Consider the following 1,153,433-nt stretch of genomic DNA (forward strand, 5'->3'; position numbering starts at 1 on the left):
TAGTAAATGAATTGTTACCAATCCCCTCAAACAAAGTAGGGTTAATTAAAAAGTTAACGTCCAGTTTTCTAACACTAATAAAAGAATGAATGAATCAAAATTTAAAGGATGAGACTTGTTCAATAATAGAGAATATTGTATTCTAAAAGTAATTATGTTTTGGGGGCTACATTTTTGTCATATCTTCACATTTTGAAGAGAAAATAAAATTACATTATCATTGTATAATATTAGTCAATTAACAATTCAGAATCCAAATAGCAACAGTTTAGAAAGATTGATTAATACTACTACTGTCTATTTATAATTACTCTGTAATACTTTAAAAAAAAATCTAAAGCAGCTAAGCTTCTTGTAACTCCCTTGGGCAATCTAAAGACAGATTAATTTTTCAATTACAGAAAATAAAAATATAAACCATCTGTGCCAGAAAAAAAAAAGCCACTGTAGTTTATGCATGCTTCTTTATTTAGGGGTTTTAGTATTTCGATAATGCTAACATGTTTTTACCATGTCCAATTCAATTAAATCTTAAATATTCTGAGATTATCTGTCTACCGAAATAAGACATGATGTCTTTAAATTATAAGATCAAAGATTCCCCGTAGTTTGTCAAATTGAGTATGGAAAAGAACATGCTATGCACCATTAACAACACTAAGCTAAACCTCCAAAGAGGTTAAATATGGTGAGATGGAAATTGAAAGGCTTAGTCTGGCTTTAGCATCTAATGGAGAGACAGCACAGCAAACACTCTCCGATACCAGCACCAATATAAAAGGGTTATTAATAGTAGCAATGAACAATGAATGTACACAGAGGTACTGATTAAGGAGTCCACACCGCTATGGTAGCCATGCAATAACCACTCAACTAAAACTTGGGGAAACCTGTGTCTATTCTGTGCTTCTAACCCTATGTGCCATCTTGCAACTCTGAAATTTCGCAGACCTATTTCTTTACACAACAAAGAAGGGAGGTGCTGTGGAAGTGGGGACCCCACCATGAGCCTCTTGCTGGGAGTCATGGCAATCACTTGTTTCTTCCTAAAGGAGTTTGTGCCTCAGGAGCAGTGAGGGATTTGCAAGAAGGGAAGCTACATAGGGAAACAATAATAGGATCCTCATTGTCTTCTGTTCTCCTCCTTCCATACTCCTCTGTAACTGAGTTCAACAAGAATCCGCATATCCTCAGAAGAGCAGCCTTCACATTTGTGAAGTGGAACTCAAGTGCCTGGTGAAGCTAAAATCCAAGTGAAAATTGACAGCTCTCTTACACATATGTATGGCTGCACCTCTTGGAAACATGTGCTGCAGTTTGTCTTGGATCCTGAAATGTGCTTTTTCTGCCCTTGGCTCTTGGGTCACCCTTTTCTCTGCATTTCGCCCTCCTTCTCTGGAAAGTCGCACTTAGTTTCTTTTTCTTTTCTTTTCTTTTTTTTTTTTTTTTTTGATGGAGCCTTGCTCTGTCGCCCAGGCTGGAGTGCAGTGGTGTGATGTCGACTCACCGTAACCTCTGCCTTCCGGATTCAAGCAATCCTCCCACCTCAGCCTCCCGAGTAGCTGGGATTACAAGCGTGCACCACCACGCCTGGCTAATTTTTGTATTTTTAGTAGGGACGGGGTTTCACCGTGTTGCCCAGGCTGGTCTTAAACTCCTGACTTGAAGTGATCCACCCGCCTCGGCCTCCCAGAGTGCTGGGATTACAAGAGTGACTCACCCTGCCCAGCCGTCTTGCTTAGCTTCTTCATCTTCTGCTGTATCCTAAAATGTTGTTCCTCTTCCTTGTTCTGTAGCAGGCTCCTTTCACATTCTGCATACCTCCCCCACCCAGAGGAATTTCAAGTTCCACTGGTTCCAAAATGTCCCCATTTGTATTCCAAATCTTATTTCTGAATTCTATGTCCACATATTCAATCACCTGGAGATCTTCACTTTCCCTTTTGTAATCTGTTCCCTAATCCAATTTCTCATTCACAACCAGCCTGAGAATCCTAAATTGCGGCTTATAAAAATCCAGGTTCCTGGAGCCTGGTCCTGTCCTAAGGAGAGAGAATGGTTGGGGCAGAACTAGATCATTAGCTTTATTAAAAGATACTACAGTATCTTTGGTACCTAAAACTTACATTGTCTCAGGAACTAACTGGCTTCTTTTTTTAAACTTCTGCCTTCTGCATTCTTTACTTCACCACAATGAATCCCTCATCTATATAAATTCATAAAGATGGAAATGGTCTTCATTTTTTTTCCTGCAAACATCTCTCAAATCCTTTAATTTTCTATACCAGTGACACTTTGTAGTCGAAGTTGGCAACATGTCTTGCCGATATAACTACAAAACTTTCTACCCAATTAATTGTGTACAGACTTGCTCCCTTCCAATTCTGTACACTGTTGCCAAGGATCTTACTAAATACATCTCATATTCCCCTACTGAAGTGTCTACTATGGTGTGCCATTAGTAGGACAATCTCTAAACTGCTTCCATATAGACTCATGGGTTTACACAAGGTTGATAATCACTCTCCCCCTTGCAGTCTCTGCTCCAACCCAATTTCTAATTAACAGCCAGCCTTAGAATCCTAAATCGCTGCTTGTAAATTCCAGCTGCCTGGAGCCCCATCCTGCCCTAAGGAGAGACAATGGTTGGGGCAGAACTAGAACACTGGCTTTATAACAAGCTCACCGGAAAATTCATGTGCATCTTGAAATTTGAGAGCTACTGCTCGGCATAACAAATGCCTTCACTGCACCTCATTGCCCTGGGCTTTAATGGTATTTGGTGTTCCTAGTTCTGGCTTCCCACAACATATGTATTGACCAACTTCTATACATCCATTACTTTTTTGGGGTGGTCTTCCCTGACCCTAATTTAATGGAGTCTCTAAAGTGGCCACCTATACACTCAGGTTGCATTCTTGTAGTGTTTATTAAATTTCAGTGTTTTGTTTATCTCTGTGTGGCTTGATGGTGGACTCCTTGTGGATAGTAGCTCATTTTCTTGGCCAGCACTGTGCTGTATCCCACATACAGACAACAGGGCCTGGAAGACCCTTAGTTTTTGGTGAAAGGCTTAAATGACAAGTTCAGGCTCTTAAAAGATGAGGTAATTCGTCAATATGGGGCTGAATGAGGAGAAATCTGCATATGAGCAAGACAGGAAGAATCTCTCTGCATTGCCAGAAAATAGCATGTCTACGAATGCCTCCCAACCAGATAGCACAGAATTTCAGACACAGGTAAGGCATACAGTTCCATCAGGCTGGATGCTAATATAGAAAAATGCCAGAATGGAATAAGAGAGTGTCCAGAATGTATAAATGTCATACACTCGGGTTGTGCTGATTCTAGTTGACAGACAGAATTAGGGACTGAAAAAGCAGGTATGAACCATTTCAAATACACTACACTCATGAAAGCTGTTAATAAGCCAGTTCTTTGTATGTCAGTGCTTCCTAACTCCACAGCAACCAAGAGGAATTTGAGCTTCCTACTCCTATATCCATCTCCATTAGAATAGTGTAAGCCATTCTTTAAACATTAAAACCAGGCACCCACATCCTTCTTGCTCATAAATGTTCTGTCTTAGCCCATGCCTAAAGCATGCCAATTTCATCAATATTCACTTTAGACTGAGCCAGGTGAGGTCTATTCTTGCAGTTTCCCTGATAGAATTTCTGTGGAGTCCTTCTCAACATCTGTGACATCAGAATGGTGCTTTGGAATTCTCCTTTTGTTACTCTGAGTTGAACAGTCCTCAACTCTTGACCATCTGTGCCATCAACAGAACATAGCCCAAACTGAGCCGTGATGAACTGAAGCCTGCTCTTCAACAGGCTTGGAGCTAACAGCCATCTGACACGAACACAGATCTGGTCTTATACTGGAAGTGAATTTTAAAAATCTTCAATGACTTTCCTTCACTCTTTCTGATTTGTCGATTGCACAAGCTCAGCACTTTCTGCTTGCTACACGATTCTGTCTTAGTCCCTAAGGGTTATTCCATCTTTCGATTTATTGTATAAGCCATGATACATTCATCATTTTCTCACTCCTTGGATTTCATTACCTACTTTTACTTCCATTGTAACCAGAACCTTCTTCAACTCTCATTTTCAACACTCTTGACATTTTTTTCTGCTTCCCAGACATAAGCAAGTTAGTTTTGTTCTGTAACATCTCAAAGGAACTCTGAGACAGGGGTCTGAAACTCAAGTGTGGCCAGGGTCCCAGAAAGGAAAATTGATGTGAAAAGCAATATGGGTGAGAAAATCCCACAACAGAACAAGCACAGAGGTGAATACCCCACAATTAGGCAGCAAGGAGAGAACAGGAATGTTGAGCTAGTGGAAGTTGCCTACTGGTTTCTAAGGCAATATGTCCTTTGACATGCTGTAATATTATTTTTAACAAAAATGTAGACATGGAGCATGAAAATGAACTAAGAGTGTAAAAGGAAGCTAGATGAAACCCTTATCAAAGACCCAGAAATGCATGTACCAAACTAACTGTGAAATACAACCAAATCAAACCAAACCAAACCAAAACAAAACAAAACTGTTTGAATTATAAAATTTGAGAGTCACGAAACAAGATGAAGAAATTGACTTTGCCGTGCCAAATATATATTTTGTTTTCTGTGGTGTTTAGGCAATTTTCACTAAGACATCTTTATTAAATTTCACCGGTCTCTCTGATGAACTTTTGAACATTACTACTTTTTTAGATAAATTTTTGAATTTCTGAATTTCTTTATAAATGTGTAGGGGCACCACGGTTTTGACAATTTCTATACTGGTGGTATAGATCTTTGTTTTAAGGATTATAATAGCAATTTTATCTGTTCACTTAGTTAGGATTAAATTCTGGGCAATTCCTTCTTAGCAACAAGTCTCAAAAGTGTGATTATACAAGAGGCAGCTGGGCGTGGTGGGGCTCACCTGTGGTCCCAGTCTTTGGGAGGCTAACATGGAAGGATCACTTGAGCCCAGGAGTTTGAGTCTAGCCTGGGCAACACAGTGAGACCTCAACTCTTAAAAAAAAAAAAGTATAAATTAAATATACAATGACATGAATAGGAGATTGACTATCAGAACACACCATTAGGGAGCCAGCTATACCACTCCTTCATGGGTAACCTTGATAAAGACCACATGAAACACTTACTGAGTGGTTATTATACAAGGCTGTCTGCTAAACAGCCTCCTTTTGTCAGCTCATTTAATTATCTTATCCATTGGGGGGTGGCAAAACTGTGTTTTCTATCTTCTCTCACTTAATGGATAAAGAAACGAAGACTCAGATGGGTTAGCTGATTCACCTAGACAGAGTACTTGGTGTTGCTGGAATTAACTGTGAAGTCATGCTCTCAAATGCACCCATAAGCCATCTAGCATTTTTTAGCTTATTCTCTCATCTTCTCTGTTAAACAAAAATCCACCTTCTTTCACAACATTTTTGGGATCAATTAATACTTATTAAAGTGGGCTAAACCTCAAACCACTCTGAGAGTAGGAAGCATTATATTTGTTATTTTTAATTTACAGGCAAAGTTTCCACCTGCATTGGAAAACACAGTCTCACCAAAGAGCCAGGACAAGACTTCTTTTCAGGGCCCTCTTCCTGGTTGATAATCCCACCCAGCAAAACCAAATGCAATGCTGACAAAACTTGACATCTGAACTGAGAGAATTTGGGGTATGTGCATACTCCCATTAATTAGAGCTGCTTGATGTAGAGTGATGTTTCCAAAAGCATTCTATTGGAACAATAGTTTCTCAAAATCATTTGAGTACAAAGGATCTATGGCAAAAAAAAAAAAAAAAAAAAAAAAGCTTAGAAAACATAGCACATAATAATTGTTTCAGCCAGGTTTGGTGGCTCACACCTGTAATCCCAGCACTTTGGGAACCCAAGACAGGCAGAATATTTGAGATCAGGAGTTCGAATCCAGCCTGGCCAACATGCTGAAACGCTGTCTCTACTAAAAATACAAAAATTAGATGGGCATGGTGGTGTGCGCCTGTAATATCAGCTACTCAGGAGGCTGAGGCAAGAGAATTGCTTGAACGTGGGAGGCGGAGGTTGCAGTGAGCTGAGATCACACCACTGCACTCCAGCCTGGGTGACAGAGCAAGACTCTGTCTCAAAAAAAAAAAAAAATCCTTGTAGTTTCATAACACACATAACACACAAATAACACGCAAGATTATGCAAAGTGCTAAGGTTGTTGAAAACATAGGTGTTTAACTGTATATATTTTTTGGTTTACACAACAGACATTTGTTTCTCTCATTTCTCGCAGTTCTAGAGGCTGGAATTTCAAGATCAAGTTGTTAGTAGGGTTGGTTTCTCCTGAGGCCTCTCTCCTTGGCTTGTAGATGCCATCTCCTCCCTGTGTCCTCATGTGGCTGACCCTCTGTGTGTGTCTGTGTCCTAATCTGTTCTTACTATAAAAACACCAGTCACGTTGGATTAGAGTCCACCCCATGACATCATTTTACCGTAATTACCTCATTAAAGGCCCTGTCTTCAAATGCATTCTGAGGTACTGCGGGTTTTGACTTCAGCATATGAATTTGTCAGGGGCCCAATTGAGCCCATAACACATCCCCATTAACATTCTATAGGAATAATACTCCTAAGACAATGGCTTTGAGACGCTGATCTTGAGGACTATCAAGACATCCCACAGTTACTCTAAAAGTGATCTGCAGAGATTTGAATGACCCATAACTATCTGACCATGTAAAGCCATCAGTTTCTCTTAGAGGTAATTGCCAAAAAAAATTAATAGGCTCTAATAACCCTCCCTCATCAAGTTTGTGGTATTCTTCTTTAAAAAAGTTATTTCTGAAAAAATAAGCCCTTCAAGATGATCCTAAATGTTATTTAAGAATAGAATCTACCACCCAAATATTCACAACAATGCCAGTATCTTGTTTGGTATTCTATGATTGTAAAAGTCTTCAGCACATACTTGGTTCATTCAGTCAGACCTTGTGATTATAACTCAAAGGATCTCTGAGTCCTGGGTTCCCTGGAACTATCAGAGACAGAGACAAAGAGCGAGAGAGAGAGAGACAGAGAGAGACAGAGAGAGAGAGGGAGGGAAGATGCCCTGAGTTATGCTCTATGATTAAAGCAATTATTTGATTAACTATAAATCCAGCTGGATAAATTCTGAAAGAGGAAAATCCTTTTAACTTCCCTTTGCCTCTAATGAATCTGCATATCTTTTATTATTTTTTCCTTGAACTCATATTTATCTGCCAAGAATAATGCTGAGAACTGGCCACGCTTGCAATCATTGAATGGAAACACCCCCTTCTGAAAATCCACGAGACTGATTCTCCACAAAAGCCTTCTGTGTGAAATAACAGCCAGTCAATCAGAAATTATTGGTGAAAATAAAAGTTGGTCATATGACTTGACTAGGCTACTTACTGGTAGGCTAGTGTCCTGTGTGAATTGGTAGGTGGTGGCATAGTTGGGAAACACAGCAGTTTCCCTTACCGGAAATTGTAAGAAGTTTTTTGAGAAGAAGAACCTTTTCTATTCACAAGTGGGATGAAAGCAAGTTGAAAAATGTCAACTTGTTTCTGCGTTCATGAGATTCATAAGAACCAACATAGAAGAGTCGGGGGATGGACAATAAGAGCTTGCATTCATTCACCTTAAGCAACCATGGGCATAGCTAAGTGTTGTCTGCCTCATTCGAGTGGGTTATTAAGAACCCAGCAAAATAGCAAAGGGATCCAAAGAGGTCAAAGGACCCAGCATTATACCTTAATCACCTACCTTCTTAATTGCTCTAAAAGAGTACTCTTGGCCAGGCACGGTGGCTCACATCTGTAATCCCAGCACTTTGGGAGGCCGAGGTGGGCAGATCACGAGGTCAAGAGTTCAAGACCATCCTGGCCCACATGGTGAAACCCTGTCTCTACTAAAAATACAAAAATTAGCTGGCTGTGGTTGCACACGCCTGTAGTCCCAGCTACTATGGAGACTGAGGCAGGAGAATCGCTTGAACCCTGGAGGCAGAGGTTGCAGTGAGCTGAGATCGTGCCACTGCATTCCAGCCTGGCGACAGAGCGAGACTCCTTCTCAAAAAAAAAAAAAAAAAGTACTCTTTCCACAAGAATCTAAATTTTTACAACAGTTTCCTCTTGGTTTCCCAAAGAACAAGCTCATTACCTTAGTGGTTTAGTGAAAAATCCAGACTACTTTTATTTTTACATGTTACTTACTAGCACTATTCACAATAGCAAAGACATAGAACTCAAATGCTCATCAGTGATAGACTGGATAAAGAAAATGTGGTACATGTACAGCATGGAATACTATGCAGCCATAAAAAGGAAGTAGATCATGTCCTTTGCAGAGAAATGAATGAAACTGGAAGCCATCATCCTCAGCAAACTAACACAGGAACAGAAAACTAAACACTGCATGTTCTCACTCATAAGTGGGAGCTGAACAATGAGAACACATGGACACAAGGAGGGAAACAACACACACTGGGGCCTGCAGGGAGGGTGGGGGAGAGAGAGCATTAGGGTAAATAGCTAATGCATGCCGGGCTTAATACCTAGGTGATGGGTTGATAGGTGCCGCAAGCCACCATGGCACATGTTTACCTATGAAGCAAACCTGCACTTTCTGCACTTGTATCCTGGAATTTAAAATAATTTTTTTAAAAATGTTGCTTACTGACACATTGATACAAGGAGCTGTATTTATGAATCTGTATTCCTGATTTCTCTATAAGTTGAAACCAGAAAACAAGCCTCAAAGCCTTCCAAAATCAGGAAAGCCAATTTATTTGTATGCAATATAATCACCTACCATGTGAAATGCCTGGAATTCAGCATTATACTTTTCTGGAGGACATAATGATGATTGTATAATGCTACTGAAATTGTTGAATGTAGAACTCTCAAATCACTCAATAAGTCTCTACTATTTAAGCATTCATTTGAATCCATTGAATATGTATATCTTTTCTTTAGCACATTTGAGTTTATATGTAGGATTCATCGTGTGGAAAAATAGTTAAGCAAATAGTTTCTTGTTAATACCTGAAATAATAACTTCTTGCATGTCAATGGTTTGAAGCGGTGCAGAATATAGGAAAAAATGTACACTAACTTCAATGTTATAAACTGGAGACAGACAAACTGCATCAGGTATGCATTGTTCGAATCAAAGAAGGCAAATGTTGTAATAAGTAGAGTGCAATGTTGTGTATTGGAGATAGGGAAGACATTATCAGAATCTGTAGCCTCAGAAACGTCTTCTCAATCTTCTGTTGTCCAGTTTATTCCTCTTGTCTATGCCATGAACTGAAGAGTCATGATAATTTATCCTCCTTCTTCTATGATTAGTAACTCTTCCTTTCAGCTTCAAAGTGCTCTCTCTTTCTCTTTGTTTCATACACATCCTTTATTATTTTATATTCTAATGCATTCATTCAGATACTCATCCACTCATCCATCTGTCCTGATTCCAATTATCCATCTGTTTACCTAAAATTTATTAAGCACCTTCTTTGAGCTAGGCATTTTATTAAGGACTGCATAGATAAAGAGAAAGTCATCTATTCAACAGCAGTGCCAATGTTGTAAGCAGTGGGAATTGTGCAGCAAAGCACAACAAAAAAAAACAAAATGAAAAACCAAATTCCTACACTTATGAGATTTACATTTGAGTGGGATGACTAGGGTGATGTTTTCGACCTCTCTGAGTTCAAAATCAACTTGGAACTGAGTTTTAAAAGTCTAGGCCAGGTGCGGTGGCTCACGCCTGTAATCCCAGCACTTTGGCAGGCCAAGGCGGGTGGATCATGAGGTCAGGAGATCGAGATCATTGTGGCTAACAGGGTGAAACCCTGTCTCTACTAAAAATACAAAACGTTAGCCGGGTGTGGTGGCGGGCACCTGTAGTCCCAGCTACTCGGGAGGCTGAGGCAGGAGAATGGTGTGAACCCTGGTGGCAGAGCTTGCAGTGAGCCGAGATCGCACCACTGCACTCCAGCCTGGGTGACAGAGCGAGATTCTGTCTCGAAAAAAACAAACAAACAAAACTATTTGTTTTACATCTCTATTGAGTACCATCTTAACTCTGAAGCTTAGAATGCAAGGCTATTTCGGAATTCAGCAGTCTCTATCTGGGCTCCCCCTTCCCCTGCCCGCTCCCCTTCCTCCTCCTCCTCCTCCTCCTTCTTCCTCCTCCTCTTCTTCTTCTTCTTCTTCCTCTTCTTCTTCTTCTTCTTCTTCCCCCTCTTCTTCCTCTTCTTCTTCTTCTTCTAGGACAGTGGTCTCTTTATATTGCCCAGGCTGGTCACCAACTCCTGGCCTCAAGTAATCGTCCTGTCTCAGTCTCCCAAAGTGCTGGAATTGCAGGCATGACCCATCATTCCCAGCTCTGTTTGGCCCTTATTTTATCTTTACTCTCCTCTCCTTGCCTTTCCTCTCCTCTTTTCTTCTTTGTTCTCATCCTCCTCCTCCTCCTCTTCCTTTCCCTCACCTCTTTTTTTATTTCTCCTCCTCTTTCACATCTTCCTTCTTCTCTTCCTCTTTCTCCTCCTCCTTATTCATCTTTTTCTTCTCTCTCCTTCTCTTTCTTTCTCTTTCTCTGTCTCCTCTCTTACCCACTTTTTCTCAATTTCTGCATGATATGAAGTGTTCAACCATGTTCCACGCTATGCCGTAATACTCCTTTGCTTTGCAAAGTCCATCTCTTCTCACCTGGAATGTCTTCCTATTTCTAGCAAACATAAGCTCCCTTTTTCTGGAACCCTTGCTTAACTATCTCAGGCAAACTTAGGTCTACCACAGTGAACAAAAACAAATCCCCTGCCCTGGGAAACGACATTTGTATGGGATTTCCCTGGTACTGTAGCTCATTTAAGTGCCTCAGTAATAAAACTCAACTAAGCTGCATTGGATTTTTCTAAATGACTGCTGTCCTCATTATGCTGGAAGACTCTTGAGGACACAAACAAAACTTTCATGTTGATTCACCTGCATATTTTGAACACAGCAGTTGTTGAATACATATCTGTTAGATAAATGAACAGATGGGTTGCTGAGATGATCTTCCAAAGCAGGTTTTCAATGGGAACAGGGATCAGAATATCAGACCATTGGTTGAATTTAGACTGTTGTCTTGGCATCATTTGGCTGGAGAATAAAAGATGGCTTTTAGGTGCTTTTGGAAGACCAGTGAGTCAGGTTGATGGTCCAATAGGGGCAGTATCCAAATCATAGAGAGACCTTCCAACAAAGCTTCTGCAACCAAAAGATAGGACACTTTCTGAGTGACAAAGACCACCTGATTCTGCAAGTACTCTGCACTGGGTAAAACATGCACCAGGAAGTAGAAAAAATAGGGGCAAGGGCAAGTGCAACCCAGCTAGAAGGCAATAGCTCTTCTGGAGGGGAAAACAGTCATGAATGAGTCATTAGACTAAGTGAGACCCCTAGCTCAAGCATCTACTAACTCAGTAAACTTAGATCGGGCATGTCACCTCTCTGATTCTTAGTTTTCTCATCTGTAAAATGAGAAGAACTCTGCCTAGGATTGTTTAGAAGACAAAATTAAAAAGCATGTAAAGTGCTTTGTAAGCTCTGATGACTCTACACCTAAAATCTTAGTTTGAGGACATTCAGCCAAAGCTGTAGGTTTGACTTATGTATGAGCCCCTTCTAACACTGCTATGAAGAAATACCTGAGACTGGGTAATTTATAAGGGAAAGAGGTTTAACTGACTCAGTTCCACATGGTTGGGAAGGCCTCGGGAAACTTACAATCATGGTGGAAGGGGAAGCAAACATGTCCTTTTTCACATGGTGGCAGGAGAGATAAATGAGTGCCCAGTGAAGCTGGAAGCCCCTTATAAAACCATCAGATATTCTGAGAACTAACTCACTATCATGAGACCAGCATGGGGGAGCCACCCTATAATCTATTCACCTCCCACAAGTTCCCTCCCTCAACATGTGGGGATTATGGGAACTACAATTCAAGATGAGATTTAGGTGGGGGCACAACCAAATCATATCAACTTAGTACCTTGACAGAGATGAATATCTGCCGATGTACATCACAATTATTTTGTTTTAGTATATGAAAGATATATTATGTTTTGGTTATCTCAATGCTATGAGTATTGACTGTGACTTTTCACACAGTCATCATTTCAGAATGTCTTCAAGCAGTTTCAGGAACAGCAGACATTTAAAATCACTTACCCTTTTCCCAGTTGCTCAATGTTTGACATCCACATTTATCATAATAGAACACAACATGGTTGCTATGGAGATTGATATGTTTTTCATGTTTCCATACAGTTAATGGCATTGTGTGTCCAAGAATGCACAAAATGCTACCCAGGGAGTAAAGCAGACGTATTTTGGTCTTTTCTCCCACAATTCCAAATGCACCTTTTACGATCCTCTTCACAAGAGAGTGACAAGGGTTGGTTGTACTCTAGTGCCAAGTCTTACTCTTTATTCTTACCTTCTATTTCACTAAGTGCAAAATAAAATCAATGAGGTACTAGTGGAAACCTCAAGTTAGACCACAGCCTGATGGCTGATTGCTTCTATTTAAACAATTTTAAGTAGAGACTTACTCTGACACATTAAAATGTAATAATTCTAAATTGGAGACACTCGAAGGTCCCTATCAGAAATGAGGATTTGTGTTATATTTTAGTAACAGAACTAGATTTGGATCTAGAAGAATTAGGTCTCACCTCTAACTTTCTGCTGGTCACTTAATCTCTCTCAGTTGACATTTCTCATCTTTAACATAGGAGGATTGGACTAAATCTACCTACAAGCTGTTCTTACTGTGAGATTTCCATTAAGCCTGTATTTTGGACACTTTTAATTCAGAAAGCATTAGCTAAATAAAATTGAAGTGATAAAATTCCATTTGCTTCATAGTGCAAATTGAACTGAGTGCATGGTCTAATATTGTTTGTTTGATAATTGGCTTTAAAATGCCTTCTTATAAACTGCACGGTGTATGTGTGTATGAATATTAACTTTATTTGCAGTCCAGTCTAGAGCCTTAGTATTTTAAGAACCTTAATCAGAAATCCAAACATATCCAAAAGTTTATATTCCAAATATCCTTTTTGGAATCAACAACAGAGTTTCCTTATTTATCACAAGGTGTATTCGAAATAAGTTTTTTTGGTGGGTGACATGGACAGTGACTATATATATGGTAATATAGTGTGGCAGGCTGAATAATGCCTCTACCAAAGATGTTCATATACGAATTCCCTGAAACTGTGAATATGTCACTTGCATGACAAAAGGCTATTCCGGTCCCAGATGGAATTAAAATAGGGAGATTTTTAAAATAGGGAGATCATCTTGGATTATCTAGGTGCGCCCAATGGAATCACAGAATCTTTAAAAGTGGAAGAGAAAGACAAATAGGTCAGAGTGATAATGGCATGAAACCTGCTATTGCTGGCTTTGAAGATGGAAATTGGGGCCATGCCTCAAGAAATATAGGTGGTCTCTAGATGCTAGAAAGAACAAGGAAACATTTTCTCCCTTAGAACTTCCAGAAGGAATGAAGCCCTGACAACACCTTGATACTAACACATTGAGAGCCATGCTGGATTTCTTCAGAACATATGACAATAAGTTTGTGTTGTCTTAAACCACTAAGTGTGTGATGCTTTGTTACACTGACCATAAAGAACTAATACACATAATTTGTATGTGTCTGAGAATGTGGGCAGCCCAGCACCAAGTAGCTTCAGGCCAATGTTCATGTTCTATAATCCAGTGAGTCCCATGTAGCCCACCCTTCGCCACCCTCTACACTTCCAGGGGAGACTTTTGTCCAAAGCAACCTTAAACATGTATAAATCTGACTTTGGAATATCATTCTTTCTATGTCAATGGGTATCTTTTGTGAAAATCTCCTGTGTATGGAGACTATTCTTGAGGTTATCACAGTGTGTCTGTAGGCTAATAAATATTTGTTCTGTTGGTAGGGTTGATCTCCATAGTAAAGCATCCCCTAGAAAGCCAAGTTCTGGGGCTGGTCTTATATTGGGAGCCTCCTGATATGGTCCAAGGAACCTGGGAACTGATGAACAGCTAAATTGGCTTAGGTCAGGTGAGAAAGTTTAAAACAAAAGAAAGAAAAGCCTATAGATTTGACTATAATTAATTCAATAATTATAAATGAGCATGTTTGTTCATTATAGTCAGCACTATGGGCAAATATTTTAAGCATTTAATTTTTCAATGAGCATTGTAGAAATTCATACTTTTCACTAATTTAGACTGACCTTTTCCATCAGTTACCCTTAAGTCATTAATATTATGCTGTCATTAATTTGCTGTAATACAATCAGCCTAGAGTCAATTCTGAACATCACAGAATTAGCGTGGACATTTAAGTCATTATTGAAAATCAAACTCTCTTTTCTGTTGAGTGATAAGTAGCCATAATGTGCACATTAATTGGGATAAGCTACCCTGAGATGAAAGGAAGGGGGTTAAATTTATCATTTAATTATAAAGCAATCTTCTATTTTATCTTCTAGATTTAAACTCCTTGACTGCAAGGGCTAGATGTACTTGCTTGGGTCTCTCCCAAAATGCCTGTCACAGGGCTTGATCAGCCATGAATATATTTAAATTGCACTCATCAAAAGCACATGTAGATGTCTCTGAGAGAATTAGGGTGAAAAAATCGATAAAATAATTAGGCAGGCTATTTTTTGTGGGAGGTAACAGATGAATGGGGAATTTTCAATGCTAACGAATCAAAATGGGGCCGGGCGCGGTGGCTCACGCCTGTAATCCCTGCACTTTGGGAGGCCGAGGCGGGCGGATCACGAGGTCAGGAAATCGAGACCATCCTGGCTAACACGGTGAAACCCCGTCTCTACTAAAAATACAAAAAATTAGCCAGGCGCCTGTAGTCCCAGCTACTCGGGAGACTGAGGCAGGAGAATGGCATGGAGCCGGGAGGTGGAGCTTGCAGTGAGCCGAGATCGCGCCACTGCACTCCAGCCTGGGCGACATGAGGGAGACTCCGTCTCAACAACAACAACAACAAAAAAATCAAAATGAATAAGAAAGTTGTGTTCTGGGTCAGCATTCGTTCCATTCAAAGTAGGAATGAAGAAAAATTTAGAAAATCTGCCCATTGCGGAGCTTACAGTTTAGTGACACAGGTGTCCCTGAGATGTTTTTGTCCAGTGTGAAAATGTGGGAATTAGAAGTCCTTATACACTCAGTGTTCTGGTGAATCATCCTTGCTGCTCCTAGATTTGACTTATGTCTAATGTTAAACTCCCTTTCTATGTCTGGGCAGCCAAGATAATTTAATTTTAATGTTTTCAAAAGAAATGGCTTTGATTCTGAGAGGTAAAGAGAAATATACAAGCAAAAGGGTTTTTAAAAATATACGAAGCATTGAAATCTCAATTATTAGATTCAATTCTATGTAATGAGAATATTAGATATTGTAAATTTAATTATGTGAAATGAACATAGAAAAAACAAACTTAAAAGCAAACAAGCCAAGAAATGTCCCTTCTGTAAGGACAGTTGGCTGAAGCTAGCTGGAACTGGTTCATGGAAACCAACTGGGGTCATCTCCTCCCATCTCCAAATTCAATAACAACATTTTGCAACTTGGATTCAGACATGATAGGAATATTTACATCATGGAAATTGGAAAATGCTCCAAATTAGCACCTTAAGACACTCCTTCATGAGACTTCAATTTTCTTTAAAATTCACCAATCATTCCCACTTTCTTGGATAATAGGTTTGGAAAAAATCAGGAAATTTTGCCTTGGAGTCCTTGCCCTAGGTTCAATGATTTTTATTATAATGCAGATATATCTGGTTGAATATTGACTTGATATAACACCTAAAATGTACTTAATAGTAACAGGTGTATGTAAAATATTTTAAAGCATTGACATAAACTAGAATTAGAGTAATCTTAGGAAATATTTACAGGTAGAATAGATGGGAAGAACAGAATATAAAGTAGACATTAAGAAAGAAGGCAGACTTGGTTGTAGAACAATTGACAGTCTATATGTGCAGAAATACAGAAGCGAATACAAGGAAGATAACGGTTTAAAGCGATTTGGAAAGAAGAATTAGTACTAGATGATAGCAGATCTTTCCACTTCAGTATAAGCCTTCTATATGTATTGAATATAGGAATAACACATACAAACCACACAGTACCTTGTTAGTATAATTCAAAATAACTGATTTCGCATGCGTGAAAATGAAATGTCACTACTTATACAAATCTATGCCGCGATGTTGACATTCGAGACTGCAGGAAAACTGGAGTCATTGAAGGATACATTTGCACCAAATCTGATCAGGGGTAGGTAATTTTTTGCCTCGAAGTCTTCCCTTGGGTGCATCTTGAATACCTCTTCTCTCTCTTCTGTAGTGATTGATGTATCCTCTTTGGGACTTGGTGTATCTTTACACTTTTCCATCTTGCCAATTTTACACATTGGCAGTGAGAATTTCTGCTGTTGGCATCTTCAGCAGAATCTCAGTCCTTTTGTACTTCCACACAAGGCTATTTTTACTTTCAGTCTTATTCTTAATCACTCCTGCTGTGTCAGAAACGCAGGCAATATAGGGCTAGTAAATCCTCAGTAACTGCCTCTCCAGAGGACTTGGGGTGGAGGTTTGATTTGCAATGTTTGTCAATTTCTACGGTGTAGATACTCCCACTGAGACTGATTTCAAGTGATCAGTGTGATGTCGTTGAATGTGTAGTTGGGAGGAGATGAACTCGACCAGTTCCCCCCAAAATTTGGTGTTGAATGTAAAGCAAGTCTGAGCACCATTGACTGAAGTCAAACCACATAGACAAAGCCTGTTCATGAAGTCTACTAAAACAATTCAACAACAAATAAACAAATTACCCCATGAAAAATTGGGCAAGAGGGCATGAGTAGACATTTTTTAAAAGAAGACATACAAAAGCCAATGAGTCTATGAAAAATCTTCATCATCTCAAATCATCAGAGACCACAATCATCACCATTGTGGTCCAAGTCAAAACCACAACGAGATATCATCTTTTGCCAGTCAGAATGGCTGTAATTAAAAACTCAGAAAATAGCAGATGTTGGTGAGGATGTGAAGAAAAGGGAATGCTTATACACTGTTGGTGGGAATGTAAATTAGTAGAACCTCAATGGAAAACTGTGGAGATTTCTCAAATAACTAAAAATAGAACTACCATTGATTCAACAATGCCACTACTGGGTATCTACCCAAAGGAAAAGAAATTGTTGTATAAAAAAGATACCTGCACTTGTACATTTATTGCAGCACAACTCACAATAGGAAAGATATAATATCAACCCAGGTTCCCATCAATGGTGGACTGGATTAAGAAAATGTGGTATAATACACCATGCAATATTACGCAGCCATAAGAAGAAGAAAATCATGTCTTTTGCAGCAACATGGGTGGAACTGGAGGCCATTATCTTAAGTGAAGTAACTCAGAAAGGAAAATTAAATGCTGCATATTCTCACTCACAAGTGGAAGCTAAATAATGTACACATGGACAAAGAGAGTGGAATAATAGAAATTGGAGGCTTATGAAGGGATTGAGGGATGAGAAATTTCTTAATAGGTATAAAGTACACTATTTAGTTGATGGCTACACTGAAAGCCAGGCTTCATTACTGTGCAAGATATCTATGTAACAGAATTGCACATGTACCCCCTAAATACATACTTTAAAAAAGAATAACTATCTTGATAAAAAGGGAAATCTAGGAAGCTTCCATAATCCATATTGTAACTCCAGTTAAGTTATAACTGTGAGGTCCTGCGTTGGGTGTCCCAATACAAAATCTGTAAAAAAAAAAAATAAATAAAATGAAGTTGTCAGAGCACAGAATTGTGCATGTGGGAAAGATACTAGGTTTCAAATCTGGGAGTGTACACCCACCAGCATTGATTCTCATGAGATTTACAGCTTTCCTCATGCCAAGAAGTCATTGGCACTTGCAATCATACAAATGAGGAGAATGAAAGGATTGTGGAAATACCGACAGCCTTATAGCAGTCTACTAAATATAGAGCTCTGCAGAGGCAGAAGAGAGATAATTCATGCATTAGAGTAAATCCAACTAAACTTTCTTTGAACTGATCAGAGCATCCATGGGAAACAACAGGGCTGAAAAACATGCAGCTTTTCTCCTTTAGGGAAAAATTTGGCCTCAGATGAGCATTTATGTTTGTTGTAAAAAGCGGGGAAAATTATGCATGTATTAAAGAATAGATATTTTTGTAATACCACACCCCAGCTAGAATAGTGCTGTTCAGTGAAAGTTCGTATTTCCCAAAACACAGCCGTGAAGCCAGAAAAGCCAATATCTCAGTAAGATGCTTCTATCTGAAAAAAAAAAAAAAATCTGCAAAAGGCTAAAGAAACTATCCTAAGATGGTATGTTTTTATGCAATATTTTATTTTTGAAAGATTAGCTAACCTACTTCTTTCTCTTACCGATTTTTTAGATAGAAACATTGGCTTTAAGGGAACAGCCATGTAACAGATTCAAGGGAGCACTTGTCTGGTTGGCTTTAATTTCTAGAAGATCACACCCATCCATGACAATATGCTTTGTATTTCTGAGGAAGGATTTTCCTCATGGAACTAAAAGTGTACAGCAGGAAATGGATAGAAAGTCAGAGGACATTCAGTGTTGCAAAAGGACTTGGTCCTGCTCTCTGATTCTGGGGAAAAAAACAAAAACAAACAAACAAACAAAAAAACAGGGAGATGACATGGCCCTAGAGAGGTTTGGCTGCAAGGTGTGCCCAGGTGAAGAGGGCCATGGGTGGCCTCCCATTTCCTGACATTCAACACAAATCAGAACTGGAAACCACAGCAGGACAAAGCAAATCTCATCTCCTTACATGGACCAAAGTCAAAGTCCAGATTCATTGCCGCAGAAGCTGAAGACCAGAAAGTACCACTGCCTCTCTGTGGAAGATTTTGCATTTTACAAGCACCCCAGGGAAAACTGTGGGCAATGGTTGGTTTGCTAAATGAACTGGGATGATATTTTCTCCATTTCACTTTAACTAGAAAATTAGAGTTTAAAAAGTATAGTTGTATTTCTTAGATGCCAGTGTTTAAAGACTGAGCTTCACGCTAATGACATTCAGAGATGGCCATCAAATAGGTGACCTAAGAAACCCTGGATGGAAACTCATGCATAATTGTGTTTTACACTAATTTGCATGGAAATTTTGATTAATGCAACCAAAAAGTTAAGTCCACCATCTAGATTCAATATTAAGGTAATCACATCCAAAGGAGAGAGACAGTATTAAAGGGAAACAGGTGGAATAAAAACTAAATTAACAAAGAAGGAAGCTGATGGAAAGTTACATCACTTGCCAGAGAAGACAGGGTCTATACTCTATACAAAAGGTCAACCTGAAGCAAAGCTGTGCTCCAAGGGAATTGTGTCTTAGGTAGTATCCCCATTATTCTCTACTTGGTACTTTTTTCTCTTTTACTGGTAAAAAATGATTTCTCATTTAAGAGCATCCAAAAACCCACTTTTGTCTATGAGCCATGCAGGATTCCAGCTCCAGGGCATCCAGGCTTGGCTGGTTTCCAGTCTGGGGCCTGCTTTTGATCTTTCGACACATATTCTTGGCATTCTAAACTCTTCTACGTCAACACCCATATAAACAGATTCAAGACAGCATCTTTCTTGTTGGTTTTAATTTCTAGACCAAACTCATTAAAGACAATACATTTGGTGTTTCTGAGGAGGGGATTTCCTCAGGGGGCTAAAAGTGTGTGATGGAAACTCAATAGAGGGGCAGAGGACATTCAAGAAGATACTGTCAATTAATTTCTGCCCCTGTTCTTAGGGTTCTAAACCTTTCTCAGCCTTGTGCCCCAAATGCCCAAGAATAACTGGTTTAAAGCACTGATTCAATCTTTCCTGCAACACAGTTAATGGGTGGTAACGATGATTGTGACTAATTTAAAGAAAATATTGACTTGCAAACAGACACCTCAAATGCTTTAAACTATGATTTCTTAACTCCAGTACCAATGACATTGGGTGTGGATGATTCTTGCGAAGAGAAGGGACAGTCCTGTTTATCATAGAATATTTATCAGCTTATCTAGCTTCTACCCACTAGATTCCAGTAGGATTCACCAGCTTCCCAGGCTGCAACCACCAAAAATGGTCTCTAACTCTGCTAAATGTCATCTTGAGAGCAAAATTGCTCCCATGGATAGCCATGGATTTATTTAATTTCAAAACTACTGACAGTAGGCAGGGTTGAAATCAGGGTCATGCTGAATAAGAGAAAAGACGGTCACTACAAAAAGAAAACCAAGCAAAAACAAAAGTTACCAGCATAGATACACCTAAGGCCTTTTTTTTTTCTATGAATTTTGGCAAGGTTTGTTAGCACTGCATTTTTGGGACCAGTAGCCAAGGGAACTTCTTAAGAAATGCAGACCTCAAATGAACCCTGCCGGTAACACATCTGATATGGTTTGGCTCTGTATCCCCACCCAAATCTCACCTCGAATTGTCATAATCCCCACGTGTCAAGGGTGGGGCCAGGTGGACATAATTGAATTATGGAGGCGGTTCCCCCATAGTGTTCTCCTGATAGTGAATGAGTGCTCAGGAGCTATGATGGTTTTATAAGCATCTGGCATTTCCCCTGCTGGTACATTCTCTCTTGCCTGCCGTGATCTAAGATGAAACTTCTGCCTTCCTCCCTGACTGTGAGGCCTCCCCAGCCACGTGGAACTGTAAGTCCATTAAACCTCTTTCTTTTGTAAATTGCCCAATCTCAGGTATGTCTTTATCAGCAGCGTGAAAATGGACTAATACAACATCAATGGGGATGGACATTACAATGACCCCCACTGCATTGAACAGACCTTCTATGAGGCTCAGGTTTGTTTTCAGATGAGTTAAAAACCCGTTATGAAAAATGTCACCATAATAAATGATGCCTTCCTTTTGTTTAAAACGTTAGTGAAAAATTTATTTATCAAAGTTACTTGCTTGGATAAATAAATTTCTATTCGAAGACATTAAAAGAAACAACAACAACAAAACCTAGTTAGCATAGTTAACTTAGTAAGAGCTGGGGAAATAATACCTTTAAAAAGTTAATGTTTGGGCCAGGCACGGTGGCTCACACCTGTAATCCCAGCATTTTGGTACGCCAAGGCAGACAGATCACTTGAGGTCAGGAGTTCGAGACCAGCCTGGCCAACCTGGCGAAACTCCGTCTCTACTAAAAATACAAAAATTAGCCGGTTGTGGTGTCTCGCACCTGTAATCTCAGCCACTGGGGAGGCTGAGGCACAAGAATTGCTTGAACCCAGGAGGCAGAGGTTGTAGTGAGCCAAGATCGTACCATTGCACTCCAGCCTGAGCAATAGAGTCAGACTCTGTCTCAAAATTTTAAAAAAATATGTGGAGTTGGGAACAATGGATTCTGAAGGTAGATCACATTCTGTCTTGAATGCAGTAGGTAGACATATTTTTTTAACTGTGGAGATGTTTTATTTCCTTCCCACGCTTTTAACATTCTTTGTATTCTGTACTGAAGATCAAGAACTAAACATTCCACTTTTATGTTTCTCCCATGGGGTACTTTTAAATTAAGTTGGTCTCTGGCTATTATATTTATTTTAATCTTTTGAGTTTGTTTTTCCCAACAATAAAGCCTGCAGTTTACTAATGTACTGTCAGATGATGTTGAATACGCAGGAGACAGAGCCATTATCTGTCTCAGTAAACAGATTTTTCTCAAACCAAAAGCTAGAGATTAGGTCAATAAGCTTTTATGGCAACTTGTTAGATTTTTCTTAGGAAATCATAAAGATTTTTCTTTCTAGCTCATTTTCAAATTATATGAAATGATCAGAACTAAAAATAAAGAATTTTAGAACTAATATTTTATAAAATTAGGATCATAAAACCAAGATCCAAACTGATTTTTAAAAATGTATATACCCAGTGTCTTAGGTCAAGTTTTCTAGAAGAGCCTGGAGAAGGGTTCTTGTGCATTAGATTTTTTCAGTAATAATAATACTAATATTTATTAAAGCCTTTGTATGTGCTAGACATAATGCTAAACACCTCACATGTATTATTTCATTTAATTTTCAAAATAATCATATAAAGCAGGTTTTATTATATATTTTTTCAGATTTAGGGGGTACATCTGCTTGTTTGTTATATGAGTATATTGCATAATGGTGGGGATTCAGCTTCTAGCATACCCATTACCCAAATAGTGAACATTGTACCCAATAGGTAATTTTCCAAACCTCACGCCCCTCCCTCTTCCATTTTGGAGTCTCCAGTGTTTATTATCTCCATTTTTATGCCCATGTGTGCCCACTGTTTAGCTCTCACTTATAAGTGAGAACATACAGTATTTGGTTTTCTGTTTCTGAGTTAATGGACTTAGGACAATGGCTCCCAGCTTCATCCATATTGCAGTTAAAGACTTGACTTTATTTTATTTTTGTAGTTCGTTTTTCTTTCCTTCCTTCTTTCTTTCTTTCTCTTTCTTTCTTTCTTTCTTTCTTTCTTTCTTTCTTTCTTTCTTTCTTTCTTTTTCTTTCTTTCTTCCTTTCTCTCTTTCTTTCTTTTATTATTATTTTTTTTTGCTGCCCTGAAGGGCAGACAGGTTTATTGGTCAGCAGCCGGGAAAATCAGTGGTTGGGCTTGGCCACATGCTGCAGCTCTTCCTTCTTCTTGATGGCATAGGAGTTAGAGGAGCCCTAGGTGGCATTGATGAGCTTATCTGCCAGACACTCAGCAATGGTCTTGATGTTCCGGAAGGGAGCCTCACAAGCGCCTGTGCACAGCAGCCAGATGGCCTGATTCACATGGCGCAGTGGGGACACGTCCACAGCCTGTCGTCTCACAGTCCTGGCTCGCCCAATGCGTGTGGAGCCCTCCCAGGGACCACTGTTGATGATGCACCAGGACTTGCAGAGGGTTCTTGCCTGTGAGCAGGTGTATGATCTCGAAGGCATACTTGACGATGCGCACAGTCATGAACTTCTTGCAGTTGTTGCGGCCATGCATCATCATGGAGTTAGTGAGGGGCTCCACAATTGGGCACTGAGCTTTGTGGAAGCGTTTGGGGGCATACCACCCTGAACTGTGAGGCAGGTACTTGGCATACTTCTCCGTCACTGCAATGTAATCCTGCAGGGAAATGTCATTGATCTGCACATCATCAGTGCTCCACTTCCCAAAAAGCTTGATGTCAAGGGTCTGTGCCACCGCTGGTGCTGCTGTCTCCCACTCGGTCATCCTGAGAGCGTAGCCTGAGAATCTCTGTCGCTCGGCGTGGACCACGCGCCGCCTTGGCACAGAAAGGCAGAGCGGCTGTGTAGTTTTCTATTATGTATATGCACCACATTTTCTTTACCCAGTAAATCATCAATGGACATGAGTTTCTGAAGGAGACCTCTCAGGAGAAGGGCAGGACAGCAGGCTAGGGACAGGAGAGCAGAGAGCTAGACTGGATATGGTCCCACCCGGAGCTGTATTTCAACTTGCACTTCAAATTTAGTCCCATCTTGAGGCAAAATAGCTGACCTATGTTCTCCAGGGCATGCAAAATCGCTGCATCCAGATGATGTCCGTGAAGGATTTTAATAGTGATGAAAAGTGGTTATGACGTGTGTTAAGTGAATCATAGACTAGACAGGAATCTACCACCAACACAGTCTTAACCATGCACTAAAGTCTACTTAACCAAGACTAAAGAGAGTTATACAAAAGTATTATTCGTGGTTATCTCTGGAAGATGGAAGATCTCTAGAAGATGAAAGGTGGTCATTTTCTTTAATTTTTAAAATAAATTTCCAAAGTTTTTACAGTGGACTTAGTGTAGTGAACAAGAACACGTTCACTACACTAGAACAAGAACACCTAGTATGTGTTCAAAATCTTGTTTAGCAACCCAAGTAAGGTATGACTGAACAATTTACTTTCCATCCTTTAAAAGGGGGTTGATAAATTTTGACCCATGACCAAATCCAACTGACCATCTGTTTTGTAAATAAAGTTTTATTGGAACTCCTCATCTATGACTGCTTTTGTACAGTAGCAGAACGGAATAGTTTCCACTCTGGTAGGTTTAAAAGACAGCATGTGGGTGAAGAAATCACTCAACTCTTACAATACTATTGTCACTTCCACAGCTCACTTTATTTTCCATCAGAAGCACAACTAGTCCTTGCAGGCTCTTATTACAAAGAAAGAAAATTAGACTCAGTAATTAAAGTGAATTGCCTAAGTCCCCATAACTATCTCAAAGCATGTGGAACCAGACATATGTGTGATTCTCAATACACAACCTTTACAATCAATTCGTTGCTTCCAAGAAATCAGTAACTATCTATTTTCAGGTATATCCCAGGTTTCCAGAGTGGAAGTAGGGAGTAGAAAAGGTTGCATATAAAGGTTCATTAGGTTTTAGTAGTAGTATATTTTTCATACGGGGCTAGTTTGCTCAAGTACTTTTGATCATTTGTGGACAATGCAGTTAAGGTAAATCCTACCAGGGGATTATGTAAATTTAATGTTTGAATGCATTTCTTTTGCATATTGGAAGCTCATATAACTTTTTGTGTAGCATATTAGTGCAGGAATTCTTTTACTAGAAGTAAGAACGTAAAGCTTACCAGAATTCATTATTTTCATTCCTCAAGATGAGAAATATTGTGCTTTTGGATTCTATTACATAATTCTGTGCTTTGGAGCAAAGACAATCTGTAACAGACATTTTATTCCACCTGTTTTTGCTATATTTACTGTAGTCCTATAGATGTAGGCTAGAGAAAAAAGTTAAAGTAGCTGAATAAAATATACTTTCCATGTCGTTTTTTGGGGGGAATCCTTAAGAATGAAATGTAAGTAGTTTTGTAAGTATATGAAAGGCAACCTCTCAGTGCTGTTTCTCTGTGTTCTTTCAAACAGCTATTATCTTCTCAAATACCTCAGCATGAATGATAGAACTCAGGAATGGTAAATATGATGGCTTAGGCTGCACCAGAAGAAGGACAGAGCAGGGTTGTGATCCATTCTGAAATGCATGGCAGATGATATTTAGAAACAGGCTGTCTGGGGCCAGGTACAGTGACTCACACCTGTAATTCTAGCATTTTGGGAGGCCAAGGCAGGAAGATTGCTTGAGCCCTGGAGTTCAAGATTAGCCTGGGCAAGTTGTAACAAGACCTCGTGTCTACAAAAAAAAAATTTTAAAGAAACCAGCCAGACATGGTGGTCTACACCTTCAGTCCTAGCTACTCAGGAAACCGGGGCAGGAGGATCCCTTGAGCCAGGGAGTTTGAGGCTGCAGTGAGCTGTCATTAGACCACTGTACTCCAGCTTGGGTGACAGAGAGAGACCCTGTCTTTAGGGGAAAAAAAAGTATTTTAAAATTAAGAAATAGAAATAAGCTCTTTGCAAATAGTAAATGAGTTTCTTCCATATGTAAAGTGCCCTGCTAAGAAATGTGTAAATAAGACACAGTCTCCGTATTATCAGCTGAATACTTTTTGTAGAAGAAATACGTGTTTTAGGCGAATACTTATAGTACAGGGAACAGGCAATGTAGTCAATGCGTTCAATAATAAATGATTAATTATTTCCTATTTACCAGGTGTTTTACTGGAAAGACAAATGGAGTACTCTTCACTCTCTGCTGCTTCGTATTACAAATAATCTTAAGAGCATTGCTAAAGTAGAAAAATTAACCAAAACACAATTGGATGATTTTTTTTCACTGGTGATGGGAAGAAGATCAGGGGTTGGGATCGACCAACCAGTTCCCAGTATCATATTGGATTCTACTTTATCCTCCAGCTCTTGAAGTTAGAGGTGACGAAAAAACTGAAGACCACAAGCCACACCAACGACTTGGGTGAATGAGCTACCACAGACCACTGTCCACACATTCAGAATATCTTGCAAGATTCCATTCCTGTCTCCACCTTTCACTGGGTGAGTGATGGATGTAGAAAGCCAGGCTAATGATGGTAAAGATGTGTACCTGCCACAGGATAGTTCTGTGTTTGGGGTGGTGCCCATGGTTGAGCTAGGACAGTAGGCAGCCTCTTCTTTGCATTGGCCATTTCATCCCTATAAATAGTTTTGCTTGGGGTACCTGAATTCAACTGTGCCAGGTCATTTAAGGCTAACAGTGAGGCAGGATATTTCCCTGACCCCTTCATGGGTGGGAACTGGAGTGCATGGGTGCTGGCAGGGGTGAACTCCACTCATTCACTGCTCCACCCCTTGTGGGAGGGGGAGTGCAGGTGAGGAGATGCAGGAGCCAGGGTGAGTGCTTTTGGGTACTAGCAACAGTGAACTCCATGCTGGCCCCATGGCTGCCTCTAGGGTAGGGTGCCTGTGACTCCTAAAGCACTAGAGGAAGTGTTACAGTGGCCTTTTAGCTTTGCAATCTGCAGACGGCTTAAGTGTTAACAGCTCAGTGGAGGGTCAGTGTGACAGCCTTTTGTACTGACACTCATGGCACCCAAGTTCTTGTCCAGCATCCAGGAGGAATGAGGTTGCACTAACGAACTGAAGATGGTAAATGCAGGGGATTTTTTTATTGCTGGTGAAAGTGGCTCTCAGTAGGAAAGGGAGCTGAAAAGGGGATGGAGCACAAAGGTAAGCTTCCCCTGGAGTCAAGCTGTTCCTCTGAAGTCAAGCTGCTTCTCTCCAATGTCCAACTGTAGTCTCTCACATCCAGCTGCTTCTCCTCTCTGCTGGCTGAGCCTGGGGTTTTTATGGGCACAGGATGGGAAGGTGGGGTGGGCCATGGGTGGTTTTGGAGAAGGCAAAATTCGAGGGGGAAAAGAAGGGTGTAAGTTCTCTCTTTGGGCCATGGTTCCAGGCTTTTTGGTTTGAGGGTGGGGACTTCACTGGGGACTCTCCCTTTTCTGCCCAGAATTTCCCTGCCTTCTATTTCTATCAACAGTATAGGAATGAGTCATACTACTTGGACTGTGGTTCTCCAACAAGTTCTACACCAGGGATAAGAGTTAAGATAGATAAAAATGTTAAAGGTGAGAGAAAGGCTGTCTAGCCTGGGCTGAGCCGAATCATGCAGATTTAGTAAAGCCTTAATACCCAGGCTTTGGGCTTCATTCTTAAGGCTCTGAACCTGAGTTGGAAGAAAGACTCTTCCCTCAACATGGGGTCATCATTCCCAAAAGAAAGCCTAGGACATTGTGATTGACTGAACCTAACACTCTAAGAATTAGTGGCTACCAGTTTGCTCATTCTTGTAGTCTCATTACCCTAAGTCGAAAGAAAAGTGTCTCAACAATGAAAAGAAGAGGACCTTATTTTCAGGAACTTAATGGTCCAATAGGACCATAAGGACAACACAACATGCATTTCATAGAAGCTTGGAGAAAAGTATTCTGTACTCTGACTACAGAAAATTAGTAAAGTCTATTGAGATAAGAATTTTGATCAGGTCCCCCTGATGACACATGAGCTCAGTAACTAGATTGTGGGAAACAAGGTTTCCAGGAGAAGGTCACATTGAAGGTCAAAGATCCAGGGCATTTTATAGCTTATTCTCTAAGCCCTAAGATGTGTTGTTCATCTGAAACATATAATATATGATAGAAAGTAATGGAATATAAGTCTAGTAGGATAACTGGATGACAGCTCTGCTAATGAGTGCAGAGGAAGTCTTGCTGGTCTTTATTTTTGGGAATCCTTAAGAATGAAATGCAGTTCTGTAAGAACATGAAAAGCAATCTCTTAGCGCTGTTTCTATGTGTTCTTTCAAACAGCTGTTATCCCCCTCAATGAGGTTAAGGAAAACAACACAAAAAAAGAGAAAATGTAGCATAGTTCTTGAAAATGGCCTGTAGGCTGGGCATGGTGGCTCATGCCTGTAATCCCAGCATTTTGGGAGGCTGAGGTTGGTGGATTGCTTGGGCCCAGGAATTTGAGACCAGCCTGGGCAACATAGTGCAATCCTGTATCTACAAAAAAAAAATTAGCTGATTATGGGGGTGCATGCCAGTAGTCCTGGGTACTTGAGAGGCTGAGGTGGGAGTATAATCTGATCCTGGGAGGTCAAAGCTGCAGTGAGCCATGATGGTGTCACTGGACTTCAGCCTGGGCAACACAGCGAGACTATCTCTCAAAAAAAAATGGCCTGTAACTAAAATTCACATTATAAAATTGTTGAGTATTTTGGAGCTCACCCATAACTGGATTTAGTAAGGAAAATGAATATCAGTAGTGGTTTTACAATTTTTGGTGCTATGGACCCAGTTAATGTATTTCATGGATAGCTTAATATTCCTTCAAGAGAAAACCCCACATACACACAGGAGACACATCATAGGGACTCCAATTACATTATGGACCCAGGTTAAAAATCTAATTTTATTGTTTAAGATGAGAAAAGTAATTTCTGCTGGGGTGGTTCCTTCTGGGACATGCCCCATTTGCCATAGAGAAATGGGAAAGAGTTGAAGAGGAAGCAAAAATGTAATATGTCTTTCTTAATGTGGGTCTCAGCAGAGTGGGCTACCCAGAAATGATTGTATTCTATGCAGAGTGAGGCCAGCGTATGCCAGTGTCCTCTGTGGAACTCATATGTGAAATCCTGTGCTGTATGTTTTCACGTGTGTCATCTCCTTTCAATCCCAGCACACTATCTAACATAGTTTCCACCACACTCACTCTAAGGATGAAGATACCACACTTGAGTAACTTCCCTGAAGATCACAGAGCTAGCTAACAGTGGAGATAGGATTCAAACTTTACTATCTACAAGCAGGATTTTTTTCACTGGACTGCTTTAACTCATCTTCTCCTCTTCTGATACTTTAAGAAAGGAGTGACAAAACTGTAGATGTAAGCCCACTTAAAGAAGCCCCAAAATTAGTGTTGCTCAGACAAGCACACGGGGTAAACTCAAGTTGTGATGGCTGCAAGCACCAAGTGTTCCTTATAGATAAAGGAAATATGTCTTCTTCAACTAGCTTGGGAGACTTTTTCAATGTAGCCATGAAATACAAAGCAAAAGGTCGAATTTACAGGTATATTTACAGATATGTAAATTTACAGATATTACAGATATCTGAGTTGCCTAATACAGAATATAAGAGAATGATGTACATCAGATGATTATCCAATGAGAAAAGTGTCTTCCTATGCTTGTATTAGGAATTGTGCCCTGAAATAATGCATAGAAATAGTTATCAGTTTCTGATGGCTGTGTGCGATCGATCTCCAGTGGGGTTTCTCAGTCCATCAAACTCTTGATTTCTCAGTTTAGCTGTGATCCCTTCTTCATCCAATAAGTGCAGTATACATTTGCAGAATGCTGGTGGTTTCTACCAGTCCACAGTTTAGAAAATAATACTGCCAGTAAGACAATGAGTCATCTTATCCCCTTGAGTCTTTGACCACCGTGAGCATTTCAACCAAAATTAATTCAATAAATAATTATCGCACAGCTACAATGTGCTGAGCTGTGTTCTGGATACTGTGGAATACACAAAGATGGTCAGACACAGATAGATCCTTAAGATGGTTATAGAAGGGGGAAACCAAGTTTAAGAAATGCACCCAAATGATTATCACAAAAGCAAGGTGATGTATCAGTTAGGAGCCAACCAGGAACAGAGGGAATTGTACCACTGATTGTACCATAGAGGGAAATGGATAGAAGGGATTTATAACACAAGTGCTGTCAACGTGAACAGAGTGAGGGAATTCAGAGCCCAGTAACAGTGGAAAGCTGACACCAACACTATACTTGATGGTCAAACGGAGAAGGCGATGTTAATAAACTCAATGGAGGCTGCAACAGTAAAAAGAGCAGGATTTTGAGCCATGCATGGAGAAGGTACATTATAAGAGGGGTGAGAAATATTCTGGATTTCCCCTTTTTCCCATCAGCGAATCTCCTGCTGGTGCATTCTAGCAGGAAGCCTGGTGACATGAATCTTTGAAAATAGTGTCTGCATGGCTTAGGCTCCCTATGATGCAAAACAGAGCTGGAGAATGGGGAGGAGGGGATCTGGGGTGAGGCACTCCAAGGCGTGCAAAGACACTAAGTGATAAACTAATCCAACATTATGGAGATTCAAACAGTCCAGTAATTTAGACAAAATTGAGAGAAAGGATTCCAGGATCCTAGATTGTGGAGAGCTTTGTGTACTTGAGAAGGTCAATTTAGAAATGTTTCATACGTTTTAAGGAAATTAAAAGCATCTAGAAATATGCTTCATTTTTCTCCTTTACTCCCTGTTCAGGAAATAGGAGAGCAAACATCTTGAGCATGTATCTTCAGGATAATTTTCAATCAGAGATACATTTACCATCTGAAATGTTTATCCGCTACTTGCTTTCCCTGCTTTTGTCTTTAGCTTTAGGTCATTGTCATGTGTTGTTCTTCCTGATACAGGGAAACAATAACAAAGATAAAGCAGACAAATGAGCTTCCTGGCTGGTTTTATCTGACTTTTACTCAAGGCTTCTCTCCCAAGATGTCCAGTTACTTAGGCTCTAGGCTGAATCTGCATAGTGGCATTTTGGTCTTTATACTTTTTCCAGCTGGGAGAGATCTATTTTAAGTAACAATCGTAATAATCTGGCTTGATTTTATGGTCAGTTTTCCCTATCTGAGCAACTCGGAAGGTTTCGGATGATTTCCATCAAGTGAAAACTTCTTGAGAAGAAAAATGTGTATGAACTCTGGATGAGGGTTTGTCAACTTTTTTCTGGAAAGGGCTGGATAGCAAGTGTTTTTGGCTTTGTGGGACATAGTTTCTGCCACAATGACTCCACTATGCTGTTGTAGTGTGAATGTGCCATAGATGATAGATGAACAAATGGACCTGGCTGTGTTCCAGTAAAACTTTATTTACAGAAGAGCAGGTGGAGGGTCACAGTTTGACCACAACTGCTCTAGATTCTAGACATTAATAATTAAGTGCACATATACAGATATATCTGCCTGCAAATATCCATGGTCAAATTTTATTCTAATAAAAAGGCTTTTGTGTTCTTCTTTTTATTTATTTATTTCTTTCTTTCTTTATTTTTTAACGCAGCATAGTCTGTGTTGGCTTTTGACAAAATCAATAGTGTGAAAAGCAGATCTTTTCCCTGGCAACCTTTAAGGTTAAAATTCCAATGGGGGCATTCTTTAGTTGATTTTGCTTGACTATAATGTGAATTCTTTATTCTTTATTTTATTTTTATTTATTTATTTATTTTTTGAGATGGAGCCTCACTCTGTTGCCCAGGCTGGAGTGCAGTGGTGCCATCTCTGCTCACTGCAACCTCTGCCTCCCTGGTTCAAGCGATTCTCCTGCCTCAGCTCCCCAAGTAGCTGGGATTACAGGCATGTGCCACCACACCCGGCTAATTGTTTGTATTTTTAGTAGAGAGGGGGTTTCGCCATGTTGACCGGGTTGATCTCGAACTCCTGACCTCAGGTGATCTGTCTGTTTCAGCCTCCCAAAATGCTGGGATTACAGGCGTGAGCCACTGCACCCAGTCTCTTCATTCTTTATTTTAAACACATACATTTTATTATGACACTAGTATGTAATAATAATGGATATTACTATGCCTACTTTACAAATTGAAAAGCTAAGGCTCAGAGGAAATAAGTGATTAACTTAAAGACCTATTGTTATTAAGGGAGAGAATTGAAAGTTAGACTCAGATCCATGGACCAAATGTTTCCACATCTACTATAAAAATACTATTAAGGGTTGGGCACAGTGGCTCTTGCCTGTAATACCAGCAGTTTGGGAGGCAGAAGTGGCAAAATCAGTTGAGCCCAGTAATTTGAGACCAGCCTGGGCAACATAGCGAGACCTTGTCTCTACAAAAAATAAAAAATTAGCTGTATATGGTGGTGTGTACCTGCAGTCCCAGCTACTTGAGAGGCTAAGGCAGGAGGATCACTTGACCCCAGGAAATTGAGGCTGTAGTGAGGTATGATCATGCCACTGCACTCCAGCTTGGGCAACAGGGCAGGCCCCTGTCTAAAAAAAAAAAGAAAGAAAGAAAAATAAAAATACTAATAAGGCTACATTTGTTTGTGAAGCATATTATGCATTTGATGCATTTGGTAAGAAAAGCAATTTATTTATTTACTTATCATTATTATTATTATTATTGTTATTATTATTATTTTGAGACACTGTCTCACTCTATTGCCCAGGTTGGAGTGCAGTGGCACCACCTCGGCTCACTGCAAACTCTGCCTCCCATGTTCAAGTGATCCTCCCACCTCAGCCTCCCAAGTAGCTGGGACTACAGGCATGCATCACCATACCCGGCTAATTTTTGTATTTTTAGTAGAGACTGGGTTTCACCATGTTGGCCAGGCTGGTCTCGAACTCCTGACCTCAAGTAATCTGTGTGCCTCAGCTTCCCAAAGTGCTGGGATTACAGATGTGAGCCACTGCACCTGGCTAAGAAAAGCAATGTAAGATCCCCTAACTTAATTTAAAAGAATAATGAAAGAGTATAGGGAAGCAGATGTCATCCTGTTTACAAGGGTGATATCTAATAAGACTCTTTCCTTTCCATTTGTCCCTTCTCCTCAGTCAGGTTGCCTATGGTAGAAGCCATCTTTAACATAAACAGCAGGGCCCCAAATGCCGGGAAGGATACCTAGGAAAGTGATCATTCGTGCAGTTTCCACTTTGGGAAAAATTTAGTAGACACTTGAACTCTGGCAGCGCCGCTTTGATACCCCATCGGCACCAACTCAATTACCTGCCATTTCTGCAGAAGGATTATTTGTTCACGAACGCCGGCGGAGTGGGCTGTGCTTCCAGATCCAATACTCAATTCATTGAGCTGAAATTAACTGCTTCTCTCCAGCTGGAGGAAAAACAAGCCTCCCCGGCCATTTCCACAATGGTAAAGTGAATTAATTTATTCGCACACACTCAGGAGAACCTGACAGTTTCTCTACCAGCCCAGGAATTCCTTGGCACAAAAATGAGATTCCTTCCCGTCCCTTGACTAGTTTTTACTTAAAAGAAAAATGTAGCCTAAGGGCAAATGGTGGGTGGGTACGGGGTTTATCTAGGGAAGAGACTGAAACAGGAATCATCTCAAGCATTGTAAGAGTCACTGAGTAACTGGAGGTCTGGTTATGGAAGAAGAGAGATGATATATTTTTGGCTTGAAATGATTTAAGACTTCTTTTAAAGGAAGTTGTCAAAAGACATTGTAAATGCCCTAATCTGTTCTTCCATAAGAACCTGAGTCTCACAATTGATAAAGGAGATGGAAGATTGACATTTTATTTTGTGCAATTTGAAAATTGATGAGGCGTAATTTACTGGGTTGATGTTTAATCAGTTCTTAAAATCAACGGATGCAATGACGTGTAATTACTGAGCTCCTTCTAGCTACATAGCATTGTACAAAACACAAAGGTGGGTGCAATTTATACCCTTAAGGAGGTGGAACAAGAACAATGTTTTGTACACAATAGCTTCCTTACAAATATTATTTGACTTATATCTGTAACAATCTTACGTGGTTGGTAGAGTAACCCACTTTTTTACTTTTGTGTGAAAGCATTCCCTATTAATGCCATGGGAATAACAAAAACGATATTGTAAAGTCTCAATCTTAGAATCCACAAATGAAAACTTTTTATTTCAGATAGTGGAGTAGACTATTTGATGAAAAAGGCTTAGCAAGACACATATGGAGCCTGAAATTTAAAGAAAATCAGTATGAATCTATTGAAACACTTCCAAAGTGTAAACTAACTAATTTTGGATTTAAAAGGCTTACAGAAAGAAAAAGAATTTACTTTTTTAAGAGCAAAACATGGGCTTTTTCCTTAGGACACGATTCTCTCTCGGAATGATAACTCCATCCTCCATCAGCACCCTGTTATAGTTAATATAACATGAAGACTTGCAGCTTAGAGATCAAACATTAATTCTGATCTTGCGACTTTAAAAAAAAAATCGTGTTCTTCATGAAAAGATAAAGGTACTTCAAACTGCTTTGGCTATTCAATTCTTAAACGAAGGTGACCTCCAACAAGGAATGAAAAATACCAGTACCACAGTTACACTGGAAAATCAATAACATAGAAAAGTGAATTGAAGACATGATAGCCTGAAGAATAGGTAAGATTGAATAAGGATGGTTGAGCCTGTGGTGGTCAACATTTCTACATTTTGACTGGGAGGAAATCATAAAGGAAAAAACAGACGGAAAGCATGACATTCTGCAGGCTGTGGCACTAGAAAAGAGCTTTAGAAATAATGTATTTTCTTTTAAAATAATTCAGCCAATGCTATCTTCAGTCTAGAGGATATTTTAATGTGTGACTTAAATGAATGCTTAGTGACCTCTCTGAGTCAAGAATTGGTCATGAAAATAAACACACAATGATAAGTATTTAGAAGGAATAAATCACATCACACACATTTTTATAAGTGTAAAGTTGCAGGAATTTTGGCATTTTTAGTATGCATTTAGGGGCATGTTTAGACAACATGTAATGTGAAACACTTCTGTTTTTCCCTCAAAAATGGGAACACTGAGCTATAGAAACTATCTTTGTAATTATTTAAATTTAACGTAGCTGCTTTAGTAATAAAGCCGCAATATAGATTGTTAACAAAAAAGATTTTATTTAGCTGCTACATAGTTAGGTTTTCTGAGAGTGTCTTTCTTTACTATTTGAACATTGTGAATGAACCACAGGATTTTGCACGTCCAATATTTGAGTTTCTGATGAATGTGTGGACATGTTATCAAATATATTAATATATCATTGTTCACATGAGGATAGCAAGATCTGAATTTTTCACGTTTGATTGGTAAAAACCAACATGTCCCTTTTCTTTTTTTCCCCTGCTCTCTTTACAACATAACATGCAACTCTCCAGTAATACTATAGATTGTAAACTGTCTTAGGATAGATGCTGAAGAATTTGAAAAGGGAGGGGCATATATTGAACCTATCTTTCCAGCCATGTCCTGGGCTAGCCATTGTTTATTTGTTATGAAATCCTTACAGCAATCTTCCAAAAAAGGTGCCTGGATTTCAGGTTGATCTAAAAGGACAGTTCAGTTCTGCTTGTATTTTGAGTTTTGGAAACTTCTTAGAGGTGTGTGCAAGGAAATCATTTAGGTCTTGAAGGAAATCATACCAATTTGGTACAGTAAGAGTCACCTGGAGACCTTGAGATTTCTAATACTGAGCTACAAGTTGAGTGTATCTTTAGATCACCACAACTGTGTCCATGCTCTTTTCTCTCTTTGTACATTTTGACTAGAAAATATTGAAACCTGTTTCAGAGTCAGTCAATTTTTCACCAAGACTGGGTCAGTGTGTTATTTAATAAAATTACTCTGGTATTTCTTTTCTTTTCTTTTTTATGTATGACATAAAGATATAAAAAAGTAATTGTATCAGAATCTAATTTCCCCAGCATCTCTTTCCAATGTTAGTCTCATACATACACAGTTATGTATATACACATATACACACATATACACATGTGTATATGCAAATTTGTATACACACATGTATAAACCCAAATATATGTACACATGTTACATATGTATAAACACAAACGTATGTACACACATGAATGAACACATATATGTAGACATATGTATACACATGCACATGTGTACACACATATACACATGTATACACATATATGTATACACACATATATACACATGTGAATACACGTATATATTATAATATATCTTAAATTAAAGAATCCTTTAGAACAAATGCAGAAACGAACATTATCTGACTCCGGATGTAATTTGCTCTAGATCACCTAAGTCATGTTCTTACCAAAGAGCTTCACCTGAATGTAATCATGAGGAAGCAATAAGACAAATACTGGATTGAATACAAATTCAGTATTTTATGAAACAACTAGCATGGACTCTTAAAAATGTCAATTCTATGAAACAATGAACCAAAAATGTGGAGAAGCAATTCTAGATTTGCAAAAGCCTATTGCAAATAAATGCAAAGCATGTTCATTAAAGGATGCCTGAATTTAAATATGGAGAAAAGAGATTTTTGTGACAAGGGGCACTTTTTAATATGGGATGGTACAATAGATAATATTATTGTATGAATCTTAAATGTCTTCAATGTGATAATTATATTATGGTTACACAGAAGTATGTCTCTGTTCTTAGGTGATACACGCTAAAGTATCAGTAAAGTGTCCTTACTTTCAAGTAATTCAGAAAGTTGTGACTATATATATATGCATTATATTTATGCATTCTATATTAATTTATATATGTGTATTATATATGTATTTGTGGATACATATATAATATCGACTAGAGAGTGCATAAGCAAAAATTGTAGAGAGAGAAAGCAAATGTGAGAAAATGGTAAAATAATAATTAGTAAATCTTAATGAAGGGTATAGTGGTATTTATTGTATTACTATTTCAACTTTTCTGCAGATTTGACATTTTTCAAAATAAAAACGTGGGAAGGGGATCAAATGCAAATCCAGTTCTCACAGAGAGTTATGGAGTAATGGAAAGTTATGAAGTACTTCCTGTAGCACTGCTTCCCTGCCCAGCTATACCTAGGATTTGGTTGCACCATATTGTCTATATATTATAATACAATTCCAGGTGTTTGCAGACATAGAAACTGATTTTTTTTTTAAAAAAATCCTCACTAATTATTTTTTTCTAGTCTCCGACAGTGGCTTTCATTCTGGGAAATAACCAAATGCATTCAAAGCCAACCCCTGTGAATATGGTGAGTTATCAAAATGGCAGCATGGCACAGTAGGGAGCGAATAGAAAGAGAGTTGGAAAATTTGACAAAGGCTATGAGCTCAGATATAGCTCAAAGACTCATGATCATGGGACAGGGAGCAAGTAACCGAATCTCCCTGCCTCAGTTTTCTTATATGCCTGGTAATGAGCTAACACAACACATGTAAAGGTGCTGTGCATTAGTGAAGGTCAACATAAATGATGGGACTTATAAGGTGATACAGGAACCAGACATAACAAATACCAGAAAACGGGGAAGTACTGTCATTGCTAAAATTCAGATATTCTTGAAACAAGAAGATGGATGGTTTTTGGTATGTCGTATGTTATCTTGTTTTTTTTAATTTGATTTTCCTAATTGGCAAATTCATGGGGTCCATAGTGATGTTTCCATACAAATAATGTATAGTGATAAGATCAAGGTCATTAGCTTCCCAAACATACCCAGCTCCCCAAACATTTATCATTTCTTTGTGTTGGAAATGTTCAATATTCTCATTCCAGCTATTTGAAATGATATCATATATTATCGTTAACTACAGTCATCCTACAATGCTATATAGAACAGTAGAAGTTATTCCTCCTAAAGAACTTCAAACGTAGTAGTAACATGACATTCACAAATAACACTTGGATGTATAGTTTGGGTCCATTTGTTTAAAAGTGGTGCATTAAGTAATACATCATGCATCTATGTAGAATTACATTTTTATGTACATAAGCACTTATATATACAGAAATTAAAGCATCAGGTGATTTCTTAGAAGCTGCTAAAAAGTGAGAAGTTCATGAAGTGGAATGAAATAAGAGCAAATACTAATTCATTATATGTAGAATAAATGTACACTTTTCAGTGGATAGGTTTGGTCAGATGATGGTACTTTCAACAGAAAACAAATACAAGGAAAAGACTTGGGGAACTGGCAGGCTAAATAACTAAGAACTCTGCAGAAAAGGTCATCCTTTAGGAAATAATACAATTTTTGTATTCTTTAATGAGTTGCTTCTCCAAGGATTATTTTTTCCCATAATCATCATTAACACCTCTAGTACTGAGTCACAGGAATCTTTTTTTAATTTTATTATTATTATACTTTAAGTTTTAGGGTACATGTGCACAACGTGCAGGTTTGTTACATATGTATACATGTGCCATGTTGGTGTGCTGCACCCATTAACTCGTCATTTAGCATTAGGTATATCTCCTAATGCTAACCCTCCCCCCTCCCCCCACCCCACAACAGGCCCCGGTGTGTGATGTTCCCCTTCCTGTGTCCATGTGTTCTCATTGTTCAATTCCCACCTACGAGTGAGAACATGCGGTGTTTGGTTTTTTGTCGTTGCGATAGTTTGCTGAGAATGATGGTTTCCAGCTTCATCCATGTCCCTACAAAGGATACGAACTCATCATTTTTTATGGCTGCATAGGAATCTTATAAATTAACTTCTATTTTTTAAACTAGGAGGAGGGAAAACTTGGCCACAATTTTTCTGACTTCTAGTTCATTTTCTTCTTGTTAAAATCATCATCCCACTTTTGCCTGATGCCCACCAGTATCTATGAAATAGTAGTAGTATATTTTATTACCTTTCCTCTTCTGTAATATTTTTCTTTCACCCAAACTCTGACTCCTGTATGCAACATTCTCCATATTCTGCCCTCGGAGTCTGATTCTGTTTTAACTGCCCATATCCAAAGAGTTCAGTTGTTCCCATGGCTGTGATGTTACCTTTGTTTAGTAAGAACGCATGCACCAGTATGAAGAGATGTCCAATGGAAATCTGACTTCACACTCTGTAGCACGCAAGCCCTTCATCTCTCACACCCTTCTGAGTTTACTTGGGTATTGCCTGTGGGAACGATGGTAGTAAAATCATGCATGGTTCACATCAGAAGGAGAAATTTGTCCTGTATAAAAATGACCTGTGAAAGCTGCAAACAGCCCAGATGTCCATTGACTCATAAACGGATATAAAAATGTGCTATATACATACAATGGTATAGTATTTGGCCATAAAAAGGATTGAAAGAATGAATACAAGCTACAATATGGACAGACCCTGATGACGATATGCTAAGGGAAAGTCCATCATAAAAAAGGATAAATATTGTATGATTCAATTCACGAAATGTCTAACATAGACAAATCCATATAGACATAGAATGAGATTAGTAGTTGCCTAAGGTTGTGGGGATGGATGGAGGATCTTAGGAGGGGATGACCAAGGGACAGGGCACAGTTTCTTTTTTAGAGTGATAAAAATGTTCTAAAGTTGATTGTAGTGATGGTTACACAAACCTGTGAATATCCTCAAAACCATGCGATTGTACATTTCAGGGGGTGAATTGTGGGATTTATGAATTTTATTTTAATAAAGTTATTACCCTACCAAAAAAACTGTTGAAGGCAGCCTTTGAGACAATGTTCTGCCAGGCAAACACTGGCCATCGGAATGGGTGACATTCCTTAGTCCCTGATTTCTTTTTTTAGCCAAAGACTTTGCGTGCTAACACCTGCAAGACATAGACCTGCAAGGCTTATAAAAGATGTTTATGGCTTGGCGTAAATGCCCACTGCTCTATGGGGACAAAGGGTAACGCTTGCTCTAACTAACTTCCCAAGCAAAGCTCAACATTCCGCTTTATTGTTTTGGATAACTATACGCAAGAACCAGAAGCGTTGCTACTCAGGGAAAGATACATAACTCCAAGATTGAGTGTCTCTCTTGGTTCTTCACCGGCTGCAAAAATGAAACCATTTGCATATGATCAACATATAAAATAGTAAATACAGTATTTGATCAAGACATTGATTTTTTAGTTTACATTTATGACTGTTTCTTAATAAAGCCAATCAGTAAAAAACAATACAGTTTCTTTAACAAATGTGTCATTTAGAAGCAATTTTATGGTGGGTTCATTCTTTCTTCAACTTTCGTTTTCACATATTTGTATCAAATGCTTTCAGGACACCTGAAATACCTCCCTTAAACAAGAGTTCTCAGGAATAAGTTGGAACAACACTGTTCTAATTGACTCATTGACCCTTTAACTTGGTGTAACTTAATTTCAGTTTCCTTGTCTTTAAAATGTGCCTGCTTCTAGTGGGCTGACCTAGTTTTTCAAATTCATTCTTCAATCTGTATGCATGTGTGTATATATATGCACATATATACATACATATGTTGTCCTTTCAGTGTTAAGAAGACAAGAAATGGATGTAAGAGCTAGAAATAATGTATCTTCTATTGTCAAAACCACCTGCTAAGGATGGAGACTGGGAAAGAGAAGACCTTCTGGCTGGCTCCAAACCCCAAGTAAATTTTCAGGTGCAAAATTTTGGCAGAAGCTGTGGAAAGTTAATTATATGTATAAGAAAACAATATTTTTGAGAACTTGCTGATCAATCCTTGTGTTGAGAAATGATGGAAAGGGAAGAGAAGAGAGAAATAACTGAGAAACATGAAGCTAGGAAATCCTTGGGGTTTGGGTAAACTAAGGACTTGTTTTTTTCTTAAATAGTCACGAGCAGGTTTCCTTTCCAACTTTTATTTTAGATTCTGGGGGTACACATGCAGGTTTGTTACTTGGGAATATTGCATGATGTAAAGCAGGTTTTGAACTTGTTAATTGCCTTCTCTGTGATTGTCCACCTATCTAACCTCTCCAAGTCAAATCTTAGTAGAACCACAGATTGCTTGCAAGAGTGGGGTGTCATAGCCAACTTTGGAAGTGACCCTCAATGATCCCCACCTCCTGATCTTCACGCCATTGTGTATTGAGTGTGGGCTAGATTGGCTTCTACTGAATAGAAGTGTGGGATAGGACACTTATTCTGAGGTTAAATTATAAAATAGCAAATGCCATGACTTCTATCTTACCACTGCATCCTTTCTTGCCCTCTCACTTAGTCATTCTGGTGAAGCCAGCCGCCATGTAGCACTACACAAACTGGCAAGGAATAAAGGTGATCTCTAGCTAACACCAGTGAGCATTTGAGGCCTGCAGTCCTCCAGCCTGCAAGAAAATGAATCCTCCCAACCACCCCGTAAGTGAGCCTGAAAGATTTCCAGTGGAGATTTGAGATAACTACAGAGCTGGCTGACACTTCTAAGAGATTCTGAACCAGAAGGCCCAGCTAAGCTGTGCCTGGACTCCTGAACTACATAAATAGTGAGATAATTAATGCTGTTGTTTTAAGCTGCCGAATTTGGGGATAATTAGGTTATGCAGCAATAGGTGGCTGGGTGCGGTGGCTCACACTTGTAATCCCAGCACTTTGGGAGGCTGAGGCAAGAGGATTGTTGAGGAGCTCAAGATCAGTCTAGGCAACATAGTGAGACTCCATCTCTGAAAAATAATAATAAAAAAAAAAGCTAGGCATGGTGGTACACACCTCTAGTCCTAGCTACTTGGGAGGCTGAGGTGGGAGGATTGCTTCAGCTCAGGAGTTTGAGACTGCAGTGAGCTATGATTGTGCCACCACACTCCACCCTGGGTGATAGAGTAAAACCCTGGTTCTTAAAAAAAAAGCAATAGGTTACTAGTACATGGTGCTTTTGCCAAAATAAATAAATTAGAGGCAGAGATCCAGGAGGCTATGTGTCAGATGGCACACGTTATCTGGAAAAAAAAATCGAATTAACTCATCAGTCTCAGGTAAAGTTACTTAAAGTCAAATTGAAATATGAAAGCATAAGTATCTTTAAACAATTAAAAAATGCCATAAACATTTCGAATCCCATTTAATTTGCAATGGAGAATCTGAGGCTCTCTTACTTAGACCTTAAGCACAGAAATATAAACACTGGAAATAACGAACTAAAATTTAAGCAAGCCTTGTTTATAAATTTTAAAGCAATTATGGTATTTGGTAAATATGTCTTAGGAAGGAAAAAGTTTGTATCTTGAGAAGTAGCATCTTGTATTGAGTAATTCTCTTTGGAGTGAGGCGGGTAAAGGAGGTTAAAGAATATAGTATGTTTCTCTTGGCCAAGCACGATGGCTCACACCTGTAATCCCGGCACTTTGGGAGGCCAAGGTGGGTGGATCACTTGAGCCCAGGAGTTGGAGACCAGCCTGAGCAACATAGAAACATCCCATAGCTGTAAAAAAATATAAAAAATAGTCTGGCATGGTGGCATGCAGCTGTAGTCCCAGCTGCTCGGGAGGCTGAGGTGGAAGGATTGATTGAGCCCAGGAGGTTGAGGCTGCAGTGAGCCCTGATTGTGCCAGCCTAGGTGACAGAGTAAGACCCCGTCTCAAAAAAAAAAAAAAAAGAATTCTCCAGCACCACAGGAACACGATGAACAAGGAAGATGTCCTCTAGAGAAGCCAGTGAGGTGGGGGGCTGAGTTTCTTTTTAAAGTTTAAACTGTACAAGATATGCTTATTTTTTAGTATCCATTTTCTTTCTTCTATGGAAAGAAGAAAGAAAGAGAGAGAGAGAGGGAGGCTGAGGCAGGAGAATGGCGTGAACTCGGGAGGCGGAGCTTGCAGTGAGCCGAGATCGCGCCACTGCACTCCAACCTGGGAGACAGAGCAAGACTCCGCCTCAAAAAAAAAAAAAAAGAAAGAGAGACAGAGAGAGAGAAAGAAAGGAAGGGAGGAAGAAAGAAAGAGAAAGAAAGAAAGAAAAGAAGGAAGGAAGGAAAGAAAGAAAAAGAAAGAGAGAAAGAAAAGAAAGGGAGAGAGAAAGGAAGAAAGAACTCTCCTTGATCTATAACTGTTAACTGCAATTTTAAAAATTTAATCTGTAAGGAAGGTAGCCTGTAGCCATGAAGTATATAATAACAGAAAATCTTGTAAAACACACAATGTTTTGTTTTGTTTCATTTTGTTGCTATAGGTAATTGGACTTTTCTTCATTTTAGCTGCAGAATTTTGCTACAGGAAATTAGATGTTCTCACTTAGAATGGACCCACCAATCACACTTAATTTCACCACCATGGATTACCTAACCCCTAAGTCTCTCTTCACACACACAGACACAGACACACACAGGCACACACACACACTTACTTATGTACCATACTAAAGCAGGAGATTTTCCCTGACCCCTTCACGGGTGAGAACTGGAGTGTACGGGTGCCAGCAGGGGCAAACTCCGCTCACTAGTACCTGCTGCGCTCAACCCCTCAAGGGAGGGAGCACACAGGTGAGTGGGTACAGAAGCTGGGGTGCTTTTGGGCATGTTTTTGGGTGCCAGTAGGAACAAACTCCATGCTGGCCCTGCAGCACCATCTGGGGGGCTGCCCATGACCCCTGAAGCCCCAGAAGGAATGTTACAGTCAGTGCTGCTTTAGTTTTGCCATCCATGGGTGGCTTAAGTGTTAACAGCACAGTGGAGAGTCAGTATGACAGCCTTTTGCAACCACACTTATGGCACCCGAGTTCTTCTCCGGCATCCAATAGGAATGAGGTCGCATGAACACGTTGGAGATGGTAAGTGTGGAGGATGGGAGATGGGAGATTTTATTGCCCATTGAGGTGACTCTCAGTGGGAGTGGGAGCTGAGAAAGGAGACAGAGCAGGAAGGTAATCTTTGGAAGCTACACCATCAAGCCATCCCTCTAAATTCAAGCTATTGCTCTTCAATGTCCAACAGTAGCCTCTGATGTCCAGCTGCTTCTCCTCTTCTTCTCTCTGTTGGTGGAGCCTGGGGTTTTTATGGGCACAGGTTGGGGGATGCGGCAGGCCGTGGGTGGTTTTGGAAAAGGCAACATTCAAGCAGGAAAACAGGAATGTAAGTTCTCACTTTGGGCCTCAGTTCTAGGCTTGAGGGTGGGGCCCTCACTGGGGACCCGCCCTCTTCTGCCCAGAATTTCCCTCCCTCCTGTCTCTATCAATACCATATCTCTCTTGTTGGTCAGCATGTTTCAAAATCTCAGAACTCTGCCTTCCCCATGTGGATAACTTGAAATACAACACAATACAAATTCTCATTCTTTCCTTGATTGTAAAGAAGGTCGTATATGGGTAACCAACCCTTTCTAATTTTTCTTTTTTTCCTGCACCAAGCCTTCCCTTTTCCACCAAATTCAGTCAGTCTTTCGCATTGTAGTGGAAGGAGTTGAGGTCGGGAGTGCCCAGGTTCTAATTGTACTCTATCACTAGGAATGGCCAGGTCACTTCCAATCCTCTTTATAAGAATGATGAGTGAATTTAAATTTCTTTCAATTTATGTTCCTAACTACTATCTATTCTTTCAATGCAAGTTTTCTCACATATGAGTTTTTTTCTCCCTTTTAATCTTGTGTCCATTAATCCAGTTGTCTTCCTTTAATTTAATTTCTAAGTAGCCTCCTCAATGATCTTGCTCTCAATGATCTTGCTCTTTTTCTGCCCCATATTGTACCTCTTACATTTTAGGACCACACCAAGTAATTATTTTAAACCATGGGTTTGACTAACCACTTGTTAGTTGAAAGACATTCCTCAGTTTCCTGTTTTTCATCCTCCACAGACCTTTCCAATCCTGCTTCAACTATATTTTCAGCCCTAGCATCCCCACTGTCTGGCTTACAATATCTTAAAGTATCTGGAGTTTTTCTTCAGTCTCATGCTATTTTCCCTGTCAGCAATATTGTTTCCATTTCTGTTTGGGAGTAAAAATCCCACCTGAGCAAATGTTTAACATAAAGTAATATAACATATATTTAACACAGCATAAAATTTTCACATAACATATACTTTAACCTAATTTTTTTTTTGAGACAGGGTCTTGCCCAGGCTACAGTGCAGTGGCACAGTCATAGTTCACCGCAGGCTTTACCTTCGGAGCTCTAGCAACCCTCCCGTCTCAACCTCCTGAGTAGCTGGGAGTACAGGCACCTACCAGAAGCCTGGCTAGTTTTCATTTTTCAATTTTTTGTAAAGAGAAAGTCTCCCTACATTGTCCAGGCTACTCTTGAACTCCTAGGTTTAAGTGATCGTCCTGCCTCGGCCTTGCAAAGTGCTGAGCTTACGGGCTTGAGTCACAATGCCCGGGTAACCTAACATTTTTTAACCTAACAAAGTTAACCTGACAAATTTGTATGTGTACAATACAATGTTGTTGACTCTGGGTACAATGTGGTATAGCAGATCTCTACAACTTATTCATATTGCTTAACTAAAGCTTCATGCCCATTCATTATTTGGTTGTCTTTTAAATTGACCTTCTGTAAAGGTAAATTTACATCCCATTGTATGGGAAAGCCCCATGGTCATGACCTTGATGGTTTACTTATATGATTTGCATCCTCTTTCTTGGTGCACAGGGGATACACTCCATCCATACCTGTCAATATGATATTGCTAAACATAGAATGCTGTTTCAAAGCTGAGTAAGTGGTAAGGCTGACATAATTTTGGTGGGTTTGCAATGGAACAGTGTAGGCATATGTCTAGTAGAGTGTTCAGTGAGGTTTAATTCTTATGACATTCCTCATGGTACAATATGAGGTCAAACATCAAAACGATGGATTTCCATGGTGTTTTCCCCCAGTGTTCAGCTACTATTTGAAACCACTTTTATTTTATGTTGCCAGGGATTTCTGGAAGATGGGATTTTCTTTTTCTAGGTCAATGTAACAAATCAATATGAATTTAGTGCCATAAAACAACATCCATTTATGAGCTCACAGTTTCTGTGGATTGGACCTCCTAGCATAGTATGGCTCAGCTGGTTCTCTCCTTTGAGTCACAAGAAGAAAATAAAATTGGAGGCAGGGCTGTCTTCCTCTCTGGGAGCTTGAGCAGAGAATTGTTTCCAAAATCATCCTGGTGGTTTGGGAGAAGGCAGTTGTAGAATGGAGCTCTCTGTTTATTGACAAGCTGTTCTCAACTTCCAGGGGTCCTTGCTATTTCCTTGTTTATGGCTCCCTTTGAAGCCAGCAATGATGGGTCAAGTCCTGTTCATGCTCGGAATCTCTCTGCCTCATTCTTACTCTGCCTCCCTCTTCCACACATCTCTCTAGGGCCTCATGGACTTTTAAGGGCTCATGTGATGACACTGGACTACCTGCATACTCCGGGATATTCTAGTTTAAGGTCTGCCAATGAGTAACCTTAACTCCATCTGCAAGGTCCCTTCACGGCAGATTTTGGAGTTGTGTTTGAGTGAATAACCAGGGGAAAGACTCTTGGGAGGACGTCTTTGAAGTGTGCCACCAAGATGGAGAGCAGTTAGTCCCATGTCCAGGGAAATCTCTAAAGCCAAAATCAAACCAACAATGGAATGATAGCAGAAGCCAGAGGCAAGATGGGGGGAAATCAATGCTAGGTGTTAAACCATGTGATCCTTAGATTCAGATTCTTCTTGTAATTCAGATACAGATTCAGAAGAAGAAATGTAGATCCCTCTCCTTTGAGGTAGAGAGTAAATGCAGCAAACGGCTTGAGATAGTAGCTGTACCTACTCTGTGTTCTGTTCTACTCTTCTTTAGCAGCATTGAAACTCATGCCATGCTACGCATTTACCTCTGTGAAAGATAATATAATCTCAAGACCCCAAACTCAGCATACCAAAGGGAAAAGTGAAGCTTGGAAGCTGAGTCATGCAAAAACTGCCTTTCTTTTGTTCCCAAAACTGCAATTTCACAGCCCTGTGTCATTGCCTCATCCATAAGCCAGGTTCCTGCAACTATAGAAGGCCATGTATCTCCCCAGATGGCCTCTCTCACAAATTGCTCACAAGGAAATTCCTTGTGAGCCCCTAAATCTTTCAGGATACATATCCCCAGTATAAAGTAGCACTAAAGCCAAACTCTGCTGAATTTCTTCCTAACAATGTAAATTACTGGCTTATCTTCCCAGGTATGGGACAAAGACAAGTCTAGAAATCATTCCTACACTCATCCCAAGACAAATGTGGGACTGACTTTTTCTTCTACTCCCTCTTTCCACATGTTTATCCTATATTAAATGTAGATTTACAGAGTAGGGATGAATGCAGGATTGACTTTTCCTCTACTCCCTTTTCCACTGTAAAATGTAGATTCACTGAGCACTAATCAAAGCCTCATTGAATGCAACCCACTTGCCTCATTGCTTGTCCATCTTCCTTTTTTTTTTCTTTCCCCCTTCCCCTTCTGTTTGCTCTTTCACCTTTAAATATTGAATTTCTCAAAACCCCCTTTGGAATAAGCACAGGTCGCAGATGTTCCTGTGATATGTTTTTTCCAGTGTGCGTCCTCAACCTAGACAAAATAAACCTCTTATCGACTGAGATCTGCCCCAGTCCCTTTTTGGTCTACACATCCTAGTATTTTCTTTCAATATTCTCTCCACTGGAGAATATTGCTTTTTCTCACGGAATGTTTTTGAAGATCTCCAACTCATTCTCCAAGAGAAGGCATGAGTTCCCTTTTCCAGGAAACCTTTACTAGTCCTCCCTGGCCACATTTGCTGCATCTGCTTCAGTGTTTCTCTACAGCGCCTGCACTCTTCTATTCCCTGGAGCACACATTGCACTTTTTGCCGGCCTATCTTTAACTCTAGATTGTAGCTCCTTCATCTTTATTTCTATGCAGCCTCTCAACAGTTCCTGAGATATGGTCAGCACTAAATCAATATTTGCAGAATGAAGTGTTATTATGATAAATTAAATAGCAGGTCAGTGATAAATCGTGTTGTTGAACCTTGCTAGTGAAAGGCACACATAATTATTATGCTGCAGCTTTAGTGGTTACCTAGTGAACTCAAAAGTTTAGAGCATTTCTTTAGGGCTAAATGATTTTTTTGTGAATAATAAAAGCACAAAAGTACAATTAAATTTAAATATTTATGGTATGTTAACTTGCTAAGCCAAGGCAGCCAGAAGAAGAATGCCTGAGAAAGCCGCAAGTCAACCCCAGGGGGAAATAAAAATCAACACTTCGTCTGCAGAGTTGCAGCTAATTTGCTGTAACTAATACTATGACTTCCATGGACAACGTCAAGAACAAAAGATTGCCACTGGAGCCTTGGTCCTTTGAGAACTGAGATTTATCACACACTCTACCATTAAGGTTGTGTGGGTAAATGAGGTTTTGAAAACTCTCTGTAGCCATCCTTGGTTGCTTTGAGTTGAGTCCTTGTCAAAAGTAGTATTTTACCCAGAGGAGCAATTTGCAATTTGCACAAAACCCTTTAAAATACCTTTGCCTATGCTTTGCATGTTGGCATTTGGTCACCTTCCTATGTGCCTAAAGTATGAAAAGGAAGCATCAGTGATTTTACCAGTAAAGGAAGACAATCTCAGTGCTCTCAGTAGTTTGCCTACTAATTAGTTAGTTTAAGTGCTCTGTAAATTAACTGGCGTGGATGGTGCCAGGAATTATTATTATTGAATAACAATAATCTAGATGTGTGTTTATTTTCTATTGCAGTTGTAACCAGTGACCACACACTTAGCAGCTTAAAGCAAATCTCAAGTATTGTCCGTCAGTTTTATAGATAAGAAGTCAGCCTGGGTAGCATAGTGAGAACTTGCCTCTACCGAAAAAAAAAAAAAAGGCCAGGCATGGTGGTATAAGCCTGTGGTCCTAGCTACTTGGGAGGCTGAGGTGGGGGGATTGCTTGAGCCCAGGAGATCTAGGCTGCAGTGAGCCATAATCACAATATTGCACTCCAGCCTGGGAATGTCTCACTGTCTCTTAAAAAGAAGAAGGAAAAGGAGGAGTCATCTAGGTGGCAGGTGGCTCAACAGGTTCTCTGAACTAGGTCTCACCAAGACCAAACTCGAGGTGATCCCTAGATTGGAGTCTTATCTGGAGGTTCTGGGGAAAATCTGTTTCCAAGCTCAGTGAGATTTTTGGCAAAATGCAGGTCTTTGTGATGTAGAATGGAGGTCCCCCTTTGCTAGCTGGCTGACAGCTGAGGGTTATTCTCAGATTCTAGAGGCTACCCACATTCCTTGGCTCACAGCCACCTTCCTCCTTCTTCAAAGCCAGCCACAGCTGACCTACTTTTTCTCATGCTTCAAATTGTTCCTGCCTCCTCTCTGCTGCATTTCTCTGAACACAGCCAGGAATGGTTCTCTTCCTTTAAAGGTTCATGTGATTAGATTGAGCTCACCCAGATAATTCAGGATATAATCTTTCCATTTTAAAGGCCATGGTATAGGTGTGTACAAAGAGCCTTTGGCCATTGTATGAATTTGCGTGGGCTACCATAACAAAGTACGACAGACTGGGTGACCTAAACAACAGATATTTATTCTCCCACAGTCCTGGAGGCTGGAAGTCCAAGATCAAGCTGTGGCCAGGGCTGCTTCCTCTAGAGGTCTCTCTCCTTGGCTTGTAGACACCATCTTCTCCCTGTGTCTTCATATAATCTTTCCTCTGTGTGTGTCTGTGTCCTAATCTCCTCTCCTTAATCCTATTGGATTAAGGCCCACTCTAGTAACCTCATTTAAAATTTTAAATTCTGATTTTGAACCTCATTTTAAATTCCTCTTTCAAGGACCTATCCAAATACAGTCATATTCTGAGGTCCTAGGGGTTAGGATCTCTGCAAGTGAATTTGGGGAGCACATGATTTAGCTTATAAAAGCCATGTAACATAGCATAATCAAAGGTTTGGGAGATTAAAACATGGATGCTGGGAGGAGGGGATGTTATTTAGCCTACCACAAAGTTGAACTTTTGAAAAACAGCAAGTATTTGGGTATATCATGAGAACTAATACCCCAAAATTCCTGACATTTTTCTGTATCAATGATAAAAGTTTTTCATAAACAGCTCTCCATTATACTTGAAACAATCTGCCTCCCTGAACCCCCAGTAGAAGGGCTCCCTCATACTTATATGGGATAATATGCAAACTAAGCTATGATTCATAATCTTTTTCTCTTTTTTTTTTTGAGACGGAGTCTCACTCTGTTGCCCAGGGTAGAGTGCAGTGGCATCATCTCAGCTCACTGCAACCTCCGCCTCCCAGGTTCAAGCGATTCTCCTGTTTCAACCTCCCTTGGGACTACAGGCGTGCATTGCCATACCCAGCTAATTTTTGTATTTTTAGTAGAGACGGGATTTCACCATGTTGGCCAGGCTGGTCTTGAACTCCTGACCTCAGATGATTCACCCACCTCAGCCTCCCAAAGTACTGGGATTACAAGTGTGAGCCACTGCGCCTGGACCTATGATTCATAATCTAACCATCACTGACCTTGGATATCTTGAAATACAAAAAAAAAAAAAAAAAAGTCGCCAAAGCCACCCAAATGTAATTATTTTTAGTGTTACATAATCTAAATTTTATCTTATTATTAAGGTTAATGTCACCTGGTGAAGAACTTCTGTTCTGTCCAATTGAGTAGCCATCAGCCAATACGGCTATTTAAGCTAAAATTAGGACTTAAAAAGAGACAAAATTTAAAATTCATTTCCCAGATGTATCAGCCACCTTATATCAATATCCATGTGTGACTGATGGCTTTGATCCTTCACCTCATAAATATGGAACATTTCCATCATCACAGGGAGCTCTATTGGAGATCACCAGTCTAGACAGTAATATTCTGATCTTTTAATGATGTGATTCCCTCAAGCTCATGTATCCTGATAAAGGACATTACAGTCTGGATAAAGATTTCTTATTACAGCAATATTTATGTTGATTAATTTATATAAAGGATAATTATCTATTAAATACAGAGCTAAAGAAATTAAGACCACCATTTATACTGAGGATGTCAATCAATGAGGAAACATAATTTACAGAAGAGAAATCTGTCTGCTTCGTGTGCTTGGTTCAATGTTCTGACAGGTTTCCAGGCAAGTAATACTGGTTTTCATCCAATAATGATGGATTACACCCAGTAGACTCCCAAACGCTTGGCTTTCAGTTGATCATTCTGAGACTTGGTATTTCTCTAAAGAAGTTCAAGTAAAAATTGCTGAACTGTGAAAATTACCTCCTGATGCAGACACAGTCATTGTTTTATATAAAGAGAAAAAACCCTGTAATTCAGAGTGTATTAATGCAACCTTGAGCTTTTGTGTATTTGCTAGGTGTCAAAGAAGTGCGAAACCTCATAAAAGTCCTTTACATTTGTTTATTTATGGATACCACCAAATGCTTAAATAAGTTTTATTTGAATTCACATAACCCATTGATGTTTTAGGACAAATTTTAAAGCTGGACAGATCTTTAAAAACAAGTGATGACTTTGTATACCTCCTGGTGCTAACTGACAGTGCTAATGTGTGGATTCACCATGGAAATCTAGAAATGAGAGCTATATGAATAGAAACAGAGGAGTGGAACTGTGAAGGACAGCCTGTTTTTGGCTTCTCTATCAGAAAGAACAAAATCTCTTTACCAGTTGACATTAACCTGAATAGTAAGGTGAAATTTAGATTATTTAACACTAAAAATAATAAGATTTGGTTGACTTTTTTGTATTCCAAGGTATTCAAGATTAGTGATGGTTAGATTAAAAACCATAGCGAAGTTTGCACATTATCCCACAAAAATATGAGGGAGCCCTTCTTTTGAGGTTTCAGTATGCAAGACTGTCTCAAGTATGATGTAGCAGCTGTCTAGATAATGTTGGCAGCTCATGGCCTGATCAATATCTGTGTACCTGGATTTTGGTGAATATACTGTTGGTATTTATAAGTCCAGTACTCTCCAAATGTAAAGGTATGTTTCAAGTGAGCAATGGCTAAGCCTGTACCTATCTCCCTGGTTGTGTGACTCCATGTGTACAAAACTGGTATGTAAAGATTTTCTCTGCATGTGAGTGAGAACTCCCACATCATTGGTATCCTGTCAAGTCTCCATCTATTAGACATCAATAACATGGAAGCATTTTACCACCTACAATTTTTCTCTAGCCCAAAATATATCCAACACTGTAAGATCCCTGCCTCTACATGGTGAAGCCTTCTAATCTTTTGTTCTCAGAGGTGTAGAAGAAAGCTCTAGAATTAAAATGTTAGGACCTCAAATCATGACACAACCACCCCCCTTATGTTTGGTGTTGGGTGGGTCATTAAACTATTCTGAGCATCTGATTAAAACTACAGACACAAACAACTATCAATCCAGGTTGTTGGAAGTACTAAATCTGATGCATATAAAGCACCAAGGCTCTGTGCACTTTTCCTGTAAAACACCAAATTGTAAATATGTTAGGCTTTGCAGGCCATCCGACTTTGTTGTAGCTATGTAACTCTGCTATTGTGACTTGAAAGCAGCCATAGACATTATCTAAACAAATGGGCACATCTGTGTTCCAATAAAACTTTATTTACACAAAGCAATTGTGGGCCGGTATGTAGGTAAAAATTCTGTCACCATGTTTTTCCTCTGCTCTCACCACCACAACAATCATCAACACAGAAGAATAAGACAAATGTGTAGGGTTTTTACTCACACAAAAAACAGTGGACACCATCTGGTTGTCCTCCAATTCAGTTCTGACACTCTCTACCCAGAGATAGCATCAGATCCCACAGGTTAAGGGCTCAGTCCCATAGACCACCCTCTTCTTTCCCCCAGTCACAAGTTCAGGCCTCCGGTACTTCTGACCAAGTGACTTCAAGTTGTGGTTCCCACAATCTCCTCTTTGGATTTGATTAATTTGTCAGAGTGGCTCGCAGAACTCAGAAAAACACGTATAGTGGTTGTTAAGAAGGAAATTTAAAGAATACAGGTAAACAGCCAGATGAAGACACATAGGGTGAAGTCTGGAACTGTCTGGAGTGAGGAGTTCTTTCCCTGTGGAATTGGGGTGTGACACTGTGCCAATACATGGATGAGCTCTTCATCCCCCTTCTGTTGACCTCCACGTGTTCAGCTCTCCAGAAGCCCTCCACACCCTGTCCTTGGGATTTTTCTGGATGCTTCAGGATGTAGGCATGATTGATTAAAACATTGGCCATTGGTGATCAACTTGATCTTCAGCCCATCTTCCCTCTCTGGAGGTAGGGGATGCAGCTAAAAGTCCCTACCCTCTAATCCGGCCTTGGTCTTTTTGGTGACCAGTGCTACCCTGAACCTATCAGACAAAAGACATATAAAAGACAGCACTTAGGAGATCCCAAGGATTTTAGGAGTTATAAGCCAGAAACTGTGCATGAAAACCAATATATATAAATGTCATAACACTACAGCCAGATTTGCCCTGGGATATAGATTGTAGACTCTTGGTGTATAGCATCTAATAATGTTTGGCCAAAAATATAATAGTTGGCCAGGGGACATTACCATCTAACACTTTATGTCCTTCTCTCCCCTTAAGTCTCCTTAATTTTAACACTTGATGTTTATAAAGTAACATTTTCCTACTTTACCAATCATATAATTTCTCTTTTTAGCTTATATTGTTTGTTTGGAATGAAGGAAAACCCTACATTTCTTATTTATACGGTTTCTAAAGTCTCATGGAAGATTAACAATAGTTGTCCACAACTTTAAGAATTGGAAATAGTCTAGAAATAATTATCAAATTCATTCTACCTTCCAGGTGTTTATTACCTATCCACTTTTGATTTGGAAACTTTAAAGTATTTAGGAGAGCATTGTCATTAAAAGATGAAGTTATTATCAGAAGCCTGTTGCAGAAAACTTTTCAAAAATTGAATAAGAAAGACTATATAATCTCTGAGAGCCAACACCATAAACATACTTTGCTTAGACTTCATCCTTTTTAAGTGTGGAGGCTTATTTCCTAAATCATGCTTGTGATGTTATGATCTAGTGTAAATAAAAGCGAGATATCTAGATCCCAACTTGTACCTGCTATAAAATTTACAGTATTAAGTTTTTGTGCTGTGTTTTCTGACAAGATCTAGGGATGTATCCATCTGCAGAACTTTAAACATTAGCTGCTTCTGTGTGGTGAGGCAAAACACCAGCACACAGCTACCAACTTCCAGCTCGATATTATTACTAATGAAATGCTGCTAATAGTTATAAAATGCACACAGAGATGATTATAGGGCCCTCCCTACAAGACAAGAACATGCTATTGTGAATAGTGCTGCATAATGAACATATTGTGAATAACGCACATATGGTGTTTCTGTCCCATTGCTGTAGGAGTTCCTGAAATCAGTCTTCTCTGATCCTAGACATTGAAACTCCCTGTACTCACTGTGACCAACCCCACACTCTGTGCTGGTTTTGTGCCTCACCATGTAGATGCAGCTGATGTTTAAAGTTATACAGATGCACATATCCCTAGATCTTGTTGGAAAATTCAGCACAAAAACCTTATACTGTAACTTTTATAGCACCTACCAGTTGGGTTCTAGACTTTCCAGGGACCTTACCTGTTTAGTCTTAATTTACAGAGGCAGGTCCTTCTCACCATGGTTCTCTTGGTGTGTTCTTTCCTTTCCTTCTTTTTTATTCTTAGAGACAGTGTCTCACTCTGAGTTCAGTGGTGCAATAGTAGTTCAATGCAACCTTGAACTCCTGGGCTCAAGTGATCCTTCCACCTCAGCCTCCCGAGTAGCTGGGACTAATGGTGCCTACCACCTTGTAGATACGGCATCTCACTATGTTGTCCAGGGTGTCCTCGAACTCTTGGACTCAAGTGATCCTCCCACCTCAGCCTGAATAGCTGGAACTAAAGGTGCAGCTACCTTGTAGAAATGGGGTCTTTCTATGTCACCCAGGCTTGTCTCAAACTCCTGGGCTCAAGCGATCCTCTCACCTCAGCCTCCTGAGTAGCTGGAACTAAAGGTGCCTGCCCCTTGTAGAGATGGGGTCTTGCTATGTTACCCAGGCTAGCCTTGAAATCCTGGACCCAAGTGATTCTCCATTTCAGCCTCCCAAAGCACAGGGATTATAGGGGTGAGCCACCATGCCTGGCCATGTTCTTTCTTTAATATCTACTTTAAGTCTATCTATTCAGGAACCTTCTGGGCTCTCTTCTAAGATTGGCCCTCAGTACCATTTCTGTGTGGTTCTCAGGTCCCCTTCTCTCTGCAGACCCCTCCCCTTTGACTCTTTCTCTTCCATGATAAACCCCCTGCTTCAACAATGGGAAGAGGTTGGAAATCAGTTTGTCTTGTTGTCCACAATAAAGTTCTGTGATTATTATTATGAGTCAAGACTACACCCTGGAATGCTCTTTGTCCTCTGCAGATAATGAGCATTCCCTGTACACATCATACTAAAAAAATCCATAATAAGTATAATTATTGTGATTTTTATTAACGTCCTCCAAATGATAATAATAGCAGTCATGATAACACTTATTATGCTGTTGATGCATGCCAGATATTTAATCTTTGAGGCAACATTATGAAATGGGTGTAATGAGCATCACCACTTCATATAAATGGAGAATTGGCATCTCTCTACCAAGTATGGAAAGCTGACCAATAGAAATGTTAAGTTGTCAGCCGGGTGCAGTGGTGGCTGACGCCTATAATCTCAGAGTTTTGGGAGGATGAAGCATGAGAAAAATTTGAGGACAGGAGTGGGAAACCAACCTGGGCAACATAGCAAGACTCCATTTCTACAAAAATAAAGAAAATAATTAGCCACGCATGGTGGTGCACACCTCCAGTCCTAGCTACTCAAAAGGCTGAGGCAGCTTGAGCCCAGGAGGTGGAGGCTGCAGTGAGCTGTGATTGTACCACTGCATTCAAGCCTGGATAACAGAGTGAGACCCTCGTCTCTAAAAAAATTTCTTTAAAAAAAAAGAAAAGTTGAGCTATTGAGTCAAGACTCCAAGGGCTGAGTCATAATGCAACTATGCTGCTTAGTTAATATTAATTAAATTAAATAAATTAATATTAAACCACGCTTGTCTGGTGCAGGTACAGGGAGTGTGACTGATAGCCATCTTACATCAATTTACTTCTTGATACTTCATTTACTGTGGTATGAACTCGGACAAGAACGTAACCATTCTGTGCCTCTGTTTCTTTATCTGGAAAGTGGGAAGGAAGTAACAATGTGTACCTCTAAGGACTGGCATGAGTTAATTTATAAAATGCTTGTAAGAATCATGACCTACATTCATTGCTCATAAACAACAGCTACTGGAAGGCAGTTGAATACATGTTTCTGCAGCTTGGTGAGGGGAACAGACCGGAGATATAAATTTGGAGGTCAGCACATAAAGATGCTCCTGGAAGCCATTAGGCTGGATGATAACTCAAGGCAAAAGCATAAATAGTTTCTTCATTTTCTTTAAATTAGGAAGACTAAACTGTATTAGTCAGGGTTCGCTAGAGGGACAGAACAAATAGGATAGATGTATATATAAAGGGGAGTTTACTAAGAAGTATTGACTCACACAATCACAAGGTGAGGTCCTACAACAGGCCATCTGCAAGCCAAGGAGAAAGGAAGCCAGTCCGAGTCCCAAAACCTCAAAAGTAGGGAGGCTGACAGTGCAGCCTTCAGTCTGTGGCCAAAGGCCTGAGAGCCCCTGGCAAACCACTGGTGTTAAGTCCAAGAGTCCAAAAGCTGAAGAACTTGGAGCCTGATGTTCGAGGGCAGGAAGCATACAGCACAGGAGGAAGATGGAGGTTGGAAGACTCAGACATTCTAGTCCTTCCATGTTCCTTTACCTGCTGTATTCTAAACAGGCTGGTAGCTGATTGGATGGTGCCCACCCAGATTGAGGTTGAGTCTCCCTCTCCCAGTCCACTGACTCAAATGTCAGTCTCCTTTGGCAACACCCTCACAGACACATCCAGGAACAATACTTTGCATCCTTCAATCCAAGCAAATTGACACTCAATACTAACCATCACAAAAACCCACAATTAAGAGAAAGGAGAAACCTGAAGTTTAAACCATATTGCCCAGCATTGCAGAATCAAGCCTTTCTAACTGAATGTACTGGGAATAAAATGATTATTCTTTCTCCAGAGCTACCTCATTTAATCATCCTTTACTCTAATATATTGGTTTCTTCTGGCTACTGTAAAAAAAAAAATCAACACAAAGACCATTTGCTTAAAACAATGGATATTTATACTCTCCCAGCCCTAAAGCTCAGAAGTTGGAAATGAAGATGTTTCCACAGTTGGTTCCCTCTGGAGGCTCTGAGGAAGAATCCGTTCCTTCCCCCTTTCCTAGCTTCTGGTGGTGGCTGGAAATTCTTGGCATTCTTTGTCTTGTAGATGCATCACTGCACTCTCTAACTCATCATCCCTTGGGGCTCTTTTGGTGTGTTTCTATATTCAAACCTTCCTCTAAGGCCGGGCGTGGTGGCTCACGCCTGTAATCCCAGCACTTTGGGAGGCCAAGGCAGGTGGATCACCTGAGGTCAGGAGTTCGAGGACAGCCTGGCCAACATGGCAAAACCTCGTCTGTACTAAAATGTACAAATATATATATATGTGTGTATATATATATGTATATATATGTGTATATATATGTATATATATTGTGTATATATATATGTGTGTGTATATATATATATGGGGGTGGGGGCGCCGTGGCTCATGCCTGTAATCCCAGCACTTTGGGAGGCTGAGGAGGGCAGATCATCTGAGGTCAGGAATTCGAGACCAACATGGCCAACATGGTGAAACCTCGTCTCTACTAAAAATACAAAAGTTAGCTAGGCGTGGTGGTGTGTGCCTGTAATCCCAGCTATTTGGGAGGCTGAGGCAGGGCGAATTGCTTGAACCCGGGAGGCAGAGGTTGCAGTGAGCCGAGATCGTGCCATTGCACTCCAGCCTGGGTGACACAGCGAGGCTCTGTCTCAAAAAAAAAAAAAAAAATAGCTGGGCATGGTGGCTCACGCCTGTAGTACCAGCTACTTGGGAGGCCGAGACAGGATAATCACTTGAACCTGGGAGGCAGAGGTTGCAGTCAACCGAGATCATGCCACTGTACTCCAGCCTAGGCACCAGAGTGAGACTCAGTCACAAACAAAACAAAACAAAACAAAACCTTCTTCTAATTTATCATAAAAAGATTCCAGTTGTTGTGTTGGGGTCAACCCTAATCCAATATGACCTCCTGTTGACATGCTTATACCTGCAAAGTCCCTACTTCCAAAAAGAGGCATAATATTTACAGGTGCCGAAGGTTAGGATTTGAATATGTAGGTGACACAATTCAATTCATTACACCTAGTAATCGCCAACTGAGATAATGTTTTGGAAATTTATGTAGCAATGTTATAAACATGCACCCTAAATCTAAAACCTCCAGGCACACTTTATCACCAGGTAAGCATTGTCATTTATTGAACCTGGATGTTCTAGCTTCTGGAAGTTGACCAACCAGAGGCAGCAAGAACTAAGGCATGGAGCTAGACCCTCCCCACCTTGGAAGACCAGGAAGGTGCAACCCAGCTGCCTGGCTGGGAGGAGATGGGAAGTCTGAAGCAGTACATCAGTATAAAGAAAATTCCAAGAGCCTTTCTCTTGGAAGACAATAGGAGAGTCTGCAACGGCCACGCTTCACACACTCGAGAGGACACCTTGTTGCTGCAATGTGTGTTGAGAGTTAATGGAGCCATGTGTAATGGGTCATGTCCAAGAACTGGGTTCCCTTCTGAGGAGGGATCTGGTGAGACCAAAGCAGGACCCCTACCCTGATAAGATTAGGGTGCTAGGATCAGACAAGGCTTGAGCAAAACACTAAGTCTTCAGATATAGAGCAAAGAGAGCAGTCTTCAGGTTTGGATGTTGGTCCCAAGGCCAAAAGTCATCAGAACAGGAGCCAAGGAACCAACAATAAGAAGATTGAGTCTCAGAGTGTTGACAAGTCTCTTAAATCCTTCTGCCTAAAATGGAAACTTAGGAGTGAGTCCATGGGGAAAAGAAGTAAGCTAAGGTTTGCAGGTGCAAGGTCACGGTCAGACTGTAGGAGAGATTGGGAACCAACATGGTTGGCGAGACCTATTTGATTATCAAAGTCTTTGGAAAATATTTTGGGGGCTTTTCCGACAATCTAGGGAAGAGGCAGACTCACATGAACCCTCCTTTAGCTTGGGCCCAAAAATACCAAGATCCTGATATCAACCTGAAAATTAGCATAGATTATTAGGGCATTGAATAAATTCTTGAAAGCGATGCTCTAAAAATAAAATGAAATGGAAACTCGTGTTTTAAATATTGATGATTCTGGCACCACTGCAGTCCTTTGATATAGATGTTGTTGCTGTAGGCTGAATTAATTAATTAATTTGCATCAGGCCTCCAAAACTCAATGTGCTTCTTTCTAAACTAATGTGCATGTTCACAAACAAGTCTGTAAGACCGTTGTCAAAGTAGGACATCAAACCCCACCTTGGTTTCCATCCGTTCAGTGGCTTCAGTTTGACAATTGTTATGGAATCTTCTGGGGCTCTGGCATTTTCAATGCATAATGGAGACACAATTGAGGAAATTTATTTATTATTGGGAGACTACTAAAATTCAATACCGAATATCCCTTTAAGCTATTGGCATTACAGTATAGATGTATTTGGTTCACGGTGGTGCAGAAATCTCTTTCCAACATTGTTGTAGAAAAAATTTGTGGATTGTTTCTTTGAGTCAGGGTCTTTTTTTTCAGTGGTTATCACTGATGAAAGTGCAGAATTTTCATTTTATATTTTAGTCTTTCTATTGGTAATTATGTCTGTCACTATGCTAACTGTTCATAGTGTAAAGATGAATATGGGCTGTTCTGCCTATGGGGTACCCCGGCTGTCTATGAAACAGCCATTTTCCTGTACTCTGTAGCTCTAAACTTCCTTTGCTTTTACTTAAAAAAAGATGAATAAGACCCAATCCTTACCCTCAAGAGGATTAAAGTCATTAGGGAAATACACACTTTAAAAAGTATTACCAGGGCCGGGCGCAGTGGCTCACGCCTGTAATCCCAGCACTTTGGGAGGCCGAGGCAGGTGGATCATGAGGTCAGGAGATCAAAACCATCCTGGCTAACATGGTGAAGCTCCGTCTCTACTAAAAATACAAAAAATTAGCCGGGCTTGGTGGTGGGCACCTGTAGTCCCAGCTACTCGGGAGGCCGAGGCAGGAGAATGGGGTGAACCTGGGAGGCAGAGCTTGCAGTGAGCCGAAATCGCGCCACTGCACTCCAGCCTGGGTGACAGAGCGAGACTCCGTCTCAAAAAAAAAAAGTATTAACATTACATCATAGTGTTGACCAGATGTCCACACACTCTAACTGTAGGCCATAATTCATCTTATGCTTATTTTGTATGATGGGTAAAATAATTTTTTACATGTTTAAATAATTGGGAAAAAAATCGAACACTATTTTGTGACATGCACATTATATCAGACTACTGTTACCACATGATCCAACAATTGCACTCTTTGGTATTTCTGCAAAGGAGTTGAAAACTTATGTACGTCCACACAAAAACCTGCACATGGATGTTTGCAGCAACCTTATTCATCATTGCCAAAGCTTGGAAGCAACCAAGACGTCACCCTTTAGTAGCCGAATGGATAAACAAACCGTGGTACATCCAGAGAATGGAATATTACTCAGCACTGAAAAGAAATAAATTATCAAGCCATGAAAAGACATGGAGAAAATTGAAATGCATAGCACTGAGTGAAAAACACCAATCTGAAAAGGTTACATACTATGTAGTTATACCCATAGGATATTCTGGAAAAGCCAAGAGCTTGGAGACAAAGATCAGTGGTCGTTGTTGCCAGGTATTCGGAGGAGGGAGAAATAGGGTGGAGCTCAGAGGACTTTTAGGGTAGTGTAGCCATTTTGTATGATACTATAGTAGTCATTATATATTTGTCCAAACCCACAGAATGTAAAGACAGAGTGAACCTTAATGTGAACTATGGACTTTAGGGGATTATAATATGTCTATGTAGGTTCATTGATTGTAACAAATGCACCACTCTGGTGGAAGATGTTGGTAGTTGGGGAGACTGTTTGTGGAGGGGTAGAGGGTAGATGGGAACTCTCTGTATCTTCCTCTCAATTCTGCTATGAACCTCAAACTGATATTAAGAAAATAAATTCTATTAAAATTATGTGAAACTCAAACATCAGCATCTACAAGTAAAGTTTTATTGCAACACAGCCACTCCCATTTTTTTGCATATGGTCCGTGGCTACTTTCACGTTAGTGAAAGGTTGAGCAGTTGAGTCAGAGACCACGTGGCCGGCAAAGACGGAAGTTTGTAGTATTTGGTTCTTCATAGAGAAAGTTTGGTGATCTCTTTTGGTGATCCCTGGACTATCCTATAATTCTGAGCAAGACATCATCATGATCAAAGCAGGAGTAGTCAGCTTAGCTTTTCTGCGTTATTCAGAGAGCTTTTTGAGCTGTATCTTGAAGAATGAGGTGGGGTTGAGGTTTCCAGGATCTTTCTGTCATCTTCCCACATTGGTATTGTATTCTGTAGCATTTATTGTGACCAACACACATCCCTGAAACCACCAGGGGCTGTTATTTCAAAAAAGTAGACGTAGGACACTAATTTCTCATGCTGCCATTGAAAAGAGAGCCTCACCTGCATAACTGAGTTTTTGACATTTTAAATTTTTTTTGTTTTAATTAACATCCATCTTAGAATTTTCACTATTGTTCTCCATAATGGGATAAATATATAAAGTAAATCTCTCAAAAAGACAGGTTTTAAAACACATTGCCTAATGTCAAATTACTCATATAAGGATAAGATTTCAGCCTTGTGATTTTGTAATGTATCAACCTGCCTAGACTAAATTACTTTTCCTAGAATCCTCCCACCTGTGTGTTTCTATCTTCTGTGTCCCACAAAAGCCATTTTTATCCTGGTTTTATGATGAAGCCGGGACCCCCCTTAAGGGCCTTATGAAAGTGAAGAAAAATCTCGAGTTCCTTCAGGGGAAATTCCAGGCATTTGGCTAGCCTTGAAAAGTAAATGAGTAACTTGATATCCAAGAAGGTAATGGTACTTTAAAACAACAACCAAGGAAGCTAGAGCCAGGAGATACTAGTTTTAGTTCCTATAGGAACTAAAGATAACATCTTGACATAAGTCCCTGAGTTGTTTTTCAGAAACCCAGACCCCCACAAAATGCATCCACTGGAATGTAGACCTCAGTTACGGGGCAACGGGGCAACCGAGGACTGAACTCTAACCACCATTCTTTATTTTAAATGTCTTCCTGAGGGGGTTGGAGGAAGTCATGTCCATGAGTCAGAGCTAACATTCTTTTCTGCTGACCCCAATTTTTAAAAAAACTTCTTTCCCTTAGCTAATGGCAAATCAGAGAATCCTTGAATCTACCTATGACCTGTGAGTCCTCTGCGTCAAGATATCCTGCCTTTTAGGTCAAAAGCAATGTATAACCTCCTTGTATTGATTTAAGATTTTGCCTGTAGCTTCTACTTTCCTGACATTTACCCCTGTGTTTACAAACCCTTACCTGCAAGCCACTGGGCAGGTGGGATCTTAGGCATCAACTGTCCAACTCTCTTTGCTTGGTGCTTGCAAATAAATGCTTCACTTCCTCTCGCTGCCATCCTAATGTTAGTGTTTGACTTTGCTGTGCCAGGCGAACAGACCCCAGTTCGGTTCTGTAACAACATCAGGGCAAAAGTGAAGCTGCAGCCATATTGCTTTTTTGCAGTCAAAATTAGGGAAACAAATGACAGCTGTGGTAGCTCAGGCATGTTAGCTCTTACCTGTGGCCTCACCTCCTTTGCATGGGGGTAGCCATGGGACCTGAAGCTGCTCTACCTTTTACTGGACTCCTTTTCCGGTGTGCATTCAGCTCTGTGAATAAGGGGCCAAGCTTTTGCTGCAGGATGTCTAGGCATCAGAGGGCAGAGAGAAAAAGACATGGATCACAGATCATCCTCCTCTTTCTAGATCATGCCTGTGGCTCCCAGCTCGTTCTCACGCTCCAATTTTATAGGCAGCTTCCACTCCAGGAACCAAGAATTTCCCTTGTGAAAGGAAAATAAAAACTCAGGACCCCAATTTGCTATGCAAAAGAAAAACAAAACAAAAATTTAAGCTAAAAGCTGAGTCATGCAAGAAGTGGCCTTTTCCTTTTGTTCCTAAGCAGATAGCTACAGATAAAAGGTTAAACATCGCCACAGGTGGCTGCTCTATGTTCACCGTATCTTACGTAAAGTGCCCATTTACTGAGTGCAAGAGGAATGTACAGTTGACTGTTCCTCTACCTGCTCCTTTTCTCTTGCAACCTGTACATTGAGTAATGTGACCATATCCTCCCTCTTTCCCCTCTAGCCCACATTTCCCCTTTAAATATTGAAGCCCTCAAAATCATCTTTGGAGAAAGGCACAGACCACACAGCATTTCTGTGATTCATGTTGATCTCTTCTGGACATGTCCTTCTTCTTGGCAAAATAAACTTCTAAGTAGATTGAGACCTGTGTCAGATACTTTTTGGTTTACACCCTCAAGGAGAATCCAGCCTTCCTCACTGCCCAACTGCACCGGGAGTTGTTTGCAGTCTTTCGTGTGCTGATTGGTCATGTTAATCACTTTCTTCTTAGTTGGAAGATAGAGTTGAGAGCTCAGTGATGTGGTTTTTATATTGTTTCCTGTCCTTCCATGCATGTGGGTCACCACCACCACCCTATCTAGACAGTAACCTCCTCAAAAACAGGGACGTCACGTTCTACTCCTATGTCCTTATTCCTTTGCTGATGCCCTGAAAGATATAAATGCAGGGTAGCATGGTTATGCAAGGTGCAAACACATGCTTCCTTTTGAGTCAGGTGAACGAACACTTGAACAATCCAAAGCAAAGGTCACCGTGATATACAGAGTAGTGCAAACAGACTCACTCAAAATGCAGTATGTGGGCAGCAGGCAGGGGTTTAAATTGCGTATCTCATGTGTTTGATTGCAAATGAGGAAAACTGTAATAGTCAAAGCTATCTAACATGTAGGTTGTGGTACTAGACACACAAGCACTCATTGTGGTATGTCAGGTAAAAACACATCTAGATGTAGGAAAGGAAAACTTTATTCAAAAAGATTATTGCAATAAGGAGGGGTACTGTTCTAATAATGGGAAGGGGGGTATTGGCATGCGGAGCTGCACAGAGGGTAAGATCTTCAAGCATGTCAAAGGTCAGGCAGAAAGGAATTTAGAGACAATCCACTGGAAAGGACCAGACGTGGGCGAGTGGGTGACATACTTGGACCAGACAATGTCTTCCTTGTGGTAAGGTCAGTTAATTCTCAGGAGAGGCCCTTAAGAGGGTCTGTGTCCTGGCTCAAACTGAGATTGGGTCAAAGTTCAGGATCCTCTGGGCAAAGCAGAGATGTAAATGAACTGGGTCCAATCCTGTGAATGAGCATTGCATTCCGATGCATCTGTGGGGAGCAATAGTTTAGCTAACCTTTTATGAGGCAAAAAATAGGAATTTGAAGGGTTTGCGTATGTCTTTGTCGTAAGTGAAAATGACAGTGGGAGGGCATCCATGAATCTTTTCTAAGGCATAGGGGGAAGGGTGGTTTATGGAGTAACCGGTTTCTCAGAACACACCAAAAAGTAGAGGGGGTATTTCTTCATCGTTACTGTTTTCCTGGAGCACAGGTATAGTTTAACATTGTCAATTGCATTTATGACTTCTGGTTCCTTCAGTAGCCTTCAAAGTCAAGGCTACCCATCCTTAACATGTAATGTTGCATGTACACACACACACACACACACACACACACACAACTTATATTTGCCTTGTGCACTGGGATAAATGGGTGAGTTTATTGAGCCCAGTCTCTCTACCCTGGTATACCATTAGGAAGATCTGCTATAAAATAGGTACTATTATCCCCATTTTTCAGATGTTCAGAATGAATCTCAAAGCGGTCATATGATCTTCTCTAAGGTAAGATCTACATTTCTAACTTCTCTAACTTTCCTACTTAATAGTAGGACAAGGGTCAAATTCCACTGGCACTGGATTCCAGTATTGTTGTCCTCTACATTTTTACCCCAAAATAACCACAATAAAAAGATTGTTTCTTAGTTTTTGAGGCAGTGTGCTTCACGGATGTCAAAGCAATAAAACTTGAGGACAAAAAGACAGACATCTAGAAAAGTAAGATGAGCGTTCACTCCCGTCACCTCAGTGAAAAACTGCAACCTGTCATGATGTTTTCTTACCAGAAGGTAGAGATTCAGTTGCTGGGTGTGGGTTGGAGTAAAACATAGAAAACTTGAGACACAAAGGGAGCTCTATGTTTGAGGCAAGATGGCAAAATGGCAAGTAAAAGTCAAAATGACGTCCTTCCATTTTCTCTGTGGTTGCTGTCTTTGGCGGTTTTTTTTGCAATCACAGTATGATGAGAAGGAAGGTACATCTGTATCAAACCCCATGCATAAGTACAAGCAATTGCTCCTATGATAGAGTAGCCTGTTAAGGAAGATTTATTTGATAATCAAACAAAAACCCGAGCAAGTTCTGCATGCCCACTGGCAAGAAAAACATTTAAAGAGGGCTAACCAGCATGGTTTCCCTTTCCCTCCCCTTTCTGTCTTACCTGTCCTTAAAATGCATCCAACTGAGATGTCAAATACTTTGCAGAAGCTCCTTATCCACAAAGCAAGACCAACACTTACAACCAAATTGCAAAGAAACATATTAGGTTTCTAGATGGTCTGATTTAGAAAGCATATATTGAACCACAAATAATGGATTAATGGATTCTCCGCAGTACTCAGCCAGATGAATAATGATGGCTTGATTCAGCAGTGGGAGTTACTTATGGGTGCCGGCTAATCAGGGCCAGAGGAGCAGGTCCTGGCTGCCTTTTCCTTGTGCATGCTCGGAGGTGGCCAAGTATCTTTCTAGATGACAAATGGGCCGTGCCAGGGAGTGTAAAATGTACAGGTTTGCAATGTTCCGTGCTATGTTGGCTCTTGTTGAGAAAAGCTGCAGAAGGGGCAGGCTGAACTTATCCTGCATCCTCGTCCTTGGAAGCTAAAGCTCAGATCACTCTGTGGTCATAGGCTGGCAGGTGCAATGAAGGGTGAGGAGTTTGTTTCTGGGACGTTGACTGAAAAGATGACTTTAATCTGATATTCATAAACCATAGCAACTGGCGGTTGAAAAAAAAATGATTTAGTAACAGAGGCCAGCGTGGTAGAGGTGAACAAAAAGGAACGCACCAAGATGGACGTGTTACAAAAGCAAGGGCAAAACTGGTTCACCCAAAATATTTGTATCCTTACTTCTACGATGGAATGGCGTCTTTTCCAAAGCAGTGGGATCTTTTGGAACAAAACATGGGGAGGTAGTTACTGTGGTTGGCTGGGAGGGAAATGAACATCTCTGAAGCAAACGTTTTCTATTTTAAACAAAACAAAACAATACAATACATTCTAGCCCCTCCAAAACCCCCCTTTCCCTTTCTAAAGACTAGGTGAAATTCATATTTTAATTATGTGATTCCTCTCCCAAATGGGATGACGTTGTCAGCTATGAATTACCAAAGCTGCCTCTTTTATCTCCTTCCCAGAATACACAAAGCAAAGGTCTAAATGTGATTTTGGTGAATATGTACTTTTTTTTTTTTTTTTTTTTTTCCAAATGACAGAGGCAAAGAGGGGAAAATGAATGTCTTAATCCTACAGCCCCCTCCTGGGGAATCTGTGCCACAGGGAAATGGAAATGACAGTGGGGCTGAGTGATCATGTGGTTCAACTCTCTGCCTCTTCCTCTACCAACCACCTCCTCCTACTCTTCCATCAATCTCCACTTTTCTACTTTTGTGCTTTTGTTCCTCTCCCTCCAGGTTCTCCCAGGGGTGCACACACTCATTTATTTATTCAGCAGGCACACAAATGATTTACCCTGAGTTCGCGGGCAAAGCAATTATATTCTTAATCAAATCAAGATGAATGAACTCAGGAAATAGACTACATAATTTCTTGTTAAGAGTGAGCATCTCTTTGAAAAAGACCATAACATGTATTCAGTGGTGTATGACCAGTCGGTCTTGAGATGACTCAAACCCGTTTAGCTGTTTTCTAAAAGTCACAGACAATGCTTTTCCAAATGATTCAAATTATTGGGGAAAAAATCTTAAATCATCTGAACATGGAAATCAAGTATACTCCAGGATATCAAGTATATTCCTTAAGATCGGTTGGAATGTTAAATTCCAACATTTATATATATATATAAAATATAGTGTGTATATATATAATATAGTGTATATATAGAATATAAATATATATGTGTATATATATACACATATATACACATATATATATTTGTATTTTGGAAAGAGACTTGGAGATTTAAGTGATTCATCCTGTCCCTTTTAGCATTGTTCACTTCCAATATTGAAATCAATTTTTCATCATTTGAATAACTTGGACTAAGTTTCCCCTCCACATATGTTTTTCAATGAGCCTTTTACAGTGAAATAATGATGCACATAAATCCTCTCTTCTAAAAGGAAGGATTGGGATTTTACCTCCTCTTCAATTGAAGATCTGTAGACTATTTCCATTAAAGATGAGTTATTCCAAATCAGATCCAGGTAGTTAATCAGTTGCTATTAAGCCAGAGTAAATTGTGCTGTGCTGGGTTTTAATGGTGAAGATTTTTCTACTGAAAAACAAATGCTGCTAGACCTATCCTAAAGACTTCTGATGCAATATCTCTTCATCAGCGTGCAGAGCATTTGTTGTATTTTCAATACGATATTCAAAGGTTAAATGTTTTTATTAATAGTACTGGGAATATTTTAGTCCGAATGCCACAGAGAGGGAATTAGGATAACATGACAGATCCACTTCTAAGGGCACACACTGGTAAAAGAATAATATCTAATTTCTACATTGAACATTCAGATTGCTTTCTTTGGGGCTTATGTTTTATTTACTGGTGAGGAAATGACTCTTTAACTATATTTAAACTGAGGTTGCATGAATATTTAAAGTGATGGTTTCAACCAGAGGAACATTTTCATTATGAGATGAACAACAGAAAAAATATTCCACTCGACTTTCTCTGAAAGGTTGCAAAGCTTTAAAACCATTCTCTTAAAACATTGATATTCACCACCTTACTTATGAAAATAAATAGACTGGGAATAAATAGCCTAGCACTGGTCCTTTATATTCCTGCATTAAAAAGAAAATTAGATAGACCCTCAAAATATGTAAAGCGATCACCTAAAGGTTGAAATGAATCTAGTATAATGGCCACAATGATATCTTACCTGTTCTTAGAACTTTATATGCACTGCATCCTCAAAACCACTCAGCAAATGGATTGTTGCTATTATGCCCACTTGGCAAAGAAGGAAATTGAGGTGGAGAGGCATTAGATAATTGCCTGGAATCCAAATTTAAGTAAGGCAAGGAGATGGATTAGGTACCCAGGTGGGTCTACCGAGTGTGAGTTTGTAACTATACACCCAAGCACAGAGGAATTCTCTCTTCTTCAGAGAGGAAGAAAACTCACATCCGTTAATCCACAAGATCAGAGACTTAGTACAAATAATTGTAAAATCATTTATTAAGCACCTGTTGTGTACAAAAACACAGAGTACCATGAGAAGAAAATTGTACAGAGCTAGGCAAGACAGGACTCCTTTCAAAACGAGATGATACATGAGAGAGAAACAAACTCTAATAATTATAGAACAAACTTTTGGTTAATAAGAAAAAAAATTTTAACCAGGATACTACATACTCTAAAGATGATTTTTAGTTTTTTACTTTTTTTTTTTATTTTTTGAGATGGGGTCTCACACTCACCCAGGCTGAAGTACAGTGGTGCAATCATGACTCACTGCAGCCTCCACCTCCTGGGCTCAAGCAATCTTCCCGCCCCAGCCTCCAGAGTATCTGGGACTACAGGTACGTGCCACCATATCTGGCTAATTTTTAAAATTTTTTTGTAAAGACGGGGTCTTGCTATGTTGCCCAGGCTGGTCTTGAACTCCTGGCCTCAAACGATCCTCCCTCCTTGGCCTCCCAAAATGCCAAGATTATAGATATGAGTCACCATGCCCGGCCTTCTAAGGATGACATTTAACTATTTTGTTTATTTTTGTTTGTTTGTTTTGCATGAGAACATCATAATCCTGTCACCACAATATTGATTAAAATTTATACTTCTATTTTTTAAAATATAAATTTTAATTTTTAAGGGCTCATTGAATTTAGGTTTGACAAATCTTTCTTATCCCAACATATAGCTCCTGTTTCTGGTATAGGTTTGGGTTTTTCCCAACAGAAAAAAAAAGTAATAAAAGTCAATATGTAAGACAGTCTAAAAACTGATTAGTGTCTTTCTCTGTCGTTTTTTCTGAAATTTAGCATCGCTGCCAATCAACTCTAGAAATGGTTATCTTCAGGTCTAAAACAATACCAGACTGAGATTCATAAGATAAGGAAAAAAATACAATCATGCCACATAACCACATTTTGGTCAATGACAGATCACATAAACAGTGGTGGTGCCATAAGATTTTAGTACTGTAGTTTTACTATAACTTTTCTGTATTTAAATATGTTTAATCACAGAAATACTTTAATCCCATATTTTTACTTTACATATTCTTTGTTTAAATATGATTTTAATACTGTATTTTTACTGTACCTTTTCGTGTTTAAATATGTTTAGATACACAAACACTGACCATTGTGTTACAATTGCCTGTAATATTCATTATGGTAACACACTGTACAGGTTGTAGCCAAGGAGCAATAGGCAATATCACACAAGTGTGACGTAGGCTACGCTGTCTAGGCTTGTGTAAGCACATGCTATGATGTTTGAACAATGACATCACCTCAAGACTGTTTCTCAGAATGTATCCCTCTAGTTAAGCAATGCCTGACTATCAGATTCCCTTTTAGCCTTTGACATTAAGGCATTTATTCTCTACTGGGAAAGCCAGATTTCGCTGAAGTAAAAGATACCAATATAAAAAAGTATATATTCAACTCTCAAGTATCCCCCTAAGGGAAAAGTACTACAGGGAACAGAGAAGGGAGTGAGTGATGAGAAGAACCGTGGGTTTCGTGCCCATGCTGTGGTTGGCACAATAATGTAGAAAATAAAATACAATTTCAGGACCCTCTAAATTTATGATGTCAAGGAGGGAGTTAAGCCCTGGAAAGTGAGTCATGTAGCATGCTTGCAATTCTGCTTCTTAGATAATAGCTTAACTCTCTTCTTTACTACTCTTGTTCTGTAAATGACTAGGAGAGACCGGAGACTAGGCCTTCCCCTTCCAATTACTGATCTTTGTTATAGATTAACTGTCTCCTTTATTTATTGTCCTGTACCTAACTCAGACCAGATGGTGTCCAAAACCGCTTCTCAGTCATATCTTAAGTGTGGAATGTTAAATACACCTTTCCTCAAAAAATAAGACTATGTTGCCTAATCAGATCACTGTGACCGCATCAAACATCATATTGAAAGATGTTGAAATTCTGTTAAACTTCTCTGAACGTTGTCTAAATAAGTGATCCCAAACTTCCACATTTTGAAACACTGACTTCCATTATTTGGAATCTGTGCTTCCCAGGGCAGCCTGTCCTAAACCTTGTGCTTGAGTAAACCCTGTTTAAACTAGATTCTGACCTTTTTGATTAAAGTTGGCAATAACGACCCCCCACCCAAAGATGTCCACGGTCCTAATCCTCAGAATCTACGATTATGCCGTTACATGGCAAAGGAAAAATTTGTTGTTTATTTGATGTTAGGTTGATGTTATTTGATGTTAGATTTCTAACTAGATGTGTAATTTTGTGTTCATGGGCAAACAGCAAGCCTATAACGTAATTACTTGTTTCTGTGATGATTGAGATGTACAGGAAATATAGTTTATATGTTTGCTCCGTTTTATTTCTGAATTTTAGTGTTCAACACTTATTTACTTAACATCAAATAAAAACCAAATGTTTTGGTTTGATGTTAAGCTGTAGCTGCCATTGAGGCTGTTAATCCACTGACTGTGAGATGGGGAGATCATCCTGAATTATCAGATGGGACCAGTGTAATCACAGGGGTCCTTCATAATGGGAGAGGGAGGCAGAAGAGGTCAGACAAAAAGGTGTGAGGACTGCACCAGAGTCAGAGAGAGGCTATGTTGTTGGGTTTGCAGATGAACGGAAGGGACTATGAACCATGCAAAGCTGGCAGTCCTTAGGACCTGGAAAAAGCAAGAAACCACCTTTCCTTGAGCATCTGCAGGTACACAATCCTGCCAATAGCTTGATTTTGCTCCAGTGAGACCAGTTTTGCCTTTCGAGCTCCAGAATTGTAAGGTAATATATTTCTGTTGTTTTAAGCCATTCTCCTTTTGGTAATTTGTTACAGCAGCCAGAAAAAAACCAAACACATGCAAATACTTGCTCTGAAAACACTGCTCTCAGACATTGCAAGTGGACTCATGCTTCTTTCTTCCAGAAGGAGTCAACCTTACCTTTCTGATGTTGCTGTGGAGAACTGCAGTCTGGTGTAGATAAGCGTATCCCAGGCACCATGCCATGGTGTAGACAACTCTTCACACTTAGTCTCCACCTTGAAAGCAGGGGTCATGTCTTAGTCATGTTTGTATGACTGTTGAATGTTCTGTGGGTGATTAATAAAGGTTACAAGTGGACACGGATAAACACACACTGAAGTATTTAAAAATCGAGTTGGGTGAGTAATCTCAATGTTGCCAAGACTCAATCACACTACTCCAGGACTGGTCATTAGAACATCAGCTTGGTCCTCGCAGGAGCTTGTTAGAAATGCAGAATTTCAAACCTTCACCCCAGTCTGAGTTAATTATATCCTACATGTTAAGAAGATAACAAGAAGGTTCCCAAACAGATTAAAGATCGAGAAGAACTCTTCTAGGTAAGTGGCTCTCAACTATAGCTGCACATTGTAAATCAAGGTCAGCATCTGGTTTTATTGCTTTAAGAGGTGGCCTTGACGTCAGGATTTTACACGAAGAGCTCCTTGGGTCATTCTAATGTACAGCCAAGGATAAGAACCACTCTTTCAGCTTCAACACTGTTTTTCATTTAAGTTGGCTTTGTATAGACCTACCATCATTCACCTAATATCAATCCTAAGTCCAAGATGTACCATATTCATGGAATAACCACTTTCTCTTGTCAATCCTTTCCTCCTTCCTTTTGGGAGAATGTATTTCAGGTACTACATTTCTACAAAATGTAGAACATATTTCTCCTTGCCAAACAATCTTATATTACCTAAAGACATGTTTCTGATTTGAAATAGAAAGATGATCCTTTAAGAAATGAAGAATACTCATCTTAGAAAATACTCTAAAAATTCTCACTTCAGTGTTGTGAAACTCAAATTATGTTTTATTAAAAAATTGGTGTAAAACCTTGTTAAGGGCATATGTCACAGATTTGCTTATTTTGAAAATAAATTGTGGAATATGCAAACAAAATGAGTGTTTTATTAATTTCGTAACATTCTAATTCTTAGAAAGCTAGTGGAAATATTTTTATCTTAGAGAATAAGTATTGTGTGGTTACCTGTCAAGACAAAATGAAACTAAATTTCAAAATGTACCAAATAAATGTGATCGTTACTGGCTTTATCAAAGCATGTACATTCGTTTGAGATTTTGCTATTATTAGAGTATGAAAGGAAGACTTCTGCAGAGTTGTTGTATTGAAGTCTTTTATGTTCCTCAACATCCTTTCTTCTCCAACTCTTATGTCATCACATCTTTGTGGTGCTTTACACAAGTATAATTGGCAACAACATTTCATGCTGCTTTGCTTAGGGCTTCCCTGACATCTCAGCATGAGACATCTGCAAAGCCCACCACCCATGGGGAGCCACAAATCATAGTGCCAATGCTGCCGTCCTTGGCCACTGCTTATCAGAAGCTGTCAAATAAGTGGCTTACCCCTTTGATGTCCCAGATAGACAATTTTAAGGTGTATTTCAGAGGCTTTTCAGAAGGTCTCTGACAGGATTGAACATGTGCTTTTCTGGAGGTGGATGAGTCAATGAAGCATCCTTGTACTGAGTGTTCTCTGTTTTATTCCCTTTGTTCTAGACTCCTTCTTCCTGGAACTACATTCTTACCTAAAGTATCCACCTAGAAGCTTTTCCTGCCACTGTTAAGGGAAGCTTAGGTAAGACAATAATCACATTATTTGTTTATCTTTCTTCCTCATTAGCCTGCATGTTTCTCTTGAAGATGAAGCTTTTAACTCACATATCTTTGCAGCTCCTCACAACTACCACACAACTACCACACAACTTGGAATAAAACAGGCACTTAAAAATTATTTGCTGAATCAGTGAATGCATTTCAGGACTCCACTTCTCCAAGAACTTTGCTTCTGATGTCTCTAGTTTTTTTCCAATGCTAAAATGCTCCATCTGCCCTACCCAGCATTTTCTATAGCATAATCAAGCACTTAAGTCCTGTTCACTGCAAGATGCTCAAGGACTTAACTCATATTCACTACTTGTGTTTCAGTCTCAATTTGTCTATCCATTTTACAGACAATTTCTTGAAGATAGAAATTCATAAAATTCATTTCAAGTAAGAAAACCTATGAAAATACTTGGTCAACAGTAAAAAATACACGAGTGATGATGATAATGATGATTGTGATGATGATGGTGATGATGGTGATGATGATGATTGTGATGATGATGATAATTGTGATGATGGTGGTGGTGATGGTGATGATGATGATGGTAATGATTGTGATAATGTTAATGGTAATGGTGATGATGATGATGATGGTGATAGCAATGATCATGATGATGGTGATAATAATGATGATGGTGATGTTTGTGATGATGGTAGTAATGATGGTGATGGTGATCATGGGTGATGATAATTGTGATAATGATAGTGGTGATGGTGATAATAATGGTGATAGCAATAATGATGATGATGGTGATGATGGTGATGGTATGATGGTGATAATGATGATGATTGTGATGATGGTGGTGATGGTGATGATGGCTGATGATGATGATTGTGATGATGATAATGGTGATGGTAATGATGATGGTGATGATGGTGATGGTGGTGATGATGACGGTGATGGTGATGATGATTGTGATGATGATGATGGCTATGTAAATGATGATAATGATTATGGTGATGATGATGGCGATGATGGTGATGGCAATGATGGTGATGCTGATTGTGATGATGGTGATGGTGATGGTGAGGATGATGATGGGGATGAAGGTAATGATGGTGATGGTAATGATGATAGTGATGGTGGTGATGGCAATGATGATGATGATTGTGATAATGATGGTGATGGTGATGATAGTTATTGTGATGATGACAATGATGGTGATGGTGATAATGATGATAGTGATGGGGATGATGGTAATTATTATGATGATGGCAATAAGGACAGTGATGATGACAATGATGATAATGTGATGACCAACAGTCAGACAGCCTATATTTAGGATAAAAGCTGAGCTCACAGATTAGCAGACTTCCATAGTTAATTCTTTACCTGAGGGTGAGTCACAAAGCAAGGTCCCTTTCTATGCAAGGCAGAGGGAAGTCGGCATGCTCAATTCCAATTTACTGAATTTCTATAGCAACAATGGCTGTATTGTTTGACCACCATCAAATGTTATCCTAGTTGTAGTCCATGTGTCCCATAGGAAGGCAATCTATGCATTCCATTTACATCTCAAACTGTCTTATCAAAGGAGATTCTAGCACTTTTAGTAAATCCTGTCATTTGCAACCAAGCATTATGCTAATCTAAATAAATTGGGCAGAGAAAGACAAATGCATGATCTCACTGATGTGTGGAATTTTAAAAGTTGAACACATAAAAGCAGAAGGTAGAATGATGGTTACCAGGACTGGGGAGTGGGAAACTTGGGGAGATGATGGTCAAAGAGTACAAACTTTCAGTTATTATAAAAGATGGACAGATTCTGGAGACCCAATGTACAGTATGGTGATGATAGTTAACAATACTGTATTGTATACTTGAAATGTACTAAGAGAGTATATCTTAAGTGTCCTCACTACACACACACACACAAATGCTAACTATATGAGGTGATAGATGTGCTAACTTGATTGTGGTAATCATTTCACAATATATACATATAGCAAAGCATCACATTATACAACTCAAATGTATGATTGTTTTTCAATCTACCTATAATACTGTGTCCTTATTTTGCTATACTCTGTCTTCTAAATTTTTATAATATTTTTATTAACTCTACTTTCTCATGTTTCATTGGAAAATAGATTAGATATATTTATGTGGTCCTGTAATGGTGGCTTTAAAGTATGTATGGATATTATAATTTAAACTGCGTTTATGCTTCTAATATGTCATTAAATCTTGTAGCTTTATGTTTAACCATTAACTAGTATGTAGAAGTTCAATGATTGTACAGTGGCAAGACCCTACCTCCTCTTCTTCTGATATATGTTAAACATAGAATTAAAGGAAGAAAATTTTAAGGTGACTATCCATTGAAGGATAAACTAATAGGTCAAAACAGATTAATTTGAATGTCATTAGGAACAAATGGTATGAAATTCAAAATCCTTAGTGATGATGGAATAATTTTAGAAAAAGTACAGTATTATTTTATTATAAGATTAACTTAAATATATGATTTGGCATGGGTAGAGAAAATGGCCACTATTACAGATTTACAGGAGGTAATACTTTATAGAAAAGTAATTGCAAGATTAGGTGTGAATTATGGGAACAACATAATTATTAATCATTCTACAAAGCATGATGACTCTTCAAATAAATATCATGTTATTTATGTTCTACTTTTAGCACATGTATAACTGCTTTTGCTATCTGATAATCATTATTTGTTATTACTGAAAGCTTGCTTGAATTTGGTGTATTTATTTTTCCCCCGTTTCTTCCTGACCTACCTTTTCCTCCTCCTTCACTTTATTTCCTGCCTTCATGCATCTGAAACTAGATGACTCTCTGGGGGGCTAAATTATTATGAGGTGGCCATGATATGAGAAAGGCTACAGCACAGAGGGATACTCCACATTTGTATTCAGAAATTCTTCAACTGGAAAAAAAAAAAAGTTTCTTCTGTTTTCCAAAGAAAGTGAGCAATTTCCAGAAAATCCCCCGGGTAAAGTGATGCCTGAAGCGTCTTGATAAAAAGCTAAAAGAAGAAATTTTAGAAATTACCAAATAGAGGCTTTTGTAACGTGCTATGAGGTTCACTCAGAAATAACACTTTGTTCTACATTTAATAGCAGGGCCATTCAGCATCATGCAGATATTGCAGTTGGAAGGCAAATGGTTTATGTTCATGACATCTGTGTCGTTTTAAAAAATGGAATTCTAAAACTTATGAGATTTGAGGTTATTTTGGAAAAAAAAATAGTGAGTATTGTCTGGTATCTATGATGATCTGGTAAAGTCATGATAATGTTTCTTAGAATACGTGGCAGATAAAGCTTAATGCCAAAGACACACAGTTGAGCAGACAGCTTGCCTCTTGGGTCTTGGATAAAAAACTTTTTGTCCTGTAAATTGTTCTTAGCGTTATCTTACCAAGAACTTTTTTTTTTTTTGCCGTTTAGTTTCTGGTTCCATATGAAAAAAAAGGCTGTATATTGTAAAAGCTCACTTTGGAAACTTTCAGCTAATAGAGACTTCGGGATTAAAGATATCATTAACTATAACCCACAGGAGAATTCTCGTTTTTAATGTATATGCCCACAAAGCCAACAATGCTGGTTTATAAAATAAGAGAGAGTGTCTCATTATGAGCTCAATTTTCTATAATCTGACACTGTGTGAATACAGTTCAAGATTGAGATTTCTTTCATTATAATTAAAGAAAAATACTCTGACCTTTTCAGCCACACTGAGATAACTAGAAGCAAAGTTTATTTCTTAAAACATCCTGCATATGTACATTTATTAGAGATGTTAATACTATGAGCCGTATTTCACTCTATGATGATCACAAAAACTTTGAGCAAAACAGCACAGTCATTATCTGGATTGATCCAATGTATTTTATTTCATAAAGGAGTACAGGTACATTTTACTGTACAACCACATTCTCCTGAATCTAGGCAGTAGAAATATAGGAGCTGGAGGTAAACTATCTAACATAGTTAGCAGAAGTTACGTTTCCTTCAAACTACTCATGGATTACCTAGGACAAATTATGATTCATTCTTTATTGTAACAAAAATAATCAATTTGTATGTAGCAAATTATTGTCTATGGCTAGTATTTTAGCTATTATTTCTCCTAATGTAGATTTCCAAGGAGACTATATGCTCACTAATATTTGGAAAATGTTGACTAGAATTGAAATAGCAATTTCGGTTCCTAATTTTCTTGTTACTACATTTGTGGCATTCCTAAAGATATCACCCACTTAGAATGGATGACTTATTTTATTAAGCTATTCTCTCCGTGAGAAAAGAGGAGTAGTGAAGCTGATATAGTACACTTCATGTTTCCCTCTCAAATCATATGAAAAAAAGGCCTTAAGTGGTTTAAATAGCCACACACACGAAGAATGGCCTATAATGAGAAGCATTGCAGTATCTGCAGAGGCCACTAACAGAGAATGACACAAATTTACATACAAGTATACACAACACCCTGAATCTGATTTTTTAGGTGTTATGACAGTGATTTATGGAGAAGGACAGTTGGCTCTGAAATTAACCAGACATTATTATAATTTACTGTTTTTGTCTTAATTCTTTATTTTTAATTATTATGGGTATATAAATGTTGTATATATTTATGGGGTACATGTGATATTTTGATACAAGCATACAACAAGTAATGATCACATCGGGGTAACTGAAGTATCCATCACCTCAATCATTTATTATTTCTTTGTATTGGGAACATTCCAATTCCACTCCTTTAGTTATTTTGAAATATACAATAAATTATTGTTAACTGTAGTCACCCTATTGCGCTACTAAACTCTAGATTTTATTCCTTCTATCTAACTGCTATTTTTGCACCCATTAACAATCCCCATTTTATCCTCCCCTCCCCATTACTACCCTCCCCAGCCTCTGATAACCACCGTGCTACTCTCTATCTTCATGAGTTCAATTAAAAAAAAATTAGTTCCCACATATGAGTGAGAATATGCAAAATTTGTCTTTCTGTGCCTGGCTCATTTCACTTTGCATAATATCCTTCAGTTGCATCCATGTTCTTGACAATGACAGGATTTTATTATTTTTTATGGCCGAATAAATTTCATTGTGTATATGTGCCTCATTTTCTTTATCCATTCGTCTGTTGATAGACACTTAGCTTGATTCCATGTCTTGGCTATTGTGAATAGTGCTGCAGTAAACATGGGGCTGTAGATGTCTCTTCAATATACTTATTTCCTTTCTTTTGGGTGTATACCCAGTGGTAAGATTGCTGCTTCATATGGTAGTTTTATTTTTAGAAATGACTGTTCTCTATAGTGGCTGTACTAATTTACATCCCACTAAGAGTGCACAAGTGGTCCCCTTTTTCCACATCCTCACCAGCATTTGTGTAATTTACTCTTATGCAAGCTTGACAGACTGTGTTCTTTTATTTATTCTTTCTACAGTATTTAAGCATCACTACTGTGTCACATAGAGTAGTAGGTTTGAAGTATAAGAAAACATTCCTGGTTTCAAAGATCTTGCAATCAAATAAGAAAGATGGACAAATAAATGAAGGGTGATGGTGTAGTGCCATGGCACCTGGAGGAAGAAACTGCCATAAGATGCTGGTGTGAAAACTTCAGGATGCTTGGATGGATTCTCACTTTATCCCATGTCCCATGAGAAGCAGATGTCAAGACAAGAGTAAACATGCAGGGGTTTTATTCTGTAAAATGCCAGTGTAAGAGAAAATAAAGAGACAGCCATTTGCCTCTTCTTCTCTCTCTTTTATTTTATGCAAATGGATTTGTCCAATGGGTGTTTCAGGAAGTCAGGGACCCCAAACGGAGGAACCGGCTGAAGCCATGACAGAAGAACATGGATTATGAAGATTTTGTGGACATTTATTAGTTCCCCAAATTAATACTTTTGTAATTTCTTATGCCTGTCTTTACTGCAATCTCTAAACATAAATTGTAAAGATTTCATGGACACTTATCACTTCCCCAATCAATACCCTTCTGATTTCCTATGCCTGTCTTTACTTTAATCTCTTAATCCTGTCAGCCGAGAAGGTTGTATATTGTCTCAGGACCCTGTAATAATTGCCTTAACTACACAAATTGTACAGCATGTGTGTTTGAGCAATATGAAATGTGGGCACCCTGAAAAAAGAACAGGATAACAGCAATTGTTCAGGGAATAAGAGAGATAACCTTAAACTCTGACTGCTGGTGAGCTGGGCAGAACAGAGCCATATTTCTCTTCTTTCAGAAGCAAATGGGAGAAATATCGCTGAATTCTTTTTCTCAGCATGGAACGTCCCTGAGAAAGAGAATGCGCACCTAGGGGTATCGGCTTATAAACAGCCCCCCTGGGCGTGGCCTGTCTCTTATGGTCGAAACTGCAGAAGTGAAATATATTCCAGTCTCCCATAGTGCTCCCAGGCTTATTAGGAAAAGGAAATTCCTGCCTAATAAATTTTGGTCAGACAGGTTGATCTCAAAACCCTGTCTCCTGATAAGATGTTATCAATGGCAATGGTGCCCGAAACTTCATTAGCAATTTTAAGTTTGCCTTGGTCCTGTGGTCCTGTGATCTCGCCCTGCCTCCACTTGCCTCGTGATATTCTATTACTCGGTTAAGCACTTGATGTCTGTCACCCACACCTATTCGCACACTCCCTCCCCTTTTGAAAATCCCTAATAAAAACTTGCTGGTTTTTGTGGCTTGTGGGGCATCACGGATCCTACCAACATGTGATGTCTCCCCCGGATGCCCAGCTTTAAAATTTCTCTCTTTTGTACTCTGTCCCTTTATTTCTCAAGCCAGCCGACGCTTAGGAAAATAGAAAAGAACCTACGTGATTATCGGGGCAGGTCCCCCGATAAATGGGTGCCTATATTGACTGTATTTTTCAGTTGCTGTGATGTTTTCAAGGTGTATCCATGATGTAGCAAGCATCAGTGTGTCTTTCCTTTTTATAGCCAAATAAAATTTCACTGTATAAATGTATCACATTATATTTATCCATTCATTAGTTGATGCGCTGTCACTCTGCTTATCAGTGCCCCTCAATATACAACCTCATGTTCCTTATGTTAGTTAAAAAGATCTGTTCCATCATGCTTCCCTATCTCAATCACTGTGGTCCCGTCCCTCTGATACAATTCTTGGTGTGAAGATTCACAGTCAGCTCCTCTGATCTCTCAGCTCTAATTTTCAGTCATTGGACAAAACCCAATATAGCCACTTACCCCTGACAATTATAAGGGCATGATTTTCTTCCAGCCTTGATATCTAGCTTCCCACTTGTATTAAACCAAAGTGGGCTACCATATTTCTTTCACTGCACATGGAGCACACTCGAATGTACCCCAGAATCTCTGATAGGCATATTTATCTTGCATGTAGTTCATCACTCTCTGATTTTTGCTTAATTAAGTAACAAATTCTGTAGAAATTCAGTTCAGGAATTTCACTTCTGTGTGTCCAGTGAAGCCAATACTGCACCAATAAATGCTCAGGTAATAAAAATAAAATCTAGGGAAGAGACACAAATCAACTATCTGAAGTCAGAAGAAAGTAAATACAAGCAGGCTGATTTTGGAGGGAAGTGGACACATGGATAAAACAAACCACAAGTTTGAATTTTTCCGTTCTTACAGATTTTAGTCAGAAAACACATCACAGTTAACACTTCAACTGAAATTCCAGTACAAAACCTATGGTTTCTCTAGCCAGAAGAAACTAAAGAATTTGGGGCAACTATACCCTTTGGAAAGTGAAGGGGTACATCCCAAAATGAAAATATTCACATACAAGGAGCCCTAAATTCTGTGTATAAATTTGTCTCAACTCTTTAGCTGACACATGCACATACAATTCAGAGACAAGTCATCTCAGACACAAATAAAATAACTAGGTTGAGATTTTATCTGCCATCCAGAAACTGTGTAGGCATTTGGAATCTAGTGAAAGTGTTACCCAGTAAAAAAGGGGTCTTGATCCAGATCTCAAGAGAGGGTTCTTGGATCCCACTCAGGAAGGCATTTTTTTAATTTAATTTTATTATTATTATACTTTAAGTTTTAGGGTACATGTGCACAATGTGCAGGTTAGTTACATATGTACACATGTGCCATGCGGGTGTGCTGCACCCATTAACTCGTCATTCAGCGTTAGGTATATCTCCTAAAGCTATCCCTCCCCCCTCCCCCCACCCCACAACAGTCCCCAGAGTGTGATGTTCCCCTTCCTGTGTCCATGTGTTCTCATTGTTCAATTCCCACCTATGAGTGAGACTATGCGGTGTTTGGTTTTTTGCTCTTGTGATAGTTTACTGAGAATGATGATTTCCAATTTCATCCATGTCCCTACAAAGGACATGAACTCATCCTTTTTTATGGCTGCATAGTATTCCATGGTGTATATGTGCCACATTTTCTTAATCCAGTCTATCATTGTTGGACATTTGGGTTGGTTCCAAGTCTTTGCTATTGTGAATAGTGCCGCAATAAACATACGTGTGCATGTGTCTTTATAGCAGCATGATTTATAGTCCTTTGGGTATATACCCAGTAATGGGATGGCTGGGTCAAATGGTATTTCTAGTTCTAGATCCCTGAGGAATCGCCACACTGACTTCCACAATGGTTGAACTAGTTTACAGTCCCACCAACAGTGTAAAAGTGTTCCTATTTCTCCACATCCTCTCCAGCACCTGTTGTTTCCTGACTTTGTAATGATTGCCATTCTAACTGGTGTGAGATGGTATCTCACTGTGGTTTTGATTTGCATTTATCTGATAGCCAGTGATGGTGAGCATTTTTTCATGTGTCTTTTGGCTGCATAAATGTCTTCTTTTGAGAAGTGTCTGTTCATGTCCTTTGCCCACTTTTTGATGGGGTTGTTTGTTTTTTTCTTGTAAATTTGTTTGAGTTCATTGTAGATTCTGGATATTAGCCTTTTGTCAGATGAGTAGGTTGTGAAAATGTTCTCCCATTTTGTAGATTGCCTGTTCACTCTGATGGTAGTTTCTTTTGCTGTGCAGAAGCTCTTTAGTTTAATTAGATCCCATTTGTCAATTTTGGCTTTTGTTGCCATTGCTTTTGGTGTTTTAGACATGAAGTCCTTGCCCATGCCTATGTCCTGAATGCTAATGCCTAGGTTTTCTTCTAGGATTTTTATGGTTTTAGGTCTAACGTTTAAGTCTTTAATCCATCTTGAATTAATTTTTGTATAAGGTGTAAGGAAGGGATCCAGTTTCAGCTTTCTACATATGGCTAGCCAGTTTTCCCAGCACCATTTATTAAATAGGGAATCCTTTCCCCATTGTCAGGAAGGCATTTAAGGCAAATCACAGAGTGTGGTAAAAGAAGCAAGTCAGTTAAGCACATATTGTTATGGGTATTGGGACATCTGGGCTTTCTGTTGTTGTAGGAGTGTGTCCTTGTAGGTATCTTTAGGTCATTTTCTCAACTATAAACATTTTCTGACTATGGGTCATGACTGGCAAGAAATGTGCCTTACTAGTTTTAAGATGGAGTTGTTTTTAAATGGTGTCACTCTGGCTCTTCCAGCCACCTGCTTCCTTAACAAAAGCAATTGTCTGGCAAAGCACACACACACACACACACACACACACACAAGTCACATAAATGAATAGGGCCCCCAGGAACACAAAATAAAATTTCCAATATTCAGGACAAAATCCAAAGTTACTCAACATATAACAAACAAGGAATATGGGAAACATTCTCAAGAAAAAAGACCATCAACAGAGACCATCCCCCATTCCTATCAAGAGGATCCAGATGTTGGAACTACCAGACAAAGTAGTTGTTTATAACAGCCATTATAATGTGCTTCAGATGGAAAAGGAATATATGTCCAAGATGACTGAGAAAATAGGGAATCTTGGCAGAGAAAGTGGAACAATGGAAAAGAAAATCCAAGTAGAAATACTGAAAGTGAAAAATACAATACCTGAAATAATTAACTGGATGGATTTAGCAGCAGAATGGACAGAAAGGAATTAGCAACCATAAAGACAGATTTCTAGAAATCATCAAGAATGATAGAGGGAGACAAGAGAGATTGAAGAAAATAAGCAGACCACCTGAATCAGTAACACAATGTAAGAAATATTTAACTAACATGTAGTTGGAAACCCAGGAAGAGAGGGGGAAATGCTACACTAAATATAATTGAATAAAATTTCCCCAATGTGGTGGTAGACATACATTCACACATGCAAAAGTTTAATACGCATCAGCAAAGTAAACACTTTGTTTATTTTGACACAGTGGAGTCAAACTGCTGGAAGACAATGATAAGAAGAAAATCTTGAAGGCTGCCAGAGGAAAATGATGCATTACTTAAACTTCGGATAATCGCCCAGTCTTCTTCACAAATATGGAGACAAAAAGACTATGGAGCCATATTTTCGAAGCGTTGGTGAAAAATTGTTGAATTTTATATCAAGCAAAAGTATTGTTTAAGACTGAAGGTAACAAAAGATACTTTCAGGGAAAAGAAAACTAGAAATGCATCACTTGTAAAATTGAATGATAAGAAAACCTAAGAATTGAAGGTAAAACTTAGATCTTCAGGAAGAATGAATAATATCAGAAGTGGTAAATACCTAGGTAAATGTAAAAGCCTGTGTAATGTACAGTAAGCTGGGGGGGAGTTAGTAAATGAACCTGAATAGTTGTGAGTTTTCTGTATTTTTTGTGTGGTGGTACAATATTAACTTAAGGCTATGAAAAGCTAAGAATGTGTGTATTCCCTATTGCAGCCACTAAAGATAGCTCAAAAGCCAGTCAATAATTGACAGTAGAATCTAAATACCTGGGTGATGAAATAACCTGCACAACAAATCCCCACGACACAAGTTTACCTATGTAACAAAACTGCACATGTACCCCTGAATAAATAATAAAGTTAAAAAATAAAATCACAAAAGTAGTCAAGAAAAAAAGGAATAAAAATAAAATTAAAAGATAAATATTAACTTACAATAAATACTGATGGAATAAAAAATTCAATGAAACACAGAAATTGTCACAATGGATCAATAAGCAAAACCAATATAGTCTACAAACAAGTGTTTTATGCGTAGTCTGAATGCAAATGGATGGGAAAAAATACACAGTGCAAGCAGCAAGCACAAATATGCTGAAGTGACTCTATCAGTATCAGATGGAAATGGCAATATATGTCTCCAAAAAGACTTCATAAGAGTGTTCCTGGCATAGCTTTACTCATAATAGCCTCAAATTTAAAATTGTCCAAGTACAGCATTAGTGATAGTAGCCAAGATATAGAAACAACCCATATGTCCATCCACAGATGAATGGAGTGTAGTGTATTATTCCACTTAAAGTTGCAGGATGGACAAAACTAATCTACACTGGGAAAACCTGAAGATAGCAGTTGCCTCTGAAGGGGGTTGAGATGGTGTTGCTGAGGCTAGACTTGCCTGGGAAGGGAAACAAAGGATATCTCTGGGATGGTGATGTTTTCTATCTTGAAAGGGGTTTGGCTTTGCAGATATATATGTATGTCAAAACTCAGGGAATGAATGCTAAAATGTGTGCATCTCATTTCTTTCGACCAGGTGTGCGTCTCCTCCTTCCCTCCTTCCTTCCTTCTTTCCTTCCTTCCTTCTTCCTTTCCTTCCTTCCTTTCCTTCTTTCTTTCTTTCTTCTTTCTTTCTTTTTTCTTTTTCTTCTTTCTGACGGAGTTTCACTCTATTTTTTTTTTTTTTTTGAGACGGAGTCTCGCTCTGTCGCCCAGGCTGGAGGGCAGTGGCGCGATCTCGGCTCACTGCAAGCTCCGCCTCCCGGGTTCACGCCATTCTCCTGCCTCAGCCTCCCGAGTAGCTGGGACTACAGGCGCCCGCCACCACGCCCGGCTAATTTTTTGTATTTTTAGTAGAGACGGGGTTTCACCGTGTTAGCCAGGATGGTCTCGATCTCCTGACCTCGTGATCCACCCGCCTCGGCCTCCCAAAGTGCTGGGATTACAGGCGTGAGCCACCACGCCCGGCCCTGAGTTTCACTCTTGTCGACCAAGGTGGCGTGCAATGGCACGATCTTGGCTCACTGCAACCTCCGCCTCCCGGGTTCAAGTGATTCTCCTGCCTCAGCGTCCTGAGTAGCTGGGATTACAGATATCCACCACCTCACCTGGCTAATTTTTATATTTTTAGTAGAGATGGGATTTCCTTACGTTGGCCAGGCTGCTTTTGAACTCCTGACCTCAGGCGATCCACCCACCTCGGCCTCCCAAAGTGCTGGGATTACAGGAGTGAGCCACTGAGCCCGGCTGTGTGCATCCCATTTCATGTAAAACCTACATCAACAGCTATACATAAATATTAAAATCTAGTTCCTCTTATGCATACTGAAGAATTTAGAAAGTAATATACTAATGTGTGCAGTTTGCTTTGAAATGAATACAAAAATAAGATGGATGAATGAATGGATACAGGGATGCATAGGTGAATAGATATTTCATGAAAATACTATAGTAATCCACCAACTTAATAAGACTATTCATAGTAATTTAAAGGCAGCATCCGCCTAACACAATTTATGTGGTAGGTGGACACTCACTTTAAAATTCTTTCAATGTTGCTTTATATCTGAAATTTTTCTTAAATAAAATATTGAGGACAGGGAGAGTCATCTCAAATTCTATTTTCTGTTTGAAGACTTCCTTCAAAGTTCCTGCTTGTTTCCCTAAAATCCTGTCCTGTGCATTCACTCAACAGTCCAGAATTTAGACACTCGTGGTGCATGGCATATGCCAGTCTGTTATGCATCTTTGTGTTTTTCTGCTATCTTCAAGAGAATGCAAATCACCTAAAGAAAAAGATACGTTCTTTCACTTTCTTTGTCTGGTACAGAGCATACTATATCCCCTAGGTTCTTTATAAGTGTGTATTAATATTCATAAGAGGCTTTTTTCTACCCTAGAACTAGACAGTTATTACTATTACTAATTCATAACTTAAGAAGAGATACACTGTGTGCTTGTTTCAAAATGTCACATGTACCTCATAAATATGTACTACTATTATATATTCATAATAATTAAAAATGAAAATAAATAATAAATTAAAAAAAGAAAAAAGTGCACCATTTATTTAAAAATATTATCACAATTTTCATAATACTTTTAGGTTTGGAGGCAAGGTAAAACATTTGTTATCTGCATGTAATTTTTTTAAAAAACTATATGATCTCAGCATTTGAGACCAAAAGTACACTTTGTTGGGTGGAAAATGATGAAGCACTGAAAATAGAGAGCCAATTTGCTCTGATCTCTATGTAGCCCCTAAAACTTCGGGAAGACTGGAGCTAGTACAAACGGGGAATTTCTCCTTTGGGCTCCAATTAAATCTAGTCATCTCACTGAAATTCAGGTGCTTTCAATTTTCCATAATCTGAGAACCAAGTTGTATTTTTCCATGTAGTGAGAAGCTTATCCTGACTGACTGAGAACATTGCCAATTGAGTAGTCCTCTGAAATTATACAAAAACAAAAGAAATATACAGAAAAAGTAGGACATAGGTGTATTGTCCCGGGCGGAACTAAGAATCACAATTTGTAACTTTATTGACAAACACAAAACCCGGGAGGCTATTTACACAGGACAGTACTCCGTAAGCAGTTCTCAGATTTGTTTCATGCTTTTGATTCATTTATTTTTTTTCTGCAAGTAACATACACTGGTGCTATTTCTGTATTCATTCACTTTGCCCTGTATTACCACATTTTTTTCTAAGGCTTTATTTTTTTACCTTGTTTGCTTCTCAGTGATTCTGCAACTTTTGCAATAGTATGTATGCCTTCGAGGTTTTCTTTTTCCTTTTTTGAGAGAGAGCCTTGCTCTGTTGTTGCCCAGGCTGGCTGGAGTACAGTGGTGTGATCTCAGTTCACTGCAACCTCTGCCTCCTGGGTCCAAGTGATTCTCATGCCTCAGCCACTGGAGTAGCTGGGACTACAGGTGCACACCACCATACCTGGCTAGTGTTTGTATTTTTAGTAGAGATGGAGTTTCACCTTGCTGGTCAGACTGATCTCAAACTTCTGACCTCAGGTGATCCACCTGCTTCGGCCTCCCAAAGTGCTGGGATTACAGGCGTGAGCCACCTTGCCTGTCCTGAGTTTAATATTAAAAACCTTCAGAAGATATTTCACTTTTTCCCATTATGCCCCTTTTCATTGAAGATCATACTTATTTGCCTTGATCTTTGAACATTATCAAAGACAAAGACAAATACACAAGATCCTGTTTTGCAATTTCATATTTAAAGATATTTCTCCCAAATGACTGATATAGTGGAAACATCAACCTACTCATCAATTGCAAGATTTCTTTGTTAAATACCAGATAATGATTTCTTTACATATTATTCACATTATTAACTGAAGGCTGTTGATATTGTGGATTATCTTCTAGGGAAATTTTAGTGAGTCCATAATTTAGAAAGAAAAAAAAAAGAAATTGACTTCTCCCAATTAATTTTTAAAGTGCATCTTTAAATACAAAGTTGAAAACATGTTTTTTCTCTGCTCGTCTTTTGTCTCCCTTTTTAGCCATCACAATCAAGAGTCTTGGAAATGAAAAAAATACCTATTTAATACTATCTTGTTGTTTTTGTGCTGAACTAGTCATCTTCAAGCTAACTGATTTTGTTTTACTGTGATTTTCCACCACCCTATGTGAGGAGCTCTTCATCGTGTTAGGGCAAAGCCTGGCCGTGAGTCTCCTCTTTCCACTGAAGATCCAGTATCTGAACATGAATGGTGGCTCCATCACATTTGTGCATTGCGTCCGAATGGCTCTCTCCAAACAATGAAAGACAAACTCCAATCTCCAGGCTTGACACTGTAACTGCACAATGGATTTACTTTGCCTGCTGCCTAGACAGAGCCGATTTCTCAAGACAGGGTAATTGCAATGGAAAGAGTAATTCACACAGAATTGGCTGTGCAGGAGACCAGAGTTTTATTTATTACTGAAATCAGTCTCCTCGAGCATTCAGGTATCAGAGTTTTTAAAGATAATTTGGTGGGTAAGGGCTCGGGAAGTGGGGAATGCTGATTGGTCATGTTGGAGATGTAATCATAGGGGGTCAAAGTGAGTTTTTCTTGCTGTCTTCTGTTCCTGAAAGAGGTTGCATGCCCCCTACACTGTAATTTCTAATCTTGTAGCTAATTTGTTAGTCCTGCAAAGGCAGACTGGTCCCCAGGCAAGAAGGGGGCCTTTTTGGGAAAGGGCTATTATCAATTTTGTTTCAGAGTCAAACCACGAACTGAATTCCTTCCCAAAGTTAGTTCAGCCTACGCCTAGGAATGAACAAGGACAGCTTAAAGGTCAGAAGCAAGATGGAGTTGGTTAGGTCTGATCTCTTTCACTGTCATAATTTTCTCAGTTATAATTTTGCAAAGGCAGTTTCAACACCATTTCAATTATTCATCCACACCTGGTGACAACCAAACACTAAGCCCTGCCTTAGAAGCTCCGAAAGTTCTTCTTATGTCTCTGCAAAAATTGATTTGTTGACATCAATGCTAGTTAACTCTTCTGGTCTCTGTGTCTCCCCCCAGTCACTCCAATTTGATCTGATTATAGGAAATTGACCTTGATTTCTTTTCTTCCTAATTACACACACACACACACACACACACACACACACACACTTTGTCTCCAGGAAATAGCAAAAAGTGTCCCCTTCATTTAGTAGCCTCTTTGTATGCCCAACCTCCAAGCATATTTCCAGACATGGCATCCTCTGCCCATAGCAATTTTTGCCAGCTCCTAATCCTGCTTACTCCTTCCTTTTCTAGCAAGAGAAAGCAGCATATTTAAGCAGCATATACTTCATAGAACATTGCTATTCATTGGCCAAATCTTATCCTAAGTTCACAATAATAATACCAACGCTCATTATTGAAGACTTACGTGCCAGCCACTACACTAAAAGTTTTACATGCAATTAACTTATTTATCCATAACATCCCTATCATGGGAGTTCCTGTCTTTGTTTTTCTCATTTTACAGTTGAGTACATTGAGTTTTAGAGAGGAGACATGGTTTTCTCAAAATCACAGAACTAAGGAATAGTGTTTGCTTTTAACATTTGAGTTCTGCAACTGTCTATGTTGTGCTCTTCCTGCATAAAGTCTGCCTGATGACAGGACTTCCAATATCTTTGTGAACAAATTACTTACTTTGTAACTACTTGTAGCTAACTTAATTTATTAGCTGCTCATGAACAAGGACATTTAAGTTATTTGGGGAAAAAGGTGCACCTTTTGTGGATGCAATCATTGCGGTTACCTATCTAAATAATTAAAGAAAGATCTCAACTGAACTGTGGAAATTTTGAGTTCACTCTTCCTTTCTGTTTTTGTCATTATTTGGGTTTAATGCTGCAAGGTTTGGGGTATGTATACTTGAATGAAATATTATAGATCAACTCACTCAAGCTTCAGAGTTTGTATAATTTCCAGAAAAAGATTTTCCCCATCTTCATTAATCCAAATAAAGCCTCTTTTTGAACTGTTCTTACTCTTCTCTAGTTGGTCACCTTTAGTTAATAACTTCACTGTCTTAGAAGAGTGGATAATTCAGTAATATTCAAAACATTCACAAAACATCATTATAAAGCAATGACGTTGGTTTTATCTTTATTATAAAAATAGCTGTGTGTCCATGGCAACTCTAGACTGCCTCTTTGACTAGATTTTCAATGATGATTTATGTAGAAGAGAAACTCATATTACGTTTTTTTATTTCACTTTGAATTCATCTAGTATTTTTAACTGGTCCTCATTTATATATGATCAACATAAGACACCTCACTTTTCTCTCATAGGCATACAATATTAATGTGGCTTTGACAACTAAAAATCTGTATAATAACCTATGACAACTTTATGTACTTATAGTTATGGTATTCTGAAAACATTGTGTTATATTAGGTCAAAGTAAACTATCACCTGGACACCTTGTTAAACTATTGTGTAGAAAATTGTGCTATTTTTGTGTTTTACCTTTTCCTTAGAAGTTATGTATGTCAAGAAATTAGACATAACTAATTTTTATTAGCTGAATTTAAATTTACACACAGAAAAAATGCGTTTATCTATAAACTCAGTCTCTTTGAAGACTGAAAAATACAGAGGTAGTATTCTGAGCGGGATTTGGGAATTCAATTGTCTTAGAAATTACTAATAGCTAACTTTACACTTTTGAAGTAAAAATGGCACTTAAGGTTTGTAGTCTTAAAAATCGCCACAATTTTTTGAGGGGTAGAAGTGTGTAAATACTTAAAATATTTTTAAGCAAAAGATATTTAAATCTATAGCCTAATGTTTTTATCTAATAATTAGGGGAGTAAACACTTTTACTGTAAATATTAAACCAATTAGAACCATGTAGAATGCAAATATGCATCTTTTTTATACTGATGAAGCAAAACACTGGTTTAATAGCATTGAAAGAGAAGAACAATGTAACAAGCAAAAAATAATAAATGGCTGGTCGAGATGTTTATGCCTCAAATTCTGAGATGGGCATTACCAGGGAGAAGCGTTGCTAGGGAATTGAAATCTTCTTCTCCTCTAAATGACTCCATTTCTGCTCGTTCGGCTGAGAAGCATTATTTTATTATATAATACCCAATACAGATAGCAGAGATGGGGGGATATCGTGGGAACCATGTGCAATTTAAGGCTGGAATATTCTCACTTAACTCTGGCTGCCTGCTGTTTTACATCTATATAACTGACATTGACCACTTCCCTGAAAACAGTTTCCCATTACTCTTTTCTAAAGAGTAGATACATAATATACTTCCCGCATATATCACACGTTTGTGGGAGAAAACATGTGGAAACACATTTTGTGAACTATAAAGTACTCTACATTTTACATACGAAAAATCCTGAATAAATTTTGAGGTTAGCTGGAAGAAACATCTTTTACTCCTTGAGAATGAAAATCTACAGAGGGAAAAAAAGCTTATGTCTTAACAATAATGTTTTGGACACATAGCAAAGTTCAAGTCCAGCTTTACTTTCTGAGGTATTATGTGGGGGTAACAATATTTTCCCTGAAAACGTTCCATATATGTACATTTGCTGTGGTCAGAGTGATGACTTGAGACTTTCTAAATACGCAGCTCACGCAGTGTACAGCTGGGGTAATTGGCCATTTATCTCATTGCACAATGGAAAGTGCTCAGATGTAAACCTGTTATTATCCAAAAGGCATCATTGCTATTGAAGCCCCATGAAGAATCCACTCAGAGAGCAAAAACAGTCTTATCTTAATAGTGTGTACATAACATAGCCTATACACAGGCTTCAAATTAGCCCCATGAAATTCTTACAAATTAAGATAGAAGCATTCAGAATTACATGGTGAAAAGTTCCCGTGTGGAAACCAAGACTTGTAGGCTTTGATTCTTACCATAACAAGGAGGGGCATGGACTTGGGTGGGTGGTGGTGGTGGCAAAAATGACAGCCTGAGGCTAGGATTCTGTCAGACACAGGTGCCTTGAGACATTTTGTAAGACAGTAAGCTCAGTTTGCTTTCAAAACAGAGCTCTAACCTCAGTCCCTATCAACCACCCATTTATCAAAATCTGACAACTTGTTGAAATACTGTTATTTCCTGGTGAGAACACCTCTTTGCATAAGAAATTGAGGAGTTTTCCCCACTTATATAAAAAAGGCACTCCCTTTGGTTGTCCCAACATAATGTCTTTCCCACTTGGTAAACACAGTAATAGACCATATTAGTTATTGATTATTGCAGAACAAATTATTCCAAAAGGTAGTGGCTTAGATCAACACACGTGTGTCACCTCACCGGGTCTATGGTCAGGAATCTGGGCACAGTTTAGCTTGGTTCTCTCACCATAATCCTGTTAAGGCTTAACAGAGAAAGAATCCACTTTCAGCTCGTGCGGGTGCTGGCAGGGTTTGATTTCTTATAGGTTGGTGGGCGTGAGCCACCACACCCAGCCAACAACCACACCTGGCCATTTGTTTTAATAATCAGAAAGTCTTATTAAAAATCTAATGAGTTTAATTTAAAAATACATGCGGTAAACAACTGTATAGTAGACATGCTTGTCCATCTTCCATTATGAAACTTATCTCTAGCTATACACAGTTTTATGTGGCTTTATCATTACTGGAAGCTAAAGAAACAAAATTGTTTTGTCTTATTTTTGTTATTCTATTATAGCCAAAACTTTATAAGGGGCGTAAGTAAATCTGATTGCCATGAGGAGTATTATATCATGTGAAGGGAAAAGAAAAGCAGTGGAAATCATTTTCCAGTATTTTCAAAGTAACTTTGCTTATAACCTACCCTGAAACACTGAGAAAGAACTATTAAAAAACACAACAGATATAGGTTCAGTATGCTTTATTGATTGGTGGGTTATTCTCTACCCAGAAGTCTGTTCAAGGCCTGGGATTTATTATCTCTTTGGGAACCTTTTCATTCTCATGTTCCAGGTTTATGGGCTCAGCTGCTTCTGAGAGAGTTCCTAATAACCCCACCTCCTGAATAGCCACACCCTTGTTATAATTCCCTCTTTGTGTGTGGGTGGGACCTAATGACTTCCTTCTAATAAATGGAATACTACAAAAATGATGAGATGTCACTTCCATGATTGGGTCAGAAAGGTATGTGGCCACCATCTTAGTAGCAGGCAACATCTACTGCCTTTTTCAATTGAATACTTTGATGATGCAAACTGCCATGTGTTGGAAGCTAGCACAGCAAAGAGCAAAGACCTCTCTGTCCAACTGTCGTTAAGTCCATTGACCTATCCTATTTAATAGACTAACAAAAATAAGACAAAACAATTTTGTTTGTTTGTTTAGCTTGGAGGAATGATAAATCCATATAAAACTGTGTATAGTTAGAGATAAAGTTTCATAATGGAAGATGGACAAGCATGTCTACTATACAGTTGTTTACTGCATGTATTTTTAAATTAAACTCATTAGATTTTTAATAAGACCTTCCAATTACTAAAAAACACGGCCCGGTGTGGTGGCCGGCTGGGCGTGGTGGCTCACGCCTGTAATCCCAGCACTTTGGGAGGCCGAGGCGGGCAGATTGCTTGAGCCCAGGAGTTCAAGACCAGCCTAGCCAACATGGAAAAATCCCATCTTTACTAAATATACAAAAATTAGCTGGGCATGGTGGCATGTGCCTGTGGTCCCAGCGACTTGGGAGGCTGAGGTGGGAGGATCACCTGAGCCTGTGCAGTTGAGGTTGCAGTGAGCCGAGATCATGCCACTGCGCTCCAGCCTGGACAACAGCGTAACACTGTCTCAAGCAAACAAAAATATGGTCACAATAGAGAATATCAAAATGTAGAAGGAGGCAAACAAAGTTCTACAACAGAAAACAAAAGCACTGTGTACATTTTTAACAGCTTTACTGAGATATAATTCTCACACCATACAATTCACCTGCATAAAGTCCATATTTAGTGGTTTTTAGTGAATTCACAGAGTTGTGCTGCCATCACCACAATCAATATTAGTCTGCTTATGTTTTAACAGAAAAAACCCCTAGCTTTTTGGCCTATGCATTCACATATTTCTTTTAAGTTTACACAATATATTGTGAGCATTTCCCATATTCATGAATGTTCTGCAGGAGTATGATTTATAATAGGTACACAGTAATTCAAAAAAAAAAGAAATCTTACTTTGATTATTTATTCTCTGCCAAGCACTTTATTGAGTAATGGATTGTGTCATTTAGTCTTCACAATAATCTTATGAAACAGGTACTGTAATTTTTAAAGAATTGGAAATATCATAGAAGGCTAAATTTCTTGGCCACAGTGACATGCTCAGTAAGTAAGTGGATGGCATCAAGGGGTCTAACTCATCTCTTTTTTCTTTTTCTTTTTCTTTCTTTCTTTTGTTTTTTTTTCTTTTTGAAACAGTCTCATTCTGTCACCCAGGCCGAAATGCAGTGGTGCAATCTTGGCTCAGGGCAACTTCTGCCTCCCGGGTTCAAGCGATTCTCCTGCCTCAGCCTCCCAAGTAGCTGGGCTACAGGGGTGCACCACCACACCTGGCTAAATTTTGTATTATTTTGGTACAGACGGGGTTTTACCATGTTGGCCAGGCTGGTCTTGAAATCCTGGCCTCAGTTAATCAGCCTGCCTCAGCCTCACAAAGTGCTTGGATTACAGGTGTGAGCCACTGATTCATCTTTCTTAAAAGATAGATCTAGGTTAAGTTGGCTGATCAAGCCCATAGTGTTAAATATTAAAATTGTTTCCAGTTTTGAGATATTATATTTGTATTTGTCATCTATTGCTGTATTAAAACATCCCCCCAATATTTAGCAACTTAATTATTGACATCACAGGTTCTGTGTGTCAGGAATCTAGGAGCAGATGAGCTGAGTCCTCTGGCATAGGGACTCCTATAGAGTTGCAATTAAATGTCATCTGGGTCTGAGGTTTTGTGTGAAAACTTGACTGGGTAAGAATCTGCTTCCAGGTGCACTGATGTCACTTTTTGCTACTCTCAGGTCTTTGCTAGCTGTTGGCCAGAGACGGCAGTTCTTTTATATGTGGTCTTCATCGTAGGACATCTCTAATGGTTGCAGATGGTGTCCCTCAGAGGAAGCAGGTGAGAGTTGACACACAAGATGAAATTCTAATCTCAGTAATGGTGGCCCATTTTTTTTGCTGTATTCTATTGAAGTAACTTCCTTGGTGCAACCCAGGCTGGAGGGAAGGAGCTGCATGAGGGTATAAATATCACAGGGGAAAATAATTTGGAGACCCTCATAGATGTTGCCTATTGCAATAACTAATGCATATTTGTTTCTTGGGGGAGGGCAGAGTTATGCATGTAATGTTGGGGTACAAGTGCAATTACATGCATAGATTGTATAATGGACAAGTCAGAACTTTTTGGGTATCCGTCACCTGAGTAATGAACATTGTACCCATTAAGTAATTTATCATCATTCATCTCCCTTCCACCCACTCACCCTTCCAAGTCTCCGCTGTTCATCATTCTCCTCTCTACATTCATGAATACCCATTTTTTAGCACCCACTTATGAGTGAGAACATGTGCTATTTGTCTTTCTGGGTCTGGCTTGTTTCACTTCAGATAATAACCTCCATGACCCTGTTTCCATCCATGTTAATGCAAAAGACATGGTTTCATTATTTTTATGGCTGAATAGTATTCCATTCTGTATATATACCACATTTTCTTTATCCTATATTTGTAAATATTTATGAATGGATGTGACTGTTGTATTAGTCTGTTCTCATCCTGCTAATAAAGACATAGATGAGACTGGGTAATTTATAAAGGAAAGAGGTTTAATGGACTCACAGTTCCACATGGCTGGAGGGGTCTCAAAATAATGGCAGAAGGCAAATGAGGAAGAAAGTCATGTCTTACATGGCAGCAGGCAAGAGAGTTTGTGCAGAGAACTCCCATTTATAAAACCAAAACCATCAGATCTCATGAGACTTACTCACTATCATGAGAACAATATGGGGAAAACCACTCCCATGATTCAAAGATCTCCACCTGGCCCTGCCCTTGATATGTGGGGATGATTACAATTCAAGGTGAGATTTGGTGGGGATGCAGCCAAACCATATCATTTGTTTAGAGATGAAAGCAGACAAATTTTGTGTGTGTGTGTGTTTAATATGAATTGACATTGTAGGTTGCCAATCCATGATCCATTTAATCCTCTTTCTTAATGTCACCCATATTTTCATTTAGTATCCACCACTTGTCCACATTGGCCATATACCTCGATGGAGGCTGAACCTGCCCCTACAGCTATGCTGCACCCAGTTGGCTGAATCCAATCAACATTTGGAGGACATGTGACCCAAGTGGTCCAATTGGAGCTAATATTGGGACTGTAGCTGACCATGTTTAGGTAGGAGCATTTCTCTTCTATGAACACAGTGGTGTGTCGGTGTGATGGCTTGTACACAATAGCCACTTTAACACTATGAACGGGAGTAGGCTGAAAATGCAGCCAACTCCCTGCAAAAGGCAAGACCAAAGAAATCTCAGAAAAAAATGGAGGAGGAGTTGCTGGTTAAACCAACCCTGAAAATTGTATTACATCTGAATTTCAGTTACATTCACCAACACACGTAGCTCTTTTTTAAGCAAGTTTGAGTAATGTTTTTCCATGTTTCTTGCCATCCCAAATTGTCTAACTAAGGAATAATGTCTCAAGAAGTGGTATACCATAATTCACACATCTGAAATGTTGGGTTGGTTGAACCAATGATAAAGACAGAAACAATGAGAACTCCACTATTCTGGGATGTTAAGTTGATTATTATTGATAAGAAGTTACAAAACACTAGTTAAATTATCACCAGTGGCCAGGAGCGGTGGCTCACGCCTGCAATTACAGCAGTTTGGGAGGCTGAAGTGGGTGGATCACCTGAAGTCAGAGTTCTAGACCAGCCTGGCCAACACGGTGAAACCCCGTCTCTACTAAAAATACAAAAAATTAGCCAGGTGTGGTGGAGGGCACCTGTAATCCCAGCTGCTCAGGAGAATCGCTTGAACCTGGGAGGTGGAGGTTACCGTGAGCCGAGATTGCACCATTGCACTTTAGCCTGGGCAACAAAAGCAAAACTCTGTCAAAAAAAAAAAATCACAAGTTATTTCTTGGGATGCAGTTTCTGTGCCTATCAAGGTTTAGGGCAGCTGGGAGGAAAAATGTAGGGTGTTGGAGTGAATTAGCTACTTCCTAAAGTTCTCAGTAAGCCTAAAAGCAAGAGATGATTTTCCTAAAATTGGGCCATGTAAAATCAGAGAGGTGGGAAATACAGATTTTTGTAAGAGAAGCCCTTCATGCCTATAGAATATAATTCAAAGTATCTTCAAAGATCCAAAGTCTCTATCGACCCCAAGCTACGGTTTGTGCATTAAACACCCCCTCCCATACCCCCTTCTGTTCTGCCCCATATGTTCTTCTCAGTCTTTCCCGAATTAGAAAGCAGCTACTCTATTCTTCAAGCTACTGAGGCCAAAAATAGATGGAGTCATCCACATCTCATTTCTTCCTTACACATTCTTCAGCCAGGGTCAAAACCAATCCAAACCCTCACCCTTTCTCCCCACCTTCTCCATCCCAACCTGGTCCAAGTCTTCATCACCTCTCCCCCAGGTCTTGCAGGCAACCTGCCAACCGGCAGCCTATTCACAACTCAGCAGCCAGGTGGGTTCTCTGCAAATGTAGGTCATGGGATTGTGTCACTTTTCTGCTTAAATCTCTTGAATGGTTTCCCATCTTGCTCAAAATAAAAGTTAAACTGTTAACAATGGCCTAAAGGCCCTACTTGACATGGAATCCTATTACCTTTCTGGTCTTATCCCCAATTCCTTATGTTGCTCATTCTAGTCCAGCCATAAAATCTCCCATGGTCTTTTGTAAAGTCGTTAACTATATATAGGCTCCTGTTTTATGCATTTGCACTTTCTAATTCTTCTACCTGGGGTGCTATTTCCCAGATATCTGCATGGTTCCCCCATTGGACATGCATGATAAATAGTGCCCCAATTTGTTCCAGGTCTCTATTTAAATGTCATCTAATTCAAAAGATCTTTCTTGGGTCCTTTTTCTAAAATAGCAACTTCTTCCCCATCACTGTCTAAGTATGCCATTTGACCCTATGTCATTTTTCTCTGTATCGTCTCCAGATAGACGGTATATCTCTTGCTATGGTTTGGCTGTGTCCCCACCTAAATCTCTTCTTGAACTGTAGTTCCCATAATCCTCACGTGTCATGGGAGGGACCCGGTGGGAAGTAATTGAATCTTGGGTACAGTTACCTCCATGCTGTTCTCGTGACAGTGAGTTCTCACAAGATCTGAAGGTTTTATAAGGGGCTTTTCCCCCTTTTGATTGGCACTTCTCCTTGCTGCCGCCATGTGAAGAAGGATGTGTTTGCTTTTCCTTCTGCCGTGATTGTAAGTTTCTGAGGCCTCCCCATTCCTGCAGAACTGTGAGTCAATTAAACCTCTTTCCTTTATAAATTGCCCAATCGTGGGTGTTTCTTCATAGCAGTGTGAGAACTGACTAACACATCTGTTCATTTGTTTTCAAATGTCTGATTTCCCCCAGTGGAATGAGTGACCTTATGACAAAGACTGTATTTTATTCTCTCCTATTTCTCCAGCACATAGAATAGTGCTTTCAGTATAGCTGGCATTCAAAAAAAATTTTTTTTAATAAAAAGAATGTAAAGAAAAATTTTATAAATCTCAGGACCCACTCTCCCAAACATCTTACATGAAAGGGAAGGTCATTGCAGCACCCTCTTCCAAATGAATAGCTCTTACATTGCGTACCAGCCGGATCCTGTAGAGGAGTGAAAGTCCTCAGGCACCTGGGAAGGAGAGCCTCCACAGGTCATTCACAAGTAAATTCTTTGCAGGCTCCCCAGAAACAAGGACATGCCAATCATAACTTCAGTCTACAATCCATCAAAGTCTAGCTCCTAAGACGCCACACTGATAATGTCTACTACAAGCTTATCCCCCCAGGTGCAAAGTCAAGACTTTTTCCTCTACCTATGCAGAGACATCTGCATAATTGACTCTTCCTTTACAACCTTTTCTCTTCAGACATTCACCTTATCAAATGCAAAATGTAGTATTTGTCTAACCACCTACCTGCCCCTCTTCCTCCATGCCTCCCCACCTTTAAGGAAATATATAAATACTGAACCTCCTGAAAACTTCTTTGGAAAAACAGCCACAGATGTGTCTGTGGCTCATGTTTTTCCCAGGCATGCCCTAAAATGGCTGAATAAACCCCAAAGATTGAGAATTATGCCTGTCACTCATGTTAGTCGTCAGGAGCAGAAGCAGGTGTTGACACCTTTAGTAGAGAAAATGTTGGCACAAAAGACAAATCTGTCCCAATATACCAGTGCATGCTCAACTTAGTACAGCCTCAAGAAATCCTCCTGCTTGACCTCCCAAAGCACAGGGATCATAGACTTGATCAGAGTAGATCAAGCCTGGCCAGTGTAGAGCCCTCTTTCTATCAGCCAAAGTGGGGAATTGTTATGGAGCCAGAGCACCTGGTCACTGTTATGTAATGATCTGTCTTATGAGACACAAGACTAGCAAAAATGTGTGGCCATATTTGCATTGCCTGAATAATAAGCAAGCCAGCTATTTGAGGCCCTTTTGCTATAAGTGACTCCCAAGATTTATTTGGAAATTTGGAATATTACTTGCCTGAGTAAAGGCCTAAATGCATTTCACATAATATGAGCTGGCACTCACTTTCTCAGCAAAAGCTATGAAAAGATTCACATCAGTTGCTTTTGGAAGAGTCACCCTCGTATTCTCTGGAGGGCCTTGGTGGAAGGCCAATGTCAGCCTGTTTGTCATTTGCACAGTCATCAATATTCAGCGAGCCATACTATTGGAAGGATTGGAGATACTTCAGATAATTAAAGTTTCTAATCTTCAGAGGGAAGGTTAAAAGCACATATATTTTGTTGGTGAGTAACAGCTGATACAGGGCAAATACAACATTTGACCAGTCTGTCTTTAGAAAATTAAAAAAACCCATGAAAGATCCAGACTAATCGTCAGCATCCTATATTCCATGGACACAGCCTGTTTTGTAATTAAAATTTTATTGGAACTCAGCCATGCCCACTCCCTTAGAGACTGTGGGTAGCTATTTTTCCACTGCAATGGCAGATGTGAGTAGGTGCACCAGAGACTCTATCATACACAAAGTTAAAATTATCTACTACCTGGCCCTTTATAGAAAAAGTTTGCCAACCTCTTGTCTAGATGAGAAAGGGAAGAGATAAGTATAATGTCAGAAAACACTAAGGCAGAATTGTGTGTTGCAAATATTTGTGCTGGTTCTCATTTTGCATTTAGGTTTGCTTACGGATTACATTGGGTGTAGTACATTGGTAAATTTTATATAGTTTATAAGTCTATAAATTTATAAAATATGTTGTATAGTTTATTAACCTATATATCTTTACAATGATGGGTTCTTGCTATGGTTTTATGGCTAAGAAAGTTTATTCTAAACATAGGATTAAATAATATTAATGTGTATTATTTTATGGTTGCATGGGGGCATTATCTTCTTCGTTTATTTGAAATGGGAAGAAATATTTTAGATATGCAAATTATACATAGACAATTTTTATATCAAAGGGCCACCAGAATTATAAAATGTGCCAAGAAGGTTTCACACACTTTATATTTTTGAAAAAGTTTATAAAGTTAAGGTATTCTCTTTAATGAAATTTTACTAAGATTCACCTATAAAACTGACCAGACATGGTGCTTTTTTGAAGGGACAGAGCATATGTTTGACTGCTAATTCAACACAGTGCAGTCCCTGGTCACAGTTAGCAAAGTAGACAAATAATTGCCTATATCTACAGAACATTATGAGATGCGAAGACAGAAAACAATAATAGAATGTCTGAGGTGCATTAGAGGTGGAAGAAATACATCCGATAAATACTATCACATTTTCAGTTCAACCTTGCATGCTATGTTGCTCTTAACCATGAGGAAGCTATATTGGAGTTTCACAGTTGGCCACAACAGTTTAAACTTGGGGGATAGATTCTGCAGAGTCCTTGTTTCTCTTAGGAAAGTCAATTAATTCTTTGGACCAGAGTTTTCTCGGGGTACAATGGGTGGGTAAACAAAACCACACTTCTCAGTTTAAACCTGTCTTTCTGACACAACTTAAAACAAAACTGTTTTTTTATTCTCAAGAGCATGCTAATGGGTATGATAAGCTGTATGTCACATGGGTGCCCAAGGATTGGATTGTTTCTAGTGTTATTTTCACATACAAATAGGAAAAAAAGTGTCTTTAATATTTCTACCACCTAAATTCATGTTTGCAGTCAGAAATTTCACATTGTAGAGTTGATTGATGATTGGCAAACACTGTTGGTTCACTATTCAAGAAATTTCAGGCTAGGTGGTTGGTGGCCAAGTGAATGATATTTTGTGAGTAAACTTTCTACGTTAATTAGGTGTCTAGTAATTTTACAGTTTTACTATTTTTAATCTTTCCTTGTACAAAAAGTTCATGAGTAGGACACAGATTTTTTTGTACATCATTTTACAGAAGGTGAAAGATAAACATGGTAAGTAGAGTGTCTACCATCAGATAACAAAACAGTGGCAATCCACTCCTGATTCCAGAAATATCAAACTGCTTCCTAAACCAGACCATGAGAAAATTACCTTCTTTGGAAAGTAGTGTTTCCTTAAATATAATACAATATGAAAAAAAGGGATCACTTTTGAATATTTTCCTGAAATGTGCTAAAAAAAAAATCTCCTGAACTTAGGAACCCTTCACAGAAATATCCACCTATCTAAATGAGGTTTGCTACATAAATTGTATATTTCTATGCATTACCTTTCACTCGTTGACCTTCAAATACACATTTCTTTTTCTCGAATTCTATTGTTGCCAATCTTAGGGTCAGGAAGCAATAGGTAACAAGGAAATGGAAGATGAGTTTGCATTTGAAATTCAGCAAGGTCTATCATACTGTAATAGCTACCTTCATTGTAATTACTATATCATAGGGGTTATCACTGAAGAGGCAGCATTTAGTTATATGAAAATCACAGGAATCCCTTTCTACTGCCTCAATTAGGGAGACTCAGTCTATAAAAGAGACTTTTTAAAAAGTAAATGCTTATTGTATTACGTGGTGCACTGTCAACCTCTCCTAGAGACACTGCCCTTTGGTCTAATGAAACCTTGTATTTTATCTGTTGTCCTTTGCCTCAAAGACTATCAGTAACAAATCATGAGGACAGTCCTATTGCTCCATTTAGACTTGCTCAATATAATAAAACTGCTTTCCTAGGAGACACCCTGCACTGGATATTGGATATATAAATATACCTTGTTCCAAGAGATTCAGACTTTGGATAATTCTGTCCTATCCTGGAAGTTAAAACAATGATATCTCATTACAGAATCAGCTGTGACTGTAACGTGGGTTATTTAAAGAGGTTCGCTTATTCTTTGCATTTAACACAACGGTTCCTCAAGGTCAGAGGCAAAGAGCCTGCTTCCTATGAAGCAACACCATTGTGTAAAATTTAGAAAGCTCCCAATTTATAACTCACCTTGTTCATAGTCACACACAGATTAAGCAGACTTTGCTATCCATGACCCTAGTCCCTCCTCCATCCTGATGGTATTTTAAAGTCAGCTTCTGAAGCAAATGATCTGGGTTTAGATTTGAAAAATTGCGTCTTCATCCTAGATTTTACAGGAATTCATGGCAAGGTCACCAGCCCTCAATTCTTCCTGGAACTATGCTGTTTAGCAATTTTGGTCCCAAAGGCTTATTTCTTAAATCGTTCAAATATCAAAATTGTACTTTTGCTCCTAAGATTTAAATTCTGGGAAGTGTATCAGGAGTCAGTGGGTCATAGTCACTTGCAATTGCTAAATGATATTATTTGAGACTAAGTCTGATAGCTTTAACACAATGTATAAGTTGAAATGCAGAGAAGAGACTTTGTGCAGAAAAACAACTATTTCCCAAGGAACTGTGCCTGGGATGATAAAATTGGTATCATCTAGACAAAGGATATTAGAACAACTTGTCAATGAGGGGAATGTCCCTCTTTCCTTTCTTCTTCATGGGCTGCTTTATAAATAGTTTCATTTTAAGAGTCAATTAGATTGATTGTATTAGTCCATTCTCATGCTACTGTTAAAGACATACCCAAGACTGGGTAAATTATAAAGAAAAAGAGGTTTAATGAACTCAAAGTTCCACATGGCTGGGGAGGCCTCACAATCATGGCAGAAGGTGAATGAGGAGGAAAGTCACGTCTTACGTGGTGGCAGGCAAGAGAGAATGAGAACCAAGCAAAAGGGGTTTCCTCTTATAAAACCATCAGATCTTGTGAGATTTATTCACTACCATGAGAGCAGTATAGGGGAAACTGCCCACATGATTCAATTATCTCCCACCAGGTCCCTCCCACAACATGTGGGAATATGGTAGATGAGATCTGGGTAGGGACAATTCAAGATGAGATTTGGGTAGGGACACAGCCAAACCATATCATCGATGTCTGCTCACCCCCAAATTCAAATTTTGCTGTTTCCAAGTATCCCCCTGTTTTACTGGGTTCAAGCCAAATGTCACTTCATTCACCAAGATGCCCTGATTTTCTTTTAGAGGTAATCTATTTTAGATACATGCACTTGTATGTTTATCACAGTGCTATAGTGCAATATAGTAAACACATAGAGTCAGGTTTCTATCACTGGTGGATCAGATAAAGAAAATGTGGTGCATATGGACCATGAAATACTACACAGTCATAAAAAAGAACAACATCATGTTCTTTTCAGCAACATGGTTGTAGCTAGATAAAGAAAATGTGGTGCATATGGACCACGAAATACTACACAGTCATAAAAAAGAGCAACATCATGTTCTTTTCAGCAACATGGTTGTAGCTAGAGGTTATTATCCTAAGTGAATTAATATAGGAATGGAAAACCAAATGCCACAGGTTTTCATTGATAAGTGGAAGCTAAACATTGGACACTTGTGAGCATAAAAATGGGAACAGTAGACACTGGTAGCTACTAAAGCAGGAAGGGATGGAGGGGGGCGATAGTCAAAAAACTAACTGTTGGGTACTCTGCTCAATACTTGGGTGGTGAGGTCAATCGTACCCTCAACCTCAGCATCATGCAGTATACTCAGGTAACAAATCTGCACATGTATGCCCTGAATCCAAAATAAAAGTTAAAGATACCTTTAAAAAGTAATATTTTTTCTCTAAAAGCCAATATACTGCTATTTTTTCTAAATTACATGCTTTATATTTTACCTTGTATTATGTCTATTTGTGTTTTTGCTTTTTAACCTTAATTATACTGTCATATTCCATTTTTCACTCTAGAACTCCCAATAGGTACAAAGACAAATATCTGCTTAATGAATTAATAATTTGCCTCAATGGATCCTCAAATATAAATTTGGATCAACCAGTAATTATTACCAAGTTTCTCAAATATTATCAGGCCATATAAATAATTGAAGAAATCTACATCACAAAGAGTTCCTGCTATCATTATGCAAGGCCTCTCTCCCCAATGATGAAATTACGTACTTCAGATCAACCCCGCAGAAACTCAAACATTAGCAAATTCATGAGATGTGTTTCTGTTTCCACCCCAGCACTCAAATTTAGCTGCGTCAATATGGTCTTTGCTTGACTCAACGATGCCATCACATTATCCCATTTACAAGGCTGGCTGCTCTTGATATATTTTGCAAAATACTTGTGAAGTATAGGCTGCTTTCATGCAAAAGGCATTAATAAGAGCAGAAGTCTTCATCTAAGACAACCAATTATCCTTAAGACTAAAAGCATAAGCAAACAGTTAATGAATTTGTTAATTGTTTTTCCTTTCTTTGGAGCTTTATGTGATCTCTAGTTGTTAAAGATACTGTAATTAAGGGGAAACAATGAATGGCAAACTTTCAATATTTATTTTCTTTTTCTTTCTTTTGTTTGTCTTTTTTTCCTGGAGGGAACCAAACATACGGAAGGAAGGAAGGAAGGAAGGAAGGAAGGAAGGAAAGAAGGAAGGAAGGAAGGAAGGAGAAAAAAGAAAAAAGAGAAAACGGGGACATAATTTCTTAACTTGTTTTTCTTTTTTGAGACAGAGTCTCACTCTGTCACCCAGGCTGGAGTGCAGTGGCATGATCACAGCTCATTGCAGGCTCGACCTCCTGGGCTCAAGCTATCCCCTGCCTCAGTCTCCCAAGTAGCTGGGAATACAGGTGTGCATCACCACATCTTACTGATTTTGGTATTTTTTGTACAGACCGGGTCTTACCATGTTGCTCAGGCTGGTCTTGAACTCCTGGGCTGAAGTGATCTGCCAGCCTTGACCTCCCAAAGTGCTGGTATTATAGGCATGAACTGCCACTCCTGGCCAGGCTAAATTTAACACATGGCTCAGTTAGACTCACTTTTGCACCACAAACAAACTAGGTATTTTGTCAGTCTTTCCCACTGAGTAAATAACACATTCATGTGCTTGACACAAAGCAAAAAACCTGGAAGTGATTCATTGTATTGGCATGAAATCCCCAAAACACCCCAGACCTACTCACATGCCCAGATGCTGCCATTTTCATCCAAGCTGCCATTATGTCTTACAGGGAGTCCTAGGTGGCCATAGCAGGGCTATTTCCAAGCAGTTCCAGGAGTTATCAGCATTAAACTATTATGAATCCCCTGCTTAACAAGGCTCACCGTAGCATGTAGGATGCAAGCTAAGCTCCACTTTGGAGTCTATGAGGACTGTGTGACTGGCTTCCTTCTTACCTTTCACCCTAAGTCTAACCATGCCTCTTTCTTCACTGTGATCCTGCAACACCGATCTTCTCTCCCTCTTTCCTGAAACCATAAAGCTCATGGATATCTCAGGGCCTTTGATTACTCCAGCCACTGGCTGGACATCACAGCCCTCAGATCTTCCTGGGATGGCATCTCTTTACCACTGGGTTTCCGGTACCATCTTCAATGACTTCTTGACCTAAATTTCCCCTAGGATATTTTGCCTTCTCTCTCCTTACCTGGGTTTCTTTTCTTTTTTTTTTTTTTTTCTTTCTATTTTTTTTCTTTTGAGACGGAGCCTCTCTCTGTAGCCAGGCTGGAGTACAATGGCACAATCTTGGCTCACTGCAACCTCCTACTCCCTGGTTCAAGTGATTCTCCTGCCTCAGCCTCTGGAGTAGCTGGGATTACAGGCACATGCCACCACGCCCAGCTAATTTTTGTAGTTTTAGTAGAGATGGGGTTTCACCATGTTGGCCAGGATGGTCTTGATCTCCTGACCTTATGATCCGCCAGCCTCGGCCTCCCAAAGTGCTGGGATTACAGGTGTGAGTCACCGCACCCGGCCGGTTTATTTTCTTTAACTACATTCAGCCTATCTAAAAGAGGCTTGATCACGTACTTGTCTGTTCATCTCTTGCTAGATAACTCCACGTTCGGTAAAATATAAGATCTGTGAAACTAGAGATGTCCTCTGTTTTCTCATCATTTTATCCCATTACCTAGAAGGATGCTTGGAGCTTGGGTGGGGACATGCAGTGAATAATTGTTGAAATAATGTTTACTTCACATAGACTCCATTTAATTGTTATTGTCCCATTTGGGTGCATGAAGCATTTATCTGAATACACATAGAAAACATGGTATCACTCTGATAAATCAGTTGAATGTGTATTGAGACATCACTGATGTCTAGGTAATGTAGACGAATGCTGTTTGATTCTTCAGGGTTTCCTCATGCAAGGGCTAAGGCAAAACTTCCCCTTCTCCTCTGAAGTTTTGCTGAATAATCAGCTCTCAAAAGGCAGATTAATTGGAGGAAAGGTATACAAATTTTATTAACATGTACACAAGACCATTCAGAATGAAAACCCAAAGATACAGGGAAACTGTCCATTTTTATATTTCGGTTCAGCAAAGTATGGACAGCTATGTAGAAATAGGATTGGATAAAAAGGGCCTGATCTTACGCTAATGGACTGAGGGCAGAAACCCAGCCGGGCCTGTCTGTCTAGATTCTTCTTGGGGTCTCTGAGCAGTGCTGCCTTTCTTTCAGGTGTGGGGCAGGATCCTCTCTGGAACAGGGTCTTAGGACCTACAGTCAAACAAGGTACATCAGGTCATATCTTCATGGCCTGTTTTTACACAGAAAGGTGGGTGTGAGTAGACTCATTTCTTTAGGTTTTATGGCTGGCTTTGGGGAAAAGGGATTCTGGTTTCTAGGGCATGCCTTGGGGAAGAGGGATTCTAGTTTCTATGGCACCTCAGGGGAGAATGGAACTGAGAGACAGGAGGCAGGAGAAGGTCAGAGAGAAACTTTTGCTTCTGAGGCTGTTGCTGAGGCCTGCGTGTAGGGGTATTGTTTGCTGAGCCCCAGACACTTATTAAGTGGTTAGTCTCTTCATGTGTACCATTCTCATGTTGTAGCCTAAATCATAGTGGAGCTACGGTGATTAATAAGTCACCCAATCTAAGTTGCAGTCATCATTTTCCCCTTCCAAGTTAAATTGCATTTCAAGATTAGCTTTTTAAAAATGGTGCATAGGATTTCATTAAAATAAAACTTTTTACTGTTAAGGTGTTGTTTGAACTTCCGTCACTAAAATTGATACTAGATAGCTTCATCACATGGACATCCAAGTGTTCAAAAGGGTAGAAGACATAGGATTGTACTCCCTGGATGTGCAGTTACTGGGGACATACATTTGCTTAAGCTATTACAGAGATTCCTTTGTGGTGGAAATTAACTTGCTTGCAATTTTTTTCAATGACTATTTCATCTGCTAAGGTGTCAAATCTCTTGCTATTCTCTGCATGATAGAAGTAAGTGGAGCAGGCCTGGTGTGATTCCCTGATTTATGCTGGGCAGTTAGTGGCCTGTCCAGTCTCACATACACAATAGAGAGCGTCGGCCTGGAGGTGGTTCAATAACTAATTTAACCTCAAACCTAATTCTTTTAATGATGTATCAATCACAGCCCCTTAAAACGCCCGCGTCAAATGAAAATATACAGCTTCAGCTTGAATTTAATTAATTTATACAGCATTCATTTTACCTTAATGAACACCCCTCTATGTGGACTGAATACTTATGAGTATACATAAATTGCAGTTCCAATTTTCGCTGTCCATGAAAAGTAAAGCCAGGAGAAATAAAGAAAAATATCATCACCCACCTATTAAAGATAGGTGATGTTTTCTTTCAATCATGGGATGGGGGTGGAAAAAGAAGAGTGGGAAAAGGAGTGAGAAAAAAACAACTGAATAGACTTAACCACCTATGTTAAGCAATGTGTGAGACATTTTAAATATTTTACCAGATTTGGCCTTCAAGAAAAGTCTATGAAGAGGGAAATGGGTTCTTGGAAAGAGAAAGTGGTTTCTACTCAAGTTGGCTTGGTTTGGAATGGATCATTTTCTTTCCATTATGCTATAATGCTACCCTCTGAAACTGAGGACTAACCTGATTAAGCCTGCCAAACATCACCTGCCTTCCTTGCTTTTAACTGTCTATGTCTAGTTAGTCTTAAAACTTACAGAGCTGAAAGTCACATAGCTAATCAATCCCCTAGTTTCCTATAGATAATATCTCTGACACATGGGTCACCATGCTAACAGTTGCTTCAAGTTGTTTATCAGGAACTTGAGGTCAGGTCTTGTCCAGTTCAAGCCAAATTGAGACCATGACCCTTCATCTGGGCCTGTGTGCATGCAAGAGAAGTGATCGTTTGATGTCAGAGGGCCAAAAACTCCTCCCTCAAATCATACAAATGCCCTCATTTTCTTCACGTGTGTCCCATGAAGAGCCATGAAGCTTGACTATGCATGTGCAGACTGTGGACTCCCTCACTTTTTCTTTCCTCCAGTCACCTTTCCCCATGCCGCAGACTGTTGTCCTCTTTCTCCCATAAACATCCCTAAAACCCCATCTTCAGACAGGTAGATCTGAGAGCTGTTTTGCCACCTTCTTGCTTGGCAGCCTCATGAGAATAAACTCTTTCTCTCTTGCAAAACCCATCATCACAGTGATTGGATTACTGTACACAAAGAGAACGGGCCTGGTTTGTTCTCACTTTCAGAGATGGGCAGTAACAATAGGCATACACAACCATTGGATTCTCAAAAGTAGGCTGGTAGAAAGGTTTGGGTTTTGTCCCCAGGTGTGCTGATTGGGTAAGATTCCAAACTTTATGGACGTTGGATTTTGTCGTTATTTAATAAGGCCCTTGAGCAGAATGGTCTCAGAGGTTAAATTCAACTCCCACTAGCCATATAGTATCAAAAGCTGTTTTGTTGCTGTTTTCTAGGAGTTAGGCCACAGCTCTGTATATAACAGAAAGACAACTAACAAGGCTGGTTTTGCTTCTTACTTAATATAGACAGATATAAGTATAATGTCAAATGGATGACACTGACCCCACAGAGAGACAAAGAAGAGTAGGCAAATGTCAATGCAATAAAGTAAAACACCTTTGCTCCCTACAGTAAACATGCTATAACTTAGGGATTTTTAAAAACTAAAGCATCTATAGGGAACGTAAACAAATTTGCATGCCAAAAAACAACCCCATTAAAAAGTAGGCAAAGGACAGGAACGGACACTTTTTTATAAAGGACATATACACGGCCAACAAGCATGTGAAAAAAAGTTTGATATCACTGATCATTAGAGGAATGCAAATCAAAACCACAATGAGACACTGTCTCACACCACTCAGAATGGCTGTTATTTAAAAGTCAAAAAATAATAGATACTGGCGAGGTTGCAAAGAAAAGAGGACACTTACATGCTGCTGGTGGGAGTGTAAGTTAATTCAACCACTGTGGAAAGTAGTGTGGCAATTCCTCAAAGAACTAAAAGCAGAACTACCATTTGACCCAGCTATCCCATTACTGGGTATATATGCCCAGAGGAATATAAATCATTCTACCATAAAGACACATGCACACGAATGTTCATTGCAGCACTATTCACAAAAACAAAGACATGGAATCAACCTAAATGCTTATTAATGGCAGATTGGATAAAGAAAATATGGTATATATACACCAGGGAATACTATTCAGACATAAAAAAAGAATAAGATCATGTCCTTTGCAGGAACAAGGATGGAGCAGGAGGCCATTATGTTTAGCAAACTGATGCAGGAACAGAAAACCAAGCATCACAGGTTCTCACTTATAAGTAGGAGCTGAATAATGAGGACACATGAACACATAGAGGAGAACAACACACACTGGGGATTATTAGAGGGGGGAAGGTGGAAAGAGGGAGAGGGTCAGAAAAAATAACTCATGGGGTAATAGGCTTGGTATCTGGGTGATAAAATAATCTATACAACAAACCCCCAAGATACAAACTTACCTATGTAACAAACCTGCACATTGATCCCTGAACTTAAAATAGAAGGTTTTTTTTTATTCAAAAAGAAAATGTGTGTATAGAAGTTCCCATGCTACTTGTCATAGCTAATGAGTGGAAGGCACATTAGTATTTTTCCATAGAGATGAAATGAATTGATTAAATGTTACATCCTCATAACATAAAATTGCATCAGGCAATTAAAATAAATGAACTAGAATCTATAGGTATTAACATGAAAATAAATAGTAAAATGTCTTGTGAGAAAAAAAAGAGTCTTCTAAGTAAAAAGTCTGTAAAAAGGTTTGAGACATTATGTTTTGTTAATGGCATGTTTTAGCTTTAAGGGCATCCATTGACTATCTACCATGAAAGATGAAACACTTTCTACAGATATCTTCCTGGTACCTACACTCTCTCCAACTTACCAGTTTTTTGTTGTTGTTGTTGTTGTTATATTGTCATTTTTCAAAAGGCCAAATTTTGTAACAGTTAAATTCAGTTTCCAAAATTCCTTTCATAATTTTATCTTACAACTAAATTGGGATGGATTTGTTTCATACTAGCACTCATGAGATCAAGCCTTCTAAATTTCAGAGTAATTTTCCCACCATCTGTTTCAATGGGTTTCACCCTTAAGTAGCTCTTCTTCAAGAAGAAACCTTGGTTGCTGTCATATGTCTTCATACTTCAAGGACAATTGTGAAGAACATATTTGTTTCAATCTTTACAGCTGTTGCCCCATTCCATTCTGACATAGAGCATCTAAGGCCAGCCTGCTTTTTCTCCATGTTCTACTGGACTTCCTTTTCTGCGTTAATGCCCTCATCTTTATTTTCAATGTTTGGTAGCATCTCTAAGTGATGTTTTGGTGAGAAATTTATTGTGTAGCAGTTTTCTGAAAATCAACTTTGAACCACTAGAGTGAAGTCTGATTTATTTTTTTAAATTCCTCTTATGTTATATCTTTATTTTTTCCTTCTGTTCTTGTCTTCAGGAATGTCCAACAAGCATCTGGAAAAAAGTTGAACTTCACTGATTATTAGAGAAATCCAAATCAAAACCGCAGTAAGATACCATCTCATAACAGTCAGAATGGCTATTATTAAATGTCAAAAAATAACAGATGATGGCAAGGTTGCAGAGAAAAGGGAATACTTATACACTGTTGGTGGGAGAGTAAATTTGTTCAGCCACTGTGGAAAACAGTATGGTTATTCCTCAAAGAGCTAAACACAGAACTACCATTTGAGCCAGCAATCCCCTTGCTGGGTATATACCCAAAGGAATATAAATCCTACCATAAAGATACGTGTATGTGTATGTTCTTTGCAGCATTATTCGCAATAGCAAAGACATGGAATCCACCTAAATGCCTATCAGTGTGGACTGCATAAAGAAAACATGGCTCATATACACCATGGAATACTATGCAGCCATAAAAAAGAACCAGATCATGTTCATTGCAGGAACAAGGATGGAGGAGGAGGCCATTATCTTTAGCAAACTAATGTGGGAACAGAAAATCAAATACCACGTTCTTTTTTTTTTTTTTTTTTGAGACGGAGTCATTGTCGCCCAGGCTGGAGTGCAGTGGCGCAGTCTCAGCTCACTGCAAGCTCCACCTCCCAAGTTCACGCGATTCTCCTGCCTCAGCCTCCCGAGTAGCCGGGACTACAGGCGCCCGCCACCACGCCTGGCTAATTTTTTATATTTTGTTTAGTAGAGACGGGGTTTCACCATGTTAGCCAGGATGGTCTCGATCTCCTGACCTTGTGATCCACCCACATTGGGCTCCCAAAGTGCTGGGATTACAGGTGTGAGCCACCACGCACGGCCTCAAATACCACATGTTCTTACTTATAAGTGGGAGCCTAATGATGAGAACACATGGACACATAGAGGGGAACAACACACACTGGGGCATGTTGGAGGGTAGAGAGTGGGAGGAGGGAGAGAATGAGGAAAAACAACTAATGGGTACTAGGCTTAATACCTGGGTGATGAAACAATCTGTACAACAAACACTCATGACACGAGTTTCCCAATGTAACAAACCTGCACATATACCCCGAGCCTAAAATAAAAGTTTAAAAAAGGGAATGTCAGTTATGCAAACGTTGTATCCTCTTTGTCTTTTATTGCTATCTAATCCAATGCTAAACATGCTTATCTTTCTTTGTGTCATTTGGAGTGATTTCCTAAAATCTATCCACTGTGTTTCTGGCAGTATTTCAGTCTTTTAAATTCTATTTTATTGTAATCTAAATAGCATTGTCAACTTTCTTGTTCTTATTTTTCCGCTCTTATGAGCTTTCCCAACTTAATTTGAATCAAGTGATCTGTTGCTTCTGTTGTTTTGTAATCTCTCTTTTTTTCTTAAAGACATGTATTTCTTTCAACTCATGTTGACAGAAAAATCATGTGTTGAAAATGTATTGTGGAGTATGAAAAATGATACTTGAAGAATTTTCTGAAATCACTATTTGCTTATGTGAAGCATATTTTTAATTTTCTTTTTGACTGTTTATCTTGCCACCCCACCCCACCTGCCTTCTTTGCAGTTTTTAAGCAAGAGTTTTCTGGTGGCTATTTTGACGTTTACTTGTCTTAGAACAGATCATCGGCAACGTGCAGACTAAAATTGAAGGGATCTGTTCTACAGCTCTCATTTAGTTTGTTACTTTAAACTTCTTCTTGTGAAATCCGTTATTCTTTGTCCTGGGTGCATATCTCTTCTCAGATTCAAGAGTTTAGAGAGTTGGTGTAGATGACAGCAAAACCCCTTGTATTAGTCCGTTTTCACGCTGCTGATAAAGACATAAAAGACAAAAGGATAAAAGACATATGATAAAGACATAACACAGACTGTAATTTATAAAGCAAAAGGGGTTTAATGGACTTACAGTCCCACATGGCTGGGGAGGCCTCACAATCATGGCAGAAGGTGAAAGGCACGTCTTACATGGCAGCGGCTAGAGAGAATGAGAGCCAAGTGAAAGGGGTTTCCCCTTATAAAACCATCAGATCTCATGAGACTTACTCACTTCCACGAGAACAGTGCAGGGAAAACGGCCCCCATGATTTAATTATCTCCCACCGGGTCCCTCCCACCACACGTGGGATTCAATTCAAGATGAGATTTGGGTGGGAACACAGCCAAACCACACCATCCCTTATCCCATCGTTTCTCTGTGGGTGTATTTGTAATCTTGCGATGACTTCCTCCCCAAATTTATTTAACTTGCTTCAACTAAGGCAGCCTTGTAGAGTTCAGTATCTAAGTCTTACGAAAATAATGGGGGTGACAGTTTTTCAAAAATTTCAGATGCTTTTCCCACTTTTATTCTCATCAGTATGATTGTATTCTGAGCCCCCCATAAGCATCTCTGGGAGGATGAGGTGGAAGGGAGTTTACAGTCAGCTTTCAACATTCAAAATAGGATTTTGGAGCAAGCAATATCATCTTGATAGACAGGCTTTGTCAAGAGAAAGGATTTACACGCATCCATTTGTATTTCTGCCTAATTACTGGGTCTGCCTTTCAGATCTCTTACACTTTTTTCTAGAAACTATTTATTTTGATGGAAGACAGGCTGTCAATATCTCCCTCTTCTTGAGAAGACTTCAGAGTTAGCCAGAAAGTGGCTTGTTGAGTGGTCTGAACTTGTCATCGTTTCTTGCTTTCATTAAAGATGAAGTTTTCTTCCACTTATTTTACTGAGAAAGAGATTGAAGTTTAAAATGCCTTACTACTTTAACAGAAATACTGGATAGTTTTGATTTAGGTTATTCATCTTAGAAGAAATTTCTGTAAAAGCTTGACTTTTTGCACCTAGGGATCATTTTAAAGTTTTTCAAACATTTATACAAGAAATATTCTCAAGCGTCAGCTACAGGACTGTGATTGAGCTAAGTCCTGAATATGTATCAATGAATAAATGAACATAGCTACCCATATGTTAGAAAGAGAATAGTCCCCAAGACAAACAAAAATAGAGCAAAGAATGTGGGTCTATGTGCTAAGTAGGAGAGGACGGTGTCTGGGGAGGGGTTGCCATGGAAGATTCATGAACAAAATGTCTTTTGAGTTAATTCATTCAATCTTAATTTGAATGGCATTTCCCCCTCAAATTCCAATATCCCTATTTCTAGCAGAATTAGATTTGTAAGCCAATTTGCCATTCTAGGCATAAAATATATTCCTTCATTTGAAACAGGATTTTTCTTGAAACTGAATAAGCCAATCTCCATTTGAAGAGTGAACACCAACTTCATTCAATGCCCTTCTCTCTTCTTCTCTCCATTTCAGAGTAATTTTCAAGTTACTGTCCTCTCTCATTTTAGATCTGATATGCATCATCACTTTGAAATCATTTCTTTACAAAGTTGGTTCTATTGAATGGAGTTCTTCATTTATTATTTTCCTGAGTTTTTCATAAATATTTAGGGTGTATGTTAGCATGCACATGCTTGACATTAGTACTAAGCTCAGTAAACGTTGGTGGGCATTATATCATTTTAGTGAAGTCTTGATGTTCAGTTTGGGAGAAGGAATGACTCACCTTCCAGACATTTTTTCCCCAATTTAAAGTCTTAGCAACTGACATGATTACTCTAGAATAAGTAATTAAAATTAATTTGAGTTTCTTAATAGTCATGTAAGCACCAATGTTTTCTGTTAGAAAATTAAGTAATTAAGATAACTATTGATCATTACGGATGACAATATAAATGAATATTTCCAAAGGGAAGAGCTCTCAATTTTTCATCTATGTACTTAATCACTTAAACTGGAACCTTGTCTACTAAGAAATGATGCTTAAATAATACAGAAATAAACACATTGCATTGTTGGGCAAATTGAATAAATGTTGAGTTTGAATTATTAAACTGAAAGAAAACATTCTAACTAAAGACAATGAGCACTCTCTCAATTCCTCAGGCATATCTAAAAATACAGAGAAAATAAAATAGCATGTGGTTATTAGGGCTGAGTTATTCTTGAACCTGGCATAGATTCAGGAAAAGAAAACAGTGCAATTTAAAAGCTATCGCAACTCCACAATGTGAAATTTACCCTAAAGAAATAATCAGATTTACAGAAAGATTTATGTCTGAAGATGTTTATTACAATTGTATTGATAATAGTGATCATCAGAAACAAGTCCCAATGCTCAACAATATAAAATTAGTTGAATAAATTTAGTGGTAATATTTAGCCATTAAAATGCAGATTAAAATATGTATCACAATGGAATTTTTTGAAAGTATAGCATTATTTTATAAACTTGAATGCAAAATTATATATGCAGTATGAACCTACTTTTTAAAACATTTTCATCTAATGTATGTATCACCTATCATGCATAAAATGCACATCATATAAACAATTTAAACATATGACAAAGTGCTCATCTTTGACAAGCAAAAATATCAAAGAGTTTAAATTATTCCTTTTTGCTTGTCCACATTTTTCAAAATGTTTGCAATAAAACTGTATGATTTTTATTAGGTTAGTGCAAAAGTAACTGCAGTTTTTGTCACTGCTCTTCATGGCAAAAACTGCAGTCACTCTTGCACCAACCTAATAAATGAAAAACAAAACCAATGCATTTTATAAAATAGATGCAATGCTATTTCCTCTTGTCTGAGAGAGCAGATTTTTTAAACACTGTTGACCAGAGATCCTCACTCATGCTAGCACTTCCACTTCTGCATAGATTGCATCTCCTCTCACCTACCTTATTAAGGGAGGCAGACCAAAAGAGAAAAAAGGTATGTATATATGTACAATGTAGAGGACTTAGAGTTTGTTAGAAAGAGAATAGTCCTAAAGGGAAATGAAACACATAACCAAGAATGTGAGTATGTGTATTGAATGGGAGAAGGGGTTATAGAAGGAGTCCACATGGAAGATTTGCCCAGAAAATGTCTTTTGAGTAAAATGCCAAAAGGTAATTGTGAAAAGCAGAAAACACAAGAAAGGTCCCAAGGAAGGAGTGCATCTACTGTCCAATAAAAGTATGGAGACTGTATCAGTCCATTCTTGCATTGCTATAAAGACATACCTGACACTGGGTAATTTATAAAGAAAAGAGTTTTAATTGGCTCAAAGTTCTGCAGACTGTACAGGAAACACGGTGCCGGCATCTGCTCCACTTTTGGGGAAGCCTCAGGAAACTTATAGTCAGAAGGGGAAGCATGCCCATATTACATGGCTAGAGCAGGAGAGAAGAGGCGGGGAGATGCCACACACTTTTGAACAACCAGATCTCACAATAACTCACTCACTATCACAAAAACAGCACCAATGGGAAAATCTGTCCCTGTGATCAATCACCTCCCACCAGGTCCCACTTCCAGCATTGGGGATTACAATTTGACATGAGATTTTGGTGGGGACAGAGATCCAAACTATAACAGAGACTGAGAAAGATGAAAAGCCTACTGTTATTTTGAGCAGATAAGTAAAATGATTTGCTATATATATTTCCCTAGGATCACAGCTAAAGTCCTCTGTTGTCTCTGTAGTGTCTTCAGGATAAAGTTCACACTTTTTATTTTTATTTTAGAGACAGGAGTTTGCTCTGTGGTCCAGGCTGGAGTGCAGTGGTGCGATCATGACTCACTGCAGCCTTGAACTCCTGGGCTCAAGGGATCCTCCTGCCTCAGCCTCCTGAGTAGCTGGATCTATAGGTGCAGGCCATCATGCCTGACTCCATACTTCCTAATGTGCCTACCTGACCCACTCATGTCACAGCTGCCCAGTATATGTTCCAGTATTTTTCATGCTATTCCGAATTACCCCAAGTGCACCGTGCAGTTTACTTCACTGTGTTTCTGCACACCCTGTTCCGTCTGGCTGAAAAGTTCTTTCTTCCACTCTTTAACAAGTCAACTCTGACTTGTGGGTTGAAACCGTCAGTTTAGGGCTGCATTCTCTATCCTGGCACTACTTGGATTTTATGTTACCATCTTTTAATTTGTCTGCCTCTTGCTCCAGATGGGGTGCACCCAGAGGACCAGAACTCTTCTCAGAGGAGCTTGTGATCATTGATGTATTTAAAGGAAGAAGATAGGGAGAAGAAAGTCCATACACATTAGAAAAAGTGGCAAACAGAGTACACAATGGATAAAGGGGAAATCATTACAAAATGACAAAAAGGCAGATTTTAGACTGAAGCCCCTTCTTAACATAGCAAGTAAGACAGACATTTCTATTTCTTCACATTATTCCACCCTCTTGCTATCCCACATCATCCCGGTCCAAGTTGTGGATATCACTAGGTGGGGCTAGGCCATTTAGTAGGAAACAAGACTGTGTAAAAGACATAGGATTACCAGGTTTTTCAGAGATGTTTTCACTGAACCGTCTTTTTTTAGAATGTAGAGGGAGTTTTGAATATTTATATATATATATTTTCTCAACAGGAGAGAATTCTTGTTCTCAGTTTACTTGGGATGCACTGTGCCTTCTCTTTGGAAAACAGTCTTAGCTTATGATACTACAGAGTTCGGGACACAGCCAGAGGAGAAAGACTGGGTCCAATTTCTCTGTCTAAGGCTGTAGGCCTAAATGGGAAGCTGTGCTGCACAGTCCAGTTCAGCAGAAATGAAGACTATGATTAGGGCACATGGGAGGAATAAGAGAGTGTATCGGACAGGGCCTTACAACGGTGCACCGTTTTTCAGTGTGTTTCACAGGCAATTCCTGAACACAGACTCCCACTTATGGATTATGGGGATCAGTTAACCCATCTAACAAGGGATGATCCAACAAGATGATAGAGTATTCCAGAAGGATCTCAGTGTACACACTGATTTTCTTCTATTAAGAAAACACTACAAAATATGGCTGAATTAAAAGGAGCTACTTATGAATTATTAAGGCTTTTTATCATGAATACCAATTTTGTTGTTTTTCAAGGCTTCAATTAATGGAGAGTCCGAGGGATTGCTTGGTTTGTTTACCTATCTCATTCTCATGAATTCAATTTGCTACAGATGCAATAGATATTTATGATTTCTGAGATGTTTATAGGGGAAAAGGGGGAGGGGTATTCTAGTTACCATGGCTAATTAATTCTTTTTACTTAAAATGACCCATGATGTAATTCATACTGCTTTCAGGTGTTTTACTGACAAGTAAGTTCAGATTAAAAAAAATTAATTCTGAATTTACTTAAACTCACTCAATAAATTCCTACTCCACAGTATACATGAAGGTCTACCGACATTCATGAAAAATAAAAGTATTGAAGAATGCATTCTAAAAAACTGCTATTAGAAACAAAAAGAAAGTTCGCGTTTGCTCAGTGGTCTCAAAGTAGTTCCTTTAATCAAATGTTTAATACTGGTAAGCTGCCACATTCTCTCTTCCCACAGGACTGCTCATTTCCCTGGTTCTGGGCTCCATTTTTAATCAGTTCCGGCACTAAGTATGTGTCCTCAGGGAAATAATTTCCCTCATTCTATTTTCTCCTCTTGCAGTAAGAGAAGAACTGTTTCAATTTCGAAATTATTTGGAATGATTTCTGGTGAAGTGGATTGTGTAGACGCACAGAGAGTACCATGAATGTATTTACTGGGGCAGGATCATTCTAAATAAACACTCTTAAATTTTTCCATTGTTTTCCAATTCTCAAAACCACTTCACAAACATCATCTCATTATGAGATTCAATTCACTGAGAAAATTAACTGAAAATACAGTTAATACTATGATTTGGTCAAATCTGTTATTTTTATTTATTCCTCCTTACCAGTGAACACAAAGGGTAGAAGTATAAACAATTTACATATATTTTAAATGACTACATTTTACCCTCAGGAAAGAAAAAAGCATGCAAGATTAATTCCTCATAATCCTATATTTCAAAGCAGGATTTTCACATTATATTTTATTTTTGGATTTCAAGATGCACACAGATAATCTCTGCATACAAAAGAAACTCAAATTTTTTTAAAGTGATTTTATTAACGTAGTAACAGCAAATGAAATCGCCTTGAAAGATTATCTAAAATGTTGCCTGATCTACATGAAGACGTTTTTTCAACTTTTATTTTAGATTCAGGAGGCACATATTCAGATTTAATGACTGGATATATTTCACGTGATGCTGAAGTTTGAGGTACGGTCGGTGCTGTCACCCAGGTACTGAACATAGTACCCGATAGTTAGTTTTTCAACCCTTGCCTGCCTTGTGCCCTCCCTCCTCTAGTAATCCCTAGTGTCTATTGTGCCCATCTGTAGGTACATCTACTCCCAGTGTTTAGCTCTCACTTAGAAGTGAGAACATGTGGTATTTGGGTTTTCACTTATCCTAAGTGAATTTACACAGGGACAACAACAACAACAACAAAACCCCAGGTATTTGGGGGTTTTGCTCCTGCGTTAATTCACTTGGGATAATAGTCTCCAGCTGCATCCATGTTGCTGCAAAGGACACGAATTTATTCTTCTTCACAGCTGTGTATTATTCCACAGTGTATATGCACATTTTCTTATCCAATCCACTGTTGATGGGGACCTTGGTGAACTCCATGATTTTGCTATTGTAAATAGTGCTATGATAAATATACAAGTGTAGGTGTTTTTTGGTAGAACAATTTATTTTCCTATGTAAAAATTTTTTATTTGATGAACTTATTTTTTAAGGAAGTTTTGGTTTCACAGTAAAATTGAGGAGAAAATACAGACAATTCACATGTAGCCTCTGTCTCCACCAACAAACCACCTCTTTGAGAACATACAACCTCCACCACACCCTTCTAAAATGTAAGCAGTCATGATTTGCAGTTATTATTTTGGATTAACTATGACACTGCCATTTCCTGGGAGCCTCCTTTCCTTGTTTGGCTCGACAGTTTTAATATATTTTATTTTTTAAAGCGATTTTAGGGTCACAGCAAAATTGAGCAAAAGGTACAGAGTATCCATATGCCTCTGCCCCCACACACGCAAAGCCTCCCCCACTCTCAACATCCCCTTTTAGAGTGGTGCATTTGTGACAACTGATGAACCTACATCGACACATCATTGTCACCTGAAGTCCGTAGTTCACATTAGGGTTCACTCTTGGTGTTATACATCCTAGAGGCTTGAACAAATGTATAATGACACGCATCCATCATTATATTAGGTTGGTGCAAAAGTAATTATGGGTTTCGCCAATACTTTGGTGCAATACTTTTGCACCAACCTAATAGTATCACACAGAATAGTTTCCTTTCCTTAAAAATCCTCTTTGCTCCACCTATTAAACCATCCCTCCTGCATACTCCTGTCAACCACTGACTATCTTTTTACTATCTCCACAGTTTTGTCTTTTCCAGAATGTCATATAGTTAGAATTATACAGCATGTAGACTTTTTAGACTGGCTTCTTTCACTTGGTAATATGCATGTCTTTTTGTGGCTTGATTCTCACTTATTTATAGTGCTGAGTAATATTCCATTGTCTGGATGCACAACAGTACATTTATCCATTCACCTGCTGAAGGACATCTTGGTGGCTTCCAAATTTTGGCAATGATGAAGAAAGCTGCTATAAACATCCTGCTGTACTCTATCTGAAATATCCCAAATAGACCAATCCATATTGCCTTTGCTCCTCACAGCAAAATTTTACGTTACTGCCATTTATTAAAAAAATTGTATGAAAACATATAATATTGATTTTTATTGGACCTTGACAACATATTTCTAATTTTATCAGAAAAGGGCAAATTTTTTAAACAAATTAAAGGAAGAAGAATGGAAGGAAGGAACTTATTTTGACAGGATGTGAGTATAGTTTATAAAAGTGTAACAATTAATAAAAATGATACTATGAAATAATATATATGCCCAATGTTTACATATTGGGCATAACCACATAATAAAATATTATAAAGCAATCAATACAAACGTGGAATATTTAGTAATCTACAGAAACTTTAGTTATATAATGTTGAGTATATAAGGCAGATATTTAAAAGTTTCAAAGATATAAACCTAAACAGTAAAGATGAATAAAATGTGGTATATCCGTGCAAATATTACTTGGAAATTAAAAAGAAATGAATATATTATGTTCATATGATGTAACACATATATAATATGAATACATATGATATATGTACATATGCAACATGGATGTATTGTACATATGTATTATATATGATACATATTACAACATGGATGAACCTGAAAATGTTATGTTAAGTAGAAGAAGGCAGATGCAGAAGATCACATATGATATCATTCCATTTTTCTGAAATATCCTTAATGGACCAATCCATAGTGACAGAAAGTAGACCATTGATTGTCCAGGCCTTGGAGAGATTTGGGTGGGGGAGGGGTTGAGGGGATGATGGCTAAGAGATGTTGGGTTCTCTCTGGGGCAGTAAAAAGTTGTAAAATGGATCATGGTGATGGATGCACAACCCTGTGAATAAAAGCTGTTGGACTGTACAATTTAAATGGGTGCATTGTACAAACTGTGAGTTATATCTCAACAAAGCTGTTTTTTATTTATTTATTTTTTATTATACTTTAAGTTCTGGGTTACATGTGCAGAATGTGTAGTTTTGTTACATAGGTTTACACGTGCCATGGTGGTTTGCTGCACCCATCAACCCGTCACCTACATTAGGTATTTCTCCTAATGTTATCCCTCCCCTAGCCCCCTACCCCCCAACAGGCCCCAGAGTGTGGTGTTCCCCTCTCTGTGTCAATGTGTTCTCATTGATCAACTCCCACTTATGAGTGAGAACATGCAGTGTTTGGTTTTCTGGTCTTGTGATAGTTTGCTGAGAATGATGGTTTCCAGCTTCATCCATGTGCCTGCAAAGGACATGAACTCAACCTTTTTATGGCTGCATAGTATTCCATGGTGTATATGTGCCACATTTTCTTAATCATATATACATATGTATATGTGTATATATGCATATATATAATTTCATTGTAGAAAAATGAGAATACCATTAACCAATTTTCAAAAAAAATCACCCACTATTCTACCACACTAGAGACAAAAACTGTCAAACTTATTTAGGGCTCTATTTTTATTCCAGCCACTAAACAACATGTAATGATTATATCTGTGTTCATTCTCAGTGTTTTCTTACATAAATGTGTCATAACTAATTAATCAATAGCTATCATAGGAGAGTAAATTCATTCTGATATTTTGGTGTTGCAAAATTCCTTCGTATTATTGATTTTCCCACTTCTGCTATTTTTTTCTGGTTAAATTCCTAAAATTATGTTTACAGAAACCCATTTAAGACTTTTTAAGGTCTTTATTATATATTTCCTAATGGCTTACAACAAATACATGTTAAACACATTTATCAAAAGTGTCCAAGAGTATCTTTTTCCCTATATCTTGGCCCACCTTGTCTATGATTTACCATTATATTTCAGTTTCATCATGGAAAACTTATGTAGTGTTTAAATGCTAGCAGTTTTTATTTACCAGTGACTTTAAACATTTTTATATGTTTATGCATCTTATAAATGCATTTGCAAATAGTTTTTTATAGCCTTATCCAACATTTTATTTTATTAATACTTTTCTATTGATGTTAAGAACTCTTTATATAATAATTGTTCAATACATGTAAGCCACATGTTTAAAAAGCTAGTCTCTGCATATTTGTACATGTCCTTTATGTTATAGAGAAGCATTTATTTGTATAGTAAAACTTATAAGTATTTTCTCTTTCATTAAAAAAATATTGTTGAGCCCTGTCTATGGGCAAGAGACACTATTACCAGAGTATTAATTGTATAAAAAATACACCTTGTCTTTCTCATGAGGGCCTTAAAGTGTTGGAGACAGGAAGGTAGATTTTTAAAATTACAGAAATAAATATATAGCTAATAATTTTCATAAATGTTATAAAGGGATATCAAAATTTTCCCCGGGGAGATTCTATAATCTATAGAGTTGGTGTATATGGGCAAGAAATGATGTTGGAGCTACTGTCTGAAGGGTGACTTGGTGTCCATTATGTGTGTGGGGGGAATTAGGGGTTTGGGGTGGGAGGAAGGTGAGGTGGATGGCAGAACTGGGTGTGTGCTCGTAGCCGAAGTAGGTGGTTTCCTTCTGATTTCTATATTTAGAGTCGAGCTTAGAAAATCTTTCTACATTCCCAAATTCTATCAATGTTTATCTATATTTTATAATGTATTTATTATTATTTTTTTACCTGCATTTCCATCTTGAAATGTATTTACTCTTGGATGTGAGGCAGGGATCTAGTTATCTAATTGCTGTTTTGCTGATGTTGCTTTTTCCCATCAAATGGTTAGTTTGCCCTTTTATTATTAAAAGATAGCCTCATCATATATTAAATTCTGGTAAATATGCTGGTCTCACGTGCCTATAAAATAATGTCAATGAAATTAGAATTAACTTATACACAGAAGTAATGTATGTAATTTTAGTCATAAAAATGCAAAAGTGTATCATAAAATCATATCAGGTCTTTAATAGATGTCATGAGTACTCATATTAAAGATATGACTGAGATAAAAATAAGATATTTTTTAAAAGATCACTTGTACCATGGCACTCTTTCTAGAATCTTCATGGAAGGATTTTGCCTCCTTCACAGTGGTCTGTTAGGCTGGTGCAAAAGTAACTGCGGTTTTGGCCATGGCACCATGTTATGAAAGCTCCTTTTGGCAGAAATCCATTTGTTTCTACTTTTCTTATTTATCCTGAATATCTAACAGGTTTCTTTTTTATACAGCACTCATTAATGTGTCCATCTCAATAAACAAAGAGCTCATGTCCTTGGGGTAGACAAGCTTTTATAAACTGTGCACAAAAACACTAACCTTACAGTTAAAGATTGTAAATTGTTGCTGCCTGATAACAAACAACCTCTGTATAAAAGCAGTCACAGTTAAGTGAATGAAAAGGAAAGCTGTAAGTGAAAGGAGATATTTGCAACAATTATAGCCCCCAAAAGAGCTTGATATAGTAGAATATATAATGGGCGGCTTCAAATCCATCAGAGAGAAATAAAAGACAACCAAATACAAATAAAAGAAAGAGACTTTCATGGGCACTGTATAAAAGAGAATTCCTAAACAGGCAGGAAACATGAAAAGTTGTTCAAACTTATTAGCAGCCAGGTAAATGCAAATGAAGCCATAAAGTGATACCATCACACACTCACCTGGATTTCCATATTTAAAGACATTCACAATACTGAGTGTGGCAAGGACATAGAACAGTCCTGTCCCATAAAACATTTTGTGATGACAAAAATGGTCATTCTGTGCCATTAAATATAGAAGCCACTAGCTGCATGAGGCCATGTAGACCTTGAAATTTGGCTACTTGGACTAAGGAGCTAAATATTTAATATTTAATTTTATTTTATTATAATTAAATCTAAACAAGTATATGTGACTGGTGGCTACCAGATGGGATAGAGCAGATACAGAACCTCCATAGGAATTCCACTGTTGGTGGAAGTGTATATTAATACAAACTCTATGAAGAGTTTATGTCATTATTTACTAAAGTTGAATGTACACATACCCCAAGACACATCAAATTCACTTTTAGGTATATACCTAAAGACATGTTCAAAACTGTGCTCACCAGCATTATTTACAATATCCCCAAGTGAGAAACATACCAAGTGTTCATCAGTAGTAATATCAATCAATAAATGAGTATTTTCATGCAATAGAATATCACATAGCAATGAAAATGAGCTAACCACCACTACACACAACATTGGCGAATCTCAAAACCATAACACTAAGCAAAAGAAGCCAGATGCAAAAGAATAATTATTCTATGATTTAATTTACTGAGTATCAAAAAGATACTGAACTTGTCTGTGGTGCGGTCATAATTGGGAGGCTGGTAGAGAGGAAGCAGAGGAGTTAGTGGTGAGAGGATCTGCTTGCCAGATTCTTGACCATTTTTCAAAGATGGAGGTACATGCACAGGTGTGTTCTCTTGTGATAATTCATCAAGCTGCATATGAATTATTTGTGCACTTGTCTGTATGTATGCTATAGTTCCATATAAATGGTAAACACAGCAAAAAACGGCATGTTAGTAGTGCATTTAATGACGTGGAAAATTATGCCATAGAGTCCAAGAATGTAAACTTCAATAACTCAGAGTAATCTCTGATTGCTTTGAGTTTTTAAAAAGTTTTAGGGATCCCTTACCCAATTTATTTTTTAATCTCATTTCTCTTTTATATATACACAAAATTGGTGTAACTAAATAAACAAAAAAGTGCTGTTTGAATAAGTATAAAATACAAATTATAAACGATAAGAAAATATTGTATCATCTGTTTAAATGACGATGTTTACTTAGTCTCTTTCAGAGGCCAACAACAGGGGTGTGTCTTATCATTGAAGGTCTCTTAGATACAAGGACATGCAGTGGCTATTTGATTATTGAGATTTCCCAAAGCAACACAAGACACTTTTTTTTTTTTTTTTTTTTTTTTTTTTCTGAGACAGAGTCTCACTCTGTCACCCAGGCTGGAGAGCAGTGGTGTGATCTCGGCTCACTGCAACCTCCGCCTCCTGGGTTCAAGCAATTCTTGTGCCTCAACCTTCAGAGTAGCTGGAATTACAGGCAGGCACCACCACACCTGGCTAATTGTTGTATTTTTGGTAGAGACGGGGTTTCACCATGTTGGCCAGGCTGGTCTTGAACTCCTGACCTCAAGGGATCCACCCACCTCAACCTCCCAAAGTGCTGGAATTACAGGCATGAGTCACTACACCCAGTCACAAGACACCTTCTTTATAGGACACAGAAATTACAGGACAGGCCATGAATCCAGAGTGAATTCAGATAGTGCTCCTATTGAGGCCAGATGAGAACTGAAGAAACAGAAGCAAAAGGATTGAGGAGGCATTGAGTAAACAGCAGTTCCTGATGGGAATTGGATAAATACATAAATAAAAATTTAAATAAATAGTAATAAAAATAGGAATTTACACATACAGGAATAAAAATGAAACTTCTCTTGGTCATTCTATCAAAATTGTGAGTGAAGCTTCCCTCCCAAGTATTGCCACTCCTGTTGAATCATGGAGGTCTAATAGCTATTTTGCAGGAAGGAACGTCTTTGTCTATGAGTAGGTAAAGTCAAAGAAAAGAATTTAGTGAAAATCTATGTTTATTGAAAACTAGAATTATAGGTACTTTGCTAATTAGTTCAGAATAACCCATTTAAGTTGCTGTATATCCAAAAATACTACTAGGGCTTATTGGAAACATTCATCACTGTGCTACAATCTGACACATTTCATTTGGTTGATTTGTGTATAGGAATGCTCAAATTTTCTTCTCAATCCTTCAGTGCAAATGGGTATAAAAACTCTCAGTTCAGGGACAGGCGAAGTGGCTCACACCTGTAATTCCAGCACTTTGGGAGGCCAAGTTGGGAGGATCTCTTGAGGCCCGGAGTTCAGTTTAAGATGAGCTTGGTAATACAGCAAGATCTTGTTCTCTGCAAAGATATACAAAAATTAGCCAGGCATGGTGGTGTGCACCCGAAGTCCCAGCTACTTGGGAGGCTGAGGTAGGAGGATCACTTGAGCCTAGGAGTTCTAGGCTGCAGTGAACTAGGATCACGCTACTGCCCTCCAGCCTGGGGGACAGAGCAAGATTCCATCTCAAAGAGGAAAGGAAGAAAAAAAGAAAACAAGAAGGAAAGAAGAAGGAAGGAAGGAAGGAAGGAAGGAAGGAAGGAAGGAAGGAAGGAAGGAAGGAAAAGAAAAAATTGCAGTGAGCCAGGATTGTGCCACTGCACTCCAGCCTGGGTGACAGAGCAAGACTCTATCTCAAAAAACAAAGAAGAAGGAAGGAAGGAAGGAAGAAAGGAAGGAAGGGAAAAGAAATAATTGCAGTGAGCCAGGATCATGCCACTGCACTCCAGCCTGGGTGACAGACCAAGAATCTATCTTGAAAAACAAAGAAGAAGGAAGGAAGGAAGGAAAAAGAAAAGAAAAGAAAGGAAAGGAAAGGAAAGGAAAAGAAAAAAGAAGAAAAGAAAGGAAAAAATTGCAGTGAGCCTGGATCGTGCCACTGCACTCCAGCCTGGGTGACAGAGCAAGACTGTATCTCAAAAACGAAAGAAGAAAGAAAGAGGAAGGAAGGAAGGAAGGAAGGAAGGAAGGAAGGAAAAAGAAAAGAAAAAAGAAAAGATCCTCCCAGTTCACATTCTGAGGTACTAGTAAGTTACATGGAGAAAACCAAGAAAATGCCCTGAGACTAATTAAGTTGAATTCATGATACTTTATTTGCTTTGTCTTTGTTCAAATGGACCATTGGTGACAACGGCTGCAACAGGGAGGATTTTGTGTAAAGACTTTTCAAATGGAGTCAGTTTCTTTTATGAGAAAATTACAAAGTCCAATGCATGTTAGGGATGGGAAGTCTTCAGCTATTATTTCAGCTTGGTTACTTTCATTCCTCCTCTTGCAAGAACTTTGCTATATGAAGAGGACCGTTGTTACTGAGTTCCGTCATGTTCAGCAGAGTGACAATAAAATCCAAAGAATGCATAAACATTATCATGCTATTTTTTCCTAACCCTTTTAAACTTTTGCTCAATTTGATGTTAACAAAAGCAGGCATTCATAGTCTTATACCATTAGAAAATTTATTCTGTTGGCAACAAAAACAAAAACCAACAATCCCTTGTAGATATATGCATTGGAACATCAGCAGTTGCCTTCCAGGATGTATTTCCCCATTGATTCATCCACTTTGATGTGTGATTCTGTTCATGTTCTTATCCTCTAATTTTATCCCCATGTAGCCAGCGCAGCATCTATGAAATAGCTGATGCTATGTGCATCTCCATGGGATACCTGATGAAACCACAGGCAATCCCTGTACCCCTGCTGGTGACCAGCTCAGGAATTGGGCAAGTAAACTTATTGTTGCTAATAAGATGAGGAAGAATGTCTTCCGCAAGGCTCTTGTGAGATGTGTCTTCCTAACTAGTAGATATACACAAGAGGAGACGGTCTCTCTGCTTCCACATCACATATTTCCCCCCATGTCATGCCTAGAACTGCACAGCAACCTTGGTGTACCAAGCTGTATTAGGGTTCTCTGGAGGGATACAACTAATAGGATAGATGCATATATGAAAGGAAGTTTATTAAGGAGAATTGACTCACATGATCACAAGGTAAAGTCCCACGAGAGGCCATCTGCAAGTTGAGGAGCAAGGAAGTCAGTGGTGGATCAGTCCGAGTCCCAAAACCTCAAAAGTAGGGAAGCCGACAGTGCACCCCTCAGTTTGTGGCCAAAGGCCCAAGAGCCCCTGGCAAACCACTGGTGTAAGTCCAAGAGTCCAAAAGCTGAAGAACTTGGAGTCTGACGTTCGAGGGCAGGAAGCATCCAGCACAGGAGAAAGATTAAGGCTGGAACACTCAGCCAGTCTGTTCCTTCCAGTTTCTTCTGTGTGCTTTATTCTAGCCGCAATGGCAGCTGATTTGATGTTACCCACCCAGAGTGAGGGTGGGTCTGCCTCTCCCAATGCACTGATTCAAATGTTAATCTCCTTTCCCAACACCCTCACAGACACACCCAGGAACAATACTTTACATCTTTCAATCCAATCAAGTTGACAATATTAACCATCCCAGAAAGTTGTAAGGATCCACTGTAGGACAATGGGCATATAGTTAACAATACTGTACCATGCACCTCAACATTTGTTAAGAGTGTATATGTCGTGTCGTGTGTGTTTTACCACAAGTTTAAAAATACTCCTGAGTATCTTATTCCATATACTCAACACCTTAGCAAACCTTAGTACTTCACTGCCCTTTTCTGGCTGCATGGCGTATCAGAGAATGTGTGGGCTTTGGAGTCAGACAAGCTTCAGTTCAAGTACTAGGTGATCTGGAACAGGTTATTTAGCCTGGCTGGTCCTCAGGGTCATCTCTTGTAAACTCAGGATGGAATAAGACAGCCCCATCTATCTTCCAGCACCATTCTAAGGATGACTCATAGGCATTGCTCAGTCATGGCAGTGATTATTATTTTTTGATTAGCATCTAGCCCTCTACCAGGAACATGGTAGGTGCCCAATAAATGTTTGTTGAATGAATAATTTAATTCATTATTAATGAATTTTTATTTTATTTTACCCTGCTCTTCACCATTTTTTTTAGTGCAATTACTCTTTTCTAGTTTTGAGTTGTATCCAAATTCTCAATCTAGTTAAGATTCAAAATTACATATCAGCTTGCTGGGCTAGCACTTTTCCTTACTCCTCTTCCTGAAGGGTCCCCAATTCTGTTTCTATTCTGTGTGTCTTTTTTCCCCACTTCTGTGGACATGTGTCCAGAGCCCCTTGCCCCCAAAGCCCTTCAACTAGTTATTCTCCAGCAGAACATTTTTCTGCCAGTAAAAATATTTTCTTTCAGGAATTGGCTAAAAGCTGTTTTCATAAAAACTTCCCTATATGAATTGAGCCTATAATTATCTTGCTCTTTCTTAGGATTTCTGCAGAGCTTATGCACACCTAAAGCGTGCCAATTCACACTTGGTTCCGGGGTCTATAGTAGTCACAGAAGCATGACTCCTGTCATGAATGCAAGCTAGGATGTGGTCCCTAAAGCAGGGGATGTGTCTCGAATGCCTCTTCAATCCTTGTACAGTGTCTAATACAGTACTGCTTCCACAGTGTTGAGCAGCAGTCCTTAAGAGGGTGGAGTTTAGAATTTGATCTTTGCAGACCTGAGTTTTAATCCTAGCTCTATAACCTATAAGCAGTATAAGAAAGGTACCCAAACTGTCTGTCTCATTTGTCCAGTGGGGACACTACTCATTTTACAGGGTGTGATGGTTAATTTCAGGTGTCAACGTGACTGCCTTAAGGAATACGTCAGGAATTGGTAAAGCACTGTTTCTAGGTGAGCCTGCACAGGTATTCCTGGGAAGAATGGTGTGAGCTGGTGGATGGAGTGGGGAAGATGCCTTCAATAGAGACAGGCCCCATTCAATTCTCTGAGGGCCCAGATAGAAGAAACAGGGCAGAGGAAAGGCACTTTCCTCCCTTTCTCTCCTGGAGCTGAGACTCTTCTTTTCCTGCCCTTGGACATCAGAACTTCAGGCTCTTTTCATACTGAGAATTACACCATCCACTTCCCTGGTTCTGAGGTTTTTGATTGTGACCTGAGTCACACTCCTGGCATCCCAGGGGCTCCAGCTTGCAGACAGCTTGTCCTGAGACTTTTCACCCTCTAATTCCCCTAATAAATCCCCTCTCATCTGTCTTTGCTGATAACCTGTTGGTAGCGTCTCTCTAGAGCCCCGATTAATCCATAGGGGTAATGTGAGGGAGAAATGAGGTCGTGCATGGAGAGCATTTCACACCCTGCCTGACACATGCCCAGGTCCAACAGGCTGCAGCTGCAGTTATTCTAGAGCTTAGCATCAGTGTTCAAAACAGTGGAAGGCCTTCCCTCTGGTACCCAGCCATCGCGTTGAGCTTCTCCTGTCATTTTTCAATTCCGGAGTGTTTTTTGAGAGCAATTCTGTGTCCTGTGTATCACTGACGTGGGGCCAAAAACAATCTGTATGCGTGGGGATCTGAAGCTGGGAATGACCAATAGGTCAGAAAGTTCTTAGGAGTCAGGAGCAGAGGAAGCTGCATGGTCAAGGGGAATCGAAGTGAGCCTTCCTGCCATGTGTCCTATTTCCTGCGGTCTAATGAGACAGAGATATATGTATGTATGCATCATCTCATGCTTAGCTCTTTAATATGTACAAGGTGTTTTCAAATTCTCCCACCAACTGTCTTTGACAGATGAGAATCTCAAGATCACCTGTTGTTCATGACTGCAGTCAAAGGGATCTGCCTTTTAGGGACACAGGAAGATTTGCCTAAAATGTCAGGAAGCTTTGATATTTATCATTTGATTACAAAAGTCAACTGCACCTTTGCTGTTATATTATTTTGGGTCTTTACTCATTCCACTGTTTATTTTAAGCCTGAGATTGTGGGTAGTTGGAGAAGGAGGGAAAGTATTTAACACTCTTATTAACTAGTTTAACTGTGTGTATAACATGTAGAATAAAGAGAGACTTAAATGAAGATGTAGTATTTGTGAATGCTCCAACAAATTAAAAGATTACTTAAATTATTGATTTTTTTTTTTTTTTTGAGATGGAGTCTTGCTCTGTCACCCAGGCTGGAGTGCAGTGGGTGCAGTCTTGCAATCTCTGCTCACTGCAACCTCCGCCTCCAGGGCTCAAGCAATTCTCTTGCCTCAGCCTCCCAAGTAACAGGGATTACAGGTGCACACCACCACGCCTGGCTAATTTTTGTATTTTTAGTAAAGACAGTGTTTCACCATGTTAGGCAGGCTGGTTTCAAGCTCCTGACCTCAAGTGATCTGCCTGCGTTGGCCTCCCAAAGTGCTGGGATTACAGGCGTGACCCACCGCACTTGGCCTGATTTCTGATTAAACCTCTTATTGTCTATAATGAATTAAAAGTTTGTGAAAGTAAATTCAATGACATTTTTGCATCTATAATTTCAAAATCATAGTAACTTTCCAAATCTGAAAATGTCTGAAACACAAGTCTGCCAATCATCACAATAAAACATGAAGCCCTAGTGAAAGAGCTAGTCAGGATGGGTTCCCAACAAATAGCAGTTGAAGCTCCTACTGCCATGAAATGATGAAAGAAACACGGTTTAAGTGCCATGGATAATTATTTCAATGCCAAAAGAATCATCACAGACTGTTGTGACATGCAGAGCTTGAATGGAAATATGGCATTAAAATAAGGTGCATGAAATTAATCCTTGAATGTAATTTTGAAACACACTGCAGAAGTGCTCCCTAATATACACCAACCCCAAAAGTGGCCACTGACAAGATAAATTTATTTCAGTTTTTATGCTGCCATTATGGAAAAAACTATAGCAGAGAGTTCACCAATTTCCCTTTGGAAAGAGATATACAACCACAGCCAATACGCTTTCCTAAAAGACAGCAGGAGCTTTTCATGCGGACTTGTTTCCCATCCGTAACATACAAATATTTATTGTCCAGGGTCAATACAGCCTTGCAAATAAACAGGCTTTGAGTTATACCAAGCATGCTCATTCTTATATGGTATTTCCATATAAGAAATACAAAAGAAATATACCACAAAATGATGGTGTTCAGGACATGGGGCAACGCCCTGTTTCTGTGGTATAGTGGCCTAGATTTCGTAGGATTCCATAGGAGGCAGCTACAAGTTCAACATGAAAAGCTCTGAAATCCCTTCCTAAGCTAATGAAGTGAAGCCCTGACCACACCAAGGAAAGGATGAAACAGAACTCATTTGTTGTTTCTCAAATGATGCTACCATCTCTTCAAAGCCACCATTAATTTTAACATCTTTAAAGGTATAAGAACAATGTATGTAACAAGTGAAAACTGCCTATAAAGTTAGTGCTTTACATCTCAAACCCTTATTATATGGAAATTCATATTTTCAGAATCACATAAAAGTTTAACGTGCTATTCATTGTAAGATTAAAGGACATGAGTTATTCTGTCTGCATAATTATTAACAACTGGAAATTAAATCGTGATAATTTTGTACTTTATTCTTCTTAAAATGATAATTTCCTTTCTCCTTTTGCCTGAGAAGCATGCTTCAACAATACCAACAGCTTACCTTCTAAAATAAATGATCACATATAGAATATATATTTTATATATTGTATATTTATCTTTATGCATTACATATTTATATATTATTTATATATTATATATAAATATAAATATATTTACATATTTATATATGTATTTATATATTTACATAGAATATAACTATTTATATAATCTATATGTGAAATAGATCTCTATCTAAATGTAAATACATAGAAATAGATATATAAATATATAGAGATTATATATTTATCTATAAATATACAGAGATTATATATTTATCTATAAATATACATATAAATACAAACTATATATATATCCATTAGAAATATACAGGTCTTTTCTAAATATAAATATAGAAATACACAGGTCTTTTCTAAATGTATCATAAATTCTACTATATAAAATTCTACTATATATAGAAAAGACCTGTGTGTTTATATGTTTATATAAATACCTGTGCATTTACATAAATATGTATAAAACCTGTGTATTTATATAAATATATATAAATATAGGTTTAATATATATAACACATTAGAAATACAGCAGTGCATTATACTATATATAGAAAAGATCTGTGCATTTATATAATTATATATATAAATGTACATTACATATATACACATTAGAAATACCCATCCTTTCTATATATAGCAAGTTCTATATTATTCTCTCATTGTAATTATTGACAACTGGGAATTTTGTACTTTATTTATTTTTTATTTTTATTTTATTTTTCTTAAAATGATAATTTCCTTTCTTTTTTTATCTGTGAAGGATGCTTCAACAATCACAACACCTTACCTTCTAAAATAAATGATCACATATAGAATATATATTTTATATATATTTATATTTATATATCTATTTTCATGTATTTATATTTATAGATAGGTTTCATATATAGATTTGATGTCTATATTGATATATTATTTATAAATATAAATATATGTTTAATATGTTTTATATATAATATATAGAATATATTTGTATATGTAATCTATAAATATAAAAACATAAGATATATTAATATATAAATATACATAATAGGTTCTACTATGTACAAAAAAGAGTTGTGTATTTCTAATGTGTATAATCTATATTTACATTTATTTATATTTATATATTTTGTATATAAATATATATTCCATATTTTGTCTATATGTATATATTTTATATGTAAACATATGTTTGTCTATAGTAAATATAGTTGTATATTTTATTTCTATAAAAATTTACATATATTTGTATATAGTAAATTCTACTAGATATAGAAAAGACCTGTGTATTTCTAATGTATGGAAATATGAAATGTACTTTCTGTCTCCTCAGTTGCAAAAATAAAAAGGCTTTTTTCAAGTAGATAGATTTTTCTCTACTTTGAATTTTTCTTCTTAATTATATTAGATTGTAGGGAGGGGACGCTGAAAGGAAAGAGATGGAAACGATTCTTCCATCGGTTTCTATAACCGAAAAGGTATTTTGACAGTGAAACCTAAGTAGGTAGAATCCAGTTCTTGGTACCTGGTGTATGTGCTAGCAAGAGTGCATGAAGAAACAAACCGTATAAGAAGCGGAGTCATCCTGTGAAGGGGAAATTTGTCTCCAGTGCTCAGCCATGACGCAATCCTTATCCTCCTGTCTGGCTAACTGTGACCTGTCCCTGTGACCTCAACCCCGCGGGACCCCACTTCCCTCCCTCCCCACACACCACCTCTTCCTCCCTCCCTCCCCACACACCTCCTCTTCCTCCCTCCCTCCCCACACACCACCTCTCCCTCCCTCCCTCCCCACACACCACCTCTTCCTCCCTCCCTCCCCACACACCTCCTCTTCCTTCCTCCCTCCCCACACACCACCTCTTCCTTCCTCCCTCCCTCCCCACACACCACCTCTTCCTCCCTCCCTCCCCACACACCACCTCTTCCTCCCTCCCTCCCACCCCACACACCTCCTCTTCCTCCCTCCCTCCCCACACACCTCCTCTTCCTCCCTCCCTCCCACCCCACACACCTCCTCTTCCTCCCTCCCTCCCCACACACCTCCTCTTCCTCCCTCCCTCCCCACACACCACCTCTTCCTGCCTCCCTCCCCATACACCTCCTCTTCCTCCCTCCCTCGCCACACACCACCTGTTCCTCCCTTCCCCCCTCCCCACACACCACCTCTTCCTCCCTCCCTCCCCACACACCACCTCTTCCTCCCTCCCTCCCCACACACCTCCTCTTCCTCCCTCCCTCCCTCCCCACAGACCACCTCTTCCTCCCTCCCTCCCCACACACACCACCTCTTCCTCCCTCCCTCCCTCCCCACACACCTCCACTTCCTCCCTCCCTCCCTCCCCACACACCACCTCTTCCTCCCTCCCTCCCTCCCCACACACCTCCTCTTCCTCCCTCCCTCCCTCCCCACACACCACCTCTTCCTCCCTCCCTCCCCACACCACCTCTTCCTCCCTCCCTCCCCAAACACCACCTCTTCCCCCCTCCCTCCCTCCCCACACACCACCTCTTCCTCCCTCCCTCCCCACACAGCTCCTCTTCCTCCCTCCCTCCCCACACACCACCTCTTCCTCCCTCCCTCCCCACACACCTCCTCTTCCTCCCTCCCTCCCACCCCACACACCACCTCTTCCCCCCTCCCTCCCTCCCCACACACGTCCTCTTCCTCCCTCCCTCCCCACACACCACCTCTTCCTCCCTCCCTCCCCACACACCACCTGTTCCTCCCTCCCTCCCCACACACCTCCTCTTCCTCCCTCCCTCCCCACACACCACCTCTTCCTCCCTCCCTCCCCACACACCTCCTTTTCCTCCCTCCCTCCCCACACACCACCTCTTCCTCCCTCCCTCCCCACACACCACCTGTTCCTCCCTCCCTCCCTCCCCACACACCACCTCTTCCCCCCTCCCTCCCTCCCTCCCTCCCCACCATCAGAGAACACGGAGTCACTCAGATCAATTTGCAACACATTCATTTTATTATCAACAGTATGGCAAGCACCCCGCTGGTGAGATCTCTGAGGTCTGGCGGCTGGGCCTGAACTTAGTCGCTGCTCTCGGAGATAGGGGAGTAGCTGGCCGTCTACACACTCGGTAGTTCTTCCACCTCGCTCTCCTGACTCAGTGGTTCTTCCATCTCGGTCTCCTGACTCAGTGGTTCTTCCACCTCGCTCTCCTGACTCAGTGGTTCCCCCACCTCGGTCTCCTGACTCAGTGGTTCCCCCACCTCGGTCTCCTGACTCAGTGGTTCCCCCACCTCGCTCTCCTGACTCAGGGGGTGGTGCTGGCTCCCCTCGCTCACTGGCTCCTCCGGCGGCAGCTCGTGCTGAGGGAGCTCCCGGCTGGGCTGCTCGCTGGGGCCGGGTGCCGCTGGCCCGCTCTCCGCCTCAGGTGCCGTCACGGCCGCCATCTTTGTCGCAGCCCCTTTCTTCCCGCGTCTCCCTCTACGAACCGCTTTTCCCTTCTTGGCCACCTTGGCAGTCTGGAAGGACAACAGGGACGATCACAGAAGGGCTGTGGTTTAGGGACGAGGATGGAGGAGGCTGGGAACAGGGACGTGTCCTCAGAAGCGGTGGGGACCGGGTTGGGGGGTTGTGCCAAGTGAGGACAGGAGAGGCTTCTTGTGAGGAAGGAGGCGAGGGGAAGACGAGGAGGAGCTTGGGAGGGTCACTCACCTTCTTCTTCGGGCCACTGGGGCTCAGCTGAGAGGAGGCCTTCCTCTTTGCTGCCTCCTCGGCCTTGGCCGGAGGTCCCGAGGCTCTCGGCTTTGGACTCATCTTCCGCAGCTCAACGTCTCGCAACGGTCGACTAACTCCAGGCTGTCTGGCCTCCCTGTATATACCCCTCTCGCGATCCCAGGACGAGACAATCACGCCCCTGAGCTGTGATTGGTCAACACTCCACTACCCAGCCAATGGTAGCCCTGGGTGGGAAGGCAGGCCTTATACGTCACAAAGCACCATCAGGACATGGCGGATGAAGTCGGGGGCGGGGGGTGGGGGTGACATCTAATGAGGAAGGCAGGGTGCTCTAGTTGGAGAAAGGGAGATTTGGGTTAGCACCCCTAAAGATAGTTCCCAAACTGACATGTCGCCCCTCCTAAACTCCCCATGTTCAATTTTGGCAGATCACGTGGCACGGGAGGATATTTCCGCCATATGTTTCCCCCGGACCTCCCATTCAGTGGTACATTCTGTTCCTCCACACCTGCCATCATTACCCAGTTTCTGTATGACCTACCTAAAATCCCTCCATGCTAACTGGGATAGATGGAGGGCTATATGAAGACGTCACTTGACCAGGCACAGTGGCTCACGCTTGTAATCCCAGCACTTTGGGAGACCAAGGTGGGTGGATCACTTGAGGTCAGGAGTTTGAGACCAGCCTGAACAACATGATGAAACCCCATCTCTGCTAAAAATACCAAAATTACCCGGGCGTGGTGGCACGCACGTGTAGTTCCAGCTACTCAGGAAGCTGAGGCAGGAGGATCTCTTGAACCCGGGAGTTGGAGGTTGCAGTAAGCCAAGATTGTGCCACTGCACTCCAGCCTGGGCGACAGAGCAAGACTCTGTCTCAGAAAACAAGAAGAAGACAAAAGCTATCTTATCTGTGCGTTCTTTTGTATTTACTCATTAGGATAAAGAGGCAATTCCAATGAAAGTAGAACTTCAAAAAATAGATATACTCTATGGCCATATCAAAATTATTAAAAGCACCTTACTGTCTGTGTTCTTAAAAAAATTATACTGCTGTAAATGATTAAGGCAACTGAGCAAGATATATTAATATCAGTGCTGAGCCACTGGTTTGTGGGTATGTCATTTCCACAGACATCAAAATGCTATTTAGTTTGTTTTGGTCCATCATTCAATGATACCTCCCCTTAAAATTGAATGAAAGCATTGTGTTAACATTTATATACGCTTACAATTATTTCACATCTGTGGCAAGGTAAATTATGTAGAGTGCTTTGTTTATCCAGTTTAATATTCGTGGATTATGTGGAAGTTTATATGGACATCTAAAAACTTGAATGATGAATTCGCCTGCCTTTCCTTTTTTTAATGTGCAGTTTTCACATGTAACAACATATAACAACATGTAAAAAGATTTTTTGCATGTAACATGTTAAAAAGATGTACATGTTTTTACATGTAAAACAATTTTACATGTAACATGTAAAAAAAGAAATGTTCATTTGGAAACACTTTATTTAGTAAATATGAAATTCAGAATATATATGGAGTAAGTGAAGTAAATGTATTCTTTTGCCAAGTTTCTGAAATTCCATTCATGAATCCTTCAAAACACAGTACTCCCATTGGGAGGAGAGGAGTGACTTCCTCTCATTTTTCCTCGTGCTATTTATGTTAATTGGCCCCTGTATACCACTCATCTTTTCTAGGTTTTCCAAGTTTAAGAAAAAAACAAGTTCATTCAGATTGTGTTTTTCTGCCTGCAGTCATGTATACAGCAATAAGTGAGTCCCTATGGGGAGCATTTAATTCCTAAAGTTTGCATTTTCATAAAGGATTTTCCTTTTACCCAAAGGGTGTGTTGGTACTACTAAGTACTATGAAGTACTACTTTAAGTTTCTAAAAAGATCCTTATTTGAGATCTCTTTCAGTAGTTACAGAGCCAAAATAAGCACTGCAGAGGTCCATGTCTGAGTTCTGTTGTACATCCTGGGTTATCTGATTACTATTTACTCTATAGTGGAAGGACAAGAAAGAGGCCACAATGTACTTAATGATGGAACAGTTGATGTTTATGCCACCCCTTACTACCTCAAATGAGTAACTGTGTACTTGAAGTCATATTATTTTTAGAGACCAGGTGTCGCTCTGGCCCAGCCAGAATGCAGTGGTACGATCATAGCTCATTGCAACCTTGACCTCCTGGGCTCAAGTGATCCTCTCACCTGAGCCTTCAGAGTGGCTGGTACCACAGGTGTGTGCACCACATCCAACTTATATATAATATAATATATATTCTATATTATACATAATATAATATATATTCTATATTATACATAATATAATATATATTCTATATTATACATAATATAATATATATTCTATATTATACATAATATAATATATATTCTATATTATACATAGTATAATCTATATTCTATATTATACATAGTATAATCTATATTCTATATTATACATAGTATAATCTATATTCTATATTATACATAATATATATTCTATATTATACATAATATATATTCTATATTATGCATAATATATATTCTATATTATGCATAATATATATTCTATATTATGCATAACATATATTCTATATTATGCATAACATATATTCTATATTATGCATAACATATATTCTATATTATGCATAACATATATTCTATATTATGCATAACATATATTCTATATTATGCATAACATATATTCTATATTATGCATAACATATATTCTATATTATGCATAACATATATTCTATATTATGCATAACATATATTCTATATTATGCATAACATATATTCTATATTATGCATAACATATATTCTATATTATGCATAACATATATTCTATATTATGCATAACATATATTCTATATTATGCATAACATATATTCTATATTATGCATAACATATATTCTATATTATGCATAATATAATATATATTCTATATTATGCATAATATAATATATATTCTATATTATGCATAATATAATATATTATATATTATATAATATCTATAGCATAATTATATAATATCTATAGCACAATTATATAATTATGCTTTATATATTATATATATCTAATATATTAGATATATATAATATATAAAGCATAATTATATAATATGTAATAATACAAATTTTATATATATAAAATATAGATATTTTTATATATAATTTGTATTATTATTTATTATATATTACATATATCATATATAATATATTATATATTACATATATCATATATAATATATTATATATTATATATAATATATAATATATAATATATTATATATGATATATAATATAATATATATAATATATAATATATAATATATATAATATATATTACATATGATATATATATTACATATTATATATAATATATAATATGTAATATATATATCATATATATTATATATATGATATATATATTATATAATTATATACACACACACACACACACACACGTTTTGTCTTTCTAGAGATGAAGCCTCCCTGCATTGTCCAGGCCAGTCTCAAATTCCTGGCCTCCAGTGATCCTCCTGCCTTGGCCTCCCAAATTGCTGGGATTGTAGGCATGAGCCAGTGATCCTGGCTGCATTATCTCACTCCTATGTGGAATCTAAAACAGTTGAACTCACAGAATCAGAGAATAGAATGTGGTTTCCAGGAGCCGGGGGAGGTGGAAGGTTGGGGAGATGTTGGCCAAAGGGTACAAGATTTCAGTTAGACAGGAGGAGTAAGTTCAAGAGCTCTATTGTAAAACACTGTGACAACAGCTAATGATAATATTGTATTTTTAAAGATTGCTAAGAGGGTAGATTTTAAGAGTTCTCACCACAAAGAAAATTATACTTAGGTGAAGTAATGCAATCGTCAACTAGCTCAGTGTAGGTATTTCACGATGTATACATATTTCAAAGCAACCTGGTGTAGATGGTATATACCATTTAAGTTCGTCAATTAAAATAAGTTAGTGAAATGTTTGGAATTAAAAGTAAAAACATACACTTATTGCCCTGCAGTTCTATAGTTTCATGTAAAGTCTGGACTGAGTGCCTTTGGGTTAACATTCAAGATGACAGTGGGGCAGTGTCCCTTCTGGGGGTTGTAGGGGAGGAGCTGTTTTCTTGTGTTTTTCAGACTCTGAAAGCTCCCACCATTCCTTGTCTCATGGCCTCTTTCTCCATCTTAAAAGCCAGCATTTTTGGGGTCGGATCCTTGTCATGTGGCTGTCTTTCTGGTTCCTTTCTCCTGCCTCTTTTACACTTAGAAAGACCCTTGGGATTCCACTGGACTCCCCCAGAGATAACCCAAGATAATATCCATGCTTCAGGTCAGCTGATTGGTACCTGTCAATAGCACCTTCCAACTCATTTCCTCCCTTGCCTTGTCGTCTCACATGTTCACAGGTTCTAGGGATGAGTTCCTGGACATCTTTGGAGGGTACTTATTCTGCCTACCAAATACACCCTTTCTTTAAATGCACCTCATCTTAAAAATGGCATTGTTTTAGGTGGGCACAGTAGCTCATGCCTATAATCCCAGCGCTTTGGGAGGCAGGGATGGGAGAATCACTTGAGGCCAGGAGTTTGAGACCACCCTGGCCAGCATAGCAAGATCTCATCTTTACAAAATAATTTTTTAAATGGCACCATTATAAAGAGGGAGATAGCGTGGATTCCATCCTGGTCTCAGCCCTTGTTGAAAAGTGTTGACTTGCATAAACTGAAAAGCCACAGTGACAATAAAAAGCTCATCCCTTGCTACTCCTAAGGAGAAACGCTGGCTCCCATAAGCAAATGATGTGAGTGTAAGTCTTTGTGTATGTGTCCATGGGCTGGGGAATGGGTTCGCTGAGTTAATGGAGGCTTTGAAGTCTGTACTGTCTTCCACCTGGCTGCAAATTGTATACAGTAGTTCAAGGGATCCCCTCACTTCAGGCCTCCCGAATACCTGGGAATACAGGCATGTGCCACCATGCTGGCTAATTTTTTTGTGTGTTTTGTAAAGACATGGTCTCACTACGTTGCCCAGGCTGGTCTTGAACTCCTGGCCTCAAGTGATCCTCCTGCCTCAGCCTCCCAAAGTGCTGGGATTACAGGCATGAGCCACTGCATCCAGCTGACCTATGTGCTTTGTTTTTTATTTTATTATTTCATTTTATTTTTATTTTATTTTTTGAGACAGGGTCTTGCTCTGTCACCCAGGCTGGAGGGCAGTGGTGCAATCATAGCTCACTGCAAACTCTGCCCCCGGCCTCAAGTGATCCTCCCATCTCTGCCTCATGAGTAGCTGGGACCACAGGCATGTGTCACCATGACCAGCTAATGTCTGTATTTTTAGTAGAGATGGGGTTTTGCCGTGTTGAAATAGACTCTCTTTATTTAAAACATATGTCTGTCTATTCCTGAGTACAGTTTAAAAACATCTTTTTTTATTATTTGAATTTGTAAGGGTCTTATGTGTAAATAGAAAAGAAAATGCTTATGATAAAATTAATCATAATTAAAATTATTGAATAATATATTAATCTATTTGCTTAACAAAATGTTAATATTCTCTTAAAATATCATTACTAACACATAATCCACAAAAATCCTACCTTGGATTTTATTACATAGTTTAGAACTTTTATTGCATGTTCTTATCTTTGTAGTACCATAAATGAATTTTAACATCTCTAAGCACAGGAGAAGATTGTATACGTCATTGCCCTTACCTTACAGCTAATAAATGATTGATCATTTCAGAAAGCAGGCATTTAAAGCTGTGTGAACATGAAGCATTCATCATTACAGATGCTCTTGATCACATAGCTACATGGTATCCAGCAGTTGCAACTTACAAAGTGGATCAGTCCAAGATCTGATTGGTTCTGCAAATTTAGATGACTCATTTTCCAATATTTTCAAGTTGCAGCCCCATGTTTTCATACATGTCATTTCTGATTTACCATTAAGCATGTTCTGATAAATTGTTTCTCTCGACTGCTCATGCAGTGTTTTGAACTGGTGCCATAGTGGATTTATTTTCTTCCCTTCAGTATAGACACATACATGTGCTTATTTCTAAACCTCATTAGCTGCCACTAAGGACCAGGAAGCAAAGTCCAAGTGACTGAAAGCGGTTTCAAGTTATTCTTTGATTGGCTTTCGGAGTGAGTTTGATGCAATCTCCTCACTTTTCTAGCCAGGGTGATTTGGCCAAGTTATCTGTCCTCAACCATTCCCGTTTGGGCTGTAATACTGTTTTGCCAAACACAGAAACACTAATGTAGATAGCTCACACTTACGGTTTCCAGAAATTTTTTTCATACAGGGAAGTTTTCTTAAAATGTATCAATCTCTTTTTTTTTTCTAAATCCACAAACAAGATTGAATAATATATCACATATACATTTAAATACATATTGTAAATATTTGCATATGAATATATACAATATATGATTAATGTAAACCATTTTGTTTTCCTTACATTTCTTAAAATCAAAGCCAATGAAAAACATTTTAAGTACAATGATACAATTTACTGATAAAAGAAAATTATCTTCCCCTCTTCTATAAATTTACAGAGCCTGGAATTTTTATCAGATAAATTTTGGATACCTTATAGCACTAACATAGTCCTTTTTTAAAATATGTTTTTGAAATTTAGCTATTATTTTTAGTAGAGACATGATCTCACTATGTTGCCCAGGCTAGTTTCCAACTCCTGGCTCCAGTGATTCTCCCACTTGGCCTCCCAAATTGCTGGGACTACAAGGAATGAGCCACCATGTTGGCCCAGCATAGTCCTTTACAAAAAAAAAAAAAAAAAAAAAAAAAAAGGCCACCATAAATATTTGCGGAGATATTGAGTGAGTGGATGGATTAACAAATGAATTAATCAATGAAGCAGTGTCTGAACTTAGGAGAAATTTTTTTTTTTTTTTTGAGATGGAGTCTCGCTCTGTCGCCCAGGCTGGAGTGCAGTGGTGCAATCTCGACTCACTGCAAGCTCCGCCTCCCAGGTTCACGCCATTCTCCTGCCTCAGCCTCCCGAGTAGTTGGGACTATAGGCGCCCGCCACCACGCCCAGCTAATTTTTTGTATTTTTAGTAGAGACGGAGTTTCACCGTGTTAGCCAGGATGGTCTCGATCTCCTGACCTCGTGATCCACCCGCCTCGGCCTCCCAAAGTGCTGGGATTACAGGCGTGAGCCACCGCGCCCAGCCTCTTTTTTTTTTTTTTAAGGAACATTAGTTAAAATGTACTAAACAGCTCCATACGACTTCTCCAGAATGATGGACATTGCCCTATAGACATATATGAAAAATGTATATGTTTATTTATAACAGATATACAACTTTCTTTATTACTGTATTCACTTTATGTTGTACTTATTTTTCTACAAATGACTACAAAAGCCTGTTTGGTTATAATACAATTTCTATAGGCACTTAAACAAACAAAATAGCTCCATCCTTATTTGTGTTCAAAATTTGAAAGTTGCTATTTTGGGGTCATTTTTATGTTCATATCTCTTTTTCTGAATTTGATTTTGTAATGCTTTTTTGTTACATTTATTTTAATTTTTTTATTTCTATAGGTTATTGGGGAACAGGTAGTGTTTGGTCACATGGTATTTGGTAACACAAGAAAGTTCTTTACTTTTTTGAGATTTTGAGATTTTGGTGCACCCATCACCCGAGCAGTATACACTGAACCCTATTTGTAGTCTTTTATCCCTCACCCTCTTTTCACCCTTTCCCCCTAAGTCCCCAAAGTCCATTGTATCACTCTTATGCCTTTGTATCCTCATAGCTTAGTTCCCACTTACAAGTGAGAACATGTGATGTTTGGTTTTCCATTCCTGAGTTACTTCACTTAGAATAATAGTCTGCAGTCTCATCCAGGTTGTTGCAAACGCCATTAATTCATTCCTTTCTATAGCTGAGTAGTTTTCCATTGTGTATATATACCACAGTTTCTTTATCTACTCGTTGATTGATGGGCATTAGGGTTGGTTCCATGTTTTTGCAATTGCGAATTGTGCTGCTATAAACATGGGTGTGCAAGTATCTTTTTCGTATAATGATTTCTTTTTCTCTGGGTAGATACCCAGTAGTGGGATTGCTCGATCAAATGGTAGTTCTACTTTTAGTTCTTCAAGGAATCCCCACACTGTAATGCTCTTTTAAAATATGTGCTTTTTATTTCTTGCTTGAATTTTTTTTTTTGTATTTGGAAATTGATTTAGGAAGTATATGTAATCCATAGAGACCTCAGCCCATTTTTAAAGATTCATGTTACAAACACTCCAATAGCTTCCTGTGGGTCTGGCATGGTAGGAAGTACAGGTGAAAGAAGACAAATAAGACAGAACTGGTATTCTGGAGCTTGAGAAAATGAAGAACCCTGGCAATCACAATGCAGTGTGAGAAGTGTTGTGAGACATGCATTTGCGGGACCCCTAGGGGCACGTGTCTGTCTCCTAGTGCAGCCCAGGAGGTATTGTCATGGAAGGCATCCCTCTTAAATCATCTCCCAGAGGATGGCATCTGATGAGGGTAGGATGCATATTCCAGGCAAAGGAGGCAAAAGCACTGGGTTATTAAAGTATTGCAAATAACTCCTGCACACTTCTGGTACAAGTATAAATTGGTACAATCCCCGAGGAGAAATATTTGGTAATATCCACCAGTAATAAAATGTATTAATGATCAGATATGGGACCCAGCTCTCCCAGCTGTTCCATTTTTGAGAATGTTTCCTGCAGAGACACTTGCCCATGGATGACGTGGCAGATGCACAGTTTGGTTCACGGCAGCCCTAGCCTTCGCACAGAGTTACAAACACCCTAGATGTTCCTCAGGAGAGGAAGGATTCAATAAAATACTGTGTGTCCAAATGGTGGGAATGCCACTACAATCAAATGATAAGGAAGACTTTCTGAGATATGATGTTAGGTGAAAAAAGTGGGTTGTAAATGGACGTGTACGATATACTATATATTATGTGAACAAGGGAAAATACATATATGCCTTTACTTGTTTCTTGTAAATGTATAAAGTCATCTCAACGTGTATGTAAGAAGCTGACAAAAATATTTGTCTCAGTGTGTGGTGTTGTTATATGGGACTAGATACAGGACTCGTTGGGGTGAAGGATGAGAGGGAGAGAATGGTCCAAGAAACAGCTACAGACCTTCTCCAAGCTTCCGCAGTCATCAACTCATGGCCAATTCCATTTCATCCCAACTCCTAGACATTTCTGCCTGCCCCAGAGTAGAATATCTTGTATATATACAGATGCACACACACACACACACACACACAGACACACACACATATTCATGTGCTTGGCTTATGGCCCAAATAAGATCCATGCATAAAAATTAAAGGTAAAATTTTTCTTTTAAATATGTACTTTGTCAACTTCTGCAATAATTATAAAAGCCTTAAATTATGAATGGAGTAAAGGGAGTTTGTTATTATTATCAAACTCTCCTAGACACAGTTTTATTTTTATTATGATTTTTCTTTTAACTCATAGTGATCTTTGTGTGTCTTTTTACATTTTTAAATATACAGGGCCATTGAAGGTTTTCTTTAGGCATTAACTTTTTAATTTTTGTATTATAGTTAGAAAATTTCAGATTCTTTGAAATTTGAGAAGACATACGTTATGTCAAGTGGGTAACCAAGTTTTAGAAAATTTTCTGGAACGCTTGAAAAGAACGTGTTCTCCAATTATTTCATGTAGTTTTCTATATATGTCCATTACAAGGAGCTTATTAAACTATTAAATCTTTTATATTTATATTAGTTTGATCTCTATGCCAGTCATAGACCATTCTCACAGCTGGTGAGAATATGCTGAATTATCCCAGTATAATGGTGGATTTGTTCATTTCTATTTTCATTCTGTTAATTTTTCTTTTATGTATATTATATATAAATGCCATTTAATTAGATGCATATAGATTTAAATTGTTATAGCTATCTGAGAACTTAACAGATTTTCCCATAGGGATAACTGTTTTACCAATAAGAATGACTTTTGCATTAATATTTAATTTATCTGATGTTGATACAATTAAGCCTTTTTCCTTGGATTGATACATGTTTGGTATTTTGTTTTCCATCTTTTTCTTTTCAAACCTTTTGTGTCTTCATCTTTTCATTATAGAGTTTAATCTGTTTGTATCCATTGTGTTTATGGACTCATTTCTATCATCTTATATTGTACTTTCTGTTAGTATACTTGCTTTTCATATCACTTTTATTCTATCTTGTTTGTGTTTGTTTTATTTTAGCTTGATTATTACCATTTTATTTTGTCCTTTTTTGGGTCAGAAGTTACGTCCTCTAATTTCATCCTTTTATTGGATATTATAGAAATGTTATAATATATATTTTTTGAAGTGTGTACACAAATAAAGTGAATGAGTAACCTGACTCTTCTTCAGAAAAATATAAAGACCACACAAAGTGGGCACATAGCTGTGGAGGGACAAAGGTGATGCTGGGCACACAGACTGACCACACAGAGCTGGGTCTCTTCAACAATGTCGTATGTCTATGTGAAGAAGGATGCCAAGGCACACTCTAAGATAATGTGTGTGTGCGGGGGAGGAGGCGTGTGTGTGAATGTGTGCGGCACACCTGATGCATGCTCAGGAGTGTATGTATATCTATGTGCACTGTTGTTTTTAATTCAAAAAGTGCATAGCTTTCATTTTCACAGGAAGTTATGATGCCTCATACAGCAAGTACCTTTGGTACTTTTGGATAGACTTTTTAAGGTAGCATCTCATTTTTGTCACCAATTTAGCAGCTGTCTGCATTCTAAAAAGCTGGATTCAACTTTAAAACGTCCCCAGTCTAGTATAGTATAGTGTAAACAGATCAATCACTATAGGAGGAGGATTAAACAGGCATATTCTGAGCAGGCGACTGGAACACAAAACCACTTAAAGAAGCAGAATTGGGCTTGTGTGTTTAAAAGCACAAAAGGAACTGTGAAATATCTAAAATCCAATAGCTAAGAGAAATTTCACATGGAGAGACTGAGAAACTTCTGCAATAATTATGAACGCCTTAAGTTATGAGTGGAAAAACTGTTGCAGAGATTTCCATAGTAATCTCCAAAAATGAATCTGTTGCCCACTGAAACTCAGGATGGTAAGGAAGCAGAAAGTTATGGCAAGACTGGGCTAGTTCTGATTCCATTGGCCATGCCTGGCTAAGCATTTCATTAATTCTTTACCGAGATGAGATTTGAATTACAGTTGACATCAAGAAGTAGTTACATCTCTATTTTCCAAGATCAATCATTCAGCAAAATTTAATAATTGATTCAGTAATACAGAGTCAGTCATTCCTAAATAATGTTTTCTGTTTGCTTTGTAAATTTCTGAAGCAAAAGGACAAAACAATTATTTTAAAAAATCAAAGGTCAGTATCAAAAAGGCAAAGTCAAAATTCTGCAAGAGCATGGTGCTGAGCATGGGTTGGCCAGATATACTTTATTGCTTTTGGAAATGGTTCTCGAGTGATTCGTGTAGGAAATAGTGTAGAAATATTCTGGAAGGGTTTTCTCTGCCTTTATGTGAACATTTCCAGTTTCCAGGAGCCACGGAGCCTGATTCAGTTGTCTACACACAGGTGATGATGATGATGATGATGATGATGATGATGCTGCTGCTGCTACTGAGTTGTTTGAGCTCATTTTATATATATATATGATATTATATATATATATTCTGGTTCTTAATCTCTTGTCAGATGTATAGTTTGCAAATATTTTCTTCCATTCTTTAGGTTGTCTCTTCATTGATTTTTTTTTTTTACCATGCAGAAGCTGTTGAGCTTCATGTTTTTCCATTTGTTGACTTTGCTTTTACTGCCTGTGCTTTGGAAGTCTTACTCAAAAAATCTTTGCCCAGACTAGTGTCCTCAAGCATTTCCCCACAGTTTTCTTTTAGTAGTTTCATAGTTTGTGGTGATAAACTATGAGCATGCAGGTGTGACTCCATTCGCCAATGTTGTGAACAGAAGTTGTGAGGACAGAATGGTTTGTGTTTTCATAAGTTTTCTATATGCAAAGTTGATTTGATGACAGTGGCCTCCTAAGAATGAACTTTCATCAAAACACTGAGGTCTCTGACCAAGCAGACAATAAAAACACTCCTTAATGTGGGAGTCATCAGTACCACATAAAATGTGCAAATTAGCAACATTTCTGTCCAAGTATTGAGCTACAAGATTCAACTCAGGAATATTATATGGTTTTATTCATTTTAATACGTAATGGAGGAGACACATTTTTGCTTGTAAAGGAATAAATCCATGTGTCTAATTATGTATTAGGAAAATGAGGTCATTTCCTTCTATGTGGTAATATATTCACATATAGGGGGAAATGCCATAATATATGGGACAATAAGATGGATAATACTATACTAACAAATATAATAAAATGAATAATATGAAAAAAACATCAAGAGATGGAATTAACTTTAAATACAGGGCAGATATATTTTTATCAGCTTGCTGGGCTAGCACTTTTCCTTACTTCTCTCCCTGAAGGGTCCTCAATTCTGTTTCTATTCTGTGTGTCTTTTTCCCCCACTTCTGTGTACATATGTCCAGGGCCCCTTCCCCCAAAGCCCTTCAACTAGTTATTCTCCAGCAGAACATTTTTCTGCCAGTAAAAATATTTTCTTTCAGGAATTGGCTAAAAGCTATTTTCGTAAAAACTTCCCTATATGAATTGAGCCTATAATTATCTGGCTCTTTCTTAGGATTTCTGCAGAGCTTATGCACACCTAAAGCGTACCAATTCACACTTGGTTCCGGGGTCTACAGTAGAGTCACAGAAACATGACTCCTGTCATGAATGCAAGCTAGGATGTGGTCCCTAAAGCAGGGGATGTGTCTCAAATGCCTCTTCAATCCTTGTACAGTGTCTAATACAGTACTGCTTCCACAGTGTTGAGCAGCAGTCCTTAAGAGGGTGGAGTTTAGAATTTGATCTTTGCAGACCTGAGTTTTAATCCTGACTCTATAACCTATAAGCAGTATAAGAAAGTTACTCAAACTGTCTGTCTCATTTGTCCAGTGGGGACACTACTCATTTTACAGGGTGTGATGGTTAATTTCAGGTGTCAACGTGACTGCCTTAAGGAATACGTCAGGAATTGGTAAAGCATTGTTTCTAGGTGAGCCTGCACAGGTATTCTTGGGAAGATTGGCGTGAGCTGGTGGACAGAGTGGGGAAGATGTCTTCAATAGAGACAGGCCCCATTCAATTCTCTGAGGGCCCAGATAGAAGAAACAGGGCAGAGGAAAGGCACTTTCCTCCCTTTCTCTCCTGGAGCTGAGACTCTTCTTTTCCTGCCCTTGGACATCAGAACTTCAGGCTCTTTTTATACTGAGAATTACACCATCCACTTCCCTGGTTCTGAGGTTTTTGGGTGTGGACTGAGTCACACTCCTGGCATCCCAGGGGCTCCAGCTTGCAGACAGCTTGTCCTGAGACTTTTCACCCTCTAATTCCCCTAATAAATCCCCTCTCATCTGTCTTTGCTGATAACCTGTTGGTAGCGTCTCTCTAGAGCCCCGATTAATCCATAGGGGTAATGTGAGGGAGAAATGAGGTCGTGCATGGAGAGCATTTCACACCCTGCCTGACACATGCCAGGTCCAACAGGCTGCAGCTGCAGTTATTCTAGAGCTTAGCATCAGTGTTCAAAACAGCGGAAGGCCTTCCCTCTGGTACCCAGCCATCGCGTTGAGCTTCTCCTGTCATTTTTCAATTCCGGAGTGTTTTTTGAGAGCAATTCTGTGTCCTGTGTATCACTGACGTGGGGCCAAAAACAATCTGTATGCGTGGGGATCTGAAGCTGGGAATGACCAATAGGTCAGAAAGTTCTTAGGAGTCAGGAGCAGAGGAAGCTGCATGGTCAAGGGGAATCAACATGCGCCTTCCTGCCATGTGTCCTATTTCCTGCGGTCTAATGAGACAGAGATATATGTATGTATGCATCATCTCATGCTTAGCTCTTTAATATGTACAAGGTGTTTTCAAATTCTCCCACCAACTGTCTTTGACAGATGAGAATCTCAAGATCACCTGTTGTTCATGACTGCAGTCAAAGGGATCTGCCTTTTAGGGCCACAGGAAGATTTGCCTATAATGCTAGGAAGCTTTGATATCTATTATTTTATTATAAAAATCAACTACAGTTTTACTGCTATTACTTCAGGTCTTTACTCATTCCACTGTTTATTTTAACCCCGAGCTTGTGTGTAGTTGGAAAAGGAGGGAAAATATTTAAAACTCTTATTTATTAATTTAACTATGTATATAACATGTAGAATAAAGAAAGACTTAAATGAAGATGTAGTATTTGTGAATGCTCCAACAAATTAAAATATTATTTAAAATATTGATTTCTGATTAAACCACTTATTGTCTATAATGAATTAAAACAGTTTGTGAAAATAAATTCACTGATATTTTTGCATTTATAATTTCAAAATCATAGTAACTTTCCAAATCTGAAAATGTCTGAAACACAAGACTGCCAATCATCACAATAAAACATGAAGCCCTAGTGAAAGAGCTAGTCAGGATGGGTTCCCAACAAATAGCAGTTGAAGCTCCTACTGCCACGAAATGATGAAAGAAACACGGTTTAAGTGCCATGGATAATTATTTCAATGCCAAAAGAATCATCACAGACTGTTGTGACATGCAGAGCTTGAATGGAAATATGGCATTAAAATAAGGTGCACAAAATTAATTCTTGAATGTAATTTTGAAACACACTGCAAAAGTGCTCCCTAATATACACCAATCCCAAAAGTGACCACTGACAAGATTCAGTTTATTTCAGTTTTTATGCTGTGATTATGGAAAAAACTATAGCAGAGAGTTCACCAATTTCCCTTTGGAAAGAGATATACAACCACAGCCAATAGGCTGTCCTAAAAGACAGCAGGAGCTTTTCATTCGGACTTGTTTCCCATCCGTAACACACAAGTATTTATTGTCCAGGTTCAATACAGCCTTGCAAATAAACAGGCTTTGAGTTATACCAAGCATGCTCATTCTTATATGGTATTTCCATATAAGAAATACAAAAGAAATATACCACAAAATGATGGTGTTCAGGACATGGGGCAACGCCCTGTTTCTGTGGTATAGTGGCCTAGATTTCGTAGGATTCCATAGGAGGCAGCTACAAGTTCAAAGTGCAAAGCTCTGAAATCCCTTCCTAAGCTAATGAAGTGAAGCCCTGACTGCACCAAGGAAAGGATGAAACAGAACCCATTTGTTGTTTCTCAAATGATGCTACCATCTCTTCAAAGCCACCATTAATTTAACATCTTTAAAGCTCTAAGAACAATCTATGTAACAAGTGAAAACTGCCTATAAAATTACTGCTTTACATCTCAAACCCTTATTATATGGAAATTCATATTTTCATAATCACATAAAAGTTTAACGTGCTGTTCATTATAAGATTAAAGGGCATGAGTTATTCTGTCCGTGTAATTAGTAACAACTGGAAATTAAATTGGGAGAATTTTGTACTCTTTTCTTCTTAAAATTTCCTTTCTCCTTTTGCCTGAGAACCATGCTTGAACAATACTAACACCTTACCTTCTAAAATAAATGATTATATATAATATATAAATATAAATATGTTTTACATAAGTATTTATACATAAAATATATATTTACATATAAATGTTTTATGTGTATTTATACATAAAATATATATTTACATATAAATATGTTTTATATATGTATTTATACATAAAATATATATTTATATATAAATATATATAATCTACACAAAAACATAAAAATACATATATTAATATATAAATATGTATAGTAGGTTCTAGTATATATAGAAAAGACCTATGTATTTCTAACGTGTATATATAATCTATATCTATATATTTATATTTGTATATTATATAAATATATAATCTATATTTCTATATTTGTATTTACATATTTTATATATATAATCTATATAGGTTTGTATATAGTAAATATAGGTGCATATTATATTTTATTTACATATATTTGTATATACTAAATTCTACTATATATAGAAAAGACGTGTATTTCTAATGTATGGAAATATGAAATGTACTTTTTGTGTCCTCAGTTGCAAAAATAAAAAGGCTTTTATCAAGTAGATAGATTTTGCTCTATTTTGAATTTTTCTTCTTAATTATATTAGATTGTAGGGAGGGGACGCTGAAAGGAAAGAGATGGAAACGATTCTTCCATCGGTTTCTATAACCGAAAAGGTATTTTGACAGTGAAACCTAAGTAGGTAGAATCCAGTTCTTGGTACTTGGTGTATGTGCTAGCAAGATTGCATGAAGAAACAAACCGTGTAAGAAGCGGAGTCATCCTGTGAAGGGGAAATTTGTCTCCAGTTCTCAGCCATGACGCAATCCTTATCCTCCTGTCTGGCTAACTGTGACCTGTCCCTGTGACCCCAACCCCGCGGTACCCAACTTCCCTCCCTCCCCACATACCACTTGTTCCTTCCTTCTTTCCTTTCTCCCTCCCCACACACCACCTCTTCCTCCCTCCCTCCCCACACACCACCTCTTCCTCCCTCCCTCCCCAAACACCACCTCTTCCTCCCTCCCTGCCCACACACTACCTCTTCCTTCCTCCCTCCCCACACACCACCTCTTCCTCCCTCCCTCCCACCCCACACACCACCTCTTCCTCCCTCCCTCCCTCCCCACACACCTCCTCTTCCTCCCTCCCTCCCTCCCCACACACCACCTCTTCCTCCCTCCCTCCCCACACACCTCCTCTTCCTCCCTCCCTCCCCACACACCACCTCTTCCCCCCTCCCTCCCCACACACCTCCTCTTCCTCCCTCCCACCCCACACACCTCCTCTTCCTCCCTCCCTCCCCACACACCACCTGTTCCTCCCTCCCTCCCCACACACCACCTCTTCCTCCCTCCCTCCCTCCCCACACACCACCTCTTCCTCCCTCCCTCCCTCCACACACACCACCTCTTCCTCCCTCCCTCCCTCCCCACACACCACCTCTTCCTCCCTCCCTCCCTCCCCACACACCACCTGTTCCTCCCTCCCTCCCTCCACACACACCACCTCTTCCTCCCTCCCTCCCTCCCCACACACCACCTCTTCCTCCCTCCCTCCCCACACACCACCTCTTCCTCCCTCCCTCCCTCCACACACACCACCTCTTCCTCCCTCCCTCCCCACACACCACCTCTTCCTCCCTCCCTCCCCACACACCACCTGTTCCTCCCTCCCTCCCTCCACACACACCACCTCTTCCTCCCTCCCTCCCTCCACACACACCACCTCTTCCTCCCTCCCTCCCCACACACCTCCTCTTCCTCCCTCCCTCCCCACACACCACCTGTTCCTCCCTCCCTCCCCACACACCACCTCTTCCTCCCTCCCTCCCCACACACCTCCTCTTCCTCCCTCCCTCCCCACACACCACCTCTTCCTCCCTCCCTCCCTCCCCACACACCACCTCTTCCTCCCTCCCTCCCTCCACACACACCACCTCTTCCTGCCTCCCTCCCCACACACCACCTCTTCCTCCCTCCCTCCCCACACACCACCTCTTCCTCCCTCCCTCCCTCCACACACACCACCTCTTCCTCCCTCCCTCCCCACACACCACCTCTTCCTCCCTCCCTCCCTCCCCACACACCACCTCTTCCTCCCTCCCTCCCCACACACCTCCTCTTCCTCCCTCCCTCCCTCCACACACACCTCCTCTTCCTCCCTCCCCACACACCACCTCTTCCTCCCTCCCTCCCTCCACACACACCTCCTTTTCCTCCCTCCCTCCCCACACACCACCTCTTCCTCCCTCCCTCCCCACACACCACCTGTTCCTCCCTCCCTCCCTCCACACACACCACCTCTTCCTCCCTCCCTCCCTCCCCACACACCACCTCTTCCTCCCTCCCTCCCTCCCCACACACCACCTCTTCCTCCCTCCCTCCCTCCCCACACACCACCTCTTCCTCCCTCCCTCCCCACACACCACCTCTTCCTCCCTCCCTCCCTCCCCACACACCACCTCTTCCTCCCTCCCTCCCTCCACACACACCTCCTTTTCCTCCCTCCCTCCCCACACACCACCTGTTCCTCCCTCCCTCCCTCCCCCCACACCACCTCTTCCTCCCTCCCTCCCTCCCCACACACCTCCTCTTCCTCCCTCCCTCCCACCCCACACACCTCCTCTTCCTCCCTCCCTCCCTCCCCACACACCACCTCTTCCTTCCTCCCTCCCTCCCCACACACCTCCTCTTCCTCCCTCCCTCCCTCCACACACACCTCCTTTTCCTCCCTCCCTCCCCACACACCACCTCTTCCTCCCTCCCTCCCACCCCACACACCACCTCTTCCTCCCTCCCTCCCTCCCCACACACCTCCTCTTCCTCCCTCCCTCCACACACACCTCCTCTTCCTCCCTCCCTCCCTCCCCACACACCTCCTCTTCCTCCCTCCCTCCACACACACCTCCTCTTCCTCCCTCCCACCCCACACACCTCCTCTTCCTCCCTCCCTCCCCACACACCACCTCTTCCTCCCTCCCTCCCTCCCCACACACCACCTCTTCCCCCCTCCCTCCCTCCCTCCCTCCCCACCATCAGAGAACACGGAGTCACTCAGATCAATTTGCAACACATTCATTTTATTATCAACAGTATGGCAAGCACCCCGCTGGTGAGATCTCTGAGGTCTGGCGGCTGGGCCTGAACTTAGTCGCTGCTCTCGGAGATAGGGGAGTAGCTGGCCGTCTACACACTCGGTAGTTCTTCCACCTCGCTCTCCTGACTCAGTGGTTCTTCCATCTCGGTCTCCTGACTCAGTGGTTCTTCCACCTCGCTCTCCTGACTCAGTGGTTCCCCCACCTCGGTCTCCTGACTCAGTGGTTCCCCCACCTCGCTCTCCTGACTCAGGGGGTCGTGCTGGCTCCCCTCGCTCACTGGCTCCTCCGGCGGCAGCTCGTGCTGAGGGAGCTCCCGGCTGGGCTGCTCGCTGGGGCCGGGTGCCGCTGGCCCGCTCTCCGCCTCAGGTGCCGTCACGGCCGCCATCTTTGTCGCAGCCCCTTTCTTCCCGCGTCTCCCTCTACGAACCGCTTTTCCCTTCTTGGCCACCTTGGCAGTCTGGAAGGACAACAGGGACGATCACAGAAGGGCTGTGGTTTAGGGACGAGGATGGAGGAGTCTGGGAACAGGGACGTGTCCTCAGAAGCGGTGGGGACCGGGTTGGGGGGTTGTGCCAAGTGAGGACAGGAGAGGCTTCTTGTGAGGAAGGAGGCGAGGGGAAGACGAGGAGGAGCTTGGGAGGGTCACTCACCTTCTTCTTCGGGCCACTGGGGCTCAGCTGAGAGGAGGCCTTCCTCTTTGCTGCCTCCTCGGCCTTGGCCGGAGGTCCCGAGGCTCTCGGCTTTGGACTCATCTTCCGCAGCTCAACGTCTCGCAACGGTCGACTAACTCCAGGCTGTCTGGCCTCCCTGTATATACCCCTCTCGCGATCCCAGGACGAGACAATCACGCCCCTGAGCTGTGATTGGTCAACACTCCACTACCCAGCCAATGGTAGCCCTGGGTGGGAAGGCAGGCCTTATACGTCACAAAGCACCATCAGGACATGGCGGATGAAGTCGGGGGCGGGGGGTGGGGGTGACATCTAATGAGGAAGGCAGGGTGCTCTAGTTGGAGAAAGGGAGATTTGGGTTAGCACCCCTAAAGATAGTTCCCAAACTGACATGTCGCCCCTCCTAAACTCCCCATGTTCAATTTTGGCAGATCACGTGGCACGGGAGGATATTTCCACCATATGTTTCCCCCGGACCTCCCATTCAGTGGTACATTCTGTTCCTCCACACCTGCCATCATTACCCAGTTTCTGTATGACCTGCCTAAAATCCCTCCATGCTAACTGGGATGGATGGAGGGCTATACGAAGACGTCAGTCATCCCTCTCTCCTACAAATTCCTCTGCTACACCTTGAGGATCATTCACTTCTTGGATGCCGTGAAACAACTTTTCCATCTCACATACTTCTCCCAGCATCCACATAGTGCCTCACAATTTTTCATTCTCATGGTTTAAAGCACTGGCTTCCAGAGGTCAAGATCAGCAAACACACTCGCTCAGCTGGGTATCGGTATCCGGCTGGGTTCCTCAGAGAAGGAGAAACTAAACCAACAGGATATTTGTGTGTGTGTGTGTGTGTGTGTGTGTGTGTGTGTGTGTAATATATATGATAAATATGTATTTACTATCATGTAGTATTGATTTATGAATAATATTATATATATGATACAGTTTATTCTAAGCAATTGGCTCACACATTCACACAATGTGGGGGGGGGGGTCTAGGAAGCTGAAATATGTAGGGCAAGTGAGCAGGCTGGAAACTAAAAGCTTCTGCACAGTCAACAATCAACAAAATGAAAAGGCATGCTATGGTTTGGGAGAAACTATTTGCAAACCATATATCTAATAATGAGTTAATATCCAAAATATATAAAGAACTCACACAGCTCAATAGCAAATAAATAAATAGTCCTGTTAACAAATAGGCAAAGGACTTGAATAGGCATTTCTCCAAAGAAAACACACAACTGGCCAACAGGTATATGAAAATGTGTTCAACATCATTAATAATCATAGAATGCAAATGAAAACCACAATGAACTATCACCTCACACCTGTTAGGACGGCTATTATCAAAAAGTCGAGAGATAAAAGATAATGATGGCAAAGGTGTGGAGAAAATGAAACCCTTTTAGGGTGTGCAGAAAAGGGGACCTTTACACGCTGTTGACAGACATGTAATTGGTACAGCCGTTATGAAAAACAGTGTAATGGTTCCTTGGAAAATCAAAATAGATCTACCATGTGACCCAGCAGTTCATCTGTTGAGTAGGTACCCCACTCCCACAATGAAATCCACATCTTATACAGATATCTCCAGTACTAACTTATTCTAACTCATTAATCACACCGAAAATTAGAGTTTCTATTTGAAAAGAATGTTTTTTTTCACCATTCTGGTATCAAATATTTATTCTAGCCATCTCTTCTTATTTCTTGCTTTGTAATAATCTAGGTACTACTACCCACTGACAGAACTAACTCATTATTCCAAAAAGAGATGAGAAATGTTGAGGAAAATGCAATGTTATGCTTCTTATCTTCAACCAGTTATTCTGGTTTTATGGAGGATTCTGTATTTAACTCTTACTCAGATAACTCTAGTTACCATATCCATCGTACCTAGTCAACAGTCCTAAAAAAATGAGAACACAGAGTTGACTAGAATTGTTACTAAACTTTCTATGTTAACCAGTTTTCCCAGTAATTGCTAGTTTTTTATTCAACTGTTTGCCTAGGTACCACTAAATGTCTAGTTTTATGTCACTAAGACATAAGAAGTAGTGTTGAAAAGAATTTGTTTATTTCAAGTACTGGCTTCATCTAGTTATCTCTAGTTAATTACTCACTTGGATAAAGTAGATATCTATTGTATGAGGTAATATTTCTAACATGAGGTTGGAATTTTGCATTGAGAAAAATGGTTATTGAACTCCCTGGCATAGGCCAGTTATCTTCAGCTTCCTGGGATCAATTACTTGGTCTAGTTAATTCTAGCTATCTTTAGGTTGCTAATTAAATGTTTACCACCAGATGTCTGTGGTAATTTATTATCCCAACAAAACAGTAGAATGATAAGGAAGGATTTTGCTTTTTCCTGGCATCACATAGATATTCAAATTATCTCCTGTTATCCTTTGTACCTTTTTTCCTGGGTAACACTCAGCACCTATCCTTCTAAGTTCTTATCCCAACTAAAATCAATAATTGAGATTTGCAAAGAACATGAGTTTCAGGGTCAGGTTCACTTGGTATTGTAATGATTGTTAGCTGTTTCTATGTAACATGTTTCATGGGAAAGCCCAGTTAAGTAGAATTTGTATATAACTCAACACCAATAAAATTATATTTGACGAGACTAGATTCCCTATGTTCTACATTCCACTGAACTATTCTTGTTGTCTCTATTTTACTATTTACGTAGGTACATGCCTTACGTGTAGTACTAATTCATTATTCCAACAATAACTCAGCAGTAAGTGGTGAGAAGCACGTGATTTTATTTTGAAATTTATTTTTATCAAGGTAAAATATACATATGTAACGTACCTTCCTTACCACCTGTAAGTGTGCAGTTCAGTGGTAATAAATACATTTATATTCTTTTATTTACCCTTCATCCCCCCTTCCCCTTCTGGCCTCTGGTAACCATCACTATAGTCACTATCTTCATGAGAACCACTTTTTTAGCTCCCATAAATGAGTGAAAATATGCAATATTTGTCTTTCTGTGCCTGGTTTATTTCATTTAACATAATGACATCCAGTTCCATCCATGTTGCTGCAAATGACAGGATGTCATTCTTCTTATGGCTGGATAATATTCCATTGTGTACATACACCATATTTTCTTTATCCATTTATCCGTTGATGGGCACTTAGGCTAAATCCATATTTTGGCTATTGTGACTTATGCAGCAGTACACATGAGCATGCAGATATATCTCTTTGATGTACAGGTTTATTTATTTATTTATTTCTCTGTTTCTTTCCCTAGCAGTGGAATACTTGGATCATATAGTAGTTCTACTTTTAGGATTTTGAGGAACTCCATAATCTTCTCCATAGTGGCTGTAGTAATTTACATAATTTGAGGAACTGTGAGAATATTTTCCAAAGCCACCATACCATTTTGCATACCCACCAGCAGTGTATGAGCATTCTGATTTCTCCACATCCTCTCCATCTCTTGTTATTATCTGATTTTTTCCTCTAGCCATCTTTTTGGGTGTGAAGAGGTATCTCATTGTAGATGACAAATTATTCAGAGGTTAACACTCGTTTATGTGTTGAAGCATTTGGTCAAGGCTGAGTATTCATGAGGCCAGTGAAATAAATCCATCCAGTGAGAAGAGAGTGTTTGCAAACAGACAAGAAAACAAGATGGGTCCAGACATTCCCAACCACATTTCGAACTCTTCACCTTGGCCAAGTATCTCATAATGCATCGTTGTCTCACATAGCCTTATTGGAAGACAGCATGGATGATACTTTGTAAACTTATTGACATTGTTATGATTCCAAGTTCATACGCCACCATGTTTGGTTAGCAGGAGCAATTCCATCCGGGAAAGAGAGAATATTTTGTTTGTTTTGCTTATGTTTTAACCATCTGTTGAGAGACAGAATTATCCTTCACCTCTTTGGCAGTGTCTAGTTGATGAAAAAATCCTCATAGTTCTGTTTTCTAAATTGAATTTGTGTTACAAAATGATTCAGACTGAGAATGAGAACAATTTTGGGAGTATCCAGGCAATTCAGCATTCCAAATTAATTTGGGATATAGGTCATGACCACCGCCATGAAATATGTGCGTTTGTCAAAGACGTTAAGACTCTACTACTCAAGGCTTTCACCTGACCAATATCTCACCTCCCCTAATACAGCTCCCATCAAGAGGCAAGCTTGAATTCCAGATATTAATTATTTTTCTCATCCTTTCCCTGTGATTTGGGCTGTTAATATAGAAGATGTTATTGATGATAGGATGATGATGATGATGATGATGACAGAGTTTGTCAGAGCATTGAGCACTTCTCAGCAGGCTTCAATACTTGAGCATCAGGGATTTTACTTCGGAGACAGCAGTGATGTTGAATAATTTCATTAGTGCCTGACTCACCAGGACAACCACTGTCTCTTGCCTACCCACTATCCATATCTCCTTCTTTTTTTCAATAAACAGACCTCAAGCTCGCTCAGAAAAGTAATAAGACTGATTAAACCCATCAATGCCCCTGGATTCCCTTGCTGCCTTGGGTGGCTGAGACTACAAACTCTTTGATATAAAAAGACAAAGATTTACTTGCAAAACCTTCACTCCTTTGCTCTTTCTCCTTTTTTCTGGACTAGGGATCTTGAAGCATGGAGTTGTTGCACTATCTTGTAACCATAAAGCCTGAGGACGAAAGCCTGGAGCCTAGGGATGTGGTTGCTTCATCCTTAGGAAAGGAGGGGATGAGCCTAGCTACCTAAGGTTATCATTGAGCCATCACACCAGCTCACGGCTCAGCACTGAAGCTGGAATAATGTTGCTTTTCTGTTATCTGAATCCGAGTGGAATTCTGTCTGATATGCTCTGTCAGCTGCAGGGATCTGAGGATTGTTTTACAACTCAGTACATTGAAATATCCTACATTTGTCTCTGTGATATTCAGAAATCAAGACCACTTTGAAGAGATGTGCAATGAAGATGGAATGGAAAATGAAAATGGAAAATGGAATGGAATTCAACTATTGAAGTGGTCTTCATGATGACTCCAGACTTCTAACATAAGGTGCCAGATAGGTAGTAGACTCCTTATCAAGCTAGAGAAACTGGGAATGGTGAAACATAATAATAAGATGAAATTAAAGGATTCACATTTGGACATAATGAGTTGTGAGACACATACTTGCAGAAATCAAGGAGGAAGTGGGAGCTCAGAAAATGGGTCTGAGAAGGAGAAGTCAATGCATACCTCATCAGCAAGGTGATGAGGAACAGTTGAGATTATCCATGGAGACTCTGTGGAGGGAGCTGAGAGTACCCACCACACACCCTCAGCAAGTCCAGCACTTAGGAACTGATTAGAGCAGGACCCTGTAGAAAGGAGGATAAGGAGAACACTGAGAGGTAGAAGGAAAACCAGAAGAATGTGAAGTTACCAACTCCAAGAGAGAAGCATTCTAGGAAGGGATCCCATTTAGCTCCCATCAAATCATGCTTAAACGGACTTAAAAGAAGATGCAGCATAGTATCTATTGGATTTGCCAAGATGAAATTTATAACATTATACAAATAGCTCTGAGGATGATGCCAAGTAGAAAAGGCTGAATAGAAAATGGTTTCAAACATAGCATGATTATTTAAATAGAAATATATATGTATATTTGTGTTACTGGACTCTGAGACTAATATACACCTTCTCTTGGACATAATTGGCTTCCAAAGGCTGACAGAGTTACTGTTAGGTGGAGAGATCTGGAGTGATTCTTATCTTCTTTTTAATATATGCTATACTTTTTTGTTCATTTTATATATTTTCAATCATTTCTTGATTAATTATATGAAGTGACAAAAATAGCCAAATTATGTGGAGTCCATTCATGTCTTCATTTAAACTAATCCTGTTTTTATTGGCAGGCAATACACACAATTTGGGAAATGGTCAATTAACTAATGTGTTCATATCAGTCACAGTATTTCTTCTTTTTTTTTTTATTATAGACAGGGTCTAACTATATTGCTGATACGGTTTGTCTGTGTCTCCAGCCAAATCTCATCTTGACTTATAGCTCCCATAATCCCCACAGGTCATGGGAGGGACCCAGTGAGAGGTAATTGAATCATGGGGGCAGGTTTTTCCCATGCCATTCTTGTGGTAGTGAATAAGTCTCATGAGAGCTGATGGTTTTATAAACGGGAGTTCCCCGGCACATGCTCTCTTGCCTGCTGTCATATAAGATGTGCCTTTGCTCCTCCTTTGCCTGCCACCATGATTGTGAGGCCTCTCCAGCCATGTGAAACTGTGAGTCCATTAAACCTCTTTTTCTTGATAAATTACCCAGTCTCTGGTATTTCTTTATAGCAGTATGAAAACGGACTAATACAATTGCTCAGGCTGGTCTCTAACTCCTGGGCTCAAGTAATCCTCCCACCTCGTTCCCCCAAAGTGCTGATATTGCAGGCATGAGCCACAATGCTCAGTCAGTCACAGAATTTCTGAAAGGATTGAGCTTCTCTTTTTGCCTTGTCCTGACATTCCTAGATTATTGTCTAGACAAAAATTATTTCCTTTTGAACCGAGTTTACTATAATAAATAATGCTATGTCAAAAAACCATGGGTAGCTTTAAACTCCTTTAGATTAATAGATTGTTATAATTCCTCTCTTTTCCATCTCAAAAACCTGCCTCATAACAAATGCTCCTTTTGCAGAAATATTAACAGAGCATTTATTTAATTTTTCATCAAAGAATAACAGCAAAACAAGAAGGACAAATATGCATGTATGCATTGGTATCCCAGAAGACAATATACACATAATGTATAGGAAATAATCACAACATCAAATTGACAAAACTATGCATCTTTAGTGACTTCATTATTTTAAGTTCATGGAGACCCATCTGTGGTCGATGAGGCAAAACTGACAGCTGCCTGTTCTTGTAAATAAAGTTTTATTGAAACTCTGCCACATTTATTAATTTACATATTGTCTGTGGCTGTTTTTTTGCTACAAAGGCAGAGATGAGTAGTTGTAAAAGAGACCATATTGTCTTCAAAGCCTAAAATACTTCCTGTCTGGTCCTTTACAGGAAAAGTTTGCAGAACTCTGATTTAGAGCATCTACTATGTGCAACTAACAGAAAAAGAAACCTTTTCACGTGGTTAAAACTCAGGGCAATAACAAAATTATCAAAAATACTGGAAGAGGTTTCCAGAAGATAGAGAGATGATTTCCAGCTGGGTAACTGCAGAGGTTAACAGGAGAAGAAGGTAAATGAGGCTTCTTTCTTAAGGCAAGTATGTGAAGCAAACATAGCTGGAGAACTTGGTCCTTTTCCACTGGGCTGATGTTTCCTGAAGACTGTCCCACTTTCTTGATGAGAGCTCCTGAGGGTATGCTCATCTTTGACTAACCAAATGTACACCAGTCCACTCAAGGTTCTAAGAAGGTCTGCATAAATAAATGCAGAATTTCTCAAATGCGTAATAAGTCATGAAATACCGTCTCGGGAATGATTTTGTAACTATGCAGAATGAGGTAATGTTTTGGGAGCAGGAGTGCAATATTCTGGGAGAGCTAGACTTGGGAGAAATTCTGTATAGCCAGGAAATGAGGTACTAGATGGATGGTTGAATTTGGCCAAAAATAGTCAGAAAGCTTTGCTGCTCATTTGCTTGTTGTAGTTTGATAACTAACAACCCAGAAGTTTTGGGAGCCTTTGCACAAGTATGATATTGACCGAGGTAGCAATAACCTAAATACAAATTAAAATAATTCTTAGTCCACTTAGAACAGCTGGACTAATGATACTGGCTACATGACCCACTTAAAACTGATAATATTTACTTCTTAAAATGTGTCCAACAGTATTTGAACACAGGCATTGAAGGAACATATAATAGCAGTTTCTATAGCTGGCAAGAAGCTGAATCAGAAAAACTTGACCATGCACTGCACAAATTTCCCTGCCTCTCATCTCTCCAGTTGCTACCCTGCCTTAAATTCTACCGAAAGAAGTTAAAGCTCGCTTTGTTTTTGAATAGATCTTAAACATGATGATTATTGACCTCATACCCAAAGCCAATTATACTGAACAAAATCGAGATAGGCTCATTCAACCAAAAGAACAAAACAAAGATCCCCATATAGATATGATTATTGGAAATTCTGCACAATAAACTAAGATTTGGAGTAGAAATGAAAGGTCCAAATATTGGAAATGACAAGGAAAAATTAGATTTATTTGCAGATTCTCCGAATGTCTGCTGTAAAAGCATGATGATCTATTATTAGATGGTTGAGCAAATTGAATTGTTCTAAAGTATTTCAATATCTTTTGTATATGCCAGATATAAGTAATAAGAAAAAAATGTTTAAGCAGTCTTGAAATAATAAAATACAGAGTGTAAAATACATTGAGATATACTCTGTAGGGGACAAGTTTCCATCAGCCCATATATATGTGTGTGTGTACATGTGTGTATATATATGTGTGTATATTTATATGTGTGTGTGTATATATATATATATGGACATATGGGCTAAACTTCTGCCTTAAAACAAGCAATGTGCCTTTATTTTATTTTATTTTTAAATTAAATTAAAATTTAAGTTCTGGGATACATGTGCAGGATGTGCAGGTTTGTTTCATAGGTAAACGTGTGTCATGGTGGTTTGCTGCACCTGTCAACCCATCAACCAGGTATTAAGCCCCACATGCATTAGCTATTTATCCTGATTTTCTCCCTCCCCCCATTCCCCTGACAGGCCCCAGTGTGTGTTGTTCTCCTCCACATGTCCATGTGTTCTCATTGTCCAACTCCCGCTTCTAATTGAAAACATGCAGTGTTTGGTTTTCTGTTCCTGTCTTAGATGGCAGAGGATAATGGCTTCCAGCTCCATCCATGTCCCTGCAAAGGACATGATCTCATTTCTTTTTATGGCTGCATAGTATTCTATGGTGTATATGTACCACATTTTCTTTATCCAGTCTATCATTGATGAGCATTTGGGTTGAATCCGTGTCTTTGCTATTATGAAGAGTGCTGCAATGAATATACACATGCATGCATCTTTGTAATAGAATGATTTATATTCCTTTGGTTACATACCCAGTAATGAGATTGCTGGGTCAAATGGTATTTCTGGTTGTAGGTCTTTGAGGAATCACCACACTGTCTTCCAAAATGGTTGAACTAATTTACATTCCCACCAACAGTGTAAAAGGGTTCCTGTTTCTCCACAGCCTCACCAGCATCTGTCATTCCTTGACCTTTTAATAATTGCCATTCTGACTGGCATTAGATGGTATCTCATTGTAGTTTTGATTTGCATTTCTATAAAAATCAGTGATGTTGAGCATTTTTTCATGTTTTTTGGCCGCATAAATGTCTTCTTTTGAGAAGTGTCTGTTCATGTCTTTTGCCCACATTTTAATGGGGTTGTTTGATTTTTTTCTGGTAAATTTGTTTAAGTTCCTTGTAGATTCTGGATATTAGACCTTTGTCAGATGAATAGATTGCAAAATTTTTCTCCCATTCTGTAGGTTACCTTGTTTACTCTGGTGATAATTTCCTTTGCTGTGCAGAAGCTTTTTAGTTTAATTACATCCAATTTATCCATTTTTGCTTTTGTTGCAATTGCTTTTGAGGTTTTCATCATAAAATCTTTGCCTGTGCCTACGTCTTGAATGGTATTACCTACATTTTCTTCTAAGGTTTTTATAGTTTTGGTTTTTATATTTAGGTCTTTAATCCATCATAAGTTAATTTTTCTATAAGGTGTAAGGAAGGGGTCCAGTTTCAATCTTCTGTATATGGCTGGCCAGTTTTCCCAGCACCATTTGTTTGTTTTTGTCAGGTGGTTGAAGATCACTTGGTTGTAGATGTGCAGTCTTATTTCTGAGATCTCTATTCTGTTCCATTGGTCTATGTGTCTGTTTTTGTACCAGTACCATGCTGTTTTGGTTACTGTAGCCTTGTAGTATAGTTTGAAGTTGGGTAGAGTGATGCCTCCAGCTTTGTTCTTTTTGCTTAGCATTGTCTTGTGTATATGGGCTCTTTTTTGGTTTCATATGAATTTTTAAGTAGCGTTTTCTAATTCTGTGAAGAATGTCAGTGGTAGTTTAATGGGAATAGTTTAGAATGTATAAATTACTTTGGCCGTATGACCATTTACATGATATTGATTCTTTCTATCCACAAGCATGAAATGATTGTGTCCTCTCTGATTTCCTTGAGCAGTGGCTTGTAGTTCTCCTTGAAGAGGTCCTTCCCTTGTTAGCTGTATTTATAGGTATTTTATTCTCTTCATAGCATTGCAAATGGGAATTCATTCATGATTTGGCTCTCTGCCTGTCTATTGTTGGTGTATAGGAATGCTACTGATCTTTGCACATGGATTTTATATGCTGAGACTTTGCTGAAGTTGCTTATCAGCTTAAGAAGCTTTGGGGCTGAGACGACGGAGTTTTCTAGATATAGGATCATGTCATCTGCAAACAGAGGCAATTTGACTTCCTCTCTTCCTATTTGAATACCCTTTATTTCTTTTTCTTGCCTGACTGCCCCAGCCAGAACTTTCAATACTGTGTTGAATAAGAGTGATGAGAGAGGGCATCCTTGTGTATTACATTAATGGCCACCCTTCATGTCATCTGCTCCGCTGAGTCTACAGGCCAGGTAAAAAAATTTTTTTTTCAAATAGCCATGGGGAACCAATAAATGCTTTATGCAGGAAAATGACATGATCCAATTTTTGTTTTAGAAAATTCTATAAACTCTGACTACAGAGACTAGAACACATTGTAGGTGACACATCCTAGAGCCAGAGGGGCCAAAGAGAAGGAAGTGTTTGCTGTAAAGGAGAAAAAAAAGTTTTAAAATTGTATATCCTAACTCTGAAAAATGAGGACATAGGTTTTTACTTAAATCTCTCTGATGTCCCAGGAGCCTTAAAAAGTTTAAGAAGCATCTAGGATAGCTATGGACTCCTGAGAAAAGTTCTTTCTCTATGATCCTCATATATGGAAATATATGTTTCCTTCTGCAGGTTCCTGGCGGAGGTTCTGTGTCAGTCTAGGGCATGTCTGCATGACTCCCACTTGCTTCTGGCTTCTGGGAGTCATGCAGACATGCCCTAGACTGTCATAAAGCCTCCCTCATTTTGAGTTCTGCAATTCCTGCTCTTGCAATCCGTGCTCAGCTCAGAGGCCAGGGTATTTCTCTAAAAACATAAACCATAGCATGCTCTCTGCTGCTAAGCCTGTTGATGTCTGACCAGGTTGTTGCCCACTCACTGCCTGGATAAAGCTGAACACTGAGACAGAGATGTTGCCGTAAAGTAAGAGTTTAATTATTGCAAGGCAGCCGAGCAAAGAGAACAGGAGATATTTCTCAAAGCCACCTCCTCAAAACTTCAGAGGCTAGGGCTTTTAAAGTTGATTTGGCAGGCAGGGGGACTAGTGGCAGGTGCTGCTGATTGATCTGGGATGAAATCATAGGCGTGTTGAAACTGTCTTCATGCACTGAATCAGTTCCTGGAAAGAGAGGGAGTCACAACACCAGACAAGTCAGTTCATTGGTTGGGGTGACAGGCCACTAGTCTGGTTGCTGTCAGTTGGCCCACTTGCGAGCCAGGTCTCAAAAATATCCCAAAGACCAGTTTTAGGTTTTACAATACCTTTTGTGACTGCCAGTTACTATGGAAAGCAAGCGGGGAAACAGTGGTAGGTTATCGTTTACTATGCCTGGAGTATAGCAGAAAAGTTTTCAGGAGGTGATATTTCCAGTAATCAAAGCTGCCTGGCACCCCCCTTGGCAAGCTCAACTTCTGGAAGCCATTGAGGGGGTCTGCATGATCTAAGGATCCCTGTTTTTTAAAAGAAAAAACAAGTTCATTAATCTTGCGGGCAGCCTGCCTAGGGGCTAGGACAGGAAGATAATCAATTATTAGTGATTACCACTTACTGAAATGACTATGCACAAACAATCATGCATGGAGGAGGAAAACATCAGAGAGAAAGGAAAATATCTTACTGAAATTCAGGCCCCTACCATAATTTTAATTTTGTGGCCTTTTAAAATTCTATGAAGGCAGTTTCATACCTCTGCAACAATGTACAGCTGCATTTGAAATGCACTGGGAACACTTGGCCCTGGTTTATGCAACTCCATCTTATCCTCTGCACCATCATTGTCCACTCTAAAAGGAGACTTCAGAAAGTTCATGGAAATATTGTGTTATGAACAAACTATGCATGGATTTCACATTTTTGTTCCACCAAGATAAACTCATACTAGCTTGTTATAACATGTGTCGAGTTTGAGGCACGAAGAAGGATTAGACATCAGTTTGAAAAGAGCCCCTATCAGAGCAATATGAATTTCACTACAATGGAAGCAAGAACAAACATCAAATTTATGATGAGCCTTGGGTGGAAGAAGGGTGAAATCGTGGATGCTTTATGAAAGTTTTATCAGGAAAATGCTCCCAAAGAAATCAGCAATTTACAAATGGATAACTCATTTTAAGAAGGGATAAGATAATGTTGAAGATAAAGCTTGCATGGAAGACCATCCACGTCAATTTGAAAGGAAAAACTAATCTTGTTTGTGCCCTAATTGAAAAGGACTGATGATTAAAAGCAGAAACAATAGCCAACACCATAAACATCTCAACTGGCTCAGCTTACACAATTCTGACTGAAAAACAGAAGTTGAGCAAACTTTCCAGAAGATGGGTGCCAAAATTGTTGCACCTGGATCCACTGAAGACAAGAGCAAAGCTTTCTATGGAAATTTTAAACAAGTGACATTAAGATTTTGAAGCATTTCTCTGAAGAACCATTAAAGGAGAGAAAACATAGCTTTACCAGTACCATCCTCAAGGAAAAGCACAATCAGAGCAATGATTACCAAGAGGTGGAAGGGGTTCTGCCAAAGCAAAAGTGGATGGATCAAAAACAAAGATCATGGCAACAGTTTTTTGGAATGATCAAGGCGTTTTACTTGTTGACTTTTTGGATTGACAAAGAACAACAACATCTGCTTATTATGAGAGTGTTTTGAAAAAATTAGCTAAAGCTTTAGTGGAAAATTGTCCAAGAAAGCTTCACCAGAGAGTCCTTCTCCACCACTACAATGCTTCTACTCATTCCTCTCATTAAACAAGGGCCATTCTGCAAGAGTTTCAATAGGAAATCATTAGGCATCCATCTTAAAGTCCTGATTTGGCTCTTTTTGACTTCTTTTTGTTTCCTAATCTTAAAAAAAATTAAAGGGCACTTTTATTTTTTTAACCCACTTAAAGGGCACCCATTTTTCTTTAGTTAATAATGTAGAAAAGATGGCATTGAGATGGTTAAATTCCCAGGAGTCTGAGTTCTTTAGGAATGGACTAAAATGGCTGGTATTATCACTTACAGAACTTGAACTTGATGGAGATTAAGTTGAGAAATATAGTTTATATTTTTTACATTTTTATCTTTTAATTCCATTTGTCCACGAACTTTTTGAAGTCCCCTCATGTCTAACGGCAGAGGAATTCTTTATATGCATTCAATAGAATAAGCCACTTCCCACTGCCAGGCCCTTTCCCTGGCTGTACCTTTCATCAGGAGAGAGAAATCTCTTGCCTAATTCCAGCCCTGATCTCGCATATGATCAGACTTGGACATGGAGTATTTATCAGGCGCTGTCTCTTCTGGTTTTCCTCTAGCCAAGTCTCAAATCTCCCCACTACCAGGGTCCAGAACTATTTTTCTTTTCTATGTCTCATTCAAAAGAGTGTTCTTTGTTTATTTTTTCCATTGCTACCTTCAAAATGGATACACCTACTGTGTGAGTAACACCTACTGTGTGAGTAAACAGTAGCAAAGAAGAGATCCTCTTTCACACTGAAAGTGCAACTAAGAAAAGACATCCTCATAATTACAAAATAAGCGACTGAAGGATAAGCTAGACAATTTCTCACACAGCTTCTCCATGTGGGCTCCCAAAAAGAAATTGTTGATAAAATCCTGCTAACTTCCCACTTCTACTTTTTAACTCAATCTCCAAATGTAGTTCATGATATGATTCAGGAAAGGGGAGGGCTTATGTCTGCAAGCATTGCTCACAATCTCTCATTTTTATATTCTCGGTGGCTGTTTTGTTTTGTTTTGAGACGGATTCTCACCCTGTCGCCCAGGCTGGAGTGCAGTGGCGTGATCTCGGCTCACTGCAACATCTGCCTCCCGGGTTCAAGCGATTCTCCTGCCTTAGCCTCCCAAGTAGCTGGGACTAAAGGCGTGCGCCACGCCAATTGTAGTGGTGGAGAAGGATTCTCTGGTGAAGCTTTCTTGGGCATTTTTCTGCTAAAGCTTTAGCTAATTTAGACTGGATAATTTTTGTATTTTTTGGTAGAGATGGGGTTTTACCATGTTGGCCAAGCTGGTCTCGAATTACTGGCCTCAGGTGATCCACCTGCCTCAGCCTTCCAAAGTGCTGGGATTACAGGTGTGAGCCACCGCACCCAGCCTCGGTGGCTGTTTTGAATACACAGATCCATATGAGTCTTTTAGCATGAACTATGCAAAAGCAATATGCCATCGTCTCTTCCATTTACTTATAAGTCAAAAGATAATACAGTTCTATGTTCTTAGTGTCACTCACAAATGACATCTCTGGCATCCTGTGTGTCTGTTGGGCTTCTATAGATCATGACAGACAGCAGAGATAGAAAATCAACATTCAAGTCCCACTTTCCCTTCCAATAGGAGCACCATTTCCTCTCTATGTAGCCTGTATTCACAGAATATCTGCTTGTAAAGCCTGCCTGTTCCATATCCCCCATGAGGCAGAGCATACAGTCTAGTCATTTCTGTCATTTGTCCTTGTAATGGGTTGAATAGTATCTCCATGCAGACATGTCCGCCCAGAACCTGTGGATGGAACCTTGTTTGGAAAAGGGGTCTTTACAGATGTAATTGAGTTAAGGACTTTGAGATGAGGTCATTCTGGATTAGGGTAAGCCCTCATTGTCATGAGTTTATAAGAGAAGAGAAGACACACAGAGGGGAAGCCACGTGGTGATGAAGGCAGAGACTGGAGTGATGAGGCCACAAGCCCAGGGACACCTGGAGTCACCAGGAGCTGGAATCGGCAGGAAAGATTCTTTCCCTAGAGCCTCCAGAGGAAGCATGGCCTTCTCCACACCTTGATCTGACTTTTTTCTCCAGAAGCAGGAGAATAAATATCTGTTGTTTAAGCCACACAGCCTTTGGTAAATTGTTCTGGCATCCCTAGGAAATGAATACTGTCCTGTAGTATAATTATGAATTTTACTCAATAGCTCATCTCTTTAATGAACACTTACATTTTGACTTTGTGTTCCAATTATTGAATAAAAGACTTGGTAATCAAATAGAGGATGTAAATTCAGATACTGTCCTGCAGGTGAGGGAGATTCTGTTTAGAGGAGTGAGCCACTTGAAATTCCACTGCTTAGGTGAGGTAACGAGCCGCCCAGACAGCTCGCCCAGACCCCTGGGTTAATAAGCACACATTAAAGATGAACTATAGGCATGCCTCAGCTAACACAGGCCTTCCATGAATGAGTAGACTGTATAGGTGCCTCCGATATTGGTGGGTAGGTAGGTGTTCCTAGTGTATTTTCAAACAGATAAAGAAGAGTTTAAAAATTAATTTTAATAAAGGGAGAAATAACTTGTAATGGTAAATTCTAAGAAGACATTATGTCTGTGACGGGCACATCAGAAGATGCCTACATTGATTTTCTTAACTTGATTCTCTTACAAGCTAGAATTAAAGTATCCTAAAGTGCCAAGATGAGGATAGTTAAACTATGAAGTTTTGAGAAGGTGAGTATCTGTAATGGAGCTAATCATTAGGAATCAGACCAAAATAAAGAATCATTTGATTACACATTTTTTTTAGATAAATTATGAGAAACAAGTGTTAGAGAAGAGGTTCTCAAAGCAGTGTCCACATTAGCAGAAACAGGCTCATCTGGGACCTGCTTATAAATGCACATTCTCAGGTCCCACCCCAGTCAGACTTGCTAAATCAAACGCTCCAGAGTGAGGCCCAGAAATCTGCATTTCGACAAGTCCTCCCAGAGATGCAGATGCAAAACTTCTGCTAGAATATGGCTAACACGAAACCATTTACTCTACTAGCTCTGTGAGTAGTTTCATAGAGAATGTGACAATTGTATAGAAAGAATATAGTTTTTACTACTTTGGAGAACCGAACATGTAACCTTTTAATCGTTTCTTAACGAGACTGGCTATTGGGAAATCTGCATTTTATTATTAAACCTTAGTGATAACAGGTTTTCAGCTAATAAATTACATCTGGACAAAACCTGGCTGCGGAAAATGGCTGCAGGAGAGCCCATTTTTGATCACGCCCCTGGGGAAAACCTGGAATCAGTGCTGAGTTTTCCCTTCCTGAAGCAGTTGGTAACAGCCTCGTCCCTAAATTGGCTGCTCAAGCTGCTCTCCAGGAAAAGTTAATATGTTCCCAGAGGATGAAATCAACCTTCATTTGGAGCCCCACCCTGGGAGATGCAAAGCCATGCGTCTCTGTTGGATACACAGGTGACCTGGAGAAGGGGTGCGGGTGAACTCCAGAGAAAAACTGAAAAGTTTACTCTCCCGTCTCTCTTGATTTCCAGAAAAGAGTGAGACCAGTAGGCTCCGTGTCCCCATTTTCCAAAGCTTATTTAGATTTCAAAACCGCTTTGCAGACCCAGCCGTATGTGTTGCATAAAGCCTGTTGAGTTGATTACTGATGACAGTCCTAGCTCTAGTAAAAAAGAATGCAACACGAAATTAAATTATCTCCTCGATAATGACAGGATTGCAATCAGAGAATAAAATTTGTTTTCTCATCTGGTTATACCCAAAAGGCTACATTCAGATGAGCCATCTCTCCATTTTGAAGAAGTGAAAATCGTATAGAATATTTGTGTGAGTGTGTTGAGGGAGTGCTTTGACACAGGAGAATCATAGAGCAGCAGGAAAGTGGATGTTAAAGTTAGTCTTCCCACTAAAGTGAGAGTGAAGGGAAGATACACCAGAAACAGGATATTTCAAGGTAATTGAAACGCAAAAGTGAATCCTTTTTTTTTTACTTAATTATGATAGAAGACAAAATAAAGAGAATCTTAGAAATCTTGAATATTCACATCAGTTTAAGTAAGTAATAAAATATTTTCCAGAAAACTGTAAATAACATAGAAATAGCATTTGCTCTCTCTGTCTCTGTCTCTCTCTCTCTATGCCTGCCTCTCTCTGTTTCTTTCTGTGTCTCTGTCTCTCTCTCTTTCTTTCACACACACCTCTCCATTTAAGATAGATAGACAGATACAGATAGATATAGATATAGATAAGGTAACAGGTAGTATTGCTCTGAGTGGGATATTTACAATGTGGTACACGTGATTTTGGCTGTGTTTGACATTCTTATTGTGAAAAAGGATATAACTTGGAAATAAATTACATTTATGCATCCATACACACTCTTCAAACAGGCAATTGGATTGAAAGTATGCCAGTGAGACTAAAAATCATAAAACTCCGTGTAATGTGAAAGGTGAAGGAGCATTTTAGAATGCATGTTAAAACACAATAAACATAAGGATAGATTCTGTGATAGAACAGAATGCCTGAATTCCTATCCCAGGATGTGATTTCAAGGCACAACGAGATAAAATGCCTGGAGAGAGAGAATAACGACGACTTTAGACACTGAGGCAATTCCCAGGGTAAGTTCACAGTGACACACTGCACCTGGACCTTGAGCAAATGAGCAATGGTCGGTTGGGCTCAGGGGACTTCTGGGGTGGACTAGCCCTGGCTCGGGGTCAGAAGAAGCTTGACACAGCCTTTGTCCAAGCCGTACATCTATCGATCTAGGAACAGCAAAAGTGCACTCGGTGGGATTTAGGACTTTCCCCAAATCGTTAGAGACACAGAGCTCCATCGGTCATCTGTGGATTCTCTCAGTTCCCATGTCTTGTCTTGAGGTTTTTGTTGGGATCACCCAGTACTCTCTCAGCATCCACCTTTGTCCCTATTGATTGATACCTGTAACCTCTTGCTGTCTGATTTTCCCACCAATCCCCCAGTGCACATCAACACCACCCCTTTGAATCTACTTTTTTTCTCCAAGGTTACCAGTGACCTCAGAAAATGCAGTCAGATCCCGTTAACTCCTCTTAGTCCATTATTGACATTACAGTATTTGACTCTGTTCACCTGCATCTCAGTTTCAAGGCATGGCTCTGTGGCTTTGAGTCTGTTTGCCTTCTTCATTGACTTCTGTTTCAACAACACTTCTTATAAGTCAGAATTTCCCAAAGCTATGCCTGAGTTCAGCCTGTGCCTCCAAACTCTGCTTTCTATGGGCTCCTAACCATCCCTATAGCTTCCACCATGAGTTCTCTGCTGCTAAGTCCCTAATCTGTGATTCTCTGCTCTCATTTCTAAATGCCAAACACCTACACCTGGAACTCAGCACTTCTAAAATTAAATTCATGATTGCCTACTCTCTTCTTGCAGTCTTGATTGTTTATTTGTGTTCTCTAATTTAATAATAAAACCATGGAATACTACGCAGTCATAAAAAATAATGAAATCATGTCCTTTGATGCAATATGGATGCAGCTGGAGGCCATTATCCTAAGTGAACTAATGCAGAAACAGAAAACCAAATACAAGTTTTCACTTACAAACAAGAGCTAAACATGAGGTACTCATGGACATAAAGATGAGAACAATAGATACTGGGGACTCCTAGAACAGGGAGAGAGGGAGGTGCAAGGGTTGAAAAACTACCTACTGGGGACTCTGCTTACTACCTGGCTGACGGGTTTAACCATACACAAAACCTCAGGATGATGCAATATACTAATGTAACAAACCTGGATTTAAAATAAAAGTTGAAAAATGTAAAAAAAAAAAAAAAAAAAAAAAAAGGGCCGGGCACGGTGGCTCACACCTGTAATCCCAGCACTTTGGGAGGCCGAGGTGGGCAGATCACCTGAGGTCAGGAGCTCAAGACCAGCCTGGCAAACATGGCAAAACCCCATCTCTACTAAAAATACAAAAAGTAGCCAGGTGTGGTGGCGCATGCCTGTAATCCCAGCTAATCAGGAGGTTGAGGCAGGAGAATCGCTTGAACCCGGAAGGCAGAGGTTGCAGTGAGACAAGATCGTGCCATTGCACTCCAGCCTGGGCAACAAGAGTGAAACTCTGTCTCAAGAAAACAAACAGACAAACAAACAAAAACCACCTTCCTTGCCTGCAGACTCAACATTTCGCTTTGTTTTATCATGGTCTCCTTCCCATCCACCCACTCAGCAATACAATTGGTTGTCAAAATCTATTATTTACAGCTTTCAAACGTCTCTTCTGAATTCTTCTCTCGATTTTTCCTTGCATTCATCAAGCACTTGCCCACCCCGTTGTATTTGCACCTCCCTGATTTTTCTCTAGTTTCTCACTTCTTCCATCTCATTGTTTTCTTTAAACCACAATCAGCCCAGCCCTATTAAATATCTTTGAAAGAAACTACATTTTTCTTAGTATTAGTCGCATTTCTCAGTCAACATTTGAATTGTTATCTTTTTTGGGGACCAGGTTATACATCTGCCTCACTTACCTGACACCTATTTGAAGTCTAAGATGATTTCTTGTTCATCCAGAAGCTTCTGCACGTTCAGCACCCTGTCACCTGCCAAGAGTTGCAATGCACCCAAAATCAGGTTGCCTCTCTGTTTGGTAAGGGGATTTTTCAATGTGCTTCAAGCTGAACATCATATATATTATCTCATTCAGCTCACAACAATTCTGTAAAGTATTGATTATTCCTCCAGTATATATGAGGAAAAGGAAGATCACAGTGATTAAGCAATTTTGCTTAACTGGTTAGTAAAAGAATTAAATATTTATTGTGTGGCTTGGAAACCATCATTTTTCTCCCAAGACACCACACTACCTCTCAGTAAGAATATGTCAATAATTAATGCTGGATAGATCTCTCCGGTTCTATCACAAATGGGACCAAAATATATGACCCCTATTCTTCACTTTTCTTCTTATGTGACCAAAGAAGTCTGTCCACACAATATCTAGGACACACCATGGAAAAAAAAAAAGGATTAAATCAAAATTCTTTTTGTGTAATGGTGGGAGGTTGAATCCACAGTCCCCAAAGTTGTTCACATCCTAATCCCAGAAGCTATGAAAATGTCACTGTACCTGGAAAAAAGGAAATGAGTAAGGATCTTAAAATGGGGAGATCATCTTGGGCTAGCCCGGTAGGTCTTTATAAGAGAGAGGTAGGAGGGTCAGAGTTAGAGACAGAGACGTGAGGATAGAAAGAGATGTCAGAGTGATGCGGGGCCATGAGCCAAGGAATGCAGGCGGGCTGTGGGAGATGGGATAGGTAAGGCAGCAGACTTTCCTTCAGAGCCTTCAGAACAAATGCAGCCCTGGTGACCTATTTTGGACTTCTGACCTATAGAACTGTAAGACAACTGTGATGGTAAATATTGAGTGTTAATTTGATTGGATTGATTGAAGAATGCAAAGTATTCTTCCTGGTGTGTCTCTGAGGGTGTTGCCAAAGGCGAGTAACATTTGAGTCAGTGGACTGGAAAAGGCAGACTCACTCTCAACTGGTTGGGCACCATCTAATCAGCTATCAGCGTGGCCAGAATAAATGCAGGCAGAAGAACATGGAAAGACAGACTAATTTAGTCTTCTGGCCTCCATCTTTCTCCCGTGCTGGATGCTCCCTGCCGGTGAACATCAGACTCCAAGTTCTTCAGCTTTGGGACTTGAACTGGTTTCCTTGCTCCTCAGCTTGCAGACGCCCCATTGTGGGACCTCACTACGTGATCATGTGAATCAATACTCCTTAATAAACTTCCCTTTATATGTACATCTATCCTATCAGTTCTGTCCCTCTAGAGAACCCTGACTAATACAACAACATACGTCTATGTTGTTTTAAGCCACTGGATTTGTGGTAACTTGTTGTGACAACCATAGGACACTAAGACAGCCATTGAGATTAAATAAATTTATGAAGGATGAAAAATTAATGAGCACAGATAAAAGACTCTTCCATGCAGGAGCAGGGAACATGGAAAAATACTCCCCTTCGTATTTTTTCTTTTTATTTTTTAAACAAATTCTCTCCTTGCATGCAAGAAAGAATCATAGAGGCATGGTCTGAACAAAAGGGAATGGATGCATTGGCTTCCCCGACTTAATTGGGGTTGAGGGATAAATTTTAGGATTCCCAGTGAAGTTTGAATTTTGGTTGAACAACAAGTGATTTTTTAAAGTGTGTGTATTCTGCAGAGACTTACCTCATTGGTATATGTGACACAGGAGTTAAGAAGAAATCACTTAGGCAGATAGTAAGGGTATGGGAGTCCTCAGTAAGGCTTTCCTTTTTAATGAAAAGCAGCCCCAAATCGTTTTCTAGGAAAGAGCAGCCTGTAAAGTCGAGCTGCAGACATAGACAAGCAAGCTGGGAGCTTCCACGAGTGAATGCTGGCAGGAACTTAAGACTAGACATGTTCAAGATGGCAGCTCCATCTTCCCTTTTCTGTCAGCCACACGTACTATAAGGAGCAGACAAGATGGCACTGATCAACTGGAAAGCCCATTTGCATAATAAGATTAGGGTGGGGCAACCAGTCTCCCCCCGAACCCACACTATGTAAATGTCATACCTGATCGAACCGATCTGTTAAGCCCTATGTAAATCAGACACTGCCTCCTCAAACCTGTCTATAAAATCTGGCGCATTCTCTGCCAGCCGGTCCTTTCTGCTTGGAGACCCCTTTCTCTACAGAGAGAGCTGTTTCTCTTTCTCTTCTCTTCTGTCTGTTAAACCTCCATCCTAAACTCCTCATGTGTGTCCGTGTTCTAAATTTTCCTGGCATGCGATGACGCATCTCAGGGTATATACCCCAGGAAACATAGCCACTTCATATGGACACCATTATTTTAAAAAATAGATTGCAGAGTCCCTAATGGAAATAGATGAAGACACAGCTGAAAAGAGTAGATGTTTAGTGCATGTATTCCTCACGGCAAGTGGTTTTGAAGCGCGGCTCAGAGAGCCATGGTTCTTGGGCTGAAATTGAACCCGACTATTGATTTATATATGAGAATTATTCCCAAAACAGAGTTAGATTGCATTTATACACTCATCCCCTCTTCCTTCAACCAAATTATTGATTTTCATAGATTAAGTGGGCTTCTTATTCTTGTGACTCTTCACCTCTTGAATTCTGTATGCATTTTTAAGCAAAATGCAGACATTTTATCTACTCTTCTATGCAAATATTTACTGGCTAAAATTTTTAAAAAGCAGCAGCCTCCAGAAGACAGCACAATGAGTTATCATCAGTCACAATTACCCACTCAAAAGTGGTGGGATATGGAAGTCAGGCTCCAGGACATGCCTTGATACCAAGAAGAGTGGTTCATTGTAGAAAAAAAAGTCTGTCAGTGAAACACCTTACATGTAATTCACAGATAAAGATCATAGGTTTTAAAATGGCAAGTCCAGAGAGTTGTGCCACCTATTTTTTTTGATAAGTGATTCTGATAAGGTTTCCCTAAGAAGTGAACACCTCTAGGTATTTAGAGCTCATTTTGGCAAATGATTTGTTTTTCTAAAAAATACAGAATAAGTGTAAGTTTAGCTAATGCAAGTTTAGCATTTACGCAAGTTTAGAATTTTTAATTGGGTTCAATATCTGCTTTTGCTGCCAAACTTCTGAACAGTAATAACAGGTAGTAACAAGATGTTCAAGATGTTATCCAAATAAATGAGAACTGGCAGTAGGGGAAAAAAGAAGAGTTTAGTGTACACACGCACATATATATATACATATATGCACATATACATATATACACATGTACATACACACTATCATACAACATACTGTCAACCTAAAATCATCAAAAGGCTCAGAATCCAGTATAAAAGAGTTTATTCAGTTGCAAAGCTAAGAACAGCCATTCAGGTAACACAGATTCTGAAGAAATGGGATCATTGCTTCTAAACGGGAACGCTAAGGTCTTGCTTATATGGGGAGAAAACAAAAAAAAATTGAACAGGATTACAATAGTTTTTCTACAAGGCTAGTTTATGAGTTTCAGCAATTTGATTAATTACAGCTGTTTTATTTTCCTTTTCCAATTAAAAATATATTTAATATTTCATCTTAGACAATGTGGTAATTGTGAGGTCTTTCTGTATGAGAAGTAAGAGAGAAGTTAATCCATAATGAAAATCAACAGTGCAGTGGGAAAGGGATCTTCCCTGGTGCCCTTTAGTCTTTCACAACATTTTACAAAACAATGTAGGTAAAGCAAAGGCTATTTCATAATCAGCGGAACAAATGTTGCAGCTGCGTAGGTTATAGCTGTCTGTCAGGTTACTCAGTTCTCATAATTACATTCCTTTACGTCTAAAACAAAATTAAAGTTCCAACAGCTTTAATTTTGAGTTCCTTATTTTTATAATACTTATACTAAAGAGTTTTTTGTTGTTTATCTAAAATTTGAATATAGCTGGTCGTCCTGTATCATTTACTAGTTCTGACAACTCTAAATGGAAAGTTCAGAGTTTGGGCATACTTCGGAGAAACTTCATCTAGCAACTCCTTTATGAACCAAGCACTTGGTTTTTCTCCTCACACTGGCCTGCCTGTTGTCTCATTCATCTTAAAGTTGACTCCATTGATGGCCTAAGGTCACTTCCAATTTCACTGCTTCTTGATTCACGTCCAGAAAAGAGGCATGAGTTCACTTACCCCAACATTCCCGGCCAATCAGAGAGCTCAGGGGGAGATAATATTATGATACAATTAATCTACATTGCCTATACTCAACCTGGAAATCCAGGGCCATGGTGATCTTCTTCAGAACCATGTAGCAACCAAAATATTTAGGAAAGCAGGAGAAGCCATGAGCAGATGCCCCCTACACTATGCACAAAACCTTGAGAGTGAGAGGTGAGAAGACCTTGAGCATGGATGAAGTCTCACTATAGGGCTGTTTGCTAAGCTTGGAACCTTCAGCTTTGGGGAGTGTACTTTTGAGCGTGGATGCTATCTCCAGTTTCCTATATGCTTGGACTTCAATAACTCTTATGACTAGAACACATCTGTTTATTATTTTATCGTTTGATGCTGGGAATTTTGTGTTTATTCTGTGTATTAAGGAGAGAGTCAAAGGGTTAAGAGTCAAAGGGTTAAAAGTCAAAGGGTTAAGTTAAGGTTTCCTCTAGTGCAGGAGTTGGCAGATGTTTGGAGGAAAGAGCCAGATAATGTGTTCAGCTTTCTGGACCCCACAGTCTCTGCTGCAGCTACTCAACCTTGCTGTCATATGGAGAAGGCAGCTACAGGCAATATGAAAATGAATGAATATGGTAGTTTTCCCATTTATGCACACTGAAATTTGGATATCGTATAATTTTTATTGTCATGAAACATAAGCCTCCTTTTGATTCTTTTCCCAGTCATTTAAAAAACATGAAAATGTATTCTTAGCCAATGGGCCCTAAATGAACACATGGCCAGACAGATTTGGCCCAGTAGCCATTGTTTAATGGCTCTTCCTCCATGGTGGTAGATCCCTTATCTTGGCCGCACATCAGAATCACCATCCCAGGTAAATCTAATTATACTTCTTGTGATTGAGATCCCTGAATCACTAGTTCTAGAGGGACCATCGTTGTAGGCAACTTAATTCACTCAAGTGGTAACAGGGTAGAGTTCAGGGCAGAAGATCTACTCGAACATCACTGGGTGTCTCCTTTGACCTTCTGCTGCATCACTTATGCTGCAAATCTGGAGAAACAGCCCTGGGTTGAAAAAGGTGAAGAGCTTCAAGACTTATAAAAGGCTTTTTAGAATAAGGAGAGTGTGAAGGGCAAATGCACACAAATGAGGAGTCCAGTAATAGAAAGCACGTCACCATTCCTGATACACTCTGAACACTGGTGTGATTGATAGTCTCCCAACAAACATTTTCATAGAATCTGCATTGCTATCTGATGGCCTGAAATGATCTTTTAAAAGTCAGGGTTTCAAACTTGATAGTTCTAAGTTATTTAAGGTACCACATAACAGCAGAGTACTTATCACCAATAGAAATGATTTCTCCAAAGGAAAAAAAAAAATCACATATTGAAGACTCCGTTAAAATAGAATTGTTTCTAATCCAAGAATAAAAATGGTAGTTTATAGGAATATTGAGTTATAACAAATTTTGGCTTCTACATATACTGATGGCTCTCAAATAGGAATATTTCAAATACCTAGATGTGTGTATATGTGTGTATGTGTGCATGTGTTTTGTCTCACGATTTCAAGTGAATTGTTCTGAATGTTTTGTAAAATTACAATAAAATATCATGACAAGTCTATCGTTTCATCTGACAAATTTGCAATATTTAATGGAATTGGCATAAAATCCTCTGTCAATTGAAAATATGTTTGAAGAGTACAAGGAAAAGGAGAGTTACACTTTTGAGACCAACATTTCTCATCTCATAAATGGGAAATAATTAGGGTTTTTGAATTTTGTTAGGCAAATTTACATTAATCATATTTTTATTTTAAAAAATATGTTGAGTTAGCACATTGCATTTGTTTTCAAGGAACTTCTGTAAAACTCTTTTAATTTTTTAATTTTTTTTTTGAGATGGAGTTTCTCTCTGTCACCCAGGCTGGAGTGCAATGGCGGGATCTCAGCTCACTGCAACCTCCACCTCCTGGGTTCAAGGAATTCTCCTGCCTCTGCCTCCTAAGTAGCTGGGATTACAAGCACCTACCACCATGCCCAGCTAATTTTTCGTATGTTTAGTAGAGATGCGGTTTCACCATGTTGGCCAGGCTGGTCTGAAACTCCTGACTTCAAGTGATCTGCCCGCCTCGGCCTCCCAAAATGCTGGGATTACAGGCATGAGTCACCGCACCTGGTGAAAACCTTTTTAATTTCTATTATTCCATTTTTCAGATATATGTATGTGTGTGCCCGTGTGAAGTCTGTATGACAGTATATATGTCTGCATCTATGTACATATTATATAGATATTCATGGGTATAGGATGGGGGATGAGGGATGAGATTTCTTTTTAAGTGGTTAGCCATATGGCTTATATAGCCACACTATGATCTTTGCTTATCCTTCTAATTAATAATACCTTCAAATGTGCATGAGAACAACAGCAAGATCTCTGCAAAATCATAGTCAGAATTTGTCATTTTGCAAATTTAGGGAACAAGTTTCAAATAGAATAATTTGAGGATTTTAAATGGTTTAAAGATTTCATACCCCAGTGATTTCTCTTTTATTGTCACAAATAATGTAAATTTTCTCCCTATAAAAATGTAAAAGTATTAAAAGGGTATATAAAGTCTACAACAGTTACTTGTGTGCAATAATTTGACAAGGACATAGAGTGCCCAGATATTTGATTAAACATTATTCTGGGTGTGTCTCCGAGGGTGTTTCTGGCTGAAATTAGCATTGAACTGGTACATTGGGTAAAGCATATTATCTTCCCTGCTGTGGGTACACATCATCTGACCCATGGAAGACCTGAATACAATAAAAGACTGAGTAAGATAGAATTATTTCTCTCCGCCTGACTGTCTTAGAGCTAAGGCACTGGTCCTCTCCTGTCTTCAGACTTGATCTTGGACTAAAAATAACATTGTTGACTCTACTGATCCTTAGACCTTTGGATTCACACTGGACCTTGCACCCTCAGCTCTCCAGGGTCTCTAGCCAAAAGACTGGGATTCACACCATTGGCTCTCTTGAGTCTCATGCCTTCAGGCTGGAATTCATACCATCGGCTTTCCTGAGCCTCAGGCCTTTAGACTTAGACTGAAACTCACACCCTCAGCTCTCCTGGGTCTCAGTCCTTCAGACTCAGCTGGAACTCACACCATTGGCTCTTTTGGGTATCAGGCCTTCAGACTGGCACTCACACCCTCAGCTTTTCTGGGTCTCAAGTCTTCAGACTCAAACTGGAACTCACATCCTCAGCTCTTCTGGGTCTCAGACCTTCAGACATAGACTGGAACTCACACCCTTAGCTCTCCTGGGTCTTGGGCCTTCAAACTCAGACTGAAACTCACATCCTTGGCTCTCCTGGGTCTTCGGCCTTTAGAATCAGACTGGAACTCACACTCTCAGCTCTTCTGGGTCTCAGGTCTGCAGACTCAGACCAGAACTCACACCCTTAGCTCTCCTGGGTCTCGGGCCTTCAAACTCAGACTGAAACTCACATCCTTGGCTCTCCTAGGTCTTCGGCCTTTAGAATCAGACTGGAACTCACACTCTCAGCTCTTCTGGGTCTCAGGCCTGCAGACTCAGACCAGAACTCACACCAACAGCTCTCCTGGGTCTCAGGCCTTCAGACTTAGACTGGAACTCATACCCTTGGCTCTCCTGGGTTTCAGGCCTTCAGACCAGAACTCACATCATGGGCTCCCCTGGCTTTCCAGCTTTCCCACTGCAGATCTTGGGACTTCACGGCCTCCACAATCATATGAACCAATTCTTTATAGTAAATCTCTCTCATTGCCCATTAAATCGAGAATGGTGAATATATGATGTACCATTTCTAAGAAATTATGTGATTTCTAAGAAAAATGTTTTGTTGTTGCTTGTCAGTAATACCTCTAATTCAAATGAAAGTAAATCTGACCTTTAAGACTGACAAGGCTGTTAATCCAATTCATGTTCAAAGCATTGTTCTATGACTTGTACAAAAATATAGATGTGAAGAAGACAGAATTCAGACCCTAGAACATTTAGGACCATTCAGGAGGGAGATGTGTGCACAATGGGCCATACAGTCAAGACTAAAGAGCACCTAAACCATTCCACTCCCCAGTTGCTGACTCCAAACCAAGCTTTTGTATGATATGTGCCCATGTTCTGAGCCTGAATCCCAAACAAGGCCCATTGGTTGGAAATGTCTTTATTATGTTTGTCTCTGTTTAATTCTATTCCTTTCTCATTCCTCTGGAAGAGAAGAAAGATAAGTGGTACAAGATACTTAGTGGTACTTAGTAGTTCTCAACTTGGGGGTGATCTTGTACCACTTCTCCAGGAGATGCTTAGCAATGTCTGGAGACAATATTTTTGATTGTCACAACTGAGGAGAAAAGGAACTACTGGGTAAAAGCCAGGGATGGTGCTAAACATCCTACAATGCTCATAGCAGACCTCCAAAACCAAAAATTGTCTGGCCTCAGGTGTCAATAGTGTTGATCTCGAGAAACTCTGCTGCACTTCAGTTTTGATAATTCTGACACACAGTGGGGGAAACAGCACAACAAAATTAATGAAAACCTTAACTAATATAATGCTTGTAATAAATCTAATATGAATTGGAGGTTCATCACATCTTGCAAATATTAATTCAGTTTTTAAATTTTGTTTTTTTAAATTTGTTTTGTTTGAATAAACTTTTAAAGAGCTTCAATTCTATGATAGGGCCTGGGGATAAAAAGCAAAGTAAAATGCTCATGCAACACTTGAAGTTCAGCAGAGAAAGTAGATGTGTAACCACATGTATCAGTCAGGGTACTCCAGAGAAACAGAGCCAATAAAAAGATAGATAGATAGATAGATAGATAGATAGATAGATAGATAGATAGATGATAGGGAGATAATTAGATATTGAGATAGATAGATATAAACAGATGTAGAGATAGGTATAGATAGTGTATTAGTCTGTTTTCACACGCTATAAAGATACTACCTGATACTGGGTAATTTATAGAGAAAAGAGGTGTAATTGGCTCACAGTTCTGCATGGCTGGGGAGGCCTCAGGAAACTTACAACCATGGCAGAAGGCAAAGGGGAAGCAAGGCATGTCTTACATGGTGACAGGACACAGAGAGCAAGCAAAGGGGAAGTGCTACAGTTTAAAACCATCAGCTCTCATGAGAACTCACTCACAATCACAAGGACAGCATGGGAGAAACTGCCCTCATAATCTAATCACCTCCCACCAGGACCCTCCCTCAACACATGGGGATTACAATTCAAGATGGGATTTGGGTGGGGACACAGAGTCAAACCATATCAGATAGATATAAAGACATAGATATAGAGATAGATAAATTTAAATAGATATAAAGGCATAGATAGACATAGAGATATATAGAGATATAGATACAGATATAGATAGCTATAGATAGATAGATGGATAGACAGATATAGATATGTAGATGGATAGATAAATGACAGATTTATGATAAATTGGCTCATGCAATTATGAAGGCTGAGAATTCCCATGACCTGCCATCTGCAAGCTGGAGACTCAGGAAACCTGGTCTTGTAATTCATTCTGAGTTTGAAGGTCTGGGAACCAGGAGAGTCAAGAGCCAAGGAGTGTCAACCAGCCCAAGAGCAAGAGAAGGTGAGATGGGATGTCCTACCTCAAGCAGTAAGTCAGAAAAAAAGGGATGATTCCTAATTCCTCCTCCTTTTGTACTATTCAGGCTCTCAGTGAATTGGACTAATACACTGTCTATCTATACCTATCTCTGTATCTATTTCTGTATCTATTAATATGTATCTTTCTATCTATCACTACATCTACCTATCTCTACATCTATCTATCTATCTATCTATCTATCTATCTATCTATCTATCATCTATCTATCTATCTATCTATCTATCTATCTATCTATCTATCTACCTATTTATCTATCTCTTATTGGCTCTGTTTCTCTGGAGTACCCTGACTAATACACCCTCACAGACACACCCAGAAATAATGTTCAACCTGGGCAACCCATAGCCCAGTTAATTCAACACAAGTCAAAACAAACAATCCCATCATACACACTACAATACTGTACAATTTAATAATGGGGCAACCCTAGCCTCTAGGAGCCAGGACAAGGATTTACTTCTCTAGGGGAGCCTGGGTACCTTCATAGAGGTGGCACATTGGGTGTGGGCCTTGAGGGATCAGAGAATATCAGACGGAAAAGGAAAAGAGAGGGATCCAGGATGGCAAACAAAAGCCCAGCGTGTCAGAAAAGGTGAGTGTGTTCTGAGACATTAAAAAGCCAGTGTGGCTAAAGCCAAGTTAGAAATCAATTTCAATAGGATGTTGAGCTAAAGACAGGGAACATGATCATGGTTGTGGATGTGATTGGCAATTTGAGAAATTCACACACTGACTAAAGACAACACTTTCAAGAAGTTTCTCTGTGACAATAAGACAAGCATCATCAAAACCACAGTGAGATATCACCTCACCCCAGTTAAAATGTCTATTATCAAAAAGACAAGAAATAAAAGATCCTAGAAAGGATGTGGAAAAAGGGAGCTCTTATGTTCTGTTGGTGGGAATGTAAAATAGTACAGCTGCTATGGAGAACCATATGGAGGTTCCTCAAAAAGCTATAATTAGGACTACCATATGATCTAGCAATCCCAATGTTAGGTATTTACCCTAAGGAAAGGAGATCAGTATATTAGAGGAATATCTGTACTGTCATGTTTTTTGCAGCAGGGTTCACAATAGAAAATGTATAAAATCAACCTAAATGTCCATCAATGAATGAATGGATAAAGAAAATGTGATATATATGTATATATACATAATGAAATATTATTTTACCATATAAAAATGAAATCCTGTCATTTGCAGCAACATGGATGGAACTGGAGGTCATTATGTTAAGGGAAATAAGCCAGGCACAGAAAGACAAATATCGCATGGTCACAATCACATGTGAGAGCTGAGGAAGTGGATCTCATGGAGGGAGAGAATAGAATGATAGATACCAGAGGCTGGGAAGGGTAGTGGGGAGGAGGGAATAAACAGAAGTTGGTTAATGGGTATAAAAATACAGTTAGATGGAAGGAATAAGTTCTAGCATTTGATACCAGATAAGGAAAGTATAATTGACACAAATTTATTGCATATTTTTAAATTGCTAGAAGAAAAGGATTGAAATGTTCCTGACACACAAAATAAGACAAGCATTTAAAGTGATAGAAATGCTAATCACCCCGATTTGATCATTACACATTGTATACAGGTATCAAAATCTCACATTTACCCCCAAAATACATACAACTACTGTATACCAACAAAAATATATTTTAAAAAACACGTGTCCACATAAATGTTTTTCCTCCATTTTGTAATAATAGAGGGAAAAATAGAGTTGGCTTTTTGAGCTTGCTTCTCTCAATTTTTGGATAGCTTGCAAATATTTTCATCAGCCTTTACAAGGAGTGAGACAGGCATGTTTATGCTTTTCTGAAGCTGCATGTCGAAATTTAGACACCCGCTGGTGTCTAACAGGTCAGAGGTGGCTTTATGTTGGGAAGGAGTTGAATCAATAAGCAGAGATTTCAGCAAAGGGGCAGCTGAGATAGTTGCTCTTGGCTCTACAATGTCTGTTCTTGTGTGCAGGATCAGGCTCTCCCCTAAGACTTCAGTCTTGGTTTTGCATCTGAATGAAAGATATCTGGCATTCCTAGGAGATTGTTTTAGTTCCTTTCATGGGTTTCACAGATTGAGCCTCTCTTCTACATTCTTACTACTTCTGCCTTTGAACAGTTTTCCTTTGCCTCATTCAGAGACATTTGCAACAGAGATGTCCTTCCATCAGTCTCTTCCTCTCAAACATCTCTGTGTTACTTTTTAAAAGTTCCTGAATATGGTAACAAACAGGGGTCTAGTTTCATTCTTCTGTATATCACTAGCCAGTTTTCTCAGCACCAGTTATTGAATAAGGTGTCCTTTCCCCATTTACTTTTGTTGTCATTGCAAAAGATCAGATGATTGTAGGTGTGTGGTTTTATATCTTGGGTCTCTATTCCATTTATCTATATGTCTATTTTTCTACCAGTACCATTCTGCTTCGGTTACTATAGCCTTGCAGTATAATTTGAAGTTGGGTAATACGGTTCCTCCAGCTTTGTACTTTCTGCTTACAATTACTTTGGTTATTCAGCCTCTTTTTTGGTTCCATATGAATTTTAGAATTGTTTTTTCTAATTATGTGAAGAATGATGTTGGTAATTTGATAGGAATTGTGTTGAATATGTAGATTGCTTTGGGCAGTATGGTCATTTTGACAATATTGATTCTTCCTATCCATGAACATGGGATTTTTTTTTTTACACCATGGAATACTACACTGCCATTTAAAGAATGAAATCATGTGTTTCACAGCAACATAGATGGACTTAGCCATTATCTGAAGTAAAATAACTCAGAAAATCAAACATCACATGTTCTCTCATATAAGTGAGAGCTAAACAGTAGGTGCATATGGTCATAAAGATGGAAACGATAGGCACTGGGGACTCCAAACCAAGGGAGAGTGGGAGGGAGCAAGGATTTAAAAACTACTTATTGGGTACTATGTTCATTACTTTGTTGGGTGATGGGTTCACTAGAAGCCCATATCCCACCATTACACAATACCTCCATGCAACAAACCTTCACATGCACTTTCAAACCTAAAATTTAAAAAAGTCCCTAAGAAAAAATAATAATGCGGAAAAAAACACACAAAGAATGAAAAACAATTAAAACTTATTATCCCAGTACCCTCCTCCTCCACCTGGTGCCCCTAGCCTTCCCCTATTGTGGGATCTGGCCAGCAGCCCACAATGCAACGGGGCTCTCCCTCTGCTCCTAGGTGGATCGGCAGGTTGAGAAATAATAGAGACACACAATATAGTGAAAGCTGGGTCCAGGGGGGTCACCGCGTTATGCTCCCACGGTGCCAACAATGCACTGGATATACCAGCATTTATTATTACGTTTAGTGAGGGCGGGGGTAGGTTAGTGAGGGATTTAGGGTCTTTTGATTATTAGGTGAGATGGTCATATGGGGACGAAGTAATTCTTCAACATAACATTTGTATGTAGAAGTACAGTACATTTGTATGTAGAAGTACAGTATACAGAGATAAGAATTTACAATATAGTGTGTGCGTCAGTAAGTTCTAAGAGAGCCTTAGAACAGAAACACAGTCCTTCCATAACCTATGATTAGCAAGATATTAATCAGCAGTAACAATTGCAACAAAAGCTGGTTACAAACAATCCATGGAAACAGGACGTGAAGCTAGACAACTGGTTAGACCAGAAATTCTCAGAAGGGAGTATGCTTTAACCCTAAAGAGGGCTAGAAGAGCCGCAGCAAGATGAGGGCGTTTATAGCCCTATCTTATCCATATGGACAGGTGTCCCCCATGCATCTGTTTATAGGCTTTCCACAAGGGTCGCATTCCATTCCCAGAGCTATGAACATCTGCTTTTCTGGGATAGGAATCTTGGTGATGTGAAACCTCCCTGACTGCGTGTCCATTCATAGGCTCTCTGCAGGGGGAAGCACATCACGCGCTGTTGGCTCGTTCTGGCAGTCCAACCTGGCATTGTCTTTACACAATCCTGCATGCAATTTTGTATTTACAATACTCAGGAGCATTTCATCTTTTATTCCATAGCAATAGTTTCAGGGGGTCTCCCTACATTCTCCCATGTGGTCCTGATGCCTCATCTGCTGGCATCTCCCCATCTCCAACAGCCAGGTGTGTTCTACTGTGCTCCCTCATCAAAGATGTCTCAGGATCTGTTTGCACAGCCTCCAAGTGCAGCCAAACCTAGAAGAGCTGATGGTCCCTCATCTAAACATAGGGAAATGAGTGGTCTGATTTATGTTCCTGACAAGTGACCTAAATATAAAATGCATGCCACTGTCACAGAGTCTAATCCACCCCCACCCCCTCCTCACTTGCATTCTCCGTCTTTCCATTTGTCATTTACTTAGCAGAGTCAGCAAGTGCTGCCAAGCTCTAAGAACCATTATCGCAGGAGCAACCATCGTCAAGAAGCCTGCACACATGTTTATTGCAGTTGATATAGATGCTAGTAAAATGCAGGACAGTTTTAATTCTTTAATTTCTCATCTGCCCATCTTGTGGTGGAGCTACACGGATATTTAATGTGATGTCGTAAAGCTCTGGGTTAGGAGGAGAAAGCAGGCGGGAAGCGGATGTTTGCAAATGATAGGCTTATAAAGGTGAGGGTAGTGAAGTTACCAGACTGACAACCTGGTGCTGTAGTATGATAGTAGTATTTTGTATTTCTATAGTACCATTCTTCACAGAACTCAAATGAGTCAGATGCGACTTTTTATGGCTTGAAAAATTCCTACCAGTGAGCATCAGATTTTATTTTTAGACTGAGGAAATCGTTGTTACCAAGAATGTTGTTTTAAAATTGTTAGGTATGTGTCTGTTATATATTTCATTCCCAAATATTGCGTCTTACAATGAATATAATTATATAGAGATTAGAGAAAGAGAAAGAGAGAGAGAGATACATAGATATACGGATATAACATATCCTCAGTGTGATGAGGGAGATAAAGTAAAAATATAATATCAATGAAAATATAAAAAGCTATAGATAACATCAAGAAGTGCTGCTTTCATTAGCATTCCTTCAAAAGGTACTCTTAACATTTTTAACATAGACTTCAGCGCATCTAATGCACAACAACAATTGACAGTCATAAGACCGAGTACAAGACACTGAAAGTTTCTAATCTATCTCCTGAGTTGTCAAAGAAATATTAAATTATGAATTCACTCAGGACAAAAGTGAGATTGATTTTAGTTTATACTTCAGTAACTATTCTGTATTTATGTGGAAAAATATCCCAGAGGTTGTCAGCTTTTGTTTGCCTCTCAAAAGAGAATGATATTGGGTTTAAAAATTTTAAAAAGCTATTAAAAAAAAACAATCAGAGCAGTAAGGTGACAAATACCTTTTATCTATTTTTTCTGCTTTCGTTGGGTTTTAATTTTAACTTGCTTTTAAATTTAAATTAAAAGTCAGGCACATACATGGGAGGAAAATCTCAAGGGAAAAAAGCAGTGTGCAATGGAGAATAATACTGTCAAAATCCAGATGAACAACTCTTTCTATACCCTTTGTGTATTGTTCTGGTGAACAGACATCTGTGTTTAGTTGTGTATATGAATGTGTATGTATATATGTATCTACGTGTCTGTGTGTATTTATATATATATTTATGCATGTTATCTTTTCACAATTGGAGACACATACACAATCTTCTGTACCGTATTTTTTATTTCAATAGCTTATCTTGAAAACCTTTTCATATCTTCACACATACATTATAGCATCAAAGTAATCCTTTGTGCGAGAGTACTCTATTTTACTAGTCCCCGATTATGTCCACTTGGGTTGTTTCCAGCCTTTTATAAATAACGTCAAAATGAACCTTTGTGTCTGTAGGGCTTTGTGCATATTTGAATATATGGGTAGTTACATATTGAGATTTTCAATTGCTATATCAAATTTTTTCCAAAGAGGTTGAACCAGTTTACATCGTGACCAACAGCCATATGAGTGAGCCTGTTATCTTTGCCATTAATGTAAATATTTTCAAACTTTTGAAACAACAGGCTAAGAAGAATTTTTGCTGTTTTAATTTGCCAATTAATATTATGAATATTATTGAGCAACTTTTCGTATGTTTATAAGTAAACGGTTTATTTTTCTGTGAAATATCTGTTCCTATCTTTTGTCCATTCTTTCTGCCAGGATTTTGGTCTCTCAGTAAACTGTAAAAACTCTTTCACTGCTAAGCAAATTTAGGCATATATATATATATATATATATAGGCCTATATATATATAGGCCTATATATATATAGGCCTATATATATATAGGCCTATATATAGGCCTATATATATATACCTATATATACATAGGCCTATATATATAGGCCTATATATATATAGGCCTATATATATATATATAGGCCTATATATATATATATATATATGGGACACACACGCACACATACACACATATATATATACACTATATATAATATCTTGCATTGATTTATTTTGACTTTTCCTGTTTTGGCCAGCAATTATTGTTTTTCAAATTTATATCATCAAATTTATCAATTTTTCTGCTAAAGCAGAAATTCAGATAACATAAAGAAAAATGGTATCTGAAATACCATTCTGAGTATCAGAAATGCCTGTGATACTCTTAAATTTCATCTTATCTCTTCTAGTCTGAAAGGACTTTTTCCTTCTTTAATGCTTAAATCTTTGGTCTATGTATAATTATCTTTACTGGAACAAGTGAACTTACCCTTTTTTTCTTTTTTCCCAAATTGTCACTTATTTGACTCAATACATAGATGGAAAAATCCATGTTTTCCAAGTTGGTTTGAATTGCTATCTTTACTAAAAATAAAATTTTGAAGCATACTGAAGGCAGTCTCAGGATTCTCCATTCCTCTATAGATCTAATTACACATCTATATGAAATTTTTATTAATATTGCTTAATACCATGCTTCCATATTACATACACCAGTCCTATCTCAATGCTTTCAGAAATGTTTTGGTAATTCTTTTTTTTCATATGAACTTAATATGTATGAACTTCTATAAAGTTCATATACTTCTTTAAATTCATAAACTTAATATATTTGGGTGTGTTATGTATTATATATAAATACACAATTTATATTATACATAATTTATGTTATATAATTATATATTATATTTATAATATAATACAAATTGTATATATGTATATATTTACTTGTTTCCAATGGTTTTGGAATAACAGTCTAGACATTTTTCAGATATAGACTCATATCTACAAATTATTCCATCTCTTCTCTCCTAATATTCCTTCCATATTTCTCTCTTTTCTCCCACTAAATTGACTAGTAATTTCAGAACAACATTAAATTATTACAAGGACAATGGGCATCCTTATCTTGCACTGACGTTAACAGGATTTTTTTCTAATGTTTTCATATGAATTAAGGTGCTGGTTCACGGCTTAAAATGTGTATTTTTATAACAAAATTATCAGTCCATTTTTATTACTCATTTTTATCAGAATACACATTGAGTTTTATCAGATTCCTTTTGGCACACAAAGATCACATGGTTTATATCTTCTCTGATTTATTATTGTGGAGAATGACATTAATAAATATTGATTCATTCTTATATTTTACAGAATGAAACAGTTTTAAGTCTCCTAATAATTTTGAAATTTGATAATATTAAAAAAGACATTTATTCTTCAGCACTGGGCATCAACCCTTGGCAGAGAGGTTCTGATTTTAGGGTCAGCAGTTTCAGAACTGAAATTCCTCGAATGAGCCCCACAGTGTGGGGTACTTTATGTTTATTCATTTGTTCATCTAAGAGGCAGGCACCAGGCACCAGGAATAGAACAAGACAAACCCTGTTTCTGACCTCACAGAGCCTAGAGATTGGCTTTTGTTCTCACTTTGCTCATTAAGAAAGGCATTTGTACTTTTTCTTGTTCGGACTTCTCTTGGGTTCTTTTTATATTTTTCATGAAGGCTTTTGAACTAATGAAATTAATTACATTTAATCTGATAGAAAAAGGTGTGTAAACCTCAAAGACATTTTGAAGAAATGTATTTGAAGACACTGAAAATTTTACTTATGTTTATTTGGGCACAACAGCCTACTTTTTGATTATTCTAAACACAACATGATTGGATCATTGGAACCTTGAAATCAGGGATTTATTTGCACATTCCTGGGGTGCCCCAATGTTTCATCATGGGTCCCTTTAATGCTTCAGGTGGAGTAGACTCTTTAATACTGAATTTAAACTGCTGAACTCATTCTTCAGAACTCAAAAGAATACTAATTAGTCCCAGTGATCACCCAGTCTGAATATAACACAGAAAAAAAAAATTGTTCTAACTCCAAGGAATGAATAAAGTATAATTAGTTGGAAAATCATAACAGTTAGGATTGCTTTTAAGCCATCAATATTAGAATTACCATAATGGGATACTTTTTAGAAAAGAACATATTAAATTCAGAATTTTTGCTTTCAATTTTTTTAACTTGGAGGATGAAAGAAAACCTGTATGTCTCGGTGCAGTGGCTCTTGCCTCTAATTCCAGCACCTTGGGAAGCCAAAGTGGGAGGACTGCTTGAGCCCTGGAGTTCAAGACCAGCCTGGGCAACATAGTGACATTCTATCTCTACCAAAAAAGAAAATTATTTTAAAAAATTAGTCAGATGTGGTGGTGCTCACCTGTAGTCCCAGCTACTTGGGAGGCTGAGGTAGGAAGATAACTTAAGCCCAGGAGATTGAGTCTATAGTGAGCTCAGGTGTGATTCCATGATCACACCATTGCACTCTAGCCTGGGTGACAGAGAAAGACCCCATCTCTAAAAGAAAGAAAGAAAGAAAGAAACAAAAAACTCTTCTAATATGAAACAAATGTAGGTGGCAATTTATCATGAATAAGTTTTTGTTGGTTTCATAAGGCAGTCAATATTCAGTGTTGGGCATTGTCGTGAAAGGTAGCAGATACAGTGTTCTGGAACACTTTATCTACTGTAGGGTTTTTTAAAGATAACTGAGTGGTCCTGGGGTGTACTAGTTTTCTTACCTTGCCTGGGTTTGCTGGGAAAAAAAAAACCCTCCTGTGAAAAACATAATGTAAGGACTGACCTGGAAATGGACTGCTTAGATTTCACTAATCCATTTTTAATGCCTGAAAAATAAAGAGTAAAAATGGCCTCACATCTATAAAAGTAGAAATGGCTTTTGGCTCACTAGACGGACATAGAGCATGCTGAATAATAAAGGATGCTGATTCCAAAATTTAAGAAAATTAGAGGGTGGGATATGATCACTCATTCTTTACAATTTTGCATCTTTGATTGTTTTTCTATAAAACTTGTGTGTCATTTCTCGATCCAGTGTCTAAACTCAATGTGGATATTTAGATCATTGTTGTAGCTACCTCTTCATCCCAAATACATCAGAAATTTGGGATTTATTTATCTATCATTTTATGCTTTATTTTCCACCAGTTGATGTTATCTAGGAAATTAGATAATAAGCTTTCAATGACTCCACTAGATAATTTTAATATGTCTTTTAAATCAATACCTAGTGATATCCATTAATAAAGCATGAATGGGTAAAAACGGGATGTGTCTTTTTGATAAGTGTCGTTTTAAACTGCAGTGCCACCTGCCACCTCTGATCCCTTCTTTCTCACCTCTAAAATATTCTTCTGGATCACTGTTGCCCCTATTAAAATTGGTTATTGATTTGCATAGTTATCTGTGTCGTGGCTGATCTCCGCCACTCCAATGCGTTGTACGTTCTATGCAAGTTTAAGGCATGTTCCTGCTGTATCTGCAAGGCTTAATAGAGTATGAAGAAACATGGGAGAATTACAATTAATTTATTTTTATGTTTTTCACCAGAGGAATGGCACAGCAAAACCATTAACTTGCTAATTGGAGAAGAGATATATTTCCATTAAAAGCTCTGAGGATATCATAGTTGGTGTGACCCAATTTAAGTGGTGAAAATCACAGATCATGTTTATAGACCATTGCCGTATTTAATTTTACCACCTCCCTAAGGAGTTATCCCTGTTTTACAGTGTATTAGGCTGTTCTCATGCTGCTAATAAAGACATATCCAAGACTGGGTAATTTATAAAAGATAGAAGTTTAATGGACTTACAGTTCCACATGGAAGGGGAGGCCTCACATACATGGTGGAAGACGAAGGAAGAGCAAAGGGACGTCTTACATGGTGCAGGCAAGAAAACTTGCACATCGGGTTTTCTTTGGTCCAATATTTATGTGTGAGGTTAAAAATAATTTGACAACACATGCAACTACATGGAAAGTCCAACCCCAGTTGGCATATGGTATCCTTTCATGCAAAAAGTAAGCCTAGATGACTGCTCTCATCAACATCAAGGAATTCCTAAGTGACTTAAATGACCTCAGTCTGAAAGCAAAACAAAATAGAAGGGTGATATTCCTGAAGTGGCAGGTTAATCTTCCTTTTCTTTTCATTCCAAGTCCAGCAATAATAATTCAGTCCTAGACCATTATGGTGTTTATCAATTTTAGTGTGAATCATAGAGCTATTCATGTAAAGTATCCAGAGCACTTGTACTAGTAATGTTAACTCTGTTCTATATTGAATAGGTGTGATTGCAAAGTTCTACTTTAGCCCTTGAAATACTACAGAATTTCTTAAATTAAAAATTAAAGTGCTCTTTACATTCATGTGAAATGAATATTGGACTCAAAATTGGGATACATCTCTAAAGGATACTGTTTATGCATTATTAATGTTTCATCAGGCCATCCTTGCCTTTATACAACTTTGGCCTCAGCTTTTCAGGGTAAGTTTTAAAAGGAGTTATAGTATGTTTTTGCCTATAAAAAAGGTTCCTTTTGTAAGAGTAAACTGGTTTCTGACATAAACGTTTCATTTGAAAGTGGCTGAAAGACGGTTGAGGGGAAAGTGGAAAAGAATGGCTTCATTCTTTGCAACACTTCTAGACGGGTTTTTACTCTTATTATTTGAAAGCTTTTTTTGAGACTAGTCATATTTTTGATTCATTCCTCCAACTTTATCTGTTTCCTTATAATTCTAACTTACCGTCAAATATAGAGAAAGAGCTTAAAGGAAACTAATATGCAGGGCACAGACACAAGAGGGGTGGGTTTGGGGATGGCTCTCTTCCAATCAAGCTTCTGAACTGTTTCTGCCATTTCTGGCTTTGACTCTGCACCGTGCCCCCTGCTGGTCCCTCCAGGGAGTAGACAAGAAATGCCAAATCGAAAAATCTAGAGCAACCTCTCAAATGCTGCTTAGGTTATTCAGGTTTTCCTAAAATAGGGAACTTTATTAAACCAGCTTGCCTTTAAAACTCAGGTGGGTAATACTAAAATCTTTCCTCCCGAAATGTATTCAACTTCATTTTAATCAGATGAAGAAACAAATCAAATGAAGAAAAACAACACTCTACTAATTAGCAATAGTATTGCTGGGATCAGCCTTAAGCCCCTAGGGGATCGGACCAATCAGATGCCTCTAATTATTGTTTTCCGCCCATACAGGAATATTTCAGTCTATTTCTGAGATGCTCTTTGCACAAAGCAAAGAAGAGATACAGCTTTCTAGGAGTTATTCATTCTTCCTGCAGTTTCTTCATGTCCAGCGAGGCAAGTCCCATCACAGTGTTTAAAGGCCTTGTGACTGGTAGTATTTATGTAATATATGGAATTTTTATCCTCAAAATTTGTGAAAGCTATGAAATAAAAGTAGATTCTTTAAAAATGCCTTGATGGTGATTTCAAGTTCATCCTTTACTCTCTTAACACACTATTTAAAGAAATCCCATACAAGTTCAGGATATAGTAACTGGCCGCAAGATGTGATAGAACACCAACTTTTGCAACACTGGCTTTTGTGAGATTCTATTCTAACATCGACTTTGGTGAGTTTCTATTCCAAATAAGTAACTATACACATTATAAGAAATTTTATAAATACTACTTCATTTAATCCTCCAGCAACGCTTTGCATCATTTTATTGATAAGGAAAATGAGGTGTGGAGAGTTTGAATAACTTGCCCAAGGTAACAGCTGATAATAAATGATGGAGCCAAGACAAGCCCTTCATTTCCAAACCTTTACTCTTTCCCCATGCCTTATTGCTTACGTAAGACTTTTTCCCAATTCAAAAGCCACTGGATTTATATAGATTTGTGTGATGTGTTGACAAGGAGAAAACTCCAAAAGGAAAAAGAGTTCTTTGCTAAACATTCAGTCCTACTTTTAAAACTGTTACATTTCCAAATACTTGGGGTAAAAAGGATGAATGGAGTAAGGCCAGGAGAAAAAACAAGCTTATATTTGATACCTCGAGATTTTTACACATGAAAAATCCAAAATAGACAGATCCTGCAAAAAAAAATATTCAAATGGCTGATAAACATTTTTTAAGGGTGTTCAACTTGATTAGTTTCAGAGAGAAGAAATGAAAACTACTGTCTACCATAATGGCTAGAATTTGAAAATATGGCAATATCAAATGTTGGAGAAAATGTAGAGCAACTGGAAATCACACTCACGTATGCTGGAAATGAAAACTGGGCAGCTACTTTGGAAAAACTGGTAGCTTACACAAAAATTAAACATACAACCACTTGTGACACAGCAATTCCATACCCAGACAAATTAGCTTTATACATTCACCCAAACAGACATATTAACTCCCAAAAAACCCCAAAGCTAGTCAAATGTCCACCGATATCAATATGGACAAACAGTTTATGCTATATTCATACAAGGAAATACCCTGCAGTAATAGGGAAATATAAACTACAACTCCACAAAAAATATGAATAAATCCCTAAACAATGTTATCTAAAAGCCACCAGAAACAAAAGGTTACATGCTGTCCCGTTTTCTTTAAATAAGTTCACAACATAGGCAAAACTAATCAAGGTTGCTAAAATCAGGTGTGTGCCTGTGCTCGGAATGGGTGGTAACTCTAAGAGGTTAAGGGCAAGTTACTGGGTGCTGGAAATGTCCAGTTTCTTGATCTGAATGTTGGTGACATGAATTTTCTCAGGCAAATTCATCAAGCTGCACATGTTGGACGCAGCCGGCGTCCAACATGTTGGAGAGAGGAAGACAATTTATAAAGTGGATATACAGATGGAGATTGCCCTTGCTGAACATATTTTACATGGAAGAGTGAAGAGAAAAAAAGGAACAACACAGAGTTCATGTAGAACTTCTTTTTTTAAGGTAGTTTATTTATATTTCTATTTTATCTAGAATGCTTTTGTCATTGACAAATAAAAATTGTATGCGCTTGCCATGTACTTCAAACTACATGAGAAAAAGGTAAACGTCGGAGTGTTTTATCTTCATGTGCAAAGGTGATATTTCAGATAAAATACAAACTTTATTAAGACTTTAATTTGAAGCTATCTAGAAAACAATTTGGGTCTGTCTCCACGATCTTTTCCCAGCACCTCACTGTATCCTTCTCACAGCATGTGATAATGCATTGAATATATGTGCCGGTTACTGGAAGAAAACATAACAACCTATCTGGTTTGGTTTTATGCTTATTTCTATCTCCATGGTTGCTTTGATCTCTCTTTCTCTTATCACACTTGCCTTCTGGATCTTTCTCTAATTTTCTTCTTGTCCTGAGAGCTTCCAAATCCTCCAGACAGGTGAAAGTGTTCCTCCAGTTTGCATCCACCATCACATGTTTTATGCCTCCTCTCCTTGTCTCCCTAGAGAAGCCACAAACTCTTGCAGGACATCGTCACCAAAGGTATTACCCATTGCCTGGTACATAGACAATACCCAAAATTGTGCTGAGTTAATAGAAGATTTAAAATTCAAACAATAGGTTGGCAAATTGTACAGAGTCAAGAAGCATGTCCCTTTTTAAACGGAGAGACTGCATACCAGCTTTGTGAACCAAATAGAATTTATTGCATCTATTTTAATCCTCATGCAGGGGACCAAGGTTAGCATATTCAGAAACTCACCAGGCTTGCACCTGCTCTTCATCAAGTGGGTCCTACTTCATGAGGGTGAGACCCATGTCCTATAGGGCCTCAGCTCAAAGGGCTCATGCTTGGTTTAATGCTCTGCTAATGTGGTCTTGAAGTCCTTAATTTATAAACACTGGGCCACTCGTTTTCACTTTTCCTGAACCCCACAAATTGCGTAGCTGGTCCTGTTCATCACAAATAGAAAAATATGTTGCCAAGCAACATGAGAAAATCTAGATGCCCATTCATCTTCCTAAAGACAAGATCTAAAGCAGAAGGACAGGTTCACTTTATTTACTTATGTAATTATTATTTATTTATTTATTTATTTTTTATTTGAGATGGAGTCCCATTCTGTTGCCCAAGCTGGAGTGCAGTGGCAGGATCTCTGCTCACTGCAACCTCCACCTCCTGGGTTCAAGCAATTCTCCTGCCTCAGCCTCCCGAGTAGCTGGAATTTGTAATCCAACCACCATGTCCAGCTAATTTTTGTATTTTTTAAGTAGACACAGGGTTTCACCATGTTGGCCAGGCTGGTCTCGAACTCCTGACCTCAGGTGATCCGCCCACCTCGGCCTCCCAAAGTGCTGGGATTACAGGTGTGAGCCACTGCACCCTGCCCTAATTCACTTTAGAATGGACTTTTTTTTCAACCTGCAGCATAGTAATGTAGAATTCAGGACTATTGATATTTGACTATTTATTTATTTATTTATTTATTTACTGAAAGAAGGTCTTGCTCTGTAACCCAGACTAGAGTGCAGTGCTACAATCATAGGTCACTGAACCCTCGACCTCCTGGGCTCAAGTGATCTTCCTGCCCCAGCCTGCCAAAGCACTGGGATTATAGGCATGCACAACCGCACCTAGTCTCTGACATTCCACAATTTAATATTTCACACTTGTCATACAAAGACCCTAAGCATATTTTGAAACAAAAAAAATCTCAAAAATGTATTGTCTGCCACCAAGCACGAAAAAGGACATCATTCAGCCCACTGCCTCTTTATAGGACCAACAAAGAGGGTATCTAGGCAAATATTACATTTGCTATCTCACAACAGGAAATACATAGCTCAGAGCCAGAACCTTGTCTAGACATAATCATCTAGTTCTAAACCCAGTCACTGCCTAAAATTTAAACTAATTTGCTCTGTCTTCAAACTTGATGGGTAAGACAATCCTACTCCAAATAATCTGAGTCACAAGATAGTAAGTCAAACTCATACAGAAAAAAAGAAATCATATACATCTCATGTATATTTAGACGCTTTAAACAATAGTACATAGTATATTTTATATTACATATACACAGACTGTACTTTATTTATTTATTGGAGATGGAGTCTCGCTCTGCCACCCAGGCTGGAGTGTGGTGGTGCAATCTCGGCTCACTGCAACCTTTGCCTCCCGTTAGCTGGGATTACAGGTGCCCACCACCATGCCCAGATAATTTTTGTATTTTTAGTAGATACACGGTTTCAACACGTTGGCCAGGCTGGTCTTCAACTCCTGACCTTAAGTGATCCACCTGCCTCGGCCTCCCAAAGTGCTGGAATTACAGGTATGAGCCACCATGCCCGGCCTATACTTTATATTTTAGTTGAAGAGTAAATGTTTCCATTTATCTTGAAAATGGCAGTGTATGAATTTTAAATAAAATTTTTAAAACCTATAAGCACATTAAATCTAATTTTATTTGTGCCAGCCCCTCAGGTTTTTGTAGCTTGCAGCGTCATTTTATAATGAGTTGCTCAGAAAACATTATTACACTCTTCATCTTTCAAGGTTCTCCCATCACCTAAAGAGCCAGTATGAAGGTCTGAAAATTGCTTATGATTTAACCATCTTTATATCTTTCTTGTATGTTTCTTTTTCTTTCTATATTTCAGTGGATACCACTCACTCAGGGAAGACTTGCTCTAGTATAACCTTTAAGACCAATGGCAAACTTAAGAATTGGATACTGAAATATCCAATTTAAAAATAAATTTTAAAATTTAAAATTTATTGTGATTTTCTCACTTTCTTTACTTTTGGTTAGCTATAACAGAGATAGTTCGCTGGGTGTATTAGTCTGTTCTCACACTGCTATAAAGAATTGCCTGAGACTGGGTAATTTATAAAGAAAAGAGGTTTAATTGGCTCACAGTTCCACAGGCCTTACAAGAAGCATGGCTGGGGAGGCCTCAGGAAACTTATAATTGTGGCAGAAAGCGAAGGGGAAGCAAGCACATTTTACATGTCCAGAGCAGGAGGAAGAGAGAGTGACGGGGAAGGTGCCACACACTTATAAACCTCCCGATCTCGTGAGAAATCCATCATGAAACAGCACTAGGGGGATGGTGCTAAACCATTAGAAACCACCCCCATGATCCAATCACCTCCCACCAGGCCCCACCTCCAACACTGGGGATTACAATTCAACGTGAAATTTGGGTAGGCACATAGAGCCAAACAAAATCAGTTGGAGACAGATGCAACCTCTGTGTTTCTCAACAGCAGTAGCACCTATGCTTTAAGTATTTGGCCATTTCTAACTGTATAAACAGAAATCTGTATTCTTCCCATAAATTTAACACAAGGCAGTATCCATAATGCCCCTCAAGCTTTGGACATGGAGATATGGTCTCCTCTCTTTTTTCTTCCTCTTATTAAAAGAAAGCCTTTGCTTACTGGTTAAGTGGTTCAGATTTATTTAAAGCAATATGTTGGGTGTTTATTTCTCAGTGGCAGGAACCTTGGCCAGATGTCCATTTGAAGTGTATTTCAGTTCGGCAAGGTCCATAACTCACTCTTTCAGATTATTATGGTTTAGCTATATGGATGTCCAAGGCTGATAAATCCACTAATTGTAAGCGAGATTTCTATAAATTGATTTTTCACACTATACTTCATGTTCTATGGTATCAATGACAAACTGCAAAATCTCCTGTCTTTCTTCCCTGTGGGTCTATTTCAGAAATAGTGCAACAGACACTAGATGATGAGACATGAAACTTTTGCTGAAACCATACTGTGTGAAGTTTTCTGTTATTCAGGAAGAATACAAGTAAGCCCTGTCACATCAGTAAAACTTAGGAGTGTCATAGCACGCATTCAATTGAGTATCGTGTAGAAGCTAATGATTGTGCTTTTCATTTCTCTGAATAATATAAAGAAACTCCAGGAATTCTTGCATTCAGACTTTGTGTCTCAATTTAGAAGAGATTGAGCTATGCCCTGCATTGGGAAGGATTGAATTGCTCTCGTTCATTTGCTGTTAGTTTTTTTTTTTCTTGAAATAATAGGATAAATGCACATGGCAGGAATAAGTGGAAAATTATTTCACAAGTGTGACATCTATGGCTTATTCACAATCCCTAGTTGCTTCTTAAAACATAGATTAATAGACCTTGTCCCTAAGGCTTCTGACTCAGTAGGTCCTACGCGGTGCCTGAGAAGTTGAATCTCTGAGAAGTATCAGGTAATGTGGCTGATGGCAGACGACTCTGAGCAGAACCACCTTTCTATCACCTTTCCTAGTGTAGCCAGACTTCCACCTAGTACAGCGTGCCTCCTTGCTCATTGTGAATCTGTTTCATCTCATATGTTTCTTGAATACTTGATATTTCTCGGGAGCCAGATCATCTCAATAATTCAGAATCTTGATCAGGACCAGTGGCTGGAATATCTCAGTCTGGCCACACGAAACATCTTCGTGACCCAGGCAGAGAAGACAGAATCCCATTGCAAGATCTAGCAATTCCCAAAGGGGTGGAAGCAGGGCGCTAAGGGGATTGTTGCCACCTACTGGACCTGCCCTTTGCATTGTAATGCACAGAGGCAGTGGTTTCTTTCCATTGTGTGTGACCAGAGGATGCAGGAACTACCCACTTTCTGGCTCCAACACTAAAAGTCTCCTCCTGCCATTTTAGATGTTTCTCTTTCTCCTCATGAACTTTTCCCCTTAAATTTTTGGAATTGTTTCTCCTCTGCTCAGAGCTCTGTGGTGCGTGGGAGAAATTGCACACTCTTTATGCTAGTGCAAGTAATATTATTTGGCCCTAGACAAAGTCCTCTTGCTCTGCAGTTTTCAGGTCTTTCATAAATTTTATGGAGCTTTCTTCTTCTTTGTTTGCTTCTGTGGCTCCTGGTCCAAAGTTTCTCCTTAGACCTACATTGAAATTAGCAGTCTATCTGTCTGTCTATCAATCTACCTACCTACCTACCTCTCCACCCATCATATCTGCCTATCTATCTATCTATCTATCTATCTATCATCTATCTATCTCTCTATTTCTATCATCTATTCTGTCTACCTATAACTATAATCTATTCTATTTATCTAAGTATTATCTCTATCGTCTCTGTTATCTATTTATCCACCTATCTACTATCCATTTATCCATTCTATCTATCTATCATCTATCATCTATCATCTCTTTATCATCTATCTGTCATCTATCAATCTATCTATCTATCATCTATCTATCTATCATTCATTCATCTTTTTTCCATTACTCTCATCCATTTTTCCACTGCCTTTGTCTTGGCATTCCTTCTCACATTTGTTTTTATTTCAATAATTCAGCTTTCTTTAGTATCCACTCTGCTGTTTATTGTCTCCTTGGCTGTTTTCACTGAGTTTCTCTGTTTTGTCTCCATCCATGAGTGTCTGACTTCAAATCACCTCTCTATGACTTCCTTTTCTTGTGTATAGATGTGCTTTCATCTTGAATTGTGCATGTGTATGTTCATGCATGTGTTAATGGACCAGAAATCTTCAAATAACTTCTCCTGATTCTTTCCATAAGTTCTAGTATATAGATACCATATTTGGTGTGAGACAAGTTACTTGATTTCCATTTTTGTTTGGTTATGAAAGGAGAATTTGAGTGAGTCAATGGGGCTTAGATGTCCAAACTTACATTGATATCCCAACATAAAATACTATAATGAGGATTAGACCATGTATACTCTTTTATATCCTAGTTTTTTCATGTAATATATAGTATGTGTTTTCCTTCTGTGGCCCCACTACTTATCATTATATGAATACGCTGTTTAGTCAATTTACATATTATCACATATTTAGCCAATTTACATATTATCACATGTTACTTAGTCAATTTACATATTATCACATATTTAGATTGCTTCTTATTATAGGTATTATAAAAATATGACTATGACTATCCAGGTAGTAAGATAAATCTCTTACTACATGTCTGACAGTTTCTGTATGAAATATTTCTAAAAATGGGGTTACTTGGTCAAAAGCAAAGACTCAATTTCAATACCCTAATTGCTTTAAAGGAACATTTCAGAATGTTCTCAGTCCCACCAGGAGTGTATGATATGCTAGTTTCTTAGATAAAAATCTGTTCATACTTTTCTTACTGTAATGCATGTGGTTGTTTCTCATGGTTAAGAGCCATCTACTTTTTTTTTCTAATCTGTATCCCTTGGGTATTATTTTGTTCTAGTGTTAGATATTTTTCACCTATTAGTTAATAAGTGCTCTTATAAGATGATAAACTCCATTACCATGTCTACTTTTATATCGACTACAACTTTTTTTATTTTGTGGAGTAGTATTTCTAATAAATTTGTTTAAAATATTCTATCATCTGAAACTGGTCAAATAAATTATAATTGAACTATCATGACCTGTGAGGACCTCATGTTGGTCTCTGACTTATAATTCTTGCTGTTCCTTTTATAAATAACTCTTTGTATAAAGATATGATTGTGTTTCTGACCATCACAGCTATATTTTGGCAGTGAAAAACATCCCATATTTCTATCTCGTATCTTTTATTTAACCTATTTTTAGAGTCAAAAGGGAAAAAAAAGTGTAAAGATTGACTTACTCAAGAAATGACTTCATTACATTTTACATGTATCTGTGTGACATACCTTGCAATGATGTGAGTTCTTGTAGATGGCTAACCATGGCTTTTTTTGCATGTATTAACTTATTTGTTTGTTTGTTTACTTAAGAAGGCCTGCCTGCTTTGGCATTATTTTCTCACAGCCTTCTACTTATTTGATTTGCACTAAGTGGTTTTTGATGTGCTATATATTTTCTGTTCTATTTAGGATTGATTAGAAGAGTTTAGGTAACACACAAAGTTCAAATCAGCTAGAGTATAAAAGAATACTTCCTAATGTAGGTTTCCAGGACTAAAATTCTTGAGATCAAATAAATATGAGAAACAGTAAAATAGTTTGGATATTTGAGTCCCCTCAAAATTCACATCGTGAAATCCTAAGAATAGTATTAAGAGGTAGGGCCCTTGGGAGGTGATTAGGTCATGAGGGTGGTACACTTATCATTGGGATTAGTGCCCTTATAAGAAGAGATTCAAGAGCTAGCTCACTCTTTGCACCACGTGAGGGGACAGCGAGAAAATAGCTGTCTATAACCAAGAAGAGCGCTCTCACCAAGAACTCACCATGCTGGCACTCTGACCTCAGACTTACAGCCTCCAGAACTGTGAGAAATAAATGTTATTTCAGCCGCCCAGTTTATGGTATTTTGTTATAGCAGTTCTGAATGAACTAAGACAATCCCTCATTCTGGAAGTCTTCCCATGTAGACGTTTGCGCTGATCATTAGCATATCAAAGTCCTTGGCACCTGTTGGTGAAGGAGCCTATTTTATTTGCTCGTGAAGCTCTTGTATGCTGTATGCATGATGTGTATGTGAATGTGTGCATGTAAAGCACCTACTAAACTCATGAGAGACCATCAGCATCCATAGAACCAGTTTTTCCATACTGTAGTCACCCAATATGCTCAAAATTTCCCTCACGAACCCCAAAAAAAAAGCAAGATATATTAAAATGTCTACCCCCCAAGAAAAGCAAGATGTATTAAAAATATATATCGCAGTAGCTTTTGTTGCAATATCAAAAGTTCTCATATTTCACCGTGTTCATATTGCATTGCTTTATATTACCATAAGGCTTGCACATCTTAACAATGAATAATTTAATCAATAATCTTACAAGTTCCTGATGAAAGACAATGAGTTTCATGAGAAAGGTATCTTTTTCCTTCTGCAAGAATGGCATTTCTTTGCACCTGAAAATCAACTTGTAATCGGACTCCACCCGTGATAGTTTTTAATACTTTCATCTTTCAGAAGGAAAAGTTTAATGAGAAAAATAAGGCAGAAGTCTTTAACTCACCCAGGTGCTATTTATTACTTATCTTCTGTTTTTTAACCTTGAGGCAATTTTCTTAGCAATTTCATTTCCAGCATGTCATTAGAAAGATGATCTTATCACAGCTTCAATTCCATTATGCATAGGATTCTTGCAACAGGCACCAGCAGGTGTGCCTAGAGAGTGGCGCAGAGGAACCTAAACTATTCAGCAAAAACCTACAGGAAGAGCTGAGTGTTAACAGAAAACTCATTATGCCCTAATACTGAGAGCTTGCCATTTTAGAAATGCAACAAAGAAGCTCTTTTAAATAAGATTGTGCTTTGGAGCATGGTTGGATGCAAAGGTCAACTAGAGCAGGGTTCTCCAAATTTAGCAGGCATTTGCAATCACCTGAATGGCCCCACTTCCCAAGGTCCTGATTCCTTTAGGTCAAGGGCAGGACCCTGGAATCTGTATTTCTAACAAGTTTCCAGCTGAGGCTGATGCTGCTGACCACATTTTGAGAACCCCCAAAGCAGGCGAATTCTTACGGCTCCTCAAAGAGGTAGGATCTACTCCTGATGTGCTACATTTCTTTCCTCTCTGAAGTTTTCAAGTCCTGATTACAGTGGGGCAGAAATCTCCCACAGACCTACAGAATTATGTATCTTAATGTGTCTGTAGTTCTTTTGCGCATGAATGTTTGGTTATTGCCCCCGTTTCGATAACCTAGTTGGCTTAATCGTTGCTTTCACAATGTTGACATTTTATCTTACAGGAAGAATATTCTATGGTGCTTTTATAGAGTCTCTGTGTTTGAGGAACCTTTTGGCATTCAGACTTACAAGGTTACTTTTGCTGTTGCACGACACAGAAAATTCACAAGAGTGGCTGGAACCCTCTTATCCATGGATACTTTCCTTCCTGGTGTTTTCTGCACATTTATAACAAACTGTCACGCTGTCTCCATCCCATTTAAAAACGTGATCCACAAATCATTTTCATTTTCAGCTTCATGAGTTCCATAATGATGGGCTCACCTTCCTGCCTATTAGCCATTCTCTCTTCTCAAAATAGTGATATTCTGTAGATTTTTTCCTACAAAAATTCTAATGGGAGGTTTACATTTCTTCTTGGCTTTCTTTGTATTGCTTCTCTATAATGTATGTACAACTTTAAAGCCAGAAAATTGCATGAACAGCAATGAATCATTTTTCAAGACTTTATAAGAAATACATCAATCTTTTATTTTATGGATTGCTTTGCTGAGATTTTAAAACTACCCTTTAGAAACCACAAACAGAAGAGGACTTATCTTTCCAAGTCTTTTTTTATTTCTTCCCAGGTTCTTCAAATGGCTCCTTATTGACTGGTTTCTAGGAAAATTCCTTCTCGAAGCGTCTTCTTTTTTACATATTCACCATCCTTCTTAATTGGCTCTGTCTTCACGTTCTCCCTCTGAAACACTTAAGAGCCCGAATTACTCAGCTTATTCATTTTCCCTCCAAAAGGCCACTAAAACACAAGGTTTCCTACTGACAATTCTCTGCAAACGTTAATATAATACTATCAATGCTTTCATGAACACAGTTCTTCATATTTTTAAAGCACTATTAAATGTTTTTATCTTGGGACAATGCCAAGAAATCTAGACTTGATTCACAATCGACTTTTCTTTTAAACATGAAACTCTTTAAAGCTAATTCTTCTTATCTCCTTTATCACCACAATATTTTTATTTTTCCAAGTGGATTAGGTCCAATAATATAGAGTCAAAACTAATAGCTATTCCACCAGAAGATGCCTTTATAAAGAGGTACCTTTGGAAATCTTCATTAGTAACCCAACATAAAGCCCTATTTTATTTTCTTAACTTGGAATTGTTGATGCTTTTGCAGTATGTCCCAATTTTTAAATTTTTGCTAATATCAGCTTTTCTCATTTTTATTCAGACTTCAGGTGCAATAATGCCGTTTTATTTTTCATATTGGAAAGCCCTGCACATTTGATAATTGAGTACATGAATCTTTCCAATCAATTAGAATATGGATTCCAATAAAAATAAATTAGTTTTTATTTTATTTTAAATCAATTAACTTATTTTTGTTGACATATAATATAATAGTTGTACATATTTGGGGGGTACATGTGATATTTTGGTACCTGTATACAATGCTTAATGATCAAGTTAGGGTGATTGGGGTATCCATCACCTCAAACATTTATCTTTTCTTTGTGTTGGGAACATTCTAATTCTAGATATTTTGAAATATATAATAAATTATTATTAACTATAATCCTTCTACCATACTATCGAACAGTAGAACTTATTCTTTCTTTCTAACTAGTACAGTTTTTAGAAGTTTCCTTCTCTATATGATGGAGAGAAAACTAGGATGGAGAGGACTTCACTCCACAAAGATTCAGAAGTTCTGGGTTCAGATCATGGCCTTGGTACTGACCACCTATGGGGATTTGGAGCGAATCCTAAAAAGTTCGCCTGATGCTGGTTTTTTTCCACTACAAAATGGTGATAAGAAGTTTTTTCTTTAACTGTATAATAATTTCTTAGGAAATGAGACTATCACTGGATAAGACTGTAGATCCTAAGATGTCATATGATGACAAACTGGGTTTTGTAGTTTGCCTAGGGCACATTCTTACCTATCCCAGCAAAAGTCCTGATTCCGGCCATGTTTGAAGAATGATAGAACCATTAAGAGTATCCATTCATATATCTCTTTGATGTATAAAATTTCCCACGCTCCCTGTTCAGTCTTGATAGTGTAGGAAAACGTGTCTGCTTTTTCTTCTGAATTCCACGCTTTTGAATCACTGTCTGGCTTTACATTCTCTTATGAACTCCAGTAAGTGGGTAAAACAAACATTCATGGGAATGTTCAAATGGATTTATTGATTTATCATCTCAGCGATGCTCAAGGCCAATGCTCTATCCTAAAGCAACAACTATTTGGGACAAGACAAGTCAACATTTTAGCACAATCCAAAAACAGCTTCATTATTTTTTTAGGTTCAATGCGCAGACATTGAATTCACAGCATAAGATGGGATTCAGTTGAGATCAAGGAAGTTTAGATGGCAGTGAATATCAGATGTGGTCCAATGCTAAGGTTGTATTAGAAAGAGATAGTAGGATTGCAGAAGTCCAAATGTGCTTATGAATGATAGAGTTTCCATAGCACCCAGGTGTACAGAGTCATGTATTTGGAAACTCTAAAATTAATTAGAGATGTATAAGGAAAAAATGAGAAACCTTAAATCTATCCATGCCACTTACTTGACGTATGAACGTATTCATCTACTTGGTTCTATTAAGAGTTTTTGTCAAGTATCTTAAATTTTCCTCTTCCCAGAGAGCGGTTTCACAATCTTGTATTCTCAGAGAGTCAAACACCTCATTCTTCTTAACGGGCTCATTAAGCCCCTTTAGCATTCCTTGATAAAATATGTTACTGCCTTGCAGTTTCTATCATAATTAGCCATTAGGGATATCTTGGGTAGCTGTAAATATTCAAAGGCAACACTGCACCTATGAACTGTATTTTGAAGAATACCAGAAGGTATATGGGGAATAAAAAGAATATATAAAGCTCTCTAATGCAAATCACCCTCTTAGCGGCATACAAAAACCAATTTTTAATTAGATTAAAGTCTGAGATTCAAAGCCATGATTCCTTGAACAATGGACCTGCTTTTCTTTGCCTCAGCACATTCTAATGGGAAATCCCTATATTTCGATTTATTTTGTCAATTTGGTTGCACTGTTGATTATTATTATTTTTAAACTCAAGAGTAGAGTGGGTAATGATTAACTGAATGCAGGGAATAAAAGCATAATTGTGGATGGATATGAGTAGTGTAGGATGGACCTATTGTGGGGAATAATTTTTACTCTAATACTCTATTATTGGGGATAATTTTTACTCTAATACTGAAATCACTCAAAGAACTCATGGATTTCATTTAAATTCTGTAGAATAATAGAATGAGAAAAATATGGCTGCTGACATGGCATTAACATCATGAATATACCCTTAAAGGAAAATGGCTCATTTAAGCAAAAGTGGGTATATTTGGAAATCAGAATGTAGGAATGCAATTTTGAAAACCATCATGGACACTCCATTACTAACAGACAGCTTTCCATCCACTCGTACCTCACATTAAAGAGAATTAAGTGTAGGAAAAGAAGTTCACAGTAAAACCCAACAATTCAAATACATAATCTATGTATTATGGGAAGTTTAACCTGACAAAAGTATCCTTTAATTGGGTGCACATCAAAATATTCAAGAGCAAATCAATAATGACCCACTTATGATTACATCACAAAGCTATCAGTTTTTCTTCAGATGGTCTATTGATAGAATAGATTTACACAATGGAGTAGTGATAAATAATAAATTACAGCTAAATATTCCAACCTAAAGCAATTTACAAGCATAACATTAAATTTTTTTAAGAAAGTCAAAGAAAAATTGGACCAGTCCGATCATATTTATCGTAATATCAAAACATGAAAAGTAGAATGACATATTTATATTACTAATATATTCACATGTATCTATATGCAAATATGCAAATATATTGAAAACAATATGGAATATAGATAAATATGTATGTGACCAAAATATAAATAAACCTAAAAAAGGCCAGGGGTGGTGGCTCATGCCTATAATCCCAGTGCTTTTGGAGGCTGAAGAGGGAGGATACTTGAGGCCAAGAGATCGAGACCAAGCTAGGCAACATAGTCAGACTCCACGTCTACAAAAATAAAAATAAAAACAATTATCTGGGTGCAGCGGTACACACCTGCAGTCTCAGCTACCTGGTGGCTCAGGTGGGAGGGTCGCTTGAGCTCAGAGGTTGGAGGCTGCAGTGGGCCGTGACTGCACCACTGCCCTCTAGCCAGGGTGACTGAGAAAGACCCTGTCACCTCCTCCACCAAAACAAAAAAACATGAAAAGCAAATTACTTAATCAGAAGCAGTTCTCTGACCAGAACGTGCTACTTCCAGGGGACTTGAATAGAAGTGGTGGTATCTACCTAAATGAATTCAAGACAGAAGAAGGGAAGGTAACAAAAACTGTCCCTAAGGCAAGAAATGGGAGAACATAAAAAGACAGATTTCTTGTAGAGCAATTGAATGCAGTGAGATGAGTGGAAGTCATAGCAAACAAGTATCAAGAAGGAAGACAGAAAAAATGTTCTTCAGTGAGGATAACAACGTTGTAGGTTGCTATGGAGCTCATACTGACATAAGCAAAACATAGGCCTGGGTTATTTCGTTTAGAGTTTTTTTTTTTAAAAAGATTGTTGGTAGAAATGTGTGTGCTCATCAATATAAAGGGTGGATTAAAACACCTCGGATATGTGATCATGTTATAATTGTCAATAGTATGTAAGGACGATGTATTAGTCCATTTTCAGGCTGCTAATAAAGACATTCCCAAGACTGGATAATTTATAAAGGAAAGAGGCTTAATTGACTCACAGTTCAGCATGTCTGGGGAGGTCTTGGGAAACTTACAATCATGATGGAAAGTGAAGGAGAAATGGTCATCTTCTTCACAAAGTGGCAGGAAGGAGAATGAATGCAGGAAGAACTGCCAAACAGTTATAAAACCATCAGATGTTGTGAGAACTCACTCAGTATCACGTGAACGGCATGGGGGAAACTGCCCTATGATCCAACCACTTCCACTTGGTCTCTCCCTTGACACATGGGAGTAATGGGGATTATGGAGATTATAATTCAAGATGAGATTCGGGTGGGGACACAAAGCCTAATCATATCAGATGGTAACTGTAAAAAAAAAGAAAATCCAGCATACTCTAAAAAAGCCATACCTGATAATTGTTCTAAGAGACTAAAATTATAAAATATAATCCTGATATGCATTCTTTACACCTCTGGAAGATTATATTTTATGATTTTAGATTTTTAGAACTAAATTATAACATTACAAAACAGTTGAGAAGTATAGTCACAGAAAAAGTCAGTAATCCAGCAAAATTTCTGTCAAAAAAAAAAAAAATGGAATTGGGGCATGGAAACATTGAGGCCCAAAAAGTTAAACATAGAATTACCATATGTTACCCAGAAACTCCAACCCTACGTGTATACCCAAGAGACATAAAAGCAGAAACTGAAACAGGGATTAGCAGCATTATTCACAATGATCAAAAAGTGAAAACAACCCAAATCTCTATCAACAGATGAATGGATAAACAAATTGTGGTCTATTCATACAATAGAATATTATTCAGCCTTAAAAAGGAATGCAGTACTGATGCACGCAGCAACGTGAATGAGCCCTGAAAACACCAAGCTCAGTGAAAGAAGCCAGACACAAAAGGCCACATATTAGGTGATTCCACTTCTATTAATCACATGGAGAGACCCATAGAGACAGAAAGTAGATTAGTAGTTGTCAGGAGCTGGGTGTGAAGATGGGGTGGGAGGAGTGACTGCTGCATGGATACGGGGTTCCTTTTTCTTTTCGAGACAGAGTCTTGCTCTGTCAGGCTGGAGTGCAGTGGCACACTCTTGCTCACTGCAACCTCCACCTCCTGGGTTCAAGTGATTCTCATGCCTCAGCCTCCCGAGTAGCTGGGATGACAGGTGTGTGCCACCATGCCTGGCTACTTTCTGTAATTTTAGTAGAGACGGGGTTTCACCATGTTGGCCAGGCTGGTCTGGAATTCCTAGACTCAGGTGATCCACCTGCCTTGGCCTCCCAGAGTGCTGGGATTACAGATGTGAGCCACCAAACCTGTTCTGGGGTTTCTTTTTAAGGTGATGAAAATATTTAGGAACCAGATACAGGTGATGGTTGCCTGACATTGTGAACACATTAAAAGTCACAGAATTTTACACTATAAAATGGTTAATCTTATGTTATGTGAATTTTATCTCCATCAAAAAAAAAAAAAAAAGAATGAAGCTCTTCTCTGCAATAAAAATAGTCTGAAACAGAACCCGGTAAACTGGGTAGCATATAAGGAATATAGGTAAATGTCTGTAGAACTTTTAAAAAAATCTCTAAGACAAACAAAGGAAAAAGAATGTATGCCCCACTTTTAAAATGCCAGAGAGTTGCAGGATGTTTTTTTCTTAATAATTTAAGCCTTCTTTATTGTTTAGCACTTTGTTTGAAGATAACTATAGACTTTCCAAAAAGTTTCCAAAATAGTACAGAGAGTTCTGCTCACCCTTCAGAATGTTTTTCTAATGTTAACGTTTTTTGTCATCATAGTACAATTATAAAACCAGGTACTTATCATTGATAGAATGCTGTTAACTGAACTACAGATCTAAGTAAAATTCTGACAGTTTTATCCCTAGTGTTCTGTGTCCTCTTACTCACCCTTCTAGTGTCACATCATAGCCTTTTTGTCCAATCACATTTCTACATAGTTGTCAATCATGCCTATCCAATGAAATCTGGACAAAAAGGCCAAGAAGACTGTGTTTGGAGACCTTCTAGAGAGCTGAACACGTGGAGGCTGGCAGGCAGGTGGACAAGAACTCACCCATGTGCCTGGAGTGTGGTGCACTCCAACACTACGGGGAGACACTGTTGTGCTCTGGATCTGCCCAGACCTCACCCTATGTATCTCTTCATGTGACTGTTTTTGTCCTTTAGAATATCCTTTATAATAAACCAGGAAGTGTAAATAAGTGTTTTTCTGAGTTCTGTGAGCCACTTCAGCAAATTAATCCAACCCAAAGAGCAGGTCGTGGGAATTACCCCAAGTTGAAGCTGATTGGTCAGAATTTCCGGAGGCCCAGACTTGTGACTGGGGAGATGGAGTAGGCAGTCTTGTGCGACTGAGGTGGTGTCCCCTGCAGAACTGCTTGCTTGCTTGGTGTGTGGGGAGAAGCCCCCACACATTTGGTTGTAGACAGCTTCTATGTGGATTGTCATTGCAGTGTGAGAGCAGAGGAAAAGCACTTTGAGTTTGTGTGTGAGTTTGTTTTATTCTCTTGAGACAATTTGTATTAAAATGTGAAACTGTGGAGTCGACTCTGGTTGGGTTGGTCAACAGGGGTGCTATTATTGTCATCCAGTGAATTTCAGCTTTGTGTTAAAACCATAATAGAAATTACAAGTAAGGAATGGAACTAGAGTCTCATGGTTCTCTTTCCAAGGTGAGAATAGGTATGTGGCAAAAAACACCAAGACTCTTCAGACTGTAGCTACCATTTCTATAATACTAGTGTCCTACACCTGCTGTTTCCAAGATCATCCCAATTCAGGTCATCGTTATCTCTTACTCTAATTATTGTGAGAGACTCCTAACTGATATCCGTGCTTCTAGTTTCTCCCTTATTCTGCTCCGTTTTTCAAACTATAGCTAAAGCTACCTTTAAAAATAGAAATCTGATCATGACACTCTTGGAAACCATGCACAACTTGGACGGCTTTCCATATCTCTTAGGGTAAGGTCTATTCCCTTACCTTGTCCTTTCCTATTGATGGCCCAGCCTCCACTCCCCTGGCCTCTTCACATTTCATCCCAGACACATTGCATTTATTTCTATTTCCTACACGAGGCTTAGCCTGTTAGATCTCTGGGCTTTCTCTCATGAAGTTCATGTTGCCCCAAAGACTCTCTACCTTCTCCTCCTGTTTTGAAACACCACATCTACCACCAACATGTATATTTTGCAAAATGTCTACTCACTCTTCCTGCAGTAAGCATTTCCTGTCTTCTCCCATGTTTCTTCCTCATCCTTTCCCTGTCAACAAACTTCCTATTGTTTTACTTTGCTGAGTTCCCTTCTGAATGGTATACCCCACTTGACTGCATTCTTATGGGGGGAAGTAAGGAGGGTCTGTCATTCACCTTTGTATTTCTAGGACCTAGTGTAATTCCTGGCTCCTAGCAGGTGTTAAAAAAGTCAGCATATATTTGACTGAATACCAAATTCAATCCACTGATGAGATACAATGGGACCACCAGTATCTATTTCTTCTGTGACCTTCATCCCTCAATGGTCCTTTGAAAATGCTAACCCAGACATTGAGAAAGAAGTCTATTTATGTATTGGGGGATAGTTACTCAGGCAACACAGCCTATCTGTAAAATATAAAATAAAATAAAATATAATAAGATATTAGAATTAGACTACACCAAAATGACATTGATTGGGTTCACATTCCCACTGCACAATGCACAAATCCTGGCACAGATTTTTGAAAATGGTAAAATACTGCACAAATGTAAGACACTATCATATAGGATCATGAGAATGCACACACAAATAACTATAATATGACAGCATGACCAAGGCTGTGGGTACTCATTGTGAGCTTTTTCAATAACCAGGAGATGAACAAATATCCTAAAATAATGCTATTAACCGACGTGTTATGTAGTCATATTCTGTGAAGTACTATTCTATCTGCACAATTTTGCTACCAGAAAAAAACCCTATAACATTTAAAATGTCTGCTTAAAAATGGGACCAGACTGACATGTTTAACGTAAAATCATTAGGAGAATTTAAGAAGTAGCAATTTTGGTAATTACCAAATAGCATGATTCTCTCCCAATAAAGCATATGTCAAATTACAGAAAAACATCACTATGTTGCTTTCCCTTTTAAAGATTTTACATATGAAGCATATGAGTTTAAATATTCCCCTGCTTTTTGCATATTTTATTTAAGCTTTTTTAATGGGATTTAATGCTCCTTTGTTTTCACTTTTTTTGTGTGAGATTCCAAGCACTGAAAGTTTCTTTTGATCTCTTCCCAGTAATTTTTCAGGTAAAAATGAAATATATATATATATAGCTTTTTTGTTTGTTTTGCGAAGACATAGAGTGGGAGAAGAAATTGGGGGGTGGTGAGGCCGAGTTGTTTTACTCTCCTAAGAGAAGAAAGGAAACATTTCTGCATATCTCATTCTTATAGATAACACTTCCCATCACGTCTCGTGGAACTAAGGCTATTTGTTTCGTTAACTAATCATCATTTATGCACTCCGTTATTCCCTGTGAAACTCTTCAGACAGCTTACAAGTATTCTCATGCTTATTATTATTATTACTATTATTATTATTATTATATTGCTGGCACTATGTTATATTCTTTCAGTATAAAAATACCAATACTGAGTTGATGTCACAAACCACGTGATTTCATTTTTGTTGTGTTCTATTCTTCCAAGTTATGGGGATGATTACTGGTTTGGGCCAATATGGAAGCTACTGATTGGAATTCAACCTATAGCCACAGATTAAAGAAAAAGAAAAAAGGAACTCTCTCAGGCAATGGTAGTACTCAGGGTTTGGCTTTTCTCATAAACACTCCAAGTGTTTACTTTGTGAGCTAATTAGGAATGAGTTTCCCAAGATGATCCAACAATTGAGAAAAAGGAAAAGAAAAAAACAGTCTCCCACCAGAATACAAATATCCATGGGTTTCCAATTCACAGAAGCAAAATATGTGGACTGGTTTATGAAACACACACCATTATCTTCTTCCCTCGGGGAAAAGCAGCTTGCTGAACAAACACTTCATGTCAGAGACTGTTCCAGCCACGTGAAAAGCCCACTGCACACCAGTAAAAGTCATGGCTCAAAATTATGACACGAATGTTCAGATGAGGAAGGATTTATAATTTACAAAAGCACTTGTTTCATAAAGCTACACTTTTCAGGAGCGGCAGCATCAGTATTGCCATGGACTGAATTATGCTTCCTCCAAAACTCATACGTTGGAGCCCTGATCCCCGCAATGCGATAGTAATAGGAGGTGAATCCTTGGGAAGACAGTTGAGTTTAGATGATGTCGAGCTGGTGGGGTCCTCATGATGGGATTAGTGTCCTTATAAGCAGAGGAAGAGTCACCAGAGCCCCCTCTCTCTCCCTCTGCTATATGAGGACTAAGAGACCAGGTGGCCGTCTACAAGACAGGAAGAGAGAGTTCTCGCCAGGAACCAATCTTTTGGGACCTTGATAATGGACTTCCAGCCTCCAGAGCTGAGAACATAAATTTCTGTTCTTAAATTACCCATCCTATGGTTTGCTGTTGTTATTGTTGTTACTGTAATTATGGCAGCCCAATGATGCAAATCTAAACACATGATGCAATATATGATGCAAATATAAACCCAGAATGAATTGAACACATCCACCCTTTAGTGCCCTCACCTTTATAGAAAAACTTCCACCCTGAAATCCATGCAAATCAGTGTCCCCCAGGAGAGAGTATGTACCTGAGTTCCTCAGTGCTCAGGTTAATTCTCTTAATCGATCTGCAAACATACAGATGGGAAGGGATGGGCACGATCAGTTTCCTAACTCCCTAATTATGCAGAAAAGGAAACTGGAGCCCAGACTGTTTGGGTGACTTGTTTGATGTCTCACAACAAGTTTGTTGCAGAGATTCAAATACAGATTGAGCATCTCACATCCGAAATTCCAAAATCCAAAATACTCCCAAATCCAAAACTTGTTGAGCACCAATATCATGCCCAAAGGATATGTTAATTACAGCGTTTTAAATTTTGGGGTTTTTTGGATTTGGGGTGTCAAACCAGTAAGTATAATGCAATTATGCCAAAATCCAAAAAAAATATCTGAAATCCAAAACACTTCTTGTCCCAAGTGTTTTAGATAAAAAGATATTCAACCTGTAGAACCCACACTTTTCACTTGCAACCAGTACAATTTCAACTACAACATGACAGATTAGTACTAGACTTTTAACCCAGATTTCCTTTTGTTGATGAAGATGCAGAAAAGGTTTTGATAATCCCATTCACCGTACAAATAATCACATCTATGTATGAATGCGTATGCGTGCATGAATGTGTATGCATGTATGAATGTGTATGCATGCATGAATAAGTATATGTATGTAAACACATCCAGACATGTATGTAAGTAAATTTTAAATGCATTAATATGTCAGCTTGATAATAAATTGCTACATGGTAATATTAAAGCAATCAATAATAAAATAAGAGGAAGGTCATATCTTAAATCCTTCCTGCATTTGACTCTGTCTCTGGTCTAAATTGATAGTCAGAGACACCATCAATAACATCAACAGAAAGTATGACAGATTTAACTCCTGGCTTCATCAGGGTCCCTTTTGCAATGAGTTTTGGGAGCTCAGACTTAGCTGGGTAGAAAGGAAGGAAGGACCCGATATTACGAGGGGTACATATCATAACCTTTAAAACTATGATCCTATTTAATTCTCACCACAATTGTACAAAGTAAATGTCACTCACATTCCACAAAACACTTAGCAGATTCATAGCTCTGCCATGGGAGGCACTGTGCAACCCGGTGGTTTGAACTCAGCTTCTTTCTATCTTCACAAGATGCAAGCTTTTAAAGCCAGGAGGGGTGAGTTATTTATCCTTGTGTCTCCCCCAGATAACTGATATGCTAAGTACTCTATGCATTGGGTTCATAAATTATGGGTCTCCTTTCCTGTCACATATTGTTTAAAAGAAAACTTTCCAAATCATTTTTCAATATATGAAGGGCACTATGGTGTGATGGTGAAGACTTTGAGCTGTGAAGTTGAGTTGAATCAATTTACATCAGTATCCATTGTTATTTCTCTCCCTGCCTGACTCCGCTTACACTGTTTCTTGTCTTTGCTTCCAGCTCCTGGGGAAAAACTGTCTAGGGATCCATTTCTCTGCCCCTGATTTTCTTTGTGGGGAAATACTTTCTCCCAACGTGCATAAATTTGTTGAGAAGTTAGCTCCATATGCCTCCTCCCTCTTGGTGAGTGCAAAGAGACAGATTTTCCCAAGAAAAGAGGCAGATGTTTGGCCTAAGCTATATCCATTCAGACACTCTCTCCAAGACCAATTTTTTTAACTTGGGCTCAAATTCCCCGTTCTTCCCTGAAACAATTATTCCTACCTATGTAACACTTATAAGCCACATACGGGGACATCTCCCTGGAGGTAACATCTTATGTGTGATCTCAGGATGGAAGGAAACCTTTTTTCTGCTGAATTTTCAAACGCATTGTCATTTCTTTTTGAAAGTATGAAGACATCAAAAGGTCGCGGAGCTCAGGTAATCCGCAGGCATTGCAACTCAACAGAGTGCTCTGATGAGCTGGTGATGTTAAGGGCACATGACAGCTGACTGCCAAAACAACCTCTGTATGGGGAACAGAAGAAAGAGACACTCATGTGTATTTGACTGAAGCCAACTTCAAGGCTTCCGAGTCTGAGGCATGCTGTGTATTGATAGCTGGGGAATAATCATGGTGAGCAGGACAGAAAAGTTGAGGAGGCTCCACGGAAACAAGAGTGTCAAATCCATTGAGCAAAAAGGCCAAGGGAAAAGGCTGATTTCTAGTGATAGCAACCAAAACGAATGGCCAAATGATACCCAGGAAAACATGGCAGGAGGGGAATCAATAATCACCCATTTTTGTTTCTAAAATCCAATAGATGAAGAAAGGCAGTGAATTCAATGAATATTCGAACACTTATTTAATATCAAGAAGGGTTCTAGAAGCCAATGCGGTCACTGAAAGCAGTCAGACTTTGAAGCAGATGTTGTTGAAATTTGGATCATAACCTTTCAGTTTGCTGGAGGAGTCAGCCACAGCTCCGGTGGGCAGACTGCAGAGAGTTTTCATTTGGGGGTATACGAGAGAACTCCCCAAGATGCCACAGAGCAAAATCAAGGGAGATTCCATTTAAAGGCAAAGGTATGGTGAATCAAGAAAGAGACGGAGAGAGAGAGATACGGACAGACAGATTGACAGAGAAGGCACACATAAGGAATCCAAAAGATATTCCAAGGACCAGACACAAAGTCCTTGGGCATTATTTGCACATAAACCCTGTTCTGCCTTAGAACTGAACCATCAAGGTATGCACAAAAAAGTCTGACTTCTTCAGGAAAATGCAAAGTACAAGTTTGTGGCAAGCGTTTAAAGCTCCTCTGGCTATGTCATCAAACCAGCTCTGTCTAACTGATTAGGCCAATTTTGCAAACCATCAGTGGAAAAATTAATCATGAGGGTCTCCAGGGGCACTTCAGACTTTAAGCAGCACATCCTAAATCCCACAGCCCTTAACTTGACAAAGAGTCAGAAATCACACTTGCAGGTAGCCTCAGGGATAATGATAAAGCTGCTGCAATTCAGTGGTAAATCGGCCCCATCTGTATAGTGAGTTCTTGACAAGGTCTGCCCTGTGTGGCTCTGCTTGGGAACTTCTCAGGCAGTATAACATAGAGGGGCCTGGTAGGCCCATGGGTCTAGAAACTTACGGGTGTAAGTGGACACCCCAGGAACTACCTTCACTCACTAAGGGATGGGATTTTCTAGATAAATGCTCCAGCTTCCTTTCCCCTGGGCTGGACAATTCTGAGATTGCTGCCACCATAGTCCCTCGCGGAATCTCCAGTGGGATGAAGATCTCACTGTCCACAGAAGTAGCCCTTTGTCAACACATCTTGTATTGTTATAGATGGTAGAAATCTAAGATGCAACCCAAGATTCCAGCCTCCTGGGTTCCCAACATGTATAATCCCTTTCTTTTGAGAGTGGACAAGGACTTTGAATATGACGAATGTCACTCACTTGAACCGGTTACCAATTGGTTGACTTTGAGTCCATCAGTTATCCTGGGTGGGTCTGACCTAATCAGAGGAGACTTTAAGAGGGAGAAGAGTCGGCAAACAGCCATGATTATAACTGCTTATGGGACAACGTGGCAATGAAATGCAGGCAGAACTCGAGAAGTAGAGAGTGGTCCCTCTAACATAGCTCTTACAGAAAACTGGGAACTCTAGTTCTACAACTGAAAGGAACTGAATTTTGCCACAGCTACCTGAGCTTGAAGGAGAACCCTGATGCATGCCTGTAGTCCCAGCTACTCAGGAGGCTGAGGTGGGGGGATTGATTGAGCCTGGGAGTTAGAGGCTGCAGTAAGCCATGATCATGCCACTGTAGTCCAGCCTGGGTGACAGAGTGACACCCTGTCACAAAAAAAAAAAAAAAAATCAATCAACAAAGAGAACACGGAGATTTAAATGAGTATACCTTCCCTGCAGTCTTGTGAGACCTGTGCAGAGGATGCTGCTAACCTTTACCTGGATACCTGATCCTTGTGAGAGAGGAGGCAGGACTCAACTCCAGAGGTGGGGCCGGGATGCAGGACCAAATTGAAGACTAGCTAAAACAGGTCCCGGACAGAAGAATCTTTTCATCGGACATGCCCACCAGTGTGCCAGGTCAGTTTGCCATTGCCATGGCAACCCCCGGGGGTTACCAACCATTTCCACAGCAATGACCCAATGATCCAAAAGTTGCTACCCTTTCTCTAGAAATTTCAGCAGAAACCACCCCTCAATCTTTATGCAAATAAAAATGGGTATAAAAGTGACTGTGAAATCGCCCTGAGCTGCCACTCTCTACCCAGGGGGTAGCCCTGTTCTGCAGGAGCAGCCACGGAGCTGTAACACTGCTGCTTCTGTAAATTTTCTTCTACCTCCAGCTTGCCCTTGAATTCCTTCCTGGGCAAAGCCAAGAACCCTTGCAGGCTAAGCCCTGCTTTGAGGCTCACCTCTCTGGCATCATTTGGAAGCTCTGAGGTAATATTAATAAAAGTGTGTTGTTGTAAGTCACTTCATTTGTGCTAATTTGTTAGACAGCAATAGCACACTGATACAGTTGGCTTTCCTCACCTCCCAGTCTTTTTCTGGCCATACCTACAAGGATCACCTCTCAAATAAACTACTTTTACCAAAATTCTTCTCTCAGAATCTACATTTGGGGAACCCAAACTTAGGTATGGTTCTCAAAAAGTGTAAAATCTTGATGGGTGAATAGCAAGGAATTGAGGAAAAATATATGATAATATTCACCTTACCTTTCTTGAAGGGTAAATGAAATGAAACATGGTCTTCTTTTGAACTAAAATGTTCCCAACATTTAATTGTTCCCGGCATTTAATCCCAACATAATTGGGGCTTTCTTCTCATTCTAACTAGGAATTGTTTTTTCACAAAGGAAACAAAGAGAGTATAAATTTAAATTATCATATGAAAAAATTCAGGAAGATGTTAGAAATAATTTTCGGCCTGCAAATTGATTTGCAAGATGTTGATGGAAAATGTTTAAGGTTTATTTTATAGAGATGTTAAGGAAGATAGTAGGAATTATACTATTGAAGTGGTTGGAATAGCAATTCTATAATAAAGGGAACAGATCTTCTTGAGGGAAAATACTAGCTACAATTTTCCCATTTGGGGTAAATATCAGTATGTTTACATTACTGTTCTTCTCACATTTTATTCTAAGTTATTCACGATGAAGAAACACAATACAAGCTAAATTTATCCTCATGAATGATGTTATAGGAAGGTTTCTTTTCATGCAGTATATTAGTTTTCTAGGACTTCCATAAGAAAGTTCCACAGACCAGGTGACTTAAACAACAAAGATTTATTTTCTCACGGTTCTGGAGGCTGGAAATCTGAGATCAAGGGGTGAGCACGGCTGGTTCCTCCTGAAGCCTCTCTCGTAGCCTTGTAGATGCCATCTTCTCCCTGTGTCCTCATGTGGTCGTCCCTCTGTGTGTGTCTGTGTCCTCATCTCTTCTTCTTATGAGATGTCTTAGTCAATTTCAGGCTGCTGTAACATAATACCATAGACTTAATGGCTTACAAGCAACAGACACTTATTCTCCACAGTCCTGGAGGCTGGAATTCCAAGATCAAGGTGTGGGCAGGGCTGGTTCCTCTCGAGGCCTCTCTCCTGAGCTTGTAGACACTGTCTTCTCCCTGTGTCCTCAAATGGTTGTCCCTCTGTGTGTATCTGTCTCCTCTTCTTATGAGATGGCTTAGTCCATTTCAGGCTGCTATAACAGCACACCATAGACTGGGTGGTTTACAAACAGCAGACATTTATTCTCCCACAGTCCTGGAGGCTGGAAGTCTAAGCTCAAGGTATGGGAAGGGTTGGCTCCTCCTAAAGCTTCTCTCCTGAGCTTGTAGATGCTGTCTTCTCACTTTGTCCTCACAGGGTCGTCCCTGTATTTATGTCTGTGTCCTAATATTCTCTTCTTATAAAGACCCCAGTCCTATTGGATTGGTGCCCATCTTAGTGACCTCATTTTACCTTAATCACCTCTTTAAAGACCTTATCTCCAAATACAGTGACATTCTGAGGTCCCAATGTTTAGGATTTAACATATAAATTTTGAGGAAACACAATTCAGCCTGTAACATGCAGTAAAGAATTTTATATGGAAAATCCTTTCAGTTCCTTCAGCCTCTGAGCTCCTGATTCCATATGCACTTAGATAATTTCCTAACATACACATATGGTATTAGAGTTATTTTTTTTACCCTGATTGTACAATTAACATTTACACAGAGAGTTGCTGCTGTGAGTTGTAGATAAGTTCTCAGACTCATCTATATCACCACTTTATTTCGATTTTGCGACGGACAGATTGATTCTGAATGTCCCAGAGGAGAGACCATAATCACCACCCCCATATTCCCGCCAAGCTTGCTCACTCATCCCAGGGGAGGCTGACATTGCAAAGGGTTCCTGATTGAGAACCACAATGTCTTGACCAGCTGCACTTTGCACTGGGCTTCAGCTGACTTCCAGAGGGCAGACCTGTGGACCAACAGAAAGTAGATGAAAATAGAGAGGAACTAAGATGGATCTCTCTGCGTCCTCCAAAATTTCCCTTCTGCCCCATCTCACTTCCCCCTTGGCTCGGCCATGTTTATAAAAAGAGCTGTGATAACCTCAGGTCCTAACAACGCTGATGGCACTTTTGTAAAAAGGACACTGCATGGCAGAATCTAGATTTTGTAAAAGTATTTGGATACCTCGAGGTGCAAGTCATAAAGTCATTAAACTTGTTTCCGTTGCAGCATGGTTCGATGCATAAAAAGGTTGTGTGAAAGTCAAGCTTATTTTTGGGTTTGTGTTGTGAATCATCTGCTCTCACCCTGGGGTCCTGCACGATATCATCTTATTTCTTTTTCATGAAAAGGAAACAAATTAGACCCAGTTCAATCATCCTGATTCTCCTGTTCGAGCTTACCTTTCTGTCTCTCTGCTGATGGCGGCAGCATCCATGACATCTCAAAAGACCCTGTTTCCAGATAAGGTCATATTTTGAGGTTCTGGGTGATGTAAATGTCAGGGAGACCCCATTCAACCCATTGCAGAATGTGTCTTTCTTTTTCGTTGCCATCTTTCTATGGCTCTCACCTTGTACCGACCCCTCCAAGGAGCTGAGAAGTCGTCTTCTGCAGGAAAAAGGAGAAAGTCTGCTATTCTGGGCACAGCCTGTTATTTTTAGAGTGACACTGTTCACAGAGCCCAGGCCCAGACAGCCTTGGGATAAACAATCTGTAGGATCCCACGTCAGCCGCAGAAATGAGAACAAAAGTGAAAAACTCTAGCAACAGGATTAGGAACCTGAGCCACAGCCCCAAGGCTCATCCTCCTCTGATTAACGGGGCTAACTGCAAAATATCCAGGTGTTTTGTTGCTTTAATCAGGTATTGTTTTTCGTCTTAAACGTAATAAGCTCAGCAGCACTTTTGATCTGAGTTTTCTCTCATTTTTAGTTTGTGTCCCCAGGTTGGAAGACTACTTAGCAATGCCCCTTCCCTGCTGTGATTCTTTCTAGAAGCTGGGTCACCGGCATCCTCAGTGCCTGTCCATCAGAGGGATGCAGGCACAAAAGGTTTGTTCAAGGGCTGCCTGCCAAGTCCGGGGAGGCCGTCCCAGCATTGAGCTCACATTCAAGTAGATTATCAACGCTCTCAGGGACACTGATACATGCCAAAGAAATGTTTACAGAATGTCTTGAGATCTCATTGCTGGCAGTGATAAGATGGTGGTGGTGGTGGTGGTGGTGGTGGCGGCAGCTACACCCCAGTCGCTGCGAAAAGCAAAGAGAGATCCAATGAGTGTTTTGGCTGAGGAAGAGGGATTGAGCTTGACCTGTGTGCAAAGCAGAGGGGAGGTGACTTAATAGCTCCTTTCATCTCTAATGGGTATTGATTCAAGTCAACCAGGATAACACAAGTGTATGCACAAATGTATCACCGGGATGGATGAAAATGTGAAAAAAACCAGTGACATTTGCCTGTCTTTCCGGAAGTCCATACCAAAGAAAACGTAGTAATCATAGTGATTATGGTAAATCTGTGTGCATAGTTAGTGATTTTTCTTTCTAGGATTGAAAATGGAAACTCCGCCTTCTCTCCTCCCCTGGGGTTAGAAAGTATGCATACTTTGATTTCTCATCATCCTGGCTTCCTTCTTCAGAATGCTGTTGCTCAAAAGCTTTGTCTGTCATCAGGTTGAACATGTTTTGACCTTGAAGCATTACTTTGATCTTAAGGTTAAGTCTCTGATCTTCTTGTTTGAATCCAGGAACATAATGTGTTTAGATCCAGATGATTAGATCCCACAATCACCACCTTCAATTCACTCATTCTTTCCTGCATCCATTCATTCAATATTTGTCTAGCATGTGCTACTCATAAAGCAACCATGTGTATCAGGGGTTTACTAAGTGTAGGAGATGTTCTAGAGGCTAGAAAGGCATTGTTAAGCAAGGCAGATGGTTATGAGTGATGACTTCCTCTGAGGTAGAGAGCACAAGGCTATGGGGAAATAAAACAATGTGGCCTTGGTATGTCTGGGAGGCAGAGAGCAGGACTAGAGAGTGTGACTTTTAGCATAAGCCTAAACAATATCCAGGAGCAAGAGACAGGAGGAGAAGGCACTGGCATTGTTGGTGGAGTTGGCAGCAAATCGAAGACCATGAGTGAAATGGTTTGGATTTGCATCCCCATCTAAATCTCATGTTGAATTTTAATCCCCAGTGTAGGAGGTGGGGCCTGGTGGGAGGTGACTGAATCATGGGGGTGGTTTCTAATAGTTTAGCACCATCCTCCTAGTGCTGTCTCATCACAGAGTTTTCATGAGATCTGGTTATTTAAAAGTGTGCAGCACCTCCCCCTTCACACTCTCTTCCTCCTGCTTCCACCATGTAAGATGTGCTTGCTACCCCTTCACCTTCTGCCATCATAGAAAGTTTCCTGAGGCCTCCACAGCCATGCTTCCTGTACAGCCTGTGGAACTGTGAGTCAATTAAACCTCTTTTCTTCATAAATTACCTAGTCTCAGGTAGTTCTCTATAGCAATGCAAGAATAAACATATACAATGAGATATGTTAGGATAAGCTAGGTTTTGCTGCTGAAATAAAATCCATGAGACATAAATAGCCACAGCTTCAAATGTTATTAATTTCTCACATCACTGTCTGATGGGGGCTGGGCCATCTCCCTAGGCCTTATAGCTTTGCTGTCTGGAACTCATGACCTCACAGGGGACACCTCACAAGGAAAGAGATAGAAGAAAAAGGAGTATTGACTACTCACTGCCTGCATGTAGAAATGCCACATGTGCCTTCTGCTCACATCTCACCAGGCAGAACTAGTACTTGGTGCTATGTAATTGTGGGACAGTCTGAGAAATATAGGAAACCACATGATATCTGGTAATCTGTCAGAGCTACACTATTTCTAGCACAAACCAGGAAGAAGCTAGCTACATTGGAAGACTGAAAGCCAACCTGAATGACTAGGGCAACGAACAGAGGAGAGACAACATCATAAAATGAGTTTGGAACCAGAATGGAAGACCACGCCACGCAGTGTCTTAAGGCCACATTGCTGAGTACTTTAAGGGTAATGGGAGGAGAGCAGAGATGGACAGGGATTGGTTTCTCAGGTCTGAAAATATCTTAAGTGTATAAGAGTAGATCTAGAGGTTACAATCATTGACTACTGATGACAATACATAGGCTAAAATGCTCTACAAACAAGACAATCAGTAAAACTTCATCATTCCGAAACACATCAACAAAACTTTGTAATTCAGAAGTAAATCAGCATCCTATTCAATGTCAGTAGGTTATGCATTAATCAGTATGTCAACAGTCTGAGAAACTTATGTTAAGATTCTTTGCTCAGAGATGGAGTCTCCGTGCATCACAAGACCTTCTTAAGGCAGGTTAGTTTGGAAGCCTGCTGATATAGTTTGGATGTGTTTTGCCACCCAAATTTTATATGGAAATGTAATCTCCAATGTTGGAGGTGGGGCCTAGTGGGAGGTGACTTGATCATGGGGGTGGATTTCTTATAAATGGTTTAGCCCCATTCACCAAGTGTTGTCATTGTGATAGTGAGGGAGTTCTCATGACATCTGGGTGTTTGAAAGTGTGTCGCATCTCCCCCACTCTCTTTCTTCCTCCTGCTCCAGCCATGTAACATGCCTGCTCCGCCTTCACCTTCTGCCACGATTGAAAGTATCCTGAGGCCTCACCAGAAGCTGTCATGCTTCTTATACAACCTACAGAACCATAAGCCAATTAAACCTTTTTTAAAAAAATTACTCACTCTCAGGTATTTCTTTATAGAAATGCAAGAACAGACTCACACAGAAAATTGGTGTTGGAGGTGGGGCCTGGTGGGAGGTGATTGAATCATGGAGGTGGGTTTCTTATGAATGATTTAGCACCATCCACTTTGGTGCTGCCTTCGTAATAGTGAGTTCACATCAGATCTGGTTGTTTAAAAGTGTGTAACACCTCCCCTCTGGCTCTCTTGCTGCTGTTCTGGCCATGTGATATGCCTGCTCCCCCTTCACATTCTGCCATGATTGTAAGTTTCCCAAGAACTCCCCAGTGACTGAGCAGATTCCAGCGTTGTGCTTCCTGTACAACCTGTAGAACTATGAGCCAGTTAAACCTCTCTTCTTTATATATTACCCAGTCTCAGGTATGTCTTTATAGCAGTGTGAGAATGGGCTAATACCCCTGCCAAATGTGACCTGCAGTTTATCAAAGTCAACAAATTAAAAAGCTGCAGGGGTGATACAAGTGAGAGGAGGTAAGATTGTGGATGCGGTCCATGGCTGTGGGCATCAACATAGAGAGAAAAGAACTTGTTGGAGGGATATTAAAGATAAGCATGACCTGAGACTAATAACTGGGTTTGGGGCATGCGGCAGGCAGAATAAAAATGCACATGTCCTAATCCTTGGAGCTTGTGAATACGCAACCTTTCTTGTCAAAAGGGAGTTTGCAGATGTGATTAAGTTAAGGTTCCTGAGATGGGAAGTTGATCCTGGATTAGCCAGGTGGCCCTGTGTCATCACAAGGGTCCTTATAAGAAAGAGGCAAGAGGGTCAGAGTCAGAGAGAGATTTGAAGGTGCTATTGATATTGCAGAAGAATGATCAATAGCATCTTCAAATCTGATCTTGAAGAAGGAAACCATGAGCCAGGGAATGCTGGCAGCCTATAGACATTGGAAGTGACAAGGAAACAGATTTTTCCCTACAGTTTGTAGAAAGAAACACTGCTATTTTAGTCTGTTTTCACACTGATGATAAAGACATATCCCAAACTGGGTAATTTACAAACAAAAAGACATTTAATGGACTCACAGTTCAACGTGGCTGGGGAGGCCTCACAATCATGGCAGAAGGCAAAAGGAACATCTTACATGGTGGCAGGCAAGTGAGAGTTTGTGCAGGGAAACTCCCCTTTATAAAACCATCAGATCTCATGAGACTTATTCACTATCATGAGAACAGCATGGGAAAGACCTGCTTGCATGATTCAGTTACCTCCCACTGGGTCGTCCCACAACACATGAGAATTGTGGGAGCTACAGTTCAAGATGAAATTTCGGTGGGGACACAGCCAAATCATATCGACTGCCCTGCCTACACCTTGATGTTAACCCAAGCAGGACTTTTCATCTCCAAAACAGTAAAATAGTACATGGGTGTTTTTTAAAGCCCCTAAGTTTATGGTAGTTGGTTACCGCAGCCACAGGAAGAAAATACAGGACAGATGAGGAGAGAGACAGCAGGTTGATTCCCAGGTTGTGGAGGACAACTACATGGATGGTGGATCTCTCACCTGGTCCTTCCACAGAGGAGCAGTTCTGGGAATAAATACATATTTTCTTTTGCACACCTTGCATTTGTAACCATGACAGAGCAATCTGTTTCAACTTTTATGTAACAAAGTTATGAGTTGTTTTTCAGTTATCATGCATCCCCAGTTTAAGGTCACCTAACCTGGGCATTCCCAGATGAACCAAGGTGGAACCTAAGTCCTTGGAACAAGGAATGGGAACTGAATTAAGAAGCAGACACTGCATGGCAGGATCCACGATCCAATCAGATTGAGCCCTGGTGTCACCACATGGCGGAATCCAGTCAGATGACACCTCCCAGCCTCACCTCATTGCAAGATCCAATCAGATCATGCCTCATTATTCCATGTTTATAAAACCCAACCTATCTCCCAATCAGGGAGACAGATTTGAGCATTTCCTCCTGTCTCCTTTCCTTGCCAGTTGAGTTGCAATAAAGCTTTTCTTTTCTCAAAAGCCAGTGTCATGGAATTGGCTTCTTTTTGCGTCAGACAAGAGCCCATTGATTGCTCAGTAACACATTTGAGATGGAAATGGGTGGTAGACAATTGGCTAGAAATCCAGAGTTCTGAGGCCAAGTTCTCTGCGCTGAGGACAGAGAAGAGCTGGTGTTCAAGCTGTTTGACAATGGGTCTGAATGAATCTGTGACTGCCTTCTGGCCTTAGAAAAACAAAATAGCCATATCCGTGCAGGCTATTAATCAACTGGGTGTGCAAGTCCTTCACACAACAGCCAACACGCACACCATCCTTATAGATGGTGCAGATGAACACATAGCCATTGAGAACATCTTGCAGAACATCAATGTTTAGTGTACCAACTATGAACAACACACTATTTTTTTACTTCAGATCTCATAGCATTTTCCTCTGGTTCCTTCAAATATTTTAATCTATTGGTCTTTCTCCTTCTCAACATGTTTCCTAGTTTTCTATAACCATTGCCAAGTCCTCTGCATCTTAAAATAAACTCCCTCTCATTTTGATAGTATGGCTTCCATCAGTCACATTAGTGAGAGTCATTGCAGAGGTGACAGGGAAGGACAGAATTCAAACAGCATTTGGTGTAGGAGAAAATAAGCCAGAGCTATCATAAGGAGAGTGTAGAGGAGGAAAAATGAATTCCTGGGCACCAGTCTATGGAGATGCAGCAAAATCACCAAGGGGGGTGTTTTCTTTGATTTTATTTTCCTCTGAGTTGTGGATTTTAGGTTTGTTGAACAATGGCTGGGTGTGGTGGCTCACGCCTGTAATCCCAGCACTTTGGGAAGCTGAGGTGGGTGGATCACGAGGTCAGGAGATCAAGACCATCCTGGCTAACACGGTGAAACCCCATCTCTACTAAAAATACAAAAAATCAGCCAGGCGTGGTGGCAGGCGCCTGTAGTCCCAGCTACTCGGGAGGCTGAGGCAGGAGAATGGCGTGAACCTGGGAGGCAGAGCTTGCAGTGAGCCGAGATCGCACCACCGCACTCCAGCCTGGGCGACATAGTGAGACTCTGTCTCAAAAAAAAAGAAAAGGTTTGTTGAACAATGAAACCAAGTCTGGTGATGCATGTATTCATTTCCAAGCAAAATCTAGTGCAGGGATTTTGGGGGGGGGGGGCAGGTAGGGGAAAGTGGGCAGGTTTATTTATTCCTAACACCATTTATGCACATGACACTACTTTGAATAGATTCAGCCTCCTTTATACCTGGGAAACCACTCCCTATCCAGTTAGCACCAGTTGCCAGAGAGCTCTATTGTATAATATCAAACTCAATCTGATCGTTAATGTTACTTACCTCAGCCTTGTGCATCCAAGAGTTTATAGATCTTGAAATAAAAGACATCTTGTAGGTTGTAAGGTTGTCTACATTTCCTCATCCTAAGAAAAAGAGAAAAGTGGCAAAGAAGGAAGAGGAGGAGGAAGAAGAAAAGGAGGAGGAGGAGGTGGAGGCTTGGTCATAACACTTAGCCTCTGTGGCTAAGAAAGTTCAGTTCCAGCCTGAAACCTATTCGGCATGTTGAATAATGTTCTACTTCTTTGAGTTCATGTTATCACTGGACTATCTTATTGTTTTAGGATGCGTATGGCTGATACTAAATTCTTATTCCATTCCTTGAGTACTAAGGTTTCATGAAGTAATTTGAACACAAAAGTCCACTAACAGATTGCTTCTATTATTGCTGTAACCTGAGCAGTATTGAGTTTTCCTTCTTTCTAAGGCAGGCATTGGCAAATGATGGTACTGGTCCAACCCAGCCTGCTTCTGTTTTTGTAAATGAAATTTTATGGACATGAAGTCATGACCATTTGTTTACACATTGCCTGTTGCTGTTTTCATGCTGTAGAAGTAGATTTGAGAAATTGTGGAGACCCCATGGCCCCAAGAGCCTAAAATACACATCCTCTGGCCCTTCACCAAAAACATTTGTTAGTTCCTGCTGTAGAAGATCAATAGTCTTGTGGAGCAAAGTGTGTAGCAAAACAGATTCCTCGTCTGTGATATGCTTGCTGTTTAATATTTTTATGACTACCATGATATCTACTAAGTAAGGAAATAATTGAGAGAAAATCACAAGCCATTCATGAGTACTAAAGAAAAGATTTAAAAGAAAGGAAGGAAGGAAGGAGGAGAAAGAAAGGAAGAGGAAGGAAGAAAGGAAGGAGGGGAAGAGGAAGGGAGGGAGGGAAGGAAAAAAGGAGGAAGGGAAAGAAGGAGGAAGGGAGGATGGGAGGAAGTGAAGAAAAGAAGGAAGGAGGGAAGGAAGGAAAGAAGAAGGGAGGGAAGGAAGGAAGGAACGGAGGGAAGGAAGGAAGGAAAGAAGGGAGGGAAGGAAGAAAGGAAGGAAGAAGGGAGGGAGGGAAGGAAGGAAGGGAGGGAGGGAAGGAAGGAGGGAAGGAAGGAGGGAGGGAAGGAAGGAAGAAAGGAAGGAAGGAAAGGAGGGAGGGAAGGAAGAAAGGAAGGAAGGGAGGGAGGGAAGGAAGGAAGGAGGGAAGGAAGGAGGGAGGGAAGGAAGGAAGAAATGAATGAAGGAAGGATGGGAGGGAGGGAAGGAAGGAAGGAGGGAAGGAGGGAGGGAGGGAAGGAAGAAAGGATGGGAGGGAGGGAAGGAAGGAGGGAAGGAAGGAGGGAGGGAGGGAAGGAAGGAAGGAGGGAGGGAAGGAAGAAAGGAAGGAAGGGAGGGAGGGAAGGAAGGAAGGAGGGAAGGAAGGAGGGAGGGAGGGAAGAAAGGAAGGAAGGAAGGAAGGAGGGAGGGAAGGAAGGAAGGAGAAAGGGAAGGAGGAGGGAGAAAGGGAAGGAAGGAGGGAGGGAGGGAAGGATGGAAAGAGGGAAGGAAGGAAGAAGGAATAGAGGGACAGAAGGAAGGAGGGAGAAAAGGAAGAAAGGAAGGAAAGAAGGAAGGAAGGAAGCAAGGAAGGGAGAGAGGAAGGAAGATGCCATACCAAGAGCAGTGAGACCATGTGGAATTCTACCCTAAAGATAAACAATAAAATATGCAAGAAAAAGTGTTTACTTTCATAACATAATTCTCTTTCCTACATATAAAATGTCTGTCTGGACCACTAGATTTAAAAAAAAAAAAATTCTCCTACTTATGTTCACATACAGAGTTTCTTTCAGTATTCTGACTTCAATTTCATTCTCCAACATTTTTTCTCTGTGATATGGGACTATTTAAGTCTAACATCTGCAGTTCTTGGAAAAGGCGATTGTTTCAAACATATCTAATAACATCTTATGGGTCTTCAGAATTGAAGAGGAACTATATTTTACTTTGAATATGCTGACATATATTAACATGGTTAGGATTTGTGTCCCCAACCAAATCTCATCTTGAATCGTAATCCCCATAATCCCCACGTGTCAAAGGAGAGACCAGGTGGAGGTAATTGTATCGTGGGGTCAGATTCCCCCATGCTGTTCTCATGAACATGCTGTTCTCAAGTGAGTTCTCATGAGATCTGATGGTTTTATAAGAGGCTCTTCCCCTTTGCTCAGAACTTCTCCTTCCTGTCACCTTGTAAAGAAGGTGCCTTGCTTCCCTTTCGCCTTCCGCCACGATTGTAAGTTTCCAGAAGCCTCCAGAAGCCTCTTGTTAAACTGTGAGTCAATTAAACCTCTTCCCTTTAAATATTACCCAGGCTCAGGCAGTTCTTCATAGCTGTATGAAAATGGACTAATATATTCAGATAGAATTTGGATGTTAGTTATCTGTATTTACAGTGATATAGTTTGGCTCTGTGTCCCCACCCAAATCTCATGTTGAGTTTTAATCCCCAGTGTTGGGGGAGAGGCCTGTTGGGAGGTGATTAAATCATGGGGGTGGATTTCTCCCTTGCTATTCTCATGATAGAGTTCTCACAAGATCTGGTTGTTTTAAAGTGTGTAGCACTTCCTCCTTCACCGTATCTCTTTCTTCCAGGCCATGTGACGATGGACCTACCTCCCCTTTGCCTTCTCCAATAATTGTAAGTTTCCTGAAGCCTCCCCAGAAGCAGAAGTCTGTACAACCTGCAGAACCACGAACACAATTAAACCTCTTTTCCTTATAAATTACCCAGTCTCAGGTATTTTTTTCATAGCAGTGTGAGAAGAGGCTAATACATACAGCATGAATTTTGACATGATTTGACTTCCTTTTGAAATTTGATAACATATGTTAACACAGCCCACTCCAACCCTTCTCTGAGAATGACCTGCTGGCCTTCATACCTATATTTCTGGGACATACACAGCATGAAACCACTTGGGTATTTATGCTAGGTCTGACCTATAAATTTTAGTGATTTCATATTGCCTCTAATAAGTTAAGATGCAGTGACTACCTTTCCACAGTGGTTTCCAGTTGCTATCCAAGTTTCATTGTAGGCTATGTCAATGCTGAGAGGTGAATATCAGTTCAGAGGACTTTGCTAGATATCTTTCTTTTTTCTTTTTCATTCTTTCACCTTCTGCTCTGCACATGATAATACCCTTCAATAATGCAAAATGGTGCAATAGTTGTTCTTCAGCAATGATTCTGCCAGACCTTAACAACCATAATCTTTAGCACCAAGTTCAGGAAGAATTACACTTTCAACATTTCACAAGGTCATGGAGTTAATACTTATATCCATTTTTCTTCATTTGTCATGAACATCCTAACTGTTGTATATTACCAGACCATCAAAATTTGTCCTATTAAAATGCATATTAGAAAATTTAATATTCAAAGGATAATGGAGTAATTTTTTTCCATTTCTGGAAAGTGTACAATAGGAATCAGTTATTCAATGCTGATATAAGAAAAAAAACTCACTTACTCTATGAAAATAAGCAAGTGATCATAGACAAACATACATGGGGCCTGAGGCTGGAGTGTGGGTTGAAAAGAAGGTAACAATGTGCAGTGTAATACAAGGTTAGAGTGAGCAGACTATGGTTAACTTAGACAAGGGACTACATGTCCTTTTTCATCAAGGCTGCCTTAGGCACAGAGAACTGTCCACAAGGTCCCTGATGTCTACAAACTTCCCAGTTCTCCGTTGTTTTTGTTACAAAATTAATTTTTTTAATGAAGAAAAATACAAACATTACTGAAAGACGTAGAAGACACAAATATAAATGAAGTCATATGGCATGATTTTGGATGAGACTTTTCGATATTGTTAACATGTTAGATATTTCAGAGTTAGCATATCAGGTTTGACACAACACTAATGAAAACCACAATGGAATTTTGCTCTGTTCTTTAGATTAAGAAGTGATTTTTCTGATCATTTGAAAGAACAAACATACAAGCACAGTCATGGCAATTTGAGTAAAAAGATCAATACAGGAAGAGAGAGGAAGATTTGAATTATCTTGGTATAAATTTCAAATTATTAAAATCATGTTATAGTATAATAGCTGTGTGGTGACTGATTATGCAAAAAATGAAGTAGCCAAATAAAAAACAAATGAAAAAGCAAAAAAGCAAAAGCGTATTGGATTGCCTTGTAATGCAAGGCTATAAGCATTTGGATTAATTCTTTAGGAAAAAAAATTCATTTCTTACCTAATTGAACCCCAGGATTAAATATAGTTGTTAGGAGTCCCTCTTCCAGTTCAAGAAAGAATATCACTCTCATCTTAATAAACAAAACAATAGATATTTGTTAAAAAGATGTTTTAAGTTAAAAAATCATAGTTTTTTAAACATTTGTGGTTTTTTAGGTTTGTTTTCGGTTTTGTTTCGTTTTGAGATGGTCTTGCTCTATTGTCCATGCTAGAGTGCAGTGGTACCATCGTAGCTCACTGCAGACTTAAACTCCCATGCTTAAGGGATCCTCCCACCTCAACCTCCAGAGTAGTTGGGACTACAGGCACATGCCACCATGCCCAGCTAATTTTAAAAAATAATTTTATAGAGACAGGGTCTCGCTGTGTTGCCCAGGCTTGTCTTGAAGTACTGGCCTCAAGCAATCCTCCTGCCTTGGCCTCCCAAAGTGCTGGGATTATAGGCGTGAACCATTGCACCTAGCTAAAAATTTTAATTAAACCTCAGGAAACAATGAAACACCTATAAACTCAATTCCAAAAAGTAACAGCTCTACATAAGAAAGAAAATACCCCTGACTACTTTCATCTCTGTTGGAGTTGGAGAGGCAGAGGAAGCTGCTAATGTGGGAAAGGAGACACTAGCTAAACTTTTTATAAAATGTAGTGACCACAGGCAGGTAGGCATATCAGGTTAGACAACTTAGGAGTCCTAGTCTCTGAACATATCTTCATCCACATGCCACCTGCTTCCCAAACCTCTCTACAGAGGGTAGAGTGATAGTACATCAAATGTGGTGGAGACAGGAGGAAAGAGCTGGGAGACATAGCTCTGCAGACACAAGGAATCTACCCCAAGTTCAAGGCAGCCTCTCTCAGAAGGTAGGGATCAGGGAAGGAAGCCTGAATGAAACCCTGCATGGTCATCTTTGACCTTTACAGAGTATGGGACAATAGCCCTCCAAAGACTGAAGGCAGTGTCACAAGGTGGAGAAAGTTCTCTTGAGGTACAGAAAGCTGGGCATGAGAGACAGAGCAAATAGGCATGCCAGCAATACCTGAAAAATAGCATCGAAACATTCCATGAAAAATTCCAGACATAAACAATTCCCAAGTTTTAAATTGCATGTTGTTCTAAGTAGTATGTATTATTCTGTTCTCACAGTACTATTACTACCCAAGACTGGGTAATTTATAAAGAAAAGAAGTTTAATTGACTCACAGTTCCACATGGCTGGGGAGGCCCCAAGAAACTTACAATCATGGCAGAAAGCAAAGCAGGCACATCTTACATGGTGGCAGGAGAGAGAGCATGCAAGGAGGAGAAATGCCAGATGCTTATAAAACCATCATATCTCATGAGAACTCACTCACTATCACAAGAAGAGCATGGGGAAACCATCCCCATAATCCAATCACTTCCCATCAGGTCTCTCCCTAAATACCTGTGGATTGCAATTCAAGATGAGATTTGCATGGGGACACAAAGCCTAACCATATCATAGCATCATGAAATCTGCCAGCATCCCTCTCTGTCCTGCCTGGAACATGAATCAACTTTCTTTTCAGCATATCTATGCGGTAGACATTTAGGAGCCATCTCAGTTATCAGATCCACTGTCCTGGTATGGCAGTGCTTGTGGTCAAATAACCCTTATTTTCCTCAATAAGCACAAGAGTGGACATGCCAGCATGTTGTTATAATTGTTCTACTTTGTTATCAGTTCTGTTAATCTCTCATTGTGCCTAATTTATAAACTAAACTTTGTCATAGGTATGTAGATATAGGAAAAATATAGTATTAATATCTATAGGGTTAAGTATTCTCTGCAGTTTCAGGCATCCACTAGGGGCCTTGGAACATATCCCCTTTGGTAAAGGGGAACAAATGGAGTATAATTTTTCTAAAGTTGACTGTGATATGTTAAAGATAAATATTGAATTATCTACAGTCATGCTTTTTAACAGAACTTTCTGAGATGATGAAAGTTGCATTAGCCTGTTGGAAATGCTATAATAAAATACCAGAGACTGTGTAGCTTATAAACAACACTAACATATTTCTCATAGTCTGGGAGGCTGGAAGTCCAAAATTGAGACACCAGCAGATTCAGTGCCTGATGAGGACCTGCTTCCTGCTTCATAGATGACAACTTCTCACTGTGTTCTCACATAGTAGAAGGGGTAAGGGAACACGAATCCCATTCACAAGGCCCCACTCTCATGACCTTATCACCTCCCAAAGTACCCACTTTCTACTACCATCATTTTGGGGGTTAGGTTTCAACACAGGAATTTGGTGAGAGGACATAAATATTTAGTCTATAGCAGAAGTATTCTACATCATTCAATATGGTAACCATCAGCCACCTTGGCTAGTGAGCACTTGAAGTGTGGCTGGTGTGATTGAGGGGCAAATTTTTAAAATTGTATTTAATTCTACTTTCTTTCAATATCCATATATGACTAGCAAGTACCATATTGGAAAGTAAAGCTCCAGGGTAGAGGTGGGCAACCTTTTTCTATTAAACACCAGGCAGTATATAGTCATAGGAGGGGTCCCCAACCCCTGGGCCATGGACCAGTACTGTAGCCACACTGCAGGAGGTGAGCAGTGGGTGAGCGAGTGAAGCTTCATCTGTATTTACAGTCACTCCCCATTGCTCATATTACCACCTGAGCTCTGTCTCCTGTCAGATCAGCAGCAGCATTAGATTCTCACAGGAGCACAAACCCTATTGTGGACTGCACTTGTGAGGGATCTAGATTGTGCACTCCTTATGAGAATCTAATGCCTGATGATCTGTCACTGTCTCCCATCAACCCCAGATGGGACTGTCTAGTTGCAGGAAAACAAGCTCAGGGCTCCCACTGATTTGACATTACAGTGAGTTGTATAATTATTTCATTATATATTACAATGGAATAATTATAGAAATAAACTGCACAATAAATGTCATGTACTTGAATCTTCCCTAAATCAATCACCCCAGCTTGGTCCATCGAAAAATTGTCTTCCACAAAACTGGTCCCTGGTGCCAAAAAGGTTAGGGACTGCTGTTCTATAGTTTTGGATTTATAGACTGACAGGCAATGTCAAGGATATCATGTTGGTACATATATAACTATTTAAAATGTAACCGATTTAAAAATGTAGAAACCCTTCTTAGCTAGTAGACCATACAAAACCAGGTGGTGGGCTACAGCTTTGCTATAGAATAATCACTAATATGTGTATGTGTGTGTGTGCATGTATATGTGCATATACATGTATAGGTATATATGCATGTGTATGTATATATACATGCATGTACATACATATATATGTATATGTACATACATACATATATGAGTATTTTTTAGTAGAGTAGATAAAACCACATACTAAGTGTATTAGTCTGTTCTCATGCTGCTAATAAAGACATAACTGAAATGGGTAATTTATAAAGGAAACAGGTTTAATGGATTCACAGTTCCACATGGCTGGGGAGGCCTCACAATCATGGCAGAAGGCAAATGAGGAGCAAAGCTGCATCTTACCTGGCTGCAGACGAGAAAGTTTGTACAGAACTCCCATTTATAAAACCATCAGATCTCATGAGACTTATTCACCACCACAAGAAAAGTATGGGGGAAACTGCCCCCATGATTCAATTATCCCCACTGGCCCCGTCCTTGACACGTGGGGATTATTACAATTCAACGTGAGAGTTCGGTTGGGACACAGTCATATCACTAAGAAAGAGTCAATCCAAAGGAAGGTATGAAATGAGTAATGGAATAATAAGAAACAGGTAGAAAATAACTGTGGTAGAATTATACCTACCTGAAATTCACACATACATTTTGGTTGGATAGTAAATGGCAAGACTACTTTGTAAAATCATCTGAAGTATTTTTTATAAAGTCAGACATACGATGATGCCACGACCCAGCACTCCCTCTCCTAGATATTTATTCAAGAGGAACGAAAATACAAGTCCTCGCAGAGACTCTTCAAGAATGTCTACAGCAAGATTATTTGTAATAAAGAAAAACAGGAAAAAATCCACATGTCTATGAAGAGGGGAATGAATAAACAAATTGCAATAGAGTCACACAATGAATACTATAGTAGTCCGATTTCACGCTGCTGACAAAGACATACCCAAGACTGGGTAATTTATAAAGACAAAGAGGTTTAATGGACTCACAGCTCCACGTGGCTGGGGAGGCCTCACAATCATGGTGAAGGCGAATGGCATGTCTTACATGGTGGCAGACAAGAGAGAAAATGGGAGCCAAGTGAAAGGGGTTTCCCCTTATAAAACCATGAGATCTCATGAGACTTATTCACTACCATAGAACAGTATGAGGGAAACGGCCCCTATGATTCAATTATCTCCCATCAGGTCCCTCCCATAAGACATGGGAATTTGGGGAGCTGCAATTCAAAATGAGATTTGGGTGGGGACATAGCCAAACCATATCAAATACTATTCATCAACAAAAGCCAATGGAGGAATAGGTGCACATCTTGGTAAATGTTTAGAAATTGGACACACCTGTATAATCACTATGCACATCAAGAGCTGGATCAAAATGAGCAACCTTGAAATCCCCCTTGTGTCCTTCCCAAGGAGGTCAATTTTGCTTCCTTTTAAAGATTTCTGTATTTTCCAAACTTTCTACAAAAAAGGTAAACATTTTTAAATAAATATTTTTCAGTAAGTTCCTTGTCTTTATGGAGTTTCTGTGCCGATTTTCCTAGAATTGAGATGCTCTGCTAGCTTGCATATAAAACATGACATATTTAAAATAAAATATTATCTTTTCAATGATTATCCTGGAACTGTCCTCTGAAGCAATTCAGAATACAATTAAAGATTTAATTTAATGTCCGTGAACCTTAATTTCTAATTTGGATATAGGCTGGAGCAAATAGATTGTAAAAAAATTTTTAACAAAAATTGATATTGTTTCTCATATCATTTCCTAAGGATCTGATAATTTATGCTATCCTTAATGACTTTGTACCTCTTCAAAGCACATTGATGGAAATTGATTTTCCTGATTATTTCAGCAAAGTCTTTGGGAGGTAACATATTTTAGTGACACCCTGGAAAATCTCTCTAGTGTACTCTCTAAGTTACCCAGGACAACAGCTGCTACAGAAAGAAATCTCTTCATACCACCCACCTTTGTTCAGCCAGAAACAAAAATAGTGCTTTGATTGCTCTCTCTGACCTACTTTTGTGAAGGAGTACTAACGACCTAAATTCCCAAAGTCGTGGGCCTTGGAGAAACTGTACAGGATTTTCCAACCCGTCCTCATAACCTTAGGCCGAATTCCACTTCCACTGTGCTAGATTCACACAAGCCTGTACTTTTCCTAGAGATTTGCAAGGATTTTGCACCATTTGCTTTGGATTGTCTATCAGATCTTTATGGAAGTGTATGGCTTTCTATTTTGTATTCCAAAAAATAATATGTAACCAGTTCATTTAATGGCATTATGAAGTTTCAGAGTTAGGCAATGCAAAGGAGGACTGAGCACAGGACATTTGGACTTATAAATTTGTCTGTCACACACCCTAGCTCTATTAGTAGTTCATAGAACCCATTTTTAGGAATCATTATTACATCAGAATCTATCCAGAAAAATCAGCATCCTTACCTGGTCACTGGCCAATGCCAGCCTGAGGGATACCCAGCCTCCCAGGTCTTTCTTGAGTCTTTACCTCGGACATGATAGGTTCACATCATTGTTTCCAGTGCTTGGCTTTAAATAGTTGTGTCCTGTCTCCTGACCCTTTCATTCATTTCAGCCACCTTCTTTTCTCTAACTAACACCCATAGTTATAATCTATAGACTGGCAGGTTTCAAACATTGGCCCTCAATTCTGACTCATTTCAGAGTCAAAAGAACCCTCATGAAAGACCACCTGGCATGCAGGTGCATCAAGTTCCAGAAGGGACCCTTGACTGACCTTGCCAACTTTCCTCTACCTTTTCATCCCTTCTCATGCACCATCAGTAAGTTCTCTTCAATCTAATATCTACGTATGTGTACATGTGTGATTACACGTTTGTGTACCTGTACTTTGTTTTGTTCTTTTTCCAAATTTGTGCGTTTTCTTAATTTTTACTGCAACCACCCAACTTCACACCACTGTCTTCTTCTGCCTGGACTGTTACAGTAGACTCCCAGCAAGGTATCTCAGACCCCCTCATGTGTACCTCCAATCCATTCTCTTCAAGGCAGCCTGAGTGACCTTTCTAAAACAAAATTTAGATTGGGCGATTGGGCCACTTCTCTGCTTAAAATCTTGCAATTATTTTATTTGCTTTTTTAATTTAACATTTGGGTAGTCAAAATGTTTAAAATGGCCTACATAGGCTCTACTTCATTAATCTTGCCCCTGCTTCTGTCCTCCAGAACATTACATTATAATGATAAAATGTTCCTGAAGAGACAACAAAGCTTATAAATGGAGTCACTTAAAATATTTTCGTAGGATTTAAAGCAATTTCTACTGTTTTTTTGATAGCTGAATTATTTTTTTGAGACAGAGTCTCACTGTGTTGCCCAGGCTGGAGTGCAGTAGTGCAATCATAGCTTACTGCAGCCTCCAACTTCTGGGCTCAAGTAATCCTCCCACCTCAGCGTTCTGGATAGCTGGGATTACAGGCACAGGTCACCATGCACAGCCAATTTTTTTAAAAAAAATTTGCAGAGACAAGGTCTCAGTATGTTGCCCAGGGCTCAAGCAATTCTTTCACCTGGGTTGAGTTCCTGGGATAAAGTGATCCTTCCACCTCAGCTTCCCAAAATGTTGGGATTACAGGTGTGAGTCATCGTACCCAGGCTGATAGCTGAAATTTTAACCTCATGGTACTGTTCGCTCAAAAAAAAAAAGTGTGGGATAACCTGCTCCCAGTTTCCTGACCCAGGGCAATCACATTATGAGTTCACATTGTAAGACTTTTGCAGAAGACAATTTGAATGCCTTAGCATCAATTCTGTACAGACCCTGAAGGCTCATCATAGAATTAGGAAGACTTCCTCTCTCCTACCTTCTTGTCCATCTAATTGTTCTGTTTCATAAGCCCTATCCTCACAATCAAGGACATAATCACTTTTCACTCTTTATACTGTCCAAATAAGGAATGGAATCTCATTAAAATAAAATTTAAAAATTTATTGGCTGTTGTCTTTATTTGCTAGAGCTGTCATAACAAGATACCACCGACTGGGTGGCTTAACCCACAGAAATGTATTCTCTCACATTCTGGAGGCTGGAAGTCCAAGATCAAGGTGTCCCCAGGGTTCATTCCTCCTGAGGCTTCTCTTCTTGGCTTATAAATGCCACCTTCTCCCTGTGTCTTCACAGGGTCGTCCCTCTGTGTGTGTCTGTGTCCTCATCTCCTCTTCTTATGGGGTGTCTTAGTCCATTTCAGGCTTATAACAGAATACCATAGACTGGGGAGCTTATAAACAGCAGACATTGATTCTCCCACAGTCCTGGAGGCTGGAGGTCCGAGATCAAGGTGTGAGCATGGCTGGTTCCTTCTGAGGCCTCTCTCCTTGGCTTGTAGATGATGTCCTTTCCCTGTGTCCTCACGTGGTCATTCCTCTGTGTGGGTCTCTGTCCTCATCTTCTCTTCTTATAAGGACATCAGTTCTATTGGATCAGAGCCCTCCGTACTGACCTCATTGTATCTTAATCACATCTTTAAAGACTCCATTTGCAAATACAGTCACATCCTGAAATTCTGGGGGTTAGGTCTTCCACACACGAATTTTTGGGGATGAAATTTAGCCTGTCATAAGCACTTTAAATATGAGTGCAGTTCCCAATGCCCTCTTCCACAGCCTATCCCTCTGCATTATTACCTGCAGAAATAACTGATTGGCCTGAACTCCTATGAATATGCAGAAACAACCAATCTTCGCATCAGAGTATTCTAAAAGTATTAAGTAGGATTGGATGCATGTGTCTGTGAGTGTTGCCTAGAATGTCAACCAATGTCAGTGAGCCTTGATCAACATTTCCTCTCTAAGTTCACTTTTCTAAAGCACTGACTGAGGAAAGATCTTAAAACTTTAGACATGGAAAGATTCATTTTTCAAACCCCAGTCTCTAGAAAACACATTACATTAAAACTTGAAAAAAAAAAATTAGCCATGTTTCAGAAGCAAACTTCATTTTGAAGGAAGGTCAGGAAAAGATATATAATATATATATTCATCGTTTGATAGTTGGACCCTTGCCACTGGTAGGTTACTTGAAAGACTATTAACAGAGTCACAAAATCAGAATTTAAATCGAGCCCAGTTTATTTCCTACCATGTGATTTTGGGGAAGGCTAATCACAGAGGTTAGAAAATTAATTAAACATAGAATGAACTCACCTCTATCCTTTGGAAAAGTCTAGAGGGGATACCTTTACAAATTTACAACAGCTTGACAGAGAAATGCCGGTTTCAGGAAAGAAAAAGGCTCGCTACCACAACCTGTAAATTGTTAGAAGCAACATCTTAACAAATCAAAATGGCAGTTCTGTTGCACATCCTGTAGGCTAGTGAGTATGATTCAGAAATAAGCGTATAGTTGGTGAAAACCATGATTTACTGGACAATATTTCCAGCAAGACTTCTTTTACTTTAAAGTAAACACTGAGATTTTTTTAAAAATCTTTTTTGGGGAAGTTTACCCGCTCCCCTCCCCCCATCCTACCTTCTGTTCTCACTTGATTCCTGTCATAATCCTCAATTTGTTGAATCACAATTGATTGCTGTGGCAATGATTGTGATATCACAAACAAGATTATGACTTCAAGTGGGGAATAAACAGCAGGCACTCGAACTCTTAACAAATGAAATTCTATCATTATGCAAATGGCCTTCAAATAATCAAGTGTGACCCAAAATGCATAATTTTCTTTTGTGGGATATTTTTCTTCCTTTGGCATAGAAAATGCATCATCATCCACTAGATTCATTTCTAATGAAAATGTCATGGAACTTCAAAGATATATTTTAGGTTGAAACACTCTCGTATGTAACAATTAAACATCATCAACATGCTGCGAAGATCATTTTATAAAATGTAATGATTTGTCCAAATTTAACCAGGCAAACTTTCCCAAATCAGAAGAGTAACAGCAATCATACTGAATAATTGCCAAATTATGGGTTTAAAATTAAGGAACTTGTAATAGACGTGGAATATGCTTAACTTGGCTTCTGAGATTACAGCAGTTGCTGATCACTCTCATGTAGTGCCTAAATCCTGACCAAAGATACACAGACAGACAGCTAGATAATAGATGAATTGATAGGTGATAGGTATACATATAGATAATACGGATAGGTTGATAGATTATAGATGATTGATAGGTGATAGGGAGATGGATGATAGATCGATAGATAGAAAGAAAAAATGATATCTAGTATTCCATGAAAGTCTCCTCTGACCAGAAATACATCTGAATAAATGTGGAGCGCACACACACACACACACACACACACACACACACACACACCGTCTTGTTATTCTCATTTTTATGTGATTTGAAGGCTTAAAGAGAATAAGGATTGAGTTGTGTCTATGGCTAATAAGTTTCAGAGTCAGTATTTAAAGCTCAACACTCAGCACTACCCCTTAGGGCTCAAATCCCTTGAAAAAAACACAATTATATATAGTCGTAATTACCAGTAATTATTACCTTGGCTCTATGTAGGTTTAACTGTCCAGATGTCCGGTCATTGCCTGAGGAGAGACTCGAGCTCCTAAAATAAGAGAAGGTGGGAGCAATAAACGTTGGCCTCTACCAGGGATGCACAACCAAATTGATCATGTGTCTGGTAAACAAAATATCTACAGGACATGTGGCTTAGGGAAAATTTTCTGTAAAGGTTCCCCAACTGTAATATTCTATCATGAGAAATGTTTTTACGCCTCTTTGAATCTTGGAGTTTAACTCAAAGGGACTGGGGTGGGTAGATTTTACACAGAGGATAGGTCTCTTAAAGATTTTCTGATAACGAACACCTTGATGAGGAGTTCTTGGGCCCTTGTTCTATTAGGGATAAACTCGTGAAAAATAAGCTATACGATAGGTATTATGTGTTTGTTCTTTTAAAACATAGAATGAAGTGGCTTCTGTCATAAGCCCACAGTGATTTCCATTGTTGTTAATACTTAAAGATACAGGGATATGTGAGTTGAAATAAGTGGGGAAATCTATTAGAGAGAGAAGAGACAAGCATAAAAAGCTATTCATATTTCTTTGCAAGACCCATTCAGGAAAGTTGAGGGAAGTGGGGGAGTGTCTGAGGGTTCATATATCTACAAAAACAAAATTTACTTTTATTTCTTTATTTAGAGACAGAGTGTTGCTCTGTTGCCCAGGCTGGAGTGCAGTGGTGCAGTCATAGCTCACTGCAGCCCTCACCTCCTGGGCTTAGGCTATCCTCCTGCCTCAGCCTCCTGAGTAACCACACCCTGATAACATTACCATTCTTAAGCTATTGATGACTGCTCCTGGAGGTCATGAAAATTACAGTGAAGGGTCACCCAAATCTACGATGATGGCATATCCCTCTCTATTAGTCCATTCTCACATGGCTATAAAGAAATACCTGAGACTGGTTATTCATAAAGAAAAGAGCCTTAGTTAGCTCACAGTTCTGCAGGCTGAACAGGAAACATAATGCTGGTGTCTGCTCGGCTTCTGGGGAGACCTCAGGAAACTTACAATCATGGTGGAAGGAGAAGAGGAAGCAGGGACATTACATGGCCAGAGCAGGAGTAAGAGAGAAGAGGAGGAGGTGCCACACAGTTTTTAAACCACCAGATCTCACTGGAAGCCACTCACTATCTTGAGGACAGCACCAAAGGAATGGTGCTAAACTATCACGAGAAATACACCCCCATGATCAAATCTCCTCCCACCAGGCCCCACCTCCAATACTGGGAATTACAATTCCACATGAAATTTGGACAGGGACACAGATCCAAGCTCTATCACCATCTTAGGAATTGTATACTATGTGTCAGTACTGGATTAGCCCAGCCGCCAGCCAGTAATAAGGATACCATCCAAAGCAAGAATTAACAGGATGTGTCTGTAGTGCTGGCTGGGGGCCCTCACTGTGTTCCCTCCCACATCTGTTCTGTTTAGGGAGCAGAAGCCTTGGCCCACATGGTCAGGATGGCAGGATGTCTACTCCACTAGCCTACGACATCTCTGGTCAACATTGGCCTCTCATGACTGATCGCCCATGCCTGTGTGGAAAAGATCCCTTCTAGGAAAGCCGTTACTCGGCATTCCAGAGATCTGTTCTTCCTGTGTTGCCATTAGAGTCACAAGCAGGACCAAGTACCTCCACCCCGTGGTTCCTGGAAACAAAGAAAATCAGTCAGCTGGTGGTGTGTTTCTTTGGCTTGTGGAAAGTTAGAGACGCACTTCGATTTCATGAGGAGGTTGCAATGAGCCTGGATCATAACACTGCACTTTAACCTGGGTGACAAAGTCAGACCCTGTCTCAAATAGTAGTAATAATAATGATGATGATGATGATATTGAGCATCCTTTCGGGTGCCTATTGGCTATTCATGTATATTTTTTGGATAAATGTCTGTTCAGTTCCTTTGCATTTTCAATTTGGTTATTTATTCTTTCATTATTGACTTATAAGAGTTCTTTATATATTCTGGATAATGTCCCTTATAGGATATGTGGCTTTCCAATATTTCATCTTAGTCTGTGTGTTGTCTTTTCACTTTCTTGATTGTGTCTTTTCAGGGGAAAACACTTCTAATATTGATAAAGTCCAATTTTTCAATTTTTCTCTTTTGTCATTTGTGCCTCTAGTGTCAAATCTAAGAAATCATTGCCTAACCCAAGGTCAGGAAGAAATATTCATAGGTTTTCTTCTAAGAGTTGTATAATGTAGCTCTTACATTTAGGCCTATGATTCATTTTGTGGCAAGTTGGCGTATGGCATGAGGTTTTTTTTTTAATACATGGACGTATAATTTGGAAATGAGCTTGTTTTGCCTCAGATAAATGAAACAGGCTCTTTGTCGTCTCTTCTCTTTTATCTCTTTTCTTGTTTTAGGTGTCTCCTCATTCCTGGTCCTACATAAACTCATTTTGACATTCGCCTTAGGCATTTCAGAATCTGGCCCTCACCCTTATGGTTTTCACATATCATGAACAATTTTCTTCTTTTACCCTCTTATTTGGGGTGCCTAAGCCTCTCCTCAATGAAATGGCAACCGGTTACAAACGACTAAGCCAAGGTGACAATTACCCATAATTATGGCTTAATAAATATAGATGCCATTGTGGTTTGGTTTTGTAACAACTTTATTGAGGCGTAACCTCCATATCTTATTTACATGCATTAAATGTATATTTCAGTGACATTTAGGATATTCACAGAGCTGTGCACCCGTCACCATATTGTAATTTACAACATTTCCAGCCAAGCACAGTGGCTCACCTACAATCCCAGCACTTTTAGTGGCCAATGCAGGAGGATGACTTGAGGCCAGGGGTTCAAGGCCAGCCTGGGGCAACACAGCAAGACCCCCTCGCATCTCTACAAATAATGAAAAAATTACCCAGATGTGTGCCATGGATCTTTAGTCCCAGCTACTCAGGAGGCTGAAGTGGGAGGATGGCTTGAGCTCAGGAGGTCAAGACTTTAGTGAGCTGTGATGGCACCACCGTACTTCAGCCTTGACAACAGAGTGAAATGCTATCTCTAAAAAATAGTATTAAATTTAAAAAAGAACATGTCCATCACTGTAAAAAGAAAACTCATGCTCATTGTCAGTCACTACCTGTTTCCTTCATCCCACCCTTCCCCTAGCTCTAACAAACTCTTAAACTACTTTGGGTCTTTATATATTTGCCTTTCCTGGATAGTACATATAAATGAAATCATATTTTATACATTCTATCTATCTATCTTTATTTAAATATTAATTGTGATGAAATATACATGGCATAAAATTACCACCTTAGAGTGTACAATCCAGTGACATTAAGTACATTGTTGTGCAACCATCACAATCATCCATACACAGAACTGTTTTCATCTTGCAAAACTAAAGCTCTTCTTAAACAAGAACTCCGGGCCTGGCATGGTGGCTCACACCTGTAATCCCAGCACTTTGGGAGGCCAAAGCGGGTGGATCACTTGAGGTCAGGAGTTTGAGACCAGCCTGGACAACATAGTGAAACCTCATCTCTACTAAAAAAATAAAAACAAAAAAGAACTCCTATTGCCCCTACAGTATGTGATTTTTTTTTTTTTAGTGACTGGCTTTCTTCTCAAAATTTACCCATGTCCTAGCATGTATTAGTACTTCTTTCCTTCCTCCATTGTGTGTATATATTACATTCATCTATGCATTTATCAGGTGGTGGACATGTGGGTTGTTTTCACCTTTTGGCTATTGTCAATAATGACTGCTGTGAACATTCATGTGCAAGTTTTTGTATGGACAAGTGTTCTCACTTCTCTTGGGTAAATACCTAAGAGTAAAATTGCTGTGTCACATGCACACGTATGTTTATTGCGGCACTATTCACAATAGCAAAGACTTGGAACCAACCCAAATGTCCAACGATGATAGACTGGGTTAAGAAAATGTGGCACATATACACCATGGAATACTATGCAGCCATAAAAAAGGATGAGTTCATGTCCTTTGTAGGGACATGGATGAAGCTGGAAACCATTATTCTGAGCAAACTATCACAAGGACAGAAAACCAAACACCGCATGTTCTCACTCATAGGTGGGAATTGAACAATGAGAACACATGGACACAGGGTGGGGAACATCACACGCCGGGGCCTGTTGTGGGGTGGTGGGAGTGGGGAGGGATAGTATTAGGAGAAATACCTAATGTTAAATGACGAGTTAATGGGTGCAGCACACCAACATGGCACACGTATACATATGTAACAAATCTGCACGTTGTGCACATGTACCCTAGAATTTAAAGTATAATAAAAAAAAGAAAAAAAAATTGCTGTGTCAAATTCTATGTTAATATTTTGAGAAACTGCCAGACTATTTTGTCAAAGAGGCTGCACAACATTACACTCCCAAATAATATATGAGGGCTCCAGCTTCTCCACATCCTTATGATCATGTTATTGTCTGCCGTTTTTATTTTAACAATCCTAGTGATTGTGATGTGTGAATGTGGTTTTGATTTACATCCCCCTAATGGCTAATACTATTAAGCATTGTGGCTCATGACTATAACCCCAGCACTTTGGGAGGCCAAGGCAAGAGGACTGCTTGAGCGTAGGAGTTCGAGTCCAGTGAAGGCAATATAGTGAGATCTCATCCCTACAAAAATAATTGTTTTTAAATTAGCCAAGCATGGTGGTGTGTGCCTGTAGTCCCATCTACTCAGGAGGCTAAGGTGGGAGGACTGCTTGAGCCCAGAAGTCAGAGGTTGCAGTGAGCCAAGATTGTAACACTGCCCTTCAATCTGGGTAACAGAGTGAGACTCTCAAATAATAATAGTGATGATGATGATGATGATGATGATGATATTGAGCATCTTTTGTGTGTCTATTGGCTATTCATTTATCTTTTTTGGAGAAATGTCTTTTCAGTTCCTTTGCATTTTCAATTTGGTGATATATTATTTTATTATTGAGTTTTAAGGGTTTTTTATATATTCTGGATAACTCCCCCCATAGGATATGTGGCTTTCCAATATTTTATCTTTGTATGTTGCCTTTTCACTTTCTTGGTTGTGTCTTTTGAAGAGCAAACACTTTTAATGTTGATAAAGTCTAATTTTTGAATTTTTTTCTTTTGTCATTTGTGCTTCTAGTGTTAAATCTAAGAAATAATTGCCTAACCCAAGGTCAGGAAGAAATATTCATAGATTTTCTTCTAGCAACTGTATAATGTAGCTCCTATATTTAGGCCTATGATTCATTTTGAGGTAAGTTTTTGTATGGTATGATGCAGGGGTCCAGCTTTATTTTGTTTATATATGGACACTCAAGGCAGGAACCACATATATCTTATATGTGATATTTACCCCCAGCACCTAGCCTGTTGCCATGAAAATAGTAAACACAAAATTCAGATTTTCTAATAGATAGATGTTTAGCTTTTTTGTGTACTTTTAAGTTCAGGGTTACATGAGCAACTTTGTTACATAGGTGCATCATGGGGGTTTGTTGAACAGATTATTTCATCATCCAGGTATTAAGCCTAGTACCCATTAGTTATTTTCCTGATCCTCTCCCTCTTCCTACTCTCCAGCCCCAAGCAGGCCATGCTATCTGTTGTTTTCTTCTTTGTGTCCATGTGTTCTCATCATTTAGCTCCCACTTATACCTGAGAGCATGCAATATTTGTTTTTCCGTTCCTGTGTTAGTTTGCTAAGGATAATGATCTCCAGCTCCATCCATGTCCCTGTAAAGGACATGATCTCGTTCTTTTATATGGCTGCATAGTATTTCATGATGTATATGAACCACACTTTCTTCATCCAGTCTATCATTGATGGGCATTTGGGTTGATTCCATGTATTTGCTATTGTGAATAGTGCTGCAGTGAACATATGAGTGCATGTATTTTTATAATAGAATTATTTCTATTCCCTTAGGTGTACACTCAGTAATGGATTGCTAGGTCAGATGGATGTTTTATAACTGTAGAGTCTATGGTTCCAATTCTCAAATCCAGATTTCATGCTTCAGTTGTTACAAAAAGTCAGAAGACAGCAGAATAAGACAGGAATAAGAAATAATATATTATATATATATATCTGTATATCTCTTCTACTAAGCATGATACATGAATGGCATTTCATTTTTCTCATTAAACCTTTTCCATCAACTGAGAAGGCACATATTAAAATAAACTATCAAGGATGCAAAAATACCTACTCATGCACTTTGAATGGAACAGTCTGAATAGAATCAAGACAAGAGGCGGACTCTTCAGACAATATTGAGCATCCGCTGGGTTAATAATAATGTTCAGTTACACCAGTCCTTCATTGAATTCTACTGTACCCAGGCATGGAAATCCAGCAGTTTAGATGGCACCAAGAAGGTGCCACAGTTAAGCTGCACAAGCCACTTACAAAATCGCAAACTATGCAAAATTGATTTCTAGTTCAGAAAGGAAATTATTATAAAATTGGGTAGACATAAAAGGCTGGCATGTGAATCTCATGCAATGACACCCCACCTCTATGCCATGTGTCACTCTGCTATCCACATGCTTTCTGTGGTAACTCGCTAACACACGGTCTGACCTTGTATATCCAAGTGGAATTATCATTTAGTTACTTTACTGCAAACAGCCTATAAATAGTTTTGCAATTATAATCTTGATTTGAAAAATATGAATAGAAAAGGAATAACTTCCTTGGGGAAGCTGTTAAGTGCATTATTATTCCATCTTTCAAATGAGAATGCACTTTTAATCCCAGCCTTCCTCTCTGATCAGAATTTCTTTTATGCACTGGATTCAACAGCACTCTGGAAGTTCATTCTCCACTGCAAGCCCACAGATGCATAATCACACAAGGGAAGGTGCTTCACCCACCACATCTGAGTCTCAATTTTGCCCAATAAGAATCCACTTTTCTCAATGCCATGAATCCCACAAAATGTACATGTATTAGTCCATTTTCATACTGCTATGAAGAAATACCCAAGACTGGGTAATTTATAAGCAAAAAGAGGTTTAATGGACTCACAGTTCCACATGGCTGGGGAGGCCTCACAATCATGGTGGAAGGCAAAGGAGGAGTAAAGGCATGTCTTACATGGTGGCAGGCAAGAAGGCATGTGCAGGGGAACTGCCTTTTATAAAATCATCAGATCTCCTGAGACTTATTCACTATCATGAGAACAGCATGGGAAAACCTGCCCTCATGATTCATTTACCTCCCACTATGTCCCTCCCATGAAACATGGGGATTATGGGAGCTACAATTAATGATAAGATTTGGGTGGGGACAAAGCCAAATCATGTCATTACACAAAGCTAGCTGGGCTGCTTTTCTGAACCACTGAAATAACTCTTCTAAGAGATGTGAAAGGAAAATAAGTCTTGGGGACCCCAAAATCACTAAGCTAAAGGGAAAAGTCAAGCTGGGAACGGCTTAGGGCAAACCTGCCTCCCATTCTATTCAAAGTCACCCTTCTGCTCACTGAGATAAATGCATATCTGATTGTCTCCCTTGGAAAGGCTAATCAGAAACTTAAAACTTAAAAGAATGCAACCATTTGTCTCTCACATACCTGTCACCTGGAAGCCCCCTCCCTGCTTGAGTTGTCCTGCCTTTCCGGACGGAACCAATGTACATCTTACATATATTGAGTGATGTCTTATGTCTCCCTAAAATGTATAAAACCAAACTGTGCTCTCACCACCTTGGGCACATGTCGCCAGGACCTCCTGTGGCTGTGTCATGGGTGCATGTCCTCAACCTTGACAAAATAAACCTTCTAAATGAACTAAGACCTGTCTCAGATATTTGGGGTTCACAGAGGTAACTAATTCATGGAAGAAGGTTCTAATGTTATTCGATGGCTTAAAAAAAGCTAATTAGCTGAGACTGAACTGGTTGACTTGGCAGACAAGGATATAGTCTGAAAGTAACCACAATTGATATATTAGAATTAGTATTTTGAATGAACTCTGTTCTCCAGCTACTTTTCTCTCTCTTTACAAATTATTTTCTGAAGAAATCTGGTTTTGTAAGTTTTTCTATGTATCTTGATTCAAAAAACTTTGATTTCATACTTAGTTAGAATTGACAAGATTGCCCTCAACCACACTGCATCGTGGAGAGTAATGACCCTCCTGGTGAAAATGAAGGATATTTATAAAATTCAGCTCTGCCTGCCTTCATAAATCCACATTTTCAAAGGAGATTGAAACCCACACCCATTGAACCACAAAGAATATTCCCCCCACTTGACATTTTTCTGTGGACTTTTAAAGTAACATACCTTTCGGAGTCCAGAATGCTCATTTCAAAGAGATTTCTTTTGTTCTGTTATTATCAGTGATGGAAGGGCCTTTATTGGGAGTATTCTGTAACTCGTTGTAACTTGCTTTAAAGTGAATATTTCAGCTTCATACCTGGTCATGTGGTTTCTCCTTTAGCTCTTCTTGTTTGCACAGTTAAGCAGAAAGGAAACCAACCATTTGTACAAATAAAAGTGGAGAATTAAGTTATGCTGTCATTTTTAAAATTTCTCCCCAAGGGGTTTTACTGACTGTCTAAACTGGGCTTGTGGGTTATCAGTTTTCTGAAATTCTATGGCCCAATTTGATAGGTACAATTCCAAATTGTAATTTCAAGCACAATCTAGTTGATTGCCCTCAAAATGCTGACCCTGACCCATAAAGACTAGTCAAGGACCACAGGATTTCAGCTTCCTTCTTGGACAGGCTGGGTGTTGGCCACACTGCAAAAGTAACAGGGACATAGCTGATGTATTGGCTTTTCTACACCTGCTGATTTCTATTTTTGTTTAAATATTTAGGGCAGACAGATAGTTAGGTCAGCGTCTTGCCTTCTCTTTGTAGGACTTAATTCCTAGATCAACCCAGGAGCCCTCTTTTGAGGGAGTATATCCATCAAAGCTCCCATGTAAAACCTTGTCTCTGATTTCCTTTAATTTTTTTAAATTTAAAAACAATAAAAATAATCTTTCTTTCTCTCTCTTTTCAGAGAAGCCTGGATCTCAGGGATTGATGTTTCAGACTGAAGAATTCACAACACTGCATTGAAAATATTCCTTCCTCCTTTAAAAACATCCTTTTCTCGTGACACCCACCTCCTCATTCAAATATAGTAAAATCGTGAGAAGAAGAAGACAATGGAGAAGCTAGAATGTTGGGACTGGCAACTTTTCAGGAGTCTCTAACAGGATGGAATCCTCTACCTTGGCACTATTGATATTTGAGGCCTGATAATGAAACCGCCTTTGCAAAATTATGACAGTAAGAGAAATCTGATATCATTGACTCCATCTTACTTCTGACCTTTAAGCTGTCCTTGCTCATTCCTGGGCATAGGCCAAGCTAACTTTGGGAGGAATTTAGTTTATGGTTTAACTTTGAAATAAGAATGATTATAGTCCCTCCCTAAAAAATAATCCCCTCCCTTTTAGGGGCTAAAACCACCTTTGTAAGACTAATGAGGAGTCAGAAGATAGACATAGTTTCTCTCATCCCTTACTGCTCAGGAGTCATGTGGCCAACTCACAAGATTTGTGACCTACCCAATCGCTCCTATAGAAAACATCACTACTGTTGTTTTTTTCTGAGTTGTTTTTCAGGCTGACCCCACCCAGACCCAGGACTCATTACTGCACTGTTCCTGTGGCCCTACCCAGAGGTGGACTCAGTGCATGGAGACCGCTTTCTACACTTCTATTATTTCATCCCCAGCCAAGCAGCAGTACCCATTCCCTATGCCCCTGCCCACCAAATTGTCTATAAAACCCTCTAACCTCTAAGCCTTCAGGGAGACTGGTTTCAGTGATAACTCCAGTTCTGCTGCGTGGACCAGTCTCATGTCAATTAAACTCTTTCTCCATTACTGCAATGCTACGGTCTCAGTAGATTGATTTTGTCTGTGCAGTGGGCAAGAAGAACCCACAGGGCGATTACAATAATTCTCTGTGATGGGGCTGTCCTGTGCATTGCACGATGGTTAGCAGCATTTCTGGCGTCCACCCACTAGCCAGTAGTAGAGCACTCCCCTACCTCTAACAATTAAAATGTCTTTGGACATTGTCCCCTGGTGGACAAAATTGGCATTGCTTGAGAACCCTATGATGTTAAGAGGTATTTATCCAAAGAATATGCAACAATTATTATTATCTGCATAGCTATAACAAAATTCTCCTTACTAATGTAAAACCCTTTTTCTATTGTAATGCTTTAAAAAATATTCCACTTTGCATTCCCAAATCATTTTACTAAAAAAGATTTACTCTTCTCATTTCAAGGTTTTGAGAAATCCAGGTGGCCTTGAATGTTAGATTTATCTTTTTGGATAGAAAAATCCTAAGTGTTTTCTGTCTCGCAGATAACTGGCTGGCTCTGTTTCACAAAGTTCTGCAAAGAATGAACACATGTTCTATTCAGTACACAGCCATGTTAAAGATTCCAGAAGTTTTTCTGCTCCAATGTTACCATTGGACTGAATTTAATGAAATTGAAATTGATCAATGGAAAAAAAAAACTCCATAAAATATTTTAAAGATGTTTATTCTGAGCTCATAATTGATCGCAGCCCAGGAAAAACACAAACCCAAGAAGCCTTGAGTAAGTGACCCTAAGGCGGTCAGATTACAGTTTAGTTTTAGGGAGACAGGAGTTACAGGCAAAGACATAAATCCATACGTGGAAGGTAGATATTGGTTTGACCTGAAAGGTGGAATAACTTGAAGCAGGGGCTTCCAGGTTATAGGTGGATTCAGAGATTCTTTAATTTGCAGCAGGCTAACGAACTAAGACTCTTTCTGGAACTTGGAGTCAGCAGAAAAGAATGGTTAGATTAAGATAAGGAAACTGTACGGGAAGACTGATGGCCTGCAGGCATGACTTAACCTTTGCCTGGCATGGCCTGAGGTTCTATTTATAATTTGGTGTCTGATTGCCACAGGGTCTTGTCAGTCTTGCGGTGGAGAAGTTTTTAACATTAATGCTGGTCAGTTGTATCTAACCTTTGCCTGGCATGGCCTGAGGTTCTATTTATAATTTGGTGTCTGATTGCCACAGGGTCTTGTCAGTCTTGCGGTGGAGAAGTTTTTAACATTAATGCTGGTCAGTTGTATCTAAATTCCAAAAGGGAAGAGGTATCAAGAAGAATGTTTCACTTCTGATATGGTTTGGCTGTGTCCCCACCCAAATCTCATCTTGAATTGTAGCTCCCATAATTCTCACTTGTTGGAGGAGGGACCCCATGGAAGATAATTGAATCATGGGGGGCAGTTTCCCCCGTATTGTTCTCATGGTAGTGAAAGAGTCTCATGAGATCTGATGGTTTTATAAGGGGAAACCATTTTGCTTGGCTCTCCTTCTCTCTTCTCTGCTGCCATGTAAGACGTGCCTTCCGCCTTCCACCATGATTGTGAGGCATCCTGAGCCATGTGGAACTGTGACTCCATTAAATCTCTTTTCCTTTGTAAATTACTCTGTTTCGGGTATGTCTTTATCAGCAGCGTGAGAACGGACGAATACAACTTCCCTTCCTGTCATGGCCAGAACTCAGTTTTTCAGGATTCTCTGGGGTTCCCTCAGTCAAGACAGGATCTGATCAGTTGGTGGAGAGCTTAGGATTTTATTTTTAGTTTACAAATTTAACAAGATGTGTGATCATATAGTGTTTTCGAACAGTACTTCTGATACCATCTATGTGTCACTTTCTTATCCCAATTCTGCAATTCTCTGATATCAACTGGGTTTCCAACAGCTCCATTCGATTCTGACACTAACACCTCGAGTTAGCACAGACCACACAGGTTAAGGGTTCAGTCCCACAGGGCTGTCATACTTCAAGTCCCAGAGACCACCTATATTTCCGACCCACTGGCTAGAAGTTTGGGGGTTCCCACAATGCCTTCTTCAGGCTCAATAAAAATTCTCTAGAATGACTCACAGAACTTAGGAAAATATTACATCACTATTACTGGCTTATTTACAGGATACCAATCAAGAATAGCCAGACGGAAGAGACATATAGAGCAAGGCATGGGGGTGAGGAGGGGCACAGGGCCAAGAACTTCCATACCCTCTGCGGACACTCCACCCTCCCAGCACATCAGTGTGTGCACCCACCTGGAAGCTCCGCATATCATTGCTTAAGGGTTTTCATAGAATTCAGTGCCCAGCTTCACTTCCCTATGGTCAGGGGATGGAGCTGAAAGTTCCCATTCTCTAATCACAGGTTTGCCCTTGCTGGTGACTGGTCCTCACTCTGAGGCTATCTAGGGGTCCCCTCACCACTCATTGGCATAAACTCAGGTATGCTGGAAAGGGGGTCCTTATGAATAACAAAAGACACTCCTCTATCACTCAGGAAATGCCAAGGGTTTTAGAAGCTTTCTGCCAGGCCACAGAGATCAGATTTTTATAGCATAGTGACAGGCAGGAGCACTGGCCCAATCCAGCCACAATATCAGGGCCTGGCTAGGAGGAAACCACCGAAAGGGGAGAAGCTCTGCGTGTTTTGCTGAGCTAAAGGAAGCAAGATTCTGCACAACTAACATTCCTAGAAATGGAATTTTATGCACATTTAACAGCTCCTAGAAATGGTCAACCCCTCCCATGGGCATTCAAGTTGTAGCATGTGATAGAATTTCTTTTCTCTTTAAGGCTGAATACTAGTCCATTGAATAGATAGGCTATGTTTTATTTATCCATTCATCTGTCATTGAACATTAGGGTTGCTTCTACTTCTTGGCTATTGTGAATAGTTCTGCAATGAACACGGGTGTGCAAATATCTCTTTGAGATCCTGATTTCAGTTCTTTTGGATATATATCCCCACACAAAGATTGCTGAATCTTTTTAAATTTTTTTTTTTCAAAGAAAATGGGCAACATAGTTGAAGTCAGCTTCGGGGAATGAAATTGCTGACACTTAGATACATTTAGATAAAGATAAGATAACAATCCAGGGAAAGGAGTACTTTCTCCACATTTATTTCCCCAGAGCTTTGTAAACAGAAATCTGAGAGACAATTACAATTTGAGGAGCTGGAGTCCCTGGAAGTCATGCAAATTCTGTATTTACAGTAGCTTCCGTGTCTTCATTTCCAAATATTTTTCATTTCTACAATGTTTTCACCTAATCAGGTTTTTGGGGACTATTTGTGATTCTATTATTTTACTTGAAAAATGGTATGTCGGGCCCTATGTGATGTTGTTTATCATAAAATACCTGAGGAGGAACTCTGGTCCTGTGATAGTCATTTAAAACCAGCCATTAGGCTGGGCGCCGGGGCTCACGCCTGTAATCCCAACTTTTTGGGAGGCCAAGGTGAGCGGATCACTTGAGGTCAGGAGTTCAAGATCAGCCTGGCCAACATGGTGAAACCCCATCTCTACTAAAAATACAAAAATTAGCCGGGCATGGTGGTGCCTGCCTGTAATCCCAGCTACTCAGGAGGCTGAGGTACAATAATTGCTTGAATCCAGGAGGCGGAGGTTGCAGTGAGCCAAGATTGTGCCACTGCACTCCAGCCTGGGTGACAGAGGAAGACTCCCCCTTGAAAGAAAGAAGAAAGAAAGAAAGAAAAGAAAGAAAGAAAGAGAGAGAGAGAAAGGAAGAAAGAAAGAAAAGAAAGAAAGAAAGAAAGAAAGAAAGAAAGAAAGAAAGAAAGAAAGAGAAAGAAAGAAAGAAAGAAAAAGGAAGGAAGAGGGGAGGGGAGGGGAGGAAGGAAGGAGAATGGTAGTTATCAGGCGCTGAGGGAGGGTTAAATGGGAAGATGTTCAATGAGGGTAGAGTTTTAGTTGTGCACAATGTGAAAAAGTTTCAGAGATCTGTTGTACAGCAATGTGAATATATTTAGTATATTTAATGCCACTAAACTGTACATTTGAAAGTGGTTAAGATGGTAAATTTTATGTTATATGTTTTTTACTGTAATAAAAAATAAGTAGGAATATATTGAGTTGCACATTTTAAACGGGTGAGCATTATGGCATGTAAATTATATCTCAATAAAGATGTTAAAAATTAAAAGAAAAATAAATATTGTGAATTCCAGAAAGTGTTTTGGTCTACTTAAGAGAATCTCATGTTTTGCCTTTACATGTATGTGTACAAATGTGTATGTATATATAGATTTTGGCAATTATCATTCTTTTCTTTTCTTTTGTGTGTGTGGCAGGGGGATGGTGTCTCTCTCTGTCAGTCAGGTTGGAATGCAGTGGTACAATCTCAGCTCATTACAGCCTTGGCCTCCAGGACTCAAACGACCCTCCCACCTCAGCGTCTTGAGTAGCTGCTACACCTGGCTGATTTCTTTAGTTTTTGTAGAGATAGGTTTTGCCCTGTTGCCCAGTCTGATCTCAAACTCCTGGGCCCAAGCCATCCTCCCACCTCAGCCTCCAAGACTGCTGGGATTACAGATGTGTGCCACTGCATCTAGCCTCATTATTTCTTTTAGAAGACATTTATCAATTGCTTTCAATACACATCAGCATTAAAACCTTCATTTTCATGTAGCCATGCAGAAATAAAACAAGTCATTGTCTTCTCTGTGGCTCATGTTGAGGAGGAAAAACTTTTCCTGTCCCCGCTTAAGTCCTAAAATTGAGAATATGTAAACTAAACTGACAAAATACAGATTTGCAAGAGAAAAAGCAGATCGTTATTTACTTGTATGTGGGAATTAACAGAAAAACATGACTCAAGGAAAGAGAATTTAGGGCCTATATACTATCTTAGCAATGGAAGGGGAAGGGGATAAGGTTTTGAGACAGGGTCTTGCTCTGTTGCCCAGGCTGGAGAGCAGTGGCACAATTATGGCTCACTGCAGCCTTGACCTCTTGGGCTCCAGCAACCTTCCTGCCTTAGCCTCCCGAGTAGCTGGGACCACAGGTGGGCACCACCATACAGAGCTGATTTTTAATTTTTTAAATTTTTTTGGTAGAGACGGGGTCACACTTTTTAAAAATAATGACTTTTAGGAAAGACAAGTGGGCCCTTATAAATACAACAGTTTTGTGACAATGTCTGGTGTTATGCCAACTTCTTGTCTCTAGTGATAAGAGTTCATCTTCCCTGGTTGCTCCAAGAAAGGAGATTTATGAGAATTGAGTCGCTCATCTGAAAATCATATTTATGCATACTCTGGACTCCTTCACTTATTCTGGCTCCCCACTTCTGCCTACTCCAAAACTTTTTAAATTTAGTGGGATTCGAATTGCCTTTACTTAGCAATCAAGACTTTGCATTTATTGGTGACCTCTGTCATAGTCTAACCTTATCATAGCGACTATGTGCAAATAGTGTCCTTTTATCCACATCCACCCAGTGGGGAAATGAACAAGGAAAGACAGATACAGTATTGGAGACAGAGTTAAAGGATCAGGCCCAGAGAAAGCAGCTTTGGACTAAGTCTTGAGGGGCTAGCAAACCACAGCCCAACAAAGGATTGGGAAAAGGGTTTTAAGCAGAGGGAAGCTTGCGTACAAGAGTAGAAAAGCCAAAACAGGCAGGAATCTCTTACCAACTGTCAGTATCTGACGAAGCCCTAGGATTTGTGTAGAAATTTCTCTGGATTGGCAGTAATTTATGGAATCTCAATTTCCTCCTCTGGGCAATAAAGAGCTCATAAGAAATATGAGCACAGCAGTGGTGATATGAATATACTTGAATATAAGAAATGGCATGCTAATGGCACTCTCCTATGCCTAATTTCTCTCCTAAGGTCCCCAAGTTTGTAAACTTATTTACTTCTCCTATGCTACCTCCAAGTTTTCCCACATACAGACTCTCTGTACCTTTTGTCAGTGTACAGCGAGCATTAGAATTTCTAATTGCCTTTGCAGAAGAAAAGAAATATGCAGTGTACAATTAAAGAGTTGATTTCATTCAGGTCATTGCAACAGGGAAAATGTTCATTAATGAGGAACATCTCAAAGGACAGGATTGGAGCCTGGGGTTTTGTAGAGGGAAGTCGACAGATAATCATCCTTATCATCTGCTAGTCTTAAGGATAGAAGGAGGTGGGCCTTATCTGGGGATACTCATTTAACCCTTTTCCGGAACTCAAAAGTGTGGGGGCAATCATCCTTGTCATCTGCTAGTCTCAAGGATGGAAGGAGGTGGGCCTTATCTGGGGATACTCAGTTAACCCTTTACTGGAATTCAAAAATGTGGGGGCAATAGCAAAGTCATGGAATCAATCTAGGTGCCCATCAACAGTGAATTGGATACAGAAAATGTAGTACATATACACCGTGGAATACTATGCAGCCATAAAAATAGAATTAAATGCCTTTGCAGCAACATGGATGCAGCTGGAGGCCATTATCCTAATCAAATTAATACAGGAACAGAAAACTAAATACCGCATGTTCTCACTTACAAGTGGGAGCTAAACATTGGGTACTCATAGACATAAAGATGGCATCAGTGGACACTGGGGACTACTAAGAGAGGAAGACAAAGAGATGAGCAAGGGTTGAAAAATTAACTGTTGGGTACTATGCTCAGTACCTGGGTGATGGGATCATTTGTACTCCAAACCTCAGCATCATGCAGTATACCCAGATAACAAACCTGCACATGTACCCTCTGAATCTTAAATAAAAGTTGAAAAAGAAAAAAAGAAAAAAAAAATTGTGAGGGGAAATTGTTAACTCTTGCTATGTTCTGGGAGCTTAGGGCTCAGGTAATGTTCAACATTGTCACCCTGCTACCCATGTGCCATGGTGATGGGCTTGACCTCTACTTCTAATAGAGAGAGAGAAACAGCACATGTACTAGGGAGATCTCTGGTGTTCACATAGCTATATGCACGTTTTATTTTAGGGTGAGAGGGTTTGATTGCATATTTTCATTAATTATAATTTGAAAAATGTCTTTCACTGTTGCAGCTCATTATAGATAACATCATGTAGATTTTCAAGATGGGACCAAACATGGAAACTGCGATCGAGTAGTTCTCATATGCATGAGCTGTTACAAATGCATTGGCCATTTGTAGTCCTACTCCAGCGGATTTTTGCCCAACAAACACAGTGATTCACCAAATTGAATTACGTATTTATCCTTTAATGTATTGTATGATGTAGTATATTTCTGACAGAATAAAACTTCTATTTTATCAGACATTGGTGAGAATTGAATATTCCCCTATAATATTATAAGTCTGAAATTGGAAGAGGGGAGACCTACTGAATAGCTCTGTCTTTACATATTTGAAAGGATATTCCTCTTCCTTTACCCACCTGCTTCCACTGCTGGGCACTGAGGATACATTCATATACTTGTCCCTTCTCACAACGTCAGGTGAATGAGGCAGCAGGTGTATTTCTGACCAAAGGCAATAGGTGTATTTCTGGAAGCCAACCATTATAGGCCAGGAAAGCTAGGAAAATTTAGCATTACAAAGAAGTGACTGTGGGCACTCACATCCAAACTAAATGTATTACCAACTCATCTTCTGTTTTTTGCGATCCACAGAATGCTCTGGTCACCCCAACATGGCCTGGTACATGGTCCAAAATGTCTTGTCAGTCACAAGCTTGGATAGAATCCATCCGTATCACCATCTGATAAACTAAGAGAGGAGACGTGTATTTCTTCCAGAAGAAGACAGGAAGCTTATCTCAAAACATCAGCCATGGTGGAGATAAGCTTGAAGGGGGAAAATTAATTCAAAGCAATCCCAGAGAAATGCAGTTCAAAGAAGAAAAGAAAGTTCAAAATAAAGAGAAAGGGGAGAAGAAAAATGTAACACTGTACTCCACCCTCTAGAGGATTCTTCCTTGATGTTGGGCAACTTTATGAAGACGTATGTGAGCACCAGAGGGACAGTGCCTAGAAAAAAGGAAAGTTCCCTCTAGATTATTATATGCAGCTCACAGCTCTGAGGCCATCTCTTGGAAAATACTAAATTTTTCTTTAATAAGTACTTATGCTATGTCTTTTTCCATGACTAATAATGCATTGTGCTTGAAATTGTTAAACTCACAGGAGAGTAAAGTCATCACAGCCATAATAAGATATCAAAATGGATATATTTTAATAACTTTATTTTTTAAAGCAACTTTACATAACTCGTTGATTGAGGGAACTAAGCAGATTGATTGGTTCCAAGGAAAAGCTTTTTGAAAAATCACAAATATATAGATCAGGAAGGCTGAAATGGATATACAAATGGAGTCTTAACTGGTTTCTCTATATGGAATGGGGAAAAAGTCAATCATACCACATAATTCAGCCAATGTGGGACAGAAAAGAATCTGCAAATCTCTAAGAATTATTTTGGCATACTATCTGTTAAATACAATCTACAGTTACAAAATAATTCAGAAAAAAATCAAAGGCTAAAATCATGTAACTCAGGAGAGTGTGCTCTATGTTGAAAATGCATATTCTTAAGCATTTTTTTTTGGCCACTGTATCCCCAGCTAATTGGACACCTCACTGTTTGTGTTTGACTTGTGATAAATCCAACACTATGCTATTTCCATTCTAAATACCGTGTGACTCTAAAGTTAAAGTAATTTATTTGTTGTCAATGACACAGAATGTAAACACACAGATGTGCATTATCTCCATCAAGAAGAAAATCATTGTTTGAAGCACTTAAACACACTGTAAATGGTCAAGCTAGGTTTTCAAGTCTATGCTTGGGATTATTTTTAAAGCCTGCCACAAAGTACAAATAACCTCATTGGTTGCAAATTTATTTTCTTCATCTCTTTTGAGAGAGAAGGACTCAAAATTCCATTGCTGAAGGGGGCTTCCCATGGAAACACTGAGCGGAAATGCAAGCAGCCTCTATGAGCAAAGACCAGCCTCCGGTTGACAGCCAGACAAGGAAATGGGCACTGCAGCCATACAACTGCAAGGGACTAAGTTTGACTAACAACCTGAATGAGCTTTGCTGTGGATCTATTAGGCCTTCCACAAATTAATATATGTTGAAGTCCTAATTCCCCAATGAGACTGTATTTGGAGATCGGGTCTTTGAAAAAGTCTTTTAATTACAGTTAAATTAGGTCATAAGGGTGGGACCCTGTTTCAATAAGGCAGGTGCCTTATAGGAGGAGGAAGAAACACTAGAGTACTCTCTCATGTGTTCCCTCTCTCTCTCTCTCTCTTTCTGCCATGTGAGAACACACCAAGAAGGCACTATTGGCCTGGCACAGTGGCTCACGCCTGTATTCCCAGCACTTTGGGAGGCCAAGGCAGATGGATCAGCTGAGGTCAGGAGTTCAAGACCAGCCTGGCCAACATGGTGAAACCCCATCTCTACTAAAATTACAGAAATTAGCCAGGCATGATGGCGAGCACCTGTAATCTCAGCTACTCCGGAGGCTGAGGCAGAGATAATTGCTTAAAACCCAGGAGGTGGAGGTTGCAGTGAGCTGAGATCACAACACTGCACTCCAGCCTGGGCGGTAGAGATTCCATCTCAAAAAAAAAAAAAAAAAAAAAAGAAGGCACCATCCACAAACCAGGAAAAGAGTACTCACCAAGAACAGAATCTGCCACTGACTTGACCTTGGACTTCCCAGCCTCCAGGACTGTCAGAAATAAATGTCTATTGTGTAAGAAACTCAGTCTATGGTATTTTGTCACAGCAGCCCAAGCTAACAAATACAAGCTTGGAAGGAGATTTATCCCCAGCATTTTCTGTAAGGCAGGCAGCCTGACAGACACCTTGATTTCAGCCTTGCAAGCTCTAGAAGAGAGCTCAGAGGACCCCACAAGATTTCTGATGTGTAGTAACTCTAAATAATCAATGTGCATTGTTTTAAGCCTCAATGTTTGTGGTCATATGTTCCAGTATCAAAAGGAAACTAATACGGTTGCCTCCTAAATGTTCTTGCCCACAGTTAAGAAAGCTGAAAACTCCCAAATGAGTCTCAAATTTTTCTGCACTATGAGCAATGGCTCTCCTTGGAAGAGGTGAGGAAATAGCTCCAGCAGGAACCTGGGGTTGTTGCCCAGTTATAAAGATGCATTATCTTTTCATAAAATATGGTATGAGATGTCCTCCCAGAACTTCTCTCTTATGACAGCTTCCCACTCTATCCATAGCTTCAGCAACCAGTTCCTACTGATAAAAGAAAAACTTCAGCAGAATTAAATTTAAAGGAGTTTAATTGAGCAATGAACAATTTGTGAATCAAGTAGCCCCCACAATCACAGCAGATTCAGAAAGACTCCACGTAGCTACGTGGTGGAAGAAGATTTAGAAACAAACAAAAAAAGGAAATGACGTACAGAAATTAATTGGAAGTGAGGTACAGAACGGCTGGATCGGTTACAGCTTGGCATATGCCTTATTTGAACACAGTTTGAACACTTAGCGGTGTATGAATGGTTGAAGTATGGCCACTGGGATTGGTCAAGACTTAGCTATTGTTACAGGTGCATACTACTAAGTTAGATTTTCAATTTTATCTGCCTATTAAGCTAGGTTACAGTTGATCCACAAGGACTCAAATATAAAAGTACGGAGTCCTTCTGAGGCCATATTTAGTTTGCCTTAACACTGTATAGCTCCACACAGGTGCACTTGGCCAGGTGTGTTTTGCCAAATCAATGATACATTCCTTTTGTCTCCCACACAGTGGCTTCTCCGTGAATACCTTAGGAAATGTCCCAGAGCTCCATCATGGGCAGGAAGTAATCATGGAGGGAACTTCTCACTCTTGGGAGAAAGAAATGGATTGATCTATGTGTCTCATTTTTTCCTCCTCCTCTTTCCTTGGATAGACTATCCTGAGATGGCTGTCACTTGACTTTTCAGGTGGCCACCAGCTGCTCTTGCAGGTGACCAATGTATTCTTGCCATGGCTAGGTCTTCTCTAATTCACTGCCCCAGCCCTCTTGCTGCCTGGGATGGCATGACCAAGGGAAGCACTGTCCGCTAAGCCACTGGCCCTGGCTCTGCTCTCAGGAGAAAGCAGGTGAAGATGGGCAGCCCTCAGCCTTTGCATTCTAGTCTACAATGTATTTGAGTTTGTGTTGATGATGTTGAACTGTACCCAAGCCCTGTGATCCTGGAAACAGCAACAGTTAAAGAATTTCTCCCACATTTTGAGTTCTGGAAAATGGATTACTGCAAAGAACTATCCTTACCCATATGACTTAGATAATAATCATGAATATTCCCCCAGTTTACATAGGAAAAGATCAGACCCAGACCCTCCAAGTTTCCATTCTTTGCATCACAATTGATAATTGACGAGGTGAACCTTTTGTCCCCACTAATCAATGGGAACAAAATGCTTGTGAACCAAACATTGGGTCAGTTCTTCTTCTCCCCAGGACCTCGGACTTTAGCTCACCCTCAACATACGCCAACAGAACACCCCTCCTTTAGGGCCTCTTCTGAAAACAGCCTGCTCTTGAGGTAAACCATTCTCTGAACTACTGTCCTATAATATCACCCTTTATCCAACTTCCCCTCTCCTGTTTTTCTCTAGCCTCATTTCCTCTTGCCCATAAAAGAAAAACCCTCTCTGCCTAACTCTTCAGATACTTGCAGACCTATAGTCAGAGCATTCTTGCTATTGCAATAATTCGTATTTCCCAATTAAAATAATAGGTGAACAGTCCTCCTCAACCCTTGCAATAATTATTCCAAAGAAGTCTTTTCTTACGTAGTCCAGATTTGTTTTTTCATTGACACTATTAATATAAAAGTAATTATTCTATCCCCTATTCCCTATGCCTCCAGAGACTTTTTTTCCTTTTTCTTAAGATATGGAGTCTCACTCAGTCACCCACGCTGGAGTGCGGAGTGCAGTGGCACCATCATAGCTCACTGCAGCCTCAACCTCCTGGGCTCAAGTGACCCTCTCGCCTCAGACTCCAGGCATGGGACTATAGGCATGCACCACCACGTGCAACTAATTCTTTTTTATTATTTGTAGAGACAAGGTCCCACCATGTTGCCCAGGCTAGTCTCAAACTCTTGGGTTCAAGAGATCCTCCCACTTCAGCCTCCCAAAGTGCTGGGATTTCAGGTGTGAGACACCACACCTGGCCTGATTATATACTTTTGAACCATATTCATAAGTAATATTTCCCCCCAAAATTGGAGGCCTGCATAGGGTTACCAGTAAAACAAAAAAATTAAAGGGTACCAAGTAATTACTGTAATTCATAGCATAAAGGATGTGGAGGGCAAAATTGTGTGCTTCTGCAGAAAACTGCTCGTTGTTTCTATCACACCCCTACTGGTATTGGATTCTGATTCTATAAAGCTCTGTGCCACCCATCGTCTTTGAGTTATTTTACAACTCTGTACATTGCAAATAGCCAAGGGTAATGCAAAATAATTCTTGTCTCTAGACATGCAAATTTACTCCTGTGGAAGTGCAAATGACTCCCACCACCCACAAAAATAAAAGTCTGTTTTGCCTCTATTTGCACATACATATTGATATTTTTAAACCTATAAATAGGATTGTTCTTTGGATTGTTTTTTAAATGTGTTGTAAGACCTTCCTGGTGGTTCGCACACCAATAATGAGTTAAATAACATCTTTAACACTGGTTTATTTTTAGCTATCTGAGAGTCATAATTTTTCCTTCTTTGGAAATTATCCTTTAAAAGATATTTTTCATGGAGTGGACTTAGTTTTAGGAAAGGAAAAACTTCCCAGGGAAGAAATATTGACAAACTTACACCTATCTATTTTCCCCTAGAGATGTATTTGAATTTTTCATGGAGAAAACAATTACAAGATAAAACTCTGTTCTATGATATTGCACTCGTCTATGAAGTTTGTCAGTTTCCTGACCTTCTTTGCTTTCTTCCAATGCAAACTGGAAATGGAGCTTGAATGTCAAGCTTGTTATAAATCTTTTAAAAAATTGATAATGCTTGTCATCCAAACAGTTTTTGTTTTTGTTCTTGACTCTCAGTCCTTCCTTGCTGTAATAAGAATATTCTGAGAAATGAGGCCTCTGGCTTTCTTCTCTCTTTCCTTTAAAGAATCTTGCTATAGTTTGGATGTTTGACCCCTCCAAATCTCATATTGAAATTTGATCCCGTAGTGGGAGGTGTTTGGGTCATGGGGGCAGATCCTTCATGAATGTCTGGGTGTCATCCTCACAATAATAAGTGAGTTCTCACTTTATTAGTTCCTCAGAGGTTGTTAAAAAGAGCCTGGCACCTCCTCCTCTCTCTCTTGCTTCCTCTCTCTCCATGTGGTCTCTGCACATGCCAGCTCCCTTCCCCTTCCATCCTGAGTGGAAGCAGCCTGAAGCCCTCACCAGATGCAGACGCTGGTGCCATGCTTCCTGTACAGCCTGCAAAACCATGAACAAATTAATTTCTTTTCTCTATAGATTGCCCAGCCTCAGCTATTCTTTTATAGCCACACTAAACAGACTAAGACTAACCCAGTAAGAAATTTGGCAATGGCTTGCTGGATGCAATAAGGAAAGGGGTTTGTAGATAGAGGAAAACCTTGCCTGTATAAAGGACACCAGTTAGGAACTGATCTGAAGGAAGTGTCAAAACATGAAGAGAACACCTCAACAGTGAGCACTAGCCTGTTTAATGACATTTGGGAGCCATAGCCTTATACTCCTAACTTTTACTGGAGGACAAGCTATAATTCAATGGAGGTCTTCATTTTCTTCTTTATTCCTTCCTACTCTGCAACAATTACTCAAGATGATTCTTGTATTGTTGGTGAAGCTGTCTTTTGTATGCAATCGTTTGCACATTTGTCCATTGTATTAATCAGCTCTCATGCTAATAATATAGACATACTCAATACTGGGTAATTTATAAAGAAAATGAGGTTTAATGGACTCACAGTTCCACATGGCTGGGGAGGCCTCACAATCATGGCGAAAGGCAAAGGAAGGGAAAGGCACATTTTACATGGCGGCAGGCAAGAGAGCATGTGCAGGGGAACTCCCCCTTAGAAAACCATCAGATCTTGTGAGACTTATTCACTAGCATGAGAACAGCATGGGAAAGACCTGCCCCCATAATTCAAGTACTTCCCACCAGGTGCCTCCCAGGACATGTGGGTATTATGGGAGGCACAATTCAAGATGAGATTTGGATGGGGACACAGCCAAACCATATCATCCATTAATTGGATGGTTATTACCAGATTAACAACAGAATATGTAACACATTATTTTTCAATAATGACATTCAGTGAGATCATCTTTCCTTTCTTCAGACTGAATGAATGCTGTCTTCTGTACACTTCTTCTAAATACTCTAAATGATCCATTTTCCCAGTAAGGAACTACAAGCTAACTGTATTCATTTTCTAACGCTTCGTAACAAATCGCTACAAACTTGGAGGCTTCAAATGATATATGTCTATTTCCTTGGAGTTCCCTTAAGCCAAGTGTCCATGCATGGCATAGGTGGGTCTTTGGCTGGCTTTTGAAGGCTGCAGTGATCATCTCATGTGGAGCCCAGGTCTTCTTTCCAACTCAGGGCTGTTGGTTGAATTTATTTTCTTATGTTGCAGAATGCATGATGACTAAAGGGATCTGCTGTTTCAGATCTCTTGCTCCTAGACTTTCTCTTAAAAGGCTCATCAAATTAGTGAGGTCTCCCAAATATAATCTCCTTAACTCAAATTCAACTGATTAGGAAACTTAATCACATGTACAAAATGACATCTACAAAAATCCCCATAGTTATGCTAAATATTATAACCTAGTCTCTGTCTTGACATCAATCACAGTGAAAGGCCCTGCCTATACTCAAAGGCTGGGATTATACAGGACATGTAGTCTAGCGGGTGAGAATCTTAGAGGCTGTGTGATAATTCTGCCCCTCACACTTAGCATAGAACCAGATATTCTCTTATAAATTCTGTGCCATGCTGTAAAATGACACAGCAAGTCAGTTTTGTCTATGACTTAAGCAATGTCAATTTTATTTCAAAGGTCATCTTTCTTTTCAAAAGACTTAATTAACCTGCATATACCTCTAATGAGAGATTTTGCTGGTGTTTGAGAAATGGGGTTTATGCAAGAACTGTGTTCCTCTATCCATTTTTTAAAAAACTTCTGCTAGTAGCTGATTTGATTTAGACTCTGAATTTCAGAGTCAGGTCAGTCATGCAGATTCAGGAGAGAGCTACCACATAATTCTCAGGGTTGGGAATTGTACTTGTTCAAAATGGCAAAATAAAAGAACATCATGCACAGTTCAGATTTATTGCTGACTCTTAACCATGCATACAGAATGTTGAGTGAAGTTCAGGCGCTAAGTAGGACTCACGACTTAGGATGGAAACCAATAGATTATAGATTGTGGAACTTGAGATCTAGAAAGGACCATAAACATTTTTTCTCAAATATCTTTATTCTAAGAGCTGAAAGCTCTGACACATTAGAGGCTTCCTACAGGTTGCAGAGGCAGTGGATTCAGACAGAAGAATAACCTAGGTGTCAGAGTCCCAGCCCCCTACATACTCCAATTTGATTCTGTCTACTGTTGTTTGTGGGTGACAACCCCCTACACGCTGTTGACGTCTTGACAGCCAAGAAGTGCTAAGTCACAATGTTGGAAACCAAAGAGAAAACATAATCCTATCTGTCCGTACAACTATAATGTATCTTCACTTGTAATTCCCAGAGCACAATGCTGGCATTCGAGCCTCAGGACAGACAGGAAATTAACTGAAAAACAACTCAAAGTGAAAATATCAACAGATGCACACAAACTTAAAAGAACATTCAGATAAACCAATTAACATCCAAAGGGTTGAGGTGGAAGGAAGGTGAGTGGGAGGTATGATGAGAATAAACTGAAAAAGGTCAGGGTCTCTCTGTTCTAGAAAAAAAATGGGAAAGAGAAGAATGTTGGAATGATGATTCTCTTCTATAAAGTCAGTCCAGGTTGAGCACGGTGGCTCACACCTGTAATCCCAAAACTTTGGGAGGCCAAGGTGGGAGGATAACTTGAACCCAGGAGTTCCAGACCAGCCTGGGCAACATAGGGATGTCCCATCTCTACAATAATAATAATAATACTAGCTGAGCATGGTGGAGCATGCTTGTGGTCCCAGCTACTCAGGAGGCTGAGGCAGGAGGATTGCTGGAGCTCCGGAGGTCGAGGCTGCAGTGCACCATGATCTCATGATTGCACTCCAGCCTGGGGGACAGAGTGAAATCCTTTGTCAAAAAAATACAAAATAAAAAACAAATTTTAAAATTAAAAAATATAAAGTCAGTCCTGCCCTAACATCAGCTCTAGGTACATCTGATTCTGCACCTGGGTTCAGCTTCAGGTGAACTTGCAACATGATCTCTTCATGGCTGTGTTTCAGCTTGTCATGGAAATTCTGAGTCACTAAGCCCAAATTCCTGCCCCACCTTCCACCATCTTATATCCCAGGTTAATAACAAAATTCTTGCCTTGCTCTCCATGTCTAAAATCTTTTCTTGCCAACCTATCGAGTTCTCCCGTTTCTTCAAGATTTGGGCCTTACTTTCTTCTTGTTGATTTTTACCTTGACCAAAGTCTTTCTAAAGCAAACTGAAATGTACATCAGAAGCCTCTGGAGGACTTGTTATTAATAAAACACTGATTGCAGGGCCCCACCTCAGAGTTCCTGATTCAGGAGGTCTGGCATGCAGGGGTGGGGTTGAAGTGAGAATTTGCAATTCTATTTTTGTCAAGAGATAGGATCTTGCTCTGTCACCCAGGCTGGAGTGTAGTGGTGCAATCACGGCTCACTGCAGCCTTGAACTCCTGGGCTCGAAGGACCCTGCTACCTCAGCCCCCTGGGTAGCTGGGACTACTATGCCTGCCTGGAGAATTCACACTTCTAACAAGCTTCCTGTAGATACTGCTGCAGCTGGTCTGGGCACCACACTGAGTCTGAAGACTAAAGTAGCAACATTATTTTTTTCCTATACTATCTGCTTCCAGCACCACCATTGCCAAACTCAACCTATGTGGCTAAACTTCTTCAAGTGATCTACAGCTGGTCACCACTATAGTCCTATTATATGCCTTCCCCAAGTGCTGTAAGGTAGGCATTACTATCCTTGTTCAACGTGGAAACTGAGCTTAGACTTGGAGAGTAACTTGCTCTTTGCACAGAGATTATAAAAGGCCAAGTTAGGAAGCCAATCCAGTATCTCCTGGCTTCTGTGTCTTATTATTTCTCACCATATTGCTGCACCAAAGGTTAACCATCTTCTTTCTGAAATCTGGATTTTGACAAATGCTAGTTTCCTTTCCTTCTTCCATCTCTTTCTGATGCTTTTGAAAGGACCAGCTTATAAACAGTCCATGAGGAGGGAAGAACAACATGGACTGAAGGTCAACAATTTGGAAAGCAGAAAGTTCAGCTGTTCCTCACCTGGCCAAGACATGCTGCCTGTTTTTGGCCATATTTTCTTCTCCCCACCTTGTCACGACTCTAATGCTTTGTTTTCTGATGTCAGTGAGCACCTGTCCTTGTGAGATGGAGAAGTGCAGTTGAGAGAATGATCCAATTTTGCAGCTTTCCCTGATTGGCAAATTGAGTTACACAGAGGTTAATTAGCTTTCCTAATATCTCAAGTTGGCCACGGTATTGAAATTAGCAAGGCGGAGTGAGTAATTGACAGCCCTGTGCTGTGATGGCTCACCAATTGTCCTCTATAGAAGAGATCATTGACATTTTCCGGGTTGCTCTTAAACTCATTATCTGCAAACATTAAAATGGACCCTGTACACTTATTATGGATTTTGATAAATATATTCATTTACAGAAAATCAACAGGCAAACCATCTCAAGTTAATTAGGTCAATGACAGTTTAGAACCTTGAATTCATAGCAGCAGTGCTCTCTAAATATGTAAGCGCATAAACAAAGGCTGGCTTGAAATGAGGAAAAGAATAGAAAGGAACAATGTGTATCTCATTGGGAGGGTGTTCTGGAACTCTGTGAATGAGGTAATGCATAGGCCAATGTAGCAATCCTTACCCAAACTCCCGAACCATCCGCTCAAAATACAAAAAACGAAAAAAGAATTTCAAACTGGTTGATTCTCCTAAAATGAATAAGAGGGAAAAAGGACCAGAGAGAGAAACTGAAAATGGTCTTTTTAAACTTAATTTTATCCTTCTAGAAACTGGACCTAGCTGGAAAAGGTCACACAAACCACATATCTCATTCAACAAAATGCGGCACTTTGCCATTTTCCAATGCCCTGCTGTGGGTATTTTTCCCCCTGAATGAACCCAATAAGTTGTTTGAGCAAAATGTCCTATCTAAGTAGGGTAGCACATCTGTTTCAATTTCCTACATTTGATCTATTTTAGCAGTATCCTCATCGTGTCATGAGAGCCAACTGAGCTATCGAAGCCTAATAAAAATGTTACCCAACTATCTTGCATGAAAAAACTAAAAACTTCAGAATCTATTTATCTTTCGGTTTAACGTTTATCATAGCTTCTCTCTCTCCATATACATATAGTAATATATACAGTAACATATGCTGTATTACTATAAAATATAATTTGTATAAAATAGTATATTACTATATAACATATAGTAATATATTACTGTACTACTGGTAATATAATGTATATAATATTTATATTTATAAAGTAGAAATATTTATATATAATTCATATTGTATAAAATATTTTTATATAGTGTGTGTATACACAGTATATTTAACACACACTATACATATTATATACATTATATACATATACACTATATATACACACATTTAAACATATACACTGTATTACATTACATATGTAATACTTACATTATATATAATACATATATAATGTAATATAATTGATCTTATTATATATATAATGTAGATAGAAAAGAGTAAGAAAAAAGAGTGAAGTTGTTTTTTAATGCAAGATATTTGGGTAATATTTTTATTAGACTTTGATAGCACAGTGGACTTCTCACATGTATGTGATATTTATATATATGTATATACACACACACATATATATGCACACACACATATATATGTATCTTATGTCCAGTAAAGAACATGTTTCTTGAGATTAGTGTTTGTATCACACTTAAGTTTCGTATTCTATTTCTTCCTTTTCAGAAAGTAAGACTTGATCACAATTATTTTATCCTAAGCACCTTAATACATTATTTGAAAATCAGAGGTATTTAATAGAATTTGTTGAATGAATGAATGATTTAATAGCCCTATTGAGTTATTAATTGCGGTATTTTCCTCTGTCTCCATAGACAAAGTTATCTTTATATGGAAATTGGTAGTTTACTGAGGATTTTTCAGGTTTTGCAAGTACTGATTTTTGGGATTTGGGGGTACTGAAAGTCTGGCATCCTGGGAGAGACCCAGTTTTGGACAGACCAGGAATGGTTAGTCACCCTGTTTGGAGAGATTATACTTTCATTTCTTTTTGCATTCTTTATTGTCAATTCTTGCTAGTGTGTTGCTCCCTATGTAACTTAATCCTTCCATCTTTACATGTTTCCAATTTGTCCCACTTCAGAAATGAGCCATATGTTTCTCTAACTGAACAAAAGCCACCACTAATGGCCCAGTGTCTAAGCTATTTCTCCACAGCCTCCTTTAAAGAACGGTGTGTTAGTTAATTCAAGGAACAAGGGGAGGAGAAGATAGACTACCCCAGTCCTCACTGACAGATAAAGTTTACATTAAAGCATTAAACAGACCGATAGTTATTGGGTACCTATGGGGGGAACCTGCCCCCGATAGTCACATAAGTTCTTTTCTATTTTCCCTAAGAGTCAGCCAGTCTGAGAAATAAAGGGACAGAGTACTAAAGAGAGAAATTTTAAAGCTGGGTGTCCAGGGGAGACACCACATGTCAGCAGGTTCCGTGATGCCCCCTGAGCCGTAAAACCAGCAAGTTTTTATTAGTGATTTTCAAAAGGGGAGGGAGTGTATGAACAGGGTGTGGGTCACAGAGATCACGTGCTTCACAAGGTAATAGAATATTACAAGGCAAATGGAGGCAGGGCGAGATCACAGGACCACAGGACGGGGCGAAATTAAAATTGCTATTGAAGTTTCGGGCATGCATTGTCATTGATAACATCTTATCAGCAGACAGGGTTTGAGAGCAGACAACCGGTCTGACCAAAATTTATTAGGCAGGAATTTCCTCGTCCTAATAAGCCTGGGAGCGCTATGGGAGACTGGGGCTTATTTCATCCCTACAGCTTCGACCATAAAAGACAGCCACCCCCGAAGTGGCCATTTCAGAGGCCTACCCTCAGGGATGCATTCTCTTTTTCAGGGATGTTCCTTGCTGAGAAAAAGAATTCAGTGATATTTCTCCCATTTGCTTTTGAAAGAAGAGAAATGTGGCTCTGTTCCACCTGGCTCACCAGCGGTCAGAATTTAAGGTTATCTCTCTTGTTCCCTGAACATTGCTGCTATCCTGTTCTTTTTTCAAGGTGCCCAGATTTCATATTGTTCAAACACACATGCTCTACAATTTGTGCAGTTAACACAATCATCACAGGGTCCTGAGGCAGCAGGTATCGTCCTCAGCTTACAAAGGTGATGGGATTAAGAGATTAAAGTAAAGACAGGCATAGGAAATCACAAGGGTATTGATTGGGGAAGTGATAAGTGTCCATGAAATCTTCACAATTTATGTTCAGAGACTGCAGTAAAGACAGGCGTAAAAAATTATAAAAGTATTAATTTGGGGAACTAATAAATGTCCATGAAATCTTCACAATTTATGTTCTTCTGCCGTGGCTTCGGCCGGCCCCTCCATTTGGGGTTCCTGACTTCCCACAACAGGTACCCTAAGGTATTTCATCTTCCTAAGTTTTTTTTTAAATAGAGACAGGATCTCACTATATTGCACAGGCTGGTCTCGAACTCCTGGACTCAATTGATCCTACTGCCTCAGCCTCCCAAAGTGTTGGGATTACAGGTGGGAGCCACCATGCCGCCCAGCCACTTTTCATTTTAAACTTGTCATGTAACATCCTCTCTGAAGATGTACATGCCTAGTGATAGATCCTAAGAAAGATTCCGTATAGGTCTCCTGATGCTGTTACAAATTCCCACAAATTCAATGGCTTAGAACAACACTAACTTATTATTTTACAGTTTTGGAGGTCAGAAGTCAGGAATGGGTCTCAATGGGTTAGAATTGAGGTCTCAGCAAGGCTGTGCTCCTGCTGAAGCCTCTAGGGGAGATTTTGTCTCCATGTCTTTTCCAGCTTCTAGAGGCCACTAGTGTTTCTTGGTTTATGGTCCTTTCTTCAATTGTTTAAAGGCAGCAGTGTAGTGTTTCAAATTACTCTTTGCTTCCATCATCACACCTTTTTCTCAGACCCCCTTACCTTCTTATAGGGACTCTGAGGCTGAATGCAGTGGCTCATGCCTGTAATCCCAGTGCTTTGGGAGGCTGACTTGGAGAATTCCTTGAGTCCAGGAGTTCGAGACCAGCCTGGACAACACAGTAAGACCCAGTCTCTACAATTTTTTTTAATTAGTTGGGCATGATGGCACTCACCTGTAGTCCTAGCTACTTGGGAGGCTGACACAGGAGGATCACTTGATTCCAAGAGTTTAAGGCTGAAGTGAGCTGTGATCTCACCACTGCACTTCAGCCTGGGTGACAGAGCAAGACTCTATTTAAACAATTTTTTAAAAAGTGTAGAGGCAAATCCTGACCAAGGTCTAACTCTGCTGTGCATACTTTACTTGATCAGATGATGCTTTGCCACCCAACATGAGTGCTGGATTCTGCAATGAGCAAAACACTGAACCATTTGGACTCAGTCTTGGTTAAATGAAGGGCCAGGGGAATCTATGGTCAGTCAAATAGTGCCCCCCCAAAATGTCTACATCCCAATCCTAGATGGTGTGAACATGTGACATAACCTGGCAAAAAGGACTATGCAGATGTGATTAAGAATCTTGGGATATGGAGATAATCCTGGATTATCTGGTGCTGATGTACTCACAAGAGTTCTTTTGTTGTTGTTTTGTTTTGTTTTGTTTTGTTTTTTGAGACAGGGTCTCACTCTGTCACCCAGGCTGGAGTACAGTTGCACAACCACGGCTCATTGCATCTTCAAACTCCCATGCTCAAGCCATCCTCCCCCCTCAGCATCCCAAGTACCTGGGACTACAGGCATCTGTCACCATACTCAGCTAATTTTTTATTTTTTGCAGAGATGGGGTCTTGCTATGTTGCGCAGGCTTGCTTCTACTCTTAAAACAGACCCATCTCCTTCAAGGCTCCTCTATCAAAGACAACACTCATTCTTAACTGACTCTTTAGCTCCTCAGGCTAAGTCATCAGAAGAAGGAACCCACTGCTTTGTTGTCCCAAATGCCTCATCTTGCTGGGTGAACATTAAAAGAAACATTTACCAATGACCAAAATGTATTGCGTAATCAAAAGAGTGCACACCCAAACTGAGCATTTTGGCATCCTTTCTGATTTTTGCTTAGCTATTTTCCCAGAATGAGATGCTATTTACATATCTCTAACTCATCTTAAGGCACTTTTTTCTGATGTTGCTAAAGAAAAGAAGAAATTCCCAAATATCAGCCAAAGACTGCAAATATTAGCATACAGCTGATATTCAACTGTTTTTGACCTATAAACCAAAGTGGCAATTTCTTGTAGTTCAATCTAGAAATAATTCATTAACTGAGAACTCACTGCATGTTTATGTTTTCTTTCCTTATTAGAATGGGAATTGAAAGAGATGAGAGATGGAGATTTTGGTTTCATTGTCTGAAGTGCTTTGTATTGAATTCAGGAAGTAATGGTTCATTGATTCGCTGACTCACTCATTCTGTGAGGATTTATGGATATTCATTGTGGGTCCACAAATGTACTGTATTGTTTGGCTACAAAACAGAAGGAAGCAGTTTGTGCCTTAAGGAAAAATTTGATGTGGACTGGTTCTAGCATGTTCTAGAAGAGGTGGTAAAATCAGAAAACTTAACACAGCATCTGTATTGGTCCGTTCTCACACTGCTAATAAAGACGTTATCTGAGACTGGGTAACTTATAAAGGAAAGAGGTTTAATTAACTCACGGTTCAGATGGCTGAGGAGGCCTCAGGAAACTTGCATTCATGGCGGAAGGGGAAGCAAGCATATCCTTTTTCACATGGCAGCAGAAAGGAGAAGTGCCGAACAACAGGGTGAAAAACCCCTTATAAAACCATGAGAGCTTATGAGAACTCACTCACTATCATGAGAACAGCAGCATGAGGGTAACCGCCCCCATGATTCAATTACCTCCCATTGGGTTCCTCCCAGGATACATGGGGATTATGGGAATTCAAGATGAGATTTGGGTGGAGACACAGCCAAACCATATCAGCACCATTCTTCACTACTTTGCCATTTGTGTTGTGATGTTTTTACTACAGTCTCATAGTATTTTAAAGAGCCCATAGAACACATTGCCCAGTGTTTATTCATTTTTAAAAAATTTTTAGTTAAGGATTGGAAGGCTAGTACAGCATGAAGAAGTCAGGCTGGATATAAAGAAGAATGTCCTAACTATAAAGCATGCTGTCCCCAAAAGAAGCAATAGACGTTCATTTTCCAGGAAAGGGTTAATCTCTACGTGTATTCTCATAAAGTACACACAGGTGACAATGACATCTCAAGGTTTATTTGTTGAGTCCTGTGATTCTCCTCCAATGCATCACATTTTTATTCCCCTGTCCCTGTGGGGAAAAATAAAGATACGGAATAAAGCACTTTTACAACTTTGATTAACTTTACACAGAAGGACGAGATCATGTATTTGGAAGGTGAACTTGGGATTTGTAAGATGATGAGTATATTTAGTAGCATCATAAAGAATAATGACCTGCTATGGAAAATGGTTAAGCAACGGCATAATGTCTCCAACTCTTTATTTTCTGGGAGAAAAAAAAAAGCTCTAATAATGATTATTATATTTTATAATGGGATTTAGTGGTTGTCTAACTGTGTTTAGATTTTCTGGGATTAGTGCTCGGTGCCATAATTGTAATTTCTTCTGATTGCAGACTGCTTTGCAGTCTCCAACCACTCAGTTTCTTCTGAGCACCAGCCTCTGTGTTCTTTCCAGTCTGATTTGAAGGCAATGAAGCAATCTATATTTAGGCATTTTGCAGAGGTTTTTATTTTTGGCTAAATGTTAAGTATACATTTTCCTGTAGTAAATGCTGCTAACAGCAAAGGAGTAAAATGGATTTTCAGGAGAAAGTATTTGAAATCTGACTTGCCTTTAATCAGTATCATCTCATCTCTGTAGGGCAAAGCCCTTTAAATGCAGATAAAGAAGAAATTAGAAGATGGACTACATTTGCTAAAGTCTATCCAAATGCCAGCAAACATTTGATGTGGAGTACAGTAAATAACTTAAAAGATTCCTCCATTTAGACTCTAAGCAGTAGAAAGTTTGGTACAGATACGGGCTACCTTGGGAGCACAAACAACTCAACATCCTAACATACTGAATGTCTGGCCCTCATAGGTCAGGCATATGGAATGCATACTTGCCTAAATCAAACCCCTGGTCCTACTTTATGTCCTTATTCTAGTTCTCTCCTTTCCATTCTTACCTGAGTTTAGTGTTTGGTTTGTTCATATTTTACTCATTTATTATTCATTTTCTATATTTATTTTATATGTCTTTCTACACCACTTTTTCCTTTGTGGAAAAAGATAGAGGACAGATGGATGGATGAGAGGATGGGTGGATAGATGGATGAATTAATGGATGAGTGGTGAATGGGTAGATGAATGGATAGATTGATGACGGATGGATGTATGAATGGAAAGATGGATGTATAGAAGGGTGGGATAGATGAATTGATGAAGCCAAGGATGAAGTAATGAGTGTATAGATGGACAGATGGAAGTAAACAGGTAGACACATGTGTGGATCGATGGATGAATGTATGTAAGGTTGGGATGGATGGGAGAATTGATGAAGAGATGGACAAATAAATAGGTAGATGGATCTATAGAGGGAAGCAGGTAGATGGATGTGAGAATAAATGGATGGAAGGAAGGATAGATGGATGAATGAATGGATGGAGAGTGGGTGGATGAATCTAGGAATAGACTAGTGGATGAATGGATTAATGGACGGATGGATGGAAGAGTGGGATGGATTAATTGATGAAGAGATGACAAATAAATAGGTAGATGGATTGACAGAAGGAAACAGGTAGATTAATGTGTGGATGGATGGATGCGTGGATGGATGGATGCATGGATGGATGTATAGAAGGGTGAGATGGATTAACTGATGAGGAGATGGTCAAATAAATAGACAGATTAATGGAAGGAAGCAGGTAGATGAATGTGTGAATAAATGGATGGAAGGATAGAAGGATGGATGGATGGATGGATGGATGGATGGATGGATGGATGGAGAGTGAGTGGATGAATGCAGGAATTGATGAATGAATGCATGGACAGATGTATAGAAGAGTGGAATGTAAGAATCAATGAAGACATGGGTGAATAAATAGGTAGATGGATTGACAGAGGAACCAGGTGTGGATAGATGATGGATGGATGGAAAGTGGGTGGATGAATGTGGAGATGGACGAATGAATGGGTGAATAAACAAGCAAGTGGAGAAATGCCTACTTACATAAGTGAATCTTTTGAATAACCATAGCATTCTACCACATGATCATTTATTTCCAGGCCTTCTCCTCCTCTCTGTCATCATCAACATTGCCATTGCTTTAGTTTGGTTCTTCATTCCTCAGCTCAAATTATTTCTCTCCCTTCAAGTGTCTTTCCTCTGAGAAACCCTTCTTTCTTTTGCCCTCCTCTCTCTTTTTCAGACTTTAGAGACTCCTTTTTTTCTACAGCCAAATCGTCTTGAATATAACTGTATGATAGCACATCTCACACCTTTTGTAATCTTTCAATCTCCTTTAACAAACAGTGGGACTCTTTGAGACTCTTGTTTTGGTATTATCTTAAAATTCCTGATGCTAGACATAGTGTTCTGCGCACTGCAGTAATAGAAGCTTGCATTTATGGTGTTCCTACAATCCACTGTGTCTGTTATATATACTTCTGGTATCTTGTGTCCTTTAATCCTCCTAACAGTAGTAAGAGGTAGGTTCTATTGTGATTCTCATTTTGCAGTTAAGAAAGCTGAGGTTCAGAGGTGTTCAGCAACTTGCCTATCACAAAGCTGATAAGTGGTGGGACAGAAAGAAACAAAGGCAGTCTGAGTCTATAGCATGCTCCTTTGGCATTTTTAATGGGGATAATATCTTCCCAAAGGGAATGAAAATTGGTTCTTGGAAGGTGAAAAAGCCATTCATGTACGAAGCTCAGAGATACAGACATACACAGATAAGGAGTATATCTGTTAAATTTGCATGGGGGGTGGGTTAAAAAATGTGTAAAATATTTCTTAGTGGGCAATGATGAAGAAAGGTTGAAGAACATTGAGTAACACCATTTACTCTCAAGCGCTATAGCGTACAGTCTGTCATTAGAAGATGAAAAGATGGATAAATGGATGTGCAGAAGAATACAACTTCTGGTATTTGTTCTGGTGCTTAAGAAATATGGTGAACAGACACTAAGATGGCACTCAAATAACCTCAATCTGGTGTGTGAACTGCCATAGTGACTTGATTCAAACATATAGAATATATCAAAGATGGCAGGATGTCACTTCCACAGTGAGTTACATAAGACAATGGCTTCTGTCTTTCTAGTAGAGTTTCTTCTGCTGGCTTTGGCTAAAATAAGCTGTCCTATAGAGAGGTCTACAAGACAAGAAAATGAGGCTGACCTCTTGCCAATAGCCAGCAAGTAAATGAGCCATTCTCTCCAACGATCTGCAGGGAACTGAATCCTGCCAACATTCACGTGACCTTGGAAGAAGATCCCGCCCCATGCAAGACTTCAGGGAAACCCACTTGTGGTCAACACTTTGACTACAGCCTTGGGAGACCCTGAAGCACAAGACCCATCTAAGCTGCCCCTGGAGTCCTGACCCACAGAAACTGTCAAATAACAAATATGTGTTGTTCAAGCTGAGAATGTTGCAGTTACGTGTTACACAGCAATAGGTCATGAATTCAAGGAGTTTAAAATCCTTGATTTAGACCCATGAGAAAAACCCAAGGCAGCTACATAAAGTGTGGATTCTGTGTGTTGGTTTGCTTTCACATCACATGAGATCAACTAAATAAAGTTTAGCCAGACTTAAAATTTATGTTTGCAGTTGTCTTGACTTCAAAGTATAGGGAGGTCACCAACTTTTTTACTGGTTGAGGGGCTAGAACTGTGCACCTTAAAATCATTGCTCAGAACAGCTACAGGTAATGGTTGAGCTTATTTGTTTATGTATGGATGTGTGGCAAACTCCATAATAAATGTATTTAATGATGGTTAGCTAGTTGCCTGGCAAGGTTGATGTTTTATGTGGGTGGCCAGCATCCCCCGCTGGACTCTGGTCAGCCCCCGACCAGAGATTTATGGATGTACAGACAGATGACTAGCAGTTACCAATGGATAGGAAATAGTTGATTACACACTCAGTAAATGGCAAGAGGATTTCCCAAAGAGAAGGGCTCAGTTTCACTCTAGAGTGGAACCAGAGCAAGGGGTTTGGGGGCAGTGGCTCTGAGTTTTCTTGTGGTTGGGAGATAGGGCCAGGGTGAAGCATCCTGCCTGAACATGCATTAGGATGTGCATGGCTTAAACTTCCCCCACTGCTTTCCAAGCGGGTAGCTCCCAGGCTTTCTCATTGGCTTGTCCAGCTGTGGGACAAAAAGGAAAGGATAAGGCACAGAATTTGAAAACTATCAGTGGTCAGCCATTAAAAATTGATTCAGGCTGGGCACTATGGCTCATGCCTGTAATCCCAGCACTTTGGAAGTCTGAGGCAAAAGGATCGCTTGAGGCCAGGAGATCAAGACCAGCCTGGGCAACACAGTGAGACCATATCTCTAAAAAAATTTTTTTAATTAGCCAACCATGGTGGTGCGCGCCTGTAGTCCCAGCTACTTGGGGGGTTGAGGCAAGAGGACTGCTCAAGCCCAGAAGGTCAGGACTGCAGGGAGCTATGATCACACTACTGCACTCCAGCCTGGGTGACAGAGTGAGACCCAGTCTCTAAATAAGAAAATAATAGATTCAGATCCTTTATTACAGTTGTTACTTAGAGATAGAGTATATTACAATGATCATTAAGACAGAGTACATATGATATGACCGATCAGGAAAAGACTAAAATGATCAAGTATTAGTCTAGCTTGACTGAGGCAGGAGGGTTTCACCCATTTTGAAGGATTCATAGCATCACCTGATATGGTTTGGCTGTATCCCCACCCAAATCTCTTCTTGAATTGTAGCTCCCATAATTCTCACATGTCATGGGAGGGACCTGGTGGGAGGTAATTGAGTCATGGGGGCGGGCCTTGGCCATGCTGTTCTCATGATAGTGAAGTCTCATGAGATCTGATGGTTTTATAAAGGGGAGATCCCCTGCACAAGTTCTCTCTTGTCTGCTGCCATGGAAGATGTGCCTTTTACTCACCTTCCACCATGATTATGAGGCCTCCCCAGCCATGTGGAACTGTGAGTCCATTAAACCTCTTTTTTTTTTTTTGTTACAAATTACCCACTCTCGGGTATGTCTTTATCAGCAACATGAAAATGGACTAATATATCACCTTTGAGATAAGAAGATAAACACAAGACTAGAATGGAGAGAGGAGTTAGGACTTAGAGTCCCCCAACCTGGATGCAGTCATCATCATACTATCAGTTTCCAAGTTCTATCCTTATAGATAAGGTGAACGCATGTCCTGGTTTGCCTAGGAAAGTCTTGATGTATACGTTGCCCTCCCAATGGTATTATCAAGAGTGTTTCCTTTTGCTCCCCAGAATGTCTCAGTTTGGTGGATAGAGTACATGCTTTTCCTTCTCCCCTACACATGCATAGGAACTACCATAATACACACCAGAATCTGTGGGCTTTTTTCCACCATTGTGGAACTTAATATTTAAGACAAAGCAATTCAATGTTAATCATAACTAATATCAAAGGATGGTTTAAATGCCCACTACGAAGAACTGTTTTATTCATGAAGACCTGGGCACAAAGTCTCAGGTGTTCAATCTCTGAACCGATGCTAGCTTACTGTCATACAGGGCTCTGTGGTCTCATGAGGCTCTTTCATCTTTTTGTCTTCCTAAATCCAGAAAAAGAGTCTGTGAGGTAGAGCAGGTATTAATATACCCAATATTGAGATAAGGAAATTGAGGTTTGGAAGCATAGATTAATGAGTTTACGCACATTTGTACAAAAGAGAGTTTATTCTAGGTTGCTGGAATCTATAATAGTCTAGTGGGCTTTCCATTCCCACAGTTAGTCTGAGCTGCCCTGCTAACCTGTGTATCCAATCTGGGTGTATGGAAGAAAGATAGATTCTACACACTAGAGACTGGAAACTTGTGGCACACTTTGAGAAATCTTATTAATCATTTAGAGAATTCATAGGAGAATTAACTGTTAGAAGATCTAATAAAAGGACAGAAAATTTGCAATGTGACTGCCCTCCTCCATTACCCACCAAAGATACTCAACGCAGAGAAAGAAATAGCCTTACCTTAGTTTGACTGTCTCCATTCTGTAGCCCTACATAATTGCTTTAGAATAACATTATTCCCTATATCCCTATGGCAACAACAAGTTCTGATGATAAAAGTCACTTGTTTTGAATTTGCTTTTCAAGTCTCAATGCTAAACTTTTCAGAAATGCTACAACCATTGAATTATCAAAGTAGAAGACAGTTCTCAGCCAGGATAAGACAGAAATTTCTCTTGCACCAGTTATGTGCCTTGCCGAGGAAAAAGATGAGTCAAAGGGAAATAGAAACAGTGGAAACTGGAGGTGTTATCTCTAATATGTTCACTAACCTTGTTTTATATAAGATTTCTGAAAATGTTCTATCTCTTGGTGGTGTTTCAAAAAGGACATTGCCTGTTTCGCATTGCATATTGGATATTGGACCTCCTGTGTTAAACAAAAGTCACCTACAATTTTGCCAGCCAAATATTCTTTCTATATATTTTATCTCATTGTTATTATAATTCTGAGGATCCTGAAAAGTTTTATGACCACAAAAATAGAAGAGGAGGAGTACTTCTTCTTTTTCTTTTTTTTTTTTGAAACAGTGTCTCGCTGTTTCCCAGGATGATGGGTGGTGGCACCATCAGCTCACTGCAGCCTCAACCTCTTGACTCCCACCTCAGCCTCCCAAGTAGCTAGGAACACAGGCACATGCCACCTTGCCCAGCTAATTTTTTTTTTCGTAGAGATGAAGTCTCAGTATCTTTCCCCGGCTGATCTCAAACTCCTGGGCTCAAGCAATCCTCCCACTTCAGCTTCCCAAAGTGCTGGGATTACAGGCCACCGAACCTGGCTGAGGCATGCTTATTAGTAGCTATAAATGACACAGAGCCACTGTGTGGTTGAATCAGATAGCCACGCCTTTTATTCTAATCTCTTCTGACATGGGATGTACGTAATCAATTGCATGTGTGAAACAGACTAACAGTTCTCCCATGAATGTAAACTCCAAGGGAAACTCAGTAGGCAACAGAAAGGAGAAGTGGAGCTCAATAAGTTTATCTGAAGCTAATTGCATGATATACTCAAGGGCTGGCCAGCTGCAAACGCCTGTGGAGCAGCTTTGAGAGCATGTGCTGAACTTTAATCTTTACTTACGGAAACTCCCATGATTCCACAGGAATTTTGCCTCTGTAAAGACCATAACATATGGTCCATTTGCAGAGACATATGTTTGAGTAATGGGCCCTGAAGCAAAACATTCACAAATTCTTCTCTTGCTCATTTTGAAATTTCTAGCATGCTGATAGTCGGTGGATAGTTACTCTCTATCTCCTTGGCCTCTAAAGGTAGGGCATGAGTGGGTACCTTTCAGACCATTGTCTCTGATGATCTGTCTCCATAGGAAAGAGGAAGGAAAGACAGGTCATCAGGAACTTTACTCACACTGAGAATACTGTTTTGCTGTTAATCTGTAAAGAGCATGAACAACTTTCTCATTGCCTTCGGCCCTAGAAGATCAACCATCTGTCGTATGAGAACACATGGCTACTCGGTGTAAAGTAGAGTCAAGGAGATTCAGGCAAAACTATTGAGTATGGAGGGGCTCTGGCAAAGAAAGAACCCACCCTTACCAGCAACGTCAACATCTGGCCCCAAGGGGGTACCTTGCCTCTGCTCCCCAAGTAGAGAGTGTTGAATGAACATGCCATTTTCTACTGGGGATAGAAGAGCCCCTCTGTCTCTCTATTAGTGATCTCTGAAGATATGTTTAATTATCTCTCTTTGCTCCAACTTCACCAATGCTGACGCTTCTTCAGCAACACCAAGACAGAATACAGCCAGGTACAGTGGCTCAGGCCTGTAATCCCAGCACTTTGGGAGGCCGAGGCCAGAGGACTGCTTGAGAGCAGGAGTTTGAGGCCAGCCTGGGCAATATAGTAAAGACCCCCTGCCCCCATCTCTACAAAACAATTTATAAAATCAGCCAGGTGTGGTAGCAAGTGGCTGTAGTCCCAGCTACTCTGGAGCCTTAGCAGGTGGAATTGCTTGAGCCCAGGAATTCAAGCAGTGAGACGTGATTGCACCACTGCACTCCAGCATGGGCAATAGAGTGAGACGCTGTCTCAAAAAGAAACAACAAAAAATTAAAATTGAAAAGACAGAATAGATAAGACAGATGTCTCTTAAGCTTGTCAATTCCCCGTAGGGGTTATGAACCAAAGGAGGTGAAATGGCATTGAGAGAGTCAGCAACAGTGCATAGGGAAGCCAGTGTGCACACCCTACCTAACACAAGAGGCTTCCATACTGAGGGTGACTGAATTGCAGCTTTTTCACAGCAGGGAGTCTTTTTTTTTCTCCTCTGAAACCAAAAGTATCTATGTAGTATCCACCACTTGGATCAGTCATTGGAGAGACTGCACCCAACAGGATAGATGTGGCTCCTGCCTTCAGGGAACTAGAAATGAAAAGCATGGGTTGTCTACACAATTGAGCCTAGTCAAAGGAAAACTATGGGATCTTAGGAGAACACATAGAAAGAAAATTTTACCACAGTGACAGAAATTATAATGTTTTTCATGAGAAATGGGCATTCTGTAGCTCTTGAACCACCCTGCACAACATGATTTCTGCTATGATCAGAATGTCTGCTTTCCCCCAAAATTCGTATGTTGAACTCTAACCCCCAGGGTGATGGTGTTAGGAGGTGGGGCCTTTTGGAGGTGATGAGGTCATGTGATGGTTAATATTGAGTGTCAACTTGATTGGATTGAAGGACGCAAAGTATTGTTCCTGGGTGTGTCTGTGAGGGTGTTGTCAAAGGAGATTAACATTTGAGCCAGTGGACTGGGAGAGGCAGACCCACCCTCAATCTGGGTGGGCACTGTCTCATCAGCTGCCAGCATGGCCAGAATAAAAGCAGGCGGAAGAACGTGGAAAGACTAGACTGGTTTAGTCTTCTGGCCTACATCTTTCTCCCATGCTGGGTGCTTCCTGCCCTCGAACATCAGACTCCAAGTTCTTCAGCTTTGGGACTCGGACTGGCTTCTTCACTCCTCAACTTGCAGACGGTCTATTGTGGGACCTCACCTTGTGATCATGTAGGTCCATATTCCTTAGTAAACTCCCCTTTATGTATACATCTATCCTATTCGTTCTGTTCCCCTACAGAACCCTGACTAATACAGGTTATAAGGGTGGAGACTCATGAATGGGATTAGTGCTCTTATAAAAGGGACCCCAGAGAGCTCCCTTGCCCCTTTCACCGTGTGAGGACACAGCAAGAAGAAGCTTGTCTATAAACTGGGAATGGGTCCTCACCAGACGCTGAATCTGCCACACCTAGATCTTGAACTTCCAGCAACTAAAACTTTAAAAAAAAATAAGTGTCTTGTTTATAAGCCACTTGATCTAGGGTCGTTTCTAATAGGAGCTCGAATGAACTGAGATCGTCTCTTTTTCACGTGCTATCTTGCAAGATTAATCCATTAAATCTACCCTCACACTTACACGACTCTCTGCACTTAAGGACAAATTTGTCCACTAGCCGTAGCTACTAGGAAGAGAATCGTAAAGTGTTGCTCTGTTTTGTGTTGTTTTTAATTGGGGTGGGATGAGAAGAAATTATGAGAGCAACAGGCAATTTTAAAGCTGTGGGGTAGGCAAGCAAAGAACGTTACAACAGAGGACTGGTGAAGGAAGCAGAGCCGGTACTGACAACGAATTTTCTGTCTTCCTAGTCTGCCTAGGATGAGGACTTGGCTGCCACATTTTAGCTAACCTGCCTTCTGGACAAATCCCCAGCTGGGACCTCGCACAATCCATCCCACTCTCTTTATTCTCTCCCTTGAATCAGAGCTTCTCCTTACTAGCAGGGTAAACAGAATCTTATTAAAACATCTGGCTAACGTCAACAGCTTATCTGCATGGAAATGCGACTGTAAATCCATCCACCAACAAAATGAATGTGTACAAAGTGCAAGCAGCTCTCCACGCCAAAAAAAAAAAAAGAAACAAATTTAAAAAATAGTTCATGGGAAACAACTGCAAGGGATTGAAAATTAATTTTCAAGCTCTACTTACAGATATTTACATTAGGGTGTGAGTGTGGTAAACAGGCCATATTCTATCAACTCACCTATGCATTTATGCAAAGAAAGTAAACAGAACTGATATTGGGAGAGGTGCCTAAACTGTGGCACCATGTGCGTTTTCCACCTTGCATTTGTCATTTTCATGAATCGAGGAGCCCTAGTTTTAAGAATGAAGCTCTTTTCCTTTTATTGCAGCTCCTTGAACTCCACATTTTATTATTATTATTATTATTACTATGACTTCCTAAATGCTGTGCTTTGGCACTCTTCACTTACTTCCTTTATCCCTGTGATAGCAATGCCAGCAACGGCTGCCTACTCCTCTTACAAATCCCTTGATAAAACTCACATATTACACTGAGCCTCGAAACACTGTTTGCATTGCGGCTCCTATCTGCTCACTTGAGTGTTTTGCCAAAGTGGCGTGCTGTCCAGAAGAGTATTTACTGCTGGCGGTGAGGATGTCGTCTGCTTAGGTTGGGTAAACTACTCACAGAGCTACACTGGGAGACACACAGGGATCTTCCTTGCACACTACCTGTTCAGAGTGAAAGGGTACAGTGTGTGGCAGATGACAAAGACCCATCACCTTCAAGTTATCAGCTGCAAGGAGGGTGCTTAGAAAATTGTTCCCTTTCTCTCTCTTTCTCTCTCTCTCTTTCTCTCTCTCTCTCTCTCTCTTTCAGTATGAATTGAGAATGAATTGTCTCTGGGTTTCCTTGGTCACCCATTGGCTGGTCCATTTGGAAGGGGAAGCAAAGCTGAACCTCAAAATGATGCACAGAGAGGGAGATTTGCCAGGTACAGTAACTGAGAATAAGAAAACCCAGCCTGGACTCCCCTGTCCAAACTCTCTTTTCTCCCATGCTCCCTGAAGGAGGATAGAGGGGATAAGGGAAGAATGATCCTAGAGCCAGATCCATAGCTCTGAGGTTTTTTTCCTAAAAGGAGGTTGGGATTTTTGTGGGAACAAATAAAAGAGGAAATGCTCTCCTGAGAGATCTGAATCTAAAGATAGAAGAAGCACTAGGGTTTTGTTTCGGTTTGATTTGGGTTTGTTTGCTTGCTTTTTGAATTTAAGAAAACAACATAGGAAGCTTGAAGTTTGAAAACATTCTCCTATTTTTATAGTTCCCTGTATTTAACTCTAACATAAGCAACAACCTCAAATTATTAGTAAGAACAAATTTAATCACACATATAGCAACAATTCAACAAATACTGTTAATGATTACTGACTGGCAGGTAAGTAAACTGCTTACAAAGATAGCCTTGCTATGCACGATCATAATTATTTGCAAACACCAGTTTGACCTTGACAGTGAGGAGTACAAATTATAGGGTTGGCACTGACCTCTCATAGTCACCTGTTTCTGTTGCTTATGTGGAAGGAGAATATCTTCTCCAGGGGTGCTAGGAACCAGGCAGTTTAGGTAATGATTAGCAACAAGACAAGCTATGAATGATCCAAGTCAGAGCTAGAAGAAACAACATAAACATTATATTTACATCCTGGGCAACATAGTGAGACTCTGTCTCTACGAAAACAAACAAACAAACAAAAAAAAGGAGACGTTAGCCAGAAGTAGTGGTGCGTACCTGCTGTTCCAGCTACTTCTGAAGCTGAGGCGGGAGGATTGCTTGAGCCCAGGAGGTTAAAGGTGCAATGAGCTGTCATTACACCACTGCACTCTAGTCTGGGTGACATAGCAAGACCCTGTCTCGAAAAAAAATTAAAAATAAAAATAGACACTACATATAGGAAGCAATGGTAGAGTGGACAGGATGGTGATGGGTGTAAGAGAAACCTCCATCTCCCCCTAACAGCTAGACAGAAGTAATCTATGGGGGTGCTGAGGATGGTATTTTGGCTAATGTATAGCAATTACTTTCCATGCCTGTAATGCTTATAACTTCTACTTTCCAGATAAAAGAAATGAAGCCTCAAAGGACATGTAACTTTTTCAAAAGATACACAGTAGCCTCGCTCCTAGTGTAAGTTCCATGCCTTCATTCCTAGCCTAAGTCAGAAGAGAGCTGGCATTTCCTACAGATGACTGACTTCTGCTGGTTTAAGGTGTTGACCAATTTTTTTTTCCTTATCAAGTGATTCTTGGCACTTTGATTTAACAATACCTTAACCGGTAAAACATTATCCAAAGCTGTTTGAAAATCTCGTCATATAGCATCCAGTGAACTGCCATTGTCTCCAGTGGCAACAATATCTTTGAACATCCCTTGTAATGGTGCTTTAACAAAAACCTCTGCCTCCTAAATCCTTGCTGGCTATTTCTAACAAAATAGCCCTTTCTGAGGTGGTCTCTCAATATGTTTTACAAAATTGACTACAATATTTCCCCCACAATGGTGGAAGTTATAAAGCTAACCATTGACCTTCTTATTGAAAAATGGCATTATACATGTCACTTTGGAGGTTTGAATAAATCAACAGAAACGCAGGGATAGAACTCAGGTTATAGAAAGGTGAAGGTAGTAGATTTCCTGTTTTTTTTTTTTTTAAAACTAATTCATCTTTTAAGACCATTTTTCAGTCTTTTCTCCTACATGGTTTCTAATCCATTGTGAAAATTAAGGTTAATTCTAAGCTCTATCTGGTGAGATAAAGAGAATGGGGGACATGGGTTTTTTTTGTGTGTGTGAACAACCATTTCAGTAAGAACTAGTCTGATGAACTAAAAGAGAGAGATCAGAATGTGGCCATAGAGAGAACTGGCTCAGTCCATTTAGTGATGTTCACTTTAGCTATGTGCATCAGAAAAGCAAATACCGCATACCTGTCCAGATAAGTGAGTGATCACAGGCAAACACACCCAAAGAACAACCACCAAAGTCCAAAAATTAAGCACTGCATGCATCTCCAAGCACCCATGTATTTGTTCATTCTCACAATGCTATAAGTACTTATCCGACACCAGGTAATCTATAAAGCAAAGAGGCTTAATGGACTCAGAGTTCTACAGGGCTTAGGAGGCCTCAGGAAACTTACAATCATGGCAGAAAGGGAAGCAAGCACATCCTTCTTCACATGGCGGCAGCAACGAGAAGTGCAGTTTGAAGGGGGGTTAATCCCCTTATAAAACCATAAGATTTTGTGAAAACTCATTCACTATCATGAGGAAAGTGTGGCGATAACCGCCCTCATGATTAAATTACCTCCCACTGGGTCCCTCCCACAACATATGGGGATTATGGGAACTACAATTCAAGATGAGATTTGGGTGGGGACACAGCCAAACCAGGTCAACCCACCTCCATATTCCCTTCCAATAATTACCACTACCCAGTGCCAAAATAATTACATTTTAATACCATAGATTGGGTTTGTCTGTTTCAAACTCTATATAAATGAAATAATACAATATTTATTATTCTAAATGTCTTCTTTTACTTAACCTTATGTTTCTGAGACGTAGCCACATTGTTGTATAAACTGGGTAGTTTATTCATTTTTTACCTCTATATACTATTCTGCTGTATGAAGAACACGGCCTTACAGAGAACTGACTCAGTCGATTTACTGATAAATGTCAACGTCAGCATTATATTGGCTCTTCAGAGGGAAATAATCGCATTAGTCACTGTGAATAGACACAAATACTATCCTTTCTTATTTGCTTTCTCCCTTTAGTGGTCAGACTAAGAAAAGAGTTAGTGAGTGTCAATAATTCTATTCAACTAACCATCCAAAAAAATGTACCACATTATAAACAAACAAGCATCTCCATTATGGAAATCTGATGAGAGAAAACAGATAGCATTTATATCCTCCTTAGCCTCTTGCCCCACCTAGTTTCAAATCACTGGGCACATCAAGTTTCAGAACTCTCCATATGAATAGGAATGGGTTGAAAATCAGGCCACGTGTAAAGCTGCAGTTTCTGGGGGAAAAAAAAGTGCATTGTTGTACCTTTGTAGTGCTGCCTAAAGCTAAAAGGGAAAAGAACATTCCATTCAGGCCAGAAAGGGGAAGAGAGGGAGAAAATAAATTTCCTAGAAAACTCGTAAAACTTCTGGTTCACCTTAGGTTTGAAATGCAAGTGAGATTTTATTTCCTACAAAAATCAGCCCTTAGGTCCATAAAGTATATGGGGACAGGTGATTGGTTTAATCAAGTGGCATTAAAAAGTTATGTTTCTGTTGATGTGTGACATTGAAGAAAAGTGCACACAGCATACCTACACAGGTAAGTGAGTGATCACAAGGTAAACACACCCACAGAACCACCACCAAAGTCAAAAAATGAAGCACTGCATGCATCTCAAAGCACACCCCCATAGTCCCTTCCAATAATTACCACTCCCCATGCCAAAATACTTACATCCTGGGTTTGTTTGTTTTCAAACTCTATATAATGGAATAACACAGTATTTATTATTCTGTCTAGCATCTTTCACTTAACATTATGTGAATGAGACCTAGTCACATTGTTATATAGACTGGGTAGTTCATTCATTTTTATCTCTATATACTATTCTGTTGTATGATGACACCTCAATTTATTTATTCATTCTACTGTTGACAAATCTTTAGGTTTTTTTCCTGTTCTTGGCTTTTATGTATATTGATTATATTAGGCCATTCTTGCATTGCTATGAGGAAATATTAAAAAGTAATTTATAAAGACTGGATAATTTGTAAAGAAAAATGAAATATTAAAAATAATTTATAAACACTGGTAATTTATAAAGAAAAGAGGTTTAATTGGCTCACAGTTCTTCAGGTTGTACAGGACGCATGGTGCCGGCATCTGCTCGGCTGCTGGGGAGGCCTCAGGAAACTTACAATCATGGCAGAAGGTGAAGGGGAAGCTGGCATGTCACATGGCTGGAGTAACAATAAAGAGAGAGAGAGGAGGTGCTACACACTTTTAAACAGTCAAATCTCCTAAGAACTCACTCACTATCATGAGAACAGCACCAAGAGGATGGTGCTAAACCGTTTATGAGAAGTCTGCCCCCGTAATCCAGTCACTTCCCACCTGGCCCCTTCTCCAATATTAGGATTACAATTTGACAAGGGATTTGAGCAGGGACACAGATCCAAACCATAGCACTGATGCTATGAACATTTTGAACCAATCTTTTGGCACACATAAACACACATTTCTATCTGGTATATACTGAGGGGTGGAATCTTTGAAAAATGGTCAGCTTCTTCAAGCTTCTTCTATGGCCAGCTTTTAAAGACACAGTCAACCAATTTTCCAAAGCATATGCTCCCTTTCTGGTAACTCCCACCCCCCAGCAATGTACGTGAAGTCCGATTTTTCTGTTTCTTTGCTAACACTTGATGATGTCAGTCTTTCTCATTTTAGCCATTTCGGTGGTGGTGTAGATGTCTCCCCCCTTGTGGTTTTAATGCAAATTTCTCCAACGCTTGATGAGTTTCAGTACCATTTTCACGTGTTGTATTAGACCATTCTTGCATTGCTATAAAGAAATATCTGAGACTGGGTAAAGTCACTGCATCCTTGATGTCCTCGGCTTAAGCAATCCTCCCACCTCTAGAGTAAGTAACTAGGACTACAGGCGTGTGCCACCACATCTAGCTAATTTTTGTATTCTTTTTGTGGAGGCAAGTTCTCGCTATTTTGTCCAGGCTGGTCTTGAAATCTGGACTCAAGTGATCCTCCCACTTCAGCCTCCCAAAATGCTGGGATTACAGGTGTGAGCCACCACACCTGGCTTAATTAATTCCTTTCTCTGAAGACTTTTCCCTCTAATAAAATACACTAATACTTTTCAAACAGAACCAGTATCAGTCACTTATAACTTAGTACAATTAAGCTATAAAATTCACCTTATTTATATGATGTTAGGAATATAAACACTATGAAACAAAAATTTACTGTGTACCTATTAAGGGAAGAAAAGCGGACCAAAAGTCAAGTTGGAGAAAATAAAAGATAATTTCAGCCTACTTCAATAATGGGCAAATTGCTAAATCTTGCAATATATTACTGGGTAAAAGACATTAAATCATTCATTCTATAGCAGTTGAAATAATACGAGTAAGAACTATTAGAATAATGAAGACAGCAACAATTCAATAAGCACTGTTCACTGTTAAATACTGACAGGTGAGAATTCATTGCCTTCAGAACTCATCTGACTATAGCTCATAACTTTGCTTCCACAGAGGAACAAAAATCTCACACAACTTTTCACACTAGCATAGATTGTCATATATAAAATAAGAATGGCATTATAAAGTGGGGTATAGAGGTAATATAGGAGTAATTAGTTGGATTTATTTTAAACTGTAAGTATGTCTTCACCAATTTATATGATTCTTATGAAAAATAAATCATGATTCTATGTAAACTTCCTGATAATTTTCAGTTTGGACCCCTATTACACTACATTTTCTTAGCCCAATTATTTTCATAAATGCTTCATTTAAATAAAATATGATTCTTTAATGAAGAAAATCTGAGTAAACTATTATATTTTTATATGAACAAAATGAATAAGCATTGGCAAAGAAACCATAAATTATTAATTCAAGGTTACACATACTTTTCAGGGCTACATTCACTAATACATAAAGTCTTTCAAAAAATATTTTTATTGTTCTGTTAAAAAATAAACCCTTTGGTTTTTTGAATAATTTTTTGACCAGATTAAAAATTGATCAACTTTTGCTCTGGAAAATAATAAAATCTGTAGCAAGGCTAAAAGATTGATTTGTGGAGACTGTTACAGACAATGAATGTAGAGAGTAAATAAGAGATGTTTTTTCTTTCTTCATCTATATTCAAATCTACCCTTTATGTGAAAGTTGAATGAGGTCCATTAGTGTTATATTTACAGGTGCTGGACTATATATGAATTACATACGCCTGCCAAGAATTTCCCATTTAGGGCTTGCATTTGCACCTGGAGACTTTTATCTAATTTTTAAATTAAGCCAAAAATGCATTTCACTCTCAACCTCACCAGTGAATTTTTAAAAAGGGATATTGGCAGAGGAGGAATAGCAGGGGTGATAGAGATTAATTCCAATGACAGAATAGGCTTTAAATAAACAGAAAATAGTAATGTGAGGAAATATACAAACACCATCTTATTTGCTGTATCCCACTCTGGAGAAATTCCTTTTTTATCAATACATGTTGCTGTAAAATAATCTTGCAGACTTAAATTTTAGAAGACAGGGGGTTTTTGTGCATCCACCCAATTCAAAATTGCTTTCAAGGGAGCTGGCATACTGAGACAATTTTCCAGGCAATAAGTTGGAATTTCCCAATTTCACCTAAAGGAGAAAATAGAATACTTGAAATCTATTATGTCTTGCTCAAGTTGGTGATGGAGTGATCTCTCTGATTTACAAAGTCCCCTCTCTGGAAACTCTAGTCGTGCCATTCTATTTTTTACTTCAGGAATTTTTAACCCAATGGCTATTTTTAAGACCTATCATTGGAAATAGAGAAAGATGGAAATACATTTGGGAAAAGAACAAGGAAGGGAGGCATTGGCAGACATGAAGAAAAGTGTTCACATTTTAGAAAAGATTAACAGGAATGAGGCAAAGTCCATTTCTAAGGAGTTAACTTCCAGCTGTGGCCAGGAAGATCGCTGGGTGCCTGCAGAATGCCCTGCAGTGTTCTGATGAAAAACTGTATAAGGCTATCTTGTTGGAGCCACATAACCATGGCCATCAGGGAGGAGTGGTGAATAACACGTTTTTTAATGAGTTTTGCGGATTAAATAAATGAAAGATGTCAGACATTTTCATCTTCAGTCAATCAAGTAGTCTCTTTCAGGGACCATGTTTAGTCCTGAGAGATGGAAAAGATAATAATTCCTAGTGGTAAAATGAGAAGGATGTGGAATATGACAATGTAAGAGTAGCCTAATAAAACAATGCATCATACAACACAAAAATAATTAAAAATAGACATGTTGTTCATTCAGTAAAGAGTAATTAAATGCTTACTTGAAACAGGTGCCTTGTATGATAGGAGACACCTGGAAAATGATTAGTTAAGACCTATATCGCTACAAGCTCATTTTCCTTGAGTCCTGTTAAAAGAGTTTTCTGTAATGTTAGAAGTTGAAAAGGAAATACAGCATTTCCCTCCATGTCTGAGTGCTTTTCTACATATATAATGTTGCCATGAATATTTTTTTCAAGTCTAGACTCAGTTCCAGTAGGTCAGTTCCTGGTATGTCACACTCTCCTAGAGTCTCCAGATAATGAAAATAATCTCTTAAAACTGAAATGATGACCTTGTTTCTAAAACACCTACTATATGCCAGGAAATGTGTTACGGACTTTAGGTATAATCTGTTTTATTCATTTAAGCTTCAAAATAATCCTGCATGGTGTGGATCATTTATTGTGTCTTTACAGAAGGGGAATCTGAATGGAAAATAATGTATCTAAACTTCCAAGAAAGGGCTGAAGAATCTGAACTCAGTCTATCTTAGGCAAAAACTGAAGCTCTTTTAACTTGTCTGCCTCTAATGGATTCACAATCAGGTACCCAGTGATATGACCTGGCTCTGTGTTCCCACCCAAATTTCATCTTGAATTGCAATCTGAATTTTAATCCCCACGTGTTGAGGGAGGGATCTTGTGAGAGGTGATTAGATCATGGGGGCAGTTTCCCCATGCTCTTCTTGTGATAGTGAATGAGTTCTCATGAGAGCTGATGGTTTTATAAGGGACTTTTCCCCACTTCGCTCTGCACTTCTCCTTCCTGCCACCAAGTGAAAAGGACATGTTTGCTTCCCTTTCCGCCATGATTATAAGTTTCCTGAGGCCTCCCAGCTCAGGGGAACTGTGAGTCGATGAAACCTCTTTCCTTTATAAATTACCCAGCCTCGGAAGTTCTTCACAGCAGTGTGAGAACAGACAAATACACCAAGGAAGACTGAAAACAATTTTTCTTCTTCCCTTTTCCATTTCAACACAGCCATGACATTATATTGCAATGATGGGAGAGAAGGCATGATTTAAAACAATGGTTCTCAAGCTTAAACATGCATCAGAATCAGTGAGAATGGGAGTCCACAAGCTTTTTCTGTAAAAACCCAGATAATAAATATTTCTCATTTTGCAGTTCATATAGTCTCTATCACAATTATTCAACTGTGCTCTTGTAGCACGAGAGCAGTCACAGATAATACAAAGTGAATGAGTGATTGCATTCCAATAAACCTTTATTCACGGGCATGAAATTTGAATTTCATATAATTTCCATGTGTTGTGAATTCTTCTTCTTCTTTGTAATTTTCCCCAATCATTTAAAACTGTGAAAGTTATTCTTAGTTCAGAGGCATGAAAAAGCAAGTGGTTGTTCTGCTACTGGAAAGGGGTCCGGATCCAGACCCCAAGAGAGGGTTCTTGGACCTCATGTAAGAAAGAATTTGGGGTGAGTCCATAAAGCGAAAACAAGTTTTTAAGAAAGTAAAGGAATAAAGAATGGATACTCCATAGGCAGAGCAGTGGCTTGAGCTGCTGGACTGAGTATACTTATAGTTATTTCTTGATTATATGCTGAACAAGGTTTGGATTATTCATGAGTTTTCCAGGAAAGGTGTGGGCAATTCCTGGAACTGGAGGTTCCTCCCCTATTTAAACCATATAGGGTAACTTCCTGCTGTTGCCGTGGCATCCGCAAACTGTCGTGGCACTGGTGGGAATGTCATTTAACATGCTAATCCATTATAATTAGCATATAATGAGCAGTGGGGATGATCAGAGGTCACTTTTGTCACCATCTTGGTTTTGGTGGGTTTTGGCAGCCTTCTTTACTACAACAGTTCAGGTTTGGCCCCCAGGTGAGAACCATTCATCTACATGGTGGATGAAGAAAACAGGTCAAAAATGAGTAGCTTATGGGCCGGTTCTTCTTCAACAAAGTGCTGATATTTCTATTATTTTCATATTATTTTTCAAATGTGCTTGTGCTACACGTACTTTCTTCTTTAATCAAATCAGTTGCCAACATTTGAAAATTTGGATATTTACATAAAATCTGAAGTTTTGGGACTGTTCTTGAAAAATGCAGAGAACAAGCAATATAAAAGCTGCATTCCTGCCTGGTAATCCTTGCTCCACTCAGGAAGAGCTGATGCCCCATATGAAGAGCCATGGTCTTTTCCTAGTTGGTCATTGTATTACTTCATTCTTATACTGCTAAAAAGAACTTACCTGAGACAGGGTAATTTTGAACAAAAGAGTTTAATTGACTCACAGTTCTGCAGGCTGAGCAGGAAGCATAACTGGTAGGCCTCAGGAAACTTACAATAATGGCAGAGGCAAAGGAAAAGCAAGCATGTCTCACCATGGCACAGGAGGGGAGAGAGTGAAGGGAGTCAGTGTGACACAATTTTAAACAACCAGACCTCCTGAGAACTCACTCACTATTATGAGAACAGCAAGGCGGAAATCCACACCCATGATCCAATCACCTCCCAGCAGGTCCCTCCCCCAACACTGGGGATTACAATTCAACATGAGATTTGGGTGGGGACACAGAGCCAAACCGTATGTCATTTTCGTCCTTTATTTATCTGGCCTCTGTGGTTTGCCTTCACCATTCCTAAAGTACACTAATAGAGAAGGAACACTCTACCTTACATCAGAGAACTTATTAAATAACACATCATTTGTGCCAGGCACGGAGCCATATATCATATAGATGTACACAGATGACCCTAGAACAATCTAGGTTTGAGCTACATGGGTCTGCTTATACACAAATTTTTTTTTAATAAATATGTTGGAATTTTTTTTTATTGAGATTGTGACAATTTTTAAAAACTCACAGATAAACTGCATGGCCTAGAAATATTGAAAAAAATAGGAAAAAGGCATGTCATTAATTCACAAAATATATTCATGTCACGAATGCATAAATCACACACATTTGTTAACACATATGTATAACACGTACATATGATAAACAGTTGGCTAACACATACGTGTGTGTATAACATAAACAGTTGGTTAATACATACATATGTGTTAACTTATGTATGTGTTAACCAACAGTTTAGTTATAAACATACATATGATAAACAGTCAGTTAACACATATGTATGTGTTATACATAAACACATAAGTATGTGTTCATGTTATCGGGAAGGCTGGCCAACAGGAGGCTGTAAGTAGTTAAGTTTTTGGGGGAAGTCAGAAGTTCTATGCAGATTTTGAACTGTGCAGAAGGTCAGCACCCCTAACAATTGCATTGTTCATGGGTCAATTGTATATAAATGTATTCATTTATCCATTGGCCAGCTATGTAGGCATAGTGTCTTAGTCTGTTGTTGCTGCTATAACAAAATATCTTAGGCTGGGTAATGTCTAAAAACAGAAACTTATTTCTTACAGTTCTGGAAGCTGTGCAGTCCAAGGTCAAGGCACCTGCATGTGGTGTCTACTGAGAGCCTTCTTGCTGCACCCTCTTGTGTCCGGAATTGGTGGGTTCTTGGTCTCACTGACTTCAAGAATGAAGCCGGGACCCTCGCAGTGAGTGTTACAGCTCTTAAGGTGGCGCGTCTGGAGTCTGTTCCTTCTGATGTTCGGATGTGTTAGGAGTTTCTTCCTTCTGGTGGGTTCGTGGTCTCGCTGGCTCAGGAGTGAAGCTGCAGACCTTTGCGGTGAGTGTTACAGCTCTTAAGGCGGCACGGCTGGAGTTGTGCGTTCTTCCCCGTGGGCTCATGGTCTCGCTGGCTTCAGGAGTGAAGCTGCAGACTTTCACGGTGAGTGTTACAGCTCATAAAAGCAGTGTGGACCCAAAGAGTGAGCAGCAGCAAGATTTATTGCAAAGAGCGAAAGAACAAAGCTTCCATGGTGTGGAAGGGGACCCAAGCCGGTTGCCACTGCTGGCTCCAGCAGCCTGCTTTTATTCTCTTATCTGGCCCCACCCACATCCTGCTGATTGGTAGAGCCCAGTGGCCTGTTTTGACAGGGCGCTGATTGGTGCGTTTACAATCCATGAGCTAGATACAAAGGTTCTCCGCGTCCCAATCAGATTAGTTAGATACAGAGTTTCGACACACAGGTTCTCCAAGGCCCCACCAGAGCAGCTAGATACAGAGTGTCGATTGGTGCACTCACAAACCTTGAGCTAAACACAGGGTGCTGACTGGTGTGTTTACAATCCCTGAGCTAGACATAAATGTTCTCCAAGGCCCCACCAGAGCAGCTAGATACAGAGTGTGGATTGGTGCATTCACAAACCCTGAGCTAGACACAGGGTGCTGATTGGTGTATTTAAAATCCCTGAGCTACATATAAAGACTCTCCACGTCCCCACCAGACTCAGGAGCCCAGCTGGCTTCACCCAGTGGATCCCGCACCGGGGCTGCAGGTGGAGCTGCCTGCCAGTCTTGCGCCATGCGCTGGCACTCCTCAGCCCTTGGGCAGTCGATGGGACTGGGCGCCGTGGAGCAGGGGGTGGCGCTCATCGGGAAGGCTTGGGCTGCACAGGAACCCACGGAGGCGGGGGAAGGCTCAGGCATGGCGGGCTGCAGTCCCGAGGCCTGCCCCGTGGGAAGGCAGCTAAGGCCCGGCGAGAAATTGAGCGCAGCGCCGGTGGGCTGGCACTGCTGGGGGACCCAGTACACCCTCCGCAGCCGCTGGCCCGGGTGCTAAGCCCCTCACTGCCCGGGGCCGGCAGGGCCGGCCGGCCGCTCCGAGTGCGGGGCCAGCCAAGCCCACGCCCACCCGGAACTCCAGCTGACCCGCAAGCGCTGCGCGCAGCCCCGGTTCCCGCTCGCGCCTCTCCCTCCACACCTCCCTGCAAGCTGAGGGAGTGGGCTCCAGCCTTGGCCAGCCCAGAAAAGGGCTCCCACAGTGCAGCGGCGGGCCGAAGGGCTCCTCAAGTGCTGCCAAAGTGGGAACCCAGGCAGAGGAGGCGCCGAGAGCAAGTGAGGGCTCTGAGGACTACCAGCACGCTGTCACCTCTCACTCTCATAGCAAGACAGAATACACTCACTCCCTCAAGCCATTTTATAAGGGTCATGGTCCCATCCGTGACACTCCACCCTCATCACCTAAGGCTCCACCCCTTAATACTATCACATGACCAATTAAATTTCAACATGTGAATTTGGAGGGACACATGAAGACCCTCGTACATTTGCTACCTCCATTTACTAGGTACAAAAAGAGAATTACAAGGTTAAATAAATTGCCTAAGATTACACAGCTCACATGTAGGAAAGACAATTGAATGCCAGATCTGTCTTACTCTACATTGCATGGCCTCTTCTCTACATATTAAGCCTCTAACCTCTCAAGCACAGAGCAAAGGAAATATCTCCCACAGCAACTGCTAAATCAAAACATGAAAAGTTCGCTTTGTAGATGTGCAATAAAATATACGGCAGCAGGTTGTTTACCAGAAATGAATATCGAATTTTATACATTTTGTATCACTTATAGTTTCATGGCTTTTTAAAAATGCAGCAGTAGCGTTTCTTAAAAAATGCGTTCCTTTGCAAACCTTGCATAATATTTTATTCCCCAACACATAATTGCATACCAATCAGTTTTATTTTTTATTCTTCAACAGGCAATATTTATTTAAAATATCTCTGATTTGGGTCTTCAAAAAACAAGCTACATCTTGAATAGGAGAATCAGAATTGATGTTGTTAAAGACTGGCTATGCTATTTGGAATTGCCATGGGAGACTGGTACTGGTTCAAAGGTTATATGTCAAAACCACTTCAGAAATTTATAAACTTCAGGAATAGTATATATTTATGGAAAAATCAGCATGATTAATAGTTGTTTTAATCTATGTGATGTTATAAAAGTACACGTAACATACACTACATTGCAATATATATAGATGACAAAGCAATATATGCTAGGGGAAGTTTTTGTAAGTATATAAGCTAATATATTTTATGAAATATAAAATAATATTGCTATAATTTTTATATTAAATATTGTATTTATATATTTTTATATTATAATTTAATATATTAATATATAAAATATATTATATATTAAAACTTGTGATATATATTACAACTTGTGATATATATTAAAACTTATTTTTTAATCCATACAGTGTCATAAAAGTGTATCTAAAGCATGCTGTTTGTAGTACATATAAATATATATAAATATAAGTATATATAAAAATGAGTACATATATACATATATACAGTTACTATATATGGTATAAATATATACTGTGTAAGTAAATATATATGCATACAGTAACTATATATGTATATATAGCAATGCATTGCTTAACAATGGGACTACATTCTGAGAAATGGGTCATTAGATTTCATCATTGTGCACATCACAATGTCCTTACATAAACCCAGAAGGTGTAGTTACTACACACCTAGACTGTATGGTACAGCCTACTGCTCCTAGACTGCAAACCTTCACAGCATATTACTGTACTGAATATTGTAGGCAATTGTAACACAATGGTATTTATGTATCTAAACATATCTAAACCCAGAAAAAGTATAGTGAAAACATGATATTATAACCTTATGGGGCCACGATCATCTATACAGTCTATTGTTGACTGAAATATTATATGTTGCATGACTGTATATTTATATTTACATGTATATAGACATAAAACAAAGAGTACATTTTAGATTTATTTTTATGACATAGGAATTTAAACTGTTGATGAAGAGAGTCAAACTCTGTAAAATATTTGAAGAGATTTACTCTGAGCCACATACGAGTGACATGGCCTGTGACACAGCCTTCAGGAGGACCTGAGAACATGTGACCAAGACTGTCGGGGCACATCTTGGTTTTACGTTTCAGGGAGACATGAGATATCAATCAAGTACATTTAAGATATACATTCCTTTGGTCCAGAAAGGTGAGACAACTCAAAGTTGTAGGGGTGGGGGATGGGAGGGGTGGAGGCCTTCCAGGTTATAGGTAGATTTAAAAGTTTTATTATCAATAGAAAGGAAGGAACGTCTGGGTTAGGATAACAGATTGTGGAGAACAAAGTTTCATTATGCAGATGAAGCCTCCAGGTAGCAGGCTTCAGAGAGAATAGACGGTAAATGTTTCTTGTCGGACTTAAGGTCTCTTGATGTTAAATGCTGGTTGGCTTTTCCTGAATTCCACAAGGGAGGAAGGCATAATGAGGTATGTCCGACCCCCCACTTCCGGTCATTTAACTGGAACCAGTCTTTCAGGTTAAATTTTGGAGTGCTCTGGCCCAGCGGAGGAAGTTCATGCCATGGTTGGGGAGAGGGGGCTTAATTTTGATGTAAACCACAATTGTTCACAATTGTTTTTAACAAGTGAATTTCGGGTAACACATGAAGACCCTAGTACATTTGCTACCTCCATTTTCTAGGCACAAAAGGAGAATTACAAAGGTTAAACAAATTGCCTAAAATTACACAGCTCATATGTAGGAAAGACAATTGAATACCAGATCACACATATCAGGTATTCAATTTTAATCCACAATATGCATACAATATATAAATATATATAATATAAATATGTATTTGTATCTAAATAGATATTTTATATTATATATATACGTATATGTGTGTGTATAGACATATATGTATATATATATACATATGTGTGTGTATACACATATATATGTGTGTATATATATATATATATATTTCACACATGTAAGACATTCTTATCAGAACTCGTATTGATTATGAGAACCATGATCCCTGGATGTTACTCTATGTCCAGTTATTTAATTAATTTTCAAGAGCTATATTTTTCCGTTCTGTGATCGCACAGTGTGTGTGTGTGTGTGTGTTTGTGGGCGCACGTGCACTATTTCTCTGGAACCCTTTCAGCGGTTTTCCCACAAGATTCAGAGTTACACAGAGTTGGGGCCGTGGGATGTTCATTGCACAATAATGTCGCCCCTCTAAGGCATAGCCAGCAGTTTTGCAGCTATTGTGTGCAATGAACACACCAAAACCTGCAGAAAAGCCTTTTAACCCGAAACAACTGTTATTTGGATTAGAAACAAAAAGAGAAAATCCTGTCTATGAACACTTTAACACTAAGATTATCATCCGGAAGAAAACTGAAGAGCTGAATTCACATTTAATGTATTTTCCGGTATAATTTATATATAATAAGAACATTTTAATGTGTATGAAACTTTTCTTTTTATTCTTTTCCTTCTTTTTTTTTTTTTTTCAGTAGCTTTTGCCCCTTTCAAGTGGAGTCCTGCCTTTGACCACATTGCGGGAGCTCAATCTCTTCACTGAATTGACAGATCAAAAGACCTAGGAATTTTTTCCAGAAATCCTGGCATTGTTAACTACACTCCGGCCTGCCATGTTTGTCTGTGAAAGTACAGGAAACTGCTTTGAGGAGATGCAAAAGGAGATAAATGTGAGTGACACCGTTAACATTTAAAATAAAGGGAAATGCCAGTAGAGACCAGGAATGGAAATGATTGTCTTTTTCTCTGCTGGTTAAATGAAGAACCCTGTCCACGCTCCTTCTGTGATTTAAATGTAATTTCTCTTTTATTTAATCTTTGGAGGGATTTTCGTTTGTCTACATGGAAAGCATAAGTTCTCTCTTCAGTTTTCAGGGCTGTAGATAGACTTAGGAGTGGCAATAAATGATTGCAAATAGATTCTTAGTGGGTAAAGTCTTATTAGCGCAATGGCTCAGAAGTGCTGAAAACAAAGATTTTTAAAATTCAAACAGGCCGAAGTGGAGAAAAATATACTTAATCAAATTCACAATGTCTAAGTAGTACATAATAATGCTATATTTTTAGAGAACAAAGGCACTATCTTTTTAAAAGGAAAGTTAAAACTTTTGCTCTGAACACATATATAAATACTGAAAATAACTGTCATTTAATCTAAACCTTGGTTAACATAGCCCCGACATTTTCCTGCATCACGAACCCAAAGCCCTTCAGTGAAAACGCTACATTGTTTTGTTTTGTTTCTCTTGGTGCATTGAAACATGCTTTGCAGTTTTCCCTGAACATGTTCTTCTGTCAGATTTGCCCTGAAGTGTTCAACCAACTCATTTCATGCTAACCCAGCGTTTCCTGTTTGGATAAGTATTAGAAGAAACTAACACAAGTGCTCAATTTAGCATGCAAAAAATCACCTTGGTAATTTGAGCCTGAGATGGCAAGAACAAAGCAGTTGCCTGGCTGAATTTATTACATTTAAACTCATTTTTTATATTACTTTACATTTTTCTTTAAGACTAGAGAACATAGGTTGTACAATTCTGATTCTTTAGAAAATGTTGACACTTCTTGCATGCCTAGGACATCGTTAATTTTTCAAAAATGTAATATCTTAAAAAGATTGTGGATGGAAAATTCAGTGTATATCTCATGACGCATCCTTATGAATCGTATTGTTCAAAATGTAACATCTCTACTTCTGAAACCACCTTTGCAAAATTATAACTGAGGAAATTTTGACACTAAAAGAAATCACACCTAACCGACTCCATCTTGCTTCTAACCTGTAAGCTGCCCTTGTTTATTCCTGGGCATACGCCAAACTAACTTTGGGAAGGAATTCAGTTCATGGTTTGATTCTGAAACAAAATTGACAATAGCCCTTTCCCAAAAAGACCCCCCTTCTTGTCTGGGGACCAGTCTACCTTTGTAGAACTAACAAATTAGCTGTGAGATTAGAAATTACAGTTTAGGGATCATGCAGCCTCTGGCTCTAAGAGTCTGAACCTCCCCAAATTGCTCCTGGGAATAACATCACTGTTGTAAAACCTAAGATCAGTGCTCTGCTCCCCAAATGCTCAGGGAGACTGATTTGAGTAATAATAGAACTCCGGTCTCCCACATAGCCAGCTCTGCATGAATTACTCTTTCTCCATTGCATTTCCACTGTCTTGATAGATCGGCTCTGTCTAGGCAGTGGGCAAGGCGAACCCATTGCATAGCTGAACTTCTTTATTTATTATTATTTGACAGTTTGATCTCTTCAATTTCCAAACTTAAATTACTTATAGACAAAATTTTTCCTGAAGCTTTGTCAGTCATACTTGATAGGGTTTGATGCTATATTGTTTGGTTCCACATGTTTTCAAATGGGCAAACTTTCTTATTCTATAATTTTCTTATCTAGAATATAGCATCTTCCTTGAACCTTTAATTATAAATTGTTCATCTAAATTCTATATAGTCAGACAATAAAATTGCTACCCCAAAGCAGACATTTCTTAGAAATACAGAAAGAATTAAACATAAAAGAAAAAAAGACATATTAGACTTTGTCAAAGGTAAATTGTTTACTTATCAAAGCTTACTGTTAGTAAACAGTTATAAACAGTTTATTATAAAAAGTTATAAAAATAAGCCAAAGACTGACAGGAAAATAGCTGCAATACATATCTATGATAAAAGATTTCCATGTAGAAGATTTAAGAAACTAAAACATCAATAATAAAAAGAAAAGCAATCCACTGAAAAATGAGAAAATTTTAGTAAAGAAAATAGAGAAATGGCCAATAAATACAAAAAAGATGCTCAACATGATTAGTCATCAGAGTATACAAATTAAAACCATGAAAACATCACTTCCCACCAACTGCAAGAATTGAAATTTTAAAAAATGGTAGTTGCATAAATTGGTACTTTCCCATATTGCTGATGGAAACCAGCATTTTCTTATAAAACCACACATACTGACTCTATAGTCTATACTTCCATGCTTAGTATTGACCCAAGATAAATAATATTTTTATGTCCACAAAAATACTTCAGCAAGAATATTCATAAAAACTTTATTTCTAATAACCAAAGACTGTAAATAATGCAGAGGCCATCAACAGAAGAATGGTGGTATACTCATACAATGGAATATTACTCAGCACTGAAAATGAGCAAACCACTGATGTATGGAACAATATAGAAGGTGAAATATGGTCCTACTGGGTGCATATGAACTTCAAGGAAAAGAGTCTAATCTATGGTGATGAAAATGAGAAAACTTGATGCCTATATTGGGTGGTGGAGATACACTGGAAGTAACCATAAGGGAACTTTCTTATGGTCATGGAAATGTTCTACATTTTATTTAAAATGCTGGTTACATGAGAGTAAGCATTTATCAAAATGCATCAAATTGTACACTTAAGATTTGTGCATTTCATAGCATGTAAATTTTAATATATTTAGACACAAAAAATGTGAAATGTGAGGAAAACATATAAAATAAACTTCTTATATAAAATAAAAACGTTTCTCAAATGCATGAAAGCTAATTATCTCATTGAAGTTATTAACTATCTATTTTAAGAATAAAGGACAAAAATCTACTTATGTTTTGTTTCAAAATCTCTTAGGTAATTAAAGGGCTAAAAAATCAAGAACAAAACAAGATATTCATTATCATCATTATTATTTGACATCATTTTGCCATTTTATCCCAAAACAAAATTTTTCTCCAACCAGGCCAGGCCTAGTGGCTCAAACCTGTAATCCCAGCATTTTGAGAAGCTGAGGCAGGAGGATCGCCTGAGCCCAGGAGTTTAAGACCAGCCTGAGACCCCATCTCTACCAAAAAAAAAAAAAAAAAAAAACCCCCATCTATAAATCTATTATGATTAAAAAAACATGATTGACAGTGATGAAGCTGACTAACTTGTTTATTCAAAACCAGGAATACAAATTTATCTAGAAATTTCCCTCCAGACCAAAAAAACAAATGCAGTTTTCCCATTGAAGAGTGATGATTATTTTTGTTTCAGGATATCAGTGAGTCATGCACACTATAAAAGAAGTATTATCAGAGTAGTTTTAGGTTGTAGATGTAAAATATGGAGTTATCATTTAACCTGTGTTCCCTTGGACTGAATCGTGGGACTGATGGAGAAAGACTGCAAAGATTCCCTTTATGGAATCAGCATAAGCATGTTCCCCTGTTCAGGATTATCTACAACTTATTTCTTCTGCACCAAAAAGGATAGCTTTTTCAGCTTCAGTTGGGAGAAAAGGGTCCAGTGATGCTAAGAAGAAAAAGCAATAACAATGAGCCCCTGCACCCTCTTGACTTACATAATCCACCAAAAACAAACTCAGCCGAAGGTACAGAGAGTAAGTGGAGGCAACCTTGAATAAGGAGGCTTCCAGGATTCAGGAGGATTAACATACCAGCACTCAGATCTTCTTTGAGTTCTATGCTACTTCTAAGCTGGTTAGAAATGGTTTGCAAATTCTGTCATTTCCTTGGTCTACACAGTTACAGAACAAATTATGTTTTATATATGTAAAAAGTGTGCACCTCTTTCTTTTTCTCTATATCTCTGTTCTTTTCCCCTTTGGAGAGGGGAGATTTTGGCCTGGAAACAAATTAAAGATACAAAGTCTAAATGGATTATTTCTTTGAAGTTCAGTTAAGCCTGAGAAAGCACTTTTTTCCACTCTAAAAATTCAAGATACAGGTATAATACAAACACATTGCACTGGAAGTTAGAGAATAAAAATTGGGGGTTTTGTTTGCTTTTATGTTTTTTAACTCTATTTGCTATTGGGTAAGTTCTTGACTCTGCAGACACTCATGATAATAAGTCTCACTGTATTTACTGAGAATCATGTTGCAAACATTCTGAAAATTTTTTTCTTTTTTTCTTTTCTTTTTGTTTTTGAGATGGAGTCTCGCTCTGTCGCCCAGGCTGGAGTGCAGTGGCGCGATCTCTGCTCACTGCAAGTTCCGCCTCCTGTGTTTACGCCATTCTCCTGCCTCAGCCTCCCGAGTAGCTGGGACTACAGGCGCCTGCCACCATACAATTTTTTGTATTTTTAGTGAGACGGGGTTTCACCGTGTTAGCCAGGATGGTCTCCATCTCCTGACCTGGTGATCCGCCCGCCTAGGCCTCCCAAAGTGCTGGGATTACAGGCGTGAGCCAGCGCGCCCGGCCTGAAAATATTTTTACATATATGGATGTGAAAGTATATTGTGGAGAGCTGAAGTTTTGGTATTAGATAGATAGATAGATAGATGATTGATAGGATGGAGAGATAGATACATGATTGATAGATAGAGATATTAGATGATAGATGAATGATAGAGATAGGTGATAGAGAGATAGAGATACATGATTGATAGATGATAGAGATAAATGATTGATAGAAACAGATGATAAGTAGATAGAGATAGATATTGATAGATATAGGTGATAGATAGCTAATAGATGATACATAGATAATAGATGATAGATATAGATGACTGATATAAATGATAAGTAATAGATTATACAGATAGATAGATGATAGATAGATAGATAGATAGATAGATAGATAGATAGATAGTGAAGGGGATTAGAATATGCTACCCCAAATGTGCCATTTTGGCATAAGGATTATTTTTTAGGTGAATGTACCTGAGAAGCAACAGATAGGGAAAGAAATCTCTGCTCTCCCTCTTAAAATCATGACATAAATTTCACTTTTTAAAGTTGATGTAAATTTCTATTTGTAAAGGGTTCCCCTTTCCCATAAGTGGTTTAGTAAGGTGTAATAAACCTTACTAAACGATTCTTAACTACCATATATTTCCTAATCACCTTCCCACAATTTATTGTCCCAAGAAGCCCAAATCCCCTCCCCACCTCTTTTTTTTTTTTTTTGTCTTGTCATTTCTTCACAATTCATCACCTCTTGTGAAAGTGGTCGATAAGCCCTGGGGTCTAACTGCCTCTTTCAGTTTTTGGCCTCTTTTCTGTGGGGGCCTCACGCACATAAAAAATTAACATTAATAAAGAAACATATGCCTTTTTAAATCTATATTTTGTCTATTTAGATCACAGGCCCCAGTCACAGAACCAACGAGATAGAAGAAAAGTTTTTTGCCTTCCTTAACATTAGTATGTAGATAGATAGATAGATAGATAGATAGATAGATAGATAGATAGATAGATAGATAAATGGATAGGCAGAAAAGGTAGAAACAAAAAAGGATGGATAGATATAAGGATGGATGGATGGATGGATGGATGGATGGATGGATGGATGGATGGTTAGGCAGATAGATACGTAGAGAAAGGTGATATGTAAAAAGATTCCAAGTTCTGTCTTCACCAGAGTGTTATTTAGAGGACTAAATAAGATAATCTATATCAATATCTATTATTGTCTGCTTTATAAATTTTATTATTATTTTTCATATTCTCCTACATTATTATTTCTGAATGAACATTTCCACTTATTGAAGCACTTCCTTTTTTAAGCAATAAATTGTGTGTAGTGAATGCAGTAAAAAAGCACTGGGAAGAGAACACATTTTTAAAGCTTTGAATTCCCCATAACTCTTATCAATAAAGTTGCCTTCTTTGGGGTCTTCAGTCCACTCTGCTTCCTACGGAGTTTAGATTCCAATGGCTATTGTCTTTAAGAATACTCTCAGTTCAACTAATCAGCCATCTCCAAGAACCCTCATTGCAAGCACTGCTGGGGTAAAAACAGGCACTAAACTTATCTGTCATTACTGCCATCAATATAAAATCCAACAGGAATGAGTCCTTGGAGCTGGCGATGATGGCTCACGCCTGTAATCCCAACACTTTGGGAGGCTGAGGCAGGCAGATCTCTTGAGCTTACGAGTTCAAGACCAGTCTTGGCAAGACCCTGTCTCTACAAAAAAATACAAAAATTAGCCAGGCATGGTGGTGCATACCTGTAGTCCCAGCTACTAGGGAGGCTGAGGTGGGAGGATCACATGAGCCCAGGAGATCAAAGTTGCAGCAAGTTATGATCACACCACTGCACTCTAGCCTGGGTGACAGAGTGAGACCCTGTCAAAAAAAAAAAAAAAAAAAATGGGGGTGGGGTGGGGAGGGAAATGAGTCCTTGGAGCAGATGTTAAGATATCTGGGCTATAGCCTGTAGTTCTCTTTTGGGCCCACCATTGACTAGCAATTACTTTGGGAAAATCTCTTTACATTGTTTGTATCTCAGTCTTCTCTATACCAAATCTTGTTACCTTGCCCCCACTGCTAATGGAGACAGAATAAACCTCGTGAGATTAAATTACAGCATGTTATGTTTTCTAAAAGCAAGAGAGATAAACATCGGCCTGGAGATATATAGTGGCTCCCTATTCTTGGCTACCTGACTATGTTCTATCCCAGGATACCATTATGCACCAACTCTGGTAATCCCATCTCTTCTGCCATGCATGGCAGAAAGACATTTACGGGATGGGGCTCCTGGGAAACAGGCCAGTCAACTCTCCTATCAAGATGCAGATGAAGAAGGCCTGGTTGCTGTCAGCAACTGCCTGTGGCTATGATGACGTTGATGCTATAAAAGGCAATGTGAGGGGACAGCTGAGTTATTGAAGCAAGCTTTTCTGAGTTCTGCCCTACACCTGAATTTAGTGGTTTAAGTAGCGCTGTCTGTGCTTTACAGCCTATCACCTCTCCACTCATGTTTATTATTAAAGTATCTTCACTTATTGGCCAGGCATGGTGGCTCACACCTGTAATTCCAGCACTTTGAGAGGCCCAGGCAGGCAGATCACTTAAGGTCAGGAGTTTGAGACTAACCTGGCCAACACGGTGAAACCCGTCTCTACTAAAAATACAAAAATTAGGCAGGCGTGGTGGTGCATGCCTGTAGTCCCAGCTACTCAGGAGGCTGAAGCAGGAGAATTGCTTGAACCCAGGAGGCAGATGTTGCAGTGAGCCAAGATCGTGCCACTGCACTCCAGCCTGGGTGACAGAGAGAGACTCTAACTCAAAAAAATAAAAATAAAGTATCTTCACTTATTAATCATCTGCTGCAGGACTGGAACTGAAGAGTAAAAGCTATGCACAAAGCACAGCCTCTCCTCTGTGAGATCTTACAATATTTTCTTTCTAAGTTTGTTTGTTGAAACTGCAAATTGATCGTCAAAAAGTCACTCCTTTGTAATTCAAATATCTCTCCAAAGAGGTGAATTATTTTTCTTCTTTATTCAACTGAAAATGTACATGTTATTTTGTGTCCAATATAGTTAACTGTCAAAAACCTAAGGTGATTTTCCAAGTATCTTTTCTGAAAATGTTTTGATTTGTGTGCTTACTTTTTCTTTCATCTCAAGATGGACCCACAAAGAATAAGATTTCAAAGTGTTAATCTGTATAAATATCTGTGGTATATTCTTAATGAAATAAACAAATTCCAAGTATAGGATAATCCCATCCTTTAAAAATATGTATCAAGTATAGAGGTATAAACTTGTTATGTGCAAGTATATAAGTATCCAGTTATATAACTTTGTTCTTAATTGCATAGAAACCACTGTGCTGCAAGATTATCTGGCAATGAAATTGGGGACTTTAAACAAATCACTTGATTCTTTTTTTCCATAGAAGTGAATCTAACATTTGGAATAGCTTCCACCAAATTCTTATGCTGTATCCCAAAACACATTTAAAAAGTACTCAGAGAATGCAATTACTTTTTTTCTCTACAAACAGAATATAATTAACGAGATAAATGTAATGCCAGATTAATGAATCCCAACAATTTTTTATTCACCTGCGTCTTTAGAGAATCATTGCTTCTGTGCCTCTACGTTATAACTAGAAATGAACAACAGTTACATAATTGTCTCTTGTTCTGTTTATCTGTTTTTTACATTGCCAGTCTCTGAGATCTTCTCTAAAATCACCCACCAAAAACCTTCAACAGAGAAATGAGTGCTCATTAGAAATATATTGACTGCTTAGCTCTGATCATGATGCATTCAACTCTACAGATGTTCCAAATTCCATAGAGTAGATATTATGGATTAGTCAGAAGGGGCCTGCCATTTTTGTAAATAAATATAATTTTTGTGAGTAATCTAATTTGAGAACATTTGTGCAGCAAGCTTACTAAAATAAAGCATGTTCCATAATTAATTGACTTAGATGAAGAAGTAGAAACTGTCATGCCCATCATTCCCCCTCCCTTAACAAATGCTTTATAAAGTCAATCCTCTAAAAATCACTGCAAAAAAAGTTTCTATTAATATTTACAATTGGTCACATTTGCAAATATATTCTCTCTTTCATTTGGATTTACAGATTTATCGTTTATTTATTTATTTTGGCCTGTCACCCAGGCCATCATGAGTTACCACACTCTCAGTCTTTGGGGCTCAAGTGATCTTCCTGCCTCAGCTCCCTGAGTAGCTGGGACCACAGATGCATGACACTATGTCTGGCCAACTTTTGAATTTTTTTGTAGAGATGGGGTCCCACCATGTTGCCCAGGCTGGTCTCGTACTCCTGGACTCAAGCAATCCTCCTACCTCCACCTCCCAGAGAGCTGGGATTAGACATGAGCCACTGTGCCTGGCCCCCTTTGTTTTAAATAGCATTAGTTTATTTCTTGGTGGATATGAAGACTAATCAAATGGTTTTCATTTATTCTGCAATTAGAATTCAAAACACATTGCTTGTCTAACCAGTGGTTCTCAACCTAGAGCACATCAGAATTACCTGAGGAGCTTTTAAACATATGGCTGGGGTCATTCCCACATTTTGGAATGCTATCACTGATGTTTCAGTTTGACTTGTTTGTTGACAAGGTTGTTTTCCTCTCTCAATAATATGGACATTCACCCTGAAAACATCACTACATAGCTTGCATCTGCTTGCTTTCTTACTTAACTAGCCATTCAGTAATTTAGTTTTCTGCTTCATTTTTCTGACGGTTACTTCATTAAGCAATGTATGCTCAGCTATTGGAAAATTATTGACAAATACAACATAGGGAGCCCCAGAGGGTCTCACTGAACCTTTCATGTGGGAGGCAGTTTGAACCTGCAGAGAGAGGTTTAATCTAAACCATGCTCTGCCTATATTAGCATGTGTGCCCTTGATTATTTTCCAAATTAGAAGCATGTGTGACAACTGGGTTATAGGATGATGAAGGTATAAAGGGAAGGGTGGATTAGTCAGGGGTTTCCAGAGAGGTAGAACCAATAGGATGGATGGATGGAGATGGAGAGAGAGAGACAGAGAGAGAAAGAATGATAGATGATAGATAGATAGATAGATAGATAGATAGATAGATAGATAGATACATACATACATACATACATACATAGGCCAGGTGCAGTGGCTCATGCCTGTAATCCCAGCACTTTGGGAGGCCAAGGTGGGTGGATCACAAGGTCAGGAGATTGAGATCATCCTGGCTAACACGGTGAAACCCCGTCTCTACTAAAAATACAAAAAATTAGTTGGGCGTGGTGGCGGGTGCCTGTAGTCCCAGCTACTCGGGAGGCTGAGGTAGGAGAATGGAGTGAACCCGGGAGGCAGAGCTTACAGTGAGCCAAGATCGCACCACAGCACTCCAGACTGGGCGACAAAGCGAGACTCCGTCTAAAACAAACAAACAAACAAAAAAACAAAGATAGATAAGATACATTAAATAGATAGATGAGATGGCTAGAGATAAACAGATGTGATAGATAGATGAAGTAGATGAGAGAAAGATAGATATATGAGAGATGAGGTACATAGATGAAATAGATTAGATAGATTAGAGAGATAGATAAATGAGATAGATAAGTAGAGATTAGATCAGTACATAAATAGATAGATTAGACACATTAAATAGAGAGATGAGATAGATAGGGATAGAGAGATGAGAGAGCTGAAATAGATGAGAGCGAGACAGAGATATGAGAGATGAGGTACATAGATGAAATAGACTAGATAGGATAGATAGATGAGATAGGTAGATTGATAAGATGGATTAGATAAATTAGATAGACGATAGATGAAATAGAGATAGATGAGACAGATAAGACAGATTAGATAGATAGATAGATAAGATAGGTAGGTACGTATGTAGTTAGATAGATGATAGATAGGATAGATAGAGGAGATAGAGAGATATATGTAGAGAGATGAGATAGGTAGATTGACAAGGTAGATGAGACAGATAAATGATAGATGAAATAGATAAGATAGATTAGATACATGAGAGAGATGAGATACATAGATGAAATAGACAAGATAGCTACATAGATACATGAGATAGATAGATAGATAGATAGATAGATAGATAGATAGATACATAGACAGATAAATAGATAGGCAGAGGTAGAGATGTAGAAGGGGATTTATTATGGGAATGGGTTCACATGATTAAGGAGGCTGACAAGTCTCATGAGAGGCCTTTTCCAACCTGTAGACCCACAGGAACCTACAGTGTGGCTCAGTTCAAGTCTGAAAGCCTCAGAGCAAAGCAAGCTAATGGTGTAATTCTCAGTCCCAGACTGAAGGCCTGAGAGACCGGTGGGGCATTAATGCAAGTCCTGGGGTTAAAAAGCTGGAGAACCTGGAGTTCTGAGGTCCAAAGGCAGAATCATAAGGGTGTCCCAGCTCTGGAAGTGAGAAGAATTCACCTGTCTTCTCACTGTTTTCCATTCAGGGCCGCAGCCAATTGGACAGTGGCCACCCACACTGAGGGAGAATTTCCACCACTCAGTCCACCAACTCCTATGCCAATCTCCTCTGGAAACACCCTCACAGACACACCCGAAAACAATGCTTAACCAGCCATGTAGGTGTCTCTTAATTCAGTCGACACCTAAAATTAACCATCACAAAGGACTTTGGCTTGTTCTGTTATTTCATTAAATTCACTTAAATAGAATTGTGCCTCTGCAAAAGAAATTAATAAACATTCAGTTAGAAAGCACCAATTACTATTTCAAGGTTAACCGTATATTCACGCATGAAATATTGGCAAAACAGGATGAGTGTCTTCTGCAATTCCATTATTTTAATTGTCAGAGGAATACAATATCAGCATAGAAAGTTTAAAACAAAACAAACAAATTCAGATTACTTAAATAATAAACAAAATGTGGTGTATGTACACAATGGAATATAATACAGCCTTAAAAGGGGAATGAAATTCTGATACATACTACAACATGGATGAACCTAGAGGACATCACACCATGTGAACTAAGCATCATGCCAAGTTAAACAAGCCAGACACAAAAGGACAAATATTGTATGATTCCACTTGCATGTGGTACCCAGAATAGTCAAGTTCATAGAAACAAAAAGTAGATTCGTGGTTACCAAGGGCTGGGGAAGTGGGAAAGGAGTGATGAGGAGTTATTGCTGAATAGTTATGGAGTTTCACTTTGGGGAAAAGAAAAAAGCTCTGGAAGTGAATGGGAGTACCAATTGCACAAGGGGAATGTACTTAATGCCACTGAACCATGCACTTTTAAAAGGTTAAAATGAGCCAGGCTCTCACCTGTAGTCGCAACCATTCAGGAGGCTGAGGCAGGAAGATCTCTTGAGGCCAGGAGTTCAAGACTGCAGTGAGCCACGATTGTGCCACTGCACTCCAGTCTGGGTGATAGAGAGAGATCCAGTCTCTAAAATAAGTAAATAAATAGGTTAAAATGATAAAGTTTATGTTATGTATATTTTACCACAACTTCTAAAAGATTACCAGAGTAGACATCAGTCATCATATATGATAATTTCTTAAAGGATGGGTGGAATTCAATACACAAAAGAAAAGTGAGGTGCCGTGAAGGTGCAGAAGATCAGAATATGACACCCAAAATATGCCACTGTGATGTAAGGATTATTTTGAGAAAAGGCAGACACACAATGAGGCTCTCTGCCCTTTGCCAGCTGCCTAAAAGCAAAACAAATTTTGCCTTGCTTCCCTTCTTCCCGACCAGGGGCAAGATGGCACCAAAAAGAATCTAATAAACACACCTTACCAAATAACCCTCATCAACCATCAGCATCCCCTTTATATTCACCTTCCCACCATTTACAGCCCCTAAAAAGTCCAAAAACCCTTGTCCTTTGTTGTGTCACTTGCCTACAAGTGTATCATTCTTTGAATGGTATAAAAGCCTTCAAGTCTAGGTGCTTCTTGGGGGATGAGGAGGGATCTTTTCTTTGTGAAGCACCCCCCAACACCACCAACCAACAATGTAACATAAAGCTTAGCATCAAGTAAAATATCTATGATTTTCTCCTGTTAATTTGTCTTTTGCCAGTTTGTGTTGCAAGCTCATCCACACAACCCAAGAAAGTAGAGGAAATTTTTTCTCCCATGCAAAGAGGAAGAAATCCTACTAGAGGGTCCTTCACTAGTAAAAAATTCTACTAGAGGATTCCAAGCAGTGCACCACACTCAGACCTGTGGCTGGGTGCATCCTTCTACAGCAGCAGTTCCCAACCTTTATGCCACCAGAGACTGGTTTTGTGGAAGACAATTTTTCCATGGACTGCAGTGGGGATACAGGGGCATGATTTCAGGATGATTCAAGCGCATTATATTTATTGTACACTTTATTTATATTATTATTACATTGTAATATATAATGAAATACAACTTATCATCATGTATAATCAGTGGGAGCCCTAAGCTTGCTTTCCTGCAAATAGACGGTCCCATCTGGGGGTGATGGGAGAAAGTGACAGATCATCAGGCATTAGACTCTCATAAGGAGCACACAACCTAGATCCCTCGGATGTGCAGTTCACAACAGGGTTCGCACTCCTATGAGACTCTAATGGCATCACTGATCTGACAGGAGACAGAGGTCAGGTGGTAATGTGAGTGACGGGGAGCGGCTGTAAATGCACAGGAAACTTCCCTCACTAGCCCGCCACTCATCTCCTGCTGTGCAGCCCGGTTCCTAACAGGCCACTGACCCGTCAGTGGCTGGGGCTTGGGCATCCCTGCTTTAGAGCACAGGATGGATTGCAACAGAGTAACAAGAAACATGGTTGGAAACACAATTTAATGGCAGCCTATGAAGTTGGCACTTTCTTTTATAACCTTGTAGCAACAGTGGAGAAGCACCTATCATCATAATCCATATTATTTTCCACGGTTGAGCCCTGTTTCACAATGTCACTGTTAATTTTCGACGAAGCTCCTTTAAAGCAAGAAACTTGGGTGGGATTTCCTGCAATCCTGGCTGGATTACCCAGAAAATGCACTTCCCACCCTAACCCCCTCAAAAAACAAGTTGAATTCTTAAAATACTTTTAGTAACTCAAAACAAGGACCAACCAAGGAGAGATGCCCTAAAGAAAGAATGGCCTGTCTGTTTCCACATTCCTGAATGGGGGAGTCATCTTTTTGTCACCCTCATAGAAAGAATTGTTCTGAAATGCCAACAGCCTCTGGTAGCATTTGGGAAGCAAGGATGCCCCAAGCAGTGTGAGAAGGGCTGTGTTGAGAGAATTTTCCAAAATAAGACTTGTCTCTCTGCCAGGGTAGAAAAAGCCTCTGCAGCCCGAGGTAGGACACTTAGTGTCTCCCTTTTGCTTCCTTAATCTATAAACCATGGCCCATGGCTGTCAGGTAGCTCCAAAGAAATGCTGAGGAGATTAATGAGATTGTATCTGTGGAATCCTTGGGGGATCTGGGAAAATGTACTGCATACAAAATTAGCTGCATTTTGACATTAGCCTGTATGCTAATACCGCTCACATCAACTAGATTATTTAGCAATGACAGAAAATGTAACTCCTTCTCCTGGTTCTTTATCATTTCATCAAATGAAAATGACCTTTGCAAATAAATAATGTATCGGTTTCTTTGGCTGCCGTTGTTTTCATCATGGTCCATTTATTGCCAGGATCTCCATGACCAAGGTTCCAAGACAACCCTCTGAGGATGAATAGCATCAAGGAACAAGCTCTGGCCGAGGTCCCAGAAATCCTCGTTTCTCCGAGAAGAAATGTCCCTTAAATGTCTAAAGGTATGACCAGCCTAATGCTGTCTTCCTGCCACACCCTCTAAACTGTGCTGAAATTAGTGGTAGTGACTAATCTACTCAGTTTTAAACACAGCAGAGACCTCAAGGCAAGAGCTACCCTCGATGAAGGCACCTGTGCTCACAGGTATATATATTGAACACACTTCTAAGCAAGACAGTGCATGTAGAGTTTGTTCTCTAAAAACACTGACAGATGAGCATGGCTCAGGGAATTGGAAGATCTGAAAAAGAGCACATCACTCCAAGGCTTTACGGTAAAGCTGCTAGAATCATCTTCTTAGAAGATTTAGATTAGGAAATGTCACTCCCCCCACTTCAAATCCCCACTGAGATTGCATTGCCTGTGAAATAAAACCCAAGGTATTTAGCATAGCACACAGGATCTTCCAGGGTCTGGTCTCTCACTTGCTGTTTAATCTTACCTCCCAGCGTGTGGTGTTATTGTGCCCTGTGCTCTGATCACACTTCTGTTTAATTCATGATTCTCTTGATAAATCACACACTCTCAGGCCCTTATACCCATCCTCCAGTCCCAAATGTCCTTCCACTCCACTCCTCTTCTATCTTCAAGTCCACTTATCCGTTAAAGTCCAGCTTTTAGTCCATCTGCTTTGGAAAATCTTTCTTGATCTCCCAGACAAAAGGAATCCCTCACTCAACAATGGTGCCTCCATCACCCGAAGCGTTTATCACTGGGTTTAGTACGAGAGTCATTGACAGTCTCTGAATTCAAAGTGACATTGGTGAGAAGTCTCAGCCCCCTCCTTCCTTGGACATTCGACAAAAGTTGCTTGAGTGGAATTGAGTATTTCTGACTGATGTTCTTAAAATGATGTAATTTTATGCTCAGACTATAGGGTGATGTATTTCCATCATCTGTTGGACAATTCGCTTTTAAGTCAGGGACTTAGATACATTTTATTTGTAAAGTTTCCTTATTTTCTCAAACCTAAGGCACAACCAGAGAAACTGGACGTTTTAAAAGCTAAATTTGGGCCAGGTGTGGTGGCTCACACCTGTGATCCCAGCACTTTGGGAGGCCAAGGCAAGTGGATCACTTGAAGTCAGGAGTTCAAGACCAGTCTGGCCAACATAGTGAAACCCTATCTCTACTAAAAATACAAAAATTAGCCGGGCGTGGTGGTGGGCACCTGTAATCTCAGCTACTCACAAGGTTGAAGCAGGACAATCACTTGAACCCGGGAGGTGGAGGCTGCAGTGAGCCGAGATAGTGCCACTGCACTCCAGCCTGGGCAATAGAGCAAGACCCTGTCCAAAAACAACAACAACAAAACAAACAAACAAAAACAAACAAATGAAAGCTGAATTTGGGAGCCTAGCACACTCTAAGCACAAAATGTTCTAATCACTCCCAATCTTCAGTCCACATTAATGATATAATCGTCCATATCATCTGACCAATTCAAGACAGACTCAGCTGCAGCTGGAAGCAGGTAACACCTCGAAACAGGGCAGTTGACTTTGACCCATGCATTAAACCACTGCTTGGCAATGCAGTGTAAACTATAAAACTGTAGCTAAGTTGAAGACCTTGCCACCCTTCCACTCCATTCCCAGAGTTAAATAGAGGTGAGTCTTGAAAGCAAGCCTCACTCACTCTTCATGGACTGCATTGCTGTGACCTCTCAGGACTCACATCCCCTAAGTTAGCCGCCTGTTCCCATCAGTCTGGACCCAGCAGAAATGGTTGGCGTCAAATGTTCAAGGAGCAACACTTTGGCAGTGTCATTATTATTAAGTGCAACTAAATGAACTATTAACACCATCTGTTCATTGTGGTGGATGTCAGACGTGCCGTTCCAAATAGTGCAGGAGCTGCTGACGCTGGATTTCGCAGAATAAAATCACCTTCTGCTCACTCGACCAAACAGTAGGAGCACATAACCGTGTGCCAAAGGTCTGGGGTTTTTCTGTGTGTTTGTTTCATTTATAATTATTTTTGATTATCCAATTTCCTCCGAAGCCAATAAGAAACACTGTGTACGTCCCAGTTTTCCTCCATAGCTGGAGGTTGTGACACACCCAAAGCCTCATTGTTGTAAATCTCTTCAAAGTACACAGCTCATCAATTGAAGACTGGGTTCCATGGAGAAAGGGGGGAAAAAGTGTGGAGCTGCACTGATCACGTATGTAAATTCCCTTTTGTGGAAATATCCCAACTGTGAGGAAGTATCACTGAGAATGTCAGGGACAAGAGAAAACATCCCCTTCGCCCTCTGAAGGTTCACTGAAAATCACTGACAAGAGGCAGATTAATAGGAAAAAAGGCACAAACATTTATTTCATAATATTTTTATGTGACACAGGAGCCTTCAGACTGAAGACCCAAAGATACAGGGCGAACTGTGCATTGTTATGCTTAGGTTCAAGCAGGTATGAACAAAATCCATGTAGAAATAGCATTGGAGGAAAAGGGCCTGATCTAAAGCAAATGGACTGAGGGTGGAAACCCAGCCAGGCCTGTCTGTGTAGATTCTTCTTGCCTCTCTCTCTGAGCAGCGCTCCTTCCTTCCGGGTGTGCTGCGAGACCCTCTCTGGAATGCGGGTCTTAGGATCTACAGTCAAACCAGGTAGATCAGAGGATTTCTTTACGGCCAGTTTTGACACTGAGAGGTGATGGAGGGTAAGTTAGAGTCCTATTTTAGATTTTATGTCTGGCTTTGGGGAAAAAGAGGCTCTGGTTTCTATGAACCACCTTGGGGAGGAAAATTTCTAGTTTTAATGAGGCCTGGAGGGAGAATGGGACTGACAGACAGGAGGGCAGGAGAAGGTGAGGAAGAAACTTTTCCTTCTGAGGCTTCTTCTGAGGCCTTCGTTTTGGGGTAGTGTTCTCTGAGCACAACATTAGCTAAAGAAAAGATTTAGGCTTTGTCCCTGTAGTAAATTCTGGTCCATGTGGGGCTGCACAAAGCCTTCATTGTGTCCAATTCACCGCAGCTTATGGGACCTTCCCTGCTGTGCTCTCAAAGTCAGGAAGCACTGCTTCTCCACTGTGTCCAGCTCACAGGGCCTGGGTGCCTCAGGCACAGCCAATATTCTGCTTTTACATCTGATCACCTATAGTCGCATCCTCAGACTGTCAATCTACAGCATGTGCAGCATTCAATGTTTCTTTCCTGGAGTCAGCATACTCGGGCTCTCTGGCTGGAGTTGACTCATTTCTAAACTGCTCTCCACATCCACAAAATAACTGCATGCCACCTATTGGTGCAGGGCTAGGGAACCAAAGGATGCAATGCCCTCAAGGAGCCACATTTTATTTTATTTTAATATTTATCTATTTATTTATTTTGTGTGTGTGTGTGACAGAATCTCACTCTGTCGCCCAGGCTGTAGTGCAGTGGCGTAATGTCAGCTCACTGCAACCTCTGCCTGCGAGGTTCAAGCAATTCTCTAGCCTCAGCCTCTGGAGCAGCTGGAATTACAGGCATGTGCCACCATGCCTGGCTAATTTTTGTATTTGTAGTAGAGACGGGTTTTTGCCATGTTGGCCAGAATGTCTCCAACTCCGGACCTCAAGTGATCTGCCCGCCTCGGTCTCCCAAAATGCTGGGATTGCAGGCATGAGCCACCACGCCCAGCCTATGAGCCAAATTCTAGTGGGAATTTTGGAAACAGTGCTTTGGAATATACAAATCATGAGAGCTTAAAGTCGGGCAATGATAAGGAGCTCCTCATCTCTCTAGGCAACAGGCAGTAAGATGAAGTGGTTCAATGATTTTGGCTAGAAGAACAAGGGTCCTGCACCTTCACCATGTTCATCTTGGGGATTCTGGGGAGCCATATACTGTGGAAGCAGCCCTCACAGGATCAGGACTCCAAAACTCAAGAAAGTCAAAAGCCCCACGCTACTAAGTCTTCCCTGGGTCCTTGCAATTCTGCATAAGAAACACCAAAAGGGGCGGGCACAGTGGCTCATGCCTGTAATCCCAGCACTTTAGGAGGCTGAGGCGGGTGGATCACTTGAGGCCAGGAGTTCCAGACCAGCCTGGCCAACATGGTGTGACCCTGTCTCTACTAAATACACAAAAATTACCTGGGCATGATGGCGTGCCCTGTGGCCCCAGCCACTCGGGAGGCTGAGGCAGGAGAATTGCTTGAACCCAGGAAGTGGAAGTTTCGGTGAGCCAAGATCGTGCCACTGCACTCCAGCTTGGGTGACAAAGCCAGACTGTCTCAAAAAAACAACAAAAAGAAACACCAAAAGGCTTAATGATGGGGGTCAGAAAACAATTCCTGGCTCCTCCTCCTCTGAGCCTGGAATCCTGTCTTTTCATCTTCACATCCCCCACAATTTGCACAATGGCAAGTCCATGGACATTCACAACTTAATGGAAAGGATCACTAATTATTTAACTTTGTTTTTTTCCATTTGAAGCACAGTGTCTAGAAACAAGATGCCATTTCCAAAACTTTACATTTATTTACAGATAGTCCTTGTCTTATGAGGGTTTGAGTTACAATTTTTGGACATTATGACGGTGCAACAGTGATATGCATTGAGTAGAACTCATACTTTGAGTAATCATACAATTTTTTTTCACTTTCAGTATAATACTGAAATAAATTTCATGAGATATTCAACACTTTATTATAAAATAGGCTTTGTGTTAGATGATTTAGCCCAAGCATAGGCTAATGTATGTGTTCTGAACATGTTTAAGGCAGGCTGGGCAAAGATATGATATTTGATAGGTGACATGTATTAAATACATTTTCAACTTACTATATTTATTATGGGCTTATCGGGATGTAACCCCATCGTAAGTGGAGGAACATCTATGTATCTCCCAGGAGAGGCCACAGTGAGCATTTTTCTGTTGGGATATACCTTTCTTTCTTGGCTGACACAACCAGGCCAGGGCATAGGGTGTGGTCTGGGAGCCCGGGAAGGGACTGTCGGGCACTGTGGATCCATAGATTGAAGCCGTCTCCAGATGGAAAAGTGAAGAGCACAGCTTAAGAGGGAACAGGTCCCATTTTAAACTAATAATGTTAACAACAGAGTCTCCAATGGTTTAGAATTATTATTATTATTATTACTACGAAGAAAGGGTCTTGCTCTGTCACCCAGGATCGAGTGCAATGATTTTACCTCACTGCAGTCTCAACCTCCTGTGCTCAAGTGATCCTCTCACCTAGCTTCTCGAGTACCTGGGACTCCAGGCGCACACCACCATACCCGGCTAATTTTTGTATTTTTTGAAGAAACAGGGTTTTACTATGCTGCCCAGGCTAGTCTCCAACTCCTTGATTCAAGTGATCATCTCGTCTCAGCCTCCCAAAGTGCTGGGATTACAGGTGTGAGCCATCATACCCAGCCTCAACTGATTTATTCATTTTACATGAACCATAGTATGTATTTATTACAGAAAATGCAAAAGTTTAGGTCATTCATCTAGATTCAACCATCAAGAAATAATCATTGGAAAATTGAGGTAGGGAGATAAATCAATAGCTAGATGATAGCTAGCTACATGGATAAATAGGTGATGAGTGGATAGATAGACAGCTAGAAAGGTAGATAACAAGGTATGACAGATACACACAAATGACGGAGGATACACATGTGTGTAAATGAAAGGATAGATGCATAGATAGATCAGTCTATATGTCTTTTGATGTATAGATAGATATGATAGATGATGATAAATGGAGATGATAGATGATATATAGATATGATAGATAGATACAATAGCTAGATGGAGATGATAGATATGATAGATACATAGATACGTAGATAAATGGAGATGATAGAATGATAGATAAATGGAGATGATTGATAGATGTGATAAATAGAGATGACAGATAAATGGAGATGATAGATGATTGATGATAGATAGATAGATATAGGTAGAGATATAGATGTATATATATAGATAAAGATGTGTCTTGTCTATTGGATATATTTTGTTGACTCATGTATTGCAAGTGATTCTTCAAACCAACCTTCATTTATTCCTCCTTTAACACATCATTGTCACCACTCAGAACTTATGTGTCCTAAATTGACTGCCTGTTCCAGTTAATCTAGACCCAATAGGATATGTATATATATTCTGCAGGAGATAGATATAGATATGTGTGTGTATGTGTGTGTATATATATATGTGTGTGTGTGTGTATATATATATATGTGTGTGTGTGTGCGTACATATTTTATAAGGACATACATCCTTATAAATCAAAATGTATATATACACATAAAATGTAAAGGAACATAAATATGTATACACACATATTTTTATAAAAATATTTTTTACCAAAAGGTAGTTCATATTGATCATGTTTTATTTTAATTTTATAAACTGACATCATTGACCCATATTATCTTTTCATTTAATGATAGATCATGATCATTTTTCCATCCCAATAAATATTTGTACATCATTTTGTGGCCCCCGCAGCATTCCAATGTGTGGCTATGCTTTTATTATTTAATCATCCATGCTCTGGATACTTCTTAGTTTTGCTAAATGGCCTTAATCTAATAAAATTGTGCACCTGATCTCACCCCCAAAATGGTGTCAAGTAACAGGTAAAGATTTTCTCCCTGAGAGAAAAAGATGCATAGAAGAAATGCAACATTCAGTAGTTAGACTAAGCTCAGACACTGTCAAGTCATGGCTAATGATACATGCCGGTATATTGCCTTACTCATGGAATGTATTCAATAAATGATGCCTTAATCAGTGAAACTATGTAATTGCAGATAACTAGACTTTTTTTTAAAAGGGATAAACAAGCAAACATTTGTAAGAGGCTGAATAAATAGCTCTCCTTCACAACATGAGTTTTGCATCAGTTGAGATAGACAGAGGACTCAGGACGAAGTGAGTTCAAAATGTTGGTATTATCACTGGTGAATTGAATACTGGAGGCCATGATTAGGTACGTAGCAGCCCTGGGGTTCCCTGGATAGAGATCCAGAAGTGGGCAGGCTTACCCTCAGAACTGCAAGAAGCACAGAACCACCCACTGCCCTATCTTGCATGGCTAATAGCAGATCTGAAGTGGGGTGTGGGAGAAGCCAGGCTGAGCTGCCAAAGGCAGGGAACCCAGGTGAGAGGCCAGGGGTAGGGACCAGGGAAATATCTTCCAACAGAAACCCAAGGCATGTCAGAGAAGGGCTCCCACGAAACTAGATCATGTTCTTGATTCTATCTAATATCTATTAATCACCAAAATAAAAGAAAGGCTTAGAGGTTCTTCCAAAATGATAAATACATACTTGTGAGCCTAAATGAATATGTTAGCTAAAAAAAAAAAAAAGGTCTCCAATTCGCTTCCATAGCTGTCTTCCCCATTTTTGAGAAGATGCTGATTATTTCAGTGGGAAGCATTATATGTAAGCTGGTGGAATGGCTCTGGGCTGAACTTACCCGGAATGGTAAATCATCATCTTACTTGTGAAGATAATGTGTCAGCAGAATTCATATCTGTGCTGATTATTTACTTTAATGCTGATAAAAAGTGAAATAAACTGCTTGAAGAAAAAATATTCATGGTAGACAGCAGCGTGCAGAGGCTGGGACTGACAGCTACAACGAATGGCTTGGTGGACCCCGATAGTAAATGCAATTACTATCCAACTCTGTAATTAGACACTCTGAAAAGAATAAATATGCATGTCGAAAGCAAAGTCCAGAAGCAGATAAACTGAGACGTGAACCATGTGCTGATGGGATTACACATGATCTTTGTTCCCTTCTTTACCAAGTCTCTGAATTTCTGAAATTTGCTTTTCCTTTAAATATATTTCTATGTATGTATGTATTTTTTTTTGAGACAAGGTCTTGCTCTGTTGCCCAGGCTGGAGTGCAGTGGCGCAATCACAGCTCACTGCAACCTCAAACTCCTGGGTCCAAGTGACCCCTGTGCCTCAGCCTTCTGAATAACTGAGAGTAGAGGAAGACACCACCATGCCTAGCTATTTTTTTAAAATTTTTGCAGAGCTGGAGTCTTGCTATGTTGTCCAGGCTGGTCTTGAACTTCTGGTCTCAAGTGATCCTCCCACTTCAGCCTCCCGAGTAGCTGGGACCACAGGCACAAACAACCATGCCCAGCTAATTTTTTAATTTTTTGTAGAGACAGGGTCTTGTCATGTTGCCCAGGCGTGTCTTGAACTCCTGGCCTCAAGTAATCCTTCTACCTTGGCCTCCCAAAGTGCTGGGACCATGGGCATGAGCCACTGTGCCTGGCCAGAATATATTAAATCTTATAATCAGAGGAAGTATATGTTACTTCCAGAAGAAGAGTGACTGATTCATCCTCACCTTCGGTAGGAGAGAATGCAAGTACTGTGCTATTGGCTCATTTTTAACCATTTTTAGGACTCCCATCTTGGCTTTAATATGCTTCCACCTTTGATGGCTAGCACCTGGGGCACTTTTTCAGAATGATACCCTTGGGTTGCTGGAGCGATTGTCCCTTTATGCACAGAGAGCTGTAAGTGTCTGGGATTTTGTATCTCCCTTTCACTAGTGGCTGGCAGCTATGGGGCATCAAAGCTTGCTGCTCTGGGTTGGAACAATACTGAGTGTATTGACAGGATGAGGCTCCTCTCTGCTGTCAGTACCCGATACCTGGCCTCACATCTATTCGTGGTTTCTTTTCCTTCTGTCCTCCTTCCTGCACTTCCTACCAGACTCCTCCTGGAAGCACTTTGTGGTAAACACCTGTGGTCCCTGCCCTCTTGTGCTCACAGCCTACATAATCCCCTCCCCTTCAGCAGGGACGAGACCTGTGACTTGTTTCTGGCCAACAGAACATGGCCACAGCAAAGAACTTTTGCAGATGTCAGTAAGGTTCCAAATTAGTTGACTTTGAGTTCTCTAAAAGGGGAATTATCTTCGGTGGATTTGACTTGATTAGGTGAGGAGCAGTAAAAGGCAGATATGGCCTTCCCTGAGGTCAAAGATTTTCTCTCTAATTAATTTACATTTTCACCAACAGCATAAAATCATTCCCTTTTCTCCACATCCTCACCAACATCTATTGTTTTTCGACTTTTTAGTAATAGCCATTCTGACTGATGTGAGATGGTATCTCATTGTGGTTTTAATTTGCATTTCTCTGATATGATTAGTGATGTTGAGCATTTTTTTTACATGTTTATTGGTCATTTGTATGTCTTCTTTTGACAAACGTCTTTTCATGTCTTCTGTCTACTTTTTAATGTTTTTTTTTCTTGTTGAGTTATTTGAGTTTCTTGTAGATTCTGGATATTAGCACTGTGTCAGATATATAGTTTTGCAAATATTTTCTCCCGCCTTGTAGGCTGTGTGGTCACCCTGTTGATTTTATGGAAAACAATATGGAGATTTCTCAGAGAACTAAAATTAAAACTACCATTCGATCCAACAATCCTGCTACAGGGTATATACCCAAAGGAATAAAAATAATTGCATCAAAAAGATGCTTGCACTCGTATGTTCATTGCGCACTATTCACAATAGCAAAGATATGGAACCAACTTAAGTGTCCATCAACAGAGGACTGAATAAAGAAAATCTGGTATACATATTCCATGGAATATTTACTACTTAGCCATCAAAAAGAATGAAATTATGTATTTTGCAGCAAGATAGATGGAACTGGGGGCCATTACCTTTAGTGAAACAATTCAGAAACAGAAAGTCAAATATTGCACAATGTCACTTATAAGTGGGAGCTAAATAATGCGTACACTTGGACATAAAGAGTGGAATAATAGACACTGGAGACCAGGAAAGGTAGAAGGGTGGGAGGAGAGTGAGGGATAAGAAATTACTTAATGGGTACAATGTACACTATTCAAGCAATGGCTACACTAAAAGTCCAGACTTCTCCATGGAATTTATCCATGTAAAAAAACTGCACTTGTACCCTGTAAACCTATAAAAATTTTAAAAATCAAAAAATGCCTTAAAAAACAAAGACTTTCTCCCTATTTCTGGACTAGAAGAGACAAACTCCCATGCTGTGAGGGGGCTTATGAAGATAGCTACAGGGCAAAGAACAAACCGTAGGTGGTTTCTTGGAGCTGAGAGCAACCGCTAGCTGACAGCCAAAAGGGAAGTTTCAGTGCTACAGCTGCAAGGAGATGAATTCTGCCAACAACTTGCAGAAGCACGAGAGGAGATCTTCCCCGAGAGAGGCCTATGTGGTGACCTCGACCCTGACTGACACCTGGATTGGAGCCTGTGAGACCTTGAAGAAGGGAAACCAGCTCTCTTGCTTGCTGAGGCTGCCATGACAAACTACCACAGACGGGGTGACTTAAACAACAGAAATTTATTCTCTTATGCTCTGGAGGCTGGAAGTCCAAGATCAAGGTGTGGGCAAGGCTGGTTCCTCCTGAGTCTTCTCTCCTTGGCTTGTAGACGCTGTCTTCTCCCTGTGTCCTCACACAAGTCTGTGTCCCAAACTCCTCTTCTTATGAGGACACCAGATTGGATTAGGTCCCACCTTACAAACTCATTTGAACCTAATTACCTCTTTAAGGTCCAAGGCCTCATCTCCAAATACAGTCACATTGTGGGGTAGGGCTTCAACATATGAATTTTGGGGAAACACAGTTCAGTCCATAGAAACATCTAAGCTATGCCTAGGGATTCCTGATTCACAGAAACTGTGAGATAGCAAATGTATGTTGTTTTAAGTTGCTACTTTGCAGTAACTTGTTATGCAGCAATTGAAAATCAATGAAACCTGCTTCAAATGAGGTGAAGGTGTTAAGATTGGTGGATATCCCTGTCAATCATTTCTGCCCCAGAGGAGGTTACAAAAGAACCTAGAACATCTCACTGCCCTGTCCCATTGATCTGTATGTCCACCTCTCCAAAAGTCCAGATTTTCTGGGAGAAAGAAATATGCTTAGCAAATCACTAGTGCATGAGTTGTCTAGTGTATTAGGTGCATGCCCAATCCACAGTCAATAATTTTCTCAATTAATATTCTTTAAGATGAATTTTGAAGTGGATGTTTCACAACATGGTAAGCTTCAAATAAGTCACATTGATAAACTGGCACAGCCACTACGGATGACAGTACAGAGGTTCCTCAAAAAGTTAAAAATAGAACTATCTGATGATCCAGCAATCCCACTTTTGCATATATATCAGAGGGAAACAAGATCAGCGTCTCAAAGAGATATCTGCACCCTCATGTTATTGCCACATTATTCACAATAGCCAAGATATGGAACCAACCTAAGCGTCCACCAATGGATGAATAGATAAAGAAAATGTTTATACATACATATATACATTTATTCATATATATATATATACATGTGTATATATGTGTATATATATGTGTATATATATATGTGTATATATATGTGTGTGTGTATACATATATATATATACACACACACACACACATAAATATGAATAGTATTTGGCCATTAATCAGAAGTAATTCCTGCCATTTGGGACAATGTGAATGAACCTGGAGGGCATTATGTTAAGCAAATTAAGCCAGACAGAGAAAGACAAATACCATATGATCTCACTTAGATTTGGAATCTAAAGAAGTTGAATTCCCAGAAGCAGAGAGTAGAAAGGTGGTTACGAGGGGCTGGGGAGTGGGGGACACTGGAGAGATGTTGGTCAAAGGGTACAAAGTTTCAGTTATAAATAAGTTCCGGGGATGCAATCTACAGCATGGTGACTATAGTTACCAATACCGTATTGTTTACTTGAAATTTTTTAAGAGAGTGGATCTCAAATATTCACACTATCCCCAAATAATAATAATAATAATAACTATGCACAGTGATAGATAAGTTATTTACCTAGTGCATAGTAAAAGTTTCATAACGTGCTCATTTATCAAAACCTCACATGGTACACAGTAAGTATATTCCGTTTTTACTTGCCAATTATACCTCAATAAAGGTGGGGGAATAAAAGAATTCATATTTCTATTCTATGGCCCTGTGTTCTCTGATTCCCTCAGTGTCTGTTTCTGGAATCCAACCAAAGAGACTTTCCCTTGCCCATCAGAAGAAAAACATGCTGGGGAAAATGTCACAAGAACGAACTGTTTAGGTACAGCTTTGTGTCACACTTTGAGGTACATTATTATTTCATGATATCCTGGGTCAAATTCCTTTTCATTAGTTTAAATTTACTTTCTTTATTTAATTTTATTTTTGAAAGAAAAGATGCAAATAACCCATATGACCTTTAACTACAGTCCTCAGGTAAGTGACAGCAACAACTGAGAGATTTTCTTCAGGCTGATAAATTTAACATGATTTAATGAAAAAAATGAAGAAAAACACAAGTTAGGCCTGCAAAGTTTCTGTGAGAAATCCTCCTTTAGAAATTACGCCAGCTTTTCACGGAAAGCAATTGCAACACAGCAGAAAGCTATCTGCTCATGGAACACATCCCAAGTGAGGTGAAGGTGTTATGATTGATAGACATCCCTGCCAACCATTTCTGTCCTAAAAGAGGTTATAGGAGAGCCCAGAATATCTCTCTTACCTTTGCAATTGACTTCACTCATCTACTTCTCCAAAGGTTTAGATTTGCCCAGAAAAGAATGAAAAGGAAGAAGTCTCGCCAAAGCTGAGGGCTGAAAACCATGTTGGTAATCTCCAAATGTTGTGGTTCTAAAAGAACAGAGGGCAATGGAAAAATACAAAACATTTCAGATATAAAGTTATCTAAAATATACTTACTATAGGACATAAAAGCCCATTATGAGGAGAAATAACTTTATGTGTTATAGGACATAACAGAAGATGTAACAAATGGATAGGTGCGTCATGTTCACTAAAGGGAAGATTCAATATCTTTAAGATGTTTGTCATCCTTAAATTAAGCTCTATATTCCATGGAAATCACCTATCAAATCACAATACAGCATATCCTTAAACTGGACAAGTTGATTCTTATTTCATATGGAATGTAAGTGGCCAAGAATCACTAATAATATATTGAAGAATACTAATAAAGATGGGGAAATCTCCTAGTAAATATCAAGACATTAGAAAGATTGGTGGAACACTGCATAGACTACACTTAGCAGAATAAGGAGACAGGAAATAGAGGAATATATAAAAAGACATTGACAATATGGCAGAAATTTGGTGTACAACGGTGGGAAAGGAACAGGCTAGTCAACAAGCAATTGTGTGTAGAAATGGGGGGGAGAGGGTGGCAGATCCCTTCATCGCACTACCAAAAAAAAAAAAGAATTAAAAATCTGGTGGATTAAAAATCTAAATCTGTGCTGGGCATGGTGGCTCACGCCTGTAATCCTAGCACTTTTGGAGGCCAAGGCGGGTGGACCACTTGAGGTCAGCAGTTCAAGACAAGCCTGGCAACATGATGAAACCCCATTTCTACTAAAAATACAAAAAATAGCCAGAGGTGGTGGCACGCGCCTGTAATCCCAGGTACTAAGGAGGCTGAGGCACAAGAATCACTTGAACCCGGGAGGCAGAGGTTACAGTGAGCCAAGATTACACCACTGAACTCCAGCCTGGGCCACAGAGTTAGACTGTCTCAAAAAAAATAAATAAATAAAAATCTAAATTTAAAAGGAAAATGCCCAAACAACTAGAAGAAAGTATATTAAAATATTTTTATGATCTTGGACTGGAGAAAGTTTCCTGAAGATACTAAATGCATAAATTTTAAAGGAGAATGTTGGAGTACCAAACTGCAAGAAAGTCAAAAGTTTCTGTATAAAAGAAGACATTGGAAACTACGCTAAAAGATAAGCCATAGACGAACAGAGGTTTAAAAGGAATCAAACCCTAAATGGATTATTTCCTACTCCCGCAAGAACTCCTGCAAATCAATAAGGAAACAGAAGACTTAGAACAAAGTGATCAAGTAATATAAGAAGGTGATTCAGAGTAAAGGAGATTGAACAACTAAAAATATGAAAATTTGTTCAAACCCTAAAAATTAAGAAAGTATGCCTTTAAACAACATTTGATACCAATTAGAATGGTTAAAAGAATTACAAGATGGGATAGCACCAAGTGTTTTCAAGATGGTGGAAAATGAAATTTTTCACACTCTTGATAATTCTGTAAATCTGTTAAATTATTTTGGAAATACCTAGTAAAGTTGCAAATGTACCTCATTGTGATATTACAAACTAGTAATTTCATACACACAAACAAAAAAAAGCTCATAAATAACCAACAATACACAAAGTATTGTTTGCAGTTAAAATAAAAACCACAATAACCTTAATGTCAGGGCATATGTACAACAGTGAAAAATAAATGAATAGATGTACATATGTGAACCTGGATACATCTCAAAAAGTATACATGACAGCCTGGGCGACACAGTGAGACCTCCGTCTCTCTAAAAACGAACAAAAAACAATAAATAAAAAAAAAAATTAGCCAGGCCTGGTGGCACATGCCTGTATTCCCAGTTACTCAGGAGGCAGAGGTTGGAGGATTGTTTGAGCCCAGGAGGTTGAGGTTGCAATAAACTATGACCGTGTCACCGCAGTCCATCCTGGGTGACAGAGAGAGGCTCTGTCAAAAAAAAAAAAAAAAAAAAGAGAAGAAAAAAACAAGTGGCATAAATATATAGTTTGATATTATGTATGCATTTTTGTTAAAAAGAGAAAGCTATACTACAGATTGTTTTTAGAGATGTATGCATATTACATAAAAATGTGATTGGCTCAGGAGACTAAGGCAAGAGGAGAGAAGATCACTTGAGCCCAGGAGTTCGAGTCCATCTTGGGCAACCTAACAAAACCCCACCAAAAAAACAAAACAAAACAAAACAAAACAAAAAAACGCCTGATTGATTTGGAAAGATAGATTCTGCACTACTTGACACTACTTGAGGACAGTGGGTATTTCTAGGGAGGATGAAAAAGGAAAATGTAAGTGTGGCTTCAACTGTATATGTTATATTTTATTTCTGGGGAAAATTGAAGCTTCAGTAAATACGGCAAAAATGTTAGTATTTGTTAAACATGAGTGTTGGATTTATGAATGTTCCCCATATTACTCAAAAAGATTTTTTTTAATTTAAGAAGCTCAGTTGATTGGGTTCAGCAAAATATGTCGATGGCAGATTTAATTCAAAATTGGAAAGAAATCTGTTACTGTTTTATTCCAAGATTAGCCTTATTTTATCTTGCATTTTAATCTTTTCCCCTTACATTTTATTTCCGTTAAACGGCACTGCCTAAAATATAACAATTCCAAATAAAAGCAACCTCACGTATAATGTAATTTAATGTGCAACAATGTCAAAAGTCACATCCCATGGCAGAGATGGAAAAAAGCACAATTTCAGAATTTCTTACAAAAACATGTTGCCTGAGTTACAATATCTCAAACAATAAAGTGAATAAATTCAAACCCTGAAAGGTCAAGGAATAATAAAACCATCTCATTATGCATTTACTAAAATGAGCAAACTTATACTTCATAAAACTTATGAATTGCTGCTGTTTGCAACTGTATGCTGTACAGTTTTCATTTCTCTTTTCTATTCTTCATGACATTTTCATGATATTTGGAAAGAAAAATACAAAAACATGAATTAGAAACCACTCATTCTCTCTCCAAAAAAAAAAAAAAAAAAGGAAGGAGGAAAGGGTGGGGGAACCAACAAAAGTAGGAAAATCCTGCTAGCATATGTTCGTTGCAAGGTTAAGTGAAATTTGTGATTTCAGGACTTATCTTAAATGAGCTCCATTTGATCTCCCAGTTTTTATATTTTAATAATTTGTGCATTAAGCAGTGTTCTAAATTAAAGTAAGAACTGCTCTTGTATGCAGGATTGTTTAACCAGATGGCTTTTTGATCTCACTCGGTTAAATCTTGGAGAAATATTTGTAAGAGTGAGGGTTCCCACCCCCCATCCACCATGAGCTGCGGAGAAACTGCAGCTTATCAATATGGGTTGAAGGAGTTAGAAGACCTTTTCACAAGTCTCTTCTAATCAACCCAACCCTGCAGTCTGGCAGCATGGAGCACTCTTAATACCAGGTACTTGAAAGAAAAAGAAGGAGTTCTTTTTAAATAAACAAACTGGCAACGGAACAAGAGGCAACTGCTAACCGTCCTTTCCCCTAATTTTCATCACATGCCCATGGTCTGTAAATGCTTCCTCTTGGGTCGAGCACGGTTGGTCCCCAATGACATGGCCATGGATGGTGATAGAACTGGCACAGGTGTGTTTCCTCCCCAAGGATGCCACCAGGGGAGGGCAGAGAGAATGGAACTGATTCTCAGAATATCATCCCTACAGGATGGATGAGGAATTCCCAAGGTTATGATAAAGTGGAGGCATATATTGTCTTGTCTTGTATATATTAGTGGATACAAGTGCAGTTATGTTGCATGGGTACATTGTATAGTGGTGAAGTCTGGGCTTTTAGTGTATCCATCACCTGAGAAATGTACATTATACCCATTACATAATTTCTCATCCTTCACCCCCTTCTCACTTTCCTATCCTTCCCAGTCTCTAATATCTATTATTTCACACTCTATGTCCAGCTGTACACATTATTTAGCTCCCTCTTATAAATGAGAATATGTGGGATTTGACTTCTTGTTTCTGAGTTATTTCTCTTAAGACCATGGTGTATATATACCACATTTTCTTTCTCTGATCATCCACTGATGGACTCTTAGGTTGATTCCATATCTTTGTTATTGTGAATAGTGCATTGTTCAAAAGAAGACATAAAAATGGCCAAACAAGCACATGAAAAAATGCTCAGCATCGCTAATCATCAGAGACTTGCAAATTAAAACAATGATGAGATATTATCTTACTCCTGCAAGAATGGCCATTATTAAAAAGCCAAAAAGATTACAAATGTTGGTGAGGATGCAGAGAAAAGGGAACTCTTATACACTGTTAATGGGAATGTAAGTTAGTACAACTTCTATGGAAAACAGTATGGAGAGTTCCCAAAGAACTAAAAATAGAACGATCATTCGATCCAACAATCCCACTACTGGGCATCTACCCAAAGGAAAAGAAATCATTGTATCAAAAAGACACCTGCACCTGTATGAAGGTATTTTATAATCCTCCCTGGAGCTCGTGAACACACAAAGCAAGCAGGAACGTGTCCTCTTTTCCTCCCTTCTCAAATCTCTCACCTTTCAGAGGATGGTTTATCTCTCATTGCCTTACTTCTCCTACTTTAGAGAAGTAGCAGGTTTGAACATCAGTGGCCCTTCTTCTTGATCATGCTGAAGGTGACACATTATAACAACACTTAGGAATTAAAATGGGTATGGCCATGTGTCCCAACATGGCCTCTGGTACATATGTTAACAGTATACATTCTACTGTGGTTACTAAAGGCTGGGAAGCATAGAGAGCAGGGGAGACTAGGGAGAGGTTGGTTAATGGATATGAACTTACTACTAAATAGGAGGAATAAGTTTCTGTGTGCTGTAGCATTGTAGGGTGAACCATGATTATCAATAATTTAGGGTGTATTTTCAGAAAACTAGAAGAGAGGATTTTTAATGTTCCCAACACGAAGAAATGATAAACGTTTGAGGTGATAGATATGCTAATTAACCTGATTTGATCATGACACATTGTGTACATGTATCAAAATATTCCTCTGCACCCTATAAATATGTACAATTGTTACCTGTCAAGTAAAAATAAAAGGAAAACATATATATTCTAAAGCAAATCCTGGTATGATTTAACATTTTCTTCTTCTCAAGTTGAGATGGTCATAAAGCACACAGTTATAGAAATGTCACACACATCTAAAACCAGCCAAGGGAGATTTTTTTAATGTGTAAGGACACTGAAAACATATTACTCAGGAAGCCTTCCTGGAAATACATAAACACTTGGAGATGTGCTCCAATAAAATGAGAACCCAGTCAATTGAAGTCGATTCATTTCATCAATTAAATTATATTAAATAAGAGACCAATCAATTAAAATCAATTTCAATTTTTTTTACAATTTACTATGAAAGGCAGTAAGGCATGAGAGGAGAAGTGCTAAATAAAGGGTCTCTTTAAAGTCTAAATAATTCCAAGAAACACCATTACAAAATGGAATGTAAATGCTATATTCTTGAAAGAACTTACACCAGTGTGATAAATTACGATTATGTAGTTTTTTAAAGGTATATATATTTGAAAATTTTTTCTTGGGAAAGAAGAAGAAATAATGCTAACACACAGGTAAAATTTAATGGATGACAAAATGAAAAAATCATAAAACTGATAAACAGATTCAGGTATAAATCTGTGACTCCCTCTTAAAAATGTTCAAGAGGAAAAAAAGATAAAAATAGAGATGGAGAGAAAGAGAGATTGCTAAAGTAGAGAACAATAGAATTGATAAATGGGCTATAATTATATAGATAAGGATGACATGACAGAATCTTAGAAGTACTTAATAGAACACTATCCTATTAAGTTTTAAAATCTGTATAAAATCCATGCTTAAAATATAAATTTACAAATTAAGAAAATTTAGACTAACTAAAAAGACCAATTACCATGGAAGAAATCTAACATGTTGCTAAGGATCTTGACTTCAAAGAAGGCAAATTTCCCCTTCGAAGAATTTTGGAGAATTTATTCCTCAGCACTTTTTACTACTGGGTGTGCACTCCTGTCTTGTTGGATCCAGGTGGCTTAATGAGTCGACCAATCATATTTGAGAAGGAGGAACATGGTCAGAGGTGGAGAAGAAATAATTTTAAAACCAGCTGTCTTAGTCAGATGGCCAACCTATTTTTATATCCCTGTGGCCAGTGGGTGTGGCTGTCATCCCAGCATGCACACCAGCTGTAGAATTATGGGGGGCTACCTGCTTCCCAGAGCTAGGCACCCTCAGAGAGGTGGTGCAACAGCACAGGTGGCACAGGATGACACAAGTGGTCTTCAGCTGAACAAACAGATTGAAGCTATCGATGTCACTGTGAAACCTGAGACTGAATGCCTGCAAATCAAAGAAAATGACTGAGCCAAGTCTCAATCAGGAGGTTGAGGTTTATTAGGAGGTTTATTTATTAGGAGGTTTATTTGCTGTATTAGTCCATTTTCATGCCGCTAATAAAGACATACCTGAGACTGAGGAATTTATAAAGAAAAAGAGGTTTAATGGACTCACAGTTCCACGTGGCTGGGGAGGCCTCACAATCATGGCAGAAGGCAAAAGGCATGTGTTACATGGTGGCAGACAAGAGAGAATGAGAACCAAGGAAAAGGGGTTTCCCCTTATAAAACCATCAGCTCTCATGAGACTTATTCACTACCACAAGAACAACATGGAGGAAACCGCCCCCCATGATTCAATTATCTCCCACGAGGTGGCTCAAGTCTGTAGTTCCAGCACTTTGGGAGGCCGAGGCAGGAGGATCACTTGAGGCCAGGTGTTTGAGTCCAGCCTCTGCAACATAGAGAAACATAACACACACACACATACACGCACACACACACATACGCACACTCTTAGACATTAGAACTGCACAATCCTAACATAGGAAGCAATCACATCATGTTTATGCTTATTTACAGCAACATGCTTATGCTTATTTACTTTATATTATTGGACAATTTTCCCGAAACTGTTCTAAGCCCTTTATGATGTTAATACTATCCCCATTTTGCAGATGAGAAAACCAGGGCACAAAGGGATTATGTGACTCGCCCAAAGTCACGTAGGCAGTGAGATACAGGCTTAAACTTTTAATTCTGGAATACTTTTATGTTCACAAAATATTGAAAAGGCTATTAAAGAGAACTCTTGGTTACCCCACATCCCTTTCCCTCTGTTAGCATCTTGGACTGCCATGGCACATTTGTTGCAACGAAGTCACCCATTACTTTTAGTAAACTCCAGACATTATTCCAATGTCCTTAGATTTTCCCTGATGTCCCTTTTGTATTCCAGGATCGCACCCAGGACACCATGCTGCAGTGAGTCATCAAGTCTCCTTGGACTCCTCTGGCTGTGACAGTTTCTCAGAATTTCCTTGCTTTTTATGACCATGATGGTTCTGAGAAGAACTGCTTAGGTATTTTTTAGAATGCCCTGCAATTTGGGCTTGTCCGGCTCCTTTCTCATGATTAGACTAAGGTTAGGTGTTTGAGGGAGAAAGACCACAGAGGCAAAGTGCCGTGTTCCTCACATCACATTAAGGGTATGACTCTCAACACGACTTATGTGAAAGGAAAATATCTTGGGCCCTTAAAATGACTAAGCTAAAGGGAAAAGTCCAGCTGGGAACCACTTAGACCAAAGCTGCCTCCCATTCTATTCAAAGTCACCCCTCTGCTCACTGAGATAAATGCATATCTGATTGCCTCCTTTGGAGAGGCTCATCAGAAACTCAATACAATGCAGCCATTTGTCTCTTATCTACCCATGACCTGGGAGCCCTGTCCCCACTTTGAGTTGTCCCGTCTTTCCGGACCAAACCAATGTTCATCTTACATACGTTGATTGATGTCTCATGTCTCCCTAAAATGTATAAAACCAAGCTGTGCTCTGACCACCTTGGGCACATGTTGTCAGGACCTCCTGAGGCTGTGTCACGGGCACGTGTCCTCAACATTGACAAAATAAACTTTCTAAATTAACTCAGACCTGTCTCAAATATCCGGGGTTCACATTTTTGTAACCATGGAGGGATTCTGAGTTGTGGGATATGATGAGGTTTCTCTTCAAATAGCCTGATCAATCCTTTATTCTTTAATTCATAGTACCCCCCCACACATACACACACACTCCTTTTTCCCTTTTCTCTTTTTTCCTTTCTGCCTTTGTTACATGCCCGGACACGCCACAGTACCAGGCTTATCAGTACCAGCTCACATTCCTTTCCTTATTTGGAAGCAAGACTAGCTCTCTAGCTCATTGCAGACAGCCCTTCCCCTTTTACCCTCTCTCTCTTACGTGCCCACCTTATCTAAAGAAAGTTCAAATGTTTAGCCAACCCAGATTAGTTCAAATTGTGCCACCCGACCCCAGCCAATGGGAAAAGGATACCGGGGCAGGACTTGCATCAGGAATAAAGGCTTTCATGCCCCTTAGTTCAGGTGTGCTCTCGCGGTGACTGGCCAAGGAGAAGCACCCTCTGCACAGAAGTAAAATTGCTTTGCTAAGACTCCTTTGTTTCAGTGTTCAATTTCCTTAGGGTTTTGAGTGTTATTCCCAACATGAGTGGAGGTGCCCCTGACCTTTGACAAATCTCCTATTGGTGCTTGGTAAAAGTTTGAGGTAACTTTACGGCTCAAACCAATAGGACAATTTGGTGAGGTCTGGAAGCACCCACTCCAGAGAATCCCTGACCTCCCACTGATGATGCTGACATGATCGCCTGGCTGAGGCCATGACTGTCAGGTTTATCCACTGTAAAATGACTTCTTCCTCTCCTTTGCACATTGTACTCCTTGGAAATAAGTCTCGAAGCACAGCCTACACTCAAGGGAGGAGTGGAGCATGGATTTTCACACAAGATGTGTGTTCTTAGCCATTACACAATCACAAAACTGGGAATCACTAAATGATGGGAAAAACAAATTGAGTTCCAATCCTGTCTTCCCATCCTCTTTTAGTTGGTTTTGTGTGCTTCTGAGAAGCACACTCCCTCATGGGAAACCTTTGGTCTAGGAGCGAGACCCACAAGTCAATAGAACAAAGGTTACAGTATGAGGTTATGAATAGAAATAGCAAAGAATATCACTGCTGGGTGTTCAGAGAAGGTCTGGCTGAGGGGGTGACCTTTCTGCTGAATCTTGTTGAATAAGTAAGAGTTATCCAATATAAAGGTAAATTATTGCCAACTAAGAAACCACCCATGCTAAGAGCTGAAGACTTGAGACCTAAGTTCACTATTCTTGGAGCCCACAGTGCTAGAAGTGAGGCACCAAGTGACAGACCTGAAAAGAAACTCACAAAGCACATCACAAAGAACTGTGAAGTTCAAGACTCAAGACTTGAACAGAAACATCTGGCAGCTAGTGGGATTTGAGAGCTGACGTTGGATCTTTAATTTCCAATAGAGAACATCAATATATCAGGGTACCAACTCACTTGGTTTCTAAAGCCATGGCTTACTCAACTGTAGAACATCTATAGTCCAAACCCTTGCCAAGGGATGTGGTCTTTTTATTTTTATTTTATTTTATTTTTTTTAGACACAGGGTCTCACACTGTTGCCCAGGCCAGAGTGCAGTGGTGCTATCATATTTCACTGCAGCCTTGAACTTCCTGGGCTCAAGCTATCCTCCTGTCTCAGCCCCCTGAGTAGTTGAGAATGCAGGTGTGTGCCACCATACCCAGCTAATTTCTTTTAACTTTTTGTAGAGACAAGGTCTTGCTATGTTGCCCAGGCTGATCTTGACCTACTGGCCTCAAACAATCCTCTCACCACAGCCTCCCAAAGCACTGGGATTACAGTCATGAGCCACTGCATCCAGCCCAGGGGATACAGTCTTAAGCTACGAGCTGTCTGAGTCTTAACAAAATCTCAGTGGACTAAAAACTGGTGAAAAACCAACTAAAATAATGGGATACCCATTGTCACTCATCCCATTAGCAAAGATTAACACATTTCAAATACTCTTGAAAATATGGTTCTTGGCTGTTCCTGTTCAACATTCAAAATGTATATGCCCTTTCAAATAACAATGTCATTTTCATAGTATAACCTGCAAAATAAGCTACAGCTATACTCAACCAAATGTACAAACAGGTTCATATAATTATATTTCACAGCGTTTTTGTTTCTAGTAGCAGAAGCTGGAAACGAAGTTAATGTCCACCAAAGGAAAGAAGAAAAGAAGGAGGGAAGAAAGGAAGGAAGGGAGGGAGGGAGGGAAAAGGGAAGGAGGGAAGGGACGGCGGAAGGAAGGAAGGAAGGAAGGACATTAAAACCTCCGGTACTTCATACTGAGTTCCTGTACATTTCAGTGTGATGATAATTTAAAATGCCAATAGATAATGTTAAATGCAGGAGAAGTTACAATATAACGACTGTAGACAGGTCCCATTTGTACTCCATCATATTTCATATATAAATACATATATGCAAAGCCCAGAACACTTATGAAGAGATACACAACTAATTGTCAAAAGTTATTTCTGGAGAGCAGGATGGGAATAGTTTGATCCCTTTATATTCTTTTATTTAAAAATCACTTTCTCAACAGTTCAGTTTATGATAGTAATTTTTGGGGGAAATTGTACGAGGCTGTTCCAGGCATCTCTCCTCCCCAGTATTTTGCATCATTAGATGAAAGGCACCTTTCAGAATGCTGTCAGCTTAAAAATTATTATTCTGGGCTCCTAAAGATAGATTTGCCCTCTCTGCTTTGCATTTTCGTGTCCTGGGGTTGGCTCACTGAGGAGGCCTCATGTGTCTGTAGGTTTAGAACTGTTTTCCTTTATCAACCACAGGAAAACCACTGTTTTCCCTGACAAACTTGTGTGGGCTTATATGTGCATACTCTCATACACACACACACACACATTCTTTATTAAAATGTAAAATCTCACTAAAAGCTTTTGAACAAAGTAAAAACTCATTAATTTATATTTTCTTTTTAGCTTAAATTAGAGGCACACGTGAGGTAAGTGAAAGAAAGAGAGAGAAAGAGGGAGGGAGGTAGGGAGGGAGAGAGGGAGGGAGGGAGGAAGGAGAAGAGAAGGGAAGGAGGGAGGGAGGGAGGAAGAGAGGAAGGAGGGGAGGAAGGAAGGAAAAGAAAAGGAGAGGAGAGAAATCAGTGAGGGAGTAACTGTAAATAAGATGGTTGAGACTATAACTGGATAAATGAATTAATAAAGTTGTATGTAATTTGAGGTCTCTGATAAATTTCTTCCACTTAATTTTCATATATTTTTTATGAAACCAGTCTAACCACTGAGTACCATTTTTCTTTCCTGCACTGTAGGTTAATTTTAAAGATACATTAGTGGTCCACAGCCAGGAAAGGATGCTAATGTCAGCGGCCTGCGCGGACCATAAATAAACATTTCAAAGGAGCCATGGTGCATTCAGGAACGGTCTCTCAAATTGCATGCCCAAAGGTGGCATGTGGAGCCAACACCAGGTAAAAGACTACAGGGTGATGAGAAGGGGCATGGATTGAGCCACTGGGCCTGTGCTGACTCCAGCCTTTGCATGGAGCTCATCCACTTACGCTTGAAGCCTTGTCTTCTACAGGGAAAAGGAACAGGAATGCTGGGTATGGGGAGTGGACACCAGGTGACAGGATTAAGTAAGGCTTTTAAGGGAGACGGCATGGGGGAAAGGAGCAAGACTTGAGGCAGAGGAGGGAGCCAGCCAGTCTGCTCGGGAGAGGCACGCTTCTGTCCCGGTGAAGACCAGACCAGAGCAGCCAATCCAGGGGGATCTGACTCCTTCCAGGAATGGGAAGGAGGAGCTAGGGGCATCGGCAGGAGGAAATAAAGTCACAGGGGTGAAGTAGAGGTGGAGGAGGCCTGATGGGGGCGGCGCCTCAGAACCTCATGGGGACTCTGGCCTTGACTCTAGAAAAATGGTAGCCACTGCAGCGTTTTGAGTCAAGGGCTGACATCATCAGATGAACAGGGTTTCCCAGTCAAAGGCTCCCTTCGGCTGCTGTGCTGAGGGTATTTGGTTTGGGGGAGGCTTCTGCAGGAATCCGGAGAAAGATGGTCCATAGCGGCTCAGACCAGAAGGGTGAAGGAAAGGTTTGGCTGCGGATCTGATTGGAACACACTGAGATTTAGAAAGGTGAGAGATTGGGCCAAATTCATGATGAGAAGCGGGATCCACAGTTTAAACTCGGAGCTGCCCTAAAGCAAAGCCTTTTTTTTTTTTTTTTTTTTTGAGATGGAATCTCGCTCTGTTGCCCAGGCTGGAGTGCAGTGACAGGATCTCGGCTCACTGCAGCCTCCACCTCCCGGATTCAAGTGATTCTCCTGCCTCAGCCTCTGGAGTAGCTGGAATTACAGGTGCCTGCCACCATGCCCAGCTAATTTTCATATTTTTACTAGAGACAGGGTTTTACCATATTGGTCAGTCTGGTCTCGAACTCCTGACCTCAAATGATCTGCCCACCTTGGCCTCCCAAAGTGTTGGGATTACAGGCATGAGCCACCACGCCTGGCCAAGCAAAGATCGTTTCTGGGACAGCTGTTTCCGCCTTGACAGGCATCCAGACTGCTTCCACCTTTGCAAAGCTCAACAAAAAAATCTCATTTCAAGAATGTTGCCTTGTTGAGTAGTGGAGGGAAGAAACAGGGAGGTGTTATCCAAAGGGTATGAAGTTTCAGCTAGACAGGAGGAATAAGTTTTTAAGATCTCTTATGCAGCAAGGTGACTATAGTTAATAAAAATTTATTGCATATTTCAAAATAGGTAAGAGATTAAATTTCAAACGTCTTATCACCAAAAATGATAAGTAAATGAGATGATGGATATGTTAATAGTTTAATCATTCTACAATGCATACATATAGCAAAACATCACATTGTGCCTCATAAACGTATACAATTATGATTTGTCTATTAAAAATATTGTTAGGCCCGGTGGGCTGGCTCACGCCTGTAATCCCAGTGCTTTGGGAGGCCGAGGAGGAAGGATCGCTTGAGCCCAGGAGTTGAAGATGAGTCTGGGCAATGTAGCAAGACCCTATTTCTACAAAATGAAAAAAATTAGTGGTGTGCGCCTGTAGTCCCAGCTACTCAGCAGGCTGAGGTGGGAGGATTGCTTGAGCCTAGGATTTTGAAGCCCTAGTGAGCCATGGTCACACCCTGCTACACAGTGAGATCATCCTGGGCTACACAGTGAGACCCTGTCTCTAATAATAATAATAATTAAACAAAAATTAAAGAATGTTGCCTTAGATTTTGCAGCAGTGGAGTGCTAGCAAAGGCCATGTGTTTGGGGGCTTCTCTTGGATTTATGAGAATCAGGTGCACAGACAAATTACGTATAGGAGGCCTGATGCTTGCGGTTTATCAATACAAAGCTGGAATATGCATTGCAAGCAATTTACAAATGATTGAATCATATTAATACAGAATGCCTGCTGGATCCGACTGGTTACATAGTATTCAAGTGCTCCCAACCACAATCTGTTCTACATCAAAATAATTCATTTAACCTCTTGCTTATCAATGACTTTGCTATGTGAGCCAGTGATATTCAGGAAGCTGGTGCATATCATGAACTTTTCCTGTACTCCTCACAACACTTCATGGTTCTCAGAGGCCCAGTTTTACTCAGGGAAGGCTGGTTTCTTTTTAACCAAGTTAAGATTGCATTCTGTTAAAGAGATAAAAATATGTTTTCATGGTTCAGGTAGTGTTGGGCTGAGACCACCTACACTTGGGACACAGATCTGTCCACACTGCCCTCTTCTCCAGATGTTTTCAGTGACCAACCACCTCGGACACTGCAAAGTGAAGGAAAACATTTTGCCTCAACATAAAAAAAAAAATGTTATGAGGTCATTAAAAATGCTGAGGAAAGCAGAAAAGATAAAACCTCCATAGAAACACAATATACTTATTTTTGCATACCTTTCTCCCTTTGTGTATTTATTTTACATAAGTATCACATAGAAATAAATTCAGACATAGACGCTACAATGTTTCACATAATGATCTACCCACTTAAGTGAAGAAATAAAATATTACTAACAACTGCAGTCTCCTGTGTATACTTTTGCAACCAACCCTCACTCCCCTCCACCTTGTAGTAATTCATCCCTCTCTTGAATTAATATTTTAATCTGTTCCATGCACTGCTTTATACTTTTACAATAGTGTTGTTCACACTCCATTTACACACTTGATGTGTACAGCTTGCCAAATAGGGAGGCCAAATAGGGAGGATTGCTTGAGCTTAGGAATTTGAGACCAGCCTCGGCAACATAGTAGGACCTCATCTCTACTAAAAATTTTAAAAAAAATTAAAAAAATTTTAAAAAAAAATTAGTTGGGCAGGGTGGCATGCACCTGTTTTCCCAGATACTCAGGGGGTTGAGGTGGGAGAATGACTTGAGCCTGGGAGACTGAGGCTGCAGTAAGCCATGATCATGCCACTGCACTGAAGCAACTGATCAAGACTTTGTCTCAAAAAAAAAAGAAGCAAGAAAAGGAAAAAAAATCTACTCCATTAAGGTATTTCTAAACCAATAACGACACACTTCATTTGTAAATGTTCATTCCTTCATTCAAGAAAAAAAAAAAACATTGAAAACTTTATTGAGCTTCTAGTATATTCTAGATGAGAAATATAGTGAAAGAATAAGAAAAAATTTAAACTCGTATCCTCAGTGAATTTTGTATTATACTGAGGGAAGATACAATGAACAATCAATATGAAAAATAAATAAGTGGTCTAGTAGACTGAATAACGCCCTCCTATCCCCAAAGATATCAGGTCCTAATACCTGGAACCAGGAAAGGTTACTTTATATGAAACAGGCTCTTTCATACTTTATATGAAAAATGCAATTATGGATTTTGAGGTAATGGAATTATCCAGGTGGGCCCTAATATAATCATGTGTATCCTTACAAGAAGAAAGCAGATATTATTGCACATATAGCCAAAGAAAATAAATCACTCTACCATAAAGACATATGCACACATATGTTCATTGCAGCACAGTTCACAATAGCAAAGACATGGAATCAACCTAAATATCCATCACTGGTAGACTGGATAAAGAAAGCATGGTTCATATGCACCCTGGAATACTATGCGTCCATAAAAAAGGATGAGATCATGTCCATTGCACCAAAATGGATGGAGCTGGAGGCCATGATCCTAAGTGAAGTAACACAGGAACAGAAAACCAATAACTGTACATTCTCAGTTATAAGTGGAGCTAAACATTGAGGACAGATAGACACAAAAAAAGGAGAAATAGACACTGGGGCCTACCTGAGGGTGGACAGTGGGAGGAGGGTGAAGATTCAAAAACCACTTATCAGGTACTATGCTGATTACTTGCATGATGAAATAATCTGTATACAAAACACCTGAAACTCGCAATTTTCCTAAACATACCTGCACGTGTAACCCTGAACCTAAAATAACAGTTTTTTTAAAAAAGAGGAGGCAGAGAGACATTTGCCACACACAGAGGACGAGACAATGTAGAGAAAGAAAGATCTGTGTGCTGTGCTGATCTTCAAGATGGGATTCAGGCTAAAGGAAGATTTAGATTCAAGCAAAGGAAGGCCAGCTACCACCAAAAGCTGCACGAGATAAGGAAGGATCCTCCCCTAGAGCCTTCGGAGGCAGCTCATCTGTTCTTGATTTCAGACTCTGGCCTCCAGACCTATGAAGAAATACATTTCTGTTGGTTTTAAACCATGCAGTTTGTGCTGATTTGCTAAAGCAGCCCGAGAAAGCAAATACAGTTGGCAAGAAATATTATGAAGAACATTAGAGGGGAGTAGCTAGTGCTTGGGGTAGGGAGTTGCAATTTAGATAAAGTGGTGAGAGAAGACTGATCTGGGAAGGCAACGTTTGAGCGAAGACCTCAAGAAGGGAGGGGAGGGGATTGTTTCTAGAACCTGGTAATAACTCTGGGAGAGCTTTGCAGTGAGAGTGAGCAGCAGGTATTAGGACCCTGAGGGAGGAGCATTCCTGGAATGCCCTAGGCACCCAGAGTGACCGTGGATGAGGGAGGGAGGGAGGGAGAGTAGTAGGAGGTGGGGCCACAGAAGTGATGGCGGGGACCCATCTTTGCATGTCACTGCAAGGTTCTCAAATTTTAGGATGCAGGAGAAGGGTATCGTAGGATATTGAGAAGTATCCCTGGTCTCTGCCCAAAAATGCCAGCAGCGCCACCCACCCCATTTCCTGTTTCCAGGTTGGGAGGTTGGCACAACTTTGTCTCCTATTTTAAAAGGATTACTCCATCAACTGGGTTTAGAATAACCTTGAGGGCTTTGTGCTGTCGATGCAAGCACTGAAGCAAAAAATACAAATAGTATTACTATTATCCTGAAAGACCCAATGGTAGCAGTTTCTAGAAGGTCATGATGAGATTAATGAGAAGAGGTCATATTCTGGATATGTTTTTAAAGTTCAACAGGCAGGACTTAATGAACTGGATATGAAAAAAAAGGAGTAGATGAAGATGCCATCATGGCACCCTAGAAAACCTTGGACAATGCTAGCAGATGCAGGTGCAGGCAGTGCTTGATGCAACTCTTGGTTTCTCATATCCCAGGGGGTGTGGTTGGTCCCCCAGTCCACATCATCTAATTTAGTCCATGTACAAGAGTTCTTAGACACTCAGAAACACACACAGTTTCTAGAACTGAGGACAATTCTACAGTTTACAAAACCATCATGGATGATGGGCAACAATGTAATGGAATCTGTTGGTGCCATGCGTGTCGATTTCTGAGAAGTGTTGTGAAGCTTTATTGGAACTCTGGTCATTATTGTCTTCTTTTCTAGATGAGTAGTTCCCAACTCTGTCTGCACCTTAGAACCACCTGGGGAGGTTTAAAGAATCCTGTACCCCAGCTGAATCCCACACCAATGACTTCTAAGTCTCCAAGCATGGAATCCAGGCATATATATTTTTGGAAGTTACCCTTAGATTTTTCCTAAATGTTTTGAGCAACTGTCCATTTTCTCTTCATCTTTATCCCATAAACTAGTGATACTCTACAGGGATTATTCTTTCCCTAGGGATATTTGGCCATGTCTGGAGACATTTTGGGTTGCAATAACCCAGTTAGCATCTGTTGGGTAGAGACCGGGGATGTTACTCAGTACCCGACAATGCACAGCACAGCCCCTACCACAGAGAATGACTTCACCCTCAAATGTCAAAGTTGAGAAAACCTACCCCAAACCCTCAAATGTCAAAGTTGAGAATGAGAAAACCTGCCTCAAACCCAGGGAATTTGATTACTGCATTGATGGGTTCATTAATCATTGCCAGACATTTTTAAATGCCTTTCCTCTTTTTTTCGGTGCTTTTGAATTTAATTGACAAATTGAAGGTCGCATGGGAAGACAGCAAAGAAATAGAGGAAGAGAGAGATAGAGTACAAACACCTGCATTGAGTCACCATTTCCTGCAGCCCTGAGTGCCTCTAGTAGCTAGTGAGGGGGACAATTAGCAGTTTTTGAGAGTGATGAGAACAACTATTTGCATGTTCTTTTCCTTCCTGAATTGTGTTTGTGAGAGCCAAGTTAATCATCTGATAGAGCCACATTCACATGCCAGGTGTTGCAGTTGAACACCAATGTCTGTTTCTTCAAGGTTTCGAAAATGGTTCACGGAAGGGCCTGCTTTTTGCTGAAATCGTGCACATGGATGATAGGAACACTTCCACTCTCAACAGTCACATGGCATCCCTTAGGAAGCTGCAGCGACCTAGAAGCCATCAAGGACAACTTCCTGAAAGGGGTTTGCTTTTCTGAGTAACCGCTTCCTGAGCTTGCTTCTCTGTTTGTGGAACCTTATTTTTCAGACTGGCTCAAATAGGTTATCAATTCGGAGTAACATTGCTCCTCTCCAGGGACATTTGGCCATGTCTGAGGACATTTTTGGTTGTCGCAACTGGAAATGGCAGAGTGTGTGTGTCGGGGGTGCTGCTAGCATTTGTTGGGCAGAGGCCAGAGATGCCACTTAACATCCTACAAAGTATAGGACTGCCCTCCACAATAATGGTCCAGCCCCTGATGTCAATAGTGTCAAGGCTGAGAAGCCCTAGAAAGAGAACAGTAGGATAAAGAAAAAATGAATGAACTTACAAATAATTTCCACTATGTGATTTAGATAGAGGCACAAATATTCCCTCTCTTCTCCAAATATTTCCTCCTTCATCTGTTGATCTTCAAGGGAGTTTTACTGTAAAACTTTGAGCTTGTCTTCATGTTCCAAGAGGGATGGAACCTGAGCTAAAATTTAATACCTGGCTATTTTTGGAGTAGTATTTTAGTTTCTAGAACCTGGGAATAGGCAGTGCTCAACTGATGCTCTTCTCATTTATTTATTAGCCTACTAAGATTTTGTGAATGGTTACAGTAAAAACAATGGTCAAATTTTATGTATCGCAGAATGTCTCTGTCATGTTTGATCACAGACACCTTTAGCAGGGTAATTTTTACTATTCCCTATTCCTTTAGGGTGATCAACTCATCCTGGTTTGCCCAATACTGTCACAATTTCAGGAGTGAAAGTCCTATATCCTGGCAACTTTCCGTATTGTGGGGTGGGTGGTCACCCTGCATTCCATGGAATTGGTTTTCCAAGTAATAATTTTTGTGAAATGCAGCACTGGTGTTTGTTATTTTATTTTATTTATCTGATATTTTATTTGGTATTTGGTATTTTCCCAAAGGATAACTTGGTAATTAGCATTCTCCCATTGGGAAAATAATTGATCAAAAATCTGTTGTCATGGAATAGACACTTCTTTGTACACATGGTTGGACCTTTAACTAGGGAGACAAAAGATTATATTTTTAACAATTAAGGATACCTATTTTATAGAGTTGTTTCTGAATTATTCCAGCTTTTTCACTTCAATATTAAGTTTATTTTTATCAGATTTTATAAAGCTCAAGGACCATTAGAGATGTCCCTAAGAGTAAGGTTTTTGCTAATTTAAAGAATCTGTTTTTGCATGCCTGTCAGTATTGTAATCACTTTTTCCTTTTCCAACATAAGATCATACATTAAATTTAAATAATAGCCTTATTAATAATTGGAACCCACTGCAGAGATCCCTGAGAAGGCCCAGAGGCCACATGTTGAGCCCAAGTGAGTGCATTCATTGAAATGTCATGTCAGTAATACCAAGAGGGCTGATAATGATACACCCTCTTGTGCTCCTCATCCCACACTTTCACGACATCTTATCGAGTTCTAATACAATAAACTTACATGCACTTGATAGAATAATTGCCATTTTAATTTAAAAACTTGGCAGAGGCCAGGTGCGGTGGCTCACGCCTGTAATCCCAGCAGTTTGGGAGGCCGAGGTGGGCAGATCACCTGACGTCAGGAGTTCGAGACCAACCTGGCCAACATGGTGAAACCCCATCTCTACTAATAATACAAAAACTACCCGGGCGTGGTGGGGCACACCTGTAATCTCAGTTACTCTGGAGGCTGAGGCAGCAGAATTGCTTGAACCTGGGAGGTAGATGTTGCAGTGAGCCAAGATCGCGCCACTGCACTCTAGCCTGGGCGACAGAGTGAGACTCCATCTCCAAAAAAAAAAAAAAAAAAAAACTCGGCAGAGACTGAAATTGTTTGTACCTCCAAGTCTTAGTTTTCCTCTGCAGCTCTAAGCCAGTGGAAAATTGACTAATTCCAACACAGTTTTTGAGAATTATCTATGTGACTTCAAACGTGTTAGTTTACATTCCCAAAATGGATTCACACATGCATACATATGGCAACTGTTGCATATGTAAATGAATGTATCTATAGGAAGTCAATAGGAATTCAATATATCTTTGTATGTGAATTTAATCGAAACTGATGTGTCTGTATATGCATATATGCATATATACACACATTTATACATATAGACATACATAGGCACACATGAATATACATAGATAAGATAGATATAGATATATAGAGGGATATATAGAGATAGATGGTGGATGAATAGATAGGTAAAAACAGATATAGACATATGTAGAGAGATACATAGGTATACATAGGTAGGTAGGTAGATAGGGAGGGAGGGAGGTAGATAGGTATAGGTAGGTAGATAAATTGATTGACTGATTTCATGATACATCCTGGAAAGTTACATACAAGTAAATTCCTAATATCAACTCATTTTTATGCCATTTTTTCTCCTCAAAGTAGAATACTACATGCTTGTATAAAGATTTCTCTCTTTTTAAATCTTTCTTTCCTTCTTTCTTTCTTTCTTTCTTTCTTTCTTTCTTTCTTTCTTTCTTTCTTCCTTCCTTCTTTCTTTCTTTCTTTCTTTGATGGAGTCTCACTCTGTCGCCCACGCTGGAGTGCAGTGGTGCAATCTCGGTTCACTGTAACCTCCATCTCCCAGGTTCAAGCTACTCTCATGCCTCAGCCTCCCAAGTAGCTGGGATTACAGGCACATGGCACCACACCTGGCTAATTTTGCTACTTTTGTAGAGACAGGGTTTCACCATATTGGCCAGGCTGCTCTTGAACTCCTGACCTCAAGTGATCTGCCCGCCTCAGACTCTCAAAGTGCTGGGATTACAGATGTGAGCCACCACGCCCGGCCTTCCCTCTTTTTTAATGTGTATAGTTGGAGGATTCTGGATAAATAACAGGGAAATGATATAACTGGATTTACTGAATTAACTCTCAAAACCCTTTTCTGGATTCAGACATTGAGTGGGTTGATTTAGGCCAAGGTCCCCAAATCACTGCCCACAGGCCAAATCTGGCCCACTGCCTGTTTTTATGAATACAGTTTTATTGGAACAGTCACATTAATTTATTCAGGTATTGTCTGTGGCTGCTTTTGCTGTATAATGGCAGAGTTGCCTATTTATGGCAGAGACTGTGTGGTTCACAAAGCCAAAACATTTACTATCTGGCCCTTTGTAAAAAAATCTTTGGGCTGAGTGTGGTGGCTCATACCTGTAATCCCATCACTTTGGGAAGCCAAAGAGGGAGGCTCACTTGAGCCTAGGAGTTCTAGACCAGCCTGGGCAAGATATTTTTTAGAGACACTCTCTACAAAAATAAAAATTAGCCGGGCAGTTGTGGTGGAGCACATGCCTGTAGTCCCAGCTACTCAGGAGGCTGAGGTGGGAGGATCGTGTAAGACCAGGCATTCAAGGCTGCAGTGAACCATGCTTATGCTACTGCACTCCAGCCTGAGCGACAGAGCAAGACCCTGTCTCAAAACAAACAAACAAACAAAAAACCAAAAACAAACACAAAAAAATTCTGCTTATCCTTAAGTCAGATTAAAGAGAACCAGGTACAGTTATTTTTAAGAACACATGGTTTGAGAAAGTGAAATACATAGCTTCCGCTCAGGTTACAAAGTCACATATATTCAAATATAGTGTTTTCAAAAATTAGGAAAATAAAAAGCCCCCTTTTAAAATGCTGGACTTCTTTGTTTGGAAAAATGGGAACCATTCTGTGTTGACCTTGCCCTATTCTTCAAGATGCTTTCAGTAGGGGAAACTGGATGAAGAATACACAACGGCTTCCTGTACATCATGCTGCAACTTCTTGTAAATCTGTATTTGTTTTAAAATAGGTAAACTTAAAAAAAAAATAAGCTCAAGCCTGCATTACTCTGTTCTTATTGCAGTGACTGTCTCTATCATTATTGCATGGTTCCCATAAGACGTGGTTGTCTGAGGGCAGCCCCACCAGCCAGTCAACAAGTTTCATCACGAATAAAATTCCAAATTTTGTTTTGGATACAACACAAGCCACTGTGGCTTCCATTGCTACAGGCTAACATTGACTTAGTGTTTCCCATTTACCAAGATTGTACCAGCTAATGTAAAGGGTTTGGGGTGGTGGGTTCTTCCACATTTCACCCTCTAAAGAACTCAATGAGGACTTGCATGATTATTAATACGTACAACCTGGTTTTATCTTCACTTCCATGCTTTCCATTGCTTTTGTGTTTCACATCTCATTTCCTTTGTTCCATATGTTGAATTTATATCTGAAGCCATACTCAATGGACATGGGGACATGAGAGCATGCAAGTTAATCAATAGGTCAGCATCGCAATAGTTTGCAGCTGTAACAGGATGCCCAGGAGTCCAGATTTCCAGGTGTGTCAACGTCAGCTCCACCACACATTTGCCATGTGACTTAAATCATCCAAACACAAACCACAGTTTCCCCAGGTGTGCCATGACAGGGCGCCAGCAAAGCTGGAGTACCCCCAAGTTCCAAAATGCCAATTTGTTATTTGGCATACAGGGAAGTTATAATAAGGGGAAGTAAAATGATCTAGAATCTTGAATTCATAATTCCCACCTTATTTTTTGGTGTCATTTATAATGACCACATCTATGTAGTAATCGGAACGACCACAGTGTCTTCATGATGTAATATCCTAAGGCATTTTAGGGAACCTCACCCAGTGGCACCTCTTAGCTACCCCATGGAGGTCAAAAGTTGTTGGTCACACATCCAGCAATTGAATGGCTTGAGGGGAATGAGGTCTAGACTTGGTGTCAGGTATTTGTCTACATGCTTTTTGGAAGAATTAGTAACACACAAGGTTTGAAGGAGGACAATTTTGTCAATTACACAAACACTGCTGTGCCCCTTAAAACATTCCTAAAAAGTGTTTTCTACTTCATATTATTTCCAAAAAAGCAAATTGGCAAGATAGAGCAAGAATGTTAAAAATGTTGGATGCTTTACAGGTAATTCTGTTTCCGAGTTTTTATGCCTAGGGATGGAATCTTCAATGTGCAGAATTCTTTATGCACAAAAATCTTCATAACTGAACAATATATAACAGCATAAAACTGGACCCAATAGATTCAAAGATAGAAGAAGTGTTACGGCTACAATGGAAGGTATGCTTGATGGAACCTTTTGCAACTATTTAAAATTATGATGGAAAGTGTATATATTACCCTGGTAAAACATTTCTTATAATTCTGATAATCATTGAGTCTGTATCTTAGATCAGGCATTGTAAGGGATTACTTTATTTAAATATTCATTATAGCCCTAATATACTATTAAAGCTATTGTGTTACACCTGACAAAACTGGGGCAGGGAGGAGATAAGAATCCTATCCGAGATCTCACAGGTATTTCCCAGGGGGGCGAAAGTCATCACTGACCCTAACAGCTATGCGATGACCCACTAGTCAAGACTACTTCTTCAGGCAATATGCATGATACAATAGTATCTCTTGAGGCCATATGTACAATGCAAAATTATTCATATTATATCATTGGTGCAATATTTTAAAACCTAGATAGATGGAAGCAACAATAACAATAAAAACAATCTCAATAGAAAAATATTAAACTAAATATTAATCATCATAATAATAAATAGTAAAAAGACAATATCATCAATGAGTTAGATTGGCGAAAAGAATCAAGAAAATAAAAACCAGTTTCTGCCACCAGTCAGCAACTACTGTGACAATCCTTGGTGCATATATTTTTATATCCCTTTCTCTGCTTTTTGCCTGTTTACATAGTCCTGCTCGAAAATTGCAGCATGATGGCAGTATCAAGGACTGTGTCAACACTCTGTAAAGACGATGAGTTGAATGGGGCCATAAGTACAAATGTGATTGTACTTGGGTGAAATTAAAACTCTACCATGCAGCTGTGCACTAACTGAATTCTCTCTGGCACTGATACTTTACTTCCTCCTCACCGCTGATTATAGAGACTTCCACGAATAAACAAACTCTCTTAACTCACATATAGGGTCTTCTATCTGCAGAATTCATGCAGGAATCTATGATTCCATTTCATGATAGTCCCATGCCAGTACTTTCTTTGAGGTAAATTGTTTAGTAGTCTTGGTCACTGCACTGTGACCATTGCTCCCAATGGAAATGAATCAAGGTGTCAAGAGAAAGCTTGGAGTAAACAACAAAGATCACACCACAGAAACTCATTATTATGCATTTTTCAAGACCAGTACTACCTCTAAATGAAAACTGGACACAGGATCCTCTTTTCTGAAAGTGGCCAGTGGGTTTTTTTCAAAATATGTTACACAACAGTATCCTGGATGTCACATGCTGTTTGTTTGTTTGTTTGTTTTTGTAGAGAGATGGGGTCTTGCTCTGTTACCCAGGCTGGAGTGCAGTGGTACAATCATAGCTCACTGCAGCCTGGAATTCCTGGGCATGAGCAATCTTCCCACCTCAGCTTCCGAAGTAGCTGGAACTACAGGCATGTGCTGCCATGCCTGGCTAATTTTATTAATTTTTTTAGAGATGGGATCTTGCTATGTTCCGCAGGCTGGTCACAAGCTCCTGGGCTCAAGCAATCCTCCTGCTCTGGCCTCCTAAAGTGCTGAAATTACAGGCATGAGTCACTGCCCTCTGGCTCCCATGTCCTCTTTTATTGACCCAATCTTGACTCCTCAGAACTTTTCCATAGAGAGGGGCAAGATCCACTGATCACAAAGCCCCCCTGGGGCTGTGGCTTAGGAATTGAAACAACTGAAATTTCTTGCTTAAAGAAATTTCAACAAGAAGTGCTCTATCTTATAGGCTGTTTAAATTGGAAGAACACATAGCACCTCCCTGTGACTATATGTTCTTCCTATGCAACTCCAACAGCATCGTGTTCAATAACCTCCAACTCTGACCTTACCCAGCCCAGCTCTCAAATCAGAATCAATGGTTAATGCTTGTGAACATGAAGAACTCTCTGTCAGTGCCTCCCTTGAGAAATTTCTCTTATTTTTACTTGTGCCACAAACTTATTTTTCTATCTCCCCTTTGAGACCTTAAGTGACCAGAGACTGGGCACTATATTTGATTTGCCATTTTCTTTTTTACACAACATTCTTTATTTTTATTTTTAGTTCTGGGGCACATGTGGAAGTCGTGCAGGTTTGCTACATAAGTAAACGTGTGCCATGGTGGTTTGCTGCACTTATCAACCCATCACCTAGGTATTAAGCCCAGCATGCATTAGCTATGTTTCCTAATTCTCTCTCTCCCCCCACCCCATCCCCCAACAGGCCCCAGTGTGTGTTGTTCCTTTCCCTGTGTCCATGTGTTCTCATTGTTCAGCTCCCACTTATAAGTGAGAACATGTGGTGTTTGGTTTTTCTGTTCCTCCGTTAGTGTGCTGAGGATAATGGTTTCCAGCTTCATCCATGTCCCTACAAAGGTCATGATCTCATTCTTTTTATGGCTGTATAGTATTCCATGGTGTATATGTACCACATTTTCTGTACCCAGTCTATCGTTGATGGGCATTTGGGTTGATTCCATGCCTTTGCTATTGTGAATAGTGCTGCAATGAACATACATGTACATGTATCTTTGTAACAGAATGATTTACATTCCTTTGGGTATATACCTAGTAATGGGATTGCTGGGTCAAAGATATTTCTAGTTCTAGATCTTTGAGGAATCGCCACACTGTCTTCCACAATGGTTGAACTAATTTACATTCCCACCAAGAGTGTAAAAGTGTTCCTAATTTTCCACAACCTCACCAACATCTATTGTTTCTTGACTTTTTAATAATTGCCATTTTGACGGGCATGATTGGCCATTTTTAAGTAGAGTACACTAGTCAATACATACTTTTGTAAAGGTATAAGTGAATAAATACATGAATTATTGATGCCCAAAGGAAGATATTATGTTTCCCCTCTGGTTTCAGTACATGGGCAGTGTCTGTGCTTGAATTTGTCCTGATTTCATGAGCTGGGAAGCACACGAGCCATGGTTTTTCACCCTTATTCTCAGAAGGTACAATGCCATCCTATGACTCATCTTGACCTTTTCAGGTATATGCATATGCATGAGACCCTTGTCAATATTAAAAATTCTTTCAATTTGGATAGACATTCCTCTGTTGCTGCCCAATTAACTATACATATCATTTTAGAGAATTTTCCAATTAGTAATGAGTATATTGATCATTGGCTAATGTTAATTAGACAACATAATCATTTTTGGAAATACAGGAAATAATATCCCACATTGCTTTGGAAAGGTATATTTAAATATCAGTTTAATCTTTGAAGTACTTATGAAAATGCCCCAGTGGGAATAATTTTACGGGATCATAATACTCGGTAAAAATTCTAACTAGTCTCTGACTCATTATTAAAATTCAAAATCGCAAAGCACCATATACCAAGTGATGTATTGTACATAATGACTTTCTTATTCAATTTTTCTAATCTATTTTTTATCCCCTAGGGGTTTTTTCTCAGTAATTGTCCAGAGCTTTAAATAAAAGAATAGTAGTGATTGAATCTTCATGCGTCTTTATTTTTAGACTCACATCTTGAAGTCTGCAGAACTAGCAGCAGAGAACATAAGAGAAAAATGGGTGTGAAGATGTTCTATGAAAATCATTCTAAGTTACTACATGTCCTTCAGTTCATCACACCAAAAAAGAAGAGAAAAACCTTGGAGGGGAAAAATAAGTCTCCTCTGTTTTGTATAAGAGCAAATTGTCTTTCCATATCAGGACTTGTTTATTTGACACCTGGGGGTCTCATCAGTAATAGGATACAGACATACATAAACCCTGTCATCTTCATTGCAGAATAAAGATGCCATTCATGGGTCATGACCTGGTAGAAACTGTGCAAATGTGTGTTGAATCAGGGAGTCCAAATCACCACACCTGTACCAGATCCATTTTTAGTTGTCTCTGAAATACAGAGCCCTCGGGCCCAGAGTCTGAATAATTGCTGGGGTTCCTGCAGGCTTCTTTTATGTTCAACCATAAAGATTTAATACAAATTCTTATTGCAGAACCATGGTCACATTACTGTTGATGAAATCATTCCTTCCATCAAAATCAGTCAGATCCAACGTACTCAATTCTCAAATACGGTGCAGGCAGCATTGTAGTAAACATCACTGAATAGACTTGTTGTTCAGTATGTCTCAAAGACCTGAACAGGCTGTTCAGCCAAAGCTTAAATAAATGCAAAAATCCTAGGAGGAGAGCATGCTGTTTGAACAACTCAGGTTCAGTTTAACACTTTCTACTCCTTTGAAAAAATTAAGACAATCCCTTAAAAAAAATAACGAACACCACTTTTTCAATCTTGACACATGCAGAGACCATGCAAGAATATGAACTAAAAGAAGAGATTAAGGTTGCATTTAGGAGGTCATTGACGAGTGACCTTGAAGATACCTATTTTTGAAGAGTAGTCAATTCTGAAAGTAGAATAAGTAGGAAGTGAAAAAGTTGTGACAGTAGGTGTGGACAAATTTGTGAATGTTTGCCCAGCAATGGATGTGCTAAAATTGGAAACATACTGATGGATGACATTTGGCAAGTATGTTGAGAACCACAGAGAGCTAATTCATCTGCAGATGTGCCATTCTTAGAAAGGTTGGCGATAAAGAAGAGAAAAGAGATGAATGATGGGGACCATCATGTGGATGAGATAGAATTTACAGAGCAGAGAGGGAGATTCTTATCTCGGATCCTATGCACCCCAGAGGCGGCAGTGAAGAAAGAATGCAGGTATAGATCATTTTGCAGGAGATGCAAAACACCAACGAAGGTTATTCCTGATAATGTCTGTTTCTCTGTGCATTAGAAAGAAAGATTGTGTGCTGAAAGTGAGGGGTGAAGTGGAGGACTTGAGACGAATTGGAGTATGTTGGCAAAAGCCAGTGTGAGAAATGGGAGAGGGACTTTTATCAGGCAGCAGCATCGGGATTGTGCACACCACCAGTTAATTTTGGTGCTCAGAGAGCAGTAAAGTCATGAATTTTCACTGTTGGATGTGCCTGGTGATAGTACAGAGGGAGTATATGGTTCGATTGATCTGGGATTAGTGGTTGGTGGGACTGAGCTGATTTGAAGAAAGAAGAAGAGGGAAAGGAGGTGGCCGTTGTGTTTAGGCTGCAATTGTCTGGATAGGAGAGGACGGTAACTGAAGCTGAATTGCAGGGTGGATGGAAAATTATCCAGAGAGAAAGAACTATGCCTACGTCAGGGAAGACACTAAATGATTTGCAATGGAGACTTCAGAAATGAATCTTGGCAGGATGAGTTTCACATTGCTGCTGAATGTTAGGTGCACATTAAATATTTTGTTTCCATGATGCCTTTGCCTAAGATATGGGAAATGATCATTTATACAAGATGTTTCTGTAACCACAGATCTCATTTTTCCCAACAAGCCACTTAAAAATCAGTCTCCTGCAACCTGAAGGAAATGAACACGTTGAGTCACTAACAACCTCTCTTGCATTGGTGTCCTCTCATGCAACCGTGAAAATGGCCCTTAAAATTTGCCCATGAACCACAGAGATGGAGTGCATTAATTTTTTCTCCTCCCTTTCCTTCCAGCAATGATTTTTGCCTGAAGGCATTAGATTCGATTATGAAATGACTATTGACTAACAGCACTGGAGGATGACAGAAACCAAAGAGTCGAGTATAAAATAACTGAAGTTAAATGGAACGTATTTGGGGAGATGAGAATACAATAAGGGGATGGATGGTACACACTCGTTGAACGTTTGCTGTTCAGCTTCTTGCATTAAGAGATGACACAGTCAAGGCTACACCCAGGGAACTATTACAGGTGTCGTTTCAGAGTGTGGAGACGTTCATGTTCAAAAGGCTGGATCTGCATTTCAAATATATAAAATCTCACAGATTTATATGAATGATTTCATCAGATTGAAATCGTTTCAGCAATTGCAGCCCACTGGAGTCTTGGGTCACCCCCTGCCATTTTCACTCAGCACCTAGTAGCATTTTGTTCTTACTACATTGATTTGTGCTTGTTGATTGGTACCTTTGGAAATAGGACTTTGGATGAATTGTGTGTGTGTGTGTGTGTCTGTGTGTGTGTGAGCGTGCATTACTCCCAAACGAAGAGAGTAAACCCCTGAAGAGGCAGTTCACTGTTACCATTACATAAACGCACACTGCTTAAAGATTTTCTCACTTCATGTTTTCGGTGTATGTTGCTGACTGGCTAACTTCAGGTAGATGGGGTTTTCTGCTGGAAACATTGACCCCTGGTATGCTTTGTTGAAAATGGTTGGGGGTTTGCATTTCCCTCAAAGAAACAGTTTCAGTAAAAATTCCAAAGACCTCATTTAAGAGCTTCATTCCAACTATAAGATGCACTATCGGCTTCACAAAAACACTTGTTTGCATCAATGGCAGTTTGGTTATTAACCCAGTAACTACTTCAACAGGAAGACCTGAAGGACATACAAAGATGATCTCTGAACACTGGACACTATCAAGAATATCCAGGAAATTTCTAGTTCAGAAATACAATTGCGGCCGGGCTTGGTGGCTCACACCTCCAATCCCAGCACTTTGGGAGGCCGAGGCAGGCAGATCACAAGGTCAGGAGATGGAGACCATCCTGGCTAACATGGTAAAACCCCGTCTCTAGTAAAAATACAAAAGGAAATTAGCCGGGTGTGGTGGTGGGCGCCTGTAGTCCCAGCTACTCGGGAGGCTGAGGCAGGAGAATGGTGTGAACCTGGGAGGCGGAGCTTGCAGTGAGCCAAGATTGTGCCACTGCACTCCAGCCTGGGTGACAGAGTGAGAATCCATCTAAAAAAAAGGAAAGAAAGAAAAAAGAAAGAAAGAAAGAAAGAAAGAAAGAGAAAATTGCAACTGTGTCATGATGGTTGCAATTGTGACCTCAAAAAGAATACTACGTTCTTTATATGTTGAAAGGAAAAGGGAAGATCAGATGCCAATTCTGGTGTCCTTCATCATTGCTATAGATGGATTCCCTTAGGTAACTTGCTTGACAATTCCCTTCGCAAAGTCTCTGGTTTTCAACAAAGAAATCACAGTGGCTGGAAATGGAGGGACATTTTGGCACTAAGTTTTCACAATTGCCTCTTCCATTTCTATGTTCTATGAATTTATTTAGTAAACACCCTGTTCATCAGTACTTGAGCAATGAAAAATACCAGATATTTCCTTTGAAAAGAGAAGAAAAAGAAATAAAATAGCAGGTAGCCACAATCCTATTAGGTAAGGAGAATCTCTTGGAAGGAGCTTTGAGATCATTTTTCAAGATAAAAAGTGCAACCTTTCATCTCACTTTAAGAGACATCAGAAATATAAAACTCATTATCGGCCATGCTTAGGTAAATATTTCTTCTCACTTCTCACCTCAGAAATCCTCATATTTGTATGAATGATATTTTAAGTGCAAAAACCTATAAATTATGCAAGATATTTTTACAGCAGGAGGAATTTAGCCGAGCACTTAAGCAGAAGAATGATTGGTGTTTTTGCAGCTTCACTGCAGTTTTGAGAAGTCAGAATTATGAGGCAGCATCACCTGTGCTTCTTATAACCCCTCTCTGTCCTGAATCCTCCCTGGCCACTTTGTTCTCTCTCTTCCATCAGGAGTCCCGGTGGGATAATCTATATTTCATCTCATCATTTCCTAAATTCCCCTTCTTCAGTCCCTAGCAGGCAGGTGGTGCTTTATTCTTCTCAAATTGTTTCCCCAAGGGACCTCCCACCTGCTACACCCAGGGGACTATAAATCCTCATTCATTCTGACCTCCTTTGGAAGCATTTAAACCCCATATAACTTCGAATTCTCTCTCCTTTGGCCTCTGACAGCACTTTCTTCCTGGTTTCCTAAACTTCACTGGATTGCTTCTTCTTGGTCTTGATCCATTTAATCATTCGTCCTTTTTCTGATCAACCAGGAGGCAGCATCCCCAAAGGTTCTGAGTTAGACTCTTTGCACATACCTGGCCATTGCTGTATTTTCATCTGACAACTCACTGCACAGATTGTATGTCCTATGGAAGAGGTGGACTTTCACCTGAAGGTAGGGGCCATGAAAAGCCACTGAAATATTCTATGCAAAGGTGGCCTGATCCAGGCTGTCCTTTTTTAAAAGCCACACTGTGTTCAGAGTGGAGGATTTATTAATAACTAGGAAACTGTAGAGGCAGGATAAAGCAATTTGAAGAATATTTTCCTTAATACAAATGAAGTAAAGGTGGCACTAAGGCTGTGGCAGTACAGGAAGGAGTTTATAGAACAGAGTGACGTCAGGAAGGCAAAATCAAGAAGCCCTCAATGATGCTTTGGATATAAGAAATAAGAAGGAGGGAAGGATAGGAATGTTTCCTAGATTCTGCCTGGATGATCATGGTGCCATTTACTGAGATAAGAAACTGAAGGAGAAAGTAGGAAGAAGAGGGAAAAGATATTATTAAGCAATCAAGATGATCTAATCATACGGTTGGTCACCTAATACAGGAGCCACGCATTTTATTTTCTCAGGAATATGTGATTATCCCTTAGATGTGTACATATAAACATATATATGTGTAATTAGTTAAATATATGCATATAGATAGAAATACAATTTATATACACAAAATTTGTAACTGATATGGTTTGGCTGTGTCCCCACCCACATTTTTTTTTAAGTGCCTAGACATTTATTACCTCTTTAGTGGTGATTTGTGAGATTTTGGTGCCTCCATTACCCAAGCAGTATATGCTGCACCATATTTGTGGTCTTTCATCTCTCACACCCTTCCCATCCTTTCCCCCTGAGTCCCCAAAGTTGATTGTGTCATTCTTATGCCTTTGCATCCTTATAGCTTGCCTCCCACTTATGAGTGAGAACATATGGTTTGGTTTTCCATTCCTGAGTTACTTCACTTAGAATAATAGTCTCCAATTTCATCCAGGTCACTGCAAATGCTATTAATTCAATCCTTTTTATGGCTGAGTAGTATTCCATCATATACATACACCACAGTTTCTTTATCCAGTCGTTGAGTGATGGGCATTTGAGTTGGCTCTACATTTTTGCAATTGCAAATTGTGCTGCTATAAACATGTGTGTGCAAGTATCTTTTTCATATAATGATTTTTTTTCCTCTGGGTGGATAACCAATAGTGGGATTGCTTGATCAAATGGTAGTTCTACTTTTAGTTCTTTAAGGAATCTCCACACTGTTTTCCATAGTGATTGTACTAGTTTACATTCCCACCAGCAGTGTGGAAGTGCTCCCTTTTCACTGCATCCACGCCAATATCTACTATTTTTTGTTTTTTTGATTGTGTCCATCCTTGCAGGAGTAAGGTGTTATCGCATTGTGGTTTTGATTTGCATTTCCCTGATCATTAGTGATGTTGAGCATTTTTTCATATGTTTGTCAGCCATTTGTATATCTTCTTTTGAGAATTGTCTATTCTTGTCCTTAGCCCACTTTTTGATGGAATTGTTCGTTTTTTTCCTTGTTGATTTGTTTGAGTTCATTGTAGATTCTAGATATTAATCCTTTGTCAGATGTATAGATTGTGAAGATTTTTTTCCCACTCTGTGGGTTGTCTGTTTACTCTGCTGGCGGTTCTTTTTGTTGTGTAAAAGCTCTTAAATTTAATTAAGTCCCAGCAATTTATCTTTGTTTTTATTGCATGTGCTTTTGAGTTCTTGGTCATAAAATCCTTGCCTAACCCAATGTCTAGAAGGGTTTTTCCAACATTATATTCTAGAATTTTTATAGTTTCAGGTCCACATCTCATTTTGAACTGTAGTTCCCATAATCCCCACATGTCATAGGAAGGACCCAAAGGAGGTAATTGAATCATGGGGGCGGTTACCTGCATGCTATTCTTATGATAGTGAGTGAGTTCTCATGAGAGCTGATGGTTTTATAAAAGGCTTTTCCCCAACTTCACTGTGCACTTCTCTTGTCTGCTGCCTTGTAAGACGTGCCTTTGCTCCTCCTTTGCCTCCCGCCATGATTGTGAGGCCTCCCCAGCCATGTGGAACTGTGAGTCCATTAAACCTCTTTTTCTTTATAAATTATCCAGTCTTAGGTATGCCTTTATTAGCAGCATGAGAACAGACTAATACAATATAAATAATTATATGTAAATTGGTGAGATCTGCTTATATACTATAACATATATAACTCATATATGTCATACATTATAAATTATATCATTATATATTTACCACATATAAAATCACAGACTATTATAAAATATTAGAAATTATGATATTGAAATTGTATAACATAGTTTATAAAATATTATATATTATATTTATTATAGCTTTATACATAATTTAGCACATTATATATTATAGATATATGAATTATATATAGTGGATCCTCATCATATGAAGATTCTGTATTTACCTGTCTGCCTACTCACTAAAATGTACTTCTAACTGCAGCATCAATGCTTAGGGTGTGTTCACAGTCATTTACAGACATGTGCAGTGTGGGGAAACATCTAAATCACCTAACAGACACATTCTCAGCTGAGGATGAACAAGGTTACACTGTGAATTCTTGGCTCAGTTCATCCTGTAAACGTGTGTCCTTTGAGCAGTCAATTTCATATCATGTTTTTTGCATGTTTGTGTTTTTTCTTGTTGGTTTTGCTGTGAAAATGGCCCCAAATCACAGTGCTGGAGTGCTGTCTTGTGTCCCTAAGCACAAGCAGGGACATCTGATGTCCCTTCTGGAGATAATATGGTATTAGAGAAGCTTCATTCAGGCATGAGTTAGAGTGCTGTTGGCCATGAGTTCAAGGTGAATGAATAACAATATGTATGAAGTTAGCTGTCTCTATACAGAAACACACAGAAAACAAGGTCACATATTCATCAGCTGACAAAAATGTTATAACCAGGGGGCTCATAAGAACCTAGCCAATGGTTCAGCTAATCCAGTGTTTTTGGTGACTTTATAGAACATACTGTAATGACCACAAACAATGAGAGTCAACTGTATATACAAATTATAGACATTTATATAACATAACTTAATTCAACCAACAATCACTGAATGTCTATATTTCAGACACCTTGCCAGGTACTAGGGAAACAGAGATTTAAAAAAATAATAGTCATGTTTTCTTCTCTCAATGTATTCATACTATAATAAAGTGATTCCCGAATTTTTAAGAAGTCTCCATACCTTGTATTTACAACATGCTCTCATCAATAATATATTTCAATCTTTCATCATATAGAGTTATTCTCATCCAGTTGGATGAAAATAGCTAACAGGGTGGATGTTGGTCGCATTCATGGAGAAATGAGTCAGAGGAGGTGATAGGCACAGCACTGTTTTCTTGAGGGTAAAATGTATATGGAGCATCTGTGTAGGGAACTTCATCCTATAGCTCAGAAGTGAGATCTGGGGTGATGTTACAGATTTTGAGTCATTTGTGCACCGAATATCTGGGAGGAGTATGCTCAGTGAGAAGATAAAGTTGATGGTAACACGAGAGAGGCATCCAAGTGGGATTAAAGGAACAAAAAAAAAAAATAATGAGTTACGACTAAAGAGAGCTTTCCCAGGAGATGAGAATGTTGTCCTGAAAACCAAAGGGGAACAGAGCTTTTTATGAGAAGAGATTAGGAAAGTCAAAGTCACAGAGATCAAAGTTAAAGAAGTATTATAAAGCCCTTAGTGGATTTGGCAACATGGAGGTTACTGGTAACCCAAGAGAAAGAGATTCCCCATAAACTAGGAAGTAAGACCACAGGTTGAAGCAGACTGCATATGGAGGGAAAAAAGGTGGGGAAAAGAGTTTCAGAAAACAGTCTAGTAGTTCCTGAAAAGCTTAAACATAGAGTTCCCATAGGACCCAGCAATTCCACTCCTAGGTCTATATTCAATAGAAATGAAAACATATCTATACAAAAAAAAGTACATGGATGTTCATAGTAGCACTACTTATAGTAGCTTAAAAGTGAAACAACCTAAATGTCCATCAACTGATAAATGGATAAATTAAATGTGGTCAATACATGCAATGGAATACTATTCAGCCATACAAATGATTGAATGAATGTTAATGGGCACAGGGTTGAATGAATGCTAATGGGCACAGGCCTTCTTTTGGGAATGCTGAAAATATTCTGGAAATAGATAGTGGGGATGGTTGCACAACTTTGTGAACAAAAGCCACTGAATCGCACACTTTAAATGGATTGATGATATGTGGTTCATATTTCAATACAGTTGTCATTTTTAAAAGGTGGGGAAAATATACATTATTATTATGACTCTAGATGGCTGACCATGAAGAGTAGAGGTCATAGCAGTAGCTAGATGAAGATACGTAACAGATGAAGAGACAGATTCCTTTAAAAAATGATTTTGTTTCCTGTGGTTTTATTTGGTTGTTTTTATTTTGGAATGAGATATACATAATTACATAATCAGAGGGGAAAATTCAGAAGACATGGCAAGAAAGACTGAGAAAATAAACGAGAGAACAAATAAGATCTTAACAGCAGACGGATATTTCTCTTAGGCTACAGGAACAATATTTCATCCATGAGATCAGAAGGAAGGAGTTCAAGTGGGAAGATTTGTAGATCACGGGATACGGACAAGGTATAGTGAGTTGCAAAACACGAAGTGTCCTCACACCACATAGATCCTATGTTCCCTCTGAAGTAGAGAATAGATTATCCTGAGAGCAGAGCAGAGAGAAGACGGAGGAGGTGAGAATGCCTTCAGCAAAGTGATAAGGATTTAGAATTACTACCCCAAGGAACACAAAAGTGGATCATTGTGGGCAGGATTGCTGGTGGCATTGGGTTCATGTAAATTGGAAGTAGATAAAGCCGGATGATCCCTGACCCCTACAAACACTGAGCAGTTAGAGTCTGAGAAGCTAATTGGTTCTCTAGCCATTAATATAGTGAACATATTTTCAGCCAGGGTCAAGAAATTTACGAGGCAGAGGAAACAGAAATGAGGGTTAAGGGAATCCATAGTGCTAGGGAGAAGAAAGCTGAAATGAAAAACTTTGGATGAAAAATGGAAGGAAAAGAAGATAGTTTTCATGGGTGTGGGGGTGGGAGGTTGAAACAAGTAGTAAGACTGACTTGGATGGGGAAAACCATCAGGAACTAGATATATTGATAAGGTCAAATTTTATCAACAACAGAGATAAATTATTTTTTTCCCCTGGAAGAAAACTCAAGGAGAAACGATGAGTGTGATAAGTGTTTTTGCAAGAGATGCAATGCGCTATATATTTTTCATTTTGATTTATGAATTAAAAAGTCTGAACAAGGTTATGCAGAAAATGGTAGCCCCTTAAATTCAGACACATTCATTTGAATGTGAACAATAGAGAGAGATGTCACTGGGCAGGAAAACAATGGAAGTTGATTTACATATGTCTCTTAATGCCGAAATTATGCATTTCAGTTTTCACTAAGCAATATGTCGTGAAATGTTGGTAGGCAGATCTTGTTTTGAACAGTAAGTCTGTGCTGCCACCTTTTCTGTAAGTTCTGTGTACTAGCATTCAACTCAGTATAATCACTTTCTAGTGAGACCCAATGCTTCAACGTGTGATTTGTCTTAGTGACATGAGATGCTGTCAATTCCCTCAAATGGATATCGTTTCGATGTGGATCATTAAGAGTTATTTTCTATGGGGATGCACTGAGAGACACATTTCCCATGAACTGTTGTGGAAAATAATTGTGTAAATTTAAAGATGGTTGGGACAATATACTCACTTCTCAGAGAAATATCTTCAAAAAAATATATCAGTGTCAAGCTACCTTGGTTAAGCAGTAATGAAATAAAAGTAGGCTGGGTGCAGTGGCTCATTCCTGTAATCACAGCACTTTGGGAGGCTGAGGCAGGAGAATCACTTGAGCCCAGGAGTTCAAGACCAGCCTGGGCAACAAGGTGATACCCGGTCTCTACAAAAATTTTTTTTAATTAGCTGGGCATGGTGGCATGCACCTCTGGTCCCTGATACTTGGGACACTGAGATGAGAGGATCATTTGAGCCCAGGAGGTTGAGGCTTCAGTGAGCTGTGATGGCGTCACTGCACTCCAGCCTAGGTGACAGAGCGAGACTCTGTCTCAAAACAAACAAAAAAGTGAAAGTAAGCATTGAAAAGAAGCTCATCCTTGGCTCAGTTAGCCGCCAGAACAGACATTTTGCAAAACATTCTTAATGCAACCAAGGTAATATTAGATGATGGGCTGTGTGATTATGAGACAAAGACCTGACATGGATTTTCTACCATCTTTCTAGTCAATCCTAGTACAGAAAAGGGAGACTTACAGACACATTTCTAGAGTAGTGTCCATCCACCTGTATTAAGGCAGAGCCCTCAGAACCAACTGGCTCTGAATCAGACAAATCATGTGCAAGATGGCAGCCAAATCACTACAGTCGCTCTGTGCAAAGTTGAAGAGACCTGCCTCATCAACGTGTGGAAGGCAAGCAGAAAGACATGATGAAATGCAGAATCCAGCCGTGTGGCACAGCCTTCGGCCAGAGTGATAAAATTGCTGCACATGTAGGCTATGATTACTGGCCAAGTGGCAGGTTCCAAAAAGAAGCATCACACAGAGATTCTGGGTGGAGAGATGAAACCACAACTAGTCCCTGGCCCTGCAAAAGGTGTTCACCCCGGCTAATCAGAGGACAGATCCTATGAAATGACAGCCTGATTCTTGGCTGTGAGCTTCCCTACTTAGACAGTCTCTGACAAACATAGCATTCCATATTATAAAAGGAAATTTTAGAAATACATACATCTTGTCATTTCATGGGAGCCCAAAGAGTCAGCTGTTCCCTTGTTTTCCTGGGTCATCAATCTGATTTCTGTGCAATCAGCTTCATTACATTTTTCAGCACCTTTAGGAACTGTAGTGGGAGTTGACACAAGTGCGACATTTTCCTTTATTTTTCATTTGTTTTCTTGTTGACACTTTCCCCAGTCAAGATTTTTGTGCTTCATCCATTATGCCATGAATTTATAGAAAGTAGATTCTAACATCAAGCTTCTTACAGCTGGTTCTCTTGAAAGGTTCTCTGCAGAGAGCAGGGTTTTTCAACTTCAACACTGGTGACATTTGGGACCATATAATCTTTGGCTGTAGGGAGCTGTCCTGTGCATTGTAAGATGTTTAGCAGCACCTTGACCTCTACCTACCAGATGCCAGTAGCACCTCTCCCCAAGTAGTGAAAACGAAAAATGATTCCAGATATGGTCCGATGTCCCCCAGAAGGCAAAATCACCCTTGGTTGGGAAGCACTGGCATTGAGTATGTTGGCACTTTAGTGTGTAGGTAATTTTCTCGGTTGCTTTCATGGTTTTATTCTGATCTTTTCCTTTGCCTCAGGACGTGTTCCCCAGCTCTAGGAGAGATGAATATGCAACATACTCTCGTGAATTCTGTTGGCAAAAGTACTGGCCTTATCGTGTTTGTTTACAACGATGCTGCCAACAAGCTCTGTGGCATTGTGGACGCTTCTCATTCGCCATAGCAACATGGAGCAGTGCTCGCTAGCAGTCTGCAACAGTCTGCATGCCCTCGATATCATGGCACCCTAGCTGTCAATTCAGAGGGAAGTGGCCAAAAGCACATTGCCATGGTGACAGAGCCTTCCCACTTCTTCCCTGTGTGTTGCTGAATTTTCTTTATTGATCTATTATTTATTTAGTTTTTTTTTCTTTAATGTGAATTACTGGAGGTTGGCAGATCCAACTGCAAGGCAATGCCATCTTTCTACAAAGTATTCAGGAGCAGAGTCAAGACAGCGTCCATGTCAGTTAACTTGTATGTATGAAGGGAGAGTGCTGAAATTTGTTCAGCTGTCCCTCTTTTCTTAACTGGGAGTGAATTTGTCCCACTCCCATCTGTCAGCCATTCTCTGGGTTGAGCATCAAGATTTGATTTTTCTTTTGAGCCCTGGAGGCTCTGTCTAGCCTCAGCCCACTGTAGTTTTATGGCCTGAATATGATGTTGATGTGAAAAGCAAGCCTCAGCCCTTTGGCAAGGCAGGATCACATGTTACCAGACTGCCAAAAAGCTGGTGAAGATATTGCTCTTGTTAAACCAGACACTCTGCTCACATTCCTCAGGGTGGGGTTCATGGGAATCTACTTTTGCAGATACAGAATGCATCCCATCTGTACTCAGGTGGTAGTTTTACATTCAAGCAATCATGCATTCCTGTTTATTACTTTTTATCAATTAACTACCCAAAGTCAGGAAAGACACCTTCTGCAGAGCCACACGTCGAAAATCAGTCCCAATTTTCAAAATCTGGTAAGTTTCTTCCTGGAGGCAGGCATACTTCATGGACAAAATGACATTCTTATTCTTTTTTCTTCTTAAACTTATTCTCCCTTATTTTTAACATGGAGATTTTTCTACCTGTGGAATATTTCCTTTTAAAATTAGCATCAAATTAGTAAGCATCACTACCGTCCACACTTGTCATATGGTAATGATTTAGGATCATTAGCAGATCAGACTTACATACATTTTAATGGAATAATAAGATTGAAGCTGTGTTTGATTCATATTTTAAGGTTGTGGACTACATAATTCTTACAGTGTGTGGATGAGAACAGCTATAGTAGACTTGGGTACTGGTTCCACCACTGACTAGCTGTATGATCAAAGAAAGTTAGTGTTTGTTTGTTTGTTTGTTTGTTTTTTCCAGGACCCAGTTCCTTCATCTCAAGATCAGGTTAGAGCCAGTTCTAACCCCATAGCATTGTTTAGATGATTCAATGAGATAGGGCATGTCAAGTGCCTAGGACGGCACATGGTATGGGATGGATTTGTATAAGCCCTGTGGAATTAGCATTATTCCTGTACGGTCTTATTTCCTCTGCCTTCATAATCTCTCCTCACGTGGCATAAAAGACAAGGGACTTACACTCTGTAGAGCATCTACCCCGCATGGTTTTCATGACAAGGAATGTGCAAAGCATCTAGCAGTTACCTGGCTCCACTAAGAATAGGACCCTGGCATTCTTCCTCATTTGCAACCTCCTTGACACTATTTTCTGACCCCTTTGTGAACACTTGGACTATTTCCTTTACACATGGCCACACCCCAATGCTTAATGCTGACAGTACTATTGCCTCTCTGGCTTGAAGCCCTATCTTCCTTCATTAATTATAGCTCATTTGCTCACATAGGGCTGCCACCTTGTCATTTCTAGTCTTTAAAACAGTGCCCTTTGCAAAATACACACTCAGTGAAGAGCAGCCATGCAAATTAATAGATACAGAATGTTAAAAAAAAGAATCCTAATAGGATTTTTCTTAAAGAACAGGATTGAGATGCTGATGGGTTTGAAATAAAAGCAAGGCACCCAGCACAGCAGCCGCATTGCCTTCTCTTCATGGCTGTGGTGACGGTTGGGCATCTGCAGCAGAAGAGGAACGATTACATTAATGAGAATACCTGGGATATAAGGGGAGTCCTTGTACACTCTTTATGAGTCAAATGAGAATATCGTCAAGAAAAGGCAAGCCACTTAAAGCATTCTTCCTGCACCTGGCCAGGCGCAGTGGCTCATGCCTGTAATCCCAGCACAGGTGTGGGAGGCTGAGAAGGGTGGATGGCTTTGAGGCCAGGAGTTTGAAATCAGCCTGGGCAACATGGCAAAACCACATCGCTCCAAAAAAATACAAAAATCAGCTGGGTGACGTGGCATACACCTGTAGTCCCAGTTGCTCCAGGGGCTGAGGCGGGAGGATGGATTGAGTCAGGGAGGTCGAAGCTGCAGTAAGCCGAGATCATACCACTGCACTCCAGCCTGGGCCACAGAGCAGATCTTGTCTCAAAATAAAATAAAATAAAGCCATACTTCCTGCGCCTATGATGAGAGAATCTTGACCCAATGGTCTATATAGAATTCAGTGTACGTTAAAGATAAACCTATTTTTAATTGTCTTCAGTCTGGTTCAGTTTTCTGTTGAAAACATCACAGTTACAACATTGAGGGATTGCTCGATGCCCAAGATGTTAAAATTACTATCAGTGGCTTTGAAAGGAAAGCACACTTTTCTACCTTCATTTTCAGTATAATGAATATGTTTAATATTTTTTCTGCTGTTGGCTCAGAATAGAACTTTGAAAAATGTCATACGTGACAAAGATTGTTCCAGGGAGTGGAGAAAAGAGAAAGAATGAGTGAGGATATGAGTGAAGGATTTCTGAAAATAAATGACAAACATCTCTGAAGGAAGGAAACAGATGACAGGCAGAAGAAATAAATTTCAAAATAAGGAAAATGAATACTTAAAATAGCAGGAGAATGAACCAGCTTGAGAATGATTTTTTAAAGAACAGTATGTTTTAAAGTAACGTTCCTTATTGTAAAAATAATACTCCTTGTAAAGCATTTAGCAAACACAGAAAAGCACACAGAGGGAGTAAAAATCATTCAGAGGCCACCCTGGAGAGAAAAACATTTTAATGCTTTTGGATATTTCTTTCTAGTTCTTCTTATATTCCTTTCTTCTTTTAAAATAAGGGCATACTCTAAAAATAATTTCAGGTTCTACTTTTTTTCATTCAATATTATATTGTGAGCATATTATCATGTGAAATAGCATTTGAAAATATGATTTTAGTGGCTATGCCAGTATTAATAAACCACAGCCCATGGCCAAACAGTGTCCCCCTGCCCATGAGCTAAATATGGCTTTTACATGTTGAAATAGCTTTTAAAAATAAAAATACAAAATAATATTTCAGGGAGGCACGATGCCTCCTGCCTGTAATCCCAGCACTTTGGGAGGCCGAGGTGGGTGGATCAGTTGAGGCCAGTTGTTCAAGACCAGTCTGGCCAACATGGCGAAACTCCGTCTCCACTAAAATTACAAAAATTAGCCGGGTGTGGTGATGTGTGCCTGTGGTCCCAGCTACTTGGGAGGCTGAGGTAGGAGAATCACTTGAACCCGGGAGGCGGAGGTTGCAGTGAGCAAAGATTGCACCACTGCACTACAGCCTGGGTGATGGAGTGAGACTGTCAAAAAAAAATTCATAACACCTTAAAATTATGAAATTCAAATTTAAAGGAAATTTTATTAGAACACAACCACACCTATTTCTTTACATATTATTGACTATTGCTGCTTTTGAGACACAAGGGCAGAACTGAGTAATTGTCAGAGAGAACGTCGGTCCCTCAAAGCCTAAAATATTCACTATTTGGCCTCTTAGAGAAAGTTTCCTGACCCCTAGACTATGTAACCACATGACCTCTGTTTATATCAAAACTTGGTTAAACGCTTCCCTATCATTGAGCACCATGGGGTTTTTGTTGTTTTTGCTGTTTTAAATAACATTGTTGTGAATGTTCTTGACCTAAATTGTGGTTGACATCTGTGAATATTTTTCTAAGTAATTAATTATGGATCAAAGGTCATGGACCTTTTTATACCTCTGGATGTATTATCCTTTAGAAAAGCAGAAAAGGCATAGATACCTTGTTCAGCAGCAAGGGTGTTTATAAGAACCAGGGGTTCTGAACTGGCACCATAATGTTTTCCTACATAGAGATTTATGTTTTCAACCAACAAACAACTAAAAATTATTGGCTGGTGTCTTTCTCTTTCTAGAATTGTTTCAACCCTTTATCATAGCATTGGGAGCTAGAAAATAATCCATATCTATTTTTCTCACTCATCTAGAGTGCAGCAAATTTTTCATCTTCATATCCAGTAGGGATTTTAACCAGGGAAATAACCCCTTGGTTTGCTTGACCTTCAGAAAGTAATCAAACCATGCTGGCATCACGAAATAGGATGGTAAAGGCAGAGAGATCCCTGCTAAGTCGACAGAGAATCGGATTGATGGGGCTAACTGCTTTGCAAAGCAGGAGGCAAAGCAGAAGACACCCCATCGTGGTCTTGGCAGCCCGGGTTATAAAGAATTCAAATTTCAGTGCAAGGCAGCTGTTGAAATGGAATATCAGAAACAAAGGCCACCCTGGACATAACTGTGGTCTGGTGAATTTGCTGAGTGAAAATGGCTTATTGGCCATGTGGGTTTCTTCTGTCAGTTCCCTATCTTTCTATTGTGGGAATTTATCATGTTGGTCCTGCTTTGTAAGATTTCTTTACATTTTAAGACTATAAACACTTGTCTACAAGTGCAGTGTATGTAGGGTTTCTATGTATTTTCCATGGGTTTTTGATATGTATGGCTTGCATGTCAGAAACAGTGGGTTAAACAAGGCTAGTTGGACCCTTAAATGCAGGACTTCTCAAAGCCTTTAGTACAATACGATGAATGTGAATCAGCACGTGATGAATTTAAATGTAACATTCATCAAAATTATTGACTATGGGCAAGTTTATTTATTAGGCATATTTCAGAATATGCCTGAATCTGTTTTGTGGCTAAAATTTGGGCATCTGTGGTAGGAGGTAAGAAATCCACAAGGAACATACTGAAAAAATATTGACTACTACTGATAAACAACTAGCAATTAATTACAAATTTTAATAAATGGCTAAATGTAAAATAAATATAAGAAAGCAACAGGATTTCCATATACACAATAAAACTAGTTTTAAAATGTTATCTGAAAAGGACCTATCCCAATATCAATTAAAGCTGAAAATATGGGTAGGTGTGGTGGCTTACGTCTGTAATCCCAGCAATTTGGGAGGCCGAGGCACGAGGATCACTTGAGCCCAGGAGTTTGACACCAGCCTGGGCAACGTGGTGAAACTGCATCTCTACCAAAAAAAAAAAAAAAAAATTTACAAAAATTATCTGGGTGTGGTAGTGTGCACCTGTAGTCCCAGCTACTTGGGAGGCTGAGGCGAGAGGATGGCTTGAGCCCAGGAGGCAAAGGTTGCAGTGAGCCAACATCACGCCACTACCCTCCAGCCTGGACAACAGAGCCAGACCCTGTCTCAAAAAACAAACAAACAAACAAACAAACCAACAACAACAACAAAAAGAAAGCCCTGAAAATACCTAGAACTAACCTTAACAAGAAATATGTAAAACCTGTCTAGAAAATCGTAAAGCCTTAAGTTAAACTGCTTGAAACTGAGCAATATAAAATTAGACTTGCATAAACAGGATAAACAAATCACGTCACAGGATTCAAATTACAAATATTTTAATTATGTCCATTTTTCATACTATCATGTCGATTTCTACAATGACAATTAGAAACTTTAGTAAATATTTTCAGGAACTTGTCAGATTTTCTTTCTAAAATTCATCTGAAATCACTAATAAGCAATGTTATCAATAAACCTTAAAAACATTAGTGAGAAATGACTGAGATGTGATAGCAAAATATTTTATACAGAAAGATCATAGAAAGTCCACCCAGCCCTAGCCTCCCTCTTTGGGCATGCAATGTGAGCTGTAATTAACAATTAGGGATAAAACAACTAGCTAAATGCCTGAAAAAGAAGAGAAAGAGGTTGGGGCTGAGAAAGTACTCAAGGAAAAGGTAGCCAAAAAATTCCCAAGTTTGCCAAGAGACATAAACAAACAGATTCAAAAAACTGAGTGAAGGCCAAACGGGGTAAATCTCAAGAAATCCATGCCAAGACACTTCTTAATGAAACTCCTGGAAACCAAACACACACAAAAAATTTGAAAGCAGCCACAGAAAGCAACACCTTACCTCTAGGGAAAAATATTATTCAAGTAATAGCAAATTCATTACCAGAATTGATGGAGGACAGATGGAAGTGGCACAATATTTTCCAGATGCTTAAAAAAAAAAAACTGTCAACCCAGAACTTTATATCCAGTAAAAATATCCTTTAGGAATGAAAGGGAAATCAGGACGTTCTCCAATGAAGAAAATCTAAGAGAATTTTTCAACAGCAGACCTATCCTAGAACAAATGGTTTAAAGAAGTTCTTTATATAGAGGAAAATGATAACAGAATAAATCTTGGAGTGCCAGGAAGGAAAATCAATATGCAAAACTATGGGTAAATAAATATGCTCTCCTTCTTATCTGGGATACTCTAAACCATATTTGAGGGTTGAACCAAAAATTAGAACATTTGTTTGATGTGGTTCTATGCATCTGCTGGAAAAATACTTAAGATAATTATAAATGGGGGAAGGTAAAGGGAAGTGATGTTTTTACATTCACTAGAAGTGGTAAAATGGTGACATCAGTAGACTGTGATAGTTATGAATATATTATACAGCATCTAGAGAAATTACTAAGGAAGGTTACGCAAAGACATAAACTAAAACACTATAGATATCCAAAATAGGAATAGTACCATTTTATAAAATTTTAGTACAACATGACAACCAAGATACTGTAATTGATGTAATCATGATATAGGATATTTCTATCCACACAAAGATCTCTCATGTTGTCCTTTTAAAGCCATACTCACTTTTTTCCTGCCCTCCCCTCCTTAATTTTCAGCATGCACTAATTTGTTCTGCAATTCTATAGTATTGCCATTTCAAGAACATCATGTAAATGTGTACTAAAATACACAGGATCCCTCTGTATTCTTTCTTACAACTACATGACTTTAATTATCTCAAAATAAAATGTTTAATTAAAATAAAAGAATAAAGCTACCAGCAACAATAGCAACCCAAAAAGGACCTTTAATGAGATGGACAAACACACATGTCACATTAATTAAAATGGTCCATACCAATTTTTTAAACTGTAAGAAGTGATGGCAAGTTGATAAGAATTTGCAAGGTTTTTCTTAACTTTGTATTTTCCATATTTTAAAAGGTGACATTCATAACTAGAAAAATTGTACCCTAATGCATTGAATAGGCCCAGCCTTGTAAGGCGGTGGAATTATTTAGTGGAATTATTTAGCGTAGCTAAGCTAACGATACACAAAGAATCTGGTCAACCATGGCATGCGTTTGGGTCCATTGCTAACAAAAGGAGAGCCAGTTCCCTTACTGTTTGTAAAGCACCTGCCAGAGGAAGGGCTTATGGGTGTCAGTGCTGCCATTTGTATATTTCTGCTTTATTACAGCACTAGTTCATTAATGAGGCCCTGCAATGTCCTGAATGGACACCTCACAGAAGGGGAGCTGCTTTCTATTTTATCTTCCTCATTAGTCACTGGCGAATGTGGAATACATGGCCATACAGAAATAAAAACACATTTTAATGGTCTTACCTTGCTCTTAATGAAGACTTAGGCTTGATGCCAGTTCGCCCTTCATAGCAGGTATCCTTTGCCCACGATGGGATATAGCAGCGCAGTCATTCCACACAAATGGACTTTAGGAAGAGCTTCCACAATACAGGTCTGGAGTATGTTAGAACTCAGTGAAGAAAGAGTCAAATTTGCTTGAAGTTCTTTTTCATAATGGAGTGGGCTCCTTGGAGAATGAGGAATGGGATTCGAGTTTTACTGGTTTAAGCCTTTAAGAAACTTTGCATTGAACCCCTCTCCAGCTTTCCATGCCCACCTGCAACTTTCTTTGTCAGCAATTAACCTGCACGTGTGCTTTAAAGTGAAGTAATTTCAAACTCCATCAGTTCCTTGGTTCTCATCTCAGTCTATTCCGAATCTGGGGTGTCTCTGTGACTGCTACACATACTGGAGTTTTGGGGTTTGCAAAGCCCTTCCAGATCTCTCGTTTCCCATGTACTCAACACCCTTCTGAACCCATCTGAAAAACTAGTCTATCAGGGAAGCTTGACCAGGAACAGACTTCAATTGGACAAAGTTCAATTGAAATTGCCACTTTTGCAGGTTAAGAATAATCCAATGTTGGAATTTTATGTAGCTCTACCCAGTGGTTCTCAACCAGGGGCGATTTTGTTCTCCCTGGGGACATCTGGCCATTCTAGAGCCATTTGGGGTTGTTACAGTGAGGGGTTGTGGGGATGGCACTGGCAGTTGATGGGTTGAGGCCAGGGATGCTGCTGAATATCCTACAGTGCACGAGACAGCCCTAGACAACAAGGATTCATCCATCCTCAAATGTCACTGGTGCCAAGGTGGACAAACCACAGTTCTGCCAAATGTAGCATAGGATTTAAGAACACGCAGTTGAAGTACAGTGCCTGAACTCAATGGTTTTACCACTTAATTTCTGTGTGTGCTTGGGTATGTTAGCTACAATGGTTATAATGATAATTTCGGACTCAGGATTGTAGGGAAAATTAAGTAAGTAAATACATATCATGCCCTTTGAATACTGTGGAGGCTATTGATGTTGGCTGTTATTATCTATAGAATTCTTTTAGATATTAAAAATTGCAAGATCCATTCTGTGAAGAGGGAGACTTGAAAAGAAAAAAAAATTAAAGTCTTTTAAAAATTGTAAGATCCAGAATTCACAGAAAACTTACAGGAAATATCTAGATTGCTGGAGTTATTTTAACATTCTGATTTCTGTCATCGTTTGGGGGCCCCAATAGATTTCATTCCCTTTTTATGAACATATATGCATATTCCAAAAGTAAACAGTTTTCAGCAAGAAGTTCACAACAGGTAGAACACACTTTTACGAGTTTTATAGAGAAAACACTAGCTCACAAACAATAGCTTTCCGTGGTGGTGTTTACTCTTGCCCCAGAGAAAAGGCCGCCATACCATTGAAACTCACAAAGGCTGCACTCCACCAAAAGTGATACAGCCACAACGAAAGTAGCACATTTTGTACATAGAGAAGGCGCTCACTGGCACAGTGCTCGAAATGTCACATAAATTATGCTCACACTTCTAAGAATGGATCTTGAACACAGTGTGTAAATATTTGCTGGTCTCCCATTCCATGTGTCTCCCAGCGAGTCTGTGTGACTCCTCCAACCTGATTCCTTGTTGTCTGCCAAAGATAAGCCACTCGAGGGGCTTTCTGCTCAATTTCAACATGGAAGAAGTGAAAAAGATTTTGCAGCAATTGCTTGGATTAGAAACAAAGAAGACAGCTGGTGAATAAACAGGTCAATTTTTCTCATTAAGGTGTGGGGAAAACAGTCTCCTGCATCCTGAAAGCCCTCCTCACCTTTGGCGGGCAAGGCAGAACAATCTTATCAGGTAAGGTCACTCCAGATGGCAGGTCTGCCATTCCTGCCTTGCTCTTCATTAATCCACAGAGGCAGGTGGGAGGAAACCCATGACTGTTCATCACCCAGACATCAGCAGCATCAAGGCAGGCTGTCAGCAGCCACGGGAGCCTCAATTTCAAATCCACAATTCAGAACACAAAAACCAGGATTATGCTTTTTCTTTCTTGTTTCCTTCTTGTTTGTGTTGTCATGGTTCCTCCAGTCACTGGTGTTTCGAGTTCATCTTTTTCGTGCTTTAAAGCTTTGTTGTATCTGAGAAAATTGCAAAGGTACGTTATCATTGCTGCATCTTCCTATTGCTTAGAGAGCTGCTTTACAGCACAATCACAAGCTCATCAAGTCTGTTGGACTGGATTCTGGGTGAGCCTAGCGCCTGGGCTCTCAGTCGTACTTAAATAAATAGCAATTTTGATGGCGAGAAAATATTAATATAAAGAAACTGTTTACAGTCATGTGCTGGGGTCTGTTTGCACTGTGGGGTCTGAACAACCTAAACGGGGGATAAATTGCAAGCAGTCTGTTCTGCAGATGGTCTGCAAAGCCCTACAGTCTGTTTCAGTCATGACAAGCTTCAAGGACAGGTGACTAGGGCGACTTAAATGAACCCCTTCCCACAATGGAGTTCCATTTTCATTTTGTTTCTGGCCCCATTCAGAGCCTTTCCCTCTACAAAAAGGAGCTCTCTCCCATTACAGAAAATGAAAAGCTCAAGCACATTCTGTGTTTCTTTCTACTCTTGACTTCCCATCATACAATCTTCTTAGAGCCGGAGGAGTTATTTAGTCCAGGGGTGGATGCACTGCATTGTGCTGGCCAAATCTGGCCACACACATTCATTTGCATGCCTGTCTGTGGCTGCTTTTCTTCTACAATGGCAGAGTTGAGTAGATGCAACAGAGATGCTGTGGCCTAAAAAGCTGAACCCATTTATTATCTGGCCCTTTGCAGAAAATATTTTGCTGACCCCTTGTTTCAGAGTTAAGAAACCACAGACCCAATGGGGTAAGATAATTTGTCAAAACCATGCAGGCAGATAGGGATGGAGCCAGAAGCCTTGGTTTTTTTGTTGGTTTTTTGTTTTTTGTCTTTTTATGGCTTTGTGATGGATCCATGACCTGCTGCCTGGGTATCTACAGAAAGTCAGCACACATCACACAGCCGCACATTCTCTAATGCAAACTAACCTGTAAGAAACACACCTGTCCTATGATAGGCCAGCAAGAAAGGAGATACATAGGATTGCCGGCTTTGGGCTGGGGCTGTTTCCTCCCAAACAGCGTTTCACACCACCAATTCATCCACATGGTGCCCATCTGCATTAAGAATAGAAAGCCAACAAATTATTCAGAACCTGACCGACAGATATGCAATGCTGGGCTGCCTGGTGAATTTGAAGAGAAGACCCATCTGAAAGCAAATATCTCTCATTATGTTTCAAATGATGAGGAAAAGATCATGACACCCTATCATCTCATGACAGAAGTCATCATGAGATGGAAAATTTCCCTGACAGAAGAAGAAGTCAACCTCTCCCCCTTCTAATCCAACTCAGTCATATAGAAAAGTTAAATCATTCCAAATAAGTTGTTGCTTCACTCTCTGAAACTCTTCCTCTGAGTTCTATGCAAACTCCTCAGTCAGGAATGTAAAATCTGCCCCCATTCAAGTTCATTCCTATCTGCCTTATTTCCCACTGCTCTCTGACACACATACCAGGCTCAGAGCCCTGGGGAATTGCACAGTCACAGGAAATGCACAGAGAGATGACCCCATGGAAAGAAACGTGCCACCTAGAAGTCTTGTTCTGCTCCAGAAACCCATTTAATAGATCTACTTCAACACCTGCACGTCCATGGCCTTCTGACCAGCTTCCTTTCTTTGGACGCTGGAATTATCTCCTTTTTATGCATTTCATTTTTGAAGACTACCCCAAACACCACTGCCCTTAGGAAGTCTTGTGCAACTACTGGACTGCTTTTGGTTATATTCCTCTTTAATCCATCACCCAATATAGAACTTCGTGAATATCTCTTTTGGAGCATGTCCGCAACTCAAATTAGTAGTCATTTGCCTCTCACCCATTAGACCATTTTAAAGGCAAGAACAGTTTTCCTCATCTTCCTAACCCTCACCTTGCCTTCCACATAATAGATTCTCAGAATTGGGTTGTAAGAGTTAAGAAAACTCAATAGTTACTTGTTGGCTTATGTTTATTGACATCACAGATGGATCTGATATTGTTCTTCTTTGGCATTAAACTCTCCGGATCATGAAATGTGTACATAAATGACTTAATACACAGAATTACTCAAGGCCAGGGATTGGCAGACTTTTCTGCAAAGACCCAGGTATTTTAGGCCTTTCTGGTCTCTGTTGCAAACGTTCAACTCTGCCGTTGTAGCATTAAGGGAGCCACAGACAATCTGTAAATGAATGGGTGTAGCTGTGTGTCAATAAAACTTTATTTATAAAACCAGGTGGTATAGGTTGGATTCAGCCCTCAGGTTGTAGTTTTCTAGTCCCTCCAAACCCTCAACAAAAAGATCCTGCACCATTCTGGTGATGCAGAACCAAGTGAAATGTGGATGGAAACTACCTTGACATTTGTTTTCTATTCAGGAATTAAAACCACAGATGTTATTTTTTTCCCTCAGTAAAATCTTTTTAAAAAACGTTTGGGGCAATGCCTTGTATCCTAATCACAGTGCACATCACTCCTCTTGCATTCATTTGCTTTTGTCTCCTCATTTATTAGCACAATTTGCTTGTGAATCACTTGTTTTATGTAGCAGTTAAATCTAGGGAAATTAACTGAATTCAGAAATGTGGGCTTGGGCTGGAAATTCTTTTTTTTCCTATATTACAATGAAATAAATTTTTCCTCAGTTTTCCAAAATAATTATGTTAATCAATTCCTGAGTCTTCAGCAGACGTGAAAGCTAAGGGCACCTTTGGTTTAAGGGGCTACAAGCAGAGTCAGCAGCTCATCTATAAACTCATATTAACAGACTGAGATACAGAACAGAGAAAATCATTCTCCATCACCTCAACACTATAACCATATTCATCTTTCAACTCTGAGGTCCCCATCCACCTAACTTTTTGAATAGATTGCACCAGTTTAAAAATTATGTTGATATTTCCAGCCATTCCCAGAAAAACAAATTTCAGTATGGATTATCTGACTTTCAGAGAAATACAGACAAGGAAAAAAAAAAAAAGAAGGTCAGGCACAGTGGCTCATGCCTGTATTCCCAGCGCTTTGGGAGGCCGAGGTGGGTAGATCACTTGAGCCAAGGAGTTCCAGACCAGCCTGAGCAATAAAGTGAGACCCCATCTCTACAGCAGAAAATTAAAACAAACAAACAAACAACAACAACAAAAAACCCAGGACATTAAGGTTGTAGTGAGCTAAGATCAAGCCACTGCACTCCAGCTAGGGTGACAGAGTGGGACTCTGTCTCAAAAAAAACAAAAAGACAAAAAAAGACAAGTCTGTTGATCTGATTAGAAGGGCAATAGTTGAAGCTTTTTCCACAAGTTCACAAGCTTTCTTTTTCATCTGGATAGCTTTATTTAGTACAGTAGTTAAGTCATCTCAGGATATATTTGAAAATCACATCTTAAAGTTTTTCTCAGACATTAGTTGAGACAAATGTAACCTGGAAAATTTAGATGGAAAAGTTCACAGTGTTTGGAGATGAGTGGAAAGTTGGGCATTTCTCAGGAACATGCTCCATGTTGGTTGTGCTGTCTTGGCTTTTCAGGTTACCCTAACTCTGAGGATGAAACTTCAAAATCTTTTTGGTCTACAATGAAAAAGAGCCATGCTATCAGGGGACTTTGCTTCTTTTCCACATTTTCTCTTGCTTTGTGATACAGGTTTCAGTGAAATCCACTGCTTCACACTCCATCTTTTTGGGTACTGAAATTTAGGGTTGCTCTTAAAGTTTCACCAAATTCAAGATAATTTCTAACATTTAGTTGAGGCTTGGTGGGCCCAGAAGATCCTGGAGCTGCGTTTCCCAGATTGTACTTTGCAGATCACTAGAGTCCCTCAGGGTCATGAGGTGGTCCTTTAAAAGGAGTTTCCTTTTTCAAATAGTTTGGGATGTGATTGCACAGCAAACCAGACAATACTCAGTGGAGAGTTGCTGGGTGCAGGTCGGGTATGAGACAGAACTCAACACCAGAGGCAAAGCTTGGTCATGGGACCAAGTTGAGGAGTAGCTAAAACAGGGCCAAGGCAGAAGCAGGTTTCCATCAGACATGCCCACCATTGCGCCATGTCAGTTACCATTGTCACGGCAACACCCAGGAGTTTCCACCCCTTTCCATGGCAATGACCCGATGACCCAAAAGTTACTACCCCTTCCCTAGAAATTTCTGCACAAACTGCCCCTTAATCTGCAGGAAATTAAAAGTGGGTATATGCCAGGCACTGTGGCTCACACCTGTAATCCCAGCACTTTGGGAGGCTGAGGTGGGCAGATCACCTGAGGTCAGGAATTTGAGACCAGCCTGGCCAACATGGTGAAACCCCGTCTCTACTAAAAATACAAAAATTAGCCGGATGTGGTGGTGGGCACCTGTAATCCCAGCTACTCAGCAGGCTGAGGCAGGAGAATCACTTGAACCCAGGAGGAAGAGTTGGCAGTGAGCTGAGACTGCCGCTGCACTCCAACCTAGGCCACAGTGGGAGACTCCATCTCAGAAACAACAGCAAAAAAAGTGGGCATAAATGTGACACTCTCTGCCTACAGTGTTATCCCCTTCTGCAGGAAAAGTCACAGAGCTGTAACACAGCTGGAGCTGTAACATTGCTTCTTCAATAAAGCTGTTTTCTTCTACCTCCAGCTTGCCCTTCAATTATTTCCTAGACACAGCCAAGAACCCTCAGGGATTAAACCCCACTTTGTGGCTTGCCTGACCTGCATCATGGGAACTTCTCAAAGATGCAGAGAGATCCTGAAAGATATGACTATGTTTTAACTTTCTTCCAACCAACATTTTCTAAACCACTTGGACAATACAAGCCATTTGTCTCAGGGTGTGCAATAGTACCTCAGCAACATAATGTTTCCTAAAACACAATGATGGAAAGGCTACACAACCTCTCCAGTGCTCCTGAAGCTTTGTTGCCTATGTCAACCTCAGGGATCTTATGAAAAGGTAGGTCTCAGTTACGAGGTCAAGGGTGGGGTTGGAGAGTCTCTGTTTCTGACAAGCTCCCAGGTAGGGTTGCTGTGGCTGGTTCATGGACACAAAGTTAGCAAAGTGCTAAGAATCCAGCCATTGCAATTGATCTTTCCATCTTTCCAAGCTCCCTTGTGCTTCACTGAACCACACCAAATAAACACTCAGTGTTATTCAGCCTTTGCGACTATTGTTTGAAATCCTACCAGATCTGGGGTTTTAAGTCAAGCCCAGCTGCACATTAGCATCATTTGGGAGGCTTTTTAAAAAGATGAATGCCTGTTCTCCAAACTATGATATCAGAATCTCTTGAGGGTGCTGTCTGGACATTTTAAAATATTGAGACAAAATGTACATAACATTCAATTAACTGTTTTAGAGTGTACAATTCAATGGCTTCTAGTACTTTCACAGTGTTGTGCAACTATCACTTTTTTCTTTACCCCAAAAGGAAACCCAGTGCCTGTTAGCAGTCATTCCTCATTCCCTGCTCCCATCCTCAGACCCCAGCAATCACTAATTTACTTTCCGTGTCTATGGCTTTTCTTATTCTGAATATATCATATAAATAGAGTGATACAATATGTGGTCTTTTGTGTCTAGCTTATTTCACTTAGTCTAATTTTTTAATCTATATTGTAGTATACACTAGTAGTTTATTTCTCTTTATGGCTGAATACTATTCAACTGTATAGATGTACCACATTTGTTTATCCATTAATCTGTTGATATACATTTTGTTTGTTTCCAAGTGTGATTATTGTTAAGAGCCCTGCTATTAACATTCATTTACATGTCTTTGGATACCTGTTTTTAATCTTTTGGGGCATGGATGGATAGATAGATAGATAGATAGATAGATAGATAGATAGATACACACATATACACACACATATACACACATACACACACACACACACACATATATGTATATAAAATATGCCTAGGAGTGTAATTGCTGGTTCATATGGTACCATAGACTGAATGTCTCTGTCCTCTCAAAAGTCATACATACGTTGAGATCTCAACCCCCAAGATGGAGCTATAAGAGGTGACTTAGATCTTTGGGACATGATCTAGGTGATGAGGGTGGAGGTGATGAGCGGTGATGAGGGTGGAGCCCTTATGAATGGAATTAGTGTCCTTATGAAAAAGGCCCCAGAGAGCTCCCTCACCTCTTCCAACATGTGCCTTCTCCACCACACAGCGAGAAGGCCCCGTCTATGAACCAGGAAGCGGGTTCTCACCAGGCACTGGATCTGCTGGTGCCTTGATCTTTGAGCCTCCAGAACTGTGAGATGGAAATGTCTACTGTTTATAAGCCACCCAGCCTATGGCATTTTGTTATGGCAGCCAGAAAGGACTAAGACATATGGTAACTCCGTTTTCACCTTACTGAGGAAATGACAAACCCTTTCTCACGGTGGCTGTGCCACTTTACATTCTCACTGGAGAACGTCACTGGACATTTATACCTTTTTAAAGGTTCCCCATTGAGTGCGATCACCAGCCAGTGTGAACAGCACTATCCTGCAAGCAAGGACGGCCTTGTTCACACACTTAATACACATGTATTTAATTCAATGGGGTGCCTGAACCCATAGCATCAACATTACCTAGGAACTTATTAGAAACACAGTTTCTAGGTCCAGCATGGTGGCTCATGCCTGTAAACCAAGCACCTTGGGAGGCCAAGGTGAGCAAATCACTTGAGGGCAGGAGTTTGAGACCAGTCTTGTCAACATGGCAAAACCCGATCTCCACTAAAAATACAAAAATTAGCCAGGCATGCAGTGGGAGCCTGTAGTCCCAGCTACTTGGGAGGCTGAGACAGGAGAATTGCTTGAACCCGGGATGCAGAGTTTGCAGTGAGCCGAGATTGCGCCACTACACTCCGGCCTGGGTGACACAGCAAGAGTCCATCACAAAAAACAAACAAACAAAAAAAGCCACAGTTTCTTGGTCCCCACACTGGACTGACTGAATCAGAAACTCTGGAGGCAGATGGTGGTCACTACCTATTTTATCAAGCCCTCCAGGGGATTCTAAAGTTTGAGAACTGATGCTCCATATATACTTTTATAATTTGCAATAGTTTCACTTCACCCTATATCATACGCACTTTCCCACATCCTGTACTATTATTTGAAAACACAGTTTAACATCTACTTGTAATCTTTTAATATAAAACAAGCCCACTATGCACTTAATCATTATATCTGGGGCCATTTGATTTTTCCCATTTTTTATGAAATACAAATAATACTCCATGAATACTCTTGACAATAAATATTTCCACACATCTCGGAATATTTCCTTGAGTTAAATTCAGAATCATAATTACCAAATTATAGCGTTTAGACATTTTTATCTTTATGCTGTGTTGGCCACTTCATTGGATCTGAGCTCTTTCTGTGGAGGGAAAACCAATACTTTCATTCATCACAAACAAGGAAGACAATATGGGTTATTGGCTATTTTTATTCTATTGCAAATATTGCTGGATCACCAATTCTGGGTTAATTTTTCTCTCAATCCAGGAGAAATAGATGCTATATATTTCCAGTCTCACTGCTTCCTTGCTATTTATGATGCTTTGCCCAGCTTTTTAATTTATCAGTCCTCAGTTTCTGTACCTACACCTTAAGGGTAAAAATACCCTACCTACTTAGTGGTATAGATAATAATGATAGAACTTGTGCAGAAAGCCCTTTGTAACTGCCGAGCACAATACAACATGTGAGATATTTTTATAACTAGGCTCAGTGCTTTGAAAAGTTCACTCCCAGAGGACTCCCCCAATAGAAATATCCTCATTTGCTTTGAGCCGTGGCTTTCATCAGCCTAACCTAAGCTGTATTATTTGCTCTGAATTCTTTAGGGATCTGCAGAAGCTTTACTATTCACATATGCATATTTTGCAACGGTATGAATGCACTCGTTAAATTTCTGGGAGTTGGTTCACCTTAGGCAGAATTTGTAAATAGTATATTTCTGGCTTATTTTCTATTTCCTTTTTATTTTAAGCCATGTGCCGATTCCATTGCATCCATCTTTACAGAGCTTGCCTCAAATCCTTTGTGGGGAAGAGGCAATAGAGAAACAGAAAAACAAGTCAACAAGCAAGCAGATAGATACAGTAGCACACTGTAGGATCTATTTGATACTTCCTCTTCCTTTCTGAACCTTTATAGCAAGGTCTATACTTACATGGAAACTTTAAACAGAAACTATGACACCTACCCGGAAACAGGTAAGGCTATCCATTTTCACCAGTTGACTGTAAAAAGCCTCGGTTTTCTGTCTGAATTAGGAAAATTTGTAGACTTTGAGAGGTGCAAATGAGCAATAGTCTACTATAGTGCTGCTTTAATAGCTTCGAAAGATACCTGTACCCCCGCCACGAACCCATGCTACAAGTACTCTTTTTTCCAGTAAAGATGCATTTTGAAAAGACTATTCCGAGGCAGATAAGAGAAGCTGTTGGCATGTTTTAATGAGGGAAAATGAGAAGGGGGCTGTGGAAACAGCTCGACAGACTGCTCATCAGAGCAGAAGCAAGCTTCTATGCCTTTTTATAGTCACGCTGGCCCCCTTACGTCCCTGAAATATTCTCTCTCCAAAGTTTCAAAGGTAGGACTTGCTAAGCGGGCAGTCCCGAAAGGGAAGTCTTGGAAACACCCTCTATCTGGAACAGGACCTACCCACACTCTGGTAAAGAATAGGGTATCTATACATCCCCAACGAAGAAACTGAGCTGAAAAGCCAGGATGACGAGGCTTGCAAATCTATTTGCAGCCTTGGGCCAAGCTCCCAAGGCCAGCCACCCTGAGCATTGCTGCTTTGCCCTCTTTGATTTCCAGGGAATTAACACTCCCCAAGTTCCCCTGCATGTCACCTGCAGCCTGGGAGAAACATGGTGACTTGGGGCTCCCTGCAAGACACAGGATGTGTGATTCAGCCCCTTTTGATGCAGTGCTTGAGGAAATGTCAGGGAGCAGAGAGTGAATAATCATTTGCATCCAGAGTGCCGCAGGCAGCTCTCCAAGAGGGAGCCCGCAGAAGTTGAGGCTTCCGAGGAGGCCGGGGACCCCTGTTTAGTTTTGAACTCAGCATGGGGGGAGAAAGAGAGATAGAGAGAGAAAGACCATTTCCCACAGAGCTGACAAATGAAGGGTTAAATAAAAACAGTGGTACCCGTGGAAGAACGGGGAGAGCGTGCCGGCTGGAGCCTTTATTTCATGTTAATCATTCTTGTAGTTGCTGTAGCCTGAGAAAGACACATTTGTTATGCAGACAGTGTTCGTTGTCAAAGACTGATCAAGAATGCAGGAGTGCGGCCACAAAATGAATTAGCTCTCTGGATACCAAATGGGAAAGCCAATTCGAACCAGAGCATGGCACAAGGGCTCCAGCAGGATTGAAATATACTAGGTGCGCATAAGAGCGAGCATTGTGACCACTGCTAATTATTTGCTATTTTTAGCACAGGCAATGAGAAAGCAAAGAGCAGGGGGAGGGGAATGCGGCAATCCAACAACAGGGTTCATTCAGAACGCCGCCGGGGGTTCACAGACCTCCGTCCATGTCCACTTCCCATGCTCCAGAATGGCCTTTATTTTTAAACTCAATAATTTTTCATTCATCCTCCTTGTGAATGTTAGGAATGTCTGCAGTTCTGAGCATGCCACAAAACAAGACCTGTGCTGTGCCGAGGGTATGAAAGCAAAGCAGTGTGAAAGCAAAGCTTTGCTGTGCCCCAGAGAGAAACAGAACAGAAGGTCCCAATAAAGACAGAGGGTCTTTTCTAAGTGGGCACCCACTGAGCCTGTCGACCAGGAGAGATGGTCATTTTCTGTGCTTGCGTTGACTCACTTCTACATTCTTGGACTTCCAACCCTAATCTAAAGCTCAGATTCCAAGCGTTTCAACTGCCCTTGGACCAGGCTTACTGACAGGTAGATTACATTAGGTTTCCCCACTTGACATAACGGCATTGCAGCTTAAGGCATGACCATGGAGCTACTCTATTGTCAAGAAAAAGGTAGGGTGCAGTGGCTCATGCCTTTAATCCCAGCACTTTGGGAGGACCAAGCGGGTGGATCTCTTGAGCCCAGGAGTTCAAGACCAGCCTGTGCAACATAGTGAGATCCAGCCTTTACCAAAAAAAATAAAATTAGCTGGGTGTGGTGGCATGCATATAGTCCCAGCTTCTTGGGAGGCTGAGGCAGAAGTTCACTTGAGCCCAGGAGTCTGAGGCTGCAGTGAGCTATGTTCACGCCACTGCACTCTAGCCTGGGCAACACAGAGAGACCCTATCTCAAAAAATTCAAAAATGAAAATAAAGTCAAGGGAAAGAAAACTCTCCCTCTTGAAGTTCTATAGCATGTTCTTGTACTTGTATCAAAAATGCCATTAAAAAGAAACAAATATAGATAGACACATTCTTCTCTTTAAAACCTCAAAAATATTAGGCATATTCAGAAAAGCAAAGGAAAAAATCCTTTGTTTGTGTATATATGTATATATACATATTGTATATATACACACATATATACACATACACACACATATACACATACACACACATATTCTTGATCAGCGTCACATATGTATCTATGAATATGTGTGTGTGTATGTGTATATACATATATACACACACAAAAGACTGTATATATAATCTATATTATATATATAATTCTTCTGAATTATCCATTTGAACTTTTAAGATCCCATCAAACCACACCATGTCTACACTACTTAAGACATGATTTAGGCTCACAGACTTAAACTACAGAGTGTTTAAGTGTATACACATATATTTAGATATAGATATAAACATTTTAGTCAGTCAAGACACTGTATCACTGAAAATAGCTCCATGGATTCTCACCAAATAAAGAAGGCAGGGATAGGCTGGTCCAATACAGGCTTCATGGTTTGCATGGAAAAGACAAATGATCATCCTTCAGAACAGCCAAAAAGTTGATTTGCAATTGAGATGCTTTGCACCTGAGTGAGTCCTCATCCTAGGCTTCAAGGCGTGTAGCAGCAGGAACTCATTAGATGCATGATGGCGAATGAATTCCCCAATTATCTCATCTCAGGATGAGAGGCTGGCTGGATAAACATGTACACACACACACACACCACCACCGCCACCACCACCAAAAACAGGCCGGGTGCAGTGCCTCACGCCTATAATCCCAGCACTTTGGGAGGCTGAGGCAGGCAGATCACTTGAGGCCAGGAGTTCGAGACCAGCCTCGCCAACATGGTGAAACCTCGCCTCTACTAAAAATACAAAAATTAGCCAGGTGTGGTGGCACACACCTGTAATCCCAGCTACTCAGGAGGCTGAGGCAGGATAATCGCTTGAGCCTAGGAGGTGGCACCACTGCACTCCAGCCTGGGTGACAGAGCGAGACTCTGTCTCAAAAGAAACAAAAACAAAAACAACAAAAATGCAAGTAAGAGGGAGGACAGCATTATAATATTACCTATTAGGATGAAATACTATTCATTGGCCAAGCTACACACACACACATGCACACACACACAACAACAATAACAACAGCAACAGCAATCACATATCACACCAGCAATCACATATCACACCATGGCATGACTTGGTGGTAAAAGATATTCATTCATCAAACTTTTATGGGTCTGATATTCTAATATGTCCAGGTAATATAAACTTGATTCATTCTCAAGGGATACGCATCTAAAAGGCCATGGGTCACCCATTACGGCACTCTTTTTTTATGATCATTCTGACATGATCAGTCTGTGTCACATGATGACTTCTTGGGATAAAGTTACATGCAACTTCTCCAAAACACTTTTTCCCTCCCAATTTTGGACCCAGAGATGAAAGTAATTCATGGACAAACAAGGAACAGGTAGGTTCCTGCCTCTCAGAATCCTCTGAAGGATCAAAGGTATGTTTTTGAGCTGCCTACACCTGAAATCCTGATTTGGCTTTTGGTTCTGTTTTCAGAACAGAAACTGCATGTCATGGACTCCATAGAAGTCTCTTTCTGGGGAGTGCTTTAATGAGCCTAAGTAAATCCTTTGCCTCCTTTGTAAAGTTCCAGGGGAAATAATTCCACTAGGGAAGTAGTTCTCAGAGAGGGGATCCTTAGCAATGCCTGGGAATACTTTAGGACTTTCAGAATTGTTAGATTATTGGAGGATTGATTCAGGGATGCTGCTAAATATCTTACAATGCACACAACAGAGAATTATGCAGCCTAATGTATTACTAATGCCAAGGCTGAGAAACTCTGTTCTTTTGGTGGTTATGTACCTGAGCAGGTTGGGTCATACCTGACACCGTGTTGCCTGGATTTGGCAAACCTGGTGAAGAGAAACGCTTATCAGAGTCCTTTTCTCAAGAGGATTTTTTTTTTCTGAATTATCCATATGAACGTTTAAGAGCCTATAAAACCACATCGTGTCTACACTGCCTAAGACATAATTTAGGCTCATGGGCTTAAATCGGAGAGTGCTAGAAATGTGGACATAACTCCTGGAAACGCGGATAGTATTGGGTGCTCCTGGGTTCATGCCAGGACGGGAAATTCCGGTGCCCTAGTAGTTGATTCTCCCTTTTCCTTTCTAAATACAAACCCTGCCTGTGAACAGTACAGCTCCATCCCTGGATACATTTTAAAACACATCTAATTGCCGGGCACAGTGGCTCACGTCTGTAATCCCAGCACTTTGGGAGGCCAAGGTGGGTTGATCACCTGAGGTCAGGAATTTGAGACCAGCCTGGCCAACATAGTGAAACCCCATCTCTACTAAAAATACAAAAATTAGCTGGGCGTGGTGGCAGGTGCCTGTAATCCCAGCTACTCAGGAGTCTGAAGCAGGAGAATCACTTGAAGCCAGGAGGTGGAGGTTGCAGCAAGCAGAAATCGCACCACTGCACTCCAGGCTGGGCTACAGAGCAAGACTCCATCTCAAAATAAAATAATAAAATAAAATAAAATAACCACATCTACGATTTCTGACAATACTCTGGGCACATGGAGCAATGGCCTCCACCATACGATTGGTCTCCCCTGGTGTCCAATCTTCCAAAACCCAACAGCCTGTCTAGAAGATGTCAGTCACCTAGACATCTTTAAAAATGTCTGAAAAGTAACACTTGTAGGAACTTTAATTAATGTATTTTCTCTGCTTTGTGTGCAATGAAGTGAGCCAGCATTTTCAAAGGAAGAGATTCAGTTGGTTCACCAGGAAGTCTGAGTTTGCCTTATGAGAATGAGATCATTTCTCCGTGATTTCTCTCCTGCTGCAAAGAACATTGGCATCTTTTACAAACAGATTGGCCTAAGGTCTTGCACATATTATCATACTCCCACCCTCATGCCGCAAACCGGAGCGGCTCCATCTTGAGTGAGGGCTAGGAAAATGAGGCTGGAACTTCCTGGGCTGCATTCCCAGAAAGTTAGGTGTTCCTAGCCTCTAGATGTTTACAGTTAAGATAATAACTTATCTTATTATCTTATTATTAACAGATGGATAATGTTTAGTAAACAGACCCAGAATTGGGAGTGTCCAATATCCCTATATCTTGAGAACAGAAGCACTCCTAATTTTGCTTTAAAGATAATAATATTGATTCTTGCAGAATGTAGTAATAAAGAAAATTAATCCTTTATCACAAACCCTTGTAGCAGAGCACTTTTCCCCATGATCTTTTTTTTATTTTATGTATAAACAAGTTTTGTACCTACCGGTGGATGCGTTCCTCCTCTTGCTTTCGGGAACGCCCTGCTCTGTCTATGGAGTAGCTGTACTTTCACCACTTTACTCTGTTAATAAACTTGCTTTTGCTTTGCACTGTGGACTCGCCCCGAATTCTTTCTTGTGTGACATTCAACAAGCCTCTCTTGGGGTCTGGATCGAGACCTCTTTCCTGTAATGGAAGGATTTAGTGAACACCGGATTTCGTGAGTCCCGGGAAGGAGTACACACTAATCACCAGTCAATAATTAGGCAATGAACACGAGTGGTGATGTTTTCAATTTGTGAAAAATTAAGTCATGAATGGACTTTTAATTTGTGGAATATTGGAGATAACTGTGCTTTTCCCATTAGGACTCAGAAGTGAATTGTATTAATCAGGGTTCTCCAGAGAAAACAGCTATTTATAAAGAGAGAGATATATAAGAAGAGATTTATTACAGAATTTGGCTCATGCAGTCGTAGAGGCCAAGAAGTCTCAAAATTCGCCATCTGCAAGCCGAAGAAGCAGAAAAGCCAATAGTATGATTCAGCCCAAGTTCGAAGGCCTGAGAATGAAGCGTGCCAGTGTCCCTGGGCAAGAGAAAATGGGCGTCTCAGCTCAAGAAGTGTGAGCAGATTTATTCTTCTTCAGCTTTTCTATTCCACACGGGCCCTCAATAGATTGGATGATGCCCATCTACATAAGTGAGGATGGATCTTCTTTCTTCATTCTCCTGATTTAAATGCTAATCTCTTCTGGAAGCACAGACACACCCCAAAATACATTTCACAGCTGTCTGGGCATCTCTTAGCCCAGTCAAGTTAACACATAAAACTAACCACCATGCAAATTGTCTCTGTTTTTTAGTTTAGATGCCCTCCAGCAGAAGTTTTACAAATACATTCACATCAACGTCTTCTGGTCACTGGATCATGTACACATCATTCGAGTCTAATTGAGGCTTGTTGTTCATTTCTTATATTTGCAAGCAGGGTGCAAATGTTGTTTGTGCTTTATGCTGCTTGGTTGTGTGCATTGGATTATACAAACAGACATTATGGGACACATATTCATTCTCAGCAACATAGATCCTGGATGTCAGGGCTGGCATCCCTCCAGAATTAGGTCTTACTCCTGGAACATGTCAGGAAACTGATTTACTAGATCTGAGAGGGTGGAGAGTCTACGGAAGGGAAACCAGCTTTGAAGCACTGGCACCATCAGCAATCTTTACCCAAGGTGCAGGAATTACCTGTTCATCTTCGTTGTCCTATAAATTTTGTCTCACTCAGCATCTGAGGGGTATAGCCACTTCTTTAGTCTCTTTGACTTGAGAAAGCTATTTCTTAGTCAACAGTAATACAGACTTGCTTCCTGACGGGTTGTCAAAATCCTCCTTAACATGTTATCTATCCAAACATTGTCCTAGTTACCCTGACTCCTTGGAACACTGTTTTTGTCAGATCAATGATTAATCTTCGCAAGCTGCAGAGTGAAAATGAATGTGCAACCTGTGTAGACAAGCCTTTCATTTTCAACAGGATCATAAATACCTAAGAAGGTCTTTGTAGGGTAGCAATTGCATACACCATAATGCACATGCAAGGATGGGCAAGGAACATAAAGACAAATTCAGGGAAAGAATTAAAGGCAAAACTCAAAACCCCCATCCCCACATAACCCAGTGCAATCGCTACACAGCATCTTCAGCAAGCCCTAACCAGAACCCTGAATCTTTCCACGACGTTATCTTTTACATGATTTCCATGAATAACTAAATTTAATTCCCCTCTCAGAGACGCACGTGATCACATTGACTGTCATCCTTTGAACACATCAATGAGTAATTCATTATTTCTGATTCGATTTGATTCTGGTAATTCCCTAAAATGTGTTGTGGCTTATAGTCACCACCAGCTAGTTTTGGAAGTAGTTCTTTCTATATAGCTGCCTACTTAAATTTACTGAATCAAACTACATTGCATTACCTGTGATTTTATTTTGTTTTTAAGATTCTTCTATTCTGCAAATGCTTTCCATACAGGTAAGAAAATCCATTAGCTAATTTCCTTACTACCCAGGGATTCGTTTCCAAGAGATTTCACATTTCAATGTTTGAACATTCTTCTTCAAATTATATTTCTTTTTTAATGGTTTTCATTTTCATAGAAATTGACATTTCTTGCACCTTAATTGTGTTATCTCCCCGGATGGCATTCCAATCTTACACATACTTTGCGCGTTTTCTATTTCTTCCCATTAAAACATAATCATTAGGTAAGTTTACTATAAGAAAAAAAAACCACTTTAATTCCCTTTTATATAAACTGGTGCTTTAACTTAATTTTTCCTAAATATGTTCCAACAAGCAGTGAGCAGTATGGCAAACATATTATATAATATGTCACTCTTATATCTTCTCTATCCCTATCACCACTACCAAAAAAATCCCAGCAACTTTATAAGGAAGCCATTTGACATGTAAAGACAAATTGGGCAGCATTTGTTATAAACAGATATGGGTTTGATGGCAAGGCATTGGTAGGGCCCTGGATTCTTGCCCAATGTATGCTTTTCTTTTTCAAGTTAATGAGAGGCTTTCTCTTCCACTTGCATTGAGGTCCTGTATGATGGAACCTGAACATGCCATGCTCATTCTTGTCTGAGAAATGACTCAGGTCATTTCTCTCTAAATTTCAACTATTATGTAAGGTCTCCACCAAGCCCAACCACCTCCAGTAATACTCAATGTGCTGTTCTCTCTCCTTCTAAAACCTCATGGCATTGACTCTATAGGTCACTTGTGGACTCATTTAATAGTCAACTCAGTGCCATTTCACTCTTCATTCACTTCTTCAATAACTATGAATCATCCACTAGGTGCCCAACAGAATGCCTGGCACCAGGAACACAGAAGTGGGATAGACATACTCAGTCCTGGGTCTTGGATTTACAAACCCTGAAGCAGAATCAGACCTTAGCAAAGAAACCCACAGGGTATCTGTTTTCTTAGTATCATGAGTCCCACATGAAGAATAGTAGTATCTCAGTTCAAGAGACCTGTCTTACACAGATTACAGCCCTCTGAGTGAAATTTTCAGCAGTTTCTCAAAAAAATAAAAATAAAACAAGAAGAAAAGAAGAAAAAGAAACCCTCTGAATGAATGTTGTCTGTTATTTTGTATGGAATCCCTTTTCTCTGCAATAGCATCCACTCTTTTGGGGCATTGTGTTGGTAACACGTCTTAGCTCAGATGTCAGGTATTGCAAACATTCTATGCTACCTTGAGTCTTTGTATTTTCAAACTTTCAAAAGTTTAGGAGTGCACATTTCACTCTTCTGAGCATCAGATTAAACTATCCAATCTGCTTGAAAATTTGGGCATCTCTTTTTCACCCATCCATATTACCTTTACTGCCTCTTTTTGCTTATAGCTGGCATTGAATTACATCCATCATACCCCTGGTATTTGTTCCACAGTATCTTATAAAATATTCCATCACCACATTCTACATCTTTAAAAGTCAATGGAAACTTTTTCTATTTCTTTCAAAACCCATGTTTATTTGTTTGTTTGTTTTTTCAATATTTTCCTCTTTACTGCTCTGGGAGGCATTTCCAGAGATCCTTCGATCCTTCATGTTCAGTCTTGAACTTCTCTTTCTCCTCTCTCTGTCACTCTCTGTCTCTCCCCCCACCCCCCGACCTTTGTCTCTGTCTCCGGTTGATTTATTAATACATTGGAAGATTTTAACAATGGCTCACCAGCATGTCACTGGTTAAATTTCCCATGGTTCATGAAGTCTGTGATTTCATCTCAGTAGACAGAGCTCCGAAATGATTTGAGGGCCACTCAAAAATCCATTAAAAATTAACCAAGGAATAGTTAGAATCTTGAATAGCCTAAAAAAACCCCACAATATCAATTATGACAAGAGAACATAAAATTCCTTGCTTCTATTACCCTCAAAACATGTAGCCTTTAGACCTTGGGCTAGCTGCTAAATAGAAGCTGAAACATCTGTGTCTCTGCTATTGGTAGCTGTGTGCATTGGTACAGATCACCTAGCAAAATGCATTGCATGCCAAACTCTATTTAGGCAGACACCCAGCGAAGAGGGTCATTGCTATGCCATTGCTGAAGACAATTTTCACATTTCTCTGTCTCTTGTCATATTGTGTTTTGCTTTTGTGCTTTCTGTGCTGTAGAATATTATTTTTAAAAAATTAGGTGGCATTACTGCTGAATCCAATCCAATTGATACAATCCTTAATGCAACTGTAGGTAATTATCTTTCCCTGGCACATTTTTCACAATTTCCTGATGTTTTATAGCACAATTACTTGGGATCAAAATTTGGAACATAATTTCTTATCTGTTGAGGATGAGACACTGTGGTCATTAATTACTTTCTTTTAAATACTAATTGACTTTTATACTTGAACTTATTATATACATATGGGTAAATTGTTTGCTTTTATTTTAAGCTTTGAACTCAAGGATTATCTTTGCAGTCACTGCCAAAAGCTTAGAAAAATATACATTCATGACTGCTAAAGCAGACCCATATAATTTCTGACATTTTGGCTGTAATTTTGTTCCCAAAGCCTCTGCTTAGTAAAGAAAAATACTAATTAATATATAACCTCAAATTTTATGTTCTTCTATTTCATAACAAAAGATTTCCACTGATAATTGTTCAAAGTGTCGGGGGGAGAAGACAATGGAAATGATAGAGAAAGTCTCTCTCTTATGAGACCCCCAAATTACTATGGTTTGACTTAACAATTGTTCAGTGTTACTGTGGTGCAAAAGCGAGATGCATTCAGTAAAAGCCATACCTTGAGCACCCACGCGACCAGTCTGTTTTTCACTTTCAGGACAGTATTCAATAAGTTACATAAAATAGTCAACACTTTATTATAAAATAAGCTTTGTGCTAGATTATTATGTACAACTGTAGGCAAATGTAAGTCTTCTGAGCAAGTTTAAGGTCAGCTAGGCTGAGCAATGTTTGGTAGGTTAGATGGATCCAATGCAGTCTCGACTCATGATATTTTCCACTGATGATGACAGGATATAACCCCATGATAAGTTGAGAAGGGGCTGGCTGTAGTGGCTTACACCTACAATCCCAGTACTTTCAGAGGCCGAGGTGGGCAGATCCCTTGAGCCTAGGAGTTCCAGACCAGCCTGGGCAACATGGCAAGATCCCATCTCTACAAAAAATACAAAAAAAGTAGCCAGGCATGGTGGCATGCACCTGTAGCCCCAGCTACTTGGGAGGCTGAGGCTGGAGGATTACTCGAGCCCGGGAGGCAGAGGTTGCAGTGAGCCGAGATCGTGCCACTGCACTGCAGCCTGGGCAACAGAGCCAGACCCTGTCTCAAAAAATAAAATAAAAATAAGTCGAGGAGCATCTGTACATTGAAGCAGAAGAAGACAAAAAACAAGTAAATAGGTATATTTTTAAAAGTTAGTTCTATCACTTTGCTATTTCTCTTGAAGGGGAAAATAAATCCACAAAACGAAATAAAGGGTCACAGTGAGTAAGGAGATAAATGTGGAGGGTATAGTCTCGACAAACGCTCAGGGAAAGTTTCTTTGAGAGATGATACCTAAACCATCTGAATAGTGGAAGAGCCATGCAGATGCAGAGAAGGTGGATTTGTCAGTTAATTAAACAGAAGAGACCGGGCGCGGTGGCTCACGCCTGTAATCCCAGCACATTGGGAAGCTGAGGCAGGCGGATCACTTGAGGTCAGGAGTTTGAGACCAGTCTGGCCAACATGGCAAAACCCCGTCTCTACTAAAAATACAAAAATTAGCAGGGTGTGGTGGCAGGCACCTGTAATCCCAGCTACTAGGGAGGCTGAGGCAGGAGAATCGCTTGAACCCAGGAGGTAGAGGTTGCAGTGAGCCGACATTGCACGACTGCACTCCAGCCTGGGCAACAGAGCAAGACTCTGTCTCTAAATAAATAAATAAATAAATAAATAGAAGAAGCAACAGTGCAGTCCAAGGCTAGTGAGCAAGAAGAGTAGAAACAGATGAGGTTCAAGCCATAGGCAGGGAATGTGGGTCACTCGGGACCTTGGGGTCTTGAGAAGGAATTTGCATTGTGTCCCAAGTTTAATGGGAAGCTGTTGGAGGGTTTTTTAAAAAGCAGGTGTTTCTTATTGCCAAAAGTGACTGAGTCTGCAGTGTGAACAAATAAAGAAGGGAGGATGAGTGGAAGCAGTGAGAGACAGGCCAGGAATAAGAGCTCATGGCCCCCAAGCTGGAGCGCTGATGGTTAGCTAGGGAGAAAATAGGTAGGGCAGCACAACCTGAGCATCGATTGGATATAGGATGTGAAGGGAAGGAAAGAAGGAGGAAAAATCAAAGAGGTAGGGTAGAAGTTTTGTTTATTTAAGATACCTAGGTAGGCAGATAGATAGGTAGGTAGATAGACAGATAGATAGATAGATAAGTAGATAGATATAGATAGATAGAGAAGATAGATCATAGAGATAGATAGATTATAGAGAAAAAAGACGATTGATAGATAGATGATAGATATATATCAGCAAATAGAGACAGAAGATATATAGACAGATGATAGATAGATGATAGAGAAGATAGAACATAGATAGAAAGAGATAGATAAATAGATCATAGAGATAGAGAAGATAGATCATAGAGATAGGTAGAGAAAAAAGGTAGATGATTGATAGATAAAAGATAGATATATATCAGCAAATAGAGACAGAAGATATATAGACAGATGATAGATAGATCATAGAGAAAGACAATAGATGATAGATATATACAGATGTAGATAGGTAGACAGAGAAGGAAGACAGATGACAGATAATAGACAGATAATGACATACAAACATACATAGATGGATAGAATGATGGATATGATATGTAGATGGAGAAGGAAATAAAAATATTTCACCTCAAAATACACTCAGAGGAATTTGTACAAAAATGTTTACACTGACTTTATAAGTATAATAATCCTAAATTGCAAACAGTCCAGGTATCCATCGATTGGAGAATGATCAAATAAAATGTGTGTCAATCCTAGACCAGAATATTATGCAAAAAATAAAAATCAAAAACTACTGGTATGCATAACAATATGAGTTAATCTCAATCATCTTATGCTCAGACAAAGAGCCTTACACATAGGATGGCCAGATTTAGTAAATAAAAATTCAGAGCACCTGAGTAATTTGGATTTTAGACAGGTAATACATACATTTCAACATATGTTCTAAATATTTCCTGGATCAGACTTATACTAAAAATATGCATTGATTATCTGAAATCCACATTTAACTACACATAGTGTATTTTATCTGACACTCCTTCAAATAAAGTGTATAACTCCACTTATGTGCTAACTCATGGTGGAAAATAGTTAAACAATATTCACATAACGGGTGGGGCACAATGATTGACTAAGAGACGGCATGACGGACCTTTCTAGGGTGCTTTTCATGGTCTACATCTCCATAGGGACCTGAGTTACACACATGTGAGCATTTGTTTAGCAGATGTAGACTTGAGATTTCTGCATTACATTGTACGTAAATTTACACACAAAAAAACCTGTAAACAAATGTAAAATTCTAGTTAAATATAAGCTTGGTGGAAATTTTGGGGGGAGATTTACAGGTACTTGCAATTTATCTTAAAATATATTAATGATGGTCAATAGATAAAGTTGTGGAGGATTGACACAAGAATATATTTGTTGGCCAGACGTGGTGGCACATGCCTTTAATTCCAGCACTTTGGGAGGCCAAAGTGGAAAGATTGCTTGTTTCCAGGAGTTCAAGAACAGCCTGGGCAACATGGTGAGACCCTGTATCTACAAAAAACAAAAAATTGACTGGGCATGATGGCACACATTTGTAGTCCCAGCTACTTGGGAGGCTGGGATGGGAAGCGTGCTTGAGCCAGGGAGGTTGAGTCTAGGTAAGAGAGAGAGACTCTGTCTCAAAAAAAAAAAAAAAAAAGAAGAAGAAGGAAAAGAAAAGAAAAATAATATATATGTGAAAAAGTATAATGTGTTAGGCAGAATAATGGTCCCTTAAAGATGCCCAAGTCTGAATCCACAGACCTGCGAATATGTTAGGTTATACTGCAAAGAGTAACCAAGGTTATGAAAGAAATGGAAATTGCTAGTCATCTGACCTTGAGATGAAAAGATTATCTTGGATTATCCAATGTAATCACATGGTCACTAAAGTAGAAGAGGGAGACGGGAGAGGAATTGAGGGTGGGACTCTATCAACTTTTCTGCTTTGTGGGCTTTAAGGTGGAGGAAGGAGCAGTAAGTCAAGGAATGCGGGATACTTCTAGAAGCTAGAAAAGCAAGGAAATAGATTCTTCCTTGAGTCTCCAAAAAGGAACACACAGCCCTGCTAGAGCTGTATCAGAATTCAGACTTCCAGGACTGTAAGTTAATAAATGTGTGTTGTTTAGCCCCAAAGTTTGTGGTAACCCAAGACAGCAGCAATGAGAAACTAACACATTTAGTGAAACGCTAACAGTAGAATTCAGGAGACAGGCACATAGCTGTTTAGTGGACAATTTTTTCAACTTTTCTGGATATTTGAAAATTTTTATAATAAAATGTTGAGAAAAACATTTGAGTGGGAGTGGGACTCAAGTCATCAAATAAATAATGGAGAGAATGTCATGCTGTGGTACGTAGGTGGCCAGTGTTGTGCACAGAGGTCTCCTACTGCATTGGATGAATGAGAAGAGTCAGCAGGCTGATTTCAAGCCTATGTGAAGTCAGCAAATTCAGAGAAAGGTATACGTGGGTCTAAGACCTTTTGGAGACATAGAACAAAATAACAAGGAGGGGGAAAATAATGTGTACATTCTTAAGACCAATAGAGTGAGGTTGGCCAAGCACATGGTTGGAGTTACAGCAAGGGAACAGAGGATCCCACTGAAGCTGAAACGTATGTACCCCCCACCCAAGTTCCCAGGCAGCAGAATGCCCTCACCATCCATGCTAATTTTATTTTATAATGAGACAGGGTTCAGGACACACTTCCCCAAAATATGGAAACTTGGCACTTGGGAAAACAGCAGAAGCCGGCCATAGATACTAGAAAAAACTTCCCCCACCCCTCCTCAAAAGTTGCCTGAAGTGGGCCATAAAACCTAGTTGACCTTCCTCTGAAAAGAGGTCATGACTCATTCCAAAGGGGTCCTCCCTATACCCAGAGTAAAGAAATGTCCTGTCTGAAGACACAGGGAGGACAAGATGAATGTCAACAAACAGGCTTTCCTACATTTCCTCCTGGTTTACTCCTATTAGATCCCACCGCCTTTGTCCAATTATACTTCTATACAACTGTTGCCGCTTACCAAACCTAAGCATTAAAATGGACAGTTTTTCCTGTTTCTTTGGGGCTTTGTTTCTGAAGGTTCCCATGTCATGTAAAACTTACATTAAACCGATCTGTCTGATTTTTTCTTGCTAATCTGATTTTTGTTATAAGTGCCTCAGCCATGAACCTTGCAATGGGTGAAAAGTCTTTTCTCTCTTATACACACGGATGTGAAAATAGGACTTAGAATTACACGTGGTTAACTTAGCATTGCCAGTGGTAACAGCCTGGGGAGAAAGTTGAGGGGCACAGGCCCATTTGACAGGAATGTAACTGTCTCAGTCTGTTCATGCAGCTATAGCACTCACTCTGGACTGGGTAATTTATAAAGAGTAGAAATTTATTGCTCACAATTTTGGAGGCTGGAAGACCAAGATTAAGTAGCCAGCAGACTTGGTGTCTGGTGAGGGCTGCTCTCTGCTCCCTAAATGGTGCCCTGTAGGTGTGTCCTCCAGAGGAGACAGACTATTAGGTTGGTGCAAAATTAATTGCGGTTTCTGTCATTGAAAGTAGTGACAAAAATCGCAATTGCTTTTGCACCAACCTAATATGTCCTCACATCGCAGATGGGACAGGATGGGAGAAAAGGGATAAGCTTGCTCTCTCAAGCCTCATAATAAGGGTTCTAATCCCCGCCATGAGGATGGAGCTCACATGACCTAATCACCTCCTAAAGGCCCCCATCTCTTAATACTATGGCTTAATAGTGTCACTAATTGGGAATTAACTGAACATTAATTGGGAATTAAGTTCCAACATTAATCTTGGAAAGACACAAAAATTCGAACCATAGCAGGAGTCATGATGGAATGCATTTAAAGTACACATAAAAGGATTAAAGAGTCTCAATGACATGATGCTTCTTTCAATCAACCTTGGTCAAGCAAAGCTGAGCAATACAGAATGTAGTTTCATGTCCTTGTCACTTTGCCTGCATCCCTGCTTGAAAGGACCACCATCTACAGTAGAGGCAGCTTGCTGCTTGGATGCCCACTCCCAAAGCTCTTAACCCCAGCCATGGCTAATGCCTGTTCAGACTGAGGCAAGAAAAGACGGTAAAGATTGCTATGAGGAATAGAAAACAAGTTGATAGGAAAGGATAGGGTGGGGGCAGTCTTAAACCCTGGAAACCTCAGAAGTATTTAAGAAAAGACTTGAAATTGGCTGGACGTTAAATATATCATTTGATGTAATGGGACCCCACTGTGTATGTACTTCCTCTCCTTCTCCTGATTTCCTACTACCTAATATCCTTCTTACTCCCATCTCTCTCCCTCCACCAGTGAACTTGGGGCTATCAATGGAAAAGACTATGGAATACTGGAGTTATTAGCTACAACCAGCAAAAACCTAGCTGTTAGAGGAAATGTTTCTTTCTCTACAGAAGCTGGCTTAAAAAGCATATGTATATTCATATAGGATTCATAATACAGTCATGTGTTGCTTAACGATGGGGACACACTCTGAGAAAGGCGTCATTAGGATGCAAACCTGGATGTGATAACCTACAACACACCGAGGTTGTGTGCGATTAGTCTATTTCTCCTAGGCTACAAGCCTCTACAATATGTTACTGTACTGAACACTGCAGGCAATTGTAACACAATAGTATTTATGTATCTAAACATATCTAAACATAGAAAAGGTACAGTAAACATATGGTAAGAAAGATAAAAAACGGTTCCCCTATATAGGGCATTTGCCATGAATGGAGCTCGCAGGACTGGAAGTTATTCTGGGTGAGTCAGTGAGTAATGAGTCAATGTGAAGGCCTAGGACACTACTGTGAACTACTACAGACTTTATAAACACTGTACGCTCAGGTTACATTTAATTTACTTAAAAAACACTTTTCTTTCTTTAATTTTTTTTTTTTTTTGGAGATGGAGTCTCACTCTGACGCCCAGGCCAGAGTGCAGTGGTGCAATCTCGGGTCACTGCAACCTCTGCCTCCCGGGCTCAAGCCTCAGCCTCCCGAGTAGCTGGAATTACAGGCACCCACCACCATATCCACCTAATTTTTGTGTTTTTAGTAGAGACAGAGTTTCGCCATGTTGGTCAGGCTGGTCTCAAACTGCTGACCTCAGGTGATCTGCCACCTCGGCCTCCCAAAGTGCTGGGATTACAGGTGTGAGCCACCACACCCGACCTCTTTCTTTAATAATAAAATAACCTTACCTTTCTGCAATTTTTTTACTTTATAAACTTTTTAGGTTTTTTTTTTTTTTTTAGCTTTTGACTGTTTTATAAAAACATAGCTTGAAACACAATCACATCATTCACATGTGTGAAAATCTTTTTTATATCTTTATTCTATAAGCTTTTTCTATCTTTAATTTTTTTTTTACTTTTTAAACTTTAAAAAAAAAACCTAAAACACAAACACATAACTTTGTCTAGGCCTACAAAGGGTTGGGATTGTCACTAGGCGACAGGAATTTTTCGGCTCTATTATAATCTTAGGGGATCTGCATCGTATATGTGGTCTGTCACTGACAGAATGTCGTGACGTGGCTCATGACTGTAATTGTATTTCATTTTGCTCTTTAGTTGGGATCCTTTGTAAAGTACTGTGAAGGATCTGAAATTTCATCCTAGTTTCAGGCTAACAAGTTAGCCTGCTAGACCTTCATTGATGTTGGCAGAAGACACAAATCCTCTGGGTCAGAGACAAAAGACAGTTTCTACACACAGTAATAGCAGTAGGCAGAGTAGCCGTGTTTGTGCTGCTTTCCTTAACTGCAGTTCCTCCCACCCACCATCATGGGGGCTGTGTAAAGGGCTGGATGATGCCTGCCTACAGTGGATTGCATTACAGGAGATGAACCCTGTGCTTAGGGACCTGACCTGAATACTTATCATGACCAGTAAGCCTACATGGCCACTTCTCTAGGGGGAGATATTCATTGAACTGGTAAATAAGGAAACCTACCATTTGGCTTAAAGGACGACACCATTTCTATCTTCCAAGGCTTTTACATAAACACACATGCTTGAAAAGGATGTGCACAATACAGGCTGTCAGCACCTCTGGTTGCAATACAGGCAGAAACGCAAGAGATACAGGAAAAACTGCTTCCTTATATCTACTCTATTGGACTCTTTGAATAAATGAGAAAATGACTTAGAGGTATAACCAACCAAGCCCATACCATGTCAAAAGCTGTGATATAATGATTCTCAGTCCTTCCAGAGAACGGGGTGAGAAACCCCTCATGGGTGACTCTTCTTCCTTGAAATTAGGCCTGTAGCTATGCACATCAGCAGATTTCACTGCGAGTTTAGAGCTTTCCAGAGCAATCCCAAAAGAAAATTGATCTCCGGACAACTAGCAGCTTTCCATTATGAATTGTCTTGGCCATGTGAATTGTGAACTTAACTGCGACCATAACCTCCCTGAAAACAAGTGAAGCGCAGTGATTCAAAACCATTAGCAACCCCAAACCCATGTCTTATTCACTGCACTAGTGTCTGTTTTCTGGACCATAAGAAGGCCCCAAGTGGACAGCCATGATTGACTATGCCTATCAAATGTGACACCTTGCATATCACTAGTGATGCATGAAGGATGGAAACTGATAATAGTTTGCTTTAATTGGGTTCTGTGCATGTGAGTACAAGTCTTTATGAGCAAGTGTTTGTCGGCAAGCCCCTTTATTATGACTGATTATTTGGGGCTGAAGTTATTGCTTAAAGGAAATCAAATTACGGCTGAGGAAGCATGCATAAAAGGAAAGATCAAAGTTTCCCGGCCAGTAAGGTAAAGCACAAACATCCTAAAGTGTTTCCTCCGTTGAATACTTCCACAAAACTATTATCTCAACATCCCTACTGATGGCATATATAATTTGGTAAAGAATTCACTTTGAAACAAATTATATTTTTTAGTTTATATCTGCTAGAATCACCGGATAGTCCAATTCTTTCTAGATTATATACTCATGTGTGTGTATATTTGTATATGTTTGTAATCTAAAATACAATAAGAGAGAGAAAGAAAGAAAGAGAAAGAGTGAAAAACAGAGAGAGAAGGCTAAGAGAGAGACGTGTATGTTAATAAAAAACAGGACAAGAAGCCATATCACTTGATCATTTTTTAACATTATTTACCTCATCTGAGTTTTAAGAACAAAATAGAACACTTATAAATGGATGAGATGGGGCCTGAAAATAAAAAGTATGTATCCAGATTGCCGGAAATGTTCATCATTGTAGTCTCTGTTGAGTACATGCCAGATGGTATAATTTCTGATGCGTCTGACAGAAACAATTTGAAGTCTACTGGTTTAGAGAAATAATTTTCAACCTAAGTGAGGAATTAACAATAGAAGAGAAAAAAATAAATTGTTAAATTTAAAAAAGAACTATGTTGGAAAAAAAGAAACTGATAAATTAAGAGGCTGCTGTTAGGGTACCTGTGTAACTGTGATCACCGTAGAACATTGAATTGCTCATGTTGGCAGTGGTATCAAATTATGGAAGAAAATCATTAGGCCATATGGAATTGAAAATTTGAATAAAAATGATCTGTCTTTGTCTCTAGCATAAGAACTGGGAGCATCAGCTTTTAATCATTATCATAGCTGCCTCTAAAATGCCCCCCAACAGTCCCTGACCCTTGCTATGCATGTCCTCATATAGTCCTCTCCTACATTGCACCAGGGTTGGTTTATTGGATCAATAAAATATTATTATTTGCATAGTAATGGTGCATGACTCCTGCAGCTAGGTCATAAAAGAGATTATGGTTTCTGTCTTGCTCTCTCTCTTGGGTCATTCATCCTGAAGAAAGATGGCAGCCATCTTGTAAGGACACTTAAGCAGCTCTATGGAGAAGGCTGCATGGTGAGGAACTGAGGTCTTCTTCCAATAGAGAGTGAAAAACTGAGATCTCCAGCTAACAGCTACATAAGTGATCCATCTTACAAGTGGTTCCTCCTGCCCTGGTCAAGCCTTCAAATGACATCAGCTCCAGATGACATCTTCACTGCAATCTCATGAGATGCCTGAGCCAGAAATACTAAGCTCAGCCACTCCAGGATTGCTGAGTCACAGAAAATGTGAGAAAAGAAATGTGTGTTGTTGTAAGCCATTACATTTTGAGTTGCTGTGTTCCACAGCATTAGATAACTAATATAATCCCAAATGCCATCTTTCACATTGGGAACAAGATGAAATTATGATGATGATAGCCGAGGTGAAAATTTTCAACATGGTTTAACATTGATATCAATGAAATTGGTATCAATAATGTTGACCTGACTACTTTAATAACTAATTAAACTACTTTAATGATTATGTATAGGAAACCCAACAGTTGGCACAATCCCATTCTTCCAAAATATTATAGCCAATGTGTTATGTGTTCGTCTGTTCTCATTGCTGCTAATAAACACATACCCAAGACTGGGTAATTTATAAAGGAAAGAGATTTAATGGACTCACAGTTCCACATGGCTGGGGAGGCCTCACTGTCATGATGGAAGGCAAAGGAGAAGCAAAGGCACATCTTACATGGTGGCAAGAAACAGAGCTTGTGCAGGAAAACTCCTGTTTGTAAAACCATCAGATCTCATGAGACTTATTTACTACTATGAGAATAGTATGGGGGAAACTGCCCCCATGATACAATTATATCCACCTGGCCGCACCCTTGACACATGGGGATTATTACAATTCAAGGTGAGATTTGGGTGGGGACACAGCCAAACCATATCATGTTATAATGCATAATCTCTTCCAAATGAAAGTAGTGCAGTATAAAATAGTTTTGTTTTTTCATCATTCTCAGATGCCCATGTTCACATTTGGAAAAAAGGGTAAAAGAAAGGTAATTAAGGGGGAAAATGATGCCCCACAGATATTAAAGTATATTTTAAAGCTATTCTAATTAAAACAGTTTGGTTCTGTCTCGTGGAGTATAAGAATATCTGATATATAACTCTTTATAATAAAGCAGAAAAAATTAGAAATAACTTGTGTCCACTAGTAGAATAATGGTTAAGTAAATTATGCTTTCAATCAAATATCTTGCAAGCATTTAAAATAAATCATCTCAGCATAATTGTGGAGCAGTCTCCAAATGATATTTTTTTTAAAGACAGGGTCTCACTCTGTTGCCCAGGCTGGAATGCAGTAGCATGATCATAGCTCACTGCAGCCTAAAACCCCTGGGCTCAAGCAATCCTCCCACCTCAGCCTCCCCAGTAGCTGTAACTGTAGGTTCACACCACCATGACCAGCTAATATTTTATTTTTTTGTAGAGACAAGGTCTTGCTATGCTCCCAGGCTGGCCTGGAACTCCCAGTCTCAAGTAATCCTCCCACCTCAGCCCCCCAAAGCTCTAGGATTACAGGCATGAGCCACCATGCTTAGCCCATGTAATCTCTTCATGTGACTAAAATAAGATGCAAAATGGATGAGATATGATATGTGGTTAACTGCTAAACTTTAACCTTCATCCTTTAAAACGAGTTCTTAAGTTCACAATGATGTAGTAGAATTTTTTCTTTACTATGGCATTTGATTCTAATTTACCTGAAGGATTTAGAGGAAGTGTGGACCCATGACTCACTTATGTAGCTGTTAGCTGGAAGCCTCTGTTTTTCACTGAAAAACTTAAGTATTTTAGAAAGAATTTAAAATACTCTTGGCTAAACTTGCAAAATAAGTACATAAAGAAAGGTATTTTAAGATTAAATCTCAATACTTAAAACACAGTTTGGAGGGCTTTAAAAAATTCTTTATTTCTATATATTCAAACATATTACCAAACTGAAAGATAAACAGCATTTTTAGCTATCAATCCAGGCCTGGGAAAAGCAGAGCAAGACTATTTATTTTTTGAAAACCTTAATGGGAAGAGAGAAATAAAAGTTGAATATACATTAGTAAAAAACAAAACCTTATCACTACTCTATCAAATTTCGAGACCAGCCAGACCAACATGGAGAAACCTAGTCTCTACTAAAAATACAAAATTAGCCAGGCGTGGTGGTGCATGCCTGTAATCCCAGCTACCAGGAGGCTGAGGCAGGAGAATCACTTGAACCCAGGAGGCAGAGGTTGTGGTGAGCCGAGACCACGCCATTGCACTCCAGCCTGGACAACAAGAGCAAAACTCCGTCTCAAAAAAAATAATAAAAAAAAAAAACATTGGGCTTTAACACTGTGATCCACAAATTGCATCTAGACCATCCTGTTACTATGACTTTGGTAACTAACCCAGTATAAAACTCTTTTTTCTTCTAGTTAGTTTCTCAGGAAAGATGAAATTAGTATCTATTTTAGCGAGTACTATAACGGAAGACTAGGTTTTCTTCACTGAAGTCTCCAAAATCCTAACAGACCCAAGCTACTTAACTAAAATGTTGCATCAGTGATAAATTCGAATACAATAGGAAGAATTGTATTTTACACACATCACAGATGCAAAAACTGGTCTGGCAATTGACATCGCCAGATAATGGATTACATTTTCCTCTTTCAGATTCCAGTCCACATTGAGACTTTGATATAGTCCTCCTCAGTCCCGCCTTTCAAAATATTAAATAAGGAATTTCAAATTCTAATATTCTTATCTCCCTCATGCGACCAAACTGCCATAAATCTGTATCCCCTGCTATCTTTATCTAATAGAAGAAATCTCTCCATTTTCATTAGATGAGAAAATGAAAGAAAATGATACCCACCACCAACAGTTCTTAATATTAGTTCCTACAGACGACAGTTATTGCACTTAAAAAGGGGCTATTGGCTCTAGATAGAAATCTAAAGTGTTTGTTCCTCTGATTGGCCCCTGCAAACTCTTTTAAAATCCACTTCTTTTGTTCTCTGCAATGTTTCGGTTCTCACCAGCACTGCCACTTCCAACCACTTAAACTTGATTTTCCACTGTTAGGTGAAGGATGCTCGGACAACATCGCATTAATTTCAGTGGACACTACATTTTATCTAATTCAGCAAGCGGGCCTCTGTTAATTAGGCCTCCCAGCACGAGTGATGGCGAACATCTCCTCTCACTGTCCCTGATCGATATTCACAACTCAAGCCATTCTCATGGTCAATTTCTTGGGCTTCTGAGTAAAATAGAGGGTCCCATTCTTGTTAACAATCTAGACTTGCCTAAAATCGCAATTTGCTCCCGACTTGCCTGCTGAGTCCACCAGCTGCATACAAATAGCATCTCTCAATCCCTTCCTCTCCATCTTCGCTGACTACAAGAACTGCCAGAGGGGAAAAGGATTCTCCCTGCCACCACCTCAAATGCCACTGCTGCCTTCCAGCTTTGAGTCTGATGGATGGAGGACTCAGCCTGCTGACAGAGCCCATGAAGACTTGCTGTTTGATCCCAGGGATGCAAGCCTTGTTTGATGAAGCCCCAGGAGAATTAAGTACCGGAGCCTAATTTAATGTAATACTGCTCTGCAGCTACTTAAAAAGAAAAAGAAAAAGAAAAGGATATTGAAAGCCCACATAATTTTGTTTCCTTCCAGTTGGCCACAAAGAGTGATCCATCCAATAACTTTGGGGCCAAATACTACCTGTGCCAAGGGTTTAAAAACCCACACCCCTGGGTTATATGGCAGACCCCAGTTTCTCCTGGAAGATGGGTAAGTCGTCAGAGCTGACATTTCTGTATAGAAAACAATGCAAAGAAACACCCTCCTAAACTACGTGAAATACAGTGTTGCTCTGTCACTTACAGAACCAATGACCGCCAACTGAGCAAAGGAGTAGGGTTCGGAAAAAATGGAGAAGGTGAGGGGAGAAAAGGCCAATGCTGGCAGGGTAGAACGTGTCATTGTTCATTTAAATTGCTTTTATTTTCAAAACACAATATAACCAGTCAGAGGTCAGTCCCCCCCGCCACACACACACCTTCCATGTGCCTAAGTGCATTACAATAGGTGATTTTCTTTTTAAGGTCTAGCTTGTATTCCTGTGGCCACCAGCATTCTGAATCTTGCCAAAGGGACTCTTTTCTAAAAAGAAGAAACCCCAGTCAGAATAATTCCCCATTGCTGCTTAACATGTGTCTCTTTGTAATTAATTTTAAATATGCAAAGGCCCTTTTCTGTGCACTCCTAGCTAAGGTACGCCCTGTTAGTAGGTGACAGTGTGTGCCTCCGGTGGTAAATTCGGCTTCAAAGAGAGCGATGAACGAAGATGTGCTGGCTGCCTGTCAGACAGCATGACATAAAAGGAAACAAATACAGGAATAAATGGAAAGTTTTACGGTGAGTGAAGGCAACACTGAATGTTACCAACGCAGTATTTTTTTTCCCTTTTCCTGAGTTCCTATGATGAGCAAAAGACCAGAAATGAGTTCTTCCACCAGGATGGTTCTTATGGGTGTATATTTACTCCAATAGTAACATTTATTGCTGTAACAATAGGAATTAGCCTGTGGTTCATAGGCTTAATTTTACAAAGCTCGATTGCTTCTACTATCTGACTTGAGCCTTAGGGCGATCTTATATAGAAGGTAAATTATCCCATTCCCATTTTACAGGAGGAAAAACTGAGGCTCGAAGAGGATGGGTGAATAGCCACACACTCCTAAGATCATGAAGAGGGAGGGAGGAATGAGCCCCAACCTGAGATCAGACCTTTGAACCTCATTCTGCTTCAATTTCCTCCTCTGTAACATGAGCATCGTAATGCCGGCCAATGGGAAAGATGATCATCCTCATTTTACAGATAGGAAAACTGAGCTATGGAGCATCTAAGAAAATTGCTCCAGACTGTATAAGTGATGCAGTACATGTAATTTGGCTCTAGCCTCTAATCTGCTAACATCTATCATAGAGTCAATGGAAGTAGATCCTAGGAGAGAGAATAGATGAGGGGGTAAAGTCTGTGGGAAAATGGTAACATAACTAGAGCTGGAGGGCTGGGTGCGGTGGCTCACACCTGTAAACCCAGCACTCTGGGAGGCCAAGGTGGGGAGGTCTCCTGAGGTCAGGAGTTCAAGATCAGCCTGGGCCACATGGTGAAACCCCGTCTCTGCTAAAAATACAAAAAATTAGCCAGGGCTGGTGGCAGGTACCTGTAATCCCAGCTAATCCAGAGGCTGAGGTGGGAGAATCACTTGAACCTGGGAGGCAGAAGTTGCAGTGAGCCAAGATGGTGCCACTGCACTCCAGACTGGGCAACAAGAGCGAGACTTTTTGTCTCAAAAATAAAATAAAATAAAATAAAATAAAATAAAACAAAATAAAATAAAATAACTAGAGCTGGAGAGCCCCAGGCAGGAGCCATGACAGCATCAGAGGCCACGACGAGACCCTTGCATTTTGTTCTTCAGCCGATGGAAACCCATGCAACATTCTTGATGCTAATCAGAATCTACCTTTGTAACCATAAGTATCACACAGCAACAATAATCAGGCAATCAATGAGGAAAGCTACATTGGAAGAGGAGACAGGTTGATGAGACATTTACATCCAATTGCAGTGGAAGTGCTTAAGAAATCCTTCAAAAAAAACAAGTGAAAAATAGGGACTAAGACAAAACTGAGATGAAATACATTTTTCAGCATTTAGCTAATAAATGTGTCACCCCTCCAACCCCATCACCACTTCTAAAACATGCCCTTTGCATGTAAGCTAGTTTTAGCATGAAAAGAAAGATACTTTAGTGACTGCAGAAGAAAAAAGTGTCCAAAAAAAGGACTGCCTTACAGGGATTCAAACTTATCTCAAATTTTGTCTCTTATGAATGTGGTAATTCCTAAAATTTTGATAAGTGATGTACATATCTCCGAGTTCGACGCATTTCCTCAGTAGTGAAGAAAATGGCACAATCCTATTTTACACCACTGAGGAATTTACAACACCGAAAGATAAGAAAAATGGGCCAGGGTGTGTGAAACTCACGGATTAACAGTCTGCATCGATCAATTCTCCAGATCATTGCACAATCCCTCATGTCACTTTGTACAGGGATAGCTTCAAGGTAAAGAATATTGATGCCTTTTCTTTTGTGCTATTTTAATTATAGTTGCAAGAATTTTATTCCTAGGCCAACATATGGTAATTTAATTCGGGGTGGGGGGGATGTTTCTATTAGTTTAATATTAAAGTTCATATTTTTTCATTGATTTTTCATTTGATGTTATATGCAGGACATATAGACATTTAGAAAAGCATGGTATTGTTTGAGATGATGAGATCTCAAAGGCTCCAAAATTAATGGCACATCAGAGAAAAGAGCATGAAGCAATTCTGTGAGCAGAGAGAAATGCACACACGCAGACACCAGGCACATGCATGTATCTCCACCCACGCTGGAAATTAACTGAAAAATCCTGGTCATCCAATGCTGCCTGCAGAACCATAACCCCTTTGATTCCCGTTTCCACTCTGGTTGATGCCCTCTCATAGCTGGAAGGACTTTGGCAGCTTCTAGTAGAGGGAGCACAAACCTGAAACTTGTAGATACAGTTCTACTCTGTGTTTTGCTTTGAGGTCTTTGAAAATTACTTAACTTCACAGTAGCTGAATTTCCTTACCTATGACGTATCAATCATCCTTTCTGACTCTCCAAATTTATAGTGTCTATTGAATGGTGAAAAAAAATGTGCTTTGGAAAGGGAAGAATCTCACTGACAGTCTAACAAAAGTACTGGAGATCCTCAAGGTCTTGATTCTGCATTCTTTATGGTGCCGTGTAGAGGGGATTGTTTTGAGTGTCTTAATTTGCAGGAAGCCCGGAGATGTGGAGTCTGTGCAGGTCTACGCTTCCTCCTGGATTCCCAGAGAGATCCTCTTCTTTAAAGGATGCTTGGCCTCTGCATGGTTGTTGATCTCTCCCAGCCACAGCCTCCTTCACTCATTGAACTCAGAATTTCTCCTGTGCATGCAGTACTGTTAGAGGCTGAGTAGACAGAGCCGAACTGAACCAATTTTGTTTCCGTCCTCCCAGTTCAGAGAGGAGAAGGGCATCAAACTAAAGAATTGCAGAGGTTTTTATTCATGGCAAATTAGTATAAGGTCTGTGGACCTAAGTATAGGATACCATGGGGAAAAATTGAGAGGGGTCTCATGGCCGGTGAAAAAACTTTTCCAAGGAAGGCTGGGCTCGGGGGCTCATGCCTGTAATTCCAGCACTTCAGGAGGTTGAGGCAGGAGGATTGCTTGAGGCCAGGAGCTCCAGACCAGCCTGGGCAACATGGCGAGACCTCATCTCTACAAAAAATATGAAAAAAATTAGCCAGGTGTGGTGGCATGCACCTGTAGTTCCAGCTACTCTGGAGGCTGAGGCAGGAGGATGGCTTGAGCCTGGGAGGTCGAGGCTGCAGTGAGCTGTGATTATGCCACTGCACTCCAGCCTGAGTGACACAGCAAGACCCTGTCTCTTAAAAAAATAAAAATAAAAAATACAAAGAGCTCCTGAGGAAATGATAGTAGTTTACTGAAGGGTAAGTAGAAGTTCCTAAAGAAGAAGAGGTGAGGGGTTAGGTCTAGCCAGAAGACAGTCCGCTTGAGGGTCCTAAGGGCAGAGAGACCCACACGTCACACAATGAAAAAGCATCAAAGTGCCTGAGGCCCAGAGTACAAAGAGGGGAAGGGCATAAGATGAAGCTGGAAAGGACGTTGGGACCAAAACCAAAAGGTTTTTTTTTCTTTTGGAGACAGAGTCTCAGTCTGTCATTCAGGCTGGAGTGGCGTGATCATGGCTCACTGCAGCCTCGACCTTCCAGGCACAAGTAATCCTCTCACCTCAGCCTCCCAAGTAGCTGGGACCATAAGTGTGCACCACTACACGGGGCTAATTTTTTTTTTTTTTTTAGAGATGGGGTCTTGCTATGTTGCCCAGGCTGGTCTCAAACTCCTGGGCTCAGGCAATCCTCCCACCTTGGCCTCCCAAAGTACTGGAATTGCAGGCCTGAGTCACTGTGCCCAGTCTGGGAGAGGAGTTTTGCACAGCAAGATAAATCATGTTGTGAATTTTGTATTTCATTTCAAGTGCCACGGTGGACCAAGGGTGAAGTTTGAGCAGAGGAATTTCATGACCAACAGGCACATTTAAATGATCATTTGGAATGCCAATTAACACGCAGATTGTGAAGGGAAAATAATGGAAGCAGAAAGCCCCAATAGGAAGGTTTCTCTAGTAAAAATGGTGAGACAAATTGGCACTTTGCAGTACAGCACAAGCAGTGGGAATGGATGGAGATAGGACAGAGAGACGTCTACTAACTCTCTGGCAAGTGTGGCCATCTCTTCCCAAAGGTGTGACTTGCTTTTTTAACACTTCCAGGTACTTGCTTCTCGTGAACTTACAATTGACATTGTGTCATTTATTTGGTGATCATTTTAATATTTTTTTACCTTTCCTAAGCATCTTCCAGCAACATCTTCAATCCAAAACTGGGGGGCCTTTTGAGAGTAGACTCGGTGAAATTTATTATTTTTATTTATTAATGTATTTATTGAGACAATGTCTTCTTTGTCACCTAGGCTGGAGTGCAGTGGCATTATCATAGCACACCATAGTCTTGAACTCCCTGGCTCAACTGATCCTTCCACCTCAGCCCAAGCAGCTGGGACTACAGGTGCACATCAACACATCTGGCTAATTTTTATTTTTTATTTTTTGTAGAGACAGAGTCTCACCATGTTGCCCAGGCTGGTCTCCAACTCCTGAACTCAAGCAATGTGCCTGCCTCAGCCTTCCAAAGTGCTGGGATTACAGGTGTGTGCCACCATGCATGGCCTAGGTGAGATTTTTATGATGGCTTTTAGGTTGTAAGGGGAGCAGTTAGAGAGAAAAGGGTATGAAGACTGACTTCCAGGAAGCATGAGTGCTAGATCCATGACCCTGTATTTCCTGAGAGAGAACATGCAGAAGGCTCATGTTGGAGCAATGCATCCTGAGAGGAGAGAAGCCCAGGAATTATGGTTGGCAATAGTTAAGACTGAAATTCCACTAAGGCATCAAAATAGCTGTGCTAGTGAGGCAATAAAATGTAGAAATCTGGAATTCTCAAGAGAGATATGAATATAGAATTCCATTAGCACACAGAGGGTATGAAGGTCACAGAATGCAACCAGGAAACACAGAGGCAGGTGGAGGAAACTCCACTACCTACTGGACAGGTGGAGGAAGAAGAGCAGGAAATGAGCCCTCTGAAAGGTTGCCTATTGCAAGTTTGTATTTTTCTCCTTCATCAATCTAGAGAACCTTTATACAGCCATGTTTACAAAATGTGTTCACTTAAGAGCCATTAAAGAAGGTTGTTGTTATTTTTTGACTGTTTGTTTGCTTTTGGGTTGCTTTCATTCCTTTTGCTGCCTTTGTCATTCCTCACGGAGGTCACTCCATGAACGTTTAACAGTGCACAAGTGGAGTAATCCGATATCCAGGGACCTGCACAGATGTCTTACCCTGTGTTGGCTCTTTGTAATTCCTTTCTCAGGCATTAGGTAGCTCCAACATAATAGAACTATTGCCAACATTTTAATCTCTTTCCCTGATAACCAAAGTACCGACCTAAATTAAATTGCTGACTGCATTATTTGTGAGTCCAAATTTAGCTTCCCCTCTCGTACCATTAATAGTCTGTTGCAGAGTTTCTCTACTTCCATTTGCAAGTGTAACTGTGTCCCTGCCTATCCAGGTGTCGCAATGGAAGCAGAAGTTTGGACATCAGTGAGTTTTTAGCGTGTGTGATATTGGTAGAGAAGGCATGGTGTGCAAGGACCTGGCTTGCCGTCGGAGGGTGGCGATGAAGACAGCACATGATGTCTCTTTTCAGGACAGCTGAAGCAAGTCAGCCCCATCCTGGAGGAAGCCCAGCTGCCGGCCCAAAGATCAATGGTGTCTCCCAAGGCCGGCTGTCACTAGACTGTGCTCAACGTTTGCCCTCATCTCTATGTATGAGGACAGATATTCAGAATGATACTCCAGTTGGCTGAAATCTCTCTTTGCCATAAGCAGATAGATGGAAATATATGCATCTCTATTATAGATACCAGGAAGCATTTGTCAACGAGGATAGACAAGTGAAAGTGGCTAAATTTGACTGTAGAAAATATGTTCATGGAGTGAATAGCCAAAATGAGGGTACCAGTTCCATTTAGGAAAAGGAAGTCTGAAAAAATATCTAAAGACAAAAGAAGGGCAGCATCTAAATGAGGAGCAGAACCTAGCAGAGAAAATGATTTTAGAGTTAGGCAAACCTAGCTTCCAACATAGCCATTGTTTATTAGTAGCATGACCACATCTCTGGGTCCCAGCCTTCTTGTATTAAAAAAAAAATGATGAGCATTACATAGAGTGATAGATATCTAAGTTCCTAATGGCATGCATGGCATATGATTCATGTCCAGAATACTTTAGTCTTTCCTTGGAAAACATTTCAACAACTTGTATTTTTGCTCTCACATCTTAAGAATATCCACGTTCCCATCCATTCTCTATAAAATATTTTTCACACCTTGGCAAAACTTTAGGCTTCGTCTCTATTAGAAAACCTATAAAAAATTCATAAATATGAAATTAGAGCCTGCAGGAATGTAAATTTTATTCTGTGGTTATGATGTGTGCCTCCAGGAAATGACCCTTTATATGCATAAAGCTGTATCACATTTATGGTCTGATTTTGATGCCTGGATAGGAAGGATAAAGCCACCCTTTGCTTGACAGAATTCCCTTCCCATTTCCCTTCTCCTTGAATTACCATGGTCAGAATAAGGGAGAATAATAATGACTACAGTGGCTCCCAAGCAGGTTTACGTTCATTATTTTAGTTAAGTATGACAATGGTTCCCCTGGCTTATCAAAATTAGTGAAGTTATCTGCACACAGTGAAAGAAAGATCTTAAAATATAGATGTAACCTGACCCACCCTTGGGATAAACACAAAATTTAAATAGTGAGCCCACAGCATGTTTGAAGTGCCTTGTATTTTTCAGTACTCATGTCCAAGGACAAAAAGATGAACAAGAAATAGTCCCTATTCTCAAAGAGGAAACGGTTGCCTTGCAGGGATATACCTGGAAGCAAATCAGTGAAAAGAACTAACCTTCTCAGAGGCAGTGGCATGAAAACAAGTCCTTGTATGTTGAGTAGAAAATCTGCTCACGGGCTGGACACGTGTGTTTGGGGATAAGGATGTGAAGAGAATTGAAGGCATCAGATTTGCACATGATCCCATAGCATGTGGCCAAGCCCAATCAAATGCTGGCTGACTGCTCCTTCCCTACTCTCAAGCTGAATTCTTTTATTTATTTATTGATTTTTGTTAGCCAGGACCTTGGCATGTCTTCAAGTTGCCACAGAAAAATGTCCCTTCTTAGTGGAGAAGAGAGACCACAGGGGCATCACCTCACATTTATTTCATTCATACATCCCAGGGGTTCTCAACATGGTCACCATCAATATGCTTTTTAAAATTTTTAAGATATGGGGTCTTGCTCTGGTGACCACACTGGAGTACAGTGGCGCGATCATAGCTCACTACAGCCTCAAACTCCTATGCTCAAGGGAGCATAGGAGTTTGCTCCCCAGTAGCTGGGACCACAGGCACACAACATCACACCCGACTAATTTATTGATTTTTTTTTGTAGCAATAGGGTCTCCCTTCGTTGCCCAGGGCTGGTTTTGAACTCCTGAACTCAAGCAATCCTCCTCCCTCAGCCTCCCAAAGTGTTGGGATTACAGGTGTGAGCCACAGCACCAAGCCCTATATGCCTTTTTAAAATATGCCAAATGTAATGCCTTCTTTATATCTTGAAATAAAATTCATGTATCATAGAACCTACCACAGTCATAATTTGAAAATGAGTCAAGATAATATGCAAACCACGATATAAATGACAAAACCAAGGAAGGTAGTTCTTATAAAATAACATGTATTCCAATATGCAAGTTATCAGGCACAGTTGCAAAAGAAGACATCATGAGACACACATCCCTATACCTCCTTAGGATGCATAAGCCTGGGTTTAAGAGGACATCAGAGCCTGAGCAACATAGCGAGACCCAGTCTCTACAAAAAATAAAAAAATAATTAGCCAGGCATGAGTTTGCTGGCATGCACCTGTGGTCCCAGCTACTTGGGATGCTAAGGTGGGAAGATCACTGGAGCCCAGGAGTTCCAGGCTACAGTGAGTCGTGGTGGTGCCACTGCACTCCAACCTGAAGAACAGAGACCCTGTCTCAAAAACGAAAACCAAAAAAAAAAAAAAAAAATATGAGGAGATCAGAAAATGTTCCTAAGAGAAAATGCAGGACATGAAAAATCAGGATGCAAATGGCACTAGAATAACAACTAGTATTAAGATGAGGACCAACAAACAAGATTTCGTTGATAGTAGTAAAAGAAAAAGAAAGGAAGTGATTGCAAATAAAGTAGGGATAACATGCCAAGACAAATTGAAGACTGTCCAAGGAAAGAAAGCACGAGATCTCCGCACATGAGCTTGGGTTGCTTATTAAGTGTAGTGTCAGAGGTACTTCCTGGGCTATGACATGAAACAGGTTGTAACAAACGATCACAGAAAACATAGCCCTATTTGGAAACTCCACCATGTGTTACGATGCCTCCAATATGGTGAGTGGAGTGCATTTCACTGACACGATTTTCCAAAGCAGGGCTCAACATTTGGAAAAATTCTAGACAAAACAAAGTACAGTCTTACCTCACTTTTTGCAATTCTCAGACTCTGTATGAAAAAAATGGCCCTATGAATTCCCAAAATGCTCCAGAGAGGGCAACACCACCTACATTCAGAATTATTAGAAGTCCTGGAAGTCAATGATAAGATTAGCTCCTGATTGAACTGAGAAATTACTGCCCTCTGAGGGGATGAGCAATCAGCGAGTATGTAGAAGGAAGGCAGAAAGAAGGAAAATGAAATACAACAGCTACCAGGTGAAGCTCAAGAATTAGATATTGAGCCCAAACTCAGACAGCTATTGAACTACTATTGCTGTCCCCAACTCTGCCCACTACAGCCCCAGGTCCTTTCCACCACCCACATGGAGAGTGGGTTTTTAGATAACGTTAGTCATTCCTCACTCATCACATGATTGCTTTTTGGCAACAGGCTGTATGTAATTTATGCCTTGCTAGGGAGGTGGACCAAGCCAAACATGGAGAAAAGAGTCATGCAACTCAAAGACATTCCTTTGTCCTGAAGCATAGCCCAGCAACACTAAGAACCCCTTGCTGCTCTTACTCATAGTCAAAAAGTCAGGCTTCGATTCTCAAAAATAGGAGTGTATACAGGTTTAACCTATAAATGGTTCAGATAGCATTGATACACTTGCACTGATGAAGTTCTTATTTCTTTCCATGTCTTTAACATTTGGGGAGGACTGACTGATCTTGTGAACAGAGATGGAGCATTAGGCAAACAGGTATGTTCTCCCACCAGTGCCATTCTCTGTGGGCATTATTTTTTATTATTAATATTATTTTGAGACAGAGTATCACTCTGTCACCCATGCTGGAGTGCAATGGTGTGACCTCGGCTCACTGCAACCTCCACTTTCCAGGTTCAAGCGATTCTTATGCCTCAGCCTCCCCAGTAGCTGGGACTACAGGTGCATGCCACCATGCCCAGCTAATTTTTGTATTTTTACCAGAGATGGGGTTTCACCATATTGTCCAGGCTGGTCTCAAACTCCTGACCTCAATTGATCTGCCTGCCTAGGCCTCCCAAAGTGCTGGGATTACAGGTGTGACAGGTGTGAGCCATGACGCCTGGCCTTTTTTTTTTTTAAATTATTTTTTTCTTATTTTTTAAAAACTAGCTTCAGGGTCTCACTGTATTGCCCTAGCTGGTCTCAAACTCCTGAGCTCAAGTGATCCTCCTGGCTTGGCCTCCCAAAGTGCTGTGATTACAGGAGTAAGCCGTGATACCTGGCCTGTTATTTTTATCTGTTAACGCTTGCAGCTCATTCTTGTGAGAGGGAGGAAGCTCTAACCCAGAGAGTCTATCTCCATTTTAAGTGCAAATATATGCTGGGCCCCAAAGGGGCTGCCATAACATGCAGTTCAGATGTAGAAAGAAAGAAGGGACTGGCCCCCAGGAAAAGAGGTCATTCAGAGGGAAAGAGAAAATAGAAGGTACCAGGGGATGTGAGAAAGAATGGTGACTAAGGCAGCATGAGACATCAACATTGAGATAATTCAACATGGTTGGAACAAAGTCAGGAGCAAAACAGCACGGTAGCCCTGCAATCTCACCATAGCATCTTCTCAAGAGAAGGATTTGCATCTCCAGGTGAGTATCGAGACTGTAAATTACAGTGAGAAAGGTGTGCACAGACAGTCTCTCATCCACCATCTTCAGACTCAAAGCACAAGGAGGGTGAGATGTCTCAACAAACACTGCAAAGAGCTGGGGAGTGATGCCAGACAGGTAACTCTGCAAAACTCATCTTGCAAGGATGATGAATAGGAGTTTTGACAATTCTGTCAAACCCTTCAAATCTTAAGTGACTTGAAAGTTCCAGTAATTTTTTTCTTTAAAACAAGTGGAATTGCACTTTTCCATTGTTATGCAAATTACCTTCCCCAAGACATCTATTTACCTGTTACTATGGTTCTCAGGTAGTTTCTCCATGCCTTGGGCAGTGGAGGTGGGGAAGGATATAAAGTTTAAAAATGATGTCTTCAATAAGAAAGTTTGAAGAGACATTACTCAAAGAAACTATTTTAATGTGATATTTTATGTATGAGAGACCTAAGCTTTTCCTTACATGTGGGAAATAGAAAAGTATGATAGGGTTTCAAGTTCTGCCATCAAGTTTTGATAACAATCAACAAAACAACACCCTGTGTTTTTCCCTACCCCAAGACACAGCAACTTCAAATTTGAAAGATAGCTCAATAAACAAAAATGGAGTATCTTTGCTTTTTAAAGAACTGATCTCAGCTTTAAGAAATAAATAAAGGCTGCATGTGATGACTTATGCCTGTAATCCCAGCACTTTGGGAGACCAAAGTGTGAGGATCACTTGAGCTCAGGAATTCGAGACCTGCCTGGGCAACATAGCAAGACCCAGTCTCTACAAAAAAATAAAAAATTAGCTGGGTACGGTGACACATGCCTGTGATCCCAGCACTTCAGGAGGCTCAAGTGGGAGGTTCGCTTGAGCCCAGAAGGTCAAGGTTGCAGTGAGCTATAATCACACTAACATACTCCAGCCTGGGAAACAGATAGAGACACTGTCTTGAAAGCAAGAAAGAGAGAGAAAGAGAGAGAAAAGAAGAAGAAGAAGGAGAAGGAGAAGAAAAGAAAGAGAAAGAAGAAAGAAGAACAAAGAAAGAGAAAAAAAAGAAGAGAAAATAAAAGAAAAGAAGGAGGGAGGGAGGGGAGTTGGTCCTTACAATCTGCTGAGAGGCTTAAACATAAATACAAATAAACATAAACACAGACAATACACGGGAATAGCTAAGAGAAAAAGATTCAACTATGGCTTTTTTTTAAAAATGCTGAAGAGCTTTGTAACTCTTCCAAAGACTTCATGATAAACAGCTCAGGGCCCTCTTGGTTAATGCTTGGAAGAAAAACAGTTTTTCTTTCAAACATCTTCTTTGGAACAGAGACTTCCTTCCAAAGAATTCTCTCCAGCAACCCACCCAGTAGCCAGTCTAATAAAATGTGTAAGAGGAGAAAAATGGTCTTACTCTCTCCTTTCCCCCCGTAGGGCGTAGCAAAAAATTGGAAAACAGAAAAATGGAATCTGGTGACACTTGAGACTAATGCCCGAATCTCCTGCTTCTGATTTTTCCAGCAGCCAGTCCGCATCCTCTCAGCATCCCTATTCAGCTATCACTCTCGTTTTGCTGTAGTAGGTCACAGATCAGATGATGGGGGGTGGGTGTTTGGTTTGGGTGTAACTTTTGTTGTGTATTCAGCAGATTCAGCCCAGCACAACGTGTCAGGAGATTCATGACTTAGCAATTGTCAGGGATTGGTCAAGTCATATTGAAAATGAGATTAACTGAAAGATTCAAGTGGCCAGCCCTATGCTAGACTTTGTAGTGCTTCCAAGGGGGTTCACGTGAAGGAGTCACATCTGGGCTTCAGGCTCATCAAAGGCAGGAGTGAAACGCATTGGCTCACCCTTGGCTGCCATTGCGGGAGAAACATGGGAGGTGAGACAGCACCACGGACAGCTCCAAGACACACATTTCCCCTAACACGGTTCCCTCTCCTCTTGATCCTGGGTTCTCATTCTGGTTGGTCCAGACACCTAGGACTTAACAACCTGAAAACATCAGCCCACATTGTCCCTTTAAGCCACGTGGCACCAGGTTTCTTTTTTACTGAATGTCCCAATGACTTCCTCATTTGTGAACTATTCTGGCACCCAGTTCAACATTTTATCTGAAACCCTACAAATCTTTTTCTTCTCTCTCTTACAATGAAATGCGAGCCATCTTTTCATGCAAGACTCATTTTTCTAGTTGTTCTGAAAAAAAAACTCTCAGTTTTTCAGAAAATTCTTTCAACTATTACCCATCCCCATCTCCCAAATCGCCACGAATGCCACCAAATATTATCAGATATTGAGATGAGGTACAGTGAGTTAGGAGGGGTGGGGGTTCTGTTTATTTTCATGATTGTTTTAAATTTGTTTTAATATTAATAATAAAACGTCCACCTCCAAACTAACCAATGGGCAAATATACCCCTCTAAATTTCAGAAGAAACAATAAAAAGTTTGATGGCCTGTGGGAAAGCAATTAAATAAAAAATGAGAAAGCTGGGATAAGAAAATGTGTTTTTTTTGCTATAAGCCTTTTTAAAATGAGATCTGACGTTTAATTCTGACGTGAGTAATTTTTCAGATAAAATTAAACACAACATCCTGCTTCCTAATCTTTTGAGAACCAAAGCTAATGGGAGCTTTTGAAATGTGATTATGTTACTCCTCTTTTTAAAAATTTTCAGCACAACCAAAAATGCCCTTAAAATAAAGATGCTCCACTAGAGCTTAATGGGTGTTTCCATTTCTCCTCATCTCTTCTTTCTCTCCTGAAGTCAGGATTAGGGACCTCTTTGCCTGTTTTCATAGCAGTTTGGACTTCTTCTATCATGTCAGAATGTTTCTGTGTCTCCTTTAAACTCCAGGTTCCCTGGATATAGACACTTTTTCTTGTTGCTATTCATGATTGTTTCAGTGACAACACGACGGCTTCATGTTTATTAAGTGAATGGACAGACATTTCTTCTCTCATTTTCCTGACCAATGCTTGGGGGAAAAATCAGATTGTCAGAAAGGGTACCTAAATGATAACTTATTGAAAATGAAAAAAAAAAAAAAAAAGAAAGAAACCCAGCCTGTCCCTTTGGCAAAGTGATGAAAATGACATGCCCCAAATATGCCACATTCTTCTCTGGAAAAGAGATTCTGATTCCAACTCTTCTCCCAGTCCACTTAGCTGTAAACAAGGGGAAAAAAGCATACATAATAAAGAAAAAGTAAAGGTATGTCTATGAAGAAAAAACTGGAAACAACAGACACCAACTACATCCATTATAGTCATTCAAACTGAAAACCTCAAATTAAAAGGTTATTTAGACTTTTGCCAGTCCAGAGAATTTCAAATATCAGTCCTTTAATTTGATTTATCAAAGAGAGATAAAGAATTTGTCAAAAAAACATCAAAAAAGCAATTCAGGGCCTCTTGGCTACCTTGCCAAATCAGAATCTCTGAGGGTGAGGCCTAGAACTGGGCAATCTCTAAAATTTCCCCACAGAACTCTGATGCGTTTCCAGGCGTGAGAACCTAGACTACAGCCCAGCCTCCATAAAACATGTGGATAGACTTGTGGCATTTCTGAGAGATGGCCATTTGGTCTCTGCTTGAAATCCTCTAATTAAAAACTCATTGCCTTTCACAGAACTTTATTCTATTTTCAGAAACCTCAAATCATTGAAATATACTTACTGTTTTAAATCAACTATACCAAATCCTCCCATAACTTTTACTCATTGTCACTTATTTGCTCTTGGAGAATCAACAGAGCAAATCTAAACCTTCCTCGCCATTTAAACCCATATATATGGGGCTTTATATATATGTATATATACACACTATATTATATATAGTATATACATTATACATGTAATGTATATACTATATATTTCTGAGACAGTATATAGCTATTATATATAGTATATACATACATATATACTACATATACACTATGCATATATACTTACAATCTGCTGAGAGGCTTAAACATAAACATGAATAAACATAAACACAAACAATACAAAGGAATAGCTAAGGAAAAAGAAAGTCTATAAAGATGATCTTACATTTAGAATTAGCTATACATATATATACATATATACACTATATGCATAGTATAGTATATGCAGTGTATATATATTACATGTATAGTATATATGTATATATACTATATGCATAGTACATATATTAATACATATATGTACTATGTGACACGTATGTATTTTTATATATACATATAGTACATATACTATATACTATAGATAGTATATGTATAGTATATATACTATAGATAGTATATGTATAGTATATATACTATAGATATGTATAGTATATATACTATACTACACTATACTATACATATGTACTGTACTATACCATATATACTATATATAGTACATACATACTATACTATATGGTATACTATATACTATATTTATACATCTATACTATACTATAGTATATACACACATATACTATGTGTATATAGTATGCATATTATATACATATATAGTATAATATACATACACTATACACAATACATACTATATGTATGTATACTATACATGTACATATACTAGACATACTATATTTGTATAGTTTATATACACTATATATACCATATAGCATATAAACACTATATATACTATATAGTATATACAATATATATACACATACAGTATATACTATATAGTACATACAATATATATACACATACAGTATATACTATATAGTATATACAATATATATACACATACAGTATATACTATATAGTATATACAATATATATACACATACAGTATATACTATATAGTATATACAATATATATACACATACAGTATATACTATATAGTATAAATATATATACACATACAGTATATACTATATGTATATACAATATATATACACATACAGTATATACTATATGTATATACTATATATACACATATAGTATATACTATATAGTATATACAATATATATACACATATAGTATATACTATATAGTATATACAATATATATACACATATATAGTATATACTATGTGTGTATATATATATATTTTTTGAGATAGTATCTCACTGTGTCTCCCAGGCCGGAGTGCAGTGTTGTGATCATAGCTCACTGCAGTTTCTACCTCCTAGACTCAAGCGATCCTCTTGCCTCAGCCTTCTGAGTAGCTGGGAATACAGGTTCATGCCACCATGCCCAGATAATTTTATTTTTTCAGAGATAGGGGATCACTGTGTTGCCCAGGCTAGTCTCAAACTCCTGGCCTCAAGTGATCCTTTTGTCTTGGCCTCCCAAAGTGCTGGGATTACAGGCACCAGCCACCATGCCCCGCCTTAAGCCTTTCAAGTATTTGAAAAGAGCTACCTTGTTGTATTAATTATCTGTCACTATCTAACCAATTCTCAAACTATCTCCAAGTTTGTGACCCAAAACAAAAAGCATTCCTTGAGGTTTCTGCAAATTGAGGGTCTGGATGTGGTCACCTGGGTTCTCCATTTCAAGAAGATCTCTTATAGGCTACAAATATTCTAGTCAATGGGAAAGATTCACTAAGTCCTGCCCACACACAAGTGCAAATGAATCCTCAAGAGCACCAATTTCAGCAGGCAGGGATGATTGGATACATTTTTGAAGGCCGCCTACCACATATGTGGCTCTGTTTTCTTTTCTCCGGGTCCACACTTTCCTTAATCATCTCTCCAGCAGGAAGCCCAGGTCTGCATTTCTTCATACTCTGCACTAGTCCTTACTTGGACTTAGACATTTAGCCATGGCTCTTCTCATATCTCATTCAAAAATAAAACCAAAAGGGATGCCTTTCTGTCTCTTCATTTCCCCCAAGTCCCTGTTTTTTTGTTTTATTTTAGAAAATGTTATTTGAATCTTCCCCCAAAATTTAGGATATTTTTCACATAAGTCCACAAGCAGCAACTTAGATAAGCAGGCTGCCTGTGTAAGTGTGTGTCGCTATTTCCACCCTCCAACTACTTTCTTTTCTTGTTTATGCTGGATGTCTCAAAACCCATATTCTATATGAAGTCTCATTGCTCAAGCTGGGAAAGCTTTGTTCTCCAAAATCCTTGATGTTTAGACACACACAGAAAGTCACAGTACCACACACACACCCTGAGTAGTATCCTTTAGGTTATTTTGAGCTCTTCCTCCAAATCCCAGCAGTTTGAAGTGCACATGCTGAGCAACTCTCAGCAGAGCTGAGGAAAGTCTATAAAGATGATCTTACATTTAGAATTGACTAAAGGGTTTTATTTTTAGTTTTATTGGTCTGTTTTCTGTCACAGAGGGGCTGCCATTGTAATAGTCCTGCCAAACATCGCATTCAAGATTTAATACATGGATACACCTGTCAGCCATAGCTTCCCAACTTAAAGTAAATGAATTTGTAAAGATGCATATTTATGACTGTGCAAATTCTAAAGCTAATAGGACAAATAAACTCTCTAAATTTCCAATTTTCTACATTTAATATTTCATGTATTCAAAATGTACACCAAGTCAGTCAATCCTCCAATCCTCCTTCTTTCCTCAGAATGGAAATACAAACCACTGTCACTGACATCTTTATTGTGAAGTCCATACTGGACTTACCTTGGGTGTCTATATAGTGAATGCATCTTGGGAATAAGCTCAGAACACAGCCAGCATTTACGATCAAGTAAATCCAGGCTGGCTTGCTTCCTTTGACTTCTATCACCTGCCACAGGTAAAATATAATATCCCTGTAGCTGGGTGAAAACATCATGTGTTTTGGATTTATACAGATTTGAGTATACACCTGAATTTAATTAAACCACTTCAGAAATGTGTATAAATCATTGATTCTTCGTAAGCCTGCTTTCCCATGATTTAACAAATTTTAATACTAGGAATATTAAAGATGATGATAGTTCAAAATGTTGAAGAAAGAACAAACGGTATATAAAAGTTGTTCATTCTCTTCCTTCTTGCTGTTTCTAGAGCTCACTAGAAAATTTCTTCCAGAAAGATACCCTTCTTACTGGAAAAACTTGGTAAAATGTACTGAGACCCCCAGAATTTTAATACTCAAGTGACACCACTTAAATGTGGATAAAGAATGAAAATCCCAGCAATATATTAAAGACTGGCGTGGGATCTGGGCATCTTTATGGCATAAGCCAACAACACAAAGACTGGGTCTTCTGTTCAAGAGAAGAGAGTTCTGAAAATTGCTTTCCATGAAAGCTTTCTTCTTACAATTATTTGTCCCCTCACCCTGAGCCTTAGTAATATTTTACACATGCACACAAACAGAAGCACACATACACTCACTCCCTCTATCCTGAATTTTAGATGTACTATTCACTCAAGAAGATATGGTACAATTCCACACTTGCTAATTCATGGATTCAATACTTATTTCTTCTCTGCAACACAAAATGGTCCTTGGAGATATGACATAGGCTCCTTTGGAGCACCATACATTGCCAAGATTTGAGTGCTACTAAACGAAATTTGAAAGTTCCCCCTTTTATCTCCATAGAATGGAGGAGGCGATGGAAGAACGGATTCACTCAAAATCATATTTGAAACACGTCTTCATGGATCCATGGTATGTTTTTTAAAGTAGGTTTTCACTTGTAATACTTTGTCTCCATTCATAATCGTAGGGATCTGACAGGGGACTTTGCAGTCTTTTCATTTTTGTAAAAGAATTTTCCTTTTGCCACTGATATTGAGCTGCAGATGAGGTGTAGTTTGAGGTGCAGTTTGCCCCATGGTGTCTTTACCAGCTGCATAATATTTTGAGAGTGGAAGAGAGAACACACAGGGGATAATTTTATAATTGTATTTTGTATTTTTATTAGAAAATACATCAGGTGTGCAGAAATGTACAGATAATAACATAACAGATATCCACAAATCTACCATCCAGACATAAAATATATATTTTTTTTGCCATAAATTTTTCTTTTTTTTTTTTGACTGGGAAGAAAAACAGGTTTAATTGGACTTAGAGTTCCACATGGCTGGGGAGGCCTCAGAATCATGGCAGGAGGCAAAAGGCACTTCTTGCATGGTGGCGGCAAGAGAAAATGAGAAGTAAGCAAAAGTAGAAACCCCTGATAAACCCATTAGATCTCATGAGACTTATTCACTATCAGGAGAATAGCACGGGAAAAAGACTGGCCCCCATGATTCAATTACCTCCCTATGGGTCCCTCCCACAATACATGGGAATTCTGGGAGATACAATTCAAGCTGAGATTTGGGTGGGGACACAGCCAAACCCTATCATCCTGCCCCTGACTCCTCCAAATCTCACGTCTTCACATTTCGAAACGAATCATGCCTTCCCAACAGTTCCCCAAAAGTCTTAATTCATTTCAGCATTAACCCAAAAGTCCACAGTCCAAAGTCTCATCTGAGACAAGGCAAGTCCTTTCTGCCTATGAGCCTGTAAAATCAAAAGCAAACTAGTTACTTCCTAGATGCCATGGCGGTACAGGTATTGGGTAAATACAGCTGTTCCAAATGGGAGAAATTGGCCAAAGCAAAGGGGTTATAGGGCCCATGCAAGTCCAAAATCCAGCAGGGCAGTCAAATTTTAAAGCTCCAAAATGATCTCCTTTGACTCCAGGTCTCACATCCAAGTCACACTGATACAAGAGGTGGGTTCCTATGGTCTTGGGCAGCTTCACCCCTGTGGCTTTGCTGGGTACAGCCTCCCTCTCGGCTGATTTCATGGGCTGGCATTGAGTGTCTGCGGCTTTTCCAGGCGCATGATGCAAGCTGTCAGTGGATCTACCATTCTGGGGTCTAGAGGACGGTGGCCCACTTCTCACAGCTCTACTAGGCAGTGCCCCAGTAGGGACTCTGTGTGGGGGCTCCTACCCCACATTTGCCTTCTGCACTGCCCTAGCAGAGGCTCTCCATGAGGGCCCTGCCCCTGCAGCAAACTTTTGCCTGGGTATCCAGGCATTTCCATACATCTTCTGAAATCTAGGTGGAGGTTCCCAAACCTCGATTCCTGACTTTTGTGTACCTGCAAGTTCCAACCCTGCCAAGGGTTGGAACTTCCACCCAGGGGATAATTTTAAAGCACTGAGACTGGGCGGCCATGGGAGAGAGATTCACCCTACAAAGCAGCAAGACACCTTGATGTAAGTCACATAGAACTGGCTCCACACGAGGCGTAAGTCTGCATCCTCACAAAGGGCGGGACTCTATAAGTGAAGACAGGAACAGGAGAGACACCCACAGCCTGTGCGTGGGGCTCAAGGCACAGGTCCAATTATCTGATGAAGGTAGGGTAAGGAGAAAAGGGGTGAGACTGCCCTGTTCCAAAGAGGATCAAGAATAGAGACTGCTTGGAAAGCGTGTGAGTTTTGGGGCTCAGGGTGGCATATCTTGAACCCCAGCACTCACTTATTGGCATTTGGGAAAACAGGCAGAGCAGGAAACCCACGTTCACCTTCCCCTCATCCTTCTCCTCCAAAGCAGGCCATGAAACCTAGGAAGGATTTTCTGACCTTCCCCAAAGCAGGTCCTAATGATACAGGAGCTAGAAGGAAATTATTTAGGCAGATAGTTAGGGTAAAAGGAGTCCTCGGTAAGGCTTCCCTTTTAATAAAAAGCAGCCCCACATAATTTCTTTTCTCACAAAGAGCAGCCTGAAAAATCGAGCTGCAGACACAGATAAGCAAGCTGCAAGTTTGCATGGGTGAATGCCGGCAGCCATGCCAATACAGCAGGGCTACCTGGAAGCCAGGGGTGTTCAGCATGGAGCCTCCGTCTTCCCTTTTCTTTTCACCACGTGTACAGTAAGGACCAGGCAACATGGCGCTGACCAGGTAGAGAACCCATCTGCATAATAAAAGGTTAAGGTGGGGCAGTCAGCTTCTTTGTGTGCTGTGTAAACGGCACACCTAGTCCAACCAATTTTTTGTGCTCTATGTAAATCAGACTTTACCTCCTCAAGCTCATCTATAAAACTGACTGCATTTCACCACGGAACTGGCAACCCATTTTCTCCAGGACCCCACTCTCTGCAGCAGAAAGAGCTTTTCTCTTTCTTTTGCCTATTAAACTTCCACTCTTAACCTCACTCTGGTGTGTCCGCGTCCTAGTTTTCCATGGCCACGGGACAACAAACCTCAGGTTTTACCCCAGACAACAATGCCACTTCACTAAGGCCTTCATTCAAGAGGGGCCGTCCTCATACCTGGGTAAAGGTATATCTTTATCTCCGAAGATGAAGAATCTGAAGACAGGTCTTGTTAAAGTTCCCCCAAGTTTGTTTCCATGAGGTCACAGCCTCTCGTCCTCCAATCATACTTCTCCATGCCTGCCCCCCTCTTCGTCAAACCTAAACAAGCGTGAAAACTTGCAGGTTTCCCTGTTTGTTTTTTTGAGACGGAGTCTCGCTCTATCGTCCAGGCTGGAGTGCAGTGGCGCGATTTCGGCTCACTGCAAGCTCTGCCTCCCGGGTTCAAGCTATTCTTCTGCCTCAGCCTCCCGAGTAGCTGGGATTACAGGCACGTGCTACCATGCCGGGCTAATTTTTGTATTTTTAGTAGAGACGGGGTTTCGCCATATTGGCTAGGATGGTCTCCATCTCCTGACCTCGTGATCCACCTGCCTCGGCCTCCCAAAGTGTTTTTTTTTTTTTTTTAACTTTTATTTTAGGTTTTGGGGTACACGTGATGGTTTGTTACATAGGCAAATCTGTGTCATGGGGGTTTTCTGTACAGATTATTTCATCACCCCGGTATTAAGCCCAGTACCCAATAGTTATCTTTTCTGCTCCTCTGCTTCCTCTCACCCTCCACTCTCAGGTAGACCCCAGTTCGCTGTTTTTTAAGTTTTCATTTCCTCATGAAAGCTCCTGTGTGATATAAAAACTAACATTAAAGAAATGTGTTTGCTTTACCCAAGTTAATCTGTCTTTTCTTTTAAGGGGCCTCAGGCATGAGTATAAGATGGGAAGAAAAGGTATTTCTTTTCTCCTACATGTGCAATTACTTTTAGACATTAAAAAGCAAAAACAAAAACAAAAACTGTAGCCCAGGGAGGTCGAGGTTGCAGTGAGCCATGATCTTGCCATTGCACTTCAGCCCGGGTGACAAAGTAAGACCTTGTCTTAAAATAAATAAATAAATAAAACTGTCTATGTAGTGGGTGAAGGAAAAAAAAATCCTTTACCTCGATAGATATATCTTTGACATATTTTGAAATGGCTGTCACAGGTTCAGCAAACAGATGTACCCTTGCAAGGCTGTCTATTGTGAGGGGATATTTGCATCTACAGAGAATCACCATGAATGTATCCAGGCCTTTTCCATGCCTTTCCAGGATCTAGGAGAGCTTGAGAGTCTGATACCTTTACATTTAAGTCTGAAAAGAAATATTTACCATCTCTTCTCTCTGAGAATGATGACCTATTAGGCTTCACCTACACAACAAAGTCTGCTTTGCTAGCCAGTCCTCTTTCTTTCTTGCTCCCATTGTTACCGGAAAGGGGTCCTGATCCAGACACCAAGAGAGGGTTCTTGTATCTCACACAAGAAAGAATTCAGGGCAAGCCCATAGAGTAAAGCGAAAGCAAGTTTATTAAGAAAGTAAAGTAATAAAGAATGGAAACTCCATAGGCAGAGGCCCCAAGGGCTGCTGCTTGCCCATTTTTATGCTTATTTCCTGATGATATGCTAAATAAGGGGTGGATTATTCATAAGTCTTCCAGGAAAGGGGTGGGCAATTCCTGGAATGGAGGGTTCCTCCCCTTTTTAGACCATATAGGGTAACTTCCGGACATTGCCATGGCACCTGTAAACTGTCATGGCACTGATGGGAGTGCGTTTTAGCATGCTAATGCATTATAATTAGCATATAATCAGCCATGAGGAGGACCGGAGGTCACTCTCATTGCCATCTTGGTTTTGGTGGATTTTGGCGGGCTTCTTTATTTGTTTTATCAGCAAGGTCTTTACGACCTGTGATATAGTTTGGCTGTGTCTCCACATAAATCTCATCTTGAATAGTAGTTTCTATAATCCTCACATGTTGTGGGAGGGACCCATTTGGAGGTAATTGAATCACGGGGGCAGTCACCCCTATGCTGCTGTTCTTGTGATAGTGAGTGGGTTCTCACGACATCGGAGGATTGCATAAGGGGCTTTCCCCCCTTTTGCTCGACACTTCTCCTTGCTGCCACTATGTGAAGAAGGATGTTTTTGCTTCCTTTTCCACCATGATTGTAAGTTTCCTGAGGCCTCCCCAGTCATGCTTAACTGTGAGTCAATGAAACCTCTTTCCTTTATAAATTACCCAGTTTCGGGTATGTCTGTATTAGCAGCATGAGAACAGACTAATACAACCTGTATCTTGTGCTGACCTCCTATCTCATCCTGTGACTTAGAATGTCTAACCTCCTGAGAATGCAGTCTCATAGGTCTCAGTCTTATTTTACTCAGCCCATACTCAAGATGGAGTCACTCTGGTTCAAAGGCCCCTGACACCATAACCTGTCTGGACACTAAACCTGGTTGACCAACATAACCTGTTTTTGGCTATGCTCCAGTCTGCATTCTTTCCATAACCTGAAGCTGGTATATCAGCTTCTGTACCTTATTGTCGGGTTGGGTCTTCCTTCTAAATGCTCCCATGTATATACCTTAAATACATTTGTATGCCATTTCTCCTATTAATCAATCTGCCTCATGTCAGTTGCTTTTCAGTGAACTTCCAGGGAGCCAAAGGCAATGGCCCCCACTTGGGCATATATAATAAAAAATCAAATTTAAAATGTTGCCTTTTTAAAATTCACTAAATAAAAATAAACATGTTCAGGAAAGCAACTCTCCTATAACTTCAAAGAGCACCCAGGTGGAAGACGGTTTGTTGTTTACTGAAATTAAGGGAGAGGTGATCTTGGACTTGATCTTGGACTTCAAGCCAAAACTTAAATTTACGTTGTTTAAAAGCCACCAAGTCTATGGGATTCTGTTGTTGTTGTTGTCGTGGCAGCCTGAAAGTATTAAGACGTTTACTGAAGGAGCCATGGAGCAAGGGATTCAGCCACGAGAAATGGGATCCTACAAGAGCACGCAGAGGAACTAAATATTGTTACTGCACATAACGTTTTAGGATCATATAGGGTGAAAAAAATCTATCCCTGGGCAACTTGTCCCAGAAGATGGTTCAGAGCAGCACTAGAAAACACACATCAGACCTTGCCAATGACAGAGAAATGAAAATCACACATCACCCTGCAGCAAAACAGCTTCCAAATGAACGAGGAGAATTGGGGCAGAAAGAAACAGCTTAGCACCGGGTCATTCCCTGCCCACCCGCGTGGTCTGATCACACTGAGCTCTCTGCTCTGGGCACTTGCAAAAAGAAAATGTGTTAGATGTAGTGAAAAGGAAAGGAAGTCCCCTGGCAGATGGTATAATATCAAAAACCATGTATTCTGCTCCTTGGGAGCTTGGTGAAAGGTGATGGACATGGTGTTTCTGGCTCCTCCTGGAATATGACTTAGGGGGCCTTGACTCCCACCTCTAAGTCTCCAGCTTGGAATGGAGAGAGGAGAGCCACAGGAAGCTGAGTGTGGGGTTTCTAGCAGCATTCAAACAAGAGGAATTGAGGATACCAGCCAGTCTGTGAGCAGGGTGCAGGAGCTATGGAGCTTCCCAGAGAATTCCCTTCTTGTCTCTCCCATCCTGAATGCAAGCTGAGCCCCACCCCAGCTTGCTGTGCAAGAGAACAGATCTATCCCTCAAGGTTCCTTCTCCAGCAGACCCACATGTCAGAAACAGGGGTTATTTCTTATAGGTTGGTTTATACCTAAGACCCACTCCAAAGAAGCAGGTGGCAACAAGGCTGGGGTATGCACATAACAAAAATCGACTCACTGATTTGGTCTTACTTAGGAAAACAAAGTTAAACTAATACCAAGAAATTTTTTTTAACAAAAACCCATAGGGACAATTCTCATTGTCTTTGCAAAATTGTCTCTGATCTCATATAAATTCTAAGTCAAAACACATAGTACCACTTTTGCAAATACTTTTAAGATAATCAGAAGTAGTATGCTAGATTTTTTAAGTCCCCTTCCCCCATACTCCTCTCATTTCTCAAATCTGAGCTGGAGCTTTAAGAAATTTTCTAAGTATTTTTAAATGGAAAGTCTATTTTTTTAATTCTAATATACCATAAAATAATACCTACATGCAAGTTGCATAACTGTAACAAATGTACAATTTATATAAAATAGCAAGTGCCACATTTATTTTTTAACTTATAAGCTTAATTAAGTCCTTACAGAGGGATTCAATGTCTCATTATTTAAGAAGGTCCTTATCTTAGTCATTCTCCAAAGTCTCAACCCTTTGATCAGAACACCAGGTAGGGACAATTGAAAGACAAGGAGGTACAGGGAATGCTCTTATTTAATAGTAGCTGAAAACTTACATACATAGACATAGTAGTATAAACATATATGAAAATATATAGTAGCACAAACTCACATGAATGTCCACACTAAACTTATATAGATATAGTAGCATAAATTTATGTGGATGTACAACGTAGCAAAAAAAGAAGAAGAAAATGTCAAGAACCTTTGATATTCATGCTAATTCAGCAACAAGTTATAGGTCCTAGGTTTTAATATCTAAGAAAATATATAAAGTCTTACCACTAATTCAGAAATGCAGGTACATCACTCATTCTTGATTTTCCTTTTGTTAGACAAGATCCTATCTAAGGTATCCTCTGTCTTCTTGTAAATTTCCATGTAAAAGGAAAACCACAGATTGACCATAAACTCCTGGAGAAACTAGGGTGAAGTCCCCTTAACTGTCTGTGGGCTCTGGGAGGGCAGGAATCTCACCCCTCTGAGACTGTTCAGCAGCAAGGATTTAAGACAGAGGCCAGCACACTGTAGATGTCATGGAAGCAGTGATTGTTAGGGATTGTCATGGACACAGCTCTCCAGACAGCTGGATGCTCAGCTCTTTTTCAGGGATGCCTAAGTGGCGACTCTATGTTCTACTCTCAAACAAGAATGTGGCTGGGCTGAGGTTGCGTTTGGATCCCACATTGCCCAATTACTTCCTTACATAAACCTCAGTGTTGTTAGTGTAAATCCTTCTGGATTGGTGACCCAAGCTCATTATTATGAAAAGGAAGGTGTTACCGGTGGAGGGTGTCCAGGTTCTTGGCGTCTTGAACAAAGAATTGGACAAAATGCAAAAACAAAGCAAGGAAGGAAAGAAGGGATTTATTGAAAATGAAAGTACACTCCACAGTGTGGGAGCGGGCCCGAGCATAGGGGCTCAAGAGCTGTGTCACACAATTTTGGGAGTTTAAATACCCTCTAGAGGATTCTATTGGTTATTTGGTGTATGCCGTATGTAAATGGAGAGGATGAATAAAGTTACAAAGTCATTTACTCGGAGTTTGCCCTATAGAGAGGTTATTTCCTGTCATAGCTGAAGTGTGAATTGCCCTTATGTTCCCTGGCTCCAGACCCTATTTTCCTGCCTTAAAAGTGCACAGCAAAAATTCTACCTCTTTCTCAACTAGAGCAAATCCACATTTGTGCAGAATTTTGTCAACAAATGTGCTTTCCAAGCAAGGGATGGGAGCAAAGAAAAGTCCCATTGAGAAGCACTGCCATCCACTCTACAATCTGAAGCCACCCTATTCTGTCAACGTCTGCATCCTTGTTGAGTAGCTTAAACACAGAAGAGCCTGTATATTGTCACTTGCAGGTTCATCTACAATCTGATGCACAGCTCAAAGGAAGATACACACTTCGAGTAGTTTATCTACAATTCATACTGGATATTTGCAGGACTAAATGAAGTTCTCTTTCATTATTACTGTGAGTAACACATGTATTTTATACTGTATCGGCATGGGGATCAGGCACCATTTTAAGTCAGGCAGGAGAATGTTTCAACTTTCAGCTCTGTGCTTTAAAAATGTATGCACTAACAGGGTTTTCTAACAATAGGCATATACACATGCATTAGTTTCCTGCTGCTGCCACAGGAAAGATGCTACAGGCATCTTTGGGGAACTAGTATTTTATAGCTCATAAATACATATTCGTGTATATCTGTGATGAGTCCTTTTTGCAACACCTTTTCATAGCCAACACCCAGTTTACAATATATACTGGAACAAAGATGTCAGCGAAAATAAGTGAGATCCATGCACATTGCATACTTGTTTGTCTACTGATTCAGAATTCACATGGAACAGAAAATGGATAACTTAACCTCCCCCTACACACACAAACTTATGACATTGTTGCTATATGTGTGTGTGTGTGTGTGTGTGTGTAAACATACTTTAGAAAACTTTTAGATTCACAGTAAAATTCAGATGAAAGTACAGAGAATTCTCACCTACCCCCAGCACCCACACATGCACAGCCTCCTCCACTATCAACATCCTCCAGCACAGTGGTGAATTTGTTGTAATCAATGACCTTCCATGGACACATCATTACTACCCAGACTCCATAGTTTACATGAGGGTTCACTTTTAATGATGTACATTCTATAGGTTTGGGCAAATGTATCATGACATTGGATCCACCATTAGAGTATAATGCAGAGTAGATTCACTGCCCTAAACATCCTCTGTTCTCTGCATATTCATCCCTCCCCCTAACTACAGCTCTTTTTACTCTCTCCATAGTTTTGCCCTGTCCAAAGTGTCATACAGCTGGGCTCATACACTACGTAAGCTTTTCCAATTGGCTCATTCACTTAGTCATATGTATTTAAGTTTGCTCCATGTTTTTTCATGGCTTGATAGCTTATTTTTTTTTTAGTGTTGAACAATATTTCATTTTTGGTTGTATCACAGTTCATTTACGTATTCACCTACTGATATGGACTGAATGTTAGTGTCCCTCTAAAAATTCCTGTGTCAAAATCTAACCCCCAAGGGATGATGTTAGGAGGTTGGAGTTTTGGGGAGGTGATGAGGTCAGGAGGGTGGAACCTCATGAAAGAGATTCGTGCACTTAGATGCAGCAAGAAGGTGCCATCTATGAACCAGGAAGTGCCCTCACCAGATGCAGAATGTGCCATGACTTGATCTTGGACTTCCAGCCTCCAGGACTGTGAGCAATAAATTTATGTTGTTTAAATGCCAGCAAATCTATGAGTTTTGTCATTGGTATATCAGGTTGAATGGATTAAGACACTTACAGAAAGACATCTTGGTTGCTTCTACTTCTTAGAATTATGAATAAATCTGCCACAAACATCCATGTGTGGATTTTTGTGTGGATATAAATTTCAACTCCTTTGAATAAATACCATGGAAATTGTGATTGCTGGATCGTAGGATAAGAGTATATTTATTTTTAAAAGAGTATGTTTCGTTTTATAAGAAATTGTATTCCAAAGTGGCTGTTCCATTTTGCATTCCCACCATCAATGAATGAAAGTTCCTGTTGCTCCACATCCTCACTAGCATTTGGTACTGTTGGTGTTCTGCATTTTGCCCATTCTAGCAAGTGTGGTATGTAGTGGTCTCCTGTTGTTTTAATTTGCACTTTCCTGACAACCTGTTATATAGAGTCTCTTTTCATAGGCTTATTTGCCATCTACACATCTTCTTTGGTGAGGTATCTGTTATGACCTTGAGCCCATTTTAAAGTCAGGATATTGTTGCTTTTTAAGACAGAATATTGATCCTTTCCACCTCCCACCCCTAACTCCTCTACATTCAGAGATGGCAACTCTCAGGTAAGCCACTGAGTAAGAGGTACAAGGAGGCTTTTGGTAGCTCAGAAGGTCCTAGGAGGTGAGTTCAGGACCTCGGCTGCTGGCTGGGTTGAGGGAGGCAGTACTCCAGCGTTCATGCAACTGGTGAGCTGAGGGATTCACCACATTAATCCAGAACATTAATTGAAAAATAATCTAGTAATGGGATAAGAAGAGCTTTCAGAGAAAACTGCAGCCCTGCATGAGGGAATGCCTGTCAGTACCAGAAAATACACCCCTGAGAATGAATCTAAAAAACCTCCACTCCAACAAGCAGAAAGAAGAGCTAAGACAAAGCCACATATCCGGTCTCTTGGCACAGATCAGGCCTAGATAAGTCTCTCTTTATTCAAATGATAAAGAAAAAAAGTGAAAAAGCAACACGGATCTAGGAAAAGAAGAAAGTAAAAACAAGGGAATACAACATCAACCTGGAGGCTGAGAAGGACTCTCTCACACCAAGATGTAATTGGAATTTTTTGTTTTCTGAAGTAAAATGATAAAGGGAAAAAAAAATCCTTCAAGCATTCAGGCAGGAAAAAAAAGTGAGAAGAAGAAAAACAGGTTACCTGCAAGAAGTCAGAATTATGTGGTACTCATATATCTCATACAGAATCCTGAATTTGAAATGTCTTTTTTCTTTTAAAGTAGAAAAGTTAGTGACAAAAGAATTTTATGCCCAACCGGGAAGTCTATCATAAGTAGAAGCAAGAGGAAAACCATTATCGAATATCTAAGGATTCATTTTTTATAACCAAATAGACTTCTCAAAAATAAAAACTGTCTCAATTCATCAAGAGGAGAAACACAAAGAAAAATTTAAGAATGCAAAAGTTAAGAGATACGAAGCCTAGGGGTTACTACTGTAGCCAAATTAGCACAGTGTTTTGCACAAAAAAGAATTTTAAGTGTAGTTATCAAAATAAAGTAGATGCCAAAAATTGTTGAAAAAGAGTGTAAATATTGTAACTTAACTAAATAAAATATACTTTAAGTTTAAAATCCCATATTGCAACCACCCAATGGGTTCTCCTTGCCCGCTGCCTAGACAAGAGCCAATTTATCAAGACAGGGCAATTGCAATAGAGCAAGAGTTTAATTCACACAGAGCCGGCTGTACAGGAGACTGGAGTTTTATTATTACTCAAATCAGTCTCCCTAAAAAGTTGGGAATCAAGGCTTTTATGGGTAATTTGGTGGGTAGGGGGTTGGAAAGTGGGAAGTGCTAATTGGTCAGGTCTGAGGTGAAATCATAGTGAATCGAAGCTGTCTTCTTGTGCTGAGTCAGTTCCTGGGGGGGGCCACAAGATCAAATGAGCCAGTTTATTGATCTGGGTGGTTCCAGCCGATCTATCAAGTGCAGGGTCTGCAAAATATCTCAAGCACTGATCTTAGGTTTGACAATAGTGATGTTATTCCCAGAAGCAATTTGAGGAGGTTCAGAATCTTGCAGCTTCCAGCTGTATGACTCCTAAACCATAATTTCTAATCTTGTGGCTAATTTGTTAGCCTTGAAAAAGCAGTCTAGTCCCCAGGTAAGAAAGGGGTTTGTCTTAGGCAAAAGCTGTGACTGACTTTGTTTCAAAGTTAAACTATAAACTAAGTTCCTCCCAAAGTTAGTTTGGCTTATGTGCAGGAATGAACGAGGACAGCTTGGAGGTCAGAAGCAAGATGGACTCAGTTAGGTCAGATCCCTTTCACTGTCATAATTTTCTCAGTTATAATTTTTGCAAAGACAGTTTCAGTATTCTATTTGGAAAAATACAAGTTAATGAGACAAATTATCCTCACTGCATATAGTGATAATTAAAAGATACCATGTCATTCATCATATTGAACAATTTAGATGTTAATAAGAATGAAAATAATCAATATGTATTGAACAGTTACTAGGTGCCAGTCATTTTCAGCATTTTACCTGTAGATTTGCAATATGGGTTCAATAACCTTCTTGAAATAGTAAAAGAGAACAAGTACATTTTACAAAGCAGAATCTGCTTTCTAATCTTTGGAAAAGACCCAAACAAGCAAGACATAATCATATGGCAAAAGACAGAAAACAAAGGAACTAGCAAGGCAGCTTTAAAATCACTCATTAGGCAAGGAGACAGAAGTGAAGCCAATCATATATTTTATTCTGTTGGAAAAGGTACAGGTTAAACTCCCACCTAAACAGACAAAGACTCTCAAAATGTGCTAAAAAGAAAACCAACAAAAACAAATACAAATATTTGGAGGAAAATAACAGGCCAAAAACTGCTCTTTATCCCCTCTGCCCCTACTTAACAAAACCTATAGAAACTGGAAAAAGAGAATACCAAAGAAAAGAGAAAAGAGGGAATAAAAACAATTGCTATCCTCAGACTGGCAAATGGCACCAAGAAATGCAACCAACATAACACCAAAGAAATTCTGTTTAGAGCATATTGGCCCAAATTAAAGAGGTCACCCAGAAGCAGCTCAACAACTCCTCCTTTTGAAAGATGGGTGTAATTTTGGAGAAAGCAAATGGAAGATAATCTGGAAAACTCAAATAGCATCCTCTACTTTGGACCTACAAAGGACAAGGTTGGGGACAGTTCACAAGAAGTGGGAAAGCCTCCCTATGAGTGGGACGCCAAGGCAATGTGGTAAACAAAAAACAAAAAGTTGGCCACTACCACTACTTGCAATTTTTCTCTAAACTGGCATGTTAACGGCAATCTCAGAGTCTTCCATTTGGGGTAAAGGAGAAGGATGGGATGGCTGGGAATTCCTGAATCTTGAAGCACAAGAGCTAACTGTGAAAGAGATAGGACGGATATATTTGAAGCTATTTTCAGAGCTGTAGGATTATAGCAGAAGGACAACCCAATAGAGAAGCTAAGCCCTTCCGGGGAGTAACTGCCCCAGAAGCCAGGATACACTCCCTACTTAGCTAGGCATGGAACCTATAGGGTTCTGCCTTGGGGCAAAATGCTTGTCCTTCTGCCCCTCAGCTGCCTAGAATTGTACTACTCAGCTGCTGCCCAAATTCTGAATATGCTGTGGAGGCCCTTCTGCACATTCCTAATGGTTAATTCTAGCACAAACCGGAGCTGAATCAAGATCTGCCTTAGAATAAATAATTTACTGTCATCTCAGACTGCCTGCTCATGTCACTCTCTCTCTCTCTCTGACACACACACACACACACACACACACACACACACACACACACACACACACTTCACCCAGTTAACTAAACATGATCAAGGCTTAGCTTAGTATTTAGATAACAAGCTATTAAAAATGGCCACTCACAAGCATGTTAAAAAATGTTATAAATAGTAAGTTAGGGTAAAAAGAAATGCAAGACTACATTTTCACTGTACCAATTTCATTTAAAAAGTTTCTTTCTGATGAACACATATACTTATAAAGTTTATATCTAATGTACACATTTAATTACAATTATAATGTAGGTAGGTAGATGGATGGATGAAGAAAGGATGAATGGATGGATGGGATGGATGGATGGACAAATGCATGAATAAGTAGGTGGATAGATGGGAAGATCGGTGGGTAAATAGATGTTTGAGTGAATAAATGGATGGATGGGTGGATAAATGGATGGATGGATAAATAGATGGACGAATGAATGGAAGATAGATGGATAGATCATAGATGGATGAATGAAGGCACAAATGAATGAAGGAATAGGTGGATAGATAGCTAAATGGCTGGCTGGATGGATGGACAAAGTAATAGATGAATAGGTAGACGTGAGGCTGAGTGGGTGAATGGATGAATGGTTGGATGGACGGATGTATGGATGAATGGATGGATACAGAAAAGTTTATAGAAATAGATACATGGATAGTCTGACTGACAGCTATTTGGATAAGTTGGTCTTTGAACTCACTCGTCAAAAAGAATCTAACATTTACAGCTCTGTGATCTGGGACAGATGACATAACTTCTCTGAGCTTTAGTTCCTCATCTGTACAGCAGGAATAATAACATATATTCAGTCTACTTCTTGCAAAGATCAAATAGCTATTATTTTCCATGAGCCTGACCCGTAAGAGTTGTTAAAAAATTGATGGTTTCCTTCCAATTTAAAATTACATTAACTCATAAAGACATTCTTTAAAAATAAGCAGCACTAAATGTTGTACTATTTGGGGGCAAATGAAAATCAAATCCCAAACTGAAAATATGTGTGTCCTATAATTGTACATTACATTTTAAGAAAAACTAGGATGACCAAGAGTATTATATAACTGTACTCCTTAAAGGAATAAAAACAGATACACAGAGAGTTAGACCGTGAACAGATCTACATGATCTTTTTGTCTATAAGGTAAGGGCAGGAAAGGAAACAAACAGGAAAAGCGAGAGTTTAATTTTTAATCTATCAAAATGACCCAATATGAGTGAAATAATATGTGCTCTCTTCTGAATGGAGATGCAATTACCATACTGCATGAAATGTCTCAAGCATTACCTTATTTAGTGCTGACTTTATTGCTTTCTTCATGTTCTCTAATCATTCAGATCATTTTAATGTGCACCTTCTCTGCCTTGTCTGTGGACAGCCCTGAGGACCTGGTTCCTAAGTCACCAGGCAGGATTTAGGTGACAGTTAAATTTTGCCTAGCCTCTGGTTTGGCTCATCGCGTCTCCATACTTTATTTCATAATATTAATATCATTACATTGTTATATAATGTAATTGTGGTCCCCAAGAAATTCCATGCCTGAATTCCCAGATCTGTGAAATATGTCACCTTACATGGCCAGAAGGACTTTGCAGCTATCATTAAAGTTACTAATTCATTGACCTTCAGATAGGAAAGTGTTTTTGTGCATTTTGTGCTCCCATAACAGAATACAACAGACTAGGTAATTTATAATAACAGAAATCAATTGACTCAAGGTCCTGAAGGCTGGAAGTCCAAAATCAATGAGCTAGCATCTGCCGAGGGCCTTCTTGTTACATCATCCCATGGTGAAAGGGCAAAGAGAGGGTGAGAGAGTGCAAGAGATCAAACTTGCAGCCCCAGGCCCATTTGTAATCAACATTAATCCACTCATGAGGGTGCAGCCTCCAGGACCCAAACACCTCCAATTAGGCCCCACCTCCCAACAAGGTCACATTGGGAATTAAGTTTCCGACACATGCTTTTCGGGGGACGCATTCAAACCATAGCAAAAGGTGGTTCTGGATGGTTTGGGTGGGCTCCATGTAATACCGTGAGCCCTTAGAAGAAGAAGCAGAAGACAAAGTAGAGAGAGGTTGTTTGAGGGAAGACCAGAGAAATCTGAAGCATGAGAAGAATTCTGCCCATCTTTGCCAACTTTGAAGATGAAGAAAGGCAGCCAGAACTGAAGAAATTGGGGAGCCTCTAGAAGCTGAGAACAACTCCAGATGATAGCCAGCATAGAAACAGTGACCCCACTCTGATGATTACCAGGAGCCGATTTCTGATGATAACTCAAATGAGCTTGAAAGTGGATGCTGTCCCAGAGCCTCTGGATTAGAGCTCAGCCTGGTGGACACCTTGATTTTAGCCCGACGATACCCCAAGCAAAGGACACAGCAACGTCATAGCCAACTTCTGACCTGCAGAACTGTGAAATAATCACTTTGCATTGTTTTAAGCTCCCATATATATGGGAATTTGTTAATGTCACAACAGAAAGCTAAAACAGTAATGGAATGTATTATAATATAGCATGTCTATAAGCAAGAATGCATAGGGAAATCTAGTTAAAATATAATAAACAACAATGAAAAGATTATTTCCTGAGAAACCTGACTCTTTCCCAAGAGAATAAAAGATCATCATTTACTCTTCCCAGGGAGAAAGAAAGATTCCCTTGTCTCTCCCAATTTTGTAGGAGAGACTGTTAATTTCACCACTTATACATTGCTACGTTGTTTTTTGTTTTTTTAAGACAGAGTCTGGCTCTGTTGCCCAGGCTGAAGTACAGTGGTGCGATCTCAGCTCACTGCAAACTTCACCTCCCGAGTTCATGTGATTCTCCTGCCTCAGCCTCTCGAGTAGCTGGGATTACAGGTGTGCACTGCCACTGGCTTTTTTTTTTTTATTTTTACTTTTAGTAGAAACAAGGGTTTCACCATGTTGGCCTGGCTGGTCTAGAACTCCTGATCTTAAGTGATCCACCTGCCTCGGCCTCCCGAAGTGCTGGGATTACAGGTGTGAGCCACTACACCCGGCCGTCACCACTTATGCATTTAGTAATAATACTATAATATTATTTTAATTATATTATATTACCTGCACTATAATAAGTTGTATGTTCTAATAATACTATTTTAAAATTTGTATTTTATGCATAAGTTCTTTTGTGTTTTTTATATTTAATATGCACATGCATATTTATGTCAGAAAACCTGTAAATATTATTACAGATTCGTAATTTCCTTTTGAACTTCCCCTCCATCTCACCCCAGTTCACTGCCTTAATTTTCTATCCCTGTTGTAATGAATTACCAAAACCTCAGTCACTTAAAATAATACCAATTTATCATGTTATAGTTCTGTAAGTCCGAATCCTGACATGGGTCTCACTGGTTTAAAATGAAGGTGTTGTCAGGGTTGTGTTTCTTCTAGAGGCTGGAGGAAGGCATTTGTTTTCTGACTTTTCCATCTTCTAGAGGTTCCTTGCATTCGTTGCCTCATGGTTTGGTAAGATGCTGAGCAGAGAACACAACAATGTTGTGTAAGATTTCTGACTTACAGAACTGCAAGGAATAAATTCTGCCAATCTTCAAAGTCAGCAATATTGTATCTTTCAGACCATTCTTCTATAGTCACATCTCCCTCTCACCACAGCTGGGAAAGGCTTTCCAATTTTAAAAACTCATGTGATTAGTTTGGACATACTTGGCTAATCCCTTATAGCCTCCACACATCAAGACTCTTAATTTAATCACAATTACAAAGTTCCTTTTGTCGTGTAAGAAAACATTCATAAGTTCTGGGGAGTAGAATATAAACAGCTTCCCTACAGTCTACACTGGGCAGAAAGCAGGCACTTAGTGACTTGCTTATAAATTCAACTGTGATTGGTCTCTACTGGAGGCTCAGAGAAGACATGAAAGCCCAAATTCCTATTTTCTGTCCATGCCATTTGTGATAAAAACTGAGGAAAAGCAGGAAAAGGAGATAGTGGGGTAGTATGCATTGGTCAAGTCAATATTCAAACAGAACTGCTACATGTGCATTTGGGCACCAATGAGCTCATTTAAATTGTGCAATCCATGTCACAAATGTAGTTTCAGTGTCCTTGTTTCAACAGGAACATGCATAAGGGAATATGGAATTGAGTCAAGTCAGTAGTCTATGAAACACAGAAAGTGAATTTAAGGCTTCCTAAAAGGTTGCCATGACGATCCTCCCTGTCTTTGAGTACATCATTCACCTCCAGGCAAGAACAAATAATACATCTCATGGATTGAGGAGGAGAAAATATTTCCTTGGACACCTGAAAGGATCTGCTATCACATCAGACAGTGTGCACAATGAGAAGGCATATTTCTCCACATAATCGCCAGCACAAAGCTATGATGGAAGGGGCAGAATAGCCCTGCCATAATGGCATGATGGAGCTTTCTCTCCTGATGTCAGGTGACTTTTGTCGCACTTGGGAAATCTCAGAGAATGGCCTACCGTTAGCAAATTGTGCTCATCAGCATGTGCATAGGCACACACACAAACACAAGCACACACATCCTGGAAGGGAGTTAGAATTCCAGCAACCTCACCCTGGCTCCAATGTCTACCTTCTAGCCTTGGTATTTCTTCCCCCTGGCCCCGCATTCCACGTGTTTAGGTGGGAACTTACTGCCATGGTCAGAAGGCCTTTTTCATTTCCAGCTCTGGAATCTGGAATTCTAGAAACACACACATGTTGAACAAGTATGTACACTGATGCGCAACCCATCTGTAGTTCTCATTGGAAAATGCCCCAGCCCTTTCTGTGGCTAGAAATTGGCCTTCATGACTCTTTGGTTAACATCTCCCCATCAAGGGAATCAGCCATCCTAGGACACATAAAACAACAGATGGGATATAATACCTATTTCTACCAAAAAAAAAAATAAGTAAATAACTCAAGGAGTGCCATAACTTGTAATTATCTCAACACAATAGAAATATCAATGTATAATCAGAATGTAAATGATGTGCTAGGTTCTCATTAAATCATGCTTTTCTAGAAAAATAAAGACAAAATAATTTTCATCCACTACCCTGTTGCCAGAGATCCATGTGAATCAGAGAAGGTAAGGATGGACATGACCTGTTCTGTCTGCTTTCTTATCCCCCTCGCCAGTGAGGATGTGTTAGCTACATACAATATTCTTTCCAGAACCTTTTAATTATTTGGAAAGAAAGTGCTATATGGTCAAGGAGAAAATCCTCAGATAATTTGTATTCTTTCTCTTTAGAATATGATTTTAAAATCTAGACGAGTTAACTCATTTGCCTCTGCAAATCGAGCTTGAATGAATGCCCAAAGTAAGGCAGGTGGATGGAGGTGTCCACTCACTGCCATCTGTCTCTTAGAATTAAAATTGTCACGCAGATAGCTCAGAGCAAAAATTTCTGAGAGACTTAGGCTAGAGTCAAGGTAGCAAGAACTTTGCATTGATGACATTTCAAGTTGCCCATGGCAGATGGGTGTGGGTATGATACATATTTTTGAATAATTTTCTACGTGCTTCTAAAACCTTCAACTCCCCCATCCAAACTCTTTGGGCTTAATTACAGAACCGCAGCATTCAAAATACTCAACAACTTATTGCCACTCATTGGCAATTAACTCAGATTATCACGAAATTGATACAGGAGGTCCAGCTGGATAAATAACATGAGCTGGCTAGAGAAGGGGGAAAATTTTGTCATGGAAGGAGCATTAAAATGGGAAGTTGGCTATCTGGGAATTGTCTGTCTTTTGTTGTTTGTTATTTTGTCTGCAAGATATCCTTATCAAAACTTCTACCTTCTCTGGACTTCAGTATTTCTTTGCTAGTAGAATAAAGACATTGAACTTGAAAGTGACTGTGCTCCATCAAGTCATGCATGTCTAAAGGGCTTCAGCTGGGCTCTTGGGGTCCACAAGAGAAGTTTCTTCCTTAAACATTCTTGAAATAGCACAGACTCCCTTTCTGTCAGCCATAGCCATGCTATCTATGTCAAGTCTTTCTGACAAATTGGTTCAGAGAATAAACACAACCATGTTTTTATCTTCTGCATCATAGGTAACTACACACAGGTAACAGCTTCCTAAGGAATAGCACATTGATGATCTCATCCAGTCTGATTAAACCCTAAGTCAACGCAGCTTTCAGTGTTTATTACACATTTTTTTCATTGCCTTCTTTTGAGGCAATAAGTAGTAGGGAGTGCGGCAAACTGATTAACAGAGTTATTTCCTCTGGGCCTAGGACTCTGTAATATCTCCCGTTTCTGTTTCTTCAGGGATCACAAATTTGATCTGGTTTCTAGGATTAGGTCCCTCATGTCTGATTTTCCTTTTTCCTATATTTTTGGACTTTCTAGATCATCTGTAGGCACTGCCCAAAAGCTGTCTTTGCCAAAAGAGGAGCAGTCGTTAGAAGTTTGGGGTGTGGAAGGAAATAATTGTCCCAAAAATGTCCCTGAGCACCACCACTCCCCCGACCATGATAAATTTCTTGCCTTGGACCATTCTTTGTGAGTCAATGAAAGTTGTTTTGCTCACATACCCTAAACCAACGGGTTTTTCACATTAGGGTTAAAATTATTTACCATTCAAATGAAAACTTATGTGATGCTTCACATAATATGTCACGAGAGGAATGCAACTTAAAACAACGAGAGACCACCACACACCTATTAGAATGGCCCAAATCCGAAAACTGACAACATCAAATGCTGGTGAGGATGTGGAGCAACAGGAATGCTTATTCATTGGTGGAAGGAATGCAAAATAGTACAGCCACTTTGGAAGACGGTTTGGCAGTTTCTTACAAAACTATCCATACTCTTACTATACTATCCAGCAATTGCACTCTTTGGTATTTACCCAAAGGAGTTAAAAATGTATGCCCCCCCTCCCCCATACACACAAAAAAACTGCACCTAGATTTTTTAGTGCATTTATTTATAATTGCCAAATCTTGGAAGCAACCGAGATATCCTTTAGTAGGTGATATGGTTTGGCTGTGTCCCCACACAAATCTCATCTTGAATTGTAGCTCCCATAATTCCCATGTGTTGTGGGAGGGACCTGGTGGGAGATAATTGAATCATGGAGGTGGTTCCTCCATACTGTTCTCATGGTAGTGAATAAGTCACGAGATCTGATGTTTTTACATGAGGTTTTCCCCTTTTGCTTTGCTCTCATTCTGTCTTGCCTGCTGCCATGTAAGACGTGACTTTTGCCTTCTGCCATGATTGTGAGGCCTCCCCAGCCACGTGGAACTGTGAGTCCATTAAACCTCTTTCTCTTTATAAATTACCCAGTCTCTGGTATGTCTTTATCAGCAGCATGAGAATGGACTAATACAGTAGGTAAATGGATAAATAAACAGTGGTATATCCAGCAATGGAATATTATTCAGCACTAAAAAGAAATGAGCTATCAAGCATGAAAAGACATGAAGGAAACTTAAATACATATTACTAAATGAAATAAACCAGTCTGAGAAGGCTACATACTATATGATTTCAACTACAGGACATTCTGGGAGAGGCAAAACTATAGCAACAGTAAAAATATATTGGTGTATTCCAGGAGTTAGTGGGGAGAAAAGGATGCATATGTGAAGCACAGAGGACTTTTAGGGCAGGGAAATTACTCTGTATGATCCTATAATGGTGGATCCATGTTATTATCCATCTGCCAAACCCATAGAACGTACAACATCAGGAGTGAACCCTGATGTAAACTTTGGACTCTGGGTGACAATGATGTGTCCTCGTAGGTTCATCAATTGTAAAAAATGTACTGCTCAGGTGGGGGATGTTGGTAATGGGGATGGGGGGGTTGTGCATATGTGGGGATAGGAAGTATATGGAAACTCTCTGCACCTTCCTCTCAATTTTGCTGTGAACATAACAAATTTCTAAAAAATAGTCTTTTTAAAAAAAGGTAATCTGACTCTAAAAATCTGACTCTAAAAAAACATTTAAAAAATGCATTTTAGGTTGGGCGCGGAGGCTCATGCCTGTAATCCCAGCACTTTGGGAGGCCGAGGTGGGTGGATCACAAGGTCAGGAGTTCGAGACCAGCCCGGCCAATATTGTGAAACCCTGTCTCTACTAAAAATACAAAAATTAGCTGGACATGGCGGCACACTCCTGTAATCCTAGCTGCTTGGGAGGCTGAGGAAGGAGAATTGCTTGAACCCAGGAGGCAGAGGTTGCAGTGAGCCGAGATTGCGCCACTGCACTCCAGCCTGGGTGACAGAGCAAACTCTGCCTCAAAAAAAAAAAAAAATGCATTTGAATAAAATATTTTGGCCAGGTGTGCTGGCTCATGCTTATAATCCCAGCACTTTGAGAGGGTGAGGCGGGTGGATGGGTTGAGCCCAGGAGTTCAAGACCAGCCTGGACAACACAGCAAAACTCTATCTCTACAAAAAAATACAAAAATTAGCCAGGTGTGGTGGTGCATGCCTGTAGTCCCATAGTCCCAGCTACTCTGGAGGCTGAGGTGGAAGGATTGCTTGAGCCCAGGAGGTCAAGTCTACAGTGAGCCATGTTCATGCCACTGCACTCCAGCTTGGGTGAGAGTGAGATCCTCTCCCTCTCTCTCAAAAAAAATGCATTTTATTTATAGAAATTAACACATAATATTTATTTAATGTAAGTTCAATGAACCAGATCAATAGAGTTATTGAGATGTGCATAAATGCTTGAAATCCACAGTTAAAGATGACTTGCAGTCTTATCAACTTCCGGGTCAAATTTCTTTCTTTGTTTTTTTCTTTTTAGAGATGGGATCTCACTGTGTTGCCCAGAATCAACTTTCTTTCTTTATCTTGTTCTGTCTGCAGTATTGAGAAAACCCTGATTAACTAAAAGAAATAGTCACACATGCCAATTCTGTGTGTGTGTGTGGGGGGTTATGTGTGTGTATGTTTTATGTATTATGTGTTGTGTGTGCTATGTGGGGAGTTCATGTGTGTGCTGTTGCATGTGTGTGCTGTGTATGTTGAACTGTGTATATGCTGTGTACGCTCAATTTGCAAGCTTCTTCAATGAAAGAATCTTGGAAGAGACATGACAGGACATTTGTTTCAATGTGAATAGCTCATAATATCTCTCAAAATCTCATATTCCTCTTGCTAAGACCAATTTGGAGAAAGCTGATAAATGAGATTTTCAGCCAGTTTAATTTTCATTTTTGAGACATACTTTCCAAATATATGTTACTATTATGAAAAACGTAACATATACACTTACATATGTATTTATATGTATACTTGAATATAAAATGCCTCCTTGTCAGTCTCAGGCATTCATTCAATCTCTTTTAAAACCCTCACATTTATTTATATTGTTGTGTAGGAAAAATCCACTGTGGCTTTACTGCTTTAGGTTTACTCTATCTGCAATGGTAAACCTAATATTGACACTGGGTATTACCAAATTGTACCTATTTAGATTATTAAAAACAAGACCCAAGGCACAAAGAGTGGTTCTGTGTCTTAGCAGTATTTAATAGAATTTCTATAACTGCAAAAGAAAAAAACTAAAATAATGCAAATGTTAAATGTATGTATATTGACAATTACACAGTCCTATCTGTGGCATTGCCTCCTAACGATGGACTTAGGTAGGAAAAAGTAAATTCAAAACTTGTATTTGAACTATTACATATATTGTGAAAATATATCCACTAAGATATCTGTACATCAGTACAACTGAAATAGAACAAAAGTACCAAACACTGGCATTTCTTAATAGCTAGTGTTTAACTAAGCAATATAAAATGACTTCACTATCTGCTGGTTACAGCTTTATGAGCACCCCTCTTCCAACAGTTTTTAGTCTCATTGGCTTCGGACCATCAATTAAAGGTCATGTCATTTTTGCCAACTTATCCAGAGAGTGTTACAATGGATCTAAGCTCTTTAAAATGTCCTCTGCTTTTATTCCCGTGTCAAATGATTTAAAACCTTGTGGGAGACCTTGAATCACAATCACCCTATTGAGCTGCTCCAGAATTTTCTGACCCTACAGAAATGGAAAGACAAAAAGTGTGTGAGTTTTTTGGGGAGGTCATTCTAAACCACTGAGTTTTGAGATAATGTATTATGCAGTGAAAGATAACTAATACAGCCATCTTCTTTCACCTGTGGTGTCCAGAAGCTCCAATGGACCAAAGGCAAAGCTCAAAGTGACTAAGAACAGGCTAAACAGGGGCACCCTGGCTCTAATGAATGGACTTTATCCTCCTGGAGCCCTTGGGAATGTAAGACATAATTCTGCGTCTCCTGAGCCCTTGAAATGGCAGTGTTTCTGTGAATTAAACACCACTTTGGGCTCCAGTCACCCTGATAACTGAAAACTCAGTCTGAGAACTGTCAGAAAACCCTTCAGCTGGTTCAGTGGCCCCAGTGGAGGGTGTTAAAGAGAAACAAGATACAAATATCCTATAAAAAAAGAAAGGGAGTATTGTGAATGCTACCCTAGGTCCTATTGCTCAATTAATAGGGTAGTAATAAGAGGAACTAAGCCACACACACATACACAAAAATAAGCACTGTTCTGTCTATATTAAAAAATGTCATGGGAGTGTTGAGAAAAAGGTGAATCAACAGCATGTCGATGAGCGATGGAAGGTGCAGTCCCAAAAGATCAGCATGCCACTCTGACTTGGAAATCTCCACCCTATGGGAACCATGCCCCTCCAGATTCAATATGGTCCTGAAATCAAACTCCAATCCTGTCCATGAAGAAAATTCTGCATCATAGTTTTGCTAACTAACCATCAGTGCAGTCTTCCTGCTCTCCTCTGAGTGAAACTTGAATTTACCTGTCCAAACAAATATTTAGGAAGCACTGAATATTTATGACACTGTGTTGGTTGCCAATTGCAGCTGTAACAAATGACCACAAAAACTACATAAAATTTTAACCTTACAGTTCCAAAGGTTTTAAGTCCAGAGAGGATCTTACTGGATTATAATTCAGGTATCAGTAGGGCTAAATTCCTTTCTGGAAGTCCTAGGGGAGAATCCATTGATTGTATTTTCCAGATCCTAGAGGCTGCCTGCTTTCCTTGGCTCAGGGATCCCTTCTATCTTCAATGCCAGAAATGGCTGATTGAGTCTTTCTCACCTTGAATCTATTTGGTTCTCTCTTATGAATCCACCTTTCCCATATATAAGGACCCTTGTGATTACACTGGGTCCATCTGGATACTCCAGAATCATCTCCTCATTTTAAGTTCAGCAATTGATTAACAACTTTAATTCCATCTGCAGCCTTAATTCCTCCTTGCTATGCAACATATAACATATTCACAGGTTTTGGCAATTTGGTCATGGACATCTTTGGGCAACCATTATGCTGCCAGCTACAGATAGCTTACTTTTTTCCAGAGATACAACAGTAAATAAAATATTTACCCTGCCATCTTGGGTCTCCAATTCTAACGGGGAAAATGGTGTGCAACCAAATATTTCAACCATACGGCCCAATAAGAACATAGAAGACATGAGTCGGAGACATCAGCTGGATAAGTCTCCTCAAGGAGGTAGCATTTGAGCTAAGCCTTAAAGAACAAGTATTCTGATGCAAAATTGTATTAGGATTCTCCAGATAAACAGAACCAATAGGATATATAGGTATAGATATAAACACAGATATAGATATGGAGATATACAAGATGGGATTTATTATGCAAATTGGCTCATACAATTATGAAGACAAGAAGTCCCACAATGATGCTATATTCAAGCTGGAGAACCAGGAAAGCCAGCAGTATAATTAAGCACAAGTTCGAAAGGCTAAGAACCAGGGGAATGGATGGGTAACTCCCAGTATGAGGCCAAATTCCTCAGATCAGGGAGGACCACTAGTCCCAGAGTCTGAAAGCCTGAGAACGAGAAGCTGGGATGTCCAAGGGAAGAAGATGAATGTCCCAGCTCAAGAAGAGAAAGCAAATTCACCCTTCTTCTGCCTTTTTGTTTTATTTGGGCTCCCAATGGATTTGAGAATGCCTGCCCACATTGGTGAGGGTGGATCCTCTTTACTTAGTCTACTGATTCAAATGCTCATCTCTTCCAGAAACACTCTCACAGATACACCAAAATCAATGTTTTACCAACTCTCTGGCCTCTTTTAGCCTAGTCAAGTCGACACTTACAATGAACCATTACACAAATGAATGCTGATGGTAAGGTATTGAGCTCCAGGTAAAGGTATATGGAATATAAGACCTACAAGGAAAGTTACTTGGAGTCCTTATATAAAAATAAATAGGGGTATTGAGAAGCGTGAAGCTGGGGCAGGACATGATTAGACCTGCATGTGAAAACAATCTCTCTGATCAAAAAAGGAAGAAGCTGGGGGCAAGAAGACCAGTTACCTGTGCCTTAATTCCAATAATAAGCTCTTTTTTTGTTGTTTTCTTGTATGACAATCAACCTCGCAGTCCATTCCAAAAATGGCAACTTTTCCATCCCTAATTGCATGCTTTAATTTGCAGACCAATGTTTCAAGTCCTTATAAGGGCTGGAATAACATCCTTCAATCCCAGTCTCTTAGTACCTGGTAAAACCATCCCAATCCAAGTCCTTGGATTTGCCTGAATTTCCTTTTAGAGCATTCCCAGCATGAAGGATTGTGTTCCCTTAACTCAGCTATGTCTTCCTCTCTTTTCTTTACGCTCACTGATATCTTGAAAGGATAGATTGAATATTTTCAAAAGTAGAAGAAACAATCCTGTGAAATAGCAAATAGTCCTTCCCTAGAAATATTCAGCCCCTTAATGATGATACGAAAACTACGAGAAATACTATAGAAGGGAGGGTTGCATTGTGAGGAAGTCTTGCTGGGGTGCCTTTTAGGATGTTGCTACCTAAAGTGGAGTCTGTGGATGGCTGCTATTCCCAAGTCATTACCAATCTGCAACGAGTTAAGTAAAGAAATGGAGAGTAAGCATTTTAAAATATGTACAGCACTTCAATAGAGTAATTGTATAGCTCTTGAATCTAATAGTAAAAATAAGAGCTTGTATTTGTAGGTCTCTTTATTTCTTCCTTCTCAAAATTTGTTTTTATTTATAAAACTGTACTGTAAACATTGTAAACATTGGTTTTGGAAACATTGGACATTTTTTTTGAAAAGTGTCAGTTTTCTCTGGGAGGCCGAGGCGGGCGGGCGGATCACGAGGTCAGGAGATCGAGACCATCCTGGCTAACACGGTGAAACCCCGTCTCTACTTAAACTACAAAAAAATTAGCCGGGCGTGGTGGTGAGCGCCTATAGTCCCAGCTACTCGGGAGGCTGAGCCAGGAAAATGGTGCGGCGTGAACCCGGGAGGCGGAGCTTGCAGTGAGCGGAGATCGTGCCACTGCACTCCAGCCTGGGTGACAGTGCTAGACTCCCTCTCAAAAAAAAAAAAAAAAGAAAAGTGTCAGTTTTGGATGTTTTTCCATCTCTCCAGTGTGGTAACTCAGGTAGACACAGGGGCATGGCTGTGAGACTCCCTCTCCTACCTGCTCTCACTTGGCCTCCCTGGGATCTCTACTGCCCCACCCTTTGCATTTAAATCTCCACCAAACCCTACTGGACCTTCCATTGCTCTTGTCATCAGTCTTTGACCTTAGCTTTGGTATCTTAAACTATGCACTTCAGATTCAAAAAAGGCATGTCCTCAAAATTCTAACTTGTATTAAGAAAAAATGAGTATTACTGATGAGCTACTTTGTTCTAACAACTACTGAGTATTTTATATATTAATATATTGTCTTTTACCCTTACAATAGCCAGGAGGGAGGTGAAACACCTTATAGACAAGGAAAGGGAGTCTATAGACAGTATGCCTGAGCTGGTTTGGGACCAGTGCATGTTCCTTCTGTGCTCTGTCATAATTTATACGCAGGGATCATGCCTAGTTTCACCAAATAATTATAATTTAATATTTTCCTAGTTCAGGGTCATAATCCATCTAAAGTCCAGCTATGCTGACCTAAAACTATAAAAAGTGCTCTACAGGAAGCTCTGTGGTCACTTTTCATAAAACCCTTTAAAGATCTGAATTCTAAGTAGCTAATTGCAAAGGTTCTTTGCTAAACAGTAAAATGAATGATTTTAAAGGCATTATTTAAATAGGATATAAATTTTGATGAAAACTCTGTGGCTCTTGCAGAATCATGAAAATGTCACTTATATACCTTCCCTTTCTCGAAGGCAGGTTGTCAGGAATTGACATTTGATTATGCAAATCTATTTTCTAAGACTAAATTACAGTAGAAAGATCCAAAACAGAAATGATTTTAGAGTTGTGTACTGCCAGTACCCACCCCCAAAAAAAGGAATTTAAAGAAAAAAAAATTGCCTAAACTCAAACTCTTTTAGAATTACCATAAAATCTAAAATTTCAAAACAGTTTGGACAAAGAGAAAATAAGAATTCTTGTCTCCCATTAAAAATCTGTTTAATCACAATCTTACTTTATTTTTCTCCCTTATCTGAGCCAACACAATCTTACTTTTAAGTGACACAAAAAGATCCCAACCTTCATATATTATCAACCTTAAAATTATATCTGCCACTTGGCTATTTTGTGTGTCCCAGACAATGACAAAACTCTTTATGATCAGGATCTCATTGACTTCTCACAATATCCAGTATTACACAAATGAAGAAAATAAGTGTATTGGTTAGCTATTGCTGTATAACAAATGGTTCCAAGACTTAGTGGCTTAAAACAACAGCCATTTATTATTCCTCACATATCTCTGTGAATCAGCTGGCATCAGAATCAGAAGCATTTCTGATCTAGAATGAGCCTATTGGTCTTGGGTGGCCTTGATCCTGCATTCAGGCTAGCCTGGGCTTGTTCTCATAGTACTGATTGGGTCAAAGAAAGGAAGTAGAAGGGAAAAAGTGCTTTGTGAAACCTCTGCATATGTGATACTGGCCAAAGCAAGTTACAAGACTAAGTCCAGGATCAGGAATAAGAGAAACTGCAACATAGCTGAGTCCTGGGCTGGTTTAGGAGTCGGGTCTGAATCCCGTGCATATGCTTTCTACCTTGCCTCATGAAATTTACACCAAGGGATCCTGTGTACATCTTCACTAAACAATTACAATTAATCCTTAAGTAGTTTAGAGTCAAGAAAGTGGCTGTTGTCCTGCTGATCAAATTTATAAACATGCACCACAGGAAGCAGACAGAGAAGCACTTTTCACAAAGCCCTTTGAAGATCTGAACTGTAGGCAGCCAGTTGCAAAGGGTGTGGATATAGGGTGGCCGTTCAACAGGGCAGTTTGTGCAATCAGTCAATTACATCAAGGCTGAAATAATTTAACAAGTTATCCACCGTCAGGCAACTAGTAATTTGAAAATAGGTCTGTGGGACTCCAAAGTCTGCATTTTTGTTTGTCGAGAGGCCGTTTTACCTCTGTTATATGGGACTAATATTACGGATTTTATCTGGCTTATTTGTTGAAAATTTTGTAGACATTACAGATGGAGAGAATGTGAACACTGAAGCTGTGACTGTGGCAACACCAGAATGTAACAGATGCTGCAAACAAAAATGAGGTGAGACAATGATGTGATTTGGATGTTTCTCCCCTCTAAATCTCATGTTGAAATGTGCTTCCCAGTGTCCCGGAGGTGGGGCTTGGTGAGATGTGATTGAATCATGGGGGTGGATCCGTCTTGAATGACTTAGCCATCCCTTTGGTGATAAGGAAGTTCTCAATTAGTTCACGCGAGATCTGGTTGTTTAAAAGAGTCTGGGACTTCCCCCCACTCTCTTACTCCCACTCTCATCATTTGATATGCCAGCTTCCTGAGGCCTCATCAGAAGCAGATGCTGGAGCCATGCTTGTAGAGCCAACAGAACCATGAGCCAATTAAACCAGCTTTCTTTGTAAATTACACAGCCTCAGGTATTCCTTTAGAGCAATGCAAAAATGGCCTAACACAGTTGGGAATGCGGAATTTAAAAAGGAAGTATTCCCTAACTCTCAGATCCCTTCGCCAGATCAAGGACGTGAAAATGGATCAAACCGTGGAAGGCACGTTCCTTTGGGGAAGTTACAAAGAGTGTGATTCCCATTTCCCTGGAGCTGGGAAGTATGTGGGGTGGTAGACCCGCACGTCAGTGTGAAGAATGTGACCTCTATTGGAAGCCCTCTGAGAGCGTGATGCCACTCCCTGAAGGTGAGATGTACCGAAGACTACATCAGGCGCCTAGCTCAGACCTGAGAAGGGAAAGTGGGTCATGCGAGCAAGTGTCTCAGGGTTCCCCCCAACGTTCACCACCCAATAATTTGTACCTTGACTTGAATGATCTTAACATATGAGCATCATTTAATGAATATGAGTTTTTTCAATCCAGCTTGGTGCATCTTAGGAAAGCCTCAAGTTGTGCAAATCTGGCGTGAGAGTAGAAAGACCTCTACGTGGACACTCTGGATTCTTTATGCTTGAGTGGTAGGACCTGGGCAAGAGACTCAAGCTCTCTGTTTCCTTTTTGGTATCCTAGATCATATTGACCTGGCCAAACTTACAAGTTGGTTGGAGGCTTAAATAGAGTAATGGATGAGCATATCTTAAAAAGAGTAAAATGTTATACAGATGCATTTAATCATCTCTTGCATAAATACAGAGCCCTGCCCCCATGTGCCCCAAAAAGCCAATTCTAATTTTCTTAGATTCCAGGCACTCTCTTCTAACTGATCCAGGTAAAATCTACTATGAACCTACCATAGAAAGGAGGAAGCGGATGGATGTGCTGATGAGTAAATATAAAGAATGAGATTTCTGTAAGTTCACTGCATATAGGACAAACTCTAAAATGCTAAGTAGTTATGTCCACAGCACAGTAAAAAAACCAATCCAGTTTCCTGACTGTGAGCTTACATCATTCTTTACAGTACTACACATTCCCAAACTGCCTCCATTCCAAACATAGCATTCTATTTCTAGCATTGTAAATCAAAGCAGGAAAGTGTTGGAGGTTTTAGAAGGCTTTTGCTTCACCTTTCTTAAAATGTACATGAGTTTCTCTAAATTCCTGATCAAGACAACATTTATCTTCTTCAGGCACACTCCTGTGGTTCTAGAAGGGGCAAGACATAAGTTAAAAAAAAAAAAAAAAGAAGATTGGAATTCTAAAAGAATAAGCATTTGAAAACCACCAACTTCCTCAAAATTTACATGACTGTGCAGGTTTCCACAAACACTTTCACTACATGCTGCGGTCATCACGCTCCACTCTGAGTCCCTGGACAGAAAAATAAAGTGCACGTCAGTTGTTCAGGAATTTAATATCCAATGGGCAAGGAAGCTTTGCTGCAGCTACATTTATTTTAAAAAATAGGATTGATAAGATGCAAGGTTGGAGACACGGGTGGTGGTTGTTCCAGACAACGTCCTAGGACAAAGAATTACTGTTTTTAAACTGAAAATTGAAAATCTAGCCAACACCAATTTGTCACAGATCCTAAAGAAATCCACAGAATCAGAGTATTTAATTAATCTAAATGATAAATTGCCTATGAATCTCAACTGCGCAGGCAGCACCTATGAGCAGAAAATTCACACAAGAAAGAAAAATAAATGGGAATACTGGTGGTGTTAGAAATTTACCTTATAAACAACATTATTCTAAATTTTGCAGCCTAATACTTTGGAGTCTTATAATATATTTGCTCATAATCCCCGAAGGAGTGAAAAATTAGCAGTATTCTTTAGGGCTTCTCCAAAGATGTATAGCCATGCACATTTGCTGTTGCCAAATACACACATTTAAATGAAAATAGCTGACACCTGGTAGAGTCACCCTCTGGAGACGTATACAGAAACATTAATCTGAGGTTAACCCAACAACCCAATGTAGACATGATGTACTATATAGAAAAATAAAATACACAGTCATATGATTATTCATCTGACAGTAATAGTGTAGCCTCCTTAGGGAAAAAGATAAAGGGAAAAATCCATTGAATATTTTGAAAAGTTCATTTTTAATCACATCTCCCAGGCATCTAACTTATTTGTAGGCTTTGCAATCATACAGATATATAAATATATATTTGAAATCTCTTCCCCTGGAAAATTACCATTCTTTAAGAGAAGACACCTCCTAGAATCTATCAAAGAAAAATCACGTTTATATGAAAAGATCATTATTTCCTTTCTTGAATTCTGAAGCATCTTTGAAGAGGGAGGAGAATTTGCAAAATCAGGAAAGGGCTGCTCTCAGAAAATCCAATCACTTTTCAAGCAATGATACAATGCCAGATGTTAAAATTTGTCTGAAGATCTCTAGAGAAGTGAAAGCAATTAGACCTTATCCTTCATTTCTTCTGTTCAGAATCTCATTACCAAAGATTGCAGACATGTCGGTTATGATGTACATCTTGCAGGTGGCACTTTGTCATTGTTAAAATAAAGTGGGGTAGAACAGAATCTTATTATAATTTTTCCTTGGTGGGGTGGGATGAAAGAGAGGAAGATGGAGAGAAAGGGAGAGAGAGAGAAGAAGGGAGCGAGGAATTAGATGCTATGCATATACAATAAACCTTATTAATTGCATTATTTTGAAATGTTATTTCCTAGTTACTATAATTACAGGGCATTTTAAACCATTTTAGCATGTAACACACAATGATAAACTCTATCATACGTATCTTCTGTGATGTGGCCACAAAAGAAGGCTACCATAAGAATGTCACACCACAGCTATCCCATGGGCACTGAAAACCAGAAAGCAATATGGGTATCACCTTAACACAGGCACCACCAACTGTGGAATCAGGGACACAGAGTCCAACTCTTGCTCCACTCCCAACAGCAAAAAACCTTGGCCAAGTCACCAGTCCCTTTGTCCATGCAATGATGGAGTGATACCACATCATCGCCAGAAACCTTTTCCAAGTCTACGGTGCCTTAATACTAACTAATTTTGACTGTTTCCAACAGCTCCAAGGGTGTTTCTGAAGAATGAATTTGGAACATGTGGTAAGGCAGATGACAATGTCTTCATTTCTATATGTCAAATAAAGCCTCTGGTCTTTTTCTACTGACAGCTGAGGAATTCATGCAGAAGAAAGTAACAACCTGTACAGATGCATTTGACCAGCAGGCTTGCATAATTCCAGGAGCACCTACTCTGTGCATGGCTACAGGAGAAACAGCAGAAATAAGAGAGACACAACATGGTCTCCACCCACAAGTCCAGCTCTCCCTGCAAGACATTGGAAGGGCATACTGGTGTCAGGCAGAATTCACTCAGTACACCCCCAAAATTAGAATGTAATGTGTTCCTGTCAGGGTAAGATCAACTTTGCAAGGCCAATCGGGCTGATGCATACTCAGCATCCCTTTGCTGGGTCCCAGCAGCCAGAGCTGCTGATGGTATTTGCAGGCTGGCAGGGGTGTTGTCTGCTCTGCAGCCAACCTACAGCACTTGGGTGTAGGGCCCACCAGGAAAAGGGCAAAGCCATCCAGCTCCATGATCCTCATGCTCCTTAGGGTCTGTTTATAGCTTAAAAAAGTGCTTAAGTTTTGTAAAACAGCCAACTTCACTAAATGATTGCAAATTCATTCTCAAACGATAATTGTGAAAACCATTCATTAAGCTCACGTCATTTTATTCAGAAAGAGAGAAAACAAAAGAGGTGATTTTTAAAATAGACTAATATCTTTAATATTTGTAAAGACTATTTTTAATATTTTTTAATAAAGAGACTAATATATTTAATGTATCATCCATGTGTTACAGTCTCATCAACGTACCACAATGTAGCAGTCTCTCATTGTGAGGTATCACCCGGAGTTCTTTGTCTCACAACCAAGAGAATTGAGGAGCATGGCTACAAAGGATGAGGTTGGAGCAAAAGTTTAATAAGTGAAAGAAGAAAGCTCTCTGCTGCAGAGAGGGGATCCGGAAAACGGTTACCACTTTTACAGTTGAATGCAACGGCTTTTATAGGAAACTGATGAGGGCCAGGCATCTCATTTGCATAAGGCACACATTTCTGGTAGCTCCACCACTTCCTACTAATGCACATGCAAGCCCTTAGACTCCACATTGCTTTGCTCCTCTTATTGCTCATGTGTCAGGGGACAGAATTTTCCATTGTAGGCATGTCTGGGCAAGTCACCTGTGTAGACTTTGTTATCTATGCAGCTGTCGGCATGTCTTAGGCAAGCCCCCCTGTGCAAGTTCCCTTATCTATGTCTACAGGCTGTTCTTTTGTTTGAAAGAACTCAACGGAAGACCCACCTTAACTGCCTGCCTGCCTGATGCGGTTTTTTTCTTTCTCCTCTCTCACATGGAACATAGTCATTATGGCAACTTGGTGGGAATTCCGGGCTCATGTTAAAAATGTCCTCCCATAGCTCCCATGTCCAAAGTCACTGGTATCCATGAACAGTAAGTGGTCTTGTCAATTCTGAAAATATTCCCCCCTTTTGTGTGTGTGTTTTTTTTTAATTGGGATTAAGCTCACATAACATGAAATTAACAATTTAAAGTGTGCAATTAATTCCATGGCATTTAGTGCATTCACTGTTATGCAACCATCACCACTATCTACTTCCAGAACATTTTTGTCACCTGTAAAGGAAAACTCATACCACTAAATGGTCAATCCGCATTCTCCCAGTCCCTCACTCCCGAGGACCACCAATCTCCTTTCCATCTCTGTAGATTTGTCAATTATAGATATTTCATATAAATGAAATCATACAATATGTGGTCTTTTGTGTCTGGCTTCTTTTACAGAGCATGTTTTTAATTTTTTTTTTTAAGGCAATGTTTCTGTCTTGTTTCCCAGGCTGGAGTGCAATGGCGCAGTCTTGGCTCATTGCAACCTCCCCTTCCCGGGCTCAAGTGATTCTCCTGCCTCAGCCTCCCAAGTGGCTGGGACTACAGCCATGCACCACCACACCCAGCTAATTTTTGTATTTTTAGTAGAGATGGGGTTTTGTCATGTTGCCCAAGCTGGTCTTGAATTCCTGGCCTCAAGTGATCTGCCCATCTCAGCCTACTAACGTGCTGGGATTATAGGTGTGAGGAACCACACCTGGTCTTACAGAGCATGTTTTTGAGGTCCCTCCATGTTGTATCACATATCAGTACTTCCTTCCTTTTTATAACTGAACAATATTCCATCTCCTTTAGTTTTTAATCTTCTATAATGTGTATATCAAATAAAGACCACTCTACTTTCACATGCAGTTTTTCTTTTTTAACACTCTGACTCATAGACTACTTTTTATCCCAGAGCAATGGTGATGCATACACGCTTTAAAGAAATTAGGATTCCAACTTTCAAAACATTCAGAATCAGAAAAAAAGAAAAAAATCTGCTAGAAATGTGGAGCTACTTACTACCAGTCATCTCAGGTTACAAAGATTGGTCTGTGTAATTTTGTCGAATTTCAAAATTGAAATCCACTTTTTCAATCCAGTGCTAAGCCCTTTCTAAATAGAGCTGACCCTTGAACATTGCAGAGGTTAGGAGCACCAACTCCCCGTTTAGTCAAAAATTCAAGTATAACTTTTGGCTCCCCAAAAACTTAACTACTAACAGCTTACTGTTGACCAGAAGCCTTACTGATACTATAAATGGCCAATTAACATATATTTTATGTATTATATACTGTATTATTGCAATGAAATAATCTAGGGAAAATAAAATGTTATTAAGAACGTTATAAGAAAGAGAAACTATATTTACTATTCATTTGATGGAAGTGGATCATCATAAAGGTCTTCATCCTCCTTGTTCTCACGTTGAAGAGGCTGAAGAGGAGGAGGAAGAAAAGGGGTTAGTCTTGCTGTCAGAGGGGTGCAGAGGTGGAAGGAAGTTCACTGATAAGTGGATCCTCAAACTCCTTGTTCAATAAGGTTAAAGGTTAAAGAAAGTTAAAGAAGATAAATGTGCATTATCTATTTCAAGTTCAACTCTCTAGTTTGCAAAAGTAAAATTGACACCTTGGTATAATTTCATGAGACTTAGTTTTTTAAATGAGTTACAGTAGACTCTTGAACAATGAGTTTAAGCTGTGAGGATCCAAGTATCAGTGGACTTCCTTCCACCTCTGCACCCCTGTGACAGCAAGACCAACCCCTCCTCTTCCTCCTCCTCTTCAGCCTCCTCAAAGTGAGAATAAGGAGGATGAACACCTTTATGATGATCCACTTCCACTTAATGAATAGTAAATGTATTTTCTCTTCTTTATGACTTTCTTAATAACATTTTCTTTTCTCTAGCTTACTCATTGCAATAATGTGGTATATAGTACACATAATTTATAAATCCCATATTTTAATTGACCATTTATCTTATCAGTAAGGCTTCTGGTCAGCAGTGGGCTGTTAATAGTTTAAGTTTTTAAGGAGCCAAAAGTTATACTTGAATTTTTGACTACACAGGTGTTGATGTCCCTAACCTCTGCAATTTGCTGGGCTTCCCTCGATGCCCTCATAGAGCTGGTAGCCTTCCCTTCCCTGTCTTAGATGTTTATCCATGCTATGTCCTACAAGCCCCCAATCCCCATTAGATACTGAGTCTTTAGTTTGAATCCTCCGTCTATATTCAATTCAAACATCACTTTGAGTGGCCACAACACTTTTGACCAGCATTTAAAAAAATGTAGTCGGGGGAACAATTGTTTTGAAAGACACTGACAGATGCTAGGATTGGGGATAGTGGAGGAAGTATGGAGATGCAATGAGTCTAAAAACTCTGAATTAAAACAAGCTTCAACCAGTGTCTTACCGCCAAGGTTTCCTGATTTGCATATCTTGAGTATACTAGTGTTCTATGATAGGGGTAGACATTAGAACATTTCTTGGTTTTATTTAGTCTCAGGAACCTTGCTTCAACAACCCTCTCCCAGGGCTAAGGTTCCTCAGTGCAGGCCGTGGAAATGATTCTCTCAGTTCTTGCCAGATATTTATACCTTAGAATGAAAAATATATCTAGGAGCAAATGTGGCTAGCAGTTGGGGGGTGAGCTAAGGGGAACTGAGCTCAGAAGGGGACTTGCAGACATTAACCAGGCTTCTGGGAAGCCCTGTGGCTTTGAGATCGGAGGAACTGAAGATAAACTTGTCTACTTTCTAATATTGCTCTTACGTGCATGTGAACTCTGCAGGCATTACCAATGTTGGAGAGGTGCAATAGGAAAAGAAAGCTGCTCTGTTCAAAGAAGGGATGGAGGTAACTAGACCCTCAGGAAAGCAAAGATCACATGGTGACCACCAAGCAGGTGACCATCCAAAGACAAAAACTCCTTATCAGAGGGATTTAGAAGTAATTAGACTCACCTATTATCTGCAGTGAGCACCTGTTTCCAGGCTTTTCAACTTACAATTTATAAGTGACTAGAATTTCTATACATTTCTGGAATGCATGCATGCCGAAATTCATTGTGCAACCCTTGCTCACATTAGGGCACCAAAATGCCTACAAATGCAATCATTTATCATGCAAATTACCTTTCAGTTCCCGCTTTAAGTTCCATAACTGCTAAGGAAAATGCACCTCGGCACACAGTCCTCTCTTGCCAAGGCACCCAGCTGCACGCTTTTGCTGAGTTTTCTTTCTAATAAAATTTTCCTTTTTCAAACCTACACTGTCGCAAAACACTTTCTGATGCTGGGGTTCTGACACCTTGCATGTCAGGCACCTCTCCACCTGTGATGACTCATTTTATGCGTCAACTTGACGGGCCCACAGGGTGCCCTAACAATTGATTAAATATTATTTTGTGAGGGTGTTTCAGGATGGGATTAACATTTGAATTGGGAGGCTGAGGAAAGCAGATCGCCCTCCCCAGTGTGGGTATCCTTCATCCAGTCCATTGATTTCCTACCTGATTTCTGCCACTTTGACTTAAGTAAGCCAATTAAGAAGACAGATGTTTTAGCATCCATACGTATATTCAAATTAAATTGAAATTTGTATATACCTTGTATTAAACTGTTTTAAAGTAACCATGGCTAGTTAGATGGTTCTGATCTGGCTGCTGTTATGAATTACAGATATACTAAACGAAAGAATGTCCATGTTCCATACCGATGTGTTTAGAACAAAACCAAGAGGTTAAAATCTGAGGAAATTTAGTGAACATTGATTTATTTGTTCAAAAAAAGCAAACAAAACAACAACACTCTACCAAGAGCATTTACCCTGGAGCATGGGAAATACTTTCAGGCAGAGAGAATGAAGAATAAAAGTGTTCTCCCAAAGGAACGTGAACCACAGAATAATCAGAATATAATGTGGCAAACTGGGGGAACCCCACGGAAGCCAATATTTGGAGGAGCACACAAGGGGTTGATAAAGTTGCACTCATAGAATTTCTTCTGAGTAGAGAGAGAAAACCGTGGAAATTGAGACATTTAAATGCACCTGTTGAATATGTTTCAAATTATGGGAATTTTTAAAAATTATTATGATGATTTTGAGACAGTTTCATTCTGTCACCCAGGCTGGAGTGCAGTGACACCATCAGAACTCATTGCAGCCTCAACCTCCTAGGCTCAAGCAATCCTCCCACCTCAGCCTCCCATGTAGCTCGGACTACAGGCACATGCCACCATACCTGTATAATATTTTTATTTTTTGTAGAGACAGGTTCTTGCTACGTTGTCCAGGCTGCTCTTGAACTCCTGGCCTCAAGCAGTCCTCCCACCTAGGCCTCCTAAAGTGCTGGGATTACACCTGTGAGCCACCCTCTGTGCCAGCAAATGGTGGGGATTTAAAAATGAGATGTAAATATGTCTCTTGGTCTTCTATGCCCTCCTACAGAACCTTGGCTGCCATATGTTGAACACTCACCCTGTGCCAGCCTTTATTACAGGTTATTAACTCATGTGAGATAGTAAATAATTTGCCTGGTCTTTGTCCTGGGTTCCCAGCACAGAACTTCTGAAACCTTTGGAATTTCCTGAGAGAATTGTGTCTTTCTTATGGTAATGAGGTGACTCAGGGTGCACTGAAGTTAATAGCGTCAGGATGGGGGCTGGTCACAAGAAAGACCAACTATGTGATTGGAGGGTTGGGGGGATTTTCATCTGCCTGACCTCTGGGGATGGGAGACAGCAGGAGATGAAAGTCAAGAACATGGCTAATACTTAATTGATCATGCTTACCAAACAAAACATGGATAAGAACTCTGGACACTGAAACTCAGTAGAGCTTCCTGGCTGGTGAACATCTTGATATGCTGGGAGAAGGATGTACCCTGATTCCATGGGGAGAGGGTACGGAAGCTCTGAATTCCCAATTCCCTCCCGGATCTTGCCCTATGTGCATCCTTTTTTTTTTTTCTTTCTTTTTTTTTTTTTGATACAGGGTCTCACTCTGTCATCCAGGCTGGAGTGCAGTGGCACAATGATGGCTCACCACAGCCTCGAATCTCTGGGCTCAAGCCATCCTCCCACCTCAGCCTCTCGAGTAGCTGGGACCACAGCACACACCACCATGCCCCACTAACTTTTTAAAAATTTTTTGTAGAGATGGAGTCCCATTATGTTGCGAAGGCTGGTCTCAAACTCCTGGCCTCTCACCTTGGCTTTCCAAAGTGCTAGGATTACAGATGTGAGCCCCAGGACCCAGCCTATGTGTATCCTTTGTAATAAAACTATAATTGTTAAGTATAGTACTTCCTGATTTAGTAAGTTCTAGTGAATTACAGAACTTGAGGGATTCACAGGAACCCCTGAATTTATAGTAAGTTGGTACAAAGTGCAGGTGGCCTGGATACCAACAGAGTGTGGCTGGTGCCCATGGCATGGGAAGTCTTCTTGAGGATTAAATCCTTTAACTTGTGGGGTCTGAGCTAACTTTGGATGATTAGCACGAAAGCTGAATGGCAGTACACTCAGTTGGGGTTGCAACAGAATAATACCTGATATGACTTGGCTGTGTTCCTACCCATATCTCATCATGAATTGTAGCTCACATAATTCCCACATGCCAGTGGGAGGTTATTGAATCATGGTGGCAGGTCTTTCTTGTGTTGTTCTCATGATAGTGAATACGTCTCAGGAGATCTGATGGTTTTATAAAGGAGAGTTCCCCTGCACACACTCTTGCCTACTGCCATGTAAGACATGCCTTTTCTCCTTCCTCACCTTCTGCCATGATTGTGAGGCCTCCTCAGCCATGCAGAACTGTGAGTCAATTAAACTTTTCTCCTTTATAAATTACCCAGCCTTGGGTATGTCTTTATTAGCAGCATGAGAACAGACTAATACAACACCCCAGTTACACATACTCCCATTACCATTGGAGGTGAAACCACCTTTGCAAAATTATAACAGTGGGAGAAACCTGACATAGTTGACTCCATCTTGCTTCTGACCTCCAAGTTGCTTTGGTCATTCCTGGACATAAGTCAAGCTAACTTTAGGGGAAATTTAGGTTGTAGTTTGACATTAAAGCAAGAATGATTATAGGTCTTCCCCAAAACTAAACCAGTTTTGAAAGACCACAAGAATAGGATTATGGGAAGGGCTTGTACTGTGCTAAGATTTAGGCATAGATTTTATAATTCCTTACTGCTCAGGGGTCATGTGGCCAGAGGTCACAAGAACTGTGACCTTTGCAATTGCTCCCATAAATAACATCACTATTGTAGAACCTTAAATTGTTTTTTTCTGAGTTGTTTTTCAGACTGACCACAGCAGGACTCATGACTCATGACTTAGCTGCTCCTATGGCCCCACCCAGAGGTGGACTCAATGTATGAGGACCGTTTTCCACAACCCTGCTGATTGGCTGTATGATTTTACCCACAGACAATCAGCAGCACCCATTCCCTAATCCCCTGCCCACCAAATTGTCCATAAAAATACTATCCTCCAAGGGACACTGACGTGAATGATAACTCTGTTTCTCCTTTATGGGTTGGCCTCACATCAATTAAACTCTCTCTCTACTGCAATGCCGTATCTCAGTGAATTGATTTTGTCTGTGCAGTGGGCAGGACGAACTCATCAAACAATTATAGAGGTAGATATTGTTATAAACCCTATTTTGCAGATGCAGAAACTGAGGCACAGAATAAATAATCAGCTCAAGGTCAGAGAGTGGTTGAGCCAGGCTTTGGACCCATGTAGCTCAGTTTCAAGCCCATGTTCTTTAATTATTATTACAATTATAGATACAGAGTCTTGCTATGTTGCCCAGGCTGATCTCAAACTCCTGAGCTCAAGCAATCCTCCCTCATCGGCCTCCCAAAATCTTGGGATAACAGGTGTGAGCCATTGTGCTTGACCCCTATTTTTTCTCTTTATTATTTTTATTTTAATTTTTTTTTAAGATACAGGGTTTCACTATGTTTCCCAGGGTCATCTGAAACTTCTGGGCTCATGTGATCCTCCTGTCTTGGCCTCCCAAATTGCTAAGATTACAAGCGTGAGCCACTGTGCCTCCAAGCCCATGTTTTTTTGTGTGTGGTTTTTTGTTTTTTTGGTTTTTTTTTGAGACAGAGTCTCACTCTGTTGGCCAGGCTGGAGTGCAGTGGCATGATCTCGGCTCACTGCAACCTCCTGCCTCCCAGGCTCAAGCAATTCTCTTGCCTCAGCCTCCCGAGTAGGTGGGATTACAGGCGTGTGCCACCACACCCGGCTAATTTTTGTATTTTTAGTAGAGACGGGGTTTCACCATGTGGGCCAAGATGGTCTTGAACTCCTGACCTCAGGTAATCCGCCCTCCTCGGCCTCCCAAAGTGCTGGGATTACAGGCGTGAGCCACTGCGCCCAGCCAGCCCATGTTCTTAACACTCTCATGTTCTGCCTCCTAATGAAAAGCTAATGTGTTATCCAAACTCAAGGAAGATATATTAATGACATATCATGATTTTAATGATAATAGAAGGGTTAAAAATGTTCAACCCTTGGAAGAGAAATAAGTAAACAAAAACGTACATGACACTATAATAAAAGAAATAATCACAACCACAGGTATATCTCTATTGCTGTAAATCTAAGTAATTTATCTGGTATTTTATAGAGGAAGAAATATAGCTGTGATGATCCCAGGAGTCATATTTGCATATGCAGACATTTTCCAACGTGATAAAAGCTTTGGAAATCCCATCTATATTGACTTTAGAAGGATCTGATGAAAGTTTCATCAAGTAATACCCTCTACTTCTCTTCCAGCTCCTGCATAATTTACATCTCTGTGGAGGAGCCAGTCTTTTGATCTGCCCCCAGGAGATTTAGGGATTAAAGTCCCCAAGGCTATCCGTGGGCTCAATGACTAGAGTCTCTGATATACTCCCATTCCATAAAAAGCAAGATGCATGCTCCAAAGTTTCAAACACTGCAAGATGAGGAGGCTTTCTAATACATATATTAAAGGGAGGTTTTTAACTGTGTGTGGGACTCATGGTTTCTCCCCATCACCTTTCCCCTAATGCTTTCTAAAGAAATTCCATCACATGACACTGCAATGCTTAATATGTCATAATTCCATGTGTCGTTAATGTTATGCAATATTAAAAATGAAATTGTGATATTCAAAGTGCGCACATAGCACAATTTGAGAAAATGTGACAGTTTTGAAATTCTGCCAAGATCAGCTTGAAAATCTTGACGTAGATTGTTCTTACAGATATATTAGTCTGAATTCTCCCACGAGTCAACCCCGAGACAAGGAGGTGAGTGTAGTGGCCTTATTTATGCAGTGGCTTATGCAAGAGCTTATCCAAGAAGCTCATTGGGCAAGTGGGGAGTGAGAGAGAAGAAGTAAAGAGAATGTGTTAATAAGTAGGGGCTTAGTCACTCTCACCCCTGGGAAGGAAGGTATGGTCTTGGAAACACACCCCCACCCCAGGGAAGGAGGCATTTGACCTCCGACTCCCTTTTCCAGTGTCTGAGGGCTATCTTAGGGGTTTTGACCCACGTGCCGCTGAGTAAGTTTCCTAGGGACAGAGTCAGCCCTGAGCTGAGAAGAAGGAAGCCAGACATGCTTAGTGAGAGGCTGTCAGCTTGCTGTGAACCCTCTAGTGCACCTGCTAGCGAACTGAGAACGGTCAAGGGAATGAGGGTGGAGCATCCAGGCACCTTCCACAGATGGAGCTTAAGTGGCTGTGCTGAAAGTAATCCTTGATACATTTATTTAGAGGTCTCCTTTTTAAGGATTCAGAATGCCAAACAAAATTCTGTCCTTTTTAAGGGCCCTCCTTAGCACCATCCAGACTGGAAAGACCATCGGTCTATGGCCCCAAGCTTCCCCTACTAAAAATAAGAAGGCTGTAAGGGACAGACATCAGGTCTTCTGTTCTGGCAATATGTCTCATACCAAGAAAGCACTCAATCCTTTTGTTAAATGAAGGCATGAGTTGATGAATACCACCATCTCCTACACATTCAGTTCAGACGAATAGCAGATCATTTGCTGAAATTCCTAAAGATGTTCATTTTACATTCAGAAGTCTGAAAGAAGAAACAAATGCTTTTTTCCAACAACTTTTTTTTCATGTCATTTTAAAGCACATAAAGTGAGTCATTAAAGTGAAAACTTTAAAAAGAACCACTAAAAGGGACGGGGTTTTTCCCACGGTGTCTTTATATCTTCTTAATTCCATTTGAATAACTCACTGTAAGTTCTCTATAGGAAGACAACCACGTAACAGAATTTCCCAAAGGTTAACTTGGAGAGTATATAGGCATGAAGCACAGCCATTACTATATTTTAGACACCATGGTATGATTTCCAGAAGGTCCTTTCCATGATTACATCTATAGTTTGAAATTTTAAAACTCTATGGCCAACATTGCCAATGTTGGCTGATTATTAATTTGCAAAGGATGGTGGATGGGGTGATGGTCGCTTACAATATTAATTAAAGACTAGCACCATCCAATAGAAACATAACACGAGCCACAAACAGGAGCCATGCACATGATTTTAAATTTTCCCGTAACCTCATTTTAAAAAGTAAAAAGAACAGGCGAAGCTAAATTCAATAACGTACTTTTATATAAGCCAATATACCCAAAATATGATCACTTCATTATGTAAATAATTTTATTATTATTTTAGAGAAGGAGTCTGCTATGTTGCCCTGGCCAGAGTGCAGTGGCATTCACAGGCATGATCATAGCATACTACAGTCTCAAACTCCTGGCCTCAAATGATTATCCTGCCTCAACCTCCCGAGTAGCTAGGACTATAGGCATGTGCAACAGTGCCTGGCTATATGTCTGTCAATAATGTTTTATAAATTACTGAGATATTTTACATTCTCTTTCTTCTACTAAATCATTGAAATCTGGTGTGTATTTTGCACATAGAACACATCTCAATTTGGACTATTGTCCAAAAGAAGACGAGGATGGCTAAATAGTAGAAAAGAGAGCTTTACTGGCGATATCAGATTGTAAACTGGGGAGGATAGTCTCCGGTGTGGACCAAAAGTGCTCTGTCTTCAAAGACGGAAGAGGCAGGTTAGGCTTTATGCCTCACAGGTTCTGTATTACACAGTGGAGTTACACATATTCAGCAGGTTTGGGGGGAAAGCTATACATATTTATAATCGGGGTGACTGCATGTGCAATGGGTAAACATACATGTAACTTATGTCTCATATTCACTTTGGGGCATGGTTTTCCCATTAAAATGAGTTAGAATTTGGCTCTTCACATGGAAAGGTGAACTATAAGACCCAAATCCAATTTGTGTATAGCTTCTATAGGCTAGCTGAAATTGGCATACGGTCTACGGTTGCTTATCAGAAAAGAATGTTTGTAAGGGTGGTCCTCTGTCCAATCAGTTACACTAGTCTGGGTTGTAAACCAGAATTGGGAGAGGTCTGATAACTCCTCTTGTTAAGGACTTCAGCAAGGGTATGGTTCTGGCAGCTGCAGGGATTTAGGAAGTTGTCATTCCAGCCTAGCCCTGAACCCTTGACCAGTAGGTCCTACTAACTTTTGTCTCCTTAACCTTGGGGTCCATCTTAGTTGATAGAGTGGGGTCTGTTTTGGTCTCTCAGATCCCAGGACTCACAATGTTCTAAGAGCCCATAGCCACATGTAGTGAGTGGCCACCATATTGGGTCATTCAAGACCAGCTTATCTTGTGGGGGATCTTGGTGGAGGGTAGAGTTGAAATCGGTGAATAGGATTCAAGATAGAGAAGAGAATATCTTCCATAGATGTTTCATCCACTGGAGATTCCTTTTGTTAATGTGCTACATCTCTCCTACTCGTAATGTAATAACAGAGTTCTCTGTTGGTGTCCATGTTTGTGGCTGACTGTCATGCGGCAGAAAAACTATGGTTTGGAACATTCTGAAAAAGTGAAATTAGATGAAGTTAAAAGGATAAGAAAGGAAGCTTTGAGTGTAGAAGGTACTTCAATTGTTGGGAGAATAAAGAGTTGGTCTAGGTCCAGCCCCACTTTTTGGAACCACACAATATAACACTTGCCAAGGAATGTCCCTATTTCCCACTCACTGTATCTTTGGTCTTTGTTCCCCTAATCAAAGTAGGGGGCCATATTGGTTTCCTTTGCCTACCTGCAATACATTATCACAAATTGAGTGCCACATTTCTCATCCCACAGTTCTGATGGACAGAAGTCCTAAGTGAATCTCACTGGGCTAAAACCTGTGTCAGTAAAGATGTTCATTCTGGAGGCTCTGGGGGGAATGTATTTCCTGGGTTTTTCCAGTTTCTAGAGTCAGACTGAATTCCTTGCCTCCTGGCCTCCTTCCATCTTTGAAGCCAGCAAATGTTGGCCAAGTATTTCTCAAATCACATCATTTGATTCTTCTATCTCCCTTTTCCCCATTTAAAGAATCCCTGCAATTCCACTGAGTCCACCCAGATAATCCAGTTAATCTCCCCAGTTTAAGGTCAACTGATTAGCAACCTTAATTTCATCTCCACATGAATTACCTTTGTCATGTAAAGTAACATATTCAAAGGTCCTCGTAATTAAGATGTAGATGTTTGGGGATAGAGGTGTCATTATTTTGTCAATCTCAGTCGCATTCCATTGTAATTCTTTTTCATTGTCGATGCTGTTGTGTTTGCTGAAGCCCTATGTTCTGAAATGAAATGCCCAACTAAAGTAGTGTTTGCCTCTAGAGTATATGTATATTTTAATTTATTGACAACTATTCTTACTATTTATTTTTCACTCTTATTATAGTTTAGGGGTTAGGATCAGGGTTATTATAGTTAGGGCTAGGGTTAGGGTTAATCCAGCTCTTTCCTGGACTAAAGTGATTATTGTGTCTTAAATATTTTTTAGTTTTAAAATAAGTAGCTGATTTTCTGTAAAGGCAACTATTTACATAAAATCATCTCAACCTCCCCATCAAAAATACCTTCTAACATATCTTTCTAAATTCTCTCTCATTCAGAGACTTGCAACTGTTGCATCAGAGCACAGAAAGATTTTTCCCATAAGACATATGGAAGAAGTGAAGCCAAGAAATATTATAACACTTTTAGTCACTTGGTAAATGTGTCAATTTTGGGAACTGAACCACAAACTCAACAGTAGATGTTCTTACCGTTAGCAACATCTCTAGAGCTTCCACATTCAGAAGAGCACATTCCTTCTTAAAATTATGTGAACAAGTCATTGAATTTTAAATGAGTGTAACTTTTTTTAGACAAAAGAAAATAACTAATTGCCATTTGATGGAGCATTCCCTCAGATGCCTATATCATGGCAGATATGCAAAAAAAGTGGAACAAATTTACACAAACCTCATAAGTCAAAATATAGAAACATCTAAGCATGCTGAGCTGATTAAGCTAAGAAAAAACATAGATTTTATTTTTCTTGAGGGTTTAGAAATAAATTTATAGCTCACGGTAAAATACGACATCATATCTGCTTTCAAAACAAGTACTCATAGCAATGGAAATGTAAGTTTGTTTTTCTATTTTTTAAGTTAAAAAAAATTTTTTTAAGAGACAGTTTCTCTCTGTTGCCCAGGCCGGAGTACAGTGGCACAGGCGTAGTTCACTGCAGCCTCAAACTCACAGTCTCAAGCAATCCTCCCATTTTAGCTTCCTGAGTAGCTGTGATTACAGGCACGTGCCACCATGCAGGACTATTTTTTTTTTTTATTTTTGTAGAGATAATGTCTTGCTATGTTGCCTAAGCTGGTCTTGAACTCCTGGCCTCAAGTGATCCCCCTGTCTCAGCTTCCCAAAGTCCTGGGATTACAGGCATGAGCCACCATACCCAGCTGAAAGTTTTTTTTTTTTTAATTTAAAATTTATGGGGTTTTTTTTTGTATTACTTACATTATACCACAGAATGCAAGATAGTATACGGTTGTTAAATTTTTAAAAATTCATAAATAGAAAAGTAAATTCAAATATTCCCAAAACTTGTTTTTTAATTCTATGTTTGCTACAAGGAGTGCACCCTTGCCACAGGAGCAAAAGTGTGTTTTTAAATATCAAATAAAGAGAATTCATTTCACCCATTGGTATTTATTTAGCTCCAGGGCTGTCTCAGGGAACTGGGGAAGCTGTGCCCTGTAACAAGTGAGCGCATGTTGGCCTGCCAGGGTGAGAGAGAGGGGCATCAATTTGAGATTTGCCTTAGGAAGATGGTGCCTCCTTGTGACTCCTAAGGGCTGCACTGCTGGTGCTGCCTCTACCTGCAGATCAAGTTTGCAGGCACAAAGATGAAGACCAGGGAAGATCCAGTCCTAGGGGGAGGGCATGTCACAGATTCAGTCAATTCTTTTGACGACTGTGTGTGAGAACATTCACTGTAGTGGTCATCACTTTGAGAACTGGGGTACAGCAGTTAACAAGATAGATGAGATTCCCAGCTCTATGGGACTCACATTATGGTGGAGAAAAATAAAATGTCACGGAAACTTACAGACAGCGGGACATCACCCAACTTGCTCTGGGAATGAAAACTTCAGCTGGAACTGGGGTGAGAAAAGAAGTCCATCAGGCCCCAGAGGGTAGGCGTAGGGTCAGGTTGAGAGGATGGGCATGGATTTCAATCATGATTTCAATCAGAGGAAGGTTCCATACTCATAATGTGTTCAGATTCTTTTCATTGCTCTCCAGAAGGCACTAGTAGTATTCCAAGATACCTGCCTATACTGAATGCTTCCACCAAGTTTTCCATTTTCCAATTGCTGAGAGCCCTAAGAAGCCTTCTGTAAATAAGATCTAGGTCATCTAAGTCACTCTGCCAAATCTTCCCCTGAGAACACATTGCCCCCTACCTTTCAAAGTTATTGTCAAAGCTGCTGTATCCTTGTTGTTTTATGTTCAACAACAAATGATTTTTATTAAATGTCTTCTTTGAGCTGGGTAGTGCTCCAGGCATGGCAGATTCAGCACTAAGCAAGGAATACAGCACCCTCACTTTCATGCGGGTCACAGTGAAGCCAGCATGATGGTGGTGGTAGTGGTGGTGGTGGTGATGGTAATGATGATGGCAGTGATACTAGTGATAATAGTGGTGATGGTGGTGGTGGTAGTGATGATGGTGGTGATGTTGGTGATGGTTTGGTGTTGGTGATGGTGATGACGTTGATGATGGTTGGTGATAATGGTGGATGGTGATGATGGTAGTGGTAGTGGTGATGGTGTTGTTGGTGATGGTGATGTTGGTGGCAATGGTGGTGTTGATGGATACTGATGATGTGGTGATAATAGTGGTCATAATGGTGGTGGTGGTGGTGCCGAAAGTGGAGGTGGTAGTGTTTATGGTAGTGACAATGGTGGTCTTAGTCCATTTTGTGTTGCTATTACAGAATACCACAGACTGGGTAATTTACAACAAACAGAAATGCATTTGGCTTATGGTTCTGGAGACTAGAAATTCCAACAGCATGACACCAGTATCTGGTGAGGAACTTCGTGCAGTATAATTCCATGATGGAGGGCAGAAGGGCAAGAAAGGGTGAGAGCAAGAGGATGAAGCTTGCTTTATAACAAAGCCACTCTCAGGATACCTAACCCAATCTCATTTATAAGGACAACATGACCTAATCACCTCTTCTTAGGCCCTACCTTCCAGCACTGGTTGCACTGGGATTTCAGTTTCCAACACATGACCTTTGGGGAACACATTCAAACCATAGCAACAGTGGTGTCAGTGAGGTTGGTAGTGTTGGTGGTAGAGGTGACAGTGCAGGTGGCAGTGGGGTTGTGGAGTTGGGCAACAAACAAGCACATTACTGTACTAGAAAAATAACAGCTATATATACTAAAGACAAAGTGGAAAATATAAAACGTAATGAAGTGGACCTGGGCTGCTACTTCAAATGAATGGCCAAGAAAGACCTCTCAGACACAGTGACATTTAAGCCAAGATCTCAAAGCTGAGTGGCCTGACCAAGGGCACCCTGTGCTCCATATTCATGATTAAGATTGTATTGAACAGGTCTAAAGGTTCAAGAATATTAGCAATAGAGAATAAGCTCCTATAAAGCTTATGGTCAAAATATGAATGAGCTGGTTCTCCTATAATCTCATTTTCTCTATAAACATTTGAGAATTTTTCATAACAATTTTTTCCATCACATCACATAAACTCTACACAGGGGAAAAGATTCAAATTAGCATTTAACATTTATTCTAAAGTCCACTTTGTGTCTCTCTATTCAAATGTCTTTTCTTAAGCTTCTAGAAAGTCTTTCTGTTCCTATAAACTTGCTGTAAGTAGAAAGCCTACTTTATTTATTCTGGCATCTTTATATTCTTGAGAACATCTCTGCAAAATTTTATGTCATCTGCAGAAAATAGACTTTTTCTGGCAATTTCCTAACTATTGATTTAGCTGTTCTTGTGTGTCTTTAAATGAGGAGCCACCAGCCTGGTGTTAGGCCGTGAAATGGAAAAATTATGGGGTGAGCATCTCAGTCACTCTTCCCTGTCAGCCTTTGTCTTAATCCTCATTTACTTTTCTAATCTACTTTCAACTTGACAGTGCTAATTTCCTGGCAAAGTATTAATTCCAAACCCAGAGAAGAAGAATTACTAAAGGTTCTCTGTAGCAATGACTGTTGGTGCTCTGTTCAGGTTCATGCCGGCATTTTATCCCCCAGGATACCCATTGGCCAGTTGAGAAGAATACTCCCTGCTAGCAGCTCAGAGCTGCACCACCTGCTCTCAGCCAAATGAAAATATCTGGAGTTTACATTCCTCCCCAGAAAGTCCCAAAGCCCATGACTGACAGTGCTCCAGTGATCTACTGCTGCATACCAAACCACCCCAGACCTAGTGGAATAAAACAACTATCGTTTTCTTTGCTCATAAATTAGATGGTTTGGGAATTTGGACTGGGCACATTGGGCAGTTTGTCCTGCTCCATGATGTCTACGGCCTCAATGAGGAAGACTCCAATGAATGGGAGTGACCTGAAAAACTGGAAACTGGAATTACCTGGAGATTTCTCCCCTCACTTTCTTGCGCCTGGGCTGGCAAGACTAAAAATCTGGGCTCAGATGGGGCTGTTGAGAGCAACTGCAGATTGCTTTTTTGTGTAGCTTGAACACCCTTACAGCATGGCAGCTTCTGGTTACTTGGGCTTATACTGTGGTGAATTGAAATTCCAGCAGTGAGTGTGTCAGCAAACAAGGGAGAGCTCCTTTGGCCTTTTACAATCCAGCCTTAAAAGTCACATGGTATCCAGTGAGCACATGCAAAGATCCTCAATATCACTAATCACTAGGGAAATGCAAATCAAAACCACAAAGAGATATACTTCACACCCATTAGCATGACTACTATTAAAAAAAAAATTACCCAGAAAGTAACAAAAGCTGCTGAGAAAGTGGAAAAATTGAAACCCTTGTACTATTTGGGGAGTGTAAAATGGTGCGGCTATTATGAAAAACAATATTGAAATTCCTCTAAAAATTAAAAATAGGATTATGATATGCTCTAGCAATTCTACTTTTGGATATATACTCCAAAGAACTGAAATCAGGGTATCAAAAACATATTTGTACACTCATGTTCCTAGCAGCACTACTTACAATGGCCAAAATGAGGAAGCAACCGAAGCGTTCATCAATGGATAAATGAATAAACAAAATTTGGTCTACCCATACAGTAGAATATTGTTCAGGCTTAAAAAAAAAAAGGAAATTCTGACACGTGTTACAACCTGGATGAACCAGGAGGACATCATGCTTAGCGAAATAAGCTAGTCACGAAAGACAAGTTATTATTTAATGGATACAGAGTCTTAGTTTTGCAAGGTGCACAGAGTTCTGGAGATGGGAGGTGGTGGTCATTGTAAAACAACATAAACTTAACAGTACTGAACTGTTCATATGGTTTTGCTGTGTCCCCACCCAAATCTCATCTTGAATTTCCACATGTTGTGTGAGGGAACTGGTGGAAGGTAACTGAATCATGGGGGCAGGTCTTTCCCATGCTGTTCTTGTGATAGTGAATAAGTCTCATGAGATATGATGATTTTATAAGGGGGAGTTCCCCAGTACAAGCTCTCTTCTCTTTGCTTGCTGCCATCCATGTAAGATGTGACTTGCTCCTCCTTGCCTTCTGTCATGATTGTGAGGCCTCACCAGCCACATGGAACTGTAAGTCGATTAAATCTTTCTTTTGTAAATTTCCCAGACTCAGGTATGTCTTTATCAGCAGTGTGAAAATGGACTAATACAATTGAACACTTAAAAATGGTGACGATGGTAAATTTTATGTTATGTGTATTTTACAACAATTAAAAATTATTTTAAAATGTCACATCATGTCACTTTCACCATATTCTATTGTTGGAAGCAATCAGTCTTCTGCCAATATTCAAGGGCAGGGGATGCAAACCCTGTCTCTTGATGGGAAGAGTGTCATAAATTTGCTGCTATTTTCAGGTGGAGGTTTTTTTTATAGAGACCGAATCTTTCTCTGTTTCCCAGGCTGGAGTGCACTGGTGCAATCATAGCTGTCTGCAGCCTCAAATTCCTGGGCTCAAGCGATCTTCTTGCCTCAGGCTCCCAGGTAGCTGGGATTACAGGCAGGCACCACCACATCTAGCTAATTTTTAAATTTTTATAGAGACCTGGTCTTGCTATGTTGCCCAAGCTGGTCTCAAACTTCTGGTCTCGTCCTCCAATCTCAGCCTCCCAAAGAAATTGCTGTGTTTTAAAGCCACCGCAGTGGACTAGAGACCAGTCCCTTTACCACAAGGCAGGGCAAATCTGTAGCACTATTTCTGCTCCACATCTCCTCATGGAATCAAGCTGAGGCTTCAGCTGTAATCAGATCTCTGACTGCCTTCTCTCTCCACCCACTCCTGCTTCCCTCATTTCCTGAGGGGTTTCTCCTCTGAGCCCTCCATCAATAAATCACTGGCCCATGAGTCCTCATCTCAGACTGCTTCTAGAGAATCTGACCTAAAACAGACTGTGAGGCTGGGAATCTATTAAAAAATCAAAAGGGCAGTGGAATTTTAGATTTTTTCAGGGCTGTGGGGAATATATTTTGAAACAGGAAGTCTTTTCATCACTCCTTTTGAAGGATGTCAGCTATTCACAAGACCTATCCTAATCACTTAACCATATTCCTTCAAAGACAATGACTGCCATTCTTCCTGTTGACCTGTTGTTCTTAAGAACCAAGGTACCAACTCAGGGAGACAGTGTGGTCAACACCCAAAGGCCAAAGGGAACATTATTGAATGTCCAGGTGCCAGCCAGGGTGACCAGTTGCCCTTGTTTGCTCCAGAATGAGAGGCTTCCTTGGATATGAGATTTTCAGTGTCAAAACCAGGAGATTCCCACACAAACCAGGATAAATTTGATCACCTGTGGGAAGTTTGCATTTGTCTCTGGGATTTTGTCACCCTCATGTTAAAATCACTCTCCAGGCATGTGTTAGATTCTTAGGGCTGCCACAACAAAAAACCATGAACTGATAGCTTTCTAAAAAAACCTTACATTTATTTATCATAGTTATGGAAGCTGAAAGTCCAAAATTAAGGCACCAGCAGATTCAGCAGCTGGTGAGGACCTGCTTCCTGGTTCATAGACAGTGCCTTCTGGCTGTGTCCTCACATGGTGGAAGGGGAAAGGGAGCTTTCTGGGGTCTCTTTCATAAGGGCACAGATCCCACTCATGAGGCTCCATCTTTATGACCTCATCACTTCCCCAAGGCCCATCTCTTAACATCATCACCTTGGGGGTTAGGTTTCAGTATCTGAATTTGCAGGGGGTGGACACAAACATTCAGTCCATACCTGCAGAGTTGGTTCCTTCTAAGGGCTGTGAGGCCTCTCTCCTTGGCTTGCACACAGCTGTCTTCTACCAGCAAGTTTTCATTGTGCCTTGCCTTTATGCATACCTTGGTGTCCAAATCTTCCCTTTTTATAAGGACACCAGTGTTATTCGATTAGGATCCACCTTAATGACCTCATTTTAACGTGATTACCTTTGTAAAGACCCCATCTCTGGGGCCAGGCACAGTGGCTCACACTTGTAATTCCAGCACTTTGGGAGGCTGAGGAGGGTGGATCACTTGAGGTCAGGAGTTGGAAACCAGCCTGGGCAACACGGTGAAACCCTGTCTCTACTAAAAATACAAAAATTATCTGGGCATGGTGGTGGGTGCCTGTAATCCCAGCTACTTGGGAGGCTGAGGCAGGAGAGTCACTTGAATCCAGGAGGCGGAGGTTTCAGTGAGCTGAGATTGCACCACTGCACTGGGGCCTGAGCAAAGGAGCAAGATTCCATTAAAAAAAAAAAAAAAAAAAAAAAAAGACCATATCTCTAAATATAAGGTCACATTCCCGTGGTACTAGGGATTAAGACTTCAACATATTATTTGGGATGGGGGAAGGTAAAATTCAATCCATAACCATACATAAAGGCTTTAACCAGGCAACTAAGTCAGGGAGCAGAAATTAGGGGGAAGATCTAGCGATCTGAGGTATCCCCTGGAATTTTGCAGATCCTGTGACACATGGCTACATTAAAAATCAAATCAACCCAATTAGTGAACTGAATTACTTCCAGAGGTGTCTGAATCAAGGCAGACACATAAAAACATCAGGTGGGAACAAACATTCTAAGTTCATAAGAAACAGAAAATCAAGAGCTCCCAAGCATGAGAGAAATCCCTCCATGTGCCTCAGGAAGACTCAAACGGCATAGCGCTTTGGTCATCAAACTTTTTGTTTTTGTACAGATGCTTTGAATTTTAACTTAGGGGCTCTTGGATCCATTCCTGGCTTTGGTATTTAATATTAACTAGCTTTGACTATGTGACCAATATCCTCAGAATCTAAGTTTTCCTCACTGGACAAATAAAGGAGTAGCAAGGAATTGCTATTTACTCTTTTAGTTCTAAGTTACTACAAATCAAAGACAAATGCCAATAACATATTTTCTAAAAGAAAATTATTTCTTCTGGTTTACTAGATTCACATTGAGTTAACATTTGCTTCAATAAATGGTAACATGCTCCTGGTCTAAAAACCATTCATTCATAATGAAACACTGAGTAGTTCGCCCTGAAACCACGAACAGGATTTCACTGACTAAATCTACGTTAAAATGGCCCGTAGATTTTGTTTTTACAGAGTAAGCCTATGAAATTGATCAGTATTATGATAAAATAATGAATTGGCAATTATATAATGTCATATCCTATGTACTTTAAAAGTATGCTAGCTACAAAAACCTCAACTATATATTATACTCACCTGGTATTAGATTATCTGTCAAACCCCATCAGCAATAGGTAATTACCCACTTTTTACGAGCACTATAAAAACTAGTTGTCAGTCAGATGGATGGAGCAACCAATTTATTCTTGTACATTGCCATTACATCAAATTGCATTATATGCTGACATAACCTAAGAACATATAGTTGTTTATCCATTAAGCAAAAACACTAATCAGAAAAATTAAGGTTTAAACACTTCTAGCAGAATTCAAGTAAATGCTCTGGTAAATAATTTTTCAGCCTGGGCAACAAGGCAAAACCTCATCTCTACAAAAAATTAAAACAAAAATTAGCCAGGTATGGTGGTGCATGCCTGTAATTGCAGCCACTCGGGAGGCTGAGTTGGGAGGATAGCTTAAGGCCAGGAGCTCAAGGCTACTGTGAGTGATGACCCTCAGATCATGACACTGCACTCCAGCCTGGGCACCAGAGAGAGACCCCATCTCTTAAAAAAGAAAGAAAGAAAGGATTTTTTTTTCCAACCTGAGCATGAATCACAAATGCTGACTGTACATTCTACCTTTTTGCCCCTTTTAGGGGGGGTCTCATTCTATTACAGATTACAAAAATATTTTATCCACTTTATATGAAAGCTGCTTTCATAACTAACCGCTTAATATCTACCAGTAGACATCCTTTCACAGAGAAAATAGAAGTCAAGAACCCCATCTGAGTATATTAATAGGGTTCATTTATTATTGTTTGTTAAATGTCTCATAAATTGTTTCAGACCAAGTAGAGAGGAAACAGACCACCAATAGAGATGTAAACATTTTGAAAAGATGAGCAGTTGTCTGCAGACAATTCTGTTATCAGTGTAGATGTCAGTCCAATTACTACACTCTGTAGCATTCAGCTGCCCAGGAGAAAACTCAAACTGGGAAACTATAGGCTGTGTTTATACACGCCAAATGAAGTGTGAAGTTGTACCATGCTGGTGAAGTTGATCCATCTAGATGCCAATCAAATCTGTTAAGTGAAAACAAGAAGTGTATCCTCTCTTCTGACCAGGTGTGTTGCTAGCCATGTGGCTAAGTTTCCCACGGTGTTCTCTCCCTTGGATTAAATAAATATACTGTTACTATTGACTAATGTTTCTTTTGGGAAACTCAAGCAATGCTTCCCTCCAGAAGACATCTTTTCTCTGAGAAATGATGCTCATTTGGATATTAAAACCTAAATTTCAAAATCTGAAACTACCCTCCATTTTCAGTCCAATGATGACTCAAAGTCTTAGAGAAAGAAACAACCTGAGACAATAAGAAATGTATGTGGTTTTAAATGCATTTCTTATACTTTCCAGCAATTAATTTTCATTTACGTGAGTGCTTGTGCCCTGCAAAATCAAATGTTTTTTAAAATTTTATTTATCTTTAAATTTATTTTGTTTTATTTTGTAGAGACAGGGTTTTGCTCTGTCGTCCAGGCTGGAGTGAAGCAGCATAATCATGGCTCACTGCAGCCTTGAACTCCCGGCTTTAAGCTATCCTCCCATCTTAGCCTCTCAAGTAGCTGGGACTACAGGTATGCGCCAACAGGCCTGGCTAATTTTTATATTTTTTGTAAAGACAAAGTCTCGCTATGTTGCCCAGGCTGGTCTTGAACTCCCAGCCTCAGTCTCCCAAAGTGCTGGCATTAGAGGCATGAGCCACTGCACCCGGCCCAAAGGACTTTTAAAGAAAAATTAAATGGGGCAATGATTTTCATCAGTTATACCTCTCACCCCCATCTCCCACACATGAGCACACATTCATACACTTTTGATTTTTCAGGCACCACCCCAGCTGTTTTCTGCAGAAAGGAATTAATGAAGAACATGATTAGGTCTCCAGGAAGGATTCCCAGACCAACGTTAACAAAAACAGCCCTCCAGGGTAATTGCGGGTTTTGCCACAGGTGGGAGACTAGGAGGCTGTCCCTACAACTTCATTCAGAGCCCTATTTCACCTTCCAGACCTTCCCTGGCATGACCACTTTTCTCTCCATCTGCCTCAACTACTAATGCAGGTAGGTGTTAAGACAATGCCTGATTGGTGGAGCTAAATCCCATCTGGAACCCTAGCTGCAAGGGAGTCCAAGAAACGGCATTGTTAGCCTTCCATCCTTTGCAGTACTGGACTACACACTTGAATGATGTGTAATACATGCCAAGTCAGTCAGTTAACCACAGCTTCCCACAAAACTACTCCACATGTAGGCTTATTCCCTGCCAACATGTTTGTTATTTGAAAAGCAGTGGTATTTTATTATTACATAGTTCATTATTTTTTCTAGTATGTGGGATCATTTTAATCCATCTGACTTTCAAATTGTATTATGTTTAAGCAGGCATAAAGTTAAGTCCTGACACAATTATACAGATGATCATTGACTTAACAATTGTTCAGCTTATGATATATTGACTTTATAATGATGTGAAAGCAATATGCGTTCAGTAAAAACTATCTTTTGAGTGCCCATACAACCATTCTGTTTTTCACTTTTAATACAATATTCAATGAATTACATGAGATATATAACATGTTATTATAAATCTGACTGTGTTAGATGATTTTGCCCAATTGTAGGCTAATGTGAGTGTTCTGAACAAGTTTAAGGCAAGCTGGGCTAAGCTATGATGTTCAGCAGGTTAGGTGTATTAAATGCATTTCAATTTAGGATATTCTCCACCTACAATGGGTTTAGCAGGCTGTAATCCCATCATAAGTTGAGGAATATCTGTGTGTGTGCATGTGTGTGTGTATATGCATATATGTATACAGTCACACACATATATATGTATATACACACATATACACATATACATATAGACACATATACACATAAACATATAGACATATACATATATACACACATATATGTATAAACATACACATATATATACCTATGTGTGACCTATGGTCACACCACTGCACTCCATCCTGGACCATAGAACAAGACCCTGCATCTAAAATGTTATGTGTGTGTGTGTGTACACACATATGTACATATATGTGTCTATACATATATGTCTATACATGTAGATGCACATGTGCATGTATGCATACGTTTGTGTCTATACATATATGTGTACCTATAGACATATATACACAGACACATGTGTATACACATATATGTGTGTACCTATAGACATATATACATATAGACATTTGTGTGTATACACACACATATAAATATAGACACATATACATATAGACATATATATGTGTCTATCCATATAGACACATATATACATTCATATGTGTGTACACACACACACACATACATAACACTTTAGATGCAGGGTCTTACTCTGTGGTCCAGGATGGAGTGCAGTGGTGTGATCACAGGTCACTGTAGCCTGGAACTCCTGGGTTCAAGTGATCCTCCCGAGTAGCTGGGACTATAGGCATGTGCCACCATGCCTGGCTAATTTTTTTAATTTTTTGAAGAGAGAGGGGTCTTTCTATGTTGATCAGGCTGGTCTTGAACTCCTGGCCTCCAGTGATTCTTTGGCCTCAGCCTCCCCAAGCATTGGGATTATAAGCATAAGCCACTATATACCCAGCCAGGCATCTGTATATTTAAACTCCTGTACTTTTGGGTCTTCTTTCAGAGGACAACACTATCAATTATTCATCCTAACATAAAAAAGAATATGGAGCAGTTTTTAAAGAAATAGAAAGGCTACAACACCAAAAATTCTCTCTGGACCTCATCTCTTAGACTTACGGGATCTGCAATATGGCAGAGAAGCATGCGGTGCCAGGGCAGAGGAGGACCATAACGTGAGAAGTTTTCCTATGGTGTTATCAAGGAAGGATTAGATTTCCGTACAAGCACTCTCAGCAGATCTGGGGTGGAGAGGGGATGGTGCTGAGAGTCAACGACGAAGTCCCAGCAGTCAGCCGATGAGTGTCATTGATTCAGCCAGTTCAATAAGCAATATCCACAGGCATCTATCAGAGAGCTCACAATGTCTCTGATAGGCAGGCACTTCCCAATGGCTGCAAAACTGTGACTAAGCTTGTTACGAGTAATTACTCAGCTGAGTATTTCATGTACAGCAAAATCTCTTGAGAAGCTTTTTAAAATAAAGGTCTCAAGCCTCAACTCTCAAGATCCTGGGCTTGGACTATAGAACCTGTCCCCACTCCCTCAAGTAATGCTGATAAAAGCTGGCTGAGTCGCTACTGTAGAGAAGCTGGACAATGCCATGGGGGAGGTGAAGGGACAAGAACGCGGGTTAGGCAAACCTCATGCAAAGCAAAGAACACAACCTTCTCCAGTTTATGATTTTTCTCTAGTTAGAAACTGGAGTTGCATTCTTGCAGGGAAAAAAGACATTTTCTAAAACTGGCTTGTACTTTTAGATTTCAAACTTAAAGCTATTGGCATGGTATATTGGAGAACCTCCTCCACACTCTTATAAAATGGAAGCACACACGATTTTCACATATTATTTTGGGCCACTATCCTTTCCCAGAAGGGTCTGCTTTGTTTAGCTCAAGTTTAAATCAAAGAGCAGTGTTAACTTTTGTTGTGTAAGTAGTAGAATAAATATTAGGTTTCTCTCTGAATCTGCTCATCTTCAGTTATCATGAATAACACGAAATTCCTGCCATTGAAGTACCATGTGAGCCATCCTATATTATAAAACATTACTTAGTTTTCCTGGCTTTTTTTTTTTTTTAGAATAAAGGTCTCAATCTGTCGCCCAGGCTGAGGTGTAGTGGCACAATCATAGCTCACTGCAATGGCCTCAAGCAATCCTCCTGCCTCAGCCTCTTGAGTAGCTGGGATTACAGGTGCACACCACTATGCCTGGCTAATTTTTGAAAATTTTTCATAGAGACAAGATCTCACTATGTTGCCCAGGCTGGTCTCAAACTCCTGGCCTGAAGTGATCCTCCCGCCTTGGCCTCCCAAAGTGCTGGGATTACAGGCGTGAGTCACCACACCCGGTCTTCATGATTTTTCTTGATAGCATATGTTACAAAGTTTTCAGCTGGATGAAATTTTGAGTTATTAGTTAAGATTTCATAAGATAATTTACATCCAGTAACACAGATGGCAATGCAGACCTGTTTCCAACAGTGGCAATAGCTGGTTGGGTACAGACAACAGTGTTTATTCTACTTTCAGTGCAGTGTGCCTTGATGAGCTCCTTGCACTAAAGATCAAACAATACTTTGCATAGAAGCATGCCTGGCCATACACTAACCATCAGAGCTATTGCTTAGAAGGCCGATTCCTGGCTCAATCTCAGCCTCCTCTCTTGTCAGGACACCTCATGAAGCAGTAAAAAATGGTATGAGGACTTTGAAAAATAATTTTCCATGGTCAGTTTCATGGTGCAAAGTGTCTATTGAATAGCCTCCTAGATGGAAAAGAGCTTTTCTAAATAAAAACTTAAGAGCATGTAACATATACCCTCAATCACTGGAGAAGTCTAAATCCATTCCTCATGGCCCAGGACCATGTTACCCCATGGTTACTGTTCTACATGCAATGAAGGAAAAAGGCAGAGGCCAACGAGGATAATGCTCAAAAAGACTTCTGCACTGCAGTGTTTTGGGTGAAATGTCCGTGAGCCATATTACTGTGCTAAGATTGGATTATGCTTGCATTAAAGCGGGATCATATGTGTTGATTTTGCAGAATGGCCTTGAATTTTGTTGTTGTTGTTCCTCCCTCTGCCATTCAGCATGTGGTCTGGAAGTGAAGATGTAACAGACAGCACAATTACACACACACACACACACACAAACACACACGTGTACATCACATGCATTGAGTCCAATGTAAGAGCAACATTCTAGGGTTCTTTGCTTGAATCCTACCACTCACTATGGCATCTTGGGCAAGTCATTCCATACCTCTGGGTCTCAGTTTTCTCATTTGTGAAGCAGGTTCACTGTGCACTGATGACCCACTTGTCTGCATCCAGTGAGACAGAACACTCATGCACAGAGTAAGTAAAGTGGGTTTGTTACTTTCAACTAGGCAGCAAGAAGCAATAGAAGCCGGGACTTCATAGCAAGCCACTCTTCCAAGGCTCAGAAAAGCTGCCCCGGGTAGATGGGGGTCTCTTCTGTGCATGCCCAAGTTGCACTGAAGCTAAGAGACCCCATAAATCAGCCTGCCCTGGGTTTCACACCTGGGGCCATGGGACCCGCTGGGCTAAAGCATTGAAGGACATCCTATTTCTATGAGGGGATTGGAACAGAGCCTGGACTGTTCTAGGTAACTCCCCCTTATCTCAAGATGTTGCATTCCCAGCACATTCTACAGTTATTCTTAAGAACTCCAAGAAAAAAAAAGAGGGGAGAACCAAGACTACTCAAAGGACTGTCCTGCATCAGTGGAAACAGATGAATTACAATTCAGTTAGAATGACAGAGGAATCGTTAAGGTTTTTTTTTTAATTTCAATAGATTTTTGGGGAACAGGTGGTGTTTGACTATATAAGTTCTTTAGCGGTGATTTCTGAGATTTTGGTGCACCCATCACCCGAGCAGTGTACACTGTATCCAATGTGTAGTCTTTTGTCCCTCATCCCCCTCCCAGCATTTCCCCTGAGCCCCCAAAGTCCATTGTATCATTCTTGTGACTTTGCGTCCTCATAGCTTAGCTCCCACTTATGAGTGAGAACATATCATGTTTGGTTTTCCATTCCTGAGTTACTTCACTTGGAATAATGGTCTCCAATTTCAACCAGGTTGCTGTGAATGCCATTGTCCTATCATTGAAAATATTGTCCAGCCCAGAATTTAAGATTGTCCAAATGTCTTCCCTTCAAATCTTATTGCCTTAGTTTACAAAAACAGAGGGACTATAAAATATATTTTGACACAATTAACTATTTCTTGTTTACTATTAATTTCCCAGGCAGCTTGGCACTAAATTACCAATCTTACTCTATGTCTGGTATGGAGCACTCTGCAAGTCTATAATTCTTTTTAATACGAGATTTCTGTAAGAACATGAACATTTAAGAAGTAATTTTAAAGCCAATGCCTATTCCAAATAATGAGCCTTACAGAGAATTGGAAAATAACACAGGACTGTGTTATTCCTTACTGTCAGAAGACTAGAATTACAGTCCTGGCTCTGCCACCTACTATATCATTCATTCATTCATCTGTTTATTTATTCAATAATTTAACAAATAGAGATTAACTACCTACCCTGTACCAGACACTGGTGAAGTTTTGTGCACATACCTGTGAAGAGCATGGACTCTTCTCTCATGAATCTTGTAGTTTGGCAGAGAAAAAGATAATAAGTAAACAAACCAGAATGTATTATTAGAGAATGAAACTTTGCTTTTTGTTTGGATCTGAGTCTGCCAGGGCACAATTTGCAAAATGCAAACTTGAACTAGAAGTCTGGGCTTTTCTCAGTAGTCAGAGAATCCACACACTATACAGAGTTATATGGTCAACGATCTCAGGGTCAGTGGACTCCTTTAGAGCTTATGTAAGCAAATTGAATTTCCTATTACAAACACACTCCACAACTTAAGACAGCAAGTGCAATTTTTATAATGAGCAGTTTTCAGGCATATGTCGTTAAACTACAAGGCTCACTTCAGGTCATCAGCAACCTAGGAAGAGCATCTTATAAGTAAAGACTGTAGTTTGCCAAGTTCAGAACTAACACCTTGCTCCCAACAGTCTCTCTGTTTATAATCTTTTACTGGAATTATAAATATTCTCTGGTCCAGTGGTTCTTAGAGTGGATGCACCAAGCTCAGGGTGTTTGCAGAGATATCCCTCGGTGAGTGGGAAGGAAATGTGAGGATTTCCACTTTGTATCTCATGAATAGTAAATAGTAATAGTTCAAGTCCAGATTAATGCTTCCTCCCTCATGCAAGATGTAAGATGTGATGGGGCTCCCCAGTAGGGATAGGAGTGCCTCACTTGTTTTTACTCATTTTTATTTTCAGCAAATTGCAACCTTTCATTAACAAGTGCCTGCTTAAGAGAATTCGCTGGTGATGCCACCTGGGTTTAAGTATATTAATCCTCACAAAATGGATGAGTGACTTAAAGCCCCTACAAAAAAACAAGAGTGAATTTGCTAAGAATCATGCAAGCACAAGGAGGCAACGCGTCACCTAACCCTTGTCAGGGCATTTTCAAATGAAAGACAACGACTCTCCAATAAAATCTGATAAAATCTTAGCTCCCACTCCAAACAACAATCTGAATTTTCTGGAAGACTATGTAATGGAGTGATCTGCATCTGCTATCATGATAAAGGAATCTCTTTTTTTTTTTACTTTTCTTTTTTTTTGAGACGGAGTCTTGCTCTGTCACCAGACTGGAGTCTAGTGGCACGATCTCGGCTCACTGCAACCTCTGCCTCCTGAGTTCAAGCGATTCTCCTGCCTCAGCCTCCCAAGCAGCTGGGACTACAGGCACACACCACCACACTCAGCTAATTTTTGTATTTTTAGTGGAGATGGGGAATCTCACCACTCCTGTATTGTGTATCACGTGAGACATTTGGTAACAGTTGGATGTGTTTATAATTTACAAATAATATTAGGTCGGTGCTAAAGTAATTGCGGTTTTTGCCATTACTTTCAATGGTGAAAACTGCAATTACTTTCCACCAACCTAATAGATAAGCACAGGAAAGTGTTATTGTTTTATCATGGGGATACGTGACCACAAAAATCTGGAGAATGATGTTCTAGCCACTCCCATTCTATTGATTAAGAAATGTAATGGTTAGCAGTCCCCTCTGAATGTCATGGCTGTCTGTGTTTGAGAAGAACCATATGAAACTGATGTTATGCAACCATTTTTGGGGGGGCTACAGAAAGGTAATTTCATGTGATTCAACCTATCAAATACAATTTGGCTTTTCTATTTTTATTAAGAAATTAAGCCTTGCAGGGTGGGATCATAACATCAGGAGTAGTCATGAGTGGTGGTTAAGGCAATAAAGAAAATCCAACTGGGTAGCAGGAAAGACAACGACTATATCAGGGATCCCTGGGGTGGAGATGGGAACAAAGATGGAAATATGGAATGGATCTAGTTGTGCAATTATCCAGGGCGATGATGATGGAAGCAGAAGGAGCAGCCGGGGCAAGAGTCCTGCAACTGCACTGAGGCTGGGTTGGGTCGCTATGTCTGAGGTGATGGGTCCAGGGAAGGAGGATCCATCAGGATTCTAGGCAAGAGAGGCCACCTAAGAAAAGCAGGCAAGCCAAGGAGGTTGGATTTCATCCTGTGGACAGAGGGTGTTGGGTAGGATAGGGCTGGCTCTGCCTAAGACTGTGGACACTGAATTCCCTTCTGGAAGCCTTGGTTTCTCCGATCACTGTGAGAATAATACCAATTTCACAGAATTACTGTGAGACACACACATTCTTAAAGGTACTGGTCGCCACATCTGGCCCAGTGTGGGCACCCAGCAAACATCAATTCCCTCCCCTTCTTTGATGGACTGCATCAATCACTTTTTCCAATTTTTCCAATTTTCATAGGAGTACCTATTTAAAGAAGGTGACTTTAAAATATTTTAAATAAGGCCGGGTACAGTGGCTCAAGCCTGTAATCCCAACACTTTGAGGGGCCAAGGCAGGTGGATCACTTGAGGTCAGGAGTTTGAGACCAGATTGGCCAACATGGCGAAACCCCATCTCTACTAAAAACACAAAAATTGGTTGGGCATGGTGGCGCTCGCCTGTAGTCCCAGATACTTAGGAGGCTGAGACAAGAGAATCACTTGAAGCTGGGAGGCAGAGGTTGCAGTGAGCCAATATCGAGCCACTGCACTCCAGCCTGGGAGATGGAGTGAGACCTTGTCTCAAAAAAAAAAAAAAAAAAAAAAAAATTTTTAAACAATCTGCATAAATGCCAAGTAACAAATTCGTCTCATTGATCCTATTACACAAGAAGTAGGGAATGATTAGTGACTAAATATTCTACAAGAGGGACTTTCAGAAATGTTTTTAAATTAATAAAGTAAAAATGAACAAGTGAAAAAATTATCTCATAATAATTATTATGTTTTGCATTCTATTTCCTTGTGCTCAGTTTTCCTTATTTTATTAATGCCTATGAGTAATAGAGGTAGTATTCATAGGTATTAGTAAATCAATTTTGTCCACATTTTTAATGTTCATTCTTTTTGTTTGTTTGTTTGTTTTGAGATGGAGTCTCACTCTGTCACCCAGGCTGGAGTGCAGTGGCGCGATCTCGGCTCACTGCAAGCTCCGTCTCCCGGGTTCACACCATTCTCCTGCCTCAGCCTCCCAAGTAGCTGGGACTACAGGCGCCCGCCACCACGCCCAGCTAATTTTTTATATTTTTAGTAGAGACGGGGTTTCACCATGTTAGCCAGGGTGGTCTTGATCTCCTGACGTCGTGATCCGCCTGCCTCAGCCTCCCAAAGTGCTGGGATTACAGGCGTGAGCCACCGTGCCGGGCCTTAATGTTCATTCTTATTTCCATTTCACACTTTCCTTTTTACTCTTATTGTGAGGGCTTCTGTTGACATTTTCAAACAATTTGAGTTTTGGGAAAGGCACTTGGCATGATTCCATCTTTCCTTTCTTTTAGGAAATATACCCAACCTAGTGTTTCAAAATGAGGACATCCTCCTCAGAGCAGTCACCTTTGGAAGGGAATCACTGTGCCCAAATGTTGATCTATTAGAATAGCCCACAGAGTGTTTCCAAGGTGCATACTGTCACCACTTTGGGGCAATGGGCTAGGATGTAAGCCTCATGAGAGAAAAGACCATGCTGCTCACATCTTTGTGCATTCTCACCAAAAGCCAGATTAATCTCTATTTTTATCACCAGAATTGGATGCAATTATTTGAGTGATACAAGAAAGCAAATTCATCCACCAAGAAGCACAATCGCCATGGAGAATGTTACAATGGACACAAAGTCAGCAACGTGAGAGACCTGCCCTATTCAATACTATTGCCTGCAGCTCTCCAACCGAAAGCGCTAAGCCCAGAAACAGGTACAACGTGGGCATTCCAATGCTAAAAGTATTGGACAAGTTCAAGCCCTGATATCAATTTCAACAAGGAAGTCACATGCAACTTCCTATCACTGCAGAAGTTTCTGGATTAAATATCCAGTATTGGTTTCCGAAAGTGATCACTTTGAAAGGAATAAGGGTTTTATGAACATCTGTGCTGGGACGTGACTTGGACCAACCCAGTGAGTGTTTCTGTATAGTGCCATCTGCTGCTCCCAGATCAGACTGAGATGGCATTAAGTGAGCACAAAACCAAAAATCTAGGATGAAGGAGATGGAAAGTTTCCAGGTGGTCAGTTGGTGATAGCATGAAAATGAGATTCTAGCAATATGGAGAAGAAGCTGACATAGATAAATCAGTGCAGAACATCTGTGCCTTAGATGCCATAGAAATGCTCACAGAGAAGGGAGATAGGACAGTTACAGTTGTTTTCCTTTTTTAAAGCAGTGGAAAGAAACTTTGAGAACTTAGAGTCCAAGTCAATGAATATTTGAGTATCTTTAAACTCCAGTCCCTGTACTAGGTGCTGGGCAGCTGCTGTCTCTATGTCCATGGAGCCTGGAGTCTCCTTTGGAAGACACACAATCAAGGTTACTTTTTACAAATTGCAACCTGTGACAATGCATGAGACAGAAGAAGATTAAAACTTTCTCCTCTGGTGGTGGAGTTTTGGATCTACTGAAGAGCAGTTTGAAACAGGTCTAGACTTTGATGTACCCCTGAGAAGAGAGAGTTACAGGTTATTTCTAAAGGGTGTTATCAGAACAAGTCATGGCACTCAACAAGGTTCCTCTCCTCCTACCCAATACAAACCTTAAGGGGGATCATCCAATGGTCCCTGTTTATAACAGCTCAGAAGCCAAAGCCAGCTCACCACCTGTTTTTGTTCATCAAGTTTTGCTGGATTCCAGCCTTACTCATTGGTTTGCACAGTGTCTGTGCTATTTCCACACTATATTGGCAGTGAGTAGTGAAGACAGCAGCTGTACAGCTGCTAAACCAATAATATTGACTATCTGGCCCTTTACAGAAAGAGTTGGCCAACTCTTACTTATATAATAGCAGCATACATTGCAGAAAAAAGAAACAAAGGCTCATAACTATACATCAGGTATAGCAGGTGTAAGGTGATATTGCAACACCAAACAAATGGAACTGAATACAGAGATACAGTTACACTTTCCTTTAAGTTTGCTATCAAGTTGCTTTCTAAGAATGTGTGGAGTGGCTTTTTATAATGTATAATTGATCACTTAAAATTCCAATTGTTTTTCTGCTGTACAAACATTTCTATTGTGTCTTGGCCTTCTTGTGAAGTGGAGAAACAGAAACATCGTCTATGTTGTATTGCTATCACGGTTCCCTGGCCATCTGCATCTAACTGTAAAATAAACAGCTCTCCAGAAGCACCTATGCAAATATGAGCACATTCTTCTACTGATATAATTTGCATTAAGCTGAATCATTTCCCAGAATAAATTCCAAGGGTATATAATTTTAAACTCCAATTATGGCAGTTGTTCTAAAATGGGTTTATCCATAAAAGAGGCAGGTCCTTTACTAATTTACACAAAATTTTTCACAAGGCTGATAATTGAAGTTCTAAAGGCAATGAGTTTAATTATAATGCCACCTGTCTTGATATCAGATGAACTGTTTACTTTGGAAATAACAGTAAAGTAGGTTAATTTTTCTTTCAAGGAAATTTTCCAAAGCATCATGGAAGTGTGGATATAAAGTATTTCCCTCTGCATTTATAACAGGTACTCATGGTCCAAGAAATTCTTGTCATTGACAATTGACAGACTTCTCTAAGTAAGGTTTATCTCTTTATTTTTGGATGGACAGGATTTGGATTCTAGTTTTTTAACTCACCAAAAGCACCCCTTTCTAGTGTGCTGAGTTAATACAAGGACAACAGAACTAATAAATCCAAGATATCTCTGTGGAGATAGAGAGAGCAGCTGCCCAGCACCTAGTACAGGGACTGGAGTTAATAGACACTCTTTATCTTCAACAAAGAGTTGAACAAGGACTACAAAATCCCTATGTCTCTTTTATAATTAAAAATTGAGTACTCAGAATCATATCATTTAGCTAAACTATTGTCTGATGTAGTGCATGTGTTTTAAGAAACAGCCTTGCATTCCAGAAAAAATGAAGTTGATGATATTTCTTGAAATTAGAAACACATTTTCTGCATCATGGTTGTACCAGGAGGATCTTAGTTTCTTAAAAGTGGCAAAGGATAGTCAAAGAAACATGCAGCTCCAAATATATATATATGATATTGCATATAATATAGATTACATATATTATATATCTATATGATAAATTATATATGAATATATGATATATTATGTATTGTATATTTATATGATAAATTATATATAATATATTATGATATATAAGTATATTTGATTTAATTTATTTAATTTAATTTATTTATAATTAAATATATTTAATAATTAAATATATTATTGTATACATTATATCTATTATATATTAATTATGATATATTATTTATATGTACATTTCCAAATGTGCTCTTAGCTCTTGTTAATATAGGTTTTAAAGATTTTTTGGACTGATTCCTTGAAAGAAACCTCCTTGAATTTTTTTTTTAATGGTAGAAATATCTTGATGACTTCATGGTAAATTAAGATGTAGAAAGAGAGCCTTATTAAGGCAGGACCCCTCAACACTGGCGAAACATAAGACTCTCCTGGAGAGGTTTTTAAATCCTGATGCCCAGCCCACAACCTGACCCAGGTGCACCTGAATGTCTATGGGTGGGTCTCGGGCGTGAGCTTTTTTTCACATTCCAACAGTCAAGTTAGAGTACCCTGGACAGAAGTAAATCACAGCCATCAAAATTAAAGGCCATGAATAGAATATATAGTAAGGGACAGATTCATTACAAAGGACCTCAGCAAATGAGCATCAGTCATTTAGTAACAATGCCTTGTTATAAATACAGCTTCAAAACCATTTGTTTGAAATCCACGTCTTCACCTTCGCTCCATGGCCAAGACTTCTAAGTACCTAGCAACATGCCAAAGTCAGTCATTTGTCAGCTTTCTGCCAAATTTGAGAACTGCAATATGGTAGTGTGGAAAGAGGGCTTGCCTTTTGGGAAACAGACCCTGGAATTTTATAGGAACAGCTTCTGAAAAGCCAAAAAGATGGGGTAAGAAGCTAAGCTCAGAGACAGGGCAGACAGTCTCGCCCAAACCACAGGAACGAAGTTAGGGATTGACACCCATCTATAGTCAGTCCTCTGGAAAACATACCTGTGGCCACATTAACCTGAAATGTGCTCTTTTTGAGAGCGAGAACAATGATTCCAAAATATTAATAATTGTTACTTGACTAAAGTTTGAACATCAAGACCGTGTATTAAAATTCATTGCTAGAGGCCGCCCTAAGAATAATTCCTGGAAGTTGCCACGCTGCTAATATGTGTGATTAGCAGCGTGGAATGCTGTGTGACAACAGCTGACTGCCTCCCTTCAGTTTCGTGGGGAAAGAACACAGCATTAAATCTCATTTAAGTGGCCCCAGAAAAGGTAATTGATCACATGTGGGTGAACATTTTTTTATCAAGAGGAAATTTGGGCCAGGTGCAGTAGCTCACACCTGTAATCCCAGCACTCTGGAAGGCCAAGGTGGGTGGATCACCTGAGGTCAGGAGTTCAAGACCAGCCTGGCCAACATGGTGAAATCTCATCTCTACTAAAAAAAAAAAACAAAAAAATTAGCCAGGCATGGTGGTGCACGCCTGTAGTCCCAGCTACTCAGGAGGCTGAGGCAGGAAAATCACTTGAACCCGGAAGGTGGAGGTTGCAGTGAGCCGAGATTTCACCACTGCACTCCAGCCTGGGCAACAGAGTGAGACTCCATCTCAAAACAAAAACAAAAACAGGAGGAAATTTGTTTCACAGGCATAGAATCCACGAGAAGAGGTATCATGGTTGACAGTGTCTGGCATCCTCATTAATGACTCCAGAGAGACGCCAGTGACTGAACATGGCAGAGGACAGAAACCTCATGTTGTGGCTATGCATAAAGCAGAAAGGTCCTTCCAGAAACAGTGCTTCCAAATTCCATTTTAAGAATGCCCCATCATTTCCCGGCCAGATCGCCCCTGACGAGATATTGCACTACCAACAGGAAGACACCGTTGAATGCATTCTGGACAAAAGACAGGTCTGAGAGTTCACGTGGATTCTGGCAAGGGAAACGTATGATTTGGCCACTGGCTCAGAAAACAGAGTTTTGGAAATATAAGAAGAAATTAAACATGACGTACTGAGCTAATTACCCAAGACACACACTGTGAATCATTACACAAGATGCATTCTCCGTACAAGGCAGTGCCGGATGTAGACGTGACTCTAACTCATTATATTACTGTCTTCAGAGGCAAACATACTACTTGCTGGGTTTTTTTCCTCTCTGCATGAATGTGACAGGGAATATAAGTGTGCCCTTAGTTCTTGCATATTTGTGATGTTTTCTGATTCTCCCTCTCTCCCTCCACGTTGATTGACATTTTCCTTTATCTTGCTTTTTATTTTATTTTTATTTTTTGTACAGATGAGTTCTCGCCATGTTGTCCAGGCTGGTCTTGAACTCCTGGGCTCAAGCCATCCTCCCACCTCAGCCTCCCAAAGCGCTGAGATTACAGTCATGAGCCACTGAGCCCAGCAGACATTTTCCTTTATCTTTCTATTGAATTTGATAGGATTGATCATTATGCCTTTGAAATTCTCTTCTGGCTTGTCATGCGACATTTTGGTTTCACAGACTCTAACTCAGTACCTTGCATACTCCATAAATAGTTGTTGGATTGATGAATGAATAAAGTAATTCATTAATTATCCCTTTTTTTCATATTCTTCTCCTTCCTTTCTGTCTTCTTTGTTTTACCTGTATTGGCTTAATTACCACTTCCTTTACATAATCTCTGGATGATCCTTAAGACTCATCACTCGGCTGTTTTCCCATCTTTGGATGCTTCATCCATTCTCATTTCATGACATTATGATCAGCAGAATGGGTGGGTGCAAAGATCTACTACAGGCAACAGAGAATAAGGGCAGGAGTCATCCTCACGGGCTGTGAGGAAACAGGTAGAACTGGGGAGTGTGGGCAGACAGGATTTGAGACATGATTTGCTGAGCTGGGAGGTCACTTCTAAGCAGTACAGGAGGTAGCTAGATACTACAGGTGAGCACAGTTATGAAAGGTAAGACAAGCACTAACTAGGGTAGCAAGCTAAGATGGGAGTTTGGTTAATCAGTGCTGGAAACCAGGAAGACAAGAGAAAATATGGCATGCATGTCAGAGGTATGGTTTCCACATGCCAGATTCCACAGGGCATATTCTGTCGGGCATTGACCAAGGACCCCACTGTGGCAGACCAAGTATGCATCGCCTTTGAAGGAATACACAAGGTAAAGATTCCATTATAATTTTCAGCCTTTAACTATTCACTGGTGGAACTATTGCTCTTCAAATACCCTGGACATTTAGAATTTAGCCTTCTCCCATCACCTGAAGTAACCTATAACTAAACTCACACACTACTGATTCTGATTGAGTCTTTGCAAACTTACTTAGTAAAACTTATTTGGAACTCCAAATCAATATCTACCCCAGTTTTGAGGTCATTTTCTGGCAAACGCAGAGCAGTAAAAAATTCTAGTCACCTGATGCATAGGTTCCCAGCTGAGGTTGAATAAGGAGACACTTTGCCTTCTTGTTTCAACCCTCAGACCTAAAACAAGTATCCTTTTTTATGTCAATATAGTGGCACATTTTCCACATTTTTGTGCTCTTTGTTGGTGACTTTCCTTGTTTGAAACAGCTCCCAAGAGTAGACTGCTGCAGTGCTGTCTAGAGTTCCCATGTTCAAGAAGGCTGGGATGTGCTGTATAGCGAAAATACATGTTAGAGACGCTTTGTTCAGGATGAGTCATAGTGCTGTCGGCTGTGGAGTCCACGTGAATAAATCAACAATATGCATGCCACAAGGTGTCTTTAAATGGAAATACAGTCCAGGCATGGTGGCTAATGCCTGTAATGCTAGTGCTTTGACAGGCTGAGGTGGGAGGATCACTTGAAGCCAGCAGATCAAGACCATCCTGGGGCACATGATGAGGCCTCATCTCTCCAAAAAAAAAATAAATAAATAAAAAAAAAATTAGCAGGGCATGGTGGCACACACCTGTAGTATCCTAGCTACTCAGGAGGTCAAGGTGGGAGGATCACTTGAGCTCAGGAGTTGGAAGCTGCAATGAGCTATGATTGCACCACTACACTCCAGCCTGGGGACACAGAGAGAACCTGTGTCAATAAATAAGTAAATAAATAAATCAACAGAAATACACATAAAACAATGTTATGTATTGATCAGTTGATGAAAATGTAACCAGAAGTTCCCAGGAACCTAACTCTGTATCTTCCCCTAGGAGCAATATTCAATATTTGCTAATTCAATGTTTAGGATGACATATAGAATATCACTTCCATGAATAACAAGAATCAACTGTGCTCTATTTTCCCAGCATTTGTTTCCCAACCTCCTCCACTAAGGTGCAGCCTGTCTTTCATTGCTATGCCTTCTTTCACCTGCAAGCTAACATGTGGTTTCTACAATTCTCGATTCACAGGCTCTCTGCCTTCCCCTTTCTTTCCATTCTCAAAGCAATCCTCCCTTCCTGGAACCTTTTGATAGCTGAATCATTGCCATCTGATAGGAGCTGTTCTCCCCAGCTCCCAACTCCTATCTCCTCTCTGTCAGCCTGGACAAGGCACTGCCCTCTGTTCTTGCACAAGCCATTGCCCTCTGCCTTGGACAAGTCATTGCCCTCTGCCTTGGACAAGTCATTGCTCTCTGTCCTTGCACAAGCCATTGCCCTCTGCCTTTCCACAAGCCACTGCCTTCTGCCTTGGACAAGTCATTGACTTCTGCTCTTAGTGTCCTCCACCTTCCCTTCCACCCAGTGAGATGTATCACCATCTGCAGAGTCCAGTGGAAGGGGCACCTCTTCCATGAAGACCTCTATGGTTCCTACCTTCCGCTTTCCCTTATCCCCATACTCTCAGAGGTCCTATGGTCCAAGGCACTAATGTAATAAACTAACCGAGTCAACTTTCTCAACCAAGTCAACTTCCTCATCAGTTTGGACAGATCCCATGGCCAAGCACTTTTTATGGGAAGAACCGGTAACCTCTTTGTGCTTCTTGGGATTGTCCACAGCACTCAGCACAGTTGCTGATTGAACTTTGCTCCTGTTTCCATCAAATTGAGACTTCCTGCAATTAGGGTTGCAGGACAAAATATAGGATACTTATTTACATTTCATTTTCAGATAAACAACAAATGCATTTTTTAGAATTAGTCTAACTCAAATATTGCTTGAGATATACTTGTACTTAAAAATGATTTGTTGTTCATATAAAAACTCAAATTAAATGTGGTGTTCCATATTATCATTTGCCAAGTCTGATAACCCTACTGCTATGGACTGAGTTGTGCTCTCCACAAAATTCTTAAGTTGGAACCTGTATTAGTCTGTTCTCATGCTGCTGATAAAATCATACCCGAGACTGGGTAATTTATAAAGAAAAAAGAGGTTTAATGGACTCACAGTTCCACGTGGCTGGGGAGGCCTCACAATCATGGTGGAAGGCAAAAGGCACATCTTACATGGCAGCAGACAGGAGAGGACTTGTGCAGGGAAACTCCCCTTTATAAAACCAACAGCTCTCATGATACTTATCTATCATGAGAACAACACAGGAAAGACCCATCCCCATGATTCAGTTACCTCCCACCAGGTCCCTCCCACAACACATGCGAATTGTGGGAGTTACAACTCAAAATAAGATTTGAATGGGGACACAGGCAAACCATATCAGAGCCCTAACCTTCAGTGTGGCTGTATTTGGAGATAGGGCCTATGAGAAAGTGATAAAGGTTCAATGAAGTCATAAGGATGGGACTCTAATTCTATAGGACTAGTGCACTTACAAAAAGAGGAAGAGACAGCAGAACTCTCTCTTTCCACCATGTGAGAGGGCACAGCAAGAATGTAGCCCATCTGCAAGTCAGCAAGGGAGCCCTCACCAGAAACCAACTCTACTGATCCTTGGTCTTGGACTTCCAGCTTCCAGAACTGTGAGAAAACAAGTATCTGTTGTTTAAGCCACTCAGTCTGTGGTATTTTTTTATGGCAGGCTGTGCTGACTTATATACCTACTGACAAGTTTTTAAGTTTTGCTATGTCATTGGGGAAAAAAAACTACTTTATAAGGAATACAAAAGTAGCAGATTTCTAGCTTCTTAACTGTGAAGTGGAAACATACACAATTAAAAGACTTAAACCTTAGTGAGGAAATTATTATCAAAGGTAAATGTATAGAAAGCAATCTGTAAATATCCTGGCTGAGGAGACACAAAATGTGATCCAAGTCAGGTTAGATGAATTGATGCTGATGCCAAGGACGTGACCTTGAACCCGATTTTGGAGGAAGAGAGAACCAGATTTTTAGAGGAGTCAAGGAAAGGTGAACAAATACCCTGGAGAAGCTAATGTAGAAATGATCACATGAATTCATTCATGTCTTGTTCTTCCACGTCACTGTCACTGATGTGTTATTGTTTGTTTTTACCATTTTCCCCCTAAAATATCAAGAAAAGTGTTCATGGATTGTGAATTACAAAGCCTGATACAATTAGTCACAAGGGACCATTATGAGTCCTTCTGCAAATGTCTGCAAGGGCCAGGGAAATAAAAAGTACTTACTTGTCTGAAAAAAGCAGGGAAGTAATTAATCACTATATGGCAGTATTTATGCATGCTATGAAGATGATTCCCTAGGATGAAAATTCCTATTGGTAACATTATTCTATGCAGCCATTATTAACTTAGTTAGAAAGGCAAATTTTAAAAATTTAGAGCCCTACAGAAATACTATTTGACCCAGCAATCCCATTACTGAGTATATACTCAAAGGAATCTAAATCATTCTATTACAAAGATACATGCACATGTATGTTCATTGCAACACTATTCACAATAGCAAAGGCATGGAATCAACCCAAATGCCTGTCAATGATAGACTGGATAAAGAAAATGTGGTACATATACACCATGGAATACTATTCAGCCAGAAAAAGGAACGAGATCATGTCCTTTGCAGCGACATGAATGAAGTTGGGAGCCATTATCTTTGGCAAACTAACACAGAAACAGTAAACGAAAGACTGCTTGTTCTCACTTACAAGCGGGAGCTGATGGATGAGAACACATGGACACGTGGAGGGGAACAACACACACTGGGGCCTGTTGGAGTGGGGAATGGGAGAGGGAGAGCATCAGGAAAAATAGCTAAGGGATGCTGGGCTTAATACCTGGGTGATGGGATGATCTGTGCAGTACACCACCATGGCACATGCTTACCTATGTAACAAACCTGCACGTCCTGCACATGTACCACAGAACGTAAAATAAAAGTTGAAGGAAAAAAAAATTTAGAGCCTTAGGACCAATTAACTCTCAAAATCCCCAGTAAAGGGATGCAGGTATTATCATATATTTGGAATGGTTGTTCTCTGCTGGCTTTACTCCTAACCACAACCACCTCCACAAATACAGCAAAGAAACTCATCTAATACAATCTTTCATAACAAGAGCTTCCAAAGATTTCAGCTCTCAATTCCTTCAGTGATGTTTCTGTAGCGGAGACTTGCAAAGTTTATCTGCCTCAGCTCTTGGAGTGAGATTTGTGAGACAATGCAAAGTCCTATTTTTATATCACAAGTCTGACATCAGCTCCATTTTCTGAGAACAAACAGCCAAAAAAGACTCACTGGAGCAGTTTGCAATCATTCGTGTGAAGTGGATCTCCAGGCTAGTCCTCAGGTTGATAAAGGTATAGGAACAGGACAGCAGAGCCAAGGATGGTGTTGGGGGGTTGGTTTTGATCTCTCAAAAGGTTCCATCTGTTACAGAGGCTACTTGGAGGAACTCACATGTACCCCAAACCAGGGAATCAGTCGTTCGACCCTGGAAAGGATGCATGGGTTTCTTTCTTTGTTTCTAAATCTATTTATGCGGGAAGTCTTGAGATAGCATACAAAATTAAATGATGCTTTCCAAAGTGCACGTTTCAAGAATTACTTCAAAAAAGAGGGTGTGTTTGGTCTCCAATAGGTTGCTGTTACTACTCAACAGGCCAGATACAGTTTCTTGTCTAAATGCTGACCACCAGAAAAGCCGACTGCTAGTTCTGATCATGGGTGCAAAGAGAGAAAGTGCAGGAATCTCAGAATAGGCTGATTGTCGGTCCTGAGGAAGTGGGCTGTTAGTTAGGAAAGTGATTAAAAATATTTTATATTTGCAAGAGAGAAGACAAAACAGTGTAGAATATTTAATTTCCCACAACTACCACCAAATATTGTGTAGGCTGTATATAATATATATATGTACTATATATTCTTCATATTTATTGTACGTAATTACTATATATTATATAATTAACAAATGTAATAAATTTATTGGACATAATTACTATATATACTATTATATATTACTATAATATCTAATATTTTTAGTACTATTTATTTATTATACTATTACTATTTATTTGTTATTTACTATTATTAGCAAATAATAGTAATTTACTCATTACTATTAGTAAAATATTAGTAATATAGTAATTATACATAATACTAATATGTTATTATATTTTTTCTCTAGAGAAGCCTGACAATTTAAAATTCATTTTTAAATTTCAAAATCACCTACCACCTTGATATATAAGCTAAAATAAAACTGCCTGCTATTGGTCCCCAAGGAATGAGTCAAATTGCCAAACTCTAAACTCATATAAACATTGTGAAGGGATAAATCTAAGCAGATAATAAGCAGATCAAAATAAAAAGTAGATCAAATAGTTTTCCTTAATAGGACTGCCTTAGTCCATTTGGGCTGCTATAATAAAATACCATAGACTGGGTAACTTAAAGACAACGGACGTTTATTGCTCACAGCTCTGGAGGCTGGGAGTCCGAGATCTAGCCATGGCAGATTCAGTGTCTGGTGGGGACTCGCTTCCTAGTTCATAGACAGCGCCTTCTCACTATGTCCTCACGTGGGGGAAGGGGCGAGGGAGCTCTCTGGGGTCTCTTTTATAAGGGCACTCATACCATCCATGAGGCTCCATTTTCATGATAGCATCACCTCCCCAAAGCCCTACCCTCTAATACCAAAACATTGTGGGTGAGGATTTCAGTATAGGAACTTGGGGGAACACAGATGTTCAGATTATAGCAAGGACCTTTTCATTAGTGGATTTGTGAAATCGCTACAATCTACCTCAACAGGCAGGAGTTTAGAATCCTACTCCAGTTTATATTATAGGCTGAAACTTGATTTTTTTTCTTTAGTAGCAGATTATTGAATGGGTTGTTATGCATTGAGTTGTTGTCGTTGATCTGCACTTTCATTTCTTGCTCTTTAATGGGCAGTAATCACGTGGAGAAGACCCTTGAGCGCATCTTCAGTCTCAGATGAGTCCCTCTTGAGGCCGAGTGAATTTGAACATCTAATGTAGTAACAAAGTGCTAAGGTCCTTAACATTGTTTAAATGGAAAAGTAAATGTTTTCCTTTGCCTGAACATTAGATTGTTTTACCTGTGCATCTTAGCACTCACAGAAGGGCAGGTAATGCAATATGAAAGTGCCTATACATTGCACTTGAATGCTGGTGGATGTCCTAGCTCTATTTCAAGGACCAAGGGATGCTGGCCACTGTCTAAGGCGGATGTGCAATTTCACCCTTCAATGTGGTTAATTGGTTTGTCCCCATATGTGATGTAGCCAGGAGCTCCCTTCACCTTCCTCCTGCAGTATAACACAGGTGAGTTTTTTTTGTTTGTTTTTTTTTTCTGCTTCACAGAAGATGTCTTGAGAGTCCTGGACTTGGAGTTAAATTTTAATGTGACCCTGGTACATGGAGATGTAGACTTTTCTGTCTCCGGGCTGTTCCGGCCTTTGCTTCTACAGAGTTGTTAGGGATGATAGACGTGGCGGGACAGAAGACTGCTAACACATTCTGGGGTTTGTTTGTTTGTTTTTTTAAATTCTGAATAGTATAATTATTGCAATTCCACTGTTTGGGAGTTTCTGCTAAGTATTTTATAAGCCTGTTTTTAAAGCCAGGCTTAAATAACATATATCACCAGGTCTATGTAGTTGGTGAATATAAGAGTTTGTGGTTTAGATGTGTTGGGGTTGTTGGCCATGTTCATAAGGTAGTAAAAACCCCGGGACAGACCCATTGCTTGCCCTAATCCTCAGATGGCTATGGTCTCCTTTCTTAGGATGTCAGGAGTAGAAGTCAGCAAGTCAGGAAGAGGGCAGACAGCCCATCATACGGAGAGAAAGCTACTTCACTGCTAGGTAATTTAAACATCATTTGTAGAAAACCAAGATTTCTACATGACATAACTCAATAGTGTTTTATTTCTTTAGTGTACATATGATTCTTAAAATTATAATATATTTGTGTGTGTGTGTGCACTGCCAGATAGATATTGGAGTAGACTCCAAAATCTCTATATATTATTCAGCATTTAACAGAAGAAACAAAATACTCCTTGCAGCAGCCCCTTGCAGCCATGGTCACAGGATTCACATGATTCAACATTCATTTTCCTCTTGTAGGATGCAGTTTGTCTTGGTTCAACACAGAGTGTCTCGAGTCAGACTGTTGAATTTCAGTCCATCATGAACTAGTGTCTGTGACCTTGGGCAGGTCATTTAACCGCCCCCTGCCTCAGTTTCCCCATCTTAGTCTATTCAGGCTGCTATAATGAAATACCATACACTAGGCAGTTTATAAACAGCAGACATCATTTCTCATGGTTCTGGAGGCTGGAAGTCCAAGATCAAAGTGCCCGCAGATTCAATGTCTGGTGAGGCCCCACTTTCTGATTCATAGGCGGCAACTTCTCACCGCGTCTTTGCATGGTGGAAGGTGTAAGAGAGTCCTCATGACTTTATCACCTCCCAACGGCTCCACTTCCTGATACTATCACCTTAGGGGTGAGGATTTCAACATCAAAAACTTGCAGGGGACACCGACGCTCAGAGCATAGCATCTCCTCTGCAAAAAGGGATTATATTTGCACCTGGGGCATTGTAGGTTTCACATAGAAGATGAGATATGTAAATCCTGCATGGGGAGAAGTACTTCACGCATAGTAGGTGCTCACTCACTCTCTGGTAGCCAATATTATTATTCAGGGTATCATGCAGTGGCACTTTGAGAAGACCGTGTGTCTTCCTTCTGCTGTCACAGCCACCTGCAGTGAGATGTGAAGGTGAAAGGGCTGAGGAAGGGAGGCTAAGCCCATGGAGCCCAGGGAGCACATGAGTCCACAGGTCTTCCTGGTTGCTCCATGTTCTGAGCATCCTCAGCACCCCGTCATGGAAGTCGACACCTCTTGAAGGCAGCTGCATAAATGCAGAAATAACACCTGGCCATCTTTCAACTCAACTCTGCTTTTCTTTCGGCAAAAGACATGTCAAGATTCATCGAGTTCATGCATTTTTATTTTTTCAACATCAGAAGGTTTCAAACACATAGAGAAGCCAAACACAATTGCTGATTTTCTGGTCTTGCCTTAAACAACCCCAGTTATTACTGGAAGGACTAGATTGATTAATGGGTATGATCATGGGTTCATCCTTCTGCTTATCCAACGAGGTGACTCTGGTTACTTTTTAAACAACTAAAGCAGGGGTCATCAAATGTTTTCTGTCAAGGGCCAGATTGCAAAATTATTTTTGGCTCTGTCGGCCACAGGGTCTGTGTCAAAGTATTCCACTCTGCCAGCTTAGCAGCAAAACAGCCACAGGCGACACAGAAAGGGATGGGGCAGCTGAGGACCAATAAAGCTTTTTTTCTGGACACTGAAATTTTAAGTTCACAGAATTTTTGTGTGTCAAGAAATATTCTTCTTTTGATTCTTTTTCGCCAATCATTTAAAAATCTAACAACCATTCTTAGCTTGTAGGCAAGAACACTGAAAGGAGGTGGTGGGCTGGATTTAGCTTTTGGGCCATAACTGTCCAAGTGATGGAATCCACGCTTCTCTTCAGTATAAGAGTCCAGGGTCTCTAAGATTTCTGTCTTACTATCCTACCCAAGAGAAGGTCTTTCTTATCCCTTCATTTGCACCTACTTAAACCCAGTCCTAAGAGGGCTGGTTGAAGACCCACTTGTTCTGTGTAGCCTGTCCAACTCCCTCCAGTCTCTTTAACCACATTTATAAACATCTGTCAATCGCTCAGTGTGACACAGGCTACTGTCATATTTATAAATTTCTGTCAATCACAGGGTGTGACACACTCGTTATAAAGACAACTGCAATGGCTTTGAAGATGGGCCAAACAGGGCTTGATCTCCAGCTCTCACTGGCCACTTCAAGTCTTTGTTTTCCTGTCTATACAATCATCATCATAATACATACTTGGTAAGATTGTTATTGTGGGCCGAATGCACTGGCTTACGCCTGTCATCCCAACACTTTGGGAGGCCGAGGGAGAATTGCTTGAGCTCAGGAGTTAGACACCAGCCTGGGCAACATGGCAAAACCCTGTGTCTACAAAATATACAAAAATTAGCATGACCCATGCCTGTAATCCCAGCTACTCGGGAGGCTGAGGCACAAGAACTGCTTGAACCCAGGAGGCAGAGGTTGCAGTGAGCCGAGATCACACCACTGCACTCCAGTCTGGGTGACAGAACAAGACTTTGTCCCAAAAAATTTGTTTTAAGATTGTTATTGTAAGGATTTAAACAAAGACAATACATTTAAAACACCCTAAATGATTTTAGCTCGTAAAACAAATCTGTGATAGAGATGATGATGATGATGATGATGATGATGAAGAAGATGATGAACTGTAACCATGTACGATAATTTTGGTTAATTGATGAACTTTGTAAATTTGAAATCTCTATCCCTCCATACTAACGTTGACTGTGGCTATATCAGATGGAAATGCCCCTTCTGGATGAAAAATGTTTAAAGTCCCCAAATATGAATCCCTCTCAAACTGCTACTTCAGGCCTAACTGGAAAAATTAAGATATTAAAATCTTAATATCTTAAGATATTAGGTGCAGTGGCTCACACCTGTAATCCCAGCACTTTGGGAGGCCAGTATAGGGGGATCACTTGAGGCCAGGAGTTCAAGACCAGCCTGGGCAACATAGTGAGACTGTGTCTTTACAACAAATAAAACAATATAGCCTAGCATGGTGGTGCATGCCTGAAGTCCCAGCTACTGAGGAGGCTGAGGTGGGAGGATCACTTGACCCCAGGAGTTTGAGGCTGTAGTGAGCTATGATTATGCCACTGCACTCCAGCCTGGGCAAGAGAGCAAGATTCTCTCTCTAAAAAAATAATAATAATCTGTTTCCTTACAGTAGTCATTTATAAACAGAGCTATTTTTTCCCCCTAAAAAACTGGAGGAAATGACTGATGACATTTTTGGTTGTCACCACTTGGGGCGGGGGGGGGGGGGGGTGCGCTGCTACTGGCATCTGGTGGGTGGAGGCCACAGATGCTGTTGAACATCCTACAATGCACAGGATGCTCCCTGCCTCCAACTAAAACATGATGTGTCTCCAAATGGCAATGTAGTACCAAGGTTGAGGAATCTGTTTTACAAAAGAGCAAGAAAGTGAGGTAGTAAAAGAGAGAGGGAAGGAGAGAGAAAGAGAGAGGGAGACGGAGAGGGAGAGAGGGAGAGAAAGAGAGAGGGAGACGGAGAGGGAGAGAAAGAGAGAGAGAGAGAGAGAATGCTAACAGGCATTTCCTTCCCTTTAAGTAACTTTTTCAGGAAATTAAATCACTGCTTTTAAATCACTATGGTGTAAAAGGACTCTGTACTTTCTTTTTTAGAGACGGAGTCAACCACTGAGGACACGAGGGCATACCAGATGACCAATTTTTTTTGTTTTTTTGTTTTGTTTTGTTTTATTTTGTTTTTGAGACGGTGTCTAGCTCTGTTCCCAGGCTGGAGTGCAGTGGTGCGATCTCAGCTCACTGCAACTTCTGTCTTCCAGGTTCAAACAATTCTCCTGCCTCAGCCTCCTGAGTAGCTGGGACTACAGGCATGTGCCACCACACCCAGCTAATTTTTGTATTTTTAGTAGAGACAAGGTTTCACCATGTTGGCCAGGATGGTCTCCATCTCTTGACCTCGTGATCCGCCCGCCTCGGCCTCCAAAAGTGCTGAGACTACAGGCATGAGCCACTGCGCCCGGCCGACCAATTATTTTTAAATTGCTCCATGGGGATTAATACAGGACTTGACCCAAAATGAAAAGATAAGCTTTGTCATCAGCTGGACAACTTTTTGCTGGAGTTGGAACAGTCTGTCTGTGTCTCATAGACACTGAACAAATGGCTGCAGAGATGATGTAAGATCAGATCACATATAAATCTGATCCTAGATATCATTGGGCCTAGGGAACTCTAACAAGATTTCTCTTAACATAATTGTAAAAACACTCAAGGAGATGCCTCCTATATTGGAAAGCCTAACAAAAGAGCAACGAAACATCTACAGCCAACGATCAAAGATAGGTTTCTTACGGGCAGGACATCTACAGCTGAGTCAACAAACACTGATGCCAGGACACTCCTTACCTTGCTATCTTGTTTGTGTGGTTATTTAAAACTGTGTCTCTACCTGAAGGACAAACCCAGCCTTTCCACTTATTTACATGCTTGCTCCACGGGGCGCAGCCTGACCTGTCTCCTGGCTGAATCTGTTGAATAATGCAGTCGATAATAAGAATTCTCCACTCATCTGAAAAATAGCGATAACAATTTTCCAGATAGTCACACTATAATTAAAAGTCACTGGGTGCGATGCATCACTCTATCTAAATAACTATATCTAAATATAAGAGGTAACGGTATTGCCACAAAGACCCTGCATTGGGCAGGGAGACGTGCAATATACAAATACTTTGTTTTATAATTTTTTAAATTCCAGGAAAATGTAACTGGTTTCTTGCAAAGCTAGAGCTGGGCAGATCATGAGAAATACTCTTTTTTTGTTTGCTTGTTTTTTTCAGACAGTGTCTTGCTCTGTCACCCAGGCTGGAGTGCAGTGGTGCGATCATAGCTCACCGTAGCCAAAAACTCCCAGGCACAAGTGATTCTTCCCCCTCAGCCTCCTGAGTAGCTGGGACGATAGGCACACACCATCATTCCTAGCTCATTTTAAAATTTTTTTGTAAAGATGGCGGGGGGCGGGGGTCTCACTGTATTGCCCAGGCTGGTCTCAAACTCCTGGCCTCAAGCAGTCCTCCTGCTTCAGCCTCCCAAAGTTCTGGGATTATAGGCAGGAGCCAGAAATACTCTTTTCCAACACTTGGGTTTCATAACTGGTAAACAGAAATCTCAAATGGTAAATTACATGCTAAAATCACATAGGTCTTGTGACCAGACAGTACTAGAAGCCAGTCTGTGTTCCCAATTCAGTTCTGTTTCCCTCAACCAGGCTTGACCTTGGCACTATTAACACTTTTGGGCTGGGCAATTCCTGGTGGAAGTGGCTGTCCTGTGTTATGTGGGATGGTTAGTGGCATCCTGGCTTCCACCTGTTAGACACTGTAACCAAATGCGTGTCCAGTTGCTCACCAATTGCAGAGACCAGTTAGAAAGAGCATGTTCGGTAAAAAGAAAGTGACTTTATTCCAGAACTTAGCTGAGGGGAAGAGGTAGAGGCTCCTGCCTTAAGGGTATTGCTTTGTATTTGGGGGCAGAGGGCAGGGGCTTTTAAAGGGGCACTGGGTGTAAATGGCATGCAAGGGAGAAGGCAAGGAGATGTGGGGTCTACGTGACTTGCTTGGGATGTCTTATCTATTTGGTGGTCTGGCTGGTGCCATCACTGGCAGAGCTAGCCTGTAAACTGACACAATCTCCTGGTGAGAGAGAGTTCCAGGGGGGCCTGGTTTGCTTCAACGTTCGCTCTCTGGAACTTCTAAGTTAACACATAGTTACAAAAGCTTGCCATGTAGGGAGTGTCTGCTGGAGAGAAGGTAAAGGCTACAATTGCATTCCTAAAGAGCTAAGTAGGAGGAGGGGGAAAAAGGAAAAGAGGAAATTCATTTTTTTCTTTAAAAACAAGGTATTGGGTTACAATGTCAGTAATAGCTGTCCCCCTCCCCACCAAAATACATTTAAACATTAATAAATGTCCCCCAAGAAGAAAATCTCCCCACTTGAGAATCACTGCTCTAGATCTATCTTAACTTGACTATAATATTGAAAGTATGCTTCTAAACCCAATGATGCCACATGCAGCAATGTCACATTTCTGAAAACAAAGGTTCTATTGGCAAATGAGCATGAACTTCTTACAGCTAAATAATCCCATTTCAGCTTTTATTACAACCCATTCCTTAGGTATCCTCTTCAGGAATCCTATATAAGAAACTTTCAAATCACCTTTCACCTTCCAAAGAATTAATGATCTCCTTTGCTTTACTCTTTTTTCACTGAATCAGTCAGTGTCTCAGTGGCCGACACACAGGGTAATGAGAGACAGATGTAGTCACAAAAGGTCTATGTATAAAAATGTGGGTGTACCTTTGACCCAGCAATCCCACTACCGGTTATCTACCCAAAGGAAAAGAAATCACTATATAAAAAAGACACCTGCACTTGTATGTTCATTGCCGCACTAGTCATAATAGCAAAGTCACAGAACCAACATAGTGTCCATCAATGGCTGACTAGATAAAGAAAATGTGGCATATACACACCATGGAATACTACACAGCCAGAAAAAGGAATGAATTCACGTCCTTTATGGCAACATGGATGCAGCAGAAGGCCATCTATCTTAAGGGAATTAACTCTAAAATGGAAAATCAAATATTGCAGTTCTCACTTATACGTAGAAGCTAAACAGTGGGTCCACATGGATATAAAAATGGAAATAATAGACACTGGGGACTCAAAAAGAGGGAAGGGTAGGAGGGAGGTAAGAGCTGAAAAATTACCTATTGTGTACTATGCTCACTACCTGAGTAACAAGGTCATTTGTACCCCAAACCTCATCACTATGGAATATACTCATGTAACAAACATGCACATGTACCCGCAAGTTTAAAATATATATATATATTTTTTTTTTTTTTGAGATGGAGTCTCACTCCATCGCCCAGGCTGGAGTGCAGTGGCTCAATCTTGGCTCACTGCAACCTCTGCCTCCTGGGTTCAAACGATTCTCCTGCCTCAGCCTCCCGAGTAGTTGGAATTACAGGCACCCGCCACCGTGCCCAGCTAATTGTTGTATTTTTAGTAGACACGGGGTTTTGCCATGTTGACCAGGCTAGTCTCAAACTCCTGGCCTCAGGTGATCCATCCGCCTCAGCCTCCCAAAGTGCTGGGATTACAAGCATGAGCCACCACGGCTGGCCCTAAAATAATTTTTTTAATGTGCGTGTAGAACAGCTGTTCTCAACAGGAAGCGAGTTGTCAGTGTCAGGAGACATTTGGGTTTGTCACTGCTGTGGAGGGAGGTGATAGCAGCATCTGGTGAGTAGAGACCAGGGATGCTCCGAAACAGCCTACAATGCACACAGCACAGCCCTCCACACACAAACAAGAGTTATCCATCCCTAAACGTCAACAGGTGCCAAGGTTGAGCAACTGTGGTTTATAGGAACAAGGGGGAGCTGGCAATAACCCAAGGCCAGTAGCTACCAAACTGTCTCCACCACCAGGCTCAGAAGGATGAGGGAAGGAAGTCCAACTGGTACTGGAAATGGGGAGAGGTTTGTACTCTCAGCCATTCTGAGAGGAGCTGCGGCATTTGGTTGAGAGGCTCAGCCAAGCTCAACGTGCCCTGGAAGGGAGCAGCCAAGGGGAGAGATATATAATTCAATTCTTTCTTCTCCCCTGCTCACTGTCCAACTGGGGCTCCCCATTGGCCAAACTCTCCAGGACACCAGCAGTACAGAAGCCCTGTGGACGGTGTCCATGCGAGGCAGCCCAGGAGGGATAGAAAGCAGGGCAAGAATGACAGACACACACACAAGCCCTCTAAGCACACTGAATTTTCTAGCATTGCGCTGACTTATCTGATGTCTGAGGCTATTTCACTTCGGATTCCTGGATGCCAACACTCACTGTCCACTGCTCTGAGATCCTCATGGTCAATGCCTGTCCATCCCTGACTGCTTGAATAAATCCAACTACGGTTCTCTTCTTTACTTCATCTCCTTGGTAGTGTACTTTCTCACAGCTGCTTACATTCTTCTGAAGGTTGTATTGACATAGAAGAAAAAAGTCTAATCATCTTAACAGTGATAACTTGGATATTGAATCCTACAACTCTGTTTCTTAGAAAAATGTTGGATCTGAAGTCAGAGGTTTTGGATATGAGGCAGTGCTCTGACATTCACTGGATTCTGAGGCTCATATGTGTCCCAGTTGAGTAATCACAGGTTCCTTAACCCTGAGGTGCACTCAATGGCAACATCAGGATCATAGTAGCAAGTACAAAGGAAGATGACGAAGATTATACAAAGGTGTATTAATCCATCTTCACAGCACCATAAAGAAATACCTGAGACTGGATAATCTATAAAGGGAAGAAGGTTAATTAACTTACAATCATGGCGCAAGGCAAAGAGAAAGCAAGGCACGTCTTCACAAGGTGGCAGGAGAGAGAGAGAGAAGAGGGAAGTGCCAGATACTTATGAAACAACCAGATCTTGTGAGAGCTCACTCACTGTCCCAAGAACAGCATAGGGGAAATCCTCCCCCATGATCCAGTCACCTTCCACTAGGTCCCTCCCTCAACACATGAAGATTACAATTGGATTACAATTCAGGATGAGATTTGGGTGGGGACACAGCCAAATCATATCAAATGGCACACATATAGCGATCAGCCCAGAGACTTCGGTGTACAAAATAGCAAAGAGTAAGTATTATTTTCATGAAGAAAACCTCATGATTTCCATGAGGGAATCACATATAAGAGGTATCTTAAATGCAAAATAAAAACATTGCAATGATATTTATTTTTAATGCACTTACGCCCTAAGCCAAAGGTAAGATAGAATAATTTGAAACAATTTTCACCAATAACATTGGAAATTTTCCCTCTGGCTATGTTGAATTGTTTTCTCCTCTCCATTCCTCAGGAAGTAATCTTCATGTTCTCAAACTTGACGCATTCTATGCCTAAAACCTTTTCATCAAAACCTTTTCATTATCTTCCATGCGGCCCTATGCCCAAGGACATTATTCAAAGAGCTCAATGTGAGATGTTCCCATGCCATGGCTCTGGGGGGCAAGGTGTTGCATCTGGAGATAAGCCAGTTTGGAAACATCTGTTGTTTACTGCTGCTATTGGATATCCAAAAAGCACCTGCATGTTGACTCTCCTCCTGGTGGCCCTCTCAGCTTCATACCATAAGACACGAAATAATTGACGACAACAGGCACAAGTTTCCAATAACTTAGGGAAAAATTTAAAACATGACTCTAGGGACAGTGAGTTGCAAAAGACAGAAACTATATGAAGCCAAGAAGAGGAGATAAAGAAATGATTATGTATTCTCTCTGACCTCGCCCCCCAACCGTGTTTGCACTGAAAATTGCATTGAGTGTAGAGAAATGGTGAGATTTTAATTATGTGCTCTGTGCAGAGACCTCGAACGCAGGCGCCTCTTGTCGAGAATCATCTACTGGCAGAGCGAAGATGCTATTGGACACTCCTGGAAACAGACATGCTGGGCATGAAGAAGCTAAACTGAGGCAGGAATGAGAGCTGTAAATTATCTGAAATTGCTGGGGAAGAGGCCCCAAAGCACAGAGAGGCATCAGCAACATCAAAGAGGGTATGACAACCCCAGTCCAATTTCAGCTGGGGGGAAAAGTAAAACAAAACAAAACAGACAGCCTGTTTCCAGACTGAGAGAACCACATGCCTAGCACATGTGGGAACATCAGACTGTAGCTGAGACACCTGTGGCAGCTTCCAGCACACTGAAAATGCAAACCCTATTGTGGAAGACATGGCTGGAAATGGTCCAGCTCCTTCCTGCTTCTTGGCTTCCCCTGAGGCACTAGGATTTTCTTTGCACTTTCTTGAATGTGCTAAGCAGTCTTGGTTTTGTTGCTGCTAAAACTTTCTCCTTTGAGTCTTAGGCACACTCCCTCTGTTTACTGGTCTCTACTTGATATGATTTGGCTGTGTCCTCACCCAAATCTCATCTTGAACCATAATTCCCATAATCCCACATGTAATGGGAGGGAGACGGTGGGAGGTAATTGAATCATGGGGGCGGTTACCCCCATGCTGCTATTCTCATAACAGTGAGTGAGTTCTCACAAGATCTGATGGTTTTATAAGGCGCTTTCCCTGTGTTCACTCTGCACTTCTCCTTGCTGCCACCATGTGAAGAAGGATGTGTTTGCTTCCCCTTCCAACATGATTGTAAGTTTCCTAAGGACTCCACAGCCCTGTGGAAATGTGAGTCAATTAAACCTCTTTCCTTTACAAATTACCGAATCTCAGGTGTGTCCTTATAGCACCGTAAGAACGGACTAATACACTACTCAAACATTGTTTCCTTCAAGAGCCACTCTCCATGTCTGTCCCCACATGTGTCCATCATTCTCTATCCCTTACCCTGTTTTATCTTCTCCACAGCACTTAGCATGTCCAGGCATGCTACATACACATTTAATGTCAGTTTCCATGGAAGCTCCAGAGGAGAAAGCCCTGTTTTGTTTTCAGCTACAACCCAGGAGGGAGGAGCACCTCCCACAAAGTAAGAGCTCAATAAAGTCACTGTTGGAATGAATTAGACCTGAAGCAAGGTCTACTCTGGGGTTTTTCATTAAAGAAAGCAGATAACTCAATGGAAATACAAGTCTAGACCTGGCACATTGAGCTGGCTGATGTCAGGCAGGAAAACCTCTCTCCAGCTTCACTGGAGAGACCAGGATGGGCAAGAGGGTGAAGGGTACCCGCTTCCTAAGAGAAAAAGGCAAAGGGGGCAACATAAACAGAAAAGTAAGAAAAGGATGGAATGTTTCATGAGCTGCCAATATCTCACTTCCAAACTCCATGGGAGCAGGAACCCTGACTAATTTGTTCATTGTTATCTCCCCAGAGACTGCTTGGTCTTCACCTTCATCAGATGCTGGACAAGATACTGGATGAATGAATGGATGTCATTGCAGACTCTAGCGACCTGCGAGGTCCAGCTTTGGGGCAAACAGCCACTAAATCAGGGCCACCCAGTACAATACAACCATAGCATGCCCACATGGGCTTCTTTGGGGATTCCAGAGAAGGTGAAATTCTGAAAGTGAGAGAGAGCTGACACACTGCAAATAGCTAGACTAGCCTTTCCAGGAGACAGGGATTGATAAAACCTGAGCACTCCTACATATCACGTACTATTCTGTTTTAGTCTTTACAGTCCTGAATTTGTTTTTTAAATGAAGCACTGGAGGAAACAGTCAACAAGGCTGCCCTCTTTTCTGATGCCAATTGCAAGCTCAAAGGTCCCTAAGAGCACCCTTAAGTTTGATGATTTGCTAGAAAGATGCACAAAGCTCACTGAAAGTTGTAATACTCATGCTTATGGTTTATTACAGGGAAGGGGCGAGAATCAGAAAGCAGTCAATGGACAAACAGCATAGGGCAGAATTCAGGAGAGTTCCAAATGTGGAACTTCCAGTGGTCCTGAACTTGTGGAGTCTTGAACAGTGTTACTTTTTGGACATAGATGTGTGAAAATAGTCATGGAATATGACAATCAGGGAAGCTCGCCTGAACCTTGGTGTCGAGTCTTCCTGAGAGCGCTATCATATAAAATTGGTTGGACACCTGTAACAGTAAAGAGAGGCTTAGCATGACTAAGCCTTAGCAGAACTGTAATATATTTCTGTTGTTTATAAGCCACTTAGTTGATAGTATTTTGTTATAGCAGCCTAAAAGAACTAATACAGACCTGTGGTTTTCCAAATCCATCATCTCATCAGATTATCTAGGGAGATTCCTTGTTCCCACTCATGACCTACAAAATCAAGCCTCCATGGCTAGACACCAGAAGCCGATAGCTGTAAGAACACCTCCAAGAGATTCTTGTGCCTGGACCAGGCCCTAATCCATAGATGAGAGCTTGGGAGTCTCTACTAAGTAGCTAGATATGAGATCAACTTGTATCAGTATCTCTGATCCAAAGATACCTGGATCTATGCTTTTCATTGAAAGAGACCCACATGCTTTAGACTGAAGGCATACAGATATCTAAATATCTTCATATAAAAATCAGTATTTAATGAAAGCAATGTCTTAGTAAGTTCAAATATACATATTTTATCTGCCTTTTTTCTTTTTTGGAACTTTAAAAATCATATAATTAAAAGAATAGTTTGAAGCTTGTAATATGGTATTAAAAAAAAGAACAAAGCTGAAACATAATATGAAATTCAAAGATTTCTTCCTGTCTGCTTTGACTATGGTAGTATGGTAGTACTTTGAGTATGGTAGCATTCATATGGCATCTTCAGTTCTTCAAACAGCCATCGCCCAAGATCACTAGGGTCCTTGGGAGTTTAAGCAAGGTTGTCCAAATCCATTTCACCTTCTTTTTTCTTCATTAGTCTAAAGCAGGGGTTGGCAAACTTTGGCTTGCAGGTTGAAGCTGTCTGCCTGTCTTTGTAAATACAGCTTTTTTGGCACATAGCCATGCCCATTCCTTCACATCTTATCTGTAGCTGCTTTCAGGCTACAGATGCAAGGTTGAGTCATTGAAACAAAGACCACCCAGACCACAGAGCCCGAAGTATGTCTCTCTACGGGAAAAGTTAGCTACACCTTGGTCTAAAGGCTTGGTTATCCTCTGCCTTTGCATAGGAGTCAGCGTGGATTTTGAGAAGTGGAAAACTGTCTTCCAGAAATCCTGCACTCAAGGGCATGTCCCCCTCCCCGTAAGAGTATTCAAGCTGATTGATGGATTTTAGTTATAGGAAAATGTGTCAAGTCCTATTCAGTATTATTTGATTCTGATTTAAGACTCTGTGGGGGAGATTTCCAGTTGCCCACTAAAGCCTTTTCTCACTCCTCTTCTGTGGAAACAGAATAGGTGTTGTCTTCAAGGAGAGACTTAGCCAAAGGCTACATTTCCAAACTGTCTTTGCAGCTGAATTTGGCCATGTGGACTCAGTCATCACTATGGGGAAGAGAGTGGAGATGATGGAAACAGCTTCTGCTATGCTAGGCCATGCACATGCTATGGTTGTACTCACCTTCCCTTCCTGCAGCACGGAAGATGGAAGTGCCCTGAGCTTATCAGACAGAAGATGAACAGCCTAGTGGATGAAGTTTCCCTGTAGCCCCAGGGAGCAGAACCTTAACTGTGATAAGAATGCTCAGCCTGGGATTAATGCACTGCAGAGAGAAAACATGTGTTTTAACCCATGTATGATAGCATCTTTTTCATTCAGCAGATTAAACTTGGCCCTGTTCATCAGACACTATTCCAACCTCCTTCATGCAGTAGTGAGTCATGAACAGCAGCTTTTGAAAAAGTTGAGTACAACCAACCTGAAAGCAGACCTAGATAGTGTGTGGGAGTGAGATGTACCAGACAAAGGGCACATATTCAGGTTTTACAAGTCCAGGCTCTCTCAGAATAGGATACAGAACACAGACCCATCCTGCAAGGAGCTAGGACTTGATATCAGAGAAAGAAAGTGTCTCCAAGTTTGAGGAGTCCTGGAATAGAGATGAACAGTATTGTACTGTTGATCATGCAGCTGAAGGCTCCCTGGAGGAGGAAGGAGACAGGACTAAAAAAAGGAAGTGTTTCTGGAGGATAAAACTGTGTGAGCAAAGAAAAGGCACAGTGGTTTAACCAGGCGTTGCTTGGGGTGCACACCTGCAAAAATCACAGAGCACAGGGTTCAACGACCTACCATTCCTATGCATAAATTTATTGCTCACAATTCTGGAGACTGGAAAGTTCAAGATCAAGATGTGGCAAATACAATGACTGGTGAGGCCCTGCTTCCTGGTTCATAGATGGTGACTTCTTGGTGTATCCTCACATGGTGGAAGGGGCAAGGGAGCTCTCTGGAGCCTCTTTTATAATCTCATTCATAAGAGCTGGCTGCAAAGCAAGGAAATATCCATTCAGTTCGCTTAACAGAGTAAGGATGGATAAATGTATGCATGTGGAACATTCCACCTCACACACCTGCCCAGTGCATAGATACTTCTGCCCTTTGCTTTGGGTAGAGTTTTCTCTCCCTAAATTTTGTTAGAATAAAAGATAATAAACTTTCATTTTTTTAATATATATTTACTTTCTGATTTTTTCTTTGATTTTCTTTTTCTTTCTTTTTTTTTTTTTTTTGAGACAGAGCCTCACTCTATTGCCTAGGCTGGAGTGCAATGGTACGATCTCAGCTCACTGCAAACTCTGCCTCAGGGTTCAAGGGATTCTCCTACCTCAGCCTCCCAGTAGCTTAGGAGAGACAGGGTTTCACCATGTTGCCCAGTCTGGTCTCGAACTCCTGACCTCAAATGATCCGCCCACGTCAGCCTTCCAAAGTGCTGGCATTACAGGCGTGAGCCACCGTGCCTGGCCTCTTTGGTTTTATTCTACTAAGCTTTTCTTTGCATCTTTAATTGTATTAACTTTACTGGCTTTTCTTTCTTTTTTTAAATAAATGTGTTTCAGGCCATGTTTTAAAATTCTACATTACTTACCATGCCTCATGTTGAATGTATACTACATAATTTGTCATTAAGGTTTTAATGTTTGAATTGCCTTTTTAATTTTTTTATTAACTGAAAATTTATTTTAGAAGTGTGTTCTTATTTGTCAAGTATTTATTTGCTTTGTCTTTTTATTTTTAGTTTCTAATTCAATTTTCATGTGGTCAAAGTGGCCTAATATGTCAATACTTTGAAATTATTTGATATTTTGTAAGCCACCAATGTGCAATTTTTATAAATGTTTTGTGTGTCCTTGAAAACAACGTGAATTCTCTTTGTTTGTCCGGATAAAACTATCTTATCATTCACATTTCCTATAACCTTAGTATTTTTTGTTCTGCTTGATCAATCATTTTCTGAGAGTATTATATTAAAAGTACAACCTACAATTTTAAAAGTTTCCCTTAATTCTGTTACTTTTTCACTTTTATTCTTTTTGAAGTTATGGGTCAAATGGACAAAGCTTCTTAATTGTTTTAGATTTTCCTAGACGGTTCCTTTTATGTTAAGTAATGGTCTGTCTTTGTTTTTAAATACTGCTGTATTTGTATTGATTTTCTCTATGCCTTTTTCTGGTTTTTATTTTTCTGCTTTCCTGATTTCTGTTGGGTTGATTGCTTTCTACAGTAGGTTTAAGATTTCCTTTGTTGATTCAGAAGCTACAGATTTAATACATCTGTTCTTTTTTTGCTATTAGCATCTTTCTTGCATATAAGAAAAATGCCTTGGTGTGATTTTATCATACCAGTGTGCATGCTACCCAATCTCTCTCAATAATGTTAACTAGAATTGAATCGCACCTTTTCATTCAGTGTTTTCTTTCTTCCTTAACTGCTAGTTAATTAAATTTGCCAAGAGGCTTATATTTTCCCTCTTCCTGGCTGTTTAAGGCATCCCACATTTTCTCCTTGAGTCTACATTTCTCCTTCAGAATCACCGTCTCTAGCATGTTAGCAAAGCCAACTTGAGTTACTCACACTTCCTGGTCAGCCAGGACAATGATCCTGTGTGTGAGGTAGTTTTGTCCTGTTCATTTTCTCTTTCTGATTTCATGTTACTATTCCCATGTGTTTTGATCTAAGGAAGAGCCTAAAGGAAAAGCGAACTATTTTGACTGGAAGCTTCTTACTAAAATATCACACATTTTCATTTTAGAGAAATTAGAATATAAAAATAAACCAAAAGAAAACAAACCTAACATGCTCTTAATACCCTCACCCAGAAATAATTACTGTCCACAGTTTTATATACATCATTCCAAATCATTTTCTCTGCCTACGTTTGCAAATACACCTTACAAAATATGTTTCAAATACTGCTTTTCCCTCTGAATATCATAAACACTTTTCCAAGTCAATATATCATTTCTATATCATAATTTATTACATGAATATAGCAGAATCAATTTTGTCAATCCACTATGGTTGGGCATATAAATTGTTTCTCATCCTTCATTTTTATAAGTGATACTTATATCGCTTACAAATCCTAGGGCCTATATTTTTTAGACAAACCATGAAAAATTCCTTAAAGTGGAATTTCTACAAATGGAATTACTGAGTCAAAGAGATCTATATATTTATGTCTTACTTAGATTATTAGTGACTCTCTCCTTTTACCCTTGGAATAACTATGTGCTGCTCTGTAAATGATTTGGATTGAAGAAATTAGCATCTGCATTAGATAACATGCATTTAATATATATTATATTTTGGATCTACAAAACTTACTAATTTGTGGAAAGACTCTGTGGAAAACCCTAGAAATATTCATAAAGAAAACATTGTTTAAAATGTTTTAAATGTTGAAGAACCTTTTTTGGGGAGATACTCCAAGTCCTAATTTCACCATAATCTAGGCATGGTAATAGTAATCTTTTTGCAAGCATAACAAAAGATTAGTGAGATAGTTATCCTTAAAATCTCTTGTACAAAAGATGGATTTTTCTTTCAAAAGAGCATTGTTTTTCATCTTACCCACTCCAGTCTTCCATCAAAAACTTTCTTGGAAATATTTTGTCTAAAAAATACATAAAATACCTCTATTCATCTACTCTATCACAAAGTGATTTCAAGTTTTAGATTCCCAATGTGCAGCACATCACTCTAACTTCAAAGAAAAAATACTTGAAAAAGCAATGGGCACCCCTTCTTCCAAATTCTCTCACTTGGGAGACTGAAAACATTCCTAGTGTTGTTAGTTTTACTTTGTCCCCCTGTTTCCAATTTGTATAGAAATATTATACAAATGAAGAGTTTTAAAATGTTTCTCAAGATCTGTGCCCCCCCAACTGCCACTGGCATATAGCTTTAAATATAAAATCACAGTTATGGTCAGGAGGTAGAGACCATCCTGGCCAACACGGTGAAATCCCGTCTCTACTAAAAATACAAAAAATTAACTGGGCGTGGTGGCGGGCACCTGTAGTCCCAGCTACTCGGGAGGCTGAGGCAGGAGAATGGTGTGAACCTGGGAGGCGGAGCTTGCAGTGAGCCGAGATTGTGCCACTGCACTCCAGCCTGGGTGACAGAGAGAGACCCCGTCTCAAAAAAAAAAAAAAAAAAAAAAATCACAGTTACATAGACACAGTTATATAGAGAAGAAAAATCACAGTCACATAGACACAGAACATAGAAAAGAAAGGGCCAACAAGCTAAAGTAAGTTAAACAGGAAGATGGACACACTGTTTTCTTGTTTTCTTGCATCTGCTTTGGTGATTAATTTCCCTTGTCCACATACAGAATCATGGACCTAGACCCTTTGACAAGGATGAAATAGATTCGCCCTGGGAAGTGCTTCATTTCCTTTTCGCGACGCAGTCTGTGAAGAACTTGGTATTTTGACAAGGACTCTCCATGGTGTCTCTAAAGAGCCTTGTAGAACATCATGCACATCTTATTTTTAGTGTGTTTAAAAGTCAGTCAGTTCGGGTGAATCCTCGAATTTATTCAAATTGCATGCAATGGCCCTGCAGGAACAATGGTGGCCGTCTAGAAATAGGCACGCTGGACCTGGAGCACCGCTCAGAAAAGCTTCTAGGCAAAATTGTCTGTTTATGTGTCTCCTACAATATTTCCCTTCCACCTCCTTGGCAGTGACTGATTTTTGTAAGACTAAACACAAGCACATCTCATGCTCACATTATTATGGTACTGAAAGAATCAACAGTGATAAGGTACTAAATGAAATAGAGCCCAATTCTTTACTTTGTGCTCTCATGTCGATATAAAGTGAACCACCCTCTACAATTTGTTAACAATCTAGAAGGAATCTTTTTTTTTCTTGTTCTAATCTGAAAGTAATGGTATATTCAAAAATTGTTAACATACTACTAAGCACATGGAACATGATTCCATAAAGCATGTTGGTGTTCAATTTCCATGTATAGCAACATAAGCTCCCAGTATCACATTTTTAAAAAATGTCATTCAAACAAACCCCTTTAACTATATTGAGACTCTGTTTTCAGCGAATGTAGAGAATTAGCCTTTGTATCTCTGCATTGCCATTTCTAAATAGTTCTTTTTGAAGGGCTGCTTTGAATAGCTACTCATTTTCCCATAGACGTTTTTCTAAAAACTGCCTTTATGTGTTTCACTCACAAATACATGGTTTGTTTTCAGTCATTATATAAACAGAGTAATTATATATTTTCATTGCTATTTTGCCTCCAGTTTTCCCATATTTTCAAAAAAAGTGTATGGATTTCTCCTTAGACACAAGATATTTTGAACGAATTTATGAATTCACAAATGTCCATCCCCTTGTCCTCACACATACTCCTGCTTAGAGGGATGCCTCAGTATCTCTGGTCTCACTTATACAACCTTGGAGAAAGGAGAGAAGGAGAAACAAAGAGAGGGGAGAGAAGGAGAAAGACTGAAAGGAAGGCAAAAAGAAAGTGCCTCTGTCTACTTACAAGCAAATACAGTTATGTGGACCTTGTATATAGACCTGTGATTATATGCCATGTCCCACCCACTTCTCCATGTGTCAGTCTTGCCTACTAAATAGATTTCAAGGTCTTGAAAACAGAGTACATTTCTTATATGTTTTGTTTACCCTACCTAAAAACTAAAAAAGATACTAAAGTGTTTGAGTATTTCAACTTATCCATTTAAATATAAAGTATCTAAAATCTTCTAATATGGATAATTCAAATTCTGATACTTTGCCCACAATAGCATCTGTTCAATAATGACTGCCCTAGGTGTTATAATATGTGATCTCACTTAATGGTATAAACTAATATTAGAATATTAATATCAGAACAGAAGGAGTCTCTGGGGCAGCAAATATGATTGTCATTGTATAGAGAAGGAAACTGTAGCACAGAAAGTTTAAGTAACTCAGCCAAAGTCATCCAGCAAGTGGCTGTTAGGGTAGGATTTTAATCCATTTTAACTTGAAACCAAAGCACTGTTTTGCTCTATTCCCGGTGTCTATCCTTCCTTCAAGTCACCAAACTGGTTATTGTTTTTAACAGGCTTCCCCGCACACATACACATGTACTGTTATCTCCTTCATGTCAATGCATTTCTACCCAGTCACCCACCAACTCATGCTTTTTCTATACACACACACACACACACACACACACACACACACACACACACACAAACATATCCTGGGGAACTGGTAAATTTGGGGACTCAAGTCTTGCCTATCAAACAGTCCATGTCATGATTGTGTAAGTTGTGCTGAGCCTGATTATGCTACACACTGTGTCATGCCTCCCCAAACCATTCATTCTACCTTTTTCCTTCCTTTCTTTTCTTGCATCCCCAGTTTTTTTTTTTTTTTTTTTGCAATTATGAGTAGTCATCAGAACCAATCTATCCAATAAGATGTAATAAATGAGTAAATAAAAATTAATGGGTTGATTCTCTAGCTTATTAAGTTTACTAAGAGAATCAGACTCAGCATGTTTCCCTCGTCTTTACTCCTTTGCCCTTTTCTTCTTCCTTTGAATACGGATGTGATGCCTGGAAGTGCAGCAGCTACCATGGGACCGTAAGGTCAATAGCCACATGGTAAAGGTGGCAGAGCAGGAAGATAAGGTGAAGCTTGTGTTGTTGATGCCATTCTGGGGTGACTAAACTAACCCTGAAAATCCATAAACCTTTTCACTAATTCAGCTAGTATTTTGACTTGATTTTGATGTCTTTCCTTCCTAGAAGCTTGTCTACATTGAAGAAACTGTAACATGTGGGTTCCATTTAATGGTCAGCATTAATGTTATCTATTGTTCTCTTCCAATGTGAACTGAAAAGCATTTAGTAAAACAAGGTTTCAATTAATAAAATTATCGTTTCTATATCTATGCAGATGTTCCTGTATTTGATGTGTGTATCTATGCAGGGAAAAAAAAGAAACAATATCCAGGGTACATCAGAAAGGAAATGTGACATTTCATTGTTTTTATGTTTATGGAAGACCTGCCTTAAAAATACCTTAAAAGTTCCACTAGGCACAGTGGTTCATGCTTATAATCCTAGCACTTTGGGAGGCCAAGGCAGGAGGATGGCTTAAGGCCAGGAGTTTGAGACCAGCCTGGGCAACATAGTGAAACTCCATCCCTATGAAAATTTTTAAAAAATTAGCCAGGCATCGTGGTGCGTATCTGCAGTCCCAGCTACTTGGGAGGCTGAGGCAGGAGGATTGCTTGAACCCAGGAGGTCGAAAGTACAGTGAGCCATGATCGCACAACTGCACTCCAGCCTAGGCAATAGAGGAAAACCCTAACTCAAAATTAAAAAAAAAAAAAAACTTAAATACTTTAAAAGTTTGTTTGCAGGAGGCAAACAAAACTAAAATTTTTCTTCTTGCATTCTGACTTTGATTTTAAATGTAAAACTTCATACATCTTGTGGTTAAACACGCTAGTTGAAGATGTCAAGTCAGAAAACAAGAGAAATTGTTGAAAAAATTATCTAAATATAAAATAGGGCCGACACATGATGAAACAAGCTTTGTGGATTTATGAGTTATAATTCTTATTTATTCAAAGCTAATGCATTGTTACTTCAGATGTAATGCATAATGCCTTTGTAATTATCATTTAAATGAGTGGCTAAATATGAATTATTACAAAATAGAACTTAATGACCTTCCTCTTAAAGAACTCTTGAATAGGGTTACTTTGCAATTATAAAAAGTCACTTGAGCCACTTGCTGTGTGACCACTCTAATGCATTGCTGAAACTGCACCAAAGAAAGGCCAAATCACACCAAACAAAGAAAGGTCCATGAGAACATAAAGAGGTAATGTGGCGATGGGTAATTTGGACGTCATGGGGCAAACAAAGAAACGCCAAACCAGAGTCCTTCCTCCTTTGAGCCAGCACATGCATTCATAATGAATGATTGCTAAAGGAAAAGTCACAGCTCTTCAGCAAAGACATGTGCCATCTCACCTCTAGCCAACATCAAATCTAAACCTTGCCTCCATAACATTTCCTGCTTTTTAATAAGCCTAAAAGGGACATATTAATTATGTATGATGCCTGAGATACCAGATCTTATTAATCTGCTCTTGACTCTTCTTTGATTTCCCACACTTCCTCACACAGCTCTTTGGATATAGGCAGTCAACAAATGCATATTCAGTGGGAAATTTCAACATCTAAAATAAGAGTATTAGAAATATTGTGATCCTTTATTGTTCAAAGGAAGTCATTAAGCCTCAAATGACATCAGCATTTGTAAACCAGTCTCAGAGAAACGAAATTCAATGTCCCCCAGTTCCATGGGCATTCACTGAACCCCTACTATGTGTAAGCTGATCCTCATTGCAGCATGCAAGTGAAAATCATCTATCATGAGCTTTTCTTTGAAATACAAAAAAAAAATACATAATTTATACCATCACGGCCTTCACAAATCTCCTGCCTCTACAGGCTTAACCTGCTAATGTCTGTTCTGGCTGCTATAAAAAGAAACCACAGACAGGGTGACTGGGTACCCATCACAGAACTTTATTGCTTACAGTTCTGGAGGCTAGGAAGTCCAAGATCAAAGTGCTGGCAGATACAGTGTCTAGTGAGGTCTGTTTCCTGGTTCACAGACAGCCATCTTTTCACTGTAACCTCACGTAGTAGAAGTGGGATCTCTTTGAGATCTCTTTCATAAAGGTGAAAATGTCCATTCATGAGGGCTCTGCCCTCATGACTCAATCACCTGCCAAAGGCCCCACCTCGTAGTATCATCACTTTGGGGATCAGGATTTCAATATGTAAATTTGGGGAGCAGAAATATTCAGTCAATCCTACAATGTAAATCTTTACACAAGGATACATTTATCATTCAAATTCAGAAACAAAATGATACTTCTACTTAATTCTGTTGGTTTGCCACCTGTTTGATCTACCGTCATGTCTCCATTAATTCTGCAACACAGAATTAGGAGAGAACAACTTTCGACCCCTAGTGAAAATCTACAAGAGGAGGCTCATAAAAATAGAGGCTCCTCTTTTTTGCTTTAGATATGTTTAATACAAAGAGGGATAAAGAGAGTCTGAAAAGTTTTGTGGAATTCAGACCTTCTCCCAAATACAGTCTTCAAAGAGTTTGAAATATTTATCATATACATTGTACTCTTTTCTTTTTTCAAATGCAAATATACGGCCAGGAATAAATAGGGTGGACTGACCACCAACATCCATTTTTTCATCTTCTCAAAATTGAACTAGAATGACAATGAATTAAGAAAAACATAAATAAATTTACCAAGAAAAACCCACAGTGAATATTTCAACAGGTATTCAAAAGATGAAAAGCCCTGGAGGGCTGTTATTTGGCATCATAGTTCCAAACTCTAAGCGCTTGCCAAGTGGAGCACTGAAGGGAAAGAAGTCAATTTATCCTGTCAACCCTGAAAAGCCTCTGGACTTTGAGGTTCAAAGCTGTAAAAGGCTGAGAATGAGACACAAGTTGAAAACAGGAGAACGACTTGAGAATCCATAAAAAAGCACAAAGACCCGTAGGTTTCTGATCCAACCCTAACTTCAGAAAGTAGGTGGCCAAAACTGTGATTGTACTGAGGGGATGCTGAGTATTTGAAAGAATGTCTGGACCAGCTGGGCCAACAGGGTGAAACCCCATCTCTACTAAAAATACAAAAGTTAGCCGGGCGTGGGAGGCTGAGGCAGGAGAATTGCTTGAACCCAGGAGGCAGAGGTTGCAGTGAGCCAAGATTGAGCCATTGCACTCCAGCCTGGGTGACAGAGCAAGACTCCATCTCAAAAAAAAAAAAAAAAAGAATGTCTGGAAACCAATGGATTGTGCTTGCATTGAATAAAACAGGAAACAGGACAGGCATGTGATTTAGATGTATTAAGATGAATCCCAGAGAGAGCTGAGTATAACCTCCCTCTGCAGAACACCATGGCCATGGCTCAGGAGGCTGCTCGGGGCAAGGTTTACCTCTCCTAGAATCAATGGGGCAAGGGGCTTTAGAAGTTACCATCTCCTGGAAAGAAAAGACTCCACCCCCTTGCTATCAATAATCGCATCCTTTCAAGCAGTCTTCCCCTTGGAACCTTCAGCTCTAATATTACCATATCCCTCATCTCTGCTTCTGTGAGTCACTCTGAAAAGTCCAGAGCCCTTGGTCATTGGTCATCACCTAGGTTCTTGGTCATTGGTCATCACCTAGGTTCTAGTCCCATTGTACACTGCATTTTCTGATCCTCATCTCTCACTCTTCATCTCTTGATATCCTTGGTCTGAGCTTTCTGAAATTTTAGGTCCATCTCATGCAAAATACCTTTCATCCTCAACTCTTCTGTTCATTCTGTGGAAGGAAAATTATCTTGGGCCCCCAAAATCTCTAAGCTAAAGGAAAATTCAAGCTAGGAACTGCTCAGGGCAAATTTCCCTCCCAGTCTGTTCAAAGTCATCCCTCTGCTCACTGAGGTAGATGCATATTTTGATTGCCTCCTTTGGAAAGGCTTATCAGAGACATAAAAGAATGCAACCTTTTGTCTCTCACCTATCTGTGACTTGGAAGCCCCCCTCTCTGCTTCAAGTTGTCCCCACCTTTCTGGACAAAACCAGTGTACTTCTTACATATATTGATTGATGTCTCATGTCTCCTTAAAATGTATAAAACCAAACTGTGCCCCGACCACCTTGGGCACACGTCGTCAGGACTTCCTGAGGCTGTGGCATGGATGCACATCTTCAACCTTGACAAAATAAACTTTCTAAATTAACTAAGACCTGTCTCAAATTTTGGGGTTCACAATTCCTCTAACATTCCTCCTCTGTTTAAAACCAGCTCTATCCTTAGGACACAGCTTCCCCTGCAGCCCCCTAAGTAGTGATCACTCTCTTATATACCCCATGGACCACTGGGCCTGAGAATGGGGTGAGTGTCCTCCTTGTTCCTCAGTAGCATATCTCTCCCACCTCCTGAATAAGTCCTTGGCTTGAGTCGCGGGTCATCAGAATATACCATTCATGGCCAGGCGCTGTGGCTCACACCTGTAATCTCAGCACTTTGGGAGGCGAGGTGGGAGGATCACTTGAGCTCAGGAGTTCAGGACCGGCCTGGACAACATGTGAGACCCTATTTCTACAAAAATTCAAGAAATTACCCAGGCATGGTGGCACAAACATCTGGCCCCAGCTACTCAGGAGGCTGAGGCAGGAGGGTCACTTGAGACCTTGGAGGTTGAGGCTGCAGGGAGCCACGATCATGCCACTGCACTCCAGCCTGGGCAACAGAGCAGGACCCTGTCTCAAAAAACAAAAAAAAGAAAGAAAATACCACCCACAACTCTCGTTGTTGTTGGTGTCTTTTGACACTCAACAACTCCCTGTTATTCTAATTCACTGTCACTCCTTAAAAACTATGGCATTCTTAACTCTCATGCATGTATAATTAGATGACTTGTTAATGACTGATGATGTCTCAGTTCTGTGACCTCTGTACCTCAATGGTCTTGTCCTACACACATCTTGGCCACTCTCTCCCATGGCCATACCCTAGACCTCATAATTATCAATTTCTTCTCTTCTTCATAAAGTCAGTTTCAAATATCCCATCCTAGATAACTCCCTCCTAATTTTTCTACCCTCTCTGCCGACTACTCCAAAGTTAACAATCATTTACCCAAAGAGAACCCTCCCTCCATTGGCCCTATCACCTTTCACTGTTTCTCATGGCTCCCATGAACTATTTTTCTTCCTTCTCTTCCTTCAACTGTGTGTTTCCTGACCTATGCCCTCAATTCTCTTTCCTCTTCCATACTTCCCCGGGCTCATCTGTCAAACCAAACACTTAAATTGTACTGTTCACCTACTCCATGTTTGAAGTGGCTCAGATGAATATGGTTGGAAAAAAACAAATAAGCCAGGCACAGAAAGACAAACATCACATATTCTCACTTATTTGTGGGATCTAAAAGTCAAAACAATTGAACTCATGGACACAGAGAGTAGAAGGATGAATACCAGAAGCTGGGAAGGGTAGGGGGATGCTGGGAGGCAAGTGGGGATGGTTAATAGCTACAAAAAAATAGAAAAAATGAATAAGACCTACTATGTGATAACACAGTAGGATAACTATAATGAATAATAACTGGACTATACATTTTAAAATAACTTAAAGAGTGTAATTGGATTGTTTGTAACTCAGAGGATAAATGCTTGAGCAGATGGACACCCCATTCTCCATGATGTGCTTATTTCACATTTCATGCCTGTATAAAAACATCTCATGTACAACATATATGCATCCACTATATACCCACAAAAATTTTTTAAATTAAAAAATAAATAGATATTTAAAAAACAAACAAACATACAAACAAGCAAACAAATAGGCAAACAAGATCATGCCGAATGGCTTCATTTTAAATTTGGATCACTACTCCCAAGTAAGTTTTTAATGCCGGCCAGTAAGCATATTAAATTTATCTAGACCTTATGTTTTCCCGCTTTTCTTAATGACTCTTTCTTACTCCTTAATTTTCAGCATCTCCATTCCCATCCTCACTCTCAGCTTACAATGTTGACTTCTGCTCTGACTTCACAGAAAGAAATGGAAAGGTTTAGAAGAGAATGTCCAAAGAATCTCACCACCTCTCTCCATCCACTTGGTTTCATGCTCTGGCAATGTCATCTCTGCCTCTGGAAATACCAGCTTCTCTCTCCTTCTCTACTGGATCCATTCCAAACAGCAAACAACGATGCTATTATTTCTTTCATCTTAAACAAAATAAATACAGAACCCTCTCTTGAGCCCTCTTCATCCTCCAGCTACATCACATGCTTCTGTTCTTGCCACAAAACTCCTTGAAATAATTATCTAAAATCGTGTTGCCACTTTCTTTTCTACCATTTGTCCTGAATCAACCCCCAATCACTTCCCCACTACCGTAGTTCTCAAAGTCCTCAGTGACCTCCACATTGGTAAATCCAATGGTTATTGCTCACTCCTCACCTAACTTGATCTCTCAAGAGCATTTGATACAGTGGACTGCTTTCCCTCCTTGATGTCTTTTCTTTTATCTCTCCTGATTTGCCTCCTGCATTTCTGGATGGCCTTTCTCTGTGTGCTTCCTCCTATCCCTCTTAACAGGATGTCGTGTGCTCAGTTCTCATGCCTCTTCTCTCTCTACCTACACTTACTTACTAAGTGTCTCATTCAGCCTCACGGTTTTAAATACTACCTATATTCTGATGACTCCAGACAGACACCTCCCCTGAACTTCAAAAATATACAACCAATTCCTATGTGACCTCTGCACATGGATATCTGATTGTTAAGTTGAAGACATATCCAAAACCAAGGTCTTCGTCTCATTCCCAAACCAGCAACTCCTGCAGTCTTCTGTTAGTGCTTTTCCATTGGTTTCTTCCAGTTGTCCAGGCACAAATCTGCTTGTGATCCTTGGGTCAGTGCTTTCTCCTATAGTCCTCATCTAGTCTCTTGGGAAATCCATCAAGATGTATCCAGAAATCAAGTGACTTCTCAGGAACCCCCTGACATCGCCCTGGTCTTGGCCAGCACTATGGCTTCCTTGAATTATTGCAAGTGTCTCCTGAGTGGTCTCTGCTTCTACTCTTGCCATCAACTGCCTCTTCTCATCTCTTCACCCCGCTAAAATGTTAAAGACACATCGTGAACCATCTCAGCTCACACCTTCTAGTGGCTCCACGTCTCCTCAAGGTAAAAGCCAAAGGCTTGACTGTGACTCTCAAGGTCATGCACCATCTGGTCCCTCATGAATCCGGGGACACACACTTTGCTACCCACACACTCCCCTTTGCAGTTCAGCCACCCTTTCTCCCTTGCCAGCCCCAAACTCATACCATGTCCATGGAGCCTTCCCACCTTCTCTTGCTGCTGGCTGAGATGTTATCCTGATAACATCCACCTGACTCACACCTTCCATTCCTTCGTCCTCCTGCAAAGTCACCATCTAAGGGAGCCCTTCCCAGACACATTGTGCAAAATGTCAACCCCAGCCCTGACACTCCATACTCCCTTCTTTGTTGATACGTCCTTCTTAGTACCCATCCCTATCTAACATGCTGTATCTTCTATGTATTTATTACATCTGTTACCTACCTCCCACCTGAGACAGTGAGCCCCAGAATGACATGCATTTTTACTTGTTTTGTTCACTATTGTATCTCTTATGACAAGGAGTTGCTTTACAACTATCTGTTAAGTACCAAAGGAAATAGCTGGGAGAATTGAGGGTAGTTGCTAATGAGAAATAGAACGGGGGTTGAAAGAGGACTGTTTGCATTATTGGCTTTTTAGAGCTACAGGTCGAGTATCCTTTACCTGAAATGCTTGGGACCAGAAGTGTTTCAGATTACGGATTTTGTAATATTTGCATACACATAATGAGATATCTTGGGGATGAGGCCTTGAGTGTAAACATAAAATTCATTTATGTTTCATAGACACCTTATATGCAGAGCCTGAAGTTAATTTCATTTTTCCCTTGCGGGACTCTGGATACACCACATGTTGAGTGGCTGTATTTTGACTGTGACTCCTCCCAGGAGGTCAGATGTGGAGTTTTATAATTGTGATGTCATTTTGTCCTTCAAAAAGCTTTGGAACATTTCAAATTTTGGATTTGAGGATTAGGGATATTCAACCTATATTTGCATTTCTTAAAAAAACAATGCGTTATTTAAATATGAACTAGAGCTATGCAATGTGCCTGAATATACTTGTTGTTCTTTGTAAGCATTTGGGCATTATACTCATTTGGCCCAATTACTGGGATTTGGCTATGCGCATCTCAGATGCCAGAATGCTCGGGGGAAGACGAGCTGCTGTTATGTGTGAGCATGAGACCAGCTGGTAAACATGATGCCCAAGGAGAACTAAGGTGCACATCTTGCCTTAAAATAAATACAATTTAAGGCCGGGCATGGTGGCTCACGCCTGTAACCCCAGCACTTTGGGAGGCCAAGGCAGGCAGATCACTTGAAATCAGGAGTTCAAGAACAGCCAGGCCAACATAGCAAAACCTTGTCTCTACTAAAAATACAAAAATTAGCTGGGTGTGGTGGTGCACGCCTGTGGTCCCAGCTATTCAGGAGGCTGAGGCAGGAGAATCGCTTGAACCTCGGAGGTGGAGGTTGCAGTGAGGATTCTTCTCTTTCTCTCATATTTTGATCTGCCATAAGCCAGGGATTACATTTCTTCATTTGTGTCTTCCCTCTTCAAAGCCTGTTTAAGCAACAGGTCTCTCCCTGTGCCCCATTCAGTCAGATGTCTCATGATTAAGCAGATCCTGAGAACTGTATCTGCAGTGACAGGGTTTGGTTTTTGAGCAAAAGGAATGGGCAGCAGGAACATCAGTGGATCCTCATGCTTCAAGGTCCCTGGTGTTAATGGAAAAACCAACTCTGAAAAATATTTTAAAGAAGCCTACTCTGAGCCAATAGCAGTGACCACAGCCCAGGAAAAACACAAACCCACGAAGCCTTCAGCAAGTGGTCCCGAGGCAGTCGGATTACAATTTGGTTTTACACATTTTAAGAAGACAGAAGTTACAGGCAAAGACATAAATCAATACATGGGAGGAGGTGTACATTGGTTTAGTCCATAAAGGTGGGATATCTTGAAATGGGAGCTTATAGGTTTATAGGTGAATTCAGAGATGCTTTAATTTGCAGCTGGGTAAAGCATTAAGGCTCTGCCTAAAACCTGGAGTGAGCAGAAAGGGATGTTTTCTGTTAAGATAAGGATGCTGTGTAGCAAGATTGATGATGGCCTGTAGGGGTGACTTAACTCTTGCCCAGCACAGCCTTAGGTCCTGTTGATAATTTGGTATCTTATTGCCACAAAGAGTCTGTTTTGTCAGTCTTATGATCTGTATTTTAACATGAATGCTGGTCACTTGTGCCTAAGCCCCAAAAGGGAGAGGATATAAGATGTGTCTGATCCCCCATCACATCATGGCCGGGAACTCAGTTTTTCAGGTTTCTCTGGGATCCCCTCGGCCAAGACAGGGTCCATTCAGTTGGTGGGGGACTTAGGATTCTATTTTTAGTTGACACTGGGTAGGGTCCTGCATAGGACACCATGCTCTTTTCCAAGATGGTACTGTGCGTTAAGACAAAGAAAGTGCTCTTGAGAAAGCCCTGCCAGAGGAAGCCCTCACGAATTCCGCACCCGTAGCTGCCTCTCAGCCTTCTGCTGACAGTCAGACAGGAGTGTACTGTGGAATTAGAGCACCTAAAAATATAGCTGAATAAACACACAATGCAAAACACAAAGGAGGCACGAATTATGGATACACTTAAATGGGAACAGCAAAACTTAAATTAGAGGTCTGAAAAGCGTGCTCTTTTCTTGGAAGGCGCTGTTCTCCTTTTTCTAATGATGCTAATTCCATGAACACTGAATGTAACCCTTTAAAAGAGAAAAATGAGGCAGCTCCGCACTAATTCAGTTTAATTAATGCCATCCTGTTCTTTAGTCTACAAACAGTTATTGAAATTGCAAGATAGCTATATCTGTCCTTCCTTAACTGCTCTCTGTTCTTTTACAAAACCATTTTATTGTGCATTCAGAGCTACCAAAAATAAAAATAGGATTGTTCCAATAGCATTTCCATGCTTCCTATAGAATGAGCTCACATTACCACTTACTCTTGAGGAGTCTACCAGTGAGCTTGATTTGCTTTGGATAAATGAATCCTCCATCATTTTTTTAAGTGACTGGCACCCTGGTTTTTTTGTTTGTTTGTCTTTTCCACAAATGTTCTTAGCCATGACCTCTAATGGACACAAGGAGACAATTCCTTTTTTTTTTTTTTTTTTTTGAGACTGTGTCTCACTCTGTCCCCCAGGCTGGAGTGCAGTGGCACAATCACGGGTCACCACAGCCTCAAACTCCTAGGCTCAAGCAATCCTCCTGCCTCAGCCTCCTGAGTAGCTGGAACTATGGGTGTGTGCCACCACACCTGGCTAATTTTTTTTTTGAATTTTTATTAGAGATGATGTCCTAATATGTTACCCAGGCTGGTCTCGAATTCCTGAGCTCAAGCGATCCTCCCACCTTGGCCTCCCAAAGTGCTGGGATTATAGGCATGAGCCATGGTGCCTGGCCAAGAAGACAATTCTTTATAGTGCCTCCAGCTCTAAAAAGTTAAAATTACTATGCTACAGGCATAGAATGAGACATCTACAAAAAGCTACCCCATGTTTTTAATTAGGTGTTTAGTGAATCACTTTGAAAATTCTGGGAAGTAATTTCCTCTCCTTTAAAGAAAAGAACATTCTTATATTCCTTATCAGATAACGATGCTGTTGAAAGTGGATACACTTATAGCTGGGATCCTCAGTTGTCCCAGTGCTAAGATGCCTATGCAGACATCAACTCAGTTCACATCAGCTCTAACTGCATCTCACTTTGTGGGCACCTGCAGACCAGTTCTTCTCAGGTGCCGTGCCCATAGCACAGAGAGCTTCTTGGGATGTGTAGGGAGCCTTAGCCCCTAAACGTTCACTGAAAAATCACTGACATGAGGCAGACTGATTAAGAGGAGAAAAGGCATACAGATTAATTTAACGCATATACACAGGAGCCTTCAGAATGAAGGCCCAACTCCCCAATCAGGTCTAGAAGCTTATATACCATCTGAGGTTACAGAAAGAACGGCGACTTGGATCCTGGTGAAACAGGTGGTGGGCTGGGGGAGAAGAGAATTCTATGGAGGGGATTACTAGAGGGAAGGAATGGATCACGAACAGAGATTAACTTGTAAAGAGTTCTCTTTGGAAGTTAAATGATCCTTAGAGACACTCATCATTCTTGGAAAAGGCAGGTGTGGTCTTCTCTTTTTTTTTTTTTTTTGAGACAGACTGTCATCCAGGCTGGAGTGCAGTGGCATGATCTCGGCTGACTTCAAGTGATTCTCCTGCCTCAGCCTCCCAAGTGGCTGGGATTACAGGTGCACACCACTAGGCGAGCTTATTTTGTGTTTTTAGTAGAGATGGGGTTTTACCATGTTGATCAGGGTGATCTTGAACTCCTGGCCTCAAGTGATCCACCACCCCGGCCTCCCAAAGTGCTGGGATTACAGGTGTGAATCACCGCACCTGGCCACATCTTGGTCTTCTTTTCTGTTATAGACAATGAGATAATTTGGAGGGAAAGAAAAAAACCACTGTTCTCCTTGGTGGGTCTGGATTTTAGGCAGATAAAGGAACTTCGGTTTCAATGGGAGAGACAGGGGTTTGGGGAGGACATCAGAGAGACCTTGAGGCTTCTTCAGCTCAGCGTGTCCAAATGCCAGATTTTGGGCTTTTGGTTTCTGAGCTCTAACAGTAGGAATAGCTTGTGAAATCTCCTTGAGATCTTATGTTTCATTTTTGAAAATTCAAATATTTGTCATTCCACTTTATAATCACATCCCAATATTGGGTATAATATAAAATTAAAATTATAAATTACAATCAAGTGGACACCTTCAAAATGATGTACTATAAATGACTTAGCACTTCCTAATATTGACACTTCAAAAAACAGAGGCCGAGGAGGGTGAATTGCTTGAGCTCAGGAGTTCGAGACCAGCCTGGGTAACATGGTAAGACCCGGTCTCTACCAATAAAAAAAAAAAATTAGCCGGGTGTGGTGTTGCATGCCTCTGGTCCCAGCTACTAGTGAGGCTGAGGCAGGAGGATCTCTTGAGCCGGGGAGGCGGAGGTTGCAGTAAGCCCAGATCGTGCCACCACTGCACTCCAGCCTGGGTGACAGAGCAAGACCCTGTCTCAAGAAACAAACAAACAAAACCCAGAGCCATAGTTATCCTATCACTTTGTGTGCTCTGGAACACTCTGACGTATGTTAGGGACCTCAGTTTGCAAAGCATGGTCCTAGAAAAACATGATCAGATGTACATAGTTATTCCTGTTCATTGGTATCAATCATGTACAGCACACGCCAGAAACGAGAAGGCAATACCACATTACACAGGAGCTACTTTCTACTAGATTTCCAGATTCAGCAAATAAAAATATGAGATACGCAGTTAAATTTGAATGTCAGATAAACAACTGTCAATGAAAAGAGTCAAACTCTGTAAAATATTTGAAAAGATTTATTCTGAGCTAAATGTGAGTGACCAATGGCTGTGACACAGCCCTCAGTAGATCCTGAGAACAAGGCCCAAGGTGGTCTGGCTACAATTAGGTTTTATACATTTAGGGAAACATAAGGCATCAGTCAATACAAGATGAACATTGGCTCGGTCCAAAAAGATGGGACAACCGGAAGCAGGGGCTTCCAGGTCACAGGTGGTTTTAAAGATTTTCTGGTTAGCAACTGGTTGAAAGAGTTATTGTCTATAGACCTGGAATCAATAGTAAGGAATGCCTGGGTTATGACAAGGGGTTGTGGAGACCAAGGTTTTCTCATTCAGAGAGAATAGATTGTAAATGTTTCTTATCAGACATAAGGAGCCAATTCTATTGGTAATTCCAAAAGGGAGGAGGGAATCTTGATGCACATCCAGCTCCCCTTTTCTGTCAGGGCCGGAACTAGTTTTTCAGGTTAACTTCGGAATGCCCTTGGTCAAGAGAAGGGGTCCATTCAGATGGCTGAGGGGGCTTAGAATTTTATTTTTGGCTTACACAACAAATAATATTTTATTATACACATGCCCCATATTTACGTGATATTCAAATTTAACTGGGTGCCCTGTGTTTTGTCTAGAAACTCTATGACTCTTAGGGCTTTTCCTGCCCCCAGTCCTGTCTCAATCCTCTTTCCTTTGATGTGATGGGGCTTATCCTTTCATATGATAGGGCTGTGTTACTGAGAATTCACTGCATTACTAAACATCTCCTTCTGCACCAGGCCATGGTTAAGAAGAGAATTTTGTGGTACCCCAAGAGTATAGAGGAGGTGGTGGAAGCAGCACAGGTGCAGGTGGTTGAAAAATAGGATAGGACTTTCCAGGGTCTTCCAGGATGAAGGTGATCCTAGGCTACCTGAGAGAAGACAAAGACAAGGTGGGGGGGTGTTGCTTTGTCAGTGGTGTTTGAACCAGAGTGACTCCACCTTGAACAAGGGCTGGGTAAAATGAGGTTGAGACCTGCTGGGCTGCACTCCCAGGAGGTTAGGCATTCTTAGCCAAAGGATGAGACAGGAGGTCAGCAGGACTGGTGTCACCAGAGACAGATCATAAAGACCCTACTGATAAGACAGGATGCAGTAAAGAAGCTGGTCAAATCCACCAAAACCAAGATAGTGACAAAAGTGACCTCTGGCTGTCCTCGCTGCTCATTATATGCTAATTCAAATGCATTAGTTGCTAAAAGACACTCCCACCAGCACCATGACAATTTACAAATGCCTTGGCAACGTCCTGCAGTTACCCCATATGGTCTAAAAGGGGGAGGAACTCTCATTTCTGGGAAAACCCCACCCCCTTCCCAGAAAACTCATGAATAATCCACCCCTCATTCAGCAATGATCAAGAAATAACCATAAAAATAGCCAACCAGCAGCCCATGGGGCTGCTCTGCCTATGGAGTAGCCATTCTTTTGTTCCTTTCTTTCTTAATAAACTTGCTTTCACTCTACTCTGCAGACTCACCCCCAGTTCTTTCTCGTGTGAGATTTAAGAACCTTCTCTTGGGGTCTGAATTGGGAGCCCTCTCCAGTGACAATTCCTTTAGGTCAAGGTCTGAGCTCTAAATCTCCTGACCTTGCTTTCTTGTTTGTTTCTCCTGGAACTTCTGGTCACTCCTGCCTCAAGTTTCTTAACAAAATAGAGGGCAGCCAGTTAAATTTGAATGTCAAAAAAAGTGTTGCATCCTTATACAAAAAAAAAAAAAAGTTTGTTGTTGTTTACCTGACATTCAAATTTAACTGTGTACCCTATATTTTTATTCGGGTGTGTGATGCTTGGCTGCTGCAGTTATCCTGTGACCTGAAGGATAGAAGTCATGTTCTAAACTCAATAGTAGTCCCAAGAAAGAGAAAGGTTCTGGTTCCATTCCTCAAATGTCTTGTGCCTCTCACACAAGTTCCATCTCTGCATTGATTGGAATTATTATTAGCGCCAGGACCTGGGTGTCATTGTTTATTGATTTGGAAGATTCTTGTGTTCCTGGTTTATATAACTGAATGGATGGTGGTCTTGGTCACAGCAACAGAGAATGCTCAAAAAGGAGCCAGACTTGGAATGTCATCAATTTCATTAAATATTTTTTAACTTTTTTATAGAGATGAGGTCTCGCTATGTTGCCCAGGCTGGTCTCAAACTCCTGGCCTCAAGCAGTCCTTCTGCCTTGCCCTTCTAAAGCACTGGGATTATAGGAACAAGCCACCGTGCCCAGCTTCGCATTATATTTAAAAGCAAAAGCGTCTAACACGAAGGAAATAATTAGGTAGATTTGTTCTACTCCATAGGAGGGAAGTGTATGTAGCCAATAAAATAATTGCATTTGCTATTTCTGTGTCCGTTCCTAATTGCTGCAGAGCCAGCCAGTCAGTATAAATCAGAAAATTTAAGGAGCAGCGTTCCTGTGTGGGAATCTTGAAACTCAAAGAAGCTCAGCTGAAAGAGAAGGATTCCATGAACCCTTGCACCTGTGGACAGGACCCAGACGACATCCAGACTGCAGTACCGGGAGGACGCAATCCCAAGATAAAAAAGATCAGTCATGTCCCTTTTCGGTTCTTCCCTACTCTACCTATAGTCTTAGCTGCAGAGAGTAGGTTAACAAAACAAACAAACAACAACAACAAAAGACAAAAGACTTCACTATTTAAAAAACCTCACTAATGAGGTTTTGAAATGCTAACTTAAAGATGTTTAACTCTTTTGCTGCTTCACACCCAAATGCTTTTAAATCAGTAAAAATTAATTCATCCCTTATCTCAGGAAATATCTTATGCAAGTAGCTTCTTTAATTAAATACTTATAAATAAACGCACAAATATGTGTGTGTGTTTATGTGTGCACCATACATAAGTTAAGTTCGTAAGGCAAACTTACAAAACCCTGCCTGTCTTTGGTATTGGGCTTGGCAACTGCTTTTTAACACAGTTAAAAAGCCGAGCGTTCCTGGCAGGCAGATGACTTGATATGGAGCAGACAGAGGTGGGCTTACCTGTGCTCCGTCATCTGTTACAATCAAGCGTCTGACGGATGATGGATTGTTCTTGCCTGGAGGGCTTCTCCTCCCATGATTAAACGTGTGAGGCGCGTGTTTCAGCAGATCCTAATCGTACAGGTGGAAGCACACAGATTTTCCCTCTTCTGGTCCCTTTTTGAAAGTGCACAGCTCATCCATTGTGCTTGGTAACCCCCATGTCTTCATCCTTAAAGAATCCAGTAGCCATAGAGGTGGTGGAGGAGCCAAGATGCCCGAATAGGAACAGCTCCGGTCTACAGCTCCCAGCGTGAGCGACGCAGAAGACGGGTGATTTCTGCATTTCCATCTGAGGTACCGGGTTCATCTCACTAGGGAGTGCCAGACAGTGGGCGCAGGCCAGTGGGTGCGTGCACCGTGCGCGAGCCGAAGCAGGGCGAGGCATTGCCTCACTCGGGAAGCGCAAGGGGTCAGGGAGTTCCCTTTCCAGGTCAAAGAAAGGGGTGACGGACGGCACCTGGAAAATCGGGTCACTCCCACCCGAATACTGCGCTTTTCAGACGGGCTTAAAAAACGGCGCACCACGAGATTATACCCCGCACCTGGCTCGGAGGGTCCTACACCCACAGAGTCTCGCTGATTGCTAGCACAGCTGTCTGAGATCAAACTGCAAGGCGGCAGCGAGGCTGGGGGAGGGGCGCCCGCCATTGCCCAGGCTTGATTAGGTAAACAAAGCAGCCAGGAAGCTCCAACTGGGCGGAGCCCACCACAGCTCAAGGAGGCCTGCCTGCCTCTGTAGGCTCCACTTCTGGGGGCAGGGCACAGACACACAAAAAGACAGCAGTAACCGCTGCAGACTTAAATGTCCCTGTCTGACAGCTTTGAAGAGAGCAGTGGTTCTCCCAGCACGCAGCTGGAGATCTGAGAACGGGCAGACTGCCTCCTCAAGTGGGTCCCTGACCCCTGACCCCTGACCCCTGACACCTGAGCAGCCTAACTGGGAGGCACCCCCCAGTAGGGGCAGACTGACACTTCACACGGCCGGGTACTCCTCTGAGACAAAACTTCCAGAGGAATGATCAGACAGCAGCATTCGCGGCTCACGAAAAACCGCTGTTCTGCAAACACCAATGCGGATACCCAGGCAAACAGGTGTGGAGTGGACCTCTAGCAAACTCCAACAGACCTGCAGCTGAGGGTCCTGTCTGTTAGAAGGAAAACTAACAAACAGAAAGGACATCCACACCAAAAACCCATCTGTACATCACCATCATCAAAGACCAAAAGTAGATAAAACCACAAAGATGGGGAAAAAACAGAACAGAAAAACTGGAAACTCTAAAAAGCAGAGCGCCTTCCTCCAAAGGAACGCAGTTCCTCACCAGCAATGGAACAAAGCTGGATGGAGAATGACTTTGACGAGCTGAGAGAAGAAGGCTTCAGACGATCAAATTACTCTGAGCTATGGGAGGACATTCAAACCAAAGGCAAAGAAGTTGAAAATTTTGAAAAAAATTTAGAAGAATGCATAACTAGAATAACCAATACAGAGAAGTGCTTAAAGGAGCTGATGGAGCTGAAAACCAAGGCTCGAGAACTACGTGAAGAATGCAGAAGCCCCAGGCGCCGATGCGATCAACTGCAAGAAAGGGTATCAGTGATGGAAGATGAAATGAATGAAATGAAGTGAGAAGGGAAGTTTAGAGAAAAAAGAATAAAAAGAAATGAGCAAAGCCTCCAAGAAATGTGGGACTATGTGAAAAGACCAAATCTACGTCTGATTGGTGTACCTGAAAGTGACGGGGAGAATGGAACCAAGTTGGAAAACACTCTGCAGGATATTATCCAGGAGAACTTCCCCAATCTAGCAAGGCAGGCCAACGTTCAGATTCAGGAAATACAGAGAACGCCACAAAGATACTCCTCAAGAAGAGCAACTCCAAGACACATAATTGTCAGATTCACCAAAGTTGAAATGAAGGAGAAAATGTTAAGGGCAGCCAGAGAGAAAGGTCGGGTTACCCACAAAGGGAAGCCCATCAGACTAACAGTGGATCTCTCGGCAGAAACCCTACAAGCCAGAAGAGAGTGGGGGCCAATATTCAACATTCTTAAAGAAAAGAATTTTCAAACCAGAATTTCATATCCAGCCAAACTAAGCTTCATAAGCGAAGGAGAAATAAAATACTTTACAGAAAAGCAAATGCTGAGAGATTTTGTCACCACCAGGCCTGCCCTAAAAGAGCTCCTGAAGGAAGTGCTAAACATGGAAAGGAACAACTGGTACCAGCCGCTGCAAAATCATGCCAAAATGTAAAGACCATCAAGAATAGGAAGAAACTGCATCGACTTAACGAGCAAAATAACCAGCTAACATCATAATGACAGGATCAAATTCACACATAACACTATTAACTTTAAATGTAAATGGACTAAATGCTCCAATTAAAAGACACAGACTGGCAAATTGGATAAAGAGTCAAGACCCATCAGTGTGCTGTATTCAGGAAACCCATCTCACGTGCAGAGACACACATAGGCTCAAAATAAAAGGATGGAGGAAGATCTACCAAGCAAATGGAAAACAAAAAAAGGCAGGGGTTGCAATCCTAGTCTCTGATGAAACAGACTTTAAACCAACAAAGATAAAAAGAGACAAAGAAGGCCATTACATAATGGTAAAGGGATCAATTCAACAAGAAGAGCTAACTATCCTAAATATATATGCACCCAATACAGGAGCACCAAGATTCATAAAGCAAGTCCTGAATGACCTACAAAGAGACTTAGACTCCCACACATTAATAATGGGAGACTTTAACACCCCACTGTCAACATTAGACAGCTCAACGAGACAGAAAGTCAACAAGGATACCCAGGAATTGAACTCAGCTCTGCACCAAGCGGACCTAATAGACATCTACAGAACTCTCCACCCCAAATCAACAGAATATACATTTTTTTCAGCACCACACCACACCTATTCCAAAATTGACCACATAGCTGGAAGTAAAGCTCTCCTCAGCAAATGTAAAAGAACAGAAATTATAACAAACTATCTCTCAGACCACAGTGCAATCAAACTAGAACTCAGGATTAAGAATCTCACTCAAAACTGCTCAACTACATGGAAACTGAACAACCTGCTCCTGAATGACTACTGGGTACATAAGGAAATGAAGGCAGAAATAAAGATGTTCTTTGAAACCAACGAGAACAAAGACACAACATACCAGAATCTCTGGGACGCATTCAAAGCAGTGTGTAGAGGGAAATTTATAGCACTAAATGCCCACAAGAGAAAGCAGGAAAGATCCAAAACTGACACCCTAACATCACAATTAAAAGAACTAGAAAAGCAAGAGCAAACACATTCAAAAGCTAGCAGAAGGCAAGAAATAACTAAAATCAGAGCAGAACTGAAGGAAATAGAGACACAAAAAACCCTTCAAAAAATTAATGAATCCAGGAGCTGGTTTTTTGAAAGGATCAACAAAATTGATAGACCGCTAGCAAGACTAATAAAGAAAAAAAGAGAGAAGAATCAAATAGACGCAATAAAAAATGATAAAGGGGACATCACCACCGATCCCACAGAAATACAAACTACCATCAGAGAATACTACAAACACCTCTACGCAAATAAACTAGAAAATCTAGAAGAAATGGATAAATTCCTCGACACATACACTCTCCCAAGACTAAACCAGGAAGAAGTTGAATCTCTGAATAGACCAATAACAGGATCTGAAATTGTGGCAATAATCAATAGCTTACCAACCAAAAAGAGTCCAGGACCAGGTGGATTCACAGCCGAATTCTACCAGAGGTACAAGGAGGAACTGATACCATTCCTTCTGAAACTATTCCAATCAATAGAAAAAGAGGGAATCCTCCCTAACTCTTTTTATGAGGCCAGCATCATTCTGATACCAAAGCCAGGCAGAGACACAACAGAAAAAGAGAATTTTAGACCAATATCCTTGATGAACATTGATGCAAAAATCCTCAATAAAATACTGGCAAAACGAATCCAGCAGCACATCAAAAAGCTTATTCACCATGATCAAGTGGGCTTCATCCCTGGGATGCAAGGCTGGTTCAATATACGCAAATCAATAAATGTAATCCAGCATATAAACAGAGCCAAAGACAAAAACCACACGATTATCTCAATAGATGCAGAAAAAGCCTTTGACAAAATTCAACAACCCTTCATGCTAAAAACTCTCAATAAATTAGGTATTGATGGGATGTATTTCAAAATAATAAGAGCTATCTATGACAAACCCACAGCCAATATCATACTGAATGGGCAAAAAGTGGAAGCATTCCCTTTGAAAACTGGCACAAGACACGGATGCCCTCTCTTACCACTCCTATTCAACATAGTGTTGGAAGTTCTGGCCAGGGCAATTAGGCAGGAGAAGGAAATAAAGGGTATTCAATTAGGAAAAGAGGAAGTCAAATTGTCCCTGTTTGCAGATGACATGATTGTATATCTAGAAAACCCCATTGTCTCAGCCCAAAATCTCCTTAAGCTGATAAGCAACTTCAGCAAAGTCTCAGGATACAAAATCAATGTACAAAAATCACAAGCATTCTTATACTCCAACAACAGACAGAGAGCCAAATCATGAGTGAACTCCCATTCACAATTGCTTCAAAGAGAATAAAATACCTAGGAATCCAACTTACAAGGGATGTGAAGGACCTCTTCAAGGAGAACTACAAACCACTGCTCAAGGAAATAAAAGAGGATACAAACAAATGGAAGAACATTCCATGCTCATGGGTAGGAAGAATCAATATCGTGAAAATGGCCATACTGCCCAAGGTAATCTACAGATTCAATGCCATCCCCATCAAGCTACCAATGACTTTCTTCACAGAATTGGAAAAAACTACTTTAAAGTTCATATGGAACCAAAAAAGAGCCCGCATCGCCAAGTCAATCCTAAGCCAAAAGAACAAAGCTGGAGGCATCACACTACCTGACTTCAAACTATACTACAAGGTTACAGTAACCAAAACAGCATGGTACTGTTACCAAAACAGAGATATAGATCAATGGAACAGAACAGAGCCCTCAGAAATAACGCCGCATATCTACAACTATCTGATCTTTGACAAAACTGAGAAAAACAAGCAATGGGGAAAGGATTCCCTATTTAATAAATGGTGCTGGGAAAACTGGCTAGCCATACGTAGAAAGCTGAAACTGGATCCCTTCCTTACACCTTATACAAAAATCAATTCAAGATGGATTAAAGACTTAAACGTTAGACCTAAAACCATAAAAACCCTAGAAGAAAACCTAGGCATTACCATTCAGGACATAGGCATGGGCAAGGACTTCATGTCTAAAACACCAAAAGCAATGGCAACAAAAGACAGAATTGACAAATGGGATCTAATTAAACTAAAGAGCTTCTGCACAGCAAAAGAAACTACCATCAGAGTGAACAGGCAACCTACAAAATGGGAGAAAATTTTTGCAACCTACTCATCTGACAAAGGGCTAATATCCAGAATCTACAATGAACTCAAACAAATTTACAAGAAAAAAACAAACAACCCCATCAAAAAGTGGGCAAAGGACATGAACAGACACTTCTCAAAAGAAGACATTTATGCTGCCAAAAAACACATGAAAAAATGCTCATCATCACTGGCCATCAAAGAAATGCAAATCAAAACCACAATGAGATACCATCTCACACCAGTTAGAATGGCAATCATTAAAAAGTCAGGAAACAACAGGTGCTGGAGAGGATGTGGAGAAATAGGAACACTTTTACACTGTTGGTGGGACTGTAAACTAGTTCAACCATTGTGGAAGTCTGTGTGGCAATTCCTCAGGTATCCAGAACTGGAAATACCATTTGACCCAGCCATCCCATTACTGGGTATATACCCAAAGGACTATAAATCATGCTGCTATAAAGACACATGCACACGTATGTTTATTGCGGCATTATTCACAATAGCAAAGACTTGGAACCAACCCAAATGTCCAACAATGATAGACTGGATTAAGAAAATGTGGCACATATACACCATGGAATACTATGCAGCCATAAAAAATGATGAGTTCATGTCCTTTGTAGGGACATGGATGAAAATGGAAATCATCATTCTCAGTAAACTATCGCAAGAACAAAAAACCAAACACCGCATATTCTCACTCATAGGTGGGAATTGAACAATGAGATCACATGGACACAGGAAGGGGAATATCACACTCTGGGGACTGTTGTGGGGTGGGGGGAGGGGGAGGGATAGCATCGGGAGATATATCTAATGCTAGATGACGAGTTAGTGGGTGCAGCGCACCAGCATGGCACATGTATACATATGTAACTAACCTGCACAATGTGCACATGTACCCTAGAACTTAAATTAAAAAAAAAAAAAATCCAGTAGCTGGGAGGATTAAAGTGAGGACTAAATCTCACGAAAGAGAACAAACTGCCTATTTTTGGTCAGGAGTCGCATGAATTATGCCAATTTAAGAACCACCTGCCTAAAGCACATTTTTTTCTTTTTCTTTTCTTTCTTTCTTTTTTTTTTTTTTTTTTTTGCAATACTAGCCTGGCAGAATCTAAGAGGTATGAAGGTGAACATGACACCTTTATGCTAATGTCACATTTTACTTTCAAATTCCTAAGCACAATTATCCATTATGTCCCAGATAATTGGTAATAACTTAAAAAAGCAGATAATGGATAAGTATTCTGGTGGACTAATTATAATGTATGCCAAAAATTATCTTTTTACAAACTCATTCTCAACTCTTTGGTTCTTTTGATTTATGCAAACCATGGCTTTTTATCTCTAGGTTTCATTCCTCATTTTAAGAGATCTGGTGAAAACTTTTACCTTTAAGGAAGTGGAGGAAATCCAATTGCTTTTCCAGCTAGACAAGATAGATTTTTATCTTTATCAACAGTCTTCAAAAAGTGTGGAAGGAAAATATGTTACTATCTGTGAGACTCCTTAAAGGAGTCAGAAAAACCATAAAACCATAGCATTAGATAAAGTAATATATTATTTTAGATTTATTATTTATTAGATTTATTATTCATCTATTTAATAATTATTTAATATCCATATTAATATTGTAAATATAATATTTAATACTATATATTAATATTATTAATATATATTATTAATATTATTAATCTATTTAATCTATAATAGATACATTATTTTGTGATTCCTTAAAGTCATCACAAAAGCCATGGCATTAGATGAAATAATCTATTATTTTAATAGACATTTCCCAGTGCTTATAACAAAGACATATTTATTATTACAACTCAGAAATCTTATTCTATGAAAAAAACTCAAGAATTCTGAGGCCAGGTGCAGTGGCTCATGCTTGTAATTCCAGCACTTTGGTAGGCCAAAGCTGGAGGATCACTTGAGCCCAGGAGTTTGAGACCAGCCTGGGGCAACATGGTGAAACCCCGTCTCTACAAAAAATACAAAAAATTAGGTGGGCATGGTGGTCTGCACCTGTAGTTCCAGCTATGAGGGAGGATCATAGCTCGTATGATCGCTCAAGCCCAGGAGGGTCAAGGCCTTCACTCCAGCCTGGGTGACAGAGCAAGACCCTGTCTCAAAAAAAAAAAAAGAAAAGAAAAGAAAAAGAAGAGAAAACAAAAAAGAATTCTGGATATTCTGGATAGCTGTTAAAGAAGGAATCCCATAAATATCTTTTCAAAATGAAAAGACTTGCATATGATCATTTGTGTTTGGTATCATTATTTCTGTTGGCATCATTCCTTCTATACAGTTGTGTTAACTGAAATCAAGAAATGAAAGACATTCTGAGACAGATATAAGGGTACTGACCTGGAATACTGAGACTATAACCTTTAGCCTCTCCTCTGTAAAATAAGAATCTTCAAAACTCTTTTTAGGGGTCAGCTTCATTCATAGCTTATACTAGGGGATAGCCAACTATGGCCCATTGGCCAAGCCTGGCCCTCTGCCTGTCTTTGCAAATAAAGTTTTATTGGAACACAGCCACAGACATTGCTTACATATTGCACATGGCTTCTTTCACACTACAATGATGGAATTGAGAAGTGGCGACAAGGACCATATGGCCCACAAAGAGAAAATTATTTAATTTCTGGACACCTACAGAAAACGCTGCCTGACCCCTAGTTTGAGGCAATTACAGGTGTTGATGGGAATCAGCAACATCAGGCCAGAGTGAATGAAGTTGTTCTGCTTCATCACTAGGCAAAATTACAGCCAGCAATTAGAAGCACTCACTCCAGCTTACCAAAATTCAGAGTGATTTTCATGTTGCAGCTGTTCTTGAAGATAGCGAAGTTGGAGGCCTGACTAGAACTCCAGACTTTGGCCCTGTAATTCATCACTCTTTTACTCCTCACCCACTGATTAAGAACTATGATGGAGTACCTGCTGGGAGCCATCTTCCTTGCAGGATTAGGAAACAGAGACACGAGAGTAACAAGTCCCTGCCCTCCTAAGGACCATTGTTTACAAACTATCTGGGTGCTCTTGTTTACAAACTTCCACTCCCATGTCCCTGCACACCACTGTTGACTCCTAAGTGCAGTGGAGCCCCAAGTACAAAGTGTGTCTTTTAGAAACATGAAAATCTGCAAAAAACAGATATTTAGATATGTATTTCAATTTTCACTGAGTGATAAGATCAATTTCAGAGTTGGCAAAAATTGACAAAAACCTTATATATTATTTTAAAGCAATTTTATGACAAGGCCAAGCCCAAGTGAAGCAAACAATATCTTGTTGCAATGGCCCTCCCTCTTTCCCATTTTCTTCCCAAACTTACAAACATTGGATGGTGACATAGCATAGATGTTATAATGCTACAATAGAGTGTAGTACAGTATTCCTTCTGCAATCCACTTATTTAATCAATGGATAAATGTTGATTGTGTATCTACTATGTACCTAATGTGACATGGTCAGTGGAGATTTTTATTGTAAGAGTTGACCTCTTAAGGGAAGGAAATTCCAATCTCCTCACCCCATGCTGACTCAACCTCTAAAAAAATAAAGACTAGTCAAGTTCAAGGATGATCATTTATTTCCAGTTTCTTTTTTCTTTTTCTTTTCTGTCTTTTTTTTTTTTTGACAAGGTCTTGCTCTGTCACCCAGGCTGGAGTGCAGTGACACAATTATAGCTCACTGCAGCCTCCACCTCTTGGGCTCAAGCTATCCTCCTGCCTCAGTTGGGACCACAGGTGCACACTACCATGCCCGGCTAATTTTTTAACTTTTTGTAGAGACAAGGTCTCATTTTGTTTCCCAGGCTGGTCTTGAACTCTTCAGGTCAAGCAATCCTCCCACCTTGGCCTCCCAAAGTGCTGGGATTATAGGTGTGAGCCACCATGCCTGGCCTGGTTTCTACTTTCTAAGGTTGAGTCATCTTGTGGAAAATAAGAACAAAACTTGGGATTTTTTTTTCCAGCTTTATTGAGGCATAAATAACAAAGTAAAAATGCTGTATTTATTTAAGGTATACATGTGATGTTTGATATATGTATACATTGTGAAATAATTACCACGATCAAGCTAATTAATATATCCATCAATTCATGTACTTACTGCTTTTCTGTGTGTATGAGAAAAATTAAGATCTACTCTCTAGAAAGAAATAATCTTTTTTCAGCAACATGGATGGAAATGCAGGTCATTATCTTACGTGAAACAACTCAGAAACAGAAAGTCAAATACTGCATGTTCTCCCTTATATAAGTGGGAACTAAACAAGGGCTACACATGGGCACAGAATGTGGAATAATAGACACTGGAGACTCCAAAAGGCAGGAGGAGGGAGGCGAGGGGAGGGTTAAAAAATTACCTATTGGGTACCATGTTTACTATTCTGGCAATAGATACACTAAAAGCCCAGAATTCACCACTACACAATATACGCATGTAAGAAATCTGCACTTTTACCCACTATATCTATAAAAATGTTAAAAATTAATATTAAAAATAAAATAAAATAAAGTTCTACTCTCTTAGCAAATTTCAAATATATTGTCCAATGTTGTAATACTGAATTATTCTAATACTGAATTCTATATCTGAAAACTTTAATATTTAAAAGTAACAATTTGCAACATTTACAAGAAATGAAACTAGGGACCACCACAGGCCCTAGTTTCCTACAATCTTAAGATGACAGACTTCCTTTACGTAATTTACTGAGACCTATCAGAGAACTGGCTGTCCAGATAGGGAAGGATAAGTTGCTCTTTCTGCATTTGCTGCTTCTTAATTGCCTTCAGGTCAAAATAATTCTTAGGGCCAAATGGTGTATTTTGGGGTGGTGTATTCTAATACCTTTTAGGTACCCTAAGGATGAATAGTGTCCCCTAAAAAGTGATATCCACTTGGAATCTCAGAAAGTGAACTTATTTGAAAGCAGGCTTTTTGCAGATCTCATGAGTCAAGGATCTCAAGATGCAATCATCCTGGAGTTAGAGTCAGCCCTAAATCCAGTAAGTGGTGTCTTCATAAGAAGTGGGGAAGACACAGAGAAACACACACAGGGAAGACAGCCACATGAAGATGGGGGCAGATATTGGCGTGGTGTAGCCCCAAGCCAAGGAGCCAAGGATGGGGCCACCTTGGCCACAGCTGGAAGAGGCAAGGTAACACTCCTTCTTAGAGCCTTTAGAGGGACCGTGGTCCTGCTGACAAGAGTGACTTTTGGACACATGGCCTTCTAAACTGTGAGAGAATAAATTTCCATTGTTGTAAGCCACCTAGTTTGCAGTACTTTGCTTCAGCAGCCAAATGAAACCGATGCACCCAAAGAAACATCTCATCAACCCCCTTTAGTAATCACCTGCCACATTTATCTCTGTGCATGGTGAAAGTCCTTACCCAGTGCCTCAGAACTATGATGTACAATGTAGGAATTCCGGAGGCCTTAACACAAGCAGGACACCATGAGGGGCCTTCTATGGCACGTACAATTCAAGACTTTCACGTATATTTCCAAGTTATGCTACCAACTACACATCCCCAGAGAGCCCTCATCACTAGTACTTCTAAAATATTTAATAGAATAATAGAACATTTCTTCCTTTGCCAATTAACATTTCAGCAGTTACTTTAATATCTAAAATATTTTAAAGGTTTCTTTCATCTCGGTAGAAATTCTTTGCAGCCAGGGAGCTGTGACTCAAAGATGTATTTTAGCTCAGAAGCAAAGCCATTTCATTTATTATCCCAGATTTTTCGTTAATTTGAATTTTTGTTATTATGGTTCAGAAATTTGGAATTGAATGGAAATTTTGCTCCCACACTTGATCCAGTGTGAGATGTTGAAAAAGTAGGCAATATTTACCCTAAATACAAGACATTTAGGCAGATATATTGGGAATAAAACCCTGACATTCTAGAAAATGATGTTTTTATTAATACCAGAAATATTCCGGTAGGTGTTATCTGTACTCACAATATCTAATACTCAAGAGTATGATGTTGGCATTTCACCAGTAAAGAAAAGCTGCTTTTCTGCTTTCCTCCTAAATGGTGCTGCATTTCCAACACTTCACAAAGCATTGAACACACGCCACTGGAGGCAGCCATGAATATTTTATTCCCTCTCAATAAAACAGTTAAACATATCCATTCTCTGCCGTTCAAGGATTTGTAACCTAAGGCCATGGCTGCACAATTTTAAATGAACAGAGTTAGAAAAAAAAATTAAAAAGAAAGAAGTCCAAATTTCATTCCTTCCATTTGGTCATTTTTGTGGAGCCAGCTTCTATTTCAATTCTAGGCTCCTGCTCCTTTTCTGAAAGTTTTACTTCTTAGTATTAATTAAGTCAATTCCACAGTGACATGGGGCCTACCACATTTTGGGCTCAGAGATGCCATGAAGAGGATTCTGGATGGTACATTCATTCTCACTGTCTCTTCTATCCCCAAATCTCTGGGAATCCATCGCCTTTTGTTTTTTGCACGACCATTTATTATTGCCCAAATTCCAATTTTGCTGATCCCATCTTCTCTCCTTCTCAAGTGTGTGAAATTAGCTTATCCAAAGTGTTTCAGGAAAGCATTACCTACCAATGAAATTTTCATAGTCTCTAGAATAAAAAATGAGATTCCTGGTGTGCATTCAAACCCACCAGCTCTGCCCAGTTGACACAGGAAAGGAAGTGGTAGCCCCGAAGTTTTGGGCAAGGTCAGGGATGGGGGCTGTTGTTCTTGGAGGCAGGAACCAGTCCCTGCCAGTGGTCTCTGCTTGTGCTCTGTGCTTAGTGGGTTCAGCTTGCTTCTATATGCACAGGAAGCATAGGACCTGTTTGCAAGGGACATTTACATAAGAGCGAGAAACTGGAAACAACTGACAGACACACCCATGAGATATTAAGTATCATATTGTAACCCAACTTTCCTGCACTAGAAATGATTTGTAACCTAAGGCCATGGCTACACCATTTTATATGAACAGAGTTAGAAAAAAAAATTAGAAAGAAGTCCAAATTTCATTCCTTCCATTTGGTCATTTTTGTGGAGCCAACTATCTAAGATCTACGCACAAAAGAATACGTGGAATTACATGGTTTGGCTGAGTCCCCACCCAAATCTCCTCTCGAACTGTAGTCCCCATGTGTTGTGGGAGGGACCTGGTGGGAGGTGATTGGATCATGGGGGTGGTTTCCCCCATGCTGTTCTCATGATAGTGAGTGAGTTCTCACGAGATCTGATGATTTTATAAATGGCACTTTCCCCTGGGGTTCTCTCTCTCTCCTGCCACCTTGTGAAGAAGTTGCTTGCTTCCTCTTTGCCTTCTGCCATGATTGTAAGTTTTCTGAGGCCTCCCCAGCCATGCAGAACTGTGAGTCAATTACACCTCTTTCCTTTATAAATTGCCCAGTCTCGGGCAGTATCTTTACAGCAGTGTGAAAATGAACTAATACATGGAATGATTCCACATTATTTGAAAAACATGCTATATATATTGAGAGTGAGATACATCAGGGACCCCTCTTAGGGGCCCACCCCCCACCCATCCCCTGTTCCCAAGCATGGAAATAAGGCAAAATCTAGAGTTCCTTCAAGGGAAATTCCAGGCACCTAGCTGGCCCTGAGAAGTAAAAGAGCAACTTGATAAGCCAGAAGGGAATAGTAGCCTAAAACAATAGCCAAGGAAGCTCATAGCCAAGAGTTGTTTGGGTCCCTATAGAAACAAAAGATAATATCTTAGCATATGTTCCTGAGTTGTTTTTCAGAAGCCTGGATCCCTGAAAAAATGGATCCACTGGCATGTAGACCTCAGACAAGGGGCAACTGAGGACTGAGCTCCGACTGCAACTCTTTGTTCTAAATTTCTTCCTGAGGGGCCTAGAGGAAGTCATGCCCATGGACCAGAGCTCAGCATTCCTTTCTGCTGATCCCAAATTTTTAGACAAAACTTTGCCTCCTTATCCGATCACAAATCAGAGAAACTTTGAATCCACCTATGACCTGTAGGCCACTCCCCTGAAATCGAGATGTCTCACCTTTTTTAGGTAAAACCGACGTATGGCCTCCATGTATTAACTTATGGCTTTGCCTGTAACCTCTGCCTCCCTGCCTTTTAAAACCTCCACCTGCAAGCCATCAGGGAGGTCAGGTCTTAAGCCTGAGCTGCTTGATTCTCCCTGCTTGCTGCCCTCAATAAATACTTCACTTCCTCTTACTGCAATCCTGATGTCAGTGTTTGGCTTTGGGGTACCGGGTGAGTGGACCCTAGTTCGGTTTGATGTCAACAGTGTGTTGTATGTGGAAGGATCCAGAAGCTCCTAGACCCAACTTGGTTACATCAGCAAGCCACAAAGTTGAAGGAGAGACTTAGAAGAAGCCTGGGAATCAGAAGGCAGTGATTTCCAATGTGCACAAACATACCTGTGTTTTTTCCCCTTTTTTGTCATTAAAAACAAATATTTAGATGTTTTTCTGTATATGCTTTAAAATCTAATATGTTTGTATTTTGTCTGTCTTTAAACTATAGCTACTTGGAAATATTAATGAAAAAGTGGCCAAAGAAGTTAAGGCAACCATTGATGAATAAAATCTAAATGGTCAATATACACAAAGAAATCAAAGAAATGTTTATTAAAAAGATGAAATTACTCCTTTTCAATTTATGAAAATTGCAAGAATGTTTTTAAGAGGGTTCCCAAGAGTTTTCAGGAAAGCACCAGTATGGGGACTTTTACACCTTGCAGAAAAATGCATAAATTGAAAAAAAAGAAACACAGAAAAAAAAGCAAATCATAAAGTTGTGCACACACTTGGACTCGGAAACTCAAACTTTGGGAATTCAGCCTGAAGAGATAAACATGAATATTGTAAACTAAAAATAAAATTCTAAGCCCCACAACTGACTTAATGAAACATCTCTTAGCCAAAGGGACCCCAGAATAACCTTGAAAACTGAAGGCCACGACGAGACGGGGTGTCAGACACACCTCGTTATACCCCATCCCTCGCTAACCACCATTAGACTTGCTTCCCTAAGGGTTAAATAGAAACCAGCCCTTTCCAAAGACTCCACTGCTGATATCAACCAACTGCCCGATGCTGCCCCTACCCTTTGGGATTTCAGCACAGCAACCAACCAGTATTTCTTCCTGATAAGAGACCCTGACCATGGAGTGGTTCTGGCTCGTCTATGGAGAATGTGCAATGAGGGTGTTAGTGTCTTCTGCTTCACCTTCTGACATCAGAAGGCTGAGAACTCAACCCTGGGATCATGCTAACATCACCATTCCTTGTACATGGGACACATGAAGGGGCATGAAGCTCCACTGCAAATACACACGTTTCTTCTTTCATGAATATCTGTGATGCCTCTTATAGCTTATTGAATATGTATATTCAACCACCCTGCTCAGCATAATTTCCTGTTCCCTTTGCCCCTCCCTCGAAGTGTCTGTTTCTGTCTTCTGGCCACAGGCTACATTTCCCAGTCTGTCAGAACAGCCACCCTACAGGCTACAACCCTTTATAAGAAATAAAGCTCTTCTTTCCAAATTTATGTACCTTGTTTTCTTCAGTTGACAATATAAGGAATGATTTAGCTACAAGGTTGTTTTAGCAGAACTGACAACAACTTTATTGCCCAATACTGGGACAGGGGAGGCAAAATGTGGAAAGCTCTCAAATGGAGTAATGTGTACCCAAAACCAATGATCTCAAAGAATTATGTGTATTGTACAGAAAGACGTGAATCATATCTGAAATGTAAAAAAAATCACAAAGCAGCGATTACATAATGATCCTGTCTTATGGAAAAATATTAAAAGTTTTGCTACACTGAATAAAGTATGGAAGGTCACACAAACATATATGAAACATGAATCATTCCAGTGGTGGGTTTGTTGTTAGTCTTCACAGTGTTCTTTATGCTTATAGGTATTTTCTAGGTGTAAAGTAAACATGGATTAATTTGATGCTTTGAAAAAGAAAAGCTGTTTTAAAAGTTGAATTCTATATTGCCTGTTTTTTTTTTGTTTTTTTGTTTTTCTGGTTTTCTTTTTTTTTTTTTTTTTTTGTATTGAGACAGGGTCTCACTCTATTGCCCAGGCTGGAGTGCAGTGGTGCCATCTTGGCTCACTGCAACCTCCGCCTCCTGGGTTCGAGTGATTCGCCTGCCTCAGCATCCCGAGTAGTTAAGACTACAGGCACGCACCACCACGCCCTGCTGATTTTTTTGTATTTTTGTAGAGATGCGGTTTCACCATGTTGGCCAGGCTAGTCTTGAACTCCTGACCTCAAGTGGACCTCAGGTGATCCATCCACCTCGGCCCCCAAAGTGCTGGGATTACAGGCATGAGTCACTGCACCCGGCTGAAAGTTGCATTATATATTGTCTTGGTCTCAACAAATACACAAAAATGGCATAGTTGAGGAGGGTGCAACTATAAATGGCAGTTGGGAATGAACAGATTCATAGATTGCTTACATTTTATCACTAAGGTGGACCCAAAAGTTATTAATTGAAGTAGTAACCACATAAAATGTGCTTTAAAAAATATTAAGCTGTATGAGGCTGGGTGTAGTGGCTTACGCCTGTAATCCCAACGCTTTGAGAGGCCAAGGCAGGAGGATTCCTTGAGGCTAGGAATTCAAGACCAGCTGGGCAACATAGTGAGAACCCATCTCTACAACAAATTTAAAAATTAGCCAGGTATGGTGGCACATTCCTGTGGTCCCAGCTACATGCAAGGCTGAAGTGGGAGGATCAGTTGAGCTCAGGAGTTCAAGGTTACAGTGCACTGTGATCACACCAGACGTAGTGAGACCCTGTCTCAAAAATAAATAAATAAATAAATAAATAAAAATAAAGCTGTTTGAATTGCACATAAATCCAGGGAAAATTATACACCATATCATTCATAATTTGACAGTGGTTAAAGTTATAGACAGATGCTAAAATTTGAGCAATTCCATTTGTCCTTTACACAGAACAAGCGTCTAACCACAATATTGTCCTTTGGGCTTTCAAATGATACTATCTTTCACAGCCAGCCTCTTAAAAGGAAAAACAAAAAGGAGGAATATTAGACATCTAACATGATTCCCTGCCCTTCCTGCCTCCATGACTTGTGGCTGCAGATAAAACAAACGAAGAAGTTTTAGATAGAGTGAGGCCCATTCTCCTAGTACACAAAAGCACTATTTTTATATTGACTCAGGAGAGAACTCACCTAAAATTATTCTTTGGTTCTGACAGCTATTTGCAGGCTTTAGAAAAGGGGAGGAAAGGAATGCCTTTCTCAATCACTCTTTAAATAAGTGCCCTTGGGTGAAACCGACACCTTGTCTTCTACGTTACTCCTTTGAGACTCTCAGAGCATGCAGAGGCTGAGAGATTGAGAAACTGCCCTTCCAGCCCCGCAGTCAGACTCCTAAATACCAACTCTGGTCTCTTTTGCTCACTTCCCATTTTATCAGTGGGGGCAGCTGATATTTCATGTTTCATATTTGAGAACAGAGCTTTTTAAACATTAATGTGCACACATATCCACTGGGGAGTTTTGTTAAAATTGTAGATTCTAATTCAGCAGAGCTGGGGTGGGGTCCAATGGTCCACATTTCCAACAAGCTCCCAGGTGAAGCCCACGCTATTGGTCCCAGACTGTGCCTGAATATTAAGGTTTTAGATGATGCTAAAGAAAACAAGAATATTTTCTTGTACATGATCATTTTCCATAGTTTGCATATCGTGTGTTCAGCTCAAGGCAGTGTTGTGGATCATTTTCCATCCCAGAATGTGGATTGGGTCATTCCAACACAATGAATGTCTCTGAAATGGATAAAACAGTAAAGACATGGATGTTCCAGGGTTTTTCAATCTAGCGTCTGTGGAGCATAAGGGAACTGTCCACTTCCATGGAAATTTAAACAACTAGACTGGTATCATGCTCAGCGAGGAGGCAGAACTGGAATATAATTTAAGGACAGTGGTGATGAGCTGTGTTCGCAATGGGGGCACATGATGTTGGTGTTTCCTAAGCCAATCCTTTGCCATTGCACAGAAGTCAGAGATGGTGACACATTAGGTCAACCCATGGCACCATGATATATCAGAACAGAAACATAAATCATATTACTGAAATCATATATCTGGAGTTGGGTGGTCCTTGACATATACATACACTATATCAACAACCCAGAAAGAAGGCGGTCTCTTCATCCGAGTGGCCTGAGACAAATGGCATGCAGAATTTGTTGTCCTTGCTTTCGATGAGAAGTCCACTCCCACTAAGTACTTTGAGATTTGTTATGAAAACTTTATTAAATGTATCACAAGTGAGATGGAGGGGTTTGACTCAATCCTCCAGATCTTTATCACCTTGTGTGCTTTTCACTATCTTCTTGCTCCTATTCTCCCTCCTCCTTATCCTTTTCCTCCTTGGATGATCTGTATCTTTCCAGTGAAGCACAGCCCTTAAACCCATATACACCACTAAACTCCACGCTCCATAAAACCAAAGGGTCTGCTTTTCTTTAAGAGACTATTCAGCAACCATGTATTGTTCCTCTTGTACATCAGTTAAGGCTCATCTCTCACCCCCAACTGCTAATTGCTTAATCTTTCTGCAGATAACTCTATTAAATAAAATGTTCTTTCTTTTTCTGTTTATAAATATTGCTTTTCATTACCCTTATGTTAAATGTTAATGTCAAAACTCCCTGTATTAATTGTCTACTGCTGAAAAACAAATTACATCCAAATTTTATCTTTTTAACACAACACACATGTATTATGGTTTCTCTGGGTCAGGAATCCGGGCACAGCTTAGCCCACTAAGTATCTTCTTCTGGATCATTCATGAAGCAGTGATCATGGTGCCAGCCAGGGCTGGGATCTCATATCATCCATCTGAAGGCTCCATTGGGGAAGAATCTGCTTCCAAGCTAACTCACATGGCTCTTGGGAGGATGTGATTCCTTGTAGGCTATTGGCTTGAAGCTACCCTCAATTCCTGGCCATGTGGAAATGGGACCTTGCCCTGTCTCCAGTATGGCTGCTCGCTTCCAATAGAAAGAGTCTGGTAAAAATGATGGAGTCAGGCTGGGTGTGGCAGCTCACACCTGTAATCTCAGCACTTTGAGAGGTTGAGGCAGGCAGATCACTTGAGGTCAGGAATTTAAGACCAGCCTGGCCAACATGGTGAAACCCTGTCTCTACTAAAAATACAAAAATTAGCCAGGAGTGGTGGTGCATGCCTGTAGTTCCAGCTACTCAGGAGGCTGAGGCAGGAGAACCACTTGAACCAGGGAGGTGGAGGCTGCAATGAGCCTTGATCATGCCACTGCACTCCAGCCTAGGTGACAGAGCAAAGCTCTGTCTCACACACACACAAAAAAAGATGGAGTCATAGTTTTATAACTTAACTTATTTCTCATCAGTTAGTCATTTCTTTTTTTTTTTTTTTTTTTTTTTTTTTTTTTGACACAGAGTCTTGCTCTGTTGCCCAGGCTGGAAGGCAGTGGTGTGATCTCAGCTCACTGCAAGCTCCGCCTCCCGGGTTCATGCCATTCTCCTGCCTCAGCCTCCAGAGTAGCTGGGACTACAGGCACCCACCACCACTCCCGGCTAATTTTTTGTATTTTTAGTATAGACAGGGTTTCACCATGTTAGCCAGGATGGTCTTGATCTCCTGACCTCGTGATCCACCCACCTCGGCCTCCCAAAGTGCTGGGATTACAGGCGTGAGCCACCGCGTCTGGCCATCAGTTAGTCATTTCTATTGGTTAGAAGTCATGTTTTTAAAAATGAGATTAACATTTAAATAGGTTTGGATGACAGTGTCCCGTAAATAGGTAGGCTTAGGAAAGCAGATGGCCCACTCTACTGTGGGTGGACTTCGTCCAATCAGGTGAAGGCCCGAGTAGAGCAAAAAGACTGACCTTTCCTTCAGTAAGAGAGAACTCCTTCTGCCTAACTAGCTTTGAGCTGAGACCTTGGTTGTGTGTTTTTTTTTTTTTCCTGCCTTCAGCCTCAAACTGAAACACTGGCTCTTCCTGGGTCTCAAGCCTGCAGGACTTTAGAATGAAACAACATCATCAGTGCTCCTGGATCCCCAGCTTCCAAACTCACCCTGCAGATCTTAGAACTTGTCAGCCTCCACAATTGCATGAACCCATTTCTTATAATAAATCTCTATCTCTCTAAATATAGATATAAGTATCATGTATATAAAATCTATCTCATTTATCTACATTTATCTACCTATCTACCTATCATCCATCCATCCATTTATCCATCCATCCATCCATCATATCTATCTATCTATCTATCTATCTATCTATCTATCTATCTATCCATCCATCTAATCTATCTATCCATCCATCCATCCATCCATCCATTATATCTACCCATCCATCATATCTATCTATCGAGCCATCCAACAAAATGCTGGATATTTTGTTCTGTATTCTTCCAATAACTGATAAATCCTTATTCTACTCAACTCTTTACTCTAGGGATCCTATGGCTCTAGTTCCATGACATCTCAAGAGGACTCCAGCACCATATTTTGCTCTTCATGAAAATATCTACCAAAGGAATGGGAACTGGAGCTTCTATTTATGCTATGGTCACATTCTCCATGGCCTCTACCAGTGGAGGGATAATGACACCTGAAACCATTTAGAAGATGCCTGCATGAAGACAACCTCCCCAGCTCAGCCAGGCATAAATGCAATGGTGGTTGATGCTCTTAAGTGGAAATGGCCCATTTCTACAACTTGCTGCAAACCGCTACTGTGCACAGTGCCTGGCTTACAACTGCAGCTGATGTGTTATAGTGCTGCAGTCGGCATGCCTTCCTTGGTTGCAGAACACTCTGAATTGGCTGGAACTTTTTCAGAATATCTATTCATTAGATCCTAAATGTTTAGAATAAAATGTCAATGCCAGGGATAGCTAACAATGACAAGAAATGCTTGTTGCCCTTAGTTTCTTAGAGGAGAAGAAAGAGTTTGCAGCACCAATAACTTCATGGGATTTTGGGCCCTGTGGGAGAAGACACATATTAAAACTAAAACCTGGGTAGTTAATTTCACTCTTGATAACTGTTAAATACAGGAGCTACAACTGAAGTCATCCCAGAATATTCCTGGATCACTATTTTATTTAGGGACTCAATAAGCTCATCTCCAATCCTGCTATATGGAAACACCCATTATTGAGAAAATGGAATATCACAGAAAGTAAGTGTTCAATGGGCATTACATATATTTGTACAGTCCATAGTGGATTAGGAACAATTTTCTTTTCCTTGACTCTTTTCTCCTTTGGTAGTAATTTTTTAGAGTAAAATTTCTATTTTGAAATCATTTTAAATGTACAGAAAAGTTATGAAGATAGTACAGAGATTCCCCATATATCTTAGCTTCCCCTAATGTTAACATCTTACACAACCAAAGCACATTCGTCAAAACTATGAAACCATCATTGTTACAGAACTACTAACTGCATTACAGGCTGTATTAGGATTTCCACAGTTTTTCCAATAATGATCTTTTCTATTCTAGGATTCAATCCAGGACACTGTTACAATTAGTCACTATTAGTCTCCTCTATACTGTAAGAGTTTCTCAGAATTCCTTGTTTTGTGTGACCTTGATATTGCTATGGTCTGAATATGTTCTCCCAACATTCACATGTTGAAACATAGTTGCCAGTGTGGTGGTATTAGGAGGTGAGATATTTGGGAGGTGATTAGATCATGAGGGTGGAGCCCTCATGAATGGGATTAATGATCTTATAAAAGAGGTGGTAAGGAGCTGTTCCCCCCTTTTGCCCTTCCACCATGTGAGGACACAGCAAGAAGGCACCATTTATGAACCAGGAGGTGAGCCTTCACCAGACACAGACTCTGTCATGTCTTGATCTTGGACTTCCCAGCCTCCAGAACTGTGAACAACAAATGTCGGTTGTTTATAAATTACACAGTCTAAGGTATTTTGTTATAGCAGCACACATGGACTAAGACATATTTTGTCTTAGTCCCTCTATCTTGGTTTGTCTGATATTTTCTGATGATTAAACTAGAGTTATAGGTTTTGGGGAAGAAGATCTTAGCGGTGAGGAGCACTTTTCATCATATCATATTAGGGGTTCACATGATTTATCATTATGATGTTAGCCATGATCACCTGGTAAAGACAGTGTCTGTGAAGTTTTCCCACTGTTAGTTACTCCTTGTTTAGTTTTGACCGTGAAATTTAAAAGAAATGTTAATTTAAAAATATCTGGTGTTATATTTATATCTTACTTCAATTGGGTTTCTTTTTTCTGTTTTCAATTTATTTCTAATTCAATTCCATCTTTGTTCTTTTCTTTCGTCTAGAAAAAAAATTAAACATCACATTTTTCATAGAACTCTCCTGCTTAAACCTGGAGGCTGTTCATGGTTGGGATAAAAGAAAACCCATATTTTGAGCATCTCAAAAGGTATGAGGGAGTCTAATAAATATTTTATATACATTTCCTACTTACATTTCATAAGAAATGTAAGTTAAATATTAATACACCACTTTTTTTTTTCAAATGAAGAAACCAATTTCCTGAGGCCATAGGGAAAGAGAGGAAGTCATAAAATAGGTAGGATAGAACCCAGATTGTTTAGCCAGAGGTTCAAGATCAACCATAAACTTTTCAAATTTGATTCCTGGAGTTCTACTGCACGGACACACTCCTACAGAAATGTCAGGGTCTGTGCCCTGCAGCAAGAACATTCCCTAAGCAGCAGTGCATTGAACATTCACCCCTATAGCCCCCATTCTCCAAGTTGCTTCTCCAAATGTCACTTATCCTCCAAGCCTGGCTGAAGCCCACCTCCTCCAGAAAGCTCTTGTTGATCACTATGCCCTTGATATGGTTTTGCTGTGTCCCCACCCAGATCTCATCTTGAATTGTAGTTCCCATAATCCCCACTTGTCATGGGAGGGACCTGGTGGGAGGTAATTGAATCATGAGGGTGGTTATCTCCATGCTTTCCTCAATGATAGTGAGTGAGTCCTCACGAGATCTGATGGTTTTATACCCACTTCCCTTTCCCACTTCCCACTTCCCACTTCCCTTTGCTCTGCGCTTCTCCTTGCTGCTGCCATGTGAAGAAGGATGTGTTTTCTTCCCCTTCTACCATGAGTGTAAGTTTCCTGAGGCATCCCCAGCCCTGGGCAACTGTGAGTCAATGAAACCTTTTTCCTATATAAATTACCCAGTCTCGGTATGTCTTTATTAGTAGTGTGAGAATGGACTAATACAGCCCTCAACAACTGTTCCTTTTACACTGAACACATTGTTTCTTACATTCTTTGGCACTTGATAATATTCTGGGCTCCTTTGTTTCCCAGTTTGTTAAACAGGGTCAGTCCATGCATGTGCCATACTGTAGAGGGGATGAACTTTCCAGTCCTGATTGACAGTGCTGTGCTAGAAACCCCCAGGAGAGCTCTCCAGCATCCTGGCTGGAACCATGCACTGCATCCTTCTCACCACATACTGGCTCCTCTCGGCTTTTACCCCTCTTGTGGTCACTCTCATATAGATGGCTCCGTGTCAGTCCGTGTCAGCCAACTGCAAGGTTAGAGGGGCAGTCCTCCGGGCTGGCTCGCTTCTCACAATCACTCCAATTTCAAGTAGGTTCACAAAACTACCCTGTTTTAATAATTTGCTAAAAGGACTCACAGGAGTCACTGAAAGGTGTTATGCATATGGTTATGGTTCATTACAGCTAAAGGAGACAGATTTAAGTCAGCCCAGGTAAAAGGCATACAGAAAAGAGTCTGGAAAAGTTGCAAATATTGAGCTTCCAGATGTCCTGTCCCTGTGGAGTCATGGGCAGTGTTGCTTTCCCTGCATTGCTATGTGACAGTATGCATGGAGTATGTCCAACCTGGAAAGGCCACCTGAGAATTGAGTCCAGAGATTTCACTGGGGCTCTATCACACGGGTATTGATGATTGCCCATGGGGCAGATCTCCATCTCCAGCCCCTCAGGAGGTCAACCTGATGCTGCATGGGTCAAAGACCCTGCCCTACATTCCACTGATAAGACTCTGGCATGACCAGCCTCCTACCTGACATCACATTACTAAACTATGCAGTGACCCAAGGCTATCAGGCAGTCAATCCTACCAGGCTTGACATTCCAAGGGCTTTGGGATCACCTCCCTGGGCAGATTTCTTGCTGAACAAGATTAAATTCTTTACTACATAGTGAGGTACTTCTGTCTATCTTGGAGACCTTTGTCCTTTTTTAACTTTTAGTTCCTTTTTTTTTTTTCCTTTTAGAGACATGGTCTTCCTCTGTTGCCCAGGCTAGAGTGCAGTGGCATGATCGTTGCTCACTGCATCCTCCAACTCCTAGGATCAAATGATCCTTCTACATTAGCCTCCCATGCAGCTGGGACTACAGGTGCATGCCACCATGCCCAGGTATTCTTTTTGTTTTTTGTAGAGATGGGTCTTGCTATGTTGCTTAGGCTGGTCGACTTTTAGTTCTTTATATGCCTTCTTAACATAACCAGATTATGTTTGTGTATGCAGACACCAAGACATTGACCGTGATGTTTCTCTCAGTGCTAGGATCACAGACAATTTTTTAGTTCTCATTATGCTTTTCTACTATATCCATATTTTCAACAGAAATTGTCGCTTTTATAATTAGGATGGGAAAACAGATTTTAATGAGGCTTTTTTCCCTAAAACATATTGCTTAACCAGTTTTGCTCACAATGAGCACCAGAATTTGTCCACTCAGTAAGTCACTTATATAACATAATATTTAGAGGATCCTATGCTTTTATTTCCGAATTATGTAAAAAATGACAGAAAAATATGTTAAGAATAATTTAAACTCCATTCATTAATTAAACTACACACAGTTTAAACTATAGGGCTTGTATATTACCCCTGAACAATATAAACATATACACGACACATATATGCAAACAATAATTAGCTACTTGTGTAGATATATGGACATTTTGTGCATTGTGTTACTCAGGAACATATAAGACTCTGTAGCCAGTGTGATAATGAAGATAAATCTCCTTTCTATCTGGTCTAAATTCCTTTTCTGCCCATTCAATGCTACTATTTCTTGTTTGTTTGTTTTTGGAGATGAAGTCTCGCTCTGTCACCCAGGCTGGAGTGCAGTGGTGCGATCTCAGCTCACTGCAACCTCCACCTCCCAGGTTCAAGTGATTCTCCTGCCTCAGCCTCCCAAGTAGCTGGGACTACAGGCGCATGCCACCACGCCCAGCTAATTTTTTTGTATTTTAGTAGAGACGGGGTTTCACTGTGTTGTCAGTCAATCTGCCAGCCTCAGCCTCCCAAAGTGCTAGGATTACAGCATGAGCCACCACGCCCGGCCACTACTATTTCTTGTTAACTATGCATCTTCAGTGGGGGCAAACATTGCTCCTTAGGGAAAAAAATAGATTTTTAGGGCAAAAAAAAAAAAAAAAATCAAACTATCTTTATCAGTAAAGTATAGAAATGCATGCAGTACATAAACAGATATGTAATATATCTGTATTAAACTTTTGTGGGGAGGGGAAAATGCCCAAAACACAGGAAAGATGTTGAAAAACATCAGTCTGAACTATCTGGGCTGGAGGTGGTGACCCTGTTTGCAGAATGTTCTTAGCTTCTGTCTCTGCAACTGTAAAGTGTTCATTTTCAGCAAATTCTTTATAAATATATTTTTAGAAAGAGAAGGATGCTTTGCTGTTATGGTGTACAAAATGCCTAACATTAAGTACTTCTTGACCAAGACTGAATTTTATCCCTCTGACTATGGCCCAACCTAGCTAGGCACAACTCTGTTTGTCATGGACTTTGCAACCAAAAGCCACCATAGAAGGGTCCTGATTCCATTCTTAATGGCAGGAGTCACTTCCTGGTGAGTTATGTGTTTTGTACTCTGTTGGGTCTGCTTTGAAAAGCCCCCTCCTTTCCACTGCCTGGCATCTTCTACACGGCATCACCTATGTGAGCCTAAGGGCACACATCTCTCAGATGAGATGAGAATGAGAACGGATTCACCTCATCATGTCCAATGAAGCCATGACTAAACAATGAAAGGCAGATGAAAAATTTAAAGAAAACCACTTCCATAATGGGAAATTCTCATCTATCCTTTTACTAGAAGTATCAGTGTTGTGCCTTATCCCAAATAACTGCTGATGCATGCAGCCTGAGCCCAGGGGAGGAGTTGAAGATATGGTTAAAGAGAGCTAGATAGTGTTCCATCAGTCAAGGTCGGCTATGGTTTGAATGTGTCCCTGGAAGTTCAGGCATTGGAAAGTTAATCCCTGATGCAACAGGTTTAAGAGGAGGGACCTTTAAGAGGTGATTAGGCCATGAAGGCTCTGCCCTTATGAATGGATTAATGCCCTTATCATGGGAATGAGTTTATCTCAGGAGTGGGTTTCTTATTGAAAAAAAAAATAGTTCAGCTCTCTTTTCCACTCTCTCTCACCTTCTCTTTGCTCTTCTGCCTTCTGCCATGTGATAACACAGTACAAAGTCTCTCACCAGATGCCAGCCTCTCAGTCTTGAACTTCCCAGCCTCCAGAATTGTGAGCCAATAAATTCCTCTTCATTATAAATTATCCAGGCTGTGGTATTCTGTTATAACAGCACAGAAAAGACTAAGACAGAAAACTGGTACTTAGAAGTGGGGTTGCTTCTTTAACAAATACCTGACAATTTGGCAGTGGCTTGGGAACTAGGTAATAGGTAGAGGCTGAAAGAATTTGGAAGAGCAGGCTAGAAAAAGTATACATTGCCATAAATGTAATGTTAAGGGCAATTCTGATGAAGGCTCAGAAAAGGAGAGTTGTAAAGGAAGTCTGGAACTTGTTAGAGATTACTTAAGTGGTGGTGATCACAATGCTGGTAGAAAAGAGTAAAGAGGCTGGGCGTGGTGGCTCATGCCTGTAATCCCAGCACTTTGGGAGACCAAGGTGGGTGGTCAGGAGTTCCAGACCAGCTTGACCAACATGGTTGTTTGAAATGCTTGTTCCCCAGTGCCATAAGGAAATAGCACTTGAACATAAATTTAATTTACTCAGCAAGGCCATTTTTACTTCCTGCAGAAAGGGTACACGCTCCAGCAGTTTTGTCAGAGTATACCAAACAAAGGAGATAGGGTCATTTATAACCTTATGCATCCACCCTACTGCTGTGTCCGGTTTCCACTGGCTGGAATGGGACCTCATATTCTGTATTTGTTCCAACTGGCTAGCAACTTATAACTTTTTAAAAGAGGCAAAGGTAGAGGAGAACAAAGGAAGGCGGAAGTAACTTGTGGAATGCTGAGAAAGGTAAAAACACCTTCAAAGAAGGAAGAGGAGCAGGCTATGACCTAATGCTTGCTTGGACCAGTATAAGCATGCCAGGTCAAATATTTAGGCTAAATTGTGGGAGCTAAGAACATAAAGTACACTAATTTCCTTATCATGGCTAGCCGGTATTTAAGAATGTTAGCATAGGCCTTTGAATAAATTTTGCTTCTAAGAGAAGTTACTATTTATTCCTAATTAAATGGGGAGGAAAGTCTTTGAAGAGGAACCTCTACTTTACTTTTTACAATGGTGAAACCCAGTCTCTACTAAAAATACAAAAAATTAGCCAGGCATGGTGGTGGGCACCTGTAATCACAGCTACTCTGGAGGCTGAGGCAGAAAAATCGCTTGAACCTGGGAAGCGGAGGTTGCAGTGAGCTGAGATCACGCCATTGCACTCCAGCCAACATTGCACTCTTGGGCAACAAGAGTGAAATGCCATCTCAAAAAAAAAAAAAAAAAAAAAGAGAAAAGGTCCTTCTGATGAGGTCTCAGACGGAAATGAGGAACAACTTATTGGACACTGAAGGAAAGGCCATCCTTTTTACCAAGTGGCAAAGAATTTGGCTGAATTGTGTCCACGTCCTAAGACTTTATATAAGGCAGAACTTAAGACTGATGAGCAAGAAATTCAGCAAATCATTCAGGATGCTGTGTGGTTTCTCTTAATTGCATATAATACAATGTGAGAAGAAAGAAATGATTTAAATGCAGACTTTATAATTAAAAGGGAAACAGAACTTGGAGATTTGAAGGATTCTCAGCCTGGCTACCAGGTCAAGAATGAAAGAGCATTTTCAAGAGAGGAAAACAGGGGTGTGGCCAAGAGATAAGGAAATTAACATGATAAAACAAGCCAGAGGCCATTCAGCAGAACAATGGGAGAATGATCCTGAAGGTATTTCAGAGATTAGCAATTCTGCCCCTCCCATCACAGGCCCAGAGTGCCAAGGTCTGGGGAAAGGAAATATGTCAAAAGAGAGGCCCATGGTGCCCATGGGACCACAGTACTCACTGCCCTGCACCACCTGAAGTGTCTGCTTCCCACATTCCAGTGCAGTGCTCCTCAGGTGCCCCAGCTGTGGCTCAAGTGAGCCCAGGTTCAGCTTGACTCCCCACTGCAGAAGGCACAAGTCATGAACCTTGGTGGTGTCCACGTGGTGCTAATTCTGCAGGCATACTGAATGCAAGCGCCGTGCAGGCATGGCTTCCGCCACCCAAATTTTAAAGGATGTCAATGACAACCTGGGGACCCAGAAACAGGCCTGTGACAGAGGAGGAGCTGCTGCAGACAGTCTCCACCAGGGCAATGCCTAGTGGAGCTTTGGGAGAAGAGTAACCTCCTAATCCTGAGACCCCAGAACTACAGAGCTACCAGCATTTAATGCCAGCCCAGTAAGCCACAGGCACCTGACCCCAACTCATCAGAGAAACTGTGTGCTCTTCAGTAAAATGGTGGGGATTGGGCCCCTAGGGCCTTCAAGGCCCAACTTCCACCCCAGTGTATCCACAAGGTGGAATATAGAGTCAAGAAATACTATTCTGGAGCCTTAAGATTTGATGTTGTTCACCCTGTTGAGTTTTGGACCTACATTTCTGTAAGTCCAATAAATTTCTGTTCTTTACAAATACCTATGTCTTCCTTTTGAGAGAATGTGTCTCCTATGCCTGTCCCACCATTGTATTTGGAAAGTAGATATCTTGTTTGATTTCAGAGGCTCACAACTGAGAGAAATTTGCCTCAGAAGAAATCATGCTTCAAATCTTACCTGTATCTGATTTAGATGAGACTTTGGATTTTTGAGTTGGTGCTGGAAGGAGTTAAGACTTTGGGGCTATTGGGATGTAATAAATGTATTCTGCATGTAAGAAGAACAGAAATTCAGGAGGCCCTGGGCAGAATTCTGTGGTTTGAATGTATCCCCAAAGTTCAGGTGTTGGAAATCTAATTCTCAATGTATTACAATAGTGTTAATAGGCGGGACCTTTAAGAGGTGATTAGGCCATTGAGGGCTCTGCTCTCATGAATGGATTAATGTCATTATCACAGGAGTGAGTTCCTTATGTAAGGCCAAGTTCCTCCTGCTCTTTCTCTCTCTCTTTGAGGCAGGGTCTTGCTCTGTAACTTACTGCTCTTGCTCTCTCTCACCCTCTTTGCCCTTTCACTTTTTGCCATGAGATGACACAGCACGAAGGCCCTCACCAGATGCTGGACCCCAAATCTTGGACTTCCCAGCATCCAGAATTGCGAGCCAATACATTTCTGTTCTTTATAAATTATTGAGACTCCAGTATTCTGTTATAGCAGCACAAATCAGTCTATGACAGGGTCCAACCAGAAAACCAGGAATCACACTAGCTATTTCCACAGAGGACATTGAATGTAGGGAATTGATTACACAGGTGTTGACAGCTACAAAAGCAAAAATGAAACATCAGGTAATGCAGAGACAGTAGCTTTAGAAATCAGCTGCCACCAACAGAGTATAGAACACAGGTTGGCCAGCTTTTTTTTGTGTATGTGATGGGTCAGACAGTAAATATTTTAGGCGTTTTGTACCATATGATCCATGGAACAGCTGCTCATACCTTGCCACTACAGTGGGAGAGCAACCATACACAATATGGAAATAAATGGGCATGGGTTTGTTGCAATGAAGCTTTTTTTTTTTACAAAAACAAGATGTGCGCTGGATCTGGATTCCACACATACAAAACTCATTTTAATTACACTCTCCTTATTTTGTTCTAATAACTATTTCCTATACCAAAATGCCACCTGGCAAACTCCTATTCATCCTTCAAGACTCACCAAAAGTAGGCCAGGTGTGGTGCCTCATACCTGTAATCCCAGCACTTTGGGAGGACGAGGTAGGTGGATTGCTTGAGCCCAGTAGTTCAAGCCCAGCCTGGGCAACATGGTGAAACCCCATCTCTACAAAAAACACAAAAATTAGCCATGCCTGTAGTCCCAGCTGCTTGGGAGACTGAGGTGAGAGTATCACCTGAGCCCGGGATGTGAAGACTGCAGTGAGCCATGATAATGACACTGCACTCCAGCCTAGGCAACAGAGTGAGACCCTGTCTAAAAAAAAATAAAAAATAAAAAAGACTACCCATGTGTTGGTGTCTCCTCTCAAGCATGAAATCCACCAAAGCATGCTTGCATTCATCCCTGTATTTGCAAGAAACTAGCACAGTCTCTAGCACACAGAGAGTGCTAAACAACTGTTTCATGAAAAGATGAACAAACCAGGTAATAAGCAAATATTAACCAAAAAATTACCCACATGGGTTAAGCATTTACAAGGAGTAAAGAACCGTTTAATGACTCTCCTTAACCTTCCCAGAAACTCTAGGAAGGAGACTGTGATTACCATTTATATTTTATGAATGAGGCAAATGAGGCACAGAGACTTCAAGCTACATCCCTAAGTTTATATAGATGGTCAGTGCATGACCCAAGAACAGAACTCGGGAGTCTGAGTCCAGAGCCTCATCCTTGCACTGCTCTGGAATTCCATATCCGTGCATGGTCTTTACCCGTGATAACAACACAGCACATGCAAGAAGTCTTCTTTATGCTAAGAAAGAATAAACATACCCTTCATAAATAATGCAAAAAACAAGTTAACTGCTTCTGAAGAGTGGAAACCTGCTTTCAAGGAGTCTGAAGTATGGTAGGAATTAATAAAACATTTTAAGGGTACTCTACAATTCAAATATGAAAAGGAAAATCAATTAGTGATCTGAAAGAACTAACAAGTAAAACAATTATTATAATTTTCCATGTATGGAGAATCCACAACATTCTTGAGAGTGTTGAGCATACAAAATTCATTCCCTGTGCTATGTAAGTATAATTTTAACCAGTGGTAGAAATGCCAGTCACTGTGGTTGGATCACTGTTTTAATTTAGCATGGTCTGCCTCTGAGGTTAAAAAAAAAGCCAAATAAAATAGCACACACTTTCTCATTAAGCTGCATAATTCCATCGAATTTGTTTGATTGAAATACTACACCCCGGTGTTTGAGTCTACAAACACATTTACACACAATAAATTTAACAAGCTCACAATTGTAGGTATTAATCCCTTATATTCTGTCTAGTTTTCAATCTTCCTTATAAAATAGAAGACAATTCCAGAAAGTCCCTTGTTTGGATTTGATTCTATTATTTCTACAGCATGAACTCATTTTCTATATAACACAGTCACTTTGGAGAGGTCTTATTTTGTTAAAGGGGTCCCAGAGCATATGTCTAAGTAATTACAGTCTCTTCAAAATGCAAACTTTTATGCCATAAAATTCAGTTAGTAGAAAAGTTTCCTTTATGTGCAAAGAAACATTTTGATTTTACTTTTTGTTTTTTGAGTTCCATACAATGTTAAAGTTTAGATGGTTTAAAATTGGTTTTATATGGCTGTTGATTTCTTTGTAAATTCTCTAAAAACTACATTTCTAACACCATTCTGTGTGAATAAATCTAGAGTTTCAAACATATCTGATAAGAAATTATTTCTCACATCTCTCTTAATTCTAACAATAGGTGTTGGTATAACAAACTAACACTAGAAAGCATTTTACATGCATTATTTAATTTATTTTTGGTGGAACAGATGTTGGTGCCATCATCTTCTCTAATCGGCAGATGAAGCTCTGAGACTATTTTACCAGAGCTAGTGTCTTAGCACAGGCTAAGCTGCAGCATCAAATAGATGCAATCAATTCTGGCTCAGACATAGTCAGTGTCATAAACAATGTGATCATGTACTGCAGGGCACTGGGAAACTCAGATCCACACAGTCTTTCAGGTATCCAACTTGTCATGCTTCTACGATCTTTAACTCATGTCTTCAAGGGTCCCTGTGAGCATCACCATCACAGTCAGCTGGAAGAAAGAGTAGCAGGGGAATCTGTGGGGTACTTTTATAAGGAGGTTCTGGCTTCATTTCTGCTTGGCTTCTTCCTGGGAGGATGTGGTCACATGGGCCCAGCTAACAGAAAGGGAGGCTGGAAATGGGAATGCCTGGGGAGCATTTATTACCTCCTTCAGGTAAGAAAAAGCCTGGCTCTGACATGACTGAGCCAAGTCCTCAGCCCTCTGTCTATACTGTCTGAATGCCCTGTGGGATTGAGCCCTTAACCTGCAGGGTCCCACTCTAACTCCACGCAGAGAGTGTCAGGATGGAAGTGAATTATAGGACACCTAGTGGGTATTCATTGGAGAATTGCTTGGTTTATGGGGGAAAAACCCACATACATCTGGCATCAGAAGTGAGTAGGGGCTGACATAAGAGAAAAATGACCTTCTTGTTTTTCACATAAACAAATATGCAGGCTGTAACTGAGAGATCCTGCAGGGGTGTGTTTGTGAAACCTCTAAAGGTGAGACCAGGTGGTCTGAGAGCAGACAATGGGGACCTTGATGCTAGCCACCAAATGCTGTGCTCAAAATGAGACGTCAGAAGTGATTTTCCACCATGCCAATCCTTCGGATCATATGCACAATATTTGGGCTATTGGTTTTAATCCCTCATGCCCAACATTTTGCAGTTGTTCTAAAGAAACATACAGGTTCTAAAGCCAGCACTATAAAAAACTGACTCTATATTCGTGGGAGGAATTGACTCTTAGGTGAGTGTTTGCCAGGTTTTTCATTTGTCACATTTTCTAACAAGAAGAATGCGATTGTTCAAATCACTCAGGGATAAGTGGCTTGCATTAGCACGCCTATTCAGGGACTTTTTCTAGAAGCATTCTAGGAAGTAAAATGTGGGTTGATATCTTTATTATAGGCAACACGGGGCTTTATTTACAAACAAAGTGCTTTAGACAAGGTCTTTTGCATAATACAAATAGCAAGTTATTTCCAAATGGCCATAATACTTGTAGTCAAAACCTCTTTCAATTGAAGTAGCATCAGCATATGTCTTATTTTCTGGAAAATGTACAGGAAATGGTGAGAAATGCACATTCTATATGCTTTCAGGAGAACTAAGCCATTGAAGCAAAAGGAAAACGAAGTAGTGATTAAAAGATTCGATTCCCTACTTTGGGAAGATACACCAATTTGATTCAAGAAATGGGTATTGAGCTGGGCACAGTGGCTCATGCCTGTAATCCCAGTACTTTGTTAGGCTGAGGAAGGCAGTCTGCTTGAGCCTGGGAGGTTGAGACCAGCTTGCACAACATAGTGAGACTCTGTCTCTACAAAAAATTTTAAAAATTAGCTGGGCGTGGTGGCACACAACTATGGTCCTAACTACTTGGGAGGCTGAGGTGGGAGGATTGCTTGAGCCCTAGAGGTTGAGGCTGCAGTGAGCAGTGATTATGCCACTGCACTCCAGCCTGGGCGACAAAGCGAGACTATGTCTCAAAAAATAAATAAATAAGTAAAAAAGTCAATAAATGAATAAATAAATAAATAAAAAGTGTTGAGCTCCTTTGAGGTGATGTTCATGCTGCCATGGATTAAAGGTCAAATAAGATACGATCCTTTCCCCCAAGAAATTTATAATCTAGCTTTACAATAATTCATTTAGGTATTCTCAACTGCTATGTCAGATAATAACACCTTTCCTAAGTTTTTTCCCCCTCCTAGTACCATCTCAATTCATAAGAACCAAGGAAACAGTGATATCTACTTAAGCCCAGGCAATCATCCAAAGAATTAAAAGCTAGGTAACATTGTCCTCTGTGTGATATTTGCTTGATTATTTTAACAAATAGAAGTCAGTAACTGTTTTTGCATGAAATAGTCACAGGCCAAGGCTCTCTTCTTTGATTTAAGGCTCTTTGGGGTCACTGAAGTGTCATTTGGAAAATGACTTCCCAATGCATAATGATCCCCTAAAGCCTGTCGTAAGTGCTCTTCCATGAGAGCAGCGATTTATTTTCTTCCAAGTATTGTTTTAAAACAGTAAGCAGCCGAAGGTCAGAGAGGCTCTGGCTCATGAAAACAGGCTTAACGCAACTCTAAGATATTTTTTAAACACACTGGAGAGGAGAAAAATTGTTCATAAATACACATTTAGAGAAATGGTTCAACAGACATGGAAAAGATACGTTTCTCTTACCCCCAAGCACATGGTTATAACCCATGAAACAATATACATAAAAGAAAAGAATAGATGGCTTTAGAATATCACAGAGACCTGGATTCAAATTCCAGCCTTTCCTTGCATTGATTATGCCCATTTTGTTTGCAAATCAAAGTTTTTGAGCTCAGTCGCCTCATATAATACAAAACTACCTGCCTCAAAGATTGTGACAATTAAACATGATACTGTATACAAACGCTAAAGAGCAAAGCCAGCTGCATAGTATACACTCAATAAACTGCAGTGATGAGTGCTAAGATTATTGTTAAACAGGAGTTATACACAAAATAATTAGGCATACAGTATATAAAACCCAATCCTCTCTTCATTTGTGGGATTATGTCAATCGGATATCTAATGCTATGTTACTTGTTAAATAATCATTTTCATAAGCAGGAAAAATAAAAACCTATGCAGCTATAAAAATCAACTGTATTAAAGACTTTATTTAACTCTTGAGTTAGGAAACTGGTTGTAAGATGTTGCAACCAGTTCAAAGTCGACTGCAAACAGACACATTTATAGATCAGGAATATTGAAACCTCAGAACATAAAACTATCTTCTTCCACCGTTCGGGAAGGAAATAATTGAAACTGTACCAGACAGGACATAATTTGCATATGAATAGACAGGAATGATTTTGCACTCAGTTATCTACAACTTATGAGGATGTAAGTTTGGTCCCACAGAATCAGAATCTGATAATCCTAGAGGCTGTACTCTTCCAGGAAATGCATCATTGTCCTTTAAAGCACATTTTTCTACAATTATCACATATATATTTTATATATAATATAGGAAATAAAAATATCTATTTTGTGTAGATATGTTTGCATGTAAGTGTTGTTCAATTTTGCTTGCTGTTTTGTATACCACATCATACATATTGTCTTTTCACATACGCACCCACCTGTAAAAGTTAAAATTACTAAAATTGAGTGAATCTTGGTTCTATGCCTGTTATATAGAAACTAAGTAAATGATGGAGTGCATCAAAGAATTGTACAATTTGAGCAAAAAGATTATCTCACTCTGCCATTTCTCTTAATCATTCCACCAACACTTTATGAACTTCTTGAGTTATAGGCAATAAAATTCCAAATATTGAAAGTTGTGTTTGAGTCCTTTAGACTGGATTGCCTTCATATTTTTTTTTTTTTTTTTTTTTTTAGAGACAGGGTCTCACTCTATCACATAAGCTGGAGTGCAGTGGTGCAATTGTAGCTTGCTGCAACCTTGAACTCCTGGGCTCAAGAGATCCTCCCACTTCAGCCTCCTGAGTCGTTGGGACTACAGGTGTGCACCATCACAGCTGGCTAATTTTTTGTATTTTCTGTGAAGATAGGGTCTTGCTATATTGCCCTGGTTGGTCTTGAACTCCTGGCCTCAAGTGACCCTCCTGCCTCAGCCTCCCAAAGTGCTGGGATTACAGGTGTGAGCCACTGCACCCACCCAGCCACCTTCAGGCATGTTAAGGATGGTGAGGAACAGGGATGATGGTTTTAACAAGGTTCCCTGATGGTGGCCTCATGTGTGCTGCTCCCACAGCGTGGCTGAGGGTGGAAGCTGATTCCCGGTTGGAGGAAGGTTAGGGAAGTGCACCACTGCCTTCTCTCTGGACTGGAAAGAGACGGGCTGTGTCTAGGGAGGGTGTGTAGGGGGCCGTGTTTCGGGGGTTGAGGGTCATTGGTAATTGGTCACGTTCCTCCTTTCAGGAAGCAGGAGTTGGTCCTGTAGGACTCCTTTCCCAGAGAGCGGCTGCCACAGGAGGACAGAGGCATCTGCAGCCGCCCTGGCCTTCTCTCTGGTGCAGACCCATGCGGTTCCTCCCCCATGCTGCTAGACCTGGCTGTCTCCTGACTCTGGCTTCCTGCCTGGCCCTTTCCTTTCCATCCTGGCCCTCACCCCTTAGCTGGTGTCCCCAGCATGTTTTTCTTGCCTGAAGACATCAGAACTCTGCTTCTTCTTTCTGTTCTCCTTCCTCTTAGGCAGGCTGCAGCCTCGTCCCTGTGACCCTCTGGAGCTCTGAGAGGATCCAAGAGAATACAGCTCTGCCATCCAGGTCTGCGTGGCAGCAGATGCTCTCCCTCACCCAGAAGTCCATTTGAGTGGCAGCTTTGCACCTATGCCGTGAAAATGTCCCCACCTTCATTAAAAAAGAACCAGAGCAGTCACTAACTCCTCACTACCCCATGTTGGGGCTCAGAAAACAATGCCCCAAAATGCAGGTCTCAGCAGTGGCCTTGGAAGCGAACTTCTCTCTGTGACCTTCTCCTGCCCTCCTGTCTCTCAGTCCCATCCTTCCCAGAGGGCTCAGAGAAACTAGAAGCCCTCCTTCCCTTGGCTGGTCCTAGAAACCAGAACCCTTCTCTCCAAAGCCAGCCATAAAACCTAAAAATAGGACTTTAACTTTCCCTCTGCCTTTCTGTGTAAAAACTAGCCATAAAGAAATTCCCTGACCTACCTTGTTTGACTGTAGATCCTAAAACCCCCATTCCAGAGAGGGTCCCACCTCACACCCAGAAGGAAAGAGCGCTGCTCAGAGAGGCCAAGAAGAATCTACACAGACAGGCTGGCTGGGTTTCCACACTCAGTCCATTAGCTTTAGATCAGGCCCTTTTTGTCCAACCCCGTTTCTACATGCTGTCCATGCTTTGTTGAACCTAAGTATAAAAATGGATAGTTTCCCCTGTATCCTTGGGCCTTCATTCTGAAGTCTCCTATTTGTACACATTAATTTGTGTGCCTTTTCTCCTGTTAATCTGCCTTTTGTAAGTTTATTTTCCAGTGAAACTTCAGGGGACCCCTTGGCCCCTACACCCCACACACTTGCACACAGGCACATACTCACCACCATCTGTGTAGTACACAGTGGATAGAAATAAGGTGGGATGCAGAGACGCAAATGCAAAATTCTATTTCTATCTGATGGATCAGTGGAAGGGAAGGTTTGTGTTTAACAAGGATGTGTCCGTGCCTTTCCCAGTTTCAGGAGCAAGTGAACCATCTGGGAATCTCATGAATGTGAAAACTTTGGCCCTGTGGGTCTGGGGCAGGGGGGTGTGAGTCACTGTCTTCACTGTGGCTCAGAGTCTGTGATCTGGAGAGCTGATGGTGGGGCCGATCGTCTCTCTGCGGGAGAGTTTGGTGTCACCATCATCTCTTAAAGCTGCAGTGTGCTGGCTGAGCAGGGGTCTGTGTTTTAGGGGGTTGGAGTAATTAGTTTCCACCTTCTTCATCTCTCTCTCCTTTTTTTTTTTCTTTTTCCTAGGTTGGAGTACAGTGGCACAGTCTTGGCTCACTGCAACCTCCACCTCCCCAGTTCAAGGAATTCTCCTGCCTCAGCCTCCCCAGTAGCTGGGACTACAGGCACGTGCCACCATACCCAGCCAATTTTTGTATTTTTAGTAGAGACAGGGTTTCACTATGTTGGCCAGGCTGGTCTCAAACTCCTGGCCTCAAATGATCTGCCCGCCTCGGCCTCCCAAAGTGCTGGGTTTACAGGCGTGAGCCACCGCACCTGGCCCTTCTTCATCTCTTATGTTTCCAAGGGCCTAGGCTTCATTGTTGCCAGTATCTTCCCATAGATCTAGTGTTGGTCAACGTTGTTCAGTCACTTCTAGGATTTACTGAGACCAGCAGCTCCCCCTGTGCACTAACTGCCTTCCTTATGGCCATGACATGGCCCCACAGACAAGGGGCCAAGCCTCTCTAAACCATGTGTGAAAAGAAGGCAACAGAGTGTATGTGAGCACGGTGGGTGTGAATGACTCCCAAACCACCCTAAGGCTGAGATGTCCTATGACAAACCTTGCTACCCACATGAACTCCCCTAAAAACATCTATCTGCTCTTAAAATAGTCATGGGCCGGCATTTCATTGTCCATAGACTGCTTGACAGCCTGGAGCTCCACCTCCACCCAAGCCATAGGTGTCCTCGTCTCTTGGCTGCCACACCAAGGCAGACTGTGTCTCAGGGAGCAACCCAAGGGGTGAGGTGTGAAGAAATGTTCCCACATCAGGCCCTGCTGTAGGAATAAAGGTAGATCTCTTATGTTTTTCAGAACAGATCTCTTTGCAAAAGCTAATCATCCCTTAAACACTAATAACAACTGCAGGACACAACCTATTGTGTCTGAAAACTGTGAAGGGTTAATCACATTTTCTAAACACAAAGTACTTTCCCCTAAGCACATCTGGGCCCACAGGGCAGTGGCTCATGCTTATAATCTCAGCACTTTGGGAGGCTGAGGCAGGAGGATCACTTGAGGCTGGGATTTCGAAACCAGCCTGAGCAACATAGAAAGATCCAGTCTTGACAAGAAATTTTCTTTTGAAATTAGCCAGGCATGGAGGTGCACACCTGTAGTCCCAGCTACTAGGGAAGCTGAGGTGGGAGGACTCTTTGAGCCCAGGAGTTCAAGGCCGCAGTGAGCTATGATTGCACCACTGCACTCCAGCTTGCATAGAGCGAGACCCAGTCTCTTTGTAAAATTTTTTGGAAGGTCTGCTATTATTTCAAGCTAAAAGTTTATACAGTAATTGCTTTGTGTTGTGTAACATTCTAGAATATGACATACATACAAAAGGGTGTTTTAAATAAATTATTCCTTTTGGGCATAAAATGTGTGGGGTATAGGGGCCACGGGGTCCCCTGAAGTTTCACTGAAAAATAAACTTACAAAAGGCAGATAAATAGGAGGAGAAAAGACACACAAATCAATGTGTATACACGGGAGGCTTCAGAATGAAGATCCAAAGAAATATAGCAATAATAAAATAAATAAGTCTGAGTTTGAATTAACACAATTTAGCAACGGAGTCATTCTTTGTCAATCATTTAGCCATTTCGAAAATCGCTTTGTAAAATTTTTTGGAAGGTATGCTATTATTTCAAGCTAAATGTTTATACAATAATTATTTTGTGTTGTGTAACATTTTAGAATGCAATGACTATCTGCAAAGGGCCTTTTAAATAAATTATTCCTTTTGGGCATAAAAAATAATTTTGTGGTGCTTTATGGGTAGGGAGGTGAGCAGTAGGGGGTTGCCGGATGGATGATGGATTTGAGCGAACCCAAGATTAGGAGGATCTATCTGGGGTAGGACCTGGCGGTACGCAGAATAGACTGGACTCCTATTTGGCCATAAGCATTGAGCCCCTTTGCATTCATATTTCGAAACAAAATTGCCCTAGAGAATAATTATTCATCTTTTCAAAGACTAGAGTAATGATTGCTCTCCAGGTGGCTCCAAACACAGATTTTCGGGATCTCATTTAGATGTATTAATATTAACTTAGCCAGCCAAGCTTTTTATCCATAAAGTTATACAAGAGGAGGAAAAGAGAGGACTGCCTGTATGATGGATAAGGTCAATAGATGTCAGAACAGCTGGGTGCAGTGGCTCACACCTGTAATTCCAGCACTTTGGGAGGCCGAGGTGGGTGGGAGTTTAGGAGTTCAAGACCAGCCTGACAGTGAAACCCTGTCTCTACTAAAACTACAAAAATTCACTGGGCGTGGTAGCAGGTGCCTGTAATCCCAGCTACTCAGGAGGCTGAGGTAGGAGAATCGCTTGAACCTGGGAGGTGGAGGTTGCAGTGAGCTAAGGTCACACCACTGCACTCCAGCCTGGGTGATAGAGCAAGACTCCATCTCAAAACAAAAAACAAAAAACAAAAAAAAAAACAGATGTCAGAATAGCTTCAGCCCCTGTCTTATACCTGCTACAGGTAAAGGTCCCGCTATGGACAAGAGGATGCTGCATGTTCATGCGCCACCTGACAGATCCATTTATACAGACCTGACTTTTTTTCTGAGGCCTCTGTTCTGTTCCATTGGTCTATATATCTGTTTGATACCAGTACCATGCTGTTTTGGTTACTGTAGCCTTGTAGTATAGTTTGAAGTCAGGTAGCGTGATGCCTCCAGCTTTGTTCTTTTTGCTTAGGATTATCTTGGCTATATGGGCTCTTTTTTGGTTCCATATGAAATTTAAAGTAGTTTTTTCTTTTCTCTTTTTTCTTTTCTTTTTTTTTTTTTTTGAGACAGAGTCTCACTCTGTCACCCAGGCTGGAGTGCAGTGGCGCAATCTCGGCTCACTGCAAGCTCCACCTCACTGGTTCATGCCATTCTCCTGCCTCAGCCTCCCAAGTAGCTGGACTACAGGCGCCCACCACCACGCCCGGCTAATTTTTTTTTTTTTTTTTGTATTTTCAGTAGAGACGGGGTTTCACCTTGTTAGCCCGGATAGTCTTGATCTCCTGACTTCGTGATCTGCCCGCCTCGGCCTCCCAAAGTGCTGGGATTACAGGCGTGAGCCACTGCGCCTGGCCTAAAGTAGTTTTTTCTAATTCTGTGAAGAAAGTCAGTGGTAGCTTGATGGGGATAGCATTGAATCTATAAATTACTTTTGGCAGTATGGCCATTTTCACGATACTGATTCTTCCTATCCATGAGCATGGAATGTTTTTCCATTTGTTTGTGTCCTCTTGTTTCCTTGAGCAATGGTTTGTAGTTCTCCTTGAAGAGGTCCTTCACATCCCTTGTAAGTTGTATTCCTAGGTATTTTATTCTCTTTGTAGCAATTGTGAATGGGAGTTCACTCATGATTTGGCTCTCCGTTTGTCTATTATTGGTGTATAGGAATGCTTGTGATTTTTGCACGTTGATTTTGTATCCTGAGACTTTGCTGAAGTTGCTCATCAGCTTAAGGAGATTTTGAGCTGAGATGATGGGGTTTTCTAAATATACAATCATGTCATCTGCAAACAGACAATTGACCTCTCTTCCTACTTGAACATCCTTTATTTCTTTCTCTTGCCTGATTGCCCTGGCCAGAACTTCCAATATTATGTTGAATAGGAGTGGTGAGAGAGGGCATCCTTGTCTTGTGCTGGTTTTCAAAGGGAATGCTTCCAGCTTTTGCCCATTCAGTATGATATTGGCTGTGGGTTTGTCATAGATAGCTCTTATTATTTTGACATACGTTCCATCAATACCTAGTTTATTGAGAGTTTTAACATGAAGAGGTGTTGAATTTTATTGAAGGCCTTTTCTGCATCTGCTGAGATAATCATGTGGTTTTTGTCATTGGTTCTGTTTATGTGATGGATTATGTTTATTGATTTGTGTATGTTGCACCAGCCTTGTATCCCAGGGATGAAGCCGACTTGATAATGGTGGATGAGCTTTTTGATGTGCTGCTGGATTCAGTTTGCCAGTATTTTATTGAGGATTTTCACATCGATGTTTATCAGGGGTATTGGCCTGAAATTTTCTTTTTTAATTGTGTCTCTGCCAGGTTTTGGTATCAGGATGATGCTGGCCTCATAAAATGAGTTAGGGAGGAGTCCCTCTTTTTCTATTGTTTGGAATAGTTTCAGAAGGAATGGTACCAGCTCCTCTTTGTACCTCTGGTAGAATTCAGCTCTGAATCTATCTGGTCCTGGGCTGTTTTTGGTTGGTAAGCTATTAATTACTGCCTCATTTTCAGAACTTGTTATTGGCCTATTCAGGGACTCGACTTCTTCCTGGTTTAGTCTTGGGAGGGTGTATGTGTCCAGGAATTTATCCATTTCTTCTAGATTTTCTAGATTATTTGCATAGAGGTATTTATAGTATTCTCTGATGGTAGTTTGTATTTCTGTGGGATCAGTGGTGATATCCTCTTTGTAATTTTTTATTGTGTCTATTTGATTCTTCTCTCTTTTCTTCTTTATTAGTCTGGCTAGCAGTCTATCTATTTTGTTTATCTTTTCAAAAAACCAGCTCCTGGATTCATTGATTTTTTGAAGGGTTTTTCGTGTCTCTATCTCCTTCAGTTCTGCTTTGATCTTAGTTATTTCTTGTCTTCTGCTAGCTTTGGAATTTGTTTGCTCTTGCTTCTCTAGTTCTTTTCATTGTGATGTTAGGGTGTCAATTTTGGATCTTTCTCACTTTCTCCTGTGGGCATTTAGTGCTATAAATTTCCCTCGAAACACGGCTTTAGCTGTGTCCTATAGATTTTTGTATGTTGTGTCTTTGTTCTCATTGGTTTTAAAGAACTTATTTATTTCTGCCTTAATTTCATTATTTACCCAGTAGTCATTTACAAGCAGGTTGTTTAGTTTCCATGTAGTTGTGCGGTTTTGAGTGAGTTTCTTAATCCTGAGTTCTAATTTGATTGCACTGTGGTCTGAGAGACTGTTTGTTATGATTTCCATTCTTTTGCATTTGCGAAGTGTTTTACTTCCAATTATGTGGTCAATTTTAGAATATGTGCGATGTGGTGTTGAGAAGAATGTATATTCTGTTGATTTGGGGTGGAGAGTTTTGTAGATGTCTATCAGGTCTGCTTGGTCCAGGGCTGAGTTCAAGTCCTGAATATCCTTGTTTATATTCTGTCTTGTTGATCTGTCTAATATTGACAGTGGGGTGTTAAAGTCTCCCACTATTATTGTGTGGGAGTCTAAGTCTTTGTAGGTCTCTAAGAACTTGCTTTATGAATCTGGGTGCTCCTGTATTGGGTGCATATATATTTAGGATAGTTAGCTCTTCTTGTTGAATTGATCCCTTTATCATTATGTAATGCCCTTCTTTGTCCTTTTTGAGCTTTGTTGGTTCAAAGTCTGTTTTATCAGAGACTAGGGTTGCAACCCCTGCTGTTTTCTGCTTTCCATTTGCTTGGTAAATATTCCTCCAGCTATGTGTGTCTTTGCATGTGAGATGGGTATGTTGAATACAGCACACTGATGGGTCTTGACTCTTTATCCAATTTGCCAGTCTGTGTCTTTTTATTGGGACATTTAGCCCATTTACATATAAGGTTAATATTGTTATGTGTGAATTTGATCCTGTCATTATGATGCCAGGTCGTTATTTTGCCAGTTAGTTGATGTAGTTGATGCAGTTTCTTCATAGTGTCAATGGTCTTTACAATTTGCTATGATTTTGCAGTGGCTGGTACTGGTTTTTCCTTTCCATATTTAGTGCTTCCTTCAAGAGCTCTTGTAAGGCAGGCCTGGTGGTGACAAAATCTCTCAGCAATTGCTTGTCTGTAAAGGATTTTGTTTCTTCTTCACTTATGAAGCATAGTTTGACTGGATATGAAATTCTGGGTTGAAAATTCTTTTATTTAAGAATGTTGAATATTGGCCCCCACCCTCTTCTGGCTTGTAGTGTTTCTGCAGAGAGATCCACTGTTAGTCTGATGGGCTTCCCTTTGTGGGTAACCCGACCTTTCTCTCTGGCTGCCCTTAACATTTTCTCCTTCATTTCAACCTTGGTGAATCTGACGATTATGTGTCTTGGGGTTGCTCTTCTCAAGGAGTATCTTTGTGGTGTTCTCTGTATTTCCTGAATTTTAATGTTGGCCTCTCTTGCTAGGTTGGGGAATTTCTCCTGGATAATAACTTGAAGAGTGTTTTCCAACTTCGTTCCATTTTCCCCGTCATTTTCAGGAACACCCATCAAATGTAAGTTAGGTCTTTTCACATAGTCCCATATTTCTTGGAGGCTTGTTCATTCCTTTTCATTCTTTTTTCTCTAATCTTGTCTTCACACTTTATTTCATTAAGTTGATCTTCAATCTCTGATATCCTTTCTTCTGCTTGATCGATTCGGCTATTGATACTTGTTTATGCTTCATGAAGTTCTCGTGCTGTGTTTTTCAGCTCCATCAGGTCATTTATGTTCTTCTCTAAACTGATTATTCTAGTTAGCAATTCCTTTAACCTTTTTTCAAGGTTCTTAGCTTCCTTCCATTGGGTTAGATCATGTTCCTTTAGCTCAGAGGAGTTTGTTATTACCCACTTTCTGAAGCCTATTTCTGTCAATTCATCAAACTCATTCTCCGTCCAGTTTGGTTCCCTTGCTGGCGAGGAGTTGTGATCCTTTGGAGAAGAGGCATTCTGGTTTTTGGAATTTTCAGCCTTTTTGTACTGGTTTTTCCTCATCTTTGTGGAATTATCTACCTTTGGTCTTTGATGTTGGTGACCTTCAGATGGGGTTTTTGTGTGGACATCCTTTTTGTTGATGTTGATGCTATTCCTTTCTGTTTGTTAGTTTTTCTTCTAATAGTCAGGCCCCTCTGCTGCAGGTCTCCTGGAGTTTGCTGGAGGTCCACTCCAGACCCTATTTGCCTGGGTATCACCAGTGGAGGCTGCAGAACAGCAAAGATTGCTGCCTGTTCCTTCCTCTGGAAGCTTCATCCCAGAGGGGCACCCGCCAGATGCCAGCCAGAGCTCTCCTGTATGAGGTGTCTGTTGACCCCTACTGGGAGGTGTCTCCCAGTCAGGAGGCACGGGGGTCAAGGACCCACTTGAGGAGGCTGTCTGACCCTTAGCAGAGCTTGAGCACTGTGCTGGGAGATCCACTGTTCTCTTCAGAGCCAGCAGGCAGGAATGCTGAAGCTGCGCCCACAGCCGCCCCTTCCCCCAGGTGCTCTGTCTCAGGGAGATGGGAGTTTCATATATAGGCCCCTGACTTGGGCTGCTGCCTTTCTTTCAGAGATGCCCTGCCCAGAGAAGAGGAATCTTGTGAGGCAGTCTGGCTGCAGCAGCTTTGCAGCCAGTGAGCTCTGCCCCATCTGAACTTCCCAGCAGCTTTGTTTACGCTGTGAGGGGAAAACCGCCTACTCAAGCCTAAGTAATGGTGGATGCCCCTCCCCCAACCAAGTTTGAGTGTCCTAGGTTGACCTCAGACTGCTGTGCCAGCAGTGAGAATTTCAAGCCAGTGGATCTTAACTAGCTGGGCTCCATGGGGGTGGTATCCACTGATCTAGGACACTTGGCTCCCTGGCTTCAGCCCTCTTTCCAGTGGAGTGAACAGTTCTGTCTTGCTGGCATTCCAGGAGCCACTGGGGTATGAAAAAAAATCTCCTGCAGCTAGCTTGGTGTCTACCCAAATGGCTAGCCAGTTTTGTGCTTGAAACCCAGGGCCCTGGTGGTATAGATACCTGAGGGAATCTCCTGGTCTGCGGGTTGCAAAGGCCATGGGAAAAGCATAGAATCTGGGCCAGAATGCACCATTCCTCACGGCACAGTCCCTCACAGCTTCCCTTGGCTAGAGGATGGAGTTCCCCAACCTCTCGCACTTCCTGGGTGAGGCAACGCCCCACCCTGTTTCTGCTCACCCTCCATGGGCTGCACCCACTGTCTAACCAGTCCCAATGAGATGAGCTGGGTACCTCAATTGGAAATGCAGAAATCATCTGCCTTTTGCGTTGATCTCACTGGGAGCTGCAGACTGGAGCTGTTCCTATTCAGTCATCTCGCCAGCCACCCAAGAGGATCTTTTCTGAGCCAAAGTTTAGCACCTCTGTCCCAGCTCCTTCCTTAGAGAATTCTGAATGTGGGTTCCACTTAAAGAACAACACAGCATCAAGGGGCATCTGACCTCTGGTCATTTGGAGACTTCAACCCCCTATTACTTTCTATGGATGAAAATCAAAGCTTCTGCTGTACTGTTCTCAGAGCCAAAGCCTGAGGTGAAACTCCTCTCCTCTGATTTTTTGAGCATGGAATATAAACAAAATAATTAGCCACTCAAGAGTCATTGCAAACATTAACTAACATGTAACCTTGCAAAACAGGGAAGGTTCTTATTTGTAAATGCCAATCACTACACAGAAAAACTCTAAGGATTTATATCCTAGGCAACAGAAAATTGCTCTGTAAAAGAACTCTTCCCACATGTTTTACTAAATTTGCAATATTTTAGCTTGCATTTAAATAAATACAGAGTTTCCTACCTCTCTCTCAAGTGTCTCTTCTGCAAATCCATGCTCTTTTCTCCATGCCACTCCAGGAACAGGCAGGAAGAACCCAATCTCACAACGGGGACCAGAGACTGCCGCCTTACCTTAGAGGAGCAGAAAATGTAGTATCAAGGACACCTTCAGGATGTAGACAGTAAGGTGACTGCTGGAATCATCTAAGAGTAGGGAGTTTTAAGCAAAACTTTGCTGCCCTGCAAGTCTGAAAATGACATTGTTGACCTAGAATCAATAGTATACACCTTCAAGGAATTTGTTCTCCATAATAAAGACCATTTCTGTGTTGACACGTACCTCTTCTAGTTTAAAGAATAATCAATGGAATAAATTTGAGACATCAGACTGTGTTTTTGCACCTATGGAACAAATTATTATTTTCTTCCATTGGGGTTTGAATTTGTGACTTTGGACACCTTGACTATTAAAGGCAAGTGATATAAAGCTGAAATCAACATTACTAAAGTGAGAGCATCCCAGGAGTCCCACCTGGGACCTCTGCTTAGGTCTCCATGTGTTGTTGCTACTCAGATACTTGGACAGTGACTTGGCAAACCAAAAGCCAGGAAAAAGAGGCTCTACCAGCTGAGGCTAAAATGCTGATACCTTTATCTGGCCTGGCCATAGGAAGCTCCGCCATGGCAGAGAAAGTCAGCACTTGCATAGACAATGCCTGAGCTAGCTCCACAGTCTGAATCTGAGCCTGTGCTCTGCCATTTTGTAATATGGACTTGCCAGGAAGATGTTCAAGAACATCATGAAACCTCTTTGGGTTCCAGGTCTTGGCTACCTCCTGTCCTTGCAAAACAAGTCCTTCACACGGTCCAGCCCTGCTAGCCTGGACACTGGAGTCTGGGGCCAGAGTCCCAGGTTATCATAAAGTGGTACATGGCACTGATGATTCCTCACACAGAAGATGCCAATTAAACAATGCCTTAAACAGTGTGTGTAGGATTTGAACAAATTCCATGGCTATGGGTTCAAGGGCAGTCTAGTAACACAGAACCTTACCATAAACTCTGTTTGCCTTCTTTAGTTTTTCAACCCAATTCTGCAGGGCACTCTGTGGTCCTTTGTAGATCATGTATCCTTGGAGACGTTTTGAGACATTAATGATCTCTTTGATGGAATCCATGATGGTTTTTGTGCTAAGTCCCATCTTCAGTAGGAAATGCCATGTAATGTTCTTTCTAAAAAAAGAGAGAGAGAGAGAGAACAACTTGGATTTACAATGTAAACACTATTTGTATTCATTTTTCCCTGTGCTGTTAACATTTTTGGAAAAAAGTAGCTATTTGTTTAATTTTAGTTTAATTTGTTTTTAATACATGTGTATCGTTGTCCAGATTGTACTCACCATTAAGGAATGAGAAAAGAGCAATAGTTGACTCTATTAGGTCAAAGGTTGGTAAAAACGTTTATAATAACAGACAGATGACGTAACAAAAAATGAACAACAGTCATCTCAGACTTAAACAAAAAAGACATAATAAAATAAAAGAATAACTAAAAAATCTTTCAAGAATCAATTCTGGGCCATCTTAGCCAATGAATATTTTTACAGATAGGTATGGTCAGTGATCGTGGTACTGAGAAGTTGCCAAAAGCAAATGGGAAGACTGTTGGTGCAGCAGAAAGTGTGAATTGTATTCTACAATCTTGCTTTCTTGTCTCTTGATAAAACTGCTCCATTTTCCATTCCCAAGTCCATTCACCAGCCTCAGGACACCCAGATGTGGACCTCAAAGCAACTTCTAACACTAATAGAATCCTTGCTTCTTAAAAAACCCAAGCAACTTAAAGCGGACACCATATACGCAGAAATCAAGGAGCATGTGCAGAGGATAAAACATTTTTGGGCAAGAAACAAAGACTGGTGGCTGAGGGTTGTTTCTCGATTAAAATTATTTTAATTAATACCTAATGTTATATAATGCTATAACACAATGTTATCATGCATAAAATGTCATAATTTGTTATGTCGCGTAATAGTATGGTACCCTGCAAAGTGTGTCTCCTTACAGCTAAATTAGCATGCATTCAACAGCACACATTAACATACCATGATTAAAGTATTTCAAAATAAATACCATGCAGGATCTTCTTTTATTTTGTTTAGCTCCTCGAATTATAGGTGGTCACTCTCTGTCCCCCACCACCTCCTCCACACACATCTGAAGGACACTCAGAAAGATACTCTCCATGAACATACTGGTGAAAAAAAGCAAGTGAAATTGCCGATTATAGTGTTCTAGATCCTGAGCAAGTTTGTTCCACAAAATCCTTGTAGATAAAAAATAAAATGGATAAATAAGCTGCTCCCACTTTGGAAATAAAGACAATAGCATAAAATGGTAATGAATGGTTGGTCTATAGGCACAAAAGGCATATTTAAGGAATGGGATATGAGGGGGAAGATATGTATAATAGAATCATTTTATTGGAAAATGAAACAGGGCACCTAGTTCCTGCTAAGCCTTTTCCAGAGACGGATAATTGATGCTAGGTCCCTGCAGAAAGCCAATAGGGCATTGCTGATAGGCGAGGACTAAGCAAAGCTTGGCTTCCAGTGCTTTTTTTAAATTAATTAAATAAATATGTTTATTATATTTAAATAAAATTTTAAAGCTTGAAAATATCAAAAAGGAGAAAGAATCGATAAAAATTGTCAAAGCAATTCTTTAAAAAGAGGCAAATAGTAGCTCTAGAATTAAAATTATAATAATCAGTATGAAATTTTTTTTCTATAGTTGAACTTTGGCTTCTGCTTTTAAAAACTATATTTTTTCTTTATTTTCTGATTTATTTAAGATTGAGGGGTTACATGTGCAGGTTTGTTACTTGGGTAGATTGCAAACCCAGGTCATGAGCATAGTACCCGATAGGTAGTTTTTCTTCTTTTCTTTTCTTTTCTCATTTCTCTTCTCTTCTCTTCTTCTTCTTTCCTTCCTTCCTTCCTTTCCTTTCTTTCCTCTCCTCTCCTCCCTTCCTCTCACCTCCCCTCCCTCCCTCCCTTCTTCCTTCCTTCTTCTCTTCGCTTCTCTTTTCTTTTCTTTTCTCTGAGACAGGGTCTTGTTCTGTTATCCAGGCTAGAGTGCAGTGGTAAAATCATGGCTCACTGCAGCCTCAACCTCCTAGGCTAAAGTGATCCTTCCACCTTAGCCTCTGCAGGAGCTGAGACTGCAGGCATGTGCCACCATACCTGGCTAATGTTTTAAATATTTTGTAGAGAAGGGGTCTTGCTCTGTTGCCGAGGCTGGTCTTGAACTCCTGGGCTCAAGAGATGCTCTCGCCTTAGCCTCCCAAATTGCTGAGATTACAGGCATGAGCCAAAGTGCCTGGCCTCCTTTTACAATATTAACTTCCTCCTTTGTTGTTGACCATTAGCACCTCCAATGGTAGCTCTGTTATCAGTTTTGCAGCACTCAAGGTGCATTACAGCCGGCCCTCTGTATCCATGGGTTTCGCATCTGAGGATTCAACCAACTATGGATGAAAATTTAAAAAAAAAAAAACAACAAGACTGATTATGTCTGTACTGAACACGTATGTCCTTTTATTCTTGTCATTATTCTGTAAACAAGAGAGTATAGCAACTATTTACATACTATTTACATTGTATGAGGTATTCTAAGTAATATAAAGATGATTTAAAGTATATGGGAGGATTGTGTAGTTTATATGCACGTACCACGACATTTTATAACAGGGACTTGGACATCTGTGGATTTTGGTATCCACAGGGTTCCTGGAGCCAATCCCCCACAGATACCAAGGGAAAACTGCACTCTCTCCTTTGCATGGTGCTTTATTTCCCACTAGAGAAAGCATGAAAAACAGATGCTGTGTGATACTCATCTCCACATCACCCACACAACCCAGCATGAGACCGACAAAAGCTCAAGGCTCCATAAATTGATGTTGAATTGGATTGAAGCTGAGCTTCAGCATCAACTAAATTCAAATCTTCACCCAAATCCTACGTGGCGCAGAAATATTGACGGATAAGATGATGTGATGTCTGGGAATTACTTCAAAATGAGCCAGTTGGTGGGGGGTAATTGAAACAAGATTGGTCAGCAGTTGAGAACTGTTGAAGCTGAGTTACATCATGTTCATTGCCACTGTTTTCTCTATGTTGTACATGTTTCTGTTTTTTGATTTAAAAAGGTTAGGAAGAAACCCCAATGTTTTAAAACTGGCAGGTGTTTAATAAAACTTTCTCTATATACTTATTGCTATGGCTTATCTACTAATAAGTGCTTCTTACCGTGGTTATTCCCATATTCTTGAATCAGCCGATATAGCATTTTTAGTGCCATTGTTAGTATAAAAAAAAATTAAAAGTTTCATCAGAGAGTCTCGCTTGAAAAATGCCTTCTGTTCCAAGAACTGGAAATAATTACAAAGCCATTTTTTAACCTATAAATCCCAACCCCGATTTAAAAGTTATTTTTTCATTTTCCCTATGTTTTAAGGGAAAAGTAACCTCAGCCCCATCATTTCATATATTTTACTTCTTGGGCCATTTTAGAAATCATCTATTCCAGTCCAAAATTTTAGAGATGTGAAAATTGAGGTCAAGAAACATTTTTGCCTTTCCCCAAATCGTAGAGTCAATCGGAAAAAAGGCAAGGATTGGACACAGACATTCAGATTAGGATTTTAAAATTCGTATATTTATTTTACAAGAGTTTGGTGCACATCTGCTGGATGCCGGGCAGAATAAACAATGCAGCCAAAGTCCAGGCCTTCATGGTGACTGGCAATTCTGTTCCTAGGATTACACCCAAAAGAAATGAGGACTTACAGACACAAACACACACACACCCCCAAGAGAAATGAGAACTTATGGATACACACACACACACACACACACACATACATACACACACGCACATACCCAAGAGAAATGATAACTTATGGAGACACACACATACACACACACACACAAATACACACACACAAGCATATACCCAAGAGAAATTAGAACTTATGGAGCCACACACACACACACAGACACAATGTGTACACAGGTGTTCATAGTGTAACTGCCTAATGTGTTCCTCCTGCCAACTGCAAATATAAAATAAACTCACCCAGACATGGCACTGCAGTAAAGAAAGAGCTTAATTGGCGTGAGGTCAGCCATTCCAGAATTATTACTCAAATCAATATCCCCGAAGGCTTGGAGGTTGGAGGTTTTTCCAAGATAGTTTGGTGGGCAGGGACTAGTGTAGGGGGCATGCTATTGGTTGGGGATGCCATCATAGGGGTGTGGTAAGTGGTCCTCATGCACTGAGTCCACTTCTGGGTGGAGGCTACAAGACTGGTTGAGTCACGGGTCCAGGTGGAGCCATCTGATTGTTAGAAATGCAAAAACCTGAAAAGACATCTCAAAAGGCCAATCTTAGGTTCTGCCATAGTGATGTTATCTGCAGGAGTAATTGGGGAAGTTGCAAATCTTGCAACCTCCAGAATGATGCCTGGTAATTATTTGGAATTCAAGCCCCTCTCATCCTTCTAACTTGGTGGCTTTTCATCAGTTTTCCAAAAACAGTTTAGTTTGGGGGAAGGGCTATTATCTTTTAAACTATAAGCCAAATTTGTCCCAAAGTTAGCTTGGCCCATGCCCAGGAATGAGCAAAAATGGCCAACCTGTGAGGCTACAAGCGGGACAGAGTCAGCCATGTCAGATTTCTCTCACTGTCATACTTTTGCAAAGGCAGTATTATTCATAATAGCCAAGAGGTGGAAACAACACAAATGTCCATTGCCTGGCGAAAGGATAAACAAAATGTGGTCCATCCATACAATGGAATATGATCCAGCCACAAAAAAGAATGATGTTCTGATACATTGGCAACATGGTGGAACCTTGAAAACACGAGGTTCAGTGAAAGAAGCCAGGCACAAAAGGTCATGTAACTGCCCAAGGGGTTCACCTTGCCCGCTGCCTAGACATAGCCGATTTATCAAGACAGAGGAATTACCATAGAGAAAGAGTAATTCACACAAAGATGGCTGTGCGGGAGAACGGAGTTTTATTATTACTCGAATCAGTGTCCCCAAGAACTTGGGGATCAGAGTTTTTAAGGATAATTTGGTGGGTAGGGGGACAGTGAATCGGGAGTGTTGATTGGTTGGCTTGGGGATGAAATCATAGGGAGCAAAGCTGTTCTCTTCTGCTGAGTCAGTTCCTGGGTGGGGGCCACAGAACTGGTTGGCAGGTCCAGATGGGGCCATCCGGTTGTTAGAAATGCAAAAACATGAAAAAAAATCTCAAAATGTTGGTCTTAGGCTCACAATAGTGATGTTACCTTCAAGAGTAATTGGGGAAGTTGCAAATTTTATGATCTCTGGAATAATGGCTGGTAATATTTAGAACTCCAGCCCCTTTCATCTTGACTTGTTGGCTGGTGGTCTTTCATTTGTTTTACAAGAACAGTTTAGCCTTTTGGGAAGGGCTATTATTTAAACTATATATTAAATTCCTTCCCAAAGCCAGTTCAGCCTATGCCCGGTAATGAATAAGGACAGTTTAGAGGTTATGAGGCAAGAAAATAGAATCTGGAGGCAAGAAACAGAAGGCCAATTCACACTTCAGCTATGACAGGAAATATCCTCTCCATAGGGCGTAGGCCAAGTAAATAACTTTGTAACTTTACTTCATCCTCTTCATTTACATAGGGCGTACCCCAAGTAACCAATGGAATTGTCTAGAGGGTATTTAAGTTCCCAAAAATTATGTAACAGGACCGTTGATCCCCTATGCTCGGGCCCACTCCCACACTGTGGAGTGTACTTTCGTTTTCAATAAATCCCTTTATTCCTTCCTTGCTTTGTGTGTGCATTTTGTCCAATTTTTTATTCAAGACGTCAAGAACCTGGACACCCTCCACTGGTGACAGTTAGAAATAAGATGATGTCAGCTAGGTCTGATGTCTTTCACTGTCGTAATTTTCTCAGTTATGATTTTTGCAAAGGTGGTTTCAATCACAGGTTGTATGATTCCATTTATTTGAAGTGTCCAGAATGGCAAATCCATCAAGACAGAAAGACAGACTATTGGCTGCCAGAGACTGGAGAGGGGAAGGAAAAGAAGGAGCTAATGAGTATGGGGTTTATTTTGGGCAGTGATGAAAGTGATCTAAAATACACTGTGCTGATGTTTGCCCAAACCTGTGAATATACTAAGAGGCATTCAATTGTACACATGAAATGGGCGAATTGGGTGGTATGTGAATGATATCTCAATATAGCTGTTCTATTTTTTAAGGAAAAATATAGAGTGCCATAAGTGCTATACAAAAAAATTAAATGGGGAGGAGATCAGGGAGTGGAGGTGGGTTAAGTTTTAGTTCAATGTCTTCCCAAAATTCCCTAAATTCCTATAAATTAGTAAATCATAAAAGATTCCTTGAATCAGGAGTCAAGTAATGCCACACCCAGAGCCAGCCACCACCCTCCTGGTACATTAATTAGATTGTACTACATCAGTACAGATTTAAAAACCATTCAAATGCTTTGTGACTCCAGGAAATTCAGGGTGTAAGCAGGAGAATACTGCCTCCGAATCCATGGAAAATCCTGCCTTCAGAACCGGAATTTTATCTAAGGATTCACGCAATTTGGGTTTCACACTATTTGTACACCCCGGGGCTGTGCTTTGCAAATATAATGCCAGAAACACCAGAACCAAAATTAGGTGATTCAGTACCAACTGGCCCACTGAAAGCATAGAGTCAAGAAATCAGTGCCTGAGCCATTATGGGGCTGGTACTTTTAAAAATGAATGGACTTGATATTTTTGCAAGTTTTATTATGGAAAAGTGCTTTTGGGTTGGTCAAAAGCCTTCAGAAATCGTTCTACAGCCCGGCTGTTCCCACACCAAACTAAGGGTCAGGCTGCTTATTCTAGAGGACCAATGAATGAGATGCAGATGAACTGGGAAAGAAGGGACTTTTTACTTCTGCAGCCAGTTACAGGGAGAAGGCCTGGAAATTATCACCAGACCAACTCAAAATTACCAAGTTTTCCAGAGCTTCTATACCTTCTAAGCTATACATCTATGTGTAAAGTGTGCATTCATCTAAAGATATAAGCAATTAACTTCATTTAATCTATAACTAAGATTTGAGTCCTGAAGACCTTCCTCTGGAGCCTCAGTAAGTTTACTTAATCTAGATGGGTCCAAGTGCTGGGGTGATTGCCCTTATTTTGTCTCCTGCTAACTCATGGAGGTTTGGGGAGTTCCTTTAGTCCCCAATAAAGCTTGTTTGTGGAAACTTAGGGAGTTTCTTCAGACCCCTAATAAAGCTGTTTAATCCTAAATAGGTCCTGCTAAGAATTACTTTGTTAAAATCTTCATGCTTTAAGGCCCAGGAAAGGCCTGGGCAGAACTCTTGGTGGGCTTTTGTTACATTCCGGCCTTTGTATGAGGGCACCGGCTCTATCAGCTTTTAATATTTAACTTCACCACTCGGTCAGTGCTGAAACAGTTGTTGTGGAAGCCTGTGTTAGTGAGACCTGGCCTTCCACACGGCCCATCTGGAGGCAGCCTCTTGCCCCGTAATAATTCTCAGTGCCCACCTTCCTGGAGGGGTGACTCAGTGGTTCTGTCAGAGGCATGTGAACCACAGCAACTCCATCTTGAATAGGATCTGGGTAAAATAAGGCTGAAACCTACCGGGCTGCATTCCCTGACGGTTAAGGCATTCTAAGTCACAGGGTGAGATAGGAGGTCGGCACAATATACAGGTCACAAAGACCTTGCTGATGCAACAGGTTGCAGTAAAGAAGCCAGCCAAATCCCACCAAAACCAAGATGGTGAAGAGAGTGACCTCTGGTCGTCTTCACTGCTACACTCCCACCAGCGCCATGACAGTTTATAAATGCCATGGCAACGTTAGGAAGTTATGCTATACGGTCTAAAAAGGGGAGGCATGAATAATCCACCCCTTGTTTAGCATATCATCAAGAAATAACCATAAAAATGGGCAACCAGCAGCCCTCGGGGCTGACCTGTCTATGATCAGAGTGGCCATTCTTTTATTCCTCTCCTTTCTTAATAAACTCACTTTCAATTTACTCTGCAGATTTGCTCTGAATTATTTCTTATGCGAGATCCAAGAGCCCTCTTTTGGGGTCTGGATCCGGACCCCTTTCCTGTAACAGCCCTACAAACCGCCCTCAGTGGGACCTTTCACGTTCACTGAGAACTGCATTTGGAGTGCACCTACCACCTCCAACCCCACACAGCCCAGGGGCTCGGCGCAGGCTCTTCCCAGTTATGCTTTCATTACAGTGAAAAATCACAGCAGATGACAATCGCCCCCTCCGGCCACAGAAGTCTGAAAGAGGCGCCCCTGTATTTTAATAGAAATGTAATAAATTGTACCCCGAAGAAGAGACACCTTTGAAAGCATTCTAAAGGCTTAACTTGACCGCAAAGTAGAAAACTCAAGAAGTTGCCCAGGGCTCGGGTCTGACATGAACCTTTGATTTTTGCTATTTCTGTCATTGTGTTTGACTCTGAATTTAGTGTCTGCTCTCTCCCGGGCTTCCAGGGAAACTCGCATCCTGGAGGGCCATCAGCCCCAGGCATCCATGCAATCCACTGCTCAGACGTGATAAAAAGGAGCAAGTATGAAATATAGTTTTAGAGGTGTCAGAAGAAAATAAATTGGGTTCACGTTGCGTTTTCTTCTGCATCCGAATATCCCCAAAGCAGAATTTCATTGCCAATCTCAGACCTGTTAAGTTGCTTCATGCAAATTAAAAAAGTTTGCATGCAACCCTCCCTCCAGCTGCCTGCCAAGACCCACCCCATTTCATCCACCGTCCAGCCGAAATAAAAGTAAAGGCTAAGAAGCCTGCTCCAGAGCAGTCACCTCTGATGTGGGAAACCTGAAAAACTGGAAATCACCAGCCAAGAAGAATTATACGTGTGAGCTTCACATAGGTGGGGTGTGATGGATGTGGACAGAGCAGCAGAGAGAAAGCCCAGGGAGCATATGCTAAAAAACCTGGGAAGAAAAATGCAAAATCCAGCAGCCTTAGAGGTGGCCTGAGGAAAGAGTTTAGGTTAGAAATATCTGTGCCCTAAGAATAATGGGCATCTATGTTCCTCCAAGAACATCAGGATAACCAAGGAGCATTAAACACCAAGTTAAGAAGGAAACACGATAAGGAAACCAGCTTAAGCTCAAGGAAATTAGAGACTCAGGGGTTCATTTTGCAGCAACTGCTGAGTGTGTGAATGGAAATGAATTTCTTAACATCACTGAGCTTTCGTTGTAAAGGAGAGGCAGTAATACCTACCTTGCAGGGTTACTGGATTGTTATATATGTGACAGCAACTAAGACAGACTGCTTAATAGCATACATTGGATATCGTGACCCACAGAAAATGTTCTAAATGGGGGTCGGCAAACTATGCTCATGGGCCAAATGTGGCCCACTGCTCATGTTTATAAATAAAGTTTTATTAAAACACAGTCACGCCCATTCATGACATACTGTCCACGGCTGTTTTCCTGCTGCAGCTGCAGAATTGAGCCATTGAGACAGATACCATATGGCCCAAAAAGTGGAATATATTTACTACCTGGCTTTTACAGAAAATGTTTGTTGATCCCTAGTCTAGAACATCAGTTAATCACCAATCACTTGGGAATAGCAATAAGCTTCCATCTGTTGACCATCTGTTATGTCTGGTCATATGTGATTTCATTTAATCTTATAGGTATTACGATCTCCATTCTAATTTTGAGAAAACTGAGGTTCTCAGGTGTTATTTTCCCAAAGTCATGCCATTGAAAACACCAACATTCTGATTTCAAAGTCAATTCTACACTGATTCTCAGTGGCATTTTTATGAAAAAGTAAGGATACAATGCAGGAAGAGGGGAAAAATGTCCTAGGGCAACCTCGTGGGTCTGCATAGTGTTCTTTCTTTTTCATCTGCCATCTGCAGTGGAACCACCACGAAAAGGCAGATTTTCAAAGACAAAACTGTGAACCTGATTTCTCGAAACCCAGCGAGGTCAGGCTCCTCCAGTCTCATCTCTTTTGGTGCTCCCACTCTTCCCTCAGCTGGCTGGCTTTGGCTCTCTCCTATATCCCCAGCCCCTAAACATGCATATTCCTGGACCAAACCAATGGTCAGGCTGCTTATTCTCGTGGCCCAATAATGAGATGGAGATGAACTGGGAGAGAAGAGAGTTTTCATTTCTGTAACCGGGTGCAGGGAGAAGACCTAGAAATTATCACTAGACCAACTCAAAATTACAAACTTTTCCAGAGCTTATATGCCTTCTAAGCTATATGTCTACGCATAAGTGTGTATTCATCTAAAGCTTTAAATGATTAACTTCTTCTAATCCATAACTAAGGTCTGAGTCCTGGAGACCTTCCTCTGGAGCCTCAGTAAATTGACTTAATCTAAATGGGTCCAGGTGCTGGGGTAATTACCCTTATCTTCTCTCCTGCTAAAGAATGGAGGTTTGGGGAATTTCTTCAGACCCCCAATAAACTTGTTTGTGGAGGCCTGGTGAGTTTCTTCAGACCCCCAATAAAACTGTTTAATCCTAAAAGGGTCCTGTTAAGATTTCCTTCATTATCTTGTCATGCTTCAGGGCCCAGGAGAGGCCTGGGCAAAACTCTTGGTGGACTTTTGTTACATTCCAGCCTTTGTATAAGGACACTGGCTCTATCAGCTTTTAATATTTAACTTCACCACTCGGTCAGTGCTGAAACAGTTGTTACGGAGGCCTGCCTGTTCAGCTGTTCGTGAGACCTAGCCTGCCACATGAATACCCAAGTATTCCCTAGTTAACTCTTAGTTAACACTTTCAAAATATCAACTGGAATGTCGCTTCTTCAAATGAACCATCTCTCCCCCAAGACTGAGTCAAATCCCCTTATAAGATACATATACATGCATATATATTTGCATGTATAAATGTATACATATTCATGTATCTGTATCCTTCACTGCACTTAGAAGAGTTGTAAATTCATATTTATTTGTGTAATTATTTAACTAACCACTGAGGTAGGAACCCATCTGGTTTTGATGGTCCTTGTATTCCTAGCAAATGTTACAGCACCTGCCTCAGAGTGGGAATGTAATAAATATTTTTTGGATTTTTAAAAATGCAGATCTTTGTAAAAGTGGAGAAGACCATCATTCTCAACATTGAACCATTGGATACAATAGAAAATGTAAAGGCCAAGACCCAGGATAAGGAAGGAATTTCTCCTGACCAGCAAAGACTGATCTTCGCTGTCAAGCAACTGGAAGATGGACGTACTTTGTCTGACTACAACATTCAAGAGGAGTCCACTCTTCATCATGTGTTGAGATTTCATGGTGGTGCTAAGAAAATGAAGAAGTCTTATGCCATTGCCAAAAAGAATATGCATTACAGAAAGAAGATTAAGCTGGCTGTCCTGAAAAACTCCAAGGTGCATGACAATGGCAAAATTGGTTGCCTTCATGGGAAGTGCCTTTTAGATGAATGTGGTGCAGGAGGTTTTATGGCCAGCCACTTTGACAGGCATTATTGTGGCAAATGTTGTCTTATTGCTTCAACAAACCAGACAAGTAATCGTGTATGAGTTAATAAGAGACATGAACTAAGAAAATAAAAGTCATAGGTTGAAATAGAGATTGTTCAGCCAGTTGACATAAGGTAGAGCACTGACAAAGAGAAGCTGCTCACCTTTAGTGGTGGTTATGTTCGGAGCTAGCAGAAAAGCCTCCTGACTTCCTCCAGGACTCAGGGAAGGCAGGGGAAGGAGGACTTTGGTGTCTTAGTCCCTTCTCACCTCTTTGGCATTACTTCCTTCCCTCCCAACGTCGCACCTTATAATCTACTAACTCCAAACCAACAGGAACTCTCCTCCCACGCCCTACATTCAAACACCCTAGGTTTACATGTGCAGGCACGCATGCACACACACACACACACACACACACACACACACACACACACACACACAAAGGCTGTTATCTCCCAACTTCCTGAGAAATGCTTATGCAGGATTCTAAATCCTGAGCCCCTTCCAGGGGTTGCCTTGAGCCTTTGCTTCTTCAAGAGCCCCTCCCTAACCCGAATGCCTCGATACTGAGCTCTGGGCTGTCTGTGTGTACTGCTGTTTGCCATGTAAAATCCCTCCATTGAACACATCTGTCTACTTGCCCATCTATCCCAAAGGTCTAGGGGTACATCAATATCAAGGGCCATGTCTTTTCTTGGGATTCCCAGGGTAGCCTCTAATTAAGAAAAATTCACTTATTTGAACCAACTTCCCCAAATAGAAAGTTCTAAAAAACGAGGAATCAACAGAAAATTAAGTTCCAGTTTCCTCCTTCACCTCTCCTGCCCCAAAAGTACTCTTTTTGGCTGGACTCTTCTTCCATTTTCCCCTTCTAACTGCCTCCAATGTCTCCAGCAGAATGAGAGAGAAGCTGTCCAGGCTGCAGAGAGGAGTGGTAGCAACTGGATCTCGCCTCAGAAGGTGGGGACAGGGTAGGCAGAGGGAGAATGCATCTCGCTGGAAATGCCAATGCCGCATGGGCCGGGAACTGCAGAGAGAGCTTCCCTTATTGAAGGAACGAAGTCAGAAAACTGGGAATTGGTACCTTCCAAGAGAGGGAGAGCCAGCAGGTTGGAGAGAGGGTGTGTGAGGTGGTGTCAGACTAGTGGACACTGCATATAAAGAATGTCAGAATATAAATGTTTATTTGTTACAGAGTCCTGGTTTCGGGTGACTCCAGATGGAAAGTGCCTACTGGCGGGTGTTTTGCCTCTCTGCACGGGCACGAGGGTGCTGATAGTTGCTTCTGTCACTTGTTTCATTCCCACGGGAGCATGCTTGCACTTCCCAGGTTAGGCTTTTGGTCAGGTTTGGGCTTGTGGAATTGTTTCAAATTTTTGACATTATGGTTTTGCAATACCTAGCTTGCCAGGACGCTTGCCCCCAAGCAAGTTCTTCTCTATCTGCCCCACACAGATGAGGTTGTGTGCATTTTTACCATTACTCTCCAGCGGACCATTCAAATACAAACATACTATATTTGTATCTCAATCACTTGCACTTGAGTCTGCTGTTAAGATTTTTTTTTCTTGCCCACTCAGCAAGTAAATGCCTTGTTTGTGATCACCAAAGTCAAGTGTTTAGACAACCTGCTCAGGCCCATTATTTTCCCCATTTATTTGATGTCTTTAAAAAAATTTTTTTTAAATATTGGGTATAGTGGCTCACACCTGAAATCCAGCACTTTGGGAGACTGAGACAAGATGATTGCTTGAGCCCAGGAGTTCAAAACCAGCCTGGGCAACAGAGTGAGACCCTGTCTCTATAAAAAATTTAAAAATTAGCTGGGCATGGTGGCATGTGCCTATAGTTCCAGCTTCTTGGGAGGCTGAGGCAGGAGGATCACTTGAGTCCAGGAGGTTGAGGCTACTGTGAGCTATGATTGCACCACTGCATTCCAGCTGAGTGAGAGAGTAAGACCTTGTCTCAAAAATAAAATAAAATAAAATAAAATTTTAAAAAATAACCACTTAAGATAACCTAAGTCCCATTATTTTCCCCATTTATTTGATAACTTAAAGAGAATCATTTAGAATAGAAAAAAGTAAGTGACAAAAAAAGAAAAATAAATAAAAAGGAAAAAAGAAAGAAAAAATTTTAAAGAAAAACAGGAAAAAAAAGAAAATTTAAAAAGTGAGTGACAAAGTGAAAATATTTGGCTTATCTTCTGAGAGGGGAGGAATTTGAGACTGTAACAAACATAAAGAAAGGACATCTATGCGTAAGAAAAAATTATATAATTAATTACCCAGATGCATGAGGTCTAAATGTTCCTGAGTTTGCCTAAATGTCATAGTTATGCTAATGACATGTATTCTATTTTATTTTTACTTAGAGACAGAACTGAAGTTTGGGTGGCTGCCAACAAGTTGTTGAGCTTGAAAGCGATGCTATAAATTTCCAAGGACATGATTGCAGTTGCATCGGATGTACTTGTCTACTCAGCTGATGTTCAAGTTCAAAATAGAGCTACATTCTGAACATGGGCAATGTTCTTAAAGGAGAATTTTCAGGGTGTCTTAATATTGTTTGACCTCAGGCAGAATGAGCCAAAGGCAGTGGGGTGTAGGAAGAACATGAGACTTGATCTCTGGGAAATGAGCTCCACCACTCAACAGCGTAAGAACTTGTTGTGATGGTTAATATTGAGTGTCAACTTGATTGAATTGAAGGATGCAAAGTACTGTTCCTGGGTGTGTCTGTGAGGGTGTTGCCAAGGAGATTAACATTTGAGTCAGTGAACTGGGAGAGGCAGACCTACTACCCTTAATCTGGGTAGGCACCATTCAATCAGCTGCCAATGCAGCTAGGATAAAAGCAGGTAGAGGAACATGGAAAAACTAGACTGGATGAGTCTTCTGGCCTCCATCTTTCTCCCATGCTGAATGTTTCCTGCCCTTGAACATCAGACTCCAAGTTCTTCAGTTTTTGAACTCTTGGACCTATACCAGTGGTTTGTCAGGGGCTCTGGGGCATTTGGCCACAGACTGAAGGCTGCACTATCACCAGCTTCCCTACTTTTGAGGTTTTGGGACTCAGACTGGCTTCCTTCCTCCTTGGCTTGTAGACAGCCTATTGTGGGACCTCACCTTGTGATCATGTGAGTCAATACTCCTTAATAAACTCCCCTTTATATATACCTCTATCCTATTAGTCCTGTCCCTCTAGAGAACCCTGAGTAATACACCTGGGCATGTCCCTTAGCACCTTGGATGAATCCTTAGGTCTGTGAAATAAGGGAGCTGGAGTTGATGGTCTCTAGAATGATTTCTTTTCCCAAAGTTCCCTGGTATTATTACTTACAGAAAGATAACAAAATGTAACGAAATGTAACAAAAATAGGAAGCAAATTATAACCAAGGCTGAGCCTGTTCATTTCCACTGAGGTATCTCTGGGGTTTGTGAAAATATAGGAGAGGGTATTAAAGAAAGAGTGCCATGAAAACTGAAACAGAGGAAGTCCAGAGTCCTCTCAGACTCTGGGAAAGCCACACACATTATGTGACACACACTTCTTTATATTCAGATAGAGGCAATCTGACATGCACTTCATACATGGATTTGATAACAGGCCATTTTGAAAATGGGGAAAAATAGCCACATAGAATTATATACAATGATGTTAACTGTACTAATATTGTTAATCTTATAATATTGTTAAAAATAAATATGTTCAAATTTATGTTGCTGCTTCCACTCCAAGGACTACTACATTTTTGTATCAAAGGAGCAGAGCATAACACCATTTCTCTTACTGAGTCAATTGGACTGAGCTCACCCCACATGTGCTAGAGGAATCAATCTTCATGGAATGGGATGTCCAGTAGGGCACGTGGATCTAAGGGAGAATATTGAAAGCCAATACAAAATCCATATGAAATTGTATGACAATTAAGACAGAACAAATTGGAATATTAGATTTCTTTTACATTTCAGAATTTTAACTGCTATTGAGTCCATCAGAAATAAACCTACAAAAATAATGTCTTCATATTGATGAGTTTTGTTACAGATATCTCCTGTTTCCAGACCAAAGCAATGGAAAACAATGAAGAAAAGGAAAAAATTAGGCCAGGCACAGTGGCCCATGTCAATAAACTCAGCGCTTTGGGAGGCTGAGGTGGGAGGACCACTTGAGGCCAGGTGCTTGACACCAGCCTGGGCAACACTGTGAGACCCTGTCTCCTCATAAAACAGAAAAAATAGCTGGGCATAGTGGCATGCATCTGTAGTCCCAGCTACTTGGGAGGCTGAGGTGGGAGGATTGCTTAAACCCAGGTGTTGGAGGCTATATGGTTGCACTACTGCATTCCAGCCTGGGTGACAAAGCGAGATCCTGTTCCAAAATAAAATGAAATAAAAGTCTGTCTTTGATGAGGTGAAGAACCAAAGAAATACTAAAGCACAATCTATGAAGAAAGACTGTCAAGCCAAATAAAAGTTGAACAGTGTGAAGGGGAGGTACTAAGACAGGGAGAACACCTCTGATATGTTCTCCAGAATTGGTGGCAAAACCCCTAAGGCAAAACTTTGCTTGAAAAGACAAAGTGGGGATTCAAAGTAAGAATGCAGAAAAGAATGAGGGAAAGCAGGAATGATCATGGAAACTTTCAGACATAGTGAGATGTAGGCTACAAACATGGTGTGACAGAAGAGATATGACAAACGGCAGCTGCTTGGCAAGGCTGGTTTACTGAGCAGAAAAGAGTTAATTTTTTCACCCTATCGAAAAAACATAATGGAGTTTCTTTTGAGGCAGAGAAACTCCTTCCTAACTGTGAGCTATGTCATGTCATAACAGAGAACTGATGGGGGGAAAAGTGCTAAGAGATGACAAAATAATGGCATAGGGGATCCAAGGTATGTATAATTGGTACTCTCATAAAAAGAAGGGAAAGTACTATAGGAAAAAAGTCAAAATATGGAAAAAAAGAAGATGTGACAAGAAATGACAGGAAGGGCACAAAACTGTGAAGGAATCTGAAATCTTTGCATAGACTTATGAGAATATTATGAGGAATCTCAGTTTCAAAGAGGCATGGCTTTCTTTTTTTTTTTAAAGCTCAAAATAATAAAGAAGTCATTTATTTACATGTGGAACAAGAACAGAGAATGGACATGCAATTCTCAAAACTGAAAACTAGACAGTACAATCGCAAATCATCCTAATGAATACAAGAAGGCTGACATTTCAACAGAAATTATCATGACCACAAAAAAACCCTGTAAATGAACCTAGGTATGACAAGTACATGCACCAAACAGGAAAGGTAGAGTGCACAGTCAACCAAAATATCGAAAGCCTTTGCAGAAAAGTGTAGAAAAAGTATCAGGAAGTCTTAATCCCAGAATGAGGTAAGGGATCTAAAAATATGAAAGGAGGCTGGGCATGGTGGCTCACACCTGTAATTTCAGCACTTTCGGAGACCAAGACATGAAGATTGCTTGAGTCCAGGAGTTCGAGACCGGCCTGGGCAACATGGCAAAACCCCATCTCTAAAAATTATACAAAAATTAGCCAGTTGTGGTGGTGCATGCCTGTAGTTCCAGCTACCTGGGAGGCTGAGGTGGGAGAATCACTTGAGTCTGGGAGGTGGAGGTTGCAGTGAGCTGAGATCATGCCAGTGCACTACAGCCTGGGTGACAGAACAAGACTGTGTCACAAAAACAATAAAAAATAAAAATAAAAATATGAAAGGCATCAAAAGGGGCTTTGAGTTAATATTATAGCTAGAAGAACAAGGAGAAAAACCTCATCTTGGGTCTTATAGCATCAGCCAAATATGAGAGGCGCTCACAGGTCCTTCTCTGAAGATTATTCTCAAGCCCTTTCTTCCTCAGGGCCAGAGAGTTAACAGTTCTTATTGGTTCTTTCTAGCTACCACTGTCTTTTCCATCTTTTGATGTTCTCTTTTTTTCTTTCCCACAAAGCCAAGCTACTAACAGTCATTCCTGATTCCCAATACAATACTCCTGGGTAAAGGTATACACTGCTGCTTAGTTATTTGAGGGCTTAGGTGCTAATCCATATGGGCAAATACATACACTGTAATGAACTTGGGATATAAAACATTTTCCCCGTCCAAAGGCATCTAACTACCTCTCCTCTGCCCTGGGGCACTTCACAGCTCCCCTTTTGCAGACATTTGTGTTTCTTTAGGTAAAGCTGACACTGTTTTTAGTTATTTTGTGCAATATGGAGGGAGGAGCATGAGAAACAAATAGTGGATTTCACTGAGTTTTTCCTCCCAAAAGGCCATTAATCAAAGGGTAGAACAATAGGTGGGAACTACTGTGCTCAGGTAACTGCTTGTCTGAGAATTTGGGCATGTGTGGGAATCATTCCAACTTCCAACACATAGCTTGTCAGGTCCCCTGTGCACTACCAAGATCTCTTTGGGTCCTTGCTTCTAAAATTATGGAATGGCTGTGGTCTTTTCACAACCTACCCAAATTCATTGGAATAAAAAAATAGTTTCAATTTCCATTTTTTCCTCATATATATATATACACATATATATGTGTATATATATACATTTTTATACATACATATGTATATATATATGTGTGTGTGTATATATATGTGTGTGTGTGTGTATATATATATATATACATTTTTTTTTTTTTGAGATGCAGTTTCACTCTTGCTGCCCAGGCTGGAGCGGAGTGCCATGGGGTGATCTCGGCTCACTGCAACCTCAAACCTCCTGGGTTCAAGTGATTCTCCTGCCTCAGCCTCCCAAGTAGGTGGGATTACAGGTACTCACCACCACACCCAGCTAATTTTTTGTATTTTTAGTAGAGACAGGGTTTCACCTTGTTGGCCAGGCTGGTCTTGAACTCTTGACCTCAAGTGATCCACCCGCCTTAACCTCCTAAACTGCTGGGATTACAGGCATGAGCCACCGCACAAGGCCCCTCCCATAATTCTTTTACTTAATGGTTTGACATCCTCTGCCTTTGCTGGTTTGGAAGTACTAACTGAAAAAAATAAATAAATAAACAAAATGCAACAATTATTAGCAGAAAATCCCACGATGGGATAAGTTTAACAACTTGTTTTAGGGCAGGGCTGGGTTGTGTATTTGTTTGTAACTATAATTCTATATATTCTATAGAATACTTGTCATATATGCTAGCTTTGGCTAGCCATATTAATCATAAAATGAAAATAGCTATCAATAATCATAGTCCTTCACAATATCAAGGTGTCCTATAGGGAGTACTGCAAATTCTAGGTGTTCCATCACCTACATAATGGTAAAAACCATTTACTAGTTCTTCTACAGCAAGACAGAATATCTCCTGGACTTTTATTTTCCTGCTTCTTCTCTTTCAGAATAACCTGCAAAGAGGTGATTGTGAAGTTAAAATATAGAAGAACATTAAAATCCTAAAACTATGAGGAAGTTACAAGAGAATCAAGTTGTGAAAGAAATATCTTCCAGCCTGAATAAGCTGCTTCTTAAATTTGTGAAAAGCTTACAATTTTTCTGGACTTATCATTGATAATGTTGAGAAATCATTTATAAAATAGTGCAGATTTCCATCTAGAAAACTGAAAATTAAAATGAACAAATGTTCTGATTTTTCAAAGATTAGAAGAACATGAATTGCACAAATGTGAGAGCAAGAAGATGGGGTGTTGGGCAGTGTCAAATGCGTGCCACAGAGAAGTCAGGCAGAGGGAGTTGAGAGAGGACGCTGAGTTTGGGGATTAGAAGTTACGTGAGATTGCTGAGAAAGCAATTTAGCTTTGAGAAAACATGAGCTTAATGTCATCCCTGAGGATACTTTGAAAATGGATTATTTTAAGGATCATTGGTGAGTACTTAAGTCAGAAAGTGGAGGTCACGTTGAGTCAGAATGGGCTCATTTTGAGTAAGTCATGCCAGACTAAACTCATTTCACTGGACTGATAAGTACAAGAAATGTAGTAGACTAGAAGGATTGTATCTCCTTTGGAGCTAAAATAATTGACAAGCTTTTTCATCATAGTCTTGTGGACCTGGTGAGGATACAATTAAGATCAGCTTACAAGTATTGACACTGAGGATTAAGAGATGGATGTCCACCTGGAGGGGTGTTTCTCACGGTCCCTCTCTGGCTGTCTCCTGTTGGCCATTTTAGCTAATGATTTGGATGAGTAAAAGGATGGTGTGGGAATCAGGGCTGCCAATTTGGGGAAGCTGGGATGACGAGATAATACCTTGTATGACACAATTGAGACCAAAAGAAACCAGGAATGGAAAAGAGAAATGAAGAAACAAGCTTCAAAGGAGACTTGCTGGGCTAGATCAATGGACTGAAGCTAACAAGATGAAGACTGATAGCAGCAAAGTACTACTCTTGTTCAAATATACCAGCTACACAAGTACCGAGTAGGGGAGACAGGGATGAGGGGCTACGCAATAAAAATAATCAGGGCAATTGACTGTCAGGGCAATATGAGACTTTAGTCTTTCTCCAGCCGAAAAAAAAAAAACCTCACAAAAAACAACCTCATATAACTTCCAACAATTGCAGTATAAATGTAGTGTTGAGCATAATGAAAGTAACCTCAATTTGTACCTCACTTTGAGTGATGGTTTTCATTAGAATAATCGAGAGCACATGCTAATTACTAAAAAGTATCTTTGATATTTATGCAAATTCACAATTAAGAATAAAATTTGATTAACCATGTAACTTTGGGGTTGGAAAAATGAATTTATTCAGTGTGAGTGGTATTATAGTCTCTGATGAACAGATCACCCACAGAGCTGTGGAGTTTTGTCCTGAGTGCCCAACAATATGTTTTCAGAGAAAGATGACTACTACGGCAAAGAACCAAAATGCAGACAGATGAATAAGTAGGAGAAAGGGAGAGGAGGGAAAAGAGGCTGGGAACTGGTGGGGAAAGGGTGGGGAATGAGGATCAAAGACTAAGCACGGTAGAGGGACACGCTCTGTATTTGAACTTTTTTTGATGATCCATATAGCTGGGTGACTTTTCTCTATGTCTGTGTCCAGACTTCTGGGTACAGGGAGTGATAAGCGCCATGCAATCGCCATAGTACCTGATCTCAGGTAACCTCCCTCATCATACACTGTGCTTTGTAACATTTCACACAACAATAACTAGACCACCATGTGAGTACTTCTCTTTCCCCTCTAAACACTAAGATAAGTCCATGGGAGCAGGGCGACTGTGTTGGTCACTTTCATCACTATGTCTTTAATGCCACCTATATAGCCATACGTAAGCACATATGAAACACTCTATAAAAAAAGTTTGAATTTTTGAACATTGCTCAGCGATTTAATAGATTCCCTACATGGTGGAAATTTAAAAATAGGAAATATAAGAAGAAGAAACACCTCAAGTTAGTATCACAACATTGCAGCCTGAGAAGAAAAAATACATTCTTTCAATACAATGAGGTACATAAAATAGTAATGAAAATTGACCACTTATTAGTTCATAAAGCAGGTTTTCAATAAATTTCATCAGGTTGGTGTATAGACGTCACATTTTTTCCCATATGCACTAGGTTAGAAATCAAGAAAGCAGAGATGACTATTTTAAGTGAAATTTTAAAACACACATTTTAAAAACTCGAGGGGCTGCACTTCAAATAGGGTGCAGTATATACTGCTCGGATGATGGGTATACCAAAATCTCACAAAGCACCACTAAGGAGCTTACTTGTGTAACCAAACACCACCTGTTCTCCAATAGCCTATGAAAATAAAAAAATAATAATAATAATTTAAAAATTAAAAAAAAACCCTCAACGGTCAAAAAAGAAACTGTAATGGAAACTGAAAATATGTGTAAACAATAATAGTATTAAATATTTTTTAAAAAAGAGAATACCATTAGGGCAGTACCTAGTGGGAAATTTAAAGCCTTGAATGTAGAGATTCGAGGTAAAAATAGGGCAGGAATCAAGACATTGTGTATCCACCAAAGGGAGCTAGGGAAGGAACAACGGATTAAACCTCTGTAAAGTAGAAAGAACAAAGTACTAAGACTGAAAAACGTCTAGCAAGACTGAATAGAAGCGAGATAAAAAGAGAGCGAGAGCAAGAGAGAGAGGAAAAGAGAGAGAGAGAGAAACAAACACACACTACTGGAATTTGTAAAACCCACAAATGTAAATATTATAGAGATAAAAATGATAGCCTTGACAGCTCTACACCAACAAACTTAAACTTAAATGTTCAAAATCCTAGAAAAATATAACTGACTCAAGAAGAAACAGATAAACTAAAAAAACAAACGAACAAACAAACATAAACTGAGTCAGTGGTTTAAAATCTTTCCACCAAAGAAAAATCTAGGCCCAGTTGGTTTAATATGTTAATTCTCACAAACAATCCACAAATAATACCAAACCAATGTAACTCCTCCAAGGAGTGAAAAAATAAGAAATTTACCCCAATTCATTTTATGAGACTAGTTAACTTTAGTAATCAAATTATCCAAGGAAAGACATTTTTATTAAATATAGGAACAAATATGAATAGAAACAAATACATTTATAAAATATAAATAAAAATATATAAATAGAAACAAATATAAATAAAATAGAAAAAAATTACAAAGACCAACTCATTAATCACCACAGAAAAACCTATAATGATCATTTTAACAGATGAAGAAAAAGCATTTGATAAGGTCACTATTTATTCCTGATTTTTTTTACAGATTCTTAGCAATTAGGAATAGAAAGTAACTCCCTTACTCTGATAAATAATACCTAGTTTAAGAAACATAATTGAAACATCATATTTAATTGTGAAAAGGTAAAAGTTTTCCTATTTAACATTGAATTAGTAAGATTATATTATATTACATATAATATAATATTAAATAATTGTATCAAGCTTCATCTTGGGGGAAATTCTAGCTCAATAAAATAAGAAAACAATAAAGTATATAAATACTACAAAGAAAAAAGCTGTTATCATTGCTTGCTTATTCATTGTCTACCTAAAAAAACCCTCAAACCTCAAAGAATATTTAGATACATTATTAGAATTAATGAGGGTTTTTGATGATTGCTGGATACAACATAAATATTCATATCACTTGTATATCTTAATACTGGCAAAAATTAGAACATATATTTTTAGAAAATAGCTTTCATGAAAGCCACAAAATATAAAGAATTAGTACTGAATAGAATAAAATTGGTTCAAAAACACTTTATTGAAAAATTATAGAAATACTGAAAAATAACAAAGTAAAAATAAGTGACAAGTTATAGCATAATCTTGAATAGGAAGACACAACATTTTCAAGAAGTCACTACTCCTCTATTCAATCTGTAGATAGATTTAATTTCAGTCAAATGCCAAGAAGATTTTTAGGGAAAATTTGATTCTAAAATATATATGAAAGAACAAAGAGCCATAAATAACCACGATACTTCTGAGAAAAAGAAGAAGATGGAAAAACTTATTCTATTCAGAATTAATATAAAATTTTGGTGGTTAAACCCATGTAGAATTAGGACTGGAACAGACACACTAGACAATTCAAAAGATAAAGAGCCATTTGGGGCATGAACAGACGCATTGACCAATGAAAAGAATCGAGATCAGAGAAACAGACTTAAGTCCCTTGAATTTTCATGTATAACAGAAAGAGATTTTCTGATGTGTGGGAAAATACAAAATAAATGGTACTAGGACAAGGGGTTATTTATACATATGGAAAAAAGGAGAGCTCAAACTACATCTCACACTCTACACAAAAATCAAATCCAGATGGTTGAAAAATTTAAATGCCAAAGTCAAATGCTTAACACTTCACAAGACAATTTAGGGGACAATCTCATGTCCTATGGATAGGAAAGCACTTCTTAAATCAAATCAAATAATAATCAATAGCCATAAATAAAAAGAGACACAAACTTGACTATATTCAACAAACTTGTTTGTCAAAAAATGCCATGAAGAGAAAAAATTAAGCCATAAATAAAAGATGATATTTGCAACACGTAAGTCACCATGGCTCAGTCTCTAGACTACATTTAAAACGTCTAGAAATCAATACAAAAAAGATAAACCACCCAACAGAAAAAAATAAAGAAAATACCTGAATGAAGACTTTGTAAAAGAGGAAACACAAAATCATATGGAAAGATGTTCAATCTCATTAATAATCAGGAAAATGAGACACAGATATTGTTTTATACTCATCAGATTGGCAGAAACTTAAAAATCTAGAAATATCAGCTGAGGTGCCCATATCAGCTACAAGGTAAGTGTGGAGGCAAAATTGCATATGGTGGGTTTTCAATGGGAAATGCTGACAATGTACTGGAGGACTCTCAAACTTGCTTCAAGACTGGCAAATGTTTTCACCGACTTTGAGAATATCAAAACTAGATCAAATCTGATACTGGTGAGGAGATTTCTTTGGAGAAATCTGTTGCCATGCTGTGAGTAACCCAACCTTTTGGAGGGGAGAGTGGGTTATTACTGGTCCCTTGCCTAATGGGCGAGCTTCAAGGAGATCCTCACAATGCTTTGAAATGATCCTTGCAGTTGGAAGACATGGAGAAGGGGTGTCTGACCTATTTCTGGGAAAGTTAAATTGGATTGTGGACTAGGTTCTGACTCACCTGGGGAGTGTAGTGTGCAGAAGAGAGGCAGCGCCAGGAGGGGCTGCATAATGGGATCAATCCACATTTCCTAAATTAGATGGAACTCATCAGAGGGAAGCCGGAGTGGAATTCCTTTGAGTTCCCGGACATTCTGGGAACAGGACAGAACTATACGCACCCAGTGGAATACAGACACTCTCCCTCATCCCCTGTGAAGGGGCTCAGCTGAAACCCACCAAGGAGCCCCGGAAAGCACCGAGAAAAAGGAGGCAACCTCTGCCCTCTGCAAGCTACCTAGGGACACAGAGGGACCTCTCTGTCCACATATTCAGGTAGGGAGGACTGAACTGAAACTGAAAATACGTAGAAGACGTAATGTCAAGCCAGTTTTGAAGTATTGGCTATTATGTGGGACTGGATATTCCAATTCCTGAGACGAAACAGTTTTATGACCAAAAGTGGCTGGAGGATAGTTTATTTTTTTGAGTGTGACGATCTCTCCAAGTGTTTGAAATGGGTGGTCGGAGAGGATAATAAAGTTGTATGCTTGCTCAACATTCTGACTCTATATTGTTTTCACAGAGGGTAAAACTATAAAGAAAAGCCAGAGAATGATACCAAAAAAATTGGGGAGATCATTTATGGTGGGCAGTAGAGTGAGTAGGATGGAATTCAGGAGGCGGCACACCGGGGCTGTAGATGTGCTGATGACATTCTGTGACTCAAGGTGTTGGGTGCGGTGGCCAATGTATTGTGAGTCCTGATTCCCTGATCATTTTTGCAAGTATTCAATAGTTAGTATAAAACAACACTTAAGGGGAAACCATAAAAAGCTAGAAGACAATATATGTGCCTATTTGATCAAAAAATCCTTTTAATTTTTCCACCCTATTTTCATGTCCCTTGATCTAAAATATACTTTTTATGCCATTAGCAGTCCAGGTTCCTGCTGCTTTTAGACTTTTGAAAAAGAAAAGGAAGGAATTTTTTTCTCTTCATGCCATTCTTTTGTACATCTCTGCCCCAGGCAATGAGCACATACCTGCTGAGTTTTTTGAAAGGGGGACAGCGTTGTGGTTGGGGAAGAGAGTATTTATGGGGAGGCTGAAAACTTCAGTAAAATTTCAAAAATATCCACAATTTTGATAGTGATGACCTCCAGATGGGCAAATTACTGGTGACATTTTTTTAATGATGTCCTATTGGTTCCATGGTTTTATTTTTATTTTTTGAGATAGGGTCTCACTCTGTTGCCTAGGCTGGAGTGCAGTGGCACAATCTCAGCTCATTGCAACCTGTGCCTCCAGGCTCAAGCAGTCCTCCCACCTTGCTCTCCTGAGTAGCTGGGACTACAGGCACACACCACCACGCACGCTTAATTTTTGTATTTTTTGTAGAGATGGGGTTTTACCATGTTGTTGAGGCTGGTTTTGAACTCCTGGACTCAAGTGATCCACCCGCCTTGGCTTCCCAAAGTGCAGGGATTACAGGTGTGAGCCACTGCTCCTGCCGGTTTCATGCTTTTTATAATAAGAATGAACTTCTTATGTAATAATAAATACATAAACAGAAATTATTTGCTTTGGATGTAGCAAATGTAGATTTAGATTGTCCAGAGTCAGGAGCTAAGCCTCATTTTTTTTTGTTTTAGCTCAGTGTAGAGTGCATTGAAGGTGTCCTAAAAATAATTCCATATAGTAAGCCAACTTTAAACCCTGCTCACAGCCAGATCTGCCAAGTATGAGCCAGGTAAAATTACCAAAAAGGGTGGTTCTGACTGACTTCTTAACAATAACGTGGCTTACAAAGACTGATATGAAATAGTTGATCCAACCCAAACACTTGGCTCATTTCCCGAAATTTTCCATACAAACATATACAATGTACCACAACATAAAGATCATAATGAAAGGTTTGCCTTTTATTCCTTTAAATGACCATATGTTTAGATCTGATGTACTGACAGCGATAATTCTCCATTAAGCAGAAACCTAATAAAATTTGAAAAATAGTGATTTTATATTTAGATGATACTCAGATCTTCTGCTACATATGTGGAAAATGGAATTATTGCTAGAAACATTGTTTAAAGATTAGGGTATGAAAGGAGTATTAGGAAGTCAGGAGGTTCTTTCTTTAGGAAGCAGCTTATCTGGATTCATTCAAAGAGCTTTAGGCCAGTTTGAGGTCTTTCTGCAAAATGTAAATTGCTATATGAGAAACCATATATAGTCCAATGATGAAAGAATGCAAAGCCTTAGAAGCACAGGAGACAATTCCAGTATCTTCCCTAAAGTTCTGACAAAAAGGAAAATAACTATCAAATTATTCGACTCGAATGCTTATTATGTACGTATAAGTCAGTCGGCAGATGAAGAGAGGAGGGAAATATGACTTCTACCCCTAGGGAACTCACAGTCTTGTGGGGGCCACTAGGGGTGGTGGTGTGACCTGCCTGGAGCAGCGCTAAGTATAGACTTGTGAGTCAAGGGCTATCAAAACCTAAGTAAACTGATGGCCATTCAGAGAAGGTAGAGTTCCATTCCACAGTTTGCAAGAGGGGCTGTTTCATGGAGGAGGTCATATTGAACTAGACCTTTAAAAGTTGGTAGAATTTAAAAGCAAGGATATGGAAGCAGGAAGAATGAAAGTGAGCAGAGGTACAGGAGTGAGGCAAGGGTGAGCAGTTTTAACTTTTTAATGGTGGTATTATAAAATACACATCAAAATTTGCCATATTATTATTATTATTATTATTATTATTTTGGAGACAGGGTCTGGCTCTGTTGCCCAGGCTGGAGTGCAGTAGCTGAATCATGGCTTACTGTAGCCTCCACCTCCTGGGCTCAAGCAATCCTCGTACCTCAGCCTCCTGAGTAGCTGGGACCACAAGCATAAACCACCACGCCCAACTAATTTTTATATTTTTGGGAGTGACGAGATCTTCCTATGTTGCCCAGGCTGGTCTCGAACTCCTGAACTCAAATGATCTTCCTGCCTTAGCCCCAAAGTGCTGGGACTACAGGTATGAGCCACTGCACCTGACCCCATCTTAAAAATTTTTAAGTGCACAGTTCAGAAATACATTTGCATTGTACAACCATCAGTGCCACCCATCTTCAGAGAGTATTTTTCATCTTGTAACAGGGAAAATTCATATCCATGAACGCTAACTCCTCATTCTTCCTCCTCCCCACCCCGGGTAACCACTATTTCAGTGTCTCTATGATTTTGACTGCTCTAGGGACTTATATAAATGAGATCATACACTGTGTATCTTTTTGTGACTGGCTTATTTCACTTAGCATAATGTCCTCAAGGTTCATCCATATTGTAACATATGTGAAAATTTTTTTCCTTTTGAAGGCTGAATAATATTTCATTGTATGGATAGACCACATTTTGTTTATCCATTAATCTATCCATGGACACTTGGGTTGCCTTCACTTTTTGGCTATTGTAAATAGTGCTGCCATAAACGTTGAGGTACCAATATCTGTTTGGGTCTCTGCTTTCAATTATTTTGGGTTTATACACAGGAGTGGAATGGCCAAGTCATACAGTACCTCTAGTTTTAGTTTTCTGAGGAACCACCATAATGTTTTTCATAGTGGCTGCACCATTTTAACTCTTATGAATAGTGCAAAAGGGTTCCAATTTTTCCACAGTCTCATTAACACATTATTTTCTGGGGTTTTTGCTTTGTGTTTGATAGTAGCCATTTAAATTGGCATAAGGTATAATTTCATTGTGGTTTACATTTTCATTTCCTTAATGATTAGTGATATTGATCAATATTTTATATGCTTGCTGGCTATTTGTACATCTTCTTTGGAGAAATGTTTATTCAGGTCCTCTGCCTATTTTTTTAAATTGGGTTGATTTTTTTTTGCTGCTGTTTAGGTAGAGAAGGCAATCTTTGAATACCAGTGATGTTTCACTAATGCTGGGCCATTGATTTCACAAGAAGTTGTATGAGGTATTAGAATGTGAGTTTGGTTTCAATCATGGCTGAGGTTGAGTGCCTTTTCCAAAATTCAATGTGAATTTTATCAGAAGCCACAAAGGGTCCAGGAGCAAGAACATGGTGTGACTGCTCTCTGCTAAAGAATTTCAGCCTGATGACAGTGAGCAGGCTATACATGAGACTGACACAAGAACAGGTGGAAAGGGAGACTTTCCACTGGAAAAAGGTGATTCTAACATGCAGAATCACTTTCAAGGAGCAAGTAAGCAGAAAAATAGATAATGGCACAGTGGCCAGGCAAGAAGACACTAGGTCCAGAATCTGAGGTTCAAATCCTGGCTCTGTGAGATAACAACATGCCTTGGTTTCCCCATGCTACTGAAACGCCAGTGGTTGGGTCTAGGTCCCACTGCTCACTGCACAGAAAGCCAACCACTGAGACAATGAGCATTGCCAGGGAAGAAGGCTTTATTTGGGTGCTGCAGCCAAGGAGGTGGGAGATCAGTCTTAAATTCATCTCTGCAGCCGACTAAAATTGGAGGGTTTATATAGCTGGGAAGGGAGGTAGCTACCTGAAGGGAAAACAGCAATTAAGGAGGGGTAAGGAAGCAATCATGATAAATGAGGAGTCTGGTGTCTCATTGTCTGATGGTGATGTGGTGAGTTTCAGTCTCTTGCCTGAAGGTCCGTTTCCTAATTCAGATGACTGACAAATGTTAAGTTTCAAGTTTTAAGACCAGATGGGTCAATTTCTATGTTTATTCAAAAACCCTGTAAATATCAGTTCTATGTGGAACTTGAGCTGGTTTCCCCCAGTTATCACAGTTAGGGTTAAATGATGCAATATACGTAAAACACCAGCAGTGTCTGACACACACACAGAGTGCATGACACAAGTGGTGTGTTGGGACAATATAGCTCAGTGAACTCCCTTTGTCTACTCAGTTATATTGAGCGATGAGGCATCTCTGAAGATGCCACTTTGCTACCTCTCCCCTGATAATTTCACCAGATCCAGCCATATGAGCACTGCAAGTGGGGGCTTAGCTTAAATCATTCCTCATATTTCCCTTGCAGGCAAATCATTTGGCACCAAAACAGGCACAGAAGTCCAAGTCCTGCTGCCAGCTCCACGACTGATGGCACAGACAGACTTCAGGATTAGTCCTTTAATCTCTGTCCTCTATTAAATGAAGGTCATCATGCTGCTGCCTAATGTAAAAGGATTGTGGGGATTTTCATCATTCATTAACGATTATCTTATTCTTTGAAACCCCAAGAAAACTATATAAATTCCAAAGTCTAATAGGTACACAAGGGCTTTATTATGGATAATAATAAATTTTTTTTTTCTTTTTTGAGATGGAGTCTTGCTCTGTTGCCCAGGCTGGAGTGCAGTGGCATGATCTTGGCTCACTGCAAGCTCCACTTCCTGGGTTCACACCATTCTCCTGTCTCAGCCTCTGGAGTAGCTGGGACTACAGGCACCCACCACCACGCGCAGCTAATATTTTTGTGTTTTTAGTAGAGACGGGGTTTCACCATGTTAGCCAGGATGGTCTCAATCTCCTGACCTCGTGATCCGCCCTCCTCGGCCTCCCAAAGTGCTGAGATTACAGGCATGAACCACCGCACCTGGCCAAAAAAAATTTTTTTAATGCGCTCTCTTTTCCATATAATCCCAAGGTCGGTGAATCACCTCTAAACCAGGTGTTTATTTTAGCTGATACTGCCTTAGTGTTGGCACAACTTAAATTTAGTTCAACTAATATTTGCATGATCTTTGCACAACACACAAACGCCCAGGAACAGGTGGTGCTCTTCGGTGGTCAACACCAGGGTGGGTGGCTATGGCAGGGCACATTCTTTCTCTATAGCCCAGGTCACTGGCATTCAAAGAAATATTTTTCAATCTCTGATTTTTCTCTGGAAGTAGGAAAATGCTTCCCTAACTGCTTTACTTATAAGGGTGTTTCTTGCTAATTCTGTGCCCAGAGTAACTAATGGGGACATAGACATAGACATCATTCAAATGGCATTTTCTCTTTACCATAACCCATGCTTTAAAATGAAATAAACCAAACCCATGCCTTAAGACAACAATCAAGAAATACATTCTGCCTAAGGAAAAGTCCTGCGTTCGAAGGTTTTTGTCCAAATAATCTGACATTGTGGTCATGAAACATTGAAAATAGCATTTGGAGCAGTAAGTATAAAAAATTTAGAAGGACTAAAACTACTTGAATGCTTGTTGGGAGGTTTACAATGTAGTCAAACACCAGTTAAGCAAAAATAAAATTTACTACTTAACTATTTACATTTTCTAATGTGTGGTTTCATGGAATTGTTGAGATAGAAGTAGACACTGAAATAGGAGTACTTGAAAGTAATAAGACAAAGATTTTTATAAAGTCATTTCTGACCTAATTAAGAAAAATATAATCTCTATCACATATGAAGTAAACATCTTTAGAAAAATGCAATGTCAAAGAAAACACTTGGAATGGCCAACAAATATCTACTACAGATAGAAATGAAAATATTTATGTTATGTAAATGTTGGGCATCAAATTGTCTCCGAAGTTGCCTTCTAGAGAACTTTCTTTAGTTGGTATATTCTTCCTATGAATCAAAGGAATACAGTGTTATGATCATAAGTAATGAGGGACATGAGACAATTTTAAGGATTTTAGGAAAGTAGGGAAGCAGTGAAGTGAAGGGTAGGCAGATACTTCGGAGGGTAAAAAGTGTTTTTGATTCAAAAGAAAAGCTAAGGTAGTTTGAAGAAAACATGCATCATCTACTAGTTAATCTGGGGTACAACGAAGGTGGTGGTATTTTAACAGTGTTCAAAAAAGACCAATTAATTCTGCGGCCATACAGAAAGAATGGAAAGATTGCATAAAACAGATTCTGAGGAATACAAATCAATCTAGCAAGGAACTTTATGATGAAGGACCAATGTAAGCATAGAATGCACTGGTTTTTTTTTAATTATTATTATTAGCAGCATCATTGGTATGGTGATGTTACCTACTTTTGGAGTGGAGCTAGATATGAGAGAGCTGCATGTCCTTTGAAATTTATTTGGGGTAAATAGTGAACACAGTATCTATGACGAGTTAATGGGTGCAGCACACCAACATGGCACATGTATACATATGTAACAAACCTGCATGTTGTGCACATGTACCCTAGAACTTAAAGTATAACAAAAAAACGAAAGAAAACTATATCTAAATAAAAAAGAAAACATTCTAGAGGTGCAGAATTCAAGCTAGAAGAATTGTGTCCTTGGATGTCCCAAGGTCAAATTTTAATATGTCATTGAATGAAGGTTCCAATGTTTGGAATAATGAAAAAAGTCATATTGAATTTTGTCTTTGCTGTCCTCCCTCCCCAGTGTCTACCAAAAAGGCTGGGTAAACATTCATGCAAGTCAATACACTGTCACAGCCACAATTCGTCCCAGCAATCTTTCCTGGAATAGTCACTTAATACATATCTGATGAGGACCCATTGGCACTTTTAGAGCAATCAGAAAACACCTCAAATTGCTCACATCTAGTGTAGGAGAAGGTTAATCCATCCCTGTTTCATGAAGCATCACTTCAATGTCCTGGAACAGTCATTCTACCCAAATCTTCTGTCCCTAGAGCCCAACACTCTCTGCATCTTCATCCATTCTTCACGGGGCTTGATTTCCAAGACTCTCTACTATCTTGGCCACACACCATGTTACACATTCACTATGGACACTGCACCACTGTGGATGCTGCACCACTGCGGATGCTGTACCAAGAGTTCCGAATCCAAGGGCAGATTGTTATGAACAGCCCCTTTAAAAGTCTTAAACTTGATACACTGGTCTATCAGCAGATGTGCAGAGCCTCTTATGGGAGACACAATTTTTGACTCATGTGATTCAATGTCCATAAATCTTCATCCAAAAGATGCCCATAGAGACAAAGAGCAGAGTAAAGTCCTTGCAGCAGTGTTTCTCAAACTTAGCCACCCACCAGAACTGCCTGGGGAACTATAAAAGATACCCATGCTGAATCCCACCCACCACGATTCTGATGTAATGCTATGGGGTGAGATCTGGACATCAGGATGTTTGGAATCTCCCCAGGCTCATTGAACATGCAACCAAGACTGAAGTCCACTGTCCTCAGCAATGTGCCCAGCCTGGCCTTCCTGGCATCCCCTCATGGGTACAGGATGACAGTTTCTCACTCTGACCCTTTCCTTTATTCAATACAGCACAGCACAATCCAAGAGGGTGAGCACTGTTATGACAGAGAACCTGGAGTCGGATCTGATTAAATGTCTTCAACAAAACCAGTGCCAAGCCTTGGCCATTCAACTATCAATTACTACTTTCAACCCAGGTTCTGAAGGCTCTTTATTAGAAACATCTCGGGTTGATAACGATTGGGGCAAATGTGCCCTTTGGATTTGATTGCTACCATGATTATTAATTAACCAAATTGTAGAGATATTGAGTACATTTCTCCCTCTTGTTTGTAAGAACCCATGAGAGACAAGGCCAATTGCAGACAATGGGGACGTCCTCATGATAGTGAGATGAACTGCCTAGCTATCTTCCAATATCGTTACTTCCCTCCAGTTTTGTTGCTTGCAAAACAACAGAATCTTCTCTCCATGAAATCATGGGTATCAGTTAGGAAGTAGCCCACTTGGTTCTGGATTTTGTTTAGAGATTTAAGATAGTAACAGAGGGTGCAGGATGACGAACAGCATTTGTACACTGTGTCTGGTAGTGGAAAATACCCAACAGTGTACTGTATGCTGACTCTGTCATTTCCTGCCTTCTCTCCTCCTTTCCTCCCTCCCTCGCTCCCTCCCTCTCTCCCTCCCTCCTTCCTTCCCTCATGAAAGCATAGCTCCTTTGCCATTCTTTCCTCCAGTCACAAGCCATCTACTTATGCACATCACCGTGCTCATGCCATTACCAGGGGACTTTCTATCAGCATGAAGACATGAAAATGCCTGGGGAAGAAAAGGTGTGGGGAGCAGGCAGCACCCCTGCAACTGCCCAGTAGCATTTATACATTGCTCTTCCACCTTGGTTTCTATCCATGGCTTTCCTCGTCAGAGCATGTTCACTTTAACCTCCTCTAGAGCAATTTCTTGGATCCTTCAAGGGCTTGAGAACTAAACACAATTTCAAAAGAAACTGAGTGGGCACCTACCTTCTGGAAACAACATCCATAGAAAAGACTTGATTGCTATGGTCTGATTTATGAACCTGTGGCTCATATCAAGATTAGCATTTGCACTAGCATTAAGGTATTTTCATTGAGATCATTTATGTTTTGAAATAAATACTACAACATCAAGGAACTGTATCAGTTGGAGAATAGAGGTGTGTATGATTTGTGTATATAAACATGCACATCAAAGCATTTATTTATTTCAGAGAGTTGTATAACACCGTTAGAGTAAAAATTGAGTGATTCTCTTCTATTTCTGACCCTACTTCTAATGTCTTCTCTGTCCCTCTGTGCAAAACCATTTAAACCTTTTATCTTGGTTTCCTTTGTGAGAAAATGGGGATAATAGATACCCCTGAGCCATTCTGGAGACGTGTTTTGATGCCAGCCCAGTTATGTGATTATAGGAGAAAAAAGCTTTGAGCTTTTGGCACTTAGGTGCTACATAAATATTATTAGCAAGCTGCTGAGATTTTATCTTTGGAAACTAACAAGCATTTCTCTTCTAAAGCCTCATATCTTTAGCCCCTGGACACATGTTCCTGATAGCTCTCTCTTTACAGAGATCCCCTTGGCTCCACAAGGATAGAGATAGTTCTTTGCTGAGAGAGTCACTGCCGCACACTCAGATGAAAGGTATTCATTCTGCTTGGCAGAGTCATCGGTAGAGTAGCTGCTGATCCCAGCAAGGCAGGGTGGGTGATGGGAAGGGATTAGATTAGGAAGAAAAGGGATCCTCTCGTTCTCTCACTGAGGGGACTTTAAACCTGCAGAAGCACATCAGTGAGCGGACTACGGGTAAGTGCCAATGTGCAAAGTCGATGGTGCACACGTTACAGGTTGGTGAGAGATGATGCCACTCAGACCTGAGTGCACCGTGGAACTCTCTTGACTTCTCTCTGCAAATGGGTTGCCCCTGGATGTATAGAGTTATTCTACAGGAGTCCTGCTCCTAACTCATCAGAAACGTAATGTCCTCTGTTGATCTCAAAGGCATTTTCTTCTGTTAAAAGTATTATCCATTCAGCAATATGGAGAAAGGTCATTTGTGAAAATAAAATAGAAATGTCTGATGGTAGTGGGGGTGGGGGGTGTAATTTCCTCCCTATGTGAGTAGCATTAAGTTCACTCTTAATTTTTTTCTTCATTTCTGTAATTGGAGACTGATTTATCAAGAGGATATAGAATTCAATGACTAATTCCATTAAATGCTTAAAGAATAAAATAAAAGTAGAATTCAAAAGGCTTACTCCTGATTAGTTTTCAAGATGTGTCTAGGCACAGGAAGTTAAAAATAATACCACAGTGAATGCTCTGACCCAGTGCTAACAAAAGCTTCCTTTTTTCGGTGAGACTTGGCATAGAAAAGCACACATGTCATTCAGCAGTCCTGAAAAATGATGACTGAGATTTGGACTGGTTTTCCAGGGAATAAAATTGAGTGACTTTTTAAAAAGTTCTACTCCTAGAATCTGGGATCTAATCAATCCAATATCAACTTCAAGGGAATAGGCCAACAACCAGAGATGAAATTAGAAGAAAAATAATTAGAATAGCAAGCATAGGTTGGTTTTCCATGCTATGATTCTGCAGCAAAGGTGGTAATTTGGGAATACTGATTTGGGGAATCTCTTGTCATGGGAATAAGTTGTCAGCTTTGCTGAGTGTCTCCGGTGAGCTAAAACTGATTAAAACAGAGTGCTGGCCCTGGTATGTAAGCTCTAATCTATACTCCATATCTACCACTAGCCATTTTGAAGGAGGAGAGTTCCCTGATCCACCTCACAGGATGTGCAACAGGCGTGTGGCTCGCCCGCTTGGTCGCTCAAACCCCTGATGGGAGATGGAGCACACAGATGGGCAGGTGCAGGAGCTGGAGTGAGTGTTTTGGGCTCCAGCCCCGCAGTAGTGTCTGAGGAGGGGGGGTGCCTGCAGCTTAAGGTTTACAATGCTCTTTTAGTCTTGCTGTCTGCAAATGGCTTAAGTGTTAACCAGCTCAATAGACCCTCTGCCTTTTCACAAGGGCAGAGGGCCAGTGTGACAGCTTTCTGTATTCCCAGCTTTTGCCCAGTGTCCCAGAAGAATTGGGTCACACACACAGGCTTGAAGGATGAATGTGGGGTTTTACTGAATGGTGGAGGTGGCTCTCAGCAGGATGGATGGGGAGCTGGAAGGGGGAATGGAGTGAGAAGATGATCTTCCCCTGGAGTTTGGTCATCCAGCAGCCAAAATTCCCTCTGACCACCCCCAGTTTAACTCCTGGCATTCACACGTTCCTTCCCTTCTCTCTTTCTCTGCCGTGTCATCTGCCATTTGTCTGCTTGTCTCCTCATCTCCTCATCTGCTTCTGGAGCCTGGGGTTTGGGGTTTATATGGGTACAGGATAGGGGGACATGGCAGGCAAAAAGGCAACTTTTCCCACTTAGGGCCGCGGGTCTCCAGGCTTGAGGGTGGGGCCTTTGCTGGGGAACTGCCTTCTTTACCCAGTATTTCCCTGTCTCCTGTCCATATCAATTTCATGAATGTGTGGTCACAACATGAACCCAGAATTTGGAGGTTGGAAAGTAGGAGTGAATGCACTCAATCTACTAGGGTGCCAATTCGTAGCATCTAATTTGGTAATAATGAATTAGCAATAGAATCTTTTGGTAGGGGCAGACTTGGCGAATCTTCAAATGTAGCAGGATTTTAAAATGAATCGAATACTATCTCTCAGTCAATACAATTACCTCCACCACTCCCCAGTTCCTAATTCAAGGGTTATATTTTCAGTAACTTTATGTATTCAAAACTGTATTAGATGCTAGAAATACAAAGATGAGTAAGACATTATTAATCTCTGTCCCTAAAAAGATGAAAACTAGTGTGGAAGACAGCCAAAAAATTAGAGATTAATCTTATCTAGAAAATTCTAGAAACAGGATGAAGCACAACAGAGGAGTATTTTAGGCAACCTCAAGGCATTTAACCCAACCTGGAGCCTTTAGTTAGGTTAGAATATGGCCAGGAACAGGAAGTCAAGCTTCAACAAATTGCAACACTGCAATAATAACTAACATCACTTTTTAATAGTGTTTTCTAATATGAAATCAAAATCTGCCTTTGGATAACTTTTACTCACTCCCTGGTCTTGTTTCTGTTCTCTGGGATGACACAGAATATATCGAATTCACTCCTACTCCGCTTAGTACTGAGAAGGCAAAAATTAAATAAGGCATTCCAAATTCTTGTCTGTATAGGGGCCAAGGGAAAGCTTCCCCTTCACCCTCTGAAGGTTTGCTGATAACCAACTAACAAAAGGAAGATTCACAGGAGAAAAAGCTTAAATATTTATTTGATCACAGTTGTATATGACATGAGAGCCTTTAGAATGAAGACCCAAAGATACAGGGGAAACCGTCCATTTTTATGCCTAGGTTCAACAAAGTATGGACAGCCATGTAGAAATAGGGTTGGACAAAAAGGGCCTGATCTAAAGCTAATGGACTGAGTGTGGAAACCCAGCCAGGCCTGTCTGTCTAGATTCTTCTTGGCCTGTCTGAGCAGTGCTTCTTCCTTCTGGATGTGGGAAAAATTCACCATATTCCTTAGGTCCCCTCAAAGGCCCCTCTATTCACTCTATTTCAGGAAGGGCGAGAGGACCAATGAATAACCAACTTTCTGGAACGGGGGTCTTAGGACCTACAGTCAAACAAAGTAGGTCAGATCATTTCTTCTTTTGTTTTCTCTTTTCAAGAGGCAGGGTCTGATTCTGTCACCCAGGGTAAAGTGCAGTGGCCTGATCCATGGTTCACCACAGCCTCAAATTCCTGGACTCAAGCAATCTGCCAGTCTCAGCCTCTCAAGTAGGTAGGACTACAGGTGCATGCCAACATACCAGACTAATTTTTTAAAATGTTTGCAGAGATGGAGTCTTGCAATGTTACCCAGGCTGGTCTTAAACTCCTGGGCTCAAGCAATCCTCCTGCCTTGGCCTCCCAAAGTGTTGAAATTACAGATTTGAGCCACCACACCCAATCCAGATAATTTCTGTATGGCCAGTTTTTACACAGGAAGGTAGAGGGAAAATTAGAGTCCGATTTTTAGGTTTTATGGCTGGCTTTGGGGAAAAGGGGTTCTGGTTTCTAGGACCCGTCATGGGGAAGAGGGATTCTAGTTTCTAAGGTGCCTCCAGGGAGAATGGGACTCAGAAACAGGAGGGCAGAAGAAGCTCTGAGAGAAAGTTTTGCTTCTGAGGCTCTTTCAGAAGGATTGCTTGAGCTCAAGAGTTCAAGACCAGCCCGGGTAACATTGCAAGACTCCATCTCTGCAAAAAATTTTTCTAAAAATAGCCTGGTATGTGGCATGTACCTGCAGTCCTAGCTACTTGAGAGGCTGAGGTGGGAGGACTGCTTGAAGCCAGGAGTTTAAGGTGTGGTGAACTTTCTGAGGCTTTGATTTTGGGGTACTGCTTTCTGAGCCTTAGACCTAGAATCAGTATTCAGGTCATGGGGGAAGTTCATATGAGAATCTCTATTTTTTAACTATTAAACTGTGACTCCCACATGGGCCGCTTGGAGATGCTCTCACCGATAGGCCTGTCATACACCTTTGGTGGGTAGGGACAGGAAAAGAGATTGGGTAGCATAAGATAAAGTCCTCCCCACCCCACCCATTTCAATAATGGGATCCACATTTATCATATGCCAATCTGAGACCCTTCCTGAACTTCACAATTCATACAGTGTTAGAGAGTGGTCTATAACTTTCTCTATGACCTCCAGCCCACACGAGGTTCAGTGACCCTAATGCCACGGAGGCCAGGATGCTGTGATTGAGATGATAGCAGGGGTAAGGAGGGTCTTTTCTCTGCTCATGGAGCACTGGAAGGAAGTATCTTTTTGGGTGCTGGACAGTGGGGAGGTCAAGACTGTGGGCAGAGGAACACTGGAGCCAATGTTGGGAATAATTCTCATGCAAGCAAAGACGTGGTGTTTGGCTGGCCACAACCCCAGACCTTGAGACTCCAGTTCCACACGGGTCCAGGATATTGTTTCCATGTACAATATCCATCTGCGAGAATCCAGCACTTTCCACCACCTGCCGTGGTATGGCCGTGGTCCCATGCACCATCACCTTGGGCTTCAACTTCTGCAATGGCCCCCTAATTGATAACCTGGCTCTTGAGTTGACCTTACAGCAAACATTCTTTTTGAAGAAAAGTCACAGGGCTTCACCCCACTGCCCAAAACCCTCCACTATTAGCTGCCACTGCACACAGAGTTGAAGCCTAAGGCATTGCACTTACACATTTTCATGTTATATTATTGCATAGATGTTATTAGTTTCTGAGTAGCCAGGAGAGCATTTTTTCTGAAATTAAACATATCGAATGCACCACATTCTTTAGGTCCCCTCAAAGGCCCTTCTATTCACTCTATTTCGGGAAGGGTGAGGGAACCAGTGAATAAACAAAGGTCCTTGGTTTAAAGGCTGTTATGACCATAAAGTCTGTGTATTTCACAGCCCATGACAGCAGCATCCTGAGATATTATTTATTGTCAAACTTCTCTTCTCAGGCCACACATCCCACTGCAATGGGGAATGGGACTGAGCAAATTGCAAGTTCTTGGTTCTATGTTCCAGTTGCAATCTTGCTTTCAGTTTTCCTGCTGTTAAAACAGCCTTTGCTGGTAGGACTGTGGGAAGTGAGAATAGATTTCATTTTACCTGCTGTGCATCAGCAGAAAAAACAAGTCTTTCTTTTCTCTTGGCAGCTGAGATTTCTCAGAGTTCTTCCTAGAATTGGATGTTATATATGATCTACTTTACTCATGCCCACCTGCATACACACCAAAGCCTGATGAGCGGTGCAAACCCACCCAATGTTTTCCCAAAACAGAAGTAACATGAGCACATGTGGAACTGTCAGAGGTGTTTGAACCAGAGCAACTGCATCTTGAATAGGAGCAGGGTAAAATGAGGCTGAGACCTACTGGGCTGCATTCTCAGATGGTTAAGGCATTCTATGTCACAGGATGAGATAGGAGGTCGGCACAAGATACAGGTCATAAAGACCTTGCTGATAAAACAGGTTGCAGTAAAGAAGCTGGCTAAAACCCACCAAAACCAAGATGGCCACAAGAGTGACCTCTGGTGGTCCTCATTGGTACACTCCCACCAGCACCATGACAGTTTACAAATGCCAAGGCAACGTCAGAAAGTTACCCTATATGGTCTAGAAAGGGGAGGCATGAATAATCCACCCGTTGTTTATCATATTGCCAAGAAATAACCATAAAATGGGCAAGCAGCAGCCCTTGGGGCTGCTCTGTCTATGGAGTAGCCATTCTTTTATTCCTTTACTTTCTTAATAAACTTGCTTTCACTTTATGGACTCGACCTGAATTCTTTCTTGGCGAGATCCAAGAACCCTCTCTTGGGGTCTGGATCTGGACCCCTTTCCAGTAAAAGAACTATTCATTTTATCTTTTGGTCATCACCAAGCAAACACAACTATAAATAAGGAAAATAATATATGATTGTAATTTTACTCATAATCCCAAATGTCTTTCATGACCAGCACACCTTTGGTGTATTGGGTCTAAATCAAAGAAAAATTTGAGGAGTTGAATGAATGAGGTTTTGATATCTTAATGCACTTTGGAGAAAACCAACGGTTGCAAAAAGCTAAAGAAAACGAAAATTCATTGTTTACAGATCAGGCCATGTGTTTTTCATTTCTGCAATGGCGATGTGGTTGATTCCCATGGAACACAATGAGAGTGTGGTCTTCTCCTTTGAGATTGTATTTATTGATAAATGCAAAAATGCTAATGAATGCTAACTTGCTGGTTCTCCATGGCCTTCCTTCCTCCCTCCCTTTCCAAGAAGGGTGTTGTATCTGTCAGAGGCATTTGAACCAGTGTGGCTCCATCTTGAGTGAGGGCTAGGAAAATGAGGCTTGAACTTGCTGGTCGGCATTCCCAGAAAGTTAGGTGTTCCTAGCCTCTAGATGTTTACAGTTAAGGGAATAGATTGATAACGTTCACTAAACAGACCCAGAATTGGGAGTGTCGTGATATCCCGATATCTTGAGAACAGAAGCATTCCTAATTTTGCTTTAAAGATAATAATGTTGATTCTTGAAAAATATAGTAATTAAGAAAATTAATCCTTTATCACAAACCCTTGTAGCTGAGCACATCTCCCCATGACCTTTTTTAATTCTCTATATAAACAAGCACTGTACCTAGGGGTGGGTGTGTTCCTTCTCTTACTTTCTGGAATGCCCTACTCTGTCTATGGAGTCGCTGTACTTTCACCACTTTACTCTTTTAATAAACTTGCTTTCACTTTGCACTGTGGACTTGCCCTGAATTTTCTTGCCCAAGACCTAAGAACCCTCTCTTGGGGTCTGGATCGGGACCCCTTTCCTGTAACATATCCACCTGGTCAATTTAGAAGGCAGCTGTTATGTTTATCAGGATGAAGAAAATAAAACTCTTTTACTTCAAAATGTATTTCTATGATACAGTTTGAGATGGCTGTTCAGAAAGCCAGCAAACAGGAGGAGCCCTGCAAAGCTGTCTTGTATGAGGCGATTTGCGTCTGCAGATAAATTCTGCATGGATGCAGCCAGGCTTTCTCGGAGACCATCCTCCCTCGTCTTACTGTAGGAAAGATGGACAGAGAGTCTGACATCTTTAAAGGTCTGAAAGAAACATTTGCCATCTATTCTCTCTGACGCCTGCTACCCAGGAGGTTTCATCTATATGACAAGACCACCTCTGCTAGCTTGGCCTCTTCTTCTCTTCCTCCCATAGCCTGTGTTGCCACAATGCAAGCCTCCATTCTTCAACCTCAAGATGGTGTGAAAGCTTCTGCACTCCATCCGGGGCATGGGGTTGGGTAATCACCCTATTAGTCACCCTACGATGCTCCCTGTATGCAGGATAGTATATTTGTTTGATTTTTCTCCAACTAATTTTGCCTTTCATGAGTTGATTTTCCAGCAAAACTTCAGAGCAAAAATGAATGTTTTCCCTTGGCCTCTGCAAGGATAATGAATTCAGATGTAACATGAAAAATTTAGGAAAGATTGGGAGAATTTTTTTTTAAAGATCCAGGAATTTATCTTAGGGGAAAAAAAAGGAATAGTATTGGAAGGAGGATGCAGGAAGAATGAGAGAGAGAGAAAGGGAGATTGGGGAAAGTGAGGTGGAAGGAGGGTTTGTGGACGTCTGACATGCTGGAGAGATAGTGGGAATATGAGCTTAAGAGGCTCTAGTGTGTGCCTATTCGAGACACTGGTGAAACAATGGAATTATTTTTTAGAGCTTCTCTGGATATAGAAGATGGTTTCCATTTGAATGGGATGCCACCATGTTGAGCCAGGAAATAAGGCTTTCTTTAAAGGGGCCTCATAGTTCGTCAGCCTTTTGAAAAACTTGCCACTCAGGTGACCATGCTGGGTCTCCACTCAACTATTTAGGTTGGTGCACAAGTAAGTACTTGTGCACCAACCTAACCTTCAGCTCTTTCTCTCCCAAACTGCAATTATTTGTCCATGAGTTAGAGCTGTCCTCAGCACCTCACCTTCGTCCCCTGACTCCCATCTCAGGCAGTTTGGCTGCTCAAACTTATTATCACTGATACCAAAAGGTGAAGACTTCTCATGTCTTCAGCACCCAGGGTAGCAAACTGCAGGACCAGTTTAAATGTTAATAGCATGTCTGTAATACACGCACAACCACATATACCACCATCTTTATGAAGGCTTAAGATGATGTATTCATTTTCCCTGTCATTTCCATAGGAAGCTGCTCTTTGTCACTCGGGGAAGGCCCCAGTTCCCTATCCAAAGTGGCATGAAGGAGATGCTCTAACAAAAAATGAAATGCAATTAGGGAACTGCTGTTCCTGTTTGAATGCTTAACATCAGCCTCATGGCTGGCACTATCCATCCCAAATGCCGGCCAATGTAGCAAAGTGCGTGGGTGATCCCAGTGTCTGAACCCAGCCCAGAGTTGGCTAGCTCATGCCCCCTGTCTATTAGCAATTGGATGTGGGATTACTTCACCACCGTGGACTGGCCACTGAGAGGTGGCCCAGAGCCATTGTGAGAGGCAGCCTGTTGGGTTTTGAGAATGGCTCAGCCAATTCATGCACATGTCTGCTGGAATCGCCAGGGCAGGGGCTTTCTGGCTCTTCTCCTGACCTTCAGCATATATAGAGAGGTCATGAAGACAGAGGAATGCTTGATGAAGCTCTCAGGGTCTTTTTATTGAACCATGGCCAGTATCTTATCTTTTCTAGCTGCAAATGGTATTCCTGCTCAAACACGTGTCCTTTTATTATATAAAAAAGTAATGTGTTGTCTTTTTATTGAAATGGCAAGTGAATGGGAAAGTTATTTTTGCTTTGGAACAAACTGATAGGGAAGAAAAATCATCCCAATGGGCCGCCTCAACTGTTATCTAACTCCTTTGCGACCTGAAAGTAATTGGAAGAAAGGGCTTTTGCTATAGACTAGAGACCCTCAGAGACCAAAATGCATATAGTGTTCACCCCACAAATGCCTTTAATGCACCCCCCCTTAGTTTCTATCACATTGCCATCCCAATTACTCAACACTGCCAGAGAAGATGTGCTCTGTAGAATTGTCATGAACTGTTGGTTAAACCGTGATGCTTTGAAGTGTCAATGGCAAAAGTTTGTTGTTGCAGATTTGCTCAAAACTATGCACATGAAACTTCTGTGGGTGGGCTCTCAGGTTTATCATTAATCATGTCTTAGTGATTTATTATTATGGATATGAGTATGTCATATCCATATGCGTATGTCAAAACTATAGCTATAAATGCAGATGTGCATATTGGTTTTGAGGATGGAACCAGCAATGGTTGGGTATGATTTCTGAGGACATTCGCTGGAATGTTGCACTCACAAAATGCCTGTAATCCTACCTCGATTTCTGAGACTTGCTGTAAACTCATAAAAGCAAGTGAAGGATAGACTACTACCTAATTTTCAGAACAATATAGTATGGCTGATTTTATGCAAAATTAATTACAGCATTACAGACTGAATTGTTCTTTGCCCAAGTGGTTTTCTCATCCACCTGCAAAGTCACTTCATCCCTTGCCATTGTCAGCATCCTTGGGCTTTATCAGTATCATTCAAACCACTTCATCCTCATCATTAACAAACTGGACTGTGGGCACCCTCTCGGCCAGGTCGGTACTTTCCTCTGCCTTCCTTCTGCTGGTACTGAGATAAAGGAGGAACTCTGTCTTCTACCTTAAGAATCCATACTGAAGGAAGGGCATGGTCCGAAGTCCACAGCTGTTTTAACCATGCCAAGAGAAGTCCTGAGGGCAAAGGTGATGCAGCACGTGATGATCTCAGAGCCCTTCTGTATGTGTTTGAGATGTCTGAGCTTACCAATATTGCATGAAGTACATCCTGTTTCTCAGGCTCTGGATTCATGAAACAGAGCTGGGAAAATGGAGCTCTGGAAATGACTAAGACTTGATTTAAAGGTTAAATTAAAACTAGGAGTACAGCAAGGGTAAGATTTCCCATGGTAGCTACATGATGGGCTAAATGTATCCTCAAGTTTCCTCTGTAGAGGTTGGTCCCATTTTTAATCACAAAGGGATTCACAGGTCCAGTCAATAAGGCGATGGAAGCAGTCAAGACCAAAGCATATTAGGACGTGAGAATCACTATGGAGCACATGCGTATGATTCTGGCCCCCACTGCCAGAATCCCTGGGTTCAAAATTTGACACTGCCAGGAACTGCTCATGTGAAGAATTACAGCAATGCCCTGGGCTTCTATTGCTTTCTCTCTGAAATGAGGGTATTTAGAGCATGCTATTGTTTCTGGAACATTACATATAAGTAAAGGAGGGATTTCCTCTTCTGGCCAAGAAGGAATAACATAGACTGGCTTAACTCTCGTACCTGAAACAACCAGAAAAACAAACAAAATATATGAAAGAGTGGTTTCATGACTCTGGAAATAAGGCAATGAAGGACAGTGCTCCCTGAGAGCCAGGAAACTAACAAGGTGAACACCATGTTTGACACAGCTGACTGCCTTGACAGGGCTGTAGGGCACACAAACCACTCTGGGGAAAGAACCATCTGAAATAGAGAAAATAGTGCATGGTGCTCACACAGGGCTGGAAAGAGTGCCTGTTTCCACCAGCCAGACTGAAAAAAACCTTGTAATTCATGAGCCATTTGGCTAGACTACTCAGAAAGGTCTTGTGTGAATAGTGGGGAATATTTAGCTCCAGGCTGAGTCCTGCTCTGAATCTCCCTAATGATTCACAATAGCAAGGCTCCAATGTTGCCAATTGTCTCCAAGTAACTTAACCCAAACTGAGCAGATCGCTCAAAAATATTTGCAGGAATATAAAAATATCTGGCGTCTTAAAAAGAAGATTCACAGTGTTTGGCATCCAATCAAAAATGTCTAGGCATGCAAAGAAGCAGGAAAAAATGATACATAATATAAAAAACTCATCAACAGACACTGACTCAGAATGGATGCATATGTGAGATCATGTTTTTGGTCTCAAGATTTTGCTGTTTGTTTGCTTCTCGAAGTCTCGTGGTTTTAGGTTTTACATACAGGTCTATGATCTATCTTGAGTAACATTAGGATGCATGTATGTTTATTTGTATGTATTATTTGTAGGCATAAACCAAAGTTCATTTTTTTTCGCATATGAATATCCAGTTGTTCCAGCACCATTTGCTGAAAAGACTATCCTTTTTTCACTGAATTGTTTTGTACCTTTGCCAAAATCAGTTGTGCATATATATGTGAGTCTATGCTGTTCCATTGATCTACTTGTCTATCTTTATGCCAATACCACACTCTCTTGATTACTGCAGCTTTCTAACACAGCTTGAAATCAAATAGCATTTGTCTTTCAACTTTGTTCTATTTTTCAAAGTTAAACATCTTAACATTATTAAGTCTTCCAACGTACACCCAATGTATATCTCCCCATTTATTTATGTCTCCTTTTATTTCTCTCAAGAATTTTTTGTAGTTCTCAGAGTACAGGTCTTATACATATCTTCTCAAATTTATTTAGAAATATTTCATATTTCTGAAGCTACTGAAAATAGTATTGATTCTTCATTGCTAGTATATAAAATAGTACATGATTTTTGTATATTGAGCTTGTGTCCTGTCACTTTGCTAAACTCAATTAATAATAGTTCTAGTAGCTTTTTTGTATATTCAATTGGATTTTTGATTATGTTGTCTAGGCATAAAGGTGGCTTTACCACCTCTTTTCTAATCTGAGTGTCTTCTGTTTATTTTTATTTTATTACTGCACTGGTTCTGATCTCTTGTAAAACGTTGAATAGAATGGTGAGAGTTGGCATTTCTATTTTGTTCTTAAACTTAAAGAAAAGTATTAAGTTTTTACCATTAACAAGAATTTTAAATTTTTAGTAGATGCCCTTTATCAGGTTGGTTGAAGGAGTTCCTTTCAATTCTTAGTCTGCTGTAGGGTTTTAATAAGGGCTGGAGTTTGGGTTTTTAAAAAATGCTTTTTCTACATCTACTAAGATGATCACATTGTTTTTTTGTTTTTGTTTTTTCGTCTTTTTTAGTTTGACAATATTCAATATTGTGGGTAACACTGATAGGTCTTCAAATGTTTTGAAACAATATTATGTTTCAAATTACTTTTTACTTCTGTGACATAACCTAGCCTTCTCTCTCTTTTTTTTTTTTTTTTTTTTTTTTGAGACAGAGTCTTGCTCTGTCGCCCAGGCTGGAGTGCAGTGGTGCGATCTCAGCTCACTGCAAGGTCCGCCTTCCGGGTTCACGCCATTCTCCTACCTCAGCCTCCCAAGTAACTGGGACTACAGGCGCTCGCCACCTCGCCCAGCTAACTTTTTTTTTTTTTTTTTTTTTTTTTTTTTTTTAGTAGAGACGGGGTTTCACCGTGTTAGCCAGGATGGTCTCGATCTCCTGACCTCGTGATCTGCCCACCTTGGTTTCCCAAAGTGCTGGGATTACAGGCGTGAGCCACTGCACCTGGCCGACATAACCTAGCCTTCTTTGTCTGAGTGTGTGTGCATGATTAAATAGATCACAGTATCACATTCTGCCAGGACCCACATGGCTGCAATGTATTCTTTTACTAGCAGAGTAGCACCTGAATCTTAGCAACGCCTCAGAGGTGATGGAACTGAACAGGAGTGAATCTGCCCAGGCATGAACGGCTCCCTTACAAAACAGTGTGATTGCAGTTTGTGTTCTCGGGTGTAATTACCTAGGAGGATTTCTTCAGTCTTCCATAAGGAGGAAGACAGTGTTCCCCACTACTCAGAGAACTGTTGTAGGTGTTCTTCCTGCTTTTTGAAAAACTGAGAGCTGTGGCCAGCCTGTCAGAGCACGTCCTCTTCTCTCGGGCATATTCAGGATGTGCTTACTGGTCTGTTCACCCTGATAGAAGTTACTCTTCTCTGTCTGCTATATAGATTAACACCACTCACTGGAACTTCCATTTCCCAAAATTCCAATTCTGTCTTAAAGTCTTTTCTAAGCATGGCTTCTCTCTACATATTTGGTGCACCCTTCAGTGATTACAAAGATACTCCAAGGTCCTGCCATGATACTGAACAAAATTCAGATGTAGCAAAAGTAATCAAGGTAGGCAGCAAAGGGTTATCATTGTGGGGATGTAGTACAACCTCCCAACTGTGAAGCCTTGCACACATCACTGCATATATCTCTGCTTGACTTTTCTGAACCTGAATTACTCGGTGAACAGGGTACCTTGCAGTTTGAATGACCCTCAAGCTCTCAGAACTTCTCCAACTTTAAAGCGCCCTATTCTAAGAGAGAACTGTATTTGTTAACCCCAAGGGAGACAAGCTTGTCATTTCAGCCTTCCCCTTATTTAAAAAAGGTAATTTGTGCTGATTCTCCAGTACAAAGCACTTAAGTCAATTCATCATAGAAAGACTGTTAGGTGTAAAGTGATAAATATACTATGTCAACTTTGAACATTTATTTAGCACTTTTCACTGTAAAAACTTCAGATTTCACAGGTCAGCAAAGAGAGGCTTTTGTTTAATTGTTTTGCATCATCAGATATCAGTCTGCAGGGTAGGGGACATATCATTTAGGGAAACATGAAAGGGAAGGTAGGCACACCTCATTTTACAGAAATTTCTGCTGAAGCCCTAAATTAGTGTGTTGGTCTCCCCCATAAGCCTTCTGGCTTTTAGAGAACAGAGACTGCTTATTCTTATATTAAACTGGGGAAGGTGTTCTATAATGCATAACCTCTCAGAACTATAAATGTGTATTGTTTCTCTTTATCTCGACCTTCCAAAGGCCCCAGCAGCCTGCCCAAGGCTTCACTATCCTTGCAACAATCATGGCACGGTAGTGATGGGAAGAAAAGCTGCAGGCTCAGTGCTCCTTACCTACAGGGAATGGTGCTGATTCCTGTTGCAAAGCAGACCCATTATCAGAGGCCCATCAAGTCACAACATTCCCTTCCCTGCTGTCTCTTGGGCCTGCAATGACAAAGACATGGCAGAAACGCCACTATCCCTGCTCCTCTGCTTTGGCCAGATGCCACTGATGGATCGTTCAATTCTTCCCTGCAGAATCGTGCCCTCAGATCCTTCTGACAGTGTGCCAGATATCCAGCATCACCTTTGCAGTTTGGGAAGTGGCACCCAGCATCCACCCAGCGTGCCTTTCTTGATCTTGTCCATGGTGCTGAGATTCTGTGTGGCCCCCATGCGGTTGGTCTCGCTCCATGGGTCTCCATCCAGGGTGATGCCCACCCTCCTACCACCTGTGAACATTTGGTAATATCTAGAGACATTGCTGGTTTCCACCATTGGGAGTGGGTGCAACTGGCATCTAGTGGGAAGAGGCCAGGGATGCTGCTGCACATCCCATGTTGCATAGACCCCCTCCCACAGCCAAGAATGATCTTGTTAAGTGTCAGTAGTGCTGATGGTACACAGACGATGTCCCACAGCAAAGAATAATCTTTTTAAATGTCAGTAGCATCAAGGTTGGGGAACTCTCGTGTGTCTGACAAGGAAACCTGGGATTCTCTCTCCTCTAGAATTGGACTCTGTCCCATGGTGCTGTCCACAATGACTGGGATTTTGACACCTAAATCTTCCCTTAGGAAGAAATCTTTCCTCAGGAAACTTAATTATCCCGCCAATGCTCACCAGCTGGAGTTTGACTTCATATTTTTATTGGTTTCCTGGAAACCTCTCATTGCATTCCCTCAGGTATCCACGATACCCAAACCATGCACACGTGTGACACACTGTGTTTAGCTTGCACAGCGTCTCATGCCAGAACCATCCCCAGCAGATTCAGCTCATTCTCCCATCGCAGCCCTGCTCCCCTATGCCCAGTTACCAGCAGGTCTCCCAGCTGAGCCTGCTGCATCAGGATAAAACCGTGGCCACTAGCCAACACTGAAAACTGCCACCTGCAGAAGTTGGCTCAAGTGCTGCCTGCTAACAACCGAATAAGTAAACCTTTGCTGCAGGACCTACCATGTACACAGGTGTCTTCTAATATTTCTCTGATTTTTCTGAGCTTATCCTAAGATAACTTTTTCACACTTCACTTGCAAAGCAGGAATACATATATATGTGTGTGTGTGTGTGTGTGTGTATGTATATACACATATATGAGAATATAGAGAGAATATATATATATTCACACATATATGTGTGAATATATATATGAGAATATATATGAGATATATAGAGAGAATATAGAGAGAATTATATATATATGAGAATATAGAGAATATATGTAAAGGAGAATACATATAAAGAGAATATATAATATATATAGAATATATCCTATATATTTAGAATATATAGAATATAGTTATTCTATTTATATAGACTACATTATAGTCTATATATAGACTATATATAGAATATATTATTTTCTATATATAGACTATATATAGAATATACTATTTTCTATATATAGACTATATATAGACTATATATAGAATATACTATTTTCTATATATAGACTATATATAGACTATATATAGAATATACTATTTTCTATATATAGACTATATATAGACTATATATATAGAATATATTATTTTCTATATATAGACTATATATAGACTATATTTTTCTATATATAGTTTATATAGACTATATAGACTATATTATTCTATATATATTTTATATAAAGTTTATATACTGTCTATATATTGTCTAGACTATATTATTCTACATATAGTTTATATATAGAATGATATTGTCTATATATTGTCCTAGCAAACTCATAGATAGACTTTATTATTGTTTGATATATAGTCTAGTACAGATAGACAATATTATCATTCAATAAAAATATATAGATATATATAATAGATACATAGTCTAGACTATATAACAAATGATAATATAGTCTTTCTGTACTACTATATATAGTCTATATATTGTAAGGAGGAAGATAATGGCTCATTTTTTATCCAGGGTGAGACTCATAAACATGTATTACTGAGTACAGATATCTCGATAGAGACAAGAAAATTCAAATAACTGGCAAGGTACTGTACATAATTGCATCCAAAAAAATCGGGCTATTTTGCATCCTAGCCAAGTTACCCTGCCCAGTCACAAGATCACACAGGCCAAGTCACGTGATCACTAAAGCTGGCATGAGAGGCCCCGACTCATCCAGGGAGTAAGAGAGTGAAGTCAGCAGTGGGAATGTGGGAGCAGCTGGTCTGTGTAAAGATGTTCTGGGGAAAAACTGGGTCAGGCTTGGAAGACAAGGGAAGCGGTACCAGAGAAATGAGCTTGACTGGAACAAGGCAGCAACAGAGGCATTAATGCAGCTCAGTTCTAGAGTTATGGGAACTAAAAGGTACTCCGCTTGGCCAGCCACCAGAAGAAATGGGTAAAAAGGGCTGCTTGAAATGTACAAACCACGTGACTGGGAAGATTTCATAAGCATCTATCTGCATGGGTTTGCCCGGACTGACATAACAAAGCGCCACGGACCGGGCCGCTTACCACAGACATTGATTCTCTTGCAGTCCTGGAGGCTGGAAATCTGAGACAAGGTGTGAGCGGGGCTGGTTCCTCCTGAGGCCTCTCTCCTGGGCTTGGAGATGCTGTCTTCTCCCTGTGTCCTCACATGGTGTTCCCTCTCTGTGTAGGTCTATGACCTCATCTCCTCTTCTTATAAGGACACCAGACCTGTTGGATTAGGGCCCACTCTAGTGACCTTGTTTTACCTTAATCCAATCTTGTCCATTCTGCAGCCCTAGGGCCACATGCAGCCCAGGACAGCTTTGAATGTTGCCCAACACAAATTCGTACTTTTTTAAAACATGAGATTTAAACACGGACCTGTTTTTTCACTCATCAGCTATTGTTAGTGTATTTTATGTTTGGCCCACAACAATTCTTCTTCTTCCAATGTGGCCCAGGGAAGCCAAAAGATTGGACTCCTTTGCCTTAATCACTCCTTTAGAGGCCCTACCTGCAAATACAGTCACATTCTGAGGTCCTGGGGGCTAGGACTTCAATGTATGGATTGGGTGAGGGGGCCTCGACTCAGCTCATAACAAAATACTTCTAATGGTGGTTCTCAGTCTTTATTTTGAGGAAAGTGGTCGCTTAAATAACGACATATGGAAAAGATACAATTTAAGTAATAGAGACTTCCCAGGCAAACCCCATGTAGGGGGAGGAATCAAACATATCAAGGGCATTCCCCAAGTCCAAGGTGACAGAGGTGAGAAATGCTCACTTATTAGTGCCAATTTCAATCTCCTGATAGATTTTCATTTAGTATGCTGTAAAAGAAAATATCCCTGCAGACACTGGCACTTGAGGGATTACAGTGGTGGGGAGAAATTCCCTTATTTATTTGTGGAATTCAATGAAGCATTTCACAGGCCACCTTCTGGGGATAACCTGTTCATTGCCATGGAGTAAATCAATAGCCTTCATTTAGATTCTTAATTGACAATTTGATCTCATTCACTTTACCCAACACTCATTGGCTGGAAGGATGATGGAGATTGGGAGCAGGCTCCTAAAAAGGGTCTTGAAAATGTTATTTCAACAAAGATTAATTTTGAGGCATTGAGAGTTTCAGAAAGGTTCACATTTTTTTTCTAAAGCTCTTCTAAGCCAATCTTAAATGAATCCTCAGAGGACTATTTCTGTGGGTGCGTGTCTGCTTGCGTGTGTGTGCATGTGCATGTGTGTGTCTTGCCCCATTCCAATTCTCCATCCCCATGCTGAAGAGGCTAGAGGATTCAGAATGCAGAATCAGGTGTATTTTTAAAAAATCATTATGTCAGTCCTCACCAAAACACTGGCTATTTCTATCTTTCCTTCTCATTTTACTCTGCTATAGGAATCTAAGTAAATCATCTTTAGGAAATACCAACACCTACCAGGGGTTTTAGATTCATGGCGGCCAACACAACCTAGTATTGATAACCCATGTAAATGTTTGCCATCCAGATGACAAGAATAACGACAAGAGAAAACTAACATGACCTGCCCCATGGTGTGCTAGATCCACATCTCTCGGGGAATGTTTTGAAGCAAGTTAATACAAGCTACTTGATAAAAGGCTTCCGCGATGAAATGAGATTGGGGAAGCTGAGTTAAACAAAACCAGTGTTCTGTGTTGGATGCTTCTCAAATCCTTAACCATGCTGAAAAGCTTAGAGTATTTCCAGGAGAATGGCATAGCACCCCGCATCCCAGACCTGCACAGCCCCTGCTCAGGTCATCTTGTGGGATGAACAGTACACAAAACACACATTCCAGAACATGCTTGAAGACAGGGGAGGCCACTCTCTAGCCTGGGCACAGTTCTGGCTCTGGCACACACTGACAAGGTGACACTGGGTGACTCATTTAGTCCCTCTGTAAACTGCCCTTCCTCATATGCAAGAGGCCATGGAATGTTGGCCTCTCAGACGTTACTGGCTCTAACATTATTTTGCCAAAAATAAAATAATTAGGGTGGATGTGTTATAGGAAAGGGGTCCGGATCCAGACCCCAAGAGAGGGTTCTTGGATCTTGCCAAGAAAGAATTCAGGTCGAGTCCATAAAGTGAAAGCAAGTTTATTAAGAAAGTAAAGGAATAAAAGAATGGCTACTCCATAGACAGAGCAGTCCCAAGGGCTGCTGCTTGCCCATTTTATGGTTATTTCTTGACGATATGCTAAACGAGGGGTTGATTATTCATGCCTCCCCTTTTTAGTCCATATAGGGTAACTTCCTGATGTTGCCATGGCATTTGTAAACTGTCATGGCGCTGGTGGGAAGGTAGTAGTGAGGATGACTAGAGGTCACTCTCGTTGTCATCTTGGTTTTGGTGGAGTTTCACTGGCTTCTGTGCAACCTGTTTTATCAGCAAGGTCTTTATGACCTGTATCTTGTGCCGACCTCCTGTCTCATCCTGTGACTTAGAATGCCTTAACTGTCTGGGAATGCAGCCCAGTAGGTCTCAGCCTCATTTTACCCAGCCTTTATTCAAGATGGAGTTGCTCTTGTTCAAATGTCTCTGACAGATGTAATAGGTAACGCTCAGACACTGGCATCAGAGGCAATGCAACCTGAACAGAATTGGCTGACATGTATCTCTGGGTATAAAGAAAGTCTCAGCTTTCCCCTGAGATGTAATGATGATTGTCCCTAAAGCTTGCTTCACCCTTCCACGCTAAACTCGCTCCACTGCTCCATCATCTGCTTTAAAGCCACAAGGACAGCCAGTTAGGTCTTTGTCATCATCACTTTTAACTTTTGTTTAACTTTTAACAAAGATTGGCCTTTTTAAAGGCTCAATTATATTTTAAAAAACAAACAAGCAAACAAACAAACTGCCACTTACGCAGTCCATTGATTTTAAACAAAGCTGGCAATGCAAGTCAATGGGAAAATAATAGTCTTTTTCAACACATGGAATTGGAAAAACTGGATACCTATATGGATAAAAATGAACTTTGATCCCTTACCCCATACTCTGCACAAGCATTAAATTAAGATTAACTGAGATTTGACCTGAACGTAAAATCTAAAATTGCGAAGCTTTTACAATAAAACAAAGGTAGACAAAGACTCCTTCTACAAATACCTGGCACTAAACATTAAAAAATCATAAATTGTGCTTCATCAAAAATACATCTGCTCTTCAAGATAGATGAAAAGGCAATTCACTGACTTTGAGACCAAGTATTTGTGTTCAGAATATGTAAAGGAATTCTAAAACTCAACATAAAAAGACAAAAATAAAACAAAAACACATGCAAAAAATAAAAAAACAAAAAATGAGCAAATTATTTGGAGAAAAAGTTCCCAAAAAAGGAAATGCAAATAGCTAGCAATCACATGAAAAGATGCTCAATATTATTAGTTATCAAGGAAATAAAAAGTAAAACCATGAGATACTCATACCCATTAGAATGGCTACAGTTAAAACGACTGACAATACTAAGTTTTGATGAGGATGTGGAGCAATTGGAATGCTCATGTATGGAGGTGAGAATATAAAATGGCGCAACCACTTTTAATAACTACCCTATGGCTCAACAATTCCACTTATAGATATACACCAAAGAGATATGAAAGCATATATTCACCCACACAAAGACCTGTACACAGATATTCATTGTAGCATTATTCATGATAACTTCAAATGGAGCAGAACCCAAATGCTTATCAAAGGATGAATGGATAAACATACTGTTACATATTCATATAATGACATACTACTAACAGATAAAAAAAAGAATAACTATTGTTACCTGCAATGGAAACACATATAAATCTCAGAAATAGTATGTTGTTAAATAGGCCAGATACAAAATAGAATATGTTGCATGATTCCATTTATATAAAGTTCTAGAAGAGGCAACATGAAAGCCATGGTAATAAGAACAGCAGCTGCCTGAAGTTTTGGGGGTTGGTGATATGAGGAAATTTTCTGGAGTGATGGAAATATTCTATATCTTTATTAGGATGATGTTTTCACAGGTGAATATATTTGTGTAAACTCATCAGAATATATAAAAAGATCCTACAACTCAAAATAAAATTTTAAAAAAACCACAAAAAGTTATTGTGATGGTTAATATTGAGTGTCAACTTGATTGGATTGAAAGGATGTAAGTATTGCTCCTGGGTGTGTCTATGATGGTATTGTCAAAGGAGATTAATATTTGAGCCAGTGGACTGGGAGAGGCAGCCTCTTCCTCAATTTGGGTGTGCACCATCTAATCAGCTGCCAGCGTGGTAGGATAAAAGCAGGCAGAGGAACGTGAAAGGACTAGACTGGTTTAGTCTACTGGCCTACATCTTTCTCCCAGCTGGATGCTTCCTGCCCTCAAAAATCAGACTCCAAGTTCTTCAACTTTGGGAGTCAGACCTTTGAATACAGACTGAAGGCTGCACTGTCGGCTTCCTTACTTTTGAGGCTTTGGGACTTGGACTGACTTCCTGGATCCTCAGCTTGCAGATGGCCTATTGTGGGACCTCACCTAGTGATCATGTGAGTCAGTGCTCCTTAATAAACTCCCCTTTATATATACATCTATCCTACTACTTCTGTCCCTCTAGAGAACCTTGAGTAATGCATTTATGCATTTTTATTAAATGTAAATTATGCCTTAATTAAAAATAAATATCTTCTCAACCTCCAAAAAGGGACTTTCTGTCTGAAACTTGAGAATAAGTCTAAAGTTTTCATTTAATAATGAATTTGTAAAAGACAGGAAAATTGATTTTGGCATTAATTTGTTCAACAAATATCTGTTGAGCATGTCCTATGTGGCAGTGGCTGAGTGTAGGGTGTGGAGTGGGTGAATGTAAGGAACATATAGTTCCTGGCTCCCTAGAGCTCATGGTCTAGGGGTTGGAGAGAATTGGTACATTGGGATTTTAAAGGGGGTGCCAAAGGTGGTGATGACAAAGCTCAGGGAAGAACAACTGGAGTGGAGGGAGGGCATCAACATGGATGCTGAACCAAGCCAACGTACTGCTAAGAGTGAGGTGGAAAGTATCATGCGAACCCCAGAGCTTCAATTGTCAATACATATTGGGGTGTGACCAGTAGATTGATAGAAGACAGCAAAGAGAGAGGCGTAAATGCCAATAGAGCAGAATAGCATGAGTTGTCAAGAGACAGGACTTTTCAAGGTGAAAGGAAGGGAGATGGTACTGAAGCAGCAGTCATGTCTATGACCCACCCAAGCCCTAAGCGATGACAGATAGGAACAGAGTCAGGGTCCTCAGAGGACAACCTAGTTTTAACTAAGGCAAGAAGTTGAGAAGAATATTTTAAGAAACATTTGAGGACATATTATAGTTTGCTGGCTATGGGGTAGGGTAGGGTGGAAGAGAGAGATTTGGAATAAAGGGTATGGATGGGACAAGACAAAGCAGGGCACCAGCCCTACCTTGGACCTTTCCTTAACTTGAGAAAGCTATGTCCATGTTGATTCAGCCAATCTGACTCAGGTATTATGTAACTTGAAGTTGAACCATCCCAACTGATATAAGTGGTGATACTGAGTAACACAAATGTGCTTTCTGGATTCACACATGCACTTTTTTTACATGAAAAGTTCTAACTTCTATGTGGACATTTTTTTCAACAGTATCCTCAAGAAGTATTCATCATGCAACTCTTTCTAGGAAAGGTATTTTAAAAAGAAGAAAAATGTCATTTCTGGCCTGGAATGTCAAGACATACATCTCTTAGAGATTTAGTTCTAATTATTATTGTAGAGTCTTGTGGGTATTTCTTATAATTTTAATTTTTACAAAAAACAAATCTGTCCATCCATGCATCTATGTATGTATGTATGTATCTATCTATCTTCATCATCATCATAATTATCCATCTATGATCTATCTATTGTGTATCTATCTAATAATCTATCTATGCAGAACTGCAAAATTTACAGGACTGGCCCATACCGCCCTCTGCTCCCCACTTTGTCTAATCTTCAAAATCAAGTTTCTGGACACAGGGCTATGAAATGCAAAATGAAACAGCTCATGTCCAATGGTCTGACAATCTGCTGCTCATGAAAACCTGAAACATCCAACTGAGTTTTTCATTTTTAACATCAGCAGGTCTAGTTCTCTATCTTCATAGAGAGTTATTTTTAATTTTATTAGGGGATACATTCTTTTTTTATAAAGAAATTATTAGGAATCAAAATACCACAATCTCTTTATGGATTCAACTAGATTATGTGTATGGGCAAAGTATTTTCAACTTAAGAATAACATTCCTGTTCCTTGAACACTATTTTGAAAGTTTGGATTAAGGGATATTAACTTCCTTAAGACAAAACAGACTCACAGTTGAAAACTACCCACCTTCTGTATAGAAGTTGCTTAATTAATATCAATGATTTTTATTGTATTGGAATAAAATAGACTATAACTTTTTATACGATGTATATGGGTTTATTACTAAATATTCTTAAAATGAATATAATGCTATAATATTCTTATTTTGAGGTAATATATACATAGTCTGCAAAAATTAGGTTTCCTGGTGTCATTAACCACTTATGCAATTATTTTTCTGAAATGAATACACATGCTGTACATGCAGTTTTGCCTGATATAAGTTTTAAAACAATGTATATTGGAATCTTGGAACTAAAAATGAGAAAATCAGTGTCCCCTTGATGTCAATTTCAGTTTCAACTGCACTTGCTATTTTATTTTTAATTGGTTACATTATCTCTACATTGTCACAGTTGATGGTATTTGTTTTCTTCTCTGGGACCATAATTTCCACAGATTTAACCATAATGCATCCTTAAAGATTACAAGAAATCTTTTAGACACAGCTCCTCTCAGTTGCTGAGGATCCAGCCTTTACTCATTTGTTTTCTTCATGAATATATATTTCCTGAGTTGTATGTTTGTACATAGCTATTTGTAGCCTTTGAAGTTTATGGAAGTTTGTTTGGTTGCATTCTTGGGGCACATTTTCTTTCCCTGAGGACTGTTAAGGTTTGGATATTTGATCCTTCCAAAGCTCATGTTGAAATTTAGTCCCCAATATTGGAGGCTGGGCCTAATAGAAGCTGTTTGGGTCATGGGGACAGATCCCTCCCATTGAATAGATTAATGTCCTCTCCTGATGGTGAATGAATTCTTCCTCTATTAGTTCCTGCAAGACCTGGTTGTTAAAAGAGCGGGCCACCTCCCCGGTTTCTCTCTTGCTTCCTCGCTCATGTAATCTCTGCACATGCTGGCTTCCCCTCCTCTTCTGCCATGAGTGGGAGCAGGCTGTGGCCATCACCAGACAAAGATGCCCAATTTTGAACTTTCCAGCCACCAGAATCATAAGCCAAATCATCCCTTTTCCTTTATAAATTATCCAGCCTCAGGTATTCTTTATAGCAACACAAAAGGGACAAGGACTTTTTATATCTTGCCCCACTGTCTTCTAGCATTTCATGTGTCACATAAAGAAATCTTAGCCTCCTAGGTTTTTGTTTTTTCTGAATATCCACAGAATTCTTTCCATAACTTCAAATACCAGGAATTTATTGGGATATTTGTTAATTATTCAATATAAACACAGCCTTGTAATTCTTGGGCTATTTCTGTCTGCAGATTCAAATTTCATTGTATTTCAGGAATTTCACCTTGAATTGTATCTTTGAAAATTTGTTTTCATGTTCCATTCATTTTTTAACCCATGCAAGGCATTTAGTGTTATAGATATTTGATCTCTTCCCTACCACCCCCTCCCATCCCCCTCTTTTTCTCTATCTCTGTCTTCCATCTTTTACTTTTTGTTCTTTTCCATCTCACATGCTCATTTTTTCTTCTCAAAACCATCCTTCAAATTCTTTCAGTGGTGTCTCATCTCCTTTTTGCTGCTTCTATCATGACCTTTGATTTTGGTCTCTTTTTGTGTCTCTCTCTCTGAGATTCTGAGGCTCTGCCTATTCCGTTTTTATTCTCATTTGTTTCTAATTTGTTTCCAAGACTCTGTCTGCTCCCTTTTCATTCTCATTTATTAGTAATTTATTTCTGAGGCTTTACCCACTCACTTTTCATTCCCGTCTAACCTAATGTGTTATCAGTTCTTCCTTAAAGCCTTATATTGCTTCTTTAAATTCTCATTTCAGAGAAACAATATTGTCTTTAATTGATTCCTTAGAAATAACTTTGTTCACGGTTTTTGGCTGCGTTGTGGTATATAATCTCTCTGGTTCTCATCTTCATAAATCATGTTCTGTTCTTCTTTTTTCATTTCAGCATCATTTTAAAGGCCCCCAGCTGGCTCCACCCTTTTTAAATAGCACTGTTCCTCATCTTTTTGGACTAGAATTTTGGGCAAAGTTCTGGGGAAAGGGGAAGAGGAATGTGCTAAACAAATGGGAAGATTGGTTTCAGTCTGTTATCTCTGGGATTTTTCTCAGCTGGACTTGGCCTGTGGGTTATCTGGTCCAGCATAGCAGGACATCTTCCAGGCTCACAAGGAGGCTGTGCATTTTACAGAACATTTTAATGTGATTATTTTACCTTGACTTATCTTCACCAGGCAGCTTTGGGCAAAGATGGCCAGGTAGCTTTTATCTTATTGACTCTTCCTTCTATCCTATGCCATGATTGAAACATGATGTAGGCTTCCAAAACCAGGACATGAACCTTGATCTTAATTTTCTAAGCATGGGATAAACACATTTCCTTTCAATGTGTGCCACCCAACCACTTTGGATAACTATGAACTGGGTCCACTCTGCCTGAGTCACACATAGACAGACACCTTCTCTTGGAGTTCCCAAATACCTCCATCCACTTTTCATACACTTGGCTATCTTCCTGCATCTACTGTGATCCAGGGTTATAGGGGATCTGTAGCTTCATCAAAGATAACATTTGTTTGTTTCTTATTCTCTTGTTTGCTTTGGATTGGTTTCATAAAGGAAATGAGACAAAAATATACTTATACTACCATTTGAAAAGAAAAGATAAATTCCTTCTTTCAAATTCATTCCTTTTTTTTTCTTTCCAATGAATCTCATGGGGTGAGGGGAGGACTGAAGAGAATGTCTAATCTACTCAAATCCAAAAAGTCACAGGTATAAGGCACAGAAAATTTTACCAGTATAATGATGGCAGTTTTAATGCTATATAAGGACAGACTATGCAAAAATGCTATTAATGAGGATGAGGAGCTACAGAACAAACCTGATGAGGAACTGTAATTCTATGAGAATGATGTATATAGCCATCATTTTTTTTCTTTAATCCAAAACAATTAGATTGCTTATATAGACAGCCACATTCAATTCTAAGCTATTTGATTGAAATGCACCAGAGGATGCAGATATATATATATCCTTTTACCTTAATTTCCATTTTATTCTTTCCCTCCCATTTTATCTGTGCTATAGAGTACATTTTTTCCACTTGAGCTCAACATGCTGTTGTGCAGAAAGCCTTCTCTTGGGAGTTCCCAAAATGTTGGCCCAGATGAGTGCAGCAGACATTTGGCCCAGGTGAGCATAGCACATATTTACATGAAATATTAGGGAGCATCCATCTGGGCTATGTGACGTAGGCTGGCAATACACGAAAGAGGATTCTGATTTGTTGTATAAATCACCTTCAGAGCCCCCAACAGTGAACACATAGGGGGTTCTTTTCATTTTCATGATGCTTAATGTAATCTTTAAAAATAATTAAAATTAGGTGAAGTGTGTAGATTTGAGAGATTACAGAAAGACACTAGTTTTGATACCTCTTGCTTGTAGCATTTGACTGATGTAAACAAACTAAAAGGTTTAAAAAGAACAGGGATTCTTCCCAGTAGTATAGTGCAATGGGTAGGGAAAAAAAAGCTCAAAATTGATAAACAGACCAATATTATTCTCAAAACTCATACCATTGTGATTGGGAAGAAATTAATACATATTACTTAGTCACTTCATGTTACTATATACTTCTATTAAAACAGCAAAAAGGAAATTATAGGAAAAAAGTCATACATTTAAAGGATGGAAGAAAATCCTAGGTTTACTCAGAGCTCAAGATCCCATTGGGATGAATATCGTTCTTTCCTCGGATTGTTCCTTCATTTCGTTCATTCACTTATGTATGCATTTATTTATTTAGAGATGGGGTCTATTTCTGTATTTATTTATTTATTGATTGATGGAGTATTGCTCTGTTGCCCAGGCTGGAGTATAGTGGCACAATCATAACTCACTGCAGCCTTGAACTCCTGGGCTCAAGTGATGCTCCTGCATCAGCCTCCTGAGTAGCTGGGACTACAGGTGTTTGCCACCATGCCCCGCTAATTTTTAAGTTTTTTTGTATTGATTGGGTCTCCCTATGTTGCCCAGGCTGGCCTTAAACTTTTCAGCTCAGCGATCTTCTGCCCTGGCCTCCCAAAGTGCTGGGATTACAGGTGTGTCCCTTCATTTCTAATGAAGGAAGGTTTTCCTTTGAATATCTCACAACAGATATTTTTAAAAGAAAGGCAGATTTGAAGCAACCATCAACAAGGTTTATTTGAAAATTAATCTGATATTTACAAGTGCATTATATAACAGAAATGTTACAGACTGAATTGTGCCACGCCTACCCCAAAACTCTTATGTTGAAATCCTAACACCCAGTACCCGGAATGTGATTGTATTTGGAGATGGGTCATTAAGGAGGAAATTAAAGTAAAATGAGGTCACATGGGTGGGCCCTAATCCAATAGGACTGGTTTCCTTACAAGAAGAGGAGATGAGGACACAGACACACACAGAGAGATGACCCTGTGAGGATGCAGGGAGAAGACACCACCTACAAGCCCAGGAGAGAGGCCTCAGGAGGCACCATCCCTGCTGACACCTTGATCTCAGACCTCTAGCTTCTAGAACTGTAAGAACAATTTCTTCTGTTTAAGCATTCCCATATGTGGGACTTTGTTATGGCTGCCCGAGCAGCCTAATGGGAGTGCAAAGACTTTCTTTAAATAATGTATAACAATGTTGGTTTGGAAATGACTATCCAGTGTTGAGTTCAAAACTTTATCTCTATAGGTGCTGCTATGAGTAAGTGTCTAATTTGGGGGCATAATATTGACATTCTTCGGGAGAAATGCAGACTCCAATCAGTGCAGAAAATGGCACAGAATGTTTAAAAATGCCCTCCAGGCCATAACATGGTTGGGTTAGGAGGAGGAATACTAACCATTCCAATCCTAAAACACAGAATTTTGGGTTTCTTTCTGTGAGTTCAACACCTCTGACCTTCACAGGTAAGGGACCATCACACAGACATCTGCCATTTTCATATAACTCTCTATCCAAACAAAGGCTGAAAATTCAGCATGGAAGAACTCTCCCAGCACCCGTGGTCAGCCCCTTGGCCTGCATCCCCACCCTGGGCACTGGTGTGGGGGTGGGATTCTTTATGAACTTGGGCCCCAATTCTGCTTCCCCTGGAAAGCTGGACCCACACAACATCACCCTCATATGCAGACCCTCATGTCTGGGCACCTGTGCCTACCCGGAGCTGGGGGTCTGCTCTAGGAGCTGGTTCAGGACAGGTTACTCCCATCCAATCTGTGCCCACCACAGAAAAGAGCCAGCCAAGTGCCTGCTACTGCAGGGCTCTTCACACATGGAAAAGCTGCCCTGGGGAAGTGTCCCAGGAAAGGGCAGGGGGACAAAAAACAGTCACAGTGATTTGCCTCCAGACACTGGACACTCTTCCCTGGAGAGTACAGGGCATGCTCCTCTCCAAACCTGATCTTGCTACATTTGTGCTGCCCACAGTAGGGGCGCCACTGAGTTTTCAAAGAAGACAGCAGGCCCTGAATTGTGCAAGGAAAATAAGTGCTTGAATTTTGTAGAATGCATGCAGCGTTCTACTTTTAAGAATGGTACTGGGCTCCTCTGATATTCAAGAAAGGCCCCCGACAGCTCAGATGGTAGTTTCCTAATCCTGTCTTCCCACATGCACATTTACCTCCTCCACCCAAGAACTGAGTAACAGACATGAGTGCTCGGGACATCATGCTGTCTACTGTCATCCCCTTCCTAAGACCCCCTCTCCCCATCTCTTGACACCCCTCTTCTTAGCTCCCTCTTTCTTTCTGGCCTGTTACACTCAACCTCTCCAGCGTCCTAACAAGTACCCACTCAAACCTACTTCCTCTCCTGCTGTGCTTCTTCTTCAAAAGTACTTTGCTTCTCATCCTCCCCTTCTTTCCTTGCCCTCTTCCCTGCTTCCCTCTTCAAAGCACTTCTCAGCTACAAATGAGAAGGAAGCGATCTGATTAAACAGGCGATGAGCAGAGTCATGTTCTGAGGGGATTTGCATTTTTAAAAGGAGATTAATGACCACGTCTGACAATGTCACCCTGGAATCTTATGCAGAGTGACAGGGGAGTGGGGATGAGCTCCGTTCAGGGCAGGAAGGGAGAGTTTGGATCTGAAGTACTTTTCAAATGCTGAAGTCATAGGAGCTTGCAGTTGCTTCCTGGGCGGAGCCATAAACAAACATCTCTTCTGCTGAGTGGGGTCTGAGAAGATAGAGGGAACGGTGACCCAGGAGCTCTGGAATTATCTGGCTGTGTTACACTTGCAGGACTGCACAAATTTAAGTGAAAAAAACATGCTTTTCGTCCACCTGGCTGGCCTCTTAGCCTGCTCTCCTCTTACTGTTCCCTCGAAGGCATCATTTTTTGAAAGAGAAATTTAAACTCTGTCCATCTCATCCCCTTTGGAAGAAAGTTAAGATTCCTTTCTGAGCTCTTTCATCATCTGGAGTTTAAAAGCTTCCCCTCCTCTGTCAACTCTCTTTGAATCCCTCATGTCACACCAAACTTCAAAAGAGACAAATACTTTTGCATGACTCCCTGCAAGCTCCGTTTTGACCTGTAGTGACAGCCCCATGTCTTGGCTTTCCTGATTGGAAAAACTTCTCAAGCTTTCTACATTCATGATCTCCGCTTCTTCAGTGCAACCTTCTCCAGTTTGTCTCTGATCTCCAATGGTCCCTGCATTAATCCTGTCCAAGCTACAGGTGACCCTCATATCATCTCAGCTTCTACTTCCCAGTCTCTCTCTCTCTCTTTTCTTTTTTTTTTTTTTGAGACAGGGGTCTCACTCTGTTGCCCAGGTTGGTCTCAAACTGTTGGGCTCAAAAGATCCTCCGGCCTCATCTTCCTGAGTAGCTGGTAGGGGTGTGAGCCCTTCTGCTTGGTCTCCAGTCCTTCGCTTTTCCTTTTTGACCTGTACAACATTTGGTGGTTGACGTCCATGTTCATGTAATTGTCTTCTCTGGTTTCTCGGGGCCACCATGCATTCCCTTCTCCCTCTTTTCATTTATTATCTTTTCATCTAGTAAGACCCATCTTCCCCTAAAGACGTATATTTTCCTCAAGGCAAAGATTGGCTTACCTTCACAAACTGAGTCTCCAATGACAACATAAACTGAAATGCAATATAAATCATGGACAGAAGTGAGCTCATCTTCTACTTCCTGTGTCCTCTGCTGGTTCTTCTCACCAACGTCACGTATTGCTAAGTAAGCGAGTGATGTTAAGTTAGAAAATGGACTGAGTCCATTAATTCATTTGGCATGCTCCAAAGTCCTCACCTGAGATCTATCTACTCTCCAAATTACACTTGTTAGAAATACAGGAAGATCCTTTTCACATGAGCTAATTAGGGTGAATACATGTAAGTGTTGGTAAGAAGTACTAGAAACACTGGAATTTGTGAGATTTCATTGAAGAACCAACTTCCACCCAGCCCTTCACATTGTTCTCTTTTGGTAGTTTCTTGTCATTTCCTCCTTTTGTTATCAATAGAGCTGCTGTGAACATGCATGTATAAGTTTCTGGGTGGACATATGTTTTCATTTTTTTGGGGGGGGGTAGACATCAAAGAGTAGAATTGCTGGGTTGTCTGATGAATCTGTGTTCTAATTTTTCAGAAACTGGACTTCTACTGCTTCCTGATTTCACCTTCCATGCCATTTCTGCAGTGAGGCCCACTCCTTGGCCTTACAAGACCTGAATTAAGTTAGGTGCCCAGAGCCGTTCTGTCATTGACTCTGTTCTTTCCCTTGCTAGCCTGTGTAATAATTGGCAATCAGACCTTTACGTGAGCAGTGGTTTCATATGTCTCCCCAACTATATTACAAGTTCCACGGGGGCAGGGCTATGTCTATCTCCTTGACCTCTGTATTTGGGATGCCTGGCAGAGGGCTGTGAACACCGGTCACCCTCCATAAACAGAGGGAGACAAACAAGGGAGTCAGTAGAGTTAGTTTTTGCTTTTTTACCCCCAGAACTCTTAGAATATGATTTGAGCTATTCCTTCAAGAAGTCCTGGGGCAGGTGATCATTCACAGATGACATGAGGGAGTGCACAGCACGTGAGTTTGCAGGAAAATGCAAACCCCACGTTGAAATTTGATCCCCAATGTTGGAGATGGGGATTTATAGGGGGGTGTTTGGGTCATGGAGGCAGATCCCTCATGAATGGCTTGGTGCTGCCCTCATGGTAATGAGTGGGTTCTCTATTCAATCCTACGAGAGCTGATTGTTAGAAAGAGCCTGGCACCTTCCTCTCCTCTTTCTCTTGCTTCTTCTCTCTCACCATGTCATCTGTGCACACAGCAGCTCCCCTTCCCGTTCCACCATGAGTGGAAGCTCCCTGAGGCCTCACCAGAAGCAGATGCTGGTGCAATGCTTCTTGTACAGCCTGCAGAACTGTGAGCCAAATAAACCTCTTTTTTAAATAAATTATCCAGCCTCACTCAGGTATTCCTTTATAGCAATGCAAAACTGACTAAGACAGGGTATCAGGAGACCTAGCTTTGCCTGAATCTGAGAACTTCATCAGGACTCTTGAAACAATTTAGCCCACAGGTCCAAGGCTGATTTTTGTCACAGTGAAGTTCAGGTAGTAAGAATTCTCACTGGTGGCTGTTGAGGGTGGTGGTGGTGGGGATGGGTCATATGGAGAATTAGCAGTGGGAGACGAGAAATTAAAGTGGAGAAAGGGAAGAATTAAAAGTCAAAAACAGTGTGAGGGAGGAAAGCAATGGATATAACACCTCGGATCTTTATCCTTGAGAGGCCTTAAAAAATCTACTTAATAATAATCAGATGCTATTCTATAAGAACTTTGAGACTAGACATGTGATGACTTTTAGGAACCTGCACTGTGGCTGAAAATGCATGCAAATCTAGCTGACTCAGATCCAGTCTTAACTGGCTCATAACTTGCTTCATAAACATGACTGTATGTTAGCAAGGAAATGAGAGAGAATAACAGCACATCACATAGGCATGAAAAGTATTTGCAAAGCAGCAGTTCTCAAAAATGACATTTTGCAGTGTTTTCCAGAAGCAGATTCAGAAAACTGAAGACCAAAGTAATGAGGGAGCCGTTTCATGCCTAGATGAGCAGAAGCATACCAAAGGCTTAGTATTTCCCCAAGTAGTAGGCATCTCAAACTTATTTAAGGAAAATACTCTTGATGAAACAGATACTGCAGTTGAAGCAGGAATGTGTTTGGTGTGCTGCCTTAAATAGCATGGGTAGATGTTCAAACATGTTAGGACTCACTGGCCCTAGGAAAGACCTGCAAGTATCTGGTCTACACCAGGAAAGTGACAATGAAACACCAAACACCTTTTCTCCTCTAATTACCAAGAAAAGTATTTCTTTCCCAATGGTTGAAGACAATAATGTTGGGAATGATGAAGTTTTCTGGAGTGTGAAGTGGATATGTCTTATAAGTTTAATCCATAGCTTCACCACTTCATAAGTGGATAATCGAATTGTGCCCCAGTTTCCTCAGACTTGGGGATATTAAGAGTACCCTCAGTCACCACAAGGTGGGTACCAACATAAGAAAAGAGTGTAGCAAAAGCCCAGGGGCGCATGTTCTTAAAGTGCCTAGTGTGGGATTAGAATGACAAGTGGTAGGTGACCTACTTGTGCAGAAATTTAGAGTTATTTTGTCATTTTCAAATGATCATCAGCATATGAGAATACTTTATACTAACTGTTTCCTGTGAGTTTTCCCTATTTCAGCAACTATCTCGTCTGTGCCTTTCTTTGCTAGGTAAGCACTTTTCTATTGGTTGGTGGGCTTAGCAGCTCTTGGTTTTGCCTTCATGGGAGACAAATAGCATGCACCCGAGTAGTGGTAAAGGAATGGTACCCTTCAGGGTGTTCTGTCCTGGGCCTCTGACAGATCCCCTGTGGTTTCGCTCTGTGTCCCCCTCCAAATCTCATCTCAAACTGTAATCCCCACATGGGATCGGTGGGAGGTGACTGGATCATGGGGGTGGTTTCCCCCATGCTGTTCTCATGACAGTGAGGGAGTTCTCACGAGAGCCAATGGTTTTAAGTCTGGCACTTCGCTCTTTCAGTCTCTGTCCTGCTGATTGTGAAGAAGGTACTTGCTTCTCCTTCCAGCATGATTGTAAGTTTCCTGTGGCCTCCCCAGCCACACAAAGCTGTGAGTCAATTAAACCTCTTTCCTTTATAAATTGCCCAGTCTCAGGCAGTATCTTTTTAGCAGTGTGAAAACAGACTAATATACGCTGGCTTTTGGTTCTCTGAGTTTCCTGGATTTCTGCCCTACTAACATACTTGATTCCTGGCAGTGAGGGGTTGGTCTCCACCTGGCTGGTATCTGCATGCCAGGCTTCTGGTCTAGCTTGCAGTCTAACTCTTTCCAGGTGCATATGCTCAGATTCAAGCTCCCCAGTCCCCTTGTCCTCTTGGCTGGTGGCATAACCCATGCCTGGGCATGACTTCCTGCTTATATGGACTGCTTGGAGTTTGCTTTTTTTCTGTTTGGTTGTGTGGAAGTGACCCTAAGAGATGAGCCTGGGCATATTCGAAGAGATAATGACTGAGAGGTTTAGCCATACATAAAACAAAGCAGAGCCCCAGGGAAATCTAAAAAGTCCAAACAAGATCAACACAAAGTAAGCCACACCTCAACAGACCAAAGATCAAGAGCAAAACCTGAACGGTAGCTAGAAAAAAAGAGACTGCCTTAAAGGTGTGACTGCAGCACCAAGAGCTGGTTTTTCAATGGAAAACAGGAGTCAGGTAAAAAGAAAGCTACATATTTAAAAGATGAAAAAATACTGCTCTTAAACTGGAATTGAATATGCAGTGAAATGCAGTGAAAACATCCTTGAAAAGAAAGTCAAATACAGACACTGTGAGACAAACAACTGAGATGATTTGCCATCATCGGATCCATATATGTAAACACTAAATGATGTTATTCATTGACTGGAGTTTCTAGAAGAATGATAATTAAAATTGATCGTGAAAATTCTTTTTTGTTTGTATTATGAACTCAATTTGCTCCACCTCCCTCCAATTCCTACACTGAAGCTCATTAACCACCGTAATGTGTCTGTATTTGGAGCTGAGACCTGTAAGGAGGTAATTAAGGTTAAACAAGGTCATTATGGTGGACTCTGATCCAATAGGACTGAACTCCTTGTAAGAAGAGGAGATGAGGACACAGACATATACACAGAAGGACAACCATGTGAGGACACAGGGAGAAGACAGTGTCTACAAGCCAAGGAGAGAGGCCCGAGGAGGAACCAGCCCTGCCCACACCTTGATCTCAGACTTCCAGCTTCTGGAGTGTGAAAGAATAAATGTCTGTTGTTTAAATACTCTAGCCTGAGGTATTTTGTTATGGCAGCTGGAAAAGACTAAGACAGTTCATTTCTGACTTTTAAATGGAATGACTATTTTACCACTATGTACAGTATTAACTGTTGGTTTACAAACAGATAGGTATTCTTTATATTTATCTATTTATTCTCAGTTTATTTTGACTCTGAATATGGAATACTGCCAATCCTTTCCTAAAGTGAATTTTGAAAATACATCATTTTAAGTGACTTTGCCTATGTGAAGGATGAATTCACCATCCCTTTCACACGGTTTTGAAATAAGCAGTGAATGAATATGACTTCATGCTTCCCAAGCCTTCATCTTCGCTCAGAGATTAGGGAATATTAAAATTCTCAAGTAGTTTTTAAAATACATTTTGTCCCCTAGAGAAATAATTATTAACATTTTGGTAAATATTTGAAAATATTTTCATGAAAAAAATTCATTTCATATACCATGTTGTTGAAATTAACGTAGAACTTGAAAATTATGGGCATTTTGCAATGAAGAATATCCAATGCTTTAATACAAGGGTGATAGTTTTACAGTTTCAAAAGGACTCTGTGAGAAGCCCCTGCCATACTGTTGGGAACCAAGGAAAGGGAGGCCACGACTTAATCCTTCACAAACAACTTAGGTCAAAAGATGTACAGAAAAAAATGTAGTTAATTTGAGGAGCAATTAAATCGGAACAGGTAACACAATGATCTCACTGCGAATTCCAACACTTCTCTCTGTCCCTTGTGTTTTCCATGGTGCTGGAAAAAGATCTCGAAACCAACCCCAACATGTCATGACTAAAGTTTAACAGACAAAATACCCTAAGTTATGTTCTTATTCAGTTTTGTACATCTACAATGACTGTCATGTAAGTAAAGAGTATTTCCTGAATTAATTCTATCTGGATAACAGTTTTTCTGATGAAAACAATTACAATCCATGGAAATACTGTGTGGCTAATGAAGGAGAAAAAAATAATAGTGCTTATGTGTACAAAATATTATCTATTCAAGAGACTCACAAAGAACCAGAATATTTTGAGCCATCCTGAAGATCTGCTTTCAGAGATAACGTGTACTCTTCAGTCAACAAATATTCTCACCAACATCTTCGTAAAGCAAGTCTCTCCAACCAACAATAACCACCAGAGAATACTACAGACTTTGAAATGATACTACTAATATCCCTTGCTCTTTAACACTTCATTTTCTCTTTTTAGAAGATAATAGTTCTAGAGACTGCTTGTGAGACAAAGAGTCTCATGTGAGACCAAGGAGCTTTAGCCGACTGCTTGTGGAGCAGAAGAGTACAGTGCAGACTACAGAACAATGTTCTGCAGAGGCATTATTACAGATAGGTGAAAACTCATTATTTTTCATTATAAAACTTGTTCTAATGTGCACGTTTTTTAAAATTTTGAAACACCATATAAAATGTGCCAAATTTAGCATAACTGCCAATGTAATCAAAGAAATATAAACTGCAGTGTCTAGACACTGACTACTGTTGCACAGCAGCATCACTCCTATTCCTTAGAATGCCGATTCTTTCAAGTGTAAGACAGGTGTCTTCCAGATTATTTTTTTATATAAAACACCAAACTCCATCTGAGGATTTATGAGGTGGAAAAAAAGTCTAATAAGTAGTAATTAGTAAGTTCTTAAGTGTTGTGTATGTTTCATTTAAGTGAAATTAAGATGACGTTGATAGCGCCATCTCTTGGATGATATCAGCAGTATAACAGGTCCTTCCTAGGGGCACACAATATATAAGCAAACATTAGCTGCTAGTTACAGCACACCTGTATACATTCTACTAATCACTGTGTGTCCCTAATACGACATACTTTCAATGAGCTATCAAAGTATAATTACTCTTTAAACTTCCTTGGCATGTATCACTCTAGTGTAAATTTGTATTACCATATCTCTGTGAAATCCATGAGCTATTCAATGGAGTAACATCACTAAAATGTATTGAAGCAATTTGGCTAATGTGGAAGAATAAAAAAGAACGTATGTGCTTTGGCCAAGCATCAGTGTGTGTCCTTTGTCTAAAAATATAAGAATCTGGCAGCAGCTTTGGTTAAAAAACAGTAACGGACATGAGATCAAATTTACCCTGTAGGAAATTCACCCAGATGTAGATGCACATCACTTAGATATGCATTACACCCATTTGTCTTATTCATACAAAATGGCTTAATGATTAGAAAACACCAACATAAATACTTAGGAAGGAGAAGATACTAAATCAAAGAAGTAAGTCTTTCATTGAAAGCCTCTATTCACCACTGCAGGAGCATGACGGCTCACTTAAAATATATAAATATCCGTTTACAGTTGGAGTACTAATTGGGATTTTTAAAAAATTTAATTAGTCACTTATATATTTTACATTTCTTGGAAGACTGTTTTTTTCTTTTTAAGGTAAAATCATGACTCTCATACAAATATCAACATGTGTCAAAAGATTTTATTAAACTAATTCGATTTGTTAGGGAAATGGTAAGATGTTACAACTGGTTAAGAGGAGCATTAAAAGTGCAGACATATATTCAGGCCATCAAGAATGAGGAAATGAATTTGCTAAATTGATGCAACATCAATCAATAGCCAGGGCCTGTCATTCACAGACAATCACTCCACCACACGCACACATACATTCCTACGGTTTGTCCACAACTTCCAGAGCTGAAGAGTAGCTCAAGGACATCAAAGGGCAGAGGCCCCTAGGAAGGGCTGAGCCACAACGAAGCAGTGCTCCTTCACTCCCGATTTCCATGGCTACCACCGTTTTTCTCTGGCAAATCATAGACGAATTTTAAAGACTGAGTAAATCTATAAAAGCGATTAATCACAGAAGTTCAATGTCTGATAAATTATTCCAAAAGTGTTCCTGGGCACTGAGACTCACCAAGCATACATTCTGAAATCAAATTCTATTTCTATCCAAAAAGTGCAGCCCATCAGTGTTCTTAAAGGAGGCAAATGGTTGTTGTGAGGTAGCAAACATTTTCTAATGCAGGTAAGGATGTAGATACCAGGTAAATGTTACAGTTGTGTTCATACTAACAATAAACTATGGATGATGTGGCTCAGAGTCAGTCAATGAGGAAAGATCCAGAGACATTCTGAGGTCACAAAAAGAATTTAAATGTTAGCTAACAAGGAGTGCTCATCAAAAACAGGACTTTCCCACTCAGACTGCAAACCAGGCAGAACTACCATCTCGCTTTATCAGTTGTCATTGCATGTTGACATCAACACTGAGGAGAGTGATGCAGATGATAGATATAAACATATCTACATACATATGCATACATAAAGCATATACTTATATGCATACACAGTTTACATTTCCCAGCCAGTGTTCAGACAAACTAGAAGAGAGAAGTGATGTTCCATTTTGTCTTGGAAAAGTATATATTTTACATATACATGCATGCATATGTCTACATACATATGCATGTAATGCCTACCTGCGTATTACCAAACTGATACACACGTGTATATATGGAAGTGCGTGTGTATATACATGTACATTCACTTTATCACATACTCCATCAGCTTGACTTCTGAGATGGTAATTCAAGTTTCATCTTTGTTCTGGGCTTCGTTTCTGTCTCTACTGTATTTTTTGTCTCAACCGTCAAGTCACATTTTATCAACACGTTAGACTGGGACAAACCAACATGGGATGGAAACTCCAATCTCAGGAGGCTAAAATCACAGCGCAGGTTGGGATTGAAGAGTTGCTGATTTCCTTTCCCTTTCCCCCAGCAGTGTGGACCATGAGAGTGGGCTGGGGGCAGAAGACTGAGGCCCTCCCTCTCACTCATAGGAGGGCAAACCAAACAGCTCAGGCTGGAAGTCCTGCAGGGAATTCAGCACCAGGGTGGCCTTTGTTGTCAGATCTCGGCTCAAGTTTCCGTCAGGAACCATGACCACCTGCATCCCAGCTGCCAGGGCCGCCTCCACCCCATTGGGAGCATCTTCAAAGACAAGGCACTGTAGGAAGAAAAAGAAAGTCGAGATGGCCTTTTATGGAACCAGACATGTGGATGAAGTGTTTATTATCGTCGTCACCATTGGCTCTGCAACTGTGCAGAAAGAGACAGAATTACAGTGGGGGCTCCCCAGAGTAGAGATTGTGGTGAGGACAGCATGCTGTTTCTTACTGGCTCCGGGGGTCTCCCCGCCGTGGCTCCTTTAAAGGGGAGAGGTTTCTGTTGCAGCCAAAGCATTGTTGAAATGGAGCGCAGCTGTGTGGTGAGGCAAGATTCTCAGCTTAAAACTTTATTATTTTATTGGGATCATAACAATCTGTTCAATCAATAATTGAACATTCAGAGTGTGAGAGGCAATTGCAAAACTAAAAATCATGCTCTTAAAATATAAAACCACTTCAGAGCTGCTCCTGTTTTATGTACTGTGGTTTGAAAATTAAATGGTTAGAATCTTTTAAGTTAAAAATTCAGTTCCTGTGTGTGCTAGTGTGACGTGACAAATGAGCACGAAAACGTAGTGTGCGTGCATGCTCTCTTTTGGATAATCGCGAAAATCCACTTTATTATTGGGATTACAGACACAACACCATCCAAAACCTGTGGTCTCTTCATTCAGATACCCACATTGAAAATGGGGTGTTTCCTACTGGCAACTGCAAAGATATGGAACCAACCTAAGTGCCCATCCACCAATGAGCGGATAAAGAAAATGTGGCATATATACACCATGGAATACTACTCAGACATAAAAAGGAATGAAATAATGTCTTCTGCAGCAACATGGATGGAGCTGGAGGCCATTATTCTAAGTAACTCAGGAATGGAAATCCAAATATCGTATGCTCTCACTTATAAGTGGAATCTAAGCTATGAGGATGGGAAGCCATAAGAATTCTATATAATGCATTTTGGGGACTAGCGGGGTGAGGAAGAAAAGACTACATACTAGGTACAGTGCACACTGTTCGGTTGACGAGTGTGCTAAAATCTCAGAAATCACTGCTAAAGAACTTATCCATGTAACCAAAAGCCACCTGTACCCTACAGACTATTAAAATACAAATTAAAATTAAAAAGGAAAAAAATAAAGTACTAAAAGAAAAACCAATACATAAAATGGGGTGTTTGTACACTGCATTTATCAGTGAGCTCCTAAAGGTGCCACCACATTGACAATGTTACAGTAAGTTTCACATGAGGGCTCCCTCTAAAGGAGACACCCCAGAGCCTGCTCCATAGTATAAACAAGCATAATCCACATGTGCTATCTTCATATCACCGACCCTCTCAGGAAGACATACACTCAGGAAGGAAGCTTCTTCCCTGCATTCCTAGAATGGCACACACTTCATGTGAAAACAGATGTACTGATGCTTTTTAACTGAGACTCTGCAGAGGCCCAGACATCTGTAACGGAAGAGAGGTCCTCGCCATGGCGACCTATGCTGAGGAGTCTCCCCTGCTCTTCTCCACATGTGGCCTAGAACTCCACGAGTTGTTGAGGTGGGGCCTTTCAGCTCTCCACTCATCTCTTCTTTGTCTCCTTTGTCCCTCTGCATTTTCTTTTTTTTCTTTTTTTTTTTTTTTGGTGAGACGGAGTCTTGCTCTCTCACCCAGGCTGAAGTGCAGTGGTGCGATCTTGGCTCACTGCAGCCTCTGCCTCCCAGGCTCAAGCAATTCTCATGCCTCAGCCTCCCAAGCAGCTGGGACTACAGGCATGCATCACCAAGCCGGTTAATTTTTTTTTGTATTTTTCAGTAGAGACAGGGTTTCACCATGTTGGCCAGGCTGGTCTCCAACTCCTGGACTCAAGTGATCTGCCCGCCTCGGCCTCCCAAAGTGCTGGGATTACAGGTGTGTGCCACCACACCTGGCCCCCTTTGCCTTTCATTATGAAAATGTCCTCTTCGGCTCATCACCAGGTATATAGCAGCGACTCAATGCACTGGTGTCCTGGAAAGGGCTCACGGAAGCCTGATGCCAGGTCTGAAAGAGAAGCTCTGCATTCTTTGGCGTTTTCAGTAGAAAACACTGAAACACACACACAGTCTTAACTACTAGTGGTCTGTGCTGTAGCCAGCACAATGACTTTTTTCTTTTTCCCTCCCTCCCTTTTTCTTTCCATTACCCCATTCTTTCCTTCAATCTGGGGCTAAAATATCACATTAGCCAACTTATCCCAACAGGGCTGAACCCTGGATTAAGTGAGTTAATCCATGTGACAATGGAATGTGAATGCTACCTTACTTTCACAGAGGGAACTTGGTTGGCCCAGCTGTTTCGGTTTGCTTGGAACTGAAGGGTCAGCTGTGGGGCAGGATGTTCCGTGCTACACCCTGGACAGTCCCAGGCAAGCCACAGTAGTCCATCCCAACACCTCCCTTCCAACAGCCTCTGATGCCCCCTGGTTTCTTTCTCCTGTGAGACACTGGTCACCGTAGGACGCGAGAAGAAATGACTCCACTTAGACTGTCCAAGTTGGTTTTCTCTGTTATCTCATTCAGTGACTACCTGTTCATGATATTTCTGCCCTTGCTTTTTTAAAAGTTATGACTTGATTGTATTCTAAATGCCCTCCACTGTTTTTATCTGGGACCAGAGATAGGCACTTAAATGTCAAATGACATTTCGAAATATCCGTCACCTTCTCCGGGGATTCTGAAGCTTTGTGCAGGGTCCACCTGTGAAATGTGGACTGGGGTAGAGGAAGAGATGGATTATCCCCTGGGGTAACACTGCTTGGCTAAAGTTGTGAAAGCAGCTTTTATTCTCTATTTGCGTGAGGCTGCTTCCAAGGAGCAAGACAGGCGTGTGGGATGGGAAATCAGTAGCTGACTGTGGCTGTTCCCAAAGAGATAATGGAAGGCACCCAATACACCTGCACTCACCTAAAGGGGGTCATACAGTTTTGCTGTGTCCCTACTCAAATCTCATCTTGAAATGTAGCTCCCAGAATCCCCACGTGTTGTGGGAGGGACCTGGTGGGAGACAATTGAATCATGGGGGCAGTTTTCCCCATACTATTCTCATGGTAGTGAAGTCTCACAAGATCTGATGGTTTTATAAGGGGAAACCCCTTTCGCTTGGCTCTTATTCTCTCTCTTGCCTGCTGCCATGCAAGACATACCTTTCACCTTCTGCCATGATTGTGAGGCCTCCTCATTCATGTGGAACTGTGAGTCCATTAAACCTCTTTTTCTTTGTAATTTACCCAGTCTTGAGTATGTCTTTATCAGCAGCGTGAAAATGGACTAATACAGGGGGTCTGCAGTGGAGGGAAATGCAGGCCCCATGGTGTCCCTTCACACCTGAGAAATCTTTTCAAAGGCAGCCCCTGTTTAAAGGCAACTAAGTGAGGGCTGTGAGTGAGGAGGGAAACTTGCAAGTGTCTGCGGCACTGACAGCAGGAGCAGCTGACACCAGCTCTTGGAGACCTTTTTACTGTTTCTCATGGCTTTCACGTTTTGCTGGTTCCTCTGTGTTCAATTAATCTGTCCTCACCTATTTTTAAGAATAATCCAAAATGGCACTGACATCTGGAATATTACACACAACATGTAAGACAAATGTCGTACATAAAGTAAGGGGGACTCGAATAAGCATGAAGAGTGGCGAAAAGTCAAGGTTGGTAACTGGTTGCTATCACAATCAATCACAATAAGAAGGTGACGTAGGCTGGGCGCAGTGGCTCACACCTGTATTTTGGGAGGCCGAGGTACGCGGATCACTTGAGGTCAGGAGTTCCAGACCAGCCTGGCCAACATGGTAAAATCACATCGCTACCAAAAAATTAAAAAATTAGCCAAGCATGGTGGCGCATGCCTGTATTCCCAGCTACTCTGGAAGCTAAGGCAGGAGAATGGCTTGAACCCAGGAGGTAGAGGTTGCAGTGAGTCAAGATCGTGCCACTGCATTCCAGACTGGGCCACAGAGTGAGACTCTGTCTCAAAAAAAAAAAAAGAAAAAAAGAGAGAAGGTGACATAATAAGCTTATGCAACAGAAGGGCCATTTGAAGTATGTCCATGTGAGTAAGTAAAACCCTCAGTGTACAAATGATTGAGGGGAAACCTAGGAAGACAGGCCAGTTGGCTTGGGTTTTCCAGCACAAGACCCTTGCAAAGTTAACTATTCTAAAAGGTCAAAAGTAAGTACAGCCTCTGATGTAAACAGCCATGGGTGATCTCAGCCCAAAACAAACAGCAATGGGATACATGACACCCCTGGCACCTGAAACCCTCTTCTTCCTCCTCTCATGTGGCCGCTTTGCTATCAGCTGTCAGGAGACACCTTTCCCCGACATTTGCCGGACTCTTACACTTCATGTCCGCTAACGAGAATTCCATTTGATCAAGATGGAATTTGAAAACAGAACCTGAAGTTTCAAAAGCTGATAGAATAGTCAGCTGGAGGTGGTCGATGATGGAAACGTGCCAGGAAAACTCAACAGAACAGGAGTGGAGCAGAAGTGAGTGGTTTACAGGAAAACAGCCTGTAATACCAGGCATCGTTTGCACACAAAATTTAAAGAAAGCCCCAGACACAGGACAAAGAGAAGACATCAAACATGAGTCCTGAGAAGAAACCCCCTGGTGCTAGGCCCAGATGGCACCTGCACCACACACACAGCCTGCACGTGGGAAATGATTCGGGGTCATGCCACAGCATCTGGAAGTTTGGGTTTTGTTGGTTTGGTTTTTTTCCCCTAGAAACAGTAGAATTATAAAGCAGAACAACTACTGTGTCCTGAAGCACCTATTAAAAATGTCCCAAAAGGTTTATTTATTTTCTTTTTTTGTTGTTGTTTTTTGAGACATAATCTGGCTCTGTCACCCAGGCTGGAGTGCAATGGCAAGATCTTAGCTCACTGCAACCTCCACCTCCCGGGTTCAAGCAATTCTCCTGCCTCAGCCTCTCGAGTAGCTGGGATTACAGGCGTGCACCACCACACTCGGCTCATTTTTTTTGTATTTTTAATAGAGATGGGGTTTCGCCATGTTGGCCAGGCTGGTCTTGAACTCTTGACCTCAACTGATCCACCCATCTCGGCCTCTCAGAGTGCTGGGATTACAGGCGTGACCCACCGTGCCCAGCCCCAAAAGATTTTTATGTTGTCTTTAGACTTCGTTACACCCAAAGATCTAATGCACTTGTAAATAGGACCACACCTACAAGAAAAGTACCTGGTATCTAAAAGCCTAACCATTTAAAGAATGTTCACAGCATGGCTGTCTGTCTACTGAAACTTAAGGATTTAAGAATAAATCCTTAAAAGCTATCTTGGAACAACTGTGTCTGGTAATCACAGGACTTAAGCGTCAAAAAAAGAAAGAAGAATATAAGCTAAACACAGTTTATATTTTGCACAAATAAAATTAAGGAAGAAGTATGTTTCTTATCTTCGAAGGCAGAAATACCTCAACACAGTTTCCGTCTGCCACACCCAGCTACAGGGAAAGGAGGTTCACCCTGACTGAACTTGGCTCTCATGCTTCCTTTTAAGCACCTGGCTCTCATGCTTCCTTTTAAGCACCTCATGTTTTCACTTAGGGGGCAGCCCTTCCTGTCCCACCATGACTGACCAATTACACTTGACCTAAAACTCATTCATACCACCACCCATACAGTGAATCATGGATTCGTATGTTTGCATCTGTAGAAAGAAACTTTTCTCTCTAAGCCAAGGGACTTCAGCCTCTGCAAGTGGGGAGTGGAGGCAGACTGACTTTTCTCTGCACGGACTTGGTGGGTTGCTCCTTTGAGGGTGGTGGCCAGGGACAGGGAAGGTGGAAGTGCCCACGGCTCCCTTCTCTTTTCTAGCAGGGCTCCTGCACCTTCAGTGAAGCCGGAGAACTGGGGTTTGGTCCAGGGGATGGCGCTGGCACCTGCACATGCTCCCGGCAGGCCTGCGGCCTCCTGAAATCTCCCTCCTTCACCCCACATATCATCTCTGTGTCAGGACATGCACATGGATGTGTGTGTACGCATGCATATTCTATATGATTTTAATTAATTTTGTGATCATTTTGTAGTGTATTTAGTGGACCTTCTAAGGCTGACTTCCACATCTTCAAGGAAGTATCTGGTCAAGAATATTCTTGACGCAGCTTGTACAGCCTACATATCGGCTGTAACTAGGCAGGGCCCAGTTTTCACGCACCTTCCCAGGATGCCATGGCAAATCGTGAGCACTGATGAACGTCTGCTAAATTAGCGAAGATGGTGGAGGTGTCCTGGTACAGGACTTAGAGCCACAAAGGGGCCATGGAAAGTCAGCGCTAGGGAATAGACAGAGCAAATGCAGCATCTCCTCTGCTTAGTGCAAGGGAAGTTCAGAGGCAAGCTGGAGGTCAGGCAATCAGGCGGAAGACAGAACTCTTGAATAGAATCCAGGTCTGCAGAATCCAATGTTCTTTTCACTCTACCCAGCTGAAGGCTAAAATATATCTGATTTCCATCTCCAGGCGAGGAGATGAGCTTAATTAAACTGTAGCTTGAGGGATTTAATTTAGGGAGCATGACATTTCCAACGACAAGGGAGGTGAAGCACCTTGGCGGCTTATCACTTGGAGGTGATGAACTGACTTCTCCAACGATGTTGAAGCGCAGCAGCGACCTGGGGATGGTCTCTGTCCAGGGGACTTAAAAAGTCCTTGTACTTTAATTTCTTAAAAGACAAATATCATATAGCTTAAAAGTTCCATTTTATAACTAGCAAGTTGCATGTAAGAGTATCTTTGTCTGACAGCAGCAGGGTGTCTTAGTCCCTTCAGGTTACTGTAAGAAAATACCACAGACTGGGTGGCTTAAACCCCAGACAGGGATTTCCCATAGGTCTGGGGCCAGGCGGTGTGAGATCAGGGAGCCAGCATGGTCTCTGGCTCCCTGGTCTCCTCCTAACGCATTACACTGGGGGTGAGGATTTCAGCATCTGAATTGGGGGAGGGAAACAGTCCAAACACAAGGGCAATGAATAAAAATGGATGGGATTAGAGGAAAAACTGAGAAGCAATAGGGAACTGGATGATACCTGGGATGTTAAGCCTGATGGAGAAGCTGATTCTCATGTTTCTGATGTGGTGGGTCTTGGGGCCGCCATTTTGGTGGCAGGAAGGAGAGGTAGCTTTTGTGACAAGTTGGGTTTGAGGCCATCGTGGGACACCCAAGTAGAAGGCTCAGGGTCTCCATGCACTGTGGCTGTGAGCTGGAGGTGCGGTCAGGTGTCATCAGAGCAGAGAAGCAGTTGATTAGACAGAAGGAGGAGCGCTGAGAAGGGATCCCGGCAGCCCTGGCATTTCTGTGCGGTGAGCAGACGAGGTCTATGGATGGAGCTCTAGGTACAGTTTGGGCAGGAAGGGAACACAGTAGGAGGCAGTGTCAGGAGCTAGGTTAGGTTTTCAAGAGGGAAGGAGAAGGGCCCGCGGCTTGTGATGCTCTCGCGTTCCTCCCCAGGTCTCACTTCCCGGTGATGCTTCCACCTTCGGCTCCTCCCTGCTGCAAATCCTGTCCCCGTGGCACTTGCCCACCATTTCTTCTCAGCAGCTGGGATCAACAGCACGTCCCATCGGGAAGCAGACAGAACAGTCACAGCAGGGAAGGAGCCAGCCCCTTTCCAATCCTGCACACCGGGACCTCCTCCAGGCCACAGGCAGAGTGCTGCCCGTGCCTACTTGGGATCACATTTCGTAACCGATTTTACCTTTTAAACTATGATGTGTCTGTTTTAAATTATGTGCTTCATTGGAACTAGTGAGCTTTCCAAATATTACTATATCATCTCTAAGGAATAAAGCTTTCCCTTTTGCTTAGTGAAATACAACATTTGGAAGGAAGTCACTGAAGGGTACTTTCAGGGCTCCCAGAAGCGGTCCTGGAATTACATGGAAGCACAGAAAGTACAGCAGCTGCTCACAACTATTCATCAATTATAAAGCCATGTATGATCTGAATCTCATCACCAAAACCAGGCTTTTTCATAGGAGGTTTTTTCCTATGCATTAATTTTGTAATATGAAGTTCAATTTTCACATGGTGAGACATCAAAACTTCAAGGGGGCCTTAAACTTTGTTTTTAATTTTGATTGGCAGTGCTCATATCTAAGGTTTAAGTTCTGTTTGACTTCATGTTCCTTGTCAGATAGTGATCTGTAAATAAGTACCACAATGTTGTCATGTTGGATACATATACACTATTAGATGTTTGTTTAAAGATGAAACTTTTAAGTACTGCTGTCAAAATGACTGCTGAGGTATGCGTGTATTTTGTTATTAATTAGTACTTTTGTTTATATTATTCATCAATCCATCCATCTGTCCATCCATCCCTATTTATCAATCTATCCATCCCTCCCTTCCTCCTGCTCTCCCTTCCTTCATCCAAACATCCACCTACCTACTAGTAAGCTACATATGGTGCTGCATTCCTCTAAGTAATAGTGCTGAGGTGGAGGTCAGTATCCCTTGTGCACCGCAGAGCTACTGTTTTACTGAATCAATAGTGCTCTGAAAATCAAACTATAAAACCATTATTGATATAAACATGTTTATAACAAAACCCTTTAGAGTTACAAGCTAGGTAAATGAATGAACTACACCCCTAAATTGATTCCTTCTCCTATAGAGAATAGCCTTTGAAAAAGTTATTTAACGACTTGGTTGGGGAGTGGGCAGGAAAGCTTCCTAACGAATTCTCTCTGTGTCATTTTACTCAATAAAAGTACATTACGGGCACTCTTAGCATGCATATTAAAGTGTATGTATGTAAATTAAGTGGTGAGCAAAAGACTTCAAGACAGCTCAAAAAACCTTCCTGATTTCCTCTTTTAATGGTACAGATGCCGCGTCCACCAATCTGTCAGAAACCAGTGAAAACCCAGCAAGGCCCTGAAAGGTGCTGACCGTCTTAGAGTCAAAAACAAACCGCAAGTTTCTAGATGGTCACTAGAATCATTTTCTTTTTCCACATCCTCTGAGTAAAACATGTGAAATCAATTCATCTTACGTAGCCTTCTGCATGAGACTCATGATCCGCAAGTGTGACGGGAGGCCCCTATCGGTTTTGTGTGTTTAGAGGGACATTATGACTTCAGACAGACTCGGGAAGATTAGCCATGTACGGGATTAAAATGCTGTAACCTGTAGAGCAGCAAGTTGTGTTTATTTTCAACAGCACTTTCGTTATGGAAAAACCACATTTAGGTGCCTTAGATGTGACTTGCTTGTGGTATGCTTGCTGTATAATATGACTCCACACATTGTCAGGACAGCAAAAGCACAGCGATGTTTGCCTGCTTTTGAGAGAAGCTACAGAGGGGGCTTCCCCAAACAGGATTATCACAGCATAAAGAGAGTGCCTTTGCTGGCCTGTGTGAGTGATTTTTCCATGTCATCTCCAAATGTGCCGTGTAGAAGAAGCTGCCATTTATAATGGGAACTGATAAACACAGAGAAAAAAGCCTAAGGAATTCATTGGACCTGGAGGGGATTAAAAGACTTCGTGATTAAATGAGACGGTGGATGAGCCAATGAGCTGTCTGTGTGGTGAGCACGTGGCAGCCGGCAATGCAGAGGCCTCTCTTCGGTCCTCTCCTTGGTCCTTTCCATACTGACACCCATTGTGCATGGCCCAGCAACCTACTCAACAGGGGATGAGAGGCCTACAAAGCCAATGCCCTTCAGGATGGATTTATTTTCTGGTTTTCACAGGGATGCCCTCAGTTCTCCTTCCTGCAAATATAGTAACTGCTGACTCCTGAAATAAAAGCCGGTGTTTATAGCTGTGGTTGCAAAGTCAGTGTTTCCCAAACAAAGATGTGTTGCAGTACCAGGTGAGGCTTATGTTGTTTTCACTGGCCTCCCATGCCCATATTAACGTTCAATTCTAAATTGTCTAGTAGTAGAATGTTCATGGGGTAAGGGGTTTCTAGAATGTTCTGTGACATGGCAGTCCAGAGAAATTTTCCAGAAAAAGGAGATTCCTCCCATTAAATGAGGAACTGGGGACCTGCCATGTACAATTAGCACAGAAATGTTTCCAGAAGTGCTGCCATGGATAACTGTGTAGTTGAAACCTCACTGAGGCCTCTCAGGCATGGACACCTATCTTCAGAGCAAATCAATGAAGGTCCCGCAAAGCAGCACTCCGAGGAATCTATTTTGGGGAAGTTTTCACAAAGAGTAGCTGAATGTGGCATGACTCACGTCAATGCAAATGCAATTCATTTGCCTTGTTTTCTTGAACTATTCTGAATCTTACCTGTAAATAACGACAGATGAGGCAGATTTCACCTTAAATGCTTATCCTCTTGCAGGAATGGTTGCTTACATGGCATTGAGCCTACTGCTTAATTCAGAACTGAAGGGACCAGCTCTGTGAGGGCACCCTCCCTAGGCCCCTCGGCAATGGGCTCTGCTGACCACTCATGACAAAATGGCGCCCGGGGCACCTGTGAGGGCAACACAGGGCCTGGTCCATCCCTCTCTCCTTTCCTTTAGATAGAGAGGGGCGTGAGCATATTCTCAATCCTGGAAAACAGAGGTGGAAGGCATCTTGCCTTCCTTTCTCTAACCTGAGATGCCGATGGAGCCTGGGCTAGAAGACTGACCTGGCTGTGGGGGCTAGAGAAGAGCGAGAATGTGCTGGATGTGGGGCCTGGCCTGAGGGTGGAAATTACTGGGGCTACTGACACAGTACTTGTCTGATACTGTGTATGACTAACTCAGTGTTTCTCAACCATTTCATTCATGATCACCCCCAAAAAAGCTTTTCCAGTTATTTTTCCCCAACAGTCTATCCCCATAACATGTTATAATAACACAGATACACTATATTTTTCTGTATGTGTATTGGTGCTTGATACATTAAAAAAAAAGTAAGGTTTCATTTTCACCTCCCCAAAGCCAATTTTTATACCTTGGGACAAAATGCATGGACTATTCTATTCAATTTTACTCAGTTGAACAGTTTTTGGAGAACCTACTGAAACCGCTCTCAAGGAAGGGTCCCACTGACCCAGGAGAAGAAGGCTTCACAGAGTAGGAAAGTAGCTGAAGATTTCAGAGAAAAACACTTTCACTACAGAGAAGAATCCCCCCACCCCCACCCCCACTGCCTGGAAGATCACAAATGAACTGTAACCTTCCAAAGTCAACACACAACATTTCATAACTATGACGTACTTGGGGAGCTGTTCAATTGCATGGAATAATTCATATATTGAAGAATGTGGAGAACAAATAAATGAATCTCTGACAAATAACACTATTCCAGGTAGCAGTCTTTAAATATGCCCTCCCACCAACTTCAAATTTTATAAATGAATGAATCAAGGATACCCAGTGCTTGGCAGATGGGACATGCTCCGTCGCTATCAGCTATTATTATGATAATGGTGATCCATTCTGTAGACGTTACAAAAAATTCACTATGAAGTTTAAAATTACTCAAGCTCGTGTTGGGACTGGGACTAGCACCTTATATTCTAGTGACTATGCCACTAAATATCTCAATTACTAGCCAGGATATTGATAAACTGCAAATTAATGGCATTTGTTTCTTCCTGTTTTTTTGTGAGATTCATCAGAAATGCATATTTATATTAGAAGCTGGGCTTTAATCAATAGCTATCAGCAATTCAAGCATGTTAGACATATTTTTAGGAAATTAACACCTACATAAAGTACTGTCTTGGGCAGGCAGAAGACAGAAAGCAGAGCAGACAGCTCTCCAGCCTCCCTGGAGTTCATGGTCTCCAAGGCAGGAAACATGCACTGGGGAATCCCTGCTAATACAAGCCCACTGTGGGGAGCCCTGTTTGAGGCACACAGTCCTCTGGAGCAGGGACAGCAGTCCATTCACCAGGATTTGGAAGGTGGATTTGAAGGAGTGGGTTTAGGGAAGATGACTCAGGGATGTCTGGTCAGAGGCAGGTCATGAAAGACAGGCATAATCGCACATGATGTATGTAGCCACTGGGAAATGGAAGGTGTGTGTGGGGTGAGAAATGCAGGCAGAGGGAAGAGCTTAGCAGAGACAGCTACTGGCTGCACTCCAGTGTGGAGAGGCTTGTCAGGATGAGATGGACATGCAGAAAAATAAACATTGTACTGGGGGCAGGCAGAAGACAAGGCCCCAAAAGGAAACCAGAAGTAATGAGTGAGGTAGGGAGCAAGGGGTCAGGCTGAGAGGTCTGTGCTTTACGAGGTGGGTGGGGAGGGAAGCTGGGGAGGGTGAGATGAGGTCAGAGCAGGGCAACTGGACATATCAGTGTTTTAGAAACATCAAAGAAGCAAAACCACTGATTTACCAAGAAACTCTGACCATTGTTAAAAGCAGTGCCCCCCTACCCTAGCAGTATTGTTTATGTCTAGTAAGATTATTCGAGAGCATGACTGCTTAATTTTTTTTTTTTTTTTTTTGGAAATCCAAAATACAACTCATCCACTGAAATACCTGGCTTAGTGTCAAATGTTTTATTCTGCAATGGTGGCTTAATTCAGATGGGTTGGTTACATGCTACCTGCTATTAAGATGGCCTCATGCAAACTGTCATTCTTTGAAACTGCTGGTATGTGGAGATTGCACAACTTCATGTACAAATGCACACGGAACCAGAGAAACCACTTAGCAGTTACACTGGTACAACAACACCATACAAATGAATTACAAAGCAGCCCTCAAGAGATGTTACACACGCGATAACAAGTAGTCACTGCTGGCCTGTCATTTTAGCAATTTATAGTTCGCTTGATATATGTGTCTGTGTGTATGAATCTAAAGAATGAGAAAAAATTAATTGCCTAGTGATTCATTTATCAGGAGTCATACCTAATAAAATGGAACAAAAACATCACAAACAGGTACAGCATGGAGATTCTGTTGGGTTAATGGTCTTTGTAATTGCAAAGGAAAATGATGTTACTATCACTTTTGGGTGTTCAATTCAGCTTATCTGAAGGGGCTGGAAAAACATCAAGTAATTACTAACCATACTTGACTTTGAAATGCGTTCACACACCTATCCAGTTGATGTGGGGAGAAGAGAGTGTAGGAGGTACCGTGCTTCCTGTCTAGGGAGATAAAGTCTCCCCTTTGATTCCATTAGCTATGGGAATACCAGATAATTATGTTTTTAAATACTACAAGTATAATATTGTTTGTTTGTTTTTGAGACAGGGTCTCACTCTGTCGCCCAGGCTCGGGTGCAGTGGTGCAATCACGGCTCACTGCAGCCCTGACACCCCCAGGCTCAGGTGACCTTCCCACCTTTGCCTCCCAAGTAGCTGGGACTACCGGGAAGCACCACCATGCCCGGCTAATTTCTTTTTGTAGTTTTTGTAGAGATGGGGTTTTGCCCTTTGCCCGGGCTAGTCTTGAACTCCTGGGCTCTAGCAATCAAGCTACCTTGGCCTCGCTAAGTGCTGGGATTTCAGGCGTGAGCCACTGCACCCAGCTAATATTGTTAGATTATGTATTCATAAGCCTATGAACTATTGCATAGTCCACTTGTAAATGACAACTACAAAAATCTATGAATGGCTGCGTAATTCATCCTATAATCATGACGACTGTTTACTACAGTCGTTATTTTGAGCATATATATAAGAGAAAAACAGTACGTATTCAACGTTTCTCTTTATGTTGGGATATGCACTGGAACTTCCTTCTCATAAAAAGAACAGAACGTGAACAGAAGGCTCTTACAAGATGGAAGAGCCCACTCTCTGGTCATGGGGTCACTTATGGGACAAGTACAAAGATTAAAACCAGCACACACTGCCAAAAACTATCAAAGATAGGCAAGCTGTTGATCCGCATTTATTGGATGTCTACTGAATAAATAATGAGGGCATTCTACATTCCGAGGTCGTGAACAGCCCATATTCCCGCTTGGGAACACAACCAGAAACCGTAGTTCCTAGTCATTTCATTGTTCAGGTGTGGTTTCTCAGTATTAATACAGGGAGGTAGGGAAGAGGAAAGGAAGATGTGGGGGTGAAGGGAAAGATTGTCCCCCTCCTCGCTCCTATTTAGGAATAAATCAGGTGGGAGATGTGCTTCCGTAACCAGCTGGACAGTCTGTGTCCCTGAGAGGTGCCCAGAGGGTCCCAGTTTGCACCAACCTCTCCTGAGTCATGCTGGAACCTTCTTTCTAGAGAGCTGTGTTTGGAGAACGGCACACAGAGCCCCTTGACTCCTGGGCCTCCAGCATCTCCCAGGAAGACCTCCAACAGTATGTGATTAAACTACAGACATGCAGCTCAAATAATACTCTGGATGAGCCACAGAACATGTCTTCTTTTCTACAGAAAACGTATTTTCTTAACCCTTGACTAAGCTAGGGATACAAGATCCATTCAAAGTTTAAGGCTCGGTAATAGATTTGAAGATACACGAGGAGGAAAAGGTTACTGATAGGGCTTCAATTTCCACATAGCAACTAACTCTTAAGAAACTATCACTTGCTGAATTCTGGTGTAGTAAAACAGCTACACACAGAAATAGAGCTAAAGAAAGAAAAATAGTTAACATTATCTTAAAAGACTTAAAATATCCCTTCCTTTTCAAACTAGGTTCTATATAAGAGACGTGATCTCAGCTCACTGCAACCTCCTCCTCCTGGGTTCAAGTGATTCTCCCACCTCAGCCCCCCTGCCCCCAAACCAAAAAAAGAAAAAACAAAAACCAAAAAGAAACTCGGGCTTCTCATTCTCATTAGCCACTTCTTCTGGGGACAGCTCTAGGGGTAAAGGGTCCCACTGTTCCCTACCTGCTGGGTAATCAGATCCCTTCAAAAAGATGCTTTCGAGTTTTTGTCCAGTTTTTCTCACTGTTCTTAAGGGGAGAGTTAGCGCAGCTCGCTTAGGTCCTATCACCAGAAGGAGACTTGGTTCGAGTTTTACATGTTAATATTTGATTGGAGTAGGATTCACCTTAGTGTTGGAAGTAAGCCAGAGCCTTGGGGTTTATGTTCCCCTCTCCACCGGCAAGACATCTACCCCGGTATTATTTCCTGACTGATCCATCTGTTTCACAACAATCTGAAATGCCACCTTGATCCTCGCATAAATCCCCAAACATAACGAGGCTGAATTCACTGATTATTCTCACTATTCTAGTTTGGGTGAGGGCAAGTCCGAGAATGTGTACACAAGCATTGTGGAGGCCAGATCGGGTGAGGAAGGTACAAGGAAGGTACAACATGTCCAGGGGTGGGAGAGTTCACGGGCTTTATTGCAAATTAGCCCAGGCCAAACACTTTTAAAAAGCGGATTCCTCAACTACAGCAATGTTATGCAATGCAAGGTGGGGAGCCATACATACAAACAGCACTAGTGCTACTTATGGGTCACGTGTTCTCTGTATTCAATACACCATTCTCCTCCAATCGCAGTGAAGAGAAACAATGCCCAAATTTGCCAATAATCTGTGGTACTACATTAAATGAGATGCTAAACATTTAGCAAGGTTTTAGCCCAAAACATCCAATAATTATTAGTAATAATTACTAGTTAAAAGCTAAAAGATATTTTGAAAATTGACACAATTGTAAAAGACAACTGGTAATGCAGGACCAACGAACTTGATGCACTAGTGTATGGGGGAACAGTGACTAGATTATATTTTTACTGGCTAGTTGTCTGAAACCTTGCTATCAAAAAGACTCAGTGAACACAGTATCATTACAAAAAATGCACAGCTGGTCACCAGCCAACCTAATGAAATGCCCCGAGTAGGGTAGTGGCATTTGTACTAATAGTGGCTACTAGTTCTTTTAAAAAGTGTTTCAAGGAACTACGAGGCATGGATTTTTTTGAGGCATTTGAGTGACAGTCCAGAAATAAAAAAATACATGTTTTAGAGCAGTGGTCCCCAGCATTTTGGCACCAGGAACCGGTTTCGTAGAAGACAATTTTTCCTAGATAGGTGGGGGGTGAAAGGGGCTGGTTTTAGGATGAAACTGTTCCACCTCAGATCATCAGGCATTAGATTCTCATACAGAGCACACAACTCAGATCCCCTGCATGTACAGTTCACACTAGGGTTCAGGCTCCTGTGAGAATCTAATGTGGCCTCTGATCAGACAGGAGGCAGAGCTCAGGTGGTAATGCTGGCTCACTCGCTGCTCACTTCCTGCTGTGCGCCCTGCTTCCTAACAGGCCATGGAGAACTGGTCCATGGCCAGGGGATTGGGGACTCCTGTTTTAGAGGATGCAATAAAACATATATGGAGACTGCAATTTTTTGGTTTACAACTTCGGGGAAGTTAAAGGGCCAAAACCAGCACTGCTATAAAGATTAAGCTATTAGATGTTTTTTGCTGGAAAGTATTTCCAGAGACATGAGCTTTTTCCATAACACATATCAATCACACACACATAAACACACACACGCGTGCGCACATGCATGCGCACACACACACAGTGCTGATTAAATGAAGTTTTGTTACATTTTCCATTGTCATACAAGTATCTGCCTTTAAAAGGGAAATAGTGGACCAGGGATTCATCCATCAGTATTTTCTCCACACAAAGCACAGGGCACAGTGCCATCCTGGAATTTCTCCAGCCAAGTATAAAGAAGATATCTGAAGGCAAGACATATGAAGAGGAATTATGAGAGGACAGAACTTCATTCTGTTCTGAGATTTGCTGTTTTTCTCTAGCATTTAGTGAAATTATTTCTTCACTTCTCTGCATTTGACAGAGTGCAGAAGGGCCTCATGCCTCTAATTTGTGTTTTCCCAGAGACCCTCATGCCCCAGGAATGGCTCAGCTCTGGCGTAATTCTGCAGAACAGTACAGGGGCCCGTGTGCATGCAACCTGTGTCGAGGTCTCTGCAGGGCTGTGAACTTGAAATCAACACTGCAGTGCCCCAAGTTCCCCAAGAATGACGAGCAGCTCTCCATCAAAGGAGGACAGATTCTGCCGCTGACTGTAAGCCCTGGAAACCAGTCTGGAGGAACGCAGGTGGCTATGGGTCTGCCAAGAAGCCAGAACACTCACTGAGCTGTGACCTGGCCAAAGCACAGCTCCACCTCCTATCAAAGCTGATGATGTACCCAAGGGGAGAGGGAGAGCCTGAAGGTGAAAAAGACAGCCTCCCCATTGACATCACTGCAGCTGTAGTGGCAGGAGATGGAGACAAGGATCACGAGAATAGATGTCAGTCAGGGTTTGTGAAATAACAGTACAGAAGAGGAATGCCTTCTCTATTTGTGGGGAACACCACGGGAAAAGAAAAAGAAGGTGATATGGTTTGGCTGTGTCCCTACCCAAATCTCATCTTGAATTGTAGCTCCCACAATTCCCACATGTTATGGGAGGGACTCGGTGGAAGGTAATTGAATCAGGGGGGCAGGTCTTTCTCATGCTGTTCTCGTGATAGTGAGTAAGTCTCATGAGATGTGATGGTTTTGTAAGGGAGAGATTCCCTGCATAAGCTCTCTTTTTGCCCGCTGCCATCCATGTAAGACATGACTTGCTGCTCCTTGCCTTCCGCCATGATTGTGAGGCCTCCCCAGTCATGTGGAACTGTGAGTCCGTTAAACCTCTTTCCTGTATAAATTACCCAGTTTTGGGTATGTCTTTATTAGAAGCGTGAAAACAGACTAATATAGAAGGCCACACTATAGCTGGGAATGTAGGGTTTCTTTGCCAAAGTTTATAAGAACTGAAAATCAAAGAGCAAGAAATAACTACTAAATTCTAATAAGAAATGACATTGGCTATTATTAAAACTAAATGACAGTGTGTGCTCCTAAATCACTCGGTATTCCTGGCATCTTGCAATCTGATAAAATGGCACATACACGAAAGGTTCAATAAAAGCTTACAGAGGGGAATTGAGTCCCTTGGTGTGAATCTGTTTCTTTACCTACAGAATCAGTGACTGGATTCTGTGTCTATTGGCTTCTGCTTCCGTATATCGTGCATTGATAGCCTCTGATTTGGGTGTGGGGACAGGGGAGGAGTCTGTGTTCTCAGGCTGGGAATGAGACCTTGAAGTCAACATAGCAGCTGCTACCTATAGCCTCAATTCAGGAAGGGAAGAAACGTACAAATGAGGACAAGGGAGGTTTTCAGAAGAGAGGGCCTAAGAAGTGGATGGACAAAGGAGGTTGCTGGCTGCAGACGGCATGTGAGGAGAGAGAATCCTCATGCAATGAGAAGCTTCAAGGTTGGCTGAGGGACTCCAGGGTGCCTGGAGGGACAGGAGCAGGCTAAAGGAAAATGTGGGAAAATGGAGTGTTGGCCGTGTTTTCAGAGGTGCTCATGACTTCCAGGCAGTGCAGATTCATGAGCCTGGGGCTCAGACAAGCAGCAGGGTCCCCAAGAGTAGATTTAAGGTAGGAGAACCTCTATTGACACTCCTAGTAAGTGTGGCCTGGCTGAACTTTTACATAAGATTTTCCCAAGGCCCCTTTCCAGACCACTGGGCCCAGGACTCTACCCATGTCCAGAAACCAAGATTTGAGTCAGGCACAGTGACAACAAGTAGCAGATAAGATCACCCAGGGGGATGGGACAGAGTGAGATGAACACCAAAACAACACCTGCACACACACAGATGCTGACATTTGGGGATTGCTGAACCGAGTTCCTGGGTGAGAGGAAGTGCAGAGAGAAACAGTGGGAGCAGTGGATGAGGGCGGATGGGCATGGTGCAGCCAGCAGAGGGAGACGTTGCAGAGGAGCGTGGGAAACGGATGTCTGTGGTTTCAGCAGTCAGGAGCGGCAGATGCCAGGATGAAATGCCCCCCGAGGCGAGGTGAGGAGGCGAGGATGCAGTCAGAAACAGGGATTGTGGCACCTGGCAGCTAATATGGGAACAAGATTGAGGGACACCGAGGTCATCTGGGAGAGCAAGATGCCCCAAGGCTAGTGTACTGGACACAGACGTAAGGCTGCTCGGGCTGGATAAAGGCAGGACCTGAGAACCAGGGGCTGGGCACCTCAGGGTCGTTTAGAAACAAGGATGCCACGTGCGCTCGGCAGGCAGAGGGCTTGTTGGTGCTGGGTGCTGGGCATTCAGAGAAGGGGGCAGGGGAGTAACGATGGGGTGTTGGGGAGAAGCAGATGGGGCCTCCATGGACTGAGGAACATGCCACAGTGGCATGAGGGTTATTAGAGCTGAAGACAGTAAGCATCAAGTACAGGAACAGAAGGCTTCTGCACTCCCTTCCCTTTCTAAGGAAAGCCTTCCAGAAGAATTCAGCCCTCAGCCCTCATACATCCAATGCTCAGGAGTTTCACAACCAGGGAAGTGTGAGTCTTATCACCAAAGATAAGAAGTCAGCACCTGTCACACCTAGATGAGAAATCGCCCCAAAAGATGTTGTTATAAAACTATCTTATCCACCATCTAGTCTCCTAACGGCCCACTTAGTTTTCCTAAAAGTTTTCCTAAAAGTTTATTCTTCTGTGTGTCCTTCTGCCTCTCTCCCATCCATGTTAAGATGACATACAAATCCGAAATTCTAACTGCCTCCTTGAGTCACATTTTTCTGTGAACTCCTTCGTTGTATGTAAATACAAATCTATCTTTACTCTTGATAGTCTGTCTTTTGTTAGTCTGATTTACAGGCCCCCAATCACTGCACCTAAGAGGGTAGAGGAAACACATTTCCTCTGACAGTGAAATTTGGTTTAAGCAAGTGCCCTCATGCCAGGAAATTCAGAAGGGACACCAAGCCCAAAGGCAAGTTCAATGAAAGAAAAGAAGTGTAAGGACAGTAACTGTGAAGGTCCTTGTTATTACGGTTTTTTAAATAACGAAAGAAGGGAGAAAGGGAAATGAAATAATACCAAGGACAAGTGAGCAGAGGCATGCCTATTTTGTTCAGTGATGATGGGTGACAGGAGGAGGTGGCCTTGAGGCTGGAGCAATCAGGACCCAGGCTGTGGGGTCCTGAGGCCCACAGAGGGTGGCAAACAATGGCAGGTGACGGTCCTCACCCTCTGGAGCAGCTCCAGTGTGGCTGTGCCCGTAACTCAGTGTTGCAGGGTAAGAAGCTGATTCAAGAACATCTAATCTTCTCCCCAAAACCAGAGGTCCAGCAAAGCTGAGCTGGTCACCAAATATTAACTTTTTTTTTTTTTTTGGAGAAGGAGTCTTGCTCTGTCACCCAGGCTGGAGTGCAATGGCACAATCTCGGCTCACTGCACCTCTGCCTCCCGGGTTCAGGCGATTCTCCTGCCTCAGCCTCCCGAGTAGCTGGGATTACAGGTGTGCACCACCATACCTAGCTGATTTTTGTATTTTTAGTAGAGATGAGGTTTCACCATGTTGGCCAGGCAGGTCTCAAACTCCTGACCTCAAGTAATCCACCCACCTTGGCCTCCCAAAGTGCTGGGATTACAGGTGTGAGCCACCACGCCTGGCCCAAATATTAACTTTAAATTGGACATAAGTAGTATACAGCTATTTGTTCTCTATTATTCTCGGAGGAAAAGAAGTTCCAGTTACAGAGGTCAGCTCACACTGACAGCCTGCCTGCTCCTGTCTGCATTCTTTTGGGACATATGCAATGTACGATAAGGATAAGTTAAGATGAAACTTTGTGTAAATGTCACATGCAGTTACAGGTATTAGAAAAATACATGTATTTTTAACTAGCTACATCTTTTTTTCAGTTTTTTTAAATCTAGGAAAGAGTCACAGAGATGCAAAAAGTTCTTCAAATTTGGTACAAGTTGATATGAATATAGGCCCAGCAACAGTTTTCTTAATTTCACTTTCTCCTAAGCCTCCTATAACTTTTGACATTACTTATTTTTTTCTAATTGAACTATAAGTTCCCTGAAGGAAATCACATTGGAATCACACCTGGCACTTCCTCCTCCCTTACTGCCTATTTCTAATCTGTCACCCAGTACTCCACTGAGCTCTAAAACACAGACATGGCCAATGTGTCCTTCTAAGAATTTCCAGTGAGCTCAAATGCCTACTGCACCATGTGTAAACTTTTCTGCTTGGTTTCCAAAGTCCTCATGATTGATTCTGTGTTGGCTGCACTCCTGTTGGACTTGTTCTGTTCAGCACTAATCCCACCCTCTGTTCTTCTCTGTAAAAATGCTGAGCATTTATCTCAGGCCCTGTGCCATCCCCAGTTCCCCTATGATGCTCTAATTTGTGCCTGAGTGAACTTTTGGTCTGACTGTCACACTAGGCAGAGCTGCCTCCCCCAACATTGCACTGTAGAGATGGTCCAGCATACAGCAGAGTTGAAAGAATTTCACAGAACACCTGTATCCCTAAGCCACCACCCAGAATGTACTCTCTATTTTTTTTTTTTCCTTTGAGACAGAGTCTTGCTCTGTCACCCAGGCTGGAGGGCAGTGGCATGATCTCGGCTCACTGAAACTTCCGCCTCCTAGGCTCAGGTGATTCTCCCACCTCAGCCTCCTAAGTAGCTGAGACTACAGGCAGGCGCCACCACACCTGGCAAATTTATCATCATCATCATTATTATATTTTGTAGAGACACAGTTTCACTATGTTTCCCAGGCTAGTCTTGAACTCCTGAGCTCAAGTGATCCTCCCACCTTGGACTCCCAAAGTGCTGGGATTACAGGCATGAACCACCACCTGTAAGACTGTATTCTTAACAAGGGGATAGCATAATAGTTTGGGCTGTGAGTAGAAATGTCTAAAGGCTGGTTGAAATGAGCCCAGTCTACCTATTTATGTGGACTTAGCCCTTATTCATTAAGAAATATGCAGGTTTCCAGGAAAAAGAGTAGAATCTACCACGTCCCTTGTTTATTAATTGTGAATATTATCTCACAACTTCAACCCTGGTATTATACAAAAAAAAGACAGATACCGAATATACACAAAACTTAGGCTGGCAAAATGAGTCTACTCTATCTATTTCTGCAGTTTAACATGTATAACTTTCTTGAAAATAGAACAGAAAAACAAAAACAAAAATAATTTTTTTAAAACCTGAAATTCAGCTCCTAAAACAACACTAACAAGTACAAGAAAACTAAAACACGCAAAGTAGTGATGGCTAGGCTGTAAAAAATTGATTTCCAGCCGGAACAGTGGCTCACTCCTGTAATCCCAGCACTTTGGGAGGCCGAGGTGGGCAGATCACCTGAAGTCAGGAATTCAAGACCAGCCTGGCCAACATGGTGAAACCCCATCTCTACTAAAAATAAAAAAATTAGCTGGGCGTGGTGGCGTGTGCCTGTAATCCCAGCTACTTGGGAGGCTGAGACAGGAGAATCACTTGAACCCAGGAGGCAGAGGTTGCAGTGAGCCGAGATCGTGCCACTGCACTCCAGCCTATGCAACAGAGCAAGACTGTGTCTCAAAAAAAAAAAAAAAAAAAAACAAAAACTGATTTCCGATTTCTGGTTTTACTTGTAATAAATATCAACCCTAGAAGTGATATGTAAGCAATGCCATCATTTTTGTTTCACAACAATGATGGCATTTTTGTGGCTGGGAACAGAGAGCCCTGGGGTGCCTCCCAGCTTGGTCGCTCAAGTCCCCACCAGGCAATGAGTGTGCTCACACTCGCAAGTCTCAGGACCTGGCGTTCGGCACATGGAAGCCCTCTACCCACTGGGTCTCTGGCCTTCAGGGGATATGTTGGCAGATGTCGCACCCTGCCTGGCACACAGTGGGCGGGTGCTTTCACTCGATGGGTGCTCATTATCCTGAAGGTGGTTTCTGGGGGGCTTCTGAAGGTGGCCTTATGTTTGCTTGATATTTTTTAGAACAAAATAATGATACATGAATAACTTAGAAAATATTCTCAGTGAAAACTTGATTCTTTAATGTCAGCTCTGTTGGACACTTTCTCCTAGTAAGATGGGAATTAATATTTAACATAATTAATAACCCTTTGATCCTACTTGTTTTTGACTACTTTCCTATGACTACTACTACTACTATGCCTAATTAACCTGGTGACACCTATGGCATGATCAATTCCCTAAGGCAATTCCCTAAGAGATTCAGAAGTCTCTTCAGTGACTGATGATTTAATGGAATGCCCTTGAACTCTGGAGGCATGCTGCTCCTGTGAGCTCACACCCACACTGCGGGCAAGAAGAAGCAGCAGGGCCTGACTGAAGAGCTCCAAGATCGTCCACACGGCCCCTGGCCACTGCCTCCTGTATTCCTGACACAAACGCCAAGTACAAAACCAGGGCTGCTTCCCTGACAGGAGCTTGGGAAAATCTTCCTTTAGTATTACAATATGCACATCACAGGAGGAAGACCCACAATGTGTCACTGTCTCTAAGTAAGAAGCATGAGAGGAAACATTTCATTTCTGCAAGAGAAATATATCTGTAAGTAAATGTAGATTAATAATAAGGAAAATGTTTAGAACTTTCTAAAAGCTAAATGACTTTTAAAAAATGCAACTGCTCATTTTTCTTTGACAAGTCTAAAACAAACATTGTCAATGAGAACACCAAGATGTTAAAACACAATTCATTCCATGGGCCTCTTTGCAGGGTACCTTGTGAGAGAAATTCCTCCTCATGAGGGCCCTTGCTTTGTGGGTTTCACCATAACTGGTCCCATGCAATGGCAGCATGTGGTTTCCACATACACTTTGCTTCCATATACATTTTAAAACATGGCTAATTTTTTGTGGAGACAGGGTCTGGCTATGTTGACCTGGCTGGTCTCAAGCTACTGGGCTCAAGCATCCTCCTGCCTCAGCATCCCAAAGTGCTGGGATTACAGGTGTGAGCTGCCACACCCGGCTGTGCATGGTGGTGTGTGCCTGTGGTCCCAGCTACTTGGGAGGCAGAGGCAGAAGGATTGCTGACGCCCAGGAAATGGAGGTTGCAGTGAACTACGATTGTGCTACCACCGCCTATGGCCTGGACAACAAAGGGGACCCTATCTGAAAAACAAAACAAAACAAAACCAAAACCAAAAAACCCCACATGAAACACCATGTTTCCATTAACAGAGTACCTTGCAAAACAAGGACTGCCTGTACTTGAAATTCCGTTTAATTGCCTTAGCTATAGGAACAGCTCATGTTAACAAGGCAAATATTTCACCTTGTCTTTATCAGTTTGTAAATACAGAACTGAATGCAAGTGCCAACATACTCTGATCGCTTCTGGGACATGGTTATGGAGTGCAGCACCTTCACTTTTCTAGTGAACAATAACTCAGGTTAAACAACAACAACAAAAATGGTGTTTCTGGGAAGAAGGCTTTATAGCCTGAAGCTATGGAATAATTCTTCCACAAGGGGGAAATTCTGAGGGAAAAGGAACATGTTGCAGAGGAATTTGTAACAGGGTGCCAAGCATGCAGACATACACATGTCCAGACATAAGAAGCAGATACATGTTCCCACTGGGAGCTGTTCCAGCCGCACCTGGAGGCTCAGCCTTGACTCTCTGACTTACTAGCTGGGAGGTCTCAGGCACGTCCCACCTTAAGCAATTGCAGTCAAGTTGAATTCAGTAATGAGACTTAAATCAAGAATGAGATTTCAATCAGCCCAGGTATGTGTGTTGCTAAGAATGCCCCACTGTCTTTCAATGACTGTTTATAGCTATGGCATCATAAAAACTACACACCTGGTTTTTGTCCCCAGTTCATGACATGGAGCTCCTAAAACACTTGGAATTTCTGAGTCATTAATAAGCCATTTTCAACCTAATAAGATGCCTCTAGTGGACCCAGGATAGCTTTAGGACAGGGTCTGGACATCAGAAAGACCAAATATGCGATTAGAAGATTGGGTCTGGGCACGGTGGCTCATGCCTGTAATCCCAGCACTTTGGGAGGCTGAGGCGGGTGGATCACGAGGTCAGGAGTTCAAGACCAGCCTGGCCAACATCATGAGACCCTGTCTCTACTAAAAATACAAAAATTAGCCAGGCGTGATGGCACACGCCTGTAATCCCAGGTACTCAGGAGGGTGAGGCAGGAGAATCGCTTGAACCCGGGAGGTGGAGGTTGCAGTGAGCCGAGATCATGCCACTGCACTCCAACCTGGGCAACAGAACGAGACTTCATCTCAAAACAAACAAACAAACAAACAAGACTGGAACTTTCAGCCCTCCCCCTCATCTCCAGGGAGGGCACCTTGGCCTGGATTGAGTTCAATGAGCAATCGTCAGTGATGTCATCACTCACACCTACGTAAGAAAGCTCCATAAAAACCTCTACATAAGGGGCCTGGGGAGCTTTGAGTTTGGTGAGCACATGGAGGTGCTGGGAGGGTCAGGTGCCCAGAGAGGGCAGGGGAGCATTGCAACCACCCACCATACATTGGCCAATGCCTTGCTTCCATTTGGCTGTCCCTGAGTTTTACCCTTCATAACAAAGCAGCAAGTGTATGAAAGTGTTTTCCTGAGCTCTGTCAGTCATGTTAGGGGATTATTAGACCTGAAGAGAGGATTGCAGGAACCCCCAATTTGTAGCCAATCAGAAGTACAGGTGGCCCCTGGAACGTGCAATGGGCGTCTTGTGGGACTGGGGCCTTAACCTTCGGGGTCTGGGCTAACCGTAGGAGTCAGTGTCAGAACTGAACTGAATTGCTGGATGCCCACTTAGCTTCAGAGAATCAGAGGCCTGTGTACTGAGGCACAGGTTCCGGCTGCCTCTATAGGCTCAAGGTAGTAAGTTGCACCCTGGGCAAAAAACAAAACAAAACAAAACAACAACAACAAAAAACAGGTCTTTCAAGACTACTCCGGTAGCTCCGCTTTATTGGGAAGGAGGTTTCTGAGTAATTTCCCTGAGCTCGTGATTGGTGTCACTGGTTAGTGATGAGAGGTGAGGCCTGAAAAAGACCTCTCACTGAAAGGCTCTTCCCCACAAACCACAAAAGTCCTCACATGCAGGAACCCAGGGGAAGCAGGCATTTGCAGAGACTCCCCGACGGATGCCCTCCCCAGCTGCTTACACTTACATCGCCAGCGGGAGCCCCCCTTTCAAGGGTGACTTGCTGTGATTCTGGAATCTGTACCTGCAGATCGTTCAGGCCAAGGACTCCATCTTGGCAGTCACAGAACGGTCAGAGGAATCTGGAGCCAGGCCCAGCCACCACGAGCGGTCGGCTCTCTAAACGCTCTGCCCAGGTCACCTGAGGAGGAGCCTTATTTAACAAGAGGGAGCCAGGGGCCGTCTCCACTGCATACCCTGCATGGTCAAGCAGCCGCGGTGCGGGACAGGGGGTGCCACGGCATACAAACCCACCAGCTGCCACTTTCCAATGGAGAAATGGATGGAAGTCCAAAAACTTGGCGATAAAAACCCAGCATCACTACACAAGCAAAAACTGCAGCAACCAACGAGCACTCTATAAGCAGTTGGGGAGGGGAAGTGAGTTTTAGTGATTTACATCTGAACTGCAGTGAATACTCACCTTAAAGCCTGCACCTAGACAATAAGACTGTTTTAAGCCCCACATCATTAAAACCGCCGCTTCCCTGGAAAATGTCTGAATAGGCCTTGTTCTGGCACTGTAAGCTTCTCAGATTGTCCCTGAGACCCAGTGGATTCTGGCTGAGTCTCCCTGGCCTGGTGACTTAGGTGCGGCCACGATTCCTCACAAAATCTTCCAACCAGACCATCGCCCTGCCCACATACCCAAGTTCTAGGGAGCATTGCAAAGTGGCCTTCAACAGCACAAACCACAACTTTTCACATTTAGCAAACACTACGTGGATATTATTTGGTGGAACATGGTTGTGGAACACGGCCCGTGTCACCGGCACCCACTTACCTTCTCCATAGCAGGAGGGGGAGAGAACCTCTTGGCACAAGCTAGGAAGATGTCCGGGTCTGGCTTGCCATGCTGCACTTCGGGGTCATCTCCCAGCACAATGTGGGAAAACAAGCTGAAGAACTCCTTGTGGCGGCTTGTCTTCATATCGAACGACGCGGACCCCGAGCTGGTGGCCAGTGCAAAGGGGATGCCATGTTTCCGCAGGTGGATGATGAGTTTCTCCGCCCCTGGGGAGGAGGAGGGAAGGACTGAGGTGAGGGGCAAGGCCACCACCATAAGACCTTCTTGCAGGGACAGTCCCTCCAGCTGTGTGGCAGCACACTCTCAGGCTGCTCCTTTTGAGGAATTTCTGACCTAGGACAGATTGTCTAAAAGCAGTTGTCAGCTCCAAAACATCCCTGCTCAAATAAAACAAACCAAAAAATCAAAAAAGCTATTGGCGGTTGAGCGATACATTTCCCAAAGGAACAGAAGAAGAGCGCACTGGGAGGCACTGCTGCTTTGCCTGCTGGGCCTCCTTATGAAACGTGGAGAAGGGCAGAGAGCAGGCCCAGGAGGTGACTGGACCTGGGATCTGGCCAGGGCACCGGGGAAGGCCCTTCAGCAGGGCCTCGCTGAACCATACTTTTTTTCCAAAGCGTAAATACACAAGGACTATGCTTTTGGTGTTTTCTGCAAAAACGCTGTATTCTACAGAAAACACTTCAATCATTCTTCACCCTGCTAAGGAGAGGAAATTACACAAAGGCCTCCACCAGATGCTGAAGAAGGCTGTGGCTGAGGGACTGCTGCAGCACTACTTAACAAGGGATCAGGGGACAAAAGAAAGCTGCTGAACACAGCTGATCAACAGCAACGTGCCATATGAAAAGAGCATCCTCACACTGTCATTAGCCACACGGATTAACTACAGGCACCACACAGGTCCATGGAGGTCATCATAGAGCCAATCATGAGAGGACTAGTTATCAGAAAGAATAAAAAATACCAGGAGTCCTTCCTACCTTTAACTTATGCTGACTAGCACAACAGGAACATCTAAATCCACACAAGGTGTGATGGTTTGTCTAAAATTTTATTTTATTTTTGAGACAGGGTCTCGCTCTGTTGCCCAGGCTGGAGTGCAATGGCTGATCTTGGCTCACTGCAACCTCGGCTTCCCAGGTTCAAGCGATTCTCCTGCCTCAGCCTCCAGAGTAGCTGGGACTACAGGCATGTACCACCACGCCCAGCTAATTTTTGTATTTTTAGTAGAGATGGGGTTTCACCATGTTGGCCAGGCTGGTCTCAAACTCCTGACCTCAGGTGATTCGCCTGCCTCGGCCTCTCAAAGTACTGGGATTACAGGCATGAGCTACCACGCCTGGCCTAAAATTATTTTAAATAATTGTATAATCATGCCTATTTTAATAATGTCATGATTTAATGTCCCTACTTTGTCAATTGTTACACAAAAGAATCAACAGAGTCATTTTTTCCAAACACCTAAAGTCATTCAGGATAAGGTAACAGATATCTGGAGCACCTGACCCTCTAAAGATTTTTAAAAGGAAGGCATGGACAGATCATAATGTAGTTCCAGGACAAAGTTAAATAAAGCAAATGAAATCAAGCAAAATCTAGCACTCCACTGGGTGTAGAATTCATAGTGTCTAACATTCAATCAAAAATTACCATGCTGCAAAGAAGCAAATACCACCCACAATCAGGAGAAACAGACACAGAAATGATAGAGACAGATGGAATTAGCAGATCATGACCTTATGTAACGGCTTTATAAGTATTATAAACACACCTAAGATAGACACTATCAGAATAAAAAAGAAAAACAAAAGACCCAACTACATGTTGTCTACAGAAACCTACTTTAAATATAACTACACAGATAGATTGAAGATAAAAGGATAGAAAACTACATACCACATAACTATTGCTCAAAAGAGAGCCAGGTTACTTGCATTAATAACAAACAAGCCTTTAGAACAATGAATGACTATCATCAGGGATAAATAGGGACATTTCATAATGACAAATAGATCAGTTCATCAATAAGACATAATTCTAAATGTGTAAACATCAAATAGCAGAGCTTCAGAATGCATAAAGCAAAAACCAATAGAACTGAATGGAGAAACACAAACGTAGAAGGAAGTTTAAAATTCCTCTATCAGTAATTGATAAAACAAGTAGACAGAAAAGAAGTAAGGACACAGCAGACTTCAGAACCACTGTCAAGCAACCTGACCTAATTGACGTTTATGTAATACTTCTCCCAACAACAGCAGAAACCACATTATTTTTAAGTGCACGTGGAACATTCAACAAGAAATATCCTATTATAAGGATAAAACTATTCTCAAAAATTATAAAATACTTAAAATCATACAGAATGCCTTATCTAACAATGGTAGAATTAAAATAGACATTAATAATAGGAATGTGGAAAATCACAAATATTTGGATGTTACACTTCTATGTAAGACATGGGTCAAAGATGAAATCACAAAGGGAAACTAGGTAATATTTTGTAGAGAACTAAAAACTACCAAAATTTCTGGGATGTGGCTAAAACATTGCTTCGATGAAAACTGATGGCATTGAGTGATATGTTAAATAATAAGGTCTCAAATAAGTGATCTAAGTTGCCACATTGAAAACCTGAAAGAAAGAAGTTCAAGGATTTAAGCTTTTACCTTAAGAAAGTGAAGGAAAAGAGCAAATTAAACCCAAAACAAATAAAAGGAAGGAAATAATAAACATGAGAGAGAAAATCAATGAAATAAAAGTAGAATACAGAAAACCAACTAAATCAAAAGCGAGTTGTTTGAGAAGAGCAATTAAATTAGTAGACTCCTAGCTAAACTGATCAAAAAAATAAAGAAGATCCAAATGTACTAACATTAGCAGGGAAAGAGGGGACAGACATCACTACAGATCCTAACATCGATAAAATGATAAAAACTTAATTATTATAGGATTAATGGCAACACATTTGACCATTTAGATGAAATGAGATAATTCTTTGAAAGATATAAAACTCCCTCAAGAAGACACAAATAACCTGAATAGCCTTCTGCCTATGAAAGGAATTGAATTTGTAATTAAAAACCTCCTTCCCACATCTAGGATCAAATGGCCTTGCTGGTAAATTTACCAACTTCCCAAGAAAAAAAGAATGCCAATTCTAAACAGACTTTTCAGGAAATTGGAGGGAACACCTCTCAACTCATTTTACATTTTACATCAGCACTTCCCTGATCCCAAAACCAGATAAAAGCCAGACAAGAAAACAACAGATCTCATGAACATACATACACATACCTCCACGCATAAAAACAATATTCAATCAGTGTAGAAGTACTCCACCTAAAGAGCTTCTACAGAACTTGAATCCATTAGTTAAAAATACTAAAATGCCACACTATTTCATTAGTTTGCAACAACCACTGATTAGTATCACAGAGGACTATATTTATTAGCTAAATTTCAATTTAAACCTTAACCTAACTGATGGATGAGATAAAAGGCTCTAATTTTTTTAAAAAAGAGACAGTCACATGTGGCAGTGCGTCCTGTAACCCGTTACTTGGGAGGCAGAGGCAGGAGAATCGCTTGAACCTAGGAAGTGGAGGTTGCAGTGAGCCGACATAGCGCCACTGCACTCCAGCCTGGGTGACAGAGCCAGACTCCATCTCAAAAAAAAAAAAAAAAAAAAAAAAATTAGCCAATCATGAACTTCTGTCTGGATATAAACAGTGATTAAAGTTGAGTATCAAAACAATCTGAATTTAAAACAAGATTTTTAAATTGCTAGATCACACAATTTTAAACCAATATTTTAAAAAATGGAGCACACTTAAACACATGGCTCTGTAAAACACACTGTATAAAGAAAATTTTCTTAAAGTACTTTGGTGCTATTAATTTTAAAAACTTAAACAGATTATTTTATTATTATTGTTTTCAGACAGGATCTTGCTCTGTGACCCAGGCTGGAGCAGAGTCGAACAATCATAGCAGCCTTGACCTCCTGGGCTCAAAACGATTCTCCAGCCTCAGCCTCCCGAATAGCTGGGACTACAGGTGCATGTCACCATGCCTGGTAAATTTTTTTATGTTTTGTAGAGACAGGGTCTCCCTATGTTAGCTAAGCTAGTCTTGAAGTTCTGCTTCAAGTAATCCTCTTGCCTCGGCCTCTCAAAGCCCTGGGCTTAGAGATGTGAGCCACTGTACCCGGCCGATTATTTTATTTTAGCTTATCATTCTTGCATTTCTATTGCTGTGAATTATTTCTAAGGTGGAGTAGATAAACAAACACACACCAATGTGTCTAGACTGGAATGCAGCTCAACATTCTTATTGATGGAGAATGAATCAAAAACGGTTTTGGACGACTGCTTTACACCACCACAACATACTGAGATCTCCAAAATGCTTGGGACTCCTATGAAGACGAAAGCCAAGACAAGACTATGACCACAGTCAGAGATTACGGGACACCCGTCAATTATACGCCCTCTTTGGGCCTCAATTTTGTCATCTGTCAAAGAGCAATGATTAACGTTCCTCATGGAATTAATTCACAAGAAGAACAATGCCTGGAAAATGACATGGGTGAGGAAGCCCCAGATAAATGTTAGGTAGTGTCGTTATCATCAGATATAGCTCCAGTGTATCATCAGGAATGAACGATCCTAATCACCTGATTCAAAACTGCCTGATGCCTTCACAAAGTTTTTCATCTTTTAAAAAGTGCACACAAACTTTGTCTTACTCACTGGCCTTCCCTGAGAAGTAAAAGACTAAAAAATGCAAATGGAGTTCTGTTCTAGGGAGAAGCTGGTTATGTGTATAAATGAACTCCAGTTCCAAGCTCCTAGAATTTGGTGTGCTTCTGTGGGTTTACAGGAAGGGCAGAGAGACAGATATCTAGATATCTGTTGCTCCAAACAATCAGCTCACAGGACACATCTCCAGGGGAAGAACTGGGGAATGTGGAGAATCAGCACTGTGAGTGGGAAGAAACGCTCCTGCTTTCCTCCATCCTAGAGACCCAAGGTGGGTGAGAACAGGGATGTGCAATTAAACAGGATTAAACAAAGGAAAGAGGCAGAAGACAGGCAGCTGCCGCACGGTCTCAGGTATTCGTGGCATTCTTTTGTTGGGTGATCTGGCCATCAGAACCCTACGAGCCTGAACATTCTCTGTACTACCTAAGACCTGCAGTGAGCAACAGAAGCAAGTGGGGGGTACCGGGGGTTGACAACGCAAAGTGGGAGAGGGAACCCCTTAGAGGGCCATGCATGTCATTAACGCTGTGTGCCGAGAACCATGTCCTGGGCCTCAGTCTAGAAGAGCTCTATGAAGTGAGACATGGAAGACAGCCCGTGCCACTGGGGCAGACGATGTGGTCAGCTGATGGATGCCACCTGGCTACCTGTGAGAAGACGCTGATGCTATCCCAGGACCAGACACACCTGTGGGATTCTGCTGAGCCTCCACTTCCTGCATGGGCATCCTAAGGGTGCCTGGCCCGTCACCCCACCCCACCATGGGGAAGGTGCTTTGGCATGCTGTCTTTCTTAGGGGCTACTTTTGCAACTGCCTGAACAGCAGGTGTTATGCTTCAAAAGCTTTGTGTGACTGAGAGCAGTGGGTTGAACGGTAGCCCCCAAACAGAAGTCCTCACCCATAGTACTTCTGTCTTGTTTAGAAAAAGGGTCTTTGGAGATGTAATTAAGTTAAAAATCTTGAGATGAGCTCACTCTGCCACGTGGAAACGGAGGCAGAGACTGAAGTGATGTGGCCACAAGCCCAGGGATGCCTAGAGCCCCCAGGAGCTGGGAAAGGCAGGAAGGATCCTCCCCTAGAGCTTACAGAGGGAGTGTGGCCCTGAGACACCTTGATTTCAGACTTCCAGTCTCCAGAACTGGGAGACAGTCAACTTCTGTTATTAGAAGTTGCTGAGTTTTCGGTATCTTGTGGCAGCAGCCCCAGGAAATGAATACACAAGTGCTCTGTTCTTGAATGTGAATGAGCAGAACAGACACTGCCAGGTGTTTGTGGAAGAAGACTCAAACAGGCAGAAGACAGGAATCTGCCAGAAAAAAATGACAATCCAGAGAAAAGTGGGCGAGGAAGCAACAGTCATGATAATAATTAGTATTCACGGAGACATATAAGTTACTGAGTCCTTAAAACAAAAACAGAATGCTAGAAAAGAACAATTCCCAGAAGAAGAAAGAACATATGAGGATTAAAATAAATCAGGAGAGGAGGGCCGACACAGGCAATGTCAGCTACGACACCAAGCTGTCTGGGATGCGGTTCAAGGCGGTTGTAGGGGGCAGGTGGTGGACAGACGGCTGCTCTTTCTCGTTCCTTAGAAATATGTCCGGTTTGGCTGGGCATGGTGGCTCATGCCTACAATCCCAGCACTTTGGGAGGCCGAGGTGGGCGGATTACTTGAGGTCAGGAGTTGCAGACCAGCCTGACCAACATGGTGAAATCCCATCTCTACTAAAAACACAAAAATTAGCCAGGCGTGGAGGCACATGCTTGTAATCCCAGCTACTCGAGAGGCTGAGGCAGGAGAATCACTGGAACTCAAGAGACGGAGGTTGCAGTCAGCCGAGATCACACCACTGCACTCGACAGAGAAAGACTGTCTCAACAACAACAACAAAAAAAAAAAAAAAGAAGGAAAAAAAAAAGAAATACGTCGTGATTTTTAAAACATTGACAATATTCAAATATACACAGAAAGAAACTGCCTGATTGATATTGCTTTATTTCCTGTGAGGCAGTTTCACTTCCTGAGGACTACAGAGAAACCCTGTCACCCTCCGGCCTCCATCCTCTTCCTAAGGCTCAGAATCTGAGCTGTTACCTGCATCTTTGCGGGTGAAGATATAGCTCATGTGCTATCACTTCCTGGAAACTTTACCAGGCTCCTCACACCCTTGTAACCCGCTGGGATTCACCACAACACCTCCAGCAGCTGGCTGCAGTTATTGCAGTTGTATGTATGTGGTTAGAAACTTCCACTCAAGAATGAGTCACAACCTCTGCACTCCCAAGACCCCATGCAGACATCCAGTGAATAAACTGCTTATTTCCTGCCCTCTGTTTTCCTCATCCTCGTACTCCATCCTCTCTGTTCTTAGGAATGGAAAGCAGTGGTGGGGGCAGGAATCATTCCTTTTCCTTGCAGTACATGTGTGCAGCATGGAATAGAAAGTGATTTCAGATACATAGTGGGAAGGTGAGCTAGTTTTCCTTTGACTCCATCCATGGCTTATGAAGCAAGCTGAATGCTGGCTGTGGGGGTGTGAGGATGGCCCCTGCACTACACAACAATGCTCAGAGTTTCTCAGGGTTTGTGTTTCCAATTAGGAGGCCACGCTTGGCTGGCACATGCTGGGCCCTCAATAAATATCTATGACCGATATTGAATGGACAATTAAAGCAAAGGTCATTAAAAATAACATTTGGCTATGTGACAATCACTCAGATTCTAGATTTTAAGTGTTCTCCCCACAAAACATGATGAGAAAGTGAGATGATGCATGTGTTCATTAGCTTGACGCAGCCACTCCACAATGTATACACACTTCAAAACATGTTGTGTGTGATAACTATATACGATTTCTATTTGTCAATTAAAAAATAAATAAGTTAAAAAAATAGCATCCGGTTATCCGAGTTCATGGTGGGGAGCCTTCTCATGAAGCGGTTAGCATTCTCCTTTACACAAGACAGACCTGTTACTCTCTAATAAGATGCTGCCTCCTGGAAAATGTGTACCCAGAGAGCACACACGGTCCAGCAGACGTCGCTGTTGTGATATAGCACACAGAGGCAGGGGATAAGATTCGATGTGATTGACAGGCACATTTAACCAAGAGAAAACTTTCAAGATCTGATGGAGTAATGCAGGGTTTCCATTCTTATTTCTTGCCTACTTGAAGTTCCTTGAGCGAGCTGAAAGCACTTACTGTTGCGAGGCTTCCTAAGGAAACATCAGTTCCAGGTTCTTCACAAATGTCACACGTGATCTCACAAGGGTACCATGTTCTGAACAACACTGAGCTTTGGAATACTAGAATTGTTGGCACTTCACAATGCAAGGACTTGTCTCGCTCTCTGAACCCTGGGTTTTACGTGGGCAACTTGGCAAGTCCACGAGCCTTCGGTCATCAATGGACAGTCAGGGGCCACATGCAGGAAGCTGTTGCTGTGTGAAGAGCTGATGCCCTGAGAGAGTGACCAAGAAGGGAGAAAGATGTCTGCAGGTCAAACAGGCACCTGGGATTCCATAAAATGGATGCAAGTTAACTTTAAATCATAAGGGGTAAGCTGTGTAGGTCAGGTATTTACAAAGGGGTCCACGAAATGGATTTTAGCAAACTTCCTTTAAGTTTAACATCTGTTTAACTTTTAAAAACATACGCTGATGCATTTATTTCTTGTTCAAGATTTATCGAAGGAAACATAATTCCATGAGGACACGCTGCTACCATTGTGATAAATGGATTGGTCATGCTCAGTGACAAAAGTGTCTCCTGGACCAGACTCTACTCAGGCTGCTCTGAGTCTTTTTCTCCACAAGGCCCCCACACTGGCCTATAAAGACTTGAACAAGTTCAACAGCTCAAGGTCACACCGCTACATGACTCTAGCCCCCTTAAAGTACTTGCCTACGAAAACTCAAGGCTGCCAAAATAACTGATTGTTGGTTCCAGCCACCCCTGCAGACAAGCCTCTGTGGAAGGGCAGGAGCCTGACTTCTGTCAGCACCAGTGAAACCCAGATGGCTTCACACTGACCAAACCCTCTTCCTGCTTTCTGCAATTTTCACTTCCCCGACTCTGCTGAGCCCCTGCTGACCCCTCCCTACTCCCTGAATTTCCCTTTAAAATGCCCAGTCACCTCTGGGCTAACTGATGTTGAGCCCAGTTTCACATTGGTCTCTTTTCTCTATTGCAATAGTATATTATGGAAGAAAATCTGTGCTGATCGCTTTAACTACTGTCTGGCTGTGTTTATCCTTGACACTAGAAAATAACCAAAGTCAAATTCCCCAAAGCATATAGTATTCACATTCATATATATATAGTTTTAAAAATTGTGACTTTAAGTATAAATTTAAAAGAAATATTAACTAATTTAGGAAATCTGGCTAATATAGATTCTTGATTTTTTATAAGTTCTGTATGTTTATCTATTAAAATGGAACCATCACTTACAAACACTACTGTGCGCTTTTTAGTTCCCTCACAGGAAACCTCTGGTAGCCACAGCCACTGTGAGTGGGCGTCTCTTAATGATTTACTGCAGAGCCATGCCTCAGGCTATCCCTCTTCTGATCTTCTCCAAGCTCTAGGGAGCATGCTTCTTTCTCAGACATCATTGATTTTGGCAGAGCACCTCCGTCCTTTTTCTAGGCCTTCCAAATGAATTCTGCTCTTTTGAAAAGGTGCTTGCTGCTAGGGAGAGGGCCCTTGGCTGTGTGCAGATCTTCAGTCCTAATTTACTAGGGACCTGGCACCAACTCAAAGCTATTATCAGGGATCGCCACTTATGGAATTTGCACCACAGGATCCGGCTTATGGAATTGAGTGACTATATCCTGGACGTAAGACAGTGTGGTAGTGTGGAAGGAAAGGAAACAGGAGAAAGGAATTGGGTTGAGGGGCTGGAAGAGGAGCAAGGCTCTGGCAAGACTGGCTGAACCTCATGGAACACTCCAGCCAAACACGACTGACTGAGTCCTCGCCCCAGCTCAGGGCCCTCCTGGGGCAACCTGAACAGTGGCAGTCTGAGCTGGGAGTAGGAAAGTATGGGTGGAGGTGTACTGGCTTGACAGTGCTCTCCCCACAAAATTCATGTTCACCTAAAACGTGGGAATAGGACCTTAGTTGGAAACAGGGTCTTTGCAGATGTAATCAAGTTATTATGAGGCCATACTAAGTTAAGGTTGGACCCTAAATCCAAAGAAAGGAGAGGGAAATTTGGAGACAAAGACACACAGGACGAGGGAGGGCGTGTGAAAATGGAGACAGAGATTGGGGAGTTGAAGGTACAAGCCAAGGAAAGCTAAGGGTGGCCGGCAACTACCAGCAGCTGAAAAGAGGCAGGAAGGATCCTTCCCTAGAGCCTTGAGAGGGAGTGCAGCCCTGCTCACACCTTGACTTCGGACTTCTAGCCTTCTGAGGTGTCAGACAGTAAGTTTCTGCTGCTTTAAGCCACGGAGTTTGTTAATTAACACAGCACTACCAGGAAGCTAATACAGTGGGTTGACCCTGGAGGAGAAAACTTGGATAGACTGAGGTTCTATCTGTGAGATGACCTTAAACCACCTTAATTATCTTCCTCAAATTCTGGTACTTGACACACAAATTTGTGATACTTGATGGGGAGACAGTGTGGGAAACCTGTGTTTCCTTTTTTGGCAAACATTAAATACTGACAGAAATAAAGCAGTTATGAAAATAAATATAAACTAACTCCTTTCAAATCTTCAAACAAACAGTTGCAAGAGTCCAGTTTACATTTATTTGGTCTGCTGGTCCCAGGGCAATACAGGCGATGAGCATCTGACTGCCTTTGCTGTTCTACCCACAGCTGGCTGCTTGCTTTGTGGCAATAGGTGCTGTCTAATGTTCTCTGGGGTCACTGAAATGCGATCGGCCTAAACTCCTCCAGCCAAAGAAGCACCTTTCTCTAGAATCTCGTTATCAGTATCACAGATGGCACAGCTTGTGTTCTGGTCCAATTTCATAGACTTATAGCAGAATTTTAGATTAAAATGGAAAGCCAGGGAGGGCAATTCAAACCACTGATCAATGCCTGGTAATTAAGGATGGATCAAATAATAAAAATTAAAACAAAACTATTTTTTTCAGCCATTGAAAATAAAAGAGACAAAGTAATATTGAGAGTAATGCAGAAATTTTATTTAAGGAAAATTAATTTTGCATTTCTACATTAGTTTTTATGAAGTAAACGTAGGACTACAGCGTGTAATTTTTTTTTTAAGTAGCAACAGGATTTTACCAGGCTGGTCTCAAACTCCTGTCCTCAAGCAATCTGCCTACCTTGGCCTCCCACAGTGCTGCAACTACAGGTGTACAATGTGATAGTGGGACTGAATGGTCTCTCTCATTCCTCTGCTAAGCACTAGGACTTTAGAAGAAAAGCCTCTCCACCTGATTCTACTGACCCTAAGTGCCCCTCCTCCAGGCAGGACTTGACACCTTAATGTTAAAAATGACTCAAAATTTCCCTGTGCTGTAGATTTGTCTCTGTAACAACTTGACGTGAAAATTTCCCTCTCACTATAGCATGGTGTACTGATCCTTGATCCTTGTTTTCCCTTATAAAGAATGACTAGACTAGGACTTAAACAATAAAATGCCGTTTTATTAATAGCATGGGATACATGTGAGTGTCCTTGTGTTCCAGATTTGCCACTGTAACAATTTACATACAAATTGCCCTCTGACTCTAGCAAGTAGTACTAACCCCTGATCCCTTTTTTAAATCCCTTGCAGAGAATTATTAGACTAGTACTTCGCAGTATAATGCCCTTTTAATAAGCACATGGAATGCATGAGAGTTTCCTTGTGTTCTAGATGTGCCTCTGTGACAACCTGCATGCAAACTGCTCTCTGACTCTAACGTTGGCTACTGATCCATGATCCTTGCTTCTCTCTCCTTTTAGAAAACGGCTATACTAGGAATGAACAGCATAATATCAACAAAAATGACAACCAAAGTTTAAGTTCTAAGCCTCTTGAAAGGGAGGAACAAATATATAGATTACAGGAGTGTCTGGAAAGGATGCATGTTCCCCAGAGGACAACATTTCAGATGTGGGTCGCCACAACAGAAGAGTGGGGGCTGAGTCGCCAGGCAGATTCTCAGTAAGCTACACAGCACCACCTGGGGGCACAGGTGGGAGCCTTCTCCAAACTCGAAGTTACTACCTGTAGTCAGTTTTTCCATCAGTGGGCCTCGAAATGTTGGTGTTTAAGAGTTGTTGTCATGAGGTAACTTCCTTCCCCAGAGAAGAGTTCTCCAGGATCTTTTTTGGTTGTGCATAAAAGAGAGTGAGGTGAAGGGACCTGGTGGGCTCACAGCGCAGGGTGCAGGGATCTTTTATCTACGTCCTCCACTGTGCCTGATCACCGGAGATCTGAAGTCTCTCTGGCTCTGTGTATAAACCTGTTTTCTGCCCCAGGTGGCATTCTGAACGCACAGCTTGGGGTGGAGGGCCCAATGGCTCCACTACTTCACATCCGGGATTTCAACCTGCTCTGTGGTGTTTTAGCTCTTTGTTTTATCCTGCCTTTTGTTTTTTTTGAAACACAAATTCAACTTACTACCTGTTTTTAAATGAAAAGAGTCAAAAAATATGATCTTATAACCTGTGAAAATGAGATGAAGTTCCACTTTCTGTGTCTGTAGAGACAGTTTGACTGGAGTGCAGCACCAGCACCCACTCACGCACTGTTTACAGCTACTTGCTTCTTAACACAGCAAAGCTAAAGGCTTCACACATATACCATGGGGTCTGTAAAGCTGAAAACACAGAGAAAGCTTATTGGCCCCTGATAGCAAACAAATCATGTGCAGGCCCAAGAGGTGAAAGAAAAGAGGGGGTAACATCAGGAAGACAGAAAAGTAAGAGGTAAATTTTGTAATGCAGGAAGTCAGCCAGGCATTGACACCTAAGCCCTTTGCCCCCTTGCCTGTGACACTAATAGGAAGAATTATTGTCAGTTCTTCAAGAAATTCATGCACAGACCAGATAGGAAATTTACCTCATGAGAGAACTGCCCTCCTAGAAACGGAATCCAAAAATCCCCAACGAGTTTCTTCCATTAACCACTTAACTAAATATTCTCTACAAGTGCTCAAATTATTAGAGCATTATTAGAGCAAATTATCAAAACAATGTTGAGAATTTAAAGTATATATAGTATCTACATATTATATATACTATATAATAACTCATTGAAAAACATATAGCGTAAGGGTTTATTAATGTTTATTGAAGTCTGATGTTCAGTTCCTGTACTTATGCAGCTAAATCCAAATACAGATATTTTTTAGCTTACCACGCATAGAATATTTTATGAGCCATAGACCCACCATTTCAATGCAACCAAAGGAGCAGAAATTTTTAAATTTAAAAAAATTTTTCTTAGCCCTATGAAATTGAATTCATATAAATCCCTAATAGACAAAAAGGATGTGTATAAAGATTAAATCAATTTGATATACCAACATGCTTAAAATCTCCTTATTAAATTGCGCTTACAATAGGCTGTGCATGGTACAAAGAAAACTCAGTAAAATAAGACTCATACAACCCAGACAGTATCTGCATTGGGAATTTCGTACTATTTTCTAAAATGTGGGACATTCAGGAAATGTCCACTTCCCCCTAGCTAGCTGGTAAGTGACCCTTTGATCATATGCCTCACATCTCATCTCAGTCTTACAGGGACAGCCAGTTTCAACACCAGAAGCTCCTGTGTTGTCACAATGAAGAGGCTGGAGGCTACCATGTAAGCGACCCACTAGCCCCGACTTCACCCCAACCAGGCCAGACACAATCAGACACAATCTTGTGCTCCCCGCCATGTGACAAAGGTTACTACCACTGGCAAATTCTGAGTTCAGTGTGCAAAGGTGCTATCAGTTTCAGAATCTGCTCTTTGCCCTGAAAATCAAGTAAAATGCATTCTTTTGTGTTATGTAACAGATGAGAAGGAGATGACTTTGCAGAGTTTTACGTTGATATGAGAAAGAAGTGGCACTGAACACTTCCAAAGGGTCAATGGTGACTCCATGAAAAAGACTTTATGATCGTCAGGAGCCTCCTGTCCTCACAGAAGCTACACCAGCATTCTTTCTGGAGATTATATGATCTCTGTAGCCAGCTGTCAATGGTAAATAAAAAAGAAAGGGAAAGATACCGAGGAACAGTATTTTGTTCTGATCAGGACACACTTAGTTCAGCACTTGACTGTGGTAACTCAGGTCTCCTAGGTTTCACTAGAATGTGGAAAGCTCTGGAAACTCAAAGGGAAGGCACATTTAACTGGACTTTTTATTTATTCTTTTTAAGACAGAGTCTCACTCTGTCACCAGGCTGCAGTGCAGAGGCATGATCTCAGCTCACTGCCATCTCTGCCTCCCTGGTTCAAGCAATTCTCCTGCCTCAGCCTCTCAAGTAGCTGGAACTACAGGCGCCCGCCACCATGCCCAGCTAATTTTTTTGTATTTTTATACAGACAGGGTTTCACCATGTTGGCCAGGCTGGTCTCGAACTCCTGACCTCAAGTGATCCACCTGCCTTGGCCTCCCAAAATGCTGGGATTACAGGTGTGAGCCACCGCGCCCGGCCTTAACTGGACTTTTTCTTTCATTGGCTTTCTTAAGATCTGGAGAACCTGACCAACTATCTCAAAATACTGACCATCCTCAGAAAAATATTTGATTTTGTGTCTTCTTTGATTTGCCAGAAAGCTGCTTACAGTACTAATTTCATTTACTTTGAATCACTTTTCAGGTTGCTACTTCTAAGGATCTATCACTACAAAATAAATGTATAAAACAGCTATTTAAATAGCTTATGATTAATAGCCAAAGGAAAAGATATAAACTAGGAAATGTTAACATAATAGCTCATTCAATTTTCCTGATTTTCTACTATAGCTCTCTACGTGATTAAACAATGTAAATTCTCTTACCTAAACAAGCACAAGTATTATAAAACCCAATCTGAAGAAGGCATTTAACTCATCGTAGAGAATGCCATACCTGAGGTTCTCAATAAAAGCAGCCTGGTAATGGCCTACAAGGCCAGGGTCAAACTTCTCCTTCTCCGTTTCACTTCTCTGAACCTGTATCCTCACCTATATAATGCAAATAAGAACAACCCTGACTACGTTACAAAACAAACATAAAAGTGCAAATGATATAAAGATTGGGAAAGAGTTTCAGTTTTTAATTTCTTCACAAATAAGAGGTAACAGAAAAGTATTCTTCTTTTAAATAACTCACATCAAAAATGGATTCATTTTGCCTTATGCATTCAACAATAAGACAAAAATAACAGAATACTTTAAGTTATAGTAATCCCAAACTAATTTTAAAGTTCTTAACCTAATTTGTGGACTACTTACTATAAAATATCATAGTTTCCTATTGTCAATTTTTTTTTGCAAATATTTCGTAGAAATTTCAGTTTTATGGCTAGAGCTTTGTTGTGAGGAGTTTCTGTTGATGGTGTCTCTGTCAATAGTCTCAAATATTAAAGTCTTGCTCTTACAGTCTACTCTCTAAGGAATCCTCTAGAAAGGAGAGAGTAAAACTTTCCCTGTATTCTTGTGTCTACCATGCTATGGAGATGAAAGGTCCCACCGTATAGAAGTGGTGCAGAAACCACCTCAGGAGAGTAGGCGTGGTGCAAGGTGCTCCTGACCTCACTCAAACCTGCCCATGACACTGGGCCCAAGTCCCCATGACCCAGGTGCTTGGGGCGTATGAGAGACACCTGTCTTCCCTGATAAGAGTGTATGATTCTGTTGGGGATGAGGAGATGCACTTATCCACAACACTTATGTGAAAATCCACATTTGTGTCTACTCACTACAGGCTTTCTACCTCATCTGCACAGGAGCTTTGCCAAAACACAACTCCAAAATCCTTGAATGGCTTCTTGCCATTTGAAAAAGAATAACTATTGTTGTATGTGGTAAAACACCTACAATATAAAATGTACTATTTTAATGATTTCTCAGTGTACAATTCTGTGGCATTCAGTACATTCACATTGTTGTACAGCCATCACCACCATCCATGTCCAGAACGTGTTCATCTCCCCAAGGTGAAACTCTGTCCCCATTAAATGCTAAAACCTCCATCCCCCTCCCCCAGCCCCTGGCAATCACAATTCTACTTTCTGCCTCTATGGATTTGACAACTCTAGGGACATCATACTGAAGCAGGAGAATAGGGTCTGGAGGCAGGGAACCAAAAGCTGATTCATGCTGACTTCCCAGAACTCAATCAAAAGGAAAACCCCAACTTTCCATGCCCAAGTAACAAAAGGACCGGATGCTATTCCCTTTGCAAGCCTCTCCTACCTTCTCTGTGTGGCAGATGGAAAACTGAAAGTATTTCTCATTGGTTGCTTTGTGCAACCATTTCTACTACTGGCGCCAGGAGGCTGTGAGCGGGTGCTGGGACTCGGGGCAAGCTGGCAGCGCTCTACACCTGGATGCTCACCTAAAAGTCACTGCCCTCCCCACTCCCTCGTCCTGACTGCAGTGTGCAGAGAGTGCTGGCACCTAACACCCCTCAAAGCCTGTCTGTGCAGCTCCACAGTGCTGTCCTATGCTGTGAGCACACCCCTCCCGGAGGGACAGTGACTTGATTCAACCTATTGTGGTCATTTATCTACTCATTTCCTCTCCTTTGAATCGAGAGGTCCTTGAGGTAAGGATTTCTCTTGTTCATTATCCTATACTCCTAAAGACTTAGAAATCCACAGGAGAACCACCACACATTTAGAAACAGAAACTGGGCCAGGTGTGGTGGCCCATTCCTGTAATCCTAGCACTTTGGGAGGCTGAGGCAGGAGGATCACTTGAGCCCAGGAGTTTGAGACCAGCCTGAACAATATAGTAGGGCCCTGTCTCTACAGAAAAGAAAAAAATAATTAGCTGGGCATGGTGGCACACATCTGAAGTGTCAGCTACTTGAGAGGCCAAGGTGGGAGGATCGCTTGGGTTTGGGGGGATCACTTGAGCCAGGGAGGTCAAGGCTGCAGTGAGCCATGACTGCACCACTACACTCCAGCCTTGGCAACAGAGTGAGATCCTGTGTCAAACAAACAAAGCAAAAAATACAAATTGTAATTCTTTGAGAAACATCTCCACATGCGCAGTGAGGTAATATCTAGGATGATCAGAAGCAAAGATTTGTACCTTATTCTCCTTAGTCTAGGATGTCTTCATTACAATTTACTAAATAACAAGGCAATTAGCTGCCTATGAAAGTCACTATATTCAGAAAAGAGGAATAATGTCCATATACATCATTGAATAAGCTGATTTTTTTTTTTTTTTTTTTTTTGAGACGGAGTCTCGCTCCATCGCCCAGGCTGGAGTGCAGTGGCACGATCTTGGCTCACTGCAAGCTCCGCCCCGCGGGTTCACGCCTTTCTCCTGCCTCAGCCTCCCAAGTAGCTGGGACTACAGGCGCCTGCCACCACGCCCGGCTAATTTTTTGTATTTTTAGTAGAGACGGGGTTTCACCGTGTTAGCCAGGATGGTCTCGATCGATCTCCTGACCTCGTGATCCGCCCGTCTCGGCCTCCCAAAGTGCTGGGATTACAGGCATGAGCCACCGCGCCTGGCCAATAAGCTGATACTTTAAAGGAAAAGGGGGGTAAGAATTTTCATTTACATTTACATTTGACTGGCAAATGGGCTTCTTCCTCCCTACGATCATAAATTTTCCTGAACATGGGGCTAATTCGATTTGTTAAACGGAAAAGGAACACAGCGTAAGTTGAATGTGTTACCATGACTGTCAGCGTACAATTTTCCTTTTCGCTTGTTGTGTGTGTCCTTTAATTGTGCTGTTATCCAAGGAGTACAATCTGCCTAAGTAAAAATCCCTGAGGTCCAGCTTTGCCAGCAGAGCCTCTCCAGTGACTGAGAATCAGCTGAGTGCCCCAAATCGAGACCACCACCAGAAACGGAGCTGGACGAGGCAGAGTCCCCGAGCACTGGGGACTTCTCCACATGGGTTATATATGGCCTTAAAGGACTCAGCCCTGTGGCCCGTGTCAGAACACATCTTCTCCCCTTTGTACTCTGATGTTGTCTACCTCAACAGAAGGTCACCGCCACATCATCTGGGGCAGTAGAGCGCCGTGGCTAAGAGCTATGGACTCTTCATTCCCCACCTGGGTTCGAGGCCAGCCTCCATAATCAGAGGCTGCAAGCTTTTGGACAAGTAACTTGACCCCTGCAGTCCTACCTGCCATTCCCTGTGCTAAGAACGACTGCTTCTTAGCGGCAGCAGGAGGCTGACACATACCCTCACGAGTGAAAGCACTGAGAGCATGACATGCAGTGAGTCCTCAATCCTTGTGCGCCAACACGACCATAGTGGACACCAACAAGGAAAAGTGGCATGAATACCCTTCAGGTGCATGTTTCCTGAACATGGCACAGAGAATGTGTTCTGGGGTTCCTAGGCACTGTCCATCTTAATGAGACTCGAAGCCCCAACACCATGGGTAGATCTAACTGGCATAGCCCCAGCACCGAGCTGTGAAATCTGGCTGAGGAGAGGCCAGGAATGACAGGCAGGTGGAGACACAGTTTGTGCCATGTACACAAATGGGTCCCTCTTCTCTGTGAGGCTCCTGCCACCTAGGTGTTATACTGCCCCTCAACACTGAGGCCTGCTGCCCAGACTTAGAAAGTAATGGATTATCAGAGCGGCCTATAAACCAAGGGCTATAATTCTTCTGCTGGCTTCCTTCTTGGCCTGGAAGCTGACCTGGGTGCTTTCTGGTTCCTAAAGGTAACAGCTGGCCCTGAAGCCACTGGCACAGGAGACGGAACAAGAGATGTGACTGTGTCAGTGTGGACATATGAAAATCTACAGGACTGTAAGGGTGTGGACAGCACAATACCTCCATCACTAAGGAGGACAAACCAAAGCAGCACAGCTTGCCTGCTGAGGTCTTCTGGAAGCTGTCCTTGACACAAGAATCATGTTAGCACTGCATGGACTAATGCAACCTTGTAAGTGCTCCCAGGCAGGAAGTGCTCTGAGCGCCTTCCCATCCCAAGGGATGTCCAGCATTTCAGGGATCCACAGTGACAATTCACTTAAGAGCCTAGGAAAAAGATGTCCTCACTTTTGTTAGACCTACTTCCAAAAAAAAAAAAAATTGACTAACAATTTAATTAAAGCATTTGGGATTTCTGTCCCATTAATCTATAGGTACTTGCTCTGGATCTTGGTGAATTATGTCAGCGGCCTCATTCCATAAAGGTGCATGTAGGTGAGTGTAGGTGAGCATATCTCTGTGTGCGTGTGGGTCTACACACAAATACAGTGGCATCATAAGACAAGGGGTGAAATGAGGTACCTTAAATAGTTAAACACTGAGTAACGGTTATCTCCAGGGAGTAGGAGAGTGGGAGTTAGAAGGGCTTCCAATTTTAATGCTATACATTTTTGTACCGTGTGAAATAAGTGTAATTTGTGTAATTAAAGAAAAAAAAAAAGGCCCAGTGTGGTGGCTCATGTCTGTAATCCCAGCACTTTGGGAGGCTGAGGAAGGAGGATTGCTTGAGGTAGAACTTTTGAGACCAGACTGGGCAACATATCAAGACTCTGTCTCTACAAAGAAAAAAAGAAAAAAACCTTAGTGGGTGTGGTGGCATATAATTGCAGTCCTAGCCACGCCAGAAGCTGAGGTGAAAGGATTGCTTCAGCCCAGCAGTTCGAGGCTGCAGTGAACTATGATAGCACCACTGCACTGCAGCCTGGGTGACAGAATGAGACTGTGTCTCCAATGGAAAAAAAAGCATATCATGATTGTGTTTTTTTTTTTTATCCTGAAGGGATATTCTCCCTACTTAAGATCATCCTTTCATTCCTCTAGTGACAAATTTCATGATGTGAAAAATGATGTGTTTCATGAGACACACTGGAAAGGAAAATCTCCTTTACTGAATCCACCAATTCAAATGCTAATCTCCTCCAGAAAAACCCTCACACACACACTCCAAAGAATGTTCCATCTGGACACCTCATGGCCCAGTCAAGCGGGGTGCATGTCTTTTACCATCACCCTGGCCTTCCTCTGGCCCATCTCTTCTAGGCTGCAGGCGTTGTGTGCCACAAACCCAGAGGATTCTCCCCAAGTGCAGGTTGCATTCTGACACGCCTCCTTTTAAAAATCCCAAAGGTTCTCCCTATCCAGAAAGCAAACAGATGAGCTGGGGAATAAGAAGCTCAACTCATAGAGCCACAATTCCTCTCTGAAGTTTGTGAGCCATGAGAAGCTTGGCTTCATGCTGTATAGAAGCAAACTCACTGGCTGACTGGAATCCTCCACAGGTGCTGTTTTCCTTTTGAAATGGCTTCTCCCATCTGTATCTCTTATGTTCTTGTGGACTCCCCCGAGGTCACCCCCTACCCCAGGAGCGGCCACTACTCCAAGAATATCTTGCTTTACTTAATTCTATATCCCTTTGGCATCTCTTTCCTGAATTTCTCATTTTGCTGTGCAACAATATCCTACCACGGGTTTTCACTTGGATGCTGCAGATATGCCTGTCCCCTCTCCCCAAATGGATGACACACTCCATTAGGAAAGAGACCTTTCTCCTGTGTCCCCCCGAGCACTCACTCAGCACTACATGCACGAGAGTTCAGAGGAAAGAGAGGCAAGTTGTTAGCTGACTTCCAGAGGATGAGTGCCTTCCTGCCAGATGCTCCTAATGGAAAGGGTGGGGGTGTATCTGTTAACAGCCAGGAAGACAACGGTGTAAGAAAATAAACCAAGAACAAAATTAAAAAGAAAAAAAGTAGAAGGATGGAAACAACCATAATTACCTAAGTCAGCCTGAGGAGGAAGGCTTACTTACAAGAGGAAGACACAGCTTGGACAGAAAGAGGACTAGAGCCCATGTCATGTGCGTGGTGTCCATGTCATGGCTGGTGTGTGCTTTTCAACGAAGCCGAGCAGGGATGGAGAACGACCTTACTAACTCCTCAAGGTGGGATTCAGGGTGAGGACTGGATCCTCCTGGGTTAGGAGATGAAACAAGTGCCTGCTAGGAGCCACTCACTGAGCCAGGTGTAACCACACATGCTCCAAGGTTATCTTACAGCAATGCCCCAGGTGTTAGTCTGTTTGCGCTGCTATAACAAAATATCTGGGACTGGACACTTGTAAAGAACAGAAATGTATTTCTCACGCCTCTGGAGGCTGGGAAGTCCAAGATCAAGGCATCAGCAGGTCTGTCTCTGCAGAGGACTGCTCCTTGCTTCAAGATGGTACCTTGTTGCTGTACCCTCCAGAGGGGAGGAATGCTGTGTCCTCAGGTGACAGAGGAATGGAAGAGCAGGCCTTACCCTCTAGTCCTTTCATGACAGCCCTAATCCCATCCATGAGGCTCCACCTTCAGGACTTAATCACCTCCTGAAGGCCCCATCTCCTAATCCTATCATACTGGCAATTAAGTTTCAACACTAGATTTGGGGGACACATTCAGATCATAGTACCCCACAGTGGGCATGTCAGTCAGTACTCCTAGTGTCCTAAGGGGACTGGGGCTGGACAGCAGGAGGAGTGCTCCGCTGCAGAGCTGTGACTGGACCCATCCTTTCTACCACACAGGCCACACCTGCTCCCTCCTCTCAGCCACCTAAGGGGAGCTCTGGCACCCATCCATGACTCTCCAGGGGGCCAGGGTTCTAGTTTGCTTTTTCTGCTCCAGATGGTCTGAGAGGGGGAAAGTAGGGGGCAGGAAGTTAACACCAGAGAGCCTGGTGCAGGCGGTGAGGGCCAAGAGATGCAGGGGAGAGCCAGCCAAGAGATGCAGGGGAGAGCCAGCCAAGAGATGCAGGGGAGAGCCGGCCAAGAGATGCAGGGGAGAGCCGGCCAGGCTGAGGAGCACATCTGCAAGGCAGGCTGTCCTTTCTACTGGCCCAGATACCACGCCCTGGGCTCTTCCTCTAGGAATCTCATGCTTCGTGAAAACACATGGGAAAGCAGAGAGCTGGGACAACAGAAAAAACTCCTGGGGGATTCTACACAATAAAAGGCACCAACTTTCTTCTTATTGGTCTTTGAATCCAAATTACCCTCGCTGAGTTATAATGAAATGTAGAATTTCATCTGTCCCAAGGAATTCATTACTGAAAGGATTTGTTCAAGATACAATGGAGGTAACCAGCATAGGCTATGTTTTAAACAAGATTTTCTGATATCCTAAGTGAAGATTTTTTTTAAGTAATGTGACATACATTTCCAGTTGTAATACGGTACCTATTTTTAAAATCCCTAGAAAACTCACAAGAGATGAACCACATGCATTTTTTCCTCTAAAATTTGTGCCACAATTTAAAAGTTTATTTTCCTAAAATAATTTAAGCCTTGGCTGACCGACAGTTTACATGGAACCATGAAGCCATATAAGAAATGCCTACAGAACTAACTGCTCAAAAGGATTTCCCACTGAGGACATCGTAGGCCCACCCACCTTTTCATAGAGAGGGCCTTCCAGAAACGTGATGATAGCAAATAGTCAGCTGATGTGCGAGTGCATCAGGGCCACTCTGCCTCGTCTTTCAAGTCCATTGGGTCCACCTTGTCTTCTTAGTGGCTAGACTGGCCCAGGCAAAGAGCCCTCCTATACCATGACCAGGCAGACTCGCCTCTGCTTCATAATCAGGGCAAAGATACACTTCTATACCATGATCAAGCCAAAGATACACCTCTGCACCATAATCAGGGGGCTGATTCCTTGGTGACTGGCCCAGGCAGACATGCCCCCACATCATACTCAGGCTGATGCCCTGGTGATTGGCCAAGGCAGACACACCCTGCAGCATAATCAGGCTGATTCCCTGGTGACTGGCCAAGGCAGACACCCACCCGTCCCCCACCTCACCCCACCCCGTCCCCCCCCCCGCCCCCTACCACCCACCCACCAACAGCATAATCAGGCTGATCCCCTGGTGACTGACCAAGGCAGACACACCCCTGAAGCATAACTGGACTGATTCCTCGGTGATTGGCCAAGACAGACACACCCCCACAGAATAATCAAGCTGATTCCCTGGTTATTGGCCCAGGTAGTCATGTCCCTGCAGCATAATCAAGCTGATTCCCTGGTGACTGGCCCAAGCAGACACCCTCCTGCAGCCTAATCACAGCACACAGCCCCTGCAGCATGATCAGGGGCTGCTTCCCCTGGTAATCTACCATTCACTCCGGCAATTTAACTTGCTAAATACCTCCTTGGGTTCGGCTGTCGCTCTGAAAGCATGTGAAAAAGAATGATGTTGAATTAAAAAGCCCTCCCTACAGACAGCTTTCTTTTCTAAAGAGCTCAAGGTCATTTCCACAACCTAACATACCCTACCAGAAAATACTTCCAGAAGGAAAAGAAACGAAGTCAAGGGTTATATTATCATCTACACCTTAAGAACAGGAACAAAGTAGTAAGTGAGCAAAATGAACACCTAGAAGAAAGACTACAGCAGCAAGTTTCTCTGAATCTAGTCACCAGAGCAATGACGCTATAAGGTCACCTTCCGAGGGGAATTCAGGTTTGGCGCAGATAAAAGAGGAGATGGGAGGAGTGCAAAATGAATGGAAACTAGGTCTCCAAGAATGTTCTTTCAGGACAGAAGAGCTATTTTATCTTCATTTTTGTGACTGGTATAATATTGAGCAGAAACCCTAAGGAAGAACACATTTCTGGATTGGAATTAGGCACGGCCTGTCTTTCAGCTCTATATATTCAGTCCAACATTGTCCTCCTCTGGCTTGCTTTCCCTTCAGGTTAAGTATGATTTCTAATAATTTTGTCTTATCCTACACCTAACTCGTTTCAGAATACCAAAGCGGCACATCATCTGACCACTGTCCCTGCACATCATCTGAGCCAGCATCCCAGCATGATTTTAAGTTTCTTCTCTCCAGCATTACCTTGTGCATTTCTGTATACTCTTCAAGTCTTCTGCATGCTCTGCTCTGTCAAAGCACAGCTAATTGTGTATATGGTAATTTGTATGTCTTCAAAGATAATACAGAAATGGCCAACAAGCAAATGAAAAGATTCTTGCCATCCCCAATCATCAGATATGCAAATCAAAACCATAAAGAGATATCAACTCACACCCATTAGGATGACTACTATCAAAAAAGTCCAGGAAATGGCAAGAGTTGATGAGAATGTGGAGTAATTGGAACCCTTATAGATTTTTGGTGGGAATATACAATAGTGTTAACAACTATGGAAAACAATATGGTGGTCACTCAAAAAATTAATAATAAAATTACCATGGGATCCAGCAATTCCACTTCTGGGTATATCCCAAGAGACTAGAAAGCAGGATCTCAAAGAGATATTTGTACACTCATGTTTATATAAGCATTATTCACAAGAACAGCCAAGGCGTGGATGCCACCCAAATGTCCCTCAACAAATGAACTATGAATAAACAAAATGTGGTCTAACATACCATAGAATATTGTTCAGCCTTAAAAAGGAGGAAAATCCTATCACATGCTCTAACATGGATGAACCTTGAGGGCATTATGCTAAGTGAAATAAACCAATCAAAAAAGATAAATACTATATAACTCTCCTTATTTGAGGTACGGAGAGTAGTAAAAATCTTAGAAACAGAAAGTAGAATGGTGGCTGCCAGGGGTTGAGGGCAGGGCGAAATGGGGACTTGTTCAATGAGCACGAAGTTTCAGATTTGCAAGATGAAAAAGTTCTGGAGGTCAATTGTATAGCAACATGAATAGACTTAACACTACTGAACTGCCCACTTTAAAATAGGTAAAATGGTAAATTTTAGTGTGTGTGTCTGTGTCCTACCACAATTAAGTTTTTATATAGTAACTGTATGGATGTGTTTCACCAAGACTTATCAAGGTAACTTCATGTGCAAATGGTGCAGAAAGACACTAGATGCAGAGAACTGAGTATCACGATGCTCGTACCCATGCCTGAGATTCACAAACACTACCATTTTCAGCGGATGCAGACAGAGTGATTACAAAGGGTGTGTGTTTGCATGTGTGTGTGTGCTGCCCAGGAATGGTCAATCCACATGTTTGGACATATGTATAAATATAAATAATAACATACATTTCAAAAGTAGGTATGCTTCATATTAATATCATTTTAAATCCAAGATTACTCACATAACTGCTGTTTTTTTTCTCCCCTAGCACCAGGAATTCTAAAGACAGAGTATTCATCCTGTATATCCCAGAAAAATCTTCAAATAGTCTGTTTTCAAGGTCTGTAATCTAGAATATTCTTGAACAAGGAGCGTCAGGCAAGCCCGTTCTGACTGAATGTCAGTTAACAAGCATGGAGGGAACAAAGTTGTTTTTCCTTTCCGAAGAAAACTGGATACAAGTAAAGAAAGGGCTGAACGGCATATAAACACACAGGCTAAAAATGAATTCGACTTTTTACTTTTTTTTTTTTTAATTAAGCGTCTTTGGGGAGATTTAGCTGCTTATCAATTTGTTAAAGTTTGAACAGTTGCTGAAATATTAATCCTACATCTGATTTTGAAAAGAAAAAGGCAAAACCATCTATTAAGGTAAACTTTGAAGACATTCTGTCATTAACATAATCTTTATATATAGTAATATAAACAATACTCAAATGTTTTTGGAACCCAGAAATCACTGAAACTAACGCATATTATTTTAAGAAGCTTTTAAAGAGAAAATTGAATCACAGCATCCCACAGCATCAGCCAAACTCTTTCAGGAGCACCAGGAGGGACTTAGTTTAGATACTGAAGAAAAGAGGACAAACTAAGCATGCCCTACGCTAGACTTTAAAGGTGATTTACAAAACCATTGCTAATAGTCACAAACATAACCCTGCAAACAGCGAGGCAACCGCACCTGGCATGAGCGCAGCCGTGGGGAACACTTCCTTTAACTTCGTTCGGCTTTCTTCCACCAGCTCCTCTTTGGACATCGGGAGCTGCAAGACGTCTATTATAATCTGTGCCGCCTCTAATGCCTTCTTACCCATAACCAGGGACTTTACATCCCAGCTGTATTTCTTGTCATAGCGATCACATATTTCTTGAAACACCACTGAATACAGCCGTTCAGTATCTGCAGGAAAAAAAAAGAGATTTTTAGAGTGCATACTGTATGAACAGTAAGTTTGTATCAGGTCCGCATAAACATACACTGTGTAGGTCTCATTCCATGAACAAAGGCTTTTGTGGAGACCTAAGTGAACAGGAGAAAGGCTTGCAGGTCATTCTCACTGAATTATACTATGGGCAGCCTCCTCTCAAGGCTGCTGGAGTTATGTCTGGAGTTGTGATCTGGAAATTCAGAACTCAGGAGAGAAATGAAATCTGTATTATTGTGTTTTCTGTTTAAATGTACGTATTTGAATCTAAATATATCCTTGGAATGGTCAATTCCATTCGATAGCACAAGGCATCATTACTCGGTGTTCCCAACAACATGGAAGCCAGCACCAGCTGACAAAGTCCACTGCATGGTCCACTAGTATTAAGGACATTTCCACTGCCCAGTGGGATGAATCCCCACCATGCCTGGCCAGGATGCTGCTGTGAAGCTCCCAGGTAAGAACAGAACATTTAATGCACAGGCTGTCACAGGATGGTGAAAGCTGACCTGAGAATTAACTCCCGGCTCGGCACTTACTCAGGGCACAGCCTCAGAAACATAGTGAGCCTGCAGGTGCCTGCTTTCCTCACGCTTACACAAGATGAACAGGAATACTGCTAATAATAGTACCAGTACCACTAATATATGCTAGATTACACTACATACAATATAATAACTAGTACTGGCTCACACCCATTTCTATTCATGTGTTTTTTCTGTATGTATATTTAATATATACATAGTATCAATTGCACTCATATTACCAATAAGAATACTACTGAGGATGCTACTACAGTGAAATAATCCTACTTTACAGAATGAATATTTCAGGGCACATAAGTAACATTCTAGTGCCAGCCTCCTAGAGCACGCTTGTTACACACTAGCTGTCTTCCCCACTCTGTCTCCAGTGTGGGCCTAGAAAGATTACTTTACTGAAGAACCAACTAACTGACCTGCTAGGAGGCATTATGCCAAAAAAAGAGAAATACTTCAACACAGAGGAATGTCTACCAAGTGGAATTTCAAACCCAGGTAAGCTCCATGGAGCTGAGTGTTGCCTGGTGACAATCCCCCCAAGGCCCCAGTGAAGGCAGAAGGCTATCCCAAGGCCTGGGCAGAGTCCTTGTCTTCCAGTCTGCGGTGGCACAGAGGCAGTCCCTGAACCCGAGAGGCTGGAAATAGCCCTGTTCACACCTGATTTAAGAAGAAGACACACGGATGCATCTGACAAAAATCTGGATTCAAATTCAGTTAGGAGACTGACCACCTGTTCTAGATTTAGCACTGAAACCTTCCCACAGGGCGTGGAGCAGCATTAGCAGGACGTAGTCTACCTTGAATCTGTACAGCTGGACCCAACAAGAAGTCCTGAAAAGAGCAGGCGATCTCAATGGCCCTTAACTGTCCCACAATGACATAAACAAATACAATAATCATCCCTAAATACTAGTTTTTTTCCCTGTAAGATAGTATCTGGGAGACCCAGGACACACTGAGGGAAGTAACGTGTACGCACAGAGAAGGCTATGTGTATCCAAGAGGCATGTAAGTCTTCATACTCCTATGTATGTTCACATGCTTACACGCACATAGGTATGCATGCTTGTCTGTAATTGCCTCGATGTGTTTTGAAAGTTGGCAAGGTATGAACTGCGACTAAAGGAGAGTTATGGGGCGGGCGCGGTGGCTCACGCCTATAATCCCAGCACTTTGGGAGGTCAAGGCAGGAGGACTGCCCGAGCTCAGTAGTTCAAGACCAGCCTGGGCAACATGGCAAAACCCCATCTGTATTAAAAATACAAAAAACTAGCTGGGCATGGTGGCATGTGACTGTAATCCCAGCTACTCAGGAGGCTGGGGCAGGAGAATCACTTGAACCCAAGAGGCGGAGGTTGCAGTGAGCCAAGATCGTGCCACTGCACTCCAGCCTGGGCAACAAGAGCGAAATTATGTCTTCAAAAAAAAGAGAGTTAGGGCAGGTTTTAACTCCAAAATATCTGCTCCTCCCAGATAGGCATGCAGAGAGCTGCCAGCACCACACGGCAGGATTCGCTGTGTCACACATGGAGGAGGCCGGGAAGGTCTCTTGTGAGCCGCTGCAATGGTAGGGCCACCTGTGCTTTGTCTCCTGCATCTTTCTCACAGAAGGTGAATGGTCATCTGTGTAGACACAAGGCCTGGGCAGTCAACCATATCCACCACCTATATGCAAAATTCCTGAATGAACCAAGGGCAGAGTGCTGCTGTCTTGAGAAAAAGTTTTCCGTGTGGCCCTGTACCATGTTCCTTCAGCAGCATCCAAACTGCATCTCTTGACTGCACCTGCAGCATCGGCTAGGGCTCTTGCCGCCTTATACTCAGAGGACTGGGCTTACTGACTGCTTTGGCTGCCACGGTGTGGACTTTGCCTCTGTGCACGCTTCTCTCCTGGTCCCAGGGCTCACTGCACTTGCCTGGGGAACTCTCTGGCTCTTCCTCCTGGGATGGGGCTGAGGCTGGGCCCAGTCCGCCCTGTGGACACTGGAGACCAGGAGAGGCTGGTTATTGTGGACTGGGCTCTTCCTTGGGCTTTTGGGTGGCCCCTGCCCTGCACTCCCCATCTTCCTTCCTCCCCCTGTGCACTGACCCCCTCTGTGGCCCTCTTCCCTGCAGAAGACCCCTGGCTTCTCCACCTCCTGATGGATACTCTGGTTTTGACTGCTACCAGCAACAAGAAGAGCCCTCCTCTGTTCTTTCTCTGCTTTTCTTGGCAAATCCACCCACAGCTGCATCTGCAGGTGCCATTTCATTTTCAGCACTATAATATTTTTCTCCTTGCTTTTCTACCACAAGCTGTATTTTTTTCATTTATTTTTTTGTTTGTAGACATGGGATGCCTTGCCCTGTGGCCCAGGCTGGTCTCAAACTGGTGGCCTCAAGTGATTCTCCAGCCTCGGTCTCCCAGTGTTGGGATTAAGGCATGAGCCTCTGCGCCTGGCCACAAGCTGTATTTTATTAAGTTTGCTGTAAAACACACCAAACAAACCTCAGAACCTCCACCGTTCTGGATACTGCAGACTGTGAAGGCCCAATCCCTGAATGGAGGGCTCAAAGCCCTTTAGGAGAGTACAAAAGACAGGACTCTTAGAAAAGTCTGGGCTGGTTTGTAGAAGTCGAAGTTCAAGTAACAACCTGAGTAACTCAAGGCTTCCTGGATTCCATCCTGCACTCGGTCTCCCTACAGAAGCTGCAGAACAGAAGGAAGGGCTGGCCCACCCTCCTCCTCAACAGCTGAGTGGTGAAAAGCCTCCTCTAAGGGAGGGGTACCCAGGCATGAGCGTTCCTTTTATTTTCTTCTTCTCTATGAGGGGGAGAAAGAGCCAAGGCTCTCAGGGCAAGGAGATGGACGGATTGGCAGTGAGGCGGCACATTTTACTTCCTTGAGTGTTTGTTCTAGTAGTTGAGAGAGGAAGACTGACAAAAGGAAACTGCAGGCATCGAACAAGTGAGACACCACTGTCGGGTTTGAAAAGCCGAGTGAAGGAACAGAACAGAGGGCAGGCAGGACGACGGAGGTGCTCCGTGGAACTGTGACTAAGGCGAGTGTGCGAACAGGAAGAAAGGAGTGTGGACAAAGGCAGGAAAACAGCTGTATCCTCTAAAAATGCTTTCAACAGTGTTTATTTAAAGCTTAAAATGTCATGGAGCTTTTAATTTAAAAGACACAGAACTGTGGGATTATAAATCTGTAGGGGACTGTGCAGACAGACACTTTTCCTCACCATTTATATAAAATCATCCTAAATCCGTGGAATAAGAAAGGATCTAAACAAGTAATTAAACTCCTCAGATCAAACGATAACTACAGCCGTTGATGATGGCACACTTAAAGGGACAGCGTTGTGAAAGGAAAAATGCTGAAATAAAATAAAGGAGCATAAAACACTTGCACTAGGGCCATCAGATGCATATTCTTCCCTGCTTACTAACAAGCTTGCAGCTTTAACATTGCTTCAGGGTCCTTTTTACCAGGAAAGGTCATATTGTTTTTAACATGCTAGGGCCACATACACTACTACCCTCCTTAGGAGAATTAGAAAATATCCCTTGTGACTGTGACCACTCCCCTCCCCTCAGCTGGAGAGCAGCTTCTGTAGTAGCTGCAAGGGCAGCATGGGGAGGGGGACAGCCAGGCAGGGAGGTGGAAGCTCTGAAGAAGCTACAGGGTGCCCCAGGCTGGGGCCCAAAGACTGGCGGGTGTTTTCATCCTCAGAGGCAGCCTGAGTTCCCGGGGGCTTATGGGAGGCATTAAGGCTTAAATTAATTCAACTGTTATGGAAGCCCTGTGCCTGGAGGAAGTCTAGGCCGATGGCCTCGAAGTTTCTGTCTAAGGCAGAGACTGGGTAATTGCTGCAAATCAAGTAACATATTTTATAACTGAAAATGTATCTTAAATGCTCACTAAGTCCGCCCCTGAGGCACAGTGGTTGATGTTTTACCCAACAAAGATATAAAAAGCGAGGGTTTCTCCCCAACTGCTCTCTCAGGAAGCTGTACCTGCTTACCATGCAAATGGGGACCTATCTTCAATTTTATAACTGTGAGTTGCGTTATTTACGGGGAAAACACCTTGAGCCAACTGTCATTAAGAAGCATATATGGTGATACGGTTTGGCTGTGTCCCCACCTAAATCTCATCTGTTACATGCAGCCCTGTGAAGAGACCACCAAACAGGCTTTGTGTGAGCAATAAAGCTTTTTAATCACCTGGGTACAGGCAGACTGAGTCCGAAAAAGGAGTCAGCAAAGGGAGATAGGGGTGCGGCAGTTTTATAGGATTTGGGTAGGTAGTGGAAAATTACAGTTAAAGGGGGTTGTTCTCTTGCGGGCAGGGGTGGGGGTCACAAGGTGCTCAGTGGGGGAGCTTCTGAGACTCATTGTCCAGGAGAAGGAATGTCACAAGGTCAATTAATCAGTTAGGGTGGGGCAGGAACAAATCACAATGGTGGAGTGTCATCCATTAAGGCAGGAAGTGGCTATTTTCACTTTGTGGTTTTTCAGTTGCTTCAGGCCATCTGCATGTACACGTGCAGGTCACAGGGGATATGATGGCTTAGCTTGGGCTCAAAGGCCTGACAATCTCGCACTGTAATCCCCAAGTGTGGAGGGAGGGAGGTGATTGGATCGTTGGGGTGGTTTCCCCCATGCTGTTCTCGTGATAGTGAGATCTGAAGGTTTTATAAGTGTTTGCAAGTGCCTCCTTTGCCCCTTTCTCCTGCTGCCTTGCCTTCCCCTTCTGCCATGACTGTAAGTTTCCCGAGGCCTCCCCAGCCACGTGGAACTGTGGGTCAAACCTCTTTCCTCTACAGAATACCCAGTCTCAGGGAAGTTCTTTATAGCAGTGTGAGAACAGAGTAACATTAATACACATGGGAAGGCCTGATTTTGCTCCTACCCTCATGTTCATACAAGACCTAGGGCTTTGGGGACCCAAGAGACCTGCAGAAAACTCCCAGCTCAGCTGCACGCCCTGGGACAAGTTTCTTAGCCTGTCTAACGTACGATGTTTATTGGAGAAATGTATTTAATAGCTGCTGACCTGCAGAGCGGGGGTGGCCTTAAAGCTGGGGGTGGGGTGGGGCGGGGGGAGATGCTTTAGGTGTGGGAGGTGGCAGGCAGCCCAGGCAGTGAAGCCAGGTCCTCTAAAGCCTGGTGGCCTTTCGGGAAACCCCAACTCTGCAGCTTTCTAGCCGGAAACTCTGGAAGCTAGCAGCCTTGGGTAAAGCACCTATAAAATGAGGATCCTATTCATACTGCAGGTCTTATAAGCCTGCTGGACCTTGGCTTGCACACCTCTAAAATGGGATCCTAATGATGTAGTCATGCCACACACCTTCTAGGCGGTTGCGTCCATGGAGTGAAATAATCTGTGTTGTGCTCTGAGTGCTTGGCCCAGAATTACCTCTGAGCATCAACATATGGAATCATTAGGGAATGCTTTTGTTAACTGTGAGTTATAGGGAATTGACAAGATCTGCTGTCTCCCTTAACAGCAACGCTCCAGTAAGAGCAAACAGCTGTTGAACTTGAGAAACTAAAGTGCCTCCTACCAAATATTTTACTTAAAAAAAAAAAAAAAAAAGCAAACAAAACTATCAATTATTTGGAATTCACCAATACATCACACCTGCTAGGCACATTAAACCAGCTTCACAAACACTTCTTAATTGCCGGGGCTGCAGAGGAACAAACACAGCCTCTGTTCCCAATTCCATAACCCAAAAGCTTCTGAAAACACTGCAAAATCTGTACTGGGCTAGCATGAGGTGGTTTTAATGGTCCACATTTATTATACTTAGTGCGACTCTTCAAGCACTTCCCTATAGAAATACTAATGGATTTGATTACGGGTGCTGCCTGAGAACGTTCTGTGTCATGGAACATATGAATTCTAATACCTTTTAAAAATAACCTATATTTAAATACATCTGGCTCCATAGATTTTGGGTAACGGATTATGAACCTGAGTTTGTGACCGCTTACTTATGAAGTTACACTTTGTGCATCTTGCACAACTGAATCTACTTAATGCTTTTTTTCTCCAAAACTAATCTTGATGTATCTTGAACATAATTTTTATTCCCAATTACAAAAAAGAGAAAAAACTTAAAGCCAGTGTTTTGTGTTAGACAGGCTAGTTCCTTAAAGACACAAAATAAACTACAAGAAAGGCTGATCTTGAGTTAGAATCAAATTGTCACAATCTGACAGTTATAAAGATGTTAGCTGACTGTGTGCACGTTTTAAGAGTTCAGCTTTTCTTTTTGAGACAAGGTCTCACCTGAGTATAGTAGGGTGATCACATCCCACTGCAGCCCTGACCTCCCGGGCTCAAGTGATCCTCCCGCCTCAGCCTCCCAAGTAGCTGGGGCTACAGGTGTGCGCCACCACACCAGGCTGATTTTTAATTTTTTTTGTAGAGACACGGTCTCCCTATGTTGCCCAGGCTAGTCTTGAACTCCTGGCCTGGAGTGATCCTCCCACTATGGACTCCCAAAGTGCTGGGATTACAGGTGTGAGCCATGGCGCCCAGCCAGGAGTTCAGCTTTTCACTGATCATGTTACAAAAGAGGTTTGTTCAAAAAGATTAAAGCCCGTGTCCTAAGTAGATCCCTCAGATGCTTCTTTCCTTGCTTGCACTTCCTTCTGCTCAGCTGGGGCAGCAGTGGAGGGGCAGGACTGCCTACAGGTACAGGTCCAGCAGCCCCCATGCTGCTGCAGAGGAGGTTTCCAATGTTGACTCTGGCTGGGGAAATGGTACACGGGCAGAACTGCCTGTAGGTACAGGTCCACCAGCCCCCATGCTACCAAAAAGGCTCCTGATGTTGACACTGGCCAGGCCCTTGCAAACAGGCCAGGCCCAAAAGTTTCACCATTTACACTAGCTGCTTTAATGAGGGCGACGGTCTTATGTGATGGTCACCACACTGCACTGTAGAATGAGGGCCGAGTAGATGCAAGTGAGCTCAAACAAAGATGGAGGCCATGGTGTGGGCGAGTGCGGGGCTGGTGCCACCGGGCAGGGTGCTAGTCACCCAATGAGTGACAGCTTCACAAGGCCTTAGCTTCCTCGGAAGGGCTAAGCACCTTAATGGCAGCTGAGGAAAGAGGGTCAGCAGTGTTTTGAATGTGTATAAAACAACATTTTAAAGTGAAGTTGCTTTAATTAAAAAACCCAACATCCAGTACATTTTGATAGAAGTGGTGGTGTCATTTTTCTGAACCATTTTGACAGTACATAGTAGCTAATCAGTAATTGTTGAATTTATTTAAAATGTACACCACTAGTATTGTTCATCTAAGATATTCTACTGCTTGTTTCCTAAACACCTTGATTCTCGAAATGAGGTCCCCGGACCAGCAGCATCTGTATGAAGTGAGATGCTGTCCAACTACATATTCTTGGACTCTGTCTTATTCCATTTTCTGCTGCTTATTAACAGAATGCCTAAAACGTGGTAATGTATGAAGACATTCATTTCTTACAGTTATGGGGACTGAGAAGTCCAACGTCGAGGGGACACATTTTGGGAGGGCCTTCTTGCTGGTGGGGACTCCATGGAGTCCCGAGGCAGCACAGAGCATCACATCTTGAGGGGGCTGAGTGTGCTAGCTCAGGTCTCTCTCTCTCTCTCTCTTTTTCTTTTTTCTCTCTTTGAGACGGAGTCTCGCACTGTAGCCAGGGCTGGAGTGCAAAGGCGTGATCTCAGCTCACTGAAACCTCTGCCTCCCGGGTTCATGCAATTCTCCTGCCTCAGCCTCCCGAGTAGCTGGGATTACAAGTGCACACCACCATGCCTGGCTAATTTTTTGTAGAGATGGGGTTTAGTAGAGATGGGGTTTCACTATGTTGGCCAGGCTGGTCCCAAACTCCTGACCTCATGATCCACCTGCCTCGGCCTTCCAAAGTCCTGGGATTACAGGTGTGAGCCACAGTGCCCAGCCTCCTCCTCTTCTTACAAAGCCACCAGTCCCACTCCTTTGATAACGCATTCATCCAACAACTCACTCATCTATTAATCCATGAACGAAAGGGTCCATTCATGAGGGCAGAGCCTTCATGACCCAACACCTCTTAGAGGCCCCACACCTCTCAATACTGCCACATTGGGGATTAAGTTTCAACATGAGTTTCAGAGAGAACAAACGTTCAAACCACACAGCAGGCCCTACCCCAGATCTACAGAATCAGAAGCTGGGGTGGGACCTAGCAATGTGTGTTTTACAGAGCCCTCTCAGTGATTTGAATGTGTGCTCAAGTGGAGGGCCACTGACCTGGCATTATGTTTTCATGGAAGACTTGTGCTCTATAAAGTTGTGATTTTAAAAATATATCAATCTTAACTAAGAAGTGCTTAATTGTACATATACAAATGTACAAATTAGTACAAATTAAAGAATAAACAATCTATGATGATATTCATCCCAGTACTTACTTTCCTTTATATTGTACCCCATTATGATTTAGTTACATTTATTTTCCTATTTCCTTCTGTCACCCCCAAATCAGACTTATGTTAATGTGTTTGTAATGAAAGCGAGATTTAAAAATAAGGACCCTTAAACATGCCCCATTCTTTCTCAAGTTAACTGCAGCAAACGATTCCAATAAATTGGAGTTCTCAGTTAATAATAGTTAATTAGGCCTGCATCAAATGAGATGTAGAATTCAATGAAAGTTATGCACAGCATTCTCACGGACATGGCCAGGGTAAAGTGCTTATGAAGACATGCCCTAATAAGCTAGCTCTTTTAAAGAAACATGCATCTTGGAATAAAAACATTGACAACTTAATGGAACATACCATATGCAAGGATTAGTTAATTGGCTCAACTCTCTTAAATGGAAATCAAGAAAAAAACATTTTCTAGGCTGGAATCATTACATATGAAATCACAGTTGTCCTTGGTGACCTTCTTTTGAGAGTAACTACTGAAACTTTTACATCGCTATATATATATGTTCTAACATAAGATCCTCCTTTTCTTCTAGTGAAAGCATTTCCAGCTTTATGAAAGATATTGGAAAATAAGGGTCAATTTCCAAAAACCAACTTTCGGTCAGTAGCACAGCAATCCTAAAAACTGAGCTTTGAACTACATAAGCTAGGAAATCCAGCCCTTCACAGCAGAAAGGTTTCAGCCTTCTGAAATGGCTAGTTCAGACAGCTGGGGTTGCCTTGGGCTTTTTTTGACCTTCTTAACCAGCCAAGCTTACTTAATAATCCCTAGAACCCTAACAGCAAAAACTGTTCTGAAAGGTCACTGTGGGCAACAGCTGTTTCACATTGCTCTCTATGCTCCTGGCACACAGCACAGAGCCCAGATCCTGTCGGCAGCGCTATTTCACTTCACTCCCAGAGTCGCGTCCACGCACGTGGCTGCAAGGGGGAGCTGGCCTAAGCCTGCAGTGAGGAGTAAGGCCAAACCACACCACCTCTTTGCATGGACTGGAAGAGTCTATCTGCTCAAAGCATCCTAGTGTCATAGGAAGGCATTATTACATTTGCGGGAAGACAAGAGAAGCCCACGAAAAGACCAGATTCTGGTAAATGAGGAGGTACTGAGTTAAGTTATAAAGATAACTGTCCATGTGTGAAGGTAAATGAAAATCTCTTCAAATGAGAACGAGCAGAGGCTATTCATTCAGAGATTGCATAGCAAGAAAGTTGGACACCAGCACTCGCCTTTGGCAGAAGCTCAAATGCAGGTTGGGGAGCTGGGAAAGCTTTACAGTTGGAAAAGGGAGGCTTCAGGTGGGCCCTGACTGGAGGCTGTTGTCGTGGGGGCTGGGGGTGGCTCACTAGAAGTGAGGCATCCCATGGGATTGGCTTGGGAAACATTTTGGCTCTCTGGCTGGCGGTGGAAACTCTGTAGGCATGCCTGAGACAATCAAGTCCCTTAAAGGAGATAAGTCATTGAGCTGGCCAAGGACCCTGGGCTGCCGACTAGACTCATGGGATGAGTGTGGCTGCCCTCCTACCCTGGCCTGCCTCCTGGTTTCTTCCCAGCCACCTTGGCCATCCGTTAGCAAACCCTTAGCATGTTCCCAGGTGGATGGTGGGCCAGGCACTTCTCTCTGGGCCCTGGGACCCCTGCCCTGCTCAGCCTCATTCACCATTCCATATTCCACAGGCACTCCTGCATCCCTTACCACATGCCCTTGCCCAGCCTTTGGTAATGACCAATCAGAATGAACTAATCTACATGCCCCCTCTACGCCAAAAAGACCCTGCATCAGGTCAGTGTTTATGAGGAGAAACTGCAATGGTCAGTAATAGAGTTTATATATTTATTCCCTCCCAAATCTCATGCTGAATTGTAGCCCTCAATGTTGGAGGCAGGGCTTGGTGGGAGGTATACTGATCATGGGGGCAGATCCTTCGCTTGGGCCATCCTCCACTTGGTGATCAGTGAGCTCTTGCTCTGAGTTCACATGAGAGCTGGTGGTTTAAAAGTGCATGGTACCTCCCCCCAACTCTCTCTCTGGCTCATGCTTTTGCCATGTTACATGCCTGCTCCTGCTTACCCTTCCACCGTGATTGTAAGCCTCTTGAGGACTCCCCCGAAGCAGCTGCCACTATGCTTCCTGTATAACCTGCAGAAATGTGAGCCAATTAAACCATTGTTCTTCTAAATTATCTAGACTCAGCCACTTCTTTAAGGCAATGCAAGCACGGCCTAATACAGAAAATTGGTACCAGAAGTGGCGTGTTGCTACAAGGATACCTGAAAATATGGAAGTGACTTTGGAATTGGGTAACAGGCAGAGGTTGGAAGAGTTTGGAGGGCTCAGAAGAACACAGGAAGATGAGAGAAAAGTTGCAGCTTCCTAGAGAACACTTAAATGGTTGTGATCAAAATGCTGATAGTGATATGGATGGTGAAGTCCAGGCCAAGAAGGTCTCACATGGAAATGAGAAACTGAGAACTGGAGGAAAGGTCACACATGTTATTTCTTAGCAAAGAACTTGGCTGCATTCTGTTCATGCCCTAGGGTTCTGTGGAAGTTAGAATTGCAGGGTAATCATTTAGGTTGTCTAGCAGAACAAATTTCTAAGCAGCAAAGCATGCTATGTGTAACCTGGCTTCTTCTAACAGACTACGCTCAGATGCAGAAGCAAAGAAATGACAAAGTTGGAAGTTATATTTAAAGGGAAGGTAGAGCAAAAAAGTTTAGGAAATATGCTGCCTGGCCATGTGGCAGAGAACGAAAAAGCTTTTTCAGGAGAGGAATTCAAGCAGGCTGTGGAGCAACCACTTGCCAGAGAAATTTGCATATCTAAAAAGGAGGGAAGTGCTAACACCAAAACAGTGGGGGAAAGGTCTCACAGGTATTTCAGAAGTCTCCAAGGCAGCCTCTCTCATCACAGGCCCAGGGGCCTAGAAGAGAAGGGTGGTTTCCTGAGCCACGCCCAGGGCCCAGCTGCCTCAGGACACTGCTCCCATCATCCCCACTGCTCCTGCTTCAGCCAGGGCTCAAAGGGAGCTCATCCTGGTGCTCTGTAGGCACACAAGCCACACGCCTCTGGCTTGCTTTCTGTACAGCCTATAGAATTGTGAGCCATTTAAACCCATTTTCTTACAAATTACGTGGACTCAGGCATTTCTTTATAGCAATACAATATGTCCTAATACAATCAGGAAACTTTAACACAGTCTGGAGAACTGTCACACTTATGTGGGCTTGGATGCTGACATATTTGGGTTTTACCCTTTGCTCTATTCTCAAGGCCTGCCATTACCAGATCTAATTCATGTATATATTTTCTTATCCCAATGTATAGCAGAAAGACACTGTGATTTGCAGGAAACACTCCAAAACTATAGAACAGTGAGGCTGAGTGTGAGCAAAAATCAGAGGTAAGTATGTCACAGGAAAAGGAAATCAAAGTTAGTGCTGTTAAAGTCCAAAAACACAAAATATATTCCTCTCTTTTAGGTTTTCTGCAATCTCCATCCAACTTGCCTTCCATGAATAAATACCTGTCTATAAACTAGGAGAAAACCCAAACCTACCTGGTTCAAAATTTAACGGTATGGTTTGCTTGTTTTGGCTAAGTACTGTACTGCACCCGTATGACTGGCTCACTGCTCCTTGCTGCTATATGTGTTATTTCATTTACACTGTGGAAACTGAAGAACAAAACTGTAATGCTATGAACTAGAATCCAAACGAACCTAAAATTGACTTTCCCCTTAAATTAAAATTCAGTCCAGGTTTCCAGTGACTGAGCACAGAGCCCCTTCTGAGACAAATATTTCTAAGTTGGGACCATCCTGTGTCGCACAAGTAAACATAACATGTAATATTGATTCAAATCATAGATGAAAAATCTCAGGAAGCCAGATATCCCGGGTATGCAGAAATGGCACATGCTCAGAATACAATCAGTTTAATTAAACAAATGTTGACTGGGTACCTACTTTGTGCTAGGCACCAAGAAAAATGTGACAACTGACATGGAGACAGTCCTTACAAGGTTAAATAAATCAGTAATCAGAAATGATAAGTTCATTAATATATTTTGAAACAAATACTGACAAAGAGAAACCTTGCAAAAACAGTGATTAAGAATACATCACTATGTAAATCAGAATGTTTTTCTCACCTGAAGACCTATCCATATGTCACCTTCAGCTAACTAATTTCAATGACCTATTATCTAAGAAATGTCCTCTCAGACCCGAAAACAGAAGTCAGGTAGAAGCAATGTTACAAGCCAAGCACAAATTCCTAGCAGTATGAGAAGGGAGAAGACACGGTGATGAGAACATCAAATGATGAGAAGTGCAATGATCTGTTCTTCAACAAATGTTGCAAGTTGTTAACACGCTGTGAGCACTACCGTGCTTTTCCCTACAACCACTAACGTATTTTGTGCTTTATATATACAGAATAGAAACTTCCATAGCACCGTGCTGTCACTGTTTCACCTTTACAAATGAGCCTGCATGTAAATGCTAGTGCTTTCTCGTGTTTAGGAATTTAAAGGACTGAAATGAATAATTAAGCATAAAATTAAGAGTCTCAGTAATATTGCCTCAAATGAGAAGCTTGCTCTAGTGGGCTTAGAAAAAAGTATTTAAGTATTTGATATATCGCTTCCTGTAGCTGTAAGCTATCATTTTTGAACTGTAGAGAAAAAATAATATGATTGCTTAAAATAGAGATCTGTAAAGATAATTGAGTGATCATCTGCAAAGTAAAACTTGATTAGCATGTGGCATAATTCACAGGCATTAGCAATTCTATTTAATAGGTATGGGAATTGGTCTAAGAATTTTTTTCTCATCCATATTTAAATTTAAAAAATCACTTAAAAAATGAACTGGTTCAAAAGGTGTTGCTAGACCATACCTATCTGTATGAAAACATATCTGTATTGGGGAAAAATATTGATCCCTAGGATCATAAACCTCTGTAAAGAAAACAGGAGAAAAATTCTTGGAGGCTTGGATTATGTGAAGGTTTTATACATAGAACGCAAAAAGCAAGGGTCGTACGAGAACATATGGATAAAGGGGCTTTCTTCAAAATTAAAAGGCACATACACATAAGAAAGCAAAAGGCAAGCTACAGACTGAGGGAAAATATTTACAATACATACATACACACATGCACACACAGACACCCAAAGGACTTGTATCCAGAATACGTAAGGAACTGAACTTTACAACTCAGTGATGACGCAATCTGCAGTAGAGAGAATAATTGTCCCCCAAAGATGTCCAAGTCCTAATTCCCAGAACCTGTGAATGTTAAATTCCATGGCAACAGGGAATTTGCAAAAGTAATTAAGAATCTTGAGGTGGGGAGGTGACCCTGGATTATCCAGATGGACTCAATATAATCACAAGGTCCTTATAAGAGGCGGCCAGGAGGGAGAGAGAGAAGGTATGAAGAGGAGCGGTAGTCAGAGCCCAGGAATGGCGGCCACTCTAGGAGCTGGAGAGGCAAGGAAACAGCCAATACCCCACAGCCTCCAGAAAGGAACGCAGCCCTGCCAATACCTTGATTTTACCAACTGAGAGCAATTCTGGTGTCCAGAACTGTAAGACAATACATTTGTGTTGTTTTAAGCCACTGTTTGTGACAACTGGTTACAGCAGTAATAAAAGGCTAACATAGCAACTCTTTGGGCAGTTTCTTTAAAAGTTAACTATAAATTTACCATACAATCCTCAGGAAGGAATCAGTCCAGTCCTACATGTTTACTCAAGAAAGAAAAGCCTATGTTTACCCAAAGACTTAGGCACAGATATTTATGGCAGTTTCATTTGTAACAGCTAAAAACTGGAAAGAAGCCAAGACTGTCAATAGGTCAATGGATATTCAACCTGTGGTGCAGCCACACAACTGAATAAAAGGCATAAAAACTACTGGTACACATAATGACATGAGTTCCCAAAATTATGCTCAATGAGAGAAGCCAGATTAAAAAAAGAACATATAATGTGTGGTTCTATATACAATTCTAGGAAATCTTTAATTTCAGAAGCAGACCAGTGGTTCCTTTGGCATGGGGTCAGAGAGAGGCAGGGGTTGCAGTGGGCACGTGAAACTTCTGGGAGTTGTGGGAAGATTTGTCATCTGGGTGTGGGAATTGTGTCACGGTAACTGCATGCCAAAACTGGTCACACAGTATACTTTATGTGCAGTTTATTGTACTCCAATTAAACCTCCATAAAGTTGTTTTAAAAAGAAAAACTTATTAGGTTGGGAAAAAATGAACAGTTACAATGTTAATAGAAGTAGCCCTGAATGACAAAAAATACCCACCGACCATCACAACACTCATAAATGACCCCTGGAATCCAATGTGAGGAAATCTTCCTGGGACTTCTCAACTCCCCTTCATAAAATGTGCTTTCTTTATTGATGGAATCCCTGAAGGGGACCCTCTGTTGAGCCTTCTTAGGGAGGAGGGGATGCCCATGTTTTGGGGCTCTTGTCCCCAGTGCCACCCTTTCTGGGGCACTGGTGAGCACACAAAGTATGGTGCCATTCCTTCCATGGAGCTTCAGGGTGCCTTCCCTCCATGCCCACACACTGCAGGCTAAAAGCAGGTCCCATTACTGTTTTAACTTTAATTATGGTGGAGGTGGGATTGAAGGGATAATTTAAGAGCAAGGTACCCTAGTTGACAGAAGGTGACAGCCTGTCCCAAACACAGAGAACAAGGAGGCTCCCAGAGAGAAAAGACCCACAGGTAGGTGGCCAAAGGGTACAGGCATATAGGGAGGAGCCTGGGGTCAGTGTGAGGGCTTTCTAACTAGCATGCAGTGTGCCAGGGAACCCCCTGCGACCATAAGGAGGGTGGGTCCCTAGCTTGGGAGAATAAATAACTGTTGATTTGGATGTATAAATTCAGGAGAGCTACCATATCTTTAAGTTGAGCTATCCAACAGAGAGAGTCTTAAATCCTGTAGATATTGGGGTTAAAGAATATGTTAGCTGGGGGCTGTGGCTCATGCCTGTAATCACAGGCACCTGGGAAGCTGTGGCAAGGAGGATTGCTTGAGACCAAGAGTTCGAGACCAGCCTGGACAATACAGCGAGACCCTGTCTCTACAAAAAACATTTAAAAATTAGCTGGGTGTGGTAGCATGCGCCTCTGGTCCCAGCTATTCGGGGAGCTGAGGTGAGAGAATCGGTTGAGCCCAGGAGTTCGAGGCTACAGTCAGCTATGGTTGCGTCACTGCACTGCACTCTATCTAGCCTGTGCAACAGAGTAAGACCCTGTCTCAAAAAAAAAAACCCATATATATGTGTGTGTGTGTGTGTGTGTGTGTGTGTGTTTACATTCATTTGCACACAAATCTGATAACCATAATGAAGAGGAAAAAGCCCAGGATACTGAATAATACTGCTATGTACATGCATATTGTTCTCTCTCCCATTTAAAAGCACATATTTGGCAGTACATGACAAGTGCAAAAAGAATTTTTAATTTTTCTGGTCACAGAGATGAATTGGCTCTCCCTTCCTGTGTACTTCCTTTCCTTCTCGCTTTTCCTACATGGATTTTTTCAAAGCAGAATCTCAGACCCTGTAGATGCTGATCAAAGAATGCTTTCCTGTTTCCTTTAAGAAGGCAGCAGGTATGTGATGAAATAACAGATTGATATGCTTTGTAACCACCCCCTGCCCCCGTTTTGAATCTGGGCTCCACCAGCAAGAGTCAAGCTTTTTTCCAGGGCAAACAGCTATCCCGGGCAATTGCTCTGAGTGTTAGGGATGACTTATAAAGACTGTGTGGATACAGCTGGCTCAAATTCAGATTCTCATCACCCGATTACATGCAACTTTCTCTGAACAGACCTTCTCCCCAGGTCAAACTCACTTGAGATTATTACTAGAGTTACGTTATGAGTTTGTATATATTTTCCTTCTCAACATACTTTCAGTATTTGAATAAAGATTAATGAATCAAAGTTCTAACTTGAAGTATTTATACCAAAAATTGTTATAAAGTTTTACTTTATTTTTTGTTCTGGAAACTATCAAGCCAGATTTGGAAACACTTAAAAATGGAACATTTTTTATCCAGGGTTTTTTGGGGTCTCGTTATCCAATAACCAATTAAAAAAAGTCTCTGGTGATCTTTCTAAATCGTGCTAAGTTACCTTAAAATGAGATAAAGGACAAGAATGCTGTAACACTTATTTTTTATACTTTAAGGCAATGGCTCACAACTGGGCTTTGCTTTTGCCCCTTGGGAGATATTAAAGACAGTATAAACGTTATGTTTTGTTTGTAAATCAAATTTTGCGCGAAGTAAATTATAAGTGTTGATGGGCAAACAAGGTATAAACATGTAATTTGTATGACAACAGCAACAGAAATAAGAGAGTCGGAAAGGGAACTATATAGGAGCAGAGGTTTGTGAACTACTTAAAATAAGTGGTTAAGATGTTTATCATAGTCCACAGAGCAATCACTAAGAAATACAGTAAAGGACAGAATAATTAAAATGGCACGCTAAAAAATATCTAAAGTTAAAAAAGGCAGTAATAAAGAAATAAGGTAACAAGAAGACTTAACACAGAAAACAGCAGCATGCCGCACATAAATCCTGTCTTACCAATAATTGCATTGTATGTAAATAGATTAAAAACGCCAATTAAAAGGTAGAGATTGAAGAATGGATTTAAAAAAGACATGATCTAACTATATGATATCTACAATAGAGATACAATTTAGACCAAATGGTACAAAAGCATTGAAAGTAAAATGATGGAAATGAGATTCCTTGCAAACAACAGCCCAAAGAGAGCTGAAGTAGCTATAGTAATATCAGACAAAGTAGACTTAGGACAAACCATTTCACTAAAAAAAAACAAACAATTTTAATGGAAACATTTTATAGTGATAAAGGTCACCCCATCAAGAAGATGCAACAATTATAAACATATATGAACCTAACCACAGAGCCCCAAAATACAAGCAGCAAAAACTGTCAAAACTGAAAGGGGATATAGCTGATTCCAATAATAGTAGCTGGAGACTTCAATGCCACACTTGACAATGGACAGAACAACTAGACGGAAGACAAATACAAGACTTGATTTAATCCACTTACACACTGTAAACCATTAAAACTTGACAGACATCTATACAAAACTGACCCAATAATAACAGAATATACATTATTCTTAAGTGCACATGGAAAGTTATCCAGAATAGGCCATATGCTGGGTCATAAGTCTCAATAAGTTTACAAAGAAGTGAAATCATATATTTTCCCAATCAACAATGAAATTAGAAATCAGTAACTGAAGAAAACTTGGGAAATTCACAAATAATGTGGAAATTAAACAACATACTCCTAAAAATTTGTGGGTCAAAGATGAAATTATGAGAGAAATTAAAAGATACTTTGAGAAGAATAAAAATGGAAACACAACATACCAAAACTTATGGAATGCAGCAAAAGCACTGCGTGGAGGGAAATTATGGCTACAAACGTCTGCACTAAAAAAGTATGTTCAAAGAGGTGAAACAGTGCTAGCTTTGAAGATGAGTCAAGACGTGTGGGTGGCCTCTAATAGCTGGAAAAGGCAAGAAAACATTCCCCATTAGAGCCTCCAGAAACAAACAGAGCCTTGCCAACACCCGATTTTACCAAGAGATTGGTAAAATCAGGCCTCAGTTTGTGGTAATTTGTTACAGCAGCAATAGAAATAGAAGGCATTTAAGAAACTTTGGCTATCTTGTTGCCAAGTGCGGTGGCTCACGCCTGTCATCCCAGCACTTTGGGAGGCTGAGGCGGGTGGATCACGAGGTCAGGAGATCGAGACCATCCTGGCTAACACGGTGAAACCCTGTCTCTACTAAAAAATACAAAAAAATTAGCCAGGCGTGGTGGCGGGCACCTGTAGTCCCAGCTACTTGGGAGGCTGAGGCAGGAGAATGGCGTGAACCCAGGAGGCGGAGCTTGCAGTGAGCGGAGATGGCGCCACTGCACTCCAGCCTGGGCGACAGAGTGAGACTCTGTCTCAAAAAAAAAAAAAAAAGTAACTTTGGCTATCTTTTTGTTTTTCCCTAATTGGGCTACTGTACAATGACTTTCAAACATATTAAAAAAAAACATAAAAATAAACTTTTAAACGTTTCATTCACAACCTAAAGTCAATGAAAGCTACAGGCAGAGTTTACAGAACTATGTGTGACAATTTATCTGAGGCAGCTCACCAGTTTACTAAAAAACAGCACACTATAGTCCTCACAAAATGAAAACAAACCCCAGCATGCTAGGCCTTCGTTATTGCTACAGAATAACACATATGTATAAATACTATTAATCTTTTTTTTTCCCATTTCCTATTGATGCACCATGATGCTTCCATTTAGCTAATGGCAATAATCTAAATTCTTTTTGAATTTTAAGAGCTAAATATACAAACATAGAGCTCTAGATGGATGTCACTTTGCCTAAACCCTTCTCAGAGCTAGTTTTCCAGTGTCTGAGGCATTATAGATTAATGCCAAACCCACATATCCCTAAGCCTTTTGAATTAATGAAAACCAGCAACTGTCCTCCACAACATGCACAAAGGCTTTATTTAAAGATCATCTTTCCTACCAAAACTCAATCACTTCTATTCTTTTTCAGTGAAGGTGAGAGGCCCTCCGCTACCCTTCCATTTCTATCTGTATCAGTCGTTTTCAGGCTGCTGATAAAGACATACCTGAGAATGGGTAATTTATAAAGAAAAAGAGGCTTAATGGACTCACAGTTCCACGTGGCTGGGGAGGCCTCACAATCATGGCAGAAGATGAAAGGCACATCTCACTTGGTGGCAGACATGACAGCGAGCTTGTGCAGGAAAACTCCTTTTCATAAAACCACCAGATCTCATGAGACTTATTCACTATCACGAGAACAGCACGGGAAAGACCTGCCCCCATGATTCAATTACCTCCCACCAGGTCCCTCCCACAATACACAGGAATTGTGGGAGCTACAATTCAAGATGAGATTTGGGTGGGGACACAGCCAAACCATATCACTATGCTTACTCTTAGCATTCCCTATCAATGGCCTGTTAGGAATTACCACCAGGGATATATGCATATATATGAAGACAATGCCAAAATTACATTTTTAAAAAATTTAGGGCAATGTAAATCATCATGAAATGTAAGAAAAACATTAAGAATATAAACAGCGATACACAGTACAAAGTGCTTCTCTCCTAAAGACACATGAGTGACCATGTCACAGGAATATTTCTTTAGCTGTTATGCTTTTGGTTCACTTATTTTTGTGTGCTGGTGGGGGTGGAGGAATGTCAGAAAATTCAGCTGTAAAAAGATGATAGGAGCTGAGAATGGAGAAACTTCTCTGGTGATCCTCTAACTGAACAGACCTGGGCCATTTGCTGCCCACCTTCCTGGAAAGGTCTGCCCAGAAATTCAGGAAAACATTGGTCCAGATGGCTTGATCCTTTACACAATCAAAAATCTTAGATTCTTGGGACTATAAGTTTGCTAGGGCCGCCATCACAAAATAACACAAAATGGGTGGCTTACATAGAATTTAATTTTCTTGCAATTCTGGAGGCTGGAAGTCTAAGATCAGAGTCAGTCAGCAGGGTTGGTCTCTTCTGAGACCTCTCTCCTTGGTTAGTAGATGCTGTCCTCTCCCTGTGTCCTCACGTGGTTGTCCGTAGTGTGTCTGTGTCCTAATCGCCTCTTATAAGGACACCAGTCCCATTGGATTAGGACATTGTTTAGCCCTTTAAAGACCTATCTCCAAATATAGTCACATTCTGAGGTCCTGGGGTTAGGCCTCCACCACATAAGTTTGAGGGGGACATGACTCAGCCCGTAACACTGGGTTATTCATCTTCATCTACTTGGTTTTTTTAATTTTTATTTTTTTATATAAAAGGCAAGAGCAGTTTGTTAATGGAAGGTGCTATCTTAACATGGGGAAGGGATGAAGAAGATCACTAAGAAATAAGGATCAAGATCCTTTCTTAAAGAATACATATTTGCATATGTATAAATTGGTTCGAGTATCTCAGATTTTATGTATCTAATTCTACCTAGGATTTCTCAAAAGAACCAAAAAGCATAGGGTATGGTTCCTGCTATGCAGAGTGTACCTCTGGTACCCAAAGTAGCAAAGTGGGAATTATATTGACAAAAGGAGGCATAGCTTGGTAACCGCAGGCACAGCTCAATTTACCAAGCCTTCCACACATGGGGGCACTGAAGGATAGGGAGTCAGAAATGCTCACTCACATTCTCAAAGAGCAACTGACCTTTATTCCACAGCTCCAATTACCAGGGAAGGACAGCTGGTAAGAGACCGCCTTTTCTTTGAACAGCTAGGGGCTTGGCAGACACATAATTAAGGCTAGCACAATGTTCTAACTATGTCAGTAATGTGGCCCTATGAGGTGTTACTGTCAGTCAAACTACATGAAAGATATCCAGAATTCAATCAGATATCCTTTTAATAGCTGTACCTACGACTTGTACTGACCTGAGAAGTATAAAAGAATGGAGAATTCCTCCCAAGTTCAAAGATTTCTGGAGTTAGGTGGAAAGATATTTACTTATTTTAAGAAATGAAAACTCTAATCACCTGCATGGGAATGTAAAGTACCTGGGAGGGAACTGTTTTCCTTAATGAACAGACATCTCTCAACTCCCAAATCATTTAGAGGGATGCTTAAAAGCAGCAAGACCACTGAATACATTTTCCATGTTACTTATTATTTTATTACTTGTACTTTTTAATTGAATTTGGCCTATGAGAACAATAATGCTAATAAATAACCATTTAAATGCATACCTGAATTATTTACATTTGCAATTTAAGGCATGATCAGAATGATGTTGAAATATTAAGAATTTTAGGTTCATCATTTTTATAAACTTATTATGTTTAAGATGATTATTGACTAAAAGAGTTTCATTCTTTAATTCAGACAACTGAAGTACTCAACAAAGAAATAAAATATATTAGCGTTTTGTAAGTGTGAGTTAACAGTATAAAGGTGAAGTTTATGAAAAAATTGTAAAGGTTGAGACTCAAACACTGTTATGGCCTCTGAACAGTGACTGTTAACATTTACTAGATTTTTTGTTTTTGGTAACAGAGTCTCACTCTGTTGCCCAGGCTGGAGTGCAGTGGTATGATCTTGGCTCACTGCAACCTCTGCCTTCCAGGTTCAAGCGATTCTCATGCCTCAGCCTCCCGAGTAGCTGGGATTACAGGCGTGCACCACCACACCCAGCTGATTTTTGTATTTTTTGTAGAGACAGGGTTTCGCCATGTTGCCCAGGCTAGTCTTGAACTCCTGGGCTCAAGTGATCCACATGCCTCGGCCTCCCAAAGGCCTGGGATTACAGATGTGTGCCACCACGCCCGGCCAACATTTACTAATTTATAAGCAGAATAAGCAGAAAGTAAAAGCTAAGGGAAAAGAAAGTTTTGAATCTAACTTCAATAGTTTATAAATGTTTAGAATTAAAGGGTAGTGGTGAACTCAGGACACAAGAAGTCCTACAGCAATGCTAAGCACCCACAGTACACCATGCCTGTGTGTGTAAGCTCATCAGAAAGCGGAGTATGAAAAAGGGCTAGGGACCCAATGGCACGGGCGGCAGTCGCTGCCCTGGAGAATTACACTCCTGGCATTCCAAGCTGGTACCCAAACACTTTCCCATAAGAAATAAGAGATGGTCAGGGACATTCGGAACCTCCTCAGGTGCATAAAGGTTGTGTGAATATGGGAGTGAATAACCTCTAGTTTTAATGTTTCTATCTGGGGAAATGTGTTCTAACTATCCAAGTACTGCACAACAAATTTATCTTACGTTCTGTGTTTACATTCTAGTGTAGATACTAATGAATGATTTTGCGGATAAAAATCAGGCAGCCATCAGATGAAACAGCGGGGGCCCAAGATGCTCAACCCATAAATAAGCAAGAATTCATATTTTTTATATGAGATTATAAATCTCCAGCCCAAACCCCCACAATGTCTCTTTTCTGTTATTAGTCACTATGAATAAAGTATAATTGCACTCAAATGCAGCTGGTTTGTGAGCTCCTGCAGGTGAAATTACAAGCTAAAACATAGTCCTCATGGGGGAGGAAAGGACCGAGTACCCTTAGCCTTCGGGCAACCATTGCTTTGAACATAATTAGAGAATGCAAGTATATGGGAAAGAGGTGCTAGGATATAATTAGTTATACCACAGCATTTCATTACCAACATTTAATAACATTTAAAGATCATAGAGCACATACAAAATGATATGCCTTCTTCCTTTCCATTTTATATTCTCATACTGGCTGCACTATATAGAAAATGAGGTGTGGAGAGAAGGGGATCTAATATATTGGCTCCATCTAGTCCCTGCTCTGTCATGTAACATGTACCCATTCATTCAAGGACATAAAAATTACCTGAAGCTTCTCTGTCAATACACATGCCATGTTGGGCCTGTGTTCTGAATGTTGAGACTCCAGCAGTCAATAGAACAGGCCTAGAGCCTGACCTCCGTGGAGGACATGTTGTAGAGCCCAAGGTTGCTCAGCATTTTGCTGCCAGCCCCAACAGTGTGACGCACAGCTCTTCTCTGTCTTTGAGCCCTGAGCATTCTCATACCTGAGGGGATATTCCCTGAAGGCAAGAGGAATGGGATGCAACAACAGTGACCAGTGACCATCGCCTCTCAGGGAAGTGCCATTTACTAATTTATTATTTTATTGTATAACTCTCTGAACTTTTATCTTAGAATATGATTTCATTCCTTATTCAAAAACACTGACCTTTTAAAGATCTCACATCTGGGCAAGAGAACTTTAATGAAGGCAAAGGAAAGAGCCATCCAAACCTTCCTTACTACTAGAAATGTCATACTCAGACAGCACACAGCATGCAGGGCACCGTCCCGCTCTAACAAAAATCGAAAGGGTAAGGGGAATGGCTGGGTATAAAACTACATACTAGAATATGTGACACGGAGCACCACCCAACAAATGGTTATTTTCCATGTTTATCCCCGGCATGGTGCATGGAGTCCAAAGGTTATTCCAAAGCACTTTTCTTTTAACTCCCTTCTCTGGAAAATCAACTGTGTTTGGAAATCATGGTGCATCCCATGGTTAAATAATCTCCCTACCCCAGGAAGGGGGACTGGGCCCTCTACTTCTCCCTGACATTTACAACCCAGCTGGGATGAGAAAAGGAGAAGGGAGTAGAATAAAAGGACTTCAAAGTTGTGAGTTCGGCACCCTTACGTGTCAACAAAGATTAAGCCTGAAGTGGCAGGCTTTCACACAGGGTTGGGGGGATTCAGGTTTTGATGCAGGGTTAGGGGGAATTCGGAGCCTGATTGGAGAATGACTAGGGATCCAGAACTGCTCCCTTTGTATCAGAGATGCACATACTACACACACACACACACACACACACACAAAAGGAGGAGGAGGACAAAACATGGTGGGCATATGGCTAAATTTCCAGACCCTTCCTAGGCTAATTATCCAACTGTGTGTGTGCATGTATTCTCTCTGAGGAAGGGGACTTAGAAATAAGTTTAAAATGGCTTCCAGGGGCCAGGCACAGTGGCTCATACCTGTAATCCCAGCACTTTAGGAGGCCGAGGCAGGCGGATCACTTGAGTCCAGGAGTTTGAGACCAGCTTGGGCAACATGGCAAAACCCCATCTCTACTAAAAATACAAAAATTAGCCGGGTGCACGGCTCGAGACCAGCCTGGGCAACATGGCAAAACCCCGTCTCTACTAAAAATACAGCAATTAGCCGGGTGCAGTGGTGCACACCAGTAGTCCCAGCTACTTGGGAGGCTGAGGCAGGAGGATCACTTGAGCCTGGGAGGCAGAGGTTGCAATGAGCTGAGATTGTGCCATTGCATTCTAGCCTGGACAACGGAACGAGACTCTGTCTCAAAAAAAAATAATAATAAAAGTAAAAACTAAAATGGCTTCTAGGTACTGTAGCTGTTCAAAGACAAGTGTAGGTCGATGGCCACCTATGTCAGTTTTCTTCATGGGTTAACGGCACAAAGAGTTTTGTTTGTCTTAAATGGGAAATCATGGTTGTTTCCATCAATGCTGTCAACCTAAGAGGTGCCCAGTCTTTCAGTTTCCTGAAACTCAACATGTCCAAATGCCTAAAATGGAACTCATCCCTATTTTCAGGCCTCACAGCTTCCTCTAATTTCGACTTCAGGACAAGTCACTGCTATTCACCTGCCTTCTCCCTCCCATCCCTCTATGCCCAGCTGTCAGCTGAACGGCCTCTGAATCAGCCACTTTTCTTCCTTTCATTCCAACCCTGTGGGTCCTTGTAGTCAGTTGAAGGGTGGCTCCCAAAAATATATGTCCACGTCCTAATCCCTAGGGCCCGAGAATCGGACCTTATTTGGAAAAAAGACCTTTGCAGATGTGATTAAGTGAAGGATCTGGAGATGTGGCACTCTGTATTATCCCGGTGGGCCCTACATCCAATGGCAGGGGTCCTTATTTATAAGAGACAAAAGGAGAGAAGAGAAGGCCACGTGGAGAGAAGCTGAGACCGGAGCGATGCAGCTACAAGCCAAGGAAAAACGCAGCCCTGCTGATATCCTGACTTCCAACTTCTTGTCTCCAGAGCTGAGATAAAGTAATCTCCTGTTGTTTTAGGCCCCCCAGTTTGTGGAAAACTCATGCAGTCCTTCTATCGTTCATCTGGACAATGGCAACAGCCTTCTACCAGTCTCCAGTGTCTAAGCGCCAACAGTCCACATCATCAGAAGCACCACCCTTCTAGACATCGTGTGCTCGCCAGGCTGTATGATGGCTATGAGATAAAATGTGAATTCCTTAGCCTGGCACAGGGCTCGCCGCCATCTGCCCTTGGCAGGCCTTTTTACCTGTGCTCCGCCTCTCACCGAGTCCTCTTGGCCTGAAATACCCTCAGCCCTTCCTCCTCCACCTCAGTGACTCCCCAACCCTTCCGGTGGCTCATTTGGGATGCGTTTGCTCTGCTGTGAGGCACATCCGACTGGCCAACTTCCTTTTCCTGGCTCCCAAGAAAATCGAGTTGTCTCTAGCAGATGAATGATGATAATGTAGAAGAACAGATCATGTCCACCCCCGCCCCCATACAAATTACAGCACCCCTGCCTGCAGTCCCCTGAAGAACAGGGATGCTGTTGTATTCATTTGACTCAATTGTCTCAGTATCTGGCAACTGGTGGTCCTGCTGTGAAAAGTCAGTCGGGTTCATGAATCGAAGGAACACCCTGAACATCTCAATCTCTCCTCCAGAGCCCTCATAGATCCACCTTAGGCTTTTCTTAAATTCCTTTTGAACTTAAAGCTCTCTCCTCAAATTCTCCACAACAGAAAGTGCCACCTGCCTTCCGCCATCTGAATGGAGCCACCTAAATGCTGGGAATGTTAAGCCATTTATTGTAACCACCTCTACTGCTTGGCTACCTGTATTGCTCAATGACTTGAAGTGGGCAACTTTACAGGCTTTTATCAGGTTGCTGTCAGAGAAGCAAGGTCAGCACAACTGGTTTAACAAGATGAGGGCTGAGATAAGGCTAGAGCTTCCAGAAAGGAACAAGTCATGGAGCCACACCCAGGAATAACTCACATATTTGCATTAAGAATGCAGAAGCAATGCCCAGGAGAGGGCAGCACTGACAACGCACACAAAGTCTAAGGTCATTGTGATCCACATGAACAAGGCTTCTCTTAGAAAGTACTTAAGGGCCAGTTTATGACCAAATTCCTTTGACAAAGGAATCTAGGAAAATACACTAGGAGAAAAACCTCCAAAAACATCCTGGTGAAGGCTATGCTCTCACCAAAGCCACCTCATGCAAATACACCTGGGCCCCAGAACTCTGCGATTTCACTCTCATGAGCATCAAAACCCCACAGCCACCACTGATCTCACTGCAGGTAACCAACAGAACTGCATGTGGTAGAGGTTCTCAGTAAATATTGCTGTTAGATCAGAAAAAAGCCTGAAAGCCTGAAGCAGGAAATGGCAGCTGGAATGACACAGAAGTGGCTTTGAAATATTTATAAATCAGGAGGTGCTTGGAAGGTGTGGGTGGGGATGGCAAGGAATTGAAGACTGGAAGATAACTCCCAGCCATCTGCTGTGGGGCTTTCGGGGTTTGCTGCCTGGTGTGGAATGCAGGAAAAGAGCAGATCTGGCAGAGAACTAGAGGCCCCGTTTAAAATACAATGCTTCAGAGCTGCCTCTTGGCCACGCGGGTAGGAAGAGCCTGTGGTCACTGGGAAACGTAGACAGGAACTCAAAAGAGGTGAGGCCCAGCCAGGGAGGTCAAGGGGTCATCAGAGCAGAAGCATGTGCCGAAGCCATGAGCTCAGAAGAGGTTTCCACAAGAGGACAGGGCCCATAACAAAGCCATAGGGACGCCAAACAGGCACCAGGAGGAAAAGAAAGCTATGGGGAAGCCAGAAGAGGAACTATCCGTGAAGCCAAAGAGAAAGATTTCCAAGGAGGGTGCAGAAGCGGCAAAGGAAGCCGGAAGTTCTGGCAATTTAAGAAAAGGGTGCCCTCTGCACCTAGCAGCACGGACATCACTGCTACCTCTGTCAGAACAATTTCTGTGAGTGGTAGGGCCAAAAAGCCAGCTCATAGCGAGGGAAGGAAAATGGGGAAGTGAGTTCGGCAAACACAGCCCACTTTAGCAAGACACTTGGCTGAGAAGAGAGGCAGAAAGACAGACAAGCCAGTTTCAAAACACGTCCTTAAAATCGGGACACTCACTAGTCCCAACCAGCAGAAGCAATAAACACAGCAACAGGTACATGGCATTTATTATTCTGTATTATAGATGTGATCATATAAAGATGTTAATTTCTTCAGGCTACTTCACAGAAGTCCCGTCCCCTCCCTATGAGAGGATATGATTTTACTTGATCTCAGCATAAACCCTAATGGTATAAGGGGATGCATAACATGTGCAGATGGTTACATCTCTGTTGCAAAATCATGTTAAACAGTGCAATGGGGCCGTAGGTCAGATATGAACTGAACATGTTTTTAATCTGATTATATTTTGGTAGGCATGCAATATCCTGGAAGATGTCACACATTGCCTGTGATATGCTGCAAACCATACTCGGGGACACAGAGGATGGGTAATTTTACCAAATCAGTACAGTAAGTAAGTTGTCAATGAGATGGGCCAGGCTTCAGTTACCAACGCAGCTCATGTTTCACCTAAGCTAAAGTGGTTTTGGGCTATCAGTAGAGCCTCTCAATCATCAATGAGATAAAATTAAATCAGCTGGTAAATTAGATGTCAGCTGGTGAGAGTTTTAGTATCTACAATTGTACCTGTACCTGTGAGGGCTGGCAAAACTATGAACAAATGGTACCAAGACTGCTGGTAACTCTAAGTGATGAAGCGCCCAGGAGTAGAAGTTAGAAGTGCTGGATTTTCACTGGGATTTTCCTACTATTCATAGCTCCCCAGGTTGTCCTGCCTCAGTTTCACTGTAGACAGGACAAGTCGCCTCAATTCTAAATCTCAAATCTGATTATGATTTCACTTTAAAGAGCTTGTCACGTAAGCATACCGTATCAAAAGCTGATGAGCAGTCAGCAAAATGCCAGTACTAAACACAGGGTAGCAAATGGCAAAAAGTAAGCTAGACCTTTATGTCTACAGGTATTGTAATGGCAAAAACCGTCATTACTTTAGCACCAACCTAAATAGGAGTCATACAAAAAGAAAAAGCAGATATAAGGATCTACTTAACCAAAGGAAATGCTTTATGTTAAGATAAACGAGGCAAATAAGAGATGCAAAAAGAAAATAAGAATACACTAAAGCACTGTATTAAAATCAGCAAAATGTTTAGTATTTAATGAAATCCATGATTATTTGAGGCCAGAACAGAAATATGTGTAACACTTTGCTGCACAAAATGTTTCTACGATAACCAAATAATTTTCCTTTTAAAAAGCAAGAGTTAAAAGGTTGCCAAGCTACTGCAATTGAGGTAAATAAGGGAAAGAGAAGTCTGCGTATGAACAGGTAACCTCCAGGGAATGGCAGGGATACAACTGGGTCCAAGAGAACATACATGAGATGTGGGCAGCACTTCAGGAAGTCTTTTCCTCCCATCACTCAGTTCAAGCTCCAACCTCCAGTTTCCTAAGACCTTGGTAGCCTCAGAGTAAAAAGGGATGACACAGACCCAGTAGGCAGAAGTCAGCTGAGAGGTGCAGTGAGAGCCCAGTCACAGTAGCTCCTCGGGATCAGCTATAAGGCTACTTAGGAGCATTTTCTGTCATGTCTCATCAGCATATGACGTGACACACAGGTACCAGTGGCTACTCTTTGAAGAATTTTAGAAAGCTTTTATTCCTTTTATAAGCATCATGCCCTGACAAACTATCGGATTCCAATTAAGACATCAACAAAAGACAATTTTCCTGACATCTGTCTAAATCCTGTAGACATTTGTCCACAAATCTCCTGCACTATGAGAGAGAGACGAGGAACTGAAAAATGAGCACTAGGAAATGGGACTCTTCCTTCAGAATGTTTTCTGCTATAATACACATTGCAATGAATGCATTGCCACTGTAATGTTCGAGAGAGCTGAAGGTTCTGAAACTATTTCTTCCATATCTCTAACATCAATTTTCTAAAGATGCGTGCTTTACATTCTTGTCTCTTAAACAGAATTAACTGACTACTACTTAATACTGCTTTTGGGGTTGTTTTTAGTGGTTCATGCTTAAGACTTAATCTTCCCTTTCCTATTTTAACTTTTCAAGTATACAGAAGAGTCAATAGTAGGACAGGAAACATCTACATACCCTATACCTGCACGCAACACACCTGAAAACATACAGATGCCCTAACTCTTCATTCCTCTAGCTCTCTGCACGTTTCTCCTCAGAATAACACTCTCCTACACAGCCATAATACCACTGCCAAACCCAGGCAAATCAGCAATATTTCATAGTACCCTCTAAATAGCACACATCACACCTCTCCAATTGTCACGAAAATGTCTTTTATAGATTTTTTTCCCCAATCTGAGGTCCACTGAATTTGACTGTGTCCCTTTAGCCTCTTTAAAAGTGGAAAAGCCAGCCCCTATTTTTTCCCCATGATAGTCAACATTTTCAAGGACCCAGTCCAGGTAGCTGGTGGAACATCCTACATTCAGGATTTGTCTTGCTGTTTCCACATGACGCCCCCTCCCGTGTTCCTCTACCCCTCTGAAACTCCTAGAGGTCCAGATGGATTCAGGTTAACCATTTCTGAGGTCACTTCAGAAAGCACACGTGACGTGACATGCTGCTTTCTGGATGGCAAAGCTACATCAGTTGGGCCACAGGGTCAATTGTGGCCCCCAGAGCTGCCCGCTCTGAAGGCCCCTGTTTGCCTCTGTTATCAGTCAGTGACTTCTGACATGGCACTGCGGGCACCTTCGTCTCCTGCATGATTACTCTATGGTTTTGGCTTCCACTGACAATGCTTGTGGGAACCACTTACTGTCGGGATCCCAAAATGGTGACCTGGCTAATTCTCCCATTCTGTCCATATTTATTAACTGGCATTCTTCTGTAAAAGAGCTCACCCCCAGCCACCCTTTTACTCTTTTGAGAATCATAACACAGAGACTTAAAAAATATATAGACAGAGTATTATACTCTCTTCTGGTCATTATTCTTTTGATTACAAATGGTTCATATTGTGCCAGTGGGAACCCCCCCCCACCGCCCACTGCATCCTGGCATGAGAAAGTGCTCTGTGCTCATGTTGTATTTTACTGGCCCCGGTCCCTAGAATCAGCCACATCTCCTTAGGGCCTGTGTTCCTTTCACTGGGCATGATGTTTCCAAATGAAGGATTTAATCTTTTTTAAGCCCTCCTGAGTATCACTGTATCACTTTGGGTGAAGTAGATTTACAAACTGTGCAGAACATAGGACCCCAATGACAAATACACCTCAGTCTGAAACATTAAGTTTACTTTTCAAAAGCAGACAAAGCGTAGGCAACTGCATTTGATTTTAATAACTCTGTGCTGAGGTCAGGAGTTCGAGACCTGCCTGACCAACATGGTGAAACCCCGTCTCTACTAAAAATACAAAAAATTAGCTGGGTGTGGTGGCAGGCACCTGTAATCCCAGCTACTAGTGAGGCTAGGGCAGGAGAATTGCTTGAACCCGGGAGGTGGAGATTGCAGTGAGCCAAGATCGCGCCATTGCACTCCAGCCTGGGTGACAAGAGCGAGACTCCATCTCAAAAAAAAAAATAAAACTAAGGCCGGGTGCGGTGGCTCACCTGTAATCCCAGCACTTTGGGAGGCCGAGGCAGATGGATCATGAGGTCAGGAGATCGAGACCATCCTGGCTAACATGGTGAAACCCTGTCTCTACTAAAAAAAAAATACAAAAAATTAGCTGGGTGTGGTGGCGGGCACCTGCAGTCCCAGCTTCTCGGGAGGCTGAGGCAGGAGAAAGGCGTGAACCCGGGAGGCGGAGCTTGCAGTGAGCTGAGATCGCACCACTGCACTCCAGCCTGGGCGACAGTGCGAGATTCTGTCTCAAAAACAAACACACAAACAAAAAACCTCTGTGCTTTCTCAGGCATCTTGTGACAAAGCCATGAGTGTCCTTCAATCTCATGAGCAAACATCAAAGAGATTGTGGCGTGTGCTTCGACACAGTGAGAAAACAGCTGCATGGCTGCTCTTTCTTTCCTGTATCCCACTGCATGGAACAGAGGAACCCATACACGTGAAACCTATTTAGGTTTCTGTGAGTACCTTCTCTTCGAAGGGCGCACAGCATGGCACATCTCTGTCCCCGGCAGCCTCCTCTTCCTGCCTAAGAGTTCCGGCTGTCCACACACACAGGCATTATAGCCAGTACTTCTAACTTGTCTCTCAGGCTCTGAACTTCTCACTAAAAAGTTCCATGTACCACCATGGGAGAGGAGTCAGTTCACCAGCTTTCCTGAGGACAACTCTACTCTGCAGGGCTGGGGCTAGCATGAAGGTACTGACCCTACGTAGACCGAATACAAACATCTCCCCAAAAAGGTGAGGAAGGGGCACAGCACTATTCTTGCCAGAGGCAGCTGACCTGTGTCCAACTGAAGCACTAGGCATAATTTCTAGATTAGAGGAAATACAGGGGACAGAGGAACAAGTAAGGTGGTATCATGTGGAAACAATCAGACAAATCCAGAATGTAGGCTGGTGTCTCAATAACCATCCTAGACTCTTCTGAAAGTCATAGGGGGAAAACCCAGGATGTGTGCTTGCAGGATGGGGTGAGATTTTCACTTTAAAATAGGCTAAAGGGATATTACCAATGGGCACCCAGTTTAAGAAATACTAATCTTAGCCTGACAGAGATTAATCTAGTTTTTTTTTTTTTTTTTTTTTTGAGACAGAATCTAGCTCTACTGCCCAGGCTGGAGTGCAGTGGCGTGATCTCAGCTCACTACAACCTCCGCCTCCCAGGCTCAAGTGATTCTCGTGTCTCAGCCTCCCGAGTAGCTGGGATTACAGGCACGCATCACCATGCCAGACTAATTTTTGTATTTTTAGTAGAGACGGGGTTTCGCCATGTTGGCCGGGGTGGTCTCGAACTCTTGGCCTCAAGCGATCGACTTGCCTCGGCCTCCCAAAGTGCTGGGATGATAGGCGTGAACCACTGTCCCCAGCCCCAGTCTCGTATTTCTCAATGAAACATTAGAGATTTCTAATCTCTACCTGCCAGACATTGCTCAAAAGAGATGTGAAGAGGAGCTACACAGGTGCTCCAGCTATGCAAACCCAAGGGGAAAACAAAGTCTTCCTTCTTGTGTTCTTACACAGGAGAAATGCATGTCTTAGGATTATTATGTTTTCAAATCTCTTCTCACCTCCACACTTCAATGTAATCATTAGCAAGATCTTTTTCCTTTTTTAATACAGTCTTTGCTTGATAAAAACAACAACAACAAAAAACGACTCTCTTCTATGCTTTAGTAAAGATGCCTATGGCTTGGCCATTTCTCCTGGTCTGGAATATCCATTTTTCTTCTTGGCTCCTATCTATCCTTGACAGTATGCTACCCCAAACGTGATTTCAGTTCAAAATCCTGCACTGTTGCTAACACATTCTTATTGTGTATATCATTAGCAATTATTCACAGATTTTACCAATCATGTTTTAGATTCCAGCAGGACTCTACGATCCTTAAAGGAAGAGACTAATTTTGAAGCCTTTGTAACACCCAGCAGAGTATTTTCTAAATAGATTAAGGATGAGTGAATGCATTCCTCTAGAGTTGTGCTGTCCACTCTATATTTTGTGTCTCTATGTTACGTTTTGGCAATTAGTCATTGGGGGCTATTTAAATAACACGAGAAATTCAGGTCCTCAGTTGCATGAGTCACATCTCATGAACCCAGTTTCCAGCTGTGGCTCCCATCGGATGCAGTATAGTTACAGAACATTTCCATCCTGGCAGAAAGATTTGCTGGATACACAGTGCTGGGCTAGAGAGCAGACAGGCGCACAGTGCTCAAGGACCATGTGCTTCTCTTCCATGTGCATGGCAGCTGACACAAGTGGGAGAGAGGGTTGGTGCTTATTTTGGCTTTTGTCTGAAGGCTCAGATAAGCTTCGATGTGCCAACTATGACCATTTGCTCTTACTTCATAGACTATTGGGAGTCAAAGAGCAAACTTTGGTTTGCTCCTTGCTCTGTCCTTGAACAGCTATGTCATCTGCAGTGTTTTTTAAATAAGGCACCATCAATCACAAAAGGGCACATCATTCGGCCCAGCTCCCAGAGCTCAGAGAGAAGAGTCAAGGGCCCCACCAAGTGCCACAAGCAATGCCATGAAACTGCCTGCCAGGCATGGCTGTGAAGAGGTGACCATCCTCCTCTCATACACAGGCACCTTGCCACGTGGCCAGCTGCACCAGGGTCCTTAGCTGCTACTCACTGTTGGCATCGCAGCAAAGGACACGAGGGAGACAGAGGATAAAGGAGGATCAGGAAAGGTGGTGATCTATCTGCCAGACATTGCTGAAAAGGGATGTGAAGAGAAGCCACATGGATGGCCCAGCTATGAAAAGCCATGGGGAAAAGTCTTCCTTTTTGTGCTCTTACACAGTAGAAATGCATGTGTTAGGATTACTATGTCTTCAAAAAAAATGCTCTTTAAGCACCAACAAGGCAATTTTAAACTGCAAATATCTGCAACACAAAATCAAGGTTGCCCCCTTCCACCATTTTAACACTATTGAAGGAAGCTCTTAATATATTAAATGCTGCATTTATTAATCACTGAAATTCCCTTATAGCCAATGGTAGGAGCATTATTTTCAAGCGTAATGTATTCCAGAATAACACTATTGTGCTTTCTACCTACAGACTGCCTATCAATCACTTTTCAAACATCTCATCAGAAGGTCTGACCAGTCGCCTGAGCATCTATATAAGGAGTGCTTTCAGGGGACATTTCTTAGGAGATATCATTTACCTTGCTCCTTTACATTGCTTTAAGTCTCCATCTACTCCTGAAAAATGACAGAAAATAGTATATAAATTATAGCAGTTTAAAAAAAAAGAAATAGAATCAGAGTAAAGAGTGAATAATCGCAAAGATAAAAAGGACCAAATAATCTCTAATATATAGCTTTTCAAGGAGAAAAATAGATTCTGGCTCAAAAAACAAAACAAAACAAAACGATGCACTGCTGTCCCATATTATATGGCATATCTTATTTTATTGTGCTTCATAGATTGTAGTTTTTTACAAATTCAAGGTTTTTGGCAACCCTGCGTCGAGAAAGTCTATCAACACCATTTTCCTAACAGCATGTCTCACGTGACGTGTCTGTGTCACGTTTTGGTAATTCTTGCAATATGTCAAATCGTTTCATTATTACATCTGTTACGTCAATCTGTGATGAGTGATCTTTGATGTTACCATTGTCATTGTTTTAGGGCACCATGAACCGCACCCATATAAGTCAGAGAACTTAATGGATAAATGTTGTGTGTGTTCTGATTGCTCCATAGACCCCCATCTCTCTTCCTCTCCTCCAGGCCTCCCTAGTCCCTGAATCACACTAATATTGAAATCAGACTAATTAATAACCCTACAATGGCCTCTAAGAGTTCAAGAGAAAAGAAGAGTCACACATCTCTCACTTTAAATTAAAAGCTAGAAATGGTTAAGCTTAGTGAGGAACACATGTCAGAAGCCGATAGGCTGAAAGCTAGGTCTCTTGCACCCAATTAGCCAAGTTGTGAATGCAAAGGAAAAGTTCTTGAAGGAAATTAAACATGCTACCCCAGTGAACACGTGAATGATGAGAGTGAAACAGCCTTATTGCTGACATAGAGGAAGTTTTAATGATCTGGGTAGAAGACCAAACCAGCACAACATTCCCTTAAGCCAAAGCCTAATCTAGAGCAAGGCTCTAACTCTCTTCACTTCTATGGGGACTGAGGCATGTGAGAAAGCTGCAGAAGAAAAGTCTGAATCTAGCAGAAGCTCATGAGGTTTAAGGAAAGAATTGCTCCTTGCTCTGTCCTTGAACAGCTCCTTGAAGCAGCAAGTGCTGATGGAGAGGCCGCAGCAAGTTATCCAGGAGAGCTAGCTAAGATCACCGATGAAAGTGGCTACACTAAACAGATTTTCAATGTAGACAAAACAGCCTTCTATTGGAGGAAAATGCCACCCATGACGTTCATAGCTAGAGAGGAGAAGTCAGTGTCTGGCTTGAAAGCTTTAAAGGACAGGCGGACTTTTGTGTTAGTGGCTAATGCAGATGGTGACTTTAACTTGAAGCCAATGCTCATTTACAATTCTGAAAATCCTAGTGCTCTTAAAAATGATGCTGAATCTTCTCTTCCTGGGCTTTGTAAATGGAACAGCAAAGCTTGGATGACAGCACATCTGTTTACAGCATGGTTTACCGAATATTTTAAGCCCACTATTAAGAATTACTGCTCAAAAACAAATATTTCTTTCAAAATATTTCTGCCCACTGACAATGTACCTGGTCACCCAAGAGCTCTGATGGAGATGTACAAGGAGATTCGTGTTATTTTCAGGCCTGCTAACACGACATCTACTCTGCAGCCCATGGATTGAGGAGTAACTTCAACTTTCAAGTCTTATTACTTAGGATATGCATTTCCTAAGGTTATAGATGCCATAGATAGTGATTCCTCTGATGCATCTAGGCAAAGTAAATGGAAAACCTTCAGGAAAGGATTTAGCATTCCAGATGCCACTCACAACATTCATGATCCATGGGAAAAGATGAAAATATCAATGTTAACAGGAGTTTGTAAGGAGTTGATTCCAATCCTCATGGATGACTTTGAGGGGTTCAAGACTTCAGCAGAGGAAGTAACTGCAGAATGTGATGGAAATACCAAGAGAACTAGAATTAGAAGTGAAGCCTGAAGATTTGACTGAGTTGCTGCAATCTCAGGATGAAACCTGAACTGAATAGACACTGCTTCTTAGGGACGCGAAAAGAAAGTGGTTTCTGGAGATAAAAATCTATTTCTGGTGAAGATGTTGTTGAACATTGTTGAAGTGACAACAAAGGATTCACTATATTAACATAAACTTAGTTGGTAAAGCAGCAGCAGCAGAGTTTGAGAGGACTCCAATTTTTTTTTTTTTTTTTTTTTTTTTTTTTTTTTTTTTTTTGAGACAGAGTCTTACTCTGTTGTCCAGGCTGGAGTGCAGTGGTGGGATCTCGGCTCACTGCAACCTCAGCCTCCCGGGTTCAAGTGATTCTCGGGCCTCAGCCTCCTGAGTAGCTGGGACTACAAGTGTGCACCATCATGCCTGGCTAATTTTTGTGTGTGTATTTTTGGTAGAGATGGGGTTTTGCCATGTTGGCCAGACTGGTCTCGAACTCCTGACATCAAGTGATCTGCCTTCCTCTGCCTCCCAAAGTGCTGGGATTATAGGCATGAGCCACCATGCCTCGCCAAAAGAGAATTTTTTTGTAAAAGAAAGAATCAAGTGATGTGGCAAACTTCATTGCTGTTTTATTTTTTAAAATTGCCACAGCCACCCCAACCTTCAGCAACCACTACTCTGGTCAACAGTCAATATCAAGACAACACCTTCCGCCAGCAAAAGAATTACAACTCACTGAAGGATGACATGATCCCTAGCACTTTTTTTTTTTTAAAGCAATAAAATGTATTTAAGGTTATGTACATTTTTTAGACATAATGCTATTGTACACCTAATAGAATACAGTATAGTATAAACCTAACCTTATGTACTGGGAAACCAAAAACTTCATGTGACTAATTTTATTGCGATGTTTGCTTTACTGTGATGGTCTGGAACTGAACCCACAATAGTTCTCACATATGCCTGTATCCAGTTTACTTAAAGATTCTAAATAAAACCATATTGCTTTTATTTGAAAGAGAGAGCTAGAAAAAAGAAAAGGATATTTTACACCTGCATGCCTAGAATCTGCTGAATATTTGTGTTGCCAGCTGGACAAAACTCTTATTTATCTGCAGAATTTTGCAATTTAAGTTTTACCCCCTTCTCAATTATTCTAGAAACAGAAACAGCTGCAGTGGACAACCAACCACTTACTACAAGAACTTAAGGTTGGCATGGTTCAGGTCAATTAGAAAACAGAACCAAAGGGAGCTAAATCTATAATCTGATGCTGTTTCTCCGACATACAATATAGCATCTTACTCTAAATCTCTTCGGACCCTTAATAGGAACACACGTGTCTTGTGCTTTCTATATTCCAGAAGCCTTTTCAGTTTCCAGAAACAACAGATTACTCATTGATTACCCTGTAGTGAAAGGCCAATCATGGTCCCTGAAATAAGGGTTCATCTCTGTCCCAAGCCCTCACACTGGCCTCCACCCTCAGCCATCTCCTTTGCAAACGTGGAAGAGAACCTACATTTCACCTAGCAAGGGTAAAACCCAAGGGTACACTGTCAGCCCCCAGGGAAGACAGGGCAAAGAAAGAATGTGAACCTACCACCAGAGTTGCTTTGACATCCAGAGCAAGACCCATTACAAATGATGGAAGGAGGGGAGATTGTGATTACGATCTCATTCCAACTAGGATCACTGCACGTTCTGGGGTTAAACAATAACCACCTATGGAAGCATGCAGAATGATCCTTCACTTTGCTCCACCTTCCTCAGAAATGTGCCAAAACTCTTAGAAATCCCACTTGGAATGAATGACTTGATAACATCAAGTAGTAAGAACCGACTGAGGCTGAAAAGCTTGTCAGCTGCAGTTTTAAACCTCAGACGTATTTCATGGGGTCAAATGACAACATACATAGATTCTTCTGACAATCCACCTAGGGCATGCGCTAATATTACGTAAGAAAAATCTATTTTTGTCATCAGCTATATGGATGTTCTGGTGTCTAAAGAAACAGCCTACATGAAGTTAACAAAGAACGACAGCGCAAAACACACTCACGCTATGTCTGTGGAATTTTGGCCACACAGTGGACATGACTGTCAACTGTCTCAGGCAGCCCACAATCCCATCAGTACTGGGCTTGGTGATCCCCACAGAGACCCTACCTCCATGACCTTTTAGGGTCTCCTGGGCCCCAGACAGTGAGGCAGGCACTTATAGTCTCAAGTGCTATTATTTGGCAAGGAGGAAGCTACGGGAGTGCAAGAAGGCACAGAAGAGGTCTTCATTTTACTAAAGGTGAAGTAGAAGTCACTCATTAAAATCCTGCAATCTGGATTTATAAAGATATGGTATATTATGGTCAACACTGCAAATGTTCTTATTACCCTTCGCAGATCTACCTTATTATTTTACGATATTTAAGAATTTGGAAATAAGCTTATTTTCCTTTGATTTTAAAAGGATTTTAAATAATTCTGTATTAGACTCCAAGAAAACACATTTTACACATACCACATTTTACATACACCAAAACTCCTAATTCTGAATATTCTTAATACCCACCCTCTGGCTGGCCCTCCCAGCATAGCCATTATCAACAGACATCTTGGGTTGCTCCACAAAGACCTAGACCCATGCTGTCCAAGCCAGTAGCCACCCACCAAATGAGGCTACAGAGTGCCTGAAATGAGGCTAGTTCAAACTAAGATGTGTTGTATGTATAAAACACACACAGATTTTGAGGACCTAGTATCAAAATTAATGTCAAACACTTCAAAGATTTTCTTATATTGACTTTGTATTAAATAATATTTTTGATACATTAGGTTACATAACATACATCATCCAAATCAATGTCATCTGTATCATTTTACTTATTAAAAGTTGCTCCCCAAAATTTTTACCTGGCTCAATTCTATGAGACAGAACTGCTCTGGACAACAAACTGTCTTCTCTTTTAAAGAAATTGGGACCATCTTTTGTGTTCCTAATTTCAGTTATTTACAAACAGAATAATCTTCCCTGTCCAGCTGCTGAGATACTGTTTAATAATTGTCATCTTCTTCTTTCAAAATCATCCCAGTTTTTAACTAATCCCACTCCCCTACTCTCTTTCTCTGAATGGCATTTGAGAGCCAAAATTATTAATATTACCTAAATCATAACTGACTCTTATCTTGGTCATGAGAAACAGAAACCGAAGTGTATTTTTTTTTTTTTTTTAAGGACAACTAACAGCATCGTGCATGTCAAAAGCATGGGAAAGTGTCCTGGCTTTCTTCCTGGTCAACATTTCCTCTAAAATCTCCATTTACTTCCTCATTCTCCTCTGATTAAACAATCTTCTCCTCTAATGTTAACAATCCTCCACGAAACTATTCGTTTTCAATTTTACTTCCCCAAGTATGCAAGTATTGGGGCTACATAGACAAACAGAACTTCCTAGAAAAATGCATTCAAAATTCCCGAAAAACAGACCTATTGTAAAATAACTCATTATAAATTGATAATACATTGTTATGCAAACAACAGATACACTGAAGTGAGGTGCTAAAGAATGAGAGCAGGCATAATCTGATAGATTAAATTAAAGTGGCACATCTTGGAAAGCTGTGTTTTATATTTACACATTTGGTGAAAGAATGGGATAAACAAAGGTATATTTCCAAGAAAGTTTTGCAAGGCCTTACCACCTCAAAGAAGAGGTAGGGCAGGAAAGGAGGAAATGGGCAGAAAATGAGGGGGGGGGAATAAAAAGAAGCAGGGCTTATTTTTCCAAATAGCACTAATTCTTGGTTATCTGACTAGATCAGAGGATTGGGTAACAATGTGAGGTCAATGCTTGTAATGCCATTTAAGTCACATTCATCACTTCAGGGCATGGCTATGTGCGAATCTAGAATCAGAATTAGGCACCAAGCTCATTTAGAAGTTTAATAAATTTAATTTTAATGAGACATCTTGTTTGGTATTAAAATTCATGAGACTCCCAGAACAGGTTCTCTGGACCTTTATTAAAGGATAAGAAATTTATTTGACAATTTAACTTCTTGACCACCGGAGTAGGAAAATTCATGTCTACAAACTATACCTATGTATCCCACAAGCTTTCTGAAATGGAGTCATTTCAAATTTAGTAGCTGCATACACCGTTGGCTCCAATTAGTGACCTCTACGGGGATTTTTTTTTTCCTTTGGAATTCATCAGTTTACACCTCTGTGTTCATAAAATGAAGAGAATGGTTTCTGCATGCCTTTTTAAAAGGAAACACTGCTAGGGAATTACCCAGCAATATGATGAGCAGAAACAAGGTCACATTCACAATTTAAGATGAGCTCAACATCATTTATATTTAGAACTGGATCAATCCAGAATCATTTCTCAGCTTGGCTTATTAGCTGTGTGACCTTGGGCAAGTAGCTTTACCTCTCTGAGCTGCAGGGTTTTTTTGTTTTTTGTTTTAATTAGTGACATGCAAATACTTCCTCCTAACTTGCAGGGTTTTGAAATGAAGGAATGATATACGTAACCAAGCAGGTCAGCTGTCTACAAAGAGTATGCAGACATGTTTATAGATATATGAAGCCTCCTGGTGATTATGTGTCATAGTGTTAACTGTGTCAAGGCTTTCGGTAGAGCTCAGCATAGTTCTGTCTTGAGTTAAAAACAGGGTTTTATTCTTTGAATTCTACTTGAATTCCTCTTGGCTGGTGAAGTTCACATGTGCTAAGACTGACTACCTTAGTACACTGCCAAGGGTTTCTTAATGCCTCGGATTGATAGAGCAGCTGTTCTCAAACGTTCACGCGCTTAAAATGCAGATTCTGATTGGGCAGGGGTAGGGTGGGGCCCCAGCTTCTACATTTACAAGTAGCCCACAGGTGATGTCCCCGGTGCTGGTCACCCTAGGCAGCCCGGCCACTTGACGGACCTTCTGTGCCTCTACACTGTTGACGGCGCGGGATAATTCCTTATGGTTGCATAGGGCACTCCTGTGCACTGCGGGAAGTTTAACAGTATCACTGGTCTGGACCCCACTAGATGCCAGTGACCCCATCACTCCTCGCCAGCTGTGACAGCCAAAATGTCTCCTGACATCGCCATTGCCAGATGCCCTCAGGGCTGCAAAACCGCCAGGTAGAGAACCGCTACCATGCAGGATGCTACCATCAAAGTGCGCCCACAGCAGCAACCTTGGAGCAGGCAGGCAAGTATCCTCCAGGCTAGTTTGCAGACGGGGAAGCTGAGGCTGGGCACCGCTCAAGGTCGCACGCATGCGTAACCGAAAAGAGAGCGCGGAGGTCCCGCCGCGCCTCGCTCTGAGGAGAGGACGCGGAGCCGCGCGCCCGCCCGGTGGACCCCAGGGACTGCTCCCACGTACTCCGGCCCCACGCGCGGGCCGCCGACCGGAAGCGGGTGCTGGGGCCGCGTAGACGCCGCGGCCACGCGCGCCCGCCAGCCCGGACATGGGCCCGCGGGCGCTCCTGGCCGCCGCCCGACTACGGGGCCAGCCGGGGGCAGAGCGCGCGGGAGCCCGAGCGTCCCTGCATGAACACCGCCCCGCCGCGGCCCCCCGGCCGTGACGTACCCCGCGCCGACCGTCCCCACGCCCACCCAAGACCGCCCTTACGGGAGGCGGCGGCTGCACACTACCCACCCAGAAGAAGTCCGTCCATGTCAAAGATGAGGTGGGTGACGGGCTGCGGGGGCGCCGCCATGGTGCCGCCTTCTGGGTCTGGGTGGGGGCGAGGAGGAAGTGCGCGCGCACCCGCCCGCCCCGCGCACGCGCACTCAGGACCTTCTCGCGCGCCCGGGGTCGCTCTGCGCACGCGCCTCCCGCGGCCCCTCGCCCGGCTCCGAGCCCGCGCGTCCTGGGCTGCCTAGTGGCGCTACGCGCACGCGCACCTTGGGCTTTCGCCGCAGCTGTAGCTGCAGACCCGGGATGCGGCGCGGGCCGGCGCTATATGTTTACCCGCATCAATTCCTCCTCACTTCACACCCGGAATCGGGCCAAGCTACTCAGCCAGCGGCTGCGCAGAGCCGAGGCCCTCGTCTGGGGACAAATTCAGTGCTTGAGTTTGGATCAGGGGTGTGAATGAGCAAGGAGGGACAGTACAAGGGGCTGTAGAGTGGGGAAAGGGGGTTGAAGATGCTCAGGGTGGTATCACTTCTAGCCATCAGGTTGCAGACAAATGGCCTTGGTCAGGAGGTCCCTGGGTGGGTTCGCCCGAGCCCCCAGTCCCTGGACCGTGGGTGGGTTTTTCTCAGTTTCGCTTGCCCGCCTCCCTGCGGTCCTGGACCAACCGGCAGCCGCGCACGCGCAGTGTGCGGAGAGGCTGCACAACCTCCGTGCCTGCATCTCTGAGCATCCCAGGCTGGTGCATTGTCCCAGAGCAAAGCCAAGCTGCTCAAGGAGGATGCTGAAATAATACTAACAGTCAACATGTCTTGCTGGTTATGCCTTCTTAGGTATCATCTGTCTTTTGGGCTGCTCTGAGTTTTCTTTCTTTTTTAACTTTTCAAATGCCACCTAAACAGCTTTCTTTTTTTTTTTTTCCCGTTTGCCATCGTCAAAAAAATACTTTTTTGTCCCTGTTTCTATTTCGTGTTCGTTTGTGTGGTATATTCACGTTTAAGGAAAAGGATTGGACCTTTTGAGAAGCGGAAATAGAATTTCAAGACTTTAAAAACGTGAGGGCGTGCTGGGCGCAGTGGCCCACACCTGTAATCCCAGTACTTAGGGAGGCAGAAGTGGGAGTTGGGGGAATAGTTTGAGCCCAGGAGTTTAAGAACTGCCTGGACAATATAGCGAGACCCTGTTCTCCACAAAAGGGGAAAAAGACAAAAAAAAAAGGTGTAAACATGAGAGTGTATTTCTAGTTTAGTGCAGACATAGTGGACAGGGGCATGCCTGGATTCAGCAAGAATTATTATCTATGATAGACAAAGTGCACCTGTGTCTGTTTCCTCCTGGGTAAAATGGAGGTGATAAAGGAGGTGAGGCAGGCCAAGCCCTTAGTACCAGTGCATAATATATAGTCAATAAAATTATGTGTTCTTAGAGGTGGTACTATAAGAGAGCTTCCCCCATTTAATGCAATCGTGATTTCCCTTTGAGGACACGGGATTTCAGAGAAGGCAATTTATGAGCAAATTAGGTAGGGACTTGCGCCTCAAATACAGTCGTTCGTGGTTTCTGTATTAGTTTACTACAGCTGCCATAATAATATACCACAGACTAAGTAACCTAAACAGCAGATGTGTATTGTGTCACAGATCTGGAGGCCAGAAGTCCTAGATCAAGATGTCAGCAGTCTTAATTCCTTCTGAGGGCTGTGAGGAAAGGACCTATTCCAGGTCTTTCTCCTCAGCTTGAACCTGCTTTCCTTTCCCTGTATCTTGTCCTATCGTCTTCCCTCTGTGTGTGTCTCTGTGTCCAAATTTTCTCCTTTTATAAGAACACCATTCTTATTGGACTAAGGACCACCCTAATAACTACATTTTAATTTGATTACCTCTGACAAGATCCTGTTTCCAAATAAGGTCACATTCTGAGGTAGTGGGGATGAGGACTCCAACATATATTTTTGGGAACACAATTCCATAATAGATGCATTGCACACACATAGCTGTGGTACCTACAGTAAGTATGACAGTATTTCCCACCTGGAGTCTGTAGAATTTTCCCTCCCAGTTTCCTTCCATTCTCTGGAAACAAATGGATGCACACATGTCAGAGTTACTGTTATTTTTTTGGTATTGTAACCACCTCACATTTCTGTTTAGTCATTAAATTAAAAAAGAATATTTTTCTTTTTTCTTTCTTCTTTTATGAGACAGAGTCTCACTCTGTCACCCAGGCTGGAGCACAGTGGCGCAATCTCTGCTCACTGCAGCCTCAGCCTCCTGGGTTCAAGTGATTCTCCTGCCTCAGCCTCCGGAGTAGCTGGGATTACAGGCGCCAGCCACCACACCCAGCTAATTTTTGTATTTTTTAGTAGAGATGGGGTTTTACCATGTTGGCCAGGCTGGTCTTGAACTCCTGACCTAGTGATCTGCCCGCCTCGGCTTCCCAAAGTGCTGGAATTACAGGCGTGAGCCACCGCCCCCGGCCAAAAAAGAGTATTTTTCAAAGGAAAAAAGGCCCCAGTGCCATTTTGACGAAATGGCAAAGCCTCACAGCGATTGTGGAAGAGACAGATTGGGAAATCGTAGATACTTCAGCTCTCCACAGATGTGAAAACATGCTTCACATTATGTTTTTATCAGTCTTATTTTCTACACTTTTCAGTAACATCACTTCTATGCATAAGATGGAAGACTCCTCTTTGCTTAAAAAAAAAAAAAACAAACTGAATGGTGAATGCTTCTCTGTCACAAGCTAGATTGGAAAAGAATGAAATTTTGTTCTAGCAATGTGGTTTGTACACATATAACAAGTTAGTTTTTAGCTTTTCATAATTCTCCAACAGCCAAAGATGGGCAGTTTCTATGCTGATGGGGATGCATTTCCTTCCATGAATTACAGTTTACTTTTGTACAATTGTGTTTTCCCCATTGGACAATAACTTACTTTTCCTGACAATTTTAAGACACAATAGAAATGATCCAGTAAACTACAGTACGATGGCATCAAAAGCACATTAACAATGGGACAAATAAACAGATGCTCTTCTTTCACACAACATGTAAACTTAAACATGCCATTTATTGCGTGTATGTATATGCCATCCTGTATGGAGTCTTAGCTTATTTCAACTTCCTTAGTTTGTTGTCCTGGTTCCTGTGTCTCTGTGATTTTGTTATCTGTTGTATTTGGTTTCCAGTCTGCTGTATCTGTTTTCTGTGAGCCCACTTTGCCCTGTTATTCTCTTTACTTTTCTAGGGGTACAAATCTTGCCCAGCGTAGATGGAGGGTAACAGGTTGGACTAGGGACCATCTTTCTCAGTGGCTGTACACAGTCTACTTTTCTTGATGATGCTTAGAGACCAGAAAGCTCTGACTTCATCTGATGGGGCCTGAATTTGAGCTCCTCATTGCAGACTTACCTGCCTTCTTCCCCTAGATAGCTGGCTTTGCAATGCTGACTTAGGAAGTCTCTTGCTTCAGAGGCACTGAATATTCTCACCCCTTCCCGCTGCTGCTTTCCTCCAAGCCCAGTGAGCTCTGGAAGGGAGCCTGACATAGATGGCTGAATTCGCCACTCCTGGCTTTGTACTCTCGGACATATCTGGTACTTTTGTCTGGGGAGGGTCATTGTTTTTGAGCCCCTTCACCATCAGAGTGCAAACTGGCTCTGAGCGAGAGGTCCAGTTTGCTTCTCTGCAGTGTTGGATAACAGATGTGGTCTGAACTGGCAGTGCCAGCATCCCCTGGGAGCTCACTAGAAATGCAGAATCCCAGCTGCCACCCCCAGACTGACCAACTCAGCATCTGCCTTTCAACCAGGGCATCCAATGGTCTAGACCATTGACCCCCTCCTGGGGTATACCAGCTACTTCATTGTGGGGAGGGGGCTTAGGATTATTATTATTATCGTTATTTTATTTATTCGTTTATTTTTTGAGATGGAGTCTCACTCTTTCGCCCAGGCTGGAGTACAGTGGCACGATCTTGGCTCACTGCAAGCTCCGCCTCTCGGGTTCACGCCGTTCTCCTGCCTCAGCCTCCCAAGTAGCTGGGACTACAGGCACCCGCCACTATGCCTGGCTAGTTTTTTGTATTTTTAGTAGAGACGGGGTTTCACCATGTTAGCCAGGATGGTCTCGATTTCCTGACCTTGCGATCCGCCCGCCTCAGCCTCCCAAAGTGCTGGGATTACAGGCGTGAGCCACCACGCCCGGCCAGGATTATTATTTTAATGTAAAGAAGTAGCAAATGTGTTAAGTTTACCAAGATTTATTTTTATTTTATTTTATTTTATTTTTTGAGACAGGATCTCACTGTGTTGCCCAGGGTGGAGTGCAGTGGTGTGAAGTCGGCTCACTGCAACTCCCCTCCTTCCGGGTTCAAGCGATCCTGTCACCTCAGCCTCCCAGGTAGCTGGGACTACAGGTGCCCACCGCCATGCCTAGCTAACTTGTGTATTTTTTAGTGGAGACGGGGTTTCACCATGTTGGCCAGGCTAGTCTCAAACTCCTGACCTCAAGTAATCCGCCCGCCTTGGCCTTCCAAAGTGCTGGAAGTACAGGCAGGAGCCATGGCACCCAGCCCTAACATTTAATATTTGTGTGAACACTGGCAAATGTTCTTGTGTCCTGGTCTTTTCTCCAGGTATCCTTGCAGGGAGGAGGGGAGACATCATTGCTCTCAACCATTTTATTTGATTTCAGCATAATGCAATGTACATATTAAGGTAAAGTGTATTTATGGCTTATATTATTTAATTTTTAAATCAACTGTCAAAAAATGGACAGAGGGATTAAAGACATGCCTATGAAAATAATAAAATGTAGCTTCCAGTTAATAACAAGAAAGTAGAAATTCCAGCATCAGCTTTATAGCCTTCACTAATGATTACAGATCATGTTTCATAATATCCGTAATGTTAGTGCCTAAGTAGACACACACTATTCTAAAATAGCACATGTGAAGGGAGGATGTGTGCTCCAAAAATGTGGAGAAGTGAAGCATGTGGTCAGACCTTACCATGCATTCGAATTTCCTCTGTCCTGCCAGGATTCTCACTGACTAGACATGACTGGACATCTGAGAGAGGGGCTCAGGCTTCATCACACCCCACCCTTTATCATCTCATTGTTCTGAGATTTAGGGCTCCTGACTCCAAACAGTTCCCTCCTTGCTTGCCCCTCTCTCCCTTTCTCCTTCCCTCCCTTTCTTTCCTCCTTCTCTCTTTCCCTGTCTTCCTTCCTGTCCTCCTCTTCGACTCCTTCCCTCTCTCCTTCCCTCCCTTCCTTTCCTCCTTCTCTCTTTTCCTGTCTTCCTTCCAGTTCTCCTCCTCCACTCTCTCCCTCTCTCATTCCTTCCCTTCCTTTCCTCCTGTCTTCCTCCTGTCCTCCTCCTTGACTCCTTCCCTCTCTCCTTCCCTCCCTTCCTTTCCTCCTCCTTCTCTCTTTCCCTGTTTTCCTTCCTGTTCTTCTCCTCCACTCTCTCCTTCCTTTCCTTCCTTTCCTCCTTCTCTCTTTTCCTGTCTTCCTTCCTGTCCTCCTCCGTGACTCCCTCACTCTCTGCTTCCTTCTCTTCCTTTCCTCCTTCTCTCTTTTCCTGTCTTCCTTCCTGTCCTCCTCAACTCCCTCCCTCTCTCCTTCCCTCCCTTCCTTTCCTCCTTCTCTCTTTTCCTGTCTTTCTTCCTGTCCTCCTCCTCCTCGACTCCTTCCCTCTCTCCTTCCCTCCCTTCCTTTCCTCCTTCTCTCTTTTTCTGTCTTCCTTCCTGTCCTCCTCCTCAACTCCCTCCCTCTCTGCTTCCTTCCCTTCCTTTCCTCCTTCTCTCTTTTCCTGTCTTCCTTCCTTCCTGTCCTCCTGCTCAACTCCCTCCCTCTCTGCTTCCTTCCCTTCCTTTCTTCTCTCTTTTCCTGTCTTCCTGTTCTCCTCCTAAACTCCCTCCCCCTCTCCTGCCCTCTCTCCCTCTTTTCCTTTTTTCTTTCCCTCCTGACGTTTCCTCTGGTGTAGCTCCCTCCCTCCAGGACCTGTGAGGGGTTTGTGCACCCATAATGGATACAAATGGGGATGTCAGCAACTTGGGCCTTTGCTGTGTCTTGTACCACATTCACAAAGAGGGGTACCCACTGGCCCTGCCTGCTGAAGCCTCTCTCCTTGAATGGAATCACAGCTGGAGCTCACCACGCAGAGTGCTGAGTGCCATCTCTAATGTGCGCCTTGCGTCGTCTCTGCTTCTGAATAAACCACATGCCCACCTGCAAGGCTCTGAGTTCCTGTCACATCTTATGCAAGTTGCTTAGTGCACTGGTCACTTCTCCGAAGTGTTTATAAAGGCCACATGCTGAGAGTCTGAGATGAAAGAGTGATTAGTTTATGGTTAAAGTTGGCTCATTGTTTCATAGCAACTGTTGTAATAGCCACCAGCCCTCAAATAATTACGATGTACTTACAACTTTATAAATGATCTCTTACTTCATTGACTCGGCAACTTTGCAAGGTAAACAATGGAATTCTTCTTCTTATAGAAATAAAGAAATGGAGCTTGAGGAAAGTCAGGTAGCTTGCCACAAGTCATATACCTGAAAACGATCAGGGTGGAGAGTTCAACCTCTGTTGGTCTTCCTTCCTCAAAAAGAGCCAAAAGGCAAAAACTATCTATTAATATGTTTCCTATATGTTTTCAAAATTTCTTATGTTGTATGTAAGCAATCAGGACCACAACGTGAATAGATAATATCAAAATCAAACACAGGAGTGAATGTGCAAATAAAGGGAAAAAAAGTATTCTAGAAAACACCAGCAAAAAAAAATAAGGAAAAGGAAGCTTCAAAAAATAAACAAGGAACATTTGTTTTCTTCAATTATGATGTCAGTATGGCATGTCAGCGATAACATGGTCCAACCAGTCATTTCTAGGATTGAAATTTTTCTCCTTTATTTTACTTGCACCCAACTCCTGTGCTGCTTGGTGCAAGCTAACATCTGGAGGGAACAGAAAGCTGGTTGCACAGCCTCTCCCTTCAGCTTCCCCATGATCACATAAGCCTGGAAAATGTGCTGAATGAGTCCTTGCCTCCTCAATTCACAGCCATGTGTTCACTTGAAACTCTCCCATTTCTGTGGTCAACGATGGTCTTCCCATTTTTTTTTTTTTAACACAACAGTTCCCAAACTTACTCAACAGGGACCATCACATATGCTCTTTAAAAAGAACATAATATCTCCTTCAAACACACTTTAGAAATACCAGACTACTGTTCAGCATAGGGTCCATTCTGACTTACATTCTGCCTCACCACCAACTTTCTTGAAGCAATCATTCAGTAAGGCTGTGGGATTTTGCCAAGTCAGCATGACACCAAACACATTGGAAAAGCAGACTAAATTTACAGAGTAAAATTCAGAGAATGAGAATCTTAGGTACCTCAAATAGTTAAGATTTTAAGAATCTTAAAGGGAACAGAATATGTTTATATGTATATATGTATACCATGCATATGTTATATAATATATATAAATAATATATTGGTGTGCATGATTTTTATAAACTTGAGGAAATGCCTTTATATATAACTTAAATATATTTAGTTTGTATATATTCACAAATGTATATGTTAAATATTATATTACAAATAATGCAACTGCATGGCTTTAAGAAAGTTAAGAAGAAAGGTGATTACAGTAGGTTCTCACTTGTTGGTAGGTTTTTGGAAACTGTGACTTTAAGCAAAGCCACATATAACAAAACCAATTTTTTTCTCATCAACTTTATAACAAAATGATGTTGAATGAAACAACCTGCTATATATCGTTCCTCTTAAAGTTGCAATTTCGGAGAATCAGCCAGGTATGGAGGCTCACGCCTATAATCTCAGCGCTTTGGGAGGCTGAGGCAGGTGGAATGCTTGAGCTCAGGAGTTCAAGACCAGCCTGGGCAACATGGTGAAACCCCATCTCTACAAAAAAAATACAAAAATTAGCTGGGTGTGATGGCATGCACCTGTTGTCCCAGCTACTTGGGGGGACTGAGGTGGGAGGATTGCTTAAGCCTGGGAGGTCGAGGCTGCAGTGAGCTCTGATCATGCCACTGCACTCCAGCCTGGTTGTCATAGTGAGAACCTATCTCAAAAAAAAAAAAAAATTCTGAGAATCTATTGACATTGTTAAGTGAGGAGTTATTGTATATATGATTTAAATTTATTACATATATACACACATATAGATGCATGCATGTGTGGGGTTTTTTATTTTTGGCTGGCTCTTGCTTCTCTTTGGATATATGTGTGGTTTTAACAAACTTCAGGTGAAAGGTCTTTATATATAATATATGTGTGTATATATATTTATATATAATTGCACAAGTTTGAGAGTTGTTTAATAGGCTAAGTGAAGTAGGTGGGTCAAACAGGTACAACACATGTATTTTCTTCTCTTGTGGGCACATTTCAATTGAATATGTTTATTGGCTGCTGTTGTATTAGTGCGTAAACAATAACATTTGGAAGCATCTATTTCAAGTCAATTTCCTAGGGCCATTTAAACCACTCTGAAAGAATCTTAGAGGCAATAAATTTCCATGACTCCTTCCTCCTGGTGTAAACTAGGATGCCAGTTAAAGAAAGGTAGTTTACTAGGACTTGGGTTTTGGTTTAATAATAAGGCTATAACTTGAAACATGGAAATGCAGTATAGCAAGGAGAAGGCTGTGATTAAATCTGCTCCTGAAAAATGGGAAGCGAATGATAATTAAAAACCACAAATATGCAAAAATACCTAGAAACTATTCATGATTTTTTGTGTTCCTTCTTTGATCTGCCCCCAACCATGTTCCATGTAACACACATAGGAGGAATTCTGGGGTTTTCCACATGTTTTTGCCCTTTCCTGTGCCATACCCTTTACTTTAATAGACAAGGAGGGGGTCCCCAAACCAGAGATTTGAGAGCACTTTTGGTGTTTTAATGTTTCTAGACTTTATGAAGCTGGCAAATGGCTTGGAGGAGAATAGTTGAGCCCACTGAATGTATACAGAGCTCACTGCTATTTGTCTTGTGCAGTAGTGGATGATGCAATAGGGAGACTATAAGCTGGATTCTGGGGCTCCAGGTCTCTTCCTTCTGCATGGCTAAGAGGAGAACCCTTCTGTGAGCACCGTGTTGCTCTCATCCCACTTGCCCAATTTGCATTGAGATGCTTGTTCCTTGATTCAGGGCCCTAATTATCAAGCCTCGATCTTTGCTCATGCGACTGCTGCCTGTCGAGTCTTTGAGAGTAAGTGTTCCCTTGCTTATCTTTGATTGCATGTGCCCTTCTTCTGTGGGACTCCAGGATTTCCCACCAACAGTCTCTCTAATGGGTTCTTTCTGGGTAGAGGCCCAAGTATGAAGACATGCCCAGTGTTAGCTTGAGGGTTCCTGTGCAATGCCTCTGATGGTTGGCACAGTTATAGGAATGTCAAACATCAGGTAGGTTCAACTCTGAACAATTTCATTAAGCATCTATGTGGATTCATATACCAAAGTCTGTGCTTTTCATGATCTTAAAGCACAGTAATTTTCATAGCTCGTAAAGTAAAATCTTTTCACTTCTGTCTTCTCAAAATTGCCAAAAAGGATCATCCATTTCTTTTGGCCAGGCACCATGCCCTGGGACATTATATCTAATCAATAAAGGGTTATTGATTAGAGGGGCCTGAGATGTATGCTTCTGCCTGCCTTACTGGTGAGAAAGCTGGTGCCCCAAGTGATTAAGCACTTTTTGGAGGTCATACAGCTAGTGGGTGCTGGAATCAGAATGCCATGTCTGTCTGACTCCAAAGTCCTCCATCCACATATCAAGACAAATTATTCTGGGAAATATTTATTGTAACAGGATACTCATTTGACAGCATCGTGAAATGAGATGGAAAAAAATGGCATCCTGTAGGAATTTCCCATGTAGATAACCAGGAACCCTATGGATCTCTGGCCTCACAGCAAGGAGAGAAGTGGGGGCTTATGAAGAGGTTTCTGTGGCATTATAGCCCTGCCTCCTCCCCAGTGGAGTTAGGCTTTCTTTTTTCTTGTTTCCTAAATGAAATAAAAACAAATGACATGGCATGCATCTCTTTTAGCCTCAGTCCAATGTTGAGGCTTCAGCGACACTCCTCAGAGAGGTCGATATTTGATTGTGCATCTCTTGGGGGACCTAGGTGGGTGGCACCTGATCCCTGCCTGATCTGCTCTAGAGACTTCTGATCTCGAGGACTAGGGGGAGTTGATTTAGGTTGCACTTCCAGAGTCCCTCAAACAAATATGCATAACCAGATAACCTTAATGATTTGGACTTTTGCCCCACAAAATCTGCTGGGATGAGGAGGAAACTCCAGCAGAGAGGCACCACTTGAAAACCAGTTGGAGGAAGAGACAACATCGCCCGCATCTCAGGAGTTGCAAATGGGGGTGATCCAGCTGTCCTGGCTTCCAAGAACTTAAGAAAATGCCCTTCAGCTTTGCCTGAAATCTTCACATGACAGGACCAGTGAGAGAAGAACAAACCTTCTGCTCCTTTTCGCCTTCCTTTCCTGCTACTCTCCAGGTGGAGGGATCAGTAACCACAGCAGGGGGAATGAGGGAGGATGACAGTTGAGAAAGCCAGAAGCTTCCCCGTGTGTGCCCTCTGTTTCAGGACCATGAAAAGCATGCCTTAGCTGGGGGTAGGGTGGGGAGGAAGGGAAGTCTTACTCTGGAATTAAAGCTGCAGAGATTTAGCCTTTCATTCGACATTTAACTTTGATCTTGAAAGCATTCAGTGACCAGAAACATCATGTGATGTGCTGGAATTTTGACCACTAGCTGGTATAAGACATTTCTGCAATGAGTAAGTTTTACAGAGACCCTGGGAGACAAAACATGGCCTTTTGGTAAAATCCGAGTCGTATTTATTCATGTTAAAATACTTTTCAGGTTTCAGCATGCCCAAATCCTTAGTTATTATTAAGACTAGAAAATGGGCTAACACTGCTACTTTATATATTATTTGAGTGCCTACTGAGAGCCAGAGGCACACAAAATAATTAGAAATAAGCAATTTTTTATTTATAGAAGCAAAGACTCAGATTAGGCTTTTTTTTTTTCTTTCTCCCTTTCCTTTTTCCCTAAATGCTGTAAAAACAAACAACACGAGGAAACTAATAAAAGAGAAACACTGGAGGTTATTTTTCCTGGGGTATGATTTTCCCCCAAGGTGTGTGGTCAGAAGACTGCCTGCTGTTTCATCAGCGTTGATGGGACACCTCCCTGCTGAGTGGTAGCCCTGCTCATTGCCCAACCCTGTGGTATTGACACAGAGAATGAATTCCTTGGGGCTCTTGGCACTGTATTGTATGTGTAACTCACGTAACAAACAGGCTGGCAAGGCTTAGGCACATCAGGCTCTCCACAGATCATTAAAAACAAAACCCTTGCTCTTCTCATCCTAAAACCACGTCCTATGTTGTTCATCGAAAAAATAATCATCACTGTTTGTCTGTCCCACCCCACCATTATATAGCCTCCCTCTTCTTCCTCAACACATGCTCCCTTTCCTTGCTGCGCACCATGCAATGCAAAATTCAGTGCCTACAGGAAGTGCTCTCCGTGAACTCCTGATTGTTTTCCAGGTTAGGGAGTCAATAGGTGAATAAGAATTGCAGTTAAGTATTCAGGGCTGGCACCCAAAGCTCCTCCAAAGTGATGAGTTGGTGAAGGAAGTCCAGCTTCCCTCTGAGTGATGTTAAAAATGTGTGGGGCACTGGGGGAGAGGAAGGCCAGGTGGAGAAATACATGCAGTTAAATAACTTTTTTATGATAGATTCGCTGATTACTCAGTGATGACTTTATTGCCAATGATGCTCCAATATAACTGCCCAGGCTGTCAAATGATTATTCACACACGATGAGCGTTCGGCTGGGATACTTGTCCAATGTGATGGTATGAAAAGCTGTTTGAGATCCTTGAAGGAGACGTACAAAGTGTCTTGAGTCTTCCAGTAAAGAGCCCTCTCTGAAAGCCTTGTAAGAACTGGTGAGTTACATTTTTAATATGATTATTATTTTTTCTTCTCTGCTGCTAAGATATTGGGATACGTGATGACAGAAAATTGTTTACGGGGAATATTTACTTTAGTTGCACTGCTTCAAAGGAAGTCTAAAGGTTTCTATTTATTTCCCTTCCTGGAATAGCCCAAGAGCAGCATGTTAAGAGTTAATTGAATAAGTAGAAGAGCCAAGTCTTTGCTCTGGGAGGCGGAGTTTTAAATTCTCTTCTGTGGGACTGATCAAAGTTTATACATTTTTTATCTGTAGTGTTACATTAAAGAAAATATCTGTAAAACCACCTACAACAATTTATCTAATATGTTTTCATTTGCTCATTTGCCCTGAAACAAGGCTGTCTATAAGGAGAAGAAAGTAATTGCCAAATAGTTTGTCTTTGTGGATTAGAGTGGTAGTTTGAAAACACAAGCTTGGTATAAAGAATACTGGAGTTTAAAGGAAAGAATCCTAAAAGGAAATGAGCAAAGGAAGTGGTGGATTTTGTGCTATAGTTTACACAAAAGAGAAATTAAATCAATTAACCTCATATATGAAAATACTGGACCCACTGCTTCTGAGTTAGATACGATGTCTATGCGGGAGATGTCTTTGCCATCCAATGCATTCCCTGAAAGATTGGCATGATTTTAAGCTTTCAACTTACTGCTTTTCTAAAGGATGAATTTGAGAAGGAATTAACAGTTGTTTCACTCTTTTTCATTGTAAATATACAGATTCAATATCTATAATGTTAATATGTATGTATCCTAAAGAGTGGAAATACGTATCCTAAAGAGTGGAAAAAGAACATACATGCCTACTTCTAGAGGGGCATACACGTAGATCTCTCAGTTTATCCTCAGGACCATGCATGGAGTCAAATGTTTCTTTTTGTTTTTTCTTTTTTTTGAGATGGAGTCTCGACCTGTCTCCCAGGCTAGAGTGCAGTGGTGCGATCTCAGCTTACCACAACCTCCACCTCCTGGGTTCCAGCAATTCTTCTGCCTCAGCCTCCCGAGTAGCTAGGATTACAGGCATGTGCCACTATGCCTGGCTAATTTTTTTTTTTTGTATTTTTAGTAGAGATGGGGTTTTGCCATGTTGGCCAGGCTGGTCTCAAACTCCTGACCTCAAGTGATCTGACTGCCTAGGCCTCCCGAAGTGTTGGGATTACATGCATGAGCCACTGCATCCGGCTGAAGCCAAATGTTTCTTAACAGGCTATGTTGATTTTAAGATGTGGTGTTTATTACTGCACTTTTTACAGTATACTTGTGTATGTAAGATCATCTCTATAGAAGAACTAGGTTAACTGAAGAATGGGTATGTAGTTCAGAGATCAGTTACTGTTTTCTGAAAATTTATATTAATTGCAGAAAATGAACATCCAAAAACAATTTAACTTTTGCAATGCATGCTGTACATAATCTAGTAATTATGAACCAACCAAATGGATGATTTTTTCCCCAAAGAGAGATGCTAAGAAATTCCTTTGATCTCTTTCAAGTAAACTCTCTGTTATCTTATGAGCAATTATAATGAATTAAGATGTCCAGTTCATGCTTACTTTACTTCTTATCAGAGTATCAACATATTTCATGTACACATCAGTTTTGTCTTCTGTGCCAACCCGAGAAGATTGAGTTGGAGGAATGTTAGAAATAATTTTCACTGAAAATAATATCACTAAAAGTGTTAAAATTATTTTACAGAAAGTTTGCTCCATTTCATGTCATTTACTGTAGGTACTCTTTGTCTCAAAGAACACATGATAATGCTTTACTGAGTACCCTGTGAGTTGGTGTCTATAGTGACATTACTATTTGCCAACTGAGAAATTGCCCCATATTCATTTATAATGAGATTATCACATCACAGCTGATATCAGGAGACAGAAATCTAAAAGCTTTCAGTGCATGAAAAAAAGATAATAATGACTCCTCTTTGCATTAAAAACCTAAATAGTAGATGTTGAGCATCCCTTAAAAGCTTGAATAAAATAAGCATTAAGAGTTTATGGCCAGAAGTCCTAAGCCATGCTTTCTAGACCAGGTTCTGTCACCATTGTTTTGTTTCCATCTTGTCTTCTCCTTAAAATTCGAGCCTTGGTTGGAAATTAACCCCTGTCAAACTTGGCCACTGAGTCAACAAGAACTTCCCCAGTGCCCCAGAGACACAGGTAACAGAGGATGTAGCAATGATGAAGCAGAAGTCCAGTCTCACCTCAGGTGTTTTCTGTGAAGGAAAACAAGCAGTATAAATACTGCAAGTATCAATGTCAATAATAATTAAATGCTTATTATGAGAAGGAAGTGCAGGGCAGAGACTTGGCACAGGGCTAATTAGGAGAAGCACCTTCAACTGTGAGGTCTGGGAGAAAGCCCAGGGGGATGGAACAGAGATGGCTTAGGGTCCTGGGTTCCTCTTGGCGGTTCCAAGACTGGGAGATTTTTAGTTTAGAGATAGAGACTGGGACGTTCTCTTTCACAATGAATTTGTCTATCCAGCGATTCCCCACGGAGGCACTGTTGGTACGTGGGGCTGGGTGATTCCTTGCTGTAGGGGCTGTCCAGTGCGTGGTAGGATGCAGCAACCCACAATATCTCCAGATGTTGCCAAATGTCTCCTGGTAGGTAAAATCATCCTCCCGGCTGACAATCTCTGGCCTGAAATAAGCATTTAAAATGTGTAAGACTGGCCGGGCGCAGTGGCTCACGCCTGTAATCCCAGCACTTTGGGAGGCGGAGGCAGGTGGATCACGAGGTCAGGAGTTTGAGACCAGCTGGGCCAACATGGTGAAACCCCGTCTATACTAAAAATAAAAAAAAAAAAAAATTAGCTGGGCCTGGTGGCGCGCGCCTGTAATCTCGGCTACTCAGGAGGCTGAGGCAGGAGAATTGCTTGAACCCGGGATGCAGACGTTGCAGTGAGCCGAGATCACACCACTGCACTCCAGCCTGGGCGACAGAGTAAGACTCCGTCTCAAAAAAAAAAAATGCATGAGACAGAGCTTACTTAGAGCAGGGTTTTTCAACCTCAGCACTGCAGACATTTGGGGCTGGGTCACTCTCTGGTGGTGGCTGTCCTGTGCACCATAGGGTGCTGGGCATTATCCCTGTGCTCCACCCAGCAGATGCCAGCAGCACCTCCCACCCACTGCTAAGTTATAGCATCCAAGCTTGTCTCCAGATATTACCAGATGTTTCTTGGGTTGCAACACTGTCTCTTGTGTAGAATCACCAAATTGGAAACAGATAAGAACTGGCATCTGGGATCACAGAAGAGGTGTGGAGATCACTGTTTTGAGTCTGTTCTCAGCTCTTCTTCCAGCTGGCCAGGCAGCTCTGTGTTTTTGCTAGAGCTTGTCACAGCTGGTTTGACCTGGGTCATTGGGCAAGCATTCCCTGGGTCTCAACTTGTCACCTCTTCTGCCTATGAGGAAACTCTGGAGCTATCCACATCCAAGTGACTTGGCCAAGGTTCTGTTCAGCATAGGTGGCTTTTCCAGTACCTGACTTCTTAGCCCACAGGACTTTACCACTTCTTTTCAAATCTTGCCTTCAGAAATGTAGGTTTGCAATCCTTTGTCCATAACCAAAAATAGAAAAGAAAAACATTGAAAACCCAGAGTTTTTCTAACATACTTGGCAGTGACACCAGCTCGAACCAACTAACATAAAACTAACATAAAGTGAAAAGTCTTCATTCATCCCACAGATTGTGGGTATTCATTTTGTTTCACTGCAGAACTTTTTTTAGATAGGGTCTCATTCTGTCACCAGGATGAAGTGCATTGGCTCGATCTCAGCTCACTGCAATCTCTGCATCCTTGGTTCAAACGATTCTCCCACCTCAGCCTCCCCAGTATCTGGGACTACAGGTGCCCACCATCATGCTCAGCTGATTTTTTTTTGTATTTTTTGGTAGAGACGGGGTTTTACCATGTTGGCCAGGCTGGTCTTAAACTCCTGACCTCAGGTGATCTGCTCACCTCTGCCTCCCAAAGTGCTGGGATTACAGGTGTCAGCTACTGCGCCCAGCCTCACTGCAAAACTGTTAACATGGGTGACCACAGGCTGCTGTCCAAGACTTCGCTTGAGCTATTATATATGACATGAGATATTCACCATTACCTTGTAAAACCCAAAACATTCTGCATTCTGACACACACCTTTTCTCAAAAGTTTCCATCTCAAGACTATGGGCCTGAGAATGTAATTGCAAGTGGAAAAGGGTTCATTCTTAACTTCTTGTGACCTTGACCACCCGATGGTGCTGTTGTTTTTTGGTTTATGGTATCATCATGTGCTTCTGTGTGTCCTCGGATGCAGCTTCCATTATGTAAAACCTCCTTCCTTTTCTGTACTCTCTAAGCTTTAGAATAACCTGAGAACACTCAGGAACTGAAATTGAGCCAGAAAAGCTGGGCAGAATAGCTGTGTCATTTGGTTCTGGGCCCACTTGTAAGTAGCTCCCAGCCCCCACTTCCCAGCCAATTACCTAAGATGCAAAGAACCATTTACACAAATCTGGGGGACAGAGTGACCAGGCCTGGGGCCTCTATGGCTTGGGGCTATTAAACCAAAAGACATTTCTTCATTTTTGAAAGGCTAAATTCCATTTTAAAAAAAGAAGAAAAAAGTACAAGCATGGTGGCTCTCACGCCTGTAATCCCAGCACTTCAGGAGGCTGAGGTGGGTGGATTGCTTGAGTCTAGGAATTCAAGAGTGGCCTGGGCAACATGGCAAAACCCCATCTTTACAAAAACACACACACACACACAAAAAGAAGAGTCAGATGTGGTGTCACATGCCTGTAATCCCAGCTACCTGGGAGGCTGAGGTGGGAGGACAGCTTGAGTCTGGCAGGTTGAGGCTGCAGTGAGCACTGATTGTACCATTGCACTCTAGCCTGGGCAACAGAGCAAGACCCTCTCTCAACAATGAAAAATAAACAAACAAAAACAACTACCAAGTCCTTATTTGGTTTGTTAAAAAGAAAGCAAAATTGTTCTTTATTGAGTATGGGTACATCTGGGACAGAATTTCTCATCCTCTGCACACTAGATATTTGGGGCAGGATAATTCCCTTTTGTGGGATGGACTGTCCTATGCAGTGTGGGGTGTTAGTGGCTTTGCTGGACTGTGATGGCCAATATCTACCTTCCAGCTGTGACAGCCAAAAATGACTCCAGACATTGTCTAACATTCCCTGGAATGCACAATCACCCCTGGTTCAGAACCACTGGTCTAGAAAAAGCATTTTAAAAGGAGTAACAGGCTGGGCATGGTGGCTCACATCTGTAGTCACAATGTGTTGGGAGTCCAAGGAGGGCGAGGAGATTGAGACCAGGAGTTCGAGGCCAGCCTGGACAACTCTGTTTCTACAAAAAGTAAAAAAATAAAAAATCAGCCAGGTGTGGTGGCTCACACCTGTAGTCCCAGCGACTTGGGAGGCTGAAGTAGGAGGATCCCTTGAGCCTAGGAGTTTGAGGTTGCCATGAGCTGTGATCACACCACTGCACTCCAACTGGGTAACAGAGTGAGATCCTGTCTCTAAAAATAAAATAATAATAAAATAAAAATAGTAATGCAAAGCTTCGACTTAATCAGGATTCTCTGCCTTGATACTATTGACATTTGAGGCCAGATCATTCTCTGTTGTCAGGAACTGTTCTGTCCACGCTTAGTAGCATCTCTGGCCTCTGCTCACTGGATGACAATAGCACTGTCCATAAGTTGTAACAACCAAAAATATCTTCAGACATTGCCAATGTCCCCCGGGGGTCAAATTGGGCCCTGGCAAGAACCACTGGTCTAGGCTAGTGCCGTAGTCTACAGAGTCACATTACTTTAACTTTGTGTGGTGCCTCATATTTTACAGAAAGCATTTTCTCTTTCTCTCTGTCGCTGTCTTTTTTTTTTTTTTTTTTAATTGAGACAGGGTCTTGCTCTGTCATCCAGGCTGTAGTGCAGTGGCATGATTACGGCTCGCTGCACCCTCAGCCTCCCAGGCTCAATCGACCCGCCCATCTCAGCCTTCTAAGTAGCTAGGGCTACAGGTGCACACCACCACACCTGACTAATTTTTGTATTCTTTGTAGAATCGGGGTCTCATCACATTGCCCAGGCTGATCTTGAACTCCTAGGCTCAAGTGACCCACCTGCCTTGGCCTCCCAAAGTGCTGGGATTACAGGCATAAGCCATCGTGTCTGGCTGCATTATCTTATATTTTGCTTCACTTAATACTTTTCTCTTTCAACCCTGTGAGGTATTTTTGAGTCCCATTTTTGTCGGTGGGAAAACTAACCCCAGCAATCTATACAGTGTGTCACAGAGTTTTGTTTGTACCCTGCCATGTTGCCAGATATCACATGGATGACTCAAGTATGGGGATATGCAAAGCCATTTGTCTTAATTGGCAGACAGGATCATATAAAATAATTTACATGATACTAAGTAGACACCACAGTTAGCAATATGAAATGGATTCCAGGAACTTCCAATTGCAAATTAGCTCATGTGACTGATGAATTACTTAATCTAGGAGGTTATAGCTGCAGGTGCCTAGAGCTTGCAGGTTGCATGACTCAGAAGATTTTTAGTTGGACATGATGGAGACCCAGTGCAACCTTGCTCCAACCTAGAAAGAGATTTTTCAGTTGCATATGTGGGAAGTTCATAGAATCAAAGAGAAAACCACTAACCAGGAACGGTTGTCTTCAAGACCAGCTGAAAATTCTTTGTAAGCCTGATTGACATGACGCATAGCTACTACCTATGGCTCCAGATAGAAGCCATCACTGTATTTGAAAACACTTGGTTTTACATTCTGGTTAAGTTGTATAGTGTTGGTACTATTTTATGTATATTTGGGATTAGATACTGTAGTCATTATTTATCACTGCAGAGCAAATTACCACAAACTTAAAGACTTAAAACAAATACCCATTGAGGATCTTACAATGACTGTGGGCCAGGAGTCTAGGCATAGCTTAGCAGGGTTCTCTGCTCAGAGTCTCACGAGGTTGCCATCAAGGTGCTGTCCAGGTGTTGGCTGTGTTCTCACCCAGAGCGTGGGGTCCTCTTTCAAGCTCAATATCAAGTTGTTGATAAAAAATTTATTTATTTATTTATTTATTTATTTATTTAGAGACAGAGTCTTGCTCTGTTGCCCAGGCTGGAGTGCAGTGGCAGGATTGAGGCTCACTGCAACCTCTGCCTCCCGGGTTCCAGCAACTCTTCTGTCTCAGCCTCCCAAGTAGCTGGGACTACAGGCGTGTGCCACCACGCCCAGCTAATTTTTGTATTTTTAGTAGAGATGAGGTTTCGCCATGTTGGTCAGGCTGGTCTCGAACTCCTGACCTCAAGTAATCTGCCTGCCTCGGCCTTCCAAAGTGCTGGGATTACATGTGTGAGCCACCGTGCCCAGCCCAAGTTGTTGATAGAGTTTTGTTCCTTCTTGTAGGATGGAAGCTCTCAGCTTTTAAAGACTACTCTTCATGAGAGGCATCTTACAACAGAGCTGTCTATTTTACCAAGGCCAGCAGGAGAAGGCCTCTTGTGCTTGGATTCTGCTTTCAAGGCCTTGCCCTATTAGGGCAGGCTCACCTAGGATCATTTTTTTGTTTGGTTTTTGTTCTGAGACAAGGTCTTACTCTGTTGCTTGGATCATGGCTCACTGCAACCCCAACCTCCTGCATTCAAGCCATCCTCCTGGCTCAGCCTCCCAAGTAGCTGGGACTACAAGTACTCACCACCATGCCTGGCTAATTTTTTTTTTTTAAGTTTTTGTAGATACAGGGTCTTGCTATGTTGTCCAGACTGGTCTCAAACTCCTGGCCTGAAGTGATCCTCTCATCTCAGCCTCCCAAAATGCTGGGATTACAGGCATGAGCCACCATGCCTGGCCCTCATCTGCCTTTTGATTAGCACAAAGTCAGCTGATTAGGCACCTTAATGACACATACAAACATCCCTTTACTTTTGCCATACTTTATTGATTAGAAGCAAGTCATCATTTCCACCCTCACTCAAGAGAAGGTGTATTGTTGTATTGTACTCACAACAATACAAAGTTGTGAGTACCAGGGGCTGGAAACCCAGAAGGCGATCTTAGAACTCTGCTTCCCACGAGTGCCTTTGTGTGAGTGCACCTGGGAACTGAATTATAATGTAGGGAAAAATGTGTTCTGAGAACCAGATAACCTAATGGCAAACAGATGTCTGGGGGAAACGGATATGTAAGATTGGCTTTGATTGCCAGTCCTGACTCTAGTTAGCCAATTTCAATGTCATTGATTTATATTTGATGATAATAAAATCATGAAAAATCCCCTACATAATTGAATATTTTATTCTTGTCATGACAAAGTCTCCTGCAATGCATCACAGTAATTTTTTCCAGTTGCTCAGGAATGTGTCTAGGGGCTGTGGCTCCTCTGAAAACAGGATCAGAGGGCATCCCTCATAATGTGTGGGCAGGTTTCTGGGAATGGCTCATGCCTCCCTGCACACAGGGAATCCCATCAAAATTCTTCCTCTGCTGCCCTGGGTGATGGATGAGCTGTGCCCCTCCTTTCCCTGTACCCAGGCCTTGCAGTGGGATGTCATCTCTCAGTGATTGGGAATTCTTCCTCGAGCACCTTCAAGTTGCCTTCCTCCCTGTCCTTACCCAGGATGTTCCTTAGAAGAACAGCACAGATGCCTGGGTCTGGTGCCAGGCTGGCTTGGTTGAATTGCTCACCAACTGGGCAGTGAGGGTCCTCCTTCCACTCACAGTAGGGTTTATTTGTCCAAATTTCATTTCGGGGATGTCATATCATGCTAGTGATATCAGAAGGCTTTATGGTATTAACAAAATAGCTTCAGCTTTGATCATCTCTTTTCTGAATTGTTTTTATTGAGATGAAATTCTTATAAAATTAACCATTGTAAAATATACAATTCTGACATATTGAGTACATTCACCACATTAAACCACCATCTGTCTGGTTCTACAACATTTTCATCACCACCGAAAACAACCCTATACCCTTTAACAGCGATTCCACATTCCTCCCATACCCCCACCCCTAGGAAACCATCAGTCTGCTTTCTGTCTCTATGAATTTGCCATTTGCCTATTTTACACATTTCATACAAGTAGAATTATACACCCTGTGGCCAGATGAAAACAGGGTCTCTGGGGGCTCAGTGCTCTCCAAGAGGAGGGATCTCTGACCTTTCTTTTCCCATCTGCCCTTTCTCTTCTCTCTTCTTTTACTGAGCATGGTGTTTAAGGTCCATCCATGTTGTAGCATGTATCAGAATTTCATTCCTTTTCATTGCTGAATAATATTCTATTGTGTGGATATACCACATTCGGTTTATCCCTTTGTCTTTCACCTTCTCGCTCTTGTGAATAATACTGCTATGAACATTGATGTACAAATACCTGAGTTCCTATTTTCAGTAATTTTGGGTGTATACCTCACAGTAGGATTTCTGGGTCATATGGTAATTCAACTTTTTAAGGAACCACCATACTGTTATCCACAGCAAGTTTTACTATCTCTTAGTTTTAAAGTCCTCACATTACAGACAATTCTCACCTTTGATTGAACATCCAGCAATTACAGTATCTCCTGCCAGAACTTGTGTTGAGGAGAAAATAGGTTTGGCTTAGGAAGGTGCACTTGGCAAAGCCTCCCTTTACTTATCGGCATTTCTGAGACTCGTTTGTTTGCCCTGCAGCCTGTTGGAAAAGGCAGTGTCAAAAGCAGCTCTGATCAAGTCTAGAAAAACTCATTATAACATATGGGTGGCATGTTTGTTGGTGGAGGGGGCTGGGGGGTGGGTGCGGTTCCCAGAAACGGCACCACAGAGGGTGAGCTGACTTAGTGCTCAAGCGTATAAGAGGCAGGCCTTGTAAACAGTGAAGAGAATGGGAATTTACAGAACATATGGGTTTTATTTCTCTATTCCCGAGCAATTTAGTTCTGGGTGCTTTGAGGATACTGATTAAATGGTCATATAAAGCAATCACAGATTATAGGGTCTTGTTGTAGAATAATACAATCTGATAATTGTCACCACCCCAGAAGACAATAGGGCAATAATCACATACTGCAGGTTCCAAGAAATATGATGAGACCTAGAAAAACGTGACTTCTTAAAAATATATACAGGCAGGAGGTAGGAATAGTGATTTACAGCAGTGGGAATGGAGGATCTCACTAGGGTGAAGTGTTCCAGAACTGATGTTGGGGGAGGGGTACGGGGGGTGTCGAATAATATGGTAATTTAATCAAAACATTCAATTGTACAACTGGGTGAATTCAATGCAATGTAAAATGGATCTCAAAAAAGTAAACATGTTTTTCATCAAAATTATTATTTTGAGACAGGGTTTCACTCTGTCACCCAGACTGAATTGCAGTGGTGTGATCTCAGCTCACTGCAGCCTTAAAGTCCTGGGCTCAAGCAGTCCTCCCACCTTAGCCTCCCAAGTAGTTGAGATTTCAGATGTGCCCCACCATGCCCATTTAATTTACATTAAATTAAATTTTAAATTTAAATTTTAAAAAATTTAAAAAATTTTTTAATTTTTTGTAGAAATGGGGTCTCACTATGTTGCTCATGCTGGTCTCAACTCCTGGGCTCAAATGTTCCTCCTGCCTCAGCCTCCCAAAGCACTGGGATTATACGTGTGAGCCACTGTACCAGGCATAAATTATTTTTAAAAATAAAATGTCCTAGAGTCGCTGGGAATGTATGGAATTTCTTTAACTATTTAACAAAGGCCTCCAAGAGTCACTGTATTGATAACTCCAATGGATCTAATCAAACACATAATTAGATGCCACATATATTCCACAAACACCATTGTACTAGGGGATGCTTCATTTCCTATTAATGGCTGGGCAGTCTCTGCCCATCCCCTGGTACAATGGGCCAGTCATGGGATATGCAGGGTCATATGATTGCAAGGTCATGAAATGACTCAGAGGCCTCTGCAAAACCAGGTCCAGAGGAACCCTCCAAATCCATCCTGGAGTGGCTGCAGTTTGTCGCCACCTGTTGGTAGCTCTCTGCTCAAAGCATAAAAATCTATAGGGGCAGTTCCGCCTCCTGGGGCTAGCTGGCTTCCAGAATCCTGGCAGTAATTCCAAGACTCTCTGAGTTGGTGAGCTGAATCTGCTCCTCAGCCTCAACCTGGAGGTAGGGCCAGAAGAAAATAGGATCTATGAGGACTCAGCGTTTTCCAGGAGGGGTCTCTGACTTTTCCATTGCCACCTGCCCTCTCTCAGCTCTCTACCCCCAGCTTCTCCCCAAAAATGTCAACCCCAGTCTTAGCCTGCCCTGGTCTTGGGACAGAAATGGGCAGAGGATGGAACCAATGGCCAATCAGCTTCTGCATATTCAAATTCCAATTATTTGAGGAGCTGTTATCCTTGGGTTTACTGGAGTAATTTATATCCAGTGGAAAGAGCCTCTCTTGCAATCCCACGTCCTCACCGTCAACAAACACAATTGCACCCAGCCGATAGATAAATGATGAGATTTGGGATTTTATTAGCCATAATAGCATAGAAGTGGCTTGAGTGACTAATTGCGAATTATTTTCCAGCAAAAAGTACTCCTGACGACTGCCCAGACATTAATAGGAAATGAAGCATCACCCGGTACAATAGTGTCTGTGGAATATATGTGGCACTTGTATATTCAATTAGATCCATTGGAGGGATCAGTATAGTGACTCTTAGAGGCCTTCTTGAAATAATTAAAGAAATTCCATACATTCCCAGCTACTCTAGAACCATTTCTTTTCTTTAAATAATATTGATGAAAATCATGTTTACAAGTTTTTGGAGGTTTATTTTACATTGCATTTAATTCACCGAGTTGTACAATTCAATGGTTTTTATTAAATTACCAAGTTGCGCGATCATCACCATAAACGAGTTTGGGAATATTCTCATCACCCAAGTGAGATTCTTCAAGCCCACTGCTGTGAGTCCCTATCCCCACATCCCACCTGAATACATTTTTAGGAAGTCACATTTTTCTGGGCCTCATCATATTTGTTTGAACACAGGTCATGTGAATTTTGGCCTCTGGAGTGTTGATGATCATCAGATTGTATCACTCTGCAGTATGACCCTATAATCAGTAATTGTATTATAGGACTGTAGAAGCAGCATCCTTAAGGGACCCAGAATGAAATTGCTCAGGCATGGGGAAATAACACCCATGTGTTCTGGAAGCCCCCACGCCCCTCACTGTTCGTGATGCCTGCCTGTTTTCCGCTTGAGCACTGTCAGCTTGCCCCTCTTCTGCCATTTAGCCTGGCTTCTCTTCCCACTTCTAATTACAGTCATTTTCTACAAATCGCCTATGGAATTCATTCCTGTACTTAGCCCCTTAAGACTGATTTCTCTTATAGGCAAGTCAACACCTGTCGTTGCTTGTGTATCTCAGGCTGCTGTCATTTGGAGATGTGCATAATTATTTCAAAGACACAGCTAATAGAAAAGAGTAAGGGAAACATACTGAATGTTGGCACATTACACAGTTGTACCAAAAAAAGAGCAAATCACAAAGCTTTAACTTAGACATGGAAGCATGTGGGGTATGCTTGAGTAAGTATTTTTAAAAGAGAGAAGAAATCCAAAGCAGTATAATTTGGGAATATGCAATAAACCACCAGGCCTGGACCAGACGGTGAATAATGAGTTCTTACCTACAAATAACAAAATTGGTAAGAGGCTTGATCTGTTGGTGATGTGGGACTTGACAAGTGGGATACCTGTTGGAAGTCTTGCCCAGCTAAAAACTTAATATCTGATCAGCTCTTTTCTTTTTTCTCAGTCAGTGTTATTCACTTTGTTTTATTTTATTCTGGGGCACATGTGTAGGATGTGCAGGTTTGTTACATAGGTAAACATGTGCCATGGTGGTTTGCTGCACAGATCAACCCATCACCAAGGTATTAAGCCCGGCATGCATTAGGTCATTTTGCTGGTGCTCTACCCCCCGCCTATCCTCCCCACACAGGCCCCAGTGTGTGTTGTTTCCCTCCCTGTGTGCATGTGTTCTCATTGTTCAACTCCCCCTTGTAAATGAGAATATGTGGTGTTTGGTTTTCTGTTCCTGCATTAGTTTGCTGAGGATAATGGCTTCCACTTTCATCCATGTCCCTGCAAAGGACATGATCTCATTCTTTTTTTATGGCTGCATAGTATTCCATCTGGTATATGTACCACATTTTCTTTATCCAGTCTGTCATTGATGGGCATTTAGGTTGATTCCATATCTTTACTATTGTGAATAGTGCTGCAGTGAACATACACGTGCATGTATCTTTATAATAGAGTGATTTATATTCCTTTGGGTATATACCCAATAATGGGATTGCTGGGTCAAATGGTATTTCTGGTTCTAAATCTTTGAGGAATCACCACACTGTCTTCCACAATGGTTGAACTAATTTACATTCCGACCAACAGTGTAAAAGTGTTCCTACATCTCCGCAACCTTGCCAGCATCTGTTGTTTCTTGACTTTTTAATAATTGCCATTCTGACTGGCGTGAGGTGATATCTCACTGTGGTTTTGATTTGCATTTCTCCAATGATCTGTGATGTTGAGCTTTTTGTCATATGTTTCCTGGCCACATGAATGTCTTCTTTTGACAAATGTGCGTTCATGTCCCTTGCTTACTTTTTAATGGGGTTGTGATCAACTCTTTTCTTTTTGGAAACTTTATCCTGCAGATCAAATATTGCTCTGAAATGGACTGTAATGAACAAGGACAGATTGGTTGTTGAAGTGAGAGTGGTAGAATCTTTGGGAGAAAGTGGCCATACAGTTTTAGAATCTATAATGGTAAATGACCAACATAGCTTGGCATGTGCATTGGGGTTTGGGAAAACAGAGTTTAGCATTGTTCAGATAAAAATATAGATATTATCTCCTGGCCAGGGACTCTGAGAAAGAAATGGATCAAGTGCTAGGATGTACTCAAACATGAAATATCTGCACATACAATCACAAAACCATAAAGCATCCAACAGAGAAGGGAAAAAAAGAAGCATTGAAAGAAAGCAATGCGGCCCTATAGGGTTTCTCTTTAATGAACCTAGACTTTGAAAGAGAATATTTGAGAAGTTGGAGAAGGGCTAGAGGAATGGCTTACTTTTCTATATATAATGTTAAGAAGACCAAAATCCCAAAGATACTGATAAGACTGATGAGAAAAAGACTCACTTCATTCCCTCATTTGTAGGTCTACCCTGATTCAATCTCCTTGCCCTTTCACCAGACAGCATACCTGCTGCATCAAAACTAACCCATCACGCTCACCCTCCATTTAAACTGCATGCAACTTCTGAAACTGTAATAACAGACATATTTACTCACCAAGAATTGGCAGGCGATAACATTTTGCCATATTTTGGGTCGAACCCTAAAGAGTGGTAGTGAGGTTCTTTGAGACAATTGCATGGAAGTGCTCACCTGATTCATTCCAAAGTGCTGACTGACAGCCTCACCTGCATTTTGGGGATTCCTTGTCAGATTGATCTTCTCATAAGGTGTAAGCCTCTTTTTGCGTTCTTCAGCATCCCAAATTTATCCCTCTCCTGGAATCCCAAACATCACAGTTGCTCCTCTCACATTTACTAGGAAATTTTGCTCTAAAAACTCTGAACAAACAAGCAAACAAACTGACAGGCACCAAATGGGTGTCATCAGATCTGCCTCCCTAACTTGTACTCAGTCCTTAGATGGGCCCTGATTGTAAGCTGCTGTGATGATTCCCCACCTGGCTTCACAAAGCCACCTTCCTTCTCAAAACGTTTGATCTCATCAGGCCCACATCCAAGTCTTCATGTCTACTGACATCTAACTGGCGTTGGCGTCTTCTGGAACTTCTTTTCCAAGGTCAGAATTGATCTTTTCATTGTCAAACCCAGTCAATACCTTTGTGATGATTAACACTTCTAGTTATCCCCTTTGTTTCAGTATCCATGGAGACAGTGTTCATATCACGGTGATGGTGGGGACAATTCCAGAATCAGAAAACCTAGATCCAAATTCTATCTTTTTCACATAGAATCTGAGCTGGTAAAAAAAAAAAAAAAAAAAAAAAAGCCAGATGCAGTGACTCATGTCTGCAATCCCAGCACTTTGGGAGACTAAGGCAGGAGGATCCCTTGAGCCCAGGAGTTCAAGACTAGCTTAGGAAATGTGGCGAAACCCTGGCTCTACAAAATTTTTTAAAATACAAAAATCAGCCAGACATGGTGGTGCGTGCTTGTAGTTCTACTTACTTGGGAGGCTGAAGTGGGAAGATAACCTGAGGCCAGAAGGTTGAGGCTGCAGTGAGCCATGATCATGCCACTGGACTCCAGCCTAGGAGACAGAGTGAGACCTGGTCTCAACAAAACAAAACAAAACAAAACCCCACCTCTGTACATATCAGCTTCTCTACTCCACCTATAAAATGGGAAGGAATAAATGACATGATTACAGGTTATAGTATCTGCAGAATGAAGATAACACCCAGCATATTGTTAGCCCTTAGTACACGATAATGGCAGTGACCTTGTCTGTTTCCTCCAGCATGAGCTACAAATATTTTCCAAACTCAATATGATTAAAATAAATTCTTTAGTGTCTCTTTTCTAGATTGACTGTGCCTTCAGTACTTCCTCGCTCAATCAGTGGGGTCCTCCATTATCCAGTTCATGAGCTAGAACCATTTATTCTCCATGCTCTTATCCACTTAGTCATCTGTTTGGCTGAGTTTCCAAAATACCTCTTCAATTTACCTCCACTCTGTCTCCATCATTACTGCCTTTCAGCCTCATCCTTAGGACTTTAACAATAATACACCATTTGGACATCTGAGCACCACCTCCCTTTTTGTGGTAAAAGTCTGTGATTTTCTTTCCATGTTCCTACCTTGCCTCTCCACTCACCCTCAGCTTCTGTGCTTACCCGGTTCCTTGCTAGTCCCTTAGTTTATCTCCTTTCTATTCAGAATATTCCTTGAACGTGGGTTTTGTATTGGCACTTTGGAACAGTTTCCATTGTTTTCCAATAACTCCCTGATCAGCCTAGCTCTAAAGTCACTCTTCGGTAATTTGGCCAATATCCCATGAATACCAAGATTTCACAGGATCACGGGGGTAAAGACTTTGACAGCCAAGGGTGATATCCATGGTAACAGCCAGTGAGAGGAATGCCTTTTGTGCAAAGTAGAAGAAAGTTGATTAGGAAAGGGGTGGGCTTGGAAAACCGACTAATACTGAGATAGCCGGCATACTCCAGCAGCTGGGTTTTAGAGCAGAGCACACATGGATGTGAAAGATCTGGAAATTGATTTCCTTAGAGCATCCCAACCCTTTACACCCCATCAGCATGTCTTTGTGTATCTCTACAAGTAGGTGTATTAGTCCATTCTCACACTGCTATGAAGAAATACCCAAGACTGGGTAATTTATAAAGAAAAGAGGTTTAATTGACTCATAGTTCCACATGGCTGGGGAGGCCTCAGGAAACTTACAATCATGGCAGAAGGGGAAGCAACATGTCCTTCACATGACAGCAGGAGACAGAAGAATGAGAACCTAGTGAAGGAGGAAGCCCCTTATAAAACCATCAGATCTTGTGAGAACTTACTCGCTAACACAAGAATAGCATGGGGAAACCACCCCCATGATTCAAGTACCTCCCACCAGGTTACTCCCACAACATGAAGGGATTATGGGAACTATAATTCAAGATGAGATTTTGGTGGGGACACAGCCAAACCATATCAATAGGTGAGCCCCAGTCTGAAGACTAGTGGCTTAGATTATTGTATTTGGCTTGGCACTGGTGTCATTTTCTGCAAACCTCTGTTAGATCTACAGTCTACCCATTTTGCCTCTATGAAAATAATTTTCCCACAGCGTGTATCATTTTTCTTTAAAAACTTACCTCATCATACTGGCAAAACTCTTGCTCCTGGCTCTCTGAGATAATCCAGGATCATCTCCACATCCCCAAACCCTTAATATAATCACATCTACAAACTCCCTTTTGCCATGGAAGGAAACATTCTCAGGATCAGGGTACTAGAATGTGGACATCTTTGGGGGTTGTGATTCTGTCTACCCAACTTGGTTTCCATTGATGTAGTTTGTAAAGATGGACCTTGATCAAAATCTTTTGTGGGTGAGCCATTTATATATTTAGGAGTTCATTAATAATGCGTAGCATTGTTTGCGAAAATAAAATCATAGTTTTATAAATAGTAGTGTTGATTTGTTCATAAACAAGTAATGTGAACATGAACTTTTTCTGTGTCATCATGTCAATTTTATACAACATATAATTTTAATTTAAAATAGATATATATTATATATGTATATATATATATTTTTTTTTTTGGAGTTGGGACAGGGTGTCACTTTGTCACCCAGACTGTCATCCTCTCACTGGCTGTTACCATGGATATCACTCTGTCACCCAGGCATGATCTCAGCTCACTGCAACCTCTGCCTCCTGGGTTCAAGTGATTCTCGTGCCTCAGCTTCCCAAGTAGGTGGAATTACAAGCACATGCCACCACACCCGGCTAATTTTTGTATTTTTTTGGTAGAGACAGGGTTTCACCATGTTGGCCAGGCTGGTCTCGAACTCCTGACCTCAAGTGATCCACCCCACCTCGGCAAAGTGCTGGGATCACAGGTGTGAGCCACCATGCCCAGCCTTAAATATATATATATTTTTAAAGGCAAGGTCTCACTCTGTTGCCCAGGCTCAATTGTGGCTCACTGTAGCCTCAAACTCTTGGGCTCAAGTGATTCTTTCACTTCAGCCTCCCAAGTAGCTGGGACCATAGGCACATGCCGCCATTTCTAGCTAATTTTTTGGAGAGACAGGGTCTCGCTATGTTGGCTAGGCTGGTCTTGAACCCCTGGCAAGGAATCCTTCCACCTTGGTCTCCCAAAGAGCTGAGATTACAAGTGTGAGCCACCATGCCCACAATAGAGATTTTTAATTCTGACTGGTATATTTGAGCCAGTTCAGGGATATCTGATGGATATAGAGAGAGACAAAAGGTTTTTTGTACAGTAAATTAATTCTGTTAAGACAAAGCACATAAACAAATCAGAATGTTCTTCAGCATAATCAGACATGTGCAAAAGTTTAAAGTAAGTTTTGCCCTTTCCCTTGATTGTTCAATTGCTACCCGAGCTTCAGTGCTGAGATGCGCTATCTCTCTGTTCAATGATGCTACCTTTGGTGTTTGTTGAACAATTTTTCATCGAACCTAATTTAGAGGAAAAGATGTTTAGCTGTAGATACAATGAAGGGAATTTTAGCTCCTTCTGGCTTCATATACTCCCGCTGCCGCATCGTGGGCAGCAGGGGTATCGCCTGCATCGACTGAGTTCATCTGTTTTCCCCTCACTGTTACCTTTGATTTTGTCCTTTTGCTTGGGTTCCTCTCTCCACTCCGAAAACATTCTCAAGGGCTGAGCTCCTGCAAAATCCTTTCAATTCTAAATGCCCTCAAGTAAAACATTATTCTTTCCTTTCCTAACAAACTTCTCATGAAAGTGGTTAACTAGCTTTCTCTAGTCCTTCTCCTGAAAGTGATAACTAGCTTTCTCTAGTCCTTCTCATGAAAGTGGTAACTTGCTTTCTCTAGTCCTCATGAAAGTGATAATGGGCTCTCTCTGTCCTTCTCTCTCTGTCCTTCTCATGAAAGTGGTAACTGGCTTTCTCTAGTCCTTCTCATGAAAGTGGTAACTGGCCTTCTCTAGTCCTCATGAAAGTGGTAACTGGCTTTCTCTAGTCCTTCTCATGAAAGTGGTAACTCGCTTTCTCTAGTCCTCATGAAAGTGATAATGGGCTCTCTCTGTCCTTCTCTCTGTGTCCTTCTCATGAAAGTGGTAACTGGCTTTCTCTGTCCTTCTCATGAAAGTGGTAAATGGCTTTCTCTAGTCCTCATGAAAGTAGTAACTGGCTTTCTCTAGTCCTTCTCGTGAAAGTGGTGACTTACTTTCTCTAGTCCTTCTTGTGAAAGTGGTAACTGGCTTTCTCTAGTCCTTCTCATGAAAGTGGTAACTGGCCTTCTCTAGTCCTCATGAAAGTGGTAACTGGCTTTCTCTAGTCCTTCTCATGAAAATGATAACTAGCTTTCTCTATCCCTTCTCCTGAAAGTGATAACTCGCTTTCTCTAGTCCTTCTCATGAAGTGGTAACCATCTTTCTCTAGTCCTTCTCATGAAAGTGGTAACCATCTTTCTCTAGTCCTTCTCATGAAGTGGTAACCATCTTTCTCTAGTCCTTCTCATGAAAGTGGTAACCATCTTTCTCTAGTCCTTCTCATGAAAGTGATAATGAGCTCTCTCTGTCCTTCTCATGAAAGTGGTAACTGGCTTTCTCTAGTCCTCATAAAAGTGGTAACTGGCTTTCTCTAGTCCTCCTCATGAAAGTGGTAACTAGCTTTCTCTAGTACTTCTCCTCTGATTTCTTTCATATTCATAGGATCTCCTGCATGGTACATGTATTCACACCCAAGGCTCTGATTTCAAAACCAACCGGCAATGAACAGCAGGAAACATCAATGTTCCCACTTGTTAAAAAGTCATTTCTTGACAACTGTTAGGCATCTGAGATTAGTCACCCATCTGCTGTCAATGAATGAGTGTATCTAAAAGGTTCAAAATACTGACTCTAAGAACTCATAGAAACGACAGTACAATGGCAGTTACCAGGGGCAGAGGGTGCGGGTGGAAGAATGGGGAGATGTTGGTGAAAGGGTACAAAGTTCCAGTTAGACAGCAGAAATAAATTCAGGACATCCATTGTACAACATGGTGACTGTGGTTAATGGTAATGTATTGTATACTTGAAATTTGGTAAGGGAGCAGAGCTTTAATGTTCTTAATCACAAAAACTGAGAAGTATATAAGGTGCTGGATATGTTAATTGACTTGATATAATCATTCTACATTGTATGCATATGAAGCATAGTCTTCAGATTATAATTCCTAGAGAGTGTTCCTCATACTCTACGGCAGTGGTCCCCAACCTTTGGGACCAGTTTTGTCAAAGACAATTTCTCCCTGGACCTGGGGTGAGGGGGGATGGTTTTGGAATGATTCAAGTGCATTACATTTATTGTGCACTTTATTTCTATTATTATTACATTATAATACGTAATAAAATAATTATACAACTCACCATAATGTAGCTGAGCTTGTTTTCCTGCAACTAGACGATCCCATCGGGGGGTGATGGGAGACAGTGATAGATCATCAAGCATTAGATTCTCAAAAGGAGCACACAACCTAGATCCCTCACATGCACAGTTCAAAATAGGGTTCACACTCCTATGAGAATCTAATGCAGCCACGGATCTGACAGGAGGCGGAGCTCAGGTGGTAATGCGAGGGATGGAGAGTGGCTGTAAATACAGGTGAAACTTCACTCATTCGCCTGTTGCCCACCTCCTGCTGTGCAGCCAGGTTCTTAACAGGCCATGGACCAGTACCAGTCTGTGGCTCTGGGGTTGGGGACCCCTGCTCCACAGAGTCAGCATACAGGTGGAAACAGCCTTGACTCTCACATTCTCCAAAGCTCACAGGCCAAAATTGGACATTGATGTCCTGAGGTTACTTCTGCCTGTAAAACTAGGTGTTAATTTAATGAATGTTACTGTAGTGTGGGGGAGTGGAAATCAACTATTAGGTAATTCATAGAAGTCGTCAGCTGAGAGAGCTGACAAGCTCCATAAGTTCCCCCAGCTACCCAAGATTAATAATTTTATACTGAAAGCAAGTAATTATGAATTTGCCTCTAAATCACTTTTTAAAAATCCACACTCAAAAGTTGACAAACTGTCCTCATAAGTCAGACACCACTTATCAACCTGTTCACAGCATGGAAAACTCAGAGCTGCCTCTCCTTGATGGCATGCTTCTAAATGCAGTCACTCAATCCTGCTGTCTTAAGGAAGGCAATGTTTAATGCCCATTAAGGGAACCCTTCTTGTTTTGGTAGGCAGGGCCGCTATGTCTGCTCACCAGGGAATATGGGATGCTATTCGATGGTAAAGTGACAAACACAGTAGTCCTTAACCACTTACACTTTTAAAGTTCTGCACACATTTATGAATTCAATAAAGTGTCATTTTTCAATGGAATTGTTAGAACCCCAAATCTCAGTGTTACACAATATACTCGTGTAACAAACCTACACATGTACCCACTTAATCTAAAATTTAAAAAGAAAAGAAGAAACTATTGTTTTTTAGCCTCAGATGTTAAAAATACAAATACCAGTCTGCTAACTTTCAGATCCTGGAGACATCAAATCAAAACTCATTTGTCGAAGCTGTCATTATGGACACCTGGGTTAATAAAGGAAGTGCAGGGCAAGACACATGAAGAGTGAAGAATAACAGGTACTGTTTTAGAGCCTCCTGTGAAGGTAACTGTAAGGTGTCAGGAGAAACACCCTCAGAGCATCGGAAGTGACTCTGCAAAGGACTCCTGGAGTGTGCTGGTCCAGGTCTCACAGTGAACTGGCCTTTGGACTGTGAACCTGGGCATCCCCACCAGACACCTATCACAGCCCATGCCATGCCAACATCACCTAGAGGCAGTGGGTTTCAGGTTGTTTACTGACTTAGCTCTGGCCTTGAAAACTTGGCAGCAGTTTCAGGAGTCTCCTGTTTGAGGCTGAGATGAAGCTTATTTGTTCTACGGGTAGATATTGCAGGGATGCCTTTGAAAAACAAAAAACAAAAAGACAATGATCAAGCTGGGTGTGGTGGCTCATGCCTATAATCCCAGCCCTTTGGGAGGCTAAGGTGGGTGGATCCCTTGAGCCCAGGAGTTGGAGACCAGCCTGGGCAATATGATGAAACAAACAAACAAAAAAATATACAAATCGGTGGCACACACCTGTAGTCCCAGCTACTTGGGAGGCTAAGATGGGAGGATTGATTGAGCCTGGTAGGCAAAGGTGGCAGCATGCTGAGATTGCATCACTGCACTCCAGCTAGGTCAACACAGTGAGTCCCCCTGTCTCAAACAAACAAACAAAAAAACCTCAAAACAACCAATGATGATTATTTTTGTCATACCTTCATTCTGTTTTCCAAGCATCCCGCGATATTGGCTTTATCTGTCAATCATAGAGCAGGCACTTACTAATTCATCCCACAGTGGTTGCCAGAAAGAGTTGGGTCTAGCTGAAGAGGAGAGAGGTAAAGCTATTGCACATGTGCATGCTGTAGGGGTGGGCTCAGTACTGATAGTGTGTCCTCACGTGCAGGGTGCTGGCTTCTTCTTGAGCGAATTCTGTTCCCCTGGCCTCAGCTGGCAGATACTCCTTATCATGGGGTGGCTGTAACTTGCATCAAGGCCTCCTGGAGAGCTTTTGGGGCCGGGTACCTAACTACAAGCAGAAATGGACTCTAGCATTCCCACTGACCTTTCACCACTCTGGTCCTTGTGCCTATAGTGTCTTTTCATAAATACAACCTGTTATTGGAGCGATTGGTGGAATATTGGATAGGAAAGTGCTTTGAACAACAGTAAGTGCGCATGGATTGTATAAGGTCCCTGGGTTTGATTTATGGATGCTGCTTTGAGGAATGATAGAAATGAGGAAATTTATAACAATTCTCAGATATGACAAAAGACAGTGAGCTCCAAATCAGCCTTGCCTTCCCTTTCTACCTCTCTAGACTCTGCGGGGGGTGGTAATCTGGAGACCTCCATCAGTTCTTACAGATGGGACCTTACAGAAGGGACCTTATATCAGTTCCTCCATCAATTCTGCTTGCAATGAGCTGAATAGTCCCCCTAAAATCATGTGATTCCCACGACCTCAGAATGTGACCTTTTTTGGAAATAGAGTTATGGTGGATGTAATTAGCCAAGTTAAGATGAGGTCATGCTGGAGTAGGGTGGGCCCCATCCAATATGATTGGCGTCCTTATCAAAAAAGAAGACACTCGCGGAGGCATGATGTGAAGACACGCAGCACAAATGCCCTATTTCCACAGAGGCAGAGATTCAGGTGATAGATCTATAAGCCAAGGAGTGCCAGCAGTCAAATAAATGCTTTATATTTTGCTTGATTTTTTTTCACATTTACAGTTTTCATCCAGGTTGATATTTATAAGATGTACTTTTGCACAGGTCTTCATGTCCAATTTGGTGTTAATCTTAAACCCTAAGACTATTCATAGTTCCCCAGGAGAAACCTTCAGAACTCATTGTACAATTTAAGCAATAAATCCAGCAAATGTTTAGTAAGACCTCCCTCTGTCTGCTGCTGGACACAACCTCGTGGACAATGGAAATAAAAAGAAGATGTGGCTTCCATTGGGAGAGTTACACAGTGGATTCAGGGAGACCAGATGTAAATGCCCCCCAAACTAAGATGCAAAAGGGCAAAATCACTTGCCCAAGATCACACAAGTAATGACTCACTGAACTAGAATTTGAGCCTCACTGTGCCTGGTCCACAGCTAAGGTTTTTACTGTTTCCTAACGCACACAGAGTTTGTTACAGTGGATATTAATCGCATCACCAATGTAATCTTGCAAAAGAAGACATTTCCATTATGTAGAGCATAGGAATGAGAATAGTCAAATGATTCCGAATGCCTTCCATTCTTTTTGAGATTTCAAATCACCAATTAGCTCTTTCAAAATTGTAATACCGGCCGGGCATAGTGGCTCATGCCTAATCCCAGCACTCTGGGAGGCTGAGGTGGGTAGATCACCTAAGGTCAAGAGTTCAAGACCAGCCTGGCCAACATGGCGAAACCTCATCTCTACTAAAAATACGAAAATTAGCCATGTGTGGTGGCAGGCGTCTGTAATCCCAGCTACTCAGGAGGCTGAGGCAGGAGAGTCACTTGAACCCAGGAGGTGGAGGTTGCAGTGAGCTGAGATCATGCCACTGCATTCCAGCCTGGGCAACAAGAGTGAAACTCCATCTCAAATAAAAAAAAAAATTAAAAAAAATGGCAATACCCTTAGCATAAATGGAAGACTAGCAATTCTCCCACCATGAACAAGCCAAAAAGTGGCTTGAGTAACTTTGCAAAACACAAATCAAATTCATTGGCCAGTTTGAAACTATCCCCAATGCACAACAAGGAAGCAACAGAAGAAAATTCTGCAGTTGAAATTCTTCTCCCTTATTGGGTCGACATTATTATGTTTAGCTGATTTAGGGAATTAGCTTCATCATAAATTCAAATCTGGTTCTATTTTAGGCATCAATGCCATTTTATAGTTAGGCTCAACTACCAAAAATTCTAGCAATTTCCATTGTGGTCTTGAAATAAACCCAGACTCCCTGCAGCATGACTGAGTTTCCACCATGCAAAATGAAGAAATAATTGCCTGGAATTTTTAAAAAATCATTTTGCATTGCCAATTAAAAATTTACTCCTGCAAGACAGGGGCTTCTGTAAATCAGGGATGTGAGGGATTTGGTCTGATAATTCCAGGTGTTCTTCATGTATAGAGTGACACTTTGACATCCGCTTTGATTAAATTCAGGGTATTTCCACAGTCTTGGGTGACACATGCTGAATATTGATGCACATCCCAAATATCTCATCTGAAGCCCTGAGAGCCAGGTGTTTTCTGGAATTCAGTTACGCATATTTTAGGAAGATAATATATGCCTTTACTTTACCTCCCAAGACACTCTCAGCAGGTGAGGGCAACATTCAATAATCAAACACATTAATATTTTTGCAGAAAAATGTATGACTATTCCTCCCAGTGGGATGCAGGAAGACCACAAGTGGTATAATATAGTGCATTTTTATAGTAATGCACTGGTAAATTAAATTGTGTGATGACAGACCATCAGTACCCTGGGCACTTCCGATTTCTAAGTAAAACATCAAAGAGAGAGTCAATTCAGAATAAGTTAAATACCTTTACACATACTTGCAATATACATCTGTGACCTCTGGTTGCTTCGGCTTTTTGAGAAGAGGTTGCATCAGGGCTGTCATAGGTCTCTCACTGAGTCTGAGTTGGCCACGTGTTGTTGGCCAGAGAACAAGAATGATCAGGGAACATCTTCTCCAAGGATGAAATGGCAATGTGAAAAATGACCCTTTAAAAGACTTCTCCCATTGCCGTCTGCCATGTGAACCTGGCATTCTCTCAGAGCATTTTTGCTAGTTGAATGAACTGTCTTACCCACTCATTCTCAAGGCCAACAATGAACAGATCACACATTCTAACCCTATCATCTAGGTCAGGGGTTGCAAACATTTTCTGTATAGGACTGCATAGTAAATATTTTCAGCCTTGTGGAGGATACAGTCAGCTCTGCAATTGTATTTCAAAAGTAGGTGTATAAAGGAATGGGCATGGTGTATTTCAATAAATCTTTATTTAGAAATACAGGTGGTAAGCTGGATTTGGCCCATGGCCATACTTAGCTGACCCCTGTTGCATGGCTTTTTTTTCACTGTGGTTCACAATTCCATTATTATTATTACTATTATTCTCATGCTTATCAGTATATGGCAAACATAAAGTTAAAATGCACATCTTCTCTTGATGGAATACAAAATTCCTTGGCCATAAGGTTATATTAAATACATTTCATATTGAGGAAAAGAGCAGTACCTAAAACATTTCATTTTTAATGAAGTCTGAAGGAGGGAGGACACTTCAGAAACTATATTATTTTATGCTTTTTCTGTTAGCCGCGATTGTCTGCTACTGGTATGCTTGTTATTAGATTACTCAAAAAATGTTTCTCAGGAAATTCCTATTTGCATGATGATGAATAGGTAAATTGAGTTAACATTTCCATCATTGTGGATGTTGGCTTTTTCCAATCACTGACAACTTTACTTTGTGTTTGCCTTTGAGTGTTAACACAACCAAGGACTGTCAATCCAAGCTTGCAGACCTCCCTCCTGTTGGCTTTTGTTAGGTGTTGTGAATGGCACAAGATCGGACAACAAGGTCTGCACATATTTGTGTCTTTCCATGAGGTTGGACTTGTGAAAATGTTTATTCAGTCATAAAAGCCACAAGAGCCAATTCTCCTTAGTGCTAAGCACTCCTTATTACTTCTTAGTACTTCCCATTCACTTGGTAGCCAGAGCCAGGGACACACAGGCTCAAGCCAGTTTACAACAGTCAATATTGCAAACCAAACATGGCAGTATACTTAATCAATATATAAATGTTCTAGATTAAACATTCCATAACACATGTTAACATGTGTTGTAACATTTAACATCCATATAAAGGGGATAGGAAAAGGAGTTAATGAACCAGTCCATGGAGAGTGACGTGGACAAGGAGAGTGTTCTGGGCTGATCTGGATGATAGCCCACATCTTGTAAAGAAGAGGCCTTGATTTGGGCAGAGGGTTCAGCAGTGGGTACGTGGAGGAGACCACGAGTGTTAGCAAGACGGGGTCTAGTGAGGTGGTCATGTTGAACTGGTGAAGTCCTGCTAATATCCCCCTGAGTCCTCTGGTGAGGGGTGACAGTAAAGGGTTACAACCTCATCTGATTGGGTGCAGTCTGTATTGATTGGGCGAACATCTGGTCCTATTGGGAAGACGCCTTCTGAAAAGCAAGATGTGATCTTCTCCTAAGATGGAGTCACTTATGTCAAGAGTGCTCCTATACATTAGAGTTTCTCTAGGATTATAGCTTAGTAGCAAGGTGGGCTATTTGATCAGCAAGATGAGGCTATTTGATCAGCATTGTAAATATTTCCGGGAATAAACTGTTTCTTTAAAATCCGATATCATCTTAGGTCAAGTCATGGGAAATAGACTCTGAGGTGCTCAGGAGATTTTTTGTGGGGAGTGTATTCTTGGGGTCAACACTTGCAGGGGAGTGAGGAAAGGAAATTGAGGCCAAGGGAGGAGTTGAGCAGCACAGCTGTTGCAACAAAGACCTCAGCTCATTTCAGAGGGAGCTCTGGAGCCAGGAAGGTCCCTCAGAGGTTTCCCACCTTGAGGCAAGGACATGCCATCCCCTTGGAAAAGGCAGTTCTCTTTGACCGAGGCCAGTTTCCAGAGACAGACTTTGCTAAGTGTGTCAGCCATCAAAACTATCAGCAGCAGCTGGGGGAGGAAGACTTGGGTCTTCCCTTGACATCTAAGTTGCTACCACAGCACCCACAAAGGACGTTCTCTGTGCAAATTCTCGGCACCATACTCTATGTCTTCCTCTTCAAAATACACTTTTTCACCCTGGATTACCATTTACCCTTGTAAATTCCTTCAATCAATCTCTAGAATATTCACAGTGGTTTTCAGTATTTACTTCTACATGGAATGTTCTGGAAGCTTTCACGAGAAAGTAGGATAAATGACTCATCCTAGCTTGCCTGAGACTGTCCCAGTTTGAAAACTGGACCTCATCAGTCCTAGACACACTGGGATGTGGTTCACCCTATGGCAAATCAATCAGTCAAATTTCAACAACTAACCTTTCCACTTTGTATACTACAGTCAGTCTTCTTTAATAATTACACGGCCTGGGCTATGGCTAAGAACAAATGCATTCTCTTCTTCTTCTCACTGTTGAACATAGGATGCCTTTAACTCTTTTTGACATTTTCACAGTCAAAATTAAACCCGTGCCATTAAACCTGAAGTCACAACAAAGTAACACAATACTAATGAACAGCAGAAGCTGGTAGGCTGAGACAAGACTGATGCCTCAAGTTGGTTCAGTCTGGGTTTTGATGCTCAATACAACAAAATGGGCATTACAAAAATCATTTGGTTTTCAGGGCTTTTTGTGTCTCAGAATTATGGACAACGGATGGCAAACCCCAATGGCATTCTTAGATCATTATCATTTTCAGACTTGTACAACTGGAATTTCATTTGGAGGGGGCACGCAAATGAGAAAAATGGCCAAGCAAATGGCAGTTGTGAGGATTATAGATAAACAGAGACTCAAGGGGATAAAGATGCATACTTATTATCTTTGAACACACAAATCAGAATGTAGGTTCCTCATAATAAAACAGGCTTAACCAATCTTCTTGCTCTGTGACTACAGTTTGGATTATATATTTTATCAGAAGAGACTTATTTTCATATAACTTGTGATAGTAACAGAGGAATCACCATAGTTACTAGGTGCGATTGTTTGAGTCAGCTGGGTACCATTCCCCTTCACCCCTAAAACCTATTTGCCTGTGCTTGTAGCCACACCCACTTTAATGAGCATTGGATGAGTGATCTAGCACAGCATTCCTAAACCTTGGCACTGTTGACACTTGGGAGAAGACCATGCTTTGTTGATTGAGGGCGGGCACTGGGCTGGATAGTTCTTTGTCTTGGGGGCTGCCTTGTGCATTGTAAGATATTTACCAGAATTCCTGCCCTCTGCCTACTGGATACCATTACTGTCCCCCAAATTGCAACAACCAAACCTGTTTCTACATATCACCTTCTGTTCCTGGTGGGGTAAAATTACTCCTGGGTGAGAACCCATCTCATACTAATTTGAAAAATGTCCTCGGAACGTGGGCCTTTAGATTTTCCATTGTGCTGTTTCATTCTGTAAGTATAGGCTCTTCGTGGCAGTACCACTGTGATAAGCATTGTGACTTAATCCCTTCAGATATGTTCTTTGTCTTCATTTCTCACTGGGGGGTTGGTAAGCACTGAGTATCAAGTGTGGGTCAAAGAGCTTCCATGCTGATACCTTAAAATCTATTTTCTGTAAATAAAAGGTGGGGACAAAAAAAGGAAAATAATGACCTTTCTTACCTCGCAAGGAGAGACGCCCAATTGTTCAAACCCACATCCGTGCAATCTTAGTCTTGCCTGATGATGTCATGGTGAATAAGCAGAAGGGGAGACCCTGCCCAGTGGTTTTGTCATTCCTGCAGTGGGAGGTTAAGGATCAATGTTGACAGCACACTATTCCATTTCAACAAGAATCTAACATGAAAAGCCATGCTGGAAGATCGATTACAGTTTCAAATGCCATCTCTGGGGGGAAAAAATAACATTTCTGAGATTCTGATTGAACCTCAGAAATTGTTGCTAGAAGCCTAACTTTAATAAAGCAAAATCCACATTTATAAAAATCTATATGGAATGGTAATTTTTCTCTGATGTGATATTCTCTTGTGAATATTTTTTTTACCAAGTGGGATTATGCTTCATATTTCAAAGCATAAACAATAGATTTGTATATTAATAAATAGTTCAAGACATATACTAGATTTTTGGTCTAAATGTCAACAAGTTAAAAGAAAAGTCTTCAATAGGTTCAAAGCTATCTTCTTGGCTTTCTTTTGAGACCCATTTTCTATTCATTTCTAGGACTTTGTATCAGAGGTCAAAAAACTGTTTCTGTAAAGGGTTAGATAGTAAATAAATATTTCCAGCTTTGAGGAACAAGTAGTATCTGTCACAACTACTCAACTCTGATATTGTAGCACAAAAGCATTAAGGGAGTGGAGGCAGCTGTGTTCTGATACACTTTGTATTACAGACACTGAAATTTGAGTCTTATGTACTTTTCACATATCCCAAAATAATATCCTTTTTTCAACCATTTAAACATGTAAACATTCTATGAAAACAGGTGTCAGGACAGATTTTTCTTGTGGGCCATTGTTTGTGCAAACCCAGCCCTATTCAGAAAATATCTATTGAGTGTTTGCTGTGGTGAACAAATGAGATGTGGTCTCTGCCTTCTTGATCCTTAGAGCTGTGGAAAGGACAGCTGTCACATGAATAAATCAGGAAATAAATGAATCTATTATACAAGTAGTAATAATTGCTATCTGGGGGAAAAGAGGTGCTATGATAGTCAACAGTGGGGGAGCCTGCTTCATACAGGGTAATGAAGGAGGGCTTCCTTGCGGCAGTGGTGTAAGCCAAGACGTGAGGATGGGTAGGAGTTAGGCAGAGAGTGGGAAGAAGAAAAGTGGGGAGAGAAATCCTCTAGACCAGCAGTCCCCAACCTTTTTGGCACGAGGGACCATTTTTGTGGAAGACAGTTTTTGCATGGACAGGGAGGGGGATGGTTTTGGGATGATTCAAGTGTGTCACATTTATTGTGTACTTTATTTCTATTATTATTACATCGTAATATATAATGAAGTAATTATACAACTCACCATAATGTGGAATCAGTGGGAGCCCTGAGCTTGTTCTCCTGCAACTAGATGGTCCCATCTGGAGGTGATGGGAGACAGAGATCATCAGGCATTAGATTCTCATGAGGAGTGTGCAACCTAGATCTCTCGCATTTGCAGTTCACAATAGGTTTTGTGCTTCTATCAGAATCTAATGCCATGGCTGATCTGACAGGAGGTGGCGCTCAGGCAGTAATGTGAGTGATGGAGAATGGCTGTAAATACAGATGAAGCTTGGCTCACCTGTTGTTTACTTCCTGCTGTGCAGTGTGATTCCTAAGAGGCCTGGGGGTTGGGAACCCCTGCTGCAGTAAAGAAAGAGCTTATGAGGCTGGGCACAGTGGCTCACACCTATAATCCCAACACTTTGTCAGGCTGAGGCTCTGTTTAGCCCAGGAGTTTAAGACCAGCCTGGACAACATAGTGGGAACCTGTCTCTACCAAAATTACAAAAATTAGCCAGCTGTGGTGGTACACCTGTAGTCCCAGCTACTTGGGAGGCTGAGGTGGGAGGATTACTTGAGCCTGGGAGGTCAAGGCTGCAGTGAGCCATGATCATGCTGCTGTCTGGGCAATAAAGTGAGACCCTCTCTCAAAAAAAAAAAATAATAATAAATAAATAAATAAAAGAGCTCATGTCATTTAAGTATGTCAATATATGATTACCCAGCGTGTGATTATTCATCTTTTGAATGAATTCACAGGAAGAGCCCGATGCCCTTGGTTTGACTCTACTAAGAGCCCCTCAGTTGCTGAACCTGCACACAGTCATCTCAGTAAGTTAAGATCTTCCTGAGGACAATGGCGCAAGATCGTCTTCAGCTGTTCATAGCGTAAGTATGAGAGGTGCATATGTTTGTATCTTCGCCCTGAAACTCAAGTGATTGACTCACCCAGACCATGTTGTCTAAGTCAAATAGTGGTATGCAGTGATCTTGATAATGGTATTGAGGACATTCTGATATTGCAGGGATGACATGCACATGGTGCTATTGCAGCTATCTTTCATTCAGAAAGAACTTTCCATCAAAAGGTCAAAGGGGAGCATCTGTGGGGCAAATATATTTTTATAGAGAAAGACTGTCCTGGGCCAATGGGGGCAGCGTGCATAATCTGATGAGCATAAGCAAGTGGCCTATTATGTGGCAAGTCTAGAGGAATATAGGGGTGGGGGCTTACAAATGATTTAATGCATCCTCTGGACCCTTGAGGTGGCTCTACTCTAGTTGAATCAGCAAAGGTACAGAAACATGGCACAGTGGGAAGGCTCACAGTACACCTGTTCTCAGCTGATCAGCTGCAGCAATACCTGAGGGACAGAATGGGGTCCCTCCCTGCAGGAAGAGCTCTTCCCCCTGGTGGAGGTGAGGTCTGAGGGCATAACCAGGTCTCTCCCTGCAGGAAGTGCTTTTTCCCCTGGTGGAGTTGAAGGTTGAGGGCATACCCAGGTTCATCCCTGCAGGAGGAGCTCTTTCCCCTGATGGAGGTGAGGGCATACCCAGGTCCCTCCCTGCAGGAAGAGCTCCTCCCCCTGGTGGAAGTGAGGGCTGAGGGGCAGAGCATGGTCCCTGCCTGCAGGAAGCTCTTTTCGCTGATGGGAGGTGAGTGTGCATGGTGCAAGTCTTTAGGGTGGATGAGGGAAACATAGTTTTAAAAGCCCCTGCAGGGAAGAATCCCTGTTATTTTACACCTGTTCTTGGACATGTCTGGACCACTATGGCACTATGCTATCAGAACACCAGGGGGCACAATATTTGGCCATTCAGAGCATTTATGGTCCCCCATAGCAGCTGGCTCAAAGAAATGGGCAGGAAGATACTTTTGGAGGAGATATTTGGTTCAAATCAGTGTGAAGAGACTCCCAAAGTCAGAGACCCTGGGGCTGGGGATTCCATCCCACCCCATGCTGGCAGTGTGTTCCCAGGAGAACGTTTCACCTCTTCCTGCCTTAGTTTCCTCCTTTGTAAAAAGCGACTTAAAGACGCTGGGCCCGGTGGCTCAGGCCTGTAATCGCGGCACTTTGGGAGGCCGAGGCGGGCAGATAGCCTGAGGTCAGGAGTTTGGGACCAGCCTGGCCAACATGGTAAAACCCCATTTCTACTAAAAATACAAAGATTAGCCCGGCATTGTGCCATGCACCTGTAGTACCAGCTACTTGGGAGGCTGACGCAGGATAATCGCTTGAACCCCGGGGGCAGAGGTTGCAGTGAGCTGAGATTGTGCCACTGCACTCCAGCCTGGGCTACAGAGCAAGACTCCATCTCAAAAAAAAAAAAAAAAAAAAGATGAACGGCAGTTTCATAGGGTGCTTATGAAAAGTAAAAGATGACCTCTGTTTTGGGAAAAATGTGGTGAAGACCTGGATGATCCTGCGAGCCAGGGAGACTGGAGCTGAAAGCGGGCTTGCAGGGTGATTTAATGATTTTCAGAAGGCAGCTTCAGGGGTTACGGATAGTAGTAGTTATGTGTCAGGGTAGACTTTGCCCTTCAGAGAGAATTTGTTAAAGTTTGGAGACATTTTTGGTCGTCAGAACTTTGGAGTGGGGTGCATGTAGTGGGTGGAGGCCAGGCGTGCCGCTAACCATCCCACGGTGCACCCGCAATTCCTCACAAATCCGAAATGTCGTGCTGAGGGCGACAAACCCTGCTCACTGCAACAAGAGGGTTTAACTTAATCTTCTCTTTCTTCCTAGAATAGTCAATGGTCTTTTACTTTGAGGGATATGAGTCAGAATAAGAATTAAAGAGAACAAAAGGACAATGACCTTTTAGGATTTTTCTTTCTATTAAATTTAAACCCCATAACAGAGGATTCTCCGTCTGCAAGCAACATCCGTGGAGGCTTAAAGCCTCAGCTTATATTCATTCCTAACACTTAGCAGCTTAACAGATTCATTTTCCATTGTGATTTCTGTAATTTGTTCTTTAAAAGGATTGTGTGTTCCTTTTTCTGTTTCAGAAACAAACTTTTTGGGCATTTTCAAGAATAATTTATTTTCTAAAGTTATTGATAATACACGGGCTGGCATGAATTTCTGACCTCGCTTTCAAAGTCTTTAGCACCAGCTAAGTAGGGTTTTTTGTTGTTGTTGTTGTTGTTTTAATTTCTTTGGAAACTGTACATTTTGCAGGGAAATGCTTTAAGTACCTTTTTTTTTTTTTTTTCGGTCATTTTAGTCTACGGGAGAGATTGACATTCCCTAGATCCAGCTAGAAGGGCTCTGAAAAAAATGACAGATGCAGTAGCTAATTAAAAATATGCAGCTGAAAGGGTTCATGATTAATTCATGATAAACGAATACAGCATTCATTATCCTTTCCTAATGTTCTCAGATAAAGTGGGAGTGTTGCAGTGGCGGTTAAAATATTTGTTCTAAATATCTAGTAACAGTGTCCATTCTATCTTACTAGCATAAAGCCATCCTCATAGAGGTATTTTAATGTGCTTCACAATTCAGAATTCAGGGTTCTTACGTACAGAGTATTAAACTCTCTCCCTCCCATAAATGGATGAAGAATTTGGGGATTGTCAGGAGAACACTTGTATTGTCTGTAGTTTTCCTGATTTGTTCTCCTCCAAGGAAAAGGTTTAGTAATAGGAAAATATTATTATTATTATTTTTGAGACAGACTCTCACTCTGTCGTCCAGGCTGGAAGTGCAGTGGCACGATCTCAGCTCACTGCAACCTCCACCTCCTGGGTTCAAGCGATTCTTCTGCCTCAGCCTCCTGAGTAGCTGGGACTACAGGCAAGCGCCACCACGCCCGGCTAATTTTTGTATTTTTAGTGGAGATGGGGTTTCACCATATTGGCCAGGCTGGTCTCGAACTCCTGACCTCGTGTGGAGGCTGGGATTTTTAAGGACAGTTTGGCGGGCAAGAGGCTAGAGAATGGGAAAGGCTGATTGGCACCATCAGCAAAGAAATCACAGAGTTATCAAAACTGTCGTTGTGTGCCGAGTCAGTTCCTGCATGGGGGTCACTGGTCCGGTGACGTCACTTGTTCCACCAGAATGCAAAATCTGAAAAATATTTTACATACCAGTCTTAGGTTTTACAATAGTGATGTTATCTATAGGGGCAATCAGGGAAGTTACACATCTTGTGACCACCAGCTACATGACTCCTGAGCAGTAAGCAGGTTAGGAAGCAATGGCTAGTTATCATGCAACTATGTATAGGTCTTAGCAGAATGCAGGTCCCTCCCACAAGTTTAACCTTGGGGCCGTTCATTAGTTTTACAAAGGTGGTTTTGGTCCCCGAACAAGGAGGGGTAGTTTTGGGAAGGGACTGTTGTCATCCTTGCTTTAATGTTAAACTGTAAACTAAAATCCTCCCGCAGTTGACCTGGCCTACCCAGAAATGAACAAGGGAAGTTAGCTTGTGACATTAGAAGCAAGATGGAACCAGTTATGTTAGATTTCTCTCACTGTTATAATTTTTGCATAGGCGTTTTTCAAATTCCTATTGCTTTGTTACGTGATACAGTCACGCATCGCTGGATGACAGGGATACGTTCTGAGAAATGCTCTGATGGGTGATTTAGTCACTGCGTGAACATAATAGAGTATACTCACACAAACCTACTATACACGCAGACTGTATGGTATGGCCTATTGCTCCTACACTAAAAACCTGGACAGCAAGTGACCGTACTGAATACTGCAGGCGGTTGTAACACAATGGTAATTATTTGTGTATCTAAACATGTCTAAACATAGAAGGTACTGTAAAAAATATGGAATTATAATCTTATAGGACTACCATTGTATATATGATTCATCGTTACCCGAAACATCGTTATATAGTACATGACTATATTTATAAAATAAGTGTGGAGGCCGCAATGTTTCTTTTCCATGTTGCTTCTTTATGTAGTATTCAGCACGTGGGAGATTTTTGTCAAGAAGTGCATTTAGAACTTGTCTTTGGTAATACCTGTACCACCCTCCAAACTTCTCAACTTCTACTCTTTTACCCAAGACAGGGTTCACGTGACAGCATAATGACTACTGAATACAATCTCTAGAGTTGTCTCAGGATTTATAGACATAGTAGTGGATTTCACACTTCCCATTCTGTGTTTGTCTCTGCATGGTTTGCAGAATCAGGATTAACACAGGTGTTGTGGCTCTGTGGACCTGTGAATTAGTGCAAGAGCGACAAAGCCTGTCTTGCTTTTTCTCGGCAAGCACACCCTGGCTTCAGAATTGAGAATAACTTTGTTCTATGTTTTAAAACATAGTGTATAGAAGTGCCTAAGGAAGAAAACATTGCATTTATAAGAAGACGTCTTACAAACACTCCAGCCAAACACTCCAGCCAAACACTTAATTTGCTATCTTTACATCCACTCTAGTGAAAGCACTTAGAATGTTTGACTTTATGTTCAGTGCTTGGCAAACTGCTCCTGTTGGAACCCTCAGGGTTCCTCAGGCTGCTCCTGGGAGCTTCTTCAGCCCTGCGGTGGGAATTGTCAGAGATTTAATTCCACCCACTTCTGTAAGAACAACACTGATTTTCATCTCTATTAGACATTCTTATGGATAGAAGTTTCTGTGACTAAAAACAATGACAACCATTACTTTCTCTACCTGTTCTGTTTTATAACAGAAGGCAACACTGAAGCTGAAAGATATTAAGCTGTTTATGTAAAGACTAGATAAGGTCTGTGGATACCCTCTCCTGCATCTTAGCCGTGATTTCTTTAGCTGAATTATTGCATAGGGAAGGAAAAAGTAATTTTTCCTCTACCCTGTCTGAGTTCTTATCTAGGACAGACCCTTGTAACAAAAGGCAGATAAACAAGAGAAAACAAATAGAAGTTTATTAACATGGATACCTCCTGTGTATCTGGGCAATATCCAAGGAATATTGAGTAAATCTCAAAGAAGTGAAAGAGAGAAAGGTGTGGGAAGGGACAGTTATGGAGAAGTAACCAGGAAAGGTATGGTAAACCAGGGTAAGGTTGGCTGTGCACATTTCAGTTGGTGCCTTCTCCAACCTTAAGAGTGTTTAATGATTCAGCCTTCCTTCTCTTCCAGTACCATGAAGGAGAAACCCTTACAAATGGAGATTTCCTTTACAGATGTAAATCTCTCTTAGAAAACAGTAACTTCTACTCTAAGAGCTTCTCCTGTGTCTGCAATTACTCAAAATAATTCTTACGCCAAAGAAGCACATTGTGGGGTGACGTATTCTTGTCCTTTCTTACTGTACTGATGTAAAAAAAAAAAGTGATATATGCATATGTGTGTATACACCTCTCTCTCCACTGTCTTCTACACTTTCTAGCCATGGGATCCACACCACCACCACTACAACTATCAGTGACCACCACAACAAAGAGATGGACGGATTTTAGTGGAAAAAATTATTTTTAGACTCAAAGATCTTTAATGCAAACAATCTGAGCTGTCTTTCATTTGTTTCTTAGCTGTCTCTTCACGTGTACCTGTCTCTCTATCTGTATTTTGGACACCTTGGGCTGAGTCATCTTCATGTCTTAGGTATGCAACTCTCTGGTCTCCTGGTAGTCTGCCTGTATCCATCAAGGTCTCCCTCTCACCACCAGCAGCCAGAGGCACCTTCTCAAAACCCAGGCCTAACCCTGCCACTGGCCCTGTTGGAATCCTTCAATGGCTTCCCGTTGGAAGGAAGGTGGAATTTCAGAACCAGGCCTGGATGGGTCTCCATTGTCTGCCTCCTACCTTTCTTCCTACTCTCAGGTCCTCCCTGCATCTGCCTCCCCCTGGCTTTCTTTTTCCCCATCAGGCAACTTGTCTTAAAACCTGTCCCACTACCCAGGCTGTCTTCCCCTCAGGGCCATCTCCCCAGCCAACTCCTCCTTCCAGTAGGCTTCCTTCCTCTCTTTGGCTAAGTAATGACCACTCCGTGCTCCAGGCACTCTTGTTGCATTTGCAGTTTCATACTATTTCTTGTGTGATTATTTGTCCAATATTGATTATTTGAATAAGATCTGACTTTGCAAACACATTGCAAAGTTCTATGAAGGCAAGACCATGCAGTGCATCCTACTGTTACAGGAAAAGGGTCCCGAGCCAGACCCCAAGACAGGGTTCCTGGATCTTGTGCAAGAAGGAATTCAGGGGGAGTCCACAGTACAAAGTTTATTAAGAAAGTAAAGTGGTGAAAGTACAGCTACTCCATAGACAGAGTAGGGCGTTCCTGAAGCTAAGAGGAGGAATGTGTCCACTCTAGGTACAGTACTTGTTTACATATAGGATAAAAAAAGATCATGGGGTGATGTGCTCTGCTGCAAGTGTTTGTGATAAAGGATTAATTTTCTTAATTGCTATATTTTACAAGAATCGATATTATTATATTTAAAGCAAAATTAGGAATGCCTCTGTTCTCAAGATATCAGGGTGTTAGGACACTCCCAATTCTGGGTCTGTTTACTAAACATTATCAATCTGTTCCCTTAACCGTAAACATCTAGAGGCTAGGAACACCTGACTTTCTGGGAGTGCAGCCCAGCAAGTTCCAGCCTCATTTTCCTAGCCATCACTCAAGATTGAGTCGCTCTGGTTCAAACCCCTCTAACACTACTGTATCCCTACAATGCACAGCGTGCCTTAGTAGATGTTTAGTAAATAACTGCTAAATACATGGATGAAAAAAATAGTTCCAATGCCATATTAATACAATACTGATAAAAATCATATATTTTTGGATTTCAGTCACACAGGCAAAAAACAACTTTCTGATATGATTTAGCCAATAACTGACACCAATATAAAAAATGATCTGTAACCCTCCCCAATGGATTCTCTTTGCCCAGGTAGAGCTTGTTTATCAAGACAGAAATAGAGAAAGAATTGAATGCACACAGAGCCAGTTAAATGGGAGACCAGAGTTTTATTACTCAAATCACGCTCTCTGTGCATTTGGAGACTGAGTTTTTTTTAAGGGAGGTAGGGGGTTAGGAAGTGAGGAATGCTGATTGGTCAGATTGGAGGTGAAATAATAGGGGCCCAAAGTGGGTTCTTCTTGCTGTCTTCTGTGCCTGGGTGAGATTACAGAACTGGTTGAGGCAGATTCCTGGTCTGCATGGCACCAGTTGGTAGATCAGATCACAGGGTCTAAAAAACATCTTCAACTCCAATCTTAGGCATTCCAATAGTGACGGTATCCCTAGGACCAACTGGGGAGGTTGAGAATCTTGTGGCCTCTGACTGCAGGACTTCTGAGCCATACTTTCTAAACTTGTGGCGAATTTGTTGTCCTACAGAGGTGGTGTTTCCCCAGGCAAGAATGGGATTTTTTTCCGGAAAAGGCTGTTACCATTTTTGTTTCCATGTTAACACTGTAAATTCCTCCTGTAGTTAGCTCAGTCTGTGTTCAGGAATGAACGAGGGCAGTCTGCAGGTTAAAGGCAAGACGTAGGCAAGACGTAGTTGGTTAGGTCACATCTCTTTCACTGTCGTAATTTTCTCACTGCTTTTGCAAAGGCAGTTTCAGATCTTTAACCCTGTCTGGGGTTTCACAAACTTTAGCCTTGTTCTGTTGAGTTTATATCCTCAAATAGGGTGAAGCCTAATACCTGTTAAAAGATTTTATCCAGTGAACCTACCCAAGATTCCAGAGGAAAGCAAAAACGTCTGCTGCCTGGCAGCAAGTTTTTTTTTTTTTTCTTTATAGAGTTTTAAACTAAGGTCCATGAATTTCCTGCCATATTTTCCTGTGTGTGCTTCAGCTGCCTTACTGACAATCACTTAATAAGTATAGCAGTTCCTTAGTTTATACTGCATGTGAGATAGCTTGCTTATGAGAATAATTTTTCTATATAAAATTCATATTTAATCCTCCATTTTAGGAGTGAGTTCTATAGAAACTTCTATGGAAATTCTCTATTTTAGGAGCGAGCCTGCAATACAGTTTTCAAATACAATATTATGATATTTGAAGTCAATCAGGAAGTGATCCATCTATACTACAACTTCTCATCATGTTTCAATATAAAATGTTGGAAGAGTAATGAAGTGTCCAAAATTAGATTGATTTTATAATTTAGGGTCACAGCCTTCTAATTTTACAATAATAATTAGTTGACAAAGAATGGTTAGTATAATACTTGTGTTAATCGATCCTACTTTCTATCTCTATTTTATTAAAATGAACTCTGAATGTTATAGCATAGTAGAAATTTACCACTTATTATAATAAATCGTGTTTTCACAGTTTCCTCTTCTCTTAACTTAAAACTTAGGTTCTTGCTTAGACTTCTAAATTTTTATGACTGTTTTAGTTTCTGGGAGTCCTTAGGGTTTTTGCAGTTTCTTTCCAGAGCCTGAGGGGCTTTGCTGTATGTTTGTGTGATATTTCACACCTGATGAATGGAGAGCCAGTTGATATTAGTCATCTGTCAACTTTATTTATTTCAAGATTCCAGTATTCAGAGTGGGGGTTGATTAAGTACATAGCCAATATAATATACATTTACAATAATGAATCAGATGTCATTTCCTTGCTTAGTTACTTATATTCTTTGCTTTTTAAAATAAGGCCCAGACCAGTTATTCTGAGATCCAAACTTTGACTCTTACATAAATTTAAGGACATTTTTCTTTGCTAGAAATAAAAAAAAAATAAATTACCTAATAAAACCCTTAGCTTTGGAGACATTACCATACAAAGGTAAAAGATAAGTATGTGAAGCACATTTAATAACACAGAACCTAATAATGATAACTCAAACTCATTTTGATTTCCTACCTACAAACCACACATTTGAAGTATTAGAAAACTTTGTGAGCTTTCTTTTTTTTTTTTTTAATAATACTGTTGTGTACTTTATTTCAAATATTATCCTAGGTCCTCTTGTATGAGAATATCTAGAATCAGTTTAGTCTTTAATTCCTAGTTTTCTTCTTAGTCCTTTGAAAATATTATTTAAGTAATGTTTTTTGTTTTTTACTGCTAACTCCCCAAATTTGTTATAAGGAATATTTTTGTTATTTTCTTCTTTCATCGCATGGGGGAAGATTCAATAACTATGATGTAATTCCTTTAAGAAAATTTTTGTCAGACATGTCGGAAATTTTGAAATCCCGTATATTAACTCTAGACTCTCAAATTTCAAATCATATTATGACGTCTCTGATGGAAAAACATGCTTCAGCTTTCTCTGCCTCTGACATGTAATTGATAACCTCATGTTCTCATTTTGGGAGGTAGAACTAGTGAAATGGGACCAAGCAAATGCTAAAAACAATAAAATGAGCTCTCTTGCTGTCTTTGGATGTTTCTTGGACCAAGCATGAAAAAGATGGATGAAACGGAAAGGGAGGAGGGGAGATGATTTTTCGTTTGTGTGTTCAGTGACGGGAAGGAGATGCCAAGGACAAAAATGGATGCCCCAGTGCCACAGTGAACATATTTCCTTAGCTCTGAGTTTGGTAGTGGGGGCTTCTGTGGATTCACACCAAGAACCGCAGTCCAAGCATATTTTGTAGTCTCATCTGACACATTTCTCTAAAGCTTAGCCCTTCTTAAACTCTCATGTTTCAACCACTTTGCCCCCTTTCCCCTGTTCACCTGCAAGCCACACATGACCCTCAGCACATATGACAAGAGCTGTCTTTCCACATGCAGTTTGCTTTGCCACCCACAGTTTAAATGAAGCTATATATAAAACCATAAACTGGTTAGATGGGTGGATGGATGGATGGATGGATGGATGGATGGATGATAGACAGACAGACAGATACGTAGATAAATGATAGATCGATGGATGATAGATAGACAGGCAGGCAGCTATATAGATAGATGATGGATGCATGGATAGGTAGATGGATGGATAAATAGATGGCTACATGGATGATAGACAGATATATAGATAGATGATGGATGATAGGCAGACAGATATGTAGATAGATGATAGATAGGTGGATGGATGGACAGATAAATAGATGGATATATAGATATATAGATATCTAGATTGATATATAGGTTGATGTCAGATAGATGGATGGATAGATAGATAGCAGTTTCCATTTCTGTACTTTTATGGTTTTCATGTTGAGAATGTTCTCAAAGGGACATGTTTGTGGTTAAATTTTCTGAATCAACAACAAATATCACTCCTTCAAGATTGCTCTCTCAGCATAAAAACCTAAACCAATTTTGTGTTTTTATAGCCTCTCTTTTCTCACACACATACTTAACTTTTTAATTTTTTTTGGCCAGAGTTGTGGCTTTATGAATCATTATTAGAATCATTATTATTATAGAGAAGGGTCAGCAGGCCCTCCACCTAGTGAATGAAATTTCATTTCCATCCTGTCTCCTTTCTGCTTGTGCTGTGGGAGATATGTTCTTTCATCACATCCATTTCGCTCTTCAAAGGCATTCTTCTCAACAGTAATCCACTCGCAAGTTGTTATTGCTTCATGGTTTGTGTAGATGTGGGAGATCCGCTGTGCTTTAGGGAACTGCGCCAGAGATTTCATGCGTTTGTCTTTGAACACTGATCTAGAGACTTTCAGCTATTTGGGCTTCAGGGATACAAGAACAGAGAAGCCTTTAGAGAGTCCAGATCTGAGCCCTCCTCAGAAGAAGGAATTGTCTATGTTTGTTGCTAGGATGGACCCCTGACAACATGGCCACCTGTTCTGTTTTCTAATCCACAATGCTCATAATGGTTAATTTTAGGTGTCAGCTTGACTGGATTAAGGAAGACCTAGAGAGCTGCTGAAGCATTACTTTTGGATGTGTCTGTGAGGGTGTTTCCAGAGGAGACTGGTGTGGCCAGCTACAGAAATGAGGACTGTCATTGTCACGAGTATTTTCTCCCCATTTTGTTAAGAATACATCTGTGTGTATATATAAATATATTTAGTATCAAGATAAAACATAAATACATGTATTTAGCAAATATCTTTGTTTTCATTCCTCTCTTATTCCTTTATTATATAACATAAGGTATATTGAGTTTATATCAGTATATGATATGATGGTTTGTGTTTTCCTGTTGAGAGCGTTCTTGGAGTATCTTTGTTATTGACTCGGAAATTTTGACCACAAACATGTTTGTTTGAGAACATTCTCAACATGGAAACCACAAAAATGCATATAATATATAAACCACTCTATTGACTACCTCTCTATCAGTATTTAAGTATTATTAATTTTACCTCATGGTATTTAAGTGATGGGATGTCAGGAGAAGAGTCAACATCACCCAAGGACTTGACCTCCTCTTCCGGGGAAGGGGATTACTGCATTTTCAGCTGTGTGCAGAATGGTTACATCACGTTAGGTGGAACTGTTGTAATTTTCTTATCTTCATTTAGAAATTAAGTATGGTTTAAGGAGATGCTTATGGGTGCCAAGTCGATGATGGGTGGATTTGTGATGGCTGATTTTAGGTGTCAAATTGACTGGATTAAGGGATACTTAGAGAACTGGTAACGTGTTCATTACTTCTGGGTGTGTCTGTGAGGGTGTTTCCAGAGGGCATTGGCATGGGAGTTGGTGGACTAAGTGAGGAAGGTCCACCATCAATGTGGACTGGCAACATCCAATCAGCTGGGGGCCCAGATAGAACACAAAGCAGAGAAGAGTTCCCTCTCTCTCTTTCTCTCTCTGTCTCTCTCCCTCTCTATCTCTATCTCTGTGTGTCTCTCTGTGTCTATCTCTCTCTATCCATCTCTGTCTCTCGCTCTCTATCCACGTCCCTGTCTCTCTGTGTCTCTCTCCCTCTCTTCATCTCTCTCTTTCTTTCCCTGGTTTTGTCTCTGTCTCTCCCTCCTTGCCTGTGTCTCTGTTTCTCCCTGTCCCTCTCTTTCTCTCTCTTCAAGCTGAGACACTCTTCATCTCTAGCCCTAGAATGTTAGAGCTCCAGGCTCTCCCACCCTTGGACTCCGGGATCTATGCTACCCACGCTACAAGTTCTTAGGCCTTTGGCCTCAGGCTGAGAATTACTATACTTAGAACATTCTTCCATGGGGCAAAAAACTCTAAAGATTAGAAATCTGTATTAGTTCATTTCTCTGCAACAGGTATTTATTAGACACTTACCATGTGCTTAAAAAATAGGAACTAAACAAATTTCTCTAAAAAAAGGAACCTTGTTAGTTTTTTCTGATTATGTGACAAGGGACAGCTGCACAGGGATCAGAGCTCATTAAGCTGAAGTTCTCTAAATTAGGGCCTCTTCAGGCCAATTGTAAGCCCAAGTTCGTTTTCTTTTTATTCCCACTAGTAAAAACTATCACATTTGAGGAGCATTGTGAATTTAACTATGACACTTTCTCCATCAGTAGGAATACACTATGATTAAATTGTACTTTGTAAACTGTTTTTTTCTGTTTATAAAAGTAAGTAGAACATTTTATATATACAAGAATTTATAAAGAATCATATAAAACCACTGGTAGTTCTGCTCCCTGCAAACTAATCCCAAATAAAATTATATCATCATTCTTTCCAGTTATGTGTATGCCTTTCTATACAAACATATGCATATGAAACATACATATCCATATGCAAATATATTGCTCTCAAACTTCCGTCCTCAAGTGATCCTCCCACACTTGGCCTCCGGAAGTGCTGGGATTACAGGCATGAGCCACTGCACCTGGACAGATTGTTTTTCACATTTGTGCTGATGTTGCCTTTATATCATGTTTGGTTCTGCCTTTTACACCCTAAAATTATACCATAAGGTTTTATATATGACAAAATATTCTTCAAAAATCGAGAATATTCTAGTGTTTAATTTATTTTTTCTTCAAGTCTCCTACTTCTTAATTTTCTAACCCAAGTGTTGGCATGCCATAATATTTGCCAAATCAGTAGGTTAAAAATATCATTTTCCTTGTGTTTAAACTTTAATTTTCTTTGATTTCCTGGTGAGGTTGAACATTTTCCATATTTGTATTAATTTACAATTGTTTTCTCATTCATCATTTGTCTTTTGCCATTTTAAAAAATATTAGATGTTGATTATTTTCTCTGTTGATTCCCCTTCTTTCCTTCCTTCCTCCCTTCCTTCCTTCCTTCCTCCCTCCCTCCTTTCCTCCCTTCCTCCCTCCCTCCCTCCTTTCCTCCCTTCCTTCCCTTCCTTTTCTTCCTTTCCTTCCTTTCCTCCTTTCTCTCCATCTTCTTTCTTCCTTCCCTTCCTTCTTCCCTCCCTCTCTTCCTTTTTTCTCTCTCCTGCCTTCCTCCTTCCTTTTTTCCTCCTCACCTTTTCTCTCTCTCCTTCTTTCGTTCCTTCGTTTTTCCTTCCTTCCTTCCTTCCCTTCTTTCTTCCTTTCTTCCCTCTCTCTCCCTCCTTTCTCCCTCTTTCCTCCTAACTTCCTCTCTCCCTGCCTTCCTCCTTTCTTTCCATCCCTTCTTCCCTCCTCCCCTCCTTCCTTCCTCTTTGCTTGCCTCCCTTTTTTTCCTTCCTTTCCCTTATTCCTCCCTCCTTCGCTCTCTCTCTTGCTCCCTAATCAGTTACTTATGATATCCTTCTCCACTCTGAGACCATGGATAGTCATGATTGTTTCGCTGACCTGCTTTGTGGCCCCACATGGCCCTAGGCCAGGTGCTTCTGTTGCCTGTTGTTGTAGACACACTGGTGGGCTTGGGCATGTGTGGTACCCAGACTCCATGGACAATGGAAGAAGAAATATAAGATTTGGAGTTGTTAGTAAAATAGACTTTTGGGCAATTGCACAATCATCCATGCTAGCACAGGAAAGCTCTTAGCAGGTGTTTCTCCTTCCAGTTTACTTTGAAAGAAGAGGGGCTTTCCCTGCCTACACACCAACATCCTGGTTTCATAGTGAGGAAGAGAAAGAATGGGAATGTAATTATTGCAATTATTATTTATCGTGTTTTGTTGTTCCCCCCAAGCTAAAAGTGACAACTCTATGCTGTGGTTATTTGGGGATATTACATGTGAGAGTGCAACCACAGAAAATGACATCAATTAGGCATGAAGGCTTTCTCCCCATACTGACTAGCAGCTTGCTTGGGAGCAGAGACCTTCAGCTTGAGGAGCAAATAGTGGGCACTCAGTGTATTCACTGACTTTATTCAGGGGCCAATGCAACTGTGTCTGGAGGGGTTGGCTGGTATAAAACTCTAGGTTGGAAATTATTTGGTTTTCTTTTTCTTTTTCTTTTTCTTTTCTTTCGTTTTCTTTTCTTTTCTTTTTTCTTTCTTTTTTTTTTTTTTTGAGACAGTTTCTTGCTCTGTTGCAAGAACAAGGCACTCCTGGCTGGAGTGCAGTGATGCGATCATAGCAATCTCTTCCTCCTGGGCTCAAGTGGTCCTCTCACACACCACCACCATACCTGGCTAATTAAAAAACAAATTGTAGAGACAAGGTCTCGCTATATTGCCCAGTCTGGTCTGGAGCTCCCAGGCTCAAGCAATCTTCCTGCCTCAGCTTCACAACATGCTGGGATTACAGGTGTGAGCCACCACTCTCGGTGGAAATCATTTTTCCTCTAGATTTCACAGTCATTGCATAATTGTCTTGTACCACTCAGGGTAAAGGCCAAAGCCGTGATTTGATTGTATGTAACCCATCCACCCACTGCACCCCCTATGCACTTAGGATTTTGTCTTGGTCCTCTGTATCCTAAGGTTCCATGAAAATGGGCTTTGCTCTGGGTTTATTTTCCTTCATCGTTTTGGGCCCCCAGGCCTGTTCAATACTGAGATTCATGCCCTTCAGGTCTAAAACTATATTTTGTTTTATTGCTTTAGTAATCTCTTTCTCTCTCTCAGTCTCTTCCTCTGGAATGTCTATTAGCTGAAGATTGGGACCTGGTTATGATATCCTAATTTTCATGTCTTTTCTCTCCTGTTATCAATCACCTTGGCTTTTTGTTCCAGTTCTCTTTGAGATGTCCTCACCTTGATCTTCCCAGCATTCTGCTGAATTACTTCATTTATCATGTTCCGCATTCCCAAAAGTTCTATTTTGTTCTCTAAATGTACTTTTCTCATACCATCCTTTTATTATTTATTTACTTATTGATCAATTCTTTTCTTTTTTTGGTTCTTTGATCGCTGTCCATATATGACCAGCCATATGACATTGCTGATAGTTAACCATACTTTATCTGCAAAATTGGCTATTTCAAATGATTCATCCTATTTGATAAAGAGATGTTATCTCACTTATCAATAATGAAAACCCTTCTTTTTCATTCCAAACCAACATAGAGCTGTGTGATCCAAGGGCCTTAAATAAGAGGCATGCAGGTATCTGTATGCATAAAATTTAAATCCTAATTTAAGGAAGTACTAACCTGAAAGCTATGCTGAAAGATTTTTGTTGTGAATTTGATTATTATTAGATATATCATCTCGATCCAATGGTCATCAGAGGAAAAAAACAGTTACTTAGTTTTGGTTTGGCAGACACAATTGATATTCTTTTTCTGTACTCCATTTTAATAGCTTAAAGTTTTCATTAAAAATTACACCTTGGGCTTGGGGGGCAATGGCTCATGCCTACAATTCCAGCACTTTGGGAGGCCAAGGAGGGTAGATTGCTTGAGCCCATGAGTTGGAGACCAGCCTAGGGAACATGGTGAAACTCCATCTCTACTAAAAATAAAAAAGTCACTTGTCATCTCAATTACTCAGGAGGCTGAGGTGGGAGGATCCCTCGAGCCTGGGAGGAGGGGGTTCCAGTGAGCTGAGATTGTACCACTGCACTTCAGCCTGGGCAACTGAGTGGCACCCTGTCTTTAAAAAAAAAATTACACTTATTCTCTCATGCAAAGGAAACACATTTTAAAGAGTTGCTGATTGATTTTTCTGCATTGCCCAGGAGTTGCATTTTTATTCAAGAAGTAACAACTAGCACCCTGTCCTCAAATCTCTTTTGCATTGCCGACATGAATTTGTTGGCATTGTCTTCAAGCATTTCCAGGATATGTGCAAGTTACAGGGATTTAGATTGTACCTGGAAGTACAGGATTGGAGAATGGTGGTTAAGTTTTAACAATTCAGTCAAGAAATTCTTTGTTATGAACACTTTTAGGCAGGGAGGAAGTTTAGAGTTTTCCATATTGATTGGATTTATACATATTAATTTTTTTCTAAATGATGTCGTAAAAGGGTCTTTTAGGTAATGATGAAATAACCAAGTCCCAATAGGAAGGTTTCACCATATAGTACAATGTAATGATAGGGAAATTCAGAGTTCAAAGTATTTTAATGTCATAAACCAATTTTGAGCTTTAATGGAAGAAGGATCATTATGCACAAATGAAATTGCATATATATTTTGTTATGTTTTTGTAAAATCATTCATAATTATAAACTGGTCAGGAACTTCACAAGTAACTGAAGAATTATACTATAACTTGACAGAAAGAATCGGCTATTCAATAGCAGGCTCAGGGGTACACATACCTTTTTAATATCATGACTTGTCCACAAATTGATGTGTGAAACAATTTTCCCTGTTGTACTCTGCTTTAGGAGATGAGATGATTGTGGGGGGCAAAAGAATGGTTTCCCAGCCTCCTGGTTTGCAGGACAGCAGAAAAAACAGCCATTCAGTTGGATGTTATTGGAATCAACAACAAAGAGACTGAAATGCTCATTTATCTATTACGGTAAAATCCAACATTTGCTTCACATACGGTGATACAAAGCAATAGCATTTGCCGTGGTATTTGAAATACAGTAAAAATATGAGTTAACAAAACTTGGGCATTAAGCTATTTCTCTCCAAGAGATAATGAGTGTTTCTTATTCTTCAACCCTTTATACTTTATTTTTTAAAAGTGTCTTTGTTTTTAAAGAAAAGAGATATGCTTATTGTAAAAAATCCAAAAATCAGAAAAGCATAGAAAAGAAGCATATGATAGTCTATACTCACCATGGAAACAGTTTACAGATATAATTCCAGAATTTTCTATGTGTAATATATAGAAATGGCAGGTTACTATTCATTCCACTTTATAATTTTCTTTAAATATTTTGTGTTGATATAATTATAGACTCACAAGTAGTTATGAAAAAACGGTACAGAGGAGTCTCTCCTACCCTTTACCCTGTCTTCTCCAGTGATAACAAAAACTGCTGTTTTTCAGCAGATCTTTTTTCTTGTATTTCTAGACTTGGAAACTCCTCAGTAGATTCAAATAATTTCTGTCTCCACCTCCCTTCTTCCTCTCTCCCTTTCTTCTTTCTTTCCTACCTTCCTTCCTCCTTCCTTATATTTTTCCTTTCCTTTCTGTAATTTCCAAACACTGCTATAACACGTTATAGTGAACTGAGTGGGTTAAAACTATGTAAAACAATATAACCTTACAGTTCGGGAAGTCTTAAGCACAAAGTGGGTTTCACTGTCCTAAAATCATGGTGTGGGCAGGGCTGCTTTCTTTTCTGGAGGCTCTAGGGGTTGAATTCCTCTTCTTGCCTTCTCTGGCTTCTAGAGGGCACCTACCTTCCGGGCTGGTGGGCCCTTCCTCCATCTTCAAGGCCAGCAGCGTAGTGTCTTCCAGTCTCTCCCCACCTCCTTCTTAGAGGGGCCTTTGTGATGACAGTGGGCCCACCTGGCTAATCCAGGAAGTTCTTCCCATCTCAAGATCCTTCATGGCACTTGCCAAATGCCCTTTGCCATGTAAGGTAAAGTGTGAGGTGCCAGGGATCAGGTTGTGGGCGCCTCGGGCCTGACAATTACTTAGCCCACAACACGTCCCTTTCTTCTTTCTGTTTTGGGACTGGACCATCCAGCCAATAGATTCTGGGCCTCTTTTACATGTAGGGGTGGTGCCAGATCTTCCATAGCAGGTAACATTAAGTTGTAGTTCAATCAATATTTGTAGATGGAATTAAAAACTGAATTGCAATACAAAGATTAATACCACAGATTTTAAAAAATATTTATTTTCATATTATGTATTTTATATATAATTTTATATATAAATGCATATATATGTATTTATAGAAATATATATTTTTATACTTACTATTATATAGTATAAATGTTTTATTTCAAATAAATATTTATTTAAATATTAATATATTTAGTTAAAATATATAATTAAAAATGAAAAAAATTATTTTTAATATAATTTAAAAATGAATTCGAATACAGATGAATACCACAGATTTAAAAAAATATTTATTTTCATATTATTTATTTTATATATTTTATTTTTATTTTTATTTTTATTTTTAAATTTTTTTCTTTTGTATTCCTTCTAAAAAAAACTGGGATACATGTGCAGAACGTGCAGGTTAGTTACATAGGATACATGTGCCATGGTGGTTTGCTGCACCTATTGACCCATCCTCTAAGTTTCTTCCCGTCACCCCCACCCCCAAATAGGCCCTGGTGTGTGTTGTTCCCCTCTCTGTGTCCATGTGTTCTCAATGTTCAACTCCCACTTATGAGTGAGAACATGCGGTGTTTGGTTTTCTGTTCCTGTGTTAGTTTGCTGAGGATGACGGCTTCCAGCTTCACCTGTGTCCCTGCAAAGGACATGATCTTATTCCTTTTTATGGCTGTGTAGTATTCCAGGATGTATATGTACCACTTTTCTTTATCCAGTCTATCATTGATGGGCATTTGGGTTGGTTCCATGTCTTTGTTATTGTAAATAGTGTTGCAGTAAACATACATGTGCATGTGTCTTTATAGTAGAGTGATTTATATTCCTTTGGGTATATACCCAGTAATGGGATTACTGGGTCAAATCGCATTTCTGGTTCTAGATCCTTGAGGAATCACCACACTGTTTTCCACGATGGTTGAACTAATTTACGTTCCCACCAACAGTGTAAAAGTGTTCCTATTTCCCCACAGCCTCACCAGCATCTGTTGTTTCCTGACTTTTTAACAATCGCCATTCCGACTGGTGTGAGATGGTATCTCATTGTGGTTTTGATTTGCATTTTTCTGATGATCAGAGAATATGCATTTACTTATATATATCTATACACACACACGTATTCATAGAAATATAAAATATTTATATATTTATACAATTATACAATATAAATGTTTTATTTTAAATAAATTTTTAAATATTAAATATATATTTATAAAAAATAGATGTATGTATAATAAATAATAAACACTTAATACATATTAAATATATAAATTGATGTATTTATATTTATACATAAATGAATAAATATTTTTATATTAAATGTATAATTATAAATAAATCAATGTATATATAAATGTATATTTAATATATACTAGGTGTTATATGTTGAAATATATATTAAATCTATAAATAATATTCCTTTTAATACTTTATAATATTTTAATAATAACTTTTTAGGTAAAATATGCAAATAAATTTCTAAACCAAATATCCCAGCCTGAGATCTCTAGCTTTGGATAGAAAAGCATTTACTTTTTAGCAAAATTAATTTTTTTAAGTGAAAAATTAAAATTATGCATATTTAGGGTATACAACATGACATTTTGTTTTTTATATATATATGTATGTATGTATGTACATTATGGAATGGCTAAATGAAGCTACTTAGCATGTGCATTACCTGACATACTTTGTGGGGAGAACACTTATAATCTACTGTTTTGTAATTTTCAAATATCCAATGTGTTGTTATTCACTACACATGAATGTTGTAGTCACCATGTTGTAGGAAAGATCTCTGGAACTCTTGCTCCTAAGTGAAACTTTGTATCCTTAGACCAACATCTCCCCAATGAAAAACACTTACTTTAATATTCACTCCACTGTATTCATTTTCTATTGCTCCATAGCACACAGTGGCTGGCAACAACACCTGTGTATCTTCTCTTTGGGCTCAGGGGTCCAAGCAAGGACAGACTTTACCCTGCTCAGGGGATCGCCAGGATGAAATCAGGGTGCCAGCTACGTTGTGTTCTCCCCTGAGCCTCCCGGTGCTATTCCAAATTCAGTGCATGTTGGTAGAACTCAGTTCCTTGAGGTTCTGGGACTGAGGTCCCCATTTTCTTACTGCTGAAAGTCCTGGGCCACTAGTAATTTCTAGGTCTGTGGACCCCACAGGAAGTTCACATCATCACCGTCAGCTTCTTTGTGGGCACCAGTTGGTGTCCAGCATCTCTGTCCGACTTCTGGCCGTCTTAGAATTCTGCCTACTACTCCCACGAATTTTTCTGGGTTGGCTTGGCCTTGCCCCTTGTAGAAAGTTGCTCTGCAGGGAAACCACTCTCTTTGTTTTTCCAACCAGTATTTCTCATGTTCCACAATGTGAGTATATCTGTGAGATGCTCCAGTTTCCTGGGACACCTATCATTTTGCTAAGATTTCCAACAGGCATCAAAGTCTCTACTGGTGGGCTTTGAGGAGAAGGCTGACCTGTTCTTGTGTCCCAGAGGCACTGCCTATCTTTCTTTATTTTTTAATCTCAGGGCCAGAGTCATCCCTGCCCTGCCCAAAATGGGAATAGGGCATCTCTTCATAGAGATCAGAGCTACATATAAAAGCCAAACTGGGACTGAATCTAAACATCTGCATTTCCTTCCTCCTCCCCTTCCTTTCGGGACTTCCTGCTGCAGATCGCGGGAGCAGATACGTGTCAATGTATTCCTTTTCCTTTGCAGCCTGTCCATTTGGTCCAGTCAGAATCATTCAGCAATGCATAAGAGAAGAAATATAATATGCGCTGATATCCAGGTGTATGCAAGTGATAATATGGCTAATGGAAGATGTGAATTGAGAAGGGGATGTGGTTATTAATGATTACTTAGGAAAGAATTCTGGGCCAAGCACAGTGGCTGATGCCTGTAATCCCAGCACTTTGGGATGCTGAGGTGGGAGGATGGCTTGAGCTCAGAAGTTTGAGACCAGCCATGGGTAACATGGTGAAACCCCATCTCTACTAAAAAATACAAAAATTAGCCGGACATCGTGGCACGCACCTGTAATCCCCAGCTACTCTGGAGACTGAGGCACAAGAATTGCTTGAATCCGGCAGGCAGAGGTTGCAGTTAGCTGAGATTTTGCCACTGCACTCCAGCCTGGGAGACACAGTGAGACTCCATCTCAAAAAAGAAAAAAGAGAAAAAAGAAAAAAGAATTCTGTCTCAAGATACTAGGGACGCTAAAAGTTTGCTGTTTATAAAGGGGATTTTATACAATGCGCACCTTTGACTTTGTGCCTTCTTGCCCCAGGAGTTACTCCTTTTAAATAGATAGCTCATCTACAGATCCTGCAGATAATCCTTCTGGTATAACCAGAATACGTAGTTATGTATACATATATGTCCCATAATTTTTTCCTTTCAAGGTAATTGATGAATTATACTAAACAAACAATTTTCTGGCTGACAAGTACTGTACTTTAGTGAATTTGCTTGATTAAATTGTAATAATGAAATTAAATTTTATGCTTGCTGTTTGTCTACAAATGCAGTTCCTGTTGAAAATGAGACAATCTGAAGTGCCTTCTAATGGACATCCCACTTCCTTAATGTTTCTTTTGTATGTGTAAGGGAGAAAGTCTAATGTCTGTTCTTTCCCTCATAGATTCTTAGTTGAGACACTCTCCTGAAAATAAAAGTCAGATTCACAAAAGAAAAACTGTTGAGCCCAGACTGGTCTCAAACTAGCCTCAAGCGATCCTCCTTCCCTGACCTCCCAAAGTACCATGATTACAGGTGTGAGCCACCACCGCCAGCCTAGATTAACAGTCTTTAAAGTAGATATGCTGGGATAGGTGAGAGGAAGTGAAAAGCCAACTGGGACACACAAAAGCAGCCAGGAGCAGCCTAGGAGGATGACATATATTCTACCCATCACACAGGAGAGGCCTCAGTTCAAAAATACTTCTCTCTCAAGGCAGTGGCTTAGGGGCCTTGCTCAAATAGGATTTTAACAAAGAGCCATAAATCCTATGTACTGACAAGACAAAGAGGAGAACATCTGCAGGCTACCAAAAGGTAAATTTCTGGAAAGAGTAAAATCTGCCTCTAGCTGCTGTAGTGCTGTCTCTGAGCTAATAGGCGAGAGTTATAAAGGGGACCATCTTTCGGTGGGAAAGGCAGGCAGGAGGGCAGGAAGGTGGCAAAGGCAGACAGGTGGACAGAAGACCTTGTCTTTGTAAATTGCTGTCTTGCTATGAGGAAGGCAGATGGAGGGGCAGTGTGTCCACTGCATTTTAGGATTCTTCTTTTCAATCAATAATCCTCATTATTTTAAAAAGGGATATTTTGGTTTCCTTCATGTGTAAAAACTGTATCCATCTCAAAGCTCAGGAAAGGAACAATTTACAGCCACCCTCCCAGGCTGCTCCTGACTGTTTTTGTGTGTCCCAGTTGGCTTTTCACTTCCTCTCACCTATCCCAGCATATCTACTTTAAAGACTGTTAATCTAGGCTGGCTGTGGTGGCTCACACCTGTAATCATGGTACTTTGGGAGGTCAGGGAAGGAGGATCTCTTGAGGCTAGTTTGAGACCAGTCTGGACAACATACTAAGACCCTGTCTCTAAAAAAAAAATGTTAAAAAGTTAGCCAGGCATGGTGGTACCTGCGTGTAGTCCCAGCTACTCAGGAGGCTGAGGCGGGAGGATTGCTTGAGTCTGGGATGGGAGGTTGAGGCTGCAGTGAGCTATGATCTCACCACTGTACCCCAGCCTGGGCCAAAGAGCAAGACCCTGTCTGAAAACATAAAAATATAAAAGATTGTATTAATTGTCATCATGATTTATATAAAATGCAAAGCATGCCTGATACATGGTAGGAAGACAATAAACACTATTTACATGTTTTTCCCCCTTGAACATGTTCCCTTTTTCTGCTGAGTCACATTATTTTTTGACTGATTGCAGAGGGGGGCCCCCAATGCAAAATTAGTAACTCTGGCAGCTTTCTCTATGTCTTCCTTTTCCTAACTTTTCCATAAAACCATTCCTCCAAAGCCTTCACATGCTCACAGTGGCCTTATTGTCTCTGATTAATCACAGTTGAAACTGGCTATCTAGAAAGAATGACTAGCTGTCTTAATACTCTAATGGAAATCTGAGTCAGTACACTACTCCTGTTTTTTAAAATGTCTTCTCTTCCCTTGTGGAATGAAAGGAATTTACACATTACACATAATGAGGAGAACAAGGTATTTTTATTTATGCTTTTATTTCAATAGGTTTTTGGGAAACAGGTGGTGTTTGGTTACATGAGTCAGTTCTCTGGTGGTGATTTGTGAGATTTTGGTGCACCCATCACATCCGAGCAGTATACACTGAACCCTATTTGTAGTCTTTTATCACTCACCCCCTTCTTACCCTTTCCCCCTGAGTCCCCAAAGTACATTGCATCATTCTTATGCCTTTGCATCCTCATAGCTTAGCTCCCACTTATGAGTGAGAACATACAATGTTTGGTTTTCCATTTCTGAGTTACTTCACTTAGAATAGTAGTCTCCAATCCCATCCAGGTTGCTGTGAATGCCATTAATTCATTCCTTTTTATGGCTGTGTAGTATTCCATCATATATATATACGTGTGTATACATATATACGTATATATGTATATATATTATATATGTATATATACATATATACATATATATGTGTATATATACGTATATATGTGTATATATATACACATATATATACACACACACACACATATATATATATACACACACCACAGTTTCTTTATCCACTTGTTGATTGATGGGCATTTGGGCTGGTTCCACATTTTTGCAATTGCTAATTGTGTTGCTGTAAACACGCGTGTGCAAGTATCTTTTTTGTATAGTGACTTCTTTAGCTCTGGGTAGATACCCAGGAGTGAGAACAAGGTGTTTTGGAGGCAGACAAACCAGGGTTCCATTCAATGCTCCCCCTCTGGTATTCAACTTCTTCAAATCCTAGATAAATGTGGGGACCCTCTAAGCCTCACTTCTTGTGCAATGGGGAGAAAAACATTACCATCTAATATGGGGTGAGAAAGGAGTGATGCAGTTGTGGATTTAGGGCTCCTGATGAATGATACCTCCAGTGGAGACTGGCCTGGATTGGAATCTTTCCTGTTATCCCTGGAACCCCTCTACCTATCCCCACCTGTTCTCTACCCTGGAAGAAGCCCAGGATGAACGGCATCCATAGGCTGTCTTGCCTTTTCTGTTGTCCTGGTTGTTTTTGGCCAAGGAAAGTCAACAAATGAAAGGGAAAGGAGAACAAGGTTGGGGTTTTCATCTCCTCTGTTCCCTCCTGCAGGGTTGCCCAGGATTGCATCCTGCACTCCTCAAAGGTCATCACAAGCTCTGGGATCACTCCTTCACCTTTGGGCCTGAGTGGTACCAGCCTCAGGGATGAGCCGTCTTCCTCCTCTTCCTGTCCACACTGCTGTTAGCTGTCTTTTCAGTAAATTCTCCTCTCATTGTCCTATATTCCATGTGTCTCTTCTTTTCTGCTAGGACCATGTGACCAATGCTAGGTCCTGCTTGGCACCCCCAGGGAAATGACAGCCTATTCACAGACCACAGGGCTGTCCACAGCAGAGGAACCAGAGGGCTAATTAGGAGCTTATGTGCATAGCAAACATATTGGAATGTGTTGCTCCTCCAAGCTGGTCAGAGACATTTGCCATAGTCACTGAGTCATCAGTGGGGTTATCTGCCTTGCAACCTAACAGTGATACAACTGACATCTTAAGAGATGGAGCAGACATGCACCTGCACCCCCTTTTTATCAACATGATGGTGAATAAGTGACATGTGGCTTCCAATAGATGCAGAATAGCAGGATGCTACATCAAGGGCTGTGATTCTCTAGTCTTTAGGGGGTCTCCCAGGAAATTTTATTTTATATAAAAATCAAACTTCAACAGGGCTGCAACTCCATTGGTCCAAAAGTCTCCCCGGTTGGTGTCAAATAAAAAAACAACAAATGCAGACTTAGTAAGGAGGGACTTTTATTCAAAAAGCTTAATGCAAGAGGGAAGACACTCTAGGTCTGCAAGCCTCTCAAAGGCTAGGGGCAAAAATGGTTTTTCTTTTATGGAGAAGAGTAAACAAGGCTAGAAAACATAACAGGCACTGACCTTGAATTTAAGGGTGGCCTGATTAGACAGTAGATGAGAAAACATTTGCTCTGAGGCCAGACTGTTCCCAGGAGGAAGTGCCTGCTCACTCAGACTGAGGATGGGCCCATGTTCAGGGTTCTGGGGGAAAGAGGGAAACTGATCCAACATTTGACTAGGGAGGACAAGTGGCTCAGCTAACTTATAACTGTTTATAAGACAAAGAATTAGGATTTAGAGGGTCTGTCTCTGTCCTATTAGACAAGGGACATCTGTGAGTCTTTTCTCAGTCATATGGGGAAGGGGGTTCTCTGCAATAAGCCATTTTCCAGAACACAAGGTGTGGGAGGATGTTAAGGAGTATTCAGTAGCACTTGATAAAGCACAGTAAGGAAGAGTTTATTCAGGACCATCGCAACAGGTGCAGGGACCACAGCAATGGGGACTTGCAGTGGGGGAGAAAGATTGGGCTCAGATCTGAATACAGCATGGGAAAGTGGGGATTCATAGCCACGGAATAGGGTGCCCATCAGTGGATGGAAAACTACTAAGAGAAAACACTAAGGGCCAGCGAGATTCCTCCTAACCGACCTAGCAGGATTCTAGCATAAGGCCAACCAGGTGACCACACATCCCCTGGGGGTGGTGGAGGCTGAGGAGCCTGATCCCTGATCAGATACTGAGGTTGAACAGATGGAGGGGGGGTGCGGTAGGGTGTTCTTGCTAAATTGACTTAACAGGCTTCTTGCTAAAACTGGATTTTACAAGCAAGTGCACAGATGGGCCTAGAAGAAGGTTGAAGGTCCCCAGAGGTCAGACAGCTATGATATAAGAGGTTTTGAGCATTTGCATCACATACCACATTTTCTAGGCACTAAAGAGAAGGTAACAAGGCTTTAGCTTTTAGAGGCCTCCACATGATCAACACCTTCCCTCCTGAGCATGTCGGCCCCCTATGGCCATGCACTTGCCAGCAGCCTCTCTATGGCAACTTTTTGCCTTTTTATTAAAATTGCTCGGGCGTATGAGAGCCAGTTCTAGTCCCAATAGTATGCCCATCTCATCCAACCTCTTACTGCTTCGGAGGTTTGTTTTGACTCTTGTTTGGTTTTCCTAAGGAATCTGGTTGAAAGAGAGAAGAGAGAAAAATATTTTTCAAATCAAATTTCTGCCCCAGGTATTTGTAGAGCAAAGCCGCTGCTTCACCAGGCTAGAGTCCCTTCCCCAGGGCCCAGTAAGACTTTCATGGGCCATGAAGGCAAAACATATTAAATATGTTTTAATATGAAAATATATTATGTAAAAACATAAAACATTAACATTTGTATTTTACAACTATATTGGTGCAAATACCACTATGATCTTCAATCCCCAATGTTCATTTTCTTCTGATTATAACACAAATTAAAACATTTTGTGAGCCCCTAAAAAGGCCTTAGAGTGTGTGCCTGTTGGGTAACAATCTGGCCTTTCCCCACTCTCAGATCATGGAGGTTGGGACTGTTTTGTGTCTTATTCCTCTCTGCATTTCTCAGCCTCTCTCTTGAACTAAGAAGGGAGTTGATGAATCTTGGCAGAACTGGAACTTGTATTCCCCATTGCTTGACATCAAGCTGGAAGTGTAGTAAACATTCCCCACATTGTTGAATTGAATCACATTAGAAAGCAGGGTATTAGCGCACAGCATTTTTAATTGCCAAGGAAAATTTTATTTTAACTTTGCATTAATATGTTCTAAGGAACCTTTATACTTGATGCAATCAGATTCCTGAGAGAAGCCAATACTTTTCCTGTTTTTGTGTTTTTTCCTCCATTCTTCATCGTATGCCCTTCAAGGAAATCTGAAAAGTTGGCTTTTTTGAATCCTTAGTCACATTGATATGTAGACTGCAATTTTGCTTTTCCTGCAGGATTGCTGACCTTGTAAAATGATGCTTATGTATGCGTCACTAATCTATGTGCTTAACTTTTAACATCTATGTAATGCTAAGAATATAGACATCACCTGGGGGCAGGTGGAGGTTGAGGAACCCTATAGAGAATGATCTGATATCATGTGTGATCAGATAGTGAGGGTGAGGGCTTCTTGCAAAAACTGGATTTTACAAAGAAGTGCACAGATAATCTTAGAACAAGATTCAGGAGACTGGGTTATATTTGGTCAAGGAAGGAATCTTTGTCAAGGGATTTCTTAACCTTTGCTGTTTTCCAAGATCAAAGGGTTCGGGTGGAATGCGACAATGTCGGTGGTATTTCAACTTAGCAACCTCTTTTTTTGTTTTGTCATGGTTGCTGAGCTGAAAGGGAGAAATTATTCAAGGGATCCACCAAGAAAATGCTCACTTAGGCTGGAACAGCATATAATAAGAGATATGTTGTGGTTATAAGATCAACGATTGCCAAAAAGCTCACTTGAGGGTCTCTCAGGCTGACACCACTTGTCACTTAGCAGCATGATGCAACCTGGCTCTGCAGTTAGCAAACCTGGCCCCAGGGGGCTTTCCAAAAGCTAAAACCACCTCAGCACAGGTGCAGCTTTTATAGACCTTAAAATAAAGCTTACTCTTATAAGAATAGCTTAAACTATCTTTAGGAAAGAAATGCCTGGTCACTGACCCAGACTGAAGACAGGTATAAGAGAGGGGGGAAAATCCCTTAAACTCCCGTTCAGTCTCTTATCTGACCATCTCATTCTCTATGGCCCATGTCACTGGCCTGTTCCTGCTGTTAAGTTTCATAACACTGCTGCTAGCATAAACCGCTTGGGTATCAGATTGTGTCTGCATTTATCTTTGACACAAATCATACCGAAGGGGAGAAGTTGCCCCTTCTGAAGAATCCGGTTTACCAGGATCACCTGAAACTCCCAAAAGAATGCAGCAACTAGGCAAAGAGTGTCTCCGCCTCACATTATCTGCCCAAGCACAGTGCTGTTGGCCAAGCCTCCAGCAGCTGACGGGACCCAGCTGTAGTGAGGTTGCAGTGATTGAGTAGGATTGGCCTGCTTCAAAGGAGAGGTTTCTCATGGGAATATGCTTATTAAACTCCCACTGGTGCAGAAACCATGAACAGAGGATGAACAAGTGAAGTTGCAATCTCCTCCATCACAGCTCACTTCCCCAACAACAGGATCACAAGCTGGAGATGCCTTTAAGGTAAGCGTCTATTCCCCTGGCCAGGCTGGGAGTTTTTAACCCTGAAACATACTAGTTGGGATGTTCACAGCAGCTACCTGCTTGTGTTGCATATTCTCCCAACATGTGTTGTCTTGTTCTTGTTTCTTAAATCTGTTGTTGCTTGGTAATTTCCATTGATTATAATGATTTTCTGTGAGGCTTAGCGAGGGAACATTTTAGGAGAGGTTATAAATGCGGCTAATTAGTGACATGCAAATCGCTTTTGTGGCTGTTTCAAAACATCTAAATGACCTATAATTAAATTTTGTTGCCAAATTATTTGTTAATTATCATCTTCCTATCAAGTTTATTGCATCAGGAGATGTCATTCACTGTCTAAAAGGTGGAGCGAGGAAGAGCATCATGCATATGTGTTGCAGAGAGGGGAAGAATGCTTGTTTTGTTGGGTTTCTGTCTCCATTGGTGTGCTTTTATTTTTTGTTCCCACTTCTATGTATCTCAGATGACGAGTTTGTCTATGGGCTGTCGGAATCTTCTGGTTGAGAAAGATGGTGGGAGCCACTTTGTTTAAATTTCCTAATTTTCCATAAACGAATCCCTTCTGCAATATCCCCGACAGATGCGGCTTTTCACCCTCCACCCAATTCCCTCATGGGAGGAAGGGACTTTGAGAGGCTGATCATTTCGTGGTCTGGCAGCACTTGTAAGTCCCTGGTTCTGTTCTGGACACTGTCCCAGCTGTGGCTTCTGAGACAATGGCTAAATCCTTTCTCTCTTTTACAGACCACCATTCGAGCACACTTAAGTGCAACTCGAATGCCATTTTCCGCTCTGGGTGAAATGTTACCGATTCCTAAGAAATCCTGGATGTCAGATTTTTTTTTTTTTTTTTTTTTTGAGATGGAGTCTCGCTCTGTCTCACAGGCTGCAGTGCAGTGGCGCGATCTCGGCTCACTGCAAGCTCCACCTCCCGGGTTCACGCCATTCTCCTGCCTCAGCCTCCCGAGTAGCTGGGGCTACAGGCGCCCGCCACCACGCCCGGCTACTTTTTTTGTATTTTTAGTAGAGACGGGGTTTCACCGTGTTAGCCAGGATGGTCTCGATCTCCTGATCTCGTGATCTGCCCGCCTCAGCCTCCCAAAGTGTTGGGATTACAGGCGTGAGCCACTGCGCCTGGCCATCAGATGGTTTTTATACCCTTAAGCATCCTGATCACTCTCCCTTGATATGCCACTGAATCTCCATCCCTCTTAAATCGCAGGGATCTGCACTGAAAAACATTCCAACTCTGGTCTGACTTCGTGTAAACAGCTGAGTGGAACTCATCTTCCTTGTCCCAAAAGCATCTTCTTCTTAACATACACCAAACTAGTATTAACTTCAGTCTTCTCAGTCATTCCCTTCCCCAACTGACAAAACTTGCTTTGTAGTTGTCTAAAGTCTTCTTCATAGGAGCTGCAAGTAGGTCACGTCTGAATATTGGCATCTTTGTGTCATTGATTACGTTTCTTAAATAAGAAGATTATGTGTTTTCCCCATTGCATTTAATTTTGTGATTTCCATCTTTTGTTCCACTTCTCAAGGTCTTTTCTGAATCTCTGTTCTCTTCTGACGCACATGCCATTCCCCATGTTGGATAAATATTCTGATAGTCGATTCATACAAACCATTGATGTAAATTATGGAATAGTGCAGAGCTGTATAGCACAGGCTCAGTAACCTCTCTGGTTCGGTACAAAGCTTTAATCAGCACCCTTGTGGAGCGTTTGTTTAGCTAGTTACAACTTGTAGATGCTGTAACACATGATTTTCAAATTCTAAGCTAGATGGCTATTCATTCTATTGCTGATATTACTGGAAGGAGGAAGTCTGGTAGCATTACCTCAAAAGACAGGAGGCCAATGTCATTCCCAGAGAGCTCAAGATGGCACCAAAAGTTCACTGTTTAGCTTCCTAAGTGCACAGGAACCATCTTTAGGAATATGAATTCAGGAATCTTATGTCAGACAAATTTTGCATTGACTAGTCTAACTAAAAGAAAGATAATTAATATCTTCTTTGTTTATTTAAAAATGACATGGTTGTTTATAAAGTGACATCAAACCATGTGCGCCTCTAGGCAGTAAATGTTTATCTGTGGACATTCACCTAATATACACAGCATACTCTCTGGCTATATTGGGCATCTTTTGTTTGCATTTGCATAAGCACTGTTATAGACTGCTTCTGACTCCCCAAAATTCATATGTTGAAACCCCAACCCCCAAAATGATGGTATTTGGCGGTGGGGCTTTTGGGAGGTGAAGAGGTTCTGAAGGTGGAAACTCATGAATGGGGCTAGTTTCCCATAGTGATTATAAAAGAGGCCCCAGAGAGTCCCCTTGCTTCTTCCACCATGTGAGGACACATCAGGAAGGCACCATCTATGAACCAGGAAGCAAGTCCTCACTAAATACTGGATCTCTTGGTGCCTTGTTCTTGCACTTCCAAGAACAGATGTGTTGTTCCAGGACTGTGAGCAATATATTTCTGTTGTTTATAAGCCACTTCGTCTATCGTACTTTGGCATAACAGCCAAACAGACCAATGCAAGAACCATTTTAATAAACAAGGAATTGTCATTGGCTAATTAAGTAGAATTGTGTAATCATGTTGTTTGAATTTGGATCTTGTTGGTTTATTGTTGCCATAACTGTCTGTCTGCAAGTAACAATAAGCTTGAAGCCTAAGCAAACTTAACATATGAAAATCTTTGTCAAGGGCATCTCTGCTTTATAAAAGACAGTCTTCAATTAGGACCCCTCCCCAGTGGGATTGAGCACAAAAACAGCTATTTGTGAGAAAGGATGCCCTCAGCTGCAAAAAAAAAAAAAAAAAGATGTTTTCAGTCTTTTTCAAAATTATGTTTAAAGACAACTATCATCATTAAGTTTTTTGCTCTATCTAGACTTTTGCAATGTTTTCCATCTCAGAACAGAAACTACTGCCCTAAATATTCAATTAATATTAAATGGCCCTATAGGAATTTATGTCTAAGAGATAGCATTCATTATCTGTATTTTTTCCTATTGCTTTTTAGGCATTTATTTATTTTTATATATTTAGTGGGTACAAGTATAATTTTGTTACAGGGATATATTGTGTAGCAGTAGTCTGGACTTTTAGTGTACCCATCATCCAAATAGTGAACTTTGTACCCATTAAGTAATTTTTCAACCCTCACTCCTATCTCACTGCACACCTTTTATACTCTCCAATGTCTATTATTCCAATTAGTATATCCATGTCTATCCATTGTTTAGCACCCACTTATAAGTGACAATATGCAGTATTTGACTTTCTGAGTTATTTCAGTAATGATAATGACCTTTAGTTCCCTCCATTTTGTTGCAAAAGACATGAATTCATTCTTTTATATGACTGAGAAGTATTCCATGGAATATATATATACCACTTTTTTTTATCCAGTCCTCTGTTGATGGACACTTAGGTTGATTCCATATCTTTGGTATTGTGACTAGTGCTGAGATTAATGTACAAGTGCAGGTATCTTTTTAATACAATGATGTCTTTCCCTTTGGGTTCATACCCAGTAGTGGGATTGCTGGATCAAATGGTAGTTCTATTTAATTCTTTGAGAAATCTCCATACCGTTTTCCATAGAGGTTATATTAATTTACATTCCCACCAACAGTGTGTAAGTGTTCCATTTTCTCTGCATTCTTGACAACATCTGTTGTTTTTAGACTTTTTAATATAGCCCTTCTGATGGTGGAAGATGGTACCTCATTGTGGTTTTGATTTGCATTTCTCCGATGATTAGTGGTCTTGCACATTTTTGTTTTCATATGTTTGTTGGGTGCTTATATGTCTTCTTTTGGAAAATGTCTGTTTGTGTCATTTGCCCCCTTTTTAATGGGGTTATTTGTTTTTGTTTTTTTTTCTCATTGAGTTGTTTGAGTTCAGTGTAGATTCTAGATATTAGCCCTTTGTCAGATGCATAGTTTGCAATTTTTTTTCCATTCTGTAGGTTGTCTATTTACTCTGTTGATTGTTTCTTTTGCTGTGCAGAAGCTTTTTAGTTTAAGTCCTGTTTACCTAATTTTGTTTTTGTTGCATTTGCTTTTGAGGACTTGGTCATGAAGTAAAGCCAAGAGTGAATTAGATATATTTTTTTAAGTTTATGGAAACCAGCAGAAGACATAGACTACATAGACATTCATTTTTTTTTCACTTTCCTCATCATGGAAATATTCTGAGACATGAAACATCACTGTGACCCAAGGAGAGGCATTGGCGAGAGTTAGTTGAAAGAGAAGGAGAAAGGAAAAGAGTGGAATATCATTCACTAAACACCTCCCATCTGCCTTGGAAGTTGGGTGCACTTCATCTCTTTTAAAAATGGAGATAATGGGACATGGAAGCTTGGAGTGATAAAGCCAATATTTGAAAAGGGGACGAGTTGACTTTATGATCTGATCTTTTCACTTAAAGCTCTCAGTTCTTCAATGAGAAAAGTAGGTGTCCTGGACATTATTTTATACTAGCCAAGTTCTGACTTGAGCAGGAATTAAAATGTAATGGTTTCAAAGCACTGGATAATTCATCAACCAGTAGCACTAAGCACAGGGGTAGGGTTAGTCCCTCCTCATACCAATTTTATGGCTGTCATTAGAGTTAAGCATTTAACCTCCCTGGACTTTGGTCCCTTCACTTGTGCAATGGACTGACTGTTTATTTCCCCCCCAAATTCATATATTTTAATTCTAACCCCCAAGATGATGGTATTTGGATGAGGGGCCTTTGGAATGTGATTAATCATGAGGGGTTTGTCCTGAAAAATGGGATTAGTACCCATATAAAAGAGACCCCAGAGAGCTCCCTCATTCCTTCCACCATATGAGAACATGGGGAGAAGGCACTGTCTATGAAACAGGAAGCAGGTCCTCACCAGCACAGAATCTGCAATACCTTAGTCTTGGACTTCCAGCCTGCAGAGCTGTGACAATAAATTTCTGTTGCTTATAAGCTACCCAATCTGTTGCATTCCACGATAGCAGCCCAAATAGACTAAGACAATCTGTAAAATGAGGGTATTCACCACCCATGAGGTCTCATAGAACCTTCTGGGTCTAATCGTCTGTGGTTCTCAAAGCCTTCCCCATTTGAAGGTTGATGTTTCCTACTTGGTGGAACATTTCTCTTGCTTCCAACTTTATTTTGCTCTTTCTGGCTTCCTTGGCTGAATTCTCTCTTCCCTGTAATTTTCTCTGCATGGCACTTGCAGTTTCACCAGTGGGCTATGGAAGATGTCTTTCAAAGCCTCTGGCTAAGGTGTAAGAACAGCTGGGGTCCTCATTGGGAAGCCGATTAAACTTTAAAACAGTAGGCTGAGGTCTAGAACTGTTCCAGGAGGTGAGATGACAGCAATTGTCCCTGTGTTCATACCCTCTGGTTAATGTGACTCCCAGCTATGAATCAACCTTTATATAAATGCATTTTGGCTCACTGGACTGAATGTAGCTCGGATTCAATAATAGAAAACGTGTGGGAGGAGACAGTGAGAACCCCGAAGCCAGAATGGTCTGATGTTGTTTCTTGTGCTGGAGGTCCCCAGGTTCAGCGATTCGCCAGAAGGACTAACAGGCTCAGTGCATAGTGGGGCTCATGGCTAAGATGTATTTCAGCAAAAAAATTCAGAACACATTGAACAAAGGGAAACGGCGCATGGGGTAAAGGCTGGCAGAATCCAGGCATAAGCTTCCAGGTATGTCTCTGAAAGGAGTCACACGGGACATACTTAACTCCTCCAGCAGTGAGCTGTCAACACATGTGAAGTGTTGCCTACAAGGGAAGCTGGTTAGAGACTCAGTGCCCAGGTTTTTTATTGGGAGCTGTTCATATAGGTGCCCTTTGCCTAGTACTACCAAAATTGCAGACTCCCAGACAGAAAGCAGGTGTTCAGCATAAACTATGTTGTTTGTACAAGCATTTCAGGCAGAGTGAGCCATTCTTATTAATTCTGGGAAGGGTGAGAACCCTCCCCAAATCTAATTCCCAATTGCCAACCAAGAGCACATGTTACAAGCAGGCCTTTCTAAGGAGAGCAATCTCAGGTCCTCTATGTTAACTTCTTTCTGCATATTTCTAAAGTGTTTTATATTTATTATCTTTTTAAGGAAACAAACTCTGTCACCATGAAGTCCTAGATGCATCCCGGAATGTAAAAGCTAGAGGAGAATGTTGGATGTAGCCCATGACTTCATTTTATAGATAAGAAAGCCAATTCTCTTCTTTTTCTCTTTTCTTATTTTTAGTATATTTTTATGAGATATAATTTTCCTACGGTGAAATGCACAGATCTTCAATGTTCTGTTTAAGTTTTGATAATTTTATACAAACATATAATCACTGTCCCAAACAAAACATATAGAGCATGCCCATTATCATCTCAGAACGTTCCTGTTGCCCCTCTCTAATCAATACCCCAGCCAGAGACAAACACTTTTCAGAGTTCTATCACCATAGATAATTTTTGCCTTTTCTTGGACTGCATATGAATGGATTCAGGCCATATAGATTATTTGGGGTCTCGCCTCTTTCACTCAACATAATGTGTGTGAGATTCTTATGTGTTGTTGCATGTATCAGTGGTTCATTTATTTTCATGGCTGAGTAGTCTTAGGTTAGATTGATGTTCCAGAGTTTGTTTATGCATTCTCCTGTTGATAGTTATTTGGATTGTCTCCAGTTTTTGGTTATTGTGACTAAGGCTTTGGGTGGATAGATAGTTTTATTTCTCTTGTTTAAACATCGAGTAGTGTAATTGCTTGACAGTAAGATACATGTATATTCAATTGTATAGGAAATGGCCAAACTTTTCTCTAAAACGTTTGCATGAGTTTACACTTCAACAAGTGATATATAAGAGTTCTAGGGGCCAGGAACGGTGGCTCATGCCTGCAATCCCAGCAATTTGAGAGGCTGAGGTGGAAGGATTGCTTGAGCCCAGGAGTTTGAGACCAGCCTGGGCAACATGGTAAGACCTCATCTCTACAAAAATAAAAAAATTAGCCAGGGTGGTGGCTAATTTGCCTCTAGTCCTAACTACTTGGGAGGCTGAGGTGGGAGGATTGCTTCAACCCAGGAGGTCAATGCTGCAGTGAGCTTTGTTCGTGCTACTGCACTCCAGCCTGGGTGACAGAGCATGACCCTGTCTCAAGAAAAAAACTTAGAGTTCCACTTGTTCTGCATCTTCACTAGCATTTGATATTTTCCGTTTTTTGTTGTTTTGTTTTGTTTTTATTTTAGCCACCGTAGGGGTTGTAAAATGCTATCTCATGGTGGTAATTTTCACTTCTCTGATTACTAATCAGGCTGAATACCTATTTATTTGCTTATTAGCCTTTTGTATATCTTCTTGTATAAAGTGCATATTCAATTGTTTTACCCATTTCATTGTTTCATTCCTTTTTTATTATTGATTTGTTCTTTACATATTCTGGATATAAATCCTTTAAAAAATAATTGTCTTACAAATAAGTTTCCCTGGTCCATGTTGCTTATCTATATTCCTTTTTCCTTAATTTTTAAAAAATTGAATGTTACTTTGAATTATTTTATCTCATGTATCCTCTCAATAGTCCCACTCTCTTCACTTGATGATAAATTAGAAGCATCTAAAAAAACCAATCATTCCCCAAAAAGTAAATTAAAACCTTTCTATAGCCATTGTTCAGTTCTAGTTACTCTATTAGCCTTGTTCAAATCGTTGTTGTTTTTTTTTTTTATAAAAGCAAGCTTTATTTTGCTATCTGATGAGACAATATGCTAGTTTGAGAGTTTGGAATAAAAAACATGGATATTTGTATTATTAAGGAAAGTTTCCAAGCACATAGTTATTAAGGAAAGCACATATTTTTAGGCCAAGTTTCCAAGCAAAAGTCTTAGAATAGACATAAAGATGTGAAATAATGAACGGTGACCTTAGTATTTGCCATTGTCATTGTTCCATGCAATATGTTTAAAAAATTTTTTTATTTGATAGTGATAAGAATACTATCAGATCTAACCTCTTAAAATTTTAAGTGTGCAATACAGTATTGTCGACTGCTGACACAATGTTTGACTGCAGGTCTCTGGACTTAATCCATCTTGCTTACCTAAAGTTTTATGCCTGCTGACTCATAAATCCCCATTTTCCCTTCCCCTATCCCCTGGAAACCACCACTTTACTTTTTGGTCTTATGAATTTAGCTACTTTAGATACCTCCTATAAGTGGAATCATACAGAATTTGTCTTTCTGTACCTGGCTTATTTCACTTAACATAAGGTTCTCAAGGTTCATCCATGCTGTTGCATATTGTAGAATATCCTTCCTTTTAAGGCTGCATAGTATTCCATTGTATGTATAGACCATGTTTTTTTTTTTTAAATCCATTCATTTGTTGATGGGCATTTAGGTTGCTTCCATATCTTGGCTATGGTGAATAGTACTGCAGTGAGCAGAGGAATGCAGATATGTCTTTGAGATCCTGATTTCAATGCTGTTGGGTATATTTCCAGGAGTGGGATTGCTAGATCACAAGGTAGTTCCATTTTTTAATTTGTCAAGGAAATTCTGTACTGTTTTTCATAGCAACAGCACCTTTTTGCATTTCCACCAGCCATGTGCAAAGAAATTCTCCACATCCCCACTAACACTTGTCTCTTGTTTTTTGTTTTTTTAAGAGCAGCTGTTCTGACAGGTGTGGAGTGATCTCTCATTGTGTGTGGGTTTGAGTTGCATTTTCCTGATGATTAGTGATGTTGAGCATCTTTTCATGTGCTTCTTGGCATTTGTATGTGTTCTTCGGAGAAATGTCCAGTGAAGTCCTTTGGCCATTTTTTAATTGGGTTATTTGTAGTTTTGTTATTGAGTTTGGGAGTTCATTATATATTTGGGATATATGGTTATCAGTATATGGTTTGGAAATATTTTCTCCCCTTCCATAGGTTGCCTTTTCACTCCATTATTTCCTTTGCTGCACAGAAGCTTGTTAGTTTGGCGTAGTCCCACTTGTCTATTTTTGCTTCTATGGCCTGAAGCCTATTCACATTCTTAAAAGTATCTTTTGATGAATAGAAATAGTTGCTTCATTTTACCTTTTACTCTTTACATTTTAATTTGGATAATTTTCTTGACCTGTCTTCAAGGTCTCTGATTCTTTTCTTTGCCCATGACATGAACTTCTTATTTCTGATGTTACATCTATTTTGTTTTATAGCTAGCATTTCTGTTTGTTTCTTCTTTTGTATTTTCATCTTGCCCCTGAAATTCCCCATCTCTTAACACATGCTGTTTGCCTTTCCTGCTAGATTCTTTTATGGATTTCCTATGGATGTCTTAAAGGATATAGATGAAATATCTAACATTTGCATACCTCCTGCTATTTCACATGTCATACGTGCAAACATAAATATGCATGCATAATAGACATTGATTGTAAAAAATAGTGGAGACCGAGTCAGTCATATTTTCGCCTAGAAAACATCACACGCTTCATCTGTGTGGCCCCTTGGTAAGCTGCCATTTCAGTGTGGTTGTGATTTGTTTGGTTTTAATTAGGTTCCGCTCACCCCCTTGGCTTCAGATGCTTTGAGAGGGGATCCACACTTTCCCTTTAGCAGAGCTTAGGATCTGAGCATTGGTGAGACTCTTAAGTCATGCTCTGTTTGCAGCCTGACTGCTCACTTGTTGGGTTTTTGAAGAGTCCTCTTTGTTTTCTGTCTTGCCCTGGATTTGGTCATTCCAAATTCCCATCCTAGCTGGGGAACAGGGACAGGTGTGTGGCTGCCCATGGGGAAGATTCGGAGTGCCTTGGAGGGGTGCATCTGAGCTTCCCTGCACTGCCTCACTCTGAGTTTTTTTTGCACTGTGTGGTATACGATTCCCCAGGGGGCTTCATGAAGACTGCAGGAGTGCATTGAAGGGTTGGCTGCAGGTGGGCTGTCTGGCTGGACCTCATCAGGATGCTGATCTGCCGTGCCAGCCTGCCTACACCCAGTCGTTAAAAACTCCTTTCAGGGTCAGCTGGATTCTTCCTCTTCTCCCCACTCCTGCTACCAGGGGTGAAAGCAACTGAAGGTTTCTTCTTTGTAGGAAGGTTCATCACATCCTGGATTCTAGTTCATTTATGTTTTTTCTGCATCTTCAGCCTTTTTTTTGTTGGGGGGCGGGGGGACAGGGTTTTGCTGTGTTGCCCAGGCTGCAGTGCACTGGTGTGATCATGGTTCACTGCAGCCTTGCACCCCAGGGCTCAAGAGATCCTCCGACCTCAGCCTTCTGAGTAGCTGGGACTACAGGCATGTGCCACCATGCCTGGCTAATTTATTTATTTATTTATTTGTAGAGATGGGGTCTTTCTATGTTGCGCAGGCTGGTCTCAAACTCCTGGCCTCAAGCAGTCCTCTCGCTTTGGCCCACCAAAGTGCTGGGATTACAGACATGAGCCACCACCAGGTCCATCCTCAGCTTTTTGATGGATCTTAAAAAGCCATGATTTTAATTGGAAGCCTCATAAATCACTGTTGGGAATGTGAAGTGGTTCAACCACTCTAGAAAACAGTCTGGTAGTTCCTTCATAATTTAAACCTAGAGTTTCCATATGACGCAGCCATTCCACTCCTAGGTATGTACCCAAAAGAATTGAAAACGGGTGTGAGTGTTCATAGCGGCATTATTCATGATTTCCCTAAAGTGAAAGCAACCCAGACATGTGTCAGCTGAGGAATGGATAAATAAAATGTGGCACAGCCATGCAATGCAATATTATGTGGGCATTGTATTGGTCCACTCTCACACTGCTGTAAACAAATACCTGAGACTGGATAATTTATAAAGGAAAGAGGTTTAATTGACTCACAGTTCCGCATGGCTGGGAAGGCCTCAGGAAACTTACAATCATGGCAGAAGGGGAAGCAGGCACATCTTACATGGTGGCAGATGAGAGAAGAGCAAGTGAAGGAGGAAGAGCCCCTTACAAAACCATGAGATCTCATGAGAGCTCACTATCACAAGAACAGCATGGGGGACACTGCCCTTATGATCCAATCACCTCCCACCAAGTCTCTCCCTCAACACCTGGGGATTATAATTCAAGATGAGATATGGGTGGGGACACAAAGCCTAACCATATTAGGCATAAAAGGAACAAAGTACTTTTGGTAACACTGTAGTATGTTTATGCAGATATTATCAGGTGGGTGAGCCTAGAAAACATCATGCTAAGTGACAGAAGCCAGATACAAAAGGCCTGATTATTTTCCATATGACCCAGCCATTCCACTCTTAGGTATGGACCCAAAAGAATTGAAAACAGGTGTGAATGCTCATAGTGGCATTATTCATGATTTCCCTAAAGTGAAAGCAACCCAGACATGGTGCATGATTCCATTCATATGAAATGTCCAGAATAGGCAGATCCGTAGAGAGAAAGCTAATTAGTGTTTCTCAGGAGCTGGGAGAGAGGAATGAGGAGTGACCACTGACAGGCACAGGGATCTCCGTTTAGGGGTGATGAAAATGTTCTGGAATGAGATACACCTGACAGTTGTACAACATTGTTGTACAATTAAATTGATGTACTAAATGCCACTGAGTTGTACACTTAAAGTGCTTTAAACGGTGAAGTTGATATTATGTGAATTTTATAATAATTTAAAAAGAAACTATGAGTTCAAGGCTTCATGGCTTCTTTACCTTGTCAATGTGTGTTCACTGGTCCCTTTGGCTTTCCACGTCTTAATTAGTGTGGAGTCCTAATTAGGGAGAGAGGTCAGGCTAGGGGGATGGAGGGAAAGTAGAAAGAGAAGGCAGGTAAGTTATAAGTCTCCCTTTCTTCATGCTCCAGAACAGATAGCCCTCCTGTGCAAATAACTCACAGTCTGCCTACACCCAGCTATCTCCAGACCCTTGGCTGATAGAAAATTGCAAGTTATCTCACTGCAACCTTGGCATTATCGGTACTGCACAAAGCCCTCCTCAGCACACAGCACAAGCACCATCCTATAAAATCCCCAGCAAGTCTTTGTCTCTTTGCAGTCAGCTCTTCTCTCACTGACCTGCCTGTTGCACGCTTGCAACGTATTTTCATACTCTCTCTAATAAATCTGCTTTTTTTTTTTTTTTTTTTTACCTACAACTGTCTTGGTAAATTCTTTTTATTCCTGCACCACCGACCGCAGATAGTCGCCACTCACCCATGACAATTAGCAGTTAAAGCTGACTGCTCTTTTCATAGCCTATAACTTTAAATTTGTTTTTTTCTGTAAACATTTTCAACTGGCCACATATGTCTTGAGTAGACAGAGGCTAATTGTCAGCTTTTGCTTTCTGGGTTGTCCTATTAGGGTGCTATGGCATAGGGTCCTATTAGGATCCTATGGCAAAGAGCAACAGTGAGGGTAAGTGGAAATTTTTAGGAAAACTTGACCACATCTGGGGTAACAAATTAAGGCCCAGGGGCCAGGAGTTTGGTAGAAGCAGCGTGAATCAGAAGCTCTGGGGGAAATGGAGTGGTCCCCAAAAGCAGGCACCAGCTGCAGGTGCATGAGTGAGGAGGGAGGGATGGTGCATTTATACACTGCATTAGGGCTAGCGAAACCTTTATACAGTGCATTAGTGTTAGCAAAAGGCACTTATAGGACTTTATCCCCTTTATTTTTTTTAACCACCTTGAGAAATAGAGAATGGGTTTGGAGAAGGCAGAGTGACATGCATTTTGTTCTGTTGCAATTTGGGTATTCTTATGCCTTAGTTTGTCTCTGATATCTTTTAGCCAAGGGGAAGAGGCTGGCAAGGTTTCCATTAAAATTTATTTTCACCTTTACTTATACCAATTTGGTAGATATAGCAGGCGAGCAGTTTCCTACCTTGAACAGGAGCATGAGAAGAATGTATCTGCTTTTGCTGCAGACAGCCCAGGTCTGGAGACCCTGGGATTGGGAAGGCTGGTTCCACTGGGCAGAAGCACTATTGTGAATAGTGATGCAGTAAAAAAGGGAGTGCAGGTGATATGGTTTGGCTGTGTCCCCACCACAAATCTCATCTTGAATTGTAATCCAAATTATAATCCCCACATGTTGGGAGAGGGATCTCATGGGAGGTGACCGGATCATGGGGGTGGTCCCCCCATGCTGTTCTCATCGTAGTGACTGAGTTCTCACAAGATCTGATGGTTTTATAAGGGGCTTCTCCCCACTTCGTTCTGCACTTCTCTCTCCTGTCGCCATGCAAAGAAGGTCTCTCCTTCGCCATCACCTTCCGCCATGATTGTGACTTTCCTGAGACCTCCCCAGCCATGTGGAACTGTGAGCCAGTTAAACCTCTTTCCTTTATAAAGTACTTGGTCTCAGATATTTCTTTTTTTTTTTTTTTTTTTTTTTTGAGATGGAGTCTCACTTCTTCGCCCAGGCTGGAGTGTAATGGCGCGATCTTGGCTCACTGCAACCTCTGCCTCCAGGGTTCAAGCAATTCTCCTGCCTCAGCCTCCCAAGCAGCTGGGATTATAGGCATGTGCCAGCATGCCTGGCTAGTTTTTGTATTTTTAGTAGAGATGGGGTTTCACCATGTTGGCCAGGCTGGTCTTGAACTCCTGACCTCAAGTGATCTGCCTGCCTCGACCTCACAAAGATATTTCTTACAGCAGTAAGAAAATGGACTAATATAGCAGGTCTTCCTTTGGCACATTGATGTATTTCCCTTTAGATAAATACTCATTAGTGAGCTTGCTGGATCATATGGCAGTTCTAGTTTTAGTTTTTTGAGAAGTCTCCATACGGTTTTTTATAATGGCTGTACTAGTTTACATTTCCACCTGCGCAGGTCACCTGCTGGTCATCTAATTACCAAAGCAATTTTTACAAAATTCCTCTACATCTTTTTATTTATAGATAATCACAGCTGTATGCACCAATTTATGATCTCTGAAAAAAGAGCCGCAATTATGAGACAGCTTGTTCAGGGGAAGGAGCTCAGTGTACAGGTTAGGGCCTCCCATCGCTGTCTTCCTATGTCAGATGCCCGGGCTGATTACCATGTCTATGAAATACCTCTTTAACACAGAGGGTTAACTAGCTTGCTGCAGTGGGAGGTAAGAATAACAACAGCCTGGCCATCCACTGATCCTGGAAAATGCTCATCCACAGAGCAGCTGAGCCAAGATGGTTTGAGCTATCTTTGTCTTGTTTCCTCATCTGGTTGTTAAATCCCAGAGGCCCTCTGATATTGACAGCGCAGATGCTGATATATATTAAATGTGTGGAAGCACTTCATGCCATCCCCAAATCCCTTGCTTTTTCTTCTCCTCAAACTTGTGTGTATTTTATTTTCTCTCCTTTTACATCTGCTGCCCATGGTTTCGTTCTGCCTGATTTCCCCTGTAACATAACCCCTGGTTATCAAATGCTGGAAAGTCAGATAAGATGGGAATGCTCTATGGCGTTTCATCCAGGGGATCCTGGAAAATGCAAATATCCAAAACCTATCATGACCAAAGCTTCCTGTGAGGTCCCTGGAAAAACTCTGTGCACAGAGATGCCCTCAGGGGGCAGAATAACACTTTATTATTTTCTCCACTACTGGTCCTCAAAGAACTCTCACAGGAGACTGAATTCTGCCCAGAGCTCCTTTCCTGCATGTCCCAGACATCCACCATCATTTCCTCCTAAGTCCAGACTGACTGACTGACTCTGTTGCTGACATGCAAGGAAAGGGACTTCTCTTGGTTTAACAGGAAAGGAAATAGAGGGACAGAGCAAATAAAAGGGTGGTGGAGCTGTAGGGCTGGGACAGAGACTATATGGGAGAGTAGATGTTGGCCAAGGAGGGAAAATTGACACTCCAGTCAGAGGCAGCTCTGGCCTCTTAGCTCACTGTCATTCTTAAGGCAGTCTCTGGGAACCTTGGCTTCTTTAGAACACTCCACCTCTGAAATCTGTGACCTAACCCATGACTTCAAACTTGAGCATCCTTTAGGCACTTGGAGGATGTAAAGACTATCCTCATCCTCATGGAGAGTTTATTGTTCTTGAATCTCATCCTTTTACAGGAGAAAGAAGAAGTCTTAGGCTCACCCTCTGTTAAGTATAAAAGTTTCAATATGTGTTTCTAGACGTGTTTTTTTTTCTTACAAAATCCTTCTATAATTCACTATTACCAATGAAGAGATCATTTAAACATAGCCTTCTCAACCTTTTCTTCAAATCCCACCATCATGAACCATTTGTCCACTGTTCTACAGTGCCAAGAACTCTCCAAATATGGTGGCCTCTTAACATGCCAGAGAGGAATGTTTTCAGACTCCCCAGATTGTTTAGGACCGCTATGGGACACAGTCCTCTCCATCAAATTTGGTACCTTGTAAATAAATGAAAATATTAGGTAAGCTGTGATGAGTGGTTCATAGCAAAGCATTTGGATTTGGAGGTTGGGTAGAGGTCTTAGATCTGAGCAAGAGAGAAATGGCTCCTTCCACATGGTAACTTTATGGTGAGCACCATTTATATCTTGCCTCAGGGAGAGCACACATATTACACATAATGGACCTTCTGGATCTCATTAGAGAGGTTAAAACCAAAATTGCAACAGAGGTATCCTGCCTATGATGGCACTCAAATGTATCCCAAGTCTGTACATTTGCTAAACTAACAGGGATGAGGAGCTTACACCAAGGTAACATTAATTCCAGTTGCCTTGGTCTGTGGTATGGACTTGTGTTTGAAAACTTGAACCTTCTTCAGAAAAACTGTTTGAAAAATATTTAGTTAGCCGGGTCCATTGGTTCACGCCTGTAATCCCAGCACTTTGAGGGGCTAAAGTGGGAGAATCATGAGCCCAGGAGTTCAGGACCAGCCTGGGCAACATGACAAGATCCCATCTTTACAAAAATTTTTTAAAAATTGGCCAGACAGACACAGTGGCTTGTGCCTATGGTCTCAGCTACTTGGGTGGGAGGATTGCTTGAGTCCAGAAGGTTGAGGCTGCAGTGAGCTGTGATCATGCCACTGCATTCTAGCCTGGGAAACACTGAGACCCTGTCTCAAATAAAAATTAGTCTTCTGAAAAACACAGGGAAATTAAAGGAAATTGAAGTCCTAGCAGAGATATCCAATGTTGGTTATTACACACTTGTGTATCTGAATGTGCTAACTCTTTTTATTTTCTGGTTCCTTTTACCTTGTTTTATACATAACCTTTAGATAAGCTTTGAATTAGACAAAACATGTTCACCTTGTTTTTAACAAGAATGTTTTTCTACAATATATATTTATTGGAAAATACCCAAATAAATAAATACCTATTATTTAATTTAATATAACTTTATATTCTAAATTATGACCAATTTAACTACAAGTATTTATCCTATTACATTTACCTAATTATTTTATTTTGTTTACCTAGATTATTTATGAAAACTGTGATAGTTATGATTTAAAGTTATAAAACCCCCATTGCAAAATTATAACTGAGACAGTGAAAAAAGATTTGACCTAACTGACTCCATCTTGCTCTGAACCTCCAAGCTGTCCTTGTTCATTCCTGGGCATAGGTCAAACTAACTTTGGGAGGAGCTTAGTTTATAGATTAGCTTTGAAACAGAGATGATAACAGTCCTTTCCCAAAACAAACCTCCTTACTGCCTGTGGACTAGACTGCCTAAAGCCACGAGATTAGAAGTTATGGTAATTTTACTAAATAATTAAAGATGTAGCTATTTTCATTAAACCAATATCAATGTCTTATTTATTAAAAATTACACAAGCAAAGGTCGTTCTGTTTTGGGCTGGGTTTTTAGTTTTGTAACCCCTATGCCAAAATTTGACACCTTATAGTATTTGGCAGGGATAAGTATGACATTGCTTAATTAATAAATGCAAACAATGCATGCTGACAATTCTTAAGAAATTTCTAATATTACTTACCAATAATTTTAAAGCTAACTTATTTATTAAAGGTTTTAAGTTATATAAACTTGAAAAAGCATTTGACTAGTCCTTTTTTCCTGATAAAGTATTTAAGTGTTTTTATTTTTCTTTAAGCCAATTAATTAGAGCTCTTTTATATATTTTTAGTAGTGAAACATTGTGTACACAACGCTTAAATACATAGATGCATTAGGTATGCGAATGAAAGTACATTTTGTAGATCCATAAACACCATCCTTTTTTTTTTTTCTATCTTAGACTTTCAGATTCTTGATAACCTGTTTTACAACTGTAGGTGGTTGTCAGCTAAACAGCCTTAAAATTGCATGTTAAAGGAAACCACTCAAGTAAAAATCAAACAGCAAATTTACATCATAAGGCAGAGAGAGAAAAGATCTGGTGTTGCTAGAGGGAGATCCTTTTATTTTTCTTTGAGCAGATCAAACATAAAATTATACATATCTGTTATGTGATTGCATAAGGACACCAATTTTGTTTAGATAAGGACTATCTATCTTTTAACTAGATTTCTGAACTCTGGCCAGAACCCCCCCAAAAACCAAAGATTTGCTCAAAAAAAAAAAAAAAGACAAGTTCTTAGGACAGAAAAACAAAACAACAAAACACGAAGGCCTTTTAAATACAAACATGCGCACACACACAAACACACACTTTTTGTTGTTGTTGTTAGTAGAGACAGGATTTCACCATGTTAACCAGGCTGGTCTCGAACTCCTGGCCTCAAGTGATCCACCCACCTCGGTCTCACAAAGTGCTGGGATTACAGGTGTGAAGTACCATGCCTGGCCTCAACATAGTATTTTAAAGTTCATCTGTGTTATTGCATATTGCAATATTTCTTCATTTTGTAGGGTTAACAATATTGCAAGAATAATACTGTAAGAATAATATTGCATTGTATGTTGTGATGGTTAATTTCATGCATCAACTTGACTGAGCTAAGGAATGCCCAGATAACTAGTAAAGCATTATTACTGAGTGTGTCTGTGAGGGTGTTTGTGGAAGAGATTAGCAGTTGCTTATTTTTATTTTTATGGATTTAGGAGTACAAGTGTGGTTGTGTTACATGAATATTTTGTGTCATGAAGTCTGCACTTTTAGTGTACCCATTGCCCCCATCATCCAAATAATATACATTCTACCCAATAAGTAGTATTTTCTCCTTCACCCCTTCCCACACTCCCATCTTCAATAGTCTTCAGTGTCTGTTATTCCACTCTGTCTGTCTGTGTGTACTCATTGTATATCTCTCGCTTATAAGTGAGAACATGAGATTTTTTACTTTTGTTTCTGAATCATTTCACTAGGGAACATTTTCTTTGCTGTGGTAAAGTTCCTGTTATGTAAGCACATTGTTTACATGTCTTCTGCAGCAACATGGATGAAGTGTCCTCCAGTTTCATCCATGTTGCTGCAAAAGACATGAGCCCATTCTTTTTTATGGCTGAGTAGTATTCCATGGTGTGTGTGTGTGTGTGTGTGTGTGTGTGTGTATACACACAATGCGTGGTATAGATAGATAGATAGATAGATAGATAGATAGATAGATAGCACATTGTTTTTATCCAGTCATCGTTGATGGACATTTACATTGATTCCATCTCCTTAGCTCCAGGTAGATTCAGAGAAAAAGCATCAGATTATAGAAGCATAAACATCACAGGGTTTTAGACATGATAGGGGCCTTTTTATTGTACAGCTGTAGAAACAGGGACCTGCAAATACTGGGTGACATGTCCAAATGTTGACAGCTAGTTAGCAGCAGCACCAGGATGGCAGCTACCATCTCTGGATCCATTGCTGATTGTCCTCCCCTCCATCTCATGATGCATCAACTGGAGCAATGACAGAGAAGGGGGAAAATAAGGGGAAAGCCAGGAGTGGTGGCTGACACCTGTAATCCCAGCTACATAGGAGGCCAAGGTGGGAGGATTCCATGAGTCCAAGAGTTTGTGATAAACCTGGACTACATAGCAAGAACCCATCTCTACAAAAATTTTTTTAAAAATTAGCTAGGTGTGGTGGTGCATGCCCGTAGTCCTAGCTACTCAGGAGGCTAAGGCAGGAGGATTGCTTGAGCTGGGGAGTTCAAGGCTGCAGTGAGCTGTGATCGTACCACTGTGCTCCAATCTGGGTGACAGAGTGAGACCTTGTCTCTAAAAATTGTGTTTTTAATTTAAAAAATTAAAAAATCAGCAGGAACCAATAGAATCTTCACACATGCAACACTTAGTGTGTCTTCACTAAGTGAAGACTTCAATGTAAAGACTTCAAATGTAAACAAACAGGTTAGGCAAGACTTACTTTTTTAAACATAATTTTTAATTAGTATTTTATTAATACTCAATGTATATTATAATGAATTCAACTATACTAGGTATAATTGATTGTATTGAGAAATACAAAGACCAACGCACCAGGTACTGTTGTATAGTCGATAGAAACAGATTCGCTAAATCAATAAAACATGAACATTTATTTTAGAAAAATCACAAGCGATTTAAATAGGTATTTAAATCTATAGAAAATTCTGTTTAGACACAATTTCAGAATGGGTTTTTTCTGTCCTCATGTCAGACTATTTTTCTTTATCGATTTAAAACAGGACCTTTGTTGGATAATAGCACTTTGTGAATCAAATTTCACCAGTGTACATACCTTGGATTGAACAAAGCTGCTTTTCTTCTAAAAAATATTGTTTGTCGTGCAAGTTTTTCTCTGTTTTTAATAAGCCTTCTTCCCCATCGAGCAAATAGATCAGGAACATTTTCTTTGCTGTGGTTAAAGTTTCTGTTACGTAAGCACATTGTTAATTTTCTTCTAATGAACAAATTTAATATAATTACATCTCTAGTTATAAAAATGTTCCTTTGTCTCTCTCTTTCCTAATGATGCTGTTCTAGGAATAGCTACTTTCTCCACAAAAAAAGTTTTTCATGCTCTTTTGCCAAATTAAGTTTGTTCAGAAAAATAATTTTTAAAGGGAAAGTTATGCAGTTTTTCAGAAGTTAATGTGCCATGTTCTTAATATTTTGGAGTGGAGCAGCTTTATTTAATTTTAAGTACTTTTATGTCAACTGACTCTGTTTCAGTTTTTTGAAACCTCTTTATCAATACCTTGTTGTAAGCCAGGCTTGTAGGAAAGAAAAAGCAAAGTCCACTTACTTCTGCTGGTAATAATTTATATACAGTGGGATTCTAAGTGGCTTTTTTTTTTTTTTTTTTGAGACCGAGTCTCACTCACTCTGTCACCCAGGCTGGAGTGTTGTGTCTCGATCTCGGCTCACTGCAACCTCCGCCTCCCAGGCTCAAGCGATTCTCCTGCCTCAGCCTCCCGAGTAGCTGGGACTACAGGCAAGCACCACCACGCCCGGCAGATTTTTTGTACTTTTAGTAGAGACACGGTTTCACCATGTTGACCAGGCTGGTCTCAAGTGATCCACCTGCCTTGACCTCCCAAATTGCTGAGATTACAGGTGTGAGCCACCCTGACCAGCCTTAAGTGGCTCTTAACAAACTTAAATTTTCACACATTCTTAATTGGGCTAGATGGTATTTCTCATCCTAGTCCTGATAATATCTACCTCCAGGCACATTTTGGAGGTATAATGAATGATATGCTGTCACACTGAGCTAACCAAAATCATTTTGTGATTCAGAGATTAATATAGGCATGAAAAATTATTAATGGGCTTTTATCCTATTGTGTTCAATTTCAATAAAATGGTCTGCACCTGAACTAACCCTTTTACCACAAAGCATAGAAAATGGAAATGAATCTTCTCCAAGGAGCGCACACACACACACACACACACGCACACACACACACACACACACAGATATGTATGTGTGTGTGTGTGTGTGTATATATATATATATATATATATATATATATATATATATATATATAAAATGGATCCCTTCTATGATGGCATCTTGGTGTGGAACAAATTCATAATCTTAATCCTCCAGTATTTTTAATTGTTCCCTACCCAGCTAATGGGACCAGTATCTTTCCAAGGAACAAGGCTGAAGTCATCATTGACTGTTGCGTCTTTCTGACACTTCACATCCAGGCAATTACCAGCTTATGTTGATTGTGTCTCAAATCGGCTCAGTTCTCTCCAGTTCTCTCCCACCTGCCCCTGTGCTAGTCTGGACCAGCTTCCTTGGGGGGTTATGGCCATTGTCGTGCGATCCACTCCAGTTTCTGCCCAACCCTTCTGCCAGGGAGCAACCAGAATGCCTGCGGGAGTGAAACGAAACCATGCCTGTCATCCCTAGTGTCCTCAATCTCTGCTTCATCACTTCTGGATAAAGATAAATGCCCCAAACCTAAAACAACAGAAAGGAAAAAGATAAATGCCCTCCATGTCTGATCACGATGATTTATCCTGACCTCTTCTCCACCTCACAGTCAGACTTTTGCATGGAAAAAATAACCAACCAACCAATGCGCACAGTTTGTAGGAATACTGCAACATCAGCAACTTATACAATAATGATAAAAAACAAAGAACATGGAGAGAAACACACATATTACCTGAGTGGCTCTCTGAGTGGCTGGTTGATGTTTCTCTTTTGTACATTTATAATAGTAAAAATACAACAAAACATTTATTTTAAAAAATCAATGTTTGTGTACAAAAATCACAAAGCATAATAGTCCAAAGTAGGTCTCTGAATAGCTAGTTTTTTTTGGTGAGATTTTAGTTAGTGCTCATATAGAGCCTGAATTTTGCTCTATTTAATCTCTTTTTTAGCCATTTCCCTTTGGTCTACCCTAAATGCCCTTTTCTAATTCAGGTGCTTTCAACTTTCAGTTATAAAACAAAAATTCATTTTTACATGGTTGCTGAGCAGAGACATGTGTCCTTAAATTGCTTATATAAATTCTGAGACTCATTACTAATGAAACATGTTCTTAAAATAAGTTCAACATGACATTTCAGAGCCGCTGTCCTGGGGAGCTTTTTTCTCGTCCTCATTGACAAAATTGACCTTCTCACCTCAAGCTATTGGAGTTATCTACTACTGTGTAACAAATTACCCCAAAACTTAGCAGCTTAAAGCAACTTGTGTTTGTTATCTCATTGTTTCTGTAGGTCAAAAATCTGGGCACAGCTTAGCTGGATCCTCCTTAGCTTCTACGTCTCTTTCAGGCTACTTCAGGTGTCATGGCTGTGGTCTCATCTGTGGTCCAAAAGTAGCAGGATCTCTTTCCAAGCTCATTCAGATAGTTGCAGGCAGGACTTAGTTCCTTGCAGGATGTTCACCTGAAAGCCTCATTTTTTTTTGCTGGCTGTTGGCTGGACACTTCTCTCTTTTTCTTATAACATGGGTCTCTCCACAATGGCCACTTACTTCATCCACAGCCAGCAAGCGATAGAGTTTGCCAGCAAGATAGAGGTCATAGTCTTTTACAACCCAATCACAGAATTGACATCTCATCACTTTTTCCATATCCTACTCATTGGAAGTAAATCACTAGGTCCAGCCCATACTCAACAGGAGGGGATTGTATCAGATGTGAATACCAGAAGGGAAGTCACTGGGGCCACTTTTAGTTGGCTGACCACGTTTTTGTTCAAAACTCTATTAGTGTACTTATTATACTCTACATAACATTTTATTATTATTAATACTTGTAATTTTAATAATAACTTTATAAGTTAATAATAATATTATTAAATAACTATAATGAACAACTATGGCCTCTTACTATGATTCCCTTGCTGAATCAATAAGTACTAAGAACCCAGAAGGAGAGACCCTGTCTCTATAAAAAAAAAATTAAAAATTAGCTGGTCATGGTGGTGTGCCCTTGTAATCCCGGCTACTTGGGAGGCTGAGGTGGCAGGATTGCTTGAGCCTGGGAGGTTGAGGCTGCAGTGAGCCGTGATCACGCCACTGCACTCCAGCCTGGGTGAAAGAGTGAGACCCTGTCTCAAAATAAATAAATTAATTAATAACAATAAAAGGGTCCTAAGTGTGTAGTTTTATCTTCAAAATAATACTTGTAAGGTATTATTATTCCTTTCTTACAGAAAAGAAAACTAACAGGCTAAATATATAGCTTGTGGTTTCACTGCTAGCAAGTGAGGGAGAAAGAAAGAAAACCTCAACAGCATAAACTGCATTTCTGACTCCACTGCCCACCTTAGTGGGTTTGGTACTTGTGGATTTCCTCATTTGACCTGTCAGAGTCTTGCAGGGTGACTGTGTGTCTCATACAATCATAGAACCACCATAGGACTGCTATAATGTCATCTTTCTGGGTTTTGCCCTGTATTTGTGGAATTGAAATAGATTCGGTTGAATTCTCAGTGAATTGCTTTCCACTGGAAAGGTGTAGCTAGACTAAAATGCTCCTAACAAGTTACATTTGTCTAGCACTTTATTATTTTGGAAACCTTTTTTGGGGTTGGATAGGGCAGGGTCTTACTCTGTCGCCCAGAGTGGAGTACAGTGGCGCAATCATAGCTCACTGCAGCCTCAAACTCCTGGGCTCAGGCCATCCTTCTGCCTCAGCCTCCTGATTAGCTGGGACTACAGGCATGTGCCACCACACCCAGCTAATTTTTAAATTCTTTGTAGAGATGGGATCTTGCTATGTTCCTGCAGCTGGTCTTGAACTCCTGAGCTCAAGCAATCCTCCTACCTTAGCCTCCCAAACTGCTGGGATTGCAGGTGTAATCTACTGCATCTGGTCGCATTTTGGAAACCTTTTATCACTAGTATCCTGAGTAACTCCCCCATGGTCAAGGTGACATCTTAGGGTAATGTGCAGAAGAGTGATTCACAAGGAGAACATGCCTTCTGAAGCCTCATGGCTGGTGGCCTGAGATGAGGCCAGAGCTCTGACTCTTATTTCTCCTCTCATTCTGCTAGTTCTTGACAAGCAGAGAATAAAAGCCAGCAAAAAGAGAATTAAGGAGAGTTAGGAATGAGAGAGTAGCTGTAACAAAAACAAACAGAGACTATCACATTCCCTGGGTTGGTTATCTTTCAGGAAGAATCGTGGTGATCTGCATTTGCTTTTTATGAAAAGGGGAGACCCCGAAAAGGGAGGGAGGTGAGAGGACTATTGGAAGTAGGTCAGGGGAGAGAGAGAGAAGTTTATGTTTCCCAGGCTGGGAGCTGTGTCTCACGCCTATAATCCCAGCACTTTGGGAGGCCGAGGCAGGTGGATCACTTGAGATCAGGAGTTCGAGACCAGCCTGGCCAACATGGCGAAACCCCATTTCTACTAACAACAACAAAAAAAGATTAGCCTGGTGAGGTGGCAGGCACCTGTAATCCCAGCTAATCAGGAGGCTAAGGCAGGAGAATTGCTTGAACCCAGGCGGCAGAGGTTGCAGTGAGTCGAGATCACACCACTACACTCCAACCTGGGCAACAGAGTGAGACTCTGTCTAAGAAAAAAAGAAGAAGAGTATGGTTCCCAATGACTAATGTGTAGGAGTAAGGATTCTTTGACTGGGGTTCAGACAGGCAAGGAGCATGATGCTGTTGTGCAGAGTGTAACTCCTCATAAAAATGTAAGGTAGCAAAAGATTTGCCACATGGACAAATGACAAAATAAGCAACTTAGAAGGCATGAGAAGAAGGAATGCTTGCAGCCTAATGTTTTCCTTGAAGAGCCTTTTTGGAGATGGTTGCCTATGTGCATTGGAATTTAAGAGCTTCCATAATTTGCGGAAGTATGTTATACCCGAGAAACATTGTCTGTTAACACCGAAGATGTACTTGTGGGTGCAAATGAGAAATTTACACCTACTCAAATGGTTTGGCATTTCCAAATCCTTTCGTAGATGCCGATCTGCCTACATACAGGAGCAGAGGGAATGAATTGCAGTTCTGTTATGTTCAGGAGGTGAAAATTCTACAGATGATAGGGCGGGTAACATGCTAGCACTAACTTGGTGGTTTCAGCTGGGGACAGTTGTGTTCCCCAGAGGACATTTGGCAATATCTGGAGGACATTTGTTATTTCACAACTAGGGGAGAACAGAGAAGTTGGGGACAGCATCCTGTCGGGGTTTAGTGGGTAGAGGCCAGGGATGGTGCTAAACATCTTACAATGCACAGAACAGCTCCCCTCCCCACCAATAAAGACTCATCCAGTCCACATGTCAATAGTGTTGAGGCTGAGAAACACTATTAACAAAATCTGAGGTCCCTAAGTCAAGTATCAACTCATGATAAAAACATGTTCTCATGTTATTTTTTCACACAGGAGAAATTGGTTAAGAAGTAGGTAAAGCAGTTACAGTGCTTGGTACATACTAAGCACCCAAAAAACTGTTATTTTAAAATAAGAAAAGTTATGTATTTATTTCCTGTATCAACTGAAACATGAACCTAGTAATGAAGTAGAGATGCAGAACACAGCCTGCTGTCTCTGGCCTTCTCTGATATGAATGCTATATGTTGCACTCTTATGGGGACAGGAGGTTATTAAACTCACTCTTTTGCAAATTCCTGGTATTGGTTATGGATTTGTAAGCCATTAAATCTACTTAGGGACCCCTGATGCTCCAACCCTGAGCTTTTCGTGGGCATTATTAATGGTGTTTTCAGTTTTCTTAAAAACCTCTAGTGTGTCTCACTCTTCATATTTAAAGACGGATGCTAATTTTTGAATCTTCTCTGTGCCCCATAAAACCTTCCAGCCATTTAAAAAAATAGTGCATGGCCCTGCTTAATTTCCTCTCTGGTTGAACTGGCATGAGGGCCTTTTAATTAAACAGAATAAACATACATTTTTGATTTAATGTGGCTTTCTTTGATACTTGCTCAACCAGCCCCTGCTCACATGGTGTCTACAGTCCAATTAGGAAGGGGAACAATCATCTGATCTCAGATTTACAACCCTTCTCTGTCATTATTTATTCATTTGCCTAGTCCACAAATCTTGACTATTTAATGTGTGCGAAGCATGAGAGAGGATGCTAGGGATATAGCCAGGAGGCATTTAGACTTCTTCCTGGCTGCAGAATGCTTCCAGTGCAGCAGGGAAGATTAAACGCAAAATAACTCAAACTGCACTTGCTTGTATCATCAGTGCTGAGAAAGAAATGCACAGTGATAAGAAAAGGGGAACTTCCTCCCATGCAAGGAATCTTAGAGGGTGTCCCTAGATAAGTCACATGGAAGCTGGGGATGGGGGCTGAAGATTGGCCTCTCCAAATTATCTCTGCCCTCCTCTCATTCTTCAGCCTTTCCTCACCTCACTCCAATATGAGGTCCATTGTTACAATCGTGGCGTTGAAGGTAGGAGAGTTCACCTTTTATTACACCCACCTAGCTATTTAAACACAAGCATGTAGTACTTGTATAGATATATTTGCTCATATTTGCAATTTCTCTGTCACGGATGTGGGGTGGAGCCTGGATTTGCCAGCCAAAGAGTTAACAGATGTTGAACGCAATGAAGAATTGTCTCAAAACAGCTGTTCCAAGAAAGGGATAGTGTTTCGAATAAAAAGAACATTTGTTAGAGCACACATCATCTTGAGCCTAGCCGTAAAAAAACCCGTTCACAAGATAAGCCATTGTTCGCTCTTTGTTACCAAGTTTGTGTTTAAGGAGTTAAGATTTGGGAGAGACTTTCTTTTTTTTTTTTTTTTTTTGAGACAGAGTCTCGCTCTGTCGCTCAGGCTGGAGTGCAGTGGCGCGATCTCGGCTCACTGCAAGCTCTGCCTCCCGGGTTCACGCCACTCTCCTGCCTCAGCCTCCCGAGTAGCTGGGACTACAGGTACCCACCACCACGCCCGGCTAATTTTTTTTTTTGGATTTTTAGTAGAGATGGGGTTTCACCGTGTTAGCCAGGATGGTCTCGATCTCCTGACATCGTGATCCGCCCGCCTCGGCCTCCCAAAGTGCTGGGATTACAGGCGTGAGCCACCGCGCCCGGCCCTGGGAGAGACTTTCAACTTAGCTGCGGGTCCTGCCCAGCACAGTGTTCACAGTCTGCAAGGAACGTAGCAGGGTATTGCATGGGATTTTATGTTAATGATGTTCAGGGGATGATAATTCTCACCCGGGAAGGAGATGATCCATTAGTTACACTCTCAGTCTGTGTCTTAGGCCAGCATGAAGCCATTACATATCTTTAGCTGCAAAATAATAATTTTATGATGAGATAAGGGGTAGTTTTATTTCTGGCCTATTTTAAAAGAGAGAAGATGCAAGGCCTACGCCAGGGACTAAATCATTTCACTTCAGACTTTGTATAGAATTCATGTCAAATAAATGTCATAAATTATAAATAAGACATAAGTGTGTCACATAAAATAATTCTATGGTAATAGTTAATGACAGAGCTAAGCTGAATAAATATAGCAAATATGTGTGTGTGTGTATGTGTGTGTGTGTGTTTTCATGTAAACATTTTCCTCTATCATAGAAAGTGAATGTGACCATCGAACACATCCTTGAATTCTAGGATTAGTCCCATGGACTTAAGTCTCCCAAGGAGATAAAAGTGAAGAGACTTAAAATAAAACAAACAAAAAACTCTTTTGCCCTATTTATTTGAATAAATAAGAGTAAGATAGTCAATCACTCAATCACTTTGCAAAGCTTAGGAATCTAACTGAATAACAAAAGTACCAACTCAATGTAGATAAGGAGAATTGAGTGGATCAGGAGAGAGAGAGGTGATTGACTATGATTAGTAGTGTCATGTGTGAAGGAAATACCCCCGGACTGCCAGTCACATAGCTTCCCACATTTACTCTGTCTTCTTTAAAAAATATCATGCTTCTCAAAATACTTCACATTCTAAGAGTGCAGCTGCACGAACATAGAGTTGATGATTGCATGGAACAACTGTATAGGATGTTGCAAGAAAATATACTTCTCTTGGAGCTAAGAGCTATGTAGTTGACAGTGACTTCTCTCTCATTACTGGATGTCTACTCTCTCACACCAGCTTCCTCTTTTGCTGTAATAGAGTACTATTCAAGCAGGAGAAATTTTTGTCTCCCTTTCTCCCAGCAATGGCTGGTAGAGTCTGGAGACATCTTTGGATCTCATAACTGAGGGGAGTTATACATGCTACTGGCATGTAGTGGGTAGAGGCTTGAGATGTGCTGAATATCCTGCAATGCACAGGACAGGCCCCTACACTAACAAATCATCCGTCCCCAAATGTCAATAGTGCAGAGGTTGAGAAATCCTGATTTAATGCCATTCATGACCTGTAATGGAACCCATTATCCTGGCTAATTTGCATGTGTGTGTACTCTTTTACTAAGGCTCAATTAAGTAATTTAGTGAATATTTATTCACTCGCAGGGCCATGGGGGAGAACTGCAAAAGAAAATTGAGGGATTATAAATACCTAATGGGAAGGCAAGGTGAACACACATGAAAACAAACCAAAAAAATTCTACTTCAAAATGTTATTGATTTTCTCCAGACCCTAATTATGTATATTCTATCATTTGCAGTGCATACCCTTTGTCTGTCTTTGCAAACTGTCAATTCAGATAATATAGTGTCTTAGTGAATTGTTGCCACAATAATGTCATGTACCAATTCTCTTCCAAGCTCAACAGATTAACACAACAGTGTATATTTTCATTGGTTTGTCTGTTGGCTGAAACAAACAAGCTCCAGGCTGTCTGTTGGGCTGTGTCTGCTACAGTGCATTTACTCTGGGGCTCAGGCTGAAAGGGAGGTAGCACATACTAGAGAAAGAGCTTCTTGTGGTGATGGCAAAAGTACAACAGGACCAAGCTAAACATGCAAGCATAACGTTTCTGTTTCCCTCACATCTGATAGCATCCCATTGGCTAAGACAAATCACATGGTTGAGCTCCAAATCAAGGCTGAACAAGTATACTGTGGTCTCTATAAGGCCAATGCAGGATACATGGCCTCACTCAATACTGGTGGGTCAGAGAAAGGATTGCATTATTTTAACTAATAAGTTCATTTTAATATTTCCATTTCAAATTTAACATTATAAGAATTTTTCTTAACTTGTTTTTTTAAGATTTATTACTATTTATAATTGTGGCAAAATACACATAACATAAAATTTTCCATCTTAACCATATTTAAGTGGCATTAAGTATGTTCACACTGTTTTGCAGCCATCACCACTATCCATCTCTAGGATTCTTTTCATCTTGCAAAACTGAAACTCTGTATCTATTAAATAATTATTCCCAATTCCCCTGGGATTGAGTACTTATTTAAAAAAAAAAATCTACCACCCATTTTTAATGGGAGCAAGGCTTATTTTTATAGAGATAATTGGCATATAGCATGCATTTATAGTTGTCAGCCCAACCTATGCCCAAGGTGTATTCTATCCAAGATACAGACATGTATGTCTTCAGGACCTAAGGTAGGAGCCCCACAGAAGTGTGTTTTACTCAGATAAAAAAGCCTTTTAGGAAGGAATTCCTTCCAAGTTCAGGCCGAGAAGCAGTATGGGCCATAGCCAGGGAGCCTGCATTAGAGAAATTGGTTGACATTCAGACCCATGTCCATCAATCACTCAACAGGGAAGTCTACCTAATTCTCAGGTTCCAAGCAGTAGTAGGTTAATCCAAGGGGGAAAAAGTGAAGTGTGCTTTTACTGAAATCTACATGGAATATTAGGAGCTTAGGGCATCAGCAGCATATAGCTGGCAGCTTCAGGAGCAACCAGTGCAGGAGCCAGCCAGCTGGCAGCAGTAGGGGCTTTAGCAGTGTTAAACCCCAGAGCCCATAGATGGAGCTCAGTATCCTTATCATCAGCCACCAGTGGTGGGACTCAGACTGGGTAGGCAGTGGTTGTGAAGTCCTTTAGACAGGACCTGTTTCTATCAGCAGGAACAGGAGGCGTCACTACAGAGCCCTGGGAAATGACAGGCATTATTCAGTAGCCAAGGGAACTGCTCGAGTAATTAGAAAAGCACTGAAGTCTCCACCATGTGGAATGCTGAAAAGCCCTAGAAATACTGGGTTCCAGGGACAATCTGAGAGAGAAGAGCCATAGGGAGTCCTGGGTGCTAGTCTAGATACCACAGCTTGCTATGAGTATGACTAGGGCAATTCATTGAATCTCTCTGGGTCTTTGTTTTCTCTTCTAAAAGTAAGAGAATTGGGATACATGATTTGCCTGGTCTTTTCTAACCGACACTGTATTACCTGAATATTATATGAATGTTGTTATATGATCTCAAGCCAGGCTTTACATTCCTGCCACGTTTTGGTTGTAGAAAGTCTGTATTCTTTATTTATTTAATTGGTTAATTAATTAGAGAGAGTCTCACTCTGTCAACTAGGCCGGAGTACAGTGGCGCCATCAGAGCTCACTGCAGTCTCGAACCCCTGGGCTCAAGCAATTCTCCTGCCTCAGCCTCTCGAGTAGCCGGAACTACAGACGTGCACCACCATGCCGAGAAAATTTTTAAATTTTTTTGTAGAGATAGGAACTTACATATTTCCCAGGCTGGTCTCCAACTCCTGAGCTCCCCCAGTCCTCCCTGCTCGGCCTCCCAAAGCACTGGGATTATAGGTGTGAGCCACCATGACCAGCCAATCTCTCTGAGTCTTTGTTTCTCCATCTGACAATAAGAGAATTGGGATACATGATTTGCAAGACCTTTTTGAACTGAAATTATATTATCTGAATGTTGTGATTTGCTCTCAAGCCAGCCTTTAAGTTCATGCCAGATTTTGGTTGTATAAAGACCATAGTCTTAAACCATGCTTTAAAAAAAAAAAAAAGAAAGAAAGAAAGAAATAGGCAATTTCTCATTTCTTTCCAAGCATAAATATTAGCTTAAGCATTAAGATAGACAAGGTCTTTGTTGTGATGGCATTGTATAACTGGATTATTTCATGCAGTCTTATGTGAGGAATTCAGTAAGAAGTTACTTTGCATCAGCTTTATCTGTATTTAGCATTTAAGCAGATTAAGCCGAATTGAGGGCCTTTAGACTAAATGGCAAAAATGGTTTCACATAATAATAGCAGGGTGCTTTTTACATTCATGATATCTGTTTGAACATGTTAAATTCAAGATACCAGATACATGTCTGTATGGAGACCTTAATTCAGTATTTGGATATACAGTCTCTCTGGACATAAAACTTAGGTGTTTCTAAGCATTCATTCAGTATTTAATCTCACCAAGACAGCATATGTATTTCATAAAGGTAGGGAGGAGATGAGGAAAGCAGAAAGTGTCTTGAGGCTCACAACATTTGAAGTGCAGACTGGACAATGGACACTCAGAAGTGGCACCAGGCCAGGAAATATGTTTAGTCGTTGTTTGATTGTTTCTTTGAGTATTTTGCACCAAGTTAGCCTACACATTTGTTTAAATTATTAAATTGATGGTCATATAACTGCACATGCAAATCTGTGTGTCTGTCTTCTCTTTAAAAATTGGAAGCTGCTACAAGGGTGACATTCTTTAGGAGAGGTGCAAGCTCTTGGCTGGCAAAGCCCCCTCCCCATATTGATGACTAAACCCAGGCCATTTCCCATCCCCCATCCAGCCTCTGTAATTATGTGGGGTTGCGATCCTGATTCTGAGGTCCATGAATGAGGAAGAACCAGCAAACAGAGACTCTGCAGAAAGAGAGACACAATAGGAAACTCAGAGAGTGTGTTCAAAGAGGAGTGCATTCCTGAGCAAGGGAATGGCTCACTCTGACAGGTGTTGCTGGAAAGCCAGGGAAGAGACTCTGCCACACCGTGTGCACTGGCCTTGATGTCCAGTGTCCTTAGTGACTCTGGGGGAGCTGTCTGCATGCACCAAGGCTGGTGTGAGTGCAAAAACAGATGCAGAGTGAGGTCAAGCTCACACGCCAGTTCACACACTGAAGGACTGTCAGTGCTCCCAGATACACGGCAATGAGGGTCCAGTGTCAGGAGAGAACAGATAGGTACACTAAAAGCCCAGACTCCACCACTACACATGCACGTAAGACATCTGTGCTGTACCCCCTAAATCTATAAACATTTTTAAAAATTAAAAGTAAATAAAATTGGTCCTCACCATCATCCCAGCTACTCAGGAGACTGACATGGGAGGATCACTTGAACCCAAAAGTTCGAGACCAGCTTGGGTAACGTAGTAAGACCCTTGTCTCTAAAAAATAAAAATAAAAATATTACCCAGGCATGGCAGTGTGCACCTGTAATTCTAGCTGCTCAGGAGGCTGAGATGGGAGAATCGCTTGAGCCCAGGAGTTGGAGGCTGCAGTGAGTTATAATCACACCACTGCACTCTAACCTGGGCAACAGAGCCAGAACCCTGTCTCAAATTTTTTTTAATAAAAATAAAATTACTTAATAGAACAAAGAAATTGTTCAATTTCTTTCACTTTACAGTTAAGAAAACTAAGATTCAGAGAACTGATATGATTAACACCTACCCCTGACTCCCCCACCTAGAATAAAGGTCATAAAATTTCTCCCCGGGCCAGTGAGAAAAATAAAGTATAAAAATTTCTCCCCAGGCAGATGAGAAACAGAAAGAGAAAGTAGTGAGTTTTGTCTCCTGATGTCAGGGTCAGAGCCACAGAGACTTGGTTCTGGAAGTATTTGAGAGTAAGAACCTGGCTCAAGGCTGTGAACCAGTTGCTGGGAGAGGTGTTGCCTACCACTGCTGGTGGGAAGACTAGAAGGGCATCGATATTGAGTAAGTAAGACCTCAGGCTACCACACTGCACACCTACCTGCCACCTTCCGGGGAACCAAGCCAGGCCTCTCTCTGGCTGGGAAACCTGTTGAGCAACCTCCTCATATTTACTGCCAACATAAGCTCCGGTTCTAAATGGAGAACCTGTTGCAGGGTGGGGCAGCAAAACCTCAAGAGTGAGAAGAGAGGCAAACAGCAAAATGAAGTAGAAAGCCCACGTCCTCCTCAACAAGAAGGGGTCTAACTCAAAGGAAGCAGGTTGCTAGAACACGTACACAGACCTCCATACAAGAAAGACATCATGTGTGTGTTCAAGCCACCATCCTCCCCAAAGATTCCATCACCTGTTATTCTTACAAGGAATGAAATGCAGTGAGGTGAGAGCGTGTTGGGATGGCAGACATGGACGATGGATGAATTCTCTTCCCTCTGTACATTTTCCAGCACAAAGAGCTGCCCCAGGCTGTTGACCCCATACACTTTGAGTTTTGAAAGGTTCTGTGTTTCCCTTAGAAAGCTACTAAACCAGGACAGGCACAGTGGTTCAGGCCTGTAATCAGCACTTTGCAAGGGTGTGGCAGGAGGATTGTTTGAGCCCAGAAGTTCAAGACCAGCCTGGGCAACATAACAAGACCTTATCTTTACAAAAACCACAAAAATTAGCTGGGTGTGGTGACACATGCCTATAGTCCCAGGTACTTGGGAGGCTGAGACAGGAGGATTGCTTAAACCCAGGACTTCAAGGTTGCAGTGAGCTAAGATCGTACCACCTCACCCCAGCCTGGGCAACAGAGCAAAACCTTGTCTCAAGCCGACATCCTTCAGTTCCTTTTTGTGTCCTTGTCCTTTACAGGAAGATGAAGATCCCTTTCCTCCTACTGTTCTTTCTGTGGGAAGCCGAGAGCCACGCAGCATCAAGGCCGAACATCATCCTGGTGATGGCTGACGACCTCGGCATTGGAGATCCTGGGTGCTATGGGAACAAAACTATCAGGTTGGTAATGCAGCTCCTCAGTAAACACATGGCTGTATTCATAGGCAACAGTCCCCGGGATGGTTAATGTTGATCTACAGAGCACAGAACATGTAGAAACGTTCAAAACCCTCCAAACCATGCCTGGCTTCATGTAGATACACTGAGATGTAGGTGTCATGAAGGCAGGTGTGAGTTTATCTGTTTGACTATGAACAGGGAGCTGGATGAGCTCAGGGAGATCACTAAGAAGGTGTGCATCACAGTTCTTCTTTACTAATGGCTACGATGCTGCTTTCCACACATTCACATTTCCATCCCTTTTGTTCACCTATTTCGTCTTCTCCTTTTGGCATCTGGCTTTATTCTGGTTGGTTATGGGTCTGTACTACTCTGTCCTGGCTCATCAGTGACTTACTCTCACTCTCACTCTCACTCATGCCCAACTCTCCCTCTTCTAGCCCAGGCCCTACCCTGTCATCAGCTATGCAGGCTGTCTTAGTCTGTAAAGGCTGCTATGACAAAATGCCATAGGCTGGGTGGCTTCTACACAATAGAAATGTATTGCTTATAGTTCTGGAGGCTGGAAGCCCAAGATCAAGGCATAGCAGATTCAGCGTCTGGTGGGGACCTGCTTCCTGGTTCATAGACAGAACCTTCTCACTGTGTCTTCACATGGTGGAAGGGGGGAGGGAGCTCTCTGGGTCCCTTTTATAAGGTCATAAATCCCATTTACAGGGCTTCATCCTCATGACCTCATCACCTCCCAAAGACCCCACCTCCTAATAAAATCCCATTGAGGGTGAGCATTTCAACATCTGAATCTGGGGGGGACACAAACATCGAGACCATAGCTGACAATCAGGAGAGGTATCATGTTTTAGGACCTCATAACTTGCCAGTAATTATCAAAACAGTGGCAACAAGGCAATCAAACGAGACTCGAGGTCATTTGACCCCTTGGGTCTGAACATCCTCCCAGAAGTGGGTGTTTTGTTTCTCTCCCTCTGCGTAAAATCAACCTAACATAAGACCTATTTTAAGGACCCTTTTGTTTAAAAAGGAAAGTAAGCCCCTGGGGAGTAGAATACTGACATTAAAATTTCACTTTCTCTTCCTAATAATGTGGAGATGATGGCATAAAAATAGTTCTATGGAGAGCTTCATCACATGAAAGATCAATACAAACTGAATTAAAGGAGAGGGTGAGGAAAGAGATTATTTGCTTCTACCAGAACATTCTTTTTTCTTTTTTTCTTCTTCTTTTTTTTTTTTTTTTTGAGAAGGAGTTTCACTCTGTCGCCCAGCCTGGAGTGTGGTGGCACGATCTCGGGGATCACTGCAATCTCTGCCTACTAGGTTGAAGCAATTTTCCTGCCTCAGCCTCTTGAGTAGCTGGGACTACAGGCGTGCGCCACCATGCCTGGCTAATTTTTTGTATTTTTTGAAGAGATGGGGTTTCACTGTGTTGGCCAGGCTGGTCTCAAACTCCTGACCTCGTGATCCACCTGCCTCGGCCTCCCAAAGTGCTGGGATTACAGGCATGAGCCACTGCGCTGGCCCAGAACTTTCTTGTAGGATATGTGAATACTAAATACCTGAAGCCAGGAATGGACCCATTGCCAAGTGCCATGGGGCGCTGGTTATTTTCCTTCCATTCTCTTACTCCTCATCTTCTTTTTAACATGAGAAATCTTGGAAAGTATATTTAATCATTGCATATCAGACCAAACAAAAATTAAATAGATTATGATATTAAGGAAAATCTTTCCCACAAGACATAGCCAAATATGTCTCACTTTCAATCTGAAACTTTGCATCAAATGTTGCTTTTTATTTTTTTAAGAGCATATTGACTTATGACATTGCTTAAATTTTAAAAAGCATATGCAAGGGTAAGATCTGCAATTTTAAGAGAGCACTTTAAATGTCCTCTTAAAATTGTAATTATCTTTGTATGTTTTCTGCCCCACCTTTTGCCTACTTTTGTAAAATGTTTACAGATCACTTTATACATTTGTGATATAGATCTTATTAATTTAGTTTTTCTTATCAGCATCATAATTTTATTCAGCTTTTTCATTTTATCTGTTTCTTTAATATTATGTATTCCTAAGATATATTGAGATAGTAGATAACTGTTCCTACCAAGATGTCTTAATTAAAAAGTTAAAATCAAGCCTTTGAGGTTAAATCTTTACCAATTATCAAAAGAAAAAATGTCTATAAAGCCCCATGGAAGAATTCATGGCAATATATACCCTAAATCTGCCTTGGTCTCTGTATTAGAGTCCCATTATTTCTGAATTACATTTTTCATTTTTATATTTTGTAATATCACACCCCAAAATAGTCACTTTTTTTTGTAGGCCACTATAGACACTAGGAGGATTAATTCAAATGCAAAAACAGTCTTTGTCTTCTAAGCATCTCACCCTTTAAGAAAAAAGCAAATTAGAAATATTGGTAATTAAACACATTCACTAAATTAATAAATGGTCACTAGTTTGACATTACAGATGCAATAAAATTATTTCCCCCTTCAAGCTATGCATCATTGCAGCACTACTCTGTGAGGGCACTGATCTAGGGAAGCCATGGGACCAATGAACAAGATGTATACTCCCACCCTACAGGCAGCCATCTTGAAGGGGAGCACAATTAGCCATGCCATTGCTTTACAGTGAGGAAGCTGCTTGTCTGGTGGAGTATGGACTACTTTTCCAAATATAGGTCAATCCCCTTGCATAAACAAGGAAGGGCGCTGGAGGCCCATGAGAATTCCATCTGTACCTGGAACTGAAGGATGGCAGATGACAAGCCAGGCAGGGAGGAACGGACCTGGATTCCTGGTGAAGGACGTGGATGTATCTTGTGGGGTATAACTTGGTATGGTCCAAAAACTAAAAGATATTAATTCCTAAATGACTTCCCAAAATGTTCAGCCAATCCATTCATAGAGAAAGGCTAAAGGTATCACTCTACAAGTGAGCTCATAAATTAGTATTTATGAAGCATAAAAAATATAAGCCAGCAAAGGGTATGTGGGGGTCGCAGCATCTAATTTCTTCACTGTAGTGTTTGTGCCTTTTCCCTGGAGCATATTAACCCATTTGTTGATGCTCACTGGTTGAGGCACATGGAGTCTGATTATTCCCTGTCCCTGGGGGCATGTAGAAATTAGGCAGGGGCTCATTAAAGCTGGTTGTGGATTCCCTTTGGCTGTGGTTGGAAAGAGAGGGGAGTCAGATTGACCCTGGAGATTTCTCTTTTGGTGACACAGAGGTAACTTAGGAGATGTGGATGGGAGAAGAGTGAAGCCTCATCCTCATTCACCCCTTACTTTCCCTCCCTGCAGTATCCTATTTCAAAGACTTGGTTTCTGTCTTCTAATTCAGGGCTAGTGGGACCAGGAGCTCAGAGCCCTCTGTAACATGAATGGACCTTTTGGGGATGTCCTGCCTGCATCATTCACACATCTGCATGGTTTTGTTGTAGCTTGAGTCTTGATTCTGTATCACTTCTTCCCCACCTCCCCTGCCTCTCATCTCGCCTCTCTTTCCCACATAACCCCAGACTTGCCTTTGCTCATTGAGAAGTTTCCCAGTATAAAGAGCCATAGACAGTTTCATTTTGAAAATTATCACAGAGCTGGGCACAGTGGCTCACGCCTGTAATCCCAGCAATTTGGGAGGCTGAGGCGGGCAGATCACTTGAGGTCAGGAGTTTGAGACCAGCCTGGCCAACATGGTGAAACCCTGCCTCTACCAAAAAATGCAAAAATTAGCCAGGCGTGGTAGTGTGTGCCTGTAGTCCCAGCTACTCACAAGGCTGAGATGGGAGAATTGCTTGAACACAAGAGGTGGAGGTTGCAGTGAGCCGAGATTGCGCCACTGCACTCCAGCCTGGGTGACAGAGTGAGATCCTGTCTCAAAACTAAATACATGAACAATAAATAAAAATGATCACAAATGCTATGATTCTTTTGTTCTAGGACTCCCAATATCGACCGGTTGGCCAGTGGGGGAGTGAAACTCACTCAGCACCTGGCAGCATCACCGCTGTGCACACCAAGCAGGGCAGCCTTCATGACTGGCCGGTACCCTGTCCGATCAGGTAACCTCCTATCTGCATCGCAGGGGCTGTGGTCACCTTCGGGACAGTCTCCCACCTCGAGGTATCTCCTGGTTCCTAAGGGTTGATTTTTTCCTGGTCCAGGAATGGCATCTTGGTCCCGCACTGGAGTTTTCCTCTTCACAGCCTCTTCGGGAGGACTTCCCACCAATGAGATTACCTTTGCTAAGCTTCTGAAGGATCAAGGTTATTCAACAGCGCTGATAGGTATGGACATCTATGGGATGGGAACCATCTATAGGTATGGGAATGGGAGGGAGGACTTGGACAAAGTTAGCAAAAGAGTGGGAGAGGACATCATGACAGTTATCTTAGGGATGACTTTGCTGGTACACTTTGCATAACTTTAAATGGAAACAAAATGATTTCAATTGTAGGTTAAAACACAATGAGCCTATCTGGACTACTCAAATGTATAGATGTGTGTGTGTGTGTTGTGTGTTTGTGTGTGTGTGTGCATGTGTGTATAGATAAATAGATACTTAGGTGATACCTAATGATAGATGGATGAATGGATAGATGGAAGAAAGCATTGATGAATGGATGGATAGATAGATAATAGGTAGAGAAATAGCTAGCTAGCTAGATAGACAGATGCAGAGAGAGACAAAGGTGAGATAGATGGGATGGATGGATGGATGGATGGATGGATGGAAGGAAGGAATAGATGATAGCTAGCTAGCTAGCTAGAGAAATAGAAAAACAGACAGACAGATAGATAGATAGATAGATAGATAGATAGATAGATAGATAGATAGATAGATAGATGCAGAGAGGGACAAAGATGAGATAGATGGGGTAGATGGATGGATGGATGAAATAGATGATGATAGATATGATAGATGGATGGATAGATAGATAGATAGATAGATAGATAGATAGATAGATGTTATATATAAATAGATGCAGGGAGAGAGACAAAGATTACATAGGATGGATAGATAGATAATGAGACAATTGGATGGATGAAATAGATGATAGATGGAACAAATGAAAGATAGACATATACATAGAAAGAATATACAAAACTATTCACACCATGCTATTGATAAAGATTTTCATTTTACTTTCCAATATAAAATTATGTCAGAATTTGTCTTGGTTGACACACCCACTGATTTTATCATGTAGATAGGATTGACACCTTCCTTTTTGCATGAAGAGCTTGAATCTAAGCAGGCCATAAAATGAATCCTAGCAAATCTCAGAGGAGCAAAATGACCCTTTTCTTTCTTCCAACATCTTGTTAAAAAACTATCATTTTTTTCTTTTGTGAGGCACTCATTAATTTAGTAATCTAATTAATATTTTATAAGAAATTTTCAGAGGTGCTTAAAATAATTGCTGAGTTACTGAGTGTGATTTCCTCATGCCTCAGGGGTAGGTTCTGAAGTAAGGATTCGTTTCCACTTTTAACGTTCAAGGAACAAAATTAAGTTGCTTCTAAAACTTTAATTTTAAGGGCCTGTCTCAGAAAAGCATCTGACCAGGAAAAAGAAAAATAAATAAATAAACTTGTATTTTTCTGTAGAGTGTGGTTTCCTGCCTATTAAAGATATTAGCTAGTTTTCTTTTTGGATTTTTATCTGATTGGGGTTTTTTGTTGTTGTCGTTTTGTGTTGTTTTGTTGAAATCACTAAATTAGTTCTTATTTCTTGGTAGAGTGAGTAGAGGATTTTTATCTGGTTGAGATTTTGTTTGTTTTTTTGTTTTGTTTTGTTGGAATCGCTAAATTAGTTCTTATTTTCTGGTAGAGTGAGTAGGTAATACCTTAGCGTTTGTGGGGGGAAAAAAAGTGAAAAATTCTAGGGTCCTATGAGCGGGAAGGCTAGCTTCATGAAATAGTCAGAAAGAACCTCCTTTTCAGCATGTAGGAACAGAAGCTTGGATTGGAATCAGGGTGTTTATTGGGACTGAAGTGATCCCCCATTTGTCTTCTCAGGGAAATGGCACCTTGGGATGAGCTGTCACAGCAAGACTGACTTCTGTCACCACCCTTTACATCACGGCTTCAATTATTTCTATGGGATCTCTTTGACCAATCTGAGAGACTGCAAGCCCGGAGAGGGCAGTGTCTTCACCACGGGCTTCAAGAGGCTGGTCTTCCTCCCCCTGCAGATCGTCGGGGTCACCCTCCTTACCCTTGCTGCACTCAATTGTCTGGGGCTACTCCACGTGCCTCTAGGCGTTTTTTTCAGCCTTCTCTTCCTAGCAGCCCTAATCCTGACCCTTTTCTTGGGCTTCCTTCATTACTTCCGGCCCCTGAACTGCTTCATGATGAGGAACTACGAGATCATTCAGCAGCCCATGTCCTATGACAATCTCACCCAGAGGCTAACGGTGGAGGCGGCCCAGTTCATACAGAGGTGGGTATTGCCTTGTCCTCTGATGCTGCCTGTTAAAAAACATTCTGGGTTATTTCTCGTGGAGGTGGAAGAACCAACAGGGTTTTGTTGTTGTTGTTGTTTGTGGTTTGTTCGTTTTTTTGAGACGGAGTCTTGCTCTGTCGCCCAGGCTGGAGTGCAGTGGCGTGATCTCGGCTCACTGCAAGCTCTGCCTCCCGAGTTCACGCCATTCTCCTGCCTCAGCCTCCTGAGTAGCTGGAACTACAGGCGCCCGCCACCACACCTAGCTAATTTTTTGTATTTTTAGTAGAGACGGGGTTTCACCGTGTTAGCCAGGATGGTCTCGATCTCTTGACCTCGTGATCCGCCCGCCTCGGCCTCCCAAAGTGCTGGGATTACAGGCGTGAGCCACCGCGCCCAGCCAGAACTAGTAGGGTTATTATGCTAGCCACATTTTCCCTTCCATGCCTAACACATTTCTTCAGCCAGAGCTCGCCATAGCACATGTTTAATGGCCTTAGAAAGGTATTGCAATGCAGTGTGCTCTCCTTAGAGTCTCTTTGCCAACATTCCCCACATCCTGGGCTGGAAAGGCCATGGCAAATTAATGTCTGCTGATGACAAAGGAGGTGTCAGATATCCCACTGGTTTTTTTTGTTTGTTTGTTTGAGAGGGAATCTCTCTGTGTCGCCCAGGCTGGAGTGCAAGTGGTGCGATCTTGGCTCACTGCAACCTCCACCTCCCAGGTTCAAGTGATTCTCCTGCCTTAGCCTTCTGAGTAGCTGGGATTACAGGTGCCTGCCACCATGCCTGGCTAATTTTTTTTCTATTTTTAGTAGAGACAGGGTTTCACAAACTTGGTCAGTCTGCATTTTGAACTCCTGACCTCAGGTGATCCACCCGCCTTGGCCTCCCAAAGTGCTGGGATTACAGGTGTGAGCCACAGTACCCAGCCCCACTGGTCTTTAATTTTCAAATGTGGCCATCAAGAGAGGCAAGATAATGGCTTATGTTTAGTTTATAGGTTGTCCTTGTGATATAAACAATGTGGAAAGATCCAAAATATTTTGGATTAATCTCTGAACAAACAAAACAAAACAAAAACCTCTGTGAGTAAACTGGGTGAAGTGAATGATGTCTCTTGGGTATGTCAGGTCCCATTGAGTTTATAGTTTTGGGGATTGCAATCTGTAAATGGAATAACCATCAACAGTGGAGCAGACAGCATTCCTGAATTACATAGGTAGGTATAATATATATCTATATTATAATACATAATATAGAGAGCATAAGTAGATATAATTAAGTAGACATTATATAGAGGCTATGTCAAAAACACTTGCTATTCAAAACAAGCAAATAAAAGTATTTTGTTCCACTTGTAACTGTGGAGAACAGGACTCTAAAGAGAAATGGAAAGTTCATCTGAAAATCAGACGTTTGGTCTTTATGGTGACTTAAACTCTATAAGAGATGTAAAAGAGAGTTGGGAGGGTGATTTAAAAATTATAAAGGAGACAGAGGAAATATAGGTAATATTGGTTTGTCATCCAATTAATTGCATGACACAAAATTGTAAAATCAATCTCTGGATTGAACAATGAATGACAATGAAAAGGAAGTTATTGTGATGAAGGGAAACTATATTAGGGATTTAATTTAAAAACAAGCAAATATGCTCAGCCTAAGAAGAAAATACATAGTTAAGGTATGTGGAAGCTACATAAGTTAGGGCTGGTGAGAAAGGTAGAAGGTAACGTACTCTATGAAAATTATGTTGTCATTTCCTCACATGGAAGATGTTGTGTTCCTCTGTCCAGATCTTGTGTGCCTGGAGTTGATGCTTTACTGGAGGTTGGGAATGGGCAGTGGTTCTCCTCACTGTCTTCTTCCAGTTATGAAACAGCATAGGAGCAACCCATTCACCTGGAAGTACAACAGTGTCCTGCTACCCACAACATCACGGATTATGCAATAGATAAATCATAGGGTGTATTTTAGTATATCTCTCTGGTATCACAAAAGTGTTTCATCAACTCTGACAGAAACCCACATATGGTTTGGGTGTCTGAACAGACTACGAAGTGACTTACACAAAAGTTGCAATTGATAGTATCACTTCCTCCTTCTAAAAATGAGACACAAATAGAATGATTAGTTCTTATAGTTCACACCGCCTCTCAGTTTTGACAGATTTTGTTAAAATCTAAATTGTCATTGAACTGTGAAATATATAAACTGGTCATTGGTCATTTTAAGTATTCTCAGTTTCAGCCTCTGGGACTTGGCTCCAGAGAGTACTCTATGTACTAGCTGCCCAACGGCTGAGGGAGCACCACACAATTTAAGTTTTTATTTTGGTTAACATCCCACTTCTGCTGCCAGTTTCTGTTTTTGTCAGTGAAGACTGACAAAATCTCAGTGGATTAACACTTGAAGATTTGTTTCTTGCCCATGCAAAATCTATTGCTGGTTGGGTGATGCTCTAGGGAAGCTTTGCTCCATGAGGAGACTCAGGGATCCAGGTTGCTAATATCTTGTGGTTCTGTCATCTCAATAGATGGCCTTCCCAGTAGCGTCCACAGGAGAAAAGGGTTGAAGGGTCCCTTGGGGGCTTTTTGTTACTTCACTGACCCAGGGGTCAGCATGTAGACCAGGCCCCATGTCTCCACCCTGACTTGACATGGGGCTAAGAGGCAGTCTCCCCATGTCTTCAGGAAGAAGAAAATGAAACGGCCTTGCTGAACATATAGCAGTGATTTTCCTACTGCAAACAGTGATTTTCAAATTTGTTTTAAAGCTGAGGAATATTTCAGATGAAATTTTATGAGAAGCTAAGTATGTCAGAGGGATAAAAGTTGCAGTGCTTGGGTGAACCTGGAACAGAGGACTGCATTTGGAAATTTCTGACATTTAATAAAGCCCCATGGAAATCTCATGAACAGCTGGAGAGAAAGGGCAGACTCTGCAACAAAAGAATAAAAGAACATGTAAGCAAACATCTAGTTAGTGCAGACTCTAGGCAAATTAATATTTAACAGACATTTGTAAGTAAAAAAGGTAGGCACACCAGGAGAAAAATCAACACCAGCCTTGGAATTTTAAAAAAGAATTGATATTACAGCTATGTGAGTGGAGGTTGAAGGAATTTGCCCAAGGTTATAGATAGGTGTAAACTAAAGGGGCTATTTTATTATAAAAATTTGGATTGCAGACATGTACCGCATAATAACATTTTGGTCAACAATGGACCACGTATATGACAGAAGTCCCATGAGATTATAATGGAGCTGCCTTATGCAGCTGTACGTTTGTATCTTTTTTGTTTTTTGAGACAGAGTCTCGCTCTGTTGCCCAGGCTGGAGTGCAGTGGTGCGATCTCGGCTCACTGCAATCTCCCCCTCCCGGGTTTAAGTGATTCTCCTGCCTCAGCCTCTGAAGTAGCTGGGATTACAGGTGCGTGCCATCACGCCCAGCTAATTTTTGTATTTTTAATAGAGACGGGGTTTCACCATGCTGACCAGGCTGGTCTCGAACTCCTGACCTCAAATGATCCACCCGCCTCGGCCTCTCGAAGTACTGGGATTACAGGCATGAGCCACCACGCCCGGCCACGTTTGTATCTTTTATACTGTATTTTTTCCTGTACCTTTTCTATGTGTACATATGTCTAGATACACAAATACTTGCCATTGCATTGCAGTTGCCTGCAGTACTCAGTACAGTCACATGCGGTGCAGGTTTGTAGCCTAGGAGTAATAGGCTTTACCATATAGCCTGGGTGTGCAGTGGGCTATACCATCTAGGCTTGTGTAAGTGCACTGTACGATGTTTGCAGAATGATGAAATTGCTTAATGATACATTTCTCAGAACATATCCCTGTCACTATATGATGCATGTCTGTACTTGAAGCATTAATGTGAAGTATACTGCTTATTGGTATTTTAATATTTTCATCAGAGAAAAATAGAGTAAAGAAAATCTATAGTTTGGTGTTGTGTTGCGTGTGTGTGTGTATATATATGTATGTGTAAATATGTGTGTGTATATATGTGTGTGTGTTTGTGTATATATATGTGTGTGTGCTTTACACACATATGTATTTAATTTACAAAGAGATAAATTATTGAAATTGATTTCCAAGGGAAGCTATAGGAGATATACATGTACAGCAGCAGCAAGTATTAATGTAAAGAATAAAGAATTTTCTGCCCAGGGTTGGATAATAGCCACTAACAGTCCTTTAAGCAACTATTTATAGATCTATCAGAATTCAGGTAAGACATGAGCTATTTGTCATGATTTTCACAGGTTTAGGCTGACAGGCACATGCTGGAGGGGTTATGAGTCGTTCTTGGGCAATATGCCTGTTGTCTGGGTGCCTGTCCTTGGTAAACGTTGGGATCTGTGAGTAACCATAGCTCCATCATGTCATGCCCATGCTGACAGCCTGTCTTACCCAGGTGCCAGAGACTGCAGAAACCTATCGGATTCTGCTCACAGCAAAATGGCATGATGAAGGATGTCGTGCAATTCCTAAGAGAGGAAGGAAGACTTCAAGCTGTCAGTCACACTCCTGAACATTTATTTCAAGTATTATTTGTACAGAGATACTGCAGAGTTAGTGCCCGTGGTCAGCCCACACAGCCAGATGCAGGCATTGCAGGGCTGACCACCTGCCTCCTGGGCATGGCGCTTGGTTCAGAACTGTACATTGTAGGGTGGCCTTTGCTAGCCTAGTGTATGGTGGCGTATAATGTAGGATCACTATGACTTCCTGCAGGTAGACAAAGAAGGGAAAAGGGAGAGTCCAGGACTACAGGGGTAGACAAGTGATACCTCAGACTTTGCATAAGGAAAACCCCAGAGGTGCTTATTACAGCTGAAGATGGCCAAGATGAACTCTAGGGACTGTCACAGAGTAGTTCCAAATGAGACTTTGCATCAGCATTTTAATAAGCTTCTCAAGACATTCTAAACTGGGTGTTTCATAGGACACTCTAAGAAACACTGGGTTTCATATACATGTATGAGCTTTGGCTACTGTGCAGAAACACTGCAGTTATTTGTCACCTAGATTTTTCTAGAAGGTGATGCTGACAGGTGATCTCATGTAAAAGCTTTGGAACTTTATAAGATACATCATTCAGTTATATCATCATCTAGTAAGATGCACATAGATATGTGATTAAAACAAAAGCTTATGGAAATGATCTTTCTCTTACTAGGGTGATTGCCCTAATATTTTCTACCCCATTTTATTCTGTTTTTTTTGTTGTTGTTGTTGTTTTTTTTTGGTAATAATCTGGTTTTGGAACTAAATTAATTTCATGATGTATCAATGGGTCACAGTCTACATGATTGACCATGCTCTTACCTAGTGTGTGAGCTTTACTGTGTTTGATAAACAGGAGCACAGCCATTCCAAGATGGAGCGGCGCTCTTGGGCCTATTTAAGGCAGAAAACAACAGTGTGCTGTTTATCAGATTTGCTGGGAAAGCTGGACATCCTTATATCAGTCTTCATCTACCACAAATCTCTCAAAACCAGACAAGGTGGAGATTAATACAGCGTCCATTATACAATGGATAGTCAGAAATGATACTTGGCTTCCAGGGTGAATCACCTTGTATGACATGTATTTTGACAGAAATTATTTAATCTATTAGGTATATAAATATTCATATGATTACAAGTCATTTTAATGGGTATATAATTTTGAGAGGGGACCAAAACAAATTTATTGATCATGAGGATATTGAAGCCTGACAAGTTAATCTTGATTATCTCTAATTATTAGAGAGCTGAGATTTTCTTTTAGAACTACAGATTTAAGATGTTCTGGCAGCACCAAAGTTGAAGGGATGGTTATTGAATTACAACAAAAGGATTTTTTCTTTAAAATAGGTGATTCTAGTGTAGATGGCTATTGTCCACATTGGAGCACTCACAGCATGGTTAATATTAGTGAAAATGCTAGCATCTTGTACACTGTGTACATTCACAAACAGCTTCTTACATACATTATCTGAAGATACAAAGATTTAAAGCACATTGTTACAATCATCCTTGGGTAGAGCTGTCTATCTGTGTTAGATTAGTTATCTGATTCACAAAATATAATATCCAAGGGTCATGAGAGAATGGCCTTGATATGCTACCAAAGAATCCTAACATTGGTGACACCACCATGTTCATAAAACATTTCTTCAATGTCTGAAGACACATTTATATGTGTTATTTCATTATCCAGAATATCCTGAGCAATTTAGCCAGGTCTTACCACCTTTGTGAGAAATGGAGGTAGAGTTATTCAGCAGCCGAAAAAGGAATGCCTGATCAAAGCAATGGTGGTATTAGTGGAATTTACTCAAATGCTTTCAAATTTAAAAATTTCCAGTTACAACTGGTGCCTTGTTTAGATATTTTAACATATATATATATATATTTGTACACAGCTGCTTCTCAGTTCATCTGTCAAAGGTGGTGAGGAAAATGATTTAAAACTCCTACTTCTAAAATTTATAGCCTTTCTCTACACTGTGTTACTGATATGATTTATACTCAAGGGTTTGCTCCTGAGATGCTAGCTTGCAATATTAGGGTATGAATGACAAGGAGGCATAAGGCAAAGATGCTTCATTGGTTTGTGATTCTTGCAAATGAGGTCCACTTAGTCAAACCCAGTTTGAGGCCTGGGATTCCAAGCACATATTTTCAAGTTGAGGAGAGCGATGATTTAGAATGTATAACCATCCACTCCACAATCCCTCACCCTAATTGACTCATTCAGGGATAAATTTATCTGGGGGAGATGCTTCTATTATTAGAGAGCTGGATAATTAGCTCACCATATGTTATACACTGTATAGTAATTCAGGAGATGGGTCATCCTGAATGCACTTTAATTAGCCAGAAATCCTTGCTATTCTTGCATAAAGGAGTGAATTATAAATTTCTTGGAGATACCCAACTCTCTGTATGTGCCCTGTAGGGTCATCCCATTATCACAGCTTTTGGTTTTGCCATCCCTGTCTTCATTGCAATGCAAAACAGATCCAACTTAGGTGCACAGCAGAAATGGTAACACATAATGGGACATGTTCAAGTGTAATGGACACTGTGGAATGGTTGCCAATTATACGTCAGGTGCTGTGGATACACACATTGTTTTGTGCACCTCCCACACCCATTGCTTCCTTCACACCACATAACAACCTCATGAGGTCGGTAAATAGATGTCTCACTGTGGAGAAACTTTGAAGCTGAAATCCTTTGAATGAACAAAGCTCCACAGGTAATAAAGAGTAGAGGCTGAATTTAAACAGAACTAACTCAACCTTTTGAATTTTGGAATGCTTCATAAACAGTTGGGGGAATCTTTTCCACCTACTCTAGTGCGGTAGACTTATTGAGTGAGGATTAGTCCGAGTGAGGATTAGTTGGAAGAAGATTAGGGCATTGTATGGGTGTCTCAACACCTTTCTCCAGACGGAAGAGTCTAGGTCCAATGCTCAAGGAAGGAGAATGCATCTCTGTAATGCTTATAGATAAGTTTGAATATCAGTAGTTTTATCATTACTATGGTAATCGAGAAGTACCTGGATGCTCTGAAAAGAAAATAAAGCGTAAGGATGATGGGTGAATGTAGCAAGTTAATTTTATTCACAAACAGCTTTTTTCTTTAGTTCAAGTCAAGGCTAATTTTTAAAAAGGTGTCATGCTGGTGGGTAGAATGAGATTCATGTTTTATGTCTTCAATAGAAAGAGATGGATGTTGGTCACTCTGCTTTGTGAAAAACCAGATATGTTGACCTCTTCTCTGAATTCATTGAAACAGTGCTTCATTGCTAGGAAAAATATTTAAGTAAATCACTTCGTGTTTTTCTCTGAAGATATATACATGCTCACTTCGAACAGTAGATTTCCAAGAATGGCAATGACTTTATACACACCTACATAATCTGTATAGTATGTTATACAGTTATGGGATTTATAGATTTATCTGGAATTTGCCATTAGTATAAGGTTCTCCAGGCTGAAGTTTATTAAGTTGTTTCAATATATTAAATATATGTATGTATATTTTGAGATATTTTAATTAGAAGTTCAATAAAAGCTAATAAGTTTTAGTCAAGCTCAATGTAGGATAACTCTTGTTCTTTATAAATGAATTTTTTCAGCAAAGGGTTTATGGATAGCAAATCAAAAATTTGGAAATTATGTAGAGTTCTGTTTTTAATCTCTGACTTCCCAGAGTGGTAAGATCTCCTGTTCTGAAAACAATAAACCCTGCTCCCTGACAACTCTCCACAGAAAACACACCAAGACATCAGCATGATGGAAAGTATCAGTAATCAAGGGGTGGGGGGGAAACACCTATATGAAAAGATTATACATTTAGTGGAGAGCCATGGGGAAGAATCTCTCCTACCATTTCCTATGGTCTGTACTTTTATGATAAATAAATACTCCTTTCTAGAAGCATTGCTTGTGTAATCATAATTCCCTAAAATCTATGACAGCTGATAAATGTATTATTGGAAGAAGATATGACCTTTTGTCCTGGTCTATGTACTGCTATCACCATTTGGCACAGTCACAATCCCGAAATGCATTTATTGGGTTCCTCCAGCCTAGCCTCTCCCACTTCCAGCTGGACCCCAGTGTAAGTGGCTGTGAGGAATAGCTGTGATTTGGCTCAAAGTGTCTTTTGAATAAAGGGATCTTTAGGAGGTTTCATTAGTTTCGATAAGAGTGTAAGCCAGGAAGGAATGGGGTGATATTGATTTTAATTCATGGTAAGAAAAGTAAATCAGATTAAACACTAAGAGCAATACACAGGGACACACACAGATGCTCATTCAAAAATGGAAAAAGTAAATAATTAAAGAATTATCAAAGAGTCACATTATTCAATAACTGCAGGTAACACATGATTTGTTTCTAACTTTTGTGGGCCTATGGGATATGTATTTAAAAATGAGGGCAACGGGCACAGTGGCTCATGCCTGTAATCCTAGCACTTTGGGAAGCCTAGGTGGGAGGATCACTTGAGCTCAGGAGTTCAAGACCAGCCTGGGCAATACAGCAAGACCCTGTGTCTACAAAAAATAAAGAAATATTAGCCGGGCATGGTGGTGTGTGCCTGTAGTCCCAGCTACTTGGGGGACTGAGATGAGAAGATTACTTGATGCCAGGAGTTCAAGACCAGCCTGGGCAATATAGTGAGACCCTGTCTCTACAAAAAATCAGGAAGTATTAGCTCGGCATGGTCGTGCACACCTGTAGTCCCAGCTACTCAGGAAGCTGAGGTGGGAGAATCTCTTAAGCCCCGGAGTTGTAGGCTGCAGTGAGCTATGATTGCACCACTGCACTCCAGCCTGCACAACAGAGCAAGACCCTGTCTGTGAAAAAAAAAGGAGGGGAGGGCTTCTCTTTTGAATGAACCTCTGGTTTCAGGCTGAGCATATTGTAACAATACAGGTACTGAGGGATGTTCGTCTTTTGCCATACTAGATCTAGTGGGTCCATGGCATTCCCAACTCACTGGGGCATAGATAAAGAATACTTACACCTGACCCTGGAAATGCCTCTCCAGCCATACATTTCTGTATCTCTGAATATCATACCTGTGAATAGCTCGAAAGCCTACATGTTTATGGAAAGCATTCACAAACACTGTCATGCTATGTGAACCACTGAAAGCTACCTCTTTCTGGGAGCAAATTCTGACCCCTGCCAGGTTGAGATAAGTTCTCCTCTGAATTCATTCTCTGCAGCACTGAGTGGGGCATTTAAGACAGCTTAGACTAGCTGTCAATGCTCTTGTCTGAACTGTGGGTTGCTGATGGCAGGGTCCGGTCCAGTCTCTCTTTATATTTCTGGTGCCTGGTATTGTGTGTCAGCAGAACATTTGCTTAATAACTGCAAAACTTATAGATGGAAGACATGAACAGCTGGGTGTATAAATCCACCTGCTGCACGCAGAGGTGGTCACATGAACTTCGTGGGGGTTGGGGGCGGCGGTTGTTGATACCGCTATCTGATTTATGCCGTACTCTAATTACCAGCAGCAGAAGGTAGCCAGAAGGAATTCACAGACATCCCTATTTGCATTCCTGTTATTCCCTATGCCCACTGTAGTTGGAACAATACTACAATAATAAAGGTCAGACACTCAGATGAAGATTATTATTCTGAAGATCATCAAAAGTATACTTTATGGCAGACAGAAAAAAAAATGCCTTAGCCATCTTCTTGTGTGAATTTTCACTCCTGCCTCTATAGAATGTAAATCTTTTGATTCTGAGATTGGAATGATTACATGTTGCTGCAAAGGCTCAGGGCTGTCTTCTGTATTTTTAACAAATGGAGTGCAGGCATGTAGCAGCTGAAAGTTCTATCTTTTCGCACAGTGTGCAAGACAGTGGCAATAAATTTTCAGAAGAGTTGTTTACTGAAGTACTCCAGCTAATAAAAAAGGAGTTAAGCTGTTATTGAGAAATCTTTCTTCCACCAACTTGCTGATGTGTCATTCAGCTTTCAAGGTCGTAGAGAGGAAGGGAAACCCAGATCTCCTTCCTGAGCCTGGGTTTGAAGCAAATGGTCTTTCCTGGTCCCTCAAAGGATATCACAAAGCAAGAATTCCTTCACCTGGGCACAGGCTGTCAGTTACACCCCAGGTGTGTGCAGGAAAGCCAGTGATTTATGTCTGTCTAGCCAACATTCCCATGCACCGTTGATTTCACTTCTGTTCCTGAATGGTAAATCTTGGAACAGTGTTTTTGCAAGCCAAGTATGCTTTTCTCTGTTTTCTGGGTTTGTTTTTGTATGTCAAACCTAATCAACTCTACTCGATGCACAGAGTATACATAAAGATGCTGGTATCTCTGATGTCACCCCTATAGAATAAAAAACCACTGCTTTATAGAGAGATGATAGAAAACAAGTTCCATAAATATGTGAATTTTGATAATAAACACATTAATTCCCTTCTCCCCTTCTAAGGAGGATTCCCCTGCATTCCAAGACAAAGGTCATGTTCCGTAGCCTTGATTGAACCCTGAAGCTCAGGTCTTTGACTCAACTGTTCTTTCAGTCCTCATGAACCAGCTTTTATTTCAGGCTTTATTATTTGCCGGTTGTGTCATCTTTATCATTTATTTCTTTATTTCCACCTCACATTTTAATATGCCACAATTTTATGATCCTGCCAATCATGTTGATGGATGTCTCTTTCTTCTTCTTCTTCTTCTTCTTTTTTTTTTTTTAACTTTTGAGCAAGAGGACTGCTATCCAAAATTGGAGAATCCAAGTCGAAACTGGACTGGAGCCCAGTGCTGGGCATTTCAATCCATGCAATAGCTCCTCGTTCTCAGCAAATTCTGTCACTCACATCCTGTATGACCATGTACTATGCTTGGGAGATTGACTTTTTAAGCTTTCTTATCTATTTTCCTTAACTTTAAATCTAAAAATAAATGGGAGAACAGATGAGAGTGAAATTGCAGTGAGATTGTTCTCATACATAATGTAACTCTCTATTTAGGAACACAAAGACTGTAATTTCATGTTCGTTTTGAGGAATCTAAGCCAGTTTAGGGGAACACAATCTGCTTCTGGGGAAGGAGGTGCAATTTGCCCAGGTGTGAGTAAACTTTCCCCATAATAAGTAGGATGGAGGCTTCATAGTCTGCCCTGTGTGGCCAAGCTCTCTAACATACTGTGGCTCCATTTCAGCTCCTCCAGGTTCCTCAAGGGCATCTTCTCTTAGAAGGAGCCAAACACATGGCTTGGTAGAGATGCTCATATGTAAGTCATCAGCTAGGATGACAATTACGGTGCTTCCATCTAAGCAGTAGTATGTCCTCTTTTCTTTCTGAGATCTAACAGTGAATGTTATAGACCAGGTCCAGTGGGCTCTCATTGCATGCCTTCTTATTCCAGTTCCTGTGAGAGGTGAGACAAGCCACTCAGGATTTTTTTTTTAACTTTCTTGGCTGTTAGATATTAACAACATTTCCTTGTTTCATATTCTTGTAAAAAAAAAAAAGGTTGGGGGGGTACCTAATTTGCCACCAAGTACTGGAATAATAAAACATGGTACTGATGATTACCAATAACTTGTTAGATTTGATCTGCCTGTTTTCAGAGAACTGGGGATGCCTGGCTTAGCTCTAACCCAAAGTGTGCTGTTTTGTGCTAATTTTCTCTTTCGAAGGAGTAGGGGGTTAATAAATGTAAGAACTGAAAAGGGAAGTGTTACAGCCATAGGTGTGAACAGTTCGAGGAGCCCAAGGTATATTAACATTAGCAAAATACAAAATGCATTTAGAAAAGCATATATCCGTTTATTGTTTCCAGAAAAACTTATGAGTATTTGTGACACCCAGTCCAAAATTTGGAATGTTTTTGGCTATCATGAGAAGTTAAGGAAGCCAGGAATACATAGAAGAAAAATTAATTTAATTACATATATATATATATGTAGTCTTCTGAACTTTTACTGGCTGGTAAAGATGTGGACCATAGGAGATGACCCCTTCAAAGTAAGAAGAGACTTAGGAGAGACGTTCTGCAGAGTAGTCCCTGCTCTAGAGCAACTGTTACATAAACCATGTCCCGTCAAAGTAACAAAAGACTGAGGACAGAAGTTCTGCAGAGGAATCTCTGCTCTAGAGCAACTGTTACATAAGCCACATTCCTTCAAAGTAACAAGAGATTTAGGACAGAAGTTCTGCAGAGGAATCCTTGCTCTAGAGCAACCGTTACATAAACCACATCCCTTCTAAGTAACAAGAGACTTAGGCAGAAGTCTAAACCGTATGCAACATAAACCATTCACAATGCAATTCACATTGCATTCCCAAGGCCCTGTCATTCACTTGACTGCTGGGCGGGGCTGCCAATGCTCAGAAAGCAAATGCAGTATTTCATCCAATAACAGAGATTTGCTGAATTCATGCCACCTGCCAATCACTTTGCGGGTGTCAGGAACACCATGATATAAATGACACCTCCTGCCTGGTGGTCTGGTGGGAGAAGAGAGCACATAAAGAGCTCTGGTGTCGTGGAACACATGCTTTATTAGCATTTGCTAATAAAAATTGAATCTCCGGGCTGGGTGCAGTGGCTCATACCTGTAATCCCAGCACTTTGGGAGGCTGAGGCAGGAGGATCACCTGAGGTCAGGAGTTTCAGACCAGCCTGGCCAACATGGCAAAACCCCATTTCTACTAAAACAATTACAGAAATTAGCTGGGCATGGTGGTGTGCACCTTTAATGCCAGCTACTCCAGAGGCTGAGACAGGACAATTGCTTGAACCCAGGAGGTAGAGGTTGCAGGGAGCTGAGATCATGCCACTGCACTCTAGCTTGAGCAACACAGCAAGACTCTATCTCAAATATAAAATAATAATAAAAAAATAAGCTCCAGACCCTACAACCATGCCTGGCCTGTAGGGGATGCTTAACAATATTGTTTTAGGGTTCCCTTTTCTGAGCCCCAACAGGGAAACTAGAGAATACTGAAGAGAAAGAGGAAATGACCAGCAGAGAATCATCTCAGTCTCCCCTGAGGCTAGCCATACAAACTAGAATCCCTCTTCCCCAAGGCAAGTTATAGAGACCAGAACCCCTTCTCCCTCAATCAAGTCATAAGACTGAAAAATAGGACCAATTTTTCCTCATCCTTTCTATGTAAAAACTGGCCATAAAGAAATTCCCCAACCTACCTTGACTGTGGGTCCTAGCACTCCCATTCCAGAGAAGGTCCTACCCCACACTTAGAAAGAAGGAACGCTGCTCAGAGAGGCCAAGAACAATCTAGACAGACAGGCCTTGCCAGCTTTCCCCACTCAGTTCATTAGCATTAGATCAGGCCCTTTTTGTCCAATCTTATTTCTACATGGCTGTACATACTTTGTTGAACCTAAGCATAAAAATAGTCAATTTCCCCTTTATCTTTGGGTCTTCATTCTCAAGGCTCCTATGTGTACACATTAAATGAATTTGTATGCCCTTTCTCCTATTAAAAAAAAAAAGAAATTGAATTCCTGCCGCCATCCATGCATTCATTCTCTCATTTGTTTGGCAGTATTATTAAGTATCTTCTACAGGTCAGGCATGGCACTAGGGCCTGGAGATTCAGTGGAAGGTTAATGCCCCATGGTGCTCAGCCCTGATGGGACTGCCTGGAAAAGGGGAACAGGCTCTCAGAGGAGGTGGCATTGGAGATGGCTTCTGAACAATGACTGCTTGCCAGGGAGAGGGGGAAGTAAGTTTTAGGTTGAGAGATGATGATATGCAGAGCATTGAGCTGTGAATGTGCAAGCTGTGTTTGGGACTGGTTACCATATTGGGGTAGAAGCTGGGCTGTGTGAGAGTATTGGCATCAACATAAGGCTTCGTCAGGACTGTTCATGTTTTGATAATAAATCTGAAGTGTAGCTATTTAAGGAACCCACCCAAGTTCACAGAAGTAGTTAAAGGAAGAGCTTGAATCACAGTAAGAAGAAGCCATTGGGGAGTGGGCAGTGAGGCAGGGGCTGTCATTAAGGTGTGTCTGTCCCCTCTAAGCATTGCAGCTTCTTGCACGAATCTCTCAGAGCTCTCACCAACCCTGGGGAAGTGGACACTTGTCCTGTTCCCTGATAGCCTTCAAAAAGGCCTCTCACCCAGTATTCTCTTTCAGCAGAGAGGAATTGCTAATTATTTCCCAGACGAGAGGTAAAGATTGAGCCTACGATGTGAAACTGAGACACAGCACTAAATGCATTTCTCAGAGGGCAACCCGATGTGAAGAAGCACCCATGGGACTTATTGATCCCTACCAGCAGACTCAGTTGTGAAACCTCATACCTTCATATAGCAACATCGCTCACAGCCCATTGTAGCAAAGGCCACGCATTGACAGTGACTTATAACTCTTGAGTATCTGTGCATTCTAATCAATTCAAATGAAGGAGGTTTAGGTGCTCTCTGAATTAAGGAATATGTTTGCATTATCATTCCCCTCTCTCGAGAGGTTTAGGCCAATTGAATGAATGTTCTATTTAACTTTGAAAATTTCAGTATTGACCATTTAGTGTTCATTCTAGGAGACTTGTTGTATTATAGAAGAGGGTAGAACACAAAATTGAGTTGGAGTTTAAACAGCATTGATGAAAGTAATTGACAACTGAAGGTACACAGTGGAATACTATTCGCCTTTAAAAAGAACGTAATGCTGTCATTTTTGACAACATGGATGAACCTGGAGGACATTCTGCTAAGTTGTATAAGCCAGACACAGAAAGACAAATACTGCAAGATCTCACTTCTATGTGGAATCTAAGAAGAAAGTTGAACTCCTAGAAGCAGAGAGTAGAATGGCAGCTACCAGGGACTGGGGTTAGGGGAGTGGATGGGGAATGGGGACATGTTAGTCAAAGGATAAAAAGTTTTAGTTAGACAGGAGGAATAGTTTGGGGATGTATTGCATTACATGGTGACTGTAGTGACTTACAATGTATTATATATTTCAAAATTGCTGAGAGAGTAGATTTTAAATGTTCTCACCTCAAAGAAATGACAACTATATGAGAAAATGAATATTTTGATTAGCTTTATTTAATTATTCCACATGGTAAACATATATTATTGCATTGTCCCCAACAAGTCTATACAAGAATTATTTGTATATATCAAATGATACCTATATATACAAAATTTGTATATATATTTGTATAATTGTTTGCATATATCAATTAAAAATTTTAAAAGGTAGTCTTCTCTAGTAGTGTGTGTATGTGTATTTGTGTATAAATTTTTTTCCCAAAGAAATACTATTTTCAAGGTGCTTGAATTCATATTAATCACCATATAGAGAAGGAAGAACAGAATTAAACAACAACAACAAAAAACAAATATAGGCAATTTTCTATTAAATCTCTTCCTGAGTTGGGTCTTTGGGGGATGTCTCAATAACATAATTCTTCACTTACTGATCCATAGAGGGTAACAATAAGTCACTTCATAGAGACACAACAGAGACTTACCTTTCTCTGACAGAAGATACCATATTAGGCAATTAACTTGTAATATTTTGTGAATTTTCAAATAGCCTGCTATGATAATAGGTGGATCCTAATCAGAATGGTGGCAGACATACTTAACATTATCTGTGGTCTTTTTTTTCCTCCCTTTTTTTTTTTTTTTTTTTTTGCAGGAACACTGAGACTCCGTTCCTGCTTGTCTTGTCCTACCTCCACGTGCACACAGCCCTGTTCTCCAGCAACGACTTTGCTGGCAAAAGTCAACACGGAGTCTACGGGGATGCTGTTGAGGAAATGGACTGGAGTGTGGGTACGTTTCTCCTCAGTGAGTGCTTAGAAAGCTGCTAAGTCTTTGCCTCCTTGTGTTTTCTTTCCTGTGTATTTCTATCTTTGTTCCTGATGCCTTTAGAGACAGCAAATGTATGGGGTTTTTTGAAAGTAACCAAAAATGCATTGATCCTGAAAGGTAAATAGAATACAAAAAGCACCTTCACCAGCCTCGGCAACATAGGGAGACCCCATCTCTACAAAAAATAAAAAAAAAAATCAGCCAGGTGTGGTGGTACATGCCTGTGGTCCCAGCTAATTGGGAGGCTGAGGTGGGAGGACGTCTTGAACCCAGGAGGTTGAGGCTGCACTGAGCTATGATTGCACCACTGCACTCCAGCCTGGGTGAGACTGAGACCTTGTCTCTTAAAAAATATATATATATCTTTACCCTCTTTTGCATGTCTGCAGTTCCTAGTGGATACATTTCAGGGGAAGTCTAGTCTGTGGGCTGCAGATGGAAGAGATTCATGGACGAAAAGAGACAAAACTTTAGTCCTTATTATCCCTTATTCTATCAACAATGAAATATGAACAATGCCTTGTCATTAGCAGTTAAATGTGTGATGGATTTTGGATCCAGAATACCTGCAGCTGGCTACAGCCTTGGCGAGGCTCTCAGGGCAACAGTGACGAGATCCTCGTGTTCTTCTTGCTGCATCTAACGATGGCAAAGCTTTGCTTGTTCTCCAAACTCCTTCTCTCCCTTCCTGAGCAAATAACCCTATTTCTGAGAAACATGGCATTTTTCACTGACATTGGGAAGACTTCCTTACTGAAGGTTTGTTTAAGTTAAAATGCATGTCTTCCATATCTACATCATCATCCCTATGCTTTTATTTTGTCTTGCAGAGCTCAGAGATCCCAGGATGGGGGATTACACCTGGGGTCTCTTAGCTGTACACAGCTAAGGGGTTGGCTGGCATGCAATCTCATGCTGAATGAGGTAGGGAAGGCCTTAGTGTGTGAGTTACGCAAAGGAGTGAAAAATCAGCATTCCAGTCCACTCGGAACTTCTCACAACTTCCAGTCTTTTCTAGCAGCATTGCCTCTTACTTTTACATTGCTGGGCTCATCTGGACAGTATCAGAGTGACAGAAGAGATCATTTTGTCCATATTCCAGTACTCGCCCAGGTTCCTGAAGATTTTCATATATTTGTTTCCTTTTACTTTTTCTCTCTCTCATTCTTCCTTCCATTTCTTTTGGTGAAATAACTCAATAGTTTCTAATCTTTGGATCCAGATGTTTTGGAAATCCATGAAAGTTGCTTCCTAGTTCTGTTTGTTTGTTTGTTTAAAGCAGAAAATTGATGGCAGTGGTGGTCACCTACTGTGGTGATTGTCAGAACAAATTTTGTTCTGTTTTGTTTTAAATCATGGAAGGAGCACGTTCTTAAGAAACAAGACTGGGCTCTTCTTCCAGCTTCTAGATGCTTCTTTAATTATCTCTGTGAACTTGGGAGATGTTTTACATCTTCAGGCCTCTCCTCTATCATCTTGATAGGAGGATTCAAATTAGGCGAGTTCTGAGGTTCTTTTTTTCTCTAATAGTCTGTGATTCTATAAAGTAATGAGAGTGAGTACCATTTGTAATACTAACTAGGAAGAACAAAACCAGAACATTCTCTCTAACAAGATTTATAAGAAGAATGCATTACGCTTAGGGCTCGTACATATACCAATACAAGCCTGCCTCCTTTTATTTTTTCCTTTCTAAAATGTTGCACATAAATCAATTTATATTTTTCACATCTTAGTGTAAATCAGTAGAATATTTTCTCTTTTTAATGAGTGTTCTATTTTAATGTGTCAGGCTGCTTATGCAACTCTAAGACTTCTGTTGGCTAGCAAGCAATCTCACGCTGATCTCATCACACCTGTTGATTAAATTTTATTTAATTAGCATGGCATACATGCCTGACTCATTAGAAAGTCTAACTTCCAGTGTTGTCTCACTACTAGTTCCTCTAAAGTATTTGGAGAGTATTTTCAATCTTCGAGACCTGCCTTAGCCCCTGATTTATAGATGTTTGTGTTGTTTTTTTGTTTTTGGCGGAAAGATAAAATCCTTCCCCTAAGCATTCCATGAATTTTTAAGAAAGTTTTTGTTTTTTAAATCCAATACATATGAGTGTTCTAAAGAATATTTCTTCTTTCCAAGAAGGGCTTTTCCTTATTACACAGGACGGGACTGTTGCATTCTGAATAATTATGTAATAAAATAAAAGGGGGATATTTGCTTCATAAGAAACACTCCCTGCACAAAGGAAAACTGAGATGGAAGCGGTTAACTAGTGAGGGTGCATCTCAGTCACTCAGAGCGTGTTCTCTCCACATGTTTGAGGGCTGTATAATTCTGTGGATCATCACTTTCTCCACTGCAGGTTTCTCTAAGCCTGGAAAGGCATATTCAGTGACCAAGAACCTTTATTATGTAACTGTACACCAATTCTACTGCCCGTGATTGTGGCTTACTGCCTTATTCTTAGCTGAGTGAGTGCTGTGTCTCATATTGTTATAGTAACTAGAGAAAGACTGACTTCATACAGATGTTGTGAGAGCTGCAGAAGGGGCTTCTCAGTACAACCACACAAGGGCAGTTGAAATCCAGGAGATACAATTCTGCTCTGCAAATTCACGGGGTGGTCAACATGATTTTAATCATCAGAGTGACTAACATTGAGAGCTGGCCGTATACTGGGCCCTGATAGCACATGTATTTGTGGGAGCCATAGGCTTTTGGTCCCATAAAGGTTGTCAAGAAATCACTGGCATGAGGCAGATTGATTCATAGGAGAAAAGACATACTAATTTATTGAATGTGCGTACACAAGAGCCTTCATAATGAAGACCCAACCTCCCAATGGGGTCCAGAAGCTTATACACCATCCTGAGGTTACAGAAAGGTTGGGGGCTTGGGCCAGGCATCGTGGCTCACACCTGTAATCCCAGCACTTTGGGAGGCCGAAGCGGGCAGATCACCTGAGGTCAGGAGTTCGAGACCAGCCTGGCCAACACGGTAAAACCCCATCTCTACTAAAAATACAAAAATTAGCCGGGCATGGTGGTGTGCACCTGTAATCCCACCTACTGGGGAGGCTGAGGCAGGAGAATCACTTGAACCTGGGAGGCGGAGGTTGCAGTGAGCCGAGATCGCACCACTGTACTCCAGGAAGAAAAAAAAAAAAAAAAAAAATATATATATATATATATATGTGTGTGTGTATATATATGTGTGTGTGTGTGTGTGTGTATATATGTGTGTGTATATATATGTGTGTGTGTCTGTGTGTGTGTGTGTGTATGATGGGGGCTTGGATCCTGGTAAAACAGGTTATGCGGGTCAGGGAGAAGAGGAGTTCTGTTGAGGGGCAATAAATAATTGCTAGGGAGAATTATTGGATACAGGAACAGAGATTATCTTGTAATTTAAATGATCCTTGGAGTTAGTCATTGTACTTGGAAAAGGGTCTCCTCAGGGGTAGTCATATCTTGGTCTTCTTTTCTGCAACAGACAATGAAATTACAGGGAGGGGAAGGGAAAAAAATGTTCTCCTTGCGGGGGTCTGGATCTTAGGCAGATAAAAGAACTTCACCTTCTATGGGAGAAACTGTGTGTGGGATGAGGGGGAGGTTAGAGAGACTTGAGGCTTCTTCGGTTTAGCATGTCAAAATGCAATCTTTGGGGATATCAGTTTCTGAGTCCCAGCATCTTACCTCATTTTGTGCTGCCAGTGGTCCCTGTGCAGCAGGTGATGTTCTCATCATTCGCATTCCACAGGTAAGGCAAGTGAGGCTTGCAGGTTAGGTACACCCACCTCAGGTTACAGAATTCATAATGGGTGAGCATGCGTTCCAATGCAGGTGTCCCACCTAGAACATGAAATCTACACCACTTTGTTTCTTTTCTTTCCATGTAATAAGAAAGCGTGCATCATGTCAGTGCACAACCAACAACATATCTCCGGGACAGATCTAGTTCATTCATTAGTCATGTTGACTGGATGCTAACTGTGTGCTTAAATGTTTTTTGGCAGTGTAGGGTGGGAGTGGGGTGCAATGATGATAAGACTATAGGTTTAGGGGAGAATGTTCAGCCTACAGGATAGTAAGAAATTTAAGATTCTTTCAGGAGATCCTATAACAACTCAGGGCAGAAAGTGAGGAATGTCATGAGGGAAGTGCAGATAAAGTGCTTGAACAGTTTGGAAGCAGGAAGGGCAGTGGTGCTGTGCATGTTGGATACAGCAGCCACATCATTTCAGCAGGGCACACCCACAGTGGAATTCTTTGGGCAATCATGGTGCTATTGCAAAGTCTGATTTTCAATCCCAGTTAATTCTGAAGCAGCCCAAGCATCAGGGAAGAACAAACGTGTAAAATCTCATTGTTCTCCAGTATACAACAAGCATTTTGGAGGCGTGTCATTCTGGCTGTTTCTCTTCCTTTGGAAATAGACTGACATTTTTCATAGACCTGTTCATGGTTGGGGGTCAGGTGGAAGGATGGATGTAGTTCTCACCGGGGGTTTCTTATCTACAGCTTACACCATTATAGTGATCACAGCTAGTCTGTGAAGTGGAATTTGCATGCAATCAGCATTCACTCAGAGCCCTGTGCTATTAATAGAACCACATGAAGGAATCATAAATCAGCCTTTGCTCAGGATTAGACTAGCAAGTTCTGTACTATTACAAAGAAAAATTCAAGTGGAGAACAAGAAGGTGAATGCTAAAACAAATCTCTGGCTTCCAATCAAAGCTTCCTGGCCAGGTGTGGTGGCTCATGCCTGTAATCCCAGGTGGATCACCTAAGGTTATCAGTTCAAGACCAGCCTGGCCAACATGGCAAAACCGCGTCTCTAATCAAAGTACAAAACTTAGCCAGGCATGGTGTCACATGCTTGTAATCCCAGCTACTTGGGAGGCTGAGATGGAAGAATCACTTGAACCTGGGAGGCAGAGATTGGCATGAGCCAAGATTGCGCCCCTGCACTCCAGCCTGGGCAACAGAGTGAGATTCCATCAAAAAAAAAAAAAAAAAAGCCTTGCTATGGAAAAAAAAAAGAAAAAACACCCTTCCACTGCTGAGAGTTGGAATCAACTGGTTTTATGAGATTCTTTCAAACAAGAATGGCAAGTCTTCATCTTTAGATGGAGTTCCAGAAGTCTTTGTGCATTTGTCGTTCAGTTGCTCAGGACTGGTAGCTTGGCATCCCCTGTTGGCTGAGCATGACAGGGCAACCCTCAGTTTGATTTCTCTCACTCTCCTCTGCCTTCCCTGCAGGAGGACCTGGACATTGCTACCGTACCCTCTGGGCACAGAGAACCAACCTGGAGGAAAAATAAGTGGTGAATTCATGAGATGAGCTTGGGGGATGTTACAGAATGAATGCGTGTTTACCATGCCTGACATTTAGTCAGTCATGTGCAACTCAATGTAGCAGCAAGGGCCATGCACCCAACTCGTCTTGAGGGATGGAGAATAAATTGGAAGGCCTCATTCGTAAGAGCTCAGGATTGTGTCAAGAACCTCAAGAAACACAAGAAAACTCTGGCAATGGGGAACCATAGGTATTGGTCTAAGCCCTTCAAATTTGCAGTGTAATTTTAAGTAGGGCCTGGATTATCAGACATGGTTGTAATGGATTATCCATTTTAAAATAGACTCTTTTAGGAGGTTTGGATTAAAATGATTGTGAAAGTATGGACTGTAGCATGCAATGAATAACCCCTCTGTATATAGGTTCATTTACATGGACAAAAGTCCTCTGATTCAATATACATAAAAGACATCTACTTTTAGAATCTGTAGGGGCCACGGGGAAAACTTCCCCTTCACCCTCTGAAGTTTCTCTAAAGCTCAACTCACAAAACGCAGATTAATTGGAGAAAAGTCATAAAAACTATATTAACCTGCACACAGGGAGCATCACAGAGTGGCTACCCAAACCCCCTATGGGATACCAAAGCTTGTATACCATATTGAGGTTACAGAAAGAATGGGAGCTTGCATCATGGCAGCCCTCCGATAAAATAAGTGGTAAATGGTTTGTTTGTTTGTTTGTTCGTTCGTTTTGAGACAGGATCTTGCTCTGTCACCCAGGCTGGAGTGTAGTAGCTCAATCTTGGCTGACTGCAACCTCGACTTCCTGGGCTCAAGCAATCCTTCCACTTTAGCCTCCTGAGTAGCTGGGACTGCAGGTGCTTGCCCCCAAGCCCAGCTAATAATTTTATTTTTTGTAGAGACAAGGTCTCACTATGTTGCCCAGGCTGGTCTTGAACTCCTGGGCTCAAGTGATCCTCCCATCTTGGCCTCCCAAGGTGCTAGGATTACAGGCGTGAGCCTCCATGCTTGGCCAGTTAATGTTTCTTTAAGATCTTTAAAGTGTAGGACTCTCATTTCGTATTTCCTAGATCTGGACGAGGGAAGTCCTGGTTACATGAATACAGAGTTTCTACAGATGCAAATCTCCCCCACAAAAACAGCTCTCCTTGCATGCTGTCTGACAGCCATCTCGCATATATGAAATAAATATATTTTGTGGTAAAATATTTTGATTTCCTTCAAGTTCTATAGACCAGGTACACATTAGGTGCTCAATAAGGAAGTTTTAAAAGTGAAAGTATGGAGGTCAGGTGCCTGATATTTGCAAAGCCTGATCCAAGGTGCCAGGAATTACTAGGAACACAGATATGAATAAGGTTGACTTGGCTTTCTCCTATATATCAAAATAGTAGTCCAACCATGGGCATGGAAGAGATTGTTCTGCAAGAATATTTCAGGCAGTTGGGCAACCTGTGACCCACAATTTATCTCCATCTAATCCAGGATAAGAGTTTAGAAATCAACCTTCATGTCTTTACTTCTCAAAACTGTAAGACCCAAAAAAGCAAAAGCCCATGTTCTATTTGACATTCTTTGCCCTATACAGAGTCTAGCCTGGATCTTAAGGCTGTATATTTCCCTTGGGGTGTAATGCATCACTTTTCTATCTTGAATTTCTTAAACATTCTTATTTTTGATCAATGCAACCCTCTTTAAAAAGTGACAATAATGTGCTCACTTCTGGTGCACAGTGAGGATGGAAGGTCCAGTCCAGCATCCAAAGGAAGGTCACAGCAGAAAGAACCTCTAAAAGAAAACCAAAAGAACAGCCAAAAACTGGGAAGACAGACTCAGAGAAGTGTGATCAGGGAATTCAGGAGCAAAGAGCATTTCAACGGATAATGATCAATACCAACGAGTACTTCAGAGACATCAAGAAGGGCTGAAAAGGGACAAGTGAATGTAGCTCCTGTAAATTGTAGAATTATAGTGTATTACAGAGAATGATATTTGAGGAGCTGAGGTCAATGAGGTTGGATATTTCTTTCAAGAGGAATGGAAGAATTTGTGCCAAGGGATGACTTATCAGGCTTTGTCTGAGCTCATCTCTGCTTGGAGACCATGAATTGGATGTTGGCACATAGGTATGTGGATTTTCAGTTCAATGCAGGGCCAGGAAGTAGGATCACCAAACTTATTGATGATTGAAGTTTTGCTAGCAGGGAGTGTCACAAAAGGCAACTGGGCAGTGGAATTTGAGTGATTAGCAACAGAAGGACTGAAGTGGCAGATGGTGGTGGGGGATGAGGAAGGAAGAGAGCTGCTGGCTTGTGATGATGAACTGGAGATTCAAACAAGATTGCAGCAAAGGTGTTGGAAGGCTGGGGCAGAGTGGAAGTGTTTATATTCCAGAGGTTGAATCATTCCAGGTATTCCCAGGTGCATGGCATGCCTGCTGGATGATGAATGGAAGGCAAGTTCCTGGCGTTGGAGAGGTCATGGAATTGGGAAGCCAGAGTGTTCAGCTGGTGCCTTCATATGACTGTGCACCAGCAAAGATGCCATGCACGGCTGTCCTGTGATTCCTAGGGCTGATTATCTTTATTCACTTTCATGGTGGAGGTTTATAGCCAGGCAGAGAGAGGGGATGCATAATGGTTTACTTTGTAAGGAGGAATGTAGAACCATTATGGACCGCTCATTCATTAACTGAGCTTCCAATATTATCAAACACTCAAAATTGAGGCTTGAAAATTATTTCAATCGTTGGTTACCTGCCAACGTTTCAGGTTTTTAACAGGTTTCAGGGAGTCAGGGAGGTGGTCCGTGCACACTAAGCAAGCTGGCTTCCCTCTGTCCAGCACAGACCCATCTGTTAGCTCAGTGGCATTAAGGCAGTATTAAGAGCTAACTGCTGAGACTATACAACTAGTTATCTCTTCATAGCTGTGGCACACATCCCAGTGGGATGTGATGTGCAGGGGGATGCACTTGGAGCAATAAGAAATAGAATGTGGAAGCATTTTGTCTTAAAACTCTTAAGAAAAGCAAATGTATTCCCTAGTCTCTCTCTCATCTGCTTCCGCAGCAATGGTTGGATGTGGTATGAATTCTTAAATGTGTTTTTAATTTTCATTTTGTTTTAAACATGCGCTTCATAGAGTTCAAATAAAGATAAATAAATAGAGCATAGAGCCATGTGACACTGGCTCCAGACTAGACAGCGTGATGGAACAGAGCAGGAAGCCCAGAAAAAGAATTTCATGTAAAATGTAAATGTAAAGGTGACCCTTCAAGGCAGATGGCTAAGAATGGATTATACAATAATTGTGATGGTATGATTAAACTTTTAGGAGAGCGATTGTAGTTAATTCACTACTGTCTGGCATTGTGGTGCTTTGCATGTGCTTAAATGGTATAATAATGGTGTTGTGTTGATGATGATGGTGATGGTGGTGATGCTGATGATGGTGATGATGATGATGGTCATGATGGTGATAATGTTGATGATGATATGATGGGTATGATGATGGCGATGCTGATGATGGTGGTAATTATGATGATAGTGATGATGGTGGTGAAGATGGTGATAATGATGAAAATAATGAAGATGAAGAGGAGGAAGCAGGGGGACGTTGTGATGCTCAAAATAAAGAAGTCAATTTTACAAGAAGTATAGAAGATTAAAGTAAGTTGCCCAAAGTCATGGAGATGGCATATGATGGCTAGGATTTTAATCTTGTCTGTCTTACATACTATGCTATTCCTGCTGTTCCTCATATATTTAAATAAATTCCCCATGCAGATTGTGTTTGGAAAATGGAAGTACTGAAGAATTCCAGAAAATATATTGAGATATATTTATCTGATATACAGGATAATTGAGAAAGGTCTTTCTGAACACAAAAGCCAAGAAATAACTAACTCAAAGAGAAAGATTGCAGAATTTTACTTCATGAAATCTAAAATCTCCTGATGTCAGGTAAAAATATAACATAAACTGAACAAAAAGACCAATGACAAAAGACTTAAAAAGCATGTGCATCATCAACACAAAAAGAAAACTCCTGAGATATAGGAAGAGCTCATACAAAGCAAATGATAGAAAGATAAATATCAGAAAAAGACATTGATTGTACCAATTTATTGTACCAGTTCACTACACATGTTCTAGCATTGGGCATTATGATTTTAAAAAATAAAATGTTTGCTAAAATAACTGAAAGAGATCAGCTCTTTTTAAAAATTACACATACCACATTATACTGATTCCTGAATAGGTCAGACTTTTTTCTTGTATTTTTAAAAAAATAATTAAACTACAAAAAAAATCTGTTGCCATTTATCCAGTGGAGTCAGAATCTTTCCTTAATCCCCAATGCTTATAGGAGGACCTGATGAAATCTATGGCCACTGAATCCCTTATGAGTCTGCCGCTGATACCATATTACTGTTGTTTCAGCTTACGAGGCATATTTTAAATATTCAGCCAACACCTCTCATTTATGAATCCCAAGGCATCTATGACACAATGATTAAAACTCAAGTGAAGCAACAAATTGGGCTTTATTTTCACACTGGTGTTTTTCTTCATTGGAAATCCCCTTTAGGAAATGTCTTTCAAAAGGCTTTAGGTTATCTGTGTGTGTGTGTATGTATGTGTGTGTTTACACATGATATTTTACATTAAATTTATCTCCCACTCATCCTAAATCACACTTTTTAAAAAATGAGTTTGTGAAATCTACTTATTTTAATAATGCTAATGTAATGTTAATTCCCCAAAGTGGAAACTGCAGTTAAAAAACAAAGGAAATCCATTGGTTTATTCAGACTGTCAACTCTTGGTATATGCTTGCAGTCATAGCTGAGCTCTGGATCAGATGAAATATGACCTCTGATCGTGTCATTGCACACCCGTATTGCTGAGATTGCTGTGATAATCATGAAATTGCAGATAGACAGTATTTTCTCAGGGACTTTTGACAGGGGCTGGTATTAAGCCTCTGCTGCCTAATGAACCAATTTTTTATTCAAGCAGATCTAGACAGGAGAGAAATGAAATCATTTCCATTACAGACCACTGTTTACCTGAATGCAACATTCATAATGAGGTTTTGAAACTTCAGGAAAACATCTAGGAGGTGATGACAACCTCTACATTGCAAAGGAATGACTAATACAAACCCACTTATGCATGATTCTCTTTCCACGATTGCCAAACGTATTTAATAAAGAGACAGTTTAAAAACCGCCAGTTACATGCTTGACTGTAAAGATATACAGTACACTTTAGGATATGTGCTGTTTTGCTGTTTGGGAGTGTTTTGTATATACTTTTTAAAATACAAGGTTTTCTCAAATAGGACAGACCATTTGTTACTGGAATATAATTTTATCTAGGGTTCTTACTCCTTTTCATTACTGCAGGAAGAAAATGAATTTTTGGTAAATTGAAATAAAATCACATATGTCAACATTTTCTATTGATTGTCACTTTCAGAATTGTGTGTTTGGGAAGCCTTTGTGAGTGACAAGGCGTGGAATGGAGGAGACAGTAGCTATGAGATGCTCACTGACTGTCCCAGAGTTTATGCTTTTCTTGTGCCTTCCTACGATGTCTGGACAGCTTTCTCTTCATGCAGGGGCTTAGGATGAAGTCACTGAGAGCTAAGGTCTATGATTTAATGTAGTTCAAGAGCAGAGTTCTGGGGGTGAGTGTGAGATAGCATGTCACATACCACTTTGCAACAGAAAAAAAAATTTAAATTGTTGCCTCAGTCTTCTGTGTTTTTTTAGTGTTTTCCACACTTTGTATAAATGTTTTTCTGATTACCAAAGTAATCCGCAATATGCAAAACTGAAGAATATAGACACAAACAGTACAGAAAGGGAATTCCCCATGAAATCTCACCCCTAAATAGGCAGCATCATTAACAGTTTGCTGGATAGATTTATTTCTTATATGTTGCCAGTATGACATAGTAATATCAAGATTTGACTATTAAGAATATTTTACACAAACTCTATATGCTATTCTGCAGTTTTTTCTTTTCGCTCAACTATCTATTTGGTCATTTTTCCATTTCAGCATTTCGATTTTCATTTTACCTTTCTTAGACTACAATTTGTTTAATCATTCCTCTGTGAGGGACATCTGAGTTCCTTTTTTAAAATTTTTTTATTTTTTATTTTATTTATTTATTTATTTATTTATTTATTTATTTATTTGTATTTCAAGTAGTGCTATAAGTGAATATTCTGTAAAGCTGTGTGAACTGGTGGGAATAATTTTGAAATAAAAATTCAGCCGAGATCAAATTCGCTGGATCAAAGAGCATAAAAAATTTGCTTTCATTTGATATTGCCTAAAATAGGTATACTCTTTTTTTCACCATGATAGTAGGATACCCATTGATAATCAATGAGAACGCTAATTTCCTCATACTCTTAGCAACCCTGGATATTATCAGTCTCTTTTTCATCTATCGGGTGAAAAATGCTAGTTCACTATTTTTTTTCTATTATGTGTAGGGTTAGTACAGTGTTGTATTTCTTCTCCCAAGGATTCTTTGGTCACTTTTCTATTGGATTGTAGATCTTTTTCTTATTGATTTGTTTGCACTATCTATATGATAAGAACATTAATATTTTACTTATTGTACACTGCAAATGTTTTTCCTGCCTTTTTTTTGTCTTTTCATTCTATTTAAAGAGTCTTTTGCAATAAATTTTTGTAGTTAAACCTTCATGATGTCTGGGGCTTGTAATTGGAAGATTTTTTTTTTTAAGTTTTTCTTACTCCCCTACAAATTACAGGTTGAGTATCCAAAATACTCAAATATTCATCCAAAATACTCGGGACCAGAAGTGTTTCAGATTTGGAATGTTTTCAGATTTGGGAATATTTACATTATACTCACCAGCTCAGCATCCCTAATCCAAAAATCTGAAACTCAAAATGCTCCAATGAGCATTTCCTTTGTGTGAGCATCATGTTGACACTCAAAAAGTTCAGGACTTAGGAGCATCTCAGATTTCAGATTTTCAGATGTAGAATACTCAACCTATATGTATACACCCTTTCCCTTGTATTTTCACCCAATATATATATGGCTTCATGCTTTACAGTTAGATATTTCATCTGTGGAGGAAATTCTGTGTGTGTGTGTGTGTGTGTGTGTGTGTGTGTGTGTGTGTGTGTGTGTCTGTGATGGACCATGTGTTATTTGCGTATTCTTGTGAATTTGGGTCTTGATTGATCAGTACTCTTGGCTGGTGTGGGACCTCTTAAAACTTGGGTAGGACAAGTGTTGGTGGCCCAGTGTTATACTTTGTCTTCAGGTGGTAGGAATCCAGTTAGGATCTTTTCTGCAAGGGCTATGCAGAGGGTCACCATAATGAAACCACTGGAAGCCAAGTGGCTGTAGCCCAGTAGTCTCTTCCCATGAGGTCCAGCATTGGCTGATTCATCTAGCTAGATCCACCCTTGAGTGGGCAGCAATAATTAGTTCAAACCTACACTGTCACTGCAGGAGATTGGGAGTGAAGCCAAGCTCCCCTTGCAAGTACATGAGGTCCTCATGGTGGTCGTGGCATCCACCAGCCAAATGAATTAGGACCACAAGGAGGGCTTCAACTGCTAGAGCTGTCAAGAGCAGCCTATGGTTTCTGGGAGCTGCTGATGGCTTCTAACAGCCTCACTTTTGGACTGGCTTCTGTAGCCACCATTTCTGGGTGGGGTTTTAGGAGGAGGTGAGGGTCATCAGGTGGTTGGGCTTCCCTTGGTCCCATGGGGCAGCAACAGTGATTTGCAACCTATGTGAGCAGGCAGGGGCAAGGTTAGGGCTGGGAAAGTAGTTTGCACACAGGGGAGGGTGGGATGGTTTGGTGACTGTACCCTCCAAGAGCTATTTTCCTCAGGTGCTACCATTCCCACTTGGACGAGGAGCACAAAGCCTTGAAATCAAGTGAAGGGGAGGGGCTTTTCTCAATTGCCTCCAAAGGGAGCCTCCTGCTTTGCTCCCACATGTCTTCCCCAAGCAGTGAGGAGGGAGCAGCTGGCTGGTGCTACCGTGCATCCTTCCCTGACCTGTGGGTCCTTACCTGTGGAATCTCATTTGTATCCAGGTGTACAGCCATGTCCCCCACTCAGATTCCTATGATGGTCATGAATCCAGGAATATGTCTTTTTTTTCCTTAAGAGATGAGGTCTCGTTTTATCACCTGGGCTGGAGTGCAGTGGCGTGATCTCGGCTCACTGCAGCTTCAAGCAATCTTCCTGCCTCAGCCCCCCAAGTAGCAGGGACTATAAGCATGTGCCACCATGCCCAGCTAATTTTTGTATGTATGTATGTATTTTGTAGAGACAGGGTTTTACTATGTTGCCTGGGCTGGTCTTGAACTCCTGAGCTCAGTCAGTTCACCCACCTCAGCCTCCCAAAATGTTGGGATTACAGACAGAATATGTTTCTTCTAGAGTAGTTATGTCACTTTTGCAAAGGGAGCTAGGAAAAAGAAGGAGGCAGAAATTGGTCTGTGTTCTCCTTGTTTCTGGAATCTTATGAAACCAGTGCTCAAGCTGTTTAGATTTCTGCATTTAGAAAAGAGGGAAGAGAAATACAACTCATGAGATCATTTGAAGAGAAGACATTTCTATCCCATGAATGAATGCATACTTAATTGAAAGCAGACAGTTCTTGATCTGAGCCCTTTCTTTGGCATCATGGGACCATTTTCAAAAACCAAAAGGCCCTTAATGGTACTGCCAGCATTAAATTGGGGGTTCAGTGCTGTGTTGCCATCTCTTCTCCTTGCTCTTCTTGTGTTCACTGTCACATTAGACTGTGTCCTGTTGTCACGCTGCCGCTGTCATCTGCTCCACTGATAATATTAATACTACTACTAATAAAGTTACTCGTTCTTCTCTCACTATATACTTACTGTCTGCCAGGTGTTATGCATTCATAGTAGTTCTCATGGCAGGCTTCTGCGAATGGAACTGTATTATCCCATTTTAAAGATGTGTAAACCAAGGTGCATTGGAAGGTAGTAACTAGTCTCAGCAAGCTCACAAAATCAGCAGATTACAGAGGCAACATTCAGAACCGTGTGTATATGGTTCCGCCCCACGCAGTATATACTGGGACGATGATATCATACCACTTCTGGCTTCAGCATATTGATGGCAGCAGCGGTGCCAAGAAAGGACAGACTTTGTGACCAGATTGCATGTGATTCTATCCCCCACTGACCAACCTCTGGCGGTTAAATGTGGGCAGGTGACCTCTCTCACTGAGCCCCCACTTCTTTCTCTGTAAAATGAGATCATTTCATTGCCTTTCTTGCTGGGGATGTTTTGAAGAGTGCCTTCGGTGTATTAAGCACTGGGCAAACGTTCACTATTATTAGGAACCCTTCACACAGAGCTTTTATTGCATCACAGCGTCAGTTGATTCTCTTTTCTGTGCATCTTGACTTTGCCGTCTCTCCTCCAAGTATATTTTATTTTGCTTTTTGGTAGGAAAGGGGAGCAAATGGCCATAGCTCTCTTAGGGCACAATTTCATGTGTTCGAGTCTTGTGACCTTTCGTTGGTTTGGTATCTCACCATGAGAAAAATGGAGTAAATGAAATATTTCCATACCTTTGTCATCTGAGATCATGTGAGCACGCCTCTCTGCCTGCAATCTGAAGAGTCACTTCTCCGACAAGCCTCGTGGAGTAGAAATTCAGGATTGCTCACAGAGTCTGCTGAGAGCTAACTGTCTGTCTTAGGGTGATTTCTGGGCCCACCCACTTGGACTGCATCTCTCAACATGGCATGCAGCGCCTGTGGTTTGGGGGCAACAGTGGCTTAATGCTTTCTTGGGGAGGTAAGCACCTAGGAAGGAAAGTTTCTTTACAACAGGATTCTGTAAGTCATTTTATTTGCTCTCAAGAAGTAGAAAAAAGAGAAGGTTATAACATAGCATATACTTTCGTATATTACTCCTTCTCAGTGCAAAATGGATCTTGTTCATTGGGTACCCCAGATACCATTGAAGCAAAAAAATTAAAACAGAACAAACCTCTGCTGTTTCTGGCGTTACCTTGGTGCCTGCCATACTTAACACAAAATTTCATTTATTTAAGGTCACTCACAGTGAGTGTACCCTGACTAATTTAGCTCATCAATTACTTAAATTTTAAAACAAATACTGATGCTCACCTAAATGAACTCCATTTAGTCAGTCATGGCAAAATCTAACTTTTGCACCTATTCACACTTCCAGTTTGTAGAAAATTGTTAGTGAAAGAACATTGTTGTCATAATATTTTTTTTTATTCTAAGGTAAGACAATAGCCAGAACAAAACAAAAATGACAAAATTACAGCATTTTAAGTCTTTTAACTTTAATCACTTGAAGGTGGAATTACCTGTCAAATACCTGTGCCGACAATAGCTATTTCTTGTCTGCCAGGTTTCATCAGTAACAACCATCTATAAATGCGTTTATGCATCCGATTTGTAGCAAGTAAATATACCATACTTTAGGAAGAAAAAAACCTAGAGAAAACAAGCTTCTTTGACAATCTTTGAAGCTTTGAGCACTGACTTTGAGAAAAACGATTTTGTTTTGTTTACACAACTTGACATTTTGGTTTTGCATAGTGCTGCCTTGCAATTAAGCATAGGAAGGAGAGACGTGAAATGACATTACAATTTATTTGGAAACAGAGAGAATTGCCATACTTACAGATAGAGTAGATGCTTCTGTGTTACTATTTCTTTGTAACTTTATCCTTGCAGAACTTCCCGAGAGGGTGTCCCAGCATGGGGATGCATCTGTACACAACACAGCTCTTGTAGACAGGGGTGGGTCTTGCTCAGATATCGTTGGCCAAGAAGGGCTTCAGTCTATTCAGTTTGGGAGATGGAAAGGGAGTCTTTGTACAGAACAGTATACACTGAGTTATAACATCCACAAGTGGTGTTACTGCCTGGATCCACATCATAGAATATACATCCACATTCATATGGATTTGCATAAAAGCATGCAGCGAACTACACATAATATGTAGCATATTTCCTTCCACCATGTCTCACCCAAAGCCAGTAAATCCTTTAGCTACTCATGGCTCTGCAGATGGCTTCTGCTTGGTTTGGTCCATAGTCTTGTCATTCATTACCATGTTCTGCATTGCATGCCATGTGCTTTGATCCACTGCATGCCATATGCCAAGTTGACCATTCACAGAATAGTCATTTCCTGGAGGAAGGTCTTTATTCTAATGAAATTGCTCAGTCCCTCTGCTTGCAATTGCATCAGAGTCCTGCTTGAAGCATTTCTTAATTTAAGAGTATTCCAAAGAATACTCTTCTCACTTTGCCACTGAACCAGTCTAGTTAGGACTGAAGATGGAGGTCACTGGGCAAGGTCATCCTTTCCAGTGCATGCTACCTGACTTCAAACTATATTACAAGGCTACAGTAACCAAAACAGCATGGTACTGGTACCACACTGTCTCAATGCCAGTTGCCTGATATTTGGCATTGGCTTCTCTTCGTGCTTTTAAAGCAAGAGTGGGTAGGGTGGCAGGGCTTGCCTCTGTTTTGGGAGGGAGAAGAATGACTTTCTAGGTGACTGCTGTCTAAACACTAGTTCAATGCAACAAGTCTCATTGGCTCTCAGTTGCCATCTCTACTTCCGGGTTAGACTTCTGTGCCCTTGGGCAGCCTCCTGGAGTGTGATAGTTGAACTATTCATGCCCCTGAACATGAGCCCCACAAAAATGTTTATTGGACTTCTTTACTTGGTACTTTTTAAAGAGTTGAGGAATAGAACTTATACATAAAGCCAGTATCAACTGAAGTATGATTAAAGACAAGGCCGGGACACTAGGGACATAAAGATGAGAAACTCTTCATTGCCTCTCCTCGACTATCTGGTATGAGTGGCAGTGCTGGAGTTATTTTCCACTGAATTCCTCAATGATTCTTTTTGTGACCCATTTGCCCGCTAATTTGATATTCCCCATATGTGCTGTAGTCAGAATATAGCATGCTTTCAATGGCATTAATGTTAAATCCTTTGCTCTTGCAGGTGAATCCACATCTTCGAAAATGGCATTTTTTTTTCTTCCATCATCCTATTCTTGATTTTAAATGTATGCCTCAGTTACACCCATATGGAAAGCTCAAAGTAAACCAGGGTATCAGAAAACCCAGTGATAACAGTGCAGCAAGAATGAAGGATATGTAGATATTGTGTATGTTTTTCTTCTCTCTCCACTTTCTATTTGAGTTTCCAGTAAATCTGCATTTGTGACAAAATAGTAAACTTTGCAGAAAGAGGTTTTTGCAACCTCAGATTACAGATGGAAACAGTACATAGCAGGAAAAATAGCAGAAGGGTTAGCTTGAGACCAGGTGTTTGAGGCTGCAATGAGCTATGATTGCACCACTGCACTCCAGTCTGGGCAACAAAGTAAGACCCCATCTCTAAAATAAATTAAAAAAAATAAAATTTGAGAGAGATGGGGTAAGGGCATTGTGGCCAGACCAAGGTAGGCCTGGAGAGCCAAAAAAAACTTTTAACTGTAATACATAGTTGAAAATCCATTGTATAGAGTATTGATTTTGGTCCTCTACATTAATTTAGCTTATAAATCATTAATCTCTGAGTCTTATCAAGTCTATAATGATGTTACCATGTTTAAACATCTGCAAACCTAATTTCAGGTTCTTGAGCCTGAAACTAATATTATCTTACCTGGAATTTATATCTCAAATTAAAATTAATAGTGTTTAATGTTGTCTTATAAATTATTTCTATCGTTTCCATGGTATCTTCCATTTATTATGGTATCTTCCAAGAAGATACCATAAGAAATTATCAAAGAATCAAGTTATCAATTATCATGACCACGCTAAAATGGTCATGATGGAATGACCATTAAAAGACCATTTGGCTAGTTAATTCAGATGGGATTAATAAAAGTACATGAGAGCATCTGAATACTATGAATAATTAGCAGCAACACAATTGCACCACAATAATAATAAACATTTAAGACTTACAATAGCTAAAATGCAAAAGCATTTAGTCTATTTTAGTCACATCTCTAAGCACAATCTTAGTCATGCGTCTAAACATGGATTACTTAATGTAATCCCTACAACTATGCTACAAGATACTTTTATCATCACCTCTGGTTTAAAGGCAACAAAGCAAAATTTGGTTAGGTTGAGCAACTTGTGTCAGGATTGCCCAACAGCCACTACACTATAGAGCTTCTTGGCTGCATGAGAAGAGTTCTGGATTGTGAATTGAATTCAGACAGTAGACCTACCTGGTTGCTGGGGAGAGTCTCCTGCTCTGGAGCTGCAGGTTGTGTATAAGACAAGCCTGTTTGGACCAATGGCCTCTGACAGTTTTCTTCTCACTCCTGTATTCTAGTATTCCATCAAGTCCTGAGTTCTTGAGTTTGCCTCAGATACTATAAAGATATCTGGGTTCAAAATTAAACAAGGGATGTGGAGGACAGTAGAAGCTATGGGTACTACAAGGGTGTTTTGGGTAATACTTTTTCTGCCATCTAACCATTCCAAGCACATTTAATTTTGCTAATTAAGTCTTTCAAGGCATAGAAAGGAACGACATTAGAATCCATGAGTTTGAGTTAAAACTGTGTTCTAAATAATACTCCACTGAATACCAATGTGTATATTTGAAAAGTGAGGTCAAAATTAGGGGTCAGAACTAGAGTTGAATACCTGTTGCTTTAAAGTCATGGCCCAATTATAGCTCAGTCAAAAAAATCTAGTGGAACATTCCATGAATTTATTCAGCCTGCTTGAAATAATTGAATTAATTAATTGGATTAAATGAAGTAATATATTTAGAGTAGTGAGCATAGTGCCTGGCTTGCAAGACAGGCTCAATAAATGGTAACTGCTATCATTATTATTATCATTATTGTTATGATTACTCTTCTTTCCACAGATGTGTAAAGCATCTTTGCTTAAAATGTGCCTATACCTCCATTACATTGAGTAGAAAAATCATAGATGAGAAAACGTCTATAATGGAAAACTAAGCAGATATTTGCATCATCTTATCTTTTTTATTACTAGCTCACCTTATATTTAAGGTATCTCTGGTAGGACCCACGGTCCCTAGAAGGGCCCACCAATAGCATTGGTATTAAGGATCTTGGGGAAAGAACTGCTTCTCTCGACTAACACTGCAAGTCCCCACATAAAGCAAACAGATCACCCTGGAGTTAGGAGGATATTGCAAAGAAGCTGTGACTGGCAAACTGAAGGTTGCATGGATTAAGGAGGTTGCAAAACATAAAAGATGAGTTTACCAAGGCATTAATCAACTTGTCCATGTTTTAATTCAAGTGGAAAGAAAGGCTTGGACCTGTGACTGATGTACAAGGTGTCAGCAAAGGAAAACATCATTTTCAATTTTGTATCTTCAGCTTTAGAGATGGTAAAATCCAATGCAAAGACCTAGTTGTAGCATGAACGTGAGTCTCGATGGTGTGGTAGAGCATCATAAATATGAAGAATTCTGAAGGGCTTTGTTTCCTAGTCCATTGTTCATAGCCTCTGGCCATTCTCGACTCACAGTCCTCCCTCCCTTGTGGCTCAGTCTGGAGGTTTAAGGTTGCACCTCCAGTTGGATATTGCTGGAGAAGTTCTGGCTGATCTGTGTCCAGAGCTTTGCATTGACTTCTGTCATAGAAATGATGCAATGAGCATCTGTGCAACCTCCTACTCCATGGCACAGGCTGGGTTACCTCCCAGGGCAAGTTCAGCTGATGGCCATACCAAACAGCAAATGGCTGTACCCGATTACCCAATCTCTATCTTTGCAAGAAGAGAAAGTCCAGGAAATACAATGGCATTGCTGGATCAAGAATTGAAAGACAGTGTGCTCACTTTGAACTCTGCTCTTTCAAAACCTGTCCTGCTAGTCTGAATGCCCATGGCTCAGGGAAACCACTCTATTGTGATGTCGATAACCCTATGGAAACGATGTCCAAAGTGGCTTCCCTTGAGCTACAGGCATGCTGACTTTGGGTCTTCTCCCAGACACCGGAAGGAGTATAGTTCCACAGAACAGGTACAATGACTTTGTTCTTCCCCGCACCTTTTCCCCATCTATGCAGGAAAACAGTGGTGTGCTCCATGAACGTGAGAACAAGTTGGAGTTATTTAAATTATTTCCAGCAAATGCAGCACCCTGGAAAACACACAAGTTATTGTGAATCCAAGAAAATAGTGGAGTAGAGCCGTGAAGGCATCCCAGATGGTGAGAGCAGATGCAAGTGCAGGAGGGTAAATCACACATTACGACTGCCATTAGGGCAAAGATGGGTTTAATGGAGGAAATCACAACATTATCACAACAACCAGGTACAACACAAAATAAGAATTAATTACCAGGGGACAATATGAACTCAGGAACAAACCAAAGAGGGAAACCCAGTCAAGTGAAGACAGGGTTATCTGTAGAATGGCGACATTGCACTCTTACAGTTTTCCATGTTTTAAGTACCCTAATAATTCCGATTATATGCATAGTATGATTATTTACTATGTTTGAAAGTTATGTGTCAAATTGTCTGAAACTAGCCAAGTCTCATTATGAGCATAGTTACTGAGAACTGTGAAATTCCAGCCATCTCTTTTTATATGTCAACATTGATTAAGCATTTAGTCGCAGGTAACCTTTCCTCTCAAAGTGTGGTTCTTGGGCAGGTACCATCAGCATTATGTAAGAGCTTTTTTTTTTTTTTTTTAGAAATTCTCAGATCCCCACTCTAGGTTTACTGAATCAGAACCTTCATTTTAGCATGGTCATGAATTAGCCAATTGAAATTCAAGAAACATTGGTATATAAGGTGACTATACTATGAAACCTATATGCTAAGTACAAGGTCTTGTGTGTTAGTTTGGTTCAGCCAGCAGAATTCTTTAAAAAATTGTTTAAGTTAATCTAATCAGTTTCTGAATATCACATTTGCTTACTTTTCCATAGTTATTTAAAAAACGATTAGGGATGTCTTCTTAACATGTTTTGAATGAAATTTTTATGTTAACTTATGACATGTGAAAGTGAGTAAATTAATAAAAAGCATGATGATACACAAATTAATGCATGTAGTGACTAGTTGAATGGGAAGATCTTGCATTGGGTACGTCCACCCATCACCGTCGAAGAGGAATTTCTCCTCTAATCCAAGAACTTCAGAGAGGATGATTCTCCATCATCTATTTGAGGCAGACAAATTTGCATTTATTAACATAAACTGCCCATGGCAGAAGTTTGAGCCTCTTGTCTCTTGCTCAGTCATTAGGGGAGATAGGAGCCACTCTTCTCTTGTTATTCAGGAAGTAGATACAGTATGTGCTGGAGTTCACCGTCTGCCTCCCAGTTCCTTGGTTCCTGCAACTCTCCTGCAAGAGTTTCATTTCCAGTGCCCTCCTTAGACCTTGCTGTCCACTTGGCATTTGACTGATTGAATCCCAGATGACCTTTTATGCAGGAGTTGCATTAGATCCATGTTGAGTACAGCAAAGCACAACTTCTCCTGTTTAACTATTATGCCATTTTGCATTCTTCTCTTGAAAAAAAGGGAAAAGCCATACAAACGCCAATATTCCCTGCAGTTACATTGAGTAGGTAGGAAAGACTTCCTTAATAAACCCCCCAAAAGACAGCACATCACTTTTGTATCTCAACCAACATACAAAATGCAGATTATCAACTTTATGCCTTTTTATTTTGGTCCTATACTATTTTTCTTTTATGTGTAAACTTTTAGATTTGATTTTATACTGTAGATAAATCATATGCTTTCCAATGTCTGATCTGAAGGGTCCCTTGAGCTCCATATGGATGGAGGAGATCAGGACTACAGTTTTGGAAATCTTGACCATTTATTTCAGGAAGAAGTACTAGATTGAATTCACCTATATGAAATGGACATTGTATCAAACTGGAGATGATACACCTATTTGTGCAGTGACAGATATACCCTGATGTATGGGACATTGGTGTTACTTCTAATCCTAACAAAGAATTCCCTTTCTGGGACTAGCGACAGCAGAATATCTCTGTGCCACTCCACAAATGGTTCAGGAGACCATGAGAATAACGCTCCAAAGGCCACATCCCTGAAGTAACACCTAGCATTTTATATGGCCAGCAGAGAGTCATAGCCACCCCCAGGTGGTACAATTATTGCAACTCTTATCTATCTTAAAATTCTAGCTTTAGCTGAAATACTGGAGTCTCGCCATCTCTGTTGGTCAGATGTAGGAGTAACTTGCTCACCAGCATAGCTTCAGGGAGACTTTAGGGTACCATTGTGCCCTGGAGTTACACTGAGTAAGTGAAGAGGCTTTCTTAATTATTAACAGTGGGTGCCTGTTTAAGGGGATATCTACCTATCTAGCATATGTGATATAAAAGTAAAACACATATGTTTTATATTATATATTAATATTATATAAAATAATTATATATTTATATATAAATAAATATATTTTATTTATATAAAAATTATTTTATAATTATGTTATATGTATATAACATATATAAGTATATATTTATATAATTATAATTTCTATATAAATTGTATAATTAAAATTTATATATAAAGTATATAAATATATAAATATATAATTATATAAAATATATAAATTTTATATAATTATATATAATTATATATAATTATGCATCATTTTATATATAATTATAAAATTTATAATTATGAATTATATGTAAGTATATAAATATAAATAACATGATAATAAAGATATAATTATATTAATTAAATTTAGAAATATAATTATAAAACATAATTTACATGTATACTTACAAAATTATAACATTCTATATAAATTTATCATATAATATACATATAAAATATATAATTTTATATGTGTATATAAAAATATATACACATATATAATATAAAACATATATACATATGTGTGTGTGTGTTATATAATATAAAACATATCTATGTTATATTTAATGAGCCTAATGCTTCCAAAAGTATAACTTTCATATATATATAGTGACTTCATAGCACTTTGCTCCAGTATTCTGTCTGAGTGTACCTACCTTGTAGAAGAAAAGGCAAAGCGAAATGAACTAAAATGACAAGGATTTGGTGAGGCAAGCTGAGGTTCTAACTCCATTGTAAAGTTAAGGAACAGTGAGCACTCCCTGTACGGCCAGTCCAGGATGAAGTGTTTTGGGTGGAATTCCTCATTCTTCCACAGCAACCCCCTACTATTATCCATTATCACCTCTGACTTAGTGGCAGAGGATCCCAGTGAGAAGCCAGAGACTTGGGTTTCAAACCAACTCTGCTTAAGTCAGGACCTAGAAGCAAGAACTTTAGCACTTAGTCCTATGCTATGGCACCTCATTCACCTAAGACCTCGAATTCTGCTTTCATGTTTGAAACCCTTCTCTCTCTGCACTTTGTAGCTCAGTGCCTGACTCTTAATAGTAGCTTAGTGCTTGTTTGTGGGCTAAATAAATGGAATGACAGAACTTTCTAGAATTTAGGCTTCCTCTGCAACCCACATCCACACTTGACAGAGGAAGGAGCCAGATTTTTGCATTTCCAAGGTTTCTTCTTTGGGACTGCAAAAGGTCTGGTTAGGAAGCCCTCACATTGATAAGCTTGTTCTTGTTATCTCCAGTTAAATAACAAAGTGCTCTTGAAATGGCTTATTTTCTATATTTGTTTCCTTCAGAAAACAAAGGGAGAAAGCTTTGGAGATAGAACATTTCATTTACAAGCTATAATGCAGCTCACCATCGGCAATTCAAAACTATCACTCTATATAAATCAGTGTCATTATATCTTGAGAACCTTCCTGAGAAATAATATTTGCAGACCTCTAATTTATAATAGATTGCTCTGAAAGCAAAAATAATACAGCAGCATTTGTTCTCCTGGGAGATTTCCGTTCACAGTGTTTAGGAGGGAAACATGTTAGACCTTTGTAGGATCAATGTTATAAAAAATTAAATGTCGAATGGGCTCTGGGATTTACAAATGAGATTCTGGCTTAAGACCTGAGTAGTATGGGATCCAGACTATCTTTTGGGAAAGAATGGGCTAAAAGGAAATTAGAAATCTGACCATTTCTCAGGAAGTTGAGCTAAATATTCTACCATGCATACATGCATGGCAGCCTCAGCTACTTTCTCTTGTACTAATCCCAGCCCAGTTGTATAGGGCACTTTAATGAAAGTGATCACTCTAGGCAATGAAGAAGAAACTTGATGAGGACATGTTAAATATCATGGTCATTTGAAATATTGGAATTTGGAGGAGATATCCAGGGAGAAGTATTAAGATGGGGAAGGATGCAGGATATTTCAGTTGAGAGAATCTGCATAATAAATGCAGCTGTAAATTTGTCTGGAGTTAAAAATAGGCAAGAGGAGAAGCTGTAAGTAGGATGTAGCTGGCCTTGGCTTTGGGGATAAGAGCTGTCCCTGAAAAACTCTGTGACACCCCAGCCTTTAGCACACAGCCCGTGTAAGGTGGGCACTTCATAAATCCATGTTGAATGAATGCATGAGAAAGTCTAGGAGTCAAAACTGCATTTGAAAGGCATTTAAAAAATTAACAGAAGGAGGCTGAGGCAAGGGGATTGCCTGAGCCCAAGAGTTTGAGACCAGCCCGGGCAACAAACTGAGACCCAATCTCTACAACGAATACAAAAAAAAAAAAAAATAGCCAGGCATGGTGATACTCACCTGTAGTCCCAGCTACTTAGGAGGCTGAGGTGGGAGGATCACTTCAGCCCAAGAAGTAGAGGTTGCAGTGAGCCATGATTGTGACACTGCACTTCAGCCTGGGAGACAGAGTAAGACCCTGTCTCAAAAACAACAAAAATAATAGACTATTTTTGAGCAGTTTTACGTTTACATAAAAACTGAACAGAAAGTAAAGAGTGTTCATACACTCTCCCCTGCACATAGTTTCCTTATTATATATATTATGTATTCATGTGGTATATTTGTTACAATTGAGCCAACATTGATAAGTTGTGATTAACTGAAGTCCATAGTTTCCGTTAGGGTTCACTCTTCGTGTTGTATGTTCTGTGGGTTTGGACAAAGGTATAATGGCATGGATCCACAATTACAGGATCATACACAGTAGTTTCACTGCCCCCAAAATCCTCTGTGTTCCGCCTCCTCATCCCTCCTTTCTCCCAAGCCCACGGTAATGACTGATCTGTTTAAGGTCTCTATAGCTTTGCCTTTCCCAGAATGTCCCATAGCTGGGATCATACAGTATGTAGCCTTTTCAGATTGACTCCTTTCACTTAGAAATATCTTAAGATCCTTCCATGCTTTTCATGGCTTTATAGCTCATTTCTTTTTAGCTCTGAAATAATCTTTCATTGTCTGGATGTACCACAGTTTATTTATCCATTCAACTGCTGAAGGGCAGTTTCATTGCATCCAAGGTTTTGACGATTATAAATAGACGTGGTATAAATATTTGTGTGTGGGTTTTTGTGTGCACATGAATTATTATGGGAGACACATTTTTATAGGAAATTTCTTTGCAGCATTTTCTTTGTGCAGATACTTCTACATATAGAAAGATGAATTTTGTTTCAAAGGAGGGTGTATGGTCATATGCCCTTTACTAAATACTAACTACAATACACGGAAGCAAATTCCTAAGTCCTCTGCTACCTGCCTAATCTGTGTTATTTTACACAGAGGTTGTTGCATGAGCAAAAGGGGGCATTTTTCTTTCAAAGTATAAACGGGGGTTATAGCGCCTTATTGTTTCCTTCTATTTCAACTCATTAAGCTAATTACCATTTTCAAAGTAATTAGGCTTAAATTAGTGTCTCAGCCAAACAACCCCAAGCCCGAGAGCACAGGTGGTTTGCTTAGCTGCACCAGATAACACCATAATAAATGTCTGCCTGATCATGATTTATCATGGGAGACAAATTGCTAAAATGGCCCTCGGGTGTCTTATTTTTTGGTTCTGAGTATGACATTTACATATATGGTGTGGGTTCTGGGAATGTTTATCATTTGAGTTAAAAATTGAGAAACATTGAACATACTCTAGCCCGTGGCACTTGCAATCAAATAGCAAAAATATGCCTTGCCACAAATGACTTGGTTGTTGCTTTTGCATCAGAAATCATCTCTGCCACCTCCATGGGCATCTCACTCTGCAGTCCTTCTCCTTCCCCTTTTCGGGACCAAGTAGGTATGAGTGCAACCTGGAGCGAAGGTTCTGGCCCTGCAGTGTGTGATCTACCTGCTGGATAGGATGTATTCCAAATCCTATATTTAGTTATTTCGACTGCAGAGGATGCCTGCGGCCATTGTAGAATATCAGTTGTTGTGGACATCCTAGTGTGACTAAGAGCCCACCCAAAATTTGATTCCCATGTCTAGACCAGTGACAGCATGCACACACTAAGAGGATATGAAAAGGCTTATTACTCATATAATGTGGCTTTCTGAGGAGAGCAGGTGATATGGTTTGGCTGTGTCCCCACCCAAATCTCATCTTGAATTGTAGCACCCATAATTCCCACGTGTTGTGGGAGGGACCCGGTGGGAGATAATGGAATCATGGGGGAGATTTTCCCCCATACTGTTCTCATGGTAATAAATAGGTTTCGCGAGATCTGATGGTTTTATGAGGGGTTTCTGCTTTCGCTTGGCTGGCTCTCTCTCCTGCCTGCTGCCATGATTGTGAGGCCTTCCCAGCCATGTGATACTGTAAGTCAATTAAACCTCTTTTTATAAGTTACCCAGTCTCGGGTGTGTCTTTATTAGCAACGTGAGAGCAGACTAATACAGCAGGTTACTAAACCAGTACAAAAAATAGCTTGAGAGAGCTCAGAAAAGAAACGGATTCTGCTGTTATGGTGATTAGTACTTGGGGCTGGGATAAGGGTCTCTTGCATGCAGACAGGGGCTTGCATAGTTCCAACCTCCCACCGGCGGCGAAGGAGGGAGCGCCCAGGATTTCTTATCAGCCTGCGTGGCACGAGCAGAAGAGGGAGAGATGAGGCTTAAAAACTCTTAGCACTCAAACATTAAGAAATGGAGTCAGGCTCTAATATACCAGTCAAAGCCTAGCAGTATGCACTGACTTATTAAATTAAATCAGCAGCATATGACTATGTAGAGCCCTGTGGAAATTGTACATTGTCTACCTCTAGTTTGCCCATCATTGTCTTCTGATTTGAGAGCTGGGTGATAGCTTCCTAATCAGAAAGTCCATGTTTCAGCTCCTTCTTCAAACTTCAACTTTCCTCTGTTTTTTTCTTGCAGAAAATTATAGGCATATGCAGAAATGAAATAGTACAGTTAAACCTCCATATGCCCTTCACTCATATTTAACAGTTATTAACTCCTGGCTAATCTTGTTGAATCTATGTCCCATACTCATTTATTCTCGTCCTGCATTCTTTTGAATAAGACAGCAGCTATCTATTTTGAATAAGACTGAGTCTATCTATTCACCTGTTCAGGATTTGAGCATTTTGAGTTTTCAATCAGATTTAATTCTTACTTTCTGATTCTTCCACTTCCTAACTATCTGAACTTGAACAAATCGGCCTTTTACAGCATTGTTGCTCTACCCATAAAATGAAGCTAGTGCCATTTATTCATAGGGTTCAGTGTGGTATAAACAAGATAATATGTCATAAAATTCTCTACATGTAGACAGTGCTCAACAGAGGGTAGCAATTATTGTTATTATTATTGTTGTTGCTATTATTTTTTGAGGGGTTATCTGGAGGTGGTATACAATGTTAGTTCTGGGGAAAGAAGGTGAGGTCAGGAGGAATGTTGATATTTGTGATGGACAGTTTAGACTTGGAGAATAACTCCTGGTTATTCCTCTATCAATGAGGAATATTGATATTCATGTGAGGGATAGTTTAGATTTGGGTATCTACCATAAGTATTAAAAGAGAATATTCTCATAAAATATCTATATACATATTTGTTCACATAAGAGGAACATCACTGGTTTAGTTTTCCCATCCAATAAAGAAAAATGATAGACTTCTTTATAGCCTTAGAGCCAACACCAGCTGGTGAGAACAACCTTTCAGCTTCTTTCTTCTGGCACCTGCCTCCAAGTGGCTCTCCATCAATGAACCTGGTACTTTTAGAATACTTTCTCAGGTCTCCCTGCAGAATCACTTCATGATACCCAGAGGTTCAAATGGTGCTTCTAAATGGCACTCAAGTCAATGAATCTTGGTGTCTATTCTAAGAAGCCAGCCACAGCCAGTCTTGATTGCATCACGTCTCATGCTGGGATAAACTCCAATATGTAAGAACGTTTACTTCCACCTTGAGAAATTAGCCACCCACTGAGTAGGGCAACCATCTCCATTTGCTTTATGAATATGCATTATTTTTAAATGGAGTCTTTTTCCCCTCCAGGGCAGATCTTGAACCTTCTGGATGAGCTGAGATTGGCTAATGATACCCTCATCTACTTCACATCGGACCAGGGAGCACATGTAGAAGAAGTATCTTCCAAAGGAGAAATTCATGGCGGAAGTAATGGGATCTATAAAGGTGAGAAATGCTGGGATGGACAAGCTCTGGCCTCTCAGCTCATCCGCTGGTCACTTTTTTCTTGATTTTCGAGCTTTTCCATAGTTCTTCTGCTACTTTGCAATAGGTAGGACTTCCTTGTGTCATGGAGACAGTCAGAAGGCCAAAGTGACCATTTCTGTTCTGGTTCCCACAGAATTTAAAAGCCCACATCTTGTGTCAAGACATTAGAATGAGAGTATGTATCTCCAAATGTAAATGCAGCCTCATATAATGTAACTGATTAAAACAAGAATTCCTCTACCCCTATGTGTAGATTTCCTGTCACTACTGTAACAAATTGACACAAACTTATGGGCTTAAAACAAATTTATGAACTTACAGTTCTAGAAGTCAGAAGTTCAAGATGGATATCTCACTGGTCTGAAATTGAGATGTCTGTAGGGCCTTCTACAAGCTCTTGGGGGGAATCTGTTTCCTTGGCTTTTTCAGCTTCTGGGGACTTCCCACTTTCCTTGGCTCATGGCCCCTTCTTCCATGTGGAAAGCTAACAATTCACTGTCTTCAAACCTCCATGTCTGTGTCCACCCTGAGCTTCCATAATCTCATCTCCTTCACTTACTCTGACACCCCTGCCTCCCTCTTATGAGGACACTTGAGATTACGTTCGGCCCGCTTGGATAATCCCACATCATCTTCCCATCTCAAGATCATGAACTTAATCTGCAAAGTCTCTTTTGCCATGGGGTGTAACATATTCACAGGTTACAGGGATTAGGACGAGGGCATCTTTGGGAGACCGTTATTCTGCCTACGTGAACCCACAATAGTATTTTGAGCTAACACTTCTTTTCAAAAATTTTTTTTGCAGCATTAGCTGAGCCACTTTCATGGTGGATTGGGCATCATGCTAGTCATTGGAGATATTTGATGAGACCCAGCTACTGGCTTGTATAGTGTATGCTCTGCCAATATAAGATAGACATATATATTGTCTAATATATACATTTAGACATATCTTATGTACTTATACATAGCTAATATTTAATGTCTATATACATTAGACATATCTAATGTCTATCTTATATGACAGACATTACATGACACACAACGTGGCCCATTTCATAAAGTGATATGATACCTAAAAGAGTGTATTTGTGCTAATGGTTAGGACTCCCCAGCCAAATCTGCAGTGGATATGGGTTGAAGGTACAAGAAGAGATGACGCCTTAACCAAAAGGGGAGGGTGAATCACAGTTTACCTGCAAAGATATGAAAGGATGATATAGGGAATGCTTTTATCTATCAATTTGTTTAGAAATATTGATTATCTTCTGTGTGTCTTGCATTGGGCCAGACACAACAGTAAATATATAACATGGTGTCTGCCCTGAAGGAAGTCATGTTGAACTGGTAGGTGGGTGGGTAGATGATGACGTGAAGCCTGGGAAGACCCAGTACAATTTGACAAGGGCGCTAACACTTGCATGCACAAGATACTAATGGCACAAGGGGAAAGAGAGCCTCACTTGGCTGAGGGGTTCCCAGGAATGTTTGCAAAGGAGACACGGCTAGAAAGGAGGTCACCAGTGGGTCTGTGCCTCTGCTTTCTTTCCCCTTCTGTCTCTTTCTGCTCTTCCAACCCCTTGCTCTCTTTTGTCATGCTGGAAAGAAGGAGAAGCAGCAAATAGCTTGTTCTGCAAACTGCAAGGAGCTCAGTAAGGCCAGATTACACCATACCTGAGGCAAAGAGAAATCGTCCTCTGTAGTCTATCCCTGCAGCATAAGGCTGCAGGTAGCTTATGAAGGCTTATGCTTCTAGTTACGTCTCTGTGTGCACATCTGGAGCCCTATGACCGGCTGAGCACCCATGGGCAGGAACCGTCTCCTACACCTTTTGTTACCTGGCACCTAGCACAAAAAGATGCCTGTTAGGTGCATCTGGACAACCTTCATAGGCTGCTCAGACCTCCTCCCAGCCCCTTCCTTTAGGTCTCATTGTTACCTTGCTCAATGCAGGACACATGATCAATATGTAATGTGGGTTTGATTAATGAACCGGTGTGTTTAATCTGAACAGGATTAACCCCAGTAGGCTATCACTCTTTCAGCCCTTCTCTGTGTGCCATGTTACTTTAAAAGTAGTAAAAAGTGGAAACATGTATTCCTAATATATGAAGACTTGGTGTTACCGGGCTGAACTGGGGTCCACTCACCCAGCGCAGTAAGGCCAAACATCCACACCGAGGTTTTGCAGTGGGAGAAAGGAGGGTGTTTATTTGCAGGGTTCCAAGCAAGTAGAATGAGGCCTCTCTCACTTAAGATTCCACTTCCCCAATGGTTTGCAAGCAAAGGTTTTTAAAGCCTGGGAGGCAGAGGCTACAGGCAAAGTCATAAGTCTATACATGGAGATTATACATTGGTTTGACCTAAAAAGGCAGGACATCCCAAAGAAGGGCGCCCACAGGTTATAGGTGGCTTCAAAGATTCCCTGATTTGCGATTGGTTTAGGAAGTGAAGCTTTGTCTGAAAATTTGGGGTCAGCAAAAACAAACATGATATCTGGCCTGTGGGCGTGGCTTCCTCCAGGCCCCTTGGGAAGAAATTTGGAACAAAGAATGTCAGTCAGAGTTCAGTCCTCAGTTCCTCTTTACCTGGAGCCTAGGTGCCAGCAGATGGCATTTTCCATTTGGAAGGGGTCCACTTTCTGAAAAACAACTATGGGACATATGTTAAAGTGTTATCTGTAGTTATTACAGGGAACCAAACATTTTATGGCTCTAACTTCCTTGTGTATTATTTTACTCTATGATTACCTTCTTGCTTATCAGTTGCTCATTTACTTTTCAAAACTAGCTAGGTGCCTGGAATTTTCTTTGAAGGAACTCAAGATTTTTCCTTATTTCCCTGCCTGGGGGAGTCCAGCAGGCCCCTAAGAGGGGTCCCTGCTCCATCTCATTGGTGTTTCAGTCTTATTTTCACAAGGCTATAACCTGTGTGGAGAGAGTTGTTTTTATTTCATTTTGTAGATGCCAGCGTCCCTAAAGACTGGAGTTCCAGGCTGCATTCCACGCTCTAGTTCATCCATTCATTCATTCTCTCTCTTAGTGCCTGTTCAGTTCCAAAATAGCTTAGCAGCTGCCGAGGAGGAGACGTGTACATCAATCACAATTCTAGGGGTGGTTGGAGAGTAATAGTTACTTAAGAAAGTTACATATGGAAGGCTATAGAGCCCCAGGGCAGGGAGAGGGGACCCCTGACTGACAATCCCGGGGAAGTTTCATGGGACAGAGAAGGAGCTGCATCACGTTTTGCACAGATAGTTCACCAGGGTTCAGAGACACGAGAGGTATAGATCAGAAAGGGAGCCTCAATGGTCTTCAATAATGGTTGGGAACCCCAGTTTTATCATACAACCCTGCAAGCATGTCAGGAGCTACTCCATAAATTTCTTTTTTTTTTTAAAGAAATGTATTTGATGTATTAGAAATGTTTTGCTTGCATGCTGGAGAGACCATGAATGTGTAACATGATTAATGTCTCAGCCACCACTCTATTGCAAAGTATTATCCTTTTGTCAACTTATTTGAAATCAAGTTCACAGTGAAACATTGTTAAAATACAATGCCCTAAAAGGAAGATGGGGTTTCCTTCTAGTTATGGGAAGTAGGCTTCTGAGTGTCAAGTGTCAAGATATCTTGTTCTCTAGAGCTGCAAACTCGAACACATACCTGTGGTTTACGCAGACACAGAGAAATCAGGATTTAATACCCTGTTTAAAATAGCATCCTTTCTAAACAATCATGACTTCTACTGTCCATCAAAACCCTTCAAAGGACTTTGCTATTTGAACTTTTTTTTTTCCTTTTGAGAGAATCTCGCTCTGCCACCCAGGCTACAGTGCAGCGGAGCCATCTCGATATTTGAACTTAATGATTCTACTGTATTCCCAAGTCAAATCTGTTTCCCTAGTGAAATCTATGGGCTTCATCAATGACAGAGTGGATAAAGAAAATGTGGTATATATGCACCATGGAATACTGTGAAGCCATAAAAAAGAATGAGATCATGTCTTTTGTAACTTGGATGGAGCTGGAGGCTATTATCCTTCGCAAACTAATAATGCAGGAACAGAAAATCAAATACCACATGTTCTCACTTATAAGTGAGAGCTAAATGATGAGAACTTATGAACACATAAAAGGAAACAACAGAGACTGGGGTCTGTTTGAGAGGGGAGGGTGGGAGGAGGGAAAGGAGCAGGAAATATCACTATTGGGTACTAGGCTTAATACCTGTGTGATTAAATAATTTGTACACCAAACCCCCATGACATGAGTTTACCTATGTAACAAACCAACCTTCACGTGAATCCTCAAACCTAAAATAAGTTAAACATAAATAAATAAATAAAATAAAATATACCAGACTTCTTGTTAAAAAAAAAAAAATCTATGGGCTAAATTTGGTAGAATGGCTAGGATTAAATCATCCTTCCATTAAATTCAATAGGTTATTCCTTTTAATAAGAGGTACATTACATGTCTGCTGCAGTCTACATTTAAAAAACAATTATCTAATATTCCAGGGGTGAGGGAGTAATAATAGGACTGTTTCATTTCTTTAAGGAAATGACTTTGCAGTATGATTATTCTGTTTAGGTTTGGATATGGGTAAATTTTGTCTTTGTCAAAATGTTCTAGCATAAAGGGAAATTGGGAAATAAGGGTAGGGTCAAATGTATACTTTGGGTATAATTCTGGTCAAAGTTTAGAAATCTTGGCAGTAAGTCCTTTATAGAGTAGTTCCTAAAATATTTCCCTCTGAGACCCTTCTAAAATAAATTTTCTTCTATTGTCCACATGCTTTGAATGATTGTGTCAACCTAATAAAACCAATTTTCTAAGGAATAATTTATCTTCCCATTTAATAATTAAGAAATCATTATCTCCATTAGGGCTTCCACTTAATTTGACTGTGTTCCATACCATGTGATTATGATTTTCATAGACAGCAAGATAAATAAGTAAACCACTAAACATCCCATAGCCTGTGACCCTTTGTAGCTGTTAAATGTAAAATTTTCCATCAGGGCTGTTGACATTTGAAAATGTTCACATTGCTTCTTTGGGACCTTAGGAGTAGAAACCATTGCTTGAAACTAATAGAGGATTTAAGATTTCTATGCAATCCTTAACTCTTTCTAGGAAATTTAGTTTATGGCTCTCAATTTATGTTCCTACACCCTGGACAGGTATTGGATCTATTTGGATCAGCCTGGTGGGTGAGTCTTGAGAAGACGCTTCATTCTGCACTTGTATCTGTGTCAAGGCAGTAGAACAGAAAGGAGTTCAAGCTGAGAGTCCTGCAAATTGCAGTTCTCTTATTGAAGGAGCAAGTGGCCCCACCCCTAGCTTCACTTTTCTAAATCAGGGTTCAAAGCCTTTGAGCCTCTCTTTGCATGAGGAGTTGCAAACAAATTCATGGAAGTTTCTTCTCAACCTTCACTGCAGCTGCTTCTCACCTGATCCACCTCTCAATGTTGAAGACCTCCAGGGCTCTGTCCTGGGCCCCCTTCCCTTTATCTTCACACTTGCCCTATCTGATGTCATCCAAATCCAGGACGTCATATGACATCCAACTGCAGGGCATCCCACATACAGAGCCGGGACCCTGCTGTGGAGGTCCACATTGCTATGTCCAGCTGCCCACTTACCACACGACCTGGAAGCTCAGTAGGCATGTCATCTCGGAAAGATGCAAGCTAGACATAAAATGCAAGCTACCCAAGCCCACACATGCCCAAATCTGCATGATCTTATTGAATGCTTTACCCCGTGACTGAACCTCAGTGCTACGATATTTGCTGGTTGATGGGCTTGTTTTATTTTGCCTCTCTTTAACCCCTATGTATCCCATATTTTGGAATCACATCCTATTCACTTTATTTTCTAAGTTTATCTGACATTGGTCATCTTTTGTCAGCTGTATCAATTTTCCATCTTGTCCAGGCCACTGTGGTCTGCCCTTTGGACTTCTCCAGTGTGCTTCTTGGTGGTCTCCCTAATTCTTTGTTCTCACACTCCGTTCTCCACCCAGACACTGGAGTGAGCTTTCGTAAACATAATGTCAATGTACTCTATTGAATTTCTGAGGACTGACATAACTGTTAGCACCACAAACTGGGTGACTTAAAAACAGCAGAAAGTTGTTTTCTCTCAGTTCTGGGGGCCAGGAGTCTGAAAGCAAGATGCTGAAAGTGGTGGGCTCCCTACGAAACCTCTAGGGGAGAATCCTTTGTTGTTCTGCCATTAATTCTTAACCTTCCTTGACTTGTAGATGTATCACTCCAATCTCTGCCTCCACCTTCACATGGCTTTTTTCCTTTCTTCAAACACTCTAATATCAACCAGCCATGGTGGCTCACACCTGTAATCCCAGCACTTTGGGAGGCTGAGATGGGAGGATCACTTGAGCTCAGGAGTTGGAGACCAGCCTGGGCAACATAGTGAGACCTTGTCTCTACAAAAAACATGTAAAAATTAGCTGGCTGTTGTGTTGCACACCTGTAGTCCAAGCTACTGAGGAGGCTAGGGTGGGAGGATTACTTGAGCCCAGGAGTTTGAATCTGCAGTGAGCTATGATTGCACCACTGCACTCCAGGCTGGTCAACAGAGTGAGACCACTGTCTCTACAAAAAAACAGTTTAAAAAACAAAATTAACCAGGGGTGGTGGTACACATCTGGAGTCCTAGCTACTCAGGAGGCTGAGGTAAGAGGATCGCTTGAGCCCAGGAAGTCGAGGCTGCAGTGAGCTGTGATTGCACCACTACACTCCAGCCTGGGCAACAGAGCAAGACCCTGTCTCAAACAAACAAACAAACAGAACAAAAAACCACTCCAATATCTTCTCATCCACTGAAAATACAATGTGAAGTCTGCACCCCAGCTGTACAGTTTTCTCCTCCTCTCTTCCTGGCTTTTCCTGGGTCCCCCAACCCCTTCATCTTGTTCCCACCTTAGAGTCTTTGTGTTAGAAACTCATCCTTTCATCTCATCTTTGGATGGATTTTATCTTTCACTCATATGTTGCCTTTGTAAGGTCTCCCTGGACCACCAAATCAAAAGTCCTTGTCTCCTCCCACCACTTTATTCTAATTGCTCGCATCTCTGATATCTTACCTGTTTATTATTTTATTTGCTCATAGTCCTTCTCCCATGGAAGCTGGAATCTGGGCTGCCTCATTTACCACTGTGTCCTAGTGCCTTGAGTAACCATGGAGTAGGCATTTAATAAGAACTTACTGAATGAGTAGGGATATGGTTTGGCTGTGTCCCCATCAAAATCTCATCTTGAATTGTAGCTCCCATAATCCCCACATGTCATGGGAGGCACCTGGTCAGAGGTAATTGAATCATGGGGGCGGGTCTTTCCTGTGCTGTTCTGGTGATAATGAATAAGTCTCATGAGATCTGATGGTTTTATAAAGGGCAGTTCCCCTTCACACGCTCTCTTGCCTGATGCCATGTAAGACATGCCTTTGCTTCTCCCTCACCTCCCGCCATGATTGTGAGGCCCCCTAGCCATGTGGAACTGTGAGTCCATTAAAACTTGTTCTTTATAAATTACCTAGTCTCAGATATTTCTTCATAGAAGTATGAAAATGGACTAATACAAATAGTGAACACTTCTCAGATTTCTCTTCCTTCTGTCTCCTTCTCTCCCTATTTCTTCCCTTTCTCCTAAAATATCCCTTAGATGGGACCAGAATAACTTCCTTAAGATTTTCTTTTAGTTGAGTTTAGAGTTGTTTGCCTTTTCCTCATACTACAAGATTTCCTTATTCTCAGAACAGAACAGTTAAACTCATATGTCTGGCTTCATTTCCATCCCTCTCCCAAGTCAAGGTCACCCTGAAGGAGGCTCTTCCTCCCTCCCTTTTTCTCTGCCTACAGGCAAGTAATAAATGTCAATGGGATGGATAAATTAACTCTATAGATGGCTTCTGCAGAAGTGTGGGGGTGGGGGATCATATTTTCCAGAGTGTTCAAGAATATAGACTTTTTTTTCATGTGCAGAGAAATGCTTTTAAAATTCCCTGATGGCTGCATGGAAGGCACTGCTCTTCAGGCATTTTTTCCTTACCTTAAGGCCAAATTCCAAACACGTGGCTTGAGTCCATGTCACTTATGAGTTGCTTCTTACAGTCACTGATTTTGACATCTCTTCCTGTCATTCAATAACACAGCTTTCTGAGAGCAATTGATACTTTTATTGTGAGAGAAAAATAGTAGCAACTGACTCTGGTAGATTATTACAAGGTAGTTATGTTCAAATGATGTTGGCAAACATTGTCATTGGCTTCCCAAGAGTAGGCAAAGCTGCCCCTTCATGCTAGTGTCAGTATTTAGTCCTCCAGCGGGTATCCACAGCCTTTTAACCTTTGAAAGAAGATCGCATCAGTCTCATTTATGTGTTCATGCATTTGGTTTAATTTTACTGGCATGCATTTATATATTGATTCTATAGAACATGCCAGGCACAGGGCTAGCTGATAGGGTATAAAGGCAAAGAATAAAGGGTCTCCGACTGCTACTAATTTACATTCTACTAGAAGCTAGTAGCTTAAATTCTACTAAAAGACAGAATGCCTCTAAATTCTACTAGTTTTTAGGATAGATATATAAGAGACCACTTCAGTGTAATGTACTGGTAAGGGAACTGTTAAAGAATGGTAAAGGCAGTTAGCCCAACTTGGGAATTCAGAGAACTTTCCAGGAGGAGCTGACATTTTGCAGGTTGACGTTTTGCATTGTTGGCTAGGAGAGGACAGGTGGGAAGTACACAGTAGGCAGGTGTGAAATACTTATGGGGAGCGAAAAAGCAGCTCAGTATTTCTAGGGATGAAAATGTAGCTGGGCGCAGTGGCTCATACCTGTAATTTCATCACTTTGGGAGGCCAAGGCAGAAGGATCGCTTGAGCCCAGGAGTTCGAGACCAGTCTGGGCAGCATAGTTAGACCCCATCTCTAAAAAACAGATTTAAAAATTAGTCAGATGTGATGGCATGTGCTTGCAGTCCAGCTACTCCAGAGGCTTGAGATGGGAGGATCAGTGGAGCCTGGGAGGTGGAGGCTGCAGTGAGACTTGATTGCACCACTGCACTCCAGCCTGGGTAACAAAGTGAGATCCTGTCTCAAAAAAAAAGTGTGAGCAAGGACTGACAGTGTCGGGTGATGGAGACTTGGTATCATGTCTGGGCATTGAGCTCTGCCTTGTGGGTTATCTGAACTGGGAGTAGGGACCAGACAGATGGGTTAACATTAGTGAACACCCTGAAAATGGAAGGGCCATTTGGAATGATTGGGACTGTCCACTTTAGCAGAAAAGGCAACTGCTGGATCACCACTGTCTCAGGCATTGCCGTAGGCAGAGTGATTTGATTGCATTGGCTTCAGTTGACAAAATGTATGACCTTAATACTACACAGTTAAATGTGGCAGAGCTTGCACCTGTTGTTGAAAAAGTCACATGGACAGGCAGGAGATTGTGATCCCGTAATGGGAGGCTTGAATTTCTCACTTTTGAGATGGGCAAGATTGAAGTTGTGTGGTCGAGCGTGCTCTGCAGGAGAGAAAGGTTGGGATTCCGGGACAGCAAAGAGGTGGGAAAGTGAGAAGGATGTGGCCACGGTGGGTAACTGGGCTCTGTGAGGGCAGGGAGTGGGCATAGCTTATGCTTATGGGCTCATTTTCTTTGATGACATGCAGGGAGAGTTTCTCTTTTGATAGTCAAAGGTCAAGCTGTTTAGTATATGACTGGTGGAGAAAATTTTAGGAATGCAATGTATTAGGGAAATGAAACATTTAGCAAAATAGAGACCAGAAGAGGTTAGACATAGGAATTTGTAATCACATTCACCTCTAGGCTTCTGTTTTTTTCCCACAGTAATACGCTTCATTGATTAATTCATTATTTCATTTATTTCACAAAATATATTGAGTACCATCTATTTGGAAGGGATTTCACTATTACTTTAGTTGATTTAACAGTGCATTAGACAGTTTGTTCTCAAATACTGTTGATACTGTTGGAATGAGACATGCATAGAATTGGTTGTCATATGTCCCATAAACTTGAACTTGAAAAATACTGTGGAAATTGAAAGTAGAAAAATAATATGTGATCATAGAAGGCTTAATGAAATCGGAGAGGCTTGTTATCTAGGCTTTTAAGGAGCTTTGTAAATGATTTGGGTGTGGGGGCTGTATTAGTCAGGGTTCTCTGGAGGAACAGGACTAATAGGATAGATGTCTATATGAAAGGGAGTTTATTAGGAGAATTGACTCACACAATCACAAGGTGAAGTCCCACAATGGGCTGTCTGCAAGCTGAGGAGCCAGAAAGCCAGTCCGAGTTCCAAAACCTCAAAAGTAGGGAAGCTGATGATAGTGCAGCCTTCGGTCTGTGGTCAAAGGTCCGAGAGCCCCTGGCAAATCACTGGTGTAAGCCCAGGAATCTAAAACCTGAAGAACTTGGAGTCTGATATTCAAGGACAGGAAGCATCCAGCATGGGAGAAAGATGTAGGCTGGAAGACTCAGCCAGTCTAGTCCTTCCACGTTCTTCTGCCTGCTTTATCCTAGCCACATGGGCAGCTGATGAGATGGTGCCCACCCAGATTGAGGGTGGGTCTGCCTCTCCCAGCCCACTGACTCAAATGTTAATCTCTTTTGGCAACACCTTCACAGACACAGCCAGGAACAATACTTTACATCCTTCAATCCAATCAAGTTGACACTCAATATTAACCATCCCAGGGTCAAATCCTAGCAGAGCAACCATCAAGAGGGAGCAGCAGAACTTTCCGGAGAGCAGAGGATGAGCTGTTGACCAGGACATTTTCGTGGGACTCAGCTTAACCAAGGTGTGATGTTGGAAATGTGGACCCCAGTCAGGACATGGTTAGCTTCGCATTCCAGAGTAAGATGTATTTTTTAGTTTTTCATTCTTGCAGACAATATTAAGTATGAGTTCAATTAAGTGACAAGAAAAATGTTAGTAGAAGTTGCTGTGACACTTCCCCCCGATGCTGAAGGATTTAATATTATGGAGAAAGGTCCAAGTTGGTGTGCTCACCCCACCCCAAAAAATCAAAATTTAGTAAATTAGAACAGGACTGGCCTAGCTGTAGTGTGTGGGCCTAATGCAAACCAGCCCTTGATTTTCTAAATAAAGTTTTATTGAAACCCAGCTGTGCTCAATGGTGGATGTCTCATTCCTGGCTGCTTCTTAATTACAACAGCAGAGTTGAGTAGTTGAGAAAGCCACCCAAAGAGCCTGAAATATTTACTACCTGGCTCTTTAGAGAAAAAGTTTGCCAACCCTTGACTTAGATTCCTTAGCAGTTGGATGTATTGCTTGATGAGTCATTCTTAATCATTTGACCTGTGTCAATTAATTTTAAGGATATTCTTCAATTCTTGACATGTTATTTAGGAACTGATATCACCAGGTTCCTTATTTTTGCCTTCATAATAGATGGGTAATACGTTGGTGGAACCTGAAAAATATTGTTATATTTCCCATCTGCAATTCATGGGTTTTAGTCTTTGGCATGAATAAATCAAGGAGAGTGTAAAATGTAGCATCTTGGGTGAGAAAACATTTCGCGTGAATTATCATCACACACTTCAACGGGGTTTGCCTCAATTCAGAGAATTAGTGTTATCTCAGATGGGAAGATTTGAGGAGAAAAATGAAAAACAGAATATTTCATAAAACTCTGCCCAGATCAAGCATAAGAATGACTAGCATATGCTCTTGCCATTAAAAGTGATTTGACCTGCTGTGTGGTAGCATTCAGAAGGACAAAAATAGAAGCCTGGTTTGCAAACAGCTGTTTCTAACAAGAGTCTTTGAGTAAATTGTAGAAGAATCCTCGCTACGCTTGCCTAGAGAGATTGAGTAACTCAGCCATCATCCTTCTGTGATGAGAACATCATCACAACATGCCATCAAGATGTTAAAAGTGTGAATTGGACAATTACTCTACAAAAAGTTAAACTTAGACCATGGCTTTTTCTCTGCTCATAAATTTTCAGAAAAAATAGTTCATACTCCTTCACCTGTTTTTTTTTTCTTTCCCCCATATCCCATTCTCCAACTTTCCTAAGTTTATTTCTCCTTCAAAACCCAAGTCAAAATCTGTTGGCACAGGGCAGGTTTGCCCAGGTAAAAGACATTTCTTTTTATTTTGGTTGGTGTTTAATCAGAGTTATCTGTGGGCATATCTTTTTGTTTGTTTGTTTGTTTGTTTGAGGCAGGGTTTCACTTTGTCACCCAGGCTAGGGTGCAGTGGCATGATCACAGCTCACTATGGCCTCAACCTCCCAGGCTTACTCAATCCTCCTGCCTCAGCCTCCCATGTAGCTGGGACTAGAGGCATGCACCACCATGCCTGGCTTTTTTATTTCTTATTTTTTGTAGACTGGGTCTCACTGTGTTGCCCAGCCTGGTCTCAAACCCCGACCTCAAGTGATCCTCCTACCTCAGTCTCCCAAAGTGTTGGGATTACAGGTGTGAGCCACTGTGCCTGGCCTGTGGATATATCTGAGCTGTCTTTTGAGACCTTTAATTTCTGTAGGGCAAGGTCCCTGTTCACTGTGTTCTCTCTGGGATTCTGTTGGCATACAATCAGAGTTCTCAGTGGGTATTATCTGAGCTATCTTTTGAGGCTGTGAGTTTCTGTAGGGCGTAATCTCCATTGTATATCTTTGTGTCCCATTTGGGGATGTGAAAATCAGTAAAGCCTAGCATTTGGAAGGACAGGTTCTAGAACTATACCTAATACATTCAATTACTGGCTGTGTAACCTTTGCCAAAGTTTTCTTGGCTGTGAAATGGGTTACTTGCCTTGCAGAGTCATGGTGAGAATCAAGAGTTAATAAAGTCACGAGTTTGAATGGTTTGGGGAACATGTGAAACTCCATCATTAGTCCTGATCATAGCAAGTCATTGCTTATTAAATGTCTGCTGAATGAATGAAGCATCCCGTGTCCACCCTCTGAGTTCCTCTAAACTCTGCTCGATGATAATGTGAGTGGTGCCCGGGAGAGCAGATTTCGGTGCTTTTTCAGCCTGACAGACACATTTGGCGCATCTCGCTTTCCACACAATATCGCAGGAGGAAGGAGACTCAAAGCTACACCATCTGACAAGCCAGGGCACTTGCTCATCAACACATGCCTGCAAATGTGTGATCATGCTTCCTCCAACATGTTTTTCCATAGGCAGTGTGTGCTCGGATGCGTTTATCATCTGTTAAAAAAATTTTAAAACATTTTTTTGCCATGACTGTTGTAAAAACTCTCCCTTTATAGCTTTAGAAAATTGCACAAGATTATGTTTATGGATACATTTCTTTAGGACCTGAATATAGACTCAGAACTATTAATACAAGATGGGAATCTCGTGATGTTCCACATAGTGGGTTCAGAGCTTCCAACAGAGCGTTTCTCGGGTGTGACAATTTGTTAACACTAGCTGCAGATGAAACCATGCCTGGTGCTACCATTCAGGTGGTCAGTAGGTGGCTAGATCTAGGGGCTACAGGCACAGCTGCCCCCATAGTCCAGTGCCTGCAATAGAGGTGCTCTGTGCATCTTACCTGAGCAGGGGTAAGCTACTTCTTTGCACCCAAGCAGAAGTATTGCCACCAGGTGGCCATTTGTGGCTTGGAGCTCCTTTGGGAATCTGGAATCTCTGGCAGGCTGTGATATTTCCAGGGCCTCTGCAGGAGATTTGTTCTATTTTGCTTTGTTTTCAAAGTGGTTATACATCAAGCCATGTTCTCATAAGATGTCTCTTCCATCACCTGGAGTTCTGGGATATTAGCAAATTCCTCAGAGGGGAATAGATCACTGGCACTTGGGTTGTAAAATACACAGACATTGGATGTGCCTGTGGATTTTTGTGAAACTATGTGCTTTGTTTTCTGTTTTTTAAGACATGACGTCTCTCTCTGTCACCCAGGCTGGAGTGCAGGGACACAATCATAGCTCACTGCAGCCTCAAACTCCCAGTTTCAAGCAGTCCTCCCCCCTGAGTAGCTGGGACTACAGGTGTGTGCCACCACACCTGGCTATTTTTTTTAATTATTATTAATATTTTTTTGTAGAGATGGCATCTCACCATGGTGCCAAGACTGGTCTTGAACTCCTGGTCTCAAGCATCTCACCTGCCTAGGCCTCTCAAAGTGCTGCAATTACAGACATGAGCCACTGCACCCAGCCACTATCTGCTGTTTAAGGGCCATGTTTTTCAGCCACTCTGTCACGTGGCTCTACAGCCAGGTGCATCCCTTGGCTTCCCCTGGTGAGCCCCTAGTAAACCATCCTCAGACATTGCCTTTCACCCTAAAGATGATATACAGATCAACTCCTGGGAGGGTACGAAATTCGCTCGGTGCCTCAGTCCTTAATTCTACTGTTCACATGTATCTTTCTGAGTTTCTACATAGGGTGTAGAAACTAAATGTGGTTTACAAATATGGTGTGATCCTCTTCTTTCAGGACATAGACAACTTGGCACCAGTGCTCTTGCTGCAAAGATAAAGTGATATTGGAGAACTGTTTAAATTCACAGGCTTTGGAGTCAGTCAGACAAACCTGGATTTCTATCTGTAACTCTACCGCTTACTAAATAAGTGACAGTCAGCACATAACTGAAGTTCTCTCAGCCTCAGATTGTGCAACTATTTTATATATATATTTTTATATGTATATTTATATATATATTTTATATATATATAATATATATATTTTATATATATATAATATATATATTTTATATATATATAATATATATATTTTATATATATATAATATATATATTTTATATATATATAATATATATATTTTATATATATATAATATATATATTTTATATATATATAATATATATTTATATATATTATATATGTATTTTATATATAGTTATATATATATTTTATATTTTATATAAGTATTATTTTATATACTTTTTATTATATATTTATATATTTTTTATTATATATATTTTATATATATATAAAATATTAAAATGTTATGAATGAGTTTAGATTGATGGAGAATTACAAAGGTAGTACAGAGGTATATTTTTCACCCAGCTATCTGCAATCTTACCATCCTACACAACTAGGGTGTATTTGTCAAAATTAACCTTCACATGTTACCAGCTTTCCCATTAATGCCCTTTCTCTGTTTCAGAATCAATACACAATGCCACGTTACATCTAGAAGATTAACTTTTAGAGGGTGCTTTTTCCTGATTTAATAGTTTGGTTTTTGTTCCCGTTTATTTATGCTGTTTTATTTAAAACAAGGGGGCAATATGTGTATATCTAAACCATTAATGAAATCAGCCCTTTTTTGTTCTATAGCAATCACTTATTTAGTTGTTAAATTTAAAGTGAAGATGGTGTGAGTTTGATCGAGTAGCAGGATAAGCAGGTGAAAATTTTATGAGTTTGATGGAACAGAAGGAAAACTAGACAGTAATTCACACGTTGAGATTCCTCCCAAAGATCTGCTTTCAACTGCTTGAATGAACTACGGCAAAGTAGTTAAACTTCCCATTTGTTGGCTGTGATCTCTGTGAAGCAGGAATCACAGTATCTGTCAGAGAATTACCTTCAAGTGATGTTGAAAGGATAAAATAAGGGGAAGAGTTTTAACTTTCTTAGGAGGCCATCACAGAAACTACAAAGTATGATGTGAACTTCCATAGGAATCTCCCCTAAGTGACTGTGCATATAGAATGTCTGAATATCTGCAAAGGTCAGAGCCTGCTGAGGAGACTACAGTCTTCAGCTGTAAGAAATGAGCTTTTAACTATTCACAATAGCAAAGACATGGAGTCAACCAAAATACCCATCAACAGTGGACTAGATAAAGAAAATGTGGTACATACACACCATGGAATACTATGCAGCCATAAAAAAGAATGAGATCCTGTCCTTTGCAGCAACATAGATGGAGCTGGAGGCCACTATCCTAAAAGAATTAATGCACGAACCTAAAACCAAATTCTGCATGTTCTCACTTATAAGTGGGAGCTAAACATTGAGTACACATGGACACAATGAAGGGAACAACAGACTCTGGGGCCTACTTGAGAGTGGAGGGTGGGAGGAGGGAGAGGATTGAAAAACTAAATATCAGGTACTATGCTGATTACCTGTGTGATGAGATAATCTGCACACCAAACTCCCAAGCCATGCAGATTACCTATATAACAAACCTGCACATGTACCCCTGAACCTAAAATAAATAAAAGTAAATACATAAACAAATACATACATAGATAAATAATGTAACATCTGAAAAACACACTAGAGCAGAGTGCAATAAAAGGAGGCATTCCTGTAAAGGTTAGAAAAACAAAGAGAGAGAGATGAGCTTTTAACAATGGAAATTTGCTTCAGGACCCCTGAAACCTCTGTTTCTAGTAATTTACTTCCTAAATATAAGTGGCATTTATTTCCAGTTGACTCACACATGATACTCCTGCAAGGAATGAGCATTTTTTCATTGGCTTCATTCTCACTTAACTGTCTATTTAATGCTTCACACCAATTGTTTAAAACAGCCTCTTTTTTGAGTAGCTGAACTTCAACTCCACTCCCTTTGTCCCCAGCCTAAATTCCTGACGGCTACTTCAGTGCCCCTTAGCCCTATGCTGTCTTTGTCATGAAGGGTGAGGAAGCAGTGTTTATTCCCCCAGCGATGGGTCACCTGCCCAGCTGGAGTGACCTCAGCCCTGGCCTGTCTGAGCCCTATACTGGAGCACTTGATCTCCATCCCTCAATGGGAGGTGTTGGTCATATAGGGGCCACAGGAAAACTGCCCCTTTGCCCTCTGAAGGTTTGCTAAAAATCAGCTGACAAAGGCAACTGAGAAAAGGCACACAAATTTATTCACGTGCGTGGAGCCTTACAAAATAGATCTCAAAGAAATGGCTGGATGGTTGATGCTTTTACACCATCTTGAGGTTACAGAAAGAATGGGGCCTTGCCTCCTGGCAACACAGGTTAGGAGAGGGGAGAAGAGGACGCCTGGCTAGCAGAGGTGGTCTTGTTATGCAGATGAGACGTCCTGTGTAGCAGTCCACAGAGAGAAGAGATGGTGAATGTTTCTTGCAGACCTTTAAAGGTATGTGTCTCTCAGTTCATCTTTCCTGGATCAGACAACGGAGGCCTTCAGAGAAAGCCTGGCTGCCTCAATGCAGATTCTCTCTCTCTCTCTCTTTTTCTTTTCTGAGACAGATTCTCACTCTGTAACACAGGCTGGAGTGCACTGGTGAGATCTTGGCTCACTGCAACCTCCACCTCCCGGGTTGAAGCAATTCTCGTGCCTCATCCTCCCAAGTAGCTGGGATTATAGGCGTGCGCCACCACGCCTGGCTAATTTTTGTATTTTTAGTAGAGACATGATTTCACCATGTTGGCCAGGTTGGTCTTCAACCGCTGACCTCAGGTGATCCACCCGTCTTGGCCTCCTAAAGTGCTGGGATTACAGGTGTGAGCCACTATGCCCAGCCAGATTTTCTCTATAGATTCAAACCTCCCCTACAAAAGACAGTTTTGCAGGGCTGCTTCTGTCTGCAGACCCTCTGAACATCCATCTCAAAATATGTCAAAGAAGAGTATTTTGGGGTGAAATATTTTGGTTCCTTCAGTGACCATCTTCTGAGATTATCTGCTGACATTCTGATCCACTCTGAACTCACCCTTCCTGCCTCTGCCGGTACCCTTTCAATGCTGTATTTAATTATATTCTAATTGCTTCATAGGCACCAAGCCTGTTTCCTCAACTCTCCTGGTTAAGAGCCATCCTGGTAATAAAATAATACCAACGAAGATAATAGCCATTTTTTGTGCCTCTCTTGCAGGCACTGAGCTTGGCAGTTGGGATAATCATTCCATGTAATAATCACGTGGAAACATAGTGGGAATATGAGATACAGAAAGCTGAAGCTATTTTCTCAAGTGCAAAGGGCTGGTGTATCTGTTTCCTATGTCCGTTGTAATCATTGACCACAAATTTAGTGGCTCAAAACAACATGTTTTTTTTTTTTTAATTTTTAGATTCAGTGGGTACGTGTGCTGGTGTGTTACATGGGTATATTGCGTTATGCTGAGGTTTGGGGTTCTAATGATCCTGTCATCCAAGTAGTGAACATAGTACCTGATAGTTTTTCACTCCTTGACCTCCTCCCTCTTTCCCCCCTAGTAGTTCCCAGTGTCTACTGTTGCCATCTTTATGTTTATGAGTACCGAATGTTTAGCTCCCACTTATAAGTAAGAACATGCAGCGTTTGATTTTCTGTTCCTGCATTAATTCACTTAGGATAATGGCCTCTAGCTATACCATGTTGCTACAAAGGACAATATTTTGTTCTTTTTTATGGCTGTGTAGTATTCCATGATGTATATGTGCCACATTTTCTTTATCCAATCCCTGTCGATGGGCACCTGGATTAATTTCATGTCTGCTATTGTGAATAGTGCAGCAATGAACATACAGGTAAAGGTATCTTTTTGGTAGAATAATTTATTTTCCTTTGGGAATAACCATGAATTAAATGGGTCCTCAAGGTGTTGGCAGGGCTATGTTTCTTGCTGAAAGCTCTAGGGGAGAATCTTATTCCTTGCCTTATCCAACTTCTAGAGCCTGCCTGCATTCCTGGGCTTGGGGTGCCCTTCTCTGCCTTTAAAGTCAGCAGCATAGCATCTTCCAGCCTCTCTCTGTGATTACACCCCTCCACTTCTCTGACTCCCTCTTTCCCTTGAAAGAACCCTGTCTACAAAAAGAGTCAGACTCTGTAAAACGTTTGAAGAGATTCATTCTGAGCCAAGTTGACACAGCCCCGGGAGATCCTAAGAATATGTACCTAAGTTGCTCTGGCTACAGCTTGATTTATACATTTTAGGGAGACATACAGCATTAGTCAATACATGTAAGATGTACATTGTTCAGTCTGGAAAGGTAGCATGAGTCAAAATCGGGGGGTGGGGGGTGAGGAGGCTTCAGGTCATAGGTGGACTCAAAGAATTTCTGATTGGCAGTTGGTTGAAAGAGTTGATTTAAAGACCTGCAGTCGATAGAAGGGAGTGTCTGGGTTAAAATAAGGGGGTTGTGGAGGCCAAGGTTCTTATGATGCAGATGAAGCCTCCACGTAGCAGGCTTCAGAGAGAATAGATTGTACGTGTTTCTTATCAGACTTTAAAAGATACCAGACTCTTGGTCAGTTCTCTCCCGGATCAGGGAAAAGACCCCAAAAGAGAAGGAGATTGTCTACAGAATGTAGATTTTCTGCACAAGAGACAGCTTTGTGGGGCTATTTTGAAATATGTCAAATAAATATATTTTGGGGTAAACTACTTCAATTTCTATCAGGGCCTGCTATCTGTCGTGTTGGTATCTTATTGCTACAAACAGTCTGTTTTGTCAGTCTTAAGGTCTGTGTTTTAATGCTAATGCTGGTCAGTTGTACCTGAATTCCAAAAGAAGGAGGGTAAAATGAGGCATGTCCAATCCCCTATTTCCATCATGGACTGAACTAGTGTTTCAGGTTAAACCTTTAGAATGCCCTTTGCTGAGAGGAGGTGTCTATTCTGTTAGTCGAGGGGCTTAGAATTTTATTTTTGGTTTACAACCCTATGATTATATTAGATCCACTCAGACAATGCAGGGTAATCTCCTCATCTCAAAATCCTTAGTCACATGTTTAAAGTCCCTTTTGCCATATAAGGCAAAATACCCATTTCCCCAGGCTCCAGGCTCCAGGAATTTGGATGCGGACACTTGGGGGCACCATTATTTTGCCTGCCACAGCTGGTGTAAAGTAGAAATGGAACTTGAATTCCCTGACTCCAGAGTCATTGATTTGAATCTTTGGTGACTCAAATCTTTGTTGCGTTGAGTCCCTCTGATTACAAAGTTTTTGTTCAAGATGCCATACAGTGCTGACCATGTCACACATGGTGGTGACTGTATCATATATATTCCTTTTTTCAATACAACATATACTATATTGCTCATGGAATACTCATGGATGGAATCTATGTAATTAGAGCAGTTGGTTCTTCTACATTGAGCACGAAAGAGTCCATTGAAGTGAGCATTGAAAGGATTGAAATCTCCCTGTTGCCTCTTACCTCTTTTTTGATCTTTTAGGAGGAAAAGCAAACAACTGGGAAGGAGGTATCCGGGTTCCAGGCATCCTTCGTTGGCCCAGGGTGATACAGGCTGGCCAGAAGATTGATGAGCCCACTAGCAACATGGACATATTTCCTACAGTAGCCAAGCTGGCTGGAGCTCCCTTGCCTGAGGACAGGTACTCTGATGCCAGGGTGGTTGGTATTGTTGAGCTCTGATTTCACAGCCCAGTATGCTCTGGTTTGCCTGCATAATGGTGTGGGGACCAAGGCCTTTGGCCCCCTGGAGTTTTCCTGAAAATCACAGGTTTGAGGCAGGTCAATTAATAGGATAAAAGGCATACACATTTACTTAATGTGTACACAGCAGGCTTCCAAAGGAAGACCCAAAGATACAGGGGAAATTGTTCATTTTTTTGCTGTGGTTCAGCAAAGTATGGGCAGTGTGTAGAAGTAGGATTGGAGGGAAAGGTCTGACCTCATGCTAACGGACTGAGTGGGGAAACCCAGCCAGGCCTGTCTATCTAGATGCTTCTTGGCCTCTCTGAGCAGTTTTCCTTCCTTCTGGGCATGGGGCAGGGCCCTCTCTGGAACGGGGGTCTTATGACCTACAGTCAAACAAAGTAGGTCAGAGGATTTATTTATGGGCAGTTTTTACACAGAAAGGCAGGGGGAAAGTTGGAGTCATATTTTTAGGTTTGATGCTGGCTTTGGGGATCAGGGGTTTTGGTTCTTATGACCTGCATTGGGGAAGAGGGATTCTAGTTTCTCTGGCGCCTTGGGGTAGAGTGGGACTGAGAGACAGGAGGGCAGGAGAAAGTCAGAGGAAAACTGCACTGAGGCCGCTGCTGAGGCCCTCGGTTTGGAGTGTCACGATGCCTCCAGCTGTACTTGTTATCTCTGTCCAGTCTGGGGCCTTACTGGTGGGTTTGCCAATGTAAAAACCCCTCTGCCAATCTCTTTATCCAGAGGGAAATAAACTCAGAGGCACTGAAGGTTTTTAGTGACCAGGAATGTGGACGGGTGGTGTTTAATTCAGCCTTGGTCTTTCGGCATTGTGCTGACGCTCTTCTCGTCTGTTCACCCCACCGTAGCTTGCCATTGTGCAGCTTGGCCACAACCTCTTTGACCTCCAACTTTGGGATCCCACACCTTTTCCTTTGTCCACACTCAGCAGCCCTTTGCTGTAACAGTGAGAAATGCAGCCGGTTCCCCAGCTAAGGCCCCATTTCCCAGCACGTCTTCACTGAGAAGTTCTAAATGAAATGTCTTTCTCTTAAATTTAAATACGACTTCATATGACATTGCCAGTGGTTTCTTCCTAAGTGTTATTACCAATCTGAAGAGTTTTAAGTGAAGCACACTGATTAATTGTTTTCATTAGTTTGGTGACAGACCAGGCGAATGTCACGCAGGCGGCTGCAAATCTTGTTTAAATTCAGCTGTAATGAGAAGGAAGAGGAAAGGGGAAAGGAAAGACAAAAACAGCCACGCTGCCAAAGCAAGTCCAGAGATGGGTTTCCTCCCCTCCCGCTGTATTCGACCTTGTTTCCTTACTGGTTTCAACTCTGCTTTAGGTATACACCCTTCCTCAACACACACACAGACACACACACCAATGAGAAATGCAGCGTTGACAGTTCAACTATTCTCAAACTTTGAGGTCTCAAAACCCCTTTTCATTCTTCCATGATCGAGGACCCCAGTGATCTTTTCCTGATGTGGATTGTATTGAGCGATGCTTATTATATTAGTAATAAAAAATGAAATTTTTTAAGGCACCAAAGTACTCCAAGCTCACATTCCATTGGCTAATACATTGATGATGTCATCATTTACCCTGTGGCCACAAGGAATGTCCATTGTACACTCCTAAAAGGGTGATAGTGAGAAAGACAAAGAGTGCCTTCCTATTGTTATAAAAATAACATTGGCCTCGCAGACCTCCTGAAAGGGTCCCAGAGAGTCTCTGGATCATGCTTTGAGACTAGTGGGTGCTATGGCTAAGAGTGGAGATTCTAGACCTTTCTAGACCTGCACTGGTTGAATTCATATTCTTTTTTTTTTTTCTTTTTTTTTTTTGAGATGGGGGTTTCACTCTGTCACCCAGGCTGGAGTGCAGTGGCGCGATCTCAGCTCACTGCAACCTGCTACTCCCAAGCTCAAGCGATCCTCCCACCGCAGCCTCCCGAGTAGTTGGGACCACAAGCATGCGCCACCACGCCCAGTTAATTTTTTGTATTTTTGGTAGTGACAGGGTTTCACCATGTTGCCAAAGCTGGTCTTGAAGTCTTGAGCTCAAGAAATCCTCCTGCCTCGACCTCCCAAAGTGCTGGGATTACAGGCTTGAGCCACTGAGCCCAGCTGAGTTCATATTCTTGTCATCACTGCAGGGTAAGCGTTGAACTTTCCTGGGCCTTCACTCCTTCTCTGGAAAATGAGTTCAATAATAACACTGGCTTTACAGGATCAATAGGAGGATTAAAAACCTCCTTGCCTGTAATGTTCAGTACAAAGAAGGCATAAATGTTTGCCATTTCTTGTTTTGCCTGTCATTTTGAGGTAGTAGTCAGATGTACATTATTAGTACAGTTCTTTCCTCTTCCACATTTAATATTCATCCGAGGTCATAAAATCATAGAGTATGAGGCCAAAAGGGGAATTGTAAGATCTCCTACTCCAGTCAAACTATTCTTTTTTAACACTCTAGTGATGGAAAACATGGCAGCAGTGTCTCAGAAAGTTTTTCCTATATAAAGCCAAAAATCCCATTCTCTATTTCACCTCCTCCATGGCTGTAGTTCTTACCTTTGGAATAAAGGTTAATACTTCCTCAAGTAGCTAGAACAGAGTGTTCAGGCAATCTCATTTATTACGTTTGTCTCTCATCACCCATAATGTTAAAACCATCACTGCTCTTCACTTTCATAATATCTTGGAATGGTTTTCTACCCAGTGGGGGAAAAGCAAGGTAAGGAAAAAGTTCAGAGGCAAAGAGGAAGATTCATAAAGGGAAATCTTACTGCTTCTACCTTCTAGCCACTCTAGTCTGAGGCTGATGGAGGCCAATCTGTGTTTCTTCTGTGTGCTCAATGAAGAAGATAACGGCCTCCCTCTTAGAAGACCCAAGTATTTTGTGTGTGGGTTTGTGTCATCAGTAGAACCAACTCTCAATATTGAAGAGTCCCCTCTGTTTCTGATTCCTTTCATGGACCTCAGAGGTGCTTGCTGACCTCATTTTTTTTTTTTTTTTTTTGAGCAGAGTCTTGCTCATTTGCCCAGGCTAGAGTGCAGTGGTGCAATCTCGGCTCACTGCAACCTCTGCCTCCACCTCCCAGGCTCAAGCGATTCTCCTGCCTTAGCCTCCTGAGTAGCTGGGACTACAGGCGTGCACCACCATGCTTGGCTAATTTTTTGCATTGTTAGTAGAGACGGGGTTTCACTATGTTGGCCAGGCTGGTCTCAAACTCCTGACCTCAGCTGATCCGCCTGCCTCAGCCTCTCAAAGTGCTGGGAATACAGGTGCGCACCATCACGCCCAGCTAATTTTTGTATTTTTAGTAGAGATGGGGTTTCACCATGTTGGCCAGGCTGGTCTTGAACTCCTGACCTCAGGTGATCCACCCACCTCGGCCTCCCAGAGTGTTGGGATTACAGGCATGAGCCACGACGCCTGGCCAGTTGACCTGGTTTTAAACCACAGATGTTGCTTCTGTGTTGAGGTCCTAGCTCCTGGTACTAGTCCAGCTGTAAAATGCCTTTGTCATCCTAGAGACAGCACAGGTTAGAAAACAGAAATGTGCTTCCAAGTGCCTTATGGGAATAGAATTATCACACAGTACCTTATTTAAAGCATATTGCCAACCAGGTCCAGTAATATTCTTATGTATTTGTCCAGAAGACTTTGAATATCTAAAGTAGTGTTTTCCCCCAGGGGTCACTTATCAATGCCTGGAGACATTTTTTATTGTCTTGGCTCAGGGTGCTACTAAACATCCTGCAACACACAGCACAGAGCCCTACTGCAATGAATTATCTTACCCATTATGTCAGCGGTGCTGACGTCGAGAAATCCTACCCTGAAATTTATTATTGCTCTTTTATGGAAAATGTTGTTATAATGGAAAATCCCATCAAAACTTTTCAATAAAAGCATCTAGACAATACCCTCACATGTATATCCATCTATAAATGTGATACACAGATGTCTGCCCTTTAGAAAATAGTCTTAACTCCTTCCTGCTCAGAGTGGTGCAAATAAGCTTTCTCAGCTCCCTGCTGGAGAGATATTAAATTTGCATTTCCCAGGAGAAGAAACTCATTCAGACGGTTGGACCCAAGCTGTTTGATGAGCACTTAACAAAGTGCCTTTGCTTCTTTCTGCGTTTTGTTTGAAGAAGATAACTTCTGTTCAGCAGACCTCCATTCTTCACGCACTGTCCTGTAATTCTCAGGAAGCATTTTGGATCTAGTGGGAGTCCTTCATGGCCAATCAAAGCATGGTGGGAGATCAGAAGCCCGTGGATCCAAGGTTTCTACTTAAGCCAAAAGAAAGGTAGTCCTGAGGAACACAGGAAAGATTGTTGTTGTTGTTGTTGTTGTTCTGTTTTTGTTTTGCAGCATCTTAACACTGCAGTGAGAATAATTCTCTAATTCAACCCTATGATGTGCTTACGTGAGATTTCTCTCTGGCAGTGAATTTTTCCTTCATATGCACGTTAGTGATTCATTTTCATTCAGTGGCATGACTTATCAGAAGAAATTTCAGTGTCCATCACCCTGGGCATATTCAGAAAAATTATTTCCCTCCAGGTCTCCAAATAAGCTGATTTTGGAAATAAATGGAGGACAACCTTTTGTGTTACAAAAGGCAGCAACAAGGACTTACAAAAAAGAAGAATCGAATATCTAAATGTATTAATTCATTAACATGAAAATTCTTTCTGTGGGTCTCATCTTTGCAAGCAGATACAATATTGCCATAGTATGAGTATGACCATGCCCCTTCCTAACAAGGTATTAACATCAGTAATAGAGAATGGCAACAAGCCATAGTTGGTTACACCTTTTGGAAAACATCAACATTTTAACCATAGATCCTTCAGCTGGGATGCAAGGAAACAGAGTGCTGGCAACCTCAAGAATCAAATTTTAGAGGTGAAATATTTAGAGCTTGTGGTCCATAATTAAAACAAAATTTGACTTCATTTTTTAAAGTTACAAAAACAAATTAATGCTTTAATGCTTAACACACTTTTGTCTAATGGAGACAAGGAATGGATTTAGCTGACTTCTCCCAGTAACTTTTGCTGACTTATAATTGAGCTACTAGAGAAGACCTTTTCAATAGAGTGATACAGATGAAAAAGTCAGTGAGCTGTATCTGCTTTACATTAGTTTTGCAGAACTAAAGGTGACTCTCTTCATGGGAGCAATCCCAAGTTTGTGTGTGTAACCACTTATACTGATCTTGCTTTCTGTTCAACTATGGCAGAGGGTTTAATGTTTACAAATGGAAACATATTTTTCTGAATTGTGATAATAACTTTCTGAATACTTAAGATTCCCTTTAATTTATTACAGATATATGTACTTTCTCCTAAAGATGTTTCCTTAACTATGACTGTCCACATTGAAATCATTGTCATTTGTATATCAAATAAGCTGCTCACCAACATTGTGCCCCAAATAAGCTTCTCTGTTAGTCTCCAAGACCTTACCTTCTGTATCACCCCAAACCTTTTCTTTCTCTTATGATCCTTCAGTCCTTGGCCTGGCAATTTGGCCAGGCAAAGGGCGCGTGGGAAGGACATCCCACGTGGAGGGACGAGGATGTTGAAAGCCTCAGAGCTGAGAGAGAGCACAGCACATTCTTGGAGGAATGACGTCAATAGGGTTCAGGGAAGGTTTCCAGAACATGCCCTTTTTAATTATGTAAAAATTGTCTGTATGGTATTTAACTTGACCTGAAATTTTGACGCAAGGGTACCTTGCAAACAACCTGTTAATAGCGCTACCATCATTGTCAGTCAGGAACCCAAGGAGAATAATTTCACCTTCCAAATTAAAAACACTCCCAAACACTCCCTTTTCCACCAAGAGCCATGAGGGCACTAGGGCAGAAAACACATTCAGTTTTTTTTAGCATTGGCTGTTACGCAAACATGCTACAAAAACTTGAATTAGTTTGCAAGAAAAATCCCGTTAGACCGTTTCCAGAGAAAACAGCAATGCTTTGAGTCACTTTGAAAGTGGATTGGCCCATCTCCCCCAGAACACGACATTCTAAAAGCATTTTTGTACTAGCAGCGTTAATGGAAATGTGCTGTTCTCTGGGTTATTGCCATAGTTAACTGTGAATCCCACAAGTGGTTTAAGACAATCCCAAATATTTCGATAGCTTAGACACCACTTAAAAGTTTAGCTCAACAGGGTCACTTTCCATTTTTCATGGCAGAAATGAGGCTTCCTTTGACAGACCATATTTCTGCAGCACTGTTAAATGGTGGCTTTCCATAGCAGCGTGATTTATGGCCTGCCTCTAGGAAGGACCACGTTAGGTGTGGGATAGTAAAAAAAAAAAAAAAAAAAGTCTATCTCCACTTTGGAAGAAAAATAGAAAAATAAGTTTGCAGAATAAACTTTGTGCCCCTCCTTTAAAAAAACCTCAAATATTTCATTTTTAAGTAAGAAAAAATAATTATGAGACTTGGAGTCTTATTTTGTTTTAGTTAAATCCCCCTTTCCTATAATCATGATCAATTTCAGTTATCAAATACTGATCTTGGCCAAGGCCAGAGGAGAGCTTGAAGCCAGAAGTTCAAGGCCAGTCTGGGCAAATCGCTCCAAAAAAAAAAAAAAAAATGAAAAATAGCTGGGCATGGTGGCATGTACCTGTAGTCCCATGTACTTGGGAGGATGAGGCAGGAGGATCACTTGAGCCCAGGAGGTCAAGGCTGCAGTGAGCTATGGTTGCGCCACCACACTCCAGCCTGGATGTCAGAGCAAGACCTTGTCTCTAAAAAAAAAAAAAAAAACGAAAAATACTGATCTTAAGACAGCAATTCCATCTCTCATGTTCTTATATCACAATATCACATGATGAATTTTGTTGGCAAATGGAAAAAAAAAAAAAGCCAGATTCAAAAAGTAAAATTCTAGCTTGTGTCCCAGAAAATGGGGATTTCATCTTGCTTTTGGGGAGTCATTGAAAGACGTTCTCCCTGCTTGGGGAAGGATAGAAATCCTCTGTCCCTTGTCTCTCCCCTTCAGGTCACTTTTCACCACTGGGGGCTTTTCCTGGTCTAATTCTCATGCCTGCCCACTTCCTCTCTTACTTCTTCCTTCCTTTCAGCTTTATTTGGGATCTCATAAAGGCCTGAGTCTTTCTTGAAAGGAATTTGAAAAGAACCACGCACAATGACTGCCATTTCGGGATGGAAACAGTATTTCAGGGCACACGCTGTGTCTCAATAGAACTCTCTCTACGGTGTTTCTTTTTCTTCCCCTCGTGGTTCACAGGAACCTTGGTTTGGGAAGTGAGCCAAGCCAGTCTTTTGTTCTTATTTTTACTTATGATAATAGAATATTTTCAGTCTGCAGACTTCTGCAGAGTGCATGATTAATAACAAGGGTTGAGACCGGAGAAGTGCTAACAACAAGGCTATAATTACATTATGGGTTTTTAGTGACAACAAAAGAAACCATGGGAGAAAGCTCAAGGGACATAGGACCTCTTAAGCACACTTACCAAAATTGTACAGCCACGTCAAACTTCCAGTTTCTAAATGCCTTGTAACAAGAGATGGCAGGGATGTAGTGTTTTTAATCAGAGAAAGAAAATCCTCAAGTTAAACACTCACCCTTTCAAAATAGTTATCTGCCTCTCATTTTGATGGCAATGGCCTAATGGTATCATGGCTTCAATTTCTCATGTAGCTGTTAATTTATGTTTAATGCAAAACACAATTTTATACCTTATTCCTTTCTTCAAACTATAAATAATCTTATTTTGCTCATCACCAACTGCATATGTCTTATTTTCTTGGCCTAGTTAGATACCCAGTAGTAGAGGAGATATATTTTCATTTGGGAATAATCCGTTCCCTGGTTATTTAATGGTATCATTATTATTATATATACATTAATTCATTCTAAGGAGAAATTTGCATTCATTGCAGTCTACGAATCCAAGTTGCCTCATGCAGTATAGTATCTTTTTATTTTAATCCCAAATTGTCAGGTGCCCATCTTTTCAGCAGGCCTGTATGTCATGAATAAAGCTTTCCCTTTGATCAGGCAATAGACAGAAAATTGTGTTTTGGAGAAGCAAGAGGAAGAATAAGGGTATGAATGCCACATCAGCTGGATTTCAATCCCATCAGTTCTTACTCGTCCCATGACCTTGGGCAAATTACTTAACCTTTCTGTGCCTCTGTTTTCTTATCTGTGCAATGGGGATGACAGTACTTCCAGCTCATGGTGCTCTTTGCAGATGTAATGAGATAATGCACAGACAGAGCTGGGATCAGTGTGTTGCACAGGGCACCCAGGTGGGGTCAGTCTTCTTTGTATTAATTACGACTGGAGCTCCCTCATGCTCTTATTGGTTCAGAAGGACATTTGAGAACACAGGACTGATTCACCTCTTGATGCCTGGCTGTTTATCCCACAGGATCATTGATGGACGTGATCTGATGCCCCTGCTTGAAGGAAAAAGCCAACGCTCCGATCATGAGTTTCTCTTCCATTACTGCAACGCCTACTTAAATGCTGTGCGCTGGCACCCTCAGAACAGTGAGTAAACAGACCTTTCCACGCTCCTCATGCTCCGTGCAACCTATGCCATGGGAATAGATAAAACTAAAGGGTAAAAAGGTGGCTCTGCTCAATGGAGGCCAACAGGTGCCTCAATGTGCGCCCATGCTTTGCTTTGTCCTCTTTTCCCTCCTCCTCCTCTCTTTTCCTTCTGGTCACATAGTTGTCCAGGTAGGAGGACATCAGAAGGCCATGTCATTCACCCACCTGAACACCACCCACAGCTTCTCTATCCCAGCAGAGAAAGCTCCCTGTTCTCAACAGGGCGCTGTGGCCGGTTGCTTTATTGCATGCACAGCTGCCCAGCTTCACTTCCTAGCACTCCTCTCACACTGAAGAAAGCAGCCCCTGTGCTCTGTGCATTGCTGTGCTTACACTTGCAGGCTCTTCTCCTGGAAGGATGTCTTGCCTCATCCTTCTTGGAGGGTACTCCTCAATGCCCCCCAGGCCCTGCTGAAATGCCACCTCCTCTGCATGTCCTCAAAACATGCCCCTCACTCTTCTAGCAAGCCACTAAAGGCTAGAGAAGGAATGAAGAGCATTTAAATGTTTATCTGACTTACTTTCCCAGCCTAAAGATGATGGATCGTGACTCACTGCATCTGTATTTTGTGCGTCATGCATATTTGCTACATTTAGATATTTAAAGCAAAGTTAAAATGTTCTTCAGTTCTATCTCATTTTCTGAACTGGGGCTTCTTTTAATTGTGCAATTGAACAGGATATCTTGTGGGTTTTCTAATACTTGTTTTATAGTGGCATTTCCAATTAGCATACAGGAACAAATGGTTTATAATCTTAGGTGTGGTTGTTGATTTTTTATGGCTGCATAGTATTCCATGGTGTATACGTGCCACATTTTCTTAATCCAGTCTATCATTGTTGGACAATTGGATTGGTTCCAAGTCTTTGCTAGTGTGAATAGTGCCACAATAAACATACTTGTGCATGTGTCTTTATAGCAGCATGGTTTATATTCCTTTGGGTATATACCCAGTAATGGTATGGCTGGATCAAATGGTATTTCTAGTTCTAGATCCCTGAGGAATCGCCACACTGTCTTCCACAATGGTTGAACTAGTTTACATTCCCGCCAACAGTGTAAAAGTGTTCCTATTTCTCCACATCCTCTCCAGCACCTGTTGTTTCCTGACTTTGTAATGATTGCCATTCTAACTGGTGTGAGATGGTATCTCATTGTGGTTTTGATTTGCATTTCTCTGATGGCCAGTGATAATGAACATTTTTTCATGTGTCTTTTGGCTGCATAAATGTCTTCTTTTGAGAAGTGTCTGTTCATGTCCTTTGCCCACTTTTTGATGGGGTTGTTTGTTTTTTTCTTGTAAATGTGTTTGAGTTCTTTGTAGATTCTGGATATTAGCCCTTTGTCAGATGAGTAGATGGCAAAAATTTTCTCCCATTCTGTAGGTTGCCTGTTCACTCTGATGGTAGTTTCTTTTGTTGTGCAGAAGCTCTTTAGTTTAATTAGATCCCATTTGTCAATTTTGTCTTTTGTTGCCATTGCTTTTGGTGTTTTAGACGTGAAGTCCCTGCCCATGCCTGTGTCCTGAATGGTATTGCCTAGGTTTTCTTCTAGGGTTTTTATGGTTTTAGGTCTACCATTTAAGTCTTTAATCCATCTTGAATTGATTTTTGTATAAGGTGTAAGGAAGGGATCCAGTTTCAGCTTTCTCCATATGGCTAGCCAGTTTTCCCAGCACCATTTGTTAAATAGGGAATCCTTTCCCCATTTCTTGTTTTTGTCAGGTTTGTCAAAGATCAGATAGTTATAGTTGTGTGGTCTTATTTCTGAGGACTCTGTTCTGTTCCATTGGTCTATGTCTCTGTTTTGGTACCAGTACCATGCTGTTTTGGTTACTGTAGCCTTGTAGTATAGTTTGAAGTCAGGTAGCGTGAAACTTAGAATTACAGTAATATTCCTATCACTAAGATACCTGGCAGTCAATGGTAAGTGGTGAGCAATTTACACAATTATTGTATGTTCTAGAGGTACCTGTTGAGGCTGGACTTTCAGTTCCTTCTTTGGAGGTAAAATGAAATTCCCCTTTTCTCTAAGGGGCTTTGGAGCTCTGCTTCTAGAACCTAGGACTGCCCCCCCACCCGCCCGAAAGGAGGGGTGTGTAATAACCTCCTAGTTGCTAACTTCTTCTTAAACTTAGGATGATTCCATTCCATTTTCCAACAAATCTTTGTCTCTTCCCCACTCACCTAGCCAATTTACCCAAGACTTATCATTTAAAGAACAGCCTCTCTTTTATTTTTACAACTTTTCCATGAAATTACAACCTTTCTATTAGCCACAGAAATCACACCAGGTTTATGCTTCAGAGTTTCTCCTTTAAGTCTGGCAGTTTTCTCATGATATGTTCTAGAAGACAAAAAAACAACAGAAACATGGGCTTGCGATTTTACTTCTGGAAGCATTTTATTCACATATCTCATCCATGTGGCCACAATTCCTAGTTTCCATAAGAATACTCCTTCTTTTTTAGATCAGTTTATAGCATCAACTTCTGAGCTTTGTAATAAATGAGAGCTCAAGGACTCTTAATTTCTTTTTATATGGAGCCGGCAAGAAATGTGAAGAACAAAGTTTCTGTGACTACTGCATGTTCGAATAAGTCTGTATCATGTCCTGAACCTTGCAAAATTGTATTTTAATAGAGCCAAATCCCCAGTTAGAGAAGCGGGAAGGAACATATTGGATCAGAGGCTGGAGGAACACATTATGTGGAGGAGTAAAGAGAAAGGGGACAGGAAGAGACAGAAAATAGGAGTGAGAAAAACAAGACCCAGTTTCTGATAGGCAACTGGCCCCGGGATAAAATTTGCTTCTTAGACTCTGAATGCAATTCCTTCATCTCTTCTGCCTTGAACTGGTAACAAAAAAAGGAGAAATCACAGTATCTGAAGGCTAGAATCATTTATCGAGATAAAGGACCTCAGGAAAACAAGACGTTTATGAATCATTTATGATTTATTTTTCAGATGCTATCTGAAACTCAGCAACCATATTTGCTGTCTTGGCTTTTGTGTATGGCTTCATGTTTAGTCATTTTGTATTTTATCTATTCATTTTTCCTAGAAATATGTATTGAGCACCTACTGTGTGGAACATATCGTCTTAGCGCTGGCATCTGTCAGTGAGCAAAACAGACAAAGTTCCCTGCTGAAAAGTAGCTTACATTTTAGAGCATGAGGCACTGCTAGCTGTACAATGTGCTGGGAATACAGGGATGCGTAAGGAAAACGTGACTCTCATCCATATGGAGCTTTCTGTCACCTGGGGAAGACAGATCTTAAACTAGTAATAGTTGAGTGTGATTGCATAGGTCATCTCAGATAGACTTTGGTAGGAGCTTGTCAATAATCACTAGACTGTGGAACATATTCCATGAATCTTAGGGATAAGAGGGTTGTCGCCTGACCTCAGAATACTTTATTAGAAAATAGAAAAAAAGAAATGTAGTATTAGGGTTTAGTAGCAGGCAGTGGTATGCTGGAATCAGCTCCTGATCGTTCAGAAATCTTGCCAGCTTGTTGTTAAACCATTGTCTGTTTTCATTTGGCTGTGTTGTGGGTGTTTACACCACGGCAATTGGCAAACACAACAAATACAGGTTGCCTTTCTCCCTCAGAGCCCTAGATTAACAACAGTTTGTTGGTATCAGTAGAACTGACTGCAGATGTTTTTAAGATGCAGTTTACCATTTGTCTTGATTACTTAGAGGATTAAATGTTATAATTCCAAACTCATGAAATACTGATTTTCAAAAAACTTAATGCTAGGATTTCATTTCCACCCTTTTAAAACATGAATCTCTTTTAAAATTTATATATAATGTCTTCGCTATAATTTAGTTGTCTCAGTAAATTGAATGACATAATTTAATTATGATCTGATATCATTATTCCTATTACATTTTATAAGAACTCATGAAAGCATGATTATAACATGGATAACTTTTCTTGCACTAAAATAAGAATTTTGAGTTAAAATTTACCATTCAATGGGTATGAAAAATTTTGGCTTTAATGTTTGACATATGAATTAATGTTATTAAAAATTCACCACAATGACAACTTGATTTTATGGATGGAATTGATCTTAGAGGGTAGGTGGATACTTGGCTCCAGGATTTTTAAGCTGATGACTGTAGTCTGTGAGATAAATATTCACATTAATGGAGAGTCCCCAAACCAGCTGGTCATACCAAAATCCATGGGATAGCTGTAGATATATTCTAGAATGCAATGCAATATAGTACATAATTAACAGCTTAAAGCGTTTTGTACAGACATATATGGAATCTTAGCATCATGTAGACAAAAAAGTCACATTTATTTAAAATGTCACACTTTAGTCAGAAACGGGATCTCCATGAAGCTATAAAAATTACTTAGGGGAACGGGGCACCAATACCATTCTTTCCCTAGGAGAAGGATGTAGACATCCTCACATTGGACTAGCAGAGTTTCATAAATCCTGGCTCCATTTTCTATTCAAGTTTGTTGGAAACTTTTTCCCAACAACAAAAAATAAATAAATAAAGCTTTATTTTAAAAATGACAATACTAGGAACATTTGAATGATTCTCTTCTAGCTATTGTGAAATATACAATCAATTAATGTTAACTGGTGATGGATATCCCAATTTCCCTGATTTGGTTATATGAGTGTTTCAAATGATCACAGGTACCCTGAAAATACATACATTGAATATGCATCAATAAAAAGTAAATAATTAAATAAAATTACAGCAAACAGCCATAGGGTAATGGAATTCATTCCAAAGGAATGTGTTCCTTTCCGGCTTTCTGAAAGATACCTTCATTTCAAAATAAGAGCTCAGTAATGGTTTAAAATCAAAACCAGCTTACCGTGGTAACATAAAGAAAAATGCTCGCATGGCTCACTGTCTAGCATTTTCATTTAATTAAAAAATTAATTTTGCCTCTAAAACACACCTAATAAAAGAGAAGAAATTCTCATAACAGCCACTTATGAGTTAACAGCATCAGAAAGGCAGCACTTGGCTTTCATCATCACTAGTAATTTTGGTGAGTACTTGTCAGATGCCCTTCCTCATCTGATCCTCAGAATTAGGATCTAAAGTGTCAGAAATGAAATATCGAAGGCTGAAGCTGACCTAATGTGAGATGCAGCATTTCCAAATTTAAGCTCACCAGGATCTATCCTGTGTTTCAGCTGACCTTATGAAAGGACATATTTTCATCCTACTCTGTAACTGTTGTAGCAATTAAGAAAAAGCACATATATGTAAACCATTTCGAGGATAACTTTTAAGTCTTAGGATTTATTTTCTCTGTGAACACTTCAAATGCTGCATTGCCACAAGCTTTTAATAGTTCAGGCATGCAGCTATTATTTCACTCATGTGCCTGTGAAGCCCAGTACAAGGTACAACATTTGTACTTGTAATTGTAGCAACACAGGATGATGGTGTCCTGGGATGAACAGAATTTGCTTTGGAGATCTAGGAAAAGGAGTGATTTATGAGGTTAGAAAAGATTTCATTGAACTTTTAATTTTTTATTAAATTTATTTTATATCATTATCATCTAGACACATCAGTAACAGCTTAACTTCCCCTAACAGTCATTTCCAATAGTGGAAAAAAATCACCACATAAATAGATTTTGTGTTTTCCAACATAGCCTATTAAACATATATTTTCTTATGGAACTTCATATTACCTTATGGACAGTATCAGACAATATTTGAGATAAACGTTCACTTTTCAACCAAAGTTGTAGTATGTCTGATCTAAGATTACACTAATACTGTGGAAGAAAAATTCCTGGTCATTACTTTTGATAATTTGCTACAATGCAAACTTACTTCCTTATAGAAACAAAGTAAATCAAAATTGAATTTTCTTTCTTGAATACAAAAAAAAAAAAAAAAGCACCAAAAAACTTGGTGTGGCTGAATGATCAAATGCCCTCTTCCATCTAAGCTTGGCACCCAGCTTATTCTGATATTTTTGCCAGGGGTCACTTCTGATCTTTTCCCCTTGCATTCTCCGTCCTACCGTTTCATTGATTTTCTACAGTATTTTGCACATCTCTTTTCCCTGACTTCAACACGGGGTGTCTCTCAGTTCTCCCGAAATGTCTGCTTATGTCTCTAACCCCCCACCAGATTTGCTTTCATATGCTCTCAGACCTGGTGTTTTCTAAATAGACATTTTAGTTCTAACCAGGGCATGCAATATTTAGCAATTTTTTGTGTCTTCCTTACTTTCGTATCTTCTGTACAAAAATGTTTTGTAGGTGGTTATAGACGTTTCCGTTTGTTAATCTCATGTTCTTGAAATTTGTCATCTCTTTTTGTGATCATTATGTATCTTTTGAAGACATGCTTGATGACAGTAAACACTGATGTTTGTTGCATATTTACTGTCTGCCGGACAGTTTGTCAAGAACATTGTATTTGATATCTCATTAGAAGAGATTATGATTATATTAGTTTCAGATTTGGCTGTAACAAAAAACAATAAAAAAAAAACAGTAGTTTACATTAGAGAGAAGTTTATATCTCCATCTCATGGGTGACATCCAGAGGCGAATGGTCCACAAAATCTCTGGGGTGCAGAATCTTTCAAGCGGCTTTTCCACCTCCTGTAGAATGTGACAGCTTCATCTTCATGGTGAATGATGGTTGTGTCTACCCTAAACGCATACAATGGCGGGACGGATGGGAAAGATGAGAAGAAAAAAGTGCATGGCTACTACTTCCCAAGGAAGATAGTCAGACTCTTCTCAGAGGCCAGAAGTTGGTCACCTGTTCACACCTAGCTTCACAGGAGGCTGCAAAGGAGAGTTTTGTTACGGGTGTTCAGGTACCCAGAGGAACACTCAATGACTGTGGGAGGCTGGCGGATCAGCTAGCTATCTCTCCTCCCAGTGTTATTTTTCCCAATTATAGATGGGGAGACAGAGAGGTAGAAGGTTGCATTACTGGCATACAGTTGCAAAGTTGATGGCCAAGTTGGGATTTGCAACCAACACCATTTGCTTTTGAGTCTGTCTCCCATTAATCGAAATGTCTTCCCCTAAGACAATATGTTCTTTTACTCACAATTATAAATCATGATTCCTCCACCTAACCGTGTATCTGGACATCTCTGTGCCCCCATACACTGAGTCCACGATTCATCCACATCCTCTTATTCCCCAAATGTGGACATCCTTGGCATCATCAGGTCTCATACTCCTTCCACTGGCTCCATGCCTGGTCCTCGTCCTCTCAGCTGCCCTCCTCCCTCTCCATGAATGTTCTTTCCTGGGGGCCAAATGACTTATGCCCCCTGCACAATTCCTGATGACTGCCCATTTTTGACACCAAGCAATCCCAAAGCAAATGTACTTCCAAGCTCTCTGCCTTCCTCACTCCGTTATCTGCCATGATCAGACAGTAATCTCCAGTGCCTCACAGTAGTCTGTTGGTCCTTCAGGCTGGAGATGGTGCAGAGCCATTGTGTGATTTCAGGCAGGATGCTCCGGGTAGGTCCCGAGGGGACTGTGGAGTGTATTTGGCTTCTTGTCTGCTCACCCTGGATTTCATAATGACAGCTGGTTCCTCCCCTCTCTTTCCATCCCTTCCTCCTAATAACCATCATCTCTTTTTTTTTTAAATTTATCCAACAATTTTTTTTTTTTGAGATGGAGTTTTGCTCTTGTCGCCCAGGCTGACATGCAATGGCACGATCTCGGCTCACTGCAAACTCCACCTCCAGGTTCAAGCGATTCTCCTGTGCCAGCCTCCCGAGTAGCTGGGATTACGGGCGCCCACCACCACGCCCAGCTAGTTTTTATATTTTTAGTAGAGACGGGGTTTCACCATGTTGGCCAGGCTGGTCTTCAACTCCTGACCACAGGTGATCCACCCCGCCTCCGCCTCCCAAAGTGCTGGGATTACAGGTGAGGGCCACTGTGCCTGGCCCCAACAATTTTTTATTGGGCCTCTATTCTATCTAAGATACTAGGCACTACACATTTAGGAGATGTGGGAGATATAGTCCCTGCCTTCAGAGAGGAAATAATCCAGCCAGAGAATTGGAGACCTCAAGTGTTGACTGAGTGATGAAAAGTGGTGAGAGGAACAGAGGAAGACTGGTGACTTCCAGCTGGGAATTCAGATGGGTGCATGGAGGAGAACACAGCAGGGCTTTGAAGGACAGCTAGAATATCAATATGGAGGCAAGGAAGGGAAAGTGAGGGAAGAGTCTCATATACATCCTACACCCACTTTGTTCCAGGTTATATATTTCTGTCCCTTAATATGCAAAACCCAAGGCTTGGTAAAAGGGAGTATTTTGTCCTCAAATACTCAGGCATCAGTTGGGAAAGCTTGTGTTGCTCTCAAATTGGCTGGCTGTGAAACAGATGCACCCAGCCACCAGAGCTGCTTCCTCATCCTTCTCACTGTTGTCGTTTCGTGAGCTCCGGTACTGCCAGCTGCAGGAAGCAGGCAGAACTTATCTACTGTCATCGATTATATATCAGCCAAGGGCTGAATAGTTAGGGGGTTTGTGCTATGGTAAACAGATGGCAGTGAACCTCAGGGGTCAGAAACAGAGCTTGGGGCCAAGATGCTTTTGGTGAGTGTGCATGTATTAAGTTAGAAGACACATGATCTATGGAGGCTCAGGTATGGACACACTGTAAAATCTTTGGGTGTAAGAAAAGATTTGAGGCATTAGTGTGGGGTGTCTGGATGTGACTAGGGTAATGTATGGAACAATTTTTTAGGTGGATCGCAGGAGTAGGAGGGCACCATGGGATGGGTTTTCAGACATCAGTTCAGTGGATGACATTAACTTTTCTGTAAACTTACTGAGGGGGCAGGCCTAGGGTTCTTTGTGTGGGGGTTCCTCACAATGGAAAAATGGAACAGTATGTGAAATGGTTCTTGAGGAACTTCAAGATGGCAACAGAGGTACATGCTGCCAAGACTGAAAACCCAAAATATCTGTGTATACCTTCTATGATATATACATGCAGTCTTCCTAGCACCCAAAATAAATCTCGCCAAAACTACCAGTTGAACATCATTCATCAAGGGAAGTTTAAATCTGAGTGATACATTAAGAGCCACTGTGTTGAAACCATGTAGATTTATTAATAGTTTTCCATATACTTTAAGAATCCTTAGCAGAAAAAAAATGTCTTACGACATGTATTACAGTAGCAACAGATTGAAGGGCAGATGGAAACTGAATTGTTTCTTGCGTAAATTGGCTGCAGCTTTCTGTTCACAGCTAACTCATGTATAGTCTCTACTATAGACCCAGCCTCCTTCTGACAGCATCACATATAGGAACCAATTTTTAATCCTCAAAGCAATGCTACCAGGGAAGAACTATTATTATGAACATTTAACAGAGGAGCAGACTGGGACACAGAGAGGTGAGAGCAGCTATGCCCAGCATCACATATGTAAGAAATTGCAGAGCTCGGGGTTGAACCTAAACTATTGATGCTCAGAGCTACGCCCTTAATCAAGTCAGTGGCAGGAAAAACCTTGGCCGAAGCACCTGCCCTCTAGCTAGTGCATTCTCTCTCTCTCTTCCCCGCCTACCGCCGGCAGCCCCCGCCCCTCCCGGGACTCCTCTGTCTATGCAAGTCTCACACAGCATCAGGCTAAGAAAGGCAAATGCTCTTTTCTAAAGACATTGCTATCATCCTAGAACAAGAGAGTCTTCGGGCCCCTGGCACCACCCCTTCTCCATCATATTTGTCCTGGAAGAGCACAGCAACTCTACCTGTCTCTGCTTTTTCTATACTGCCTATGGATCTTTGGTGCCTTTCCTGTCCTTTAGAGCTGTTCATTCATTCATGCAGTTTATCACCAAGCCTTGGGACTTGTGAGGATTGTCTGTCTCAGTCCAGCTTCTGGCTCATTTTATCAAAAATAAAGTTTGTCTTATTTTATAGTTTAGCTCTCAGAGGGTTCATGTGTAGGGAGTGGCGAATTTGTGCTATGATAACCATTAGCCCTGACATTTCAGGGGCTCAGCCCAGCAAACATTTATTCTCACTCTTGCTGTAGAACAGAGCTTGTCAACCTGGGTACTATTGACATCTGGGGCCAGATCATTCTCTGTGCTGGAGGCTGCCCTGTGGATTCTAGACTGTGGAGCAGCATCCGTGGCCTCTCCCTACCAGGTATCAGTAGCAAGTCTGCCCCACTGCAGCTATGACCACAAAATGTGTCTTCCGACACGGCCAGAGGTTCAGGAGATAACTGTGTTCAGTGCCTGTCATGGTGGGAAGGTGGGGGTCTAGGAGGAGAAGGTTCTGCCATCCATTTGTCATGGACCACCCTGACAGAGGCCCCATCATCTCGAGTGTCACCAGCAGAAGAGACAGCTCCTCTGTGCTGTGGCTGGGAAAAGACATACCACATACTGCTCACGTTTGGCCAGAATGGGCCATGCGGCCTTTCTGACTTCAAGGAAGCTGGAAGGTGTTCTGGAGCGCTTGAATTACTCAGGGTTTATTATCCCCAAAAAGGAGGTGTAGTCTTGTTTTTGTGGCCTCAGAGTTCCAGGTTGGGGGCACCTTGCTTTAGCCGCTGTGGGTTAGAAGCAGGGGCCTTAAGGGCACACTCACGTTGTGTGATGCCTCTGAGTATCTATCATGCGCGCAGTGTCTTTACTTGTGCCGAACAGGCTTTCCAGACCTGGTTTTGTTTTGTCTCACGTGATGGCTCTGAGACTTCTGCAAGACAGCAGTTTAAACATTCAGAGAGGCCTGGAAATGAGTGTCCTGGGGTCTGGACTGTGCCGAGCTGTGTTATGGACTGTTGTGACTGCTCTAAGTAGAGAATTCAGAATGCAAGATGTGAGAGGCTTGCGTCACTATGAGAAGCCAGAAGCACTTGGGGCCCTTGGGATAAAGACAGAATGAGGCCTTCGAGGACGTTGTTAAAATTTGTAGGCGATGTAGCATGACCCTGTTCCTGGGCCAAACCGAGGGTAGGACTGCTATTTCTCGCAGCCCAACAAAAAGATGCAGATGAACTGGGGAGAAAGAGAGTTTTTATTTCTGTAACCGGTTACAGGGAGAAGGCCTGGAAAATATTGCCCAGACCAACTCAAAATTGCAGTTTTCTGGAGCTTATATATCTTCTAAGCTATAAGTCTATGTGTAAGTGTGCATTCATCTAAAGATATAAGTGATGAACTTCTTTTAATCTATAACCAAGATCTGAGTCCTGAAGACCTTCCTCTGGAGCCCCAGTAAATTGGCTTAATCTAAATGGGTCCAGGTGCTGGGGTGATTACCCTTATCTTGTCTCCTGCTAAATCATGGAGGTTTGGGGAGTTCCTTCAGATCTCCAGTAAACTTGTTTGTGGAGGTCTGGGGAGTTTCTTCAGACCCCCAGTAAAACTTGTTTAATCCTAAACGAGTCCTGTTAAGAATCCTTCGTTATCATGTCATGCTTCAAGGCCCAGGAGAGGCCTGGGCAAAACTCCTGATGGGCTTTTGTTCCATTCCAGCCTTTGTATGAGGACACTGGCTCTTTCAGCTTTTAATAGTAACTTTACCACTCGGTCAGTGCCGAAACAGATGTCATGGAGGCCTGCGTTAGTGAGACCTGGCCTGCCACAACCCGACTCCAAGACGTTAAGAGGGAGCTTGTGCTAGATACTAATATTGATTTTAAAAAATATTTTAGTACATAACGAAAGTTCTGGTTTGCGCCCTCTCTATTTTTGTTCTTGGGGAGCACATGTGCTCATTTTCGGGGCTTCCGTGCCAGGGCTCCCACTTCCCGTGGCTGAGTCGCTGTAATGCGAAGTAATAGAAATCACAACGTCTCTTCTGTTCCAGGGTCAGAAGCCCCTGTGGTCCCCAGGCAATCCCAGGGAACCCAGATACCTCTTTATTTCTCTTTGTTCACAGCTTAGTTTATTTTTAATAAGATAGCTGTTTTAGGATCCTATGTGGAGGATGTTGAATCAGTTTCTGGCTTGGGCATCAACTTTTTCTCACTTCAATTCTATTTGCCTTTTTGTCAAATGACAATAAACTTTCTTCTCTCATGAGTTGAGTCACATTGTTTAGTGGTGATTTTATATAAAAATATATTTCACCAGATGGGTGATGATTTCCTAAGCATTTTGTTCTAGCACAGTGACATAACAGTGCTATATCATATGTCATTGATATCTTTGACCATCACTTGTGACAATTCATTTTCTTAATTTGGGGGAGGATTTTTAAAATCTCAGTAGAATTATTGTCCTCACCACTACTTAGACTACTTAAACAAGTAAAAAAAAAAAAACTGTCCACTTTAATTTCCCTGCATTCTTTATACCAAATTTAATCATTCCTTTTCCAGGTCATTGGATCTCAGTTATAAATGAGTCTAAGTTCCCAGTTTGGTCAAAATATTTATCGTTTTCAGTGGTGAGGGAGAAACAGTCTTTTATCAGAGCAGTTGATGATAATTTTTAAAATACAGTAGTGAATAAACATTTTTTAAAAATTTAACATTTTTCTAGTATATGAGGATACTCAGGATGAAGTATGTTATCAAGATAATTTTGGAATACAGGACTAAATATACCTATGAAAAATATAAGATGATGCTGGGCATGGTGGCTCACACCTGTAATCCCAGTGCTTTGGGAGGCCAAGGCAGGAGGATTGCTTGAGCCCAGGAGTTCGAGACCAGCCTGGGCAACATGGAGACACTCCATCTCTACAAAAAAATTTAAAATATAGCTGGGCCTGGTGGCATACACCTGTGGTCCCAGCTACTTAGGAGGCTGAGGCAGGAGGATTGCTTGAGCCCAGGAGTTCAAGACTATAGTGAGCTATGATCATACCACTGCACTCCAGCCTGAGCGATAATGCAAGACCCTGTCTCTAGAAAATACAAATTGAAAATATAAATTAAACAAAAGAAGATGACTCTGCCAGGTGCCTTCTGTTTTATCTGGTGACTGAGCTGTGCTATTTATCTTTGAAATGACACCTTTGGAGATGTCAGTTGCTGGGTTCCTGGTGAATAATAGAACAAGCTTCCAAAGTCGGGGTTGTTACCTTGTGAGCCACTGTACAATAAAAAGTGCAGTTCTAGTTCTCTCTTTTCAGTAAATCTAAAGTGGTCCAGAGAAACAGCACAGAGACTAAGCAATCTACCTTTTTATGAAAAGTTTTTAAAAATCCAAATGAAAGGATAAAAAGGCAAGCAACCCCAGAGCATGCTAAATAATTCTTTAGCATAATTAATTCTTAGTTCTACACTTGTCTGAACTACCCAGCAACACCACTGCCATTCCCAGGCCGGGGTGCCTGCATCTCTTGACTGGGCCTGATGTCAATCTGATCTTCCAGCTCACACCTGGGGAGGATTGTGCTCTAGTAGTAATGACAGGATCATTTGAGTGGCTTTCAAAAGCAAGTGGAAAATACAGGCTCTTTACATGAATTTATTCCAGGAGCCTGTATTCTCCTGGGGTTTTAAACACAAAGAGGCTTGACTCGAATGTCAAGTTCAAAACGCCCTCTAGATTTGCATCATTGGGAGCACGAGCAAGAGAGGCTTCCTGGCTCGCTTCTCTGTGTGCCTACTTTCTCTCTCGGCTGACCCTGATGAAGGATTCTAAGTGGCTGCAAATGGCAGGCTCTGTCAGCCTGTCTCCAAAAAGGCTTCTGAAGGAAATTTCTCATACCCTGGAAGAAAGTGTGGGATGAGACGAGTGGATGGGAAGCATCTTAAGGTTACTTGCTGCCTTTTTAAACCCTGCTGGAGATGGTAACCAAGTCCTGGAATTCTTCCTGCAGCCTGGCGTGTCTGTGTGTCAGCTTGACCTTATCTTTCTGAAGCAGGTGCACTGAGCCCATGTAAAGTGCACAGATGTCATGTCCTGCTCTCGCAGAATCAGCTATGCCACAGACTGCAGGCGTCTCATTATGAATCTTCTTTAATATATTCATCTAAACGTATTCACCTTGCTTTCCCTGTCTTTCTCAGCTTTAAAAAAACCCACACACACAAAGAGGCTGACTTTTCCCATCACTAACCTTGTCCAAGGTTAGGGGCGATTTGGGGACAACACATGCCCTAGTGACTGTTGGTTTAAACCGATTGCATTAATCAGTTTTGCATTTTGATCAGTTGATCATGAAATGCCTATAATTACAAAAGTCACACATGCCATTATATGCACAAATGATCGGGATGACTTACACAGGGGTGGAGGGCTTCCTAGGAGGAATGCCTCTTTGGTTTTATGTAAAAGCTGTAAGGGCATTCCCGTTCTGCACCTGATTCTAGTCGGTTCATGCATTTTAATTCTCTGTTTTTATCTGCTACATTTTGCCTACCCATGAAACATGTTTAGGCCTCTCTTAGAAGGTGTTTGAGAGCAGTCAGCTCCTCAGAAAATGATAACATTGTCCGATAAGTAGGAAATGAATCAATTATTTCATAATTATTCATTTGTTTGTGAATTAGTTTTTCCTAGCAATTTCAATATTTTGGAGTTTATTGAAATACAGAACTTACATTTTAAAAACTAACCATCCTATTCTGGTGTTGATGAATTCCCCTAATTTGGAATTCCTAGCAGCTTTTAAAGGTATACGTTGCATGCCATTATATTCTAATTTAAAGATTTTTAGAAAATGTATAGAGTTGAGCAGTCTACTTTCGGAACATCTCCTTCATCGCCAAAAGATCATTTCCATTCCCCATTTGTAATCCCTCCTCACCATCACTTCTAGCTTCATTTAATTCTTTTTTATTTTTGTTTGTTTATTTTTGTGGGTTTGTTTTTTGTTTTGTTTTGTTTTTTTGAGACGGGGTCTTGCTCTGCCACCCAGGCTGGAGTGCAGTGGCATGATCATAGCTCACTGCGGTTTCAACTGCCTAGGTTCACACAATCCTCCTGCCTTAGCCTCTGGAGTAGCTGGGACTACAGACACGTGCCACCATACCCAGCTTTTTTTTTTTTTTTTTTTTAAATTTCTTATAGAGATGGGCTTTAACTGTGTTGCCCAGGCTGGTCTCAAACCCCTACCTAGGCTCAAGGCTCAAGTGATTCTTCCACCTCGGCCTCCCAAAGTGCTGACATTACAGGCATGAGCCGCTGCACTCGGCCCTCATTTAATTCTTTTTTTTTTTTTTTTTTTTGAGACAGAGTCTCATTCTGTCGCCCAGGCTGGAGTGCAGTGGCACAATCTCAGCTCACTGCAACCACCACCTCCCAGGTTCAAGTGATTCTTTTGCCTCAGCTTCCTGAGTAGCTGGGATTACAGGGATCTGCCACAACACCTGGCTAATTTTTGTATTTTTTAGCAGAGACGGGGTTTCGCCATGTTGGCCAGGCTGGTCTCGAACTCCTGACCTCAAGTGGTCTATCTGTCTCGGCCTCCCAAAGTTCATTTAATTCTTGATTCGCATTTTTTGGACTTTCTGGAAACTGAGAAAATAAACTGTTAACTGTGGTCCTACCAAGTTTGACGCTGTTCCTGCTGGCTGTGTGTGTGGGCGTCTATGTGTGGCTTCATAATCTCTCCTGTACATATTAACATTGTGTCTGCAGACTTATGATATCTTCACCTTCTTAAAGCACATGGCAGCATAATTTCCGCATCACTTTTTCATTTGTGGTACATACAAGGATGCTTCATACCTAATGCCGTTTCCATCCTTTTAAACCACAGGCACATCCATCTGGAAGGCCTTTTTCTTCACCCCCAACTTCAACCCCGTGGGTTCCAACGGATGCTTTGCCACACACGTGTGCTTCTGTTTCGGGAGTTATGTCACCCATCACGACCCACCTTTACTCTTTGATATTTCCAAGGATCCCAGAGAGAGAAACCCACTAACTCCAGCATCCGAGCCCCGGTTTTATGAAATCCTCAAAGTCATGCAGGAAGCTGCGGACAGACACACCCAGACCCTGCCAGAGGTGCCCGATCAGTTTTCATGGAACAACTTTCTTTGGAAGCCCTGGCTTCAGCTGTGCTGTCCTTCCACCGGCCTGTCTTGCCAGTGTGATAGAGAAAAACAGGATAAGAGACTGAGCCGCTAGCAGTGCCTGGGGACCAGACAGACGCATGTGGCAAAGCTCACCATCTTCACTACAAACACGCCTGAGAGTGGCACTGGGGAAACATAACTCCATCTACACCTTGGATTTGGACTGATTCTCCATTTTATCACCTGAAGGCTTGGGCCAGAGCTCAACAGCTACTCAACTGGAGGGGTGAGGGGGATAAGGTCTGTAGTATACAGACAGGAAGATGGTAGGTTTATGCCTTCTGTGGCCAGAGTCTTGGACTCATGGAAATAGAATGAATAGAGGGGCATTCACAAGGCACACCAGTGCAAGCAGATGACAAAAAGGTGCAGAAGGCAATCTTAAAACAGAAGGGTGCAGGAGGTACCTTAACTCACCCCTCAGCAAATACCTATGTCAACAGTATAAGTTACCATTTACTCTATAATCTGCAGTGATGCGATAACCAGCATAATAAAAAGGCAATCACATAAAAAAGAGTTTAGTCATCTAAACATAAGTAACTTTAAGGTGAATGAAAGATCTTCTTTAGGAATAATAGATGATGGTAAGTTCCACTTTGGTTATTGGAAGGCAAGTCATTATTACTGGTATTAGTTAAAACACATATCAAATGCTTGCTCTTCATCATATATATAGTTATGCATACATACACACACACACATACAGTATATTCTTTCCTCAAGAGGGTTAAGATGTCTAAAATAGGGACCTAGAAGCTTAACACTATTTAAGTAAATACAGTAGAAGCTCACAAATAGATTTTTTGCACAATGATTTTTTGCAAAATTTTACAGTAATAATAATCCCAAGGCAAATCTCTCCTGAACTGCTTTCCATTCCATAACTTGTAGTATAATTCTTGGATTCCACTGTTTTCTTTGGGGAATGGAAGTTCTGAATTAAAAGCCCACTGTGGAGATGCTGTGGTTCATGGAATCTCTTCCAGTGTAATTCAGAATCATTGGCCTAGAAAGTCTCTGATATTTGGAGGAGAACAAAAATCACTCACAAGCAATCCATGATCTATACACATAAGCATAATTTCCTTTAGTTCTAGTTAGTCATCAGAGAACAGTCATGTATGCAGGTTTTGTGACTGAGAAATTTCTGTGCTTCCAATCCACAATGAGATGCATGATTTTGTTTTCATCCCATTTCCCCCAAGCCCCTGTAAATCAGGGAAAATGTGCAACTGATCGCCTAGGAGAGGGCCTCGTAGTGGCACAGCTGGAGATAGTTTCAAAGTCTAAACCACCAGCCCATCCTGAGGAAAGCCCCCTATGGAATGTAAAGTGCAATCATTTCTTCAGATATAAGACTTTCCCCAACAATGTGATTGGATTCCTTTATGGCAAAATCGAGAGAAGCTGCCATCCACCTGCTTATGCATTTATCTCTTTTGTGGACTTGTCTGACCACCTTCTATTTGCCCAGAGTTTGCTCAATTCCAAGACAGTGCCCATGAATGGGACACCTGTAATGTAACCCACACAGCGGTTTGCAGAGAATGTTAGCCATGACTTGGGCTTTCTGAAAGTTGGCTATAATTTCTCTATCCCTACCCACAACCCTGGGAAGTTGGAGCAAGAGGGGCATACTGTTGGGCTGGGAGGATTCGACAGCATTTCCCCAGTTGCCCTTTAAGTTCTTCTATTTCAAACGTTAATTTTGCTTCTCTTTCTAAAAAAAAAAAAAAAAAAGAGAAGAAAGAAGTGATTCCTACCCCCTACCTCCAGAATTGTTGAAAGCTGAAAAGCATACAAGATTCTTCCTTTTAACTTGGATTTCTCGTTCCAGAAATTGTGGGATAATCTGTATTCTTGCTTTAGAAAACATTCTTAGAGAGGGTACTAGCTTACTGATGATGTGTTAGGATTGCTACTGATGCTGTCATGTGGAAACTATTTAAAGGCACTATTATAAATTTATCCTATAAGATGACAATGTTTACTCAAAGTCTAACATATTCAATGCAAGTAAGACTTTCTGAAAACACTTGATGATGTGGGAATGCTGCAGGATTAAATAACTTGAAGAGCCTTTATAGATTATATGAATGCCTATTTGTGTCTAGAACCAGTTATTTAACCTGTAAAATGTCAATAGCAAATGAAGGATGAAGTATATCTCTAGATGCAAATACATTGAGTTTAAAAGTGCCTCAAAATAATTGAGATCACATTTCAGGACATTTGGAAATCAGGTCGATTTGTGGTAACTATAGTCATCTTAAATTTCAAACCATTTACCATCTGAAAGTTTTGATTTGAATGTAAAACAGGAAATTGGAATTCCTTTGTCCAGGAGAAACCTCGCAAACCTTCTTTAAGGCATAGTTTTGTTGTTTGTTTGCTTGTTTGTTGCAGAGCTGTAAGGCATGGCTGCTTGTTTACAAAGCATCTCATTCATATTACCTGTGGAGTTGCATATCCAAACCTTAGTGAGTTTTGAAGCTTTAAGCAAATTCTTTTAAAAAATTCTTGTATTTCTAGCATTACTAGATATTAAAAGTTAAGCAAATAGATTAATGACGTATACATAGGCATCATTTCACAAGGTCAGTAATGCTGCAGGAAAAGCAAAATTGCAATCTACGTATCTATGGTACTAAGGAAGTCCTGTTTTTCAAAAATGGAAGCCCACTTCTCAGATTTTTCTGAAGGGCATACAATGAAAAGTGAAGGGGAAAAACACACACACAAAAAAACAAGTATTTGGCTTGTCACAGGAATCTGATTGCATTAAGTGAAAGGATTATTTAGAATATGTTAATGCAAAGTTAAAATAAAATTTTCCTTGGCAATTAAAAATGCTGTGCGCTAATACCCTGCTTTCTATTGTGACTCAATTCAACAATGTGGGGAATGTTTACTACATTTCCAACTTGATGTCAAGCAATGGGGAATACAAGTTCCAATTCTGCAAAGATTCGTCAACTTTCTTAGCTCAAGAGAGAGGCTGAGAAATGCAGAGAAGAATAAGACATAAAATAGCTCCGACCTCCATGATCCGAGAGTGGGAAAAGGCCCGATTATTACCCATAAGGCACACTCTCTAAGGCCTTTCAAGGGGCCTACAAAAATGTTTTATTTTATAATCAGAAGAAAAGGAAATGAACATTGGGGATTGAAAATCATATTGGTATTTGCACCAACATAGTCATAAAATAGTATGTTAATATGTTTTTACTTTATATATTTATATATTAAAATATATTTAATATGTTTTGCCTTTGTGGCCCATGAAAGTCTTACTGGGCCCTGGGGAAGGTATCCTACCCTGGTGAAGCAGCTGCTTTGCTCTACAAATACCTGGGGCAGAAATTTGATTTGAAAAGTATTATTCTCTCTTCTCTTTGTTTCAACTGGATTCCTTCGGAAAACCAAACTAGTATCAGAACAAACCCCGAAACAGTAAGAAGTTGGAGTGAGAAGGGCATGGTATTGGGACTAGGATCGGCTCTCATTCAATCGAGCTATTCTCATAAAATGACAAAAAGTGTCCATAAAGAGGCTGCTGGAGAGTGCGTGGCCATAGGGAGCCGACATGCCCGGGAGGAAAGGTGTTGATTACATGGATACTTCTAAAAGCTAAAGCCTTGTTGCCTTCTCTTTAATGCCTAGAGAATGGGATGTGTGATGCAAATGCTCAAAACCTCTTAAATCATAGCTGTCTGACCTCTACGGACCTCACATCCATCTGAGGCTTCATGGACAAAGATTCTCCACTTGGCCAAACTTTAGCCAAGCTCCTCAACCTTCTCCCAGGCCCAATCTGGGCACTTCCTTGTAAAATCTAGTTTTGGCAAGAAGTCTATTAGGTCAGTTTAGCAAGAACACCTAACCCCCCCCATATCTGTTCAACCTCAGTATCTGATCAGGCTCCTCAGCCTCCACCATCCCCCAGGTGATGTCTGGTCACCTGGCCTGCCTTCAGCTAGAATCCTGTTAGGTCGGTTTAGATGAATGCTCCCTGATATTTCCTCTTGGTAATCTTCCATCCACTGCCCCTGACCCTGTTCCCTGTCTATAAATCCCCAGTTTTCCATGGTGTATTCAGAGCTGAGTCCAGTCTCTCTCCCCTACTACAAGTCCCCATTGCTGTGGTCTCTGTACCTGTCATGATGGTCCTAAATAAAGTCTTACTGTGCTTTAATAGGTAGCATTGAAAAATTTTTTTCTTTGACATCATCCATGACAACATGAAACCTATTGGGACAGCATGACTGTGCAGGGTCTTTAGAGCTCAGCTTTCTGAGGCCCTGAGCATTCTTGGTTTTCCGGCATCGTGAACCTGTTCTGTGTTGCAAGATATCACTCAAGCCAGTGTTGCTTAATACCATCTCTTTGTGTAATAGATCTGAATAAAGTAATTGTAATACACCAATATTTTACTTTGTTGAGTATTATTTTAATGGGAGCCTTTCCAATGAAGGAAACATCAGCTTTCCTTGTTAGAATGCAAGCAGCTTAAAAACTACCCATGTCTTTCTGGAAAGGAAACATTGCCATGTAACTATGTATCAGTTTTCTAAGAACTTCATGGGCCTTCCATATAGGAGACCCTCAAATCTGGGGGTTCATTCTGAGAATGGTTCTACTCATTAAGTTCAAATCCTCTAAAGGATTTTTTGGTAAGTGTATCTTTTTTTTTTTTTTTTTTTTTTCACGGAGTCTCACTCTGTCGCCCAGGCTGGAGTGCAGTGGCGCAATCTTGGCTCACTGCAAACTCCACCTTCTGGGTTCAAGCGATTCTCCCACTTCAGCCTCCCAAGTCACTGGGACTATAGGTGTGCACCACCACACCTGGCTAATTTTTGTATTTTTTAGTAGAAATGGGGTTTCATCATGTTGGCCAGGCTGGTCTCAAACTCCTGACCTCAGGTGATCCACCCACCCTGGCCTCCCAAAGTGCTGGGATTACAGGTGTGAGCCACTGCGCCTGGCCATGGTAAGTTTATCTTACCTGGCAAACACATCACATCTTCAGAGTAGCAAATTGTATAATTTCTTACATACACTTTACACAATAAGCAAACACAGTCACTTTTATATTGAGGTCTGGGCTATAAAATTTGCTTCACTGAGTATATGAGTATCTAAGGTTTGAAACTAAATTATACATGGGGATTGTAGTGTTTTTCTAAAGGTAAAATTGTTAATGAACATATTTTTAGAAATAGGTACTTTGAATTGCTTGTCAATATTTATACTAATTTAACAATGGGTGCAAAAATAAATACACAAAGTACCATATTTACAAAGATATGCATATTCTCCAGTGCGCAGGGCCCAATGGTTGCTACATTTGGAATAGAAACTATCTCATGGTTCAAATATACAGATTCATCTCAGTGAGTGCTGAGCAAGATGATATTTTCCTGTTTCCCTTATAGTAATGTTGGCACCATATGAGCCACTCGGGCCTGGCCATAAGTTTCCTGCATAATCCTCTATGGTGAGAGTCCCCACCCCCAGGCCACAGACCACTACCAGTCCATGGCCTGTTAGGAACTGAGACACAAAGCAGGAAGTGAGCGGAGGGCAAGTGAGCAAAGTTTCATCTATATTTACGGCCTCTCTCCATTACTCACGTTACCACCTGAGCACCACCTCCTGTCAGATGAGCAGCCACATTAGATTCTCATAAGAGCAAGAACCCTATTGTAAACTGCACATGCGAGGGATCTAGGTTGTGCGCTCCTTATGTGAATCTTATGCCTGATGATCTGTCTCTGTCTCCTGTTACCCCCAGATGGAACTGTCTAGTTGCAGGAAAACTAGCTCAGGGCTCTCACTGATCCTACATTATGGTGAGTTGTATAATTATTTTATTATATATTAGAATGTAATAATAATAGGAATAACGTGTACAATGAATGTAATGTATTTGAATCATCCGAAACCATCCGCCACCCCCAGTTTGTGGAAAAATTGTCTTTTAGTCCCTGGTGCCAAAAAGTTTGGGAACTGCTGCTCTATGGGTACTCTGCTCGTTGTCATTGAATACAGAAAATTGAGATAAGAGCTCAGAGGAGGGCCTAAGGGATTAATGGTAATATATTAGTCCGTTGTCATGCTGCTAATAAAGACATACTCAAGACTGGGTAATTTATAAAGAAAAGACGTTTAGTTGACTCACAGTTCCACAGAGCTGGGGAGGCCTCAGGAAACTTACAATCATGATGGAAGGGGAAGCAAAAACGTCCTTCTTCACATGGTGGCAGCAAGAAGCAGTGCAGAGCAAAGGGGAGGAAAAGTCCCTTATGAAACCATCAGATCTCGTGAGAACTCACTATCACAAGAACAGCATGGAGGTAACCACCCCCCATGATTCAGTTACCTTTCACTGGGTCCCCCCCATGACATGTGGTGATTATGGGAACTACAATTCAAGATGAGATTTCAGTGGGGACACAGCCAAACCATATCATTCTGCCTCTGGCCCCTCCCAAATCTCACGTCCTCACATTTCAGAACACAATCATGCTTTCCCAACAGTCTAACTCATTCCAGCATTAACTCAAAAGTCCACGTCCAAAGTCTCATCTGAGACAAGGTGAGTTCCTTCTGCCTATGAGCCTGTGAAATCAAAAGCAAGTTAGTTACTTCCTACATACAATGGGGATACAGACATTGGGTAAATACACACCCATTCCAAATGGGATAAATTGGCCAAAACAAAGGGGTTACCGGCCCCATACAAGTCCGAAATCCAATAGGGCAGTCATTAAATCTTAAAGCCCCAAAATCATCTCCTTTGACTCCATGTCTCACATCCAGGTTATGCTGATGCAAGAGGTGGGCTCCCATGACCTTGGGCAGCTCTGCCCCCATGGCTTTGCAGGGTACAGCCTCCCTCCTGGCTGCTTTCATGGGCTGGTGTGGAGTGTCTGCGGCTTTTCCAGGTGCACAGTGCAAGCTGCAAACATTTTATGATAGTTCTTTGGATTTCAAAAAGATGATAGTTCTTTGGATTTCAAAAAGATGCTTTGATTTACTGGTACTGTTTTAAACAGAAGTCCTGTGCATTAATTCTTTAAAGGCTATCAGCTGTGTGAAGGTGGAAGTCAGATAAACTTAAAGATAAAAATATAGTGGAGTCTACCATCAATTAATTGTGGCCCAGGATTGATTATAAGTGATTCTGCAATTCTAGTATAAATGAGTGAAAATGCAGAGTTGATTAATCTGAGCAACAAACATAATTATTACGACTATTACTAAATATTGAGGTTCTTTTGAAATATTGTATTTTGTTTCACTGGATTCTATGAGGATAATAGATTTCAAAATATATTACACATATGGAAAGATGATGTTGTTTTTAATGGCATTTGAAAATTTTGAATTTTCCAATGAATATGTTTTTATCAGATATTATTTGAATTCCCTATAAGCTTTGTCACTTTTGAAATACTTTTTAAAATAGTGCCTGTGTAGTACTCTAGTAGATGCAATATTTTAGTTCTGTTGATCAGATCTTAGTCTTAGCAAAATATCAAACAATGACACAATATTTAAAGCCACGCTATTTCATCAACCTTTGAAATAATACCATGCAACTCGTGTTTAATATTTCTAATTAGTTCATGAGATTCTTGCATCTTGTGCTTTTCTTTCAAAGTCAGGTTGTAAACTATGCTGTTAATGCAAAGTGTAGGCTGTGTGTTAAAATCTGAAGGCATTCTGCAGCAAGGTTTGAAAGTACCCTTGTCTAGTGCCTCTCAGACTGATGTGCATGAAGGTGACAAGTACTATAGGAAAAGGCTGGGGAAAGTCAGAGCTTGAAATAATTCAGGAAAGGGCACTAGTGGCACTGGTGGCATTTTATCAGACAAGGGAAATGCATCGGGTCAGTAACTAAGAGAAAGCCGGATCAGACAGGCCATCCATTAGAGCTTGTATCAGGGAGAGCTGTTCACATTGTCACATCAGGGGCAGAGACAAAGTGAGCTCTGTAGCACATCCCATTACACTGAAGGGAAGAAGAGGGCAGTGTCTGGGTCCACATGCAGTTGTTACAGGCAGGGATATGGGTGGTGGTTGATGAGTCTCATGGATCCCAGACATGGTTCTAAGTGCTTCAGTGGATTCGTCTATTTAATCTTCACTGTACATCTGTTAGATAGCTGTTATTACTGTCCTCTTACATATGAGGATCCAGGCACAAAAAAACAGTACATACATTGCTTTATGCTTAGATTTATGGAATGCTTTTTTGGTTAATAAAAAAAGAAATGGATAGATTCATGACCTTCATATATGACTGTGCATGCTGTGTACTGCACAACTCCAGGAGGCAGCATTAACATAATCCGCAGTGGGAAGAACATTTTCTAAATTTGTGCAGTGCACAACCTGTGCCACCATATGTAGCAATATCCATTAGATAGTGATGTTGCAAAAATAGATGGATATGTAAGTAATGGACACAACTGACTACCTTGATTTTTCTAGCAAGGGACACAGGAGTACGGTTTGTAAAACCCATGGATGAATCTATGAACTAATGTATTGACATGAGACATTCTGGAGTGAAAAGGGTAATCCAAGCGTACAGATCATTAAAATAGAGCTAAAATTCACCAAGAGTTGATGTATTGCATTGAGGGAAAAAATGGCACATAGTTTTGTGGTTATCTGTTGGTTCACTGTTCCCTGGGCATCACCACACTGTCTGCTAAAGGTTTTCAGCTTACTATGCTGCTCAGACAAATGGTAGGACTGCACTCTGGCCCTTCATGAGCCGTGAGGAGACATGTCACAGGCTACTTCAGAGCTACAGCATCTGTCACCAGCACTTTCTCAACATCCCACACAGAGGCTGCTCCCTCCAGGTGGTCTCAGAGTTAAGATGACACCAAACAGAGTCCAGATAACTTAGGAGTAATACACAGTGTGAGCAAGAAAGAAAGCTTTGTTGCTGAAGCCACTGAGATTTGGATATTTTTCCTGCAGCCTAGATACATTCATCCTGAGCAACTTATATTACCATTCTGTTTCTGCAAAGGAATGAGTATTACATTTTGCAAAATATTTCATTTCCCATTTTTATCCCTCAGGGAGTTTATAGCTAAAGGATCCTGGGATATTTTGGACCATGGAATATCCGAGGCTTAATCAGACTTGGAAAAATAATTCAGATAGTTGGAGGAAAGGAAAAATGAGAATGGCTTTGGGCCAGGTAAAAACAAAACAAAACTAATGTTGAGATTCACTGTATCTTCAGAAATATACACATCTACTAACTTTTACTGAGTGAATCTTAGGGAGGTGAATGGCACTTCATTTGGTAACATCTTATGCCACACGGAAATTGAAGGATTGTACAACTTCAGATCCCTGTGTTTCAACAACTATAGCAAGCCCTGCATTTTAATGTCACTTTAAATGTGTTTAAAATATTTAATCCTACTTAATTGTATGTTAAATTTTTTGACAATCCTTTTAAAGTGAAAATAATATCTAGTAGGAACAATAATATTCGTGTGCATCCTACTTATTAGTGCTTTGAATGCAAGTAAATGGTCTTTTGACCCTTTCTCATTTAAATTGTTCGCCTTTTTTTCATCCCAGTCATGCTGAGTGAATTCTGGTGTTTAAAAAATTATATAGTGCTATTATTTTCCATGACAATGCTTTAAAGGGTAACTTGTGTGAGGAAGCATATTTAAGATTTTATTGTATTATTTCCATCACAACAAAGCAATGTTAAACCTTTTCCAGGGTTATAATGGCTCCTTTTGTGTAAAGTTCGTTAAATTCAACAGTGATGACACTTAGAAGAGAGCTACCAGCCCCAAATGAGACAAAGACTTCTGTGTCAAAATGGGAGAAGGGAATGGAAAGGCAAGAGAAAGATTAGTAGGAGACGCGTAGGCAAACCTTAGTCATCCCACGTCTGTTTATGATGCAGTTATCTTAAAGATAAAATAGAGGGTGAGAGAACCAACATGCTATCAGTCTCAGGGTGACAATTACCCTGTAATAGTCTATCTTCAACTATCTTAGATAATGCATAAGAAAGTGCTTGATGAGTGATTCCGTCCTAACCACTATTTAAGCTCCAGGGCAGAGAAAAGAACCAGAATTTCAGATCCTTACCCCTCACTGTCTTGTGTGTCTAAAATGTGCAGAGATCTAATATCAGCTCATCACTTACCATGGCATAAAAATAAATATTTCTCTGCAAAAGTTCATCTCGGCGCCTCTCTGCTCCACAGAAGTTTTCTAAAAATAAGAGAAATCCCTTTTGGAGATGCAGAGATTTATTCTAGAAAATGACAATGCTCTTGGATTATCTTTCAATGAGATTTGGCAATGAGCGGTGTCCCTAACAGCTAGATGACTTGATGCCCTTTCTGGAATATAATGGCAATGACAAATCTATTTTTGCTTCAGCCCAGGCAGCTATGTTAATGTGCACTCTGTGAGTGCTGAAGACACTTAGTACTGCCCATCCATTTTGAAACCTTGAATAAGAAGCCTGGAGTTAGATCTGTCCTCTTTCCTTCTGTTGTATATCAAGAGACTAACCTCTGTGGCTAAGCTTCCAATGTCGCCCTTTTACACTATAACCACAGAAGTGTGCATACAATGGAGGGAAAAGGATTAGACTTTGCAAATTCACATTGCCCTATGTCACCAATTTTGAGGATTAAGTTTCAACACAAAATAATTCAGTTCCATAACAAAAGTCACTCTAGTGTCTGAGAAGGGTAGATGGTGAAGACAGAGGTGGCTGAATTTTAAGGCATTATTGTGATTAAATGCAATTATCTTACATAACACATTTTAATTATGCCAATAAGAGAGGATTACCCAATTACAAAATGTTTTCAGCGGGACCATATTAACACTCATGTGATGTATCTTTCCTCCTGTTTAACTGTAGTGTGTAAGGATAAATACAAATTGAAATAGTACTCTAGGCTATTTCCTGCTTGGTCAATTAATATTTTTCTGAACCATAAAATATGGATTTGCCAATTTAGGGAGTTAATAACATTGCCCTAGATTTTCTTTTATCTTGGCAGAAGAACAGAGTTCTTTTCAGCATGGAACTCAGTTCTCTGATTACTTTGTGGTCCATTTTAGTTGCCAATACCTTAGATGTTACAAAAGCAAGACAGCTTCATCAAACGCTAAAATATGACATGAACCGCTACAGGAGACTCTTTGCATTTTGCATTTTTATATTAAATTTGATAATAGTGTAGATCATTTATTTATAATTTGCATGGAATTGCATTGTGCTCATGCTGAAAGGAAAATGCTTTCAATCTGCCCATTGAAGCCTCAGCAATTTGGAATGAAAACTTAGAATAAAATAATCTAAGGCATGTTTTTTGAGAGAGACTCACATGAAAATTTAAATTTTAAAACCTAAACTCATCTATATGCTTTCAAATAGAGTACAAGATAGAAAGTGCATTGTAATTGCTGGGCATATTTTTAAGAAAAATATTTTATTGTGGAAAATTTCAAACAAACACAAAAGTAGAAAGAATGTAATATTGAATCCCCACAACTTTATTCCCAAGCGTCAATAATTGTCACCATTTTATCTATCTTCAAACACAATCATAGTCATGATATTTTAAAATTTTGTATTGTCATCCATGAACAGAAAATAAGGATTTTAATGTTTCATGATATACTGCATAAATTGCTATGACAATGTGTTTCTTCAAAGTATATATATTTTCATAAAGGTAAATAGTAAAGGAGTTAAATTTAATGAAGACATAAACTATATTGGTAACTTCTGTGTGTCAAACCATCTCAAAACTTAGTGGCCTAATGCTATACCCACATATTTAACTGCTGGTCTTGTGGGTCGACATTTTGGTTCAGCTGAGTGGTTTTTCTTAGATGACTTTGGCTGGGCCTGCTTCAATATCTGACATTGGTTGATGAACAACTGGGCTACCTGGTTTATGACGGCCTCATCTGGAAAGGCAGGAACGCCTGGGGCCTCTCTGCATGTGGTTCTCTCATTCTCTAGCAGGCTAGCCCAGCCAGTCCTCAAGGCTATAATTCTAGTGGTTCCAAGATCAGCAAGAGAGGACCAGCCCAGTGTGCAGATACCTTGCAAATCTATGCTTGTGTCTGCTTGCTCTAGAGCCCAAACAAGTCACCTGGCTAAGCCCAGCTGCAAGGGTAGATATAAAGAGAACTCTTAAAGGGAGTAGCTGCAAAGGCACATTACAAAACAAAACAAAAGAAAAAACAAAAAAGAACATGCATACGAAGGAGGGAAGATTCTGTGGCCAGTTTTACAATCTACTTCATAAAGTTAAAGTCTTATCAAAAGGAGATGAAGTTGACATAGCAAATTAGGACTTCCGAAAACTCCCTTCTCTGTGAAATCAATAATAAAGCTAGAGAAAGTTGTCAGAAATAACTTTTACAGAACTCTGGAAATTAGCGAAAGACTTATTACATCCCCTGGGAACAACGGTGGGATCTCAGTAAGAAGAGTGTGCTCGTTGGCATTTGAGCTTACCTTGAGCTTACCCTAGTGCAAGCCTGTATTCTCCAACTGAATGGTGGCTGGAAAAACAGTAGCCCGTGGGTTCTCTAGCAGGGAGCAGAGGGAGCGGAGTGTGGCTGGAGCTCCAGGAAATCTTCATTCCTAATGCTGGTGTATTTATCTGTGTTTGACCTGATATGGAGTTGCCTAGTACAAAGAAATATTTTCTCTGAGGGAGTGAAGCCCTGATACGTATAATACATGGATAAATGTGGAAAATAATGCTCAGTAAAAGAGCCTGATACAAGGAAACACAACATCTAGGACCCATTTATATGAAATGTCCAGAACAGGCAAACCCATAGAAACAGAAAGGAGAGATAGCGTTTGCCAGAAGCTGGAGGGAGGAGGGATAAGGAGCAACCTCTCATGGGTAGAGGGTTTCTTTTTCCAGGGATGATAATATTCCGAAATTAGGTGTTGGTGCTGGTTGCACAATTTTATGATAGAAAAACCACTGAATTGTCCAGGTTAAGATGCTAAGTATTATGGGATGTGAATTGTATCTGATTTTTTAAAAAATGAAATCCACCATTTCAATTAAAAAAGATGTAGTAGGCTGGGCATGGTGGCTCATACCTGTAATCCCAAAACTTTGGGGGGCTGAGGCAGGCAGATGGCTTGAGCCCAGGAGTTCGAGACCAGCCTGGGCAACATGGTGAAACCCCATATCTACTAAAAGTACAAAAATGTGGCAGGCACCTCTAATCCCAGCTGCTTGGGAGATGGAGGTTGCAGTGAGCTGAGATTGCACCACTGCACTCCAGCCTGGGTGACAGAGCAAGACTACATCTCAAAAAAAGAAAAAAAAAAGAAAGAAAGAAAAATTAGCCTGGTGTGCTTATGTGTACCTGTAGTTCCAGCTATTCAGGAGGCTGAGGCAGGAGGATCACTTGAGTCCAGGAGGTTGAGGTTGCAGTGAGCTGAGATTGTGCCACTGCACTCCAGCCTGGGCAACAAATTAAGACCCTGTCTCTAAAAAAATTAATTAATTAATTTTAAAAAGTAAATATCTTTTGCCATCAGTTATTCAAAATGGACTCTCTAGAGTGTCATCATTGCAAAATTGTCCAACTTCTATGCCATCTTTAGGATGGATTCCTGGAGTGTTGATGGCACTTTCTTTAGTTCGCCTTGTTGGACAAATTCCCATGTCTGTATTCCAGCTACTCTTCCTGCTTTGAATGCTCCCTTCTCTATGCACCTTAGTTACAGTCCCAAAATTATGAACCACCGTTTATCTTAGAGGTCTCAGCTCCATCATCTCCTCTGTATAAAACTCACTTCCACCTTGGAACCCATTACTGCTGCTGTTATATCTTTTGTAACAGATGATTTCAACTAGGTGTGTTTTAAACTGCCAACTCATTCAGAAAGGGACCAATTTCTATTCATGTTTGTATCCAAAGTGCACAGCATGGTGCCAGACACCTTAGCAGGAATCTTTCATCTTCTCTGGGCACAGTGAAGGTTATGTCCCCCTCAATCTCTGTAACATTTAGTCCAGACCAGCACTCACTGTCCATTTTTCCTCCTCTGCCCAAGGTTGTAAAGGCAACTTAAAAACGGAGTTATCCCAAAGGAGTTGAAGACTTATTTCCATGCAAAAACCTGGCCACGGATGTTTATAGCAACCTTATTCACAATTGTGAATTGGAAGCAATGAAGATGTCCTTCAGTAAATGAGTGGATGAGTAGATGCGTGGTACATCCAGACAACTGAGTATTATTCAGCACCTAAAAGAAATGAATTGTCAGGCCACAAGAAGGCATGGAGGAAACTTAAATGCATATCACTAAGTGAAAGAAGCCAGTCTCAAAAGGCTCATACTGTATGATTTCAACTATGGGACATTCTGGAAAAGGGAAAACTATGAGAACAGTAAAAAACAAATCAGTGGTTGCCAGGGGGAAGAAGGAGGGGTGAATAGGTGGAGCACAGAAGATTTTTAGGGTAGAACACAGTGAACCTACCCTGTGTGACATTATATAATGGTGGATCCATGTCATTATACATTTGTCCAAACCCATCGAATGTACAACACCCAGAGTGAACCCTAATGTAGATGGTGGTGATGATGATGTGTCGATGTAGGTTCATCAGTTGTAACAAATGCACTGCTCTGGTGAATGAAGTTGATGATGGGGGAGGCTGTGCATGAGTTGGGGAAGGGATATAGAGGAAATGTCTATACCTTTCACACAGTTTTGCTATGAATGTAAAATTGCTCTAAAAGTAGTATTAACTCTTACATACATAAAAAATAAGGTTTTAACTCATAATAAGCATACACACCGAGTGGTGACACTTGAACTGTAAGCTGGCCACCTAGGTGGACTCATTCAGCTTTTCCTCGGTTCTAAGATATAGAGTGTACTCTTCTATCCAGAATGTGCATTTTGTATCTGACTTGAACCTGAACCCCAACAGAATGCCACCCCAAGTCCAATGAGCCTATTTCACTTTGCCCATGTGAACAATACTCCACTATGGGGCCCACCGTTTAATGCAATATGAACAGTGCTCCCTGGACTTGTGTACTATAGCCATCTGCTCCTCCAAATCCTTCCTTTGCTCAGAATCTCTGGCCAACTCTATCCTATCCAGCTCATAGCTGTGTCCCCACCCAAATCTCATCTTGAATTGTAACTCCCACAATTCCCACGTGTCCTGGGAGAAACCTGGTGGGAGGTAATTGAATCATGGGGACAGGTATTTCCCATGCTGTTCTCATGATAGTGAATAAGTCTCATGAGATCTGATGGTTTTAAAAATGGGAGTTTCCCTGTACAAGCTCTCTCTCTCTTTGCCTGCCACCATCCATGTAAGATGTAACTTGCTCCTCCTTGCCTTTCATCTTCCAACATGATTGTGAGGCCTTTCCAGCCACGTGGAACTGTAAGTCCAATAAACGTCTTCCTTTTGTAAATTGCCCAGTCTCGGGTATGTCTTTATCAGCAGCATGAAAACAAACTAATACAATAAATTGGTACCAGTAGAGTGGGGTGCTGCTAAAAAGAAATCCAAAAATGTGGAAGCAACTTTGGAACTGGGTAACAGGCAGAGGTTGCAACAGTTTAGAGGGGTTGGAAGAAGACAGGAAAATATGGGAGAGTGTGGAACTCCCTAGAGACTTGTTGAATGACTTTGACCAAAATGCTGATAATGACATAGACAATGAAATCCAGGCTGAGATGGTCTCAGATGGAGAAGAGGAACTCGTTGGGAACTGGAGCAAAGGTGACTCTTGTGATGTTTTAGCAAAGAGACTGGTGGCATTTTTCCCCTGCCCTGGAGATTTGTGGAACTTTGAATTTGAGAGAGATGATTTAGGATATCTGGCAGAAGAAATTTCTAAGCAGCAAAGCATTCAAGATGTGACTTGGGTGCTGTTAGAGGCATTCCATTTTATAAGGGAAGCAGAGTGTAAACGTTCAGAAAATTTGCAGCCTGACAATGTGATAGGAAAGAAAATCCCATTTTCTGAGGAGAAATTCAAGCCAGCTGCAGAAATTTGCATAAGTAATGAGGATCCGATTGTTAATCCCCAAGACAATGGGAAAAATATCTCCAGGGCATGTCAGAGGTCTTCACGGCAACCCCTCCCATCCCAGGCCTGAAGGCCTAGGAGGAAATAGTGGTTTCATGGGCCAAGCCCAGGGTTCCCATGTGGTATGCAGCCTAGGGACTTGGTGCCCTGTGTCCCAGCTGCTCCAGCCATGGCTGACAAGGCCTAACATAGAGCTCTGGCCATGGCTTCAGAGGGTGGAAGCCCCAAGCCTTGGTAGCTTCCACATGGTATTGAGCCTGCGAGTGCACAGAAGTCAAGAATTGAGGTTTGGGAACATCTGCCTAAATATCAGAAGATGTATGGAAACTCATGGATGCCCAGGCAGAAGTTTGCTGTAGAAGTGGTGCGCTCATGGAGAACCTCTTCTAGGGCAGTGTGGAAGGCAAACATGGGGTCAGAGCCCCCACACAGAGTCCCTACTGAAACACTGCCTAGTGGAGCTGTGAAAAGAGGGCCACTGTCCTCCAGACCCCAGAATGGTAGATCCACTGACAGCTTGCACCATGCACCTGGAAAAGCCGCAGACAATGCCAGCCTGTGAAAGCAGCTGGGAGAGAGGCTGTACCCTGCAAAGCCACAGGTGCAGAGCTTCCTAAGACTATGGGAACCTACCACTTGCATCAGCATGACCTGGATGTGAAACACAGAGTCAAAGGAGATCATTTTGGAGCTTTAGGATTTGACTGCCCCACTGGATTTTGGACTTGCATGGAGCCTATAGCCCCTTTGTTTTGGTCAATTTCTCCCATTTGGAATAGCTGTATTTACCCAATACCTATACCCCATTGTATCTAGAAAGTAACTAACTTGCTTTTGATTTTACAGGCTCATAGGTGGAAGGGACTTGCCTTGTCTCAGTGAGACTTTGGACTGTGGACTTTTGAGGTAATGCTGAAATGAGTAGAGACTTTGGGGGACTGTTGGGAGGTCATGATTGGATTTGAAATGTAAGGACATGAGATTTGGAGGGGCCAGAGGTGGAATTATATGGGTTGGCTGTGTCCCCACCCAAATCTCATCTTGCATTGTAACTCCCACAATTCCCATGTGTCATGGGAGGAAACTGGTGGGAGATAATTGAATCATGGAGGTGGGTTTTTCCCATGCTGTTTTCGTGATAGTGGATAAGTCTCATGAGATCTGATGTTTTTAAAAACGGGAGTTTCTCTGTGCAAACTCTCTCTTTTTGCCTGCCGCCATCCATGTAAGACGTGACTTGCTCCTCCTTGCCTTCTGCCATGATTGTGAGGCCTCCCCAGCCATGTGGAACTATAAGTCCATTAAACCTCTTTCTTTCCAGTCTCAGGGTATGTCTTTATCAGCAGCATGAAAACAGACTAATACACCAGCTTATCCCAGCTCTAACTGACAGCCTCAAGTGCACAGATTTCTGGCCACTCTTTTTTGGGGGCTCTTTCTCAACCTGGCTCTGAATAATTAACCTTATTCTCAAACTTTCAATCCAAACTTTACTTGTCTCCTCCAGTTTGGCTTTATAGTTTAAACTTGGCTGAGAATTTGCCCCACTATTCATAGTTAAACTTGTCCCTTTGAATGGAAATTAATCCCCTGTATTCATTCTCATTCTCACTAGCTCCTGTAACTCTCTTGTCCCCATTTCTACATGGGCATTTATCAGAAACTCTTTTATGTCTCTTACCTAAGATGCAATGACTTTTGCAAAGCAATCTAGATAAAATTATTTAAAAATTCAGTAGCTAACATAACCTTTCAAAGAAGCATGTATTTTTGGACTCTCTCTTATCTGAGGTGCAAATCACTCTAGACACCATTACTGAGCTCAGCTGCCATTCAGTGGAGTCTGAATTGCCTGCATAAAAATGACTACCTTACAAGAAATTATTCCATAAGAATCATCATGGTCTAAATGTATATATCCAATACATTTGTGTAATTTTTCATTGACCTAAAAATCTCACTTTATAAGTGACTGTTTTGATGTCATCAACATTTGTATCCACTTCTTTTTTATAGGACGATGTCTTATCTTTCTTTAGGCTACCCTGAAATAAACAAAATAGCTGATGGAATTTCCTGTGTTTGCAGATTCCAGGCTTTCCACAGGTTCTAGACCCCAAGTGATACATTGGTATATTTGGAAAGATAGATTTTTAGCAATAAAAAAATGAAAATGCAGACATAGCTAGTTCTAGGAATAAATATACTGGAGCCACAAGGCAAAATCTGATTTTTTTTTTTTTTGCAGATAGTATAGGCTTAAAATAACTTTAACCCATCTATGAGGATAATCACAGGAATAGGGCCTTGGCCTAATTAAAATTACGTATTCCAAAAGATATGTAACATAGCTTTCAGTTATCCAAGACATCAGATACTTGGTGGTTTGTCAATGATAAATAAACTTTAGCTTCATAAGTAAAGCCTTAAAAAGGACAAAATAATTTGTGTGTGTTTGCTCTTATGCGTCATTCAAATTGATTGGTTAATTATTCCCTTATTGTCTGAGCTGTTTGGCATCTTGCAAACAGTTTTCACAAGGCTTGATGTTCTGAAGAAGGTGTAAATTTTCCAAGGTGAATTAGAATGAATGTGAGCTAACTTATTGATGCTGGCATCATGAATTAAATAACTGGTTGTTATTGACTTACTGAACCACCAGACATGTGACAGAGGAACTCAACTCTATATAGATTCTTAAATGAAAGAACTTGATCATTTTGGTGACTCAAAATGCAGTCAAATTTCTTAGTCATATGTCATGTGATTAATTTATGTAAGCATTTACACACATTAGTATTTAGTTTTAAAAGTATTTCTGAATATATGGGGTTCAATGGATGTGTTTCAGAACTAACCTTTACTTGCATGGGTTTATTTTCATTCTGTTGTCGTTTCTTGATTTGGAGGCAGTTATTGGTGGTCTTTGGTCTTAACCTCTTTGATGCTAGTGCTTTCTTCTGTTGAATACTGCGGACAGGAGGACCATGGGCATAGACCTTCAAAGGAGTATATCAACTCTGGCTGAGGTCCCGCAGGCTTTGGCTTGAACATGTCCATGTGTCAGTCAGCTATTTTCACAATAATGCTACATAATAAGCTAGCCTCTAACTCAATGCATAAAAATACATATTTCTTCTCATGCTCATTTTTTTCTGGGAGTCATCTATTGTGGCTTTACTCCATGTGTTACATTCAGGGCCAAGCTTGGAGGCAGAGGACAGAGCACCCAGAGGACAAGAAGAAACACAAGCTCCTTTTCAGATTTAAGCCTGTAAGTGTCATTTCTGTCTACATTTATTTGGTCAGACCATGTGTCAGTGAAGTATACTCTCATGGAGCTTGAGGGAGACTGTACTACTTAGATTTTTATTGCTGTGTAATGAATTGCCACAAACTTAGCAGTCTAAAACAATACCCATTTATTATCTCAGTTCCGTAAGCCAGAAATGCAGAGGAGCTTAACTGGGATCTCTGTTCCAGTTCTTACCAGAATGAAATTTATGTATCATCTAGGACTTCTGGTCTCACCTGGATCTGAAGGTTCTCTGCCAAGATCAATGATTATTGGCAGAATTATTTTACTTCTCACACTGTCCACATGGGCTCCTCCGTCTTAATTTTTTTATTTTTTTTGGGACAGGATCTCACTCTGTCACCCAGGCTGGAGTCCAGTGGTGTGACCACGGCTCACTGTAGCCTTGTCCTCCCCAGGCTCAGGTGATCCTCCCACCTCAGCCTCCCGAGTAGCTGGGACTACAGGTGTTCACCACCACACCAGGCTGATTTTTTTTTCTTTTGCATTTTTTGTAGAAATGGGGTTTCTCCATGTTGCCCAGGCTGGTCTCAAACTCTTGGGCTCAAGCAATCCTCAGCCTCCCAAAGTGCTGGGATTACAAGCATTAGCCACCACACCCAACCAGGTTATTCCATCTTTAAAACAGCAATGGAAGGTCAAGTCCTTCTCACACTTCAAATCTCTCTGATAGTATCCTCTGTCTTTTTCTTACTTCTAAGAGCTCATGTTATTACACTGAATCCACCAGGTAATCCAGGATAATCTCCAATTGAGTAGGAAGCTTATTAAGTGAGCTTGAGTAATCTTATTCAGTCAGAAGATAAGTTCAACTAATTCAGCTTAAGTTATTCAACTTAAGTTATTATAACTTGGAAGATACATTCAACTGATTAGTAACCTTAATTACATCTGCAAAATCCCTTTTGCTATGTAACCTACTTAAACCACAGGAGCAGCACCAGGAAGTGAAAGTCATGATGGTGAAAATTCTGCCTACCCCAGAAACAGAGGCAAATATTTGCTGAACAATGTACTACCTCACCCTAGCCCTATTCTGACCTAAAACATCACCATGACCTCCTCAGTGTTCTTGCTCCATGTGACCAATTCTCTTCTGCTCTTTCAGGGAAGTCCTAATTGGGAAATGAGATGATTTCAACTTTTTAAAACATCTAATTGGTTACCAGCATGGGCAACAGAGTAGGACTCTGTCCCTACGAAAATATTCAAAAGTTAGCCAGGTTGGTGGCACGTGCCCATGGTCCTAGCTACTCAGGAGCCTGAGGTGGGAGGATCACTTGAGCATAGGAGTTTGAGGCTTCAGTGACCTATAATCACACCACTGCACTGAGTGTTAGGCAACAGAGCAAAACTCTGTTTCTAAAAAATAAAATAAGATATACAAAATAAAATATCTCATTGGCTAAAATGTAGTCACACGACCAAACCACAGAGGAGGCTGGGAAATGTAGTCTTTAGCAGACTAGCTGCATGCACAAATAAAAAAGTTCTATAATTGTGAAAGAAATGCAGAATAGATGTTGGCTTAACACTGCAGGTAGTAAAGGCTGCCAGTGTTAAGCCAATATCTATTGTAATGGCTTACTTACATTCTAGTATGTCATCAGTCTTGCTTACATTACATCATTTTATTCTTATACTATATCCATGAGGGAGTGACAGTTTTCTCAATTAACAACTGAGAAAAACCTATGATACTTGAGGGTATTAGTGTTTAGTGGGTGGGTAATGTAGGGAAGAAATTCTAGGCAGAAGGTGGTAGGGGAGACGAGGAAGACAGGGTGAAATATTATTCTACAGTTTAGCAATTGCAGTTTCTTTAATGTTCTTGTGTCTATGTCTGTGTGTGTGTCTGAATTTGTGTGTGTTTATGTGTCTGTGTATGTGAGTATGCCTTTGTATGTGTTAATTATGAGGGCTGAAAATGAGAGCTATGGTTCAAGAGACTAGCATTGTAAGGTTTTAAGAAGGGGGCTAAAATATTTCTCAGAAATTAAACATTGGAGCTGTTTCTTTGTTGCACCTCTGGTGTCTACAGAACCCATATGGATCAGCTGGGTGAAAGGTGACATACATAAAAGGCATGGTGGCTCACCCCTGTAATCCCAGCACTTTTGGAGGCCAAGGTGGAAGGATCGCTTGAGCCCAGGAGTTTGAGACCAGCAACACAGCAAGACCTTGTCTCTACAAAAAATAAAACAAATTATATAGCTGGTCTTGGTAGTGCATACCTGTAATTCCAACTACTTGGGAGGCTGAGGAAGAAGGATCAGTTGAGCCTAGGAGTTTCAGGCTGCAGTAAGCCATGATGGTGCCACTGCACTCCAGCTTGGGCAACAGAGTGAGACCCTGTCTCAAAAAAAAAAAAAGTAAGGTGTTTTGTAATTAAAATGAGTCACTCAAGATATCACTGCCCAGACAAGGGATACCCAAAACTATTTTACTGGAAGGGAAAAAATATGTAACTTCATACGATATTCCATAAAACTGCAGAAATGCTTCCTTATGTTTCTCCAATTTATGCTCCTGTAATTCAAACAGGGAAAGTAATGAATATGTGTGGAGTTTCCCTTCCAGAATTGAAAGCATCCTTTTTGCAAAGGGATCATGTCTCTTCCTGGGTAAATAAGGATGATAGGACCCTTCTCCAGAGGGGCTCATCCCTGTTTCTCCCCTCTTCCTGCCTCCTTCCTTTGCACAGACTGTCTTTGAAGTGCCTCCAGCATCATGACACAAGGCAAATGTAAGTCGCATTAGGACTATAAATGAATTGGAGGAGTAGCAGATGCAATAAACTGGTTGCTGTCTTGAGATATGACATCTAAACCAACCAATATATCTCAGAGGAAAGACGGCTGTTCCTCCTTCCTCCTTATTTACTCTGAGGCACTGTATAAAATGCTCTACCATCAAATAAATGATGGCAGAACAGAAAGTTGAGGTGCTATAAATTTCATGCTTGGCAGCTTGCACTAGATGTATTTCAAGGTAATGACTCTACCTAGAACTTTTCTAGAATGACCCCTGTCAAAGCCCCTATTCAGAAGCTACGTTCACTTCTGAATGAGGTGACGAGAAGCTTGGAATAGGATTAGATAATGGATACATGTACAGGCTGCTAAGATGTTTATGGCCTGTGGGATTTGCTGTGAATGCAGGAGCTGGGCCAGTCCAATTTCTTGCCAGCAGTTTGAAATTGGGAACTTCAGAAATGGAGTCAGTCACATGTCTGGGAGAGTGAAAACCGAAACATTGTGATTCTGCAAAGATACAGCTTCATTTCTAGTTCCTTGGGTGCTAGGTTGTTTCTGGTTTCCTTTCTCTGGATTTCCTGACGTTTCCATGATGTCTCATAAAAATGTGCACTTCTTGCCCAACTTGGGTTTCCTCAAGAGAGTATCTGATTTCACAAGAAAAACAACAACAGTCTCACTTTACACAAAAATTAGCTAATATGCACTGACTGTTTACTAGGTACCCGACCATATTCTAAAAACTTTATGGATATTGACTCTGTTATTTCTCAAAGGGCATTATTAGGTATTTTAGCTACATTTTAAAATGTGGAAAATGAGGCTAGGAAAGGCACATTCTTCAGTGTGACTCAGATGCCACACCCTCAGCCTCTATATTGTGTGACAAATCAGAGATTCACGTGGAAGAGTTAAGTTATATGTTTTACTGAAGGAAATGTGAATTCTGTACCAGATGTATTTTATGTGTTAGTTGGTTTATTTATAATATAAGGTTCTCAGCTGTCCTGCAATAGCCATTGGACTGACAGTACATTAAAATGTAAGTGGATCCCAAGCCAGGATTTCAGTTAATTCAATTGATGACTGCTATTGGATATTCCTGAAGAGAGGGTGGATCTAGAGGGAAAAAAAGAGAAAGCTGTGCATATGAGGGAACAATAATGATGACAACAATTACAACAATAATGTAAGGAGCAGTATTAAGTGACCAAGGAAAATTGCTCAATAGACTGTAACTGGACCAGGAGTAGGTCTGAATGAGTTGAGTGAAAGAAGAAGAGTAAAAGGTCAGAGCAGAACTCACTCCTGTGAGTACCAGGGGCCAAAGCCTCACTCACATTCTTACCCTCATACTTCTCCAAGTCTTCCTTCCCTGGGCAAGATCTCCCCCACTCTCTGGTCTCACAGTGAGGCAGAGAACATAGTCCTTGAAGCTTGACAAACCTACATTTAAAACTCCATGTCTGGGCCGGATGCAGTGGCACATACCTGTAATCTAGCACTTTGGGAGGCCAAGGTGGGAGGATTACTTGAGGCCAGGAGTTCAAGCCTGCAGTGAGCTAGGATTGCACCGCTGCACTACAGCCTGGGTGACAAAGCAAGACCCCGTTTCTAAAAATATACATGAAAAAAGTTAAAAATTCCATGGCTGCCAGTTTTGCGATTTTTTGCACAGTTTCTCTTCTGTAATATGGACATATGGACACTTGTCACTTTGGAGGGTCATACTGTAATATAATGAATACACACACATATATAAAAGTGTTTGCAGTATCTGTAATGTATGCCTAACACTCATTTTTCAACATTCATTGGTCATCCACCTATTCAAGTGTCATGGAATCCTTGGAGTGTTGCTTCACCAGCCAGAAACCTCTCTGGCCAGTGACGCCTTCTGCCTGGGTATTTCTTGCACCTGCTGGGCTCATTTCACCCACTTGGCCTGGCAGGTTGTGCTTGGCTTGCACTACCAGCCCAGATCTCATACTTGCCAAGTGCAAGTCAGGTGCAGAGTGGCAAGGGGTGTGTAGGTGAGCGAGCATGGGGTCCAGCCACTGCATGCAGCTAGGCATGCTGGCTGTTGCAGTGGGTCAGGCAGCTCCAGGTGCCAACACAGGTGCCAGCTCCATGCCAGGCTGTGGCTGGACCAGATGTACTGCACACCGCTTCTGCTGTGGGCACTCCCATCTGGACGAGGGAAACGTGGTGGTGTCCTGAAGCTTGGAGATGCCAGGAACTGCAGAATCCCAAAGAGGGTGTCACAGCCCTGGCTCTGAGAGCCCCTGGGTCTGGGCTCCCAAAAGGGAAGCAGCTCTTCTCTTCTTCTCGTCATCTGCACCGTTGTGAGCGGAGGTGCATGTTTCAGCCCTGTTTGTGTTACAGCTCTTTTAGTGCTGTTATTCAGTGGGTCTCAAGTTTTTGTCTCGTCTCCAGGAAGAATGAGGTACACAGAGAACTGGAGGGTGAGCAAGGCAGAGAGGAGCTTCATTGAGTAGCAGAACAGTTCTCAGGAGACCCAAAATGGGTAGCTCCTTTCCACAGGCAGGTCATCTAAATGTCTATGCAGCCCTCAGTGGAGAGGAGACCTGCAGTGGGTAGCTCCCCTCCACAGACAGGTCACCCCAATGTCTGTGCAGCCCTCAGTGGAGAAGAGACCTGGAGTGGGTAGCCCCTATCCACAGGCAAGTCATCCTGACATCTGTGCAGCCCTCAGTGGAGAGGAAACCCAGAATGGGTAGCTCCTATCCACAGGCAGGTCATCCCTTCATCTGCCCGAATCTGGCTGAGTCCGGGATTTTTATGGGCTTCAGAGGGGAGGAAGTGCCTGCTGATTGGTCCGTGGGCGGCCATGGCCAGGCCAAGGAAAAGCACCATTAGTTCTCACTGTGGTCTGTGGAACTGACAGCCTGGCCTCAGGTCATCCCTGGCTTGAAGGTAAGGCCTCACCAGGGACCCACCCCTTTCCACCCAGAAGCCTGTCTGCCTCCTGCTGTCATTGACCTGTCATCCATAGTGCCCATGGCACCCAGACTGTTTACGCCAAGGGGAACCTGCAGGCCCACACAGAGCTGCCCTCAGCCCCACTCCTTGGCCTCCTCCTGTGGTCATCAGTGCCTAAAGCCCAGAGGGGGCTGAGGCAGCAGGAGGCTGGTGTGTCAGTGCTGCCTCAAGCACACACACACCCAGCTGAATCGTGACAGCATCTGGGCTTGACCTCAACTTTGCTGCAAAATCAGACTGGATACTGGGAGTGGGGAGAGGCCAGGCAGTTGGAGAAGGCACTTCTGAGCCTGTGGAGGGAGGGGAGCTTCCCAGCTGATATGGTTTGCCTGTGTCGCCACCCAAATCTTATCTTGAATGGTAACTCCCACAATTCCCACGTGTCATGGGAGGAACCCAGTGGGAAGTAATTGAATTATGGGGACAGGTCTTCCCTGCACTGTTCTCTTGATAGTGAATGAGTCTCACAAGATCTGATGGTTTTAAAAATGGAAGTTTCCCTGAACAAGCTCTCTTTGCCTGCTACCATTCATGTAAGATGTGACTTGCTCCTCCTTGCCTTCTGCTATAATTGTGAGGCCTCCTCAACCACGTGGAACCATAAGTCCATTAAACCCTTTTTCCTGTATAAATTACCCAGTCTCAGGTATGTCTTTATAAGCAGCATGAAAACGGACTAGTACACCAGTCCCCAAGAGCACAGGGATGCCCAGGTCTGCAGCCATGGCTGGGTGGCTGCATCTGTGCCTGTGAGGGTGGGGCTCCACCCCTCTAACTCAGAAGGGGGTGGGACTCCCGCCTGTTCCCAGCTCCCACTGGCTCCATGGAGTGAACAGCCCTGGCCACATCTCCGCCACCACAGCCGGCATCATGGCAGTGGCCACTCCAGACAGGTCTCTGTTGCCATCACAAGCATCCTTAGCCCATCCTCAGATGGTCTTTTCATCCATAATGCATGTCGTATTCTATTCCACATGGCAGCTGTTCATACCGTGTTCACTGTTTTTGAGTCTCTAGTGCTTTACACCATCCCTCTCTCTGGACTCTTACTTGATTAAGAACATGGAATTCCCTTGGCTAACCCATTTTCAGGTTTTCTACCTGTCACCTCAAATATTATCCATGTCATTATGTTTTATTTTATTTCTTTGTTTTGTTTGTTTGTTTGTTTGTTTGTTTTTGAGACAAGGTCTCACTCTGTCACCCAGGCTGGAGTGCAATGGTGCAGTCATAGCTCACTGCAGCCTCAACCTCCCGTGCTCAAGTAACGCTCCCACTTCAGTAGCCCAAGTAGCCGGGACTACAGGCATGCACCACTACACCCAGCTAATTTTTCCGACTTTCAGTAGAGACAAGGTTTCACTATGTTGCCCAGACTGGTCTTGAACCCCTGAGCTCAAGTAATTCTCACACCTTGGCCTTCCAGAGTGTTAGGATTACAGGTATGAGTCACTGCCCCTGGCCATTTATTTCTGTCTCAGCAGACTTTTTTTGCAAGTCTCACCTGTTGTGCTGGGCTCTCAAACTCTTGAACTCATCCACTGTCCTCTCTCTAGGAACTTTTTCCATCTGGAATTTTCTTTTGTAACATCAGCCCTTTCCTCTCCACCATCCCCTCCCACCCTGTGTCCGTCTTCTTAGGAAGATTTTCTTTGACCCTCCTTCCCTGATACACTAATGCTTCATCACATTCTTGGTTGCATTCAAGCCTTTGCCACATCATAACACAGTAGTGCATGCCATTGATTTTACTTCTACCTATCCAGCTCGCCCTTCAACCATGGAACATCCCCTCTCATACAGTTGTCCATTTAGAGCTCTTCTTTCCAAATAGTTGCCTACTCGAGTGACCTCTTTTCACGTTCATTCTAATGGAATGCTCAGTGCTATTTGACACTGCTAACCAATGCTTCTTTCTTCCATGTCCCCCCTTTTAAGAAGTTTTTTAGATTTAGGTGGTACATATGAAGATTTGTTACATGGGGTTATTTTGTGGTGCTGGGGTTTAGACTTCTATTGAACCCATCACCCAAATAGTGAACATAGTAACCAATAGATCATTTTCAGCCCTTGTCCCCCTTTTGGGGTCCCCAGTGTCCGTTGTTGCCATTTTTATGTCCATATGTACCCATGGTTTAGTTCCCACTGCTAACTGAGAACAAGTGATATTTGACTTTCTGTTTCTGCATTAATTCACTTAGAATAATGACCTCCATCTGCATTCATGTTGCTGCAAAGAATATGATTCATTCTTTTTTATGGCTGCATAGTATTCCCTGATGTATATGTACCATGTTTTCTTTAATCAAGCCACCACTGATGGACCCTTAGGTTGATTCCATGACTTTGCTCGTGTCAATAGTGTTGCAATAAACATGTGTGCACAGGTGTCTTTTTTATAAAATGATTTGTTTTCCTTTGGGCAGATACCCAGTAGTGGATCAGTCTTCCTTGTTGGGTCTAAGACACTATACATTCCAAGTTCTCTTCTTATCTCATTAGATCATTCATTTTCCTTTGATGAATTCTCTGTTTCCCCACTATTTCTCCATTATCCTATTCTTGCTGCCTTTATATTAAGTGTAGGGATTTCTCCTTTGACCTGTGTCTCCCCTGAGTTTATACTTACTCCTGGTTGTAAATATTTTCATAAAAATGACTTCCAGTTCCTTCCCCTCCACTAGTTTCCACCTTTACCTAGAGTTTCCCTCAGTATTATAAATTCCTTGCTAGACACTTAAACTCAACACATTCCAAACAAAATGAATCAACTTCCCCTTTCCCTGAGGGAGGAAAAACAGATACAGTTGTACCCTTTCTTTTGGTTCATTGTATTACCATCTTTCAATTCATTTGGCCCCAAAATGTGGAAGTCACCTTTTGTTTCTTTCTCAACGTTTCATTCAATTTTTATCGAGTTATGTTGATTCCACTTTAGGAATATCTCTTGAACTTGTAAACTTTTATTGATTCCAAATGGCAGTCTCTTAGTTCAGGGTCTTATCATATCTGATCTATATTATTTCTGACTGATCATTCTTCCTGCAGCTTCCTGCTCACGCTAATCTGTTCTACAGACAAATGCAAGAACTATCTTTCACGACACTCATTCTTCGACCTTATCTTTTCTGTCTCCATTGGCTCTTCTCTCCGTATTTCTTAAGCGCTGGCTGTATCAGATAACTTGCCATTTCCTCTTTTTGTTTGTGGCCATCTATCTTGGCTCATGTTAGCAGATCCTGCTGTCTGGAATGACTTTTCTTCCTTCCCCTCTACTGAAGTCTGTATTAGTTTTCTGTGGGTGCCATAACAAAATACCACAAATGTAGCAGCTTAAAACATCACACCTTTATTATCTCACAGTTATATAGGTCAGGAGTTGAGGTGAGCTTGGCTTGTTTCTCTGCTGGAATCTCTCAGATGGCTGGAATCAAGGTGGTCAGTGGCCTGACCTCTTATAGGGAGACTCTGAGGAGAGCCCACTTTCCAACTTACTCAGGTAGTTGGAAGATTCAGCTGTCGAACTGAGGTCCCCCTTTCCTGATTGGCTGTCAGCCAGGAGCCATTCTCAGCTCCTCCTGGCTACCTGCGTTCCTTATCATGGTGCCTGCTGCATTTCCAAACCAGCAACAGTGCATTGAGTCTTTCCCATGCTTGGAATCTCTCTCTGACAATTCCTTCTACCACGTCTTCCTCTCCAACTGGAGAAATTTCCTCACTTTTTAGGGTGCATGTGACTAGATTAGGTTCACTGGGATAATTCAGGATTATGTCCATCTCTTAAACTCTGTAAACTTAAATCCATCTGCAAATGTAATTGTTATACAACTTCACATATTTGTAAGTTCCAGGTATTAGAGTGTGGACATTATTGAGGTGGAGAGTGGGGAGGGCATTTTGCCTACCACAAAAGTGCAGTAATTTCTCAGAATATAAACTCTATCTCTGTAAAGTGATTTTCACTTAGTTGCGTCCTTCAGGGTATTACCCTAACCTTGTACTTGTTAATGTCCTCTGACAATTGTGCAGTATTTTATTATAGGAACTTATTTACAAATATGTCTCCTATTATCAATAATAAATTACATGAACTCAGAAAACACACCCTAATCACCTTGACATTCCTATGCAGAATCTCACAGTGCCTTATGTGTTTTTGTCAAGTAAACTGAGTATGTTCCGTAATAATTTGCTGAATGTTTATTAAGCTTTTGCTATGTCTGAAGCATTGTTATCTTTAGATGAGAAGCAATTTGAAGACATCAGGTAGAGTTAAACATGATAGGTGAACTTTCGTTTGTGTTACATCAAGGCACACTGATGTATATAGAGGAATAAATACCCCCACATACTCACTGTATTAATTGCATATTGACACATAACAAAATGCCACAAACTTAGGGGCTTAAAATAGCACATATTTATTACTTTACAGTTACTATATGTTAGGAATCTAGGGGTGGCTTGATTGGATCTTCTGTTTCAAGGTCTTCCACAAAGCTACAGACAAGGTGTAAGCCAGGGCTGGGGTCCTACCTGAAAGTTTGGGTGAGGAAGGAGTTGCCTCTAAGCTAATGTGGTTGTTGGCAGATCCAGTTCCTTCTCAGCTATTTGGAGAAGTCTCCCTTAGTTTGTTATCACATGGTCAGCTCCAGCATAGCAGATTGTATCCACCGAGTGTGAAAGTTGAGATGGCAAGAAGATCTGAAAGCAAGGCAGGAGTTAGATGTTGTGTAACCTAATGATGAAATAGATACACCATCACGTTTGTAGTATTCTATTAGTTAGAAGCAGGTTACTAAGCGAGCCACACAGAAGGGAAGGGATTACACAGGGTGTGGGTTATCAGGAGGAAGAACCATTGGAGGCCATGTGAGCATCAGCTTGTCATATGCACCCATGCAGAGACACAGATACATAAGCAGATTAAATCATTCAGTAGATGGAAAAACATGTGCATTAGGAGGAGAGAATGAAAGCAGCTGATCATAGAGTTTGTTGGGATTGTGACCAAGAAATTAGATGGAGGGGCTGATATTTTGAGGAAAGTGATTTAGGAGATGAGAGAAGATGAATGGAATCCCTTATTTATAAAAGCTCCTCCTCAAGGCTAAAGTTAGTAGTCTTGACATAAATGATCAAGTAATGCCCCAATGGTTAACAACCCTGTCTGCCCACTTCTGAACATATAAAAGCATAACATATTCCTGTGTGCAGAAATGAATACGTTTCTAGAATGGTGGTTCTTAAATGGTTTGGTCTTAGGACTTCTTTTCCATCTTAAAAATTATTGAGGACCAGCTTCATCCATGTCCCTACAAAGGACATGAACACTTGGACACAGGAAGGGGAACATCACACCCCGGGGACTGTTGTGGGGTGGGGGGCGGGGGGAGGGATAGCATTAGGAGATATACCTAATGTAAATGACGAGTTAATTGGTGCAGCACACCAACATGGCACATGTGTACATATGTAACAAACCTGCACGTTGTGCACATGTACCCTAAAACTTAAAGTATAATAATAAAAAAAATTATTGAGGACCTCACAGAGATTTTACTTAGGTGGGTTATGTCTATTGATGTTTACCAAATTAGATGTTAAAACTGAGAAATTTAACAATGTTTATGAATTTATTTAAAAGGCATAATAATCTTATTTCAGGTTAACATAAAAACAGGTTTATTAAAAATAACTATATTTCCCAAAGCAAAAAAAAATTGTGAGATACAGAATATTCTATGTTTTTGAAAATCTTTTCAATGTCTGATTTCAATAATAGAAAGCTGGATCCCCATATCAGCCGATGTACTCAATATCTTGCAATATATTGTTTTAATTTGTGTGTATGAAGAAAATCTGTCCTCTTGCAGAGATATAGTTTGAAAAAGATAATTAGATAATTGTGGATATTCTTCTTTAATACTATACCAAAACTCAACACGGATAGTTTCTTAAAGGTTCATTAAAAAGTGTAATTGGAACCTATATCAAAAACGTTTCTGTCCTTTGTAACATTAAAACCCATTGTTTTATCTTACATTTAGCATGCATATTTGACCCATGCATGATTTTGGAAAAATATTGGTTTACTAAGTTATGCATGACTTGCAAATATTCATACATTTCATTATACAAGATAAAAAAATTCACATTTATTGATAGCACCACTCATTTGATTAGGGAAGAATTTAAGTGTTGGGAGGTCATCAAGCTCCTGGCATCAGATGTAAGATTTCTATTTTTTTATTTTTTCTTGAAATCTTGAATCATATCCTCAACAGCAAATACTGTCAGTTGTTTTCCATGAAGTGAAAGGCTCACTTTGTTCGTGCTTCAAAAAATGTCTGCCAAATAGCCAAGTCTGAATTTCCATAGATTGACTGTTAGTCTTTGAAATATAAGTGGTAGCTACTATTTCACATCACCACTGAAATAGTGGAACGTGTTCTTTTCCTGGAGACAACATCTAGCTTCATTGTATAGCAGGAGAGCTTTCTGTGTACTTCCCATCTCATCATGCAGAATATTAAAAAGACATGTATTCTGGAGGTGGTTAAGAAAATCAAAATTTTTTATGTGAAACTAGCATCCCTTGACTGCAACTGCATGGTGGTGATGAATAAGTAGTAGTACCATGTGGGATCACTGCCTCGATCAGGTCTAACATGCCAGCCGTCTTTCCTGTTGCTTGTGCACCCACCAGTGCAATTGTTAGCAAGGTAAAAAGAAGCCAGTGACATCTCAGTATTATGATGAAAATAGATGTGTTCTCCAGTATCCCTTAAAATATCTCCCCAACTCCCAGGGGTCTGATGTACAACGTTGCCATTCACTGCACTGCACTATAGCAAGCAGCATGTTCAAGTGACCCTCCAAGAGGAGATTACAAACATCAAGATCTACTTAACTCACAACTCCACTGTACTCCCTATCCTCAGCTACAATTTAGCTAAACATTGTCTTCCTCTCCAATCACTTCTCTAGATACCAGAATGAAGCAAAACTTCTCAACTTAGGAGGAAACTTAATACTGGCTACTTCTATATGAGCCAAAATTAGATCCCCAGAGCTTCCTGTTTTGTTATTTGTTTTTGGTTTTGATTGGTTGACTTGAATTTATTCTTTTGATTGTAGTTTGGTGAATGTCTGTCTGTTCAACGAGACCCAATACCTCTTTGAGGATTTTGTGCCTTTCCTAATTAGTTATGCCACCCTTTGAAATATTCAACACTTTAAAGATCTTTGTTAAATAAAAATAAAGAAATATGTACCATGTAATCAAATGATGGAGAAAATAAAGGTACAGTTTAGTGTATAAACCCCATAGAGAATGCAGCTGTCTTTGTTTCTGTAATAGCAAATTGGAAATAAAAGCAAATTGACACAATCTTTCAATTCTGTTCTACTAAAACACACCTTGAAAAGCTCATTGAAATATATAACAGAGGCAACATTAGCAATTATAAATTAAAGCAGTTCGAGATAGAGAGAGAGAGAAATAGTGGTTAAAATGAAAATTGATTAAATAACAACCTAACTCTTAAAAGCAAGTGTTCTATAATTGCTCTTAATCAATCCAGTTTGCAAAGGGGAAATAGCTTAACATGTAGAGGTGATTCTCAGTGCTCATGGCCCAGCAGCATTTCCATCTTAAAGCTTGTTTGGCACAATGTGGGTTAGAAATTTGTATAAATGCTTTGATTATGGACAATTTTCTATCCCAGGTGTTATCACTTTATATCTGCCCAAGACCTGATTTCCCAGATTGTACCAGCGTGGCTTTCCATGATGAAGCACCAACTTGTATGTCTTCACAGCCTGACAGAGATGGGAGAGCTTGAGGTTCTACTAACAAGGATGTGGCAATGATAATGGGGGATTCCTTCACTTTCCTCTGAGCCTCGGTTCACTTTTCTGTGAACTGGGAATAAAAACATCTAAAAATTGTTGTAAAAGTTGAAAATCATATATATGGAACACTTTGCACACAGCAGACAATAAGCATAACTATTGTTTTTATTTTATTTTATTTATTCATTTATTTTGAGACAGGGTCTCTCTTTATTGCCTAGGCTGGAGCACAGTGGTGTGATCACAGCTCACTGCAGCCTCAACGTCTCAGACTCAAGCGATTCTCCCACCTCAGCCTGCCAAGTGGCTAGGACCACAAGTGTGCACCACCAGGCCTGGCTAATTTTTTAATTTTTTTTTTTTTGTAGAGATGGGGTCCTACTGTGTTGCCCAGGCTGGTCTCAAACTCCTGAGCTCAAGCGATCCCTCTGCCTTGGCCTCCCAAAGTGCTGGGATTACAGGCAGAAGCCACCATGCCCGGCCAACTGTTGTTTTCATAAGGGCTATTCTGTGTTATCACATAGCCATTTTCCCATTTCGCTGATGTCTGAGAAAACTATTTAAAAATAATGCAATTATCCTCATAATTTACCTCCTACAAAACACATTCTCCAAGGCATTTCATTTACCACTAACAAACCAGCTTTTACCCTCACTTTGTTTGCTCACCATGTCATGGTAAATGATGAATAAGTAGTCGTACAGTGTGAGGTCACTGCCTTGATCAAGTCTAACATGCCAGCAGTCTTGCCTGTTGCTTGTGCACCATCAGTGCAATTGTTAGCAAGGTAAAAAAGGCCAGTGACATCTCAGTATGATGATAAAAATAGATATGTTCTCCAGAATCCCTTGAAACATCTCCCCGACTCTCAGGGGTCTTAAGCCTGAGCTTCAGGTTTGTGATGATCACCTTTTCTTGATAAACTCTTTCTGGATAAAGGTGCTCCATGTCTGGTTTCCTTGTTGATGGTTCTTCATAGCCTACATGTCTGGAACCCTCAGAGAAAGTGAGGTTTGCTAACATGACTATCATAATTCTTTCATTTGCAACACTAGCAACAGATCTCAGGTTCCAGGATAAATGTGCTATGACGTGGTGATCCTACAGAGAGTCTACCTTGAATATTCACTACCAAGACCTGCTTCAAAATCATTGGCCCGTTCTTGCCTTTCCTTTGTGTGCAGCATTCTGAGAGGAGTTGAAAGAGAGGAAGACAAGAATGCCTTAGTTACTTTCTGTGGCTCTTGTGCATTATTAATTTTCTTAACAAAAAAAAAAAGCCATATGCATGTCAAGATTGATTAGAATCCTTAATGACATACTTAATTTTAGGAGTGCCATACCATGACTTCCAGCAAACAGAAGTGACTGTTGAGAAGGAATGATTCACCACCTACTAGCTATACTAATAGTTACACATGAATATCGTGTCTAATGATCTCAGTCAAGCTGCCTCGTAACTTTATGTCTGCGCATCCATTTACACTTGTTTTTCCTAATTGAAATTAATTGGAATAAATATGTGTCAAATAGTTAAACTCAGTAATCTAATTTTAAGAAAATGATTGCACTCTTTTTCCTGTTAATGAGCCTGGCTTTTTTTTTCTTCTTATCAATCTGTCCTTTGATAGGTCTTTTCATGACAATGGATTTTTCATATCCCAGGCTCTCAAGTCCCTCAGAAGTGTAGTAAGTCAGGTGAGATTCAGGATCTGCCTGCTAATGGGGAAATAGTTGGTCAGTTCAGTCACGTTGCCAAAGTAGTTAAGGCAGAGAGAAAGCAAATCCTTCATACTAATTGGCAGCATGTAGCTGTTCCACGTAGTAATTATTTCATAGATGCTGAATAAATATGTCTGAAATGAAGAGAACTGTTAGATTAGAATTTTTTGACCTTGTCATTCTGTACTGAAATAAACACAACCACGGACAACTAAATAGTCTCAGAATGTTTTGAGAGCTTATTGCACATAAGTGACTTATTCATAGGCAAGGCTGTATTGCTGTGTCATCACAAAACCTACAATTGGCAATGACCTTGGAATTAGTAGGTATGATTACTACATGTAAGGTGCTTAGAGCAATGTCCTGTATTTTCTAAGGACTACATATTATGAGTATCATTTGAGATAACCTCTGTGGTCATCCAGAAATTCTACATGCAGAGTTTGGAATGCATCACATGACAGGATCGGATTCTTCTTCTACACTGTTGTGTACTCATGTAAATCAAAATACTTCATAGTGCCCAAAGTTCCAATGGTTTATTGCCAAGGAGAAACAAGTTGCGTGTCAAGGGGACCATCTTGAAACCAACATATTCTTCCCACATTAGCACTTATGCAGATTAATTTAAAAATATAATCTGCATGTTGGTAATCCTATCTGAATGTCAATTATTATTAATATTATTACTGATCAGTCATGTGGATTTACACATGGTAATTAACACTTTTCACATATTATATGGATAGATGCATGGCTGATGACATGGAAAGGCTGTAGCTTTCACAAATCTTCCTAGTGGCGATGGACATACCAGCATAGGCTGTCCCTATGTGCCAACTTCAAAAACCCAGCTTGGTCTCTTGGGAAAACTGGAATCTAATTGGATATTTTAAGTGTTTTTGCATGGAGCTGTCAGCATATACATCTTGTTGCAGCTGTGAACCATCAAACGTGTGTACAACTAGACTTAAAAAAATGACTGCTACACATTTGTGTAAAGTTTGTAGATGCATTTACATGAAAATCAACTGGTGGGAAATTCATGGAAATAATCCAAGCAGAATAGAAAACTAGGGCAGGTTTGTCAGTCATCTGAGTAAGTGTCATGATTCTGTGATTCTCTTTGGCTCAGGATTCAGTCTGTTGGATTAATTTACAAAACAAAAAACAAATACCCAAAAGCAAAAAGAAAGCTCGTTGCAATAGCCACAGACTTCCAGGCCAAAAAATAAACATATGACAAAGTATTTCACACTGCATTATAGGTGCATGAAGAAACAATGAACTTGCATTATTGTTTGTGTTGCTTCATATTATTGTCAAAACCTCTATTTCCTCTGCTGATGGGGGCAGGCAGAAAAGCTCAAGCTTCAACTTGCCAGTCAGGATAACAGTCTCTTCCGATCTTATATTTCGGGTAAATATTCAGTCAATTCAGAATTCAATCTTCATCAGGTTAGAGTCCTCCTCCACTCCATCTCAAACGCTGCTTCCCATCCTCATCATAAAATAGTGTCTGGGTTCAGGAGAAGCCTTTCAATGTTTGTGCATGTGAGAGTGTGACCTGTGTAGCGAGGTGCCTTTTTTCTCTGTCTTTCTTTTTGCCCTGCTGAAGCACCTGCAGCTGGCATAGCTCAGGGACAGTTCTCTGAATGAAAGGGATCCCCATCTTGGCTTCACTGGTCCTGTTGCTCATAGATTTTGACTCTTCTTTCCATTGGTCTCTTGTTTTGGGCACCCCAGTTTGCAGTCCTCCAATATGGAGTAATTTCACTCCCCATCTGAAAGAAAGGCATGCCAAACACTGTCTCCAGCTGTCTTCTAGGGAGGAACTACTGGCTCTCACATCAAGTGAGTGTAGAGTTTACGGGAGAGTCAGAGGGGTAGCTGTTTGGGAGATTTCCCTAAAAGTATTTCTCAGGAGATGTTTCTTTGCCTAGGCAAGGGATGCCACTAATACTCTCTACTTGGATTCCTCTGCCTAGACTTCAGGAGTTTCTCTCCTTCTCTTCGAGGTTCTCAGCTTAAAGAACTTAACCCACCCTTCATGTCAACTGCCTGGCTTTTCCTCTCCCTCTTCTCATCTTTAGTTCATCCTTCCAATATCAAATAACTTATTTCACCTTTATGTCTCTTGAGGACTTTCTTTATATGTTAACTTCTGTGCTTCTTTAATTGCTTACAGCAAAATGCCAGGATTGTACTTCCAGGTTTTACTTTGGTTTATCAAGAAAAATGTTATGGACTTAGAAAGCCTTTTCTTTTGCTGTCAATACCATGCGTGCAAAACGAGACCATCTCTGAAGATTGAGACACATCCACTTTGCAAACCCAAAATGCAGCAATGAGATCTTTATTCTAGGCATGTGTGCCTCCTTCTGAAGGAATCAGCTCTCCTGGTTCAATGGGTTCAGTGGGCAGAGTTTCATGAACTAGGGAGAAGAAAACATATTTTGGTTTACTGTTTCAGATCTATTATCAGCTTTATATATGAATATGTGTGTATTTTTTATTGAATCACCAATTTCCCATCTACTACTAGTTATTAAAATAAGCCAGTTTTATATGTTTATAATTAGGAAAAGTAGCAGTTATAAACTGTAATACCCTAAAGGGTGGCATGATTTGAGAGTGTGAATAAACTCTAAAGAACAGAAGTTGCAGGCCGAGTGCGGTTGCTCAAGCCTGAAATCCCAGCATTTGGGAGGCCGAGGTGGGGGGATCACTTGAGCTCAGGAGTTCAAGACCAGCCTGGGCAACATGGTGAGACCTCATCTCTACACACACACACACAAAATAAATAAATAAAAATTAGCCAGGCATGGTGGCGCACACCTGCTGTCTCAGCTACTGGGGATGCTGAGGCAGGAGAATAGTTTGAGCCCAGGAGCCGGAGTTTGCAGTGAGCCATGATCACACCACTGCAGTCCAGTCCAGCGTGGGAGACAGAGCAAGACTCTGTCAAATAAATAAATAAATAAATAAATATCAGAAATTGCCAATCTCATCCTTGAAGACAATGGGCAGAATCTCTTTATAGCTTATGGTGTGCTCAAGTCCTCACCCCAAATTCCAGTCATTATCTAGGCCCTTCCAGCCCTTTGTTCTTGGGATCATGTTGTTATTCAGCCACTCCAGGGTTTGTCAACCTAGGAGAGGAATGAAATATACCCCACCAACTATCGCCCATCAAGTTCTGGAAGGAAAGAGAAGAGCAGTGTGGGTCTGCTAGCTCTGGAGATCCTAGTTTGTTTCTACATTGGGCCTCATTCCCCACTCTGCTCTGATCCTGGTGTTGCCTTGATCCTCACTTTGCCTCCTAGTTCCTGCCTTTCTGCTGGGCTAGAATATTCCCACTCCAGTTCTCTGCTCTTTTAGCAGGGTAGGTACTAGGAAGGTAGGTTATCAGTAGTTGTGGGAGGAAGATAGAGGGTGTAACACCATGCACTCATATACACACCTCCCTCCAGCACTACCATTGTACCCCAAGACATGTGTCCACTGACTTACCCACATTGGCTTAGGAAGGGCTCCTGAACCCTAAAAATGCTTAAGAGAGCAAAAGTGGCATAAAAGAGACTGAGCTTTGGAATCTTTGGTTCAGATTCCTAGTTGGTCATACACTAGCTGTGTGACCCTGGGAAAATTACTCCATCTGTTAAAATTTCACCTTACTCACCTACAAAATCTGAATAATTTTCACCTGCCTACATGACAGAATTCATAGGAGAGTAAATATGGCATGACAAAGTGCCTAGGGCATGGTACACTCTCAGTAAATGCTGATTTTTCCTTTCCTTCTGGAGGCTTACCTGTAACAACCTATTCTCAGCTGCCCCATGACCCCTGACCTCAGCTGCATGTCTAGGCTCAAAGTGTCTTATACAGTACAGGTGCTGAAATCCAGAGGTTTACATGCAAATTGGACTGCATAATTTCTGTGTTTTTTTTTTCAGTGTTTATTTCAACATTAGTCTCCCTAATATTCATGGTTTTCAAGGTCAGTGGAAAATCATGTTGATTCGTATGACTCTGGATGATTAGAGTGAAGGGCTTTTGACTTCATCACTTGTAGCTGCTTAATGGCTGAAGAATTAACAAAGGAGAAAATAGTGTGAACATGCCAAAGGAATGGTGATTAGAGTTGCATGATTGAAAAGTTTGACATGTGTGGGGAAAAATCCATCTACTGCCCTGTCCTTTAATGCTGTGGCAGTTTTGCTCATATGCATGAGTAAAATGCAATTTCTACCAGTATAATTCACTTTTGCTCAGAGGGGAAAAAATGCATGTGTCATAGTAGGATCTGGGAGTTGGAATTCAAAAGGTATAATCTAATGAGTGGGTAAAGAGAAAGACCCAAAGAGAAATGTTTGAGAGTGAATGGAGAGGAGAAAGGAGCAGGTGGAGACAGAGAGAGAGAGATACAGAGAGAAATAGCTTACAGAGGTATTTTTATCTGGTATTGTTTACTGGGAACCAAATTGATTCAACTACTGTATACCCAGCCCTAAACTTTTGCCTCAACCCAGTCCACTGAGACATAATCACTGGTTAGCTTTGAAACACATTTTCTAATTTCATTTCTTCATTGTTTTGCACACTTCAAGGCATCCTAGCTTCAACCAGAAACCAAAGAACATCTGCAATCACAGCCGGACACATTTTGTTGCAAAAGTCAACATTGCTGAATTCCAGTCCTCTTGATATTCTGAGCCTCTCAGATGTCAGGGGATATCTTGTTTTTCAACATACTCTATTGAAATGTTATACGCGGCTCATGAAAAATATGCCATTTGATAGACTTCATAAATCCATCTGCTATAACAGCCACTATGATAAAGGTCAACTGTGGAGTGTGAGGGCATTTCCTAATCCTCTCCATTTTCATTCTCTTTAACCCTGTCAGTCCATGAAGTTGCTACTAAAGCTTGATGCTGTAGCTATGCATGCTGCCTGTACCTTGTTTTTAGATTCTTATCAGCGTAAATGCGCATGGGATCCTTATGGCTACTCTGTAAACTCCTAAATTTCCCGTCCTTATCTGAGGAAGTGCTAAGTACTGCTAAAGTAGAAAAGTCAGAGCCAGAGGAGATTTTTAATATAAAATAAGGCCCAGGAGAAGAGCAATCTTAGTCATGCTAGATATTTCTGAAGCATAACTTCTTAGTGGGAGATAGGAAGTAAGGAAGCTACTTGCAGTCTCTCAGCTGGGGGCCTCTTCTCCATGGATAGCAATTCAGAGATGGAAAACTATAGTTCTATTCTGCAACTAAGAATTATTTCTTATGGGACCCTGCATTTCTTTTTCCTACTCCCTATATAATCCCCTCCAACTTCAGATAATCTCAAGCCTGTTCATCAATTTAAAAAAAAAGTACTAAAAAAAAGAGATTTCTACTTTATTTTTGGCTCACTCTTTAAGTTATGCACATAGGAATCTACATTTTCTAGCCTCCAAAGTGACGTGGATGGTAGGGACAGTAATGGAATGAAAAAGTACATCTGGTTGAGCTAATCAATTTCAAGCACTTGACTGTTTTTGCTTTTTGTTTTCCCATAGGGGGAATCCAGAAGCCTTTCTAAAATAATATGAGAAGGCATGATATTGAGAAAATTCCTCAAACATGAGTGTGAGGGTGTTGACAAAGCCTAGGAAGAGAGAAATTACTCGTTATGAATAGGGGTTCTATCTTTTGCTGATAAAAAATCAGGAGGAAAGAAGAAAAGCAAGAAGTTAGGGGAAAGACAATGCCATAGGAGGTGAAGAATAGATCAAGACATTCTTTTTCCTGTATTTTATATTTCTCATGTATAATTTCATTGCATTTAATCCTTCTATTATCTTGAGCATACAGAGAGTCTGTAACATCTATTGGAATTACGCATGTAAAGTCTGTGTTCTAATGGAAGTAAAATTTGTTTTCTCAGTTAAAAATAGAGACAATTTTTTTTCCAGGCCCTCTCACAAGAGTCTGGAATAAATCAACATGTTTATAAATACAATAAATGTGCTACAAGCCAATTGGGGATTTGTTTGTTCACATTTTCCCAAAGGCTTTGGACAGGCGGTTCAAAAATAAGCACAATTCTCCATGGAATTTCCACTGAGTAAGAGCTTGACAAATGAAATAAATCCAAGTGCTGATAAGAGAAAACATGTTTCTTATAATGGGGAAGTTGTATATACACATACATATATGTGTATTTGTGTGTGTGCATATATATTTGTGTGTACGTATATATATTCCACAATTTTTACTAAGGTAGTATATTGACATTGCTTTGCTGTCATTCCAGAGTATTGCAAAACGAAATGGATTCCCCACATGGCATGTAGCTTACATATTGTTGGTGAAACAAACAGGCATGACTCTAACAAATTTTTCCTCTAACCTGTTCTTATGACAATAATGACATCTAACATTCCTTAAGCACTTGTGATGAGCTACGTATTTATAAATTAACACAGACTATATAATCTTTTCCTAGTGGTAGAAGCAGTTTTCTCATTTTTCAGATTAGGATATTCATAGGACTAATTCCCTTCAAATAATAAACTGTTCTAGAGAGAGGGCTCCAAATTAAGCCAAGAAGACTTTATGCTGACAACTTATTTCTATTAGAATACTAGAGAATTAATTCACTTATTCATTCACTAATGCATCCACTTCTTTGGGCACCTAGAACAGCGTCTAGCACAAGATGTTCACTCAATAAATATTTGTTGAGTGAGTGAATGAATGAATGATTGAATGAGCAACTCTCATGTATAATCAGCTAGGCTCAGAGGGCTGGGAATGAAAAGTTGACGCCAATAGGGCTGATATCCTCAAGTCTGATAATAAAAATCTGCCTTGCAACTAAATGGCAGCAATTAGAGACAGTTGTTATAACATGTTGAAAGGGAATTCTTGGAGAAAAATATAACTTAAGGTATGACCAGAAAAGGTTAGTGGAAGAGAGATTTGACCCTCAGTATGGGGCTCAAGAAGCCAGGAATCATGAAAGGGAAAGAGAAGAATAGAAGAAAAAAATAGTTGGAAATTCACAAAGGGAAGAATTGCAAATAGAAGGCCAGGCCATGGCAAGTGGAGATTCACTGTATTATTCAAGTGAAGAAAGTGTCCTCTCAAAATCTTAGATGAAAACTTTGGAAATTCCCATTAAGCCAAGTGTGGTGGGCAGAATAATTCTTCTACCCACCCTGAAGATGTCCATGTTTTAATACCTAGAATCTTTGAATATATTCCTTTACATGACCAAAGGGACTGTAACTCTGCAGATGTGATGAAGTCAAGGAACTTGAGATGTAAAGAGGATGTCGAATTATTCAGGTGGGCTTAATATAGTCACAAGGTCCCTATAATTGAAAGAGAAAGTTTTAGCTCTTTGAAACCCATTTCAGACTTATGACTGCCAGAACAGTAAGCAGTACGTGTGTGTTGTTTCAAGCCCATGTTTTTGATAATTTGTTACAGCAGCAAGAGGAAACTGATACAGTGAGCTAATCTAGAGGGGCACACATTGTCTTCTCAAATTCTTTTTTTTTTTCTTTTCTTTTCTGAGTGTCTTCACTTGGCATAATAAACACCGTTGGTAGCTCAAGAGCATTAAAAGCTGTATACTGATTCACATTTCTTACCTGAGAAACTTAGCAGAGTGGTGTTTAAGGTATTTAAAATGTTGAAGATAGCCTCACCCTTTGAATTGAACCTTCACTTGACCTTGTGCCTCTCATAGGTACAGTGCCCAAGTAAAATGATTCATATTGCTTTTCCCACCCTAAGGGCAAAATCATCAGCTCACATATTACAAGGAAGATCCACCACCTGTCATCTTCATTCTGGGGAAATACAGATGTGCACATTATTTTTTTCACAGAAGTATGGATATCAGAAAAGCCTCTCAATGAGTTTTCAAAATATATAGGAGGAAACAGTCTATAACACATCAGTTCTTTACATTGAGTCTGTTAACCTTTGCCTTGCCAACCTTTCCCTTCCTCTTTTCCCAGAGAAACCGATCAGTTCTTTCCACAGAAACATAAAAGACATTAGCTCACAAGACAGCATGTGTTTTCTTTTTTTGTAAGCTATGTTTGACCACAGCATGTATTTTCTTATCTTTCTGCAATGTCCGTGATGAAAAATGACTGTATTAGATCATCATCAATAATTATGACATTTTCTGAGTTGGATAAAAACCCACTATCAAACGGATAACCTTCAAGGATTCACCAGAAAACCTGGATTATATACTGCAGGTTTTTTCTTTTACTTTTTTTTTCCTTTTTAAAAGTGATACATACACAGTTCGCTTTTGGTGGGGGGGTGGGGCAGTGGTTGACTGTGAAAACATCACAGGTTCTTTAGATTTCTATGAAATGAGGAGATCCAACTGTGTTCCAATTTTAATGTAAAGTTGTCGGGATTTCTTTCCCCTTAACTTCAACCCTGCATGAACCTGCATATACAAAAAGGTGTATTAGAGTCGATTCTTGATTTGAAACTAGGGCTTCTGATAGAAAAGAAATAGTAGACACACAATGACTGAGGTTCAGCCTTCTTGATCATGGGGCATAAATCAAACCCTAAAATCCAGACAGTCTTATCTTTAATTCACTTTACAGCCCTAAAGAGATGAGTGAGTTTTGATCTAACAGAATTCCTATTTTCCAAGCCCACAAAAAAATTTTGTTCAGGCTTGAGTTTGAATAAGTGCTAACATTTGTATTATTTCACTGTTTGTAATTGTCCACAAAGACAATTAAGGTAGGAAACGAGTGACTGTTTTAAAAACATCAGCAGGTAGCCACATGATGAAATGAGTTCAGCTGGTTTTCATTTGCTCACATGTTCTATCAATATGATTTAGAGTTAAAGACTTAAAGACCTCAAACCTGAACTTTCTTTTTTTCTTTTTGAGACAAGGTTCCACTCTGTCACTCAGGCTGCAGTGCAGTGGCATGATCACAGCTCACGGCAGCCTCAAATTCCTGGGCTCACGCAATCCTCCCACCTCAGCCTCCTAATTAGCTGGACGTACAGGTGCACAGCACCACGCACAGCTAATTTTTTAAATTTTTTGTAGAGATGGGGTTTCACCGTGTTGCCCAGGCTGGTCTCGAACTTTTGGGTCAAGCAGTCCTCCCACCTGGCCTCCCAAAGTACTGAGTTTACAGGTGTGAGCTCCTGCACCTGGCCTCAAACCTGAACTTTCCGAGATAACAGTACTAAAAATGTCATGTATTCTTTGATTGAATAATGACAAGAGAAGGACTAATTAGGACAACATAGAATAATATCAAGTGCAACTCAGAGATCCAACATGAAAAGAAAGGCAATAGGAAGAGATGTTCTTCAAGGTGTATTAAGTGCCTATAAGGGCCCTAGATTGTTAGTAGGAGTTTCATGGAGACAGCAAAGTAGAAGTCAGAATTGGGGTGAGGGTATTTATGTTGGATAATATCCTAGTATGAGTGCTAAGAACTTATGGGCAAGAAAGTGTCCAGGAAATAAATGTGATAAAATATTCAGTTCTAGAAAAGCCCAGTGGAAAATAAAGTGTTGGGTTGATGTATTTTACTGTAGTAGGATGAAGTTTGAGCTGATCTGTTAGTAAGGGAGAGTTAGAAAGGCAAAGCTGTTTTGAGCAAAGCAGTTCAGAGGACAAGAGTCAGTAGAGTTTAACAAATCACAATGACATTTTGTGATGAGAGAACAACAGTGGAATATGGTTTTTAATCTTGCATCCAACCATCTTTGAATATATGCTGTGATTGGTCTTGCTTTTTATTTTTATTATCCAGTCCTATGATGTGCAGTCTTTCTGTCAATGTTGTAGTTTTCGAATTTAAGAGGGAAGTATCTCCATGAGAAATAAGAAGTATCCGATGGATGTGCTAACATCTCAGAGGATTTTTGTTTGGCTGCAGAGGACAAGGCTCCCAGAGTTGGAAAACCAGGGTGAAAATGGAGAATAAATTTATTTAGTGCTGGAGGAGGCAGCGTGTCCTCTTTGGGCAGGGTCTGTGAGATACTGTGGTAGGGTGCCTCATGAATGCACCAGGCTTCGTCTTGCCAGAAGCTGTGTGTCTAGCAGTAGAGAGGAAACTTTAACACCCTATGTTGCTTGCTCTAATACTCTCACCATAGGAGGAGAGAGACCCATCTGGAGGCTGCATGCAGTGGCCTCTCCCCTTCACTTGTCTACTAGCAAAGTTGAGCAATGGCTATGATCATGAGCTAGAAAAGAGCTTAGACTAATCTTCTTCATATATATAGTTCTCCTGCTGGTCTTTCACTATGCATCCTGAACTGCCCCCTACCCCCACCACACTCCCAGTGATGTGAATGCCTACTTACTATTCCAAGTAACAATACATGTTTTGGTTTTGGACTCAGGCTGTCTAAACTTCCATATGAGATCTTTCCTTTGCTGTCCTTGCAATGTTGGAAGGTTCTTTAACTGTTCTCTAGGATTCTTTGTTCTCATCTCTGAAACAGGGCAGATGGAATGATACCTCTCTCATTGACTTGTTGTGAGGATCAGAATGAGATGGTTCATGAGGAATGATTTGCACGGTGCCTGGTGGTAGTGATAGGCACTACCCAGTGGTGGCCATGATGATTATGATACATCCATGAATTCTAATACTGTGAGCTCCGTTGATGGTGAGGAATAATCTGGCAGCTCCAGGAGGGAGTATACATTGCCATGCGATTGTTCTCTAATGCAGGTGTAGAGGTCTCCTTATGATCCCTAATCATTCTCTTGCTTCTCTAGAGCTTCCATTGACCTTCCTCCTTCTTGTTCTTGCTTTGTGCCCTGGGAGGATGACCAATGTGGGCTATGTCAGTGGATCCCATGTCTCCTGTGGTGTGGGCAATGATAAGCCCTGTTGTTATAGGAACAATAGGTTTATATACCCATTGCACAGTAACATACCAAAACACCAAAGCAGCAGGGTTTGCAACAAGGAAAGAGTTTAATAATCACAGGGTGCTAAGTGAAGAGATGGGAGGGGACCTTCAAATCCATCTCCCCAAAGAGATCTTGGCTGAAGCTTTTAAGGGGATTGTGGAGGGCAAGGGGCTAGAACATTGGGGTCATTGATTGGTCAGCGTAAGGGGGTTGAAATCATCAGGATGTGGCAACTGCATTCTTTGGTAAGTCAACTCCTTGCAGGGTCCTTTAGACCAGCTGGCATCAGTCATTTTTTTGGTATGCAGGTCCTGAAAGAATATCTTAAAGGAAAACTTAACTTTTCACGATGCTTAAGTTGTTATCTATAGAGCAGTTATGGGGAGCTATAATCTAGACTCAGACAATAGATGCCAAACCACTATGAGGAAGCAGGTCAGAGAGTGAGCTAACCTAGAGATTAATGCTGAATATGCTGCAAGCTTGCTTTATTTTTGTTTCTACCCCCCCCCCCCCATTTTTCTTTGATTATTTTTGTAAAGTTTATGGGGATGGTATCACTGATGGGAAATCCAAGGAAGGGTGGAGAATAAAGATAGGTGCCTCTTCCCCCAGCGTGCTCCCTGTGAGGACATCTAGGGCTGGGATGACCTCAACAGAGAAGACACCTGGTGTCTTCTTGAGGTGGCTGCTAGAGGCAAACTGCTTTCCTTCCAGATGTCAGGAGCCTGACCCTCACCAAGACTTCCTGCTTGGTTTATGACCTCCCTACACATATTTCTACTTAATAAATTAAAACAACACAATCCTTTTACGGATAATCCTAATTTGAACATGCCCTTTGTTTCTCTTTAGGACTTTTTTTTCCTAGTATGCCCTATAGGCAGACACACTTTCGAGGTGATGAATTCCTGAACGATTCACAGAATGTGGGTTTGTGAATGCCAGCCTTTCAGGATAAAATGTGCTACTTGAAACAGCTTTGTGCAGATAAGTGTATGAGATCTGTTGCACAGTAGGGTGACTATAGTTAATAATAAAGTGTTGTATATTTCAAAATTGCTAAGAGAGTAAATGTCAGATGGTCTCACCACAAAAAAATAAGTATTTGAGGTGATGGATAGGTTAATGCACTTGATTTAATTATTCCGTATTATAAACATATATCAAAATATCACATTATACTCCATAAATATATACAATTATAACTTATCAAACAAAACTTTAAGAATTAAATAATTTAGTTAATTGAATAAAAGGCTTTGTAATATGAAAGCACCAGTAAATGTTGAGGTCTGGCCACAGAATCATTTTACTGAGCTGTGTTTTAAGGTTACGCATCAGGTTCATGCTCTGTAAGTATGGTTTTGTTTTTGTTTTTGTTTTTTGAATCTCACTCTGTCACCCAGACTGGAGTGCAATGGCGTGATCTCTGCTCACTGCAGCCTCCACCTCCTAGGTTCAAACAATTCTCCTGTCTCAGCCTCCTGAGTAGCTGGGATTACAGGCACCCACCACCACGCTCGGCTAATTTTTTGTATTTTTAGTAGAGATGGGGTTTCACTATGTTGGCCAGGCTGGTCACAAACTCCTGACCTCAAGTCCACCCACCTCGGCCTCCCAAAGCACTGGGATTACAGGTATGAGCCATTGCACCCAGCCAAGTATGGTTTTGAACATGAACATAGTCAGCAACTCCTCACTCTATTATTTATTATTTTTTATTTTTTAAGAGACATGGTCTCTCTCTGTCCCCCACTGGAGTACGGTGGTGTAATCATGGCCCACTGCAGCCTCCAACTCCTGGGCTCAAGTGATCCTCCTACATCTGCCTCCCAAGTAGCTGGGACCACAGGTATGCACCACCACACCTGGATAATTTTTTCTATCTTCTGTAGAGATGGGGTCTCACTATGTTGCTCAGGCTGGTTTTGAACTCCTGGCCTGAAGAAATCCTCCTGCCTTGGCCTCCCAAAGTGCTGGGATTACAGGTGTCAGCCACCACATCTAACCTAGCATCACTCACTTTAAATGAACACATATCAAATGCATAGTAACAGTCTTGATACCGTATGTATAGTAATAAGTCTTTTGACTATAAATCTTTTTTATTTGCGTAGATGGTTCACACTAAAAATTTACCATTAATTCCAATTTATGATACTAAGTTGTATGTCTGGCCATATAAGTATAGCAAACATACTACTTCTGTATTTAGGTTTGCTATTTAGTTCAGAACATTTCACTTTAAAATTTTACACAAATGAAATAGAAGAAATTATTCAATTTCTCCCAGCAACTGCAGGGAAATCCCAGCACATTATTTCCCTGGTTTTCAAACACCACCGTGACCACCACTGTATTGCTGTTCATCATAGAGGATTATCATTGATTGTGGCCCTTCTGCTGGAGATAAAAATTCTCTTCTGATCATTTCATAATAGCCCATGATATTAGATATCAGTTTGGGTGCTGGAATGACTGCAGAAAGGTCACTCATAATAGCGTGGGGGACAAGAGAGTAGCAGTGCTGCCTTCTGGGTCTGAACTGAAGCTCAATTCAGGGATCTCCTTTGAAATACTTTGGGTTTGTTCTGTTGGCCCATGGAAGAACCTGCAAAAATGTGTCTTTACCGAGAACTCAAATATGTAGCCCTAGTTCATTGACAGGAGACTATCTCTGGTGCAGTGAGTCTCCCAGGGCAGTTTCAGAACACAATAGTTCACTCTGAATTTATTCCTCCCTTAATCCTCTACCCATTTCTGGAAATATCTGCCTTTCCCTCGAAGTCAGGTATATTAAAAAACCTAGCAATAGCACTGGAGAAGACCTCTTGAAATGCAGAAAATAGAGTGTCAAATGCAATCAGGCATCAATAGAACCAGCCATCCATCCCCAGATTGATGCATCCAAGAGCACTGTACATGGTTTTTGTGTGTATTTAATAATATTTTGTCCAATAGTTTTTGAGGCTCCACCAATGGTGAGAAATGCCTTAGAGACTGCAGCTTTGATATTCTCCAGTTGTCTTTAAGCATAAGACGGAATATAAAGATAAAGCATAGACTCCATATTAAAAGCTCACCTTAAGTTCTATAAGAGATTATATCCGAAGGAGTAAAATGCAGAAAATATTAGATGAGGAAGTTTCTGTGGGAATGAGAGGCTTGGTTAGCCCTTCATGTTGTATGTGAAAGAATTCCACCTATATTCGTGCTATTGAATGGATTTTCCTTTCCATCAACAGACATATTGTAAATGTAGCCTTAATAATCAAGGCACTCAAAACTGTAAGACTCTCCTTTTCTTGGTTGAGAAGCCTAATAAATGCTCTGAATTAATATTTAGAAGAAGAGGTGGGATTTACACATTTTCTCATCATTAGCATAGCAAAGATAAATGTTTCCATTCTTTATGAACCTATGTATCAGCCCAGTTTTAGCTACTGAACTTGACTATAAGTTAATGTCTTTGAATATGTAGCATGCCAGAGTAGATATTGAAGCCTCTGATTCCTTAGGAAAGAGTGTTTGTGAAGGAGTAGTGGGGATGGGTGGTGTATTACTATCTCTTGTTGTGCAACAGATAACCACAAACTTAGCGGCTTAAATCAACACCCATTTTTCTCACCATTTCCATGGGTCAGGAATCTGGGTGCAACTTACCTGGGTCATATGCTCAGAATATCTCAGGGCTTCAATCAAGGTGTCATTAAGCTGTGCTCTCATCTGAAGACTTGGCTGGGGAAGGATCTGCTTTCAAGCTCCATTGAGTTGTTGGCAGAAACCATTTTCTGGTGGCTACAAAATTCAAGGCAACTTGCGCCTTCAAATCCAGAAACTGAGAAGAGAGTCAGAGAGAAAGAGAGAAAGGAGGAGGGAGAGTCAAAGAGAAGATTCTGCTGCTTGGAGATTCTGACTTCAGGGTAGTTCTAGGTCCTTATTTTACTGTATTTATTTTTCAGACAGGGTCTCACTCTGTTGACAAGGCTGGAGTGCAGTGACACAACCACAGCTCACTGCAGCCTTGACTTCCTGGGCTCAAGTGATCCTCCTGCCTCAGCCTCCTGAGTAACTGGGACTGCAGGTGTGCACCACCAAACCTGGCTAATTTTTGTATTTTTTGTAGAGATGGGGTTTCGCCATGTTGCCCAGGCTGGTCGGAAACTCCTAGGCTCGAGCAATCCACCCACCTGCCTCTACCTCCCAAAGTGCTGGGATTAAAGATGTGATCCACCATGCCTGGCCAGGTCTTCCTTTAAAGGTGCATCTAGGTCAGGTTTGGTGGCTCACGCCTGTAATCCCAGCACTTTGGGAGGCTGAGGTGTATCACCTAAGGTCAGGAGTTTGAATCCAGCCTGGCCAACATGGTGAAACCCTGTCTCTACTAAAAATACAAAAATTAGCTGGGCGTGGTGGCACGCACCTGTAATCCCAGCATCTTGGAAGACTGAGGCAGGAGAATAGCTTGAACCCTGGAGGTGGGGGTTGCTGTGAGCCAAAATGCACGCAACTGCACTCCAGCCTGGGCAGCAAAGTGAGACTCTGTTTCAAAAAAAAAAGAAAAAAAAAAAGAAAAAGAAAAGAAAAAAAGGAAAAGAAAAAAAAAAGGTGTACCTGATTACATCAGGCTTATCCAAGATAATATCCCTTTTGATTATGAGAACCTCAATTATTTCTGCAAAACCACTTTACTTTTGCCATGAAACATAACCATGGGAGTAATATCCCATTCTCTTTGCCATATTCTATAGGTTAGAAGGTCATAGGTCCTTCCCACATTCCAAGGAGAAAACCACACAAAGGCATGGATACTAGAGGGTGAAAATCCTGGGGGCCACCCTAGAGGTTCCCACCACAGACGGAAAATCAACCACTGCTCCTGTCCACTTTGAGCTGAACCTGGTTATCCAGTCAGCAGTTTACATTTGCAATACATTTAGATTCAATTCAATGAATACCGTCCTAAGACCTTTCTCCATAGACACTTAGGAGAATCCTCCAAAATCTCCCGTGGGAAAAGAAGATGGGTAGTGGATCTTTCCATTAATATCACGTGAAGTTGTGTCCTGATTAAAGATAAATCCAACGTAGATGACAATTCTAGCATTTTACTTCTCACCATCATTCTGTCTGAGCAATGTCAACAAAATAACAGATTCTATTCTAAACAGCCCTGGCCTGCTTTGAACTGTATGTGAACCTTTGGGACATTTACTGTCCATCCAATTGCCCGATCATAAAGATTTCACTTTTCTAGATATTTCCAATACAGCAACCACCGGACTTAAAAAAACAAAGTCTGGTTTTCAATCCAGTGATTTAGTGGCTTTTAGTAACAGGGCACACAAAGCCATTTCCTGTTTTTGGTTCTTCAGCCTGTAATCTAGAATGATTAAACTGATACTTGCTTCTATTCTCTTCATCTTCTGAGACGTGATTTCGGCTCCACTTGAAGGCATTAAGTCCACTATTATTCAGAGTCTCCTATTTATGCACCAGCCACTGGGTTAGGGACTTTCACATGCAAAGAGAAGCAGTTTGGTGATTTCTCAAAGAACTTAAAACAGAACTTTCATTCAACCCAGCAATCCTGTTACTGAGTATATATCCAAAGGAATATAAATAGTTCTGTCATAAAGATACATGCATGCCTATGCTCATCACAGCACTATTCACAGTAGCAAAGACATGAATTCAGTGTAAATGCCCACGAAGAGCAGATCGGATAAAGAAAATGTGGTACATATACACCATGGAATACTATGCAGCCAATAAGAAGAATGAGACCTTGTCCTTTGCAACAACATGGATGGAGCTGGAGGCTATTTTCCTAAGCAAACTAATACAGGAACAGAAAACCAAATCCTGCATGTTCTCACGTGTAAATGGGAGCTCAACATTGAGTACACATGGACACAAAGATGGAAACAATAGACACTGGGGACTACACGATGGGGGAGATTGGGAGGAGAGTGAGGATCGAAAACTACCTATTGGATACTATGCCTATCACCTGGGTGATGAAATAATCTGTACACCAAACCCCCATGACATGCAATTTATGTATATGATAAACCTGCACATGTACCCCTGAACCTAAAATAAAATAAAATAAATTTTTTAAAAAGACATCCCTTAGTGATCTTTGGAAATCATTAATTTTTATTCTTACTTTACAGGTAGGGAAGTGGTGGTCACAAGTGTCTTGACTGCCTCAAGGTCATTCAGTTAATAAGGTATCTTAAACCCAGGTAGGTTTGACCTAAGCACCATGATCTCTGATGAACCTGTATTATCAAACTGGGGTTGTTAAGCCCTTGGAAGCCTATTAATTAAGCCATGAAGCCAGAAAGCCTCATTCTGGAAACTATTCCACATTATAACAAATTCTTCCGTGTTAGTTTGCACTACATCAGTGGTTCTCAACCAGTGGCAGTTTGGCCCCACCTCTCTACCACTGGCCAGGAGACATTTGGAAAGTCTGAAGACATTTCTGGTTGTCATACCTGGGGGGCAGGGCTGCTGCTGTCCACTAATGGGTAGAGACCAGAGATGCTACTAAATATCCCACAATGCACATCACCCCTCCAAACCCCCTCAGCAAGGAATTATCTGGCCCCAAATGCCAGCAGAGCCAATGTTAGTAAAGGCTGAGAAACTCCACACTACATTTTGACTTAATAAACTGTTTCTCAAACATTATTTTTAGAAAAAGCAAAAAAAAAAAAAATCCCTTTGCTATTCTGCTGTAGTTCTACATATATAAATACTGCATTCAGCACTGATGGCCATAGCATTTAATCCAGTTCATTTTTATGATTCTTGTCTCCTTTGCCTTTTCAACTCTTTGTCTATGTTTTTTTCCTGTGGGTAAGTGTTTTGCTGCTACAAATTTGTTTATTGTTGCTTGTTATTTCTCTGTGGTTTGCTATTTATTCTGCAGCTCTGGGATACTTATTAGGGGTGCTATATAAAATAAATAACAATAATGACAATGTTTACAGTACTTATCCCTAACAATTTTCCGGGCATCATGAAAGAAGACACAGAGAAACAAATGACAAAGGAGTTAGTTTGCATTTTTGCATTTTTCCTATAAATAAGTACAGACCAGCTTCCCTCTGTCGTGAAATATTTATAGATTACTTTTTCAGGGTAAGTTTGCGATAAGTGCTTCAATGTGTTTCACCCTTGGATACATTCAATTTGTCTTCATTTTACAGTTTATTCTGTTAATTAGAAAAGGTTATAAGATTAATAACTAGTCATTGCTAATGCATTCAATGGACTGAACATTGAGTGTGATGAGGGGTTTTCTCCCCCTAAAGGGACATAAATGATCAGTTTATATGGATCCCATCAAACCTCTGATGAAGTGCACTGCACACAAAATGTGCTCAAGATTACAATGGCCTTTTGGTGATTTTCAAAACCATCCAAACATCAAAAATGCAATTATATTCTGTGTGCATAATAAATTAACTATCATGGGAGGGGCTGGTTGCTATTAATTGAGATGGAGCAAATCATGTGAGTGGGACTCTAGCTGAAGATGTGTAACAATTACAAATGTATTCAAAATACCAAAACTTTATACTTGTGTAGGGTTTTACTATTGCCAAAGGATTTTCACATAGATGCATTTTGATTTTCACAATCAGGTCTTGCTTTAAAAAAAAAAATTTTTTTTTTTTTTTTTTTGAGATGGAGTTTCACTCTTGTTGCCCAGGCTGGAGTGCTATGGCACTATCTCAGCTCACTGCAACCTCCGCCTCCCAGGTTCAAGCAGTTCTCCTGCCTCAGCCTCCTGAGTAGCTGGGGTTACAGGCATGCACCACCACGCCTGGCTAATTTTGTATTTTTAGTAGAGACGGGGTTTCTCCATGTTGGCCAATCTGGTCTTGAACTCCCGACCTCAGGAGATCCTCCCACCTCGGCCTCCCAAAGTGCTGGGATTACAGGTATGAGCCACCACACCCGGCCTTAAAAAAAAAAATCTATAGCAATTAAAAAAGTGATTCAACCTCATGAAGTGGGTAGAAAACTGGAACTAAACCCATTTCTAGTGACTTTGAGTCCATTCCTCTTTATATTAGAAACCACATCTGTTTTTGGGGAAAAAAGAATATTAACAAAATTATATAGCTTGGGCATACCATACAAGTCATTTAGTAAAGAAAACATTATTTGTGGATTCAGAGGTTTGACAAAAAAAAAAACCTCTGCTGAAATGACGATACTCTCACCCATTCAGCTGAGCTCCTGCCTGGTCTGCAGATGCCTTTGAGGACTTCAGGCAGAAATGCAGAAGAAGCTGTGGGTAATTGATGTCCAGTAGCTTGACCATAGCTTTAAAAGCACCCTGGGGCAAGCAAGCAATGGAAGGTACTTCACCAAGAAACCACAGAGAGCTTGCTTTGTCTGTAACCATCTTCTGAGGGATTTTGTCTGGTCATTTTTTCTCCTAATACAACCTCAAATCAACAGAAAAGGTGCAAGACTAGTAAAAGAAAACAAAACAAAACAAAAAACTCCTGTCCTGTGAAAAATTTAATTAGATTTACCAGTCATAACATTTTGACCAAGCTTTTTTGACTATCTCCCCTCCGTGTGTGTGTGTGTGTGTGTGTGTGTGTGTGTGTGTGTGTATTTACACACTTTTTTTCTGAACCATTTGGGACCAAGTTGTAGACATTATGCCCCGTTAGCTGTAAATACTTCTAGTATATTTCCTAAGAACTAGACCCTTTCTTTCCTAACCACAGTGCAAATATCAAAATCAGGACATTCAACATTCCTAGAATGTCATTATCTAATCCACAATTTACATTCAAATTTTGTCAGTTGTCTCCATCATGTCTTTTAAATCTTCTCCAATCCCTTCTCCATTCCAGCACCCAAACCTTGTTCATGCATTGTATCTAGTTGCCATGGCTTCTTAGTCTTCTTTAATGTAGACAAGCTTCTCCGACTCCCTTTCTCTTTTATGACTTTGACATTTTGATACTTTGAGTTGTAGCTATGTCCCTCTCAGTGTGCTGCATCAGGAGACATGTGATGTCGATTTGTCCCCTTACTGGTGATGTAAAACTGGATCCCTTGGCTAAGGCATCATCTGACAGATTTCTCCAGTGTAAAGGAATGAATTTTCCTTTTGTAATGAATAAGTAATTTGTCCTAAGGTGCTTTAAGATATAGCTCCTGAGAAATGTCTCATTCACTATGGGAACAGAAAATGCACAAGATGATTTTCAACACCTTGCCATTCCAGAATGTAACAAGTACCCAAATAACGACAGGGAAATAACAAAGGACACAGGAGCCGGTGTGAAGGCACTCCTACCAGCCAATCCTGCATGAGTTGAGCACCAAAATAAGTAATGACAGGAAGGGATTATAACTCATTGACTAAAATAAGAGCCCATGAGTCTAGGCTGATAAGCTTAGATATGTGAATAAATAAAGAGGGAGAAGGAAATTATTTTCTGAAAATCAAGAAAAAAATGTAGAAGGAACGATGGAATTAAGAAAATCACCATTTTATGATCCATAATTGTTTAAAATAGAATGAAAGGCAAAGGGAGGGAGGGAGAGAAAAAGAGAGAGAGGGAGGGATGGAGGGAGGAAGGGAGAGGCAGACAGACAGAGACAAAGAAGGAGGGAGGGAGAAAAAGAGAGAAGGAGAGAGGAAAGGACAGAAAGAGAGAGAGAGAGAGAAAGAAAGAGAGAGAGAGCAAGCAACAGAGCATGGCAGATGACCCCAAAACTAGAATTTCTGGAGAATCCTAACCTGTGACCCAAGGCATTTCACTTCAGTGTGGTGCTAGGCCATGCAGCTTCTGAGATCTTTCCAAATTTCTAACCTCATGTAAACCATGGTTACCTGAAATTGTCTTTCTCCAGCAAGAAGGACCATCCCTGGCAAAAAACAAAAACAGAAAACAAGGTAGAAAAATGGATTTATCAAGTTTTACAATGCTTGTCATATGACCAGAAACACATTTTTAAAATATATATATATTTACTAAATCTTTAGTTATCCAGAAATTTAAGCTATCTAGAATATGCCATGCTGTGCTCATTTCTAGAAGAAAAAGGTTTCACTGTCAAGTTACTCTGGGAAGTAGAGATGATAGGCGTCCAGTAAGTGAACTTGAGCTCTGTCTTAAGGTCTGAGAAGTCTACCTTTCCTGTCTCTCCCACAATACCACCTCACCATGCCCTCCAAACTCAGCTGTTGTTATAATATGATATTAGAAATCACAAGTTTATAAGCTATTTTGTCCAAAGAAAAAACAAAATGAACAAATAAAAGTGTTTTTCATAATCCTGACACATCCAGTTCTTTACTCAAAATCTGTCTGGTCCATGAAAATATATTTCCCCTACCATGAAATGTCTCTTATACTATATTAACCTATTAATAAAATTTGTTGCCCCCAATGACTTCTGTTTCAAATAAAGGAAAATAAAGATTCAACTAGTTTACCATCAATATATTATATTAAATATCAACACCTTACTCCTCTACTTATGTAGCAAAGCTAATATGGTTTTGTCAACATAATCTAAGTATAAATGTAAAAAATCTGCAACCCTGCTCTATCAGTTCATTCTCACATTGCTATAAAGACATACCTGAGACTGGATAATTTATAATAAAAAGAGGTTTAACTGGCTCATGGTTCTGCGGGCTGTACAGGCTTCTGCTTCTGGGGAGGCCTCAGGAAACTTACAATCATGGCAGAAGGTGAAGGGGAAGCAAGCATGTCTTGCATGGTGGGAGCAAGAGGAAAAGAGAGTGAGGAAGGAGGTGCCACACACTTTCAAACAACCAGATCTCATGAGAACTCTATCACGAGACAGCATTAGGGGGATGGTGCTAAACCATTAGAAACCACCCCCATCATCCAATCACCTACCACTACAATGTTGGCCCCACCTCCAACATTGGGGATTACAATTTAACATGAGATTTGAGTGGGGACACAGAGCCAAACCCTATCACCTGGCATCTGACTTTAACTGTTCGTGACAACTTGAGACCCATAGAAACTCTAGAGGATGCTGCAATCCATGTTGTATCCACAGCAATGTTGCTGAGGTCAGCAGCAGGTGGAGATGTGACTAGGTCAGGAATATTCATCAGTAATTGGCGTGGAGCAGACATTTTGCTAGGTATTGAAGATACAGATAAACAGCATATGGTCCCCTACCTTGATAATCTGAAAATTCAGTAGGTGAGCTCTCCAGAAATGTAGATCTTACTCGTGGGGACATCATCCACTATCTCCGCTCCATCAGATCCTCATGTCCATTAAGTTTGTCCACGACTCTTTGAGATTCTCCTGGGAGCCCCCTGACTCATCTCTGAACTTCACACCACCAATACCCTATGTGTCTCTTGATTTTCTGCTTCCTCTAGAACCCATGCTCAATCATCTCAACCCCTCTGTGAATATCATCATTGCCACGGCTTTGAATGTTTCTGTCCATATGCCCAGTCACCAAGTGGGAGACCTTGGACTCATTGTTGATGTCTCCTTCCTTTCTTCTAACTCCCTCCTTCTTCCTCTCCTGCCGTGGCTGCATTGCATGTCATCAAACCCATGAAATTGATTCTTTTCTTGCTATTTCCTTGGTGTAGAATGCATGGCCTTGTGTTGTAGTGAATTGTTCATACATCTGTTTCTCTTTGGAGACTGTAAGCTTGTTGTGTGGGTCTTCAATAAGTCTTGAAATAACAAATGCATATTATTTACCAGTAATCCTTTGAACAAGGCTTCCAGAAGCAATAGTTCATGTTTTCTTGGGAGTGATTTGTTAAAAAATGTTTCTGCTTATTATTAATAATTTGGAGGTGACTACATTATGGTACATAATTTCAGAAAACAGATGCAACACGTGCTAAATATTAATGGTTTGATTTCAGGATTATTTTGCGTCATTATGTTCAAGGGTCTGATTTGCTTTGCAGGGTATTTGTATTTGTGTAATCCTCAGTCATGTTATATTAAATGTTTCCAACATACTTATACCTCATGCTTACCAGGTAATTAAAAACTTTTAAAGCACGATAAATTTAAATTGAAAAGGGGCCAGGCATGGTGGCTCACACCTGTAATCCCAGCACTTTGGAAGGCTGAGGTGGGAGGATTGCTTGAAGTCAGGAGTTGGAGACCAGCCTGGGCAACATAGCAAGACCTCAGTCTCCACAAAAAATAAAAAGACTAGCTGGGCATGCTGACCTGCACCTCTACACCTAGCTACTTGGGTGGCTGAAGTGGGAGGATTGCTTGAGCCTAAGTTTGAGGCTGCAGTGAGCTGTGATCACACCACTGCACTCCAGCCTGAGCAACAGAGCAAGATGCTTTCTCTAATTAATTAATTACGTTAATTAACTGAAAAGGTACAACATTTTTAAAAGTGGGAAAGTGACTGCTAGTAATGTTCTGCTTATTAGTAAAATACAGTACTATCTTTTTAAAGGAAATATCACACTGATTTTGGAAGTATATATTTTTAATATTCTGACAGTAAAAAATATTTAAAGTTTTTACATAATAAGTAATAGTACCACCTTAATTGAATGTTATTTTTTCTGTCTATTTTATACTTTACATGTCAGAGTAATATTTAGAAATGTTCTTTATGGTAACCAGAAATTGCTCTTATTTTCTTTATCCCATTGTTGATGTAATATTTAGAAATGTTCTTTATGGTAACCAGAAATTGCTCTTATTTTCTTTATCCCATTGTTGATGTGCAGTTGGGTTAGCATAACTAAAGGAAAAAATGTGATAGTTTCTCATGGCCTGCATATGGTGGAAAAGAACTGGAATTTGTGGTAAGGTCACCTTAAATTTCTAGAAAATACTACTTAGCCACTGATCGTTTTTCCCCTGCATCGAGTTCATACTCAATACAGACTCATGATAGTTTTGATATCTCAGAAGAAAAATTTCCACCATAATTGTTCATTTTTTCAAAACTATTTCTCTATTCTCACATATTTTTAATAGATAAGATTCTTTTTTAATTTTCGTGGGTACGTAGTAGGGATATATATTTATGGAGTACATAATATGTTTTGATATAGGCATGCGGTGTGTAAAAATCACATCATGGAAATTGGGGTATCCATCCCCTCAAGCATTTATCCTTTGTGCTACAAAATCCAGTTATACCCTTTTAGTTATTTTAAAATGTACAATTAAATTATTTTGACTATAGTCACCCTTTTGTGTTATCAAATACCAGATACTAATAATCACATCATGGAGAATGGGGTATCTGTCACCTCAAACACTTACCCTTTGTATTACAAACTATATGTACTCTTTCAGTTATTTTTAAATGTACAATTAAGTTATTATTGACTGTAGTCACCCTGTTGTGCTATCTTATTCATTCTTTCTATATTTGTATACCCATTAATGATCCCCACTTCCCCTCCCACCACTATCCTTCCCGGCCACTGGTAACCATCCATCTACTCTCTGTCTCCATGAGTTAAATTATTTTGATTTTTAAATCCCACAAATAAATGAGAACATGCCATGCTTGTCTTTCTGTGCCTGGCTTCTTTCATTTAACATAACAATCTCCATTTCTATCCATGTTGTTGCAAATGACAGGATCTCATTTAGATAAGAATTTTGGAATCAGCCTGTACACCTTCATAAAAAATCCTTTTGGAATTCCAATTGTGATTGCACTGACTATATAGATTAAGTCTGGAAACATATTATGCTTCTCCATATCTCCATGCTTCTTTTAAAAACGTCGATAAAGCTTTATAGGTTTGACTGCCTCTCCACAGTTAATTCCTTCTATTTGTTGCCTCTTGGAGTAACTTTGAGTCACTCCAACACCATAGGTGTGTTCTCTTCCTTGTAGGTGTGTTTGCTTTCTGTCTTGGATCTGTTGAAATTCCTGGTCTGTTGATGATATTCTTTCTTATCTTTCATGCTATGATGGTTTCTGGAAGGAAGGAGTGTTTTGCTTTTTGAATATAGTTTCTGGCATTTTATTGGATTTGTTGCAAGAGGAAACACGGCCACATGTGCTCCCATCTGCTTCTTGATCCCATTTCTTAGCTTTGCGTGGCGTATGTGTGAGACAGACAAACAGTTTGCAAATAGTGAAACCAACACATCAAGGACACAGACAACTAGGGAGCAAGCTGAAAACTTAGATCAGACGTCATGTTTCTAGAGAAGAGGTGAGAGACTGTTTTAATTAATAGAGTATCTTAGCCTCCTCTCAAACAACATGGGTGATATGGTTTGGCTGTGTCCCCACCCAAATCTCATCATGAACTGTAGTTTCCGTAATTCCCATGTGTCATGGGAGGGACCAGGTGGGGCAGTTACCCTCATGCTGTTCTCATAATAACGAGTGAGTTTTCATGAGATCTGATGGTTTTATAAGGGGCTTCCCCCTCTGCTCAGCACTCACTTCTCTCACCTGCTGCCATGTGATGTGCCTGTTTCACCTTCCGCAATGATTGTAAGTTTCCTGAGGCTTCCCTTGCCATGAGGAACTGAGAGTCAATTAAACCTCTTTTATTTATAAATTACTCAGTCTCAGGTATGTCTTCATAGCAGAGTGAAAGAGGGCTAATACAATGGGTATTCTTCAGTCTTGGTTAAGAACATCAATGTTTCACCAAAGGGAAAGAAATCAAGAAGGAAAAGTTTGAGAGCACAGCATTTTTGGAGCTAGTGATTTTAATTGAAGAAAACGGCAGAATAATATAGAGCATAGTAGTTACGCATGAAAGCATGCCATGAAGACTGAGTGATATCCAATATACTGGATTTGAAAGGGGGATTTTTGGATGGAGCCCTACAATTAGACATTGGAATGCAAGTGACCACTCTACAGTCATGTGACTTTGGAAATTTTTTATGACTTTCATTATTGTTTACATCGTACTGAAAATGATAATACCCAGCAACTACCATGAAGTATTAGTAGAGTATCACATTAAATTTTTTAAATTAAAAAAACCTCTATGAGAAGTAGAAACAACATAAACCAACAAAAATAAGCAACAAATGATTATAAAGTAACAGTCAAGCAGATTCCAATTTTGCAAGGCATTTTCTCATCTAGAAGGAAAAGTGAGGGCAAATTACTTCAGTTGTTAGATCTTCATAGAATATTTGGTAATGACTTGGCATGTTATGAATTTTGCCTTCTGAATTATCACTATTGGATAATACATGCTGGGCTTGTATAGTTACAGATTTTGTGACTTCAGGTGGATTTTATAATTTTCTAGAAAGGAATTTAAAAAACTTTTATTTTTGCCCCAATACTTAAAGCATGTCTATAAGTTTGGGAGTAGAAGGACTTTCATCAAAATTATGTTGCAGGCTCTATACGTGTATTACCCATAATAAATACTGAAAAATATGGTACATTATTTAGGTTGTTGATGCAACAGATTATGTTATCTTGCCTTAGATATATAAACCCTTTTCTGAGATCATGTTATTATTTCTACTTTTATTTCCAGGTTGAAAGATCCGTTGAAAAAAAAAATAAGACTTAGTAGGTAACTATCAGTGTACTGGATATGGCAGTCTAGATTTTTTTAATTAAAAAAGTAGTGGCTTAAAGAAACACACATTTATTATCTCACAGTTTCTGTGGATCAGGAGCCCAGTCATGGCTTAACTGGACCCTCCAGCTCAGCATCTCTCAGAAGGCTGCAATCAAGGTGTTGGCTAGGGCTGCATTCTCATCTCAAGACTTGACTGGGGATGGATCTTCTTTCAGGCTCACTCAGTTGATCCTATTGGTAGGATTCAGCTTCTTGCAAGCTCTTTGACTGAAGGACTCAGTTCATTGTGCACTCTTGACTGGTGGTCACCCTCAGTTCTGTCACATGTAGCACTCCAATATGTAAGTTGGGTGTCTGCAACATGGCCTCTGTATCATCAAAGCCACCAAGAAAGTCTACTAGCAAGATAGAAGCCACAGTGTTTTGTAACCTCATGATGAAGCAACATCCATTACTTTCACAATATTCTTTTTTTAAAAGACTTTTAAGTTCAGGGGTACATGTACAGGGTATGCAGGTTTGTTACATAGGTAAACATGTGTCATGGGGGTTTGTTGTACAGATTATTTCATCACCTAGGTATTAAGCCTAATACCTATTTGCTATTTTTCCTTATCATCTCCCTCGTTCCTCCCTCCTCCCTCCAATAGGCCCCAGTGTGTGTTGTTCCCCTCTATGTATCCAAGTGTTCTCTTCATTTAGCTCCCATTTATAAGTGAGAACATAAGATATTTTGCTTTCTTTTTCTGCATTAGTTTGCTAAGGATAATGGCCTTCAGCTCCATCCATGTCCCTGCAAAGGACATAATCTCATTCTTTTTTTATGGCTGCTTCCATGGTGTATATGTAGCACATTTTCTTTATCCAGTCTATCTTTGATGGGCATTTGGGTTGATTCCATGTCTTTCCTATACTTTCACAATATTCTTATAGAAGTGAATCATTAGGTCCCAGCCCATACCTGAGGGGAGGGTATCACAAGAGATTATGAATATCAGGAGGTGGGGATCACTGGAAGCCATCTTAGAAGGCTGACTTCCATAGATGCCTACTCTGATTCATTAACTGTCAAAATTAGGACCAGCAAATTAAGTGAATTGATTGAGGTTTTACAGCAAGATAGGAAAAGTGCAAAGAATGGAAGGCTTCACCTTTGCAATTTGCCCAAAATCCATCTACTGCCTTCCACCTTTTGGCATACGTAGGTCCAACCACTGTGGGAGGATGCTAACTACTTAGCACACACTTATCTATGCATGTACTGCCTTCTGACTTCCAACTTTAGAATCACAGCCTGTAGAAAAACTTAAGTAGGTTGCCCACACTCCTGTTACATCTGCTGTCAGTGAATAGACCCTACATGCATTCCTGACCTTCAAAACACAATGGCAGCAAAGAGATGAAAAAAAATTTTTTTAATATGCTTCCATGTCAATTTTACAAAACACAGACTGTCACTGCCTGGAGCGATAACCTTGAAATCTGAGCCACAGATCTGCAAACCTATTCAGCCGCATGGTTTCTGGGCAGTCTGAAATTACAATGCTTTTATTTTTTTTTTCCAACATTCAAAAACCCTTTTATGATTGCTTTAAAGTCAAACACACTGCCCTGTTTTCTGAGGATGTGCCTTACTTTTTCTTCTAGAGTCATGTAATCCTCCTTCTTTAAAGAGGACTGTGTTCGGGAAATGACAAGTTCCTAGTTGTGTTGTAGACTAACCTTAGAGGTGGCCATGTCCAAAGCCCTTTTATAGTGTTGATGCAAAATTTCCTTCTATTTCCTTAGGTAAGAATTCCATAACACAGGAGATTTAGCTCCATTTTGTGGAAAACTAGGCAGTTAAGCTTCCTGTTCACTGGATAATGGTGCTTCACTCTCTGAGTCCAATGGCGGAGAATGCCAAGTGGAAGAACAGGGTTGAATCATTTGGGAATTTCACACAATTTTATTTTCTACTACATGCCTCTTGAAAGGAGCTGTAAAAATGATGCCTTTAAGTAATATTTTGTCAATTCACAACATTTATTCCTGTTCTTCTTCCTATCACGACTGCTGACTTACTCCTGCCATTAGCACATTCTCATAATTACTGTGACTATTATGAATGCATACTAAGTACCATGTCTGGGATAAAGTGTGGGAATACTAAACCAAATTAGATATTCTCTTTCCTTCAGGGAGAAGAGACTCTTTGTTTCTATAATAGAGAGAGTCTGATATGGAAATTGCCAAATAAAATGCAATGGGAGAAGTTGTAGGAAATATGAGCTTGTTGCAATGTGGGGGTGAGTTGTTGCAATGGGGGGGGTGAGCTGTTGCAGTTAGCTAGACAAAGAAGAGAAACATTCTGGCAAAGAAAACTAAATTATTTTTTGAATATTGTTATGGAGCATTTAAAAAAGTAGTGTTGTTTCTATATAACTGGCAAAAGCAGTACATACTAATTAAAGAGCATGCAGAGACCAGGTCATGCCAGGCTCTGTGTGCAAAGGCAAGAAGATTGAATTTTATCCTGGAAATGACTGAGGGACAGATAACCTCAGAAATAATTCCATACAAGACTAATATTTAAGGGGAAATTATAAAATGGAGCACACATTAAGAAGATAAAGAATGGATGGACAGGGGAGTTTGGAGATAACCCCTAAGACATGATGGCACAATGTTCAGAGAGAGGCAGGCAGAATGGAGCAGACGCTATTTCTTTGAAGACATTCATGGAATCATGAGAACTTGAGCTTTGGGGAGGATCGTCTTAAGGGGCACAGGAGCAGATATTAGGGTTAAGCCCAGGCTCACTAGGGTCTGATGGAAGACCTGGCTCCATAAAGTTTGGGTCCTCAAGCATTCCACACTCCAGGTAGGAGCAAAATGGTAATAGAATAAATCTTTCCCCATCCTCAACCCCTAGAAGACTGCAAGTTTTTTTGATGCAAAGTAGAGAGAGCTTAAATTACATTTCATATTTTCCCAGAATCTGTGATGCAGTGTTGGTCAATTCAGCACAGTTAATCTCAATAGACAAATAACAAAAATACTCAACCAAGAATGTTATCAGAGAAATATATTAACCTTTACAATGCTTGTATAAATGAAAAGAAACATGGAAAATTTTTAAAAAATATTTTTTTCTTTACAAATGATTTTTAAAAGATTTTAAAACAAATTCTTTAAAAATTTTTGTTAAAGATGACATAAATATCATGCAATAATTAACTGAATTAATTCAAACATGATCTACTTTCAACCTCATTTTCCAAACACTATTTCCTAACAAACAGTATATTTTATTTCACACCATTTTGATTCAAGGAATCCAATAAAGTTATTAATTTCATATGAAAATGGAAATGCATACAATGAAAATTTAGTTGATAAGTAAAGGTTTTCAGAATGATACTAATATGTCAAATCAGCACTTACGTCCCTAAGCAAAAGTCACTTAGGATGTATTATCATTGTTTTAATACACTGCTGGAGGTATTTGCTAAAATTTTCTTTATACTTTTTGAATTTGTTGAGAAAGAGTGGCTCATAAGTGTTCCTTCTCATCCTGCCTTATCAGATACTAGAATGGAGATTATGTTAGTCTCATAAAATGATTTATTGAATGTTCCCTTCTCTGTTCTCCCTAATGCTTTGTAGATCTCACTGATGAAACCATGTGGATCAAGCATTTTCTTTCTTGAAATATTTGGACTGGGAATGCAATTTTCTTAATGAATACATCACTTGAGGCTTTCCATATAGCCCCTCAGTTTTTAAGTTGCATCTTTCTAGGGATTTATTGGCTTCATGTTTTTACTATTATCTTTTTAATGTGGTACGATTCTATGGTGCTCTGTTTTTCATTTCTAATGTTGGTTATTTCTACCTTCTCTCCTTCCCTACCTATTAATCAGACTTGCCAATTTGTTAATATCATTGGACTTTTTGAAGAATCAACTTTTGGTTTTGTCAGTTCTCCCTATAGAATATATATTTTTTCTATTTAATTAAATTATTCTCTTATCTTACATTTCCTTCCTTCTACCATCTTCTTGATTTTTTTTGTTTTATAACTTTCTAAGATGTGATGAGTTTACTAATTTTGTTTTTTGTTTTCTTTGTTAATACACACTGTTATCCTAGGCCCTGATCTAGATACACCTAAAATGTTTGATATGTATTTTTCAGATCATTTGTTTAAAAAATATTTTCCAACTTCCATTTTACTTTATTCATTTACTTGTGGATAATGGAGAATTTTTAAAAATTTCCAAACATATGGGGATTTCAAAGTCAGAGATCTGCATTGTGTTTTCAGTCTTTTGACATATCTGAAGACTTGTGTTTTGGTGCAGTATATCATCAATTTAAGTGAATGTTTTAGGCATGGCTGCACAGAATACGTACTTTTCCATTTGTAGTGCAATAATTGATATATGTCCATTAAGTCAAAGGTGCTAATTGAATCATTCTAATCTCCTCTATTGTTACTAAAATTTTTGTCTTGGTTTTCTTAATGGCTGGAAAAGCTATATTAAATTCTTCCTTGATAATTACAAATTTGTCTATAACTCCTTTTAATTCTGTCAGTTTTTACTTTACATCTTTTGGGGCTTTGATATATTTTTCTCACTATATATTTCATTTATTCAACAATAATTCGTTTATAAAATATATTTTGCCTGATAGCACAAAATATTTTTAATTTGGTTTTTATTTATTTGGTATAGATGAGGTTTCTTTTCTTTCATCTATTTGTTTCCATCTTTTTTTTAGATTCTTTGTCTCTATACTAGTTATTGCATATTAGTTGTTATTATTATATATTCTATGTTACTATTTCTCATAATTAGTATTTAAAAGTCAGTAGTCCTTCTAACTCTACTCCACTAAGTAAAATTTGCTTCTCTGGCTCTTTAAAAATAATTTTATTAAGGTATGATTTGTGTAAATTAAGCTGCATCCATTGAAAGTATAAAATGAGTTGTGTACACCCATAAAACCACTACCACAAACAAGACAGTGAATATTCCCCAAACCCCCAAAAGTTTCTTTGTTAATGACAGCATCTGCCCCAGCTCATGAAGACAACAACCTGCTTTCAGGCACTAAATATTTGCTTCAACTTTTTTTTTACACTTTTATATAAGTGGAATTGTATTGTACATCCCCTCTTGAGTCTGGCTTCTTTTACTCAATAAGAAATTTGTGATTTAGTCGTATGTGGATCATTTGACTAGTCACTGAGTAGTATTTTGCTGAATGAAAATCTTTCATTACTGAGTAGTACTCCGTTGAATGAAAATACCACAATGTGTCTGCCTAGTCACCTGTTGGTGGACATTTGTATTGTTTCCCATTTTTGGCTCTTGTGAATCCAGTGGCTGTGAAGGTTCATGTGCAAGTCTAAGTGTGGACATATACTTTTATTCTCATGAATAAACATCCACTAGTAGGATAGCTAGGTATATTCTTACTCATATAAGAAACACAACATCTAGAGAACACTGTTCTCTAGAGGGACTAGTTACTGTTGATCTGTGTATTCTGGTCATAGAAGACAAATGTTTTGATTTCCGGCACCTCCAAGTCATTTTACAACCAGGGAAATGAAGAAGCCAAGTCACTGAAAGATGTACATCTCATTCCTGATGTAGAAACACTGGAGCAGAGTAACCATAGGAGACAGTTTGTCTCTGTGGTCGTGAGCTGCAGGGACTCAGGTTGAACCATCTCCACAGTGCACCTGCAGCACATCTTACTAACTGGATGATGCTTTGAGGCTCAGCTGATCCCCAGACGTCTCTCAGATGAGAAGCCAATATCTAATGGTCACCCAGCAGTCACTGAATCCCAGGGTTTATAATATCCCATCCATCTGTGACCACTTCTGATAAAGGAGGTCTATTCAGATTCTTCCTTGGGATTGGGTATGATTGACATGACAGGAGAATACACATTCCATAATTACTGTTCACCTTTAGTTTATTATTCGTATGTTTGAATTTTATTAAATACAGTATGTATTTTTCATTTAGCAGACTCTTTTTTAAACAACAGCTTCAAATTTATGGAAAAATTGAGCACATAGCATCAAGAATTCTCATATGCTGTCTTTTAGCCTTCCTCAGTTTCCCCTCTTATTAATCTCTTGCATTAGTGTGGTACAGTTTTTCATGCTCAATGAACTGATAATGATACATTATTATCAACTATAAAGTCCTTGGTTTACATTGTGCTTTCTTCTTTGTGTTGTATAGTTCTATGGGTTTTGAAAAGTACATAATAACATTTATCCAGCATTACAGAATACAAATATTTTTCAATGTCATTTCACAAAAGAGACTTGAAAAAAGCTGACTGTAAACTAAGGCAAGCTCAGAAATTACACTGTAAAGGGAATATAGATGGAAAGGAAATCCTATCATCACAAAACCCTATTTTTCTTTTCAGTGTACTATAATCATATCAGATTCAAAGAGAAAGGTGTAACTTTTGTTACCTATGACAAAGATTATAGGTATAAAACATGTTTATCTTTAAGAAAGTTACAGAAAGTGGAGGAACTTGTGATCTAGGGACGGACTTACCATGTTTGAAAAATGGATTTCATGGTAGAATAAATAGGATTAGATCTCTCATGCCTTCAAGTTTAGGAGAGCAAGCTCTATGAACTTGAAGGTGACCCACTACTAAAGTAAGTCCTGTTCATTGAGAACTGGAAGAAACTTGAAGAATAATTTTTATTTTTGCATTGCAGAATAAGCAAGAATACTTTTTATTTAATTTGCATTTCCCTCTTCATATAATTTTGAGACTCGTCACCAATATTTTCATTACCTGTTTCTTCCAAACCTGTTTTTCTCCTAAAACTAATACCTCTTCTGATTTTTTAATATTTTCTGAAAATTTTAATATATTCTGAATTTGAATATTTATATTTTAACATGATCTTGCACACCTTAAATATTCTTTGGCATACAAAAGTTTTTTTTCATGATTCGTGAGTGAGTTGTATATATTTATTACTTTATAAGAATGATTGTCAATCATCCCTGCCCCCTGCCAAGGGGACATTTGGCAATTCCTGGAGACATTCTTGTTTGTCACAACTGGAAGGGGGATGTTACTTGTATCTAGTGAGATCCCACCTGTCATGAAGGGATGGACACCACAGATGCTGATAAACATCCTATAATGCCTAGGACACCCCCATAACAGAGTCTTGCATCCCCAAATGTGAGTATTACTGATGTTGAGAAATCCTACTTTAGAATTTTCTCTGTCTAACTCTCCCTTTACCCCCATTTGACAGCTGGGGCAAGTCAGACAAACAGTTTTCAGGCTGGGTAGTCTCTATCAATTGGCATCCACACTTACTGGTAATCTGAGGAGACGGGTTAAGGTATTAAAGAGAAGGCATAGAACTTACTCACCAAGAATCCTACTATGTATAACAACACAACATGTTCTAACATGAAAGAGGCAGGAGACAGTATGGAGGAAGGATAATTAAGCAAGCATTTTATTGGAGAAATAATATCTAGTTTGGAAAACTGAAGACATGAGTGATTCTGATTAAAAAAATAAATTAGATTATATTACAATTCTGTTTAAAGCCCTTCAAAGACTCCACTTTCAATGACTTCTCATTTTCCAAAGTCTTTCTTTCATGCCCAAATCTCAGTGAGTTCCCTCCTGTCGTTCTCAGAGTCCTTTTTGTTTTCCTTGCAGCACTCAATTGGAAGTTATATTTCTTTTTTAAAGTATTGGATACCTCTCTCCTCCAGTAGGCTGGAGGACAATGGTAGTATCTATTTTACCTGGCACACAGCACTTTCATCCTCCCCAGTAACTTGGAAGGGTCCTCAGAGGAGGGAGATTTTCTGATGTTATCAAGGAGAAAACAACAATGTGGGCAAACACATGCAGGTGGACCCTAGAGTGCGCCCACATGGAAAGGTAAGCAGAAATAGGCTCAACTTCATGGCAGAGAATGCTGTTGTGGGGTCTTATTATTATAATGTCTTGACTGCTAGGTGGAAGAATTTAGACCTAATGAGTAGGTGATCGGGACTGAAGCTCTTCAGCAGCGGTAACACACCATGGAAGCTGTTTCTGAAACCTGAAATAATCCCCCATGGAGATTTTATCACTGAGACCTAAACTCAATATATAGAATCTTTGCACATTTTTGTTATGCATATCACATCCCTCCTTCAAAACCATATTTTTTCATGCCTTTTAGAAGGTGCATAGTGTATATGAGGAATGTCAACAATGATATTCAACCCCAACCAAGCACCTTCCTCCTGGCTTAGTTTGTAGTCACAATATTCTCACAGCCAGTTGTTTTCTGTGGATTGCAATGTGTTTTGGTTTTCCAGAGCCTTTCACTAAAACCTGAACAGGACAAACATCAGTATCATTAGTAGTTACTTGGGTATATTTACTATATGAGTCATTACTTCAATACCTTTATTATAGTGATTGTTTGGGTACCTTTACTATAGTGGTTACTTGGGTACCTTTATTATAGTAGTTGTTTCTTCAGTACCTGTACTATAGTGGTTATTTGGGTTCCTCTATTATAGTGGCTACTTGGGTACCTGTACCATAGTAGTAGTTGCTTGGGTACCTGTACCATAGTAGTAGTTGCTTGGGTACCTTTACCATAGTAATTGTTGCTTGGGTACATTTACTATAGCCGTTATCTGGGTACCTTTACCATAGTAGTAGTTGCTTGGGCACCTTTGCCATAACAATGGTTACTTGGGCGCCTTTCCCATAGCAATAGTTGCTTGGGTACCTTTCCCATAGCAATAGTTGCTTGGGTACCTTTACGATAGTAATAGTTATCTGAAGTACCTTTACCATAGTAGTAGTTGCTTGGGTACCTATTCTATAGCAACAGTTGCTTGGGTACCTTTGCCATAGTAATAGTTGCCTGGGTATCTTTACCATAGTTGTAGTTGCTTGGGTACCTTTATTATAGTAGTGGTTACCTGGGTACTTTTACCATAGTATTAGTTGCCCGGGTACCTTTACGATAGTAATAGTTACCTGGGTTCCTTTGCTATAGCAATAGTTGCTTGGACACCTTTCCCATAGTGATAGTTACCTGGGTATCTTTACCATAGTTGTAGTTGCTTGGGCACCTTTACTATAGTAATAGTTACCTGGGCACTTTTACCATAGTATTCATTGCTTAGGTGTCTTACCCATAGCAATAGTTACTTGGGCACCTTTCCCACAGAAATAGTTGCTTGGGTACCTGTACCATAGTAACAGTTACCTGGGCACCTTTACCATAGTAATAGTTACCTTGGCACCTTTACCATAGTAATAGTCACTTGGGTATCTTTGCTGTAGTGGTTACCTGGGTACCTTTGCCATAGCAACAGTTGCTTGGATACATTTACTACAGTAGTTACCACCTCTGTTCTGCTGCTTTTCCTAAGACACTTTTTCTGCCTTTTTTTTTCTCTTGCTAATTCCTCCTCATTCTCAAAGACTCGGCCCAGTCTTTTGGGGAGCCTTCCTTAATCCTTCAGTTCTGCTCTTCCTGGGGCTCTCTTCTCATTGCCGCTGCACAATCTTGAGCCTACCATTCCCATTACACACTTGACCTTATATTGCATCTCTGTTCCTGTGGTATCTACTGGGCCCTGTGACTCAGTCATGCAAAAATAATATATTCAACTCTGAATCTTCATGTCTAGCGATAGCAACTGGTGCATGCTATTGAGTTAAATAGAGAGAGTGGGAGAGTGAGAGTGTGTTTATGAGAATGCTCTCTTGGACTCTCTTCGATGTCTTTGTAGCCTGTGACTCTAATCACCCTGGATTTATTTCATTCCAGCATCAATCCTTTCTACTTGAAAACCAGTAAATATCCTCTTTGTCTAGATACCAACTGACAGAATGTAGAAGGATTAAGAAGCTGTCTTCTACCAAGCAATGCAAGGAAACCAACCACTGAACTTCTAAAATAGTAATAGAGATGCCCCTTCCAGGTGCCATAGAAAATACTATTCTTTACCTACTAATATACGTCTCCAATATGGAAGATTATTTACAAGCTGTCACATTAATAATAAATAATATATTTTCATTATTTTCATCCAAATCCTTGAGTTTCAAATTAACAACATTTGAAGGAGACCCGTTTGCACAGATTAAATTTGAATTGTAGATAAAGTGACACTCTGGAAGGGTTAGGTCACGTTGTTGCTTTTCAACACTACCAAGATTTAATTTATGTAGTGTCATTGTGAAGAGAGAACCCTAATGGCTTTTTAATTATTCTCAACTTCAAAGAGTAAATGAGAGAGAAATCAGTTCCCAGACAAAGGAAGAAAATATTGGAAGCTGAGTAGAGAGAATTATGTAGGAATGCCCTAGTAAAAGTATCTTAGGACGTAGGGGTGTAGAATTCTTTTCTGCACATCAAACCTACACAGTGGAACAGAACTGTATTGTTTGTTCAGTTCCCTATTATCACCCCACAGTCTTTTTTAAAGAAAATTAATTTTAATTTTTATTTTAAGTTCCGGGGTACATATGCAGGATGTGCAGGTTTGTTACGTAGGTAAACGTGTGCCATGGTGGCTCGCTGCACCTATCAACCCATCACCTAGGTATTGAGCCCAGCATGCATTAGCTATTTTTCCTAAAGCTCTCCCTCCCTCCACCCTACCCCCTGACATGCCCCAGGGTGTGTTGTTCCCCTCCCCATGTCCATGTGTTCCCATTCTTCAGGTTCCACTTTTAAGTGAGAACATGTAGTGTTTGGTTTTCTGTTGCTGCGTTACTTTGCTGAGATTAATGGCTTCCAGCTCCATCCGTGTCCCTGCAAAGGACATCATCTCATTCCCTTTTAATGGACGCATAGTATTCCGTGGTATATATGTACCACATTTTCTTTATCCAGTCTATCACTGATGGGTATTTGGGTTGATTCCATGTCTTTGCTATTGTGAATATTGCTGCAATGAACATACATATGCATGTATCTTTATAATAGAATGATTTATATTCCTTTGGGTATATACCCAGTAATGGGATTGCTGGGTCAAATGGTATTTCTGGTTCTAGATCTTTGAGGAATCGCCACATAATCTTCCATGATGGTTGAACTAATTTACAAGACTGTTATGATTTCAGTTCTTTTGCATTTACTGATGAGGGATTTACTTCCAAATATGTGATCAATTTTAGAGTAAATGCCATGTGGCACCAAGACGAGTGTATATTCTGTTGTTTTGGGGTGGAGAATTCTGTAGATATCGATCAGGTCCATTTGATCCAGAGCTGAGTTCAAATCCTGAATGTCTTTGTTAATTTTCTGTCTCTATGATTTATCCCTCAGTGTTAAGAGTTGGTGATCATAGCAAGTTATGGAAAATTTGGAAAGTTATAGTTACATTTTTAGGCAAGCTTATTGGGCTGTGAATTACGATGAAATAGTAGAAGTAATTTGCTATGTCAGTTTATAGGAGCCAGAGATAGAGTGACTTTCACACAATGGCTTTGGAAAAATCCACAAGTCCAAAAGAAGATGCTCTAAACACCATCTGATAATAGAAAAACGTTTTAAACTTGTGTCTGTTTGGGCTCATTGTGGGGAAAAAAAACTTGGCCATTTATTGCTATGTAAGACTGATTGCCCATATAATTTGACCTTTAACTCTAAAAGTGGATGTTGGGGAAAATGTGAGTTTCAGAACTAGCTGCTCTTAATACATGATTATTTTTAGTTATAAAGTATAAAGCTTGTTTGAGAGCCCATTTTCTTGGAGAACATATAAGCTGTCTGATCACAAACAAAATCCTAATATTTCCTAATAACAATAGTTGCCATTTGAGTCTTTGTAGTATGCCAGGGACTGGATATTTGCTTCTAAAGGGGATAATCCCCTGAGATATGAGGGATCCAGTTTCCCCCAAGCCCCTGCCCAGGAAAGTAAGAATAAAGAATTAATGAAAAGCTAAAGAGATAGGTTATAGAAGCAATAAATAAATAGGTACAATGGAAATGTTGGTATCATTCAGGTGAACACAGGACACAGGAAAAATAGCCTCTCCCGGACAATCCTCACTTCCAGGAAAAATTTTTTAAGGAGAGTCTTAGGAAAAAGCAGGCATGTGCATGTTTTTGTTAAATAAACTGGCATAAACCAAAACATAGTGTGTCAGCCTAAAAAGAGAGAAAGCAAGTGTGACCACCCGCAGTGTGATAAAGCTATTGTTTTTTAAAATAAAATATTTCTTGTAGTTCCATATTGCTATTCAAGTGTAAAAGTTCTCAATACCAGCCTAGAATGAAGTTATCTGCAGGTCTGTAGACCCCTTTTACGAATTGTATGAAAGTACTTGTTCTCAGACTAGAAGTACTCAATTCTATTCCCTGCAAATGTCAATTTAGTATCAGTCATGTGGGGAACAGTTTACAGTGTCACAGTTTTCACAGCCTATTTCAGGCTCCAGGGAACAGTTATGCCATGTAAGGAAATAACTCATTCTTGGTAAAGGAAAAATTGTAAAGTATTTAGTTAGAATTTTCCTGCAGCTGGGCATGGTGGCTCTTGTCTGTAATCCCAGCACTTTGGGAGGCTGAGGCAGGAAGCTCGCTTGAGCTCAGGAGTTCAAGACCAGCCTGGGCAACATGGTGGGACCTCATCTCTACTAAAAAAGTACAAAAATTAGCCGGGCCTGCTGGCACGCGCCTGTAGTCCCAGCCACTCGGGAGGCTGAGGTGGGAGGATTGCTTGAGCCTAGGAGGCAAAGGTTGCAGTAAGCAGAGATTGCATCACTGCTCACCAGCCAGGGCAAGAGAGGGAGACCTTCCCTCAAAAAAAAAAAAAAAAAAAAAATTTTCAATATCCAGTAATTATTTTATCTCCTTCCAACTCCTTCCAATACTTGTGATGTATGTGTGTATATGTGTTTGTGTGCTCATACTTTCTGTCTCAAGTTGTGAACAAGAATTTCATGTAGTTCAATCTTTTATCAAAAGCCTAATGTTACTTTTTTTTAAGCCATTAAGCGGGAGTCGTGGGTTTCAAATACAGTAAATAAAACTGCTAGTACTGGAAACTGTCCACATCAATGTGCCCTTCAGGTTGCACATAAAACCACCTTGAAAAGCAGAGCTCTTAAACGCTGTGTACAGAAAGCTCGTGTTGTTATGTGTTCAATGCTTCCTAACAGATTTCGTTACTAGGCACGATAAGAATATTGAAACCATATTTGTGAAATACAGTTAATTAGCTTGAGTGAACCTTTCTATAACGTATACATAGATCAAAACATCACATTGTACCCCATAAGTATACACAATTATTATTTCTTAATTAAAAATACATTAAAGGCCAGGCGCGGTGGCTCATGCCTGTAATCCCAGCACTTTGGGAGGCCAAGGCAGGTGGATCATGAGGTCAGGAGATTGAGACCATCCTGGCTAACATGGTGAAACCCGTCTGTACTAAAAATACAAAAAATTAGCCAGGCGTGGTGGCGGGCACCTGTAGTCTCAGCTACTCGGGAGGCTGAGGCAGGAGAATGGCATGAACCTGGGAGGTGGAGCTTGCAGTGAGCCAAGATCACGCCACTGCACTCCAACCTGGGCAACAGAGCAAGACTCTGTCTCAAAAATAAATAAATTAATTAATTAATTAATTAAAACGGAAAATATTTATCTGTTCTGTGGTTTTTCTTTCATTTTCCTTTAGCATCTTTCTAGTTAGACATCTTTACATTTCTTTTTCTTTGGTAACAGTTTCCGTTTTCTGTCATAATTCCTTGAATGTCCTGTCAAGCAACGCATGCCTGCTGAACAGTAACTGTGTAAGAGGCTGTGTTAGGCTGGTGAGTGGCACAAAATTGAGAAAGACCTCACTAAGCTTGGTCTCTACTGAAAGAGGCAGAAATGTACAAAAATGAACAACTCTACCATTATTAGGCAGATGTTAGGAAAGGCATATGAAAAGGCCAAGAAGTATCAGATCCTCTGGCTATAAAAATCACTCAGTAGCTGGGTGTGGTCGTGCATGCCCATAGTCCCAGCTACTCAGGAGGCTGAGGCTGGAGGACTGTTTGAGCCCAGGAGTTCAAGGCTGCAGTGAGCTATGGTTGTGCCACTGCACTCCACGCTGGGCAACCAAGTGAGACCCCATTTTTTTTTAAATCGCTCAGAAGGCCGTGAAACCAATAATCTGTAAACCCAATGGGAAGAAAGTGACAGCATTTCATACTGCTAATCAACACAACCATGGCCCTTTACACATCTCTCTAAATCATGTGATAGTCCACCTACCTAGGGACTGGAAAATGGACAAATGATATTAGTTTTTGAAAAGATGTAAAATGCAAAAGATAGTGAAGGTGGTAGATTTACATGCCAGTGTGGATGTTGGGGAAAGCTCTCAGGGATCCAAGAGAATGTTTTCCTCTTGCAGTAAAACGTCAACATAGAGAGCTAGTATCATTTGTTCTCCACCAAACTTCTGCTCTCATTGAAAACTCAGAACATGAATTTTCCACATTTCTCCCCTAGAATTTCTACATCCTAAATAATGAATGCAGCCAAGAGGAGCGTATTCAATGGCAATTAATGAGTATCTTTCCATTAAACTTTATTCCATTATTAAATGTTCCAGTTTTATGTCAGTGGATTACATATTATGCATGGCTTATTTGCCATTGCTTTATGAGCATTTTATAGGCAAAAGGGAATGGCTGTTATAAAGTAGGTGGGTTTAAGACAAGTCTTTCCCTGTTCTGCCCACCCCCCCATCACATCCCTCCCATTTTGGTTCTCTGGAATTAAAATCAATCTTTAGGTGCTACTCACATAATGAGAACTTTGATGTATATGGCTTTCCTCTACAAAGCGACATATGTTCCCATTACTGAGATTTCTTCCTCAGTTCCCCGTCTACCTCCCCCATTTATTCAAATTCTATTCATTCTTTAAGGCACCGGGGGCCTTTCTTTGTCAGTCTTGTCTGCTGTGAGTGCTCTCTTGCGTGCTAAGAGAGTACTTGCTCTTTGAAACTTATTCTGCTCTGTAACTTTTCATGTGTCAATGTGACAATTATACTGTAAGATTTTAAGGTGGGTTCTACATCCTATTTTTTTTTTTTTTTGTATTCTCATAGTTTCCAGTAAAATATATATTGTTGATTGAATTATAGTCTTCCCCAGTTATGGGAAACATAGCTGAACGAGAGGCCCAGAATAAAAATGAAATCTGTACATTTACTTATTTATTATTTTTTGTCTTTTTATAGTTGCTTTCTTTTTTTATATTTAATTAAATTTAATTGTTTATTTCAATAGATTTTTGGGGAACAGGTGGTGTTTGGTTACATGAATAAGTTCTTTAGTGATAATTTCTGAGATTCTGGTGCTTTCTATATTTAGAGATGATATGGCAATTATACACTTTAACAATAGGATTAAGATACAAGTTTCTTACGTTAACCAGTGACATTTAATTAATCACTATAAGGACATGCATCATTTATGCAATTTAAGATTTGAAATAATACTAGTTTGTATACTTACCTGGCAAGGAAGATACCATGATTATGAAATAATAATAGTTTCTAAAACTAGAATAAGATTACTAATCACCTAAAAATCAATAATGTAAAGGACATTGATAGAAAACAATTTCTATCATAATTTCAGCCATTTGCAATTAAATCTCATTTTATAAATATACAAGGAAAATGGAACACAAAGAATGGTGACTGTTGAATGATATGCAATTCATCCCCATAAACTATTTAAGTCTAAGGTTCACATTCCTATACAGATATAACCCACTGGAAGATATATTACCGAGATTAAAATTCGTTCTCTCCCTTGCCTTATGAAAATAAGGAATCAAACTCAATTGTACCTTGAGCATTTAATGACAAATATCAATAACACTATTTGTTGTAACCAGGCAGTAATCCATCGAGAAATAATGAATATGAAAACTGATAAAGAACAACATGAGGTTGTGTGCAGTGGCTCATGCCCATAATCCCAGCACTTTGGGAGGACAAGGTGGGAGGATCACTTGAGCCCAGGAGTTTGAGACCAGCCTGGACAGCATAGTGAGACTTCGTCTCTACAAAAAAAAAAAAAAAATAGCTGGGCATGCTGGCTTGTACCCGTAGTTCCAACAACTTGGGAGGCTGAGGCAGGAGGATTGGTTAAGCCTGGAGTTTGAGGCTGCATTGAGCCATGATAGCACCACTGCACTCCAGCCTGGGTAACAGTGAGACATTGTCTCTGGAAAAAAAAAATGTGAATTACAGAAACAATATAAAATGAGAGCATGCCTGAGGAATTGAAGGAATTCATCACAGATCTGTGATTATCCACCAAGATTAAGTGTGTTATCAATGGCCTTCAAAGAACCTTCAGGAAGCATCAACTTTAGATAGTGTTTGACGATGGAGAGAAAATCAGAGTGTGAGATTTTGGAAAAGGGTTAAGAGTGTCAAGGATGGCAGGAATGCACACGTGTATCTAAAGAGATGAGAGATAGGATGTGCAGACCCAGAAAAGAAAGAGAAGAAATCAGAATAGTTGGTTACATTTTTGGCAGGAAAACTTCTTTGCAACACCCTGAAGGTGAGGAAGGAAATTCCAGACCTCAGGCATAGGACCTCTTTCTGTATCTCTTGCTTACATATCAGCTGGGGATTATGTTGGATTTAGATTCAGTAAACAAGGGTGGGCCTGAGACTGCCTATGCTGATGCTCCTGATCCGTGGACCACAGTTTGAGGAGCAAGTCATCAGGACACTCTCCTACAGTGAGAGGTGATGCTGCGATATTGATCCGTGCAGCCATGAGGATGGCTGATCAGCTCCCCTCTTCCTGGCCAGGAGCAGCCATATTTATGGACACCAGTGAGGTACACAATGTGATTATTTTCTATATGAACAGGGGCAAGAAAAGGGTTGGTATTCATACTCTCACACCACGTTAAGGATACTGGGAAATTTACAAGTTGAGGAAGAGACAAGAAGGGGCAAAAACAAACAAACAAACAAACAAAATCCAAACAAACAAACAAAAAAAACGAAGAATGGAGATGCCGTTACAACTATTTAGAAAATTGAAAGACATATAATTTTGAAAGGGAAGGCTGTTTGTCTACTGCAAACTCTCTCATATGTCCTAAGAGGGTAGCTGCTCCTTGAAACTTATTCTGCTTAATAAATTGACCACATTTTACCATGTGTTGATCACGTTTTCCTTAACTTCCAAGCTGTCATCTTGTTGAGTTTGAGGTACAGACTGGAAGTTCAGGCAAAGATATTGAAGGCGGTATGGTTGGCAGAATTTTGGCCCCCATGAGTTTTGGCCCTTGGTGTTCCTCCCATGGTTATGTGATGGCCCAAGGGAGTCTACAGATGTCATTGAGGTTATCATCAGCTGACCTTAAAAGAGGGAGGTTCTCCTGGCTTATCAGGATGGGACCAATGTAATCAGGAGTCCTTAGTAGCAGAGAATTTTGCTGGCTGAGGAGAAAGAGATGTGGCACCAGAGACGTCCTACTGAGACCTTGGTCTTAGAACTGTAAGGAACAAACACAGTTCTGCACCCACCTCAATGAACCTGGAAGCGGATTCTCCCTCAGAGCCTGGAGATAAGAACCCAGGCTGCTTATCACCTTAATTTTAGCCTTGTGAGACTGCCCATGAGCAGAGGAACCTGCTGAGCCCACCCAGATTTCTGACCTATACAAGTATGAGATGATAAATTTGTGTTGTTCTCAGCTGCCCATTTCATGGCAGTTTGTTACAGCAGCAGTAGAACATGAATACGGTCAGCACCAGAAGGTATAGAACTTGCAATAGAGATGTGGGCGTTACCTGCACAGCTGGACAACATATTGAAGTAGGAGAGGGAACATGTGATTTCAGTGGAGCGAGTAAAAGAGGAGAAGAAAGAAAAGGAGCCTTGAGAGGAAAGGAAGGAAGCCAGGTTTCCAGCTGGCATTGACCTCACGGAAGGAGAAAATGATAAAGAAGGTGGAGGGGAGCAAAAGAAAGAGAGAGAGCTGCAGAGGGCCAGTAGATGTGTGGATTTGCAGGTCGCCTGTGAGCTGTGAGAGCCTGGTTTGGCAGGTAGCGCTAAGACAAAGAACGTTCGAGCGCGAGCTATTCATAGGCAGTGAGATATGAAGATAGGCAGGCGTGGCAGGTCCACTCTCCTTCCCTTTAGAATGGTGTGAGAGTTCCACTAGAGATCTGGAATGGCACATCTGAGGAAGCCAGGGAAAGAGGTCTTTTTTTTTTTGAGAATGAGAGAAGCTTCCATCTGAATGTAGACCGTGGGAAAACATCTGCAAAGTGGGCTTTGAAGATGCAAGAGAGTGGAGTGAATGGGTAGAGAAAGACAGTGGAGGAAACCTGGGAGGTGATCAAGGCATTCTGCTGTTATCTCGTCTAGTCTCATTCATTCTGTTTTAGTCCATGGCTAAATAGACTATGGACTGACCCACCATCTGCTTTATAAGCTGATATCAAGCTAATCTTTCTTTCTTTCCTTTTTTGTTTTTTTGTTTTGTTTTGTTTTTTTTGAGTCAGAGTCTCGCTCTGTCATCAGGCTAGAGTGCAGTGGCGTGATCCTGGCTCACTGCAACCTCTGCCTCCAGGGTTCAAGCGATTCCCCTGCCTCAGCCTCTCAAGTAGCTGGGACTACAGGTGTGTGCCACCATGTCCAGCTAATTTTTTTTATTTTAATTTTTTGTATTTTAGTAGAGACGGGGTTTCGCCATGTTGGCCAGAATGGTCTTGATCTCCTGACCTCATGATCTGCCCACCTTCACTTCTCAAAGTGTTGGGATTACAGGCGTGAGCCATTGCGCCCGGCCTTATCGAGCCTAATCTTTTTAATCTTTTTTTTTTTTTGAGACAAGGTCTCGCTCTGTTGCCCAGGCTGGAGTGCAGTAGTGCGATCTTGGCTCACTGCAGCCTCTACCTCCTGAGCTCAAGCAATCCTCCCACCTCAGCCTCCCGAGTAGCTGGTACTACAGGCAAGCACCACCATGCCCAGCAATTTTTAAATTCTTTTTGTAGAGTTGAGGTCTCACTATATTGCCCAAGCTGGTCTTGAACTCCTGGGCTGAAGCGATCCTCCAGCCTCAGCCTCTCAATGAGATAACAGGCATAAGCTACCATGCCCAACCCTTTTAGTTGTAAATAATTGTCCTCAAGCATGTTTTACCATGTATTGACCACACTTCCTTTGCTTGCAAGCCTCTGTGTCAAGACTCTCAGTCCTTCTTTCTAAGATTCCTTCTTGGTTGCTATTACTCTTCATTTCTGTTTGTGTTCTGCCCAAACAACCCCTCCACATCTCCTTCTTTCCCATGCTTGGTCTTCAAATATGCCAACAGCATCTGGAGACTTTGTGCTTACCACTTTCTCTGTGTAGGTGGAAAGACACATTGCTCGGTCTTTATTTTCTTCAATTCTCTTCTCAAACATCCCCTTATTAGAGAGGCTTTCCTTAAATACTCTGTATAAAATGGCAATCCCAAATTCCAGCTAAGACCTTATTATTCATTCTCTAATCTCTCTATCATCTATCTACTATCTATGTATCCTCTATCACTATCTTATTATCTATCATCTATCTACCTATCTACCTACCTGTTATCTAGCTATTCATCCTATCTGTTCTATCTATCTACCTATATCTATCTATCCATCCTATCTGTCCTATCTATCTATCTATCTATCTACCTACCTACCTACCTACCTATTACCTAGCTATCCATCGTATCTGATGTATCTATCTATCTATCTATCTATCTATCTATCTATCTATCTATCATCGCTCTATCTTATGTATGTATGTATGTATGTATCTACCTATCATCTATCTATCTGTCCTATCTGTCTATCTATCTATCTACCTGCCTAACATCTATCTGTTCATCCTATCTGTTCCATCTATCTATCCATCCTATCTATCTATCATCTATCTCTATCATCTATCCTATTATCTACCTATCTTCTATTTATCTATCATCTATCTTACCTATCTACCTATCTTCTATTTATCAATCATCTATCTTATCCACCTATCTTCTGTTTATTTATTTATCTTCTATTTATCCTCTATCTTATCTATCTTCTACATTAAATATGAATCCATGAGAGCAGGACTTTGTTTTATGTTCTCAGTGGCTAGAATAGTGCCTAGCACATAGTAGACATTCAAAAATGTTTGTTGTAGAGTGGATGACTTTTATTGGTCTGCCCAGCATGGAGTCCTGGAATTATCATGAATTCAGAAAGAAAATAACATAAAACTGTTAATCCTCTGTGCTCCAGGTTTCTATCATAATGTATAGATCCTGCTATGGTCTGAATGTGTGTGTCCTTCCAAAATTCCTGTGTTGAAACCCTCATCCCCAGGGTGATGGTATTAGGAGGTGGGGCTTTGGGAGGTAATGAGGTCATGAGGGAGGAGCCTCATGAATGGGATTAGTGCCCTTATAAAAGGACTCCAGAGAGCTCCCTCACCCCTTCCACCATGTGAGGACACAGAGAGAAGGAGTTGTCTATGAACCAGGAAGCGAGTTCTCACCAGACAGTGAATCTGCCATGCCCTGATCATGGACTTCCAGCCTCCAGAACTGTGAAAAATACATTTCTGTTGTTTATAAGCCTCCCAGTTTATGGCATTTTGTTATAGCAGCCTGAACAAACTAGCTTTTTCATACTTTTCATCTTTTCTCTTATAGCAAAATTGAGTTCATGCATTATTGAGAATAATATAGTATCAAGTACCAATCTTGTAAGACGTCTCATTCTTACCAACCTGTTTTTATCATTGCTTTTGAAACCAAGCATTGATAATTATCAGATGTCAAATAGTTAATACACTTACATAATATTTGACATATAAGTATTATAGAAATAATTAATATTTTCTAGATTTTTTCCTATCAAGAAAGAAGAGGAAAGTTAGAAATAACATATTTTTGTCCACACAATGACTATATAGAATCATAACATGAAATAAGTTTGCCTCTTGAAATATACCACTTTGCAAAGAAAGGCAGGGTCTTATCCGTTCACCATAGTCATTGAAAAACTGTAAGAGGAAAGTAAAAGCGTCTTAAATTCTTAGGGCAACAAAATTGATCAGAACTAAGAAAAGATGATTGAGTTGCTTTAGATTTGCATATTCAATCAGCAAGATCATTTTTAATCTTATAAGAGGGTATTTTACAGTAACATCAATCGTTGAACATATATACTCAGAAATGCATACAATTAAGAAAAAAATCAAACAAACCCAGACATGGCAGAAAGACATAAACATATTGACTGAAGAAAGGCTGGGAGTTAGAGAAACATTTCCAAAGTTGCCAAGTCTTTGAAGTGATAATATTTCAAGGAGTCAAAACTGAAAGGTTGTCTGTTATAAGTGTTTTTTCTTCTTGTCTAAGCATGTACATGGCTTGTACTTTTACCAAACAAGAAATGCTAGAAACCGTAAGGCAAGAATACACATGATTTTAGACAGAGCCACTGGACTGAGTCATTAGAGGGCATTGGTCTGCAAAACCAGATACAATGTAGACTCAGTCGTTGCCTAAATTGCATTGGAAAATATGCATATGGGTTCCTAACATTAAATCCTTTAAGTAGATATTTCTTTTTCTTTCCCTTCCTGGCAGATAGGAATGACACCCAAGGAGTTTTGACACAGGTTATCACTCCTTACATAAAACGATGATCTATATCAATAAAGTAAGAATAAACATTTACATCTATCCATCTGTAAGGTATGAACATTGGTCTTCAAACTCAGGAAGGCGGAGGCTGGAAGAAGCAATCCAATTACTGTCCACATTTCCATGTATCTGTTGTCATTCCTGAGTATGCACAACTAAAATAATTACAGTAGCATTATTTTTCCTTCCACATATACTTTGTTATTGTTTCTCTTTAATATCTCCAAAAGTACCTACTCAGTAACCACAGCCATATGCCCTACATATAGGAGAACACCTTGGACATGTCACATCAAAAGCCACAAGAGAAAATGCTGTTTTTTTTTCAACTAAAGGATTATAAATACCTGGAGGATTACCTGGATGATCTAATTAGCATTGTCTGGTCATAATCTCATGATCAATGCAAACTGACTGCATTTGAATGCCAATGTTTTCATTTCAAAATGCTAACATTTAGAATATAGTCGAACCAAACGTTGCTTAACATCCTTTGCTAGCTGTTTCTTTTGAATTTCATTTTTTTGCTTGTTTCAGTAACAATGCTGAAATTAGATGGTGTAAGAAAAAGAAACTTAATTGCTATTATAATTTGAACAGTTTTCGAAACGTTTGGTGCTGTATTTTTGAAAGAGGATTTTATCTCATTGAACTAGACGGTCAAGACACAATTTATTCTTTGGAAACAAATCCTGTAATCTCTGCCCAACTGGGCTCAATTGTCCACTGGAAGGATCTTGTCGAAATCTGTGTCCTGTAAGATAATTGGTTCAGCCACAGCAATGGCCAGTCTCCATGAAACTGGGTAGGAAAAACATCCTGTGAAATGAAGTTTTCTGTGGGAAACAAAGTCAACGCCATGTGCTCTCCAAGAGGCAAAATGCAGGCAGAGGAAGAGGAGATGAATCAAAAATAAAAAAGGAAGATTATAAGAAAAATCATAAAGCCACATGCTGCTAGATCTTCTTCTTTTTCCCCCTCACTTTCCTGGGGCCATACGATATGCTTTTCTTAAGACAAGTATAAATAAATCCATGGTGCTGAAAGAGCCTGAAAACAGAGATGATTACTATCTATTTTTTTTTTTTACAGTGTCTCCCTTCTAAACTTGCTGCTGTTACACCAGAGCATGGTGTACCCTCTACCCTCCCTAAACGAGGTACATGATAAGAGTCATTATTTGATAGAGTCGATTTTGGATATGTTTACACCATTCCATCAACAATTTTATGCTGAATCATATGAAATTGCCAATATTCACCCATGACAGTTTTGTATATTGTTCAACACAATATATCTCTACAAGTTAGTTGCATTAATTCCGAGGAATAAATGACTATTCTTAAAAAATGAACTAGGGGACTCAGGGCACCTGTGTTTGCTTAGTGCCATGGCTTAGTCATCCTTAAGGTTCCTTTTCCCTTGTGGTATGCATCATAAATTTCTTCTGTATCTCCTCTACTTCTGTACAGGGAGGATTATAATTATACCCAAGCCTTTGGAAGTAGTAGATGTGTTCAGGTGACTACTTCACTATTCGCAATGAAACATGAATGGAAGTGATGTGTTTTGCATGTGCTGAAGTATTTAATCACCTTTACTGGACTCTCCAGCCATCTCCTCCCATGATGCCTTATGTTGAGACGATGACCTTCTATAAGGGCAGAGCAGGTCTCTCTGCCAACCACATTGGATGCCAGCTTAAGCAAGAAATAAATCTTTGTTGTTTTAAGCCAATGAAATTTTTGAGTGGTTAGATACTATAATTAACCCAGTTTATTCTCACTAAAAAAAGATCTCTGGGGGAAAAATATGATGTCAGGCAATACTCAATAATGCTTGCTGTTGATGATAAAGAGTAGAGTCAACATTTGGCAACTTAAAATTTAGAGGGCGTGAATGGCCTTTCCAAAACCTCTGGCCCCAGGAATTCCCACTCACTAGAAATCCTGCTTAGAAATATCTTTTCTGGGGAGGTTATCAAAACTCCTGACATTATGAGTTCTGAAGTAGTTAAACCCTTCCCTGCTTAACATTTGGTTAGGATAAATTTCATTAAGTCAAACCCGGTAGGGTAGGGTGAAAGTCTTTGGAATAGTGCACAGTCTTGGTTTTGTCTTAGCAATAGGGAAGTGTAGAAACATCTTGAGCATTAATAAACCCTCCTAATATCACTAGCAATTAATAATAAATGGCACTCAGAAGTGACAATCCAAAGTCAATATATGGAAATGTCATCTTTTTGGAGTGAAGCTATTTTGACAGGCTAAATTCCAATAATATTAAACACAGCTGTCACTTCAGCATATGTGGTGATGACTCAGTTAGGTAAAATTAGGATCATGACCACCGGGAAAAATTAAAAGACAGACATGACAGAAAGAAGAAAGACTGGATTTCAGTAGAAAAAGAAGAAAATGTGCATTTATGCAGAGCATTTAATCTAATGGTTTTTTTTTTCTCCCCAAGGGGAGAAAAAAGTCCTTTCAAGCACTGTATTTATAGGTACAATTATAAATGTAGCCTAATCCTCTTTTCAATTTTAAGAAACCTAGTAGACCAAGTCTCTGACAACAAACACAATAGAAATAAGCCCACGCTGCACAGTTTTGGGTAAGATAAAACCTTTTTGCACAAGACATCCAGAAATGAACAACATAAGCTTTGCTCCTATTTCTAGCTACTCTTTTTAAGCAAGCTGTGGATTTCGCAATCAACTTTTGCTCAAGTCTCTGTTTTGTGATAATAAAGCCCATTGACAGCATTTGTTTAGCAGCTCTGTGTTGTCCCAACCTAATTTGAAATTAAAATAATTGTTATTAAAATGGAACAAAAGAAAAAAAATGGCATGAGATGAATTAGAATTGTTTAGTATGGACAATGAACCTGGCTTTCATTTTCAGGAAATATGATTTTGCACAAAGAAAATTATTTGCTTCTTGAAAGAGAAATAATAGTTGGAAATGCTTGAGTTATTCATATCACGTTTAGACAGAAAAATTTCCGTCATTTAAAATTTTTGTTCATGGAAATGAAATAATTCCATAACCTAGGAGAGAGAGACAGCCTATATAATACTTTAAAGAAAGTCAATGTTATGATGCAGGCAGAATTTGTCTTCTCTATCATCCCCCTTGATTTTGCTCCCCAGTGGCTGTGCCTTAGGTTCTGTCCCTAAATAGCTCAGGGGTTCTCAAAAGCCATGTTTTCATGCCCTGGAATCTTCCCTTTACTTTGCTTCATTCACAGGTCCCACTGGGGCCTTGTCTCTACTAGGATGGAGATTAGAAATTCCTACTCTAACAAATACTCACTCTGCTGATGTTAGGGTACTAAGGCCTCTCCCCAGTAGAGTTTGCCAGGAGTCAGATTTCTGAGGCTTATTTATTTTATTTTATGTAGAGATTGAGTCTTGCTCTGTTACCCAGGCTGGAGTTCAGTGGCACGATCATCACTCACTGCAGCCTCCAACTCCTGAGCCCAGGCAATCCTCCCACCTCAGCCTCCTGAGTAGCTACGACTACAGATGCATGCCACCACATCTGGCTAGTTTTTGTTTTTTGTGTAGATGGGGTTTTGCCATGTTGGCTAGGCTGGTCTTGAGCTCCTGGCCTCAAGTGATTCTCCTAACTCGGCCTCCCAAAGTGCTGGGATTACAGGCATGAGCCATCATGCTGGGCCTCAGAGTTTTCAGAGTTAATACAAATTCTACCTTGTCATAAGGAACTCTAGCGCCGCTGGGAGAGTGATATCTCTGGAGAGTGATATTCCACCTGACTTCTTCCCTGGGCTTGAAAGGGGACTTTTGTGAGCAGGGGAGCAGTAAAAAAAATCCTCAAGAAAGGTGTCTTCCTTGACTTAAAGGAATTTCTCTGGGGGCTTGGGCCCTGCTCTGTGTCACCCTAAAGGTAGGAGAGGAATCAGGAGATAAGGAATTAGAGGAAGACTGGGGTACAAGGGCCATGGCCAATAGCATATTCTTTGGAGTGTTGCTTTTGCATTCCAGCCAGTGTGGGTGGGTACCACATGAGGCCAGTCTAGGAGGCAGAGCCCTGACACCTTGCAAACAGGTATGCAAAATGCCTGCACCTTTAGCGCTCTGAAGCTGTCTTGTGTTCCATGCACGTGATCTGCTCATGCTTGGAAGTAATTATTAAGTGCTTTTACTTAGCCAATATGGGCACAGCATATTAACTCCAACTCACTTCAAGGCAAAGTTTATTATAATCACCTACCTCCTCCATCTTGCTTAGTTTACTTAAAATACCACGTGTTTGTTGGTCAGCTTCACAAGACAAGCTCTCTTTCCGAAGTCCTAGCAGTCAGCTCTCTAAATGTCTCATGCTCCCCCTTCCTCCTTGGTTTCTATAAAGGAGAATGCTGCTTCTTTTTATAGAAGTAATTTCCCTGAGAATCTGATAGAGGTCTAGCATGATTCTGCAAAATAGCGCAGTAACATTATTATCACCTGGTGTTTTTTTTTTCAGATATAAATTAATCAGTACATTAAGCAGTTGGAATTTAACCTTAATAAAGACAAAATATAAAGTCTATTTGAGATCATAGACTTTGAGGTCAAATGTATTTTGATAGCTGTGAATATGCTTGAAATCTGAAGTGACTTAAGTTGTGGCTGGTTTCAAAAGCTCTTGTAACATTAGCAAACCCTAACCCTGGAATCTGTCTTTAAACTCACACATCGGTCCTCAGGGCCTGAGGTGTGTGTCTACATGGAATAATGCCAATATGACTTCATTCCGAGGGAAATGGCTGACCCACCTTTTCTTGTCAGTAGTCCCTTAATAGGAAGGACAGAACAAAATCAGCCTGGTTACATAGGACCCTGAAATTCACATTTATAATTATGCAAATTCATCTATTGTTGACAGAAAATGCAACATATTGATTGTTGCTGTTGAACTTTGCATTTGGATACTTGCAAACGCTTTCAACTAATTGATTTGTGTATCCTATAATCTGACATCAGAGAGTAACTCAAGTACAAATTGCCCCACTTCTCAAGAAAAGTGCACTGCTATATAATTGAAGCCATTTCAGGTCTTTTGCAAACCTATTATGAAGCACTGAGTTTTAGTCTACTTTTATTTATTGCTGGGACCAGCTGTTGTCTTTAAGTGCCTCTCTGTGACCCCGACATGAAAAGGGTTGATTTGCAAGAACAAAATGTATACATACCTGCAATGTGTGTGTGTGTGTGTGTGTGTGTGTGTGTGTGTGTGTGTGTGGTGGGGATGAACATTGGCTACTCTCTTTAATGAGAATGGAAGCTAAGCTTTAGATGCAGTTTTACGGGTCCCTAGAATTGATCAAAAGCATCCATAGGGAGTGAAGGGGACTGAACCAGTGACAGTGCCCTTCCTATGTGTTATGGGCTGAATTGTGTCACCCCCCAACCCTCACCACCGACTAATATTTATATGTTGAAGCCCTAACTCTCAGGACCTCAGAATGTGACCTTATTTGGAGATAGGGTCTTTAAAGAGGTAATTGAATTAAAATGAGGTCATTAGGGCGGGCCCTGATCCAATAGGACTGGTGTTTTTATAAGAGGAGATGAGGACACAAACACACACAGAGGTACGATCCTGTGAGGTCACAGGAGGACACGGCATCTACAAGCCAAGGAGAGAGGACTCAGGGGGAACCAGCCCTGCCCACACGTTGATCTCAAACTTCCAGCTTCCAGGACTGTGAGAGAATAAATATCTTTGGTTTATAAGCCACCAGTCTATGGTATTCTGTTACAGCAGCCTGAAATGGACTTAGACATCTCACAAGAAGAGATGAGGACACAGACACACACACAAGGATGACCCTGTGAGGACACAGGGAGGAGATGGCATCTACAAGGCAAGGAGAGAGGCCTCAGGGGGAACCAGCCCTGCCCACAACTTGATGTCCAACTTCCAGCCTCCAGGACTGTGAGAGAATACATTTCTGTTGTTTAAGCCGCCCAGTCTGTGGTCCTTTGTTATAATAGCAAGAGCAAACTAATACACTATAAAAGGACCCTGTGTTGAGGGCAGGGGTTGACAAGGGAGAAGAGTGTGTTTGGGTGTAGCTGTCTTTCAAAGACAGATCAAGAGACCTAACTCACACCTGCCCTTGTTGGCACAAGGACGTGGACTATAGGTAATTACAAAATGATACCCTCAGGCATGGCAGTACATAGTATTATGGTTGCCCAGAGATTTCCATGCCCCAGTCTCCAGAACCTGTGCAGTTATTACATCCCACAGCCAAAGGGACTTTGCAAATGTGATTAAACTTGCAGGCTTTAAAATAGGGAGATCATCCTGGTTTATCTGAATGAGCCCAGTTTAATCACTCAATCCCTTTAACGTCTAAGAAGAGTCTGTTTGAGAGATGCAGCGGAAGAAAAGAAAGAAACGTGTGTATCATTGCTGGTTCTGAGACGTAGCTGGCTACATGCGTGCAAGGTCTTAAAAGATGACTCTAGGAGCAGAGGGCAGTCCCCACTAACAGCCAGAAAGACTAACAGGGACCTTAGTCCTACTGCAATGAACCAGATTGTGCCAACAACCCTAATAAGCCTGGAATGGATTTTTCCCAGAGCCCCCACATAAGAGCCCAGCCCAGCTGACACCTTGATTTCACCATTGTGAGACTTTAAGTAGAGAACTTCATGGAGCCACCAGGAATTCTGACCTACAGAATGGAGAATGAATAAATGGGTATTGTTTTAACTTGCTGAACTGTGAAATTTTGTTACAGCAGCAATAGAAAACTAATACAAGTGTATTTTACCACTGTTCTGGGTCTCTACCTGATAACCTCAAATGATTTTGACCCTGACTCTACAAAGTATGGTCTGTGGACCAGCAGCCTAGGCATCACCTGGGAGCTGGTTAGAAATGCAGATGCTCACATCCCACCCTAGACCTCTTGCATCAGAATCTGCATTTGGATAAGATGCCCAGGTAATTGGTGTGCACACCCAACAACTACCTCTATTCATTCAGAGATCCAAGCAGGATGAGGTACTATGTTTTTTATTTAGCAACATCATGAGAGGTTTGCAAAATTATTTAGATAAAATAAAGAAGATATACAAATGGCCAGCAAATATGTGAAAAAATGTTCAACATCACTAATCATCAGGGAAATGCAAATCATAGTCACAATGAGGTACTATCTCACTCCAGTTAGGACGGCTATTATCAAAAGGACAAAAATCAGCAAATGCTGGTGAGGATGTGCAGAAAAAGGAACGTTTATACACAGAGAGAATGTAAATTAGTATTGCCATTATGGAAAACAGAATGGAGGTTCCTCAAAAAACTACAAACAGAACTATTATATGATCCAGCAATCCCACTACTGGGTATTTGTCCAAATAGAAGGAAAGGAAATCAGTATATGGAAGAGACATCTACACCCCTGTGTTTCTTAGCTGTTCACAATAGCCAACAGCAGATGAAGGGATAAATAAAATGCACTATATGCACACAACAGAGTACTATTCAGCCATAAAAACAATGAAATCTTGCCATGAGCACCTCCATGGGTGGAATTGGAGCACATTATCTTAAGTGAAATAACTCTGAAACAGAAAGTTAACTACTTCATGTTCTCACTCATATGTGAAAGCTAAAAAAGATACCGATCTCATAGACTTGAAAAGTACAACAGAGGATACTAGATGCTGGGAAGGGAAGGGGGAAGGGAAGAATAGGGAGAGATTTGTTGAATGATACAAAATTAGAGCTAGATAAGAGGAATAGTTTCTAGTGTTCTCTATCTGTATAGGATGACTGTAGTTAACAATAATATATTGTTGTTTCAAATAGCTGGAAGGAGGATGCTAAATGTTCCCAAGACAAATAAATGATCAATATTTGAAATGATGGATGTGCTAATCACCCTGATCTGATTAGTATGCATGTCTCAAAACATTACTATGTACCCCATTAATATGTATGATTATTATGTGTCAATTAAAAAATTAAAACTTTTTTTGGATAAATCTCTTAGCTCTACCACAGAGTGTATAATTTTTCATAATCTTTATCCATTTGAAACTTTTAAAATATATGCCATTTTCATGATCTGTTTTGTCGATGGTAAAGATTCTGTTAATGAGATATTGACAGGGAAATTCCTGGGAGCCAAAGTGACTTTAACTGGAATCTTGGCATTTTCCATTCCAAACTCTTTTCTCTGTTAATACTAATCCAGGCAGGGCAGGCCAGCCACTGTTCTGGAGAAGTTAGACCAAGATCAGAAGCTAGGGAGTATTAGAAATTTATAAAACTGCCTTAAAATCCTCTTTCATCCTGCAAACCTCTCCTCTTCTTGAAGTCTCTAACGCTATACCTTCTGTCAGCTGCTAGCGTCTATGATCCTCTGAATCCAGCCATTCCTTCCTCTCTTATTTTGCCAATGCTTTAAGCCTTGACTGATACACTTCCCTTTGACAACTGCTCCAGGGAATTTGTGGGCCAGTTAATAGCTAATCCTCCATTTCTCTAATCTGGGTTCTCTCATCCTCATAAAACTCTTTATGATGCATTCCCACCCAGATCCTTGTTTTTTGTTTGTTTGTTTGTTTTTTGTTTTTTTCTTTTTGAGACAGAGTCTCGCTCTGTCACCGAGGCTGGAGTGCAGTGGTGTGATCTCGGCTCACTGCAACCTCTGCTACCTGGGTTCTAGCAATTCTCCTGCCTCAGCTTCCTGAGTACCTGGGACTACAGTACAGGTGCATGCTACTGTGCCTGGCTAATTTTTTATATTTTAGTAGGGACGGGGTTTCACCCTGTTGCCCAGGCTGGTCTCGAACTCCTGAGCTCAGGCAATCCACCCACCTCAGCCGCCCAAAGTGCTAGGATTACAGGCGTGAGCCATCGTGTCCCAGCCTCTTAGCCCTATTTTTATCCTACACAAGGTAATATCAGCATGAATATCTCCACACTTACATTTTATTTTTGTTTCCATTCATTAGCATGCTAAGTAGGCAGTTTACCTATCAACTAGTTGTTCAAGCACCTTGATTATAAAAGATTAAGCAGAAATACTGCCATGGTCTGGCTTCTCAAGAGATAACATATTCCTAATTACAAGTTCCTAGAGTCAAACTCAGATAGATATCTGAAAAAAAGCAGATTGACTGCAGCTCAAAGAGTAAGTCTGGTGACTAATCCAGGTGGATTTGGGAGTCACTGACTGAACAAAAACTGCCTCTAATAGCTTGAGGATATTCATTTGATATGAAATTATCATATGACTTTAGTGCAAACTGCCTGCTGATTTTTTTTTTACAGTAAACCTATTGAGTGCTGCTTAAATCTTCACGTCTAAAAAAATGGCTATCAGGAGTTATTAAACTCCTACTATGATGAAGACAGCCATGCTGTGGTGCAGTTCGTGTTCTGTGTATGATGATTTAAATACATGAACAAGTACACAGGATGTAGTTTGTTGAAAACTACAATGGATGCATTTAATAAAGACTATTACTGAAATATGTGCTTTTCAGTGGTCACGGATGGAAGGCACAGTCACTGGGGAAAGGTAAATTATACCAAAATCAAAAATACAAATATGCGTAACTTCTGTTCATCAATACACACACCATTAAAGAAGTGATGCAGCCAATTAGAGAGTTGGAAGAAGTGCAACATATGTCCAATGAAAGACTGACTGACTGAATATATGAAGAACTCCCATAAGTCAATATAAAAATTGTAGAAAACCCAATAGAAAGATGGGATGGAATAGGCCCTTTAAAAAGTGACTAGAAAACCAATGAACATATTCAAAGCTTCTCAAACCTATCAGCAATCAGAGATATGCAAATTGAAACAACCATGTGATGCCACTACACAACCTTCAGAATTTGCTAAAATGAAGAAGGCAAACATCAAATCTTGATGAAGATGTGGAATGATTGGAAATTTCATACATGTTGGGTGAAAATATAAATTGGTCATTTTGGAAAACTGTTGGGCAGTATTTAAGTATTGTAGAATGTATTCATATTTTATGGGCCAACATTTCCAATCCTAAAAATCTGTGCATTTGTTCACCATCAGCATGGAAAACAGTGTTTTTGGCAGCATTATTTATAATCATCTCAAGTAGGACTCATGCCCTAGCCACCATAAAAGTTGAGCCATCTCTTTCAGCCATAGACTGAATAAGAAAACACTGAAGAAGTCTTGAATTCAAAAAAGTTCTTTGGACTAGATATTGAAGCATGAATTGAATTTCATCCCTGATTTGGTCTGAGTTTTGCTTCTGCTCAAGTTAGCATGGTGCACATTTCTTTACCTTAACATGCCTCCAAGCACCCTGCATTTACCTGTGTTTCTGGCCATTCATTGATGTGTTTCGTGGTGCTCACCCAGTGCCCAGCACAGAAGACATGCCTATGGAACTTCACACGTACTTATCAGCCAGCAAGAAACAAACACATAAAATGATTTCTCAGACAGTGGAAGCATTTCCTGGTATTATTTTTTTCCTGTGGGGTTTACTCAAAGAGTCGTTTCAAAATGTTTAAAGGAGATTTTATTACAAGAGAGAGCATCTGTTATGTGATGTCTCTAACACTTATGTTGGCTAACTGGATTTGGTTACTGAGAAAAGGTGAATGGATTTTGAGAATGAGCCTTGAAGTTATTTCATCTCCTATTAAAATATGTTGCTAACTTGTGGCTGGGCATGGCGTCTCACGCCTATAATTCTAGCACTTTGGGAGGCTGAGGTGGGCAGATCACTTGAGGTCAGGAGTTTGAGACCAGCCTGGCCAACATTATGAAACCCCGTCTCTACTAAAATGACAAAAATAGCCGGGCATGATGACATGTGCCTGTAGTCCCAGCTACTCAGAAGGCTGAGGCCTGAGAATTGCTTGAACCCAGGAGGCAGAGGTTGCAGTGAGCTGAGATCATGCCACTGCACTCCAGCCTGGGCAACAGAACAGGACTTTGTCACACACCCACCCACACACACACACACACACACACACAAAGACATTGCTAACTTGTGGTAAGAGACACTCCAGATAGTGAAGTCCTTGTCTGTTGTCTCTGACTTCTATTTACTTCTATGAGGACCAGGGGAGGACCCTCATCTCTGAAAACTTCTGTTATGTCCCACAGTCTGGTGAGAAAACCAGCCCTCTGAAGAGGAGGGGATGATACTGATTATTGTTTATTTAATAGTAATGCTGTAATATTAATAATAGAAAACCTTGAACTGTCTCCTCTGGAAATGTGTAATTCATAACCCTGGCATAAAATTGTCATTTTAAAAAAGAATCTTGGCATGAAATCTTTGAGTTTAATTGGAGGGTATTATCACAAACAAAGGGAATGATAATATACGCCTTGTAACTGACTGAGCCCTTATCCTTGAACTTCTATGTCTCTTCACCCATCCTCTTCCGTGATATCATAGGTAGAGTCCATTGTCTTCCATCCTTGAAAATGTATTTCAAGAGGTCACATGAAAGGGAAAACTCTTTGTTATTCTCTTTTTCTACTCTGAATAGAAAGCACACACAAGCTTAACCTGGAGCCCAGGAAGGCCGAGAGAAGCCTGTTTTTTTGGTTTGTTTCTGGGCTTCTTGCGTTGGCATGTGACCCAGGGCATACAAATAAATCCTTGTGATTCAGTTACTTCACGTGCATAAAGAAAAAACTGCAATAAATATTCTGAATCCATTTTGGATGTTTTACTGCAAACAGCATTCAAACCCACAACTCCCCTTCCCCTTCTGTCACCACAGCCAGGTAAGTAATAATAATGCCTGGAGGTTGAGGGGGTGAAACTATGCAAGCCACAGCCTGTGTTCAAGAAGGCTCCCTGCAACCTCACACCTTAACCACCATGAAAGCTGAGTCATCTCCTTTCTCTGTGACTGAAGCCATCTTTGTACTAGCTTGGGAGTCTTCCTTGCTCTTCCCAGAAAGCCCCACTGTGTCATAAGCCTTCTCATACATTCTTTATGCATGTAATGTCATCAGTCTTGACATCTAAAGCAAAGTTTGGATGTGTGCGTGTTTGGAGGGAGGGGTCCTTCCCACCTCTGTGGAGTGACTACAGTGGGTATTGGGTCCCAGCCCTGAGCAATACCATAAAGAGCCCAATATCATTTTGCAGAACAAGCAGAATTTACTCCTTGGAGCAAAATAATGCACTTACCCATCAATATTTGAATGACTGGCTTTTTAATATACTTTCCAATAGCAATATATTTTATTTACTGCTGTGTCCATAGATGCCTTCTACATGGAATTTTCTTTTATCTCCACAGCCCAAAGTGATTCTCTTTGCTATAAACCGCCATAGCATTTTGATTGTCAGTCTCTTACACAACTTATTACGTTATTCCTTTTACTGCAGTTATACTACGGTACTCACAAAATGAGTACATTGCAGAGCTTTGGAGGCAGGGTTGCCTGGTCATCATGGGACAGTGCCTTATACAATCTATGTTCCCTGAATGTATAAATGAATCCATCTTGAGTGCCAATAGCAAAGACAGGAGAAAAGCACAATGCCATTTATTATGCACCAGGTATCTATACCCACGCATTTAAGAGAGTCACAGAAGCTGCCCTTTGCTCTGCCACTTTCCAATAGAACTGGTGTGCAAAACATGTTGATTTTGGTTCACTAACCCTGGACAAATGCGCCTTGAATATGGTTTAACCATGTGTCATATAAAAATAGTTACAAGACTTGCTTTTATTTTTAAATAGTATGTGTAGACCAGTTTGCCAAGCTCCTTGCATGTAATCATTCAAATGCCTATGACGGTGACACTATAAGGTATATCCTATTTTATCCCCATTGTACAGATGTGAAAACTAAGGATCCATGAAGCTAAGGAGCCCGTTGAAGGTGAATGTTGGTAAGCTGGGATGCCAGATATATGAACCCATGTGTTATGGCTTTAGAATTTATGGACAGTTGCTGTGGCTATAGTATTCTGCTGTATAGAGTTGTGGCAGGCAGACCCTAATTCCCTTCTCCTGAGCATAGGCAGGACCTGAGACTTGCTTCTAACCAGCAGAATATAGCAGAAGAGATGTGATGCTTCCTTTGTGATTGTGTTACATAAGGTTGTAACTTTCATATTGCTGGGTGCTTCTCTCCCTCACTGGCACTGGAGAAATCAGCTACCATATTTCAGAGGCCCACATGGCAAGGAAGGGGGGGCCATCTTTGGCCAACAGCCAGCAAGAAACTGAGGCCTTCAGTCCTTCACTTCACAAGGAATTGAATTCTGCCAAAAATGTTGCAAGCTTGGAAGTGGATCCTTCTCCGGTTGAGCCACAGATAAGACCACAGCACTGGCTAACACTTTGATTGCTGGTGGCAGTCTTGTGAGACCCTGAAGCAGAAAATCTACACAAGCCATACCCAGATTCCTGATCCACAGAAACCATGAGATAATAAATGTGGGCTGGTTTAAACCACTAAGTTCATGGTAATTTGTTACACACATATAGATAAGTAATGCAGGTGGGCTAGTATGATTAGAGAGGGAAGACCAGAGAACAGCTTGATTCTCAGAGCCTTTTATCACTGGCAGCTTTATTAATCATTTTTCTTCTCTCTTCCTTCTCAACTCATCTTAGAGTCATGCTCCCTAAATGACCCTGGTCATAAGAATAACCTGGAGTGCTTGCGAAATGTACCGAATTCCTACCTTTACGACTCATTGACTTGGTAGGGGAGGAGCCAAGGAGTCTAGAATTTCACCGAGACTTTCATGACATTCTTTTGCTCAGGCAAAGTTGAGAAGCACTGTCATATAGCTAGGGAGTGAATCTTGACCCTGGTTACATTTTAGACTCCCATAGAGTCTGAGGTGCATTGTCTGAGATGAAGCCTGGGGACTGGTATTTTTCTTTCTTTTTTTTTTTAAAAAAAAAATACTCCCCATGTGATTTTAACATGCAGCCAAATTTAAGAACTGCTGATCTTCAGCAAGCCCTAGCAAGAAGATAGCAAATGTCAAGTACTCCATCAAGTAAGCATGCTAGTTATATAATGGGGAAGAGGGATAGAGGCCATTAATGTTCTAAGAGATATGTGCTTTCCCACAAAACTGACCTACTCCAAGCAAGACTGTCAGCTCATCTTTTTACGTTAAAGTGATTTATTCTAAAATGTTCCAAAAAGCACACATAATTGCAGGATGTTTGAGTATAAGATGTTTTTTGAGTATCAAAGTGAATAAAAGCTACCAGTGAATAGAATGGCAGAATTTGGTTTATAATATCTAGATTATTCTAGAAACTTGGGTGGAGGATGTAAAGTGTACATATTGTAATGAGGTTGACTATCTAATTTCTGGGGCCCAGTATAAAATGAAAACGTAGTGCCCCTTATTCAAAAAAACAGCCCAAAGTGCCATTAAAGGAAAAATAAGTATAAAGCATTTACCTCTCTTCTGCAGTCTCTCACTTGGCTTGTCATGGTGTTTTGTATTTGCTATTTAATGTTGTTCTGAGAAAAGGAAAATTAAAATTTTAAATTATTAGCATGAGTATTACCATTCGTCTTTATATGATGTAATACCAGCTTTAAATGCAAATAGAAGAGCATTTAACTTGTGGACAGAATCACTGAAATTACCTAATTTATGTTTCATGGTGCATACATGCATATGTATTTTGTTCTTACCAGAACAGTGGAAACACTACACAAAACTAAATCAACTGTTTTTATTTTGCTTCTTTCTACGTGCACATTGTACCTCACTATGATTAGTTACTGGTAAGGAAGGACTTAATGGAAAAGGAATTACAGGCTTCCCTTCTTAGTCTTTTATTCTCTGTCATCATTTTTCATCCTAAGGAGTTGGCTCATGCAGGGTAACCCAGGATTTTTTCGTTTTGCATGTTTCTCAGAACGCCTGTGCCTTCTTTCTGAATTTGAAGGAAGTTGTGGTTTCAAGGGAAAGCATGGCCTCGCTTGGCTGTTAGCTTACTCACTTGTAGGTGTCCCATGCTTACATTGTCCTCTTTCTGAATCTCGCTGATCTCCTATGCACTGTGGGTTTACCAGAAGTCTGTGCTCATGGGCCACTGCATATGCTATCCATGAACAGGGCAGTAAGTAAAACCACCTTTGCAAAAATTGTTAGTTATTGGGACCTGAGTTTGGAGAATAACATGTTGGGTAGCGAGAAAGGTATAAATGATGTGCTCATCAAATCATAAGTGAAATCGTAAGTTTTGATTCCCCCTGTTCCTCCTTTATCAAATAATTCTGAAATCAATTCCTAAATTGATATCCATGTAGCATCCCAACATTATGACATACGAGGTATGTTTCTTACAGGCTACGTTAGATGTATCTCTTTTAAGGTTCTCTCAAAGGCTTGGAGAAGGGGTAGACAAAAATATTGCTCATCTATCCTATCCCCTTAGCTTCAGTCCATCTCACCAGAAGGGACAAGTTACTGAGCCAAAGCATGGGCTGATTTTTAGGGAAAGGACATCAATGTAGGTTGGTAGAGTTAAAAGAAATATTTTCTTTTCCTCTTACCCAATTAAAATTTGAGAAATAGTCTTAGTACTTAGCACAAGTGAATTCACTTTGGAAAACGTGAAGGCATTTTGAGCAACAGCAGTAGACTGCTGCCCTTGTAAGATACATGTTGACTTACCAGGACCACCGGACCTAAGAGGGCAGGCCCAAATTGCCCTTACATTTTTATTTGGAACATTTCCTTTAGAAAACTTGTAACTTTTTTCCTGGTCTCTTTGAAATATATGTAAATCATTTTGAAAGCTCAAGAAGACTCTTTCCAGCATTAGGAACTAGCAGTGTCTTCCTTAAGGACCTGGGAGCCATCCCTTTGAAATGTAAACATCAAGGGAGTTATCACCTCCCGCTCTCAGTCTCTGTAGGAAGGTAGGAGCCTAACTTCAGAAGGGCCTGGATCCTGGTTGCAAAACCACCTGTGTCATAAAAGTAAGCAGACTTTATTTTTGCTTTGTACAAAACAAATTAACACGATGGTCACCCCATTTATGGGGTGAACTGGTGGTGAACTATGTGTAATAAACAATGTTGTCAAGTCCTCTTACTTGAGGACTAGTTATTGTTTATCTTAGGAATGTATATGTAAGGGGGTTATATTTGCTTGGTTCTACAGAGTGAGATTTCTTTCTATCTTCACAATTTCTAAGAGATTGTGGAATATGATATCCATTACATTTTGATTTAATGCATATTCAATAATGAAATTGTTTTCTTCCCCTTCTTCCTTTGTGAAGAGGTTTTCTGGATTGGGAGAAAATTTTATTTTTTTTTTTAATTAAATTTCCACAACAACAGTCATGAGCCTATCTTTTCTGCTTCCAAAGGAGACAGCTCACTACACCTTAACATCATGAGATATTTTGGTGGCTGGATCTCCTAATACCTTGGGTGTCTTGGTGGTTGGATCGCCTAACATCTTGGGTGTTTTGGTGGCTGGATCTCCTTCCCTCCACCTTCCAGGCATACCCAGTCTGGCACCAATGAGTAAAACAGAACTACTCACTGCCCAAATGAGACACAAAAACATAGCTTCCTCTTTGTGTTCCAGTGACTGTCACACAAGTCCAACATCACAAGTCAGGAGATATGAGCCCTTAAGGGAGGTCTCGCCAGATATTTACGCCCAGGCTCAGAGAGTTGAAGTTTAACATCCTCATTTTTTGTACTCCTAGAATGATCAAGTGTGATCTTGTGAGACTGTCTTCAGTTTCAGTGAGTAAAAGGGCATCTGCTGATCCTCTCCCATCTTTTCATGTATTAGGTTAATATGTGGAAACAACAGGTTGCAGCAGAGAAAGAGGTTTAATCATAGAGCTACCAAATGAGGAGACTAGAGGAAACCTCAAATCCATCTCTCCGAGGAGTTTGGGTCCAGGGTTTATAAGGGTTTTGGAGTGGGTGGAAGTGTGGAAATCATTGACGGGTGGAAGAGTGTAGGGTGAAGTCATGGATCAGGGAGTTGAAGAAGCCATGTTCTCATGCTGATCCCATTTCTCTGTGCGTGCGTGGGGCGGGGGTGTCTTCAGACTGGTTGGTGTCAGCTGTTTTGCTGGAATTTAAGATCTGAAAAAAGTCTTAAGCAATTCTTAAACAAAAACCCTTCTAATTTTAACATCAGAGAGCCTATCTATAAGAACAATGGTGATTCAAATTGATTCTTAAACAAATCCTTATGATTCTAGTGTCAGAAATCCTATCTATAGGAACACTGGGGGTGCAAATGGTCAGTATATGCTATGTGACTTTCAGTTACAAGGAAGGGGGTCAAAGTGCAGCCTGATTAATGCTTAATTATGGCTGTATTTCTATCCAGAATTCTTAATCCTGTGAGGGTGGTTTCAAAACATATCATTCTTCTGTAATGCTGTAATCCTTCACTTAGAGTTTCGTACTCAAGACTGAAGATGCACAAAGCCAGTGGCCAGACCACACAGGGCAATAGAACTTTGCCCTCCAGTCTTTGCAGGAATCTGCCTAGAATGATCAAGATTGGGTTAGCGATTGTCAGCTTCCCAAATATTTGCCCATCTTTCAACTTAGGAGGAACCAGAGAAAGACAAATATGCTCCCCCACATAATCACATGAGATGCTGTGCTTTTAAGTAGCCCACTGGCAGGTCCCCTGATGCCAACCACCTCCACTTGGGGCATACCTGAAGCCTTCCCTTTTCCACTATAAAGCTTTTTTATTTCTCCACCTGCCATTGAGTCTGTGCCTAACACAGTTGCTAGCGGTGGACTCCCTTGTGAAAGCAGATTTAGTCCTGGACTAAGAAGCCTAAATATACCCCTAAGCTTTTCATTTAAATAGTGATTGCATTTCTGCAAGGCTTGGATTCTTTATCATTCAGCTTTCTTGCACAGGACAATGAAGGTATGTTCCAGATATAAGAGGCAAACAAGATCCTTTTTCTTGGACATGGTTTTAAAGAACAAGGGTGACCTACTCTCAGACACTTTACGAAGTATGCATATGTGCATGTCTTTTTGCATGTGTAGATTTAGGTGTTTAGAAGCCTTAACGATCCCAGTTTTAAAAGCAAGGGGATGCCTGGGAAACTAGCGCGTATCTGGCACTGGATAAAGAAGCAATCAGCTGTCTTAGTTTGCCTTTTTTTTTTTTATTATATTTTAAGTTTTAGGGTACATGTGCACAACATGCAGGTTTGTTATATATGTATACATGTGCCATATTGGTGTGCTGCACCCATTAACTTGTCATTTAACATTAGGTATTATCTCCTAATGCTATCCCTCCCCCCTCCTCCCACCCCACAACAGGCCCTGGTGTGTGATGTTCCCCGTCCTGTGTCCGTTTGTTCTCATTGTTCAGTTCCCACCTATGAGTGAGAACATGTGGTGTTTGGTTTTTTTGTCCTTGCGATAGTTTGCTGAGAATGATGGTTTCCAGCTTCATCCATTTCCCTACAAAGGGCATGAACTCATCATTTTTTATGGCTGCATAGTATTCCATGGTGTATGTGTGCCACATTTTCTTAATCCAGTCTATTATTGTTGGACATTTGGGTTGGTTCCAAGTCTTTGCTATTGTGAATAGTGCCACAATAAACATACTTGTGCATGTGTCTTTATAGCAGCATGATTTATAATCCTTTGGGTATATACCCAGTAATGGGATGGCTGGGTCAAATGGTATTTCTAGTTCTAGATCCCTGAGGAATCGCCACACTGTCTTCCACAATGGTTGAACTAGTTTACAGTCGCACCAACAGTGTAAAAGTGTTCCTATTTCTCCACATCCTCTCCAGCACCTGTTGTTTCCTAACTTTTTAATGATTGCCATTCTAAGTGGTGTGAGATGGTATCTCACTGTGGTTTTGATTTGCATTTCTCTGATGGCCAGTGATGATGAGCATTTTTTCATGTGTCTGTTGGCTGCATAAATGTCTTCTTTTGAGAAGTGTCTGTTCATATCCTTTGCCCACTTTTTGATGGGGTTGTTTGTTTTTTTCTTGTAAATTTGTTTGAGTTCATTGTAGATTCTGGATCTTCAAGGAGAACTACAAACCACTGCTCAATGAAATAAAAGAGGATACAAACAAATGGAAGAACATTCCATGCTCATGGGTGGGAAGAATCAATATCATGAAAATGGCCATACTGCCCAAGGTAATTTATAGATTCAATGCCATCCCCATCAAGCTACCAATGACTTTCTTCACAGAACTGGAAAAAACTACTTTAAAGTTCATATGGAACCAAAAAAAGAGCCCGCATTGCCAAGTCAATCCTAAGCCAAAAGAACAAAGCTGGAGGCATCATGCTCCCTGACTTCAAACTGTACTACAAGGCTACAGTAACCAAAACAGCATGGTACTGGTACCAAAACAGAGATATAGATCAATGGAATAGAACAGAGCCCTCAGAAATAATGCCACATATCTACAACTATCTGATCTTTGACAAACCTGACAAAAACAAGAAATGGGGAAAGGATTCCCTATTTAATAAATGGTAATGGGAAAACTGGCTAGCCATATGTAGAAAGCTGAAACTGGATCCCTTCCCTACACCTTATACAAAAATTAATTCAAGATGGATTAAAGACTTACATGTTAGACCTAAAACCATAAAAACCCTAGAAGAAAACCTAGGCAGTACCATTCAGGACATAGGCATGGGCAAGGACTTCATGTCTAAAACACCAAAAGCAATGGCAACAAAAGCCAAAATTGACAAATGGGATCTAATTAAACTAAAGAGCTTCTGCACAGCGAAAGAAACTACTATCAGAGTGAACAGGCAACCTACAGAATGGGAGAAAATTTTTGCAATCTACTCATCTGACAAAGGGCTAATATTTAGTTTGCCTTCTAACCTTCAGAACCCTGCCAATTCTGAGAGTATCATTACTATTATTTTTTTTTACAGCAATATCCCCTGTGCACAATGCACCCTTGCAGGATTTCTGCCTGACTGTGGCCCATGCATAGCGCTCAGTGGAGACTGAAATATTTCTCTGCTAGGCTGTGTTCTGCAGATGCATTTGCAGTGAGCTAGAATACGCTTGCCTGCCTTGGGAAGCTTTGAGGCAACAATAGCGTGAAACCAATCACAGTAATTATCACATTAACTCATGTCATTTTGTTCAAATACTTTCAACCTTTAAAATGTGGGAGCTAAGCTCTAAGATCCAATGCTGTCTCTAGCATCCTGATGCTTGTATAGCGTACATTTAGTTAAAAGGAAACTCATTTTGAGGTTATAATTAGCAAGAAAAATTTACAGTCTGCAAGCTCAGGTTCTATTCATGGACTTAACTCCCTTTTCTTGCCTGTCTCTAAAAATCCAGGCCACTGTATTCCACTAGCAATTGCTATTGTTATTTTCTGCACCTAATAATTAAATTTAGTTCATTAACCTGGATATTCTGCAGTGTTTTTTTTTTTTTGGTCATCAATTTTACATTCAGCAGTGCATAGGAAAAAATTGCAACCCTGAAAAACCTTGTGCAGGACCCTAGATTTAATATTCTTTTAAAATTTCATTTGTTCCCCCTGTAGAGTTAGAAGTTGTGCACTCTGCTTTTATTTTATATGCACATTTGCGCACTCTGCTTTTATCTTAATAGGCACATTTAGCTTAATAAGTCTGAAATGAATCAAGGTTTGCTTTTCAAAATAGAAATAATCAACGGCTCCAGCTTTATTTATTGAAAAGACCATCTTTCCAGCATTGAAATTGCAATGACATTTTTGCCCTAAGTCATGTGTGAGTCTCTTTCTGGACTCTCCAGTCTATTTTGTTTGTCTATGCATGTGTCGTGACCACACCATCTTAATTACTATAGTGTCACATTGAGAAAGTGAATATCAAATGCACCATGTCCAGATTATATACAAAATTAGAACTCTGACCAGCCTAGCAGTCCAACCACAGCCTCTGCAGCTACTGACGCAGAATGATCAGGATCTGGTCAATTTCTACTAGTTTCCCTAGTTTTTGCCTTTTCTTCCAACATCAGATCCAACCAGGGAAGATCAAATATGTTTTGCAAGCCAACCACCTAAAGCATGCTACTTTTACTTAGTCTGACTACAGTTTTCTCACACCACTAACCTCCAGTGTTCACACCTGAAGCCTTTCCTTGTTTTCTTTTACGGTAAAGCTGCACCATTCTCCTGCCTGCATGTAAGTTCTGGCCACAGATTGGTGGCTGACTCCCTTCCCATAGCAAGCTTTGAATAAAGAGTTCCTGTTCTCATTTGGGTTAGGAGTGTTTTTACTTCCACCATTATAAGTCTCAAAATGTGGAATGTTAAGTCTTCCAACTTCTTTAATAATGTCTCGGCTATGCTGGGTCCTTTGAATTTCTAAAATTTTAGAACAACCTTCTCAATTTCCACAAAAGTCTGCTTGTTTTTTTGATTGGGCTTGAATTCAATTTATACACCAGTTTGGGAACGGTAGAAATCTTAGTAATACTGAGTCTTCCAATCTGTAAAAATGGTATATATTTCCATTGATTTATGCCTTTAACAAATTTCTCTCAGCGAAGTTTTGTAGCTTTCAGTGTAGAAATTTTATACATGTTCTTGCAAATTTATTTTTAGGTATTTTATGCTTTTTGTTGATTTTATCAGTATTATTTTTGTTTTGTTTTGTTTTATTTTCGTTTTAGTTTTTGAGACAGCATCTCACTCTGTCGCCCAGGCTGGAGTGCAGTGGTGTGATCGCGGCTCACTGCAACCTCTGCCTCCTGGGTTTAAGCAATTCTCCTGCCTCAGCCTCCCGAGTAGCTGGGATTACACGTGCACGCCACCACACCCAGTTAATTTGTTTGTATTTTTAGTAGAGACAGGGTTTCACCATGTTGGCCAGGCTGGTCTCGAACTCCCGACCTCAGGTGATCTGCCTGCCTCGGCCTACCAAATTTCTCTGATTACAGGTGTGAGTCACCATGCCCAGCCTTTGTTGCTTTCATAAATTGCATTTATTTTTTTCCTTACTTTTCAAAATTAATTGATTCTCTAATGATTTCTCGTGTATGTTATGATTGTGTTGGTGTGGCGGGGTGGAGAGAGAGAAAGAACACAGTCTCATGTTCTTTGGAACTTGATTTGTAGAAGTTCTTTGAACTCTGTTTAAAATGATTTTTTTGGTAAGGATTTGTTCTTGCTTCTACCAGGAACCTCTTGGTACTTACAAATTTGGAGGCACTGTAAAGAAATTGTAACTTAGCCACTCTGACGGAGTAGTTTCTGACCGCTAACTGACCATGGTGGTTGTAATTGTTTGGGAATCTTGGCTTTATGCAAGAATTTCAAACTGCACGTCCATTTTTCAGGCCAAAACCTTGGACTTAAGTCCTCAGCACAGAGACCCTTAAATGAGAGACTTAATGGTAGTCAGGATTTGGAAGACTACTTTAGGGCAAGAACTTGATTCTTAGTTAACCATCAGATCAGATTTACTTAAAAAGTAAAAGAATAGTTACATTTTACCTGTTATTTTAGAGGTTCCATCCTGGAAAAACAGTTGCTGCAACATGAAGCTTCCAGACTTTAAATCATATTTTCAATTAGTATTCCCCAAATTCATAATTAGGTAAGAGAGTATCATGCAGTTACTGAATTTTTTCCCTATAATTTCTACTTTATTCTTTAACACTGGAGCATAAAATGCAAAGAAGTAGTCGTACCCCAAACCAAAGAAGGATGTTTATGAAACTGAAGAAAAACTTACTGCCTGAATCAGCTCCTCTGAAGTTTACTTGAATTTGTCTACTAATGTAGGCGACAAAAAAAATTCTTTATTCTTACCTGTGCAGTTAAAGTTAAGCAGAAAAGACCTCACTAAATTATTTGTGCAAAAAGAGCTATGCATATCTCATAGATTAAAATTTATAGAACCTTCTGACTTTAAAATTTCATTGCAAATACACAGAGATACACAAAAAAGTTACTCTTAATTTAGTGTTTTATGAAAATTCAACAGCATCATTCTTTAAGGAAAACAAGGATATCTTTATAGCCCACAGTTCTCTCTCTGCATTCCAATAATGGTGATGATTAATCCGATAGCTCAGTACATTACCTCTTCAATGAGTAATATCAGTGCTATAAATCAGATTTTAATATTTTTATTTTCCATTCACTAGCTCTTCAAATATTTCTGACTTAACGATAAGCCCTTTGTCTGTATTTTTCTTCAATGTCTCTATTAAATCTTTGCCATGACTTATCAACATGAAAATTGTTGGAGAAGTTGATTTTGGGTATGATGGCATCATTAGCAATGTGGACATACAAATCTTCATGTTATTCTATTCCTTCCCTCCCTTCCTTTCTCCCTCCCTTTCTTTCTCCTTCTCTTCCTCTCTTGCTCCCTCCCTTTCTTCCTTCCTTCTTTCTTTCTATCCTTCCTTTCTTGATTCAATAGAAGATAAGTCCCACTCACTGGGTAACTCTAAATTTATAGTGGTTTTGATACCCTGTTAAATAGGGTAAGGCTCCCATCCAGCCTTGTCAAGACTGCTTTATCTGGCTTTGTTCCATGGTGAAAGTCTGCATGTAAATCTTGGTTAGCTACCTCAATCTTATGTTTCTTGGGCTGAAATTGCTCTGGGTGTTGTATGAATACACAATGGGCACAAATAAATTTTTTCCAATGCACATGCCAGTGTGACCCACAGACTTCAAGGGGCATGAACACAGGAGTGTACATTCTCAGCAAATATACACGTGGCACATGGTAGCTGCTCAAATAAATATTTGTGCAATGGATAGATGTGATGTCGAATAGCCATGGATTTCAGGTCCTCACATAAATAATTTTTGCCTCCTAACTCGAGAAAAGAGAGGACACTTCTCCATGGCTGGTGTGTCTTTCCAATAGTGGGTGCAGTCTGTGTAGCTTCTCTTGCTGTTCACTTACTTCCTGACCCCCATGAGGAGTGGAATGACTTACCTTTGTTGTAAGGAGAAACAGGGCATGCTTCTTCCCTTTCTACTGGGAGTCAGCAGCTCCATAGAGAGCAGCCATTCTTCTCTTTCAGTATTGTGAGTCTCAAGAGGGCAGTCTTACTAGGGAAGTCTGTCTCAGTCCTATGCTGGCTGAGACTCACTGGAGGGGAAGGATTTGGGGGTCAGGACTAGATTGCCTCCAGACAAAAATGACATTCTTCAAGATCTGCCATATCGACCGTCAAGGTGACATTTTGATGTCCATAAACCTTATGTATTTTTTTCTTAATTAGCTCAGAACTTTCATGAGCCCCACTGGCACTGAAACATGACTTGATTTCATGTATTGTCTTAAGCATCCTCTGCTAGGTACATTCAAGCAGAACAGTGGTGTGATTTTCATCCGTAAAACAATATATGTGTACACACACACCACATAGTTATGTGTTTATGTGTGTATGCACATAAGCAATGGGTATTTGTGTATTTCACCTCTAATTTTCCAATGCCCATATTATAAAGTCTAGCCCACAAAAAAAATGTATTGATATGGTACCAGATATAAAACTCTTATTTATGTCTTCTTTACAAGAGTAAGTAGTTCTTTGTTTCTTTTTTCTTCTTCCAACCAAACTATAACCTTGAGGCTGCTTTCTTTCTTTTAATTTTGTTACATTTATTATGCATGAATCACATCTTTATGATTCAGTAAGGTTTAGAGTTGAGAGTAAATTATATAAACTTTCATGAGTGACAAAAATATTGTGTATGTTGGTCAAAATGTCAGTTACCTAAATAAAACATGACACTCAAATTATGTTACATAGAGGGTCGTAGGCCAATAGCTCAAATGGAAACATAATTTATTTAATAGAATTGACTGTGATTGTGAGTAAACTTTATAATCTGCAGCTCCATGCTATTTGGGTTGAAGTATCTTTCTGGAAATGTTTGAAATTAGGCAAGTGTGGGTTCAACAATACCAAATTATTGTAATTCTGGGATATTTACTTCAGATTAATAATTCTGTGATTGCTGAGGTTCATAGATGGTAAATATTTAATAATTTTATTTTTATTCTTAATATCTGAGAGTTAGCTAACCTTCTTATTAAGAATTCTGGAAATAATTTGCATAGAATGTGTTACAGAGCAGCAAGTTAATTGCTGCTTCTCTTTTGAAAATTTCTCTTGTACATATTTCTCATTATGAATGTTCTTCAAGTTTGGATTTCCTTTCATAGAAACACTATAAGACTTCAGTTACTTAAAATGACTTTGCAAAGAAAAAGAGACAGCAGAATAGCGACCCGCTTACAATGACAGTCTCCACACCTCCAATCACATGGATGAATATTGATTCCCAAAAGTAGAATTCTGTGAAACTGCTAACCCTCTGAAACCTATACTCATGAAAAGATGCCATGCCAACAGGAATCCAGAAGACAATGGTAGCTTTGCTTTTATTGCGATTTTATTTTTAACTTTAGTGTAACAATCAACTTCCCAACCACAATCCTCTTAAAGTGAGATAAAATTAATTTTTAATGACTAACCACACATCTAATTGGGCGAAAGTGGAACAAAACCCAGGGTCAGCTCATTGGCTGTGATCCAGAGCTCCGCTTAAGACATGCATGGTCTTAGAGACCCATCATTTGCCTTGAGAAAATGAAGTGCCTTAATTATTTTCCCTAAATAAATAGTGTCTGGCATAGAGTTAGGCCTTATGACTTGTCTGACAAATATTGAATGGCTCTGCTCAAGGAATTACAAATAAAAAATGAAAATTTACCTGTGTCTATATATTCATTCTATCTATCTATCTATCTATCTATCTGATATGGTTTGGCTCTGTGTCCCCACCCAAATCTCATCTTGAATTGGACTCCCATAATTCCCACGTGTTGTGAGAGGGACCTGGTGAGAGATAATTTGAATCATGGGGGTGGTTTCTCCCATACTGTTCTCATAGTAGTGAATAAGTCTCACAAGATCTGATGGTTTTATCAGGGGTTTCTGCTTTTGCATCTTCCTCATTTTCTCTTGCCACCACCATGTAAGAAGTGCCTTGCACCTCCCACCATGATTCTGAAGCCTCCCTAGCTATGTGGAACTGTAAGTCAATTAAACCTCTTTTTCTTCCCAGTCTCGGGTATGTCTTTATCCACAACATGAAAACAGGCTAATATACCATCCTATCATCTATCTATCTATCTATCCATCTATCTATCTATCTTATCATCTATCTATCCATCTATCTATTGGCTATCAATCTATTGATTTTATCATCTATCTGTTTATCTGTGTATCTACCTATCATCTATCTGTGTATCTTCTATCAATCTTTAATAATAGAAAATGTCAGGCCGGGCACTGTGGCTCACACCCGTAATTCTAGCACTTTGGGAGGCTGAGACGGGTGGATCACCTGAGGTCAGTTCACCTGAGGCTAGGCTTAGCCAACACGGTGAAACCCTGTCTCTACTAAAATACAAAAATTAGCAAGGCATGATGGTGGGTGCCTGTAATCCCAGCTACTCAGAAGGCTGAGATGGGAGAATCACTTGAACCTGGGAGATGGTGGTTGCAGTGAGCCAAGATAGCACCACTGCACTCCAGCCTGGGTGGCTGAGTGAGACTCCATCTCATAAAATAATAATAATAATAGAAAATTTCAGACACAGTTGAATTTTTTGGTACCTTTTCCCCACTTATTTCCATACTGTCTTCTCCCCCTGAACCCCCAAAATCTGGACCATAAATTTAGTATTTAGTTTTTATACATATTTTAAAATTGTTGCTATGTATTAGCTATTTAGAACCTACATGTAGACATGTTTTGCCTGATTTCAAAACTGTAATAATGTAAAGTATTTATGTAAATAAATGCAATTATATCGTGCATATCCTCCTGGTACTTGCCATTCTCTGTTGCTTTCAATTTGTTAGATTTTTTGTGTGTGTCAATATATCTCTAGTTGACTCATTTGTTCTACTGTACATGTTTTTATTGTGTGGCTATAAAACACATGGTTTTGCTTCTCTGTTGATGAAAACTTAAGTTGTTTCCAGTTTTTTGCTGTTATAGAAAATGCCTCAGGGAACATTCCTGTACACATCATTTTGAACACCAATATGAGAACTTCTTCAGCATATATAATTAGGAATGAAATTGCTGGCTCAGAGGGCAGGTATATTTATTTAGTATTGCTTACCAATATGGGGTTTGAAACAATTTACCTGACAATTTAAATTGAAGACTTTTAAATGTTTGCTGATCTGATTGTTATGATGTAATAACATATCGTACTTATTTTTTATTTATTTTTTTTTTGGGAAAGACAGAAAAACCTCGCCAGGTTGCCCAGGCTGGTCTCGAACTCCTGACCTCAAGTGATCCTCACACCTCCACCTCCCAGAGCTCACTTATTGTTTTTATTTGCATTCCTCTCGTTACCAGTGTAGTCAAATATCATTTTATATGCTTATTGGTCATTTGGATTTTCTGAGAATTTCCTGTTCAGATTATTTGACCATTTCTTTCTCTAACAGATTTATAGAAATTTACACACACTAACACACACATATATACATATATTATGAATATAAAATTTTTCATATTATATATATTTATATACATATATTATTGATATAAAACATTTGTCAATTACATGCACAAAAACCCCTGATAACAATGGTGGCTTGTATTTTTGGTCTTGTTTTTGTTGTTTGTCAAAGTGGTGGCTAAACAATTTACTGTATAACTTTTAAGGCTATCAAAATATCAGTCATTTCCGTGTGTGTGTGTGAGAGAGAGAGAGAGAGAGGGAGAGAGAGAGACAGGGTCTTACCCTGTTGGTCAGGCTGGTGTGCAGTGGCATAATCATATGGTCATAGCTCACTGCAGCCTTGGTATCCTGGGCTCAAGCAATTTCCTGCCTTATCTGCCCAAGTATCTGTGACTACAGATGCACACTGTACCATGCCTGGACTAGATTCGTGTTCTTTATGTCTAGCTAAGAAAACTTTTACTGTTCAAAGTCATAACATTTTAATCTATTTTACTCAGGTACAATTAATTATATATATCTTTTCGAAATAGCCTTCCTGTAAAGTCATCTGCTTCTGAACTCTAATAGTTATCAAGTCAGGTATTTAGGCTGCAAGAAGTGTTATCATAGCTGAGGAATAGAAAATAAAACGTATATACCATGCTCAGGCTTAATTGCTAATAAAAAGTAAAGATAATCACCTTAATTCTAAAGTATATTTAACAACCTGAACAGGAACAGAGGTAAAACAAAATCACCTTTGTTGAACTATTGTTGGTATCAGCCACGTTTCATTATGCAAACAATTAGAACTCCACGGCAACGACTATTTGAGCTAATTCCCAATACAAACCCCTCCTGTTTAAGGGTTTAGGACATTCATACCAAGCCTAGCTGGACCTTTCTTAAATCATTTTACTCTTATTTCTACTAAAGTTCCCATGTGATAATACATCTTGGTTCCTATGTACATAACTAACCAGCTGAGGTGGGCTGAGCTGTACAAAAGCCCCCATAAATAAACTCAATTTCTTTTAATGGCTAGTCTGCAAGCTGACACTTTGTTTCATAAATTATTCTGTATCATCATTTTGAATCAGTTTCCCAGGGCTTGATCAATGCTGGGTAAACAGATAAAAATTGTATTTTGGGACAGGTTCAGACTGTATTGATCTGAGAGCAGAGGTGACAGTATTCATCAGTGTAGGCTCTAGCCTTTTTGCCATCACAATAATTTGGCAGAACCCGATGCAAGTATTATGTGGTTAAAAGACACTCAGTTAACTGCCCAGATAATTCTTATAATGCCTTGGAAGAGACCCACATAACTTGCAACAGCTAATTTTGTGTGTCAGCTGGGCTGGGTCAGAGGATTCCCAGGTATCTGGTTAAACGTGATTTCCAGGTGTGTCTGTGAGGCTGTTTGGAATGAGATTAGCATTTGAATCGGTGGATGGTACAGGCAAAGAGTTTGCCCTCTGCAGTGTGGGCGAGCATCACCCAGTGTGTTGAGGCTCTCAATAGAACAAAAGGCAGAAGAAGGAGGAATTCATCTTTCTCCTTTTTTCTTTTGCCTTACCGCTTGAGCTGAGACATCTCATATTCTGCTGCCTTGGATAGGGGTTTACACTATCAGCTCCCTAGTTCTTGGGCTTTCAGATTCAGACTGAGTGATACTACTGGACTTATTGGGTCTTCAGGTTGTAGATGGCAAATCATGGGACTTTTCAGCCTCCACAATTTCATGAGCCAGTTTCTTATAATCTCTCTCTTCCTATCTATCTATCATCTATCTATCTATCTATCTATCTATCTATCTATCTATCTATCTATCTATCTATGTATCTATCTCCATCTCTCCAGTTGGAAAACCAGTCTCCAATTGGCTCTGTTTCTCTGCAGAACCCTGACTAATACTTTATTCTACCCATGCGATGGCTTGTAGCCAGTCTGGAAAATCTGAAAAAAAACAAAACAAAAAACAAAACAAAAAACAAAAAACAACCAAATAATTATAGACCTACCTGATCAATGCATACGCTTTTGTTCTCTCTTAGCACAGATGCTTGGTGCATTGATCCTAGCCCTCTGTGTAGGTTATGGCATCCTAGCTAGACTGGCATGGACCCATAAGTAGTTAGAGGTGAGGAAAAGCTGCAGGTAACCAGTACAGTGTCTACTACAGGTTAGGGCTTTAGTTAAGTCAGGGTCCCAAAAGGTGGCTCCTAAACTGGGATTCTTGGGATCTCAGAGTGGGGAAGCCAGCAAAGGAGTGAGAAAGCTGGATAGAAAAAGGGAGAAAGTCAAATAGAGTGTGATTCCTGCAAAGTCCCAGCTTCAGTCTGATCTCTGGGGATCACTGAGGCTTATACAATGTCTTAGAGGATTTCTGTTTGTTGTTGTTTGTTTGTTTGTTTGTTTTGCCTGGAGGTAAGGGAGCTGGGCATTCCTATCTACCCCCATTCAATCATCGACTATGTTGGCTGCAGTTTGGGGCTTTGGTGAGTGAGAGGATGGAGATGCAGAATGAGAAGTGATATTAACTACTGGCATTTCTCCATGCTCCAGCAACCCAAGGACAGCAGGTCCCCTGATAAAAGTGCTAGAAAAAAGCACTCAGCAGCGAGATGTTGCCACACAGAATAGGTAAAAGGGAGCTGCTGAGAATTTGGTAGAGCAGCAACTTTGGCTACAGTGGTCACTCAGTATTGGCTGAGCTAAAACCCCATTTGTCTGTAGACTCTGCAATGATTAAATCCCTAGCAAATTGATGACTTAAAGAAAAAAAAAAAGAAAAGAAATGCACCAGAAATCCATCTTCATCTTGAATGTATTCCTTGCAAAAAAAAATATAATTGTTGATGGCTTTTTTCACAAATCATCCTTGAAGAAAATTGTCTAATCACAAAATAGCCTTTTAAAAACAGATTCTGGGCTGGGCACGGTGGCTCACGCCTGTAATCCCAGCACTTTGGGAGGCTGAGGCAGGTGGATCACCTGAGGTCAGGAGTTCAAGACCAGCCTGACCAACATGGTGAAACCCCCGTCTCTACTAATAATACAAAAATTAGCCAGGCGTGGTGGCGAGCGCCTGTAATCCCAGCTACTCAGGAGGCTGAGGCTGAGGCAGGAGAATCGGTTGAACCCTAGGAGGTGGAGGTTGCAGTGAGCTGGGATCACGCCATTGCACTCCAGCCTGGGCTACAAGAGCGAAACTCCATCTCCAAAAAGAAAAAAAAGCAGAATCTGTCAGCCATGTGTGGCTGGTCGAATCTGGAGTTTGTAGGAGAGAAATTGGTTGATCAGAAAAGACAGAGGGGACTTAATTTGGGGGAAAATTATTGAAGAGATTTATGTAGTGACAGAAATGGTTATAACTTGGAAAGCAGCCAGAAAAAGCTGAATCATGGGGATTAAAGTAGGATCGATACTCCCTCAAACGGGTTGTCTGCGAACAAAACAACAGTCAGTGAAGCACGTGACAGCATTTCAATTTGAAAAGTATTCATCAGTGCAATATTTTTCCCTGACACAAAGTTTTAATAAATGATTTTTCAGTCATAAACTTGGATGTTTTTTTCCCCTTGATGTTCTTTTGTATTCCTTTTTTTTTTTTTTTAACGGAACAGGAACTGTTTTCGCAGTTAGATCACAAGTGCTATTCTATTTCCGGAACTTTATTACTTGTTCATTGCTTATCATCATTTGCCACCATAGGATAGCAAGTAGCCAATTACAGCTCAGAAACCAAATTCTGTCCATCTCCTGCTTTTGTAAATAAAGTTTTATTGGAACACAACAATGCCCATTCATTTATGTATTGCCTATGGCTGCAATTTCATTCTACTTTGTGCTACAAGAGCAGCGCTGAGTAGTTGTGACCAAGACCATATGTCCCACAAAGCCTGCAATCCTTATTATTGGCTCTTTATAGAAGTTTGCTGACCCCTGCATTAGGATGTGGATGAATGCCAAAACCTACAGCACCTCTTTCCTTCCTCATCTGCTTTATAGAAAAATCAGAGGCCTCTGAGCAGATCCTTCAAAATCCTGGGAGAAGATAAGAGGTCAGAATTTATCTCAGGAAAGACAACATATCCTATTGCCTAATGTTTTCATTAAAAGTCTCTGAAATACAGAATGAAAAAAGAATGGAGAGGAAACACACCAGCTGTCATCAATGATTCATCTCTGGGAAGTAAAGTAATAGCTGTATTTTTTTTCTTTGCACATTTATATATTTTTTGCATTTTAACAATAAGCATGGAAGTATACCTTCTATAATAAAAAATATTTTTTAAAAAACCCTACGAACTTGTAAAAAATATCAGAGCATTCCTTCTCTGTAATCAGTAGGTGGTGGGGTTGGATCTTGGACATAAATCAATTTCTAATGAGCATCTTCAGTGCCAAGAAAACTTTACTTATTCCTCCACGAGCATGACAATAATTTTCTGGAATAAATATCACCATTCTTACTTTGAAAGGCTGGAGTGATTTATCCAGCACTGCTGTGTTTGCTAGGGAAGGAGAAAGAGTTGGGTGCACAGCCAATTTTAATGCTTGTGGTCTTTGCAGCATATCGCATATATAAAAATTATCAAGTATTGAATGAATTCAAAGCATTATGAGGTGTGTGCTAATAATTAACCAAATAATATATTCCCTGCACAATAAGAGCACAACAGGGTGTTACTATTGGGACACTGCCTATTGCCAGAAAAAATATATAATGTATTTATTGCATGCACACACATATGTGTGTATATATATATACACACACATATATATAAATATATCCCAAATAAATATGCTAATAAATAATAAATCATGGAGTAATTAAAGTAATTTTAGAGTGATAATCTCCATTACAAATGTACCTATTAGGTATGCATTAATATTCATAAGTAAATAATAAGAGGTTTTAAAAATAGACATTTGATTACAGGCTGTATTTTCAAAAGTACGTTAAGTTAGGTCAAGTGCTAGTCTCATGTGCTTAAAATAGGGTTGAAAGAGTAGTTCTATGATTTTATTGTGTTCAAGGCTACCTTTGTGGGCTGTCTTCTGATAAATGGCTCCATGTATTTGGACAATGCAGCTGACCTGACTTCTTTTTGTACCACAGGACTTTGCAGAGCCTTTATCAAATTATTGTTCTTTGTGAATATTCAGGAGAGGGTGCTAATCCACAGCTTTTCCTGGGATGCCATTTGGCAATGTCTGAAGACATTTTTGGCTGTCATTCTGGAAGGGGGTGGTGATATTGGGATCCAGTGGGTAGAGGCCAGGGATGCTGCTGAGCATCCTGCAGTGCACAGGACAGCCTGTCACAGCAAGGAAGGGTCCAGGCCAAATATCAGTAGTGGCAAAGACAGGAATTTCCTTCTCCCATCTTCCTGGTTCTCGGGGCTTTAGTGCACTTCACAGAATAGTGGACCTTGGGTGCTACTAATGCACCAGTGATCCTAGTGTGCCACATGTGCTCTGGGCCCCTAGGGTGATTCATAGCAGTTAGCAGGAGATGTCAGTGGGGAACCATCAACTAGAAGGAGAAATCCCTGTGTTTAGCATAGATGGACATACCTGAAGCACTGTGGTGGAAGAAATGATTTGTGTTTGCATTTACATGATATGAGCACCTTGAATTTCTAGAAAAACTAGCAAAGATTGAACAAGGCAGATGGAGTGAGCCAACCAGTAGAATTCGGATTACTGTGGATCTTAATTGGACTCCCGACAACATGGGACTGAGGAAATTCAGTTTAGATCATGATTAAATAAAACAGGGACACACAGAATAAACCGGAGGGAAACAAAACCTGAAACAGTTAAATAGCTTCAGAAAACATCTAAATGACTAAGAGGGAGTAATGACTTCTCTGGCATGATATGCCCAAATAAACAAAATAAAACATATTCATAATAATAATAAATGGAATTGTTAGTGCAAAGAAAATGCATGCAATTCATTTTTTTCATGGGCCTCATCCATCAGTTTGTCTCTCCCTCACTTTTCCTCCCATGTATATTGATTGAGAAGGTATTGGGTTCTGGGTATGGTGCTCAAACTTAGGAGTATGAAAATGATTGAAGCACATCCCCTACGTTTTGGAGATCATAATGCACAATGAAGTATAGATGCATGCAGTGACAGGCAACATAATTATGGCCATTTTGTCAGGATGGACAACATGCTTTGATGGATCAGAGATGTGGTGATTTCTAATTACACTGGAGGAGTGAATTATGAGCTGAATTGTGTTTTATCCGACAGTGGAGGTTAAGAGTTTTCTACTCAAAGAGAATGGAGAGAGCCAGTCACAGAGTTATAAATGTCTGCTGCATATTTCAACTGTCAGCCAGAAGCGCAAGAGCGCTAGAGTGGTTACACAGACATAGGCAGAGGGGGACGGCGGGTGGGGCTGGAAATGCAAGTTTGGTTCAGTTCATCAAAGACCTCCAATGCCAGGCATCTGAGGGTAGATGTTCAAGGTACGTGAGTAACACTTATCTTTCATATCACATTTTTAATTCATTCTGGTCACTGTAGATCTCATACATTTTCTTTTTTTAGGTCAGGTGAAAAAACACATTTCTTTTTCCCTTACCCATTTCTTCTTTACCTTCCTATTAACCAAGAAATGAATCCATTCCCAGCTGAAATTACACCCTACACCTCCAAACACCTAAAATCTCATCCTCTCAGCATTGTAATTTCTAATGGGGGGCAAAGAAGTCCTTCAGAAGGATTTGAAGTGCTGTCAGCAGCCAGGCTCTTGGATCAAGTGTTCTTCCCGCTCGGAATACAAATCCATGTGTCTTCCAAAGGAGCCCAAAGAGAAGGTTCAGGATTTCATGACCCCTGGCAGTCACACAGCACTGCAATGTTCATACTGCTTTGGTTAGTTATTCATCTCCACATGTGAGCACAGTCTGCTTGTGTTTTGATCAGCCCCAATTCAGAGATGAAGAAACAGACAAAAGCTGAAATGACATCTCAAAGTCAAACAGTCAATCCCAGCGGCAGGTAAAGAGCTTAGCTAGGTTTCTAGATTTCTGGCTTCTGTCTGGAATTCCTGCCGTGTGTTATCTCACTCGCCAAACTTACATGGCACTGGCATTTGCTAATTATGGGTTTCAAACTAAATGAAAAAAAAGGGGGGAAGTCGTATTGAATATAAACACAATATTTTCAGAAAATCCATTACCCACTATATTGCATTTATAGGAAGGTGATTAAATTTCCATATCCAATATGCTAAGTGAAAATGGGGTTGAATGGTAGGTCTAAGGTTAGATCACTATGGATCAGAGAGAAAAATAATGAGTTACTGTCACTTTTTTGTGCCTTCAATGCACTAGGGATTCTGGGAACATTGTTCTGGATGGATTGACAGAAAATAACCCATCCTGAAATGGGTCCTAAAATCTGAAAAAGGAAGCTTGTGTTCATCAAGTGAATCAACTTGAATAGTTTGGTGAATAACAGTAGCATCAGATTGATTCAGATATAATATGACAACCAAAGACATTTCTTAGTGTACTTATCAATACTACCAGGTTCAGGGTACATGGACTCTGGCTGAAATATTTCCTGAGACATCTGGTACCCAGTATATTGGATGTTCTTTCTTGGAGGCAAATTCTTTCATTAAAAAAAAAGTTGATATTGGGGGGAAATTATTTTAAAATCCTTGGTTGATAGCTACAAATTACACATATTTTCCCCAAAATTCTATGACATTTATAGAAGTCACATTTCACTTATTTATATAAAAATTCATGTTATTTAGTTAACAGAATTTTGTACTCTATGTTATACACTCAGTTTAAACAATACAGTAGGGCCTGTGGAAATGGGAACTTTTGGCCATCTCTCCATTCAAACGTAGACATTTGTGTATCTTCCTTCCACATTTCTTCCCCTCCACCTGCCCTGTTTTATAGCTACTTCACATGGGAGAGTTGCTATGCTATTGGTTATGGTTGCTGTATTTCAGAGTATGGGAGTCAACAAGGTCTTGTTTGCTTCCTCTCTTCTTGTGGGAGGTACACAGGCTGAATGTTCCTATGCACCTTGGTTTGGAGGAAAGGCTTGGCCTTCCTCAAGTCAGGAAGGACAATTAGGAGATTTGCTGGTCTTTAATTTTACTGTTACTGCAAAGCTGGGATTTTTGTTATACTTTCTGGCCTGCAAGGATATTTGAACAAAGCTAAAATATGTCCTAGGGCATTTTTAAAGGAAATCTCATGAGCTTGTCATTTTTTATCCAAAGAGATCCAGGTTTATAATCATTTAATTACTTAATGATTGGCTAAAATGGAGACCCACATAAAATGATGTACGCATACTTAAAATAGTACACTTAACTATATCTATACCTATATTATATCTATCTACTTATAGATAGATATAGATCAATCTCTCTCTATCCTCCACCAACGTTTTTAAAATAAGATCAAGTTGTTTCTTTGAGTATGTGTTCACAAATTGGAGTTGTTTTCTGTATAAGACATATCCATGTTCTTTGTGGGCAGCTGAGCTTAAGATGTCCCTTTGAGTGAACACACATGAGTTTGGAAGTGGATCTGCCTCAGTCAAGCCTTCAGATGAGACCTCAGCCCTGGTCAACACCAAGCTTGTAGCCCAGTGGCAAACCCCGACACAGGAACTGTATACGTAACTCATGCCCAGATTCTTGACCTATAGGAACCATGAGCTAACAAATTTGTGTTGTTTTAAGCCACTATGTTTTGTAGTAGTTTGTTATATAGTAATAGGTAACTAATCTATTATATACAATTGACAGTATTTTTTTAAAGCAGAGGTAGAAATTAAGACACATATAAAGAAATCTCAGTGCAAAATTTTTCTAGATTTTTATGATTTTCTTCTCAAGCATTTATGGTTATGCTGCCCCCACCAAATTTAATAGAAATATTTAGCTCACTTTTACTTAGTTTTACAAAAACCAACCACTATGTTCTTTTGAAAGTAGCAGCTCTTTTTCTTGATGCCATCAAATAAGATTAGGCTACATTCTGGCAAATCAAATTCCATAATTACAATAACAAGTACAAGCTGTAACACAGTTTTGGGATCAAAGCAATGGATTTCTGGTAGGCAAACAACTCTACTCACAGAAGCAGAAAGTTATAGACAAACTAGAGACTGCCTTGTTTATACTAAGACCTCAACATGTTAGTGAATTAGCCAAAACATTTTACAGAAGTGATGGACTCTGTTGATGAATCTGACAAGATGATTAATTGGAGGCCATTTTAAGAAAATTTTTACTGTGATAATAAAACTAATAATTTTTAACATGGCATTTCTTTCTTTTTTATACTCCTGCTGAATTAGAAATATTGGAAGAGAACAGAAGATTTGAGAAATGAGACATTCTCAACCTTCAGTAATGTTCTTTTAATTCTACCCTGGGCCATTATTATTTAATTCATAATAAGTTTGTCATAAACATGAATTGAAAAATGGGAGCCGCCCAATATTTCTCTGTCATCATATATCTGGTTTTACTCCCAAATTGTCTGATAAATGTTCCCAGGGAGCAAGTTTCATAAATGTTAAACAAACACGATTTTATATTGTAGGGAGAAACTCATGATTCTATCCATCTGTTCACTGAAAGAAAAGAAAGGACAAATCACTTTTAAAAGAATATGCAGGAAAATGACCCAAGTTTGTAAACTCTGTATTTTTTATGGCATCTCATGAATTTCAGTCTTATTTTTTTGAAGGAAATAGACCTAAACTCACAAACAGTCGTTACAAGAGATAAGAATGGTTTCTCTGAAGTTGTTCTACTTGGTCTTATTACTCATATGAGATGGACTATACATCCTTGGAGTGAGAGTCAAACCAGCCATGGGAGAAAGCAAAGAGGATGCTGATGGTGGCCCCTCATCTTATCAAGCTCAGAGCTGCCTTTTAATGGATGGAGAACCCAGGTGACCAGGTGCAGATAATTTCAAAGACCAACTGGAACTTTGATTCACCTGAGTTTCTAAGGAATGCTAGATACTTCATAGATCCAAACGCTGATACCTATTATCAATGTAGAAATCGGCTGAACACTGTCCCTCTAATTTGGACTCTTAGGGCTTCATCAGAATGTTCTCTGGCTATAAGTAGCTTCCTCCTTGATCCTGAGTCCCAAAATGGAACCTTAAAATTAATATCACTGGAATTCTTAAAGACCCTCTGCTAGACATCTGTTCCTGGAAGCTCTTTTTTATCACAACTTAGGATTATATAGTATTTACCTCTATCATATATAAATACAATTGCTATTGAACTTTAGAAGAAACCCAACAATTTCACAAGGATAATCCTACTTTATTTAAAAACCACTGTGAGATGAGTGATAATCCTAGGCAGGCACATATTTCATATAATTTCCATTTGATATAGCAAATATCACATCCTGTTTATCTACTCTATGCCAGATGTTGAGCTGCAGAATGGCATAGATGCTGTTCCTCACACCCTTGGAGCTTATGATGAGTAGGAGGGACAATTTGACAACTGCAAAAAGAGACATATAGCATATATAATGGATGCCCAACCTAGATTTGGGAGCTTAAGTTCCAGCGAAGGACAATTGAAGCCTGAAGAGACTAAATAATTGCCAGAGGCCAGACAATTCCAATAAATAACAAACAAGATGTAATTCCACATCTTTCCTCCCATATCTACATAAAGAATGCAGTTTTTCAAAAAATAGGAACGTGTTGACAGGACACATGAAGGTAGTGTCTGAACTTTCACAGTGGACAAGTAATTGATCAGCAGCGGATTAATTTGAGTTCCATCTCTATGTCCAGTCAGCATGCTGGAATTTTGAAGGCAAAGCCCCCTTATCCTTGAAGGTTATAATCTAGTTCAACATGTGGACACTTAGAGAGGAACAACAGACACTGGGGCCTGTCAGAGGACAAGAGGGTGGGAGGAGGGAGAGGATCAGGAAAAATAACTAATGGGTACTAGGCTTAATACCTGGGTGATGAAATAATCTGTACAAGAAACCCCCATAACACAAATTCACCTATGTAACAAACCTGCGCACGTATTCTTGAACTTAAAAGTTAAATTTAAAAAATAAGTTTAAATGTAATAATAACCTAGTTCAAAACCAAAGATATTATCAAATGGAGCAATAGAAGAGGGCAATCCTGTATGTATTGTCACAATTCTGTGGGACAGATAACACGTGGTGAAAGTAATTTAGAAAGGGCAAGAGTTTAGGTCTCATTTGTCAGTTTGTGTTTTTGTTGCAATTGCTTTTGAGGACTTAGCCATAAATTCTTTGCCAAGGCCAACAGTAAGAAGGGGAAATTGTTCTATCAAAAAGACACAGGCACTCATATTTTCATTGCAGCACTTGTCACAATAGCAAAGACATGGAATCAACCCAGGTACCCATCAACAGTGGATCGGATAAAGAAAATGTGGTACATATACACCATGGAATACTATTAAGCCATAAAAAAGAATGTGATCATGTCCTTTACAGCAACATGGATGCATCTGGAAACCGTTATCCCAAGTGAACTAATAGAGAAACAGAAAACCAAATGCCACACTTTCCCACTTATAAGTGGGAGCTAAACATTGGGTACACATGGTCATAAAAATGGGAACAATATTCCTTTGGGTATATACCCAATAATGGGATTGCTGGAACAGAAAAGTGAATAGCACATGTTCTCACTTATAAGTGGAAACTAAATGATGACAACACATGGGCACATAGAGGGGAACAACACACACTGGAGCCCATCAGAGGGTGGAAGGTGGGAGAAGGGAGAGGATCAGAAAAAATAACTAATGGGTACTAGGCTTAATACCTGGGTGATGAATAATCTTTACAACAAATCCCCATGACCCAAGTTTACCTATGTAACAAACATGCACATGTGCCCCTGAACAAAGTTTAAAAATATGGGAAAATAGACTCTAGGGAATATAAGGGGAGGAGGGAAAGAGAAGTGTAAGGGTCAAAAACATCTTTCTATTGGGTACCATGCTTACCACCTGGGGGATGCAATTCATTTATATATTCCAAACCTCAGCACCATGCAGTATACCCGCATTATAAAACTGCACATAAACCCCTGATTCTCAAATAAATGAAAAAAAAAAGAATGGGTGAGAGACCCTGGCTCTCAGGGAAGTATGACCCCGCAAAGGCCACATCCTCATCACATCCCATACACAATGCAGCATTCACTCTTCCCCACATGCATCCTGCCCTTTTCTGGCTTTAGAGTTCTGCGGGTTTCTGTATTCTTTTTTCCAGAATATTCTGTCTCAGAAGATTCTTCTTTATTTAGCAAAAGCCCACTTTAAATGCCACCTCCTCCATGAAACTTCAGGCCTAAATATTTTCTCTGTTCATGACAGGTCACCTGCTACATCACACCTTTATGCAGTCATTTGTAAAATGCTAACAATAATGCTACTCCATTCATGGGAGGCTGTAGAGATTTAGTGAGAGAATCAATATAAAATTCCTAGCACAAGATGTGGCTCATAGGTAGGGCTAACCAGAGTGAACCTTCATTACAGTTAATGCCAGTATTACTGTTGATGACAATCCGCAGTCCTCACTTTGCACACTATCATGACAATTAAAACTCACACATGTTGGAATCATGTTTTCACCTTGCACCGTTCTGTGGTCACAGATTTTCAGGGAGAGAACACAGTTCTGATGGGCATGAGGTTTAGCATCAGGAGGGCATGTCAAGAGAAGGCTGTGTGTAATAGGAATAGGAATAGTAGGAGTAACTGAAGGGTTTTGCACTAATGAGGAACTTGAGTTAGACCCTGACAGTTTACATTCTTGTCTTTCAGAGAAGGACAAATAAAAGAAGTCTGTGGCATATTGTTTAAACTCTATAATAGCAGCAAAAATGCCTCAGCTGGGATTACTTGCATGGAAACATGCAGAGTTGATCTTGGTTGGTGTGAGAGGACCTTGCACTCAATGCAGGTCTTCGTGAATTGTGATCATCAACAGATACATGGGCCACTGCTGACAGCACTGTCTCCATGTTAAACCACCTGACATTGGTAGGATATGTCAGGGGTATTGTTAGGGTCATCGACACCATCCTGGGTTTTTTGGCTATGTCCTTGTGGCTCACTGCATCCACTTTTATGTTTTCTGGGTTATTTATGTCAAATCTTTGGATTATACCTCAGTTATTTTAGGGAAAAAATGTGCATCCTGGCACAAAAAATGTAATGTGATTATTGCCATGATTATAGGCTGCTCTAATAAATATGAAACAACAGTTTTATATGGAAGACAACATTTGTGCAATCTCTGGAGGACATTGATTCAAACTCACAGGGGCCTTCCCTTCTTCATTACAATAAAAATTGCTTTATTTTAAAAAATTATATAAATAAATATAGGTTTACTGTGAAATACTCCAAACAACACAGAAGTAAAGCAGACATAAAATTGTATGTACAAATTCCATTCCCAGAGAGAGTCACCATAAATATACTGCTGAACGTGTTACTTAGCTTTCTACACATGTGCATATATATTTGTACAGAAAGATACATCGGTTATTTTTATGCTCTCTCAAATTTGCTTCCCCCTCCCAAGAACACATCAAGGACAGTTTTGCTCAGTTTTGCTGTCTGCCTATCTGTCTCTCTACTATCTATCTATGTGTCCGTCTATCTGTCTATCGTCTATCATCTATCTACCTATCTTATCTTTCCATCCAACCATCTATCTAATATCTATCTATCTACCTATCTAATCTAGTCTCTATCTCATCTATCTATTCATCTGTCTGTTACCATCTACGTCTCTATTATGTATCTATCTACCTGTTTATCTATCATCTATCTCATCTGTCTCTATTATCATTTTAAGTAACTCGCTATGTTTCATTGTACTATAATTTGTTAAATCAACGCTATTGATGAACATTTAAAGTGTTTTTAAACTTTTCACTCTTTTATACAAAAATGTGATGAGTGTATTTGTACATCCGTTTTACATTTGTCAGACTTTTTTTCCTGGGATAAATTTCTAAAGTGAGGTTTCTGAGTAGAAAGAAGTGCATATGCAATTAAGATTTTTGAAGCCTGCTTCCAACTGTCCATGCAACTGTTGACACTGTATATTGATATTAGGCATTATCAACTTTTTTCATCATTGTCAATCTTAGTTATCAAAACAGTGACTTTTTTTTATCCAGATGAATGAGGAAACTCTAAAATTCAATTGTTTTTCCTCAATTGTGATAAAAGATGTTCCTTTTTTGCCATAGAGGATACTTTTTCTATTTCTTTTCCCTAGTTTTCTAATAATTCCTGGTGGGCTTGTTGTAGTTTGTCTTTATTATACTGAGACAAAGTTTGATTCTGCCTTCCCTGGTATCTGTTCAGACCTCCTCTGTGTACTTATTTATTGGTTGGGGATATTGTCATGGTCTCTTCCACAGAATAGGGAATTAGAGCCGGGTGGGCTGCTACGAGCTGTTGAAAAGGAGTTGGGGCTGGGTGCAGTGGCTCACACTTGTAGTCCCAGCACTTTGGGAGGCCGAGGCAGGCGGATCACATGAGGTCAGGAGTTCGAGACCAGCTTGGCCAACATGGTGAAACCCCGTCTCTACTAATAATACAAAAATTAGCCGGGTGTGGTAGAGGGTGCCTGTAATCTCAGCTACACAGGAGGCTGAGACAGGAGAATCGCTTGAACCCGGGAGGCAGAGGTTGCAGTGAGCCGAGATCGCACCACTGCATTCCAGCCTGGATGACGGAGCGAGACTCTGTCTTAAAAAAAAAAAAAAAAAAAAAAGGAGTTGGAGGGCAGAAAGAGGTGCACGAAGCAGCCTGGTTTCTCCTCTTTGCCAAACTCCCATCGTTAGAACAACTGGAAAGAAAAAGACAAGACAATAAGTGTCTTTAGGGTGTGTAAACTGTCATTCTTAAAAATTCCGGATTATGTGTTCATAATCCCCCCTCTGTAGAATGGTTGCAAGCATCTAAGGCTAAACCTTGAGTTAGGTGGGCTTTCTTTATGTAAATGTCAGTGCAGTCTGCTTTGCTGGTTGGTCCCTTTTATCACACCCATGGTGATTTTGAGATCCTTTACACATGTGTATCGCATCCATACATTGCTGGCTTAGCACCTTCCATTGAGTTGTTCTGGACCATGCTTCACTGTCTCCTTCTGTATCCCATTCTCACATCATCTCTCTGTTGCCACCTACAACTGGGTGATAAACCCATGATTGATGGCAGATAACCCAGGAGTATTTTGTTTTCCAAAGAAATAATTTAAATGAAACACTGGCTATTTTCTTGTAAGTAGTAAGTGATAGCTCTACTTAAACAGAATTAAAAGATAGACCACACTCTCACACACACACACACACACACACACACAGTGGGAGGGTCAACTCTTAATAGGTGTAGAGAAAGGAAAGATATGAGTCAAGACATCTGAGTTCTTGTGCCTTCTATGACAATTGGACCTTTGGAAAAGCCACTTGATTTTTCTGTGTTTCAATTTTCCAATGTATAAAATGGGCTCAGCTTTGATCTGCTTCATATACCAGGTTGATTTTTTGTTTGATTTTATTTCAAAAGGGCATTCTTAACTAAGGAATAATACAAAATGTAAGAACCATAGAACTATTTTTATTTCTAGGGTTACTTCCAGCTCTGAGTCTAGGAATCTGACCCAAATTTTTAATACAACTCAAAAGTAGAAGCCTTTCTGTTTTAACTCTCTATTGAGCTTTTTATTATTATGAAGAAGATATATAAATTAGAACAATATAAGCATGTATAATTTTTACAACAAAAGACCATTTTATCTATTTTAATTAGTAATTTTTATCAAGAATATCTATGAGAAAATAATAAAGGTACCTAAGCCATTCTTTGAAAATGACTAAATGATTAGTAAGAAAGAAGAAACTAAGACACTATAAAGCACAACAAAATTAACAGATGCTTAAAATTTAGAATATATGTTTTAAAAAGTGTTCTCACTAGAGTAAGAAGTGGCGTTTTCCCTGGAACTTTTGTAAAAATTGATTTATATGGTGCAGTCAAAGTGTATTTAAATAATGCTATCTTTTTTTTTTTCCACCTAGCATTAGTGAGTTTGATGAGAAGATTGAGTCTGAGTGGCAGGTCAGGAACTGCCATCACATGGAGGTTTGTTGGGAACCGTTCATTCATCCATAAAGCAGGATAATCTTTGAGGGATGCTAACAATGGAGACAAGGTTTCCATGCAGGTGGGCTTCATCCCAGGTGAAAAGAAGCTCATAACATTCATTGCAGCCTGAAAAGGAATAGCAATTGTATCACGGCAGGGTGTGTCTTTGGATGTGGGCATGAATGGAGTCAGAGTTTTTTTACAGGTCAGACTCTAGGGGCTTAGAAGAAGGACTTGGAGATTCTGATGTCTTCTGGGGCCAGAAAGAGAAACCGGAAAGGGTGGAATAGGTGGAGTGGGCACCTGGGTGAGATGGGGCAGGTGTGCACTGTCTAAAGAGATCACCTACTCAGCTTCAGTCCACAGCTGCTCAGTAGAAATGCTGATCATGTGTCACTAGGCCATCTGCTTTCCAAGAGAATGTGCCCACCCTCTGTCGTGATCTTGATGTCATGACCCCTCACTTGTGCTGAGTACAATTATCTAAGACCATTGCCTTCTTTCCATTATTTATTTTATTTTACGGTTTTCCAAATCACAGACCAGCATCGAGCTACCCCAAAAGGATATGAAATTATATGAGTGTCTCTATCCAGGGTGCCCTCTGTCTTGATTTAACCAAATAAATTCCAGAAACCGTGTACCAGAAAGGAAAGGCAACCAAGGGTTCAGAAAGTATGCCTGGCAAGTATTGGTGGCTTTTTGTTTTGATTTGTTTCTGAAGAAATGAATGTTATCTATCAAATGCACAACAGAAAATCTCTTAAACAAGCTGAACTAACCAAATAAGAGGAATTTATTACAAGGATACTGTAGCATTCTTCAAACTCAGGGGAAGATGTATAACTCAGCCTCTTGAGAACTGAAACAAGATGCTGCAAATATATTAGAAAACAGGCATTAGCTCTCTCCCTCTCCCCATATGGCACTGTAGGGAATAAATGTACTTCAATGAAAAACTGTGCTATATTAGCCTGCTCTCACGCTGCTATGAAGAAACACCTGAGACTGGGTAATTTATAAAGAAAAGAGGTTTAATTGACTCACAGTTCCCCATGGCTGGGGAGGCCTCAGGAAACTTACAATCATGGCAGAAAGAGAAGCAAACACGTCCTTCTTCACATGGTGACAGAAGAGAGAAGTGCTGAGCAAAAGGGGAAAAGCCCCTTGTAAAACCATCAGAACTCGTGAGAACTCACTATCATGAGAACAGCATGGAGGTAACCGCCCCCATGATTCAATTACCTCCCACTGGGTCCCTCCCATGACACGTGGGGATTTTGGGAGTTACAATTCAAGATGAGGTTTGGGTGGGGACACAGCCAAACCGTATCACATGCGTTGGCTCTTACACACTTTTCCAGGCAGTACAACTCTATCCCTGTTCATTGACTTTGAGCTATTTTGTAACTCTTTGTAAAGCAGAGGTAACTGATATGCAAACTCTGTCTTGTATGATAGAGTTTCAACTGATTCTCAAAAATGTCTACAGTTTTGCCTTCTTTTGCAATTCAACTGATTTGCTGTATATGAATTTGTGCATTTTCCCCCTTGAACCAGTTATATTATCTGTCTGGTTGTCTCATTTGATTAATGAGTAAAATAAAATCGTTTACATGTGTTCATTTTTTTTACCTGTATGGAAGTCATGCTTTTATCTTTTTTCTGAAAAGCATCTCTTCCTATCTTGCTTTTACTAATTCTGAATGCACAAAGATACATGGCTCCCATGCTGACTTTGCAATACCTTGCTTCAAAGGAACAGTGCTTCTAAATCTCAATTCTAATTTCCTCCTAGAGAAAAAATATGTTTTTAAGTGTCCAGCTGGCATGATTCTACATTTGCTACAATTGAGCATGACCAGAGGGTGATGCCTGCACTACCTACTATCATGTTTGATAACACAGCCCAGAATGTTGGGATGTGGAGGGAGAAGTTCTCAGGAGTGTGTATGTTGTATTTGTGTGTGTGTGTGTGTGTGTGCATGAGCTTTTAGTGATTGGGTGCTCTGATTGGTTGTTCTGCACAGTAAATAGTCAAGAACAAGTTGATTGCCACAAATGTCAGGGCTGTAGAAACAGAATTGGGATATCTATGGGGCCAAAGAGGACCTCAAACAGGAACAAACAGCACACATCCTTCACCTCACAAAACTTCATTAAATTATGTCTACTATGTAAACCCATTGCTAGAGGTTCTTGTGTATATGAAGGGAACACAGAAGAGACACATGACTCACAGTTATTCAAATTAGTGGCCAGGTGTGGTGGCTCAGGCCTGTAATCCCAGCACTTTGGGAGGCCGAGGCAAGAGGATCACTTGAGGCTAAGAGTTTGAGACCATCCTGGGAAACACAGCAAGAACTTGTTTCTGTGAATTTTTTTTTATAAAATCACCCAGTTGTGGTGGCTCTGTCTGTAGCCCTAGCTACTTTGGAGGCTGAGGTGGGAGGATTGCTTGAGCCCAGAAGTTTGAGGCTGCAGTGAGCTATAATTGCACCACTGTACTCCAGCCTGGGTGACAGAGTGATACACTGTCTCTTAAAAAAAAAAAAAAAAGTTAGTGTGTGATAAGTCCTATAAATATAAAGATTCCAGGTTTATGGGAGTTTGGAATAAAGGTCTATGGGAGTTTGGAAGAGGAGAATATGACTTCCTCTTTGAGGGAATTAAATTTGTCTTTATAGTATAAATGGCATGCAGTGAAGACCATCAATAAGAGACCGGGTTGGAACATGGGTGACAAGGTTGTGGTGGTGGGGATAGTAGGGTTTAGAAGGGTTTCACATGTTCTATATGCAGGGACAGCCCAAGCCAAAGTTCAGAATATTCAGAAGCAAAGAATTATTTGGTGGAAGCAGGGAGGTGTGAATGGTTTGAGCACGTTGACACATTGGTCAGGCTGGGTGAAGAGATATTCATGTTTGGGGATGAGGACCAATTTACATACTCTAATACAAAGCATGATTCTTCCGAGGGCTCACAGCCAGCATTGGGAGTGGATTTTCTGAACCCCCTTAATGAAGGATTCAAACATCAGAATCCAAGTCAAGTTAATTTTATCAAATAAAAACATGTTTATTCTAAGGACAAAGGGGCATCCTGTGGCAGCAAAGGGAAGTTGGACCTCCTAAAAGACAAAAATCAGAAAGTTTCTGGAAGGTCTGATTTACATCATTAATGTAGGTGAGACACTATATAGCCACGGGCCAATAAAGGCAAGATAAGGCTTGATTTACAAAAAGTCAAGAATCTTTGAATTTATGACATCATAGTTTATCTCAAGGAAGCTTTAAACCTGTGAATCTGATATCTAAAATAGTATAAAGCAGATTGAGGTGAATTTTAGGAGAAACATTTTTGGAACTTCTCACAGCTCCAGAACTGCATTCTTTGAACTTAAAGGAGTTCTTTTGCTTAGAGTTTGGTATGATAAAAAAATATTTTCCATTTCTACTAGCTGTTTTTATCCTTTTGGCATTACAAAACAATTTATTTTTTATTTATTCTTTTACAATTGCTGAAATTTAGACAGCCGAGTGAGAGATTTCTCTCTAACCTAGGAGACAATTTGATGGTTGTGTTCATATAGAAGCATCTTAACATGAATTCTGAATCCTGAGGGCATGGAAGATTGAAAAGTGCCCTGGCAGAAGAAAATCTAGCAAAATTTCTATTATTCATTGGAAAGGCAGGGAACAACAAATGGAATTCATGGGTAGATGCAGCACCATTGCTAAACTTTCACAGGATAAGCCAGCAGAGGTAGACAATGGATTGGAATTTAAATCAACCTCTTTAGTCCACAGCCACATGGTGTGGGTATAAATGATGAATACAATGGCCAAGGAGGAAGAATGGGAAAGACAAGAGTCATAGCTAGGAAGCATTGGTTGGAGAGTTAGAAAAACTTCGACAGAGTCACTTTCTAACTTTATAATGTTTTTATTTCAAGTGGATATCTTTGGTTGTGAAACATATGTAGTCCCCGAAACTCTATGCATCAGAAGAAATAAGTACAGAAACTGCAAGAGTTTTTGAATATTGAGAAACCATAATTCAAATATTTTGATTTCACAAAATCAATAATGTATTCTCTCATTTTATTTCCTTTTATGGAGGCACATGTCCTCTTCAAATACACACACACACACACACACACACACACAGACATATATATATATATAAAGTCAAGAGACAATCTTTTATAGGTAAAGTTAATCTAACAGAAGAAAACAATGAAGTAAATCAGGAAAGAAAATTAGTGTTCCCTTCTTTTCTTTTGGAAGGTAGAGCAATCAAAAAGATGGTCAGGGTTTGAAACAATTTGAAAACATACTAGAAGTGAATCTTCTATGTTGAATTAATTGAAAACATATTGGGGACTGAATCTCATAAAACTGGCAAGTAGAGATGAAAATATATGCAATGGAGATAATTCATGTTTATTGCACTCTTGTGACCTTATAATTATTGGTTTTCTAGTCTATTTAATATTGATGTATTCATCATGTGATTTATAGCTAATATTCTCCTTCTAAGATGGCAACTCAATCTTGATATATTCAGTGTATTCGCTCATCACCAGATTTTGTATCCTATCATTCAGAAGCCACATTTTCCATGCTCATAAATGCTTGTATGTGGCAACATTTGACATTTGGGAAAATTGTTATTTTAACATTATTTTAAACATACAGAAGAGTTGCAAAAATGTAACACAGAACTCTTGTAAACATTTTACATAGATTGACAAATTGTTTGCATTTTGCCCCATTTACTCACTCTCTTTTCTTATTCTTTCTCTCTGTTTCTTTCTCTCTCCTCTCCCTTGACCATTTGAGAGTAAATTACATATAATGATCTTTCATTCTTAAACATTTCAATGTATGTTTCTTAGAAAGAACAAAGACATTCCCCTGCATAACTACAGTATAATGATCAACATCAAAAAATTCGATGTTAGAAACCCTAGCCAGAGCAATCAGGGAAGAGAAAGACGTAAAAGGCACCCAAAAAGGAAAAGAAGAAGTCAAATTATCTCTCTTCACTGATGACTCTCTAACTAGAAAACCCTAAAGACTCCAACGAAAGGCTCCTGGAGATGATAAATAACTTTAGCAAAGTTTCAGGATACAAAAGCAATGTACAAAACTTAGTGGCATTTCTCTACACCAATAATGTTCATGTTGAGAGCAAAATCAAGTATGGAATCCCATGTACAATAGCCACGAAGATGACAATAATAGACACTGCAGATTACTAGAGGGTGGGGGATAAGCATTGAAAAACTGTTGGGTACTATGTAAAAAAAAGTCTGCACATGTACCCACTGAATAAAATAAAAGTTGAAATTATCTTTTTAAATATTGACCTTGATACATTCCTATTATCTAATCCATATTCTGTATTTAAATTTTGTCAATTTCCTCAATATTTTGTATATAAAATATACATATATTCCAATCATAGGTCTAATCTAAGATCACACATTGCTTTTAGCTTTTCTTTAATATGAAACAGTTCCTCAGCCAATTATTTCGTAGACTAGTACCAAAAGGTATATGGTGACCAATATTTACTTTTGATATTCCGTTGATTCCTCACTGAGCTGGTGGAGCACAGATATTGTAGAACATACAGTTATAGGATCAACCTGAAAATGACAACAAAAAGTCAGTGGTCTGGGTCCTCAGAGAAATACTTGAGATTGGTAATATGTTGATTTAGTTTTGCTCTTCCACTAGGGTCTTCGGCCAGGAGGTCTGAAATTTAATTAGATTCAGGTCAACTCTAAGGTTCCTAGGTTCTATGATAAATATAGCCAGAATAGTAAATGTTATGAAAAGAACATAATTGGGCAGTGGAAACAATTATGATTTAGGTTTCCATAGATGCAAAGCTATGTAATGTCACACACTTGGATTCTTACTCTTTGAGAATAATTTGTATCATCATTCAGGTACTGTTTCACCTTAGTCCAAGACAGAAAATTCAGGTGACTAAGGTTTCTTGACCAAGAGCACAGCAGAGACTCTGGTCCAGGGACACCAGCCTGAAAACCAAACCCTGGTTAGAAAGGATTGATAGTGTCCTTGCATTATGTTTGCTATTACATTTCCACTGTTAAACAATTGTACACATTGATATGGTTTGGATTTGTGTCCCTGCCTGTATTAGTCTGTTCTCATGCTGCTAATAAAGACATACCCAAGACTGGGTAATTTATAAAGGAGAGAGGCTTAATTCACTCACAGTTCTGCATGGCTGGGGAGGCCTCACAATCATGGCAGAAGGTGAAAGAGGAGCAAAGTCATGTCTTACATGGCAGTAGGCAAGAGAGTGTGTGCAGGGGAAACCCTCTTTATAAAACCATCAGATCTCATGAGACTTATTCACTATCATGAAAACTGCACAGGAAAGACCTGACACCATGATTCAACACCATGATTTAATTATCTCCCACCAGGTCCCTTTCACGACACACGGAAATTATGAGAACAATAATTCAAGATGGGATTTGGGTGGGGACACAGCCAAACCACATCACTGCCCAGATCTCACCAGATATCATGTCAAATTGTAATCCCTAGTGTTGAAGGTGGGCCCTGATGGGAGGTGATTGGATTATGGGGGTGGAGTGTTCATGAATGGTTTAGCACCAACTCCTTTTGGAACTGTGTAGTGAATGAGCTCTCCTGAGATCTGGTTGTTTAAAAGTGTGTGGCACCTCCCTCCTTCCTCCTGCTTTAGCCGTGTGAAGTGCTGGCTCCTTCTTTACCTTCCGCCATAATTGTAAGTTCCTGAGGCCTCCCAGAGGCAGAAGCCACCATGTTTCCTGTACAGCCTGCAGAATCATGAGCCAGTTAAACCTCTTGTCTTTATAAATTACCCAGTATTGGGTATTTCTTTATAGCAGTGTGAGAACAGACTAATGCAACAGTCTATTTCAAGGATTGAGTTTTTCCTTAGTGTATCAGTCCATTTTCACACTGCTATAAAGATATTACCCCAAGACTGGGTAACTTATAAAGAAAAGAGTTTTAATTGACTCACAGTTCCACGTGGCTGGGAAAGCCTCAGAAAACTTACAATCATTGGAGAAGATGAAGGAGAAGCAGGCACCTTTTTACAAGGCAACAGGAGAGAGAAGCAAGTGCAGGAGAAACTGCCACTTATAAACCATCAGATCTTGTGAGAACTCCCTCAATGTCACGAGAACAGTGTGAGGGAAACCACCCCCATGATCCAATCACCTCCCACCATGTCTCTCCCTGACACATAAGGATTACAATTCGGGACGAGATTTGGGTAGGGACAAAAAGCTGAACCATATCACCTAGGTATCATTTTGTTTTCCTCAAAGACTCCTATGGTATACAGGATTATGTTAAGATTCTGTAAATGAACCCGGAGAATCCAATAGGCCTCACTGAAACTCTCCTGGTGCACAAATATGAGATGACATGTTACGGTAGCTCATAGAATTGGTAGCCCAAAGAGTGGCTATTTCCTCTTTGATTGACTCATGAAAATGAAAGGACTTCCTCAGACCCAAAGAATCCCTTGGAGGGGTGAGGAATTCCCAAGGAAGCCCTTCCTCGGTAAGCACATCAATATCACAAACTTTTATTGGATGCTGCTGTAGTTGTTTGATTAACAGAAAGGCCAGTCCCGCCTAGAATTGGGTGGGTAAATGCTAGAATGACAGGAATAAGACAGGAAAAGGTATCAGGGGTCAGTTTATAGAGGGTTCTGGGGGTTGTAGAAGTAGCTTGAATTTTATTATAAATTGAATAAGAATCCATTATAGAAATATAACACACATAGGCTTAATCCATATCTCCACTGAATATTACCTAAAATATTTACCTTAAAAAATAGTGTCCAAGAAACAGAGGACTAAGTGAAGAGAGAGATGCTGAAATGAGGAAATTGCTAGGTTATATGTGATTCAATTGGAAGACCAACATAAAAATTCATAGCAGAATATATCAATTATGGTAGTATCAGGGACAAGGTGGCTAAGGAGACAAGATGATTAAGGATGAGGTTTCAATCTTAACCTTGATGAAGGGAAGTGAGATAGCAACTGTAGTTAGACATTCTTGTGTTTCTGTTTCGCTCTGCAAATATTTAACAAAAGGAGGTGGCCTCTGGAAAGTGAGAATAATAGAGAAGGGAAGTGCTTGGGGAAATGATGAGGGGAATACATGGGAATCTGGCACTTTCTTCAGTGATGATTAGGCAACAGGAGCTGGATGCCAAGATGCTGGGGAGCTGAATGTATGTCCAAATATCAAGGTGGCAGTGCTGGAAGCATCAGTGTCAAATGCAACCATTCTGCTACGGATTTGCTTAGATTTTGTGTTAGGTTTCTATTGCTTCCAGAACCTAACAAATCACCACCAACCAAGCAGCTGAAAACAACACTATTTTTTTATCTCACAGTTCTTCAGGTCAGAAGTCCAGATGGACTTGGCTGTGCTCCTTGTGTAGAGTCTTATAAATCTGAAGTCAAGGTGTCGTCTGGGCTGGGTCAGAGGGGGAGGATCTGCTTCTCTTCTCATTCAGAACTAAAATCCCTGTTTCTTCAGTGGCTTCAGCCTGGGATTATTCTCAGCTTCAAGAGGTGACCTACACTCCTTAGCTCATACCCCCTTTCCATCTTCAAAGCCAGCAAGGAAACTGAATTTCTTTGACTTCCTCTCCGCCTTTGTTTTTATATTTTATTTATTTACTAAGAGATGGAGTCTTGCTATGTTGCCCAGGCTCGTCTCAAATTCCTGGGTTTAAGCAACCCCAATGTGCTGGGATTACAGGTGTGAAGCACTGTGCTTGCCCTGCCTTGACTTTTAAGGGCACCTGTGATTACTTTGAACCTACCTGGACCATGCAGGATAATTTCCCTATCTTAAAGTCAAATGATTAGTAATGTTAATTACATCTGCAAATTCCCTTTTTCCACATAAGGTAATATGTTCACAGTCCCAGGGATTAAGGAATGGAAACTTCTCAGGGGTCACAATTGTGCGGACTCCAGATTTCAATCCTAGTGTTGCCCTTCCCTAGATGCATTGTTTTAGGCAAGTTTCTGCAATCCTCCTTCTCAGTGTCCTTGAATGGGAAATGAAGAAAATGATGGTAACTACGTCAAGGGGTGTTTGAAGAGCTAAGCAACTTCATACTTGTCCAGCAAATAGAATGATGTTTGGCAAGTGGTTAGAGTTCTGTAACTGTCAGCTGTTATTTTAAAGGGAAAACATAAACGGAGCCACGATCAAAAGTTAGAGATGACTCACTAATCAGGGAAGAACAGGGATTCAAGGTCACAGCCAGTAGTTAGACTGAGTCTAAGTGGGTAAGAAAACAGCAACAAATTCCTCCTGCAGGGGAGTTGAGTTTAGTTGATAAGCAAGGAAGCAAATATTATTTCAGACAAAGGCTACTCTTCTGCATTCCTCCAAGGAAAAAGCAAAACCAGGTCTGATGAAGGAGGTGATGGAAATTCAGCAACTCCTGGCTGCGGGACTGCACTTAGTATGCATACTCTAGCTAGAGTGAATTGTCAGTGTGAGAAAACCACCAGATGGCCACATTCTGGAGGACTTTCCACGGAAGTAGAATGCCCAGTTATTTCTCAGTTTACAAGGGGCATCCATAGATCCCACTGATGGAGGTTTTCTGAGATCTGCTAAAGAGATCTTAGAAATGTGTTTAATGTTGTGCACCAAACCAGGCCATTAAATCACCCTGCCTGAATTTTAACTGAGATTTACCTACGTTTCATAATTTTGTCTGCTTGAATTTTCTTCTCTTCCCCTTTTCAAAATATCTGCTTCATTTTGTCATGGAAGATCTGCTTCAAGGATCTTTTAAAACTTGTCTAGATTCACTGACTGCCCTTAGGACAAAGAGAGTGAACAAATTACTTTTATTTTCCTTTGATGTAGTGTATCAACCATGCTTGTTTAAAACCAAAAAGGAAGAGACTGTGGAAAAATGAGGTCAGCAAAGGCCACAGAGAAGCATTTCTTAAGTTTCAGAGAGGATTTAAAGTTTTCTACACTATGAAACTATTAAAAATAAAATAAGACATTTTTATAGATTTTTTTCTTTATTTCTGTGACTCCCATTAGCTGAGAAAAAGATATTGGTTCTGTGTACAGAGAATAATGGGAGATTAAACCTCTTCTTGATTCAGCTGCATGCAAAGATTGTTGAATTTTAGACTGAGAACTTTTTGAAAAAGGTAATTGGGAAAAGCTAAGCTTTAAATTGAAATTTTCTATCTATCTATCTATCTATCTAGCCATCCATCTACACACAATGTATAATGTCTCTTTTTCTCTATATGTAGAGATACATATAATGTTAAAAATTATGCTATATATGTTATACATTGTAAAATTGTTATATAACAATGCATATATATAACAATACTTTTCACTGTACTATAATTCATAAGTTATATATGTAATGTGCTTAATATATATAACATATACATGTATACAGTGTTTTCTATATAATGTGTATATATACAATACTATATATAATCTACATTTGTTATAACATATATACATTTATAGTTATACTCACACACAGACACACACAAACACACACATATCACTTGGATATACTTAGTATTATGAAAAGGAATACCTTTTCCAACTTTTCACTATTAGCCCAAGGTCTAAATAGATAATCTTTAAAACCATTTATATACCATTTATATAAATGTGTAAACTGTCCAAGAAATGGACTATTAAATAAATGAATTTTTCTCCATGTCACAGTGACATTCTGAGTCACCAGCAAGGAGAAGTACTGGAATCTTCCCTGAAGATAAACTAAATATTCAACCTTGTTGGTCCACATGCAGTATCTTTTTACATTTTCCACACACAATGCTTTACGTACATAGAAAAGTGTTGACTTCATTCTCCCTCCAAATGGCATCCTATCATTCACTCTGTGATCATTTCCTCTGTGGAGTGAAAGGCCTCTGCAAACAGCCCCATGTCACCCAGGGCAAGCTGGGGCTACCAGGCAGGGGGACAGGCAGGTCACGTGTCCTATGCACAGTCCCTCTTTTGGGGAGAAGAGGAGGGGGCACTGGTACCAGGTACATTATTGTCCAGAAAAGAGACAGCTGCTCTGTGTTATCCTGTGGACAACCCGGTTGTCTCTCTATTGTAACTTTTATAAGTAAAAAGAAATTAAGTGAATGTCTGTAAGTAGTTGCTTTAAAATTATTTCTCATCGGTAACAGTAACTATCTCCCCATTTACCTGCAAGAGAGCTGATGTGTAGCCTTGCTATCCAATGCAGGCAAACATTGTAATTCATGGTATAATGCACTAACCTAAAAGAGTTCTATTCATTCATGTTAAAATTCAATATATAGTGATCCTAAAGAGAGGAGTGTAATCTCAATCCAAGAAGTATAAACCTTCATGCATCCGGCTATAAATATTAAAATCACCTTATAATGGAGACATTTAATGTGGGCCGGCGGGGGAGAGAATTAAAGTGAGAGGAAAAGATGAACACTGATACTCTCTTTCATATAATTATTTTCCTCTTCAGACTTAATTTGATATTATGCGCTGTTTTCCCATAATGTGCAATAGTATTATTTTTCCTTTTTTATATCGTTCTGAGCTGATGTGAAAACTCTATCATCTCTTATGTCCTTTTTTGAGCCAAGGAAGTCAAAACATTCTACCTCTGAAGTGTGGTTTCCTCCTCCTCCTTCTCCTAATTATTTTCCTCCTAGGATTTACTTTTCAGTCTTTTGTTCCCCAATCTAAATCCATTCTCTCTGGAAACACATGTGAAGTATGATCTTTTTAGTACAGTGACTATATCCTCACCTGCTTTGTGTTTCTAGCCTCACTGGACTTTATCAAGGTAACCTCATGCATTCATAACCACCTGCTGTCGTATGTGTACCCTTTAACCTCCAGCTGTAAGATAAACTCCTTAAGGTCCCAGAATTTCTGTCACAGAACACTCAAACCATAGGGAACTTATGAATTACTTGATGGGAAATGTGGGATGATTCATTCATTCAACATGTATTTATTGAATGCCTACTATGTGACAACATCTTTCTAGGTGCAAGGTATTATACAGCAACGTATAAAGAAACAAAAACTCCTGTCCTCCCAGAGCTAATACTGATGCGTTTGAATCTGAGGATGACTTTACTCACAGTTATAGATAATAGAGATCTTAATTACAAACTACTATTTTTTTGTTGAATACTCGAATTTTTGCTGTGACGTGAGGTTTGTAAGCATTCTTCTTTTTTTTTTTTTTTTTTTTTTTTTGAGACAGAGTCTCACTCTGTCGCCCAGGCTGGAGTGCAGTGGCACAATCTCGACTCACTGCAAGCTCTGCCTCCTGGGTTCACGCCATTCTCCTGCCTCAGCCTCCCAAGTAGCTGGGATTACAGGCGCCAGCCACCACGCCCAGCTAATATTTTGTATTTTTAGTAGAGACAGGGTTTCACTGTATTAGCTAGGGTGGTCTCGATCTCCTGACCTCGTGATCCACCTGCCTCGACCTCCCAAAGTGTGTAAGCATTATTCTACCACACTTGGCTTTCATGTTTTACTTCTGCCCTTGGGAATTTGCTTGTGATTCAGAACCTGTGTCTTCTTCCGCTTTCATTTTCATCTGCCGTTTTCTTAGCCTCACATTTCCATATCTCCTAGGATTAGTAATTATCTTAAAATAAATTTTGTGTAAAAAAGAAGCACGGTTTCATTGTTTCAAAATGGGAATTGTCAGCTCCAGAAATACCTCAAATGTCCATCAAGGTCTATCACATTATGATTTATTAGTCAGGCTGGGGATGGGGGTATGCTAGGCACAGATACCTTCATGGGCCAGCTTAATCAATAAAGAAAATGTGTCATCTTGTACATACATGTGCCTGATGGCTCCACCAGAGCCATGTAGATTAGAGGGAAGGCCTTTTCTTAGTGGGAAGAGGATGGGGACCTAAACACCACATGACCCTCCTTTTCCTCTCATCCCGAGTTAGTGCATAGGCAGAGTTCATAGCAGTAAGCTCTGGAGTCAGAATGCCAACATCACATACCTGTTCCAAGTATAATAACTCCACCTTCATAAGCTACTTTTTGTCCATGTGTAAAATCTACACCCAATAGACTCTATGGCATTCTGATACCATGAGGATTAAAAGCGACAATAGCTGTTGATCAAATGATACAAAATGTCAATTAGACAGGAGGAATATTGAGGAACATGGTAACTACTGTTAGTAATGATATTGTATACTTGAAAATTGCTAAGAGAGTAGATTTTAAATGTTCTTACCTGCAAAAAATAAGTATGTGAAATAATGCATATGTCAATTAGGTTAATCTAGCCTTTCCACAATGTGTAGCTGTTTCAAAACATGTTGTACATCATAAATGCATACAATTTTTATTTGTCAATTTAAAAAATAATTTTTTTTAGAGAAAGACACAATAGATAGGAACTGAGTAGCACAGGCTCTAAAATGGAGTGCCTGTTCAGTTAATGTTAACTCTTATTAATCAATGCATCATTGATGATATGATATCCTTGAGACATAGACTAGCTATTAGGATCACTCTTATGAGGTATACATTCTTTCAGATACTCACTCCAAGTTCTGAATTGTTTATAATTACTCATGAGAAAATGGAGCCAGAGGTTACTTGTCCTTGCAAAGATGAAGACAGAGGAAGAATGTGGGCTTTCTGCTTCCCATGGCACGACCCTACTTACTAGCCCCCAAATCCGCCTCTCATGTTATGTGTGATCTTGGTTAAATGTCTCCTCCCATGCTGGTCAGTGGAGTTTTTCTCTAAAAAAAAAAACATTATTTAGTACCTTCAATCACAAAAGCTCATTTCTTTGTTTGTCTGAAATATGCTTACTTTAGATTTCAAGGTAATTTTCTATGGCCCTCACAGACCAAATCGGTGTCCACAACACTTAGCATCTTATTCTGTTTTGCAAACTGACAGATGTATGTCACCAGTAACAAGATAAAAAAGGGAGTGGAAGATGACTCTTCTGGAAGACCCATTCTTGCCCACTCCGAACCACTACAGGTCCCAAAATGGTAACATTCTTCTGATATCTGTCATGATGGGTGAGTTCTGGTTGTTTCAAATGTCCTGGGAGACCGGTGGACTCTTTTTTCTTTTTCACCCTACTGCAGAATTGATAATTATTTTTATAACTTCCAGGAGGGAAGGAGGTAAATGTGGCTGCAACTGACTCAGTTGACACTCTATCACTTAAAAATTTCCTTACAAATGATTATTAACTAGATGATCAGAGCCTATTTTATATCATGGATTTATGGAGATTTTGAGATTTCTGCATTTTCTCTTTAAACAAAAATATGTGTATGTACTGATCCCAAAACACATTTGACCCCACGGGATAATGACCTGTTTTCTCAAGGCTGATTAGATCTTTGGATGTTTGATCTTCCTATTTCATTTTGACTCATATTTTACAATTAATTCTTTGACCTACTGACCTTGGGATTGGACTTCCAATTTTTTTTTTCATCATTCTCTCACTTGTTCCTTTTGTCTCTTTCTCTACCTCATTTTTTCTTGGATTTTCTATTTTACCAGACCAACTGTGCACAAAATATGAGTAATTATTATTTAGCTGCAGAAGATTGGCCGTGTCTTTATCAGGAAGCCAGAGTGTTATGTTTAGGCAGATTCTGTTTCCACTAATGGGGATACAGTAAACATCACTTCATTTGCAAGTTCATACCCTCCTTCACACGTAAGGAATAACATGATTTGTCATATTGAGCTTTTTCTCACAGTTAGAGTTCTTAGTTTTGTCAGGAAACTTTGAAATAGATAAAAAGGCACAAATTTACAATATAAGGGGAATTTCCTGTTACATTTAAGAGGAACTATAATGACTGAAGGAAATTAATCTTTATAAAGGTGCTTTAAAACTACATCTAATTTTACATAATATGGCTACTTAGAAAGAACACCTCACCAAAAAATAGCAAAATACAGGATAAACTGAAATTATAGTAGTTTCTTAGAAGTGGGACTATTTCAATAAGAGAAACACTCTGTTAACTGTTCCTTCACAGATAAAGATTCTAAAGTAATTTCATCTAGGCTATCAAGACTTGAAAATTTACTCACCAGTGATTTTTCAACAGTCAAAATTGGCTTTTCTCAATTTATAGTGTTAGCAGAAAAGGCAATAAACCTCATCTAGCAAAGAATAGAACTAATCTACTTTGAACCAAAATTAGAGCATTATTTGCATCAACAAGTAACGGTTCAGGAGCTTGCCTGATTCTAAATTCAGCTCTGAGCAACAGCTAAGTTGGTGCTCAAAGCCCACTGAACAGTAATAACATGCTGTATGCTATAAAATGTTTTACGCTAAGGTACACACCAAAGCTCATGGTGGAAGAAGATTCCAACCCTATTATCATGTCTAGTGATATTAATTACTGTGCCTCTCATACCTTCTAATTGCTCATTAAAAGACATACAAGTCATCATAGAATTGCAAATGTGTACAACCTGAATTCTTCCATTCTTCATTAGAACCTCGGGCACCAAGCTTTCTTTTGTTTAATTTTTAACTTTCATTTTAAGCCCAGGAGTACATAGGAAGGTTTGTTATACGTGAACTCAAGTCATGGGGGTTTGCTGTACAGATTATTTCATCACTCAGGTATTAAGCCCAGTACCCAATGGTTATTTTTTCTGCTCCTTTCCCTCCTCCCACCCTCCAACCTCCAGTAGACCCCAGTGTACTGTTTCCTTTTGAGTTCATGAGTTCTCATCATTTAGCTCCCACTTATAAGTGAAACACGTGGTATTTGGTTTTCTGTTCCTGTGTTAGTTTGCTAAGGATAATAGCCTCCAGCTCCATCCATGTGCCCGCAAAAAGGCAAGATCTCGTTCTTTTTTCAAGGCTACATGGTGTATATGTACCACATTTTCTTTATCCAGTCTATCACTGATGGGCATTTAGGTTGATTCTGTGTCTTTGCTATTGTGAATAGTGCTGCAATGAATGCACACATATATGTATTTTTATGGTAGAATGAGTTACATTACTCTGGGTATATACCCAGTAATGGGATTGCTGGTTCCATGTGATTTCCTGAACCTATTTCCTCATCTGTATACTTAGGGCATAGAATTAGAGACATGGTTAGCATAGTGGTGGAAGGTACAGGAGGAGGTGAGGCTTTAGACCTAGACCTTTGTTGATGTAAAAGGACCTGTGTGGCCTGGATCTGTGATGCCCCCCCACCTTAGGCTGAGAACCCTGTAGTGGATATCTCAAATATTGTCATCATCCCGATGACAGGCATGAAGAGCAGATGCAGAAAGTCATAGCAAAGGCCACCTCCATAGAAAGCAAAGCACAACAAAACACAAGCAAAAGGGTTAAGCACGGTGGCACACAACTGTAATCCCAGCACTTTGGGAGGCCGAGGAGGGCAGATCACTTGGAGTCAGGAATTCAAGTCCAGCCTGACCAACATGGTGAAACCACATCTATACTAAAAATACAGAAGGTAGCTGGGCACGGTGGCGCGTGCCTGTAATCTCAGCTTCTCGGAAGGCAGAGGCAGGAAAATTGCTTGAACCTGGGAGGCAGAGATTGCAGTAAGCCAAGATCGCACCACTGCACTCCAGCCTGGGTGACAAAGTGAGACCCTGTCTCAAAAACAAACAAACAAACAAAAAACCACACACACACAAGCAAAAGGAGACACAGGTATACCTGCACACCCTATGGATTTAAAACTCCATGTCAAACTCCAAGTGTTTTTTTTCCACCTTCAACTCTGAATTGAGGAAAAAATAACAAAATAAACACTTTTCTATAGTTAGGTGCTAGCACCAATAGACTCATTTGTTACATTTTAGGACCTTTTTGAGAGTGAATCTGATGGTAGGTGGATGGAATTGATTTAAATGTTTTAAGGAGTCCCATGTATATTCAAAAATCTAGTTTTATAATTTTTGAAATCTATAATTTCATGCTGTGCCAATAGACAGATCACTTCTTAATCAGTGATATTATTTAACCTTTGATATTTCACATCCAACAATCTTTTTAAGCCTTAATGTTTAAAGGAGGTTTTGGAAAATATACTGTTACAAATAAAGTTGGTTGGTAACCTGGAATATTTCACTCAGTGTTCAAATGACATTTTGTGTCTTAATAAATCCTTCTATGGAAACAAATATAAGAATACAAAAGAGCATTAAACCTTTCAGAAACTGTTGCATGGAAAAAATAAAACACAGCCCCCATATTTTTCTGTTAATAAATACGTGACATTAATATAGTAATATAACAAATAGAATATATTAAATGAGGAAAATATATATTTCACAAGGTGGTTCACATGCCTTCTCAAGAAAAATTCAAAACATTTAAGCTTTTTACTTAAAGGAAAAAAGAAAAACAGAGACTTCAAAGAAAAGTGTACCCTAAATCAACCATTTACTTATTCAGGTAGAGAAGATAATCACATATTCTTAGACTCTATGTCAAAATTCTTAAAGTCACTTGTCTCAATAAAAATAAATTTTATTCAGGTAGGTTCAATGGAAGTAGCTATTTTTGTTGACAACCTGGTGTGTTTGAGGAATGTTGCCTAAACTGTTGCTAAGCCTTACCGCCACCCTGCAAAGTGAATTGTGCAGCGCACATGATACAGATGAGAAAATGGAAGCTCATAGGCAAAAGGCATTTGCAGGAGGTCCAGAAAGCAGCTACCTCCCCCTCAGGACCCTGACCACATCACGAGTGGGTGTCACCTGCGGCCACATTAACCAATACCCCATAGCGGGAGAATATGATGTTGGGACGGGAGGTTGTGAATATGCACCACAAAGATCCTTGGAAGGCTATGTAAGGACTTTCAAATTTTGATAAACTTTGCCAATCAATGTAACCAATGCACGAATATAATTAATATCCCTTCATTATCACCCCGAAAGGATTCTGGAAACATAGTAATTCAACTGCCATTTATTCATCCCTTTTTCTGTTCTCTTTGTGGCTATTCATTTGTTCTTCATCTGATCAACACACACATATATATTAAATACTCAGCGGGAGCTAAGTCTTATCTTTCCTCTTTCTTCATTGAGCTAAAACAAGGATGAGCTTTCAAAAAGGGAGATTTTTCTTTAAAGGCTAACAACCCATTCCCAGCTACTGTGGTGGTTTCTCACCAACTTTAGTTAATACTAGTGCCTGGGTTCTTAAAACACACAAGGCTTGGTTCAGGCTATTAGGTCAATTGGCTCCTCTTGAGTGTGAAATATAACTTTTGGTCCTTTCTATATGGAACGAAATAACGTGCTGATTTCATGTGCCCCGACACTTCCATCTCATCTTGTAGTTATTTTGAAATTGTTTTCTTGGAACATTGTTTTGAGAGTTTTGAGGATTCTGAGTTCAGTCAGCAAAGGTGAACTTTGAAAGTCAAAGCATGCTACAACAAACCGAAAAGGGTGGATTTGGTGAGCGGTTGGAATCACGTAAGCACAAAGGTTTTCCTGGCCACATTACAGACCCTATTTGTCAGTTTTACACACCTTCTTTACCTGTAGCGGTGGAGAGATCCTGGCTTGCAAAATCATAAAGGAATTTATGGACTTTATGGAGATTTATTTAAAAATGAGGTGGGGTCGCTGCTAATTCAGAATGTATGAAGAGTGAACTTGGGTAAAAGGCAGTGCAGTTGCTGGGCTGGAAGCCAGAACTCAGAATCATTGTAATTGTAGATGAAACAATAATTATTTGTGATTGCTTGCTAATCAGCGAAACCAAGGAAGAGACTGCTGACAAGTGCTAGCTAGGTAATTAAGGTGAAACACTGTATTTGCATACATTTACACTTTGATCATTGTTTGCAAGATTCTCTCTCCAAAAATAGTCTTGGCTTCTTTGAAGATACAGGTTAAATCAAAGTAGAGGGTAGGAGTAACTGCTGTACATCAATAATGCTTAAATTTCCCCCAACCCCATAGACAATTCTCTAAAGACTCTCTTAATTTTAAGATCAGGCTCATCTTCTGTTTTTATAATATTATTTAATATAACTAATTAATAACTGTTTTTTGGCATCTTCAATCCATATTGAAGTTTGGAACTTTGCAAACACATTCAATGTGCCTGTCAAGATGTGTTGTTATTGTTGATACAAAAAGTCTTGTATTCCCTGTCCACTTGCTGAATGGCCTGTTCTAACATTTATGCAGAATCTGGCATTACCACTTTAAACTAGGAGTCAAATAGTTTACATTAAGTGAACGCAATACCAAGTAAATGTTTTATGCACGATTGAGACTCTAGTTTTACTAAACTTGACATGTGGATTTCAAATTTAGAGTAAAGCATAATCGAATAGGAACCTTGCACAGGATACCCCATGTGAAGATATTTGAATATGTGGTTCAGACTTTCTTTTTCTAGTTGTATGATCTTGCACAAGATCATACATTTGTCTATTCCTTAGTTTCCTTATTTAGAAAATTAAAGAGTTGGCCCCCAAATATCCCAGTACCATTGAGATCTCTTCCAATGCCTATAGCCAGCAATAATCATGGTAATTGTATATATTTTGTATTGTTTATATGTGTATTATATATATTTTGTATTATATATGTGCATATTATATTTTGTATTTTCTATATGTCCATATGTATACATGTATATGTGTGTGTGTGTGTGTGTGCATATATGTATAAAATCATTCTAAAATTCCATTGGTTTGGTTAACAAATTATTGGCAGTTTATAATTTCTTAAGAATCTATTTTGTTCTTGTAAACAAATATTTCATTACTAATCCTAACAGGTAATCATTTTTCAATAGTGGAGCTTTGCAAATGGACTTTAGAGGCCAAGTACACCAACAGACAATGGTAAGACCATATATGACAACAGAACTCTGTCCTACCACCCATTCAGCACCCAGTTCTGGGATCCAAACTACAATCTCTGCAACAGTCATCCCCAGCAATCAAGACTTCATGCATTTCTGCCAGCTTTCCTATATTTTTCCCCTCTTCCAACTCAGAACCAACCAGGGAAAGTGAAATATGCTCCCCAAACCAATGACATGAGATGCCCCACTTTCGGACAGCTCACCTGAGGTTCCCCCATGCCAGCAAACTCCAAATGCGGCACATCCACAGCCTTCTCCTTTTGTTAGCGGTGGAAGAGATCCAAGTTACCTTGAGTTGCCAGCGGCGAATCCGTGTGTGTCTGCAGCAACTTCAGTGAAAGGAGCCGGGCACATTCCTCAGCCCCGGGCTCAAAACAAACAAGCCCAGTACAAACACATCCCATCCTCCCATCCCACCACATATCGCCATATATCTCTCAAACTTCCTGAGCCCAGTACAAACACCACCAGGAAAGTCTCCGATAAGGGGACAGCCGTTCAAAGTTTTACTGAAAGAGCGGGAACCAAAAGAATTCCTTTGTTCCCCTGTAACTTTCAGGCTATAAAAAGCAAACACTCGCATTGTTCAGGGCCCTCTTGTATGCTGTGGAATGGAGGGACCAGGTTCGAACTTGTAGTAAAGATCCTTGCCGCTTGGCTTTGACTCTGGACTCTGGTGGTCTTCTTTGGGGAACTAACGGTCTGGGCATAACATCAGCCCTTGCCTCCTCAGAAGAAAGAGTTTGACTGAGGAGCATAAAGCAGAAAAAGAGACCAAGGCAAGTTCTAGAGCAGGAGTGGAAGTGTATTAAAAAGGCTTTAGAACAGGAAAGAAAGGAAAGAACCCTTGGAAGAGACCCAAGTGGCCGCCTGTAGGTCAAAGAGAAAAGAGGAGAAACTTTAGTCTTGTACCTGGACTTTATAGGCTCCTCTCTTTCCCATGATTCTCCCCTTAGGGTGGGCCTTCCACCTGCAGTGTCCTCCTTACCCTTGGGAAATGAGCATGCGCAGTGTGTTTAGGGACTTGTATGCATGCCCATCTGAGGATTTCTTCCTTCTTCCAGTGGAGTATACCTGGAAGGCCATAGGTCACCATTTTTGTCTCTTAATGCGCATGCCCAGGAAGTTGCTTCATCCTGGGGCCTGCCTTTAGTTAACACTTTAATGTTAACAGGTGTGGACCAGCAGCAACTAGCCTCTTCCTGGTGCTGGCAGTTTATCCCTTTTAGAGAGGCAATGCCATAATTGCTGAACCATCACCTGATATTTCCAGTGGGGGTGGTGGGGAGAGTCAGCTCATGCCTGACTACCTGTAACACTTTAAAGTATTCTCACTCCCCACTGGCCTTTGAGTCTCTGCCAAATGCAAGCGATAGTGCCGGACTCCCTTGCTAGAGCAAGCTCTGACTAAAAAGTCTCTGCTCTCATTTTGGAAGGAAGGGGGAAGTCTTTATTTAGTTCCACAAACTTAAGATGGTTTTTGATACAGATGGATAGAGTAGGTACAGGCTGAACGCCTCACTATAATTATTATTGACACGGGCTAATTTTCATATTGCACTATAGCTTTTTCTATTTGGGGGGAATAGGGAATAATCATGGTTAACTTCTCAAAGAATAAAAGAGTAATGTTTGCTGTTTGTTTTTTTAATTAAAAATTCAGCACCACTTTCCCAGAAAACCCTATCTTGTCCCTTGTTGTTGTTGTTTTTCTCTGGTATATCTAAAGAGTTGTAGCAGAAACTGTAGTCAGCAAGGCAGAGAGTGAGCACGGGTGTAGAACTCAGGGAGTTGAGGAAGAAGTAGGAAGTGAATAGTCAGTCATTTTAACAACCATTCAAGAAGTGAACAGTCAGCCATTGTAAGAGTTGATTTTGTATAGAAACAAACTCTGAGTATGTATCTAATACCTCCCCAGAGGAAATTTTAGCAATTGGAAGGCAATTTATCAGATGGTTTTGGGGAAAGATGAGATTCAGGGAAAGTATATACAGCTGAATAGGAGCTTTTCTTTGTGCAATTTGCTACATCTCAGTGCTGCCCACAGATGAACAAGGTGTTTAGCTTCAGGAGTTCTTTGTGTGGGGTTATTTTGTCTGGGTTTTTTATGCTGTTGCATCATGAGATCCCAGGCATCCACCTCTGAAGGACTTCTCCCTTATAATGTGCTGTCTTACCTGTGGGCATTTGTAAGAAAACGAATAGAAGATGAAGCACTCTAGTTAGACATGTGTGATGTCTCTCACCATCCAGGTTTCTGTGAGAAACTAATGAAGGCCCTTTGGTGCTGTCTGTTCTAAGAGACAACCCTTGGTCTCTCCAGGAATTTCACTGAAACAGGACGTGAGTGCTTTGAAGAAGCCAGGAATTGTACAGTTTAATGCTAAGGCAATTTAAGCAAAAGAGACTCAAGAACAAGTTGTGAATTTGATCCCTTGGAAAGGAAAAGACAGACAATGTTTCTGAAAATATAAGCTTTTGAACATAAAATAGAGAAATTGCACGAAAGCCATCTTCTATGTTTGATGGTAATTTCCATTTCTGTTTCAACCGCTCCTTCAGATAAAATTACAGTGGAGCTTGCCTTTCTATTTAACCAGTCTCTGGATACAAAGTCACCTGAAATCTTCAGGTATTGACAGCCTTTGAAATATCGCTCACAGAAAAGGCACCTCTAAAACATATGTATGTTGTGTTTCTTTGTAAAAAGAAATGCCAGTAGGCCATTAGGTCAGTATCTACCTGGCTAGCCATCCTACCATTTGACATTAAGGTTGATCAGAAAGAAAGGGCATTGCTCAACCGCTCTTAACAAAAGTCTATTGAGGTATTTTTAGTAAAAAAATTTGGTAAACAAGGATAGGAAGTTAGGATATTTACCCACTGATTCCCATCTCCTGTTGGTTTGAAGGTGGTTCTCAGGGTTTTAACTTCCTAACATGAAAGTCTTTTTTTTTTTTTTTTTTTTTTTTTTAAGATTCAGGGGGTACGTTTGGAGGTTTGTTACATGGGTATATTGCCTAATGCTGGAATTTGGGCTTCTATTGAACCCATCATCCAAATAGTGATCATACTACCCAATATGTAGTTTCTTTTTACCTCCTTTCCTCTCTCACTCTCTCTTTATAAAAGTCTTCAGTATCTATTGTTTCCATCATTTATGTCCATGAGTACCCTTCGTTTAGCTCATGCTTGTAAGTGAGAACATGTGGTATTTGGCTTTCTGTTTCTGCATTAATTCACTTAGGACAATAGCCTCCAGCACTATGCATGTTGCTGCAAAGGGCATGATCTCATCTTTTTTATGGCTGTGTAGTATTCCATGGTGTATATGTACCATATTTTCTTTATTCAATCCACCATTGATGGGTGCCTAGGTTGATTCTACGACTTTGCTATTGTAGATAATGTAAAGCAATGAAACCTATGGCATATTGGCATTCTTGGCCTGCACTTCTATGAGCTGAAGTGGAATGAAGCCATGGAACAGGACAGAGATTGTCAAAGGCGGGGCAGAGGTAGTGTTCCTGGAGCTGTTCACTTCAACAGTGCTGAAATCAGAGGCAAACAGAGGGTGCCAGGAGGGTCCCTGTGTGAGACAGGGCTCATGCTCTTCTATGAGATAAACATATTATGGCTTGGAGAAACATAGACGAAAGAGTAATAAGGTAAAATATGTTCATAGAGAAGTTAGTTATCTGTTTTTTTCCCACAATTAGAATGAATGAAAGGAAAAATCAAAATCTAAGGTTAGAATAGTGATCTGGAATGAGCCTGGGTTTCAAAGTCATAAAGATCAGACTTTGTAGTCAAAGGAAGCTTAAAATAAAGAACAAGCATCATACTCATCATCAAAATGAGAATTAGCTCTGTCAATGACACTCTTGTGCTCTGTGAAATTTGACATTCAAAGCAGGAGAATGAAAGGAAATGATGGCAAAGATGGGACAAGGCTGTGGCGTTTGTCAGAGGGAGAAAGAACCTGGTTTGGTGGAAGTTCGGTGGAATCAGATTATGAAGAGTATGAAGAGTTAAAAAAGAGGCCTAAATGAGAAACTTGAAATCAATAAGTTTTAAAGCTCAAGTGTGAAGTGAATTTATTTTGACTGGGTTAGATTAGTTTATAAGTGACTTTGAAAAAAAGTGCTGGATTTTAGTTATTCACTAATAAAAAATGCATGAACCCTGCTGACTTCCTTGATGAAAGGCATTTTCTACTAAGTCAGCCCTTTGGTCATTCGCAGAATAACAATATATAGATGCACTAGCCAGTATATTTGTCTAGTATACCTGCTGTACAATGAACATCTTGATATTCTATTGAGTGACCATCCTATTAAAATTGCCATTAACAAGTGTATGGCACAAGAGAGAAACACAAGCAGCTTTACACCAGAGTTACAAAATCATTTGTTATTGTCTATCTAGTGGAATTATATACTGACCATTGTATATAATTCTGAAGCATTTCCACCAAAGTACTAAATGCATTTCCACCAAAAAGATAGAAATAGATGCAATACAATGAAACCCACATCAGTGGAACAGACCTGAAGAAAAACCAGCTGTTGAGGTAGTGGTCATTGCTATGGAATAAAATGCCTTTTATTCCATATTAGTGTTTTACATGTTAGTGTAGTGGGTTAAAAATATTTGTTTGGGGAGTCAGGAGGAAAAAGTGGGAAGGGGGTGAGGGATAAAAGGCTGTAAATCGGATTCAGTGTATACTGCTCAGGTGATGGGTGAACCAAAATCTCACAAATCAACACCAAAGAACTTATTCGTTTAACCAACTACCACCTGTTCCCCAAAAACCTATGGAAATATATATATAATATATATGTTTATATATATATATAAGAGCTGTAATCTGAGAGCCACAAAAATAGAATGTAATGTATTTATGACATAGTAACAGTAATTCCATGTAAAAGGCAGATTAAGATTAATTAAGATAAGATTAATGTATATATTTATGTACATATTTATATACACATATACATATAAATATATATTTATATGCATATAAATATATATATATTTGTTTGTCAGTTTACTCAACCATAGCTTAATCTGCCTTTTACATGGAATTACTGTGTTACTATGTCATAAATATGCTACATTCTATTTTTGTGGCTCTCAGATTACAGCTCTGCGCGTTTTATACTGGTTTTCTTAGCAAATACAATACTTAGCTTATTTTGTTGTTAGTATTTATTGACATATCCTATCCCCAAGTAACACACAGCATTAAATACGAAAGTGTACCTTTCTGTTTCTCAGGAACATGCCACACATTAATTAGCAGCTGGACTTGTCTGAGGGTCACTTAAGTGTCACATCACCACCAACTGTCAATACTGTCTTCTGTATTGATTTCCACTGGATGGCATATTTTCTGCAGTGCAGGGATCTTGGCTTTTAATTTGCACTCCTTTTTTTCATTCAGTTCCCAATTTACAGAGTGTCAATAAGGTGTTAGCAACTTCAACATAGCTTGTCAGGGCTCTTTCAGCATTTTAGGCGTATCTCCATTGTAGCATGACACTATTTTATGATTATTCATCTCTGCAGCTGTCTGTCTGTTAGCCTGTGAACTCTTATGGTATTTATTCTTGTATCTTTCTCTTCCCATCTAACTTCCCCAAAATCTGCATATACAGATCCATACATCATACTGACTGTATTTCTGGACTAGTAGAAGACCCTACTTGTCAAATGACTCAAATAATGGCACCCCATCATTTCTCAAGCTGTTTGTGATCTGATATAACAGAAGTAGGCAATCATGTGTCTGATTAGGTATGTAAATATGACTTACCTCTTGCTTAGTCTGGAGCGGTTATGGAAAAGAGGTCAGGAAAAAAGAGCCATCTGTAAGAGGATTCCTTAGCTGGAAGATGAATGCATTGCCATTGTGTTTATAGGATGTATCTTTTTGTATCTTTCACCTCAAATTTCCTGTCACTCCCATGGGAATACTTCTTGTTTTTAAGAAAAAAATTCCAAACATCTTTGATTCATCAAGCTAATACCCTGTGGACCTCAGATAGTGTATGCTTATAGACTTCATGGAATGGCACACACCTTCCCCTGAAAGTCAGAGCTAAAAATTAGCCAGTATCTGCACTTTGCCCCAAGCCATTAAGCCTACACACAATTTCTGCAAGGGAGGATGGAGCCTTACTTGGACATGCCATTTCCTGATCTCTGTAGCATCTCTTATTGATATTTCATACTCAACCCTTGATTCCATCTAGCCTTTTTTCTTTCCACTGGTTCCTGCTAATGCAAGCCTTGACTTTTCATTCCTATTATGCATTCTTCAATAGTGGGCTGTGTCATGGATTGAGAGCGCCTGGCGGAGCCCTGGATACATGGCAGTTTTTCAATAAGCAGTTGTCGGCGGGCAGCCCTGAGAGTGTGAATTATGAGTGCTAGCAAAAGGCAAGGTTCATTTGCATAATTATAAGCTGAAGAACGGCAGAGGAAATGAGGTACTGAACTGCTTTGGAATTCTTCTGGCTGCTCCAATATAGTTCACATTAACAAATTTTATTGTTAAAATTTAAATATTCCAAAATGTAAATATTCCAAGTGGAAATTTCTGGAAGAGAAGTGATATGTGTTGTTGTGGAAGGGGTTACAATAACATCCCAACACACCCCAGCCAGTCTGCAACATCCCAGCAAATGCAATTAAAGAGTGCTAGGAAAACGTTCTAGGTACATCCAGCTTTGGATTAAACATGTCTGATACCATTATACTGAGGTTCTTAACTTAGATAAAAAAGCTCCTTGTGGATAAACTTTTTAGCGGGTATGTGAAACTCAAGGTTTCACATACATACATACATAAAATTATGTATGTGCATCTGTGTATTTAAAGGAGTTACACACGTTATCAAATTCTTGAAGGGAGGTGTTTCGAGAGAATACAGAGGAAAGGATGCACTGTTTTTCCAGAGACCTGTTTATTCTCTGGGCTGATTCCAGAAGTAAAAATAAAACCCAAAAACAAAAAACGCTACACAGTTTGATCAGAACACTAAGATTCTCACCCAAGCAGCTTTGATGTCCAAAGTGTGTTTAGAATCCAGCTTATCGATTCAATAGTTCTATTAAGTTTAATATACATAGCAACACTCAAGACTGGAAAGGTTCCTTGGGGTCTTTACATAGGCTGTCTACCCAGTCTTGCTTCCATGAGAAAGTAGCAGACGGTCTTTTCAGCATTCTTTGTCACTAGCAAAAATCCCTGGATTATCCAAGTTGTCAACTGGCTGTGCTGACCTGTCAGTTCACAAAAGGGTGATTATAGGAGGTATTATTCAAAGCTTTGCTTTTTCTCTTTTCTGAACTTCTTCTCCCTGGGCTATACCCTTTTCCTTTCGAATTCCTCTTCAGAACTCCATTCTACAGAGAAGCTGCTCTTGGAACTGTGAGGCTCCCTGAAGACATCCAGTGATAGATTGGCAAGAACACGGAACCCTGCCTGACTTTATTCTGCTCTTTCCTGTGCCTAATTTAATTCAATTTCACTGGGCAAGCAGTTTTTTACTCCCTAACACCTTTTATATATCAATCATTCTGTTACAAATCATGATCATATAATACATAAGAGCTTAGCATTGTTCATTTTGGAGACTGGAAGGCGATTATGCATTGTAATTATTATAGTGCATTTTGCAAATACAGGTGCTTCATGCATTGCAGGATACCAGGCATAAAACAAGATCAATTTCCAAACATCAGACAAGGACCTTTAAAACTTTGTCAAATGCAAGAGCAATTATGTGGTAATAACAGGAAAAACAAAACAAAAACAAAAACACACCTTATATAGTCCAAAGTCTTCAAGGGAAACAAACACTTCTGACACTAAATTGGGGGTTTTATAGTGTGGTTCACAGACCCCGGGGAGTCTCTGAACACTTTCAGGGGTTAAGCCAAAACTATTTTGATAATAATGCTGAGATAATATTTTTCTTTTTCCTACTGGGTTTCTTTTGTACTGACAGTGCCAAAACAGTGCAGAGTTAAGCTGCCGGTACCTTAGCACAAATCAATTCAGGGATACTAAACTGTGCTAGTTGTCACAGTATGGTCCCCTGCTATGCACTAGTAATTTATAAAAAGCCAGTATCACTGAAGAATGTCCCTGATGAAGCACAAAATAATCTTAACTGTCTTCAACCTTAATCCTAGGGTAAACATAGATTCAATATTTGGTATGACAAGATAAGAACTGTGAGTTCTCCAGATACCAAAGTGTCATTTCGTGTATGTGTGAAGGAAAGCACTTGTGCAGATGTGGGAAGTGTGTGCTAAATTTGCCACTTTTTAGAGGACGCACAATTTTCATTTGAAATAATGACTTCCAGATAAACTATTGTCCTTTGGACTTGAGGATTTGGTTGATATTTTCTTGAAAGTGACCAAAGTGAGGTCACTTTGGTCTCTTTCAGTATATTCCAAGTATGTATTCCAACGATAAATTCCTGACAGTAATTGTCAATGATAATGTTCAACAGCTTTCCAATACTTAAAGACTTTTCTGAGAAGATGAATGGTGATATTGACCAGCAAGATATTTTTAATACTACATAATAAAATGTGTGAGTATTTGGAAGATCTAAATAAACTTACTGAAACAATATTTTTTAAATGAAGAATGCATTGTGATACAAAATGATGCATGGCTAAAGGACCCATTTTAAAATATGTATTTTTTTTTAGGCTGGTCAAGTGAAGCCAAGAGACCCATTTGAAGTACTCATTTAAATCCATATATCCATGGATTTTAATACAACAGTGTGATTATGAACACTGAAGACAGATTCCAAATTTCAACTAATCTTTAAAAATCTTCTCTTTCTAGATTTTGGGTATAGAGTCAAAGAATGTCCACAATCATCTGAAAGGTTGTTTAAAGCCTCTTCTCTTTTCCAAATACATATATATCTGCACAAGACTGGATTTTGTTCATAGACTCCAACCAAAACAACATATGACAAAAGATTGCTTGCAGGAGCAGGTATTAGAATCCCACCATTTCTATTAAGAGATTTGCAAGAGTGTAAACCAATAGCACCCTTCTCACTTTTTAACTTTGCTTTGCAAACTACAAATGTGTTATTTATGTTATGACATAGCATTACTCAGTCCATATTACAGAAATGTCTCAGTTTCAATTTCCAAGGTGGTAAATAACAATAAATATATGCTCTGGGTATCCTTCAGAGCTCCTTGGGGTCCTTGACAATCTTTAGGGATATAAAGGCGTTCTGAGACTAAAACTTTCAAGCTTTAAAATAATAATCCTGAAACAGAGTCCATCATTAAAATCAATGGAGCAGTTTTCTAGGTGTGTAATCTTTGGCTCCAGCTTTTGAAAATTCTAATTCTGGGGTGTGATTCAAGCCAAGTGTCACTAACCTTGCCAGGGTGAATGTACTCACTGTGGTATTTAGAGGCATGATTCGTGGGATAAGCTTTGAAAATAAAATAGAAATTTCATACTGTACCATGCTTTTTGAAAATCTTAAAGAATATGCTAATTTATGCTTTCTACGCTACTGGTTTTTAGATTTCCTAATATAAGTGGACATGGCTATTGTTCGGGAAACTATAAATGATCTTTTGTTGCTGTTCTTTCATGGGACTTCGTTGCTACTTTATGTTTTTAACAGGCGGGTGGATCAGTCTCTTGTATAATGGCACATGTGGGCTTAGAGTCATTTTACTTATATCCAATGCTTAGAATATGAAATGCTTTTTTTTTTCTTTTTGTCCGTACTTGGTTTATTCGGTCAGGCATAAAACACAAATGTTGTTTACCAAACTAGTTATAACTAAACAAGAACAGCTTGTTAAGTGCTGTCTATCCAATTAAAGAAAACAGAGTACATTTTTAAATACATAATTTCTTTATAATTCTTATGTTATTCATCTTCTTGTGTGAAACTAAATAAACTGAGGAATGAAGATGAACATTTTGTTTCATAATCTAGAAAAATGACTTAAAGAATAATTAATAGTGGTAAGGAGAGGAGGTAAAATGATTGGGTTGAATTCACAAAAGAAAGGATTTATCATAAATGCCTTGGAGAAACAGAAATGCATTCTGGAAAAGAATTCACCAAGATTCAGTTTGATTGAAAAAACCTTTGCACACCTGCAGTGTATTCTACCACAAGACTATGACTGAGAGATGCATAGAATATAGTTGGGGTTTTTTTCAAGAATTTCAAATCTAGAACAAGGATTAGAAAGTTGGAAACCATTGCACATAATTTGAAATATTCTAGAAGTGTTTCCAAAACATGACTAGGGAAGCATTGCACTATGGAAATCATGAGAAAGGGTGTTAGACAAGATTAAGCAGCAGCAAAAAATGAAAAAAGAGGTAGGATTTAGGGTAATAAATGCCATAGGGTAAACTTGATACGAATGGAAATGTATGAGAGAAGGAGTTACATCATCTTAGCAGTGATTGCGGGGGACCATGAGGTTTGTAAGGAAGAGGGAAAGTGCGTAAAATTGTTCTATGATTTTCAGGAGAGACAACAACTGGCCATCTTTGAGATGACTCTGTAGGGGTGGAAACAGAAGCAGAGATACTTGAGTCTTAGAGTAGACTTTGAGGGTATCCCACATTGCAAGCTTTGATATCAGGATTCACAGAGGCTCCTGAATCTACTTTTAGATTTCATGCAATTTAGACCAATCTCCAATTACCAGCCTGCAGAGCACTTTATGTCAGCCTGCTTTTCCTCAACAGGAAATGCAATTCCTGTGGCATGTTCTTGGCCTGACAGTTATTGGTGGGTGTGAAAGACCCCTGAAATCTTCCTAAAGAAGATGGGTCACCTTTCCTGGGAAGCCATTTCCATGGTCACTTGTGGCATTTTATTATGGAAGAGTATTTCTTTCAACACCCACGGAGTATGGAATGTTGACAAGACTTACGAAAACAATTTGCATCCAGTTTTGACCTGGAGGAACGTCATGGAATATGGTTAGTTATGATGAGGTTGCCTACCAAGTCCAGAAAAACCATCTACCCTTGCCAGATGAACTGGTCAACTTCAGATTCAGAGCCAGGGTTTCTATTGGTGCTGTCATTCTAGAAGGTTATTATAGCTAAACTTGCTTCACGTTTTGGTGGGTAGGCTCTGCCAGTGAAGAAGACTCAAAGGTGATTTTTATGGCTCACAATCTCAAGGATTTTATAGGATCCTGCCATTTTATTTAGATGCGGGATTCCAGACCAGGCTCTGCAGCAAAGACACATGGGATTCTTTTTGTTTATGGTGTGCTGGATTTTATTAGGTTGGTGCAAAAGTAATTGCAGTTTTGGCCATTAAAAGCAATGGTCATTAAAAGCAATTACTTTTGCACCAACCTATACTCATCGATTTATATTTATGTTGTCATTCTTGGAACAGAAAACATACTTTATGAAAATAATGGATGGCCTTTCTCTAATTGATTGTAAGAAATATCTCCTTGACTCTTGGGTTTGGTATACATTCTTCTATAATAACAAATGGTATAATTGTTTGGAAAATAAAAACTTTATCATTGAAAAAGCAGAACAATACAAAATAAAACACACACACACACACACACACACACACACACTCCAAACTGAAGTATCATATACTTCACAAAATGTTTACAAAGTCATGCTAATGCAGATACTCCTTTAATTCAAGGTTCTTTTAAAAACTTAAGACAAGAATTATAAAATAATGTTAAGTGCCCAGGGTGGCAACATATTTGATTATCCAGGGGAAATGAATGATTTCCTAGGAACATATAAACTTCCAAAATTAATCTACACAATATAGAAAATCTTAGTAAGTTTAAAAAATCTGTCGTTAAAAATGGCAGTTGATGGGTTTATGGATGGGTTTATGTCTGATTTACATGTATCCCTTTGATTAATAATTCAGTGCAGTGTGTGGCAGTATTTCTTTTTTTTTTAATTATACTTTAAGTTTTAGGGTACATGTGCACAATGTACAGGTTAGTTACATATGTATACATGTGCCATGCTGGTGTGCTGCACCCATTAACTCGTCATTTAGCATTAGGTATATCTCCTAATGCTATCCCTCCCCCACTTCCCCCACCCCACAACAGTCCCCAGAGTGCGATGTTCCCCTTCCTGTGTCCATGTGTTCTCATTGTTCAATTCCCATCTATGAGTGAGAACATGCGGTGTTTGGTTTTTTGTCCTTGCGATAGTTTACTGAGAATGATGATTTCCAATTTCATCCATATCCCTACAAAGGACATGAACTCATCATTTTTTATGGCTGCATAGTATTCAATGGTGTATATGTGCCACATTTTCTTAATCCAGTCTATCATTGTTGGACATTTCGGTTGGTTCCAAGTCTTTGCTATTGTGAATAGTGCCGCAATAAACATACTTGTGCATGTGTCTTTATAGCAGCATGATTTATAATCCTTTGGGTATATACCCAGTAATGGGATGGCTGGGTCAAATAGTATTTCTGTTCTAGATCCCTGAGGAATCGCCACACCGAATTCCACAATGGTTGAACTAGTTTACAGTCGCACCAACAGTGTAAAAGTGTTCCTATTTCTCCACATCCTCTCCAGCACCTGTTGTTTCCTGACTTTTTAATGATCGCCATTCTAACTGGTGTGTGATGGTATCTCATTGTGGTTTTGATTTGCATTTCTCTGATGGCCATTGATGATGAGCATTTTTTTCATGTGTCTTTTGACTGCATAAATGTCTTCTTTTGAGAAGTGTCTGTTCATATCCTTCACCCACTTTTTGATGGGGTTGTTTGTTTTTTTCTTGTAAATTTGTTTGAGTTCATTATAGATTCTGGATATTAGCCCTTTGTCAGATGAGTAGGTTGCGAAAATTTTCTCCCATTTTGTGGAGAACTACAAACCACTACTCAATGAAATAAAAGAGGATACAAACAAATGGAAGAAGATTCCATGCTCATGGGTAGGAAGAATCAATATCGTGAAAATGGCCATACTGCCCAAGGTAATTGATAGATTCAATGCCATCCTCATCAAGCTACCAATGACTTTCTTCGCAGAATTGGAAAAAACTACTTTAAAGTTCATATGGAACCAAAAAAGAGCCCACATCGCCAAGTCAATCCTAAGCCAAAAGAACAAAGCTGGAGGCATCACGCTACCTGACTTCAAACTATACTACAAGGCTACAGTAAACAAAACAGCATGGTACTGGTACCAAAACAGAGATATAGATCAATGGAACAGAACAGAGCCCTCAGAAATAACGCCGTATATCTACAACTATCTGATCTTTGACAAACCTGAGAATAACAAGCAATGGGGAAAGGATTCCCTATTTAGTAAATGGTGCTGGGAAAGCTGGCTAGCCATATGTAGAAAGCTGAAACTGGATCCTTTCCTTACACCTTATACAAAAATTAATTCAAGATGGATTAAATACTTAAATGTTAGACCTAAAACCATAAAAACCCTAGAAGAAAACCTAGGCATTACCATTCAGGACATAGGCATGGGCAAGGACTTCATGTCTAAAACACCAAAAGCAATGGCAACAAAAGCCAGAATTGACAAATGGGATCTAATTAAACTAAAGAGCTTCTGCACAGCAAAAGAAACTACCATCAGAGCGAACAGGCAACCTACAAAATGGGTGTACCAGTATTTCTAAATGTGCTACAGAGTGCTAGTCAACCAAAAGTATCAGCCTCAACTGGGAGCTAGTTAGAAATCATAGCCTCAGGACCCGCATGGGGATAACTGGGTTGAAACACAGCACTGGGGATGGGAGCAGAAATCTGTAATTTAAAAAGCTTTCTAGGTGCCTTGTGCATGCTTAAGTTTGAGAAGCACTGGTTTAAAATATTCTAGACAATAGAAAATACGTAAACTATCCAAATTCGTTTTATACATGAGTATAACATTGATGAAAAATCAGATGGTAAGATTAAAAGAAAATAAATAAATTATTTTTTATTATGAACACAAATGAAAAATTCTGAATAAAATGTTGGCAGACATTACGCAAGTCTAGCTCCAAAGAATAATATATTATAATCAAGTAAAATTTATTCCATAAATGATAAAGGGCTCAACATCAGCAATTACATCAGCATAATTGATAACAAAAATTGAAAGAGAAAAAACACATAACTACATCAATGGGTGCCAGAAAGGTGTTTGGTAGATAAAACAGCCCTTACAAATAAAAAATCTAAGTGAAATAGATATAGAAAGAAGCTGCTTAAATATGATAAATACTATTTACCGATAATAATCATCAGTCTAACAGCAACATTCTGGAAAATTTATTTTACAGTTAAGTACAGAAATGAGATATTAGTTGTCATCACTATTATCAATTTTTTGGTTTACTTTAGATGATAAAACACAAAAGAAGGAGATAAAATTTATGGCAAGATTAGAACGTGAGGCAAAATTATTTATATTTGCAGAGTATTTTTGGAAACTGATAAAAACTAACTAGAATTAAGTAAACCTTGTCAGGTTGAATTAGAAACATCAACACAAGTTAAACACACAAGTCAATAGTTTTTACCCCATGGTGATAATAATCTCTTTAAGGAATTTTTAAAAAAACTCATAATAATGTTGAAAATATTTAATTCATGGAGAGTATTCTAATAAAAAAGATTTAGAATTTATATGCAGAAATCTGGACAGTCTTATTAAGTACAAAATACAAAACCTGAACATATGTAGAGATAGTTCATTGTCCTGGATCTGAATATTTAATTTTATAAATACATGAATATGTAAACTAGATGCATTCCAATAAAAATCCCAATGAGTGAGGAGAAGGAGAGGAAATTGATTACATATTCTTAACGTTCCAATAAGAATCTTAGTTAGCTTACCTTAAGAGCGAAAGGTCTTGTGAAAAATAATGGTGTTTGTACCATGATGTCTACGAGTGTGTGCCTCTGTGCATGTGTGCATGTGCATAATTCAGCAGAAATGAACACTTACCATGAAGTCCCTGCTATTTAAAGCAGATAATATTGGTGAAGAAATGGATAAATATATTAATTAACCTGAAGAGATTACTGATATATGTATGTGCTTACACATACATACATATATATACTTATTAAATAAATAACATATATGTTAAATACATGTGTAATCAAGGTAACAGTATAATTCAGTGGAAACAAACTGATATGATTGATTTCATTGATAAGTAGCTCTATCATGGAAAAAATTCTTTATACCTGCATTGTTACAGGCAATAACATTTACAAGCAAATTACACATGGGTTTGATGATTAATGAAAATATATATAGTATTAGAAGAAAATTGAACACATGAAATTGTTGATCCTGGAGTCACCTTTTTATCTTCCCTTTTGTTGTGTAAACTAATTTTCAGTCATTTTTCTTATATTTCTAGTCATTTTATTTCGGGCCTTTTGTTGTCAGTGGAAGGCATTTTTATTGTTACATTGGACAAGAAAAGATGTCTACTAAGCCTCCAACACCACAGAATTTCAAGGCCTCAATTTTGTAGTCAAGAAGCTGTAAATTATATTTTGAGAAGTTATAAATGCAAGTTATTCACATGTAATTACTTACATATACATTTAAGGATAAAAAGGAGAGACAACACTTTAATGTCAGTTGATGCACAAAAAACACAGTATAAAGAATATTTAATTTTTCTTACTCTCTGAAAAGGTCTAGGCCATGTGATTTGTGCCTGTCGCACGAAATAGTACAAAATGTAAAAGTCATGGGGGATAGATGCTAATAAAAGGATTTATAGTCAGTGCAAAGAAAAAAAAGCAGCAGGAAACACAATTTGCAACTTTACATAATGAAGAAAAGTGTTTGAATACCTACATAAAATGCAGAGATAATAGATTTGCTGGCAGGAGAAGGGAACATGAGTAAAAGAAAAAGAAATTAAAAGGAAAAATAAAACTGGATTGCTGACAGGTAAATTGATGGCCTTAAGTTAACGGCTCTCAGTAGTTCAGCAATATTCACTGAGTATCCACAAAGGGTTGGGCCATGACTTGAGCTCTGTGTTGAGATGGAAGAAAATTGAAGAGTCACCAGTTATATAGATGTATATATTGAGTAAAGGAGAAGAGTAGAAGTTTAAGATGAAGAATTCAATTCTAGAAGAATATTATAATTGTAGAATTGATTTATACATAGTAAATTTTAGCACTTTTGATCCACATTTGCAACAGAAAGAGAAACATAATGAAGGAATTAGGAACACTCTACTTCTCCTCAAGAAAGATTAACAGCTAAGGGAATTGCTATAACACTGTAAACAATTAGCTGGAAATATATGAAACTATGGTTTTCAGACTATGGACAAGAGGAAACATGACGGTGATCTTTGAGATGAAGAACACCAAAGGTCAGCACTCACATGGCCCCGGCTTATTGCCTAGGGTACTTTCTACGCTTCAACGCAAGGAGGAGAAAGCTAAATAGCTGGTGATTTTGCTGAACTGATGACACAGAGACCCAAGTTAAAACTGTTAGGAGGCTGAGGTTGCTGAGATTTGCAAGGCACAGTGCTGGAGGGGAAGGATAACTACAAAGAAATAGCCCCTGGGATCTACAGAGCAGTCTCTAGCCACCCTCTCTGTTCAGATCTCTACAATATTGTAGAGAACCAACAGAAGTAAGTCCACTGAATGAGTCCCTGAATTCCCACCGGAATGAAAACAGTTTTTGTTCACACCAGCCAGAGTGCAGAGATCTCATAATACACAGGAGTCATCAACAGCTTCAAGACAAAGACAGAGAAAATACTCACCAAATATATTGTGGATAAAAGACTGAGAACTATGATCTATGAGCAAGTTTTACAGCTCAGTAATGAAAAGACAAATTATTGCATTAAAAAGGCAAAAATATTAAACAACTCTCATAAAATCATAAATAAATGGCCAATATGCACATGGAAAATAACTCAGCTTCCTTGGTCATCAGGTATATGCAACAAGATTCCACTAGACACCCAACATCCCAACATTAAAATTGAAAAGACTGACAATGTCAATGTTCACGATGACATGAAGCAAAAGGAGTTTTTTTTGGTACTTTTCTTTAGCAGAGTTGGGGGTTTCACCATGTTGGCCAGGCTAGTCTCAAACTCCTGACCTCAGGTGATCTGCCTGCCTCAGCCTCCCAAAGTCCTGGGATTACAGGAGTGAGCCACCGTGCCCACATGCAAAAGGAACTTTTATATACATTTAGTGAGTGTAGAATGGTACAATGACTTGGGAAAACTGCTGGAAATTACACAAACTTCTAGATATGACCCAAGACCTAGCCATTCCACTCCTATTTACCCAAGATAAATGAAAACTTATGTCCAAAAAGACTAGTACAAGAAAATTAAAAGTAGCTTTATTTATAATAGGTTAAAAAATGGAACTGGCCCAGGTATCTATGAACAGGAGAAAGGGAAAACAAACTTTGCTATTTTAATACACTTGGCAATGAAGGGACACAAACTGTTGATACACAGGATATGGATTATTTTATTAAAAATATGCTGAATGAATAAAGGCTTGACCAATGACCGTCCACTATAGGATTCCATCTTTATGAGTGTCTAGAACAGGCAAAACAATACCTGTTGGAAAAATATCAGGTCAGCATAGTGCTTGCTGGGGCAGTTGTGGATGTTACTGAAAACTGACACAGGAAACTCTCTGGTGAAGCCTGTGCTCTCTACTTTGGTAGGAGTTTGGTTTACATGGTGTGCTTTTGTCTCTTTATTAAATGCATGCTTAATATTTATGTATCTCTATCAGAAACTGTGTCCCCTGGAGTGAGACCATCACTGTCTGCCATCATGTAGCTGTTTCCTTTGGAGCCACTCAGTCATTGACTGCTTTCCCTGGAATGAGGGGAATACCCAGTCATTGGTCATCAATTGTTTCTGCTGGACCAACTCTGTCCTGGGCTCTGTTCCCTCCACTGACTCAGTGATTGACTGTTATCCTTGGAGTGACTCAAGTGTCGGCTGTCTTCCCAGGTCTGAGGCAATCACTTCCTGTCATCCTCTTAACAACTGTTTTCCTTAGAGTGACACAGTCATTCACTGTTTCTCCTGGATATCTCCCTGTCATTTCATCATCAATTTTTTCTCTAGATTGACTCAGTTCACCATCAACTGTGTCCCCTGGAGTGACTTGGTGGTCAATTATTTTCCCTGAATTGATTTGATAATCAATTATTTTGCCTGGACTGACTCTGTCATCGACTGTTGTCCCTGAAATGATTTGGTACTCAACTGTTTTCCCTGGACTGATTGGTCATCAACTCTTTTCCCCGGATTTACTCGGTCATTGACTGTGTTCCCTGGACTGACTTGGTACTCAACTGATTTCCCCTGGATTAATTCAGTCATTAACTCTTTTTCCTAGTTTGACTGGGTACTCAACTCATTTCCCTGGAATGATTTGGTACCCAACTCATTTCCCTGATTCGACTCGGTACTCAACTGGTTTCCCTGGAATGACTTGGTACTCAGCTGGTTTCCCTGGATTGACACCATATTCAACTTGTTTCCCTGGATTAACTTGGTATTCAACTCATTTCCATGATTTGACTCTGTACTCAACTGGTTTCCCTGGATTGACTTGGTACTCAGCTGGTTTCCCTGGATTGACACCATATTCAACTTGTTTCCCTGGATTAACTTGGTATTCAACTCATTTCCCTGGACTGACTCTACCCTGAAATGATTTGTGCCCTGGACTGTCTGGTATTCAACTCTTTTCCCTGGATTGACTCAGTCATTTGCCCTCATTTCCTGTTTTACTTGGAACAACTCAGTCATTCACTATTTTCCACACTGAGGGCATCTCCATGCCTTCCTATCATCAATGCTTTCCCTGGACTAATTCAGTCATAGACTCTAATCTCTGGAATGACTCATGATCACTATTTTCCAATCTCTGGAATGACTTATGATCACTATTTTTTCTGGTGTGGCTTGGTAACTGTCTTTTTTAAATGAACTGAAGAGATCATGCCCTGCCACCTCATCAACTATTGATTTCCCTTGTTGTGACTTTGTCAGAGGCTGTGTTCCCTGGGCTGAGGTCATCTCCTCTTCTTTTTGTCATCAGTATTTTCCCTGGAGTGACTCGGTCATCTCTTCTTTTCCCTGAACTGTTGTGTAATCACGTCTTTTCCCTGGAATCCCTAGATCATCAACTATTTTCCCTGGACAGACTCAGTTATTGATTATGTTCCCTGGAGTGACTCAGTCATCGATTGCTTTTCCTGGACTGATCTCTTCATCACCTCAGTCGTCTTAGAAGGGAGATTGCTGGTAATAAAAGTATATATATATATATATATTTTTTTTTTTTTTTTTTTTTTTTGAGACGGAGTCTCGCTCTGTCGCCCAGGCTGGAGTGCAGTGGCGCGATCTCGGCTCACTGCAAGCTCCGCCTCCCGGGTTCACGCCATTCTCCTGCCTCAGCCTCCCGAGTAGCTGGGACTACAGGCGCCCGCTACCACGCCCGGCTAATTTTTTGTATTTTTAGTAGAGACGGGGTTTCACCGTGTTAGCCAGGATGGTCTCGATCTCCTGACCTCGTGATCCACCCGCCTCGGCCTCCCAAAGTGCTGGGATTACAGGCGTGAGCCACCGCGCCCGGCCATAAAAGTATATTTTTATTTTCATAAATATGTACACAAATACATGAACATATCTTTAGACACATGTGTATCCAAGCCTCCTTCAGGAAGTTTCAGCCCATCTGAGAATGCATAACGATGCCTTCCAAAGTTCATGTGTGGCAAAACTTTTAATTTTTCCCCCCAGTATGATAGGGGAGGAATGGTGTCTGTGTTTCCTGTTGTGCTCATTTTACAATCAGTTTACTTGGACTTCTTCTTCATGAATGTTTTTAATGTTTTTTCCTTCCACTTTCAATTTTTTAAAAAAATGTGTTAACGTTAGCCCCTTTATGAGGCAGCTTATACAATTCTGTGCTGGGAACACTTCCTAAGAAATGCATCCTTAGGTGATTTGGCCCTTGTACAATCATCCTAGAGTGCATGTACCCAAACCCGGATGGCACAGGTAACTGCATACCTGGGCTGTATAGTGTAGCCTGCTACACTCCTGTGCAACCTGCGACTGCACTGAATACTCTAGGCAACTGTAACACATGTTACATGTGATATTTGTGCACCTAAACGTATCCAAACCTAGGTAAGGTAGGCTACATATACGGTATTATAATCTCATGGGACCACTGTCAAATATGTGGTCTGTCATTGACTGAAATATTCTTATATGGTACATCTCTATATTTCTCATGACTTTTTAATTGCACTGTTTGCCCAGCAAATTTTTTTAAAAATTATATATTCAAATTTTGTATATTTGATTGCATTTGGATTTTGAGTGGTACTTAGAAACCTTTCTCCACACCGAGATTATAGAAGAATTAATTCACTTTTCTTCTAGTACTTACATTGCTGTATGTATGTTATTGTGCATACCCCTAAGCATGTGTATGTGCATGTATGTTTAGATACATGATTCATGTGGAGTTTAATCCTGTGTATAAATAAACTGTGGATCTAAATATATCATTTTCCAGGTGGTCCCACCAACATTTACTTAAAAATCCATTATTTCAGACACTGGGGTGCGCACCTGTAGTCCCAGCTACTTAGGAGGCTGAGGCAGCGGAATGGCTTGAGCTCAGGAGTTCAAGACCCATCTAAGAAACATATTGAGACCCTGTCTCTAAATTAAAAATAAACATGATAAAGTAGCCAGGCGTGGTAGTGCATGCCTATAGTCCCAGATACTCTGGAGGCTGAGTCAGGAGGATTGCTTGAGCCTGGAGACCAAGGCTGCAGTGAGCCATGATCGAGCCACTGCACTCCAGCCTGGGCAACAGAGTGAGACCTTTCTTTAAAAAATCCATTTTTGCCCAGTGGTTTGAGATGGGCAATAATGGATTGAAATAATAATAATTGAGATACCACCTTAATTGTATACTAAACTTCCTTCTGTACCTCTACCTGTTTCTAGATGTTCTCTTATATTCCTCTAGTCTTTTTGTCTTCTCATGCACCTGTAACATATTATTTTCATTATAGATGCTTAATAATGTGTTTAAAATCTGAAAGGGCTTGACCCTGCTAAGGGTTTTTCTGGCTATTCTTGCCTGCTGGTTATTCCACATGAACTTCCATGTCAACTACTGCATAAGACAATTTGTAATTTTCAAAAATTTTGATAACATTACTTTTATAAATTCACCCACTTAGAATTTACCTCTTTACATTTTTGAGCCATCCTATTCAAAGATGATTTTCCTTTTGTTCCTACTACTTTTATTTCTTTCAGGAGATTTTAAAGGTTTTTAAAAATTATATAGAGTTTGCACAGTTCTTACTATGTTTATTCTTAAGTAGTATGTCATCTTCTTTGGTGTAATTGTACATGGACTTTTCTGTATGCTAAATAACTCTATAATTTTTTATTTTAGGGTTATATTAATGACTTACATATGCTACTTTTATTGCTAATTTTACTGAATTATATTATTTTGTGAATTAATTTGAACATTAATTCTTTAAAGCTTTCCAGATATCATCTGAAAAATAATAGGAATTAATTTGTTTCTAGTCCCTATGCCTCTAATTGGTTTATTTTATTTCCTTGTTTAGAAAACACCTTCAGCATAATGTTGAATAGCAGTGGAGATATTTTACATTCTGGCTTGCACTTCTAGCATGAATCCCACTTGGTCATGGCATTTTTTGCAAAGTGATATTGGATTCTATTTGACAATATTTTATTTAGTACTTAAGCATCAGTATTCATAACTAATATTGGTCTGGAATATTCTCTCATTATTCACCTGCATACATTTTAAGTTAGCATTTAAATTTTTATATTATGAATTTAAATGTCTGAAAACAACATAATTTTCAGTTGTGTATAACTTTGACATATTAAAATAAAATTCTTACATTGTTCTTACAAATGTATCCAACTGTATTTTCATATCATAGTGACTAGAATTTTAACCTCAATGTAATAGATTTTTTGAAAACATATTGATTGTAATAATGTCCTTTCCTATATTCACATAAGTATAGAAATTGAAAATTTACCTTTTTTGATTCCTAAAATAGTAGTGACTCATATGTTAACATTTTATTCTGAGCTTTCATTGTATTTTTATTAATTATGATTTATCAAAACAAAAATATGTGTCACATCTCTATAAGTAATAAATATGTCTTGAAACATAATATTTTATGGGGGATAATTAAGAGCAAAAAATAGCAAGAAACTGTATATAAATCTTTAAACATCCAGTTGAGCACCAATTATTTGGATGACTACAGGACTCAGTGGTACTCTCCTAGCCAGCCACAGACCCAGAGCTTCCACCATTGTTATTTAATCTGGAGTAAACCGCTACCCACTGATGGCAAATCACCATCAGGAGTGGGAAGGTTATAGAACCTTTTTCTAAAACATGTCTCATTAGGAAGTCACACTTACCTGGGACATTATTTAAACTCTGAAGAACATGCTTATCCCACAGACATTCCGTTCATATGAGATTTTTAGAACACAGTTGCATTATAGAGGGGTTTTATTGACTCAGGAATAATTATACATATAATTATTATATAAAGTACACTTTACAAATACAAAGATGTAGCTTACTAGAATGGAATGTAAATAATGGACAAATATATACTAGATGATTATTAAAGTAAATATATCTACTGCAAATGTATTACTATCAGAGAAAAGAGCCTTCAAGGCAAATCTCACTAATAGGGACAGAGAAGGGCACTACATACCACATTCAAAAAAGACATTTTATTCATCAGGAAAATATAAAAATATTATTATCTTGTATGTAAATAAAAATGTTGCAAAAACAAGTAAATCAGAAGAACAAGAAGATATTTTAAAAATTCACATTACCTTTTTTTTTTTTTTTTGAGATGGAGTCTCGCTCTGTCACCAGGCTGGAGTGCAGTGGTGTGATCTTGACTCACTGCAACTTCTGCCTCCTGGGTTCAAGCAATTCTCCTGCCTCAGCCTCCCAAGCAGCTGGGACTACAGGCACGCACCACCACCCCCAGCTAATTTTTGTATTTTTAGTAGAGACGGGGATTTCATCATGTTGGCCAGGATGGTCTCAATCTCTTGACCTCATGGTCCTCCCGCCTCAGCCTCCCAAAGTGCTGGGATTACAGGCATGAGCTACCACGCCCAGCCAACATTACCTTTTTTAATAACTCCTAGGACATGGAGTAAAAAGTAAAATTATACAATACAAGAGGGAACGAGGCAATATAAACAAAGTTTTGTTATACTCTTGAAAATAAAAAGGTTCTCCTTTAAAAACATTGTATCCTGGTAGGATGCACTGAAGACACAACATCACATGCATAACTTCAAACTAATTATGAGAAATCTTAAGACAAACCCAAACTGAGAGACAGTCTACAAAATACCTGACCAATACTCACCAAAAGTATTAAGGGCATAAAAGACAAGGAAATAAATTAGAGTAGAATAAGGACACACAAATTGCAGGAGAATAAACATATACAAAAACAAAATGCAGTGTGAGATTCTGGATTGGATCCTAGAAATTAAAAAGATATTAGGGGAACACTGGTGTAATGTTAAGGTCTGTGGTTTAATTAATAGTTAGTGTTCATTGTCAAAATAGGACACCATTGTTAGTGTCCTGATTTTGACAATGATACTATAGTTATATGTTGTAAATATTAGGGAAAATTGAATGAAGATTATATATGAACTTTCTGTAAGTTCGAACTTTTTCAAAATAAAATATTTAAAAGAGATATTGATGATTTTAACACAAAATGAACATATTTGCTATGGTAAATCTCAACACATTGAAACAACAAAAATCAAGCAGATAACATTCTCTGAACACAATAAAATAAAATTTGAACTCAAGTGACAATATAATTAAATTATCTTATTTTTCACAATTAAAATATAATGATACATATTCATGGGTAAAAAGGGAAATAGTAATGAGAATGAGAAAATAATTAGGACTAAATAAATGTATTACATATGAAAATCAGTAAATTTCACTAAAACAAAATTAGAGGGAAATTTATAGACCAAAATGGTTATGTTAGAAAAAGAGAAGAAAATAAATCAAAACTCAATAAATAATCATCCAACTTAAGAGTATAGAAAATGAACAGTAAAATTATGAAGGTAAAAGTAGAAACTAAGGGAATGTAAAAACAAACAAAACAAAGCCAAATAAAGAAACAGACAACCTGTCTTAGTCTGTTTTGTGTTGCTATAACAGAATACCACAGACTGGGTAATTTATAAACAATAGAAGCTAACGTGGCTCGTGGTTCTGGAGACTGGGGACTTCAAGAGCAAGGCACCAGCATCTGGCAAGGACCTTCATTCTGTGTCATCCCATGGTGGAAGCCAGAAGGGCAAGACGGGGGAAGACTGAGAGAGGAAGACAAGGCAGAGCTCACTTTTATTAAAAATCATTTCTATGATAAGGAGCCCACTTCTCCAGTAATGACATTGGTCCTTGCATGAAGGTGGAGCTCTTATGATCTAATCACCATTCAAAGGTCTGAGCTCTAAGTACCATCACAATGACAATTAAATTTCAACACAAGTTTTGAAGGGAATGTTAAAATCATAGCAAAACCCTAAGGAACCTGCATAGCCAAACTCTAGAGAACATTATTTGCATTGTAGTGTATTTATACAATACTCCACCCTACACTGTTTATTTCAAATTTGAACAACCTTACACTGCAGCCTAGACAAACTTATAGCAAGAATTCACAAAGTCAAGGGTTGAGAAGAGAAACACTTAACAATTGTTGCTGTAGCAATTCACTATATGTGGAAAAAAATAAAAATCATTTTCTCACACCATACATTAAAATGACTCCCATAGGGATCAATGTAAAAGACAAAACTGCAAAATATTTGGAAGTCAACAGATAGGAATATTTTTATGACTTCCAAGTAAGAAAGACTTGCTTACATAAAACACAAAAAACTTAACTGCAAAAGAAAAACATTCAATACAGTCAATTAGTTAAAATATAAACTTGTATTTCTACAAATAAGTAAATAAGTAAAACCTCCTAAGAAAAATTAAAAGAGAAACACAATTAAGTAGTCATGAAGCCTGTTTGCAAATATTCTAAATCTCTTTTGGAAGCACCTGGTGTTTCATGTCCACTGGAAGTGAAATGTAACCATGTTGCTTGTTTTGGACAATGACATTTGAATCTTTCCTGTATATTCCATACAAATATGTTTTCTGTTGTTTCTCATTGTAGGAACATATGGGGACAGAGGATGGTGGCCCTAGAACCTAAGGCAAAGTTTGTCTTCCAATTTAGGTCCATGCAGGTGCCTTTAATATTCACACTGTGGCTCACCCATCCATTAGTCCACAACATATTAGAAAACAGAAACAGGAGGAGATTTCATTTTTTTTCAATTTTAGGAATCCTTCCAATTCTCCTTATTTCCCAGCTCTGCTTTGGGTTCCTAAATTCTTAGTCAAGACAGAGAGGCTCTTGACAGGTGGGATTGAATTTAGCTTGTAAATAACTGAGGACACCCAGATGAGCCGGCCTAGAAACAGACGTTCGGCCAAGCTAGGAGAACAAAGAAGTTGTGCAGCTGTATGTACCATATTGGCTTGGGCGTGTATCAAAAGCATGATTCACTGTGCATGCGCACACAGAACATGAATATAGAGTTGGTAACTAGACTGCACCTTAATGTGTGTCAGAGTAGAATCATTCTCAACAGCCAATGGCTTGAGCATACCAAGGGGCTATTCCCAATGGCTCTTGAGCCTATGTGCAGATTTTCATTGGGGATATGCTGTTGCCTGCAGCACCATTCAAAATACAGCCAGCTGATCAGTGAGCTGTTAGCAATTTACCATCAACGATCAATTTGGAAAGCCATATAGCAAGATGGAAAGAAACTGGCTATCACCAACAATCATACTCCTAGCCCACAAGAACTTTCAAATGGGTGCAAAAGAGGAGATGCTCATGGCCATTGGATCTGTGTAGTTATCATGGTTATGTAGATAGATACTTAATACATGTATGCAGAATAGATAATAAAGATCTTAAATAATATATCATAAATAAATCTTAAATAAATAGATCTTGAATAAACAGATCAGAAAGATCAGAATAGATCATAAAGTTACACGTGACAATGTGTGCAAGAGAGTGGAACAAGAGTGAGAGAATTATGCACTACAATAAAACAAAAGAGGATCTTTGTACAGAGAAAGAATGGCCAACAGCCCGGTGGAGAAATAATTCAAATAAATACCCTGGAACTGAGAGCAATGCATATTGCTGACATATGCATATCTATCATTGTAAGGAATTATAGGATGCGTCAAAAGAAGATTCTATGCCCCCAGACATAAATTAGGAGCCAGTGACACCAGTCTAGTGTTGGGCTTACCTTCCAGATCAGCTCAGAATATCTATCCTAGGTTCTGCTTTCACACATTTAACCAAAAATAAAACGTGGTAGAAGTAGATTATTAAAACAGATAAAAGGCATGGAATATTCCACATAAGATGTTTAGTAAAGCTAGATGAGAAAAAGAAATTGATGAAAATCAAATGTACAACTTTTGCTTACTATTTTCCAGTGATGAAGTCTCAATAGTTTAGCACTTGAACATTACACATGATTCATGAGAATTTGGGATTTTTTTCTTCTCGTCCACAATATGTAACTCTTATTTTTATCATGCTGAGGTTCATGCCCAGAAAGTCAATCTGTTGTTTTATATTCCTTTCATTTGCCAAAAAAAGAGATTCTCTTTCACTTACATTAAAAATCTGCAAAATTCTCACACAGTAGATTTTTAAAAATCTCTTCAATGCAATTTCTAAGTGAATGTTTTGTATGTTAACTAGAATGAGGAACAAAGCAGAAATATTATAATTCATGATTATTAATTTTGCATTCTGGGTTTTTCAATTTAAAAATAAATGGAAACATTTAGAGATCATTTAGTATTAGTATTAGTATTAGTACACTAATACTAAACATTTAGTATTAGTATACTAATAGTGTACTACAAACACTTTGTTAACACTTTGTTTTAATACCAGTGTAAGTTGGCTATAAAAGAACTTAAACCTTTTAATCCACAAAATGCTTGCAAACTAATTGGAGAGGCAAGGCCCACACATATGAAAATAAGTGGTAATTATGTCTGTAAGACAAGAAACATGCCAAGGTTTAGAGAAGGAGGAGTTGACACAAGCTGTCCGTATGATAATATGAATAAGAGGAGGCAGCTTTTAATAAAACAAATAATAGCTGGGGAGATCCACTTATACATAAACATAAAAACAAAGAAAACATGAAATCATAGACACTTTTGAAGGTAACTAGGAATGTAAATCTTGATCAACCTTTGGGTGGACAATTTGGAAAATTTCAACTTCCACAACAATGACAAAAAACAGTGCAACCTGAAAGTTCTCTTAAACTTCAGATTGCCCTAGTTTCAATTCTTAAACATTAAGATAGATTATGAGAAGACTATAAATTCTGCTGCTAAAACTATTATTCTCAAATGAGAATTTCTGTCATCTGGGTGTGTAAAATACTTCCTCAGCATGTTCGAACCCATTGCAAGGAAGCTAAAAACCTTGAACAAAGATTAGAAGAATGGCTAACTAGAATAAACAGTGTAGAGAAGATTTAAATGACCTGGTGGAGCTGAAAACCATGGCACAAGAACTTCGTGATGCATGCACAAGCTTCAATAGCCAATTCCATCCAGTGGAAGAAAGAGTATCAGTGATTGAAGATCAAATTAATGAAATAAAGTGAGAAGACAAGGTTAGAGAAAAAAGAGTAAAAAGAAACGAACAAAGCCTCCAAGAAATATGGGACTATGTGAAAAGACCAAATCTATGTTTGATTGGTGTACCTGACAGTGATGGGGAGAATGGAACCAAGTTGGAAAATACTCTTCATGATATTATCCAGGAGAACTTACCCAACATAGCAAGACAGGCCAACATTCAAATTCAAGAAATACAGAGAACACCACAAAGATACTCTTCAAGAAGAGCATCTCCAAGAAACATAATTGTCAGATTCACCGAGGTTGAAATGAAGGAAAAAGTGTTAAGGGCAGCCAGAGAGAAAGGTCAAGTTACCCATAAAGGGAAGCCCATCAGACTAACAGCAGATCTCTCAGTAGAAACCCTTACAAGCCAGAAGAGAGTGGGGGCCAATATTCAACATTCTTAAAAAAAAGAATTTTCAACCCAGGATTTCAAATCCAGCCAAACTAAGCTTAATAAGTGAAGGAGAAATAAAATACTTTACAGACAAGCAAATGCTGAGAGATTTTGTCACCACCAAGTCTGCCTTACAAGAGCTCCTGAAGGAAGCACTAAACATGGAAAGAAACAACTGGTACCAGCCACTGAAAAAACAGGCCAAATTGTAAAGACCATCGATGCTATGAAGAAACTGCATCAATTAATGGGCAAAATAACAAGCGAACATCATAATAACAGGATCAAATTCACACATAACAATATTAGTCTCAAATGTAAATGGGCTAAATGCCCCAGTTAAAAGACACAAACTGGCAAATTGGATAAAGAGCCAAGACCCATCAGTGTGCTGTATTCAGGAGACCCATCTCATGGGCAAAGATACACATAGGCTCAAAATAAAGGGATGGAGGAAGATCTACCAAGCAAATAGAAAGCGAAAAAGAGCAGGGGTTGCAATCCTAGTCTCTGATAGAACAGACTTTAAACCAACAAAGATCAAAAGAGACAAAGAAGGCTATTACATAATCGTAAATGGATCAATTCAACAAGAAGAGCTAACTATCCTAAATATATATGCGCCCAATACAGGAGCACCCAGATTCATAAAGCAAGTCCTTAGAGACCTACAAAGAGACTTAGACTCCCACACAATAATAATGGGAGACCTTAACACCCCACTGTCAATATTAGACAGATCACTGAAACAGAAAGTTAACAAGGATATCCAGGAATTGAACTCAGCTCTGCACCAAGCAGACCTAATAGACATCTACAGAACTCTCCACCCCAAATCAACAGAATATATATTATTCTCAGCACCACATTGCACTTATTCTAAAATTGACCACATAGTTGGAAGTAAAGCTCTCCTCAGCAAATGTAAAAGAACAGAAATCACAACAAACTGTCTCTCAGACCACAGTGCAATCAAATTAGAATTCAGGATTAAGAAACTCACTCAAAACTGCACAACTACATGGAAACTGAACAACTTGCTCCTGAGTGACTACTGGGTAAATAATGAAATGAAGGCAGAAATATAGATGTTCTTTCAAACCAATGAGAACAAAGACACAATGTACCAGAATCTCTGGGACACATTTGAAGCAGTGTGTACAGGGAAATTTATAGCACTAAATGCCCACAAGAGAAAGCAGGAAATATCTAAAATCTACACCCTAACATCACAATTAAAAGAACTAGAGAAGCCAGAGCAAGCAAATTCAAAAACTAGCAGAAGGCAAGATATAACTAAGATCAGAGCAGAACTGAAAGAGATAGAGACACAAAAAAACCCTTCAAAAAATTAATGAATCTAGGAGCTGGTTTTTTGAAAAGATCAACAAAAATGATAGACTTCTAGCCAGACTAATAAAGAAGAAAAGAGAGAAGAATCGAATAGATGCAATAAAAACGATAAAGAGAATATCACCACTTTTCCCACAGAAATACAAACTACCATCAGAGAATACTATAAACACCTCTAAGCAAATAAACTAGAAAATCTAGAAGAAATGGATAAATTCCTCGACACATACAACCTCCCAAGACTAAACTGGGAAGAAGTTGAATCTCTGAATAGACCAATAACAGGCTCTGAAATTGAGGCAATAATTAATAGCTTACCAACCAAAAAAAGCCCAGGACCGGAGAGATTCACAGCTGAATTCTACCAGAGGTACAGAGAGGAGCTGGTACCATTTCTTCTGAAACTATTCCAATCAATAGAAAAAGACGGAATCCTCCCTAACTCATTTTATGAGGCCAACATCATCCTGATACCAAAACCTGGCAGAGACACAACAAAAAAAGAGAATTTTAAACCAATATCCCTGATGAACATCAATGCAAAATTCCTCAATAAAATACTGGCAGACTGAATCCAGCAGCATATCAAAAAGCTTATCCACCACGATCAAGTCGGCTTCATCCCTGGAATGCAAGGCTGGTTCACCATGAGCAAATCAATAAACGTAATCCATCACGTAAACATAACCAATGACAAAAACCCCCTGATTATCTCAATAAATGCAGAAAATGCCTTTGACAGAATTCAACAGCCCTTCATGCTAAAAACTCTCAATAAACTAGGTATTGATGGAATATATCTCAAAATAATAAGAGCTAGTCATGAAAAACCCACAGCCAATATCATACCGAATGGGCAACAACTGGAAGCATTCCCTTTGAAAACCTGCACAGGACGGAGATGCCCTCTCTCACCACTCCTACTCAACATAGTGTTGGAAGTTCTGGCCAGGGCAATCAGGCAAGAGAAAGAAATAAAGGGTATTCAATTAGGAAATGAGGAAGTCAAATTGTCCCTGTTTGCAGATGACATGATTGTATATTTAGAAAAGTCCATCATCTCCACCCCAAATCTCCTTAAGATGATAAGCAACTTCAGCAAAGACTCAGGATACAAAATCAATGTGCAAAAATCACAAGCATTCCTATACACCATTAACAGACAAACAGAGAGCCAAATCATGAGTGAACTCCCATTCACAATTGCTACAAAGACAATAAAACACCTAAGAATCCAACTTACAAGGGATGTGATGGACCTCTTCAAGGAGAACTACAAACCACTGCTCAAGAAAATAAGAGGACACAAACAAATGGAAGAATATTCCATGCTCATGCATAGGAAGAATCAATATCTTGAAAATGGCCATACTGCCCAAAGTAATTTATAGATTCAATGCCATCCCTATCAAGCTACCAATTACTTTCTTCACAGAATTGGAAAAAACTATTTTAAAGTTCATATGGAACCAAAAAAGAGCCCACATTGCCAAGACAATCCTAAGCAAAAAGAACAAAGCTGGAGGCATCACACTACCTGACTTCAAACTATACTACAAGGCTACAGTAACCAAAACAGCATGGTACTGGTACCAAAACAGAGATATAGATCAATGGAACAGAACAGAGCCCTCAGAAATAACACTACATATCTACAACCATCTGATCTTTGAAAAACCTGACAAAAACAAGCAATGGGGAAAGGATTCCCTATTTAATAAATGATGCTGGGAAAACTGGCTAGCCATATGTAGAAAGCTGAAACTGGATCCCTTCCTTACACCTTATACAAAAATCAATTCAAGATGGATTAAAGATTTAAATGTTAGACCTAAAACCATAAAAACACTAGAAGAAAGCCTAGGCAATACCATTCAGGACATAGGGATGGGCAAGGACATCATGACTAAAACACCAAAAGCAATGGCAACAAAAGCCAAAATAGACAAATGGGATCTAATTAAACTAAAGAGCTTCTGCACAGTGAAAGAAACTACCATCAGAGTGAACAGGCAACCTACACAGTGGGAGAAAATTTTTGCAATCTACCCATCTGACAAAGGACTAATATCCAGAATCTACAAAGAACTTAAACAAATTTACAAGAAAAAAACAAACAACCCCATCAAAAAGTGGGCAGAGGGTATGAACAGACACTTCTCAAAAGAAGACATCTATGCAGCCAACAGACACATGAAAAAAATGCTCATCATCACTGGTTATCAGAGAAATGCAAATCAAAACCACAATGAGATACTATCTCATGCTAGTTAGAATGGCAATCATTAAAAAGTCAGGAAACAACAGATGCTGGAGAGGATGTGGAGAAATAGGAGCGCTTTTACGCTGTTGGTGGGAGTGTAAATTAGTTCAACCATTGTGGAAGACAGTGTGGCGATTCCTCAAGGACCTAGAATTAGAATTACCATTTGACCCACCAATCCCATTACTGGGTATATACCCAAAGGATTATAAATCATGCTACTATAAAGATACATGCACATGTATGTTTATTGTGGCAGTATTCACAATAGCAAAGATTTGGAACCAATCCAAATGTCCATCAATGATAGACTGGATTAAGAAAATATGGCACATATACACCATGGAATACTATGCAGCCATAAAAAATGATGAGTTCATGTCCTTTGCGGGGATGTGGATGAAGCTGGAAACCATCATTCTCAGCAAACTATCACAAGGACAGAAAACCAAACACCTCATGTTCTCACTCATAGGTGGGAACTGAACAATGAGATCACTTGGACACAGGGCGGGGAACATCACACACTGGGGCCTGTTGGGGGATGGGGGACTAGGGGAGGGATAGCATTAGGAGAAATACCTAATGTAAATGATGAGTTGATGGGTGCAGCAAGCCAACATGGCACATGTATACCTATGTATCAAACCTGCAGGTTGTGCACATGTACCCTAGAACTTAAAGTATAATAATAATAATAAAAATACTTCCTCAGCAAACCTTACAGCATAAAATATACTTTCATGAGTTGTTCTTTAATTAGCTACTCAAGGAAGATCCTTGTAAAAATAATTATTCGGATTTTAATGTAGATAGTTTTGATTTAAACTCCAAGATTTTTTGGGGGGATGGGTAATATACATCATTGAGGTACACTATCAACATATACTTCACATTTACTATTCTTTCTTCTTTTTTTTTTTTAAAAAAAAAGGTCTGTTTTTCTTGGAGTGTTTAATTTCTTTCCGAATGTGCTGGAAAAATTTGGAGGACTTGCTAAGGTTTTTAACAGGATATTTTCTGTGATAGTTGGCAACTGGGCCAGGATTAAGGTATGGTAAATGAGGTGTGTTGTTATTTGTTGACCATTTACCTGTAGTGCAAAATTCAACTCTGTAATAGAGATAAATAGTATTGTAATGCAATATTTAAAAAAATTAATGTAAAACATCCATGAACAACAAAATATCAAACTTAAATACTGAGAATCAGTAGCCCTTTTTTGATGAGCCAAATTGGAACTTAAGGCAAAAAAAATCAATATTGATGTTCCTTTCATTCCAAATTTTGGTATTTTGTTATTCATGGGTGTTTTGTATTAATTCTGTTTTTTAAGAAATAATTGCATTAAAGATATGGAATCAACCTAAATACTCAATGATAGACTGGATAAAGAAAATGTGGCACATATACACCATGGAATACTATGCAGATATAAAAAGTAATGAGATCATGTCCTCTGCAGGAACATGGATGGAGCAGGAGGCCATTATCCTTAGCAAGCTAATGCAGGAGCAGTAAACCAAATACTGCATGTTCTCATTTGTAAGTGGGAGCTAAATGATGAGAACACATGGACACATAGAGAGGAACAACACACACTGGCACTTATTGGAGGATGGAGGGTGGGAGGAGGGAGAGAATCAGGGAAAAATAACTAATGGGTACTAGGCTTAGAACCTAAGTAACTAAATAATTGGCACAACAAACCCCCATGACACACACTTACCCATATAATAAACTTGCACATGTACCCCTGGACCTAAAATTAAAGTTAAATTAAAAAACTGCATTACACTATTATAATCTCTGTGACTGAGGGTTTTTTTGGTGTGTGCCCTCTTAAATTTTACATCCAAACCAAGTGCCTCGTTTGCTAATCTTCGTCCCAGCCTCGGTTCAGGAAGGGCTGGAATTTCCTCATCCTCTCCTTTGGGATGTCACTTCTGCACTGAATGTGACAAACAAACTACTGAATGTCATTTGTGTGCCACACTCAGGTGACTCATTCTGGTGAGGAACTATTTCTCATTGTCTGCAAGTTCATAAGCAGATTTGGAATTTCTCTTCTGTGCCCTTCAATTTGCCCTTGTACAATTTGTTATGATTAATGGGACCAAAGAAGGCAAAAAGATAACGGTACCCTCTTGGCTGTGGAATGAAAGATGACAGAGACCCTGAGTGCAGGGTCTTAGAGAACACCCAACCAAACTAATTCAATAATTATTCACTGAGTGTTTATCTGATAAGAAAAATAGTTAGTTGCCACTAATATTTATTCATTCCACATGAATATATTGAACACTCTTATGTGCCAGGCATTGTTCTCAGTGATAAATATACCAGGAAAAATAATTCTACCCTTAGCTGTGTACAGTATGTATGTGTGCATGTACACACTTGTATATACACCTGTACACACACCTGTGCACTTACCTTGTGCGTAAGTGCACAGGTATACCCATGTCTCATGGATATAATGGCAAAGATTACAAAGGTAAGAAAAAATAGACCTTCTCCCTGCCCTCTGGAAGCTTATAGACTAATTGGGAGAGAATGATTGGGCAGTTCTTTCAGGCTGAGGGAGCTGTCTGTGCAAAGGCCCTGGGGTAACAAACTGCAGGCTTGAGATGCAGCAGCCCTGTGGGCTTCTCTGTTTATCCTGGGAGAAATGAGAAGGTATTGGAGGATCTTAAATGGGAGAGGGACAGGATCATATTAGAATCTTTAAGTGAGAACAAGACAAGGATGGATTCAGGGAGATGGGTCAGAGACCAGAGGACTTGGTGATTGATGTAGGGCCATAAAGCTGGGGGATATAGGGCACCGTGAACTCAGGTGCCCTAAGATGACAGATGATGTCCTTTAGTGCAGTGGCCCCAACCTTTTAAGCACCAGGGACTGGTTTCATGGAAGACAATTTTTCTACAGGCCAGCAGGTGGAGGAGATGCTTTTGGTATGATTCAAGCTCATTACATTCACTGTGCACTTTTTTTCTGTTATTATTACATTGTACTATGTAAGGAAATAATTCTACAACTCATCATAATTCAGAATCAGTGAGAGACTTGAACTTGTTTTCCTGCAACTAGACACTCTCATCTGGGGGTGATGGGAGACAGTGACAGATCATCAGGCATTAGATTCTCATAAGGAGCATGCAATCTAGATCCCTCACATGTGCAGTTCACAGTAGGGTTCACGCCCCTATGAGAATCTAATGCCTGATGATCTGACAGGAGGGGGAGCTCAGGCCATAACGTGAGTGATGGGGAGCAGCTGTAAATATAGATGCACCTTTCTCTCTTGCCTGCCACTCACCTCCTGCTGTGTGGCCTGGTTCCTAACAGGCCACGAACCGGTACCATTTCATGGCCTGGGGCTTGGGGACCCCTGCTTTAATGCACCTAGCAAAATCTTCTGCTCAAAGAAACTTGGTTTGTGTTGAGCTATGGAAGGCAGTGGTGACATTAGCAACTACTGTGAACTGAACTGGGCTCTTTCTTTTTAGCTTCCCCTCCCAGCTTTATTTAGGTATAGTTGACAAATATAATGTTTGTATTTAAGGTGTGCAATATGATGATTTACTATACGTATATATTATGGAACAATTACCACCACCAAGCTGAGCTAGGGTTCTTAAAAGTATTATTTCTAGACCATGCTTCAAGTCTGTTGCTACCTTCTTGTGCTCCTTTTGGGAAATAATTTGCTCTTTTTGTACCAGCCCACATGCTCACCCACTCACATTCATAGAGTACCTGAAACTAGCTCTGTACTGGTGAGATACAAAATAAATGAGGTATAGACTATGAGTGCCAGCAACTTAATCTCTCTGGAGCCAGAACACATATCCACTCCACCCATTAAATGTGAGTAACCAGGACGGGAGATGTTGCATGTTATTGGCAATGACAGAACTGACGTACATAAATAAAACCTATAGTGTACAGATTCACCGCTGTGAAATCTACATGTTTACACACAAAGAATAGCTGTCTAAAAGCATGGGCCCTTTTTTCTTTAAGAATTGCAATTAATAGGCCGGGCACGGTGGCTCACGCCTGTAATCCCAGCATTTTGGGAGGCCAAGGTGGGTGCCTGTAATCCCAGCACTTTGGGAGGCCGAGGTTGGGAGTTTGAGACCAGCCTGACCAACATGGAGAAACCCCATCTCTGCTAAAAATACAAAATTAGCCGGGCGTGGTGGTGCATGAGTGTAATCCCAACTACTCGGGAGGCTGAGGCAGGAGAATCGCTTGAACCCGGGAGGTGGAGGTTGCAGTGAGCCAAGATCGTGCCATTGCACTCCAGCCTAGGCAACAAGAACAAAACTCTGTCTCAAAATAAATAAACAAATAAAAATAAATAAAAAAGAATTGCAATTAATAGGAAAAAGATTATAAAAGATTATATTCTGTCTCTCAAAGGTCTTTTCTTTGCCATTACAGGGTGGAGGGATGTTGCAGATGATAGTAATAGTGACTCTGATGTTCAAGTGGAATTTGATTCATTTCAGAAGTATCTATAGAATTTGTTTAAAGTTTCTAGTGCTTTGATCCAGGTTTCTGCTTATTCAAGAACTTAAAGAAAAGATTTTTGCAACATCAATTTTTTGAAAATTCTTCAACTCTGTTGGCTGCCAATGCAACCACAGATATAAATAATGTGGGGGTTTGGGTTGATTTGCTGCATTTTCATCATTGCTGCTAGCTTGTGACAGATGCCTGAACAGCAGGCTAGAGCTTAGCTGGCTGAACCACATATTGATGTAGGTGTTTTGCTTTAATAATTCATAGAGCGAGTGAATGCAGGTGGACAGCTGTGTTTCAGGTCCTACTTGGCCTCTCACACATGTAGAAAGTTCTTTAATGTCTCTATAAGTTCAGTTTCTTCATCTGTAAAACTGGTAAAAATAGTAACACCTACACTAGGGAATTGTTCTAGGAATTAAATCATTGACAAATGTAGAATGCCTAGTGCATCAAAAATGTATCCTAAATGATAGAAGTTGTTGTTGATCTCTATGCAAAACTAGAAATGACAAGAGTAAGCAAACCATTATCTTATAATATAAACATAGTCTTCTAATATAATGCCTAAAAAGAAGCATTCCTGTGTTTACCTACAGTTACAACTTCAAATTGACTGGATATGATAGTTTGAGTGTTTCATCCTTGGGGTATTTTTTTGCCAATTTTTAAATAATAAGACAAATAAATACCCTGGAGTCTCTATTTTGGTAGTCAACTGAATGTACTGTTTGCAAGAGAATTGATCTTGGACTCTTTAAAAGGCAATTCTCATCTCGGACATGGTACATTCAGTTTGGGATAGCAGACTCTGTCTGATTATCTATCCCAGAGTTTGGGATACCATACTCGTCTAATTACAGTGGTATCCCAAACACATAGAACAGCACCTGGCTGATAGAGGACATCAATAAATGCTACTTCATTTCTTCCCTTTTTGAGAATGATGTAAGTAAACAGAAATAAAATCTGTGCTTTTTATCTAGGATAACATATGTTTTACTGCAGGTCATTATTACGTCACCCCCAGAATCCCTGGTAAATATCAGTGACTTAGTCAGTATAGGTAATCAATAAAAGTGAATCAATGATTCACATTGCAGAAGAATGATCTGGTAAGAGTGTCTAGGATGAAAATCAATGCAGGAAAGGACTCATTAATCTAGAATACCTTTGTTCTCTTGTCTACTAGGGAAGCATATATTTATCTTTTATTATCCAAATATTTTTCAGATATTCTTTGGCAACCATTTCTGTAGCCACCTCCTCATGATATAGCAGCAGACCCAAGCCCCACAGCTGGAAGAACACATGCTGGGCCATGACTATCTCTGATAAACATGGAAGAGTGTTTTGGGAAAGAAAAGTGAGAGCTTAGAAACAATGGCTTCAGATAGTTTCAAGAGAATAATCTAGCAAAGGGAAGAACTTGGAGAACTTTGCCAACAATTCATAGTCAGAAGTTAAGAATGCTAATCTGTGAACTTTTAGAGGAAGAACAGAATTAAAAAATAAAATGGACACCCAGCCCATGTTGTGTCTACCCAAAAGATGAGAACAAGACCTCTGTATTTCACCTTCTATTCCCCCTTCTTCAGAAGTGCCAACTGTATGCAACTACGTGGCTGTGAATTTTTTTTTTTTTTTTTTGAGATGGAGTCTCACTCTGTCGCCCAGGCTGGAGTGCAGTGGTGCGATCTCAGCTCACTGCAACCTTCGCCTCCCGGGTTCAAGAGATTCTCCTGCCTCAGCCACCCAACTAGCTGGGATTACGAGCACACCACGCTCGGCTAATTTTTGTATTTTTAGTAGAGATGGGGTTTCACCATGTTGGTCAGGCTGGTCTCAAACTCCTGACCTCGTGATCCGCCCGCCTTGGCCTCCCAAAGGGCTAGGATTACATGGGTGAGCCACCGTGCCCAGCCATGGCCCCAGATTTTTGGTGGCACCACATGCTGACTTTAATGTGCCTATTTTTTACCTAGAGTTTCCCTAACTCTGTAACCACATCAATTGACACTTGGCCCTTTTACCTGGCCAAACCAACCCTATAGACCCATACTCTATCCACGTTCCAGATGCACTGATATTTTTCTCCAGTTGTTTAATTATACCTTGTTATTTAATTATACCTTGTTTTTTGTTTTGTTTTTAATTTAGTCATTTTATTTTTAATTGTACATAATTGTACATACTTATGGCATACAATGTGATGTTTTGATAGATGTATACATTGTATAATGATTAAATCAAGGTACCTAGCAAATTCATCACCTCAAATATTTATCATTTCTTTGTGGTGAGAACACTCAAAATCCTCTCTTCTAGCTATTTTGAAATATACAATATATTGTTGTTAACCATCGTCACCCCACTATGCAATAGAAAAGCAGAATTTACTCCTGTATTTAACAGTAACTTTGTACCCATTGACCAACTTCTTCCCACCTCTCCTCCCCTCTACTCTCTCCATCCTCTGGTAACTACCATTCTACTCTCTACTTCTATGAGGTAAACTTTTTAAGATTATACATATGAGTGAGATCATGCAGTATTCCTCTTTCTGTGTCTGATTTATTTCACTTAAACTTGATGCCCTCCAGGTTGATCCATGTCGCTGCAAATGACAGAATCTCATTCCCAACTAGTATTTCCTTGTGTATATGTATACACATTTTCTTTATCTATTCATCCATTGATGAACACTTAGGCTGATTCCATAGCTTGGCTATTGTGAATAGTGCTGCAATAAACATGGGAGTGCAGATATCATTTTTCCTGCATTGACTCTTAACTTAAACTCTCTTGCAAAATTATTCTTTTGCAATGTGAATCATTTATTTTCTCTGGGTTTGAATATATGCAGTAGTTGGATTGCTGATTCATATGGTAGTTCTATTTTTAATTTTTGAGAAATGTCTTAGTGTTTCCCATAATGGCTATATTAATTTACAGTCCCATCCACAACATGTAAAGGTTTCCCTTTTTCCCACATCCTCGCCAGCATTTGTTATCTTTTGTCTTGTCGATAATAGCCATTCTGACTGGAGTGAGGTGATGTGTCATTGCAGGTTTAATTTGCATTTCCTTGATGATTAACAATGGTGAGCATTTTTTCATACACCTATTGGCCACTTGTATGTCTTCTTTTGCCCATTTAAAAAATTGGACTATTTGTTGGGTTTTTTTTTCTATAGAGTTGTTTGAGTTCCTTATATATTCTGAATATGCACAACTTGTCAGATGTATAGTTTTCAAATATTTTCTCCCATTCTGTGGGTTGTCTTTTTACTCTGTTGATTATGTCCTTTGCTGAATAGAAGCTTTTTAGTTTGATGTAATCATATTTGTTTATTTTTGCTTTTGTTGTCTGTGCTTTTTGAGATCTTAACCAAAAATCCTTCCCCAATAGTTTCTTCTAGGTTTCATGGTTTCAGGTCTTAAATTTAAGTTTTTAATCCACTTTGGGATGATATTTATATATGGTGAAACATGGGGGTCTAGTTTCATTTTTCTGCATATGGAGATCCAATTTTCCCAGAACCATCTATTGAAGAGACTTGTCCTTTCTCCAATGTATATTCTTGCACCTTTGTAAAAAATTGGTTGCCTGTAGATGTGTGGTTTTATGTCTGGGTTCTCTATTCTGTTCCATTAAGTGTCCGTTTTTATGCCAGAACCATGCTGCTTTGGTTACTGTAGCTTTGTGGTTTATTATGAAATCAAAGAATGTGATGCCTCCAGCTTTGTTCTTTTCACTCAAGATTGCTTTGGTTGTTCAAAGTCTTTTGTGGTTCCGTACAAATTTTGGGATTAGTTTTTCTATTTCTGTGAAGAATGTCATTGATATTTTAATAGGCATTGCATTGAAACCATAGACTGCTTTGGGTAGTATGGACGTTTTTACAATATTAATTCTTCCATTCCATGAACACAAGATATCTTTCCATTTATTTATGTTCTCTTCCATTTTTTTCATCAATGTTTTATAGTTTTCAGTGTTGAGATCCTTCACCTCACTGTTTAAATTTATTCTTAGGTATCCTAGTTACTTATTTTTGTAGTTATTATAAATGGGAATTTTTATATTTATTTTTCAGATAGTTTATTATTAGCATATAGAAATGCTGTTGCTTTTTTATGTTGATTTTATATCCTGTGACTTTACTGAATTTGTTTATTAATTCAAAGAGTTTTGGGGTGGAGTCTTTAGTGATTTCTGAATATAAAATCATGTCATCTGTAAACAGAGATAATTTAATTTCTTCCTTTCCAATTTGGATGCCTTTTAAAATTTTCTATTGCCTAACAGCTCTGGCTAGAATTTCCAGTACTGTGTTGAATAGAAATGGTGAAAGTGGGCATCCTTGTCTTGTTCCAGATTCAGAGAAGAAGATTTTTATTTTTTCCCATTCAGTATGATGTTAGCTGTGGATTTGTCATATATTTATTTTATTATGTTGAGGTGTGTTCCTTCTGTGTGTAATTTGTTGAGAATTTTTATTATGAATAGATGTTGATTTTTTCAAATGATTTTTTCTACATCTATTGGAATGATCATATGTTTTTTGTCCTCCATTTTGTTAATGTGATGTATCACGTTTACTGATTTGCATATGTTGAATCATTCTTGAATCCATGGGATGAACCCCACTTGATTATGGTGAATGATCTTTATAATATGCTGTTTAATTCAGTTTGCTGGTATTTTGTTGAGGCTTTTTGCACCTATCTTCATTGGAGATATTTACCTGTAGTTTTCTTTGTCTGTATGTGTCCTTGTCTAATTTTGGTATCTGGGTAATGCTGGCCTCATAGAATGAGTGTGGAAGAATTCCCTCCTCTTCAGTTTTTTGGAAGAGTTTGAGAAGAATTCATATTAATTTTTCTCTAAATGTTTGGTAGAATTCAGCAGTGAAGACATCAGGTTCTGGGCTCTTTTTTTGATGGAGACTTTTTATTACTAATTCAATCTTGTTATTTGTTATGGTCTGTTCAGATTTTCTACTTCTTCATGATTCAATCCTGGCAGGTTATATGGGGTCAGGGATTTATCCATGTCTTCTGTGTTTTCCAATTTGTTGGCATACACTTGTTGACAGATGACTCTTATAATTCTTTGTATCTCTGTAGTGTCCATTATAATGTCTATTTTCATCTCTGATTTTATTTATTTAAATATTCTCTCTTTTTTCTTAGTCTCACAAAAATTTTGTCACTTGTTTATCTTTTCAAAAAACAAACTATATTGTTTATCTTTTTTTATCTCTGTTTTCTTTATACTGCCCTGATCTTTATTAGTTCTTTCTTTCTACTAATTGTGGGTTTAATTTGTTCTTGTTTTTCTAGTTCTTTGAAGTACAACATTAAGTTGTTTATGGGAGATCTTTCTTCTTTTTTAATGTAGGCATTTTAATATAGTTTATTGCTATAACTTCCAAATACTGCTTTTTTTGGTAACCTATATGTTTTGGGATGTTGTATTTCCATTTTCATTTGACTCTAGAAATTTTATAATTTCTCTTTTAATTTCTTTGTTGACCTGTTGGTTGTTCTGGAGCATGTTGTTTAATTTCCATGTATATGCACAGTTTCCAAAGGGAGCAAAAAAGAAACAAATGATCTACAAAGCAACCAGAAAACAATTAATAAAGAGGCAGTAGTAGGTCCTTGCCCATCAATAATTAGTTTGATGTAAATGGATTAAATTCTCCAATCAAAATACATAGAGTGACTGAATGGACAAAAAAATCCAAGATCCAAGAATATGTTGCCTAAAAGAGACCCACTTTAGCCTTAAAGATACACATAAACTGAAAGTAAAGGGATAGAAGAAGATATTCCATGCAAATGGAGAAAGAAAAAGAAAATAGGATTGGCTATGCTTATATAAATGTGATTAAAGTCAAAAACTGTCACAGGAGACAAAGAAGATCATTATTTAATGAGAAAGGGCTCAATTCATCACGAAGACAAAACAATTGGAAGTATATAGGCACCTCACATTAGAGTACCTAAATATATAAAGCAAATATTAATGGACATAAAGGGAGAAATGGGTAGCAATACAATAATAGTAAAGGACATTAATACCCCATTTTCAACAATAGACAGATCAATCAGACAGAAAATTAATAATGAAGTATTGGAATTAAACTGCACTTTAGCCAAAACAGACCAAAAATATACATACAGAACTTAATATCCAATGGTAGCAGCATTTTTCTCTAGTGCACATGTAATGTCCTTCAAGGTAGTTTATGTGGTAGGCCACAAAACAAGACTTAACCAACTTTTAAAAATTAAAATCATCTTAAGTATCATTTCTGACCATAATGGTATGAATAAATAACAGTAGAAACTTTTTTTTTCCCGAACTGGGGGCTTTCAAAAATCATGCCTTCCTTTTGGAACACACTTGATCCCGGTCATAACCCTTTCACTTTAATTCTAACTTTAGGTCTCAGCAAAAATGTAATTTCTTCATGGAAGCAGCCTCTGATCCCCCAAGCTGAATTACGTGTTCCTGCAACGTGTTGACTATAATTTTGCTCTAGCAGAATGTATCAGTATTGACTATAGTAGTTTGTTAGTTTTCTACTAAAGTAGCACTTTAGCTCTCTGAGGCCAGGACTGACTGTATCTGTTTAAATCACCCTGAATTATACCCTCATCCTTCCATCAATCTCTACTCAGTAAATACTTCTGAATCAACAAATAAATCTAGCCATGGAGAGCAAGTTGAGTGAACAATGAATGGGGAGTGGAGGGGACCTGGTGGAGATATCCACAGGGTACAAATCAAGTGTATGATCCTTAGACATAAAAATATCTGTTCCTGATGCCGGTGCCACCACTTAACAACATTATTATTTGCAGCAAATGTTTTCACTTCTCTGTGCCTCAGTTTCTTACTCTCTTTGTTTGGAATAATTTGAAGTCCTTCCCCATAGACATGCTAAAAGCATTGCCTGAGTTACATGTGTAAAGTGCCCAGAATGGTGCCTGATACACCATTAGCACTCTTGAGTGTTAGATATTACAAGGGTTGCACTGTCTCTGGGGTGAAGTACTGTTGCTGGTGGCCATTTCCATGTGCGCATCTGAATAGAATGTCATGATGGTGAAGCATGATGGAACTGGCAGCTCTGATGTAGAAGAAAAATCTGCTAGACATGGAAGACTGAGTAAGGAGTTCCACATATCAGCCATTATCCCATATCTGTAACTCTGGGAAGACAGTTTATGCAACTGATATCCTCCAAAAGATAGATCCAAGGAAAACACACTCTTTCTTTCTCAGAAAACACTAGATGTGTATGTTTTTTTAAAATTTTAGTTCCAGAATGAATAAATATAAGGAAAAAATAAACAAATATACCACGAGTCCTATTAAAATAATTTGGAACAGGATGAAGGGATGATGGAATTTTGGAAACAATAGTTTTTCAATATTCTGTTGAAGTCTTAGGTTTGCATGTGAATAGCAACTTTCCCATGTGATAGGGAAAAAAGTATTTCTTTTTTTTTCCCATAAGTTATTGGGGTCCAGGTGGTATTTGGTTACATTAGTAAGTTCTTCAGTGGTAATTTCTGAGATTTTGGTGCACCCATCACCCGAGCAGTATACACTGCACCATATTTGCAGTCTTTTATCCCTTGCCCCCCTCCTACTCTTTCCCCCAAGTCCCCAAAGTCCATTGTATCATTCTTATGCCTATGCGTTCTCATAGCTTAGATCCCACATATGAGTGAGAACATCTGATGTTTGGTTTTCCATTCCTGAGTTACTTCACTTAGAATAATAGTCTCCAATCTCATCCAGGTCACTGCAAATGCTGTTAATTCATTCCTTTTTATAGCTGCATAGTATTCCATTGTGTGTGTGTGTGAGATACATATATGTATCTCACAGTTTATCCTCTCATTGATTGATGGGCATTTGGGTTGTGTGTGCAAGTATCTTTTTCGTATAATGACTTCTTTTCTTTGGGTAGATACCCAGGAGTGGGATTGCTGGATCAAATGGTAGTTCTACTTTTAGTTCTTTAAGGACTCTCCACACTGTTTTCCATACTAGCTGTACTAGTTTGCATTCCTACCAGCAGTGTAGAAGTGTTCCCTGTTCACCGCATCTATGCCAACATCTACTGTTTTTTTATTTCTTTGATTATGGCCATTCTTGCAGGAGTAAGGTGGTATTGCATTGTGGTTTTGATTTGCATTTCCATGATCATTGGTGATGTTGAGCATTTTTTCGTATGTTTGTTGGCCACTTGTATATCTTCTTTTGGAATTATCTATTCATGTCCTTAGCCCTCTTTTTGATGGGATTGTTTGTTTTGTTCTTACTGATTTGTTTGAGTTTGTTGTAGATTCTGGATATTAGTCCTTTGTCAGATGTATAGATTGTGAAGATTTTCTCCCACTCCGTGGGTTGTCTGTTTACTCTGCTGACTGTTCCTTTTGCCGTGCAAAAGCTCTTTAGTTTAATTAGGTCTCAGCTATTTATCTTTGTTTTTATTGCATTTGCTTTTGGGTTCTTGGTCATGAAATTCTTGCCTAAGCCAATGTCTCGAAGGGTTTTTCCAATGTTATCTTCTATAATTTTTATAGCTTCAGGTCTTAGGTTTAAGCCCTTAATCCATCTTGAGTTGAGTTTTGTATAAGGTGAGAGATGAGGATCCAGTTTCATTCTCCTACATGTGGCTAGCCAATTATCTGAGTACCATTTGTTGAAAAGGATGTCTTTCCCCCACTTTATGTTTTTGTTTGCTTTGTCAAAGATCAGTTGACTGTAAGTATTTGGGTTTATTTCTGGGTTCTTTATTCTGTTCCATTGATCTATGTGTCTATTTTTATACCAGTACCATGCCATTTTGGTGACTATGACCTTATATTATAGTTTGAAATCGGATAGTGCACTGCCTCCAGATTTGTTCTTTTCGTTTAGTCTTGCTTTGGCTAGACTATTTCAAGTGTGGATGAGAAAAATCTGCAAGGACTTCCAGTCCAAACCTAAGAAACTGTAGGTTGACACATGTCATATTTGATTTAGTATGCAATCCATAAATCCCTACCATAAAAAACCATAAATAGCTTATAATCAAGAGATCTTCTTATCTTTCCCCATCACATTTATTATCTTGGTAGCTGGTAAACTATTTAAAGAAGGAAAACAGAAGGAAATCCTTCAAAGTATGAAACCTCTGGAACTGCACAAGAATTCTGAAACTGGGGCTGCAGCTGGCTCTACTCATCACATCCTTCTACTGGCATCATGGCACATTCCTTAGGAAAAGACAAACTGGTGGATAAGGCAAAACTACACTGAGCTGTTCTCAGTAGGAACGAGCACACTGTCCATGTGTTCATGTCATGGCTAAGCCAGACACATTATGAAGCTCAGAGTCAACAATCGCCAGGGGCCCTGGGAGTGCTGGCTCAACATACCGAAGCATGACAGAAAGAATCAAGAAAAGCATTGCTTCCTTGCAAATATGGCTTGTTTGTTTCTTATTAGCAATGCATGATATTGATCCTGCCTGCAGCGCATTGCCAATACTTCAGATAAAATCTGTATCTCATCATGGTGAGGGACAACTGGAAGCTGGTCTTTAAAAAGTGATTTCAAAAGACAGACACTTGGCTTCTAAACAGCTTGCAAATGGTCTCATAATACAGGCAAGAAAATTAATTACATGCCAATGGACTCCCCAGGGTGTCATATATTGTGTGGAATAATTCTTCTCGCACAGCTGTGAGTGAAACCTTCAAAAAGGAACAAAAAGCTTTGCTAGTCAACTCTGCTCAGGCCCTTTTGCCCTCCACATGCCACACAAACACAAAACAATGTATTCTTTTCCACAGTTGTTGTGCTTATGCCCAACTGGATGCATTTCCTTCATAAGAGCTTTGTTTCTAGCCAGGACCTAGGAGGAAAACTTACCCATAGAAGATCAAAGGCATCTAGTGTTGGCACGAATTTTTATTTAAAATTTAAATGTATTAGTGATTTATGTGTCATAATGAATAATACAGCATGATGTTCTCACAAACGGCTGTATGAGCGTTAAAGATGTATGTAATTTGATTCTCTAATGAGAAATCTGGCACTGTCATGGGAAAAAAATATTATCTAGTCTTCTACCGTGAATGTGTCTTTTGACTTTTTAGTGAGTCCAATCTTTCTGAAAAAAAAAAACTATCATAAAAATGAAATTAGACATTTGTTGAATGTGAGAAAAAAATTTCACAGAAGGAAATTGTGTGAATTAGATGCAAACAGATGGTAAGATTATGTGGCTGCCTGCCTGCCTGCTCTGTCAATGGGAAAGGAGTCGTGGCAAGGTTAAGAGGGCAGCGAAAATATGAATGTCCTCACCGTCCTTCTGCCAGGGCTTGAGAAACCAACGGATTAATCCGACTCTGTCTTCATCAGTTTAAAGGAAAGGGCCAGAGGAATAAATATGATTTTTTTGTAATGATTTTGAAACAAGAAAGTAAAAAAAAAAAATCTATTCTTCTCTATTTTCAGATGTAGTCAATTGATACTAAAAGAAAATCATTTCCCTTTGACTTTATATCTAGAAAACAAATTCTTAAATGAAGGAGGACAATTTTATCCCCCAGGGGACATTTGGTTATGCTTGAAGACACTTTTGGTTGTCACAACTTGGGGAGGAATGTGAGGTTACTAGCATTTGGTGGGTAGAGGCCAGGGATGCTTCTCAATACCCTATAACGCACAGGACATTCCCTCCCTTCCTGACTACAGTGAGTAATTATCCAGCCCAAAGATAGTCTCATCTGAACAAGAAAGAAGTGTAGCATTCCTATTCCTATTGCCTTAAATCAAGTGCTTTGCGGATTCATTTCCATCACCTTGCTCAATGCTGTAGGCACTTGAGTTTGGGACCCTTAGATATTCTGGTGCAAGACTTTTTTTGTTCATTTGCTTTTTCAGATGAGGAACAGAAGCCCAGAGAGGGCACGCATGTTGCTTAAGTTTTCAGTATGCTGGTAACACAGACTAATACACTTTCCATTCCTTCTGTCTCCACACTATCTGTTTCTTTGTTATCTACATGCAGAATGCATAGTGTGAACATAGGTTTGTGTGTGCATATGTGTGTGTGTGTGTGTGTGCGATTTTTCTTTAGCCCAGAGGTATTCATAATGAACAGCTCACTATAGCAGATAGGTGTTTTATTTTTTAAGCATTGACCAATTAATATCCAGATTTCTAAGAAGATATTTTCTAAAACCTGCACATTTGAAGGAAAATTTACCTTTGATTGTCTGCGTGTTATTTCCTACTTCCATGATTTCTCTCTGTCACCAACAAAATAAGAATTTATATAATACATCCTTTACTGGTCTACATCCCACTTGTCAGTCGATCTTTTATGGAATCACCGAGCTCCTCACCTCTGCTTTCCTAAGATGCACAGTGGAATATTTTCTTTGTTTTGAAGCAAAAGAAATGGGAGTTGCACAAAATAAAAGCCAAGAGGCCAGTAATGAATAAGCTTCCAAGGATGTACAAGGCAGATTTGCATCAGGAACATGTGGACCTATCTGGTTTTGTGCTGCTTCCCACAAACTCTCAATTTGGAAAGATTTTTCAAAATTGTTTTCTGTTATTAACTAGAATGTGAATAGGGCTTTGATAAGCAGTGTTCCTACTAGATAAAATCCTTAGAGCTTTTTAATTCTGTGCTTGAGGACAAGCC

General features: G+C 40.3%; 4 protein-coding genes and 2 pseudogenes across 7 annotated transcripts; 2 read left to right on the top strand and 4 right to left on the bottom strand.

The window, feature by feature from the left end:
* Positions 1–22,251: 22,251 nt before the first annotated feature.
* Positions 22,252–23,624, bottom strand: LOC100995901 (small ribosomal subunit protein uS7-like; annotated as a pseudogene).
* Positions 23,625–135,628: 112,004 nt separating this feature from the next.
* On the bottom strand, positions 135,629–136,480 carry LOC117978595 (variable charge X-linked-like). The gene is made up of 2 exons (NM_001427542.1): positions 136,348–136,480; positions 135,629–136,154 (listed from the first exon to the last, which is right to left on the bottom strand). The coding sequence occupies exons 1-2, from the start codon at positions 136,447–136,449 to the stop codon at positions 135,756–135,758; spliced, it is 501 nt and encodes a 166-aa protein (NP_001414471.1). The 5' UTR covers positions 136,450–136,480; the 3' UTR covers positions 135,629–135,755.
* Positions 136,481–155,093: 18,613 nt separating this feature from the next.
* LOC117978593 (variable charge X-linked-like) lies at positions 155,094–588,635 on the bottom strand. Of its 2 annotated transcripts, XM_055106424.2 has the most exons (12): positions 588,528–588,635; positions 394,033–394,214; positions 380,023–380,338; positions 378,183–378,387; positions 332,107–332,234; positions 317,107–317,230; positions 290,481–293,726; positions 290,236–290,359; positions 245,201–245,264; positions 243,885–243,986; positions 155,783–156,137; positions 155,094–155,589 (listed from the first exon to the last, which is right to left on the bottom strand). In XM_055106424.2, exons 11-12 carry the CDS (start codon positions 155,882–155,884, stop codon positions 155,221–155,223), a joined length of 471 nt encoding a protein of 156 aa, XP_054962399.1. In that variant the 5' UTR covers positions 155,885–156,137; positions 243,885–243,986; positions 245,201–245,264; positions 290,236–290,359; positions 290,481–293,726; positions 317,107–317,230; positions 332,107–332,234; positions 378,183–378,387; positions 380,023–380,338; positions 394,033–394,214; positions 588,528–588,635; the 3' UTR covers positions 155,094–155,220. The 2 variants fall into 2 exon arrangements, with proteins under 2 accessions (XP_054962399.1, NP_001414470.1); NM_001427541.1 differs by lacking the exons at positions 243,885–243,986; positions 245,201–245,264; positions 290,236–290,359; ... (5 more) ...; positions 394,033–394,214; positions 588,528–588,635 and having other exon boundaries at positions 155,783–155,980.
* Positions 574,291–760,513, bottom strand: PUDP (pseudouridine 5'-phosphatase). Of its 2 annotated transcripts, XR_010111200.1 has the most exons (5): positions 756,570–760,513; positions 714,162–714,380; positions 688,433–688,662; positions 589,560–589,738; positions 574,291–588,637 (listed from the first exon to the last, which is right to left on the bottom strand). XR_010111200.1 is itself a non-coding variant. In XM_034951337.3 (4 exons), the coding sequence occupies exons 1-4, from the start codon at positions 756,628–756,630 to the stop codon at positions 661,532–661,534; spliced, it is 687 nt and encodes a 228-aa protein (XP_034807228.1). In that variant the 5' UTR covers positions 756,631–760,513; the 3' UTR covers positions 660,156–661,531. The 2 variants fall into 2 exon arrangements, 1 of the variants encoding a protein (XP_034807228.1); XM_034951337.3 differs by lacking the exons at positions 574,291–588,637; positions 589,560–589,738 and adding an exon at positions 660,156–661,708.
* Positions 600,710–601,164, top strand: LOC100978620 (ubiquitin-ribosomal protein eS31 fusion protein-like; annotated as a pseudogene).
* STS (steroid sulfatase) lies at positions 746,504–962,796 on the top strand. 2 transcript variants are annotated; one of them, XM_055106639.3, is made up of 11 exons: positions 746,504–756,123; positions 799,471–799,595; positions 861,378–861,518; positions 865,492–865,613; positions 865,716–865,838; positions 867,574–867,997; positions 884,190–884,326; positions 913,158–913,295; positions 933,513–933,672; positions 942,168–942,289; positions 958,046–962,796. In XM_055106639.3, the coding sequence occupies exons 2-11, from the start codon at positions 799,564–799,566 to the stop codon at positions 958,417–958,419; spliced, it is 1,773 nt and encodes a 590-aa protein (XP_054962614.1). In that variant the 5' UTR covers positions 746,504–756,123; positions 799,471–799,563; the 3' UTR covers positions 958,420–962,796. The 2 variants fall into 2 exon arrangements, with proteins under 2 accessions (XP_054962614.1, XP_034807226.1); XM_034951335.3 differs by lacking the exon at positions 746,504–756,123 and adding an exon at positions 756,139–756,600 and having other exon boundaries at positions 799,467–799,595.
* Positions 962,797–1,153,433: the final 190,637 nt, after the last annotated feature.

Source organism: Pan paniscus, chromosome X (assembly GCF_029289425.2).
Source record: "Pan paniscus chromosome X, NHGRI_mPanPan1-v2.0_pri, whole genome shotgun sequence".
In the NCBI taxonomy this organism is placed as follows: domain Eukaryota; kingdom Metazoa; phylum Chordata; class Mammalia; order Primates; family Hominidae; genus Pan; species Pan paniscus.

Bases quoted from the DNA above. Each gene is read 5' to 3' on its own strand.
- PUDP (XM_034951337.3), bottom strand. From the start codon at position 756,630: ATGGCGGCGCCCCCGCAGCCCGTCACCCACCTCATCTTTGACATGGAC. The intron at 714,381-756,569 runs GTGGGTAGTGTG...TTTTTCCTGCAG, and splicing joins CATGGACGGACTTCTTCTGG to ATACTGAACGGCTGTATTCA. The intron at 688,663-714,161 runs GTGCGGTTGCCT...CCTCCTCCCCAG, and splicing joins CACGGCTGCGCTCATGCCAG to GGGCGGAGAAACTCATCATC.
- STS (XM_055106639.3), top strand. From the start codon at position 799,564: ATGGCGCAAGATCGTCTTCAGCTGTTCATAGC. The intron at 861,519-865,491 runs GTTGGTAATGCA...CTTTTGTTCTAG, and splicing joins TATGGGAACAAAACTATCAG to GACTCCCAATATCGACCGGT. The intron at 884,327-913,157 runs GTACGTTTCTCC...TTTCCCCTCCAG, and splicing joins GGAAATGGACTGGAGTGTGG to GGCAGATCTTGAACCTTCTG.
- LOC117978595 (NM_001427542.1), bottom strand. From the start codon at position 136,449: ATGAGTCCAAAGCCGAGAGCCTCGGGACCTCCGGCCAAGGCCGAGGAG. The intron at 136,155-136,347 runs GTGAGTGACCCT...TTGTCCTTCCAG, and splicing joins CCAGTGGCCCGAAGAAGAAG to ACTGCCAAGGTGGCCAAGAA.
- LOC117978593 (XM_055106424.2), bottom strand. From the start codon at position 155,884: ATGAGTCCAAAGCCGAGAGCCTCGGGACCTCCGGCCAAGGCCGAGGAG. The intron at 155,590-155,782 runs GTGAGTGACCCT...TTGTCCTTCCAG, and splicing joins CCAGTGGCCCGAAGAAGAAG to ACTGCCAAGGTGGCCAAGAA.